The following is a 1153433-nucleotide window of genomic DNA, read 5'->3' as shown; positions in this document are numbered from 1 at the left end:
ATAACTCAACATATAAAGGAAGGCCCATCAGGTTATCATCAGACTTCTCAGCAGAGACTCTACAAGCCAGAAGAGAGTGCACCCAAACATTCAAAGCACTGAAAGAGAGGAATTACCAGCCAAGAATACTATATCCATCAAAGCTATCCTTCAAATATAAAGGAGAAATCAAAACTTTCCCAGAAACTGAAGGAATTTATCACCAGAATACCCCCAACAGCAGGAAATACTCCGGGGTTATTCTACCAGAAACGAAGAGAGGCTGGTTTTCAGCTGAGGGATAAGGCTCTTTGACCCTCCTTTCTCCCACCATTGCCTGCTCTCTTGATTCACCTCTTCTTCTGATGGGCACACTTGCCATTTCTTACACTTTTCAATAATAGGAGCACAATCATATCAGGGCTAAGTACCACCTTTGAGAGATCTGGTCCAACCTCCTTACTCTCCAGACAAGAAAGTAAAGGAAAAACTTGCCCTTTAAGGGACTTGCTCAAGGTCACACACACACACATGCTGGCTTTAGCCCTTATGCTTATAACTAGCGTGTTCTGCAGTGCACAGAACTGGTGAAAAAGCAGTGCTGGGAGTGGAAGACAGACTGTCATAACTATGTTAGGAGATGCACGCAGAGTTCAAGGGCGAGGCTATCCTTATGCTATTTTTGTAATTTTGTTCCTCTGTCAGTTTGTAGGTAGAAAAGAGGCAAAGCCACATGCTGTCTTTACTATTCAAAAGCACTAACTGCATCAGAGAGGGGATTAAGACACAGATTGTTGGAGTATTTGGCTTCTGTCACTTCATTCTTTCCCATAACCCACAAGAGGAGGCAGGCAGCGTGGGCAGGACCAGGAGACCCGGACGGCTTGGGGTTCTACTTCCAAGTCTGCTTCCTCCTAACTGTGTTGGGCATAGAACGGCCCTTCCCTGGGCATCATTTCTTCATCTGTAAATGGGGCAGGGGAGTGTTTAAGGTGACTGATGAGGCTGTTTCCCGTTATAAAGTTGGATGTGTCCCACTAGTGAGCTGACCGAAGGGTGTTTGCAATTCTGTGTTTGGCTGAGGTTGATGGTAAGCTTCTTGGTTCCTTGTATTTCTATTGACTGGTTTTGTATAAAGTCATACCTCCACTTTCATGAATGTAGAAAACTTCACAGCCCTTGTAATTCCCCTCAGTGTCTAGAGCAGTATTTTGCCAATAAAGGGTATTAGTAAATATTGCAGAGTGTCTGTGCACAGGACCTAGAGTCCGCTAGGGACCTGAGTCTTGATAATGCTGCCCATCTGTAGAGCCCCCTCTTACTGTCCTCCTATCCAACAAAGCCACCTGGAGTTTAGGAGGCACAAGGATTCAACAAACTGATCTGAGTGACCCTGTGACCGTGTCATCTCACAGTGACTAGACATAAAGACAGCTTATCTCCCTGACCCTTGTGAGACTGCTCCACCCAGCCTGTTCAGACACCTGGCTGGAGGCAAAGCATCGGTCATTTTACTTCTTGCTTGGGGTGTCTAGGGTGCTTCAGGATTTCTTTGATAAGACAAAAATTGTTCCAATCTCTTAAAAATATCTCCCTATCCTTACACAAAAAAAGTGACTTCATCACCAATAGTTAATCAACTCAAGCTCTTCTCCAATGTCCATATATCCCAACCTTCCGGGGGTCCATCCTGTTTTAAGAAAACTGCCAAATGGTCTCCACAGTGATGTCTGGTGATGACTATGTACCAGGAAATGGACATAAGCTGTCACATAAGAGATATTTCTGGTCACACATTTTGTCTTCCCGAGTAGATAGATGGCTTAACAGTCAGCTTAACAGGGCAGTTCTAAGCCAGTCTCAGAGCTTTGGACCTCTGGTGTATAATTTAGTGATTAAAAACTGGGCTAAATGCTTTGATCCAGGGATGGGCCAGTGAGATTGGCTTAATTCAGAGGTCCAAACCCCAGCACTAACTCTAACTTGAGGAATTTCCTGTAGTCATTTTAAAGAGGCTTTACCTCAACTTCTGTCAGGCTATTGTACTACCCAAAGGCAATTTGAAATGTTGACACTGATTCTATAATGAGATATATAAAGGAGGAATTATGAAGGTCAGTGTCAAAGTCTAAGACTGAATAAACTCAATAAACCATTTGCTCCAAAGGGAAGAAGAGTTACTCCCTCTGTGCTCTCATTAAGATTATGTCCAGGTAAAACTGTGCTTCAACAAATACCATTGTAAATTGCAAGTTTTCTGTTTCATAGTTCGTGTGTAGCAGTTTCGGGTAGACCTGTTGTGACATGCCTTCACAAAGAGCTGTCAGTCTGTTCAGGCTGCTATATTAAAAAAAAAAGTACTTGTAGATTGGGTGGGTGGCTTATATGGACAGAAATATATCTCTTGCAGTACTGGGAAGTCCAAAACCAAGATGCCATCAGCTTTGGTATCTGCTGAGAGCTCACTGTCTGGTTTATAGATGGCTGCTGTTTTTCTGTGTCTTCATTTGGTGTGACAAGCTCTCTCACACCTGTTGTCTCTTAGACAGAGGCACTTATCCAATTCATAAGGGCTCCACTCTCATGACCTAATCACCTCCCAAAGAGCCCATATCCAATGAATACCATCTCATTGAGCAATACGATTTAATTTATGAATTTGTGGAAGGGGGTTGACACAAACATTTAGTATATATAACAAGAGCCATCGATTTCAACAAACTAATTATGTTCTTCCTTTAGGTAGAGTTCTTTCCTTTCTCCCAAAAGTAACCAGTATACATTTATCTTATAAGAAGATAAGTAGATCAGAGTTCAGTTTCTATGTGTCTGACCTCAGGACTCTCTTGGTCTCCAGAAAGCAGCAATTTGTTGTAATTTATCTCTTTCCACACCCCACATCCCACTGACTCACCTAAAACCTCCAACAATTCAACCATACCTTTGTATCTAGGTGTCACCAGACTCTCCTCTACTGAGAGGTTGAGCACAATATCTCTCCAGTTCCTTATTCCCTTCGGACTATGCAATCATGTCTGGTGGTGAATTATTTATACAGTACACACACACACACACACACACACACACACACACACACACAAAGCCACCCAAAAGAAATGAAATAAAGTTGGCTTATATTTTTTGCTGTATTTCACCCCTGGAAGAGGAAGGAATTATGCTTCCAGACTGCCTTTATACTCAAACTACAACACCAGCTCTTGGATAATTTCCAGCCAGCCAGTCTGTCCCACAAATTTTAGACTTACCTGTCCCCACAATCGTGTACGTTCATTCTTTAAGATAAATCTCTCTGTTTCCGTGTCTGTAAGCATATCCCATTGGTTCTGCTTCTCTGGAGAACCCTGACTATTACAGTATATGTTTGTTAAGAGTTTATTGCACCGCAGACTTAAGAACAAGAAACACAATATGGCAAGTGAGGCTAACGGCTGAAAATATGTGGTTGGTAGACAGAGACTGAGTGACTAGGAAAGAAACTACACTCCATTATTCTTAAAATAATGATTTCTATATTTATTATGCACCTGGGTACCACATGTGCACAGAAATATTTTAATATCATTGGATACCCTTAAATTTTAGAGATTCTCATGTAAATATCAAACTTTAAAGTAGAATGGGATTAAGATATCAAAAAAAAAGGATTTAGGCCAACATAAAGCACATCCAATAAAGTGTATTTATATTTTATAGGGGATTTTCTGGAATCTTTAGAATCTTATGGGATTGGATAAAGTCCCTGGGATTTCTAAGCCCTTAGGAGTCCTCAAACTATTTTCAGTATTTTTTAAAGTTGCACTGGCGCTCTACCCTTGCCTGCTAAGCTTGCATAGGCTCATTAAACTGTCAAATTTTGTTTGCTTTGGGCTAGAATTCTATTCACCCAGCGTGATGACATTGGTTATCCTTTGCCGCTCAATGACTCTATTTGGTAATTGCACATATCTTTGATTAAATTTTAAAAAATGGAAACATAGCTCAACTAATGAACAAATATAAGATTTATTAGCCAAATCTTTTGAGACAAAGGGAGCCCAAGAGGTGGAGGAAAAAAAGGAGTTTCTGGTAAAGAAAATGCAGGGATTTTCGTATTGGACGGTTGCTAAGCTTCCCCAAGGCCAAGAGCTTCAAGAAGTCAGCCCAGAAGTAAGCGCATGGCGGCCAGATGATAAGTGCCTTGGGATTGTTTCTTTGCCACAGGTGGCACTAGTGAGATGGCTCGGAGAAGCCACCTGAGCAAGCCAGAGAGTCCAGGTGGGAGGCTATGTGCTGGGACAGCCATGGCAGCCACACTGCTTCTTATGTCTTGAGTGTGGGAGATTGGAAGCGACAACCCTTGGTGCTGACTGCCTAGCTCTGCACCCCCACTGTGTCCCTCACTGGGTCTGAGCTCTTTGTGCCTTGGTTTCCCCATTTGTCAGGTAAGGATGAGGGTGTGTTTTATAGTCGTTACAATTCAACATAGGAAGTATCTAGAACAGTAGCAGGAACAGAGAAGCCACCAAAGAAAGTATTTTCCTGCCATATGTCAGGAATCTTGTCAAATGTGTCATGTGGACTTTCTCCCAGTCCTTAGAACAATCCCTCAAGGTAGGCCCTAGTATTAGCTCTGTTTTACAGTGAGAAAACTGATCCTTAGAGAATGTGAGGAAATTGTTTAAAATCACCCAAAAGCTCATCATTGGCAGAAGCTGGACTCAGACAAAACATCGATATTGTCAACTTCCCATTGCCCACCCCTGTGGGGTAAAGGGTGTGCCCACTGGAGGACACCAAATTACCTCGCTCACTGTGTGCCTTTGAGGAAGTCATTCAGCCTCCCCAAGCTTCCATTCTTTTATCTGTAAGTCTAGAGGTGGTGCTTTGACAACATATTATGGTTGCATATGATATTATCATTGGAAAAGGTAGGGTGAGGGGTACCTAAAAACTCTCTGCACCAATGTTGCAACTTCTTGGAAGCTTCTAAAATGATTTCAAAGCAGACAGTTTAAACATTGTTGCAGAGATATGCTACTTGGCATTTTTCTTGGTGTCATGTGCCATATTTTGCACCTAAGAGGTGCTCAATAAAGGCTTCTTGATGTGATTTCATTAAAATTTAAACCTTCAGCTCTGTGGAAGACAATGGCAAGAAAATTAGAAGACAAACCACAGATTGGGAGAAAATATTTGCCTCTGATAAACATCTGATAGCATCTTTGTTATTCAAAATAGACAAAGAACTCTTAAAAGTCAACAATAAGCCTGGCCTGTGGTGGCACTGTGGATGGGGCAGTGACCTGGAATGCTGAGGTCGCCTGACCTTGGGCTAGTCCAGTCAAGGCACATACAGGAAGCAACTATGAGTTGAGTTGATGCTCCCCCACCCACCTCTCTCTCTCTAAAACAAATAAAATCATTTTTAAAAAAAGTCAACAAGAAAAAAACACCAATCTTATTTTAAAAATGAGCCAAAGACCTTAACAGACACCTCACCAAAAAAGATATATAGATGGCAAGTAGCATAGGAAAATATGCTCCACATCCTATGTCCTCAGGGATATGCAGATTAAAAGAAGACACTACCAATGATATTGGCTGTAATCCAGGGCACTGATAATCCAGGACAAATACTGGTGAGAATGTCACTCAACAGGAACTCTTACACACTGCTAGTGGGGATGCAAAATGGCAGAGCTACTTTGGACTACAATTTGGAGTTTTCTTATAAAACGAAACATACTCTTACCATATGATCTGCCAACTGTGCTCTTTGATATTTACCCAAAAGAGCTGAAGACATATATCCACATAGAAACCTTCACATGGGTGTTTGTAGCAGCTTTCTTTATAATTACCAAAACTTGGGAGCAATCAAGATGTTCCTCAGTAGGTGCAGAGGTAAGTAAGTAAATTATGGTGCATCCAGACAATGGAATATTATTCAAAAGAAATGAGCCATCGAGTCATGAAATGACACGGAGGACACTTCAATGCGTATTACTGAGTGGAAGTGACCAATCTACGAAGGCTGCATACTGTGTGATTCCAACTCTATGACATTCTGTAAAAGGCAAAACTATGAAGACTATAAAAAGATCAGTGGCTGCCAAGGGTGGGGGAGGGGGAGGAAAAACAAAAAGGCAGAGCACAGGGAATTTTTAGGGCAATGAAAACACTCCACATGACATTATACTAATGCATCTATGCCATTCCACATTGGTCCAAATCCACAGAAGGAACCCTAAAGTAAACTATGGACTTCGGGTGATTATGTCAAGTCAATGTAGGTTCATCCTTGGTAACAAACGTATCCTTCTGTTCAGCGATGTTGATGATGGGCGAGGCTATGCATTGTTGGGGTAAGGGCTATAGAGGTTGAAAATCTCTGTACAGTCTTTTCCATTCTGTTGTGAACTTAACACTGCTCTAAAATAATAATAAAAAAATGTTTTAAAGTGAAAACAACCTAGAGGGCTGAAGGCAGGGGTGTCCAATACCACTGTCAGCAATGAAACAACCTCCCCCTTGGGGGTCTTTCCCAGCAAAGGCAGAGATTCTGGGCATGCTCAGTCCAGTGCCTTGGCTGCCAGTCACATCTCTCTGTCTCGTTTCAGTTTAGAAACTGCCTCCTGGTTAGACTGCCACTTTTGACGTGATCCCTGCTGCCTTCAGGAGCAGCTGGGACCCTTTCCGCCAAGTATATTTTGTCTGATCATGCTTGGTCAGCGTGGTGGTGGACTCAGAATGAGAAGCTCTCTGGGTTGTGGAAAGCTGGGAAAATGGGGAGCCAAGCAGGTTGGCTCCAACCAGCACCCTCAGAAATAGCAACAAAGGAATTCTTTGAAAAGCCTATTGTTTTCATTTTGATTTAACACTCCTAGCTACCAGTGCTTTTGCTCTGGACAGAGATCTCTGTATGTTTCTTTCTTTGTCACACAACAATTAAGCAGAACCAGCACACCTCAGTCACCCTCTCTCTCTCTGCCTCAACTTACCGATTTCTTATAAACTCGACTCTGGGGAGGAAAATGGAATACAAATGAAGAGCTTTACTCCCTATTTTAATCGATGACCAGAATGTCAACAGCAGCCCATTTTTAGAACTCAGCTGACAGAGGGAAACCAGTGAGATCATGCTAGTGTGGCCCTGGACCAGGCTGACCAGAGACAAGGGACACGGTTCTAGCTCGGTCCCTTCGCAAAGAGTGCTCACTGGGAGCTGCTCCTCAAGGCCAGGCCTCCGGGCTGTCCTGGGGGTCAGATGGAAATGATTTGGGCACATCCGGTGTACGGCCTGAAATTGATCCTTTGGGTAAGATCTGAAAGAGAAAAGGAGAAGAAAGAAGGCAAACCGATTCCCTTAACAACTATGTGTACTGAAAGCATGATACTCAACGCTCACCCCTTAGCGCTATATTCCTAACTCCGGGTTTGTAAGACACAACATGTTTTTTCCCCTAATGCTTTCCAAAAATGCATTCCATAAATTGTTAGCATCCTTGCCAATGGCCCCAGTAAACTCACATTCCAGCTTTAAAGTCAACCCCTTTTAAACCAATGCATCGGTTCTTTGAGTTAAGGGGCTATTATTTCCAGATTCCCATAGCTGCTGGCTTCTTTTTTAAAGTTGCCCGTGATAGTTTCTATGTTGTTGTTAATTTTTAGAGAGAAACAGATACAGGGGCAGCGATGCACGGACACAGAAGCTGTGACATCGCCAAGGCGTCCGAGCACTGGCGGCAGTACCCTGACACCTCCTCGTGGCGCTGGTTCTCTCCTCCAGGCTCAAGACTCTCCTTGGTCAGAATGGCCGAGAACTTCCCATATATGTTATTGTGTCATTGCTCTTATTACTTGTCTTATAATAAAGGGGTAGTGAAATTTGGTGGTTTAACACATGGGTTCCAGACCACGCCACCTAAGTTTGAAGCCCAGCCTCATCGCTAGCAGCTGCAACTCGCTTAACCACTCTGTACCTTGGTCTCCTTACCTATAAAATGAGAATGGTACGAATGTCTACTTCCTACACTAATAGATATGAAGCAGTTAAGCAGAGCTTGCACAGAACAAGTTCCATATGCAAATGCTAGTTACTATTACACAGTTTTTCCTAAGCAGGGCTTTCAGCCATTGGGGACAACTCTGATGACTTTCAACCATCGATATGGAAAACATCTAGAAGGATCTGAGGACAAGTTAAAGTGCACGCAAAGAATACGGGGAAACATACCTAGTGTCTTGTGGCCCCTCTGGGTCACAAAGGCCGATGAAGGCGAGTAACAAATGACATGGATCGGGGAGGTTTGCCTAGTCTGTCAGGCCCCACCCCTATCTTCGAGCCTCTCCTTGACACATTGCGGGCAGCACGGGGGGCAGCCCCTGGGTCTCCACGTCTTCCATCCCCAGACCAAGTTTTTCCCATTGTCCGGTGCTGACCTGCTAGGGGACAGATGTCATTCCTGGCACAGGTCATCATCACACCTAGGACCTGCATTCCCACACACTCAGACAGTTGATCTGCCTGCTAGTTTGTTTGTTAATTTAATTTTTTTAATTTATTGATTTCAGAAAGAAAGTAAGAGGGGGTAGAGAGAGAAAAACAGGATCATCAGGCTGTTCCTGTATGTGCCCTGACTGAGGATCGAACCAGCCACCTCTGTGCTTCAGGACGATGTTCTAACCAAACAAGATACCAGGCCAGGGCTTCTCCCTGTTTGTTTTGTTTTTTTCCCCTGCTCTGATTCCCTTTACAGTTCTTTGCCAGAATAGTTTTGTTTCAAATACAATTTTCTCTCTTCAAACTTCAATGTGGCCCTGGCCAGTTAGCTCAGTGGTAGAGCATCGGCCTGGCATGCAGGAGTCCCGGGTTCGATTCCCGGCCAGGGCACATAGGAGAAGCGCCCATCTGCTTCTCCCTCCCCCCTCTCCTTCCTCTCTGCCTCTCTCTTCCCCTCCCGCAGCCAAGGCTCCATTGGAGCGGAGATGGCCCGGGCGTTGGGGATGGCTCCTTGGCCTCTGCCCCAGGCGCTGGAGTGGCTCTGGCCGCGGCAGAGTGATGTCCCAGAGGGGCAGAGCATCGCCCCCTGGTGGGCAGAGCCTTGCCCCTGGTGGGCGTGCCGGGTGGATCCCGGTCGGGCACATGCGGGAGTCTGTCTGACTGCCTCCCCGTTTCCAACCTCAGAAAAATACAAAAAGAAAAAACAAAAAAACACTTCAATGTATAAGGATCTGCAGGGCTTCTCTCCTGGATGTGATGTGGAAGAGATATAAAGAACCAGTCTCCTTGCTGCTTTTTATGCTATTTCTTATGCTCTCCAGTACTTAATACTCTGCTTTCCCAAAAGGTGAGCAATACATGCTTATTACCAACAAATGGTACGTTGAGATTCTGAACATATTCCTGGATGTGTATGTGTCTATATCTATCTATGTCTATGTCTATATATCTATATCTGTTTCTATATCTCTCCAAGGACTACATGGTGAATTAATAGCAGGTCAGGACAAGACCACATATCTCCTGTCTGTTTTGTCTATATCTAATGGGAGCAGTATAGATGAATAATACCTCCACTCAGGTGATACAGAGGGTATGCTATTCCAACCACGGAAGTCATCTATGACATGTAGCAGGAATACCAAAGGCAAATTTTATTATTAAGCACCAATAGGATAGCAGAGATGGAAAAGGACAATTAGACTAGCAAGAAGATATTACATTGGGAGTCAGGAGATCATGTGAATGTTCATAAAAGGTATAGAAAAAGAGAAGCTGTTCTTCATAAAATAATTATTAATAAAGGTTCCTAGAATGTCTATATGTTCTGGAAACTTGGGCAGCTATGACATTATCTACCTTCTGAGGGGACCTGCAGGCCCACTAGCAGCTGCCTCCCATGCACAGCCCACGAGCAGAATCAGCCTCATGGACTACACGTGCCTTATTCTACCACAGGATCGCAGGTTCTCAAAGACTGGGCTACCCCTCCAGCAGAAGCTACTGTTTGATGAGCTCAAGGAGACTCGAGCCATCCTCTGAGCCAGCGCAGCTCAAACCATTCCAAGGTTCTGATGAGCACCACACAGGCGGGGGGAGGAAGCAGAGAGCAGAATGGGTGGGGTTCTGGGACCCTTCTCTACTTCCAATGGGGCAACTCTGCTTTCAGAGAAAGTGTCCCTATTTAGAAAGAAGAAAACCATGCTGATTCTAGAGCATCCTCTGAGGTGATGAAGTCTCAGAGATGAAGTGACTGGCCACAGGTCATTCAGCTAGCTGGTGGCAAAGCCCAAGTCTGGGTTCCCTTTTGCATCTCCCCACGCTGTGCTACCCAGATGTCTCTAATAAGGATGCTATAGAATGCTCAAATAGCGCTTGTTTAAAATGCATTAAGAAAGAAAGCAGACATACTGCCATCAAACATAGACAAGTTTATCTATTACCAACAGCCCAATGAAACAAAGATATCTTCGCACCCAGCTTGAAAGTGTCCCGTTTTCTCCCCTCCGTCCCCAGAGGATTATAAACAAGGGCCACCTTTAGTACAACCACCCAGTCAGCACCTTCGTTTCCCAGAAGTCTTTATTCAACAGAAATCGCTCTTCTGTGTTATCAGCCCAGACTTCCCCCGTCAAAACAAAGGGGGAATCTACCCACCAATAATGTTATCTGTGGTTGTTTACTGACTTGTTCCTTGTGAATGAGTGTCTTCAGTATATTCTGTTCCTCAGTGGTATTTGCTTTTAAATGTTTATCTCTAATGATTTCACAAAGAGTCACATCCCTTATTAAAGGAATTCTGGGCATCTGTGAAGGGCGAAGGGGAGAGACACGTCTTCTTAGTGGTTGGGAAGATCTTGCGATCATATTAGGTATTTGTTCAAGGTACCCTTCAGGTGGCCAAAGAGCTTATTGCATTTTGATCTCTCAAGGGCAGAAATCCCCTCCTAATTCTCAGGATCTGTGAGTTGAACTTGAAGCATCCCTGGGTGATTTGAACCAACCACAGGCTACCTCAAAAGCCCTCGCCTGCATTCGCCAGAATTCTGCCTGGTAGGGAGAGACATATAGGTAGCTATGGGGCCCGCTTCCCCACCCCCTCTCCTAGTCCACAGAAAATCCCCACTTTCCCCTCCCCCTGTCAACTCCCCTGTGGTCTCCAGTGTTCCAGGAAACGAGGAGTCATTCTTTATTCTGTGCTTCATCAGGGGAGAACACCATCTGACCATCTGACTCCCTGTGGAAGGAAGTAGTGCGGCAGTGGGGAGGCTGCAGGGGCCCTGGCTCAGGAATTCTAGAGGAGCAGCCAGCTCTTTCCCGTGCCCCTCAGCATGGGCAGCCTGGAGACTTGCTCAGCCTGGCGGAGGCCCACAGCAGAGCGCCCTCTTCCTCTTTGTCTCCCCCACCCGCACCCCCTTCACTAAGCCCTTCCCTCCCTCTGCCCCGGGGGGTTCCAAAGTGCATTCCTTCTACCTTCTGGCATTTTTTCCCTTCATGTTGTTTTACTCTGTATTTAATAAGAGCCCCACATTTCCTCCTTTATCTGAAACCGAGAATCATGCCTGTGTCACGTGTTTGCTTGGGGAATAAAATTTATGGCCAACGCTTGCCATTGGATTAATTGCTTTTCATTAGCTTCAAACCGCTTAATGATTACAAATTGTTTGCCTGCACGAGAAACAGTTCCATCTCGTTCTCCGAATTTACTAGCCTTCAATTGCAACCAGAAACTGGAAGTCTTGGAGTGCTTTGTTGCATCAGAGTCTGGCCACACTGAGGGTGGGTAATTCTAGATCTTTAGACTTCAAAGCCCAGATGACAGTCCACACACCAAATAAAAAGTGAATTTAGCTTTTCTAAGCCATGGACTGCTCTGTACCTCAGTTCTCAAATCTATAAAGTAGAGTGAGAAAGACAAGCCATGTACATTTAATAACAAGTTTACTTTAAAATCAGTTTCAAAAAAATAAAACCCTATACTTCATCTAATGAATAGGGTTTCAAAAGCAAGCGAGAAAGCATAGACCCGTCGAAAGGGAGTGGCAGGATAAATCCCAATGGAAAATTTGTGCCTTTCTGCGGTCAGAGTCATTTGGTCAAGAAATGATGAAATTACAAATTTCTGAAAAGGGTGTGTGTTTTGCAGTTGCTGAGGTCCAGGTCTCAGCATGATACTCAGGCAAAGCCAGCATTTAACTCCGAGGCAGAAGAAAGAGAAGGGAGTGGTCATGACCAGCATTCTTTCCCACCTCGGCAGTGCCTCCCTGGTCTAAGATTGCCCGTCCGAACCTTCAGCTCATGAACTTGGAATCAAGCTCTCTCAGCAAGCCTGTGCACCCATCACTCCCTAAGAGATAATTGTCCTTTTACTCTATAAGGGGATGGTTTGCAAAAAAGGTGAACTACACTTCCCTTGCCCACACCTCAGTTATTGATTTCAGTTTTTGCAGTAACTAGGATCACCCATCCTCCTTAAATGAACACGTAGGAGGAGAAGAGAACAGACCCAGAAGAACCAAGCCGTCCAGACCAAGTTGTACTTTCGGCCCCTGAACACACAATGGTTCACTTATGCATTCATCTAATAAATAGTTATTGAGGACCAACTGAATCAGGATGGGGGCTGAGCTGCTCACAAAGAGGCACAGAACACACTGATGCTGGCTTGAGAAAGTTTATTTCTCTCTTCCCTGTTACGTAAGATCACTTGTGACCCAAATGCCTTCCCTATGGTTAACATGTTTCCCTGTAGGACAGTGATGTTCAGAGTATGGTCCAGGGATGGGCAGCATCAAGGCACCTGGGAGCTTGTTAGAAATTTGAATTATTGGCTCTGGCTGGTTGGCTCAGTGGTAGAGCATTGGCCCGGTGTGTGGATGTCCTGGGTTCGATTGCCAGTCAGGGCACACAGCAGAAGCATTCATCTGCTTTTCCACACCTACCCTTCCTCTCTCTCTCTCTCTCTTTCTCTCTCTCTCTCTCTCACTTCTCCTCCCACAGCCATGGCTCCATTGGCACAAGTTGGCCCCAGGCACTGAGGATGGCTTCATGGCTTGCCTCAGGTACTAAAAATAGCTTGGTTTTCGAGCAACAGAACAGTGGCCTCAGATAGGCAGAGCATCACCCAGTAGGAGGCTTGCTGGGTAGATTCCAGTCAGGGTGTATGTGGGAGTCTGTCTCTCTGCTTTCCCTCTTCTCACTTAAGAGGGAAAAAAAAACAAAACAAACAAACAAACAAAATTGAATTCTTAGGCCCCAACCATCTCTTCAGGTGATTCTTCTTTTTCTTAAAATTTTTTAAAAATTGTGATAAAATACATGTAACATAAATTTACCATTGTAACTATTTTTAAATGTACAGTTGGGTGGTATTAAACAACATTTATAATGTTATGCTACCATCACCACCATCTAGCTGCAGAACTCTTTTCATCTTGCCAAACGGAAACTCTGTGCCCACTAAACATTAACGCCCTATGCCCCTCTTCTCCCCAGCCTCTGGCAACCATCGTTCTACTTGCCGTCTCTACAATTTTGATTACTCTAAATAGTTCATATAAATGGGATCACACAGTATCTGAGTCCTTTTTGAGGCTGAATAATATTGCAATGCATGTACGCACCACATTTTGCTTATCCATGCATCTGTCAATGAACACTTGGAGTGCTCCTATGTTCTAGCTATTTTGAGTAATGCTGTTATGTACATGGCTGTATTAATATCTTTTTAAGACCTTGCTTTCAGTTATTTGGGGTATATAGCCAGAAGTAGAATTGCTGAATCATATTGTAATCCTACCTTTAATTTCTTAAAAACCATCATAATATTTTCCACAGCTGCTGTGTCGTTTTACATTCTCACCGACAGTGCATAAAAGTTTCAATTTCTGCATATCTGCAACAATGCCTGTTATTTTCTGTTTTGAGGTTTTGGGTTTTTTTTTTCTGTAGTTGTTTTTTGATGTTAGCTATCCTAAAAGGCATGAGGTAGTGTATAATTGTAGCTATGATTTGCATTTTCCTAATGCTCAGTGATATTGAACATATTTTTATGTGCTTATTGGCTATTTGTGTATCTTTGGAGAAATATTTATTGAAGTCCTTTGTCCATTTTTAGAGTGTTTTTTATTGTTGAGTTTTAGGAGTTCACTATATATTTAGATATTAATTCCTTATCAGATATATGATTTACAAATATTATTTACCATTCCGTAGGCTGTCTTTTTACTCTGTTGATATTGTCTTTTGATACACGATTTGTATAAAGCCTAATTTGTCGATCTTTTTGTTGTTGTTGCCTGTGCCTTTGGTGTCATATGAAGAAATCATTGCCAAATCCAATGTCATGTAGCTTTCTTCCAAGACTTTTAGGTCTTACATTAGGTCTTTGGTCCATTTTGAGTTAATTTTTACATACAATGGTTAGGTAAGGGTCCAGCTTGATTCTTTTACAGGTGGATACTTAGGCTTGAGAAGCCTTGGTTTCAAGTACTGTCCTCATTTACATGATCAAAGCTAGGTCTCTGGTATATTTTTGGGCCAGTTATAAGGAAGAGAGAAGAGAAAGTAAATCTAGGACAGTAATTCTTTTTAAGAATGTGAGGTGGGAAGTTGAGCTCTTCACTTTTACTCACATTCAATTAGTGAGAACTTACACACATGACCACTCTAGTTTCAAGGGAGGCTGGAAAAAGTAGTTTCTGATTGGAAGGCTATATACCTATTACAATGTTTTATTATGGAAGAAAGAGAGAATGTCTTAGTGAACAACTAGTAGTCTTTGACACTCTTGTCACGTCCTAGTCATGGTGCTCGTGGGAAGAGATAATCCTCTTCAGCAAGGCAGTCCATGTACTCAAAATGCTGGTCTAATAAGGTGCTTCCTCCTGGTGTAATAAATAAATAATAGGGCCTGAGTGTGGGTTAGTTTCCTCAAACTAAGATCTTAGATCTGCAAGTCTCTCATCTTTTAACAATGGTAGTAATGTCTATGGACATTCAGATTCTAATAAAGCCACCAATAACACTGCTCTAGACTGAGGATTGGCAAACTCTTGCCTGTGGACCAAACCAAGCCCATTCCCTATATTTGGAAATAAAGTTTTATTGCAACACAGACACATCCATTTATTTTCATATAATCTATAGCTGTTCTACACTACAGCAGAGTTGAGTAATTTTAACAGTTTGTATGGCCCTCAGGGATGACAATATTTACTAGCTTGCCCTTCATAGGAAAAGTTGGCCAAGCCATTCTCTAGTGTAAGGTTCCCAAACCATTCTTGGTGGTAAGAGTTTGATAAAGGTTTTTCAAGTGGTCCAGGTTGATCCAAGGAAACACCCAGTTAGGTTCCCCCATCGCCAAGGGAGAAGAAAAAAGTGGGGTAAGGAAACTGTTCATTCTAGAAATTAAAGGCAATTAAAAAAATATTTTTTTAGGTGAGCAGAGGGGAGATAGTGAGGCGGACTCCCACATGTGCCCTAGCTGGGAACCACCCAGCAAGCCCACTAGGGCCAATGCTCAAGTGCCGAGCTATTTTTAGCAGCTGAGGCTGACACGCTCATGCCAACCGAGTTATCCCCAGCACCTGGGGCCACACTTGAACTAATTGAGCCACTGGCTGCAGGAAGGGTAGAGGGAAAGAAGAAGAGAGGGAGGGGGGGAGAAGCAAATGGTCACTTCTCCTGTGGCCCTGACCAGAAATCAAACCTGGGACGTCCATATACCAAGCTAATGCTCTATCCACTGAGCCACTGGCAATTTAAATTTTCTTCTGTGGTCAAGCACAATGCTAGATTGTTAATTAGATAGATTATCTTATTTAACTTATCTCTCAAGACTCCACAGGGTAGGAATCATGGCTTACCTTTGCTCTAAACAAAACAATATCATTGGCGTGTACATTTTGCCTGGAGGATCAAGGTTACCTCTATTTTGGACTCAATTTTTTAATTTATTAACAGTTTGATATTTGGCAATTCATTGTGCTTCTGTGGGGCTCAATTTCCTTCCTTTGGGAACATGGGAATAATACACCTGCTGCTCCTGTCTTACAGGGTGGTCGTGAGCAGAGTAAAGTGAGATAAGGTATGTGAAAGAATTCAGTAAACTAATATCAGGTAGCTGTTTCTACTGAGACCCTCAAACATAACGGCTTATACTTACAACCAATTATTCAGCTTCTGACTTTGTGGTTTGGCCAAATTACATGGTCTGCGCTAACTTAGCTGATCATTGCTGGGTTCACTCACGTATCATGGTGAACAAACAAGTCAGCTAGCAGATGGGTGATGGGGATGGTCTCAAACGCAGGTCTGGTGGTGGTCAGGCCTTAGGTCTTGGTAACAGCAGTGACTGGGTCATGTGTACCTCATCATCCAGGAGGCCAGTTTGGGTTTCTTCATGTGGCAGCCTCAGGGCTCCAGGGGAAGACAAGTTCCACTGTACACACTGTGTACCATTTTCAAGTCCCTGCTTGTGCCATAATTCCTGACATCCCATTGGCTGAGCCCGGAACCAGTTGGCAGGGCATTCAAAGTTTCATGGTAAGGAAGCATGGATGGATGTATTCAGGGAAGGTGGAGAATTCATGGCTATTTTTGCAATCTACCAGACCAGTGGTTGGCAAACCGTGGTTCGCGAGCCACACGCGGCTCTTTGGCCAGCTTAGGAGTACCCTAATTAAGTTAATAACAATGTACTTACCTATTAGTTTAAAAAATTTGGCTCTCAAAACAAATTTCAACTGTTGTACTGTTGATATTTGGCTCTGTTGACTAATGTGTTTGCCGACCACTGTACCAGACCATTGCCAGTTGGGGTAGCAGTAGCAGATGTTTTGGCACTCAGTGCCCAACATCACCTGTGGGAGCTGCACTGTCTGTACCCAATGATAGGGCATCAGAGTCCTTGCTGGAGTCCTCCCACACTAGGCTTTGGGTATTAGTCTCAGCTAAGGTCTTCCAAGCTTACTGTCTGGCCTTCCTTTAATAAATTCCTGTTTTGTTAGACAGTGGTTTCTACTGTTTATACCAAAGAATCTTGATGCAGAGATTTTCCTTAGGCCAGAGCTCTGTGGCTTTAAATACCCATGCTGCCTGACCAAGTGGTGGTGCAGTGGATAGAGCGTCGGACTGGGATGCGGAGGACCCAAATTCGAGACCCCGAGATTGCCAGCTTGAGCGCGGACTCATCAAGTTTGAGCAAAAGCTCACTAGTTTGGACCCAAGTTCACTGGCTCGAGCAAGGGGTTACTCGGTCTGCTGTAGCCCCACGGTCAAGGCACATATGAGAAAGCAATCAATGAACAACTAAGGTATCACAATGAAAAACTAATGATAGATGCTTCTCATCTCTCTCTGTTCCTGTCTGTCTATCCCTATCTATCCCTCTCTCTGACTCTCTCTCTGTCTCTGTAAATAAAAAAATAAAAATACCCATGCTGAAGAAGGCACAAATTTTGTTTTGTGGCCCTGGCTGGTTGGTTCAGTGGTAGAGCATTGGCCTGGTGTGTGGATGTACTGGGTTTGATTCCCAGTGAGGACACACAGGAGAAACACTCATTTGCTTCTCCACCACTCCCTGTTTCTCTCTCTTTCTCTCTCTCACAGCCATGGCTCAGTTGGTGCAAGTTGGCCCAGGCACTGAGTATAGCTCCATGGCCTTGCCTCAGTTGCTAAAATAGCTTGGTTTCCAAGCAACAGAGTAACCACCCCAGATGGGCATAGCATCGCCCCCTAGTGGACTTACCGAACGGATCTCATCAGGATGCCTGCGGGGAGTCTCTCTGCCTCCCCACTTCTTGCTTAAGAATAAAAATTTATCTATTTATTTATTTATTTTGCACGTAAATGTTTAAGTCACCTACTCCTAGGTATGTATTCATATAATCCAGATAGATTTTCATGCACAAGCTCTGGATTCCCTAAATATCACAGCAGATGGTTTCAGAAAAGAAGGAAAGCAAACTCCATTTCTTTCCATTGAGACAAAAACAAACTCATCATTTTTTTGGTGTGAAAAATCTAAGCTCTCTAGCTCCACTCAGTGTCTTGTGGAGCTTCTGTGGTACCAGATTAGTGAAAAAGGATAAACACGAGAGTTGCTCACTGTAGCCTCATTGGACAACTGTATTCTTTGGCCAATTATAGATGGACGTCTCAATTCAAAAAAATAGTTTCAAATTAAAAACAGTATAGAATAGTGTTATATGGAACAGAATAGAGAGCCCAGAGATAAACTCTTACATATATGATCATATGATTTTTGACAAGGGAGCCAAGACTACACAGGATCATCTCTTCAACAGATGGCGTTGGGAAAAATGGATATGCACATGCAAAAATGTTGGACCCTTTTCTTACACCGTATATAACAATTTGGACAGTGTGTGTGTGTCTGTTGTGATCTTGTACTGGGTCTCACAAATCTTCGTGATGGGCCTGAAGGGAAGTTATATGAACAGAACTATTTATTATAGCAGGACACTGGAAGCATCTATTCTTTTTTTCCTCTTTGGAACATTTAAGTTCTACTCAAATGATGGAACACTATTTATTCATATAAATATGGAGATTGTTTGAAACCCATGAAACAAATGCTTACAATGAAGAAAAGAATTCAAAAATGGGCTGTAAATTAAGAGTATATCTATGTGAAAAATGCATATAGAAATAAAGTCGTTCACAGGATGGTATAGAATTAAGGAATCTTTACTTATTTTCAGATGTCAAAATACTTGGCACGGCTACATTTAACTCTACGATTTGAATAAAAAGCAAAACTACAACTCATTAGGTCCCCTGTTTCTGCACTATTAGAGTTGCTACTAACAGAGAAAATGCTCTGAGCTGATGCTACCCAGCCTCATTTACCTTCCTGTCCAGCAGCAAGAGGCTGTCCATCTCTGCTTCATAGTCGGAAGATGGCCACAGGGAACAGTGCAGATGAAGATCAAACATCTGCTAGACAAGAAATGTTTTAAAGAGTAAGTCCATAAATATGGAGAGTTTAGCACTGAAAAAAGTCTGGAGAGTAACTTTGCACAACGTTACCAGCTTCATGAAGCAGAGGGATGAGTTCACAGCACTCTCCTGATGTTGAAGAGGAGACAGGGGGGCTAGCGAGGCCCAGCATCTGTAAGTCACAGGGCTCTGCAGGAGCTGAAGAGTCTCAAGGGGTGCGCAGATGTTAGGCAGCCAGTGGAAAGAGGGCAAGTAGGCGGGTGGAGGGGAGAATTAGTGCTAAGGCAGAGCCATGAAAGAGTTGAGTGCTGGTGTGTCGGAAAGTCTGCATGAAGTTCTGTGTGGTCACCCCGACCAATCTTGGAGAGTAAAAGTGGAGGCTGGAAGATCAGCTAGGAGACTGGGGAAATCTTTAAAGAAGGAAAATATCAGGGTGTGAATTAAGGGCTGAGTATTTAGGATATAGAGAAGATAATTTTGAAAGCTAAAAGGAGAGAGAATGAACGTAACTCATCAGGAGAAACAAAGCCAAGGTCGATGGCCAGGAATACAGCTGATGACAGTGAGGTGTCTGACTGTATAAGGAGGACCAGCGTTGCCAGACAAGTGTCCAGAAACCGACGAGGACTTGGAACTAGTTTATATTGTAGATTTAGAACTGCTTGCCTCTTTCCCAGGTTACACTCCCACGGGGATCCATCATCATCTGCAGTTACATTTTCTGTTCACATAAGCGGAGCTCTGAGTTACATAATGAGAGAGAAAAAAGAAAATCCTGCCATCAATTCCAGCTCCTTTAAGGTATGACCTTAAATAGGTAGACCTACGTTTGCAGTCAAATCTAGGGGCATTTATGAATAAATACTGACCCCCAGTGTTTAGGTGCAGAAATAAAGATTATAAAATGCTAAGGTTCCTGGACGTGTACCTGGAATTCCAGCTACAAATAACATTCCCTGCCCTTCAACCAGAACCCTGGGGTGCTTTAGCAATAAAAATACTCACTAGCCAACTTGGCTGCCTGGACAACTCGAACAAATATTCTATAGAGCAAGTGTCAGAATGGAGTAAGCGGCCTCAATCATAGGTGCATAGCTATGTAATATCCTTTACCCTCTCTGCTCCAAGGTCCAGGTTCAACTACTCCAGAGAAATGGAGTAAAGGTTAATTTATTGCAATAAATTTGACTAATATGAACTCCAGCTCTGTGTAATTCCCACCTAAGTCAGCATTACATCAAATAAAGTACCCTCTCCAGGGGATTCAGGGCTGTGCGGTAGACAGTATTTTTTCAATGGCTACATGGCTAGAGCACATTCACAAGAAATTCTTGAGTAAACGCTCTGCTATAGAGTAACTCCTTCAGTCGGAGTTGCTTCACCGCGAGAAAGTAACCATCTCACATCTTGGCCAATAGTTGCTGTAGTTGCTGTCGGGTGGCATCAGTTTTCTGCAGGCTAGAAACATGGCTCTTTGGAGAGGAACGTCTGTCACATTCAGGGCTATGCTAAAGTTAAAAAACAAAAACACCCGTGACAGGACTGCTGTAAGGATGTGAAGCCCAGGCGCAGTGTGGCTGCTGGGGGGCACCGTCCTGCTGGCGGCCTCCGCCTCCTGCAATCACACCATCCAAGCCTCCTCTCTGCGGCTTTGATGGGGATTCCAGCACCCAGAGAGCAACCGAATGGGACCACCAGGAGAGGCTGAAGTCGACGGTGGAGCAGGGAAGGGAACGGAGTACTCAAGTCTAAAGGGTGTCAATAAATCCTCTAAAGCAGTGGTCCCCAACCTTTTTTGGGCCACGGACCGGTTTAATGTCAGAAAATATTTTCACGGACCGGCCTTTAGGGTGGGATGGATAAATGTATCACGTGACCGAGACAAGCGTCAAGAGTGAGTCTTAGACCGATGTAACAGAGGGAATCTGGTCATTTTTAAAAAATAAAACATTGTTCAGATTTAAATATAAATAAACCGGAAATAATGTAAGTTATTTATTCTTTCTCTGCGGACCAGTACCAAATGGCTCACGGACCGGTACTGGTCCATGGGGGGTTGGGGACCACTGCTTTAAAGGAAGAAATCTGATTGGTAAGATTGAGTCATCTCAAATCCCTGAAGGAATTATAGTGGAACCAGGCTTTTCTGTGGATGAGTTTTCTGCCTCCCTCCTCATTGGAAAACTGACTACTGTCTTCTTTCCAATTGTTTACACGATTGTGTTTGTGGTCGGTTTGCCAAGTAATGGCATGGCCCTGTGGGTCTTCCTTTTCTGGACAAAGAAGAAGCACCCCGCTGTGGTTAACATGGCCAATCTGGCCTTGGCAGACCCCCTCTCCATCAGGCGGTTCCCGTTGATGATTGCCTATCTATCATATACATGGCAACAACTGGATTTGCGGGGAATCCCTTTGCAAGGTACTCATTGGTTTTTTCTATGGCAACATATGCTGCTCCATTCTCTTCCTGACCTGCCTCAGCGTGCAGCAGTACTAGGTTATTGTGAACCTTAGGGTGCACACCAGGAAGAACGCGAGCATTGCCATCGGTATCTCCCTGGGAATGTGGCTGCTAATTCTGCTGGTCACCACCCCTTTGTATGTTGTGAGGCAGACCAATCACATTTCAGCCCTTAACATCACCACCTGTCGTGATGTTTTACCTGAGGGGGTGTTGGTGGGGGACATGTCCAATTATTTCCTCTCTCTGGCCATTGGAGTCTTTCTCTTCCCAGCCTTCCTCATGGCTTCTGCCTATGTGCTGGTGATCAGAGCACTTCAGTCCTCTGCCATTGATGAGAACTCAGGAAAGAAGAGGAAGAGAGTGATTAAACTTATCGTCACTGTCCTGGCCATGTACCTGGTCTGCTTCACTCCTAGTAACTTTCTGCTCGTAGTGCATTATTTCATGATTAAACAGTGGGGCCAGAGCCACGTCTACACCCTGTACATTGTAGCCCTCTGCCTCTCCACCCTCAACAGCTGCATTGACCCTTTTGCCTATTACTTTGTTTCAGAAGACTTTAGGAATCATGCAAAAAATGCTCTTCTTTGTCGAAGTGTCCATACAGTAAAGCGGATGCAAGTATCCCTCATATCAAAGAAATCCTCTAGGAAATCCAGTTCTTATTCTTCAAGTTCAACCACAATTAAAACCTCCTATTGAGGATTCCAAGAAATCAAGGACTTCCTGCTTACAGCCAGACGAAAGGATGCCAAATCTGTCAAGATCAAGAAAAATAAGGATAATGTAAAGTTTAAAGTCCGGTGCAGCAGATAGCTTTATACCTTGGTCATCACAGACAAAGAGAAGGCAGAGAAACTGAAGCAGTCCCTGCTCCCAGGTTCGGCAGTGAAGGAGCTGAAATGAACCACACGTGCTGATCCATATTAAAAAGCTAAAAAACAGCCTGACCAGGTGGTGGCGCAGTGGATAGGGCATCAGACTAGGATGCGGAGGACTCAGGTTCAAGACCCCAAGGTTGCCAGCTTGAGCACGGGCTCATCTGGTTTGAGCAAAGCTCACCAGCTTGACCCAAGGTCACTGGCTCAAGCAAAGGGTTACTCTGTCTACTGTAGCCCCACGGTCAAGGCACATATGAGAGAGCAATCAATGAACAACTAAGGTGTCGCAAAGAAAAACTAATGATTGATGCTTCTCATCTCTCTTCGTTCCTGTCTGTCCCTCCCTCTGACTCTCTCTCTCTGTCTCTGTAAAAAAAAAAAAAAAGCTAAAAAACAAAAACAAAAACATGGCTTTGCAGAAAAGTAAATGAACAGGTTGAGCAATGACATTGTCTTGGAAAGGTAGAGTTTCCTTCGTGAAAACAGCACCTTTTTCATGAACCTTATTTTTAAAGTAAGGAGACTTAAGGAGCCAACCACAACACAAGAGGAAAATCTTTAACACCAACTGCAGTCACTGGATTTGTTTGGAGCAATGAGCAGCTTTCACTTCAGGCCATCAACCCTCAGTATTCCCAGCAGAAGGATGATTGGAGGAGCAGTAGAAACCATGGATTCAAACTGGGCTATGACATAAAACATTTATAAGGTACAATAGTTGCTGCAGGGACCTGAAATTCAAGGAAACAGAGGCCCAGAGATCAAGTAGAGTTTAGGAGCCAACTGGGGGCCTTAAGAAGGGTTATCACCCTACAGGACTATTTGTTCAACCACAAGGCAAGGCAATCATAACCATGTTTCTGATTTGTTGTATCAGCAAACAAGCCAGTTGTTGGGCTGATGCATCACTGTAGCCCCAAACACAATAGAAATAAAATTAGTGTACAACTTATCTCTGACAACATAATACAAACGTAAAACTTTTCCCCTCACCTAACAAGGACCGAGACTGCAAAAAGAATAAAAAGTATGGAAACCAATCACCCCAGACACTGGATATAATAACTTTTAGTGACTATACTTATTGCAAGTTTGTTTCAGTCAATTTATTTTTTTGGTCAATTTTTTCTTTCTGTCCTTATTTTCCCTTTTTTATTTGCTTTTATTTTGAAAATTTTCCAACCTACAGAAATGTTGGAAGAATCATACACCACCAAAAGTCTTCCACCAGTTCATATTATAATATTTACTCTATTTGTTGTCTCTAAATTCTGTATATGGGGACGTTGTATTGGCCAAACCAGTTGAATGTGAGTTGCAGACATCATGATACCTCACCCTTAAATTCTCCACTCCCTAAAATACTCTTCATACCTTTTAATTAAAATCTCTAATTAAGATTTCAATGTTGAAGCCCTATCCCCTAATGCAGCAGTTCTCAACCTGTGGGTCGCCTAAAGCCATCGGAAAATACATAATGCATATCAGGTATTTACATTCCGAATCATAACTGTAGCAAAATTACAGTTATGAAGTAGCCACCAAAATTATTTTTTGGTTTGGGGTCACCACAACACGAGGAACTGTATTGCGGGGTCACGGCATTAGAAAGGTTGAGAACCAGTGCCCTAATGTGATGGAATTCAGAGGTGGAACTTTCAGGAGGTAATTAGGTTTAGATGTGCTCGATGGGGTGGGGTTCGATTCCCCTATGATGACACCCCGCTCCTCCTTTCTTCAACCTGTTGGAATACAGCAATAAGGTGTCTGTCTGAAAACCAGGAAGAGGGTCCTCATCAAGCACTAAGTCTGCCAGCACCTTGATCTTGGACATGCCAGTCTCCAGAAGTGTCAGAAGTCAGTTTGTCGTATAAACCACCTGGTCTGTGGTACTTTGTTATCAAAGTCTTAGCAGACTAAGACAAATGTTCTGTAATCTGTAGTGCTCTTTAATCTCAAATCCTTCCAATTTTGGCCCTAGAAGCCAATTTTTGTGCCCCATCACCAGTCTTTGGACATTTTCTTCTTTTCTGACTCCAGATGTTCCAAGCTCACCACATACTTTTTCTGCCCCAAACCTGGAATCAGCACAGAACACCTCTGGTTCTGTGGCATAGTACTTAGAAAGCAAGATGAAGGGAACGAGGTGTGCTCCTTATCACTAGGTTATTGCTTCTAGGTCTTCTAAGAGGACAGAGCCAGATCTGCAGTGGGGAAGGGAAGGGTGATATTGGGAAAAGCAAAATACACACATCTGCACACATGTTCATACAACTATCTTCCATTCTAAACCAACTTCTTCCATTTTCCATCTCCCCTCTTCCATAGTGAGTAACCTGATTGAAAATAACATCAACAAACATGCCCTTTTTTAAACACACAAAAGTGTTTCAGGACTTAATTATTTAAGATAGTCTCAAAAACATTTTCATCTTTATGCTTGAATTTAGTATCAGTCACCACCAAATCATCCCACATTATCCTGCAGAGGTCGCATATAACAGATGAACAGTACCCAGAGATAACCATCTATACACCAGACAAGACTTGAACTGGACAGTTTAGCAAGGGTGGCCATTTGGTTTCCGAAAAGGACAAAGTTAGAACAGGCAACTGATAGCTTCCATTTTAACCTATCAAAAACAATGTAAGCCATTTTCCTTTCCCAAAATATATCCTGTTAGATGTTTGGCATTTGTTTCAAAATAATCCAGTAGGGTCAGGGGAAGTGAGTGAGGCAATAGCTTACCTTCAAAATATTGTCAAAGTAACTTATGAAACATTATTTTGGGCCACTAAAGATCCCAGGGTCTTAAAGACTAAACTAGAATAGCTAGATTACACTCGAATAAATAAAAATTTAGAAATTATGGAGAAAGAGTGACTAATCCTGCCTACCATTCTGCCAAATAAATTTCTCATTAGATGGAGATTGGATAATTAAAATATTCTTACATTTTGGATGTTTGCTATTCCCCTTGGGATCAGCGGTTTAAATTCCGCTCATGGTCCAATGAGAAAACCCCGAGGCTACAGCCTAACCCGAAACTGCCGCTGCCAGGCCTGCTGGGAGGCAAGGTCTGATCCAAGACAGCGAATGATGTTATAAAAGTGAGCCAAAGGCTTGCAATGATGCAAAACAGGAAACACATCAGGATCTGCAACAATTTTTGTGCATTTTTGAGGGAAGAATGTATGAAAGGCTTTCTTTTTACATTTTTTTTTTTTTTTTTTTTTTTTTTTTTTTCATTTTTCTGAAGCTGGAAACGGGGAGAGACAGTCAGACAGACTCCCGCATGCGCCCGACCGGGATCCACCCGGCACGCCCACCAGGGGCTACGCTCTGCCCACCAGGGGGCGATAATCTGCCCATCCTGGGCGTCGCCATGTTGCGACCAGAGCCACTCTAGCGCCTGGGGCAGAGGTCACAGAGCCATCCCCAGCGCCCGGGCCATCTTTGCTCCAATGGAGCCTTGGCTGCGGGAGGGGAAGAGAGAGACAGAGAGGAAAGTGCGGCGGAGGGGTGGAGAAGCAAATGGGCGCTTCTCCTGTGTGCCCTGGCCGGGAATCGAACCCGGGTCCTCCGCACGCTAGGCCGACGCTCTACCGCTGAGCCAACCGGCCAGGGCCAAGGCTTTCTAAGTAAGAGGGAAGTTGAACTTTGAAAAGAGATACCACTTGTGAAAGCTTCAAAACTATGAAAATAGCTCTGTGGATAATGAAACATCTGTATAGCGAAGCTGTTTCCCCTACCCTGTTTTGTTAAAAAAAAAAAAAAAAAAAAAAAAAAAAAAAAAAAAAAAAAAAAAAAAAAAAAGATGCTGAGAAAATAAAGAACTATATACACACAAAAAAGTGGGAGAAGGCGGGGTACTTAATACTTGACCCCTGACTTCTCTCTTGCCTGGAGATGGCAGTATGACCAGGATGATGTCTACTTTGGCCACTAAGTTGGCCAACTGTTGCCCAATGGAGTGCTTTACAGGCTCATGTACTAACCAAAAAGAGCATTTTACCCCCCAAGCTACAGAGCACAGAGAAGCTTCCCAGGCTTGAAGATCACCATTGCACTGACGTACCTATGTTGTCACTGCATTTTGATCAACTGGCCCGTCCAAGATGAGCAAAAGAATTGGGTTGATCTTGGCAAGAGCCAGGTCACTTTAAGAAATCTTCCCTGCACATCTTATCAAGGAAAAATATGTGATATAACGCATTCTAACCCAGGATGCTTTGTAAATTCAGTGCTCAAGGGAAATGATGTAAGAACTTTCATTTTCTGAAGAACTTCTGCCCTTGAAGAAAAATTCTCAGTGCACCATTTATTTAAAATAAAATTTTTAATCTTTTTTTTTTTTTTTTTTTGGCCCAGCTTGATATAGAACAGAAGGATGCCAAATTAGGATGCAGGTCAGGCAAACTTCATGACTCCTACATAAAAAATTATGAATACCCCTAAGCCATGCTAAGAAAACAGGTTTGTTAGATTATATAAGGTCAAAGGGCTGGAGATGTTATGATTTTATGTGTTTTCATGATGCCTCTTTTTTTTTTTTTTTCATTTTTCCGAAGCTGGAAATGGGGAGGCAGTCAGACTCCCGCATGCGCCCGACCGGGATCCACCCGGCATACCCACCAGGGGGCGATGCTCTGACCCTCTGGAGCGTCGCTCTGTTGCATCCAGAGCCATTCTAGCGCCTGAGGCAGAGGCCACAGAGCCATCCCCAGCGCCGGGGCCATTTTTGCTCCAATGGAGCCTCACTGAGGGAGGGGAAGAGAGAGACAGAGAGGAAGGAGAGGGGGAGGGGTGGAGAAGCAAATGGGCGCCTCTCCTGTGTGCCCTGGCCGGGAATTGAACCCGGGACTCCTGCACGCCAGGCTGACGCTCCACCGCTAAGCCAACCGGCCAGGGCCAATGATGCCTCTTCATTGATTTCAGCCAAGATATCAAAAATGGTAAAACCAAACTGTATCAGGAAAGCATTCAAAAATGATCCCTACCTGAGGAAGTCAGCAGGATTCCAAAGTGACTGGGGGGTGAACACAGCTTTGTGTGCAGAAGAATGTCACACTATCAGAGGGGCCCCTGGAAATGGACATCTAGATGCAGGACAAGGGAAGAATCCAACTCTAGTCTCTTAAACTGCATTGAAACAGGGCCACCACCTGGGCTGGGAAATTCAGACACTGACTGCAGAGACGAAGCTGTTCAGAACTGATCGGAGCTGCAGCCTAACCATAGGTTTGGGTATAGGAATATCTGGTCATTGGTAGGTGACTCTGACCTACCAATGAGTGTCGTTTGGTTAAGCGCTTGAGCTAAAAAGGACTATAGTAGAGAAGCCAGCAGTTGGTCAGACATTAAAAGCACCCACAATCCATGTCCTTATACGTCACAGATGTGGCCAGCTGTGAGCACCCCAGGTTCACCTCTCCTTCTCAGCCACCTTCATCCACCAATGCTCTGTGGGTCTTGATTTAAGGATTAAATGGAGACCAGGCAGTGGCAAGGGTTTTAGAATTAGTTTTCTTCTAATAACATTTTAACTATGACATGGATACAAATAAGCTAATCTGCCAATGGAAAGCCATAAAAAAAAAAAATCAATATCTGTAACAGCTATTATAGCTGCAAACTTTCTATATAACGTTATCATCAAAATATGTTATTTGCTTTGAAATAAGGCAATAAAGAAATGACTTACATACCTGCAATATCTAAAAATATACTATGAAAAACTGTATCATTAAGATCAGTAAGCAGGCCCTAGCTGGTTGGCTCAGTGGTAGGCAGAGCATCAGCCTGGCATGTGGATGTCCTAGCTTCCATTTCGGGTCAGGGCACACAGGAGAAACGACCATCTGCTTCTCCACCCCTTCCCCCCGCCCTTCTCTATCTCTCTCTTCCCCTCCTGCAGCCATGGCTCAGTTGAACCAAGTTGGCCCCAGGTGCTGAGAATGGCTCCATGACCTTGCCTCAGGCGCTAAAATAGCTCGGTTGACAAGCCATAGTCCCAGATGGGCAGAGCATGGCTCCATAGGGGGTTTGCCAGGAGGACCCTGGGTGGGGCACATGTGGGAGTCTGTCTCTCTGCCTCCCCCCTTCTCACTTAAGGATAAAAAAAAGAGATCAATAAGCAATCAATTCTCCCCATGGCCTACCCTAGCTACTCTGAGACCTCAGCAGATGAACAATAAATATATGTGACAAGCTCCAAGACATAATTTCCCTGCTCATGTGAATATAGTTACACTCACTACCATCTACGTTCTCCCTGGCACCAACCTTCAATTTAGAGAGAATTAGGAGTGTCTATGTGTTGAAAAAGAGATGTAACTCTTTGAATAGTACAGGAACATATGAGCAGAAGACCCAGTTCAGAGGCCTTTATCGAATATTTAGGAATCACACAGAAATACTTGGGGGATACATCCTTTTCGGTCACAGAACTTTATTTGTAAATCAATTTTAAGTATCCAAGGATTAAGGGTCAAAAAACAATAAACAGAGAACACAAACAGCTACAGTTGTCTATGTGCTGCTAATTCTAGTTGCCAAAGAAGGATGCCACCAGATGCCTAACAAAGGGGTCTCTGGACCAGAGATGAGGCAAAGGGCCTTGTGGCTTGTTGCTGGCTGTCTTGTGGGAACCCATCTGGGTTTTCCTGTTTAATGGGCCACTCATATTACCTATCAAAACATCTCTTTTCCTAGAGGAAAAGATTAGTAATAAATACTTATGTATAGTGTATTATCGAATATCTTTTCCTATCATCCCAGAAAGTCTTAGCTAATATAAACGTGAACTACCTGGTGGAGTACATAATACCTGTACTGATGACTCGGTGATTACTGAATGGTCGATACCTCTCCCATCTCAAGAACTTACGACATGGACTAAGCCCCACTGGTTACTAGTTTAGTGACTAATTTAAACAGGGCTAAGCAAGAGAGCTAACCCATAAGGCTTATGACATAAGCACTCAGGCACCGTCACGCCTTCATCTGGGCCAACCTAAGTTACCTAGTTACCCCATTTTATCCCACAGCTCTGGAAATATCAGGAAGAGAGAGAGGGTGAGGTCAGCACCTAGCAACACACTGCATGCCACTCATTGGGTACCTAATTCCTAGCCAGCGCTTGGGAAAGACTTTATTTGTCGGCTTTCTTCACTTTTCCTTGATCATCTACTTTCTTAATGGCTGCTTGGATAGCCTCTTGGTCACCCAGAAACTGGTGAGGCCCAACAGCACGCAGGTTCTCATCCAGTTCCAGGAGAATGGGGACGCCAGTAGGAAGAGTGATGTTGATAATGTCTTCATCTGAGATACCTGTAGGTCAAGAGAAGAAGGAACAAGGCATTAACAATGACCCCAGGACCAAGTTTTGTCTAGCTTTTTTGTTTGTTTGTTTGTTTTTTGTATTTTTCTGAAGTTAGAAGTGGGTAGGCAGTTAAGACTCCCATGAGTGCCCGACCGGGATCCACCCGGCATGCCCACCAGGGGGCGATGCTCTGCCCATCTGGGGCGTTGCTCTGTTGTAGCCAGAGCCATTCTACCACCTGAGGCAGAGGCCATGTAGCTGTCCTCAGCACCCTGGCCAACTTTGCTCCAATGGAGCCTCAGCTGCAGGAAGGGAAGAGAGAGATAGAGAGGAAGGAGGGGGGAAGGGTGGAGAAGCAGATGGGCACTTCTCCTGTGTGCCCTGGCCAGGAATCGAACCCGGGACTTCCACATGCCAGGCCAATGCTCCACCACTGAGCCAGCCAGCCAGCCAGGGCCTGTCGAGCTGTTTAACTGCCCATCAGCTGAGTCTCAGATGAACTACCTGTCTGGAACCGTCTTGAGAGGAATTCTAACTATAGTTCCTGGAAGCCAAGAACTACCTAGAAGTTTAAAAACAAATTAAATTAAAATTAAACCTGAGAAGGAAAATAACATCACATCAAATCTTTGGACAGTAAAGACCTTTTGGGACAACCTGCTTCTGGCTGGTTCACATCTAAACCTTCAAAGTATAAAAATTAATCTCTCCACGAACACATCTGGATAGCTGATTTTTTTCATATGATATCTGGAAAAATCTGAAAGTGAACAGGAAGGTTTTCTGATTTTTCTCCCCCCTTTTGTAGGTTGTCCTGAGGCTGGCTAAACCTCACCTCTACATCTAGTTCAGTAGATTATTAGAATGTGGTGGGTTTCCAACCCTGGGGGAACCTGGAATGCCCGAGGCCGACTGCAATGGGGGGGGGGACGCTCCCTTAGCTGATCAGGAAGCCCACTGAGAGGGGATCAGGAGAGGACTGTGAGGCGGGCCCTGTAACCCAGCCTCATTCTCCTGCTGTTCCTAACGTACAACTGTGGGCAGAGGAAGGGATAGTAATGGACAAATTAACTTCAATTCTTTTTTAAATAAGCTAAATTACAGGTAGTTCAACTTCGACTGGAAGAGATGGAGTTGGACTAAGATTATTGTAGCAGCAGTGGTAGTGATCATATTTCTTTTCTTTTCTTTCCTTTTTTTTTTTTTGTATTTTTCTGAAGCTGGAAACGGGGAGACAGTCAGACAGACTCCCGCATGCGCCCGACTGGGAGTTACCCAGCACGCCCACCAGGGGCGAAGCTCTGCCCACCAGGGGGCGATGCTCTGCCCCTCCGGGGCATCGCTCTGTTGCAACCAGAGCCACTCTAGCGCCTGGGGCAGAGGCCAAGGAGCCATCCCCAGCGCCCAGGCCATCTCTGCTCCAATGGAGCCTCGGCTGTGGGAGGGGAAGAGAGAGACAGAGAGGAAGGAGGGGGAGGGTGGAGAAGCAGATGGGCGCTTCTCCTGTGTGCCCTGGCCAGGAATCGAACCCGGGACCCCTGCACGCCAGGCCAACGCTCTACCACTGAGCCAACCAGCCAGGGCCAGTAGTGATCATATTTCTGTTATGATGACTACTTGTAACAACAACCAGCTAGCATGTACTGGGTATGTTCAACAAGGCAGGTCCTCTGGCACTTCAGACGACTAACTCATTTAATCATTGCTGTAATCTTCACAGGTTAGAAGCTATTATTTTTCCATGTCACAGTGCCGGCACAGAGAGGTTAAGCAGACAATGGAGGACCACACAGACACTAAGGAGCAGAGCCTGGTTCAAACCCAGATGTCTGTTTCTACTGTACAAAGTAACACCTTCCAGTTCTTCTGAGTTCAAAATGGGCAAAGAGAAGGGAGGAGAAAAGAGACAAGAGTTAAGCAAATTTCAAGGTAACTGAAACTATTCAAATGATCTATTTTAAACACGTACCTTGTTACATAGACTTCTATATTCTAACCAACTGTTTCTGTTCTATTCCTGGAAAGGAACGAGGTGGAGCAAGTTCTGAGGAGGAGTTCTGAGGGTTGGTCTTTACTTTGGAAGTGATGATAGCAGAAAAAATTATTAGCAGTTAGTTCTCAGTGTACTTTATGCTTGTAATTAACCAATGGTCGTAACTATAGCATCAGTCAAAAGTCACAGAATTGTAGCCCTGGACCCCTATCGCTGGGATAGTTCTTTATCAGATTTTCATTTCTAGGTCAAGAAGAGCTACCTGAGAACTCTCATGCACAAACTGTACAAACTCACATAGCTATGATGCAATGGACAATACAGTGACCATCTCCTCTTCTGCCTCTCCCCCTCAATACACTGATTCCGTGACTTTAATTAAGTAACTTCTCTGGGTCTCCATTCCCTCTGTCAAGTTAAAAAAATGAACACACACATACATACACACACACTCTCGACCATTACAAAGGGTATGGGGTAGAAGGAATGGACTTAGAAGAGAATATGAAAGAGTAGAGTACAGAAAGTGTTTCTTCTTTCCCTACTGGGACCTCTCTTCTTGGCAGACTTAAAAGGTAGGCTTTAAAACACCACTTCGATCGCTTCTCGGCCTTTTGGCTAAGATCAAGTGTAAAACACCACTTCGCCCCGTCAAGCCCCTGTCCCCATACCACAAGCCTACAAAAGACTAGCATCCCAGACTAAAGCTGCCAAGAACAGATCGGTGCCGACCAGACGGCCAACTACTCAGCAGGGCGGAATCTAAGAGCCTGCTGGTTCGACCAGGGCAGATCTGCCTGCTGGTGGCCCTACAGTGGCTGCACACAGTCCTTGAAAACAGCAGCAGCAGCATTCACACGTGGCTTAGAGCCAGGTGACCACTGAGGCTTTGGAACCCAGTTGTTCTCAGCCCAAATCCAGGGGAAGCTCTGATGGTCCCTGGGCCTCACGCACTCGGCAGCCAGTAACTGAGGGCCTGTTATATGCACAGTACTCTGGGGAAGGACACTTGTGACCTTGGCCAGGATTTTACTGCCACTGAATTGTTTCTTCATTTATAAGAAGAGGGAGGGATAGTCTCTTCTAGCACCAAAGTTCCTCCATTTTATTCTGAATGGTTTAGCAAAGCAAAGGTACTTTTGAGGCCTGAGATACAGGGGACAGTGACTACTGTTTACACTCATCTGTTACACAAGGATCACGTTTTATCTGTCCCCAGAGTCTCTGCTCATTGAACTAAAGATGGATTTTAAAGATTGCTTCAATTAATATAAATTTTCACTGCCCCCCAAAAAATTTGGTAGGAGAGAACCATTTAGTGAAAAAGACCATGTGTTTGAGTAATGTTTTCCAGAAGAAGCAGAAAATCATTAGTGTATGTGTCCATCAGCATCTCCAACTCAGTGCTTATTGATTGCGGGCCTTTACAACCAACAATTAACCTCTACAAACATTTCTAGACCTAGGACATTACTTTAAAATGATTAAGCTTCTACTTTTATTCAACATTGTACTGGAGGTTCCAGCCAGGACACCTAGTAAAGAAAATGAAATAAAAGCCATACAGATTGAGAAGAAAGAAGTAAACTTTTTAGACATCACTGACAATGCAATATGGAGTTATGGTTAGCCATGACAGTTATGTCAAGTACTATGTCAAGACCAAGGTAATGGAAACACCCAGAACACCCCAACCACAAGTCTGGACACTTGGATAAGGACTCCCTCTGGACACCAATATGAATGGACCACCACCCATTCACAAGGCCCCTACCACCTAACACTCAAGCTTGGCTGTACCACGGGTCATACTCAGAGCCCTGCCAGGCTTCCACTCCATCAGACCAGTGCCTCCACTGTAGCCACCTGGCCTGACACCAACGCCAGCCTTCCCACCCGCAGGCGCCACCAGTGACCCAGGACTTCCTGCTAGACACTCACTAGGCTCACTTCCATTGCTCACGTCCCCCCTTGCTGTGTGGAACGTGCCTGTTACTCTATTGGCTTATTGGGGAGGTCTTTCCTAATAAACCCGGCATCCCGGAGAGACACAAATGTGTGTAAGTGACACCTTTTGGAGATGTCACTGGACATCAGCACCCAGTGTTCTCACGTTCTCAAGGCTAGTAACGGATGTGAATACAAATGTCTGATCCCCTCAGAATAACTAACACCATGCGATCATGATGAGGTTTAGGGGTCGCAGTCTGTGACCTCAGAGAAGAGTTCTCCTTTACCCCGGGGCTTCCGATCTAACCAGATCTAGCAGGTCCTCTCTTTAATGGCTCCCCTCTCAACCTCAGACCTGTGGCTTAGAGGTGTAGGATCAAATCAAAGAACCAACTATACAAAGGCCACAAGAACTGTAAGTTTCCATTTATAAAGAAAGGGAGAATGCAACAAAAACAGGACCATCTCCAAGGAAAAGAAGTTGACATTCTGCTCTAATGACCATTCAAGCCATTCACACGGCAGATTAATTACGTACAAATATTTTCAATACTTAGACTGGTTAATAATCAGCCAATGAGACTTAAATTTTAAATAGCACGTTAGGAAAAACCACAGTGAAGCCATTCCTCATTGCTCAATTTTGGCATAAGGCACATTCTTTGTCCTAAGAAAGTTAAGCAAGCAGAACTCCTCAGGCTAGAATAATGCATCTGCTGGATTAAACCAAACTGAATCAATACTGTATTATGTAATACCATGTTACAAGCTCATTAACTGGAACTGCTTAGGAAAGTTGAAACCAGTGGCCAAGTTCACGTCTTCCGTCTGATAACTGGCACAGATATTTTTTATACAACATCCAAGAATGTTCTGAAGGGAAAGATCACAGAGCTCTTGTCCTGCATCAACCCTCCCATCCCTCTCCATCGGCACCCACCCCCTTATGTACCCACAACTGTTGCCTTTAATTCTTGAATCTTCGTGCAGGAGCTTCTAGGAGTTGATTGCAATCAGTTTAAATGATTGGAAGAGCTCAAGTGGAGAAATAAGAAAAATGTGGTGGTAAGTCCAAGGGGTAACAACGCAAGGCCAAAAGAAGGGTCAGTTCAAACTTCATTTTCTGCACACAAGACTGACTTCACACCCAGCTTAGTGTATCCCAAGGTTCTCTTTACCATGCCACAGTCGCAGAGCTCCAGGGAAAAGCTACCTGGTCTCATCTCTCCAGGCAGAGGAGAACAGAAGCTCCATATCCACGCATGCTGCAAATGGCTTTTCCAGTCTACCTGAATCATTACCAGCTAGAAGCAGTGGTCATTGGGACTTGGACATGAGCTGCAAAGTATAGAATGGTGACAACAATTCCAGTGCCATGCGGACTTTTCCTGGATGTGGACTTTTCCTGGACTCCTGCTCCCTGTGACAGATCCTACAGACTGAACTGTGGTTGGGTTGCATTTTTCAGGGATTTGACATGGTGATGGGGCCAACTTGGACTTGGTGAACATGTTAAGGACACTACTCTTTTATGGATTCTTGCTGTATTGGCCAAGAGTTTGCTTAAAGGCTTTTAATCACTGTAAAAAAAAAAATAGAAGGCTGGATAAAGAAGATGGAGCACATATACACCATGGTATACTAGTCAGCTAGAAGAAATGATGACATCGAATCACTTACAGCAGATTGGTGGAATCTTGATAACATTATGCGGAGTGAAATAAGCGAATCAGGAAAAAACAAGAACTGCAGGATTCCATACATTGGTGGGACATAAAAGTGAGACTAAGAGACATGGACAGGAGTGTGGTGGTTATGGGGGGTGGGGGGAGGGAAGGAGGGAGGGGGAGGGGTACAAAGAAAACTGGATAGAGGGTGACGGAGGACGATCTCTCTTTGGGTGATGGGTATGCAACAGAACTAAATGACAAAATAACCTGGAAATGTTTTCTTTGAATATATGTACCCTGATTTATTGATGTCACCCCATTTAAATAAAAATTTATTTAATTAAAAAATAAAAAAAAGAATTGAGATCAGCACACTCGAATTAGGTAAGAACAAGTGTTTTTGTGGATGCAAGAAAAATTTTGTTCCCCAGTATTATATATCATTAAGTTTTCACAGTTCCCTTATAGTTAATAATGAACTATTACATATAAAATATAAAATGTTTGTGATCTTAGAGGCCTGTATGTCCCCAAACATACATCATAAGCCCTAAAACAACATTATAACTTTAGTTTTCAATAGTTACACAGTCTATAAAGAAATTAAGAGAAAAAGAGGCAAAAAAAGAGAAGTTTTTTATATTTGCCCAGACTACTACTCAGGTATACAGGTACATGGTATAATGATTTAGTATTTGTATATGCTATAAAATTTTTGCCATACTAAGCATAGCCTTCACTCTTGAACAATATTTTTCCTGGGTATAGATTTCTAGGTTGACAGTGTATTTTCTTTCAACATTTTAAAGATGATATTCTAGTCTCTTTTGTTGTCAATAGTTTCTGATGAGAAGTCAACTATTAAATACCATCTAACAATATTTAAAAGATATTTTAATGTATTGATTTTGAAATGAAGCAGAACTTATTCTAAAACAAAGAGACTTTCAGCAGAACTTACTTTTTCTAAAAGATTCCCTACCCCTGGCCTTGACTGGTATAACAGGCTGTGGCCTTAGGCTAGTTCTACAGGGTTGCAGATGTTCCCAGAATGTTTTTCCCTGAATTAATCATTCCCCTGATAAACACTGTAAATGAGCTTGTTTCACTGCTTTGTTTTACTGCTAGGCTTACCCTCCTCCCCATTCCCTAGTAAGAGTGTGATCTTTTTTTCTTTAAAAGCTAACTTCAAACTGTGTTCAGGGCCGCATGATTTAACTGATTTAGGTCTCCATGTGGTCGCAGGCTTTGAATAAAAGACTCCTTTAAATTTGAAGAAAAAAAAAAAGACTGACTTCAGAAAGTCAAGTACCTCTCAGCCACGTCCCCCAAGTCACTGTCACAGAACAGGAACCACTGACTGCTATTAAGATCACTGCATATACACTACCCCACTCTCACTCTGCAGTCTGTGGCTGGTGGCTGTGCAAATGCTCACTTCTCCAACCAGGAGTGTCAGCTCCTTGTTTCATCCATCCCTGGATCACCCATGACCTTGAAATAGTGCCTTACCCATGGCAAGGGTTTAGTAAATGTTTGCTCAACCGTAAGGTCTGCTGTAATGTGTTGGCTGCTAGGATCTAGCTAATGTTTAGCTATATCATCCACTATCACAACTGTATGTATTATATGTCCATTTTTTACACATAAATAAAGACGATAAGGAATAAAACAGGAGCTAAAAACTCTAATGCATAAAGCCTATACATGAAAGCCCTCCGCAGCCTTTTCAAAGGGAGAATATTAGCTGAGTTTTAGAAAGAGATCAAAATGGAGACATAAGCCTCTCAAAAGTAAGGACTCTGTGTGTCCACTTCTAGGGGCTGCACCCTTCAGTAAGAATAGCACCTGATTTGACAGACCCTCCGCACATAGCTGGGCTGAAGGAGTCTGAACTCCTTGGGCTTTCAACTTATAGCTAGTCTTTTACGAGTGAAGCCTTTATTAAAGATTGTGTTCTCTTTGTCACCTTACCAAGAGAAAAAGAGCGAATTGAAAAAGTTGGACAAAAGGCTGTTTTGTATTTAGTGCTAATATAGTGAACAAGTCGCATCAAATTCTCTTCTAACGTATTTTCTTTGGTTTGCTCCAAAGCACTTGCTCAAGATCTTTGAATATCAGGAAATAGGAGAAAAGACGTCCAGGGAGACAGATTTGTTACAGGACGAGAGGAAAGCCGACTTATAAAATGCATATTTCAGGGGGGATTAGAAAAAGAAGAAAACAGTTTTGACCAAATCATTCAAGTAGGAGGTCCCACCCACGCACTTCCCCTTTCCAACCAAGTAAAAGTCACAATTCAAACCCCACAGATGGGCATTTGTGATTAAGAGTTCTGTATTCTTCTACTGTCAAAATAAGAGCTAACAAAAGACACTGTGAATTTTATAGATGACCCAACTATTTTTTCATTACAAGTCTTTAAGATTTGAATGCCGTATATGTACAACTCACAGCATGGCTCAGGAACAACTGATAATGAGTTATTTGAATATGTTAACATGACAGGCTAACAGCCTCTAATTTAGAACAAGGCAGAGAGAAGAACCCATTCTACATTTAATTGTATATACAAATAGTCTACAACTTTTAAAAATAAAGGTTTCTATAAATCAATTATAATAAGAGAAAGCTTAACTATACCACCAGGCTGGTGTTTGTTTTCCAGAAGAGAGGCCTGAATTTGCTGCGTCTGAAAATATCACACTAAAATGCCAGAGGTGACTGCCTCGTCTGTCCCCATCCCCGCAGCGAGGTCCCGCTGACCTTTCCTCCCTAATGCTCTAATTTCATCCAACCGCTTCTTCTGCCTTGTTATGTGCACAGCTGCATGCAATCCTTCAGGGATCAAGTCTGGCTTTCATGAGTCTCTTGCGTGCCACCCTTATTCCAAAACTGGAGACTGCCCGGCCCTGTGCTTGAACCCAGACTAAACAATCCGCTTCCGCTGGCCAGACGCAGACGGCGTCCAACGCGGCAGTTCAGGACCTGGCCTTGCCTTCCATGTGGGCCAGCAGGAAACAAACAGGAAGTGACTATGCCAACCGCAGAGAAAGAAACACACGCCTGTCTGGAACGCTACAGAACAGCATGCTTTCAGATACGAAGCCCAGGGTTGGGGGGCGTTCCCAAGGTGCTGCTTTGTGACAAGGGTGTCTGAACTAGCAAGTGGTGGGCCCTGCTTCAACCTAACCTTCTCAGTACAGCACAGGTGACTGTGCTGCCAAAAAAATCAGGAAAGTAGTTGCTTAAGTAGGAATTTTCTTTTGATATAATGTTTCACATCTGCTTTGAGTGTTCTTTCTTCCAAAAGGATTAAGAACCATTACCAAGTGAAAAGTAAAGCACCCCAAATTTAGACATAATTTAGGAGCAGAGATATGATCTAAATAAGTAATTTCACAGGGTGGAGGCCACGGATCAGGCAGGATGCCTATCTGAGGCACTGACATTTGGTCCTTGTGTTGGTGAGTCTTGTCCAAGAGTATCACCTGGATCTGAATCAGCAACAGAGGACCTCTCGCTGTGTTATCCTGCTCTGACTCCAGAAGGTCCCTGTGACCTCCTCCTAGATTAAGTGTTTGTGAAAAGGCAAACGCACACACACACAAGACCCAATGAAGACTAAAACTTAGAACATGGTGGCAAATGAAAAGAAATAGCTTGAGGGCAGAAAAACTTTCACTAAAGGAGCTCACGACCTCTAAGGATAAAGTCTCCTGGTCTAGCAGCTTGGACATCACTTCTTATGAAGAAGGAAGGGACCATGAAAGGTAATTCCTGATACTGACCATGTAAATTATACCTCAGTTTTAAAAGACTTGTCTTTACATCCAGTAAAGTGACCACTGCTCTAAATTGGTACCTTGCCTTCTGTTTCATAAAATAATCAACTAGATTAGTCTGTCTGAAGGACCGAATGAAAGTTGCTGCGGGCATCCGCCTGCACCTTTGGAAACTCGCCTGGAGGGCAGCCACCATGATGCTTTCTCAAACCTCCAGGGGCCATTGGTGCTGACGATTTAGCATCTAAGCCATGGCCAGTGAGCATGTTATATTTAGATTAGATTTTAAAAGGGCTGAAATCTCACTAAATTAACAGGAACGGCTTGAGGGAAATAACATATACTATTTCTTCTGATCCTGAGAAAGTCACTTATGCTTAATTCTCACAGCTGTGACAGAGAATGGTTGGATCTTCTTCTTCGATATCCAGTATGAGAGAAATTCTATTAGTGGGGAAATGGCATTTAGAGGACTCCCAAAGTAAAAGATAACGAATTTATACAGTGATCCTAAAATGGACTTCGGTCTTTTTCATGCACATGAAACAATTTCTTCCATGTTAGGCGTGGGAGTAAATCACTATATAGGGAACCATAGCAACAGCCAAGAACTCCATGAATCTTAACCATGGCACCACCAGGGGGCACTAGAGGCCAAAAAGGAGCGAAATTGTTCTACCCAGGATGAGTGTGCCAATATTATAAGCCACCCCTCTGTCTGTCTCCCTATGGACAAATCTCAGTCCTCAGTGCATTCGATTTGTTTCCCCAGCTGTGGGCTTGTGCCTAATGGCATATTCTGGCTTTTCTGAGAATTTTCCCCCCTGAATGTCTCCCATTCCCCCTGGTCACCAACCCTACCATTTCCATTCCTTGTCTTCCTCACGTACACCTTCCTTCTTCCCTGCGGACAGCTAGCTGCCTGCCCCACACCTCTTTCTATCAATACTTCCACATACTTCCTACTCAACACTCTACATAAATTTACCTCTGCCAGCACGAACACCTGTATTTTAAATCAATTACTTCAGAAACAAAACATGTTTTATAAAGCCTGTTTATAACAAGAGGGATAAGAATTATAAGTTTGCTTCAAATTAATTCACCTCTGAAATGTAATTTAGTTGCATATCTCCAACTTAAAAAAAAAAAAAGAGAGAGAAAATTCAGAAGAAAGGTTAAATGAAACCTGAGGACTAAAGCCTGCTAATTCCTCAGCGATCCCTGTAAATCCATCTCTGCCCCCATGGTCAAAGCTGTGTCTTAATTTTTTCTTGTTCTATGTGCCCCATGCGTGCATTTCTACTTTTATACATTTGCCCTAAACTACTGTTTTCTATGCCAATGTCAACTCCTTTAATCTTTCAGTCCCATTGATTCAATTATTTTTGCAGCTTTAATGAGATAATTCACATACCATTCAATTCACCCACTTAATGTGCACAATTCATTCGCTTTTTAGTATATTCAGAGTTGGGTAACCATCACCACAATCAATTTCAGAACATTTCTGCTACCCCAACAAGAGGGGCAGTCCCTTCATTCCATGACCTCATTCACCTCCACCCAGACCTCAGAAATAATCTACTTCCTACCTCTGTAGGTTTGCCTCTACCCAACATTTCATATATACAGGATTCTACAATGTAATCCTTTGTGATTTGCTTCTTCCATTGTTACAGTCCCAAGGTTCATCTATGTTGTAGCATATATCAGTACTTCCTTCTTTTTTGTCGCTGAATAATATTCCATTGTATGGATATACTACCTTTAATTCATCCAAGTACCAACTGATGAGCATTTTGGTTGCTTCCACATTTTGACTACTGTGAATAATACTGCTATGGAGGTTTGTGTAAAAGTTCTTGTGTGGCTATATGTTTTCACTACTCTTCAATATCGTTCTGGGTTGCACTGTATCTACTCTACTCCCAAAAAAGATATGCTTGAGTCCTAACCTTCAGTACCTCAGAAAGTGACCTTATTTTAAAATAGGGTCTTTAAAAAGAAGTAACCAAGTTAAAATGAAGTCGTTGGGGTAGGCACCAGTCCAGTATTACTACCGCTCTTATAAGAAGGGGAAGTTTGGACAAGAAACAGAGCTACTCCAGGGAGAATGCCAAATGAAGACAGAGGGTTGCAGTGACGGATCTACAAACCCAGGAACCAAAGATTTCTAGCAAACCACCGGAAGCTACAAGAGGCAAGAAAGGATTCTCTCCTAAAGCCACTAGCAAGAGCATGACCCTGCCAACACCTTTATTTAGGACTTTTAGCCCCCCAAACTGTGGGAAAATATCTGTTATTTTAAGTCACCCAGTTGTTGGTATTCGGTTACAGGAGCTGCAGGAAACCAACAGATATATACCTAGGAGCAGAACTGCTGAATCAGATGGTAACTCGATATTTAACCTATCAAGGAACTGCCAGGTTGTTTTCCAAAGCAGCTCTACCATTTGATTGTTTCTCAGTAAATTAATGGTTTCAAAACCTCTCTCGAATATAGAAAGTAAACTTTTCTATGTGTAACCTGGCCTCCCACAGGTAATTCTCCCTCCATCCCTCCCATGGTGACAGTCTTCTTTACCACCATTTGTTACACCATTCCATTTCCTTCAAAGAAGAACAGTAACAAGTAGTTAATCGATGCACTAACAGGAGGGGGCACTAGAATAAGCTATGGCTGGGGCTACAGAATAACCTTAAAGAAATGTAAACCTGAAGATAGGAGTGTTAATGGTACTAGATGGCAGGAGAGTGCCCTCAGAGCGAGAATTTCCAGCTGAGACAGGGAAGCCAAGAGCGTTCTGTGGGAGATGATAGCATTGTCTTCAGGGACGGGTGTCTGGCCACAAAGGGAGCTAGGTTCCATCTCTGAAAACAAGAAATTGGTGCGTGAGAAAGGCTACATCTTCTGGGAGAAACTTTAAAATTCTGAGTTTCAGTCTGTTGTCCTAAGAGGAGTCTCAGTTCTTCTTCAAACAATAAAGTACTACAGTCCAAAACTGAAGTTATTTGTCACTTAATCAAGTATCTGACTGTTCTGAACAAGGAAGAATAGAATCCTTTATGCAGTTGGGTAAATAAGATATATACACACAAAGACACGAACAGATTGAGCGCCATGTCTAGCCAATAACAGTTTTAATAGGCAATAAAAGTCTGCAGATCTTAGATTTCTGCACAACTAATGGACACAGGTATATGAGTAATGATTTGGTGGTTGGCCACATTATAAAAATTAGGGGTAAAAGAAATACATGCTAAAAAGTTTATAGTAACTCTCATAAAAGTCACTTTATTTTGTTACCAATAACTTACTTTCACTTACTTCAACACAAGGTTAGCCCGTCCATTTTTCACAGCCCCACACAGAACAGTAAAGAGAATGGGAAAGAAATGTTAGAGAAATGTGTTCTAGCATCAGTAAATTATCTGCTGGTGGTGAGGACAGATAGGAGAACACCAGGCAGAACAGATCACTGGGACAAAGGGGGACAAGAAATGCCCTGAAAATGTCACAGTGCAATCAATGATGCCCCAAACTGGTGAGCTCAAGTCCCCAAAAGAGTTCATTCAGTTCATGTTCCTTAAGACACAGGTAACAATACAGTCCACTTGATGATACATTTAAAATATATCAAGTAGCACTGCAGCTCCTGATTATCTCCAACAGGCCATCTTTTCATTTTTCTCCCCAACCTCCAACTTTCTCCCAAAGACAAAGCCTGGTCTGGAAAGAGGTGGAACAGAAGAACTGTTCTAGAAGAAACCTACGACTGAAATCACAGCAGCAATTGTTTCTAGATCATTTCACTTTCCTCCAAAGACTCTAATAGGTAAGTTTACTTTGAGTAACATGGCTGCAGAAATTTCTTCCCTTCCCAGCCTTCATCTTACTACAACAAAGCTACAGAGCCCTTTCGTTCAGGGTTCTCAACAAGGAGAACCCCAATTAGCAGTCTTAACAATCACCCGCAAACTTAGAAATGCAAATCCTTGGGCTGGAACCCCAGGCCCCCGGGTTCAGAAACTCCTAGGGCAAGGCCAGCAACCTGCGGTAGACTGAGCTCCCCATCAGGTGATTCTGACGCTTGCTAAAGTCTGACAACCACTGCTCCAGACAATATAAATGGAAAAGCAGAGAATGTTTTATTTATAAAACAAAATGATTCTTCAAAGATTGGAGTGACAAGAGAACAGAGAAGGGAAGCCGATTACGGAAACTGTCCACCATTAGCTCAGCAACCATGTCCTTTCTACATTATGACCCAACCATAACATGAGCACCCTCTAATAAGTAGCAGCAGAGAGGTGGTACCTTCCAGATGTTTCAGGAGTGCCCTGCTGCTATTCCCATGAGCGGAGATCAGAATGGTTTTGCCGCTTAACACTTCCGGAGCAATCCTTTCATTCCAAAAGGGCAGGAGTCTCTCCAGAACATCCTTCAAACTTTCAGACCGCGGCAGTCGATCCAGAGGTACGTCGCACACTTTATACCTCCGGTCATTGTAGATTTCGTGGTAGTAAGGGTGAGACTCCTCGATGGGTGGGGGGGTCACATTGTAGCTTCTTCTCCAGAGCCTCACCTGCTCCTCACCGTGATTCAAAGCCATTTTCTCCCGATTGAGACCAATCAAGGCCCCGTAGTGACGTTCATTCAGACGCCAGGAGCTTTCCACGGGAACCCACTCCTGCCCCAGCTCCTCCAGGATCAGCCAGGCTGTGTGGATGGACCGATTGAGGACGGACGTGAACACGAGGTCAAACTCAAAGTTGAGCGCTTTGAGTTGCTTCCCACAGTTCCGTGCTTCCTCCAGCCCATCGCTGTTAAGTTTCTGGTCTACCCAGCTACAAAAACGGTTCTCTTTGTTCCAAGCACCCTCTCCGTGTCTTAACATAATCAGTTTGTACTTGGACATACTGATCACTGAGCTTTCCTCGCGCCTTCAGATGGGCCAGTGCTCAGCGACAGAAACACATCTGTAAAGAAAAGAAACAAAATGCGTAAGTTACAGTCTTCATTCAGCTGACTACCTGGCAAAGGAGCACCATGTCACACCTGCCAGCTTCTAAGATAAACTAGGGTGATTCCTTTGAACAGTTTTGATCTCAGACATCCGGCAATTTGTGCACTATGGCTCATGCAGCAGTAGTCTACAAATAATTAATTACAGGGAACCTGGCTGACTTAAGTTTTCTGATGACCAGATAGTATGTTGATTATGTGATGTAGAAGAATCACAACACTTCATTCTAAAAGCATGCCACATTTCCGCCAGATCAAAGGCAGTTCATTTCAGGACGGGAGGACTGAACAGAATGGGCTGTGGATATCTACAAAGACGACTAGCTGATGACTTCAAGAGGCTGACACTACACGGAAGGCATCCTTCTCGCTTTGTTTCTCCTCTGGTGGAAAAAGAGTATTTACTGGTCTCGCTTTATCATAAAAGTTATCAAACACATTAATTCAATGAACCACAGCATTTATCTGGTATGTAAATCACCGACTGGTGGCGACTAGCTCTTCTACACCACACACAAGAAGATCTAAGGCTCAACGTTCAAACACCACTAAGAGTTCACTGCAGCTCACCTAAATCATCGCTCACCTGCCTCAAGACAAGGCTTCTGGCCAGAATAAATCCAGATGCAAAACAAGCTATCAAATGCAAGGAGCTGAAAAGTGCTGTCTGGAGAAACAGATTAACAGGAGCCGGTCTGTAGGAGCAAGAGGAAGCCCGTGATAAGGGGCCTGTCTCCTCCTCCCAACCCTTCAGCGATGCTGCACACACTGGCCACAGCTCAGCGGGAGAGGAATCTAGCAATGTGCAACCAGCCCCCAAAACGTGTTCTGGACTTGCTGAGTTAAGCTGCTGACCTAGAAATCCGCTGAGCCCATGCTGTCCCCGGGGAAATTGGGGGCCTAGCTGCACCGGCCTGCATTCACTCACCTTCACTGACAAACGCTGCTCGGATTACAGGCCCAGGGCTGCCCACCTCCACCCTGGCGTGGGCCACACTGGGGAGCAAAGATTAACAAACTGGGGCCTGGGCTGCTGCTGCCCTTCTTGGCAACTTCTGCTGACGAGATTTTCTGTTCCCCATAATCTGTGATTCAGCCACAGTTATAGAACCATCCGGGACAAAGTTCACTGGACCTAGATCTAGTTGCTTCCTTTCTTTACTGATTCCTAGAGATTCTGAAGGTGGGGAAAAGGCTTTAAAATAAGGCATCGGTGGGAGGCATGGCCTGCGAGCTCACGTGTCCCAGCAGCCAGGCAGTGTGAGAAGAGCAGTCATGCCGGGCTCCTGGGGGGGTGGGAACATGCTGAGCTGCAGGGAACACGTGTGCTTCGCTGACGGACGCCACTCAGGCGTTAACCCAGGAGATGGGACTGCTGACGCCGAAGACTGGCGAGAATGCCGGACCTAGAGTCAGGCCACAGTGACCCTATGGATTCCATTTTGTTTTTAGCATATGTCTTTAAAACATAAAAACAAGCCCTGGCTGGTTAGCTCATTGGCAGAGCATTGGCCAGGCATGTGGAAGTCCTGGGTTCAATTCCCGATCAGGGCACAGAGAAGAAGTGCCCATCTGCTTCTCCATCCTTCCCCCTATCCTTTCTCTCCATCTCTCCCTTCTCCTCCTGCATCAAGGCTCTATTGAAGCAAAGTTGGCCCGAGCGCTGAGGATGGCTCCATGGCCTCTGCCTCAGGCGCTAGACTGGCTCCAGTTGCAACAGAGCAATGCCCCAGAGGGGCCGAGCATCACCCCCTGGTGGGCATGCCAGGTGGATCCCCATCGGGCACATGTGGGAGTCTGTCTCTCTGCCTCCCCGCTTCTCACTTCAGAAAAATAATAAATAAATAAATAAATAAATAAATGTAAAAACAATTGCGTCAGCTCCTAAAAATTTACATACAAAAATAAAAGGAGTAGCTACTACTGAGCTGTAGCCCATTTCCCTGTGAGATTGAAGACCTGGGGGTCCTAGATCTTCCTATTGTTAAAAACATTTGAAATGTGTATTTTTATGTGATATCAGATATAAATGCTGCCGACTCATCTGAATACATCACAAAAGTGTGAACTGAACAAAACCTGTCTGCAGGCTAGACTGGATCTACCAGTGTTCGACCTGTGGCTTCAAGGGAAGTGTCCTACTGGCCACAGATGAATGGAGAGGCCACCACCCCCCAGGAGATGGCCAGACCCCAAGCTCCCAGTCCAAGCTTCCCTGTTACCATCCAACACACTTTTGTGACGGACAGACCCTCTAGTCCCCACACATGCTGGGCTTCCCTGGGCCCGACCCTCCCTCACCAAACCCTTTGCCAGTGCCCTGCATAGTCCCGACTCTGTAATCAACCCCCCACTCAACTTTGGACTCTACTCTTCCTGAAATGCTTCCTCCGGCTCTGAGCTGTAACCAAGCTGAAAATGAACTGAATGCACACTCCCTCCCAGGGGTCTGCCGCTCTCTTTAGTGGGGGTGTTTGTGCCTCACATCCTGGGTAGGAACAGGGCCAGGTGATGGGTAGCCAGGGTCCTGCTCCCTCTCATGGTATTTCCCAACCAATTGTCTCCACCCCAATATCTTCCTTTTCTTTGGGGGACATGGGGGCTTTGATTCTGAAAGTCTTACTATATTCAGCTGTAGCTCTCCTGCCCTCTTTCAATTGACTGAAAACTGAGCACCTCATTTAAAACCCTCAATCACTTCCTGTTGACTTTAGGAGTAAGTTCAAGATCCCCTTTTTTTTTTTTTTTTTTTTTTTTTGCAAGAGACAGAGAGAGGGACAGATAGGGATGAACAGACAGACAGGAAGGGAAAGAATTGAGAAGCACCAATTTTTCGTTGCAGCACCTTAGTTGTTCATTGTTTGCTTTCTCATATGTGCCTTGATGGGGGGGCTGGGGAATACAGCAGAGCGAGTGACCCCTTGCTCAAGCCAGTGACCTTGGGCTCAAGCCAGTGAACTTGGGCTTCAAGCCAGTGACCCTGCCCTCAAGCTGGTGAGCCCACGCTCAAGTTAGTGACCTTGGGGTTTCAAACCTGGGTCCTCTGCATCCCAGGCCGACACTCTATCACTGCACCACGGCCTGGTCAGGCAAGTTCAAAATCCTTAATGTGACCCATATGGCTTTGGTTTTATTTCCTTGAGTGTGCCATGTTCTTTCTTGCCTCAGGATCCTTGCACATACTGTATCATACAGAGACCTGTCACCCAGCCCACCACTGCCTCCCCTCCACGTTCATTTCCGTCCCACACTGCTTTAGGTAACACCTTGTCATCATTTAGATCAGCTGTGTCCAGTCAAAATATAATGCAAGCTACACATGTTCTAAAGCCACAGTGGAAGTTAAACAGAAATCAGTCAAGTTAACTTTAATAATATATTTTATTTAACCCTATCAGTTCAAAATATTACCACTCCAACATAAGAATTTTTCATGAGGCCTTGGCCAGTTGGCTCAGTGATAGAGCATTGGCCCGGCGTGTGGAAGTCCCAGGTTTGATTCCTGGTCAGGGCACAGAGGAGAAGCATCCATCTGCTTCTCCACCTCTTCCCCTTCTGTCTTTCTCGCTCTCTCTTCCCTCGCGTACTCTCTTCCCCTCCCGCATCCATGGCTCAGTTGGAGTAAGATGACCTCAGGCAGAGGCTGGCTTCATGGCCTCACCTCAGGCGCTAAAATAGCTCGGTTGCTGAGCAACAGAACAGCAGCCCCAAATGGGCAGAGCACTGCCTGGTAAGGGGATTGCTGGGTGGATTTCAACTCAAATTCTAATGTGCATCAGAATCACCAGCAGAAGTGGGTAAGACAATTTCTGGGTATCCCACTTTCAGAGCCTTACTGAGTAGGTCTCAGGGGCTGGCCTGAATTCTGCCCCCGCATGATGCTGATACTGCTGGCTGGAGGACCTCTGCTCTAGACAGACTTCTCGCCCTTCCTTCCCACCCACTGGGAAGTGGAAGTGGCTTGCCTGGTATGCCCTTTTACAGCACCCTGCTTTACCACACTGGGTGCAGTTGGGATGGGTCACTTGTGACACATTGCTTGTCCAACGCCTGCATGCCCTATTAGACTACAAGCTGCTTCCCAGCTGGCCTGGCTTACTGCTGTGTCCCCAGAACCTGACATACCACTTGACACATACCCCGGTACTTAGTAGGTGTGCCCACTGAGTCGAAGCTGGTTAGACAAAAATGGCTATATTGTGCCAATGAGGCTGAGGCTTGACAGTTTTAGTGGTAAGTGCCCAAGTAAAAACAGCCAGTTGGCAGGCCCGAGATGTTAGAAAGCTTTAACTCAGGAACCCTAGTGCACTTAATGGTCCAACAGAGCCAAGAATAACCATCCATTATGTTTCTGTGCCCTTTACAGTCTCGTATGTTCATGAATGGCCATGTTCTCCCCAGAGGAAAGAGAGACTCCCATTAACTTGTTCAAAACCAGGCAGCATCTAAGGGGCACATTTAGGTCTAGGTCTCCCCGCCCCCGCCCCCCAATACCTGAGCTCTTCCTGCCTCACGATTCACGACTTTATAGAGTCTTGGTCTGAGGATCTAGGCTCACTTGGCTTCATTTCACAGGATCATCTCCAGTCACGATTCGTCCTTCCCAAGCCAGGTGGCATTTTATAAAATGAACGCAAACTAGGTGACTGCAGAGGAGGATACATACAGCGCATGACTGGTCTGGAGAAAAACCTCAAGGTGCCAAGTCAGGTTGGGCAACAGTCACCCCCACTAATAGATTTCATATTAACAATAGATATTCCTCACCCTCAAGTAAAAAAAAAAACAACTGTCATTTAAAAAAAAAAAAATCAAGTTTTATTTTTGGTAAGGCGTGCCACCCTGGAGTTGGTTCTTTTTTTTTTTTTTTCTGGAGTTGGTTCTTAACGTTCCTTATTTATCCCTCGGCAAGAGTTACCAACACTTGAATTAAGCACTAGTTTTACTTGGTGATTGACTTCATACCAAAAAGGACCACACAGGTCAATGAATCAGTAAATTCATCCACCAGGCTTCCTTCCTCTTTAAAGTATAGTATGGCTATAAAAAAAAAAAGTACTTTTATATGACGGTGTCTCACCTTCCTATCCCGTCTTCTTTGCTGGTTTTCCTTTCTTCTATGCTTTTTGGGTCGCCTGACACCTGACTTGTGCCTTGTCCACACTACTAAAATGCTCTCTCAAAAGACTGCAGTTTAGTTATTTCTTACTAAGTGGAGACTACCTTGTCTCAGGACCCACTGTCGGAAGCAGACTAGTTCCATCAGGAAAAAACCTCTTTAGGGTTCTCCTGCTGTGCTTCCCCCAGCTCTCCTAAGGCTCTGTCCTGGTCTTTGGTCTCTGTATTTTCCCACCCACCAGCAACAGTACTATGACGAAAAGATACCATATGATGTCATAGCAGCTAACCCCACGTGCTTGGGACTGTTTGGATCCCCCACCACCATTCTATGTCAAAGTGATTGTGATTAGTCCCATTTTACAGATGCAGAAGCTTAGGGGGAGAGGTTAGCTCGCCCAGGGTGACAACGGTTGTGACTGGCAGAGCTGGAGTTAGGCTGCAGGCAGGCTGGACACCAAAGAATGGACTTATGCTTCGAAGCACTCTGCTCCCCAAGCCTCTGGGCTCAGTGTTTGGAAACTCAACCTTCCTCATGATTATATCACATGGAAATGGATGATCTACAAATTGACCGCTCCAAATACTGAAACACTCCATTCATTAGGGAGGTGAAAAATAGATTGTTTCTGAGTAAGGCTTCATGGATACGGCACCATTTAAGCAGGATTGGAAAAGATGTGTAAGATTTAGATTTATAGAACAAGGGAAAGGAATTCTAGCCTCAGGGAACAGTGGGTAGAGACAAGGAATAGATGCATATGGGAAATAGTGGCCCATTCAAACTGACCGGAGATCATTAGGGTGACTGTAAGTCCTGGTTTGCCTACAGCAATCTTGCTTTAGGCCCTTTCCCTCCAACATAGTAATTACAGGACCCCTTTCATACGTGAATGTCCCATTTGGAAAATTATAAGATCACCTTAAGTATAGGGTATAACAGGAAGTAGGAGGGCACTAGCCCAGAAAGATAAGACTGACTAGTGACTGAAGACAGGCCTGTGCCAAAGAATATAGGTTCTTCTATAAATCCTGGGACATCATTAAAGGTTTAATAATGTGTATTTTAGGAGAATCAGGCTATAATCTGCCATTATAGCTGAAAGTAGCCATAGACAATACATAGTGAATAAATGAGGCTATGTCCCAATAAAACTTTATGAACACTAAAATTAGAATTTCATATAACATTCATGCACATGACATACTGTTTTTGTTTTTTATTCAGCTAGAGGACAGGAGGCAGAGAGACAGATTCTCACATGTGTCCTGCCCAGGGTCCACCAGACAAGCCCACTAGAAGGTGATGCTCTGCCCATACGGGGTATTGCTCTGTTGCTCAGCTACTAAGCTCTTCTTAGCACCTAAGGCCAAGGCCATGTAACCATCTTAAGTGCCCAGGGCTAACTCATTCCAATGGAGCCATGGCTGTAGGAGCGGAAGAGAAAGTGATAGAAAGCAAGGGTGGGGTGGGGTGGAGAAGTAGATGGGTGCTTCTCCTGTGTGCCCTGACCAGGAATCAAACCCGGGAAATCCACACGCCAGGCCAACGCTCTACCGCTGAGCCAACCGGCCAGCGCATTATTCTTTGATTTATTTCAACTGTTAAAAATGTAAAACCCATTCACTACTTGTGGGCGGTACAAAGGTAGGTAGTGGGCCAGATGGCTTTAATTTGCCAATACCCAGCCTAGCAGGGTACCACACTCTACTGATCATATCACTGCTGTGAAGCTTTAAGCACCGTCCCAGAAAAATCCCAATGTCACTAAATCACCTGATCTTACTCTTGGCCAGAACGGCAATGGAATCCCATTAGTAACTGTTTTTATTCCTCACAGAGTACAATACTGAGAACATTTAAATCAATCTGAGTAGTTTACTTTTGCTTAATTGAATTATTTAATAATAGGTTAAAGAGAAAACTATAAGGAAAAATTATTCATCTTGTTAACCAACTTCAAAAAGTCTGTCATTCTGACATGCTTTACTTCTATTAGACATCTTTACAATTGTCACAGTGCCTCACACTTCAAATGAATGTATATTTGCTCAAGAATATGTGCTATGCAATTGCCTTGGCAATAAAGAAACAAATGGGTGATTCAAGGGAAACACACTTTGCAAGTGAATTATATTTCCAAATACCCTTCACCACATACGTTTGTGTGTGTGTGTGTGTGTGTGTGTGTGTGTGTGTGTGTATTTCATCTAAACTGGCTACAGAGCAAAATATACTGTTCACAAAAACTAGGGGATATCTTATCGCTTCATATTCATTTTGAAATATACTCTAATTTTTGTGAGCAGTGTATATTCTTTCCATAAATGCTACCATAAAATTGAAGTTTTGTTTCAAGATTAGCATCCTTTTGGCAGGGCAGGGATGGAGAGGGTCGGTAGGTAAGGGACTGGTGCACATGCAAAGCATTGCATTTACTGAGGTTACTTCGGCAACATCTCCAGAACCTCTAGGTAGTTTCAACAAATGTAACAACAATCTTGTCACTGCCTTAAACTATACTGTACTCCTGCCCCTTGTTAAACTATATAATTTCACATACCTCCCCTGTCCCCACCATAACTGAGGCTTGTCCTGTCTTCCTAACTAATGCTCCTAGGACACTGACTCCTCCCTTCCTCCTGGGTTTGAAAAGTAATAATGTCTAATATTCTGGCATGACAACTCATGGACAGGTGGGGGAAATGACAGAATAAAGACCATCCCGAAAACTTCGTTTTCCATTTTGTTTCCAATTTTTGGGTAAGAAATGTGATCAATGATATAATGTTGCAGTATTAGAAATATCAGCAATACAGAGCCACAGCTGCTTTGATCCAAAGCTATCCCTGAAATACTAACTATTCAAGGCTACTACAGACCACTCAGTGTTTTCCCTGGTCCATATCATCACTGCATAACTCAAACCCCATTGCATTAGGAACCTGACTCTGCAGAAAGTGGGCTGGCTATACAGGTTTGAGGATATAGGAAAAAACAGAGGTTAACCATGTTTCTAAGAAAGTAAAACGAGGCAGCTCTTAAGGGAAATGAAATCCGGGGCTCAGTTCCTCACAATCTTAACAAATATGCCTTCCCCCAAATCAAGCTCAATATTAAAAGTTCAAACATGACTCTACCTAAAAGTACCTAGTGTTCCACCATCTATGACTTTTCCTAAAGCTTCACGGTAACTTTTCCATTTGTATTTGCATTGTAAGAACACCTCTTTACCAGGAGCAAATGCCATCACTTATAGGAGTTTTCTAAGCACTAGCACCCTGTCATTCTCTTTACATCTACTACTGAGCACTTGTCACAAGGGGAACAGCCCATAGCAGGTAGACCCCTAGTTACAGGAAAGAGATATACACATGTAATGAGATGTGTTTGCCTGGCCACGTGGCTTGTTCCAGCCAGCCTGGCATCCCCCATGCGCACAGCACCCACTCACAACACCTCCTTCCTATCTCTAATTACTTATTTCCCCAGAGTAGTAGCTTTTGTCAACACAAACTGTTTCCACCAAATCCCTAAAGTCTGAAGTCAACACACCTGGATCTCGGTCCCAGCTTTGCTACTTACTGATAGTGTGAGCTTGACCAAGATAATGAAATTCTCTGGACTTCGGGTTCCTGAACCAAAAAGATGAAGGTAATGAAATTACTGTTCTCAAGGGGCTAATAGGAAGGCTCAATGGGATTATGGGGAAGTACTTTACCAAAATGTGAGCAACAACCTGGGTTAGAGGGAGCAGACTTGAGCTAACACGTGGCTAGACCTCAGGCCCCTGAAGGTGATCCTACCTCACTGATGGCATAAGAAAAAGCAAAAGGTGGGAAAATAAAGTAAAATGAGGGTGGGTCAAGAGAAAAAGTTACATCAGTTAGTGGAAGGAAGAATGAAATCAAATGTGTGTGTGTGTGTGTGTGTGTGTGTGTGTGTGTAGGGGTGGGGGATGGGGGTAATGTTGATGGTGAGATACAGTCCTAAGTATACCAAATACTAAGCAATATTCTACAATCTAAATGTTTTAATGAGGTGACAGACACTTAATTTACATTTTATAAAGTATGTTTTTTTCCATATATGCAGCCAAGTTTCAGTGAAAGATTTTTGTGAAATAATTCTTTTAGTTCTATTTCTCCATATAAGCATTCTACCATACCATTCCAAAGCCTTTTAAGAGACCCATCAGTTCAAACATCTGCGTGTCTTCTGTTCTCTGGGCACCAGACACACAAAGATGAAGGCATGGCTCAATTTAGATGTATCAGTCATGACTTAAAATGTAAGGGGCAACTTAATTTCAACAAACAGAAAGAAGGAAGGAAGGAAGCAAAAGAGAAAGAGAGACCAAAAGATCTATCCAAACACTAACAGTGGTTGCTCCTGGATGATGGAATAAAAAATGACATTTTTTACTATAGTATTTTTATATACCCCCCGGTACAATGGCCAGTCTGTAAAATGACCAATTTTTTTTCCCCATGACCCATTTGGTTTAAATACGGACCTAAAAGAACAAGTACTACCCCCGCAGCTGGTAAGTTTTATTTGCTAACAGATTGGTCTGGAATCTACTGCAATGAGATTTTGTTTATGTACTTGTGGTGGAAAATGTCTAATCATCTTCTTTTTTAAAACAGACCTTCAACACAGGCGTGGACCTCAGAAATAATCTAAGCCAACATCCGCTTTTAGAAGATGCAAAAAACGAAGAGGCAGAGAGTTGAAATGATTTGTTTCAAGTTACACAAATAGCAACAGCTTCCAGATGAAAACCGAGGTGTCTTGACTTGCAACTCAGAGTTCCTTCCACTACACCGTTTGTTTGAATTATGCTCTCTAAACCCCACCACGGTTTGAAAAGTATCCAATGGTGTGTAGGATGCTACAAGAAAACAGAGATGGATAAAACCTGATCTCTAGCCTCGGGGGAGTCAGTTTTCAAATAAAGATCCTTTGCCTGACCTGTGGTGGCGCAGTGGATAAAGCGTCGACCTGGAAATGCTGAGGTCGCCGGTTCGAAACCCTGGGCTTGCCTGGTCAAGGCACATATGGGAGTTGATGCTTCCAGCTCCTCCCCCCTGTCTCTCTCTCCTTTCTCTCTCTCTCTCTCTCTCTCTCTCTCTCTCTCTCTCTCCTCTCTAAAATGAATAAATAAAAAATAAAATAAAATAAAGACCCTTTGACATGTGATCTGCTTTCATTATTAAAAGCCTTAGTAGGTCCTGGTGGAAGATAATATTTGATTTTGCTTTCCCCCAAAGTCTGCATTCAGTTCATTTACGTGCTGGTACTACTCACAAACTATAAATCCTCCATCCCTGGGAAGGGAGATGGAACGGGTGTTATAATAGTTAGCTAACAACCAATGAGCCTTCAAAACTGCGCCGTGAACTTTACTTCCTGTGGGCATTTCGACTGTCTTCCTTTGGCAATGCAGCCCCCGTGCCTTTGAAATGGGGAGTACACTTACTTTTTAAAAATTATCAGTGATTCTCAGAACCTGTGATTTGGCTCCCGATTTGAGCGCTCCATGTAACCACTGCAGATATTCACCTCCTTCTCCTTTCAGGGCATTCGGGGCTTTGTTTTGTTTTTTTCTTGTCTACTTAGACTTTGAGGGCCAGGTCTGCCATCGCCCTAAATATAGTGGCACGGCCCAGAAAAGACACCGAGCTCCCTGCCAGGAGCCCTACCACCGGAGGGGCTCCGCCGGACGTCCAGGAAAGCTGGTCATCCCTCCCTTCAGCTCCTATTTATTCCTGCCGCCAAGACGCCACCACCGAGGAAAGTCCTCCCGGCAGCTGGCAGATCCGTGCCTGCCAGACAGGCTCCCTCTGAGACAGGGACAGCAGAGAGGGACCTGGGCATTCGTGAGCGGTGGCGCTGGAGGGGCGGGCGAGAGAGCGCCAGATTCAAAGACTGAATCCGGGGGAGGAAAGGCACGGGCCTCCCTGCACTCCAAAATAAAACACCTCAGCACTTAAAAATGAATAAGATCTCAACAGCAATAGTCTAAAACAAAACCACTCACCTGCAAAGAGGCCACCAGCTGCACCCGCTCCCCTGAACCGCAGAGCAGGCAGCGCCGCCTAGGACTCATTCCGATCGCCGGCATCAACGCTCTTTTCTAGCAACTGGAGCCAGAGGGGCAGGTCCTAGCGCTCGGCCTATTGGAGGGACGAAATGTCACTCCCTTACGGCCCCGCCTTAGTCCCAGGAACTGGCCGAGGTCTTTCCGTTTCCCAAATCTCTGGGGGACGAAAGTGAGGCTTTAATTGGCTCACTGCGGAGACGAGCACACTTCTGCACCAGTCAGAAGCTGGTTTCGACGCCGGCGGGTGGGCCTAGGCCTAGGAAAGTAGAAAAATGAAGCTGGGAAGCGTCGACCACCAGCAATGGGAAAACCTCTGGACGAGGTAACTCCTGATCTGCGCAGGTGCTAGAAAGCGTTTCGCTTCGTAAGGGATGTACTTGCTGATGTTAGAAAAGTGCCGGCGGAATGATGGAAGTGATGCCTTTTTTTTTTCACTCGTGGGAGACTTCAACCCGGGGATGAAGGTGGGCAGTGCTTTCCTCGTGGTTTTAAGTCTTAAATCGTGATGAAAACAAAAGCCTTTAAAGTGCCGGCCGAGTTTATGGGCAGTAGCTCCTCCGTGCTTTCCTTAGAAGTTTTATAGAGATTCCCCCCCAGCCCATTCCCTGGCACTGTTTTGGTCGGGAGAGAAAAGTGATAGAGGGAATGAATTACAGTTTAGAGAACAGATGAAAGGAGGGAGGAAGGAGTGGAAAGAAGACCATTGTAAATTTGGAGGCCACAATTACTGAACAAAAGAAACCGACAAAAATCCCCGAGGTCCTGTAAGCGTCTAAGCAGGCTAGAACTACCTCGCAAGGCTTTGAAGCATGAATGTCAGGACCTTTGAGTAGGTGAGAAAGATAAGGAAGGGTACGTTGGCTGACCACGTGGGAAACTCCCCTTCTTGGTTTATAGAAGCTGTCTAACCTCGTGTATAGTGTCCTCTTTGGAGGAGTTCCTATTTTATCCTCAGAACAAGCCCCAGGAGCTTTGTGACTGCCTAGCGGGTTCTCAGCATAATTAAACAGAAATTCGAAAAGATCGTCTTGCCGCATAACTCCAACAGGCTGAGTGTTAAATTAATGAAGACCTAGGTGTTAGTTCTATATCTCACTTACCCTTCTTTGAGCGGAACAGTTTCCTGCTGGGATCGCAAAGATCAGCCCTTTCCTGATCTGGGAGATCACAAATCAAGGCCTGATGGGTCTCCGGGGTAGATAGGTCTCAGCTTGTCATAATTGGACCTTAACTTGCACCTGCAGGAGGTGCCTTCTCGTCTCACCTTCCAGGAATACAACCTTCCAGATCCTATGCTCTTACCCACTTGCTCTTGTTTTTCTGCATGATGGACCAGGACGAAGTGAGGGGAAAGTTTTTTCACTGCAAGTTCTACAAAGCTCCCTAACTCAGAGTGCCCACCATTCATATTCTTGGAGGATGAAAGCAGCCGTTCACAAGTATTTTAAAGCATTTGACAGATAGGGATACTTACTCTGCACTTAAGGGCACCTGCTCATTGGGTTTAGTTTTACTGTTGTTATGGATAACCATGGAATGCTAGCTTGTCACGTAGAACGTTGACAACGTCAAACATCAGCTGCCTGTTAGAATGTTGTACATAACAGGTAAGGAATCTGGAATTTAAGAGATTTATTCAGAATTATGGAGCTGGTTGGGGGCAGAAGTGGGACAAGGACCCAACCGAGGTGGCTAATTCATAATTCTAGGAAAATGCTTCTGCTGCTGCTGCTTCACTCCCCCACCCACCCACCCCCAAAAAAATCAATAATTTTTTTTAGAATCAGGATGACAAATTTTAATAGTAACTTGCGGCCCTGGCCGGCTGGCTCAGCGGTAGAGCGTTGGCCTGGCGTGCGGGGGACCCGGGTTCGATTCCCGGCCAGGGCACACAGGAGAAGCGCCCATCTGCTTCTCCACCCCCCCCCCCTCCTTCCTCTCTGTCTCTCTCTTCCCCTCCCGCAGCCGAGGCTCCATTGGAGCAAAGATGGCCCGGGCGCTGGGGATGGCTCCTTGGCCTCTGCCCCAGGCGCTAGAGTGGCTCTGGTTGCGGCAGAGCGCCGCCCCGGAGGGGCAGAGCATCGCCCCCTGGTGGGCAGAGCGTCGCCCCTGGTGGGCGTGCCGGGTGGATCCTGGTCGGGCGCATGCTGGAGTCTGTCTGACTGTCTCTCCCCGTTTCCAGCTTCAGAAAAATACAAAAAAAAAAAAAAATAGTAACTTGCATGAAGACCCATTGGGAGGAATTTGATTCTGATAGAGCAAGCGGTACAGATACTATGAAAATAACTCAGTGTCTCAGGTTCCTATTTTACTTCAAGCAGCTCTTGATGTAGTTCTCTTTCATCAAACAGGAAATTAAAGCACAGTCATTTATTATAGCCCTGTCATCTCTTTTTCTTTTTATTATGTACATATATAAAAAAATCAGTATTAACACCTATTATACTTTAAGGATTAGGTAGCAGAGTGTCTTATTCAGGATCTGAATAAAATATTTATACTATTTTATGATAACATACCTACCTGGCCGAAATAAAGAATTTCGCAGCTATTTACCATAGACTCCCTTTGTAGGTAGAGTTGAGCTGGTCCACCAAACATGAAGGCATCATCCACTCACCTAAGTTCTTCTGCCTTCTTCTTCCCTAACAGAGCCATTGGCTCCCTCATTCCTTCTAGCAAGCTCTAGAATTAGTTGGTCCATTATCCCATGAACAGGACTGTCTCCTTGTCTTAACAGTGTGAATACATACCATGACCTGGTTGGTTGCAGGTAGTAGCTAGTCTACCACACACCCTACCTTCTTCAGGGTCAGATTAAATCTGCCACTCATTATTAGGGAAATGCAAATCAAAACTACAATGAGATACCGCCTCACCCCTGTTAGATTAGCTATGATCAACAAGACGGGTAATAGCAAATGTTGGAGAGGCTGTGGAGAAAAAGGAACCCTCATTCACTGTTGGTGGGACTGTAAAGTAGTACAACCATTATGGAGGAAAGTATGGTGGTTCCTCAAAAAACTGAAAATAGAACTACCTTATGACCCAGCAATCCCTCTACTGGGTATATACCCCAAAACCTCAGAAACATTGATACGTGAAGACACATGTAGCCCCATGTTCATTGCAGCACTGTTCACAGTGGCCAAGACATGGAAACAACCAAAAAGCCCTTCAATAGAAGACTGGATAAAGAAGATGTGGCACATATACACTATGGAATACTACTCAGCCATAAGAAACGATGACATCAGATCATTTACAGCAAAATGGTGGGATCTTGATAACATTATAAGGAGTGAAATAAGTAAATCAGAAAAAAACAAGAACTACATGATTCCATACATTGGTGGAACATAAAAATGAGACTAAGAGACATGGACAAGAGTGTGGTGGTTACCAGGGGTGGGGGGAGGGAGGACAGGGGGAGAGTTAGGGGGAGGGGGAGGGGCACAGAGAACTAGATAGAGGGTGGCGAAGGACAATCTGACTTTGGGCGAGGGGTATGCAACATAATTTAATGACAAAATAACCTAGACATGTTTTCTTTGAATATATGTACCCTGATTTATTAATGTCATCCCATTACCATTAATAAAAATTTATTTTAAAAAATAAATAAATAAATAAATAAATTTAAAAAAAAAAAATCTGCCACTCATAATCTAGTGTAATAGGCCCATGTTTGGCTTCCATTGCCCTACTAAGGACAGGACCCCTCTATTGAAACAAAAAACTGGAATTGCTCTAATGCGATTTTCAACCAGTATGCTACAAGAATTTTTAAAACATGCAACACTGGACTATTTAGTCAGGGGCACTGATCTCTTTTCCCTTAGATTGTCAAAAAAAATGACAGCAGCCAGCACAATAGCCATCCTGTGTGAATGCATCAAAATTATACCTATTTTTTTGTCAAATTGGCAAAAAATATATATTTTTGGTGTGCTGCAGAATTTTAGAAATGAGTTTACGTGCGCCGTGAGATGAAAGAGGTTGAAAACCACTGCTTAACAGATCAGCCATGCGGAGCCACAGAAGGGTCTTGAAAGTCACCTGTCTTTTCATTTCACCTGTTGAACTTAATCTTCTCATAGAGTAGTACGAAGAATAAAGAGGTAATCTTGAAATCATTTTGCAGTCTCTGAAGGTACGTTGCTTGATCTCAGCCTGTGTCTTTATCTGTGAAATAGGAACAGTACCTAAGTGGCCAGTGTAAAAATTCCATGAGATAATGCAGTGCACACCTGGCTCTTTTTTACAGAAAGCATTCCGTAAATGGTGTTGATTCTTTATTTTTCTTTTTATTCAGTGAGAGGCAGGGAGGCAGAGAGATACACTCCTCCTGCATGCACACCGACCAGGATCCACCCGGCAAGCCCACTAGAGGCGATGCTCTGCCCATGTGAGACCATTGCTTGGCAACTGAGCTATTTGAGCACAGGAGGCAAGACCATGGAGCCATCCTCATCACCCGGAGCCAGCTTGCTCCAACTGCAGGAGGAGAAGAGAGAGAGCGAGAGAGAAGAGAGAGTGGGAGGGGTGGAGAAGTAGATGGTCACTTTTGTGTGCCCTGACTGGGAATCAAATCTGGGACTTCCACATATCCGGCCCACGCTCTACTGCTGAGCCAACCGGCCAGGGCCTGGTGTTGATTCTGAACAGTTACATTAATGATAAATGCAGACTGTTGTAACTAAAAGTACTCTTATTTTGAGAACTCGAGAAACGCTGGGCCTTGTGCCTTCCTTTCCTTTCCAGGGTCACTGCAGAGGTTGTAGGAGAGGAATAGCCCCCGTTATCTCACTGCTACCTAGAGAGGTGATTGTCAGGAAGTGAATATCCAATAGGGGACAGACCAGTGGCAGGCCTAGGAGCCTCCAGAGTTGGGAAGTCTTAATTATGCAGAAATTCCCTCCTCCAAATTGCAGCATTGAGCATCCTGGGGCAAGTACCAACTTGTTGCTCCACATAGTTAGTTGTTCCATTTAGTCTTGCACTCATTGATTGCTTCTCCTATGTGCCCTGATTGGGGGTGAGGGTGTGGAACCTGCAGCCTCTGGTGTGCCAGGTGGATGCCTTATCCACTGAACCACCGGCCAGGGCCTTTTTTTCCACTCTTAATTCTTGGGGGAGGGGGGAATAACTTTGGCCTGTTGGACAAGGTTGATAAAGGAGGAAACGTGCAGAAAAGGAGGCACTTTCCCCTTTTACAAATTCTGCCTGGAAAAAAAAAAAGCCTTACTGCAAAGGCTCATTTTTCTGGGATGGTAATGAAAGTCGCACAGCTTCTGTTCTGTGTAGTTGTTTTTCAATTGCTATATCATATTTATAACTTCTTATTAACAAATATTATGTTGGTTATATAAGGTTAGAAAAAAATTTAAAACACCCATCATCTTACCACTCAAAATGTATTAACAATTTTTATTTTCTTTTTTATCCCTGTAAATCAATTATTTTAAAAAGACTGGAACCCATGGTATATATACTGTTTTGCAGCAATACTTATTTAATTTATCATGAATATCTCCCCATGTCATTCAATATTCTCCTTCAATATATAGTTCCATCATGGGAATGTGCCTTTGGGTATTATATCTCACAATTCACCTAATGTCCTGCTCTTGGGTGTTGAGTTTGTCTCATAATTCTTGAAAAGAATCAGGTACTTAAATGGGCTGCTTGTTTTCCTGAATGACAGGTTGCTCTGGGAATGTCCACTGAACCAGAGGCAGTGCCTGGGTGGGGTGGGGACCAGCCTTGCTCTGCTGAGGGTGATAAAGTCGCCAAGAATGCTCTCTCTGTGCCTTGGCATTGCAGAGCTAAGAAAGGTAAAGCCAGTTAAGGCCTGAAAACACCTGGAGGGTTGTCCTTTAACCCATTTTTCTCAGGGTTTCTTGTTCCACAATCTGAAGAATAGATGCTTAGGTGAGAGAAAATTAGGGGAGGGGCTAGAAATTAGGGCTCCATTAGGAAAACCTCCCAAAGCTCCCGGCATATGTATCTCCATTTTATAGATGATGAAAGAAAGGCTTAGAGAACTGGTCCAATGCTGCACAGCTCAACTCGTTCAAGGTGGATTCCTAGGCCTGGGTCTGAAACTTGAACTCCCTCCACCATACCATTCTTCTCTCTGCTCCTAAAAACTGATGGACATGCTCCCATTCTTTTATTCTTTTCCTGAGGGATGTTTGTTATCAATCACCTGAAAGATGCTTGTTATTTGCTCCCTAAAAATATCTCCTGAGTATCTAAGAATTTCTTCTACCTTAAATTTCCTGAGTTGGCTCGCTCTTTGCCAAAAGAATATATCCTCATTTTTGTTGTTGTTGAAGAATCAGATGACTTAGCTTTTCTCCCACATAGTATTTGCTTCTTTTCTTACAGAAGTGACCTCACTGTATATGATGGAAGGTCAAAGTCATAAAAGGAAGTGCTTATAAAGCCTGCAGCAATGTAACAACACTACACATAGTCTTCATAAAACCCTTAGCCTTTAGCTATATATATATGGCAAGAAACCTATGTTTCTAGTTAGGCTCATGAACTGGATCTGAAGGAAATTCTAGAAGAGGCTTTCCAGAATTATTTAGAGCCATGAAGCACTGTTGAAATGGGTGTATAACCTCCCAATGTGACACTTTGAAGGCAGTGAACCCTTTATGGAAACGTAATTCCTGGAATGTTTTGTTAAAGTCTTTTTACATAATCTAATCAAAATCAGTTTCAATCAATAGTACATGTTTTAAAATACTTTTTCCATTTCCCCCACCCACTCCACCTCCATATGCGCGCGCGCACACACACACACACACACACACAGGCGCGCACACGCACATACACACACTACCCATCCTCTAGCCCAAGCTACCATCACCTTTGGCCTGTATTTTCTCAGTAGACTCCTAACAAATTTTCCTAAATCCACTTTTGCTCTCTTAGGCAGCCAGAGCGATGCTGGTAGAATGTCCTTGTGATCATGTCACAGCTCACCCCCCTCTACCCTCGCATAAAGCACTGCGAATGCTTCCCATCACTCCTAATACTGGTATTCTTCTTCCCCACTTTGGCCATGAGGCCTTTGGACATGCCTTTCCTCTACCTAGACTGCTGTTCCCACCCCAAGTTAAAACACAGAAAAAGAATCCAAGTGTCCTAACTCTCAGGCTGAATCCCTACTGCAAATGTGCTACTTCTCCAACTAATAACTCTCTAAAGGCAAAAACGTGACACAGGGATCAAAAGAAGTACAATCATGGGCAAGAGCGTGGGTTTCAAGGCCAGTCGGCCTGGGTTCCAACTCTGGGTCACTGCTGAACCAACCATGTGATCTTGGGCAACTTGCTTACATAGTAATGATACCTACCTTACAAAGTTATATTATTTCAATAAGTTGACACATGGAAAGAGCTGAATAAGATTTAACTTGAAAAAGTTTCCACAATTAGGGACCCCATATCACTGTTTAGGGAGAGAACAAAATCAACCTTGTTGATTTTCTCTTGTTTTCTTCTGAAGAAAAAGAGACACAGCAAGTAACTTGGGGAGGCCCTCCTTGGGCAGGGAAAGGCTGGTCCTAGCAGATAAGGTTTCAGAGGCTGTGCTATGTAGGGAAAGACATGTGACTACTTAGTCAAAACAAGTGTTGGCCACAGATACTAATGACGTGAGATATAAGAAGCATAAAGGTTGTAAGAAATACACAGTAGAGGAAAAATTTAAAGAAATCTAAAATAGTATTTAAAAAATCACAACAGCAGACAAAAAAATGTATTTACAAAGGAAATCATCTTAAACTTCTAAATTAAGCCCCATCATGGGAAACATCTCTTCCTTGTGTGATAAGCATTTTCCAGGCAACCAGAGGTCCCAGAATTTGGCTTTGAGAGCTCTTGTCGCTGTGGCCACGTGTGTCCAGAGAGAAGCTACGTTACTTATAGATCTGTGACTCCAATGTGAGCAAGACAAACCTTTTTATGTTTCCCATTTGAATCCTCACAGAATCTTTTATGAAATACATTAAGAAAACAGCTTGACTGGCCTCATTTATTATGTTCTCAAGTGAAGGTTAATCTCAAAAACCATCAACCATTACCAAAAACTGAATGTTGGTCTATTTGTGCTGGTGGAAAATGGAAGGATGGGGAGGGTACTGACAAGCCTCTGACCTCATCTCTCTGGGAGGGGTCAGGTAAGAGAACTAGATAAATCACCTACTGGCAAGGACAAGGTTGTAAAAATTAGCAAGGCAGGTTACTCACACGCACGTTGGTCTGTAGACTACTTATGATTTATAAGGTGAGTAATGGCCCAGGCCCTGATGCTTGGTGGTGCTTGGTGAGGTGGCGTGCTGACGCTCAGGTGGCTGCCACCCCTGATCACCCAGTGACAGCTGAAGTACAAACCTGGAGCACCAAATGACATCTTTCTTCACCTTTGAAACTTAAGCAAGTAGATAAAGGCCAGGTGTCTATGGCTTGCCAAAACTTTCCTTCCATTTAAAATTATTTTTCAGACCAATAGGAAAGAACCTGTGTTCCCAGCTCCAAAACCAACCATACTAGGCAAAATATTAAAACAGACCAACTTTAACAAAGTATTATGGAAAATGGGACATGTTTCTGCTCCCCCAAAAGGGTAAATTTAGCCAATTTATTAAATATGTATTCCCCTTTGCCTAAACTCCTCTATTTCCTTATGCTTTGTTGCAAATATACCTTTTCCTAAAGGCAGAGGGAGGGGGACCAAAAAGGAAAAATGAGAAAACTGGTAAAACCTTGAGAAATGCGCAGGGTCAGGTCTCAACTGGCAAATCAAACCCTAAAGTAGCAGAGTATGTGTTGATTGTATCCCAATGTTTAAGAACTTGTGTTGAGAATTTTGAATGAAGCAAATTCGCAATACTTTTAGTGCATACCGCAAGGTGTGCTGGGAGCAGCAGAGAAAGATAAATGAAACAGTTTCCTTGTCCTCAAGGAGCATGGCTCAGTAGGAGAGAGAGCAATTTGTGAACTGTTAATTACAGTCCAACAAATCTGAGTGCAAGTGCAATTATTGAAGACTCACAGGGTGTTTTGGGAGGAGGGGTTGGAGGTGAGAAGTTGGCAGGGGAGTGAGAGGTTTTAGATACTTAATGGGATAGGGTGAAGTCTGAGCAAAGGTAAAAAATGAGTAGAATTTCAGTCAATTCAAAATTAGATTGTGGTGTTGGTTGCACGGTTATATTCAACTCACTGACACTCATTGTCTGCTAAAGATAGGTAAATTTTATGGTATATAAATTATACTTTTAACAAACCCTGATTTTTTAAAAAGAGAACCCTGGCTTTAGAAACAGATACACATGGACAGATTCTTGGTTTTCAGTTTCAAGATCTTGGTCAAGTTAGTTAACCTCTCTGATCATCAGAATTCTCACATAAAATAGGAATAATGATTTGTAGCTCAGTGTTGGGAAGATTAAATGGGAAGACAGTGTATTTACAGTGTCTGCTACAGTCTTTATTGGGTTACTTAGATGGTTAGAGCATCGTCCCAATATGCCAAGGTTCAAACAAGAATCAGCATTTCACCTGACCAGGCGGTGGCGCAGTGGATAGAGCGTCAGACTGGGATGCGGAAGACCCAGGTTTGAGACCCCGAGGTCGCCAGCTTGAGCGTGGGCTCATCTGGTTTGAGCAAAAATTCACCAGCTTGGACCCAAGGTCACTGGCTCCAGCAAGGGGTTACTCGGCCTGCTGAAGGCCCGCGGTCAAGGCACATATGAGAAAGCAATCAATGAACAACTAAGGTGTCGCAATGCGCAACGAAAAACTGATGATTGATGCTTCTCATCTCTCTCCGTTCCTGTCTGTCTGTCCCTGTCTATCCCTCACTCTGACTCTCTCTCTCTGTCTCTGTAAAAAAAATAAATAAAATAAATAAAAATAATTAATTTTAAAAAAGAATCAGCATTTCTCTCCCAAAATAAAATGCAAAGTGCCCGCTACGTTATCGTGCTCAGCTTGGGATAGTTCCCTTTCTTCGCCCTGGGCTGTTTAATGAGTATTTAATTGTTTTCACTGTCCATCAAACCTCTTCTAAGGGGGAAGAGGTCAGTGCCCCTGACTAAATACAACCATTTCATCTCATGGCATGCATAAATTAGTTACTAGGTGAAGAAGAGTTCAGTGCCCTATTATGAAATTAGTTTATGTGTGCCACAAGGGAAAGAAGGTTGAAAATCGCTGCACCAGACACCTCTGTTTGCTATGTCTTCTGACTTCCTTCCACTAGAACTTGACTGATTAGTGTCTCATTTCTCTTCTGATGTCCTGGCTAAGCACCGTCATTAAGCATCTTACCCATACTTCCAAGAGTGTTTCTCTGTGCCTTTGCTCATGCTATTTCCACCCACATTACGTTTCTTATCCTTGTGCACTGAACTAACCATTAATCATTTTTTCATTTATGTTTTGGAATTTTAAAAGTATATAACACTCCATACATGCTGAGAAGAACAGAGAACGATATATAACATAACACTGGCCCTCACCCCCATCTTCGTCAATCTTAACATTCTGCCATATTTACTTCAGCACTTTTCATGTGGACAGGTCTTTGGGTTAGCGGACTTTTTCTCGTGTTTTGAAATGAGTTGTGATGGGGTAGGGACTAGAATCAAAATATATTTATTTCTGGAGTAGACTCTGTATTGACTTATATAAATCAATTTTTAAGTTCTAGCTTAACATTGTTCAGCAAAACCTTCATTTTTGTTTAGTGTGATCTATGTGTGTTTTTTCAAATCTGTTTCTTTTTTTTAGATTATTATTTATTTATTTTTAGAAAGAGAGGAGAGAGAGCAAGAGAGACAGAGAGAAGGGGGAAGGAGCAGGAAGCATGAACTCCCCATATGTGCCCTGACCAGTCAAGCCCTGGGTTTTGAATTGGTGACTTCAGCATTCCCAGGTTGACACTTTATCCACTGCGCCACCACAGGTCAGGCTCCTACATGTTTTTATCACTTCCATTTGCAATGCATTCAATAAATTCAAGGAGTGATAATTTTCCACAAGTTCATTGCGGGGGGTAGGAATGTGGTGTTTCTTGGGCATAAAGTATCATCCCATGGCTTGAGGTTTAAGTTTCTTATGTTATTGACACTTTCTGTATGTTACCTCCCCTTTCATTAAGGAGTTTTGTTTTGAAACAGAAAGCTCTTCTGGTCCATTCATGTAAAATCACCCAACGAACCTGCTAAAGTTATGTCAGTTAGTAACTTTTTCTGGAGTAACTGACAGAATTAAATAAAAGTCACCAAAGTGCCTGACCAGGCAGTGGCACAGTGGATAGAGCGTTGGACTGGGATGCAGAGGACTCAGGTTTGAGACCCTGAGGTCGCCAGCTTGCAGGCTCATCTGGTTTGAGCAAAAGCTCACCAGCTAGGACCCAAGGTCGCTGGCTCGAGCAAGGGGTTACTTGGTCTGCTGTAGCCCCACGGTCAAGGCACATATGAGAAAGCAATCAATGAATAACTAGGATGTCGCAATGAAAAACTAATGATTGATGCTTCTCATCTCTCTCTGTTCCTGTCCCTATCTATTCCTCTCTCTGACTCTGTCTCTGTAAAAAAAGAAAAAAAAAGTCACCAAAGTATTGTAAGATTATGTGTGTCCTGTTTGTGTGTGTATGTGTTTGTTTGTTTTTGTTAGAGTAAAATATCTACCAGACAGAAAATACTTGTCATTCTTTCCTTTAGGCAGTGTTGGTTTTTTCTCTTTAGTCCATCTTCTTGTTTAAAGGATACAGGGCTCTCTTTGCTTTAGCCCTATGTACATGGCCTCCCTTCAGCCACAGAACCCATTGCATAAGCTGGCAATTTAAATGATGTGTTTTCTTTATTTGTCTTCATGGGACACATCTCCCAGTATTTGCATATTTAGCCACAGCTACAACTTGGCCAGGTAACAGAACACAGCCATGGTTCTAAGGCAGTGGTTCTCAAAGTGTGTGCCAGGGCGCATTGGTGTGCCTTAGAAGATTTCCAGGTGCGCCCTATGGAATTCCAGAGAAATATGTGCCTGTTGGGGACTGAAAAACCAACACGGTTTTTAGAGTTCAGATTTTTGGGAAACAGAGATGTGAGGAATTGACTGTAAGCTGACAGTCTGCTCAACCCCCCACCTCACTTGCCTGATTAGGTTGCAAAAGGCTGTTAAGCTGTGGTGCTGGATTGTTGACACTACCCCCCATGTTCCCCGGAAAGACTGGAGGCAAGTTTCTCCTATCCTTTGTTTGGTGTAAAGTTAAGATGATATGTATGGTGGGGGTTTTCTGCACTCAACACAAGAGTAAAAAGAGAGGAATTCTTCAATGTATTGAAGAGGAAATGAGAGTTTGCCTTTCAAATATATGCCCAAACATTGAAGAAATTGCTAGGACACACCAGGCTCATGTTTCTCATAAACACAAGAATGGAAAAACTTAACACATTCGTGCCAGGACCTGCCAAATTTACTAAATTTTACTAAGAATATATCTATATATAAAAAAAGATAACTTTTTTGTCATTTTTAAATTTTTTTAACCTCTCTTTTTTACAAATTCTAAAAAGCGTAACTCAAAAAATGTAACATAAAAATGTTTTTTAATGTCAGAATAAATTTAATTTTGTTGTATTTATTTTGTTTAATTACCATAAGAGCACACTTGGACTTTATATTTTTTCTTAATATTTGACTTAATTATTATAACATATTTCTCAGAAATTTGTATATAGTACACCTACAATTATTTGTAGGGTTTTTAATGTGCCCCAACTTCAAAAAGTTAGAGAACCACTGTTCTAAGGTAAACCTCCACGCTTCCAGGCTTTGATGGAGCCTTCCAGGAATTCTCCAAAAGCTCTTACTGTGAATCTTTATAGCTTGAGTCCCTGTCCTCTTTCTTACTCTTCTTAGACTTTTTTTCCTTTTATTTCTACAGTCTATGTTTCTTTCCCCCCCCCCCCTTTTTCTTGGCTTTCTCTTTGCTTTCTCCATCAATAGCATTTATTTCAGAATTAAGAGTCATCGTCATTTGTGATTTTGTCCATTTCTTTTTTTACCTGGACCTTTATTTTGAACATTTGGACTGTGGCTGCTGTTGCCTCTCCTCCTTCTTGTTCCTTTTTCTCTTCCTCTTTCCTCATTTGAAGTAGAGGCTGAAATAGTGTTCTTCATTTTCTATCGGTATATGCTCATCAGAATATGGGTTAGGAGTCTTTGAGGAGAGTCCCCAGATGTTGGGAGCTCCCAGTTCTCCAATCCTTTCTCTCACTAGAAGCTTTCTCCTTGTCTGTGAGGGTAAGCCACAGCTTGTCACCCATGTAGGGACTGGAATAGCCAGGGTAAATATGTGGCAAAAAATAGAAGAAGATGCCCCAGGACCCAGAAGGCCACTCTTGCTTCCAGAGAAGGGGCAGGGGAAGTTGTTTTCTATTACAATATATTTGAAAATATTGATGAAAAAAAGAAAGTGAATAAAAATGACATAACTTGCTAAAATTGACTCAAGAAGAAACAGAAGATCTGAATAGTCATATAAGCAATAAACATGTGGAATTCATAGTATAAAATCTTCCTCTACTAAACAAACAAAAAAACACTGGCCCAGAAAGTTTTTTAGGTGAGGAACTTGCAGGAATCACTTATTCCCAGTGCTTGATATTTCCATCCACATGGAAGGAAATGTATGGTGTAGCATAACTGACCTCTTTCTGGCTCTCTCACTTACCTCCAGAGGAATAGAACAGTTTATCCAATCAGTGAGTTTGAGAGAAAGCTTTTAATGTATCAAGCCTAGCCCCTTCTTTGCAATGGCTAAGTTCATGAGTGATCTTAGCAGTAAAGCCCCTACCCTTGCAGATTAGACCTCAGGGTCTAGTACTGCCTTTCTGGGTGGGTAATCTTTCTAGGTCTGAGGACAGTATTAAGAAACTTATTGTTTTCTCATACTTGAGCCCCACCACTATTCAACAACTTTAACAGCAACACAGCGGGTACCCTGCTCTCTACCTTCAATGACACCTGTTTCTTTCCATTCTTAGTTACCCAACTTTACACAGCTTTAGATGGCAAAGAAATTTTCAAAATATGTTACATAGAACTAAATTTAGACTGTTAGGAAACACACCAGAATATATCCTTCACCCAGCTTCCCCTAATGTTAGCGTCTTCTATAACCACAGTCTTCAGAGGCAGGACCTTAACCTTGGTGTAATACTTCTAGCTAAACTGAAGACCTTAGCCAAACATGCCACTAATTTCCCACCAGTGTCCTTTTTCTTTCATAGGATCTTATCCAGGATTTCACGTTACCTTTAGTTCTTAGTTGTCCTCAGTCCCCAGAGGTCTATAATAATTTCTCAGTTTTTCCTTGTCTTTCCCAACCTTAGTTATTTTTTAAAAGTATATTTTGTCAAATGTCTTTCAGTTTGAGTTGGCCTGATGTTTTCTCACAATTGAAACGAGGTTATATATGTTAAGTGAGAATACCATGAAATGTTGTGTTCACAATGCATGAGACTGAGATGTATTATTGGTGATATTAACCTTTACCACTTGGTTCTGCTAAATTTCTCTACTGTAAAATTACTGTCTTTCCCTTTGTAATTAATAAATACCTTGAAGAAGGTGTTTTTTTTTTTATTTTATTGTAAAATGCATGTAACATAAAATTTGTCATCTTAACTACTTTTAAGTGTGCAGCTCAGTGGTATTAAGTACATTTATAATATCGTGCCCCATCACCACCTTCTGCATCTCCGGAAGTCTTTTCATCTTGCAAAACTGAAACTTTATACTCATCAAACAATAATCAACTTCCCCTTCTCCCTCGGAGGAGATATGCAAATTTTATATCTTCTCAAACTTGCACCCACTCATTTTTATCATCTTTTAATGGTGCTTGTGTGCAGCAGTTATTATTGTGGTATTTCATTGTGATTATGTGTGTGTATATATATATATTCCATTTCTTACTTGGAATTCTACCATAAGGAAAACCTGTCCCATCACCCCCATTCATTTATTTCAGTGATTACTCTTATCAGTATGGACTCATGCACATTTATTATATTTATGTATTATAATCTAACACTATATGTTTTTATTTTGCTGCTCCAATCGTTTCGGCTTTGGCACTTAGGAGCTGCTTTGGGTCAGCCCCCATGCTGTGTTTGGTTAGGGAACATGATCTTACCTTCTGGCACCACAAGCTGTTCCAGGCTGATCTTATTTATTACCTGCCCTGGCCCTGGAATCACTCCTTCTCCAAGGAGCTCTAGTTCTTGTTATCAGAGAGTGCTGCTGGGAAACCAAGATCTGAGCACAAGGTGCAAAACTGGCCAAAGTATCTGACAATTTTAAGTTGATGAACACGCAGACTTCCTACGCTCACGGGAATTGGTACAGTCAGTTTGGAAAGCAGTCTGGCGTCTGCTAGTAAAGTCGTGGGTCGTTACATTGCACAAGCCGGTAATATCACTGGAAAAACTCCCGCGCATATGAAACAGGAGTCATATGCAGAATAGCACAAAACTGAAAATAACCAAATTGCCTATCAGGTGCATAAAGTGGGGCGTGTTCATAAAGTGCTGCACTCTAAAGCAATGACAATAAATTACAGCTCTGCACATCATGTCAATGAATGGATCTCAGACACGTAATATTAAGAAAATAAGAATATGTAAGTATTATTCCATTTACATGAAGTCTGTCCACACAAAACACCAGGTATCTGTAGGGATGCATAAGTGACTAGATGATAAAGTTAGAAAGACATGGGGACAATAGCTGCAAAATTCACGATAGTGGTTACAGGTAGCGGGTGGCATGCCATGGGCTTTAGAGGTACTGGTAGTATATTTCTTAAGTCGAATGGTGAGTTAGTGGGCACTCATTTTATTTAAATCATGTGTATGTGAAATAGTGCATAAAGAAGAAGCAGGAGAAGAAAAAGAGGGAGGAACTGGAGGAAGAGAAAGAAGAAGGGAAGAGAAGAAGGGAGGGAAGGAGAAAGGAAGGACTGAGTGAGGGCAGGAGAAAAGCGTGCTGGTACGTGATGTCAAAGATCCGAGTCATTGCTCAGGTTCTGACATCAAATGATCTGTTTGGTTCTGGATGAGTCACTAAACTCTGAACCTCAGTTTTCATACCAATTAAATGGGAATATGCACTCTGCCTTGTGAACAGTGTTATTGTGAGGATAAAATGAAAGACTTATACCTATGGGACAATATCTCAAAAAAGTAATTAAGTGTTTCAAAATATAAAAGAAAAAGAAAGCTATACTTTATAGTGTTATTGTGAAGAGAAAATGAAGTGTGATACCTCTTGGATAGGACTTCAAAAAAAAGAATAAAGTTTCTAAAATATAAAGGAAAAAGAAAGTTAATACTCAAGTTATTTTGCTTCCCGATGCCAGAAACCTAGTGTATCTCAATATTTATGTATAATTTCAGATTCAGTGACTGTTTAATTTGCATCCTGCTCATTCCTTGCTCAACTGATATAAAACGAAAGCAGCTATTGTTTGTATGCCTTTCATAGACTCTGGTCTATGAATCTTGCAGAAGAGAAAACCAAGAGCATTTCTGAGGTCCCAGGCTGCAGGGTGGAGAGCAGTTCTCATTTGGGAAGGGCAATGTTGATGCGCTCTCTGGTGGTCAGAGGAGGAAGCACATGTGAAGGGGCTGGCGGTCCGGCATCAGTTTCCACAACTACAATACTAATATAAGGTAAGGGCTACTGTGCCTTACAATAATGTGCCAGGCTCTGTGCTCACTTTTATTTTCACTATCTCATTTAATTCTCAGAACAACCTGAGAGGTACATCATATATCCTCATTTTACAGATGAGAATATTAGGGCCTGGGAGAGTTGAAGTAAATGCAGGGCAGTAGAAAAAGAAAGTCAGGACCCTGGCTGGCTGGCTCAGTGGATAGAGCATCGGCCCCATGTATGGACGTCCTGGGTTTGATCTCAGTCAGGGTACACAAGAGAACCAACCATCTGTTTTTCTCCCCTCACTCTCCTCCTTCTCTTCCTCTTCCCCTTCTGCAGCCAGCTGCTCAATTGGTTCGAGCATGGCCCTGGGCACTGAGGATTGCTCAGTTGGTCTGAGCATGACAGCTTCAGGTGCTAAAAATAGCTTGGTTGATTCTAGCATCAGCCCCATGTGGGAATCTGCCTCACTCTCTCCCCTCCTCTTACCTAAAAAAAGAAAAGTCATTGTGCATCAAGACTTCACCCCTTTAAAACCTCCCCCAAATCAGCTAAGCATGTCCATCTTTTAAAGTTTCAGATCCCACCCTGACCTACTTCAGACATGGCCAGCTTTTTCTTTCTCTCTTAACGTCATTCATCACATATTTGCTATTTATACCTGTCGAAGACACCTTGATTCTGACGCTCAGATCACCTCTTTCCTGGTCTCGAACCAAAGCATGTGTGTCTTGCTTACTCCTGGGCAGCATACACCCTTAACCACTGAGGTTAGGAGCTCAACTATTATCAAAAATATAAACAAAACAAAGCGATTTTGTCCTTAAAGCACATTTTTAAAAAATACACAGTAAAGGATTTATAGTCTAGAAAATATGTGCTTCTTTCCACATGAAGTCATCAGTTTGGTAAAGGGGAAAGAAGAAACACAATGAGTTCAAAGAGAGAATTCCCCCCCTCCTTTTTGTTATGCAGTGCCGCATACTTGAACCATTCATATCAACTCCATTCAGTGGTGCAGTGTGATTTAAGGCACAAGCATGGCCTGGAGGCAGGAGACGTGGGTCTGCCTCCTGATCTATTACCGACCTGTGCGACCTCGGGACAAATTGCTTCAAACTGTAACCCAAGTTATTTGTCCCTAAGTTTCAAATGTTAAACTAAATAACCTTTAAAGATATATTTAGCTCAGAGTTTTAGACCTCAGGGAATACTTAAGTGCTTATTCCACGTTGGGGCCACAAGCATATGGAAGAAATATAGTCCTGTTCTCAGGGAGCATATCATTTCATGAAAATATACTTAGTTTAAGTAGATAAAGCATTTTTCCTTTTCAGTATTTAAGATGGACTTATTTCAAGATATGATAGCAACATTTATAACTCACTTTTCTCCATCAATTCTAGTATCCCTCTTTCTAACCCTCAGGAAATAAATAAATAAACAAAACAGGGTAAAATCATGGTCTAAGAAACCAAATCCTGGCCCTGGCCAGTTGTCTCAGTGGTAGAGCATCAGCCTGGCATGTGGATGTCCTGAGTTTGATTCCTGGTCAGGACACACAGGAGAAGCACCCATCTGCTTCTCCACCCTCCTCCTCTTGCTTCTCTCTCTCTCTCTCTCCCTCTCCTCCCCTCCGCTCCTGCAGCCATGCCTCAATTGGAGTGAGTTGGTCCTGGGCACTGAGGATGGCTCCATGCCCTTCACCTTGGGGGCTAAGAAGAGCTCAGTTGCTGAGCAACTGAGCAATGCCCCAGATGGGCAGAACATCGCCCCCTAGGGGGCTTGCTGGAGGGATCCTGATACGGGCACATGTGGGAGTCTGTCTCTGCCTCCCCTCCTCTCACTAAAAAATAAAAATAAATAAAATAAAAAATAAACCAAATCCTGTTATTCAACCCATCTACATGGCTTATTATTTACTTCTCACTTCCTCTTTTTACTTCTGAAGTTAGAACCTTCAACTGACACAGACTGAAATATTTCTTATGCTTTTCACTGCTGTGGTCATGAAGGACTGGATAGAATGACTCTCCCACTACAATATGACTAACTGGAGCCTGGATAAATCTCAGATGTAATTCTAATGCATTGCTGACATACAAGACATAATGAGATTTCCATGTGAACAACATGGAAAAATGAAACAGCTAAAACTGGAATGCATAGTTAAAACAAATGTAAAGGCTGGGATTGCCTTCAAGGGGGAAATTTCAATACCAGCTACTGGGATAAGAAGATTAAGTTCTGGGCTTTCTGCTAAGTGAAACTCTTCCATTAAGCCAGGGTCTTTGAAGGGAAATCCAGGGGTTCCCCTGAATCCACTAAAAAATACAATTCCCCAGTTGAGGTCTTCATATCCACAAAGATTAAGTACAACCAAATATAATGAGAAAGTAATAAACAAATAAAAGCCATGAGGAAACAATGATTCAAATCTTGAGAATTTAGATAGTGAAATGATAATAGAGAGAGTATAAAATAATGGTTCCACTGTTTTAAGAAATTAAAGATGGAAGAAGAACTGAAAAAGGATCAACTTATAAATCTAATAAAAATTTTCCAGGTGTGTTTGAAAAAAAAAAGAACCAATGAGAACATTTATAAATAAAATCTAATTCTTGAAATTAACTCAGTGGATAAATTAAACAGCAGAAAATATTCAGGCAAAGCGAGTATTAAATCTGAAGGAAATGCTTATAAGACAAATAAGGTGGTAAATATGACAGAAGTTAAGATACACAGAGGATATAGTAAGTAAGGATAGCACCTCTAATCGGGGCTCAAGAAGGAGAAAAGAGGGAAAAGGCAATACAGGGTGGGGCAAAGAGTATGTTTTCAGTTGTGAGCATGTGAAACCGAGTTTTTTCTTGTATTATTTTCCATACGAACACGGTGAACCTACTTTTGCCCTACTCTGTATTTAAAGACATAAAGGCTGAGAATTTCCCAAAACTGTGAAAGGACATGAACCCACAAAGAGAGCAAATAAGAGTCTAAGGTAGAAAAGATTATATATTTATATATATGTATACATATATATGTATTTATATATATACATATTTATATGTATATGTACAACCAAAGAATATATAAGGAAAGAGAATCTTAAAAGCATGCAGAGAGAAAAAAAGTGTATAATTTACAAAGACAAATATCGAGTTTCTCAATAGCAACAATGGAGGCTAGGACACAGTAGAATGATATCTTCGAAGTTCAGAAGAACTTTGTGGTTAGGATTTGCCATCCTAAGAGTTGGATTTCCATTTGTGCAGCGTTCTGTGCATTGCCAAGGATAAAGCTCTCTCGTGGAAAACATTTCCTCATCATGCCCATTACAGAACAGTCTACCTCAACTTGAAGACATCAGATCTCAGTAGTGGTCTGATCCCTTGTTTCCCTTTGGACAAGTGACTCCATGGCTCCTGGTTTCAGTTACCTCATATGTAAAATTAAAGGGACCTGTACATTTCTCCTAGAAAAGAAGTCTGTCATTCACTCCAACAAGTCTCCGCAGACCCCCAGTTTCCCTCACATCCACATCCACGTGCATTGCATTAAGATGTAGGAAATTCAACGTTGACTCTTATGAAACACCCACAGCGTTCGCATCAATTTTTTTTCAACAGAAAGTGATGAGGTGATGATTTATTGAGCATCTTTCTTAGAGATGAAATGTTCAGACATGTCATTTTTAATTTATAGTTGTTTTTAATTAGCTGTTGACTGAGCCTGGGGTAGTTTGATGACTACAGCCACCTCCGGAGCCTTACCAAGTGGAGAAAGGGGATTATACCAGTCTGAGCCTGCGTCAGTAAACATGTCTATCCTCCATGGCAGCCAGACGGCTCACGTTCGAATTCTTGTTCCAATTGCTGCGAGGTACCTCAAGGAACAATGTTTGGTAAGTTCTGTTTACACATGAGACAGACACATCTGTTTTCCCACCACACTTAGGCATTTCTGTTGGTTAGTCATAGTCACCACCCATGCTCGAGAATGAGCTGTGACTAAGAGATTCAGCATCCTCAAGCCACCAGCATCTGGGAAGATTCCTCCTAGAATAAACTGTGGAAAAGACCTTCTCCACTCCAGACATATCGAACTTTTTTTTGTTTGTTTAGCTCCATGAAACCCTTTTGATGGCCTTTGCTTATTGTCTTTTAAAAAAAAAAAATCGGAGGGTGGAAAATTTCAAAGTTAGATAAACAGAATAGTATGAACGAACCCCACTTTTTAATGCAACTTCAACTATTAAATATTATACCACTCATGTTTCATCTGTACCCCACACCATCTAGCCCCTCCATTTGATTATTGTTATTTTTACAGGTTTTAAGGTAAATTTTCCATACATTGAAATGCATAAGTCTTAGGAGAACAAATTTGACAACTAGACACACCTGTGTACCTACACCTTCATTCAACTTCCTTTGTGTGAGAAGGGGTCCTCTCTTCCCAGGTGGTCCCTTAGCCCCCGCCCCCCGCAAAGGAACCACTGGCTTTTGTGCATCTTAAATTAGCTTAACCTATTCTAGAACTTCATATAAGTGGAACCATATAATTTTTATACACCATTTTGTGCCCACTTCTCAATGTTCTGTTTGTGGGAGCCACGTTGCTTGCATCGGTACACTAATTCATCCATTTTATTGTCAAGTGTTGATATACCACAACTTGTTCACCCATCTTTTTGTTGATGGGTATTCGATTTGTTTTTGATTTTTTGGCTATTGTAAACAAAGCTTCCATGAGCATTCTTGTACAAGATATTTTGTGAACATACATTTTCCCTTCTCCTGGATAGTTACCTAGGACTGAAAATGCTAGATCGCAAGGAAAGCATAAGTTTAACTTTATCAGGAACTACCACACTTTGTCCAAGTGATTATATCATTGAACACTCCCTCCGGCAATATATCTGAGTTCTAATTGTTCCACGGTCTCGTCAATACTTGGTATTGTCAATCTTAAATTTTAGCCATTCTAGTGGGTGCAAAGTAGTATCTCAATTTAGTATATTAATTTGCAATTCCCCAAGGACTAGAAAATGTAAGCATGTTTTCATGAACCTATTACTTTGGCCTAACGTATGTTTCACATGAGGTTCCCTTGTCCAGGATACTTATACCACCCTTATCTAGTTGACTACATAGTCCTTATTTTGTCCTCAGTTTATTGAAAGGAAACCTTTGTCCAGTAAAGTCAAGTGATAAGGATACCAGCCTAAAAGCTACATGAGAAGCAGTTTTCTAGAAACAACATCAATCACTGTCCTTTTGTAGTGCCCTGGAATCTGAGAGGAGGGGAAATCCTCCTCCATTTCCCAAACTGGGAACCCCAAACAGCCCAAACCTCGGTTGCCCATTTAGTTTAATGTTAAAAAATGTAATTGCTACTCAATAAGGACTGAACAGTGTTATACTTTTATGTTTAATTTGAATTAAATACATTCCATGGTCTATCAGGCATCCCCAAACTACGGCCCGCGGGCCACATGTGGCCCCCTGAAACCATTTATACAGCTCCCGCCGCACTCCTGGAAGGGGCACCTCTTTCACTGGTGGTCAGTGAGAGGAGCACTGTATGTGGCAGCCCCCCAACAGTCTGAGGGACAGTAAACTGGCCCCCTGTGTAAAAAGTTTGGGGACCCCTGGATATGAATAAACAAAACTTCTAGTGCCGCAAGTTTCTCTCACGAGGTCAACATTGTGCAACACAAAGGCACCTGCTGGTCCAAGTCACAGAGTCTCTAATTCTCTGTCTGAGAATCAATTCAAAGTGACAGATGTCATCCACTTTCTGTAACCAATATCCCTGTAAACCTAACGCCTCTCTGGTCCTCCCCTGTGCTTTTATTCCTGAAGAAACTGGGGCAAGTGTTAATAAACATTTATTCTGCCTGACCGAGAGGTGGCGCAGTGGATAGAGCATTGGACTGGGATGCGGAGGACCCAGGTTCGAGACCCCGAGGTCACCAGCTTGAGCGTGGGCTTATCTGGTTTGAGCAAAGCTCACCAGCTTGGACCCAAGGTCGCTGGCTCGAGCAAGGGCTTACTTGATCAGCTGAAGGACCACAGTCAAGGCACATATGAGAAAGCAATCAATGAACAACTAAGGTGTCACAATGAAAAACTAATGATTGATGCTTTTCATCTCTCTCCGTTCCTGTCTGTCTGCCCCTATCTATCCCTCTCTCTGACTCTCTCTCTCTGTCATTGTAAAAAACAAACAAACAAAAAAACATTTATTATGTTTATTCCTTGATTCTCCCCAGATCCATTCTCTCTTCTCTACTATTTTCTTTGTCTTGGAAGGCTGATGTGTGTGAATAGTGTCACCCTCTGGCCTGTGGTAGGTACCAGCAGGAGATCAGAATGCAGGAGGGGAGACAGATGGGAGTTAGTGGCAAAACTATCCATCTTTCTCATCCTTTGGATGGAACAACTCTTGGGTATGTTCTGCATCACCTCCCAGAGTTGCACGGTTAGACATGAGCTCCAGTTCCCACAACACTAATGGACTCCATGTATCTTCTCCTGGCTTCCTGACAGCACCTTCCATATAAACTCCTAGCTTCAACTTACCCCCTCCCCATTCTCTGTTCACTGTGGTCCAATCAATGGCCCCATCACCAAAACTGCAGCTACCATTGGCCAATCCCTCTTGACTAGCTCTCAACCAGGCTCTGGTCATGGCGCTGTGACAATGGAACTGCATTTTAAGAATAAATTGGTTAGATTTGATGGTGAAGAGGGAAAACTAACTGGAAGACAGACAAAGAGTGGAAGTTTTGGAATTATGAATGAACTTGAATGTACAGGGTTGGGGGACCAGTAGTGAGAAGACTATCCTGGCCAAAATGGGGAAATGGCCACAAATAAGGCAAGATAGAGATTATTGTACCAGATGGTCTCAATAGGCAGAGGAATTGTGGTGGATGTTAGAAACTGCTGGGCTTCTTGGTGGGAAGATAATACACGGCAAACATCTTCCGTTGCCACGACAGGCCAGCTGTCATTGTGACTCTTGGCCAGCTCTCGACTTGGAGATAGTAATGATTATGATGGTTGAAAGGGATGAGTCATGTGTATTTTGACTATTTACAAATTTGATTTTAGCCTGAATCATAGAAAGAGTCTGTGGCCTTTCCCATGGTTTTGTTGACAGCAGTCCTGTTCCCATGGAAACAGACACGCTTACCTAGCAAACCTCCGTCTCATATACGCCCTCAGCTCTTGTTCACTTGGACATTTTTATATTCTCTGTGGTGCATTCATTGGTTGCTTTCCCTGTGTGCCCTGACCGGGGATCAAACCTACAACCTTATCGTTTCGGGAAGCCATGCTAACCAACTGAGCTAACCAGCCAGGGCCCATAATATATTCTTATCCCCAGACCACCTTCAAAAGCTGTGTCTGCGACACAGCCTGGCCTCTCCAAACCAAGACTTCACTGGGGGGCCCGCTTTTTGGGGGGGCACCTGAGGAGGAAAACAACACATTTTGGAAAGGAGGACAGTCTTGTTACCATCTGAATTAATGCCAACCAACGAATACATAAAAAATTAATGCTTGTTGCTTTCTTTCTCCCATCACAAGAGTGTAGATTCCCATGAGGAAAAAGTCTTGTCTGTCTTACCATCACCCTGCTGCCTGTGAAAACACCCAGCACATAGAGGATGCCTAATCTATATTTCAGGAACGAATGAATTATTGTGGTTGGCTAAAGTCTCAGTCTTCCAAGGGGTAGGCCACAGAACCTGTTCTAATACTTAAAAGTTTGAGTTGGTACAATTTTTTAAAAAATCACCGACAAGTCTGTCTTCTTGCTGCATCCCAGATTGATTATTTTTCATCTGATCCATGAGCGAAGGAAACAATTTACCCCGGGAAGTAGCACTTACATATCTTCCCTGTATTTAATTGCTGCTACTCAGGGTGACTGGCAGTGGAAAGTTCTAGAGGAGCCATTTGGGCTAAAATGTGAAGGGAGGAATATCTAAACAAAAGTCACAACACCTCACTTAACCTTATTGTTTGGCAAACTTTCCATTCAAACAGGACTGGTCAGGCAAACAGCTACACAAACATGCAAATTTCAGTCAAATTTAAAAAACAAAGGCAGGTGGAAACCATCCAAGTGAACTCAATGTATTTTGCTTTTTAAGTAAATATTAATTTAATGAATGGGTTGTAGGACATCCAAACCAATAGAAAGGGAAACTAGAGGATCGAAGGAAACTTTTTCAATCTGGGAACTATGACTAAAAAAGAAAATAAGTTTAGATAACAGAAAACCTATTCTTACAATAGAGATGACTATGTTAACCTACTAAAAGTCAAAGTGAACTGTCATCTTCATATAGGGCAAGGACTGTGCATTTCAGACTATGACCAGCATAGGGCAGTACACACCCACAGCATAGCTTTCCAGACAACTGTACAGCAGAGCTGACCCTGCAGGGAAGTGTTGCCTGGGGAAAGACAGCGTAATTTTGCAAACCCTCTCTGGGCAAATAAAATTAACAGCCACTTAGAACACCATCTAGAACTCAAGCACCGAGTCAGAGCTAGACCGAGGCGATGTTCAGAAGTGGGAGGTTTTGGCCTTTGAATCCTCACTCCTCCCTTCTGTGTCCCACTCTTGCTTCTGAAAGTAAGGTGGGGGGACAGGGAACATCAGCTCAAACTAGAAGTGGGTCAGAAATGCAGAATTTCAGACCCCACCTCAGACATCACCCCCTGCCATAATCTGTCTTTTCCCAAGATTCCCTGGTGATTTATGTTTACATCAAAGTCTGAAAAACACTAAACTCTCTTGTAACTACATATATGTGCCACCCAGAAACCTATACTGTTTCCTGTGCCCAACTTCTCTCCCCACTGACTAAGCTAACTGGCCAGGGTCTTCCTCCTCCTCACCCTTCTTTTTTTTAATAGGTGTAAGGAAACAAGCATACAAGACACTGAGATCCCTAATTCCTTTCCTGAGGGAAGTACATGCAGGAAGCGAAGGGGAGGGGCTGACAATGTTAGATGGGACAAATACTAAATGTTATTCTTGCTACGTGTTAAAATGTAACACTGTGTTTTGCAGACACAGCAGTAAACAGGATGAGCTGACAGCTACCCAACCTGACAACTGTAGCCAACTGCTAAGAGGAAATCAAGACGTAATTGACCAAGTGGTGTATATCAGCAATGGCTAAGCCTCCCTTTGGGGAGGCAGAGTTTTGGATAAGAATTCCCTATCTCTTGTACTTGCTGCAAGTGAATAAGGCTACTTCGTGACAACCACAACTCATTTTTTTAATACAGCACCCCAAGTGGCCTTGATTTCAGCAATAGTAATGGGCCTGCCCCAGATCTAGACTAGAAGGCATCAAAATTAGTGCATTTTCCTTCCTTCCTTCCTTCCTTCCTTCCTTCCTTCCTTCCTTCCTTCCTTCCTTCCTTCCTTCCTTCCTTCCTCTGTGTCCCTTCATGCTCACACTTGACCCTTTCTTATTTCCTCTGTGTTAAGACACAATTGTGGCCCTGGCCAGTTGGCTCAGTGGTAGAGCGTTGGCCTGGTATGCGGAAGTCCTGGGTTGGATTCCCGGCCAGGGCACACAGGAGAGGCGCCCATCTGCTTCTCCACCCCTCCCCCTCTCCTTCCTCTCTGTCTCTCTCTTCCCCTCCCGCAGCCAAGGCTCCATTGGAGCAAAGATGGCCCGGGCACTGGGGATGGCTGCATGGCCTCTGCCTCAGGCGCTAGAGTGGCTCTGGTTGCAACAGAGCGACCCCCCCGGATGGGCAGAGCATTGCCCCCTGGTGGGCATGCCGAGTGGATCCCGGTCGGGCGCATGCGGGAGTCTGTCTGACTGCCTCCCCGTTTCCAGCTTCAGAAAAATACAAAAAAAAAAAAAAAAAGACACAATTGTAATATAAACTCATTATATCAACAGGATTTGCCTTAATCTGTTCTTTCCTCCAATCCCTTCTCTCTCTATGACTCGTCTCAGTGTTTTGGGTCTTCCAAGCCCAGGACTCACTCCCCAAGCATGCCTGGCTCCTTTCTTCATAAGTAAACCCAGTGAAAATGTATTCACATTGAGCTGCAGTGATCCATGGAGCCAGGAACTACCTCTTTCAGACCATTCACATTTAAAAGCCATACGCAGTAGCCCTGACTGGTTAGCTCAGTTGATTAGAGCATCGTCCCAAAACACCACCAACGTTGCAAGTTCAATTCTCAGTCAGGGCACATACAGGAAGCAATCCATAAATGTACAACTAAGTGGAACAACAAAATGAAGACTTCCTCCCCCTCTTCCCTCTGTCTCTCTAAAATCAATCAATTTTTTTTGTATTTTTCTTAAGTGAGAAGTAGGTAGGCAGAGAGACAGACTCCCGCATGTGCTGACCAGGATCCACCTGGCAAGTCCATTAAGGGGCGATGCTCTGCCCATCTGGGGCGTTGCTCCATTGCAACCAGAGCCATTTTAGCACCTGAGGTGAGGCCATGGAGCCATCCTCAGTGCCCCAGCCAACTTGCTCCAATGGAGCCTTGGCTGTGGGAGGAGAAGAGAGAGAGAGAGAAGTGGGGGAAGGATGGAGAAGCAGATGGGCACTTCTCCCGTGTGCCCAGGCTAGGAAATGAGCCCGGGACATCCACACGCTGGGTCAATGCTCTACCCCTGAGCCAACTGGCCAGGGTAAAATCAATCAATTTTTGAAAAGGCATATATATACTGTAATGGAATATTATTTGACCATGAAAAAAATGGAATTTTACCATTTGTGACAACAACAGGAATGGACATAGAGGGTATTGTGCTGAGTGAAATAAGTCAGAGAAAGACAAATACCATATGATTTCACTTACATGTGGAGTCTAAAGAACCAAATAAGCAAACAAACAAAACAAAAGCAGACTCAGCGACACAGAGAACAGACTGATGGTTGCCAGATGCGAGAGAGGTTGGAAGGTTGGATGGAAGAGGTGGAGGAACTAAGAAGTACAAATTAGTAGTTACAAAATAGTCATGAGGGTGTAAACTATAGCATAGGGAATGTAGTGAAAAATACTGTGCCCTGGCCATGTAGCTCAGCTGGTTAGAACGTCATCTGGAAGCATGAAGGTTTCCAGTTTGACCCCAGTCAGGTCACATAAAGGAACAGATCAATGTTCCTGTCTCTCTCTCTCTCTCTCTTCCTCTCTCTCTAAAATTACTGAATAAAAAGTTTAAAAACTATATATCGTAATACCTCTTATGGTGCCAAGCAGGTATTAGACTGATTGGGTGGATCTCTTCGTAAGTCATACAAATGTCTGACTGTAAGGGGACAGACAGTAGACATAATCCCAATACATTAATCTTTTTTTTTAATTCATGTTTTTCTTTTTTTTTTTATTAAAAAAATTTTTTTACAGAGACAGAGAAAGGGATAGATAAGGACAGACAGACAGGAACAGAGAGAGATGAAAAGCATCAATCATTAGTTTTTCATTGTGGCACTTAATTGTTCATTGATTGCTTTCTCATATGTGCCTTGACCAGGGGGCCACAGGAGACCGAGTAACCCCTTGCTCGAGCCAGCGACCTTGGGTCCAAGCTGGTGAGCTTTGCTCAAACCAGATGAGTCCGCGCTCAAGCTGGCGACCTCGGGGTCTCGAACCTGGGTCCTCCGCATCCCAGTCCGACGCTCTATCCACTGCACCACTGCCTGATCAGGCCCAATACATTAATCTTACTCTTGCATTCTATATTGTAGAATTGTCTGAGTGGTTTGTTTATTTGTTTGTTTTCAAGCATAGGGTTGCTAGCTGAACTGCTTTGTTAGGCCAGATATCAGGCCTTGAAAACTAGATCAAACAGAGGAGCCCACAGCCCTGACTGTGGGAGGGCTTGGACCTGATCCATATCCTTGAGAAAAGTCACAAGGCCAGAAACCTTATCTCCAAGGACGGTGAGCATGCAAGGGCTAATGAAGAACAGGCTCCGGACCGGAGAAAGGACATGTAGCCACATTTCTTTCTCCTCCCTAGCTAGCCCTGATCTCCCCGTAAAAGAGGCCTGCACACCGAGCATGTGAAGGCAGGCTCTGGGTCTGAAGCCCTCTGCCTTCTCGGGTTTGCTGGCAATTTGATAAAGACATGTATGTTCACTTTAGTCCTCCTCGTCTCTGTGTATTGGCTTCATAGTGCCGGGCAGTGCAAGCTCCGGCTTGTTCCGGTAACATAAACACTGTGCTGTGCCCCTGAAACTAACGTAGAATAATATTGAGTGTCAGCTGTACCTGAAAAGTAAATAAAAGCCTGGAGTTGAGCTGAAATCTTGAAAATAAACCGGTCTGACAGAAGAGGTAAAGAGGTTTTGTTATTGAGTCCACAGGGAAGATTTGAGTCCAAGGTCGAGTTTAGGGAGAGAGGGGTGCTAAGTATATCATATTGCTTATCTCAAGGGTATTTGCCTCTTCCTATGTCCTCTACTTCTGAATTTTCCCACCTGGAAAAGTGCTGGACTCAGGGTAGGCACTTGACCAATAATTCAAGTGAAAAGTCAGGTGGAGTGCACAAGCCTCTAGTCGTGGTGGGGAGGGTGGGTCCTTGGGAAGATGGACACAGAAAACAGCTGATGCCTTGGACCCTGAATAATTGATGGGACATCAGAGATGGCTTGTCACTTGACACGGTGTGCACTACCGTGCTACCAGCAGAGCCACTCTGGTTGTTGAATTTCTGAATCTAAAACTCGAGTCAGTGTGAGCACATATCTTACAGACAAGATACTCCATCTGACTTTTCACTTGAATCATTGGTCAAGTGCCTACCCTGAGTCCAGCACTTATAGACAAGATAAGCTCAATTCCCTAGAGAAAATGAGGAAAAACAATTTAGAAAATGATCTTCAGTGTTTGTGACATTTAGTATTTTATTCCAGAACGTGTGGAAGGAGCCTCATACTGTAGGAGAACCCATGTCCTTTGTTTCTGTGACTCACACAACTTGGAATAGTTCTTGAATAACCCCTAACAAGACTACAGTTTCTTCTTGTAGAGCCAGAGTTACCATGTTTCCCCCAGGGTGCCTGGGATAGGCAAATAGTAGGGACAGTCCTCTTACCATCTGGGTCTACACTCCATATCCGTCCTCTGTGAAGTCCTTCTCAACCCCTCCAGGCAGAATCCAGTAGGTAATCACTAACGGCTTGTGCTCTCTTAGTGTTTTACTCCCATGACCTGTACTGTCGTCAGTGCTACAAGCTTTTCTCCTCTCCCACTCCTCCAAAGCTTCCTAAGAGCAGGAAGCAAACACAGTCACATTGTCCCCGCACAGTTCTGTCACAATGAAGATAGTTGATATACAGTAATTCGATGAGGGAATGAATGAATGACTACAGTTTCCAAGGCGGGCACTGATGAGCACAGATGGGAATGAGACCACACACACTTTTCCAGATGGTGTTTGGAGGCTGTAGAGAAGGAGACTGGGGAGATTCTGGCAAGACCTGTAACTGATCATTCTTCAACAGCAAAAGCACTTGAGGTAGATACAACCTGTGTTTTTGGATAAGATCTGTGCTTCCTTATGGACATGGGCTGTGTCTAAATCTCAATTCTGCATCTCCATGGCTCTGTCTTAATCACTGTCTTTTTAGAGCATTGATCTTATGGCTCAGACCAAGTACCCGATGTTCAAAGTCATGTTCATGGACAAGCATCGCACATTATATATAAGAACTGCACCCACTGCAGTTATCAGCTCAGGGAAGAGCGTGAAAGTGGTGTGTGTGGCTAGGAACTGACTTACAGCCAGACCTCTCGTGGATGGGCCCACGACTTGCTGAAGCGATACATTGTTGTTGGGGTTGTCGGTGTTGTCACAGTGTTGCTGGGGACCTCAACTCCAGGCCCAGGCTCCGCTGACACACTCCACACTTAGGTAGGTGAGATCTAAGAAAAACTGCAGAGCCTGGCCCTGCAGCCAGAGGTACCCAGCAATATTGTGAGAACCCCAAGAATCCTAGAGATGTTGGGAGACAAGCCAAGTTGCTTGCCAAAGATAGAATCTGAATTTGAGAACATTTTTAATCTTAAAAGACAAGTTGTCCCTGGTGAGCAGGTAGATGAGAGGACATAGAAATATTAGTCAGGATTTTTATTATAGGTTACTGTTACAGCAAGGGCTTCTGGACATAAGATGTATACATTTAGCTGGTTACTCCTACCCAGGCCTCAATTTGATCATCTAGGGATCTATGAGTTTGACTAGATAATAGCTAAGTTTTCTTCCAGCTATAATGGATTATGATGCTTAGAATTTGGAAGGAAAGGAAAAAATTATAGAGGAACCAGAAAGATTGGATGCAGTGCAGGAAGAAAAGGTTACAAAAAGCGGCAAAGGAGAGGTGAGTTTAATATGATAGGGTCACTTGTCAAGAATAACCCTCACAGCCTGACCAGGTGGTGGCACAGGGGATAGAGCGTCAGACTGAGACGTGGAGGACCCGGGTTCGAGACCCCGAGGTCACCAGCTTGAGCGCAGGCTCATTGGGTTTGAGCAAGGCTCACCAGCTTGAGCCCAAGGTCGCTGGCTCGAGCAAAGGGTCACTCGGTCTGCTGTAGCCCCTCGGTCAAGGCACATATGAGAAATCAATCAATGGACAACTAAGGAACTGCAACAAAGAGTTGATGTTTCTCATCTCTCTCCCTTCCTGTCTGTCCCTCTCTCTGACTCTCTCTGTCTCTGCCACAAAAAAAAAAAAAAAAAGATTTAAAGAATAACCCTCACAGGGGTGACCAACCATCCCTGCTTGCCTGGAACTGCAAGATCCCTGTTCCCAGATCACAGGCCATTCCATTTCAAAGTCAAGAAAGTCCTAGGTAACCTGGATGAGTTGATCCCCTTACTCATGCTCTCAAGTCCCCCGACCCCCAAATAATATCACATGGAGCAAACAGAAGAATGAACATTTTTTTCTACATTTTTAGGGTGGAACCGACATTATTAGGTTGAGACCATTATTCTTCTTGCTACAAGTATTAGTGTTTTAAATGTCCCCCTAAGTACGGCTTTAATAGTATCCTACACATTTTAGTACATAGTGTTTGCATTTTCATTCAACACAACTATTAAAGAATGCTTAACGTCTATTCAAATTTACCAGCCTTATTTTTAATTTGTGATTATTCTTCAGAGCAATTTATTCAAAAATTAAGAGTATTACACCCTAACTAGGCTTTTTATTTAAGTTGTATTGCATGTTATTGTGTGTGTATATATATATATATTTTAAATAAATAAATAAATTATTATTTTTAAAAAATAAATATATATCGCTTCTCGGCCTTTTGGCTAAGATCAAGTATAAAAATAAATATATACATATTTATTTTTAAATAAGAGGAGGGGAGATGGTGAGACAGACTCCCACATGTGCCCTGATCAGAGGTGAAGAAGGAAAGAAGGAGAAGAGAAGCAGATAATCACTTCTCTTGTGTGCTCTGACCGGGACTGAACCTAGGATGTCCATATAGCCAAGCTGACGCTCTATCCAGTGAGCCACTGGCCAGGGCCATGTTACTGTATGTTGCTTTGGGGTTTTCAATGTAAAACCTTGAGAATCACCTGAATGAAACAGGCATGACTGTACTCCCCAATCTGCCGCTTGTGAGACCCTCTGAAGAAATTGTACCCTTTGCCTTAGACGGTTGATTGTACCAAATAACATTCATTTGCCCCACAACAAAGCCAGCGAGACCCAAGGGTTAATTTAATAATTTCTGTGCGACAAATCCATCTGGGAGCCAAGATAACTATAAATACACAGTCCATTCAGAGCTTAAAATTAGATCGGGGAAGGAAGGTGGAATAAGACAATTTGTTTAACCTTTTCTTTGGAGATAAAAGCCAGTAAGAGGCTTTTTCCTAGTGCAGTGATCTCAGGCAATTTGTCTAGGAGATAATAAGATTACTTTAAGCGACCCTGAAAAGATATGAGACCGCTTCCCACCCCAGCCTTTACCCCTCCCACCAGCCCTGAGTACGCAGGTCATTGTATCACCATTACTTAACTTTTCTCTCTTTACTAGAACATCACATTCCCCCCCCCCCCCCGGTTTACTTGCTTTAAAATTTCACAGTCCAAGTCTTCATTCAAGAATAGAAGGAGATAATAATGAAATAAAATTTTGCCACTTCCGAGTTGAGGGAAGATCAAGAATGTGATAGACTAAAAATTCAGGACCAAACCCAGCATGCTGAGGTTTGATGGAGGGTTGGGGTTTAAATCTAGGGCAGAATAGGAGAGACCTAATTCTCCAAGCAACTCATAATAAAAAGAAATAAGGGTCTGCTGCCAGCAATTCAGTAAGAAACAGTAGGATGGACCCTGTCGGCTGGCTCAGTGGTAGAGCATCGGCTTGGTGTGTGGATGTCCCAGGTTTGAATTTGATTATGTTAATCAGTGTCATCCTGATAAAATCAGTTCAAAAAGATTTTGAGTATAAAGTTCAAAGATTCTTGGGGTGTAAACTGTCATTTTATGGTTGGTATTGAAGAGTCAGTGGGTCTTTTAGGATGCACCTGAAATAAACAATAAAGTTATCTGCTATTTTTATCTTCCTGGTAGTGTATACTAATGAAGAGAGTGAACTAATATTAATGTAGATAGTAAGATGAGTGGTATATAGAGTTTCAGTTCTCAGTCTGATTCTCATTAAAAAGAAACAGATAACCACACGATTTTTGTGGGAAAAAGAATGCCTAGCATATAAAGATTTTTATAAATGTTGTATTTTGAATATATCATATATAAATAATATAACAAATATAAATATATTTATAGATATTGAAAAGTGAATGAGCCTGAGCAGGCGGTGGTGCAGTGGATAGAGCGTCAGACTGGGATGTGGAGGACTCAAGTTCGAGACCCCGAGGTCGCCAGCTAGAGCGCGGGCTCATCTGGTTTGAGCAAGGCTCACCAGCTTGAGCCCAAGGTCACTGGCTCAAGCAAGAGGTCACTCAGTCTGCTGTAGCCCCCTGGTCAAGGTACATATGAGAAAGCAATCAATGAACAACTAAGGTGCCACAATGAAGAATTGATGTTTTTCATCTCCCTTCCTGTCTGTCTGTCCCTATCTGTCCCTCTCTCTGAAAAAAAATAAAGTGAATGAATGAGTGAATGAAAACTCCATGTAGGGAGGAGAAGCAAGCAGTCTTATCTTTTTTTTTAAAAGATTTTATTTATTCATTTTTTAGAGAGGAGAGAGAGAGAAAGCGAAGTGGGGGAGGAGCAAGAAGTATCAACTCCCATATGTGACCAGGCAAGCCCAGGGTTTTGAACCAGTGACCTCAGCGTTCCAGACTGATGCTTTATCTACTGCGCCACCAAAGGTCAGGCCAAAGCAAACAGCCTTATTCTGTCTCTCAGGCTTCTTCTTTCTCGTTAAGTTCCAATATTTAATCTTTTTACCACCATGCCCAGATTTCCATGAGTTCAGGTTAAAATTCCAGTCCAAGTTGGAACAAAAATATTCTTTCTTTTTAAATTCTGTCAGCATAGTTAAGTTATGCAAGAATTTTAGAAATTATTGCTAGCTACTAAGAAAATGTTGAGAGACATAAACAATGAAATAACCCTAGCATTCAAACAAAGAAGAGCAGCTACAATAACCAATGATACGTCCACTCACACCAATCAACGCTGAGTACACAAAGCCATTGTCTACTTAGGGAAAATTCCATGGTCCTTTCTTCAATCCAGCATTGCTGATACAACGTTAATCACCGCTTAGCAGTGTACACACTCTGATTTTCTGAGATAATTCCCACAAGCGTTTACATTGGTATTAAAGCTCCTTTGCTTGGCTCTCTAGACTCAAGCTTCTTCTTGCCTAAGATAGAAAAGTGAAATAGAAAGAAATAGAAAAAGATATGTCCCAGACCTAGAATGCTTAAGTGACTCACTCATGTCATAAATGGAAATCAAAGCTGACAGAGTGTTGACTTTGGAAACAGGGTGACCTAGTTAGAATCTCAGTTCTGTCACACAATAGCTTTGTGGCCTTGCTCAAACTCCCTGGCCTTTATTTCTTCATTAGTAAAACGTAGGTAATGAGAAACCTATTTCAAGATGGCTTTGTGAGAGCTATATAAGATATCGTGTATCATACATTTACCCTACTGCTATTACATTAAGCCACATGGAATGGACATTTTTGTACTTTAAAAGGCTGAATATTTGTAAATTTCTATGGTTCAAACTTACATTACCTAGTAAAGTGCAAAGCTGGAATCCAGACTCGTCTCTGGGTCCCACCCCCTTGCACTCCCATACTATGCTACCTTTTTTGCAATAAAAGTTATTTTCAGAGCGTCGGCCTAGCGTGCGGAGGACCCGGGTTCGATTCCCGGCCAGGGCACACAGGAGAAGCGCCCATTTGCTTCTCCACCCCTCCGCCGCACTTTCCTCTCTGTCTCTCTCTTCCCCTCCCGCAGCCAAGGCTCCATTGGAGCAAAGATGGCCCGGGCGCTGGGGATGGCTCTGTGGCCTATGCCTCAGGCGCTAGAGTGGCTCTGGTTGCAACATGGCGACGCCCAGGATGGGCAGAGCATCGCCCCCTGGTGGGCAGAGCGTCGCCCCTGGTGGGCGTGCCGGGTGGATCCCGGTCGGGCGCATGCGGGAGTCTGTCTGACTGTCTCTCCCTGTTTCCAAGCTTCAGAAAAATGAAAAAAGAAAAAAAAAATTTAAAAAAAAAAAAAAAAGTTATTTTCAGTTGTGTTGGAGCTGCCAACTGAATTGTGAAGCAGGTTAATATAGGACATGTGTGAAGACAACAAGTAGTGAGAGTTGGAGAGAAAAAGAAGTCACAGAGTTGGTGCAAACATCTAGACTTTACAAATATAATGGTTGTCCAGTTAGTCTGCCTCTCATTAGAACAATGAGGTATACATGTGGGAGATCCCAGTTACCTACTTAATGTTGGTGTCATTGATTACGGAAGACATTGTGATGGTTACGTTTATGTGTTAACTGAGCCATGGGAATGCTCAGACATTTGCTCAAACAGTATTTGGGGTGTGTCTGAGAAGTTGTTTCTGGGTGAGATTACAGTTGAATGGGTAGACTGAGTAAAGCAGATTGCCCTCCCCAATGTGGGTGGGCCTTATCCAATCAGTTGAAGATCTGACTGCAACAAAAAAGCAAAGTAAGAGAAATTTTACCTACTTGTCTTCTGGATCTGAGATATGGACTTTGCAGGAGGGAAAGGAGAGTGGGGGTAGTAGAAAGAGGGTCAAAGGGGGATAGATGGTGATGGAAGGGGACTTGACTTGAGGTGGTGAATGCACAGTTCAGTGTACAGATGATGTGTAATGGAGTTATACACCTGAAATGTGTATGATTTTATTAACCAATGTCACCCCAATAAATTCAATAAAAATTAAAGTGCCTAATGGTTTATTAATTTAATAAAGTTATACTCTTCTAGGAAGAAGAAATCCACTCATTGCCAGGATTTTGATATATTCTGACAACAAATATTTTTTGTTTTTTTTAAGTGAGAGGAGGGGAGACAGAAAGACTCCCGCATGTGCCCCTATCAGGATCCACTGGCAAGCCCCCAAAGATGATGCTGTGCCTATCTTGGACAGTTGCTCAGCAAATGAGCTATTTTTAGCACCCGAGGCAGAGGCTCCACAGCCATCCTCAGTGCCTGGGCCCAACTCACTAGAACCAATTGAGCCATGGTTTCAGAAGGAAAAGGCGGGGGGAGGGAGGAGTGGAGAATCAGATGGTCATTTTTCCTGTGTGTCCTGACTAGGAATCAAACCTGGGATATCACACACTGGGCCGATGCTCTATCTCTGAACCAACCATTCAGGGCCAAGAACTAATATTCTTAAAACACTTGAGTTACAAAGAACAGTTCCCATACATTGTCTCCGTAAATCTTTCCTGGGCCCAAGTTAGTCCTTATCATGCTTACTTTGCAGATGATGTTCACTATTACTTTGACTTTTGGTTACCCAGAGATTTTTTCATGGTAGGAACACACATTATAACATTTTTCTGAACATCAGTTAAATGTTTGTAAGCAAGCTCTGAGAATCTTAAAATAGCTATGCTATTTTAGAAGGGTAACTCTCTTTAATATTTTTTATAATGGACACTAAAAGAATATGCTATAATAATGGCTTTTGTTTCTGCCTCTTTAAAATCAATGTCCAGCCTGACCAGGCGGTGGCACAGTGGATAGAGCGTTGGACTGGGATGTGGAAGAACCCAGGTTCGAGACCCCGAGGTCACCAGCTTGAGCGTGGGCTCATCTGGCTTGAGCAAAAGCTCACCAGCTTGGACCCAGGGTCGCTGGCTCCAGCAAGGGGTTACACAGTCTGCTGAAGGCCCGCAGTCAAGGCACATATGAGAAAGCAATCAATGAACAACTAAGAAGTCTCAACGCGCAATAAAAAACTAATGATCGATGCTTCTCATCTGTCTCCATTCCTGTCTGTCTGTCCCTGTCTATCCCGCTGACTCCCTCTCTGTCTCTGTAAAAAAATAAATAAATAAAAATTTAAAAAAAAAATCAATGTCCATATATAATCTTGGCATTGGCCATGCTACAAGGATGACCTCTTAAATGCCAGAGTTAAATCAGGGCCAAGTTAGCACATGACCCTGAATCAGGTTTACCCAGAAGATTAATATACATTCATTGGGCAAGAGCAGCCCATGAACCTTACCAAATAATGGCCCATAAGGACACAGAGTTTGTCCCTGCCCCTGACAAAGATTGTATCACAGTGTATCTGACAGGGAACACAAGAGTCAGATCCCTGCTGGGGAACCATCTTATTTGCTGTGACCTGTGGTACCTTTTAACCCTTCCATGCCTTGATTTTATTTTTTCCTATAAATTGGAGGAATAACAGTAACCATCTACTAAGTTTTCTGTGGGGTTGATTAAATTTAACACTTGTTAAGTGCTTGGAATAACACCTGATACAGAGGAAGAACACTGGTTCAGAAGCCCAACTGCCTAACTCAACCTGCCACCCACAACCTCTGTAGATCTTGGTTTCCTCACCTATAAAACTGGTATAAGGATAGGTACCTCTTTGGGTCGTTATGACATATAAATGAGATTATCTGTGCAGAGTTTGTGACAAGCAGTGGCATAAATAAGATGAAAAAAAATTTTTTTTTCTTTTCACAAACAAAAAGAAACAAGAGGATTGAAGGAAGGCAGTCCAGGTCTGATATGGCAGCTGCACCATTTAAAGAATCATACTGCCTCATGATTCCAACTGGCTGCTTGAGTTCCAGCCATCATATCCACATTCCAGGTGGCAGAAAAGATGACGGCATGAAGAAGAGATGGAGTAACCCTTTATGGCATGGAATTAGACTTTTCCTCTATAATTTTACTTTCTCTAAAACTTGCTAGAGGTTTTTCTTTATTAATAATCAGAACTAATCAAAGTTTCAGAAAAACACTCTCATTCCCCTCCAGGAATATTGAAGAGTCATGGACAGACAGACCTGTTTACCCAACTTGGAAAGTTACCTAAGCATTTGCATCATACATACACACACACACACATACACATACACACACGTTATGTGTGTGTAGAGGCATCTTGCAATCTATGGGTTTATAGTGTATATTTGTTAACATTTACATTTTATGGAAGCTGCTTTCTGATACTATTAAGATTTTGGGGTGCAGAAACCCAATTAAGGATCTGAAAAAAACCCTTGAATGCCTCCCTGGAAGAATACATGTGAAAACACATACTTCGAATTGTGCACTGAATTTTATTGCCCTGAAAATGTATTTCCTTCACAGAAATAATATTTTCAAAGTGTACAGTACTTTATGGCTTATTCACTCTCATAAATGTTCAAGCTTGGCAAATTGTTTTGACAGTGGGCTTTCCTTTTCTTGTAACAAAAAAGAAAGAAAGAAACTGCCTGAAGTTTCATCATGTGTTTCCAGAAGGTCTCTGCAAAGTCAGTGAGTTTCTCTGGAGTGTGGTCCCATTTCTCAACAAAATCTGGTGATTCAGAGCCCTGATTCTGAAACTGATGACGCCTGCAGCAGCAGACAAGAGAGTCCTTTCAGGATTTTCGCAGAGCTCTTGAAATTTATAGTGAAATGTGGAGCCTCCTTGGAGAATAGGGGAGTCCCTCCCCCACCCCCAGTCACTCTGCACCCTCATATCCTGATCTCTCCCATTTTAGCTGCAACTGCATTTCCTAGTGACCTCCAAGTCACTGCCTCTACTTCAGACATATGGTTTCCTTGCTTCTCTCACCACCCCCTTGTCCACACCCCACACACACTTAAATAAATTCATACCATCCTCAAGGTCCACGCAGGAGTCTTGGCGCAGGCTGGAAGGTATCTCTCTGGGTGTGCACTCGGCCCCCTCTCCCTCTTCACCCTCTCTGTCCATGCAACGACCCTGTCCTCATCTCTTTCCTTATCTCTTTTGTTTTCATCACTCGGCTTATCAATATCTGGCCAGATATTTCATTGGCTTATTTTCAGATATGTCTGCTATCTCTTTCTGCCTCTATAAAGGAAGCTTCCTATGGTCAGAGACTTTGTCCTGTTTGTCTCTGTAATCCCTGGACCTAACACAGTATCTGTTAGTGTTTAGTTGTTGTATCAGAACAGCAAGATAAGACATCTTACCGCACAATCAATCAATTAGCCAAATTAAGAAATTAGGAGTCTTTAATTTGCCGGCTACGCAGACTGCATGGAAACCTAAGTCGTTCAAATCAATGCGGCCTGAACTGCAGTTTGGAGTTAGGTTTTATAGGGAGAATTACATACTGATTGAGGAATGGGGAGGGGAAAAAGTATAATAGTAAAACAAAGCAGTGAAACAAGCTTTCTTACAATGTTTATCTATAGCAGTGGTAGTCAACTCTGATCCCTACCGCCCACTAGTGGGCATTCCAGCTTTCATGGTGGGCGGTAGCAGAGCAACCCAAGTATAAATAAAAAGATAGATTTAACTATAGTAAGTTGTTTTATAAAGATTTATTCTGCCAAACTTAGCGAAAATCCAACATAAAGTACTTGGTAAGTAATTATTATTATATGCTTCAACTTGCTGTAACTCTGCTTTATAAATTTTATAAAGTAAAGTTACTTCCCTACTTTATAAATCACCATTACTGTGGAACTGGTGGGCGGTTAGAAAATTTTCCTACTAACAGAGATACAAAAGTGGGTGGTAGGTATAAAAAAGTTGACCACCCCTGGTCTATAGGATTAATTCAGGGAGAAACATTCTGAGAACACCTGCTACTTCGCAAAGCTAGTCCAAGGCCACTGTCTGGAAACCAGCCTCAAGGCCAATAGGGAGTAACTTACTTTCAGAAAAAGTAAGTTCTGCTAAAAGTCTCTTTGTTTTAGAGAAAGTAAGTTTGCCAAAAATTATTTATCTTACAAGCTTTTCTTTTCTATACTTCACAATATGTGTGCACAAATGAATGAATTTGTTCACTGAACACATTTCTTCCAAAAAGGTGCCAAACTTGCTAATATTATATGCATTTTGCCTGTACACAGAGATCTTTTCTTCTAGAAGATTTTCCCAGCAAAGGCCACTGAGGACAAAACAGGAGCTGGCAGCTAGGAAATTATCGGGCATTTCATCCAAGTTCATGCTGATGGGGAACGACATGCAGCTCTGTGACCTGTTTAAAAATACCAAAACCTGTGTTCCGTTGATGCTGTAGGTTCACTGACCTTCACCTCCTTCTGCTGCCACCAAACCAGGACCCCAGATAAATAAGGTGACGCCTCAGTCTCACCAGTAACCAATTCCTAAATCAGAATGCAAGAGTCAGAATTATTGGCTCTGTGAGGCCCATTCCCCCACACTGATACATACATAAGTGGGTTTCCCTAAGTCCCTTTGCTCAGAAAGGAGAAGCCACAGACAGTGGACGTTCTCAGCCACAGAGCCACCATCGCTCAGTGTGCCCCTGCAGCAGGGAGGGAGGGGCCGCACAAAATTGTTCGGCGGGCTGCGTGCAGCCCGCGGGCCACGAGTTTGAGACCCCTGCTTAAGCTTTCTTGGCTGGAATAAGAAGGTTGGGATGACTGCTGCGGGGCTGGGAAGCGGACAGAAGCATGCAGCTGCTCACATTCACGTGTGCACGCTGTGAGGATCGCAGCAGCCACAAGTGATAGCAGTGTGGATAATGACTGCTCTGTGTGGATAACTTCACCTTATGGTTTGACTCATTTTTATGTTGGCGTTTGCCTCATGCAGAATTTGAGGTGAGGGGCACTAAAAATTGCAGTAATCAAGGTAAATTATACTTTAATGCAACATTTGAAAAATCGAAATCAATGCAAAAAAGGAATCCATGATGAACAAAATATCAAAATTTTATTTTTCTTCTTTTCCAAGTGAGAAGAGGGGAGAGAGACAGACTCCCACATGTGCCCCAACTGGGATCCACCCGACAACTCCAGTCTGGGGCCAGTGCTCTGCCGATCTTTGGCCATGCTTACAGCCGAGCTATTTTTGGCATCTGAGGCGGAGGCTCCATGAAGCCATCCTCAGTGCCCCAGACCAATGTGCTTGAACTAATCGAGCCATGGCTGGGGAAGAGGGAGAGAGAGAGAGAGAGAGAGAGAGAGAGAGAGAGAGAGAAGGGGGAGGGAGAAGGGTGGAGAAGCAGATAGTTTTGCTTCTTCTATGTGCCCTGACCAGAAATCAAACCTGGGACATCCACACACCAGGCTGATGCTCTACCAGTGAGCCAACTTGCCAGGATATGGGTTTAAATCTTGACCATACTGCTTACTTGCTATAAGACCTTAGCAATTCACCTCTCTTTTCAGTGCCTTTGTTTCCTCATCTGTAAAATGAATGAATAATAATACTCATCATGAAGTGGTTATGAAAATGAAATGACTAGATATATATAATGCTTATAGAACAGCAAGCTCAAGACACCTCACTTTTATTATCCCCAGTAGTTCCTTCATATAATATATGCAATGTGCCCAGTACAGCACCTGAATGATAGGAGGGGCTCAACAGTTGTTGTTATTGTGGAAGAAACTTCTAGAGCTTACTATATTCTACTATAGTCCATTGTCCTCTGCTTTCTGGCACACAGGAAGATGGCAGATTCCTATTCCAGTAAAGACAAGCAGAGCAAAGCAGCAAGGTCTGGCCAGTAGATTGTAGATGGACATGACATGTGACACTTCCAGGCCTGAGCAACTGATTTCTCAGTTGAGACTCTCCAGTGTGCTTTTGTTCTCCCGAGACAAACCCTGAAGACTTGCGTTGGGACAGCAGTGAAGCCAAGTGGTGGAGGCTCTAGATTGGGACCCTGAGCGACTATGTGAAGCAGAGCCCACTGTCCCCCGCACCTCCACCAGGTAACATGTAACCTTTGTATGTTTGTTTGTTTCTAACAGCTTTGATTGATTTTAGGGAGACAGAGAGAGAAAGGGAGATAGAGAAAAGAAATCATTTGTTGTTCCACTTAGCTGTGCATTCACTGGTCACTTCCCGTATGTGCCTTGACCAGGGATCGAACCTGCAACCTTGCTGTCTCGGGACAACGTTCTAATGAACTAAGCTAACTGATCAGGGCCGTGTTTCTAACAGCTTTTAATAGTCATATAACATGCCATAATAGTCACCTTCTAGTACACAACTTGGTGGTTTTTTTATGTATTTACAGAGCTATACCAGATTTCACAGGACCATGAATGCCAGGTGAAGGAGTTGAAGTTTCATCCTAAGGGGACTGGAGAATTAATAGTTAATTGCCACCTGACCAGGTGGTGGCGCAGTGGATAGAGCGTCGGACTGAGATGCGAAAGGACCCAGGTTCGAGACCCCGAGGTCGCCAGCTTGAGCGCGGGCTCATCTGGCTTGAGCAAAAAGTTCACCAGCTTGGACCCAAGGTCACTGGCTTGAGCGGGGGGTTACTTGGTCTGCTGAAGGCCCGCGGTCAAGGCACGTATGAGAAAGCAATCAATGAACAACTATGGTGTCACAACGAAAAACTGATGATTGAGGCTTCTCATCTCTCTCTGTTCCTGTCTGTCTGTCCCTATCTATCCCTCTATCTGACTCTCTCTCTGTCCCTGTAAAAAAAAAAAAAAAAAGTAATTGCCAAAAATGTTTATTAAAGACATAATCTGACAAACAGTACCCCCTATTTCCTTGGGCTTCTTTCTAATTTTATGCTTAAAATCATGTCATGTTTATGATTTTGTTTCCTACTTTCACCTCGATATTTTTCCATATATACTTTCGCCTATATCTATAGTCTTCATTTTTTTGGTTTGTTTACATTTTTCTGCAGTGAGAAGCGGGGAGGCAGAGAGACAGACTCCCACAAGCACGGGACCAGGAGGACCAGGATCCACCTGGCAAGCCCACCAGGAGGCAATGCTCTGCCCATGTGGGGCATTGCTCCATTGCAACTGGAGCCATTCTAGCACCTAAGGCGGAGGCCATGGAGCCATCCTCAGTCCCCAGGGCCAACTTTGCTTGAGTGTTGGCTGAGGGAGGGGAAGAGAGAGATAGAAAGGAGAGGGGGAAGGGTGGAGAAGCAGATGGGCGTTTCTCCTGTGTGCCCTGGCCAGGAATCGAACCCGGAACTCCCACACGCCGGCGGATGCTCTACCGCTGAGCCAACTGGCCAGGGCTATAGTCTTAATTTTTAATGGCTACATGTTATCTCTTGCTATTATAGGATATTTACTGTTTTACTTTGTGTATAAAACTTTAAAATAAACAGATGTGTGAAGGGAAAGACCCTGCACAAATATAAATGGTAGTTAACTTCAGAGCAGGGGTTACTTGGAGACAGGAGATCTCAGAGTGTGTTAACCATAACAGGAGACTGGCCTGGGGTTACTTGAATGCAAGTACACAGGATTCTTTTTTTTTTTTTTTTTTTTTTACAGAGGCAGAGATAGGGACAGACAGACAGGAACGGAGAGAGATGAGAAGCATCAATCATCAGTTTCTCGTTGTGCGTTGCGACTTCTTAGTTGTTCATTGATTGCTTTCTCACATGTGCCTTGACCGCGGGCCTTCAGCAGACCGAGTAACCCCCTGCTGGAGCCAGCGACCTTGGGTCTAAGCTGGTGAGCTCTTTGCTCAAGCCAGATGAGCCCGCGCTCAAGCTGGCGACCTCGGGGTCTCGAACCTGGGTCCTTCCGCATCCCAGTCTGACGCTCTATCCACTGCGCCACCACCTGGTCAGGCAGAATTCTTGAAGGAATGCCTTCAAGAACCAGATGTCCTTTATGACTCTTCTTGTGTCCTTGATCATGAAGAAAACAGTAGATGTGCAGAATTGAGCATGGTACGGTTGGGAAAAAAGGCTTTTGTAGCTTTCTAGTTTTATCTGCTGAGCTGTGGCTTTTGGATCTCAATAAATGTGCAGTGGCGCAGTTTCTCGGGGCTAATTCTGCCTTATGAGTTTCAACCCTCTGCTTATACTACTTTCATCTGATTGTCTTATTCCTTCTGAGTCCGAATTGTAAAAGAAATTGTAACTTGTGTGTGTGTGTGTGTGTGTGTGTGTGTGTGTTTCCTTTTAAATTATTCTGTCAGGATGAGATTACTGGTTTCATAATAAGATTATTGGTTCAAATTACATTAAGATTCTTATTGGTCGTGATATTAAGTACTAGAATGTTTCTCAGAAGGATTCCTCTTAAAGTTTTTTAAGCATAATTTTGACCTATGCATGATGCCATTTTACGAAGATTATGGAGGCAATGAGGCAGTTAGGAGACTATCAGAATACTATCTCTCAACTATATTCCTACTGTTACTTTAGAAATTCCACAGGTCTGACTTCTTACATTTGGGTAACCAGGTTGTAATACTCTGTTTTTTGATAGTCACATTTTCACGCAGCCAGCTTTTAATTCAATCATAATACAAACAACAACAGAGTCCTTCATAATGAATCCATGTCCTTAACAGATGACCGCTCTGTGTATACCAACCTGGTTGCTCAAGGTGTCTCATTTTCCAAAAAGACTAGCCCTTTGGACAACAGCCTCTGTGTCACCAGGGATCTTATGAATGAAGAGTGGTGGGCTACTGTTGTTTTATCACAAACCAAGTTCCCGGCTTTAGGGTTAAATTAAAATTATATTATTTGGGGGACAAACAGCATCGGAATTTGCCTGCTAACAAAAGTTTTTATAAAAATCAAATGGAAAAATATCTGAGCTAGTGTGTTGTGCACAAAATTTTCCTAGGGGGCACTTTTTAGCAATCACTAAATGGAAAATCACCAGAATGGAGTGTAGAGAGGTCTGGTTCCTGAGTCATTACCAGGCAGATGTAGTTCTCAATCTTGCATGGTTTGGGGAAGGATTGGAGGGCGGTGGACCATAAAGAGCAGGTTTGGGGTAGGATAGATCATTGTGGATAGAGACTGTTGGAAAGAAACCAAAACTGTCGTCAAAACTCTTGCAGCAACTTTCCTTTGGTTACTTGGAAAATAACGTGTCTCCCTGGGGCAGAATAGAGAGAAATCTTACCTGCCAATTAGGGCTGGTCGATTTCTTATTTAGCACCTCCTAATTTGAAGTACGTGAAGCTACAACATTAAAGCTAACTTTTCCTTTGCGGCTTTCTGCCCATTCACTCTTCTACTAGAGTTTTGCTAAATCACCAGACTGAAACTTGCTGCTTTGATAGACTCCTCACTTTCTAAAGATTGACTCTCTTCTGTGTTTTGTGATTCAAACTCATCAAGGCCTCCTAACCTACAGAAAGGCTGGCTTTTGGAGGGAGGCTTGTCGAACTAAATGCGATGTGGATACGCACTGCTCACGCCTAGGGTGAGGGTGTGAAGCTATCCCTAGGAGCTACATACTGGCTGGACAAACCCAAATCTTGAGGACGTGTTCTGCAATGAGAATGCAAGCCATGTCTCTTATATGCACCTTCCTGAGAGCCAAGTGCGCTAAAAGGTACATGTCAATATGATTCGTACAAATTAGGGACCTGGCATTTGTCAAATTCCCGAAGAGCATGGTACTGGACTTGGACAAACGTCTCACTCTGGGCTCTTAAAAGGAAACCAACAAACAAACACACACTCCTTCCCAGGATGCTTATTTGTAGCATGTCTGTTACTTCTGCTAAAGCATTTGCGTTTCCAAGCGCCACAATGACTAGCGAGGTCTCCTAAAGCCATGCCGGTAGCGGGCCTGCAATGGAAACGTTAAAAATCGGCCCTGCTAGGACCTAGCGGAAGACACGTCTTCCGACGCCTCGGCCCTCTGTTGCACGAGCTAGCCAATCAGAAGCCGCCTTTGCGTCGCCCGCCGCCAATGGTACCAGCCCTTGCTACACGCGGCACGGGGTATTTAAGGGAAGCGCGGCCGCTTCGCATTGTCTCGGTCCTGGGGTCTGGGTGTGTGGCGTGCAGCAGTCATGGCAAGACACGTCGTGCTCTCCAACGGCGCCAAGATGGCCATGGTGGGGCTGGGCACCTGGAAGGTAGGTGCGGAGAGGGGCGCGCCCTGCGGCTGTCTTTGGGCTCGGCACCAGCTGGGGCGGAGAGGAGCCTGGAGTAACCCGCAGCGGACCACACTGCGGCCTGCCCGGCCCTCGAGGGCTCCCGCCGGACCCGCGGGCACCCGAGCGCCGAAGCGGGTCAGGCAGGCGGGCCGGGGGCTGGGTGAGCCGCGGGACACCGCCTCTGTGGACGCTGGGTGGGTTCGGTCCCCAGGCCGCAATGTGAACCCGATTCCGGCTGGAAAAACCACTGAAAGGGATCGAAGGGAAAGGAAGGGGTACTCCCCGAGCCCCCACCGCGCTGGCCGCGGGGATGGAGGTTGGGAGGTGGAGCCGCGAGAGATGGGGCAGCGTTGAGCGCCGGCGTTCCCCTCCTAAGGGCACTTGTTGCGCCTCCCTTTTGTTTGTTTGTCTAAATAGTTTGTCCTTAATCGTTTCCGTTTTCCTTTCTCAAGAGAAGAAGCATCTCTAGGGAAGCGCGGGAGACTGCAGATAATTAAATTAGGGTGGCACGACTTCGCTCAGGACGCATCCATTTCCAGGTCCCCAGACGGGCAGCGCTGCACCCCCTCTGGCCGGGCGTGGCGCTTTGGGGTGTCGTAGGAATCTGGGCGCGCGTCCTGCCGCCCGTGGGAAATTGGTAGCAGGCATCAGGATTAAAACGGGCTCCAGAAATCTCTTTCACTCATGGCGTCCCAAAGAAATGGTTAGGAATAAAAGGTGATTGTTTGATTATCTGAAAATTAGGGGGCACAGAAGATGAGATTTATAGGCACTGGGCAAACCCAATATTTTTAAGCCGCTTATAGGGTAGTTTCAGGTATCAGATTTTGCATTCCGCAGCTGTACCCCCGGTTTTCTCAGGAACTTGGACTCTGGGCCTGGGCTTTGGAATTTAACACAGACAAGGAAGAAAGGAAAGACAGGGTTGATGGAGCTGTACCGGTGCACTGGTTTGAAGTAGAACAGAGGAGGGTGCTTACCTTTACCCTAAACTCGGCATTTAAAAATTAGTAAGCATAAGATGAATAAGAGAAGGGTCTTAGAATTGTTTCCCATAGAAAATGTTTCTTAGCCAAAGTGATCAGAATGGTATTCTGTTTCCCTCCAAAAGTCCAGTGGTGGCTCTAAGAGTGCGACGGAATTATGACCATGACCCTGAGTTCAGTTCCATCTGTTGCAGATTATTCTCTTGGAGAGGGTGTAAAATGATGTTTTGTTGGCCATACCAAATTACAGTTACTGTAATGTAGCCCACAGACATACACAGAGACCTGGAATAAAGTTCCACAGATCAGTCCTTAGTTAGCCTTTCCTGGATGGCATGTGTTATGAAATTTTTATTTTGTTTCATGTTTTCAGAAAATGTGGTCCTGACTTTAGGCCCGTCATTTGAAAATCACTCCTGTAGTCAAAGTAAGGTGTAAAAGTTGATAAAAGAAGGCTTTTAATCACCCGCCTGAGCACTTACCACTCTGAAGAGCTGTATATGTATTTAATTTTTTTTTTTTTTTTTTTTTTTTTTTTTTTTTTTACAGAGACAGAGAGTGAGTCAGAGAGAGGGATAGACAGGGACAGACAGACAGGAATGGAGAGAGATGAGAAGCATCAATCATTAGTTTTTCATTGCGCGTTGCAACACCTTCAGCAGACCACGGGCCTTCAGCAGACCGAGTAACCCCTTGCTGGAGCCAGCGACCTTGGGTTCAAGCTGGTGGGCTTTTTGCTCAAACCAGATGAGCCTGCGCTCAAGCTGGCAACCTTGGGGGTCTCGAACCTGGGTTCTCTGCATCCCAGTCCGACGCTCTATCCACTGCGCCACTGCCTGGTCAGGCTGTATATGTATTTAAAATAGCACAAAATCTGTGTGGTTAGCTAATTCTACAGACTAAGTTCGTTGAAGGCTAAAGTAGTGTCTTCCTGGTTCACAGTGATTTCCAACACATCTCACAGTGCCTAATACACAGCAGGTCCCCAAAAGGTTGGTGTTAAATTGAAAAGAAAAAGTAAGATAACTGTAGATTTTGTGGAGTGAGGGGATGAAATTTGTACTGAATTATGTGGAGTCTTATTTTTTGGGGAGGGGACAATGAAATAAACGGTGTAAGTATAGGCTTGAAATAGGTTCCCTTTTTTTTTTTTTTTTTTTTTTAAGTGAGGGGGTAGAGATAGACTCCTGCATGTGCCCCAACCAGAATCCAACCCGCAACCCCCATCTGGGGCGATGCTCTGCCAATCTGGGCCTGTGATGCCAACCAAGCTATTTTAGTGCCTGTGGCAGAGGCTTTAGGGAGCCATCCTCAGTTCCCAGGGCCGGTACACTAGAACCAATCAAACCATGGCTGCAGGAGGGAAAGAGAGAGAAAGAAGGGGGAGGGGAGGAGAAGCAGATGGTCACTTCTCCTGTGTGCCCTGACCAGGAATTGAACCCAGCACTACTACCGACCGAGTCAATGCTCTACCACTCTACCTGGCTCAACCAGCCAGGGCCATTTCCCTTTTTTTTTTGCAAAAGTTTTATGGATGGTGGCTTAATACCTTTTCCACTTGTGTGTGCATATATACTTATATGCCTCCATGGATGCTGGACCAAAGATGAGGCCACTCAGATACCATTCACTTGTCTTTGCGAGAACTCGGGGGAGACTGCAGGTGGGTGCAGCCCCTTGTTCTCATGGGTCTGTCATGTCACGGGCGCCATGTTGTGCCATTCAGACTGTTCTCTGAGTCTGCACTCTTGTGGTTCCAAGGAAAGCAATAGCCAACATAAACTGAAACAGACAGTTTAAGGTAGGGATTCATTGAATTACAAAATGACCTCAGGTATTCCAGATTCAAAGCTATAAATGTAATCCTCATCTGTCCCTCAATCCCACTTTCCTCTGACAGCTCCTGACTCCTCCCTGCCAGCGTGGTGACCCCAGCAGAATGAAATGTGGTCTTGGTAGTGCCAATTTAAGGCCCAAGATTGAATCTCATGGGCCTGGCGTGGGTTGTCTGCCTTTACACCAGTCACTGGCGGATACAGTGTATGATGACGCCTGAGAAATGTGCCCACCTCTCTGCCCAGGGTCGGGGGCTACAGGGTGTTGGGCTGGCACAGTACAGGGTTCAGCAGAGACAATCAGGGCTCCATTAGGGCTGAAGAAAGTCAAATGCACACTGGGCAGCTTCCCCCACCTGGGTCCCTCACTTGTTCCCTTCCTTGGGAAGGGGTGTGCTCAGCTGTCACTGCTCACATCAGCAGCAGCTGTGCCCGGGATGCCACAGAGAGGCTGTGGTAGCTACTGTCAACCGCTTTGCTCTGTTCCTTGAGCCTTCATGGGTGAGGAAGGCCGCAGGTGCAGCTTCATTGGTCCTCCAGCAAAATGGAAGATTGTCAGATTATTGCAGTTGTTCCTTGATCTAACACCTGAGGTTGGTTAGCATTGCCACTCCAGCGGTGGTGGTAGTGGGCAAGCTCAGGATGCTAGCCAGCTTGGGTCACGCTCTTATTCCCACGGCCTCCCTATTCTGCACCCCCCCATGCCTGTTCACAACAGCTGATGTCAAAACAACAGATGTCTGCAGCTGTGATGGCCCTGGGGAGTTTTCCTTTTTGTTCTTTTCCATCCCAGCTCTCTAGAGGAATGTGCTCCATTCATTCACCAGTCCACTGCACACTTGTTTCTTTTTCACCTCTCTGGCCTGAGCAGGAGATGGAATGTCTATACCAGGGGTCAGGAACATATGGCTCGCAAGCCAGATGTGGCTCTTTTGATGGCTACATCTGGCTCGCAGACAAATCTTTAATAAAAATAATAATGTTAAAAATATAAAACATTTTCATGTATCACAATCCATTCATTTCCTACGGCTCATATTCATGGTTGCAGGTGGCTGGAGCCAATCACAGCTGTCCTCCAGGACAACACCAAATTTTTATTGGATAATGTGTAACATACACGAGTTGTTGTATGGCTCTCATGGAATTACATTTTAAAATATGTGGCGTTCATTGCTCTGTCAGCCAAAAAGGTTCCCGACCCCTGGTCTATACAGTTGATCCAGGTGACGCTTAATGGCTATACAGGCACTTCCGCCTCCTCAGCAGCTGGACTCCCCACGCCTATCTTGGTCACTCAGGTGGTTTGGGTACAGACCATGGTTCACCTTCTTTGTAGCTGTGATCACAGACCACATGGTGATCTTCCCAGATTCTGACAGAGTGAGAACGGACAGCCAGGCCTTTGAGTCGATCAGTAATATCCTTGACTTTATGATAATCTCCCAGAACTGCTTCAAAAATCCCTTGATGGCCAATATCCAAGTCTGTAGGAGTTGACTGAGCTCTGAAACCAAATGGGAACTGGATAAACATCTACAGCGATTTTTTGAAATATTTTGAGCTATTCAGAGGAAATAGTATCCCTATTATTGTCTTGGGAACCTTATGGATTCAGATAGTGGGGGACTTTTTTATACAGTGATTTGTAAATCGACAGAGTGAGAAACCAGGAAGCAAACATCTTTGCCCATCTTTTTAAGGTGATCTGTGCCCGCTGTGAAGTCATCAGATTATCCTAAAATGAAGCAAGGTGGCATTTTGCCTCGTTTTGTCTGAGCGAATAGTTTAGAATCTGCTTCTGAAACTGCCCTGGCCTTCCGTGAATGGGCGCTTCAGTGAGGAACACTGGGCTCACGCTGTGCTCTTTCCTGGGTTGTGTACAAACTGTCTTCTGTTTTGTTCTGGTTTTTAACTCCACGCCTTGTGTTTCCTTTCAGTCCCCTCCGGGCAAAGTGACGGAGGCTGTGAAGGTGGCAATCGACCTTGGGTACCGCCACATTGACTGTGCCCACGTGTACCAGAACGAGAACGAGGTGGGGGTGGCCATCCAAGAGAAGCTCAAGGAGCAGGTGGTGAAGCGTGAGGACCTCTTCATCGTCAGCAAGGTGCCGCTCTCGGGAGCCTGGGGGACTGGGTTCTCATTCACGGTTCGCCATGGGCGGCATCGGCTTGGGAGCCAAGGCCACAGTCTGGGGCCTCCGAATGCAGCTACAATTATCACTCAGTACACGATTCTGCCCAGGGGAAGTGTGTTGATTCGAGGCCATAGAGGGCTCCAGAGCTCACCTGTCCGTGGCTGTCTGTAGGATGGTCATTCTGCCTGGGCCCGCTGGTTTGAGCCCCTTGCTGATGAAGCTGAGGTCATGGGTTGGTGCTTTCTTCCCAGTGACTTGTCTTTGAGGGTGAACTTGGTTCCCATCTGTAGACTGGCTCTGCTCTGCTGACCACCACCTTTTATCTGGAGGCTGTTGGGGCCCAGAGGACACCTCGTGGGGGGTGAAGCTGGCTCTGAGACCAGTCTCGTAGAAAAATAGCCCTGAGAACTCACATGTAGGATCTAGGGCTGGTGCCGACCTGTCCACTCTATTTTATGCCTTTGGTTTGGTCCTTCTGAGAAGTATCCTTGGCCTATGCTTCCTTCCTTTGGGAAGTTAGGACCCACACTGTGAAACAGAATCTCCTGTGCCTCCATTTATAGCATCATGGTGATGTGGGTGGGTGATGGTGAGAGCAGAGTGAATCCTCTGGCTTCAAGCCACTGGGCACCCAGCCGGTAGATGGCTTCCGGCCTGGCAGTGATGACATGTGTTCTCTCGCTGGCTCCAGCTGTGGTCCACGTTCCACGAGAAGAACCTGGTGAAGGGAGCCTGCCAGAAGACGCTCAGCGACCTGAAGCTGGACTACCTGGACCTCTACCTGATTCACTGGCCCGTCAGTTTCAAGGTATGGGGCACAGGGCTCGGACGTAGCCCAGGGCATGTCGCAGCCTCCTTTATGAGCAGGTTTTGAGTGGCTGCACACTCTGTGTGTGTTGTTACTGCTCAAGGTGCAGTGCCTAAGCCAGCAGCAGTGATGTCACCTGGGAGCTTGTTAGAAATCAGGTTCGGGCCCCACTGGGGGCTTCTGGATCCAAACCCCAGTGATTCGGTTGCACATTGCAGTTTGGGGAGTCCCACACCAGGTCAGTTAGTGATTGTATAATTTACAACCTTGTGACAGCAAACGTGGCTCAGGTGACATTACCACAACAGCCATAGATGTCATCAGCTATCCACACCACCCCACGGCACATACACAGGTGCACATCCATACCGTGCACGTGTGTGTGTAAATATGTGTTTCCTACCTTCACAGGCACCACATCCTGTGCAGTTGATGAATATTAGCAGTGTGACTCTACACAGAAGGAATCTAGTGTTACTATGCCTTTTGCCTTTGTTCCAGCTACGAGCTCAGTTTTCTGCTTTGTCAGCCAGATGGGAAGTGTGGGTTTGACCCTGTAGCTCTCTTTTATTGCTCTGTGGGGTATTGGGGCCTGGTGTTCATCTTTAGAGGTTTGCAATAAGCCAGCAAGCTTCAGCAAGGTGATGGTTCTGTAGGCTGGTGATCTGGCCAGTACGAGGTCCCCACAAGTCATGGTCTTGAGTCCTTCCTCCATCCACGCACTCTAGTCCATGGCAGGGTTCCTCTTGCTGACCAAGAACCACCCATGTCCATCTGATGGTCAGCTCCAACCCACGTTGTAGAACAAGTGTCTTATGGCTCTTTTGATGGCTGCATCTGGCTCGCAGACAAATCTTTAATAAAAAAGATAATGTTAAAATCTAAAACATTCTCATGTATTACAATCCATTCATTTCCTACCGCTCATGTTCATGGTTGCGGATGGTTAGAGCCAATCACAGCTGTCCTCCAGGACAACACGAAATTTTTATTGGATAATGCCTAAGGTACACGGGTCATTGTATGGCTCTCACGGAATTACATTTTAAAATATGTGGCGTTTATGACTCAGCCAAAAATGTTCCCGACCCCTGGACTAAACACTTAGCCAGCTCTCATAGTTTAGAATATTTTTAGACTTTGCTTTCAAAGATGAAGCTCCCCTAGCATGTCCATGAAGGGCCGCTTCTGATTGTCTATGTTTGATTGTAACGACAGCCCGGAAACGACTTTTTCCCATTGGATGCGAAAGGCAACGTGATTTCCTCTGACAACAGTTTTGTGGACACGTGGGAGGTAAGGCTGTCCCGGGTTGGGCTCTCCGCTTCAGCATTAGCTTCCTTGGGAGTGGACAGGGTGTGAGTTCTACTTCTTCTACCACATGTCCTCCTGCTGCTGCTGTTATTCCTGTCCCATTATAACCATCCTGCCTCCTGTCCTGGTGTCCCTTGGCTTCTCAAAGGTCTGATGCTGGCACTGAATAGTAAGGGCAAGACTGGTATAAAAGATGCTCCCGGTCTGGTCCTTGGAGGCACATGTCAGGGGTAAGCTGACCCTCTTTTGTCCTTAGGCCATGGAAGAGCTGGTGGATGAAGGGCTGGTGAAATCTATTGGTGTTTCCAACTTCAACCATCTCCAGATCGAGAAGATCTTAAACAAACCTGGCTTAAAACATAAGCCGATGGTTAACCAGGTAAACACTCCGCAGGGCCACTGGTGGCATGGTGGCCTTTCAGTACTCTCTGAGCTTAGCAGTGACTTCTTATTCCTGTCACCAAGGGAGCAGCCAGGGGGCAAGTTCCTGGGCACTGGCAGAGTCCTCGTTCATGATGCAGAACGACAGTGGCACATCTGGGAGGGAAACTTGTAGGAGAGAAGGGGTTTGAGCCTGGCTTATGGTGGCTCGAGGTCTCACAGATCAGTGGACATTGAGATCCTTGGACCTGTCACGGGGACCAAAGCCAGGAAGAAACTGAGGGCTCATGGCCAGTCCATCGGGAACAAGGTTATTATTATTAATGTTAAGGACACTAGCTGGATGACGTAGACATTGTTATGACTTATCTGGGAGATAGGACGTTGGTTACACATACTGTTCGGTCTGATGAGGTAGCAGCTTGGCACGGGACCTTCCTGTGTGTCCTGTCGCCTGTGCCCAGTGTTGCATCAGCCCCCTGTTTGAACTTGTAGATCGAGTGCCACCCGTACCTGACCCAGGAGAAGTTGATTCAGTATTGCCACTCCAAGGGCATTGTGGTGACTGCCTACAGTCCCCTGGGCTCTCCCGACAGGCCCTGGTGAGTTTCTTTGGAACCATGTTTTCTTGGCAGTTGGTGAAGATTAGAAATGGCTAGAGAGAAAACTTCAGCGTTAAAAAAATGGCTCAGAGGCTAATTTGCAGACCTTCCTGGAGCCTCTGGGTTGGATTTCCTGGTTGGAGTTTCTAGCACAGGGGTCCTCAAACTTTTTACACAGGAGGCCAGTTCACTGTCCCTCAGACTGTTGGAGGGCTAGACTATAAAAAAAAATATGAACAAATCCCTGTGCACATTGCACATATCTTATTTTAAAGTAAAAAAACAAAACGGGAACAAATACAATATTTAAAATAAAGAACAAGTAAATTTAAATCAACAAACTGACCAGTATTTCAATGGGAACTATGCTCCTCTCACTGACCACCAATGAAAGAGGTGCCCCTTCTGGAAGTGCGGTGGGGGCCGGATAAATGGCCTCAGGGGGCCGCATGCGGCCCGCGGGCCGTAGTTTGGGGACCCCTGTAATCTAGCAGGAAGAAAAGAGGCCTGCTCTTTTCCCAAAGGGTTGGGAGTTTGTAACCAAGCTTTGGACTGGGGGGAGACTGGCGGGGTGCCCTCTGAGATTGATGGGTGATGGGAGTGGGGTTAGGGGTGGCAGTGCCACACGGGCCATTTTTCTGTCTCCAGGGCCAAGCCCGAGGACCCTTCCCTGCTGGACGATCCCAGGATCAAAGCCATAGCTGACAAGTACAATAAAACCACCGCCCAGGTACACTATTTCTAGATGCTCATCACTGTTCCCAGAACTTGTGCATCCATGGTGGTCCCAGTGAGCCAGGAGTGGGAAGTGACCGAGCTGAGTTGAGCCCTCCTGCAGGCGTGGCTTGCAGTCCAGGGCAGCGACGGGGTAGTTAGAAGTCTGCCGTGGGGCCTGGGAATAGCGGTACCTGCCCCACGGCCGTCCCAGGCTGCCACAGGAGGGAGCACCTGCTGCTGTGGGTGAGAGCATATCTCTGTACTCCTAGACATGCTCTCGTTACCAGCTGCACGGGAAACAGTGTCTCTCCCAAGCGGGAGGCCTTCTGATCCCTGAGCGGTCTCCTTACTGACGGGACACTTGGGTGGCTGAGAGCAGGGCTCTGGGTCAGATCTGAGTGCCTCCCTCCCTGCTGCTTGGTGTGACCCCAACGTCTTTGAGCCTTGATTTTCTCACATGAAGTTCTGGAATTTCCTGCTTCTGGTTACGGATATCTAAGATGAAGTGAGATGGTACCACGGAGTTCTTGGTGTCCATACACACTCAGCACCTCTGTTCACAGGTTCTGATCCGGTTCCCTGTGCAGAGGAATTTGGTCGTGATCCCCAAGTCTGTGACACCTGAACGCATTGCTGAGAACTTTCAGGTAAGGTCCCAGCTGGTTGCCCCGGATTTCCTCAGTGGGCCAGGGGGTGGGAGAAGACTCTTCTTAGGGTCTCATCTTGTCCCTGGAGTGTTGTGTGTGTGGGACCCACATTCCCTGCCCTGTCTCGGTCAGGGAGTCCACCTCAGTAAGCTGCCATGACCACATCCTGCACTCGGGACGGTGGCTACTCCCAGGTGAAGACGTTCTGAGGTGGGCCCTGTGCCTCAGTTTACCCTCTGTGCATGCACACTCCTGTGCTGGGGCTCCTCAGGGACCCAGTGTTTGCCCTGAGAAATGTTTGTGAGTGAGACACAAACATTTGTAAAATAATACCTGCTCCAAGGGTTGTCATGAGATTAAGTAGGGTACATTGAGGGACTGCAGCAGCGCTGGCTCCCTGGTGAGCGTCAGGAAATGCTGCTGCGCTGGTGATGGGTCCACCGTGTGCAAAAACCCAACAGGCCCTTCCTGCCATATTTCCTGCCGAGACCCCGTCCCACACGGACAGAGCAGCAGGGCTGGTGTCAAGGCACCGGGAGCACCCCCACAGCACATCAGCCTGCCTGGCATCCTGCCCCTCCTTGCCTCTCACCCTGGTGGTGGGTGGGTGGTGGGCGGGTGGTGGGCGGCTGGAGGCAAGGAGCTGCTCGGGAGGGGCCTAGTGCCTGGGGGCCTCTGCGCTAGGGGAGGGGCCTAATGCCTGGGGGCCTCTGCGCTAGGGGAGGGGCCTAATGCCTGGGGGCCTCTGCCCTAGGGGAAGGGCCTAGTGCCCGGGGGGCCTCTGCGCTAGGGGAGGGGCCTAATGCCTGGGGGCCTCTGCACTCGCCCAGCCCAGCCGCCGCCTGAGCCAGCGGCCTGGATCGTGCTGCCCTCACCTACGCTTTGGTTTCCAGCAGCTGTTTGCACAGTGAGCAGCTGCTTGTGCCTGTTCACTGGCCACAGGCTGCGGCTATACCATGTGCCCTTGGTCACGTGGGAGACTGGGGCCAGAGGGGGAGGGCGCTTCCTGTGTAGTGGGGGAGAATTGTCTTCTTACTTCAGAGCTTGACTACTCGAGATAAAGGGGTGGAACAGTGGCCACTGTGGGAAACGCTTATTGTGCTAGAGAGAGCCTTCCTTTTGTTTTTTTCCTAGGTGTTGGAAAAGATTTTGAAATGACGAATCTCAGCACTAACATTTGGTTTTCACCTTTTACTGTGTGGTCCTTGCACAGTTTTGCAGAGTCGTAATCACAGTCTGCATCAGGCTTCTTGCATGTTCTGTGACCACCTGACGCTGAGGGGCCCCCCCATCTCACTGGGGGCCACTTACGGCCTGCCCGCTGGCCTCCGTGCTGGCCACAGCCCCCCTGTGGGCTGTGGTCTTCATGCAGATGGTTCTCCTGATGCACCTTCTTGCTCTCTTCTTGGGGCGTCGGAGGCCTGCCTCAGGGCCTTTGACTGCAGCCTCAGTTTCCCCGCTGGGATTCACCCTGATTCCTCTGGACTTGCTGAGTGCTTCGTGTAGTGCCTTCCATACAGTGTGCGGGCAATGACTCCTTGTGTCACAGCTGTTGTTCTCTTGCCTCATTGTAAATTAGGCAAAGGCACTTCTTGCCCATCATTGCGTTCCCTGGTGCTGAGCACAGTCATGAAATGAACTGAATGAAGTACAGAGTATTATTTTGCTCAGAGGTTCTGGAAGGGAAGGACTGTTTCTGATGTTTCGTAGCCTGTCCATCTGAAACCTGTGCCTTCTCTGAATAGTAAGACAGTAAACTTTCCCTGAGTTTAGCCTCGCTTTCTCCCCTCACCACTCAAGGTGACATCTCGTCCACAGTCCTGCACAGAACTGCTGGGATATTCTGCATTGGAGCTTCACGTGCAGAGCTCATTGGATATTCTTTCTTCCTAGGTCTTTGACTTCGAGCTGAGCAGTGAGGATATGGCCACTTTGCTCAGCTACAACAGGAACTGGAGGGTCTGTGCCTTGGTGAGGTGAGTGGGTCCCGGGCGAGCATCAGATGCTACAGAGCGAACATGGAGTTCCCTGAACCTTAGCGTCCAAGTCCTGATGTCGTGGCCATTATTTCTGCGGTGTGTTCCCTTGCGTTCTCACCCATGGGCAGCCAGAAACCATTGATCTAGTGTTGGCTGACCTGTGCCCAGCCACGGGGAAGATGCCAGGACATCCACCCTGGTATCTCCCCGTCCTGGTCCAGGTGTGGTGTTGGCCTGACCTGCAGTCGTACCATATCTTGGTATTTCATTTCCAAATCTTATTGCAGGTGAAAACCACAGGATCCCAGGTGGCTCCTGTCCCACCGTTGTGACAGAATGTGCCTCTGACTCTGTCTGATAATGGCACTAATAAAAGGGGGTCAGAATGACCACAGTGCCTAGGGCCTGGGATCATCCCAGCTCTGGCACCGATAAGCCACTTGACCCTGAGGAAGTCCCTCAGCCTCTCTGACTTGGCGGTCACCTCCGGGCCCTCCTACTGCACATAACGGGTGCCTTGTATTCCCTCTGATTTATAGTGTGGGGTCTGAGGGAGGCGACAAGGAAGGCTGTTAATTTTCTTTCCCTGTCCATATCATAACTAAAATTTAAAACTCATTTTCTGATTTTTTAAAAATTATTTTTATTTAGTTATTCATTTTAGAGAGAGAGGGGGGGGGAGCAGGAAGCATCAACTCCCATATGTGCCTTGACCAGGCAAGCCCAGGGTTTTGAACCGGTGACCTCAGCATTCCAGGTCGACGCTTTATCCACTGCGCCACCACAGGTCAGGCTATTTTCTGATTTCAAGAAGAAATGTCCCATTTTCCAGTGGAGACTGAGAATCTCCTCCCTCGCTGTTGTTTTTGTTTGTTTGTTCTATTTTATTTTGGTCTGACCTCTCTGCTGGTTTCTATTCTGTCTCCTTACTAGTTAGTTACTCTTCTAAGCAAAATTGGGGCATTCCCGGAAGCACAGGAAGGTGCTCGCTGTCTCTCCGGTCTCTGCGCTCGGTCCAGTTCAGAGTGTGCGTCCTTGGTGGCGGTCACCGCCCCAGGCGGACGTCCTCCAGGTGTATGTCCTCCAGGTGTATGTCTTGGATGACAGCTCTCCCGTCCTCTGGTGTGTGCATGCTTGTGAGCCTGTGGCTGTCACGCCATGCCTCAAATTTAAAACGGGCCATAAACTCTTCACCCCCGGCAGCCCGAACCAGGTTCCTTTCTGATGTCCCTGTTTGTGTTCATGATATTTAATCTTTAGACATTGTAACCATTTTTTGGTCTAGTGGGCGGAGGCGAGAAGTGAATCTGTAACCAAATCACATCTGTTCTGCTTTGAGACTCTCCATGCCTTCCATTCAGTTCTCGGTCCACCGCTGACATGAGAACTGAAGCTCTCGGTTTCTAATTGGTTCCTTCCCATTGGGACTTCCTCCACTCTCCAGTGCCCTTCTAGAACGTGGTCAGATTACTCTGCGGGCTACTTAGGTTTAGTTGGGGGTGTTTGGGGTTAGACTGGGGAGGGAGGGGCAGTCTCCACTATTCCCAGGTTACCGGGAAGTTTTTTCTAACTGTACAGGTACATAGCTGCATACACACATTACCAGTGGGCGCTGCCCCCTGGTGTAGACCCACCACCTGCAGGGTCAGAGCTGACTTATTGCCTCTCAGGTCGCCATTTCTCCCTGTAATGTGACACTCGCCATTTCTGTCGTCTTGTAATTTATTAGGGTTGAAATGTCTCCCCTTAAAGCTAATGCGTTCCTCTTTTCCCCGACAGCTGCATCTCCCACAAGGATTATCCCTTCCATGCAGAGTTTTGAAGCTGTGGGTGCCTGTTCTTCCCCACATGACCTGCTGCCTCCCTCCCGGCCTCGTCCTCCGTGTGTGGTGTAGTGTGGCCACCGCCCCTCAGCCGTGGGGCAGCCACCTGCAGACTAACCAGCGAGGGCGGGGCCAGCCTGGCGTTGGGTCCAGAGAGCCGTCTGTGTAGATTAGAGGTCTCTTCCAGTTTTCTTTGTCCTTCTTACCCAGTGGGGAAGTACAACCTCGATACACTTTTCTAACTAAGTTGAATCTACAAAGTGAAAAACTGCTACTAACAGTTGGATTTGTTTGCTGCTTGGAACTGTCATCCTTTCAGCCAGACTTCTCCTTGCCTCAAATAAAAAGTGCTTTTGTGAGCTTCCTGCTGTTCGTCTTGGTTTGGTTTATCAGAATGATCCATCGCCTTCTGTCTCACTCGACCTTCACCCCCTCTATCCCTGCCAAGCGGCCATTCAGCTCGGCTGCACAAATGAGGACTCGGCACCTTCCCTTTGGTGAGGGTCCCCTCGACCCATTTAGCTTTAGTTTGATGGGCCTCATCAGGCGGCACATTGGACTCGGCGGGGGAGCTGTAAATGCTGGTGATGTCGACCCTGACCCAGAGACAGAGACAGAGTAACTGGCCCAGGAAGGCGCTGGGACATCTAGTGTTTGCATGCCCTCCATGGGGTTCTGATGTGCAGCCGAGATGAGGGCCAGAGCCAGGATGTAAACCCATTTGTTAATATCACAAATGACTTTGTTGTCTTGTTAATTGAGGAGCAGTACTTAGAAAGAACTGCTCTCATGAGCCTGTTGTCAGGAACGGAGGGAAGGAAAGCACAAAAATTGGTACATGTTGTAGCTTGGGCTGCCGTACAAAGTACCACAGACGCCTGACCGGTGGCGCAGTGGATAGAGCGTCGGACTGGGATGCAAAGGACCCAGGTTCGAGACCCCGAGATCGCCAGCTTGAGCACGGGCTCATCTGGTTTGAGCAAAAGCTCACCAGCTTGACCCCAAGGTCGCTGGCTCCAGCAAGGGGTCGCTCGGTCTGCTGAAGGTCCGTGGTCAAGGCACATATGAGAAAGCAATCAATGAACAACTAAGGTGTTGCAACGCGCAATGAAAAACTAATGATTGATGCTTCTTATCTCTCTCTGTTCCTGTCTGTCTGTCCCTGTCTATCCCTCTCTCTGACTCACTCTCTGTCTCTGTAAAAAATAAATTAAAATAAAATACCACAGACAAGGCGCCGTTGACAACAGATTTCCCCCGGCTCTGGAGGCTGGAAGTCAGATCAGGGTGCCGCAGGGTCAGGTTCCATCAAGGCCCGCTCCCCGGCTTGTAGACTGCGCGCGACACAAGGATGAATGCTAGTGAAATTGGGTTGCAGATTGCTAGCAGTTAAGCTGCCTCCTCTTTTTTTAAAAACCTGTTTTTACTCTTGCAAATGCTATCACTTGTTTCTGTTAGTGATGTTTCTTTACCCAGAATTCAGTTGACTAAGGCCAGGAAAAAAGGTGAGATAGAGAAGTAATGACCTCATACTTTATAAACAAGTTGCTTCATTGCTCACTTGATTGGATGACCACAGCCCCGGTGACCAGGTTATCCACGTGTACGGAGTAGTTAGGTGAGCGACAGTGACTGCTACACCTCACCTGGGCATGACGGAGCACACCAGGCCTCTGAGCGCCTGGAGTAGAGCCCTTACCCGCTCACTGCTTGGCAGCCCTGGGCCTTGCCCTCCCTCCCTGGCACCTGCTGGTCACAGTGAACCAGTTTCTGCTGCTGGGTAGGCAGGCCCCACCTAATCCCAAGTGAAACTGCCAACTTTCCCCATCACCGTCTAACTCATCAGGAGCAGACTTGTTTTACTAGGCCCTACTGTTACTTATCAGTCAAGAACTAGCTTAAGGCCCTGGCCGGTTGGCTCAGTGGTAGAGCGTCGGCCTGGTGTGCAGAAGTCCCGGGTTCGATTCCCGGCCAGGGCACACAGGAGAAGCGCCCATCTGCTTCTCCACCCCTCCCCCTCTCCTTCCTCTCTGTCTCTCTTCCCCTCCCGCAGCCGAGGCTCCATTGGAGCAAAGATGGCCCGGGCGCTGGGGATGGCTCCTTGGCCTCTGCCCCAGGCGCTAGAGTGGCTCTGGTTGCGACAGAGCGACCCCCCGGAGGGGCAGAGCATCGCCCCCTGGTGGGTGTGCCGGGTGGATCCCTGTCGGGCGCATGTGGGAGTCTGTCTGACTGTCTCTCCCCGTTTTCAGCTTCAGAAAAATACAAAACAAAACAAAACAACAACAAAAAAGAACTAGCTTAAGGCTCTGGCTGGTGGCTCAGTGGATAAAGCATTTACTGAGTACATGGACATCCTGGGCTTGATTCCCAGTGAGGGGGCACAGAAGAAGTGACCTGCTTCTCTGCTCCCTTTTCTCCCTTCTCCCTCTTCCCCACCCACAGCCAGTGGCTGGATCGCTTCAAGCATGGCCCTGGGTGCTGAGGACGACTGGGTTGGTCCCAGTGCATCAGCCTCAGGTGCGAAAAATGGCTCGGTACTCAAGCATTGGCCTGAGATGGGGATTGCCTAGTGAATTCTGGTCCTGCTGTATGTGGGAGTCTGCCTCACTATCTTCCCTCTTTCTCTCTCTCTCTCACACACAGACACACACACAAGAGCTAACAAACACTTGTGGGTAAGACTTTGAGGTAGTCCCATGTAAGAATTTTGGGTTTTTGTTTTTTTTTCCAAAGTGAGAAGCAGGGGGGAGGCAGACAGACTCCCGCATGCGCCCAACCAGGATCCACCCGGCATGCCCACCAGGGGGCGATGCTCAGCCCCTCTGGGGCATTGCTCTGCTGCAATCAGCCATTCTAGCTCCTGAGGCAGAGGCCATGGAACTATCCTCAGTGTCTGGGCCAACTTTGCTCCAGTGGAGCCTTGGCTGCAGGAGGGAAAGAGAGAGAGAGAGAGAGGAAGGAAAGGGGGAAGGGTGGAGTCACAGATGGGCGCTTCTGTGTGCCCTGACTGAGAATCGAACCCAAGACTTCCAAATGCCGGGCCGATGCTCTACTGCTGAGCCAAACAGCCAGGGCCCCATGTAAGAGTTTTTAAATCAGCTGCTGGCCTTCTAGGTCCCTGAGTTGAAAACCTAGCAAAACAAGACTTGAAAAGTCAGCTGGAAGCACCAACAAGATAAAAGACCCTATCCTGGCCCGCCCTTTCTGGCAGATGCTGAGATGATATCTGGCCACAGATCCCTGAGAAGGAGCCTGTGCTGGGGGATGGGGAGAGGTGGAAATCATGGCTTATCACAAAGGACTCCTTCCGCATTGTGAAGATAAAATAGGAGACTATGTGGCATGCTACTGCTGACAGTTGATCTGAGGCTGGAGACAGTAGGCACCAGAGGTCTTCGTAGGCAGAGACCACTTTCCCCTGGACAGCCCATGCGTTCCTCCCTTCCCTCTGTGGAAGTAAAATGTGTGTACCTTCTGGGGCAGGTGCCAACCCAGCCCCAGGGCTCAGGTTGAGGAATGGAGTGAAATACAAACTCCGACTGTGAAACAGTTGGAATCTTACCAAAACAAAGTTCCAGCCAAAGAGAACTGTTTGTAAGATAAGGAGACCCACTGCAAGACGGAACTACATTGTACTGAATCGCTGGGGCAATTAAAACCTGCACTTGGAAGGTCTCTCTCCGAGCAATGCAGGCCACAGACCTGACTTCCTATAGCAGTTTCTCAAGGTCTGATTTCACATTCTTGGCCGCCCTGGCTGCTGTCTCAGTGGATAGAACATTGGCCTGGCACGTGGACATTCTGGGTTCAATTTCAGTCAGGGCACACAGGAGAAGTGACCATCTGCTTCTCCTCCACTCCCTATTCCCCTTTTCTCCCTCTTTCCCCCCTGCAACCAGGAGTGTGGCCCTGGGCACTGAGGATGGCTCAGTTGGTCTGAGTGTAGCAGCCTCAGGCACTAAAAATAGCTCAGTATCTGAGCATCAGTCTTAGATGGCATTGCTGGCCAGTTGGGGCACATATGGGAGTCTGCCTCACTATCTCTCCTCCTCTCACCTGTAAAGAGAAAAAAGAAGAAAAATCATCTTGTTCAGCATGGGGAATCTAGTCAACAATATTGTAACGACTATGCATGGTACCAAATGGATACTGGACTCATCAGGGCATCACTTGGTAAAGTACAATACATGATTGTCTAACCACAATGTTGTTACACCTGAAACTAATACAAAATAATACTGAATGTACACTGTCACTGAAAAGTAAAAATTTTTAAAAAGATTAACGTTCTCTCCTAGTTTCCTTGTTTTTCTATGCTGTGTAGATAAGAGTGGTTAGTCATAAGCAAAGTATGCCGTAATTGTAGTAGTGTAAAGAAATGAGAGAGATGGTCAGACAAGACAGCGCAGATTTTAGGACAGAATCCTCAGTGCCTCTTCTTTGCCTGTCAGATAGCTGGGATCCCGGAAGGGAGGGTGAGCCTAAGGGCCCAGGAGTCAGAAGTCAGGTACATTGTGGTGGAACTGGGGCACGGGGTCCAAAGGGACCAGGACAGGGGCATTTATGACAGGAGACGGCCCCCATGGTTCAGCACAGGGAGGGCACGAGGGCCCTGGCATGAGACAGGGATGGGCAGAGCAGAAGGTGGCTGTGAGCACAGGCCACCGCATAGTTCCACCTGGCCTGCAACAGACTGCTTGGCCTGGACCTGGGCCCTGGGGACAATTGCGTGGCCTTCCCTCCCGGTCACCATGAGTGAGCAGATTTCAATGAGGGTGTTGGCTCGGGCAGGGCTCTCAGAGGTCATGTGTCCCCTGCCTTCACTGTATAAGAGGGCATAAGTGACCCTGATAAGACCAGCCAGTCAATTAGAACAGCCAGGATTAAATTTTATGACTCTTGATGTTTATCTAGCATCCTTTTCCTATAGGTCACTTGCACTGGTGTTGTGCTGGTCTGGGCACATGTAAGGCCAGGAGCCGCCATCATGCCATTCACATGCAGGTTCCCATTGGATTCGGGCAGACGATAAAGAAATGGCGGAGTCAGAGGATGGGGGGCCATCCTATTTATTGGTGTCTCACCAAGACAGGCAAACCACAAAAGAAGACAAGGGAAAAGCAGAAAACCAGCTCTTCCCATGAAGGGCAAGGGATCAGGGAAGCCCCTGCAATTGTGATAGCAGGAACTGTGTGTCCAAGCTCCTGGTCTGTCCCACTTTATAGTGTAGAAAACCAAAATCCCTTAATCCAATATACAAACAAGGAAGTCTCTGATACAAAGTCACTTATCCAAGGCATAATTGGATTCCTCATGAGAGTGCACCACCCAGATCATACAATCAGTCAAGGGTGTGGGGAAAAGCTTAGTCCCAAAACCAAACCTTAGGCTACAACAACCTGGCCTGCTTATAGCCTGTCCCCCACACCCAATATAAGTCACAAGCGAGCAAACATATATATCATATTTACAAACTTATTTGACCAACAGCACATCATCTTGGAAACCTCAAATCATCACGTTGTGGCTTAATCTGAACTAGAGACCAGGCTGGGTTCCCACTCAACGGGAAGCCAGGCAGTTCAAACCATGAATCAGCAGGTTTCTGAGGAAGCCCGGACTTGTATACCAGGGCTGCGGGTCAAGAAGGGCTGGGTAAATCTCCCCTCTCCCTCCCCTGCAGCCTCAACCAGAGAAAATTCCTTTTCATCAGCTTCGTTTGTTGGAATTGTGTGTAAAATTCCACTTGTGGGGGTGGGGGTGGGGAAGGGGGTTCTGATTCTTTAAAAAAAGTTTCAGAAAAATTAAAACCAAACAAAGGGTACCCTGGAGCCCTCTGGGCCCTCTCTGCTGGAGCTCTCGGGGCCCTCTCTGCTCACTTCCCCAAATGTTAGGACCTTTCAACAAGTATTCCTGGTACTCTGGTTACACGTTCAGCTTTGCGGAACGTGCCAGGGGCACAGAAAAGAGGGTCCAGCCTCAGGGTCCAGCTCGGCCACCACCTCCTAGGTCAGTCCCTTGGAAGCATTTTCCCTGAGAAACAGTTTTACAAATGACACACCAACTTGCCCGTTTCAGGCACAATGTTCCTACCATCCTATTCTTCAATCACATCTCATTTAACTACATTGGACGTCCTGGAGAAAGTTCACAAAGAGAGAGAGTGACATGATTTTGGCACCTATCATCTGCTAACTTTCCGCCACTATAATAGGGATGATTCCTTTCTCTGTGCACATGGGCGCCCTATTTCAAAAGCTTTCCAGATTGCTCTGTGCAGGGCACCATAAGGCATTAACATCATCGTGGTGCTGTGTGGGAGGACAGAACAGGACGTCCCAGGTTGGACGCTTCTACGTTTGACACAGCTTAGGATGGGATGTGAACCCCGTGGGCCCCTGAGACTACCTGGAGAGCAGGTTAGATAACAAGAAATGTTTACGGAGAGAAAATTCAGAGACTGCCCCCACTATATGCGGAATTCTTCCCAGGACCCAGTCCTGGCTCCCTCCAGTTATATCATCAAAATCCTGCTTGGATAGGATGCGTTGTCTATAAACAGCTGGTTTCTGGCCCAGGCCCTGGCCTGTCAGCCTCGCCAGAACATTCCTGACAGTGCCTCAGTGTGGTCTAGGTGGCTTGACCCTGGAAGGGGAACTAGATACCATTCTGGGCACAGTGAGCCAAACAAAGCAGGCAGAAAGAACCCACTTCTAGTTCCTTCTGTGTGAGCAGAAAAGTCTTTCCACACCTACCCCCTACTCATTTCCACCTAAGCTTATGGAGAAGTGTTTGTTGCCCCCTGCTGGCCACATCTGAGTCAACCCTAATGCTTTATTCAGTAAAGCTCACCCTTCCTTCTGGGCAGTGAATGTTCCTAGGAATAACAGTAACCACTCTACTATTGCCAGAACTATTCGTGGAAGGCTTATACAAATACACCTGGTACTATATTAAGCATTTTGCATATATGATCTGATTTAATCCTCAAAGCGATTTTGTGAGGTAGGTAGGTATCATTACCCCCACTAACCAGGAGAAACTGAGCCACAGAGCAGTTCTAAGACTTGCGCAAAGCATATGCTGGCAAATGGCAGGGCTGGGTGGGATTCAAACCCAGATGTGTCAGACCACATCCGGAGCCACCGTGCCAATGCATGCTCCTGCCAGGCTATAGCATGGAGGGTACACTCACTCATAGTCTCTCTGTCAACAGAGACAGATTTTTATTCCTTCGGTCCACATCCTGGCAAATCGCCCACACTATCCACCCCGCCCCATGGCTTCTTGTGCCAATTATCAAACATAAGACCATTTCAGTCTTTATCTCCCGCTCCCCCAATCTCTGCAAACATTCATTCTATTCTAGGGCAGGGTTCTTTTTTTTCTTTTTTTTTTTTTTTTTTTTACAGAGACACAGAGAGAGTCAGAGAGAGGGATAGATAGGGACAGACAGACAGGAACGGAGAGAGATGAGAAGCATCAATCATTAGTTTTTTGTTGTGGCACCTTAGTTGTTCATTGATTGTTTTCTCATATGTGCCTTGACCAGCAGACTGAGTAACCCCTTGCTGGAGCCAGCGACCCTGGGTCCAAGCTGGTGAGCTTTTGCTCAAGCCAGATGAGCCCGCGCTCAAGCTGGCAACCTCAGGGTCTCGAACCTGGGTCCTTCCACATCCCAGTCCAATGCTCTATCCACTGCGCCACCGCCTGGTCAAGCTAGGGCAGGATTCTTTTTTTTTTCATTTTTCTGAAGCTGGAAACGGGGAGAAACAGTCAGACAGACTCCCGCATGCGCCCGACCGGGATCCACCCGGCACGCCCACCATGGGGCGACGCTCTGCCCACCAGGGGGCGATGCTCTGCCCATCCTGGGCGTCGCCATGTTGCGATCAGAGCCACTCTAGCGCCTGAGGCAGAGGCCACAGAGCCATCCCCAGCGCCCGGGCCATCTTTGCTCCAATGGAGCCTTGGCTGCGGGAGGGAAAGAGAGAGACAGAGAGGAAAGCGCGGCGGAGGGGTGGAGAAGCAAATGGGCGCTTCTCCTGTGTGCCCTGGCCGGGAATCGAACCCGGGTCCTCCGCACGCTAGGCCGACGCTCTACCGCTGAGCCAACCGGCCAGGGCTAGGGCAGGATTCTTAAGTGGGGTCCACAAGAGACTTGGAGAGTGTAAAGCCAGTAGCCAGGGCCACCATCATAGCCGCCCGGCCCATGCAGGTTCACACTGGATTCGGACAGACGGTAATGAAACAACAGAGCCATGAACTGGTGGGCCATCATCTTTAATCCTAGCTTGCACCTGGTGGGCAAGTAAAAACACACACTGGGCTCCAAAACCCACTCATTCAGCGCTCACAAACCTACTGACTTATCTGAGTTTCCTAGAATCAAAGGTTTTCTAGCTCACTAGCCTCATTCTCCTTTGTTCCTGTAAAGCCAGTAGGCAGGGCCAGGGCTGCCATCACAGCAGCCCGGCCCATGCAGGTTTGCATTGGATTCGGACAGTTGGTAAAGAAACAAGGGAGCCACAAACTGGTGGGCCATAGTCTTTAATTCTAGCTTGCACCCGGCGGGCAAGTAAAAACACACACTGGGCTCTAAAAGCCACTCACATTCAGTGCTCACAAAGCCACTGACTTATCCGAGTTTCCTAGAATCAAAGGTTTCTAGCTCACCAGCCTTATTCTCCTCAGTTCCCCATCTCCTCCCTTATCCCAGATACAAACTCTGTACAAACTGGCATCTCACTCAGCACTCCGCCATCTTGGCTGCTTTTCCTAGCCTCCTCCACGTGGCCTCCTTCCGCTGCTGGCTCTACTCTCTCTGCTCTCTCATGCTAACCTCAGGAACCAAGAGCGCAAGCTCCCACTCCGTCCCCATTTTATATTGTAGCTTCACAACCTCTAATCCAATATACAAAATAGGGAAGTCTCTAATACAAAGTCACTTCTCTGAGGCATGATTGGATTGTACCACCCCACATCAAAAAGGGTGGGAAAGGCTTAATCCCAAAACCAAGCCCTAGGCTACAAGGATTCTACCTGCCTTTAGCCCACCCCCAACACACATTAATATCACCTGGGCAATGGCCTCCTCATGGGCAGTGTCATATTTAACAAAGTGAGCATAATATACTCTATCTGCCCAACAGTTCCCCATCTCTTCCTCTCTACACAAACTCTGCACTAACTGGCTTCTCTCTCAGCACTCCACCATCTTGTCTGCCTCTCCTGGCCTCCTCCAAATGGCCTTTCTCTGCTCTCCTTTCTCTGCTCTCTCCTCTAATTCTAATCTCAGGAACTGAGAGAGAGCAAGCTCCTGCTCTGCCCCACTTTATAGCATAGAAACCAAAACCTTTAATCCAATATACAAACAAGGAAGTCTCTGATACAAAGTCATTATCTGAGGCATAATGGGATTCCTCATGAGAGTGCAGCACCCTACATCAAAAAGGGTGGGAAAGGCTTAGTCCTAAAACCAAGCCTTAGGCTATAAGAATCCTGCCTGCCCACAGCCTGTCCCCCCACACCCAATACAAACTATAAGCGAGCAAACATATATATAATATTTAAAAACTTATTTGACCAACAAAGAGAGTGCAAGAAGTCTGAGAACTGGGGCAGGAAAAAAATTAACATTCTATTTTGAATACAGAAAACAAACAGAAATGGGTGAGACTTTGCCATTGGTAGAAATCAGATATTTCTATAGCACATTACCATTGGTACAGATATCTCAAAATATCACGTACGCTCATCACTGCTTTAAAATTGGGATAGTTATTAAACCTGTCTCTAGACCTGTTGTTTTATTGTTAATAAAAAGCATAGGTCCTGGCCTGTTGGTTAGAGCATCTTCCCGAAACACCAAGGTTATAGGTTTGATCCCCTGTCGGGGGACATACGGGAAGCAACCAAGGAATGAACAGCTAAGTGGAACGCTATTGAATGCTTCTCTCTCTCTCAATCAATCAATAAAAAAGCATGTATATTGCTATATCACATATTTGTTTTCAATATTTTGATAGCATTATTTCAAAATTATGGAATTCCTTTGTAATCCTATACATTTTATTTTATGCATTTAAAAAATTATTCTTAGAAGGAATGCAAAGCTCTCTGCAGCATGAAAATGGTTGGAACTGTTGTTCTGGATTCTCTGCTGGGCTTTGGGCCTCCCGACCCAGGTCATAAACTGTAGCAGTGACAGTTTTCCAAATAGGATGACCATATGTTTATCTTCTGAACCAGGACTTTCGAGCTGAAAGGAAGCATTAGTCATAATTATGCTGGGACAAGTGTAAACAGGGACATATGGTCACCCCACCCGAATAGCATGTATGCTGGAAACTGATCAGTTAGATAAGAAAATGCAGTTAGATAAGAAAATGACCAGGCGGTGGCGCAGTGGATAGAGCGTTGGACTTGGATGCCGAGGACCAGGTTCGAGACCCCGAGGTCGCCAGCTTGAGTGCGGGCTCATCTGGTTTGAGCAAAAGCTCACCAGCTTGGACCCAAGGTTGCTGGTTCGAGCAAGGGGTTACTCGGTCTGCTGAAGTCTCACGGTCAAGGCACATATGAGAAAGCAATCAATGAACAACTAAGGTGTCACAATGCACAACGAAAAACTAATGATTGATGCTTCTTATCTCTCCGTTCCTGTCTGTCTGTCCCTGTCTATCCCTCTCTCTGACTCTGTCTGTCTCTGTAAAAAAAAAAAAATAATAAATTAAAAAAAAAAAAAAGAAAATGCCAGGTGATTAAATGGGACTTACAAACATCAACATAAAAACTCTGTGGCCTAACCAGACGGTGGTGCAGTGGATCGAGCATTGGACTGGGACACAGAGGACCCAGGTTCTAAACCTCAAGGTCACCAGCTTGAGTGCGGGCTCATCTGGTTTGAGCAAGGCTCACCAGCTTGAGCCCAAGGTCACTGGCTTGAGCAAGGGGTCACTCGGTCTGCTGTAGTCCCTCAGTCAAAGCACATATGAGAAAGCAATCAATGAACAACCAAGGAGCCGCAACAAAGAATTGATGCTTCTCATCTCTCTCCCTTCCTGTCTGTCTGTCCCTCTCTCTGTCTTTCTCTGTCTCTGTCACTCACACACACACACACACACACACACACACACACACACACACACAGCCTCTGTGAACACATGGCTAATCAAACTAGATTATCTCCTAAAATTGAACCAGAGAAGCCAAAGTCTAACTAACACAAAGTATACCTGCTTCAAAAGAAATAATGCTAGCATGTAAGAATAATATAGCTAATACTGACATACCACTTACAGTGGACCAGGGGCAGTCAGGAATGACAGGTAGGAACTATAATTATACCTGTCTCACAAATGAGGAAAACTTGCTTGGCATCACACAGCTGAGCCCCAAATCCATGCACACCGGCTACCACATCTGTGCCAGGGTCACCCCTGACTCTTTGAGACCATATCACCTTCCAAATTTCTTCTGCTGAATGGGGCCGCGTGGATGAAGCCCTCTCCCCTTAGCTCAGGTGAGTCCTCCTTTCTGAAGCCACAGAAGGGCCTGGACTGGCCTGGTTTCGAGGTGCCCAATGCAGGGCTGCCAGCTCTGTGGTCACACACAAGCACTTTCCACTCGGACATCCTGGATAACCTCGGGCAAGATACTTCACGAGCCGGAAGGATGAGTTGGATCAGGTGGTCGCTAGGGTTTCCACCAGATCTGTTGCTCTGTAATTCTGAGATTAATTTGAAAAATAGCATCAGAAAGGCCCTGCGTGAGTCCTCAGAGGGACAGCCATTTGGGACACTATCTTCTATACCCTGCCTTGGGCACAGGTTCATGGAAGGTCCTGGGCTATACTCCTTTCCCACCCCAGGCAGAGCAGGCATGGGAGGGACCACAGAAGAGGATGGGAAGGAAAGACTCCAAGGGCCCAATGAGGGGAGGGGGTGGGGGTCTTTGTGAGCAGAGCCTCTGTTAAGATTTGAGACCGGAGCAGGGGTCCCGCCACCTCTTCCCCCAGCTTGGTCTCTGCCAGTGTTGTAAACTCGTGTACTTTAATCTGTGGGTTACATAGAGACACCAAGGCAGGTTACAGAAGAAATTTTTGAGGAGTTTATTAATTAGCCAGCTAGCTACACAAGGCACAATCCCAAATCATGTAGGGCCTCATACAGTTCTGAGCCTGCTTTTATACAAAATCAAGTACTGGTTGGGGTAGGTAAGGAGGAGCTTGTGATCCCTTTGTCCAGAGCAGGGGTCCCCAAACCTTTTACACAGGGGGCCAGTTCACTGTCCCTAAGACTGTTGGAGGGCTGGACTATAAAAAAAAACTCTGAACAGATCCCTATGCACACTGCACATATCTTATTTTTTATAGATATGTGTATTCCAAACTGCCTTCTTGATGTTCTGCTTATCTGTCAGACCTCACTCTTACTGGACTGTTGCCCCTGAGACAGAGGAATTCCAAAAAGCTGACAAGCCGCCCCAAGGAAAGGCTCCAGACATACCAGGACTTTTGCCTCAGTATCCTCTCAGGCTCTCCCAAACACTATATAACTCACCCCTAGTCTGTAACCAGCACTCTTCTCCCCGGGAGAAGTGCCCGGCAGGGTTCCTTTCTTCCTTTCAATAAAGCCTGTTACTCTGGTCTTTCGGACTCCCATAGATTCCAACATTTGGTGCCAAAATCCGGGACAGGGGACTAACTGCCTGGACGATCTCTCTTTGCCGTCCAAACTTACAACCAGGGAAGCAATGGGCAGCGGCAGCTCGTCCCAGGCTTACTCCCTGATTCTGTTTGGACGTGTAATTGTAGGTCGATTGGCTGGCAGTCTAACCCTGTCCTGAACCCCTGCTGGACCAGAGAAAGGTAAGGAGTTTCTCCCTTCTCTTTCCCCGGTTGGCCTCTAAATTTCTCTCTAAAAACACCCCTTTCTGGTCGGACGGTTTTCTCTGACACGCCTCACATTTGAGGGGTTTGACTTTCAGTCTCAGTGGACTGCATGGAAGACTAGGCACCTAGCCAAACCTCTCCACTCTCTCGGACTTCTCATCTTCGGAGCTTCCTGACAGGTGGTGACGACCTCTATCAGGGACGACTCCCCCACATGGAGATTCTCTCCTCTTGGGACAGTGACAAAAGGTAGGGATGCCCCCTCTTGCTCACCTGTCTCCACTATGGGCTCTTCAGGGTCTAAGCCTTCAGACCAGACCCCTCTAGGATGTCTCATAAAAAACCTCACCAAATTTGGTCTCTCAGACCTCAAACTGAAGAAATTAATCTTCTTCTGTAACACGGCATGGCCTCAGTACAGACTAGACAATGACTCCCATTGGCCTGAAAACGGGACATTCGATTATAATATCCTAAGAGATCTTGACAATTTCTGCCACCGGACAGGGAGGGCATCAGAAGTTCCTTACGTGCAGGCTTTCTTCTCCCTTCTCTCCTGTCCTTAATTTCTGTGCCTTCTGTTCTACACGCAGGCCGTTTTTGGCCAAAGAAACCTCACCTAAAACCTCTGCTCCTAATCTTTCCTTCTCTGTGGACTCCCAACTCTCTCCTTCTCCTGCCTGACCCCCGAGGGCACCCCTCTCTCAGGACCCCTCTCTTATTCCTCTACAAATCTCTTTTGTTCAGTCTCTTTCCTCCAAGAGTCCCCTCCCTTCTCCACTGTGTTTTTCATCCCCTCCCCCCTCCTTAGAAGCTGTGGCTCTGGCTGCAGTACCTATCTCTTCTCCGACCCCTCCTCCTTCCTTACAAACTGTGACTATGCCTCTTTCCTTCTCACCCTCTCCCCTCTCCTTAGGAGCTCTAAATCCTTTTGATTCCTCTGACCATATGGCGCCACACCAATACTTTAACCTCCTCCTCCTCCTCCTGCAGATTCTGACCCTCCTTCTTTTTCATCTAGCTATTCACACTGTCCATCCGTCTGCTTTCTCTCTTCCTCCCTCTATGCTGGCAACTCCTTGCCATCTCGAAAAACTTAAAAAGCAGAATTGTAGGCCCTGGCCGATTGGCTCAGTGGTAGAGCGTCGGCCTGATGTGCGGAAGTCCCAGGTTCGATTCCCAGCCAGGGCACACAGGAGAAGCGCCCATCTGCTTCTCCACCCCTCCTCCTCTCCTTCCTCTCTGTCTCTCTCTTCCCCTCCTGCAGCCAAGGTTCCATTGGAGCAAAATTTTCCTGGGCGCTGAGGATGGCTCTGTGACCTCTGCCTCAGGCGCTAGAATGGCTCTGATTGTGGCAGAGCGACGCCCCTGGTGGGCATGCCGGGTGGATGCGGGAGTCTGTCTGACTGCCTCCCCATTTCCAACCTCAGGGGAAAAAAAAAAAAGAAAAAAAAAGCAGAATTGTACATTAAGCTATGTGAGTAAGTAATCCATCTTGTCTCTTTGTCAGAAAATATCTCTAGTATAATTTGAATTGAAACAAGTAAAGCATGCTCATTTAAATTCCTTAATTTGTAACTTTTATGTAAAGTCTTTGTTTAATGTGTAACTGTGTCTGTTTCTAAGGCCTTAAACCAATAATTACCCACCTCTTAAACCAGGTTTACTCATCCCCATGGACTCTCCCTGCAATACCCCTATCCTTCCTGTTCGAAAACCTTCAGGAGCTTATTGCCTCATACAAGCCTTACACCTAATCAATGAGGCAGTAATTCCCCTCCATCCAGTAGTCCCTAATCTCTACAAGTTACTGTCACACATTTTCTCAAACACCACTCACTTCAGGGTTCTAGACCTCAAGAATACCTTCTTTACCATTCCTCTACACCCTGACTCGTTTACTTTCTGTTTGCCTTTACCAGGACACTAATGCAGCCCAGCCATTTATTTATTTATTTATTTATTTAAATTTTTTATTTATTCATTTTAGAGAGGAGAGGGAGAGACAGAGGGAGAGAAGGGGGAGGAGCTGGAAGCATCAACTCCCATATGTGCCTTGACCAGGCAAGCCCAGGGTTTCAAACCGGTGACCTCAGCATTTCCATGTTGATGCTTTATCCACTGTGCCACCATAGGTCAGGCCCAGCCCAGCCATTTATGTGGACTGTCTTACCCCAGGGGTTCAGAAACAGCCCACACGTGTTTGGACAGGCACTAGCTCAGGATTTGGCAGCATGCAATCTCAAAACTAGTACTCTCTTACAATATGTAGATAACCTACTCCTCTGCAGCCCCTCCCTGCCTGCCTGCCTCAAGGAGACACACCGCCACCCTTCTTAACTTCCTGGCTATGAAGTGATATCGTGTCTTCTCTGCTAAGGCTCAACTTTATTCTCAGTCCCTAGTCTATCTAGGCATTGCCTTAACCCCCACCACCTGAGGTCTCACCCTAGATCAAACTCAGACCCTCCACAGTCTCCAACTACCTACCACCACAGATCAAATCTTTTCTTTTCTTACTCTAATAAGCTTCTGTAAACACTGAATTCCCAACTTTGCTCTTAGTCAAGCCCCTCAGTGAGATCTTCTGAGCATGGCTTTTAAGGTCTATAATGACCAAGGAAGTAACAGAAAAGGCAAGTAAGGCCCAAAAGAAGTCAGGAAATACCAGCTTTTAGCTCCAGCACCCTAAACGGCTTCATAGAATTCCATCAGGGCCCTACTTCAAGAGTGGAAAAAAGGTCATTGAACTGAAGCCTGCCAGGCTTCCCAGACCCATCAAGGGATACACCTCTGCTGTGGAAAGAGGGACATGAGAAGGTAAGCTGCCCCCTTGCTCCATGGAGGGAGGGTTCAGTCTCTTTTAGCCCTGCTCCAGCTACCTGTGACCTGACCTTGCCCAGCACGCTGGGAATTGCCACTGAAGGCCCAAGGACATCGTTCACAAGCCTAAGGTATTTCTTCCAAGTAGCAGATAAGCTAATCTAATTTCTTGTAAACACAAGGGCCATCTACTATGCCTCGCTTGAATACTTAAGTTTTGTTTATCCCTCAAAGATCTCTACTGTGGGTATTGACAGTCTGAGTTTGTTACTTTATTTAAGGTATAGTATCTCCTTTGTTCCTCTTATCTCAATGCCCCATGCCTATTATAGGCTGGGACCTGCTGGTAATTCCAGCTAGAAGCAGTGGTCACTAGGACTTAAACTCTAACTGCAAAGTGTAGAAATGTAACCACCCTTTCCCTAAGTACTTACAGGATTTACAGGTTACTCAGCAAACTGTTCAAAGACTGTCCAAGAGGCACTTCCAGCATTACATCACCCAAAGACTAACTTTCACATGGACAGGTCCACACATCGTGATGCTGACAACTTCCACTGCACCTCTCAACCTATCTCACCAAATCAGGAACTTTCTACTCATGTGGGACCAACACCTATCTGCGTCTCCATACTAATTAGACAAAAACCTGTACCCTAATCTATCTCACCCCAAATATCAACCTAATCCCACCCCATGAGCCTCTTTCAATTCCTAGTACACTACCTGTCAATCTAAGGACCAAACGAGCTGTACAGGTAATCCCTCTTCTTGTTGCTTTAGGAATCTCTACAGAAGTAGGTCTAGGGGCAGGGGGACCAGCCACTTCCCTGTCTTTTTTTTTTTTTTTTAATTTTTATTTTTTACAGAGACAGAGAGAGTCAGAGAGAGGGATAGACAGGGACAGAGACAGGAATAGAGAGGGATGAGAAGCATCAATCATTGGTTTTTCGTTGCACATTGCAACACCTTAGTTGTTCATTGACTGCTTTCTCATATGTGCCTTGACCGCGGGCCTTCAGTAGACTGAGTAACCCCTTGCTCGAGCCAGCGACCTTGGGTCCAAGCTGGTGAGCTTTTTCTCAAACCAGATGAACCCGTGCTCAAGCTGGTGACCTCGGGATCTTGAACCTGGGTCCTTGGCATCCCAGTCCGACACTTTATCCACTGCGCCACCGCCTGGTCAGGCCACTTCCCTGTCTTATTCCTACTCTCTCTCTCTCTCTCTCTGAAGCCCAGAGAATTCGTAAACAAGGAATCAGTGGTTTCACACAAACTGGGTGTCTTGACTATTGCCTTTCATTAGTCCACTCACTCTCCTATTTATTTTTCTAACTTTTGGATCCTGCCTCTTATGTTTGTCCACTAGTTTCTTACAGAACCACATACAGACCTTCGCCAATCAGAAAATTGGAAAAATCTACCTAACCCTACACATCAAACCTGAAACCTGCCCTTGTGAAACAGAAAAATCTGAAACTCTATATCAGCAAACCTCCTAAATCCTATTTTTCAACCCCTACCCGTCCCCTAACCCTAAAGCTCTTCCATATCCCTGAAGAACTAGGAGAATAAGTAGCATTCACCTCTTAATGCTCTCAGTCTTTTTACCCTTCACATAGTAAGGGGACAAGATCGCTGGGTCTTCTTGGCTGAAGAAGAGCCTACAAACGGACATGAAATATTTCTTTTAGCTCAAACTAACTGCTCTCTCCAGGGCTGCCAGGAAAGAATATCTCTACCTTTACCTCTTTATGGAAGAACTTTCACCCCCGCTATACAACCCTCCTTATCTCTGCATTCCTGATCTCCAAATACTTGCCTCTTTTTTTTAAATCAAATTCCTACAGGCCTGGATGAGAGAAATCTCTAAGATTACCTACAATTAAAGCTCCTACACTCCTATTCCCCAGTACCCCAAGGAGAACTTCACGAGGGAAATATCAAATAGGTAGGGATGACAGCAGGAAGAAGCCACCCCTCAGCCCGAGAAGTTCCCTCCTGAATGTTCTCCAAACCCCCTTCCTTTTAAACCACACATATTCAGTCCTTCTAAAAACATACATCAACAGGTTCCCTGTCTCTAAAAATCCCCACATGTCCTTTCATTCGAGAGGAACCAGACCAGCACGTCTCATGAGATTCATCCAGGAGACCATGTATCACCATGTCACTCTGTTCACTTGGCACTTACAGCAAGCAGTTAACAACTATTACCTTGCAAAATTTTTTTAGTTCCTCACTCAGGTTTTCAGACATCGCCTCGTTCAGACCTTACAGCATGGATATTGACAACCTCCTTAACTGGATGAGGGAGTTCTCTCCAGAAGAAGCAATAATTTTCCAACTTTTTCTCCTCTTTCTCCTCATCACCCCTCACCATATATTATAAAATTGATAACTGCCTTTTGATAGATACGTGAATTCCAAACTGCCCTCTTGCTGTTCCGCTTATCTGTCAGACCTCACCCTTACTGGACTATTGCCCCTGAGACAAAGGAATTCCAAAAAGTTGACAACCCGCCCCAAGGAGGGGCTCCGGACATACCAGGACTTTTGGTTCAACACCCACATGCTCGAAGCCCCCCAAGGAGGAGCATTCCGGACATACCAGGACTTTTGCCTCAGTATCCCCTCAGGCTCTCCCGAACACTATATAACTCGCCCCTAGTCTGTAACCGGTGCTCTTCTCCCCCAGGAGGAGTGCCCGGCAGGGTTCCTTTCTTCCTTTCAATAAAGCCTGTTACTCTGGTCTTTCGGACACCCATGGATTCCAACATTTGGTGCCGAAACCCGGGACAGGGGACTAACTGCCTGGACACTCTCTCTTTGCCGTCCAAACTTACAACCAGGGAAGCAATGGGCAGCGGCAGCTCGTCCCAGGCTTACTCCCTGATTCTGTTTGGACGTGTAATTGTAGGTCGATTGGCCGGCAGTCTAACCCTGTCCTGAACCCCTGCTGGACCAGAAGGTAAGGAGTTTCTCCCTTCCCCTTCCCCGGTTGGCCTCTAAATTTCTCTCTAAAAACACCCCTTTCTGGTCGGACGGTTTTCTCTGACATGCCTCACGTTTTGAGGGGTTTGACTCAGTCTCAGTGGACTGCACGGAAGACTAGGCACCTAGCCAAACCTCTCCACTCTCTCGGACTTCTCGTCTTCGGAGCTCCCTGACAGGTGGTGACGACCTCTATCAGGGACAACTCCCCCACACGGAGATTCTCTCCTCTTGGGACAGTGACAAAAGGTGGGGACGTCCCCTCTTGCTCACCTGTCTCCACTATGGGCTCTTCAGAGTCTAAGCCTTTCGACCAGACCCCTCTAGGATGTCTCTTAAAAATCCTCGCCAAATTCGGTCTCTCCGACCTCAAACCAAAGAAATTAATCTTCTTCTCTAACACGGCATGGCCTCAGTACAGACTAGACAATGACTCCCATTGGCCTGAAAACAGGACATTCGATTATAATATCCTAAGAGATCTTGACAATTTCTGCCACCGGACGGGGAGGGCATCAGAAATTCCTTATGTGCAGGCTTTCTTCTCCTTTCTCTCCTGTCCTTAATTTCTGTACTTTCTGTTCTACACGCAGGCCGTTTTTGGCCAAAGAAACCTCACCTAAAACCTCTGCTCCTAATCTTTCCTTCTCTGCGGACTCCCAAACTCTCTCCTTCTCCTGCCTGACCCCCGGGGCACCCCCTCTCGGGACCCCTCTCTAGTCTCTCAGCAAATCTTTTTGCTGGAGTCTCTTCCCTCCAGAAAGCCTCTTTCCTTCACTAAATCCTGTTTTCTCATTCATCAGTCTCTCTTTCTCCTCCTCTGCTGGCCAGGGGCCTCTCCCTTCTCCACTGTGTTCTTTGTCCCCTCCCTCCTCCTTAGAAGCTGTGCCTGTCTCATCTCTGACCTCTCTTCCCTCCTTACAAACTGCAGTCCTGTCTCCTCTCCGACACCTCCTCCTTCCTTACAAACTGTGACTGTGCCTCTTTCCTCCTTGCCCTCTCCCCTCTCCTCAGAGCTCTAAATTCTTTTGAATCCTCTGACCATGTGGCGCCACACCAATACTTTAACCTCTTTCTCTCCTCCTGCAGATTCTGACCCTCCTTCTTTTTCATCCAGCTATTCACACTGTCCATCCATCTGCCTTCTCTCTTCCTCCCCTCTATGCTGGCAACTTCCTGCCATCTTGAAAAACTTAAAAAGCAGAATTATATTAAGCTATATGAGTAAGTAATCCGTCTTGTCTCTTTGTTTGTCAGAAAATATCTCTAGTATAATTTGAATTGAAACAAGTAAAGCGTGCTCATTTAAATTCCTTAATTCATAACTTTTATGTAAAGTCTTTGTTTAATGTGTAACTGTGTCTGTTTCTAAGGCCTTAAACTAGTAATTAACCACCTCATAAACCAGGTTTACTCATCCCCACGGACTCTTCCTGCAATACCCTCACCCTTCCTCGTCGAAAATCTTCAGGGGCTTATTGCCTTATACAAGCCTTATACCTAATCAATGAGGCAGTAATTTCTCTCCATCCAGTAGTCCCTAATCTCTACAAGTTACTGTCACACATTTTCTCAAACACCACTCATTCACAATCCTAGCCCTCAAAAATGCCTTCTTTTACCATTCCTCTTCTACACCCTGACTCTTACTTTCTGTTTGCCTTTACCCAGACACTAATGCAGCCCAGCAGTTTACCTGGATTGTCTTACCCCAGGGGATCAGAAACAGCCCACACCTGTTTCGGCAGGCACTAGCTCAGGATTTAGTAGCAGGCAATCTCAAAACTAGTACTCTCTTACAATATGTAGATAACCTACTCCTCTGCAGCCCCTCCCTACCTGCCTGAAGGAGACTCACCACCTCCCTTCTTAACTTCCTCGCTAAGAAGTGTTATCCTGTCTTCTCTGCTAAGGCTCAACTTTATTCTCAATCCCTAGTCTATCTAGGCATTACTTTAACCCCCACCACCTGAAGTCTCACCCTAGATCAAACTCAGACCCTCCACAGTCTCCAACCACCTACCACAACATATCAAATCTTTTTTTTTCCTCAGTCTAATAGGCGTCTTTAAACACTGAATTCCCAATTTTGCTCTTAGTCAAGCCCCTCAGTGAGATCTTCTGAGCATGGCTTTTAAGGTCTATAATGACCAAGGAAGTAACAGAAAAGGCAAATAAGGCCCAAAAGAAGTCAGGAAATACCAACTTTTGGCCCCAGCACCCTAAGGGGTTTCATAGCATTCTATCAAGGCCCTGCTCCAGAGTGGAAAGAAAGGTCATTGAACTGAAGCCTGCCAGGCTTCCCGGCCCCACCGGTGACACACCTGTGCTGTGGAAAGAGGGACAAGAGAAGGTAAGCTGCCCCCTTTCTCCATGGAGGGAGGGTTCAGTCTCTTCTAGCCCTGCTCCAGCTACCTGTGACCTGACCTTGCCCAGCATGCTGGGAATTGCCACTGAAGGCCCAAGGACATCATTCATGAGCCTAAGGTATTTCTTCCAAGTAGCAGATAAACTGATCTCATTTCTTGTAAACACAAGGGCCATCTACTATGCCTTGCCTGAATATTTAAGTTTTATTTATCCCTCAAAGATCTCTACTGTGGGTATTGACAGTCTGATTTTATTGCTTTATTTAATGTTTAGTATCTCCTTTGTTCCTCTTATCTCAATGCCCCATGCCTATTATAGGCTGGGACCTGCTGGTAATTCCAGCTAGAAGCAGTGGTCACTAGGACTTAAACTCTAACTGCAAAGTGTGGAAATGTAACACCCTTTCCCTAAGTACTTGCAGGTTTTATAGGTCACTCAGCAAACTGTTCAAACACTGTCCAAGAGGCACTTCCAGCATTACATCACCCAAGGACTGACTTTCACATGGACAGGTCCACACACCATGATCCTGACAACTCCCACTGCTGCTAAAATAGAAAAACAGAATGCCTTACTCCAATCACAAACCTGAAGCTGGTTGGTCTATGTATGGCAAATATATGAAAAAACTAAGGACTCTTTTAGTCAGGCTTTGGGAAAAGGGAAACTAGGATAAAAAGAAAGTCAACTTGATTGTCACTAGAGGTTAAAATTTTTTAAATCAAGAGTTCTGACTAGAAAGGAATTGTATGGTTTTGATATTAGAAGGTATAAGGTATGGAAATACTTTTGAAAGAAAAAGGAAAAGCAAGTTGTTATGAAGGCCAGTTATTTCTGGATAAGAAAGTGCATGAAAGTTGAAGGTTTACGTAAGTTGTAGAAGGTTTGTGCAGGTTGTAGGAGATTTGTGCCGAGAAAAAAGAATTTGTACAGTCAGAAAACTGGTTTTCAAAGAATGTTTAATCAGTCACCCTAGCTAACAATCCTCTACCCTCCCCACTTATTAGGACGACTTTTTCCTCCACCCTGACCATCTGAAGCTCAGAAACAGAGAAACAAAACCGACCCCTTGTCCTTCTATTCTCTATTCACCTCTCAGCCTGCCTCACCAAATCAGGAACTTTCTACTCGTGTGGGACCAACACCTATCTGCGTCTCCATACTAATTAGACAAAAACCTGTACCCTAATCTATCTCACCCTAAATATCAACCTAATCCCACCCCATGAGCCTCTTCCAGTTCCTAATACACTATCCATCAATGTAAGTACCAAACAAGCTATACAGGTAATTTCTCTTCTTATTGCTTTAGAAATCTCTACAAAAGTAGATCTAGGGGCAGGGGGACTGGCCACTTCCCTTCTTATTCCTACTTTCTCTCTCTCTCTCTCTCTCTCTGAAGCCCAGTGAATTTGTAAACATGGAGTCAGTGGTTTTGCACAACCTGGGTATCTTGACAATTGCCTTTCATTGGTCCACACACTCTCCTATTTACTTTTCTAATTTTTAAACCCTGCCTCTTACATTTGTTTACTAGTTTCTTACAGAACTGCATGCAGACCTTCGCCAATCAGACAACTGGAAAATCTACCTAACCCTACACATCAACCCTGAAACCTGCCCTCGTGAAATAGAAAAATCTGAAACCCTATATCAGCAAACCTCCTAAATTCTATCTTTCAACTTCTACAGGTTCCCTAACCCTAAAGCTCTCCCATATCCCTGAAGAACTAGGAGATTGAATAGCATTCACCTCTTAATGCGTTTCAGTCTTTTTACCCTTCACATAGTAAAAGGACAAGATCACTGGGTCTTCTTGGAGCCTACAAACAGGCATGAAACATTTCTTTTAACTCAAGCTAACTGCTCTCTCCAGGTCTGCCAGGAAAAATATCTCTAACTTTACCATGGAAGAATCTCCAAATACCTGCCTCTTTCTTTATTAAATTCCTACAGGCCGGATGAGAGAAATCTCTAGGATTACCTACAATCAAATGCTCCTACACTCCTATTCCCCAGTACCCCAAGGAGAACTTCATGAGGGAAATATCAAATAGGTAGGGATGACAGCAGGAAGAAGCCGCCCCTCAGCCCGAGAAGTTCCCTCCTGAATGTTCTCCAAACCCTCTTCCTCTTTACCACACATATTCAATCCTTCTAAAAATCTTACACCAACAGGTTTCCTGTATTTTAAAATCTCTACATGTCCTCCCACTTGAAGGGAACCAGTCCAGCACGTCTCATGAGGCTCATCCAGGAGACCATGTATCACCATGTCACTCTGTTCACTTGGCACTAGCAGCAAGCAACTAACAATTATTACCTCGCAAAATTTTTTTTACTTCCTCACTCAGGTTTTCAGAGACATCACCTGGTTCAGACCTTACAGCATGGAAATTGATGACCTCCTTAACTGGATGAGGGACTTGGCTTGGCAAGATTCCCTTCTTGAGTTCTCTCCAGAAGAAGAAATAATTTTCCAATTGTTTCTCCTCTTTCTCCTCATCACCCCTCACCATATATTATAAAATTAATAACTGCCTTTCTTTTATATGTAACCACAGAGTCGAGAAATGATAGATACGTGAATTCCAAACTGCCCTCTTGCTGTTCCGCTTATCTGTCAGACCTCACCCTTACTGGACTATTGCCCCTGAGACAAAGGAATTCCAAAAAGTTGACAACCCGCCCCAAGGAGGGGCTCCGGACATACCAGGACTTTTGGTTCAACACCCACATGCTCGAAGCCCCCCAAGGAGGAGCATTCCGGACATACCAGGACTTTTGCCTCAGTATCCCCTCAGGCTCTCCCGAACACTATATAACTCGCCCCTAGTCTGTAACCGGTGCTCTTCTCCCCCAGGAGGAGTGCCCGGCAGGGTTCCTTTCTTCCTTTCAATAAAGCCTGTTACTCTGGTCTTTCGGACACCCATGGATTCCAACACCTTTCTTTTATATGTAACCACAGAGTTGAGAAATGATAGATATGTGTATTCCAAACTGCCTTCTTGATGTTCCGCTTATCTGTCAGACCTCACCCTTACTGAACTATTGCCCCTGAGACGGGAATTCCAAAAAGCTGACAAGCCGCCCCAAGGAGGGGTGTTGGGCAGATAAAATGTATTATGCTCACTTTGTTAAAGATGGCTCCACTACCCACGTGAGGCCGTCGCCCAGGTGATATTAATGTGTGTTGAGAATCCTTGTAGCCTGGGGCTTGGTTTTGGGATTGGGCCTTTCCCACCCTTTTTGATGTGGGGTGGTACAATCCAATCATGCCTCAGAGAAGTGACTTTGTGTTAGAGACTTCCCTGTTTTGTATATTGGATTAGAGGTTGTGAAGCTACAATATAAAGTGGGGGCAGAACAGGAGTTTGCCCTCTTGGTTCCTGGGATGATTAGCATGAGAGAGCAGAGGGAGCAGAGCAGAGAGCAGAAGAGGCCATGTGGCCAGGGGAAGCAGCCAAGATGGCGGAGTGCTGAATGAGAAGCCAGTTTGTGTAGTGTTTGTATCTGGGATAAGGAAGGAGATGGGGAACTGAGGAGAATAAGGCTAGTGAGGTAGAAACCTTTGATTCTAGGAAACTCGGATAAGTCAGTGGCTTTGTGAGCACTGAATGTGAGTGGGTTTTGGAGCCCAGTGTGTATTTTTACTTGCCTGCCAGGTGCAAGCTAGGATTAAAGAAAATGGCCTATCAGTTTTAGGCTCCGTTGTTTCTTTACCAACTGTCCGAATCCAATGCAAACCTGCAAGGGCTGGGCTGCTCTGATGGTGGCCCTGGCCGTGGCTTCTGGCTTTACAAGGGGCTCCAGACATACCAGGACTTTTGCCTCAGTATCCCCTCAGGCTCTCCCAAACACTATATAACTCACCCCTAGTCTGTAACCGCACTCTTCTCCCCAGGAGAAGTGCCTGCAGGGTTCCTTTCTTCCTTTCAATAAAGCCTGTTACTCTGGTCTTTTGGACTCCCATGGATTCTTACAATTTTAAAGTAAAAAAACAAAACGGGAACAAATACAATATTTAAAATAAAGAACAAGTAAATTTAAATAAATAAACTGACTAGTATTTCAATGGGAACTATGGGCCTGCTTTTGGCTAATGAGATGGTCAATGTGCTCCTCTCACTGACCACCAATGAAAGAGGTGCCCCTTCCAGAAGTGTGGCAGAGGCCACATAAATGGCCTCAGGGGGCCACATACAGCCCATGGGGCCGTAGTTTGGGGACCCCTGGTCGAGAGGTATAAGTCACTCTTATGACTTTAAGATGGGAGGGTGAGTCAGTACAGAAACTTTTTTTTTTAATTTATCCATTTTAGAGAGGAGAGAGAGTGAGAGAGAGAGAGAAAGAGAGAGAGAGAGAGAGAAGAGGGAGGAGCAGGAAGCATCAACTCCCATATGTGCCTTGACCAGACAAGTGCAGGGTTTCGAACCGGCAACCTCAGAGTTCCAGGTCGACACTTTATCCATTGCACCACCACAGGTCAGGCCAGGAACTCTTGATTAAGGTACATAAACATTGTTTTCTAAGGTTTTCAGGTAAGTTTTATGTTCTTTGCTCTGTGTAGCAAGTGGTCCCAGGCACCTTTTCAGAGAATTCTAGGAATTATCTAAACTATGACTCTGTGACCCAGTTGTCCTTGTAAGCCAGGAAGCTCCTGCATTCTTCTCTTTTCATTCTCTACAGAAAGGAGACAAAAGGGAGCCTGACTTTTCCTTTTTAAAATACTAATTTTAACAATTTTTGCAATTCCTTGGCACCTTATCGCACCAGGACAACTGTGGAAATTACACGCTAGTGGAAAGGGTTTGTTTTTTTCTTTCCTTTTCCTTAGAATCTTTGTGCTTTTCTGTTTTCGAAGATCCCAAGGAAAAGCTCCTTTTGGAAAATTCCAGCTCAGTTTCAGCTCACAAAAGAAGGGATTTTTCCGCCTTTTTCTAGAATTTTTCTGGATGAATGGGGAGACTCAAGACCCCCAGCTGACACTGGTCTGAAATCGGTGGTGGTGGTGAGGGCTGGATAGACAGGAAGGGTGTCCTGGGGGGCTGGAGCTGGGTCAGCCTGCGACATCTGGCCCCTCTCTCCCTCCATCACCTCACTGGATGGAGAGGGATTCTTACACTCCCACCTGTTCTTCCAGGACTCAGCACTTGTGGTTCATCCGGACCCTAATTATTCAACATATTAAACCAAGTGACAGGTGTTGGGCAGATAAAATATATTATGCTCACTTTGTAAAAGATAACGCTGCCCACGTGGAGGCCGTTGCCCAGGTGATATTAATGTGTGTTGGGGGCAGGCAGAATCGTTGTAGCCTGGGGCTTGGTTTTGGGATTAAGCCTTTCCCACCCTTTTTGATGTGGGGTGGTACAATCCCATCATGCCTCAGAGAAGTGACTTTGTATTAGAGACTTCCCTATTTTGTATATTGGATTAAGGGTTTGGATTTCTACACTATAAAATGGGGACGGAGCGGGAGCTTGCGCTCTTGGTTCCTGAGATTATCATTAGAGGAGAGAGCAGAGCAGAGAGCAGAAGGAGGCCACGTGGAGTAGGCCAGGAAAAGCAGCCAAGATGGCGGAGTGCTGAGTGAGATGCCAGTTTGTGTAGAGTTTGTATCTGGGATAAGGAAGGAGATGGGGAACAGAGGTGAATAAGTCTGGTGAGCTAGAAACCTTTGATTCTAGGAAACTTGGATAAGTCAGTAGCTTTGTGAGCACTGAATGTGAGTGGGTTTTGGAGCCTAGTCTGTGTTTTTACTTGCCCGCCGGGTGCAAGCTAGAATTAAAGACTATGGCCCACCAGTTTTTGGCTCCGTTGTTTCTTTACCGACTGTCCGAATCCAATGCGAACCTGCATCGGCGGCTGCTTTGATAGTGACAGCCATGGCTCCTGGCCTTACAACAGGTAAATGCACTCAGTGATCCAGGGATCTTGGAAGATTGTAAAGTGTATGGTTCAGTGGCTTTTAGTATATTCACTGCTCCCTGTGACTTCTTACCCCATTAAATAACATCTTCCCTGGGAGAGAGGAAGGGAGCTTGGGGCTGGAAGTTTCCCTGCTGTGTTACCAAGGCAACCTGGGCTGCTGAGATCCTAAAGGCTTCCTCCAGCCAAGGGACACAGCCACACCCTTCTCAGGAATTTCTGGGTAAATCCTGTCTGTGGAGCTGGAATCCAGGCATTAAGGACACATGTGGGTGGGTATTTGGGGAAAAATTTTCCATGTATGGGAATCTCTTCCATCAGGGACACCAGCATCAACACGCGAGGGTTTGGAGACCTCTGACCCCGAGATGAAGTCAAGCCCTGAGAGTGAGCTGACCAGGTCATGGTTCCAGGTTGGAGTGGTAAGGGGTCTGTAGGTACAGCCCCAGAGAATAGAGTCCTGGGATGCTGGGAGAGCCTTCACAGTCATATGGCTCAACTCCTTCCTCCTCCTACACACGAAGAAACTGAGGCCCAGAAACCACAGAGTTGCACACCCTGGCAATGGCAGACCCAAGACTGGAAGCCAACTCTTCTGACCCTGGGCCAGTGTAGTCTCTACCAGGTAACTCACTCCACAGTAAATATTTATTCAACCCACCCCTATGGACCAGGGACTTCACTGGGTGCTAGACAGGGCTCCCCTGGAAATACACAATGTAAAGCCAGTCAGTATCCACGGCCAGGGCTACCAACACAGCAACCTGGCCCATGCAGGTTCGCATTGGATTCGGACAGTCGGTAAAGAAACAACGGAGCCACAAACTGGTGGGCCATAGTCTTTAATCCTAGCTTGCACCCGGCGGGCAAGTAAAAAACATACACTGGGCTCCAAAACCCAGTCACATTCAGTGCTCACAAAGCTACTGACTTATCCGAGTTTCCTAGAATCAAAGGTTTCTAGCTCACCAGCCTTATTCACCTCTGTTCCCCATCTCCTTCCTTCTCCAGCGTCAAACTACACAAACTGGCATCTCACTCAGCACTCCGCCATCTTGGCTGCTTCTCCTGGCCTCATGGCCTCTTTCCGCTGCTCTCTGCTCTGCTCCCTCTGCTCTCTCATGCTAATCATCCCAGGAACCAAGAGCGCAAGCTCCCGTTCTGCCCCTATTTTATACTGTAGCTATCCAAACCCTTAATCCAATATACAAAATAGGGAAGTCTCTAATACAAAGTCACTTCTCTGAGGCATGATTGGATTGTACCACCCCACATCAAAATGGGTGGGAAAGGTTTAATCCCAAAACCAAGCCCCAGGCTACAACGATCCTGCCTGCCCCCAACACACATTAATATCACCTGGGCAACAGCCTCCATGTGGGTAGCGTTATCTTTTACAAAGTGAGCATAGTACATTTTATCTGCTGTAAAGCCAGAAGCCACGGCCAGGGCCACTATTACAGCCGCCCAGCCCATGCAGGTTCGCATTGGATTCGGACAGTCGGTAAAGAAACCATGGAGCCAAAAACTGGTGGGCCATAGCCTTTAATCCTACCTTGCACCCGGCGGGCAAGTAAAAATACACACTGGGCTCCAAAACCCAGTCACACTCAGTGCTCACAAAGCCACTGACTTATCCGAGTTTCCTAGAATCAAAGGTTTCTAGCTCACCAGACTTATTCTCCTCAGTTCCCCATCTCCTTCCTTATCCCAGATACAAACTCTACACAAACTGGCATCTCACTCAGCACTCCGCCATCTTGGCTGCTTCTCCTGGCCTCCTCCACGTGGCCTCCTTTAGCTGCTGGCTCTACTCTCTCCGCTCTCTCATGCTAACCTCAGGAACCAAGAGCCTAAGCTCTCGTTCTACCCTCATTTTATAGTGTAGCTTCACAACCTTCAATCCAATATACAAAATAGAGAAGTCTCTAATACAGAGTCACTTCTCCGAGGCATGATTGGATTGTACCACCCCACATCAAAAAGGGTAGGAAAGGCTTAATCCCAAAACCAAGCCCCAGGCTACAGGATTCTGCCTGCCTTTAGCCCACCCCAACACACATTAATATCACCTGAGTGACGGCCTCCTCGTGTTATCTTTAACAAAGTGAGCATAATATATTTTATCTGCCCAACATCTGCCCAACACACATGCAGACCATGTATTCCTAGTTCTAGGTGCTGGGCCAGGAGGGCTTGGAAGAGCAGCCGCTGCATGCCCAGGGGAGAGCTAACCTCCAGAAGGAAGAGAGATTCAGAGAGGAGACCCCTCAGTAAGGCTTGGCTACCGACCCAGCACCTGGCCCAGAAAGTCCTTCCCTGAGAGTAGCCCTCATGGGTAGCTCCCTACCTAGCCTTGGCCCTGGTCCTCCCTCTCTGTCCTTAAGTTAGTGGCAGAATATTCCTTGGGGCAAAGTGGTGGTTTGCTGGAACTGGCTCAGACCGGCCCAGGAGGGCTGAATGTTACATTTTTGGGAATTTTGTAAAACATGATTTATTTTAAAAATTAAATGAAGGCCCTGGCTGGTTGGCTCAGTGGTAGAGCGTCGGCCTGGCGTGCAGAAGTCCCGGGTTCGATTCCCGGCCAGGGCACACAGGAGAGGCGCCCATCTGCTTCTCCACCCCTCCCCCTCTCCTTCCTCTCTGTCTCTCTCTTCCCCTCCCGCAGCCAGGGTCCCATTGGAGCAGAGATGGCCCGTGCAGGCACTGGGGATGGCTCCTTGGCCTCTGCCTCAGGCGCTAGAGTGGCTCTGGTCGAGGTAGAGCAAAGCCCCGGATGGGTGGAGCATCGCCCCCTGGTGGGCATGCCGGGTGGATCCCGGTCCGGCACATGCGGGAGTCTGACTGCCTCCCCGTTTCCAGCTTCAGAAAAATGTAAAAAAAAAAAAATTAAATGATATAAACTTACCATTAAGTTATATGAAAACCACAGGTAATAAAGACACAAAACTTGTCATTCCTAATTACTTTGTTACTATTATCTGTGTCCTTGAGGCTGTCTATGATTAGATCCATATGGTGTCATGCCATATGGTTGTGCCTCTCTTCCATTGTATGGCCAGGGGCTGTCATCATGGCCATTCACATGCAGATTCTCATTGAATTCAGGCAGATGGTAAAGAAATGGCAAAGTTGGAGGATGCTGGGCCATTGTTTATTGGTGTCTCACTGTGTGACCAGTATCCATGGCCACCATCACAGCCGCCCGGCCCATGCAGGTTCGCATTAGATTCGGACAGTCGGTAATGAAACAATGGAGCCAAGAACTGGTGGGCCATCATCTTTAATCCTAGCTTGCACCTGGCAGGCAAGTAAAAACACAAACTGGGCTCCAAAACCCACTGATTCAGTGCTCACAAAGCTACTGACTTTATCCGAGTTTCCTAGAATCAAAGGTTTCTAGTCACCAGACTTATTCACCTCTGTTCCCCATCTCCTTCCTTCTCCTTGCACAAACTCTGCACAAACTGGTTTCTCACTCAGCACTCCACCATCTTGGCTGCTTTTCCTCTCCTCCACGTGGCCTTCCTCTGCTCTCTTTTATAGTGTAGAAATCAAAACCTTTAATCCAATATACAAACAAGGAAGTCTCTGATACAAAGCCGCTTATCTGAGGCATAATGGGATTCCTCATGAGAGTGCACCACCCCCCACCATGCAACAGTCAAGGGTGTGGGGAAAAGCTTAGTTTTAAAACTAAGCCTTAGGCTACAAGGATCCTGCCTGCTTATAGCCTGTCCCCCACACCCAATGCAAACTATAAACAAGCAAACATATATATCATATTTACAAATTTATTTGACCAACAATGGGGTCAGTCTCCACTATTCACGAAGGTGTCTGCTGGGACTGCAAGCTTCAACCGGCTATGGTGGACCCAGGCGGGCATGCCTTCTACCTTGGCAGCAGTGGGAGTGGTCAGGATCATGGTGTGTGAATCCACCCACATGAGAGTCAGTCCTTGGGTGATGTACTTCTTTACCCAGACTGAGTTCCCAGGCTGAAAAAAATTTCCTGGCAGTGCTAGAAGCACCTCTTGGACAGTCTTTTGAACAGCCTGCTGAGTAATTTGCAGACCCTGCAAGTACTTAAGGAAGGAGTGGTTACTTAATTCAGTTTTTATCTCTTCTCTGAATTTTGGTAGTAAGGGAGGGGGTCTTCCAGACATTATTTCAAAAGGCATAAATCCTTCTCTACAGGGGGTACACCTCACCCCAAGGGGAGCCGGTAGGAGTAAGGTTGGCCAGTTTTCACTGGTTTCAAAAAACAAATATGGTTAAAGTTTCCCTCACAATTTGATTCATGCATTCTACCTGTCCTAAACCTTTTGGGGTCTGTAGGCACAATGTAATTTTTAATTAATTTCCAATTAATATTGAGTGCCTTTCCCATTAGCTTTGAGACCCTAGATACAAATGCAGGCCCACTATTAGACCCAATATAAATGGGCAAGCTAAATCTGGAAAGAATTTCATATAACAATTTTTTAACAACTGTTATTGTAGTCTCATTTTTTTTTATTTATTTATTTATTTATTTATTTATTTATTTATTTACAGGGACAGAGAGAGTCAGATAGAGGGATAGATACGGACAGACAGACAGGAATGGAGAGAGATGAGAAGCATCAATCATCAGTTTTTTGTTGTGACACCTTAGTTGTTCATTGATTGCTTTCTCATATGTGCCTTGACCGCAGGCCTTCAGCAGACTGAGTAACCCCTTGCTTGAGCCAGTGACCTTGGGTCCATGCTAGTGAGCTTTTTGCTCAAGCCAGATGAGCCCGCGCTCAAACTGGCAACCTTGGGGTCTCGAACCTGGGTCCTTCTGCATCCCAGTCCAACGCTCTATTCACTGCGCCACCGCCTGGTCAGGCTGGTCTCATTTTTTTTTTTTTTTTTTTGCATTTTTCTGAAGCTGGAAACAGGGAGAGATAGTCAGACAGACTCCCGCATGTGCCCGACTGGGATCCACCCAGCACGCCCACCATGGGGTGACGCTCTGCCCACCAGGGGGTGATGCTCTGCCCATCCTGGGCGTCGCCATGTTGCGACCAGAGCCACTCTAGCGCCTGGGGCAGAGGCCACAGAGCCATCCCCAGCGCCCGGGCCATCTTTGCTCCAATGGAGCCTTGGCTGCGGGAGGGGAAGAGAGAGACAGAGAGGAAGGCGTGGCGGAGGGGTGGAGAAGCAAATGGGCGCTTCTCCTGTGTGCTCTGGCCGGGAATCGAACCCGGGTCCTCTGCACGCTAGGCCGACGCTCTACCGCTGAGCCAACCGGCCAGGGCATGGTCTCATTTTTAGTAGGAAAAAACTTCTACCTACTTATCAATTACTTTAGTAAAATCTATTTCTGAATGTTTACCTGGGAAAGTTCCTTTTTCCCTGTTTCTTTCTATAATTTCTTTATGCTTAGTATTTATTTGGGCATAATCTAAACACTCATATATTATGTCTTTTATAATAGGTTCCAAGTCTGGCTTTTCTAATTATCCCTTTTCCTGCTAGCAAAATCTTTTTTTTCTAATTGGTTGTGAATAAACCTTTGGCAACAAGGGTTCCAGTAAAAGTTACTAAAATTCTCCCCAAAACCCCACTGATTTTAGGTAACATCTTCAGCTGTTTGGTTTTTCTTAAGTTTTTAGGGAGTCTCCCTTCTTTTGGTGTCCTGGTCAGTGGATGAAAGCCACTATCTCAGGGGAGCAGGCTCCTGCATTGTTGGGGTGAGGGTTTGAGCCTCACCTTTGTTAGTTCTTAAGCCTTCTCTTTATGGCCCCTCTTTGACTGTGCCTGTCTTAGGTCATTCCTTCTTTCAGGAATCTTACCCGTCATTGACTAACCAGCCATCTTGGGAGCCAAGCAGAGTTATGTGATTGAGGGAGAGGCAATGTCCCTTCTGAAATGCTTAGTTTCATTCATTTATTTTTAGCAGTTGATGATGCTACTTTTTTTTTTGTTTTGTTTTGTTCTTTTGTTTTTATCTATATATATATTTTTTTTTTTTTTTTCTGAAGTTGGAAATGGGAAGGCAGTCAGACCAACTCCCGCATGTGCCCGACCAGGATCTACCTGGCATGCCCACCAGGGGTGATGCTCTGCCCATCTGGGGTGTTGCTCTGTCGCCGGCACGCCCACCAGGGGCGACGCTCTGCCCACCAGGGGGCAATGCTCTGCCCATCCGGGGCGTCGCTCTGCCGTGACCAGAGCCACTCTAGAGCCTGGGGCAGAGGCCAAGGAGCCATCCCCAGCGCCCGGGCCATCCCTGCTCCAATGGAGCCCTGGCTGTGGGAGGGGAAGAGAGAGACAGAGAGGAAGGAGGGGGGGGTGGAGAAGCAAATGAGCGCCTCTCCTATGTGCCCCGGCCGGGAATCGAACCCGGGTCCCCCGCACGCCAGGCCGATGCTCTACCCCTGAGCCAACCGGCCAGGGCCAGTTGTTGTATTCTTGAAGAGCCTGAGCCATGAAGAGTTTGCCCAAGTTTTGGGCAGTGAATTCCTTGATGTTCTAGCAATAAGTGTTAATCTGGCCTGGGATGAGCAGGGAGTCCATCTGGGCTGGTGGCTGGGGAGGCTTGAAGAGCTTGGACAGGTCCCCCTCGGGCAGCGGAGGCTCGCCTTGGCTCTGGCGCTGCATGTCCTCCTGCTGGCGGTGCTGCTGGTAGTGGTGTCTCTGCTGCTGCTGCTTGCTCACGTTCCCAATATACATGTTATATTTAACTATGTCTTGGCTCATTTCATCCACTCAGTCCATCAGCAACTGGAGACTCTTTCCCAGGTGACTGCTGCTTTCCAGACTGAGCAGCTCGTGTTTATCTGCCACAGCGGACTTCTCCTCAAGTTCCCACATGAGGACGTTGATTAGATGTGAATTTTTAATTACAACCAGCACTTCTTCAAACATGTGCTCAAAGGTGATATTTCCCTTTTTCAATGCTTCAGGAGAAAAATCCTTCTCTTTACAAACTTCCATCAGTTTAGGAGTCAGTCTGTACGCCTTCAGTGAGAGAAACCCTTAAGCAATTTTTATGGGATTGTAAATGAGAACAACAGACTCCGCAATGGTATGCTGGTAACTGAACTGTGAGTCCAGGAGTGCCCGGGTGATGAAGGAGCCATAGTACGTGGACTGGTACCAGCCCACGTGGAGGTGGTCAATGTTCACATGGCGAAGGCTCCGCATCATCTCCATCTGATACTGAACCTCGTCAAAGTCAGCATCATCTTCTGTGTGCCGGGGGAAAGGAAAGCAGTTGGTGATTTCAAGCCGATCTTCTACAACCAGGCCCAGAGGGACGCCCTGAACCACCTCAGTCCCTTGTCCTTCTTCTTGATAATGCTTGATTATCTTTAATACCACCAAGCCATCTATCTGCACTTGCTTCACGGTCGAATCTCCAGACCCGCCTTTGCCTTTGCCTTTGCCTTTCCCTGCCATACCGGTGGTAGAGGTGGAAGAAGTGGTAGCTGAGTCAGTGCCTTCCTTGTGGGACACCATCTTTCCAGTAGGACAGGAAGAAAAAAAACAATGATGCTACTTTTTTTAAAAAAAAAATTTATAATACATTTCTAATTTCTAGAGCTGATTGCTGTGTAAAGGCTAAGTTGACTGCCTCAGTACCTTTTCTGATCCTGGCTAACAGAAACTGGTGAAATGTGTCTAAACCAGGGGTCCCCAAACTACGGCCTGCGGGCCGCATGCGGCCCCCTGAGGCCATTTATCCGGCCCCCACCGCACTTCCAGAAGAGGCACCTCTTTCATTGGTGGTCAGTGAGAGGAGCATAGTTCCCATTGAAATACTGGTCAGTTTGTTGATTTAAATTTACTTGTTCTTTATTTTAAATATTGTATTTGTTCCCATTTTGTTTTTTTACTTTAAAATAAGATATGTGCAGTGTGCATAGGGATTTGTTCATAGTTTTTTTTATAGTCTGGGACTATAGTCCCTCCAACGGTCTGAGGGACAGTGAACTGGCCCCCTGTGTAAAAAGTTTGGGGACCCCTGGTCTAAACCTTTCTCACTTGCTTGGTTGTTAGAATCCTACTTAAGCTAGGCAACTAGAAACATTTTCTTGAGGTGGTCTCGATTGTTCTAAGTGAGGCAGCATATGTATAGTACAGATTTTAACAGTCCTGTTAGGGCTTGAGGCTTCCCTGATACAGGGAATTTTGAGTTTTCTCATTCTATAGGTCACTTGGGAAAAAGGATTTAAACTATTTCTTATTACATTTATGTCTCAAATTTTAAAGATTTAGTTATAATTACTAACTGAAATGACTAATATTTCATAATCAATAGTAATATTTGTCACTCTGGGTGTGGTGGATTAACATTGAACAATACTGCTTCAAAATTATAATATACTAAACATTACATAAAAAGACATCATTAACAATCATTACATATTCTCTAATACCCAAACCAAGATTTCAACATCACAGGGCTATGAAAGAGCAAATAAAAAGGAGAAATAACAAAAGGCTTTTGAAATAACATATATATTTCTAACATGGAAAATACTTTTTACATATCAAGGGATCCTTGGTACAAAAAGGAAGTCTTTTGGATTTGGCAGGCTATACAATTCTATATGCCTTATTATTAGTACCATTTTAGTACAGTTTACAATAAGAGGATTGTAAACAACTACCCCAATGAACTATTGATTGACTGAGAAAAATAAGGAATGGTCAAAATGCACTCACTACAGTGGTACCTTGAGATACAAATTTAATTAGTTCTGTAACCAAGCTTGTAAGTCAGTCAACTCGTATATCAAACTGCTGATACTGGACCCATGCGCCAATGCGCAAACTAGCTTCCGAATCACGACTCGTATCTCGGAATTTTGCTCAGATCTTGAACAAAAATACAGACTGAGTCTCAGCTCGTATCTTTAAAAATTTGTATGTTGGTCTGTTCATATCTCAAGGTACCACTGTATTTCATAACTACCCAGCTGGCAGAGATGCTAATCCTCTTTTTGACCTACAGTGTTTTATGCCATTAAGTCAATATAAGGGAATCAGTCAGGGTGCCTGGGATTTCAGGTGCCAGAGGGGGAGCAGGCTCTTGGAGCTGTGAGAGGAGCCTGCTGTTTTTCGTGCAGTCATTAGCAAAACAATGGCCCCTCCTAAGCAGGAATGCAATCCAATCTGCTACCTGCAACCAACTGCCAATTCCCTGAGAACCCTCTCTTACAATTTTCCACTATTATGGCTAAAGCAGTGGGTCTCTCCCCATGAACCCTATGCCTCCACGTCAGACAACAATTATGCCACACGAAGGAATTTGGGGAAGGGTAGGGGAAACTTGGAGGGGACCCAACACCCGCCTCACTCTGCACTTATTCTTCTTTTCACAACTTCCTACACACCAGTGGAGGGCAACAAGCCACTAACCCCAACCTATGGAGAGCCCACACCACCCCTATGTCCTAGGGAGGGGCAGGGGAGAGGCAGCTGGAGGGCCTGTCCCTGACAATCCCATCCCCTATAATCCTATTACTCATGATCTCATTACTCATTTTCCTTCCTGGAGCTGCAATTCATTTCAAGAAACTGACAACAAGGTTCACACCCGTGGTTTATTAATTTCTAAACTTTTCTACCTGGCCTTGTTTCCTTTTCTTTTTCTAAGATTTTTCTAAAGTAAAGTTCTAATTTTTAATACTATTCCTACCCTGTATCTTCCAAATGGGTAAAACTTCTTTTGGTCAGTGGGTATATATCTGAATATCTGAAACTAGTTTCTATTCTATACTTCCTTCAGTCACTTCACCTTTAGTTGTCCCTGCCACCTTACTCCAGTGCTCCTCCCCCCACCATTCTGCACACAGCACATCCCAGCCCTGTTTTCTGCTCTTCTCTCACCCACACCACTTACTTGCCAGCCCTTCACCCCCAGAGGCTGAAGAAACACTTCCCGGAGCACATTCCTCAGCCTTCTTCTTCCATATTTAATGTTTGGGGTGCTGATTTACAAAATTGAAACTGTCCGGGAGAATGCAGGAATCTGCACACCAATAAAAGGCAAGAAAGATAAGACAGATAATTAACTAGCACTCAGTATAAAGGATGTTTGACTATAGAGGTGTCAATCATCACACAAGACAAGAGGTAGGAGCCAACAGAAGAGAATACTTTCTTCAGGGGAGAAGACAGGCAGAGTGCCCTGTTGGGCAGATAAAATGTATTATGCTCACTTTGTTAAAGAGGCCGTTGCCCAGGTGATATTAATGTGTGTTGGGGTGGGCTAAAGGCAGGCAGAATCCTTTAGCCTGGGGCTTGGTTTTGGGATTAAGCCTTTCCTACCCTTTTTGATGTAGGGCGGTACAATCCTATCATGCCTCAGAGAAGTGACTTTGTATTAAGAGACTTCCCTATTATGTATATTGGATTAAGGGTTTGGATTTCCACACTATAAAATGGGAACAGAGCGGGAGTTTGGCTCTTGGTTCCTGAGGTTAGCATGAGAGAGCAGAGAAAGTAGAGCCAGCAGCGGAAGGAGGCCACGTGGAGTAGGCCAGGAGAAGCATCCAAGATGGCGGAGTACTGAGTGAGATGCCAGTCTGTGTAGAGTTTGTATCTGGGATAAGGAAGAAAATGGGGAACTGAGGAGAATAAGGTTGGTGAGCTAGAAACCTTTGATTCTAGGAAACTCGGATAAGTCAGTGGCTTTGTGAGCACTGAGTGTGACTGGGTTTTGGAGCCCAGTGTGTATTTTTACTTGCCCGCCAGGTGCAAGGTAGGATTAAAGGTTATGGCCCACCAGTTTTTGGCTCCATGGTTTCTTTACCGACTGTCCGAATCCAATGCGAACCTGCATGGGCCAGAAGGCTGCTGTGATGGTGGCTCCAGCCCTGGCTTCTGGCTTTACATTTGGCGTAGTCGGCAGGATTCGATACAGATCGGCAAGGAGCCTTTGAGCGGTGGAGTAGAGGACTGGCTAGTGTTAGGGTTCCCCATGGCTGCCCTTTTGGGGATCGTAGGCTGGCTGACTTTTACAGCCATGCGTGAGGAAACTGAGAGCTCTGTGGAAGAGGTTGCCCGGGACCTGCAAACCGAGCAGCGGAAGGAGGTGGAGCAAACACAGGAGAAACCGATGCTGACCCTGGAGCTGGAGGAAATGCTGGAGGAGGAGGCCAACCAGGTGTTCGAGATTCGCCTGGAAATGGAGCAAATGCTGGAGGAGGATTCAGAGGTTCGTGAGTTGCAGCTTGCCCTGGATGTTGTGGAGAGCCAGCAGCAGCAGGAGGCCGCGGCTGAGGCTGAGGCTGAGGCCGGGTCCGGAGCTGCAAAGTCTGTGGAGCAGAAGGCGGCGGCAGCCTGGGGCTTGAGCCTGGCAGCAGGAGTTGGTGTTTTCAGTTCCTCTTTGGAGGATGAGAATTGGGCTGGAGTTGCAATTTGCAGTCTCCAGAAGATGGAAGCCCAGCTGGAAGGAGCACCTACTGCAGCCCCGGTAGGTCTGCGATTTTGGGACATAGGGCTGGACATGCTTTCTGGAGCAGAGATGGAAATACTGACTGCCATTGCCACGTGCTCCTCTTTGGGACAGTGTAAGACCTGCGAGGACGGCAGGGATGAGGGGGGTGGCTGATGCCCTATGTGCGTGGACTGATTTCCTGGACTACGACCGGAGTGGGCATTGGCTCCTTTGTTGGATGGATTTACGGATTACGGATTTTGGACAATGTGAAATACCCTGATGGGGGTGGAGGGTGGCTTTGCTGGAAGCACTCCCCTGCCCCGGGAAGCTTTTCCCATAGGCCGAGGACATTTTGCGCTTTGGGCAAAGTGCTCAGAGACTGGTGAAGTGTACCTTTGTAATTGTTGAAACTGTATGATTTTTGCTGTTGTAATTTGTGTAATGTTCTAATTTCCTTGCACAGGGATGCCGGTGGTATAAATTGTGGGTAGTAAAGTGAGCATAGGGGTGGATTGTTGGGCAGATAAAATGTATTATGCTCACTTTGTTAAAGAGGCCGTTGCCCAGGTGATATTAATGTGTGTTGGGGTGGGCTAAAGGCAGGCAGAATCCTTTAGCCTGGGGCTTGGTTTTGGGATTAAGCCTTTCCTACCCTTTTTGATGTAGGGCGGTACAATCCTATCATGCCTCAGAGAAGTGACTTTGTATTAAGAGACTTCCCTATTATGTATATTGGATTAAGGGTTTGGATTTCCACACTATAAAATGGGAACAGAGCGGGAGTTTGGCTCTTGGTTCCTGAGGTTAGCATGAGAGAGCAGAGAAAGTAGAGCCAGCAGCGGAAGGAGGCCACGTGGAGTAGGCCAGGAGAAGCATCCAAGATGGCGGAGTACTGAGTGAGATGCCAGTCTGTGTAGAGTTTGTATCTGGGATAAGGAAGAAAATGGGGAACTGAGGAGAATAAGGTTGGTGAGCTAGAAACCTTTGATTCTAGGAAACTCGGATAAGTCAGTGGCTTTGTGAGCACTGAGTGTGACTGGGTTTTGGAGCCCAGTGTGTATTTTTACTTGCCCGCCGGGTGCAAGGTAGGATTAAAGGTTATGGCCCACCAGTTTTTGGCTCCATGGTTTCTTTACCGACTGTCCGAATCCAATGCGAACCTGCATGGGCCAGAAGGCTGCTGTGATGGTGGCTCCAGCCCTGGCTTCTGGCTTTACATGCCCTCAAGCCAGAGGTCTTGGATCCACGAAAAGAGATTTAGTAAGTCCGGGGAGAGAGGCCCGTACCATGAAATGTCATGAGAGATTTCTCGGATGAACAAAGAGAATCTACAGTACAAACAATTAAACATTTAAGAATTTAATATTTCTATGAACTTTGCTAGTTTATAATTTGCAGGCTCCTGTGGACAGCCGCTATCTCATATGAGGTTTACAAATTTCCCTACACTTTTGCCCTCTGATTTTAAGCCAGAAATTTCCAATTTTTGCATGCAAGAATTTAATTCAGACCTTAAAAACATACACATTTAGACATTAAACAAAGACTTCACATACAATTACACTAATCAAGAAATTTAAATGAGTGTGCTCTAAAAAATGAATAAAAATAAAATAAAATAAAATAAATGAATGTGCTTCATTTTTTCTCATTAAAATTATATCAGAGATTTTCCTAACAAACAAAGAGACAAAATGGCACACAGCTCAACAGACAAAGGAAAGGGAAGGGGTTCTCCCATTAGGGGCCTCTCAGGTGCTCACTCAGCCATGTCCCTGAAAGGGCTTAGGCCAGGCATCAGAGATTCCCACTCACACACCAATCACTCAGGGGTTTTAGATGGAAACATTAATAGCAAAGACTGAGATCTCAATAAACACAAAGGTGTCCCTGGAAGTCTGAGACAGGACTGATTAACTCAGTCCTTACTCAAGTCTCTCCCTAAGAGCACCACCAAATGTCCCCACTAATGTCTTTTTCTGAGAACACAATTAGATGTCCCTGGAAGTTCGAGGCAGGACTAAGTTCCCACTAATTGTTTTCTTAGAGCACAAACAGCCTGACCTGTGGTGGCGCAGTGGATAACGTGTCAACCTGGAAATGCTGAGGTCGCCGGTTCGAAACCCTGGGCTTGTCTGGTCAAGGCACATATGGGAGTTGATGCTTCCAACTCCTCCTCCCTTCTCTCTCTCTGTCTCTCTCTGTCTCCCTCTCTCTCTCCTCTCTAAAAATGAATAAAGAAAAAAAAAAAAAAAGAAAAGAAAAGAGCACAAACAGACATCCCTGGAAGTCTGAGGCAGGACTGATTAACCTGGTCAACTCAGTCCCCACTGATGCCTTCCTAGAGCACAAACAAATGTACAAACACAAAGATGTCCCTGTAAGTCTGAGGCAGGACCCAATCCCTACTAATCATCCTTCCAGAGTACAACCAGATGTCTACCAGAAAAGCCCAAGGCAGGACCCCAAAACTCTCCACTGACATCTCGGTCTTGGAGAGCCTATTACAAGAGTGAGACTGTATCCAGTCCTCTATGCAACAGTCCAAATTGACTAGTCCCAAACAAATTCAGCAAAGGAAAAGATTTGCTTTACTTACCTCTAGAGGTCAGAATCTTACACTCCTCGATTTCTGCCGAATTGTCGAATTTAGGGAGTGGAAGTGTCTGCCAAAGAGTTGTCTGAACCCACAGGAAAACGGGAGCCCTGGAACATCTCAGGTGGCTCCTCTCCTCGAGATCTCAGCGGAGTCAGGCAATCCTCCAAGAGACCAGCCGATCCAGGTGTCTCTACTCAGTGACGCAGAACACCAGATCCTGGATGAGCCCCGAAATGTTGTAAAGTACCGTACCTTACTTCCACAGGTTTACGTAGAGACACCAAGTCCAAGTGAATTTTTAGGAGAAGATTATTAAGCCGGCTGCATATGACTAACACGGGGTATAGCTGACCCAAATCATACAGTGTCAAATATATCTCTGAGGCTGGTTATATAGCCTTGACCACATACAGGTTGGGGGGAGCATGACAGCATGACACAATCATTAACAAGCTTATAATATTTGTCTAGGGCAGGCATGGCCAACATATGGCCCATGGGCTGAATTTGGCCTGCGTAATGACTTTATGCGGCCTGTGATTAAATTTTTAATATTCTCCACTACCTTAAAATCTCAGCTACTCAGAAGCAGAAGTCTCTTTGATTATTGGAAATTGAGATATTTAAGAAGATAGTTATACAGGGAAAAGAATTCCGCGTGTGACTAATCTAGGGTTAACTCTCAATAATTGGTCGAATGGATTCGCAATACTTCTTTATTTTTTAAAAAAATTCCATTATAAAGATTTACAACTTTTGTACTCATCTGTACTTGATATGAACTGTTTGACGTTTAGCGATGATGTGAAACCCACATTCTTTTAGGCGGAGTTTGCCAGTGCGCACCCAAGGTCAAACAATTTGTTATTTTTATTTATTTATTTATTTATTTTTTTTACAGAGACAAAGAGAGAGTCAGAGTGAGGGATAGACAGGGACAAACAGATAGGAACGGAGAGATGAGAGGCATCAATCATTAGTTTTTTCGTTGCGCATTGCGGCACCTTAGTTGTTCATTGATTGCTTTCTCATATGTGCCTTGGCCGCGGGCCTTCAGCAGACCGAGTAACCCCTTGCTGGAGCCAGTGACCTTGGGTCCAAGCTAGTGAATTTTTGCTCAAACCAGATGAGCCCACGCTCAAGCTGGCGACCTCGGGGTCTCGAACCTGGGTCTTCCGCATCCTAGTCTGACGCTCTATCCACTGTGCCACCGCCTGGTCAGGCACAATTCGTTATTTTTGTGGTCAAGTGTGCTGAATCAAGTGGCACTGTAGCATAGACAATAGCTGCAGTTGATAACTGAAAACGTGTCCAGGTTGTTTTTAGAACAAAATAATTGTTTTATTTGTGATATAACCCCTTCAAGCTCATTCTATTAATTAAATATTGTTTCAATTGATTGCGATACAGTTTGGATATTTATATGGTATGTAATTATATATTTATAAAAAAATATATATATATATTTTTGTATTTTTCTGAAGCTGAAAACGGGGAGAGACAGTCAGACAGACTCCTGCATACGCCCGACCGGGATCCACCTGGCACGCCCACCAGGGGCGACGCTCTGCCCATCAGAGGGCGATGCTCTGCCCCTCAGGGGCGTCGCTCTGCGGCGGTGACCAGAGCCACTCTAGCGCCTGGGGCAGAGGCCAAGGAGCCATCCCCAGCGCCCGGGCCATCTTTGCTCCAATGGAGCCTCGGCTGTGGGAGGGGAAGAGAGAGACAGAGAGGAAGGAGGGGGGTGGGGGTGGAGAAGCAAATGGGCGCTTCTCCTATGTGCCCTGGCCGGGAATCGAACCCAGGTCCCCCGCATGCCAGGCCGATGCTCTACCACTGAGCCAACCGGCCAGGGCAAAAAAATATTTTTATTAAAATACTATTGTATATTAAAATTCTTTTTCACTCATTTACATTTATTCATAAAACAAATTACATAATAAAATTTTATTTACTTAAATGAATCATTTTTGTATTTAACATTTTTAAATTTTAATATTTCGTCTGGCCTGTGAAAAAAGTTTTCTTTCTAATCTGGCCCGGGGGCAAAAACTGTTGGCCACACCTGGTCTAGGGGATCTATAAAAAAACGTTAAAACTTTCAGGGTAACACAATGGTGATGTCGTTTTACACATTAAAGACATTTATAAACCTTTTAGTGTCTATGTCCCCTCCTTTGCCAAGAGGTATATGTTAATCTCAGGATTTCAGGAAGGGAGGAAGAGTTAAAATCAGTGTAGGGTGGTATGTAAATTTTGTCTCTTATTGAAAGGGAAAGGAAGTTCTTCAGATAACCTTAATTTTTTCAGAGAGCTAAAACTAAATGACCCAGTGGGTCCTTGCAAGTCAGGAAACTTCCATATCCTTCTCCCTCAATTTTCCAAAGAAAGGATGGGATAGAAACCCTGACTTTCCTGTTTAAAATGGTGTTGCCAATACTAAGTTTTACAGTTCTTTGGCACCTTACATACCACAAGAAAAGCCAAAGGAGAAGCAGAAAACCTACTTTTCCCATAGAGGGCAAAGGATCAGGGAGGCCTCTGCAATGCTGATAGCAGGAACCAAGAGAGAGCGAGAGCCCCTGGTCTGCTTCATTTTATAGAGTAGAATATTAAAGCCTTTAAGCCAGTGGTTCTCAAAGTGTGCATCAGGGCGCACTGGTGCGCCTTAGAAGATTTCCAGGTGTGCCCTATGGTATTCCAGAGAACTATGTGCCTGTTGGGGACCAAAAAACCAACAGGGTTTTTGGAGTTTAGATATTTGGGGGACAGAGGTGTGGGGAATTGGCTGTAAGCTGACAGTCTGCCCAACCCCCCACCTCACTTGCCTGATTAGGTTGCAAAAGGCTATTAAGCTGTGGTGCTGGATTGTTTACACTACCCTCCATGTTCCCCAGAAAGACTGGAGGCAAGTTTTTTCTATCCTTTGTTTGGTGTAAAGTTAAGATGATATGTATGTGGGGGTTTTCTGCACTCAACACAATTAACAGTAAAAAGAGAGGAATTCTTCAATGTATTGATGAGAAAATGAGAGTTTGCTTTTCAAATATATGCCCAAACATTGAAGAAATCGCTAGGCCACATCAGGTTCATGTTTCTCATAAACACAAGAATTAAAAAACTTAACACATTTGTGCTGGGACCTGCTGAATTTACTAAATCTTACTAAGAATGTATCTATATATATAAATAGATAACTTTTTTGTCATTTTTTAATTTTTTAACTCCTCTTTTTTACAAATTCTAAAAAGCATAACTCAAAAAATGTAACATAAAAATGTTTTTTCATGTCAGAATAAATTTAATTTTGTAGTATTTATTTTGTTTAATTACCATAAAGGCACACTTGGACTTTATTTTTTTCTTTAATATTTGACTTAATTATCATAACATATTTCTCAGAAACTTGTATATAGTGCGCCTACAATTATTTGTAGGATTTTAAATGTGTCCCAACTTCAAAAAGTTTGAGAACCACTGCTTTAAGCCAATATACAAATAAGGAAGTCTCTGATACAAAGCCACTTATCTGAGGCAGAATGGGATTCCTCATAAGAGTGCACCACCCCCTATCATGCAACAGTCCAGGATGTGGGGAAGAGCTTAGTTCTGAGAAGACCTTAGTATTAGAAGAGAAGGAAAGCTTAGTCCTAAAATTAAACCTTAGGCTATAATGACTTTGCCAGCTTATAGCCTATCTCCCCACCCAAAGTGAGCAAACATATACATCATATTTACAAACTTATTTGACCAACATCCATGTTCAGGGATGTCACATTGTGGCTTGAAATAGGCCACAGTGGGTGTACTTACGCTGCTATCAATGAAGGTTTGTTGTGGTTTTTAAATTTACCAACCACCAAAAGGTCCACACCATACATGACATCTTCAAATTAGCAGACTATTTGCACATCAATACTGAGCTCCCACCCTGTGGCCCCTGCCCATCAGGGGCCAGAGTGGAAAAGGACTGAGCAGGGCACAAATCAGGGTTGTCACGGGGCATGGTACAGGGAGGGAGAAGAAGGGAGAAGGAAGAAGAGAAGGTTAAAAGAAACTGAAACTAATATATAAGGTGACCAATCGTCCTCCTTTAGGGAGGTCAGTCCTTCTTTTGTAAGTTCCATCCTCCCTTGAAAAGTGTCCTCCTACATGTCCTCCTTTCTGATATTGGAAGACTAATCTGTAAATGTCTGTATTTGATCAATGCAGAGTTGATCCATTGCATGTGATGTGACATATTTGTATCTAAATGAGTACCTTTTTCTTACAATTATTATTAAAAATTAATAGGCATGTAAGCATAATTACAATATAAAATATTACAAATGTTTTTATTATGCATTTATCATATTATAGTGTATTATTGTTGCAATGAATAAAATATTTCTTTTATTTATGATACTGTTTTCTTCAATTTATTTTTGTCCTTTTATTGTAAAAAAGTTGGTCACTTTACTAATATAATATCGAAGTCAACTGTAATTAAGAAATAAGTAATGTAAGACATGTATGAAAGGACATACTCGTCTGCTTAGCGCCTCCCTCCCTTCTTTCTTTCAATCCTTCCTCCCTCCCTCCCTCCCTCTTCCCTCCCTCCTTCCTTTCCCTCCCTTTCTTCCTTCTTTCCTTCCTCCCTCCCTTTCTTCCTTCTGTCCTCTCATCCAATTACTTATTCATTTCATTCATCTAATATTTGAAATATCCACTATCTGTTGGGCACTGTGCTGTTCTAGGCGGGTTGGGTGTGGAATACCAGAAAAGTAAAGACCTTCCATCCAGCACTGTATGTATTCTCTTTCCTTGGAAATCAATAGAGCCCATTTGGGCCCAGGGATCTGTTTATTTTAGAACTTACAAAGGGTAGGGAAACCAGATCTCAATTTCAACCTATGGGCTAAAGTTCTCAGAATGGGGCTGAATTACCCAGTAACAAAACAAAACAAACACGTGTGGGGAGTGCTTAAGGGTAAGCAGCTTAACTGCACTTGAGTTAGCAGAATAAGGAAGGATGTTTAAATTCTGTCTGGCCAACAAAAGTCCCCATCTACATACCTGTCCAGCTGCACATATAGGGGTGTGTTGTGTGCATGTGTGTGTGATTGTGTGATTGTGTATGCATGTGTGTGTGTGTGTACCAATCTACTATTCAGGATCCCTTTTCTTTCATGTTTCTATCTCTTTTACTTGCCAAATTTTATTTTATTTTTTAACTTTATTTATTTTTTTATTTTTTTTTTATTTTTTATTTTTATTGATTGATTTTTAGAGGGGGGAGAGATAGAAAGAGAGAGAGAGAGAGAAAGGGGAGGAGCAGGAAGCATCAACTCCCATATGTGCCTTGACCGGGCAAGCCCAAAGTTTCGAACCGGCAAGCTCAGCGTTCCAGGTCGGTGCTTTATCCCACTGCGCCACCACAGGTCAGGCTATTTTTTATTTATTTATTTATTTTTTAATTAATTAATTTTTTTTCTGTTTTGCAATTTTTTTTTTTATTCATTTTAGAGAGGAGAGAGAGAGGGAGAGAGAGAGAGAGACAGGAGAGAGAGACAGGGAGAGAGAAGGGGGGAGGAGCTGGAAGCATCAACTCCCATATGTGCCTTGACCAGGCAAGCCCAGGGTTTCGAACCGGCGACCTCAGCATTTCCAGGTCGACGCTTTATCCACTGCACCACCACAGGTCAGGCTATTTTTTATTTTTATTTTTGTATTTTTCTGAAGTTGGAAACAGGGAGGCAGTCAGACAGAGTCCCGCATATGCCTGAGAGGGATCCACCTGGCATGCCCACCAGGGGGCAATGCTCTGCCCATCTGGGGCGTTGCTCTGTTGCAACCAGAGCCATTCCAGCACCTGGGGCAGAGGCCATAGAGCCATCCCCAGCGCCCGGGCCAACTTTGCTCCAATGGAGCCTTGGCTGCGGGAGGGGAAGAGAGAGACAGAGAGGAAGGAGGTGGGGAGGTGGAGAAGCAGATGGGCGCTTCTCCTGTGTGCCCTGGCTGGGAATTGAACCCAGGACTCCTGCACGCCAGGCCGACACTCTACCACTGACCCAACCAGCCAGGGCCTCGTTTCTATCTCTTTTAAATGTGATAGTTTCCCCTCTGGTTCATTCATTGTCTTCACTTTCTTTTTTTTTTATAGAATAAGTTCACTGAGACTTCGTGGCTCCTTATTCATTGTCTTCTGGTTGCTTCCTGGTCCCTAATTTTAATATCACCCCAGTCTCACACAGGGAACTTGTTAAAAATGCAAACTCCCAGTTACCATCCCCAGAGGTTTTGACTTGGTAGATCTGGGGTGGGTCCCAAACTCTACACCTTTGCCCAGGCTTTCCAGGTGCTTCTGATGCAGGTGGTGTAAGAACACTGTTTTGCAAAATACTCCCTTGTGTCACGGTATGCTTAAGTAATACAGTTATTTGTGTTTCCCTGTAGAGAGAATTCATTTCTGAGGCTCTGTTTCCACTCCCTTGCTTGCTGCTCTTGCTAGCACAGTTGTTTGAATTTTCCTCTGTGATAGCGTGCCAATCCTGTGAGCTGGCTCCCTCAAATCTATGCTTTAACGAGCCAGGTGTTGGATCAGTTTGGGGCCAGGTAACCCTTTCTGAGGATAAAGAAATTGACGAAAAGCCAGCAGCCAAGGTTGTCATTCTCATTTATACCACTTGGTGGCATCATTGCTCCATTTCTATTTCTGCTCAGTTTTGGAGTCCCTACTTTCCTTGGCTGATAGTGTTAGAGGGATTTTTGTTGCTGTTGTTGTTCTGAACTGTTTTTCATCCACTGTTACAGTCTTCCTTCTGATAGACAGCGACACAATGAGGAGCCTGGAAAGGGGATGGTATTGTCTCTCTCCTTCACCACTGGTTTTGGGACATGTGTTTAGATTATGTTAAAGATGATGTTCCTGAGGCAGCAACGAAGACCAGGATTTCTGACAATCAATTTGGGAGAGGCTGACCCATGCCTCAGGGTCCTGAGAAGCTTTTTGCTGCCTTCCCTCTGATGCAGAGATTACACATCCAGTGTGAGGAAGAGACCTGACGTGTGTTGTTTTACTTTATGTGTCATCTCATCTAATCCTCCTAATAATCCTGTATTATACTTCTCCTGAGGGAAACCGACAAGCCAGAGGGAAACGAGATGCAGAGAGCCCTCCAAATCCCCCATTCTTTCTACACACATATCATCTTTGTTCCATCACTGAGCAAACATGAGTAACAAAAGCAGATGTGCACGTGACTTTATTTTGGACAAACCAGTGGGTATCCCGGCCCCTGCCTACATGCGGCAAGGCATATACTGAGCCCCCAGCTGCCCAGCCAAGGACACCGAGTGATTCATTTCTACCACCAAGGCCAGTACAAGACAACAAATGGGAGGAAAGGAAATACTCTAAATACTTTCTAATGAGTGGGTGCACATGGTCCCATCTGCCACAGAAATCAATGAAGCAGGCCAGAATGAAGGCCGCCTGGGTGTGGCAGTCCTCATCCCTTTCCCAGGACGTCCCCTGTCCCTCTCACAGCTGCAGACTTCTGCTAAGGTTCCGAAAGCCACTGGAGGGCTGTCCAGCTGGAGCCATGTGGGATATACAATATGGATGGTGTCCTCTCAGTCTTTGTCCATCTCTTATGTCTAATGTGGGTACAGGCAGCGTGGGGTTCAAGGTTCGTTAAGGCACACATAGAACTTAAAAGGGCTAAATTTAGGAATTACCTAATGTCATTAGAGGGACAGGTGAAAGCGGGTATGATCTGTCAGGCAGGGGCCAAGTCCAAGCTAAACCACAAGAAGTGAGATGTAGAGACTGTTGAACTCAGGCCAATGCAGGTAGGGGGTGGAGACAGGTAGGGGGTGGAGAAAGCACCCTCGTGGTCCTGTTTGGATGGGCAGCCGCGTTTCTTATTTTAAGTTGGTTTTTTTTTCTTTACGGGGACAGAGAGAGAGAGAGTCAGAGAGAGGGATAGATAGGGACAGATAGACAGGAACGGAGAGAGATGAGCAGCATCAATCATTAGTTTTTTGTTGCGACACCTTAGTTGTTCATTGATTGCTTTCTCATATGTGCCTTGACCGAGTAACCCCTTGCTCGAGCCAGCGACCTTGGGTCTAAGCTGGTGAGCACTTTTTATTTTGCTCAAGCCAGATGAGCTCGCGCTCAAGCTGGCGAACTCGGAGTCTCAAACCTGGGTCCTCGGCATCCCAGTCCAACGCTCTATCCACTGCGCCACCGCCTGGTCAGGCTTGTTTCTTATTTTAAATGCCTGTTGGGCTATCTTGCCTTCGTGGTCTTCCATCAGCCTCCCATATGCCCAGCTGGCCTTGGGAACCCACTCTGGGCAGCGTCTGAGACCACATCGAGCCCCTTCCCGAATCAACCACGTTGTTCAGACCCCTTTCCTCTGCCTAACGGCAGCCCTACCCTCAGGACTCCAAGTCTGCCTGCACAGGGCCAAAAGGGGAAGACCCAGCACACCAACAACCCGTTTGGGTGCCATGCAGCTGAGGGACTATTTGACCTGATTTGCTTGATAGTCAGCTATGTATGCTGAGGGGAAGGAATTGCAACTTGAAAGGGGCTGTGCTCCATGGCCACGCGTGAGCTCGGCACTTGCGCCTACATCTTGGTTGGTGGCCAGATCTAGATGCATTGCTGTCCTGCGGACCCAGCCTGTGTGAGCTGGACATCACTGACACAGTCCCTCACTCATTCGCCCACTCAGCACGTGCCTGGAGAGTGCCTGCTCTGTGCCCAGCAGCAGCCTGGGCACCGGAAGTCACATGGTGGGCATGACGAGGAGACCTGTGCTCTTATGGAGCTCAGGTTCTACGACAGAGTCTAAACAAATAAGCAAACAAACAAAAATCAGGTGGCGATAAGAGCCAGATGGAAACAAAGACATGTCGAGTCACGGAGCGTGAGCAGGGGCTTAGTTTAGAGTGGCTGGATCTGTCTCCAGGGACCATGAAATCTCCTGACCTCTGTCCAGCCCTGCTCTGTGGGACCACTAAAATGCTGCAAAGACAGATTCTCCCCACTAGGAAGTCTAGTTCCAAAGGGTACATTCCATCTTTTTATTATTATTATTATTATTGATTTTGAGAGAGAGAGGAAGGGAGAGAGATAGAGACAGAGAGAGAGAAACATCAATTTGTTGTTCCATTTATTCATGCATCATAGGCTGATTCCTCTATGTGCCCTGCCCGGGGATCGAACTGGCAACCTCAGGATGTGGGGATGATGTTCCAACCAACTTAGCTACCCAGCCAGGGCCCCTTCAGTCTTACAAATAATTCCCCCAAATAGTCAAGCTTGCAAACATGCGCCCATTAGCCTAAATTGTTGCTGAAGGGTCTGCTTCATTTATTCCAAATTATTATTTCTTCCTTTCCCCTTCATTCTCCTCTCTCACTCTTTTCAAATCCCAAACCCTCCAGGCTTTCAAATGACTACTTAAGAGTTTGCGTATAAAGGTCCTCACTTGTACTGATCCAAGATTTGTGCTCAGCTGACACCAGTTTATAGTCGGAGGTCATTTCTGCTCCCAGACTCAGCGCCTCCCCCTACCATCCGGAGTCCACTAGGGTCAGCGACCCCTGAGAACCTCATATAACAAACAAGGCCAGCAACTAAAAGCTCTGGCCCTTACATTTGTGCAAACCTCTCCTCCTGGCAGCGTGTGAAATGGCCTTTGAACAGATGGCATTCTGGACTTAGCCCCCACAAAGCCAGTAATTAATGGCATTCCTGGAAAACCTATATTTCAGTCATCACACTATTTACATTTTTCATTTATTAATACTATTAGGAATATTCCCTCCAGGAGTGAAATAAAGGTGGAACAACAACAACAAAAACAAAAAAAAGCAAGACAAATAGGCAACTCTGAAAAGAACGCCCCATTCAAAGGCTCGCTGTTTCCCTGGGGCCAAGCTTGCATACCACCTGTGTACAAAAACTGATAAATGACTTGGTGCAGATATGAAAACATCTGATGCTCAAAGTGTCCTCTGACTACCTCCCAAGGCTCCACAACATCCCAGCCTAAAGGGGTCTATTTTTCAAGGAAAGCTGTAGCCAAATGTTTCTTTCAAATCCTCGAGGTAGCCCTATCCAGCGCTCACAGAAGTGTTGGAAGGACCACACAGGGTTAGAAAACAGACCAAGGGAAGAGCAAGCTGAATGGGCTGTTTACTGGGCTGAAGGATGGTGATGGCTGTGCAATCGGCAGAGTGTGCACCCGAATGCATCAGCCACACGGTGAACACTATTGCCTTCACTGTAGCCCAGAGCTTGGCACACAGCAAGCTTGGGATGAATGCCACCCTTTGATGTTTCATCACTGCCCAGGATACACTGCCCATCCTTCAGGGACCAGTTCCCACGCTGCCTCTTCACTTAATTCCTGTCAAGTCGGGCTCCACTCCCCACCCCCCAGTGTTGGTTAGTCCTCTACCTATTTTATGCCCTTTATTGGATTGTTAATGCCGCAAAACTATGCTTTTCATTTACCTTTTTTTGCTTGTTGGTTGTTTGATTTCTGTCTCTCAACTCTTGCACTATAGCTACAGAGACAGGAGAGAGATGTTATAAATTGGGTTTGCATAAGAGAAGTGGAATTTTTTTCTCTTACTTGCCTTCATGCTTAAGTCTTGGATTTTGAGAGAATGGAAAGGATCTTGGTCAGTTGTTGGTTTTTTTTTTAAACATCAAGAAATGCAACCCAGTCTTGGAATCTAAGGTGGAGGCATACGCTTTCCAAGTTACGATTTTTCAGCTCTAAAATGAATAATAATTTGTATTCTGACTACCTCGACGGACTAGCGTGAGGCTCAAATGAGATAATGGGTGTGTATGAAAGCTTTGCTGGTAGGAAAGTATGATATGGGTGTAAGGTGTTATTATCCCTTTAATCTTTCTAGTCTCATAATAGAGAAAATGTTTCAAAGATAAATTGGGAGCTCATTTCCGTCTCTCCCTTGCATCCTGCTACATGCCATTCATGACAATTAAATGCTGCAGAGGAGTCAGGCGGAATTCAAACAAACAGCAGTGCGAAACGCATGTGTCAGCCCTCTGGCGCGCTGAAGACTGGCGGGATTCTTCCCCAGGGTGCTGGGGGCTGAGATGCTATTGGCATGAGAACACCAGGGACGCCACTCTGGGGAAGTCCTTATTTCCTGCATCCCACTTTTCTGCTCTCACCATGCCACAGGGGGCCATTCTGCAAGAGAGAGTAGCTGCTCCCTGTGATTGTGGGACACAGAGCCTCTGAAAGTGACCTTGGGAAGCTCTGCCAGACCCACCCACTCATTTGGGGACCGAGGGATCCATTCATCCAACTCTTGAGCGTCATGGCAGCTGATGGCACTGAAGGGAGTCCCAATCTGGGTATTGTACCCAGCCTAAGAGAGTCTCTTTTCCAAAGCCATGCCCCCCCCCCCAGCATCCGGGGCTGGTGGGTTGTGGGGAGGGGTGGGGTTAGGGCCTGGCTCCCTTGTCTCAAAGTGGGACAACTCTGAGGGTCATGGCAGCTCCAGAGCTTCCCGGAGAGTCCGCTGACGTCACTGAGGCCATTTTATTGCCACTCAACTTCTCCCTCTGCCCCGTCCTGTGCCCCTCACCCCTCACAGGTACTCTTCTTGAAAACATTCCCTCACTAAGCTCCTGTGTACGGACCTCCGTGAAATACTCCCTATGATATCTCTCAAACAGCTTCACCGTGAATGGGTTACTGGTCCACAGGACATTGACCCTCAGCCCTTGGAAAAGCTACGTGCATCCCATGTTACTTCATGTCCCCAGCGACTGGCCTTGGCCATAAGCAGCAATCTCCGTTTACCCTAGCTCATCATACAAGTATTATTTTCTCAGTCTCGGGAAGAGAAAGGTTGGGAATCGCGAATGTAGTGTGTGGCACACTCAGAAATAGTCCGTTTTAACAAGGGGTAGTTGCCTTTCCAGTAGCTCTTCATTCCCTTTCTTGCTCATTAACGGGACTCTGATGTCAATGCCAGGCCATGGTTCTCTAGGCTGGAAGAGCAAACCACAGTGTCGCAGCTTCCTCCGCAGTCCAGAGAACCCGGCGCGTGGTTTTTGCTCAGTGTAGAGAAGCAGAATTGGCCACCTTCCCTCGGGGGTATCTTCCCCACTGTGTGTCCATCCCGTCTCTGTCTTCCTGCCCCAAGCAGGGCTGGGAGGCTGGTGACCAAGGGGAGACTCATGTGTTAAGTGTTTGCATTAAAAAAAATCACCCTAAAATTTGGAAGCTTTAAACAAATATTGATTATTTTGCAGTTTCTGTGGGTCAGAAATTAAGGGAAGGGGGTCTCTGATGTATTTTCTTTGGTCTAATGTGGGAGGGACTGTACAAAGATGTCAATAGCAGGAGGCGGGGATCATGAGAGGCTTTCTGGGGGGCTGCCTACCACCACCCACACGCCGGCCCTGGTGATGCACACCCATCCCACATGTGCAATATATCTGCTCTCTCCCCAAACCTCCGAAACTCTCATCTCATTTTAGTATCAACGTGAAAATCAGAATCTTGTCGTCTAATTCAGGTCCAGGTGTGGATGAGGCACTGTAGGTGTAGATCCCAGCAGTGTCTCTGGTCCATCTCCACTCAGCTCACATGTTCACTGTAGCCCAACAGCTGGTTTCATGACTGACGTGTGAATGTGTCGTAGAGAAGGGAAAAGGAGGACCACTTGGCTACCTGCTATTAAATATTTCTCTACTACCCACCCACTGCACGCCAACACCGGAGTTTGCATATATGAACAGGTACGTCCACGGCACATACACAGGCTGTCCCCAAAGCACAATGTGAAGGAGAGCTCTCACCAAGTAAGCAGCCCAGCACATATGACAAAGCAGTCAATGAACAACTAGAGTGAAGCAACTCTCGCTCTCTCTCTCCCCCCCCCTCTAAAATTGATCAATTAAATCTTCAAAAGAAACAAAGAGAATAAGAAGAGGATAACAAAGAGGACAGAAGATAAGAAGAAGGAAACTCCACATAGTTCTGACTGCTACAGCATTAGCCAGCTTGTCCTCTTAGACTGGACATGGGCGCCCTGGCTGCCTCGTAATTCAGTCCCAAGATGAAGTCATCTCTTCAACTGCTGTAGACAAGGCTCTTGATTTAAACAAGGGGACCAATCATATAGGTTTCAGTTTTTCTGTTTGAGGCATGAGTGAGCTAGGAGTCTGTGGATCTGAACTGCCGTGGATGGCCCTTTAAGATAAAGAGCATCCTTATTAGACTCATGGTCAGCTAAGGAACTATGGACAAGACATGGAAGCAAACTCCCATGTCCACTTGAAGATTCAGAAAGCTCCTACTCTCCAAGAGTACTCCTTGTGGGTTCTCCCCTGTCCAGCCATGTAGCTAAACACCAGTCCTTGACCTAGTCCTTGTCCATATTTGTCTGAAATTGCACCCTTACCAGCCAGCTAGTAGTCCGTAGGACACCCTGGCAGGCTGGATGCCCAAACACATGAGGGAAGGCTGAGAGTGTAAGCCTAGAGCCTTATGTAGATGTGGATAAGACCCAATCAACAAAAGCCCATGAAGTATGGCAGATCTGGGACAAAATGGAATCAACAGAGACAAAAATAATTCCAAAGGTGCCCTGCTTGTAACAGAATGCTTCCCCAAGTCAAGGGCACACTAGGAAATGGTGATGGCCATGCAGAGGGAGAAAGGCATGAACCACAAGGACTCAGATGCTTCTAGATTATTTATCAAAGCAAGTGGTTTGGAGGTAGATAATCAAATAGCATTAGATTACTTGGTTGTTCAACTCAATAAATCCTACACTCAAGGGAGTGTAGGAAAGAAGGGGCAAGGCTCACCCAGGACTTTTGGAAGGGTTGTGGGAGGGGTGAGGAAATTGGGCAACGCCCAGCCAATGTGTGAACTGTCACCACGGACAGCTCTATGTCAGAGGGCTTGAAAATGTCAGTGAGACCCCCAAGCTTGGGGAAGGCTCTGCAGGGGCTTCTGGGAACCATGGTGAGCCCACCCCTTCCCGTGCGGCATAGGCAGGCGCATGGAATCGATGGGGTGCGCTCAGATATGTAGATCGTGGTGGAGGAAGGCAATTGCAAGGGAACAGTCCTGATTAATGTACTGCAGCCTTTGCGAAGATTAATGTCTGGACAAGGGGAAACCAATGAATGTAATTTATTTAGACTTTCAAAAAGGCTCCACACTAATGGTTATTTTTAAAAAGTCACCGTGGAGTCTGGGTTTTAAAGGGCTAGTTAGCTTTTTGAGGTTAATGCCGACAAAGACACATTCTCCTGCTGTCACTGCCACAAACTGTGAATGACTGGTGACTGCTACTCTTCACGGCAGTTTCTAAGCAGAGTCCCACTTTCTGTCACCCCTTCAGAAGTGACCTCTCACTCTCTCCCTTTTGAATTCCCATCTGGCTCCCCGTTACTTAGTAATTCCTACCTTATGTGTAATTATATGCGGATATCTCATTCCCTAATAGACTGGAACCCACCTCAGGTTCAGGGGTACTGTCTCCTTCACTTTTGTACTCTGTGGAGTGCTGTGACTAGGATTTCCTTACCCTAACTCAGAGGAGACATGGTGACTTCAGACCCAGTGATTTTAACCACTATAGTTTGTACTTGGGGAGATGGCACACGCAGTCAAGTTCAGCATGGCCAGCTCTACAGCGTCACCCCCCAGCCCGTCACACATAGCTGCTGAGCTTCCCTTTGCATATGCTGTTCCCTTCCCCTGAGACCCTCCCCTTTGTCTAGTATTCTTTTAGATTTAAACTCAGGTCCCCAGGCTAGATCAAATCCCCCTTCTTTATGCTTTTGATCACAGTTTGCATGTCTCTATCAAAGTTTTTTTTTTTTTTCATTTTTCTGAAGCTGGAAACAGGGAGAGACAGTCAGACAGACTCCCGCATGTGCCCGACTGGGATCCACCCGGCACGCCCACCATGGGGCAACACTCTGCCCACCAGGGGGCGATGCTCTGCCCATCCTGGGCGTCGCCATGTTGCGACCAGAGCCACTCTAGCGCCTGAGGCAGAGGCCAAGGAGCCATCCCCAGCGCCCGGGCCATCTTTGCTCCAATGGAGCCTTGGCTGCAGGAGGGGAAGAGAGAGACAGAGAGGAAAGCGTGGCGGAGGGGTGGAGAAGCAAATGGGCGCTTCTCCTGTGTGCCCTGGCCGGGAATCGAACCCGGGTCCTCCGCACGCTAGGCCGACGCTCTACCGCTGAGCCAACCGGCCAGGGCCTCCATCAAAGTATTTAACATAACTATAATTTCATATTTATTTGTATCATTACATGATTGATGACTACTAACTCCTCTAGACTATAAGCTTTATATAAACACAGGGTCATGTTCAATTTGCTCATCTAGATAGCTGTGGCATAATAGAAACTCAACAGGTATATGCCCTGTGAAGAAGTACTAGGAAATGAATAGAAGGGGTGCCCAGCTGGGTGAAGGAGGGCCGGGCAAGGCTGCCCAGAGGAAGTTATAAACCAGAGACCTTCAAGGGAGTGTAGGAATTAGGCCGAGAGCACGTGGGAAACAGACACAGCTTCGGGAGGACTCTGGAAGTAGAAAACATGGTGTTTTTAAGCACACGTTTCCAATGTAGGGTGCTTATTCCCCGAGAGCGCAGAAAGGGAACATTCATCGGCTTCTGCTGAATTTTTAACTTAACTGGATAAGAAAGAAATAAGCTCTAGCCCTGGCCAAGTAGCTCAGTTGGTTGGAATGTCTTTCAAATGTATCACCAAGTTTGCAGGTTTAATCCCTGGTCAGGGTGCATACAGGAATTTATTAATAAAGGCATAAATGGGTAGAACAACAAATCAATATTTTTCTCTCTCTTTTTCTCTAATATCAATCAATAAATTTAAAATATTTTTAAAAAAAGAAATAAGCTCAGCCTGACCAGGCAGTGGCGCAGTGGATAGAATATAGGACTGGAATGCGGAGAACCCAGGTTCAAGACCCCAAGGTCGCCAGCTTGAGTGTGGGCTCATCTGGTTTGAGCAAAGCTCACCAGCTTGGACTCAAGGTCGCTGGCTCGAGCAAGGGGTCACTTGGCCTGCTGTAGCCCCCCGGTCAAGGCACATATGAGAAAGCAATCGATGAACAACTGAGGTGCCACAACAAAAAATTGATGCTTCTCCTCTCTCTCCTTTCCTGTCTGTCTGTCCTTCTCTGTCCCTCTCTGGCTCTGTCACAAAAAGAAAGAAAGAAAGAAAGAAAGAAAGAAAGAAAGAAAGAAAGAAAGAAAGAAAGAAAGAAAGAAAGAAAGAAAGGAAGGAAGGAAGGAAGGAAGGAAGGAAGGAAGGAAGAAAGAAAGAAAGAAAGAAAGAAAGAAAGAAAGAAAGAAAGAAAGAAAGCTCTACTATTCTCTAACTACCAGGCTGAAACCAGCGACTCCCTCATGGCAGAGGGTCACACACCATACAAAGTATGTGACGTGTTCTGAGGGGAAAGCCGTGCCCTCCCGTGCAGCTTATGTGCGTCTATCACACGAACTCCTGGATTACAGTGCTTAGTCTACGCCAACCCTCACATAGTGCTACGTGGCTTCCTGCAAAGAAGTCACAGACTGAAGGTAATGTTGATAATGTAAGTACAAGTGAACAAGAAATTTGCTTCTGAACTGTCACCGCCTCGCTCAAGCTCTTTGTCAGCACATTAGGAGATCAAAGTCAGGATCTAATCAGACCCGACAGGAAGTCTGCCTAAAGAATACAAAATCATCACCACGTCTTTTTGAAATATGGATGTGCTTCCTCTGTGGTTAATGTTGAAACTTTATAGTTCTCTTCGTCTTGATATATTAATGGTAGTAATACATTATACTATTTATAAACAGATATACACACCTTGGAGTGTATATGTAAGTATACATGTTATATTGTATATATATATATACATATTGTATAAAATATATATGTATAACACATATATGTTTAGAAGGTTTGGGCTCATTTATTTGTTATTGTTTTCTAATTAAGGTGTACAACCAAGACTTTGAAAACTGTTTCATTAAAGAATAAAAGAAAGGCCCTGGCCGGTTGGCTCAGTGGTGGAGCGTCGGCCTGGTGTGCAGAAGTCCCGGGTTTGATTCCCGGCCAGGGCACACAGGAGAGGCGCCCATCTGCTTCTCCACCCCTCCCCCTCTCCTTCCTCTCTGTCTCTCTCTTCCCCTCCCGCAGCGAGGCTCCATTGGAGCAAAGATGGCCCGGATGCTGGGGATGGCTCCTTGGCCTCTGCCCCAGGCACTAGAGTGGCTCTGGTCGTGACAGAGCGACGCCCTGGAGGGGCAGAGCATCGCCCCCTGGTGGGCAGAGCGTCGCCCCCTGGTGGGCGTGCCGGGTGGATCCCGGTCGGGCACTTGCGGGAGTCTGTCTGACTGTCTATCCCCATTTCCAGCTTCAGAAAAATACAAAAAAAAAAAAAAGAATAAAAGAAAGTTGCCTGACTAGTCAGTGGCACAGTGGATAGATAGAGCATCAGACTGGGACACAGAGGACCCAGGTTCAAAACCTGAGGTCGCTGGCTTGAGCGTGGGCTCCTCTGGCTTGAATGCAGGTTTACCAGTGATGTAAAACCTTAATGCAATTCTATAAAGGTCTACGCCTTGGTAAATATTAAGAACTATAGGTTTAGTTAATGGTCCACCTCTCCCAACTAAACTGTGTTCCTGCTGTCAATGACTCTCATCTCTATGACCATCATCATAACAGGAATTAACCAGGTTCTTAATAATCGTTGAGTGAATGAATGATTTACCCACTGCTTTCTCAGACAAACACATGCAGCCAGAAGCTGGTTCATGGCAAGAGAGTTTTGTAGATTTTATTCAACATAACTCTTATTGCATGCAGATACTAGGCTAAGCCTTTTAGCAACATTAACTCATTCAGTTCTTGTAATACATCTGGAGAAAGGTACACTTGTTGTCCCTCTTCAGATGGTGAAACTGAGGCACAGAGAGGGTAAGTGGCTTGTCCACGGTATATAGCGAGTAAGTGGCAGAGGGAGGGGTCAAACCCGCAGTGTCTGTGGTCGTGACCATGGCATGACGGCAAGACCTGCATGTCAACTCATATGGTAAAAGGGTTGGTGTCATCAGAAGATACTTGTAATCTTACATCAAAGACACCTGTCATAACTTCCCTCGCTCCTTGGCAAAGATGGACTCAAGACTGGAACATCAGCTCTTACTCAAATTTCCAACCTGTCCTTAATTCACTTGCAGATTTTGGACTTGCCAGCCATACCTACATCATGTCTGATATCAAGTGGGGATTAGCCAATGGGAGTCAGCAGCAGAGGGTTGGAAAATAAAGGGAGAGAGATGTTGAGCTGTTTATTCCCATATCCTCTCCTGGTGGGCTGTTCCATGCTGATGTACTGGTCTGCCAAGGTGGGCCTCCTCTCCAGGTTCAATGCTGCTTTCTCCCTCCCCTCCTTGTGATGGGGTGACAGTGCTCTCCCCACATGGTCCCCAGCCCTGGGCATATCTCTTGTGCTTTCCTCATACTGTGTCCACACTATTGCAAATACTCCCTTTATTAAGCTTTCTTCAATTACCCAGTTGTAGTGCTCCATCTGTTTCCTACAGGACCCCAGTGATGCTAGAGAAAGCAGCTGAACAGAGACTCCATACTAGGTATGTGGATAAAACACAGTCACTAGGAAATCCACTGGGAAACTTTAAGTGCTCATCAGTAACACTTCTGCTGAGTCCCCAGACTGTCATGTTCTAAGCTCTCTAGCTCTCTGAGAAACTCAGATAGTGCCTTCTCCACATCCTCCATCTCCTCCCCTTCCAAAGTTCCCAACCAGGAGCTGCGCTCACTCAGGTCCCTAAGCCTGCCCTTGACCCTCTCCAGCATCTTGGTGGGGGGAGGGGGCACCTGCTCCTCCCCTCCCCCACAGTATCACTTCATTACGTTCCTGCTAAGCTGCTGGCATCTGCTTCCCTGTCCCCTGAGCCTTGCTCCCTCTGGGAACCACTAGCCACCCTCCCCCACCTCTGAAACCAGCTCAATCAAGAGCGGCCCTTCCCCCATCCACACTGACTTCCACCCAGCAACCACCCTCACACCTGCTCAAACGCTTTGCTTATTCAAACTGCTATTGTCCCTTTTCTTTTACAATCGTCACATTGGCCTTTCATGCAGCAACAGAGTTAAATTCCACCCTGAGCAAACTGAATAGTCTTTCATTTCCCCCATTCATCCACTAGCCCCCAGCACGGCTCCCACCCCTCCCCTCCCCCATCCCCATAAACACTTATAACTACCCCCCAAATATTAGCAGTGTGTTTTGAAAAGCACACCCGATTTTACCAGGCATCTGTTATTCTATGCAAACCTAGTCACAGCCTTTTCTTCCTCGGCAGTTTACTTTGGACGCCTAGGAAAACCTTTCTTGCTTGTACGAAAAATAAAATAAAAATGAAAACTTGACCTCTGTTCACCAGCACAGCGGTGTGTGGAAATTTTTTGCTTTAAATAATTAAAAGTACCAATAAACTACAAAGCATTCTTTCTCCCCTGCTCCAGAGAGACGTCCATTTTAATGAGACACTGATACAAGGTAGCCGTCTTGCTGTTTCTCCTGATTTCATTAGCATGGGATTCTGTGTGGGTGGGTGTAGCCATAGGAACAAACTCCAAGACAAAAAAAGTACAAAAGCTGGTGGAAAGCTGATTAAAATGGCCTTCGGGATTCAGGTGGCGCAGATAAAGTAAACAGCATCTCCCTGCCAACCTCTTCTCTGTCACGATCATACGGTTTGGAGTCAGCCAGCATTTCTGCTCTTGGAGTTTATAACTCAGCTGGTTAATGGCCCGTGGACATGAATATGGCCGACCCCAGAGTCATCAGTCAGCTGGGGCCTCGCTGACATTCTTCCCCACCCAAACCTCCACTGCACTGCGGCGTCTTGAAACGGGGGACCTTATTCCAAACAAATTCATTCACCTTATGTGGCCAATGGGGATTTTCTGCTCAGTAATGGCAAGAAGTGGCCTGGGACAAGTTGAGAAGCTCCGGAGCTGGGTCTGCTGAGGATCACAGCAGGGAGCTGAGCATTTAGAACAGAGTGTTCTTCCCTCTCAGGATGACCCCCCCACACACACACCACCTGGCCTGATCCCTAATGCCCCCCAAACCTGGCCTGACCTCTTCTGCTGCCCTAACCCCTCCCCAAGAACCCGACTAAGGATGCACCCCCACCTTGCCTGACCTTCCCATGGCCTGACTCCCACCTCGCCTCACTCCCCCACCTGCCCTGACTCCCCACCTGGTCTGACCTCCACCTGTCCTTACTCCTCACCCAGAACAGGTGGCAGAAAACAGAGTCCCACACGATCCTCATAGTTTTTAAGAAAGCGGCTTCTCTTGGTCTTTATTGGCCATTAGCCTCCATACCTTGGGGAGCATTCAGAAACAGTAGGTGAGAAATAAAGAAATACTGTATGCCCAAATTACTCTCTTCTGGACACAGTTCATCACCCTGTTCTTTAAACCCCTCTTCTAGAAGCCCCCCCAACTCACTCCATCATTTCCCTCAAACCCACTCAGAAAGAGGGTGTCAAACAGCCAAAAGATTGCTAGTACCCTTGAGAATCCAGAAAAGCCCCCCCCCCCAAGAAAACCCCAAAGATTCTCCCCTAGTGCCTCCAGGGGCCACACAGTACTGCTGGCCAGTTGTAGACTTCTGGGACTGTAAGAGGATAAACACGTGTTGTTTTAAGCCACTAAATTAGTGACGTTTTATTCCAGCAGCAATAGGACACATATAGGGAGCAACTGAATATTAGAGAATATGAAAACGCATGAGAAATGCTCAAATCCAAACTAACTTCTCCAAAGGGCTGACCTTGAAGATGGAGAATGAGGGAAACCTCTTTCAAGGAATCAGCTTTGCATCTCAGCAGCGTGCTCAGAAGGCAAGGAGTAAGGGGTCAGTCCCCCGGGAGCCCAGCCCACCGATGGTGCAGAGAAGTAAGCATCCTTCCCCATGGATTGTGTGTGGTTTATCTGTGTGTGCCCATAGCCTGGCAAAGCATTGGGCACAGGGCAGGGGCTCCATGAATGTGTGTGAGCCTGACTAGGTGGTGAAGCAGTGGATAGAGTGTCGACCTGGGACACTGAGGACCCAGGTTCACAACCCCGAGCAAAGGGCTCTAGGTTTTGAAGCTTAAGTGTGGGTTCACCTCCTGACCGGGCAGTGGCGCAGTGGATAGAGCGTCGGACTGGGATGCGGAAGACCCAGGTTCGAGACCCCAAGGTTGCCAGCTTGAGCACAGGCTCATCTGATTTGAGCAAAAGCTCACCAGCTTGGACCCAAGGTCGCTGGCTTGAGTAAGGAGGTTACTAAGTCTGCTGAAGGCCTACAGTCAAGGCACATATGAGAAAGCAATCAATGAACAATTAAGGTGTTGCAATGCACAATGAAAAACTAATGATTGATGCTTCTCATCTCTCTCCGTTCCTGTCTGTTTGTCCCTGTCTATCCCTCTCTCTGACTCTCTCTGTCTCTGTAAAAAAAAAAAAAAAAGTGTGGGTTCACCAGCTTGAGCACGAAGTTGCCAGCTTGAGCATGGGATCATCAACATGACCCCATGGTCGCTGGTTTGAGCCCAAGGTCTTGGCTGGAGCCCCTTGGTCAAGGCACATATGAGAAAGCAATCAATGAACAACTAAGGTGCCTCACTATGAGTTGGAGAGGGGCAGAATAGAAGAGGGACCGAGTCAGAGGTCCTGCAGGAACCTGTTGAGGGTCTCACTGGCCACTGTCCAGGTGCTGAGATCCTCTGACCCTGCAGAGGCCCCTCCTGGAGGAGGGGAGGGAACAGCACCACAAGGAAGGTCAGAGGAGCTGCTTGTGGGACTGCCTTTTGCTGTCCTTTTTAGTAGTTTCTGAGTAACTGGTAGTTTCTAAGCTGCATCTACCCTGGGCAAGGGACCTGTCAAAGCTTATCCCGGGCTCCTGATGAGGCACAGCCCCTTGGGTTCCATTGGCATCATCAAGGACCAGGTAGGCTGCACAGGTTTGATGCAAAAGACAAGGAACCTGGTCTCGCTCTACTGATGCAACTGGGGTCTCTGTCTCCCCTTCCTTTACCTGGATCTGGACCTCTGTTTTTGCCAAGAGCCAGGATGTGCACAAAGCTAGCCTCATTCATTGGTTTCCATAAGAAATCCAATCACTTTGTGGTTTTTGATGATATCAGGGAAGATGAATCCCACTGTGCAACAATGATCTCCCACCATCTTGTTGTTTTGCCATTCTTCCTTTTCACTCTCTTCTTCCTCCTCTTGAAAACCAAATAAAAACCTGAATAAAGCTGGTTTCTTCATGCAGAATGACTGGCTCTTTCTCGGAGACTTCGGCACCAGAGAACAGCTGTGGTTCAAAGGCACTGATTCCGCCAGTGAGCTTATCAAGGCATCGCCTTCCAAAGCAAGTCTCTTCCTAAGATAAATTCTAGTGCCAGCTACTGACGGGATAGCATTTTTCCCCCATCTCATTGTGCCTGGGAACTGCAGCTGAGTCAAGTGGGTCATCTGTCACACAGACCGTCTCCTGACCTAGACCCCAGGTGTGCTAATGGCTGAGGGCTGCAATAAAAGAACAAACCAAAAACAAAACAAAACAAAAAACAGCGAGTCAACTCTCAGAGTGCTTTTCTTTTTTTAAAAAAAATTTCATTTATAATTTATTGTGTTGATATGGTTTCAAGTATCCCACTCAATATAACAGCTTCTACCCACCCCATCATGACCCCATGGCCCATGCAAAGTCTCTTTCTTTTTTTTTTTTTTACAGAGACAGAGAGAGAGAGTCAGAGAGAGGGATAACAGACAGGAACAGACAGAGATGAGAAGCATCAATCATCAGTTCCCCATTGCGCGCTGCAACACCTTAGTTGTTCATTGATTGCTTTCTCATATGTGCCTTGACCGCGGGCCCCCAGCAGACCGAGCAACCCCTTGCTGGAGCCAGTGACCTTGGGCTCAAGCTGGTGGGCTTCTTTTTTGCTCAAACCAGATGAGCCCGCGCTCAAGCCGGCGACCTCGGGGCCTCTAACCTGGGTCCTCTGCATCCCAGTCCGATGCTCTATCCACTGCGCCACCGCCCAGTCAGGGGGCAAAGTCTCTTTCCACGCCCGTTTCACCCCCTTTGGCCGCCCTCCCCCTCCCTCCATCCCCCCCCTTTTCCCTCTGGGAATTGCGACCCTGTTGTCTGTATCTATGTGTTATGTATATATCATTTGGCTAGTCCCTTCACCTTCTTTGATCCCATCCCCTCTTCCCCCTTCCCTCTGACAGCTGTCCATGTGTCACTAATGGACAACTGAGTCACTGCCACACCCCCTGCTTCCAGGCCAAAGCTGCTTGCTTCTCAGCAGGGCCCAGTCTCCATAGGGTGGGGCAAGAGAGGTCCCGAGGGTGGGGCAGTGGCTTTTCCCCAGGCTGATGCCCCACGGAGGGGACGATCCGCCCAAGAAAGATGAAGAAGAACTCTGCACAGGGTTCTGGTGGCCGTCTGCCACAGTGTCCCTCCCTGGGCCACCACCTTCACCCTCTCCTCACGTGACTCCACTCCTCTCAGCCTTCCCCCACCGCAGAGCCCAGGTGGGTGGCTGTGAATGAGAATTTCCGTTCGGGCCCTTTAAGACGATTCCTGCATCTCCGTCTCTTTCTCACAGACAGAAACCAGGGCTCTTTTCACCACCACATGCGGTGTGGGCACCTCTTCTAGGCTCTGGGGCTCAAGGCTGGGGTGTCGTCCAGGACTAAGGACCCTCTCCTCCCCTCCCCTCTCAGGGCAACCCTCCCAGCCGTGAGAGGACCCTCCGCCCTGCTCACTCCTGGGAGCGTCTCCGCCCTTCCTGACATTCTCAGTGTGGCTGCTGTGCCTCTTTCGTTCTGGACTCCTCTTCATTTACTCCGAAGTTGGTTTTTCAAGATGATTATTCTTAAATTTAGTCATAACTCCAGCTTGTTCCTGGGAGTTGGCAGCTGGAACGCCACAGATGCTGTCGCCATCTTGGAGTCCTGTCCAAGCTTTTTCATCATCCTCCCTGCAGGCCCTGAGAACACAAGACACGCCATGTTGGTCCCAGCAGCTCCGCTCTGGGCTGGGGGAGGCTCCATGACAACGCCCTGGCCAGCTTCTCTAAATCAGCCATTAGATCAGACATCAGTTGGTGGCAGCCAAGGTGGTGACCTACATGGAGAATCCATACCCAGATGTTGCTTTTGGAGTTGTCCCAAACTGGCATCATCCAACGAACAAGAGAAGGAAAACAGTAGGTGTCACTGTAGCCAAGATAACGACTGCAGGGACTTCTCAGGAGGCACCCTCCCCTCCAGGGTACCCTGAAAGCTCTGGAAGGAATGGCAGCATTAAAAAGATGAACTGCCCTCGGTTCTCAGCAGTGGATGGCAGGAGTGACCTAGCAGGGGCCATTCTCTGCCTGATTCCTGTAATGAATGGGAAATAATTCATAAAACAAAACACGTGCTTTGTGAATTTGTCTTAATGTGACACAAAGCAGTGTGACTTGTCTGCTCAAGGTTATTTAAGAATAACTTCAAAGTGTGGCCCTCTCTTCCCTTCTCTATGGCTCTCCCATCTCCTTCTTTCCTCCTCTCTGGGGGAAACAGATATGGAGACAAAGGTCCTTGTTGCTGATCGAGGAAAGGGCAGAGACAGTTTCATTTCTGATTTAAATACTCCCCAGTTTCCATGAGGACTTCCTCATCACTCTATCTTCGCCAGATCTCCAGGCAACTCAGTGGATGCACATGAGCTGAGATCTTGGTGTTTATAGGTAAGTGATGCTAGAATCTACTTCTGTAGAGGTTGGAAGTCCTGTTTCTGTAAATCTCAGATCAAGCCAGCGGTTTTATAGCTTGCTGAGTCATGTAATTATTTTTACAAAGTGTGAGCTAGAGCCCTTACCTCCATTTGCTCCACGCTCAGCACGTTGTCATCAACACCCTCCCCATCTGTTTAAGTTGTAAATAGATGAGCCACAATTTGGGAAAGGTAAGTAACATGCTGGAAGAGACTTGAGAGCTCGGTGTTGTTGTAAGCATTATTTGAAGTCAAGACTAATTTGTTTCATCTGAGGATCTTCATGAGAAGCATAAGGAGAATTAGAATGTCTGTGCTCATGGTTATAATTCTTGTCCTTGAGTTTATGGGAACCAACAGCTGCCATGGAGACCCTTTTGACTGTGCCTGACTCTCTCCCAAATACTCAGGGTCCTTTAAGTATTCCCCTATGCAGCATGACTTCAGACAGAGGTCATCACAGGGCAGCAGGACCTTCTGACTAATGCCATCTTCTTCCTTGTCCCCATAACTTCTTGTTCTTCTTAGAACACAGGAATGAGGTTCTAATTTGCTCCCTGAAGGCTGGATGTTTCGGCATCAGCATCCTTTCTTTCTCCCAAAGCTAAATTGACACTACTTCTCTGGACCATTGTTGGTCAAATAAGTTTGTAAATACAATATATACGTTTGCTCGCTTATAGTTTGCATTGGATGTGGGAGACAGGCTGTAAGCTGGCAAAGTCATTATAGCCTAAGGCTTAGTTTTAAGACTAAGCCTTTCCCACCCTTTTAATACTAAGATCTTTTCAAAATTAAGCTTTTCCTCACACCCTTGGCTGTTGTTGCATGATGTGGGGTGGTGCACTCTCATGAGGAATACCATTATGCCTCAGATAAGTGACTTTGTATCAGAGACTTCCTTGTTTGTATATTGGATTAAAGGTTTTGATTTCTACACTAAAAAGGAGAGCAGAGAAAGGCCACATGGAGGAGAGGAGAAGCAGCCAAGATGGCAGAGTGCTGAAGGAGAAGCCAGTTTATGCAGTTTGTGCAGAGAGAAGGAGATGGGGAACAGAGGTGAATAAGGCTGATGAGGTAGAAACCTTTGATTCTAGGAAACTCGGATAAGTCAGTGGCTTTGGGAGCCCTGAATGGAAAGGGAAGTGTTTTCCCACTGTGTGTATTTCTTGCCCACCGGGTGCAAGCTAGGATTAAAGCTAATGGCCCACCAGTTCTTGGCTCCGTTGTTTCATTACCATCTGTCTGAATCAAATGCAAACCTGCATGGGCCAGGCGGCTGTGATGGTGGCCATGGCTACTGGCTTTACAACCATTCATTCTACCTGTCTTCTCTTGTTTACACCACACTTCTGTGGATTTTGTCTTCCACGGGTCATTAGTATTTCTAAACTGCATCAATATCTGTAGTTTTCCCTCTTATTTTACATCACTTAATTTTTGATATTTTATTCTCATATTCTCTCTCTTCCCACCACACGCAAGCATACAGTAAAAATACCTTTACCTGATACTTCACCTGTTAGAGTTCCTAATAACTATACAGTAATGTATTTTCTGCTACCCTGTGATCAGAACTTTAGAATTACAATGACCGCAATCTCTTTTATATTGTAATAATGGCTTCCATTTGTTGAGATTTGTATAAGACTTGATATAGGTGGGAGGAAATTGAGTGTCAGAGTGTTTAAGGAACTTGTCTAACATTAGGCTGCTTGTAAGTGGAAGAGGTGGGACTCATTTCAGGCCCTTTTGACTGGTAATTTTGGGAAGGGTGGGGCAATCCCTGTGCATTCTGCCCCATCTTGACACTGCAATCCCTAGCTGTCCTGGGCCTAATCCATCCCACTCAGCTGTCTCCCCAGGGCACCCTCCCCATCATCAAAACTCCCATCCTTCCTTTAGGATGTCGGATAAAAGCAACTTGCTTTATTTTTAGACCCTAAGTACAAAGCATACCCATATGTAGAATTAATTCTAGAGTCATGTTAGAAAATGTTTATAAATGGTCAGTATTTGCCCTTGACCAACAAAGTTGAAATGTGAACATGACCTTCCCAAACTTCCAAGCCTGAAAATGAGAAAAACCTATGGACTGAAACTGATTAATCAAAATAGTTCACGCCTGCCACACTCCTTTTGGTGATTAAAAAATAGTTATTTTTCACTCAGACCAATGGAACAGAATAGAAAGTCCAGAAATAAAACCACATATATATAGTCAAATAATTTTTGATAAAGGGGCCAACAACACACAATGGAGAAAAGAAAGCCTCTTCAATAAATGGTGCTGGGAAAACTGGAGAGCCACATGCAAAAGAATGAAACTGGACTACAGTCTCTCCCCCTGTACAAAAATTAACTCAAAATGGATCAAAGATCTAAACATAAGACCTGAAACAATTAAGTACATAGAAGAAGACATAGGTACTCAACTCAGGGACCTGGGTTTTAAAGAGCATTTTATGAATTTGACTCCAATGGCAAGAGAAGTGAAGGCAAAAATTAATGAATGGGACTACATCAGACTAAGAAGTTTTTGCTCAGCAAGAGAAACTGATAACAAAATAAACAGAAAGCCAACTAAATGGGAAATGATTTTTTCAAACGACAGCTCAGATAAGGGCCTAATATCCAAAATATACAAAGAACTCATAAAACTCAACAACAAACAAACAAACAATCCAATAAAAAAATGGGAAGAGGATATGAATAGACACTTCTCCCAGGAAGAAATACAAATGGCCAACAGATATATGAAAAGATGCTCATCTTCTTTAGCTATTAGAGAAATGCAAATCAAAACGGCAATGAGATACCACCTCACACCTGTTTGATTAGCTGTTATTAGCAAGTCAGGTAACAGCAAATGTTGGAGAGGCTGTGGAGAAAAAGGAACCCTCATACACTGTTGGTGGGAATGTAAAGTAGTACAACCATTATGGAAGAAAGTATGGTGGTTCCTCAAAAAACTGAAAATAGAACTACCTTATGACCCAGCAATCCCTCTACTGGGTATATATCCCAAAAACTCAGAAACATTGATACGTAAAGACACATGCAGCCCCATGTTTATTGCAGCATTGTTCACAGTGGCCAGGACATGGAAACAACCAAAAAGCCCATCAATAGATGACTGGATAAAGAAGATGTGGCACATATACACTATGGAATACTACTCAGCCATAAGAAATGATGACATCGGAACATTTACAGCCAAATGGTGGGATCTTGATAACATGATACGAAGCGAAATAAGTAAATCAGAAAAAAACAGGAACTGTATTATTCCATACGTAGGTGGGACATAATAGTGAAACTAAGAGACATTTATAAGAGTGTGGTGGTTACGGGGGGGAGAGGGGAATGGGAGAGGGATAGGGGGTGGGGAGGGGCACAAAGAAAACAAGATGGAAGGTGACAGAGGACAATCTGACTTTGGGTGGTGGGTATGCAACATAATTGAACGACAAGATAACCTGGACTTGTTATCTTTGAATATATGTATCCTGATTTATTGATGTCACCCCATTAAAAAAATAAAATTATATAAAAATAAATAAATAAATAAATAAAATTATATGTATTTGGAAATTATTAGATAATAAATGAATAAAATGTGAAAAAATAGTTATTTTTGAAATAAATAACAACATTCAGTAAATACTCATGATCTCCTTTGAATAAGATCCAAAGATATTTTTGTTTTAGGATTTTACTGTTTTTCTAAGCTTATATTGAGGAACACAAGAGCAATGTATCCTCAAACTGCTCCTGTTACTTGACAGAATTCTACGCATCAAAAAGGCAAAAATATCTAGACTTGGGGCTGATTAGGTGTGAATTCCAGGTTGAGAACAATTAGTATTTTAATAAGGTGTCAGGTTGACTAAGGTTTTTTTATATTGATGTCAGTCTGCTCTCAAAATAACTTTTCTGCTGAATCTAGACTGTTCAGATGAATTTAATATTTATTAAAATGTTTTCTAAATGTTTTTAGCTATTCCCACCTGTTCTCCAGATAAACCTTATAATTATATTACCAATTTCTAAGAAATAGCCTCATCAGAATATTGATTGGATTTTAAATAAATGAATAAATTAATTTAGGGATAATTAACATTCTAATAGTAGTCAGTCTTGCTATCTAAGAACATGCATGTGTCTCCATCTTTGCAAAACTTAAATTTGTAGGTGGTGAGTATATTTTCTTGTTTTACCTCCCAATTTATACTAATTTTCTGCTTTCTTTAAAAAAATGTCTGCTTTTATATCTGCCATTTCATTCCTCCTATCTTCCTAAGATGTACTTTGTTCCTCCTTATTCTTGCCCCCAAATTAGAAAATTGTTTGAATCTATGAGTTTACCTATTAATGAAGCTTTGGCTGCCTTCCATTACACTTCATGGCTTAATATCTGACCTGTATTATTTTACCCTTGTTTTGTAATTACAGTTTGCTATTCTGTTTGATTCAATAGTATCTTAAGATTTTTTTCCCATTGGTTGAGAGAGAGAAAGAGAAAGAGATAGTAAGGAAGAGAGAGAGAGAGAGAGAGAAGCATCAACTCATTGTTCCACTTATTTGTGCCATTTGGTTGTGCACTCATTGATGCTTCTTGTATGTGCCCTGACGAGGGATGAAAACTGCGACTTTGGTGTGCTGGGACTACACTTTATCCACTGAGCCACCTGGCCAAGGCCTAACTTAAGATTTTTCATTTCTTCTTAACTGAATGGGAGTTTAGGTTTATTTCTTCAAACTTTTATTATTTAGAGTTATAGAGAATGTGACCAAAGAGTAGTAACAATAGTAATAATACCAATAGCTAGCATGTATTGAGTGTTTATTACGTGCAAACTACTATAATAAATTCTGTAAAAACTCCTTGACTCCTCATATCACCTAGAGAAGATAGCTGTCAATAACATTCATAGTTTACAGATGAAGAAACCAAAGTCAGTAAACCAGAATGTGACCTCAAAGTTTCTGCGCTGTGTTTTGAATTCTCATGATAATTACCAATCATTTGAATTTATTGGGGTTGCTATCAGGGCCTAGTATTTATGATCAGCTTTGGTAATGGGGTCTAGATGCGTGGGAGGAGCTCTGTTTATGGTTACCAACACTGAAGTAGGTCTGTTAATGACCATCGCCTGTGTCCTTACTCAGATTGCAGACCATATCGAAGACTGAGACGTTTGTTAGTCTCCATGACTGTGTCTCCCTCTATGTCTCCCTATTGTGCCTGGAACAACTAAGGCTTTTAGATTTAATAGAGATCTGTTCCATCTTTGAGCCTCTTTGCCATTGTTTCGATTCTGTTCTTGATTGCCTCTTAAAGTGAATTTTAAAGATCCCTTAAAAAATAGTTTTTTGGTTTTTTTTTTTTGTATTTTTTTGAAGTTAGAAACAGGGAGGCAGTCAGACAGACTCCCACATGTGCCCGACCAGGATCCACCTGGCATGCCCACCAGGGGGTGATGCTCTGCCCATCTGGGGCATTGCTCTGTTGCAACCAGAGCCATTCTAGCACCTGAGGCAGAGGCCATGGAGCCATTCTCAGCGCCCGGGCCAACTTTGCTCCAATGGAGCCTTGGCTGCGGGAGGGGAAGAGAGAGACAGAGAGGAAGGAGAGGGGGAGGGGTGGAGAAGCAGATGGGTGCTTCTCCTGTGTGCCCTGGCCGGGAATCGAACCTGGGACTCCTGCACGCCAGGCCGATGCTCTACCACTGAGCCAACCGGCCAGGGCAAAAAATGTTTTTAAATAATATTGTGCCTTTTATTTTCCTGCAAGCCTTTCTTATCTTCACTCTCTCCAGGTTCATCTTACCTTGTTGCCTTTTCGTCTCAGCTGCTTTTCTCTTTACTTTATTATTTTTTTAATGTTTAAATGACTTTAGTGAGGGAGGGAGGGAAGGAGGGAGGGAGGGAGGGAGGGAGGGAGGGAGGAAGAGAAAGAGAGAGAGAGAGAGAGACAGACAGACAGACAGGAACATCGATCTGTTCCTGTATGTGCCCTGGCCGGGGATTGAATCAGCAACCTCTCTGCTTTGGGATAATGTTCTGACCATCGAGGGCTACTTTATTGTTTTTGTAGGGCCCATGCCTTCTCACACACAACTAATAATATCAACTCACCCTCTAACATTCCTTCTGGTTCCAATGATCTGCCCTCCCTACCAGCCATGAAAATTATAGCCCTCTTTCTCCCATGTTTTCTCTTCTTTTTTGCTGTTTATCCCAAACTTGGTGCCTGCTAAAAGACAGGCCAGGCGAGTATCCTTGACCTTCCCTTCTGCCCTTTTCAACTCTGGACTCTGAACCAGTGTGCATAACCTTGACCCTGATTCCTACAACTATCAGGATTGTTAGATTCAGTTTGGCTGAACAGAGCTGGGACCCCTGCTTCCCCCCACTGCTTGACTTTCGGATAGTCCGGTGTAAGCTGTAAAAGACAGTCTACACCCGCATAGCGAAGAGAGTTCTTCTCATCCCCACCTTGGCTTCCAACAGTATTTCTCAACTGTGGATCTAAAAATCTTATGAGCTTTGTTGAAAATTTTAAAATTCTGTACCCCTACTTTTATAAGAATCCAAAACATTTATTATTATTATAAAGATTAATCTCTGTTTCAGTGGTAATTTGCAATTGAAAGATATTTGCATTGAACCAGATTTTGGTTTTTTTTTTTTAAAGTCACAGTTCTTAAAGATGTCATCAGTCATTATTAACATAATTAGCAAGATGGGATTAGGTAATAGTATTGTGTCAGTGTTTTATTTCCTGATTTTGATAAATGTTTATTGTTTTAAAAAGAAAAAAGTTCTTGTTCTTAGGGAATAGACACTAGAGTATTTAATAGCAGCAAACTACTCAAACAATTTAATGAATTTGTGTGTATGTGTGTGTGTGTGTGTGTGTGTGTGTGTGTAGGTAGGTAGGTTAGTAGATAGTGGAGAAAATGGGGCAAAATGTCACCAATTGTTAACAATTGGTGAGTCTGGGTAAAGGTTATATGGGAGGGTTTTTTGTATTTCTTGCAATTTTTGTAACTGTAAAATGATATCAAAATGAAAAGTTATTTTTTTAATGCATGACTTTCATGGGCCTTGTTCATGCAGTGTTCCTGCGTATACAATTTCTTTTTCATTTAAAAGTCATTCATGTTGAGAAACATCAATAAATCCTCCACTGCCCCACTGGGTTGATCATTGGATAGACCAGTTTTAGAAACCACAACTATTTTACTTTACTGCTTGGAATGTTCCGCTGGCTCCGCACACCGTGCTCCAGACGCCTTGTCTGGCCTACAGGACCCTCTGCGATGTCGCCCTTGCCAAGGCCCAGCTGTGGCTACTCCCCAGCTTTTACTTGAAAACACTAGCTACTTGCGGCTTCCTGGGAGCACTCTAGGGTTTCCCTCGTCCCTGACTCTGGCCAGGTCATTCACTTTGTGCCACTCCCAAACGCACCCTTTCTCTAACTGAATAACTGTTCATCATTTGTTAAAACCCAAATCAGATAGTTCCTCTTCCAGGAAGCCTTCCTTGAATCCTTCTAGGCCAAGTGTGTCCACTCTGAGCTCCCATAGCCCTCCATCATAGTCCTCTGTGTCTCCACCAGAGTGTGAGCTCTAAAAAGGCACAGAAGTGTGTCCCTCTCTCTGTGTCCTGCACGCTTAGCATAGCGACCAGGAACAGAGAGGACATTAGGGGACCTGAGGAGTAGAGAAGCTTAGCAGATGGCTCTATAGCTGGGCTCTACAGTGTAGAGGAAGAGACCATGACTGCTTTGTTGATGGTTGAGTTGAAAAGCTTCTAAAGAATTCACCTCATATAAATGTCTTTCATACTCCTTTCCCACAGTGCTTCAAATTTCCACTCTGGTGTTCTTTGTAAGAAGTACTGTTCTAGAAGGATAAAGTTTAACGACTCTTACGTTATGTGGTATGAATAACCTATTAGCATGCCTTGTTATTATAGCACAGATAATTATCATTAATGAGTATGCTATATACTTGTAGAGTGCTTTATGACTTACAAATGATGTAAGTTACTAGAGGGTCACAACCGTCTTTACATATAAATATTTTTTCAGCCCAGCAGAGTTTCTTAACATAGTAAGTGCTCAATAAAAGTATGCTGAATAAATAAATGAAAAAACAAATTTCACACAACGTATCTCTTAAAATGCTCACATAAAAAATTCAAATACCAAAGAGACCCTCACTACAAACCTTCCTGAAGTCATTTACCTGAAAGGACGGGCTGGTTGGAGTTAGACAGGAGACAACCCGAGATGCCACACTTATCTCATGGGTAGGCATGTTCACTCACAAGTGAAGACTGGCAAGAAGAAACCCTTTTTTTTTTTTTTTTTTTTTTAATACAGGGACAGAGATAGAGTCAGAGAGAGGGATAGATAGGGACAGACAGACAGGAATGGAGAGAGATGAGAAGCATCAATCATCAGTTTTTAGTTGTGACACCTTAGTTGTTCATTGATTGCTTTCTCATATATGCCTTGACTGTGGGCCTTCAGCAGACTGAGTAACCTCTTGCTCGAGCCAGCAACCTTGGGTCCAAGCTGGTGAGCTTTTCTCAAGCCAGATGAGCCCGCACTCAAGCTGGCAACTTTGGGGTCTCAAACCTGGGTCCTCCGCATCCCAGTCCGACGCTCTATCCACTGCGCCACTGCCTGGTCAGGCAGAAACCCTTTTTTTTAAACAACAACAACACCTGATTTTAGAGAGACAGAGGGTGGAAGGGAGAGAGAGGGAAACATTCCTTTGTTGTTCCACAGTTAGTCACGCACTCATTGGTTGCTTCCCTATGTGCCCTGACCTAGGATCAAACCTATAACCTGTTGTATCGGGATGACACTCTAACCAACTGAGCTACCCAGCCAGGGCCAAGAATAAACTTTGTGAAGAGGAAGGCCAATGATGGATTTACCTGAGCCCAACATAGGTGCTAAGATAACTTCTGAATCCTGCCGATTCAGCAAGGGGTTAATGGAAGCTTTCAAGCAGGCTAGATAATTAACAGGATTAAATCTCTACCTGTCAATTAAGCCAATATATCTGGGTATAATGCTATTTAATTCTGTACCAGGAACAGCGCAATAAATCAAAGTTTACAGATGTCTTCAGCAAGCCTTTGATGGATGAAACACTGTAACTCCGAGGTGCATAGAAAATCTCAAATAAGATAACCTCCCCTGTGATTAATATAGCTGTCTGCATTGGCATTGGCTCCAGAAGGTTCTAATCCAAACATGTTTAACATCACATACTTTATTGTGACAGATTCAGACACCTGAACTAACTAACCAGGCAAATGGTGCTTAATTATACTGACTCATTATGGACCTCCGCAATAAAGCCAGGACACAGAATTATGTGTTAATTCCCATCCAACAGCGATTTTCAACCTTTTGCATCTTGTGGCACACATAAACTAATTACTAAAATTCTGTGGCACACCAGAAAATATGTTTGTTTGTTTTTTTTGCCAACCTGGCCAAAGAAATAGGTATAATTTTGGTGCAGTTGCACCAAATGGCTATTGTTGTGTTGGAGGTTGACATTTTTTTTTAAATTTGGCAATCTAAGGGAAAAAAGGGCAGCCAAGTATTCAAAGCACAGGGTAGCAGTACAATTTGATTCTTCTAAGGGGAACTTCCCTTCTCTCAAGTGGCCCCTTGTTCAATGGTGCTTGCCCACAGGCCTCGTTCAGACTGACTGGCCAAAAAATGCATATTACTGATCATAAGGGGAAAGAGGCGTGTGAACAGGAATGTCTCTGTGAACATTTCCCCGATTAAAAGACAAAAAGAATTGGAGTTCAAGTATATATGCATGACTGGAACTCTTGTTTAAGAGCCTAAACCAAATGCTCATCAACCTTCCGTATTTATTCCGATAATGTGATTCCAAATGTGTGGCCTTCTGAACAGGTGGACAGATTTGAGTTAGCAGAGGTGGGCTAGAAACTCGCAGGTCCGAAATTCACCTCCCAGTCTTGTTTCTGAGCTGACATTCCTCAGGGATGTCTCTCTGTCTCGCGGGAGTGTCAGAACATGCACCATGAGTGCAGATTTTCCCAGTAAGATCAAGATGTTTGATTCCATCTGTGCTAATGTCGCAGGGTAACTGGAGCGGGCCTCAGTCATTGCTTGCTGATTGACTGAAGGATCGATTAAGTGTGCCAAATGTTGTGTAAAGATGGTGTGGGACAGAAATGAAGCATAACAACAGTCTCCACTCTCAAGGCACACCTCATTTATTTGGGGAGAGCAGTTTACCCCCTACCAAGGATCTCAGTTCCGGTGCTGACTATACATAAATAAGGTTGCAGTGAGGAGAGAGACGTGTGTGGGCTGCAGGTAGTTAAGAAAGCTTTCGTGCAGAAGGTGAGTTTGAGATGAACTTTAAAGAGAGGGAAGGACTGGGAGTAGGACGTTTGAGATGGGAGAAACAACACATAAGTATAGAAGCAGTAATTGATGGATTGCGGGAGGAAGGCGTCTAGAGAGCAGCTTAAAGAGCGTGGGTTGCGTATGGCTGGATGGAATTGGTGGGATAAAACCGTGTCAGGGGAGCCTGACCAGGCGGTGGCGCAGTGGATAGAGCATTGGACTGGGATGCAGAGGACCCAGGTTTGAGACCCCGAGGTCGCCAGATTGAGCGCGGGATCATCTGGTTTGAGCAAAAAGCCCACCAGCTTGAACCCAAGGTTGCTGACTCAAGCAAGGGGTTACTAGGTCTGCCGAAGGCCTGTGGTCAAGGCACATATGAGAAAGCAATCAATGAGCAGCTAAGGTGTTGCAAGGCGCAATGAAAAACTAATGATTGATGCTTCTCATCTCTCTCTGTTCCTGTCTGTCTGTCCCTGTCTATTCCTCCCTCTCTCTGAAAAAAAACAAACAAAAAACAAACAAACAAAAAAACATGTCAGGGGAAACACCCAGAGAATTCTCCATCTAAAGCCAGTGGCTAGAGGGGAAACAGTTAACTTAACTGGATAAAGATGAGACAACATGTGAAGGGGGATTTAAGAACCTTAATCTAGCAGCAATGTGCAGAGTGGATTGGAGAAAGACAAGGTGAGCTAGAGCTTATTGCAAAATCTAGGAACAAAAGCATAAGCATCTTGACTGTGGTTGTGATAGCAGAATTAAGACAAAGGGAATCAATGAGGGAGACTCAAAGGAAATAAATAACCCAGAATGTCTGTATCTATAAGGATAATGTCTGTGATAGATTCCCCAGCATTCCTTCTCCCTAACACTCATCATTTTATGCCTGGATAAATGGTTCTAAACCAATCATGATAATTGTATCCTTCTAACCAGTGATGGCTTTGGGACTGGGCACATGACCACCTCTGGCCAATGAGAACTAACATCTGGGAAATGTATGTATGTATGTATGTATTTATTTATTTATTTATTTATTTAGTGGTAGAGACAGAGAGAGTCAGAGAGAGGGACAGATAGGGACAGACAGACAGGAAGGGAGAGAGATAAGAAACATCAATTCTTTGTTGCAGCTCCTTAGTTGTTCATTGATTGATTTCTCATATGTGCCTTGACCAGGGGGCTAAAGGAGACCGAGTGACTCCTTGCTCGAGCCAGCAACCTTGGGCTCAAGCGGGTGAGCCTTGCTCAAACCAGATGAGCCCGCACTCAAGCTGGCGACCTCAAGGTCTCAAACCTGGGTTCTCCACATCCCAGTCCGACACTCTATCCACTGCACCACCGCCTGGTCAGGCTGTTTCTTCTCTTTAAGTAGCAACCCAGAATGAGACAATGTCTCTTCTTCCTCGGACATGGTCCCATGAGGGTGTGATGTCTGAACTACCGCACTATTTTGCTATCAACTTGGAAAATAATCTAAGTCCTTGGTGGCATAATTGAGTTGCTGAATGAGTGAACCTAAACTCCTCAAAGTCCCTAGACCTCTAATAATGTGAGATAATTCATGGCCTTATTGCTTAAACGAGTTTGGGTTGGGATATTTGCTACTTAGAGCCAAAAGTATTCTAACTGGTGCCTGATCCTATCTTCTTGAGCTGAGGCTAGAAAACCTTGGTAACATACTATGTTAGGAAATGGTAGGAAAAAGGGGGGAATATGATTTAAAAATACAACACAATTGAAAGTAAGCCTTGTCTTATTTCATGAAGGTGACTGAGATCTTAACTTTAATAACTGTGATTCCCACTTATTCTGAGAGCTCACAATAGGTACACCATCTGAAAACACACACTGTACCAATTAGAAGAAACTACATAATGGCACAGTAACAACACGAATATCTCAGAGGCTTAACAATAAGCATTTACTTCTCACTACACAAAGTCCATGTTGGATCTAGAAAACTCTCCAGACTGCTGTCCTCCGTGTGGGGCCTCAGTGGTGCCACATACTTTGCTCTTGTGACTCTATCTCATCACAGGCTTCCATGATTCCCATGGCAGGAGAAGAGAGGACTGGAGGTTTTCACCCAGCAAATAAACATTTAGCCTTGATATAATACCCCTTTTAGCCCATTGGTCAGCTCTGGTCACATGGTCTGTCTAAAGAGAATGAGGACTATAATTCATCCAGGTGCCCCAAAGAAGAAGAGAACTATATATGGATGAGTTCTGGAGTGTCTGTCACATACTGACATGTGATGCATGCACCCAACATGCTCTTTAAACTGTTGAGCTCTGAAGGCCATTACCCAGCCATGCTGGTTAGAGTTGGAAGTAAACTTCAAGACCTTTCATTGGGAATCAGACCACTCCCATAGTGACTCTTGTCAGGATGGACTTTCAAAGAGCTGCTTTCAGTTATTAAGTCTCCTAGCTTGAACAATTGTTCACCTTGACCCCCGTCTTCCCTGTGACTCCTGATTTCCTGCAAGGAAAATAGAATAAGGAGAACAGTCAAGATAAGATGAAATTGGGTCTACCTTGAGTGGGACAGATATTGGGAATAATATATTCCAGGAAATCAGACACCAGGGACACCGCAGGGGAAATGTCCTCCTAGTCTAGAGCAGACACTGCTCCAGGCGGTCCCATCGACAAACTGTGAAGTTTGGTCAGTTGCTTTGCGAACGGACAGAATCCAGTGTAGTAGATTTTCCCCAAATTTCTCAGTACTGGGAGCCAAGGAGCTGTTCAGGAAAAGTCACCCTCCAGTCCGATGGGCTCCCTACCAGCACGAGAGCTTCTCCAAGCATATTCTTGAGGCTTAGCCTGAGGAACAGATCTCAAAACACCATTTCTCCTCGATACTCATTAGCATCCCGTTTCACTGAAATGTTTGCCTTTCCCTGGCAATCTTTCTTTTAGATAGTTAATAAAAATATAAAATAATATCAGTTCTTGCTGGGATTTGGAAGATTTTGCTATACTGCTCACAAAAATTAGGGGCTATTTTATCACTTCATATTCGTTTTGAAATACTCCCTAGTTTTTGTAAGCAGTATACTCACATTTCTAGAGTTCAAGGGGCATACTGGTCAGATGTGTGTGTGAACGAGCAGCACAGGGGAGATAAGAGGGGTTTCTCTGCCCTCCTCCCTACCATCTTTCCACCTCTGACCGCTCTCTGCTCCTCCTTCCCCAGGATTGATTGTTCAGGGTATCGGACCTTCACTGAGCTGCATGTTAGCAGAGGTCGGGATATCTGCATCTAGAGCTGGTAACCTGAGCTCCACTCTCTCTCCTCCTGATTCTTGGGGGCTTCACCAACCATCAATAAAGTGCAAAGATCTAAAGAAAAAGAGGGCGACCTTGACCTCTTCTGCTGCTGCAAGTGGCTAGCCTTGACACAGTCTCTACAGTTCAGGAATTAGAAACTTCCTGAAATGAACTCTAAAAGGCATTTGTCTATTCTTTGTTTAAGGAAAGCTTATCTGCTGGATATGTTGCAAGGATCTAATATAGTACCTGCCACTTAATAGATGCTCACTAAACATTTTTGAAAAAAATATATAGCTGGGTAGATTAATTGGATTTGCATCTGATAATTTTTTTCTCATAATTAAAACAGGCTTTTGAAGCAATGCCAACTGGCTTTGTGGTCTTGGCAAGCCATTGAACCTCTCTGATATCAGTTTTCTCATCTGTAAAATGGAAATTATGATATAAGAATGATTGTACCCCACAGTATTGTTGGGAGGGCCAAATGAGATAAAGTATATTAAATTCCTGATAATTGTCATAATAATTCTATAATAATTGTGATAAACCTTAAGCATTCTCTCTGTACCCACTTTCCATAATTAATGGTTTCAGCTGGAGCACTTTTTCTGGTTACTCATTTCAATGTTCCTAATAATAGCAGAGCACTAGAGCCGTATCAGAAATTGTCATTTGTCCCCATGCTCTTTGTCATTAGAATTTCAGTTCTGTTGTCAGTCATCTGATAAATCAAGTCAGCTATATTTCCCAGTCTTATTATTATTATTATTATTATTATTATTATTATTATTATTAAGTGAGAGGGACGCAGAGAGACAGATTCCCACATGCACCACAACCAGGATCTACCCGGCAAGTTCCCCACTTGTGTTGCTCTGCCCATCTGGGGCCCCTGTTTCGTTGCTCAGCAACCAAGTTATTTCAGCACCTGAGGTGCAGCCATTGAGCCAACCTCAGTGCCCGGGGCCAATGCTCCAACTGAGCCATGGCTGCAGGAGCGGAGGAAAAGAGAGAGAGAGAGAGAGAGAGAGAGAGAAGCGGGGGTGGGGGAGAAGCGATGGGCGTTTCTCCTGTGTGTGCTGACTGGGAATTAAACCTGGAACATCCACACACCATACTGATGCTCTACCACTGAGCCAACTGGCCAGGGCTAAACCTATGTACTTTTATTGATTGATGTCACCCTGTTAACTTTGATTTTCAAATAAATTTCAAAAAAAGGTAGCATACTTTATAAAATGTTCTAATCCTTGTCTTTATCACCTAACAATATATCCTAGGGCTCTTCCATAATAGAATATTCAGGGTTTCTGGATTTATTATTTTTTTTTTGTAACAGCTGCATGGGATTCTGCTGTGTGGATGTACCTTGGTTTATTTAACCAACATGCTATTGTAAAGACTTATGCCATTTCCAATCTTCTGCTATTACAAACAATATTATGATAAATAATTTTGTATTTAAGTAATTTGTGTGTGTACAGATAATCAGGAGAATAAATTCTCAGAAGTGCTTTTGCTGGCCCAAAGGGCAAATGTACTTATCATTTTGATAGATACCGCCAACTTGGTCTTTATATGAATTCCACTATCCATTTCCTGCTCCCAGCAGCGATGTCTCAGAGTGTGAAACAAGCCCGTTTAAAGCAATTTAACAAAGGATAGATGAGGAGGAATAATGGAAGTAAACAGAACCACGGGTGAAGAGCATTGCACATCATAGGCTAAAATTGCATTGTTTATTAGAAATGGAAAAGTTGCATTGTTGGTTGTGCTGAGGATGGGGAGATGAGAATTACAGCCAAAGCAATTCTTAACACCACCTTCTGTAACAACAGCAGCTTGTGTGTGTGTGCCTGTGTGTGCGTGCATGGCACATCACAGCCCGCAAAGCCTCCTGTATATATTAGCTCAACTGATCTTCACAACATCCCCAAGAAGTATGTGAGGCAAATAGAATCACTAATTGTATTCCCAGAAAGGTCAAGCACTAGTCCAAGATGAACCATCTGGGTCCTGGCAGCTCTGGGATATAAGCCTCAATCTTAGGATTCCAGATGCTGGACTCTTTCTTGAAAGAGAACCTGGTTGGGTGCCAAATACCCCTCCCACCAGTAAGCAGTCCACCTCTCACTGCCACCCCCAGGCACCTTCTCATCTCTCTATTCACTCATTGCTTTTCCCACTTTCCATGCTTTAATAAGAAACAGGGCAGAGCGGACTTGAGTTTGAGTTTGATTCTCTGAGTACTAGATCCAGGGTGGGTTGTTCCAGCCGGAGTCACAACTCTGTTCCTTGTACTTTCTTCCTTCTTGTATCTCCCCTATCCCTAAGGCATGAGTCTGGATGGCCAAAACTGGGTTGCAGCCCTGCCCACATTCTGTGCTGCTGAAATCCAGGAAAAGTAATTCTCTTTTAAGAAATGTTACAGCCTGACTAGGCGGTGGTGCAGTGGAGAGAGCCTGGGATGCGGAGGACAAGGTTCGAAACCCCGAGATTGCCATCTTGAGCACGGGTTCATCTGGTTTGAGTAAAGCTCACCAGCTTGGACCCAAGGTCACTGGCTTGAGCAGGGGGTTATTCAGTCTGTTGTAGCCACACGGTCAAGGCTCATATGAGAAAGCAATCAATGAACAACTAAAGTGCCACAACAAAAAATTGATGCTTCTCATCCCTCTCCCTTCCTGTCTGTCTGTCCCTATCTATCCCTCTCACTGACTCTCTCTCTGTCTCCATCAAAATAAATAAATAAATAAATAAATAAATAAATAAATAAATAAATAAATAAAATGGCCTGACCTGTGGTGGCGCAGTGGATAAAGCGTCGACCTGGAATGCTGAGGTCACCTGTTCGAAACCCTGTGCTTGCCTGATCAAGCATATGGGAGTTGATGCTTCCAGCTCCCCCCCCTCTCTGTCTCTCTCTCCTCTCTAAAATGAATAAATAAAATTAAAAAAATATATAAATAAATAAAAGGATGGGCAGAACTCCTCCATCACTATTATGTAACACTGCTATCCTTTTGCAGGGGTCCCCAAACTTTTTACACAGGGGACCAGTTCACTGTCCCTCAGACCATTGGAGGGCCGCCACATACAGTGCTCCTCTCACTGACCACCAATGAAAGAGGTGCCCCTTCTGGAAGTGTGGTGGGGGCCGGATAAATGGCCTCAGGGGGCCCCATGTGGCCCGTGGGCCGTAGTTTGGGGAAGCCTGCTTTAGAGAAAAAAAAGAAACTGTTTCAAATTAGGGTGGGAGATGACAAATTGTAGTCTGCCACACCCACCCCTGCCAATTACTCCTCAATTCCATCGTCTTGGTAATTCTGCAAAGGATATATGCTGTTGGTTCAGGAATAGGGGGAACCCAGAAGTGTTTTTTTGTTTGTTTCTTCTGGGTTTTTTTTTTCCCCCCCGAAGTGAGAAGCATGTAGGAGGCAGACAGACAGACTCCCGCATGTGCCTGACTGGGATCCAGCTGGCATGCCCACCAGGGGGCGATCCTTGGCCCATCTGGGGCATTGCTCCACTGGAACTGGAGCCATTCTAGCACCTGAGGCAGAGGCCATGGAGCCATCCTCAGTGCCCAGGCCAGCTTTGCTCCAATGGAGCCTTGGCTGCAGGAAGGGGAAGAGAGAGACAGAGAGGAAGGAGAGGGGGAGGGGTAGAGAAGCAGATGGGCACTTCTCCAGTGTGCCCTGGCTGGGAATGGAACCTGGGACTTCCACACTCTGGGCCGATGCTCTACTGCTGCAGAGGGGTTTTTCTTTCTTTTTTTAAAAGTAGGGCTAGCCTGACCGGGCGGTGGCACAGTGGATAGAGCGTCGGACTGGGATGTGGAAGGACCCAGGTTCGAGACCCTGAGGTCTCCAGCTTGAGCGTGGGCTCATCTGACTTGAGCAAAAAGCTTACCCGCTTGGACCCAAGGTCGCTGACTTGAGCAAGGGGTTGCTCGGTCTGCTGAAGGCCCACGGTCGGGGCACATGTGAGAAAGCAATCAATGAACAACTAAGGTGTCACAATGCGCAATGAAAAACTGATGATTGATGCTTCTCATCTCTCCATTTCTGTCTATCCCTCTCTGATTGTCTCTCTGTCTCTGAAAAAAAAAAAAAAGTAGGGCTAAATATCCATATTATAAGAAACACAGAATGCAGCACTTACAGCGACCAGTTTTTCTCAATGTAGCTGTGAGGACAGAATATAAAGCATAGACTTAAAATTCAGTACAGAGACACATGATTGATATAAGAAGCGACTGTCATATTGGAAGGGTTAAAACATGAACTGCGATATTGAAGCAGGTTGTAGCATCATCTTTCCTGCAGGCTCTCTTAGAAGGCCATTGTTAGCGATCATTTCCACCTAGAAACCAGAAGCTGAGCGAGGTGACCCCCTCGAACTCGTCCAGATTTATGGTTTTCATTATTCTGGTCCCTAACAGGTTTGTCATCTCCCGATACCAAAAAAAAGAAAAAAAAAATCAACCTAAAAGTAATCTGTGTAAAAAGAAATGCACCTGGGCCGGTGCGGGGACTCAGTTCCTACATAATTCTACTTTCATGGGAAGAGATGTTCTTCCTTTTGTTTTTGTGACTTGGACTGTTTGCACGGAAACCAAATCACAGTTCATTCACTCTCTCTGTGTCTTTGTGTTCGTATTCTTGTCTGCTCTGCAACATGACAATCAGTCCCTGTGGCGGCGACTACATGTGTCAGGAATAGAGAATGTCATCATTTCAGGTGTAGGATGATTTGCTACATTTCAAGCTGATAGTTTTTGGTGCTTTGGATGCTCTTGTAAAAGCAAGAATGATCTCTGTTGAAAATAATTTTTCTGATTAATCTTTTTTTAAAAATGCATTTAATTCCTGCCTTATTTTCAACTCATAGAGATGGTGCCCGTTGAATGTCACTTTACAGTTGTGGCGACTTCAAATGTTGACAGAAGACTGTCCCCTGGTCTTCAGTCTTGTAGAAAATAAGATGATGGTATGTATTCATGAACTAAACATCACAGTTTTCCCAGGTTACCTGACAGCTGGCAGAAGCCTAGAAGGTAGCTTAGTTCAAAGTGCTGGTTGTTTTTTTAAATATTTATTTATTTTTATGTATTAATTTTTTTTTTCATTTTTTCCAAAGCTGGAAACGGGGAGGCAGTCAGACAGACTCCCACATGCGCCCGACCGGGATCCACCCGGCATGCCCACCAGGGGGTGATGTTCTGCCCCTCTGGGGTGTTGCTCTGTTGCATCCAGAGCCATTCTAGCACCTGAGGCAGAGGCCACAGAGCCATCCCCAGCGCCTGGGCCATCTTTGCTCCAGTGGAGCCTCGGCTGCGGGAAGGGAAGAGAGAGACAGAGAGGAAGGAGAGGGGGAGGGGTGGAGAAGCAGATGGGCGCTTCTCCTGTGTGCCCTGGCCGGGAATCGAACCCGGGACTCCTGCACGCCAGGCCAACGCTCTACTGCTGAGCCAACCGGCCAGGGCTATTTATTTTTTATTTAATTAATTGTGTTTACATAGATTCTAGGGCCACCCTGAATGTGTCCCCTCTCCCCCATATTCCCCTCAACATCTCCCTTACCGCCCTCCCCCCTTCCCTCCAGGTTTATCCCATCCTATCATCCCTTTTCCCTCTGTCCTCTTTTCCTCTGGTCCCTTTGATCCCTCCTCTGTCTCAATTCTATTCCTCAGTTCTCACTGTTCCTTGGATTCCTCAAATGAGTGAGGTTATATGATTTTTTTTTTCTCTGCCTGGCTAGACAGACCTCTGTCTCTCGCAAAACATATTTCTCAATCAGCTGAAATTTCATAATTAAATATTCCTTCTGGCCTTGGCTGTTTGGCTCAGTGGTAGAGCGTTGGCCCAGCCTGTAAAAGTCCTGGGTTCAATTCCCGGCCAGGGCACACAGGAGAAGCACCCATCTGCTTCTCTACCCTTCCCCCCCTCTCCTCTCTCTCTATCTCTCTCTTCCCCTCCTGCAGCCAAGGCTCTATTGGAGCAAAGTTGACCCTGGCACTGAGGACGGCTCCATGGCCTCTGCCTCAGGCGCTAGAATGGCTCTGCTTGCAAGGGAGCAACGTCCCAGATGGGCAGATCATCGCCCCCTAGTGGGGTTGCCAGGTGGATCCCAGTCGGGTGCATGCAGAGTCTGTCTGTCTGCCTCCCCACTTCTCACTTCAGAAAAATACACCCCCCAAAAAAAAAAATCAAAAAAATTTCTTCCTTAGCCACCTTCTAAAAGGCAAATGCTACCTTTGAGCATCCCTTCCCCTATCCAATTACCTAGAAAAGTTGCAGGGAGTAGGAACTCTGGGAGGTAGATGGGAAGGGAAATTCACAAAGCACAGGAACAGGGAGAAAAAGAGCCACTGGGATACAGGAACCAACATCCCTTTTGGAGAGATTCCTCTGCACGAGAGACGCTGATGGTGGCCCGCCCATCTCTCCTCTGCTTCCCTGCAGCCTGGAGGACAGTCCCCATACAAGGTGGTGGCTGAGTCTCTCCAGCATCCGCTTCTCTTGAAGGCTTCCTCTGGCCTCCTACAAGGACCACAGTCAGCTTACTCGCAGGGCGGCCAGAAGCGCCAAGGACTTAAAACCCCAGAAGCATCTTCAAACCAATAAGATGGAATTTGATGGATCAACCTCAGCTCCTCATGCGTTCGGTGGCACAATCCTGAAGTCTCACTCAGGATGACACCACTGTCCAGTGTCAAACTGCATTCGAGCACTTTAATCAGGTCTGAGAAATGCAGGTTCAGTCTCGGCCTTACTGTTGGGCAAGGAAGTTTGAACTTGTGGTTGAACTTTCTCATGCTTCACCTCAGGCGAAAGGGAAAGTTTCTTGTAAAGTTTGAATAAAATTCAGCCACCTCATTTTCAGTGAAGTAGGAAAAGAAGAGAGCATATGTTTAAAAATTGAAATTGTTCATTTTGTAATAAGTGATTGATTCCAAGAAAAAAACAAAAACATGCGTGTTCCTCAGGTGTCTTGGAGGACGCCCTCGGAGCGATGAGTCCTGGTCGCCCACGGTGACAGCCTCTCATTAACACTCCCGTTGTCGGCTTGTTCTCCTCCCGTGTCACTTTCCTCCTTGTTCACCATGCTTCCTGGGGGCGCGTCCTGAATACGCCGCTTGCACCCAGTTGCTTTTGGAGGAACTCAAACCAAGACCGCGTCTCTTCTCAAAGCAGCAACCCACCCACGTCCCACCAGGCTGCCTACCAGCTTCCGTCGGCTTCTCACAAGTCCCTCCAGAGAGAAGTCAGCTTCAGGCACACTCTCTCCCTAGTTGTGTCCTGACTTTCCTCTGGTTCCATCTTCACATCTTTCATCATAGTCTTGGACGAGACAGTGTCCCTGCCTAAGTGCTTCAGGACCCCTGGAGCCAGTCCTTTGACATAGCTGATGAACAAAGTGATTTTCCAACCCTGTAAATACCTGGTGCATTTGCGCTGTCTACCTTCCCTCATGACCATCTCTTTCTTTAATTACTTCATTGAATACAAACCTGTGCCAATGATCCTATCAGAAGATACAGAAAAGCAATCCACCCTTGGGTTCACCTGATGACCGATGGCCCCTCTCTAACCTCAAATGGCAAGTGCTGGCCTCAAAGACGCCTACACAGATACAGCATTGTGAACACACACAAGGAGTCGTGAATTGGGTATGCATGACCATGACTTCCTTGGAGGAAGCAGTAATGGACTCTTATTTTTTATACTAATGAAAAAGTATAAATTTCACAGTCTTCCAGAACAAACAGAATTGTGACTTATGCTTCACAATTTAGGTAATTGATTTCCTGGAACTTGGACAGTTCTACCACGCTTTCAACAAATATCTTTTTCTTCCCTCGGAAGTTGGTCATATGGTGATGGGAGTGGGTGGTTCGGGGAGCCCTGATTATTTTTCCTTCTTTGAATTGCAAGGCAATTACTACTGAAATCATTTATTTGGCACTTAGCAGAAGCCACCTTGCATTTAAAAAAATTTTTTTTTCTACCCACAAAAGCCCAGCTTTCCTGGGCAGTCATCGTGCCTAGTATTCCTCCCAGGATCTGATAATTGTCAGTTACCTAAAAATAGAAGATAAGTTTTTCTTGTTATTGATGAGAACGCTGACACTTTTCTGAAATACATTATAGAAGCCCCCCCCCCCCACCTTCTGGGAGAGAGACGTCGGCAGAGCCAGATCTCAGCAAATGCGCCATGCACCATTAAAATTCTACACTGAATTTCAACTTTCTGTCCTCTTCCCAGCCCCTTCCCAGTTCTGAGATTATAATCTGCTGCAGGCTAGGAATCCAATATTTCAGGTGGGATTTGACTTGGAGTGTGGGAGGGACAGGCATCTGCCCTTTGGGCAGTAGCTCCGTGCTGGACGTATTCAGTGCTCAGAGACTGCTTCCACTATTTCCAGGCTGGGACTATCCATTGCAAAAGCCCACATTCTTGTGTACACAAGGCCTTGGTCAGGTCTGGGCTGAGCCTGGTCAATGTTAAATGATGCAGAGAAAGGAATTGATGACATCCTAAAAGTCAGCAGGAAACAGCCCCTACCCCCTCTCCATGCACGGCTAGCTGTGCCTCATGCAATTTCACCCCCAGCTTTGATTTTCCATGATTCTGAAAAATTATAAAGCTACTCATTTCTTCCTCAGAATTCAGAAACACCTATTGATCAATATAAGCTTTGCCTACACAGGATAACCTTCTTCAGCACTTTCTTCTATTAGTTAACTTTGCTTTAACCAATGGCTGGAAAAATCACATATCTTACAGGCAACCTCCAGCAGCCATCTTGGATCTACCACAGAAATTAAGTGCAACACAGATTGCAGTTAATCAGGGTGCATGGTAGTATTAATGTTCACATTCTGATGGAGAGAAAACCAACATAAAATGCATTTTTAACGTGTTTGCTAAAAGGAATTGTATTGGTTGTACAGGCTACCCATTGTTGCACACAAAGAAAGACTATTTCACTGAAAAACCGATCTTGTTTGTAATTCAAGATCTATAGAAATTTGAGCTAGATTATTAATGGTCAATGGGCTTTTCAGTTTTGTTTTATTTTATTTTTATTTTAGAGAGAAAGGAAAGGAGAGAGAGCAAAACATTGATTTGTTGTTTCACTTATTTATATATACATTCATTAGTTGATTCTTTTACGTGCCCTGACCAAGGATCAAATCCACAACCTTAGCATATGGGTACTACGCTTTAACCAGCTGAGAGCTTCTTCTCAGTTTGAATTGAGGGAGTCATCACAACATTTCATATGGACATCCCCTCCTGCAATGACAAAACCCTACCAGAAAAGCTTGCTCGAACAGCAGAGAAGCTAGAAGCAGCTTTGGTTCTACTTTGATGGAAAATCCTGGGAAAGTTCCAACTTCATGGATATTTTAGGCATTGCAGATGCCCAAACAGAAACCACCCGGGAGGTCTGCGCTGCCAGCGTGCTGGTAGTGTTGGTGGAAAGTTTCTGCAACCAAGTGGAGTCAGCCAAAGAATGCTCCGTGTCAACAATGGCCCAACCCGAGAGAACCGTGGAAAACCTCAGTAAAACGGGCAGTTCCTGGAGAAAATTCAGCAGCTTTCTGGTAGCCTAAAATGGTATACATGCATGATCGATACTTTGCAAGTTCCATGTGAGGCCAGGGTCTACTTGGAGATCCGGTGACTACAGTTCAAGCCAACAAGCCATATGGTGCCTCAGTTATACCTTGTGTAAACCAGGATGAGGCCGACTACTCCTTGGGGCCAGAGGCTTTACCTACATTTAGTTATTTGCCTGACCACCCTCCTTAAGTTCTGGGGCAGGTACTGCTTATTCTCATTCTGTAAACAAGTCTCAGAAGATTAAAACATTCTCCCCAAGTAATAAGAATGAACTACGGAGCACTGGAGCAAGCACTAAAAGCTGGAACTATGTACACATTCTGAGGAAGATGCTTATTTAGAAACAAAATCTCTGGTGATACAAATTTCTTTCCAGGAGTGATAATCAAAATATTTAGACACCTGAATGCCAGGACATTGAGCAATCAGAAGGGAGCCAGCAGAAAGCAGTGTGCACAACCATACAGTGTGTAGATCATCATTGTCAAACTATTTCTTTTTAATTCAAGCAATATTTTTTACGATAAAGAAATAAAGCTTGCTTGTATAAAATAGAAAAATATTTAAAAGTATAAAAAAGAAAAAAGTGCATATAACACACACACACACACACACACACACACACACACACACCCATCATAGGTAAACTCTTGCCTTTTCTACTTATAAACATGTTGCCATGTCATTAAAAAAAAAATCTCTGGTTACTTTATGTCAATGGCTGCTCACTATTTCATTTCAGGGATGTAATATAATTGATTCCCTCTCCCTCTTCTTACCCCAAATTTTGAATATTTCCAAGTTGTCATTTATATAAATGATGCTTTGATAAATATCTTTGTACCTGAAGCTCCATTTATGTAGAAGTTTATGTACTTAGGAAAATTCCTAGAACAGTTACTGGCAAAGATGATCACAGAGCCACTTAATATTATAAACCTGGGCTCTAAGTTGGGTATCATCGTCTCAGTTCACCGCTTCAAAGGGGGAAATTCCTTCTACTCAATAAAGTTAACATCAAGTCCGAATCAGCTGCGTATGGGTCTGGTTAGTGGGAAAACACGGAGGGAGGCAGGAGGCGCACGCACCCCTCATCCCACAGTAAGTTTAGATGATGGATGTAAGTGTGGACTTCAAGTCGGAAATTCCCATTCTCACAGATGAGCAGTGCAGGAATGAACACTAATGAGAATTCCCATGCAGTGCAGGAATGAATGACTGAGTCTTACTTTGGAGAGCGCAGCCACCCTATGGAGATCATAATTCCATCAAGGCACAGGGTGGAGGGGGCAACAGGAACCATGTCCGGGGAGGTGGCTTCTCAGACCCATACTTGCTTTCCAGATACAAAAGGGAAATGTCTTCTCATGTTCATCCAACACCTGGGAATCAGCCCCCTAACATGTTCCATCACCTTTCCAGAGGTTGAGCTACCAGATTCCAGCACTTTCTTGAATCTTCAGAGGAGATGGGCTCGTGGTCACTCATCCCCTCATGATCCGCACATGTTCTGACCCTTTGGCTCACGTGTCAGTACAAACACCCCTTGGCTGGCCAGCTTCCAAGCCATCAGAAGGCTTATAGTGCAATGGAAGAATACAAAAATAGACATCAAATGACCCGAATCCTGGTCCATATTTTGTAATTAATTTGATTGTGTCTATTTCTCTATATGCCTGTTTGTTCACCTGGAAATGGGGGTGTTTAGAGATCAGGTCCCTGCGAGATCCCTTCCAACACTCAAATTTTTCTAACTTGACTCCTCTGTAACCCTGGGCTTGACACTGTTGGGAGCTGGTTAAACATAAAGCATGATTTCAGTCCTTAGGCAAACTTATGGGGGCGGAAAGACTACCAGATGTGGTCTGTGCATTCTCCCATTTGTGTAAATGCCAACTAAAGGGTTACTCCCACACTGTTGGAGGTCAAGAAAAGGCTTCAGGGATGGGTGAGACTCGAGCCTGTCCTTGAAGCGAACTATTTAGCAAAGCGCCCTGGCCAGGAAGAACCCCTGCTGTGAGCCACAGACCAACTATCATCTTTGTTATAAAATTTATCCCCATCCACCAGAGTCCTAGAGGATCTTCCATAGGGATGGGATGAAAATGGTGTATTTGTCTCCAATCTGCATTTTCCCACCCTACGTGGCTGTAATTCCTTGTTCAGAGACTAAACCTCTTAGTGATTTTCTGTGTGGAATCACTATTAATAACACTTTTTAAAAATCACATCAGCTCAAAATAGGTATGTCATGTCTATATTCCCCAAAGGTGTTATTCGTCCATGAAAATGGAGTCTTAATCTTTGATCCTTCAACCAGGAGGAAAGAGAGAAAAGGAACGAAAGCAAGTCAGGATTAGATGGCACAGCCCCTCTGTGACTTGTCCCTCCACCTGCCCTGCTCCCCGTCTTGGCCTCCTTTTTATCCAGGTGAGTCATCACTGCTGCCTTGTCTGCCAGGTTAGCTGTCCAATGAACCATGAGGCTTTTATTGACTAAGAAATTTTCCAGTGGTTCACCAGGTCCACCTTTCACTGAAATCATGCCTCCCTCCTATGTCCACCTTTGGATTTCCAAAGGGAAAAAGAAAAAGGAGGGCATAGGAATGGAGGAAAAGCAAAGGGCAGAAAGTGTGTCCCCGAATTGTTTATCTGTGTTGGAAGCAGGGGGCTAAAACCAATGGAAGAAAATCTAGCGAGTGCCCCTCACTCTCTCTGACCCCGTGTTCAATCTCAGGCTTCAAAAGTCGCCACGACGCACATGGTTGCCGGGAGCAGCAGCGAGGCGATCTGTAAATCATGTTGTGTGGATCCACTTTCTTAATTGCATGTTCCAGATGCTATTAAAATGATTTTGGACTTGACCTTATTCAGTAACAGGGTGCTATCACAGGTTCTGAGTCAAGGGGAGGACTTGAGTACAGCAGCTTACATTTTGTATCTGCCAGAATCGTGACAGGAAACAAATGGCATATTCCAAAGGAGAGTTTGAAGAAAGTTAATTAAAAAGACTGTGTAGGATGGTGTGGGTGGGATATAGGGAAGCCGGCAAGGGATAGCTCAGGAGACCCGAAACAGACCGACCTGGACCAAGCTCTAGCCTCAGAAGACAGGTGGCCGCCTGCCACAGTGGTGGCCTTTGGTAGAGGAACACAGTGTGGCTGGAATGGAGGGAGCCGGGAGCTGGGAAATAACCCCGACCTCTTTTTCCTCTCACCCCCCAGTCTCCTGGGAAAGCCTCCCATCAGCTGAACCCAACATGAGACCCAATGAGAGGGCAAAAGAGCCCATGGATGATGTTCATTCAAGTCAGCTTCCCAGGATCAGAACAGGTCGGGGAAGTGATGTGCTGAATCAAAGAGAGAAGATCTTGTCTACATGGTATAGCGTACTCTGCTATCCAGATAAATAGATACCTACCTACATGTAGATCTAGAAACAGATATAGAGAGATCTATTTTTTAAATTTCATTTGAACATCACCACAACCCTGCAGGGTCTGCACGATTTTCAAATGAGATAACTTGGGCTCCCAAAGACCAAATCATTGACCCAACCAGAAGAGGTGGTCTAGGGAGGACATCAATACAGGATAGTGACCTTTAGAGATGCCACTCTCTGTCTCTGTCTCTTTAAACTCTACCCTCACTTTTCCTCACTTACCCAGGGTTAACCTGCTCTTCAAGCCTAGTTCACACCTGTTTGAATGAAGTGACTTCATTGATCCCATCCCTTCTGGCTGCCCAGGGAGCCTGGTGCTCAACAGACAGGACATAGCAACTATTCATTTATTGACTTTATATTGTTCTGGGGTGTTGGTCTTGAGCTCCAGAGTCTGTTTTCTTAAGACAAGATCAATAGAGCATGCCTCTGAATGTCAACATCTGACAGCACTTGGTAAATTTTACCACTCTGCAGATGGTCAATAAGTATGTCCCAAATTTCAATCAGCGATGTGGGAAGGCAGTGAAGAATACGTATGTGTATGTGAGTGAACACTCGTGTCAGGCAGGGTTCGATGCAGGACACAGTGCCAGTCTAGCTGAAAGGGATCAAACCCAGGGAACCAGGCAGTTCCCAAATCCTTGGGCAGGCGGAAGGAAGGGGGCCACCTTTAGACCTTGGGTTCCAAGATCACATTACTATAGCTGTCATTGCTAATGACACCTCACACCTCTCACAGACATGGAGGTGGCATCCAGCCACTACAGTTATTCACTTCTAATGGCCCTTCCAACAGCCACAGTGCAGGCAGATGACTTCTGCCTCTTCTCCACTATGCATGCAAGTTCAGCTCCTTGGCACGAGTGCATTAAATTGCAAATAGCCCCCTAGCTCTAAGAAAGAATGGGAAGACAGTTCTTGGCCTCTCCTTTCTTGCAGTATTGAAGGGAGGGCTGGGAATGAATGCTGAGTGCCAACAGAGCACGTGCTGTGCATGATTATCAGCATGCAGGCATGCAGCGTCTGCGTGCTGCCATCATTCACAAATAAGAGAGTGTGGTCACGGCTGGACATGTAGGAGTGTCAGTAGGCTTGGTGAGATGAGCTGTTTTGAGAAAATGTAGACAGAGTGCCTTTGTTCCAATCGTTGAAATTTGATTGGAGGCGGCGTCTTCAAGATCAGGGGTGGAGAGAAGCAATGTCAAAGAAGGAATCTGTAACATGAAGCCAATCAGCCTTACCTTGGGGCTGGCAGGGGTGCATTGGGTGGGGCTGGCGTACCAGAGGTATGTAGGTTTATGCACTCGTGTCTTGTGAGTTTATGCACCACCTGCTCATTAAAAACACCCCCTCCAGCCCTCTACCCCCACCCCACTAGCCCAGTTCACCCCCACACACCTTGGCTACCTTCTTGAGTCTTTCTTGATCAACAGTGCCTCCTAGTGGTATAGCATAAAAAAACCCACTCATGTTTTCTGTAGCATAGCAACTGATTTGCTCCCTTTTTTTTTTCTTTCATTTTTCTGAAGCTGGAAACAGGGAGAGACAGTCAGACAGACTCCCGCATGCGCCCGACCGGGATCCACCCGGCACGCCCACCAGGGGCGACGCTCTGCCCACCAGGGGGCGATGCTCTGCCCATCCTGGGCGTCGCCATGTTGCGACCAGAGCCACTCTAGCGCCTGAGGCAGAGGCCACAGAGCCATCCCCAGCGCCCGGGCCATCTTTGCTCCAATGGAGCCTTGGCTGCGGGAGGGGAAGAGAGAGACAGAGAGGAAAGCGCGGCAGAGGGGTGGAGAAGCAAATGGGTGCTTCTCCTGTGTGCCCTGGCCGGGAATCGAACCCGGGTCCTCCGCACACTAGGCCGATGATTTGCTCCCTTTTAACTCGAATTTTGCACGTGAGGGAAAAACCTAAATCTGAACTGAGATGAAGAACAAGTCAGAACTGGAATTCCTAACACTTCCCTCTGAGTACCTGGGGAAGCCCCTTCCCTCCTGCCGATGTACCAAGCTGACTTGAGCTGGTCCTGACTTAGACCGCAGTTCCCAGCTGGGGGGCTGTTCTGCCGCCTTGGGCACATTTGGCAATGTCTGGAGACATTTTTTATTGTCACCACTCAGGAGAGGGTGCTGCTGGCGTCTAGTGGGCAGAGGCCAAGAATGTTGCTTAGGCATTCCACAGTGCACAGGCCAAAAAGAAGTACCTGGTTAAAAAAATCGTCCATAGTGAACATTTTGTCTTAGTTGAAAAATTCGGTCTTAAAAGTGGACAACGCCCCCCACCCCCACCTGTGACGCTCCTCAGCATGTCATCAGGCTCACACCTTCTCAATTGCTCACAGTTCTCCTCAAACCCAAGATGCTGACAGATGCACAAAGTAGGATTAAAAAGCCCACGGACCTCACACCCACTGGAATGGCTATTGTTATAAAAGGACAATAACAAGCGCTGGTGAGGAGGTAGAGAAAGGCACGCCCTCGTATCTTGCTGGAAGGATTATAAAGAGGTGTAGACGCTCTGAAAAAACAGCATGGAGGCTCCTCAAAAGTTCAACATAGGCTTCCCACGTGATCCAGAAATCAGTATCTACCCCAAAAGCGGGGTCTCGAATAGATCCCGTACGCCAAGGCTAATAGAAGTGTTACTTACAAAAGTCAAAAGGTGGAGACAACCTAGATGTCCATTGTAAGAGGAATGGATTAACAACATGCGGTCTATACATACAGTGGAATATTATTCAGCCCACAGAAGGGATGAAGTTCTCATATACACTACAACAGGGACGGACCTTGAAAACATGAGGCTAAGTGAAATAAGCCAAAGGAATGGTCTATACACACAGTGGAATATTATTCAGCCCACAGAAGGGATGAAGTTCTCATATACACTACAACAGGGATGAACCTTGAAAACATTAGGCTAAGTGAAATAAGCCAGACACAAGGACAACTATTGTGTGATCCCACTTATGTAGAGTCCCTATAATAAGCAAATTCGTGAGCACAGGTGGTAGAGTGGATGTTGCCAGGGACTGGGTGGTGGAGGGATGGGGAGTTGCTGTTTCATGGGTACTGTTTCAGCTTTTGGGAAGAGGAAATAGTTCTGGAAATGGGTAGGGGTAAGGCTCATCCAACATGGTGAATGCACCTACTGCCACTGAACTGTACACTTGAAAAGGGTTAAAATGGTCAATTTAAAAAAAAAAAAAAAAAAAGGTCAATTTTATGTTCGGTGTATTTTATCATAATTTTAAAAAAACCACCCCACAAACCTGGGGTTCTCAGCTTTTTTAGGCCAACAGCAGCCAAGGTCAGCAGGGTCCCTAGCGTGCCAAGACCCTCTGACAGTGGCCCACAAGGGGCCAAAGCCATGGTGACCAGCTCATGACTTTGATTACCCCGGGCTCAAATTGGATGCCACAGGACCGAGGACAAGAGCAGCAACGTGGCTGCCTCTTCTGCTCACCACCAGGGCATTGCCAGTCTGAAATGTACTGCAAGGGAGCTCGCTGGAAGCCGTCTGGACATCAGTTGCAGAGTCAGCAGGACTGTCTTTCTGTGAGCGAGCAGATAAGAGAAACGGACTGGAATTTGTAGGAGAAATAAGGACATTGCCAAGTCTTTCTGGCTGTCCCTGAGTCTCTGCCATTCCTGGGACGTGCCAGCCTTACAAACGTTGAGACAAAGCTATTTACCTGTCTCAGTCCATTTCTCTGGGCATCTCACTGTCCGTCTGTGTGTGGTTGTACAGGTGCATGCCTGTGTGGGTAGTTTAACATTTTCCTCTAAGCCAGTGATCACAGTCCTTAGAACACAGAGGTGATGAGTCCATGGTTTAATTCCAATTGGCATCACACAGGGGAAACTGATTTAGGGCACAGAGGGCGCCCTCGCTGCAGCTGGCCTGCTGGCACAGGGACATGGGTAGACAAGTAGGGATGATTCTGGGGAGCCATCCCCACCCGGCCATGCCCAGGGCCTCTGGGGGACAGACGGCTTTGTGACACAGAGCGCTGAAGGACATTTGTAACTGGCATATGGCACCTTCTGGCTTTCACCCAGAAGATGCTGCAGACCCTCAAAATACCCGTGAGTAATACTTGTCACTTCCCATTGACTGGATCATCTAGCAGTGTGATTCCACAATCCCCTTCCAAGTTGCAGGTGGCGTCTCCCATTGATCCTTTAGGGTGCTCACTGAGAGGGGTCAGCACCCAGCAAAAGTGGTTCCTTGGTTGTCACACTGGCAATATCTGTGGGGCCCAAAAAGCCGCTGCAGAAGCCACAGGCCATGAAGCCACCCTGCTGGTGGAGGCCTTGACCCCCAGTGCGAGAATGACCTCAGTGTTGTCCTTGGGCAAGCACAGGAAAGCACTTTCACCAAGGAACTGAGTAGAGGGTCAGGAAAACCAGTTTCCTATCACCTGGATGTAGGGGTAAGGTCATCCCAGGACACACCCTGGGGTCCAGCCATGCCCTTGTCCGTCCCCTGCTTATGACACTATGAGAAACACCAACTTGCTTGAGTCTCTTTACCATCCTTCCCCACCTGAAATTCAGTGTAGTGATTCCCATCCCTGTTTCTGTTATTCTCCCCAAGTAGGATGCCTCCCCATCACCACCTCTTTATTCGGTGTCCCCAGTTTCTACCCATCTTTATGCATCCTGTTATTTAAACAAGGTAAAGCAAGCCATCCTAGAAACTTTCCTTCTGGAGCCTTTTATTTGCAACTCCAAAACATGCCACTAGGTGGCGTTAACACACTGTGCTTTGCTGTTCCTGTTCCCACCGGGATCTCAGGGTTGTTGGGGGGGACCTTGTCAGGCACTGCGCTGGGAGGGATCTCCACATGCCTTCACTGAATCCTACAACGATCCTAGGTATCACCATCCCCATTTTGCAGACGAGGAAACTGCAATTCAGAGGGGCCTAAATAACTGGCCCAAGATCACAAGAAGCCGAGCTGGAGTTTTGAACCCACGTCTGGTTGTATTAGAAAGCCCGCATTGTTTGCATAAAGCTTTGCTCTCAGGGCAGACTTTCCCAAAGAGCTTCCTTACCACATGCCGCCTTTTCCTCTCATCTACGTGCTGCAGTTTGGCCCTCCCACCGAGGCCCTGTCTTGTTCCCACCTGGCGGTCTCACCCTGGAGCCTGGACTGCCAGTTTGGGTGTTCTGACCTTCTCGTGCGCCAGGCTAAGTGGGACGCACGGAAGGGGCACAATGCACTTGGAAGCTTCGCTGGCCTGAGCTCACAGCACGTGTCCTTTATGAAGCTCAGGCTGCCCCACAAAAGCCACCGGCCAAGACTGTCCCTCTGTCCCTCTTTCCTGGGCCCACGCTTCATCAGCAAGTTGGCCACCATGACCTCCTGACTTGTCTTCTCCTAAGAATGCAGTTGATTCTAAAGGGTCAGCTTCAGCCCCACTTACTCAGCCTGAAGCTTCCCACAATGGAGGAGAAACACGCCGGCCAAGCCGCTTTAGGGAGAATCAAAAGGCGTGGTCCACCAGAGCATCAGTTTTTGGACACTGCACTGCTTTTGTGGTTTTTTGGCGATAATGTGGCATTGTCATTTTTCCCAAGACCATTAAACCACACTGGGCATGTTAGCAGCAAAAATGCAAGGTTTTTCTTTTCTTTCTTTCTTTCTTTTCTTTTTTTTTAAGTGCCCCTGAACTAATAGCCTTCCATCTAATCACACAAGAGGAAGTTCGAAGGTGACCGGTGCAGATTCGTATTGGTGAAACAAATGCAATTATTTGAATTCCACGTGGCAGTTCCAGAAATGTAAGGTACCCCCAGAGCATGCGCAACCCCGGGAGTTCTAGTTCCAGCACACCCTGGAACAAGCTGCTGGATTCTGGCTTCAGGGTGAACGCAGAGAGGCCAACAGAGCAGCTGTAATGCCAAGCACATAAGTGGTGAGTATTATGAACCTAGAAGGTTCTAGGCAAGCAGCAAAAACCTGTTCCTCTACTATTTTGATTGGCCATTGCTGAAAACTGCTGCTTGTCGGCCAGAAGAGAGATAGTAATACCTTCATGGTTCACAGTTCACAAAACAGTTTCACAATACCTTATCTCATCAAGTCCTCCTAACAACTAGATAACATCGATATTATTTTCAGAAAAAGAAGGCTTAGAAATATTGCAGCTTACCCAAGCTTGATGGAAAAACTGAGTCTCAAAACCAGGATGTCTAAATCCAAAGACAGTTTTCACAACTGTGCCATATGGGGCTTTAGGTCACATGACCCTGAGAAGGTGACTTACACGGATCAGATAGGATGGGAAGCCAATTTGACAAAGTCGTATCTTGCTCATTAGTAATTTTAGGGTGTCGTGGGGTTTTCTTGTAACCTTTATTGCATTTCTGGGTGACCATGGCAAATTTCCATAGTGTCTTAGGAGAGGTTTCAATGCTTCTGTTCTTATCATTTATTCCTGATCAGTGATTCCCGACCTGCCTTATTTGTAGTTGGAATAAAGAAACTATCCAAGCACAGATGATGTGGAAGATCAACCTAAGAGTGTTGGCTTTTCTGCTAGAGTACAGAGAGTTCATTGCACCTCTCTATTCACTCACCTGTGGCATTCTGGGATGTGAGTCCCCAAGCCACGCTGGTCTCAGTCCTCCCCACCTCACTCACCCCAGCTCAGGAAGGAGTTCAGGGTCCAAGGGACCACAGGAGTGACAGACCCTCTGTCCAGAATTATCCCTCCTCACTGATGGATGGAGGATCCGCCCCTGGGCATCATATGTGACTAACTCCAAATGTCAAATGCAGCAGGGGAATGGGCTACTAAAAAATTACATTGTAAAACAAGGAAAGCATCCATCCCCCTTCCTAACTTCAACTGTAGACCGAGGCAATCTTTCTTATCCCAAGCTAGACTTCCACGCTTTTCCTCTTCTCTGCTTTATCCCTATCCGATTGCAAACACAAGCTGATGTCTGAGGTCCAGTCCTCACATGGCAAAATGGATTTGAAATAATAATAAAAAAAGACAGGGGAGGGAGGTAGAGAAAGAGAAACAAGCTAGAGAGATCACCCTGCCTCCAAATCTCAGGGGGACCGGCTAACGTTAGTGCAGCCTGGAGACCGCCTAGCCACTTAATGAAGCACAGAGAAGAGAGAGACACATTTGCTGTTCTAAAAAGCCACAAGTCAGTGAATGCAAATGTGCCCTATTCAAGAAAACCAAATTAAAGGAACTGCTGGGAATTCTCTGCATAGCTAAGCAGAACAATTTTTTCCCCTTTAAGGCCATGTTTACCCTTCAGAAATCACATACCCTTCAGCACAGAAATGTAGAAGTGCATCATTTGCAGGAAGGATGGGATACATTAGCCCAGCCCTGTCCTTCAGAGGAAGAGACGCCAAATCCATCATTGCCCGGACAGCGTCCGCCCGCGCTGCCGCTGCCGAGGAGAGACTGGGCTGCAGGGCTCACATCCGACTTGGCTTCAAGGTGACAGGTATCTGGGGTGGTCAGAGCCTTGGCCTTGCTTGAGCCCACAGCCAAACTCCAGCGTGAAGGTGGTTCAGGACAGTGTAGACAGGGCAGCGCCTTTTACAGCTGGAGATAGGCAGGTAACAGGTGCAAGGAACAGGGGTGTGGGGTGCTCAGTCCCCATTCCTGAAGTCTGTCACCGGGTCAGTTGCAATCATTGACTCAAGGTACATCTTCTTTGTTTGAATGGCTGAGCGAATGTTCTTCCATCTGTTCTGTCTTCACCCACAATGAGCCTGTGTTGGTTTCAGGTTATGGAAGTGCATGTGGCCTCGCCCAAGCTGAACGGGACCAGTGGGAGGATTCTGCGATCTAAGGGAGACAAACCCACAAACCCAGAGCGGGCTGGGGTGTGTCTGTCTCTCTCCGGGTCTCTGTCTCTCCTCCTGTAAGCCAGTTAGGAGCCCATTGGAGGGGTGCAGAGGGGAAGCTATCATGGCTTCTTAGTTTGTCCAAGGTTACAGCAGTGGGGATGAAGAGAGGGAGAGAAGATAAGTTTGAGAGATAGATGTGACTGGTGTTGGGGATGGACTTTATATGTGTGCATGTGTGACGGACTTTATACGTGTGCATGTGTGTGTGGGGGAGGTAAAGGCTGGAAGTAGAAATGCTATATGTACAGATTTCTGGCCTGAGCGACTGGGTGGATGCAGGGACCCTGGAGCAGGGGCAGATGGGGCCGATGGGGAAATGGCTCTGTTCAGACACACGGGGCTTCAGCTGCCTCTGGACATCGAGCAGAGCTGAGGAGTAGGCACCGTATAGGGGGGCCTAGAGCTCAGAAGGGAAGTCTGACCAGGTGATACATTGGAGAGCCATCAGCATAGGAGGGTTTTTAAAATCATGGGAATGGGTGAGGTCACCCAGGGGAAAGTGCAGGGAAGCGAGAACAGGGACGCCTCCCACCTCCGAAGCCCTGGTAGAGGACATCAACGAGGAAGCCCGTGAGGGGTGACTGGGGAGGAATGAGGAAAAGCTGGGCAGGAGGCTGCCACAGAGCTAGGAAGGGCAGGGAGGTGACAGCTGGAAACAGAGCTGCTGAGTCAAATAGTCACCTAAACCAGCACCAAAGGTGTGTTCTAAGCATAGCTAATGAAGGCAGTATCCGCTTCCAGCCCTTTTCCGTTTTACAACTATTCTGGGTACTTTTTACTCTAAGTCATTTACTTTAATTCTAAGTCATCTAGCCATCCATTCACCCACCCACCTACCTACCTACCCATCCGTCCATCCATCTGTCCATCCATCCCCGGTTCCATACAAGTCCCAGATTTCCCACCAAGGTGCAGTGCACACAAATGTCCACAAGGGGAGCCCTCATCCCTCTTTCCTCTCACTTTTCCTTTTCCTTTTCCTTCTCTACTGGTCTTAGTTTTCTGGCTCTGAAGGAACTGTGCAAGGTTGGCTTCTTGTACATATAACAACCTCCATTCTGGTATATGGTCTTGGACAAGAACCTGAAATCCCCGTTTAATAACATGGAGTCCGTATTAGTAATAACAGCAATCATAGTAACTGTGATTGGAACAATCTTCCTGTCAACAAAGGGAATGAATATTTCTAGCTTCAAAAGGCCCCACCATGTAGTTTCACACCATCTAGAACGCCTCTAGCCCTTTAAGCCCACCTCCCCTCAGCTCACTGTCTCTCCCAACATTTGCATTTTCCTTCAGCCTGTCAGTGTGAGAAACTCTTATGTAGCGATGCCTTAAAGGTCAGCGTGGAACCTTCACAAAGACGGATGAAACTATTTTCTCTTGTGTCACACTTGATGGTGAGCCTTATTCTCCCCTTGCAGCAGCAGATGGCCCACTATCCTGGTTCAGCAGACTTCCCTGCCCATGGCTGACGTCCTCCCTAACTTCTGCCCCGTTAGAACCCCAAGTCTCCCCATTCTCAGACGGTCCCTCCTTCCTGCTACCCCCCTGGACTTGTCTTTTTATATATCACTTACCCATGAAGCTTTGAAATGATGGTAGATTTCACTTGGGCCTCCCCACATCTATTCGCTTATCTCTGAATGACCCTCTGTAACACAGATTGCAAACTGGGACACTCCCAGTCCTTCCTCCAATCTCCCGTGTCAGAATTCCCACCCGTTCCTCCTCTCTTTCCCTGGCTTGTTCTGAAACAACTTGGGGTTGTGTCTTTCTCTCTCCACCAGCTGCAGCCCCTCTTCTGTCTGCCCCCAAGCCCACTCCAATGATACTAAATCCAGCCCCGGTCCCCACGTGCTGAGCCCCCCCCCCCCGTCTTTCTTTCGGCCAGCGTCTCACGGGGCATTCAGCCTCCTTACATTCCCTTTGCCCTGAACTAGGAGCCGACTCCATCAGTGGCTTCCTCGCACCCATTTAGGAAGCAGGTGGAGGCGTAAATCTCTAGAAAATAGATAGACTCCATCAAGAGTGTTTGCCTTGGCAGGTGATGCATGAGGGGATTAAACTTCTAGCCGGTGAGAGTCGTTAACCCAGCGGTGGCTCTGCCAAAGAGAGGCTTCCACGTGATTGTCCCTGAGTTTTTATTTTCATTTTATTTTATTTTTTTCAGAAATAAAATGAACCTGCCTCTGATGATTTAGGGGGACAGGTGAGATGACTTTTCGAAATTCCTTCCAGTCCTGACTTTCAGCCGTTCACCCCTCCATGACTCTGCCCTCTGGTTTCAGAGGCGTGAGTCCAGTGACGTCGCGATGGACTGCACCCCTCTCCCCGCTGCCTCCTCTGTTGCCCCGACGTTATTGTTGGGGTGAGCTGTCCCCCATCCCCTCACCTTCCTGTCCATCCATCAATCACAGATCTGAAGCACACTCTGGTGTATGCATTAAATCTAGTAACGTGACGTCCTTCCACTTCCCGTGCCCAAATAATAACTAGGATCCAGTCCCATACTTGACCATGTCTTGGATTTGCTCATTTTCTTTACCCACATCTATCTTTACAAGTTTTGCCTGAATGGGCACATCTCTGAGGCACTGACAGTCTTCAGAGAAATCAGTAAGCCATTGAGCGGTTTGCTGCAGAGGCTATCTATGAACCCAGAAGCGTGTTCCTGTGAATACATCCCTTCCGAATTTAAAAGCCAAAGAGGATTGGCTCTCACCGTGTTGCTCAGCACAGGTGCATTGTGTTTAACTGGGCTTGTGCTACCCCAGGAATTCACTGGCTCTGGTGACATCACTCTGTGCTGGGCTCAGTGCTAGGGAGACTTCCAAAGACGTGGGGCAGTTGGTGGTGTGGTGGCGGGAAGGGGGTGGGACGGGGACAGTGCCAGGAAGAGGGAGAGAGCGTGGACGCACCAACTTCACCGTCCCCTCCGCACAGTCATGCGGCTTCACGGAATCCACCGGTGTCTAGGTCTTGGATTTCCCAGTCTCCAGCACCATAAGAAATGTTTGCTGTTAATTTAAAACTTCTTAATCCCGCTAAGCCTTGGCTTTCCAAACAAAAGTCCAAGAACTTCCTAGCCACCCTCTGCTGGCCCTGGCTAGTTCTTTCTAGGGCTCAAGTGCTGCAGCTGTGTGTGTGTGTGTGTGAGAGAGAGAGAGAGTCCCCGGGGGTCCTCAGGGCCGCACTGGGTGGGGAGGGGTGGGCTGGGGGGGAGGTCCCCCACTCCAGGTCGTCTGGGGGCCTGGCCACTCTTTGGCCCTCTGCCCTGACCCTGGTCCTCAGGCTGCTAACGTACCTGGTGGAGACTGGAGAGCACTTGGCCAAACCTGAGTCCAGACAGACTCTAGTTGTTCTCTACTTGATTTAAGAGACGAATGTGTTTTAAAACCCCAACTGTTGTCTATGTTTTTGGACACAATGCATACATGTGTGGTTTTCATGACATCAAAGTAAAAAACAAACATTTTTTCACAGTAGGCTTTAAAAGGTAATGTATGTCTTTAATAAATGTGTAAAGGAGGCAGAGAGAGCCGAGCTCCCCAAAGGGTTTGCGGCCTCTCTCCCTGGCACCCGGCGCCTCCTCGCTGACCACCCCCTGAACTGGCCGCAGACCCTCCCCACCGCCCCGCGCCTGGGCCCCACGCGCTCCTGCCCACCTGAACCTCTTCCAGCACCGTCTCTCTTTCCCTCAACCCCACGGGAGCGTCCTTGGGTGCTTCCAAGCCACGCCAGGCACTTGTCAGCATTTCTAAGAATTCTGGAGGCCCCACTTGAATTCCTCCAAACTTGATTTACAGGAGAAAAGAGACAATCCTAGAGGAGACTCTGGGAGGGTGCAGGAGAAAGCGGGAGAAAATGGACGACGAGGTTGTCCCTTGCTTTGCAAACGGGCCTTTGTCTTTCCAAAGCAGGGAAGGTGGGAGTCACTGTTCAGGGTCTTCACCCGGGGGTGGGGGGAAGGGAGCCTCACGAATGACCGGGAGAGGTGAGTGGTGAGTGTGTATTCCAGCCCCTGCTGAGCTCTGAGAACGCAGGCCAGCACACAGGGAGGGGAGGCCTCCATTCCTTCCTCCTGTCACCGGTCTTCCGGCTTTGTAATCGGGCCAGGCTGGCTTCCCCGCGGTCACACCGCCTCTCCGAAGATGAACAAAGCATGAACGGGTCTGCCAGGGGCCAGGAACAGCTGCCCAAAGTCCCCCACAGGAGGCCCAGCGCGTCCCCTGGCTCTGGGCTGGACCTAGCCACCGCTAGAGCGGGTGTCTGGAGGCAGCGGCTCTTGCATACATTAACCAAAGCCTTCTCCATTAACCTTGATGGTGCGTTTCATCAGATGCATTTTAACGGGTCAGAGGGTGGAAGGAGACTAAAGTTAATGGAGTGCGTTTTGTATGCCAGGAGCTCACATGTGAACTGTTACTGAATTATCGGGGTATAGCAGGCAGGTGCTTGTATTCCCCTTTATAGATGAAGAAACCGAAGCTTCCTTAAGGAACAACTTCCTTATGCCTAATATAAAGGCGAGTCAGGGTTCAAAGCCCAAACCACCTGATTCCAAAATACCTACTTTTCTGTAACTCAATACTGTTTCCCTTCTTTAAAGTTTTGCATGAACAGTAAAGCCTGTGAACTCATATAGACCAATGTTACACGTTCCTACATGAAGGCTGGAGGGAACCTCAAGAAGATCATTGTCACAGAAAAAAAATAATCTCGCACACTGAGCTCAATTAAAATCATCAACCACCCGTCGCTCAAAACCCTGCCCACAGCCTGCCACTCTCGTCTCTGGGCTCATTTCCTGGATGTGTTCTGAGTGGACAAATGGTCACGACCTCTCATACAGTCGACAGGGTTTCTCTGCAAGTGGAAGAGGAAACTCCCTGTTCTGGGAACATAGGGGTCTGGGCCTCACCCGGGCACAGGCTCAGAGTAGTTTACGACCATTCACGGAAGGAGTCTCCGTGCCCCAATGACACGGCACAATTATGCATGCAATGCGATCATTCACCATTGTGGAGGCTGAAATAAATCGATCGGTGCAATTTTTCCTTTCTTTCACATAGTGTAGACTCAAACCACAAATGAGCCTAATTCCTTCCTTTCCAAAGCACATTGCCCAAATGGGCTCCCTTCGCTCGCTGCGTTAATGAACTCTCCTCACTGCCAGAGGAAGGATTGGAAAAAAATATATCTTTGATTAAAAAGAAAGAAGAAGGGTCACTTACTCATAACCTGCCTCGTCTGAAGAGTCTGCACAGAGTCAGAGGTGGCTGGCCCTATTAGCACTTTCTTTCAAAGCAGGGACTTCTTAACTGGCACCCGGCTTTCATTCTTATCTTTTAATTTGACCTTCCCAAATTGCACTTGGGATGTATAAGGAGATGGGAGGTGGGGTCAACTCTCAAAGAGAAGGAACAATTGCACACTGACCGAAGTCAATGAGCTCCAGAATACTTCGTTCTTTTATCATGTCTCCTGCCCCTCGCAAGTAGGACAGACAGGCCTGACCTTACTTGGTGAGTGTTGGGCAGAGTGAAGCCTTCTGCAGAAATGAAGCAAAGCATCAACTCTCTGAATGTGCGAGGCAGAGTTCAGGAGAGGGGAGAGGAGAAGCCAGACCCGAATGTTTTCTCTGTCACGCGACCTCGCCATGCGTCCCTGGAGGTTTTATGTCTGTGCCGGTCCACCCTGGATCATCCCTGGTCAGGTGATCGCCCCTGATCTCCCTGCTAGTGTAAGAAATTATTTTGGAGGCTCCCAGCAAGGTGAACAGCACACGATGGTCTCGTTCCCCAAGACAATTACAGCTGTCACGTGTGGTTCTGCGTCTCAAATCTGTGAAACTCGGTGAGGACTCCGCCTAGGACTGTCTGCCACCTCCAGGTCCCTATATTGCTATTCAGCATATTAATGACTCAGTATTAGTGACGAAAATAATATAATAATAATAAAAATAATAATGGAACTACAGTGGAGAAAGCTCGAACTCCACTTGGTGCATTAGCAAACCACAAATTAAGAACAATCAGTGTAAACTTAGGTTGGAAAACATGTGACCAGCCATGCATACAGCCATTAGGAATCTGAACCAGACGGAAGACAGAAAAACTCAGCCCCTAAGCCCTTCTCCCAGCTACTTGGAATGGCGAAGCCCCTGACTGGCTCGAGTATTTATATTGTGCAAACAACCTGTGCTGGAGACTTTGGGTCCCTGTGATTTGTGGTAGAGGTGAGTTGGCCCAGATGTATAGATTTCCCTATAATGAGACCATTATTTTATACACGTATCCGATTCTGCACAAAGAGTGTTTTTGAGATTCCTTTATGACTTTCTACAAGTTTATGCAACTTCGGAGGAGAGGAGCTTATAGACATAAACCTAGGACTCTGACAGGAGATGCCCAAGGGCCCCAGGAAAGGTCTGGAAACTCAGGGCATTGGGATTTAAAGCTGTTTCCCACAATGTCAAGTTTTCCAAAGTCATATTTTGTGCCTCCGTTTTCTCACTTGTAAAATGGACAGAAGATCATGAGTCTATCCCACGGGACTATTGAAAAGATAAGTATTTTAAGAGATTAAAAACATGCGATGGATAAGGTTCCTTTTGTTCTGAGACAACCAAGGTACAATCAATAAAGTCACTTTGGTAATGGTTACTGAGTGGGTACTACGAGTGGCAGGAAGTCATCCAGATGTTGCCGATGATGCAGCCATGAACAGACCGGCTAAGGCCCTGTCCTTAGGAGCTTCTATTCTAGTCAGTGGACAGAAAAACAACTAAAATGTCACATCATAATTTCAGGTATTGATAAGTGTGCTTAAAATAGAAAGAAGAGTAAAGGTTGGAGGGTGACAATATGGACAGGCTGCTCCAATTTCAGAGAGGGTGGCCAGGTACAGTCTCTCGAATGACGCTGCATTTACGCAGACACCTGAATGACATGCTGATGTGGAGGTCTGAGGGAGGAGCCTTCCTAGCAGAGGGCATGGGAGTGTGCAAAGGCTCACTCATCACTCAGCTCCACAATCAGAGAGATGAAGATTCATCTCCCTGCATACAGGCCCAGAAAGCTGAGGTCCAGAGAAGGTGGAGACTCCACCAAATCCACAGGGTTTCCCCTGGTCTGGGCAGGAGCAGGAGGGCTGGCTACCGTCCTGCAGACTCCATCTATTAGCTGAGCAGCCTGAGGCAGTGTTGAGATGGAAGCTGGGCCTGACCTGTGGTGATGCAGTGGATAAAGCGTCGACCTGGAACACTGAGGTCACCAGTTCGAAACCCTGGACTTGCCTGGTCAAGGCACAGATGGGAATTAATGCTTCATTTTCTTCACCACCTTCTCTCTCTCCTCTCTCTCTAAAAATGAATAAATAAAATCTAAAAAAAAAACAACAACCAAACAGGTGAAAGTTACCCTCCACGGTTTTCTGAGACCCGCATTTCTCTGATTGTGAAGATCTGACTTTTTTCTATCAAACAGGACTCGAATTGCGGGCACTTCTGAAATTGGCAGTGGCAAGCTTTGTAAGTGGTCTTACTTACACAAAGCAACGCTCTCCTCCACCTACACTGTGCCTGGGAGTGGGCAGTGAGCACAGCCACGCCAGGGCCCTGCCCTTTACACACAAAGTGCCCATTATCCTCTTACTAAATATTATTTTTGCAAAGGTTTGCTGAACTACCTGCCACTTGACTATTTGCATATGCTCCACTGTCGTGTGTATATTATACTGAGCCATACAATGGCTTGAGGTTTCTGAGAATGGGAATAGGTATAAAATTACAGCCCATTATTATTATATATTTCTTTTCATTTCTCTTGGTTATATTTCTCAGGTCTAACCCAAATAATTCTTACTGTGCTGTTTACAACCGTCAGATGTAAGTAGATGGTCCCCGGGTCCCTCGGATCATTTCCCGGGCTCTACTTATTCAGCGCTTTTAATCTTCCTCCATAAATCCAGCCCCTGCTCCATCGCTGTGGTTGCTCTTCCTCCAGCCCTCACCCCTCCGCCCCCGTGTCTGTACCTGGCTGGTAAGGAGATGCTCAGAGCTGAGACCAGCCCTCCAGGTGGGGCCTCGACAAGGGTGTCTGTTCCTGCCAATGCTGCTGAGCTGATCCGTTTCTGTTTCCCCCAGGGCCCCCCATTTCACTCCAGACAGGAAAAGCCAAGGATGGCACCAGTGTTTCCCAGACGTGGGATGCGGGTTCTGGGATAAAGGGGGACGGAGCCTGGAGCAGTCATAGGAAGGGGGTGTAGAGGAGGCAGAGAGTCGTTCTCTTCCTCATCAGTGCCAACAACAGAGTTGGGTTTTGTTGGCACTGCAGCAAAAATGTTTTGTCTTACCTGACTAGGCAGTGGCACAGTGAATAGAGTGTCGGATTGGGATGCGGAGGACCCAGGTTCGAGACCCCGAGGTTGCAGCTTGAGTGCAGGTTCATCTGGCTTGAGTGAGGGGTTGCTGGCTTGAGCATGGGACCACAGACATGACCCCATGGTCACTGGCTTGAGCCCAAATGTCACTGGCTTGAACTCCAAGGTCACTGGCTTGAGCCCAAGGTTGCTGGCTTGAGTCCAAGGTCACTGGCTCTGCTGTAGCCCCCCCCCCCCCATCAAGGCACATATGAGAAAACAATCACTGAATAACTAAGGAGCTGCAATGAAGAATTGATGCTTCTCATCTCTCTCCCCTCCTATCTGACCCTATCTGTCCTCTCTCTGACTCTCTCTCTCTGTCAAAAAATAAATATTTTGTCTTCAGAGGCATGGGAACCTGCCTCGGGCTGAGCCTCTTGCCGGAAGTCACTAGAAGCTCTTCTCTGTACAGTGAGGTATGACGCAAGGCGGGGCATCCCATGAGCGTGTTGAGGGTGCACCCCTGCCGCTGGCTGTTCTTGACGACCTTCCTTCCTCTCCCAGGTCCCAGATAGGGTACTTTCCTAGCAACTCAACCACCAGGATCTGGGATTAACTCGCCTTTTCATCAGGTTTATGGGAGGGGGGACCCCATCACCAGATAGCTCGTATGAGTTCACAGGCATTGGTCAGACCGCTGGGCGTGTTCTATAGCTTCTCCTCATCTTTATGCCCTCCCCAGCCCCACGTGTCACATTCATCAGAAAGTAGGTATCTGACGGACACTTGGGAAATGGCTCAAGACAGTGCATTTGAATGTGTCTTTGAACAGACAACCCTGAGCTTTTTGCCTCATTCTCCCACCAGCCGTGTGGTTTGGGGGTAGGTAGGATTCTTGATCGTCTCAGACCTCAGCTTCCCCACACCCACGACAGAGGCATCTCACTGGGGGTTTATGAAACGTATGTGAGAGGAAATGTAAGTAGAGCCCCCCGATCCACAGCAGGCATCTATAGTATAGAATATGTAGATTAGTATAGAATAGTATGGTATAGAATAGATTCTATACAATGTTAGTGTTTCTCCCCAGGAGAGAAAAACCCTACAAGGGCAGCTGGCTCTGGTAGACCTCGCCATCTCTCATGCTTACAAAACTTTTGTAAATCAACTCTATTTAGGGAAAATTAGTGTTTGGAGGGAGGGGGAGAAATTTCAAAAAGTGAGTCTAATCTATTAGCAAGACAGCATAGACGTTCACAGCCCAGCTTTGATCTGCAATTTGGAGGGAGGCGTTTCCAAATACTTGAGGGATCCTCTCTCCCCTCTCTGCTGTGATGTTGGGACTTAACTCCCATTAACCGTTACAGGCATAATGAGTCTGCGTCTGGGAAAACATACCCTCCAGTGCTTAATGAACACAAAATAAAACATTTCCTTTTATCTTCAAGACATCTCCCAGAGTCATTTGAATAATGATATTCATCTTCACAACTATGAAGACCCTTCCATCAGCTGGGTGTCGTCGCTAAACCTCATACGGAATGCCGATCGGGATGCTGAGATGGTCTGGGTCATGTTACAGTACCGAAATTGCTACTGGGAGTGACTCATGGGGCCGCAGGTCTGTAGAAGGTAAAGAACATTCTATAGTGCAGTGCAACCATCCTTCGACTTGAGCCAATGGAATTTGGAGGCCTTGAAATGATGACATCCCAATAGGACACAAATGGCTATTAATGGAGCAGAGATCCCCTGCCCCCGGAAGGGACGAGGACAGGGCAGCCGGCCATAGTGAAGGTTGTGAGGTTCTGCAGTTGCCAGCTGGGACCAGAAGGGACAGTGTTGGTAGTGTGGGAAGGACAGGGGCTGGGGGGTGGTTCAGGATGTACGGTAGTCCGAAATCGAACACGAGACAATCTCTACAGGGATGCCATCTCTGTCCCTCATTAGATCTGCAAGCTCCTCGATGCCCAAGATTAGGTCTTACACATCTTTGTACCCCCACCTCTAGCACAGGGCTTGGTGCGCAGTGGGCCGCTCAGCCCATCCATAACGTACCAGGCCCTGGATTCTACAGAAGCATTTTACACTGAATCCTCAGATTTGTTTCTCGTGACAAGGCTAGGAGGGCGGGAGATGGTACCTTAGTCCCTCTGGACAGATTAAGAACCTGAGGTTGGTTTCAGAAATTCTAATGACTTGTCCAACATCACCTGGCAGATGTCAGTGCTGAGACTCGAACCCAGGTCTGCCTTGTGCCGGAGCCCATGGCCGGAGATGTGAAATGCTTGCTGACCAGCACCAGCATCGGGGGTGGGGTCAGCATCGGGGAAGGCTGTGTGGCTTTTATATGTGAGTCTGTGGGTACAGCCGGTATTTCCAATGTGGGATAAGCCTAGAGGAGGCACAGGGGTGGGCCAGATAGGTTTATAGTTGTCTGTATGGAAAATAATACAATCATTAATAAATAATGAGACAAGAATGAACTCGGTGCTTTGCGTGCTCACGACTGTAAGCTTACTTTGGCCCTCCCTGTATGTATCATTCTACAGCAGAGGTCAGCCAACTTCTTCTGCAAAGGGCCAGGCAGTTAATATAATTATATTTTAGGCTTTTTTCTCCAGCAGGAGTTTGGAGATGGCTTCAGCACTTTCCAAGGGTGGGAGGAACCTCCAGCAATCAGACATGAAACCTTCTCTGCCTTGGAGCTGCCCCACCCACTCCCTCGTTACTGCTCACGAATATTTGTTCTTTACTAGCCTGAAAACAAACCGAGGGGGATCTGCAGCATCCTGCAGGAAACCCGGCCTGGGACAGGCAGCCGTCCCCCGTTGTGACCCTGGTGAGGCTATGCTGTGGAGAATCTCCGATCTACTCATCTTCTCTGTCCTGTCAGGACCTGTTGAAATACCATCGGTGTGAAATGGAAGGGAAACGACTTGCCACTGAGAGCTTTGACGGTATACACTGTCGTTCTGCAAGAGAAAGACCTAAGCCAGAGTGGGGAAGGGCGGGTGCACATCCCAGCTCAGCCACTAACAGCCCGGGAGCGGGTTATTTCAACCTCCCAGAACTCGGTTTCCTTATCTGTGTCTATAAAATGAAAAGGAAATAAGACGCCTCCCCCATAGGGGTGTGGCAAAGTCATCTAAGAGACACTGTAACGTGAATCATCTGGCCAATGTCCAGCACAGAACAGCCGTTCAAGGCTTGTCAATTATTTTAAAGAACACTGGCGTATAATAAAGTAACTTATTTATTTGACAAGTGCAATTATGTGGCAGGCATAGTTTTAGTTGCTCAATGGATAACCAAAGTCCATAGTGGAGGACATACACAGAAAAAAAAAATTAAAAATCTATAAATTTTTATATCACTTTTTATATCACTGTAGGTATCAGTTAAATAAAAGAAAGCAGGCTAAAGCCCGATTGAATGTTAGGGGATGCTATGTAGATACAGTGGTCAGGAAAGGTCTCTCTGAGTCTCATTTAAATGCAGACCTGGATGAAATGAGAGAGAGATCATGGGTATACATGGGGGGGGGGGATGTTTCAGGTATAGGACAGAAAGTGCAAAGGCCCTGGGACAGGAATGTGCTCAGATATTGCAGAAACAGCAAGTAGTTCCTTATGGCTGGAGAACACTTTGCACAGGGAAGAGGGGTAGACGATTGAAGAAGATGGATCAGAATCCAGATCATGAGCTAAAGTGTTTTGAGAAGTCTTGGTGGTTTCATGCTGTTTATCTTGCTTTTCTGGTGAAGCTGACAATCTCTTGGTTCAATGGAGCAGAGCAGGTGTGACTATAGTCTCTACACTTAGGTATATCTGGATGTTAGACAAGCTCATACTCTTAGGTCACCTTGGAAAGATCTCTTCATCTCTCTAAGCCTCAATTTCCTCCTCTATAAAACAGAGATCATAATAGTACTATCTCATTGAATTGTTATGAAATTAAATGAGAAAATTTGAATACAGTGCCTGGCACTATAATTACTGAGGGCAGCAGGACCATGCTCTACACTTTTCCTTTGTCAATCAACAAATACATCTTAAGCCTTATCGTGTGCAAACCCTGTGATGCATAGCCTCATACTTCCTAGCATTGTGTTGACCACATACCCGTAACTTGATTCTCAATGAATTACTGTAGACTTACAAAATAGCACTAATTTTCTTTTTTTAATGTTTATTTTATTGATTTTAGACAGAGAGGAAAGGAGAGACAGAGACAGAGACAGGAACATCGATCTGTTCCTATATGTGCCCTGACCTGGGATCGAACAAGTAACCTCTGCTCTTTGGAACGATGCTCAAACCAACTGAGTTATCTGGCCAGAGCATAATTTTCTAACCTAGCAATCAGCTGACTGACAACTGTATTCAGAACCCCAGAACCAGAAAGAAAACGAAATGTCTTTGATTTCCCAAAACACCTGTCAGAAAGCTTATGCACAAAAGCTATAAACTTAAACCACGGGGAACTCTCCATTCCTTACTGGTTTTTAAACCCAATCACGTGCTCAGTCACTCGGGTTTCTCAGGTTATAGAGTTGGAAGAAACAGTAGCCAAAGGCCAACGTGCTTAAAGTAAAGAGAGCAAATGAAGGAAAATTAAGCAGAGAATGCCAAAAAAAACCCAAAAAAACCATACTGGAATCTCTTCATTCACTCCTGATTCAGTTCATTTATTCAATAATTCATTCACTCAACAAATACTCGTGGGTGACTATTGTAGGCTAGCACTATTGCTGGGAGCTGGACACACAAAAGTCACAAGAATATTGTCCTTGTCGTCAAAGCTTAAGGTGTGGTGGGGGTAGACAGGCTAGCTAGATCATCTTCATGCAGTGATGTGATAGACCAGGGTGAGCACGGGACACTAGAGGGCGCTGGTGGAGCACTGATCAGTCCGCCACCTGCTCAGACCATTTTCTGGAGGAAACAGGAGCCATTTAACCTCAGAGCTCTCAAACCCTGATTTGTCCAGGGACGCAGTAGGAGTCACCACAGGGCGGTGACGGACGCTCAAAACCATGACGGCGAGCGCACAAGATCAGGACAGTCAATATCCTCCGTGTTAGAGTTGATCAAGCAGGGAATTACATGAAGGTCTTGCATTCAAAATGATTTCAGTGCAATTTTCAGTCCTGCAATTGATGAGTTAACTGGGAATTTTTGCTTAGTTGGAATCATACCCTGGTGGCCCTACCATTCATTTTTCTGGTGACAACAGACCTATGAGGAATGATTGTTAGGCCATAGTTTTCATGCAATGCCTGAGGTATAGTATATAATATTTTGCCTTATACATAAGTATTAAATAAAATATCTACTCTGGTCTTTTTTTTTTTTAACTGTCTGGTTATAGGAAGGTTTAGCTATGTGAATCCTAAAAAATTTTGGTACTATAAATGCTACAGTTCTGAATCTGAAACATGAGTGAGCCCGTTAATTTGACTATGTTGCATAGCTAAGTTATGGCCAATTGTCCATCTGTTGGTTTTACTCCAGAATACATGCTGCTGAGATTCAGTGCCGTGCCGTTCATTAGGGCAAGATATTGGAAACAATCTGGAGCTCCGACACCAGGGACCAATTAAATAAAAGATGCAACATCTATAAATAGAATACTATGCAGTCACTAAAAAGAACAAGGCAGAGCCTTACCCGTGGAGGCTCAGTGGATAAAGCGTTACCTGGAATGCTGAGGTTGCTGGTTCGAAACCCCAGGCTTACCCGGCCAAGGCACATATGAAAAGCAACTATGAGTTGGTGCTTCCTGCTCCTCTCTCTTTCTCCCCTTTCTTAAAATCAATAAATCGCAAAAAGGAAAAGATCAAGGCAGTGCTACTATGAACATTCTCTAAGATTTATTGTTAAGGGGAAAAAATACTGAGTGAAAAAATGCTGCATAGTTTGTAGTAAACAGAAGGATGCAACAAACATTGGTGACAATGGTGGCCTCATGGTAGGGGTGCTGGGTGACTGGGGTTCAGGAGAGAAAAGAAAGTTATTTTACATTGGTATCCCTTGTGTCTTTCTAGTATTTACTATTTTGCATGTATTACAAATGCAAAAAACAAATATACAAAACATTTTGTAAGTGAAGAAAATGTAAAAACTGTCCCCAATCCCAAAGGAAACGTGTTAGGGTAAGCTGGTGGACTGAAATGAGTTAGTGTCAGAGGAGGGCTGTTCTAGGACTGATGTCTCCTTTACCTGGCTCTGTCACTTGGCTACAATTAGGGGTCATAAGCTAGAAGCCTATGGAAAGAATCTGGCTCAAAGATTGGCGTGCTTCATGCTTTACTTTTGCAAATGCAAAGAACTTGAATCTACATTTCTCTAAACACAGTTTACAAATGGCCAATAAGCACATTACAAGATGCTCAACACCACTGGCCATCAGGGAAATGCAAATCAAAATCACAACGAGCTACCACATCATACCCAGTAGGAGGACAACCACACTGTGCACAAAAATTAGGGGATATTTCAAAATGAATCTGAAGTGCTGAAATCTCCCCTAATTTTTGTGAGCAGTATATTAAAAAGAACACAGACAGACACAGAAAATAAAAAGTTTTGGTGAGGACATGGAGAAAGGGGAACGCATGTGCACGGTTGGTGAAAATATAAAATGGTGTGGCCACTGTGGAAAACAGTATGATGACTCCTCAGAGAATTAAACATAGAATCACCATCTGACCCAGCAATCCACTTCTGAGTATATACTGAAAAGGCTTGAAATCAGGGTCTCAGAGATATTTGCGCACCCGTGTTCATAGCAGCATTACTTGCAACAGCCAAAAGGTGGGAGCAACCCAAATGTGCACTGGTGGATGAATAGATACACAAAATGTGGTGGATAGGGAATACTATGCATCCTTAAAAAGGAAGTAGATTCTGAACATGCTACAACATGAATGAACCTTGAGGACATTATGCTAAGTGATATAAGCCAGTCACAAAAAAAAAAAAAAAATACAAATGCTGTATGATTTTACTTTCATGAGGCATCTGGAGAAGTTAAATTCATAGACAGGAAAGTTAGAATGATGGTTGCCAGGGGCTGGGGGTAGGAAAGAAGGGTGAGCAATTACTTAATGGGCACAGAGTTTGTTTTGCAAGAAGAAAGGAGTTCTGGAGATGGATGGTGGTGATGGCTGCAGAATGTAAACGTATCTGATACCACTAAACTGTATCCCTAAAAATGGTTGTGATGGTAAATTTCATGTTATGTGTATATTACCACAATTAAAAATAAAAGTTTAAAAAATTTTTTTCCATTGATTTGAGAGAAAGAGGAAAAAAGAGTAAGAGAGAGGGGAAGAGAGAGAGAGAACAAGAACAGTTGTTTCACTTAGTTGTTTCATATAGTTGTGCACTTGCCGATTGCTTCTCATATGTGTCCTGACCAGGGGTCAAACCCACAACCTCTGGTGTGCCAGGTTGATGGTTTTCTCCACTGAGCCACCCAGCCAGGGCCAAAAATAAAAAATGTTAAAAGTAGCCTGACCAGGCGGTAGCGCAGTGGATAGAACGTCGGACTGGGATGCGGAAGGACCCAGGTTCGAGACCCTGAGGTCACCAACTTGAGCATGGGCTCATCTGGCTTGAGCAAAAAGCTCACCAGCTTGGACAAGGTCGCTGGCTCGAGCAAGGGGTTACTCAGTCTGCTGAAGGCCCACAGACAAGGTACATACGAGAAAGCAATCAATGAACAACTAAGGTGTCGCAACAAAAAACTGATGATTGATGCTTCTCATCTCTCTTCGTTCTGCCTGTCTCCTTATCCATCCCACTCTCTGACTCTCCCTCTGTCCCTGATAAAAAAAAAAAAAGTTAAAAGTGAACTTGAATGTATTCAAATAGAGCTTACACTTACCAATTCCCCAACAAAACTCCCATGTTTTATAATCAGTTTCACACATTGACCTTACCTGCCTGGCTCCATAGGCATTCAAATTTGTGAGCCCTGGGAAATACACTTAACCTTTCTGACCCTCAGATTTCCTCCTGGGAATAATGTCCCCTATCTACATACATCACATAGTTGATGGAGGGGTAGAAGAGCTATGTGTGGAGTCTTTTATAAACTGAAACAGTCACCCTTTGGAACAGATCAAAGCATGTTTCAAATGTGGGTTGGTGACATTTTCACATACACTTAATACCTGAGATGGGGAAAAGATGACAGAACCAGTGTAGAAAAATGAAAATTAACCGATCACATTTGTTTGTTCTTTTCCTTCAAATATTTTCAGTTATGGGGGGGTAGTTCAGTAAATATCTTTGAGACATGTTACACTTTATGTAAAAGACAGTTCTCTGACATTGTTCTTTTTCTAAAGGTGGCATAACAGTGTCTTTTCCTCAATTCAATAATACAGTTTAATAAACATCAATTCAGCAGCAGCGAAGGGGGAACAGTGAGGCGCCTGAATCAAGCAGCGATAGTTCCTGCCATTCACTAGTTCGCCCACAACCTGGGGACTGAAGACTGTTCCTTGAGGTGGTTATTCCACTTAGTAGACTCTCCCATGGCAGGTACCATGCTCAACCCCTCTCCTGTCTTATGTATAAGAGTCCCTATAAAAGGAGCTGGTTTTTCTAAAGGTCCTTCTTCTTCCTCCACCCCCAACCCTATCTGCCTCTGTCCTTCCTTCTTCCAACCATTACCTACTGAATATTTACTAAGAGCCAGATGCCATCTAGATTTGGAGGACACTATGGCTTATAAGATAAAATCCTTGACCTTGTGCCACTAACATTCTGGCCAAGAAGATTTCCTTCGTAGTCAAAACTCTATGTGCCTTAACTATAGTACAGTACTCTGAAAAATAAAATCTGTCTTTTAATAACATCCTTGAAGAAGCTAGATTATATTATTCTATCAAAACACCGGGCAGTGCTTGAATATGATTTATAAAACTAGCAACAAAATATTTGGCTCTATAAATACCTTAAGTGTATTTATAGTGTTCCTTTCTTGTGCACAGCTCCAAGCCCCTCAAGATTTATGTCATAAAGGGAGGAGAAAAACATTCTCATGTAATGGATATGGAAGACAAGTTTTTAAAACAAATGAAAAATTTCTGTAGGATTGTCAACTTGAGGACACTTGTCCAGCAGTGTCCCACAGGAGTCATCCTGATTTTGGGTCAACAACTTGGTTAAGTGGATTCTATAAATGATTCCAAATGTGTCTAAGTAGCTGGAAGTTGAAGCAGAAGTTCTTGACAGATAAAACACAGGGGAAAAATGACCACTCTCAGGGCAGCAGGTCCTTCCTCACAAGGGAAGAGGATTGTACAAAGGTTTAAACAGGGTGAGCCCAGCTGTCGTTTAAGAAGATGTTATTTACTCAAAAATGATAGAAGTTTGAGCTCTGGGAAAGGAAATAGAAGAACAAAGTCTAGGAGATGAAGCCATGTCTATACTTCATGATTTTGGTTTTATGATGAAACAATTAAACTATTGACTGAAGTTGAAGTAACCCCTAAAAAAAACCCCAGGTGTTCCAGTTGTCCATGTACAGACTTCCAAAATCCACCCTTCATGGCCTGGCTGTGATGCTGGAGCGGAGTCCTGCAAGCATTTCTCTCCCACCAGGTGGCGCTATGCCGCGCTTTGTCAGGGAGGGGGCTGCAGGAGCACCATAGGAGGAAAGGGCTTCCTTCATTGTTTCTGGCCTGTTTTCCTCTCTTCCTGTTCCTGCAGCCGGTAGGACATAGTATGGCACTCACCTGAGTGAGTTCAACAGTACTCTTACAGATGCTTACTGCCAGGACCCCAGCCAGCTTCCTAGAAAGTACACTACTCCCACCAACATCTTCCTAGAGAGTACACTACTCCCACCAACATCTTCCTAGAGAGTACACTACTCCCACCAACATCTTCCTAGAGAGTACACTACTCCCACCAACAGCTTCCTAGAGAGTACACTACTCCCACCAACAGCTTCCTAGAGAGTACACTACTCCCACCAACAGCTTCCTAGAGAGTACACTACTCCCACCAACAGCTTCCTAGAGAGTACACTACTCCCACCAACACCTTCCTAGAGAGTACACTACTCCCACCAACAGCTTCCTGACAATGGACTGGCGTCCCAGCTGGACCCCAGAAGGTGCCTCATAGAGTTCATTAGTGCCTCACTGAACTGCATTTTTGATGTTTGAGTTTTTTAAATACGTCAAGCTGAAAAATATTACATATTTGTTGAATTTATGAGTTGTGAATTATTTTACTGAAGTAAGTCAAGCTCATTCGTTTATTCAACAAAAAAATATCTGTACACATTACATACCAGTCACTGTCTATGATGCTAAGGATCTAGAGATGAATTTGTTATTCTTGGTTCCTGTCCACAAAGGAGCACAGTCTAGAGGGGGTGGGGGAGCTGACATAAAAACAGGTAACTATAATGCACCATGACTGCTGGAATGTTTAGGTATGGATGGAGTGCTGAGGAAACAGGAGGGAGCTGGCAATGGTGCATTGAAAAGCTACATGCACAAAGCTTTTGTGAGCAGAAAGGTCCCCTCCTCAGATATCATCACACCGTTGTTGTTGTTGTTTTTTAATTTATTTGAGGCGGGGGAGAGATTTGTTGTACTTATTTATGCATTTACTGGTTGATTCTTGTATATGCCATGACCAGGGATTGAACCCTCAACCTTAGCATATTGGGACAACACACTAACCATCTGAGCTAACCAACCAGTGCAGACATCACATTGTTGAAGATGTCAAATAAGCAGTTGGAAACATTAAGACATGAGGGAAATTGGGGATGTACATATATGTACGTGTAGGATTACAGTGACATATAGTTATGTAGAAGTTATGGAAATGAGATCACCAACAGAATGTGTTCAGGGTAATAAAAGGAGGGGACTAATGATGGAACTTTGGAAGGAGAGTTCAGTGGGCAGAGGAGGAAAGTACACAAAGAAAACTGAAAAAGGTAAGTCACAGAAATAGAGAAGGAGGAGACTCGTGTCATGTAAGTAGAGGGGCAAGAGAATGTCAGAAGGATTGAGCTTTCATAGTCAAAAGCCATTTGCAAGATCAAGTAAGACTTGGGTACAGTACTCACTGTACTCATTGATAGGTTCTTGGAAACTGTGACTTTAAAGTCACAGTTGTATATAATAAAAACAATTTGCCATTGGCTACTTGATAGAAGCAAGAGTTAAGTTCTACGGCATCTCAACATTATAACTAAACGACAATAAACAAGATATGATTATTCAAGTATATGATTTTGACAATTGGTCAGTAGAACTCTAAATGAAACTATTTTCAAAACTCTGGCTTTGATCAGAACAGCAACAACAAAAAGCAGACTATGAATATAGATTACTCCTTGTAGATACTGGGTGGGAAGTGAAGGAGAAAGATAAATTAATTTGAGCATAATTGTAGGCTAAGGGGAAGGAGGAGACTAAGGAGAAGTTAGGTGGGCGGGACGTTCCAGAACCAATAAGGGGGGTCAGGTAGAGAAGTCTCCCGAGTCAAGTGTTTTACAGATGTCTACTCTTCAAAGTGAGGTCCGCAGACCCGTAGCCTCAGCAGCACCTAGAAACTTGTTGGAAATGCAGAATCACAGGGCAAACTGCCCATGTTCTGAATTAAAACCCACATTTTAACAAATTCCCCAGGTGATCATAGCCTGTAATTCTCACAGCAAGCGATAAGATGGGCATTACTGCTCCCAATTTTACCAACGATGAGACGAAGTCTCAAAGAAGTTGCTTGAGGCAGCAGAGCAGATTAGTAGCTGAGCCAAAAGATCTAATCCCAGAATTTCCCGACTCCAGGTTTCCTTTCAAAATATAGAAAAATAAATTCAGAGGCATTTTTTTCACTCAGTTCTGGAGAATTGTTTCAAGCGCTATAACGATCAATCACAAGTCCGCAGCTCTAGTGCCGCGGGCTGTGTTTGTTGAGACCATGATGCACGTGTTCCCGAGACTTTGGAATCCTCCTAAAAAACTATCCACAGGGTTGGAACTCCACTTCCCAGCAAGCCCCGCGGCTTCCTATCGCGCGAGGCATGACGGGCCACGCCGCCCTTCTGTCTGGTGGAGCTGCCCAGCGGAGACAGGCCACGTCCCGCGTGACGTAGGAGGCACGGCATTCTGGTATATGTAGTCTGGCCGGGACCAGAACGCCCCCTTGGATGAATGGGGCCGGGGCTGACAGCGAACTACAGCCGCTTCTCGGCCAGCGGCGTTGGTGGCGGTGGCCGGGGAAGGAGAAACTGCGTCTGCCCCAGCGAAGCGCAGCGCTCGGGGAAGGTGGCGATGTTCTGTGCCGCGGCCGGGGAGGCATCCCGGTTTCCTGGGGTAGCGGTTTAGGCGGCGCTTCTTCTGCGCGCTCGCTCCCCTTCCCTTGCACCGGCCATGCGCCCGCCCTTCGCGGTGGGCCTGGTTTTTGCAGGCTGCTGCAGTAACGTCATCTTCCTGGAGCTCTTAGTCAGGTGAGTGACCCCCGCGGGCCGCTCCCGGGGCCCGGGGCCGCCTTGAGAACGCCGGGGGACGGAGGACGGGCTGGGACGGCCCGCGCCCGTGGGCGCTGCGCTGCCCGGGACCCCGCCGGGCCGGCCACTCCTTCCTCCCGCGCACTGCCCGCTGTCCCGCCCAGTGGTGTCACAGAATCCCTCGGAGGAGGCCCTGGCGGAGGGAGGATGCTGTGGTCATCCCTTTTTTCCAGGGAGTTCTCACGTGATGGCTCCAGGGAGCTGGTGGCGGATCCCATGGTTCCTTCAGCAATTTTCTGCATGCTGATACTAGGGCCACGTTTGGCTCCAGCGAAGCCTTGCGACTTGTAAAGCAGTTTGATTCGGTGCACACTCCAAAGAAAGTGTCGTGTGTGTTCAAGTGGCCCTCAAAGCACCTGTTTTATTACCCTTATGGATAAGATGGTCATGAGAACTTTGCCCAAACATTGCCTCTCAGGGGTGTAGTAGGACCCGTTCTTCTTTGTGTAGAAAGTCCATCTAATTGACCCAGAGAGAGCAGTTTCAGCTTTAAGATGTATTTTGAGATGTAACTTTATAAATTAAGAATGGGGAGGTGGGTGGGCAAAAAAACTGTGGTACATCTACACAGTGGAATACTAGTTGGCTGTATAAAAGAAAATCTTGGCCCTGGCGAGTTGGTTCAGCAGTAGAGCGTCGGCCTAGCGTGCGGAGGACCCGGGTTTGATTCCTGGCCAGGGCACACAGGAGAAGCGCCCATTTGCTTCTCCACCCCTCCGCCGCGCCTTCCTCTCTGTCTCTCTCTTCCCCTCCCGCAGCCAAGGCTCCATTGGAGCAAAGATGGCCCGGGCGCTGGGGATGGCTCTGTGGCCTCTGCCCCAGGCGCTAGAGTGGCTCTGATCGCAACATGGCGACGCCCAGGATGGTCGCAACATGGCGACGCCCAGGATGGGCAGAGCATCGCCCCCTGGTGGGCGTGCCGGGTGGATCCCAGTGGGGCGCATGCGGGAGTCTGACTGTCTCTCCGTTTCCAGCTTCAGAAAAATGCAAAAAAAAAAAAAAGAAAGAAAATCTTACCCTTTGTGACAGCGTGGATGGACCTGGAGATTATTATGCTAAGGGAAGTAAGCCCATCAGAGAAGGACTGATACCATAGTATCTCACTAAGATGCGGACTTTAATCAACAAAATAATTTAAACAAAATAGAAACAGAAGCATAGATACTTAGAACAGATTGACAGCTGTCAGAGAGGAGTGAGTTAGGGGGCAGGGTGATAAAAGGTGAAGAGATTAAGCAGAAAGTATATATACTATATGTATGACACCAGGGACAACAGCGTGGTGATGGCCAGAGGGAAAGGGATGGGGAAGTGCAAGTGGGCAATGAGGAGGTAAATAGGGAAGGAGAGAGCCTTGACCTTGGGTAGTTAAGCACACGACGATGCTGTATGCAGATGTTTTATTGAGTCGTACACTTAAAATGTGTATGATTTTTTTTTAACCATTTAGAAAATGGACAGCTGGAGAGACGGCAAAACGGGTCAGAGGGGTGATGAGTGGAAGCTAGATTTCAGGTGGTGAGCGTGAGGTATTACACACAGATGTCGTATTCTAATGTCACACACCTGAAACATATAATGCTCTAAACCAGTGTTACCTGGGGCCCCGGGGAAGCAGCTAGCTAGGAACTGTACCAAAGTGAAAGAAACTAGGTTAGTTTTATTTAGATGGAATGCAAATAATGTTGAGTAATAATGTGCAAAGCTCAGTGGGTAAGAAACTGTTACAAAAAGGGCAACAGTCCTCTTAGAAGAGTCAGGGGATTAAAAAAAAATCTCAATTATTAATTTCATTCTTGGCTTTATCATACCTGGGTCATGTGACTTTTAAAAATTATTTAGCCTCTCCAGGACTCCTTTTTTTCCTTGCTGTAAAATGCCGTCGGTGTTCTATCTACCACCGTGTTTCTGAATCGACACTTGATCTCCATTGACCATCAGAACAATCAGTGTACGAGATAGGTCAAGAATGATCATTTCTGTTTTGCTGAAAATGAAACAGTTTCCAAGAACTTAGATGGTTTTTCACTCCTTGTAAGTGGCAGGAGCAAAACTGGGATCCAGGATATCTTAACTCCTAGTCCAATATCTTTTTCAACCTGCTGGTTAATTTTGAACTTGAGCAGCCTAGGTTTTGGTCACCCAGTTCCTCACGTGATGCCTACTAGAAATGTATTTTATCTTCATGATACCATGTATTGGGATAGTGTTTGAAGTTACTGAGCTTGAAATTTTGTTAGCAGAAAGTATGGGAAAGAGCTGTCACTTGTCATGCTTAAGAGTAGGTGGTGAGGAATATGGAGGAAAAAATGTATCCTGCTGGGGGCTGATACAGTTCAAAGAAAGGTTGCTTGAGATTGATTAAAAAAAAAAAAAAGATAAAGGCAGACCAGCCAAATAAAGGTCAGAGAATAATTGTGTAATATTTGTGTTGAATATACCATTAATTGAAATCTTGTCAAAGGTTGTGTGATGTCAGTTTTGCTAGCACCTGAAGCTCTTTACTAGTTATGAGCCCTTGGCTAAATTACTTAATCCTCCAAGTGTGTTTTCTCAACAATAAAAGGGTGGTGATGGCTCTACCAGCCTCACGTGGTTTTGAAGGATTAAATGAGATTCATAGGCACACTCATAATTCAGTACAGGTATACCTTGTTTATGAGTTCCGGAAAGTTGTGGATTACTCTAACTTGACAGAATGTTTTCATGCATTAAGGGAGCTTCTATTTAAACCACTTTGAATAATTTGTAAATGAATCATTTATTTTTTTGTTCCTAAATTTGGATTTTTTGCATGCAGCAATGGGCTTTTAGAAGGTGGCTAGAGGTACGTTTGTTAATTAATGAATGGCACACCAGGCTGAATAGCTGCTTTTTCCTGATTTGCTTGGGCAACTCACAACTTCTCGTGTTGCAGATGAATAAACTAAGAGCTGCTTGCACTGGATGGTCTTTCAAGTCCATTCTCGTTTTGGCCTCAGAATTTGTTGACTTTATTTTGGGACTTCACAGCTCATAAATTTTTATAGAGCAGGAACTGTGCTTTCGATATGACTTCCTTGGAAGCCACTGGGCGCCCTGTAAGTGACAAGGAGAGCACTATAAATACACAAGGAGATGCTAAAGCGACTTGCAGGAGAAGTGAACTTTTTAAGTCATTTTCTCCAAATTGGAAAGCAAATTTAGGTTTTTCTTTCTGATGTTCATACCTATAATTGGGATCTCAAATAAAATACAAAGCACAAGGGCAGATGTGAAGTAAGGACTGAGGAGATGTGTATTAGCTAAGTAGGCAAGATATTGTGTGTCTTAGGAAAACAATCTGAAATGTTTTTACCATTTTATTTTAGTCACATGCTTAATGATGAATCAGAAAATCATCAGAAAAGTTTTCTAAATCTAAAATAAGAGATAGCAAAAGACATAAACTATTTGCCCAATTCTTTCTCTTCAAAGTTGCCTTTAAACAAGATAAGAATTTAGATTCTTGCCGAAGAGAATTCAAAGTCGGAGAGACTGTTCGCAGTTAGTGATTATAATTTCCAAGGATTGAAGTTCAATAGGACAAGTGATTTAGGGAAAAGGGGGCCCAAGTTTTACTCTGAAGTTTTAAAACAAATTATTTAAGTTAAAATAAATAATTCTATTGCATCTATATAACAGCATGTTCTGAAAAGTTCTGTAGTTGATTTTTTTTTTGGGTATTTTTCTGAAGTGAGAAGCAGGGAGGCAGACAGACAGACTCCCTCATGTGCCCGACCGGGATCCACCTGGCATGCTCACCAGGGGGCGATGCTCTGCCCATCTGGGGCATTGCTCCACTGCAACTGGAGCCATTCTACTTCCTGAGGCAGAGGCCATGGAGCCATCCTCAGTGCCCAGGCCAACTTTGTTCCCATGATGCCTTGGCTGCGGGAGGGGAAGAGAGAAATAGAAAGAAAGGAGAGGGGGAGGGGTGGAGAAGCATATGGGCACCTCTGCTGTGTGCCCTGACCGGGAATCGAACCTGCGACTTCCACACACGGGGCTGACACTGTACCACTGAGCCAAGCAGCCAAGGATTGTAGTTGATTTTTTATTAAAGAAAGTGAATTATGTGAGCATATTAGGGAAATTTTAAAATCTTACGGAAATGGAGAAAGTAGATAGAGCTGTCAAGGAGCCGATAGGAAATGACTCCTAATGGGTTTGGGATTTCCTTTGGAGGTGTCCTAAAGTTACATTTGGTGATGGCTGCACAACTGCAAATATAGTAAAAACACACACACACACACACACACACACACACACACACACACACACACCTAAGCTTTTGGTAAGGGGACAAAGGAAGGGAAAGCAAGGACGCTTCCGAGTCCCTTCTGGGCCGAGGCTTGGGCTTGGCACCTGCATGTATTTTCTCATTGAATCCTCACTACAACATTAAATACGTCACTTGTTTTATAGGTGAGAAAAACGGTCACTAAAAATATCTGTGGAAAGGTTACTAGGCTTCAATTAAAGACCTGATAATATGCAAGGTCCTACATCTTGGTTGTCCTAGACGTCTAGTCTTTGCCTTTCCTTCCCTGGAAGACTCTCTGAGGGAGAAGTGTCTCAGGGACGGGCTTATTTGCTCTGCAGTTAACACCAGGGAGCTGGGCACTATTACTGTTCCCATTTTAAAGACAAGACAACCAGCTGTAGATAGGGCAGTGAACTTCCATGGTCCCAGGGTAAGGGACAGAGTTGCATCCTGCACGGCACTGCGTACTTTTAGCCACTGTGGGGCATAGTCCTTCTCAACCTGTGTCAGCTCACGAGAATTACCTGCGCATCTTACACACACACACACACACACACACACACACACACACACACACACACACACACACACCACTCCCCACCTTCTGCCTCCTACCTGTGTTCCTGGATCTTTCTCCAGACTTACACTGGTGGTTCTCAGCTCTGGTTGTACATTAGAATCAGTGGGAAACATTCAAAAGTACAGATTCGAGGGCCCTACCGCAGACCAATCCAGTCTGAACTGGGCGGAGAGGCTTTTCAAGTTGCATAGACTGTGCTCGGAACTTTCTAGAACTCAGGTTCCTTCTCCTGTCACTCACTGAGGCTAACGGTTTAATCAGCTCCTTGAATGAGGTCCATGTCTTACATGATTATTTACAGATTCCTGCAACCTTTAGCTCTATCCCTTGAATGTAAATGCTAAAAGAAATCATTGAATTGAATATAAAGCAGTGGTTTTCAGGTAAACTTTCATAGGCATTTGCGCCTAAAGAGTAGCAGCAGCACAGGTGCACTTCACCTAGTAAGCATAGCTCTACGAGAATGGCTTCTGCTTGGTTATGCCGGATGGCTGTATTTAAGAACTTGTATATTTTTGTGCGCCCATGGGGGAACTAAGGTAATGTCCCTGTCAACAACAATGGATACAGATCTTTGATTGACAGCGGTCTGGGAGATTCCCGGTCAGCAGGAAATAGAAACATTTCCAGGAGAGACAAGCACATTTCCATCCTTGGGCTTTGCTGCCTAAGCTGACTAGGGCTGACTCAAGTCCCCTTGGTCAAGTGAAGATCCCACAAAGACTCTCTGACCAACTTCCTGCGGTATACTGGGAAAGTTGTGTCAGTTCTAGGAATGAGTGTAGCAGAGTGACCCTTTCTAATTAATGGCCTGCTATACCTGCAGAAGAGCCGGCTAAGGTTTGACATTCTTCTCTGGGAGGTGCACTGCTCAATGTGTGTGACCATGCGTTATGAGAACTGGGAACTGTTCACATAAGTCATGGCTTTTATCTCAGGATTTTGCTCCTCTTTTTTATCCCTGCACAGGAAGCACCCGGGATGCGGGAACATCGTGACTTTCGCACAGTTTTTATTTATTGCGATGGAAGGCTTCCTCTTTGAAGCTGACCTGGGCAGGAAGCGGCCGGCCATCCCAATACGGTAGGGTCCACTGAAGTCTCTTTTAACTTTTTTTTTTCTTTTTAAAGTTAAGAGCTTTTCTGGTACTTATATAAAAAGAATATGTGACAACCTTTTATGAGATTTGTATCAAAGACATCAGTATAGTTATAACTCATTTTCTGAATTTAGAATGTTGTGAAACTCCAGGAAGCCTATATTTAGACTAAAATTCCTGCCACAACACTTCAAATAACTGTGATGGAGACAACAGTGTGTGTGTGTGTGTGTGTGTGTGTGTGTGTGTGTGTGTCTGGGTAGTCCATGGTCAGTTAAAGGTCTAGTATGATCACTGGTTTTTTAACTAGTTCTGTATGCTATCCTGAGGTTATCACATATGCTAACTAATATCACATATGTCATTGTTCCTTTTAATAAACGAGCGGCTTTTGAAAATAAATAGAAATGGTAGTTATACAGTATTGTGAATGTACTAAATGCTATTGAATTGTTCACTTTAAAAGAGTTGATTGTATGTTACGTGAATTTCACCTCAATTAAAAGAAAATGATTAGCAAGCTAAGGCAGAATTGTTGATTCCAGATCTCTGTCCATGAGTCCAAATTTGCAAAATTGTACTCGTGAAGACAAATAGAAAACAGTTCTTACAATAAGCCATGCATTGAAAACTCAGTATTCTTGCTGTGAGAGGCGTGAAGTAAATATGTAACCCATCCAGTTGTGAGTATGTAATGGGATAGTGTCACTTAATCCCCTGGAGGGGGACATTCTGGTATGAATGTATGCAGGGACTGGTTAAGGCTCATCCTTGTTGGTATATTGTATCTTTAAATATCCCAATGTGATGCTAAATATTCTCAGTCCTTTTTTGTTTGTTTCTGTTGGCTTTAGTGTCTGCATAAAACTTGTTGCTCTGAAGACCTGCTTTTCCATCACAGGGGAGCTCCCACAATTTTGGATTCCTCTGGCCCATTCTCTCTCCCCACTGTGGCTGCCAGTGCAGTTCAGGAACACATTCGCTCTCATAAAAGTGTCCTAACTGGGTGGCCTCCTGCTAGCGCCTCCTTATCCCTCCATTTCAGCTTCTACCTCTGTGTTGTGCATGGTGCCCACTCTCACAAGTGCTCAGGGGTAAGCTGGTGAGCCCGCGCTCCAGCCGGCGACCTCTGGGTTTGGAACCTGTGTCCTCTGCGTCCCAGGCCGACGCTCTATCCACTGCACCACTGCCTGGTCAGGCCCTCTCCATTTACTTTTAAAAACCTATTGATGTCTATTAGGTAACATTTTTGAAGCCTAGTTTTCAGTTGCTTTATGTACTTGAAACATACTAAAACAGTGTTTCTTGAAACATACTCTATAATTTCAACTTCTTCCACATTAGTCTGGCCTTAGCAAAGTCTTTTTATAGGTACTTATTATCTGACTTCAAATTATAATAGTGATACAATCCTTAAGAGGAAAAGAAGCAAAATACTTTTTTTTTTTTTTGCAAAATACTTTAACTAAAAAAATATATACAATAGTCCCTTCTGTGTTTGATTTCCTTGAAAAAGTCGGTTCTGCATGATAAGCTGGTTGTGACGTCTGCACTTATTTCAGGTACTATGCCATCATGGTGACCATGTTCTTCACGGTCAGTGTGGTGAACAACTACGCTCTGAACCTCAACATCGCCATGCCCCTGCACATGATATTCAGATCTGTAAGTACCGCCAGCTCACACGGGCATGTTCCTGTGGAAAGTACTGGGTGGGGAGATTACACACAGCAAAAGGGGAACGGCCTCATAAGCAGTAACGTTCAGGGTGTGAGACCAGGTCCATAGTTGAATGAGCATAGGCCGACTTCCGCCTGACCCGAGAACCAAGGCAATGAGCGGAATACGAAAGTAGAAGGTTTACTTTTATTTATCTGCCATCTTTTTTTTTTTTTTTTTTTTTTTTGTATTTTTCTGAAGCTGGAAATGAGGAGAGACAGTCAGACAGACTCCTGCATGCGCCTGACCGAGATCCACCCGGCACGCCCACCAGGGGGCATCGCTCTGTTGCGACCAGAGCCACTCTAGCGCCTGGGGCAGAGGCCAAGGAGCCATCCCCAGCGCCCGGGCCATCTTTGCTCCAATGGAGCCTCGGCTGCAGGAGGGGAAGAGAGAGACAGAGAGGAAGGAGAGGGGGAGGGGTGGAGAAGCAGATGGGTGCTTCTCCTGTGTGCCCTGGCCGGGAATCGAACCCGGGACCTCTGCACGCTAGGCCGACGCTCTACCACTGAGCCAACCGGCCAGGGCTTTATCTGCCATCTTATGGGCGATTGATAAAAGGAAAGTTAACATTTTTCTGAGAAAACGATTTTTACCCTTCATTTCTTTCATCTGGTTGATTTTTTTTTTTTTTTTTTTTGTACCCCCTCCAAAGCTTGAAATGGGGAGAGACAGCCAGACAGATTCCCACATGCACCCAACTGGGATCCACCCGGCACGCCCACCAGGGGCGATGCTCTGCCTACCAGGGGGCGACGCCCCGCCACGACCAGAGCCACTCCAGCGCCTGGGGCAGAGGCCAAGGAGCCATCCCCAGCGCCCGGGCCACCCTCGCTCCAATGGAGCCCCGGCCGCGGGAGGGGAAGTGAGAGACACAGAGGAAGGAGGGGGGGGGGGGTGAAGCAAATGGGCGCCTCCCCCATGTGCCCTGGCCAGGAATCGAACCCGGGTACCCCGCACGCCAGGCTGACGCTCCACCGCTGAGCCAACCGGCCAGGGCCTCATCTGGTTGATTTTTGTATTCAAACTTGCTACGCGCTCTTTCCTAAGCCCTTTTAAGGCTGCTGCAGTGCCTTAGGAGGCTAACACAAAAGGGTAAAGTAGTCTCCATAAAACCCAGAGAAGAGATGGTAACACTCCCCTTTGGATCCTGTCTGGAGTCACAGCTGAAAAACAAACTTGCTATGAATAGTATTTAACTTTTCGCTTTTTGTTTCTTTCCGCCATAAAATTACATTTACTTCTAGTAGATGAAACAGACCCTCCTCTCTTCTGATTTTTTTTTTAAGCAGAACTTGACATAATTAAATAAAGGGAGGTTTTTGATGAAAGTGTGTTTCCCCCAAAGCAGTGGAGATGTTTTCCTTTTCTCAGGTGTGGTCAGAGGGCTGTATTTCATTTCAGGCGTCCCCAAACTATGGCCTGCGGGCTGCATGCAGCCCCCTGAGGCCGTTTATCCGGCCCCTGCCACACTTCCAGAAGGGGCACCTCTTTCATTGGTGGTCAGTGAGAGGAGCACTGTATGTGGCGGCCCTCCAACGGTTTGAGGGACAGTGAACTGGCCCCCTGTGTAAAAAGTTTGGGGACCCCTGCACATTGGAACAGTTTTCCCTGAAGAGCAGGAAAGCCTCAAGGGAAATTGAAGTTAGCATTGCAGAATGCAAAATAGATGTTTCTTGGAATTACATTTCCATGTGGTCTGAGATTTTTGTGAGGTCTAATGCGCTATTCCTAAAAGGACTTCCCAGAGCTAATTATAGTTGTGACAATGACCATCAGAGCACTGAGCAGATAGACTTTCAGTGAGCACTGGATGATGTATAGACGCCCTTCCAGGGAGGAGACAGATCTCTGTGCAGCTTCCCTTCATGAAAACCAGGGGTGACGAAAAGCTTGTTTAAAGCTCTTTAGAAATAAGATGGATGGAAAATTTGACAAATATAAGTGTGATATAATTTATTCTTACTAGGACTAGTTATTGAGAATGGATCATTCTTATTTTCCTTGTCATCTTTAAAAGCTTTTATTATTTTGCAAGCGAGATTTTCATGGTTTAGACTTGTTGCCATCCTGACAACACCTGGGCCTGACCAGCGATTCATCCTAACCACCTCCTTTCCAGCTGTCTCGCCCTCTTGTCCACATTCACATTTATTATGAATCCTGTTATCTTTCCCCAGTGCACTGAAACGCTTGTCTCCTTTTACAGGGTTCTCTGATTGCCAACATGATTCTAGGAATTATCATTTTGAAGAAAAGGTAAACAATATACTTTGTAATTTATGTAGAGGAGGCACGCGCTGAGCCTGTCTATAAGCTGCTTATGTGAGTTCCTCTTCTGCTAGTGGAGATAGCGTGCCCTTGGCCTTCTTTGTTTCTTCGTTCTGTGACAGTGACGGACATTCCTGAAGCAGTTGAGCAAGTAAGAGATCCCAGCTGTGGCTTTAGAGTAGCATTTTCTGTGTACAATCAGCTCTTGTCATTGACTTGTTAGATTTATGCTAAACTATGAAGCCAGTTGATCTAGAACTTCACTGTCCATATGATCACCACTAGTCACATGCGACTATTTACCTTTAACATTTGAATTACTTAAATATTATATTTAGGTTCTCAGTGTTACTAGTCACATTTTTTATTGTATTTTTCTGAAGTTAGAAGTGGGGAGGTAGTCAGACTCCCACATGCACCTGACCAGGATCCACCCGCATGCCCACCAGGGGGTGTTGCTCCGTTGAGGCCAGAGCCATTCTAGTGCCTGAGGTAGAGACCATGGAGCCATCCTCAGCGCCCGGGCCAACTTTGCTCCAGTGGAGCCTTGGCTGCGGGAGGGGAAGAGAGAGACAGAGAGGAAGGAGAGGGGGAGGGGTGGAGAAGCAGATGGACGCTTTTCTTGTGTGCCCTGATTGGTAATCGAACCCGGGACTCCACACGCTGGGCTGACGCTCTACTGCTGAGCCAACTGGCCAGGGCACTAGTCACATTTTAAGTGCTCAGTAGCCGCATGTAGCTAGTGGTGACTGTCTTAGAGAGCCCAGTGTGGGACATTTTCAATGTCACACTTGTATGAGACAATGCTGTCATAGAAGACATTCATCAGTACAACATAATGACTAAGGAACAGTCATACTTATTAGAAAGAATATTCCTAATAAAGGAATTATCTTGTTTCTGTCTCAACCTTTTGGATGAACCAGAAAGCAAGACTTTCCTCAACTAGCTAATATCACGGATTAGTAAGTTATACTAAAATAAAAGGCCAAAGCAAGAGGCAACAGTCATTTGAGATTAAAAAAAAGAATAGCTATTCGGGAAACACTGATTCAGACTGAAATCCAAATCGTGTTCCAATTAGGAGACACAGGCAAGATGTATTTTTGAGAAGGGGAGTAATTACATCATAAAAGGCAGGTGTTTCTGTTGGTGCAGGTAAGCTACATAGTGACATTAATTCCAATATTTCTAATTTTCAGCCAGGTAATGATCAGGCCTGTCGTCATCATTTCCGCTTTCTTGTTATCTTTCCAAAGGGTTCTTTGGGGCACAGTGTGGCCTTAGGCCCAGCCCACACGTGATTTTTGCCCTGTCTTTACATGGCACAGGTTTGAGGCATGAGATATACAAAGCAGTTTTCTAGGATGGCAGCTCCAACCCCAAAGTGGTTCCCTATATTACCTTTTTACACTTATTTCTTTTTATTTATCTGGTGTAGAAGCCCCTTCCCCAAGCTGGTAGTGTGTTCCTCATTGTAGGATTTGAAGACCAAATCTGTATCTCACCCTTGCTGTTTACTGTTTTTGAGGCCTGAGTTATAAACCTCTCTGTCTTGATCTCTCCAGACTGAAGAGCTCCCTGACTTGAATAGCTGTCTCCCCGCTCTCGTCTGGCACAGTGCTGTTGGCCCCTCGCTCTGCTGCCTTTGCTAGTTCTGTTGGCCTTTTACGAGGTGCCGCAGCCAGCACCGTACAAAGCATTTGAGTAGAAACCTCGGATGGTTTGCCCCATGATTTTTATTTCTTTTCATCCTTGCCCGAAGTCTTTGCTTGATTACCGAGCCTGAGAGGGATGTTAATGATACTACTTTAGTTAATGTGAGCTGCCTCTGTTATTACTGCTAGTCATCTTATTAGCCAATTGTGCCAACATTTCAAAACAACATGTAAGTCATTCAGAGACTTGAGAAAGAAAGAAATCATCCCCTGAAATGAACTCAGGTTAAGTTCCGAGTCCCAAGTCCTGCCGCGTGTCCCTGAGAGTCCTCGCTCTGGCGTGGCGTGTGCCTCCCCACGTGGGGTTGGGCTCCTGCACACAGAATAGCAGCAGAGGCGCAAGGATCTGGGCCAGGCTTTCATTTGGACTCTCAAGAGCAGAATGGAATGTCTTGTCTGGTCTGTGCCCTTTCTTTTTCTGATGAAACGATCGGTCCACAAACTATTAGAAACCATTGTAAGCAACACCAGGACCCAGTTGGCACTGAGTTCCCCCCGCACGCATGGACTTACATGGACTCTCCTAGAAACGACCCCGCCATCACATTGAGGTGACTTGTACACTCGGGCACCATCTGCCTGAGAATGTCCCGTGGAAACAGTGTCTGTGCTTCCCTGAGGGGTCCCTGTCCTTTCTTTTGCAGGTACAGCATATTCAAGTATTCTTCCATCGCCCTGGTGTCAGTGGGGATCTTTATCTGCACGTCCATGTCAGCAAAGCAGGTGGTAAGAATCAGTGGACACATCGTTTAGTCACTGCTTGTCCTGGGACCCAGGTCCTTATTAATGATACGAAGAAGAGGGGAGGGAAGTGGGTGCCAAGTACGTCCCTTGTGTCCAGCCCCACTGCATGTAGCCCTGATCTCGCCACCTTGTCGTTTTTCTTATTCCCTAGACTTCCCAGCCCAGCCTGAGCGAGGATGACGGGTTCCAGGCATTCACGTGGTGGTTACTAGGTAGGTGTGGTAATTATAATCAAGATAATTGCCTTTGCAGTTCTGTTTGCCCAGTTTTCTCCCAGGGGACATGTTTCTTGGCAAGAAACTGCAGTAAAACAAATTATGCCACAGAAGAAAGGCACCCAGGATCATATAGCTCCGGACCACAGTGTGTGAAATAGAACAGGAAATGCCCAGGTTCATGGTTGCGTGTCCGGTGACAGGGAGCTATGTTTCCCTTATTGTCACTGGTACAGGAAGATGAGGATGGGCTCGTTTGCCCTGCACATGCTCTCGTGGTGCCGTCCCCTCCTCGTGCTCTGCCTGCTGGTAGAGCCATCAGAAAGGCATACAACAGCAGCTTACTACATTTCCAGGGGACCCACTTCAAATCTGATTTTCTCCAGCCGTTTGCTGCTCCGCGTGGCAATGTTCCCAAACCTGACTGATTGGCAGACTCTCCTGGGGAATTTTTAAAAGTACAAGCACCTCTTTGTGGACTTAGATAACTTCTGTAGAGCGTGGCCCTCGTGTTGTACGGTGCGGAGGGGACACCCCTTCCATCCAGTGACAGCTGGAACAGGCTGAGACTGCCCGTGGGAAGGAGAAGCAGCAGTGGAAGAACTATATTCTCACTGCTCACTGGCTTTGAAACTTTACCCCCTCTGGATGGCTGTTCTGAACACGGGGGGAATTAATGTCCAGTAATTTATGTTTGGCTTTACTAGTCTAATAATCGAAATGCAACTTGAAACCAGAATGCAGTACTTTTTATTTTTTTGCAGTACCTTTTAATTTTTGATCCATTATACTGGCAAGATAATAAATGATGTTCTTCTTGCTGCTGAGGGTGCAGCAGGACAACCATTTTCATATATAACTGGTTACAGTATAAATTGACATAGTCTTTCTGGAGAATAATTTATCTGTTGAGATTATTAAATGTCTACAACCTTTGAGTAATTCCATTTGTGAGAATTTATCCTAGGGAAATAACATTTTAGAAAAGGATTTATGTAAAAGGATGTATATTGATTTTAAAGATGAAATATTTGGAATTAACCATTGTCATATTGTAAGGCATTAAGTATGGTACATCCACATACTAGAGTAATATGTAGTCATTAAATCATACTTTTGAAAAAATTTTAATGAATGTCCTGAAGGAAAATCCAGGGAAAAGATCATAAAGAAAGCAAGATATAGAGCTGTATACTCATTATGATCCTGGCTTAGCATAAAATACACTCAAATGTATTTAGAGAAGTGTAGAAAATTAAAGGACTGAATGGTAATGTTGTGGTTTTTATTTCTTTTTAAAATTTTGTACACATTCTACATTTAGTTTGTGATATTTGTAGAGCATTTAACCAACCAACACGTGTTCTATAAGAAAATGCCTGGAAACGACCAGCACAGGCAGCTCGTAACCCGCTGTCTGTCTTATAGGCATCGCGGCGCTGACGTTTGCGCTCCTGCTGTCGGCGCGGATGGGCATTTTCCAGGAGACTCTGTACAAACAGTTTGGGAAACACTCCAAGGAGGCTTTGTTTTATAACGTAAGTTCTGGAACCTGTGCGGATGAGAATTCCTGAGCCGTTACCGGGATTGTTAGTGGAACAGCTATGTCAGATGTAACAGGCCGTCCTTCTGAGGTCATTGAAGGGTCCGTTTATTGTCCAGGACAGGGCTCTGGGCCCCCTGGACTGCAGTGCCCTTCATAGGCTGCCGAGGTGCGTCCTGAGCACAGCTGTCACCACGGGGTGGCCACGGTCACTCAGGGTCTGCCGACCGGGCTGCCGCAGAGACAGGACCTTCACCCCCTGCTCCTGCAGGTGACAGCAGGCTCCAACCAATATGGAGACGGAGATGAGTTCCACTCACAACCTGCCAGGGGGAAGATGTGTGAGAGGAGACACCCCCCAGGTGGCCTTGTTCATTTTAGGGAGAGTTTACGTAGAATTATAGGATTATATAGGCTTCAGCTGCTGTGGTTTGAACCACTGACCAGAGCCTCCTCCCTCACTCCTGGCGTGAAGCACAGCCCCTCGGGGTCAGGTGGTGGAATTCCCCAGGGCAGGAGCTCAGGATTTCCTGCTCTGCCACCTTTTTGTACTGAAGTTGTAGACAAGCAATTTGACTGACTTGGCTGGAGCTGGGAGTTGAGAGAGTAAAGATTCTGTCTTACATCTTTCCTTTAGAACGGTAGGTGGCCCGTAGGGATGAGGAAATGAGGGGGATTCCTTACCAATCTTGGGGGGCTGTTGTCAAGAACCTTAATCTTTGCTTCCCTGTTGTTTCCTCTGCCGCCACTTTCTATTCATTTCTTTCTTCCCTGACATCATGCCTTCCAGTCTCTTCCTGCTGCTTTTCTACACTCCCTGAAATCTGAACTCACAGTCTTTATCATTCTTAAATCCATTTTATTTGCTTAACTGTTCTCAACATTAGTAAAATGTAACAAACCCTTTGGATGGAAGACTGGGCCTTTAAGTTGCCTAGACCCTTTTGTTGAGGAAAGGATTTTAGCTCCGTTTTTGTTGGTTTGTGTGATGATGACCATCACACTCTACAAGGGAAAGAACTGTCATTTTTAGTCACTGTGTCTACAGCAGGGGTCCCCAAACTACGGCCTGTGGGCCGCATGCGGCCCCTGAGGCCATTTATCTGGCCCCCGCCGCACTTCCGGAAGGGGCACCTCTTTCATTGGTGGTCAGTGAGAGGAGCATAGTTCCCACTGAAATACTGGTCAGTTTGTTGATTTAAATTTATTCTTTATTTTAAATATTGTATTTGTTCCCATTTTGTTTTTTTACTTTAAAATAAGATATGTGCAATGTGCATAGGGATTTGTTCATAGTTTTTTTTATAGTCCAGCCCTCCAATGGTCTGAGGGACAGTGAACTGGCCCCCTGTGTAAAAAGTTTGGGGAACCCCTGGTCTACAGTGTCAAGTGGTTAGAAGCATTGGGTACATTTCTTTTTTGATATTGCTTGTCAAAGAACTTGTAAAACTTTGGATCACTGTAAGGCTACTCTAATTCTTCTGTAATGTTTTTACATTTCAATTTATGTGAACTATTTCTTCCCATAGCACGCCCTGCCACTGCCTGGGTTCATCTTCCTGGCTTCTGACATCTATGACCATGCACTTCTCTTCAATAAGTCTGGTGAGTGGGGGTCATCCTCAGACAGCGTCTGAGGCAGAGTTCCACTTTTACTCGTGACTCGACCACTGCTTTTGTGTCCAAATCATCCGGCTCCCTTGAAACACCCCCGTTCTACCTCCCAGGAACGTGGTGCATTAATCAGCAGTTGCAGCAGCAAAAGCTTTTACAGGTGCTTCTCAATTACCTGCAAATGAAGTAAGAGCACCCTCAGATGTTCGGTTTTGCTTTGGGATTTGTGTGCACATTTCAATGGGGAAGGTCTGATGCTTTCAGAATGCACACAAATGGTGACAACACACAGCAGAGGGTGGGCACAGAGCAGCTCTGTCTGTCCATCCTTTCCTGCCGGAGAGGCAGGTGCAGTTCTGACTCCCTGGGACCGGGAAGCAGGAACAATGGCGCGGCTTTGTCCCCGAGGACAGTTCAGTTAGGAGGCCGGAACATGCAGCGTCGGTTCAGAAGTCTGCGGTGTAAGCTGGCTATTACTTTTAAAGAGACTCGGCCCTGGCCGGTTGGCTCAGTGGTAGAGTGTCGGCTGGCGTGCAGGAGTCCCGGGTTCGATTCCCGGCCAGGGCACACAGGAGAAGTGCCCATCTGCTTCTCCACCCCTCCCCTTCTCCTTCTTCTCTGTCTCTCTCTTCCCCTCCCGCAGCCGAGGCTCCATTGGAGCAAAGATGGCCCGGGCGCTGGGGATGGCTCCTTGGCCTCTGCCTCAGGTGCTAGAGTGGCTCTGGATGCAGCAGAGCGACGCCCCAGAGGGGCAGAGCATCGCCCCCTGGTGGGCGTGCTGGGTGGATCCCGGTCGGGCGCATGCGGGAGTCTGTCTGACTGCCTCCCCGTTTCCAGCTTCGGAAAAATTAAAAAAATAAAATAAAAATAAAGAGACTCTATAATCAATTAGCCATAAATTGCCAGTTAACTTGAAATTAGCTGACATAATCTGATTAGCTACTAAAAGACAAACACACAAGGAACAAATAAACATTTTTAAAATACCAGGCTTTCTGTTGCTCACATCTAGGAAGTGTGCTTTGTAAAATGACATAGGTGCTCAGTCAGCCTGTTTGCCACCTGCTCACGAGCTGGGACACTGTACTGCTCAGAGTTTGCAGCGTTGCCCCTCCCATCTTGTCACCCCAAAAGGTGTGACGAAGGTAGTAAGAAAGTTTTTACTCCTGATTTTTTTTTAAGATATAATTGACATATGGCTGGTTTTTCTTTTTTTGGTGACAGACAGGAAGGGAGAGAGATGAGAAGCATCTCCTTTGTTGCACTACCTTAGTTGCTCATTGTTTTCTCTTACGTGCCTTCACTGGGGGGAGGGGACTACAGCAGACCGAGTGACCCCTTGCTCAAGCCAGTGACTTTGGGCTCAAGCTGGTGAGCCTTGCTCAAACCAGATGAGCCTGTGCTCAAGCCTTGAACCTGGGTCCTCCGCGTCCCAGTCCAATGCTCTACCCACTGTGCCACTGCCTGGTCAGGCAACATATGGCTAATTTTTGACAGTGATTTTTAAGTTTTCTGACAGTTCCCACATAGCTAAGAGCTAAATAAACCCACTATCAAATTCCTATAGATTGATTTAGATTTAGTTACTAGAATGCTGCTTATAAAAGTTACAGTGCTAGGTGTGTGTGTGTGTGTGTGTGTGTGTGTGTGTGTGTGTGTGTGTGTTTTAGAATCTTCCCTGTGTGTGTGTGTGTTTTAGAATCTTCCCTGAACATTTTTAGAATCATCCCTAAGTTAAATATACATTTTTTTCTTTTCTTGAGTTTTAGCATCTCAAATGTACCTATTATCCTTGATTATCTAAGAGGGCTGCGTGTTCATCTAAATATTTTATGCCATACTGATTGCTCAGCACATGGATACTTTGGATCTCTGAAGTTATTAAACACTAATAGCATTTGTTAACTCTACTTTCATTCCAATACTTGCGGAATGTTTCAAAGATGATAGAATACCAGACTACTGGGATGTCCCACTGGTCCAGATGGACAGTTCTAACAAATTCTGTTTATCAAGATGGACTCCTGTTTTTTGCCAGAGAAAATTAATGTTCTTTTCCAATCCAGATCTCAATATCACCTTGTTGGAATTTCCTGTTGGGCTGTATATTTCAAACTCCAAAAACAGTTTAGCGATATAAAAGGAATGCCTCTTAGAGCAGGTGTTGGAAACCTTTTTGGCTGAGAGAGTCATGAATGCCACATATTTTAAAATGTAATTCCGTGGGAGCCATACAACAACCTGTGTATGTTACACATTATCCGATAAAAATTTGGTGTTGTTCCGGAGACAGCTGTGATGGGCTCCAGCCACCCGCAACCATGAACATGAGCAGTAGGAAATGAATGGATTGTAATACATGAGAATGTTTTATATTTTTAACGTGGTTGTTTTTTTTTTTTTGTATTTTTCTGAAGCTGGAAACGGGGAGAGACAGTCAGACAGACTCCCGCATGCACCCGACCGGGATCCACCCGGCACGCCCACCAGGGGCAACGCTCTGCCCACCAGGGGGCGATGCTCTGCCCCTCTGGGGCGTCACTCTGCCGCGACCAGAGCCACTCTGGCGCCTGGGGCAGAGGCCAAGGAGCCATCCCCAGCGCCCAGGCCCTCTTTGCTCCAGTGGATCCTCGGCTGCGGGAGGGGAAGAGAGACACAGAGAGGAAGGAGGGGGTGGGGGTGGAGAAGCAAATGGGCGCTTCTCCTATGTGTCCTGGCCGGGAATCGAACCTGGGTCCCCCGCACACCAGGCTGACGCTCTACCACTGAGCCAACCGGCCAGGGCCTGTTTTTTTTTTGTTTTTTTTATTAAAGATTTGTCTGCAAGCCAGATGCAGCCATCAAAAGAGCCACATCTGGCTTGCAAACCATAGGTTCCTAACCCGTCTTAGAGGATGACTGTGTCCTTATTCTCTTTAACCATGGGTACTTGGTTTCCTCCCAAATATTCACTGCGCAAACCTCATTATGTAAAACTAACATAAGAGTATATTTAAAAGAAGGAAAGTTAAAATTCCATCACCCTCACATCAGCTAATTTCCTTTTACCAATTTCCTACCAGACACTATTTACGTACATTCTTACATAGTTGTATACTTTATACTTCCCTTTTCTATTTCATTCTGAGTTTTCTGTGCCTACATGTAATCTTTATGATTTTTTAATAGGTGTATATAGAACGCCTCATCTAGTCAAAGCACCTTTGATACATAGCTGTTGTTCTATCATTGGAGATTTAGATTGAGTCACAGTTTTTCCTTAAGTTACACTTAGGAAATGAATGAACTTTTTTTTTTCAATTATCTAAGATTAATTCCTAAGAATGGTATCAATACTTTTATGGCCCCTTAAAAGAATAGCGAAGTTGATTTAAAAAAAAAAAATACCAGTTTATACTACCACCAACTGAACAGCTGTGGCTTCCACTTTTACCTTGCCAAATTAGAATATTGTCTGTAAGTTTTTAATGGCTAACTTAATAGATATAAAATGCTACCACCTAGTTTAATTTAGAATCCTTTGATTACTAGTAGGATTGACAAAATTTCCAAATGTCCTTTAGTTACTGCTCATCTGTCCTCGTGTGTGGTCGGGTAAGACCACGTCATTGGAATGTCTCTGACATAGCCTTTCTCTGTAAAGCAAGCAGTATAATGACTCTTTTTTTTTTTTTTCCGTATTTTTTTTCTGAAGCTGGAAACGGGGAGAGACAGTCAGACAGACTCCTGCATGCGCCCAACCGGGATCCACCTGGCACGCCCACCAGGGGCGACGCTCTGCCCCTCCGGGGCATCGCTCTGCTGCGACCAGAGCCACTCTAGCGCCTGGGGCAGAGGCCAAGGAGCCATCCCCAGTGCCCGGGCCATCTCCGCCCCAATGGAGCCTTGGCTGCGGGAGGGGAAGAGAGAGACAGAGAGGAAGGAGGGGGGGGGTGGAGAAGCAAATGGGCGCTCTCCTATGTGCCCCGGCCAGGAATCGAACCCGGGTCCCCCGCACACCAGGCCGATGCTCCACCGCTGAGCCAACCAGCCAGGGCCTAATGACTCTTGAGGCTGATTTAGCCCAGAATTGAGGAAGATCAAGTGGCTTATGGGCCAGATCTGTCTGCAAGGGAAGTAACTCTGCTGTATCTGTATGTTCAGTCTGTATAACTGTGTTCAAAAAGGTGAAACCTTTAGCAATCAAAAGTGATAACGACTCTCCCACCTCGTGATCTTTGCAGAATCGTATCAAGTTCCGGTGTTTGGCGTGACAGTGCCCATCATGTGGTTCTACCTCTTCATGAACGTCGTCACTCAGTATCCTTTGTGCCCTTGGCCGTGGGGGCTTCTCCGGGTTATTCTGGCATGAGAATGTTTGTTTCTAAGTGCGGTGATGTGAGTGTCCTTTTTGCTTTGCTGTTAGGCAGTGAGCAGGAGAAAGGCCTGTCCGGTGAGCTCCTTGGCGGGAGGCAGAGAGATGACAGTGGTGACGTAGGTCACAGGGCACTGTGAGGAAGTCGGGAATTCATATATGACGTGCATGGTCTGTGATTTCTACCTGGAGTTTTCTAGCACCCTGGGATGTTTCACAAACTGCCGCTAAATTCTGAAAAACATTTCAAATTAATTAAGAAACCAGAATCAGACTAATGGGAGGTTTTAGGCAGTTAGAGTTGGATCCACAAATGGAATGGCAGGATGGGAATTCTGCCGAACGTTCTACCAAGGAGCCTCAGATCAGCCACCACCGGCCCTTAGGTTGTCTGGTTCTGGGAATATGAACATTTAAGCCAAGAGCCCTGTAGAAGGTGCCCCCAGCTGATCTCAGGGTATACAGAAAGTCGCCTTAACCCTGTCTCTCCAGGTACGTGTGCATTCGGGGCGTCTTCATTCTCACCACCGAGTGCACCTCGCTCACCGTCACCCTCGTCGTCACCCTCCGCAAATTCGTGAGCCTCATCTTCTCCATCTTGTACTTCCAGAACCCCTTCACCAGGTGGCACTGGCTGGGCACCCTGTTTGTCTTCATCGGGACCCTGATGTACACAGAGGTCTGGAACAACCTGAGGACCACGAGAAGCCAGCTTCCGAGCGGGGACAAGAAGGACTAACGCTGGTCTGCCTGGGAGACCGGTGTTGTCACGAGCGAGGGTCTGGCTGTCCCTGTTGTTCGTGCTGAATTACCTCCCGGTGCTGTACCGACCACGCGTGGAGAACCCTCAGAGGGAGGGGCTTCTCAGGCTCCACGTGGCCACACAGACTAGTGCTTGTGGACTCTGAATGGAAACTCTCCACCCTGAGTTAGAAAAGAGAACAGTTATCTACTATTGAGCAACCCATTTGTTACATTTTGTTTACCAAAATATTCACTATTGTACTTGTTTATTGAACTGAGTTGCTAGAGCTCCTAGTTTTATACCAATGGCCGTGGACAACATTGTCCCTTTTGTTGTTGTTCTGAGTTTCTGCCACTGTCGCCCTTCCACTTTTCAGTCAGGCAGGAGCTCCCGGCGCCATCGCTGGGTGGAGTGTGGGCTGAGCCCTGGTGACGGTGGAGCAGGACTGGCAGGAACCCTTCCCCACATTCACTTCGTTTTCCACGTTCCCCAGATGCTGCTCTGTGCTCAGAGCAAACCTGCAGCGCGTCTCTGCGGCCCAGGTTAACGAGAAGGCAGGACGTGGACTGGGAGAGACATGCCCCCTCGGTCCTCCCCGTGAAGCCCAGGAGCCTGGAGCCGAGCTGGGGACAGCAGATGGTCCAGAGAGCTGCAGCTTCCAGCCCAGGCTCTCACAGGGCTCCTTCCAAGGGGTAGGTTCAGTCTTTGAAAGGCTTTGAACCAAGGTTTAACCCTGCCTGGCACTGCTGATAGGGCAACAAACGGGCTAATGAGGAGGCTAACGTGGCATTGGTGTGGTAAATAAATCTGATAAATCACAACTAAAAGGCATAGTTTTTCTTAATTTCTATAAGGTACCTTACTGTTCTTGATGAGTGTCTGTGTGGGCGGGCTTGTTTGTTCCATTCCACTGGAAAGGCTCCTTATGCTGCTCTGGGTGGCTCCCGTGGCAGCGCTTTGAGACAGGAGCCCCGTGCACGTGGTGTGTGTAGGTGCGCGCGTGACTGCAGAGGTCTGAGATCATTTTGGAGAGACAAGCATGGGAGTCGGGGTTCTTTGACTTCCTTCCCTCACCTCCCGTGGGCCTCAGCCGCCCTCACAGGGGCGCATGCTGTCCTGTGGATGGGTACACTTACCTGTCACGCTGTCTTTGCAAACAAAGGCCTGCCTTTTTTTGCTGGGTGAAGATTGTGTTCTTAAACTGAAATGTGACTCTGCAGGTCCCCTGGTGACCCCATGGTGGGGTATGTACATCCGCTGCCTGGAGCTGTGCTATGATCGGGTCTGAGGTAAGTGTCCTAGAACAACTGGGCTGCTTTGCAGAAGTTTGGGTGGGTCCGAGATGGCAGCAGAAGAGGACAAGGAGCTAACCGCTCCCGTGAACACACTGAAGGCACAGCTACAGAGAGTAGTTTAGTTGTCCCTGAGCCAGCTGAGTGACAACTGAACAGCTTCTGCACAACAAAGAAAGAGCAAGAGGCCACATCGAGAAGACGGGGACTGCTGGAGCACTCAGGATCTGGGGGACGCCACCAGGATTGGAGGGGCCAGTGAGCGCTTGTTGGCAGTCTCCTTACCCTGCACAGCACCGGGTTGAGCCTGCAGGCTCCAGCAGCACCTCCCCGGCCACCTCCCGAACTCGCTCCAGCAGGAGGACGGCGCCACAGCAAATATGCCCAGCACCTCACTGCCAGTCCGAGGTTAGAGCCCCCGGGCCCAACAGGGTACTGAGGCTCAGCCCCTGCTGTGCACACCCACTGGGCTGTCCCGCCCAGAGCCAGAGCAAAACCAGCAGGGCATCTCTGAGCTCCTGCCTAGGGGGTGGTCTAGCTCAGACCTCCGCAGCAGTCAGTCAAAGTACTAGTAAATGCCTGTGTGCACAGAGAGGGGCCCGCCCACAGTGCTACAGGGTATACTTGTGGTCTTCAGGACAAGCCACATGCAGTCACACACTCGGGCCCTGACCAGAGCGCTGCAGCGCATGCTCAGGGGGCTCCCCACCCAGACTGGCAGCAATCAGTCAACACAATCGGACAAGCCATACAGAGCCAAGTGCTGCTGTGAACATGGTTAGGGAGTCTCAGACCAGCAGCAGCCAATCAGAATAACGGGGTCTGCTTCCTGTGCACATCAGGCAGCCCCACCTGGATCAAGAGTGGGAACAGCAGGAATCTGCAGCACTCACACCCAGGTCTGGCTGTGGACACCAAATCAACAGGGAACCACCACGTACACATCTGCTCCTGGTCAGGCGGCACCCTGGGTACTGCATATGCCCATCTCAACTCCAACCAGTCTGCCAAAACCACCCAGTCCATAGACACCACTTTATACAAGACCAATTTTTCAAGACTGGGAGAGACAGCTATTTCATATAACTCATAGGAGCAAATGCAGAAGGTTAAACAAAATGGCAAGACACACCCTGGTCAGAGTGGAAATAAAATATAGACTGAAACAACTGTAAAAAAGAATGGAATTAAAAACGTGTTCTTTAAATATCAATAATTTAAATGTAAATGGGCTACATTCTCCAATCAAAAGACATGGTGGCAGGACGCATTAAAGAAAAACAAGACCCATCTGTATGCTGCCTGCAAGAGACTGAAAGACAGACTGAAAGTGGAGGGATAGAAAAAGATCCTCCTACAATGTAAAAGAGACAAAGAGGGACATTATGTAATGATAAAGGGGTTAATCCAAGAAAAGGACATAATCAAATATCCACCCACCCAGCATAGGCACACCCAAGTCTATAAAGCAAATATTAATGGACATAAAGACAGAAATAAACAGTAATATGGTAATAATTGAGGACTTTAATATCCTACTTACCTCAATGTATAGATCATCCAGGCAGAAAATAAGTAATAATGGTCTTCAATGCCACATTAGAACATAAGGATTGAATAGACATTTTTAGAACATAGGATTGAATAGACATTTTTAGAACATTTTATCCCCAAACTGCATGCAGATCATACATTTTCCCCAAATTGCACATATAACATTTTCCAGGACAGACCATAGGTTAGGCTACAAAAGAAACCTCAATAAATTCAAGAAGACTGAAATTTTATCAAGCATATTTTTGGACCACAGTGGCATGAAACTAGATACCAACTACAGGAAGAAAGTTTGAAAAAAAACACATGGAGATTAAACAGTGTCCTACTAAACCACGAACTGATGAAAGGAAATCAAAAGCTACTTTAGGACGAATGAAAATGAAAACAACTTTTCAAAACTTGTGGGCTGATGCAAGTTCATCCCTATGCAGGCCTACCTTGAGAAGTAGGAAAACCCCCAAATACAATGCAACTTTACATCTAAAGAAAGTAGAACAACAAAACCCAAGGTATGCAGAGGAGGGAAATAGATCAGAGTGGAAATAAACAAAATACTGACCAACTACAAAAAAGATCAGTGAAATTAAGAACTTGTTCTTTGAAAGGATAAACAAACCTCTAGCAAGACTCCTCAAGAAAGAGAGAGACCAAATAAGTAAATCACAAATGAAAGAGAACAGGATACAACTAACACTGCAGACATAGAAAGGAGCATTAAAGAATAATATGGAGGCAGCCCTTGATGCAGGGCCGGAGGTGATGGCTTGTCCCCGTGGCCATCTGGCCCTTTAAGATCCTAGGAGATCTGGGGAACGTTCTGTGCAATGGAACGTTATTATGGTTGATAAGGGTCTATTGTGGCTGGCCTTGGGCATTTTTTAGAAGAATTAGAGGATTTATCTCTGAGACTTGAGGATGCTGGTTCTAATATAGGTATAATTAATTATGCAAAGCTAGGAATCCAGGAAAGAACTACCAGGGAAAGAATTAAAAAAAAGGATTTTATATGCAAGTACCCACCTTGATCCTGGAAGAAAACAAATGATGGCTCAATGGCGACTGCAGCAATTGCGCAGACTCGAGCATAGAGACCCAAACACAACTCTCGGAGGTCAGTGTCAGCAAAGTTGAGATCAACAATGTCAAACATCATATGCACCAGAAGGCAGCTTTCAATCAAGTAAATAAAGTATGTGTAAGCTATAGTCTTTTTTTGCACTTGTATGAATATTTATGTACGTCTGGTCCTATGTCTACTGCCAGTCTAGCATAGAGTAGACTTGTTGTACTTAAACAATAAACTACTGTGAACAATTATATATCAACAAATCGGACACTCTAGAAGAACTGGATGAATTTCTAGAAACAACCAACCTTATAAGACTAAGCCAGGAAGAAACAAAATCTGAACAGACTTATTATTACCAATGAGAATGAAGCAGTAGTCAAAAACCTCCAAATAAACAAAAGGCAAAAGCCAGACGGATTTACAGGTGAATTCTACCAAACCTTTAAAGGATTAATACGTATCCTTCTCAAAATATTTTCAGAAATTGAAGAGGAAAGAAGACCCCAAATATTCTTTAAGGCTACTGTTACCCTGATACCAAAACCAGACAAAGAAACTAAAGAGTATTACAGGCCAGTATCCCTGATGAACACAGTTCTCAACAAAATACTAGCAAAAACAAAACCAACAATACATTAAAAGGCATAAACATCATAATCAAATGGAATTTATATCAGGGGCGCGAGGATGGTTCAACATTTGCAGAATAATATGACTCATCACATCAACAAAACCAAGGATAAAAATCATGATCATCTCAATATATACAGAAAAAGCATATGACAAAAGTCAACGTCCATTTATGATATTCTCAACAAAATGAGTATAGAAGCAATTTACCTTAATATCGTCGAGCTGGTCTGTGGTAGCGCAGTGGATAGGGCGTAAACCTGGAATGCTGAGATCACTGGTTTGAACCCCTGGGCTTGCCCAGTCAAGGCACACAGGACAAGCAAGCAACAACTAAAGTGAAGCAACTATGAGTGGATACTTCTTGCTCCCCCCACCTCTCCTGTCTCTCTGAAATCAGTAAGTAAAGTTGAAAGTTTTCCTTCTAAGATCAAGAACAAGACAAAGATGCCCATTCCACCAGTATTCTTCCCTGTAATAGTATGGAGGGGGTGCAATGGCGGTGAGGGACGATTTTCATTCTTCATGCAACCATTGCTAGAGTTTGTGTAGAGGCACATTTGATCATACAGAACAGCCTGACAATGAAATATATATTGCACAAATTAGAATAACAATGAGTAAAACAACCCAGACTTAAAAATCGCTCCAAGCCCAGTTGGGAGTCAGCTGAAAATATCACAGAATTTAAATCTTAACCAGCCAGTTGGTGCTTGAGGCAAAACTGGAACACCCCTTAAGAGAGTTGGAAAGTTTGGCTGTTCCCTAATTCTACCTGAGAAGAGTTATCGATCCAGGTACAGCTGGAGGTATTGACTATGTGTGACACAAACTTCTCCCTGGGCAGCAGGCAAATAATTAAGCAATGCTGGTCTTAAGGACTACTTAAGCTAGGGAACCTAGAAATGTCTGTTGAGCTGGAATGGCTCTAGTGACTGGGTGAGCTGTTCTGTTACTGGTTCTGGGCAGATTTCACATGTCTAACTTAGTGGTGCCAAAGCCAGCTAGTGTTGGAATTTAAAAGGTACCATTTACATGCACAGTAGTACCAGGTTCATCAGATTTCCATGCAATTAGCTATTTGTGAAATCTGTAATGGTTAGTAGGACAAAGTCTTAATGAACATTAGCTTTAATGTATAGCAAACTACACCAATTAAGCTCACCTAAACGTTACCCCATTGGGAGATTTTACATTTCCCTCCCCTTCTAATGCATCATACTTCCAGAGATGAAAAGAGACCATTTCAATTTCTTCACCTTTTTTTGCCCAGTCTCATGAATCTGCTATAATATTGTTAGTGCTTAGACTAAGGTAGATGCTCTAAAGGACCCGATGAATTGAATTATTTTTTAGGTTCCAGAATATTGCTGGTATTAAACAATAAACCTGTCTCCCAGAAAGCTATGTCTCTGGTTGAAAGATTTCATGGATCAATGATTGAGTAGTTAAGACCAGCAGCCAATGAAGACTAATCTTTTCAATCAAAGATTCTACCAAAAAACTACTTGAACTAATAAATGAATTCAATAAAGTAACAGGATACCAAAAAAAACCCCAAGAAACTAGATGCACTTATATATACCAGTAATCAACCATCAGAAAAGAAAACTAAGGAAACAAAACAAAAAGTCAAATTAAAAAATGGGTAAAGGACCTGAATAGACATTTCTCCAAAGAGACATACAAATGGCCAACAGACATATGAAAGGATGCTCAATGTCACTAATCATTAGAGAAATGCAAATTAAAACCACAATGAGATATCATCTTACACCTGTCAGAATGGTTAGCATCAATAAACAGCAAGTATTGACTAGAATGTAGAGAAAAGGGAACCCTCATGCACTGTTAGTGGGAATGCAGACTGGTGCAGCCACTGTGGAATGCAGTATGGAGCTGCATTTTGACCCAGCAGTTCCACTTCTGGGAATATATCTGAAGAAACCCTAAACACTGATTGGAAAGTATAGGCACCCCTATGTTCTTTGCAGCATTATTTACAAATAGCCAAGATTTGGAAGCAGCCCAAGTGCCCATCAGTAGAGGAGGGGATAGAAAAGCGGTGGTACATGTACACAATGGAATACCATTCAGCCATAAGAAAGAAAATCTTACCTTTTACGACCACACAGATGGACCTGGAGAATATGCTAAATGAAATAAGCCAGCCAGAGAAAGACAAGTACTGTGTGATTTCACTTATGTGTTGGAATCTAATGAACAAAGTAAACTAAATAAAAACAGACTCACAGATACTGAGAACAGACTGACAGGTATCAGAGGGCAGGGGGTTGGGGGCTGGGTGAAAAAAGTGAAGAGATTAAATGAAGAAAAATAGACTCAGAAACAGCATGGTGAATACCAGAGGGAAGGGGTGGGGGTGGGGAAGAGAATAAAGGGGCGATAAATAAATGATGTTGCAAGGAGATTTGACTTGGGCTGGTGGAGACACAATGCAATATCCAGATGATGTATTATAGAATTGTACACCTGAAATCTCCAGTATCACCTCAATAAATTCAGTAAAAAAAAAAAAGTAAAATTCCTTAGCAAATAGGACCAGGAAATTCCTTTCTTGTGTCCCTTAGATAAGTGTTGTGAGCATGAGTCCCAAATGGTGGATGATATCTGGAAATGTGTTTTTCCTTTTGCCTCACAGAAAACACAGATCCATCACACGACATATTTTAACTCTAATAACACAATTAACAGAATCATTAAGTTTTAAAAATTATGTTAAATGTTATCCATACTAATAGCTATTTAGGCTTATTCTTTCTGATATCACTTAAAATGCTTTTTTTTTTTTAATTTAGTGAGAGGAAGGGAGGCAGAGACAGACTCCTGCATGTGCCCCGACTGACCGGGATACACCCAGTGTGGCCACTAGGGATAAATGCTCTGCTGCAAATGGAGCCTTTTTTTTTTTTTTTTTTTTTTTTTTTTTTTTTTTGTATTTTTCTGCAGCTGGAAACGGGGAGAGACAGTCAGACTCCTGCATGCACCCGACCGGGATCCACCCGGCACGCCCACCAGGGGCGACGCTCTGCCCCTCTGGGGCATCACTCTGCCATGACCAGAGCCACTCTAGCGCCTGGGGAAGAAGCCAAGGAGCCATCCCCAGCGCCCGGGCCATCTTTGCTCCAATGGAGCCTTGGCTGCGGGAGGGGAGGAGAGAGACAGAGAGGAAGGAGGGAGGGTGTGGAGAAGCAAATGGGCACTTCTCCTATGTGCCCTGGCCGGGAATCGAACCTGGGTCCCCCACACGCCAGGCCGACGCTCTACCGCTGAGCCAACCGGCCAGGGCCGGAGCCATTTTTTTAGTGCCTGAGGTGGAGGCCATGAAGCCATCCTCAGTGCTTGGGGCCAACTTGCTGTAATCAATAATGCAGGAGAGAGAGAGAGCACATGCACGCATGAGAGGGAAGTGAGAGAGGGAGGGTGGAGAAGCAAATGGGCGCTTCTGTGTGCCCTGACCAAAAACTGAACCCAGGGCATTCACACACAGGGCCGACGCTCTACCATGGAGCCAACTGGCCAGGGCCTAAAGTGCATTTTCATTTATAAACATCAACATGAGGTGAAGATAAAGAACTCACAAAGGGAGGCAGTCTTGAAAATACTGAACTCTGCTCTAAACATAATCAGTGCCGAGACTGAAATAAGAAAAGTTACAGCCATAAGCTGGCAGACCAACTACTATCAAGATACTAGTCCCACCTAAAAGACAGCTTCTTCTATTTGAAATCACCTCTTCTCAGTTTAAGGTATTGGAAAGAGAACAAGACACATTCTAAGACGATACAACAGGTTTTCTTAGCCATCAATTTTTACCTTAGCATGTTTCTCTAAATCACTTCATTTGAAAAGCAAGTCCTCTTCATTTGAAAAAAAAAAACTGATCAATATCCATATAGGGGTTAAACATTCTTCCTGCGAGATAAAAGGAATGAGTCACATTTAAAATAATGTGTGTTTTCTAAACTAGTAGCCCTTCCGCTGGGACAGACCGATCTGACTTCACTGATCAAAAACAAAGACCGCATTGCCCCCTCAGGGAAATGTACAAGGCTGCAATTTTTCCTTAATGACTAATTTTTTTCCCCATTAGGCGGAAATTACTGGACTGTCAACTTCAATGGTAGAGGCAGAGTGCGCTGAGCAGTGCTGTTTCCCACCCTAGACGCTTTAGAGAAGGGGTTTTATAAAGTCAGCAGGAAAGTAGGGACAGTCAAGGAATCACTAACAGTAATAACTGTGGGGTCATCAGCTTTCCCAAAGGCAGACGCAGACATCAGATGACCATTCCAGCAGGTTCCCTGAGGAGGCTGCGGTCTGAGAGCACTGTACCATAATGTCTATGTGCCAAGGCTTCCCTCTCACAAGAGTAAAAACAGCAAGAATTGAGGAGTACTGTAGGGTCGAGGGTTAATGATACGGAATAATCAGACCATACAATCTAAAACGCGGGTAAGGTGACCTGCTTGTCACAAGAAATTAAGCTTGCTAACACACCCAGGAGTATCATCACTATGAAAATAATGAAGTAAGCATATGGACTTTGTAGAGCAGAATTTGATTTTACTGACCTGGTCCTGGATCTCGGGAAAGGTCGTCTGCTTCAAGGTCACCTGCCCTTCATCTGAGTGGCTGTCTACTCTGGATGACTTGAGTCTGAGGTCTCCCAGAGGCTGGATGGCCAACCGGGTGAATGAGCTGGAAGTGCGGGAGCCTTTTAAAATGAGAAACATGAATTCATGAGTGAACACCTTTTCACTTTGTAGCGCAGGAATCCGTTAGCAATAGCTGGCCTGGTGCCTTCAACGGGATAGAGAGAGTCCTTGTGGAGAGGGCTTCGTCTCCTGGGAACACGCTGTGCAGAAATTCCTCCACGAGCTTTGAGTGAATTTCAAAAGCTTTTATAAATCCTGAAATTATAGTTTGGCAGTACCACTCAGCAGTAGAAATATACAGGATTTACATATACACACACAGACATAAACACAGAGATAAACACAGAGATCTCGTAACTTTCACTTTAAAATGCTAGCTCGTGTTCAGGCACAAAAACACAAAATTCAAGAGAAAAACTGGATCCAAGTTCTGTTTTTATCAGATGGCCCAAGTTCACATGTTGCTCCAATGGTCCCAGTTTCTGCACGCTGTAAGCCTCTCTGCAGAGCTGTTTTTAAAATCAGAATACACTTCCTCGTCTCTGAGAGTTCAAAGGTTATCTTTAAGATGCCCCTGAAGGTGGATCGATCTATATACACGAACAGAAGAAGACGGAGAGCAAGTGGGCACAAGACAGCTGGATGGTCATGACGCCAAGCGGGCGGCCTCAGGAGGCTTGAATTGAAAGGGGGCAGGCTTTCGTAGAGAGGACGAGAAAAGGTGGCAAGTGATCATGGGTGACTGCTGCCTACCTCCCAAAGATAAAGATGGGGAAGGAGAAGAGGCCTAGGAGCCATTTATAGTAGGTATAGTGGTAAGTGTGCTGGTCTCAGGAAAGCATCAGGAGAGGGTCGGGCTGTCAGTTCAGACTCACTACTGCCAACATCTAATCTCACCTGAAGTTGGCTGCCATCAATGAATGAAATTGATGTCAGCCTTTATCAAAAGGGCAAACAAACTGTCCTGTAGAGGGTCAGACTCATACCTAACTGGAGGAGGAATGTCTATGAAATACCTCCTCTTTCTCTGGGTCAAGACGAGGCTGTTTTGTGCCTCTGAGATAGAGGATATAGTTTGTTTGCAAGAGACTGGTGTTTAAGACATCCAAAACTTTACCCTTAGATCAGGGGTCTCAAACTCAACTCAGCATGTGGGCCGCAGAGCAAGATCACAGCTGTTCGGCAAATACAAGTAGGCCCCTAGGCTTACTTAATTTTATCCAAAATATTTTGAACTTCGTGGATTAGTCTGCGGGCCGCACAAAATTGTTCAGCGGGCCGCGAGTTTGAGACCCCTGCCTTAGATCATAGATGACACTAGCCAGAAATACGTGTGTACCTGTGTGCCACTTAACTGCTTGGCCAGGGTAGTAAAGTAATGAAAGAAAAGGGTAGCTATTTGATTTATATTAATGTCTACATATCCTTTACCACAATTCTATTACCACATTATAAGGGCTATATTTTTCATTTTTATTAGTAATTTTGGACCTCTTATTTTCTTTTTCAACCAGCTAAAACAACTTGGTAAGTTGGTATCAAGTTCACAAGGATTGAGACACCATCCAAAGTCATCTCCTTCTTCCTGTCCTGCTAGCCAGGATGAAATGCCACAGCAGTTTACTGTGCCCGGCTGGTGCTGCCAGTGAGGGGACATCACGCAAGCTGAGGTGAATGAGGCCCCACAACAAACCCTTTCTTCTGGGAAGATTACCTGTAGTTTGTTTCAAGGATTCTAAGAAATCTCTTCCCTGAGCAACTTTCCTCCCTTCTTGCCTATTTTTTTTTTTTAACTTTCTCACCCCCACCTCCAGTTTCCTCACCGCAGCCTCCATTCATTGTGTACTGTTCTACGGAGCAATGTCTATGTATAATATAATTCATCACCTGATGTCTCTATTATTTGGGGCTTCTGACTGTTGGCACGAGGGTGTGTGTCTCTGTGGGTGAGAATATTTGGCAGTTTAGGTGAATATATGTGGAGATAGGTAGGAACATGAAGAGTTAATCTGGAAATGTTAATAGGTTCTGTTACAGCTCAAAGTGGGGTTGAGAATTTCACCCACCATTCCTGTCTATACTTGGAAATTCTTATTTCGCTCTTTTTATCCTACCTGTAGCTGATGTCACTCAGCAGCACCAAGTGCCGATGGAGAGGGAGGGGGGATGCATTTGATCAGGGATAACTAAACAGGTGAATTAGCTCCGGGCAGGGGGATGCTCATCAGCGGAACAACGGACACACTAGGGAATGTGACAAAGACCCGAGCAGATACACAAATATTATACACAAATATTATACATACATGACGAGAACCACATCCGAGTCGGAAATCAAGATACTACGTTTGTAGGAGTTGGTTTCTCTTTGGCTTGTAGTAAATGGAATTAGGAGTCATTCTGCCCTAATTACATAAACACAGCATTTTGGTCTCAACAGCTTTATCCTGAAAAATGGGAGTGGGACTTACCTGTGGTGGTTCATTCTCAGGTTGAAAGGAGACTGTCAAGAGATATAAAAGCCGTAATCATCACTGTGTGGGGTGACATTTGAGAATGAGCATGAACAATATTTACCGGTAAAAGAACAAGTCATGAGCATTGTGTACCCGGCTGGGGAGGGAGGCTTTGTAGTGTGTTCTCTTTCCAGAAGCTTCCTTAAGTAGCTATGCAGAGAAGGGACCATGGATCGTGTCTTGCTCGGTTCCGTTCTACCAGTTCCCGCAGTGTCTGACTCACGTTACGCAAATAAATGAATGCTCGCCAAGATCTCTTATTCCCTCAGGCTCCTGAGAATCCATCTGATCGTCCCCGATACCTGGTCCCACTCTTCATCAGCTGCTGGCACGGAGGCAATTAAGAGGAAACAGCCCCCAGTTCCAAGCGAGAGACGGGCTTAAGGACCCGTGGAGGGTATACAGCCAGGGACTGTGTCAGCAGATGGCTCTTTGCTCTGTCTGGTGGGAGGAGGAAGGACATTATATCAATATATTTAGCACCTTGCATCACCAGAGATGCCTGTCAGGATAGCATTAAAGTCTTGAGAGTTTTTGGAGTCAGCTGCCTGGGATGACCTTACATCACCACAGCTGGCTTGAATTGGATGCTGCCCAGAGCTGTCTACCCATCTAGTCTCAGTATCCTACCTAACCATTTCCCCTGCACTGTACCTATTTAAATCACTAACCCTTCTACCAAATTATAATTGTAATCAAGTAGGACAAGCTGCAAGGTACCAGCTGTAGGTGGAGGGGAGAGGGGCTTGGACTACATTTAGAAGAAATAAGACCCTACATTAGAAGAAAAAATACTTTTTAAGAAAAAATAAGGCTGTCATAATTCCTTTGGGATGTTGAATTATCTATATCTTTTTTTTTTTTTTTTTTCATTTTTCCGAAGCTGGAAACAGGGAGGCAGTCAGACAGACTCCCGCATGCACCCGACCGGGATCCACCCGGCATGCCCACCAGGGGGCAATGTTCTGCCCCTCTGGGGCGTTGCTCTGTTGCATCCAGAGCCATTCTAGCGCCTGAGGCAGAGGCCACAGAGCCATCCCCAGCGCCTGGGCCATCTTTGCTCCAATGGAGCCTTGGCTGCGAGAGGGGAAGAGAGAGACAGAGAGGAAGGAGAGGGGGAGGGGTGGAGAAGCAGATGGGCGCTTCTCCTGTGTGCCCTGGCCGGGAATCGAACCCGGGACTCCTGCACGCCAGGCCGACGCTCTACCGCTGAGCCAACCGGCCAGGGCCGAATTATTTATATCTTCTGATATATTAAGAAGACTCCTGTGAACCAACGGGGGAAGCAGTGGTTATTCTCCAACACAGTAAAAATATCCACATATCACTTGCAATCACGAGTCATTTCTGGGTTAGTTGTTTTAATTCCAAAGAGCAGCGTCCAAAAAGAGGATGGTCCTCAAAGTAGGGTCTCCCACTGCATTCCATGGGGGGTGGGGAGGGACAGTGGGGATTTATCCAATTGATCACTATTTCATTTTAGGGCCAGACTTGGGGGAGGAGACGGCTGGCTAGCAGTAGAGTATGTAGAACAGTGAAAAGACATTAGCAAGCTTTCAAATTTTGAGCTTTGTAAACATCAACCATCAGCTTCTAGCCTTAAGCGTTCTTTGAGCAGAGTAAAGGAAAAAAGGGAGATTTTTGTGAATAAAATGTGTTGCCAGACAGACTGAATGAGGCTTTTTTACTGTGAGTTCTTATAAAGAGCAGTTTTCTATCTTCTGAAACAACTCATCAGACATCTGGTTTTGATCCTGAATGGTACAATCACTGTTTCTTAGTAAAAGTGATACATTTCGTGCAGGTGTCTCCAATCACCGCTACCTGTCCGTGTGCAGTTTCCGGAGCTCTCCAGTCTTCGCCTGTGTGCTGGTGGGGGATGCGTCTGGCTGCAGACATGCTAGGCAACCCCCCTGCCCGAGGCGGCGGGTCATCGTAAACCACCTGGCAGGCTACAGACTGTTCCTGCTTCAGGAACTGAAAGAGGCTCGCCCGCCTTTCGGAGGTTTTAGAGGTTTGTGGCAGTAAGTTTCTGTAGTATATCTCTCCAAACCTCTTGGTCTTAATAGAAACAGTTGACTTTTGTGATGCTGCAATGATCAGCTCTCTTTATCTTCAGGCTGTTGCTTTTAAACAAATCTTAATTCAAAAGCAACTTTCTTTTTTTTAATTTTTAAAATATATTTATTGATTTTAGGGAAAGAGGAGGAGGGAAAAGAGAGAGAGAGAAAGGGGAGAGAGAGAGGAAGGGAAGAGAGAGAGAAGGGAAGAGAGAAAAGCATTTATTTGTTCCACTTATTTATGCATTCACTGGCTGCTTCCCATATGTGTCCCGACCAGGTATCAAACCCGCACACAACCTTGGTGTTTCAGGATGACACTCTAACCGACTGAGCTAACTGGCCAGGGCTAAAAGCAACCTTCAAAGCAGTATACCACACCCAGTCTATTTAACCACGTTATTCAGTAGCCATGGTCACAGAACACTAAAAGGAAAAACAAGTGAGAGATTTTATGTGCTGAATACAGCATAATTAAAATGAGTCGCTGGAGAAATCGCAGCACACCTTTGGTCAGAACAAGGCCTGCTGTTCTTCACCAGTCCTGGGCCTGTAACTGCAGGAAGGGTCCTGCTGCTGCTGAGACCCTGGGATCCAAAGTCACACAGGCACAGAGGGCGGCGAACACGAACATGTGATGAGCGCATGCTTGAAAAAAAGTAAAGCGCCCTTTGGGAGGCTAAATCATGGTTTAGTCCAGTTCCTTAGCAAATGCCATGATCTCATCAGTAGAGCAGACTTTTGCCCGCTGCCCTGGGATTGTACAACCACTGCTAGTCGGAGTAGAGTCACAACCTGAGATGTCCCTCATTTATAAGGGCCCAAGCACGTAGGCAGATGTCAGAAAAGACCCGATTTCTTGGTCCCTGTCTCACATTCAGCACTGAAGCACCAATTAGAAATGAGGACCGATCAATGGATTCAGCGTGCGTTCCTGTCAGAAGCCCTCTTTACAAAGAGAAAGGAAGCACATCTGGCCAGGCACGTACTGAATACTCAGTGCTTTTCAGTGATGTTCTTTATCTGCAAATTAACTTAATAGAAACATCCCATCATTAAATTTATGTTTGTGCCTGATTGTTTCTTAATCAGCACTTCATGGATTTAGCAGCTGGCTTCATTACTGTGTGTAACTCCATGGGGCCCAGATGCATTTCTGATGGTAATTACTAGACTTTTGTTATTTCCTGTAACAGCTTCAAGTGAAGTTGACTGCACTCACACACTACCCTCCTGAAGGCCACTCATCTGTATCCACTTCCCAGCACCTTTAACGTTGTTAAAATAATGGCTTTCATTCCAGCAATTAGGCGGGGTGATGTGGTAGCAAGAGTAAACGTGTATACATTTATCACAGGCGAGGCTCTCGGCTGGAGTTACACATGAATTTATTTAGTCCTATGACAAATCACTGAAGGTAGAAAATGATTGTGTCACGGGTAAGAAAACCGAGGAGCTAACTTGCCTCATTACTCATTTTGTGTTGAAACTGGGATTTGAACCCATGGAGACTGATTCCAGAGTTTACACTCTCTTGGTCACTGCACTATGCTACCTCTCAAGTCTCATTAAGAGACTGTGTGATCTTCCTTCCTTTGCCCTGTCTCCCTGTTTGCTGTAGACATGTGCTCAACATCAACAACTGGTCATGAATCTGTTGTGTGTGTGTGTGTGTGTGTGTGTGTGTGTGTGTGTGTGTGTTTATCTTATGTCACATGTGTATTTGAACTCATGTCCTCTACCTTTGCTTTAAGAGCTTATGATCTACTCTGCAGAACACAAGCTAGCATAAAATCCAGGAATTAGCCAATCAGGACTCAGAAAGCATTCCGGGTCTTAACTGTTCATATCAGGATGCACCTATTATTTCTGGAATCTGGAGCACACGACTTTCAGGTTAATGAACGGTATCAAACAGGAGGTACACAAACGTCAGTAATTAAATTGCAAAGCCTGTATCAACGACTTAAGTAGCTGTAATTCACAGAAGGTTTAATGTCCGTATTAACCGTTCTTTTAGTTTCTCCGCATTCTGTCTCTGAAAGCATTTAAATTCTGTTATCTCCTTTACCCGGGAAAATGCCATCCCTGAATTATACTTTGATAAGAACCCTACAACCATTATACTAAGATCATTACAAGAGTTGTCATTTTCAGTGATGCAGTGTCTTCGGCGCAAATGGGGCTTAATGCGTTATCCATTATCCACTGGATTGCCTGACAACCCCCTTCCGAGCAAGATTCAATGGTACAGCATTGCTCAGACTTGAGTTCTAGAAAACATTGGTCTCTGCTGATGTGGCTGCGTGTGTAATTTTGTCAGGAAATGAAAACGTAACTGTCATCCCTTTGATACAAATTTTATCAGGGTTAACTTTAAAACTGCACGTAGTCGAAAGCCAAACTACAGAGACTTAACCTCATGGTTATTTTCCACGGGAGGCAGACATGTTGGGGCTGGCGCCGCCATTCGAGGAGGTCACTAGGGAAAGCTGCTAAAAAGGGGCATGTTTGCAAATGGCCTCATGTCTGCCGTCACCAGAGGATGTGGCTTCTGTCTCCTTTCTGCCTTCCACATCACATGAGTACCTGTCATTAGAGGCATCCATCCCAGAACACTGCTGGCGAAGATTCTAGGCAACATAGATTCCAAGGGACACAGAGTCGTTGGCCCCTGCCTTGTGACCTGCCCTCCTCCGCTGGGTCACCCGTCCTGTTCCAAACACATAGGTATTCTGGGGGAAAGGGTAACAAGGAAGGGAGGGAAGCAGAAAGGAGCAACATTAAGCTACAAACTAGGAGAACATATTTGTAACATATATATAACTATCAAGGATTCAAATTCAGCTTCATAAAGAACTCCAAAAATCAAAAAGGAATGACAAACAACTGACTAGAATGACAGGCAAAAAGAAACAGTATTTCCCAGCATAAAACACCCAATGGCCACTAGACATGAAAGAACGTTCAGTTTCATTAATAATTAGGGAAGTGCATCTAAAAACGAGAGTGACAGATCATGTTGCATTCATCAGAGAGGCCGACATGAAAAGTCAGAAAATAGCCAGTGTGGACAAGGAGTATATTAAAAGGGACTTTTTATTGAATACTTGGGAGTATAAATTGGCCCAGCCAACTTGGAAAATAATTAGACACGACTTTTTAAAGCTTTAGTCATATCTATTCTGCCACCAGAAATTCCACTCCTGGCTATATCCGCAGAGCGATGCTTGCTCACAAGCACCAGCAGACACTCCCAAGTCTGTTCAAAACAATGCTGCTCGCTTTGCAAAAGATAACAAGAGGAAAAGACCAAAATCGCCACTCACAAGAGAGAATGGAAAAGTCAGGAATGAACTATAGCTTCACCAGTGAACAAAGACGAATGTCAAAACCATACTGCCGAATGCAAAAAGTAAAGCTCACAAGACAACAAACAGAATGATAGCATTTTCTGAAAGCTCAGCGCCAAACAGTATGTACTGTTTGAAAAACACAAGGGCTTCCATTTTCATAAGGGGAAAATACACAACAAATATGATGAATAATTAAAATATATTTAGATGCTGAAATGTGCTCTGGAGACAAATAAGGCAGGGAAGGAGTTGGGGTACTGGGTGGAGTGGGAAGGGGGCTCTGTATGGAGAGATTTTAAACGGGATGACCAGGAAGACCTGAGACAGTGATGTGCAGGGCAGGCCTGGAAAGGTGGGGGAGTAAGCCATGTGGTTATCCCAGGGGAGAGCGTCTAGGGCCGAGTTACACAGAGTACACATACTCTCCCCGTAGCTTAATTTCCTATGTGAAGGTCACCTTGTAATGCTGGAACCAACCAATATCCTTTATCATAAAGTTACCTTGCCTACCTTGTTTTTTTTTCTCTTTCCTTCTTTCATCTGGCTTTCGGAAATCACATATTAATCGGGTTTTTAAGAATCTGCACCAAAAACAAACAAGTGGAGTTACTATTTAGGTTAATGTAGCGATCCAAGCAAAATCTTTATTTGTCAGAATTCCTGGTTAGATTAGGAATTTTGCAACAATTTTCAAGTATCGCAATTTCAATGATCCAGTAAATATAAAATTGAAATATCCTACAATGGCAACTGAGACTAGTTTTGACTTTACAAGTGGTAGGAAATGCTATTTCTTACGGGAGTCAGAGAATTAGATGCGTGCATTAGGATAAAAGAATTTTCAAGAGAATCGTATGAACTAGGGTAAAATTTAAGACTTTGGGTTTTAGTGCCTGGGATTCTAAGTTAACATGCTGTGAAATTCTCATCAAATTGTAAACTCAACCCTCATGCCATCAGATGCCTGGGTCATTACAAAACCTGGAGCTTTTCACACGTTAATGAATAAAATATAAAAAACTGCAGACTTACCCCTTGAATGCAAGCAAGTTGGACATGACCTCTATGAGCCGCTTTGATTTGATGGAAGGCATTCTAATGAGTGGATCACATGGCTGTTGTTTTTCATAGTCCTTGTTCAACAAAACTTGTTGCATGTGCTTTTGTACAACAGCGAGGCCAATGATTCTGTCTGGTGTTGGGCTGATTGTTGTACTGGAGAGCAGTTCTTCAGATGTTGATTTCAACCATCTCCGTCAACAGTGCCCTTTGCTATCACAGAGTTTGGGACTGGGGTGTTCTCATTAATCAGGTACTTCTAAAGCAGAGTTTTTTCACATGAGCACTTTTCAAAAAAGTATGAAAACAATAACATACAAGGTTTAGGCATTTGGAGATCTAAGCAGCACATATTCAAATAGGCAGAGCCTCACCAACAGAGTACAAGGGGCGTTTGTTTAAAGCAGTGGTAGTCAACCTGGTCCCTACTGCCCACTAGTGGGCATTCCAGCTTTCATGGTGGGTGGTAGTGGAGCAACCAAAGTATAAATAAAAAATAGATTTAAGTTGTTCTGCCAAACTTAGCAAAAATCCGACAAAAAGTACTTGGTAATTATTATTATATGCTTTAACTTGCTGTAACTCTGCTTTATAAATTTTATAAAGTTACTTCCCTACTTTATAAATCACCATTACTGTGGAACCGGTAGGCAGTTAGAAAATTTTACTACTAACAGAGATACAAAAGTGGGCGGTAGGTATAAAAAGGTTGACTACCCCTGGTTTAAAGGGTTGAGGTGCTTGAGAGAAGAGGATGTCTGTTCTCCCCGCGGGGACTCTGCGTGGGCCCCACGCTGTGAGCATACCATCTGAGCATGCCGTTCACGGGCTACCAGCCACGTTCTGGTTTTTATTTCCCACCCGTTTCTTAGTTCTTGGTTTGTTTTGCTAAGTAGGTAAATATCATGGAGATATATTATATAAACACGTGTGCATTATATACAGACGTGTGTATTGTTTCATGAGTTCTTGCTCCATTCCTACGGTTTGGTTTTCTATTTGTACGCTTATCTTATTAATATTTTACAATTCATTTAACCTTTAGGTTCTGTTTTGTCTTTTAAGATTTATTTACATTTCTTAGGGTAACACTGAAAAATACTTCTTTGAAATTTTAGTTTAAAATAGTTCTTTTAACGACCAATGTTATTCACATAACGAGGTCTATGTGGAAGCTTCTTACACTATGGTGTCTCTTATTTACTTTTTTAATTTGAGATTTTATTTTATTTAGTATCAAGATGGGTTTATTGATTTTGAAAATCTTGTTCTTAAGTTTTTAAGCATATTACTAAATCAGATTTTCTTTCTTTTTTTTTTGTATTTTTCTGAAGTGAGAAGCGGGGAGGCAGAGAGACAGACTCCCACATATGCCTGGCCAGGATCCACCCGGCATGCCCACTAGAGGGCGATGGTCTGCCCATCTGGGGTGTTGCTCCATTGCGGTGGAGCCATTCTAGCAGATGTCTAAGGCGTAGGCCATGGAGCCATCCTCAGCGCCCAGGCCAACTTTGCTCCAATGGAGCCTTGGCTGCGGGAGGGGAAGAGATAGAGAGAAAGGAGAGGGGGAAGAGTGGAGAAGCAGATGGGCGCTTCTCCTGTGTGCCCTGGCCGGGAATCAAACCCAGGACTTCTACATGCTGGACCGATGCTCTACTGCTGAGACAGCCAGCCAAGGCCACTAATTGAGTTTTTTAATCCTTCTATATTTAAATTATTTTCTCAAATTGTATAAATACAAATAAGAAGGTGGACCCCACATGATCCACACAGAGAGTGATCCTATGAAACATTACCGATACTGGAACGCTCTTGAGAGCATTACAAGGGACTTGGAAAAGAAGTCTTGTTTATGAAGTGGGAAAGCCGTATTTCTGCTGAACGCCTTCTGTGACAGCACCCTAACTCGACAGCCACGGCCCTCTCAGGTTGCCGGGACCTTAGAGAGACCCATCCTCCCTCTCCAGACAGACCTCAGCTGTTCCCAGAGGGAAAACTAGCCTCTTAGGATAATTATCACTACCATGTTTTATCGCCTAAGATGTTACAAATTGAAATACACACCATCGTTTTCTACTCCACCAAGAAAGAAAAACAGCGCTGCCTATGCAATCAGGGCACGACATCGATTTTCCAACGTGCCCTGCTTTTAAAGATATTAAAATGTAAAAAAAATGTGACTCTTAGAATTGATAGAATACTTTTTTTTCCTGCCAATTTTCTGCCGCTTGATTATTAATTTTCTTTCAAGACCCATCACAAGGGGTTGGAGATTCGAGGCTGGAGACCTGTCTGCTCTTGTTCAACCTGATTCATTACACAGCCTCCCCCATCACCCCCTCCCCTTGCATCAGTCCCTCCTGGTGAACCTAACAGTAGAAACATCAGAGCGCAGAGTGAATTGCCTGAGGTCAGACTCCTAGCAAATGGCTGAATCAGGATTTGAACTCAGGCATCGTGACAGCTATTGTACACAGTTAATCATTATGTCACAGTTTAGACAGGGCCTCTCAAAAATTTCCTTTTTTAGGAGGTGGTGGGGAGTTGGGCAGGGATTGTGATCTTATACAAGATAATCTACATTGAAGGACATTTCAAAAAATGGCAGTGTCAAACTCGACTGTAATTATTACCTGTAAGAGTGGGAACGTGGTCCAGACATTCACAGAACACCCCCTTTGGGAAAACTGTAAAAAAAAATGTCTCCAAAGTCTCATTAATCAAGAAGAGCTGTGCCGTTCTTGGCCAACTATTTGACTTGATCTTAAGGTCGCCAGGAATCTTGAAACCATGGAACTGATCACGTTTCCTTCTTTGCTGTGACTGCTGGGAAGCTTAATTTTGTGACCCACCTCTAATAATGAGGACTTTCACTTTATATATTAAAAACGGTACTTTTCCCCCTTGTCCCCAACATACTTATTTCTTCATGTTGTATCTGATTGAACTGAATATACCACTATACATGCCCTTGAACCTGTTTGGAATGGAGTGGTATACCATACATATACAATACATACACATATACACGTCTTCATGAACTTTGGAAAATTCACTGCTTTCTAGAAATTGAAACACAAGTGTCCAGGTTAGTAGGGTGGCATATTAGCATCTATCTACCTATCGTAGCTCCACATTCAATGAATTATATAAGGCAAAAAACCCCAAAAAACCAAAGAAATGATAAAATTCAAAGAAAACAACAATAACAAAAATAACTGCACAGGGAATAAAATCTAATGTTTAGCTCCTTTGCCATGTCTTGGTATGGTCACAGAGCATAGCATTCTTGGAGAGCAGAAGGAAAAATATATCCTGGGAAGAGCAGAACATATGTTTTAAACAAATGTTAAAAAATTAAGTCACTTCTCACCTCTTACCTCTCTTACTAGAATAGAGGAACCAAAAAGATTCCTACATCACTGTCCATCCCTTTTCTGAAATGCTTCCCTCCCTTCTCTTTCCGCTGGACTTGCAGGGTAAGAATCTGACAGTGAGGAAGCCATCATATCAAAGGATTGGAGAGGTAAACAGTGAAACTTCTGTAAAGCCCAGAGAGAAACAGAACAGCCTAACTACTAAACATAAAGCCAAAAGAGCAATTTAAGATTTATTTGGTAAAAAAGAGGTGGGAGATTCTATAAACTGGGTCTATAATTTCAAATTAAATTTACAGTTGTGAAAATGGGAAATAAAAACATCTTATATTCCATGATCTACATCAGAGGAGGGAAAAATATATCTTCCAAATCCCCGTAAATGAAAAGAGCAAATATATAGCCAAAGACATAAGCCAGTAAGTGGAAGGGCTGTTTTCTAGTCTTAACACTCACCATAAAATAGAAGAGAAAAATGACAGAAACAGGGCTGACCTTGTCACTATTCATACAGAATAAAGATGGTTTTGTTCCACAACTGAAGTGAATAGTGGAAACTTGGACTGAGTTAAAGAAAAAACCCAACTATGTTTCTTATAATGAGATCAAAATGAAATGACAAAGAATAAGATTAGAAGGATAGAGTATAACATTATCAGGCGAACAAAAGCCAGTGGAGGTAGCATCTGACATTATCAAAGGGAAGCTCAAAGCAAAAAGGCTTCAATGCAACAAGAAGGACCCTTTTGTATTGAGAGAAAGTAAAATCCATGATTATGTTATAATAGTCCAGAGCATTTAGGATTTAGGAGCTGATGATTAACGTAACATCAAAACTTATACTGTATAGCGAAAAGCTATTTGATATGTAAGAAAAAGACACAGAAACATAATCATAGCGAGATACTAAAATACCAATGTCATGTATGCCAACAGAGCAAGTTGAGAAAGATAAGAGGATATATCTGGGTAGTTTAAATAGTGTTATCAATAAAACTGAATTAGGAGATGTACCAAAATTTTATATCCTTGACTTCCAATACCACTGACGTTTTGTTGTGTTGTTTTTTTTTTTAAATTGAGCACAGGCTGAGGCAAAAGGAACATGAATAAAGTTTATAAAATATAGTTATAGAAACCTTATTTTCATTTTCTTCATTATAATTCATTGGAACCAGAATTTATAAGGAAAAAGAACTTTTAAAATAACTGTTGGGTCTAAAACACCCAAACTACGATGATAAACCCTTTAGATTTGCCTTGTTCTGTGTGGGAGCCACTGGCCCATGTGGCTGTTTACATCTAAGTTAATGAAAGTAAAATGAAAAATTCAGTTTCTCAGTCACAATAGCTGCATTTTATTTATTTACATGGTTTTAAATTTTTTCATTGATTTGAGTGAGAGAAAGGAAGAGAGGGAGAGGGAGAGAGGGAGAGGGAGAGAAAAAACCACGGTGGCATCACGGTCCTTGTCTAAAGTCACTGTCTAAAGTTCTGTCATGCTGGGCTGCCCCTCCGCGTCCCTGGGCCTTCGCTGTCCACACTGTTGGTGTTTGGGGTTGGGCTTCTCCGGCATCCAGTTCAGATTGTTCGAAGCAACAAGGGAGACTAGGGAACTCCCCACTACGCCATTCATTCCTCAGGCCCTGAGGTCCCCAGCTGGTCTCGCTCCTCCCTGCCTCCTCTCTGTCTTCTTCTATGTGTTTTACATAGAATTTCCAGGATCCGAGCAGTTCTCAGTCGCAGGGGGAAAAGGGCACCTCCTGCATGCTATCTGAAACTGTAACTGTTATTTTTATATCTTCTAGTACATCTAAAATATTTCACAATAACTTTTTAAGGGGTTAGATGATACTGGTGAAAGTTAAACTCTTCTTTCTTTAAGATTTGGGGGGCACAGTGACCCGCTCTCTGCCCTCCCCCCTTTCCAGAGAGGACTGCCTCCCTAGTCCTGCTCAGCCTCGTCTTCTCCACATTCCCCCTCCCCCCCCTCTCACCCACCCCGGGAAAAGAACCTGAACCAGCTCCGGCTGAGAACAGGGCACGGTGGAAGACAGAAGCCTCTGTAAATCGGTTTACATCCCAATTGGATATTTAAGATATATAACAATTAGTATAATACTATGTGAAGGCTTCTGTCTCCATGAGGAGGATTCAACAGAGAGACCATTTACCAATACAAATGGGTATATTTCACTGTTTTAACAACCAGGAGAATCTTACTGGCACATAGCAGCTGAATACCAGCCTTACCTCTAACTATACAATATATTATTCTGCAAACAGCAAGTAGTGAAACCACTAAGATGGTATGCATAGAAAATATTTCTAATGACAGACAGTACACAGTCAGAGTCAGGCAAGGATGAGATTAAAAAAAAGTACCTGACACTTTTTATTCCTTCATATCGCTAAAGCTAGTCAAAAACTATGAAAAATTACATGAATGAATTCCCTTTGAGAGATGCAGCGGATACCGTGTCGGTCACAGTTAAATGGAACTCTACAATCCTTTCGTAAGCAGAAGGATAAAATACTTCAGTTCCCTAGACTATACATTCATGTTATAAAAGCACATTCTTGAAATTTCAAGAGCACAATCCCAGTTGGATCTATGCAAAAATAACTACGCACACAGCAACACTGAGATCCTGGGAGAGCTTGCTAGCCGATATTTCGAAGCCGGAAACAGCTGGAAAAGTCATTAATAGCTATGGGGAAAACAGAAATTACATTTCTGAAAGCTAAGGCTAACTTACCAAAGAAAAAACAATAAATGCTATTCAGAGAATCACAAAAGAAAAATGATTGAGAGAATGAAGCGGAGAGAACACTCTTTTGTCGGTAGCTGGCTGTGTAAGAAAGAGCCGGGAGTCATGGCCAGGCTTGGCAGTGGCTCAGGACATGACGGAGCAGGCTTGTCTGTGTTACGACCAGCTGTCTAGTGAGGTATACTTGCCGCTCTGAGGGATTGGAGGAATGGTGGGTTTGGTATTGGAACTCGGGCGAACCATGCATGGCAGCGTGTGTCGTTTGTGTTGGACAGCCCTCTTCTCGTGTTGAAGTAGCGATTTCTGCAGCGCTATAAAACATGGAGAGAAAACGGTACAGCACATAGAGTTAACCCCTTGCTACACTGAACAAAGAAAATAAGCAATGCATGATGTAAGCACCGGAATAATATCTAGAACGATTTCTTAACAACCTTTAAGGAATAAGTGACATCCAAACAAGAACAGCAGAGGATGAGGTTCAGAATATAGCACGTGCATGGCTGGACAAGCCTTGAGTCGTGTCGACGTGCATAATGACCAGAAGGTTGCTACAGCAAGCAGTTCCTACGCTGCTCTTCGACCCTGCTCACAGCCACTGTAACACCTGCTACTATATTCTTTCACAATCGTGCATAAGTAGACCTAGCATATGCATGTGTGCGCACACACACACACACACACACACACACACACACCCTGTAGTCCTTCTCAGAGAAACTTCGTCTAACGTCCTCTAAGCTTGGTCTGTTCACCAAGGACGCGCCATGGAGTGAGGGTCCTTGGAGGGCTGTTTTCAGCAAGTCTGGATGACAGAGACTGAAGACAGATGCACAGTGGCCACAGAATAAGCTAAATTCTCACTGGGGAGAAGGCAGCGGAGTAGAGACAGAGAAAGCGAGGCAGAGGATCGTCATGGAAGTGAGAAATGGAGTGACTCTTCATCACCAGCTGAGGAAGGCTCAATCTAGTAGGCAAACCTAAGCAATCCAAAAGGTTAGAGGCAAAAATGGACCTTTTAAAGCTACAGTCAGACAAAATGACACAGTGCTTGAGAGATATCATGTTAATAGAAGAAAAGAGAAAAGAAAAAGCTCATTATTTGCTTAGCTTTTTTTTACCATCAAGATATATTTTTTAAGATTTTATTTATTCATTTTAGAGAGGGGAGAGAAAGACAGAGAGACAGAAAGAGAGAGAATAGGGAGGAGCTGGAAGCATCAACTCCCATATGTGCCTTGACCGGGCAAGCCCAGGGTTTCAAACTGGTGACCTCAGCATTCCAGGTTGATGCTTTATTCACTGCGCCACCACAGGTCAGGCCATCCATCAAGATATTTTTTTTAAATCAGAAAGGGTAATTAAAGTATATTAAGAGAATAAAGCCCCCGAAGAAGAAAGACAAGAGTAGAAACTGGGCTTTCTTTCTCAATCAGCTCAAGTTTCCCAGGATGCTAGCATAACTTCCAGAAGTAATTTTCGAGTGTCTGGTCTTAGAGGATTCATGGCCAGTGAGAACAGTACTGGAGACAAGTAATATTGCCATTCTGAAAATGGAAAAAATATTTACAAACAAGTATACCTGACTTTACACCTTAGCAAATTCGAGTTTATTAAAGAAATACTTTGTGTATTTAGAAAATACTGTAGTGAGTGGTAAGTGTTGAAAAGGATTTGTGAAGAAAGATTATTATTTCAGATTAACTTGATTACCCTTTTACAAAGGCAGGGGTCAAACAAACAATAGCCCATAGGCTAAACATGGTCCGAAGCCTGTTTTAGTAAAGTTTACTGGAACCGAACTCACACCGATTTATTTATGTGTCACCCATGGCTGTTCTCACACTACAACAGTAGGGTTAAGTAGTTGAAAAAAGAGATCATGCGATGCATAAAAGCCAAAAGCATGTACTGTCTGACCCTTTACAGAAAGCTTGCTGACATCTGAGTTAGAAAATGCCAGTGACCTAACGTGTCTTGATTTCTGCAAGGCATGTACCAAAGTTTCTCATGTAAACACACTAGAAAGATGTGCGTGGGAATTGAGACAGTACAGGGACTTGGGCCCAGGGAATGAAAAAATACTGGGTGGGCAGGAAGCCGAATTAAGACCAGGATGGCCGGAAGGATAAGCTGACCACAAGAATGTCACTACCTCTCTACTTCTTGCTCAAAAAAGTGCAGAATTTTCTCTCTCTTCTAACCACTTGTTTTACCTTCCCTGATGTGGAAAATTCTACAAGCCCACCATTTTCAACCTGTCTCTTCCTGCAAGTCTGCTTAGGCCCCAGCTTAAGAGAGAAGCCAAGGAGAGCCCGTCCCCTGAGCCAGTTTAGAAGACCTTCCCTTCCTCTGTGCTGTCTCCCTTGTGCTCAAGCATAAGCTTAATAAAATCTGCCTGGAGATTTCTCGGGGGTTTCCTATTTCTTGTTTGGGAAACCCAAGAATCCCAATGCTGGTAACAGAATCACATACCAGCTAGACTTTCCCTGGAAATGAGTCAGCGGAGACCTGTTATGGGATGCTACTCTTGGCCAAGTCCTGGATCCTACTGTTGGCAGTGACCATGACAGAGGCATAAGTGGCATGCTTGCTGGCTTTACAGAAATCTATACAAGTAGTAACTATGGCAAGTGAATCAAGGCCCAACATGATCTCCCCAAGCCAGAATGTGGGGCTGAAACCAAAATGACAAAAAGATAAAAATAAAAGTTATATTTACATAAGAAGTCCAGTGTGCATATGTTGTATGATAGAAACATGGTTTGGCAGTTCATGTGGAAAAGACATGAGAGTTTAGCTGACCCAGAGCCAGCGGTGTGATGACATTGATCAGAAACCCACCACCAAAATACGTGAGCTGGAAGGAAAGACGTTGGCAAAACAGAAAGCTCCAGGCCCTCAATTCCCTAGGGAAGCATTAAACAACTAGAGACTAGAAAATAACTCTACTGCAGCTCTGAAAATCAGCCAAAGGCCTACAGCAACCAAGTGAACGCCCAATCAAGAAAAAGCCACATTAAAAAAGTAGACAGTATCAAGGTGTTTTTATTCAACTTTTACCTCACCCCTGTTCCTCTGGTGGGTTGAGGAACTGAGGCCAGGTCCCCAGTTCGCTCCTGTGGACTAGAGAGTAGAGCAGGGGTCGGGAACCTTTTTGGCTGAGAGAGCCATGAACGCCACATATTTTAAAATATAATTCCGTGAAAGCCATACAATGACCCATGTACATTATGCATTATCCAATAAAAATTTGGTGTTGTCCCAGAGGACAGCTGTGATGGGCTCCAGCCACCCACAACCATGAACATGAGTGGTAGGAAATGAATGAGTTGTAATACATGAGAATGTTTTATATTTTTAACGTTATTATTTTTTTTTTATTAAAGATTTGTCTGTGAGCCAGATGCAGCCATCAAAAGAGCCACATCTGGCTCGCGAGCCATAGGTTCCTGACCCCTGGACTAGAGGAATGTTCTCACCTCTGTAGGGCTGCCTGAGTGGTATCTTTGTGACTTGCTGGAGTTCATACGGGGTAGAGCTGGGGTCTCTCTCTAGGGAAAGCCACGGGAAGCCATGGACACGGCTCATGAAAAGCATAAGAGGGCGACAGATGTGCAGATGCCTGGGGCCAGAGATTAGTGACTGAAGAACACAAGAAAATAACAGCTGAGGCCCCAAGGAACAGCAGGAAAGGCTGAAGTAGGGGGACTGAGCCAGTCTTCAAACCTAACACCATCAGATTCTGCTGGATTTCCAAAGCAGGAGACCAAGCAGAGCCTGAAGCCCCCATGCTCCCTCACCTTCACTGAAAGGAGCCTAACTTGTCAAAGATGGAGCCCAAGTCGTCTCTCCTCCAGACAGCATGTGCCCCTCGCCCTGGAAGATCCCTGCTGGCAGTGTGGTCAGGTGGGCAGAGCAGCAGCCATCACATTCCTGACCTTTTATTATTTTTTTTTACAGAGACAGAGAGAGAGTCAGAGAGAGGGATAGATAGGCACAGACAGACAGGAATGGAGAAACATCAATCATCAGTTTTTCGTTGCCGACACCTTAGTTGTTCATTGGTTGCTTTCTCATATGTGCCTTGACCATGGGCCTTCAGCAGACCGAGTAACCCCTTGCTCAAGTCAGCGACCTTGGGTCCAAGCTGGTGAGCCTTGCTCAAATCAGATGAGCCCGCACTCAAGCTGGCGACCTCGGGGTCTCAAACCTGGGTCCTCCACATCCCAGTCTGACGCTCTATCCACTGCGCCACCGCCTGGTCAGGCCTGGCCTTTCTCAACTTTGTTTTCATCTATAGCAATGGGAGACAAATAACACCCTACCTGCAAGGAGAGATTCTGACTTAAAACACTCATTTAATTTAAAAAAAATCTGTAACCATCAGAAAAAGAGTAATAAGTACATATAATTATAATATTACTATTTACATGAGAACCAAATGTAGAATGACTCATACCTTTTAGGTCTTGATCTTCCTTATCATCACTTATTTCTGTTCCTGGGTGTAAATAGACACTGTACTTCGGAGGCTTGAAAGGCAAGTCTTTTGACCATGAACTGGCCTGAAACAGTGAAGAATGTTTCATGAAAGCATGGGAAACCTTGTGTCTGAAAATAAAAAAAATGAATAATATCTGTGAGATGGAAAACTACGAATGGCCACTCAACCTATGCCTATGCCTTCCCTGGGCTATGTTCATCAAGTCCTGTCAGTAGTTTCCAAACAAGTCTCTGTCAAGCTCAAGTTTTCAAAGGTATCTGTAGGAAGATCTATGTACCAACCAACATAAAAGTATTGTACATATTAGCATGAACTTCTCATCCATTATACAAAACATAACTTGGCCCAGGACGGTTGGCTTAGCAGGAGAGCTTTGGCCTGGCGTGTGGAAGTCCTGGGTTCAATTCCCAGTCAGGGCACATAGGAGAAGCAACCGTCTACTTCTCCACCCCTCCTCTCTCTCTCTCTCTCTCTCTCTCTCTCTCTTTCCTCCACCTGTAGCCATGGCTCAAATTAGCAAGTTGGCCCCAGGTGCTGAGGATGGCTCCATGGCCTCACCTCAGGTGCTAAAATAGCTTGGTTGCCGAGTAACAGAGCAGCAGCCACAGATAGGCAAACAGCCCCAGACAGAAGTTGCGGTCAGGGCACATGTGGGAGTCTGTCTCTCCATCTCCCTGCCTCTCACTTAATTAAAATAAAATAAAATAAATAACTGAATACCTACTGAGAATAAGGCATTGTGATAGGTGCTGGAGTATAAAACAAGATGAGTAAGGCACAGATCCTAATTTCTAGGACTTTAGAATCAAGTGGAATTATGTACAGCGGCTCCTGATATTTCAAGGAGAGAGAAAATAAAAGTATGACGGGACCTGAATTGGACCACCCATGGGACATTTCTAATGCTAGTTTTGGACGTGTGATCTTATCTGATTTTTAGGATAAGGTTGGGTATGACCTGGGCACCTGAAGTTCCCGTGTCTGGGCAGTGCACTTCCTCCCATCGGGGTGCTCTCCTGAGGTGCCACCTGCCTACTGCCTTCCAGCCAGGGGAGGCAGCCTTGCCTTGGCAGCTCATCCCACACAGGGCACTGCGAACCCTTATATACTGACTGTAAACTCTTTTGTTGTATGTTGAAAAGCTTTCTGTTTTCCTTTTAATTTTATGTTGAATCTAGAGAAACTTAAAAATGTTTCTACCCAAATACAGTCATCGTTTCTTCTGTAATTTTTCTCATTTCTCTGAAAACATTTCATTAACACTTTAATCAGCCTACCACATGCATACAGTTAAAACTAAGGTGTATGATATAGAAGGGCTTATCATAAAAAGCAATAAGCAACCCCCCTTCACTCTCCTGAGAGCCAACCATTTTTAACCATGTCCTGACAACCATCTTCTGATTTACAAACAATGTTACTGGCATCTATTGATTTATCAGCTCTGACACATCTTTGGTAGATACGGATTTCCGTTACAATGGGAGAGGATTTAGCTCACTACATAACACATCCCTGTCTTTTCTTCCCCATGAACAGTTCCGTCACTATTTTCAGTTCCTCCATCTGCCAGACCTACATCTGCATGTATCACATTTAAAACCTCTGCTTCCTCTTCCATCAACAACAGATGATAATATATTGATTTTCCACCTTCACCTCCTAAACTTTGTCATTGGACCTCTGCTTTTCCCCTGTCAGTTAAGTTTTGACCTCATAGTCAGTCCTTCCTTCCTTCCTTCCTTCCTTCCTTCCTTCCTTCCTTCCTTCCTTCCTTCCTTCCTTCCTTCCTTCCTTCCTTCCTTCCTTCCTTCCTTCCTTCCTTCCTTCCTTCCTTCCTTCCTTCCTTCCTTCCTTCCTTCCTTCCTTCCTTCCTTCCTTCCTTCCTTCCTTCCTCCCTCCCTTCCTTCTTTTCCTTTTTTTTGAGAGAGACACAAAGGGAGAGAGAGAGAGGAGAATCAACCTGTGCTGCACACTTAGTTGTGCATTGACTGCTTCTCTATTCTTTCTTTCCTATAGTTCCATGAAATTTTCCTGTCATCACAAAATACATGTTTTAAGGATCAAGTTCAAGTTGACCTCTACTTGTTCACACTCCACATTTAAGTGCATACCTGGCAACAGCAAAGGCTGATGCAAATTGAGTCTGTTCAGGATAAAGCCTATCACTTCAATGAGGGCATCCATCTCAACATGGGTGATGATATGATTGGATCTGAGATGAAAAGGGTGGAAGGAAGTCTTAAGCAGGTACATTAGAGGTTCAGGGCTCTATTCCTGGCAACACAGTCCAATGAGCTATCTGGGCCTGTCCTTGACCCGGGAAGAAATTCAGTGGGTGGCATGGTCAACCTGAGGGTGACACAGCCAGGGTGGGCCCAAGCACCTTGTCTGTGCTGTTTGAATGTCATGCAGAGGTTGCAGCTCTTGGGTGGTAGTTCGTGGCCGGAATCCATCACCAGCTCTCCTGGACAGCTCGCACACAGCTGGGGGAGAACAGCTGCCTCCTGCTGGACCTCAGCCTACTACAGGATGGGCTAGATGGCACAATAGTCCCATCCAGAGACAGTCCAGGATGGCACAACCCCTGCATCTAGGGGTTCTGCTTAGACGTTTGACTACTTGTTATCAAGGGAGAGAGAATTGGAAATGCTTGCTTGTTGGAGGAGATAGATCCCTCTTGGACTGAGTTCTTGGGTCTGTTTTTTGCTAGACAACAACTTCTGGACCCTCCTCACAGAATGCTAGCCCCCTTCAAGCAGAATACCAGTGCTCCTTAAAGACTGTTCTCAACCTCATGCTGCCACAGAGAGGTATTGAGCTTCTCCAGGAAGCACTTCCTGGGGAAGTAGAGGCCAATGCTGCCAACATCTAAATTTTCCAGTGACTGACAACTCTATTCTCTGCCCCCCGCAGTGGAAAAGTACCATTATTAACCCATGCCTGGAATCATCTCTCTAGAAATATCACGAGACCAAGTGTTGCCCCTAAATACATTCTTTCATGCATTTATGTTTTATGGCCTAAATCTATTCCAACCTATAGAAGCAGAAAGATGGTCTTCCTTCTTTAGTAAAAGACAATACTCCATGAATTTTATGGCCAAATCTCTAACAACATAAATATAGTATGTTGAAGGGAACGCAAAGAAAATAGTAAGAAAAATGTCACTGGACTTTTATGAATGGAGACTGTGTTAGTTTTTAGGGTTGCCATAACAAAGCACTGTGAACTGGGTGGTTGGAATTTATTGTCCACAGTTCTGGAGTCTAAAAGTCTGAGATCAGTGTGTCAGCAGGTCTGGTCCCTCCTGAGGGCTGTGAGGGAGAACCCACTCCATGTCCCTCTCTCCCTGAGCTTCTGGGGCTTTGCTGGCCATCTCTGGTGTTCCCTGCATCACCCAAACTCCCTACCTTTGTGTGTCTGTATCCAAATGTCCCCTTTTTATATGGACACCAACCATATTAAATTAGGAGTTCCCTCTACTCCAGTATGGCCTCATCTTAACAAATTAAACCTTCAATGATCCTATTTCCAAATAAGGTCATATTCTTATTCTTAGGTACTGGGTGTTAGAGACCCAACATGAATTTTAGAAGGACACAATTCAACCTGTAACATGTTTTGGTCTCTTATTTTGGGAAAACAACACTTCATTTAAAACACACACCAAAAAAGGATTACAGACTACATTCTGCCTTTCAACAATTACTTTTCCTTTGTATGAAAGAAAGTATTAAATGAAAATGCTTTGAAAGTCAGAAGTCAAAAAGTGGTGGAGTTGAAAGACACGTATTACCACAGATGAACGATAGACTTGATTGACAAGCCTGATGCACCCTTTCACCATGGGAACAGATCATGGATAGTCCACTGCAGTCTATTAGGCATTCTGGTTTTTGTTTTTGTTTTTCCTTATGCTATGGACTGAATCTTGTGTTCCCTCCTTAAAAGTCGTATGTTGAAATCCTAACCCCTGCCTTGACTGGGTAGCTCAGTGGTTGGAAAGTTGTCCTGATACATCAAGGTTGTGGGTTCTTTCCTTGTTAGGGCCCATATAAGAATCAACCAATGAATGCATGAATAAGTGGAACAACAAATCAATGTTTTTTTTCTCTCCCTTCTTCTTTCTCTCTAAAAAAAATTAATATATAAAAAAAATTAAAAATAAAGAAATCCTAACCCCTAACATGATAGTATAAGAAGATGGGGCCTGGCCCTGGCCGGTTGGCTCAGCGGTAGAGTGTCAGCCTGGCATGCAGGAGTCCCAGGTTCGATTCCCGGCCAGGGCACACAGGAGAAGCGCCCATCTGCTTCTCCACCCCTCCCCCTCTCCTTCCTCTCCATCTCTCTCTTCCTCTCCCACAGCCAAGGCTCCATTGGAGCAAAGATGGCCCAGGCACTGAGGATGGCTCTGTGGCCTCTGCCTCAGGCGCTAGAATGGCTCTGGATGCAACAGAGCGACGCCCCAGAGGGGCAGAACATCGCCCCCTGGTGGGCATGCCGGGTGGATCCCGGTCGGGCACATGCGGGAGTCTGTCTGACTGCCTCCCCGTTTCCAGCTTCGGAAAAATACAAAAAAAAAAAAAAAAAAAAAAAAGAAGATGGGTCCTATGGGAGGTAATAATGTTAGGAGGTAAAGCCCTCGTGAATGGAATTAGTGCCCATAAGAGAGGAGGCCCGAGCCAGCTTGCTTCCTCTCTTTGTTTTCCACCGCAGGAGGACGCAGCAAGGACAGCTATCTGCAAACCAGAAGAGCAGGACTCTCATCAGAGCCTGACCCTGCTGGCACCCTAATCTCAGACTTCCTAGCCCCCAGATCCCTGAGAAAGGTTGGACAGCTATGCCACCCCGCCCATAGGGGTGTTAGGCTGTTACGGCAGCCTAAACGAAGCCATTCTCTTCCTCACCTCTTTCCACCAACCTACTGTATCACACTGAAAATCTGAGCTTAAAGAAGCCCTCAGAAACCCAACATTTTGACACTGTCACAGAAAGCTAATGAGCCGACCATGAAGCGAGAGTCTCTGGCATTAGTGACATGTGCAGACCTGGGGACACCACTGAGAAGCACCAGTAACTTCTCATCATCAAATTATTGAAGGAAATCCAAAGTGTGACAACAATATAAATCAGAAATGAAGGGAAGCATTATTCATTTTTTAAAATGCCATTTCCATTATGACACATCACCCTCATAAAATGTTCCTTTGTTGTGGCAGACTTTTAAAATAACTTTTTAAGGTTGTACTGATACTTTGAAATTTGTAAAATGCTCATAGGTAAAAATACGGAGAAGAATAAAGAAAATTAAAATGGGCCATAATCCCATCACTAAAAGACAATAACTGATAAGATCTGGGTGCCTTTCTTGGCAGTGTTATTTTTCTCTATACATAAACATGAATATTCTTAGACCTACATTATGCTGGATAGACACTTGCATCTGACTTTTAACACATCATATTATAGGCACTGATCTGTAGTTAACTCTATAATTTATCTAAACATTTTTTAACATACAGAGTGCTATGAGAAACAATTATATCTAAGGACTGTTTTTTCCCATTTTCATCAAATTCTCACGAATTTTTAATATTTTTTCAGGATATAAAAATAAAATAATATTTTAATATAAATAATATTTTATATTATTTATAATTAAAAATAAATAATATTTTAATATTTTAATATATTTTATTGGGGCAACCAATCTATAAAATGGCCTGTGACCTATGAGGGTCCTGGCTGGAGATTTCTACCCAAGAATGGCACCCCATAGTAGACTTTGACTGACTCAACCAGCTAGGTCAGTCTTTTTTTTTTCTTTTTCTTTTTCTGAAGTGAGAAGCGGGGAGGCAGAGAGACAGACTCCCACACGCGCCCAACCGGAATCCACCTGGCATGCCCACTAGAGGGTGATGCTCTGCTTATCTGGGGCGTTGCTCCGTTGCAACTGGAGCCATTCTAGCGCCTGAGACAGAGGCCATGGAGCCATCCTCAGCACCCGGGCCAACTTTGCTCCAATGGAGCCTTGGCTGTGGGAGGAGAAGAGAGAGATAGAGAGGAAGGAGAGGGGGAGGGGTGGAGAAGCAGATGGGTGCTTCTCCTGTGTGCCCTGACCAGGAATCAAATCTGGGACTTCCACACACCAGGCCGACACTCTACCGCTGAGCCAACTGGCCAGGGCTTAGGTCAGTAATTTTTAATCACCAGTTCATGGACTAGGGCTGGTCCTCCGAACCCACCATGATGTTGTATGAAAATTACAGACACACTCTATGATCTTCACACAACATCAGGGTGGTTAACTCTTTCATGAACTGGCACAAAATTTCTGGCAAACTAGCACCTGTCAGCGGACCAGCAGTAGAAAACCACTGAGCTAGATCTATGCTTGGGAAGTCTGGATTCAAGACCCACATAGAGATGGCTGATTGCGGCAGGCCCAGCTGAAGTGGAAACAGCAGCAGGAGGCCTTTAAAGCCAAGAGCTGCAATTCGTAGTGGAGAGCCTGCTGTGGTCTACGTGGAGCTCTCAGCTTACACAGTCAGGCTTTGAACAACACTTGGATGTACTATGCATTGGAAACCTGAAAAGGCATTTTGCATATATCAGCTAGTAAATATTTTGAAATATAGCATTGTACTAATCAGAGGTGTTGATTGCAAATCATAGACACCCAATCTGGCTAATCTGAATATTAAAAAGAGTTAATGAAGAGCTATTGGGTAGTTATAGACTTAATGGAAAACTAGGGAACTAGGCTTAACAGTGAGGTAGAAACCACGGTAAGGTAGGCACCAAAACACAGTCAGTCAAAATACTGGAGGAGACTGGAGACACCATTCATAGTGGATTCTTTTTTTTTGTTATTTTTTCTGCAGTGAGAAGCGGGGAGGCAGAGTGACAGACTCCCTCATATGCCCGACCGGGATCCACCCAGCATGCCCACCAGGGGGCGATGCTCTGCTCATCTGGGGCATTGCTCCACTGCAACCGGAGCCATTCTAGTGCCTGAGGCAGAGGCCATGGAGCCATCCTCAGTGCCCCGGCCAACTTTGCTCCAATGGAGCCTTGGCTGTGGGAGGGGAAGAGAGAGACAGAGAGAAAGGAGAGGGGGAAGGGTGGAGAAGCAGATGTGTGCTCTGGCTGGGAATCAAACCGAGGACTTCCACACACTTCTTGGCCAACACTCTACCACTGAGCCAATGACCAGAGTCCACAGTAGATTCTTGATTCTTCCACCACTGGTGGCTGTAATGACCTCTAACTGCCCTTGAATCATTCTGTCACTCCCTCAAGTTTCAGAGTCCCAGAGAGAAGCTTCCAGTAGTATGAACCTAGGCTACATGCCCATGCCCTCCCTACAGGGCCAGCATCTCCTCCCTTCCAATTTTACGGTGGGAGGAGGGGTCCTGCTTCCGAGAGTTAGGATTTGTCTGAAGCCCAAGATGAGTGCCGTGATCTCAACTAACTGGCAGAGAATAAACAATGCCATCCAACAAAATTCCACTCACCTCTTCTCAGGATATGTTCCAAAGGGAGTTTTAAAAGAATCTCCAAAAAGCTCCAAACTTTTCTGTGGCTCTAAGCATGTGAAATAATGTGCACTGCTGACAGGTGCTGGTACTGAACCCCTGAAATTAGAAATAACAGAAAAAGCCCAGAGAATTATGTAATGATACCAAGCACACACACGTGTAATACCTAAACACTGACAGTTACATCCCACATAAATGTGACTACTAATAAGATCTATTTGGATTAATGGAACGTGTCCATTCATAAACATGCACCTCAGAGTGGCATTATTACATTCTAATTTGTAGGTTAAGCAAATTTGTATTGTTGTAAACAGCTCTTACCCGTTAAACCATTAATATAGGCAAATTATCTTCCTACTGATCAGCACCTATTTTATTATAAACCCTATTCCATTTGTTATGTGAGGCCCAGCAATATATCAACTACTATAAAAACTGAAAGAAATATTTTCCTTTTTTTTTTTTTTTTTTTGGTAATCTAATGCTTTGAAATAATACCAGAATAAAATACTTCTAAAAATTCCAATATTATACTCTTAATGGAAATTTAGGATAAAATATTCTTTTTTTCATCTACACTAGCCTGTGTCCCCAGAGTGATTTGAAAGAATCATTAACTACTTTTTAGCGAATAAATCTTACTGCTATTCAGCCCAGACTTGCTAAACAGAGTTGCTGTGTGCAAAGTAGCCAACTGCATGTAAATGCATGCAAATTCAAAGCATCTATCTGTCCTCGATGACCCATTTGGAGCTCATATTTAAAACTGCTTAATTTTGATTCCCGGCCAGGGCACACAGGAGAAGCACCCATCTGCTTCTTCACCCCTTGCCCCCTCCTTCCTCTCTGTCTCTCTCTTCCCCTCCTGCAGCCAAGGCTCCATTGGAGCAAAGTTGGCCCGGGCACTGAGGATGGCTCTGTGGCCTCTGCCTCAGGTGCTAGAATGGCTCTGGTTGCAACAGAGCAACGCCCCAGATGGGCCTAGCATTGCCCCCTGGTGGGCATGCCGGGTGGATCCTGGTCGGGCACATGCGGGAGTCTGTCTGACTGCCTCCCCGTTTCTAACTTCAGAAAAATACAACCCCCCCCCAAAAAAAAAAAGCTGCTTAGTTTCTCTGTCCACCATGTGTCAATGGGCATGGTGCCTCTGCTGGTCAGAGGTCACACAGGCCCCAGTTTTTAGCTGCTCTGGGGAACACTGCTTATGACTTGGCTACCACCCTACCGACTCCCTAATAGAACTTGGTATGTAGACCACATAGCTTGTCCTTTGAGTCACCTATCCAAAGAAGGCCTATCCAACCAATATGGAGAAAATGAATCATGCTTTTATCATTTACAGCCGACAAATAGACAAGACTTATTATTTATATTGTTTAAAATTTTTCAGCAGAGAGCTTAAAAATATAGACAATAAAAAGAACAATAATGGAAAGCAAATTTAATTTTTATTCTGAATCACTAGGTTCATTTTCATATGGAAGTCCCCATTTGTTTATTTATTGTATTTTTCCGAAGTGAGAAGCCGGGGGAGGCAGACAGACAGACTCCCACATGCACCCGACAGGGATCCACCCGCCATGCCCACCAGGGGGTGATGCTTGGCCCCTCTGGGGAGTTGCTTCACTGCAATTGGAGCCATTTTAGTGCCTGAGGCAGAGGCCATGGAGCCATCCTCAGTGCCTGGGCCAACTTTGCTCCAATGGAGCCTTGGCTGCGGGAGGGGAAGAGAGAGACAGAGAGGAAGGAGAGTGGGAGGGGTGGAGAAGCAGATGGGCGCTTCTCCTGTATACCTTGGCCGGGAATCGAACCCAAGGAAGTCCTCACTTGTTTTGATGAGTTAGGGTTCATTTGCTATACTTGGGTACTAGAGAAGCAATCTGAAAATGCCCAGGGTAAATCAACGTGATCAGTCACTACCTTTGAAACAGGAGTGTGTGATGGGCCGGAATCTTCCCCAGCAGCGCCTGCCGGGCTGTCTCATGCTGCCTCTCTATAGAATTTCTTTCCTAGGCAAGAAATACAATTGGAAAATTACACCTATGTTTAAAATGACAGATAATTAAAACAGCTGTAATTATTCCCTTCTTACTAGAGATTGCCAAATATGTGAAAAGAAAAAAAAGAAGGAAAAATAGATAGGCCTAAAAAACAATTGCTCTTTGTACAGCAGGGGAGGAGGGGACTTTATAAATAAATTCAAAATACTTTTATGAAGATTGCAATTTAATATATCAATTTTATATGACAGCTTAATAATAATGTGGCAAGTTTTAATGAACATTTCACATTTATATTTATTGTTCTAATGAGATTATCTCTCAAGGATCCAGATTAGTATTGTCTTTTTAGTTGTCCAAGATCTTGACACAGTGAATATAATATCCAGCAATGTTGAGGTATGAACTTGAAGTAGTACAACTGGGCAATCTTTCTCCTATACTTCACCAACATCATGGTCCCTGTCACTAAATTCTTAATACACATTTGACCAGGATACAAAGATATAAAAGGCACAGTCTCAGCAAATCAAAGGTTTATAATCTGGTGGCAAAAGGTGATTTAAAAAGATGGGGAGGGGGCAAAGGAAAGATAGAACATGCTTTTTTTTTTTTTTAAATAGTACAGCATGTGATGACACACAGATTATTTGATGGAGTGAGGACCTGGTTAGCAGTTGTCCATGTTCTCGGTTTCTTCACTCAAGCAAACCTAATATGTAAAATTCTCAATTTACAGAAAATCTAAATCTATAAGTGCTTATCTGTTTTATATAAAAGACTATTATTCATTTATAACAAGATTTATAATAACACTTATTTATACAAGTGCATTTTAAAATACACTCATCTGTGTGCAGTAACTTAATCCAAAATAAACTTATTTTAATGCCATAACCAGGCTCTTCTATAAATTGATGTTCAACTAAAATCTCATATTTGGGAAATAACAGATTTGGGAACTAAGACGCAAGGAGCCACCATCGCTATGGTGGTGAGTCACAACTCCGGGCCCCCCACCACTGGCTTAGCCTTCAGGACCTAGCATAGCTTCAAGAATATGCATGTCTTTTGGGGGAATTTTTTAAAAGAATCATGTATTAATAAGTTGATGTGATTCTCAAAACATTTTTGCATTACAAAAGTTATCTGCAGGAGCGGCTCCGCTCCGCTGGTGATGCTGATACTAACACAATGAGTATCTCTGAGACACAAGTCACACCGGGGAGATCAGAAGTCCCTCCTGCATCCCCTGCACAGGCCCATACACCTTAGCACATGAAAAGGAAAAACTGCCTGGTCAAAACCCACGCAGACTTGTTATAGGAAAAAAGAGGGAAGGAGGAGAATGACACCTCCACATCCAAGGAGAGCTTGCTCGTAAGAGAGATAAAGTCCATCATCCACTATTGCGAAATAAACTAAAAGACATTAAGGAAGTGACATAATGGACTGAGGGCCAAATCAATTACAATTTTACAATCTCAGAAATGAGGTGACAGAACTTAGGCAAGACTTAGAAACATAAGGGGAAAAACTCCCCTTAGAAACAAAAACTAAAGTAGGAAGAATACAAGCATGACTCAAAACAAATAATGCCTAAGAGAAAGAGAAAGTAAATGAAGGAAAGTTTTTAAACTCAAAAAATAAAATAAATAAAAAAGAAAGAGGTAAAAAGGATTTGGCCCTGGCCGGTTGGCTCAGTGGTAGAGCGTCGGCCTGGCGTGCAGGAGTCCTGGGTTCGATTCCCAGCCAAGGCACACAGGAGAAGCGCCCATCTGCTTCTCCACCCCTCCCCCTCTGCTTCCTCTCGGTCTCTCTCTTCCTCTCCCACAGCCAAGGCTCCATTGGAGCAAAGTTGGCCCAGGCGCTGAGGATGGCTCTGTGGCCTCTGCCTCAGGTGCTAGAATGGCTCTGGTCACAACAGAGCGACGCCCCAGATGGGCAGAGCATCGCCCCCTGGTGGGCATGCTGGGTGGATCCTGGTCGGGCACATGCGGGAGTCTGTCTGCCTGCCTTCCCGTTTCCAACTTCAGAAAAACACAAACAAACAAACAAAAAGGATTCAAGAGAAAATGACGAACATTTAAGGTAGACGAAGCCAACCCAGCATACTAACCATAAGAGTCCTTGACAAAGTAAACCAAAACATGAACACAGGATGGATGATAAAAAACATCAATTCTAAAGTATTACAGCTTAACAGACCGTTAACAACAGAACAACTAGAGAGACAGTTACCTGAGTTCTAATGATGAGTATTAAGTATCCACAGATTTGAGAACTAAGACCAAATGAAAGCTAAATGTTAAAAGGGAGAGGGTATATAATGATTACATGCTCTGACAATGTAGCTATAACATAACCAAAAATAATGGGGGGAAGAACATTTGTTCCCAATCTTTTAAAATTGTTTTCAGTTTTTATAATGGGTGCTCATACTATAGTATTGTTATTCTGAGTCTCTTCTGTGTATAATATGGGTAAAACAAAAAAAAATTTCATGAGATATTATAATTTTATCATCTATATAATTATTTCAGAATCAGGAGTCTCAGTGTGGAGGAAATTATATAGAATAGAGAAGATGTTAGGTAAAAGTCCTGAAGTCTTGCATCTGAATTGGAAAGATGAACTTGAACTCATGACATATTTTATCCATCTGCAGATGAGGCCGAGAAACAATGATCACCCCAACAGCAATGCACGTGAGAGTACTACCATCCCCCACTTAAAGAAAGCAAGGCTTCCCGGAGAAAGGACGGATACCAGGTCTGGGACAGGTAATAAACAAAAGAGCGTAGAATGTGTTGTCATGCTAGAGAGCAAGATGGCTATCAAAGACTGCGCAGGCCATGTTAAAAGGACACAGGAGCAACTTAAAGAGGCTCTCAGTGGCCAAAGGTAGAATCAATTTCAATATGCATTAAAAAACACAATGGGTGGTTATCCTTCAGTATGATGTGCATAAATTAAGATTGTAAACACTATTTTAAAATAGGCAATTAGATAATAGGTCACTAGTTCATTATCTTGAAAAGAGCATTTAGAGGGCTGATCTTATATGAACTGTACCACGTGGTAATCAGGTGGCAAGTGAGAGAAGCATCTCCTTATATATTATCCCAGCTAATAAATATGGTGCTGAACATGGTGCACTGAAAACTGCACCTGAGTAGAGGAAAGTATGTTTTTTTTCTTCTTTTCCAAGTGAGAAGAGAAGAGATAGACTCATGCATGTACCCGGACCAGGATCTACCAGGCAACCCTGTCTTGGGCCAATGCTCTGCCCATCTGGGGCCATGCTTGCAACTGAGCTACTTTTAGTGCCTGAGGTGGAGCCATTCCCAGTGCCCAGGGGCAATGCACTCAAAACAATCGAGCCACGGCTGTGGGAGTAGGAGGAGAGAGAGAGAGAGTGGAAGAGAAAGAGAGAAAAAGGGAGGAGAAGGGGCGGAAATGCAGATGGGTGCTTCTCCTGAGTGCCCTGACCGGGAATCAAACTTGGGACATCCACACGCAGGGCCAACATTCTACTGCTGAGCCAACTGGCCAAGGCCTGGAAAGTACCTCCTTTTGGAGTCAACAAAGACACAGTGAGCTGAGTAATCTTGGGCAAGCTCCTTGAGCTGCCTGCCTCAGAGTATTGAAAGGAAAGAGTGCTTAGTAGATGCAGGTGCCTGATATTTTGTCACCACAGATCTACTCCTCACTGGCCTTCACACATTTGGGTCCTTTATAAAACTGTGTGCCTTATCTCTTCACACAAGCATTTGCTAAGTTGCCTCTGAATGAATTGGTCATTCAGCAATTTTTTCTAAAGAATTGGCTTTCGGTCACTTGGCCTGCTTCAGGAGTAAGCGTGTCCCCTAAGGAGGTCAGAGGACCTTGAAGAAACAGATACAGTTGAAATTCAGACAATCAGGCTACTTCCAGAAGGTGAAGACCTAGCCCAATAATTCCAGAGTGAAGTCTTCACTGAGCCATCATAACCTTCGTGCATGCTGCCAGGGAGCCACCCATGCAAAGGGTCAGGTCACATGGCTCTCAGGGAGGAAAAGGGAAGCACTGTGACATCTGACAGGTAAAACGCAAGAACTCAAATTTTTGTAGCCAGGAGTATATGTGAGTGTCATATAAATAAAAACTTCTCACTGGGTAGTGTTTGTTATATACTTTTTGCAGCATTAAAAAAAAATAAACAAGCTGTGTGCATTTTTTTTAACCCAAACCTAAAAGAAAAATTGTGTTTAAGAAGTAAGACTGATAATAATTGTATTTACAGTTCTCCAGGAATCTTTTAGAGACATTCAAATGAATGTGCTTTGGGAGTCATTCAGAAAAGTAAATACCATTTAACCTATGATGAAGAGAGAAATACAGCAACAGAGGATTGTAGAAGCAAGGAAGGAGAAAATTAAATATTTTAATTATTTAAATCCATATTAAATTATGATCCTATTCATAGAAAGCATTGTCTGTTGATAAACTATTGAAGTAACAAGAAAGAAAAGTGATGTTGGCAGATTTTTTTCCAGACTTGAAGAACAAAGGATAATATTGTTAGACATTTCTTCCTAAGAATTAGTTGGATCCTAGGTAAATACTTAGTGACCTTAGATATAAGGAACAAAAAACAGCTGTCAGTATATTAGAAGAGAGAGGAAAGGAATACATATTGCTATTATACAAAAATAAATTAATTTTTGTATATTGACATTGTAGCCAATAACCTTGTCAAATGCGCCGATTTCCTAAATTTATACCAATTATTTCCTTATATAATTGACATGTAACATTGTGTAAGTTGAAGGTGCATAACAGCCAAGGGCCTGAACTCTTTCTGCCCTCCAATCACTATCACTGTAACACCAATTAACATTTGTTTTATAGTCAATAACTTAGAAAGAAGTTTCATAAGCATTTGATTTGATACAATAACATTGCAGGGGAGATAGTATCAGCTCCACTTTACAGAGGACAAAATGATATCTCACAGCAGATGAGTGACTTTTATAAGATCACCCAGTAGGTGGCAAGACTGTCACATGAACTCAGAGTCAGTATATTTCCTCTCAGGTCAAGCAACCAATAGTTAAATGTAGACCGAAGCAAGCTAGACTAAAAATTGACACAGACACAAACATGCTCATAAATGTACACTTACCCATCCAGGGATGACTTGCGCACAAGTGACTCCCAAGGGAACAGAACAGTTTCCATGAGACACAGACAAAACACAGGCTCATTTGTTTTGTAATCACACTTGACATACCTGTAGTTACAAACTATACATCCGGAAAGAGTGGGATGGTTAGAATGAAGGGATTAGACCGCACAACCTCACGTTCCGGGTGAGTTTGGAGGTGTGTTTGAGCAGGGGAAGAACAGTCTTCCACACAAGCAGGCGGGGAGGGTGCCTCAGGGAAACAGACCCCAAAAGGCACTGCTGATGGAAATTTCTACCCTACCCTTCACTGTCCACTGGCTCCCCCGCTAGTGTCCAGAGGTAAATATGGAAAGATTCAGTCTACTGTTAAGATGCTAAATAGCACAAAGAGGTCTACATTTTGGGGGCAGTGTAAGATACAAGTTTATGACAGAGGAAGTTACAATTGCTTTCTGTAGTCCAAAAACACATGGAAAATTATGTTAAAAAAAAAACATCCTCTAAGGGGTGGAGTGAGGCATACCTGAGATAATTTCCATGAAAGCCCTTTCCGAAAACCAAGTGCTGTGTACGGCTACGCAGGCTCCCTAACATAACGCGGTAACACCTTCCTAAAGTGTCTGTTGTAGTATTATAACAGCCATGCCAAAGGTTAATAAACTATGGACTACCCTAAAAATTGATAAATACTTAAAATTTCCAAAGAACATTGAATTCATAGTCTTTAAAAGAAAATGAGGCAATAGAAAATTAAATCTTAGGCAAATCTACCCCATATACGACAGCGGCAACTTAGTGTTACATTTGTACTAATTTTGTAATGAATCTGTGGTTTCTTGGAGGATTTGATTTGCCTTGTAGGACACTGTTCTGTCCCACCATCTCCACCAGCACTGACAGGCAGAGGCACCAGACCTCAAGACTGTGAGCTGCCTCGGTGCACAGGTAACTGCCAATCCCCTGGGCGGGGCACAACAGGTGTGCTAGCCCAGGCTCTGGATGCCCTGGATTATGGGGCTGAGCAGATTCGCAGGGAGGTCATGGAGGAAAAGAGCAACCCTGTTCCTGAGACTCTTTGACAACAGGTGGTCAGGAATACCTGCCCCCCCCCCACCACCCCGGGCCTTTTTTATCTTATTCTTGCCTCTCTGGTTTCTCTATACTGTCCGTTAATTTCATATTGAAATGTTGGAGATGAATTATTGCTAAGAACATGGACTGTGGCTTTAAAAAACAAAACCCTTTCCCTGTTCCCACTCCTGGGTACCCAAGTGTCCTTGACCAGAGAAGAGCTATCTTTAATTAGGCCTGAACATTTTCTGACAGGTAATTTGCAGGGCGGTCATGTTTAAATAGTCATGAATACCCACTAACTGGCAGAGGGTGCCGGTCAGTGGTGTGGGCTTTCATCAGAGTGTCAAAGCACAGCCTATGGGCGTGAGCTGGTACTGGCTGTCAGGACACAGACTTGTCATGAAGGAAGGGAGGTGGCTGACGATGAGTGATCTGGGGTGTACCTCTGCATAGGCCAGGTCTTAGGGAAAGATTAGAGAACAATCTATGCTTGAAAATCTAAGCTCCGGGAAGCATAAAGCTGTATCATGCAAGGACAGGAGGGCAAGTTCAGAGGGAAAGTGGTAGACTGACCTGGAAAGAGCTGGACTTCCCGAGACCGAAAGGACAGAAGCCACTGAAACGGCCAGCTGAGCCAATTAGATTCTCTTGCCTTCTGTGATACGAATTCAAGATGATGTGAATTCAAGAGACAGAGAGAAGGTGCTGGGAATTGTGGGAACAGAACCAAGAGGTCACGGGGAGTTGGGGCTGGCGGGCATGAGAACGAGAGCAGACGATGTGGAAGAGGCCAGCCAGGAGAAGGGACAAAGCCTATGAGAAAGAGACACAGTGAAGGAAGGAGCCTACTGCCTCTGGGAGGCAGAGGGAGCACCCAGCTTTCTGATCCTACTTCGTTTCTGTGGGGTCCGCACTTCATCCTGCTCGTGATGCGCCATGAACCTGCTCCCTGTACATTTTACAACAGAACTACCTCTTATTGAAGCTGAAATGAATGGGTCTCTGTTTCTGACACCTAGAACACACCAGTGTTAGGTCTAAATCAGGGTAGAATGTATTCACCTGCCTATATTGCTGCCTGGGACTTTTTTTTTTTTTTTTTGTATTTTTCTGAAGCTGGAAACGGGGAGAGACAGTCAGACAGACTCCCACATGCGCCCGACCGGGATCCACCCGGCACGCCCACCAGGGGCGAAGCTCTTCCCACCAGGGGGCGATGCTCTGCCCCTCTGGGGCGTCGCTCTGCCATGACCAAAGCCACTCTAGCGCCTGGGGCAGAGGCCAAGGAGCCATCCCCAGCGCCCGGGCCATCTTTGCTCCAATGGAGCCTCAGCTGCGGGAGGGGAAGAGAGAGACAGAGAGGAAGGAGAGGGGGAGGGGTGGAGAAGCAGATGGGCACCTCTCCTGTGTGCCCTGGCCGGGAATCGAACCCAGGACTTCCGCACACCAGGCCGACGCTTTACCACTGAGCCAACCGGCCAGGGCCCTGCCTGGGACTTTTCATTGAAGTATCCAGTCTGGTTTTCTTGACCACTGCCTATGGCTCTGACCTTAGAAGATGATGTAATTATTTGCTAGGACAGGCTAGGCTTGGGGAAACACAGACAAGGCAATGGCAATCAAAGCCGAAGTTCTCTCGCTTCTATAACAAGTGCAATTGCAACAACTGAGCTCTTTCTGTATTCCCAGATCATATGCAAAGCATTGCCAATGGAAGATAAGCTCATCATAACGTGAATGCAGGGCCAGTTCTGCATGCAGCAGTCCTGCACATGCTGATTCCTCTGAGTTCTCAGAGAAGGGATTTGGGACTAAGTTGTACCACTGGTTCAAATACTACTACATTACCAAACATTGACTTTTGAGTGGGCTCACTCTGACATGACGATTCAGCACTAAAAATTACATTCCAACAACAAAGCAAGTTTTCCCTTGAAATACATATTTCACAGCATAAATTTATCCTTGTGCGTTCCTATTCTTGCTAAACTGAAGAGCTGAGTGTTAGGGTTCTGACTAGGAGCCTAGAGAATGGTACTCACAATCTCTAAACAGAATATTCTATTTTTTAAATATGTCTATTCTTTTTTTTTTTTTAAATTCAGTGAGAGGAGGGGAGGCAGAGAACAACTCCCACATGTTCCCCAACCAGGATTCACCCTGCAAGCCCACTAGGGGGTGATGCTTTGACCATCTGGGGCATAGATCTGTTGCTCAGCAACTGAGCTCTTCTTAGCACCTGATGAGAAAGCCCTGGAGCCATCCTCAGTGCAGTGCATAAGGCCAACTCACTCCAATCGAGCCATGGCTGCAGGAGGGATGGGGGTGGTGGTGAGAGAGAGGCAAGTGAGAGGGGGAGGGGTAGAGAAGCAGATGGACACCTCTCCCGTGTGCCCTGACTGGGAATCAAACCCTGGACATCCACATGCCAGACTAACACTCTACCACTAAGCAAACCAGACAGGGCCAGAACATGTCTATTCTCAGAGGTGTAAAAAGGCAAAAAAATACTCAAAAAACAAAACTGTCTTTACATGATATCTGTGAGAGAATAATTTTGGCAAAACTTATTAGTCAGCAAATGTCAAACCCTTTTTTGGCCGACTTTTTGTTGGCCACTAAGTAACATTCAGTTGTGGCTTCACCCCATTTAGCTCTCCTTACCACTTGGGACTTTCTGGCTGAACGTTTGGCCCATAATTGCACCAAGTAGTTTCTGTCTGTAGAATCCAGAAAATCACATGAATTCAAAGAATCCTTCTTAGGGGAGTCTTGATATTTCAGCTGAGATATGTTAAGATCTGCTAGGGAAAATAAAAATCAAAAGTTTAAAATTAAGGGTATATAAACATAAATAAAATAAAATAATATAAAAAGTATAAAATAAGATAAAGGAACTTCCTGAAACAAGGGAAATGTTTTTATGTCTGGATTTGTACAACCACAACCAGCTGCATATTTAAAGTCAGGACATTGTTCTAAGGTCATGAGGAAGAAAGGCATTCATATGCATGGCGTGAAAGATTGTTGGGCAGAGAGAATGCCTTTGTACAAGGACCAAACAGCAAGCTTAACACAACTGAATTAAGGAATGCAGAGTGGCTGAAGCTAAGGAAAAAAATGAGATGGACAGGCTGAAGCCTGTGTTCATTTAAAACTAGCTGTACCCGGCCACGCGTTGCTGTGGCTCAGTCTGGTTAAATGGAAAAGAAAGAAAAGAGAAAGCGCACGTTTCTAATATGTTTAATTTCACAATGCTTGTGGGTATACAATATTTTTTGATGTTCCATTGTCTGTGCAGATATAGAGACTGTCTGGTTTGCCGACTCTAGAACACGCAACTGTTCTCACATGATGTCCATGTGAGAAGCAATCCGTGTCTAGATCTAAACCGCACAATTCTAAAGATTGGCCCTGAGCTTTGTTGATGGTGATTGCAAATGCCAACCGAATTGGGAACTGCAATTTCTTAAATTGAAATGACATATCTGTTGGAATCATAGGAATGCGAGGAATGAGGACATCTTCACCTTTGAAAGGTCCTGTCAAGATTGTTGCTTCTACGACGTTGCTCATTAATTTTTTTTACTGCAAGCTGCGTGCCATTGCAAAGCTTTGGTTGGTTGATATTTGCAACATGATAACTGGCACACTGATTTTTAACTGCAGTACATGTGGTGGCATCCCTGGCAAATTGAGTGAATTCAAAATTTCTGTTGGATAATTAACCGCTTCATCTGCTTCCACAACAGTGTCGACGGACGTGTATGTGACTGCCTCACTTTGAATGTTAGACTGAATAATATTGTTAAGTTCGTAGATGTCTTTGTTCTTGGCCGCAAGAATTGCTCATTCACTCAGCCAATCGTGATTCTTATAATTCGTTTGAATATTGGGAAATACTTTTTCAACCAATTCTTCTTTTGACATCACTAAATTGCAGAAGTTATGAGGCAATGAAATTCGTCCTGAGGTCAGATCAACTGGCACCTTTCCGTTCCCAATTTCCAGCAATTGATGTGATACTATCTCAGCTGAACAAATGTTTTACAGCTAGACATGCATATTTGTACTTAATTTTAACGTCTTTACATGTCGCCACAAAGTAGAGAGTATTTCAGGCAAGCATTTATTTCATCTACTGGTGTCAATCGAGGAATTACAGGTAATGATTGCCTGAAATCTCCTGCAAGCAATATTAATGCGTTCCAAATGGTCTGATGTTTCCATGCAAATCTTGCAATGATCGATCAAGAGCCTCAAGAAATTTTTTGTGCAACATTGTGCATTCATCCCAAACAATAAGTTTGCATTTCTGCAGTACTTTTCCCATGACGGATGCTTTGGAAATGTTGCACATGGGAGTTTCAATGAATTGCATGTTCAATGGCAATTTCAAAGTGGCATGAGCAGTTCTTCCACCTGGTAGCAATGTCACAGCTATTCCAGACAACGCAAGAGCTAAGGCTATGTCATTTTGGGATAAAAACGTGCATATTTGAAGGCAACGTTGTGTCAAAATTTCAAAGCAATCAGTGAAAAACTTTCTGAGATTTAAGATTTTGAACAAACAAACATTTACATTTTTATTTATATAGATGAAAACAAAAACCCTTGTCCTTTTGATGGGACAATAAAAATAGAGCATAGCAAAAAAAGACCAGATCAATTTGAAAATATTTAAGGTAAATGTTAAAGAAATGGAAGCTATAGTCATTGAAATAATTTCTATGGAAAGGACCCTATAAAGATAGAAACTTATTTAAAATATAACATTTGTGTCTAGGTTTCTTGTTCTTGCTTTCTGAGACCTGTGCCATTTGTATGATGGCATAAACAAACCAAGTTCAGTCTAATGATACATCACAGCTGTAATTTCAACAATTTAATGTCTTTTTTATTTTTTTCTTTCTTTGTTTTTCTTTTTTTTTTTTGTATTTTTCTGAAGCTGGAAACGGGGAGAGACAGTCAGACAGACTCCCGCATGCGCCCGACCGGGATCCACCCGGCACGCCCACCAGGGGCGACGCTCTGCCCACCAGGGGGCGATGCCCTGCCCCTCCGGGGCGTCGCTCTGCTGCGACCATAGCCACTCTAGCACCCGGGGCAGAGGCCAAGGAGTCATCCCCAGCGCCCGGCCATCTCTGCTCCAATGGAGCCTCGGCTGCGGGAGGGGAAGAGAGGCAGAGAGGAAGGAGGGGGTGGGGGTGGAGAAGCAAATGGGCCCCTCTCCTATGTGCCCTGGCCGGGAATCGAACCCGGGTCCCCCGCACTCCAGGCCGACACTCTACCGCTGAGCCAACCGGCCAGGGCCAACAATTTAATGTCTTAATGGTTTCTAAGCAACAGAACATTTTAGGTAAAGATTACTATTATACTGCATTGTAATGCCACCACTGTAACGACTTGGACTCCTATAATAAACAGTTTCATACAGTTTCTTTCTTTTTTTTTTTTTTGTTACAGAGAGAGAGAGGGATAGATAGGGACAGGCAGGAACGGAGAGAGACGAGAAGCATCAATCATTAGTTTTTCATTGTGACACCTTAATTGTTCATTGCTTGCTTTCTCATATGTGCCTTGACCATGGGGGCTATAGCAGACCGAGTAACCCCTTGCTCGAGCTAGCAACCTTGGGTTTAAGCTGGTGAGCTTTTGCTCAAACTAGATAAGCACATGCTCAAGCTGGCGACCTCAGGGTTTCGAACCTGGGTCCTCCACATCCCAGTCCAATGCTCTATCCACTGCGCCACCGCCTGGTCAGGCATCATATAGTTTTTAATGTTAGTTTCTAACATCTTAATACATCAATGGACAAGAAATTCTACTTCTCAGGCCCTGGCCGGTTGGCTCAGTGGTAGAGCGTCAGCCTGGCATGCAGGGGTCCCGGGCTCGATTCCCGGCCAGGGCACACAGGAGAAGCGCCCATCTGCTTCTCCACCCCTCCCCCCCCTCCTTCCTCTCTGTCTCTCTCTTCCCCTCCTGCAGCCAAGGCTCCATTGGAGCAAAGATGGCCCCGGGCGCTGGGGATGGCTCCTTGGCCTCTGCCCCAGGCGCTAGAGTGGCTCTGGTCGTGACAGAGCGACGCCCCAGAGGGGCAGAGCATCGCCCCTGGTGGGCAGAGCGTCGCCCCCTGGTGGGCGTGCTGGGTGAATCCTGGTCGGGCGCATGTGGGAGTCTGTCTGACTGTCTCTCCCCGTTTCCAGCTTCAGAAAAATACAAAAAAAAGAAAAAAAAAAAAGATATTCTACTTCTCAATTAAAAAACCAACCAAAACCCCATGATTCCCAATTTTCTACAAGAGTTTCTTAAAGTGATCTTATTTAAAGTACTGAAATTAAAGTCAACCTTGAGGCAACATTAAAAATATATAAAAATTACTTTAAAATAAACAGAAATATGAGGCTCTTCAGTATATAGGTTACTTCAATTCCTTTAAACACTTGCAGTGAAGTATAAATGAACTTAATGATGAATGACAGATTTTAAACTTATTTTATGGGTCGGGATCATTATCATATGCAAGAAAATATAAATGAAGTATCTGGAACAATCCGAACTACATCTCAAATTAATCCTAGATAGTTTAGGGCTTTTAATTAGAATAGAATCCTTTTGCAGCCAAATAAATTCAAATATTTATATAAACCATTTTAAAAGAATAAGCATAGAATTCAACCAAAATAACAAATGCAGTCGAAACCACAGACCTCCAAGTAAAACACTTTTATGTGAATTTAACATCATATCATCACACACACACTAAACAGAGTCTCTAACTGCATAAAAAATAAAAAATAAAATGTTGATGATCTCCTATTACGGGCCCAGAGCCATGTCAATAACTAGTAATAGAATTAGAATCTGGGGGTCAGATTGTAAATACAGTTGACCCTTGAAAAACACAGGTTGGAACTGCATGGGTCCGCTTATATGTGTCTTCCCCCCCCCCCAATAAATACAGTAAACCTATCATCATTACAATTTCTTAATAACATTTTCCTTTCTCTAGCTTACTCTATTGTAAAGATACATTATATAATACATATAACATACAAACTATGTGTTGACTGTTTATGCTGTCAGGAAGGCTTCCCGTTTATAGTAGGCTATTAGTAGCTAAGCTTTTGGGGAGTCGGAAGTTATATGTGGATTTTCAACCACACGGCAACTGGTGCCCCTAACTCATGTGTTGTTCAAGGGTCAACTGTATTTTGAAAATAAAAAAAAAAAATCACTATTTTAATGACCTATTTTCTGTATTAATGAGATTATATACACAGCAAAGTAACTGAATCACTCTCCTGTCCAAAACATGATGCTTAACACTTTGAAACACAAACATTTAAATAAAATGTTGCAAAAGATGATTCAGCACTAGAGTTTGTTTCTCTCTGAAGATACTTGCAAATGTCTGACTTGGAAATAGCTTTTAATCTTCAGATAAAAGTCCTCAGATAGCCAGATGATTTCAATCTTGTTTACATTTCCCCTCACTCAAGTGGAACTTAAAAAAAATTTATTTAGGTAATAGTGAGGTAATAAAAAAAATAGTGAGGTAATACAGTGTGTCCGTAAAGTCATGGTGCACTTTTGACCAGTCACAGGAAAGCAACAAAAGATGATAGAAATGTGAAATCTGCACCAAATAAAAGGAAAACCCTCCCAGTTTCTGTAGGATGATGTGGCAGCATGTGTGCATGTGCAGATGATGACGTAACACGGTGTATACAGTGGAGCAGCCCACGGCCATGCCAGTCGAGATGTGGACGGTACAGAGGAAAGTTCAGTGTGTTCTGTGGCTTGCCAAATTCGAATCCGTGACCAAAGTGCAACGTGTATATTGGCGCGTTTATAACGAAGCGCCACCACATAGGAATAACATTACTCCATGGGATAAGCAGTTGAAGGAAACCAGCAGTTTGGTGGAGAAATCCCATTCTGGTAGGCCATCAGTGTAGAGGCTATACGGGATAGCTACCTAAGGAGCCCTAAAAAATCTGTGCATGAGCCCACATCAAACTGCACTGAATAGGTATGAAACTGGGAGAGTTTTCCTTTTATTTGGTGCAGATTTCACATTTCTATTGTTTTTTTGTTGCTTTCCTGTGACCGGTCAAAAGTGCACCATGAGTGACGTCACGGAAATGGCGCCGTGAGCAGCGCGTCCGACAGATCTCCCCAAAATCACAACAAATTTATCAACTAGAAACAGGAAAATTTATCTTCGGAGCAAACTGAAAGCAAAAGGACTGTTATCACTCGAATCTGAGAGACGAGGGTGTGGAGGAACCTACCGCAGGGACGTTCATTCAAGCCGCGAGAAAGTGCACCGGTGGTAAGTCATCCCGCACTCAGAAACCGCCGCCGCCACCGCCGCCGCCGCGAGCGCTGGGTCGGTTGCAGAGACAGCGGCAAACAGCCGCTGGAGCGCTCCCGGTCTGGTTGCAGACCGAGCATTGCAGACCGAGCACCGCTAACGTTTCCAGCGGCCCGCGCACGGGGAGCGGGAGAGGCCCCAGGGCGGTATTCCCTACTTGGGAGATTCTCTCCGCGGGCGGGGCACCTCACCCAGCCATTCAAGCTAACAATCAAGCGTTGGGGGAGGGGCGCGCGCAGGCAGCCTGAAATACCTTCGGGAGCACAGCTGCGACCCAATTACTAAAATTAACTTAACCCGTGAAATCTGCGCACCCTCGGTTCTAATTGATAAGATCTCTCTCAGTTCACCGACCCAAGACAAGAGGCGTGATATTTTTTGGTGCCTCTCGCTAAAGGGGCGGGGGCAACTTCTGATTGATAGAGCCTCCATATTCAGGGATAATCGCTAACAAGAAGGACTTGGCAGATAATAAGATCTATACCACACTAGTAGCAAGCAGAGACTAGTGCCTCTTTTTACCGGCCAAAACAGGCTACAAAGTGTGGAAAGCCTGGGTTGAGAGGTCCAACGGAATGCTAGGCGCTGAACAATCACCTTGACAACAATTGACTCCCACCCCCGCCTGATTACACTGGAGGCCCTGACTGTCAGAGCCCTTCCCAGAGCCTTGCACTGAGTGGGGATAGAGTGGGGATTTCCCAGCTCTTTGAGCCTCTTACTCCCCAGGCAGAAGCAGTGGCAGCCTTGGGGCTGGATCGCCAGGCTGCTGGTTCGGGAGGGGGGGACTGGGAGAGAGAATCCACGAAGGCGAACTCTCTCGTCGTTAGACCCTGCAGACGCCGGCAGGCCTTGACTACCAACAAGACTAAAGCCAATTGTGTGACATTGCCATAGAACCCCATCAACTGCAAGTCCCTGCCTGGGTGTGGCGCAGGGGCAGGGCCTGGGGTGCAGAGTCGCCGACCGGGAAGAGGGAGAGAGGAGAAGGAGGAAGAGGTTGACATCTCAAAATCAGGAAAAATCCACAGACTTTGCAGCTTGTTCCACTGTTTGTTGGTTTTTTTTTTTGTTTTTTTTTGTAGTTGTTGTTGTTTGTTCCTTCTATCTTATTGCCTTTATTTCCTCCACCTCAGCCCTTCTATTCTCTGCCCATCTTATGCTTCCCTTTTCTTGAACTACACTACCCATAAGTGTTACATTTTATTTCTCTCCTTCATCCTCACCCTCCTTTGGGGTTATACTCCAGGACACTTAATTCTCACTCTCTCCTCTTTTGTTTTTTTTGCCTTATTTTGTTTTTTTCTCTTCCTTTTTTATTTCTTCCTTCGTTTTTCACTTTTTCTTATTTTTTCCTTTCTATTCGTTTTTTTTCTCGTTTTACTTTCCTCCCATTTAATCCTCAATCACGAACAAATTAGTTAATTTGGGACTCAAGGTTTTTTTTGGCTTTGTTTTTCTTTTTCGGTTTTGTTTTTGTTTTTTTCTGGTTGGTTTGTTTTTGTGGCATTTTGGGTCCTCCCAACCCAAGGTCTCCATTGTATTTGGTCTTTGCTCCACTTAATACAACGTATTTTTACTTATTATTTTTATTTTTTCTTCTTGATTATTCCTTTTTTTTGTCCTTTTTTCTGGTTCCCTCTTGTCCCTCTCATTATATCTCTTGGTTGACCGTCACCCGCAGGCAGATCAACTTATGCTTGTCTAAGATTTTCTTCCCTTTTTTTTTTTTTTTTTTTTTTTTTTTTCCCCCCCTTGAACTCTTCACCGCAAACCAGGCCCTCCATTATAGGCACGATATTTCCCTGAGGAGGGGAGAGGAGGGAAGGAGAACAAAGAAAAAAAAAAGGGGGAAATAATAAATTATTACTGCTTTTTTTTTTGTGGGGTGTTTTACCCTTTTTTTTTTTTTTGTGTGTGTGTTTTTGTTTTTGTTTTTGTTTTTGTTTTTTACTTTTTACTCTTTATTAATTCTAATTAGTGCTATCAACAAGACCACCCGCAGATGCCAATAAGAAAGAGGAAATAGAATATTATGGATACAAAAGAAAGAGAGGTAACACAAATAGATGTGGATAAATCTATGGAGAAAAGACTTAACATATTGGAAGCCTTGGAGCTAAATGACAGAGAATTTAAAATAGAAATCTTAAAAATACTCAGAGATATACAAGAAAACACGGAAAGGCAATATAGGGAGATCAGAAAACAACTCAATGAACACAAAGAATATATTACCAAGGAAATTGAAACTATAAAAACAAATCAAACAGAAATGAAAAACTCAATTCACGAGCTGAAAAACGAGGTAACAAGCTTAGCTAGCAGAACAACCCAGATTGAAGATAGGATTAGTGAAATAGAAGACAAACAACTTGAGGCACAACAGAGAGAAGAAGAAAGAGACTCAAAAATAATAAAAAACGAGAAAGCCCTACAGGAATTATCTGACTCCATCAGAAAGAATAACATAAGAATAATAGGTATATCAGAGGGAGAAGAGAAAGAAAATGGAATGGAGAATATACTCAAACAAATAATAGACGAGAACTTCCCAAGCCTGTGGAAAGAACTAAAGCCTCAAGTTCAAGAAGCAAACAGAACACCGAGTTTTCTTAACCCCAACAAACCCACTCCAAGGCACATCATAATAAAGATGACACAAACCAGTGACAAAGAAAAAATTCTCAAGGCAGCCAGGGAAAAGAAGAGTACAACATATAAAGGAAGGCCTATTAGATTATCATCAGATTTCTCAGCAGAAACTCTACAAGCTAGAAGAGAGTGGACCCCAATATTTAAGGCCCTGAAAGAGAGGAACTTTCAGCCAAGAATACTATACCCATCAAAGCTATCCTTCAAGTATGAAGGAGATATAAAAACATTCACAAATACAGAAAAGATGAGAGAATTTATCACGAGAAAGCCCCCACTCCAGGAAATACTAAAGGGGGTTTTCCAACCAGATTCAAAGAACAAAAGAAAACAACACCACAAGTAACAGCTCCACCAAGAACACAATAAAACCAAACTTAAACTGTGACAACAAAGGAAAAAAAAAGGGGGGGAGAGAATGGAGATTAACAGTAGCAAAGGACGATGAAGTGCAGAAATACTTATAAGATAGGGTACTACAATGAATATGGTAGGTACCCTTTTCATTACTTAATGGTAACCACCCTTGAAAAAACCACCACAAAAACACATGACTTAAAAAAGGTAGCAACAGAGGAAAGAAGTATGGAACACAAACAAACAGAAACAAATGATAGAAAAACAAAAGAGAAGAATCAAACTAGATACAAAACTAACAGAAAGCAATTTATAAAATGGTAGTAGGGAACCCACAAGTGTCAATAATTACACTAAATGTAAATGGATTAAACTTACCAATAAAAAGACACAGAGTAGCAGAATGGATTAAAAAAGAAAATCCAACTATATGCTGCCTACAAGAAACACATCTAAGCAACAAGGATAAAAACAAATTCAAAGTGAAAGGCTGGAAAACAATACTCCAAGCAAACAACACCCAAAAAAAAGCAGGTGTAGCAATACTCATATCTGATAATGCTGACTACAAGACAGAAAAAGGACTCAGAGACAAAAATGGTCACTTCATAATGATTAAAGGGACACTGAATCAAGAAGACATAACAATCCTTAATATATATGCACCAAACCAAGGAGCACCAAAATATATAAGACAGCTACTTATTGACCTTAAAACAAAAACTAACAAAAATACAATCATACTTGGAGACCTCAATACTCCGCTGACGGCTCTAGATCGGTCATCCAAACAGAGAATCAATAAAGATATAGTGGCCTTGAACGAAATACTAGAACACCTGGATATGATAGACATCTACAGGACACTTCATCCCAAAGCGACAGAGTATACATTTTTCTCTAGTGTACATGGAACATTCTCAAGAATTGACCATATGTTGGGCCACAAAGACAATATCAGCAAATTTAGAAAAATTGAAATTGTACCAAGCATATTTTCTGATCATAAAGCCTTGAAACTAGAATTCAACTGCAAAAAAGAGGGGGAAAAACCCACAAAAATGTGGAAACTAAACAACATACTTCTAAAAAATGAATGGGTCAAAGAAGAAATAAGCGCAGAGATCAAAAGATACATACAGACAAATGAAAATGAAAATACGGCATATCAGAATCTCTGGGATGCAGCAAAAGCAGTAATAAGAGGAAAGTTCATATCACTTCAGGCCTATATGAACAAACAAGAGAGAGCCGAAGTAAACCACTTAACTTCACACCTTAAGGAACTAGAAAAAGAAGAACAAAGACAACCCAAAACCAGCCGAAGAAAGGAGATAATAAAAATCAGAGCAGAAATAAATGAAATAGAGAACAGAAAAACTATAGAAAAAATCAATAAAACAAGGAGCTGGTTCTTTGAAAAGGTCAACAAAATTGACAAACCCTTGGCAAGACTCACCAAGGAAAAAAGGCACAGGACTCAAATAAATAAAATCCAAAATGAAAGAGGAGAGATCACCACAGACATCATAGATATACAAAGAATTATTGTAGAATACTATGAAAAATTATATGCCACCAAATACAACAATCTAGAAGAAATGGATAAATTCCTAAAACAATACAACCTTCCTAGACTGAGTCATGAAGAAGCAGAAAGCCTAAACAGACCAATCAGCAGGGAGGAAATAGAAAAAACTATTAAAAACCTCCCCAAAAATAAAAGTCCAGGCCCAGACGGTTATACTAGTGAATTCTATCAAACATTCAAAGAAGACTTGGTTCCTATTCTACTCAAAGTCTTCCAAAAAATTGAAGAAGAAGCAATACTTCCGAACACTTTTTATGAGGCCAACATAACCCTCATACCAAAACCTGGCAAGGATGGCACAAAGAAAGAAAACTACAGACCAATATCTCTAATGAATACAGATGCTAAAATTCTAAACAAAATACTGGCAAACCGAATACAACAACATATTAAAAAAATAATACATCATGATCAAGTGGGATTCATCCCAGAATCTCAAGGATGGTTCAACATACGCAAAACGGTTAACGTAATACACCATATCAACAAAACAAAGAACAAAAACCACATGATCTTATCAATAGATGCAGAAAAGGCTTTTGATAAAATACAACACAATTTTATGTTTAAGACTCTCAACAAAATGGGTATAGAAGGAAAATATCTCAACATGATAAAGGCCATATATGATAAACCATCAGCTAACATCATATTAAATGGCACTAAACTGAAGGCTTTCCCCCTTAAATCAGGAACAAGACAGGGTTGTCCACTCTCTCCACTCTTATTTAACGTGGTGCTAGAAGTTCTGGCCAGAGCAATCAGACAAGACAAAGAAATAAAAGGCATCCATATTGGAAAAGAAGAAGTAAAGGTATCACTTTTTGCTGATGATATGATCCTATACATCGAAAACCCGAAGGACTCCACAAAAAGATTATTAGAAACAATAAACCAATACAGTAAGGTCGCAGGATACAAAATTAACATACAGAAGTCCATAGCCTTTCTCTATGCCAACAATGAAATATTAGAAAACGAACTCAAAAAAATAATCCCCTTCACGATTGCAACAAAAAAAATAAAATACCTAGGAATAAACATAACAAAGAATGTAAAGGACCTATATAATGAAAATTACAAAGCATTGTTAAGGGAAATCGAAAAAGATACAATGAGATGGAAAAATATTCCTTGCTCTTGGATAGGAAGAATAAATATAATCAAAATGGCCATATTACCCAAAGCAATATACAAATTTAATGCAATTCCCATCAAAATTCCTATGAGATTTTTTAAAGAAATGGAACAAAAAATCATCAGATTTATATGGAACTATAAAAAACCCCGAATAGCCAAAACAATCCTAAGGAAAAAGAATGAAGCTGGGGGCATTACAATACCTGACTTTAAACTATATTATAGGGCCACAATAATCAAAACAGCATGGTATTGGCAGAAAAATAGACACTCAGACCAATGGAACAGAATAGAAAGCCCAGAAATAAAACCACATATATATGGTCAAATAATCTTTGATAAAGGGGCCAACAACACACAATGGAGAAAAGAAAGCCTCTTCAACAAATGGTGTTGGGAAAACTGGAAAGCCACATGCAAAAGAATGAAACTCGACTACAGCTTGTCCCCGTGTACTAAAATTAATTCAAAATGGATCAAAGACCTAAATATAAGACCTGAAACAATAAAGTACATAGAAGAAGACATAGGTACTAAACTCATGGACCTAGGTTTTAAAGAACATTTTATGAACTTGACTCCAATGGCAAGAGAAGTGAAGGCAAAGATAAATGAATGGGACTACATCAGAATAAAAAGTTTTTGCTCAGCAAGAGAAACTGATATAAAAATAAACAGACAGCCAACTAAATGGGAAATGATATTTTCAAACAACAGCTCAGATAAGGGCCTAATTTCCAAAATTTACAAAGAACTCATAAAACTCAACAACAAACAAACAAACAATCCAATAAAAAAATGGGAAGAAGACATGAATAGACACTTCTCACAGGAAGAGATACAAATGGCCAACAGATATATGAAAAAATGCTCAGCTTCATTAGTTATTAGGGAAATGCAAATCAAAACTACAATGAGATACCACCTCACACCTGTTAGATTAGCTATGATCAACAAGACGGGTAATAGCAAATGTTGGAGAGGCTGTGGAGAAAAAGGAACCCTCATTCACTGTTGGTGGGACTGTAAGGTAGTACAACCATTATGGAGGAAAGTATGGTGGTTCCTCAAAAAACTGCAAATAGAACTACCTTATGACCCAGCAATCCCTCTACTGGGTATATACCCCCAAAACTCAGAAACATTGATATGTGAAGACACATGTAGCCCCATGTTCATTGCAGCACTGTTCACAGTGGCCAAGACATGGAAACAACCAAAAAGCCCTTCAATAGAAGACTGGATAAAGAAGATGTGGCACATATACACTATGGAATACTACTCAGCCATAAGAAACGATGACATCAGATCATTTACAGCAAAATGGTGGGATCTTGATAACATTATAAGGAGTGAAATAAGTAAATCAGAAAAAAACAAGAACTACATGATTCCATACATTGGTGGAACATAAAAATGAGACTAAGAGACATGGACAAGAGTGTGGTGGTTACCAGGGGTGGGGGGAGGGAGGACAGGGGGAGAGTTAGGGGGAGGGGGAGGGGCACAGAGAACTAGATAGAGGGTGGCGAAGGACAATCTGACTTTGGGCGAGGGGTATGCAACATAATTTAATGACAAAATAACCTAGACATGTTTTCTTTGAATATATGTACCCTGATTTATTAATGTCATCCCATTACCATTAATAAAAATTTATTTAAAAAAACAAACAAACAAAAAAAAAACAAAAGTGCACCATGACTTTACAGACACACTATACTAATAATAATATTAGATAATAAAATACTAATACTGTGTGTGATTTTTTTTAACTAAAAAGAGTAATTTAATACTTACCATGATTAGATATATATACATATATGAAATGTAAATACCTATAAAATCCATGCAAGATTTTATAAGAGTGTCTCAATATCGAAATATTCAACCATAAGAAGGGCCAAAAACAAAGCACAAAAATCTGCTATCAGTTAAAAATATGTATTTATTTATTTATTTTTATTTATTTATTTTTTGTATTTTTTTTTTCTGAAGTTGGAAACGGGGAGGCAATCAGACAGACTCCCACATGCGCCTGACCAGGATCCACCTGGCATGCCTGCCAGGGGGCGATGCTCTGCCCATCTGGGGTGTCGCTCTGTTGAGACCAGAGTCATTCTAGCACCTGAGGCAGAGGCCACAGAGCCATCCTCAGCGCCCGGGCCAATTTTGCTCCAATGGAGCCTTGGCTGCGGGAGGGGAAGAGAGAGAGAGAGAGAGGAAGGAGAGGGGGAGGGGTGGAGAAGCAGATGGGCGCTTCTCCTATGTGCCCTGGCCGGGAATCAAACCCAGGACTCCTGCATGCCAGGCCGACACTCTACCACTGAGCCAACCGGCCAGGGCCTGTATTTATTTTTAATAGGATAGTTACATAAGTTGCAGTGCAAAACTAAGGGAAAAGCTCTGTGCATTTGGAAGTGTTACCACAAAACTGAAGGCACCAGGAGAACTTATTTTCTCAGGATAGAATTAAATCTTTAGTCTTGTCTATCTCTGCTTATAAGAAAGGAATGATAGCAATTAGACAAATAGTCATTTTACATAATATCCATAACCATAATAATTTTCCATTGCAAAGTAAGCTTTCACAGTTAGTCCAAGGAAATACAGAAATAATGTTCATGTTACATATGGTAAATAGAACATGCTTCTTAAACTATTCTAACAGTAAAGTACTATATTTTTGAGTGTCAAATCAAAGGACTAATCAGCCACTTAAACAGAGAACAACTGCTACATCAGGACAAAGAAAATCACATGAATGTGCAGTCTCACACAGAGAATGAGTATACAGAATGTTTCTTCCCTTTGAATTTCATACTCCCAATGCAGTTAGAAGCCATCTACCTGGAATGTCTTCAGTAAAAATGAACTAAAGGTTTACCATTTGGACACTGCTTTCAGAATGTCCTAATTAAAACATATAGAAAATATACTCTGAATCTCAGCTCTTTAAAATGGATGAGTTTATCAGGAAGTGGTTAGCTGACACCTTGAAGGATATACCAGAGGACAGGTAAATTTCAAGAGCAGAAACTTGATGAATACGCTCTGGGTGTGTATAGAACAGGGGAAAGAGAAAAGAGAAGAAAAGGGTAGGAATGACTAGCAGGAAATAGGATAGAAACCTTGAGGGAGTTTACATGCATGGTAAAGGTTTCCTCTCCTTTGAGCGACATATTTGAGAACTGGAGTGCTGATGGAACAACCGCACCTCTGGGGTAAGTGTCTTTGCTTGATGAGGTGCTCGTCCTTCAAGAACAATTCTTTCAAAGCTGTTGTTCCAGTGGTCAGTACCTCTAGCAAAGACATTCTTTTTTTTTTTTTTTTTTTTTGTATTTTTTTCTACTTTTGTCTTTGGAAGCTGGAGGTCTTTTGATCTGAAAGCTTGTAGAAGCCAGTCATTGCCTCAACCCACCACAAAAAGAACACAAATGACTCCTGTCTAGTAGTTTATTCCCAAGTCAAGTAACTTGACAGCATTTACCGTTTAACCAGGCTGAAACATAAAATATAAATGCCTTTCCTTTTATCAGTAATAATAATAGTAAAAGTAACAGGTGACATCTATTGAGTACGTCCTATGTGCCAGGTGCTATTGTGCAAGTCTTTTCTGTGTGTGACATAAGTTTCAATGCTGCCTGTGAATGCCCATGAGAAAAATCTCTTTATCTAAATGATACTTATTTTGCTGAACCAAAATTGCTTTCCAATATTATTCTAATTCTGCTTAAGTTCCTTCATTCAATCAAAGTTTCAGTGTTTTTAAAAAGATTTTCAGAGACGAGCATCCCATTGGCTAAAAATTCACACCTAACTTGACCAGTATTATCTTATTCCAATTAAGGATAAAATGCTTACGTTACAAGACTGTTTTTAGATATGGAAGCAACCCAAGTGCCCATCAACAGATGAGTGGATAAAAAAAGTTGTGGTACATATATACAATGGAATATTCCTCAGCCACAAAAAAAAAGAATGAAATCTTACCATTTGCAACAGCATCAATGGACCTAGAGGGTATTATGCCAAGTAAAATAAGTCAGACAGAGAAAGACAAATACCGTATGATTTCACGTATAAGCAGCATCTAAAGAGCAAAATAAATGAACAAACCAAATAGAAACAGACACATTGATACTGAGGCCAGACAGATGGCTGCCAGAAGGGAAGGGGTTGGGGGGGAGGCTGGGTGAAGAGGTGAAGGGGTTAAGAAGTACAAATCCATAGTGAGAGAAGCGTACCGCATGGGGGATACAGTCAGTAATATTGTAATAACTACCTATAGGGCCAGGTGGGTACTGGAAATATTGGCGGGACACTTTGTAAAGTATATGATTGATTACCTAACCTCTATGCTGGACACCTCAAACCAGTACAAAATAATATTGAATGTAAACTGTAACTGAAAAATAAAATTTTAAGTTTTTTAAAAAAATTTGTCTCTGGTGCTTGCATGTTGACTAACACACACTTCTATGAGCACTTACTATGTGTCAGACATTGTTCTGGGAGGTTTCCAATATATTCATTCATTTAACCTTCACCATAATCTTGAGACAGCTAATATCATTCTCTCCATTTTCTACACGAGAACTTTGTAACTCACCCAAGGTCACTTAGCTAGATCGTACTGAAACTGAAATTTCCAATTATTATTTTGACATTTAGTGTTATTTGAAGTCATGGATTTCTAAAGTTACACTCTTCAAAGGAAAGGTCTGAGGCTTCCCTAATCATGACTACGCTCTCGGCATCACCTTTCAGATGAAAGATTTGGTCTTCTAACATTATCTGTCATCAACACAAAGACCGAGTTGTGCTCGTCTCATCCTCTTTGAAGGCCTGGCCAATAAAGAAAAGTGATTTCTAAAATAACGTCCTTCAAATAGAACTGATCAACTAATTACATTCCTTTATGGGCAGGCTGTCCTAGACACTATATAAATAGTGCAGCTCTCTGAAGTGAAGTTTGGAGGACCAAATATTTCCCTCTTCTCCATATTCTCCTACAGCATGACTCCAAAGGCACCATAGCATTCTGGCATATGGCTATACCATAACATTTATCCAAAACTTATTTTTTTTAAATCTCATAAGATAGCTTATTTCCAGATTATAAAGACACTAATATGAATGTCCTTGTGCATAAATTATTTCCTGTGACAATTCTTGAATTAGAATTACTAGGTTAAAGAGATGAACAATTTTAAAGGTTTTTACAGATATTGAAAAACTGTCCCCAGAACAGTTGAGCTAATTTACTTTTCCGTGATGACACAGGAGCATGCTCATCCACAGCCTCACCAAGAACAGGTAGTATTTTGTTTTCTGTCTTTGCTAGTTTGATATCCCAAAACTGTCTTCTTGGTTTTAACTCATAGTGAGGTTAAATACTTTTTGACATATTTATTGATTATTTTTATTTCTTCTTTTTGTGATTTAACCAATTATGCCCTTTGTCCAATTATCTTTTGAAGCTTGAAAATAACTGATTTAACTCTCTAAATATTTGAAGAAGGCTCCAAATAGTTCTAGTGAAGCTATTATCTTTGTTGGTTTGAGTACTATAGGCCAGACTTCCTTTAAAAAGCTGAAGATTATATTAGCTAGTAGAATGACTAATGTCCATAATTTTTTTTCACATAAAGGTAACTTTGCTGAGAAACATAGCAAATGGAAGTGATATGAACTTTGTCAATGTAGATGGAAAATGATAAATTTTAAATATTTATGTTCTACCAGTAAAAAGCAGAAATTTTCCTTAACCAAGAAAATCAGTAACAGCAGGAAAAACATTTTACTAGACAGGAGTTGGTAATCTTGTTGACTCCTTTCCTTGGACCACAAATAAAATGTCCAGTTGCACTGAACTGGAGATACTTATTCCACCAAACACACACACATACACACTTACAGATACCAGCAAAGGAGGCTAGAATATCCTTCAAATCCAATGAAGAGAAATATGGCTTCTCACTCCCCAATAGTACCCTAATGAAAATGCAACCCAAATGCCTTAAGGGGCCTCAGAAACAGCTGCCCAAAGAGGAAACCAAGTAAAAATATAAAGCGCTTCACCTAAGTCAGCTACTGGTGACTCCAAAACACCCCACACACAGCTCATATGAAATAGGTGGTGACCTTTACTTTTTTCCTCTTTCACAATCTGCCGTCCCCCTATATCCAACCAACTCAACTAATTTGTGAATCTCCATTCCTGCCACATTGCCGTAATTCAGGCCCTTCCTGTCTTGTGAGGATTATTACAATCGCTTCTCAGCCTTTTTTCCTGCCTCCCACATCGCCTTCCTCAAATATATCCTCTGTGTACCACCTTTAAACATAAAAATTTAACCTCTCATAGCTCCCCATTGCCAGGAGATCAAGTTTCAGGTTCACTGTTCACTGGCACAGACAGCACAGAAGCCCTTCGAATTTACACACACCTAGAGCTCTTCTGGCATCTGGGTCCTTAGAATATGCTACACTTGTTCCTGCCTCCAGGCTTGTGTGCTGTTTGCTCTCCCGGGAGACCTTCCCTTCTCTCCCATCAGTCTGTAGACTCATTCTGCAACCTTGAAAACTGAAGGATGACCTCCTCTTGAAAGTGCTGCCCAATTTAATTTTTGCATCCCGGGTAGAATTTGGTGTCCTTCCTTAGTACCCTTCGGACATTCTGGAAAAGTGAATACATAATTTTTCTGGCCTGTTTGACACTAGAGATAGCTCAGTATGCTGTAGGGCCTCTGGCTGCCCAAAGCCCATGGTGTTGTAACGAACCCTCTTCATGTCTCCTGTTACAGACAAGCTCCCTGAAGGGTCCTCATTCTCTCTATCCCCATAGCAATTGTCACAGTGTCTGGCACAGAGGAGGCACTCAATCAATGCTTGCTGAATGAACTCACGTAATACAAATAAGCTATATGTTTAAATTCACCTTATGACTTTCATCTTGGACGAACTGGAAAGATCAGAGGGTAACTACTTTAGTTTTACAAGGGGACCACTGCATCATGGATTTAAAAACATCAATGTCCTCTACTGTCCATGAAATAACATTTGACAAATGTTTAATTCTGTGGACACACACCTTTCATGGAAGGTAAGACCTGTGTACGGACATTTAGTCAATTACATTTTGAAAATACAGAACCCAAGGCCAACTTAGCATGCTGCTGGCTACTTAGTATAACAAGCATTCAAAAGACATCTTGTAACTTTTTAAGAGTCAAATCTAGGATCGACTGCTTTGCTCACAATTATTCTCTTTTCAGGAAGTGCAGACCGTAGGCAGGGGCACAGCAGGTATGTGTAAACAGGACCCTGACCCCAGCCAGGATAAGAATGAGCACCTGACCCAAGTGGAACCAGAGAATTTACCTCAACTTTTTAAATCTACAACCAAGGACCATTTGAGTTGAACCATTTCTAGCAGTGGGAACTACCAGTTGTTAAAGGAGATGTAAAATTTGAGATGTCAGTGGTCAAGTTCCCTGCCACGTGCAGAAACTGATATATAGTCGTTGGAATCCAAGGGAACGAAGCTGACATGGAGGGAAGAAAAGCAGAGATAAGAAATGATGCGAGTCCAGGAGACGACAAGAGTCTGGGAGACAAGAATCCAGTAGATGACATAAATACTGGAGATGACAAGAGTGCATGTCATGCTCAATAACTGGTCCTCTGGCCCTGGCCGGTTGGCTCAGTGGTAGAGCGTCGGCCTGGCGTGCGGAAGTCCCGGATTCGATTCCCGGCCAGGGCACATAGGAGAAGCGCCCATCTGCTTCTCCACCCCTCCCCCTCTCCTTCCTCTCTCTCTCTTCCCCTTCCACAGCCGAGGCTCCATTGGAGCAAGGATGGCCCGGGCACTGGGGATGGCTCCTTGGCCTCTGCCCCAGGCGCTAGAGTGGCTCTGGTCGTGACAGAGCGACGCCCCGGAGGGGCAGAGCATTGCCCCCTGGTGGGCAGAGCGTCGCCCCCTGGTGGGCGTGCTGGGTGGATCCCGGTCGGGCGCATGCAGGAGTCTGTCTGACTGTCTCTCCCCGTTTCCAGCTTCAGAGAAATACCAAAAAAAAAAAAAAAAAAAAAGTCAAAAAAAAAAAAAAATAACTGGTCCTCACAGTTTGGCTGTGAGATATTCTACTCCCTTCTAAGGAATTCACATAAGCTGGCTCGGCGGCCTGTCACTGTCCAGCAAAAGTATCCTGATGGTACGAATACAGGACAATGTATCCGCCTGAACTTCTCGACACTAATTCTTTTAACTGACTCAACCAGATGGATCAGCATAATGAAGGCAGGAGCTAATCTACATAAGATTCCTATTCAGAGAGGGAGGAAGGTATTCATTTTGAAATATGTTTCAAAGGAAAGCAGGTTTAAAGCAATATGAGCCAAGCACATCTGAAATGCTAGCTCACAGTGTCAGGCCGACGAGAACTTGTCCTCTACCCCCACAAGGTTCTCACAAATCAACTGTGGGTTGATTTGTGGTTTGGAATCTTTGAGGGAGTCCAAGACCCAGAACCCAGGACGGCTTCCTCTCTCAGAGTTCTTGCTTCTGGATTCCTCAATAGCATAAGAAGAGTAAGAGAATTGTCTGCAAGTATTTTTTTCCAATGAACAGAACAAAATATAATGGCAATACAACACCAAACTCAGCCTGCTGGAACACAGAAGCATCTGGGCATCAAGGCTCCTGGCTGACACTCCTTTATGACTGGTGCTGTCAGCTGGCAGGGGGCGCTACAGGCTGGTGTGTCTCTTTATAAGGGGTGCTCTTCCAGGCTGCAAGGACAAGCCACACAAGAGGCACCCAAGTCCAAAGACTGGCTGCCTTCTCAGAACGCGGTGGCTGGACCGTGGCGGCGGGAGCCCTCCTGCGCTGACTTGGGGCTGCAGAGGGAAGTCTGTGCAGTCACAGCGCCCAGGCCACAGCCTTCCAGCCTGTCACAGCGCTTCAGCAGGGGCACTGAAGTTGTGAAACTCTGGTGCTCTGCCAGCCCCTCTCTCGGAGTCCTCCTTGCCGGCTGCCCGGCTCCTCGGCAGCCCAATTATGGGGTGCGGCGAGGCTTTGGTCCTGTGGGGTCCCCCATGCTTTCGGGTCTGTTTCTCTTTGATTTGCTGCCTGGACATATCGTCTCCTTGGACAGAGCTCTCTCTGGTCCAACTGGTCTCTGTGAAGGAGTGCTGGGTGGGGGCCGGGCCACTGGGAAGACCTTCCCCTTTTATGAACCCCTTCCTTTCTTCTTGGATGCCCCGTGGAGCCAAACTGTCTGGGCAGACTCCGTAGAGGCCTGTGGAGATCGACTCTTCTGAGTTGACCAGTCGCTGCTGAGGGTAGTTTTCTTTTGTTGTGATAATCCTCCAGAATGCTCTCGTGAGCATAGCCACCTCCTGAACTGGGTCATTTCGGGGGGTGGGGGGGTGGCGTGGGCCTTCTTCCTGGAAGGCTGTACTTATCCCCTTTCCTCTTCCTATAATGGGGATCCCCAGGCAATGGTTCGGCAGGGGGCAGCCCAGGATCCCCCGGGGGGTGGACTTTGCTTCTCTGGGAGGACCGGGGCCAGGGTGGGTGGCCACCTGTGGGCGGGTCGGTCTATCTGGGGTTCTGGCCGCTAGGCTGTCTGGTGGCCTCCGGGCGGCACCTTTGCCAGGGGTGCTGGTCCTTCAGTTGTCCCTCTTTGGATAGGAAGTTATTTTCTAGCTCCCATCTGCTGCATGGGCTCTTGGTTTTGGGGTGAGGTCTGCATGTCTGGAAGCTTCTTTTTTTCTTTTTTTTTTTTTTTTCTTTTTTTTTTTTTTTTTTTACAGAAACAGAGTGAGTCAGAGAGAGGGATAGACAGGGACAGACAGACAGGAATGGAGAGAGATGAGAAGCATCAATCATTAGTTTTTCATTGTGCGTTGCAATACCTTAGTTGTTCATTGATTGCTTTCTCATACGTGCCTTGACCACGAGCCTTCAGCAGACCGAGCAACCCCTTGCTGGAGCCAGCAACCTTGGGTTCAAGCTGGTGGGCTTTTGCTCAAATCAGATGAGCCCGCGCTCAAGCTGGCAACCTCGGGGTCTCGAACCTGGGTCCTCTGCATCCCAGTCCAACGCTCTATCCACTGCGCCACCGCCTGGTCAGGCTGGAAGCTTCTTGCTGGAGGGCCGGCCTGCTTTGGCCGCTTGCTTCTCCTTTGTTGGCCTTGACTCATGGCGAGCCCCCATGTCCTGGGGCAGCTGTGGCTCCATGAAGGGCGTGGGAAGGCGAGGCAGCCTGACCCCCTGCACCTCCTCTTCCTGGGGCGGGTCCTGGGCCTGCTGCTGCAGCGCCTGCTCCTGGGTGGGGGGACTGATCTGAGGGAGTTTCAACTCCTGGGAGTGCTGAGCACCATGGCCTGGGTGGGGGCTCAGGTGTGGTAGAGGTTTGGGATGGGGAGGGCTGATGGGAGGAAGTTTCCCAGGGTCTCCTTCTGGAGCTGGTGGGTGCCTCGGGGAGGGAGTCGTGGTTTGGTCGGAGGCTGTCCCCAAAGCCCCCTCCCTGCTGGGTGAGGACAGCAGGGGTGTGGGCCTCCGACTCTGCAGGGGAGCCAGCAGCTGAGGTTGTGGCAGCCTGCTGGGCGCAGGCCGGCTCCGGGAAGGCCACGCAGCTGGGTCCTGCTTGTCCTGGGTCTGTCTGCTCTCTGCTGCGTCCTGGGGATGTGGCAGTCCCGGGGAAGGAGTGCTGACCCGGACAACCTCTGCTTTGGGGGTTCCCTCCTCCAGAGGCTGCTGAGAATCTCCCAGAGATGGTCCCAGCATCTTGGCCCCATCAGGGTCAGAAGGCTCTCTTGGGAGATCATGATGGGAATTGCTGGGCGGTGGACTGGCTGGCTCAGGTTCCTCATCCTGGGTTCTAGGGGGACCCAGGGAGGCTGGGCCAGGCCCTTGCAGAGATTCACATAAGGTTGGGTCAGTGGGGGTTGCCTTGACCTTCACCAATTCTTCCTCTGGGTCTGGCCGAGGTCTGTGGACTAGTGGTGGGTTGGGGTGCCAAGGAGGACCCTTGGCAGGAGTGGTGGGAGCCTGCCTTGCTTCACCCAATACCCTCTCGGAGGTCAGGGCCTCATTTTCAGGGAGATTTGAGCTTGTTTCTTTTGAAGAAAGATCTGATTGTTGAATATCCCCTTCCTTCTGCTTTGGGGATGAGCCTTGGGCCTTCTGGGAAACGCTAAGTGCTGCTGAGCTGGGAGGTGGTGGAGGCTCAGCGCTGATGCGATTATGGGGAGACGGCTCTGTCGCAGGGGCTGCTCCCTCCTGAGTCAGCTCCTGGTCCTGGGAGGGGGCTGGGCTCTGATTCCCGGGGACCTGTGCAGAAACCTGCACTTCAGAGAGGTGCTCTGTTATCTGGCCATCAGCTTGCAGTTTTGCCAGGCGCCTTGGGGAAGGAACCAGGTGTGCTGGTACCCCGGAGGGGGTCTTCTTGTTAGAGGGGTCTCCTGCTTTGACATAAAAAGAAGTTAGCTAAAAATAGCTTAACAAATATGATTATGTAACTTCAGAAATAATAAAAAATAACTTTCCATGTTTTGATGCACCGGCACTTTGAAAAGCACAGAATTATATCTATAGAAGAGTGTAACCATCCCTTCTCCCTAGGGATGCTAAATGCCTGGAATTCTCTTATTTAGTGGAGTTTAGAATAAGCTTAGTCAAATGAAAACATGAACTCTAATGAATAAACATAAAGAGGCTTATTCAAAGAACACAAATTTATATTCAGGTCCAAGAGTGGCAAGAAAATTTTCCAAGTGAATGAGATTGAAATTTTCACCAAGTTAAAGGTTAAGGCTGCTTTCAAAGGCAGATGCTAGAAGATGGACATCTAGCCATATAAAGTCCCATCTGTTTCCCGGTTTAACAGGGGTCCCCCAGAGAAACCGTGAGCTCTGCGAGGGCTCGTGTCAGCTCACCAGCACCCAGCAGGTGCGTGAAACTCAGCAGGCCCTCAGGAAGTAATTACCGGATGGAAGAAGGGAGGAAAGAGCAGATCCGATGGAACTGTAAGGCATCATGGCTCAGAGAGGCTGCTCCCAAGGACCCCCCGTTCAAGCTGCTACCTGACCTCACCCCCAGGGCTGCCCTTCCCTCTGCCCTCCCAGCCTACCCTGCCCTCCAAAATGGCTCTCAGGGGCCACCAGCAATGCTGGCGCTGCGGACAGTGGGTTGCCTCCTTTGTTCACCATGATGGCAAGGTCTCAGAGTGACTCTGGTCTCACAGACAGTCTCATGGACACTATCACCCCAGCAAGCACTTGTTTATGTTAGAAGCACTGGTGGTCCACCTATCACCGTAACCCAGTGGAAGCCCACAGCTCTGAAATGTCAGTGGTCGGAAGCAGCACAGTCCGGACCAGCCTTGGAGAAACTGGTCTCAGGTCACTTTGGGGAAGGCCTGATACTTAGAGATCCAAACAAACCAGGCCTCAGGCTGGTCCGCCCCCAGAAGCGCACCAGACCAGTGGCCACGGCCTCTTTTCCTCACATAGCAGGACACGCTTGGACCACTCCAGGTTCTCGCTGAACCTCCTAGTGCAGGTGTGTGCCCTTGGCGGTCAGTCAAACCAGCTGTCTCTGTGCTGGGAGGAGTGGGGACCAGGAAAAGCCTGCCTCCTGGTGGAGTTTCTGAGGGAATGCCCTGTTCATTATTCTTATCTCTCTAGTTTACATTGTTTATAAAATAAAATACATATTTAGTCAAAAGCAGGTTACAACAAAACACAGTAATAGTGAAAATATCTTCCATGGGCAAATTCATAGAGACAGAAAATAGATTAGAGGTTATCAGGGAAGGAGTTATTACTTAATGGATATAGAGTTTATGTCCGTGGTGATGGGAGATTTTGGAAACAGGTAGTGGTAATGGTCAGGCAACACTGTGAATGTAATTAATGACAGTATATTCTACACTTAAAATGGTTAAAATGGCAGCCCTGGCCATATAGCCCAGTTGGTTAGAGTATCGCAGGGGGTCCCCAAACTATGGCCTGCTGGCAGCATGCGGCCCCCTGAGGCCATTTATCCGGCCCCCACCTCACTTCCAGAAGGGGCACCTCCTTCATTGGTGGTCAGTGAGAGGAGCACAGGAGTACTATATGTGGCCACGCTGCAAAGCGCGGCGTCGCTCACGTACAGCACTACTTCCGGTGACGCGGACACATGCGTCAGGGCTCCGGAAGCGCATCATATGACGCATATCCGGTCTGCGGCTGCAGTGCCCCACATCACCAGAAGCAGTGTGAAATAACAGCAGAAGTAGGAAGAAAGGCAAAGCATTATAACCATTACTACACGGTACAATGGCCCCTGTATTCCCCAAATGTACCACAACATAATGGCCCCTATAACCTCCCTTTGCCCAAAAGTCTCCCCCCCACATTACTACACACCATGTTTCCCCTATTATAAGACCCTGTCTTATATTAATATTACCCCCAAAAGACAGAGGCTGTCTTATTTTTAGGAGGTGTCTTATAATAGGGGAAACATCTGAAATCTCCAACCAGATCTAGACTAACTGATGCACACTTGCATCACTTGTTACGGCTAGCAGTGAACTGGACATTGACCATTTCATTAGCCAAAAGCAGGCCCATAGTTCCCATTGAAATACTGGTCAGTTTGTTTTAAATTTACTTGTTCTTTATGTTAAATATTGTATTTGTTCCTGTTTTGTTTTTTTTACTTTAAAATAAGATATGTGTAGTGTGCATGGGGATTTGTTCATAGTTTTTTTTTATAGTCCGGCCCTCCAATGGTCTGAGGGATAGTGAACTGGCCCCCTGTGTAAAAAGTTTGGGGACCCCTGGAGTATCGTCTGGAAATGCAGAGGTAACCGGTTTGATCCCCAGTCAGGGCACACTCAGGAATAGATCAATGTTCCTGCCTCTCTCTCCACCTTCCCCTTCTCTCTCCCTAAAATCAATAAGTAAAACAAAATTTAAATCTTAAAAAAAAAAATGGTTAAAATGACAAATGTTTTGTTTTTTACCACAATAAAAAAATGCAAAACTATAAGAAGAGTGAAACTTGGCGCTGAAGGCCTTCTGGTTCCCCATCATCAGACATACAAGGATCCCCCACATTCACAACTGAACAGTTCATATAGTTTGGCATGCTACTATGCCCTTCATTGGAGAAAAAGGCACCACTTTGTGGACTGAAAAATTGCTCAATTTCCCATTTGACTCATCACCATCATTATTTTCCTCTATCACTAGTCAGAATTCTGAGTAATTTGAAAATATAATTTCATTTTATGATCTTGATAGCGAGAATTCAGGGTAGAAGTTAGATCAGCTTTTAAAAATCTTTACTGGAAGCATCAACTATTCCAGAAATAGCTTGTATAGAGACACATGGAAGGTAAAGATATCCCTTACACTGAGTTGTGAACATAGTGAGTTTTTCCTAATTTTATAGAAACTATATATTTTTTTAATTTTATGCATTCATTGTTACTCCTTGTATGTGCCCTGACTGGGGATTGAACCCATAACCTTGGCATATCGGGAAGACTCTCCAATCAACTGAGCTACTAGTCAGCTAGGGCTAGAAACTACATTGTTTACTCCAGTTTTTATAGTCTTCATAGTTTAGAAATGAATATTTATCTGCATTGCTATAGTAAAATAAAATAAAACAATTCTGTACCTTAATTGATACATATTTTTAATTAATGGCATATCTAAAGATCTCGAGGGTTTATAATTACTCTGTACCTGAAGTTACTGTTTTATACAGGCATTAAATAAAAATCCAGTTAGTCTCTCCCCTGCGGAGGGTTTACATTTCTGGGGCCGGGCTGGTAAGGCTGCTGTCCTCAGAATTGACAACCTAGGGCCCCCCAACTCTCATCATTAGTGTAGAAATCAAAATTGCATTCCCAGTTACAAATAAGCAACACAGAACTACTAAAGATAAAAGCATCTCTTATCACTTAAAGTATTTGGGAATAATTTCAGGTTTTTTTTGTTTGTACTGAAGCCTAATACATAACATAGATGTTCTAATCCGGTTGGGAATATGTCAGTTTAGGAAGACCATATTCTAACAACGTGCCATAATATTGCTAGTTGACTTTTTTTTTTTTTAAAGAAATGGGAATTTAAGTAATTTCTCTAAATTAATTATCATCGGTGACACAGAATAGAAATTAAGCCTTCCTAGTTCTGGTCTAGTTTTCTAATTGCTCTGACAAAACTGTCTTTCACAGAATTTTTTATTTTTTAATTTCACTTTCTTACCTTTGATAGCTTAATTACGTATATATAAAATATTCCACTATACTGAAATTATTGATTTTGTTTCTAGGGGGTCCAAGTTACATGAGCAATATAAGTATTTATATAAATATACATCAACCAAATCGGAGTGACCCAGCTCAGAGCCAGGCAAAGAGGTGAGAGACAGCAGGGCCTGTGGCGATGAGCCTGCGGGAGCCATGACATTGACCTGGAGGGTGATCATGGAGGGGACCCTTCCCCTGCAATGCATCTGGAAACACCTGGCCCATGCTCCTTGCCCGCCCTGAAACTCACAGAGGCCACTGCTCTACTCTTGGGCCACGAGAGACAGTAGAAGAGTTTAGAATGAGGACTACGTTAATGAGAATCCTCACTGGAATAATGTTTGGCCTCCACAAAGTCAAGCTCATCCTCAAACCCTCAACTGAAAAAAATATAGCTCCCTGCACAGATTAACTATATAAATAAGATAAAGTGTTTGGCTTAAGAAAAACACATTATTTTCTAAAAGACTAAACCTGACAGAAAAACGGGCTGTTTGAGGTTAGTGATTTGATACATTAATCACGAACACTCCCATCTCCTTTTTTAATGAATTCTATTATTTAATAACTGGATGGCCTTGTTTCAGTTATTAAATGAGCTGAGAATTTACAAATTCTGTAATTCATATTTTTCATTAAGTCAGACAGGGCTAACCTCAGTCCAAAAAATGAAGTTTTATTATACCTTTAAAAATGGGAGTCCATTTTCTTATGCACACATTATCTGGTCTATTAATTTCCCAAATGGCAAGTGCATACAATAGTCCGTTTCTGGTGGCTACAGAATAAGAAAAGATGGAGAGATGAGGTCCCTGCAGGCTGTCGAGACAGTCCTGCACGGGCACCACCATCAGAGGTGCCCCCAAAGGTACCAACTCAGAAGCACACTGCTCGCCATTACTCAGAATGGGTCAGGCTCAGGGGGCTGACTCATGTTTATCCAAACCCACAGGGGCTGATTTAAAAGCCAAAACACCAATTTGTTAATTTACAATGGGAGTCACAGGCCTGGCTCAGGGATCAGGGCAGTGTGTTCTAATGTAGGGAACAGGCCCCCACAGGGACAGGTCCACCCGGGGGATCAAATTAAAGATCAGAAGGTTGCTTGGTTGGCAAAGATTTAAAGCAAAGGGAGCCAGATTTCCTTAGGAGAAACTGCCATCTAACTCTGGAAGCCTCATTAGACAGCCTGCGCTACTCGACGGGCGACGGGCACTGGGCGACGGGCACTGGGCACCGCTATCTAAAGAGCCGATGCCCAATGCAACGAGGCAGAGCAGTGTCGGGTTCCTAATTGAACGGCCCCAGGTTGTAGACTGAGCACGGTCCTCTACTCCTCCAGTAAGGCCTATTTCCAGACGGGCACCCTTTCTTCAAGTGCACTACAGGCAGTAGTAGATCGTACTCTCGCCACTCGTCTACCAAGAGACATGTAGAAGGAAGATCTGTCATTCTTTATCTGCTGGGTTGTCAGCACTATCATCACCTGTCCTCATTCCAGAAAACCAGAGCACTGACGCAGGGAAAGTGCGTACACACAGCAGCACAGCAAGTTTAACTCTGAGGCAGTCGTGACCTGGCTTGCTCAGTCTGGCCGGGAGGCAAGCTGGCCAATCCCCCTCGGGCAGGGTCACAAAGGCTACAGACCACGTGTACACACAAAGCGGTGTGTGGAACCTCTACACAGCAGCAAGGGTCTCGAGTTAACATTTCACAATATGTGACATGTGACTGTGGTTCAGCCCACTGGAGAGACCTTCTGTTTTTATTATTATGGTGGTGAAAATATATGTCCCATAAAATTCACCATGTTAACCATTTTTAGGGTGCACAAGTCAGTGGCACTGAGAATATTCACACTGTTGTGCAACCATCACCACTACCCATCTGTAGAACTCTTTTCATCTTGCAAAACTGAAACTGCTCCCATTAAACACTGGCTCCCCATTGTGCTCTCCCCTATTCTCTGGATACCACCCCTCTCGTCTCTGTCTCTATGAGGTTCACTGTTCTAGGTGCCTCATATATGCGGAATCACGTAGTATTTGTGTTTTTGTGACTGGCTTACTGCACCTAGCATATATTCTCAAGATTTATCCATCTTGTAGCACGTGTCAGAATTTCTTTTTTGAGGATGACTAGTGTTCCGTTGTATGTATATATCACATTTGTTTCTCCATTTATCCTTCGATGGACCCTTGGGTTATTTCCACCTTTTAGTGTTGTGAATAGTGCTGCTATGAACAGGGGCCTATAAATATATGTTCAAGTCCCTGCTTTCAACTCTTTCTGGGTCATATGGTAATTCTATTTTTAATTTTTTAAGGAACCGCCATATTGGTTCAGAGCAGCTATATCATCTTCCAGTCCCAATTTCCCCACATTCTTGCTGATATGTGTTTTTTTTTTTTCTTCTCTATGCTAGCCATCCATCCTGGTGGGTGTGAGGTGGATTTGGGGGAAGCTTTTAAGTACATTCCAAATTACTCATACACCAAAATTCTGATTTGGGGCTTTAGGATCCTAGATTCTACAGACATGCACTCATATACTTCCTCATTGCTGTCCATGCACGGTCCGTGAGGCAGATGGGAGCATTTAAATGCAGGGCAATAAACAAGCTCAGAACAGCTAAGCAGCTTGCCCAAAGGAGCAACAGAGCCAGGACCAGGTCGCAAACTCTGACCAGCACTCTTCCACTATATTTTGCAGTACAACCTTTTGAGGACTAGGGCAATGTGAAGAAAATGGGGAAGAAATCTCTTGGGCTAAAACAAAGCCACCAAGCAGAATGCCACCTCAAGGGACCCTAAGGGAGCCAAATTTCTGGACGGCTGAGTTCTGACCCATGAGGCTGACCATGCCTCATCTACTGCCAACTTCCCAGGCACCGTCCAGCACGTCCCTGAAAGGCAGTCCTCTGCGTTCCATTATGGTCACCTAAACAAGCAGAGCCGATTCCATGCACCTTGTCTGCGGGGACAATCACCCCCGGGAAGTGTGGGCAATTAAGGAGTTAGAATCAGCTTGAGCCTTGTTGGTAAGCATTCAAATAACAACTTAAAGATTTCTCTCCTTGCATACACACAAAAAATCTGATACAAAATGGCCCGGATAGTACCTGTGGTGGGAGCCAGACCCTTGGCAGTTTCTTCACACAATCCAAGATACCCTTTAACGAGTTGACTCATCTGTTTGTAGGCATCGTCTAGATCATCTACAGTAAAGGAGAGAGTGTGCTTTAAAGCAACAGAATGCTTTCAAAATACAGTCAATCTGCAACTGTGGACAGTAATGATCTTTAGCTTCATTTAATTCTATGAATATTGTGGTAGGCGGAGTTCTAAGAGGACCCCACCACATCGGCAGGACCGGGGAACAGCCTCTAGAACAGAGGACAACTCCGGGCAGGCAGCCAATAAGAAAACAGGGACCTTAGTCCTATGACCATGAAAAACTGCATTTAGCCAACAAAAACAGTGTTACTTTGAAGCAGATTTTTCTCCAGTGCCCTGACACTTCAAAAATAAAACTTTGTTGAAAGTTACCAACCTGCATTGATTGTTGCATCAAAATATCCTGGATTTTTCTGATTGACTTCAACATAATGGTCCACTCTTGAGACAGCAAATTCAATCTCTACACGATTGAATAATCCTTTTCTCCTCAGGTGTCCCTCATATTGTTTCTTGTTCATGGGTAGCACCAGGATATAGCGAGGCTCAAAATAGGTATGCTTCAAACTTCTCACACCCTGTACATTAAAAAAAAATAATAACTGAGAAACAGACACACGATTTAGAAATCATTTCAGAGATGTCTGACAGCATAAGGTATAAGAAGTAATATTACAATGAAGAATTTATCTGTAAAATTAGCTATTATTTTCCTACAGATATCTCAAGACCAGATTAGTTCTCCCTGTTCATCAAATATTAATTTATCACTGAAAATATAAGAGTTTGTTCTACCTGGTGTCTTCTAACTAATCATTCTAATAAATATGACTGCCGAAAATGAAAACTGCATTCTGGTCGGGTAGCTCAGCTGGTTAGAGCATCGTCTGATACAGCAAGGTTGTGGGTTCGATCCCTAGTCAGGGCATGTATACAAATCAACCAATGAATGCATGAATAAGTGGAACAACACGTCGATGTTTCTCTTTTTTCTCTCTTTCAAATCAATCAGTCAAAGAAAATCACTGTAGAGACAGGTACACTCACAGCAGTACTGCATCTTTATTATTGAAAAGTAGTTTCAATTCTGTATTTTGAAAGGCCTCCTGGAAGCATCAGGAAAGAGAGAGCTTACCAGAGAGAAAAGACTCTGCTGTTACCGCTGTGCCACCTCCTTGGGACACTTCCTGTTTCCCAACCAGCCCCCTGGTTGGCTGGTTCCTGTTACCCAGGGCCTCTGCTCGGAGCACAGGAAGGCCTAGCTCATGCCACCCTGACCACCGGGACTGCGCAGCAAGAACCAATGGCAGGTGGTGGCGCTAGCGGTGCCTTCCCACTCGATCCTGTCATCAGAAGTCTAACTCAGTGTCCAAATCTTTGTTTTAAACATCCAGGGGAAGAAATAATAGCTCTTTCTCAAAACCATTGCTGAAAGAGTCCATGATAACGGCAGTTTGAAAATGTTTTTGTGGAGAGTGTCGGGGGAATAAAGCCTGAGTCATAGACGCAAGCCCTGGGCCATGAGGAAGGGAAAGATCGGGGCGGGGGGACAGTGAAACAGGAGCCAACACTCAGAAAACCGAGCCCTGGAAACAGGAACGCGAGGAACTGGCGGGGTTCTGCGCTTAAAAGACTATCAACTTCTCTTTTTTCCTTGTCCAAGGAGCATATTTTTGAGAAAAGGCCTTTATTTTCATTTTAGCATAAAAATCAATGAAAACCTCCTTAAAGATGCAGAACCAATCACATGCAGAAAGATAAAAAGGGCAGGATTTTGAAGTCAAGAAAAAGAAAGAGCTGAGAGAACTGTGACCAGCTTCACTCAAGCCAGGGAACACTTACACCCACACAAGGAGCCAAAGGGAGTCACAGCCTCCCGCTCCACGATGTAGTTAATAAGGAATATTAGACGTGCTCAGATTTGGTTTCTTGTAATGTTGGTCTAATAAAATCATTTTTTTTTAATTTTTTTTTTATAGGGACAGAGAAAGAGTCAGATAGAGGGATAGACAGGGACAGGCAGGAATGGAGAGAGATGAGAAGCATCAATCATCAGTTTTTTGTTGCAACACCATAGTTGTTCATTGATTGCTTTCTCATATGTGCCATGACCGCGGGCCTTCAGCAGACCGAGTAACCCCACTGCTCGAGCCAGTGACCTTGGGTCCAAGCTGGTGAGCTTTTTGCTCACACCAGATGAGCCCGCGCTCAAGCTGGCAACCTCGGGGTCTCGCATCCCAGTCCGACGCTCTATCCACTGCGCCACCGCGTGGTCAGGCAACTAATAAAATCATTTTTATTGTGATTAAATATTTAAAAAGGCCCTGGCCGGTTGGCTCAGTGGTAGAGCGTCAGCCTGGCGTGCAGGAGTCCCGGGTTCGATTCCCATCTGCTTCTCCAACCCTCCCCCTCTCCTTCCTCTCTGTCTCTCTCTTCCCCTCCCGCAGCCAAAGCTCCATTGGAGCAAGGTTGGCCCGGGCGCTGAGGATGGCTCCGTGGCCTCTGCCTCAGGCACTAGAATGGCTCTGGTTGCAACAGAGCAATGCCCCGGATGGGCAGAGCATCGCCCCCTGGTGGGCATGCTGGGTGGATCCCGGTTGTGCGCATGCGGGAGTCTGACTGCCTCCCTGTTTCCAGCTTCGGAAAAAAAAATAATAATAATACAAAAATAATAATATAAATATTTAAAAAATATTTTTATTTTAGAGGGAGAGAGAAACATTTATTTGTTGTTCCACTTATTGTGCCTTCATTGGTTGATTCCTGCATGTACCCTGACTGGGAATCAAACCTGCAACTTTGGTGTATCAGGAGGATGTTCTAGCCAACTGAGCTACCCAGACAAAGCTGTACTTTTTTTTTTTTCTGACTACAAAAGTCTTAGTCAATGAAAGCAACTTGGAAACAAAAACAATCATCTCTGAAGATTCAAATAGTTTAAAAGCCGTATATTTTTAAAACACAGGAGTGGAATATTCATGCTCTTACTTTGGATCTTCACTTGGGGGAAACTTGTGTATCCTCTAACACAGAAGCTCAGTGGAGGAAGATGGGAGCTTGGGCAGAGAGGAAAATCTGACTTCTGCAAGTCTAACTTGCTAAGGGAACGAAAATATTGCAGCGGGTGAGCAGGAGGAGTGAGTCGCAGCCTGGCCCACACATCTCCCATGGAGAGTGGAGGAACGAGGTCAAGTGCCCCGAGGAGCCGCTGACCTGACCTGAGCGGACAGGGAACCAGTTCCACACCCTGTAGGAATCAGGCTTTACCTTCGATCACTTTATATAAACAGAGACCAGGCTCTCAAAAGAAAAAGGATAATTTAGTGAGAAAACAGCTTAGAAAATAAACCTTGAGTGGAATTTTTACTCATACGTATTCCATTTCTTGTATAATCTGATTCCTGTCATTCAGTGTTTCACGTGTCCTGCCCCCTACAGACTGATGGTAAACTTAACATCTGACACTTTCTTTTCTTTTTTAGTTTTTTTGACAGAGACAGAGAGAGACAAAGAGAGGGACAGACAGGAAGGGAGAGAGATGAGAAGCATCAGTTCTTCGTTGTGGCACTTTAGTTGTTCATTGATTTCTTTCTCATATGTGCCTTGACCCTGGGGTGGGGGAGGCTACAGCAGAGTGAGTAACACCTTGCTCAAGCCAGTGACCTTGGGCTTCAAGCCAGTGACTTTGGGCTCAAGCCAGCGACCATAGGGGTCATGTCTGTGATCCCATGTTCAAGTTGGCAACCCTGCGCTCAAGCTGGTGAGCCTGAGCTCAAGCTGGTGACCTCAGGGTTTTGAACCTGGATCTTCTGCATCCTAGTCCAAAACCCTATCCACTGCACCACCGCCTGTATGCATTCCTCTTGTGCCTACAGTGTGCCACCCACATCGTGGCCCCTCCCCAACACCAAATAGAAATATATAAACACACATATTAAAAATACGCTGACTGAAAGAAAATCACTTACTTCTATTTCCATATGAACACAGCTGGCTAGACCATCTCTCGCGATGCCTTCTATGGTGTCCCTACTTAATCCATAACTGTGATTCCCATAATTGTATGTTAGAATGAATTTCCCCTGAAATTTGAGAAGTACAAAGATTTTCATAGAACAGCTGCCATAATGAAATTTAATATAAAGAAAATTATTTCATGTCTTACTTTTTTATATGATTCCGTAAAACTTACCAATATTACCAATAAGAATGACAACAGTCTATGAATGTTAATATCAATAGAGAAATTGAGATTTCTCTGCTGGCAAAAAAAAAAAAAAAAAATTGGGTTTTTGGAAATAATCTGCTGACGAAACGCTGGAGGAGAGTGAAGGCGCCGAAGTGATGTAGACCGGGTCATTCTGCTCACGGACCCATTTCCTGCCAACCCGGCACCATGACCCTCCCTTGAGAGACAGAGAACTTATCGCCTGCCCTGTGCCCTGGCCATTTCTGCTAAGCCAGCATACAAGGTGGCCCGGAAAAGCTTCCATTCTCAAAAGCTCACGTGCCAGATCAGCCTAAGACCCTGAATTACGAGGACATCCTGAAACCTTTGCATTCTGAGATAAGCCATAAAAAAAATGCACCTAGCTGGCTTTTCCTTATGAAGGTGGCTTTGTATTGAGTGCCCACAGAACTGTGACGTGCACCCTGCAGCCGCGGGAGTGATAATACTGCCTTCTGCCTGTATTCTGAGGGCCCAGCTCTTCCCAAGCGATACACCCTTGCAAAAAAATTTAAAAAAAATTTTTAAATGCAGGTGAAAACACATCTCTTACTCTGACAATATTCTAGTTGTGAAACCTCAAGGTCTAATCTAAGCTGAGAGGCTGGTGACACAGAGGGAATAATGACGTGGACAACTCTGACTTCTCATGTGCGTGACTTTGAAATAAACACCGAAGTGAAACTTCCAAGGCGGACCCCACCAATGGCAGCACCCCCAATGAGAACAGTCTAGTCAGGAGACTTCTGTACTGCCTATAGGACTTGCAGGCCCACGGGGTTAGGGACGACCGTCTGTCGGGGGTGGTGTTAGAAGGCCAGAGACATTGGGTGTCTCTCTGGGTGAGATGGGATTCTGGGGATGTGTCTGCTGAGAGAGATGAGGAAAATCCATGTCCCCCCCCCAATCAGAAGCAGTTTATGTCATCCATTCTTAAAAGTTAAAAACTCAACTGTAAGTATCCTTAATAATTTACTCATACCCACTTTGGTCTGTGGGACAAATACTGTGACTCATTTTCTTTTAATCTATGTATTATACCCAGACAGAAAGACAGATGATGGATATCTGAATTTTCTGTCAGGTATGTACTTTGCCTTGTTTACTATGACTCACCCTGTTTTCAAAATATACACGAGTCAGCTTTAAGACACATAGTGTGAGTTTGTTTACTTGTGGGAACAAGGGCCTCCTTCTGTGGATCTCAAATATATTTTCTAGAAGGATGGAGCATTGGGAGGACACTTGTATTTTACTTATACATATAAAACCGGTCCTGCTAATGCTTATTTTAAAAATTGAGGTAAAGTGATCCTCTAGCTTCTGGCCAGTGATACTTATTTCTCCCTGCCTGTGAATTTCTTAATAAATAGCAATAACCCCGTTTCAGAAGCTTCCAGATCTGTGGTCGTATTTCCACAAGTGAGGAAGGAGGTGACAGCCTGTGTCCTTAAGAAGGGCTTGCGTCTGTGGGCGTGTTGAGGAATGATCTGTGTGTTGGGGAGGGTGTGTATATGGGAGGGTGTGTGAAGATGGGGTACACCAGGGTTGTCTTCTAAGGGGGGGCAGTATATAGGGGGGGAGAACAGGTCGCCTGGGTGGATGTTCTGTAGAGGGCGGTTCTGTGTACAGAAGGCTGAGGGTGTGGACATGACCGGCAAAGTTGGCAATGTGTCGCGAGTTTATAACCTCCAGGTGTCTCTCTTCATAAAAGTCTCAAGCTCACTTTAAAGAAAAGAGAAAGACATCAGAGGCAAAATTCAAGTTGAAACAAATAGCATTATACTGAAGTAATATGTTAGCCAAAGAGGTAAAAATGAGGCATTCTCAAACATATGAGAGTTTCTGCAGAGGGAATAAACTGTAAGACCAAACATAGTGTAGAAGTACAGTGATTTCTTCGACGAAGAACTGAAGCAGACTTGATCACAGAAAGGATGAGGTGCAGACCATCAGGGGAGCCTGGCACTGAGAACAAATGCGATGAACCAGGAAAAAACGCCTCTGACTCTAACAAGAGAAATCAACATTCATTGGGGAACTAGTTGTCTTTCAACCCAAAGAGTCTTAAGAGAATGCTTCTTACTAATAACAAGATAACTCCTCAAATCGCTATTGAAGCTTTTGGAAATACAAAGTCCCAGAGTACTCTTGATATGTTAAACTGAACTGTCAAAAGAGGGTCCTAGGAGAGAAAATTATAAAGAGTTTTCAAGACGCACTTTTGACAAGGTCGGAGGGAAATGGCCTGGGGATTATGAGACTTGCTCACTCGGGCTTCCCTGCAAATGTAAGAGAAAAAGGCACCATGTGTAAAGTTGGCCATTCAAATGAAAACTTTTAGAAATTGCAGAGTTTATGCTTCAGTGTTCCTTGGTTATGTGCACTGAGGTATAAGCCGGGTTCATTGTTTGGGGGTGGGGGCACCGAAAGGAAGGAAGGAGGAGGACAGGGAGGAGGGGAGGCAGATACAGCTATCAAAGCATCACTGGCTGGGAGATGATCTTTCAAAAGCAGAAACAGACTCATCCTAAATCTGGTCCTTCGATAGATTTCGGGGGGGGGGTAAGATTCCTTAGGTGATGGAAAGAATGATAATATAAACAAAATTAAGGCCCTTGGTGAAGAGAAAATAAAAGGCTTACAGGTTCATTGTTAGTGAGGAAGATATAAGATATTGTAGCAGTTTCCCTCAAGTCATGCATGGATATGTAGTGACATTAGCATGTATGATACTTTTGACAGATAACACAAACTAGGGTTATGAGGATTCCCTTGGCAGGTGAAGGTCAAGAAAGAACAAAGGTGAAGGGATTAAGCAATGAATGAATGAATGAATGAATGAATGAATGAATGACACCTAGACACAGACAACAATATGGAGATAGCCAGAGAGTAAAAGGGGATGAGAGGAGGTGGAAATTGGGTAAAGGGGAGATAAGGGGGGATGGAAAGTGACTTCACTTTGGGTGATGAGCACGTGATGCGGTATGCAGATGACGTTTTATTGACTTCGTACACTTGAAACTTGTATGGTTTAACCAACATCACACCAATAAATTCAATTGAAAAAAAGAAATAATAAGTTATCTTCAAGAAAATGAACTCAAGAACAAGGGTATCATGAATTACTGACAATTAGATTAGGGTTTCCAAAAAACCCCAAAAAACATTGAGTCGGATTGCCCAGAACTCCTATGAAACAGACTAATACAGGGTAGTTACCCTCACATTGTAAAAACCCAGACCTCAAAAACAAACAAACAAACAAACAAAAAGAGGTATCTTCTCCAATCTAAGAGCAAGAGCTTCTAGATGCACTAGGGAACCACCTGCCCTCCAAGACTCCGAACTTCTCAAACAAGGATGTTACAGTGGACAGTCAAGGAATTATACAGTGTGGGACAGGACAACTGAATGGAACGCACCATGATGGACTGGTGCTAAGGTCGCAACAATTGGAAAGCACCACTGAGAGCTAACAGAAGGCGAAGTCTCCGGACAGAACACTCCCACCCCTAGAATGCTCAATCCCCAGGCTTCACGCAGCGTGTCAGGGCTGTGAGAACTGTGTGTGCGGAGTACCATCTGACTAATAACAGAGGCCCCTCGTAAACACAGGTCACAAACACTTGTCAGAGTGCTTTGACTTCTAGTTTCTCAAAACGTCTAACATTCGGTCTTACTGAAATTTGACAATATTTTCTCCAAGATCATAAAAAAAAGCAGCATATGAACAATAATGGATCAAGTAGATTAAGGGGGGAAACTTAGAAAGAACACATTTCTCATAACAAAAACAAAATTCAATTTTTTTAAAAAAAATCATAGTTCCTAATATTTCTCCCAGAGAGCATGTATTTCTTGCACAGTAAAATTAAAGGAGAACATTCTTACCATGTTTACCATTTCATTAAAAACATCTTGGGAGACAAAATGGTAATCAACGCGATCCCCTTCTCCAAAGTAAGGCGGTCTTGTGGTGTGGCAGGCCCTGCCAACATAAAACACATCAGCTAGTCTCTATCGAGGGCCTCGGAATTCCAGGTGGAAATGAGTTCAGTATAAAGGGGCAAGGGAGATGTTGAGGGGAATACGGGGGAGGAGGGATGCATTCGGGGCAACACTAGAATCTATGTAGACACAATCAATTAAAATCAATTTTAAAAAAAAGTAAAATTGATCCAAAGATCATAAATGATAAAGTAACATAAGGGTGAAATCCCTGTGGTTTTGAGATGCTAGCCTAGATTCAGCAGCTATCGGCTATTGGGCTGATACAAAGTTTGGATTATTGACACCAATGTTTTTACTCATTGTTATTTACAACCTTCTGCAGGACCTCCTCTGACATCACATGATACTACTCTGAGAAGTATAACAATATTTATTATCTATATATTTTCCATCAGAGTAGGAAATCATGGTTTTTCAGTCAGGTCACTTGAGTGGTCTTAACTGTAGAAGATGCCTGGGCATGCTGGCGTTGTTTTGTGTGCCCTGAATTGTCCAGCACCCCTCCAGGGGCCTCTGATTTGAGTGAGAATAATAAGGTTGGAAACAGAGAGACTCTGCAGGCGGTAGATCCGTATTTCCAGGCCTCTCGGAATAACTGGAAAGACCATCCGACCTACTTCTAAATCCAAGAACAAATAGCAAAATCAAACCTCAGACAACACCGCAATCTCTCGGCCACAGCGATATTTGTTATACCACCCATTACACTTTTAATATTTATATATCTGGATCCGCAACTTGGCACATGAAAATTTCATTGAATGCCTTGGTCTCGGGTCAATGCAATTTACAAAGGAAGACTCAGTACCAGGAGAGAGCAACATAAACAGGAGGGGCAGGAGAGATTTAAGCACATGACAGAGAAAGTGCCTTCGTAAATGCTTCTTCTCCACTATGAGACTGTCTGTATGCCTTTTTCCCTTTCTTTTAATTAAAAATCAATAAAAATTTATGTTGGAAAAAGAATAAAAAAAAATCTAAAGAAGAGCGATGACCTTCCCTCATGTGCTTTGGTTTTATTATTCATTTTAATTAAAAAGTGGTGGCATGGGATAGTAGTAACCACCTTATCTTCTCCATGGATGAAATTACAAACTATCTACCGCCCTTTTTTTATCCAATGAGATGGTCTTTGATTCATTCCATAATGGAATTCTTAGGGTGATCTGCCACTGCACACACCCTGATCGCAGCCTCCTGGCCGGTGCCAGTGACGGCAGGTTGATGGTCTGAAGCGGTGAGGTAGCTTTACTGATCCCAGCCAGCGGAGAAAAACAGCAGTGTCAGCAGAAACAGTACAGAAGCATGAACCTAATTTTAGGATTTTTGTTCTGCCACTGTTTTCTCCCTCACAGATTGCACATGACACTATTTAAGGTTTGAGTTCCCTACTCGATTATAAAAGTCATTAAGACAAGGACTTTACCAATCTTGTTCCCACTGTATCTTCAGGGCATGGCACAGGGGAGAAACTCAGTAAATATTTATCAAAAGAACAGATGAACAAATGAATGAATCCTTCCATCTTTCCATGTATCCATCAGGGAAAGCTGGGGAAAATCGCCTAGGCTTCTTACCTCAGTCATTTCCCACTACACGCTGCAGACAACACTATTAATTCATTCATCCATTCATTCAATTAGTCATTCATTTAACAAATACTTATCATGCATGTCTTAAGTGCCTGGCCATCTGCTGAGCACGGAGAACTCAATGGTGAGCGGCACTGACATCGGTCCCTACTCTCGCTGGGCTTATAGACAAGCAGGGAAAGGGGACATTAAGCCAATCGATCACAAGCATGATAAATAGGCATTCTAATGGGGAAATACTGGATTCAGTGAAAATGAGTGAATGAGGGGCGTATCCAGGTGAGACTGCAGACAGAGGCAGACTGGACTAGAATCTTGGCGATGAGTTAACCACCTCCAAGAACACATCCGACCCAGCGTGCCTCAGCAGCGTGTCACAAACAAATATGAGGCGCAGGGCCACCAACCACTTGCAACATAATTGGTACCCAAGATGTGAAAGGAATTCTAATCAGAGGAGGCCATGGTTCTCCTCCCTTTGGGTTTCTGAATGGTTCCAAATTATGTATTAGCACGGTAGTCAGAATACACCCTTCGCTCTTGTCTGACTTTCCATTCTTTATGTTTGCGTACCTTTACCAACAGGTTTGGTAACCCTATATGAGCATAATGGCATTCTCTATGTTCTTATTCTAATATTAAGTTTTAATTTATTTTTGTTACTTCAGGGTACTTAAAATATATTGAGTAAATTATTCTTTAGAATTTGAGTCCTAAGGTTGTTTAAATGAGAAGTGTAATTTTAGATATCAACGGACCTGTTTAAACTCGTATTTACAGTGTTTGAACAAGTGTAGCTGCAGGGAAGGAACTTTCCTATTACAGCATTAGAAAATAGTTTGCATTTATTTTTTTTCTGTCCTGTATATCTTCATAGTCACAGCCTCAGCTCGTGGACAAGCGCCACGAATCTAAAAGTAATTTCTTTGCTGTACAAAATAGATATAGATAGAGAGATAGATAGAGATATAGATAGAGAGATAGATAAAAAAAGAGGAAACTGGTTTAAAAGACCACGGTGATCATTCTACATCAGAATCTAAACTAGAAACTTTTCAAAAGTTTTTAAACCCAGAGGAAGGTTTCTTTTGGATGGCTCTAGACTTTGGGATACACCCTCCACTTTATCTGGGTCATTAGGGAATCCTGCAGTGAAATATCTGTTCCAGAAAACTTACAGGGTGTTGAGTGCTAACCTGGGGGACAGGAAAGATTTTCATGGTCCCTCCTCTGTCCTTCCACCTGAAATACGCCTCAAAAGAGGAAGCTCAGAGTGGAGACAAAGCAGGTGGAAAATGTCACCATGGTTTCCCACAGAGACGAGAACAGGTTGCACGCCACTGGTGCACAGACCCGCCCATCACACATCACAACATTGTGATCCGAGCTGTCACACCGCACATCAACAGGATGAGCCCGCGTTCTAATGCTACGATGCTTAGTTAAAAACACACGTAATTCCCAACCTTGGAGAGTGATTTTGGCTGTCACTGAATTCACGTTAAATATTTGGAAGATTAAAGTAAAAAAAAAAATACAGCATATATCACAGTGCAATAAATGGCAGAGAAGCAGATAAGCCTTCTATGCAGATGTTTGAACTTGCTTGAAATTAATAACCCTGATCAGCAATAGCCGACCTTTTGCGGTCTTACCAGCCAGATACACAAACTTACCCGTATCTGAAGTAAGCACTCAGCTCTTTGCAGAGGCGGTGGGCGAGTTCTCGTTTACCACAAGCTTCGGGACCAGCTAAGACCAGCATGGGGTAAGGGGTGTCCAGGCTGGGAAGGGTGCTGTAACACAGGGCAGAGTCAGTGACCGGCCTGGGCTGGCCAGGGACACGGCGTGCTCACCGCATGCAGAGGGAGACTGTGTCACAGTCTCCATTACTGCCGCAGTGAGCACCTGCCATATAGAGCCCCAGCTATTATCTGCAGTGTATAGAGGGAAATTGCTGCTCTATGGAGGCCCAGGCTCCTGCTCTATGGAGAGCAGGAGGGCCTTACTTTCCATAAGCAAGCTGATCATCTTACTATGCCAAAAATAATGTTCAAGGCATAACAGCACGTACAATCCAAATCTGTGTAAGTTTAACTTAACAATGCTTTTAAAAGAAAATATAGGATAAAGTACATTAATTCTTGGTTAATACAGTACTCCCCCTAGGATTTCAAAATGAAAGAAGGCAGCCCTCTGAGACTTCAACTTTAATGTCCATACCTACCGAATCAGAGCGCCAATATGCAAAGAAACATAATAACTCAAATTTACCTGAGCAATCACTACGGCCCAGGCACTGTCCTGGGAGTATTGCAGTATGACCTCACTTAGTTATCACAGGAAGCTAATGAGGAGACTTCTACCATTATCCCCGTTTAACACGTGAAGACTAAAATACGGAGAGGCTAATGAACTTGCTCAGAGTAACAGCTCATACGTAAGAGCTGACGTAGAAATCTGGGCACAGCATCGGGCCTGAAAGCCCAGACCAAAGAACGAGCTTATTACTAACATCTCCTGCAACCTGCTAAGCGGGAGCATTGGGATTCCACTTGTGCCACTAATTATAAACATTTTAAGTAAACATATGGCTGAGGTGTGAACTCTGTGAAGAATGGGAGTGGTGTCGGCATTCTTTTTTTCTGTTTCTCTGAGTACCCACATAAAAACAGAAAAAGTCGAGAGCAAAGGATCATGGAAGATGTGTATAACGAGCCAGGTGGCAGGCATCCCCATGACCCACAGATCTGCGCAGGAGGAGGAGGGGAAGCAACGAGGCAGCCTCCGACAGCTCTGAGAATACGGCACCCTGGACAGCCAGGGGGTGTCCCCGGGAAGCTGGCAGGCTGGAACCGCATGTGTGCAAAGGCCCATCCACAAATGTCCACAGCCACTGTGTTTGTAACAGCCAGACACCGGAACCAGTGCAAGTGAATCGCTAGACCAGCTGAGCAGCACCCACAACAGGGACTGCTCCTCAACAGTCACAAAGAATGAACTGCTGACACATCCAACAACGTGGATGCATCCCCAGGGGACGAGCCTGAGGACCAACACCAAAGGTCATATATCGTGTCATTCCATGTCTACAGAATTCTTGAAATGGCAACCTTATACAAATGGGGAACAGATTATTGGTTGCCGGAGGTTAGGGATGACGAGAAAGAGGGAGGTGGCCGTGGCTACGGAAGGGAAGCACAGGGATCCTGTGACAAAACTCTTCTGTAATCTTTTTTTTTTTTTTTTTTTCATTTTTCTGAAGCTGGAAACAGGGAGAGACAGTCAGACAGACTCCCGCATGCGCCCCACTGGGATCCACCCGGCACGCCCACCATGGGGCCACGCTCTGCCCACCAGGGGGCGATGCTCTGCCCATCCTGGGCGATGCCATGTTGCGACCAGAGCCACTCCAGCGCCTGAGGTAGAGGCCACAGAGCCATCCCCAGCGCCCGGGCCATTTTTGCTCCAATGGAGCCTTGGCTGCGGGAGGGGAGAAAGAGACAGAGAGGAAAGCGCGGCGGAGGGGTGGAGAAGCAAATGGGCGCTTCTCCTGTGTGCCCTGGCCGGGAATCAAACCCGGGTCCTCCGCACGCTAGGCCGACGCTCTACCGCTGAGCCAACCAGCCAGGGCTTCTGTAATCTTGACTGCAGTGCTGCTCATACAAGTCTACATGTGTGATAAAATTGCACAGAGTTAAACGCACATGCGAGTGCATGCCAGAGCGGCGAATTTCGGTAAGGTGGGCGGGTTGCGTCAATGTCTGTTTCCAGGTTTTGATATTCTACTATAGCTATGCAAGATCTTACCACTGGGGGAAGCTGGGAAAGAGTCATACAATCTTTCTGTATTACTTCTTATAGTTGCATATGAATCTAAAATTTTCTCCAAATAATTTGTTAGTGATAAAAGGTAAGAAAATTTTGAAAGTAACCAATATTAAAATAGGCAAAGGAAATCTTCTTTCTGAAATAGAAACCAAAGCAAAAGAACAGAATAGCTATGAGAGGCTGTGAGTTAAGAAAATCTTCCTGAAATAACAAAGAAAAAAAACACAAACACTAGACATTGTGAAAGAACACACCGTCCCTGAGAATATTAGCCCAGAATGGTGAATACCAAGACCAGGCTAGCAAAATTGGTAGACTTAAAATGAAAAGAAAAATTGTTCAGCTAGAAAAAGAGAGAGCACACAACTTGTGAGGGAAAGAAAATCAAATGGTCATCAGGTTTCTGACATCAATATTTTGTATTAAAATAAAACGAAGTCATGTCTTTAATATATTCAAGGAAAAAAGGATAAAGTGTGGACTTTTTATACTATAGCAAAAATGATTTTCAATAAGAAGGGCAGAGAATATTATTCACAAGGGATACTGATCCCAGAGACCTTCATAAAGAATCTATTAGACACCAAGCTTCATACAACCAAAATGACTCAAGAGACATCAATGTAAGGTCTGGAAGTGAGCAATAAATATGCAGTTACCTGCAGAACCAAGACTAAATGACAGCAAAGAAGAGTGTGCAGGATGTGATGGATATACGTTCTGACGATATAAATACAGTACACTATTTTTAAATGGGTGATTGACATTTATATAAAATATATACAATAGGCAAATTCATCGAGAAAGAAAGTAGATTAGACATTACCAGGGTCTGGGAGTAGCAGAGAATGGGGTTATTGTTACAGAGTCTGGGGTGATAACTAAGTTTTGGAAATAGATGGTGATGATGGTTGCATAACATTGTGAGAATAGTTAATGTCACCAAACTGTACACTTTAAAATGGTTATAGCAGCAAATTTTGTTACATATAATTTACCATAATGAAAATGGGGGAGGGTATTGGGAAGAGTATAAGCAAAATATATTTTCAATGCTTAAGTAATCATGGTGGCAGTAGTGTTAGCATTGGGATTCTGTTACTGTTGTGGTACAGTGTGGGACTTTATAGAAAGAGTAATTATGGGATATTCTAATTTCATCCTGTGTCCTTGATGTGGGAGAAAAGGAGATGCAGATGTAATAGACAGGTTCAGGAAAAGCTTGGCTGTAGTCTTGAAATTGAATTGCAAGTATCAATATGAATGGAGGAGGTATTTTATCATCTGTCTATAGATTGATACAGATAGAACTATCTAGCTATAGATAGCTATAAACAGATTGGATGTAGACAGGTACAAATAGGATAGACAGAATAGATGAATACAAGAATAGAGGGAAAAGGGGAAAGTATGGAAGAGGGGAAGTAGGGAAGGGGGGAAGGAAGGAAGGGAGGAGGAAAATAAATATATTCCTAGTTCTGTCCACTACAAGGCCTAGAAACAATGACCAACCCAATAGCAAATTATCTCAAACACTCAGACCATGACTGAAAAATACTATTTCTCATTAAAACAAACCAGGGCTTCTTGGAGAAATGGATGATGCCAAAGTTTGGACAGGGCTTGTACAGGACAAGGCTGAAGAACTTTGTCATTCCAGAGAACAAGAAGCTGTTAGTGTCCTCTAGGCCAGAGTCAAGGTTCTGCTGGGTCATTCTAATACTATATCCTCACCCAGATCATGGCGGGAAAGGGGACAGTGATTTCCCCCCAAATGCAGCATAACAGTCTCAAAGTCAAGAGTCAGGGGCTGCCAGAGACCAGAGGGGGCGGGGCAGTGCCAGGCCTGCTCCTGCCTCCACCAGTCTGTCACTCTGAACACTGCTCCGTCCGGGACCATAGGGGCTGCCTGGCCATTGGCTCTAATCTGCTTGACAGCCAGAAATGATCATGAAATATGTGTTCATCGGACACTGGTAAATTTCTTTGATACATAATTTTATATAAACGTGCCCTAAAGCATGAAACCACCAGTGAGCTTCATAATCTAAAAATTCTAGAAATACAATGAGGACATAAACACTCTTTTTAAAAAATCAAATGTGCTTTTCCAGATGTATGCAAATAAATGATAAATTGTTTCACCTAGAGGGTGACTGTAAATATATAAAACTGCCGATGTCTGTATTATTAAATTACACGTAAAAAATCATGTCCTGGATGCAAAATAAAACATTTTGCTCTCTGTGGGAAACCAACCAACCAGGGAGCAAACAGCACACGAGGAAAAGAAGCCATTTATAAGCAAGAGATCTTACAAGTATTTTTAAAACGCCTTTGGGTATCGATAGGATTTCTACATTATACTTAGAGCACAAGTGGCCATCTGCTCTGACAGACTGTTTAAAAAGAAAAGGAGAAACCGTCTTCGAACTTGGAGGTGAGAGACTATTCATGTGTTCAACCAAGCTGGGCGGCTGCTCCGAGTGCAATCATTAGAAAAGACCTTTTCAGGTTCCCAGGGGGCTAGCTGGGTGCTCGTGGAGGGATGCTCTAATAATCTGCATCCATGGGATGCTCTTCGGCAGGGGTATCTAGCATTTACTCACAGCTCAGGAGAAATTTACAACGGACAGAAATGATCACAATCATCTGTGGTTCTATCCTACAGTGAAAAACAAATAACCTGACAAGCTCTTTTCAATCATTATTATTATTGCACCATCCTATGTCACAGGCTGGCCACTATTCAGGGGACAGATGAGAGAGGGGAGATGAACCCACTCACCACCACACTTGGGAAAACACCGAGAGAGCCCCTGTTCAAGCACGTGATGATACGCTATAACTGAGCCAACGCCGCCTATCAAATAAAGACGTGGCCCCTTTGACAAGGTAAGAAAGAAATAGGTGGCAAGATGGAAGGCTGAGAGAAAGAGGAGGTCCTCCTGCATGCATGGCCCTGAGTTTCACCCTGAGAATCCCCAGTGAACACCTACCTGTCAAAGATCCTCTGAGGCTGCATCATGCTGTTGACAACATGGGTCAAGTGATCTTGGACCGCAACCGCTTCCGGGGGAGGGTTGTATTTATTTATTGCCACAACCTTTTCCAGAATTAGACATGCAAAAAGATAATGAGTTTCATTTCTATAAGGCACACAGGCTTCAGTTTTCTTTAATGAAGCAGTACCGATGTGCAACCAGGTAGAGAAAATATTTAGGACGTGCTTGTGAATCTTCATGCTCCATCTTCACGTCTACTCTAACTTCCCTGAGACCTAAATGATTATCATTATTTCAAAATATTGAGCTGGAGTCCCTTGGTCACCTACTTCTTTATACTCCCTGGTTTGGGAGGGAAAAAGCAAAAAAAAAAAAAAAGAAAAGAAAAGAAAGAAAAAGAAAACTAAACAAAAAAACCTCTAAAGTTCAAGATTACCTTTTTTTTTTTTTTTTTTAAATAGAGACAGAGTTGGAGAGAGGAACAGATAGGGACAGACCGGAAGGGAGAGAGATGAGAAGCATCTAGTCTTTGTTGCAGTTCCTTAGTTGTTCAGTGATTGCTTTCTCATATGTGCCTTGATCGGGAGGTTACAGTAGAGCAAGTGACCCCCTTGCTCAAGCCAGCAACCTTGGGCTTCAAGCCAGCAACCTTTAGGCTCAAGCCAGTGACCATGGGGTCACGTTTATGATCCCACACTCAAGCTAGTGACCCCTCACTCAAGCTGGTAAGCCCATGCTCAAGCCAGATGAGCCCACACTCAAGCCGGCACCCTCAGGGTTTCAAACCTGGGTCCTCTGCATCCCAGTCCGACACTCTATCCACTGCGCCACCACCTGGTCAGGCAAGATTACTTTTAACACAGTAAACATCTAACTTTTAGTATAAGAAATAAAATTCATAGTTCTAGATTCCAGGTCGTTGATGCTGCAGGAATATTTACTCATGTCATCTCAGCAGGAAGTATTTCGGTTATCTCAAATTCTACCAAAACCTCCACCTCTTTGAGCATAACTTTCTCTGTTCGAAGATATGGGCCTTTTCCTCATAAGGTACAGCTCTCTCACCCCTTGTTTCTGTCATCCCTCTAACTACATGATGTCTGCCACACTTTTCTTTAATCCATAGTTTTGAATTACATTCCCTGCACAAAACATTAAAGGGAAAGAGAAATCCAATAAGCACCTTTGAGTGTGTGAATAATAACAGATTCCTATCTATAACTATTTTTGACCAAGATGTCAGGAAGGTATTTGTGAAATGGAGTATTAGACGAATGTCGGCCTCTCTCTATATTTACATCCGTTTTCATTCCCATCTCAAATTGACACCCAGGGTAAGAAGTCCCTCATTAGTGGAGATTTCAAGTGTCCCCAGTCATGAAAGCAGACAAAGCAGCTAGCACAGGTATGGAGGTGGGGTGGCAGGTGCCAGCATTTGAGGTCTGGTTACGTGGGAACTGTGTGTACAGATGAATTATTATTATCGTAAAGAATAGAATTAGGGATTTAAAATAGCAGAGCAGTGATTCACTGGAATACCTCTTGAGTATATGGTAGAATGACAGTATAATACATTTCATTATGAAATGAATTTTTAGAGTAACATGTAGGATGACATACCTCCCAAACATGACAGTTATCTAAATTAAGAGTCTGACATAGGCTGCCGGCCTATGTAAATGGAATGAGGCTGCTTCTGAATTTGGGCTGATGTTCAGCTTTGCAGAAGGTTAAACAGACTGACCCCGGGACAAGGGAACACTCCTGAAACAAATACTTAATCTCCACGTTGTAAATTAATTATGTGTATCATTCATTGATTATACTGGGCCTGCAGCAACAGACAGCATAAGTTTTTCAGCTTATTAACACGTAAAAGAAATAATACGATTACATACCTTTTCTTCCACTTTAATTTTCTTCTGATCTAATTCTGTTAATCGGAGCAACATAAAAATGATGAAGAACCAATATTCAGATTTTTCCTATTTAAAATAGCAAAAGGATTGTTCAGTTGCCTTCATTTGCCCTAAATTATTGAGAGCACCAACATTCTACTTTCATGAGCATTGGTCTGTCATCTAGTACCCGTCATTCATTCATACACACACACACACACACACACACACACACACACACACACACACACACACACACCACCATAGGGCTCTACATTTTCACACTTACCAACCCCCTGATATTAACAGCTCAAATGCATACTGTGCTTTGCAACTTATAAAGCTCTTCAAACGTGCGATCCTGCTCATCTCTCTGTGAGATAAGCAGGCCAGCTATGATTGATTCTCTTCATTTCTAAAGAGAAAACCAACCAAGCCTCAGAAAGGTGAAGCCTTTCACCTAAGGTTCCATGGTCAGGGATTCAAACCCTATCTTCTAACTCTGTGATTGTCAACCTTTTTCATCTCACAGCACACATAAACTATTACAAAAATCCTGAGGCATGCCAAAAAATGTATATTTTTTGCCAATTTGACCCCCAAAAAAGAAAAAAAAAAAAAAAGTCTCTTTGATTGAGTTACAAAACAAAATAATAATAGTAATTACCTACTGTTTTTGTTCCAAAGTGAATTTTTTTCTTTAAAAAATCAGGTGCCTATACTTGTACATAAGGATTTCTGGTACCAAGAATTAACCAATCAGATGCAACCTTATTATGCAACGTGACCAACAGCTGCAACTCTGTTATACGACCTATACATTTATGGTTCAAGACAGTGCATTCACACCAGACAGCTACTGTTGTGTTGGCTGTTGTCATGCTTTTATTTGACAATCTAAGGGAAAAGAGGTCAGTATCACTGACTAGTCAGGTATTGCTTGTTTTAAAATTCCTGCAGGACACTGGTTGAAAAACAATGCTGTTCTAACTCCAGAGTTTCATTGTTGCGAATAACGAAACATCATTATTACTTTGTCATTTATTTATGAATGACTTTGTTTTCTTTTGTATTAATTTGTATCATTTATTATGAATCTGTTCCACAATAATAAAATGATATTCATTTATGGAATGAATTTCTTATTCCTCCCTACCATTTGCTGTGTGAGAATCATCTACCTTTTAAAAATATAATGACAGTGTTTTGTATTCTGAAGCTACCTCTCTTTGAAGGGAAAGGTATTAGTGAATGATTCATTTCATAGAGGAGAATGTGCCATAAGTGATTACACAGCCCTTGTGGATCAGAACGGAGTGACGGCCACTTCAAGCCCTGCTGGCTTCTTTCCCAGAGCTGCTTTTAAATTGCCTGCCACTGTTCCCACACCAAGGGTTGCTTTTATTTTTTAATCTTATTTTCACTTTTAATTTAGTTTTAGGGGGCCTGTCCAGACATATTGATGAAGAGACAAAAACAAAGGTACTCAGAGATACATACAAATTCAAGAGTCTATAGAAAGGTAAGTGAAGGGCAGAGATAGAAAAGCAGAAGGAAGGACAAAAGTACAAAGGGGAGGGACAATGGCCAGGAGAAAGGATCTATCAATGGAGAAGAGAGGGCCTGAGTCCCAGATGTGAATCTCAGATGTGAAGAATCCATGCGAAATACTTATTTTTTTCCCATCATCATTTTACAATACCACCTACTTCACCACAATATCCAGACAACGACTTTCGGTATCTAATCTTAGACTTTGCTTCACCTGTCATCAAATAGGAACCATATTCTGTCCACACCCTCAGCATTGTGCAATTTCTACAATAAAAGGACATCATTTCATGGTGTTCATAGCTCTCCCGTCATCATTAGCACCACCTGGGCTGACTCACAAGTAACCACACAGAACAGACAATGGCAGGCGACAGTTCCACTGACCATGGTGCACAGACTGCTTACCTTGCTCAACACTTCTAATTGCTTCCCAAGAGACCAAGAAGGAAGATAAACACACTGTATTCCCGTTCCTGATGTTCTTCGTCAAACGTTCCAAGAAAGCCCTCACCCCCGTCCCAAGAGAATTGATCTCTTACCTGAATTGGATTTCTTAGGAGATTGAGAACTCGGAGGAGAGGCAGATTTTCAATGTATTCTAGTTCCCCCAGCTCCGCAACCTGTCGACCAAAGAAACAGTATCACCCGCTGACTGAATGCCCAAAGATAATATGAAGCATGCAGAAGAGGGGATACTTTGGATCCTTTAAATCTGACTTATTTTAAAAATTGGTTGACCAATGTCACCTTGTTAAATTTAATTGTCTAAATTAAAAAAAAAAATTTCTCTGTTGAATCTTTTTTTTTAACAAGGATCCCACAAAGTTTCACAGAACAAGGGAATTAATGCCCATGAACACACGGCCATATTTTCTCTCTGGCTAGAGAATAGGGAGGCGCTCCTCATCTCGGCCATGTTTATTTAAAGAACAAAATAAAATATTACACGGAATCAGAGAAATAGTGTGAAAAATGCACGCCAAGGTTTCCTGTTCCTCCCCACGGCCCCAGCCTTCCTGGCCCCCGTTCCCAGTCGCCTCCTCAGCACTCTTCGTCTGGGGACGGGCAGAGCCTTCTTACTGCTGTACATGTGTGACTGTCATTTTTATTTTTAGTGAGATAATTATTTTAAGGAAAGATAAAAATGGAAATTGTCTGACATGTCTCAACATGGGTGTTACACAGCTGTTCACCTTAAAATTTTGGATTCAACTGTATAGTTATGTGCTATGCTCTCTTCTGTGTAGGCTAAATTTCACAACCTTTAAAAGTCAGGGAACAAACGGGTCTTTAATTTGACCAGGGACAGAGCTTGGGTTGCAGCACTGCCTGAATTTTCCACTAAAGACAAACACTTTCACTTAAGGTTCTGGTACTTAACCTAATTATAATTTCATTGCAAATATAGACACTGAATTTTTGCTGAGGTTGCCGGTTCGAAGCCCCCAGGCTTGTCCGGTCAAGGCACATACGAGAAGCAACTACTATGAGTTGATGCTTCCCATTCGCCCCCCCCCCACTTCTCTCTCTCTCTCTCTCTCTCTCTCTCTCTCTCTAAAAATCAGTAAGCAAACTTTAAAAAAAATTGCATGAGCTATGAACCAGCTGAAGAAATAATCAGACAGGCAGACATTAGATACAAGAATGCTCTAATGGTTTTAGCAAAAGTTAAAAATGTTCTAAATTCCTAAAAGCTCCATCATTACGTGACAGTCATGGTACAGTCACATAAGAAAAACACCATGCACCCAATTTAGACGGTAAGAGCTACGGTGATTGACATGGAACATCCCCATCAAGTGTTACAAACGGCATGAACAGAATGATTGTGAACCACACACAACTATGTAAGCACTAAGATGTCAGCTGGGATCATTGGTCTTTCCAGAGTCAAATGAGAGGAATCCAGCCACGCCCCCCCTCCATCCTTCCAAAGGCAGGATGAGGCTGGTGGGGCCGAGGGAGACAGTGTGGCGTAGCCTGGCTTCCAGCTCCCTAGGCTGCTGAGTCAGCAGCATGTCCCGCACCCCCAGCAGACCCGCCCTCCTGTATGTCTTCTCTCCTTAAAAGCCAAGTCCCCAGGCTATGTGTATCACAGAAGATCACAGTTGGTGTGCCAACACAGCGCCCCAAGTCACCTATAGTGAAACACTACCAAGAAGGTGACATTCTTAAGGGGAGTTCAGTCATCTCCTGCTAGGAATGCCACACCAGCAGAGCTGATCTCCAGATTCGAGTCTGCCTCTCCTCTCAAACCTCCTCTGCTCCCGTTAGCTGCTCCGCCCTCCAGATGCCTGCAGCTTTGCCTTCTCAGGGAAAGTAGTTGAGATGACTCTTTTTTCTTTTGCCATTTACTTCTAGACCATGCTTACCAAGTCTTATCTTCCAGACTTAATGGGGGCTGTTAAAGTTTTTCTTTATAGACAGACAGAAATTTATGAAATAATGACACTAAGTATCAGAAAAGTCAAACAACACTCTCTAAGTAACTCCCAGACCACTATCTTGCTTCTAGAAGACAAGACTAAGGTTATAATAGAGCTGACATTTGGGGGACTTGGGGGGGGACACACAATATATGGACACCTGAAACCCATATAATTATGTTAACCTGTGTCACTCAGATAAAATCAATTTAAGAAGAGGATGAGGAGAAGACATTTTGGGGATAAGTTTTAAATGTTAGAAATGACATCCAATCGAATGAGGACGATAGAGTTGACAGTGACAAAGACCCTCACATCAGCTGCTGCTGATAAACATTTGCAAAGGAACTTAAAAGAGACGGTTAAATAATCATGTTAAGCACAGCAACGTTTCAACAGCCAAAACCAAGTAAATAATACCGATGAAAGCGCTCCCAATAAAACAACATTCATAACATCAAATCAATCACATGAGAAGCAACAGCTAGGTAATGTTTCTTTTAAACAATACATTTTCCACTCCTGATAGGTAGCAGTCTCAGTAGTGCTGGAGAAGTCTCTGAGGAAATCTTTGGATGGTTCAAAGAATATTTCAAAGTGCTGCTAGTTGCTCCCCAACCTGCCCATGGGGGAACCAGAGAACAGTGTCATTGTTATGAACCTAATTATTGCAAAGGACCCCACCTTTGGGAAATGTGGCCACATTTTTGTTTTTTCTTTTTTTTAATAGAGTCTCATATTTGAAAATTATAAACTCCTTTCTTCACTCACTCTTTCCCTTAAACTTTTTTCAAATGTGATTTAGAAAGTCTCTTGAAACGGAAGAGAGCAATATATTACTGAGGTCTTTCTAGACCAGCGCTATCCGGCATGTTAGTTCCCAGCCACGAGTGGCAACTTGGCACGTGGACTGTGGCTAGGATGGGTCAAAACATACGGCAGTGCCAAATATACACAAGTGCCAAAAGCTCAGTGTGAAGCAACAGAACATAAAAATAACTCATCTATTTTTATGTAGATTACACATTGGAATGATAATATTTTGGCTGTGCTCAGCTGAATAGAACATCTCATTAAAATTAACTTCATCTGTTTCTTTTTAGCTCTTTATTGTGGCTACTAGAAAATTTAAAATTGCATATACATTGTACTTGTATCAGAAAACACTCTTCTAGAGAATTTATACCACCCGTTTTTCTGAAAGGAGGGTCATTAGCATTTCATTTACTCTATTATCCTGCAAGATTAAGAACACTGACTCTAGCCTGACCTGTGGCGGCGCAGTGGATACAGCGTTGACCTGGAATACTGAGGTCACGAGTTCGAAACCCCGGGCTTGCCCGGGCAAGGCACATACAAGAAGCAACTACTAAGAGTTGATGTTTCCCGCTGCTCCCCCACTTTCTTTCTCTCTATCCTCTTTCTAAAGTCAATAAATAAAATCTTAAAAGAAAAAAGAACACTCACTCTAGAAGTAAACCAGTCTATATTTAAATCCTGACTCTGCTCTTTGCTAAATAACTTTGGACAAGTTACTTAACCTCTCTGTGCCCCAGTTTCTTCATCTACAAAACAGCGATAATAGGGTTATATAATAAGGATTAAATGAGCTAAATGTCAGGTGCTTAGAACAGTGCCTTGGACATAAGTATTCAAAGAGTATCACAATTATTTTATGACAATTATTATTAGTATTACCATCACTGCTTTTCCTGAATCCTGAGGTACACTGAATTGGGATTAAATGAGTGCGTGCCACCTTTCCAACATTCCCTATATAGACGTGAGAATCATGTTAATGGCAATTTCATAAAATAGATACTAAAATCATATGATAGCGGCAGTATCCTGACTTCATAAGACACATAGCACAATGAACAAAAGTGCATTAGAATTAGCTTTAGAAGTTGGCATAACAACTTAAGGTACAAATCAAATGAGAGCAAGGAAAAACAGTTCTGTCTGTAATTAAATACCCACTTGTTCCCAAAAAAAAGCCTACCTTTTCTGGATTTTTAAAAACCTAACAGATGATAGAAATTCACTGGAAGAAACAGTCCTAGACAGAACTGATAAGCATCATCACAGTTGAAGAGAGCAACGTCCCCACAATATCACATCTCACCCCAAGTAGGACCAAGGTCTCCTTCAGGGTCAGCCACACTTCTCATCTTCAAGAAGAAATAAACATCCAACTTCCCTATGAAATCTTTTCCAAACATGTGATGAAGTACTCGATATGAATAAAATGGCAATGTAGATCTTACTGCGTAAGAAATCAGCTATAGGTACCAACTTAATGAACCATGATTAGAAGTGCAACTGCTTTATTAAAAGTAAAGCAAAATTAAGAGTGAAAGTCAATTTATATAATCTGTAACCCAATGTGCACACTTAAAGCCAGATATAGAAATGTGATAAGTCCAATTCCTATCTCACACAGATCGGAAATACACACTGTTGTTATCAATGCAATCTAAGAATTCCATTCCAGTGCCTCTGCTTTAAATGGGCAACACCAGCCTGAGGCTCTTCTCATGGCTACAGTTTCCCTGCTTTGAAATTTCCAGCATTCCTAATGCTATCTTTTTAAATGAAATTTCACACAAATATTTACTTTAGAAAGTCATGCCCTGGCCAGTTGGCTCAGTGGGAGAGTGTTGGTCCAGCATGTGGATGTCCTGGGTTCGATTCCCAGACAGAGCACACAGGAGAAAGAACCATCTGCTTCTCCACCTCTCCCCTTTCTGTCTGTCTGTCTGTCTGTCTCTCTCTCTCTTTGTCTTCTCCTCCTACAGCCATAGCTTGATTGGTTCGAGCACATTGGCCCTGGGTGTTGAGGATGGCTCTGTGAAGCCTCTGCCTCAGGTGCTAAAAACAGCTCGGTTTCAAGCATGGACCCAGATGGACACAACATCAGTCCAGACAGCGGGTGCTGGGTGGATCCTGATCAGGGCACATACAGGAGTCTATCTCCCCTCCTCTCACTTGGAAAATAGGGGGGAAAAAAGTCATGTCCATTTTGTTGCAGTTGAAACTTTTAAAACAACATAATTAGGAATCATCAAATTATCAAAAATTAAAAATTATTAAGGATTTATCTTTTTTTAATAGTCTTTCTTTAACTCTTGCTCTAGGAAGTTTTCTAGAATGACATTTCTAAGCTGGCACCGAATGTGACAGTCTGTGAGCAACCAATCAATCATGGGTCCTAACATGTCTTCTTAATGTCACACTAAAACCGGCACACTTGAAAGCAGGCATTACCTTATTTTGCTCTAGGTTGATCACCTCCAGGAAGTTGTGATCCTCCAAGCCCTGAAGACTACTGATCATATTGTGGGACAGGTCCACTATCTGCAGGAATCTCAGGTTATCCAAACCTGTGATCTTCTCAATCTGGTTATGGCTCTGAAATTGATAAAATATACTCAGCATCATAAAGGCCGTAGTAGGAAGAGGTGTGATGACACATTCTCATTCTGAACACTGCCCCTAATCTCTCACAGTCAGTAAGCCATTCTTATCCACCCCACCCTGCCATTTCCATCATCCACCTCCCTAAACACACATACATACATCCCAGAAAAAAAATTACAATTTTTCAGCAGGAAGGCTCAGAATATTTCCACTAAAGTTGAAGCAAGATGAATATTCAAATCAATAGGACAGACAAAAGCTAGGTGATATCAGCTTTGAACATTGCATAACCTAAAGCGTAAAGGCAGCATAATTTCACATTTATCTTTTGAAATAAAACTTAATGCAGTTCTTTCATCAGCATCACAATAAATCACTTGAATACTGTAATTTCATATATACTTTGTTTTCAGCAACATTCTAGGTATAACCATTTCGCATCATGAGGGCAGCAGCGGTCTGATACAAGTCTCAATGATTCGCGCTCTTGTGAAGTTCCCACCTCATGAATCTAGGCTGTACCTATGACTTGTCTTAACCAAAGGAATATGGCAGAAGTGTGCCAGTTCCAAGTCTAAGAATTAAGAAGGTCCAATTTCCCTGTTGTGTCTTGGAGCCCAGAGCTGCAATACACAAATGCCAGCTAAAGTACTGGAGAGAATTTGTAGAGAGGTCACATGGAGAAGGAATGGTCACATGGAGAGGGGTCCTGAGAAGAAACACAGAGTTTGAAAAACCCAGCCATTCCAGTATCTCAGCTGGGTCTAGACCGTAGTCATTCTGCCAGCTGAATGAGGCAAGAAGAACCATCCAGCTGAACTCAGCTCAGATTGCAGAACTGCTAACTAATAAAATGGTTAGCTAATAAAATGTCTCTAATGCCACTACCATTGTTATATGTATAATATTGTTATTATACAACAATAGAAAACCAAACTAAGTTCTTCAATAATTCACACATAAACATTTTCTCAGCAATGAACATAAAGCAAAGACTCATGATTCAAATGTCTTCTTTCCCAACCCTCATGTACCCATAACAACAAATTATGGTGATACCAATAATTTGCATTTTCTTGTACATTTTCCAACATATTCATAATCCTTGGGTTCCTTAACCTTGAGGTATAAGAATATGCCACAGTAGAATTAAACTTGTAGTTTAAGTTGAGAATCATAAGAGAATTTGAGGTTTCAATTAATGCTGCTATGCCCATCTTTAAACTTTTAAAACTTAAAAGTACTTATGAACTAAAAAATTAAATTATAGTAATCTCTTCGTCTATATTTTTCCTGGTACAATTAATAGCAAGAACTCATTTTCAACCTAGTTTTCTTAAGATTTACTTCAAAAATGAACAAGATTTACATTTATTAGTACATTTATGGCTCCTGCCTGACCAGGCAATGGCATAGTGAATAGAGCATCAGCCTGGCATGCTGAGAACCCAGGTTCAAAACCCTGAGGTTCCGGCTTGAGCGTGAGATCACTGACATGACCCCATTGTTGCTGGCTTGAGGCCAAAGGTTGCTGGGAAGCCCAAGGTCACTGGCTTGAGCAAGGGGTCACTGGCTCGGCTGGAGCCCCCAGTCAAGGCACATATGAGAAAGCAATCAGTGAACAACTAAGGTGCTGCAACTATGAGTTGATGCTTCTTATCTCTCTCCCTCCCTCTCCACTTCTCACTTAAAAAAAAAAAAGAAACTGTCAACGTGGGTTACTTAGTTACTGAAGCAAATGCTGATGATAAAAGTGCTACGTGCCGTTACTCTTAATAGTGAGTTTAATTCCCGTTCCCGTAAGCGCACCCCCCTCCCTGATCCCTTTCTGCACCTTAGCTCCACTTAGAGTTGACAGGAATGCCAATGCAGAAAAGATAGGAAAAGAAAGGGACAAGCTACAAATGGAGTAGCACATACTGCCAATAATCCTTCAAGTTATCATAACTTTAAAATGTGACTTTTAAAATAATCCTTAAATTTGCAAACCAACTTATCCAATTCATTTCCCTTTGTGCTTTGCTGACATGCCTTAGTGGGCAGAAAACATGAAACCTCAGGGCAATGATTAAACCGGTCCATGCTTCTGTTCCACTCTGGATACTGGGAACCAGTCCTTAACCCTCACCTAACTCACTGAAACGCACTGGAATCTCCAAACTGGGGGAAAAATCAACACATAGCAATCCATCAGCTATCTGTGGTTAAATAAGACAGAGATAGTATATTGTATGTGTCAAAATTCTGCAGACACCCAAGGTGTCATTTTAAACAACAGTTCAACACTCTCCTGTGGGATAGCTCACATGGAAATTTAATAAGCTACCCACCTCATAGCTTAACATCCCCCCTGCCTACCTTGTGACAGATGAAATGAAGAATAGCAAAGCCATCCAAGGTCAAGAAGTAGGAGGGAGGAAGAAAGGAAGAAGAAAAAAATCCTGGATAATCCAGAAACTATATTATCAACCCCAAACTTAATGAGCTATTACTTATTACTTGGTAACAAAAGTCAATCTTTTGAAAAACTGAATTTGGATATCAAACTAGAAAATCATTTTCCTTTAGTGTGAAATACTGATCACATACACACACACACACACACACACACACACACACACACACTCATACCCCAGACATGGAAAGGAGCAAACACAACTGAAGGCACTAACATACTAGTAAGGAATTCTCTATAAAGCTAAAAATTCCTAAATAATTCTAATTCATACATCTGCTAAAATGTTCGCTAGTACGTCTAATGAATAAACATTTTGTCAGACCCACCAGGCAGAGTACTTTGATGGGTAACACGCCTAAGCCAGCGATGGTGGTGATCTTGTTCTGGGCCAGGCTCAGGTGAGTCAGACTCCTACACAGCTCTATTCCACTGATCTCTTCTATCTTATTGTCTGTGGACCACAACTATGTTTAAGGAAAACATTGTTTAAAACAGTTCAAAGAAAAAGTATCAGTATTAAATTAGGCAAGAGCAAAAACAGAGCAGTATTCTATGCCAGTAAAGAAGAAACAATAAATCTTGCAATGTATTTTTCATAAGAAGTTAATACTAGTGTGACTTAGAATGAACTTTTCACATTTGCATTCATGTGTGACCCATTTAATCAGGGAGGAAAGACATCTCAGAGCAGCTCACGACACCTCCTTGGGTTTTCCGTAGGGTCCACAAAGGTCTCTGTGAGAACCTCATGTGCTCACTCACGGGCAGGACTTCTCAATACAGAGTCACACCACAGTGGCAACGGGCAGTAAGTTTTATTGTCACCCACACCAGGGTGTCACCTGGGAAATGGCAGCTGTAGCAAACGGGTGGTAAAGAATAACACAGACATGAGGATTGCAGGGTGGAGGGGGGGTGGGAAGGGGGAGGAGGAGAGGGGGGTGGTGGAGAGGGGGGTGGAGGAGAGGGGGGTGGAGGAGAGGGGGTGGTGGAGAGGGGGTGGTGGAGAGGGGAGGGGTGGAGAAGGGGGTGGTGGAGAGGGGGGTAGAGGAGAGGGGGGTGGAGGAGAGGGGGGTGGAGGAGAGGGGGGTGGAGGAGAGGGGGTGGTGGAGAGGGGAGGGGTGGAGAAGGGGAGGGGTGGAGAGGGGGGTGGTGGAGAGGGGGGTGGAGAAGAGGGGGGTAGTGGAGAGGGGGGGTGGAGGAGAGGGGGGTGGTGGAGAGGGGAGGGGTGGAGAAGGGGGTGGTGGAGAGGGGGGTAGAGGAGAGGGGGGTGGAGGAGAGGGGGGTGGAGGAGAGGGGGGTGGAGGAGAGGGGGGTGGAGGAGAGGAGGGTGGTGGAGAGGGGGGTGGTGGAGAGGGGGGTAGAGGAGAGGGGGGTGGAAGAGAGGGGGGTGGTGGAGAGGGGAGGGGTGGAGAAGGGGGTGGTGGAGAGGGGGGTGGAGGAGAGGGGGGTGGAGGAGAGGAGGGTGGTGGAGAGGGGGGTGGTGGAGAGGGGGGTGGTGGAGGAGAGGGGGGTGGAGGAGAGGAGGGTGGTGGAGAGGGGGGTGGTGGAGAGGGGGTGGAGGAGAGGGGGGTGGAGGAGAGGGGGGTGGAGGAGAGGGGGGTAGTGGAGAGGGGGGTGGAGGAGAGGGGGGTGGTGGAGAGGGGAGGGGTGGAGAAGGGGGTGGTGGAGAGGGGGGTGGAGGAGAGGGGGGTGGAGGAGAGGGGGGTGGAGGAGAGGGGGGTGGTGGAGAGGGGGGTGGTGGAGAGGGGGGTGGTGGAGAGGGGGGTGGAGGAGAGGGGGGTGGTGGAGAGGGGGGTGGAGGAGAGGGGGGGGGTGGAGAGGGGAGGGGTGGAGAAGGGGGTGGAGGAGAGGGGGGTGGTGGAGAGGGGAGGGGTGGAGAAGGGGGTGGAGGAGAGGGGGGTGGTGGAGAGGGGGGTGGTGGAGAGGGGGGTGGTGGAGAGGGGAGGGGTGGAGAAGGGGGTGGTGGAGAGGGGGGTGGTGGAGAGGGGAGGGGTGGAGAAGGGGGTGGTGGAGAGGGGGGTGGTGGAGAGGAGAGGGGTAGAGGAGAGAGGGGTGGAGGAGAGGGGAGGGGTGGAGAGGGGAGGGGTGGAGAGGGGGGTGGTGGAGAGGGGAGGGGTGGAGAGGGGGGTGGTGGAGAGGGGGGTGGTGGGAAGGGGGTGGAGGAGAGGGGAGTGGTGGAGAGGGGAGGGGTGGAGAGGGGGGTGGTGGAGAGGGGGGTGGTGGGAAGGGGGGTGGAGGAGAGGGGAGTGGTGGAGAGGGGAGTGGTGGAGAGGGGAGTGGTGGAGAAGGGGATGGTAGAGAGGGGGTGGTGGAGAGGGGGGTGGTGGAGAGGGGGTGGAGGAAATAAGGAGGGATAGATGGTGATGGACAGAGACATTATTTGGGGCGGTAAACACACAGTGCAATTTACAAATGATGTATTGTAGAACTGTGCATCTGAAACCTGTATAATTTTATTAACCAGTGTCAATAAATTTAATAAAAAAAATTTTTTTAAAGGAAAACCAATACTCCAACAGAGAGAGGGACAACCCTTTCTGTCTACATTGCTTTCTCTTCTCCCTTTAAAATAAATGAAGCCAAAACTCTGCCTTAATTTCCTCATCGGTTGACTAAGTTTCTATTCATTGCTAAAATTTTAACTTCTGTGTTCTGTCCTTGTAGGCACTTAAAACTGTGATCACAAAGTCACGGATTCTCACCTCTTTCTGTCCTCGCTCTCTTCGGCAAGTTTCCGGGATTTTCTATCATTTCCCCACCAAAGCTCGGATTTCCCTCCCAAGTAGCCTAAGACATCACCATTTTCTCAGCCACTTGTAACCTTCAGGGCCTCCAACCGGTCACCAAAACCTGGCAAACATATATTTCTTTTGCTTTAAAACATCTATGTAATTATTCCCTTCCTTTTTATTCATTCCTTTGCCAACTCAATTAAGCTTTAGCACCACTGGGTACCTCTAACATCCTGTCCCCAAGTCACCTTACACACTGTAGTCAGGTTAATTTTTGTCAAAATATTGATTGGATAGTATGCTTCAATTAAAAAATTCTCATAGGATGAATTTCAAAATCCTCACTCTAATATTTAATAATCTACTTATTCAATTTCATCCCCATGATAATCCAATGAGAATGCTCCAGTTCCGCCAGGTGGATATTCTCAGTAGTTCTGGAATGCACCAGAAACTTTCTAACCCGGCAGTGTAGCCGTTTTCCTACTGCTTTTCTACCCCTTTCTGAACCCTGCCCATTCTTCAGGTTCAACTTCAAATTCCATTTGTTTTTCCTCTTTTTAACCATTCATATTCAACCAACATCATGAGTATGATATTTATTTTTTATAGATAACCTTTCTTATTTTGTATTACTTATTAATTACCTACGTAAGTACAAATTACAGATTGGAAGAATGTATTCACAACATATATAAATAATAAAGAATTGCTACTTAGAATACATCAAGAATTGGCCATCAACTAATGGGGAAAAAAACCCAATAACCCAACTGAAAATGAAGAATGAGTATTTTCAGGATATTCCCAGAAAGTCACCAAAAAGCAAATCTAAGTGGCTAATAAACATGTGAAAAGACACTTCACCTGTAGTCAGAGAACACATATCTAGATGACATTCTTCACCCCTCAGCTTAGCAAACATATTAGAGGTTTAAACATTTTAAAGGTTCTAAAGAACAGACACTTTCATATGACTGGGTGAGCCATTTCATCATGATCTAGCCACTTCAGAAGCGATTAGGCAGTAAATATAAATATGTCACAGCAGTTCCATCCCTTGAAACCAACTCAAGACAAGCCACTTCCTTCCTTTAAACCTTTTCTGTTCAATTTCTAACCCCTCAGCTATCTCCTTCCATGAACCACAGAATAAACACTCATGGAATTAATTTTTAAAAGAGGAAGGAAGGGATTGTAAGCGACACAAAAACATATATTTCGCTTCATAATGATTTGTAGTTATCCTAACTCTACTAGTTACAAGTTATGTGACTTAACTTCTCTCTGCTCAGATGTTTCATTTGTCAAGCGAAGATAACACCAGGTTGCCATGAAGCCCAAAAGTTAGATCATGAGAAAAATTAGAAAATGGATGTGAATGAGTTGTAGAAACCATAAAACACCCACAATTATAAGGCACTGTTACCCTTACTGAACTACAAGTACATGAGGTCAAGGAATCATATCCTCCACCACTTGGCCAACAGCACAAAATGGAAGATTCAAGGCCAGGACTGATTTTGAAAAGAACTAGGCCACAGAAAGAGGTAAATTAGGAAACTGGAAGCAACGATGGGAAAATGTTGCCAAATGACCAGAAGTTTCTAGATGTTCTTCATTGGTTTCATTCCTATTCAATTGTTGGGCGGAAGCATAGTTCTGCTTCTCGTCAGTATGCATGCTCAAATCTACATACTTTAAGAAGTTTCCTGCCAGGAAACCTCTACAAATAGATGTCTGTGCTCACACACACTAGACTCCTTTCTGCTCCCATTTTCTTTAGGCTATTCAAATAATCATTCCGTTACTAAATGAAAGTCCTGATCTTTGCAGATGTGGATTGTAACAAAGCATGTGAAATGTAGAAAATGGGAGATTAAACTCCCACACAGCCATACATGAAATAAAATACCCTCTGAGTAGGCCATCTTTTAAATGAAAGTCCTGATCTTTGCAGATGTGGATTGTAACAAAGCATGTGAAATGTAGAAAATGGGAGATTAAACTCCCACACAGCCATACATGAAATAAAATACCCTCTGAGTAGGCCATCTTTGGCAAGAAAAACAACAAATGGCCATCTGTCTCAGTTTAGCAGAAGGAGCAATAGTCCGAAGCCCTACTGCAGGAGCACTGCTGTCCTGGAAGCTGTGCTCCAACGAAACGAAGATACTCTGAGGTATGACAAAAAGAATACACAACATATGCTTGTGGGTGGCTGAGCCAGGAAGCATTCCCATGGGAAGCAGGTGAGGCTCAGAAAATGGGAAAACAGGAATGCTGAAACAACGATGAGATACTGGGAATTGAAAAGGAAAGCTTGTTTTAATGTGTACACTAATTTTCTAAGACATTAGAGGCTAAACACTTGGTCCATGCAGCTGATTGACCAGCTTTAACTAAAATAGCAAGTCTTGTTTCATAAAATTAGTATTGCCAAGGGCCAAAAGGAGGATAGGTCCCATCAGTCATAAGCACGGCTTCTGTGGCTATCATTGGCGTCACGCACAGCACTGGGGGCAAGGGTGAGGAACTGACTTAACATCTCTACGGAGAAAAACAGTCATTTCAGAAAAACTGTCTATTTCGCAACTCTTTAGCTTCCTATTGTCTATTTCCCTTTAGCTTTCCAGGTATTTTAGGCACTATAAATTCATGAGGCTCTTGAGTAAGGAGTTATTTTTTGAGAGAGCACAACAGCCTTCCCCACTAGTGACTCTCACTGCCACCTCATATGTGACTGCCAGCAACACTGGTCAATGTGCAGATGGTCCAACAGTCAATATGGTCCATCCAGCTCTGAGCTCACAGCTTGCTTTCAGGAATACCTACATCTTGCCAGTCACCCGTTTCCTTACAAGAACCTTTACAAAATACTACTTGCCCTTCCTCCTAACATTATTCTTTTCATGTTCTTTCTTAGCTCTTGGGACTTTTGGATAAGAAGAAATATAATCTGATAACTCACTCAACTATCACAATAAATTTGCTTACTGGGTTAATCCTCTTAGGTATATTTTCATTCTAAAAGGCCACTAGCTGGAGAGAGATTCAAAGAACCTAAAATTATCATATGGCATATTCCAGCCCTAGAGCTTTCTGTTCCGTGAATAAACCTGTTCCAGTGGGATTTCAGATCCTTGAGGAAACCGAGTGAAAGGACCCAGGGGCACACAGGCACAACTTCGCAGCCAGGGAAAGCCCAACAGTATATTCTCACATTTCGGCAAAACTGTCAGCAGTTCATGGCACTTAACATGAATTATTCACTAGTTCAGGCTTCACTCTTATTCATTTGCTATGATCAAAAAATATGGTTTGGTTGTATAGAAAACAGTTACTGAGAAATACTGGAAATCCATCACGATTCTCTTAGTGGGGAGACTCACAATGATGGCTTTAATCAAAACCAGTCCTGAAAGATCTATATCTCCCTGCCAGTGAAAAATGTTCTTCCCTACAGAGTGAAACTCCCTAAGAAACGAAACTTGCATGAGGTGATAAAAGCAGTAATTATTCAATGGATTGCAACATGGGAAAAACAATGGAATTTGGGACACTCGTCTCAATTCAACCATCTTCCAAATAATCCTGGACAGTTCCTGAATCTCTGAGTCTCAGGCTCCTCCCCTATAAAATAACATAGTACTGGATGGTCTATAAAATCCTGTCTGGATTTTAAAATTCTGTGAATCATTTTTAAATTTCACAATTCTACAGTCATGCAGTAAATTTCAATGAACAACCAGTCAGGATTTAGAAGTAAAGAATAAACTCATCCTTTCTCAAGAATTTGTAAACTTACGTACACTTGGCAAAGTTCACCATCTTACCATTTAGGATGCTTATCAACTAATCATCAGTTATTCACATACAAAAGGACAAAGCATCCTAATGAAATAAACTACCAAGTGGATATCTTATAGTTAATTTATTCTAAGGTATTAATATAATCAATGTACTACAATCACATTATCAGTTTTACTAGCTTTATTAACTACTTTGTTTTGAAGTACTTGTTTTGTTTTTTATATCAATAATTACACTTTCACTTAACTTTATTTTAAAGAAAACCACACTTTTTCGCTCAAAAGTCATATATGCCCACTAAGAAAGCTAGAGCAAATATACAAAGTATAGAAAAGATAACAGTCAAATTTCTGAAGCCATCAGATTAGAAAGGCACGCCTTGCAAGGTGTAATAGAGAGGTTTGATCAGTTTCGATCTCAGGGTCGGTCTCAAAGTGTGGTCCTCAGACCAGCAACATCAACATCACCTAGTACCATGATGGCGAACCTTTTTATAAAAACTGCCCACTTTTGCAGTGCTGGTCAACCTGGTCCTTCCTGCCCACTAGTGGGCCGTCCCAGCTTTCATGGTGGTGGGGGGGGTAAAGGAGCAACCAAATCACACTGCGATTGGCCCACCATGAAAGCTGGACCGCCCACCAGTGGGCAGGAAGTACCAGGTTGACCAGCACTGCAAAAGTGGGAGGTTTTTATGAAAAGGTTCGCCATCACGGACCTAGGAACTTGTTAGAAATGCAAAATCTCAGGCATCACCCAAGACCTGCTTGGCCAGAAGCTCTGAGGATGGGGGCCAACAACAGTTACTCTAACGAACCCTCCGGGGATTCTGACCCAGCCAAAGTTTGAAGTTTGATCAATAATTGTGTTCAGGGGCCCTGGCCGGTTGGCTCAGCGGTAGAGCGTCGGCCTAGCGTGCGGAGGACCCGGGTTCGATTCCCGGCCAGGGCACATAGGAGAAGCGCCCATTTGCTTCTCCACCCCTCCGCCGCGCTTTCCTCTCTGTCTCTCTCTTCCCCTCCCGCAGCCAAGGCTCCATTGGAGCAAAAGATGGCCCGGGCGCTGGGCATGGCTCTGTGGCCTCTGCCTCAGGCGCTAGAGTGGCTCTGGTCGCAATATGGCGACGCCCAGGATGGGCAGAGCATCGCCCCCTGGGGGGCAGAGCATCGCCCCTGGTGGGCGTGCCGGGTGGATCCCGGTCGGGCGCATGCGGGAGTCTGTCTGACTGTCTATCCCCGTTTCCAGCTTCAGAAAAATGAAAAAAAAAAAAATAATAATAATAATAATTGTGTTCAAAGAAATTAATTTATAATTTTCAGGCTTTTAAATTTGCTAATTGACATAGGTATATCATTGGCCCATATACAGCCTGCTTTTTGTTTACTTTTAAAAATATAATGAATACTCTTGAAACCACCACCATCACCCCCACCCCAACACGAGAAGCAGAACATCAGCAATAACGCCTCTGTCCCTGCACCCTCTCCTGCCCCACCCTGGCGCCCCCCTCTCGGAGGTCAGCACTATGCTGCATGGTCTATTCCCCCTTCCCTTTCCCATTAACTTTACACTTAAATTACAGTTAGCTTATTACGATTTCTCCTTGTTGCTGCATGGAAATACATTTTATTCATTTTCACTACTGTATAATCTGCTATCGTGGAAATATACCAACATTTATGCTTTCTCTTATCCATGAGCATTTGGCCTTTTTCCATTTTTTTTTTTGCTATGACAAGCAATCCTGTTATGAGCATTCCACGTACACGTCAGCAAAATGGTCCACATGTAGGAATGAAAATACCAGGTCATAGGAAATTTGTATATTCAACTTTATAAGATGGTATAAGATTGTTCTCCAAAGTGCTAAACCAATCCCATACCCATAATGTGCAACATAAAAAGAAATCCCTTCGATCGACAAGTTCCCCAACCCTTGGCATTTTTTATTTCTCATATTTTGTCCACTGATCACTCCTTTTCACACAAGTTGTTTTTTTTTGTTTGTTTTTTTTTTTTTTGCATTTTTCTGAAGCTGGAAACAGGGAGAGACAGTCAGACAGACTCCCGCATGCGCCCGACCGGGATCCACCCGGCACGCCTGGGCGACGCTCTGCCCACCAGGGGGCGATGCTCTGCCCATCCTGGGTGTCGCCATGTTGCGACCAGAGCCACTCTAGCGCCTGGGGCAGAGGCCAAGGAGCCATCCCCAGCGCCCGGGCCATCTTTGCTCCAATGGAGCCCTGGCAGCAGGAGGGGAAGAGAGAGACAGAGAGGAAGGCGCGGCGGAGGGGTGGAGAAGCAAATGGGCGCTTCTCCTATGTGCCCTGGCCGGGAATCGAACCCGGGTCCTCCGCACGCTAGGCCGACGCTCTACCGCTGAGCCAACCAGCCAGGGCTTCACACAAGTTTTAAATGGTGTGGCACTATGTTCTAAGTGTTCCATCAAATGTGAAGGTTTCTCTCTTTTTTTTCCCTACAAAATACACCTCAGTAAAATGTAACTTTTATTCTCCCTGCTTCTCAGCCTTACTACAGGCGTAGTGTGTACTAGCTGCTACCACCACTCGGGAAGGACACAGCCAGGGGCAGTCATTCCTTCTCCACTCTGCCTTGAAGTCCTCCAGTGGGTGGAGAAGGCACTGCTCCCCGCCCACCCAGAGGACTTCAGTCTGTGGTGGAGACTCCAGCTCTTTAAACTCACAGGTCCCCCTTTGGCTCCTGAGGCTGGAGTGTGCCTTTGTTAGTTAGAGCAGGGCCTCTGTTAGCCTGGCAGCCTGAGTCAGGCAATAGATCTGTTCCTGAATCTGGCTGCAATCAAACATTTTTTTAATGAAAGCATATTTTAATTATCAATTAATTAAATACACTAGAGAAGCTTGCATTTTAAAGCGAGCTTCTTTTGTAAAATAAATAATCACTGATTTTTCTTATGACCACATCTGGATTTCCAGATACTGAATTTATACAAAATAGGGCGCCAAGTTTAAGTAAGTTTGGAAGGAGTCAGTTAAAATAGAACTTATCTGGTTCTAAAAATCAGCCTACATTTACCAGAACACTAGTCTAGCTTAGCTTTCCAGGTATAAAATGCTGTTGGTAAGCTCTGATTTACAGTCTTATTCCTTGGTAAATAAAACATCTTTCCTCATTCTCTGATTATTAATTCTTAATTACTTAAATGAGTCACACATCTCTAGTAAATTGCTTATTTCGTATTACTCGATGTCATCCGGTACATTTATTAATGTGTCTATTAACCAAATTTTTCCCTTTCTACATCAAAGGATACTGTCCAAAATTAGTTTAGTGAGAGCCTGGTATGCCGACAGATCGCTCATTTTAGAAATTTGGTTGCAGGAAAAATCCACCTTCTAAGGAGAAAAAGAAACAATGCGTCACACTTTGTTTTTCATCCATCTTAACTACAATAATTAAATGCAAATAAGAACGCATTTCTGGGTGGAGGGCTAGAATTTTTACTGAAAACCCATCCAAGCTAAAATAGTTGCCCCTACTTCATCACTGTCTAACTGGGATCCTGTCTGTCCCCTTTGAGACCCTAGGAAGACATCTTCCTGTGGCCAGAGCCGACATCCTATGACCCAAACGCTAGTTCCTGCAGCTGCTCTCTCCCCATCAGCATTTATTGTAAACTTTTTGCTTTTCATTCGGGATTCACCTCGGTTTCACCCTCATCACCATTTCTTTCAGATTCTCTACTACCCAGAAAACTGGGTTCAGTTAGTGTATACATACACCTTGTTTCTCCTTTCTTGGCCTTTTCTATTTTTATCTCAATATAGTCTCCATGTCACCCCCTTAGTGCCAGAAAATTCTTCCTAATCCATCCTTCAGGTCACATCTCTTCAACCTAACACCCTCTCTCAAAATGGACTATTTTAGGTAAGCATTTTCAACAATATCAGTTGTTCCTACTCAAAAATATGAGATTACAGAAATACAACATTAAATAACTTCCTTTAATCATTCACCTACTGGCAAAGGAGAAACAAAAAGAAAAAAAAATCCTCACTATTTTGAAACACTGCATTGATAATGTGCAGGGCACATTATAAACATTTTCTGGAAAACTATGGAGCAATTATATAATAAACACTTATTCTCATTTTCTTGTACCCTTTAAAACAGTGATTCCACCCCCCAAAATGCACTACGATTATTTTATCAATGCGTTAAATTCTTTTTTTTAAAGGGAAAACTGGCAACTCAAGTGGCAAGAGTTGGAAAGTTGTTACGTCGATTTACACTACAGCACTGGGACTGTACACATGGTCGGTCACGTGCAAGTGTATGAACCATGTGAAGATAGACATTTGTGAACTACACAGTGCTAAGTGAAAAGAACAGGACACAAGACCTCATGCCTACACACACTGCAGCTGTGTAAAATGTACACTAGACTGAAATAAGTCAGTTTGGCATATTGTTAATGGAGTTTCATGCTCATTGTTTTCTTCCATAGAATAATGATAAACTAGAAACAAACTTATAATTATCTGAGCTTACTTAAAATTGGCACTTTTTCATCAACACCTTTCGTTTCTTGTGCCCCGGCACGTGTGTCCTCGTGACAGCTACCCAACCCACCCGTCGGGGCTGAGCGCCAACACCGAGCCCTCCGTGCTGCTCTGGTGCCAGGCTTGCTGAGGCCTTAGAGGGCTGAGGTTGCTCTCACTCCCATCAGGAGTTCCATCGGCTCCCAGAGCTTGTAGGAAGCCCCCATCAAACCAGATGAAACTTCTTCACCTACTAAGAGCAAAACTGTCCTGGGAAACAGTGAGGCACAAGCCCCCGCCCTCTAGGAGAGGTGTGTTCTCTCTGGTTGGTGGCACAGAATCATAGACAACAAATAAAAAGGAAGCGGTTTCCCAGGGGGGTGTGATACGGGCTTGGGGTCTCAGACATCAGGTTCAACCCCAGCCCTACGACCTCCTGGGAAAGATTATTAGTCACTTAACCTTTCCGTCCTTCAGGGTCCTCGTCTGTGAAATAGGGCTGTTCCAGCTGCCTCACAGCTGTGTCGGGCACTAAATAAGAGACCACAGTGCACGCACCAGAATCTCCACCATTTCCTGCCCACGCTTACATGGGGTTCTCGTGGCTCCTCCCTGGGGTCTGGCCCTCCTCTGAAGTTGCCAATATATCAATACTTGTTCTTATTCTCCAGGAACATTAAAGAAGGGGGAGCTGCCATAGTGATGGGTATGTGTCATTATGCATTTGTCCAAATCCATAGTATCTATAACACCAAGAGGGAACCCTAATGTACACTACAGACTTGAGGTGACAATGATGTGTCAATGTGGGTTCATCAACTGTAAAAATTAAGAACAGTGTGTCACTGGTGGGGGGGGGTGTCAGATTTTGGATTTCATGTGTGTGCAAACCCCAGAAGAATCCTTTGGATCTAAATTAATCTGGTTTGTAAATAAAGTAAAGCCAGTCGCTTAAAAAAATGGCAATTGTTGGTGTCCGTGTCTAAATATAACTTTTAAATTAAACATGAGTCCAAAAGAGGAACGCTAATCCCAAACTCTGTGGCATTGGTCCCCAAATTTGTCAGCACAGAGAGCCCAAGTCTCGTCATTACGTTGGGCCACCTGAACTAGAATCTCTGGCAGCAGGGTCCAGGCATTGGTGGCTTTAAAAACTCCCCGGGTGATTGTGGTGTGCAGAAAAGTTTGGGAACCACTGCTCCATGACCTGTCTGCTTCCATGTGGTCTGTGGACTGGCAGCAATCACAGCACCTGTAAAGTTGCTGGAACTCCCACCCCTGGTCAGAATCTCATTTCCACCAGAACCTCAGGTGATCTGTGTGCACGCGCAAGCGCAGGACCCTGTGCCCTGCGGCAGAGCAAGCTGCTCTACTGGCCACGGCTCCCAGAGAGGAGTCAGACTCTGCCCCAGAAATGCAGACGCAACTGCAGAGAGGTAAGGATGAAAGTCTGAAATCCGTGCTTCCTAAGAAAACTAAAGGCTGGAGCCATAAGGACGGTACAATGTGAGCCCCCGGGAAATGTTTACAGAGTTTTCACATGTAAAATAATTCTGCTATAATGAAAACATACACATGATAAGTAGTATTTAAATAAGGGTGATAGAACAGAAGGAAGTTAGTTCTTTAATATGAACACGAGCGTTTAGCACAGCTTCCTAAAATGATTCCCCATTGACAGACCATCTCCCCTTTCCTAAATCAATGATGTATAAATCCTCTTCCCTTTTATTTCATTTTAAACACACGATTTATCCCTACCTCTTACTCTCTGAATTTCCTATTCTAGTGCCACTTTGCGGATTAGTGTACTTTGCAAACCACTTAACAAACATTATGTAATGAGTGCAATGATAAATCTACCTTGAGATTTTTGGGTGGCTTGAAATTGAAGAATGTTGTCAGTTTATTTTGAGAAGCATTAAGTTCTAGAAGATAAGGCATATAACCTACACAGCACAAATCTGGGGAGAAAAAAAGAGATGCACAAGAACATAAGCCAATAAAATAGAAATTAGACAAAACCATTAAAAACAGCCTATGTTACGTGAGAATATTTTTAAATGGTGGCGGATGCAAGCACATCTTACTTATTCCAGATCAGTGAAATGAATAGTGTGTGTGTGTAACGCGCATGCGCATGCATGGATGCAAAGCTCTCTCCGTTAGTCAGTAATTGAACCTTCTTCCCAGGGCCTCCCCCCACTTCCTCCCCACTTTTTCCACAACAATCAAGTAACAAATAACAGGCCTGCTTCATGTCCCACAAGATGTAGATAATCCTCTTGATAATTAGCCCCTAAATAACTGAATTGGGTCTTTTTTTTTTTTTTTTTTTTTTTGTATTTTTCTGAAGTTGGAAACAGGGAGGCAGTCAGACAGACTCCCACATGTGCCTGACCGGGATCCACCCGGCATGCCCACCAGGGGGCGATGCTCTGCCCATCTGGGGCATTGCTCTGTTGCAACCAGAGCTATTCTAGTGCCTGAGGCAGAGGCCACAGAGCCATCCTCAGCACCCGGGCCAACTTTGCTCCAATGGAGCCTCGGCTGTGGGAGGGGAAGAGAGAGACAGAGAGGAAGGAGAGGGGGAGGGGTGGAGAAGCAGATGGGCGCTTCTCCTGTGTGCCCTGGCCGGGAATCGAACCCGGGACTCCTGCACGCCAGGCCGACGCTCTACCACTGAGCCAACCGGCCAGGGCCTGAATTGGGTCTTTTCAGAAAGACTAAAAATGCCACCATTAGAGAACTTTTTTTTTGCTACAAAGGAAATTTTGTTTTTGTTGGACTTACTCCTACATCTCATTAATTTATTATATTTTGACTCTGGGTTGGCTCAAATGCATGTGTGAGGTTTGCGTTTTAGCCCAAGCAAATATTCTGAGCCTCGACTACTAAGTAAAGAACTGATGTGCTAATAGTCACTCCTAATGAAACCACGTGCAAAACATAAAAAAAAAAAATAAGTAAAGGACTGTGTTGCCTTTCTCTGCCTCTTTGCAGCTGATGCACTCCGGGACAGGAGGAGGAGGAGAGAAAATGGCTCAGGAAGAATCACACGAGGAGGCGCGACAGCCCTGTCTCTACTGGTCACTTCTTTCTCCACCTGAAAATGGTAATGATAACGTCTGCCTCTCTCCTCATTCTGGATCACAAACCAGCGGTCACAGTCACTAAAGCCAGATGGTCCCCACCAATTTCTACTTCATTCCTCTGGTCTAAACTATATCCTTCTTTAGCCTGTCTTTTGAAATGAAATTGTACTACGAGGGACCATCCATTGAAACATCAACCTTTCAGTGGGAGTTAATGAGCAAATCAAGGAAGCTGCCTGTACGGGGAAACCAAAGGAGACACTGTCATGCTTTACCAGTTTGGGTTGTTTGTCCGTTTTGAGCTCAGCTCTGTGTCAGTAATGGTCTGGACTGTCAGTTTCCACCAGCCCCTGCAGCCCGTTGGAGCTGATCTTTCTGTGGCAGGGAAGGGCGGTACCAATGGCGCTCTGTCTTGAAGCTGCAGCAGCAGCAGCAGCAGCAGCTACCACTTAGATGGAGGTGAAGAGATGACAAGTACATTTCATACTGTGTGGATGGCAAAAGCTTTCAAATCACTGACAGAAAAAAATCACGGTCTGGGACGCTGGGCTTCTTTTTCAGGCCTATTTATTATAATTCCCTACTTCGTGTGTAGTGACCTCCATGTCCACCAGATGGCAGGAGCACCTCGCGTCTACATCCGTGGTTCTCCCAAGTGCGGTCCTGGACAGCTTCAATTGGAATAAACTAGAAATGCAAATTCTCAATTCCCACCCCAGACCTGCTGACTCTGAAACTCGGAGGGTGGGGCACAATCATCTGTGTTTTAACAGTTCCCCCCACCCCCGTAGTTCTGATACAAATGAAGACGGGTCTACATCCGCCCATCAATAACACTGTCCACACAAAAAGAAACGCATACTGTACTGTACAGACAGCAGGTTCTCAAACACTTGATGAGTTAATAAAACAGGCCACAAAAGATGAAAGAAGACTGATCTGAAGAGGGAAGCTTCATTCGCAACTGTGGGCTCCTTGCTCAAGTGACAATGACGGTGTGAAGCCACATCTCTTTCCTCTTTGCTGAAGCTGCCCGCCTGCCCACCACTCCAGAACTCCTTATCCTGGAACCAAAGCGAACCTTGGAGGTGTGGGGTGTAAGTGAGTTCCTGCCAGTAACACTAAAAAAAGTCCTCCTGATGCTTTGATAGCTGAGATTTGCTTTAAAATAGTCCTGGGGGAGTGGGACAGGTAGGTCTACAGGAAGCAAGACAGGCACGGGCTGCTCATTGTTGAACCTAAGTATTGATGGCAATGGTCTTCTACTTGCTCACATTTGTAATTCTAAGGTGACCAATCGTCCTCCTTTAGGGGGACAGTCCTCTTTTGTAAATTCTGCCCTCCCTCGAAAAGTGACCTCCTACATGTCCTCCTTTTTGATATTGGAAGACTGATCTGTAAATGTCAGTATTTAATCGATGCAGTTGATCCATTGTGTGTGATGTGACATATTTGTATCTAAATGAGTACTTTTTTCTTACAGTTATTATTAAAAAGTAATAGATGTGTAAGCATAATTACAATATAAAATATTATAAATGTTTTTAATATGCATTTATCATATTATAGTATATTAATGTTGCAATGAATAAAATGTTTCTTTTATTTACAATATTGTTTAATTTATTTTTGTCCTCCTTTTCATTGTAAAAATGTTGGTCACCTTAGTAATTCTCCATAATCAAGTTTTATAAAACTGTGGGGGTGGGGGGGAGTCTTTCAAAACAGTAGCATTTTAAGAAAAACTATGCTAGAATACTTCTTAGCCATTGAAATGAACGAGCTGCTAAATTATTACAGTCATATGAAGTTAAAAAACAAAAACACCTTAAAGTGAGCCAGAAAAGACAATATCAGCAAAATTTAATTGTTACAAAAAAGACAAACGAACAAAGAGAGTATAAGGATTATCAGTGAAGAAAGCAGGTCAGGAATAAGGATTTGCTTCCTTTGTAAGAAATCTAAAGAAAACAAATCAACTTCAAATAAGATCAGACAATTAGAAACAAGGATTGAACTTTCAAAAAAATATAATTTCATTCCATGTGAACAAGGTGTCACAACGAATAGATTGTATATACCTCCAAGTGGCAAAGTTAATATTTAAAAAATCAACTGAATATACTGCTTACAAAAAATAGGGGATATTTAAAAATGAATATGAAGCAACAAAAAAAAGCATTTGATTTTTTTTTATTAAACAAGAACATCAGAAAAGCAAACAAGTCAAAGAAAGTTGTTTGATTATGCAAATGAGATGCAGAACCAACTTTTCTGTCATTGGTGAAAATGCCCTATACAAAAGGCTGAAAGTACTGGAGTATCTGCACTTTCCCTGATCCCCTAATTTTTGTGAGCAGTGTATACAGAGACCGCAAAAATAGAGGAAAAAATTGTGAGTCCTTCATGCTCAAATAAGAACAGAAGTAGAAGGTCAGGATTCAAATGCTGCAAATGCAAAAGAAAGGAAAGAATTCATTCAAGGGAAAATAAATGAACTCATCCACACTGAAGAAACTAATAGAGGGAAAGAAAAGGGAACCATCAGATATTCAGGACATACTGAAGAAGTAATAAACCCGGCCATAAAAGGAAGAAGCAAACATTCCATCTGACACTCTCAGCCATAGCATAATATTGCATGTTTGCTGCCCTTGACTTTTTCTTTCGTCATCAGTCATTGGTGCCTTTTTTACATGGAAAGTGTGGGATCAATATGCACATTGATCCACAATAGCATTTCTGTCGAATTTTGTAGTATTAAACTATACTATATACCAGAGAGCTTAAATTTTAAAATGATCTGGCGATTCATCCATTTACTGGAATGACAATTACGTACCTTCAATTCTATTTACTGAAACATCCAACTTCTGGAGGTGAACATATCCACACAGGATGCTAATGTCAATCAAGTCACCGCCCTGAGAAAATAAAAGGTAAGCCTTGAATGTTGCTTTGACAGATTAGTACTCAGTCTTCTTGAAATATCTAGAAACGGTAGTTGACAAAAGAAATCCAGAATTTCTTTTATAAAACAAAGTTGAAGTGAGAGGACAAACTCTGAACTCTAGCACTAATAGGATCTCAAAACAGACTATATGCTCCATTAAAAACCGCCTTCCTCTGAAGAAAATAACAGCTTGGAAAATTAGTGGTGTTAGCAAGAACAAACGCAACATAAAAAGGCAAATTAAAGTTGTGTCAGGAAGATCTTCAGAGCAGAGTTTTATATTTAAAAAAAACAACAACATGTAGTAGTAATAAAGCCAAAGACATTATCTGGTTGAAGAGAAAGCAAATGGCCTAGAATTTAAATGGGATGTTAGAATTCACACCTCACAGGGAGATCATTGATAATAATACTGCCCACAGTTTCACAGGAATCACTGTGTGGACTCTCTCCCACAATAATCTCATCTAATCAAACACCCTTTGAGATCCTCAGGGTGGATTCTTTCCAATTTAGAGAGGAGGATTATGAAGTACAGAGAGGTGCATAAATCGCCTAAAAATCACACAGCAAGTTAGTGACAGAGAAGCAGATCTAAGTCTCCCGAATCCTTTTCTAACATTCCTTCCATGAAATCTTGTTTTTGGTGCACTTCAGCAGCAGTGGAGGGGTGTTTGGTCCCTTGGAACAAAGATCATATTGCTAATTTATGTTGTGATATTCGAATCAGAAAAAGTCTACCACTGAAGTGTCATTATAAGCAAGTTCTCAAATGGGATAATAATAGTGTTTAATACAGGCCACTAGAACAGTAATAAATAAATACTTATTAAAAACCTACTATGTTCTAGGCATTGTACTTGGTGCAATGAGAAATACAACAATGAAACTGAGTTGTATTGTACCCTTAAGAAAACTATGACTCTGGTCATAGGAGAGAAGCGACATCACATGTAATGAGAGAAAGTAAAAAAAAATAATGTGTCACATAACTAAGATATAAGGGGAGGGAGAGATTACTAAACCAGGCATCCCTGTGAAGGTGTATTCAGTAAGACAGGTTATGAAGGCACAGTAATTCACTATGTGATAGCGCCAATGTAAGGAGGTCAGTGGCAAAGCAAGTTAAGCTTCAGTTCATCTGGCTGAAATAAGATTTAAAGAATTGCTTTTTTGGGGGGTGGGGGAGGGTAGATCAATTTAAGGGATAGAGCTACGTACATAAGAAGAATATTGATCGAAAGGGACTCGTGTGGGGATGTGTTAGCCGCTGGAATTACTTACCATTCTAAAGCCCAACAGTGCCAACCACATGGGGTGCTCCCTGCGAGTTATTGCCTCCCTGGCTGAGTCATCCGTCAAGTGTTATAAAGGGAAAATAGTCAAGGGTCGCAGCCCTAAGATGTGGTTCCCAAAGGACATGCCATGGAACCAGCAGGGGTGAAAAGAACATTTCTTGGATAGTTGACAAGAGCAAATCCAAGACAGAACAGCCCTACCATGAATTTCACCCACTTAGGACCAATTATGGCTCGAGAACAAAATCTGCGTGTGCTTATTTCATGAATGTGTCTGCCTTTATTTTGTAAATCTCCAAGAAAATACTTAATGCTTTACCATATAAGGAAGCAAAAAAGAGTTAAATGGTTTTTCTAGGACCCTAGAAAAGCAAAACAGGATTCTGTTCCTATGATAAAATTGGAGCCAGGATTCTGTTACACCGTGACTAGTATTAGAATCTTAAAAATTGATAAATAACGATCCATTTTTTTTCATTGATAATAGTTATCTTTAGGAAAGTGAGAGATAGCTCAGAGCTACTTAGTTCTTGACATACTTTTGGGGTGGGGGAACATCAATACCAAAATCTCTTGTTCTCCTGGATTCAGATAATAAATTTTGGTCCTTGAGCTGATCAGAGAAAAAATTCTTAGAGATTTTGATTAGTTTTACAGAATCAAATTCAACCTTCTGGAAAGAAGGCATTGATTGCTATAAAAGAGACTACTTAAGATGAAAGAAATAGACTATGAAGGGAATGAAAACAAAGGAATTTGAGGAGCTGAATATTAGACTAGAGAGGACTCTTTGATGTCTAACATTTACATAAATAACTCTTATCACCAGTCTCCATCCCATGCGAGACTCTGAGCTTTGGGGCCACCACCAAAGCTATGTGCACCAGAAAAATGAATACGGTCCAGCCCCCGCTGAGGTGTAGCCAGACTACAGCGATCTCGTCCGACTCACCGATAAAGTCAGATTGAGGTAGACGTGCTCAGTCCCAGAGCCCGAGCGTCCCAGCTGGGACAGTGTCTCAGCCACGACCTCCTCTCGCAGGACCCCATCGAATTCCTCCTGCAAAAGAAATTGGGAGAGGTGGCCAGAGAGGGCTGCTTATACAAAAGGCACAAGCCACCTCGTCAGATCCAGCACTGGAATTCTTTTTTTTTTTTTGTATTTTTCTGAAGGTGGAAACGGGGAGAGACAGTCAGACAGACTCCCGCATGCGCCTGACCGGGATCCACCCGGCACGCCCACCAGGGGCGATGCTCTGCCCCTGGGAGGGGGGGGTCGCTCTGCCGCAACCAGAGCCACTCTAGTGCCTGGGGCAGAGGCCAAGGAGCCATCTGCAGCGCCCGGGCCATCTTTGCTCCAATGGAGCCTTGGCTGCGGGAGGGGAAGAGAGAGACAGAGAGGAAGGAGGGGGTGGGGGTGGAGAAGCAAATGGGCGCTTCTCCTATGTGCCCTGGCCGGGAATCGAACCCGGGTCCCCCGCATGCCAGGCCAACGCTCTACCGCTGAGCCAACCGGCCAGGGCCCAGCACTGGAATTCATTTTTTTTTTTTTTTTTTTTTTTTTTTCATTTTTCTGAAGCTGGAAACGGGGAGAGACAGTCAGACAGACTCCCGCATGCGCCCGACCGGGATCCACCCAGCACGCCCACCATGGGGCGACGCTCTGCCCACCAGGGGGCGATGCTCTGCCCATCCTGGGCGTCGCCATATTGCGACCAGAGCCACTCTAGCGCCTGGGGCAGAGGCCACAGAGCCATCCCCAGCGCCCGGGCCATCTTTGCTCCAATGGAGCCTTGCCAGCACTGGAATTCTTGCTGGAGAAAACAGGTCATCAGTTAGCTTCCTATTGGCTAATTTTGCTGGATTCATTCAATTTACAAGTTTTATTAAAAGAGTAATAGTCATTTCTACAGAGAGGCTGTCCCTTAGTTTTCAGACATCCAGGGACCGGGGGTAACCCAACGCGCCCTTTCCCCAGTAATTACAGAAAGGGGAGTTACAGGTGGTCCAGTGCTAGGTTGCACCATCTTCAACTCCCTGACGACCACCAGCACATGAACACTAACATCGGCACAAGGACACAGGATACAGAAATCACACCAGTATGGCTAACCTCGGCGAGCATGGGGACTATGATGGCACAAGGTCTTTTCCAGGTTTCCTATATTGATTCAGGAACCAACGATGCCACTCAAACTGCTAGTACTGAGGGCATAAGTAAGTAGTCACGTGCTACTGTAAAGATTTTCTTTCTCCCCAAATCTACACTAACTCAGGGAAGCAGCCACCGCTCACATGGAGATAGTGCTCCAGCTTCAGGGCTGGGCAATCAAGTTTTCTGTGAATCTCATAGCCTCCATCTATAACTATGGGGAGAATGGGAAAAAAAAGTCTATGAAAAGCTCTTAACACATTGGCTAGAATATAGCAAGTATTCCTAATAAATGACGGTTATTACTACAATTGATGAAGTCAGAGATTCCACATCTTAATGTTTCATTCATCCATACTAGTCCACTTGTTCATGAAATGGGGGAGAGAGATTTATTTTTTAAAATAGAGTTCCAATCTTATCAAGGCCTGGTGAACAGAGGTAAGGGTGTTATATTTCCTCAGAAACTTTCCACCTAAATGTCACAGCTGACCGGACACAGCCCCTCCATTTGCTGGATAAGAGAAGATATGGCACCCCTTACCTAGAGCAGGCGGATGTCCATTTCTCAGCGTAGCTATTGCTATGGAGACTGGCAGACTGGCAGCATTTCCCCAGATCTCCAAGGCCAGATTCCCCACCCTCCCCCTCAAATCTCCTTTGAGGTTCCTGTCACCTGCCAGTATTACACCTATCCCTTCTGGTCTTTGGTCAAATTTCAGTCCTTTTATGCCTTCTATCTTGGGTGCCTTCGGAGTTCCCAAGGATGGCCATTCAACACCTCTACTACTCTGAGCACACACACATACACACATTTCTTGACGTTCATCAACTTCAGACGCCTTAAAATTGATCTCTGTTCAACTTTAGGCACTCTCTCCCCTGGCCTTACTTACCCTGGATCTGGTCACCATGCTGAACTGCTTGCCCTGAGAAACCAGAAAGCCCAGTATTCCATCACTCTCTGATCTCACAAGGGCCTGTTCTTGGCCCTCTCCAATGCCTACAGAACTTGTTCTTGGATGACAACCGATTCTGCAGCCTGTCCATCCTTTTCTTTCTCAGTGTCTACCTGTCCCCTCCTGACTATACTTCTTTCCTTGTTGCTTAGATGTGTTTCTTGTAGGCAGCATATAGTTGGATTTTCTTTTTTAATCCATTCTGCTACTCTGTGTCTTTTTATTGGTAAGTTTAATCCATTTACATTTAGTGTAATTATTGACACTTGTGGGTTCCCTACTACCATTTTATAAATTGCTTTCTGTTAGTTTTGTATCTAGTTTGATTCTTCTCTTTTGTTTTTCTATCATTTGTTTCTGTTTGTTTGTGTTCCATACTTCTTTCCTCTGTTGCTACCTTTTTTAAGTCATGTGTTTTTGTGGTGGTTTTTTCAAGGGTGGTTACCATTAAGTAATGAAAAGGGTACCTACCATATTCATTGTAGTACCCTATTTTATAAGTATTTCTGCACTTCATCGTCCTTTGCTACTGTTAATCTCCATTCTCTCCCCCCCTTTTTTTTTCCTTTGTTGTCACAGTTTAAGTTTGGTTTTATTGTGTTCTTGGTGGAGCTGTTACTTGTGGTGTTGTTTTTTTTTGTTCTTTGAATCTGGTTGGAAAACCCCCTTTAGTATTTCCTGGAGTGGGGGCTTTCTCGTGATAAATTCTCTCATCTTTTCTGTATTTGTGAATGTTTTTATATCTCCTTCATACTTGAAGGATAGCTTTGATGGGTATAGTATTCTTGGCTGAAAGTTCCTCTCTTTCAGGGCCTTAAATATTGGGGTCCACTCTCTTCTAGCTTGTAGAGTTTCTGCTGAGAAATCTGATGATAATCTAATAGGCCTTCCTTTATATGTTGTACTCTTCTTTTCCCTGGCTGCCTTGAGAATTTTTTCTTTGTCATTGGTTTGTGTCATCTTTATTATGATGTGCCTTGGAGTGGGTTTGTTGGGGTTAAGAAAACTCGGTGTTCTGTTTGCTTCTTGAACTTGAGGCTTTAGTTCTTTCCACAGGCTTGGGAAGTTCTCGTCTATTATTTGTTTGAGTATATTCTCCATTCCATTTTCTTTCTCTTCTCCCTCTGATATACCTATTATTCTTATGTTATTCTTTCTGATGGAGTCAGATAATTCCTGTAGGGCTTTCTCGTTTTTTATTATTTTTGAGTCTCTTTCTTCTTCTCTCTGTTGTGCCTCAAGTTGTTTGTCTTCTATTTCACTAATCCTATCTTCAATCTGGGTTGTTCTGCTAGCTAAGCTTGTTACCTCGTTTTTCAGCTCGTGAATTGAGTTTTTCATTTCTGTTTGATTTGTTTTTATAGTTTCAATTTCCTTGGTAATATATTCTTTGTGTTCATTGAGTTGTTTTCTGATCTCCCTATATTGCCTTTCCGTGTTTTCTTGTATATCTCTGAGTATTTTTAAGATTTCTATTTTAAATTCTCTGTCATTTAGCTCCAAGGCTTCCAATATGTTAAGTCTTTTCTCCATAGATTTTTCCACATCTATTTGTGTTACCTCTCTTTCTTTTGTATCCATAATATTCGATTTCCTCTTTCTTATTGGCATCTGCGGGTGGTCTTGTTGATAGCACTAATTAGAATTAATAAAGAGTAAAAAGTAAAAAACAAAAACAAAAACAAAAACAAAAAAAACAAAAAAAAAAAAAAACAAAAACAAAAAAACAAAAAAAAACAAAAAAAAAAAACAAAGGGTAAAACACCCCACAAAAAAAAAAAAAAAAAAGCAGTAATAATTTATTATTTCCCCTTTTTTTTTTTCTTTGTTCTCCTTCCCTCCTCTCCCCTCCTCAGGGAAATATCGTGCCTATAATGGAGGGCCTGGTTTGCGGTGAAGAGTTCAAGGGGGCAAAAAAAAAATAAATAAATAAATAAATAAATAAATAAAAAAAAAAAAAGGGAAGAAAATCTTAGACAAGCATAAGTTGATCTGCCTGCGGGTGACGGTCAACCAAGAGATATAATGAGAGGGACAAGCGGGAACCAGAAAAAAGGACAAAAAAAAGGAATAATCAAGAAGAAAAAATAAAAATAATAAGTAAAAATACGTTGTATTAAGTGGAGCAAAGACCAAATACAATGGAGACCTTGGGTTGGGAGGACCCAAAATGCCACAAAAACAAACCAACCAGAAAAAAACAAAAACAAAACCGAAAAAGAAAGACAAAGCCAAAAAAAAAAACCTTGAGTCCCAAATTAACTAAATTGTTCGTGATTGAGGATTAAATGGGAGGAAAGTAAAACGAGAAAAGAAAAAACGAATAGAAAGGAAAAAATAAGAAAAAGTGAAAAACGAAGGAAGAAATAAAAAAGGAAGAGAAAAAAACAAAATAAGGCAAAAAAAACAAAAGAGGAGAGAGTGAGAATTAAGTGTCCTGGAGTATAACCCCAAAGGAGGGTGAGGATGAAGGAGAGAAATAAAATGTAACACTTATGGGTAGTGTAGTTCAAGAAAAGGGAAGCATAAGATGGGCAGAGAATAGAAGGGCTGAGGTGGAGGAAATAAAGGCAATAAGATAGAAGGAACAAACAACAACAACTACAAAAAAAAAAAAAAAAACCAACAAACAGTGGAACAAGCTGCAAAGTCTGTGGATTTTTCCTGATTTTGAGATGTCAACCTCTTCTTCCTTCTCCTCTCTCCCTCTTCCCGGTCGGCGACTCTGCACCCCAGGCCCTGCCCCTGCGCCACACCCAGGCAGGGACTTGCAGTTGATGGGGTTCTATGGCAATGTCACACAATTGGCTTTAGTCTTGTTGGTAGTCAAGGCCTGCCGGCGTCTGCAGGGTCTAACGACGAGAGAGTTCGCCTTCGTGGATTCTCTCTCCCAGTCCCCCCCTCCCGAACCAGCAGCCTGGCGATCCAGCCCCAAGGCTGCCACTGCTTCTGCCTGGGGAGTAAGAGGCTCAAAGAGCTGGGAAATCCCCCCTCTATCCCCACTCAGTGCAAGGCTCTGGGAAGGGCTCTGACAGTCAGGGCCTCCAGTGTAATCAGGCGGGGGTGGGAGTCAATTGTTGTCAAGGTGATTGTTCTGCGCCTAGCATTCCGTTGGACCTCTCAACCCAGGCTTTCCACACTTTGTAGCCTGTTTTGGCCGGTAAAAAGAGGCACTAGTCTCTGCTTGCGACTAGTGTGGTATAGATCTTATTATCTGCCAAGTCCTTCTTGTTAGCGTTTATCCCTGAATATGGAGGCTCTATCAATCAGAAGTTGCCCCCGCCCCTTTAGCGAGAGGCACCAAAAAATATCACGCCTCTTGTCTTGGGTCGGTGAACTGAGAGAGATCTTATCAATTAGAACCGAGGGTGCGCAGATTTCACGGGTTAAGTTAATTTTAGTAATTGGGTCGCAGCTGTGCTCCCGAAGGTATTTCAGGCTGCCTGCGCGCGCCCCTCCCCCAACGCTTGATTGTTAGCTTGAATGGCTGGGTGAGGTGCCCCGCCCACGGAGAGAATCTCCCAAGGAGGGAATACCGCCCTGGGGCCTCTCCCGCTCCCCGTGCGCGGGCCGCTGGGAACGTTAGCGGTGCTCGGTCTGCAATGCTCGGTCTGCAATCAGACCGGGAGTGCGCCAGCGGCTGTTTGCCGCTGGCTCTGCAACCGACCCACTGCTCGCGGCGGCGGCGGCGGTGGCGGCGGCGGCGGCGGGGGTTTCCGAGTGCGGGATGACTTACCACCGGCGCACTTTCTCGCGGCTTGAATGAACGTCCCTGCGGTAGCTTCCTCCACACCCTCGTCTCTCAGATTCGAGTGATAACAGTCCTTTTGCTTTCAGTTTGCTCCGAAGATAAATTTTCCTGTTTCTAGTTGATAAATTTGTTGTGATTTTGGGGAGATCTGTCGGACGCGCTGCTCACGGCGCCATTTCCGTGACGTCACTCCGACTATACTTCTTTCCCTACTGGTTATCCCTGAGAAATGTCAATGTCTCTACCTTCATGTTTCTGACTCCCTGTCCCTGGTTACAACCACCATATACCCATGCGGACCCGAATCAAGTTCACCATCAACTACTGTGCAGGGATCGGGTCATGTTCGGCACTGGCCAGCCGAGTACACAGGCAATCTCAGGACTTGAATCAATATTACAACAAAGGCCGGCAGGGTGCTCTATCCACAGGGCGCCCTTTTTTGTCGGTTCTAATGGGGAGCAGGAGAATAAAAACGGTTTCCCTGGGGACAGAGCAATTAGGTTGAGACCCAAAGTTGTGGGTTCTTCTGGAAAAGGGGAGGAAAGGACAGAAGAGAGGGTCAAGAATGGTACAGCAGGCAAAAGGGGAAACACGTACAAAATCTCAAAGGCAGAGGCGAGCGTGGCCCATGGGGGGGCACCAAGAGTTCAAACTGGCTGCAGCATGAAGTGAGAAGGGGGAGTTCAGGGCCGGGACAAACACAGGCTGAATGAGTTAAGGAGCCCGCTCTCCCCTCAGCTGCGGAGTGGGCTGGGAAGGCCCCACACCAGGCATCCTGGTACCACTGGAAGTCGACTGGGAGCTGGGCTCGGTGCTGTAGGCATCTCCCACTGCCCATCAGCAGCCTCTCCACCCCACCGTGACTGGTTAAACCTTCAGCACTCTCCTCAACGTGTCCAGCACCCCTACTGCCAGCGGATGCCCTTCTCTGCTCCTTTGGAGGCCAAGAAGGAACAATCAGACATGACCCCCCTCAACGTTCCACACCTGCCTGGCCCAGGGCTTCTCATCCGGGTCTCAGAGAAAGCCTGCTCCTTCTCCATGCTCAGGCTCCCACTTGTTTCCGCAGGGAGCGTGCTCAGGGACCATCAATTTTGCCCTCTTTGCCTGTGATTTCAACTAGTCACTGTCATTGGCCAGCTACGCAAGCTCTGAGCCTCTTCTGTCCTAAAGCCCCCTCCCTCCAGTCCTGCGTGTCCCATTATCTACAGCTGGCGTCTTGCTTCTTAACCAAGCTCCTCCAGGGTGGCCTTTTTTATCTTGTAGTTCCCCTTCTTCACCTCCCATTCACTCTTCGACTCACTAGCGAGGCTTCTGCCTCCGTCACGTCACAAAATCACACGGGCCCAGGTCTCTGAGGACCCGTAGACAGGCAAAGCCAATGGGCACCCTTCTGGCTTCGTCTCACTTCACACGTTGCCAGCAAAACCACCCTCCGTTCCCAACGCTCTCCTTGCCTTGGCTTCCCTACCACACAGCTCTTGCTGCTTCTGCTTCCCTCACTAGTCCTTCCCACTTTCCCTCCTCAAATCCTCCTCCTCCTCCGCTATTTAACCCTTTGAGTAGTGAGTTTTTTCATGCTCGCTGACCCCTAGAAGTGAGTTGTTTTTTTTTTTTTTTCAAAAACGGAAATTAGTTTCAGTTACAGCTTTATTAACTTATAATCATGTTTGTTTGATAACCCGTTTATGGAAACAAGAAGAACATATATTTGCCTTTTTTTAATGTTGCCTTACACATTCTTAAAATAAAATTTTTGTTTTGTTTTTTGTATTTTTCTGAAGTTGGAAACGGGGAAGCAGTCAGACAGACTCCCGCATGAGCCCGACTGGGATCCACCCGGCACGCCCACCAGGGGGCGATGCTCTACCCATCTTGGGGCGTCGCTCTGTTGCAACCAGAGCCATTCTAGTGCCTGAGGCAGAGGCCACAGAGCCATCCTCAGCGCCAATGCAAACTTTGCTCCAATGGAGCTTTGGCTGCGGGAGGGGAAGAGAGAGACAGAGAGGAAGGAGAGGGGGAGGGGTGGAGAAGCAGATGGGCGCCTCTCCTGTGTGCCCTGGCCGGGAATCGAACCCGGAACTCCTGCACGCCAGGCCACGCTCTACTACTGAGCCAACCGGCCAGGCCCTAAAATAAAAATGTTTGTACGGGCCCTGGCCGGTTGGCTCAGCAGTAGAGTGTCGGCCTGGCGTGCGGGGGACCTGGGTTCGATTCCCGGCCAGGGCACACAGGAGAAGCGCCCATTTGCTTCTCCACCCCCCCCCTCCTTCCTCTCTGTCTCTCTCTTCCCCTCCCGCAGCCAAGGCTCCATTGGAGCAAAGATGGCCCGGGCGCTGGGGATGGCTCCTTGGCCTCTGCCCCAGGCACTAGAGTGGCTCTGGTAGAGGCAGAGCGACGCCCCGGAGGGGCAGAGCGTCGCCCCCTGGTGGGCAGAGCGTCGTCCCTGGTGGGCGTGCCGGGTGGATTCCGCTCGGGCGCATGCGGGAGTCTGACTGTCTCGCCCCGTTTCTGGCTTCAGAGAAATACAAAAAATAAAAAAAATAAAAAATAAATGTTTGTACGATCGTACTCAGGATGGTCAAGAGACACGAGGACGTACATGAACGTCTGTACTACTCAAAGGGTTACACATTCACCCCCAGGTTCTCACCTTGGCCCCCCTCGCCTCTCCTCTTCTCTTCCTGGCTGATGACACACACGCTGATGCCGATAATTCTTCCCATGTATACTCGGAGCCTTTTTCCCTGACTTTCAGTCATAGGACTCATATATCCCACTCCTTAATACACAGGTCCATCTATTTCCTGTTTCTTATTGTGGCTAATGGCCTTAATATCCCCCTATGCACCCCCGACCATGTCACAGACCAACAGTCACCCCAGATTGCTAATATTCAATTAGTAACCACCCCATCTCAAATATTTTACATGTTTTCGTCTGTAGCTTCCTTTCTATTTCCACTTCCACTGCCTTAATCCAGACTCCTGTCTCCCCTCCAAAGACATCAATGACCTCCTTGCTTCTAACCTGATCCCACTCAGCTGCCAGAGATCCATGTCAGAACACAAAAGCCCAGAGCCCTCCACAACCTGGCCCCCACCTTGGCTGCTTTTTCTGTTCTTGCCTGTACCTCTCATCGGTGAGAAGAGCTGCTGTCCACCTGCCCGCACACCGCCTCTCCACCCAGACAAGCGCCTACTTTCCTCAGTCTTCTACAATCCCTGCAACCCAGCCGTCACCTGTACACGGCTATACCTCACATAATGAATAGCTCTGACTTACTCACGTTCTTCTCCCACCTGGAGAGGAACCATGCATGTCCTCAGTGACGTTCCCACCATATTCTATTTTTACTGTTGCTATTACTGATAACAGCGATAATTTCTGAAGGGGCCTACTCTATATCAGACACTGCAGTAAGAACATCAACACAGTTTCTCATTAAATTGGATGCTGGTAACTATCCAATGAGTAGCCATTATTACCCACATTAGTTACTGGGAAAGAGCGGTTTTCATGCCCCATATAGTCAAAGAGTGCGTCCTACATAGCAATCATTCAATGAGTGTTCGTTCAATGAAGGCTAAATTAGTTAAATCACTTAATGGGCTGTAGTTAGCAGATAAAAACACGGAAGTTATTATTTGTATTAGTGACAGTATAAACGATGTATTATGCTAAGTATTTTACATATAGAATCTCATTTAATTATCACAACTCTCCTATGAGATAGGTGTTATTATAATTCATATATTACAGATGAGACAGAGAGAGGTAAAGTAGCTTGCTCAAAATCTCACAACTAACAAACGACTGCACAAAACCAAAGACTATTCTCAACAGCTGGTCTGCACTGCGTCCCTTTAATTCATAAGGGCTACGGAGGTTTGAGGCTAATTTGCATTACAGGCACTCAGTAATCACTGTGACCATCGTGGCATTATAAAGCTTAAACAGGCTAAAACATGGAAAGTAAGCATTGAACATAAAAGCTCAAATGTTTCCTTTTAAACTCTACAGTTTATTCAGTACATTAAAACTTATGAGATACTGTAAAAAGCTAAAATAGAACGTAAAAACACAAAATAAATATGAATATTCAGAACGTGTATGAAAGAATTAACAAAGTTTTCTTACATTCATCCTATAAGCCAAAAAGGAATAACTATATGTAGTTCAAGTCACCCTCTCCACGGTTTGTTAATGGCATACTGAAGGCAGGTGAACAGTGGTACTAATGAATCCCACAGCTTCAGAGCACGCGCTCATTAGAATAATAGTGAACTGGTGAATCATTTGTGAATCCCTCTGGGGTGGAAGCTGGTGGAAACCACACAAACATCTCGAAATTGTAAAAACACTGCTACAGTTATTCAATAGTAACTGCTAAGGGTTGCAAAGTAAATCAAAGGGTGAACCAATAGAGAATAATTTCCTATAAAATCCACTTTAAACAAAACTAAGGCATCACCAGCCCATGTAAAAGGGAGGTAGAAGAGAAGGAAAGACAAAACGAAGGTGTGAAAATGGGCCAAATGTTGAAAGTGAACAAAAGGAGGTTACAAAAGAAGGGAATCCACGTGGGGTCGAGTGTAAGTGGTTAATGGTGGAATCAGAATAACAGAAGACAAAGCAAGTTACTGAGGGAGAAGAAGAAGAAATAAGAGTAATAAGGAAGAGGGCTTGGCTTCCAGGAGGACAGGTGACTAGGGCAACGTGCAGAGGTGCAGAAAGGGGAAGCCAGGAGAGTATCACAGAAGCGGGGCACTGGAAACATCCCGTTTCTCTGTGTCATATCCACTTCTGAAAAGAATGTGAGGCAATTTAGACTACAGAGGAAGAGGAAAGGGGAGGGAAAAACCTATCTAAAGAAAAGCTATTGAAATTAAGAAAAAGACTGATTTGAGTTTCCTGGCAGCAACAAAAAGAGGGAAACTTAACAGTTTATTGAAAAGAAGCAAATCAATCTGTTTGCAAAAGAAATGGTTTTGGGTGGTAGTTAGAAGAGGCACTGTATTAATGTGAGTTTGTATGAACATGGAAGGTAAGCCGTTACTCCAGTAAGGTAGATGGAATGCTGGGAGCATTCTCTACATCCTAAAATACCCCCAGCTGGGCTGTGTTGCTTGATATTTATCATAAACACCTGGCAGAAGTAATAGATTAAACTTTTAAGTCACTTAGTGTTTGTGGAGGTACTTCTCAGATTATTTCAAAAAAGTAGAAAATAGTAATAATAAAGTTTTTTCTCTAGTGAAAAGAGGAGAAAGGAACTTCTAAGTAGGCGAGAGCACTGGAGTAACTTCAAATTCATGGGGGGAAAGTGCCGAGGATGTCCGAGACAGAACCCTTTCTATTCACAATTATTGTCCAGGTATTAATTTTGACAAAGTTGAAATCATAAGTTCCATAGAAATAGATAATTTTTCATAACGACGCTGTATAACTTAAGAAAGCAAATGTGCGAACGAAAAATAAAGGAGGTACTTGGGGAATATTTCAACAAGGGGCGAGGAAACGGGGTAACAGGTGGGAAGAAAAGAGGGGGAGCCCAGGGTGGTGACCGCAGGGAAGAGGGGGTGTGTGGGAGGCGGGGAGGGTATGGGGGACTAAGTGGTGAAGGAAGGAGACCTGCCTTGGCGTGAGGAACACACAATACAGTGTACAGAGGATGTGCCGTGGAACTGTGCACTTGAAACTTGTATAATTTTGTTAACCAGTGTCACCCCAATAAAGTAAATAAATAGGAAAAAAAATTAAATATAGTAATAATAAAAAACAGGGGCAACCTCGGAGCTGTAAGAGGCACTCCTGGAGGCAAAAGCCCAAGGAATGGGGCAAACACAGGCTAAAAAGGGTGCGTGGGGAAGCTGCCCCTGAAGGAGCAGGGCCCCAGCGCTGGAGAAAAGAGCGAGGGGGTGAAGAATTGGGGGATGAGGTGAGGGGAGGCACACACCTCCAAATTCAGGGTCTCGGACTCGGAGGACTCCTCGGATCCCATTCCGTCCTCGTCCTCGTCTTCGTCCTCGTCCTCGTCCTGGCCCTCGTAGTCCTCTTGCTCCAAGTCCTGATACGGGTGAATGAGCTGACGGAGCAGGAAGGAGGGTTTGGAAGTACTTCGCCGTCTCTGCCCCATGGGAAACGCAGCCCAGTACTCCTTTTCCGAGCGCAATGAAAGCGACTGGAGCCGGGTTCCCAAACCGCTGGAGCCCCTCGCGAATAAGCTGGGCTTTGGCCTCTGGGAATCTCCCCCGAAGGAAGCCATCCTTTTTACCTGGGTTGCCTAGGAGACTGACTCTTGGGGCAAGGCTCCGCAAGGGATTCTGGGGGTTGTAGTCTTCGCTCCTGCACGAGGCTTCGCTCTCAGCTCCACCTGGTACACGACTTCCCTTTCCTTTTTGTCTGCTTCTTCGGGTTTTGTTTTTTTATTTTAATTTTTCTCTCGCTTTGTTTCTTTTCGTTTGTCTTTCTCGTTTTCATCTCTTTTTTCTGCACCACCTTTTTTTGGTCTGTTTTCTCCGGACCTCGAGGCCCCCTTTAGAGCTTTTTCATCCCACCTGTGAACCCCCATCCTGTTTCATTCACTAAGGCTCCTTTCGCAGAGTCGGATTTGGAAGTGTCAGATGTCTCTCCGTACTCTGTCCGAACGCCAATAACCCTCAAAATTTTCTCCCTGCAGACAGCCCGGCACGGCTCCCGACCTAATGGTCTAAATTGCGTTGCAGATCTTAAAGAGAAACTACCAGGCAACAACCAAACAGCTAATTTACAATAAATTTACATTTTTCCCCTGGATATGAAAAGCCAAGTCCTTGGGGAGAAAAACTGGCAGTGGTCGAATAATCCAATCCAGAAACATAAAAGAAAAAAGACTCAAATTGACACTGTATCTGAAAACTTCTGAAAAGCTATTAGTATCCCATACATAACTGTATTAGTCAAGTGACATGCACTGGTAATTATTTTTGTCTTTTTGCATAGTTCCTCTTTGCAGTTTTGTAGAATACTCTTGCAAGATTACAATGCATGATTTTACGCTAATGTGATTTTATGTGGCCCAAATCCCATAGCTTTAAGCTCCACCAAGTAGACTACAGAAAAGCAGAATGAAAATTATAGTAACTATTATTGTCAGTGACGACAATAGGGGTCCTTGCAGGGAAGTCGTCCTTGTTCTCCTGGCCTCACAGGGCCCTTTCTCCATGCTTCAGTGACAGCAGTTACAAGTACAAAATGACCCTGTCAATGGCTGTCAGAGAAAGAGAAAAAATGCTATGGACACCATCCATTGACTTTCTCAGTCTGGAGGGACCGTTAAAACTGACATAAAGCTTTCAGAATTACCTTCCTTCGTTAGCTTAATAGTCATAAATATAAAGGCCACAGTGGAAGTATCTCTGTTAGGTGCATTTTGTGGCTTGCTTGCTTCATTTCTCCGTGGGCAGAGATTCCTTCAAAGGGTATTTCCCCACTTTCACCTGCCTAGGACCTGGCTCTCGCTAACTGATATAGGAAAGAGGAGGCAGGGTATATAAAAATGGAAATACAGTATGTTTTGTTTTTTTTTAAATAATCAGCATTTCTAGCAAAGCAAGTTTTTCCAATGTCAATCTATTAAGGAATGTCCTTCAGGGACAAAACGCCCCTCCCCCCCAACCACCAGACTTGTTTGCAGCTGAGCAAGAATGAGAATCGACCTATCGTTGCTCCATCTTTGCTCTTGCTAGTTCACCAGAATTCTTTCCGGGCTGAAATTCCATCAACGGAATCCCTACATTGGGATTCTGGTCATGAAAATTTAGGACACTGCTTGTATAAAAGTTATTTTACCAGATAGAGAAGACAGAATTAGGGATAATAGGGTTCTCTACAGAACTAATAGGAGATAAAATACAGGAATTAGCTTACATGATTATGGATGCTAGAAGTCCCATGACCTGGCAAGCTGGAAACCCAGGAGATCCCATGCCATAAATTCTAGTCTGAGAGAGGAAGAAGACAGATGTCCCACCTTCACAGTCTTTTTGTTCTATCCAGGTCTTCAACTGATTGGATGAGGCCCAAACACATTAGGAAGAGTTACTTGCTTTACTCAGTTTACTGATTCATGTTAATCTCACCCGGAACACTCACGAGTGCACCCAGAGTAATGTCGGACCACGTCTGGGCATCCTGTAGTCTACTCGGGTTGGCACATCAAATTAACCATTGCAGAAGGTGACGCTAATGGGTGGTTTCTAAGGTGGGGACAGAAAGTAACTACTGGAATCTGAAAAGCACAGAACAGGCCTCACATCTCTGTCTTTGCACCAGTCACGCTGTCCAGTCACAGGGCCTCGTGGATGTTCTGCTTGAACCTCATCCTCCACTTCATACTCTACTGTCTGGAGAGCACTCTTGCCCTCCTTAAGGTCTATGGATGATACAAACCATTAAGAGTATTAAAAAGTCTAGGATGCACATAGAAATAATATAATATAATATAATATAATATAATATAATATAATATAATATAATATAATATAATATATAATCATGATAATGATAATTGCCACAAGCATGAAAAAGTACAAGTAGACAAGAGCTGGCTTTGGAATCCCCTCCCCTTCAAATGATACATTATTTCTTCAGAAGTGAGAAGAGGATGGCAAAAAGAGAAATCATACATTGACACAAGTCCCAGGGCCTTTCAATGAGCGATAGGACTCTGGCAACACAAACATCTGGAGAACAAAAATCAGTAACCGTCAGAATAGCATCCAATCCTGACCTGTAGCCTGTTACTGCCCAGGTGAGCCAATATCTGTTTGAATTATTCATCTGCTGCATAAACAGTCTTGCAGATATGAACAGCATAGTATGAATATGCATTGTATGTTCATTATAAATAAATAGAGGCTTAGGGCATTTTTCAAAGTTCATTCATTATTGAAATCCCCAGCTCTCGCTCCGTCACGCTTTGCTATTTGTCCCTGACCAAATCAAGTTACTTGCGAGTCCTTCTCGATGGTGAATTCATTCAGCAAGTGATTTATCGCCTTCAGAAAATTATTCTGAAGAAAAATCAAGTGGAGAAAATTAATATTAACTATTTAGGTACTGTCTTCCTACTACAGCTTTTTAAAAAATTGTGGCAAGCCTGATCACAAAGTGGTGCAGTGGACAAAGCATTGGTCTGGGATGCAAAGGACCCAGGTTCCAAACCCATAGGTCACTGACTTGAGTAGAGGCTCATCCGGTTTTGAGTGTGGGCTCACCAGCTTGAGCGCGGGGTCGCTGGCTTGACTGTGGGATAATAGGCATGACCCCATGGTTGCTGGCTTGAGGCCAAAGGTTGCTGGCTTGAAGCCCAAGGGCCTGTCTTGAGCAAGGGGTCACTTGCTCTGCTGGAGCCCCCTGATCAAGGCACATATGTTAAAGCAATCAATGAACAACTAAGGTGCCGCAATGAAGAATCGATGCTTCTCATCTCTCTCCCTTCCTGTCTGTCCCCCCCTCACTAAAAATAAATAATAAAACATTTTAAAATGGTCGCAAAATATACATACCATAACATTTAAAATCATAACCTTTTCTTTTCTTTTTTTCTTTGTATTTTTCTGAAGTTAGAAGCATGGAGGCAGTCAGACAGATTCCTGCACGTGCCCAATTGGGATCCACCTGGCATGCCCACCAGAGGGCGATGCTCTGCCCATCTGGAGCTTTGCTCCTTTGAGGCTGGAGCCATTCTAGCACCTGAAGCTGAGGCCATGGAGCCGTCCTCAGTGCCCGGGCCAACTTTGCTCCAGTGAAGCTTTGGCTATGGGAGGGGAAGAGAGATACAGAGAGGAAAGAGAGGGGGAAGGGTGGAGAAGCAGATGGGCGCTTCTCCTGTGTGCCCTGGTCGGGAATCAAACCCAGGACTTCCACATGCTGGGCTAACGCTGTACTGCTGAGCCAACCATCCAGGGCAAAAATGAAAACCATTTTTAAGTGCATGGTTTAGTGGCACTAAAAATATTCAGTGTTGTACTTCTTTCGTCTCCATCCATCTCCAGAATTCTTTTCATTGCACACAACTGAAACTGTTCCCAGCAAACACTAACTCCCCATTCACCTTTCAGCCCAGTCCCTGGCAACCAGCATTCTCTCTTCTGTCTGCGTGAATTTAAGTAGTAGATACCTCATATAAGTGGAATCATACAGCACGTCCTTTTGTGACTGATTTCACATAGCATGAAGTCCTAGAGGTTTATGTTGTATGTAGCATGTGTCAACATGTTCTTCCTTTTTAAGGCTAATATCTCATTTACCTGTCAGTAAACACTTGGGTAGCTTCCATCTTTTGTCTATTGTTAATAATGCTGCCATGAACATGGGTGCGCAGAGATTTTGCTTTCAATTATTTTGTGTGGGTTGTGGGATCATAGAATTCTTTTTAAGTTTTGAAGGACTTGCCTCGCAGTTTCCCATAGCAGCTGCAACATGCACAAGGGTTCCAATTTCCCGACACTATCCCCAACACTTGTTCTTTTCTGAGATGTTCTTTTAATAGTAGCCATCCTAATGGGTGTGAGGTTAAAGCTCTGTTTTTTTGGGGTTTTCTAATGATTAGTGATGTTGAGCTTTTTTTTTTCATTAGTTTATTGGCCATCTGTATGTCTTCTTTGGAGAAATGTCTATTCAAGTCCTTTGCCTATTTTTAAATCAGGTTGCTTGTTTTTCTATTGTTGTTGAGTTGTAAGAGTTCTTTATATATTCTGGATGTTAAATTATTTTTTATCAGACATATGATTTACAAGTATTTTCTCCCCTCCTATGGGCATCTTTAGCAAATTTCCACCTTTGAGATGCTGGCTGGTATATAGAATTTACTTGGGGAGCAAAACTTGGGTTTGCAGCACGATAATGCCTTGCCACCTTTCCCTTCCCTCCCTCCAAACAAATAATGGTCTACTGATGTCACCAGGACTGATCACCCACCTAATTCCTGATTAGAGAGAATAAATATGGAAACTGAAAACATTTCATTGTTAAGCAGGCCTATTCATTAATGTATTAATTGAGAGCCAAAGAGCATATACATTTTAACAATGTGACAAGGTGCAGAATCTAAGCTATAGGCTATCAAAGCTACAACTCAAGGCTCATTCAAAAATCCGTCTAAAGTGAGGAAACATCACAGAGTGCCTAATGTATGGAAATCCAAAATAGGGACAGGTGACCACTGCTAAGCCTGAAGACTGCTTAGAAAATTGGACATTCTCCTTAAAGTAATTCTGGGAAAGACACAGTTCTTGGAGAAAAGCAGCAAATTGAAGAAAACTGATTCCATAAGTCTTGAAATACTCTACCAAATGGAGGTACAAGACCTCCCTCTCCGGGAACTACAGTTAAAAAGAGAGCTTGTCAGGAGAGGCTGAGATAAGAAATTTATGACTCAGCAAGAACTGACAGCCGCTCAGAAATGAAATGTGGGTCAGAGCCGCAGCCCTCCCTGTCCTTCCTAATGCCTCCTCAGAGAGTAGTTTTGTTAACTTTGCAGCCATCCCTTAAAAAGGAAAATGAATATCTCATGCCCTCATCACAACACTAAAAGGGGTCATGATTTAGTTAGCAAATGGCAATCTCCCTTTGTAATTTACACACTAAACCAGCCCCAGTTCCTGGATTCCCGGAATCTCCCTTAAGGAGATATGATAAATAGGAAAAGGTGCCTATGTTAGCTCATGGTCTAGTAGGAGAAAGTGAACTATGCACAGATGATTCAAAAGGATAGGTGGGTTTTGTGATACAATGTGAGATGCTACTGATGGGGCTTTGGACCAAGAGCTAAGGGAAAGCTGAGGAGGCAGGGTTGGTGACACTGCCACATAGGGCTCTTGGAACTGCGCCAGCTAGTGGGCTGTGGGGTCCCTGAGTGGGAGCCTGGAATTCCAAAAGTGTCTGCCTTCCACCCAGGCCAAGGACCCCCTTGGGTCAGTGGTGTAGCGAACATAACTGATGCCTGGGGCACGACGCTATTCTTGTTTGTCTTGGAGACAAACTACGCTACTACCTTGGGTCTTTATTTTCTTTGATTATGGGCACCCTCTTAGATGGTGTGTGTGTGTGTGTGTGTGTGTGTGTGTGTGTGTGTGTGTGTGTGTGTGTGTGTTGTTTTGAGAGAGAGAGAGAGGGGGGAAGGCAGAGAGATGAGAAGCATCAACTCATAGTTGTGGCACCTTAGTTGTTCATTGATTGCTTCTCATATGTGCCTTGATGGGGGAGAAGGGCTCCAGCTGAGCCAGTGACCCCTTGCTCAAGCCAGTGACTTTGGGCTCAAGACAGCAACCTTGGGCTTCAAGCCAGTGACCTTTGGGCTCAAGCCAGTGACCATGGGGTCATGTCTACGATCCCATGCTCAAGCTGGCAACCCTTTGCTCCAGCTATTGAGCCCGCGCTCAAGCTGGTGACCTTGGGGTCTTGAGTCTGAGTCCTCAGTATCCCAGTTTGATGCTCTATCCACTGCGCCACTGCCTGGTTAGGTTCTCTTGGATGTTTCTAATGGTTAAGCAGCTATTTGAGCTATTTTGCCTTTTATTAATTTATTTAGCCTTTGGAGGAATCTGGAGCAGTTAATCACTTCATAGTCATTTCTCTTTTGTAATTTAGACAACTTTCTCTGTGACCACAGGAGCCATAGGAAACTTCTCCCTCCCACATTCCTTTATATGATCAAACAGGTGTCTATCAGCAAAGAGCAGTCACCCCAGGAGAGGGCTCTTTGATGGGATATCGAGATAATGCCTGCTCTCTAGTTCCCTCCATGGTCCTCAGCTGCCTGCCTCCTGCCTGCACACTTCCGGCGTTGGTCCCCTCTCAGCATCTTCCTTCCGCTTCTCTCTCTCAAATTCAAATGAACTTTGCAATATTCTTGCAAAGCCTGTTTTTGTTTTTATACTCTCAACCCTCTTACTTGACAACTCAAGGCTCACAGACCACCCCAGACTTCTATCCTAAGATTGAACAGATGCTCCCAGAGTGCCCACTCAGCACAAAGCGCTGTGATGTGCACAGTGTGGGATGGAAACCCAAGCAAGGTCCCTGCCCTCTCTGTTGGGTCATACTCTCGTAAGGGAAATAAGTCATGGTAAAGTAAGGGAAGAAGAAAGTACAAAACAAGACCCCATTTTTGAACAGCTATGGCAGGAAGGGCAGATGGGACTGAGCTGGTGGGAAGGGAGGGACTGGGGAGAAGAGGACAATTTACCTCCTTGTGCCCCTCACCCACTTAGCACATCAGCTACGGGGCTGGCTGCAAGTGGAAGATGCTTCCACAGCACCTTGTTCACGGCACCCTTTCCTTGACCTTGACTTTTTAGCCAGCCTGTTGAGCCTTTTTGTGCATTTCTACCTTCTCTCTCAAATGAGGAGCTCCCTTCAATTACCGTTAAAAATATTATTATTGGCCCTGGCCGGTTGGCTCAGTGGTAGAGCGTCGGCCTGGCGTGCAGGAGTCCCGGGTTTGATTCCCAGCCAGGGCACACAAGAGAAGTACCCATCTGCTTCTCCATCCCTCCCCCTCTCCTTCCTTTCTGTTTCTCTCTTCCTCTCCCACAGCCAAGGATCCATTGGAGCAAAGTTGGCCTGGGAGCTGAGAATGGCTCCATGGCCTCTGCCTCAGGCGCTAGAATGGCTCTGGTTGTGACAGAGCAATACCCCAGATGGGCAGAGCATCGCCCCCTGGTGGGCATGCCGGTTGGATCCTGGTCGGGCGCATGCGGGAGTCTGTCTGACTGCCTCCCCGTTTCCAACTTCAGAAAAATACAAAAAAAAAAATTATCATTGACCCTAGCAAGGTATCTCAGTTGGTTAGAGCATTGTCACCATATACCAAGGTTGTGGATTCAATCCCTGGTCAGGGTACATACAAGAATCAACCAATGGATGCATACATCAGTGTGACAACAAACCAATGTTCTCTCTCTCTCCATCTCTTTCTGTCTCACTCAAATAAATAAAAAATTATTTTAATGTTATTATTATCACTGTCATCACCTTCAGTTCCCCCTTCCTCCCATAAGCTGGGTAGTTCCTGGAATCTTCTAAGGCTGGGTGTGAGACAGAACCAAGATGTCAAGTAAAGTCCCATCCCTCAGCCTGTGGGATTTCATAGGAGAAAAGAGTTTAGTAGAAAAGAAGGGGCTGAGGCTTCCCAGGGTGGTGGGCAGCTGCTTAGCCTCCTCCTCCAGATAATGTTCCCTGCATAGCTTTGGTCCTGGGCTGCGTGGACCTGTGTGGGGTGGGGCGGGATGAGGGAGGCAGATGACGACAGGCCTTGATCAGAAGGTAAGACAGGCTGGGGATATCACATGGCCTCATCTATGTGACCCATTCACTGCCAAGGATCAGGACATCCACCAAGTTCCACTGTCTGTAGGGTTGGCCTCTGTACTCATGTTACTCAGAGCTAAAAGGACCATTAGTACTGAAAATTAGTACCTCTTGCTGGCAATACTTAACCAGCTGTTACTGGTAACACATATGTGGGCAAGGTATTTAGCTTCTTTTATCTTCAGTTTTCTCATCTGAAAAAAAACGAGGGTAATAAATGCATTGCCCAGGGTCAATGTGAGAATTCAATGAAATACGATAGATATGGCACACAGAAGCCCTTTCTTTGTTAATGCTAATTCTCATCCACCCCCAGCTCTCTTCCCATAAACATTTCCTTGAACTCCTGTCTGGCCTTGGCTCAGAATGTTAGTAAACTGGGTCCCACAGCCACTCCTTAAACAGGAGGAAAGGTTGTGCAGTTTGGAAGAGATTTCAAGCAAATTAATTAATTGGTCGCCGTTAGTTTATTGGACAATGGAGATAGTGAGTGGTTTCTGTGACAACAGTGGATGTGAGCTCTTACCCACTTTTATTTGGCTTATTTAATAAGTTTTGGTGAGGAGATCATACATACGAGATATTTTTTTTGCTTTTACCTGGCTTAGCACGTAAGCATAGAAGGAGTTAAGTACAGTTGTGTATGAGTTAGGTACAGTCTTCTGCTACCCTTTTCTGCTGAACTTACCCAACTTAACCAAGGCTTTTCTTACTCCACTTTGAAGAAAGTTCTTTCTCTCATTCTGGTGCTAAAAGCATCTAAGGTCTTCTTCCCAGATGAAGCTTTTGTCTCTTTCTCCCGATGTATCAATTAAGAACACTTTGATGACTGGAGCTTTCTCCCTCTGAGAGCTTGGGGGGCTCACCAGCTAATTAACTCTACAAAGCACGCTGCTGTCATCTTCACTTTGCGTTGTGGCCCCCTGGGGGTCTCCACTTCTGTTTCCTGCTGTGGCCAGGAGAACAAAGTGGGGGGTCACCCTGGGGGCTGCAGGGCCTCAGGCTGGAGTTCACACTTTCATTTTGCCCCCCATTGTGAAAGACACCTTGACCAGCAGCACATTCATGACTCCATCTTCCCCAGAGAGGAACGAATTTGCTAAAAGCAACGTTCAAGCAGTTTTGCCACTGACCAACCTTTTCTTTGTTAGTAGTCCTAAAACAACAACAACAAAGTAACAACCCACATTTGAACAGATTAGAACAACCTTTTGGTGGACTAACATAGTGGGTCCTCCCCCCTCCTTTAATTTCATTTCCTATATAGAACTGTTATTCTTCTCCCCATCCCTTTTAATTTCATTTACTATATAATAGAACTGTTATTTTTATCTGGCTTCAAAATTTCAATTTCTTGTCCAGGTGAATGATGTCATGCTTTCTTTCAAGTTCATATTTTCTCCCAAGTTTAACTGCCTGACAGAATCCAGTACTTGGGAACCCCATGGACACCCCAAAGTCAGTGTGAGCAAAAGAACTGTTCAATTCCTCTCACATGGTCCCCTCTTTGTCGCTAAAATCTAATGGCACCACTGTCGTCAAAGTCACAGGCTTAGGATGTCAACAGCATTGTGGTCAATTCCTCTCTCCCTCCCTCTCCATTCAGAAACATTTGCCAGGACAACCTATAACTTCATGTCTTGTCTTGATCTCCTCTTCTCTGTTCTGTTGCTGTTTGTCTATTTCAGTCCTTCGCTTCTCTCAGGGTGACTGCTGCAGCCTCTTCTTGTCCTCCCCCATTTACCTAAGTAGGCGTGTCCAAGTTCATTCTCCCGCGGAGGCTCTGATCATGCCACTTCCTAGCACACAACCTGGTTCCTCACGACCTACAGCCTAAAGTCAAGACACCTCAAGTCACTTCCTGCCAAACTGGATATCAATAAATATAAACGCACACACACAAAAACCAACTGAGAAGCAAACTCCGCCAGGTAACACATTTCCCAGCATGCTAAGCTCTCTATTGCCTCGCTCCAGTCCACATTCCCATGACTCCTCCTTAGACGCTTGGTTCCAATAGAACTGAACTGTTGAATGCTCCTGCTCTACAAGGTCATTCTCAACTCAGTGAGTGGTACTCTTCTCCTTACCTGAGGTTCTCTTAGATGTGTATAAATATAGTCCTACTTATCTGCATGACCGTTTCTGAGTCCAGTCTGAAACCAAGGTATCTGCCAGGCCATCCTCTGAAGACACTGGGAAGAATTTGTTCCAGGCCTCTCTCCTAGCTTCTGGTTCAGTTCCTTGACTTGTAGCAGCATAATTCCAGTCTTTACAAGGCACTTCTGTGTGTGTGTGGTGTGTGTGTGTGTGTGTGCGCGTGTGCATGCGCACGTGTACCCAAATCTCCACTTTGTATAATTACACCACCCATCCTACTCCAGTATGACCTCATCTTAACTATTTGCATCCATAATGACTCTATTTCCAAAGAGAGTAGCATTCTGCCACAATGGGGATTAGGACTTCAACATACAAACTTTGAGAAAGCCATTCAATCCATAACCCCATCCTTAAAGCCAAGCTCAAATGCACCTCCTCTTAGAAACATCCCGGACCCACTCCCCACGTCTCTACCCCAAGCTTCACACAATATTACCCATCTTTGTCTCTGGCCTACGCGACCCCTGGAACTTCTCTGTGCTGTGACGTAAGCACTGATTTTGCACCTGTCCGAGCTCTTTTTGAAGGGAATGTTGACCCTGATTGCAGGATGACTAACTCCCATGCCCATCTTCCATCTGCCTGGGAAGATGAATGAGAAGCACAAATGCTTCAAAGGGGGCTCTCCTTGGCCATAGAAATCTGTGTGTGATGAGGAGGTGTCTCTGTCCAGACCCAGGAGTGGAGTTCCGGACAGTTCTGAGGACTTCTTCACCTCCATCTGCTAGAGGCGGCACTTGCAGTTGCTACCGCTGAAGATCTATCTCAGCGTGCTCTGAGCCAGCCCCACAGGCCAGCAGCTCTCTGATCCAGCGCGGTCCATCTGCTACTTAAATTGCAGATCTTGATGTCTTTCCGCAGCCTGCTCAGCCACGTCTTGCAGTTTTGATTAGGAGATAGCGTCCCGTGCGTGCGTAAGAATTGGGTCGGGTCACAGCATTTAATAAAGCTATCACAATGGATGTGAGCACAGCGTACAAAAGGGAACAGGAGTCACACGGCTGTACTCTTTGTGGCGTGACATCATGCAGCTTCCACTTGGGTAGGGACCTTTATAATGTCATAGGGTGAGGAATTAAGTCATAATTATGTAGATTTAAATTATCTTCCGGTAAACCTGCTGGCGTTCGTGCATTAACATCGCAGCAGGCTGTAATTCCAGCCTAAGACTGATCACCCTTCAGCAGCCCCGCCATCCAGCCTGCAGACTATGTTGGGAATTAGACTTTGGCTGAAAAGTGCGTCAGGTGCCATTCCTCTCCTTTTGTCTCAGGCTTGATTTTGATTAATAAGTGTGCGTCCTCCTTTCGTGACAGTGCTCAGGGTACGTGTGTACCGGGTTCCACGCATTTGGCTTCCCTGCCCAAAGCTCACAGCACTGGGAGGTGAGGACCCTGTAGTGCCAGGCAGCTCATGACCTTAAAATGTGTACTGAAAGAAGAGTAACTTCCTGTAACATTTCCTTTGAGAATTCCAGAGGATTTTCTCTCTCCGCATGCATTAGTTGCCATTGCTGTGTAACAGACTACCCTAAAACTTAGCTACTTCAACACTAGTTTGTGTGAGATGCATGCTTCCTGAGGGTTAGGAATCCCAGAGCAAATTACCTGGATGGTTCTAGCTCGGGGTCTCTCCTGAGGTTATTATTATGACCTCAGTTGGTGTGGCTATCTCCAGTCATTGAAAGGCTTGACTGGAGTTGAAAGATTTACTTCCAAGATGACCCACTCACTTTATTGTTGGCAGGAGGTCTCAGTTCCCTGCCATGGGGCTTGCTTCATAGGGCTGTTTGTGTGTCCTCATGACAGGACAGCTGGTGTCCCTCAGAGCAAGTGATCCGGTAGAGAAAGGTGAAACCTTAATGTATTTAGGACCTAATATGGTCACACACCATCACCTCTGCCGTATTCTACTTGGTAAAATTGAGTTGCTAACTGCAGCCGAACTCAAGGGGAAGAGAATCAAACTCTATCTTTAAAAAATAATTTCTATCTCTTCATTGATATTCTTTCTGTTTGGTATGAGATATTAGTTTTTCCCTTTCTTCTTTTTTCTTTTAAAAAATATTTTTATGGTTTTATTTTAACAATTGAGATAGAGAAAGGGACAGACAGGGACAGATAGACAGGAAGAAAGGTGAGAAGCATCAATTCATAGTTGTGGCACTTTAGTTGTTCATTGATTGCTTTCTTATATGTGCCTTGGCCAGGGGACTCTACTTGAGCCAGTGACCCCTTATTCAAGCCAGTGGTGATCTTGGGCTCAAGCCAGCGACCTTGGGCTTCAATCCAGTGACCCTGTGCTCAAGTTGGATGAGCCCGTGCTCAAGCCACTGACTTCGGGGATTCAAACCTGGGTCCTCAGTGTCCCAGATTGATGCTCTATCCATTGTGCCACCACCTGGTCACACTCCCTTTAATTCTTTAGACATGGCTTTCTTTAGTTCTTTCAATATATTTGGAACAGCTGATTGAAAACCTTCATATAGGAAGTCCAACATCTGGGACAATTCCCAGCAATTGCTCCTTTTCCTGTGTATGGCTATACTTTCCTATTTGAGTGTTTCAATATCTTTGTTGAAAACTTGACATTTCCTTGAAAATACTTTTTCGAGACAGGTCACACACCATAACATTCATACTTTTGGAGTGTACAATCAGGGTTTTAGTATATTCGGCAGGTTGTGCAATTATTACCAGTACTAACTCCAGAACCTTTTCATCACCTGCCCCCAAAAAACTCAGTACCTGTTAGTTGAAGACAGGACGTATAAAATAGCAAATGGGGCCACTCTGAAAATCAGATACCCTCTTCCACCAGGCTCTGTTGTTGTTGCTGTGTTGTTATTGTTTGTTTAGTAACTGTCTCAAATTCTGTAAAATACATATTTCCTGTCATGTGTGGCCCCTGGGAACGTAGACAGGAGGCATGTACATCAGGGAAACTGGCCAGAGGCCCTCCAGCTAAAAGATAACAGAAGGGCTGCCCAGGTGTCAAGGTGATAAGATCTGCCAGCCTCGAGGGACCTCTCTGACCAGCTGTCCCGGGAGGTCACCCAGTGTGCCTTCCAGTAAGTAGCTCCTCTCCTTGCCTGGCTGGTGCCCACCAATGGTTAGCCGGATCTTCACTTTTGGCCAGCCCCTCTGGCACATTCTGCGTAGTTCCTGGGACCCCATAAGAGATTTTATACTGTCTGTGACACTGACAAGACACAGGTCTTTCTCAGAAATACCCGTGGCTTCCACAGGAATATTTGGAATTATAACTCAGGTCTGCACCTTTGACTTAGAAGTAGACGACTTCAGAGTGGCCAGTTGTACTGGGTGTTCGGTGCGATAATTAATCAGCAGAAACGCCACCCCCTTGGCTGAGTCATGATTCCAGAAGTGAATGGCTGAGGTTGGGCTGACGCTATCTCTCTCACAGTACTCGCGGGAGCCAGCAGCATTGGTTCGTGTGACACGCAGGTCTTACAGTGACATTAAGAGGGATCTTTTTTGTTTGCTCTAATAAGCCTGATTATCTATGGAAAAAGAGGCTGAGAGATTTTCACTCTGTAATACACATACAGGGAGAAAAGGCGACCCACACAGCAGTCCTAAGTGCCACTGACTAACTGTCCCTTCTCTCTTCTCTTGGGCCCCCCTCACTTGACCCCCAGCAAAGTGACATGGCTGGGACTAAAACTTTTTAAATTTCTACTAAGCTCTTATGAATCCACAACAGGTGAATTATAGGGAAATTAACCGATGTCGTCTCTGAACCCCAAATGAGAATAGAAGTGGCATCCCTCCCTCTGCCCCCTCGTAGGAAGGCTACTGGTGATTGCTCCTGCAGTCCCGGCTTCCCTTACCCCCAGGGGCCTGCTGAGCACACTCCTGTTTCAGAAAGAAAAAGAAGAGGGAAGAGAGGGGACAGGAGAGTCACTTGGGAAACGCCCTCAAGCAGGCTGTTATTCTGAAAGGTCCAGGGCTTGGAAAGGGACCCTGGATCTACCAGTGGCAGAAAAGAAAAGAGATTTTGGCTCTGGAGAAGAGAGGGGAGAATTGTCTAACCTGGAGTGTTGGGTCCCCCAAAGCTGAGAAGGGACACTGGGCATGACCTTGGGTGGGGGTGACTGAGGGGGTTACCCGTGGAGACCGGACATTGCACCGGAGCCCCCTAGACAAAGCCTGGCGACACTAGCGAGGACCTCTGGGTCCAGGCCTGCAATAGCCGTCCAGAGCAGGGGTGACAAAGTGGTCAGGACACACTGATGATGATAACGTCTTTACCGCCATTTTCCTGACCTGCTTCGGCCATAGAATAGGGGGCCCCAGTCAAGGGAGGGCAAAGACGCCCTCCTTTCCAGGAACCCACAAAAAATTACTGAAGCTGAACTCTGGCAGAGAATGGTTAAGTAGGAGCTTAGAATCGATTTAGGGGAGAGAAAAAAAAAGTGAAATTTTTCTTACCTTAGCTTTGTGGAGCAACTTGTGACCTTATTGGAGTTCTGTGTGACATTCCTCAGCATAGGTGGGAAGTGTACCGGCAAACTCAGACCCAGGCAGAAGCTCATTACACCTGTGAAAGCCTGGTCCCTCCAGGCTACGAAGCCTGCATTTCAGGGTTGAATTAGAGGTGCCAGGCACATTAGCAGGCAGAGACACAAACTCAATAACTGCTAAAAAGGAAGCAGGCTTGTGGAAACAGAATAATATTTATTATGTATGTGTAACATTTAGTATTCAGCCACACTCTTGGATAGGAGCTATTATGACAATTCTATTTCACAGATGCGGAAACTGAGGTACAGGGCACTTAACAACTTGTATAACAGCAAGCCACTTGCAGAGAGCTGAGGTGACATTTTGAGCCACGGTACATCAAACTCTAAAACCAGACAGAGGTGTCATACTACCAGCCAATGTCACTTGAGCTCAAATATAGAATGTAAGGTCCCCTCCTTTTGCCACATGGGATGAGGAGGTTTGGCTCAGAATAGAGAGTTGAAGCGTTCTGAACATGGGGCCAAATCCTTAATTTGAGCCTCAGTTTTCTCAATAAAGTACGGAGGATAAGATCTCATAGGAGCATTATGAAGATTAAATGGAATATGGTAGGCACTGGCTGGTTGGCTTAGTGGTAGAGTGTCGTCCCAGCGTGTGGATGTCCTGGTTTGGTTCCCGGCCAGGGCACACAGGAGAAGCGCCCATCTGCTTCTCCACCCCTTCCCACTTCTCTCTCTCTTCTTGTCCCCTCCTGCAGCCGTGGCTCAATTGGTGCGAGTTGGCCCTGGATGTTGAGGATAGCTTCATGGTCTCTGCCTCAGGTGCTAAAATGGCTCTGGTTGCAACAGAGCAACACCCCAGATGGGCAGAGCATTGTCCCCTAGTGGGTTTGCCAGGTGGATCCTGGTTGGGGCGTATGTGGGAGTCTGTCTCTGTCTCCTCTCCTCTCACTAAAAAAAATAATAATAAAAAAGGAATAATGTGGCAAAGCATTTAGCACCTCATTAAATGCTCGAGAAATGAGATCTAAAATAACACAACGACAATCATAAAATAAAAACAGTAACAAAACCCGGGTACCAATGCTTTAATGCTTTCCTGAGCTCTCACAGTAAATACATTCTGGAGGCAGAAAGCTTGGCCCAGTGGGGGTGGGGGGGACTGAATAAATTGGGGATCAGGAGATTGCTAATTGTTCTCCTGGAGGATCTTTGCAAAGTCAGCAGAAATCAGAGGCTACATTTCTGGATGGGATAAAGTCGAGCGGACACCAAGCTCACCAGACAGCACCAAGACTCTTAATTTTTTTCAGTGGTGCCAACCTACACGCACCGGACATACGATTATAAAATGTACACATTGCTTTCTCGGTTCCCAGGGGCCCCTGCTCCAGGTAAGCGAAGGCCCCGGCAGTATTTCTGGCTGCAGACACCAGTCTTTGGCCCAGCTGTGTTAAAGCACCTTCTCAGGTCATGTGCATCCACTGCACTCGCACCTTGCTCCCTTAGCAGAAACTCCTCTCTGCTGTTGGCATCTTTCTAAAAGACATGTCCAGCTCCACTCCAGTGGCTCCTGCAGCTTACTCCGTCCTGGGTAATTAGCACGATCTCATTACACCCCAGCCGAGCGGGAACAGCATCAGTTGTTGTCGGGTGTTACCTTGTGGCAGGCCTCTGACTACGCATCTGCAAACTTCCAGACGGGCCTTCCGCCTTGGCCAAGCTAGGACAACCACTTCCAGCTGTGTCCACTCCATGCCAACTTCCATTTCAGGGAAAAGCCTCCCCTGCCTTTCACATCTGGCCACACACTTATTACTTACATGCTTCTTACAGCAGCCGTGCCTTATTAGGACAGAGTCAGGACTGTGGCTGAGCCCAGGCCGCCTTTGCTCTCCTGTCCTTGCTACCTCATTACCCTCCCTCCAAATTCTGCCCACTCTCACATCCGCCAACGTTAGGACAGCTGCGCTCAGATGGGTGTGTTTCCGCAAGCACCTTGCTTCTTAAGCAAAATCATGTCGGGCAGGGTGCTCCTCGTTTTCATAGCCCGCTCCCAGGACCGCCCATTTCGTCAGTCTTCTCATATGTGTCCCCAGTGCAGTGAGTCTAGCTTGCCTGAGTCCTGCCACCCTCTCCGTTGTTTACAGTGAAATTCTGCGTCCTGCTCCTGGGGAGCTGGCCACAGCTTTGCCTCAAAGCAAGAATCTTGAAGGCAGTAGCCTGGGTCCATTCAGAGCCTGGGGCAGGAATCCATTTTTTTTCCATCAACAAATGGCTCTGAGCTAGCCAGGGAGGGAACCAGCGAGCACTGAGGTGCACAGTCCCAAGCTTTCAGAATGGCAAAGCTTGGAAGAGAGCGGCCCAGAGAGGGCTGAAGACTTTCGTCCTCAATCCTACAAGATACCTTCTTAAATGAAAGTGTAGTTTTGGCAGATTGAGAAAGAAACGGGGAATCTGGGGAGGTCAACATCAGAGTGGACGTCGTAGGACTCTTCACCAGAGTGCAAATATAATCTCCATGTTACAAGGGACTGTCTCTTTTGCTTGCCACTGCAGGAGTCCCATATCACCTGAGCTGTGACAGGCAATTATATCTTTTCCACTGACTGAATGAATGCATTAGTGCTCAGACATTCATGGAGATGACTTGACACTAAGAATTATCGGGATTAGTTGCCAATTCAATGTGGCTGTATTTGAGGTTTCCTTCCCAGGCTATCTGACACATAAATTAGTGACTGCCAGAATGAGGTCCTGGGGAGGGGCCGGGGCACCTGTGAATGATGTCACCCTGCAGAGGACAGTATCCCAGGTGCCCCCCCCCCCCAATTCTGGATGACTGGCTGTCTCAAGGGCACGGGCTGTGGACGCACAGGCCGGCTCTCATACACTGTCCTATTAAAGATACTAAGAGTGTCCTCACTGCCTAGTTCCAGCCCACGCCTACCAGCATCTGACACACACATGGCCCCATGGAATGTTTGGTGAATAAAGAATATAAAAAAAACAATACACAACATGTAAGCTTCTCAAACATTGTTTAATTTTCTGTGCCCCCCCCCCCCCCCAAGACCGAAGCTGTACAAACAGGTGTAAAATTCTGGACCATTAGGGCATGAGGAATGACAGGTGCTGTCAAAGCCCTCCCTGCTCTGCCTTCCACATGTTTGTAAGGTGTGTCGCAGTCAGCACACTGCTTTCTTCTGCGACATGTCAACTATGGGTGTGCAAGAGCACCCGAGACCCAGGACGGTGGTGAGGCCAGTGAGGCAAGGGGCAGTGCGCGCTCACACCCCCCAAGAGCATTTCAGAAACGGACCCGGCTGGTGGCACATGGAGGAGGAATGTCACAGCTGAGCCTCTTCCTGGCACCGAGCTGAGCAGACCTGGACTGTTTTCTCAGGGGAGACAGACCCAGGGGCTCCAGCGGAGGGGGAATGAGCTCCTAAGCGTCATTCACACCCAGGCCGTGTCTCCAGGGAGATGAGAAGTACTTTAGCCATTATTTTCCCTTGGGACTTACAGGGGGAAAATCAAGATGATGACAGAATCACCTTCCATTCTTCCATTTTGGTCATTAATTTGATGTCTCTTGGTTTTGATACAGCAGAAATAAAATTTCAAAAAGGTAACAAGACCCACTCAAGGGCTGACATAAAGGACTTTGTTCCCTAGCCCCGAGAGGTCCTGTATTGGTTAGGGAAATTTTTCTGAGAACTCCATCTAGCTGAGAAGCCATTCGTTTGACCTTGGCAATAGAGACAGAAAGCAATGTACATACACTTACTTCACTGAATTGTAAACTGACAAGGTCAAGGAAGTAAAAATCCTACTGTTTATGTAAGAGAACCCTACTGAGCAGTTCTAGGAAGAGACTGAAACCTTGGTAGCAGTCTCCCTTCCAAAGATGGCTGGGCAGGAGCCATTCATGCATTCCGTTTTGCAGAGTCCGATTGACACAGCCCTCTTTCCCGCCCCACACTACATACTTTGGAATTGACTGCAACAGAGTAGATGTCAAATCAAGACATTTGGTACTACAAACTCCCTTTAGATTTTTTACAAAGAGCCAAAACTAAAGAGAAAAAAATCCTTACACCTTCTCTTCCACTAAAGCATCAGTATAGAGAAAACTAAGTCAGCTCAGATATACTAAATAACATACCAAAGAAAGAAGTAAGTATGACCGAGTAAACAAGAATGGCCACCCCCCCACCCCGACCGCATGCAGCGCGCCCGCTTAAACTGTGGTTATTTTCTTATCCTTGGTGGCTTGCTTGATGGCAGCCTGCTCACAGATGATCTCCTTGAGCCGCTGCAGCCGCATGTTCTGGGTGGTCTGGTCGCCCACCCCCGTCTGACTGCGGTGCAGCAGGGTCAGGGCGTGGATATACTCCAGCTCCGTGTACTTCACGCCTTGGTCCACCACCAGGTTCAGGAGCTCGTCGGCTGTGTTGTATAACATCTCATAATACTGCCTGGGGGAGGAAGAGAGAAGATTGCTCACCATCCACCGAGTGCTTACATAGTGGAACAACAGATGGATACTTCTCTGTCTCTAAAATCAATCAATAAAAAATATTTTTTAAAAAATCCTGGCCCTGGCTGGTTGGCTCAGTGGCAGAGTGTCAGCTCGGCATGTGGAAGTCCTGGGTTCAATTCCTGGCCAGGGCACACAGGAGAAGCGTCCATCTGCTTCTCCACCCTTTTCCCTCTCCTTTCTCTCTATCTCTGTTACCCTCCCGCAGCCAAGGCTCCATTGGAGCAAAGTTGGCCCGGGCACTGAGGGCGGCTCCCTGGCCTCCGTCAGGTGTCATGCGCTAGAATGAATGGCTCTGGTTACAATGGAGCAACGCCCAGAGGGGCAGAGCATGGCCCCCTGGTGGGCATGCTGGGTAGATCCGGGTTGGACGCATGCGGGAGTCTGTCTGCCTCCCGGCTTCTCACTTCAGGAAAGAAAAATCCTATGGGATAACTAAGCCATCTCTGTGGTAGGAAGGCGTTCTGGGGAGTGCATAATTTCAAGAATATTTCATTAATTGCTGCTACAGTCGGACTATAGTCAGTAAGAGCACTGGGTCTTTCTACTTGGCTATTTCCTTTCCCTGCTCTGCCAAACCTCCTTTCCTAATTCACACACTCTCTCTTTTTGGAAACAGAAATAATTCTCCTTTGTGAATCTATCCTACATAGCGGCAGGAACGGGAAGTGCTTGTTTGAGACTGGCAAGTTGATGGGTGACTCCTTGTAGCCACTCACCAACATCTTTGTGGAGGGTCTTCTTGGGCTTAATTCTCTGTAGTGGCTTCAAATGACTGTTCAGGTTAACCTTGCGGAAGCACGTATTTAGCACCCATTACTCAAGGATAACCTTGAATGAAGACACAGATACTTCTGATAGAAGAGACGTGTGAACTCTAACTTCCAGAAGTCTGGGACCCGATATTGGCTATAATCAGGAACTTTTCTGAAGCTTCATGTTAAGCATAAAAGCCACATGAAGTACTCCTACTCCCTAACAAATGTGGTGTAATTACAAAATACTATTTTTAAAAATAATCTGATGCTGGAGAAAGAGACATCCTAAGTATCTATGGCTTCTGATGTCCCCTGGCAGACCATGGCTTCCTCCCTGTTTTGACAAATGAGGCCCTACCTGATCTAATCCTATTTCCCCTAGGTGCACAGGTGAGCCAGGGACTGTCTATGCACAAAACTAAGCACGCGTTTTAAAAACTGCTCAGGAAGGACACAGGCTCACATCTAGATTTACCGAATGGGAGGAGAGAGAATTCGAGGCTCCTGTTTCAATTCTAGAAGGGACGTGGTAGCTGCGTTCTAGACTGGTCCTCAAACTGGAGAGTGTGTGGGGAGTTTGTGGGAAGTACAGGATCTTGAGGCCCCACCCCAGATGCTGTAATTCCCATCGCTCTGAACCAGCCAGGAATCTGCACTGGCGTCTGCGTGGTGTAGGAAAGAGCCGACTGCCTGCCCAGGTGGTGGCACAGTAGACAGAGTGTTGACCTGGGACACTGAGGTCCCAGGTTCAAAATCCTGAGGTTGCCAGCTTGAATGTGAGCTCATCCAGCTTTAAGCACAGGCTCACCAGCTAGAGCACTGGGTCACTGGCTTGAGCCCAAAGGTCACTGGCTTTAAGCCCAAGGTTGCTGGCTTGGCTGGAGCCCCTGGTTAAGGCACATATGAGAAAGCAATCAATGAACTAAAGTGCCGCAATTATGAGTTGATTCTTTTAATTTCTCTCCCTGTCTGTCTCTCTCAAAAAGAAAGAAAAGAAAAGAAAAGAGAAAGAAAAAGAAAAGAGACAGAATCATTCCCAGCTCCCTGAGCCAAGGAGCTAATAGCATTAGGGAAGGAGACGGAGGCAATAAGTGGGCTGCAATACTTTTCAATGGGATGAGGCCAAAAGAACTGGGTTTCTTTGTATTATGACGCTGATTATCTTCCTTATTTATCTTAGGAAGTAACATTGAACCTGTCAGACCAGATTAAATTGGATTTCTCCTGAAAAAATCTGATGAATTGTTTCCAGAGGTAAATGGCCGGTTTTCATAGAGACTGCTGTTCCACGCTGGGAGCAAACAACAAAAGAAAGATGCCTGGGTTTCTAGTCCTGGATCCTCCAGTGCGATAAGTGATACAGGGCATGCCACTTACGTCCTTAATGTTTCAATATCCTGTGTGCAATGAAGACCTTTATAAATCCCATAATGACGCTCCGAAGGGGACTGAGAGACTGAAAGCATCCCCCAGAGTCTCGGATAAACAGTGCCCCGGAATTGCAGAGTGGAGTTATTAAACAAAATTGACAGGTAACTGATGGTGTATTTTCTATAGTTAGGGGGGAAAAAATCCTCATAACCACGATGATAGATGAGATCATAAAGAAACATAAATATTTAAAGACAGAATGAAATTCATTCGTCTTTCAGAACAGTAGCCAGCACAGAAACAGTGATCCTGGGAGGGGGAGAGAGGGTGCAATGAGGTACCTCATGGAGAAATAGGAAAATGCCCCAAACTATACAACTAGAGCGTCTATGATAAACACTGTCACACTGAAGTGAAACTGTGTAATCCAATTGGGATAAATAATTGATCAGCACTTATTGAGGCTTCAGGAAAATGAGGCGCTTCATCATCAAGTATTACAATAGCAGCCATGGCCCAAGGCACTGCGCTTTGTAGTAGATTGCGCCCCACGTGGCTGCTGGGAGGGGATCGGTGAACACGCATTCGGTTTAGAACCTTTCTGGCTCATTACTTGTGGAGCAAGTTGCTCCACAGCCCATAATATCAAAGGGCCAATTGCTAGACATGGACCACATGTCCTATTCTGGAAACCAGAATTCCATGTCACCCTGATGGGTGAGACATTCTGTGAGGCATGCTTCTCCTCTTGCGGCTTCTCTCATCCTTTGGCCACACGTTAATATTAATAATAATATATGGCTTTTAGCTGCATTATCTTAATCAACCCTTTGATGTAAGCACTGCTGTCGTCCATGATTTACAGATGAGCAGACGGAGCTTAAGAGAGTATGAGTGATTTGTCTTAAAGCCCCCAAATGAAGGACTTTGAACCCTGGACTCACTCCAAAGCCACCAGAATAGAGAAATATGTAAAACTGTACAAAGCAAAAGTACTGCCCTGGCCGGGTAGTCGGCTGGTTCGAGCGTCACCCCGATACACCAATGTTGCGGGTTTGATCCCCGGTCAGGGCACATACAGGAATAAACCAATGAGTGCCTAAATGAGTGCAACAACAAATTGATGTCTCTCTCTCTCTCTCTCTGAAATTAGTAAATAAAAATTTAAAAATAAGAAATAAAAAGCAAAAGTACTAATTACAAAGAATACTTGTGTAGCAAATTCATTTTCAGTCACAATTTAAGAAATATGAATTTAATAAAATTCACATACTCTCTGCCTTCGATTGTAATGAAATAAGCGAGTATTGTGGCAATTCAAAATTCATTTATACACTTTGCAGCTGTATTTGGGTAACAGTGGATTTGATCTGGGAATTCAGTGCTCTGAACCAAATAATGAAGTCACATTGTAAAATCAGCACACAGGAGTTACAGAAAAGCTTCTTGGCTTTTCATTCATTTTGTCACCTCTCTACATTTTCCATTTGCCCTTCGAGCAGCTAGTAATGGACAAGGTGACCTTTCTTTCCAAAAGTTGGTTACCCTTCTGATTCATTACTTCCTCAAGGAAGAGATATAATTAAGTAATTTCATTGTAAGGGCTTTCTCATCTAGCCCTTCCTGAGATAAAGATAGCATTAATATCAACAAGAGAATTAGGCTCTGAAGCTGACTTCTTAAATATAAGTTTCAAAGGAAGAGAAATTTACTTGAATATAGTGTGGTATTAATGGTAGCTCCCTGTACTCCTTTTAGCCGATAGTTGGCAGCATTTTGAGCGGTTAAATAAAAACCCAGTAGGAGATGGGTCACTAAAGTATCAGATAAAACACTCAACTCCTGTTTTCTTGCTCACTCAATGGTACGTATGATAATAAGCAGGGAAATGGAAAGAGAGAAAAGAAAGGAACTGAATAATCTATAAACCAGATAATCATCCCATAAATAATTGAGAGGTAGTTATAGCGAAAAGACTTAGGAGAAATAAATAAATACTCAAGAGAGCCACTAACTCAGATTCTAGTTAACTCTTTCATTCTCCCCACTCCCCACCCAGCTGTGTGAGTGACCTTGTGCAAATGTTACCAGCTCTTTAGACCTCTGCTTCCCATATAAAAAACAAAGAGGTTAGAGCAGACACTGTTTAAGCCCTGGAATGCTTGGTTTTAAAATGTTTGCAGCATCTTCTGTCTGGTCCTTGAAAATCACAGGCTACCAGATTTAGGGATGCTGATTTTCCTCAACTTATTACTGCAAGATGCAACAGTGATTGATTTAAGAACATTCTGAGCAAGAACAAACTTAGCTCACTGTGTTTTCCACACCAATAATAAGCTGGATGGTAATCCTGTGTGTCAGAAGAATAAATTAGTTTATTAAGAAAATATAATATAATCTCTTTCATTTGTCTTCCCCTTCAAAGAGCTTAGAGTTTATGATAGACACGACTGAAAATCCTAATGTGAAACAGTTGAAGTTATTTTCAGTTTAGGAATAAGAAAACTAAGGTAGAGAAAAGCAAAATAATTTTTAGAGAATTAGGGCGGAATTAGACTTATGCTCTACATTTGGAACAGATTTTAACACTCCTGACGAGACTGTGCAGGTTCTCGTTCTGACTGGGGTGCTGTAGAAGAAAAGTAAAGTGTGGGCTTCAGAAGTTCAGTGCAGAAATTCCCTTGGCTGGTGGCAATTGTTCAAGAGGGGCAGTAACAAGCTTGCATGGGCTTCTTTGATGGAATGTTTACCGTATTTTCTTTACATAAAGTGACATGCACACACACCGCGACTCTTCATCAGTGGCCATGCTTAAGTGGCAGTTACCGATCGGCTTAGTTCTGATAATCCCATGCGTCAGCAGTACTGGGGGTGGAGGGGATGTCTCCACTGGGAAGAGCCTCCCAGTGAAAGCTGGCTGTGTTCACTGCTCTCAGGAATGTAACCTGAGTGTAAAGCCAGTAGCCACAGCCACCATCACAGCCGCCTGGCCCGTGCAGATTCTCATTTGATTCGGACAGATGGTAATAAAACAACGGAGCCAAGAACTGGTGGGCCATTACATTTAATCCTAGCTCGCACCTGGTGGGCGAGTAAATACACACAGTGGAAAAACACTTCCCTTTCCATTCAGGGCTCCCGAAGCCACTGTCTCATCTGAGTTTTCCTAGAATCAAAGGTTTCTACCTCACCAGCCTTATTCACCTCTGTTCCCCATCTCTTTCTCTTTGCACAAACTCTGTACAAACTGACTTCTTCAGCACTCCGCCATCTTGGCTGCCTCTCCACTGCAATGCTGATGGTGGGAACTGACTGAGCGAAAGCCCCCCGGTCTGCTTCATTTTATAGTGTAGAAAATTAAAGCCTTTAAGCCAATATACAAATAAGGAAGTTTCTGATACAAAGCCACTTATCTGAGGCATAAGTGGGATTCCTCATAAAAGTGCACTACCCCACATCATGCAAGTCAAGGGTGTGGGGAAAAGCTTAATTTTGAGAAGATCTTAGTATTTAAAGGGTGGGAAAGGCTTAGTCTTAAAACTAAGACTTAGGCTATAAGGACTTTGCCAGCTTATAGCCTGTCTCCTACACCCAATGCAAACTATAAGTGAGCAAACATATATATCATATTTATAAACTTATTTGACTAACACTGAGCCTATTTTTGATAGCAGCTGGCTCTGAGTTTGGGCTCATCAGCATGGGGTCACTGGCTTGAGCAGGGGAATCCAGGGGAATCATCCACATTACCCCAGAGCTCACCAGCTCGAGCCCAAAGATTGCTGGCAAGGTCACTGGCTTGAGCAAGGGGACACTGGCCCAGCCCCGATCAAGGCACGTATGGGAAGCTCAATGTACAACTAAAGTGGAGCTACGTGTTGATGCTTCTCACCCTATCTCCCTTACCGTCTCTCTTTCTCCAAATTAAAAAACAAAAACAAAAAACCAAACCATTCAACACCAAGGAATTCCTGAGACCCTTCCCTTAGGATGATGACCTTTTCCAAGCTCAGTAACAGTTGCTGAAAAGGAGGAAATTTTTTTTTTTTTTTCTTATCTGCAAACTTTGCTTCCCACCTTTGGAACCCATTCTAAATTTATAAAGATCTATGGTGGAAGTTTCCTTCTCAACAATGTAAGGATTCATATGTCACTCTCCACTACATCAGATAATTTTTAAAATTAAGTTTTCTACAACAGGGCTCGAGGAAGCTCTGCATTTTAAATTCAGCGCAATTAAAGCTGTGTCTCTTCGGTGTGGGCACTGCCTTTGGTCAAACCCCCATCATATGAATAATTACTCAGTCCATTAAGAAGTCTGCTCAACTCCGCCTCCCATTTGGAAGGTTTTAATAAATATTGATCGGGCACATTTCTGTTTGCACTGGGCAAAGCAATTCTGATGGATTCATCTTCTGATGTTATCAAATAATGAAATATGAAAGAGTGAATGGAACTGCCCTCTTGTTCTGTGAATTTTTTTTTATTTAGGTCCTTTCCTTTATTTTCACAATCATGTTTGTTCCCATACTTCTGTAAATGTTCTTTTGATTATCAAAAGGGGATTCCAGGTTAAGGAGAGCCATGCTGTGCTGAATATCACTTTAGGTGGTCTTTTCCATTAAAAAAATAAATGATCTAATAGTATAGGCTAATAAAAGGCCCTAGGATTATGCACTTTGGTGGCCTCAAAGCCACATGTTGTTTACCGGTTAGCAGAAGGCCCTTGCTGGGTACTGTCTGGCATACTATAGATTTCTCGGATTAGCAATCTGGGATACAACTGCTGAGCTGTGCTGAGTAAAACTAGTTCAGATGGCCTATGGCTTTTCCGTTTTAAGTAATGAAATGGAATGATCAACTTTTCAATAAATAATGCAAAGGATTTCTTCAAAGGACAAGCTAGTGTTATTATTACTAATGTTTAGAAAGCTCTAATAACATTTTAAATGCTAATATAACATAGAAAGGTATAGTCTTTGTTGCAAGAGCTTCTTTTATGTACACTTAAGAAAATTCAATTTAGGCCCAGATCAGAGGTACCTAAGGCACTAGGCAAAAGCTTTAAGTTATTTTTTAAAATTTTACTTATTGATTTGAGAGAGAGAGAGAGAGAGAGAAAGAGAGAGATTTGTTATTCCATTTTTTTTAATGCATTGATTGGTTGATTCCTACATATGCCCTGACCAGGGATTGAACCTTCAACCTTGGAACGTTGGGATGATTTTCTAACCAACTGAGCTACCCAGCCAGGGTGGCAAATGCTGTAATTTAAAGTGAGATTAATCACAGGCTTGCCAGTCAGCCTGCTTACCCATACTACTATCAAAGAGTTGGAAGGCCCTAGACAAGGAATAGAACCCAAGGTTTCTCTCGAAGTGACCAGCAGAGTTAGTGATGGGATGGAGAAATGAAGGGGTAACAGGTATTGGGTTTCTATATTTACAATTTGGGGATCTTTCTCTAGTGGTAAGTGTTTAGGCAGAAAGGTCAGTGTGGATGGGTAGGAACCACATGGTTTTGATGGGGAAACCTGACCATTGGAGCATTATGCCAAGGAGGCAAAGGTAACAGGTTGATTCTGATAGGTGCCACTTAGTTCTATTTTTTTTAAATTGTATGTGCCCTGTCTGAGGATCAAACCCGCAACCTTGGCGTATTAGGACAATGCTCTAACCAACTGAGCTACCTGGCCAGGGATAATTAGTTCTATTGCTGAGCCACTGACTCTGCCCCTAGCCAGCTAGCTTACAAATGTGTTAAGCCAAGTATTGGATCAGGTTGAGCAGAAAGTTCGCTGCAAGCCATTGTCACTGCTGGGGGTGTGAAGATGCTAAGACTGCTATTCAGCCACCAGTTGGCTATTAGTCAAACCCCGCCTCCTGACCTTTTGGTCCTGGTTAGAAACCCTAATACATTTCTTTATATTTTTATAAGAGATTTCTCTACTTTGCTGAGACAAAAGACTGTATCTTTTAGGACTGAAGGAAGGGCCAGAAAGAAAAATGGTTTTGGCAGAGAAACCAAAACATCAGCAGATTATTTGAAAAGTGTGAGCATATGCAAATCAGTAGGTCCCAACGGCAAACACTCGGTGTATTCACTAAACCCTTAGGGTTATTTATGAAAGAGAGAAAACCTAAATAAAACAAAGCTACAAAATGAGCCACCTGAGATTCAAGGACACGTGACTCAGGATGTCAATTAGAAAAATAACAGACGAAATCAGAAGGAGCTAATGGAAATATGTACAGTATCCAGCAGGGCTTAATTACAGACCCAAGTACTCTGACAAACATGATGGATATCTTTGGGTAGCAATGTGAATTTGGTAGATGAAAAGACCACTGTGGATGATGTATATTTGGATGTCAATGAACCGTTTTACACAGTGCCTCTAAAAAAATATTACTAGCAAAACGAATTTAGTCCGAGTGGCTACCCCTGAGAGGACATAGGCTGAGAACCAAACAAAGCGTAAGGATATAGGCCAACCAACTAATGCAGAAGAGAAAGCAGCTAGTGAATGCTAAGGACACTGGCTTATAACTGATCTCACTTAATACCTTAGTACAGCCGTTATCAACCTGTGGGTTGACCCCGGCGGGGGTTGAACGACCAAAACACAGGGGTCGCCTAAAGCCATTGGAAAATACATGTTTATTATACAATGCATTTTTATTTTCCGACGACTTTAGGCGACCCCTGTGTTTTGGTCGTTCGACCCCCGCCGGGGTCGTGACCCATAGGTTGAGAACCGCTGCCTTAGTAGGTGTGCAAGAGCATTCAGAGTGGTGAGAAGGGCAGATGTTACTAAATGGGGAAGGGCCGTGAACAGCAACAAAGGAGGTAGAAATAATGTACAGCAGTGCTTTCTTTCCAACTGCTGGTCCATGGATGCGTCCATCAGAAATTTCATGCCGGTCCACGAAAGAGTGAACCACCTTGATGTTGTATGAAGGTTACAAACCCAAGGATCTTAGTTAAATTTGCTTATGCTCAGGGTGATTTCTGCCTTAGTGGTTCCCGAAATAATTCTCGTATTTTTTTTTAAACTCTATGTTTTTTGGGTTTTTTAAATTTTTTAAAAATTTTATTTATTCATTTTTAGAGAGGAGAGAGAGACAGAGAGGGAGAGAGAGGAGAGAGAGACAGAGAGAGAGAAGGGAGGAGGAGCTAGAAGCATCAACTCCCATATGTGCCTTGACCAGGCAAGCCCAGGGTTTCGAACCGGCGACCTCAGCATTTCCAGGTCGACGCTTTATCCACTGCGCCACCACAGGTCAGGCCAATTCTCGTATTTTTAATAGTCCGCAAGTGTAAAAAGGTTGCAAACCACTGCTGTAAAGGACTCCAGAAGATTTAGAATTTGAGGCAACAAATAACAAAATGAGATCCATCTTGGGGAAAACCCAAGTGAATTTGTCTGGAAGGAATTTCGACCTCCTGTGCTCCACAGTTGGGAGACAGCTTAGGACGGCACTAGTACGGGCGGTCCATGAGGGTACTGGGGGCTAAGGTATGGAACCAGAGCATGTGCTCACTGCCTGTGAAACAAAGTACCAGTCCTCGGACCAGGAGGTGATGATAATCTGTCTTTGTTGTACATCCTAGTTCTGGGTTGTTTTATACCACAGGCCAATAAAAAGGATATCAGAAAAGAGAGTCAAATGGGATTAAAAGGATGGAAGGTTGGAGGAAAATAGAAGATTAAAAGAGATTCGGTCCAGTTTTTGCTCAAACATCAGCTTGTCCGTAAGTGAGGCTTTGCCCGACCACCTTACCCAGAATGATGCCTGCCCCTTCCTCATCAAGCTCTGCCCTCCCTCTGAGCTGTACTTGTGTTTTTAGCACTCACCTCCATCTAAAAATATTTATTTCCAAAAAAATCTGTTTAATATACCACATATTTTGTAAATATACAAGTTGTGGCAAAAGTAGGTGTATAGTTGTAAGTATACAAAAGTTTATTCTTGTATTTATTAATTATTGTATTATTTTCCATGCAAACAACTGTAAACCTACTTTTGCCCTATCCTGTATGTATAAAGTTAGAGGTACAGCATAATACACCGGTAAGATCATGGAATCAGGAGCCAGGGGCCTGTGTTCAAATCCCAGGTCTGCCTCTGACTATTTGTACGACTGTGGGCTATTTATTAATCTCTCCGTGACTTATTTTCTTCTTCTGAGAAAGGAAGCAGCAATGTCAGGTTGTTACAAGGACTGAATGATGAAAAACAATGGCTGGAACACAGTGTTATATTATGTATCTATTACATAAATACATGTCTGCCCCACCCCTTCCCAGGAAAGAGGCTCCATGAGGGCAGGGTTGGATTCCATGTCATTCCTTGTTACCCTCTGACCTGAGGACAGGGCATCTAGTGGTGTTGAATGAATCAAAAGGAATGAATGAATGAGAGCCAACGGTCAGGAAACCCCATTAAGTGACAGAGCACAAGGTAAAAAGGAGTCTGACACCGGAAGGAGAGGAACCAGGAATCAAACAGCCGCTCTGTGTGAAGGCTCGGGGCACTAGATGCGATTCTGAGCAGGAGATGCGGGCCACTTCTGCACATTGGTTGCAAACGGAAAAGGGGAGGCACGGAGGAGACTCAGTTTTGACTAATGATCTGCAATCCTCCTCAGCTTCCCTTCTCTGGCAGAAATAGACATGAACCCTTGGATATTTCTTGGCCTGCCTGGACTTCAGTTTCTTTATTTACCCAACAAGATAAAATAATATTACATCACAGGTTAAGTCTGAGGATGAAACCAAAAGACAGAGTAGAATGCTTGTTGTGTAGCAATGGTAAAAAATAACAGCTAACTTTTACTGTACTCTTTATCGGCCATGTATACGTTATTTCTCCTATCACCACAACTGTATGAGGTATTGTATTGTCTACACTGAAATAGTTTTGTTTTTATTAATCCTTCCTTCTCCAGTTAACAGAAGGGTTCTTTTTCTCTTCTTTTTTTTTCTAAGATTGATTTTATGCCTTTGATCACAATCCCTCCCAATGCCTGTAGGACCTGCTGGGCTTTAGTTTTGTTTTTAACTCTTGTATCTGGAATCTGTCCCCCCCCCTTTTGCCCCCCCCCCCCCCCGCTGGTTCTTTTAAGTCTGATTCAAACATCCTTACAGCTCTCAAGTTCTGAAAGCAAAGCAAAGCCAAACAACATACCCCAAACCCTCTGCCATCCTGCGTCCACTCCCCTCTCTCATCGTTTCTCCTCCTCTCCTTTCATTGTTCAATTTCTGGGGGAAAAAATCATTGCAGTCACTGTATTTCCTTTGAAAGCCTCCATTTTGTCTGAAACTGTTTAGAAAGGTCACCAGTGGCATCCTAGTGGACAAACACAGCGGCCTTCGCTAGGTGCTTTCCTCCTTAACAATTTTCCATCCTGAGCGGCACCCTCTTTGAGCCCCGTTATTTGGACCCTTCCCCAGCTCCCTTGGGCTCTTTGATTTGTTTTTAAATCGGCTCCTATTCCATCTGCCCACTGCAGGGGTTCCCTCCAGGTGGGCATGGCCCTTTGTCCTTTCTCTACTTCCAAAAGTCTTATCTGTATGTGAGATGTTCTCTCTCTCTCAAGATCTGGTCCCTGAATAGATCAAAGTTTCATTTCCTCTGATTTTCAGACCTTTGCACCCAATGCCCTTACTGGGTTGCCTCTCTGACCTCCAAATTTTGTGGAGTTCCTGCTCTCCTCTCTATTGACGACGATCACCAGATCTATCCTTACAGCATCTTTTATATTCATTTCTTCTTTCTGATCTCATTATCACAGATTCTTAATCGCTTTTCACTGGGCGGTTATAATACTCTCCTCCTGCAGTCTCTCACAATTGTTACCTCCTCCCAGACTAATCTCCAGCTCAACAACAATTTGTGTGTTCATCAGTGCTAACAGGATTAAGTCCACATTCTGATATTCAAGGCCTTTTAAAGATCTGGGTCTCCCACTGTCCCCTGCATCAACCTTGTATTTCAGCCAGACAGAGCTGCCCAGTGTTCCTCGAGCACACCCAGTGCTTCTGGGCTCTGGGTCTGTGTATCCAAAGCCCAACAAGACTGCTGAAGTCCTCTATCCTCCACGAAGTTCCCTGAGCAATTTTTCCTTCTGTTACGTCCAGCAAGGGCCAACCATTTAACATGCATCATTTAGAGTAGTGTCTCTTTCTTTTTAAAAAATTCAATACAATAGATAGAGGTATCAGTTGTTTACTTATTAGCTGTACACACTTGGAAATGTTACTTCAACTTTGTGGGTCTCAGTTTCCTTACCCATAAAGTAAGGATATTGATCATGCCTGCTCACAGGGTCATTAGGCGGATTAAATGTTAATAAGTTAAAACCTGTAAAGCACTTAAAACCGTGCCTGCTGTATAATATACAGGTGTTTGTCAAATGAATAAACAAAACCAGAAAACAGAAACAAAAACAAAGGGTACAGAAAGCAGATGGTGCAAAGTCGCTCCTTCTCCTGCCCCCGTCTCCTAGTCACCCACACTGTGTCCTGTCCTGGAGGTAAACACTGCGGCTAGTGTCCAGGGTACCCTTCCGAATGCACCTCATACTACACAAGCAGTTAGTTGTGTGCGTGCCTGTGTGTACACACACAGTATTTAAAGACAAATGGTGTTTACATGCTCTCCTGCACTTGGTTTTTCCCACTTAACAATATATCTTGGAGATGGTTCCATTTCAGTACATATCGACCGGCCTTATTCTTAATGGCTGCAGAGAATTCAACGGTATGGATGTACCATCATATATATTTATTAACTTCTCCCAGAACGCAGCCTGCTTGATGACAGAGGCAATGTCTTATGACTCTCAGCAAGTATCCTCAGTGCTTAGGTAGTTCCTTTCAAAATTCTTTTTCTATTTGTTTATTTGATCAACAAACGTTTAAGCATCACTTACGCACCAGGTGGTCTATAGTAAGTCCTGCGGATACAGAAGTGAGTGAATCATAGTCCTGGCTCCCTGGAGATACAGAGCCTGGTGTGACGGCAGCCAGGTTAAGTATTGTCATGTGACAGTAGCTTAAGAAAGGTACAAATGAGGCCCTGGCCAGTTGGCTCAGTGGTAGAGCATGGGCCTGGCGTGTAAGAGTCCCGGGTTTGATTCCCGGCCAGGGCACACAGGAGAAGCGCCCATTTGCTTCTCCACCCTTCCCCCTCTCCTTCCTCTCTGTCTCTGTCTTCTCCTCCCGCAGCCAAGGCTCCATTGGAGCAGTGTTTGCCCGGGCGCTGAGGATGGCTCTGTGGCCTCTGCCTCAGGCACTAGAATGGTTCTGATTGCGGCAGAGCGACGCCCCAAGATGGGCAGAGCATCGCCCCCTGGTAGGCGTGCCAGATGGATCCCGGTCGGGCGCATGCGGGAGTCTGTCTGACTGCCTCCCCGTTTCCAACTTCAGAGAAATACAGAAGAAAGAAAGAAAGAAAGAAAGAAAGAAAGAAAGAAAGAAAGAAAGAAAGAAAGAAAGGGAAGGGAAGGGAAGGGAAGGGAAGGGAAGGGAAGGGAAGGGAAGGGAAGGGAAGGGAAGGGAAGGGAAGGGAAGGGAAGGGAAGGGAAGGGAAGGGAAGGGAAGGGAAGGGAAGGGAAGGGAAGGGAAGGGAAGGGAAGGGAAGGGAAGGGAAGGGAAGGGAAGGGAAGGAAGGAAGGAAGGAAGGAAGGAAGGAAGGAAGGAAGAAAGGGAGGGAGGGAGGGAGGGAGGAACAAATGAGCCTCTCTACGACCATCAGGAAGAAGTGTGTACTTCTTAGAGCAGTCGGGGAAGGCTTTGTGGAGAAGACATTAATGATGAGGTCAACACGAGGGAAAGGACTTAGCAAGAAAATGTGTGACCTGTGTGGGGAAAGAGGAAGAATATGGGGGGGGGGCTGTAAATGGTTTATTTCTCACTGGAGTGCAAGGGGTATGTGAAGGGGAAGGAGGGACAGACACTAGTTAGCGAAGTAACTGGGGCTAGGTCACACTGGAGCTTGTCTGTCATGGGTGGAGGGCAAGGCTGACTTAGAGCTTCCAGCCTTGCATTCTGCCTGGATTATAAGATAAAACAATTACCATCTATTCTGACCAGGATTTAATGAAAGAAGATATTTTAATAGTCCTCAAGTAGAAAAGGAATAGTCTCAGAACAAAAGGCACATGCCTTCTCTTACAAGAAACTCACAAACTCACTACCGTGTCATTATTTTTCTAATTTTCCAGTGGATGAGGGCAGTCTAGCTTCAGGTCACACGCTGGCCCTTGGGAACTAATCCCGTAGTCGACGCAGAGGAATCTGAAGACAAGGTTCTGTAAAGAAGTCAGACACGGCAGCAAATGGGATTTAGAAAGACCTCACCCTGAGCAGGGCGGAGGGTGGACAGTGTGCGGAGCAAGGAACGTCAGACTGTTGGACTCGCTGGCTGCTCCTGGGTTCGCCGGGCTTCTCCTCTGACAGACCGTATCAACACTCAGGTTCCCTCACAGGTCCGTGACCCCAAGCTTGGAGCTGGACAGAATCAACCTCAAAGAGAAAGCAGGGTGCCAGCATCTCAGCAGGAAAAAACATCAAGGCTCTCACTTCTAGAACCTCCCATCTGGTCAACATTGCCATGGAACTATTACATCATGCAGACTGAGGTGAAGCAGAGGACAGGGAAGGCGGGCAGTAAGAACAGAAGGAAACAGGAGGGACACCTTATTCCAAAGTTATCTGCCATCCCTGCTCCTCCACTGCTCTGGTTGAAATGGAGGACCTAAGATGGATATAATTGGATATAAAATGATAAATTTGGAGTATGATTCCTGTCTTGTTCAATCTATTGACAATCATACACAGTACACTTGATGACCTTAGTTTGGCAGATAAAGAGAGGGTCTGAGAAGGTCACAGTGTCATGTCACTGACATAGAATAAACCCTGGTTCCCCGGTTTTTCCACCTGTTACGGGAGCTTCTGGAAACTCCATATTACATAGCAAGAACTTATAGCAGATTCTTAGTCTTGTATGGAATTTAAGTACAGGGAGGGTGTCTGGAGGAAAATGAGATGTAACAGGATAAAACTGACCACAGTAAAATACATTCTGAGAGTCAGCAGAGAAAATCAGGCATGGAGAGACAAAATAGCCATTTTTTAAAAAACTGGCCCTTTCCATATTATGAGACCTCAACAGCACTGCTCTCCGAAGTCTACCTATAAAGAAAAGGGCCTTTGATGGTGGGGGGGATATATATATATTGGAGATATACATACACACACACACACACACACATACACACACACACACACACATATATATATTGCAGTTGCATTCTTTTTTTAGAAAGACAAAAGTATTAGATTTGAAAGGGCAACGTTTGAGAGAGCCTTTAATGCCTCTATTTAAATGCTAATGTTAACCTATAGCTCTGGACCACACAAAAATGAAAGTTCTTGAAAGATCAAAAAGCAGATTGAAAAGGAAATCTTAATTTCTTGAAGAAAATATTTTTTGTTTGATTTTGAAGAGAAGCGAGCATAGGAAACTTGATGAGAGGAACGGGCTTCTGATCAAGAGAAACCCGGGGGGCCACACAGCAGGTGAGGGGGAAGGCAGGGACGTGCAGGCACCAAGGCAGCAGATGGGCGGTTCCCTCAAAATCTTGCCTTGGGAGCTCCTCATCCGCCACGAGGGTAACCCAGAGAGGGGAACGCTTTTCTGCTGCCTGAACTGCTTCCCTTAAGGGCGTGTGCTGGGGGAGACCTGCTGTCTGGAAGGAAAGCTGGAGACCAAGTCAGAGAGGAAGCACGTGGTCTGGGGTCGCCTGGCCCAGAACAAGGAGGGCACAGAGGGCGCTGCATTTCCCATGGAACTGACCACAGTGAATGCTGTCACGGGGCAATCAGAACGGAGGCACGAGGCTGGGAGACCACGTGCTGCACGTTTCTCATAAGCCCACAGTATCACACCACACCAGCTCTCCACACTTCTCTGGCCCCCTGGCCTCCTGGGTGCCTCTGTCTTAAACAACAGTGTCTGGTCATAGAGGGTCCACATTTGTTATTTGTCTTTTCACTTCCATTTTTTTTTGGCCGGGCATTGTGTCACTCAATCTGCATCGGGAAAAAAAGAAGTGCATTTGACAAGAGCACCGCGCACCCCGGGAACGTGGTGGCTGCCGCTTTATTTTGGGGCACAGTCAACGGAGAGGAATAGCGGCTTCAATTGTGGTAAAAGCTTTTATTGTGCTTTGTGATGGAGACACAAAGCACTTAGTTGAAATCACAGTCTGTTAAACGAATCTGCTTTATACTCGACAGTGGGGACGCAGATACAAGGGAATTCACAGTGATTTCTGCAAAATGATTTACTCAGAGCAGGCGTGCCTCTGAGTGGGTTTGGCTCAGGGACCGCTTCTCAGGTCAGGGTTCCTCATGTTCCCTCTCTCCCTACTGTGTGTAAGGCAGGCACTCTGATCCTTCTTAGTGTTTATTCTACTTGTGAGGGCTGATGGACTTCCCAGAGACAACCATTCCCTATTATGTGATCTCCGTCAGAAATCCTGCACCACGCACTCCAGGCATGTGCACACACACTCTCACAAGACAGCTAGTTCAGCAGGAGGGGAAGGAAAAGAGGATCGTAAAGCCTTTAATAAAGATTATAACTGTTGTTGGACTGCCCAGAGATACAGAGTAATTAAAAAGCTCTTCAAAGAATGGAATAAGTCCATTAAATCCAGTTAAATAATTTTTCAGAAACACTGCAAGAAACATTACTTGCTGTTTCGTTCTCTCACAATGAGCCCAAGGAAGAATGTCTCATTTGCCAAATGGAACTTTATGGAGTTTTCAATAAGCCCCCTCAACACTTATCTAAATCTTTAATTAGTTCTATAATATACTGATGATATCAAGACTAATTAAATTTATATAGATAAGGAGCAATGAAATTCTAACCAAGTGAGCTGGAAAGCATATATTATATAGTAAATTTAATGGTTCAGGCTGATAACTACAATTTTATATCAAAAAATTAAATTCAATTTACACGTTGTATTCAAATTGATTTTGAGTGTGCAAATTATTAGAAAAAAATCTCTTGACTGTATCAGTAAAATTGCTAATCCAGCCTGTTTAAATATCAGTTATTAACGTCTGCATTTGCAAAGGAGCCACATGTATTTGCATTTTTACTGCAGATAGTAAAAAATTATCTAAGTCTTACGCTGTTTTATTAAGAACACTAAGTGATTTCTCTTTTGGTTTCATGCATAAATTAGGGAGGCAAAGAAATGACTATTGGATCTAAAGAAGAGAGTCAGCAATTCAATATATAGCACGGCAACGATGATATATACATCTACATATTGCTGACTAAAGCAGTTTGTATTACTCTTTGGAAACAGCAATAATTGTAATAAAATCCTCCCTTATTCAGGATCAACTGCAATGGAACCAGACATAAACATCTGATGCCATAACCACAGGGAGAGGTGGACGTACACAAATGTGGTGGATTTACCATCAGTTTCGGGAAGGGAAAGGAAATGCTACATTTATCAGAAGGTATAGGTACACATTAGATGATCATATTTTACAGTTCAGCCAAGAAATACACTTGGGAAACTCTATTAAATAATACAGACATTGTGAGGTGAACCTCAGTGACCTCAGAATTAGCTGCATCTTTACAGTGAGGACGCTGGACCAGCTGTTAATCTGCTTTTACTCAAAACATACCGTTATCACTCTGGGATTCCATTGGTTGGAAATCTATCTTTGAAATAATCAAGTATTTATCAAATATTTATTATATGTCATGTGCTTGCATTATGGGAGATGCAAATAACATGCTGATGACTTCAGAGAACAGAAAAATGAGGGTCAACTGGGGGAGTCGATCATTCCATGAAAGAAGTGGGAGTGAGAGACATTTTGAAGAGTGAGAAGTTTAATAAATAAGAACAGGCAGGACAAAGGCATGGTGGTTAGACCGTAAATCACCCTGAAGGAGGACCGTGAGATCAGGGGGAACAGAAGATTCTGGAATAAATAATGAAAGAAGCTGACTCGTTAAGAAAGGACAGTTACTAGGAGAATTTTTATACAAGCTTGACATATTTGGGCTAGATAGAGTATTTTTAAAAAGCCACTCTGAGAACTGAACAAAAAATTAATTTAAGGAAAGCAGTATTGCAAAGATGGCATGGGAAAGAGAAGGGGAGAAGTCAACATGGGCTGAGGAGTTGGGGCCCTACCCCCCATGTGAGATGGGAGAGTGTGGGGACAGCCACACAATCATTTAGAGGATGAGAGTCAACAAGTCTTTGTGTTTCACAGGGAGGCTGACAAGATAGATGAGCCCCAGAGGGTGGTGGAAACTTTGGCGATGTAAAATCTAAGGGAAAGGGATTACACAGAGAACCCAAACCAAAGTGATTCCTATGTGAAGACTCGGCAGAGGTAGGGAGGGATGAGACATTGGAAAGAAGAAACAGAATAAAAGTGATTTTTTTGCAAGTGATTTCTCAAAAAAGATTAATTACCCACATAATTTAGCTCAGCACTCGAAGGCAATTTAAAAGATGTGTTAAGACAAATTAGAGAGCCCAGCAACTTCTAAAGAGCCGACACCACGCAGGGGTTTGTGAAGATTGTAATTATAAACATAGCTGCCTAGAGTTTCTACCCAGCACGTGGGAAACCGTTTTTATTCTGCGATGTGGAACCTGCCCTGGAACTAATAATAAAGGCTCGACTCTTTCCATGTGTCCACTGGATCTCCATGGGAGAAGTCTCAGGCGGCTACCATCCAGGCTGCTCGTCCAAATCCGAAGTCTGACGTGTCAAAGTTCAGCCACGCCAGTCTGCCTCTTAGTTGGACGGGTTCAGGCTGTCCCCATCTGCCAGATATGCTAATTCTTTTTTTTTTTTGTATTTTTCTAAGTTGGAAACGGGGAGGCAGTCAGACAGACTCCCGCATGCGCCCGACCGGGATCCACCCGGCACACCCACCAGGGGGCGATGCTCTGCCCCTCTGGGGCGTCGCTCTTTTGCAACCAGAGCCATTCCAGTGCCTGAGGCAGAGGCCACAGAGCCATCCTCAGCGCCGGGGCCAACTTTGCTCCAATGGAGCCTTGGCTGCGGGAAGGGAAGAGAGAGACAGAGAGGAAGGAGAGGGGGAGGGGTGGAGAAGCAGATGGGCGCTTCTCCTGTGTGCCCTGGCTGGGAATCGAACCTGAGACTCCTGCACGCCAGGCCGACGCTCTACCACTGAGCCAACCAGCCAGAGCCCAGACATGCTAATTCTTATACGATCAGTACTGCAGCTCCTGAATCTCATGGTTCTCAGAATTGCCTCGGAAAATGGGATGCCTACCCCACTATGTGGGTCCTCAGGGGATGAAGGAGGCCAATGCTGCACCCGAGTTCGCTCCCACCTTGACCTTTTAAAGGTAGAGAGTGGAAAGACCAGTAGTCTATTTCAGGTCCTCGTTACTTGGAGTGCCAGGCATTTCGGAAAGAACCCCGTGGATTCAGAAGCAGGTGATAAGTAGTAAGATGCCAAGGATTACTATTTTACACTTGGAATCCTGGAAACAAAAATATGTGCTCTTTCAAGAACTACGTAGGCTACAGTTGGGGAATAACAACTTGTAAAAGTCACAGGAAGTCTCCGGTTTACTTTGCTGCGGCATTCTGTTCAACAAGCTGTTTGAACCTAGAGCCGCCGCTCTCAGGACATTTAGAGAAGATACAAGAAAGCCACGGAGAAGGGATGGGAATAACCTACTTCTAAATTGTGCCCAAGCGCTCCCGGCAGTGTACAGGGAGCCACGGAGGTGAAAGCTCCAGGACTGTTCTGTCTCCACGCCTTGGCGCTGGGTGTGCAGAGCAGGAAGTCTCACAACGGGCCCTCCTCTCCACCAATGTACATGGTATCTAATTAAGATGATACATTCGAACTTTTCTGAACCTCCCCACCAGGGGAAAATGCTAGAGAAATTCAATTATTATTGAATCATAATCCCCTAACACACTTTGTCCGTCATCTCATGCTTTTTGATGATCTGAGCTTGATTTCTTTTTTATAATTCAAAGTGACTCAGTGAAGAAATACAGTCCCTCTGGTCCCCTTTTGTGAGGAACCATTCCACTGAAAGCCACTTCGATGGGGGCCCCCTGGGATCAGCTCAGGGTAATGTGGGAGCAGCCTGCAGTCTTTGATGGAGAAAACTTGGGCAAAAGCACTGGTCCCTTCTCCCTTTGGTCTGTTCCTTGCTGCTTTCCATCTCCCCCTTGTTATTATATTCATGTTTATTTTATATTATTTATTTTTAGTGAAAGGAGGGGAGGCAGAGATACAGACTCTTGCATGTGCTCTGACTGGGATCCACCCAGCAAGCCTACTAGGGGGAGATGCTCTGCCAATCTGGGGCCATTGCTCTGTTGCTCAGCAACTGAGCTCTTCTTAGTGCCTGAGGTAGAGGCCATGGACCCATCCTCAGCACCCAGGGTCAACTCACTCATATCAATCGAGCCATGGCTGTGGGAGGTAAGAGAGAGAGAGAGAGAGAGAGAGAGAGAGAGAAGTTGAGAAGGGGAGGTGTGGAGAAGTAACCTTTGTGCCCTGAATGGGAATTGAACCTGGGACATCCACACACTGGACCAATGCTCTACCACTGAGTCAACCAGCCAGGGCCATATGTTCATGTTCCAAATGAGAATTAAATTCCTTTCCTTTACCCCCTAATTTGACTCCCTTTAACATTGTCAACCAGTCATCAAACACACAAAACCTGGGAAGCCACACACATGCTACAGTAGGAAAAAAAAAAAAAGAATGAACAATTGCTGACATCTTCCTTATATTTATATTAAAGGCTTCCGTTTGCAGTTTCATTTAGTCTTTAAAACCACCCAAACAGGTATACGCATCAACTCTCTTATTTTAGAGATTAATATAACTACAGTGCCAAAAGGTTAAGAAACTACTGTAGGTTATGCAGCTACTAAACGTTTCTTTCCCCTTCTACTGTCCACACGCCAGCCTCTTTGCTCAGCCCTCTTCTTCAGTTTTCTCAGCTACACCTGTGCAGTCCTGCAAACACAACTGAGTCTTCCATGCTTTGTCTGCATGATGACTCATGAAAAAAAAACCACAGAAAGCATTTACATCATTGTGTGGCCTACTAGGGCTGGGACTGTCTAGGGGTTACACATCTTTCTCAATCAGTCATAACAGGTGGATCTCGCAAACAGGATGTCTCTGGAAGTTTGCTTTGTATTTGGACCACGCAGTTCTTGTATAGTTGTTCCCCCGCCCCTGAAAATTTCTAATTGGCTTTCCTTTTTCTTGCATTACTTGTATTTATCATATCTTAAGCTTTCTTTCTTGTTCTTTTTTTTTTTTGTTTGTTTCTTAATCATATTATCCACTTTCTTGTGGCTTTCCCTTCCCAGTGGCCTTTCCCTAGGATATTGGGGCCTGTCTCTCCATCTTTGACTGGTTCTCTCTAAGCCTGCTTCATGGCTGCCCTGTGACTGGTTTTCTGAGTGGGATCAAGTGGTCTTTAGACACTTTGTTTTCTAATTTTTTGGTTTATTTACTTGTTCTGCTCAAAAACACCCTCAATTAGTTCCCCAGGAAAGAGCATGCGAACTAGACTTCCTGAACCCTATAAATCTGACAAGGTCTTCATCTTGCCTCAAAGTCGGCTGAGACACTCTTTGCATGTCTCATTCTCAGCTGAAATCATTCTCCCTCTGAGCTGGGAAGACATGGCATCATTACTTCCTAGCACTTAGTGCTCCTGGTAACACATCTGCCACCAGCTGCCTCCCCTCATCCCGCCCCAAGCTGTCAGTAACTTCACTTTGGGCATCTGAAAATTAGGGTGAGGCCATTTGTCCATTCACAACAGCGTGCACCCGACAGACTCTTACTATGAAGACATGTACCCTTCCTTGATTTTATAAAAGCATTTCTACTAATTCTTTAGTTCTTTCCCTTCCCCTTCATTGGCTGATCTCTTTTTCTGGGACTCCAGTTGGTTGGATGCTAGACCTCTAAGTATAGAGAGGGCCTTGTTCCTGAGCAGCCTCTTCGCTTGGTGGATGGGACTTCTGCCTGGGCGTGGCATGTGGGTGGTGGAGAGGTGGGAACAGGTAGATTCTCCCTGGGGTGACTAGGCGGGGTACCGACCTTCTGGCTGGAACCTGTTTCTCCAATGCTGCAGTGAGGGGAGCTTTGGCTCTGGGGTTCCAACCTCCACCCCAGGAGCCTAGACAGTCCGAAGTATTTCCAACAATGACTATTTCAGGAAGAAATTCCGGATGCCAACATTTTGTGGGGGTGAATAAAATAGTGCTATATGTTACAGTTTTACAACTATAAATTTTCATTAAGCCCTTTGTTTGCAGATTCTGTGGGAATTCCCACATTTATTTATTTAGTTTTTGAACTGTTGATGAGCCTGGAACTTCTCCAAGACACTTATTACACATTCTACATAGAGACCGAGCCCCCTCACCCAACTGGTTTATTCATTTAATGGTATCCCGTCTTCTTCCCATTTTCTAGAAATGTCGACATCTTCTGTTCATTGGTAAGTCCCTTCCTAGCCTTTCTCATTGTGGATTTAATCCTTTCTTTTTTTAAAAATGAGCTTGAGTGTTTTTTCCTCTTAATTTTTTTAGATCATGTATTTATTTATTTATTATTAATTGATTTTAGAGAGAGAGAGATGGGGGTGTGTGGGAGGGGAAGCATTTGTTGCTCTACTTTATTGTGCATTCACTGACCGGGGATTGAACCTGCAACTTGGTGTTTTGGGATGACACTCTAACCGATTGAGCTAACCAGCCAGGGCTGATTTAATCCTTTCTGTGTCTCTGTGAAAGTACAGTAGTAGGATCTGCCATCTTGAATTCTATATGCTATTAAAGTCTCACTAGCTTTTAAAACAATAATGGAGAGGATGAAGAACATTTTAAAATAACTTTCAGTGTGTGGCATGGAAATTCAGTGCATGGTCAGGGAGAAGTTATTTGCTTGTTTGGTGTCCCTAGTGGACACAGCGTGAGGAGGGAAGACACCAGAACTGTGGTGTTTAGACAAATTAGTTTCTACATGGCTGCTGCCTCCAGAAACAAATACAGCTGAGAGATGCCAGGCACTAATGTGCTGACTTTTAAAAGCGCAGAATTTTGAGCCCCCAGCTCCAGTCTCACTGTGAGGCCCACGCAGCTGCTTCCACAGGACTCAAGGTGACTACCAAGTCCCTTCACCAGCGAAGCCACCCAGCTCAGGGCTGGTCCCAGCTGGCGCTGTTGCTGTGAGGGTGTCAGATGGCTCCGAGGCTGGGGCGGTGAGCAGCTTCTGCACTGTGATGGGGCATGGACGGGTGTCAATCAGTCCCACGAGCGGCAGCGAGGCAGGGGCAGGGCGACAGCTTGTATGTGATGGTGATGACAGGCACAGTGAGAACAGGCTGACAGCTACCACAGACACCAGGGATGCAGCCACTGGCCAGCGACAGCAGCTACCACTGCAGGGGAAAGTGGGGACAGGCTCAGGGTAACACATGCCTGACATGTCCACGCAGTGGTTCTCAACCATTTTCATCTCACGGCACCTGTGAACTAATGACTAAAATCCTGTGGCACACCAAAAAGTATGTGGCTTCAGTCACCACATCACCTTAGCTTGGATATAGATTGTTTCTTTCTTTTTCTTTTTTTAACTTACTGATTTTAGAGAGAGAGGAAGGAAGAGAGAGAGACAGGAACATCAGTCTGTTTCTGTATGTGCCCTGACCAGGGATCTAACCTGTAACCTCTGTGCTTCGGGAAGATGCTCTAACCCAGTGGTCCCCAACTCCCAGGCTGTGGACCGGTACTGGTCCGCAGAGAAAGAATAAATAACTTACATTATTTCCGTTTTCCGTTTTATTTATATTTAAGTCTAAAAAATGACCAGATTCCCTCTGTTACATCTAAGACTCACTCTTGACGCTTGTCTCGGTCATGTGATACATTTATCTGTCCCACCCTAAAGGCCAGTCCGTGAAAATATTTTCTGACATTAAACTGTTCTGTGGCCCAAAAAAGGTTGGGACCACTGCATCCGGCCAGGACAGATATACATTGTCTTTTTTTTAATTATTATTCATTTTTTAGAGAGGAGAGAGAGAAAGGGAGAGAGAGACAGAGAGAGAGAAGGGGGTAGGAGCTGGAAGCATCAACTCCCATATGTGCCTTGACCAGGCAAGCCCAGGGTTTCGAACCGGCGACCTCAGCATTTCCAGGTCGACGCTTTATCCACTGCGCCACCACAGGTCAGGCTATACATTGTCTTTTGAATGAAGTTCCACAACTCTGAAATCCAGGGATGCTGCAGGCCTCTCCTAGATGACCTTCACTGTGGGTCTCCCGAGCCAGAGGAGAAAGTGCTTTCAAAAATACTGCCACTTCCCAGCACAACGACTTTGACAGCATGCACGCACTGAGTAGGCTTCCACAGGGCCCAAGTGCAATGCCAGCATGTGGTCGTCTTCGGGTCCTTCAGTGGGTTCACTGACCACGTTGTTAACGGAGCCCGTGGGTAATTTCTCAGTCAGCTCTTTAGAGCCGATCCATAGATGGTCGGGTCCTAGCTTAAAGATGAGTATCACTTTTCCTCCAGACTACTGTCCATGCTGATCAAGGGGACCATGGGCAGGTGTTCCTGGGCCCCCTTAATAGACAGCATCACGTCTTTAGGTTTTCCTTTAGCCAAATATATTTTTGCTGATCTGACAAAAAAGATAGTTATAATTTTGATTTATTCACATTGGACGGCTATTGTGTTGGTTCTTGTCTTTTTAATTTTTATTTACTTATTTTTATTTGACAATCTAAGGGAAAAGAGGTCAGTGTGTTGACTAAATAGGTACTGCATGTTTTAAAAATTCTTGAAGCACACCAGTTAAAAATCACTACTTGAATGTTATATATTGAAAATCATTTTCAACATATAGAATATTGCTTTCTAGGAAATGTGGTTGTAAGCAAAGACCCGCCTCTACCACCAAGGTCAGAGGACCTTACAAAAAGCCTTTGGCACCATCTCTGTGTCTCTGATTCTGAATTTCAGCTTGCAAGGGGTTACTCTTTCTAAAAAGGCTAGAATTTCTAGAAGGGCTGTACTTTTTATTGTCATGAGGTGGCAATAAAGAGTCATAATTTATAATCCCAGATGGTTTGGGTTACTAGGGAGATCAGACAGTATTTTAAACCATGACGTTTTAACTGAAGTTACTTTCTGCTTATTAAAACAATCTGAACTGAGAAATTCAACAACAAATGCGAACTCGAAACAAAACATCATTGCAAATACAGAACCAAAGAAACCCCTTATGTTTCTTCAGCTGTTTTTAGCTTGACGGGTACACAATGGAGTCTTAGATTCCCTTGCACAGAAGTGTCTCTTCAGTAGATGCAGCAGCTATTACTTTGGAATTGCTATTTCTTCAGTAGTTTACTACTCTATAGCGCCTTTTCTAAAATAAGAAAGTCTTTCCCCAGCTGGGATGGAAGTGTGTGTCAGATTTTGAATTAGTAATACCTGTCTCTGCCCTCCTAAGTGTAATCTAGTCTTTTTTTTTTTTTTTTTTTTTTAAGCTGGAAGTCCTTTAGTTCCAATTAGCTCTATAATCAACCTTTTTTTTTTTTTTAAAAATGTATTGATTTGAGCGATACAGGAGGGGACAGAGAAAGAGACAGGAACATCAATTTGGTCCTGTATGTGCCCTGACCAGGGATCGAACTGGCAACCTCCGCACTTTGGGACAATGCTCCAACCAACTGAGCTATCTGGCCAGGGTACAGCTCTTAATCATTACTTAAAAAATCACCAGGACTAATGAAAGCATTCCCTTCCAGAGGCAGTATTAGAAACTTTGTGTCTGTTCTTCTTCAACTATAGACAGTATTTTCCTTTTGGAGAGGGATAGGGAAAAAGAGAGAGAGAGAATGAGAGAGAGAAAGGGAGGAGAGAGACAGTTTCCTGCCAGTCTCTACCACTACTGTCAATTTCTGCTCTTATTAGTTTTTTTATTATAAAAACCAGTTTATTGAGATATAATTCACATACCATATAATTCACCAATTTCATGGTTTTAGACATCTTTATATCTCTTCAACCATGACTGCCACTGATTTTAGAACATTTCCATCACCCGAGAAAGGAACCATGTTCGCCTGCTCCCCCCTCGCCCAGGCAATCACTAACGTCCATTCTGTTCCTACAGAGCCCGCCATTCTGGACTTTCCCATGAATGGTATCAGATGGTAGATGCTATCCTGTGACTGGCTCTTTTGCACTTAGCATAATGTTTCCAAGGTCCGTTCATATTGTCGCATGAATCGGCAAGTCAATTTTTTATGGCCAAACAATAATCCACTGTATGGATATACTGTATTTGTTTATCCACTCATCCAGTGATGAACATATGGGTTACTTCCACCTTCTGGTTATTAAGATTAATGCTATAATAAACATTTGTGTACAAAGTTTCTGTGGGAACATAAGCTCTAATTTCTCTTGGGTATATATACCTAGGAGTGGATCTTATGAGATTATAACATTTTATCTCAATCCTCTTCCTCTTAATTCTTATTCCACTGTATGGCACACATCACTGAGCCAACCCTGCTACTCTGTGTGAGCAGAAACTGTATCTTCAATTTTGAAGCTCCAGGAATGGTGAGCTCTTATACAGTGATACCTCGGTTTTCATTGATAATAAGTCCGAAAACAATCAGCGAAATCCGAAACCAACAAAAACTGAGGCAATTATTTCCATATGAATCAATGTAAATCTAATTACTGTATGCAGTAATCACTTACATGTAATTGTAGTATTTGCACTCGCAATCAATACAAAAAGCACAAAAACACTGCAAAGCAATGGAATTGTTTGGCTAGACGTGCGGGTTGATGATCACACAATGAGAAACAATGCCACACAAGCAGGAGAACACGTGGGTCGCCCTTTGTTTTTGCAAAATTAGCAGCAAGGTCATGTGGGCATGCCAACAAAATCCGAGACAAATTTTTCACGGGAAAAAGATCCACGAAATCCGAAACCAACAGTAACCGAAGTCAATGAAAACCGAGGCATGACTGTACATGTCCACTAACTATGTGATGTATAAATTACATAAATGAATGACCCCTTGCTAATCTGTCATAACCACCTTGAGCCACTGAGTTCTTTAGGAAATGCTTCAGACACGGAAGCAGTATAAATTATATGCTTTGGGGCTTGTACATGGCTTTATAGTCATTGAGAAACTTAGTGGTAAGAAGCTCCCAATGGTAGATGGTCCCACAGATGTTTAACAACTCAAGAACAGGCTGCTTTAAAAGGACTACCGAGGTGCTGAAGTGATCCATTGGCTTAATGTGCAACAAACAAGGGAGACATCAAGCCACATATTTTGGATGAGAATATGTCCAAGATAACCCATTGGGTGGGCTTGCCTTGGTCTAGGAAAGGTCTGTTTCCTTTGTCCAACCAGGTGAAAACGTGGGTAGGTGTTCCATGCTCAAGGGTTCTGCTTCCCCCTGCTCCCTCCTAACTGCTTGGAAAGACCACATTGGGATCTAAGGGTTCTCTCTATTTGCTAGGGCTATGTATCTGAGAATGTTCTTACTAGGCAGAGAGCAGGTATCTAAATTAGAGTAGATACCTCTCAAAGAAAGTAAGAATTTGAAGGTTTTGTGTATGTGCCCAACACTAACCCTCGGCACTTTTCCAAATGGGTCATAGATATATATTCTCCCTTTCTACCTGGTTCCTCTCTACATTATTCCCATGAACGCTAAGGCTCAGGAAAAGAACCCATGTACCCTGTGGAGAAATCTTCACTGGGGGCAGAAGACTAGGACCAGGGTTAGCATTTAACATGGTAGTGACGATACAACTTCCAAGCCCGGTCAACTGCACTGTACCCACTGGTACAGAGTCTGGTCACTCTCCACACTGGGGCTGACCTGGCAACTCCAGGTCCTTCTGCAAAGGACTCGACTTTCTGCTCTCTTCGTAGCAAGAGAAGTCTCCCCCTCCCATATCTCCCTCTCACATAATCTCAGTTCTTACATTTTGTTTTGACTTAAGAGTTCTGTAGAATGTAGACAGTAATTAACTGTGTTATCATTTCTACTTTAAATTACTTAAGAAGATTCAAATTGACTTGGGCATAGCAGATATTTATAGCGAAGAAAGAACAGGGCAACATCAATATCAAAAGCTAATAGAACTAATAATCTTTCAGGATTTACTGAGTAACAAGGACATGACTCTGTGCAGATAGTGAACAGATGTCATAGTCATTGTCACACAGTGATTTCTGTTGATAAAGTGTCCAACAGCAATATCATTCTAGTTTGAAAGAAGAGAAGCATTGTGGGGGATGGGGTTCACCTGACTCCCTTAAGGTTGTATTAGAAGGAGGGGGAAGGGTCAAACCACACAATATTGTCCCTTTTCTCCAGGCTGCCTGTCACTGCCCAGGGCCTCATTGTTTCTGACCGTGAACCTGTGAGAACTTCTGATAACAGCCTGCAGGAGGGGTGGAGATTTCCAGATGGAGCCCTGAGCCAGGAGTTAGGAAATCTGGGTTCTATCCTATCAGGATCATCCCAGGCCAGTTACTTCATCTCTCTAAGCCAATTTGCTGCCTGTTAATAAAGACTTTAGGTTCTGGAGAAGACAATTTGATCTAAGAACGGTGAGAACTGTTCAGGAATCTTCTTACCAATTTTTAAGCTCATCGCTGCCCCCTACTGATGTCTCCTTTCAGCTGTCTCATGAAAACTACAGTCAGTTCAGTCAGCGCAGCTTCTTGTACTTCTCAAACTCTCAGCCTTTTTCAGTGTGTGCGTGTGTGCATGTGCCAGAGAGGTGGGGAAGGGGAGGAAGAGGGGTTGGGGGTGGAGGTGAGGGGATGGGTTTGCTTTCCTTTCCTCCTTAGCACGGGAGAGAGGAACTAAATTAATTCCCATTCATGGAAACCTTCAGCTTCACAGAAGGACTGTACATACAAAAATGCAGATTACTATTATTTCTGGTAATGTCAGCAAACTACTGTTAAAGTGACAGAGGCCAACAAGGGAATGTACATTTTGAAAGGCTTTTCTTTTCCTTTGATAGAAATCACCTTGGAAATTTTATTTTTGTCTGAGCTCCTTCAACACTTACGACACCCACTTATCACACTCAAGGTTAAAAAAACAAAATTGTCCTTGGAAGCAACTAAATCTAAAACCATATAAGACACATATTATAGTAACAAAACTCTTGATTTTCTTAAGGATGGGTTTGAGGAGAGCAACAATATCCAAAAATTAAACATTCTCCAGGTGACCAGTCCTCTGTCTAGAACATCCTTCCTTCTAAATCTTGTCCTTTCACGTGCAGCTCAGAAACAGTGTCTTCGACACCATATCTCTAATTATTTCCATCTGCTCTGAATAATGTCCCACCAGCATCTCATCTAACTCTTTCCATAAAAATGGCTTCCAACAAAATACTCTTGTAGTGTACCTCGTCTTTGGCACATTAATTCAGGACTTTGTGCACTCACTTACTACTTAAGTTTTACTCATTCAGCAAGGGGCCGCGGGTGGAGCAGCTCTCTCTTGGTTTTGTTTATCTGGCCCTGTGCCACTTCTTTTGGTAACAGGACCTTTCCTTTTCTCGGGGACACATTCTCTGAGGTCCAGCTTGGACTGATCAATCAACCTTTTGCGAATAGTGTGATGGGACTGCCCATTTGGAATGCTCCATTCTTGCTGGTCACTGCAATTGGCCCAGAGATGGACAGGGTCCATCAAAGTCCCCAACCCCCATGAGACTTGCTATACTGATTTTAGAAAAGAAAGGGTCTCTCTTTCCGTTTGGTTTCCAGCGGGGTGTAGGATACAGGTTTGGGGCTACGGACTGTGTAAGGATAAAGCTAAGCATCTGCAGACAGAGGTCAGAGTCTGACTGAAAGAAAAGACTGGGTCCTGATGATATGGTTTAAACCCTAGGGGAAAATCAAGTCTCACAACAATCATCCCTTGAATATCCCGGTTTCATTACTATAAAGTCTCATTTCTTTGGCTTCAGCTGGTTTGGATTTGGTCTCTGCTGCTTGCAATGGGAAGGATCCTGACAAATATGTAAGCTGTCTGCCACACCAGGCACTGAGCATCTAATCTAGGGCCTGAGTCTGGATATAGTACAGCTAAATTCCAGAGATAACCCCTAATGAACTGTGCCTTCCATTAGACATGCCTTTGTATAGTCCCTCCTCCATTAAACCTGAGATAGGCCAGTCTTTCTTTATTTTTATTTTTTGATTGATTTTAGAGAGAAAGAGAGAGAGAGAGAGAGAGAGAGAGAGAAACACTGATTTGTTCCACTTATTTATGCATTCACTGGTTGGTTCTTGTGCGTGCCCTGACCGGGACTGAACCCACAACCTTGGCATGTTGAGACAATGCTCTAATCAACTGAGCAACCTGACCAGCGCCTGAGCTAGCGCAGTCTTGCTTTAATTAACAGAATGTGGCAGAAGTAACACTGTGCCAGTCCTGGGTCTATGCCTAGCAAGGCCTGGTAGCTTCTACTTTCATTCGTTGGGAGCCCTAGGTCATCAGGTAAGAAGAGCAGAGGCCTCCTCTTCCTGTGCTGTCTGGTCCAGCCTTCCTCCCTCGCCTGGTCACCCTCTGACACTGCTGCCATGCCAGGTGTCTCAGAGAGTCCCACCCATGCCTGCCTCTGCTGGGCCCCACAGTGACTGATCACTTCTTGGTCTTCTTCGTTTATCCCTGCATGCCTACAAAACAACATCTCCTTTCAGTTTCTCTCAGGGATGATAAAAAATTATCACCCCCTTTTTAAGCCCTTTCTACTAGAAACACCCCATCATCATCGTTTAATAGAGTCTATAAAATCGCTGGGGCCGTGGTCTATCTTCCTGAAGTACTAATACATTACGTTGTAATGAGCTGTGCAGCACAGGGGCGACATGCAGATAGGGCTGGCTTTGAAGCATGGCTCTGTCATTTACTAGTTGTGCAGACCCTGGGTTACTTAAATCTTTCAGAGACTCAATGTTCCCATTTGTAAAATGAAAATGCTAATATAAGGTAGGTGATTTTACGGATTGAAGAAGATAATGTGTGTACATCACAGAAGTTGAGTGTCTTACACAAAGTAGAGACACAATACATAGTCATTAGTAATAATATATATATATATATATTTTTGTATTTTTCTAAAGCTGGAAACGGGGAGAGACAGTCAGACAGACTCCTGCATGCGCCCGACTGGGATCCACCCGGCACGCCCACCAGGGGCAACGCTCTGCCCACCAGGGGGTGATGCTCTGCCCCTCCGGGGCGTCGCTCTGTTGCAACCAGAGCCACTCTAGCATCTGGGGCAGAGGCCAAGGAGCCATCCCCAGCGCCCGGGCCATCTTTGCTCCAATGGAGCCTCGGCTGTGGGAGGGGAAGAGAGAGACAGAGAGGAAGGAGGGGGAGGGGGTGGAGAAGCAAATGGGCGCTTCTCCTATGTGCCCTGGCCGGGAATCGAACCCAGGTCCCCCGCACGCCAGGCCGACGCTCTACCGCTGAGCCAACCGGCCAGGACCCATTAGTAATAATATTAATAAAATAAAAAATATTTCTTTATAAGCACTGTAACTGCTGAGAGATACAAGAAAATAAGAGTTGCAGTTAAGCAAATATTCTGGTTTATACCGAGATATCATATTGAGACACCAATTGTTAAGACAGAATATAGTAAAATATAGGTAATGCCTAAACTATACTGAGCACCGTAGTATTCTTTGATGATGGACAGGATCAGTGTCAGGGGCAAACAACATGAACCCCAACTATCATTGCAATGAAAGAGCAGAGAAGTCCCAGTTGGTTTGATTTTCCACAGAAGACTCCTCCATAACCAACTCTTAGTGTTCTTCTACTGAGTTCTAAATATAAACAATAGTTCAAAGAAAGAAATGAACATTGGAAAGGAAAATATAAACTTACTGTTCCAAGAGAGGGATAGCTTGATCTAGGAGATTAAGCAAACCTTTGAACTTAGAACTTCACAACAGCTCACTGATCAGAAATGGACAAGACGGATTAGATGGAACAGAAAAACGAAATATCCACACTAATTATTTGAGCTAAAAAGAAATGCAAACATGTAGTTCCTATGTTTAGGGAGGAGGAGCCTGGCTTAGTTCCAACAGCAGATACCTGTGTGTGATCAACTGTTACTCTGGCCAGTACACAGTGCTCGCTATTGAACCTGCCTGGGTGAAGATCTTCTTTAAGACAGTTACCAAAAGGAAATTTCTCTCTCATTCTACAGGGGCACTAACACAGAGTTCGGTGTTATCCAAGCAGATCTGCACAGGCCCCACTGAAAGAAAAAGGCACCAGGAAAGGAGCTGTAGGTTTTGCAGGAAAATTCTGTGTGCGTGGGATGCACATGCATGTTTAATTTAAAAAGGGAAAAGAGCTATTAGAGGCTCTTGGCTTCAGGGCCCATAATTTAAACATATGCCATCGGTGAGAAGAAGCCTCCGAAAGCCCAAGAGCACATTCTTCCCCATGCACAACAAACGGTAAATATTTAAGGCTCATTAGAGGAATTGGCAAATAGCTGATAGCCAATAGCTACACAATCTAACGAAGGCAGTCAGCTCCCTGGCAGACATTAGCGTCCCTTGTTCAAATGTTAGTTACGTGGCTTTATCACCTCAATACTAACATCCCCGGAAAACCAGAAAACCCCAAGAAAGTTTTTTTAAAAAGCAGCAAAATTTCTAAAAACTGAAAATTAAAAAATTCTCCCATGCTATATAATTAAAGTTAACAAAGGAAACCGACCCACTGCCCCCCCCCCACACACACACACAGAGGGAGGAAGCAGAAACTTCAGATGACTGATTTATCACAGCAAGTAATTACTTTGTGTTTTTCGCAAACATTTGAAACCTATTATTACTTTCACAGTGGCACACATTAACAGAAGACTGTCACTTATGGAAGAAAGGGGGAGCCCGGCTGTAATTAATTTCTGGTCCAATATAACACGAACCCTTTAATGTTGCCAATACAATGCTCTAGCAACAAAAAATCCCCAACTCTGTCCCCTGCTCTCCTCTGTCCCCAACTCCCCAAAATGTCTAACCATTGTTTTGGGGACCAGGTCGCCTAAGGGAGAAAGGGTACAATGGAAACAAATGCAGGCTGCAAGGTTGAAGCCATTGATCCAGTTCTTCCCTGCCTGAGGTGGCAGGAGGGTGTCAATCAGGAGCTGCCCTGCCCTCCCCCCACCTGTTTCCTTCCTCATTTGACTCCGTTTCCAACAGAGACAAATAGAAGGCACGCAATCCTTGGGAGGAATTTAAAGATGTAGATGCCAGGCAATGGAAATCATTATAGCGGCAACCAAAGCCTGTATCGTGAAAGGTTAGAACACAGATTCCGAGTGCCTCGAGGAAAACATGAAATGGCTGATCTGAATAAAACCTTCCCGTCCATTGGAAATCCAGGGCGGCGCAACAGAGGAGAGCAGAGCTACAGCACATATGACATTTATATTTTTCAGTCCTTACATGTTTATTTTTTGAATTACTGTTCAGAGCCTTCTAAGACCTGTATAGGCCATGTAAAAGCAGTAGCTGGCTTCTGTCTGTCTTCCTCTCCAGTACCTGTGGTGAGCAAATGCTACAGCCACGATCTGAGCTCTGAAAAGAAATGGGCCTCCATGAATTCCTTCCCAACTCACACACAGCCAGAAAATACTCAAGGGCCTGTGACGTACTGCAGATCGCAGAAATCTTTACAGTATCTTTAATCTTCCTTTGAAAACATGATCATCTCTTTTGAGAGCTAGGGGGCGAGGTGGAACTTTAGACTTCCGGCCCCATATCTGGCTCTACATCGTGGAGCTCCGTGCAAGTCCTGTCTGCATGAGACCCTGCAGTTAACTCTCTAGTCAGCCCCTTTGTTTTGTCCACGTGGAGACTTCCGCCAAGAGATTGGAAATGATTCGCCCAGGTTTATGCCATTATGGGTTGAATTTGTGATCTGGCCAACCACTAGCTATGTGAAATGCTATTTAGTTTGCCCCCAAATTTCCAAGAACACAACTCGACTCAAGGTGCCTGCCTTGAGGGACAGCATTAATGATGATTCAGCTTCAGCCAGAAAAGTCCTTTGAGGTTATAATTACTTTTCCTGTCCGCAGCAGGAGAGAAAGAAAGGAAGGGGGACTAAAGAGGAATCAGAAGCTGAGAGAAAAATAGCCTAGATATTGCAGCAGTCTCAAAGAACATGAGGTTAGGTCAGTATTTCTCTGAGAGTGTCTAAGACAGTGGTAGTCAACCTGGTCCCTATTGCCCACTAGTGGGCATTCCAGCTTTCATGGTGGGCGTAGTGGAGCAACCAAAGTATAAATAAAAAGATAGATTTAACTATAGTAAGTTGTTTTATAAAGATTTATTCTGCCAAACAGCGAAAATCCGACATAAAATACTTGGTAAGTAATTATTATTATATGCTTTAACTTGCTGTAACTCTGCTTTATAGATTTTATAAAGCAAAGTTACTGCCCTACTTTATAAATCACCATTACTGTGGAACCAGTGGGTGGTTAGAAAAGTTTACTACTAATAGAGATACAAAAGTGGGCGGTAGGTATAAAAAGGTTGACTACTGCTGGTCTAAGATCTTCCACACCAGGATCCCCTGGGCACTTGATAAATAAAGAGCAGATGTCTGGCCCCACCCTCAACCTTCTAAACCCCAAATTTAAGAATGGAGTCAAAGAATACTATGTAAAGGAAGTTCCCTAGGAAATCGTATTCCCTCTATCTTTTGAGAGCCACCTGTTTAATCCGTTTGCTGCTTTAAGAGTATAAAGGCTTGCACTTGGGATGAATGATAGAGTTCCCCAGCGATGCAAATGCCGCACCAGTTCTCTTTTGCAGAATGGTTCCCAGACCGTGGTGTTGGGTGTGAAGCACATCTGCTTCTGGACCGTGGCTTGGAAGGCGGGCAGAAAGCCTACAGGCAGCCCCGAGAACCTAGTGGCTGAGCCACACTGTCCCTGACGCTTTCCAGCGTAGGAGGGGTCTGCAGAGCCCTCTGCAGTGAACTGCTCATTAAAGCTAATTAAAACTGCCAGAGACCAGAGCTCCATGGAAATCAAGCAAGAAAGATACACAACCAGAAAAAATACAGGAAAAAAAAATGTTTGAGAGCTAAGAGCCTAATTAAGAAATGAAGTCATATTTTAGTTAAACAAAGCAAAACAGAGACCCAATATTTACAAAACAACAGCCTCGATTTCATATGGTAAAAACATACGGAGATTGGCCCTGGCTGGTTGGCACAGTGGATAGAGCATCGGCCTAGCATGCGGACGTCCCAGGTTTGATTCCCAGTCAGGACACACATGAAAAATGACCATCTGCTTCTCTTCCCCTCCCTTTTCCCTTTCTCTCCCTTTCCCCCTCTCACAGCCACTGGCTTGACTGGTTCAAGGGTCAGCCTCGGGCACTGAAGATGGTTCATTTGGTTCAACTGTCAGCCTCAGGCACTGAGGATAGCTTGGTTGATTCGAGCATTGGCCCCAGATGGGAGTTGCTGGGTGGATCCTGGTCAGGGTGCATGTGGGAGTCTATCTCTCCTCCTCTCACTTAAAAAAATAAACAAACAAACAAACCAAAAACCAAACCAAAACAGAGGCTTTGGGGTTGGAATGAGCTATTTCTGAATCCTGACATTATCATGGAAACTGGGATTTTAGCTTGGGGCTGAGCACTGAGCTCACTGTGGCTGCCTGGTCTCCCTCGACACCTTGGGTTGTTTTCATTAGAATGGCAAAGGGTGAAAAGCAAGACAGGAGGTGGTAATGGAGGGAAGGGCTTTCAGTACAAGATGCAACAAGAAAAGGCTAGAGCCGGGAGCCTGGACCTGACGCGGTACATAGAGGTGGTATGTAAGGGGTGGTAGCTCTGCTTTTACAGCTGTAACAATTGTGCCTAGTGTCTGCTTTTAAGCATCAAAATGAAATATTATGTCCTTATTTAGAAAATAAGAAAGGTCAGCTCCCAGCTTCAGGTTTTGCAGTAAGAATTCTAATAGAGTCAGTAAATGATCATTCTTGGGCTTTCGTCACAGAACAAGGGCAATGTCTTTTCAGGACAATACAATCCTTTCCTGGCAGAAAATGGCCTCACTGGGTGAGTTAATTTAATTTCCTGACTATGATGACTATGCAGGGAGTGCAGGGTATATAAACAGCACAATCTGATGAGAGATGTTGGACAAGTCACTTCTGATTTTCGTTCCCTGGGATCTGTATTGGAAATAATACCATCTGTCATGTGTGCTAATCTCGGACTCATTCCAACTGCAGCACATTGCTACAAAGGGAAGACTGCTACTGTCTGTCAATAATCCCTAAATCATACATTGACATTATGTATGTATAAGATATGATAACATTCATTGAGCATCATCAAATGGACTCTTACTTAATCAAAGCCTCGTACATAAGATATATTTATGAGAAATCAAACAGCAATGGTCACAGGTATCTTTTAAATAGATTTATACAATTTTAACAGGGTGACATTGGTCAACTAGAACACACAAATTTAGAGAAAACATCTCCAGATCATTTTGACATTCAATTATGTTGTATACCCATCACCCAAAGTCAAATCGTCCTCTGTCACCCTTCAGTTGGTTTCTTTATGCCCCTCCCCTCCCCCCACCCATCCCTCTCCTCCCTTCCCCTCCCCCTGGTAACCACTGCACTCTTATCTATGTCTATGAGTCTCAATTTTGTGTCCCACCTATGTACGGAATCATACAGTTCTTAGTTCTTTCTGATTTACTTATTTCACTCAGTATAATGTTATCAAGGTCCATCCACACTGTTGTAAATGATCTGATGTCATCATTTCTTATGGCTGAGTAGTATTCCATAGTATATATGTACCACATTTTCTTTATCCAATCTTCTATTGAAGGACTTTTTGGTTGTTTCCATGTCTTGGCCACTGTGAACAATGTTGCAATGAACATGGGGCTGCATGTGTCTTTTTTTTTTTTAAATTTTATTTATTTATTTATATTTTACAGAGACAGTGAGTCAGAGAGAGGGATAGACAGGGACAGACAGACAGGAACGGAGAGAGATGAGAAGCATGAATCATTTGTTTTTTGTTGCGTGTTGCAACATCTTAGTTGTTCATTGATTGCTTTCTCATATGTGCCTTGACCACGGGCCTTCAGCAGACAGAGTAACCTCTTGCTGGAGCCAGTGACCTTGGGTTCAAGCTGGTGGGCTTTTGCTCAAACCAGATGAGCCCACGCTGAAGCTGGCGACCTCGGGGGTCTCAAACCTAGGTCCTCTGCATCCCAGTCTAATGCTCTATCCACTGCGCCACCGCCTGGTCAGGCTGCATGTCTTTATGTATCAAAAATTTTGAGTTTTGGGGGTATATACCCAGTAGAAGGATTGCTGGGTCATATGGTAGTTCTATTCTTAATTTTTTGAGGAACCACCATGATTTTTTCCATAATGGTTGTAATACTTTACATTCCCACCAACAGTGAATGAGAGGGATTTATTTTTTGGAGAGCATTTTAAGTACTCATTGTTTTGGGTGCTTTAGGGGCGATGCAGACCAGTAGGCATACTCACCTGATGTCAAAGAGCCCTAATTAAACAAAGATCAATTGTTCGCATATATGGAACCTACTCTAAGTGCAATAAATATAAAAAAGGAGATCAGAAAAAAGTGGGGTGGTCAGAAAGGGGTGGGCAAAGTCAAATGAAGGTTTAATTAGGGACATGTAATATTATTTAAATCTATTTATACCAAGATCTTTAATTTTTTCTCACCAATCAAGCTTATTAACTGGCACATTTTCTTCTACCCGACAGTAAAAGCTATTTAACCTACCATACTTCTCAATTGATTCTGGCCCCTAGGAGAGTCAGGACTAAATTTGTATCACCACTAAATTAAAAGAGTATAACAGAATTTTGGGGGGCCACCATCATGAAAAGAATTTGAGTAGCAGACTAATCTCTCTTACAAAATTAATCACAAATCCATATGGTTAACAATCTTGAGTCAGAAATCTTGAGTATTACAGGTAAAGTTTAGAAAAGAAATACGTTACCCAGAATTGAAAAGACAGGTAAGACCAGTGGCAGAATAAAACTAGGGGAAAAACAACAGAGAAACAGATGTTAAAATTATTTTAGATCTTTTTATTTTTTTCCTCAGGAACAAAACTGCTCTTCTAGCAAGGCAGTGAAAGGAAATTTTATTTGCTAGGTAAAGGCATTTTATATTTTCAGCCAAGTCACCTCTGAAGCAGGTTCCGGGGCAGTGCCTGTCCTGCAGGAAGTTCCACCACAGACACTCTTGTCTGGATGGCTGTGGGTGTTTCCAGTAGATGGCAGCATGTCATTGCTAATCCCTGTCGCTCATTACACCCTGGTCCCTCCAAACAGGAAAACTCAACCTTTTCCTGCAGAAAACCAAAGTAATGATCTTTGCGCAATAGGTTTATAGAACAGAATCCTACTAAACAGCTCCCCTGGAAGGAATTCAACATTCTTGGCCATGCCAGAGATCATTCTGGGCCCTCGTGAAAGTACAAGGTCAAGGATAGAGTAGAGGTCCGAACTGATGCATTTCGTTTCTAGGCCGGCTTTGTCACTCACTCTGTCACCTTAATGAAGGCACTCAAACAGTTTCCTCCAAGGAGGAGTTGGAGAAGTTAAACTGAGAAGATGCTCTTATTTACTGGGAAGTTAGATGCCGTATCAATTCATGGGGGAAACCCATTTCCGGGCTGTCAGCACTTTGACGTGCTACTCCAGGGGTAGTCAACCTTTTTATACCTACCGCCCACTTTTGTGTCTCTGTTAGTAGTAAAATTTTCTAACCGCCCACTGGTTCCACAGTAATGGTGATTTATAAAGTAGGGAAGTAACTTTGCTTTATAAAATTTATAAAGCAGTTACAGCAGGTTAAAGCATATAATAATAATTACTTACCAAGTACTTTATGTCAGATTTTCGCTAAATTTGGCAGAATAAAACAACTTGCTATAGTTAAATCTATCTTTTTATTTATACTTTGGTTGCTCCACTACCGCCCACCATGAAAGCTGGAACGCCCACTAGTGGGCGATAGGGACCAGGTTGACTACCACTGTGCTATTCTCTTCTGGTTCTTATACTTGGGAACATTCTTCCCCTTTCCCTTAAGGAGTTCCTCTTCCTTCTCATGCCCTCAACACGCTGGTGTCCCCCAGGGGACTGTTCTCTACCTACAGTGTTTAGTTCTTTGAATGGTTTTATAAAAAGCAACTCTATGCTGATGACTCCCCAAATCTGTTTGTTCAATCCACTTGGAAATCTCACAGGCATCTCAGATTCATCATGTCCATTGATGACCCAGCCTTCATCAAATCTACTCCTCCCTCCTCCCGTGGGGTTATCATATTTGATGGTATGTGTCCCAGCCAGATACCCATGTCCCACGGTGCAGGGTCATCATCCTTGACTCCTTTTTCTTTACCCTCACTACCCAATCACTCTAACTCCTGCCAACTTCATTCAGCTCTGCCATACTTCTCAGATCTGTCTTCTCCATTCTCACCAGCACTGACCCAGTTCAAGCCCTGTACATCTCTCTCTTAACATCACCTTCCAATTCGTCTGTAAGACCTCTGGTTTCATTGACCTAAACTCCATTTCCCATATGGCTGCTGACACTGTTGACTTGGAATACAAATCTGACCATCTCACTTTCCCATTGAAAAGCCTTCAGTCACTGATGGGATGAAGTCTGAACCACTTTATCACCCGTATTTATTGAATGCCCACTTCATGCCAGGTACTGTTCTACGTCGGGGGGCTAGAGATGTGAATAGAGTCTTTACCTTAGGAAGCTCACTTCTATCTCTGGTAGATGGCGAACTGACAAACTGTTTTCAAAAGTTACATTCCTGCCAACAATGTATGAGGGTTCCAGGTTCTCCACAGCCTCTCCAACACTTGTCATTTTGATTACAGAGATCCTAGTGGGTATGATGTGTTGTCTCACTGTGGTTTTGATTTGCATTTCCTTAATAGTGAATGATGTTGAGCATCTTCCCATGTGTATATTGGCCATCCACACTGCCCCTTTGGAGAACAGTCTATTCAAATTCTATGCCTATTTTTTTAATTAGTAGATTTTCCCCCATAGTTTTACATGTGCAGAAAAATTGAGAAGCTGGTAGAGATTTCCCAGACAACTTATACGAAGTTTCCTTATTATTAACATCTTACATTAGTATGACAAATCTATCAAAATGAATGAACCAATATTGATACATTATTACTAACTAAAGTTTATAGTTTAGTCACATTTTCTTAGTGTTTTTTTTTTTTTTTTTAGCCTCCCATCTTTTTTCTGTCCCAGGATCTCATCCAATTACCAGATTACATGAAGTTGTCATGTATTCTTTAGGCCCCTTGCGGCTATTGCAGACTTTCTTTGTTTTTCATGATCTTAACAGTTTTGAGGAGTACGGGTCAGTTACTCCTTTCTATTGATAGATTCCTGATGTTTTTATTTCTCATGATTATAAGGGGGTTATGGGTTTTGGAGAAGAAAAAGTAAAGTGTCATTTTCATTCCCTTATACCAGGGTACATCTGTCAACATAATTTATGCATGTTGACGTTGACCTTGATCCCTGACTCAAGTACTGTTTGTTAGATTCCTCTACTATACAGTTACTTTCCCCCAATCCAGAAGTATCCTTTGGAAGGAAGTCATTATGTGTATGCTATACTTAAGAAGTGGGAAGTTAGAATTCCCCTTCTTTAGGGGAGAGTAGCTACAGAATTTATTTGGAATTATTCTGCAAAGGAGATTTGTCTCTTTTTCCTCACATTCTATTGTAATATATTTAATCACTTATTTATAGCAATATGAACTCATTGATATTTATTTTATGCTTTGGGTTAAATCCAATGCTACTTTATTTTTTTGGCTCAAACTGTCCAACTTTGGCCATTGGAAGCTCTTTCAGTTGTTCCCTGGGCCACTCTGACACGTCCCCATCAATGTGTTGTGTGTGTATGTTTTTAGTACTTCCTCATTTTGTTACTACAAGATGTTCTGGGCTCATCTTGTATATTTCCTGCCCCAGTCCTAGAATTACCCCATTTCTCCAAAGAGCCCTGGGTGCTTTTATTTTAGAATAACACTGAAACTGAGATCTGGGTACAGGTGTACATATTGCTGATGGTGCCTTTACCCATTCTTCCACTGGTCTATTTGTCTTTGTATTATTGAGTTGTGAGAGTTCTTTGTATATTCCAGAAACAAGAGCCTTTATAAAATATATTATATGCAAAAATTTTCTCTCTCAATCTATTCGTTAGCTTTTCACTTTCTGATTCAATCTCTTATTGAGTTAAACAAATGGTTTATTGTACTTCTCCCAATAAACCTGTGTTCAGAGGAGGCGTTTTGGGCAAGATTTTTTCTCCTTTGGTCCCTAGATTTCAAATGGCTCTCTCTCTACCAGTGAGATCTTTCTGTTAGCGTCTGTGGAGCAAATAATCCTATGTCTGGGTTCTATACACAGGAAACAGATTTTCATGGGTTAAGTGAACATACATAGACCAGGTTGTGCTAACCCAGACTTGCTGAAAGGGGGCTGGAAAGGGAGGAGTGGGGCATCTGGGAGCAGAGACTGCCTATCATTAAATATGACCCCCCCCCCCAGTTATTTATCCTTTTGGAGGGATCACAACTCTGCTTCCTGATGGGAAACACACAATGAACACCTTGCCAGGAAGACAGAGCTTTCTTAGTAACCACCCAATGAAAAGAGAGAAGTTGCCCATTTGACTTTTGGCATATCACAACACAAACACTCCCGTGACTGTATTCCCAGTCCCAAATACATACAACACTTTGTTTCAGCACTGGGTATATTGTGCAGATGGAAGCTCCATGCTGATGACTCCCAAGCTCCTCTCTCCAGCCCAGACCTCTTTCTGAAGCTGTAGGTTGGTACATACAGCTCTTTCTTCTTTATCTCTATTCATGTGTATAACAGGCATCTGAAACTTAATATTTCCAAACCCAAACTCTTGGGATCCTCTTCCTATCTAACCCTTTACTCCTTCTCCCAACACCAACTCAACCGTCCTTTCCAATGGTCATTGTCATTTCAGTAAGTAAAAATTCCATCCTGTGAGTTGCTCGGCATAAGAACCTTGGAGTCACTGGTTCGCTTCCAGTCCTTCAGCAAATCCTATTAGTTGTCCTTTTAAAATATATCCTCATCTGACCACCTCTTATCCTCTCTACTGCTACTGTCTTGTGAATCACCGCTATCTTTCACTTAGATTACTGCAATGGTTTTCGAACAGCTCCATCTGCTTTAGCCCTTGCCCGCAACCTCCTCTTCCCAATTGTCTGTTTTCAACATAGCAGCCAGAGTGCTCCTTTTATGGTGCGAGTCAGGTTATGGCATTCTTCTGTTCCAAAGCCTAATGGCTTCCAACCTCACTCAAAGTAAAAGCCAACACAGCATTACAGGTCTTCAAGATCTCAGCCTCTTAGATTATAACTCTGACCCCATCTGTTCCTCTTGCTTTTGCTCATTGAAGAACAGCACACTGGCCTTCCTGCTGTTCTTCAAAGGCCAAGCATGCTTCTCCCTCTGGATTTTTGGTCTTAGCTTCCCTGTCCTGGTAGGCTCTTCCCCTAGATAGCCACATGGCCTGTTCCCATTTCTCCTTTGCCTTTGTCCTCAAATCTTACCATCTTGGTAAGGAAATCCATGGACACTCTAGAATTGCAGATTATATTTATTATACTTTGGTGTACTCAATTCTCTTTCTCTTGCCCTTTTTGACCATAGCCTATACCCTTATCTGACATATGTACATTTTACTTATATCTGTCTTGCGAATTCCATGAGGGGAGGATCTACACAGAATGTGCGTTCAATAAATATTTGTTGAATGAATGATTGAATGAATGAATTAAAGAAGGAATACAAGAGTGAGGAAACATTCTTATGTGTTAGAACTTCTCTCCTTATCACTCCAGAACTTAGCTGTCACTTCCTTACCTTTGTCAGATTTAAGAATAAGAGATGTCATTCTAAAGAAAACCAAGGAGATGAAACCTTGAAGGAGGAAAGCAGAAAACAGAGGTGACAGGAGGAATGAAGGGAAAAGAGAGGCAACTGTAATGGGTGAGGCAGATACAAGGGAGAATGGCGGGAGAGGGAAGAGCTCGGGAGCAAACACTGGGGTAGTCCCTTTGAGTAATGGCTTCACTTAAACTGTAGAGTCTGCCAGGTTCACTCTGGGGACTCCAGTGTCCATTCAGACTTCCGTCACACACCGCCTACACTCTCCTCAGTGACTCAGCTCTGGGGAACTTCATGATAGCTCAGGGTGAGATGATCTCTGATGAAAGGAACTAAAAAGCATACTCATAAAGCCCTTCTACTTTTAATCTGCAGAGATTTTCCAGGACAAAGCATCTTTTTGAGTTTGGAAATCAACAGTGGAGTCCAAAAGGTCAGAACCATCACAGAGATCATTACCATAGGAGACAGTGTCTCTCTGTAATTCTGGTGATCATAGAGGTCATCTGGATCCTTTGCTCACCCAAGATTTATCCTCTTATTAGAGATTAGAAAAGTGGTTTTCAACTATTTTACACTTGGGGACCACTGAAAATAGAATTATTTTGGGGATTGCCAAGGCAGAAATCACCCCAAGCGTAAGCAAATTCAACTAAGGTCACTGGGTCTATCATTTTCACACAACATCAGGATGGTTAATTCTTTCTTGGACTGGCACAAATTTCTGGCAGACTGGTCCATGGACTAGTACAGTGGTAGTCAACCTTATCCCTACCGCCCACTAGTGGGCGTTCCAGCTTTCATGGTGGGCAGTAGCGGAGCAACCAAAGTATATATAAATAAAAAGATAGATTTAACTATAGTAAGTTGTTTTATAAAGATTTATTCTGCCAAACTTAGCGAAAATCCGACATAAAGTACTTGGTAAGTAATTATTATTCTATGCTTTAACTTGCTGTAACTCTGCTTTATACATTTTATAAAGTAAAGTTACTTTTCTACTTTATAAATCACCATTACTGTGGAACCAGTGGGTGGTTAGAAAATTTTACTACTAACAGAGATACAAAAGTGTGCGGTAGGTATAAAAAGGCTGACTATTCCTGGACTAGTGATACGAATGCTGAGTTAGAGCACAGGTGTGTATGAGAAGAGAGAGCAACTTCACAACACCATGAGCAGAAAAATAAACATAAATGGTATCCCTCCAGAGCCCTCATTTCTTTATTACAGAAAGGATGTCATATTTTCCACTGGCCAGGAAGCCTACGGAAGTGAAAAACTACAAGAGCCTTGCAACTTCTTGTTAAGTAAGTTTTCTGACACATGGCAACTAGTGATTAATTACTGTGTTAGAAGATAACATTCCTATAGAGATTTACTGGGAATACAGATGCTGTCCATGCTTGATTAGGCTTTGCTTAAGGAATGCTGAGGCACACAGCTCAAGTCTATTCTTTCCGGCTATTTCGGTATTGCTGTTATATTTATTTTATAGCTTCAAGTTCAGTAGAATTGATGGAGCCCAATTCACAAAGCCCATCCCTACCAAAAACAGCAACAGAAAAAAGATAAGCCTGTAAAGTGTGTATGTGTATAAGAGCAAGAAAACGAGGGACAGAGACTATAAGGGGGAGGGATCTATTACTCCTTTCTGGAATGCTTTCTGCTCTACAAAGAAAGGGCTGCTGGGGAGCTAGTACTTGGTTTCCGATAAGCCTACAAGGAAACCAACCCATGTCAGCTGTTTAACATATTCAGAGCATTACAGATAAAACTAAACTTGGCCCTGGCCAGTTGGCTCAGTGGTGGAGCGTTGGCCGGGGCATGGATGTCTCAGGTTCGATTACTGGTCAAGGCACAGAGGAGAAGCACCCATCTGTTTCTCCATTTTTCCCCCTTTCCCTTCTCTCTCTCTCTCCTCCTCCCCTCCTACAGCCATGGCTCAATTGGAGCAAGTTGGCCCCAGGTGCTGAGGATGGCTCTATGGCCTCTGCCTCACGTGCTTAAAAAAAAAAAAGGCTCAGATTGCTGAGCAATGAAGCAATGGCCCCAGATGGGCAGAGCATTACCCCCTAATAGGCTTGCCAGGTGGATACCAGTTGGACCAGTTGGGACACATGTGGGAGTCTGTCTCTGTTTTCCCTCCTCTCTCTGAATAATAATATTAATAAAAAAGAAAAAGATAAAACTGAACTTTGTCATTCATCCAATACACAGGATGAGAACTGACTGGTCCAGGCACTGAGAAAACAGAAAGGAAAAGTCTTGGTGTTTTGGAGCTTACAGTGAGTGTGGTAAGGAGATGTCCTCTGAACCAGGATCAGAAGGACAGAACCACCCAATGCTACCTGTTTACACTAGCCTACTTCATAATCCATTAAGAGTAAAGAGTCACGTAGCAGTACCTGTCCCAAATGGTCACATTTCAGCTTCCCCCCACTTCCTCAGGCACTGTTCACAAATCCAACCATGAAAAGCATGATGCAGTTGCCATTCAGTTATCTCCTGAAGAAATGCTTCATGGGCACTCAGCCCACTGATGCCAACCTCAATACTACCTGGTCAGCATTTCACTATCCAGAAGCCATTTTTTTTTTTCTAGTATGTGTTTGAGCCCTACACCGTCTGTCAAAAACTGTGTTAATTTACTTATTTCAGCTAAATAAAAAAAATCATTTAAAAATGATGATTGAATTTAGAAAATTATATTCCTCAGAGCATTAGTAATGCTTCTCCGTACCCCTGAGGCCTCCACGTACTTCTGTTCCCCTTGTCAATGTTATTATGAGGCTAAGTCAATAATGAGATCATTCCCCATAGGAACGGCCAAATAAATGCAGCATTCAGTCACACCTGGTTTCCCTAATCTGAGCAAGGAAGGCTTTCCACCAAAATTAGCCTAAAATAGAGAATTTAATGAAAACACACACACACACACACACACACACACACACACACACACACAAGGATAAGACAGGGAAGGACGACAGAGAAGCAGGGGAACAGGGTAGCAATGAAACAAATGGAAGGACAGATTGGAGAAGAAAGGTTAAACATACAAGATCTATCGTTATACGATTCCAAAGCTAAATTCCTAGTATACATCTTAATAATTGTCAAAGTAATATAATACTTCACCATTCTCTTAAATGTCTCAAGAATTGTTTCAAATTTCCCTGAACTTCTTTTTTTTTTTTTTTGCGTTTTTCTTTTTCTGAAGCTGGAAACAGGGAGAGACAGTCAGACAGGCTCCCGCATGCGCCCGACCGGGATCCACCCAGCACGCCCACCATAGGGCGACGCTCTGCCCACCAGGGGGCGATGCTCTGCCCATCCTGGGTGTCGCCATGTTGCGACCAGAGCCACTCTAGCGCCTGGGGCAGAGGCCACAGAGCCATCCCCAGCGCCTGGGCCATCTTTGCTCCAATGGAGCCTTGGCTGCGGGAGGGGAAGAGAGAGACAGAGAGGAAAGCGCGGCGGAGGGGTGGAGAAGCAAATGGGCGCTTCTCCTATGTGCCCTGGCCGGGAATCGAACCCGGGTCCTCCGCACGCTAGGCCGACGCTATACCGCTGAGCCAACCGGCCAGGGCTCCCTGAACTTCTTAAAGAATCAAAATATCAAGCGAAAAGACACACAAGTACTAAATATGAGGCAGGAATATTCTAGATTATTAAAAACAAATGACTTCCTAGCCATGAAGGAATTTGTAGAATAATTCACCTCGATCTTTGACCGAGATACCATACTCACCATCTATCCTTTTCAAAACTGGTTAAGCTTTCATTAAAACACCAAAGATCTGATGATTGAAGAAAGTATAAATGGTGTGGAGACCACATAAAGAGAGAATAAAATTAACTCTCAAATTTGAAAAGGCACATTATAAACAAACACTAAACATCACAGTCAGCAAACTCAGAAAAGAGGAAATGCTGTTTAAAAGCAGCAGCTTTAATTTCACGACAGGAGAGCGTGAACGGTGATTGGTTTCCACTCCCCCAATGAAAACAAGAGGACATGGGTCTCAGTTAGGACAAGAATGAAATAGAGATGAAATAGAGTCCTATAAAAATACATTCAAACCTGTCATTTATAACGTGGGGAAAAGAAATGGAAAAATCCAAATGTTTACAAATTTGCAAATGATTAAAAAAAATTATGGTTCAGTGATACCATGAAATTTAAAGTAATATTTTCAAGGAATTTTAATAGAGATGGGAAAAATTGCATTTTCTTTCTTTTTTCTTTTTTTTTTTTGTGACAGAGACAGAGACAGAGACAGAGTCAGAAAGAGGGACAGATAGGGACAGACAGGCAGGAATGGAGAGAGATGAGAAGCAACATTTTTTTGTTGCAGCACCTTAATTGTTCATTGATTGCTTTCTCATATGTGCCTTGACCGGGGGTCTACAGCAGAGTGAGTGACCCCTTGCTCAAGCCAGCGACCTTGGGCTTCAAGCTAGTGATCATGGGGTTATGTCTATGATCCCATGCTCAAGCCAGAGACCTGCGCTCAAGCTGGTGAGCCCCCGCTCAAGCTGGATGAGCCCGCGCTCAGGCCAAAGACCTTGGGGTTTCGAACCTGGGTCCTCCGCATCCCAGTCTGGTGCTCTTTCCACTGCGCCACCACCCATTCAGGCAAAAACACTGTTTTCAAAGAGTATAATTGACATGAAAAAATGCAATTAAATGAACATAAAACTACACTGACAGTTTTTTAATTTTGTAGAAAGAGAAATCATGCATTCACATGTATGAAAACTTACCTATCCACACAGCAGGTGCATAAAGACCAAGAGAAAGTATACCAAATACCACAGCCTCTAAATTAAAAGTTTATGAGTAAGATTTGTATTCTTCTTTGTATTTTGTATTACATATGTTATGCAATAAGCGTGTATTACTTTTATAGCCGGAAAAAAAAGTGAAGTTCTACAGTCAAAAGAACTGAGGTTAGACAATAAGAAAAATTACCTATCTAATGACCTTAAGTGTTCAACAGGATATAGAATTACTTTTTCTATGACTGAAGAACATCTATTTCATTTTAGTTTTGCTTTTTTAAAGTTGAGCTATAATTGACATATATTAGTTTCAGTTGTATGACATGATTATACAAGATATATATATTACAAAATCTCATCCATCACATCTGTTTTTCTTTTTAAACTAACTTTTTAAGGAACCAATAATCTACTTTTAAAAATAACTTGATAGGCAATGAGGTCTTGGCTTTGGTCCAGGGACCTGAGCCCAACCTTCCCTCTTACCTTGCGAAGTCCAGGTCCGCCTCCCGCGACATGGTGATGTTGGTCAAATTCTGCTGAAGAACAAAGATGTTCCTACACATTTTCTTGATGCCAGACTCACTGATGCGCCTGAAGTACTGGGCCCCGTTAATGAGGATGCAGGAAATCAGGTGTCCTAGGCCTGACAGACCAGCACAGTGCGGTGGGGAGACAAACGAAGGTAGATTAGTACCCTCTTGTGGAAACTGACACCCAGGATCCCTCTGTTTTAATCCTCCACTAATGTAAGTGACCAAAGAATCCATATCTCTGATGACTTCCCCAGCTGGTATCACAATGATTTCACAGTATGTATACACTGCCCTAGTAATTGCAAATGGAGAGATTTGTTTTTTCTAGCCACAAAACCTAGCAACCCACAGCGCCAGCACTGCTGTGTGCACCCAAAGCTTCCATGATGGGGCTTAGAGACTATGCCAGGTTTTATACTATGGAAGTGCACAGGGACTCTTTTCCTGGACAGATACTTGGGAGTGCAGAAGAATGCATGTAAATACAACATAGCATTTGGCCTCCTGTTCCTCACATGGAACAGACAGGAGTATATTTTATCTCAAACGTTGATTGGGAACCTACATAGGCAAAAATAAATCAGTAAGAAATTGGGCTACTGGCATCGATGCTAATACACCTCAACACTGACCCTGGAGAATATTTCTGAAGTTGTGATTGGAGAGAATGTAAGCAGAAACAAAGTGTGAAAGAAAAGCCCATTATGTGTTAACTGTTGAGTTCCTACCAGATACCCATGGACAGTTCTAGACTCCTCTAAGTGGTTTGTTCTCATCTCCAAAGGACTGCCCTGAGGTCCGTGAAACTGACCAAAGGGCAGTCAGTCCATCAACAAACGACGAGGCCCCTTCCTTCCAGGGTGTCCTGTGTGATTAAGTTGAGCGCTGGTTCAGAACCAAGGCACCTGTAGACCTCCACTTTTAAAGAAGCTAGATTTAATTCTAAATACTTGGAATTAAGTAAACTTCCCTTATTCTTGCAAAGTTGAACTCTAGCAGGCCGCTTCCCCCGAACTTGAATGCCTGTCTCACTAGTTGCAAGCAGTCTCCTCTATGTGTTCCTTCCCTCTTTCAAGTCCTAGTCCCTCCATAGCGACTCCTGTGGTTCAGATCAGAGCTCCGGGCGGGTCTTCAAGGTTAATGGCTCCCTCTGTCTTCCAAGTGGGTTGTCCCTTGGTTAGGAGAAGGCAGCCAGGGGAAAGGAGGGGGTGGGCCCGCCTGCCTCCACCCCCTTCACCTACATCACCTCGAGACCACCGGCTCCTGTCTGTGCTACCCCTTGAAAGTGAAGTAAAGAAATGCACGGACTTTCCAGTTAACACCACACAATGTACTCACGTGAAAAAGCTCTCTATGTACCCTATTTCCCCATGTATAAGATGCACCCATTTAAAAAAAACTTGGGGTCCAAAAACTGGGTGCATCTTATACAGTGGTTGTGGCATTTCTCATGCCATAAATGAAACTGAAGACGAGGCAATATATGAAGACAGTGATTCATCATCAGACACAGAAGAGGACAAGCTAATGGATGGGAGTTTTGACAGTGATGAAGAATTATATGAGTTTTATGATGAATAAAATTTGAATTCAATAACTTTATGTAATACATTGTTTTTTTCAAATTTTGGGCACCAAAATTAAGGTGCCTCTTATACAGGGGAGCATCTTATACATGGGGAGATACGGACCATACAAAAAAGAAAAAATCAGGTCTATGTACAGAGGTCAAAGGTCAAGTTTCACCTAATACTCCAGAGCGCATAACTTCAGGTATAATTCTGTCCTGCCATTTGCAGTAGGTCCTAAGTGTAGGCAGTGGAGGTAGTGGTGGACTGTAAAGAATAGTATATACTAATAAATTTATATAAAAATTATAAGAATAATTAACAATAAACCCAATTAGAAGTCAGTCTGCTTTATGGTATCACCATATACCAGTGAGTCTAAACAATACCTGTGCTGAGAACTCCACACCAAGGAAGGCTGAGACCCTGTCCCCTCCACCCTCACCTTGGGAAACTCAGTGTTACACTTTTGGAATTTAGAAAATTGTATCACAGAGAAATAACTGAAGTCTGAAACACTGAATGACTTCCTAGTTAAAATCTATCCCAAGTCAGAGGGTTCTACCTACAGATGTGGTCTCCCAGCAGGACGACATGTGAAGAAAAGTCCGGGACCCGTGCCTGCTGTGCTCAGGAGAGGCGCAGGCAGGAGCACGAAGGACGTGTGGGAGGTGTGTATTCTCACACCGCACGGCAGCTTCAAGCCCCTGAGCACTACCGCTGTCCCCACTCACAGTGCCAGGGGCCCACTAACAGCTAGCCTTTTAAACACTCACGCTTTTGGCTAACGCCCTTTAGGGACATTTCCCTTCACAACATGTCTCCATCTTCATGAAAAGAGAGGATTTTCTGGGTCCGAATTTGCTGGAACATAACTGCATAAAGCAATCCGTGGCCATGCATCAGCACTTCCCTGTCTTCAGGTTGCTGCTGTCCTTTGGACAATGCGCCTTCTTCATTGTTCTAAGAAGCAACACTGGCTTCATTTTGTGAGGTGCCATGGATACTTTTAACACTCAGGTCTACTTACAAAGCGGCCGAAACAAGAAAAGACGGAATCTAATGGAAGTCCTACAAGGAGTCCTAAGACAGGAATTCCGCATGAGAAATTACTTGGCTGGCCTCATGTTTTTCAAATGTTGCAGGTAAATGCCTTAGATGGTACCATGTCCCATACTATTCCCCGCCTGCCCGCCCGGGAGGCATTTCTGGATGCAGCCTTCCCAAAATCCCTTCTAATCAGAGGTTTCTATTGTTTTCCAAAAGTAACACATTGTCTGAGAGAACCTCCCCCTCACTTTGCCAATAATTTTAGCCAACCAGAGATTTTTTTTTTTTGGTTCTCTCCTTATCGTGTGTGTGTTTCTTTTACTTTTATGAGCTCCTCTTGAGTTAATTCATGCCCCTCCACACATTTACCCGTCTCACAAGTGGCATGTCAGGGAGGCAGCCGGGCTGCCATCTGCCTTATCTTGGATTCAATCTCCTTATCAACCAGGAGCAGATGGTAGCCATATTGTTCTCTACCTAGCCATTCACAGATACGAGGTATTGCAGCCTTTAATCAAAAAAGAAATAAAAATCCCAATAACCGTCTTCTACATGTTTTGAACTTCAATGACAGAAAAATAAGGAAACCTTCATCCTTCTTTCCTCCCAAATGCCCAGGGACAGGGACAGGAGCAGGGTCAGACCTTCAAATATATATTGGAACTTGTGCTGCTGAAGGCTGGCACTCATGGCTTCTTCGATGGCACTGATGTCTTTGTTGAGCTTGACTACCAGAGGGTCATAATCCATACTCTCCACATTAGCAACGATGGCATAGTTCCCCTCCTTTGCAAGAGGGATGAGATAGTGGAAACAGTGAACCCTGAAAGAGAGACATGGGCAGAGCAATTAGCAACAAACCTTTCTGATTAAAATAATGATCTTTTTGTGACAGTGAACTCATATATTTGAAGAGGCAGGGCTCCTGTAAAATTTTACACATCCCTCCCCATTTTCACCAAAAAGCCATTGTAGTTATTCTATAGAACAGCTAAGTGATCCTGAGCAAGTCAGCTTCTGTGATTCTTGCTTATTTGATCCATATGTTATGGGTGAGACGTGAGCTCTAAAATTGTTTTCAGTGACAGGACTGTATGTATGCATAGTGTGAAATGCATTGTACCTTTCAACGGATATTGTTGTGAAAGTGAGAGACCCAATTCACAGATCTTACATGTGTAAGCTTTATAACGGCACTACACTGGTTTCAATCCCCAATTCCAACATTTATTAGTGTGTGACTTCAGGCAAGTTATTTCTCTCTGTCTGAGTTTCCTGAACTGTGCAATGGAATAACAACACTACGCAAGGAGCTCTGGCATGAAGGCATGGCACAGTGAGTGTTGCCTATCAGCCCTATTAGCATACTTATTAATGTTAATATATGACTTAAATAAAATATGGAACATCCATAAATTTGTTAACAGTTGTGCTAGGCCCTGACAATGTCAGTCAGTTTGTGTCCTTGCGGACTCCAGAGCCTGACGGGGCCAACCAAGAAAAAATAACCAAAAGAGGGCAGTGTTCCACTAAGAAGCACAGATACTGATATGACAGGAGGTGACACGTGAGTCACAAGGACATATCTGAGTGAGCTGGAGGAAGAACTATATTTCTGTGTTGAGATGGCCTGAGTTGCTTTGATTACACACAATTCTTCATTTTTTAAAATTTATTGGGGTGCCTCGGTTAATAAAATTATATAGGTTTCAGGTGTATAATTATATAACACACCATCTGTATGTTGTATTGTGTGTTCACCACCCCAGGTCACATCTCCTTCCATCACCATTTATCCCCCCTGTATCCTCTTCTACCCCTCCCCCCACACCCTCTCCATTTCCTTTTGGGAGATGTCAGTAACTGCCAAAGACCTCTGAGGTGGGTAAGGATTGGCTACTTTGTAACCTTTGTATTAAGTTGAGATGAAAAGCGAGTTTCAATCCAAATAATTCTACTGCACACATAGGAATTTATTTTAAAAAACAAAACAAAAATACCACCCATAGTTCAAACAGGCCATTCTGTGAGCTCAGTGAAGTCCTAACTCTCCACTGGCTTGTATGCTCTATCTGATGTCACCATGGAAGCTTCCCAGGAGGGAGAGCTGAGAACAATTTGGGTCAGGATTCTCTAATCCTTATAGTCAGCATCAGGTAACCAGGAATATTCCTAAGCCAATGGCTGCAGAAGCCTTGGGTATCATCATCCCCAATCCCCAGTGAGGCAAATACAGGCTTGACTATCCTTTTTAAAGTCAGGTTTATTGAGAAATTACAAACAGAAAAATTCCCTCTATTTAGAGAACTGTTCTATGAGTTCTGACAAATGCAGGCAGTTGCGTAAGCACCAGCATAACCAAGTTAGAGAATAGTCCCATCTCTCCCGGAGTTTCACCGTCCCCTTTGAAGTCAGCCCTGCTCATACCCCAAGCTCTTGACAACTGTTGATCTACTCCCTGTCCCATAGTGTTATCTCTCCCAACGCCATGTGAATGGAATCACACAGAATGTGGCCTTGGGCATCTGGCTTCTTCTCCTCCTCCACCTCCTCCTCCTCTTCCTCTTCCTCCCCCTGGTCTGGACAGTTATTGTGTCGTTTATGATGATGGACGACCTTCAAGCAGCCAGGAAGGAAAAGAGCCACTTTTTCATCTTAACAGTATCTTTCAAAGAATGGTTTTAAATCTTATGAAGTTCAATTTATCACTTACTTCTTTTATGGATAGTGCTCTGGGTGTTACAGTTAAGAATCTTTGCCTACCCAAAGTCACTAAAATTTTTTTTGTATGTTTTCTTCTAGAAGTTTGAAAGCTTCAGGTTTTACATTTAGATCTATAGTCCAGTTTGAGCTCGGTTTTGTAGGATTATGTGCTGCATTCTTATAACCTGTTCCTGTAAGGGAATCCTGATATCTTGACTACCTGTTCATCTTCATGGCTAATCATCTTAACAGCTGGTAATCAACTAATGATTAATTGCACCAAAAAAAAAAAAAAAGCTAATTCTGACATTCATGTGCAACAGGCAAAAATGTATAGTTTTGACAAAGATACCGGTAAATGCACTGTTCACAGATTCCTCTAGAATCTGATCTTTGTGTTAGAATGAAAGTCAACCAACTGTGCAGCAGGATTAATAACTAGGGAAATTGATTGGTTCTGGGGTTGAAATGTAAACTGAGCAGCTCCTAGTTGAAAATAAAATCAAGGCCAATGCCGAAGTATTTTTACAGTAGATTATAAACACCATAACTCAGACAATTGGAAGTCCATGGACAAAGGCATGAGGTGTGGACGGAGGACAGCTTTGGGGATTGATGAGTGATTCATTTTAGTGAACACAGATCACATGACAGAGGCGTGAGGTGAGCTTAGGGGGATGGTTAGGGGCCAGCTCATCTTAGGCTTTGGACACCATCCAAGGACTGTGGACTTTGAGAAGGCTTAGGAGGATTTTAGGAGGTGAAATGACAACATCAGATATGACCTTTGACAAGGTCACTCTGGCACCGTTTAAACGGTGGACAATATGGTGGAGAAAACTGCAAATAGAGAGACTAATTAGAAAGTTATTATGAATTAGAGGTGATAGCTTATGAGATCTTGAAGTCAGTGGCAGAGAGGAGTTACAAACACTGTTCGAAGATTCTATCTTCCTATCCTGAAATGGTCAGAGATGAAGAAGAATTTAAGTAGTCACTGACAAATGCCGAGTTTTAAAAAAGAATAATAGGCTTATTTCTTCTTTTCTTTTTATTTCTGGCATGTCGTTGCTGACCTTAATATGACTTTGGCATTAAGGGTTCCTGCAAATATTGCTGATTACACAGCAGGACGGTTGATTTTCAGAAAGTGCACACTTAGGATCCCAACAGTGAGGGGCAGCTGCTCTTGAACCCACTTGGAGCCCTGCGGATGGGAGAGAATTGGCCAGCCAGGGTGGAATTCTCAGCATCTTGGACTCAAACGGAAACTTAATTTTGTTCTCAAGTTCATATAGGAAAAAAATACGAAACAATTTGTTTTTGTATTTTTCTGAAGCTGGAAACTGGGAGAGACAGTCAGACAGACTCCCGCATGCGCCTGACCGGGATCCACCCGGCACACCCACCAGGGGCGACACTCTGCCCACCAGGGGGCGATGCTCTGCCCCTCTGGGGCGTCGCTCTGCCACGACCCAGAGCCACTCTAGCGCCTGGGGCAGAGGCCAAGGAGCCATCCTCAGCGCCCGGGCCATCTTTGCTCCAATGGAGCCTTGGCAGCGGGAGGGGAAGAGAGAGACAGAGAGGAAGGAGAGGGGGAGGGGTGGAGAAGCAGATGGGCGCTTCTCCTGTGTGCCCTGGCCGGGAATTGAACCTGGGTCCCCCGCACGCCAGGCTGACGCTCTACCGCTGAGCCAACCGGCCAGGGCACGAAACAATTTTTTATGGTCTTACCATGTCTCTCATTTCTTGGGGGTGTCATTTGCCTTATGTTTCAAATTGTGGAAAGGTACTAATTGGGGTTAAATGTGACCCACAGTGACACAATTAAAAAGTCAAATGCTTTTTGGATGGGTCCTTCTACACAGAACCTACTGGCTTTGAGAACACTTAACAATATTAAAGAAAAATAGGGACTACAGATATAAAAATATTTGGAGGAATAGGACAAATTTTTGGCATTTGGAGTTAATCTGTACTTCCTGTTAGCATTTCCCAATAATTTTTAAAAAATAATTCATTTTTTAATTAAAAGTTTATTTTTATTTTTTAAGATTTTATTTATTCACAATAGAGAGAAGAGAGAGAGAGAGAGAGAGAGAGAGAGAGAGACAGTGAAGGTGGGGAGGAGCAGGAAGCATCAACTCCCATATGTGCTTTGACCGGGCAAGCCCAGGGTTTCAAACTGGTGGCCTCAGCGTTCCAGGTCCACGCTTTATCCACTGCGCCACCACAGGTCAGGCCACTTCCCATTAATTTTAAAAAATAATTTAAAAAATTATTGATTTTTAGAAAAGGAGTAAGGGAAAGAAAGAGAGAAAGAGAGGGAAACATCAATCTGTTTCTGTATGTGCCCTGACTGGGGATCGAACTGGCAACCTCTGCACATTGGGATGATGCTCTAACCAACTAAACTATCTGGCTGGGGCTCACATTAATTTTTTTTCTTCTATCAGTGTTCTTATGGCAGTGGCTTCTTGGGTAAAAATGCCAGAGGCAGTGCCTAACCAGCCATTTCTTCATTGTACCAGCCCCTGGACTACATAAGTTCCAATTCTTCCTTACAGCAGGATGGGAATAAGACAAACAAAGCTGATGATAATGACAAGGATGATGCTGGCCACGCAGCATTCTGCATCTCTCAAATACATGTAGTGAACTACCAAGTGAAAACAGAATCTCTAACCCAATTCATTTTCCATCATGAGAAACAGATTTTCTTTGGAGAAACAGCACTTATTTATCTGGGTTTGGTTTCAAACCAGCTACTTCCCAAGGGTCACTGATCTTTATATTGAGCACCTATTCTGCACTGGGACTCTTATGGGTTCCGAGGCCACAAGAGTGGACAAAACACACCTGGTTCCTGCCTTCTGGAGTTAACAGCCTCTTCCACAGTCATGCACTGTGCGAGCCCAGGACACTTAGCAATCTGCTCCATTTTAGCATTATTATACTACAGTATCCTGATTTGTTTGAGATGGGTCTTATTCATTTTGTAAACTTATTCATCATCAACTCTAAAAATAAAAAGCTACGTACTGTGACAAAGAATGACTCAAGTGTGCGAGCATTTGCTATCTGAGCTACACACAGAGTGCTCTGTCTAGTTTTATAATACCATATTTTAAAAGAGAGAAAGACAAAATGGAGCATATTCATAAGAAAGCAACCCTAATGTTGACATCATGTCATACAAGGAGTAGAAGACATTCAATTTAGAAAAAATGAACTTGTTTAGTATTTGCAGTCAAAATCAAGCAAAGATCACCAGCATCCAGGACTCTCAAACTCAGCATTTTTGTTTTTCATTCTTAAAATAATTTTCTTCCCTGTTTTTATATATGTTTTCAACTTGCATTGAAGGATATATAACAGATGCCACAGCACTGAATGGCTTCTTGTAAAGTTAATAAGTAACGACTACAACATGTTCAGTATCATAGACTAGCACTGCCAAGATGTACAAAAACAAAAAGGGCTGGCTAGAGGCTAAGGGTTGAAAAGATTTTTACTCAAATGTGTTGAAAAGATCCCCCTTGGAATCACCTACACCACAAGCAGACAATTCTAAATGGAGAACACATTGCATGCCCACAAATCAACCACCTGGTTCTGGGAGCTGGGAGAGCAGTGAATTTGATGCTCCCTTGTTTTTCTGTGCAACCAGGTAACAAAGGCATCAGAATGGTACTGTGTGGATTCTCTTTTCTTTTATGCCTAGTGCATTGACAATAATCTAAAAACCACGGTAAATCACATCAGACAACTCAGAGGAAAAGCCTTATTTCCGGACAGCTGACTGTAAGAAATAAGTTTCGAAATCATGCTGAGTTAAATAGATTCCTACTATGTGATGCTCCTTCTCTTGCCCCACTCACAAGGTACTCACAAACAGTAACAGAGAAACTCACCAGACAAGACAATGAAGAATAAAAAAAGCAAGTGGCATAGTAAAGAAGTGACAGCAACAATACATTATTAAGTGGGCTTTGCCTGGGCACATCAGAAAGATGTCCAAGTTCTAACTGGACTACAAATGCCGGAACCGAAATTCTGTTTATATTTTAAAAATCTAAATCTAGTAAAAACTCAAAAAATAATATATACTCTCTCAACTTGAATAACATCTCTTGGTCATCCAGGAGAAAATGTATATTACCATACACTTCCTGGTCTTCAGGTTTCTGATCCTGAGGTTTCAGAAGTCTATATTTAACGTCTATTTGACATTGCTATCTAGATGTCTAATAAGCATCTCAAACAGAACATCTCCAAGATGAAATTCGTGATTTTTACCCTTCACCCAACCTTGTCCTCCCTTAGTCTTCCTCACCTCGGTTAATGGCCCTGGAACCTCCAACAGATGCTGTGACCCCAGAGCTGGTGTTTTCCTTGAGTCTTTTATTCTCTCACTGGTTCCAGCCCCTACACCCAATTTGATCTATCAACAGATTTTATCGGCTCTCCCTTCAGAATGGGTCCCAAGTCCAACAATACTTCTCACACTTCCACCTCCGTCACTCTGGGGCTTGTACCCGGTTTCAACTGCTCACTCTGCTTCCATTCATAGCTCTCCCTAAAATTCTTGTGCCATTTACAGCCAAAATGATCTCTTAAAAATGTGAATGAATGTCTGACTTATTTCACTTAGCACGCCACTCTCAAGACACATTGATGTCATTTCAAATGGCAGTATTTCATCTTTCCTATGGCCGAGGAGAATTCCATTGTGTATAGGTACCATGTTTTCTTTATCCAATCATAAACATGCTAAGTGAAACAAGACAGAAAAAGTCAAGAACCGTATGATTTCAGTCTCATGTGGGATATAAAACTAAAAGGAACAAATGAACAAACAAGAAGAACAAACAAAAACTCATAGACACAGACAACAGCATGGTGGTCATCAGGGGGTAATAAAGAGGGTAAAAAATATGGTGACGGAAAAAGATTTGACTTTGGACGGTGGGCACACAATGCAATCAATACACAGATGATGTAGTGTAGAATTGAACACTTGTAACCTACATAATTTTATTAGCCAATGTCACCCCTATAAACTTAATTTTTTAAAAAGATTGAGAAATAATGTGAATGAATGATGAATGGAATAAAAGGCTCTTATGGCTTCTTAATGCACTTGGAATAAAAAGGGAACTACTCACTTGGTCTGAAAGACCCTATAATGTGTCAGGTTCCATGACGCCATGTGATCAGGTGCCGGCTGCTTCCTTACTCAGCCTTCCCTTGTCCCTATTGCTCCGCTCTGCCCTGTGCACCGGGTGACCACCAGCTGGACCCCTCACACTTCCAAGCCTGATCGTTGTCTCACGACCTTGTGAGAGTTTCTCCCTCAGCAGAGTCAGAAACTCTTTCCTCTAGGCCTTTGTATAGACAGCCCCTTCTTATTACCTTGTCATGTTTTCTCTGACCTCTATCTAGAAAACAAACAAACAAAAAAAATACCACTTTCTAGTCAACCGCAGCCACTCTCTGCATTGTCCAGAATGGCGGCACCGGCCACACTCAGGTACTGAAACACGTGAGTTGTGCCCAGTCCAAATTTCAATGTGCGGTGAGTGTAGAATATGCAGATTTCAAAGGCTTGGGACAAAAATTATAAAATGTCTCAAAATTTTTTATGTTGACTATATGCTGAAATAATGTGTTGGTTATACTGAGTTAATAAAATGTTATAATTTATGTTTCCCTCTTTTTTCAAATGTGACTGTTAGAAAATTTAAAGTATCTTTGTCAGTGGTTTCCAACTGCTGGTCTGTAGACCAATGTTGGTCCGCCAGAAATTTCGTGCCGGTCTGTGAAAGAGTTAACCACCCTGATGTATGAAGATTATAGACCCTCTATCTTCATACAACATCTTGGTGGCTGAAGACCATTGGCCTATGTGGTTCATGCGTAGCTCTTTTTCTATTTCTATTGGATAACACTGCTCGGCTCCATTATTGTTTTAGTTGCACTTATCTCAAATTATCTTTTTTGCTTCCTCATTGGCTGTCTCTCCCCATTAAATGTAGTTCCGTGACAGCAGGGACCTTGAGTGTTTTTCAATTGCTACATCCCAATTTTTACAACTCTGTGTGGCACAGAGAAGGCTCTCAATAAATATTCATTGAAAGAATGAATGAATAATTAAAGACTCCCTAGTCCTTTCTTCCTACCACTTCTCTATAACAGAGGTTACCAAAGCTAATCAGAATATTCTACACTGCAGGGGAAGAAACAGGAGGCCAAGAGTTTAGTATCTTTGAAACTCTTTTCTTGAATTATTTTAACTTAATCTCTTCAGTTGGATTTTAAATTCTTGAAGGAAGGGCTCATGGTTCCTCCTGCAAACTACTTTCTTTTTTTCATAATAAATTCTTTGTATTTTAATTTTAAAAAATGTATTGATTTTAGAGAGAGAGAAAGTGAGAGAAACATCGGCTTGCTGTGCTACTTATCTATCCCTACATGATTCTTTTTTTTTTTTTTTTCCCACAGAGACAGAGAGAGAGTCAGAGAGAGGGATAGATAGGGACAGACAGACAGGAACGGAGAAAGATGAGAAGCATCAATTATCAGTTTTCATGGCAACACCTTAGTTGTTCATTGATCGCCCTCTCACATGGGCCCCGACTGCGGGCCTTCAGCAGACCGAAGAACCCCTTGCTAGAGCCAGTGACCTTGGGTCCAAGCTGGTGAGCCCTTGCTCAAACCAGATGAGCCCGCGTTCAAGCTGGCGACCTCGGGGTCTCGAACCTGGGTCCTTCTGCATCCCAGTCCGACGCTCCATCCACTGCGCCATCACGTGGTCAGGCCACTGGTTGATTCTTATAAGTGCCTTGACCAACAGGGATCGAACCTGCAACCCTGGCATATCGAGATGATACTCCAACCAACTCAATTACCTGGCCTTGGCTGTGTAGTACCTTCTTGATTAGCACAGCACCTTAGTCAAAATATCAATAACAATAAAGTCATCATGTCCACAAAGCTACCACATTTTGCATACTTACTATGTGGCAGGCATTGTATTATGTCATTTACAAGATCTATAAGTTAGGACTTAGTGTTTCCATTTTTAAGATGAATAAACTGAGGGCTAGTAAACTTAATTAACTGTCTTAAGATCAAATAGTCAGCTGGTATAAACATTCAAATCCAGGCCATTCTAATGTCACAGGCCTTGAAAACTCTGAATCACTATATTCACAACATGTGCTCAAAGTCTTTAGGGCTAGCTGAATAACACTAGTAATCACTTTCTGTGTAAAAAAAGGACAACCTAATAATAAGAAAAAATTATGGTGATACTCCCCACAAATAAGCAAGTGATGTATGACCCATGGTATATTTCAATGTCGAAGTCTTGTGCGTGGCAGTGTCATACCTGACTTCCAGATGGAGGACCAGCAAGCAGCGGTCAGCCATGTCCTGGAACGACTTGGCAAGCTCGCTCAGAGTCTGTATGATCTGCTCGGACACGGGGGGCAGGTCCATGGTCACATGGCTATCCTGAGCGGGAGACAGCACTGAAAAAAAGGGGGGAAGACAAAACACCAATCATTCCACCAGATGCCTATGACATTTTTGAAAATGACATGTTATTTGTTGCCCATCATGTCATTTTTACCAATTTGGCTAATGTTGGTGTTGGCAGCATTAGACGTCTGGGACAGGATAGGCTATTTCTGTCCTTGATTACACAGAGGAGCCCAGATGATTGTCTTGAATCTAGTCACGGAATGACAAAAACAGTTTCAGAGTTGCACTGGCCCATCCACGTGGTCTATGCTTGTGCCATTTCTCCAGCTCCCAGTGGCTGTGCAGTTTCTGGTCACACACCCACACGGATGTTTGTGAAAGGAAAGTAGAGACTTTTCAGGGCAGCCGATTCCATCTCTGAGGGACGTGCGTCTCCTACATCAGGCCATCGTTGTTTGTCACCATGGACGTCTAATCACTGGCCCTGACTCTGCCAACTCCACAGTCGTTCCCCTACGTGTCAGTACCTCCAGCATTAGAAATATCTCCTTTGGCTTCCTTGCAAGTCTTCCCAAGTTTTTTCAACCAGTCTTCAAATAAATTAATAATTTTACAGTTCTAATACTTCACCAACAAAAAATCATCCTGATTGTTCTGTGTTTCCCTTGAAATGTGGGATGCAGGACCAAACAATAAGTGGGGCAGAGTGGTCTGATCTGTCTAGACAGAGATATCAGCTCCTTCGTTCTAGATGCTGTATCGCTTGCATGGGAGACTGAGTTACCGTATTCCAGGCAGGGGTGGTGGTAGTGTGCTGGATTCTACTTTAATCCATATAGAGCTTATAGTCAACTAAAAGTCCTACAAAGGTCTTTTCAGAAAATTTTATAAAGCTACCTTCTATGTATTTCCCAATTAATTGATAAAAATATTAATAGCACTTTGACTATGTCTTCAGGAAAATACCGAACAGCAAAAATGTGATTGACATTTATGTCTAGCCTTCTATCACATGTCTAGTGCCCCACGATTCTTAAAGGCCATGAATGGTAATCTGGCAATTTCCCCCAAAAGTTATTTGAGTTCTCTAGAGTCTCATAGCCTGGTCGTAAGTCCTGTGTTCACTAATTATGTGACCAAGAGCAATTGCTTAAATTATGCCTGACTCAGTTTCCTTTTCTGTAAAATGGAGATAATAGTACCCAGTGCATGAGGTTGTTGGGAGTATTGAATAGTTTAATGTAGATAAAACACATAGACCCAATAGCACATAAAACTCACTCAATATGAATCTAAATCAACACAAATAATTATTTTTCATTAGTATGTGAGTTGCCCAGATCAACAAGCTTAATTATAGCAACAAATTACTTCAAAGATAATTCCAGCTACTTTGAAGTTTAATTTCCATTTCTCAGTACTTCTTGCTTTCTCATCTGAAGATTCTTCTCTCTCTCAGACACAGCAAGTGCTACTGACTACACGTCGGGGAGTGTTCCCCTTAGAGGTGGGAGCCAACATCTGGCTGCAGCAGCCTCTCCAGCAATGGGCTTCCAGGGCTGCATCCATTCCTAGACTCTTGCCAAGCCCAGAGAAGGAACCAGAGAGACAGGCACGACTTCTTAGGCTAAGCACTCTCCTATGGAACCAAACTTTAAGAAATTACCACAGCAAACATATAGAAAATAATTTTGGTTAAAGGAATGGATGTGTAAGGAGGAAGGGAGTGTAACGATGTAGATTTAAAATTACTACCAGCCTTGGTATCACCTAAGATGCTCACTAACTCCACCTGCAGGAGGCTAGATGTGTGACATTGCATTTGCTCTGTGATGTTAACATTATTTATGGTTGCATCACTAGGTTAGATTGCTGCCTTCATAATGTCTTCATTTGGCTGGGTGAAAGCAACTATAAGGAACACTGATCAAATATCTCAAAGCATTTTAGGGCTTTTGAGTTCCTGGATTCCTCACTAACAGTGGCATAGAGAGCTACTATGTATCAATGAAAACAGGCAGAAAGATCCTGAAGAAACCGGACTGTGTCCAAGGTTCAAAGTTCTACAGTGGCCCCCCTTGTCAGCAGGGGATACATTCCAGCACCCTGTGGAAACTGTGAATGGTACTGAAATCTACATATAATATTTTTTCCTCTACATATAGTTTATACCTTTTCACTTAAAAGAAGCACTTTGCAGTTTCTCTCTGGCATATTTAAATTGCCAGCATTCCACTAGTCCCATGCTTTGGGGCCATTATTAAGTAAAATATGGGTAACCTGTACACAAGCATTGTGATACCATGATAATTGATCTGGTAACAGACAAGGCTGCTTACTAAGTGCCTACTGGGAGGGTACACACAGTGTGGATACGCTGGACAAAGGGGTGAGTCACAGCCCAGCAGGACAGAACAGGACAGTGTGAGACTGCATCATGCTACTCAGAATAGTGCGCATTTGAAAACTCGTGAACGGTTTATTTCTGGAATTTTCCATTTAATAGTTTTGGACTGTAGATGCCTGTGGGTAACTGAAACCGTGAAAAGCAAGACCACAGATAAGAGGGGAGTATTGTACTAATGTCCCAAACTCGATCAAAGGCATTCTGGACAAATTCCAGCAAGAAAGTAAAAAAAAAAAAAAAATTGCCTTCTTATTATAGAAATATATAATTTCATTATGTGTTGCAACTCACCATTGTCAAACTGTGTCATTTAAAAAAATCCAAGTAGAGTAAGTTAATGGTAATATAAGAAGATAAGCAGCCAAGATAAAACTTGCAATGAGTGAGGTAAAAACAGTTTAGAATAGCAGCACACTGTACATTTCGCTTGACTGCATAGTATTGCCAAAACATAACATTCAAGTAAAAAGCAACATGAAAAATTACACCCAGTGTTCCACTGCCAAGCTGGCTTGCGAATTCTTGAGGGCTCACTGAAGTTTAAGGAGTTTTCCTAACAAGAAGGAATACACTGAGCAGAGAAGTGCTGAGCATGGCAAACCCAGACAAAACAAACAATGACCTGGCTCTTAAGTGTCCAATGGAAATCTACAAAAAAGCAGGGAGGACAGAATCTGCTGTTTGAAAGATTGTAGTCAAGACAGAAGGTTATGAGACACACACACACACAGCTGCACATACCCTTTTACAGGCTACATGGTTGTACATTTACCTTGGGGATTGTTCTTCATGTTGTCAGAAAACACATATACTATGAGCTTTAAAAATATTAGTACTTGAGTCTGACCAGGTAGTGGTGTAGTGGAACGAGTGTCAGCCTGGGATGCTGAGGACCCAGGTTCAAAACCCCAGATTTGCTGGCTTGAGCGTGGGCTCACCAGCTTGAGCGTGGGGTTGCCGGCTTGAGCTCAGGATCACAGACATGACACCATGGTCGCTGGCTTGAGCCCAAAAGTCACTGGCTTGAAGCCCAAGGTCACTGGCTTGAGCAACGGGTCACTGGCTGGCTGGAACCCCCCAAGTGAAGGCACACATGAGAAAGCAATCAATGAACAACTAGGGTGCTGCAACCACGAGTTGATGCTTCCCATCTCTCTCCCTTTCATCTGTCTGTCCCCCCCCCCTTCTAAAAATGTATGTGTGTATATATATATATTATATATATATATATTAGTATGGAATCATTTTGTTAAGATATGCACTTGGAGCTGTTTTTTTATCCTGGGGATGAGTCACATGATCCATCTTATTGACAATATCCTTGTTCCTCTTAGAGACATTGCATAAAAGCAGGCATCTTTGAGACTCCCAGCTGACTATCTGTGGCAATGTAACTGGCTTTCTATATGAAATTGGTCTATGAGGCAGCTGCAAAGATGGTCTTGTGGGGCAAACACTGCCTGCGAGGTGAACCAACAGATGTTTCCACTTCTCTCTTGCTCATTCCACCAGAGACTCCAGAAAGCTAAAAGTCTGCATCCCAGCCTTGCTTAGTGGCTAGAAGTGGCCAATGACCCTCTACGTAGATTCTTCTTTGGCAACTTGATCTAACCCTGGGCTAATTCTGCAACTCATTTTTTGACAGGGAACAAAACAAAACAAAAGTGGATTCTTGCCACTAAAGTTTTCTGGATTGCACTTTCAGAAGAATCTGCAGTGCCACTTGCTCATCCTCCACTGGTGCTTGGCCGGCTCCTCTCCCTGTTGCGGCAGCTCCCCCAAGTCCAGGCTGCCCTCCTCAGGCCCTTTGTCCTTCCTGCCCTCTGCCACTCCTCTCTCGAGGACATCAGGTCCATATGGAGGCTTCAAAACAACTGAGAACACTTGCTTTCCCCGCAGTCTGGCCTCCCATTGACTCTCCCATGTGCCATCACCTGACGTCTGCCTTCGCTTCTTTGTCAAGCGATGATTCTGATAGTCATCACCAGTGATGGCCTAACTGCCAAATCCACTGGGCACTTTCCAGTATCAACCTCATTCAACACAACTGGCCATTTCCTTCTTGAAATTCTGTTTTCCTTTGCCTGCTAGGGCACCATATTCCTCTGGGAAGCCGTCCACCTCCCTGACATTGTTTTCATAGTTTCCTTCACTGGGTATTCTTCTATGAGTCCACTCATATATGCTGGTGTTCCCAAAGATCCATTTATTTTTATTGGTCTCCCTTACTCATCATGCTATATGTTCTCTCTGAGTGAGCTCATCCATTTTCATGGTTTTTGCCATTATCTAGGAATGGATGACTCCTGAATTCCCTCTGATCAACTGTTTGCTGGCAATCTTTACCAGCACATCCCATGGGCAAATCGAATGCAATGTGTTCAAAACTAAACTCATTATCTGCCTCTAGCATCTGCTCTTGATCCTGAATTCTCTTTCTGTCAGCAGCACATCAATTTAAGAATCTCAGCTGCAAACATGGGTGACGTTTGAATCGCTTCTCTCCCTTACTCCCCTCAGCGAAGACTAATTTCCGCCAACTCTGTTTCATACGTGTTTTCTTAATATAGTTTGTCTTTTCTATATCTGCAGTGATTTGCTTGGTTGGCCCTCATCTTGCCCAAGGACCCCTGGAATAGTCTCCTGACTGATGCCTTTGCCTCATGCCTTGTCCCTACCTTCATTCAATCCTCCATATTTAGCCAATTAGACATGAGTTAGAGTTACTAACTTAAAACAAAAATTTGGCTATGTTAATATTTTGTAAAAATCAATGTTTTTTTTTAATTGAACAAATAATTTCATTGACCAACATAACATGGCAAATTAATTTACATAATAACAGATGGGTCAAGTCCAGGAAAGGCAAGGAACTTCTTGCCATCGACAACTCTAACTTTCTCCTTAGTTTCTTGAGTATATCCTAGGGACAGAGGGGGGATAGGGAAGTAGTGCATTAGAGCTGGTTTCCCAGGCTATTTGAAATCTTGCAAAAGTATAGTTCAAAGCGACTCTGGTCAACCCCTATAGCCCAAGCACTTTCTCTATAAATTGGGTTACCTTTAGAAGTCACAGTAATTTCATGAGGCCATCTTGCTGCAGCTGAGACTTCAGGGTCTCTATTTTCTATTGATATAAACTCCCTGGGATATCAAACACCCAGCATCTCACAAAAAAACCCAACAGACTAACTGTCATGGAGAAGCAGTCAGCGTAGGCCATTAGGATGTCTCGAGTGGTTCTACATCCTGATATTAACCAGACTGAAATCTGTTTAGGTTTTAAAATTAGTCAAAATTGGACTCATTCAGACCCAGAAGAGCATCTGTTTTCAAGGATGCAGCTGCTACACTTTCAATGGCAACTTGCTGTGACTTCTTTAATTGCCTCGTATGAGGATGTCCTTGTGCATCTGCAATATTATCTAAAATTGCTACAATATTAGCTTAGACTGGTATCAGCTGTCATCAAAGTGATAAATTGAACAGGGAAGGACGGTTATCACAGCAGGAACAGAAAGGTTAACTCTGTGAATTCTAACTTTTGAGAGGATGGAAAAAGACAATGAGAAATGATCCTATGAGATTTTTCTCACTGGGAAATGTTTCCGAAGATCACATTTTGCTGCAATCATTATTTCTGACTCCTCTTCCTATTTGTACAGAGAAATGACAGCCACCGCAAAATGATCTCCGCTTCCACCTGGATGCAATTATTTAATTTCCAATCTTTAGTTTTCTTATTTAGAGAATTAAGGTAGTAGCACCTTCCTAACTCCAAGAACAATGTGTCAGTAGGTTTTGTAAATAATTTTGAGATCTTCTGCTTTTGTCAGCTGGATACTCTTTAAAAAAAAAAATTAAAAATGGGAATGCTGAGTAGGCCTGTGACATTAAGAAATAATGGGACTCACAGAGTCAGTGGGGACAGTGGCAGGAGACCCTCTGTCTCACCTCTTCTGCTTGTTAAATGCCGGTGAGACATGCTATCATCAGGCCTGACATGGGGCAGAATTTAAAAATGTTACACGCTATAAAGCCACAGCTCCCAGTTGGAACTTTCTTGCTGGCTAGCTCTATCCTCAGCCTTCTTAATTCCCCTGCACCATGATCCCTACTTTTTTATTCATTCCCTTGAATTATTTGCAAACCCATAAAAGCTAACTTCCCCCACCCTAGTGTTTTGTACACAGTAGGCACTTTTAAAGTGTTAAGTAAATTATACATCAATAAATTTACTAGTTTCTGGAATGGATATGAGAGCTTCACATGCTGAAGTATCTACTGTCTTATTAGCATCTAATGTGAATTTCCTAAGGACACAGATGTCCTTTCCTCCTCATCGAAGTCAATGGCTCCAAATTAAAATTTCATGGTGACACTTTTTGATCGCTCTTTCTCTTTCCCGAGACACATTTTTAACACCTAACTATTCTCTGCCTACAGTCCTAGCATTAGCCAGTATTACCCAGCCATTTATTTAGATGGTCTTTCCCACTTTCCAAACAACCTACACCTAGTTTTAAGTTCTTTTGCTATATTTCTGCATAAGTACGGGCCTTATCTCAGAAACCTGTTAGGTAGGCTCTCTATAGTTTGCCTCCTATTTCAGAAGCAATAGTTCTTTTGTTCCCAAATAATATTTCTTTTCAGTCCGGATTTCCTCAGAAATGTTGGGTTTGAGCTAGCAAAGCCAACTGATTTTTTTGAAAGCCAAAATGCTGACTCAGGTTGTTTCCTGACCTACAGAATTAGGATTGCAAAGAATGGGGACATAGTGTGCATTGTTCAGATCACATCCCAGACACCCAGCCATGCATCCAGCCAGCTCTGGAAATAGCACCTACTGTCTGAGACATCATATCCAACCAACAAAGCCTTTTATACCTAGTAGCTGTGTGCAAGAATGCTAAGCCTTTCACTGCTGCCTCGGGAAGGGAGCTCTCTTTTGTCCATTCTAACGGGAAAAAGGGCAAAAAGTCAAACAGGAGGAATTTTTTTTTAAACGGGGGGTGGGGTGGTGGTGGAAGAAATTTATTACTAGGAAGGAAAAGAGAAACAAGGATGGGGGCCCTGAAGGGGAAGCTGTCTTATTTATATTTCCTTTTCCAGGGTCTATTCACCTAATTGATAATATATTTATGGCAAAATAATGCTTCCAGTGGGTACAGGGGGAAAAGACCTACTTTCTTTTCTATCATATCATTTGTTAGTGAAATGGTCATTTGTTATACCTTTCACCCCGATAAAGCCCAGGGCAACATGGCTTCTTAGCGTTCTCTGGGACATCTCCCTCTCATTCCTTTCTCTCTCTCTCCTCCAAAATGATTTCTATTACACTAATTGTGGATAGTAACTCTTTGGGAAAGAAAAGATACTCTTGTCTTACTCATTGCCCAGGTAATGACTCAGATTATTATGATGAGGCCAAGAAACCCCAAAGACCAAACTCTGATAAAGAACTTAACTTGACAGTTGCTGCTTAAGAGTCATTTCATCTCTACGAAACCACACTCTCTCCTGCTGCTTCCAGAGAAATAAAGTTTATTCTTTAACTTTTTATTTTCTCTAAAACATATTTCTTAACAACTCTAAGCCTCATTTTACTAATTTATTCAACTTATAGTTGCTGTGAGGACACAATGGGGGACTTGGCCCCTAACAAGGTGTCTGTCACAAGACTCAAGACCCTCCTTTGAACTCTGGCCACACTCTACCTCCCTCTTATGGCCGTGACACACTCCACCTTGCACCGAGTTTGCCTAAGACATCCCTGGGAGTGTGTGAGATGCATGCGGAAAAGCAACACATTATTCTATGAAATATGGCATCTTTCATAGCCTGTAGTTTTTCTTTACACTCAGCAATAATGCTTGTTGAATTTACTCTTTAAGGACAAATCAAAGAATCTTATATCCTTTTTTTTTCTTTTTCATTATATCTGCACAATGCCTTAAACTTAATGTCTTCCAAAGAGTTCACTAGCCTGGAATGTTATTCTACTTCAGGGTAAGAAACGAAGCCTCGGAAAGGCTGAGTGGTTGGAACTGAAGACTGATTCCAAATGTTGACCTATGTATTAGGATGAAAGGAGAGTTGTGTAAGGCACACTATGGACAGCAAAACAAAAATAAAACCACGGTGAAAAGGAGAGATGTTTCCCTAAGCTACGACAGGATAAGAGGCCAACTCTGAGCCAACAGAATGCACTAGACAGGGCGCCGTCCCACAGAGGGGAAACCACAGGCCGCTAATCACCTAGCAGGGCTGATGGCAGGTAATAAGCCTGTGCATGCCCCAGGTGCTCCAAGGCACTTAGCTTTGGGCTCCTACCTCCCTACAGTGCGAAGCAGCACAGATGGTTTTTACACGTTGTGGGTGATAACAGTACAGACCTCAGTGTCTTCTGGACCTGGGGGGAAACAATATTGATCTTTCTTTTATTCCAAATAATCCTCCCCAAGGCTTCATGAAAACCTAATCATTTACTAAAAAGGCGTGTAGTGTGACCAAATGAGCTCCTGTCAGAAATGAAAGTTTCTAGAAATGAGGGAAAAAAGCTAATGAACAGCTTCTGTCCTTCTGTTGGAAGGCACTATTGTGGCGCTCTATTAGATTTCCATAGACTCTGTGAGTCTTCTGTATTTCTGTAAAACCCCACAACAAAGAGCATCCTAAAGTGTTAACCAATACTTAACCAGGTATTTCAGGTGAATAGGAGACACAGATTAACAGAATCTGTTTTAACAGAATTTTAGAGGCAAAAATAGTATATGGCCAAGAGATAACACTTATCTATGTCAAACAGCATCCTTCCAGCTTTGGCATTTGTAAATCTTCCAAAGAGCCTTAGGGGATGGTTTATTCACTGTGTAAATTAGAAACATTAGGCCCATTTACAAATGGTGAAACTGAACCAAACAGAAATAAAGCACGTTTTCCAATATGACATGGCACACAAGTGCCACAAATCAACATAGAACTAAAGGAGTTAAATTGAAAGTCCGATAAGGGGTCCTTCTTCAATTTATCTTTTCCAGCTGCCTTTTGTCCTGAGTCTATTACCTTCTTGACTGACAGCAGGGACAACCTCACTTTCATCCTGTATCCCCAGTGCACAACATGGTCTCTGGACCAGCGCATAACGATCAAGTGCTGGGACAAGAAGGTGCCCTTTGGAGACAGACAGACCTGAGTTCAAACTCAGACTGTCTCACACAGCATCTGAGCGAACTTCTCTGTCACAGTTTCTCCACATGTAAAAGAAAGGTCAGCACACCAAACTCTCAGGATTCCAGTGATTAAATGAGGAAATGTACAAGTGCTTAGAATAGTGCCGAATACGCAGGGGCTTAATATATGGCAATTACTATTACTATGACTTCTATGATTTACTCAATAAATAAGTAAATAACAAAACTGCAGTTTCCTTCTCCTCCAATTACAACCTAAGTAGGCTTTGGTACCACCAGGTTAGCTTTACTCATTTAATGGCAAAACCTGATGAGTTACTGCGACAACGCAGCAAAAGTGGCAGAATCCTAGAAGCTCTGCTCCTTCAGAGCCGACTGCTGTGTGGGCAACACACGGACCAATGGCTGATCTGGAAGACAGAGCTGACCTTGACACCAAGCACACAGTCACCAAGACTAGCTGTGTGGCTGGCACTGGCTTCCTATGAAGCATGTTGGAAGTAAGCAACAGAGGCAGAAGTGAGTTGCTAACACACAGTGTGGGATTTGCAGGTGTAAACCTGGCGAAGGGAATTTCTTGGCAGGGAGAACAAGTGTGGCCACTTCTCCTGTCTGTGGTAAAAGGGAACTGTTAAGCCCCGCCCCTTTACTCTCACTAGTGACAGACATCCGTGCAGGCTACATTGATGAACTGGGCCCATCCACACACACCGACTAATGCCTGTGAAGGTTAATAATAGGCAGCCATATTTCTGTCTTTATACATTAGTAACACATGACTAATGTTTACACATCCATCCCAGTCTTGCTACGTAATCCTTAGAATAATTAACAGTTCCTATAGATGCCTCCAGAATCAAGTTTCCTAAGAACCAAAAGATAAATAATCTATTTTTATGCCGGTGAAGGGTAAGTTACATAGAAAAGCAATCATTTATCTGTCAGGTGATCATATAATTTCAGGTTATAGCCTCAAAACCTAAATAATTTTTCCCCTAAGTAAAAAGTCATGAGTGTTCTCATTAATTATAAAACCAATTTCCCTACGTAAGCCTTTTTGATAGACTGCCTATGTGAAGGCTCAGAAAGTAGTTAAATTCTGACTCAACCACTTACTAATCCTGGGCAAACTTAAAGCTGTGAATCAGCAATAATGATTTCTAAGAGCATCATTGTGAGAATTCACTGGGATGAAACACAGAAAACCTTTAGAACAAGGCTTTGCACATAGTACGTGCTCAGTAAATCCAAGGTACTGTTGTCGGACCTCCTGGTGAGCCTGTAGCTCGGAAACTCCTAGACTCACCAAAATGAGTAATCTCATTACACACCAGAATGGCCCTTGCAAAACACGGCAGCACCGTGGCTGAGTTGCTCACATGGCTAACGAACAGAAAAGAAACAATATGCTGATATATTAAGACATTCACACTGTGTAAACTTTCAATCTATGGACCTTAAAATGAAGAATCAGAACACTAGAGAATCCTGGAAATGTTCCACTCGGTGAAGAAAAACAGGAGAAAAAGGGGATCAAGGATGGCAGGTTTACATTTTACCTTTTTTTTTTTTTTTTTGTATTTTTCTGAAGCTGGAAATGGGGAGAGACAGTCAGACAGACTCCCGCATGTGCCCGACTGGGATCCACCCGGCACGCCCACCAGGGGCGACACTCTGCCCACCAGGGGGCGATGCTCTGCCCCTCCTGGGGGTCGTTCTGCCGAGACCAGAGCCACTCTAGCGCCTGGGGCAGAGGTCAAGGAGCCATCCCCAGCGCCCGGGCCATCTTTGCTCCAATGGAGCCTTGGCTGCGGGAGGGGAAGAGAGAGACAGAGAGGAAGGAGGGGGGCTGGGGGGTGGAGAAGCAAATGGGCGCTTCTCCTATGTGCCCTGGCCGGGAATCGAACCTGGGTCCCCCGCACGCTAGGCCGACGCTCTACCGCTGAGCCAACCGGCCAGGGCTACATTTTACCTTTTTATCTACTAAGGGGGAAGGTTGGCACTGGCTTCCTGTGAAGCATGTTGGAAGTAAGCAACAGAGGCAGAAGTGAGTTGCTAACACATGGTGTGGGATTTGCAGGTGTAAACCTGGCGAAGGGAATTTCTAGGCAGGGAGCACAAGCGTGACCGCTCCTCCTGTCTGTGGTAAAAGGGAACCGTTAACTTCTCTAGGGCTGCCGATTTAATAAAGGAGGCGGCATTTCAGGCAGGCACGAGGAAGTAGCAGTTTGGTGGGAAAACAGGGAACAGTGGTACTCAGAGCTAAAGTAGCGTTTCTCACGTTATTTTGAGGGAGGTAGGAAGGGATCTCTCTTTTCAAAAAAGGCTGTCTGCAGGGCTTGGCTCTTCAGCAAAATGAACTTCAGATTTATTTCAGCAATGCAAAAGGATAGGCAATGAAGCTTTGAAATTGTTTATGTTTTTGAGAGATCAGGTCTGCCTTACTCTAAACAGGGCCTGAAAAGTCCTATTTATATTTATATTTTGAATCAGCGTTTATCTCCTGGTCATGGATTATTTTCCCCCTGCCAAAGGCGCTGCGTGGAGAGCAGAGGAGAAATACACATGGGTATGTGTCCACATGGTGCAGTAAGGAAGTAATGGTTGTGAATCATATATCCATGAGCTTCTGACCTGAAATGATAGAAATTATTTTCACTAGAGGAGACAGAAATGGTGTTATAAATTGTTTCAATATACACATAAAGACACTGACAAGTCAGGGCTTCTATTAAGGCTAAAACAGCTGAATTGAATTTATTTTGGAAAAATTTTTTTTATATTTACTACCATAGGAAATGTGTTCTTTTATTTGCTTTCTTGGGAGTATACTCCCCTGGATAATACCCTGGGTTAAATTTACCACAGAGAGTGAGACAGGAAAATACTTCGTGCCCTTGTCTATTGTCAACCCAGCGTCATTTCCACCCACTTTCCTGGAAGCTGGGGAGTCTAGGAACGTATATAATGTATATGTAAGGTCTGGGAACTATATTTTCCAACTTCTTGCCAGCAGGGTTTTGGGTTTAGATTCTAGCGGTGAGAGGCACTCCCCAAAGCTGTACAAGGCAAAAAGAAAGGGGAGACAGTCCTCTCCTTAGCAGTGGTAGGAATATGCTCGGGCCAGTGGCACATGGGGGACAGCTCCTGCAGTAGCTGGTTCCCCACTGCAGGTGGCGCATTTCCTCGTTTCCTGCAAGCTCTTCTTGCTCTTTGCTTCCATCCGTTTTCTAAGCTCTTTCAACAATTTTTTTTTTTTTTTTTCATTTTTCTGAAGCTGGAAACAGGGAGAGACAGTCAGACAGACTCCCGCATGCGCCCGACCGGGATCCACCCGGCACGCCCACCATGGGGCAACGCTCTGCCCACCAGGGGGCGATGTTCTGCCCATCCTGGGCGTCGCCATATTGCGACCAGAGCCACTCTAGCGCCTGGGGCAGAGGTCAAGGAGCCATCCCCAGCGCCAGGGCCATCTTTGCTCCAATGGAGCCTTGGCTGTGGGAGGGGAAGAGAGAGACAGAGAGGAAAGCGCAGCGGAGGGGTGGAGAAGCAAATGGGCGCTTCTCCTGTGTGCCCTGGTCGGGAATCGAACCCGGGTCCTCCGCACGCTAGGCCGATGCTCTACCGCTGAGCCAACCGGCCAGGGCTCTTTCAACAATTTTTAAAAACATCTCATTCCATGTATTAAATTTCTTCTTGCTTAAAAAACCTACAAATGGCTTCTGTTTTCCTGACTGATGAATAAAAATAACGTTCTACTCATGAGCTATTTCTGAGCTGTGGCAACTCGGGTCTCAGAGAACATTTGGAGCCGGAAGGGGTGGGATGAAGGGTCACTAAGGATATGCCTCCTGGACACTTAACCCACGAGCACACCTTCCGTTTCAGGTGCCTGCCCTCATCTGTGATTATAGGTTGCTCCTTTCATTTTTATATTCTTCTCCGTGATCTCATCAGGGAGCTTTCTGGATGCTGCACAACAGTGGTGGTTAAAAGTACAGACGTGGCCCTGGCCGGTTGGCTCAGTGGTAGAGCGTCGGCCTGGCGTGCAGAAGTCCCAGGTTCGATTCCCAGTCAGGGCACACAGGAGAGGCGCCCATCTGCTTCTCCACCCCTCCCCCTCTCCTTCCTCTCTGTCTCTCTCTTCCCTTCCCACAGCCAAGGCTCCATTGGAGCAAAGATGGCCCGGGCGCTGGGGATGGCTCCTTGGCCTCTGCCCCAGGCGCTAGAGTGGCTCTGGTCGCAGCAGAGCGACGCCCCGGAGAGGCAGAGCATCGCCCCCTGGTGGGCGTGCCCGGTGGATCCAGGTCGGGCGCATGCGGGAGTCTGTCTGACTGTCTCTCCCCGTTTCTAGCTTCAGAAAAATACAAAAAAAAAAAAAAAAAAAGTACAGATGTGCGCAAGTTCAAATCCTGGCTCTGCCCTTAATAGTTAATGTGTCCTTGGGGAAGTTACTTCACCTCTTTGTGCCTCGGTGTCCAGTATGTAAAAATGGAGATAATTTATGGTATCTACTTCAGGGCTACTGTGAGGATTAAATGAGAGAAAAAGAGAAAGAAAGAAAAAGAGAGAGAGAGTTTAAGAATACACCCTGCCATAGAGTGTTTGATATTATTTTTTGTTCAAATTACTTATTATTTCTGGTTCAAATTTTATGTCTCAAGCCTCCCCCAGCCCTCACCATAAAATATGTTCCTTTTGACAGGTTCTAACCATGGGATCACATTCATATTTCCCCCAAATGTCTGAAATTTAACTTTCTGAAAACTAAACACCCAGCTACAGCACTGTGTACTTTCTTTGCATGTAAACTCTAATAGCACATGCTAACATTCTCCAAAGACTATAATAATTCTTATTTTCCCAATGAATTCTTCCTTTTGGTTCTATTAAATACTACAGGATATTTGGTCTCCATGTTTTTCCCTCTTGAGAAGAAACTCATCCAAAAGACAAGCCGAGAACTTAGTTCCTATCTCACCTTAGCGGAATTCTCCCTCACCACTACCATCATGTCCGTGTCATCATTATATCCAGAAAGCACCACCCACAGCCTGTACCTCACTGAGTAGCATGTAGGACATTTCTTTGTGTCAATATCACTCGCCTCTTTCTTTCATATTTGTTTTCATCTCATTTTGAATGTTTTCTTTAACCTCCTCTCAGCAAGGTGAGTTGCCATAGAATATCTTTCACCATTAGCAAGGATGGTTGGTACACAGATGTGCTCTCCTCTGTATGGGGTATACAACTCAAAATAACATACAGAAATTTCTTTGGCTGTTACAAATGGTCCATTTTGTATTTTGCCATCGTTTTAGGCGAAAGCACCACTATACACAGCAAAAGTGTCTGATAAGGAGTGGGCGGGGGAAGAAAAGACAACAGAGCGAAGGAAGATAGGCTTTGAACTTAATAAAGCAATTCTGATATTTCAAGTCTGTTAAAATGTGGCTATAATTGTTTTTGCTGTTATTACATTATTTTAATTTTAATTTAAAAATTTGTTTTCTTTTTTTTTTTGTTTGGTTTTTTACTTATTCACTTTAGTGAGGAGAGAGAGAGAGAGAGAGAGAGAGAGAGAGAGAGAAGGGGGGAGGAGCAGGAAGCATTAACTCCCATATGTGCCCTGACCAGGCAAGCCGGGGTTTCGAATTGGTGACCTCAGTGTTCCAGATCGACACTTTATCCAGTGGACCACCACTGGTCTGGTTAAAAAATTTGTTTTTCAATTACAGTTGACATGCAATATTATATTAGTTTCAAGTGGTGAGACATTCATAAACCTTATGCAGTAATCACCCCGATAGGTCAGTGCCCACCTATCACCATATGTAGTTAATACAATCTTCTTGACTACATTCCCTATGCTATACTGTACTTGTTTTTATCAGGTAAAGAAACAGCTTCATGATAAGAAAGAGAAGTAAGAGATTTTCTGATCCAGAAAGTAAAAAAGCATGTCCAAGTAAGACCAAAACTCTGCTAGACTCTTCTTAAAGAAAAATGCAGTACTTCAGATGAAAGATTGGAAAATATCTGTCACATGAGAAAGCAGAAGTCACAAACAGAGTGGAAACGCCAATTGTCCGCACGGAGGGGGACTGAGGAATGTAAAGCAGAGCCTGTGAGAAGGGCAAAGTCAGAGAAACAGTAAAAAGTCTCATGTTCAATGAGAAGCTGTGTGTCCCCGAGAATAGCATCCCTGCTCTGTCCCTGGCTAAGCATGTCATACCTTTGTGCTTTAGTTTTTCCATCTGCAAAATGGGAATAGAGATGCTAGCTTTCTAATGAGCTCAGGAAGTGGCTGAGCTAATAAGATGAATGACTACAGCATGAATTACAAATATATAGCGGTAGAGAGTTTCTGCTGGGGAAACCAACAGGAAATCAAAGAAAATTGAAAATGGACAAGATAACTCCACAGCTTTCTAGATATCCCCGGGGGCTGCTCGTTTCAATGAGAAGGAGGGATGCCCAGCGGAGCTCAGAAAGTGGTGCGAACTAATCTGAGATGAGCTGTGATGAGCAGGGCCGACTGCGGCCCCCGTCAGGTTAGCAAACAGCAGTGAGGAACAGGGTGCAGACTGCCACTGGTGATAAAGAGCCAGCTAAACGCTCTATTAGCTTTTCATTTTGTGAATTAATGTCCTTTAAGGCGAGTGTACACTAACCAGTAATGAACTGTCTCTTTAGGACTGCCCGTGGTCCTCCTCTCTGCCTCTGCGCGAAGGCATAAATTTCCCATGGAAATTAGCGCTTTTAAAGAGGCAATAACTCTTTTAAAAGACATTTGTTTTCAATTAGTTCCTGCAAACATGCTCCTGATGAAGATTGCCCTCTTTTTTTTCCTCTTTCTTCTTCCCTCTCCTGAATTTATCTTATCAAAATTAAAGGAAAAAGAGGCAAGACAACAATCCTTCATAAAAAGAAATGTTTATAAGCTGAAAGACGTAGGTATAAATCAAGTTTTTATTTTTTTTTTAACTTTTTCCATTGAATTGAGACAGGGTGGGGGAAGGAGAGAGAGAGAGAAGCATCAACTTGTTGCTCTACTTAGGCATTCCATTTAGTTGTGCACTCACTGATTGCTTCTCCCATGTGCCCTGACTGGGGATTGAACCTGCAACCTCAGTGCACCGGAATGATGCTCTATCCACTGACCAACCCAGCCAGGGCTCCTTCATAAAATTTTATTGCTAAATAGATGTGATTTATTTAAGAGTCCAATACAAGCTGAGGGTATTAAAAAAAAAAAAAAAAACAATACCTGAGAGATGCTACTCATCTTCTATAATGATGAAGAGAAATAAATCTCTTACTAGTCAAGTCTTTTTTTTTTTTTTTTTTTTTTTTTTGTATTTTTCTGAAGCTGGAAACAGGGAGGCAGTCAGACAGACTCCCGCATGCACCCGACTGGGATCCACCCGGCACGCCCACCATGGGGCGATGCTCTGCCCCTCCGGGGCGTCGCTCTGTCGCGACCAGAGCCACTCTAGCACCCGGGCCATCTTTGCTCCAATGGAGCCTTGGCTGCGGGAGGGGAAGAGAGAGACAGAGAGGAAGGAGAGGGGGAGGTGTGGAGAAGCACATGGGCGCCTCTCCTGTGTGCCCTGGCCGGGAATTGAACCTGGGACTTCCGAACGCCAGGCCGACGCTCTACCACTGAGCCAACCGGCCAGGGCCTCTTACTAGTCAAGTCTTGAACAGTAAGCCTGATGACTGGGTTCCTCCATTTCCCGAGGTCCTCTAAACCTTACACACCCCGTGGAACTGCTAAGCCAGGCCTGGGCCTCGGAGGCTCATCACGCATCCTTCTGTTTCATTTCTCCGGGGTTTACCACTGCTACAGCTCACAGAGGACCGTACAGCTGGGGCTGAGGTTCTCTCTTCAGCCTTGGACCAGCCTCCCAAGGGGTCTTCATCCAGAAAACATTTCTCAAGAAAGACCGTGGGGAAGGCCAGGCCCGTCTGGCCTGGGGATTTCTGGTGGTGGCTGTTTGCTCTGTGGTTGACAAGCCGGAACCATTGAATGTCTACTGATAAAATCAAACTAGGTTTAAAAGCCTGAGAGAAAAATATTGTTATATATTTTCAACCTTAGCTGCTTTCTTTTTTAATATAAAAAGTTAATATCGAGGAGACTGTGTTGTATTCTGACATAAAGAAGTTGATGAGAAGTCAGGAAGTCTGAGTTCTGTGACTGGGTTTCTTGCTAATTTTTCTAAAAGGGTTTTGGATTTATTTTCTTCCCTAAAGATTTATATACCGCTGACTTGCCTAAGAACTTGGAAGTTCTTTCTCATATATTACCTTATATTAGCCTTGCAGATTTTAATTAAAAAGATTTCACAGGGGCATACATTCATAATAAAAACAATCTCATAAAAGACATGACAAGTCTGTTTCTACACGTAATGTTCTTAACATTCATCCCTGCAAGACGAACTACCCTTTTCTTCTTTTCTCCGTCTTTGATATTTCCTAGGTGACTGTATTAAAAATAACACTAAACCCTCTGCGTTCATTTAACCGCTTCTCTGCATTCATGTCTTATGTAGATAATGGTCCCACTAGGTTGTGTGGCCCCTAATGGCCTGGACCATCACCTCTGTGCCCCAATGACTCCTCATGCCCAACCCAGAGCAGGCTGATGACAGAAGGGACAGAATGAATGAGGGACAATATCCTGTCTTGCTCAGTGCCAATTCCACCTTCCTCTTTCCCTTCATGGGAGTTCTCATATCTTTCTCTTTTTTTTTCACATTTTAATATCGTGGATTCTTCTCTAATAATTTAAGAAAAACATCGGTCCTTCCCCCACACCCTTGACATCGCAGTTACCCCCCAGTCTGGCATCCACACTGCCTATTATTTGTCACTTCCTTGTCATCCCTTGCCTTTCTTGTCAGAAATACCCCTGAGCACTGGCATTTCTTCTGCCCCTGGAATGACTTAGTCTAAAGAGAAGCACATGAGAGGTCAAGTTCCTGGGGTCCTCTGTGGAATGCCCTTTGGAGTTTGTTATATTACAACAGTACTTAAGTGAGACTGATGGTTTTCTTTTCGGTCAATTAGTATTTATTGAACACAGAGTAGACTCAGATGTGCTCTAACATGAAAAGGAATTCACAGAGTTGGTCTTTAAAAAAAAAATTTCTGAGCCTTTCAACATTCTGAGCCCTTTAAATATGGGAGACTGCGCCCACCTTCCCCAAATACAGAAGCCCCATGACAACCTTTGTGGGGTGGCTGATGCAGGGGAGTAAGGTGAGGCACAACTGAGGGAGCGATTAGCTGGGGGCCACCTGGTGACACAGAGGGCCCTGGGGAAGTAGCCACAGGTGCAATGTCCCTTTCCTGGAGTCATCTCTGCATAACGCCTGCCACTCTTATATCTCAGAGCCATCCCTGCATATCCCGCATGTGAAACCATATTGAAATCCTCTTCAGATCATAATACATCTGCTCTAGGAGCCTGAATGAGAGATGCTGGAGGAACATTGACTCAGAATTTCCTAACTGGAGTGCAATTATAATCTTAGCCACAGTGCAGAATTAATGTAGCCCTTTGCATTTTAAATGCATATTTTAATTAAATGACGCCCATCTGTAGAATATGAGACTGCATTTTTATCGAGGATTTCAAATGATATAATCTGTCCCCATAAAGCGTAAATGGCTTGGTTCATGTTTCCAGCAACCTCCAAAGAATTTGACAGCTCTGGCAATGAGCACATGCGGGGACACTCAATTTTGCTTAGATTTAAGTCTGTTTAACTAGCAGGGTGAGCGCTATTTGTGCGATGAGATTTCAGTTGTGTAAGAAAGTGACAGGAAGTAAGAGTGCAGCCCTTAAATGTCTCGGATCGTTTTTCTGTGGCGTGTCTGTGAGAAGGAAAACCACGGGCAAGGGCGGTGCGTGTCTGCCCTGGCTGGAGCTCTATGGTCATGATGGCAATCCTTTAAGTCATTAAACCAAATGAGAAGCTTCACATAAGGTAGAAGGTATGAACCTAACCACTAAAATACAGTCTGACACCTAAGGCCATACAGTATGCCACATTTCCCCCTGCACAACAGGTTTGGTTTTTCAGAAACCGTTCTTTGTTCGCTTAGTATTTTTATTTAATGTAACTTAGGAACCATTCAACCCCAGACACTTCCCTGATTGGATAATTCCCCTCTCAATAAATCCAGACACAGTGGGTATTCTATCAATATCATATATATATTTTTTCCAAGTAAGCTGAATAGCCTTTTAGTGTCCCCAGTATTGGTTCAGAAATTAGCTTTTTCTTTTTTTAAATTTTTTCTCCTGTTTTCTTTGTTCCTGTGAACATACACTGTTAAAAATTCTTTTTGTTTGGTTTCGGTGGGGTTAATGAAGGAAGCTAGGGAAATGTGCACACTCGTGCATCATACTTTTTAAACAATTACTTAAGGTCTACCCTAAGTGAGAAATTGTTATTGACTTTATGCTTATTTGCCACGCAATTGGACCTGTGGTGTACTTTACCCAAAATGCTGCTCTTTTACTTCCTGCAGTCTGTAAGTCCATCAGTTTACTGACTATCTCTCCAAATTCTGGGCAAGTTACAGGCAGCCTTCAGGCATCATAACTGATCAGTGTTATCCCTCCTGCCTCAGTGTAGTGGGAAGAAATATTCCAGGAACAACATGAAAGATGAAGTCGGCAGCTTGCATTGGTTTTTCGCAGCCTCTGACTCTGTGGACGTGAATGATTCCTAGCTAAGTCTACGGCTTGAGGTCAGTGCTAATTTTCGTTACCCAGCGCAGAATTCAGAAGAGGCTCTGGTCCAAGTGAAAGGTGGGAAGCCTACAGCTAGGCCTGCTCAGCATCCCTCTAAACTGTCTGGTACCCACTTCCCTATGGAAAAAAGTTTTGGGGGTCTAAATGAACAATTTGCTAATCTGTTAGATTAGCAATCTAATCTGTTAGACTAAACCTAGGATTGTTTTTTGAGAAGGATTTTGACCCTACTTGGAGCTTCTCCTTTAGCTAAACTCCAGCATTCTTAAGTGGCTCTCAAAGGTGCTCACTGGATCAGTGCTGCCATATTGCCCAAGTAAGAGAGGCTGTTCTTGTTTCTATTATGGTATTGCTGCGGTCCAGGTCACATTATTTCAGGTGTGATCTCATGATAAGTAAGTGCCAGAGATCTAAATGAGGGGAGCTGTTGGGATGTGTAGGGGTGGCATATAGGGAGGAAACTCTTCTCTGGTGCCTGTGTTCTTAGAGTAATTCACATAGAAATATATATTTCCCCACTGAAATAATATTGTTAGTAGAGGTCAAGGTTGATTAGCCTGTCCATTTATTTGTTAATCAATAAAACCACATTTTTGGAGCCCTTTCCACGTACCATATTTGCTGGTGATATAAACAGGTAAGACACAAAGCCATCCTTTTACGGTGCTTATAGTCTAGTTGGAAAGGCAGCATGGAAATAGATGAATGGTATCCTACGGTCATGGGAAATGCTAGAGCTAGCTCTTGGATACTATGAAAGGTCAGCTAAAGGTTTCTCAAGTCAATCTGAGAAGGTCCAGAAAGGTTTCTTGAAGGGCTGATGCTAAAGCCGAATTTTAAAGGAAGAACAGGAATTAGCCAGGTGAACGAGAAAAGGCAGGAGAAAGGGCATCCGACTCAGAGGAGACGCCGGAATAAAGGCAGAGTGGTGAGAAATGGCATGACGTCGCAGGAGAACTGAGGGCAGCTCAATGTCCATACATCCAGAGACCCAGAGTGTGAGGAGCTTCCTCTGTCATGTTAAAGATCTTGGACATTTCCTAGGGATGATGGGAAGAAGCCATTGTGCCAAGTTATCTGGTCATATTTGCATTTCGATAGATCACCCTGGTATAGCTGCTCTATCACAGGAGGAAAAGGAGAATGGGAACAGACCAATCCACAGGAGGCAACTGAGATAATTCAGGTGAGAAACCATAAAGGTATAAATTAGGGCAGTGATGGTAAGAATGAAGAATAAATGACAGATACAGAAATATTTAGCCAGTAAAACGAACAGAGCTTCATAGCAACCATAAGAAATAGGCATTATTATTATACCCAACTTAAAATAAAGATTCATAGACATTAAACATCATGTCTCATATCGCTTAACCAGAAATAACAATGTCCCAATGAAAGAAATACATTCAGAACTTCCAGCAGTCAATATGAAAAACAATTTCTGGAACAAACACATTCACTAGTCAGAAAGTAAATATTTGTTCTAAAATAGGTAAGGAAGGAAAAATGTTTAAAGAAAGGAAAAACAAGTCAAAGTAGAAGGTCAGAAAGAACATTTTCAGTAAATAAAACCCACATTTAGCAAGGGATAGAATAGGCATATAATTAAATATATTGCTTTATAAGGAAGGTAATGGCTAAAATACTATGGAAACCCAAAGGCAATTGTCCTGTAATCCTAGCAGAAGGCCTTAAAGGGGATAATGGAAGACTTAGGAGGAAACGTCCTGTGCTAGATGAGGTCATTGTTACCATCAGGGTTTGAAATGAGAGGGGGAATAGGGACGGTAGCACTGGCAGAAATAGGATAAAGGGCTGGCTCATTGGAGACACAGATTTACCAACCCATTCAGCAAGTAGAAGAAGAGTAGCAGATTCCAGGACCACATTGGAAACACTCTGTTAACTTAATTCAATGGGATGAAGCATTTACTGAGTATCCGCTATGCCTTAAACTGGTTTTATTATTGACACTGATAATTTGACTGGCCTTGTCAACAGCTGCGTCGCCATGAAGTACTCACGGGGACCTGTGCAGAGCCCCAAGTTGGCTGTAATCTCTACCTAGCTCTTTGGCTTACAAGCTGATACAGTGGATGATAAGGAACAGGAGTCTTAGTGCAGGCATCTGGCAGTGGTGGCTGAGTTGTTAAGTCAGTCACACAACTAACTAATGTGGAGAGTACAAAACTGAGTGAACTGCATCATAGGTAATTGGCCCCTAATGAACTCAAGCTAAATAGCTATTTTCACTATTCTTTACACTCCAACCCTTCTGAATTTATTCCTGTGATGCATGTCCCAACGGTTTAGGTTTAGATGTTCCTAATGGTTCTGTTCAAGTTAACATAAAGCTTCATGATAATGAAGCCTTTTGTTGTTTCGTGATGTATGTGAAACCTTAAGATGTGATCCTTTGTGGATTTGGTACTGATGACACTGAAGATCACAGCTTTTGACAGGAGGGCAGGTTGATAAAAATAAAACACCAAGAAGATGATGATGGAGTAGGCAGATGTACCAACTTCCACCTCCCAGAACCAAAGTCAATTACAAATTAATTTTAAGAACCGTCATCTGGAAAAACCAACTTTGGACTAAACTAAGAGGACTCTTGAACCGAGGAACACCGAAGAAGTGACACTGAGACTGGTAGGAAAAGCGGAAACGCGGAGGGCTGCCCAGCTCCCAGGAGTGAGCAGCCGGGAGAGACTCGCGTGGCAGGAAGAGAGTTTAGCGGAGAGGGGAGGGTCCTGGCCCCAGGAACAAAGCCCCAGTCTGCAGCCCCAGAGACTAGGAGAAGCAAATGGACAGTATTTAGCTTTGAAACAAGTCAGGATACTGTTTGTGAGAAAGAGACAGATTTCTTAGTCCCAGGATACTTCTTAAAGGGACCGCGCAGAAAACCTCTTTCACAACCACTCACCCGGGACTTCGGGGGATGGGAGAGATGAGAGGACAAGAGTAGCAGAAAGAAACACTTTGCGGGACAGCCACCCTAACCCCTGGGCTGAGTTACCCCCCCAAATTTAAAGTGAATATTTCCCCTGGAATCAGCAATACCAGCAAAGGGAAGCAGGACACTAGCCAAATAAGCTCTCTCACGGCATTCAGAGCAGAGTCACTTAGAAGGAAGAAGCCTTCAGAAATACAGTATTGAGTGTTAAGGTCTGAGCTGCAGTGCTCCCATCCACACTGCTGAGGGTTCCCCAGAGGGCAGGTGATGGCAGGATGCGGAAGCGCGGTCCCATCAGCAGGGGCGGAATATGGCTGGCCACGACTGAGGCCCGGCGTGAGCTCACTCTTGCCGGGGGGCCGCAGAGGGGATGCACGAAAGCAGTTCAACCTGAGTGCAGGCCAGGCGAGCAAGAGCAAGAGCAAGAGCGATCCACCTGCAATCCTGCCCGCAGGGGAAAGGCAAAAGCCTGGGCACTGCAGAGACCCGCGACTGAGCGCAGATCAGCAGAGCCGGGGCTGGTAGCCTGATGCATGAGCACAGCTCAGCCTGCAGTGGTGGGGCAAAAGCCCGGGAACAGGTGAAGGCCTTCAGCTGAACAAAGATGCTGAGCCCTGCCCACAGTGCAGAGGTTTGTGGCCCCAGCAAGGCACACAACCCCACCCGTGGGGGCAGGGCGAAGGCTGAGGCCAGCCAAGGCTTGTAGACTCAGGCACGTGACACAGCCCCTCCGTGGAGGATTGGAGGAGAGGCAGAAACCACAGTGACAGGCGCAGCCACCGGCACCGGCAACATCTATACCCAAACACCCGAGGCAGTGGCAGAGGAGGTGGCGGGCCTGAGATAGACCACATCAAGGGAACACAGAGGCCACATGCACTGGACTCCAGTGGCCACACCCTTCTTATACACAGACAAAATGGGAAGGCAGAGAAATGAAACCCAAATGAATCAAGAGAAATCCCCAGAAATGGACTTGAACGAGTCAGATATAATCAAATTACCAGATGCAGAGTTTAAAATAATGATTGTTAGGATGCTCAAAGATCTTAGAACAACAATAGATGGTCATAATGAACACCTAAATAAAGAGATAGCAAGTATAAAAAAGGACATTGAAATAATAAAAAGGAATTAGTCAGAAATGACAAATACAATATCAGAAATGAAGACCACAATGGAAGGAATTAAAAGCAGGATGGATGAAGCTGAGGATCAAATCAGCAAGTTAGAGGACAAGATAAATGAACATATGGAAGCAGGCAGCAAAAAGAAAAGAGACTCAAAAGTCTGAGGAAACTCTAAAAGAGCTCTGTGTCAACATGAAGAGAAATAACATCCGCATCATAGGGGTTCTTGAAGAAGAAGAGAAAGAACAAGGGATAGAGACTTTGTTCAATCAAATCATAGCTAAAAACTTTCCTAAATTGATGCAGGAAAAAGTTACACAAGTTCAAGAAGCACAGAGAATTCCATTAAAGAGAAACCCAAAGATATCTACACCAAGACACATCATAATTAAAATACCAATGCTAAGAAATAAAGAGAAAATATTAAAAGCTGCTAGAGAAAAAAAGGCTATCACCTACAAAGACATCCGACTTCTCAACAGAAACACTTTAGGCCAGAAGGAGATGGCAAGAAATATTCAAAGTAATGCAGAACAAGAGTCTACATTCAAGACTACTTTATCCAGCAAGGCTATTGTTTAAAATTGAAGGAGAAATAAAAAGCTTTCCAGACCAAAAAAAAAACAACAAACCCTCAAGGAATTCATTACAACCAAACAATGTTGCAAGAAATCTTAAAGGCACTGTTGTAAACAGATTAAAGGGGGAAAAATATAGCAAAAGAGGAATACAGCTTTAAAGAATAAAATGGCAATAAACAACTAAATATCAATAATAACCTTAAATGTAAATGGACTAAATGATCCAATCAAAAGATATAGGGTAGGTGCGTGGATAAGAAAACAGAACCCATACATATGCTGTCTACAAGAGACACACCTCAAAACAAAAGATACACACAGACTGAATGTAAAAGGATGGAAAAAATATTTCATGCAAATGGAAATGAAAATAAGCTGGGGTAGTAATACTTATACCAGACAAAATGGACTTTAAAACAAAGGCTATAGTAAGAGATAAAGAAGGTCACTACATAATGATAAAGGGAGCAATCCAACAGGAAGATATAACCATTATAAATGTATACGCACCTAATATAGAAGCACCTAAATACATAAAGCCTATTTTCATGGGCATAAAGGCGAGATCAACAGCAATACTATAATAGTAGGGGATTTCAATACCCCATTAACATTACTAGATAGATCCTCAAGAAAGAAAATTAACAAAGAAACAGCAGACTTAAAGGACACACTAGATCAACTGGATTTAATAGGTATCTTCAGAACCGTTTACCCTAAAGCAGCAGAATATACATTCTTTTCAAGTACTCATGGCACATTGTCTAGGATAGACCACATGCTAAGGCACAAAAGCAGTCTCAACAAATTTAAGAAGACTGAAATCATATCAAGCATTTTCTCTGATCACAATGGCATGAAACTAGAAATCAACCACAACTGAAAAATACTCAAACACTTTGAAACTAAATAGCATGTTATTAAATAACTAATGGGTTGACAATGAGATCAAAGAAGAAAAGAATTCCTAGAAACAAATGATAATGAGTATATAACAACTCAAAATTTATGGGACACAGCAAAAGCAGTCCTGAGAGCGAATTTCATAGCATTACAGGCATACCTTAAGAGGCTAGAAAAAGTTCAAATAAGCAACTTAACCCTACATCTAAAAGAACTAGAAAAAGAACAGCAAGTAAAGCCCAGAGCTAGTAGAAGGAAGGAAATAATAAAGATCAGAGTGGAAATAAATGACATAGAGGCTAAAGAAACAATACAGAGGATCAATGAAACCAGGAGCTGGTTCTTTGAAAAGGTAAACAGGATCGATGAACCTTTAGCCAGGATCACCAAGAAAAAAAGAGAGAGGACTCAAATAAATAAAATTAAAAATGAGAGTGGAGAAATAACAACTGACTCAACAGAAATACAAAGGATTGTAAGAAAATACTATGAAGAATTGTATGCCAAAAAATTAGACAACGTAGAAGAAAAGGACAAATTCCTTGAAACATATAATCTTTTAAAAATCAATCTGGAAGAATCAGAAAACCTAAACAGATCGATTACAACCAATGAGATCAAAACAGTTATCAAAAACTACCAACAAACAAAAGCCCTGGGCCAGATGGCTTCACAAGTGAATTCTACCAAATATTCAAAGAAGAACTAACTCCTATCCTCCTCAAGCTATATCAAAAAATTCAAGAGAAAGGAAGACTTTCAAATTCCTTTTATGAGGCGAGCATAATTCTGATTCCAAAACCAGGCAAAGTCAACAAAAAGTAAGAAAATTATAGACCAATATCCCTGATGAATTTAGATACTAAAATCCTGAACAAAATATTAGTAAACCAGATCTAGCAATATATGAAAAAAATCATACACCATGATCAAGTGGGATTTATTCTGGGGAGGCAAGGATGGTACAATATTCGCAAATCAATCAATGTGATTCATCACATAAACAAAAGGAAGAAGAAAAACCACATGATAATTTCAACAGATGCAGAAAAACATTTGATAACCTCCAGCACCTATTCATGATCAAAACTCTCAGCAAAGTGGGAACACAGAGAACATACCTCAACATGATAAATGCCATCTATGACAAATCCACAGCCAACATCATACTCAATGGGCAAAAATGAAAAGCAATCCCCTTAAGATCAGGAACAAGGCAGGGGTGCCCCCTTTCACCACTCATTCAACATAGTTCTGGAAGTCCTAGCCACAGCAAGCAGATAAGAAGAAGAAATAAAAGGCATCCAAATTGGAAAAAAAGAATTAAACTATCACTATTTGCAGATGATATGATATTGTATATAGAAAACCCTAAAGTCTCAGTCAAAAAACTACTGGACCTGATAAATGAATTCAGCAAGGTGGCAGAATATAAAATTAATACTCAGAAATCAGAGGCATTTTTATACACCAACAATGAACTGTTAGAAAGAGAAATTAAGGAAGCAATCTCCGTCACTATTGCAACAAAAAAAAATAAAGTACCTAGGAGTAAATTTAACCAAGGAGATTAAAGACTTGTACTCAGAAAATTATAAAACACTGATAAATCAAGGAAGATACAAACAAGTGGAAGCATATACCGTGCTCATGGTTAGGAAGAATAAACATTATTAAAATGTCTATATTACCCAAAGCAATTTATACATTCAATGCAATATCAATTAAAATAGCAATGACATACTTCAAAGATATAGAACACATATTCCAAAAATTTATATGGAACCAAAAAAGAACACGAATAGCCTCAGCAATCTTGAAAAGGAAGAATAAAGTGGGAGGTATCACATTTCCTGATATCAAGTTATACTACAAGGCCACTGTACTCAAAACAGCTTGGTACTGGCATAAGAACAGGCATATAGATCAATGAAACAGAATAGAGAACCCAGAAATAAACCTACATCTTTACGGACAACTGATATTTGACCAAGGAGGTAAGAGTATACAATGGAGTAAAGACAGCCTCTTTAATAAATGATGTTAGGAAAATTGGACAGCTACCTGAAAATAAAATAAATGAAACTAGACCACCAACTTACACCATTCACAAAAATAAACTCAAAATGGATAAAAGACTAAAATGTAAGCCATGAAACCATAAGCATCTTAGAAGAAAACATGGGCAGTAAGCTCTCCGACATCTCTCGCAGCAATATATTTGCTGATTTGTCTCCATGGGCAAGTGAAATAAAGGACAGGATAAACAAATGGGACTATATCAAACTAAAAAGCTTCGGTCATTGGGACTTGGACATGAGCTGCAAAGTATAGAATGGTGACAACAATTCCAGTGCCATGCGGACTTTTCCTGTGTGGACTTCTCCTGGACTCCTGCTCCCTGTGACAGCTCCTAAAAGACTGAACTGTGGTTGGGTTGCATTTTTTCAGGGAGTTGGCATGGTGATGGGGCCAATTTGGACTTGGTGAACATGTTAAGGACACTACTCTTTTATGGATTCTTGCTGTATTGGCCAAAAGTTTGCTTAAAGGCTTTGAATCACTGTAAAAAAAAATAGGGGACTGGATAAAGAAGATGGGGCACATATACACCATGGTATACTATTCAGCTAGAAGAAATGATGATAACAGATCACTTACAGCAGAATGGTGGAATCTTGATAACATTGTGCGGAGTGAAATGGGCGAATCAGAAAAAGACAAGAACTGCAGGTTCCATACATTGTTGGGACATGGAAGCGAGACTAAGGGACATGGACAGGAGTGTGGTGGTTACGGGGGGTGGGGGGAGGGAAGGAGGGAGAGGAGGAAAGGGAGGGGGAGGGGTACAGAGAAAACTGGATAGAGGGTGACGGAGGGCGATCTCTCTTTGGGGGATGGGTATGCAACAGAACTAAATGACAAGATAACCTGGAGATGTTTTCTTTGAATATGTGTACCCTGATTTGTTGATGTCACCCCATTAAAATAAAAATTTATTTATAAAAAAAAAAAGAAAAAGCTTTTGCACAGCTAAGACAATAAGAACAGAATAAAAAGACAAACTACACAATGGGAGAACATATTTGACAATACGTCTGATAAGGGGTTAATAACCAAAATTTATAAAGAACTTGTAAAACTCAACATCAGGAAGATAAACAATGCAATAAAAAAATGAGCAAAAGAAATGAATAGACACTTCTCCAAAGAGGACATACAGATGGCCAATAGGCACATGAAAAAATGCTCATCACTAATCATTAGAGAAATGCAAATTAAAACCACAATGAGATATCATCTCACACTAGTCAGAATGGCGCTCATCAACAACACAAAATAAGTGCTGGTAAGGATGTGGAGAAAAGGGAACCCTCCTGCACTGCTGGTGGGAATGCAGACTGGTGCAGCCACTGTGGAAAACAGTATGGAGATTCCTCAAAAAATTAAAAATTGAACTGCCTTCTGACCCAGCTATCCCACTTTTAGGAATATACCCCAAGACACCATAGCACTATTTCAAAAAGAGAAATGCACCCCCATGTTTATGGCAGCATTATTCACAATAGTGAAGATCTGGAAACAGCCCAAGTGTCCGTCAGAGGACGAGTGAATTAAAAAGTGGTGGTACATATATACTATGGAATACTATGGGGCCATGAAAAAGAAGGAAATCTTACCTTTTGCGACAACATGGATGGACATGGAAACTATTATGTTAAGTGAAATAAGCCAGGCAGAAAAGAAAAGTATCATATGACCTCACTCATTTGAGGAATCCAGTAAACAGTGTGAACTGAGGAACGGAATTGAGACAGAGGAGAGATCAAAGGGACCAGAGGAAAAGAGTACAGAGGGAAAGGGGATGATAGGATGGGATAAACCTGAAGAAAAGGGGGGAGGGCACTATGGGGAGAGGGGTAAGGGAGATGTTGAGGGGAATACGGGGGAGGGGGATGCATTTTAGGCAACACTAGAATCTATGTAAACACAATAAATTAAAATCAATTTTAAAAAAAAGGCTGAAAGTACTGGAGTATCTGCACATTCCTTGATCCCCTAATTTTGGCGAGTGCTATATATATATATATATATATATATATGTAGAGCAAAGCCTATATGATAGTGATAATGAAGTGAAAAAATGATAAAACCTAACTACTGCTTCAAAGGCCATGCATACTGTTTTAACTAGAAGGAATCATTAACTATACAGTGACACAGCTCTATTCAGGTTTGTTACCTAAAGTAAGCTACTGATTTTATCAAAGGGAATCACAGCTCACATGGGCCACCATGACATTCGAGCCACCTCAGTCTCACAGCCTACTTGTTTGATTAATTTAATAGTAGTAGGCACTTTTAGGCATATTTTAAATGAAGAAACCAAGGAGCAGAGATATTTAATAACTTGCACAAGACTGCACAGAGAATAAGGTAAACAATAATGATCTTTGGCCCTGGCCGGTTGGCTCAGTGGTAGAGCGTCGGCCTAGCGTGCGGAGGACCCGGGTTCGATTCCCGGCCAGGGCACACAGGAGAAGCGCCCATTTGCTTCTCCACCCCTCCGCCGCGCTTTCCTCTCTGTCTCTCTCTTCCCCTCCCGCAGCCAAGGCTCCATTGGAGCAAAGATGGCCCAGGTGCTGGGGATGGCTCCTTGGCCTCTGCCTCAGGCGCTAGAGTGGCTCTGGTCGCAATATGGCGACGCCCAGGATGGGCAGAGCATCGCCCCCTGGTGGGCAGAGCGTCGCCCCTGGTGGGCGTGCCGGGTGGATCCCGGTCGGGCGCATGCGGGAGTCTGTCTGACTGTCTCTCCCTGTTTCCAGCTTCAGAAAAATGAAAAAAAAAATAAAAAATAAAAAAAAATAAAAAAAAATAATGATCTTTATTTCTGCAAAGATTAAACAAAAGGATAATGTAAGATATAAATTCTACATAAATCTGATTTCTGAGAATGATTGAGAGTCTTTAACAAATTTCATTATTTGAAGCTGATCAAGATGGCAAGATAGGTGTAAGCGGCACTCACCTCCTCCCATGACCACATCAAAATTATGACTAAATTATAGAATAATCAACCTGGATCACCATCTGAATACTAGCTGAACAGAAATCCGATAACTAAGGATACACAGAAGAAGCCATGTTGAGATTTGTAGGAGTAGCAAAGACAAAAAAGGACCTGGCCCTGCATCCACAAGCAGTGGCTGAGACTCCGGAGGGACATCTCAGCTGCAGAGGTTTCCACTAAGGAACTAGGGAGGGGTCTCAGCCCTACCGCCAGGCTCCCCAGCCTAGAATACCAATGACAGAAAGAGGAGCCCACATAACATCTGGATGTGAAATCAGAGGAGATTCTATCCACCTGAGCGACACAAAGGGCTGCTGGAAATCCAGGTGTATATTCTTAAAGAGACAATGCACAAAGTCTTGCTCACAGGTACTCACCCTGGGCTCCGGAAGAGGAATGGTAGCTCAGGGAGCACTAGAGACATACAGAGAGAGAATGATTTGTGTGTCTTCAGGAAGAGGGCTGGAGAGACAGCTGCCAATACCCCTGTGTTGTCTATCCCCTACACAGGATTACCAAACTACCACTGTCAGAGCTAACCAGCCTGGGCCACCACTGCAGTTTTTCTTATTATTAAAAAACAAACAAACAAACAAACTAAAAAGAAGTAATCCTTCGTAAAGGACCAGTATACAAAGGAAATCATGGAAAAACCCATCACCTTAACAGTGAACACAGAAAATATCATAATAGAACCTAAGAATCTAAATTTAATCTAAAGACCAGAACTGCTTGAACTCCTTAGACGCTGATAAGGAAAATGTTATGTTAGACTAAGTTATACTTTGCAAACAGGATTTTATTGATGACTAAAGACTATAGTTATTAAAAGTTATGTACTTTAAAGTTATGGTAGATGTTCTGAATTGATGCATTTTTATTTCTTATTTTTAAAATTCACTATATATAGCATTAATGAAGTATCAGTACTCTGTTTACCTTCCTATGTGTATTTATAGGCATGCAGACATTTAACAGTCTAAGGTTATTTTGTTTTTGGGAATAAAAGTCTACAAGAACAACTAACTCAATGAGACATGCTACAAGTTAATCCCTAACAAAGATTAGAAAAACTTTGACTTTAGGGAAATATACTTGCATTGAAAAACTTAATTCAGTGAATTTTAAGTTATGAATAGGAAGACCCTTTGAGTATGTGATTGAGAAATCATTTTAATTGTGCATTTAGTGCTTAAATATAACCCTCATATTGACAAAAAAAAATCAGACATTGGAAATTGGAAAATACAATGTTTTTTATAAGGAAATGTACAGAAAACAAGGTCACTATTCAATCCTGATTATAAATAAGTGATATATCATATCTGGCATTATATCCTCACAATTCAACAAGTGTCTTATTATTAATATGGGCCACAAATCTTTGCAATTTTTTCATCAAAAGGTAAAGTCTTCCCCCAACCCTCTGATTCTGGGCGGTCCTCATGACTTGCACTGACTAACAATATGGCTGACGTTATGCTGGTGTGGGTTCCAGAGTCTGGGCTTTAAGGATTGGGAATTGCCCTGAGACCTCTGAGTACTAAGGCAGCTCAGGATGGAAGACCACGTGGTGAGAGAGGCCCAGCTTTTTCAGATGTTGCAGCCCCTGCTGAACATAGCTGCTTGAGTGAGCTCCGATGAGGCTAGGAAAACTGCTCAGCTAACTCCCTGAATGTGGGAAATACTCGGGGTAGGTTTCACTCAGTAACAGGTAACTGAGCCATGAAGTCTGTATACTCCAGCAGCATCTTCCATGGCCATGACATGCTTCACTTTGCAATGATTAAAATAGACCCAAGAGCTTCCATGGAGGAAGAATAATTTCAAAATGTTTTGATTTGCCAAAGTTAGTAGAACTTAGCTGAGATATGTGTTTTTCTGCTATCTTGTAGAACATGGGAGAGAAAGCCAGATAGTTATGACTATTTACAGATGGACAAGATGAAAGATGGGCCTATTGCTATAGCACACGCTGTTTCTAGAATTACTGGTCATTATGATCACTCAGGCTTAAACGAGTTGTTAGTACATCTCCTGTGTTCCAGGTAGGGGGACATCTTCTACAATAACACACCTATTTCAAGGATGCTTTTTCAAAGCATTTCTGCAATATTTTCCCCCTTAGGCTCAGGGATGGTCCCTTTCCTTTCTCTCTAGCCTTGCTCTGTGAGAATGGCTGTTAGTTTCTGATTTTCTGCCAGTAAATCCTGTCCTATTTGAATCACTTGTTTCCTTTACCACTTAGGTGAAGTTATATAAAGCATCTGGAGGTTGCTAAGGTCCTAATTATTTCATAATTTCAGATAAAATTCACAGTGCTCATCTAATAAAAAATGAAAAACACAAGGACACAGACAGCAATGCCAGTGCTGCCCTGGTCCCTTAAGTGCACTTGGAGACGATCTTGTCTAGAGTGGGGACCTCTAAGCTCCTTTGATTAAATATCCAACAGTAAAAAAACAAAACAAAAAAACAAACAAAAAAAAAAACAAACCTTGGGAGCCCAGACCATCAGTATATATCCATTTAGTTATTTATAATTCTGGTACTAAAAATTAATAAAGAATGATCTGAAGATGGAACAAATAATGTTCTGCCATATCCGCCTAATCACAATGACTTCAAACTGATGTTAGTTGATCTATATACCAAGGCTCATGTACACTTAGGGCAAAGTTCACGTTGATGCCAGTGTATATAAATCCATGTTCCAAATAATATTCTTGACAAATTCAAGTCTTTTTGCCAATTTCCAGCTATATCTGATTAGATTTTATTACTGATTAGATAACATCATACTATGACTGATGAAGAGCTCTACCGGGAACAAGAAAAATGTCAGCTCAGCCATTTTCTCATTGTTTGTTCTTGCTTATATTTCCAATCCAGGGCTCTCATGTCATCTCTTATATTAAATACAGTATTTTAATTTAAAAAGTATAAACATATGGCATCATATTTTCTTCCCATGTCTCAATCTATGGGGTTTTCACTTTTCTTGGGGGCATAGAACCTATATTGAATATAACTGATCTAGAGAACAGAACAGTAATCTTGAATCTTAATTGTAAATTTAAAATTCCCTAGGAATATAAGGAAGATGATATCTAGGGTTTAAAATTTTCTTTTAAGCCCACAGCTAACAACATACTCAAGGATGAAGGGCTGAAAGCTTTTCACTAATATCAGGACCACGGCAAGTATGGCTGCTCTCGCCACTCCTGTTCTACACATAGTACTACTGGAAGTCCTAGTCAGGGAAATCAGGCAAGAAGGGGAAATAAAAAAACCCCTCAAATTGAAAAGAAAGAATTAAAAGCATCTCTGGTTACAGATGACATCATCTAGTAATAGAAAGCCCTAAAGACTCCAGCAAAACACTATTAGAACTAAAAACATCAATTCACTGAAGTTTCTGGATACAAAATCAACATACAATACAGTAATCAATTGCATTTCTATATGCTAACAAAGAATTCTCTGAAAAAGAAATAAGATAATCTCATTTATAATAATGCCAAAGACAATAAAATACTTAGGAATATATTTATTTAAAGAAGTGATAAATATATACACTAAAAACCATAGGATATTGATGAAAGAAACTGAAGAAGACACAAGTAAATAGAAAGATATCCCATTTATGGGTCAGATGCATTAATAAAGGTGGGATGTTTTATCTTCGATTTTATGAGGTGATAAGAAATAATGATTCATTGGAAGGTAACAGAGAGTGATGGTTATAAGCACAAGCCCTGATGTCACTCAGATATGGGTTTGCACATTAACTCCACACTTACAACCTGCAAGTGAACCTCATAGGTCATAAAGATGAGGTGAAATAGTGTAAAGAGCTTGTTATATAGTATTATTACTATTATAATTAGCGTATCTGAGAAGACATGATCTACACAAGCAATTAGGGGCTTGGGAGGTATTAACTAGAACAACGTATGAAGTATATCAGGTCTCAGAATGCTAATTTTTATAATTCCACTTCTGGTGTATATCCAAAAGTACATAAAGCAGGGACTCAAAGACATATTTGGGCACCTGTGTTCATAGCAGCATTATTCACAATGTCCCCAAGGTGGAAGTGTCTACTGATGAATGAATGGAGAAAAAAATCATGGTTCATCCATACAGTTCAGGAAGGGAAGTATGACACTGCTACCACATGGATGAAGACATCACGCTAAATGGAGTCAGCCAGTCACAAAAGGATCGCTACCGTCTGATGCCATTTGTATGAGGTCCCTGGAATAGTGAAATTCACAGAGACAGAAAGGAGAGTGGTGGCTGCTGGGGGCCGGTGGGGAGGGAGAAAGCGAGGTTAGTATGTAATCTGTATGGAGTTTCAGTTTGGGGAGATGATAGAGAGTTCTGCAGATGGATAATGGTGGTAAGTTACACAACAGCGTGAATGTGCTTAATGCCGCTGAACTGTGCACTGAAAAATGGTTAAAAAAGAAAAAGATTGAAATACCAGTTTCCATTCCTAGCTAACACTAAAGTCCTAGCAGAATCGGGACCTCGAGAACCCCCTGAATCTCATCCAAAGAGATGAGTGGTCTGTAACCGCTTAGTGGGCCAGGAGATATTAAGTAGATATTAAGGGTATTTAGTAGTTTTATTACCCCAGAGGCAGTAGAGAAGGGTTGCCGCCATGTACACATCACTTGTTACCCCTGTGGACTAGGCTTAGAAGAAGCTTGTTCAAGTCTTAAGGAGGGACAGTTCCTCAGACAGAATCCCCTGATGTGAAAAGGCCAAGAGCACCAGACCTACCAGAGGCTGGGAGTTGGATGGTCTGACATTTTTGTTATAGTCTTTACTAAGCGGCTTCTTCATTTCCACATCCCCTGATACAAGGCAGTGCAAGTTTATAGAGAAGTCATTTAATGAGAGCTGGAGGTTTAACCCTGAGTTTTACTCCTTGTGGCCCCAAATAAATACAACCTCACCCTGCGCCTGAGTTCAAAGGCCGCATGGATTTTGGAAGGCTGTTAAACATAAGTGCTCAGAGTCTAATTTCAAATGCAATACACTGAAGATCCCATGACAGGGTAATTAAATTATTGAGTGGGATGGCACAGCTATCAACTAGAGGCAGACCCGGGCATTTCACAGTGAGAACCACCGTGGGCAAATATTGGCAGGTAAATAAAGAGAGTGAGGACAGAACTATTCTTAGAATGGCTAAGAATGAGGTAAGCTTTAAAAAGGAGAAGAAACAGAAGGAAAAAAAACTACCATTTATCAAGGGATCACTGTTTGCTCTACGTTGCGTCAGCCGTTGCATATACATTAGTTGACTTGATCCTCAAAGCAAATCCTATGAGGGGTTTATAATCCAAACACCACCATCTGTGGTGGTCAGTGCCCTGTCCAAGGCCAGCCCCTGCCCACCTATTGAGTTGAGTCTGGACACAGTAGAGAAAGAAAGCAGCTGTCCCACTTGCTTGAGAGAACTGGGGGTGGTGGGAGGAGTGTCTGGCTGTTGGTGGTGTTGGTGGCGGCCATCTGTCTACAGTGACCCGGGGTCTGCTTCCAGGAGAGAGGCTGATCCCATAGCATATGCAGAACTCCTGCACGGGGGCGTTTACCCAGCACACTTCCATGATTTCTGTGAAAAGCCCCAAAGCTGCTGGCTTGAGTGGAAGTGTTAATTGGGTTTGCGGTACCTTTAAAGAAATTGTAGGATGGTGGGGACCACATCACATTCCCTCTTCCACAAGCAGACAAGACAGAAGTTGGGATTGTCTCTCTCTGGGGAGACTGTAAACAAATATTTTTCTTCACGAAGCCAGTCCTCCAGGATGGCCCTTATAATTTGTGTGCTGAATAAAGACTCATGGTATTCCTGTTTTGATACTTGGAATAGTAATCCATAAATCTTAACGTTGCTATGTATTTTGGGGAGAATTCCTCTCTTGACAATGTTTCTCAGTATCCTGATGTCACTATTTAAAGGCTGTACCATAAAAGGTCAAAATCTTGGTATCGCAGTGCTTGAGTGAAGTTCTTTATTTCTCTAAAAATTGTGCAAGAGACCGTCTTGGGGAAAATAGGCAGTGTCCTCAGCATGCCCAAGGTGAGTACTTCCGGTTACAGGTGCAGATGTGCAGCCATTTATTCTGTTCCTTTCCCAGCCTGCCGCAGGTGATTCCCACAGGGATTTCTCATATAAAGAGAAGGGTCTTGGTCTTACTTAGAGAACAGCACTATACTAGGAGAGTGCCCAACATAACACCAGGAATAAAAGGTAAACACCTAAAAGTATGTATTAGAGACCAAGTCCAAAGCTTGGTTAAAATATATACATCTTTCAAAAATAATTCCTTTGGAACCACAGGTAGTTGAATTTTTTTTTTTAGACTTACAATACTTAATATTGATCTAAATACAGGAAGAGATACTGTTTTAACTGCCGTTTCTCCCCCAGGTGTTAGACTAATGACTTTATCATTTTCCGTTCAGGAAGTTTTTCATATAAAGACAATCTTTATATACAGAGACCTGGTTACACAGCTTATCATCACCTTTCCTGAGGTTCTATAATACAATAATTCCGATAATACCTGCTCTTGTCTTCTAATCACGTCAGGCTTCATAACATCTCATCTCTGCCATGACTATATGATTTAGAAGAATGAGGTTCCAAAGAGACAGAAAACACGCATATATTGAAAACTAAAAAGAATAAAACAAAGAAGAGAGGAGATCCCCAGTAGCAATTAAAATGCAACAGTCCGACACTGCATGTCCCGAAGCTCGTTAATACAGACATTTCCAATGACTTTAATCTTTAAGTGGTGATTGTTGAAGAAAAGAAATCAAGTTTGCGTTTCTTAAAAGACAAGAGGGAGGAAAATGACTTGTCATATCTGACTGGGTTGGAAATATAAAATCCAATTCTGTAGAAACAGAGATAAGGAAAGCACCGTGGAAGGACCATCAGCTTAGCAAACACTAAATAATGAACAACGCAGAGGATGTCTGGTGTGATAAAATACTCTATTAGGGGGACTGTTTTTAAATGAGTGATAATTGTGGCACATCCACAGTGAAAGGTTATTGAATTTTTATCTGCAGTGGGAAGCTTTAGACAGGCTTGCTGAAAAGTCACCTACAAATAGTACCTTCTTTAGATGAATTTGACCAAAAGGGGTTTTCAGGATGTCACATCTTTCTGACATTTACAGGATTTTTTTTTCTTTTTTTGCTTCCTCGAAGGATTTGATCAGAGACTCTTGGTTTCTAGAAAGACACTTAGGTTTTCACAAGTCTTATAGAAAAATCTTCATTATTCTTTCTTTCATAAAAATTGGATTGAGTTGTTAGTGAAGAACTCCAGTCAAACCTACCCAGGACTCAACAACCGGAGATCAAAGATGTTAGTACACAAAATTAGCTGCTATTATATTATATTAATAAGCAACACTGTACCTAATACATACCTGTACCTCATATGAAGGTCTTTCATATTTTTATTGTATAATTTATAATACTGGATATAATTACAGTATTGAAATTAGGTTAATAAAGTAAAAAAAAAAACTTTTCCCTAAATATATGACTAGAAAGTTTGGTTCCCCAGGAGACCCTTGGGGACAGGAGGGGACACGGCTTTTATACTTCAGTTTCTTTTTTTTTTTTTTTTTTTTAAATTTTTTTTTCTATTTATTCATTTTAGAGAGGAGAGGGAGAGACAGAGAGAGAGAGAGATAGAGAGAGAGAGAGGAGAGACAGAGAGAGAGAAGGGGGGGAGGAGCTGGAAGCATCAACTCCCATATGTGCCTTGACCATGCAAGCCCAGGGTTTCGAACCGGCGACCTCAGCATTTCCAGGTCGACGCTTTATCCACTGCGCCACCACAGGTCAGGCTACACTTCAGTTTCTTAAGTGGATGAAATGTCAAGATCGCTCCCCCTTCCAATCCCCCTAGAAAAGTGCATTCCGTGCCATTCATACTGAGGTCACAGGAGCAAGTTCAAGTTGCGGCTGCAATCTGCAAATCAGCTGAGGGCCAGTGTTATCTCGGTGGGGGAAACAGAGGCATGCTGGCTGGAGTCTGAGGCCCACTAGGAATGGGTAATTACGTTATCTTCCCGGGCACGATGCTCTGCATTCTGAGAATGATCAGCCTAAGTCTCCATGTTGTCACTGACTCATTTTGACCTTGGGCAAACGGCCAGAATTCTGTGTTTCCCGACCCCGCTTTGTAAAACTGAGAGAATAATGGCTGGCCTGTCACACAGCTTGAGGCAGGAATAAGGGGTTAAGAATTAATGATGACAAAGGTCCTTGAAAGTTTGAAACGCAATCTAAGTGTTGAGTGCCATTCCCATTCCCATGGCACCTCTGGGACTGTCACAGGCACGCACACGCATGCACACCACCCCTGTTACACTTTCCCACAGTCTCGGAATGGTCTTTGTGCACTATTGATTAATAACTAAGTGGACTGAAAGAGCATATCCCCTTTACATTGAGAACATTTTTCTAAATTCAATCCCACAAAGTGCTGGAGATTTCTTCCATTAAATTGAGGCCAATGCTCTCGCCTCTTTCTGCTTTCTCTAAGGAATGGCGTCACAGCCAAACTTAAGTCTCAAGGGTGAAGAAATGAAGAGACACACTTGATTTCTAGTAAGGAGTTCATTAAGTCATGGTTCACCCTCAGTAGTGGGCTTATTTGAGGGTTTAAAGCACCAACGAGCTGAGGGCTTGTCCACATAACAGCTTAGATTTAACAGCATGCTCGGTGCCTTCCGTTATGGTCCTCTCACTGCTTCTGTTTAGCAGACACCTCAGTCCCCTCATGTTTCTCATTTGAGTCCCCCCACCTTAGTAGCCACTCATCCTCGCTTGGGTGTGGCCTCGGGTCATTCTGCATTTCCACCATGTCGGTGGGCTGGCCCTGAGACTTCTGCATGACACCGTAGGGGCCTCTCTTGCTTTCCAACTTCTTCTGCCTCTCCCTTTCCCCAGTGATTTTCATTCCCATCTCCTCTTCTTGTTACCATCTTCTGGCTTTGTTTGAAGAGGTAATCATTCAATTGGAAGCTCCCAGCCACCACATTTAAGCATCCATGATATTATCATATTTTAATAAAATATTTCCCTTATGGATACAGATGTCGGCATTTTCAAAGAAAGAGCCACATAACTCTTCCTAGGCAGAGATGCAGAACTCTGTAATTACATTGAAGCGCCCACAGCACTACCTTCTGTGGCTCCATAATTGGGAATCAGCTCCTTGCAGAGGGAGGTGTGGTGCTGCTTTTTGATCAGTGCTCAGCACAGGACAATGAACTCTACGGATGACCAGCTGATTGACTGACAGGAAGGGAATTGTGTTTGGTTCTGGTATGTGTTTGAAGAACAAAAAGGTATTCTTTTGAGACTCAGCTGTGGTTTCTCAGGTGGGCAACTTGTAGACAGAGGTGACACCCAATGCAGACCTCACATACATTTAGAATCTCTGGCAGACTGACAGCCATGATTTACAAGGAATGTTCTGGAGCATCGATATGAACAGAGTTTTAAAAGTAACCATGGAGTTGAGATAAAAGGGAAGCCAAGAGAGGGAGAAGAAAGGTAAAGACCCGATGCCAGGGGAGGTGTGAGCTCCAGAGATAGGATGCAAAATAGTGACCCCAGGAACCCCATACTGAGTACCCACTGTGCATCACATAGAGCTAAGAATTCCAAGTTCCTCATTTCATTCAATGGTTACAGTAACCCAATGTTTCTATTCATAGGTAAAATGCCTGATTAGCTCAGAAAAGTTAAATAAATTAAATAATTGTTCTATGGTAACACAATAACTTGCCTGACTTGCCCCATGTAAGGTCAACTACCACTATATGCCCGCTAGAGTAAGGGATAAGTATGGGAAAGGCTCTATGAATTAAAAGAAGAAAGATGTTGAGAAAGAGGCAAAAATGACCACAGTTTATAAGCCATGTGAGAATATTCAATGAGAGGAAAAGAGAAAAAAAAGAGTAGAATAGAAATGTTTTAAAAGGGGACTAACTCTCGTGTATCAGTATTTACATTGTGCTAAAAGCAAAGGAACATGGGAACCCCATTGGTCAGCCTGCAGCCCGGCTGGTAGTGGTAGCGCACAGCACATCAATGCGGACGTGGAGCTGGGGGTCTTACAAGACGAGAGAATTACCAGCATTTCTGCTGCCAGTAGCAACATGGGTTTCGGGGGATTCCTAAGATCAGGTGAACACCCTGAGCACAGCGCCTTTCCACACAATTCTTCCTCTACTAAGATAAATTTCAATTAGCTTTTAAATAACAACAGAGTATAATGAAGACTGAAAATGAACAAAACTGAATCATCATAAAATTATCATCTGATGTTTTTATTTCTATACAACATGATCAGTTGTGAAAATATATTTGGATATCATTTTTAAAAGTGATAAAGGTTCAACAAAAATAGAAGTAGTGTCAGTTAGATAAGATCAAAACAAATTCAGAGTACGGACAAGATAGGACACCAGCGGTGACTTAATGTTCTTGGTAGACAATGTGGTCATGAAGTTAACCAATGGCAATGAACTTGGAAGGTATTGCCAGTAAAGGAAGAAGATTGACCAGGGTGAGGCCACAGGATGAGAGTCAGCTTTAAAAACATGACAACTAGGTTGACCAGGTGGTGGCGCTGTAGATAGAGTGTCAGACTGGGACGCAGCGGATACAGGTTTGAAACCCTGAGGTCTCCGGCTTGAGTGTGGGGTCACCAGCTTGAGCGTGGGATCATAGACATGACCTCGTGGTCGCTGGCTTGAGCCCAAGGTTGCTGGCTTGAGCAAGGGGTCATTTGGTCTGCTGGAGCCCTCCCCCCAGTGAAGGCACATATGAGAAAGCAATCAATGAACAATTAAGGTGCTGCAATGAAGACTTGATGCTTCTCAGCTCTCTCCCTTCCTGTCTGTCTGTCCCTACCAGTCTCTCTCTGTCTCTGTTTCTGTCACACACACACACACACACACACACACACACACACACACACACACACACAAAACAACAAAAGAAAAAAAACACATGACAACTGTAAAGCCAGTAGGCACGGCTGCCACTATCAAAGCAGCCGCCTGGCCCATGCAGGTTCGCATTGGATTCGGACAGTCGGTAAAGAAACAATGGAGCCAAAAACTGATAGGCCATTTTCTTTAATTCTAGCTTGCACCCGGTGGGCAAGTAAAAACACACACTGGGCTCCAAAACCCACTCACATTCAGTGCTCACAAAGCCACTGACTTATCCGAGTTTCCTAGAATCAAAGGTTTCTAGCTCACCAGCCTTATTCTCCTCAGTTCCCCATCTCCTTCCTTATCCCAGATACAAACTCTGCACAAACTGGCATCTCACTCAGCACTCCGCCATCTTGGCTGCTTCTCCTGGCCTCCTCCATGTGGCCTTTCTCTGCTCTCTCATGCTAATCATCCCAGGAACCAAGAGAGCAAGGCTCCCTTTCTGCCCCTATTTTATAGTGTAGATTCAAAACCTTTAATCCAATATACAAAATAGGGAAGTCTCTAATACAAAGTCACCTCTCTGAGGCATGATTGGATTGTACCACCCCACATCAAAAAGGGTGGGAAAGGCTTAATCCCAAAACCAAGCCCCAGGCTACAAGGATTCTCAACACACATTAATATCACCTGGGCGACGGCCTCACATGGGCAGCGCTATTTTTAACAAAGTGAGCATAATATATTTTATCTGCCCAACAACAACTAATAAGGCCAAAAAATGATGATGGCACGGAAAGCCTAACCACGGAAAGATGATTAGAGACACTAAATATGTAGAGTAAGGCTGGGCAAATGTCCGAGGAGCCGTCCGATAACAGTCTACAAATATTTGAAACTTGTAAATACCAGAGCAGGAGAGGAATTACTATGCATGGAGTTTTAATTAAAAACAATCAGATGAAATTATGACAGGGAAAATTCTAGCTTAATGGGTTGACAGAAGCAAAGCTAAAACAGGACAATGTCTCATGAGATTGTGGCGAGGGACATTTTTAGTCTCATTTGTGTCAAGGCAGAAAAACAAATGGCGGAAGCAGGGGCTCTGCGTGCTAGCTTTCATTTCCCATTAGGGCAAAGCCCACGACAGTGAGCTCTGGTGTGGGAGAATTCATATCCCATCTTCTAGAAAATGTTACCTCATAGCAGTCAACACAGAAAGGTCTCCAAGTAGGGCACACAGCCAGGTACTAGGGGGATGTGCAGACACACCTGGACCTTTCCACCCTTATTTTCAATGATATGATTGATGTGCAAACACTTCCGCATTCATTCAATTGGCTTGGCCGTCAGCCTTCTGTGTTAAAAAGACACACGGGTTCTTTGTGCTCTTCTTACTTACTTGCTTTGGAAAGGGTAAGAGGGATGTTTTTTATTTTTAATCAGATTTGGAAGACAATTGGGCTCTCTGAAGACAGCTAAGCAGAAGGGTGCTGTTGTCTTGATTCTACTGTAGAATCAAAGATAACTCTAGGCCTGGTGTTCTTGTCCATAACAAGAGAAGTCATGTGAAGCCCAAGCGTTTGAGAACAGGAGAGCTGGCAAAATAACTACAAAGGCTTTCCCAAATATAAAGAGCTATCAGCATTAAGAAATTTGGGGTGAAGGGCTTTATATCAACCTTGGCTATTTGTTGAAATCGCCTGAGGAAGTGTTAAAAGCACAGGCGTAGCCCCCTAAGTCTGACCACAAACTCAGTTGCTGAATCTAATATAAGCCAAGACTGAGAACCAATCCTTTAGACAAGTGCTTTTTTAAATCTCTGATTTGATGGTTTGGGATGCCCAGGCCACACCTGGAACAACTAGATGAAAATCTCTGGGAGAGGGGCCCAGTTCAATCTCCCTGCCCCCAGCATTAGTATTTTTACAGCTCAGTTGAACACACTGATGTGTAGCAAAGTTGTGAAATGTTACTCTAAAACCCATTGCTCAGGAAGCAAGTTTCACTTGCAACATTGCACATGGGAACTTAATGACAAGGGATTAAAATAAGACCGTTTTTAGTGAACAAATTCAGGTAAATCTTTTCTTCTCAGCATGGCTTTGTCTGGGATTAATATGGTTGTGTCCATTTATCAAGGGCTGTTCACCACACCCAGCCACTGAGAAATAGCTACAGGCCCCCACCAAGTGGCTCAGGGCAGAAGAAACAGCTTCTCCTGGACAGAGCCTTTCAGACCCACAAGATTATAATCGATATCAACTGCATAATTGTTTTAGGTGGACAACAATTTTTTTAGCAGCTACTCAACTTGTCCAAACATTGTGCTTATAATAGATACATTTGTCATGTTAAAAAAAAATAAGTTACTAGAAAGATAAATAGACAAAAGCAATTTGTGGTGGGAAAGTGGAAAGTCGATCTAGAATTCAGAAGAAACTGTCTGTCTAGAGAAGATTACAAGAATTGGAGGCATAAAAATCAATCCCAGAACATCATCAGTGATAAGTCACAGTGATAGGAGTTATCCTTGATATGATGTGATGAGAATGTCACTTTATTTCTGTGGTTTTTCTTCCCGAAACCCATAAACCCAGTGTTGTCGTGAAAAGAGATCAGACAATCCCATACTAAAGGACATTATCTGAAATATCTGACTACTATGCCCCTAAATCGTCAAGGTCATCAAAGCAAGAAAAGCCTACAAACAGTCAGTCTAGATGAGCCTAAAAAGGCATAATGACTAAAGGAATTATGATGTCCTAGACGTGATCCTGGAACAGACAGAGGACATTAGGTAAGAACTAAGGAAATCTGGCCCTGGCCAGTTGGCTCAGTGGATGGAGTGTTGACCTGTCATATGAGCGTCCCAGGTTTGATTCCTGGTCAGGGCACCCAGGGGAGGTGACCATCTGCTTCTCTCCTCCTCTCTATCCACCTTCACTCCATCTTCCCCTCCCACAGCCAATGGCTCCCTTGGCTTGAGCATTGGACCCAGGTGCTGAGGCTAGCTTGTTGGAGCATTAGCCTCAGGTGCTAAAAATAGCTCAGATGATTCGAGCATTGGCCCCAGACGTGGGTTGCCGGGTGGATCCTGGTTGGGGCACATGTGGGAGTCTGCCTCACTATTTCCCCTTCTTTCATCTAAATAATAATGATGATGATGATGATGATGATAATGTATCAATATTGGTTCATTAGTTGTGATGAATGTAAGATGTTAACAATAGGGGGAAATGGGTATGAAATACACAAAAATTCGGTACTACCTTTGCAACTTTACTCTAAAACTATTCCAAAATAAAAAACTTTATTTTTTTAAAAAAGAAATCAATACTAGGGAGGCAGATAAGCATTCGTCAGTGAATTGAGGTGTGCAATTACATTAGCAGCTGTAATCTTTAAGAATTGTGAGGACAGTGTAATGATCGGCAAAGGGTCATTAATGCAGACTAGTTTGAACAAGCGAAAAGGGAAGCTGGAGTTATTTTATATTGGTTGACTGGATCTTCAGGCCAAAGGTCTTTACTATCCAGAGATGGCCAGGCAGGGGCCAGGGAATTGTTTTCACATACATTAAAGTACTTTATAGAGAAGATATTCAACACTTAATTTCTGAAGAACAGGACAAAGGAAAGAGGTTTAGAATGCAGCCAGGGGACTTTAATAAAAAATAGATAACCTCCTAGATGGTGAGGTTGCTTAAAGAGCAGAATATATAATCAGGGAAGTTTTAGAATCTCTAATCCTGGAGACTTTTGACAGAATCCCAAACAGAGAGGAGGCCCCCTGAGAAGCCAGTGCAGACAAAATGAGCCCAGAGCCCCCTTCCTGCTCTCTGTAGTCTATTTTTAAAAGCAACACATCCTTAAAACAAAAGGATAAAATACAAAAGAAAATCATTAGTGTTCAAATTGAATCCACTCTAACAATTGTTATGTAGGTCACATTTTGCTGAGAATTTTCTTTACTGTAACAGTTCAACTCAAAGTCTTTCTTTAGGATTTTAAAGAAAAGTAGGTGCTACAATGGACAGATGCCATTATGTGCCTTTATTACAAGGTTGAAGTTGTGATCTATGGGGAAAAGAAAATACATACAGTGCCCAAGCCATTCTTTTTCTTTTTAACTAAGTAAGAGCAGGGGAGGTAGAGACAGACTTCTGCATGCGCCCCAACCAGGATCCACCTGGCAAGCCCACTTGGGGGTGATGCTCTGCTGCTCAGCAACCAAGCTATATTTAGTGCCTGAGGCGGAGATCATGGAGCCTTTCTCAGCACTGAGGGCCAACTTTTTCAAGCCAGTCAAGCTATGACTGTGGGAGGCAGGAGGGGGATAGGGACAGGGCAATGGAGAGAGAGAGAGAGAGAGAGATGGGTAGAGAAGCAGATGGTCACTTCTCCTGTGTGCACTGACCGGGAATCAAACCTGGGACATCCACATGCTGGGCTACAAGCTGGGACATCCTCAGCTCTACTGCTGAGCAAACCAGCCAGGGCCATGCCCAAGCGTTAATGTTATCTTGCTTAGCTTTCTTGCACAGAAAGCATGTTTGCTAAAACAGATCCCGAACATAAAGGACTTCTAGAATTGGGAGTGGAGGACAGAGACTGAGGTGTGGGTGGGCAGAATGAGTCAGAAAACAAGGCATATACAAAGAGAACCAGAGGGATCCATGAGAGAGAAGGTCAGACCGGGTCAATTCAAATCCTCTCCAGGACTGTTTCTGGAGCTCTTGCCAAAAATGTCCTTTTTGTTTAGGATCAAATAATCCTGGGGCTGCTGGTGGTCAAGGATGTTGCTCTATGGAAAACCCTCATCTGAGATGGAAATAAAGAGAAAATACCAAGAGATAGAGAAAGAAAGAGAGAGTGAGCAGGTATGTAAACCTGTCTGTGACATGATGCTTTCTTGGCCAGCCTCTGGATCCAGCCACACCTGAAGCTGCCTGATTTACCAATTTTATGAATCAATGCATTCTTGTGTTCTCTTTCCTTCAACTGGTGACTATCATTGGAAAGAATCACAAAGTAGAACTGGTTTAGGGAAGACTCAGAGGGGACTATCGGAAGAAACTGGAGCAGAAACCACTGAAATGCAATTCTCTTCAGTATGACAGATCTTTGAGGTGGATGAGAATCCTATAATATGTGAAGAGATATTCTACTGTGAAAATAAGTTTCTGCCAACTTCCTCCACTCCATTCCATGAACAGCTTCTTAATGATAATATAGCCCATTGTTTGCCATACCAAACAGTTAACAAGATGCATAACAACAAATCAACCTGCCGTTTTTCTCTGAGCTCTTTCCCATCCTGGCTAACCATGAGTGCTGGACAAAAAGCTGGCATCTGCTTCCTGCTACCTAGCCCAGATTTAGAAAAACTTCTGTTCTGGTCATCAGGTTTACTTTTTAAAAGAACCAAAAGGGGCTGTTCATTATTCCCTTTCTAGAGTCACAATGACATGGATCAATCAAAGAAACTCATTATCTGAGAAGTCCCTGCTCTGTTCAAATTGTAAATATCAATGGACACCTCTCCTGGGACTCAAAGGACAGATTCGTGTGGGTGAGCTGGGCTTGTTAGAATAAACCTGGCTTGTGTGATGCTTTATTTACACAAAGACAGCATAAGTGGTGACTGCAGTTCACTTGGGTTTTACATGGATCCTCAGTATGCTGACAGTTATGGAAACCACTCTCTGGGTAGACTAATCACGCTGAGAGGAACTGGGAGGGTACATTTTACAACATGGAACTGAACACGTGAGACAAAGTCTTAGTGGGCATGGAAGAAGAGACTTTGTCAGAATAACACAGGTGATTAAAGACATGAATTAAATGGAAACTGTACTGAGTACCCTCGGTGACATGAACAACAGCTAAACTAACTGCGCAATTGCAAAGTTGAGCATAATTCTCTTTTTCCGGAAGCAGTTGCTGCCAGGTTAGCCTGTCTGGATCACTCAATGATTCGCAACAGAGGTTGTGTATTGTCTTGCCTTATGGAGCCCTTTTAGAACGGACAGGATAGAAATCTGGAATGCTGTGCTCCTGGAAATAGATATGGCATTATTAAATATTAGACAATGAGGGGTCACCAAATGGAAGGACATGGGCTCGCCATAGCTAAGAAACCCGAGCAGCCCCACATTTATAAGAATCAAAGGAAATCTTTAGGACAAGAGGAATTTGGTCCCTTTTCAGAGCTGTTTATTTTGCAATTAGCAAAAGGGAAATTAGCTATTTCTGACCATTTTTTTTAAAGGGTGGCACAAGGCGATAAAATAGATAACTCAGACTTCCGCTTGTGACAGATTTGCCTGATATGATGGGACCAGTTGAAGGTTGTTTCAGGATACCTACTCAGGCTGAGTCTGCTCAGATCCAATACTGTGCCCCAACTATCCCTAATAGGTGGATATATATTCTAGTTTTATAGATCCTGGCAATAAACATTGCTAATTTTACCAGCAGATAAAAAGTAATATTTTAAATACTAAACAGTAAAAAAATAAAATAAAAGTATAAGTGAAAAGTAATATTTTTAAAAACAATTTTATTTAGACAATTGTTTTTAATGGGGTGGTATTAGTCAACTAGAGCATATAGATTTAGAGAAAACATCTCTAGATCATTTTGACATTCAATTATGTTGTATACCCATCACCCAAAGTCAAATTGTCCTCCTTCACCCTTTATTTGGTTTTCTTTATGCCCCTCCCCTCCCATCAGCCCTCCCTCTCCTCCCTTCCCCTCCCCCTGGTGACCACTGCACTCTTGTACATGTCCATGAGTCTCAATTTTGTGTCCCACCTATGTACAGAATCATACAGTTCTTAGTTTTTTCTGATTTACTTATTCCACACAGTATAATGTTATCAAGGTCCATTCACGTTGTCGTAAACGATCCTATGTCATCATTTCTTATGGCTGAGTAATATTCCATAGTATATATGTACCACATTTTCTTTATTCAATCTTCTATTGAAGGGCTTTTTGGGTGTTTCCATGTCTTGGTCACCATGAACAAGCTGTGATGAACATGGGCTGCATGTGTCTTTATATACCAACGATTTTGAGCTTTGGGGGTATATACCCAGTAGAAGTATTGCTGAGTCATATTGTAGTTCTAATCTTAATTTTTTGAGGAACCACCATGTTTTCTTCCATAATGGTTACTACTTTACATTCCCACCAACCGTGAATGAGGGTTCCTTTTTCTTCACAGCCTCTCCAGCACTTGTTATTACCTATCTTGTTGATAATAGCTAATCTAACAGGGGTGAGGTGGTATCTCATTGTAGTTTTGATTTGCATTTCTCTAATAACTAATGAAGATGAGCATCTTTTCATATATCTGTTGGCCATCTGTATTTCTTCCTGGGAGAAGTATCTGTTCATGTTCTCTTCCCATTTTTTTTATTAGATTGTTTGCTTCTTTGTTGTTGAGTTTTGTGAGTTCTTTGGATATTAGCCCCTTATCTGAGCTGTTGTTCAAAAATGTCATCTCCCATTTAGTTGGCTGTCTGTTTGTTTTGTTGTCAGTTTCTTTTGCTGAGCAGAAGCTTCTTAGTCTGATGTAGTCCCATTCATTTATCTTTGCCTTCACTTCCCTTGCCTTTGGAGTCAAATTCATAAAATATTCTCTATGGCCAAGATCCATGAGTTTAGTACATATGTTTTCTTCTATGTATTTTATTATTTCATATTTTAAAGTAATATTTTAAGAAGATTTCTAAAACAGAGTATATGAGCTCACTCCAAAGCCCCTCTCCTGGCCCTGGCCGGTTGGCTCAGTGGTAGCGCATTGGCTTGGCGTGCGGGAGTCCCGGGTTCGATTCTCGGCCAGGGCACACAGGAGAAGCGCCCATCTGCTTCTCCACCCCCCCCCTCTCCTTTCTCTCTGTCTCTCTCTTCCCCTCCCGCAGCCGAGGCTCCATTGGAGCAAAGTTTGCCCGGGCGCTGAGTATGGCTCTGTGGCCTCTGCCTCAGGCGCTAGAATGGCTCTGATTGCGGCAGAGTGACGCCCCAGATGGGCAAAGCATCGCCCCCTGGTGAGCATGCCGGGTGGATCCCGGTCAGGTGCATGCGGGAGTCTGTCTGACTGCCTCCCCATTTCCAACTTAAGCAAAATACAAAAAATTAAAAAAACAAAAAACAAAAACAAAGCCCCCCTCCTTCCGTTGACCTTCAGGATAGATTGACAATCAGCATGACACCCTAAGTAGCATTCAAGGGCTCTTGGCTCTGCCTATGGGGCCTGAGTTCTGGAATAGCTCACCCCTGTGAATTTCAACTACACCTCTTCCACCTGTGTGCTGAAAACCAGTGCTAATCAAGTAATAATTACTTTTCAAAAGACAATCGTAAGCAACTTACTCTGAAGTTCACACTCCAAGTAATGTAAGCACTTTCCTTCGGATATTATTCTAACAGTTAACTGATGTCAAGTTCAGGGCTGATTTTGTTTCTTTCATGTTCTTGTTGGGTATTTTTTTTTTTTTTTTGCCTTTTCTACCCTTTTCCTACCTCTCCATTCATGCATTCCAATCTGCCCTCTCCTTTACTCCTTCCTGTCATTTTGTCTTTGCCTCTATTGTAACTGCCTAACACAAACTCCAGAACTAAGGCCTTTAAAAAGTATTTACTTTGTAGTTACTGAATACAGTTAATGTACCCTAAAGTTTTCAAATTATTTTTCTCTGCATCATTGGTTCTTGACAGAAAAAAAGAGTCTCACGTTTTTATTTCATATCCTATTCCTTAATTTCCTTGAAATCTATAATTATCTCTCAACCATCTCTTTTCCAAAATAATTGTTTTCTCATATTCTCTATTTCCTAGCATCTTAATCACTTCTATTGTTCTCTTTTTTTAGACACTTTTTCATTAACTTCGTATCAGTTAAAATGAAAACATTAGCTGTGCGCTAATCTCTGAGACACAGTGCCTACCCTGGAGAAGTTGTGAGGGGGACAGAAGTATGGCTTTTCCTTCACGAGATACAGTGGTTCAAGCTTTCATGCTTTTATGTTTCTAAAGTTTAATACCGAGCTATGTGAACACGGACCATTTTTGGCCTCCTATGCCCCATGTAGGAAAGCCAACATTACTTCCTGTTGCAGAATCACTAAGTCCCAGAGGCTCGACACGAGCAGAATTCTGGCTCTGTCAACTTGGACGTGCCTCCACGTGATGACACACATTTCAAACGAAAGTGCTCAGGCCAGTTCCTCAGTCATCCCCGCAAGAGCCCCCCACTAGTTACTCACTCTGGGATGTTGAAAGATTGGAGAAAGCTGACTTTGTTCGACCTGCTAACCATTCCAGGCTCTCGTGCATGTTGGCCAAGGCTTTGAGGTCACTGACGTCACGCAGGATGTCTTGCGAAGGGATTAATTTATCGCCCAGGTTCCCAATAAGGACTTCTGACTCCTTGCCGAAGGCTGCCCTGGAAAGCAAACCAGAAACACTTCACACACAGCAAGGAAAGGACGGGGGTGGGCAATACTTTTGAAGACATGCCTAGCACAATGTTTGTTACAGTCACTGTATTGCAGCAAGCTATTTTTCCTAGATTTAGTCTTATGAGAAAACTACCCTATACCTGCTTAAAATTACTCTGGCAGGAGAAAGAGCTCTTGGAAGGAGAAGGGAGTGACCCTGATGCTTGTATCTTCAACAGCAACCAGTACGGGCCTGACCCATTACCTCTTTCTCCTGCGATGGAGACTGGTCAACTTAGGGTGTTAAATATACACACTGTTTGAGAGTTGTTGAAAGAAATAAAACAACCAAGTGAATCTGGCAGCTAGAAAACGTTTTGAAGTGTTCAAAAGCAAAGAGGGTCCGGGCCCTTTAGGAAAGCCGACGATCGCTGAGATGGGTGACGGGTCTCATTCATTCATTCATTCATTCGCTCACTCATTTGCTTACTCTAAAAAGAGTCTGTGGCAAATCAACTAAGAAGCATTAAGGCGTTCCTTATTTGGCAAGAACATCCAGTAAAAATCAACCCTGGGATCCTTTCACTGATTGGAAAAATACAGTCAGGTGGATGTCACACAGAGCCCAGTGTCCTCACGATGTTTGCGGAGGGTTGGAAAGTCATGTTACACGGGGAGTTGGAGGGGACCCCAGAGACCGTGTGGCTCAGCCACTGCACAGGTGGGACAACGAAGGCTCGGAAGGTTACCTGCTTCGCCTCCAGGACACAGGCTGTCCAATTGCCACAGCTCTCTTTCTTTCAAAAGGACAGAGGACTGAAACGATTAGAAATGACTGAGGATGTTAGGGAGGAAAACTCCTGTCTTTTTGGGAAAGCGACGCCCAGGTGGGTAAGCATCGCTGAGGCTGGTGGGAGCCAGAATAAGTGCCTGGAGTTTTCCATAGAAGCCTCTCCCAGGGGTTTGAAACTCAAGACACCTTAAGTGAGCAAAAGCAAGGGCTTTATTTAAGTAGAACAACCAATATTAAGTTTCAAGCAGACAGTGATTAATAACTGCGACACCTATAGTCGGAGTGATGTGTAATTGACACAAGTATTTAGTATCCAGCACCAGGTCGACTCCCAATACTGGAAGAATGAGCTGCTATGAATTAAATGCTTTTAAAAGTGTTCACGCTACCAAATAGTGACTCATGATTAGGTTTGTTTCAACAGGTTACTCGGTTAAGAGAAAGTCATGATTGATGGAGCTGGATAAGTCACTGGCTATGGAGGCAGTACAGAGCAGTGGTCAGGACACAGAGACTTGAGTGCATATATAAACCTGACTTGGGGGTTTAGTAAAAGATCTTGGGGTGGGACCCGAACGTCTGCATTTCAAGCTAGTTTCAGGCTGCTTGTCTGGGAAGCATGCTTCCTTTGAGTAGGAAAGGCTATAGTATAGACCTCAAAGTTACGCCAACCTGGGTCTGAAGCCTGAATCTGCCACCTACTTGCTGTACGATGCAGCTGAGCATGCCTAGCTAGAGGTGATGGCACTGACCTCATATGAAGTATATTGGGGAAGTAGATAAGGTGACTTTTAAAATCTCTACTGGGAAAAAATATCAATAATGACAAGAGCAGAGAGAAGAGTGTAATAAGCCCCCATCCAGCCACTGCTCAGCTTTAAGCAGTGGTCGGATTCAAATAATCTAACAACCGGTTCTCTGCCCTAAAGGCTGTTTTAAGTATAAAATAATGATATACCGTAAGGTCGTTTATTATTTCATGCATTTAATATTTAAATAAGAACAATAAAAGAGGTACACAAAACTAGATTATGTTATAAGAGTTTTAAAACATTAATGAAAAAATATTATGGAATACCTGACAAAAAACAATAAAACTGTTACTTAAGATATTTCCATATTGCTTCTTGATTGGCATCCTCACTTGCAATTATTTTCACCTATGGATGGAATGAACATCACTATAGGTGCTCAGAATATGCTGTTGCATAGATGAATGTTAAAAAGAGTAAGGAATGTAAACTGCGATTTCCACACTGGGTGGCTGCCCAGGCACCCACCTGGGAGAGAACCCTGATGACAAGTGCCATTTTAACAACCGGTTCGCCAAACTCAACAAAAGATTAGGTATCGGTCTGCCAAACCTGTGCGAACCAGCTGATTCCCACCACTGGCTTTATGTATTAAATTTAAGTATTTAAATGAGTCTGTATTCCATCTGTCCTTATCCACAATATTGAGAACAAGCATTCAGATGATGGTCTTCAGTGTAACACGGTGCATGCAACTTGGTTAAAGCTAACGGGTTGTTATAATTCTTAGAATTCTTAGATCTTTTGCGATGGTTGGTTTATTGTCAACCTGAGCTATGCTGTGACGAATGAATGAATGAATGAAAATAGATAAGAGTGATCAGAAGTAAAGAAATTGTATGTCAAGGGCTAGTTCTACAAATGGAACCTGGTGACACCATAGCAAATGTTTCAGAGTCTAGACTTTCCTCAAAATCTTCAAGGGTAAAATAAATTATTGTGGCAGAAACCCCTAGAGGCCTATATATATACTTTCTTAGTAAAAAGACCCTGATATTGTTGGGGTCAGCATGTACCCAACCTCAAAACACAATTAAACAAAACAAAAAACCCACCCTTCTTGCAGATGTGGTGGTCAATGAAATAACAACTACAGTCAGTAGATGGGCTTCCAAGAAAGCTCTTTCCAGCAGTCTTAGCTGGCAAGGACCTCTTTTGCCCCCCCCCCTTAACTGGAAAGCAGCCCAGGCATCAGGTGACCTTGAGCATGAAAATAAGGCTGGGAATAATGGAGCCAAAGGCAGGAGAATGTGCTGGTGACATCGTGAAGCTGCAACGTGGCCCCAGACAATGCATGCACCTCTGGTCCTCATCTTATGAGACAGAAAGTGAAATCTGATTTGTTTAAGCCATTGCTATTCCAAGTTTCTGCTGCTAGCAGCTAAATGTAATTTCTAACTGACACAATTATCCCATTAGCATAAATGATGTCATCCCTGAAAAACTTTCTCTGAATTTGATATCCCTACAATCGAGTTACTGGGAAAGCAAAAACAATGCCTCCTCCAGGATCTGAGCACAGCAGTTATCATATCTTCCCCTCGGCTGCACTCAGTCAAGTCATAAATACTTAGTTTTCTTAATCTGTCCTTATATATCAAGCGCCCCAGCCCCCTTAACCATCTTTAATAGATACAACACAAAAAATGACTCTGAGCTAAATGGTTGAAAAGCAACAGGGGAGGCACAAGGCTTTGAAAAACAGGCTCGCAGCCATTTTTATGCATGTAGGTGCAACCCAGGGGTGGGATGTGACAATCAAGACAAATGTATTTATGTAGCAGTCTAATCTGCTCACGCGGGGGTCTGAGGGCCCTGGGCATGTCTGTGGCTCCCTCGCAGTGCCAGGTACCTATCCCGTTTTCCTCTGTCTCGCTGAGATTGGCTTAACCTCCTCGGAAGGGACAGCAATAGGATGAGAAAAATATAAACTGCCTCGTCTTGAATACATAGCAGACATCTCATTTGACGGGAATCCATAATCACCCCCTAACAACCAGGGAGAGCACAGGAGCTGTGATACTGAGGATGAATGATTGGCAGCTATAACCATTTTGCACATAAAATCATTCTTTCAAGAATTCGCGTGTGTCAGAGAGCTCAGTGGATGGTTTTTATGTGGCACAATGACCTCAAGGGCATGGCTTTAGCTGCTAGACAACAGCTGGTTTTCCTAAACCTTCTAATTTATTAAATAAGTTATGGTACATCCACTCTATGGAAACGTATACAGTCACTGGGAGTTACAGAGTAGAAAATACTCGATACCAGAGCAATATAGTTGGTACTCGATACCAGTGCCATATAGTTTATTTTTAGCCATGAGATGCAGCTGAGTAAAAGAAACAGTTATAAAACTGGATGCGCCATATAATATTTAAAAAGAATAATTATATATTTATATGAACTGAAAGAAAGTTGAAGAGCTCTATGCCAAAATGTTAACTGTGTGACAGGATCACGCTTTATGCTTCTCCATATTTTCTACATTTTTCTCCAAACAACATGTTTACTTTGCAATTAAAAACAAAAACTGGAGACCCTACTGCAAAGGAGAAAACCTTTCAAATGGACGCAGGAAGGATCTTCCCAGGGAAACTGGAGGACGTGGGCATGACAGTCACTTGCACCACGTGGGGAGGCCACGTGAGCCTAGTGCAAAGGCTGGTTTGGGCTGCGGCTCCAGGCTGGCTCAGGTGCGGTCAGCACCCCCTGCACAGGGTCTCACCGCCACGCCGACCGCAGCCAGCTCCTGTGCCAACGCTGTTTCTCCTTCCCAGATCTGAATCTTACTTACTCTTTATCTTCTGCTTATTATGAAAGCACATGACTGAATGAACACATTACATAGTTTGGAGTGAGACGGGCAGCAGAACAATCATTATCTTGAGAAGGGAAGTGACAGGCGCTCAGTAGTGGCCCAAAGATCAGCTGGCACAGCTGAGGACAGACAGCAGAACGGAAACTGCAAGCCCACCCATGCCGCTGCAGAGGTGAGCGTTCCTGGACCTGGAGAGCACTAAGTGAAATCAGCCAGGTGGAGAGAGACAAGGACTCATATGTGGACTATAATGAACGAAATAAACTAACAAACTAGAAACAGACTCACAGAGAACAGATGGACAGCTGTCAGAGGGGAGGGAGGTTGGAAGGCTGGGTAAAAAAAGGTGAAGAAATTAAGTAAAAAACAAAACAAAAAACACCCAGAGACTTGTATGCTTCAGGTGCTGTTGAGTCCCCTGGGAGCAGCCGATGTCACTGTCAGGGGCCAACATGCTCACATAGAAGCCTGTGAAACTGAAGAAGGGTGTTAACACTGGGAAGCCTAATTTTACCACACAATCATAATCTTTAAAGAGCTTGATCCAACAAGACTCCATTTAAGAGAATTTTACAGAGAGCGTAAAACCTGTTTAACTTAATTTTACCACATAGTCATAATCTTTAAAGAGGTCTAGCTGACAAGAATTCATTTAAGAGAATTTTGCCAAAGAAAGCCTAAAATTGTCTTCATTTAGTCTTTAAATAATTCTGTTATCCTCTAAAATCTTAGGCAAAAAAAAATAAATAAATAAAAAAAAGCTGCATTTTCAGCAGGCTAAATGCATTTAGGAGAGAAACATCACGAATAGTTTTCAAGTGACTGATTTGCAGATCTCTGCTATATTTGGTCACATAATATACACACTTAGACTCACTGCTCTCTCTCTCTCTGTCCCATTCCCTAATCACCCATGACTGCTCCCTGCTGCTGACCCCCACCAACAGAGCACTGGCTCGGGACTGCAGATTACATTATCCAAAGGACAGTCCCCCTGTGACCCAGGACAAAGCAGGGAAGGGCAAGGACTGAAATAAGCCATCCTAATGAATGTGAGGTGGCATTTCCCCTGCAATTTTATATGAGGAGCTGGTAGTGATGAACTTTCCCGGTGAGTTCAGGAGTCACCAGGTAGGAGAAGTCCCATCTGACTTGAATTGGAGGACAGCTTTCTGGTCAAGATGGACGCAGTGGTCAACTCAGTGCTCGCTTCCTTCCACAACCACGTCAAACTTACAACTAAACTACGGAACAACCATCATTCAGAACCTCCTAAAATCTGGCTGAATGAAAGTCCTACAACTAGGGAATTACAGAAGCAGCCACATCAAGACTGGTTGGAGGGGTGGAGATGCAGAATGGGCTGGTCCCACACCTACGTGTAGCGATTTGAAATTGGGAGTGATATCTCAGCTGCAGAAGTCCCTCTGAGGAGCGAGGGGTCCCAGCCCCACAACAGGCCCTCCAGCCCAGGGTTCCAGGGCCAGGAAGAGAAGCCCCATATCTTCTGGTTTTTACAGCCAAGGATGGAGGGCTGCTGCAGTCCCTGAAAGGGCCCACGCACAAACTTACTTGGACTCACTCCCTCTGAGCTCTGGTGCTGGGGCAGCAGCTTGAAAGGCACCAGAGACACACAGGGAGGAACTGAACTGTCCACCTCAGGAGGAGAGCTGGAGGGGGGCAGCTTTCTCACAGACAGAAGCGCAGGCTGCCTGCACAGAGCTGGCAGGCAGGTGCCCTTATCTAAGTCTCCATCACTCTGGGAAGAGTTTTAGCCCCGCCCACCCTGGTGATTCCCTGAGACCCTGTCCTACCCAACTTTCAGGCCCACTCAAGCTGTCTCCAGTAGCTTTTCCATACAAATGACCTGTCTTGGTGCATGCTTCACATTTTCCCAGAATCTCTCAAACAAGCAGCACGTGGCCTTTGTGTGACCCTTACCTCTTGTTAAGTAATAGCCCTGGCACTAATAGCATGCAGCCTTGGTTCGCAGGCTGGGCCCACCTGGGCACCTCCAAGTACAGCACAAGCAGCGGCCACCTGCAGATTGCTTTGTAGCTGATGCTGGTGGGTACTGAGCATGGGTGGTCCTGGTGGGACACTGACGGGCAAAGGGACAGGAGAAGCCAGGGAAGTTCCCCTCCCTCTGCCCTGGGTGACGTCTCCAGCAAGGCATGCATCTCCTTGGCTCGACCTGGCTCCTACCATGCCCCAACTCCCTTTGGGTCCCTCTCCAGTGATCTTTCTGGCTGGCATTCCAGCTAAGGGAAGCGAGTGACTTCCTGCTGTTGCTAATCTATGGGTTACCTTCCTGTCCCGACACTCAGATCCCCATTAACTCAGGTGACCAATTCCCATCATTAAGTTCCCTCTGAACTAAATGCTAGAGGCACTCTCTGTTTCTCATCTTAGACCCTGACTTATATACAAGACCTAGTAATAATGTCTGACCATAATCAATGCTCCTGGAAAATGAGTATATTTTTTGGCATGGGGATTAATTAGTTCAGTTGCACAGGTAGCGAAACGGAGATGTGTCAAGGTGACCTGTAAAGATCCACTTAGCCATTGTCTATAAGAGCCTAAACTGATGAAGGTCATAGGAAGTGTCAGGTCACCATACCCAGATTCGTAATAATTCCAACTCATTCTTAGGGGATGCGACAGTGACACTTCCATTTATCACTTCTGCTTTTTATAACTGCTCAATCTTCAACACTTTCAAAACCTGTCTAATTTGTCAGTGTCAAAAATAATGGGGCTGGAACCATTCTGATGGGTTCTTTAACCATGGTTTTCCTCAAATGATCTCAGCTAAACCCTTGTAAACAGGAAGTAGTAAAACAGTGCAGTCACCTTGATTACAATATTAGCTTTGTCCTCTTGGAAACTGCTGAAACTCACCACCACGTCTACCCTTCCCTGGTTTTCGTGCATGTACATTTCACCACACAATCATGTGAGCAGCTATTTTCCATATTTAATAAGTAATTGCTCCTCTTTAGAAGGCTGTCTCCTTCAACAATCACAATCAAGGATTTTCCATTTCCTTTCTTGGCCTACTGTTTTTCGACCATTCAGCAACTTGCCGTGCTCTTGACCGGCGAGATGAGGCTGAGCAGTCTACAATTCTGTGCAAAGGCAGAACTGGGAACGAGTTGCGGGAAAGTTTTCGGGCTGTTCTTTGCAGTCAAGGTGAATATACGAAATATTAGCAACTTCTCTTCTCCCAGGATCTGCTTGGGACTCTAAAAATATTCATTTACCCCCCAGTTGGAAAGCTGGGGTTTCTGGATTCCTCACCACTTAGAGATGACAGCCAGAGAAATTAATCAGAGCCATCATTAAGGTGTGAGTGGTGACCACCAGTTCTTTCCTTTGTCCTTTTAAGTCAGTGTGCTCTCGGGCAGTGGTCCCCAACCTTTTTTGGGCCACGGACCAGTTTAATGTCAGAAAATATTTTCACAGACCGGCCTTTAGGGTGGGACAGATAAATGTATCACATGACTGAGACAAGCATCAAGAGTGAGTCTTAGACAGATATAACAGAGGAAATCTGGTCCTTTTTAAAAAATAAAACATCGTTCAGACTTAAATATAAATAAAACGAAAATAATGTAAGTTATTTATTCTTTCTCTGCAGACCAGTACCAAATGGCCCATGGACCGGTACCGGTCCGCGGCCCGGGGGGTTGGGGACCACTGCTCTCAGGGACTGGCACAAAATCCCAGACGTGTGGATTTATGTATTCTGGTTCAGAGAAGGACCTTAGTAGAAAGTCTAAACCAGTAGTTCTCACCATGGCTATACGTTAAAAGCTTAATTAGGAAAACACATAAAAATTCCTGATGCCAGACCCCACCTGCTAAAATTCCCATTTAATTGGTCATGGGTGGGGCACAGGCACAGGTGTTTTTAAAAATAACTTTATTGCCTGACCTGTGGTGGTGCAGTGGATAAAGCGTCGACCTGGAATGCTGAAGTTGCCGGTTCAAAACCCTGGCCTTGCCTGGTCAAGGCACATATGGGAGTTGAAGCTTCCTGCTCCTTCCCCCCTTCTCTCTCTCTCTCTCTCTCCCTCTCTCTCCCCCCTAAAATAAATAAATAAAAATAATTAAAAAAATAATAATTTTAATTTTAAAAATAACAGATAAAATTCACATGCCATAAAATTCACCCATTCAGTGTGTGCAGTTCAATGGTATTTAGTTATTATCATCACAGAGATGCAACCATACTACAATTAATTCAGAACATTTTCATCTTCTCGAAGGAAATCCTGTACCCATTAGCCTTTACACTTACCCTGGTCCCTGGAAATCACAAGTATACATTTTGTCTCTATAGAGTTCCCTAGTTTAGATATTCCTATTTGATTCCTGTTTATATAAACAAAACTATACAGTATGTTGTCTTTTGTGACTGGCTTCTTTTACTTAACATGGTTTCAAGGTTCATCCATGTTCAAGCATGTAGTGTACTTCATTTCTTTTAATTACCAAATAATATTTCATTGTATGGATATACCACATTTTATTTAACTTTACCAGTTGATGGACATTAGGCTGTATCAAATTTCACCATTATGAATAATGCAGCTGTGGACGGTCACATATGAATTGTTGTGTGGACACACATTTTCATTTCTCTTGGGTATACATACCTAGGAGTGGAATTGCTGGCTCATACAGTAACTCTATTTTTAACCCTTTGAGAAAATGCCGGACTGTTTTCCAAACTGGCTGCACCATTTTACACATCCACCAGTAGCACTGAGGGTCTCAATTTATCCAAACATCCTTGTCAACATTTGTAAAATTATCTGTCTCTCTATTATTATTATTATTATTATTATTATTATTATTATTATTATTGTTATCTTATTGGATGTGAAGGAATATCTCATTGTGATTCTTTATTTTTTATAATTGATTTTAGAGAGAGACAAAGGGAGAAGGAAAAAGATAGGAAGCTAGGGATAGAAGGAGAGAGGGAGACTGGGAGACAACATCACTTTGTTGTTCCACTTATTTATGCATTAACTGATTGACTCTTGCATGTGCCCTGACTGGGGATCAAACCTTGCAACCTTGGCATTATCGGGACATGCCCTAAGCAACTAAGCTACCCCACCAGGGTTGAATCATCTTTCTTTAGCCAAGCCACTCAACCTGGCTACTAAGTTTCTTTGTAGGATGTTGTCAAGCAACACTGGATACAAGGTTTTTTTTTTAATGTAGGTTCTAGTTTACTTCCACAGGTATGCAATTTTTCTGCCAGGAGACACTATAAATTACATATTTATTCAAATTGCAACAGTATCCCTACAGAACATTTCTTAAGCTTCAAAACAGATTAACACTATATAGGCATGAAATAACCAATAATTGTGTATTATAAATTGAACATATACTTTGGTTTTTCAACTACCAAGAATGACTGCAGATTTAAAAATCAAAATGTACATAGCATCGAACTTCCTTGTCTGAGCAGCCCAGTTATTGACCATTCTGGCTATTTCTCAAATTGTCATACAGTTTCCTTTTGAAGCCTCTAAATCTATTCAGAGCACAGACAGGAAACAATTGATCTCAAGCAAAGGATTGCGGGACTGGCTGTGAACACTCACAGGGTTTGAGAATGTGTAGAAAAATTGTTCAAGCAAGTATAAATATAAAACCTCAGTAATAATCACTCATGGTTCAATAACCTGTAATGAGCAGTGACTCCCTGTCCCACCACTTGCCCTTGACCTCTTCTTGTTTCTCCCCAGGCTAGATAACAGGTGCCTCTCCCTCCACCACAATGGCACAGAAATCATCATCAGCTACGCTTTCTGAAGGGCTGAGTGGGACTATATACATCAGAGGGATTAAAATTTCCCCTTTATTAAGAAAGATTCCAAATCAGAGAAGCAAGAACAGTATTAAATGTACACCTAAGTGAAAAAAATTAAATAATTACATTATCTGAAATGAAACAAAAATAAAATGGAGAAAACACTCTGTGGCAACATTTAAATGATACTACCAGATAATTATAATCCTCTAATAACTGTCTAAACAGACGAGCATTTATGCAATGTATAGAAGATTTTGAAGATTTTTTTTTCCATTCACTGCCAATCATGCTAACGAGAGTCATATCATTTTGATATAATAACAAAGTGCCTAATTCAATCTTCTTGAACATTAATTGATATGTTTGTAGCTAAGTCTCCAGTTAATTACCTGTCTTTTCTGTTTAATCTTGAGATTTAAGTCGGCTTCATATCCAGCCTTGCCCGGCTGTGTCCTACATCTATCTATGACCTTCATCTTATTTAATTGAGGGAAAAAGAACATGTTAGCAAAGCATTTTCTACCTTTGTACTTATTTAATACATTCATGTTTTCTGATTTGTCTTTCCTTTTATAATTACATTTTATTTATTTATTTTTTTAGAGGGGAGGAAGGGAGAAAAAGAGAGAGAGAGAGAGAGAGAGACATCAGTGAATTCCACTTATCTATGCATTCATTGGTTGATCCTTGTATGTGTCCTGACTGGGGATTGAACCTGCTACCCAGTGTATCGGGATAATGCTCTGAGCTACCTGGCCAGAGCATTGATATATGATATATGATATAAGCATATATATATGATTATACTTTAACGTGATAGTAAACACGCACAGATAGTGAAATAAATGTCTCCATTCTAGTAACCATTTTGCTCAAGCTAGCTAACATCTTTTTTGCTGCACCAGATCTTTTATTTGGTTCTTCAAATGTATTGAAAAAGTCTTTAATAGTTGTAGTTTTTTGGAAACTTCTTTTTATTTTTCTGAAGTGAGAAGTGGGGAGGCAGAGAGACAGACTCCCACATGCGCCCAACCAGGATCTACTTGGCATGCCCACCAGGGGGCGATACTCTGCCCATCTGGGGCGTTGTTCCACTACAACCGGAGCCATTCTAGCACCTGCGGTGGAGGCCATGGAGCCATCCTCAGCGCCTGGGCCAACTCTGCTCTAATGGAGCCTTGGCTTCAGGAGGGGAAGAGAGAGACAGAGAGAAAGGAGAGGGGGAAAAGTGGAGAAGCAGATGGGTGCTTCTCCTGTGTGTCCTGGCAGGGAATCGAACCTGGGACTTCCACACGCCAGGTTGATGCTCTACCACTGAGCCAACCGGCTAAGGCCTCTCTGGAAACTTTTAACAGCTGCTGCTTAGGTCATTTGTAGAACCTTTTAAGTCTCCAAGTGGAATTGTCCTGAAAATTTCTACTCAACTTTATTCACACCATGTTTAAATCTAAATCCCTTCCTGGGCCACTAGAGCTCTGTTTCCTTTAAGAGCCCAGTGTGAGCTGAATGAAGAATGTAAAGAAGTGGAAAGACTTACTGAAGCAAAAACCAAAACGAAACACTGAGGATGAGAACTCAGGCCTGTGAGCCTCTAGAAGGACCCCACAACAATGTAATACATGCAATATAGGACAATGCGCACCAATGATAACACACTAAATCTAAAGGAAAAGCACCAATAGAAATGTTTGCAACAGTAGTAGGAAATGACTAGAGTATCAGTCAAGATTATAATAATCATTGAAAATGAAGGAATAACTCAAATGTCCTGCATACAAATTCCTGATTTACTTTTAGGCTGGCGATCGCAGTGGGGTAGCTCTGGGAGCCAGACCACGTGGGTTCAACTGGCTACATCATTAGGTGGCTCTGCATGTTTGGTGAAGTTACTAAATTTCCCTACACCACAGTTTCCTCATCTCTTGAATACCAGTAGTAGTACCTGAAAAGTCACAAAATTGCTACACAGTGTCAGGTCTGAGTTGATTCTGATTGTTGTAACTGTTGAAATGGACGACACAGTCTTTCCAAAAGCTTAATTCTTTGTTGTTCTTCTTCCTGCAGGCTAGAGTTCCATTCTAATTTGTAGGTTTTTATATACAGGGGTTGGCAAAAGTAGGTTTACACTTGTCCATATGCAAAATAATGATTAATAAAAAAATAATACAGGAATAAGTTCTATGGTTTACTTACAACTGTTGTTTCTTTTTTAACTTTTTAGCATCTGGATACTCTGGTCCTGCTCCTGTTGGTTACATTCATTCACTTAAGGATTTTCAAACCTGGCTCTAGAGACATGATTTTAATTCTTTGATATTCCAGGGCCCTGAGTGAAATGGGGATAGGAGGTTTTCTAGAACAATCTTTCTAATATGCATGGTCCCCGCAACTCCTAGACAACCCCTCCCCACTCCCTTTCCTTTCCCCAACACCTTACCCCTTCTGCTAATTGCATCTCCAGGAAGTAGGGCTGCTTTTATCAGTGGCTAGTCATTGATCTCAAAAGGATAAATGTATTACATACATGCGACAGGTGCAAGGACAATGGGCTTCAGGGCCTGCTTTCGGCTTCTCAGGAACAAAGAGGATATTGCTATTTCCTTTCTTTCTGTGAAAGCTCTGGCTTCATCTACCCCCCCCCCCTCCCCGCTCTATTCAAAGTTAAGCCAGTAAACAATACATTCTATTTTTTAGTTAAAATATAGCAGGAAAAGGTGTCATTTAGTAATGAAGGGAACATAACCTTTATTCAATGCAAAGGGCACCAGATTGCATATTCATCTGTCTGCTAACCAGCCCTCTTAGTTTTAAAAACTAATTATGGGAGGAGAGTGTGACTTCTCCGTCTCCTGGCTCACACGGTGCTCTATGGTCCTCTAATGTGTGAAATCAGGGCTCGCTGTCAACGCGCCCGCACTGGAGTATCAATGAGGACTGTCCGCTCCCACTTACCTTCGCTTTCAACTTCTAATCAGAATAGAGGATGTAACAGATTAAGAGGAAAGAATCAATGGCATGCAAAACAAAACAGACCTATAACACTGTTTCTCTTCTGTTAAAGCAAATATAATTTGTTTGCAAACGATGTCTGCGGGCAGAAACATAATAACATAATAACATAAAAAATTTAAATATATATAATATAATTAGTTTTTCCTTCCATTTAAGATGGAAAGGTAGCCTGAGTAGACAGTGGTGCAGTGGATAGTGTTGGACTGGGACGTGGAGGATCCAGGTTCAAAACCCTGAGGTCGCTGGCTTAAGTGCAGGCTCATCTGGCTTGAGCTGGGGCTTATCAGCTTGAGCGCAGGGTTGCTGGCTTGTGGTTGGGATCATAGACATGACCCCATGGTTGCTGGCTTTAGCCCAAAGGTCACTGTCTTGAAGCCCAAGGTCTCTGGTTAGAGCCCAAGGTCGTTGGCCTGAGCAAGAGGTTACTCGCTCTGCTGGAGCCCCTTGGTCAAGGCACATATGAGAAAGCAATCAATGAACAAATAAGGAGCCTCAACAAAGAACTGATGCTTCTCATCTCTCTCCCTTCCTGCCTGTCTCTATCTGTCCCTCTCTGTCTTTCTCTCTGTCTCTGTCACACACACACACAAAAAATATGGAAAGGAATACAATTAAGGGGGCAAGACACAATAAAGACAGCTAGGAACTTCACTCTAACTCCTGTAAGTCAGGGGCACAAGGGAGTATGTGAAGGTTCCACTCCTGAGATCAGCATGCCTTTTTCTGGGGTTGGGCCAGAAATGTAGCCCTTCCAGTCTGAGCTGTTGAAGAAAACTAATAAAACTGATGAAAAATCTCTTTGCAAGCATGAAATGCAGTTAAGGCGTGACATCATAATAAGCCAAGGGATGACAGAAAGAAGACTTACGCTGATTTAACACAGCCTAAAAAGTTGAGGGAAGAAAACCAATTTATCCTCCAGAAGCTGCTTCTAACACAACTATGAAGGCTAGAATATGATCAAATAAGATCAATGGTGAGGGACAGAGTTGAAAGACAGACCTTACTTTGTGTGTGTGTGTGTGTGTGTAGGGGAGATAGAGAGACAGACTCCCACATGCGCCCCTACTGGGATCCACCCGGTAACGCCATCAGGGGCTGACACTCGGACCAACTGAGCCACTGGCTGCCGAAGAGGAAGAGGGAGAGAAGGGGGAGAGAAGCAGATGGTTCTCATATGTGCCCTGACTAGGGATCGAACCTGGGCGTCTGCATGCCGGGCCGATGCTCTATCCACTGAACCAACCGGCCAGGGCCAAGAGAGACCTTACTATTGTCAAAATAAGCTGAAATGGTCAGAGATGATACAATGTATATGAAAAGCCTTAGGAATCCCATTTGTATTTCCAGAAAGTTCACCTAACAGTTCTATGAACTGTTGAACACTGTAAGAACAACAGTAACATACTCGGTATAGGCAGACACTTTCCTTATTAACTGTCTGTTGAATTTCCAAGGCATGGGGTACATAATAAGGTCAATACGGCTTTGCTGAATAAGTGAATGAATTCTATTTGTCCCCTAAGAATGAAGGACCTGTAAATTGGAAGATATTTTCACTCAGTTTAACAATGCTCCAAATTTGATTCATAGTAATCAGTTCCTTCTAAAGTTTTGAGCACAAGCCATACTGGCATGGGAAGTGAGGTATATGGGGGTGAGAACAGACTTTACTAAGTGCAGTTAATTGCTACTTGATATTTAGAATTGAACAAAATTTCACATAAGAAGGAATTAGCTAAACAGATGTTTTATCCTCCTCATGTTTCGTACAACTTAGAAAACCGACTTTTACCTTATGAAATCTTCTTCATCTTCCCTCTTCGGCCTCAGCTGTTTGGGTTGAGCCATATTTATCCAGTTTGGTAGAGATTTCAGGAGTCTGCTGATATCATCATCTTTTGCCCATGATGCACTGATGACCAGTTTTTCTTCTGATTGGACAATTCCCCTAAACGCGACCAGCAGAAAAGAGATATGTCAGCACATTGCTTAAAATCTGGTTAGCATTTTTCATCTACCTCTGCTGCATAGAAAAGATACCTTGACCTCATCTCTTATTAACATTACACACTATCTGGGCTGGGGGCAGTGACACCCATTAACAGGTCACATTACTGGGAGCAATTATGTCTAGATTTCCTTCATAGATTCTTCATTGTTGAGTCACCGTGAAAGCTAATACTAATTAGTCCCTCTTTATCCCATAGGATAAATAAAAGTGTATGGTAGGTTTAGGGGAGATCTTTCTTTTTTTTTTTTTTTTAACAGAGACAGAGAGTTAGAGGGATAGACAGGGACAGACAGACAGGAAATGGAGACAGACGAGAAGCATCAATCATTAGTTTTTCGTTTCGCGTTGTGACTTCTTAGTTGTTCACTGATTGCTTTCTCATATGTGCCTTGACCGCGGGCCCTCAGCAGACTGAGTAACCCCTTGCTGGAGCCAGCGACCCTGGGTCCAAGCTGGTGAGCTTTTTGCTCAAGCCAGATGAGCCCGCGCTCAATCTGGCGACCTCGGGGTCTCGAACCTGGGTCCTTCCACATCCCAGTCCAACGCTCTATCCACTGTGCCACCACCTGGTCAGGCAAGGGGAGATCTTTCAAGAAAGATGTTAAACAAAAAATAATGTAGAGTAACCATATAAAAAATGCTATTAAATGATAACATAAACAGGACCTGAAAGGTGACAGGGTGTTACAAAGGGTTGTCCTTTGACTTCTTGGTTTAAACAACCAATTAGTTCTACTTGAAGTAACTTTTTGACTTAGGGGAACCCCCGTATACATAGCAAACCCACCATCATAGAGAAGCTTCTGCCCCTGATGTCAGGAAGAGTCTTTGATAGTTGCTCTCTGCAGTGGGCTTTGACGTGTGACCTAGGGTTGGCAGGCTTCAAGTCCCTTAATAGTGCCCGCGGGTTAGCTATTAACACTGCTCTTTCCAGAAGGTACCTGTAAGTCATCTTACATGTTCAATTTCAACTTAATTAAAAAGCTTCTCTTTCCGTTCAACATTTCTGTCCCTATAGCTAATTTGAATGATCTAAAAATCTTCATCAGCAATTCTAGGTGTCTTGGTGACAGAAGCGACAGTTATTTATGAAAGGTGTGTTAATTAGCTCCCCCCCAAAGTTGACCAAGGCTCCAGAGATCTCCGACACACACACAGGCAGGGGTTTATTTCGGTGTGAGGGTTACACTGGAGGACATTATGCAGTTCTAAATGCAAAGTATGTATGGTCTATCTGCATATTTGTATGATAAAACCTCCTTTGCCCAAGGGACAGTTTCATGTTTGCAGACAAAAGAATTTTAAGCTAACAACCTTGACTCATGACAACCTAACTCAAGGTAACAGTGGTCTCAGACTGTAGGAAGCAATATTGCCCTGGTTCTCTGAAAATAAGCTAGAATAATAAGAGGACCATAGATGGTTTCTCGAATTCTTCAAACAGTAACTATAGTGAGTGATAGAAAAATAGACTCTAAAATTACTTGGTACCTTCAGGATCGTTTTTTCCCCCTTGTTATCTTCTTGCGTCATTTCTGAAATATTATGGATTAATCCCTCAGCCTAACCTATACACGTTTATACTTGGGCTGCTGGGTGCAGTCTTCTCGAATGGTACCCGCCCACGTGTCTCAGTTGCCATGCTGGGCGGGCCCTCCATGCTCCTGGCAGTCTGTTCCCTTCTCTGATTACCTTCCCCTCCCATTTCCCTCAATGACTATTTTTTAAACCTTTGCTTTTCATTTCTCTCCTCTTCGCTCTCCCTCCCTCAGTCTTCCTATGTGACAGAGAGGAGGGGACCTAATTAACTGCTTTCAAACACTCACCTCCGACCCCCTGCAGAGGAATGTTCAAATCTGTTTCATCCTCATTCACCCTCAGGAATCTCTCTACCTAGGCTTTGGGGATCACTTGTCCCCCTAATTACCCCTCCTTTCCCTTTAGATCGAGGACAGAATTCCCCCCTTAACTACAGTTTAGCTTCCCGTGGTTTCCGCTACCTGCGGTCAACAGTGGTCCAAAAATAGTGAATGGAAAATTCCAGAAATAAATATTTTGTCAGTTTAAAATTAAACACTGTTTTGAGTAGTGTGATGAAATCTGGTGCCAGCCCAGCCGGGATGTGACTCATCCCTCTGTCCAGTGTGTCCACACTGTACACCCCCCCGCCCATTAGTTGCTGTCTCAGTTATTACATGGACTGTCAGGGTGTCACAGCACTTGTGTGCCAGGAACTCTTATCTTACTTAAGAAGGACCCTGAAGTACAAGAGAAGTGATGTTGGCATTTAGCTGCGCCAAAGGGGATCTATGAGGCACCTCCTTTAAGTGAAAAAGAAGTTCTGGGCTTAGTAAGGAAAGAAAAAAAATTGTATGCTGAGGTTGCTAAGAAGGAATCTTCTACCCATGAAATTGTGAAGGAAGACATGACAGCCAGTTTCGCTGTCACATCTCAAACTGCGAAAGTTACCACCACATGCATGATTAATGCTTAGTTAAGATGGAAAAGACATCAAGTCTGTGGGCGGAAGACACGAACAGAAAACACATTCTGATTGAGAGCAGCATGTTGCACCTGAAAGCATTGCGTCTGTACAAAGATTGCAGCCCGGGGTCCCCTGAAGGGAGGGTCACCAAGTCCTGTACTGCAAGTTAGGATGATTCCGCAGATCCAGGAATAGGTTTGGACTGAAAGGTACAGAAAGTACTGGTTCGTATTACTATCCTGTCCTGTTATATTACTATTTATTGTTGTTCATCTCTTACCATGCCTAATTTACAAATTCAACTTTATAAATTTTTATAAAATATAAATAAACTTGATCGTAGTATGCATAGGATAAAACAGTACATACTGGGTTCGGCACTATCCATGGTTTCAGACACCTCCTGGGGGGTCTTAAAATGCGTCCCTGCAGATAAGAGGGGACCACAATATCTATATATTCTCCAGTCCCCTATGTTATTTTTTCAATAAATGAATGAATCTCTTCTGTGACCCAGCATTTCTCTCTAGTGAAGCTCCTCTCTGTCCTTCACAGCCCCTGTTGTCAATGAGTGCTGTGTCTTTCTCACCTCTCTTTAATTCAGGAAATCTCTCTGCAGGACGTGCTCTCTGATTTAACCCATTCATTGCTCTTTGAAAAATTTTCAATTCACCTCTTTTTCATTTCCATATTTTCTGTTTAGCTCTTTTACAAATCCACTCCCAAACATCCTGTCCTTGTGTTACAGATTCTGTTCCCTTGTCTCCCATGAATCTTTAAAAGCAGCAATATGAGAGCTCCCTTCACACAGTTATTTTGTGGTCGCTCTTTGGATGTCCAATGTCTGGTTTGCTGTGTTTTCCTTCCCTTCTCCTGATGGTGAGTTTCCTTGCGTGGTCTGTTACTTTGTCCTGTGAGCTCTACTTCGGGAGAGTTCACATTTGCAATAACCTTGGAACTGAGTGTCTTGTCTGGTACTTCAAGACCATCTTACCACACTAGTTGGAAAAGCCATTTTCTAAAACTGCTTAATATGATCACCTTATTCTATTTCTTAGAACTCCTCACAGGCCTCTCATTGTGTCTTCACATGACGGAAGGAGCTGGGAACCCTGGGATCTCTTTCATGAAACCACTAATCCCACTCATGAGGGCCCCACCCTCATGACCTCATGACTTCTAGACTGTCACATTAGTGTTAGGATTCCAATACGCGGTGGAGAGTCAAACTTAGCAGATGTGAACATCTACCTTCTCAGCTTCGCCTCCTGCGATTGCTCTCCTCCCCTGTCTGTTCACTGCCCCAGCCAACGCCCTGCCTGTGTTGGCTGGACACCCCATCCGTGATGAATACTGGAAAGTTTTGTCAAAGGGATATACTGTATCCTGATCTGTGTATCATCTCCACCGTGAGAGCTTTTTTTCACCTTTCTCCTTTGTATCTGATGATCAAGGATCACCTTGGCTCTTCCCTTAGGACAGCTGAGTCCTCTTTTGTATGCCTTATCACTCTTGTACCAGAGGTTTTCTAGCTTTAATTAAAAAGTTTTTTGTCCATTAACTTGAGAGAGAGGGGAAGGGAGAAAGAAAGACAGGGCGAGAAGCATCAACTCGTTGTTCTACTTGCTCCATTTTTCAGTTGTGCTCTCACTGATTGCTTCTCATACGTGCCCTGACCAGGGATCAAACTTACAGCCTCGATGCACTAGGTCAACACTTTATCCCACTGAGCTACTGGCCAGACCGAGCCTTTCTAGCTTGACTGCACATTAGAAATAACTTGAGGAGCTTCTGAGAAAAATTAGATGCTCAGGACACACCCAAGACCAAGTATGTAAGACTCAGAGGGGGGGACCCAAGCATCAGAATTTTTCAAAGTTTCCCTTGTGATTCCAATGAGAGGTCAAGGGTGAGAACCACTTCCTGACACACAGCCTTTACCCTCACTTGTCCTGCTTACACTTCTTTATAATTTGGGATCCCACACCGGATGATGAGTTTTCTGGGGATAAAAAAGATTTCTTATTTGTTTTGGTGCCTGTGTGCAGAGCACAGTACCTGATATTGCAAAAGTATAATAACTGAACTGAAGATAAAAATAATCCCTCTTCAGTTTTAGGAGTCTAGGCAACACATTAAGCTAAAACCAATTTAGTGGCTTTCCCGCACTTCTTCTCTGCACTAAATGACTTGAGTGAGCAATGGAGCCATTTGGCATTTCAACCAAATTACAGATTGCTCTGCCAGGCAGTCTGTATTCAACACAAATCAGAATAATAAATATAGGTGGGCCCCCCTTGAATCCCCCACCAAAAAAACCCATCCAACATAAAAAAAGTCCTGACTCACCAAACAAATGAGCCAAGGAGTGATGATTGACAAGCGACCCTTTGTACCACCTGTTCCTAGGTGACCTATTGGAAAGTCTCCTCAAAGTCTCCCTTTCTCTGTGAAGAATTTGTTGACTATTGTCAGCCTTCAGTCACCCCTCCTTAGGAAAGCAATGGAACAAACCCTCCCCTTATACTTATCACCTCCAACTTCACAGTTAGAACACTGTCCTATGTGATTAGTTGGGCAAATTTTCTTCTACCCATCAAATCTGACCCACTGGCTGAGTTTGTGCATCTTGTAAGCTGTAAACAGTGTCAACATTTTTAACTGGTTTTGTTTTTTTTTTGTATTTTTCTGAAGTTGGAAACAGGGAGGCAGTCAGACAGATTCCCGCATGCGCCCGACCGGGATCCACCTGGCACGTCCACCAGGGGGCGATGCTCTGCCCATCTGAGGTGTCGCTCTGTTGCAACCAGAGCCATTCTAGTGCATGAGTCAGACGCCACAGAGCCATCCTCAGCGCCCAGGCCAACTTTGTTCCAATGGAGCCTTGGCTGCGGGAGGGGAAGAGAGAGACAGAGAGGAAGGAGAGGGGGAGGGGATGGCGAAGCAGATGGGCGTTTCTCCTGTGTGCCCTGGCCGGGAATCGAACCTGGGACTCCTGCACGCCAGGCCGATGCTCTACCACTGAGCCAACCAGCCAGGGCCTGTTGTTTTTTTTAATCAAAAGAAAAAGAATATTTTGTGACATGTAGAAATTATATGACATTTAAATTTTAGTGTCTGTATCGAGAAAGAACTCCCACTGGGGTGGCTCAATTCTTAGACCCACACTGCAGGTCAATGCGTGCTCCTCCAAAGTCAGAAGGCCAAATCTGACTCAGTTTCCCAGTCTCTAAATTCTTTAGCGCATCCATTCTGGCCCACTTCTGCCCTAGGGGTCAGTTATCAGTTTGGGTCTATAGGTGTGAGATGGTATTATATATTTTGGGAACTGAGATTTTTTTCATTTTAGCACTACTGGAATGGAAAAAAAAAATCAGGTGAATGGGGTACTACGTTAAAGGCACTCACGTTACTTATTATGTATTTTTTGAAAGACTGGATTATGGCCCTGGCCAGATGGCTCAGTGGTAGAGTGTCAGCCTGGTGTGTGGAAGTCATGGGTTCGATTCCTGGTCAGAGCACATAGGAGAAGTGACCGTTTGCGTCTCCACCCCTCCCCCTCCTCTCCCTCTCTCTCTTTTTTCCCCCTCCTGCAGCCATGGTTTGATTGGTTCAAACAAGTTGGCTCCTGGTGCCGAGCTCAGCTCTATGGTCTCACCTCAGGTGCTAAAATAGCTTGGTTGCTGAGCAACAGAGCAGTGGCCCCAGATGGGCAGAGCATCACTTGGTAGGAGGTGTGCTGGGCAGATCCCAGTCAGGGCACATGTGGGAGTCTGTCTCTCTACCTCCCTGCCTCTCACTTAATAAAATAAAAAAAAGAAGAAAAACTGGATTAAGTCAATAATTCAAGTGCTATATTACTGACTTTGCTAATAATATTCATCGATCCTGTCTTACTTAAAAAATGTAATCCAAAGTAACTACCATGCTACCTATATAGTGCATTCAACAATAAAGTATCAATTCATATTGGAATGAACATCAATCCCAGATACAATTCCCAGTCTTCTAATTTGAAATATTATCATTGATTAGCAACTTACAAGTACCCTAAAGGAAATTTTTTATTCAAATGGCAAGTTTCCATCCTAACCCACTGCATTTATTGGTTTATAATTTTGCGCTACACTGGACTGTGTAGGCTACAAAATTCCAGGACACATAGAAATGGCCTCAGTAATGGAGACCTACATCTGCAACAATTATTCCACAAGAAGAGTAAGGTTAATCATCACCATCAGAACCATAATCTAATTAATTCACAGCTCAACAGGCCACAGACAGAGCCATCTGTGTGACTATCTGTACCTGTTCCCAGGAGGAAAACGGAAATAGGTACCCCTCTCAGAACAGGTGATAGGCTATATGAGAAGGGCCCACCCTCTGGACACAGCTGAGCGAATTTCATTGGCAGGCATCTGGTGGTGTCCGCTCGCTCTGACGTGCATCGCTACCTCTCTGGAACAGTCGGGAAGTGCAGATGTGCCTGGTCCTTGGACACAGCTGGGGTGCCGAGTCTTTCATTAGCTAAACATCCAGGGGCAGGTGGGGCTAATTGGATTCAACTGTTTGGTGGCAGCCAGGGCGTGATGTTTACTTTCCCAGACTAAATCCTACACTTCAAAAACTAGGAGCCAAGCTGGACAAACGAACCCTAGATGAGGCTGGTCCAAATGCAACTGCGGTAGTGGATTTTCGACTGTGAACGACCGGACCTGTAGCAGGACGAGTGCGGGGCGATGTCCAGCCACACAGAGACAGTGATAAGAAGAGGTGCTAAAATATGAGTACTGTGCTGCTGATGAAAACAAAACAAAATAAACGCAAGTTCAAAACCAAAATATCCCTTAAGGTAAGATGGAGCAGAGTAAATAGGAAAAGAGCCAGGAAACATCCGGTTATCTTTTATATCACTCTCAGTGCTGGTTGGAGAGATGTGTATTTCCACCCACTGATCACAACTTAGGAAACATCTGATGACTCCAGCGATGGGTCATGGGGACAGAGGCAAACTGAGAGAGAGACGGCATGGAAATCGCTGAAGGTTTCCCTGGCATGTGCCCTCGGCTCTTTCGAGGTTCACAGTTAGTTTGCTGGCAAACAGAGCAAGGCAACCCAACTAGGTTCTCATTCCTGCAGGACCCTGGCTGTGGCTACACAGGAGTCCTGAAGGGCTTCCTGGGCCATCACGGCCCCTGGGGTCTAGTCTCTGCTGTTAGCACAATGGGGCCACCATCTTCTTCAAACCCCACTTTGAGCAAGGAGGTCAAACGTCTCATCAGAAACTGTGATAGTACTCCTTTACTTAATAGGGAAGTTTTCAAAACTCCTTTTTCTTCACATTTTTACCCAAACACACCACCCACTCGAGTTCACTTTGATTTCTTGACCATCTCCCCAGTAATCATGATGGACATGCCACTCCACTGCTTGCTCATCCCACTCAGTCTGTCAGGAGTTTCCTCATTCATTCAACAAACACACTGAGGGCCCACACTGTGTCCGGCCCTGTGTAGACCCAGTTCTGCCATCAGCTACTGCAAGCTTATCCCTGTGTCACTCTCTCTTCATGCTCTGGCACGAGTCTTGGCCCTCTGCGGAGAAGGGGGGAAAGGCGGGTCCTGAGGATGAGCCGTTTCCTAGTAAGACCTGCTTGTGTCTCATGTCAACTGAGCCTCTAAGACTAGAAGATGTTTTATTTGTATTCTCTTCCAGGCCCAATGCAGAAAGACCCCCCCCCCCCCCACACACACACACAAAATTGACTAATGAACTGACATTAAGTTGGAACAAATACAGTGTGTCCGTCAAGTCATGGTGCACTTTTGACCGGTCACAAGAAAGCAACAAAAGACAATAGAAATGTGAAATCTGCACCAAATAAAAGGAAAACCCTCCCAGTTTCTGTAGGATGATGTGGCAGCATGTGCACATGCGCAGATGATGATGTAACACCGTGTATATAGCGGAGCAGCCCACAGCCATGCCAGTCGAGATGTGGATGGTACAGAGGAAAATTCAGTGTGTTCTGTGGCTCGCTAAATTTGAATCCGTGACCAAAGTGCAACGTGAATATCGGTGCATTTATAACGAAGCGTCACTACATAGGAATAACATTATTTGGTGGGATAAGCAGTTGAAGGAAACCGGCAGTTTGGTGGAGAAACCCCGTTCTGGTAGGCCATCAGTCAGTGATGAGTCTGTAGAGGCTATATGGGATAGCTACTAAGGAGCCCTAAAAAAATCTGTGCGTGAGCCCACATCGAACTGCACTGAATAGGTATGAAACTGGGAGAGTTTTCCTTTTATTTGGTGCAGATTTCACATTTCTATCGTCTTTTGTTGCTTTCCTGTGACCGGTCAAAAGTGCACCATGACTTTATGGACACACTGTAGAAGCCTCAAAAACTGACTTTAATTTTTTTTTCTTTTTTTTTGAAAGATAAGAGAGAGAAGGTAGAAGGAAGAGAGAAAGAGAAGCATCAGTTCAATTTAGCTGTGCACTCACTGATTGCCTCTTATACGTGTCCCAACCGTGGTATGGGAACTGGTGACCCCAGGATTGAACTGGCAACCTTGGCGCTCCAGGATGACGCCCTATCCACTGCACCACCAGCCAGGGCTCCAATTCTTTTTTGTGTGTGTGTGTGTGTTTTGGTTTTTTTTTTGTATTTTTCTGAAGCTGGAAACAGGGAGAGACAGTCAGACAGACTCCTGCATGCACCCGACCGGGATCCACCCGGGATGCCCACCAGGGGCGATGCTCTGCCCACCAGGGGGCGATGCTCTGCCCCTCCGGGGGGTCGCTCTGCCGCGACCAGAGCCACTCTAGTGCCTGGGGCAGAGGCCAAGGAGCCATCCCCAGTGCCCGGGCCATCTTTGCTCCAATGGAGCAGGGCTCCAATTCTTAAATGACTGTTTTGGGATATTGGCTGCTGGCTGTAGCTGAGGACAAAGAATGCAGCAGAGGGAGAGAAGCACTCATCTTGGGAGTAGCAGAATAATGGACCAACAACCTGCTTGCAATGCAGCTGAATTTTCCTTGAGGCCCCTAGGTGTGTGACTAACTAATGAAGAGTCTTCCGGTCCTCCTTTCCCTTTCAGGACACCTCTCTTTATCCAAAGCATATACTGTGGCATCATTACACAATATGGTCTTTCTCTCCAGAGTGAGGTGCTCATAGAGAGGCCATCTGTTCCTGACCTGCCCTCAGACCTCTAACTCACAGAGAACGCTCAGGTTGTCACGGTCAACGTGGACGACAAGCCAGCTCTCAGCAGAGGGCATTGTGAACCTCCAGATCCGCTCATTTCTATAAGCGCTGTCTGCTGTGAAAGAATCCGACTGCAGTGGTTCCTATGCCCTTCCTCCGTTACATCATCCTGGATCATTTGAATTGTATATGGCTTGCTATTTAAATCAGTCACTTGCTGGCAGCCGAACTAGAACATTTCCTGTTTTTCCTCTCACTGTAATCAGGATCTGGCTGCCCAAATTAGGACTGCCCTAATTACTCCTCAGCAGGTGCCAATGGGGGGGGGGGGGCAGTGAGTGAGGAGAGAGGAAGTAAGGACACTTCGCATCTTCAGACTCATACAGTAGGGAGACATTTTCGCACTAGTGTACAGACCTGAATGAGTAAGAGACAACAGGGATATGCACATGTGTGCATATGTGTGCACACTACTGTACAACAACCACATAAATAATCTTCCGTTTTTTTCCCCATCCCTGAGAATTCACCCTAGGCCTGTAATTCAGCTGCTGTGGCTGATCGCTACCGATATTCCCTGTATGAGGAATGACCTCGGAGTGGGCAGCATTACAGAGAAGCTGGCCAAGAGGGGTACCAAAGTGGAACATACTCTTGATGATCCTCGGATGTCAAGAACCAAAAGCAATGGCTATGATCCCCAAAGAAGTATTATCCCAGAGACATACTGTCTGGATGAAATGGTAGAATATAAAGGACGGAGAAATAACTCAATTCCTATGAGGACGGATGGACCGTGGTGAACACCACTATCCGTGTTTCTGCCTTAAGCCAGTCACTCGACTTACTCGGTACGTCCCTCCCTACGCACCAACCAAAACATCATTTCTACAGTCCAACCTTTCTCTCCTACATCAATAACTTTCTCTTTTTTTAAAACAGTTTTCAAATACAAACACACATTGTTTCTCCATTAAAAACACACACACACACACAAAACAACAACAAAAAACCCTTCATATTCACAGAAGAAGGTAAGTTACAGAAACTGGGTGAGTTTAGAACTATAGGCCAAATTCTAGAACAGACCATTAAAGATGGTTTGTGGACAATTAGGATGTGGTACTCACTAGGAGCCAGGAACATCTCACAATGAATAAGTCACAAGGCTTTGTTTCTTCCCTAACTCTGACCTGAAGGAAGAAATGGTCAGTTTGGATCAGGGTCAAGAGATCTTGTTTCCAGGGGTAATTTGTAAGCTGTCCAAGATGACTGTTATTAACACAGGTTTGGCAGAACAGGGAGCAGGGGTCCTAAAAGTGAAGGGACGAGAGGGCTCCTGAACAAACCCCTAGCCTTGTCCTTTGCTGGCTGGTACCAGCCCGCCTTGGGGAGACAGGAGGGAGAGCTAACTGCAGTAGGAGGATCGGGACTGGGATACCACCAGCAAGAAATCCAACGGGTTCTTACGGGGCAGAGGACAAAATATAGGAAGTACTGTCGTGAACGGTGGTAAAGGTAAACTTTGTCATCATCGTCACTGTCATTATCCAAACAGCAGCTCATCATTTTGGGGGGAGCTTACCATTTTGGTAAAAACGGTTCTAAAAGATTGACATTTTCAAAGTAAGCACATGAAGGAAGAACTATTATCTCTTTTTGTAGATGAGAAAAATGAAGGCACGGAGAGGCTGAGTACTTGTTCAAGGTCATATAACTAAAAAGTGGAAAACCTGGTGTTCCAATTTAGCCTCCAGAGCCTGCTGGTGAGGCACAATCTGGGGTCACGGTTAGAAAAGCACATCAGTTCTGGAGGTACTGTGTAACACATGGGTGTCAGTCTCAAAGAAAGTCTCACGAGATATGCCCCCAAATTCTCAATTTAGCCCTGTCCTGTTGAACATTTTAAAAAATGATACACGGATATGATCACTTCTTATGGCTAAGTAGTATTCCATAGTATATATGTACCACATCTTCTTTATCCAATCATCTATTGAAGGGCTTTTTGGTTGTTTCCATGTCTTGGCCACTGTGAACAATACTGAGATGAACATGGGGCTACATGTGTCTTTACGTACCAATGTTTTTGAGTTTTGGGGGTATATACCCAGTAGAGGGATTGCTGGGTCATATGGTAGTTCTATTTTTAATATTTTGAGGTACCACCATACTTTCTTCCATAATGGTTGTACTACTTTACATTTCCACCAACAGTGGATGAGAGTTCCTTTTTTTCCACAGCCTCTCCAACAACATGGATGGACCTTGATAACATTATATTGAGTGAAATAAGTAAATAAAAAAAAACTAAGAACTATATGATTCCATTCATAGGTGGGATATAAAAATGAGACTCATAGACATGGACAAGAGTATGGTGGTTACCGTGGGGGTGGGGAGGGGCACAAAGAAAACCAGATAGAAGGTGACAGAAGACAATTTGACTTTGAGTGATGGGTATGCAACATAATCAAATGTCAAAATAACCTGGAGAATGTTTTCTCTGAATATATGTACCCTGATTTATCAATGTCACTCCATTAAAATTAATAATAATAAAAAAATGATATATGGAAAGGAACTATAAGATTGTTACAAAATCAAGAATGACATGAAATTTGGAGGAATAGCTAAGATTTTTCTGATGACAAAGTGAGAATTCAAAAATATTTCAATAGACTAAAACAATGAGCTAAAAGTAACAAAATTTAATGGGTAACTGTGAGATCTTGTAATTGAGGTAAAGCAAGAAATCTCTACAAATACAGTAGAAAAACGATAATGCTAATTTCAGTTAGTTTTTCTTACGTCCATACTTTATCCCCTCCAGGAGCCCTGACCTACAGATTCACCTCCTTACTGTTCCCTGATCTGTCCCTATGGGCCATTCCCCCTTCCTCTCCTCTGATTCGGGCACTCTCTGCCTCTCCTACTTCCACACACCTGCCTGTCCAATCCAGCTCACACAAAGCTCAGAAAAATCTCCCTAAAGCACAGGTCTGCACCTGGTATTCCCCATTTACTCTCCTCACCAGCTCCCTACTACCTATTCAGGCCAAGTTCCTGGAGCCTGGCATTCAAGACTCTCTACCACTTTGGCTCAGCCTTCCTTTCCCAAACCCCAAATTCACCTTTTGTTCTTCCTTCTCCTACTCTTCCCCTCCTCCTTGCCATCAGTCTGGTTCCTTTCTTCCTTTAGCTACTTAAGCTTAAACCCTGTCTAAATCCCCCAACCCTTCACAAGGCTCACCATCTTCTCTGTCATAATTAACGCTGTGGACACGTCCTATTTCTTTGACCCCTATTCCTCTTTCTCTCCTCTATCAAGAATGTAGTAAGCTCATTAAAGGTATCACCTGTGACTGATTGGCTTCTTTGTCCCCATACTCTTGGGTCTGGGGACAGGCTCAATCAATATCTGACAAATGCAATGACAGGATGTGATAAGAAGTTCTGTCTTGGCGCTGGGTCCTGCCTCAGGGAGGGAATGGTGTCGCTGAAGTTCAAAGAACACACCTGGGACACTCAGCTCAGTGTGGAGTTCTTTTTAAGTCAGGCCAGCCAGGCTAAGGGGCAGCAGGGAAGGAAGACTGGGAGGGTCTACACACCCAAGGCCTGCCAGACACCGAGAATGTTCAGTCTGGGGTACAGGCGGGGATGGGGGAGAAGACAGAATGGCCCGTATAATTGAAGTATGTATTTAATTAAACTTATTTGGAATCACTGCAGAAAAAAAGTTTATGTACTATAATAGCTAGGGGAATATCATTTCAAAACAAGAAATCACTCAACAACAACCAGTTTGTTTCGTGGATGTAGAGAGCTTCCCATCACTTGACATGTTGAGGAAAAGATCTATAATCAGTAAAATGCTAAGCTATATATAAGTTAAAAAACTTCTTTTGAAATAACAGGAAAAAAAAATAGTGATCAATGGGGCTTAGATTCCAGAACCAACTTTACCTTATCTTGGGCAGGTTATATAACATCTCCATCCTAATTAATATTCATCGGCATTATTATTTGTTAGAATTATTGGTTGGCCGTGAAGAAATATAATCTAAAGAGGATATGACCTACGTTTTAGGAAAAAAAGCCTTAAAATTCAAGGACGGTTAAACATAAACTTAACAGTAAATTTAAAACAATGCTATTAAAATGCAACTAATTTTAATTAATTAATTAATTTATTCATTTTTTTAGAGGAGAGAGAGGGAGAGAGAGGAGAGAGAGACAGAGAGAGAGAAGGGGGAGGAGCTGGAAGCATCAACTCCCATATGTGCCTTGACCAGGCAAGCCCAGGGAAAATGCGACTAATTTTAAACTATTTCAAATTTTTTAATACTTAATTTTAATATTTAAAATATACTATTTGAATCTCATTTGGTTGAGGTGACATTGGTACAGTCGCTGTGGAGTTGGGTTTTGTAAAGCTGAAAACACTCTGTGGCCCAGAAATTCCAGTCTTGGAGAACTGACCATGAGCAGTGGTTTTTACAACTTCTATTTGCGTATCTATTCTTCTTCCCACCTTTAAAAGTCAACATTTAATATTTTTCAGTATGAGCTCAAATGGTGGCAAAGGACATATTTTTGGCATATTATAAATAGTGACACTTCACAATCACTATTTTAAGTATACCCAGTGGCATCGCAACACCATGAAGACTTGATAATCCATCACTATATGTTTAAAATCTATACGAATAAGCTCTTTTTTGACAGTTGGGTATTTTTCATTTTTATCATAAAATTAAAATTTCCATTTCAGTTCCTCATTTAATTTTATCCATTAGAAATATGTATTTATGCTTGAAAGTATTTTATTAACTAATGTAGTGTTTGCAAAAAAATTGTAGAAATTAAATTCTTAAATGTTTAAATTAAAATTTCCTGTTATCAGAAAGGTTCAAGTCTTCTTTTTTAAGACCTTTTGTTATTTGGTTGTACTCTTCCTATTAAACATTATCTCTTACTACCTTCTTCTAGGACATCTGCTCCATTCAAACTTCCTCCTCATCTCCCCCTCCGAATATCAGGTGACTACATTTGTGCCTCCTCTTCAACCCTGCAAAGCTCTTGTTTGTTCTCGGCAATGTCCTAAATCTCATTCATCTTCCTAAGGTCCAGCACATTTCTCATTGTCTGTTGAATCTTTCCAGGCTCCATTCACTCTTTCACTCTGTTTTATTTGTTTTATTCCTTCTGCTCTTTTTTTTTTTTTTGTATTTTTCTGAAGCTGGAAACGGGGAGGCAGCCAGACAGACTCCCGCATGCGCCCAACCGGGATCCACCCGGCATGCCCACCAGGGGGCAATGCTCTGCCCCTCCGGGGCGTCGTTCTGTTGCGACCAGAGCCACTCTAGTGCCTGAGGCAGAGGCCACAGAGCCATCCTCAGCGCCCAGGCCATCTTTGCTCCAATGGAGCCTTGGCTGCGGGAGGGGAAGAGAGAGACAGAGAGGAAGGAGAGGGGGAGGGGTGGAGAAGCAGATGGGCGCTTCTCCTGTGTGCCCTGGCCGGGAATTGAACCCGGGACTTCTGCATGCCAGACCGATGCTCTACCACTGAGCCAACCGGCCAGGGCCTCCTTCTGCTCTTAAGTGCTGTACTGTACAAGTAGCATCCAATTATGTTCTGTACTTTACCTACTTCTGCTTAATTATTATATAGCATATACAATTTAGTATTTTACTATACATTATTTTCTTCCCTAATTATTTTAGGTCTTATCAACCAGACCATAATTTGTTCCCACTATTAGCTTTTTATGAAAAGTGCTATGATCTTTCCTATGAGCTCAAAGAGATTTTTGAACCAAGAGAAAAGAAATTAGAGGGAGAAAATGAAAGGTTTTCAAGTTTTGTAACAATGGTTTTTCATTTCTACTGATGCTAGAAACAGTGCGACTGTCTTTTCATGACAGTAGGAAGGCTACAGATCAAACGTTAAGAGGAATACATTCGTAAGAATTGAAAAGAAATCATATTATAGAGTATTAAGAGTTACTCTGGGTTTGAAATTGCTTTACTTTCAAGATCTTTTAGAATCGCATGACAGACTAATCAAGTTCTGGAATTTCCTCAGAGAAGATGAATCCTATGATTCTAAGCTTTCATGAACATCAAGGCCGCACCTCATCTAAGCCACCCAACGGCCGTCCTACAGGGCTCCGCCCTCTGTCCCTTTCACTCCCTCCGTGGGTGTGACTATCTTAGCATCTAGGAGACTAATTACTGGGGAGCAAGCGCTCATCAGGCTCCTTGACAAACTCAAAGATGGTCCTTTTCTATGATGGCGGGAAGTTAGGCTCTGAAAGGTGATGTCACCAACCAGCACGATGGTCAGGTTCTCACGTGACTTTGCGTAGGTCCCCAACGGCAGCTCTACCTGTAGGCTGCGGTGCAGGTGTCCTTGTACTCCTGGAGTTTCACGCACACCATGTTGAGGAACTGGTCCGAGTACGCACTCAGGTCATGCATCAGGTTCATCAGGTCCTGCACGGTCTTCTCCACGATGATCGTGCTCTGGACAAGGACACAGAGGGCACACAGAGACTGGTGAGCTTTTAAACTCTCTTACTCAAGTAATCTGAAGAACAAGGAGGGACTGCTGAGCTTTCCTGGGGGACACGACATTTCAAACTATTGATTAAAAATGACAACAGTGTAAGTATTTCACACAGAGCTGACCTTCCAAGGACCCGAGAAAGTGTTTTGTTTTGTTTTTTGTTTTTTGTTTTTAATTCATTTTAGAGAGGAGAGAAAGAGAGAGAGAAGGGAGGAGGAGCTGGGAGCATCAACTCCCATATGTGCCTTGACCAGGCAAGCTCAGGGTTTCGAACTGGCGACCTCAGCATTTCCAGGTCGACGCTTTATCCACTGCGCCACCACAGGTCAGGCGAGAGAAAGTGTTTTTTGTAGGACAGAGGACAAGACTTTCAAGCTGATTTCATGGAATTCTGGGCATTCATTCACAAGATGTTGCTGTGGCTTTTCAGAAAGTGAATATACATTCAGTTGGGGCCTAACTTATCACCTCAAGGGCTCTACTTGGAAAGGAGGGACCGATGACAGGCAGCACAAAGAAAACACCTTCCATGATTTGTTTAAAAAGTTTCAAAACCATCAACCTAGTAAGAATAACAACCAACATTTGTATTGTGCCTTACAGCTTCTAGAATGTTTTTACATACACAGCATATGTTATCCCGTCTGAGACTCACGTAATAATCACGACGATCATGAATGTTTCTGGGGTTCTGACAACCTACATCGTACAGTGCAGGGCTTTGCATGCTTTCCCTCATTTAATCCTCTCGGTACCCGACCGGTCAGGTGAATCTTGTAATCACACCCACTTTAGAGATGAAGAAACAGGCGTAGAAAAAGAAAGGAGACAAAGCAAGCACTCCGCCTCCCAGCCAGCCCCGAGTTCCGACGAGAGCCCCACCATTTTCTCGTGAAATCACAGTATTTCCTGCTGTTGTCGTCACTGTAGAAGGAGTGTCCAGATAGACTCAGACATACTTTAGGACTGAACTAGGGACATCTCCATTGGAAAAAATGAGTCCTTCTTACACCTCAAGACAGAGTACGCTACAGCCATCAGCATTACGTCTGAAAAGACAGAAAATCAGTAAATTCTCAATCTTTAAGAAAAGACTGAGTTGTTTAAACTATGAGTTCATGCCTCTTTCAAAGGAGCAGAGTTACAGTGGGGTAAATATTAATCACATGCTTAGCTGCTTCGAATCCTTTGGTCAACAAATGGTTTGTTGAATATGCAGTTATTCAGATAGAACTGCCTAATCTATGGTAGACTTGGCCATAAAGTAAACATTGAAAAAAAAGTTTTTTTCCTGTCTGGCAGGGATCCATGAAAGCATCAAAGGCATTTTATTATGCCTAAATGCAGACTGGGGGTACAGGATTTTGGTTAATTTTTTCCTTCTAAAAAGAAAAAGAATGGATATAAGCATACAGCTTTTCTCTACACAATGGAGGATCAGCTTTAATTACATGCTTACATGTGTCTGTTTATTCAGGATTATTTGTCTGTAGAGGTTTCGTGTCTTCTTCCTCTCTCTTTTCCCAACCCCTCTAACCCAAAGTAAGAGTCAGAAGGTGAAAATGAAAGAATAGTTATAATCTAAGGTGAACCAAATCACCATCTCTATAGACTATCCCCCAAGTTCAACATGCTTTTCTGTATTGATTTTAAGATGAAAATACTGCAGCCTCAACCTGATCCGAAATCCCGTTCCTTTGTGTCTGTGTGTGAGTGACAGGAATGGATTCTGCTTAGCTACCTGTCTGCACGCTGCTAAGAGGAACCTCAAGTCCTCATCCTGATTCAGAACGCAGGGTATGTGGCCACACGTGGGCAGCAATCAATGAAGGAGAGCGGAGTCGGCCCTACTAACGAAGTCCGCTTCAGATCCAAAATGCTGCTGGGGAGACTGCTCAGGTTATTGAGAGGCCGGGCCTGGCTCTCTTTCCAATTGTGTGGTTGATAATCAACTCCGGGGTAGGTTTGGGACCTCTTCCTTCCTTATGACTCAATTTACTCTTCTAATAGCTGAGGGTAATTTGATGGCTCCTCTAATGTGCTGGCCCTCATCGCTCCAGTATTCAGTTAGTACACTGGCACGTTTACACTAGGAAATAAACACTGTGTGATTGTTCCCGGACATCCCCGGTGGTCAGGCTTCCTGATCAGATCATCCACTCCGCAAAAGCAAGACTGGCATTCTTCTTCCTTCTGTCCACCTCCCCATCCTCCCCTCTGCCACTTGTTTGTAATGTCTCAGGATCTCCAGGACAATACTAGTGATCAAGCAAACAGTACTAATAATGTTAATGCACATCAGTAAACCTCTCTGAATGTCATATACAGGAGAGATGCTAGACCCAGACAGCTCCACCTTCTGAAATGTCTTTGGGGGGACTCAGTTTGGTCTGTATTTAATCTTGGTGCTTTCAGGTGACTGGAACTGTGCTGATGACAGTAGGAGGAGAGGGGACACTGCGGGGACTGAGGAATATGCCCTGGACATCAGGGTTTGGGGTACACAGGAAGTACCCGCAGGAGATGATTAGAATGCCATGGACTCCACAAAGGGCCTATGTGATGCTATATGATTATACACAATTTCCCAGCTATTTGATTGGTTTCCCTTGTCATGGAAGCACTCTGGATAATCAATCACTACTTTTTCTTCAAGGAAAATGACACTAGTTTGCCAAATGATGGGTATTTTTCCAAGGGAAAAAATTCTCATTTCTCAAGAATTTCTAACAATTTCCAAATCAGTGGCTCTGACAGATAAACACGGAAGAGATCACATTTCTAACAAGGGCAGCTTCGTGTTCATTTATACGATTCCTTTGGCATCACAACTCATCGATTCGTTATTAACTCAGGATCTGCCAATGTTGAATGACTTCTGATAAATGAAACTCTGATTTTATTCATTATAATTTCTAGTCAACATATCATAAATGATTAAGATTCATTCACAAACAACTCACTTCTCCATTTCTTGCAAGTTATTTTCCAGGTAATAAAGTCTGGGCATAACATGAAAAAAGGAGAGAAAAAAAGATTCCAGACTAGCGAATGCTATAATCATAAAAAACACCTAACATTTCTTACAGGGATTCACCCGCAGCCTAAAATACGAAGACAGGTGTGGCCGGCTCTTCCCACACTGCACTTTAAAAACTGAATGAATGAATGAATGATGACTAGACCTTTGAGAACTTGGTTTTTGTGGGTTTTTTTTTTTTGCCAAAATGGGGCTCTGCAGCATGATACTGGTATCACTATTATTATAGAAAATTGGCTCTAAGTTTAAGTAATTTGACAAATGCTGAGTTAAAGAAAATTGAAGAGCCTTCTTCCCTGGAGGGCTGGAAACTTTTAATATGCTGATGTCACTGTGAATCTTAAAGAGGGGAATGTGCTGTTCAAACTCCCCCTAACAATTTCTCAAAGCTACTGGGACAGTGTTCCCAGAACATGGCTTGGGAATGACTCTCCTCAGTGGTCTGTCATACTGATGAGGACATTAGGCCCAATGACATGCTGGAGGACACACAAGGCAGGGGTCCATGCCCCTTCCTACACACCCAGCTTTTTTTTTTTGAGAGAGAGAGAGAGAGTGGGGGGAGGGGAGAGAAGGAGGGACAGATAGGGACAGACAGACAGGAAGGGAGAGAGATGAGAAGTATCAAATCTTCACTGTGGCACCTTAGTTGTTCATTGATTGCTTTCTCATATGTGCCTTGACTTGGGGTACCAGCCGAGCCAGTGACCCTTTGTTTAAGCCAGGGAACTCAGGGTTTCAAACTGGGTCCTTAGCAGCCCAGGCCAATGCTCTATCCACGGTGCCACTGTCTGGTCAGGTGCTACACATCCAGCTTTCTAAGCTCTGGCCCCTTCCTACCGCTCTAGCCTTCTCTGCAGCTCCCTGTGCATACCCACCCTGTGCCTAACTGTGTGGAACTACGAGTCAGCCCTTGACTGAACCAGGTTACTTCAGCCTCTGTGCCTTTGAGCTTCCCAATTTCTGTGCCTGGCATGCCCTTGGGCTAGCTCATGTCTCTCATCCTGGAAGAGGCAGCTCCAGGATTACCTGCTCTGATTTAAGTGTCTCTCTTCTGTGCTACCAGAGCTCCCTGGGCATAAGTTACACACCAATTTTACCTCAATTAGAAAAATAACAACTAACAATGACGAAGGACAAAAGCCAAAAGGAAACCTTTTGAATCTATATTTTGATTTGTGTGATGTTGAGAAGGTTCTGAATGTGGCTGCTTGTTGAACGAGCCCGCTGGGAAGAGGCCATGCGTCCCAGGATCAGAGCCCGAGCAGGGGGCACTTCTGCTCTCCTCCCAAATGCCCTCCACCTTACAGGCAGAGATCTTTAAAACATTGTATCTCCCACAGAAACAAGTGCCTTTTACGTCCAGTGAAAGGCATGAACACAATGCGCACAGCAGTGTTTTTTACAAGAGCCGAAAATCATTTAAAAAGCGATCCTCGTGTCCGTCAGTAGTTGAATGGGTAAAGAACTGTGGTGCATTTGTGCAACGGAAGGCTGCCCGGAAGTGAGAATGAACTACTGCGACCCGTGATGACATGCTGCATCTCAGAGGCCAGGCGCTGAGCGGAAGGAGTCGGACCGAAAGGAGCCCCGCTGCATGGTGTGCTATTGCTGTGGCGCAAGAAAAAGGTGAAAGTGATCTCTGGTGGTAGAAGTCAGAAGTCAGAATAGCGCTGCCCTCGGAGGGGCTGGTCCTGACTGGGCAGGAGAAACCTTTCAGGTGCTAAAAACATCTTCCTTCCGTAGCTATTGTATTAGTAAAAACGTAATTCTTTGCACTTGAGTTTTGTGTGCTTCACAGTTTGTAAGTTTAACAGAACTAAATAAAATAAATAAATAAATAAGTAGTTCTGATTGTCTCTCTCCCCAACTCACAACTTTTTAATGCACTGGGGCCTGCAGTCTTCAGATTACCCAGAATGCCCTTTGTGACATGGCTTCTGCCTACCCCTCCAGCCTCCTGGTCTACCAGTTGCTCCCTGCTTCTCTAAGACCTGGCTAACAGGGGCTTCCTCAGCCCCATTTTAGGGCCCTGTACTTGCCTGCAAGGTACTATCCCTTGTCTTACTTTTCTAGAGTATTTTTTCTTATTTTTCAGGTCTCAACTGAAAACTCCTTTGTGCAGGAAGACTCTCCCAAACCCCCATTAGGTCCTCCTAGTACAAACACCTAATATGTCTCCCTCCCTTCCCTTCGGCGCTCTTTCTCTGGAGAACCCAGAAGAATACACCTTTGCTACGGGAGGGAGATATATTGACTGGGAGGACAACTGGTTGGCAGTTCACATGTGTGCCTGTTAAATCTCAATTTTGAACAACTGATGTCCAACCATAATACAAATGAACTGGCGCCCCTTCAAAAACATATCTGAGAAAGCCAACTGTAAGTATATAAGTGTTTTATTATAACGGTTTTCACTATGGTATATATTTAAAACGTGAAGCTGTAGCAGTATGGTTGGCAATACTGCTATAGACCACCAGGTAAAAAGTGTTCAGAAGGACCAGAAGTCATCTGGGGAAAGAGCAGGGAACGTGACTACTTGATTAAAACATATTTATTAAATACATACTATTTCTGCCAAATATTAGGCTAACTGTAGGAGATAAAAAGCCAGATGAGACAAGCTTCCTGACCTCCAGTGATCTCAGACATTATAATGTAGGTGGTGACAAACAAGTTCACGGACAATAAAGAGTGATAGGTACTGTCCCGGACATCTGTGAGTTGTACAGTGGAGGCAGAGGGGAGGAAGAAGTTAATTGGGTTGTGGTAGAAGGTGGGGTGTGGTGAGGAAGAAGAAGTTATCATTAAACTGAGCCCTGAAAGATAAATAGCAACTTGTAGATGGAAAAGATGGAAAAAAAAAGCACTTCAGGTAATGAAGCAGCATAAACATAATGCAGCGTGGGATTTAGGGACTCCAGGTGGTTCTTCATGGCTGGGGTGAAGGGATGCGTGTGTGTGTGTGTATCAGGAGGGGACGCTGAGGGACGCAGTCAGGAGCTAGATCCTGGAGGTCCTTTGATTTCATTAATTTTTTATTAAGTGAGTGGCAGGAGGCAGGGAGGCAGAGACAGACTCCTGCATGTGCCCTGACTGGGATCCATCTGGCAAGCTCCCTACCAGGTGATGCTCTGCCCATCTGGAGCTACTGCTCTGTTGCTCAGCAATTAAACTATTTCAGTGCCTAAGGCAAGACCGTGGAGCCATCCTCTGTGCCCATGGCCAAACTGCTTGAACCTTTGGAGCCATGGCTGCAGGAGGGGAGAAGAGAGAGTGAGGGGAGAAGTAGAGAAGCAGATGGGCACTTCTCCTGTGTGTCCTGACTGGGAATCGAACCTGGGACTTCCACATGACTGGCTGACACTCTACCGCTGAGCCAACCAGCCAGGGCCCAAGAGGTCTTTTAATAACACATACATACCCAGTTCCTAAATATTTTGAGTACCCCTCTTTTCCCCTTCTCCAACAAGAAAACACAAAAATTAATCCAATCCAATGTCACTAATCACTAGATATCTGCTCCAAGTGAAGAAGACAATTTCAAAAGGTCCCACTGTTCAGAAAAGACAAATATACTCATACGATCAACAGGGAAGTAGATTCTAAAGCTCTGCTTGGCAGCCTGAGGAGTCGGGAAGAATTTATAAATAGGCTTAAACAAAGAGAATATGAGGTCAAAATGCTGGGCGATCAGAAACACTGTATCCCTTTAGAATTTGCATAAATGATTTTAAGTTATTTGCCAATTAAAAACTTGGAAAATGTATGTGAAGTAAATTATTAATACTGTTTTTCTCTTTTCTAAACATTTTAGGTAGAGAATCATTTATGGTTGAATCAAACCTGTCCCTACCATACCTGTAAGCACAGCTGGTGCTTTGGGAGGTTTCTTTGGGGTTCTGTGATTTCATATTCAAAACAAAATATATAGCAGGAAAGGGAAAGAAATACACAACAGTGTGTTAATTAGGCTGTGAGATCTGCAGGGGGATCTTTGCTTCCCTAACTAATATTAGGCAATAAAAAAAGTATTTGTTGACTTGTATACTTTAAGTCAGTGTAACTCCATATCCAGGTTATCAATTTCCCTTGATGTGTCACGGGACCCAGAGGGTGGAAATGATCAATGAACAGGGGCACAACACTTGTAAGACCATATACCCAACTGCAGGTCCCCAACACAAAAACACACAGGCATTTCCAAAGACCGCAAAGTTGCTATTCAGCAAAATACACAGCACTACTTGGTAAGGGGGACATAAAAGTGTGACAATGACAACTGTTAGCAGTTAGAGCACTTCTTTTGTTTCAAGCAATGTTCTTGGCTTATAGTATGGTCTCTCTTTCCAGGGTGGTCGTGAGGATCTAGTTAGACTATCATTTAGGACAAGAGACAAGTGATATTTAAAGAGAAGTTGTAGGTAGGTGCAGAAGACAATCTAGGAGACTAGGAATAAAAAGGCGTGAGAGCCTGAACCGGGGGCTGGAGGATGCGGGAGGTCTGGATACACACAGAGGAAGAGGCAGTATTTCAGGCAAGAGAGAAGTGTGTGCAGCCAGGACTTGAACTGGGGCTGAAATTCAACCTGACTGAATATTTGTTTCTTCTGGTGAGGACACAGAAACAGGAAGTGATGGGCTAGCCTTTTCCAGGTGCAACATGGTCAAAGTGAATGACGACTGATTATGGAAGAAGGTGTCTGTGACCTTCTGATGACAGTTCTAGTGGTGGGGTTCATGAGACCAGAAGCAGGGTCACAGGAAGCTGTGAAGGGAGTGTGTGTGGAGGGAAGAGAGACACGCATTTGAGACATATGTCAGTGAGAGGAAGGTGTGAAGGAATTCAGCAAGTAGGTAGGAGGGGACAGGAAGGGTGGACTCTCCTGCTGCTCGCCAGGCTGTTCTGTATGATTAGCTTTCTGGAGACACAGGCCACTCCAACGCCAGCAGCCAAGAAATGTTTAAAATAGATTTTTAGAGAGAGAGGATTAAAGTCAGAAAGAAAGAAAATAAAAGAGAGAAAGAAGTGGTAGAGCATCGGCCTGGCGTGCAGAAGTCCCGGGTTCGATTCCCGGCCAGGGCACACAGGAGAAGCGCCCATCTGCTTCTCCACCCCTCCCCCTCTCCTTCCTCTCTGTCTCTCTCTTCCCCTCCCGCAGCGAGGCTCCATTGGAGCAAAGGTGGCCCGGGTGCTGGAGATGGCTCCTTGGCCTCTGCCCCAGGCACTAGAGTGGCTCTGGTCGCAAGAGCGACGCCCTGGAGGGGCAGAGCATCGCCCTCTGGTGGGCAGAGCGTCGCCCCCTGGTGGGCGTGCCGGGTGGATCCCGGTCGGGCACATGCGGGAGTCTGTCTGGCTGTTTCTCCCCGTTTCCAGCTTCAGAAAAATACAAAAAAAAAAAAAAAAAGAGAGAGAGAGACACACACACACACACACACACACACACACACACACACACACACATCAATTTGCTGTTCCATTTACTTACATATTCACTGGTTGATTCTTTTATGTGCCCTGACTGGGGATCAAATCTGAAACCTCAGCAATTTGGGATGACACTCTAAGCAAGTGAGCTACCTGGTCAGGGACAAGAGTCTCTTCAGTGACAGTTTTACACCAGCAAGGGCTCTTCTCTCTTCATAATTTCTTGACACCTTGGTCTCTTAATTTACTCAGAACTGATACCTAAGACAAAAGCCACTGGACATAAGGTTTCCATCTTGGCTCAGGCTAATAATTCCAACTTTCTCAAACTAATCTTTTTGAAAGTATGTATTTGCATAATTTTCCATGCCCTCTTAACAATATCACAAAGCATTTTCTAACACTCTTTCTCCCAAGGACACAGAGCACTTTGCAACTATCTCGATCAATATCCTAACAGATTGTAGAAAGTAGAGCAGAGCAGTCATTATCGTTCCTGTATTTTAGCAAGTCTGACACTTAAAGCAGTTTCAAAGAGTAAGTACAGCATTCAGAAAGTTTTTTTTTTTTTAATTAGGTGAGAGGCGAGGAGGCAGAGATAGATTCCTGCATGACCCCTGACTGCGCCCCTACCAGGTGATGCTCTGCTTATCTGTGCTGCTGCTTCGTTGCTCAGCAACCAAGCTATTTTAGCACCTTAGGCAAGGCCATGGAGCCATCCTCAGCACCTGGGGCCAACTTTTCTTGAACCATTTGACCCATGGCTGTAGGAGAGGAAAAGAGAGAGAGAGAGAAAGAGAGGGGAGAGCTGGAAAAGCAGATAATCTATAATCCTGTGTGTCCTGACCGGAATCAAACCTGGGACTTCCACATGCTAGGCCAACGCTCTACTGCTAAGCCAACTGGCCAAGGTGAAAGACGTTTTTAAACAACTCTGGAACATGAACGTGAGGTTGCCACTGTAGGTGGTCTTAGATGCTTGAATTTCTTCATATTTCTCAAATTCTCATTCCATTCCGACTGGGTTCTGCCATGTCACAAAGCATTTGTATTCGAAGACTCCCCTCCCTTGATGCAAAAGGCATTTTATGTGATTATTTTGTCCTTTTAAAGATCACATGTCCTCAGCCACTTCATTTAGCGGCCACAAACAAACAACTCTGGAAATTCACGAAGCAGAACCTTCACCCTTCTCCTTGTTGCTAGCAGAAGCAAGGTCTCTTCTGCGGGAGGCCCCAGCGACCCGCGTTGGGGCACGATTCATTAGGGGAGAGCCACGGCTATATAAATCAACATGTCAGGGGGGGAGTCCAGCCGGACCCCGTGGGAGGTGCGGGCTACGCACACATTTGTTCCACTCTGTGCAGGCTCGCCTGCCTTTGGAGGCTCACACCATATACTAATCAATTATGCTGACAAGTTTCCCCATGAGTTCTTTCAGCCTCAGTTAGTCATGCACCGCAGAGGTGAGATCGGGAGCCCTCAAAGGAGGAGAATGAGCACGGAGCCCGGCTGCCAGGAAAACAACATATGGAACTGCTTGGTGGACAGAGAGCGTGTGAGCAGGCACGTGCATGCAGGGGAAATGCATTCAAGGGTAGAGATACAACTCACATATGCCTCAGGCTGGGAGAGACAACAACATTTATGAAGAACCAATGAATTTTAACAGTAGATCTTGCACCTGACAAAATGGGTTGTTGTGAGCCTGGCCTATTCCAGCTCACTCTAGGAATGGAGTTGAGGGCTCCACGTGGCCTTTGCACGCTGAGAAAAACAGAATGCCTGCTTGGCAGAAATCAAATGACTGAAAAACAGAAGGTCTGACTCCAAATGTGATTTCAACGCTGCCTGCCTTTGAGATATTGACCAAATTGCTCTCCCTTTCTTCATTCCCGAAGGATGGGGACACACTTCATGAACCATGGTGGCATCTCCAGCCTGCCCACCATAACGTCAATGAGGCTTTGACTTATCTGTCCACATTTAGCTGATGAGTCCTTCACAATTACCTTTCCTAGAGTGTAGGTATAAAAGCACATTGTTTGTGAAGAGAGAGGCTTCGATGAAATTAGCAAATACCCATAATGCAATCTGAGAACTAAACTCGGTGGCGACCTGGCAAAGTCTGAGTGATGGGGACAGAACCGCCCACATCTGCCTGGGGAAGCAGCTTCTCCCCTGAGTCCAGGGAGAGTTACCGGTGCAAAAGCAGAGTCCTGAGGCTTTGATGCACTCTTTCTAAGACAATCTCCTCACACAGGAAATGCCCACGCTGCCAGGAAGGATACAGCCGACAGGTTACAGTAATTTCCACACTTTGAAATGTCGCCAATCAGGAAAAGAAACGGACCGATGTACATCTTTTTATTTTGCAAATTAAGATGCTTAAAATAAAGCAAAATAAAAGCATCACCTATAATACCATTGTTTTTATCAATGTATGATAAAAGTATGAATATTTTCATACCCCAAATAGAAGGAAAATTAGAAAAAAGGACAATCTTTCCCAAGAAAGTTAACTAGAAAATGTGCGTGCGTGTGTGCTGGCTTGCGTGTGCACACACACACACACACACACTACACTGACCTTGTATGCATTTCCTGTGGAGCCCAGGTTGGTAGACTGACCTTTTTGGACACCACTCTAGGAAGCAGTATAAGGTATCATTAACAGAGCACATTTTTTTTTGCTTTTTTTTTTGTATTTTTCTGAAGTTGGAAACGGGGAGGCAGTCAGACAGACTCCCGCATGCACCAGACTGGGATCCATCCGGCACACCCACCAGGGGGCGATGCTCTGCCCATCTGGGGTGTCGCTCTGTCGCAGCCAGAGCCATTCTAGCGCCTGAGGCAGAGGCCACAGAGCCATCCTCAGTGCCCGGGCCAACTTTGCTCCAATGGAGCCTTGGCTGCGGGAGGGGAAGAGAGAGACAGAGAGGAAGGAGAGGGGGAGGTGTGGAAAAGCAGATGGGCGCCTCTCCTGTGTGCCCTGGCTGGGATCGAACCCGGGACTCCTGCACGTCAGGCCGACGCTCTACCACTGAGCCAACCGGCCAGGGCCACAGAGCACATTTTTTGTATTTCTTAATGTTCGATACAACATACAAGCTGAAGAACCATGTTCAGCTGTTGTGATTGCTCTCAATTTTGGGGTGCGGTGGGGTGGGGAGGTTTTGGCTTTTATATGGAACACTGTCATTCTACCAAATCATGGCTTCACATTTATTCTAGAGTCCCTTATTAGACTAAGGATGAGGACAAGGAGAGGCTTCTATGTTTGAAAAAGTAGGAGATATTAAGTACACAAAGATTCAGCTGTCACGATTTTATCTTTTGGTTGGAAGTATTAAAAACATCAAATGAAAAATTAATATAGAATTCAAAAGTACTAAATGGAATAATAAAATTGTTCAACGGCCTCTTACTGTGGGTAACTTAGGAGGCACTTTAAGAGCATGCAGGTATAATTTGGAAAGAAAACTCTAATGATTCATAAAATTACCCCAGTTCCCATGTAACTGGAAACAATGGAGCCTACCGCACAACACAGAGCATTCAAATCATTTTAATGGCTTCTCATTTCTTTTCCTTTAAACTCTCTGCTCCTTTTATCACTAAGATATTTTGAAAATGAAAAGTAGAATGTCTCTGCTGTCCATTTTCTTTTTGTATTGTTTCCCTTTTGTTCTAGAAATGAGGGTAAAACTAAGTGCTCAGATCACTAGAGATTTCCAGATGGTCAGACAAATGACTGGTGTGGCTCCTGGGTGGGACTTTTAGAGACATGGACATACATCTCTCACTCAGTCTCCTTGGCTCTCGTTCAATACAAATTTGATGTTGCCTAAGTACCTTCAGTATGTGACAATCAAATTTCTGTCTAGAATGAGGCTCAAAATTGGTTTAATTGCTTAGGTCAAAATGGAAAATTTCTACGCATTTATAAAGTATCCCTTTACTTTTATGGTGTATATACTTGAAATAAAGTATAAAAATTTGTATTTTAATCTTTGCAGGTTGTTCTGAAATAGAACTGCCTGACTTACTCATCACCTGCCTTAGCTCCGCCCCTCCCCTGGTTCATTCACGAACCCCTCTCCTAGTTCCATTCCCGTGTTACCATGTTTCCTACTCCTTTCTGTCTTTAACTCTCTCCTTCTTAATAAGCCTGGCAGTAAGGGCTGGATAACAACCAGAAGAGTTAATTTTATTAAATAAATATGTTATTTGCTTACTCTATGCTGGACATTATTCTAGATGCTTTAAAAACTGTTAACACATTTAATCCCCATAACAACCCTGTGAGGTAGATACTGTTATTATCTGCACTTGACAGATGGGAAAGCTGAGACAGAAAAGGCTCAGTAACAAGCCAAGATGACACAGCCAGTGATTGGTGGCACCAGGTACAACGCTAGTCTCTGGCAACAGAGCCCCTGTTCTTAAAAAGAATACAAATAAGGAGGGGGAGGAAGGAGAAGGGGCCGGGGACTGGAGGCTGAGGGTAAAAGACAGGAATCAATGGCTGACTCATTTTGGAAGAGAAGGACAAGGGACAGGCAGTGTAGGAGCAGCCAGGCGTCCACTGCAGTCATGGGCTTGGGGTTCACCGGGACTGTGGCGCAAAGATGTCTGGCAGCTGTGACTGTGTTAGAGGGAGAGTTTGCAGTCTAGAAGATGAATGGTAACTGATGTGGTTCAAGAGCATTCAGGACTGGAATGTCGGCAGAGGCAGGAAAGGACAGCGTGCTGGCAAATGTCTGACAACTGGCTCTCCAGAGAGATGAGGAAGTCCCAATTCCTAATGTCTGCTGGTCTCCATTTGTAAACACTCCACCAGTGGCCAACTTCAAGCTACCAATGTGATGTCACTGAGCTCAGAGTTGGGAAGAGATGCGCAGTGACCCACATGGTGATATATAATAGCATTTCTGTTATCATCTACAATGCCACAAATAACCAGGAGCAAAAATAATAGAGATATTTAGTAAAATCATCGGAAATGATGAGTTTATCACGGGTTCCCAAACTTTTTACACTGACCACCAATGAAAGAGGTGCCCCTTCCAGAAGTGTGGCGAGGGCTGGATAAATGGCCTCAGGGGGCCACATGCGGCCTGCAGGCAGTAGTTTGGGGACGCCTGGTATTTATTACCTTTGTTTTTGATATTATAGAATTTACTTTTTAATCATGGCTGTGTTTAATTACCAGCTCACAAAATTTCTGAAAATTGAGCAATCAGCTGTCGGGAGCCTGTAGGAGCCGGCTCCAATGCATGATGGAGTGGGTTACCCAAATGCATCTATTCTCAAATGACTTGGTTCTTACAACGTCCCCAAACTGACAGAACTTAGCTTAGGAGAAACAAAATATCCACTCTAATCTGATGAATGGAGAAGGAGGGCAAGTGTGAAAAAGAGAGAGTTGGAGAAGTTCAGTTCAGAGGTACGTCGAGTGTGTGTTCTCCAGGATGTTATCAGCCACAAGTGACAACAGAACACCATGGAATCTTGTCACCCATCCTCATGCTCCCTAAGCCACTGTTGTCTTCATTCTCTGTTCTGTGCAGACTCCTTACTCATGGAAAACAGAGGTCAAGAAGGAGTGGAAGTTATTTCATGGAATGACCAGCTTTAGGTGAGCAAGAATGATAAACTGTGTAAAAAGGAAAAAAAAAGTTGGATCCTTGCTGGGTAACTCAGTGGATAGAGTGTTGCCCTGACATGCCAAGGTTGTGAGTTTGATTCCTGATCAGGGCACATATGAGAAGCAACCAATGAGGGAGGGCACAGCTAAATGGAACAACTAAGTGGAACAATGAGTTGATGCCTCTTTCTCTCTCTCCTCTCTCTCTCAAATGGGAAAAAAAAATTTTTAATTAAAAAAATTCTGGAATTTAATGAATACTCTCTCTCTCTCTCTCTCTCTCTCTATATATATATATATATATATATATATATATATTTTTTTTTTTTTTTTTTTTTTTTTGTATTTTTCTGAATTGAGAAGCGGGGAGGCAGTCAGACAGACTTCCGCATGCGCCCGACTGGGATCCACCCGGCATGCCCACCAGGGGGCTCTGCCCATCTGGGGCGTTGCTCTGCCGCAACCAGAGCCATTCTAGCGCCTGAGGCAGAGGCCATGAAGCCATCCTCAGCGCCCGGGCCAACTTTGCTCCAATGGAGCCTTGGCTGCAGGAGGGGAAGAGAGAGACAGAGAGGAAGGAGAGGGGGACAGGGGGAGAAGCAGATGGGTGCTTCTCCTGTGTGTCCTGACCAGGAATCGAACCCAGGACTTCCACATGCTGGGCCGATGCTCTACTGCTGAGAGCCAACCGGCCAGGGCCTAATGAATATTATTTATATGTAAATTCAGATGTGGTTCTGAGAAACATCTGTATGAAAAGCTTTGATACAGAGGGAAGAATATGTCAAATAGCAAAGGAAACCAGGGATCTTTAGAGAAAGGTAGTCTTACTACTTGGCAAGTTTTCACTAGGGCCAAGCACACCCACATTTAGATTGTACAGTCTACATAGAGTCTAATATAATCATATTTAGTCAGTTTTTTATTTTTCAGTAAATGAATTCCCATTGTATCTGTTCCATGAAGTAACTGTCTTTGAAATTCTTGTCACTTGAATACAAAGGGACGCTTGTGTATGAGAGTGAGACCTGTTGTAATGGAAAATTTGCTGCCTTTTTCTTTGTTGTTCAAGATTCTAGTAATATTTGAAAATGCATGAACTCACAAAAGAAGCTGCATTTCAAATGTTCGACCTGCAGCTCTTTGTATAACCCTACTAGGCACTGTACGATATAGAGTTTTATGTAGAAAGCATACATCAAACACTTGTTGAATTGAAAGATTAGTGCAAGCTCCATCTCATTCCCCTAAACTGCCAACTAATGGCCTGTTTGTCAATTGACACTTGAACATATAATTATAACCGGCAACCCTACATGATAGAGTACCTGAGGTAAAAAAACTCAGCTAGCTTCCGGAACCCAAGTGGCCAACTGTAAACTGAACTGGACGTCAGCGAGCACTGCTCTCACTTTCATAACTGCAGAGAGGAAGCGCAGCTGTGAGCTCCAGGCTGGCTTTGGGGAAGCCGACCCTGAGACGGAGGTCCCTTCAGTGTTACTGACTCCTGACTTCTGCCTTCCCAGCGCCCGCCACCCCTGACTCAAGCAATATGGATTTCTGGCCATATAATTCTGGTTCAGAGCCAGGATTCTGCCTTCCTGCTAAAGGGGATGTCTGCACCTTGGGTACAGAAAAACAGGGTAACTATGTCTAATGAAGAACCTTTATCAATTCTTTTTTCCAAAACATCTAGTAAATATTCTGGAGCATCCACTATGAGGAAATGCTGTGCTAAGGAGACGTGAACATAGAAGGGTATGAACCCCCTTCCCACCTGGCCGGCTGGAGCCAGCAGTGAGGGCTTCACTCTGCGGACAGCAGAGAACCTTCCTTCCTCTGTGGGGTCTGGTCTGAGAAGAACGACCTCCAGACACTAACACTGGGGGTGTCCCAAACACATGGCCTGTCAGATCTTCATGATTCTATGACCCCCAGCCCAAGCCAGGCAGTAGAATCACAAGAATAAATAGTCCTGGCAGGGTAGCTCAGTTGGTTAGAGCATCATCTCAATATGTCAAGGTTGTAGGTTCAATCCCCGGTCAGGGCACACACAAGAATCAACCAGTGAATGCATAAATAAGTGGAATAACAAATTGATGTTTCTCTCATTTCCTCTCTCTCTAAAGTCAATCAATAAATAAAAATTTTAAAAAGAATAAATAAAAGCTGAAGAGCTCTTGTCCTTAATATTTAAAAAACAAAAAGATCTCTTTGAACACTCCATCGAGCATGATTAATGACAGTAAAAGTATTTTCATTTACTTATAAAAGAAAATTCTTGTTTCTTATCTTCTGTGTTCTTGGCAATGATTTGATTACCAAACTGATGAAATAACCTCAAGTGCATGCCGGCTTCAATGAGAGGGCCATTAGCACACATGCTTGAGAGATCTCTGGGAACCACACGACCATCTTCCTTTAATCAAGTCAATCAATACACATTTACTTGGGGTTCTACGGAAAGGGCCTGCTTGGTCTCTTTTAATATGCACACCCATCTCTGAGGCTTCTAAAAATTAGTCTGTGGCAGGTTTAAGTAAGTGATTAGAGGTTTCCACTGTTATCCTACTGGCCACACTACGTATCACCTTTAAGTGAACGCAGCAGGATAATCTTCTGAGAGTCTAATTTCTGTTCTAACTGCCACAGGAAACTTGGGTGGGGGGAGCTCAAAGAGATTTTTCTCCTTCTCTGATCCCACTTATAAAAGAATTACCAGGTCTTGATCCCCCAAGAAAGAAATCACAGAACTCCCCAGATGACATGTCCAGCCCAGGTTTCTGGGAAAGGAGGCCGGACGGCCTCAGAGGAAACGGGCAGGAGGCATCCAGCTTGGCAGGGGCTGGTGACAGTTCCGGGAGTGACCACACTGAGCTCTCCCCAGTGCTGACTGCTGTGCTAGAAGGTGTTCACATTAATGGGAGTGACCACACTGAACTCTCCCCAGTGCTGACTGCTGTGCTAGAAGGTGTTCACATTAATGGGAGTGACCACACTGAGCTCTCCCCAGTGCTGACTGCTGTGCTAGAAGGTGTTCACATTAATGGGAACGACCACACTGAACTCTCCCCAGTGCTGACTGCTGTGCTAGAAGGTGTTCACATTAATGGGAGTGACCACACTGAGCTCTCCCCAGTGCTGACTGCTGTGCTAGAAGGTGTTCACATTAATGGGAACGACCACACTGAGCTCTCCCCAGTGCTGACTGCTGTGCTAGCATTAATATATATTCACATTAATATATGTTACAAACTCACATATTAATTTGCTTACTCCTTTCAACAACCCTGTGAAGAAGGCACAATTAATGCCATTTTACAAAGGAGAAAACTGAGGCAGACAGAGAATAGGAAATGTGCCCACGGCTGCACAGCTAGTAAGTGGCAGAACTGAGATCTGAACCCAAGAAGTCTGACTCAGAGCCCACTGGCTCCACCACTTACAGAGGGGTCCTGGAGTCCGAATGCCTGGATGAGAGGCTGTAGCTTCCACAAGTGTTGGAACCGACCCCATACTGTGCCCCAGCAGGAAGCAGATAATCGGTGGTGGTGTGTAGGCATCGGGGAACCTGACATGCTGCTATACAGCCTCGAGGGCGCAGGACCAAGTCCAGTGGTTGAGTCTGGATGGCATGGGTGGAAAAATTGAAGGGCACAGCAAAGCCGAATACTTTCAAATCAGCTAAAGGGCCCTGCACATGAGCTGCTCAGCAAAGACTACTGTGAACAGCATCCATTTCAGTGAACACAGCATGCACACTTCTCTCTTCACTTGGGAAAGTCACCTAATTCTTGCGAAGCTCTAAAACTCGAAGCTTCAGAGCACCGGCTCTTAACTCCAGCGATGAATCAGAGTGGGGTCTACTTGGGACAAGAGAGAGAAGATGAATCCATTGGAAAGTACTTAGCAGAGCTGAGATTCAGTGGAAGAAGAAAGCAGCAATGCTCTGTATTAACCAATCCCGTTGCCGGGCCCGCGTGACTGTGCACCTCCTCGCTGGTAAGAGTACAGCTGCCCGCCTGCAAGGCCTGTAGACAGCATCAATTCTTGTCAACTTCCCGTATCCCACATAGGTGCCTAGGAGTCTCTTCCTCCCCCTCCCTGAAATGCCCACCTCTCCTTTCTCAGCTTGGTACACTCCTGCTCAACCTGCAAGATCAAATGTCAGCCATTCTGAAGGCTTTCTCAAGTCATTCACTCCTTTGTGCTCCCACAGTGCTTGGAACAAACCGTTACTGCATGGCCCTGGCCGGTTGGCTCAGTGGTAGAGCGTCGGCCTGGCGTGCATAAGTCCCGGGTTCGATTCCCGGCCAGGGCACACAGGAGAGGCGCCCATCTGCTTCTCCACCCCTCCCCCTCTCCTTCTTCTCTGTTTCTCTCTTCCCCTCCCACAGCTAAGGTTCCATTGGAGCAAGGATGGCCCGGGCGCTGGGGATGGCTCTGTGGCCTCTGCCTCAGGCGCTAGAGTGGCTCTGGTCGCAACATAGCGACGCCCAGGATGGGCAGAGCATCGCCCCCTGGTGAGCAGAGTGTTGCCCCTGGTGGGCGTGCCGGGTGGATCCCGGTCGGGCGCATGCGGTAGTCTGTCTGACTGTCTCTCCCCATTTCCAGCTTCAGAAAAAAAAAAAATAATAATAATAATACAAAAAATAAATAAATAAAACTGTTACTGCAGAATTCCTTGTCTGCTTATCTCTGTTCTTGGCCACAATCATTTTATGGAAACTGACTTGCAGACACATGAGGCCCCTGCGTCCAGGCTAGTCAGCGGGTAGCAGTAGAGGCAAGAGTTGGAAAGGCTGAGACTCACCCCCGGCTCTGCCAGTGACTTGATCTGTGATGTTAAGAAGTCACTTAATTTCTCTCCACTCCATTATTGGTGTAAAGATTACAGGCGATCACATCTGTGAGAAGCAGGTTGCTCGACAGGCCCCTCTTTATAAACATTAGTTGAATGAATATAATTTTCCTGAGATCATTTTTGAGAAATGGATCTAATCTTTATTAAGAAAACACACACAGCAAAATAGATGTCTCCAAGTTCACAGTGACTGGCCATTAATAGAGCATAATAGTGCAACTAAGATGCAAGTATTTCTATAGAGATATAAATAAAAATGCTAGCGATGGGAAGATAATGTAGCCCAATTACATGTTCAGAATATTAGCATAATTAAAACATAATTTAAAAGAACTTTTGGCACTCAGTTTAGGTATCAATTCTCAATAAATTACATAAAGGTTTTCACCATAAACAGACTACACTCATGTTTGTATCTGTTTGTTTTGATGCCCCCATCAATAAATTTCCACCTTTATTTCTCCTGCTATAAGGTTTCCATTGTTTTTCAAAGGGAGTGAAAACAAGAAACAGAGAAAATAAACATCTGATCAATCATCATATCTGTTGGGGCAAATGAAGTTAGCCAAGGTAATGATTTTGTCCCATAAAATGTATCTAGGAGACATTTTAAAGTGTTACATAATGATAAGCATCTTACAAATTACATGCACGATAATCCTTTACTGTTCATTTTCATTTTTTCAGACAAAAATTCCTCAAATAAAATCTAATAGGTGGCTTATTTATTTATTTATTTATTTATTTTTCCAAAGTTAGAAGCAGGGAGGCAGTCAGACAGACTCCAGCATGCACCCACCCAACCGGGATCCACCCGGCATGCCCACCAGGGAGCAATGCTCTGCCCATCTGGGGCATTGCTCTGTTGCAGCTGGAGCCATTTTAGCACCTGAGGTGGTGGCCATGGAGCCGTCTTCAGCAGCCGGGCCAACTTTGCTCCAACAGAGCCTTGGCTGCCAGAAGGGAAGAGAGAGACAGAGAGGAAGGAGAAGAGGGAGGGTGGAGAAGCAGATGGGTGCTTCTCCTGTGTGCCCTGGCCGGGAATCGAACCTGAGACTTCCACATGCTGGGTGATGCTCTACTTCTGAGCCAACTGACCAGGGCTATTTTAAAAAAAATTAATAAAAAATTCCAGAACATCCTTACATTCCCATATCTGATGATTTTTCTAAAATATTATATATTCATACTTTCTTGCTTTTCAGAGTAGAATCCATAGAACTTAATGGAACCCCATAATGATTCCTTACAAGTTGATAATTCACCATCATTAATATCAATTTTCCTGTTTAGCCATAAAACCATGTCCTTGAAGGTGATCATGGCAGGTGCAATTGTCTGCATTCCACTTACATGGCTCCAAACCAGCATGTCATTTTGCAATTTACATGGTGTTTGCTACAGACATCAGCATTATTAAATGCTTTGAAGAAGAGTAACAGTAGATTCTGGTTGCCAGTTTCTGATTGCTAATTTGCTGCTGCTTACAATAATGTGAACCAGGAAATCAGACAGATAAACTTTTCTAGAACAAACAGGCTATGACTCAGGGCCTTCGGGTTTACAATGATCACGTTTATGTAACTCAGAAGCTTTCAATGTTGCTCATACTAATCAACTTTGGTGCTTATTTTCCACATCAATCAGGTGCTGAGATGAAATAAAATGCAAGAGCATCACTATCCCCTCCAACAACAAGTCAGGTGTGCAGAAAGTAATATGCATACTTTGATGAACAAGACAGGATTCATCATACAGGTGGTTTTCTTTCTTCACATCCTTGTGTTTAAAATGTAAGTTTCTTGAAAGCAAAGCCTGATCCTACTCATTTTAGATATCTGAGAGCACCTAGCGTTGTGCCTTGTACATAATTATCAATCTATTATATTTATTTATTGATTGATATAACTATAGGAGGAGCAGGAAAAGAGCCTTTGGAATTTTATTCAATGCATCAACTGCCTCCAGCGAGGATGAGAACAATGCATTGAGAACTCAGGGAGGACCTCTCCCTACACTGTTCCCAGGCCATTATTTATGGGGACTAGCTGCCCATTCCTTCTCTCTATGGCTTAACTTTTTACTCCTTTAAAGAATGAATAGGGCCCTAGCTGGTTTGCTCAGTGGTAGGCTCAGTGTATGATGTCTCAGGTTCAATTCCTGATCAGGGTACACAGGAGAAGTACCCATCTGCTCCACCCTTCCCCCTCTCACTTCTCTCTCTCTCTCTTTCTGTCTCTCTCTCTTTTTCTCTCTCCCTCTTGTGCAGCCATGGCTTATTTGGAGCAAGCTGGCCCCAGGCGCTGAGGATGGCTCCATGGCCTCTGCCTCAGACACTAAAATAGCTCAGTTGCTGCATGATGGAGCATCGCCCCCTAGTGAGCTTGCTGGGTGGATCCTGGTTGGGGTGTATGCAGGAGTCTGTCTTTATGCCTTCCCTCCTCTCACTGAATAAAAAAAAAAGAATGAGTAGACAATCTCAGTGAAGCTCAAGTTACCTATGTTTTATCACTAGTGATTTTTCTGTTTCTTTAAAGAAATCTTTGCCTAAGTCTTATCTTTTGACAGCCTTAATTTTTCCTTCCAGTTGGATATCCAGTTAAGCCGGAACCAATGGGAAAGCTCACCCTTCCACTGCAGCCCTACAACGGCTCTTTGGTCATAACTCAGGTGTTGGTCTGCATTTGACTCTCTGTTCTGCCCCATGACTTGTCCTGTCTGTATTGACCAACAGTGCTTGTGTGCATGAGCCTTACTGATGCAGATTCATGATCCTTGCACTGGAAACTTTACTATTTGATCTTCCGTTCACCAACGTGTCTCTGAAATATTATTTTCCTTAGTATGAAATCCAAACTGGTAGACATTAAGATATATTCCGAAAGTCACATAGCAGCTGTATAAGGAGAAGTAATAGCTTTTAGCTTGTTTGGCACGGTTCTTTCTTCCTTCTCACAAATTGCCAAACACATCCCTGGAGTCACCCACACTTTGTAAAAATGAGGTATTGCTGGCTTTTTTACTTTCTTCCTCAGAACTCTGACTTTGATGGTCCATCATGCTCTGTTACGTTGGCATAGAATAACACGTAGAAATGCCATGGAAATGAGGCTTAGGAAGGGAGAGCGAACTGCCCAACGTCAGCCCCGCGGGGCGACCAGATGTTCCCCAGCACTCCATTTTCAGGCATATTTCTGACTTGTTCTGCTAACAGCGTGGCACCGGGCTTCTCTCAAGGATATATGGGCACTGGCCTATGGGCTTCGGGCTTTTTCAAAGGGGAAAACAGATCTATGTGGCTTTCAGATTTCTATCTAAAAAGCCAGAATTGTATAGGTTGAACCACATGAGATTGCCAATGTCTGGTTGACCTATAAGACGTGATTTTATAACCTAGTAGAAGCACTGCATACGAGCTCTAGGGAATTCTCTAGTCGGTTTCTGGCTCTGCTTTCTAGATGTTAATACAGCATTTTGCTATAAAATTTCCTGCATCTTAAAAAGCTTCCGCATACAAAACAATGGCAACACGGAGTACTACACTTAAAAGTGCTCAGAGCAATTTTCATCCAGTTTCATTTTATCTTCATGACCCTGTACCCCAAAGACACACAGGAAAATTCTATTCTTTTTCAACCCTTGAAACTCAAGAGATGAACCTTTTATGTTAGGCCATTTGATTTATCTCTAGAGGCTTCTGACCTCTCTCTCTAAAGAAAAGAAAACAAAACACCCCAAACAACCAAACTGTCCTGACTGATCAAAGATGGCAAGAGAGTAGCTCTCTGGTCCTTCCTTGTCTGCAGTCTCATTTCCTGTCGGGGCTAATGACTGTAAGCCACTGCCCTGTGAACAAACCCAGGCAGGTCTCCTCACACCAGCTGCAAGTAGGAAATTAAAGTAAATGGAAAGTCGGGAGCTGCAACAGTTCCAATGTGGCTACCAGGATCCAAGAGACAGCCATCCATTAACCAAACAGCAGCACTTTCAAACCCAGCAGGAACCAGAGGCGCCCTGCTGAGAAACAGAAATTAACTTTGCAAGAAGATAATTTGTCTTTAGATGGTTGTCATATTCTGGGTGAGGCGATCGGAAGAGGGAGGGAAGGGCCTGACAGCACAGCCACGTATAAAACAAAAGCTGGTCAGGGAGGCAGGTGGCACTGAAGATGGATGTTCTGCCTAGCCACCTCTGTCTGGGACACGTGCTTGAACGGCAGTGGGAGCTGCAGTGCTGCTTCTGTCTAACGGCGCCTTGGAAAAACGGAGACTGTGTGAACAATATCTGTAGTTTGAACTCCACCGAACAGGACCAATGAGACAAGTGGAATCAGGTCTTTGAAAAGCTAGCTGGTGCCAGGGGGTGGGTAAGGTTTTGGGGGAGATGAGGCAAGTACTCTGAGAGTGTCAATGTTGACAACAGAGGGACCCGCTGGAGTGGACAGTTGCCACAAAATAAGCAATTGGAATTTGAAGTGCACCAGATGCGGCAAAGGATGGACAGATGCGGCAAAGGATGCCACTTACTGTTCAGAACGGATGAGGCAATAAGAGCTATGCAAGATTGTGACACTCTTTTGACTAATTTGAAAATAACAGTACAGGATTTGAAAACTGCCATGGGGCACAAGTATAGGAAAACTCTCTGATGTTTGGGAACCGAACAGAACACCGTTCCATCTCGGAACCAACATTTCTTAGGCACCCGCACAAGGTCAAGTCTCTACCCTCAAGGAGGTTCTAAGATATGTGATTCAAGACTTAAATGTTAGACTCAAAACCATAAGAATCCTAGAAGAAAACACAGGCAGTAAAATCTTGGACATTTCTTGTAGCAATGCTTTTTTCTGATATATCTCCTCAGGCAAAAGAAACAAAAGAAAACAAACAAACAAATGGGACTACATTAAACTACAAAGTTTTTGTACATCAAAGGAATCCAACAAAATAAAAGGACATGTCATGGAATGGCAGAACATAGTCACCAATGATACATTTGCTAAGAGGTTAATATCTAAATTTTATAAAGAAGTTATAGACCTCAACACCAAAAAACAAACAAACAAAATAAAAACAACCACCCAAACTAATTAAAATATGGACAAAGGACCTGAATAGACACTTTTCTAAAGAGGACATATAGATGGCCAATAGACAAATGAAAAAATGCCCAGTGTCACTAATCATTAGACAAATGCAAATGAAAACCATATTGCTAATGAGTGACAGGCCTGGGATCTAATTCCAAAGACCATGCTTTTTCAACTCTCTGGGCCAGTTTCTTAAAATTAATATTCACATAAAGTTTTACTTTATAAAATGCTTATACATGTTCCAGATCATTTACTTTCCCATACAATGCTGTAAGGTAAATATTTCAGCTTACAGATGAGGAAACAGGTTCAGAGATGTTAAGGGTAAGACCCATTTTCATAACCAATAAGTGGCAAATCTAAAGGCTGACAACCAGGTGCCAGTCTCTCAGCTGATGCTTTTCCCACTACAGTCGACACATATAATAACTGTTGAGCATCATCCTTGGGGGCGAAGGGCAGCGCGGGGTCTGGAATAGATCATAAGGCGTCTCCCTTCTTTGATTGGCAGATGAAACACCAGCAGCTAATGTAATGCCTACTTTTTAATCACTAATTGCTTCTACCCTCTCCCCAAAGAAATAGGTACACGTTATGCATTCCAGAATCGTTCATCAGTCTGCATTACGTTCAGAGTACTATGACATCACCACACAGGCAATTAACACAGAGAAAATGAATTTGAAGATTTGAAGGTTATCAGCCAAAATATGGGTCCCAGGGCCCTACACTCAAAGTGACACATCTCCAAAGGCAGTTGTGCTGGTATCTTGAGACTTGAGATAAAGAATCAATTCTGCCTTCCTGGTAGGTGGAAGACATATAGACCTGGGTATTCTAATCTCTTATTTTAATATCTCACTAGTATAGCAGAGCCATTGTAAATCCACAGGTGAAACCAAGTTGGTTACTAGATTATTCCAGGAAGGCTGGTGGTTTGGGAGAGGCTGAGAGAAGATATAAAGTAGCTGAAGCTCTGTCTACTAAATGCCTGGGTAGGTCGTGCTTGAGAAACAACTGTCCGCTTCTCTTTGCTGGTGAAAGAGTGGGCAGCACCTTAGGAATAGCAGGAGAAGCCACTGACAATGCCATGACCCACTAGAGGGCAGCACTGTGTTTCCTACTTCCTGCAAGTGAGAAAGACTTGGAGCCTGGGAAAAGACTAAGAAGGGGAGATAATAATACACAGCCCACGTCTCTGGCTGATGGTCTAGAATAGATCATAAGGCGTCTCTCTTCTTTATTAATGCCAACAATACTGTTCTTTTTTTCCAAATTGGTTTCTTAGGAGTAAAAAAAAAATAGGAGGATGCACCCCAAAAGAAGAAATGGCTAAGAGGGGCAACTCGAAGGTGGGGATGTGGTAGAAGGTTAACTGGGCTCAAAAGTTTAAAGCGCTTCAGGGTCCCATGCCGTCTCTCAATTCTGCTGATGGCTGCACTTATATTTTAGAAATAAAATATCTGCTGAGTGGGTTGGAGAGTGAGCTATACTCCCGAGGCGCCTGTTACTTTCCCTTCAGCAGGTTTTTTATCAGCAACGATCAGTAAGACCAAATCTATGTCAACTTCCCTCCTGCACATTTCAGCTTCAGAGCCCTAGGAAGCACAGGAGTAATTTTTTTCTGTTGACCAACTGAGCCCAGGGGGAGAATGCGCAAGAAAAATATCCAGTTACAGGAAGACCAAGGCGAGAGGGCACGCATGCGTGGGGGACGCTCTCTGCGGGGCCCCTCAGGCACCTCCCTCCCTCAGTCCCCAGGATCCCAAGGTGCCATGCCTCGATCACTTAGCTGTACCCCAACTTCCTGAGAAACAGGAAGCTGGAGGGACAGTGACTAGAGGGACGAGTATGAAGTGACACGGCTGACCTGTCACTGTGAGGCTCTCCCTGCAGTCGGGTGGGAGGGACCCTTTTATACACTTACTGTCCGAGGAGCGGTGACTGATGGGGTAGCGGTTTCCCCCATGGACCTCCTCTTCTGGAGGGTCAGACCCTCCACCTCCCTCCACAAGGCAGTGCCAGTGTGTCCGCAGGGGACTGTGCAGTGCTAGGCCCAGGTCATGGGCACCTCTGTGTCACAGACAAGTCCGGGAAAGAATGCAGTGGGGGCTGGGCCCGCTCCCAGGTGGCGGAGCAGACCCTGGGGCTGCAGAGAGGGTGTAACCCATATGTGCTGCTTGGCTGACCTCAACCAAGAGGTTCTGAGATATAACCTGGCCAGAAGTGGAAATGCCTCTAGAACATTCTCTCTGGGCCCCAGAGATGAATACAAGTATGAGCATGTGGTCAGGGCTCAGTACCCACTGCCCGACTGGACGAAATAAACGAGGAGCCTGGGGGAGCTGCAGCATTGCGGAGTGGTTTGCTGGCGCGCAGGCGCGCCTCAGCCTGATGCCAAACCATTCTGAGGTTCGGGAGAAGGACGATTCTCTTCCCCACAAAATAGACGTGATGGTTATCAAACCACTAGATGAGATCCCGACAGTAACAATAAGAAGAGAGAACCCAGGTAGCTCTATGAAGAGGTGTCCTAGCTGGTGACTAAGCATATGGCTGTCTTTGTGTCACACTCAAGAATGACATTGTTCCCCAGAGGTCTGTGTCTACCTGGATGGCCTAACACACAGCCAAACTGGCCTTTACACAGGTACCTTAGGCTAGAATTTTTACTCCCAACAATAGGAACAAAGCGTCAGGTAACTGACTATCTACAGCTTCCAGGACCCTGACCTGCTAAGATTGGTATTTAACAGAAGCTTGACGGCTATCAGGCAGGGTTGATGTAAAATGAATTTTGACACAGGGATGGGGGTGGGGGAAGGTAGCCTAGATAACCTTTAAGGCCTCTCGTTCTATACATTCTATGATTCTGTAAGTCTGTGTGCATATGAGAGATATTTCCCAAAGAGTATTCCTTGGAACATAATGTCCTTGTGATACTCTAGTAAGAAAAAAAATTCACTGGTTAAAGAACACACTGTATTCCCTCAGTAATGTGCGACTGTAAAAATACCTGTTTAATGCTAAACTGATTTCTCCCCTAAACCCACGATTATCTCGGAACCAGTTCTCACACAGTACCCATTACCAGCCCGCAGAACTGCATCCCATGGAACACATTGCAGGGCAGGAGTAGCCTACACTCTGGGAAGAGCATTCTTTTCTTCTTAGGACACCCTACAGTATACAGAGATGCTAGAATTTCTAACACTGCTCAGTACCAGAGATTTAGGCTGGAAACATAAAAGTTATACAGCGCCCAGAGAAAATTTAAAAATTTTCCTGCAATTTTATAAACACAATTACTCTACATATCACAGGAACCAAGTGTTTTTGTTGGTTTAGAAGAACACAAACAGATCAAAGCAATTGACAGTCTATTGAAAAATAGTTCCCAAACACGTTTATATTATGAGTTGTTTCTTTGAACATTATGCTCATGAATAACTCACATACCCTTAGTTACAAGGTATTGAAAACATTAATATTTCATATGCTGAAGTGCTTAGAGATAAACATAAGTGAAAAGGATATAGTAAAAGCTGACCCAAACCTAGAAAATAAAGTGTGGGTTTTTAGGAAAATAAATCCTTACCAGTGTATTCACTTGGTAAGAATGCAAGAGATTAAAGTGATTCATTCAGTAAACAAAAACTTGAGTACCTACTATGTGCTGGCATTAGAGACGCTCTGCACATGCTTTCAGGAAGCTCCTTATTCAGGGAAGGAGGCAGACAAGCCATCATAAAACACTGTGAGAACAGTGATGCGCTCGAGCCATCTCCTGTTGGCTCATAAGAGTGCATTGTTAAATTTTTAGGACTTGGGCGAAGCAGTTATTAAACACAGGCATGATTAAACACACAATTATTACTGTTATCACTGCACTTGAGGTTATGTATAACTATTGCATGTATGGTGAAAATTCTATGCAGTAGTGTGCTACTGTGAGCTCTTCTCATTTCTGCGTTTTGCTTTGTGTTGGAAAATTACGTTGGCGATGGTAGGAATAGTTACACCACAGTAATTGGCAAATACTACAAATCAGGGCTTGATTTATTGATCTCCCCCTCCACTTCACCCCCCCCCCCCCCCAGAATTCTGGCTGTTAAACATTCACCAGAAAACCATTGGATAAAAACTTGTTTTAAGTCTGTAAGCTACCAATTAAAACACAAGAGAGCTCTATTAAAAGGCAAAAGCTACCAAACAAGGTTTGCGTATTCTGGTATTCTTGGCTTCTGAAAGGTCCTCCTATGCCAACAAACCCGTATTTACTTTTGCCTAAACATTTTCACTCAATGAACATGCATTAAACATCTATCATATGAAAGACATCAAGGGGTCAAGAATATGCCATGTATGCTTTGACAACAGTGACCCCACCAATTAGAAAGTTGGTGTTATAGAAAATACAACATTCCATAGTAAGATACAATTATTTCCTCTGCTGTTCTTTATGAGACCTGTTTACAAGTTAGTTTTGTTAATATTAGAAATACGGAAACTGGAAAAGTTTCAGATATCCCAGACCATGCGGACATCGTCTCCCTTCTCCTACAGGATCTCCCTGAAGCTATGTACTCAGGCAAAAGGGCCATTTCCAACTTTTGCAGGTGTTGCTAGGGTTTCAGATTAGAATCATATGAACATTTCCAGGTGCAGTCTCCAAGTATGGGGCTCTCTGAGGACTTATAGGGGCTCTCCCCCCAGACCCGTAAGGTCCCAGATACTCTGATACAGTTGTGGGATATTAGGGATGAATCCTAAGCCTCTCCTCCTCCAAAATCACTGCCCTGCTGCTGCTGCTAATAATAGATACTTACCAGGAAGAAAGGCTATGTTCATTCACATGGTACTTAATTCTGAGTTGGTCTTATTGATACTGTCACATTTAACTTTCTAAGGGAGGCATGACAAGTGCTATTACTACGGATTAGATTTTTAAAATAAATATACAAGTGATGAGACCTGCTGTAGACCACATTGTGATGATACAGGTTATAAACCTCATGTGAAAACCTAGCTTTAAACCCAGTGACCTTGCCACACTGGCAGGGGCCAGCGGTCTCAGCAGTGATCCATGGGCCAAATCTGGCCTGCTGCCTATTATTGTAAATAAAGCTTTTTTTCTTTATTTTTTTATTATTAAGTGAGAGGCAGGGAGGCAGAGACAGACTCCCACATGCGTCCTGATTAGGATCAAGCCCACTAGGGAACAATGTTCTGCCCATCTGGAGACACTGCTCTGTTGCTTGGCAATTGAGCCATTTTAGTGCCTGAGGCAAGGCCATGGAGCCATCCTCATGCCTGGGGCCAACTTTTTGCTCAAACTATTGATATTACAGCCATGGCTGTGAGGGCAGGTAAGACAGAGAGAGAGAGAGAGAGGAGGGGGAAGGGTAGAGAAGCAGATGGTCGCTTCTCCTGTGAGCCCTGACCAGGAATCGAACCCGGGACTTCCAAATGCCTAAAGGTTTATTGGAACACAGCCACATGTGCTCATCAATGCACAGTCTGTGGCTACTTTCCTTTCCCACTCCAGGGGCAGAGCTGAATAGCTGTAGAAGAGACAACCTAGCCCTATACAGAACAAGTTTGCTGATTGGTTGCTCTAAAACTTCCAGCAGGTAATGGGTTAATGCACGGGTACCGGATCCTTGAAGGGGGTCTAGGCCCAGAGTACCACTGTGGGATGCACGTCACCTGCATGTCAACCGCAACGCAGCTAATGGTGGTTAAAACCTCTGCTTATAAGGGTCTCGGCTAACATCGGGTTGGCCTGTGATTTATATTACCATCATTTTGAGGTTTATGAGAAACTGAAAAAAATAAACTGAATAGAAAGAACCTAAGACTTAAAAGATGAAATGTAAGCTGGAGGCAATGAATGCTTGAGCTGAGAGGGCTAAGAAGGGATTTTCTGGAATTCCCATCTCGGCTGGCTTCTTGCTGCCTCGTCTCAAGTTTCCTCTCACTTGATTCCCATGTCTTTGCTTGATTGAAGACCAACTACACAGATACAAAATGAGTGTGATGCTTTGCTGCTCTTTTGCTATAAAGTTCCCTGTGTGTATACGTATATATGGGGGGAGTGAGGAGCGGTGGGCAGTTATAGAATTCACTGCAAAGTCTGTTGGTTTATTATGGTAAACAAATACCTGTCTTTTATGTTCTTGTAAATCTGTTAAGATGAATGAGTTTAGCCAGTCAACCAGAAACACTTCATTTCCTTCAAAAGAAAAGGAGTGCAATCGGCACCCCGACGTGGCTACCGCAAAGACCAGATTACTGTAACCTGTGCTCACGACATGATTAGAAAACGAACCTTTAGTCTGTCAGATTGAGCAGAGCTTCCAACAACTCACTGCACGGCAGCACGTGCTGTGGAGTTTTGTTTCAACCAAACTGCAACCTGGTATCGAGAAAGATGGGATTTGCTGGGCGAGAGGGTGAGGACGTGGTTGGGACAGTTGACAGGAGCCACACGTCACAGAGTGGCTGAAACGATGTGCTTCCACTTGGAGAAAGCCCACCAAGCCCCATGAAGGGGTGTCTGACTTTCTGGGAAAAGCAGAGACCAGATAGTGCGGGATGAGGCTGAGCCACAGGCGGCTTCCAGTCAGCACAATGGACAGAGGCTGTGTCGGAGCTCAGCTGTGCTCCGTCTCTGAAGTTGGCCGGCATGGGCCCTTGCTCCATTTCAGCGAATGGCATGTCCCCTGTGGCCACCTGCCCTAAGAGTATTTGGAAGAGCCTGACTAGGCGGTGGCGCAGTGGATAGAACGTCGGACTAGGATGCAGAAGGACCCAGGTTCGAGACCCCGAGGTCGGCAGCTTGAGCGCGGGCTCATCTGGTTTGAGCAAAAAGCTCACCAGCTTGAACCCAAGGTCAGTGGCTCGAGCAAGGGGTTACCTGGTCTGCTGAAGGCCCACGGTCAAGGCACATATGAGAAAGCAATCAATGAACAACTAAGGTGTCGCAATGAAAAACTGATGATTGATGCTTCTCATCTCTCTCTCTGTTCCTGTCTGTCTGTCCCTATCTATCCCTCACTCTGACTTTCTCTTTGTCTCTGTAAAAAAAAAAAAGTAGTTGGAAAAGTCTCCGTGTCTCCTTTCTAAATAAACAGTTTATTCACTGTTTTGTATACAGAGCAAACGCACAAGCAATAAAATCCAAAGTTCCCGTGTATAAGTAGAGGCTACTTGTACAGACAAATGTCAATGTCCAGATATAAGTTTGAATTTTTAGGCTTGAGTTAATAAAAGATCCTTTAAAAAATTTAAAAACTCTGTATGAGGCAGAACAATATCTATGACGATCAAAGTAGGAAATCCAGTGTAGTTTCAGTGTAACCAGATCATTTTCAGGGCTAGTTTGAAGAGGGCGGACAGTGCTCCTTTCTAGTCAGGGAGGGGCTTCCAGAGGGGACTGTATGTCTGGCCATGAAAACCGAGTGGAACCAAGGAAGAGGATGAAGTGGCGCTGCGATACCACAGAAGCACGGCAGAGGACGGCCACGAACACGCGGGAGAAAAGCGAGCAGGAAGGACAGTGTGCAGGGACGGGCAAAAGGAGGTTTTCAGTTGTCTGCAGGGAAAATAATACAACCATAAATGATGACACAAGAATAAACTCTTTCGTTGCACTCATCACCATATACCTCCTTCTTCCCACCCTGTACGGCAAAGGTAGGAAGGGAAAGGTGTGGAGGAGCGAAGACTTGGTGAAATTAAACGGGTTGGGGCAAAAGGGTAAAAGAGAGGCCATAGAGTTGGACGTGAGGGCTGGAATTAATGAGGATGTGAGGATGGGCAACTGAGCGGTTTCCTTGGAAGGACTGTGGTGGAGGCGGTGGGTCTGTAATCACCTCTGTGAGAATAAGAGTGGGCCGTACGAAGAGAGAAAGCTGCAGGGGAAAGGCCTTGCCCATTGTGGAGACCATATTCCCCTCTCAGCACGCGCCATCTCTCTAGCGGACAAGTTAAAGAGCCCGGACTCGGGGTGGACCCTGCCTTTCCCACCCCAACTGAATCAGTGGCACATGCTTCTACCGCCTAATCCCCTTCATTCTCATTCGTCCGTTTCCTACTGCTTTACTTAAGGTGTTTATCTTCTTTGTAAGGTCTCCTGTACTGTGAAATATGTGTTACATTTCACAACTATATATATATTTCAAATATATATATTTGAAAAAGTTTGTAACATGGATATGTATCTTACTAAATAATCACATAGCAAATACTTACTGAAACCTCAACCCTGGTAAAGAAACAAAACTCCCCAGGATCCCAAGTGGTCCACATCCATTAAAAACTTTGTACTTCCCAACAGTGGTAAGCTTTATAATGACCGCCCCCCCTCCCAGTATTCTTTATGATTTTGCCACTTAGATATGGATCCCTAAACTGTATAGTTTAAATTTGCCTGTTCCTATTGGGATCCTATTTTGCAGACTCTTGTGTCTTGTTCCTTTCTTTCAACGTTATGACCCATCTAGGCTGTAACATGCAGTCCATTCATTTTCATCACCGCATAGAATTCCATGTGGTACACATGACAACTATCTGTTTCTCTAAACGTGCTTGCTATTACATGCCTCCATATGTTTGTTAGTGTTTTTTCTTCTACCATTAGCATTCGCCCACATGCCTGGATTCAGCTAACGCCTCATCTCCTTATGAAATATTTCTTGAATGACCACGCCCTCTCCCAAGCCCCCAATGCGCCATGTACAAATGTAAATCATGGCAGACAGGACACGGATTCATTAGCCAGTCTACCACTCTCTACCCAGCAGTAAACTTGAAAGCAGGCCTCAGGACTTCTTCGTCTCCATAACTCCTGCCTCATACGGTGCTGCATACTAAGTAAACACATGAAGCGTGCTGGCTAAATATGTGCAGGATGGTTAGATAACATTCGGGTATAATATGTAAAACCTCAAAGAACTAAAGTCATCTCCATTGACAGAGAGATTAAAAAGGTGAGCCCAGAACGTTGGTCTGAAGCTCATAAGTCTGGATTGTAATCTCCCCATAAAGCCCTTGTCATTATAGGATCTGGGTGTTGGCACAGGTCCTTCATGGCTGATGTTCTAGAACTCAGTGGTGCTCTTAAACCATTACCGGCTTCAGTCTTCATTCTTTGTTGACTACCAACTCCTACGCCCACGTCTCTGCTACCAGAAGACAAATAGGCAAAGGCTAAACAAGCTCCTGAGGAAAACACAGTGAGAATGAATTGATTAAGGGTGAACATCCTTCACCAGAGCACAATCTTCAGAGCAATATGCTGCACTGTCATTATCTCATTACAGTAATTTCAACACTCGCTCCTGTTAACTTATTAAAAAACATTTTAAATCATTTTCTTCATTGCAGGCACAACAAACTATCTCATTACCCAAATATGGATCAGGGCCAAATGATATGGCAAGAGATGTGATAAAAGAATTGCACATACACAGGAAAGAGTCAGAGTTCGGAGAGAGGCAAGCATATAACAATACATAACGGCAAACCACTGCTTGCCAAACAGAAGGTGGTTTTTCAAAATGTCACCATTATGCCACAAGGACGCTAAAATGTTATGCCTCTCCTCTTATTCCAAGTCCTCCAGAAGGACAAGATACCTTGTTATCTGGCTGACACTTTTTTCTTGGATAATACCTTGGTAGAGCAATAAATGAACCCCTCCCCATTTTATATATGCGCCTACATTGTAAGACAATCCCATGCAAACATTTGAATGAAAACCATCAAGTGTAAAAAAACGCAGCATTTCAAAGACATTGCTAAACAGGATGGTGACTGCTTGGGGTGGGGGTAGGTGGGGGAGGGCCTGGGGGATAAAGAGCGATGGACGGAGACTTGAGTTGGGGGTTGAACGTACAATACAGTGTTCAGAAATGTGCTGTAGAGTTGTGCACCTGAAACCTGTATAATTTTGTTACCAGCATCACCCCAATGAATTCAATTTTAAAAGAGACATTGTCTAAACTAGGGGCTAGTAAATTATGGCTCCCCAGCCAAATCCAGCTGCTGCACATTTGGGTTAGTAAAGTTTTATTAACACAGCCATGCTCATTCATTTATAGACCGTCTATAGTTGCTTATATATCACGAGGGCACAATTAATCAAACAGCGACCATTTGGCTCGCGTAGCCACATGCCTATGTCTCTTTGCAAAAGAGCTTGCCGACCCCTGGTCTACCGCCTTTCTACTCAGAGTACGGCTCCAGGAATACTACCTGAGCGCTCGTTCAAAACACAGAGTAGCGGCACCCACCCAGACGGACCAGGTCAGAGTGTGCCTTTAAAAAAGACGTCCCTGGTGATGAACACAAATATTAACATTTTAGAAGCCTGAAGATAAATAAAATTATCAAAGAAGAGGTGGGCTTCTTATTAGACTCACGGTATTTTATTACTAGACAATAGAGGAGAGGGCTAATTGCAAAGATTTTTATAAGGATGAAAAAGAGGAAGAAGGAGGAAATAGATTGCAAATTGGAAAGCATTAATATTGTATACAAGGAGGGAAGTTTTCTAGCATCATTTATACCCCTAGAGAGAATGAGGCATGTGCAACCTACTCTACCCCGGATGGTTAGTTGTTTTTTTCCATAAAGGACTATTACTGCTGAAAGCAGATCTAGCCCCATATCATTCTCCCCAGTGCAAAAATAGCAAGTAAATAAGAAACAAATTTGCCAATTTCAACCAAGTTCATTTGGTTGCTATATTCATTTCCTTTTTAAATATTCCATTTTCCCTGTGTAACAGGAAAATTGTTTTTCCAATAAGGCAAATGGGTTATGATTTGCTCCCTGAAAATAAACATATTATAAAATCCACTCTAAATCCCTATTTTATCATGTGTGATTTGTGTTCCAGTAGTAACAGGGCACACGCTGTCATGTTGGGTTTAGTTTATCCCACACTATGAGGATCTGCTAGAAATGAGTACCGTTTCCTCCTGAAGTTAGAAACCCAGATCTACGATGTGTTCATATTTAGTATCTTTACGTTTTCTCAGTTGTAGAGTTGGTAAGTTTCACCACATCCAAACCACACACTTCTAAAGAGAAAGGAATAAAAACATAAAGAAGCAGAAAAAACATACTGTGATCTTCCCTTCTGGCCAATGGACAGTGAAATTCAAACTCGTGAACACGTTCAAATCAGAATCCCCAGTGGGGGAAAAAGAAAACAGCTTCGTGAGCTAGCAAAAAGATGTCAGGCAGTTATTTGAAGGAAGTTATTGCTTCTTTGATAACAACTTTCAGTTGCTCCCCAAAACACCCTACTTTGGGCATGCTGGACTTAAGGTAGAAAAGATATTGAAGAAAAAGAAATCCTTTGTGTAAAAGCTTTCAGACTGGACCACCTTTGATGTTAGAGGTGACAAACTGACGTCTGTCACAGGAAATTCATAACTTATCCCATCCTTACTCTTCTAATAAAATCTGAAAAAGAAAAAGTGTGGTTGCTACTTTATGGTCTTTTTTTCAAAGTGCCATTGAATGTAAATAGATGGAAGAACATTTGAAGAGGCCCAATATCCTCTGCCTAGAGATGAGAAATTGAGACCCGGAGAGGTGAAATACACTGCCCACCATCACGTCATGAGTTGTAGCAAATCAGCAAGATGTACATCCTGATGGCACAGTTTCATTTCATTTTATTTCATTCATTCATTCATTCATTTAAAGTGAGAGGAGGGGAGATAGAGAGACAGGCTCCTGCATGTGCCCCAACCGGGATCCACCTGGCAACCCTTGTCTGGAGCTGATGCTCGAATTAACTGAGCTATTTTTAGTGCCTGAGGCTGACACTTGAACCAACCCAGCTATTCTCAGTGCCCAGGGCCAATGCTCAAATGACTGGAGCCATTGGCTGTGAGGGAAAGAGGAAGAGAAAGAGAAGAGGGAGAGGGAGAGAGAGAGAAGCAGAAAGTTGCTTCTTATGTGTGTGCTCTGACCAGGGATTGAATCCAGGACATCCACATGCTGGCTGATTCTCTATCCACTGAGCCAACTAGCCAGGGCCTCATTTCCCTTAAATCTCTGCCCTTTTTAACGCTCAGTCCTGTGCCTGGTCCCTAGCAGACATTCTGAAATATTCAGCTGAACACCCATCTCTGAATTCCAGCTCAAAGTTTTTCCCACTGTACCATGCTTATTTGTGTTTAACAATGGAGTTATCTCTCTTTTATCTTCCAAAAGAATCAGAAGTCACACTGCAAATTACGTTTTTCCACAGGTATAATTAAATCTTTAAAAGGTGGGACGGCAAAGAAATTAGAGGCTAGCGCATCGCAGACATTTTGCCACCCACAGACAGCAACAGCAGGCAGCCCACCCCGCTCTGCCAGCCTTCCCCCACAGTGTAACGGCAATTATATTCCAGGGCGAATAATATAATTATCTAAATGAATCCAGGAAGGTGGGGGAAGAAAGCATCCAACATAAAAGGATTAGCCGCTCAAGGACTTGGTTGAGGGAGGCGGGAGGTTGGATCCTGCCTGACAATTTCATATACATAGTAGCCTTCAATAATTTAACTCATCACTTTTCAGACAGTGTGCTGGACAGCAGGGAAAAAACACTGCAAAATTCTGAAAACCATAAATTAGGAGAGAGATGTCTGTTATTTGGACTGAAACCCTCTCTGCCTTTAGAGAAAGGAGGGGAAGGACCAGCAAAGTCACCCTAAATGCAAGGTGGTTCAAAATGTTACTTCCTGCCTGACCTGCGTTGGCTCAGCAGATAAAGCATTTACCTGGAATGCTGAGGTCGCCAGTTTGAAACCCTGGGCTTTCCTGATCAAGGCACTTATGGGAGTTGATGCTTCCTGCTCCTCCCCCTTTTCTCTCTCTCTCTCTCTCTCTCTCTCTCTCTCTCTCTCTCTCTCTCTCTTCTCTCCTCTTTGCTTCTCTAAAAAAATGAAAAGAAAAAAAACCAAGGTACTTCCTGCAAGGTCAGAAGAACAAGATACTTTCCTTATAAAAGTAATGGTAACAGCAAGCATCCTTTCCTTATTACAGATATGCAGATGCAAGTGTATTTGTTTTCTGTTAGGCAGGATATGGTTCTTGTCTTCAGAAGGATACGCTTTGTTCTGGCTTTCTAATTTATATAAAAATGTAGAATGGGTGTTAAAAACATATTTTTCTCATAGTACAGGTATTGTTGTTGTAAAAATCCAGCGTAAATAAATTACTCAGTACCTGAAAAGGCAGATTTTTTTTCTTCTTTTTCCAAATGAGAGGAGGGGGGATAGAGAGACAGTCTCCAGCATGCATCTAACCAGGATCCACTCGGCACGCCCCACCACCATCTGTGGCTGATGCTCATAACCGAACTATTTTTAATGCCTGAGGTGGAGGCTTTATGAAGCCATCCTCAGCACTGGAGGGCAGATGCGCTCAAACCAATTGCGCCATGGCTGAGGGAGGAGAAGAAAGAGAGAAGAGAGAGAGAGAGAAGCGAGAGCGGGAGGGGTGGAGAAGCTGATGGTTGCCTCTCCTGTGTGTCCTGATAGGGGATCGAACCTGGGACATCCACACGCTGGGCTGACACTCTGCCACTGAGCAAACTGGACACGGCCTGCAGATTTTAAATAGAAGTGCCAGGAGACTAGAAAGGGAAGCAGGTCAGCAGAGAAGCCTACATTCGCTCCTGGCGCTGCCGTTCACCAGCTATGTCACTTAAGTTGAGTGTGACTTCAGTGATAAAGTCGAGGAAAACTCTAGCTCTAAAATTCCATTGCAGTCTAGCCTCCGTATGATAGAGAATGCCAACACTAGTCTGGGAAAATTCATCCTGCAGGTTTAACTATACATAATCAGTCTTTCAGTAAACAGAGTTACCACTTACAAAGAGTGTTCGTCCCAAGTATATTCGTTTGATTACATTACTTGTCTGCTATGTTACATTTCCATCATTTAAGTAAACCAGCCTGTTCCTATATGCCAAGGACTTGAAAGAAGGAAGGAAGTAGGATTTTAAAAAGCCTAAACTTTATGCCATTTCTTGAAGTATTTGCATTCGCTAAGCTAGCTGTGAAGTCATTGATTATTTTACCCAAGAACAAGGTCTACAAGGGAGTTAGTAGTCCCGAGGTGACTCTGTCAGCCGTTTCGTGAGCCTATTAGCATGGTGTTCCCTAGACACAGCAGATATATCTAGCTGGGAAAGGGTAAAATTAGCTTTTAATCCAGTCACTTAGCGATTATTACTATAAAACTACTCCATAAAAATGCAGACATTATAAATATATAACTAATCATATAAATATTTAACCAAGGCATTTTAGACAAATATATGAACTATACAGCAAGATTTTTAAAAAATACAGCTACGCAGGGATTAATTAGAAACATTCACCAACTAAATTATAATATTATAATTAGAGATGATCTCTGATTTTTTTTTCACCTAAAGAGAAATCTTTAATTTGCTTTCATTTATGTTGTATACATTAAAAAGTTTCTGCCAAGAACTGGCAGCTCCCAAGTTCTTGTCATGCAGGGTGCTGGAGAGCGTCCTCCTGCACTTACAGTTAGGCCCCTCTGCCTGCACTTCCTCTACTACTAACTCCTCTACGAACGAACGACGGGGACCTGCTAATTCATTCAAGCCTCTGAGCTTGTGTTATGTTTTCCTGACACGCAGGTCACTGTACAGTCAAGCGGGATGCATGAGCCATTCTTGCGCATGCCACCTCCCAGGCAACAGACATAACTCCTTGTCCCTCTAGGCCACCTTCCTTACCCTCACCAGGTGTATAAGTCAGGCTCCACTTGGCCCCGTGGACCTGCCATTCAACATTTAGAGGTGAGCATGCAGCCTCTTCCAGAAGCTCAACACGAAAACTCTTCTTGAAAGACGTAAGCTTAGCCCTCGACAAAGCAGGATTTTATTTCCCATGTGGCTTGGTCCTTCAGGACCCTGTAAGAGGTCCTGGGGGGGGGGACTCCCCAAATCCCAGAATAAATGTACTGGCTAGCTTGGAAATACTTTGTAGAAGAATTCTATTTGCTCTTTTGTCCCCTGAATTCCAGGTTTCTAGGCAGCTAAACGTCCCTATGCTTTTGTCTTTCTTTGTCATGGGCAAGAGCACTGATTACCCCTTACCCAGGTTCCCCTCCCCCCGTTCTGTTTGAGCAGGAGGAAGAACATCACTAAGTTCTAAAGGCTTCGTCTACTGCCAGTGAGTTCCTGTGACCCCCTTTTCTCAGCTAGAAGGTTTGGGGCCACCAGATACATGGCCTTGACTGCAGCAGCAGCAGCGTGTCCTCAGCAGGTCAGTTTTACTTTTTTGGTGGGGGAGGGCTGGTGATGGGTGGAGGGTAGAGTTGGAAGCACACTGTGTTTTCCCTGAAAAAGAATTCTAAGTATTTAAAAAAAAAATAGAATCTAACACTAAGTTTTAAAATAGGACCTAAGAGTAGAGCAAACTATTTTTTACTTTTGCCTTTCTTGTTGATTCAACAGTTCACTCATCATGCTCATACTTTTATTAACACACCACTGTAGTGTACTTGGGTACTGATGTCTGTCCGCACCACCACCACAACCCCATTCATCCCCACAACTCCCATACACAGCTGAAATCACATCCAATAGATTTGAAAACTTTGACCACAAAGAAAAATACACACGGGCATTTACATCCTAAATGGAAGCAACCAAGATGTCCGTCAATATGTCAATGGGCAAAGTGATATATCTGTACCACGTGGCACATCCATAATCCACAACATGGGGCATTATTCAGTGATGAGAAGAAAAGGGTGTCAAGCCATGAAAAGCCACGGATAAATCTTAGCACACTGCTAACTGAAGGAAGCTGGTCTGAAAAAGCTAAACACCATATCATGCCTACCATATGAATTCTGGAAAAGACAGCGTTAGAGACATGGGGAAAAGATTAGCAACTGCTAGAGGCCTGTGGAGAGAGGAGAAAGGCTGAACAGAAAAACTATAGGGCATTGGGGGGGGCAGTAAAAACCATTTTGTATGGTATTGTAATATACTGCTCACAAAAATTAAGGGATCAGGGAATGTGCAGATACTCAAGTACTTTCAGCCTTTTGTATAGTGCATTTTCACCAGTGAAATAAAAGTTGGTTTTGTATCTCATTTGCATAATCAAACAACTTTCTTTGACTTGTCGTTTGCTTTTCTGATGTTCTTGTTTAATAAAAAAAAAATTAAATGCTTTTTTTATTGCTTCATATTCATTTTGAAATATCCCCTCATTTTTGTGAGCAGTAGTAAATACCTGACCTGTATTTGTTGAAATTCACAGGACTTTAAAGGACAAAGAATGAACCTCAATGTATGCAAATTTTTAAAAAGTCATTCAGGAGGTTTAGGGATCCCAGGATGGAGTACAGAATGTGACAAAGCATCGAACTGTATTACAGATGTATAAAACAGCCTTTTGGACAGGAGTGGGAGGAAAAGGTGCTGACCCAGGTAATTCTGTAAATTAGTCAACTCTGTAAAACTAACAGCAAAGGAAACTGAACACAAGGACTTTGCACTAGTTGATAAAGTCCTTCTTACAAGCCTATGGACTAACAATTCTGACATTGAACCATCAGGTAAAGGATGAGCAATGGTGGAAGCCAGGTTTCTCATTGTCAGGGACGGAGGTTACCGATAAGCAAGAGGAGGCAGCAAGAATGAACTACACAGTAAGTAACGCATTAGAGTCGGAGACATCAGTATGAACTCATTTTTAGTTTAAGAAATAGATACTGGCTACATTTAGAAATGTGTACAGATGTGATACACACAAGGGTGAGTATATACCACATGTATTTCCTTTCTGTATCAGCCCAGGGACCTAGAAGTAATGATGCCCAAGCAGCCACAAGCACTACAAGTCCCCAGATCCTGGTGTCAGCACTCTTCTCCAATAACAGGCTGTTTCTAGGACTGGGGTAGAAAACATGCAGATGTATTCGGGAGCATCTGGTAGTGGCAGAAAATTAGTGCTAAAAATCACCAAGATTGGGCCACAGGAGGTCTAAGGAAGTGCCAAGTGAAATACCTGCCAATGGCCAAAGATGGAACAATTTGAGCAACAAAATAAAGAAATATCTGATTGTCACCCAATGAGTACAATAAAAATCCATAAGTCCACCCTGACATTTATAAATGAGTAAATATAAAAATATGGGAGAAGAGACATCTCTCATGCAGAAGCATTTCAAATAATTTATGCACACGCTCTATTCACGAGGAAGCAGAGCGTAACAGGCCGTCCTTGAGTATGTGTGCCGTACACGGTGACTTCCTTCCAGAGAGCAAACCATGGAGAGGGGATAAAAGGAGACTAGTAGGCCCTGGCTGGTTGGCTCAGTGGTAGAGCGTCGGCCTGGCGTGCAGAAGTCCTGGGTTCGATTCCTGGCCAGGGCACACAGGAGAGGCGTCCATCTGCTTCTCCACTTCTCCCCCTCTCCTTCCTCTCTGTCTCTCTCTTCCCCTCCCGCAGCCGAGGCTCCATTGGAGCAAAAGATGGCCCGGGCGCTGGGGATGGCTCCTTGGCCTCTGCCTCAGGCGCTAGAGTGGCTCTGGTCGCGACAGAGCGACACCCCGGAGGGGCAGAGCATCGCCCCCTGGTGGGCGTGCCGGGTGGATCCCGGACGGGCGCATGCGGGAGTCTGACTGCCTCCCCGTTTCCAACTTCAGAAAAATACAAAAAAAAAAAAAAAAAAAAAAGGAGACTAGCACAGACTCCAGCCCGGTGATCGAGGTTAACAGACAGTGGTGAGTCCTACTGACGGCATGCACACTTGATATGATATGTGATGAGAACTGCACTTTGCTCCTGTGGTCTTCCTCCCCAAAACACACACCCCCGGGCAGATCACGAGCACAACATCAGACAAACCCACATTGCAGGACATCCTATAGCACACCTAACACACTCTCAAGGGTTGTCAAAAAAATGGGAAAGTCTGAGAACTGTTACATCCACAAGGAATCAAGCAGACAGGATGACTACATGGAATGAGGTATTGAGGGTGGGATCCTGGAGCAGAATAGAGACATAGGTAAACAAATAAACAAGGCAATCTGAATCACGTGTGGAATTTAATAAGTAAGAATGTTCACGAATTGTAATAAATGAACCATACTAATACAAGATACGAACAGTAGGGGAATCCGGCTGTGGGATGTTTGGGGGACTCTCTGTATTATCTTTGCAACTTTTTTTGTAAATCTACATCTTTTTCAAAATAAAAAGTTTACTTAGGCCCTGGCCAGGGAGCTCAGTTGGTCAGAGCTCAGTTGGTCCCGACATGCCAAGGTTGCAGGTTCAATCCTTGGTCAGGGCACATATAGGAATCGACCAATGAATGCATAAATAAATAAGTGAAACAACAAGTCACTGTTTTTCCCCCCACCCTCACCAAATCAATAAATAAAAAAAGAATTTAAGTTTATTTAAAAAGAAAGTCGAATATTTAATGCTATGTTCCTTGGCAAACAATACAGTGTACACTTTTACACACTCTATCCCAAGCTGTGTAAGCCAGAGGCCACCCTTAACATACTGTTGGCAATTTCCTGTTTTAGTCTTTCAACTACGAGCGCCTACTATGTGTCAGAGATTTCTTTTGGCTCTCATGCAAAACTCTGAAAGGATGAAAGAATAGGGGATACTTCTTGTTGAAGAAGTAAGAAATTACCTGCCAGTCCAGCCTCTCTCTGCTCGGGCAGGCGGCTCATTCTGGCAGAGCTTTGGAAAGCCACGGGCAAACGCAGCAAGCAAGGGCACCAGGGCACTTCTGCAAGCACCTGATAGGCAGCCTTGACCTTGAAATGACCAAGGGGAGAGAATAAATTAAAAAACGCTTGGTGGAATAGAAAGGAAGAAGCAATTAAGCTCCCGTGGTTGAAACGGGGCAGAGAGAAGTAGTGTGTGAGCAGAGGTCCTGAATGGCTCTAATTTAAGTGCGGTTTCTGAATATGACTTTGTAGCTATTTGCAAGTGAATACTCAGGGTATTCTGGACTCTGAAGATATGCCCATCCATCATGGGAATAACTGCAACTATGGAGGGGAAAAAGCAGATAAAAATGAGGAAGAAAAAGAAAGGGAAACCAGAAGCCTAGGTGGGGTTTTTTCTCCTCCTTGAAAGACTCTATTTCCAATACGCACAATCCACAAAGGACATAATGACATAGATAACCTGTTAATGAGTTAGCTGTGTGTCCTGTTTCCCCCAAAGCGGGGCTTGAATTGACAGAGCTCCGGTGTATCTTTAGACAAATACGACCCCGCTGCAGGCAGTTGTTGTTCGTGTGGACAGAGGTGATGAAGAGCCCCATCCTGCCCGGCCGCAAAGGCTCCAAGGAAACACCTGATGAAGATTTATGAGCACGATACTTACTCCAGAGAGTCAGCCTGTCTGGTTTGTTTGGCCAATTATGACAATCGATCAGAAGACTGACTTGCAACACTGAGCTGAGCAAGTCTCCGGCCGCCCATCCCTGGAGAGTCACTGCCGTAGGAAGCTTTGGTCTGGAGAGAAACATTCATGGGAAACTGTCTTCTCTGCAGACCTGGGTTACTGGGTCCCTGCCTTGGCTGACCCTTGTTGGGGTCCCTTTCTCCTCTGCTTTCCTCATTTTGACACATCCTGCAATGCCCAGTTTGGGCCCTGCCTCTGGTCTACAGTTTTTCTCTCCTCAACTCTTAAACTGCAAATCTTCCAGTTTCCCAATTACCGTATTTTTTGCTCCATAACATGCACTTTCCCCCCCAAAAAAGTGGAGGGAAAAATGCCTGTGCATCTTATGGAGCGAAAAATACTGTATTTTATTAAATATTAACACACCATTTGGTTCAGAATATTTTTTTTCTTATTTTCATCCTTAAAACCCTAGTTGTGTCTTATGGTCAGGTGTATCTTATGGAACGAAAAATACGGTAAATTGGAAGCTCCTGAGAAAGACGAATTATACATTACAAATTTCTTATCTCCAGATGTCCTTGTCTAGTGGTAGCACAAAGTTGGTGTTTAATGGTAAAAATCATTTCATCTTATTAGAATTTCAACTGTGGAAATTACTCATCTGTGTCATGTCACTCTTGCTGTAGTAGATGTATCAGATTTTTACCGGCCCATCCTAGAGTGGAGGTGCCAAGGTGAGCAGGACAGGATCCTTAAATAGCACGGAGGGAAACAGCTGCTTTAATGGAACAGTTAAAGGGCCATTTAACTTTCAAACAGAGATAGTCTTGTTTCTATCTCTTTGTTTTCTCACTAGAACATCTCTAAGTCAGAGCTGCAACCCCCAGACAGGACAAAAATTACTTAAGATAAGAACCTCAAAAATCCCCCAAGAACAGCAGTTCTCTGTCTACACTCGGCAGCTCCTGCCAGCCGTCCTGCCCGATCAGCACTTCCGCTGCTCCCAAGAATGATAACCATCATTTGCTCGGGCTGTCGAGCCAGCCTTTTCTCTCTCCTCAGTATCTTTTGATGGGATGTTCTTCTTCTCTAGCATTTAAGGAAAAGAAATAAATCTGAAGATGCCTTTGTTAGCAAGTAAAGTCAAATGTATTTCAGGCAAAGGCAATGCTCTGAAGATCTGAGTGACAGCATTCGTGTAGTTTGGCCCCTGTCAGCCGACCAATCATCATAAGTCATTACCTCCTTCCTTGCTTGTCCACCGAGTGGGTCCAGGCAAGGTCAAACAGACGGCAGCCAATCAACATCTCAAAATTCTTACCCCAAATGAGCCCTGTGTCACAGAACAGTCTAGATCAGTGTTTTTCAACTGCCAGTCCACCAGAAATTTTGTGTGGGTCCATGAAAGTTAACCACTCTGATGTTGTATGAAGACTATAATACCAATGATCTTAATTAAATTTGCTTATGCTCAGGGTGATTTCTGTCTTAACGGTCCCCGAAAAAATTCTCTTATTTTCACCGATTCCCAAGTGTAAAAAGGTTGAAAACTACTTGTCTAGGTGACAACTAAGATGGTCATCATTCTGCCTACCTTGCCCAAGAGTGAAAGGAAATTCAGAATCCTAGGTGAACCCAGGGCCTATTCCTACTTGGACGTCATTCTAAACTAGCCCGCTGCTCAGACAGGTGTCCTGGTGCCGAGCGAAGCTGGAACACGAGTGTCCCTGACTGCAACTACTTCCTCATTCAGTGGTCCCTCGTGACTCCCCCATCCACGTGGATCAATCCTTCCTTTCCAGCTCATTCTTTCTAAAACTGACCTCATAACCCAGATGCAATCAATGAATTCTTGAAAAGCTGCATCTAAATTACATTCTGTTCCAAACGCATCCTGAGAGATGGCTGACTGTGAAAGAAGACATTTAGAATTAAAACTGACTTCCAAAACCACAGGCTCGGAGGTCATAAATGGTTCTTAGACAATGTATTGGCTGGTGGCAGATGACTTTCTGTAGACAAAAGAGAAACATTTCTTTATTTCCAGCCCCTTTGGACCTTCTCCAAAAGCCTACCTGACTATACTGTATAGAAGTTTATACACACAAATGTGTATATACACATATACATAAAATGTATCAAAAGTAGGTATATAGTTGTAAACCTACTTTTACTCCACCCTGTATATATACATATATGTGTATGTATAATTTCTCCCCTCTCCTTTCTTTGTAGAAAGCTACTTACAGAAATCTAGTTAACCAGGAACTTCTCTAAGAAATGGAGCCAACTAGACAGGATCCTGTTTCTTCTTCGTCCAGAAAGAAGACTACAAGGAAAGGTATTTTTCACGATTCAAGCCAACCCGTCGCCGGCTCACTTCCCAGCCTCGTCCATCAGCAGGCACGGAGACAGGCTCCGCTGCTGAACCGCACCAATACAGGCCCTGCTTCCAGATTAATCACAGCAGGGCTGGTCGATTTCCTGTTCCACGACACGAGGACACGTTGCAATGGGCACTTTTAGAAATTGAACACTTAACAAAGGCACTACTTGCCCATTTATTTCTCATTTCTCTTTCTGTTCAGAGTTTCTAAGAAAGATATTAAAAGCCCATGAACAGCACCAGGGTAGAGAGCTCAGGGAATAATTCGCAATTCCTATCTGTGGTGGCTGAAGGACGAGCAGTGACCATGTTTACTTTTACGCTGCCGCACGGGTGCAGCGAAGCATTACTGTCGACTCTAGATGGCGAGTGGGTGTTCCCTGAACAGCAGTCTTCAGTTTCCTCAGGTATTCAAAGTATTTTCATCATAACCCAGGGAAGAAAATATTGCCGGGTTCTTACGCTGGCCATCGAACCATGGTTGCCTGAACACACTGTGGTACAAACTAGTGTAGCTCCCCATCTAACAGGAACATGGTCGTGTCTGTAGGTGGGTTCTTAGCACTGGTTCCATTAATGCCAGTGGACTGACTGAGTGGCGTGTGGATTAACAACTCAATATGCAGAGCAGTGCTTTTGCCTGAGTGTAGGGGTGGTTGAGCAGCATCACTTCATTTCCTCGATCCAGGACACGAAGCTCAGGAAGGAGTTGTGGTTGGGTTTGTTTAGGACACAGAGCTGACCAGGAGACCAGCTCCCCATTTGGTATGCTTTTCCTACCACGCCGTGATGAAATTTACATTCGTTGTTTTCCTGAATGGCTATGGAGAATCACAACAGAAATTCTATAAACATTCAAATGTGCTGGGCCAGTAACAGAATTAATAATACAAAAATAACAATTTGACAGGACAACTTGAAGACAGAGATGAATGTTGTAAAATCCCCCAAATCCTCATCAGTTGTGAGGTTTTTAATGTGCTCAGGTGTCTCAGAAGTGAACAGGTGAGTGTTGAAAGCTATGGGGACAATGCAATCAAAGACAAGGAGAGAGGCATCTTCTACTCCACCTTCCTGGAGTGGCCACTAGTGGTTAGTTATTTGAGGCCCCTATTGGTCAGGAAGAGACCAAACAACAGCAGTGTGTGTGGGGGGGAGGGGAATAAAATAATAAGAGTAAACTTCAAAGAAAATCAAAAGTGCACACTATGATTAGTATTTCTTTAGGACTAAATAGACACTGAAGAATCAAATTGGATCCCTAAGCATCTTGATTCTAAGACTTATTTTAGCACAGCAAAGCCATTAGCACCTCCTTTTAGAGCTTATGGGGAAAAATCAATTGATCAGCTCTGTTTTCAACTCAATGATTTCCATGGTGACTTCCAGCAGACCCTTAGATGGGGACTGATCTGGTAACACTAATAAAAACGAAATCTATTCTGTATGGCACAGTGGAATGGCAACAACTGGCCGTGATGCAAATATCACCCAAATGCAACATTCTTCATATTAACCTAATTCGATGTGTAAAAACCTGCTATAGCTACTGGCCACCCTTCCCTGGGAAACCAGCAAGCGGTTAGTGGTGGTGTCCTAGCTTAGCTGGAGAGAGAACAGATTGGGCATCAGTGTAATAATGATAACCAGAAAATCATTACACTGTGAGCGCTGTGTCTACCAACCTTTAATCAGGTTTAACTACAGCTCCAGCGATCACTCAACCTAACAAACGTTCATCTGGAACCTTCTTGACACCCAGAATTTAGACCATCCTGACCCTATTGCTTTCACACTGCTTCCTGCCAGAGAGTCTTTTGGGAAAATACAGCATATTGACTATACTGCATTCTATATTACTGTCTTCCAATTACAAGTGGTAGTAGGTTAAACGGTGCCCGCCCCCCAAATAAATTTCCACACCAAATGTGACCTTCCTAGGAAATAGGGTCTTTGCAGATGTAATCAGGACTGAGATGAGAAAAAGCTGGCTTAGACTGGGCCCTAAATCCAATGACAGTATCTTTAAAGAGCAAGAAAGGACAAATGGGGACAAGGATGAAATGGCCATGCTAAGGGGGAGGCAGAGATCAGTTATGCAGTCAGACGCCAAGAAAGGCCAGGACCACCAGAAGGTGCGAGAGGCAACAGGGTCCTCCCTTAGAGCCTTTGGGAGAATACAGCCCCTGGGCTCCAGAAAGGTGAGAGAATACATCTCCATTGTGTTAAGCCACCAAATGTGCAGTAATTCACTGTGGTTGCCCCAGGAAACGAACATGCTGGCTTTGTTGGTCATAAACACTGCATGCTGCTTCTGTTGCTGATAAACAATGAGAGGATCAATTCCAGAAAAAGAGAAAGGAGGTGAAACGATGTCATCTCTTGCTGTCACATAAGGGTGGTGGGAGGCAGGAAACAGAAGTTACGAGGTGGGTGCTAGAGCACAAAGAACTGGAGGGGGGTATAAATAGCACGTTAGTGTGAGAAAGATGCACACAGTACGTGGACAGAGATGGCGGGGGGAGAGGTGTCTCAGCAGAAGTCAGGAGCCCGTAGAGGTGAGCGTTTTGCAGGCAGGTAACATGTATCACCAGGGCAGTCAATACTGACAGCGACACGTGTGACCTGGGGAGGGAAGCATGTGTGTTCCACTATCATCACTCCATCTAACCCCTAGGAATGACTCCTGTGTTCCCATGACACATATTTCATTCTTCTCGTTTTACAGAAGACGGAGCAGGTGCAGAGAGCTTAGCAATTTGGTCCTGGCCACCAGGTTTTCAACTGAAATATTGGGATTTAAATCCATTGACATCTGCTTCTCAGGCTTAGTTACCCACATAGTTCAAGGGTCAAAGAGAGCCCACTCTTATAAACCTGACAGTAGCCTGACCAGGCGGTGGCACAGTGGATAGAGCATCAGACTGGGATGCAGAGGACCCAGGTTTGAGACCCCCGAGGTCGCCAGCTTGAGCGTGAGCTCATCTGGTTTGAGCAAAAAAAAAAAAAAAAAAAAAAAAAAAAAGCCAACCAGCTTGAACCCAAGGTCCCTGGCTCCAGCAAGGGGTTACTCGGTCTGCTGAAGGCCCACGGTCAAGGCACATATGAGAAAGCAATCAATGAACAACTAAGGTGCCGCAATGCGCAACAACGATTGATGCTTCTCATCTCTCCGTTCCTGTCTGTCTGTCCCTGTCTATCCCTATCTGACTCACTCTCTGCCTCTGTAAAAAATAAATAAATAAATAAATAAAATTTAAACCTGACAGTATTAGAGAATGCCTCAGCTATAATGTTTCTATGCTTCTGCTCAGGGCAGTAACTGGTTCTGTGGCGTACAAAGATCCAGGCTGGCGGCACTAATTCTGGCTGCACATTGGAATCAGCTGACATCTTACAAAACGCTGGTGTCCAGGCCCCGCTCCAGATCAACTGAGCCAATCTCTGGGATGAGATCTGTGCAGTGGTGTTTGCACGAAGGTCCCAGGGCCCTCCGGTGGGCACTGCTGTTGAGAGCCCTGCTCTGTGCCCACAGGGAAAGGGCAGCTGGTAAGGAAGAGAAGAGAGCGTGCTGGTGTCGGGCTGACTCCAGAGCCCCCTCACTCCCGGGAGGTCACCTGGCCAACCAGGGGCAGTGAAAACAAGGAAAATATGTTCTAAATGTTTTGGGAGATGGTCTATGGTTTTTACTTGCATGGTTTACATTCTTTCCCCCAGAGATGAGGGAATTTGAGCCTCAGCATCAGGAAAGCTGTCTCAGCAGGAGCCAGAACATGCAGGCTCATCCTGTGTTTGGAAAGAACTTGGCAAAATTCAGCACCCTGCCAGACTAGGAAGCAGCTTCTTCTGCCACTGTAAATATTGTTTTTACAATTTCTGGGCCTGCAGAAAACAAAGCTGAATCTTCTTTCTTTTCTTTTCCCTTTTTTTAAAATTAAAGTGACTACTGTTATTCTCCACAACACTAAGAACCCACAGCGTGAGCTCCCACTCCCTAACCACCAGCTGGGCGAGGTGCTATTACATGAGGCAATGCTCCAGAACCTTAGTCTCTATCAGAATTACCTGGAGGGATGGTGGAGCGGGTGCCTGGGCACAAGCCTAGAGTGGAACCAGGTTCAGGAACCTGCATCTCTCATGAGCTCTGGAGATGCTGGTGCTGATGGTCCGTGGACCACACTGTGCTGCACGGGTACCAGGCTATGCTTCTCAAACTCTAATGTGCACACACATCACTGGGCAGTGCTGTGCATAGATAGGCAGGTTTTACTCAGAGTTCTCAGGTTCTTGTCCACAGACCACTCTGTAAGTAGCAAGGGTGATGCATAGCCCAGCATGGGGTAGGGAAAGACTTTACTTGTGCCTTTGTTCAAGCATTTAGATGCCCACACAGCAGTTTGACAGGTAAAAGATAAAAACTGTAAGCATTAGTCCTGTCTTTTTTTTTTTTTGGATGAAGACATGAAAGAAGAAAAAAATTAACCGACAGGCCCCGAAATCAATGATGAATATGGAACTGAGTGGATGCTTCCTGCAACTAAGGAGAGAGCAACCTGCAGACTCCTGAAGACGAATAAGGCAGGAGAGGGTGCCGCTTCATTTGCTGCTGCTTCAGCTCCACGTCCCAATGCCAGAGATCCGACTCGGGAGACCCAAGGAACCTCTCTTAAGAGATGTCCTTACTTTGAATCAGTAAGCTTTGTCTTGCAACATATGGAAGCCATTAAACAAATAAAAAGTAGACTCTCAGACAGTGAGAGCATGAGGTATATTCAATCCTGCCTTCATGCTGATAGCATTAGAGGTATAAGAACTATGACATTTTAATTTAAATACTGTTGAGAATCTTAAACCCAAGACCATGAATCTTAGGCCATGAGGAGAAAACACACACACGTCCTTGTCCTAAGGAAGCCACTGTTCATTCATTCCTGTTCATTCACTTGTCCACGTATTCAGTAGTGTTTCCCTCTACAGGTACCCTGTTCCAGGGGCTGGGGAGGAGGGGAGAACCCCTGCAGTGAATATTCATACTCTCTGTCCACTGGAAAGGGCTCTGGGCACTGAGGCCGGAGATGGTGGGTTCTCCGCTTTCACTGCTCGGTGAGACCATGCAGGAAATAAGATTTACAGTGCTGTGTCCCTAACCGTGGTGACAGCACAGGTCCCTTTGACCTCCGATCTGCCCTAGATTGATACTTTTAAAAAATAGAAATGACTTATAAGAAAGAAAGATATTTTAAAACCCTCGAAGAGACACAAAACACAAATCCCAATTTGTTATTATTAGATTCAACAGATAAGGTCAAATTGCTTTGGTTAGGGGCTTACTTTCAAATCTGTCCACCTCCTGGCAGACTGGTGACAAATGGCTCGCAGACGAGCTTACCCTTTAGGCTATGCTATGGGTAGAACTCATTGGACTCCAGGGTTGGGTGCCTGGGTTTGATTACAGTTCTGGTACTTGGGAGTTAGGTGATCAAAGGCAAGTTATTTAATGTCATTGTTCCTCAGTTTCCACCCTCAAAAAGCTGTCGCCAATCCATGTAAAACACTTACAAGCCCAAATGTACAGTATGTCTATAAAGTCATGGTGCACTTTTGACCAATCACAGGAAAGCAACAAAAGACGATAGAAATGTGAAATCTGCACCAAATGAAAGGAAAACCCTCCCAGTTTCTGTAGGATGATGTGGCAGCATGTGCGCATGCGCAGATGATGATGTAACACCATGTATACAGCGGAGCAGCCCACGGCCATGCCAGTCAAGATGTGGATGGTACAGAGGAAAGTTCAATGTGTTCTGTGGCTCGCTAAATTCGAATCCGTGACCAAAGTGCAACGTGAATATCGGTGCGTTTATAATGAAGCATCACCACATAGGAATAACATTACTTGGTGGGATAAGCAGTTGAAGGAAACCGACAGTTTGGTGGAGAAATCCCGTTCTGGTAGGCCATCAGTCAGTTATGAGTCTATGGAGACTATACGGGATAGCTACCTAAGGAGCCCTAAAAAATCTGTGCATGAGCCCACATCGAACTGCACTGAATAGATATGAAACTGGGAAGAGTTTTCCTTTTATTTGGTGCAGATTTCACATTTCTATCGTCTTTTGTTGCTTTCCTGTGACCGGTCAAAAGTGCACCATGACTTTACGGACACACTGTATAAAGCACTCAGAATAGCGTCTGGCTCATAGTAACTGCTATTAAAGTGTTAGCAGTGATCATTACTACCATCTATTACCATGAACGCAATCACTCCTACGATTACCAGCCTGTTACTACTCCTCCTATATTGCAGTATCATTTGGGGCCAGCCCTTGAATAGCTGTTTCACCTATAAATTGGTGCTTGTAATGTCTTCTATTCATTTCCTTCCCTCCTATGAACTCTGTGCAGAGAAAGTGAAATGAACAGATGTGCACATATTATCGCCCATGGAGACTGTCCCCTATAACAGACTCTTGGTCCTGCCCAGATGCCAGGTCAGGGCAGGCGGGACAAAGTGTTCTTGGGTCTTCTGCAGCTGCACATCAGCAGAGGAATGACAGTGGCCCTGGCCCCGAGGTAGCTGCCCATCCCTCTCCACAGAGAACCAAGCTGGGCCGATGCTACGTGAGGTGACACTGGTGCTGCCGGGGGTGGGGGGAGGCGCCACCCTCCTCTGCTCGGTCACCAGGCAGCAGTCCAGCAGAGGGAGTGGCTTTAAAGGGCATTTTTATACCTCATGTAACTGAACACTTAACCCACCGGCATCTTTCACGCTCACCTCTATTTCTCCAGACTCCCTTCCTAACGGGTGTTTTGGCAACTCAGCTTGCATTTTTCATAATTATTTCTTACTTTTTCTTCAAGTTAGTCCCCTACTGTTAGCTGAAGTAGCAGTATCAAGGTGACATAGACACATTTAAGAAACACTAAAACTGGCCCTGGCCGGTTGGCTCAGCGGTAGAGCGTCAGCCTGGCGTGCGTGCGGGGGACCCGGGTTCGATTCCCGGCCAGGGCACACAGGAGAAGCGCCCATTTGCTTCTCCACCCCCACCCCCTCCTTCCTCTCTGTCTCTCTCTTCCCCTCCTGCAGCCAAGGCTCCATTGGAGCAAAGATGGCCCGGGCGCTGGGGATGGCTCCTTGGCCTCTGCCCCAGGCGCTCGAGTGGCTCTGGTCGCGGCAGAGCGACCCCCCGAGGGGCAGAGCATCGCCCCTTGGTGGGCAGAGCATCGCCCCTGGTGGGCGTGCCGGGCGGATCCCGGTTGGGCGCATGCGGGAGTCTGTCTGACTGTCTCTCCCCGTTTCCAGCTTCAGAAAAATACAAAAAAAAAAAAAAAAAAAAAAAGAAACACTAAAACTTGAGCCTGGGAAATTATGTTACAAACAATTGATAGTCATCATAAAGCAAGAGAAAAGCTCAAGATTGGAAAGGAAAATACGCATCTCTTCATTTGCTTTTTAAATCTCCTAAGTCTGAGGGTATTAAAACAAATTTATTGATATAGTCTAACTCTTTCACATTCTCATAAAATTTTTATAAAGAAAGAGAGGCAAACAAAATAGCCAAATAAGACAGCAGGTGTTTTGGCTCTGAAAACAAATTTGGAGATTAATAACTTGATAGTTAATAGTTTCAAGATTCACTCACTTACATAGAATTGAATTGTCTTTTTTTTTTTTTTTTTTTTTTTTAGAGAGAGAGAGAGAAGAAGGGAGAGGGAGAGGGTGGGTTTGAGAAGGATGGAGGGGAGGAGGGAAAGAGAGAAAGAGAGAGGGAGAAAGAAAGAGAAAAGCATCAACTTGTTGGTCTACTTAGTTGTGCCACTGATTGCTTCTCATATGTGCCCTGACCAGGGCTGGAATTGGCAACCTTGGGTTCAAGCTGGTGCCCCTGGGCTCAAACTGGCTACCCCTGAATCAGAATAGTGACCTGGGAGCTCCAGGGCAATGCTCTATCCAGTGTGCCACTGGGCAGGGGTTGAATTATCATATTTTACTAGGTCAAGGGAGAAGAGTTCATGTTGGAGTTCTTAGCTAACCTCAGAATGGAGTAACTGACGTACAGAACAAGAGAAAGCCCTGGCCGGATAGCTCAGTTAATTAGAACATTGTCCCCAAACACAAAGGTTGCTGGTTCGATCCCCGGTCAGAGCACATATAGGAACAGATGGCTGTTTCTGTCTCTCTTCCTTATTCTCTTTCAATAAATAAATTAAAAAAAAAAAAAGAGAACAAGAGAAGAAAAACCCATCAGACCAGAGGCATAATGACATGTACAAATGGGTAGTGATGAGGTTGGGAGGGATTTGACTGGCATGTTGGTAGACTATGGAGAGATGTAATTTAGTTTAAGGCCCTGACATGGTACAGATTGCAATCAACTAGCTGAGTTTCAATGTGTCTTTGCTACTCAAGATGAAAATTATCATGTTTAATTAGCCAGAATCCTAAGTTTTCAAATTCACTTTGTAGCCATTATTATCTTTTAAATTCACTACACTAAGCATATTTAAGTGGCTCTGGACAACATATAGCAAAGCACTTCAGGGACATAAATGCTGAAAGGTTTTCTGAGAGAGAAGATGTTAATGACATGGTCAGACAAAAGAAAAATATAAACAAGTCTATGTCATTCTCTACTTCTCATCTGTTCCCCAAACCCTGACTCTGAAGTTATTTATGACTCTCGAAACTTATTCACTTTGTCTATGCCCCCCCCCCCCCCATCAACCTATGCTTGTATGCATTCACGCAATGAGTTATTTACTGAGTACCTTCCTGCTGCCTGGGGCTGTACTATGCTTTCGGAAGTTACACTGTACAATAGTAGGAAAGGACAAAAGATAAACAAGTTAGAAAATGAATAAACTAACAATTACAGTTGTTGTGTTAAGAAGAAGAAAAAAACCAAAGTGTTTAACTAGCGACTAATGGGGGAGATCTATTTGGGATCCCGACAAAGAAGAGAGTTCCATTCGGATGACTCAAGTGAAGAACTACTAAAGCGGAGATACGTACAGGTGCACGGCGGCACTGAAAGCAGCAGCAGATGTCAAGGCACCAGAAACCAGTAATAGCAGCAGCTGTGATCAAGGGGGAAGGGGAGGAAATGGTGTTGCCAGAATCCAGAGAGAGCTGGAGCTACGGAGGAAGTGCCACCAAGCAGGACCCTTATGGGAAGAGGGTGGGCATGTACCCATAGCGGGAAGTGGAGAGGAAGGAGATGAGAAACAACCCAACCCCATTCTCCTCTCACCCTCCTTCCTGCTGGTAGTGCTTCCTGCTGGAAGAACCGGATCACGAGTCACCTGGCAAGGGAGCTTTCATTGCCCGTAGAGTTTGACTTCGGGGTTGAGACTGGATTGGGGAGATGAGTGGGGGAGGGGAGGATGGAGAATAACCAGGGTGGGGGCCCTTCTTAGGGAGGAGAGTCAGGAACAGCTTCTCTATGCAGCTGACATTTGAACTGCAAACCAGAGAGAAGGGCCCAGCGTGCCAGGAGCCAGTGGAAGAGGAATCCAGCAGCAAGGCCAGTGAGCACATGCCTTTGCCATTCTCCCTTCTCTGCAGCCCATGCTCAGTACGGACCCTCACCAGGGACATCTCCAACACAGACCTGGACAATCCAATGAACCTGCTATTAATTCGAATGTACACAGAAGGACAAATCAAGGAAGACACATATAAAAGCAGGTAAGGCCAGGCAACTGAAGCAACTATAACTCCCTTCCAGTTATACATCTTTGAAGAGTTCAAGCCTTCCACATTCTAAAATAATCTCATATCATGCAACTTGCGTACAAAATAAACATTTTTTTTCTCTTAAATGAAGAAATGCCATAAAGATTCAATTACAGTGTAATAGCAGCTAATGTATGCCCATAATTTAAACTCTTTTAGTGTTATATTTGCCTTCAAGTCACTGGATAAAATAGATATAAAAGAAATACTTCAAGCTTATTAATCCACATAGCTACTGAGAAATTATTTTATTTCTGTTGCCCAGAAACCATTTCTTTATATAGTTAAAGTAAAAATTTCAATATTAACATGATCACACTTAAATTAAATGACCTGACTTTTAAAAGCCAGTGTGCTGGTGCATTCAAGTTTGCTGGTAGGTTCAAGTTCACTGTGAGCCAGCCAAGTTCCTAACTGTCAGTATGCACTTGAATGGACACAGAGGGTTTTCTGTTGACTACTGAGGTTAGGCAGAATGACTTCCTTCCTGTAAGTCCTTCCTTCTTTTCGTATTCATCAATGGGAAAAAAATACCTCTCAAGGGCAAATCCCATGCAAATAATGAGGAGTCACCTGCATGTTAATGAGACTCACTATCATCTTCAAATCTAGCCACTTTTTTCTTAAAGGCCCTAAAGAAGTTCCACGATCTTGACAACAGTCCTAAATTTCTCTAGTGCCTATTCAATTTATTTCCTTGTTCTGTCCCAGATGAATATAAAAAAACAGATGGCAATAGGCCTTTTCTTTTCCATTTGTGACTCTTGCCAAGGCCATGAAAATTGTTGCTAATCATGGAGTTCAAAGCATATTATTACCTGTAGAAGAGGCCGCTGCACGCCCAGCACCTTCATGGTGTCTGCATTAGCGAGGATCTTCAGGGGGTCAGAGGTTTTCGTGACTCCTTCAATCTCCTTGTTGATCTCGGCCAAGACTTGATTGAGAAAGATGTTCTTGATGTACACAGTGAGAAACTCTCGGAGAGGACACTGTTTGGCTGGGCCCAGTCCCAAGGCATGCTCGATTTCCTGAATAAATCTGAAAGGCAAACAGGAAACTGGTCCTTAAATGTATCAGAAAAATAGTTATAGAAATACAGTAAAACCCATAAGGGTATCTCTAGACTTCGGCTATTTGTATGGAGAGAGGCAGAAATTCCCAGAATTTTTAGCAAGAGCAGGTCATCACTCTATAATCTTCATCTATCTATCTATCTATCTATCTATCTATCTATCTATCTATCATCTACCTATCTATCATCTACCTATCTATAATGGTCCTCTCTCTATATATAAATATCTACCATTTAAAAATACAAGTTATTTCACTAATTCAATAGAATTGGGATGAAATAGAAAACAACTTCTAAACTAGGGTAAAAAAAGGAGACATAAAATGTTTTTATTAATTCAAGAAGTAAATGACAATGTAAGCAGCAAAGGAAAGCATAATAAAAACAATTAGGGTGCAAATTTAAAAGCACACCCCCAAACATTACATACTTCTCACTGAGATCTTTATATGCATAGATAGAAATGTTGAGAGAGAGAGAGAGAGAGAGAGAGAGAGAGAAGTATATACTTGTAAGCCGTGATGATACATAAGTTGGGAAGTTACAAAAGGAAAGAACAAGATAGGAGGTGGAGACAAAGAAGGACTTCAACCTCATTTGTGATGACTTATTTCCTTTATTAAAAACACTTACAGCCTGACCAGGCAGTGGCGCAGTGGATAGAATGTCGAACTGGGACACAGAGGACCCAGGTTCGAAACTGCAAGGTTGCTAGCTTGAGTGTGGGCTCATCTGATTTAAGCATAGCTCACCAGCTTGAGCCCAAGGTCGCTGGCTTGAGCAAGGGGTCACTCGCTCTGCTGGAGCCCCCCAGTCAAGGCACATAGGAGAAAGCAATAAAAGAACAACTAAGGTACTGCAACGAAGAATTGATGCTTCCCATCTCTCTCCCTTCCTGTCCCTCTCTGTCTCTCTCTCTCTGTCACCAAAAATAAAAAATACGTAAATAAATTTAAAAACACTTATAGCATGTACAGAGGAGTGTTAGTAACTGTCAAAGCTCAGAGATGAGTGGGCAGGTGTTCGTACTTTTCTATACAGGCAGATCCTGCTTTGCATGCTTCTGATTATATACAAATCTAAGTTACTGCAGTTTAGTTTATAACACCTGTCCTCAAAAACCAAGTTGTAAATTCCAGTTACCACAGTGTATTAACTGTGAGTAGTGACATCAAGTATAAACTTTGAGGCTAGCTCTTCAGTTCAGTAAACGCTACATGGATAACTGAGGTTCATCATGATGAATGATCATGTCACTGCTTTTACCGTGTATCAGTGACCGATCACTGCACATCAGTTATTCAGTTCATGTACAGACAGCAAAGCAGGTAGTGAGTTCTTCGTGGCCCAGTGATAAACCCATGTGATATTTTACAGAGGATAATTAAAAGAGGGAATTGGCCAAAAAAGATAAAAGTATGGAAAAGAGCTAAAAGTGGTACCATTGGAAGTGAAATGTGAATTCAATGTAAATGGATTTATAGAAGCAATAGCTGACCATGGGGCTGTTGACACTACTCCCATTTGAGAGGCAAATGTAGGTGGAGTGAAGGTGAACCTGACCTAAATAACTGAGGAAAGTGGTTAAGACAAAAGGGATGAAGATGGGCCAGGGGAGCTATGTCAGAGAAAAGTTTCACATTATAAGAACTCTTTGAGATGTTTAATAACATTAAAAATCAAAGAATAAAATACTGACAGCCAATCCACACTTCGAAGGAGGTACGTCATTACTACATAGACAAGATGCTTGCTGTGGATCGTAAGCTATACAATATAAAGAAGGAGCTAGCCTGCCTGACCAAGTCGTGGTGCAGTAGACAGAGCGTCGGCTTGTGATGTAGAAGACCCAGGTTCAAAACCTCAAGGTTGCTGGTTTGAGCATGGGCTCATCAGCTTGAGCGTGGAGCCATTGGCTTGAAGCCCAAGGTCGCTGGCTTGAGCAAGGGGTCAGTCGCTTAGCTGGAGACCCCGGTCAAGGCACATATAAGAAAGCAATCCATGAACAACCAAGATGCCGCAATGAAGAATTGATGCTTCTCATGTCTCTTTCTACTTGTCTGTTTGTCTTTATCTCATAAAATAAAATAAAATAAAATAAAATAAAATAAGTAAATAAAAATGAGGAAGCATTGTTCAAGCTACTCTTGGTAAGATTTTAACAAAGAAATAAGGCTCTTAATAATGTTTCCAATGCCAGAGTGCACTAAATACATGATTGGTTTTCTTATTTTTTCATATCTGTATACACTTAAAACAAATAAGAGAGTTTTTAACATATTGACAACATTTTTAAAGTCATGAAAAAACTGTGATTTTCCCCACTAAGATGGCTTTGCCTGGTGATTTTTCAGTCCCCCAATGCCGTGCAAAGCAAGGGCTACCTTGTGCTTTCATTTTTTTTCTCCCAAAAAGTAGAAGGAAAATGAAACGAAATGAAATAAAGACAATAAAATGAATGACTAACTTGGAAGATATATTTGGAACTTATATCACAGAGGACAGTTGAGAAGAAAACAAATTTTGTAGAAAAATGACCAAAGGCCATGAGAAAACAGTTTACAGTAAAAAAAAGTACCATGGCCAAACATATGAAAATATTCTTAACTTCATTCATAATGAGAAAAATGAAAAGTAAACTATACTGAGATGTCATTTTTTACATCCAGGCATTGGCCAAATTCCAGAAGTCTGAAAACACACACAGTGAGCCTAAGCGTGGGGACAGAGGCGCTCTTATTGTTGATGGGAGTGGAAAAGAAGTACAATTCTTATGAAAGGCAAGTTGGTGTTACCATTCAAAATTACAAATGCATTTCTCTTTGACTCAGAAATCCTACTTCTGGGAAATTCTTCTGGCAGTCATAGCTGAACATGATTACATAGGTCAGTGTAGCATTGTTTTATGGCAAAAGACTAGAACCGACTCAAAAAATCCATCCGTTAGGGATTCCTTAAATAAAGTGGGTGTGCTACACACCGTGCGGCAACTTGAACACCCCAAGCACGCAAGCCTTGAGAAATTAACCTGAAAAGACCTCCAGGATATACTGTTAAGTAAGAAAAAAAACACAAAATGCCAATCAACTTGTATTTAGGAGTATTTACTACATTGACATTTGTGTCAGAACTATATTCCCTCATTTGTTTATTTTATTATAAAGGCACCCTGGGAAGACCCCTAAAAAACTAAAACCTACTGTATTAGTTACTTAAAAATAAATTAGAGGCCCTGGCCGGTTGGCTCAGCGGTAGAGCGTCGGCCTGGCGTGCGGGGGACCCGGGTTCGATTCCCAGCCAGGGCACATAGGAGAAGCGCCCATTTTCTTCTCCACCCCCCCTCCTTCCTCTCTGTCTCTCTCTTCCCCTCCCGCAGCCGAGGCTCCATTGGAGCAAAGATGGCCCGGGTGCTGGGGATGGCTCCTTGGCCTCTGCCCCAGGCGCTAGAGTGGCTCTGGTCGCGGCAGAGTGACGCCCCAGAGGGGCAGAGCATCGCCCCCTGGTGGGCAGAGCATCGCCCCTGGTGGGCGTGCCGGGTGGATCCCGGTCGGGCGCATGCGAGAGTCTGTCTGACTGTCTCTCCCCGTTTCCAGCTTCAGAATAAAAAATAAATAAATAAATAAATAAATAAATTAGAAAATATAAAAATCATCTGCAAACATCAGAGACTATATTCATAAATTGCTAATTAGACCGCCTTTAATTTTTGGTGTGTAAATGTTCCTTAAGTTTAGCTGTTTAGCCTCGTGAAGTTTCCTTCACTTAATAAATAAATCACGGTTAATCTTGCGTATCCCAGGTTAAAGAGTCCATTAACCTCTAGGATGTGTATGCGCGGTGGGGGGTGGGGAGGGGAGTGAGTACATACATGATTTCCATAATGAAAAAGTCCCCCAGAGCCTGACCAGGCAGTGGCCAGTGGATAGAGCATCGGACTGGGATATGGAAGACACAGGTTTGAAACCTCGAGGTCACCAGCTTGAGCCCAAGGTTGCTGGCTTGAGCAAAGGGTCACTCGGTCTGCTGTAGCCCCACCGTCAAGACACATATGAGAAAGCAATCAATGAACAACTAAGGTGTCGCAACGAAGAACTGATGCTTCTCATCTCTCTCCCTTCCTGTCTGTCTGTCCCTATCTGTCCCTCTCTCTGTCTCTGTCACACACACACACACAAACACACACACACACACACACACACACACACACAAATAAATAAAGAAAAAGTCCCCCAGAGAATGCAGGAGAAAAAGCAAACATGGAAAAGTGGTAAGAAACAGCAATGAGGCTTCTTAATTGATGTTATCAACATTTTGTTTTGCATGACCAAAAACAAGGTACAATGAATCCTTAAGAAGAGTAAAAGGAGGATAGGGAAAAATAAAGAAATAAAAGTAGACAGTTATCCCTGGCCATAATTTAAGATCTTCAAATTCCACACCTGCTACTCTGGCCCTTTCTGATCTCACACAACACACAGAGAAATCACTGCCCACCCAGGGCCATCTTGGGATCCTTGGTTGGCCTTTGGAAGAAAGCCAGTTATTAATTTGCTGATGAGTATACACAGCAAAGGCCTTTTTATTATTCTTTAATATTATAGGAATCAATCATTAGAATGCCAATTTATTCTTTTCAATAGGACTTAGAGAGTTTTCTGAGAAGTACTTCTTACATTTTCAAAGTCTTTAATATCACAACAGCATTTTTAGTGGTTAACCTGCTGCTAAAAAGTGACAGCTGGCTCTAAACGATCCCTGTTTCTGTTTTTTCTAGTTCCTTACTTGCCATCAGTGTCCCTGAAAGATAAAATTGCTCCGAACAGCACTGACGGGGGCGCTCCCAGCATTGCAGCTGAATGACTTCGTTCAAAGACAAATCATCGATTCCCTAAAGCACACACATCAATCTAAAATGGCACATCCAGGGTGATGCTGGCATCTGTAACTTGAGAGGACCCACTCAACATGTTTCCAAACCTGCTCGCAGAGCTGCAAGGGTGCTCATTGTGCAGAAAGCATGCCACACTTGAGAGAGGACAGAAGAGAAAAATTAGAGCTGTCTTGTCAGCATCGCTTTTTTACTCTAGTCAAAAATGCGGGGTAAATACATTAAACAGGCAGACTGCCCTTTCTTGGGCAGGAAGGACACAGAATAAGTTTTCTAGTCACTTGGAAGTAAACCAGAATCCTGGTCACTGCGAGGGGGGATAATCCAGGGAAGCCGAGTGGCCAACAGCAGAACTGAGAGTAGATATTCTGCGGCTGAATGTAGTCAGTCTCTCTTAAAAGAGGATATTCAGCCTCCCTTAATCTTAGTTTTGGATTCTGTAAAATGAATATGATAACACACAGGACTGTTTTCTTGATTAAATGCAGAAAGTTAAGCCCTCCGCACAGTAACTAAGGAAACGGTAGCTAATACAACTTGTATACTTGACCAAAGCCCCACATGGCTGGCCAGGGGCCATGTGTAAATTGCTTGAGCTGTGTCTTCAATGTGTGGTACTGGCCAGCACATAGTAGGCTTTCAGGAAGCACTTGGTGATGAAAGTGTTGGATAAAATAAGTAAACTTGGTCCTCTCACTTCGACCCATATTTTCTGAAACTATGTCATTGCTGACAAATAATACCCTTTTCACAAGAATTTGAACTAGAGGTCCAAATTTTTAAAAATTAAAGAAAAATATATAGAAAGAGAAATTGGCCCTGGCCGGTTGGCTCAGCGGTAGAGCGTCGGCCTGGTGTGAGGGGGACCTGGGTTCGATTCCCGGCCAGGGCACATAGGAGAGGCGCCCATTTGCTTCTCCATCCCCCCCTTCCTCTCTGTCTCTCTCTTCCCCTCCCGCAGCCAAGGCTCCATTGGAGCAAGGATGGCCCGGGCGCTGGGGATGGCTCCTTGGCCTCTGCCCCAGGTGCTGGAGTGGCTCTGGTCACGGCGGAGCGACGCCCCAGAGGGGCAGAGCATCGCCCCCTGGTGGGCGTGCCGGGTGGATCCCGGTCAGGCGCATGCGGGAGTCTATCTGACTGTCTCTCCCCATTTCTAGCTTCAGAAAAATACAAAAAAAAAAAAAAAGAGAAATTATCCCACACCTCTGCCACCCCAACAAGAACTCTCTCACCGAGAAAGTGCTCTCTAGTCCCTGCCGACATCCCGTGTTATTTTTTACCTTGTACAACTCACTTGATATTCTGCTCTTTCGCAGAGTATTACAGACTCATCTATTCCCTCAGGTTAACGAAAACCATGTTATTAAACCAAACATTCATCAGGGAGCATTAATGCTGCCTGCTGGTTTTATTATAGATAATCCTACAGTGAACATCTTCATTTTGCTTCTGGTGAATCACTTCCACAAGTGACAGGGAATGGCTCCTCATCGTTTTTTGTGGGTGGGTCTGTATTTTATTCCCCCACCTCCAAGTTCCCACAGAATACTGCCAGTCTCCTTTCACCTATTAAGTACTTTAAAAATGATCTGTTGAATGGGAGGCAGGAGAGAGGAAGGGTGTAGAGGAGACGCATCAAAAAAGCCCAGTTTCTCTAACAGTGTGCCCCATCCTCTCTCTCTACAGAAGAAAGAAAGAATTGAATTTGGAACAGTTGAAAGAATCTCATTAGGAAAGAAAACACTTCAAAGTGGAGGTGAACTCAGATGGAGCCTGTCAGAAGGGTATTATCTCATCTCGAGAAGTGCTCTCACATTAAGGATTGCCTAGCCTTGTCGATGATGAGAAGGCAGTCACAAAGCCCAGGTACATCTGCGTATTCGGGAAGAGAGAGAGCGAGGCTCTAAGGCAGGGGTAGTCAACCTATTTAAACCTACTGCCCACTTTTGTATCTCTGTTAGTAGTAAAATTTTCTAACTGCCCACCAGTTCCACAGTAATGGTGATTTATAAAGTAGGGAAGTAACTTTACTTTATAAAATTTATAAAGCAGAGTTACAAGTTAAAGCATATAATAATAATTACTTACCAAGTACTTTATGTCAGATTTTCGCTAAGTTTGGCAGAATAAATCTTTATAAAACAACTTACTATAGTTAAATCTATCTTTTTATTTATACTTTGGTTGCTCCACTACCACCCACCAGTAACGCTGGAACGCCCCCTAGTGGGTGGTCGGGACCAGGTTGACTACCACTGCAGAGGAAGGGTCTACACAATGCTGTACGCAGAGCATCTAATTACAGCACTTTGAGGAATCTTACTCAGATCAGCCTCCTAAACCGAAGGTTGTAAAAGTAGGAGAAACCAGAAAAACAAATGAGAGTAGGCAACCAATTCTCACTGCACTGGAATGTCTAAAGCATGGATGTTGTTTCTGACATCCTAATATTGCTGCCTGTAAATAGTTAACCAAGGGTTTTCTTTTCAGAATATCATCAACTAGGGGGCCTCCTGAAATATGTACCTATGTAGCACCAATGTTTTAAACGTCCTCTTTCTTATACAAGCAGGTGTCCTTTGGAATGCATGCACGAGCACCCACTGCCTACACTTACCCAGGGTTGTCAAAATTTTTATCTTGATTTGATTTCTATCCAGAGATATTATAAACAAATTAAAACTGCACACAGGCTCCTCAAGCCCTTGCTTAAACCAAGCCTCCTCATCGCAAATTCTACTCCATTGTAAAGCTCCAGTTCCTGCATGTCATCTCAGCCTAGAATTATAGCTGCTACCAGCTGGAAATAACCGTAAACAACAAGGGCCTTACTGTATTTTAGAAGTTGCAATGATATTTATTCATTGGAATAAAATATAGTTGCTCATAGCAAACATATCTTCCTTACACTCACACTCTAATGAATTCTTTTTGGTTCGATGGCCAACATGATCAGTAATGGGACAAGGCAATACCACATGCTTCCTAATGCTGCAGAGAAGAACACAGCATCACTCCTCTGGCACTCTTGCCCCAAATGGGTAACTGGATACAATCATCTTTCTGTAAAGTCAAAATACAAAATTAGATGTACAAACTCCAGGAAAATCAAATTCAGAATGCTGGCTTTTGGAGCACGAAAAATTCATCCATGTCTCTCTCGTGAACAGTGTGTGTTTACTGCTGATTAGGTTTTCAATGTGCACATTTGGATATAATCTGTATCATATAACATAACAATATTTTCATTCCTTTCACTTTGATATTTCCTAGCTTTATTGTATATTTACACACACGTGTTTTGATAGTTGAGGCTGAATAGTGTACACAAAATATTTACCCGGATGGCTTGGGGATTTCTCTCCTGATCCCATGTATTAGAACCAGCAGAAACATGTGACTCACCCCTCTTACTGTCTACCTTCTGTGGGACCCCTCAGCATATCATGTCCACTGATCGCTAATCTAGCCATGAATCTGCGACCATGCTAAGCCCTGCCGAGAAGCTCCAAATCTCTTCTACTGCACAACAGCTTTAAAGACATTTTCAGAAATCCGAACCACCTCCTTCCCTTCATTCAAGCTCAAGGTTTCTATGTGAAAAGTTGCATGTTTATAGGCCTACACAGGTTCTGCCTTGATCAAGCACCTTCCAAGGTAAGTTCCATGACCCCGTCCTCACTGTGCAGTCCTCTACCGTCACATTTAATGTCAGACCCATCTAATAATGTCATATGACACAGATATTGATACATGAATACACTAAAAACTCAATGAGCAATAAACAGTGAGGCCCTGTTCACGAGAGAGACCTAAATGAATTCTTTGTGTTTCAAAGGCCAGAATTCCGGCCCTGGCCGGTTGGCTCAGTGGTGGAGCGTCGGCCTGGCGTGGAGTCCCGGGTTCGATTCCCAGCCAGGGCACACAGGAGAAGCACCCATCTGCTTCTCCACCCCCCTCCCCCTCCTTCCTCTCTGTCTCTCTCTTCCCCTCCCGCAGCCAAGGCTCCATTGGAGCAAAGATGGCCCGGGCGCTGGGGATGGCTCCTTGGCCTCTGCCTCAGGCACTAGAGTGGCTCTGGTCGCAGAGAAGTGACACCCCGGAGGGGCAGAGCGTCGCCCCCTGGTGGGCGTGCCGGGTGGATCCCAGTCGGGCGCATGCGGGAGTCTGTCTGGCTGTCTCTCCCCGTTTCCAGCTTCAGAAAAAAAAAACCAAAAAAAAAAAAATACCCCAAAAAACAAAGGCCAGAATTCCAAAGTAGAATTTTCTGAAATTTACACCTTTGATATCATGCTTTTGGCTTTGTTTTATTTTATTTTTTTAGCAACAATGCAAACGAGAGCAGTAACCACAACCCTATATGGCATGAATGACACGTGAATTATGGAGAGGAAATAAAATTACATTTCCCCTCATATCTGGTAAACAGAAATAGTCTTTGGGCACAGGAAGAGAATGGAAGACTGAGTGCCAAACGGAGAACTGCCCCGACTGTCTGGCTCACGTACAAAGACGCCGAGTGGCGCTGATACGGAAGCCTGTGATGCCACTTTCTGAGCATCGCTCTCAGGGGAACAGTACACTTGTGTGAGTATTACTCCAAATCCCTGCCATGCTTGACTTCTATGAAAAAAGAAAAAAATCAATCTATAATCCGTAATAAAAGCCATTCCCACATGAACCCCTCCTTGCACAACAAATTATCAGCTGTACTCAGGGAAATGGGCCGTTGGAGTCAAACCCAAGTGACATCACAACAAAGGCTGGAAAGAACTCAGGTGCAGGAAGACGCCATCCCGCAGGCCTGGCTCTGTTAAGACACACTCCTCGCTGCTGTCAGAGGAAGCCCAGGGGAAAGCCAGGGCTTTTCTCATCCCCCAGCAGGAACGGGGCCATCTCGTTGCTCTGTTGGTGGAGACCAGATAGGGAACTGGAAATCCCAACTCTGCCCTTTAGAATCCTGACTTTGGGTGGCAACACTGGCCAAGCAAACATCTACCCCCAGCTGGCAGAACCCTAGCAGAACACCCCAGTTTCCCTGCAGCAGTGGTGCCTAAGAAAGCCAGTTAAGACAAAAGGTGTAAGACCCAAATCTTAGGGAAATGCCCAGGTTTCAAATGAAAATCATTCAAAATACCGAGAACCAGGAAGATATCAAACAGAATAATAATAATAAAAAAAGACAATCAATAGGCACTAACACTAAGATAACAAAGATTTTAAATTATCTGGCAATGTTTTTAAAAATACCACAATAAAAATCTTTCAAAGAACAATTATGAACCTGCTAGAAACAAACAAACAACAACAAAACAGAACAAAAAAGACACACTCCTTAGTCACTCACAGATATGACATTCAAAGCACAGAGCAAACTTATAGCAGATTGGGTGAAGAAAAAAGGAAGCCCATGAATTGATTGGATTATTGGACTTAGAAAAAGATTCTTTAGAAATGATTTACAAGGGACTCACTCAACAACAGCTGCAACCGGCATATTTAAGGTCATAAATCAGAGCAACATGAACACCGAAGAAAAATCCATAAAGGTTAATACACATTTGAAGCGCATTTGCCTCTTAATGCCTGGGAGGAAGTCATCGGCACATCAGGAAGAGGCTCCCCAACTGCCTGTAATTGTTCAGGCGGAGGGTAACTGCTCTCTGCGACGTCTGTAGAGAAAGATTTTCTGGAGAAAAGTGTAAAATAAGCTCATCGCGGCAGAGCCCAATCATGTCCTCGGCCCACATCCCTAAGAGACAATTTGCTGAACTAATGAAATAAAAACGTATTTTGGGTGCTCTTCTTTGTGATGAATAAAACGTATGCCCAGGACCAGATGAGAAAAGAGGCGAAACTCATTAAGGAAAGGGAGAAAAGAATATTACCTACCGAATTTGAACTCTGCAGGCTGTAAACAAATCTAACTTGAAAAAAAAATTTCAACGCGAGTATATTGCAAGTGATTTTTGACTGCGTTTTAAGTGCTCCCTCTAGACTGAAAAGCACTTTCGGTAAAATAAAGTATGCCTCTTTAAAATGACACCTGTTTAAAAAATTTTTTTTACCGTATAATTTGGAAACTGACATGATTCAAGCTCTAGTCCTTAACGTCAAGCCATCTTTTTGAAGGAAAAAAGAAAAAAAAAAAGCATATAAATAAATTAATAAATAAGAATCATGGATAGAAAATTCAAAGACAAAACGCTTCTCTTGCCTTTCCGACAGGCCTGGGATTCTGTTTTTATGCTTTCCATTTATCTTAGAGTGAAATAACCTCTCCTTTCATATCTCTTATAAAAGATAAGGTTGCCAGAAAAATTGTCAAGAAAACAATGCAAGGTATGAAAAAATGCCTCTCCTATTACCTGAAACTTATATGTAATATATATATATTAAGTATAGCCTGACCAGGCGGTGGCACAGTGAATAGAGCGTTGGACTGGGATGCTGAAGACCCAGGTTCGAGACCCCAAGGTCACCAGCTTGAGCGCAGGCTCATCTGGTTTGAGCAAAAAGCTCACCAGCTTGGACCCAAGGCTCAAGCAAGGGGTCACTCGGTCTGCTGAAGGCCCACGGTCAAGGCGCATATGAGAAAGCAATCAATGAACAACTAAGGTGTTGCAACGCGCAATGAAAAACTAATGATTGATGCTTCTCATCTCTTCGTTCCTGTCTGTCTGTCCCTGTCTATCCCTCTCTCTGACTCTGTCTCTGTAAAAAGAAAAGAAAAAAAAAAAAAAGATAAGGTTGCCAGAAAAATTGTCAAGAAAACAATGCAAGGTATGAAAAAATGCCTCTCGTATTACCTGAAACTTATATGTAATATATATATATATATATTAAGTATACTTTATGTTAGGTGTTCCACATCCCTTTGGCCTTTAGGTATCTTGATGGCAGACTCAGGGCAATGTGGCCAATCTACCTGTTATCTGAATAGAATCTGTACTAATAATTGCTTACCTCTACTGAGCTCTCACCGTGTCCTGATTGAAGAGCTTTATACGGAGTATTTTATGCAATTCTCACAATAACTCTATGAGTTCTGTGCTATGAATATCTGCATTTTATATATTCCGAAACTGAGCAAGTGAAAAACAACAACAACAACCCAGTAACATTAATAGCTGACAGTTACCTGTAGTTACAATATGCCAGCACTATTCTAAGGAACCACCATGCTTTGTATCACTTATCCGTCACAACACTATGAAGTAAAGGACTTTGATAATTGTCACTTAGAAGAAGAGATGGAGGCACACAAAGGTTAAGTTTGTCCCCAAGGTCATACCGCTACTAAGTGATGGGGCTACGATTTGAACCTGAGTGGTTTAGCTCCTAAGGCCATGCTACAACATATTCTTCTAACATGGCTGCCTCCCAAATGTTCACTCTTTGGGTTAGGACCCTCGAAGGGGGCTGGAACGGGGAGGACAATCAACAGAAGTCCACATGGAAAGCCCTAGAGTGAGGTCTGATGGAGTAGAACCTTGGGCAGATTCAGGGGGCCATAATATTGATAAATACAAAAACACTTGAATATACGAAAGACTGAATTATTTCTCTTGAAATGTAATAAATCTTATCCCATCCCCTGACTTTTTTCTGCAAGCTGCTGACCTGCATTTTTAATTGCCTGTTAAATACTTTCAACTGGATGTCCTCTTGATAATTCAAACTATGCCCAGAATAGAATTCTTCATAGTTGCTGTCCCATTATTAGTTCAATCCTCTATGTTCTCTACTTTTGTTACCATCTTCAATTCACTTCTCCTGGCCTAAATTTAATCATCTTCCATTTATTAATTTTAAGCTCGCTCCTCATATAAGAAGCTAGAGACATTCTCATTATATTGTCTTTTATGTACATGCGTTTATTCACTGTTCATGCCCTCATCTATGTAAAGAGATTTAGAGAGTGTCTACCTTACACCATGCACTGTTTTGGTGCTAATGCACTCACAAGGAAAGACTTATGGCCCAGGGACTGTCACACCACACATGACACAATGTGCCATCTCAATTTGTTCCATGCTGAAGCCTGGGCAGACACTCCTGTGGCTCCATTTGTGACATCCAGTAGGATAATTCAGGATTTTTTCCAATAAGATGATGTAAATGAATGGGCAGAACTTAATTTAAAGTAATTTCCTTCCCAGGCCTCCCTGAAATAATCACCTAACTAGTTTTTCCATCTTTAGTCCCTTCTTCCGTCAATTTGTATTAAATATATACAGCTATTACATTAACCCCACTGAGGCAGAGAATATATAACCACATGCAGTTTCCTGAATGAGCTCTATTCTTGTCCCCAGGTCTTTGCACATGCTGGTTTATTTGCCTAGAACATTCTCCTGTACATTGTTCCCCAACAGTCACCTATGACAGTAGCTTAAATACTACTGTCTCCAGGAAGCCTTCTCCCTTGAGTCGAGGCTGAATGTCCTTCTGTTTTCCCCCCAAAGCACTCTAGGTCCACAGAAAATCCCTGATGGGCTAGACTTCCTGCTAGTTTGTAAACATTCTGAGGAGAAGAAATGTGTCCTGCTCATTGTGGACAGTGTTTGGCACCTAGCGGGTATCAAGAAATAAGCCTAACATATTTTCATTTCTACTCATCAGCAAGCTTTGCTGTCTGTGCACATCCTACGTGTGCATGCACACACACACACACACACACACACATGTGCATGTGCACGTGCACACACAAATCCCATGCCTTTTCTCATGATGCCTCTGTGGTCTGCATCCTGGCATTATCTGAATCATGGGATAGAAACTAAAGTGAAGACTTGAAAACTGTCGATTTCTCTATAAACTTTCTTCAAGGACCCATTCAAAACAAAGCTCACTCACTCGGAAAGTTTTCCCTGATCTCTTTCAATGACTTTATTAATTCGAATGACCTGATGCGTGGCACAGCCTTAGTCATGTCCCTGTGTGCTTTCTTTCTCCTGTTAGAATTAAGCTCCTCTGGAGCAGCCACTGCACTTTGTACACACCTGGAGCCCTTAACGCAAGGTCAAGGGCAGTGGACATGGCTCACACATGCTTTAATCAATGAGAAGATATGGCTCGATCCCACATTACTTAGGCTTGCCTTGAAAGGGTTACATTACACAGGTTATTATTTAAGGCTCTGTTTTAGAGAATAAACATGGCTGGCTAAACAAAGTGTGGAAAATAAAAAAGAGAGAGTAAAAGAACAAAGACAAAGCTGTAAGTGAAACGATGCAAGTTCTGTGTTAAATGCATCAATGAGGTATTGTTGGGCCAACCACGAGCAAATCAAAGTCCGCTCACATCCCTGGGAACACAAAATTCGTGCATGTGGCCTGGGCTGAATATGTCTTGAGTATCAATGACAGAAGTCAGAGACTGGAGGTATTTCATGAGTCAGAACATGAGTCATAAGCCTGCTGGGATCGAATTCCAGTATTTTTGCTGGAGGGGACAGGCTGGCCAGTTGGTTCTCCCCTTAACTGTTCCTCAACAGTATAGACTTTTTTATACTTAATAAATGAACGCTTTGGGAAGCAGTTTGAATGATCTCTAATGAGCCTATTTGGCAGCTAATCTTGTTTCTGAACTCAGTTTACGATTGTTTCTTATCCTACATGTATGTTTATTGTCATGCAGCTGCCAGCCAGCCTGCATGCACAATGCTCTAACAAAGAATACCTGAAGAACAGCGAGAGATCCCCTTGCCAACAATGATGACAGGTGAGTCTCAGACATTTCTTGGCCCCTACACTTTTCTGCTTTTATCTCCTTTATTCACATACTTGATTATTTCAATTAAGCCATGATAATCTCCTTGTATCACTGCCAGATCCTTTCTCTGTACTCCCATCCACAATTTCCCAGACCAATATCTATAATTATCTTGCAAGAATATTCACAAAGTTATTTTCCATAATGGCTAAAACAAGTTCTCCCAAAATTTACCCCCTGCAGAGCTCTTTCCTATTTGAAAGAGATTATTGGCTTTCTAGAGTTCCGTGTTCGGCTGTCTATTGTCATATTGCACGCTCAGGGTTTCCATGTGACATAGCAAAGTTGCAACAACCTTGGCTTCGTATTGAAAGTGAACGAAGCTAAAGAGTCTCCAGCCATTTCAGCTGGAGTCTACTATTGTCCTCCTTTCCTCCCAAAGGACTCTGAGGCGTTTCCTCTCTCTTACTTTCATAAAACGTCCACTTATTATGTAGAAATTAAAGACTTTATAATTCCTACCATTCCATTTTATTCAAGTTTTCACATCCTCTGTAAAGCTAAATAAATGCTAAATATTTTGCTAACAGACTCACAGACCAGGCGAATAAAGCGATGGTTGTCAGAGGAGAAGTGGGCAGGAAGGACAAGAGATGGAGGGGAATAACAGGTACAAATTTCCAGGTATAAAATATATGGTGACCGGCCCTTGCCGGTTGGCTCAGTGGTAGAGCATCAGCCCAGCATGTGGGTGTCTGGGGTTCAATTCCCGGTCAGGGCACACAGGAGAAGAACCCATCTGCTTCTTCACCCCTTCCTCTCTCTCTCTCTTCTCCTCCTGCAGCCATGGCTTGATTGAAGTGAGTTGGCCCCAACACTGAAGATGGTTCTGTGGCCTCCAAATTAGGTGCTAAGAAGACCTCGGTTGCTGAGCAACAGAGCAACGCCCCAGATGGGCAAAGCTTCACCCCCTAGTGGGCTTACTGGATGGAGCCCAGTCAAGGCACATGTGGAAGTTTGTCTCTGCCTCACCTCCTCTCACTAAATAAAAAAAATATATATATATGTATGGTGACCGAAGAGGATTTCACTGTGTGTGGTGGACACACAATACAATAGACAGATCATGTATCATAGAATTGTGCACTTGAAACCAAATATAATTGTATTAACCAATGTCATCCCAATAAATTCAATTAAAATATAATAAATAAATCACAGGGATGTAACATACAGCATAGGGTATATAGTTGACAATAATATTGTGTATGGTGAAAAAATCCTGTCAAAGAGTCTGAGCGGCAGAAAAGTGTAGATAATTACATATGTATATGGAAAACACGGAAAGAAATGCCTCCTGTCTAGCTGATTGCTTGCAGGTGAATATCTAGCAATCATACAGGCGCTGTTGGTGGAATATGCAACATCTTCGGTCAAAATCTAGACTCTACAAAAGAATTGCAATGACAATATTATTAGTTTCTACAGAAGTAGTATTTCTTGGAATTAACTAATGTGGATGACTAATGTCTAAAACACATAGAAAACAGCTGCCCATCGGACAGGGTCTAATTTCATTTACTCTGCTCAGTGAGTTACACCCTTGGGCTGATTGTAGTTACTACCACATTCCCCCATGTATAAGATGCACACTTTTCTGAAAAATTTGGGGTCCAAAAACTAAGTGCATCTTATACAGTGGTTATAATTTTTTTTTACTTCCATTTCCTGCTTTTTTTGCTCTTGTTGAGGAGTTGTATGAATTTTATAATGAATAAACCTTGAGTTCAATAACTTTATATAATACATTCTTTTTCAAATTTCGGGCCCCAAAAATAAGGTGCATCTTATACATGGGAGCGTCTTATACATGAGGAAATACATTAATTGCAGCTGATATGAGAGGGACAGAAAAAGCCCATAGAAGTAGTTCAAATATTTTTTAAAAAAACCCAAGATAAGACCTGGTGTAATCTGAGAAATGTCTCCTGTTTTCAAAACAATGGAAAAAAATATAAGAAATATGTGTTTTGTCATAGCACAAATATGAAGTACCTCTTAATGCAAAAATTATTTCAGCAAACTCTGTCTCATATGAAACTTGTGAAAACACTTTTAGCCCATCAGACCGGCAGCAAGTTCCCTCTGCTAGTTTATTTTCCACAGGATAGCAGACATAAAAGTGTCCATTTTTATGAGGTTGACAATGAAAAATTATGGCCCCAGGCAGGGTAGCCGCAGGCACAAGAGTTAGTTTTGCATTCAGCATTTATGTATTCAGATGGTTACTATGTACACTCATATGACATGTTTTTGTATCATTTCCCACATGCATATTTTGTTTTGGCAGCTATATAACAAGCTCCTTTTGGACAGGACGTATTCATTACATTTCCTCTTCTCTTTTTAAAATAATCATCTATACAAGATCCCAGAAATAATCCAAAATATGATTGCTGAACCTCCCAAACATCTAGCTAATTAATTAATCCAACTAGGGACGCCCAGTCCAATAAGTCAAGTGGATAAGTGCTAATTTCTCCTAACGACAGTGCATGTTAGCCCTCACAAAGGACTTCTGTATTCTTGAACCTCACTCTGCTCTGGGGGCTCTTTTGACAGGGATAGTTATTTGCATTTTACAAATGAAGAAATTGGACTTCAGACAAGACAAGTAATTTGCTGAAGGTCACACTGCTGTCAAGTTAAAGACTGTATCTTGAACCTAGACCTGGCTCTTAATTAGTTTGCCATTGTTCTATACCAAATTCTAAAAATGGTGAAGCCCACGTGCATTGGGATTCAGAATAAGGTAAAATAAATGATCACAGATTCAAAAATTCTAGAATTTTTTCAATGCGCTCATTTCCAAAGGTGGAAAGGCATGTTTTTTCATGACTAAGTTTTAGATATTCTGGTAATTTTAAAAAACAGTGGCAAACTAAAATACATACAGTTTTGTTGGAAAAATGAGTGGGCAAAATGCACGTGTCAGGAGGAGTGGTGTGACAGGAGCCTCTATCCCTGGTGTGTTTACTTCTATCACAAAGTACTCTGGCACGATGCCAATGCCACACACGCCCAAGGATCTGCGAGAGACCTGGAAATTTGTAAGACTTGATCACAACATTGGGCCAAGCACAAAATCTCTACCTTCTGCCCCTTGGTTCAATGTCCTATTTTTTTAATGACAAAAGTAGGAGAGGAATTAGAATTAGACTTTGTGGGCTTCTCTTGAAACCAGTTGGCCATTTCTCTCAATAGCACAACTGCCTTGCTAATGATATTAAACTTGTTTTAACTAGAGGATGATTTCATAGCACAACCCCTCACGACTTCCGTTCCCCCTAGCTCCATCCTTCTGTAGACGCAAACCAACACTCATTTCCTTCATGAAAGCCAGATATAAAATTAGGGCTGCACAGTAGGGAAAAGCACAAGGGCTTTTGTTTATATTGAAAAAAAGAGCCCCTTTTTGACAATCTGAATCTTCCTAATACCTAGTGAAATATTTATTAGAGTATCAGCACAGCAAGCCAGGAAATCTTATTTGCATTCATTTGAACCATAAATAATTGAAGGTAGATTTCATTCCTTAAGTCATGGTTCCAGAAAAAAGAAACCCTCAATAGCATAATGAAAAGAAAAAGAAAAGAGGGAGGGAGGGAGGGAGGGAGGGAGGGAGGGAGAGAGAGAGAGAGAGAGAGAGAGAGAGAGAGAGAGAGAGAGAGACCATTAGTGAAGTAAAATGTATTAAATGTTGAGGGCGGTAGATATTTTGCATACCTGTGAACTGCATGGATTATTTCTCAAAAATAAATAATTCATTATCCTGTTATATTCACCTCACAGTAAAGATGACAGGACGTGACACTGATAATTTTTCTTATTTCTGTTGGTCAGGATTATAGGGACTATATCTGTGCTATTCATCAGGTTGAACCAGAAATTAATTCTCAGCAGACCTGGGTATCCATTTATTTACTCAGTGACCAAGCATTTAGTGTGCTGACTATATGCTATGAGCCATCAGATCATAAGCATGAAAAATGCACAAAGAATAGAACTTGCTTTTAAGAGAGCTCAGGCTAAAGCAATGCTGAATCCAAACATATTTCACACCCAAAGCCACTGAGCCAAGGGAAAGAACTTAAGAATTATACTCTGGGCAGGCTATCAGGTTAAAGATACAGACCTTTTTGTAATCTGCTTGCACACCGATCCCTCTACAGGACTGCAGGTTCTGGGAGGGTAGGACGCTGGTCCGCTTTGTCACTGCCTTCTCCTCAGTGCCTTGTGCAGGGTGTTAGCAGAGGGCCAGGGCAAACTTCCTGAACGACATAGTAACGAAGTCGGTTCTGAAAATGGTCCTGATGTAAACCAGGCAGCCAGGGCTGAGTTTAGCTGAGCGTATGTAGAGAGAATACACATTCATCTGCTGTTGGCCAGTGATAACGATCATTTGATGCTGTCTCTTCTCTACCCCTGACAATTAGAGCTAACCTCACGTGGGCAAGCTCTAATGAATTCATAGTTCCGAGTCTCTACCTTTAGAAAGTCTTCAGAAATTACAAACAATATTGCTTCTAAGACAAATTATGTCTCTTATTAGCTGGGTACGTAATAGTGTCGGGGAAGGGAAATAGGACTATTGATTATTCATAAAGAACAAATACAAGAAACCAACAAGAGAACATAAGCATAAGTGGATGCTACTAAATAACGTCCAGCTCACAGCCAATAAGAAAATAATTTCCAAATCCGGTCCATGCCTCTCACTCATTGCTCCCCTTGGAAATCAGCACAGGAATAAATAGCATTGATAAGAAACAATGAGCATTGTCAAAGAAAGAGAGCCGCTATCATGCTCTCTAATCATCCTGACCCCACACGCCATGCCTGAATCACTGCCCCATCCCCACGCCCAAGTATCTGGTAGGTGTCTGCCATGCATATTGTGGCTCTTGGACAGTTGTCGACATAACAGTTCTTTTTTATCTGAAAAATGATGGGCTCAATCAACTTGAGCTGCAAGTTGAGCCATTCTATGCCCCGAGGTAATATACATAAATTATAACAATGGAAAGGACCAAAATATGAGACGATCTTAACAATTTTCTGTCTTGCTCTCCGACTTGAGAAGTTATACATGCTGGACTCTTTGTAGTATAGTTACTGAAAACAGAAAATGCTTGTCTGTTAGGTCTCCTCACTGAGGGAAAAAAGGTTAATTAGAAGTCAACACTGTTAGTTACTTGGGTCACTGCTTGAAAGCAATGACCAGGGGATGTCCATGATATGTTTCTATAAGTGAACTTTCTTTTCACTATTGTTCCTAAGATTGTTTGAACTTTTGCAACAAAAGAAAGAAAGCCGTATTATCAGAGGACTGAAAATATAATGCAGGGGTATTACGTAATGATATGACTATCACTTAACAGTGTGTTATGAGGAAAATAAGAGAGAAGTTATTAAAACAGTACAGCAAAACTTTTATTCTTGTAGCTGTGAATCTTTCAGATAGAGGATCACAGGAGAACCAAAGTGATTATTTTACATCTTCATAGGGAGAAAGAAGACTCCCTATTTGGTCAATTAATTTGGTAGGAGAAGGTGTTGTCATAAAAATGCAGGAGGAATCTGACTACTTAAAACTGAATCATTGTAGGATATAGTTATTTCCAAATGTATAAGCAATACACTCATCTACCTATCTAATCTAAATAGGATTTCAGAGTACCAAAAGAAATAAAAACTAAATAATAATAACCATAATGTTTTAAATTTGGCTTCAGAATTTTGAAGGCATGTTCACGTTCATTACCCAATTTAACGTCACCACCATCTTCTAGCACCATGTTGGCAGGCTATCTGCGGAGATAAGGTGTTTGATTGCAAGTATAATTTTAGAAATACAGGAGGAATGAATGGATGGATAAATGGATCTAAAAACCTACAGCTAGCTGATTTACTAATTTCTTGGTATTAAACTGCTTCTTTGAATGTGCATTATTCCCTTGAAAGGGGAATTGCTTTAAAATTGCTTCAATGAGATCAAGTAAGGTGAAAAGGCAACAAAATGATCTCCACTCAAGTCCCAGCTTTATGACTGGTCTATAGTTCTGGGCTACCCCCCTTTCTCTGAGGTCTCTACAACTGTGTCTGCACTGGTCCTTCCCATTCTCACTTCACCACCCACCCAACGTCTCACCGCCGGATTAATCGGCATTCCATTAAAGATGGCTTCCACGGTGATATTCCATTTTTCGAGAACCTCCGATGGTTTCTACTTCCATCCCGTGAATCTAAAATCCTCTCTCTGGTTCTCATGGCCCTCCGATGGTCTGGCCTCATTCCTAACATCTCCACAGGATGCTTGTTTGCTTACTCTTTCACAAAAATCCAAAATTACTGTATTTCCCCATGTATAAGATGCACCTTAAATCTGGGGCCTGAAATTTGAAAAAAAAAAAATGTATTACATAAAGTTACTGAAGTTCTATTCATCATAAAATTCCTATAACTCCTCAACAAGCACGAAAAAGCGGGAAATGAAAGTAAAAGAATCTACAACCATTGTGTAAGACACACTCAGTTTTTAGACCCCAAATTTTCAAAAAAGGGTGCATCTTAAACATGGGGAAATATTCCTGCCCTGAACCTTTCACTTAAGCTTTTGCACTCACTCAGAATATACCTCATTTCAGAATATCCACATTTAATATGGATGATGCATGGGCTGAGAGAGAGGGATCAGCTTGCTGTTCTACTGGATGGGAATGTGTCCCAGGACAGGGAGAACAAATCCAGGTCCCTCAGTCAGACTCAGCTCCTGGCTACCTGTCACGGTGGCAGCACCTAGCTCTTCTGAGGGCGACTGTGTAATGTTGTATTTTAAAATATGTACTTTTAATGCGATATAATGCCTATTATTCACAAGGTGAATACTTCTTTTGGAGCTTAACTAAAGTGGGGTTGGGGACTGTAGGGAAATCTAGCACCATTGTATTCACTGTATTGAGAGATGATTGTTCATATCTAAGTTGGTAAATGACTTTCATAGGCAACCATGATGCTATTCGATTTCACCTTCGGTACAGGAGTAGAATCTAAGAGCCACATGGGACTGGAACTTTCTGATGGAGTCTATCTATACTCACCTGTCTTTTGGAAGCTCAGCTTCAGGCCTGTTATCTGCCCCTGTCCTCCCAGCGTCCGTAGTCCAAGGGATGCAATTATGTGTTTATACCTCACCTTCCACTGTCCTCTGTTATGTTTCATGGGACCATCTCTTGCCAACTGTATTTTCATTTCCCTGAGTACAGAGAGTCTGCTTTTATATATTTTTTTTATCGTTCCCAGGTTCCTAGCACAATGGGTCACCATATTAAGAATGTGGTACGTTCTGCTGGAAAACACAGTACGCAGAAGAGAACACTGGCCTGGGGGCAGAGAGGCCTGGCTCCCCTTACTCTCAGGCCCCAAATCTACTAAGTGGGTGAATGCCACTTCCCTTGGAGGGTTACTATAAGGTTGGCAGTGGTGTACACAGTGCACTAATGCCTTGTAGTCACCCAAGTTAGTAACTCTCATTATATGCTGGGTACTACTCCTAACAATTCATTTATCTGTAAATGTGCCAACCAAATAAGTGATAGAGTATTTGTATCATAAAAGTTCTGTCCTCGCCCTGGCCGGTCGGCCTGGTGTGCGGGTGACCCAGGTTCGATTCCCGGCCAGGGCACATAGAAGAAGCGCCCATTTGCTTCTCCACCCCCCCCCCTTCCTCTCTGTCTCTCTCTTCCCCTCCTGCAGCCAAGGCTCCATTGGAGCAAAGATGGCCCGGGCACTGGGGATGGCTCCTTGGCCTCTGCCCCAGGCGCTAGAGTGGCTCTGGTTGCGGTAGAGCGAGGCCCCAGAGGGGCAGAGCATCGTCCCCTGGTGGGCAGAGCGTCGCCCCTGGTGGGCGTGCCGGGTGGATCCCGGTTGGGCACAAGCGGGAGTCTGTCTGACTGTCTCTCCCCATTTCCAGCTTCATAAAAATACAAAAAATACAAAAAAAAAAAAAGTTCTGTCCCCCCTGAGTCTCTTTAGGAATTCCTTTGAAACTTTTAATAACTCAGTTTACAATAATGGAGATCTCTAGAGCCTACTTGGAACTTTCTAACAGTATGCCATGTCTATTTATTATAGAGTTTACAACTCCCTTTTATGCATATTTCCGTCTTCCCTAAGAAGCAAACAGACTGCTGGGGACTTTTGTCCACATCGTTCCTGGCAGCTGCAAGTGTCTTGACGACAACACTGATAAACACTTAAAATGTACTCTGGGCCTCTGAAAGTGCTGGTTCCTCTGTCCGGGCTGCTCATCCTCCAGACTGTCACAAAACCCGCACTATCACCTCAGCCAGGTCTCTGCACCTGTGACAGGTGACGATGTGCAAGGAGGGCGTGGCATCTAAGACTCTCCACCTACACTGTCTCCTTTAAGTGCCTCTTTTTCTTTGTAGATTCATTATCATCTGATACCATCTATATTTACTTCTCATTGGCTTATCTCCCTTTGTCCCACAAGGGCAGGGACCTATGTTGGATCATAGCTGTCTACCTACAACACAGCAGGTACTTTAGAGGTCCTTGCTTAACAAATGCTAACTGCTGGATTCCTGCCCAGTGCTGTACACAAACAGCAAGAACTAGGAACTCCAGGAGGCCGTGATTCCGGATGAACCAATGAGTGAGGAGCGGAAGCCACGCCTTGCCCAGGTCTCCCCATCAGACTCATCCCAGCCAGCTGGTCCGGGACCAGTAAAGCTAAGGGCCCCGTGTTGCTTCCAAACTCTCATGTTTAGCCCATCCCATGTGTCCCTTGACCTCCAGAGGCGCCAGGAAGTAAAACTAAAGTCTATGAAAGGAAAAAGGTGCTTAGGTGACATGGCGAGACCTTGTTACTTTTCTTGATGCCTCATTAAGACCGGTGTTTGACAATTACATCGAAAAAGTAAGAAAAGAGTACTAGAGTCTAATGACATTACTTGGGCAGAATAGCTTAATTAAAAAAAAAAATTATCACAAATAGCACATTTTCGCATGTTCCAATCCTGCAGCTCTCAATCTGGCCCCCTGTAAAAAGTAACATATGCTCACAATAAATCTTTAGAATGGCTCTATTAATAGAGTGGCAGTGGTGACAGTTTTATAGATGGGCCCCATCTTTATGCAAACTGTGTTTTATTAGATTGCATTATAATGATTTGTAATAGGAACACAGAGATGAATTCGGAGAGAAGGAACACCAAACGTTGCTAAGCCAGTCAGGGGTTTCAGAGCCCACGAACGCCGTGTGGCAGACTGCGCATTCAGGGAACAGACATCCTCCATTTAGTTAGGCTACAGTTGTGTGTTCCTCTGCCCGCTTTTCCCGATCAGATAGTAACGGCCTAATAACTGGCTTTGTGTCTGTCAATCCAATTACTGTCTATTTGGGATGTGCTGACACTCCATTAGATCGACAGACAGATGGCCAGGCTTTCATTACCCTCCACTGGAATAATTAGCTTGCTGGGCACACGACTAGGGAAGGAGCCCATCTACAAAGTGTGGTGTCTTCCACATAAAACCAAAGGTACAGATCACTAAATAATCATGTTAGTTTGATGTCAGGTCGATGCCATGCCTGTAACAGGCACAGTCATGCAGTGAACCCTTCTGTCGACACAGGAGCCTTTCTGGGCAGCCCTGCCCAGGAGAGGGGGCCTGTCAGCTGTATTTCCACTAGTGCCCCTTCCCTTCCTGGTGTCCACTCAGGATAAACACCTCAGTCTGAGATCCGAATAATAACACCGTGGGAAAGCTATTCTTTCTGGCCTAATCTCTTCTGATTAAGAAATGTAAGGAGGACAATACTCACTAAAAGAAGCTGTCTACGGAGAAAACAAAGTAGAATTTAACTTTCCGTTTTCAGGCTAGAGGACTGGGTGCCTATATAAATTAACATATAATCATAAGAATTTTAATGAAGTTATCTAATAAATCTTCATTAGAAGCTTCTAAACAACTTAGAAAAAAGAATTTAAGGGGAAGCAGCATCATATGTCTTCCATATTCCCCACTCTATTTACCATAATGATCAGCTTTTAACAGGTGTTCCATAAATTCTCCGTAAACCAACCTACAGATGTTTTTAAAAATCATAATCATAATTAGAAAAAAAAACTGATATAGTTGGTGAAATTAATGCACCAAAATACAATGAGAGTTTACTTCTAAGAACTTACGTGGCTGACAGAGGCCCTTTCTTATGCCTCTGCCCTTCCTGAATAGCTTTGCGACAAATGTCTCAAAATCATGGTCAAATTCTAGTTAGATAGTGGGAATTTCATGCTTTCAGCGGTTAGAACCTGAGCACAGAAAAAAGGCAAATGAATAAATACAGAGACAACATGATAGAGAAAAAATATGGCCCAGGAATTGAAACACCTGGGTCCTGCCCTGGCGGCTCCATTTCCAACTGCGCAGGCCGGGGCCTCAGTTACTCCCTAGGTGAACCTGCGAGCAGCCCTCACAGTCTGTGACTCAACATGGGGTGCGGCCATGATATAGCCATTCCTCTGCTCTCCTCGTTGCTAAGGGTCATCCTCCCAGGGCTCTAAAAGAAAGTGAATATTCATTTCCAAAGGCCACAAAGACTAATAAACTCCCAGATGCAGGGACCAGGGGGTCAACAGACTAAAACGGCACTAAAAGCGAGGACACATTAGTGTATTGAACCGCCACCGCAGACAACTTTATGGCTCCTTAATGAGGATTATATTTTTCATGGCTGTGGTTAAAGGGAAAGGCAGGCCCATTAAACCACTGTTTGCCCTTTCCTACCTGTCTTCCTTCCTTTTTTATGGCAGATAATAGTTACATTCGACAACAGTTACAAATGAACTTGCTCGTGTAATACCTGACTCCTTTTTTAAAGTTCTTTGAAGACACAGGCTCTTGGACTGAATGTTTCGGAAGGAAAGCACTCACAGTGAGTGGTGGCCATGAAGACCAGTGGTCGGGCTGGGAGAGGCTTTGTCAACGGAGTTAGAGGGCTGCCACTGGGGGAGGGATGGGGACCAGCGGCAGTGACTGCGACACGTTCGGGCCATTAGCAACAGCTGGGACAGCTCCCGAGGAAACTAATAAAACGATGAATGGAACACTTGGGCTGAAAGAATTGCAACCTCAGTGAGCTGAGTGGAAGGTAGAGGCTCTCAGATGCTAAGAGATGGAATAGCCTAGGAACTCAAGTTCAAAACAAGGAAGAGGTGATTTAAGTTTGAGACTTTACAAGCCCTGGAAATTAAGTAAGGATTCTAAAGCAGAAGAGGCAGGCTGTACTTCCAGGATGACTAAGGGGCCAGGGAGTACCAATGTCATTAGTACAGTTGACAAGGGTTAGGCTGCCTACGGCTCTTAGAAGTAATGCACCATTTAAAATGGGGAAGAGTAGGAGCGGGTTAAGGGGGGAATAAATCGTGATGGACAGGGGGGACTTGACTTGGGGTGGAGAACACACAATATAATATACAGATGACTTTTATAAAATTGTAACCCTGAGATCTATATAATTTTATTAACCAATGCCACTCCAATAAACGCAATAAAAAAGTAAATAAAATGGGAAAAAGACACTTAGTCTATGACTCCTCTGGATTGTGAAGATGAAAATACCACCCTAAATACTAAAGTCACCTGAATGTGCATGATATGGTATCTCTAAAGAGTTATTTTTCCAACCAGGAGTCAAGAACACTAGAAGCCTTGGGAAGGATTCAAAGTTGATTACAGAGAGTAGAAAGTAGGAGAAAAACACACTCAGCAGCAACATGATGGGCAAGATATATGGAGAGCCTTCCCATGGTCAAGGTTCCTCAAATCTAAATCTTCATTCAGTCTCCCCTATTTCAGGAGAGTCTACAAAAGAAAATACTTAGAATATCCAAAGGGGCAATTTTCATTGTCATTAAAAGGTAATGTAAAACCTAAAGTGCTTTTAAAGATGTATATTTGAGACTCACTGTTCAAAAGTTCTGTGAGGTACCTGATACATACAGTCACCATCATCTGAATTCTACTGCCTCTAGTATAGTCTCCTCCAATCACTAGAAATAAAACCATCAATGAAGATGACAAAGTGAGGTGAAAAGGCTCCCTGTTCAAGTCCTTCTGAGGATGTAAGGCCCCCATTTAATTAAACATCTTTATTTGTTGATGAAACACACTGTGCTTGCTTTCCTAGCCATCGACCCATGTTCACGGGTGAAGAAGGAAAGAGGTGGGGGCTGGGGTGGGAAAGACGACCTCAGAAAAGCCACGTGAATGTCCGCCTTACCCCTCCCTTCCTGCACCAGCCCTGCTGATGTTCCAAAGGCAGGAGGACACCAGGGAAGACAGCTCCCGGTTGAACTCTCTCTATACCCGTGAGCCTCCAAGATCACTCAGACAACCTAAGTGGACCAAGCCTTTGGAAACTTTCTCTCAAAGAGCTAGAAATGAATATTATATTTATATACTTTTTTTTCCAGAGTATCAAAATTGTCTCAGTTCTTACAGTCCCATTTTGGGATAAAAATGCACGCTCTACAAAAGCTTCATTTATGGCACCATCCTAGCATAGGAATTCAGATTTTTGTTCCTTTGAACAATTTTCTTCTACGGCGGTCTTTTTTTTTTCATTTTTCATATTCTTAAGAAATGAAGTTGCCTCGTTGTAAATAAAATACTTTCTGTAGACAATGGGAATAGTACTTTGTGGGGCGTTTTAAACGGTCAAACATTACATGGGCAGTTTGATTGTGATTTGAGGGGAGGCCAATGGGAAAGCCATAGAGAGACCGTCCAAGACCAGGGGCCAGACAAAAGCAATGGCGGCAGATTTCCTAAACCAGGGTCCTTAACAGGGGTCTGCAAATCGCCTGATGCCGTGTTGGAAATTGCATACATCTGGGCGGACAAGTATTTCTCCAGGGTCTACAGCTGTCATCTCGGATTCTCAAAGGTAGCTGTAACCTCCCTCACCCCAAATTCCTTGAACCACAAAACTCCCCTAAATAGAATCTCATCTGCATGTGAAAAAATAAATTCAATTCAGTTTCCACATGTCATAGAATAAAAGTAAGGAAGCAACCATAGAAATAAGTTTTATTTAGGGCCATAGATGTCTGATTTCTAAATCTTAGATAACATTTTAATTTCATAAAAATTAAACATATAAAGAAACCTGATATGTGTTTTATGAGATAGTTTGTGGTGGGAAGACTGAATTCTAATTCTGAGTCTGCCGCCAATCTGCTACTCAGCAGGGAGTGAGCTAATTGAGTTCTCTGGTCCCTAGTTCAGAACTGTAGACTGAAGTTTGCATCTCAAGAACGTCTTTTATTAATTCACTCTCACTGAGATGTTTTGAAAGAGTTTTATTAACCAAATTGCATTTGTTAATAAATGATTTCTCCTTTTAAAAATTAATCCAAATTTATTTAACTGCCAAAACGACTTCTGATCAGTTCTTCTACCCCTTGTCCAACCATCCAATTGACAAATCTTTATTATGTTCCTAGCATGTATGAGGCCCTATTCAGGAGCTCAGGACACATAAATGAGCCAGGGTGACCCAGCCTCCACCCCTTTGGAGCCTATGGTAGGCGCCACACTTTGAGCTGATATAACTCCAACGAGAATATAAATAGACCTATAATTTTGCAGCCATGCCATGAGTGTAGCCAGAATACTGAAAATAACTTGAGAAGCTTATCATCAACTTGCCAGACTTCTAGGATCTGGGACTCCTGCACTGAATGAGATCAACTTCTAGTTCTAAAACAGGAAGATCTCACCATTCTAAGTAAAAACAGAAGGCTCTATATAGTTCAATACCAGTCTCGGATATCCGGCTTTAATCAAAATAATATTTCAATGATTAAAACATTCCCACATCTCCCCAATTTACATAAATGTCGCCTTTCATTCAAACCTAATTATGTCTACAACAAAAGGAGATATTTATATTGATAATTCAATCGAGGTAATGCACTTCTTCCTCCATGCTTCAGAGAGTTGAGTTTAAATGCCTTTTTTTGATGACTAATTATTTTCTAAGTGAGTTTAATGCTGGGGAAAGCTACTGGGACCACGTGCCTGAGAATGAATGTTGCTTGTTTGACAGGCAGGTTCCACAGAGCCTGCCCCCTGACAGCACACAGCGTGAACCTCTATCTGCAAATCTCAACCTGGAAAGGCTCGTTTTGTGAAGCCAAGGAAGATTTCGGTCATATCTTCCCATCAGTTACTGGCTACTTATAAATCTCAAACAGAAGGATAACCCAGCTCTTGTAATAGGAGACAGATTATATAAAGAATTGCCTAATTATTTATCTCAAACAGGATGCATGTGATCACTTGCAAACTAAAAATTGGAGGAATAGGGCTTACACGTCAACTTGGAATAAAGGCAAATCACTTCCTCGTCTCTTTTATCAACTGTGTAAATTCTCCCATTCCGGTGCAATTTGAGGTGTTACTGTAATCACTCCCATGGTTCCAAGAAATCAAATCATGTTTTGGCATCATTTGTTTCTGCCTACTCACTGCTTAGCAACATGTAAGTGCCCCCAATGAAATGGGCAGAGGTTCATTAGTAGCTTAAAGCTACAGGACCGCTCAGCAATCTCAGGTAAAGACATCGCTCAGACTTTTGCAATGAAAGTCAATTCATCAGCTCCCTGTCCTGTCTACAAAATACTGCACGCTCTACTGCTTCTAGAAAAACTTGTCTGTCCTCCAGCTGGGGTAACTGCAGCTCACTCAGCGACCACTGATTCACTGGCCATATTACGGGCAGTGAGGTAGGCTGATTCTTATTTCTGCTGGGAAGATCGGGTTGTGTTAGTTACAGGCTCATATTTACCAGGCTGGAGGTGGCTTCTGACTCCCTTAGGAGGCACCAAACACTAATGGTTTCAGGTTCACTACATGAGAATATGTATTGAATATTTCTTCTAACTATGCAATCAGAGGGCTTAGGATCTCACTACCCAAAAAAAGTGGCAGGTCCTTGGACACTTTTAACTACATGATCAATATGTTGACTATATCTAAGACGGAGAAGCAGCAGCTAAATCAGTATAATATGATTGTGATGCTTAAAATGTACAACCTACACAGAAAGTCTCTTACTACTTCCAACGACAATGTAGACTTAGAAATCGAAATGGAAAAGAGAAAGTTTTTTTCCCATATGCCCCTAAAATCGACATCCAGATGATATTTTCCCTTTGAAATGGGTAGGCTCAGACAGATCAGAAAGCCAGCAATTATTAGAATAGAAATGCAATCTTATAACCAAATGAAGTAACTGGGGTACGACCAAGGATAGCCCCAGGTCAACACTCGGTCCAGAACTCAGGACTGCAGACCCTCCTCCGGCATCTTTCCCGTACATTGCGCATCGCATTGTTCTGTTCTATCATCAAACGGTCATCCTTTCTGGTTGGTGTGGCAGATGAGCTTCTACCAGGAAGCTTGCTGGAAATGAACAACTGAACAAATGAAGAGAGGCGAGAGGAAAATGTGCCATTTCATGCTGGGGGATGGGGAGGGCAGAAGTGACACAGTCTTGAAAAAAGTCAGAAAACACAAAGTGACACGAAATGCATATGTCGGCCCAGTGTCAGGCCTGAGAAAAATGACTTTCTCAAGCCAGTGTGCCAGAACTTTTCAGATAAAGAATTTCTTTCTTTTTCCTTTGCCCTTCCTTATCTTTCTTCCCCCCTTGTTTCTTCCTACAATCTTTATTAACATATAATTCACTCATTTAAGGTTTATAATTCAATAATTGTGCAGCCATCACCATAATGAAGCTTAGAACATCTGCATCACCCCCAGAAAGAAATCCCTATGCAAGCACACTGACCCCTCTGGCCATCACTGGCCCACCTCCTGTGCCTCTGCACTGGTCAGTGCTGGACTTTTCATAGAGATGGAATCACACATAGTCGTCTTTGTGCCTGGCTTCTTTCACTTAGCGTTGATATTTTCAGGGTTCATCCGTGTTCTAACATGTACACAGGGTGAGGTCAAGACGGGTCTGAAGCACAGGACCTTTTGTCCCAGTGGAGCTGGGGCGTGCCCCCCTCCTGCCATGCGGTTGCTCGGACCAACCTGGAGGCTCTCTGAATCCTGCTGTTCGGCGGTTTTTATGTCGGCTTCTATGTAAGCAGGTTCATTAAATCACTGGCTGTGGTGACTGACTCAATCCCCCGCCTCTCACCCCTCCCAGGTGACTGGGGAAGGGGTGGGGGTGGGGTGGAGACCTCCACCTATCTATTCACACCCTGGTCGTCGGGCAACAGCCCCCACCCTGAAGCTTTCCACAGGTACCAGTCACATCAGTGGCTTCCAGAAGACACGGTATCACTCCAGAGATTCCAAGGGTCATAGGAACTGTGTGCCAGGAACAAAGACCAAATAAAGATTTCTTATCACACAAGTAATAATACTTTAAACCTAAAAATTATGTACTTAGCCAAACAGGTAGAGGAGACAGTTTTAAAGTGTCATTACAATGCTGGTGTGACTTTGGGACTGATCAACAGAGGTCTTTCCTCCAGAGCCCCTTTTGCTCTAAGGCAGTAAGATGGGCGATGACTGACCAGGGTTGGAGATACAGAGGTTGGTGAACTGTTTTAGTGAAGGACCCATGGGAACTGAACTTGTGGCATTGGTCTCGCTCACACTGTGCTCCTGAATACACTCTCGTGGCTCGAGCAGCTGCAGCTGTCTGCCTGGAGGGGCACAGCTGCTCAGGGTAGAAACCAGCAGGCGAGCAGTTAACTGCATGTAGCAAAGAAAAGAACATTTTTTTTTGAAATGCCTTCATTTTTTAAAAGTTCGCCTGAGTGCAGCTGTGATTCTTGAACAGCTTGTCCTGGACCACGTGGCCGTCTGGCCTCCCAACACCCACGATGCTCCGGGCTCAAGGGGCTCTCAGCTGCCTTCCCGCAGTAATTCCTCAGCATAGTAAACCTGGGGCTCTTTAACACCAACGAACACTTCTCTCTCTTTGATGGGACGAGTTAGCCTCCTGACTTTCACCGACGATGCATTAAAGACTTAGTGATGTCATTTAATTACAGTCTGAGGAATTCTGACAGTGTCATTATAACCAGGCTGTGATGTCAGCTCCCTGATGGAGTCCAGCAGCAGCGCCATGGACAAGGACTGACTTCCGGGAGAAGAACAGAGAGAAAAAGGCACAAGTCATGCCCGTGCCCCATCAACTGAATACTAATGTCCAAGAATCTCCATATAGCCTCTATTTAAATGGGGATGAAACTCAGAGAGGCAAAGACAGAGTGTTCAAATGAGAAGGCAAACGGTCAGGTCAATATACCCACTAAATAGTTAGTAAAGGTGTATTTTCTGGATTGGAGTGATCAAATTAAGATATCAAAGGTAGTTTTCTGGCCTCTTAATGGTCTCAAAATCTTAGCCATTAGAGTTCAATAACTACTATGTACCATTATAAGCACTTGCACTTGACCTTTTTGACTAGTAAGGGAGAGATGATGAAGTTTATGGGATAAGATTATAAGCTTTCTTTACTTATTGTTAATCAAACGAGAAAGTGTTTTAAGAAAAACATTAAATGGCATAATTAAAAATGTTATTGACTTAAACTAATAATTATTAATATTATCATTAAAAATGAAAGGATAGTTCAAATGGATGTTTTAAACTAATGATTACTATTCTTTAAGAACAAAAGTGACAAGAAGAAATATCCTGAGATATCCTAAGTTAAATCACAGCAGGCCAGAGCGTGAGGGGAAGAGACAAGGAAAGTTAACCCACAAAAAACTGCCCATATTCCTCAACGCGTATTGCAACTTTGAGTGAACATTCGGGCAGCTATTTCAACAACTACCCAGAAGCCAGGGCAGCCTGCTCATGCATGAACTTTCTGAACTGTTGCCACAACTAATCTAGAAGCAACAGGACTTCTTCCTCCTGGGTTGTTTATCTATCCCAGAACTTCCCTGCTACCAACCCCCCACCCCGCCACCTACCCCCCTACCCACCTACCCCCCACCCCGCCACCTACCCCCCTACCCCCCCTACCCCCCACCCCGCCACCTACCCCCCACCCCGCCACCTACCCCCCTACCCCCCTACCCCCCACCCCGCCACCTACCCCCCTACCCCCCACCCCGCCCCTGCCTATCTACAGTCAATGTAGATTCTTTTAAAGAAACTTACATCTTCCCTCCCCAAATTCATTGTACACAAGAGTCCATCACCCCAGGGATAGCACACATGCTGTCTTCTTCATCAAGCCCTGTTGCTAGTGGTGGTTTGGCCAGTGGTTTTCAACCTTTTTACACTTGGAAACCAGTGAGAATAGCAGAATTATTTTGGGGACTGCGAAGGCAGAAATCACCTTGAGCATAAGTGAATCGGGGAGTGGGGGAGTCTAGAACCTTCAAACATCAGGGTGCTTAATTTTTTGTGGACCAGCACAAAATTTCTAGTGGACCAGTCCACAGACCAGTGGTTGTGATTTAGGTTACAAGTCTCAGGAACTGACTCTTTCTCTAGTTAGAGAGAAACTTTCAGAAAAAGTTTCCACCTCAAAGGTCTTTTTCTGTGGTTGTTCGTTTGTTCATCCTAAGGATGGAGGTGTGAAGATTGTATCACATTCATAAATTATCCAAAGAAAGCAAATCAAAACAAGTCACAAGAAAATATACATTCCAACTACTGTGTAAAACTTTCCCTTGTACTCATTACCATGTGTCAGCCAGGAGAGTGAACAATTAAACTGCACAGAAGAATTTAGCAAGATATGAAAGTATCCAACTCCAAACCTGTATTACCTGTCATTCAGAACATGCATCACCGGTATACCAGAGCAAAGGAAGAAAGAACTAAGCTATCCTTGTTAGTTTGTCAAAGTCTGAACCTTCCTCCCTTCTAAATAATTTAGAATTTTTAAAACGGCCTACAAGCTGTTGTAAATGATCTGATGTCATCATTTCTTATGGCTGAGTAGTATTCCATAGTATATATGTACCAAAGCTTTTTAATCCACTTGTCCACTGACGGACACTTGGGCTGTTTCCAGATCTTCGCTATTGTAAACAATGCTGCCATAAACATGGGGGTGCATTTCTCCTTTTGAAACAGTACTATGGTGTTCTTGGGGTATATTCCTAAAAGTGGGATGGCTGGGTCAAAAGGCAGTTCGATTTTTAATTTTTTGAGGAATCTCCATACTGTTTTCCACAGTGGCTGCACCAGTCAGATCATTTACAACAACATGGATGGACCTTGATAACATTATACTGAGCGAAATAAGTAAATCAGAAAAAACTAAGAACTATATGATTCCATACATAAGTGGGACATAAAAATGAGACTCAGAGACATGGACAAGAGTGTGGTGGTTATGGGGAGAGGGGGGGAGAAGAGAGAGGGGTTGGGGGAGGGGAGGGGCACGAAGAAAACCAGTTAGAAGGTGACCGAAGACAACTGGACTTTGGGCGATGGGAATGCAGCATAATCAAATGTCAAAATAACCTGGAGATGTTTTCTCTGAACATATGTACCCTGATTTATCAAAGTCATCCCATTACAATTAATTGAAAAAAAAGGAGATAATGAGATATTTTCTCTGGTCAGATGATAGCTTCTCCATCAGTCTAAATCCCAGAGTGAAGAAAAGGTAGACTATAGTTACCAGATGGCCCACTGTAGGTGTATAAGGTGAATAAGAAATAAAACAATCTGCTATCATGAAAAAAAAACCATACACAATGGGAGAACATATTTGACAATATGTCTGATAAGGGGTTAATAACCACAATTTTTAAAGAACTTGTAAAACTCAACACCAGGAAGATAAACAATCCAATCAAAAAATGGGCAAAAGAAATGAATAGATGCTTCTCCAAAGAGGATATACAGATGGCCAATAGGCAGATAAAAAAAATTCAACATCACTAATCATTAGAGAAATGCCAATTAAAATCACATGAGATATCACCACACACCAGTCTGAATGGCACTCATTAACAAAACAACACATAATAAGTGCTGGTGAGGATGTGGAGAAAAGGGAACCCTCTTGCACTGCTGGTGGGAATGCAGACTGGTGCAGCCACTGTGGAAAACAGTATGGAGATTCCTCAAAAAATGAAAACTGGAACTGCCTTTTGACCCAGCCATTCCACTTTTAGGAATATAACCCAAGAACACCACATCAATGATTCAAAAGAAGAAATGCACCCCCATGTTTATGGCAGCATTGTTTATAATAGCGAAGATCTGGAAACAGCCCAAGTGTCCGTCAGTGGACAAGTGGATTAAAAAGCAGTGGTACGCCTGACCTGTGGTGGCGCAGTGGGTAAAGCGTCAATCTGGAAACGCTGAGGTTGCCGGTTCAAAGCCCTGGGCTTGCCTGGTCAAGGCACATATGGGAGTTGATGCTTCCAGCTCCTCCCCCCTTATCTCTCTCTGTCTCTCTCTCCTCTCTAAAAATGAATAAATAAATTAAAAAAAAAATTAAAAAGCAGTGGTACATATACACAATGGAGTACTACACAGCCATGAAAAAGAAGGAAATTTTACCTTTTGCGACAACATGGATGGACCTGGAAACTATTATGTTAAGTGAAATAAGCCAGGCAGAGAAAGAAAAATATCATATGACCTCACTCATTTGAGGAATCCAATTAACAATGTGAACTGAGGAACAGAATAGAGGCATAGGTGGGATCAAAGGGACCAGAGGGAAGGGGATGAGAGGATGGGACCAGAGAAGGGAAAGAGATTGGTGAAATTATATACACATAACACAGCGTTATAGAGTGCAGGAAAGAAAACCCTGGAGGGAGGGGGAGGGTATTGTGGGGAGGGGTCAAAGGGGATGTTGAGGGAAATATGGGGGAGGCGGGATGCATTCGGGGGAACACTAGAATCTATGTAAACACAATAAATTAAAATAAAAAATAAAAAAATTAAAAAAAGGAAAAAGGCAGCAAAAAAAAAAAAAGATTGTAAATGGTAATACATCCTAGAGTAAGTTTTTATATATTTCTTTTCAATATTGTACATGCTCATTTCAGGTGATTAAAAACTGCTTACAGCATAAAAAAAACCAAAACGGCCTATAAGCAATAATCCCATACACCACTCTCCACACAGTTCAGCAAATGCACACTTAATTACAGTAGTTAAATGCAAAAGTTCAAGAGCATAGACGGATGGGTTTGGCACGGTGAATGAGACGCACGGGTCTGGCCTTCTGCCACAAGGAATCATAAAAAATGCACTGCTCATAAAAGCAGTTATGTCCTAGGGGGAACTGCAAGTAGGATGACGCCAAGGCCAGGGTTTGATGTCATGATGTCATACATAGCAGTGCTTCTTTTGTGAGCATCAAAGTGCACACGGGTATGTGACCACGTCTCACTCTTTCAACAACAAACTTCAGACCACCCTGGTCTCTGGATCTCTCTGCCCAGAGCTGTCTTGGCAAAGGGCTTGGCAGCCTCTGCAGCAACGAGGCTTAAGGCTGCTATGAGGATGTGGATGCTTGATGTTCTCTACTACTGGGCAGGGGCTAAAAGGTGAAGTTTTCCAGGGATCCAATCCTCATATCCACAGTAGAGGATGTGAATTACAGAGGTTCTAAAAAATCATTTATTGAATATTATATATAAATTACTATATGCATTCTATCACTAATCTTCATAAAGCTCCATGAGATAAACATTCCCATTGACACCTGGGTCCTTCCACTTTGTCACCCTACTTTTCAATGGCTGAGCAAGTGACCCGAGCAGAATCCACCACCAGTGGATGGCCTGTAGCCAAGGGCAGGCCTATGGAGACATCCCTTGTCTATCTGTATATTCATTAAATACCCTCAACCTTTGATTACACACCCCTCTGCCCACAGGGACAGTACACTTGTGTTACGTACCGGGTCCTGGGAACATTTCATCTAAGGACAATAACTCCTGGCATTCACGTAACCAGATTGTATCTACAAAAGAATGTGTTTCAAGGGACCATTAAAGTGTGATCTGCCCCAGGCTCCATGTCTACTGTGGATGACGCTGTAAAGGAGGCTCCCATGTTCAGATGATTTTTCTGCCCTGATTTGAAACTTATCCTTTGACAGCTTTCAGCTTGCCTACTCTGAGACTCATCTGTTCAAGTAGATTACTGCAAAAGAAATTCCTTGCCTGGTGAGATCCACAAGCAGGGAGCATCAGATAATTTCTAATTGAATTTTGTATCATTTTGATTAATGTCAATGCCCCAAGGCCCCGAGAATGGGTGCACATTTGTGTAATTTGAAATAATTCAACAATCTTATAAAGCCAAGGAGCACATTTGCTTATTCATAAGCCTAGAGGCTCAGGTATCTAACTAGTTTGGGTCCCAGAATGATTGCATGCCCTCAGGACTTACATTTATTTTAGTAAACCAAGATATGTATAAATATAACAAGCAGTTCCTAATGTAGCATTTTGACAAATCACCAGCAATGTCTGGATTGATGACTTCCTCTGAGCAAAGGCAGCTCACACGTTCTCAAGCAAAAGCTTAAAAGATACTCTGAACATAGCTAACACTGCAACCCGTGGCAGCCTTTAGATATTAGCCCGTCTTGGCTGTATTCAGTCCAAAGATAAATGAGGTAGAAAGACTCACACTGGCTAGGAGTACAAAGAATCTCTCTCTCTCTCTCTGTGTATAATATACACATACATTAGAAGCCACAATAAAATGATTAAAATTAGGGGAGGTTGATTCTGACACAACAAAAGCTTCCGTGTATTGCACTCATTAAGTGGCATGTCAGGAAGGAGGTATGGTTTGTTTTGTCGCTATGGAAACTAAGGTAAGTTAGACACTTGCCCAAAGGCAGAAGAGCTGAGAGTAAGCCACGAAAGCGGCTGGGAGTTGAGGTCCTGAGTCCTAACCTCTCACTGACTACAATGATTCAGTGCTGAGTCCCATGTGGCAGCTCCCTCAGGTAAGGAAGTTCCTACACAGGACATACTCCCTGAGACACAATAAGCTCTCCCATAAGCTTCAGGTATGGGGATGGCTGGGCTTCAGATGTCTGGAAAAACCCTAGACACTGACAGAATCAACAGATGTAAGAAGTGAAAAGGGGCTCTCTGCATTCATTGATACTCTAGTTCCTGCATTTTTCAGGAAAAGAAAGAAACCCAGAAAGCCTAAGTGATGTGATGAAGGAAACACAGCCAGTTAAGCGGGAGAACCAGGTCCCAAACTCGGGCCTACTGACACCTATGCCAGTGGACACAGTACAAATAAACCATCTTTAGAGTTCAGAACCTGCAAAAAGCCAGTTTATTTCTTTAAAATATTTTTTAAAATTTTATTTATTGCTTTTAGAGAGGGGGGAGGGGGAGGGAGGGGGAGGAAGGGGGGGAGAGAGAGAGAGAGAGAGAGAGAGAGAGAGAGAGAAACATCGATTTGTTGTTCTGCTTATTTATGTATCCATTGGTTGATTCTCATATGTGCCCTGACCAGGAATTGAACCCGCAACCTCGGCATATCAGATGATGCCCTAACCAACTGAGGTACCTGGCCAGTGCACCAGTTATTTTTAGAGTGAATCCAGGAACCCCATTGGATCTAATCTACAGTGTGTTCGTAAAGTCATGGTGCACTTTTGACCTGTCACAGGAAAACAACGAAAGACAATAGAAATGTGAAATCTGCACCAAGTAAATGGAAAACTCTCCCAGTTTCATACCTATTCAGTGCAGTTCGATGTGGGCTCATGCACAGATTTTTTAGGGCTCCTTAGGTAGCTATCCCGTATAGCCTTTACAGACTCGTCACTGACTGATGGCCTACCAGAACGGGGTTTCTCCACCAAACTGCCGGTTTCTTTCAACTGCTTATCCCACCGAGTAATGTTATTCCTATGTGGTGGTGCTTCGTTATAAACGCACCGACATTCACATTGCACTTTGGTCATGGATTCTAATTTAGCGAGCCACAGAACACACTGAACTTTCCTCTGTACTGTCCACATCTCGACTGGCATGGCCGTGGGCTGTTTCCGCTGTATACACGGTGTTATGTCATCATCTGCACATGTGCACATGCTGCCACATCATCCTACAGAAACTAGGAGGGTTTTCCTTTTATTTGGTGCAGATTTCACATTTCTATAGTCTTCTGTTGCTTTCCTGTGACCGGTTAAAAATGCACCATGACTTTACAGACACACTGTAGAATGTAATGACACTCCCCCCCCATCCCCCCCCCCCCCACACACACACACAGGGCTACCGACAACTGAACCAGATAACCTAAAACACCCTTAAAATTGTGTGGCTTCCAACAGCCTTTTTCACAGACTATTTTGAATTCTGCATTTAGAGGTTTGTTTTTTGCTTCTTGATACTTTATAGTTCTCGAATACAGAAGGTCATGTGTAATGAGAGTTGCCATTTTCCCTTAGAACCAGGGATAGAGGAAACACAGGCAGCACGCTCGACTGTGCGCAGTGTTGCTGACCCACTGGCCAGCGTCTCATGCTTCCAAAGAGGAATAAAAGGTCATATGCCCAGTTTTGTGAAGTCACACGTGGAGTCACCAGGAAGCAAAGCATATAAAATCAGAACAACCTTTAGATGGTCAACAAATCACTCAGCATTCAGGAGGCAGACCTGGACAACCGTAATTTTAAAGATACCAATAAGCTGACAGGGTTGTGGCGGCTAGGGAGGAGCTCCCCTTGGATCTCCCTTTAAGAGAATGTGCTGGGGGAGTAGAGCTGACATCAGCCTGCAGGTGGCGCCCTCAGAGCTATCGGCGCTCATGTGGCTGGGTTGCTCCCAGCCAATGCCTAAGCATGGCAGGCGTTTCTGAACTGTGCCATTGCAGACTAATGTGGGAGTCCATATGACACTATTTTTAACCAAACAACAAAAACGACATTGCTCTTGGGAATTATTAACAAAAATTCAGGTAGCCTCCTGGTAAATCTGGGAGAACTGCTAAGTACAAGCAAGAGGGCTCTCTCTATTGAGATAAAGGGACAGTTTAAAAAATGTAAGTATACAAAGAAACTTGTTTAATACAAGCTCTTAAAAGCAGTTTTTGAGCTCCCAAATCCCAAACATCACTGAGGCTAGTATCATTAGAACAACTAAACTTACTGACTTGCTAGCATTGCTAAATAAATTGCTAAAAGTGTGGCCTTTTTAGATTCCTAAAAAGCAATTTTGGGAAGAAGAAATTATTTCAAACATGAAGAAAACGAAGAATATATTTTGGAAAACGTGTTTGCCATGAAGGTTAAGGTATATAGGGTACTGGCTGATGCGTAAAAATAAAAACATGACTGCTTGTAAAAATGACGAGTACCAGCACTTGGGAAACCAAAATGATCTTCCAATAACCAGCTTCTGCTCTTGTCACCTGCCGGAACACTCTGCCCTGCTCCACGGTAAATCGTCAGGGTGAGTTCTTTACCTGAATATCACTAACTGAAATGTCCCAAGTGATGCAAAGGTCTAGTGAGTTCTGAAAAGTACCAAGGAACAGAGCTTCTAAGATATTTGTTCCTTCTTTTTTTTTGCTTTCTATAATATCATAAACTCACATTTCTTCCCTAACACTATCGCAAAAAATAACAGTTAGTAGTATGGAGAAAGCCGTTAAAAAAGCACCTCATTTTTCTAGACAGGGATATGGAATACATAGTATTTAGCGCTTTCACCTATACAATGAGGATGATAAGGAGATAATGATTTTCCAGTATCTAAAAGCAAAACCCTGTGCCAACCAAAACAAGACTGCCTTTCTATTGCAGGTTTGCAATGTAAATTTAAATTCTAAAGGTAACTTTACATCCAAGGTACTCACTGGTATATGAATTAGACTCACAGAGATGAATTGATAGAATTTGTCTGATTGGCACCTCAGTCCTCTATTGTATCACATCTAAGGCGGCAGGAAAGATCATAAGGATGTTTGAGGGTTGCTTATTTGAAGGTACAGAGGAGGCCAACTCCCAGCATACCTATTATAGATGGAACCTGACCATAAAATCTGAATTAGCACTGTAACAATTCATTTCAAAGTCTCTGATGCAGCCCACGTGAGGCTCAGTCAGAAGCAAACAGTTATAGCATTTTAGAAGAATTAAAAGAAAAATACCCAACATGGCAGAGGGTGCGTAACAGACTTATAAGAGATTAGATAAAGCAATTACAGCTGGGGAATTGTTTCTTCTGGGTGATAAAATGGAGGGGGAAACCGCTCTAAAACTTTGGTTAGACTACGATGACTTTCTAAATGAGTAATGGTAGAAAGACAGTGTGGGCAAGTGGCCCACAACCAACCTCTGACTCTATCCACGCTCTCAAAATAGTGAAGAAATTGTCAATGAAATAAAGTTCCAGATCAAGTCCCTTTTAAAGTTAATAAGGAAATTATGAGGAAATTTGTACATATATTTTTCTCATTAATTACTCAGTAAGATCAGATTCAAGAGACAGAGTAGGATAAATGGTAACCTGGGTTAAATGCCTTATTCTACATACTTTGGACCTTTCCTTTGTCTTAATCACAGCACAGTTGTTCTTTGGCTGTCCCTCTTCACATATAAAGGAAGTGGGCTTAGAGCAACACGTGCTGAAATGTCTGGAACATGAGAGAAGATGTTCAATTAACTCCTGAAAGATGACTGAATGTGTGAAAGTAGAACTGAAACTCATGTACACATCATGTCAGCGCAGTTAGTATCAGAAGGGGAGTGGGGCCCTGGCCGGTTCGCTCAGTGGTAGAGCGTCAGCCTGGCGTGCAGAAGTCCCGGTTCAATTCCTGGCCAAGGCACACAGGAGAAGCGCCCATCTGCTTCTCCACCCCTCCCCCTCTCCTTCCTCTCTGTCTCTCTCTTCCCCTCCCGCAGCCGAGGCTCCATTGGAGCAAAGATGGCCCGGGCGCTGGGGATGGCTCCTTGGCCTCTGCCCCAGGCGCTAGAGTGGCTCTGGTTGCAACAGAGCGACGCCCCGGAGGGGCAGAGCATCGCCCCCTGGTGGGCAGAGCGTCGCCCCCTGGTGGGCATGCCAGCTGGATCCCGGTAGGGCGCATGCGGGAGTCTGTCTGACTGTCTCTCCCCGTTTCTAGCTTCAGAAAAATACAGAAAAAAAAAAAGAAGGGGAGTGGGAGAAGAGAAGCCAATAAGGAGAACGTGTACTGCTGCTTAATTAAGCAACAACATCAAGATGCCACCATTTGTATTCCTAGCCTCAATGGGTGGAATCAGAAAATGGACTGTGACATTCATTGCAGGGACAGCAGAAAAAAAATCAGAACTCAATTTCCTCAAGTGGTTCAACTAGTCCTTAAAAATCTTGCTTGGAACTTGAAGTTCCCACTTCCTTTAGCTTTATAGCCCAGCCAGACTTAGATCTCTACCTTATTTTGCCTTATTTCTTTGATCTAATAATGCTTTTAATTCATACGTTAACCATAAATGTCCAACTTTAAGTGCACTAAGATTATACACACAAAAAAAATAGATGTATTTCCTTTAGGAGAACTAATTCTATACTTCTTAGGAATTCTACACTTAAGTTTTAAGAATGCAAATTTCAATTCATTTGTAGACGCTAAAATATTCCAAATGGTCAACAGCCATGACCTACCTGCACTGAGGGCCCCTAACCAGCCCATCTCCTATGTATATATTTATGGACCCAGGACACTCAACAGAAGAGTGAATGAACAAGCTTGTGGAACAATGGATGCCTCGCAGGGTACACAGACACAGAAAAGATCTCATAATTTTTTTGGATGTCTTGATGCTTTAACTGTTTCATGGTCCTCTCACTTGGAATAAATCCACAGAAAAACTATGGGGAGAATATATTCCAGATAACATTAGTGTAGCTACACATATATTCTGCCCGGTGTTATCTGCTACACGTTTGGCAGATAAAATTAATTTGTCTTCTTGTCTAACTTTATTAAGGATGATCGACTAAAAGGACAGTGGCACAAGGACAGCGCTCCACTGTGGACTCAGATTAAGGAAGCCATGTATTTGCAGATCACCCTGTGGGACTGTTAAATTGGCTACTGTATTAAGAGGTCTAATGAGTGGCTCGAAGTCACTTCTCAGTGAACGGGTTTTCTGCTACTGGTAGTAGACAGCAGACCTGTCTTCATAGACATGGACTATATAGCCCGTTTAGGTCAGAAGGGCTGTGGATGAACTGGTGGAGGAGTTGGCGGTGGGGTGGGGGACAGTGGGGACAGCAGCTACGGGTACGTATGACTACAGAAGGGCAGGCTAAGAATGACCAATGTATACTCTTCTAGTTTATATAAAAACCTAATGCATGGAGGCCACACATTTCATCCATGTCAACTTCTATTTCTTTTCCGCAGAGGATAGGGTTGCTGCAGATTAAAGAGATACTGCTGGAGGGAACAGACTTAGCTCAAACCTTCAGGGAAAAATAATCATAGTCTTTGAATTGACACTGTGAGTTATCCATAAGCCTCAGGGATTCCTGCGATCGGTCCAGGGAAGAGTTTTATACAGCCCGTTTAATTCACCTAAAAACTTCTAATTCACTAACTCCAAAGGAAATATGAACTCAAAACTAATGTCCATAAGTTCAGGACCATATACCATAATACACAGAAAGAGAGGAAGGAGCTAGGCTTGAACTAAGTGGATTTTTTAAACTGCTTTTTTTTTTCCTTCTAAAAAATCAAGTTAAATGCCTTCAAATCTCTATGCTTAATATCTATGGGCAATATGTCACTCATTATTGGCAATAACTTGACTTAAACAGCAATGACATAAAAATAATAGCAATAACCTCAACTGGAACTAACACTTATTAAATGCTTCCTATGTCCTCGGCTCTAAGTTAACTCTGTGTGTGTGCGCACGCGCGCGCGCGCATACAAAACCTCATTATCTTTGATTGCCTCCTTTTTTCAACATCTTTATTCAACGTCATTCTACTTCCTACTGGAACATCTTTAAACCTTTACAAACATTAAGAGTCCACAGCTGGGAAAGAGGCTGCATTCATTTAGAAAGCAAGTGAGCTGGTAACACATATGGAACTGGCCAATCACACGTTTCCTGCTCATGCCTGAGGATAATTCAAGACATCAGCCTGTTTCTTCAGGGACGTGGATGGTCTGTCCTCCTGCAGACTTCCCATTCCTGCCCTGATTGGTTAGCTCACTGGACAGAGACTCAAACAACAAGGTCAAGACTGTGACTTCAGCCTGACCAGGTGGTGGCACAGTGGATAGAGCACTGGACTGGGATATAGAGGACCCAGGTTCAAAACTCTGAGGTCACTGGCCTGACTGCGAGATCATCTGGCTTAAGCATGGTCTCACCACCTTGAGTGCAGGCTCACTGGCTTGAGCAAGGGGTCATAGACATGACCCCGTGGTTGCTAGCCAGTGCCCAAAGGTCACTGGCTTGAAGCCCAGGGACCCTGGCTTTAGCCCAAGATTGCAGGCTTGAGCAAGGGGTCACTTGCTCTGCTGTAGCCCCCCCCCCCCCATCAAGGCACGGATGAGAAAGCAATCAATGAACTAAGGTGCTGCAACAAAGAATTGATGCTTCTCATCTCTCTCCCTTCTTGTCTGTCTGTCCCCTATCTGTTTCTCTCTCTTTGTCAAAAACAAACAAACAAAAAACAAACTGACTTCATCTGCTTTCTGGTATCAGTTTATTTCACAGAGAATAATCACTCAGTTCCATACACCATACTCTTAATCACAGCTATGTGTTTTGAAATGTCTTTGATCATGAGGAGACCAGATGTAAGAAAGAGGTGCTTAATATAAACACAACCCTCTTATTATGGGTGGTGTGAGGTGATTTAAAACCATCATCACCACAAAATAAAACAAATCTCAAACGGGTTTTCTGCTACTGGTAGTAGACAGTAGACCTGTCTTCATAGACATGGACTATATAGCCCGTTCAGGTCAGAAGGGCTGTGGATGAACTGGTGGAGGAGTTGGCGGTGGGGTGGGGGACAGTGGGGACAGCAGCTACGGGTACGTATGACTACAGAAGGGCAAGGAAAAAAATGCAGCACCTCCAATAATTTATAGTACCAGCTCACAGATGGTATCTCAACTTCCAAAATGTACAAATTAATTAGAAGCCATAAGAAAGTATGCGGAGTTTACGGCATCCGCAGAAGGCAGCACCTTTTATAGCAAGGGTCCCCAAACTATTTACATAGGGGGCCAGTTCACTGTCCCTCAGACCGTTGGAGGGCCGGGCTATAAAAAAAAAACACTATGAACAAATCCCTATGCACACTGCACATATCTTATTTTAAAGTAAAAAAACAAAACAGGAACAAATACAATATTTAAAATAAAGAACAAATAAATTTAAATCAACAAACTGACCAGTATTTCAATAGGAACTATGGGCCTGCTTTTGGCTAATGAGATGGTCAATGTCCGGGTTCCATATTTGTCACTGCTATAGCCGTAACAAGTGATATGACGCGCTTCCGGAGCCGTGACGTGTGCGTCCTGCGTCACCGGAAGTAGTACTGTATGTGAGTGACGTTGTGCTTTGCGGCGCCGCCACAACAGTGCTGCTCTCACTGACCACCAATGAAAGAGGTGCCCCTTCTGGAAGTGTGGCGGGGGACCAGAAAAATGGCCTCAGGGGGCCGCATATGGCCCGCGGGCCGTAGTTTGGGGACCCCTATTTTATAGGCTCTGATCTGCCCTAGTAAGCTGATTCTCCCAGACTGCCATCCGGGGAGCGCAAAAAACAAAACCTAATGAAACAAAACCCAGCAAATACACAGATTCTCGGACTCTGCTCCAAATCGACACCATCAGGTTTTTCCTCAAGGTGGCTATTAACTGGAGGGTAGAAGGTAGGCAGGGAGTGGGAATCTGTACCTTTAAGAAATGCTTAGGGAATTCTTACTAGTTCATGCTGGGAAACCACCGCCCTGGAGACAGTAGTGACGATCAGTTGGGTTGAAAAAGACTGAATTTCTGCACATGACTCCAGTGGCCATGTCTCCAAAGTGGAAAACAGAAACTTAGTGGGTAACCTGTAAATCAGTGGTCCCCGAACCCCGGGCCACGGACCAGTACTGGTCCATGGGCCATTTGGTACTGGTCCGCAGAGAAAGAATAAATAACTTACATTATTTCCATTTTATTTATATTTAAGTCTGAACGATGTTTTATTTTTTTTAAATGACCAGATTCCCTCTGTTACATCTGTCTAAGACTTACTCTTGACGCTTGTCTCGGTCACATGATACATTTATCCATCCCACCCTAAAGGCCGGTCTGTGAAAATATTTTCTGACATTAAACCGGCCCGTGGCCCAAAAAAAGGTTGGGGACCACTGCTGTAAATGACTGTGGGTTTCAACCTGAAAGGTGCTGAGAGCCCATGCTGTGTAGCAGGTGTTTGTAAGGCCTAGTCGTACACTGGGGAAGGACGGCGTAGCCACGGCAACCCAATAGCAGCAGCTGATTGCTTGCAGTTCTGCAGACGACAGGTGGAGCAGCTTCCCCACTTTTTGCTCACTGCCCCCCTGTGGGGTCGGTATTATCCCTATGCCCATTTTACAGATGGGGAAACTCAAGGGCGGAAAAGTCTCATGCTTTTCACAGTCTCCCAGGTAATAAAGCAGGAGGCAGTGGGAAAGGAACAACAGCCCAGAAGTCAGGAGGATGTAGTTTCTGCTCAGGCTTGCCATGAAATCATTTTAGTACTCTGGGCCTCACGTGTCCTTGTTTGTCACCAAAGAGGTTGAATTAGGTCATTTCTATGGTCCCTTAAAATTTGAACAATCTCTAATTTTAAGCTGTCACAAGCAGGATTTCTACCTCGTGTTTACATTACACTTTACTGCCATGTTAGAATAATGTTAGCAAAGGGGGCATTAAAAATCAAGGTTAAAGCCCTGGCCAGGTAGCGCAGCTGGTTACAGTATTGTTCTGACATGCTAAGGTGGGGGTTTGATACCTGGTCAGGGAATATACAAGGAGCAACCAATGAATGCATGAGTGGGTGGAACAATAAATCAATGCTGTCTCTCTTGCCCCCCTTCTCCTCTCTCTAAAATCAATAAATAAAAATTTTAAAAATTAAAAAAATATCAAGGTTAGGTAATTCTGCAGGGGTCATCCAAAATGAGGTTTATAGATATGAGAGTTAATATTTTAATCAACGCACTGTGAGTTCAGATTTAGTGAAGCTGGAAGCGGTGAGGTGCCCAGTGGTTTGAATTCAACAGCGTGAAAGATTCTTTGCGTTCTAACACAAGTGGCATCTTCTACGAGGCCAGGTGTCAGAGGCTGCTGTGTGAGATGTTTCTAAATATTCCCAGGGCCGCAGTAGCAACCCCAACTGCAAAATGCACACCCGACACAGCCTGGGATGCGGAGTCCATACTAAGCAGGGAACATAAATGTGAGAACGGCTGTATAATTGTTGAACTTGTGCCTCATATATTCATAGTTAATTTTGGCAACCGATTTCAGTTACGGGAAGGGGGAAGATGGGGGGGTGACTTCTCCTGTCCTTCAACTTCCCAGAAATGTATTAGAAATGACAGCCTATGATTGCTGCAGACAGTATCTAATTAACTGTCATTATAAAACACATGTCAGAGCCTGGGGCCTATGAGGGATCTGATGCCTAATTTCTCTCCAGAATAATAACAGTCTCCTTTGAAACAAGCTGGTGAATGAATTTTGTTGTCTTATTAATCAACTGATTTCAATCTGACCCCTTATTTCCCTCCCCCACCTTATTCTCTCCTGTCGCCTCCCCCCCCCCACCCCCAACGACTTTGGAGCGCACATTTTAGACAAGTGATGGATTTAAAACAACTTGTCATCTTCTGCCGGAGCAATCTCAATGAAGAGCTACTGCAGAAATACGATATGAAAATGGAAGCTGTTTGTAAAAACTATTAACTCAATAATGAAACGATTATTCTTGAACAACCATGAAAATTACTTACAAGCCTTATTTTCTCTCATTCCACCACACCCCAGACTGCCATTCTATTCTCATTCCTATTAATTAGAACAAAGACTTTAATCCTGCTCCCCTTCTATTATGCAAAAACAAGCATGGTTATTAGGGAGCTGTCTAGTTTCTGATTAATTATTTTTTCTTTTTTAGGAATGAGTTGCCGAGATAGAATCATCACTGACGTCCTCAAACAAGGGGGTTAGGGCCACAAGGGCCTGAATCAACACAGAAAGTAAGTAATTTCCCTCAGTTCATCTTTCCATTCACAAGATTCCTCATCAGCTTCGCCATGACAATCTGCAACTAAGGAAGGAGGTCACCAAATGAGGCTAAGTGACACAAGAAAAGAGACCGTCAGTGGGCAGAAGTTGTATAAGAGTTCCTTAGTCACCCCTCCAGGATCATGACAATGCAAATCCAGAACAATGGAGGAATTTCTGGGAGTGGAGTTCAAATTCTATACTTGCATTCATCGGTGCTACCGAGAATGATCCAAGTGTTGTTTTTCACACTGTGCATCATACCAGCATGAAATGAATTGATATAGACTATGACAAAATAGAATAGAAGATATCACAGTGCACTGTATGTAGTAATACATGGTGATATATATGTACATAAGTATGTATACACATATTTATGCCTGTACACTCTTGGTTATGGTCAAATATCTTGAAAATCCTTGGACTAAGGCAAATAAATTAGTCATCAAATATTCATGTAATACTTAGATGACCCCAAAGTGAATGAGTTGACATAATGCTTGTCATCTACTGAATTTAACTTCTGACTCTACTCATTGGCCATATCTGCTCCCATCTCTCATCCACACGGAGTCACTGGGCAGTGTGGGAATGGTCCTGGTCCCACAGCTAAAGATGGGCCTTTGACTTCTGATAAAGTCAGTTCCAACTTCTCTTGAAGAATTAGCTGAGATCTAGGACATTAGTAAATGTTGAAAATGCCCCAATATGTGGCGTACTCAAATGTAAAACAATCCATAATATTTTACCATGGTGATCGTAGCAGATCATTATGTTCTATTTTTAAAACACTATGATCTTGACTATGTACTAAGAAGTAGTCACTTAACCATGACATGTACAAGAGCAAATAAAATCTAGTAATCTACTTATACTTCAGATATTTACTTATATCTGCGCATGAGAGTACTGGGAAGTAATCACTGTGTAGAAAAATAAAAATGTGAGTTTCCTACATTAGCTCTGTTAAACCCCTTTGTCTAGAGTCTTACGTGGCTCAGGCCTTCCAGGGGATAAAACCAGCCCAGAGGTTTAACAAGCCTAGTGCACTTGTCAACTGGGTTGCTATGTACAGGGGTCAGCTCAGGACAAAATTGTTCATTTGTCCACACATCTATCCATGTATCCAACTGTATCTACCGAGTGATAACTATGTACCAGGCCTAATGCTATGTGCTGGGGATATGAAGATAAAGATATGTTTTTGTTTTTGTTGTTCTCAAAAGATTACTACCAGGGACAAATATATGGTGACCTGAAATGACCTGACTTTCGGTGATGGGCATACAATGTAATCAACAGCTCAAATGCTATAGACATTTCACCTGAAACCTAAGTACTCTTACTAATCAGTGTCACCCTATTCAATTTACTTTCTAAATTTTTTTTAAAAGATCACTATCTGGTAAGAGGATACCAACCACTAAACAAATGAGTGCATTAACTATGAGAGAGTCCGTTACACAAATGCATGCAATGCACAGTGGACAGGAAAGGAAGGAGGACACATTCTCAGGCAAGGCCAATCAGAGGGAGCTGATGGTACTCAAGCCAAATGAAGACTGGAGGAAGAGAGGACCAAACATGAGCTCTCCGAGTGAGTGACAGAGGCCAAGCAGAGCAAGGCAAAAGAAGACCTTGCAGATGCAGGGCCAGATCCGCATGCTTCACTGAAGAGTCAAACTATCCCCAGAGAGTGGGGAAGGGTCGGAGGCAAGGTGACAAAGTAATTGATAGGTGTCGCAGAAAGAGTGCTCTGGGGGGAAAGATTACAGCCAAGCATTCCTTGAAAAGTTTGAGTATAAACCTCTCAACTCAGGGTTTCTCCTCAACATTATATATGACATGGGGTGTAGATGGTGCTATATTGAGTTGTACCCTTGAAAAATATATAGTTTGGTGTACTACATCAACCAAATAAATTTAAAAAAGTTTTTAACTGTATGCCTCAAGATGTCTCCTGACTTTTATGCTGGGATAAATTTGACCAAAGAACATTCATACAAACATTCACTATACTTCTATGTAACCAAGATCTTATTTACAAGATCTCTGTAAATAAGACACTACTTTCTAGATGAAAGAAAATTTAAATTTGGTGCACAAGTGGTATTTCTTATTCTCAATGCCCTACTTGACTGTCATCTCCTGCCCTCTCTGAATGGCTAGAGCACTGGACTTGCACTTCTAAACGCACATGGCACATGCCATCTTTCACTCTGTACCTCTCCTGGGGGGTTATTAGCTTCTTAATGAAGCATTAACAGCACAGAATTTAAAGGAAGACAAGCCTGAGTAGGACCTCAGTTCTGCCCTTGCTAGCGATGTGAGCTTGAGTAAGTAACTTCTCTGAGCCTCAAGTTCCTTGTCTGTAGGATAGACATAGTTACCAACCGCCTTTCAGAGCTGTTTGGAAGGTTAATTCAAGTGTCTAGAACAGTGGTTGGTATAAAGTTTAGGTTAGGAAACTGCTGCTTCCTTCTCTTACTCCCTCGACAACAGGCTGGGGTCACATTTGTATCTTGTACAGTGCCCAGGCAAAAGCAATACATGTTAAAGATATGCAATGAATACTTGATGGCTGAGTGGATAAATAAATGAATGATAAACAAATAGAACAATATATAAATTCAATAGATGTCCAGCAGCAGAGTTCAATCACAGTAATAAACTCATGGGAGAAAGGTGTATGGACACAGAAGTGTCCCAGGAATCCTCATATCAAAACATGAAGACAATGAAGACAACAGTCTCGTGACCCATGGAAGGACAGCCCTATTAGGGCTATGCAGTGTGAAGAATTAACCATCTGCTGTAAGTTTGTGGATTTCTTGGGAGTGGATTGCAGGTTAGATGGAGAGTCACTGGGAAATATCCCAGTTAAACTGCCTGCTAGAGGTGGTTTATGGATTCCAGTCACTACACCCCCATATGGTGGTCCTGGAGGCTGCAAACCACACCTTCTAGACCAGGGGTCTCAAACTCAACTCAGCATGTGGGCCGCAGAGCAAGATCACAGCTGTTCGGTGGGCCGCACTAGGTCTACAAAAGGCAACTGTTACGCAACACTTTTCTCACTGCAGTTGAAAACAAAATAAAAATCAGTACAACAAGCACAATCGTACATGCAGTTTACTCAGTGTCACAAAACGACTAGAAACTGTAGTTCGCATCACAACTGCTGTTAACTAAGCTAATATCTAGCTAGGATGCTAGAGAAATGAAAAATACAAGTAGGCCCCTAGGCTTACTTAATTTTATCCAAAATATTTTGAACTTTGTGGATTAGTCTGCGGGCCGCACAAAATTGTTCGGCGGGCCGCATGCAGCCCGCGGGCCGTGAGTTTGAGACCCCTGTTCTAGACCCTTGGCTGAGACTCACTTGGTTCCTTAGAATCAGTCAGTTTCCCACAGGGGCCAGGCATGATCATTTCATATGTAATAGCTGCTAATCTTTCAGGATTTTTATGAGTAATTAATCAAATGTGAGACATCTTGTTTACCAGTAGCAGGAGAAGACGCATTTGGGCTATCTCTTTTAGCAACACAGATAGGCTGCAAGACAGAATTTTCTACTAGGATAAAGCAAAGACATTTTTTAAAGAAACTACTTTCCCATAATACCTTCCATATATAATGACAACGGCTCCATAAAAGGCAAAGTAAAAGCTCCCAATGGAAAGAAGACAAGTAATGTTATTTTTGAGATAGGAAGCTACTGGGACCCTTTGTTCTTTTTCAGCTTCGAAATTTATTCTAGATCCTCCCCCCACCATCAAACTTCCCCGCCTCTCCTGCAAGCACAAAGGATGCAATTGATATATTTTATCACCAAGTTGCTTGGATCATGGTTAAATATAATCCTTAAACACATACAATTCTATAAAGTAAAATTCTAAAAATAAACCAAAAGTTCTCATCAGGACTTCACTTACAGATTATTCTTGGCTGGAACCCTAATCCTACATTAGAACCCCACTCCCACCCCGGCAACTCATTTTGAATTTATTTCTTCAAATCAAATCCATGTGAAGACTTGCCAGGGGCACCAAAACTTATTTTGTGGCAGCTTAAAATCAAAACCTACTCAATTATTCTCAAATTGCAATGAAAAAACATCCCATGGCTATTCTTGAATTTACGCTGTTGGAGACAATGGCCAAGAGGTTTTAGCCGGTGGGATTCTCTCCTTTGTTGACAAAGAGGAAAACAGGAAGCTAGCTACAGCCTATAGCTCTGCTAAGAATAGTTTAAATTGCCTCTGACTTGTACCCCAACCAGGCGTTGCCTTTCCAAATTACTGTGGAAGAGGAGAGAGCTCTCTCTCTTCTCTACTCAGGGTTTTTGGAGCAGTCTACACTAGTAGACTCAGTGACTGTCACAGAACCTGACTGCCTGCAAGTGACAAGTAAGTAGCCTCCTGACAGTATGCATGCTCTCTGATGTCTCCACTGGCGCCTGAAACCCGCCTCGTGCAGGAAGGGGACACACGGATGCTATTTTTCCAGTCCTTGCTACACCTTCTTTTTCCTTCTCCGCTCACTGCTCCTCTTTAATCTCTTTCACTGCACTTCTTCCAGCTGACCTTAAATATTGTCACCTACATTTTTTTACTTTGTATGCCTCGCCCTCAATAACATTTACTGTAGTAGCTTCAAATGACCATGTGTACCAAAGACTAAATATAAAATTTGTAACTTGTGATTCAAACCTCAAATTTCAACTGCCTGCCTGCTGTATATCTCCACAAGCTGACACAGAGGAAACTCAAAGTCAAAATGCACAGTGTGATAACTGGTTGCCTACCCAGTGCTGTCTCCCAGGCGCCCTAGACAGACTGTGTAATTATTCTATGCCTTTGCCCTTGACTTGAGCTCTGCCTGGATTGCTGTCCACCTTTTGGTGAATTTGATATTCAGTGCCTGAAGCCTGTCTTTGTGAACCTCTAACTCAATCAGGTCAAGTGATCATTCCTTTCTCTGGGGTTCCACACCTCCAGTCTCCGTATGGGGCTACGATTCCTCTGCCAAAGCCTTAGGACCAGCTGTGCTCCATAGTGAGAGAGTTTAGAACTTAGATGATGTATGCGGGGTATTTACAACATGTTATAGAAAGACTAGTAAAACTTGGAGTAGTACCCAATCAAACACATATATAAAAAATGATACTAAGAAGTAAAATCAAGGCCATAGATTGCCTCCTCTCAGTTCAGGTCATAGATCAGTGCTAAATGAGCCTCACAGGAAAGACAAATGAACAAACAAACAAACCTGTCACTTCTCAGAGCTTTTTAAAATTGGGAATTCTTGTACACGTTGCCATCTAGATGTGGCCTCCTCAGGGTCAAGAGGTATTCTTTTTTATTTTTTTATTTCCAATGCCTAGTATGAGGTTTGGCTTCTTATTAGCAAAAACATCCTTGCTGAATAAATATCTTATTAAGTCAGAATTAGGACCAGCTTGCTTTTAGTGTTTACAAACAAAGTTATTAATAAGCTAACAAGCACTATTATAAAAGATCAAACAAATCATGGTTTACATTATGGACAGTCATGTGGAAAGTCTACTTTAGAATACCAAAGATGAGTTAAAAAGACGCAGTATGGCTGGCCTCCTTTTTAAGAGCCAGACTGGACTGAGACAGGCCTGGGCCTGGGGGTGTGTCCCAGTGCTGTTAGCTGCAGGATGATGGGCGAACTGCTTGACTTCCTGAAGCCTTAGTTTCTTATAGACAAACTGGGTATCATGTCAGCATTTACTTACTTGATAGCTCTGCTGTACAGATAAACAGGATAGCACATAGTCTTAGTATGAATGACATGACTAAAAGTGAACTAACCAATATTATAATGATAAAATGATTTTAAGAATATTTAATGACATTTCTACTGACACTGCTACATGAGGGATCAGGGTGCCATTCCATATGTAAGGAAGGCTATACATGTTGATTTCACCAAGGTCATTTAAAGCATCGATCTCTACTTCTTCCCATTATAAAATCTGACACTTCCTGGATGTCTCATTTGGCATAGGGGGACACATTTCAAATACAGCAGATGAGGGCAGTGAGACAAAGGCACCTGTTATAACTACATGGAAAAAGGTTCTGCCCGGGAAAAGAAGGGAAGCAGATATAATCGAAGTGTGAGGCTCCCCGTGGTGATTGCTAATAGTCCTTCAAACCTGGGAGCTAATTCTGCACTGACACCAGCTCCTTTGGATATTAAACATTCATGATAAAGGGAATAAGGGAAAAGTTCAAAACTGTCTCGGATTTGCTTTGTTATCTAGGAAATGGGATTGATGTATTGCATTTAGAGTTTTTTTTCCTCATTAGCAAATAACTAAAAGTCTCTCTTAATCACGTCCTTTCCCCCACCCCTTAAATAAATGTTACCTATTTCCCTCAGTTGTTAATAAAAAGAACAATAAAAAGCGATGGCTTGTCCTTCTATGAGACACATGGCTTAGGGCACAATGTGTGCAGACAGATTTTAAAATTGGAATGAAAACCAGACACAGCCCCAGGACAGAAAGATTTGATGGATCAAAACTGTGTCTGGGCTCTAAGAAAAACTGTGCGGTAATCAGAATTGAAACTTTCCATTTCAGTCGCCCGACCACTGTATAGGTGGTTGGCTATCATATACAAAATGCGGCTTTCTTGGCAACCAAAGTCAAAACATCAATATTTAAAACCAAATTAACTTATTTTAAAGCAAAGCACCAGGCCTCACACTGTATGCATTTCACATTTCATTCTCGCGATATTTTATGAACACTAAGTGGAGATGTGGGAAGTGACATTCAGAGGTTATATAACTGGCCGATTTATGATTTCAGCTTGCATGTGGCCGGCCAGGCCTCTGGTGTATCAGATGTCAAAGGCCACATGCTTTCCATGCTAACAGAAAGCACACAGGATGTATCCCCCCCAACCACTAACACCCCTCCTCCAGCCCCAAGCCTTCATCTTATTCTTTTTTTTAAATTTTTATTTATTTACTTATTTAGATTTTATTTATTCATTTTTATTAGAGAGAGAGGGGGGAGAGAGAGAGAGAGAGAGAACAGGGGGAGGAGCTGGAAGCATCAACACCCATATGTGCCTTGACCAGGCAAGCCCAGGGTTTTGAACCGGCGACCTCAGCATTCCAGGTCGATGCTTTATCCACTGCGCCACCACAGGTCAGGCCTCATCTTATTCTTAAGGACTCAGTTTAAATATCATGGCCTCTGATAGAACACCCTTCTCCTTTCTGGGTTCACATAACCTACTCTTTCTGTTCTGTCATAGCCCTTATTATGACATTTTGACACTATCCATTTACTGCTCTGACTTCTTCATGAGACCCAGCTTTTTGAGAAGGGGGGCCTCGCCTTTGACCTCTTGTACACAGTTCGGTGCCTGGTACACGGTAGTATTGAACTGAGTATCTGTCTCAAATATGACACTAAATTTTAGGGAGCTCATTAGCTAACAGCTATTACCTTCCTGTGAACCAAATACAAATTTCAAATGATAAGTAAGAATCCCTCTCACAAAACACTGCACTATTTCCATGTGCTAATTAAGGTTTGTTACCTCACCTTGGTGATGGTTTAGACTAGATGTTTTCCATACGTTCTGCCATCTGACTCTCTCTCTAGAGCTCTAAGGCAGACCCTATGGACAGCCCCGTCATATAAGACCCCAAGGCTCAGGTAATTCGTAGTTTACCTAAAGAGGTATGTTTTAAACCCAGTTCTGTCTGCAGCCAAAGCCAAAGCTCTTGAGTTAGAAAATAACGTTTTTATATATGCATTAGGAAGAGTAAACAGAAAAACTAACTTGCAAACATTTTTTTAAATTTTATAATTTTATTTAGACAATTAATTTTAACGGGGTGACACTGATAGAGTACATAGATTCAGAGAAAACATCTCCAGATCATTTTGACATTCGATTATGTTGTATACCCATCACCCAAAGTCAAACTGTCCTCCGTCACCTTTCATTTGGTTTTCTTTATGCCCCTCCCCTCCCCCATCTGCTCCTCCCTCTCCTCCCTTACCCTCCCCCTGGTAACCACTGCACTCTTGTTCATGTCCATGAGTCTCAATTTTGTGTCTCACCTATGTAGAGAATCATACAGTTCTTAGTTTTTTCTGATTTACTTATTTCACTCAGTATAATGTCATCAAGGTCCATCCAAGTGAACATTTTAGAGAAAGAATTTAGTTTTAAAATAAATAAAGGAAAGAACAGAATAGAGCCCTCTAAATAGAGACAAGAGTGCAAGCAAATGAAAAGGAACAGTTACACAGAAGAGGCATTAAAACAGTTCTTTCTATTGATTTGAAGGGAAAGAGGAAGAGGGGGAAAGAGGAGAGAGAGAAGCATTAATTCCTTGCTCCACTTAGCTGTCCCATTGAGTTGTGGACTTATTTGTTGCTTCTCATATGTGCCCTGACCAGGGATCAACCCTGCAACCTTAACATGCCCAGACAATGCTCTATGTGCTGAGACACATGGCCAGGGCAGAAGAAGCACTTTTTTTTTTTTTTTTTTGGATTTTTCTGAAGCTGGAAACGGGGAGAGACAGTCAGATAGACTCCCGCATGCGCCCGACTGGGATCCACCCGGCACGCCCACCAGGGGGCAACGCTCTGCCCACCAGCGGGCGATGCTCTGCCCCTCCGGGGCATCGCTCTGTTGCGACCAGAGCCACTCTAGCACCTGGGGCAGAGGCCAAGGAGCCATCCCCAGCGCCCGGGCCATCTTTGCTCCAATGGAGCCTCGCTGCGGGAGGGGAAGAGAGAAACAGAGAGGAAGGAGAGGGGGAGGGGTGGAGAAGCAGATGGGCGCTTCTTCTGTGTGCCCTGGCCGGGAATCGAACCCGGGACTTCCGCACACCAGGCCGACACTCTACCACTGAGTCAACCGGCCAGGGCCGAGGCATGTTTTTTAATACTGAGTATCTGACAAAGAGATTGGGATGAAGGGGAAATTTATAGAAGTAGGAGACTTTTGCAACTGAGAGAGGACGAGAAAAAAAACGAGATGGAAAAGGCCCAACTCCATTGGGAATCTTATTAATGACAGATTTGCAAGCCTGGGAAAGCCTATGAATATACTAAGTATCGTGAGTGATCATAACCAAGTGAACTGGGCCATCTGACGTTAAGTAAATGCTGTAGAGAATATATTAGAAGGTGAACTGAACTTGTTAGATCTTTGACAATCATTGCCAAATACTAATTCTCTCCCTTTCTCTTCTAGAGTTGCTGATAGGGAGGTTCGGAGGGGCAGGATGGTTTTTCTGAAAGGATTTGGCAATGCTGACCATTATATTCTAAAACTATGGTTCCTAATTACGATTTGATATTGAAACAACTCTGTTAAATTTTAGCCAGTCCCAATCCCATTGAGGAAGATAAATATTTTTCAACTACCATTCTAATGAACTGTCACTTCTATTATTTTAGGAAGCATATTAAATTGGAACTTAATTTAAATAGGAAGCAAGTTGCTTCCCTTTAAAGAATTACTCTGTTTCCTGTGTTAAGCAAATAATAATTAACACAAGTACATACAGTTATAATCAGTGTGGAATTTAATTAAACAAATATGCCAACATAACCAGATGCATGACAAAGTAATTGTAATATGCCGTGCCAACATATTCTTTCCCACTTCATAGTTCTTACATAGTAATTATAAAGCTCGCTCTCCCTTTTCTTAAAAAATAAGTACAGAAGTTGTAAAGATGAGCCTCCTAAAATTTTAACTCAAGCAAAAATTTTAAAAAACAAGTTAAGGAAAGCTTATCGGAGGGGGAAACACTGGCGAATGCAATAGTTTATTTTGCTCAGCACTCCTGGTACAAGTTTAATTGATTTTGATTCTTTGGCTCCATCTGAACCTCACCAGATTACCACCTCACAGGACAAAAGTGATTCTCCTTCAGAAAGAAAGCAAGTCGCCCAGAAATCCTATGCCACTTTGAGTCCCAGAAGAGTTCTGAAATAGGGAAATATATCACAAAAGGGAGAGGAACTACGATTCGCAGGAAAGTTTAAAGTCTGCACGCTTATTAAACACTGAGGAGGGGAAAATGATAGGCTAATCTGACAGCTTCCTTACAGAAGAGATTATAATACAGAGGAAGGTAATTAATGCAGAAAAGAGAAAAATTTAATTAGTTTAGTTCCAGAGTAACTCCAAGTATACACTTTAACATCACAATGCTGCACTTAAAAAATTCCTTTTTATCTTTATCCTATATGTAAAAAAATATGATGGCTTTGAGTGATTAGGAAACAAATGATTAGTCTGTGGTAAAGAGTACACACAACTTCAATTCCCAAGCCGACCACAGTTAGTATTCCATTAACCTTGGGTTTTCAAAATGAGAACAAGCTATTTCAAAATCCTATCTAGTCTGCATACAAAAAGATCCAGCTATTCAGCTTTTAAATATTACCTAGCACAGGTCACATTGAAACCAGTGGTAAATTCAATCGAAGGGCAGGGGGGTTATAACTGTATCTGTTAGCGATCACTGCCATTTATATATTAAGTCCTGAAGTCGAGGAGGAAAAATAGTGATCCTGATTAGATACAACACCCAGATAAATGAAAGTGTAAACTCACCCTAAGCAATAGGATTTGCTCATTTTACAGGAAAACAAACCTATGTTCACAAACACTGTGATAGTAAAGATAGCACCCAACAGCCTAATGAGCCCCAACTACCTCCATGCGGCCCTTCCCGGGTCACAAAACCTTTTCACACATTGCGCCTTTCCTGAAGGCCACAGCAACTCCAGTAATTGCAGTCTATATTTAATAATGCAGAAATGGAGACCTGGAGGGTTAAACACCCTGCCTACTAAATGACATAACTGGGATCGGAAACAAGTCTTTGGACTGTGACTTTGCTGTCCTTCCCACCGCCTTGTGGATGTCACACAATGAAGAAAGGTCTGCACATGTGTATAATAGATCTCAACACACTCCTGATTAGCAAGAGCTTGATCAATAGTAAGCAACTCCCAGCTGGGTTATATCATGGCAAAACAACTTATCCAGGTACTCAATACACTTGAAACTACTGACTTTGTCATTATTTCAAATACAGTATTACTCAAAACTAAATTAATGGCATTTCTGAGACATAAACGTTTCTTTCTTGTCTTGCAGGAAATCCATCTTCGGAGACTAGGAAGTTTTTGAATTGTAAGCCTCAAACCAAATTCCCGTGGCGCGTCTGCCTCAGTAACATGCCATGTTCCTGGGCTGAATACGCTCAGCCATAACATGCTGGAGTCATTGGATTCGTCCCCAACTTAGAGACACCATAACAAAACAGCCATAAAGGGCTTCATATGTTAACTTCCTAGAGCACATCATCTCCTTTTCAATGACAGGAGTGGCAGCAAAATTATCATTTTAGATTTGTGACCTTTTAGAGAAGTTTTCGAAAAAGAATGCAACGCCCGTAAACACTCCACCCTGACTTCCATTCCACATTTGAAGCCTGCATTGAAACTGTAGGATGCAGAGAGACGAGAGGTGGAAGTCTGGTTCTTAATCACTAACAATAAAATGAATTAATCCTTATTTAGTACAATCAGCTGGGTGCTTGTCACCTTGTCAATTCACTTACCTATAATTCCTAACTTAATCTTTACCTGCAACTGACAAGGGAATCAGTCTTGTCATCCTTGCCATTGGAGACATGGGTAAAAGACATAAGGTTAAGAAATCCTCCTGATCAAAAGACATAAGGTCAAGAAATTCCACTGATTTGCAGAGTTATGATTCTCTGTGATTTATTTCTATTTTTTATGGCTACAAAAATCAAAAGCAGACTAAGGAGCTTTCGTGTGCTTTTGAGAGGTCGCAGCTGGTAAACCTGGGACTGCACGGGCCCCTCCAAGCAGAAATGTTCAAGAGAACTCTGTCCAACTGCCTGAGGGAACTCGATTTTCTCCCCAGTCCCTTTCCCAAGTTCCCGCGCTTCATAAAAGGACGATCATTTTCCTCTCTTAAAAGTGTTTGGTGCTTTAAGTGAAGGCAGTTCTGTGGGAAAGTAGCAATAGCTGATAACACTGATTAAGCACTACTCCGGAAGTTGTGTATTAATCCATCTGATCCTCTCAGAAACCCCATGGAGTCATTTCACAGACTGGCAAACTGGGGCACCCAGAGCTAGGTTAGAAGAGTTCTAACTTCTCTTCCAGTTCTGATTTCCATTAAAACGTGGACAACTGGCTATGGTTCTAGTCAGCCCTTCTACACTTCATCAAGGGAGATGCTGAAAATCTCCCCCAGTAGGCTCTTAAGCACCTTTAAACTCTCACATATGCTAGAAAATACAAGGCTTTTTATGAGCTGCGTGACTATTTCAGATGCTTTTGAAGAAATAGTGTTATCCCAGCTAATTAAATTATTTCATCTGCGTGGCTCGATGCAATTGTTGGGATTTTTCCAAAAATGCTCCTTGGGGCATCTTCTGCTTACATTGTTTTGTTCAAAATTACAGAAAATGCTAATCTTCCTTTAAGACTTCTTAATTAGGGAAGGTGGAAGCCCCAGTAGATCGACTGGTATTACTAAATTCTCCGCTTATCGGCTTGTTTGCCTGCGCACTGACTGCTGAGGGGACGCCCCACGCTCACGCCGGTGCAGGGCTGTGAACGGGCAGCCTTGTTTCTGAAATCAAGTCATGATCTGGCTATTAGAGGCCAAACAACGACAACAGGCAGTCTAAGAGATGGCGAGCATTTGTTTATTCTGTTATAATTCTGTTGTACCAAATTATTGTTAGCTAGAAGACCAATTCCTGAGCTTTGGAAATATTTTTTGTTGCACAGAACTCACTGTTATTTAGAAAATAAAATCTTTAGACACTGGATTCTGAGATTCAGAGAGGACCGGTTTCGCCCTGGCCGGTTGGCTCAGCGGTAGAGCGTCGGCCTAGCGTGCGGAGGACCCGGGTTCGATTCCCGGCCAGGGCACACAGGAGAAGCGCTCATTTGCTTCTCCACCCCTCCGCCGCGCTTTCCTCTCTGTCTCTCTCGTCCCCTCCCGCAGCTAAGGCTCCATTGGAGCAAAGATGGCCCGGGCGCTGGGGATGGCTCTGTGGCCTCTGCCCCAGGCGCTAGAGTGGCTCTGGTCGCAACATGGCGATGCCCAGGATGGGCAGAGCATCGCCCCCTGGTGGGCAGAGCGTCGCCCCATGGTGGGCGTGCCGGATGGATCCCGGTCGGGCGCATGCGGGAGTCTGTCTGACTGTCTCTCCCTGTTTCCAGCTTCAGAAAAATGAAAAAAAAAAAACAAAAAACAAAACAGAGAGGACCGGTTTCCAATGATTTTAAAGCCTTCTCTCCCCTTCCCACTCCTTACTCTAAGAACTGACATTCTATTAAGGGAGAATAATAATTTTGTACACACTTCCATATTCCTCCCATCACTAAAACAATAGATTGAAAAAGTTTCTGTGTTAATTGAGAGCTTTATACACATTCAAATGCAGTTACTGTACAAAAATACTACACCAAAATGTGACTCGTCGTTTAAAAAGACAAAACAGCAAAGAACATGGCCTTCTGAAGGCCTCTGCTGCACAAACCGGCTTTGGTTCAAAGTCAAGTTTGCTGCATCTATGTGCTCTCTAAGCCTCACTGCACAGGCCCGAGCATCGCAGTAGGACATGGGAGGACAGGGATCACCTCTCCGTGATTTTCCCGGAGAGGGATTTGGCCTGTCCTTTCCTTTCTGCCTGTGGTCAGACAGGCGCTGCCCCGAGAGGCAGCGATGAGTTCTAACCTGCACACGGCTCCTCTGGCTCCCTCTTCTTCTCTGTCTCTTCTTGTCTTCTTTTCTCACGCAGGCGGCTCTTTTCAGACCGAATTGGAAAGTAGGCAAAGTCTACCACCACCTTCCCAAGTTCCTTTTCTTTTACTTTACACCTGAACCCTAACCACACACCCCTTTTAACATCCAAGGACTGATGCCCTGTCCTAGCGCTTGAGTTGCCTCCTTCTCCATCAGAACTCCAACTGGGCAAGGCCCTTTCCTCTGCTTGCTATTGTGGGAAAATGGGTCACTAACGAAGTGATCCTAGGCTGTAAGTACCTGATGACAATATTATGGGTAGCCTCACACGGTGGCGGTAAAGACAGAGGTGAGTGGCCCTGGAGTCATGCTACCAGGGTCTGCCGCTTACTAGTGTGTAACCATGGGAAAGTATGTAACCCTATGAAGCCTCTATTTCTTTTTTTTTCTTCTTTTCCGAGTGAGAAGAGGGAGATAGAGACAGACTCGCGCATGCGCCCCAACCGGGATCCACCTGACAAACCTTGTCAGGGGCTAATGCTCTGTCCATCTGGGGCAATGCTCGCAAACGAGCTATTTTTAGCACCTGAGGTGGAGGCTCCACAGAGCCATCCTCAGTTCCCAGGGCCAATGTGCTTGAACCAATTGAGCCATGGCTGTGGGAGAGGAAGAGAGAAAGAGAGAGAGAGAGAGAGAAATAGAGAGAAGGGGGAGGCAGGGTGAAGCAGATGGTCACTTCTCCTGTGTGCCCTGACTGGGAATCAAACCTGGGACTTCTGATGCTCTAACACTGAGCCAAACAGCCAGGACTGAAGCCAGTACTTCTTCATCTGTAAAATGAGAATATCCACAGGACTGCTGTCTTAAGTGGGCAGATACATGTCAAACCACTTTAGATCTGTACCTGGGACACAGTGAAAACCAGGGAAACTTAGGTGTGAATTTATTACATCACTAATGTTATCATCATATTATCACCATGTATTAGCCTCTCCCAGATCTATTAGGCTATTAAGACTACTGCTCAGAAAAATATCTCAATCCAATAGTCAATGAAAAAATAAATTCTGTGGTCATATGAATATGGGAAGTACTATTATAAATAAAACTAAATGGATTTTTTTTTCTTATTATGGGACCTCTAAGAATTTTTATTATCCTCGGGAGTAATGTAATGCCAAGAATGAGATTAGTTATAGCATTTTTCTGATTTTATTCATATTTGCTATGGAACTCTCTGCCCGCCTAAAACATCTTTAATAAAACAACAGGATTCTGGAGGACACAATTTAAGGGAAAGTGCCTTAACCTAGAAGATTTTAATGGCATAATTCTAGGCACTGTTATATGAGCTGGAGGTAGGGGGTTTGGAGCACAGGGGACAATCCCTGAATCCCACAAAATTTCATCACATCCAAAACTACCGAGCCTGTCAATATGCGACTGGCCCTTTCCCTATTCTCCCCCACCCTCAATAAACACCTCAGTCCTTCACCGCTTCTTCCTCAAGCACTTGAAATTGCCAGAGAACTTAAACTCGTCCTTTTCCCTTACGAAGGCCGTGATCTTTGTACATGATCATCTAAAACTGAAAAGGCACAATATCCCAGAAAAAGATACTATATATATATATATATATATATCCTAGATTATTAAACTTCAAAGATTAATAAAGGATTCATGTGGTATCTGGGCAAGAAAGTTAATGCTATTTTATACACACCTCTCAGCCTGTAGCTCCGTAACACTGTACAGCATTAGATTCCTGTACCATGTTTCTGTTTTGATTATTAAAAATGCATCTACATACCTGGCCTAGAGGTGACTGAGAAAGAGCATGCGTTGGTCCCCAGTGCCCTCCCTGCCTTTGTAATCTATTTCACTGCAGAAACTTTCACCCTAAGCGTGCCAGTTGGTTAGCAGATCTGCCTCTCATAGACAGTGGGACGTGTCCCTCTGAGACAGAATCCTGGCCTTATCATCTTAGTGCCTGGGAAACCACAGGCATTCAATAAATATCCAGTCCCTTCAGCTAATGAATTATGCATTGATTTCATTATTTTATACCAGCTTCATGACTTTTTGCCTGGGTCACGGTCACAAGTGGTACCATGGAGGATGGGACCGAAGTAGTCCGGTAACTCAGAATTTCCCTGATCGCAGGGACGAAAGGAGCAACCGTGAACACGATGCTTCCTTAACCTCCCCGGGTTTGAAAGCAGGTTCAGGAGCCAGACGGCCTGCTTCCCCACTGACTCGCTGTGTCAGGCAAGCTATTTAAATTTTTAAAGACTCAGCCTCCTCCTCCGCTTCAAAATGGAAAGAATAATGGGACGGTAGAGTTCAAGGTTCTCCAGAGAAACAGAGCTGATGGGAGACTAGGACGTCATGGTTCACATCTGAAGGCTGTCAGCTGCAGAATTCATTCTTATTTGGGAGAAGCCAGTCTTTTTGTTCTTTTTGGGTTTGCAACTGGTTGGATGAGGTTCATCCACCTTTATGGAAGGCAATTCACTTTACTCAAAGCCCACCTGTTTAAACATTAATCTCGTCCCCAAACACTCCCGGATCTGGGCACCATGGCCCAGCCATGTTGACACATAAAATTAACCATCACAAGTCCCAACCTCCTAGGATTACTGGGAGGATTTAATGAGTTAAGAAATATAAGTCCACGTACAACAGTGTCATGGTGATAGTACTGTCACACAGATAGTGCAGTTGGGTTTTGAGAAAACGTGTAAAAACCAGTAGGGCACAAGGAACTCTATACAAACTGTGGTTGTGCTGGAAATGATGACCCACAGAGAAGTAACGTTCAGACCAGGACACTGAAACATGGAGAGATCTGCTCTCTGCCGTTACCCACCCAGCTTTTCCTTTCCTGTTTTAGATCAGTCTATGCAAACCCATTCCACTTGAATGAAATGGAAGCCAAGCAGTTTCCTAGAAGATGCCACGCCCTCTTCCCTGCTGAAGGCTCCGGTTTGGATGGAGGCAAAGCAGGAAGACAATTTCAGACTATTTTAGGCTGTGCGTTTCTCTCAGGCCTTTCTCTCGCGACCCCTTCCTACCCCGGATATTTGACTAATTGGAACTCTAGGTTTCAAGTACAAGTCTTGAGCTGTAATTTGGTACATCTGCTTAGAAATGTGACCAGAATCTCAAACGATGTCACTGTAACTTTCAGGGATGGTGAACACAGGGCTATTACAAATAACTACTGGAAAAATGCTAATAAATGTCACTTTGCTGGGGAAGGAGAAAGAGAGACCAAATCCAACTTCATGCAAGCAATTAAAGATGCCATTGTGACCATGAAATACACCAGCCTTCCAAATATTCTGATGGTTTTCAACGCACCAAGAAACTTGAAGGATTCAGCAAATCAGTCCAGGAGCAGAGTACTTTCTGTGTGATGGTCCTCCTCCATGCTAACACACGTTTGGGTGTGAATACACATGACCTCTCCAGGTGGCCCGCCTCATGCATTTCAGGACCATGTGCATTCTCCAAAGCTGGTCTTCTGACGCTCTCCCTCTGGAAAAGTGCCAAGCTAGTCTATACTCCCCTCATACGTCAGCTGCTCAACTCTCGTGTCCCATGTGATCTCATTTTAAAGCTGGATTCCTCACCGAATAAGGTGCCATAGACATTTCTGCTTTACCTATCTAGTCATTCCAGGGAAACTAGTGACCTACCAATGGTGTTCGGAGTCTCCGTCCAGAGAAGAGCCTATAAAGCTTGAGTAGCCTGAGAGTCCTAAGAAACTGGAAGTTCAGTGGACGCACTGGAAAAACTGTCAACAATTATAAACACATTTGGGTCTAATGATACCGGCAATCTAAAACACATTTCTGTTGAGCACTGACAATGGCTCTCTATGGAGGGCGGACAGAATCCAGAATCTTGGGGGAGAGGCGAGAACGGGAGGTAGATGTACTAGGGGGACAGAAGCCCCTATTATCTGACCTCCAGACAATTCTAACATACAACCCTCTTCTTTACCGGAGACCAGAAAAGAACATTTTCTTCATTCAGATCAATTTCCAGCAATGTCATTTTGGTCTCAGAGTTTATCTGTTTAGTATGCATGGCACCCAATCCACAGGCAAAGAAAAAGCCAACCAACCTTCAGGAAGGCCAGTGAGGAAGGGCAAATCTGTTACACTAGGGGCTAGGATCGTCTTTTACTGAATCGTAAGGTACTGTGAAAGCAGAAGCAATTCAGTTTAAAAAGAGACTTGACCATTGATTTGATGTTAAAATACTAGTTCCCCCTGGATCCTCCTCAGTGTGTGAACTAGAGAATTATAGACATAATATTCTATCCCTAAAGTTTGACCAGATCAGAATTACTCATGACACAAACTAAATGAAACTCAAACTAATTAAGACACATGTTTAGAGTTCTTTTTTTTTTTTAAGTGAGAAGTGGGGAGGCAGAGAGACAGACTTCCACATGCGCCCAACTGGGATCCACCCAGCATGCCCACCAGGGGGCGATGCTCAGCTCCTTTGGGGCACTGCTCCATTGAAACCGGAGCCATTCTAGCCCTGAGGCGGAGCCATGGAGCCATCCTCAGCACCTGGGCCAACTTTGCTCCAATGGAGCTTTGGCTGTGGAAAGGGAAGACAGAGATAGAGAGGAAGGAGAGAGAGAAGGGGGAAGAAGCAGATGGATGCTTCTCCTGTGTACCTGGCCAGGAATTGAACCTAAGACTTCCACACCCAGGCTGATGCTCTACTGCTGAACCAACCAGTTAGGGCCATGTTTAGAGTTCTTTAGTCTGATTATACATAAAGCTTTTTAATATTGGTCACCATCTATCAGAACACAGAAACATGGAAAAAAACTATAAAGCTGGCCACCTGAGGGGGACCTCTCTCCTTTCTATCACCCATTTGCACTCCATTGAAAAGTCCACCAGCCTGGGCAGGAAGTGCTAAAAATGAGACAAATAATGGAGTTCCTCCAAATTACCACCACAATGAGTCATTTTTACTGATGTGAGGATGGAGTGCGTCCCGTGTATGTACAAGAATAGGTATCTGAATTAAAGCCACCTGTCCTGGCCCCTGATCAGAAGCTGTCACTGTCCCCCTTAAACCTCTAGGAAAATCACTGGAACTAAGTGTCCTTGCACTAAAAGGTCTGACACAGTGAGCTGGAGGTAGCTGTCTTAAGAAAGTTCTGCTTGTAAAGTGAGCCCTTGACTAATATTTGGGAATTTGGATTCTGGAAGTGTTTTCAGCTTTTCCTAAGTGTTAAGGGTACTAATGTGTGCCTAGACTGCTTGTGCTATGTGTGGTTTATGCTGAATACCCACTTTCCTTCTAGAAGTCAGGAAATTTGGCATATGCTAGGCAGAGTGCCTGCATGATCAAACGACCAGTCTCTGACCTTGGGCACGGAGTTGTTCATACATGTTGCTGCATTTTTGTCACTGGGAGAAGAGTATGCTCAGTGTGACCTCCTCATGGCAGAAGGAGAATATAACGAAGCCAGAATGTGAGTTCCTCCAGACTTCCTTTCTGCCTTCTCCTTATCGGCCAGTATGTGTCCTTACTATATCACTGTAACCAACCTTAACCATGGGTACAACTATATACCAACTTCCAGGAGTCCTTTAATAACTCCCCAAAGGTATGAGTGGCCTTATAGACCTGCAATGAAACTATGAAAAGGCTTCCCAAGCTAGGGCTTCCTGTAGTTCCTCTCATCACAGGGCTCATTCATTCATGGGCTGGTCAACCATGCAGTGCCAGGTTGACCAGCACTGCAAAAGTAGGCGGTTTTTATAAAAAGGTTCGCCATCACGGATCTAGGGCAAGCTTCAAGAGAGTGGATGTGGTAGCAGAGCAACCAAACAGCGCTGACACTGGCCCACCATGAAAGCTGGAACGCCCACTAGTGGGCGGGAGGGACCAGGTTGACCAGCACTGCAAAAGTGGGCAGTTTTTATAAAAAGGTTTGCCATCACGGCCCTAGATTATACATAATCTGTCTTAATGGAGAAGAGCCATTGTAGATTTCCAGGATCTGAGTTCTTCCTTCAGAACTATATTGTTTCTTACAAGGAGCCTTCTTGGAGACCCATTAAATAATTGTATTCACGATCTAATCCAAAGTATTAATTCTGGCAGTGGATATCTAAGGGCAGATAGAAAGATGGCAGTTTAGTAACTGAGCAGGGTAGGAAGTATTATGGAGCAACACAGGTTTCGCAGCGCCTCAGTTCCTCCTACACCATCAGTTCCTAGACCTACAAATATGGTTGGCCTACCCAAGGAAAGGCTGAGGAATGTACCCACAGGAAGGAAACAACCTCCTGGTCTCCTAGCCTCCTTGACTATACAGACACTTCTTTCTCAGGGTGGGAACCAGCAGCAAAAAGTCAACAAGCCATTCTAAATCTGAAAGACTACATTTTCAATCAGGATTAGAAGATATAATTATACGGTGATGGCTGATAGGCAAGAGAATAATTAATATTCTCCTTGGATTTTCTTAATGAATCATGTGGATTTTAGATACTGCTTCAGAATAGAAACAGTTGAGTGAGGGGAAGGTGGGGATAATGGAGAGACTAAATTAGGTTGTATGCTCAGGCTGATCCTACGAGGGGCAAAAGAGCTCAAATCACCTTTATTTTTGAGCAGGGTAATTCAATACATAAGGGTCCAGAGAGATACCTCATCGACATTTACCATACATTGAAATGTATGATAATTTCAAAACCAATTCATAGATTATTTTATTTGACCCTCACAGCATACTAATGTCTCTGAATATTTCTGGTGTGATTTTAAGTAAATGATGTTATTACTGATGCTCTTGGAGTTCTTGTTACAAGTTAAACATGCCAAATTTCTTCCATGTAAGAAAAATAAAATAACAGCAATATTAACCACCACTACCATTGCCAATAATAGCAACATGGCTCTGACCACTTATCTTTGTACACTGCTTTTGTTATTCTGGACTATGTTACTTTCAGTAGTGTGTTTACTGCAATACACTCCAATATTATATAAAATTAAAAACAACAGGTGTTACTATACAGCAATAATAGTATTTCAGAAAACCGAATCATTAATGATTTGGAGTTAATCTAACTTACGAGCTCAGAGAAAGGACGTTTAAGATCTTCACAACAACAAAATGTTACTGGGAGATTCACTACAACCATCTAATTTATGTCAGTTCTAGTCTAAACCTAGAGATGTAAATGCTTTTCTCAGAGCTGCTGGAAACAACCCATCCGTTGCCTTGACATATCTGAGTCCTAACATCCCCGATAGAGCTGTACTTCTGAACCTCTGACTCTCCTTACTTTCTTCTCTCCTTCTCTTACTCTCCATAGCTTTGGTTTTCTCCTGAGAGTTTCAGTGAGATCTTCATTAGAAAAGAGAAATTCTTCTCTGACTTATAAGAACCACGGCAGAACTTATTGCTGTCAGTATGGCTGCTGAAGGAGGAATCATGGGAAAGATGGGAGGCGTCTCGGTGACTTTGACATTGGCAACAGATGAAAAGTTTTTTGTATTCTGTTTGAATTCTCTCTGTACAAACCTGTGTGTATCATTACAATCCAATTTCGCTGTTTTCTCTCCAAAAATGAACACCAAATTCTAGAGCTATCAGAGGATCTTATGAACCCTCAACACTGAAAGCCAAGGTCAAATGTCACAGGACAGCACAGAAGTAACTGTCTCCCCTCTCTGGCACAACTGTGTGTGACTCAGGACGGGCAGAGATGTACCATGGCTCAATAGATTAGAGAGACATAAGACAGAGCAAAAGTAGGTTTATAGCAAGGAAATACTGCAATAGTTAATAAATAATAAATAACAACAATAGTTAATAAATAATAATAGTTACTAATTAATAAATGTTTTATGTACTCATGAATATAAACCTACTTTTGCCCCACTCTGAGTTAGGCAGAGGCTCTGGCATTGGGAAAATGAACACCGGGTAAACAATTGAAGGATTCTGTGACTTAGATTACAATTTTTTTACTTAAAAACTGTAATATTTCTTCTATAATAAGGCTCTAAGGTAATGCTAAACCAGCAAAGTGACTGAAGCTCTCTACCTAACTTGGAACTGGCAATTATCCTAACTAGAAAAGGAGAGCTTTTAGTCTAATTAAAATGAGTGGAAAATTAATTTACCTAGGATTTTCCTAGACTGATTAAAAGTTAAAAAAAAAATTTTTAAATAAATAAAGGCTGTTAGTTGAAAAGGCCACTTTAAAACACACACACACACATAAACACACACACAAAGTAAACGTGACATGAGAAACATTTTCTTATTATTTGCTGTCTTACCATGAACTTACTTGCAGAGCAATAAAAGACCTAATGAAGGAAGACATGATGTTTTAAAAATAGCTTTTCCCCCATTATGTCAGCTAGAGTTTTTCTATTAACATAACTGTAAAACACAGGAAAGAAGCAAACATAGTCACCCAGCAAATACTTTCTGAAGGGATGCCCTCCACCAGGACTCGTCACTAGACACGTGATCTATCCACAATGGTGGCAAAGACCAGCATGAGTCCTTCCTCAGAACTCTTCCATTCCAGAGGGTGAGACAATAAAAAACCAAATGAACAGATCAATCAAATAATTGCGTATGGTAATAAGTACCTCAAGTTTACAGAAAAAAAAGATGAAGATTAACAGAAGGCAATGGTTTTGAGACAAACTACAATTAATATTTTTGTCTATTTCATTCCAGTTCTTTTAAAAATGTTTAAATCTGGTTTTTATAGTTTTAATCCTGTCAGTTTATATCCTGTTTCTTTCATTTAAAGTTTTCTCCTGAACATTGTCTATATCATGATACATGCTTTATGAACATACATTTAATAGCTTTTATTATTAAGTGTGCTAATGGTTATATAGCACTGGGTATAAAGCACTCTTTATATGTTAGCACATTGTTCTTCATAAAAGCCTATAAGATAAGACCTTCTATTATCTTCATTTTATAGATTAAAAAAACTAAGGACTTTAGGTAATTTACTGAAAATTATGTAGTTACATTTAAGCTTAGCTAAGATTCAAACCAGGCAGGTAGACTTGGGCCTTCGATCTTATCACCTAACTAATGGTTGTATAATACTTCATTTTTATTTGGTAACTGATATACAAATTTTTTTATAAGGTTGAAATGAAAGCAACAAAGACAAAACATATGAAGTGACAACAGAAGCAATAACTACGGGGCGGGGGCGGGGGGAGAACAGGGAAGCAGAAAAAGGCTTTCCTTAAAATGTCTAAATAAAATGGGTCAAGACGAAGATGAAAACTGAGCTTTCAGAAACAATCCACTTTGCAAATTTCTAAATATATTGAATAAAGATGTATTTAGAGTAACTTTTTTTTTAAAAGCAAGGGAACAAATGCTTATTTTGTACTATTTTTACCATAAGAGCATGAGCTAGAATCCTCCAAACATTTGGGCTCATGGACAATAAACAGCCAAGGATTCAGCCATCAGGTATGTTCAGATTTAGATGCATTTGCACGTCCTTGGCCTCAGCAAGTCCAGAGGGTGTGCAGACTCTTCCGAGGGCCTGGCTGTAGTCTCATAAAAGTGACAGACCCAAATCACCAATCAGGACAGGTTTTACTTGCTGGAAGGTCTACTGTGTAGTGGGGATTCACCTACACAAGCCCAACCAGTGATGGAATAATAGAAAACCATTTGTAACATTAAGAACAATGAACAATTCTCATGAAAACTAATGCTATCTGTGCCTCCTCACCTTACTTTTCGATGCCTTTGGGTGTATGTTTCCTTCATGACTCTCCCATCCCCCATCCTAGCATCACTGTCTTCCATTAGGCTTCCGTTCACTCAGTCAGGACCACGCTTCATGCATTTCATCTTCCCCTAGAGAGTCTTTTAAAATTAAGCCTCAGGTAAAAATGATAATGTAATAAAAGAGTTAAGAGCCTGTGCTTTGAAACCAGACTGTTGTGGATTCAAGTCCTGGCTCCACCACTCACTTCTGACTCACAGACTTAGGTAGGGGTTGGGGCTGGGGGCTGGGGAGACAGAGTTTACCATATTATTTCCTCTACTTAGGGAATCTTCTATAATGCCTTGTTCATAGCAGGTGCTCAATACGGTTCTTCATATTATATTCCCTCATATCTACATTTCCTCTGTATATTTAACAAGAACTAATTCTCTTCTACATTTTTCTTGCCTCTAGGAAATAGGTACCTGCCAGATGTTTCACATCGGTAGCGAGTGAGATGATGTTGGTACATAATTTGGTTGTAAAGTTTACAAAGTGCCTTGAGCTGACAGAAATAGTGTAATGAAGACTGTAAATGAATATAAAACATGAAATATCTTTCTCATTAACCTATCTTTTCTCTTTAGATTTTTCTCTCCCAAACTAGGGATTTCCTGGGTTTTCCCCTCCATTCCTCTAAGAGGCAGACACGCCAACCTAACATGCAACAAGAAAGAACGGCGGCCAAAGTATGGTCCACACTGGCATATTCATAGTTTTCTAAAGGATGGCATCAAATTTCCAAAAAAAAATCTTGTTTCTGGGAGAAGTGCATCCACTGTTCCCCTCTGGGCTTTGCTGCATGACATGTCACAGTGCTTTGGGGTGGGCTTCCGCCAGGGGTGCAGACTGTTGATGTAAAACAGGTACCTGCCACAAAGGCACAGCTGCTAACGGGTACAATTAAATCAACGTCTATTCTTCCCACGCCATCACCCAAAGCCCCTTCTGGGGCTCTAAAACAAACACAGCTTAATTTCATTTCCTGCCCGGCTTTGTGTGTTTTGACATGTCCTCAGTCAAACGCGGTCCGGTCCTTCAATCAGGCCCTATTTTTCTGGAGATGGGAAAAATCAGAGGAAGCTGAGGCAATTATTGAAAACTCATGAGGAGCAGCAGCTTTAGCCTAATTACCTTGACTTTCCTTTTTAATTTTTCTATCGATTGTCGCTTGTTAATAGACAAGTATTGACTGAGCTGGTAGAGCCTGGTGCTGCTATGATAAGAACAGATGCTGGTGGGAAGCAAAATGCAATTAGGAGACCCGATAGTGTGCTCTTCCTCTTCGGAAGCAACACAGGAACCGCGCAGACTTGGTTTGAGGCCCTGGAAAGAATCACCCAGCGGCACTTCCGCAGCCAGAATCTCCATTAAGTGTCTTTCCTGTCGGTTGTGCCTTTGCCACCAGGGGGCAGCCGGGAAGAAGAAAACCCACCCCTTTTTCTTTGTTCCTCTTTGGATGTTAAGATAATGTTTCCCCTATTTTCAACACATCATCTATTAAAACTCTCAGGTTAACAACTCCAGAGAGAGGAGCGACCCAGGAATGAAGGTGACATCCTCCTGAGCTGCGCGTGTTGCCTTTCAAATGCCGCTGTGTGCAAAGTTTCAACCTGAAATCGACCGAGCAATACTGGGTGAGCTGCCCGGAATCTTAATGTATCACTGACAAATGCTTTTAAGAGTCCCCGATTCCTCTGTCAGTGAGAAATCTGATGTTTCCTTGCTGCAGAATATAAAACATTTAAAACATAATTATTTCTAAGGTGCTTTAAACTTTTCAATGTCTCATATTACTCGTATGTTGTAGGTTGAGAGTCATAAACTGCTACCAAGGTGTACCTCATTATGGACACACAGTGTTTAGCAACACTGCGAAGAGCCATTTCACTAAAAGCCAGGAAAACCCTGGTAAACTGGAGTGTCATGTTGCAGCCTATTTTATTTTTGTTTTTAAAGCAACTGGAAGAGAAAATAAATGAATAAAGCAGGAGCAATTAGCAATGCTAAAAGTAATGAGATATATCAAAGAGTAAACCCTGGTCCCAAATTCCATTAGAATTTTCAGAAGGAAAGAGGTATTCTTAAAGACCGGCAATAGCCACTATAACCGGGTTAGTGGTGTAAAATCCAGACACCGGAAGAACTGACAGGAGAAGGAAGCCAATGGAGACAAAGGGAAAAGTGAATGAAAGAATCACTGGACGAAGGAGGAGGGTGAAAGACCAGTACACAGTGGGAACGAAGCCCGGAGCAGAAACAGAGCTCAGCAGCAGAAAGAGTTTAGTCCCTGTAAGTGTATCAGAATAGAGCAATGGTTCATTAGCTATGAAGGGACAGATCTACTTTCTTTGGGGGGCAGCCAGTGAAAGGGCAAATAGATTTCTATTAAAGTAACTTCATCTGTCCCTGAGGGTAAGTCACAGGCATAAATGCATCCTCCATCCAGATCAGCAAATGGCAAACAATTCTTTGGCAGGCACCGAGAAACAAAGGCATGCTACAACCTGTACACGAGTACACAACAACATCAGATATCATCACAGATGCTCATCCGCAACACACCGTAGGTTTCAAAACGGCTTCAGTGAAACATCGGCTCAGGTACTTTATATAATATTTAAAATTCAGAAATAAAAGCTCAAAAACCATTTTTAGGATTTTGAATGAATGAATTCCAAAGAGTGGTGCTGTGATTTGCATATAGCTGAACTGCAATGCTTGGATAGTATCAGCAGTTCAGGAAATACGATCTGTGTGCCGACTACGTCCCGGAAGGTGGTCTCTCTCTATGCAAAGGTCATTGTCTAGGGAAGAGAAACACTCAAATAATTATGACATAATGTGACAGGAACAATGATTATAACAGGAACAAGATGTTAAAGCAGCCAAGGAAAGAACGTGGGAGGCATCATTAGAAAAAAAAGTTATATTTAAAGTGAATTTTAAAGACATATGTGAATAGACAGACCATCAGGGGAGCAGCAGACCTGGAGACGTGGGCAAATGGAGGCCCTGGGATTTCAGGTCAGCCCAGGCCTCAAGTGGGGAGAGACAGACCGCTCGCTGTTGATAAGGGAAGACCTCTGTTTAGAGAGACAAGGCTGGGAAGAGAGCTAGAGATGCATGCTGGGAGGCTACTATGGGAGACAAAGGGAAGATAGAAAAAATGGAAGGAAAAAGTAGAGTCACCATCCAGAAACTGAAGTGTAGCTCTTATATCCTAGGCATGCTACCATGGAGGGAGCTATGGATTTGCTGCTATGTGACGAGGGCTGAATCCTTGTTCTACTATGTAGTATGCATGTAACCAGGGCTATTTCAGCTACAAGTAATAAAAAACTGACTAAAAGTGGTAAACAGGGTTTCAACGTTAGAAACAAGAACAGTCCTTTATATACAGCGGATATTCAATGAAGCCCCATAAATTTTAACAGTTAACTGGCTTTTCATCTGGCAACACAAAGCCAAAAACATCCAAAAACAGATCTTTTTCCCTGAACAAAACAAATCTATAAAAATAATATGCAGACCCGTTCACCAAACTGCTTAACTCTACAGCAAAGGGGACCTATCTCAAAGCTTAAAGGTCATTTCAGAACAAATCCAAGGAATTGCAAGCAATGGTGGAAGATGTGCAGGACTTGTTATTATTATTCAAAGAAGCAACACAGATCCAAAACAATCAAAACTGCAAAAGGGTTTTTGATGAATTAAAAGACAAGGTAGGTTGATGTCTTGAAGTTCAGTGTTGTCCTTTCACAAAAGGTTGTTGCCCTGTTGAGAAAGCATGGGCCTATCTTACGGTGGGCATTCTTAGAAAGCAGTCGAGGTTAGCAGCATCGGTCTCAGACTACCACACATAATTTGCATTTATATTACACTTTAGAGTTCAGATAGCACTTGGGGACCTCAAGTTTTGTTTCAGTCCCCATTCTGGCGAGTGAGTTTCACTCTCTTCCACTGCTGAAAACTGTCAAAACAAGCATCTGTTTTATAAATGTGGTCTATAGATAAAAAGAAAAACCAGGCTAGAGCATATTTATCTCAGCTACTGGACAAGAATTCAAATGGAATGGACGTAACAACACAGCTTGGAGTTGGAAGGGAACTTCTGGGCGTGCTGGGTCACGTGTCACCTAAGCTCCCACCGCAGTGTCCCTGGAGACATCAATAACGTTATTTTCTAATCAGAAGATGCTAAGAGTTTAGACAATTTCTAATAATCACTTCTTTTAAAAAAATGATCTGAAGTCATATTCTATTAAAGTGATGTTCTCAGAACACCAAAAATACATATCCAAAATGATCTATGCAAAATAGGTCACGGTGGCTGGGACAGCGCGGCTTCTGCGGACATGCAGTGTCTGCACATGGATCTCCAGAGGACGCCTGGGGCAGGAGGCGCATACAGCAAGACGCCCCGCGTGTCACTCCATTATCCACACCCGCAAGCAGAAGTTTCACTCTGCTGGAAGAATTCTAGTCTTGTAAAATGTTGCACTAAGCATTTTACCATTTCCCCAAAATGCTAACCACAAAGGTAATGATGCTGTACATTTAATTTTTCCAGCCTTTGTGCATCTGCCAGCGTTATAAATGGGTCTCAAATAGATGGACGCTGTTGTTTGCTTCCACTGAGAAATCGCGTTTCTTCCAAGACAGCAGGAGAACGATTTGGGTTTAATAACTGAGGGGCACGGACAGCATACAAAGTTAAAAAGAATATGAGAGTATAATGGTCCATCTTTCTGGGAGATTTATTTTGTCAAAGGCTGAATGGCATATATCTTCAGAAGGTCCAGAGAGGGAGGACCAATGTTAGTCTGCAGAAACCTGAAAGTCATCTCTAATAAAAGTGAAGCACCTCACCTTCACCACGGATGGCTGGAAGGGAAGAGCAATCTGCTAGACAAAGTCCCAGCATGCCCCATGCATCACAATCAGTTATAAGCCATCATCTCATGTACAAATGCATGCTGGTTGGATGCTATCCAAGCCACCAGGAACCCAGAGCTACCATATTTTCCCATGTATAACATGCTCCCGTATATAAGACGCACCTTAATTTTGGGGTCTGAAATTTGAAAAAATAAATGTATTATATAAAGTTATTGAACTCAAGCCTGCCCAGGCAGTGGCGCAGTGGATAGAGTGTCAGACTGGGATGCGGAGGACCCAGGTTCGAAATCCCTAGGTCACCGGCTTGAGCGCGGGCTCATCTGGGTTGAGCATGGGCTCACCAGCTTGAGCCCAAGGTCGCTGGCTTGAGCAAGGAGTCACTTGGTCTGCTGTAGCCCCCTAGTCAAGGCATATATGGGAAAGCAATCAATGAACTAAGTTGCCACAATGAAGAGTTGATGCCTCTCATCTCTCTCCCTTTCTGTCTGTCTGTCCCTATCTGTCCCTCTCTCTGTCTCTGTCACACACACAAAAAAAGTTATTGAACTTGTTTTATTAATCATAAAATTCATACAACTCCTCATCACTGTCTTTAATAACGAACAGAAAAGTGCAAAAAAAGCGGGAAATGCTAGTAAAAAAACTACAATCACTTTATAAGATGCATCAATTTTTAGATCCCAAATTTTTTGAAACAGGGTGCATCATATACATGGGGAAATACGGTACTCAGTTCCAGGCTGACTTTGGAAGTCAAATCATATGAGAAGAGTTCACACAGATTAGAACTTTCATGGTGAAAATCTTTCTTCCTCGGGGATTCAGAAAAACAGTAATAAATCAGCTTCATAAGGGGACAGAATTTATAAAAGAAGAATAAAATCAGAAAAAAAAGTTCAGAGGCGAGAAAATAGCAAACAGCTTAGTGTGACTGAGGCGCAGAGTCCTGGGGGGTTGGAGGACAGACAGAAGATGCTGGCGGCGACCTATCATCAAGTGTCTACAATTTCATAATAATTGTATTTAATTATAGTTAATAAAGAGCCACAGAAGGTTTTAAAAGATAGTGAATGGATTGGAACTGTGCCTGAAAATTAGTATGACAGCACTGTGCAAGTCACGGTAAAGACCAGACGGTGGGCTACTGTAATTGTCCACATGCAGCCGGAACAAGATTAACGACCGGAAATACTGGAAGAACCACAAACTAAGGCGCAACTCCTAGCACCGAATTGCTAGGATTTAGATCATAACTGCTAGTAGCAAAAAGGAAGATAAAATTGAAGAGAGATACAATACTTATAGCACACGTGGCTAAAAAAACAAAACAAAACAAGACAGAAGCTAAAAACACACAAACAAGAAAACCCCAACAGTTCCAGCAAGATGATTGGCCCATCTTTGGACGTGACTGCCGATGGAGCATGCAGATAAAGACAGCTAGAAGGCTGTGTGTAATGAGGACGGCAGGTTTGGGGGGAGAGAGGAGGGTGATAGTACATAAATATTATGGTAACGCAAGAAAGTAAGATGGCTGATCTGGATTATAGAGACCAGAAGACCAACCTGGGTTAATGATTCGGGCAGAAGCAATTTTGTAGGGATAGGACAGAGAAAGGGAAAGAAGTAAGAACAGAGAAAATGAGAACTCAGACAAACACTGCACTGTTCCAACTGTGAATATTTGGGAGCGTACTGAGGAGGCAACCACCTATCTTGAAGAAACTGATAACACGAGGAGGATAAATGTTGGAGAGAAGCCCTGTTGAACTTAACAATTAGGGGGTTATTACAGTGGTCATTAGAACCAGTGGTTCTCAACCCTGGAAGCACATCAGAATCTTCTGGGAAGATTTTAAAATTTATCAATAAAGGGGCTTATCACTCAGCAATTAAATCAGAATTGAGGAGCTGCCTAGGCATATGCAGTTTTTAGAAGCCTACAGAGATGATTCAAATGCAGCCAGAGTTGAACACCACTGTTCTAAACAGAATGATGAAGAATATTAAAAAAAAAATAGAGTCAGGGATGATAGAGAAAAGAAACACAGTCTGCTCTTTGGATAAACTTTGTGTAGAACAGAGGTAGTAGATCTCACATCGGGAGAAGGTTTCTCTGGGGTAAGGAGACAATGAGCGTATTTGCAGGTAAAAGAAGAGACCAATGGACACAGAGAAAGTAAATATCTCATGGGAATGGAGAGAGGGTTGAATTGGGGTGGGCAGTGGGCAATGGAGCAAGATTTCGGAAATTTTGGGAGCCGATACAATTAAAAGCATACATGACAAGCTTAGCTTGTTATGGTAGAACAGCATTAGAGGAGAACGGGGGCATAATAAGAGAATGCTCTTTGACAGGGGAGGATTTGGAGTTTCAAAAAGTGGAGAAGGACGTCAACATCTCAGAAGGTAAAGAGCCTAAGATCCTTTATAACTGAGGCAGGTCAACAATCTTCCAATGTCACTTAGCAGAGTTCTAGTGGGAAAAGACTAGGAGGATGCCTGGAGAACGTGGAGAGGAAGCACACAGGCTTGTGGGTCAGCCGGTAGAGGTGAATGAACAACACAGCTCAACGCTAGAACCAGACACCAACTGCTTCATAAAAAGGGAACCAGACTGCGGGAACCAAGGTTTCAACTCACGTTTACATTAAGCCCTAAGAAAGCTAAAGAGCTCATTGACGTTTTAAATGAGACCTGGCTTTCAAACAGTTGACTAACACTAAACTATACTTTAAAATTTTTTTTTACTGAATTTTTTTTGGGTGACATTGGTTAATAAAATTATATAGGTCTCAGGCCCTGGCTGGTTGGCTCAGTGGTAGAGCGTCGGCCTGGTGTGCAGGAGTCCTGGGTTTGATTCCCGGCCAGGGCACACAGGAGAGGCACCCATCTGCTTCTCCACCCCTCCCCCTCTCCTTCCTCCCTGTCTCTCTCTTCCCCTCCCACAGCCAAGGCTCCACTGGAGCAAAGATGGCCCAGGCGCTGAGAATGGCTCCATGGCCTCCACCTCAGGCGCTAGAATGGCTCTGGTTGCGGTGGAGTGACACCCCGGGATGGGCAGAGCGTCGCCCCCTGCTGGGCGTGCTGGGTGGATCCCGGTCGGGCGCATGCGGGAGTCTGTCTGACTGCCTCCCTGTTTCCAGCTTCGGAAAAATACAAAAAAAAAATTATATAGGTTTCAGGTGTACATTTCGATAATAAATCATCTGTATACTGTATTGTGTGTTCACTACCAAAAAATCAAGTCTCCCTCCATCACCATTTATCCCTCTCTTTACGCTCTTCTACCTCCCCCACCCCCTCTCTCTCTGGTAATCACCACACTGTTGTCTGTGTCTATGAGCTTTTTTTTCTTTCTGAATCCCTCAAGATACACTAACAATGAGGTGAGAGTTACAGTTCATTAAATCCCTAAAATTTCAAGAAGTTGCATGAAATCAACAGAGGAAAATTACAATGTCAAGGAATCCCTGGATTTCCGAAAGGCCTATAGAAACTAAAAGAAACAAGAAAAAAAAAAACCCTAAATGTATTTTTTCCAATAGATGAGGTTTAATAGAAACAATCAGAGATCACCTGAAGTTTCAAACTCATACCCATGTTGAAAGAAAAGTAAAGAATGATCATAAGATAAAGTGAATTTCAAAGATTCCATTTATATTCTGCTGGGTCCTGTTGAAATAAAATGGAAAACCAATTTATGACCCATCACTACCATCTCCCTGCTTAATGTGATCATGAGTGCACAGGCTTAAAAGGTTTACTTTTACATTCTTTCTAGTACTTGGGATGTTCCCATTTGAGCATTTAAGTGTCACTAACGCTAGTCCTGGGCTGTTAAGAGAAGCCGCCCCGTGACACAAGAAAGATTCCCCGGGGAAAACAAACAAGCCACCTGTACAGGTTTCAGCTGCCTAAGGCTCTACTGTCCAGTGGTTGGTAAATGGTTTGTATAAAAATCTATGTATTGAGTTGAGCAGAAATGAAATAAAGTCAGAGCGGTGACAGAATGTCAATTACGGAGTGAGTAAAATAGCCTTTTCCAAAAGTTGTTAACTTCAGCACTTTTTTTGGATTCTAAGAATTTTATTTAAATATCATATTCCTCTGTCATCAGCCACATTTTGAAGAAAAAAAAATGTAAAAACTACGTACTGACGAGGAGAAAAATTATTTTGTTAGGCAATTCTTTTCTTGGGGGCCTCACTAAAAGTTAAAGTTTGCATTTTAAATGACATCAATATGACATGCTTGGAAGAGAGGGCAAATAACCAGCAAAAACCCCTGCTTATCTCAGTAAGTACAGGTTATGCCTCTGTCACCTGCACAGGTATGTGAGGAATTATAAGGATAGAGTCTCAATAGTTTACCACAAGATAGCTACAGAGATGTGGTGGGTTCCAGACACTGGAAACAAAGTCATTTTAGACTTACAAAATTAAAGTTGAGGGACTAATATAGTATAGTCAGATTTGTCAAACATAATGACAACAATCCTCAGTTTAGGAGATGAGACTTGGCAAGGAAAGACAGTACGAGGAAAAGACACACGTATATGATGTAGTAACATTTACATTTATCTGATTCTTGTGGTACTTTGACATAATTAACTCCTTGGTTCCTTGTAACATACTTGTGAAGTAGGTTAAGCAAGCTTTTATTATACCCATTCTAGAGCTGAGGCAACTGAGGTCAGAGAGGTTAATAACTGGCTCAGAAGCTACTATGTAGAGTCAATGTTGGAGCCAGGATTCAAACTGAGTCCTGGCCATGCCAAATTCCATGCTGGTCCACTGTACCAATTAGTGTTTTCTTTGACTGAACAAATTACTATTTTATTTATCTCTTTATCTATTTTTCTGTGCTGTTCTGCAAATTAAATAGTGATTTCTTTTTTCATTGTATATCAGTAATAAACAGAGAGAGTCTATTTTACAAAGAATACAAAGATAAAAAAACATTATTTTATTCACATCCCACATAAAAGAAATAAAAAGCAAGAAACATGGGAATGAGGAGTTATTAGTAGTGGGCAGAATTTTAGTTTGGGAAGAAGATAAAGTTCTGGTGATGGATGGTGGTGATCCTTGCACAACAAAGTGGATGTACTTAATATCACTGAACCTAAAATGGCTACAAAATGAAAAATTTGACATTAGGCATATTTTATCACAATAATAAAATAACAAAACATACTTTATTTATATATTTTGTATTTTTCTTAAGTGAGAAGTGAGGAGGCAGACTCCTGCATGTGCCCAACCAGGATCCACCCAGCACGCCCACCAGGAGGCCGTGCTCTGCTCATCTGGGCCGCTGCTCCGCAACCGGAGCCATTCTAGCACCTGAGGCAGAGGCCATGAAGCCATCCTCAGCGCCTGGGCCAACTTTGCTCCCATAGAGCCTTGGCTGTGGGAGAGGAAGAGAGATACAGAGAGAAAGGAGAGGGGGAAGGGTGGAGAAGCAGATGGATGCTTCTCTTGTGTGCCCTGGCCGGGAATCAAACCAAGAACTTCCACACACCACGCCAACATTCTACCACTGAGCCAACTGGCCAGGGCCAATAAAACATACTTTAAATCACACTTGAACTTTGACTAAATTATTGTTGTAGAAACGCTAAATTACTACAGGGTGAAATCTACAAATGCCATTGATTATCTATGTTCTTTGATTTAAACATGACTCATATTTTAAGTAAAATTTGAAGCGAAAAGGAAAAGTTAAATTTCAGTTTCCATTTGTACAATTAGATTCATTTTGTAGTTATCAAGCGAGTATTGTAAAGTCAAATGAAATCTAAGAGAGAAAAGTAGAACATTTAATCTTACTTTACAGCTTATTATGTCTTCCATTGCATCCACCATGAAATGATTGAAGCTCACCATACTAGTGGATATCTGTTCATGTAAGTTAATTCATACAAAAAAAAACACACCTGAAAAGCAAAAGTGTATAACTGTAAATTATTCAATACTCAATACTGGTAATTTTGGAAGACCAAAACGCTATGTATTGGAAATGCTGAGCAATTGCCTTATTCTTTGCTATATGTTCAGAATTCAACAACTAACAGAGGGAAGGAACTAAGGAAAGAGGGGAGGGAAGAAAAGACTAATGGCTTAATGAACATATCCAAAAGGCATCCTGGGAACTTGGAATCTGCCAAATCTGAAATAGTAAGTAGTTTATCAAGCAGATTTGATATCAAAGCCATTTTCCCCCATGAGCCATGCTCAGCAGACATGGTAGCAGCATTAATAACATTTTCCCATCCTATCATCTGAAAGTATTTGATAGGACCTTAGAACATTTCAGTAAAGGGTCATCCTAGGCCAGTGGTTCTCAAAGTGTGTGGCCAGGGTGTACTGGTGCACCCTAGACGATTTCTAGGTGTGCCCTATGGTATTCAAGAGTAATATGTGCCTGTTGGGGACCAAAAAACTAACTGTGTTTGGAGTTTAGATTTGGGGGGGACAGAGGTGTGGGGAATTGGCTGTAAGCTGACAGTCTGCCCCACCCCCCACCTCACTTGCCTGATTAGGTTGCAAAAGGCTGTTAAGCTGTGGTGCTGGATTATTTACACTACCCTCCATGTTCCCCGGAAAGACTGGAGGCAAGTTTCTTCTATCCTTTGTTTGGTGTAAAGTTAAGATGATATGTATGGTGGGGGTTTTCTGCACTCAACACAATTAAGAGTAAAAAGAGAGTAATTCCTCATTGTATTGACAAGGAAATGAGAGATTGCCTTTCAAATATATGCCCAAACATTGAAGAAATTGCTAGGACACATCAGGCTCATGTTTCTCATAAACACAAGAATGAAAAAACATATTCTCATAGGGACCTGCTGAATTTACTAAATCTTACTAAGACTGTATCTATATATATAAAAAGATAACTTTTTTGTCATTTGAAATTTTTTAAACCCTCTTTTTTACAAATCTAAAAAGCATTACTCAAAAAATGTAACATAAAAATGTTTTTAATGTCAGAATAAATTTAATTTTGTCATATTTATTTTGTTTAATTACCATAAAAGCATTCCTGCACTTTATATTTTTTCTTTAATATTTGAGTTAATTATTATAACATATTTCTCAGAAATATGTATATAGTGCGCCTACAATTATTTGTATGATTTTAAATGCGCCCTGACTTCAGAAAGTTTGAGAACCACTGTCCTAGGCAATTAATCCTAAGACTCTGTACTTGGGAATCCTGTTTACTAACCTTTGGGTTTCCCCAGTAAGATCTCCGTTAAGGAAAAGAATATCATTTCAAACTCATTTAACAAGGCTCCGTTACTATCACCAGTAATTATCACCCTGTTTCCAATCATCCCATTTGTACTATGTAGGTCAGAAAGAAGGTCACTAAAATAACTGTTTCATCTGCCTTTGGGATGTACAGAATGTTTTGCTTTTTCAATTATTTTTAACTCTTCATTGCTCTGTGATTGTTAGAAATACATAGTAGCAATATTAGAATCTCAATCAAAGTCCCACGATTATTTGGTCAAAAACCTACACCATTTATTCCCCTCACCTAAATCTAAGAAAAGCTACCACAGTAGTTAATTATTATTCATCTGGACACTATAACATTACATTTCTAGAGGTCAATTACTTTATATCTTGCTCCAGGTTAAGATTTAATTAACTTTATTCGTCCGACCAAGAGACTAAGTAATTTTAGACTCAGAATAAGAAATCTTCTTAGTCATTTTGTCATAAAGGGAGAATCTATCCACTGAGTTAGTGGGAAGATTTTGGAGAATCATTAAAATTGATTTTGACTCCTTTCATTCTTTTCAAAAAATAACATAAAAAATATGAATATGAAGCTTAGAAAAAAAAGACATTAAATTAAATATTAAACAAAAAGTCTATAGCTAACTAAAAATAAAATAAAATAACATCAGGAAAGCTTGAGAAACTCTTCCAATATCCTAAGGACCCAAGGACGCACTCCCTTCTATTATAGTTAAACCCTCAAATATCACTGCATAGGAAGCACAATGAATCCTTTCCACTATTCCCTAATTGGCAGTGATTTGACAACACTGCTCTTTCTAGCTAAGTAAATATTTATCTGGTGATATCTTTTATTAAGATCTTTTTTCCTTGAGGTCCCAGATTTGAAACCCAAGGTCGCCGGCTTGAGCACGGGCTCACCAGATTGAGTGCAGGGTTGCCAGCTTGAGCGTGGGATCATCAACACGATCACATGATCGTTGACACGAGCCCAAAGGTTGCAGACTTGAAGCCCAAGGTTGCTGGCTTGAGCAAGGGGTCACTGGTTAGGCTGAAGCCCCACAGTCAAGGAACATATGAGAAAGCAACTAATGAACAACAAAAGTAACACAACGGTGAGCTGATGCTTCCTGTCTCTCTCCCTTCTGTCCCCACCCCCCCCCCTTGAAAAAAAGCCCACAGGAGTTTATAAATAGAAAATTTTTACATCATGGTATAGAGGCACATAGTGTAGGTTGCAAAAGCTAAAAAGCAATGAAGGAAGGTTTAATACTGAACATCAAGACGTATTTCCAGCAAATACAACTATTCTCTAAAGGAGGACAGAAAATCCAGCTTCAATCTGACAAGGGAAAGCACTCTTTGGTTGATTCAATGTAGCCAAAGGGTCACAGACATTCTATAACTCTCAATGTTGTCTACAGTTCTGAAATAAAAAGCTGTCTTCAGTAAACACTACATGGCATCAATGAAAAGACTCAATAAAATGTTCCCCAGTACATCCCATCACAGAACCAATCCTTTCAAGACAACTCCCTAGCAAATAGTTATTTTGGGAAAAAGCAACTATACTTCTTGTTGCTGAAGGTTCACAAAGCCGCTAAGCTGAGGCTTAGCTCCCCACATTAACTCTCTCCTTCCCCGCCTGATGCACTAGCATCAATTTTTAACATCATGTTTTAAGGTCAAATGAAAAAGTCATTAAGCACCGACTCTCGATGCAGCACCTTTCACTCAGAGATACTGTGTCGATTAACAAGAAAAGTAGCATTTTGGGGCAAAGGAAGAATCAGAGATTTGTGCGCTGTTATCAAGTTCATAAACTGTCCAGTGGCAATGATTCCAAAGAACTTCAACACAGATTGTACAATGAAAAAAGAAAAATTCACTTGTAATTAACTTAAGGTGTAGAAGTTGACACTAATCCTTTCTGCATAAATAATTTAAGAGGAAGTGTGTGCAAGAGGAAAGAAAACACCGGAAGTGATTAAACACAGCATCTCTTTATGACAGACTCGTTTGTTAAATGTCAACACTTAAAAATGCACTAAATGCATACATTTCATATAAATATCTCATTTAAATCTCAAGAAACTTTATTTGTGTTAACTAATAGGTGACAAATGGAGTCTCCAAGAGTTTAAATGGCTTAGCTAAATCACAAACCAGTTAATGACAGAGCTGGTATTTAAAAATAGGCCTGTTTTACACCATTCTCTGTGCTCATAATTACTCCACTCCTGCTTCTGGGCAGTACTCCTGCTTCTAGGCAGTCTAAAGTATCATGTGGGAATTACAACAAACAACTGGAATCAAATGTAGAGTGGGAGGATTGTGAATAGAGCCAGAACAAGTCCTCAGACCTTTGCTCTTCTTTATCAAACTCACTCTTATCCATCTCCATGGTTAATACCATTATTTCTGATGAGTATCAGATACACCTCTGCGGTCCAGATCTCTGTCCCAACTCTAGACGCCCCCTCCCTGGATGTCTATCAGCTATCTCAAACTTAACAAGGTTAAATTCAACTGGATCTCTCCTCCCAAATGTGCTCCTATCCAAGTCTTCTCCATCTTAGTCAATGGCAACTCCATCTTACTAAATTCAGCAAACAAAAACCTTCAAGTTATTAGTGTGAGTCTTCCCAATCACTCTGCATGCAGCGAATGAATAAACCTGAGTCCCTACCACCTGTCCACTCACATTAGGGGCTGGCATACTACAGCCCGGGGGCCAGATCTGACGCAGCAATGACGTTTCATCAGAACACAACCATTCCAGTTCATTTACATGAACTACTTGCTTTCATGCTATGATGGAGACAGACTTCAGTAGTTGTAATGAAGACCATCTGACCCATGAAGCCTATAATATTTACTACCTAGGACTTTACTTTAAAAAATAAGTAAATAAAAATAAGTTTGCTAACCCTTGGTCTGGATTATTATAATAATCCTGGTCTGGATTATTACAATAGTTTCTGAAGTCTCCTCCCTGCTTCTGTCTCTCTGCCTCCCTACACACCATTCTCCACAAAGCACCCAGGGGAAATTTCAACTGTGCTATTCGATATGCTAGCCACTAGTCAACATGTTGCTATTCCAGTTACAATTCTATTCAGTGAAAAAATCACTTTATGAGGTGCACTAGCCCTAGTTCAATTGCTCGGCAGCCACAAGTGGTCACTGACTACCTTACTGGACATGGTGGACTTCAGAACATTGGCATCATTAATAAGGTCTGGTTGTCATCACTGATTTAGAATCTAAGACCACTTCCCTCCACATCTCTAAATCCTTCAGAAACTCCCTTCTTAATTCCATGTCCAATCTTTGCTAAGAGGTACTCTGAGATCACCCCCATCCCAAGTCCCCCAATACTTCTCTGCCCTCATCTCACTCCCTCCTCACTCACTGTGTCGCACTTTATTTGTCTTCACGGCACTTGTTACCAGTGGACCTGTTAAGTCTACATCTTACCATTCATTAATAAAATAATAGATACAACATTATTAACATCTGCAATTTTGGCTGTTTTGTTCTCTGATACATCTGTAGGGCCCAGAACAATGTCAGAAACACAGTAGGTGCCCAATAAATATGTGCTGAATGAATGAGTGCGTAGGTGAGGGAATGAAAGAATGGAACGCCCCACAGAGGAGCCTGGGAAGAATGAAGACGTAAGAGGTTCTGCTCTGAAACCCACCCAATGACCTCTCTTCCACACGTGGGTTTACAATTTTGTCTTTTATTTCTGCCAAACCTTAGTTGTTTTCTCCCTTTGGTGGGCTTTGGAGAAACTGATAAAGTAAAAGCTTCTCAACAGCTCCACTTGAGTCCTCCTGGCCAAGCCTCGTCAACAAGAATGGCTGTGAGAATTCAGAAAAACCAGCTTGGAACAATCAGATCTGACTCAGTAGCCGGAGGCCTCAGACTAAATTTACGTGCCCAGCAGCAACTCTCTCCTGCGCCACATCTGCCGGCCTGGGACTGATTATTAATCTTTTTATTCTTCTTCTTTTTTCTAAGTGAGAGGAGGGGAGATAGAAAGATAGACTCCCACATGTGCCCAGATTGGGATCCTCCCAGCAACCCCCATCTGGGGCCAATGCTCTGCCCATCTGGGGCCAGGCTCGCAATTGAGCTATTTTTAGCACCTGAGGTGGAGGCTCTACAGAGCCATCCTCAGCGCCTGGGACTGATGTGCTCAAACCAACCGTGCCATGGCTGTGGGAGGGGACAGAGAGAGAGGAGGGAAGGGAAGGGCTGGAGAAGCAGATGGCCACTTCTGCTGTGTGCCCTGACTAGGAATTGAACCCGGGACATCCACATAATGGGCCAACGCTCTACCACTGAGCCAACCAGCCAGGGACTGATTATTAATCTTGATATAGGATTTTTTACTTTTCCAGAATTTAAACTGGCCTGACTAGCAATTACATGTAAGAATTTATTTTTATTTATACATATAACTCAGGGCTCCATTTTTTTTAAATAAGTCATGATGTAAAGAAATGAAACTTCATTAGTAGCTCAAGATATTATTCCTCATCGAGTCAAGAGGTCTTGTCATATCTCTGCCCAGGGAGAGAGACTATTCCTCTTATTTTAGAAAGAGTTCTTTTTTCCCACCCTAACCAACTTGATCTCAGCTTTAATGAAGTGAGCACACAGGAGGTGGAGAGGGGAGGCTAAGGGTTAGTGGAAACTGCCAAAGGCCAGCTGGAGCCAGATGCAGCCCAGCCGACTTCCATATGGACCGCCTTCTACCTTCTCCCCCTTTCCTGCCCTTTAAGACACTTTATTTTGCCAAGAACCCCAAAGCAGCTCTTTTAATGAGCAATAGTCAAGAAGCTTGAATATATTCACTCATCTGACACACAGCTTTTTTTTTTTTTTTTTGTATTTTTCTGAAGCTGGAAACAGGGATAGACAGTCAGACAGACTCCCGCATGCGCCCGACCGGGATCCACCTGGCACGCCCACCAGGGGGTGATGTTCTGCCCCTCCCAGGCGTCGCTCTGTCGCGACCAGAGCCACTCTAGTGCCTGGGGCAGAGGCCACAGAGCCATCCCCAGCACCTGGGCCACCTTTGCTCCAATGGAGCCTCGCTGCGGGAGGGGAAGAGAAAGACAGAGAGGAAGGAGAGGGGGAGGGGTGGAGAAGCCAATGGGCGCTTCTCCTGTGTGCCCTGGCCGGGAATCGAACCCGGGACTTCTGCACGCCAGGCCGATGCTCTACCACTGAGCCAACCAGCCAGGGCTGACACACAGCTTTTATCTGGCAAATTTTTAACGTATGACTTCCAAAGCAGGTAAATAATTTAAGAAGACTAATGTCGACGGAGAAGTAACATGTCACTTATACATAACACTCATAGAGAAAGGAAATTCCATCCTCTGAGGCCTGTGAATAAAAACACATCTATGAGATGCTCCACAACCTAGGAAAAGGTTAAGAGCAGCTTAAATTATACACACAGAAGTGGACTTCAGGTTGACATACATTTGTTTTTCCTGCTACTGCGTCCATATGGAAATAATCCAATCTGAGAAGCTGGTTTATATGGTAAGGGCACAACTCAAAGCCTGCTTGCTTAAAAATGCACCACTCTGGGGCAGCTTGGAGTAGTGATTTGACCAACCACTTTGCATTTTGAACGGCAGGGAAATTTTACATTGATTTTCACACAAGCTACTTAAATGAAGCATCTAGTAAAAATCAATGGATTATTTTCCCTTTCCCAATGACATTTAAAAATGACTAGAATTCAAGCTGCTGTACTTATCACTTCTGCTTAAAGCACCAAAAACCAAAGACCTGAAGTTTCAGTAATGTTTCCAAAATGGCTACTCATGGTCACATACAATTGCCCACAGCAGAGTGTAACATTAGCCCGTTTTCCTTTCCTTGTGAAAAGGATATATCTCTTTCTCAAACATTCCTGGCTGCAGGGCCTTGATTTTTTTCTAAAAGAGAAAGAGAACTATTTTCTTCCATTTAAGGAACAAAATATATATCCCATATAGGTGGGCTATAAAACCGAGACTCATGAACATGGGTGGGGGGTGGGGTAAAGAGGGATAAATATATGGTGACAGAAAATGATTTGGTGGGCACACAATGCAATCAACAGTTAAAAATGCTATAGAGCCTGACCTGTGGTGGTGCAGTGGATAAAGCATCGACCTGGAAATGCTGAGGTTGCTGGTTCGAAACCCTGGGCTTGCCTGGTCAAGGCACATATGGGAGTTGATGCTTCCAGCTCCTCCCCCACTTCTCTCTCTCTGTCTCTCCTCTCTCTCTCTCTCTCTCTCTGTCTCTCCCTCTCCTCTCTAAAAAAAAAATGAAAAAAAAATGCTATAGAGAGGCTCACTTGAAACCTATGTACTCCAATTGAACAATGTTATCCCATTAAATTTAATTTCACAATAAAAAATGTAAATTAAAAAGAAGAGCCTCTGATTCTGCCCTGAACCCTAAATTAATGCAAAAGGGACAGGAATTTAATGACCTTGATAAAGGAGCCGATTATGTGTAGCAGGAGAAACTGTTTCCTCTGCTTTTATATCTTAAACTCTCACCATCAAAGAGCATTATCAAGAATTTCCAACATTTCACTGCAATGAAAGAATGGTTTTAAGGCGTCCATGTCCCCAGTAGAATCAGGGGTAATCTTAAAGTTATGTTTTCTATCTTAAATTCCATTTTCAATCATGTTCTCTCCTTGTGCCCCAGAAGCTCTAGGCCGTGGCCAACTGCAGCAAATGTGTAACTGCATCTACGCACCTTCCTTCAAAGTCGCACTGCGCAAATTCAACTTTGGAACCGTGAAGCGTGTGAGTTTTTATCGTTTGCTAGCTCACAAGTCAGCCGACCACAGGTTCACAGTCAACAACAGAAAAACACACCTTGGGTCAGAGACAAAGGATATTTATATAATTATATTCAGCAGTGACATTAGCCAGAGTATCATGATTTCCCTGCTCTGGTTCCTTGAGGTCCCTGTCCCACAGAGCCACGTGATGAGGGTCAGGGGACACAGACACACAGCACAGGAGGAGGACCCGGAGGACAGGACACTGCAATCCTTCACAGTGGGCTGCAGCAAGCCTGCCCACTCTTAGTGCCAGGGAGGGAGACGTGCTTTTTATGATACTGGACATCAAATAAACCCACCCTTCACTCCAGAGGGGAGACACTCTCTCTTCTTTTGAGGCTGTTCACTACACAACCATCCATGAGAAGAAGGTCCACAAGGACAGGGTGTTGTGCTTCTGTTCACACGCTGTGAAAAAACGCGAGACCCAGGGAAAATGGTCTGCCAGTAGAACTGTCTTACATTGCATACCTGCCCAGTGGTTACACATGAAAGAGACACCTGACTCGTGAGACGGTCACAAAAAAGACAAAAACTTAAGAGTGTTGAGCTGACTATAAAAGTTCAGAAGCTTCCTCCATCTTATAACAAGTATCATAGTCTACCTGCAGCTCATCTCTAAATCTTGCAATGACCTATGTCTAATGTGATGAAATCTTACCTCTGGCTTAATAACATTAGAAATAGGAACGAGACCTCTTTGATTGCCAAACATGCTATTTTTCTGCCACATCACATTGTCTCCATATTAAAAGAGATTCTCTATCTTATTAATGGCTCCAATGATCAGTTTTGATTCCTGGTTCTTTCCCTAAAGATACTATATGAACCCCAAATAAGTAACATTCAGAAAGTATGCCTGATAATATCTCAAAGTATTTTTCTTCATAATAAGCTCCTAAGAGTATAGAAAACAGTAAACTGCAAAGTGATACCATTGCTGATAAATGTGCACCAGATGGATATTTTTCTCATTCTTAATGAAAAAAATGGAAATGAAGCTCTACAGTTTCCCTTCTCTACCCCAAACCCAGCCCAGCCCGTTCAGTTACTGACAAGAAGAATGAGTTATCCGATGTTCAACTTCTCCGTTTCCCCTTCATTGGATATAGACAGTAAATGCAGAGCAAGTTCACTGGAAGCTAAAGGAACAGAGCCAAATGCCAATCTTAACATTAAACATCACTTACTTTTACTTTAGGAAAACTGAAGGGTCCTATTTCATGCTAAGAAGTTCTAGCCCAGAATAACGTCTTCTTAGAATTATCTGATAAATGTAGGCTCTGCCCACTCTCCATCGTGTTTGTGGTGCCATGGTTAGAATGGCAGTCAAGTCGGTTTCAAGTTCTCTATCTCCTTGCTGGAATGTCTACATGTCCAAGTAGTCTAGGTTCTGTTTGGGGAGGCAGGTGTGACAACCCTACACAGCCAACCATAATCCAGTGGGGTGAGGGCCAGTAATTCTTAACTCTTCTGTCATCCATCCATCCATCCACCCATATACCTACCTACCCATCCATCCATCCATCCATCCATCCATCCATCCATCCATCCATCCTTTCATGATTAGTTTCTATCAAGCACTATGCAAGGCAGGGTTAACAAACAGAATGCTAAACAAGGCAATGCAAACTTTATTAAAATCTGGCCTTCCTATAGTAAAAATAATAATTTCTTGATAAGGGAAAGCATTATTTCTAAGTTTCTGTCCATTCAATTTAATAAGAAACCACCAAAATCCACTTCAGAGAAATGCCTTTTTTATATATTGTTTCATAGTGTTTTTCTTTGTTACTGCGCTGTAGTAAAATAAATTTTATTACCTTTTTAGCTGTTCCCACAATGCTAAGCCTCAAACTGTGCTCACAATGAACAGTGGCGGATGACACAGGTCTGGGGGAAACTGCAGCTAAGACTGTAACTGGCGGGGCGAAGGCTAATGGCAGACTGAACAGGAGTCAAAGTTCAAGCAACTCAAATCTGCCGCTTCCTGGAAAATAAATTACTTCTAACCTAAAGGTCTTCCTGCTTTCAGTTTCTTTACCTTTTTATATACCTGGAATGCCTACCACCACATTATTTTTCCGGAAAATTCTTCTATGTGTCATGGTTTGACAAGAAAATCTTCGATGGCTCCAAACAGACTGCGGGATGAACGCTGGTCCAGCCCTAAGAGCCCAGCACAAAGCCCCTCCTATCCCCTCCAAACGAGCCCTTTCCCTAGCAACATGGTCCGCCCACTACCCCCAGAACACGCCTGCTCCCCCACAAATGTTCTCACTATTCCAACTTATTTCATCTTGACACATTAATGGTATTTTTGAAAATTTATTGCAGCTTTCTTTTTTAATACACACAAAATCGAGTGTGACCATAATATACCGTTCTTATGAGTCAAATCTTGTTCTACTTTGTACAATGATAAATGTGAAACCTTTCTAAAGAGAAGTGCTTATCAAACTGTGCTATATGAAATATTATTTTGGGAGGAGTTGTTAATTATTTTTCCACCACAGAAATAGAAGGGGAGGTTCCCAGGTCAAATAATTTGGGAAAATACTGCAAATTCGCCACCTTTTTTTGAAGTTTCATAGTTTATACTAGCATAGAGAGTCTCTGGAATTCCTTACTGGAGACAAATTCAATATTGTTAATCCACTTATTTCCTAACCTATATTTTATTTACTGGGGCAAGACTGGTTTATAACATTATATATGTTTCAGATGTGCAACACTGTAATCCAACATCTGTAGGCACCATATCATGCTCAGGACTAAAAGTCTAGTTTCCACCCCTCACCGTGCAATTGACTCCTTACCCTCCCTCCACTGCCCCGCCCCTCTGTGATGGCCAGGCTGTTGTCTGCCTCTAGGTTTATTTTCTGTTGTTTATTTTGTTTTTATTTTTTAGCATTCCACATGTGAGTGAACAGTATTTGTCTTTTTCCATCTGACCTATTTCACTTAGCATAATACATTAGCTCAAGGTCCATCCATGTAGTCAAAAATTGCAAGATTTCACCACTTTTTATCGATGAGTAGCATGCCACTTTATGATATCTTCTTGATCCATTCATCTGCCAATGGGCACTTAATTGTCTCCATATCTTGGCTGTTGTGACAAAGGCTGCACTGAACACAGGGTGCATGTGTTTTCCCAAATGTCACTGTCCCCTTTCTTTCTTTTCTTTTCTTTTTTTTTTTTTTTTTTGTATTTTTCCGAAGCTGGAAATGGGGAGGCAGTCAGACAGACTCCCGCATGCGCCCGACCGGGATCCACCCAGCATGCCCACCAGGGGGCGATGCTCTGCCCATCTGGGGCATCACTCTGTTGTGACCAGAGCCGCTCTAGTGCCTGAGGCAGAGGCCATGGAGCCATCCCCAGCACCCGGGCCATCTTTTGCTCCAATGGAGCCTCGGCAGCGGGAGGGGAAGAGAGAGACAGAGAGGAAAGAGAAGGGGAGGGGTGGAGAAGCAGATGGGCACCTCTCCTGTGTGTCATGGCCGGGAATTGAACCCGGGTCTTCGCACGCCAGGCCGATGCTCTACCACTGAGCCAACTGGCCAGGGCCACTGTACCCTTTCTTGGAGGATGATTCTCCTTCCTTCACAAGTAATGCTCACTGAACACTTACAGTGTACTGTCTACTTTACTTAAACCTCACTATATTCCTATGAAGAATAAATTATTATGAACCTAATTTCACATTTCAGAATTTTGAGGCTTAGAGAGGGTACATACCTATGGTCACATAGCCAGGAAGCGGGCAAGCTGCGATTTGAACTGAGGTCTCTCTTTCTGGGGCCCAAACTCTTACCCACTGTACTACAATAAGCAGCATTATCTGATGGTGACCCCACCCCCAGAGCTCTCTCAATGTTGCCTGGAAATTAAACTATCTGGGGCTGGTGAATACCTTTCTCGTAGCTGAAGGGACTGTGCCCCAGATTAGCTATCCACAACCCTCCTCCCTCAGAAGAGGAAATGAAACTTCCCAAGGGTCTGAAATTGTCAAGATACTGGACAGCTGACGTCCTCAGATAACTTCAGTAGGCAATCGGGACACTGAGCTGCACTGCTTGGTCTAAGCCAGGGGTAGTCAACCTTTTTATACCTACCGCCCACTTTTGTATCTCTGATAGTAGTAAAATCTAACTACCCACCAGTTCCACAGTAATGGTGATTTATAAAGTAGGGAGGTAACTTTACTTTATAAAATGTATAAAGCAGAGTTACAGCAAGTTAAAGCATAGAATAATAATTACTTACCAAGTACTTTATGTCGGATTTTCGCTAAGTTTGGCAGAATAAATCTTTAAAAAACAACTTACTATAGCCAAATCTATCTTTTTATTTATACTTTGGTTGCTCCGCTACCGCCCACCATGAAAGCTGGAACGCCCACTAGTGGGCTGTAGGGACCAGGATGACTACCACTGTTCTAAGCAGCCTAAGTCTCCCCACGACAAGGATGCTTTCTCAGTTTTGCCCCTGATAAGGCAGGGTAACAGGGGAACTCAAAACACACAACTGCAGGCTCAGCAGAGCCCAAGCCCCAGGGGACCTCTCCACGGGGGGAGGGGGGGGGGACTGCCTGCTTTCCTCTTGCTGTTCTAGCCTTGGAAGGTCTCCTTTCTCCTAGTAAAACCCATTCATTAGCCTGTGCTGAGGGGAGCTGTGCAACTGGTCTTGTACATGATGAATGGAAACCTCTATGGAATTTACTGAGCAGAACCACAACCACATCTGGGCATAAATCTAACCCATTGCTTTAAGGCTGAGCTGAAGTTCCCTTTCTTCTGTGAAAAAGTCCCTGACTGTCCTTAGTGCAGGGGGATCCTTGGGCCTTTGATCTATAGCAGAGGTTATCCTTTTGGCCTTTGAACAAAGCCTGTCTTTCCTATAAACCAGAGGTCCCCTAACTATAGCCTGCGGGCCACATGCGGCCCCCTGAGGCCATTTACCTGACCCTCCGCACTTCCGGAAGGGGCACCTCTTTCATTGGTGGTCGGTGAGAGGAGCATAGTTCCCATTGAAATATTGGTCAGTTTGTTGATTTAAATTTACTTGTTCTTTATTTTAAATATTGTATTTGTTCCTGTTTTGTTTTTTTACTTTAAAATAAGATATTGCAGTGTGCATAGGGATTTGTTCATAGTTTTTTTTATAGTCCGGCCCTCCAACGGTCTGAGGGACAGTGAACTGCCCCCTGTGTAAAATGTTTGGGGACCCCTGCTATACACCATCACTAGCTAAGACATCTTTTTCACAAATACTCATTTGGACCGTAATGATACCGCAGCCTTCTCAGAGGTAGGGGAGAGGCCCTGTGTATAAGTACCCTCAACAGGCCCCGAGGCAACCCTGTGTACAACAGGTATGTAATGCATATTTTCTGGTCGTATGTGTATGTGTATGTGCAAATAGAATGTGTTCTTAGGAGGGCACACCTCATCCACGCACCTGCTATATGCCAAGCACTGTGCTGGGTGGGTGCTGGGTTTGCAGAGATGCCGTCCTGGGACAGCAGCCCCTACACAGGCAGTGTGACAAACACCCGGATGATGGGTTCTGGCAAAGTTATACCATCACAGAGCAGCATGGGTAGCAGATCGCTGAGAGGTGGAGGTGGGGAGGAGGTGTCCGCGGGCAGGGTGGCCATCCCAGCTGGGCCTGGATGCACAAACCAGCGGAGAAAGGAGCCAAGTTCTACAGCTGAGTGTGCAAAATACACCAACTCTGCAGTGGTTCAGTGAATGCTAATTTAAAAGGGGATGATTCCTATTTTTTTTTAAGATGATAAAGCTCACTTAATGACCAAAAGTTCTTTGACTGGTTATTAACCTTGCATTATGCACAAAAGGGCAATTTTACTGATTTCATTCTTTGTAGGAGCCACTTGAAAGGACAGGAAGAGCGGTGAACCTTCCAAAAGGCCTGACAGTTCCTCTCTGCCCATTCTGCCTCCCCCCACTCACACACACTTTTTTTCTTTAAGAGATAAATCTGAATATTTGGGAAATATCAGACAAGTTTACTAGCTAACAAGATGTTTTAAACTTAACAATAAATGGGGGGAAAAATTCTTGTTTAGGGGTTTTTTTTCATATGTTACTCTAAGGACCACTGAGCTGGTGTGAGCTATCACCAATTATAGAACTATGCTTTTAAAGAAGATTTTCTAAAACTGATGTGAAACAAATAAGCTCTTTAATGACAGAAATACTCTAGAAGAAAGCTCCAATTTTGAGGAGGTTTTCATTCCCATAGTCCACGACAGGAGACCAGATCTATATTAAAAGTAGTTTTTTGTTTTGTTTTGTTTGTATTTTTCTGAAGTTGGAAATGGGGAGGTAGTCAGACTCCTGCATGCGCCTGATCGGGGTCCACCCGGCATGCCCACCAGGGGGCGATGCTCCGCCCATCTGGTCCATTACTCTGTTGCAACCAGAGCCATTCTAGCGCCTGAGGCAGAGGCCATAGAGCCATCCTCAGTGCCGGGGCCAACTTTGCTCCAATAGAGCCTTGGCTGTGGGAGGGGAAGAGAGAGACAGAGAGGAAGGAGAAGGGGAGGGGTGGAGAAGCAGATGGGCGCCTCTCCTGTGTGCCCTGGCCGGGAATCGAACCTGGGACTCCTGCACGCCAGGCTGATGCTCTACCACTGAGCCAACCGGCCAGGGCCTAAAAGTAGATTTAAGCCTTCACGCCTAGTGGACAAAGCCCGATGTGAAGAGTGCAGGCTCAGACTTTGTCTGAAGGAGACTTTGTCTTGGAGACCCTTCTCCATCGTGTCACCTCTCCCGAAATTTTCTACATCCATGTTTCTAAGTAGGCTGTGCTCACACAAGTGTCTCTCCCACAGAGAGGCATTTCAGCTCTGTAACAAGCCCTTACAATTATTTGTTCAATCCTTTACTGCCATGTTGAAGTCCCATGTCAACAACTGCAAGGTTGCATGTCCCCAGTCCTTTGCAATGCTCTGCATAGAGTACGTGTTCAATAAACATTTGCTGAGTGACTTATTAAATGAATGGAATGCCCCCAGAAAAAGAATATTTAACAGTGATTATGCTAGAACAAACGTATCTAGAGGCAAAAGTGTAAAATACGGTCTTTGAGAATTTGCCTATAATATTTTTAAGAAGTGAGGAAAAATCCTTTTTTGGGATATGGTATGCTTTCTGCATAACTCGAGGCAAAGGTAACTGCTGCAATAATTCTGTATCACCTAGAAATGGTTTCTGCCATGTGAATAGGAATAATATGGCTGTTTGATGGCACCTTTCCCAAGAAGAAATGTGTTTTCTAGAGGAAGAAAAAGAGTTACCATAAAAAATAAATTGTCTAGTGTCATATGTCTATACTAAAAATACCTCTTTGGATAAACCAAAGGAAAAAAAAACCCTTATATACACAGACAGCAGTGTGTGGACTGCAGGAGGGAAAAGGTGGGAGGAGGTGAAGGAGGGGAGAGTGGAGTAGGAGGTGATGGAGGGAGACCTGACCCAGCATGGTGAACACACAGTGCAAATACAGATGCTGTGTTGTAGGGCTGTACATCTGAACCCTGTACAATTTTATTAGCCAATGTCACCCCCATAAATTCGATACAAATTTTTTTAAAATAGAAAAAAATGATAATGCCCTTTGTCCCCTAATCAAATAATAAAGGCACTGGCCCCTAGCACTGTCCCTTTCTCCAATGCCCCATGGTAAAGAGAAAACAAACAATGTCCAGTGACATAACACACAATATGCAGATGAGGTAGGATGGATCATTTCTGAATTCACCACAGTTAATTAAGACAAAAAGTTCCTGAGATGCAGCTTAGGAATTAAGAGAAAAATACAAAAGAAGAGTTGGGATAAGACCAAACATTTTTAAAGCCCTATAGTCACTCAAAATGTAGGAACCTTTATGTTTCAAACTCTCAGTTACTCTAACTTTTAACTTATAATTTTTAAACTGAGACCTCTCTCTGTTTCTTGAATTCCCAAAATTACTCTCATTCTCCCCCCATCCCAATCATTAGAAAACACTAAAGCAGGGGTTGGGAACCTTTTTGGCTGACAGAGCCATGAACACCACATATTTTAAAATGTAATTCCGTGAGAGCCATACAACAACCTGTGTACGTTATGCATTATCCAATAAAAATTTGGTGTTGTCCTGGAGGACAGCTATGATTGGCCCTAGCCACCCGCAAACAGGAACATGAGCAGTAGGAAATAAATAGATTGTAATACATGAGAATGTTTTATATTTTTAACGTTATTATTTTTTTATTAAAGATCTGTCTGCGAGCCAGATGCAGCCATCAAAAGAGCCACATCTGGCTCGCGAGCCATAGGTTTCCGACCCCTGCACTAAAGATTCGAATGGCTACTTCAGGGTCAGCAGGGAAAAGGGTTAGCGAGAGGCTCCACGTATTGTGTCTGCATTTCCAACTGGGAGTGTCCAGTGGTGGCCACAAGAAACAAGAGGCCAGTGAGAATCCTGAGGTCCCAAACACCTGCTTGGGCGTTTCAAAGCCCAGAATACTCGGTGCAAAGTTACCCACAGTGCTATTCTCTCTGCCTTTCTGTTTTCCTCTGTTTATACAGCCAGCAAGACACTGCTGCTCTTTTGTGAGGATCTTTTTGTGAAGTGCAAAAAGAAGATAAGGAAGACAAAAATGGAGAAGGGGAAATCAGTTTTATTGGAAATCAACACGTACAACCTCCGCTATTATATATATATAAAATGAGGCCCAGAGATGGGATGTCTTTTTCGGGTGCCTAGTGACAGCCAGAGGCTAAAGCCCAGTGATGCTGACTCCTCTGCAGCCCAGCATTATCTCCATTGTACTGGGACAGTGATTATGGTATGAATGGGATAATGAAGTCAGAAGAGTTAAATTCCAGAGACCAGTATTTTCATCCTGGCTGAGCCTTAGGCCAGTTACTTCATCACGAGGACCCCTTGCCTCCACTCTCACAAGAGTGGGGCTGATGCTTGCTAACTTACAGAATGATTTTCTAATACCATGCATGTGAACATATAGTACAAACTATTGAATACTAACATCCACGGTGATCTATCCATCAGCATGCTCTCAGAAGCAAGGGAGCACAATAGTTTGATCTCCTGTCTCATATAACAAGGAGTCCCAGGGTAGGGAAGGTTCTTGCGGCAGCTGTCTGCGACTTTCCTAGTGCCTCCCTCCGCCAGTGATCCTGTCTGCAAGTTACCTTCCTTTATAACTACAGAGAGAGAAAATCTAACTGTGGAATAAAAACCTTTCCTTTCAGTCTGATTTGTCCAGAAAATAATTTGGACTTAACTCTTCACTAGCTGCGCTTCCTTGAGAGCAGCTAACAAGCACAGTGTTAAAAGAATTCAAAGGCTAGTAATAGTGGCGCTCACTATAGACAAGTACACCCCCGGCTGCAAGTGTCTGAGCTCCCCTCCATGTGAGCGGGCTCAGCACACTCCAGCTGAGTCTGTTTTCCCTATAAAACACCCATGAATTGCTTAATACCATGTACTTTTATGAGACACTCAGGAGGGACCATGTGTATCTTATCAGCGGGTTTCAGTTTGTGCATCCTTCTACAAAAATCCACGGAGCTCTCTCGCTACTTGCTGTTGTGCTCAATCCATTTCTCTCTAATTTCAGTCCGAGCCTTGCAATCTGGCCCTACAGGTAGCAAACTGAAATGCCTGGTGGCCCACTGCAGACAGACTGAGAAGGATATGGCAATATGAAAGAAGCGAGGCATCAGTATCACACAGCAAAGCTCTCACCGACAGCTGTGATGATGTCGGTGAGTGACTGAGCATTTGTTCAACTTCTACCATTGTGAACGGAACCTGTTATTTTCCTGGTTGTGCACTGAAATGCCTCCATCACCGACAGAACAGGTCAGGACAAATGATACAGTTTATTTTATACTGCTGTCCTATGGGGGCAGTATGGGCATATCATAGCCCACACCCCTTAACCTCCACTTTACAAATACTATCTTTAATTTCTCTCTCTCTCCTTTGATCATTTTGTAAAATGTTTGATATGCTGGTGGTGATGACACTCTCTTTTCTTTCTTATTTGGATGTTAAGATTAAGTCCAAAATTGTTTGATTTTAAGTTTTACGTGACATGGTTATCTGATTTAGGATTATTTATAATACAGAAGAATAAAGATAAAAATCAAAACAAGTAAAAAAATTAGTTGTGGGCCCTGGCAGGTTGGCTCAGTGGTAGAGCGTCAGCCTGGTGTGCAGAAGTCCCAGGTTCGATTCCCGGCCAGGGCACACAGGAGAAGCGCCCATCTGCTTCTCCACCCCTCCGCCACGCCTTCCTCTCTGTCTCTCTCTTCCCCTCCCGCAGCCAAGGCTCCATTGGAGCAAAGATGGCCTGGGCGCTGGGGATGGCTCTGTGGCCTCTGCCTCAGGCGCTAGAGTGGCTCTGGTCGCAACATGGCAACGCCCAGGAGGGGCAGAGCATCGCTCCCTGGTGGACAGAGCGTCGCCCCATGGTGGGCGTGCCGGGTGGATCCTGGTCGGGCGCATGCGGGAGTCTGTCTGACTGTCTCTCCCTGTTTCCAGCTTCAGAAAAATGCAAAAAAATAAAAAAAATAAAAAAAGAAAAAGAAAAAAAGAAAAATCTCTCAGCTACTAGTCTGATGTCTGGACAAACACACACTAAATAGGATTATGCCCTCTTCTGTTGGGGCCAGAAGTAATCAGACCTTAATCTGATAAGAAACACGGAGTCTGTACAACTTGGCAGGTGACAACTCTAACCTGCTAGGGTAGAGAAGAGTCCAGCGGCAGGCGACTGCTAATCAGTTTGCGAACGTTTCACTGTAGCTGATCAGTAACATGTGCGACTGACTTGCCTCCTTTCCTATCGTTTTTATATCCCTTAATGTCATCTCCTGAATTCTATTCCTTCACAAAATCTATATCCATAGCACACCTGCCAATGTCACCCCTGGCAGACACTGTTGGCTGTAACTGGCTGTCCTGTGCTATTACACAGACAACACTTTTAAAGGGGCAATTGCTGATCAGAATCTACATTCTGAAGGTGGTGACCATTAAGAATCCTCCTGTTGTTACCAAGGGGTCATTTGTGCTATCAGACCAGACTAAACGTATCAGATGTCAATTCCTTTTGAAGGCATAACCAAGCCCAATACTACAAAATAACTGCTTGTAAAAAGGCAACTGAGTGATGAGCAGAGATATCAAACACAGACCTCCAGTAAGGTTTTCTTATAAAGAGTGTGGCCATGGGCAACAGGATGGAAGTGAGCTACAGAACGAAGAGGTCAATACAACGAGGCTCAATGACCTTTCCCATTGCTCACTGGCTGTATAATCCTCTGTATCTTACTGAGACTCAGTTTCTTCATCTTTAAATGGGAAAAATGATAATGTCAAGGGCTGCGGGACTTCAGAGAGGCTATGTATAAAGTGCCCAGTACAGTGCCTACTATGAAATAGAGACTTCTCCGCCACCAAAATTTAACCTCCATGATGGCAGAGATTCCTGTCCGTTTTGTTCTTCAGAACTCAATAAATGCTCAACAAATATTTAATAACAAGTGAATAAACATACTGATTGACGTTTTCCTTTTAGCAATGTCAATTAAAATCAATTCCTCTGTTTGGATAATGAGAAAATAAATGCTTTTATTAGGACTAGAAAAGTTACTGTAGTCTTTCTCCTTTTTATTGATTGATTTTAGAGAAAGAGAGAGATGCATTCATTTGTTGTTCCACTTAGTTGTGCATTCATTGGTCACTTCCCGCATGTGCCCTAAGGATTGAACTCGTAACCTTGGTGTTTCAGATGACTGAGCTACCTGGCCTTTGCCTTAAAATCTTTCAATCTCTATGGCCACACCCAGCCAAGCAGAATGTTTGTTCTTTCCCAAACTCTGTATGGAAAATTCAAGAGCTTGAGATGATAAATGGTTCAAACCCTTCATTTTTGTTTACTAAATCACTTACAAAAATTTTATTTTTTCTGTATTGACCACACATTCTACTTTTCTGTCTTCTGCTCCTAATAATTCTTGTAAGTCAGCAGAGTCCACTGTGTTCCGATAAGACTAACAGATCTCAGTCAGAAGCAGGATTAGTCTTGGAGGAGAGCTGTGTGGTCCGGCCCCCAAACCACTCTGAGCCTGAGAGTTTCCATTAGGTTCTGTCCAGAGCAGTGTTTTTCGACTTCCATCCATTGACCAGTCCGCCAGAAATTTCATGTTGGTCCATGAAAAGAGATAAATACCCTGATGTCATATGAAGATCACTGACCCAATGATTGTAGTCAAATTCGCTTATGCTCAGGGTGATTTCTGCCTTAGCAGTCCCTGAAATAATTTTTCTATTTTCACTGGTTCCCAAGTGTAAAAAAGGTTGAAAACCACTGCTCTAGAGAATTTTTCTTTAAAAATTTTGAAAAAGTACTTTATGGCCCTGGCTTGTTGGCTCAGTGGTAGAGCGTCGGCCTGGCGTGCAGAAGTCCCGGGTTTGATTCCCGGCCAGGGCACACAGGAGAAGCGCCCATCTGCTTCTCCACCCCTCCCCCTCTCCTTCCTCTCTGTCTCTCTCTTCCCCTCCCGCAGCCAAGGCTCCACTGGAGCAAAGATGGCCCGGGCGCTGGGGATGTCTCCTCGGCCTCTGCCCCAGGCGCTAGAGTGGCTCTGGTTACAACAGAGCGACGCCCTGGAGGGGCAGAGTATCGCCCCCTGGTGGGCAGGGTCACCCCCTGGTGGGCGTGCCGGGTGGATCCCGGTTGGGCGCATGCGGGAGTCTGTCTGACTGTCTCTCCCCGTTTCCAGCTCCAGAAAAAAAAAAAAAAAAAAGAAAGAAAAAGCACTTTATAAATAACATGAACTATAAAGAATCATATAAATTTCATGGGTTATTTTTACTATTCCATTATCTAAGCAATTTCTCACTGTCACTTAAGACAACCACAATTACAAAATATCAGATCCTCACATCTGTTAGAAACAAAAATGAGAGCAACTCTTTTTTTCAGAAATAAGCATTGGAGAGTTTAGAAAAAAATAGTCACATTTCTATTAACTTACTTTACAAAAGGAAATTGTTAATCTAATTAATTGGTATTTCATTGTCAACTTTATTTTTTTTTGTTTCCAGTTAACAATGGCTTTTCTTGTCATTGGTATAAGTTGAATTCTAAAATATTACCAGTAAAAGCTTCAGTGCAAATCCTTAAAAGCACCTGGCGATTACTCTTGTGATAAATAAGTATCTTGGCTTTGTTTTTTTGTAGTTTTCTGAAGTGAGGAATGGGGAGGCAGAGACAGACTCCTGCATGCACTCAACCGGGATCCATCTGGCAAGCCCGCTAGGGGGCGATGCTTTGCCCATCTGGGGTGTTGCACCATTGCAACTGAAACCATTCTATCGCCTGAGGTGGAGGCCATGGAGCTGTCCACAGTGCCTGGGCCAACTTTGCTCTAGTGGAGCTTCGGCTGCGGGAGAGGAAGAGAGAGATAGAGAGAATGGAGAGGGGAAGGGTAGAGAAGCAGATGGGCACTTCTCCTGTGTTCCCTGGCCGGGAATTGAACCTGGGACTTCCACACGCCGGGCCAATGCTCTACCACTGAGTCAGCTGGCCAGGGCCTTGGCTTTGTTTTTATTTTGGTTTAAAAACACAAGAATAAGCAGGAAAAGGCCACTGAATGTATATACAGAAAATATTTTAAAGACTGTGGTTTACAGGAAGAGCTAGTTAAATCTCAAGATATGAAAGCAGTCCCATCACGGACTGAATGTGTGCGTGCGTGCGTGCCTGCCTGTGTGTGTGTGTCCCGCTCCCCAACTCCCCACTCCCACCCCTGCTAAATAAAATTCATAGTTGAAGCCCTAACTCTCAATGCCATCGAATTTGGAGGTGGGGCCTTTCCTAGGTAATTGGGTTTAGATGAGGTCATGAAGTGGGGCCCCCACGATAGTATTAGTGCCCTTATAAGAAGAGAAAGAGGCATTCAAGTTTCCTCTCTTCAGCATATGAGGACAGGAGGGTGGCTATCTGTAAGCCAGGTAGAGCAAACTAAACCATGCAGACACCCTAATCCTGGGCTTCTAGTCTCCAGAACTGTGAGAAATCAATTTCTGTTGAAGTCACCCAGTCTACAGTATTTTGTTATGAAGGCCAGACCTGACTACACACCCCCTTATTCATATTCACTTTAACTGTGCTAAGAGTATGCATTTGAAGAAACTCCCCTTTTGGAATCTCTTTTGAGAAGCAAATTACTCCAACAACTCTGCACCTCCCTGGGAGTGGCTTTGGTCCCCGCCCTCCACACCAGGCCTGTTAATGAGAGCTTGCCGGGGAAGGCAGGCTTCCCAGAGGTGGAGGTCTCCTGCAACTGGGACATAGACGGGCTTTCCTTCCCGACCTGAGAAGGAATTCGCAAGGACGGGGAGTTTCTGGGATCTTTATCTCAATTCTGAATTTGAAAAACGTTGCTTCTCAGCAAATAGAGAAAAATAACTTAGGCAGCTTTTAGGCAGGGATATCCTTTGTGTCCTCATAGATTTAGGAAGCTGTCCTTTTTTTCTACCTCTTTCTTTTTTCCTTTCTTTAGTGAAGAAAAGCAGAATACTTTACTTTCTTTAGTAAAGAAGTGGTGATTACTGAAGAGGCTGTAAGTGATCTATGATTTCGTCCTTACTTCTTATTCTCACAATCTCCATCCTTCTGGAAGCTCACATTGGGTAGCACACTGACAAACATCTTGCCCTGCACTGTCCAATAGTTTTGCTTTTAATTCGGGGGAAGCAGTAAAATTATGCTCTAGAAACTGAGCGTGTCTTTGCCAGCAATTTATTTAGCACAGGGTTGCTGTGGAAGTTTTTAACAATTTCACAAGCCAATAGCATCAGGATACTGTCTTTTAATAAGCCAAACAAAGAAATAACATATGCCAAACAAATGACAGATTGATTATACAATTTTCCTAGGTAAGGGGAGATGAAGAAACAAAGTCCAAATTTAATATGAAGTGTATTTTTTTTAAAAGATTTTATTTATTCATTATAGAGAGGGGAGAGAGAGAGAGAGAGATAAGGGGGGAGGAGCAGGAAGCATCAACTCCCATATGTGCCTTGACCAGGCAAGCCCAGGGTTTTGAACCGGCAACCTCAGTGTTTCCAGGCTGATGCTTTATCCACTGCGCCACCACAGGTGAGGCTGAAGTGTATTTTTTTATATGAGGCGGCACTCCAAAGAGAGAGACACCAACTGAGAGCCCGTTTCCAGCTGCCAGGGCAAGAATCAAAGTCCCCTGTTGCTAAGAGCATGTTGCTAGGGAGTGAAGACACAGGTGTAGGCAGCAGGCTGACTTTCTTCCTGGGGCCACTATGCTTCCCTTCATACTGGTAAGAGAGCAGTCCCTACCAGGGCAGGACCTAATGCCCCAAGGGTTTTCAGAGAGTTTCCAGGTTAATCAAGAGTCTCCTCACAAGCTGAAACTCTCATAGCCCTCAGGAACTCTCAGTATGTATTTATAGTCTAAATGCCTTTGTGCACAGTTGCTTCCCCACCTGCTCTCATCCAGAAGCCCCTAGAGCAGCACTCACTGCTCATCAAGAACAACAGATGTGAATGGTGACACCCTGACACAACTTCCTTCACACTTACATCAAAGCAGCATTCTGTCTTTGCGGCCAGTCCAAACTGCGGCACGCTCTGTCAATCACACACTCGGTGCATAGGGTTTTGTATGGAAAGAAGAATGTAAACTATCTCATTCATAATTTTTATATGACAGACCGAAATGATATTTTGAACATATTGAGTGAAATAAAACATTATTAAAATTTATTTCATTAATGTGGCACATATATGTCCGTTGGAAATAAACTGCATTGTGGCTAGATTCCTTTTGGAAAGTGCTAGTCTGTACATTTATCAGTCAACCCAAAGGTGTATCTATGTAAATGTGAATAAGCCCTGGCCATTTGGCTCAGTGGTAGAGCGTCGGCCTGGCGTGCAGGAGTCCCGGGTTCAATTCCCGGCCAGGGCACACAGGAGAGTCGCCCATCTGCTTCTCTACCCCTTCCCCTCTCCTTCCTCTCTGTCTCTCTCCTCCCCTCCCACAGCCAGGGCTCCATTGAAGCAAAGTTGGCCTGGGCGCTGAGCATGGCTCTGTGGCCTCTGCCTCAGGCACTAGAATGGCTCTGGTTGCAGCAGAGCAATGCCCCGGATGGGCAGAGCATCCCCTCCTGGTGGGCGTGCCGGGTGGATCCCAGTCGGGCGCATGCGGGAGTCTGTCTGACTGCCTCCCCGTTTCCAGCTTTGGAAAATACAAAAAAAAAAAAAAAAGTAAATACAAATGCAAATATATGTGTGTGTCCATCACCTTTGTAGAATGTATTTGTAATTGATAAGCCAAGTTTGTGAATTTCTATAAAGTAGAAGAAAGGGCCCATGGTGGAAACCGGTTAGGTGTTTACATAATAATTATATTGAGGCTAACAGAACTAATAAAATAAAAGTGTGCACACATGTACACTTTTTCACACCCAGAGACCTGCATACATGCATAACACATTGTGGCCTTTATCACACACAATAAAAGAGACATTAATTCAAATTAGTTGGAAGGAAAACTCACACACTAGGAGAAAGGCCAGGTGAATATTACACTTTTATTTAAAATTAAGTTTGATCATTTCTAAAGTTATAAATGCCCTGGCACTTCTAACTAAATGCTGTCTAGTAGAAAGTATGATTTAATACACAAATAAGAATCACGCACAATCAGCATAGTGAAGCCTCAGGGACGCAAGCTCTTTACCAGTGCCTGGAAACGATTTATTAGCTTTTGATCTTGTTGATCTTGTTTAATCACGTTAATATTCTCCTTCATTAAAATCTTCAAGGTACTATCACGATTAACTCAGTTCCGATCGGATTATCGTATTACAGATTGTGAATTACGCAACTCTCCACACAGCTCTTTCTGAGGATGTGTAAAGCCTATTGTGATCATGGAAGACCTCGAGAGTCTAGGACAACAGTTTAATTTTGATGACTCAGGGAGAAATTCAGCTTGGAGAATTAAGATTCTCTAGGTGTTTTTAACCCATTAGTGGGATATCACTCACAAATTCAATATACTATCTATTTTCCTTGACATATATCTTTGCATTTTGATTCTCAACCCTACTGCTTACCAGGTCTTGTTTATTTCACTAGATAAGACTATGCTATGATATAATTGCTACTTTGAATAAACATATGAGAATTTAAACATCCAAGTGAGAGCTGATCTTTTAAAATACTTGCCTATGGGTGTTACCTCAGAGCTGCTACCACTGTAAAAATATTCTAGAATTCTACTTTAGGAACTACGTTAAAAAAAGTAAATGGTGGCCCTGGCCGGTTGGCTCAGCGGTAGAGTCTTGGCCCGGCGTGTGGAAGTCCTGGGTTCAATTCCTGGCCAGGGCCTTATCCCTCTCTTTTCTTTCTATTTCTCTCTTCCCTTCCTGCAGCCAAGGCTCCATTGGAGCAAAGTTGGCCTGGGCACTGAGGATGGCTTCATGGCCTCTGCCTCAGGTGCTAGAATGGCTCCAGATGCAACAGAGCAATGCCCTAGATGGGCAGAGCATCACCCCCTAGTGGGCGTGCCGGGTGGATCCTGGTTGGGCACATGTGGGAGTCTGTTTCTCTGTTTTCCCACTTCTCACTTCAGAAAAGTACAAACAGACAAACAAAAGTAAATGGTGACATATCTATGTCTGCCAATGATCACTTTGACTATTTAAAACCCATTTAAACCTCAGTGTAAAAAATTAAGAAGTAACCAAATTATGTATTGTCCCTTAATGTTTAAATATACATATACACATATAAATGTATATAAGTATATGTAACATATTAAAATACATAAAGCAATTGTACTTAGTTTTTGGGTCCTTGAATTTGCTCTAAAGTAATTTCAAAGAAAGATTTTTTTAAATGTTTGAAGCAATGGCATTTTAGTATCTTAAAAAGGTACTCTTAAAATAAGTATTTTATGTATAAAATTCTATTAGATGATCAAATATGGAATATTTACTAAATAAAAAAATCAAAAGCCAACTTTAAAGACATGTCCACTCTATTTCCTTTACCTCCCTGGCTCAGAATCACTGGATTAGAGGCATATTAGGTGTGCCCTCCCATTGCCTCTTAAATAAGTAGAGAAAGAAAATCGTCCAAGGTCACAAAGCTATAAAATGGAGGAGTCTTGTGTCCTGAGTCACACTCCTTCCACACTAATTCACATCTAGAGCTCTCCCATCCCTTTTCAAAGTCAGACAGGCCAATGTCCTCATCCAAGGGTCCCTTCTACCATTACCAGTTCCACATGTGACAGTACTAATACCCCCTGCACCGATCACCAGGACACTGATGGGTTCTTCCTCCTACCACCAGTGCCATGGCACCTCTCCCCACACCCACACTCTCTATCAGCGTCCTGAGGTTTCCTCCTCACACTACACTACAGCTCCCACTAACTGCCCTCTTGTAACTAAACGGTAATTCACAGTAAGCTTTGGATTTGAATTTGAGCAACCTAAATTCTCTTAGGACGGGCACTGTTAATATTTAATATCCGAGAAGGCTTTTCTCCTCCCCTTTATTAACTAATGAATGAACTGCACAAAGAGCAGTCCTTGCCATTGTTCCCTGGACCACACTGGATACCTAAGCCTCCATATAAATAACAATTACCAAGGCAACCGACTGCAGGCAATAAAACATAATTCAGTAAACTAAGTGAATGCAGACTGTCTGTTGTTATTTGTTATAATATGAACTGACATATACATCTTGACCGGGGCCTACTAGCAAAACAACGACTATAGGAGCAAAATCATGAATTCAAAGGTTGAGGATGTGACCGTATGTCTCCCCAGATGTTCCTTTTACTTAATGAATGGAAAAGATTTCCTACAACTTTGGAGTCTGTCAAATTCAGAGACAAACTCAGAATAAATGACAGGCAAATCCGGGAGAAGGGCCCACAACTAGTATCTTTCCATTTCTTTTGTTTACATACAAAGTCAAGATGATTCTGATGTAAAGAAACTGAGTTGATATCATACAGAATTCATTTAGTACAGTTTTTCCAAATTGTATCTTTTGAAAAAACAAAAGATCAAGAGAAGATGAGTAATTTTAGAGAGGGGGTTCCGTTAAGAGGTAACTTTGGAAAATACCACATGATGTATCAATCACTTTAGCACAATACAGTTCAGAAAAGTCCTGGAGTCAAAAAACACCTCCTGCATCTTATTTAACCAAGTCGTCCCCCCACCACCAAGTCCATCTTCTCTCTTACTGGCCATGAGCTCAGTTACATTTCTGGGGGCACTAGTGTCTAGCTTGGCAAATGCTGGTTTATTGAAGAGTATACAAGATAGAAAGACAAATACAATGTCAGACAAAACTTAAGAAACATCATTCTGGATGACTTTAGCAAGCAATTTAGCTACCATGCACCTCAGTTTTCCTAAAAATATGTCCCACAACTATATCATGGAAAATTAATCGCTCTATTACATTTCCATCGATATGTAAATAATAAACTTTATTCATTAAACCAAGTCCAGCATTTAGTGAATGTGCAATGGCTCCAGACCCTGCTAGAGCTCCTAGAGATGGTTCTTCCATGGAGACGCTCACCTCTGGTTGAGAAGACACACACTTAAATAAGTCATGACAGGGAGCAATAGGAGGCATACATACCGATCCAACCTTTTGAGGGGTCGGGCAGGGAAAGTTCTACTGAGCAGTGAACTTGAGGGGTGAACATCAATTTGCTTGCAGACTAAGGGTGAAGGGTATCCCAACAGAGGGCAGTTTCAGAATCTAAATCTGTAAACAGTCCAGACGTAAATACACTGCTCACAAATATTAGGGGCTATTTCAAAAGAAATATGAAGCAATAAAATATCCCCTAACTTTTGTGAGTAGTATATTTATTTCCGTCTGTAAATACGTTTTGTACTAGCCTCTTTAAGGCGTGTTCTAATTTCACCTTTGCAAACCTATATATCACATCCATCTGTGTGGTTCTAAAAAAGACAAATGCTGACACTAAACATTAACAGTGCCTTTTAAAAGTAACCTCAAGTTAGTGCATAGTTTTATAAGAAATAATATATGCACGGCATAGAACTGGTATGGTACATGTCTACTTTTATGGACTAATTTATTATCATGACCAGATTTTTAATTTCCATATTATAGACACACAACGGATACAAAGACATCTACCACCAACCTCTTAACTTTCGCATTTATTTCAAACTCTCAATGCATGGCCTCCAAAACCATTCTCACGAGAGAACAGCAATGACCAACATACTTGATGTAAGGAAAAACAAGACATTATTACGTCCTGGCATAAGCAGAATTTGGATACCTCTAAAGATTGCATCTCAAACTTTAAAAATGTAGAGACAACATAATAGACATCAATGATAACGATGACTAGAAAAGGTGCTGTCACTATCATTGTAACAATTATCAACACAGTCTTATTAAGCTGTTAACGGCCCTGATACACAGAGCAGGAGAAAAAAAATAATGGCTCAGCCATTAAATAATGATAATAATCAAGTCTCCCAAGACTGGTAAGTTATCTGAGAAGAGGTTCAGCTCTTCAGTAAGGAGCTGGAGACTGGGTAAAAGTTGACTCTTGCATCCACCTGCTGTTTCTGGCATACAGCAGATACTACACAAATATTTATTATTAGTATTCACTGTATTCCATTGCAGAACATTTACTTGATTGTTGAAGATACTACTAATTGCATTACAAATTATTATTTCCAAAAGAATCTCATTTGAGCAAATGGTAAAACCTTTATATTATGGATAGTAAGGAAGCACAGGAGTGATATACAGTGAGTCCTTACTTCAATAGGTTCTGTGACTTAAGTGAAACAATGTATAACAAAACCAACTTTATTAAAGGTGAATTGATAGAAACAAGGGTGAAATTCCTAGGGCATTTCAAGGATGTTACAATGTTGGACAAAACCACATTACTTGAGGACCTGCTCTATAGGTGGTTCTCTGTACTGACCCTGGCAAGCTCAGAGACCCATTCATGGCCATGTACTAACCACTGTACTAACCCATTCATGGTCATGCTCTAACCACTGTACTAACACCACAACTTGTTCTTTCTAACTGTCTGAACTACAGTTTCCTTTAGTTTCCCTTGTCTCAAATATCATTATGTTTAGCTTACTTAGTTTTCTCTCACAAGCCATCTTAAATCGCATACGGAAGAAACTAAATAAACAGTAATATAACAAAATATATGTTAGAAAAAAAGCGCATTTGAACAATTTCAGTGTGTACGCAGAATACTGCGAATGCTTGATGCACAGAGGAGATACCATCACTTAATTCCAAAGAACTGGCCTCCTTTAGTTTCTCAAGTATTCAGGGTGTGATATAAATGTCACGTTCCCGCAGGAGCCGATGGAGCATCTCCTGACAAAGAAAAATGGGTCTGGACCATGGGCTGTGCTTTCTGAGATGGTTAAAATGACAGACAAGCTAAATTACGTTTGAAGCTTTTATTTTTCTAAGGCAGACAAACTACATTTTTATTAATACTGAAAGATAATTTACTTGTTTAAAAAATATACTCGAGACATGATCTTCCAGTTCCAGAGCTTCCCACACCATCTATAGCAGAGAAAACTAATGACTAATCAAATCCGGCACCATTTCTTCCCCTATCGGTCCCCAAGGAGCAATCATCACCACCATACTGTCACTTCTAATGCAAAGTCACCGATCCACTGGGACTCCAAGGAAAAAGCTATAAGGTACTATTTTATTGCTGCCACTTTTTCCAGTACATATTTTCCATTTGTGGAAGACTTAGCTCTATTTAATTAAACATATACATCTATCAAAGGGAAGGTGCAGGTAGATAGGTCCATAATATAGTGCGTGTTCTATACATGGTGTGCTACACCCAGAATTCCATTTTCAGCTGGCTTCATAAAAGGCTAGGCCTTTCAGAGTTAATTGTGCTAGAAAATTTACAACCTCTTCCAGGCTTTGGCGATGATTCTGATAAAATTACAAAATGACGTCAGGACATTTCTGTTTGTGTTACAGTATGTCTAAATCTCAACTTTTAACTTGGTGTTCGATGGCATGAAAATGATGCTAACCAGTTCTACTCTAAACCAACTTTTTCAAGAATTTTTCTCAAGGCAAATAAAGATATCCTCTAAGCCTACTTTTTATAATGAAATTTACATACTCTATAAAAACACAGTATGTTAGATTTATATACTACTAGTTTAAGATTTAAAGTAAATATTTATATTACACAATACTCTTATCCAACAGGTTTTAATTCTTTAACTCACCTTTCACAGCAAGTGTTCCCTAGCTAATTAAGCTAAAAGAATGGACAATTCAAGGCCAGGATGAATAATTTAACAAGTTTGGAGAAAGGTTAGTACTTGTGTTAATAGTCAGGTCCTGAGGTGTGGGGAAGAAAGGCAATAAGAGGCAAAGAGACAACAGCAAATGCCAATATAGGAATTTAGAACTCAAAATCTATGTAATAAGGATACTGGGAAAAGCCAATTGTTAAACTTAGTATTATCCAAAGGATAACTATTCTCTGCCTATCGATTTATCGAGGCTGTACGAGCTCAGTCAGCTCCTAGTGTGTGCTTGCTGATGAGATAGAAGTCATGCTCGGCTGACTGTACACAGCTGGGTGCACTGAGAAGACCCAGCACCGCCACCACACCTGAGGACATCCCCTCTACACACAGTGTCTTGTTGATGGGGTCAGCCAGACCCCTGTCTACAGCGTGACTCCATCCGGCCAAGCTGCAGGTAACTGGACCAAGGGCAGACATCTGATCCAATGGCAGCAACTCCAAAGGCTGACTAGAAGCCAAGCTCACATTCTCACTCTCAGAAGGCTGAAACTGAAATACAGTAGTTAGTGAAAAGAAGCAATGGAAGGATCATGATGTAGAGAAAGAGTGGAAATGACATGATGTAAGTTAAACGTTTAAAAGAACCCAAACTGTGCGAAAATAAAACCACAAGGAGGGAAAAGCAAGTATAAAAGTCAGCTGAATCCTTTACTGGAAGATGAGTATTTATGGCCAGCTATCATCTAGACTCTGTTGTCTCCTTCTGTTCGGCTTCACACTGTTTATTACAATCCCTGTGTTTCTCTGCATTTTTCTTAAGTGAGAGGAGGGGAGAAGGGAGGCATGTGCCCCAACAGGGATCTACCTGGCAAACCCCCATCTGGAGCCGATGCTCAAATCAACCTAGTTATTTTTAGTGCCTGAGGCTGATGCACTTGGACCATCTGAGCTATCCTTGCCCAGGGCCAATATTCGAACCAATCAAGCTACTGGCTGCAGGAGGAAAAAGAGAGAGAAAAGGGAGAGAGGGAAGGGGGAGATAGAGGTGGAGAAGGAGATGGTCCCTTCTCCAGGTCCCTGCCCTGACCTGGAATCAAACCCAGGATGTCCATACACTAGGCTGACACTCTTATCCACTGAGCCATGGGCCGGGGCCTCTCCTGCATTTTCAATATCTCCCAAATGCATCACACCATGCCATAACACTTATAATTATCAGAATGAGTCTCTATTCTTTGCAAAAAAGATACCCAACTAATAAAATAACTCAGCAAGTTTTACCAATAGATTATTTTAAAAATGAGTTAAATGTCCAAGTAAGTTGTGATCTTCTAAACTTACTGGAAACTAATTCACCTATTCATTGTTTTTGCTTGACTCCAGCTCATGGTTATATATGATTTGAGGTTGTGAACTCATGGTTTAGACATTTTATCCATGTGAAGAACCAACGCTTACATTAAGAACATATTCCTCTAAAAGTATTGTCGGTTTGGGGCTCTGGCCAGTTAGCTCAGAAGGTTAGTGCATCATCCTGAAATGACAAGGTTGTGGGTTTGATCCCTGGTGATGGTCAGGGCACACATGGGAAGCAACTAATGAATGCATAAATAAGTAGAACAACAAAGGAATACTTCCCTCTCTCCTCCCCTTTTTCTTTCTCTCTCTAACATCAATCAATTAAAAAAAAGAAAGAAAGAAAAAGAATGGTTTGTTTTGCCAGGACAAATTTTCTTGTCATCTCCTTTTGTTGATGAGTGAAGTTTTTCTATTCTACCCTTTTACTGAAGGTATAACACACACGTCAAAAATTCTGTGCTCATAGTGGTTTTAATTCTAAACGCCCTCCGGTCCAGGCCCAGGGTTCCGTCTCCAGGAGGGAAGCAGCTGTGAAAACTCAAACCTCTGGGTCACCGAGACTGACAAATGCCCGGAAGGCAGCGCCAGGATCAGTCTGAGCGTACTGCTCCAGTTCTCAGTTTGCTCTTTGTTTTCTTCCCCAGGAGACCCCTTACTTTCTAACAAGGTCAGCAATACATTTAAAGGAAGTTTATAACATTAGATCTAGCATTTCTAACTGCTTTGCCCTGGGCGATTTTCCAGACTGTTTAGCTCTCAACCTTGCCAGAAATCAAAGTTCCTTCTCTTTATTTTGATGTGGTCATTTCTAATATTCTTCCTTCCCTCTTTCATTTGACCTAGAACCCATAAATTCATCATAGGTTATGCAAAATCTTTTCACTTTGTCAAACTTAATTATTAAAAAATTGAGGTAATTTGGTATTTCTTAAATTACCTATCCTTAAAATTGAACATCAAATAAGCATATGGTAATTATAGATTAAAATTCTTTGTCTTTGTAAGCCTATGAAGTTTATATATATATAGTAGAGTTCAACTTTACAACATTAAAAAAGTTACAAAAGAGCATTAGAAGTCAAAGAATAAAGTTTTCAGGCATTTAAAATAAACTTCACATTAATTTTAACTGAACAAATTAGCATAAAGGATAAATACTTTGTTTCATTTGTAGAACACTATTTCATAGTTTGCACATGTCAAAGGGCAGAGGAATGATGGGACTTCCAGAGATAGCTTTCCTGAGTTATGACCAGTCCTCATGAAAGTTTCTCATGCACGTGCTAAGTAGCATCCCCTAGTTCAAGACTGTGAAAGCAGAGGTGTCTCAACTAATTACATTAAAAATATGTTCCAATAAAAATAATAATAATAGTAAAAATATGTTCCATTTGTCAAACAACAGAACGTCTTCAAATAGCAAATGTACTTTGTAACTTTCTAAATGATATAAGACGAACTGCTAAACATATATAAACAAACTGGGTAGATCATTTGCTCAATGAGCTATGTTTTTATTTAAAAAAGGGAAAATTTCAGTCTACGGACATACCACCCTGAACGTGCACAATCTCGTCTAAAAAAGGGAAAATTTCTATTTTCTAGGTGTCTTATTTTATATCCTTCCTTATTTTTTGGATATTTAGATATATATATTCATCAGCCTTTCCTATTTTGATGCTAATGTATATTACCTGATTATTTTTCCCACATAAGGGTGCCAAACAGTAAAAGGTATTTTAATAAAGCTAGCAAAAATGCTTGTCTTGGTTCAAGAATACCTAAAATCGCCCTGGCCGGTTGGCTCAGCGGTAGAGCGTCGGCCTAGCGTGCGGAGGACCCGGGTTCGATTCCTGGCCAGGGCACATAGGAGAAGCGCCCATTTGCTTCTCCACCCCTCCGCCGCGCCTTCCTCTCTGTCTCTCTCTTCCCCTCCCGCAGCCAAGGCTCCATTGGAGCAAAGATGGCCCGGGCGCTGGGGATGGCTCCTTGGCCTCTGCCCCAGGCGCTAGAGTGGCTCTGGTCGCAACATGGCGACGCCCAGGATGGGCAGAGCATCCCCCCTGGTGGGCAGAACGTGCCCCATGGTGGGCGTGCCGGGTGGATCCCGGTCGGGCGCATGCGGGAGTCTGTCTGACTGTCTCTCCCTGTTTCCAGCTTCAGAAAAATGAAAAAAAAAAAAAAAAAAAAAAGAATACCTAAAATCTCACGAGTGTCCCAAATTGGGGAAAAGAGGCAGTGCGCTGTGCAGCACTATAAAATTATACACTAAAGGAAGAGTTTATAAATGAGGATTTTACTAGAAATTATTTTCACAAATTCTAATCTTAAATAATACTAAGTGATTGATCAGCAAAAGAATAATAACCACAATTTGTATTTGATTCAAAAGCTTCAGATATTAGTTACAATGGCTCAGATGAGCAAATTGCAACCCACTCATTCTTCTATTGCCAGCCTCTTGACAGTTTACTAATATATACGATAGATACTGAGCTCTAAGATATGAACCAGCACCGCATATGAAATTAGCACGCTGTGAGTTAAATGAACACGTCAGATGGAGAATAGGCTGCAAACCTGATGCTGATCAATTATGCCCCAAGCAGAGCAATCAGGGAGTGCTATCTTTGAAAGCAAACCCGTTGACCTGAAAGAATGAGAAACAACACTCAGAGTGATTTTACTCCTTCTAATCTGTCTGATAACACTAACAAAATGTGTCAGCTGGAATGAGCCATGTAATATAAACAAGATGGGAGAAACAGAGGCCCCGCAAAAAAAAAAAAAAGAAAGAGCCAGGAGGAAAAAGAGAGATGACATTTCAAAGAGTCACAGCCATCAGAAAAATCAAGGTGGGAAGAGTGTTCTTTCAAATGGGCCCTCCTACTTTCTCCCCTTTCACAGAATGACTTCTACATAATATATCCAACTGGTGAATTTTTATATTTTTTAGGAGTGTCCATGCCAACCATTTTGGCAAACCATTCCTCTCCCGTCATAAATAGAAAAGTATGTGTTAGGTATGTATTTTAAAATGAACATTGGAATAAAAGGCAAGTATAAGCAGATCTGCCAGAAGAAAAATATCTAGTGACAATATCTTTATAGAACAACTTTTCTAATAAAGGTAACAAAAGGAGTTAAGCTAAAATTTCATCTGGTAGCAAAATTTGATCCTATTAGTCAAAATTTTAATTATATAGATTTCCTCTATTATACACAAGTGATACAGCATGTCACTTCTTTTGAATAAAGTTGTTATACACCTGTAGTATACTTCCCATGTCTTATATGTTTTATAATATTTTATGTGGAAACAACTGCACACTCACAGAAGACCTTCAGACAGTTCAGAGTTCCTGTCTGTACTCCATCCACTTCCCCTTATTTAACCAGGACATGATAACCAAAACTAACAAGTTCACACTGGTGCAATTCCATCAATTTAAGTGCAGACTTTAGTCTGAGTTCCCCCATTTCTCCACGAAAGTCCTGCTTCTATTCCAGGGTCTAATGCTCCACATTCTATTAAATTTAGTAGTGATGTCTTAGTCTCTTTCGATCTATGACAGTTTCTCAGTCTTTGTCTTTCATAATTTCAAACTTTTGAAGAGCACTTGCCAATTACTATGTTTCTTTTATCTTTCTGAGAATGAAACAGCAGTTAAGAATTTGGGGGGAAGAACATCACAGAGGGGAGGTGCCTGTCTCACGTAATCACGTCATGGGATTCATATTGTCTTGTTACTGTGATGTAAACTTTGATCCACGCAAGGTTGTGTCTCTCAGTTTTCTCCATCACCGAAAAGTTATTTTCCCTTTCTAGATACTGCAGTTGTTAAGGTGAGTCACTGTGTCCAGCCTACGTACTAGCGCAGGGAAATTAGGCTTTATTTCTTAGAGGGAGGGTATCAAAGAATTTGTGGACTTGGGTTAAAACCATCATGATGATTAATAAATATTTTGGGAGAGATACTTTGAGGTTATACATATATCCCATTTCTGTAATTTAGATATTTTCAAAAGCTATTTTTTACATACATCATTTCCTTTGACCTTCACAAGAATCCTTTACTTTATAATAAATAAGCCTGATAAAGATGAACATAACTCACTGTAAGTAAAGGGCAGAGTCCCCAGTTCAGGTTCCAATTATAAACCCACACGGCAATGCTGATTCTGTTGCTCAACACCAGCACTGGCAGATCTCACTGTCCAGACAGCAAATGAACACAGACACTGGCTTTTCCATTCGTTCAGATTAACTTGCTCTGCTGCAGAATATACTTGCATAATAAAAAAATATGGGAAGAGGGCTGGGCTAGTGTTTGATACTTGAGCTGGGTATGCACAAAATTGCCATTCCCCTTCTAAATCAGGACTTGTTTATTGACTTGAGAATGTTTATTTGTCTCTCTTCCTATAAAATAAAATAGACTCTGCGGTACCTAATTAATTCTTCATAGGGGTCTGAAGTACAAAGATAACAGGTAATAAACAAGGCTGCCTTGATGTTTTCAAATACCTTGGACAGCATATAGAGCACTGACTATAAATCTCAGGGCCAGGAACCCACTAAGTCACGTTGCCTAAAAAACAGTCATTATAGATGACGTCAGTCTCCCTCCATATCATACCATTTGGAGGGATGGCTTAGGTAAATGAAACTGGGACTCAGAAAAACAAAATGACTTGCGTGTGGTCAGTCAACAATCAGCTGGCTCGGCAGAATCACCTACGTTAACTATTCTGGTCCAGCAGACCAAGGTGCCTTTCAATATTAAAATTAAATAAAATGTTCTAACTTCAGAATGTCCCTTAAAACTATTATACAATGGGAAGACTTATGTCCATATAACTGACAATACTGAATGAAGGCCCAGTGGATGGGGAAGCTTGCTTAGCTCTTGCCAATTTGGACTTGTGTATAGGAATAAGTAGGTGTCCTATTTTGTCATTAATGTAGACTTTTTTTCTGCCACACATACAGAGAACATTTCATTTTAAATTTAAAACAAAGTTCCCCTTCAAAGCAAGTCTCCATCACTCAGAAAGGTACCGGTGCTGCCGTGCCTTTACCTGCGTTATTTATATGGGAAACACGGGCGAAAGGGACTTGAGCTCTCTGCCGTCTAATTTCTCTGAGCCACCGACATCGATTCTTCCTAAGTTTATTTATTCAAAACAACTGCACGACCCATTCTTTTTTCCTGGGTCAGCAGCTTACTGAATTAACATCAATCATCAAAGGAGACGAGGCTGAAAGGAAGATGGAAGCCCATTTTCTCAAAGATTGATTTTTTTTTTAAATCCAAAACACGCGGACATAGACAGGAAGCTGTTTACCATTGAAAAGGTTCAACTTGAAAGTCACAGCCAAACAATGGGCACTCACGGGACTGACCGGGATCATTGAAATTTTACAAAAATTTTTTTAATCACTTAAATTTCTTTTCTTTTTTCTTTTTCTTTTTTTATTTATTTTTTGATGACCTGTGAGAGTTTGATTACTTTACTCTATAAAGCCCACCTCAATAGCTAAAAACAAGGAGAGGGGAAGTTCCAAAGGAGAGGGAAGTAAATCAATGTTGTTTATTATAATGATTTTCTAATAGCTTTCTGTACTCTCTGTACTTACTTTGATGTATTTCAAGTGGGGAAAGTTCATCAAAGACCACTGTGATCAGAGGCTTAAATGCATTTAAATACTGTAACTACTTTTGGCATGTTTGAAAGGTGATTTGCTCCACAGGTCCTAGCAAAATGATTCTTTGGAAACCTGGATTTGCTTCTTGCTAGGAATTCTGCTTCATTATTTTTCCTTGCAAGGTGAGGGTAGGGAACTCTTGCTGAAAATGAAGTCAGAAGGGTGCGTATTCCTAAAACTGCTCTAAGAACAGCAAAAAGGTAATTGGTTTATATCTATTTTATATCCTGTCCTGACAAGGAATGTGTTTCCTTCCTATAGCTTTTCCTGAGATTTCTGTAAGGTGAGAAGTGCACTGGACCCAGCAAGCATGTACCAACTACTGGCCTCCTATCTCAGTAGAACGTGCTATCTTCTTTATGTGAGATATTTTGATTATTATTATTATTATTATTTGTATTTTTCTAAAGTTGGAAACGGGGAGGCAGTTAGACAGACTCCCGCATGCGCCCGACCGGGATCCACCCGGCACGCCCACCAGAGGGCGATGCTCTGCCCATCTTGGGCATCACTCTGTCGCAACCAGAGCCATTCTAGCACCTAAGGCAGAGGTCACAGAGCCATCCTCAGTGCCCGGGCCAACTTTTCTCCAAAGGAGCCTTGGCTGCAGGAGGGGAAGAGAGAGAGAGGAAGAAGAGGGGGAGAGGTGGAAAAGCAGATGGGTGCTTCTCCTGTGTGCCCTGGCCGGGAATAGAACCCGAGACTCCTGCACGCCAGGCCGACGTTCTACCACTGAGCCAACCGGCCAGGGCCTGTGTGAGATCTTTTTAAACATTTGCCATATTATTAAATCCATTTTAGGAAAAAGGTGGGATTTGCAATCTAGGATACAAGTAAATGAAGAAAAACGTAAAGAAGTCCCAGATGCCTGGAGCTGGTTGACAGAGACAACCCTGTGTTATCGTTGTTTTCTCTCAAATTGAGACAAAATAATTTCAGTTTAGAATTTGATATCACAGTTATTAAGCACCCTGTGGACTGAGAATGAAGCAGGACCACCCATTTGTTCACCAGTTGGGAATCAAAGATTTTCAGCCTCTCATTCACAAGGGTTACACTGGTAATAAAGGTAGTTTTAAAAATTCATTAAATAAAACCAATAAAAAGTATAAAGAACTATTATCTATTAAAAAAAACACAGACACTTAACAATGTGATGTTATAATTGGTTAACCATTCTGAAGTTTCATTTCTCCTTCCATACTTAGATCACAGACATATCAGCAAACTCCCGTTGTGCAGTGTGTATTATCATGTATGGAGATTTTAGCTTCAACATTCTGCAGAACATTGCAGAGTGAGACAATGCAAAGTCTAGGAAGAAAAGTCCTGCCTCCAGTAACGATGAGCAATGTCGACGGATTATAAAGCAGTGCAGTTAATACAGTGTCTGTACCGTCTTGAGGGGGTGGGATTTAAGTGAAGCTAACAGTTCTCCTGGGGTCCAGTCTGAGCGTGATCCCAATTCTGCTCTGAGTGGTTCCGTGGTCAACAACCACGATGGGAAGACATGTCAGAGGTCCTCAGAGCAGTAACAGCCCAAGGGAAGAATAATTGATCACAATTATATCTAAGAGGGAGAGAACTTCAATACAGCATTATTGGAAAGTAAGTTAAAAAGCGTGATTTGGAATGAAAGCTACAAAAGAAATCAAAAAGCAAAATTCTAAAAAAACAATTTTCTAAAACTTTCAAAATGGCGCATTTGCTTCCAGCAGAATGGCCCCCCTCCAAAAGGACAATTTGTGGGAAAGAAGCCTCAGCCTTCTAGGGACAGTAGGGAAAACATATCCTGCTCTTCCAAGGTTTTGAGTGGAGTTATTAATAAATGACAGGCCTGAAGTATTTCAAACTTAACAGCAGTCCTGAGATTGGTTTGAACATAGAGTATAACCAGAATATAAAAATAAAGCATCTATATGAAAGAAGTAACTAAGATCAACCAAGCAGGAAAAGAGAGGGTAGGAGCCATCAAGAGCTGTTTTAGTGACACACATGGAAATTTATTTAAAAGGCAGGAAAAAAACCCAAAAGAGAATGAGAGCAAGTGTGTGACTAAATTTATGATCTCCAAAAAATTAAAATAATTTCACAATAAACACAACCTTGAGAAACTGGTTGCTTTAATCAAAGGGTCAGCATGAGGGAAACAGTTGGGAATAAACTGCATTAAATTATGTCCCAATGTTTACACTGTGAACAAACACAGTGTAACAAGCTGTGGAGAGTATAATTCTGGACTTCCATTGTAGTTTTCAAGCAAAGTGGGAAATTGAGAATTACTGAACCTTGCTTAAGTTCTTATCCATATGAGTGTTTTAATTAGTTAACTAAGGTTGCCCCATGTTTTAGAACTGGAGCTAGCATGTGGAATAAAGCAGTCTAGCAACAAATTTGTTATACATGGGATTAAATCTAACCAAAGAAGACTGATTGAGTTCATAATACACAGGCGTATTTTTTAGGTGAGATGTTTTAGGTTGATTTGGGTATGTTCCATACCCTTGAGCTGACTTTTGACTCCTGGCGACTCTATGAATAAGTGACATCAACAATGTCCCATCCTCAACAGCCCTGATCAGCTCCTGTAGACTCATGCCTAGGGTTCAATTTTTTTTTTTATGATTTTATTTATTGATTTTAGAGAGAGGACAGGGTGGGGAGCAAGAAATTGCTTTACTTTAGTTGTTTATTGCTCTCCTGTTGCTTGTCATATGTACCTTGACCGGGCAAGCCCAGGGTTTTGAACCGGTGATCTCAGCATTCCAGGTCAATGCTCTGCCCACTGCGCCACCACAGGCCAGGCATGCCTAGGACTTTGATGGAGTCAGACCATGTCTTCTTTGGTCTTCCTCTTTCCTGCTGCCTTTTATGTTCCCCAGCATTAACATCTTTCCAGAGAACCCTGCCTTTTCATGTGCCCAAAATACAACAGCTTCAGTTTTGTTATTTTTGCATGCCTATCTATCTATAAGTAAAATAGCTTCACTGAGATATAATTTCCATACTGTAAAGTTCAACCTATTTTAGACACTTTTTTTGTTGATTGATTTTTGGAGAGAGGAAGGGGGAGGGTTAAGAAAGAGAGAGAGAGAGGGAAGCTCTCACTTGTCCTACTTAGTTGTGCATTCATTGTCGCTTTCCATATGTGCCCTGACTGGGATCAAACCCACAAACTTGGTGTTTCAGGAAGGCACACCAACTGACTGAGCTAACCAGACAGGGCCTATGTTATTCTTAACTTGAACAAATACAGAAGAAAATCGAGTCTTATTCAAAATAGTCAACAAAAGTTTAAGAGGAATTAAAGGAATGCACTTTAAGCCCAGTATATTCCTGAATGCATTATAAAACATTAAATAAATATTCTAATTTAATAAATAATGTAGGTTCTCTAAAGAACCTTAAAATATATAAAATATTTTAGTTAAAATTAATAAGAAAGAATACAAATTCTATTCTGACACTATTTAGCAGAAAGAGAAGGATTTAAAAGCAACTGCTCTCTTGAATGGCGTTGGTGTGGGGGAAAGGAACTCTTACTTTGGCCCTTCAGGGTGCTGAGCATAGTTCTTTGCACATGGTGAGCATTTAATAAATATCTGCCATATTACACTAAAGAAGGAAGGCAGCTGCAATAGAGGAGAAAAACAAACCTAAAAGTTAAAACAAAACAAAACAAAAACAGAGAAAAGCAAATTTAGAACTCAAGCCTATAATTCCAAACTGAGGCTCTGGAATCTTGTAGTGATGGTCGATCACTTGGATAAGAGTCATTGCTTTTTCATAATGCATGCAATACACTTGACATATGAGAAATTCTGCTATTTATCCCTTGTGGGGAGATCAGCACAGCCCTGACAAATAAGAAAGTGTCTAAAGATGAAATCAGGGAACGAACCAAGTGCAGTAAATCACCCGGAAAGGGCACGTTGACTACAGGTCATTAGGGTTTGGTAGAAAGCTTGTGGAATGACAAAGACATGGGTATCTGTCATTTGTCCCAGAAATAGCAACACATCTTAACCACAACAGAGATGTCAACAAGAATCTTTTCTTTTTTTCTAGAACTTAAAAATAAGAGACAAGGGAAACAATAAGAATAACTAAACCAGAGAGTTTTATTTCACGTGTATGTACTAGAGTTCAAATAAAACAGAATAGTACTCTAAAAAAAGGATTGATATTAGCCGTATAAACAAAAATGAGTGTCTGAATAAAAAAGGCAAGAAGCCCAAGCATTGGACATTCATTACCTCATTCTTACTCATTCATATGCTCTTCTTCTCCTTCACGTTCACTATATTTCTGTATTCCAAAATAATAATTATATATGACTTTTGGAAAAAAAAATTTTTCTTTTCTTTTCTTTTCTGAAGCTGGAAACGGGAAGAGACAGACAGACTCCCGCATGCGCCCGACCGGGATCCACCCGGCACGCCCACCAGGGGGCGATGCTCTGCCCACCAGGGGGCGATGCTCTGCCCCTCCAGGGCGTCGCTCTCTTGTGACCAGAGCCACTCTAGCGCCTGGGGCAGAGGCCAAGGAGCCATCCCCAGTGCCCGGGCCATCTTCGCTCCAATGGAGCCTCGGCTGCGGGAGGGGAAGCGAGAGACAGAGAGGAAGGAGAGGGGGAGGGGTGGAGAAGCAGATGGGCGCTTCTCCTGTGTGCCCTGGCCGGGAATCGAACCCGGGACTTCTGCACGCCAGGCCGACGCTCTACCACTGAGCCAACCGGCCAGGGCTGAAAATTTTTTATAATATATGTAAGAATCTCCTATTGCAAATAAAACATCTTAATTACAATCTTTACTAATAAAAATAATCAGGAAAGCAAATAGTTCAAGGGTACACATATTTAAATATCACATAGGTATACAATAGTCTGATAATTGATATATTTACTAAATAAAAGATATAAAAGAAGAGTACAACTGTTTTGGGAAAGAGGAGAAGGTGGTAGTTAATAAATGCCTAAGGGGACATTAACGAATCACAGAAAGTATGGTGCCCTCCCTTCCACTTCGTACAGATCAGACTGCATTACACATACTGTGTTCAGTCCTGGTTCCTACACTTAAAAAAAGGCAGTGCTCTATTATAGAAGAACCAAAGATGGATAACCCAACTATTAAAAAGAAAGATCTGTTGAAAAATGAGGGCTAGTTAGCCTGGGACATGAGGCTAATGTGACCAATCTACTTAATGGCTATCCTAAAGGGATTAGATCTACTCTATGGTACTCTCCAAAGCAGGTATGCTTAATCTTGTATTCACTTAAAAAACATATTTTGATCCTATTCTATATGTCAGGTGGAAGATACAAAGGTAATCAGACAAAAATCCTTTATGATAGAGTATACATTCTAGAAAAGAAATTAAGACAAAGTTAAAGAGTTTGACGGCCATCTAGTATCTGGGACAGTGCTTGGCAAGTAATGAGCGTCACTAAATACTGTTTGGAATGACTGACTTGAGAACACCGCTTCCCCCAACGATGTGGTGCCGCTCTGCTCCACTGAGCTGCCCCGTGGTCTGGCTGGTTCACGTCCCTCCTCTGAGCTGCAGGCTCATGGCGGGCGCGGCCACCCCGAACAGCGACAAGCCAGTCTTCATTCATAAGACAAGCGCAGATCATTCAGAAGGCAGAAACAACACAGTGCCAGGGGAGAGAACCAAAGAGTGCTACGTGACCTCAGAAATTGAAGAAATTAGAAGTAAAAACCACAAGAAGGTAGATTACATCTTCATCACATAACTGAAGCTGTCCAGCACAGGACCAAGTATCGAACTCCCAGGTACATGTAACAAAATTGTGCTTTCTGAAGCCTCTGATAGCAGGTTACTTTCTGTGTTCCCCCTCCTGCTGGGGAACAGTCTGCATCTGGAGATACAGTCTGCAGCGATTCATCTCGGCAGGACCACGAGGAATACAGTCTGCTCTAAATCGAACAGTCTACAAATCTGTCCACAATAGAAGCGGACAACTAGTAAATCAGCTCTCAGAATCCTTCAGAATAAAGTAAGCTCTTCCCTTCCCTCCAGCCTACCGTGGATTTCCATCACATATCACCTGGGTTACACGAATAACCCGGGGTTTGCTAAGTGATGTAACACATCCTTTGCTACAACTACGAAGACAAAAAGTCTTTGCAGACTGATGTACTACTATATACACACACTGTCCTAGCTGAAACTAAATATACTGCTTACAAAAATTAGGGGATACTTCCAAATGAATATGAAGCAATATAATATCCCTCTAATGTTTGTGAACAGTGTAAATTTTATCTAGAGAAACAACACTGGGTTGTAGGGGTATTAATATGCATTCTTCTGAACATCCCATGATAGCAATAAAATCATGACTTTAGTAGAAACCTTGAATGAAATGAGAAAATCCTTTTATACTTATTTTTTAGAAAGATAAGCGTGCTGCTGATGCCTCCATTTGGTGAAGACTGCTGGTGACTTGCTAGTACAAAACACCATTACCACAGCTCTTACCTGTGATCCAATAACCAGAAAGGGAAAGCTCAGCATGTCCCTGTGCCATCCATATATTTCCATATAAATACATAATAAAATTAAATTTAATATACTTATTTTTAAAGACTAAAAAATAAAAATGCAATATAAAAGAAACACCACGTATTTTTGTGTTTACTGAGGTGTAGAAACCTCTGTTTTGCAATACTTAACTTTATTCGGCACTTTATTTTCGAAGACGGTAAAAGTTTGGTGTGATTTGATTTTAAGGAAAAGCCCCTTCAACGTCTCTGAGGCCACTACGCCTGGAAGAAGTGTAGTGGGAGGAGTTAACCTGCTAGGAGACGCCTCAAGCTAACAGTTAAACGAGGGCTCTGATTGCATAAACACTGCTATGAATTTAAAATTTAAAACAGAATTATAACCACGGCAACCTCTGAACCAAGTGTTGACATATGTGATATGAGACTACAGCATTTCATTTAAAAAAATAGATAATTGAATATTGGAGGATTTCACATGAAAATCAAAATAGCTGACATTTTGTTTGTTTGTTTTTCAAATGCAGACAGCCTGGAACCACCGGGATTATATTCTCAATGACAACAATTAGCTAGAACAGAGTACAGCAACCCTCCCTCATCCACGGGCCATACGTTCCCAGAGGCCTCAGGGATTTTGGAAACCATGGACACTACCAAACCCTATACTATGCTTGTTCCCATACAAACACACCTGTGAGCAAGTTTACTTTATAAATTAGGCACAGTAAGAAACTGACAATAACTAACAATAAAATAAAACAATTATAACACCATATTGTAGTAAAAGTTATTATTGAGTAATACTTAGTAATATGGATGAACGGATACTGTTATATCCATCTGATGACAGAGACGGCTACTAAGTGACTAATGGATGGGGAGTATCTACAGCACACACACTGAACAGGACTGAGTCATGTCCTAGGTGCGGCAGCACGAGATTTCATCATGCCATTGAGAACAGCATGCAACTTAAGATTTGTTTATTGTTTATTTCTGGAGTTGACCACAATATTTTCAGAGTGGGGCTGACCACGGGTAACAGAAACTATAGATACTGGAGGACTGCTATATTGCCTGGCTGTTCAGTATGGACCAAGAGTATAGCAATTGCCTAAATCTCCATTTATGCCCAAGTCACTCATTGAGGATATCAATCAAGCTCCTATAGGCATGTATATTTTTTGTGACTCTTTACTTCAAGGAAGAACTAACAAATGAAGGGAAAGAAAAGCAAAGATAATACAAAAATAACCTGAATTACCTCAGAATATAATCAGACATACATGTATATACACGAAGTTGTGAATATTCACAAAGTAACTCTTCCATGAAATACAATGGCCCTGTTGGCCAAAGATCACATTAGGACTCTGGCTTGCAGATATTTCATTGGTGGATAACTGATAGGGTCATATTGAAAAGTTCCGAACTGACAATGAATTGATAACCAAATTATGAAACAATGTCCTTCTACTTCCCCCTCAACAAAAGAAGTCCAAGAGTTCTTCCTGGAATGAAGATGGTGGATGACACTAACCTAACACAGGAAGCTATCACTTAGAATTGAAGGACAAAGAGCTTCCCAGACAAAAAAGCTAAAGGAGTTCATCACCACCAAACCAGTATTACATAAAAGGTTAAAGAGTCTTCTAGAAGAAGACTAAGAAGAGAAGAAGAAAATTACAAAGAAGAAGGAGGAGGAGGAGGAGAAGAAAAATGACAATAAAATGGCAATAAATACTTGTCTATTAAAAAATGAATCTAAAAAGAAATAACCAAACAAGCAGAACAGAAAAAGATTCATAGATACAGAGAACATTTTGACAGCTGCCAGATGGGAGGGGGCTGGGAGACTGGGTGGAAAGGAGTACAAATTGGTGGTTACAGAACAGTCATGGGGATATAAAATACAGCACCGGGAATATAGTCAATAATATTCTAATGACTGTGTATGATGTCAGATGGGTACAAGATTTACCGGGATGATCACTTAGTAAGTTACATAATGTCTAATCACTGGGTTGTACACCTGAAACTAATATGGTTCATCAACTGTAACTGAAAGATTAAAAATGATTTAAATGTAAAAATTTGAAAGAAATTAGGTGTTATTGACTTTTCAGAACACTTCCATACTTGAATCGCTAATTTGGGATTGACATAATCCTCTAAAATGTTGCTAATAACACAGCCTTCTCTGACTCCCAGCTTCATGAGATTCAGATGCCAGTCCAATGTTAAGCATTCTAATTCGGCCCTTATTAGATTCAGGTATACAAATGGCATCCCAGGGAGCGTGGTAAATTTTGATCATTATTTCTCTACTCGAGCTGTGTTCATCTTCCTGCTGAGAGGATGATCACTGAGCTTTGCCGCAAGCCCAAGGGACCCATTATTTATTACATTACATTTTATGGTGTGGAGTAAATAAATAGCATTAAAGTGCTAAATTCATTCACAAAGATGAACCGTAGTTATAAACGGAAGAAATTCTCTAAATCAAGCCAATGCTGCTAATAGGCTCTTCATAAAAATGCAAAAATCATTCGTTGTAATATGGCAGCAATAAAGGGTGGCAACTGTGTTAACACACAGAAATATTAGAAGGCAAACGTTCGAGGCAAGGCACGTAAATGGAATATCACCGGATCAGGAGGTTAAACACACAGACCTCACTTAACTAATCTGTCATTTTCATGTAACTGGGTTGTAAAAATTCACACCTTAACATAAGATAATTCTTATAATAGGAAAATTCGAAATAAACTAAGTATATGAATGGGTGAAGAAGTTGGCAACCCCGACCCCTTCTAAGATGTACTTTAATGGTGTGCATTTGGTCTTAACCGGCTTGTCTTATATGAAAAGCTCAATTGGCGGGGAGTGTGCGAGCATTAGTCCTCTATATCAGTGGTCCACAAACTTTTTTGGGCCACGGACCGGTTTAATGTCAGAAAATATTTTCATGGACCAGCCCTTAGGGTGGGACGGATAAATGTATCACGTGACCAAGACAAGCGTCAAGACTGAGTCTTAGACGGATGTAACAGAGGGAATCTGGTCATTTTTAAAAAATAAAACATCGTTCAGACTTAAATATAAATAAAATGGAAATAATGTAAGTTATTTATTCTTTCTCTGCGGACCGGTACCAAATGGCCCACGGACTAGTACTGGTCCGCGGCCCAGGGGTTGGGGACCACTGCTCTATATTACCCACAATGCACTCTCCTTTCCAGCTCTGCTTTCCAGGATTTCCTGCAGCTGCTTATGCTATAGCTTTTGACTATAAAAGACACTGTAGCCACCAATCCTTTGGGATTTTCTTTCCCTATCCTTCAGGTGACTTTAAATCATTTAAGACAAACCATGACTGCATTTCTTTTCTGGCAGATTTAAACTCGGTAGAGTTTGAGAGTGACAATTCCTTGCTTCTCCTGGACTTCACTATGGAAAGTCACTGTGGGTCTCAAGGGTTCTGCCCCACACTATCCTAGCACCTGTTTCTCCTTATATATTACAGCACCAACACCAGCCACGCGACTATATTTCAACAATAGGAATAATGAATTCTGTGTGTCAATCTCAACATTCACTTAGTATTATATATAAGATGGTATAATACACATATCAAGAACAAGAAAAATGAGTATTAACAACAATGTATCATAGTAATTATTTAAAATCATACTTAAGAGGATTATCATAGAAGCTATAATCAACGTATTAAAAGTGGCAAGGAGAAAGGCCTGCCTGTTGTCTCTTTGTTTTCAAAATTTCTCTCCCAGCTACTGAGGGATCAGCAGGAAGCAAGATATCAAAGACAGAACAGAAGCCGAGGTGCCCAGAACGAAGTCAGAGGTCTGAAGGCAGGGGAGAAATTCCAAATAAAGGCACATTAGGGTTCAGCAAGACAAAGCAAAGATGTATATGGTCAGGCCAAGTAAGACTGAGTCAGGGCAGTCAAAAAAATGAACAAAATTTTCCCAGGTAGAGGAGTAAATGGAAAATGAACAAAGAAGTAACATACACAAGGCAGGGGGACAAAGAGGGCTGTTAACACTTCTGTTGTTACCCGATTGCATTTTTATTTCAAACTTCTTTAAAGTCCTTTAAAATGTAGATATTTATAAGATCAAGGATAAAACAAACCTGCGTGTTCAACACAGGCCATTTAAAGAACACGACTCTTCATTCATTGCAGCGTTGGAATGTTGTGTATTTGGTTCCTAAAATCCAACTGTCCACACAAATTTTCCAGAATTAGTCACTAAGCCAAAAATTCTGACTCACCAGAAAGGCACTGGGAATGTCCCTTCAACCCTCGTCCACATATGCACATAGGTGCCCCAGCTTAGCCACGAAGCCGGCATGGTTTTCTCTCCACACCTTGTGTTGAGCTCTCCACCGACCTCATCAATGGTGTCCACTGGGATGTGGATACCTGGCCCTCCATGCAGATAGCCCCATCACCTCCACACTGCAGGGGGGATGGCACAGAAGCTCCTCCCCGCCCCATGCCCAGACACACCCGTTCCTCCCCTCTCACTACTGTAGGCTCCCTAACCACTGGAGACAACTAAGTTTTGCATCTCACTGCTGCCCCCAGTCAGGGCCTCCTGGGGAAAGGAAGGTCTGTTTTGGTGCACTGGTAGTGACAAATGAATGCCCTCTTGCTAAAAGGAAGGGGGTTCACTCATCATTCCAGTAGAGAGTAGGGAATGAAGAGACAAAAAATGGAGATCTCAATCCCTACCTCACCCCAGAACTGCCATCTGACCCAGGCCACGTGCTACCCTGAATATGAGTGACCCCTGGAGACCCTGCCCCTCACTACCCAGCTCTCTCAAGAAAGAACCTCTGCCCCAGGCCTTGGTAAGCACAGGGAGGGCATGACAGGGGTGGCATCTTTGTCTAAATCAGAAGGCTGGACTAGCTGATCTCACAAGTCCCTCCACTTAGCATATCCCAACACTGCATATGAGCGTATCACCTTACTCCCAGGTTTCTGTAGAAAGAGACGTGCTCCTAGAACCTCAAGTCAAACTATACATCCATTCCCAGGGTGCATGCTCATATTTTAGTTATGTCTGAGAAAGCTACATCAAGACACTAGAGATATATTATGGGTCTCACTGCTTTTGCAGAGGTTTGCACCAAGTGAGATTATAAAATTAATTCTATGAGAAAATTCATTCTGAGTGCCAACTAACAAGTGAACAGATAAATGTACTATAATCTATCCATAAGTATAAAACTATGTTGTTACGATGTTACCAGGTACGCTGTTAGAGAAAAGCATCAGAAAACAGACAATTTGGCAAGTGACCATGAACAGGACCTAAAGACGTCCTCAGACTATTATGCAAAATATGTATACATCTTTGTTTGACTTACGGGCATTCTGGAACATATCTATGGGAAAAGCAAGACCTTCTTATAGCTCATTTTCTATTCACACATTTAATGGTTGTTACTCCCTTGCCTATATTTATTGTACTTCCTTTGACATAAAACACACACACACACACACACACACAACTAGTCAGAATATAAACTACACAGGGCTTCTGCAATGTATCCAATTTGAACAGTGACTCACTATACTCATTTGAGGAGCAAGGGAGAGAAGGCTCACCCGGCTCTCAGATGCAATATGGCTATTTAGGTACAAATGCCCTAAATATTATGGGATAGGTAGCGCATGAGAAAACTACAAAGTAAAAAAAGAACAGTTGGCTGACTGACAGAGTTTGTGGGAAAACAGCAAAAAGCATTTGTTTGCAAAGGCTATTTTTAGGCTATCTGATGTAAAGCCTACTTATGTAGGAGTTTGTTCCCAATACATTGGCTGTTGGAGTTCAAGTGTCTGAAGTAGAAACCTTTCCTGATCAGGTACCATCTGAGACCTAGTGAGGGATAATGGAAGAGTCTGGAGACTTGGGTTTATTTCAGGCTTTACTTGTAACTATATAGTTCTATTATCTGAAGAGTTCAATATAGGGACTAGACTAGGTGATGGCTAATCTTTTAAGAGTTGGTCTCACACATAAAAATACCTTATACAGAATGAGTGTGTGAGCTGTAGGAGGCAGCTGTTTCTTCTTCATGGGTTGCCACTCAATTTGGGGGTAAACAGCTTTAAAGAGTGATCAGATCAGGCCCTGTCTTGGTTGGCTCAGTGGTAGACTGTCAGCCTGGCATGGAGATGTCCTGGGTTTGATTCCCAGTCAGGATACACAGGAGAAGCAATCATCTGCTTCTCTACTCCTCCCCATCTCTCTCTGTCTCTCTCTCCCTCTCTCCCACAGCTATGGCTAAATCGATTCAAGTGAGTTGGCCCTGGGCACTGAAGATGGCTTTGTGGCCTCCACCTCAGGCACTAAAAATAACTTCGTTGCTAAGCAATGGAGCAATGCCCCAGATGAGCAGAGCATTGTCCAGTAGAGGGCGTTCTGGGTGAATCCCAGTTGGGGCACACGTGGGAGTCTGTCTCTTTGACTCCCCTGCTCTCACAAAAAGAAAAAGAAAGGTGACTAGATCAAATCCCTAAAAGCTGTCCTGGTAGGCTGGCTCATCTGCCTGTGATCACTCCTGTGCTGTCTGACAGGTAGATGGGGAAAAATGGCCACATCATCGGTTCTTTAAAGAATAAAGAATACTAACTCCAAAATATATCCCTTGCGTAATGTGTTTAGTGTTCACACAAGCTTAGACAATGTTTCCTAGGCTACGTGTGTCTGGACATTCACAATGAGATGTGAATGTTGGAGGCTCTGAAAAGTTCCACACTAAGGAAAGCTGTCTGCTTTACACTGGAGCAAATAAAAGGTGTTATTACACTTTTACAGTTCTCAAAAGGACCTACTAGAAGGCCATTTCTTGGGAATAAGAATTGTTTCTTAATTCACCTTTCGGGCACGGCCCCTAGGACAGTAGCTGATTATGACAGTGCTCACATTTCTTTCTTTCTTTCTTTCTTTTTGAGAAACTGAATGGCTGAACCTGGAAAAGGCCGGCACCTAGAAATTCGGCTCTGATCAGGTCTTACATAGTGCGAGTTAAGTGCATTGAGAACATGCCAATGTACAAGTAAACCTGTACCACCAAAACAACAGCTTCCCATGAGGGTCAAAACAATGCAAGCCAGTAAGTTCCATGAAATACCTTTCCTCAGTCAGTAAGGGGAAGCTAGAAACAAAACACATGGCACAGGGCTCATGGAAGTATTATTTTCCACACGGGCTCCATAAACATTAGCTGATGTTTCCCAGTAGCATTGGTAACTGATTTATCTATCCACTTACATTCTCAATGCCTCAATTTCCCTGTCTATAAAATAAACAAATATTTGCTGTAAAATAAAACAGCAATCCATACCCGCTGAGGAGTTAGGAGGCTTAATTTACGTTTCAGAAGCATTTGGAAAAAGGCAGATGATGGATGGGAGCGTCGATCAGCATCACAATCACCATCATGAGGGCTGTTGCGGGGAAACAGGTTAGAAAGGCAGCCTGCTAACTTCCTGGCTCCAGAGCTTCCTGCGGTGGGAGAGGCGTCCTTTCTATAAAAACCACACACGAGCCACTGTCTCAGGGTGGAGAGCTACAGATGAGAACTGCTAAGGCAATAACACTCGACACAGCCAAGTTCTAACGAGTTGCATTGCTCAAGATTTCTTTATTAATCCATGACAAATATTTTTGACAAGAAGGAATATACAAATTAAATATTTCCTGAGAAGAGCTGTGATATAATAGAATAATTTTTTTTATGGGTTCAGGTTGGGGCTTTGAACACAGAGTTGAGGGAAGGAAAAAAAAATCTTTGATTAGCATCTTGACTGTATAGCACAGTCCTAATCCATCACTTTGTAAGTTCCCTGAGAGCAGGAATGGTGGCCATCACTCTCACATCCCGCGTGACTGTTGTGTCCGGAATATATTAAGCACCAAGGAAAGGTTGAATGAATGAATGGATGAATACCCATGCCTCAATGTTTTATCAAGCAATAATCAAAACCTAACTGGCTATTTAAAGGCTGACAGTGATGAGTCAGTTGTTTATAAACTGTTTTAAAGAAAAAGTGAAAATGTTTCCATCTCCACTAGCATAAGCCTTAAGATCGGAGGAGGGGGTGAGTGGAGACAGCATCTGTGTACTCTACAAAATGTCCACCAGCTTAATATACGACAGGCTATCAATCTGGGCACCTGTCACCCCCATCCATTCTGGAGAAAAAATCATTGTTTCCAACATAATACACTAAAACAAATGTATAAATGTTAATAAAATTTTTAAAAGGTCAGGTCACTACTTCCTGGAACGTATAGCAGGGGGACCTAATACATCTCAGTATCAAGTCACTGGCAGGACAGTTATGACATTAAAGAATGGAGAAAATGGGATTTCTTTTCCCTGTTAAAATTAGTCAACCCGCACATCTGTCCGCTTCCCTCCTGGCCGCTTGGTATGGAGCAAGCCCTGGAACAGGCGAAATGTATTAAAACATACCATTAAATCAATATGGCAGAGGGCTCTACTTTACACGGGGCTACAAAAGTCATGCATGTGGGACAGCTGAGACAAATTGGCACTCAAAATGAGAACAAAATGTTTTTTTAAAAGTAAATGGATTCCTAGAATGTACAAATTTAGTGGCTCGGGAAGCACAACCAGGGTCTTGAAATCTGCCTTGTAATCCTCTCAAGTTAAAATGAGAGAGAGAGCCCTCATCCTGCACGATCTAGCTGGGAAATGGCAAACAGAGGTGAGGGTTCTGGCTGGATTATCAGAAATTACTTTAGAAGGCGGTCATAAAACAGGCTTTATAGAAAAGAGCCATACCAAGGTTTTCTTTAGTAACAAACGAAGAGGCTATTTTTTTTGCAGATCGTCCATGGAGATGCAGAAAGCAGGGAAAAAATGTGTTGTCAAATAATTCCACTGTGGAGTAGAATGTGTTCTGAATATCTGAGGAGCAGCCACTGAAAGCACGGCATGCGTAGGTCATAGTGACATTCATTTTGCATAGATTTAAAAGCCACCTACGTCAGTTTATTCATATATATATATATATATATATATATATATATATATATAGCCTGTGGTTTCTAAGACTTGAACAGGAAATATTTATATTTATGTATCCTAGCTATATTTATAAAATAGACTAGACAGATTGCTTTTGGAAGTCTTAGAATAATTTAGTGCTACCATTGAAAGGACTCGTAAAGATCAACTGGTCTGATATCCACACTGGCACCAACGTAAATGCTCACAGTAGTTTATAAAGTGCATTTATACGTATCTATTTGATCCTCATAAGAATCATGGGCAACAGAAAAAGTTCATTGATTTACTCTAGACCATTCAAGTGTGAAAATCAACAAGTTCCTCACTTAAATTAAGAATGGGAAGGAAATGAACAGAATATGATATCAATCAGTACAGGGTCACTGGAATGAAGGTGTGTCTATAAGTAAAAGTAACAAGGAACTAAAAACTGCAACAATTTGCATGACAATGCATATGCCACAGGAAAAGAAACACAAATTGTACTGGGTTGCTGGTGGGACTCAAGGGCACAGGTTCCATTTAATATAGCAGAGTCCCTCATCCCTGGACAATGAATGGCACATGGACCTTTTATATTCAAGATGCACATGCTTCCAAAAAAGAAAGTAAACAAAGAGATACCACGAGACTCACCTTGAACTGGGATGGTGAGTTGTTCCCTTGCATCTTTAGATGTGGTTTTGTGTTGCTGGGGTTTTTCATTTGTTTTTTTTTTCATTACCATTATCAAAAAGAAGGGAAAAGTCCCACCCTGCATGGCAGCTGAGCCCTCCAGAGACACACTTTGTCACTGGCCATTAGTGTTCATCATTACCCAGCTTAATGCAGTTGTCTGTTCCCTTTAGTGAACTCTGCATGGATTTATCTCCAGCTAATGCTGCAGAGGCTATGGGCCACTCCAGACGTCTCTGATTCATTGGCCTTAATGGGACAGCGCTGGGAAATTATTCCAGGCCAAAAAGACTGGACGGTAACATGTGCTTCCCTGTCGCTAATAGGTAATAGTTGCTCAAAGGAATGAAGACCTAGGGTTTCAGAGGCACCTTTGTTCCGAAGTAGAATACTGTGGTCTTGGGACTAACTCAGAAGTCAGGAGGAAAGTTTTTATTAACAGACCCAAAGAACTGTATACCCTGACTCCACAACTCTGTTTTTAGGCTTGAAACTTCATTTATTCTTGGCCTTATGCAACTTATATTCTTAGCAGGAGGAGATAGGCAAATGAGCCAGATTAAAGATGATGCAGCTGGTGATAAGGGCAATGGAGGGAACAGCAGGATATAACCCAGTTTTACCTAGGAGAGCACTACTGTGCAAAGATTCAAGGAGACCAGAGGGCTGGAGGGGAGTGATCCACAGAGCAGCCTGTAGACAAAGCACTCTGAGTCCACTGGTAGGCGCAGGTTATGTAGGGCCTTCTAAACAATTATTAAGAATTCTAGTGTTTACTCTGCAGGAGTTTCTATTGGAAAACAAATAGGATTGCTCTGGCTAAAAGAGAGGAGAGTGAGAGATCAAGCATGAGACCACTCAGGAGACTGATTGAATTTCTGGGAAGAAAATGAAGGTAGCTTGGCCAGGATAGTAATTATGAAGGCGGTGAGCAGTGGTTAGACTCTGCTATTGCTGTCTTTTTGGAAAAACCAATAGGGTATGCTAATACAAATCAACTGCTTCCGGGACGGAGGGCAAGGGATGCCTCTCGGATTTCTGGTCCGAGCAACTGGAAGAATGGCATTGCCATTCACTGAAAGGGTAAAGACCAGGGGCCAGCATTTGGTGAACAGATGGTGCAGGATATTGGGAGCTCCTTTTTGGACATTTCAAATGTGAGATTCCATATGACAAGGAAGCAGAAATGTCAAGTGGGCTGAAAGACACAGAAGGTTGGAGCTCACTGGGGCAGTCCAGGCTGGAGATGTGAACTTGAGAGTCATCAGGCTGAGGTGGTTATTTAAAGACCGATGACTGCATCAGATCACCAGAGAAGTGAATCTAGATGTAGAGAGAAGGTGGCCAAGAACTAAACCATGGGGATGAGAGGCTAAGAGGTCTGGTAGGTGAGAGAGGAACCCACGAGAGGACAACGAGGTGGCCGAAAATAGCAGAGTGTGCTATCCCGGGGCCCAGTAAAGAAAGTCTGAGGAGGCGGAGGCAGAGATAAATTGGAACAAACACCACAGACAGATTAGTAACATGGCAAAGTAGTTGGTCACAATAGTGGTGACATTGCCCTGACCAGCAGGAAAGTGTAGATCAGGAGAAAATGTAGCAAGAAAAGGAGAACTTGTGGTTAGATTAGTTCCATGCTGTCCATTTCTCTTTCAATTTCATCGCTGAGAAAGAGATTAATAGCTTAATCCCAAATGTACATTTTATCTTAAAAACTGAGAAAGATGGTTACATGTTTTGAGGTCTTAGGAAAAAGTATAGAAAAATCTGACTCTCAAAAGAGTTCATGTTAGTATATCACATGTCACCATCCTGTATCTAATCCTTTGTAAATCTTCTCCTAGTCAAGACAAAGGAGAGATCCTGGTATTACTCTGCTGTTCCCAGGAAGGCAGACAGGTTACTTTTCCTTTCTTAGTTTTATACGGGTGCTTATTTATTTATATTGGATGAGAGAAGGAACCAGACAATGAAGGTAGGTCACATAGGCTCTCGTTAGCTACAGAAAAGTTCGGGACTATCATCCTAGAACAAATAATGGTCTTGGTATTACTGTAAGTGATATCAGAGGATAATCACTCAGTAATCTAATCCAAAACTTCCAAAATGAATGGCATTTTGAGATCTGATTAAATGCCCTACTTAATCCTGCTCTACTCAAAATTCCCATAGACACATAATCTCTATAGCTAAGGATTTATTTCTCGATGTCTCTGCAGCTTTTGAAAGTAACTCTCTCCAACCATAACACTGTTGCATGTTGTCCCTAACAGTCTGTCTTTATGGCCTTAGTGATCTCATCTTTTCTCTCACACTCATAATTATGGCATGCTCTAAGATCAAATTGAATCCAGTTCTCAACTATGTACAAGGCTTAAAAATAACCCCTGTGCAGGGTAACACAGAAATTAAGAGTTTGGATTTTAAATTAAAAAAAAAAAAATCTTTTCTATGCCAGTTTCCTTGTCTACAATGTGGACACTGTGAATTTCTGTGAAAGTTAAATAAGCTGACCCACGTAAGTCTTAACATCAAGAGTGGCACATATTAAACATGCAAAAAAAAATGTTGGCTGCTATTGTGACTCCCAAACATAAAGTCGTACCTCCAGCCTCTTTATTTCAAATTTAATATCTATTGTCTCTTGGAATCAATCATTGGATTCCCTCAAACTCTTTGTGAACCAAAAACAAAATATTTAGGGATATCATAAATTAAAAGAGTTAGTGTTGCATTATGAGTAAGTCGGTTATAGGGAATGATTCGATAGTCAGCCTAGGAGAGTGATGAATAAAGTGGCATTTCAGAGATGGAAACTTTACTTGAAATGGCGAAAGTGCGGGGGTGGGGGGGTTCCCACTCTCCTTACTCTATCCCTCCTGCAGTGCTATCTGACTCCGCCCTCTTGGCCTCATCAGCCTATTGCTGGTCAAGTTGAATTCCTACATTTTTAATTAATAAGATAATATATTTATTTACTCAATCATCCCCTCCTTAGACAAGAATCACTAAAGAAGTCTAAAATAAGTCATACAGAACCTCCGAACCCTATGTTCCTAAGGCATTTTCCTTTTTAAAAACTTTTATTACTAATACCTTTTAAGTAACAAATCATGCCTGTTCTGAAAATTTTATCCTATTCTAAGACTTGTTTTGGAGATAATCTTAACAAAGAACACTTAGCACCCATATCTCTCCCATCCTCATCTATGAGAGCACTAGAGAGTATGCTGTCACACCAAACTAAACTCATCTTTAATTGGATATCCTCTTTGTTGTCAACACCTGAAGTGACCAATGATCTGAGATAACAGATCCTTACTGCCATCAAAATTCTTTTATTTCATCAATGTATAGCCTCAAACCACAAGCAGTTAATAAAACATATCCATAAAGCAGTACAGTGTGCATTCTAGTATTTCTTTGTGAGCTTTCCATGTTCTTTGTCACTAAAAAGTTTTTACTTCTGCCCAGAAGAAGGGGGCAGAACACCAGGGTAGTGCAGATTTGGAGGTAGTTACTGAAATGCATAGAATTCCTCCCACGTTGCTCGATGACTGAACATGAAGATGTGTACACAGTTCGTGGTGACTGGTGTTCCTGCCCCCTGACCGCAGCTCTGACGGCGGCTGTTCCCAGGGCCCCACTCCACACCTGTGGCTGCTCTGCGGCAGCATGGGGCAGTGGACACTCACAAGAATACACAGGGCAAGTGGGCTGAGCTCCGCTGCACCTCTCTGGGGCCATGCTGAACCACTCTGTTCTGTCAGCGATCTCAAGAACCCCTCTTAACCCTGAGCATGCCCTGGTGGGCTTCAGTGGTATGCAGGCAAGCCAACAGAAATCCAAGTCCGCCCACTGTGAGTTCAAATCTCAACTTCCCTGACTGGTTCCGCATTCTAGAACCTTTTATTTAAAATGCCTTTCTCAGACTCTGGATGTTTAAAATCAAATGGTTGTTGTGAGAAGATAAGACATGGAAAATAGCTGATGAACAGCAGGGGCTAATAAAATAATAAAATGCAGAGATGGCAGTCCCGTTCTCCATGCTGCGGGTGGACCCTTCTGAGGGGGCGGCAGACCCCCGCTCGGCTACACAGCTCATCTAATTCTGCCCTCAGCCTCAATGAGGTATTGACCATAGGTCCCCCAGAATAAAAGTGGCATTAAGTTACCCCATAAGTAATCAGAGGAAAAAAAGTTGAGAGAAATGGGGGAAAAAAAACACTAAACTAAAAAACACAGAATGCTCTAAATTGCACTCAAACATTTAACATTCTTCTGAGTGGGTGCTTTTAAAATTTGCAGGGTTCTACCAGGCCTATTTAGTGGGGAATGTCTTTTCCCCAGCTTATAAAGATCAACACAAAACAAAAACAACAGGATGAAAGTGTTCGATGCCTGTTACCAAGAGGTCATTCACATATGGGGCAGGAACAGCTCCTTAGAAGGACAAGCATCTCACACCATTCTTTCTCCCCTTCTGTGTGTCCTTTAGAAAAATGGCTGGCGCAAGCACAGACTGACAGCTGTCTGTCTACGCCTCGACGGGTCCCTCCACCCTTGCTCTCAGACAATGGTCTTCTCATGCTCTCCTTCGCTTGGAAAAAACTGGAAACAAATTAGTTATTCTGCAGTCTATTGATTAAGCCACACAGGGTCACACGGGGTGTGTTTTAGGGGAAGGAAGCAATCAATTCAAGGCTGCAAAAAGAAAAAAAATTAATGAAAACATGCTGAAGTTTCAGCCCTTTTTTATCCTGTTATTAACATTCAGGCTGTGAGTCTCAAACATACTGCCCAAGGGCAGTAACAAACCCTAGACCGGGAAGGGAAAGCTCATTATTAACTACATTACATGGAAGGCTGTTGGCAGACAGGCATTCGCCTCTGCCTCTTGAGTTTTAGAGAAATGGTGGCAAAGAAGACTCATCTGAGGAGGAGGACAGTTCTGGCATATCTTACTTATCTCTGGCAAAATCCATGTAAATGGAGCCTGTTAAATAAGTGCTACTTCTCCATCCCAATAAAGCAAAGAGGGCTATATCATAATAGTCAGGCCTGACTCAGTCCCAAAAACTGTCACTCTCATTATTTTTGGAAATGTATTCTGGGAAAGATGGAAACATCTTTAAACAGGTATCCTATCTTTTTATTCTGCGAGGGTTCAAAATAGTTCAAATCACTCCTGAGTAATTAGAACTAACTAACTCCTGGGTCTCAGGGCGTTTTTTTACTTTAGGAGGACTTCCTGGCCCTCAAAGGTGGTGTTGGATTACTCTCCTGGATTCTGCCATTCTTTGTAGCTCCTCCCCACTGGCTGTGAGCACCATGAAGTGTAATTCACTTCTGTCTTAATTCCTATTGGCTTGTATAAGGCCTAGAACATGCACAGGTCTCCCCACAGCAATAAAAGGTGCCAAACAGCAAACACCATGAAGTGATTTCTTCTGGAAGCCCAAACAATGCAGCCCAATAAAAGATGCATGAAAAACCCCCACATCTCTGGGTTCCATTTTTTCTAGTAGCCTCAGTAACCAATTGTCCATCTCCCAACACTGACTCTACCCCTCAACTCAAGGCAGAATCCACACCAATTTTTAAAATAATAGCACTGTTCTCCTTAGATGAGAAGAAACTGAACACACACACACACACACAAAACAACAACAAAAACACATGCACGCTCCCCAAATCATATGCTCAGGAAATTGAAGATAATTTCTGCTTATAACTATAATTTATACTAAAGTATAATGATCCTCTTTAGGGAAAATATGTTTTCAAACTGGGAACATCATTGATATGCTGTTGTACCTGTCAAGGGAGTTGGGACAGATGAACTAACATAGCACTTCCAGTGACGTTTAAGATCTGTGTTGAAAAGAGGTCTGCAAGTACAATTTTGCTACTCAAAATTTTCTTTTCTATTCTCCATAACTAAACTCTAAGAACTCTTTGATAGGATGAATGGCAGTCTCCTTGGAGGGGGGGGGGGGGTGAATGTTAACTATGAGCACAAAGAAATCGCTGTCAGTGACTCTCTCCTGAAGTACTAACCAGACCGACCCTGCTTAGCTCAGCGACTCTTTTGCTGGACATCACTCCTTATCCGTAAGTTCACTGAAAGCCAGAAGTGATCAGCTACTATCACTATTCATTTGGCATGAGTTTTTTTTTTTTTAATCATGCCTCAGTTCGAGAAGAAATGCCATTTTATCTTACTAGACTAAGAACACAAAAAGAAACAATATCTGCCACTTCCGATGACATCCTTGGCTGTCGTCCTACCTTCAGCACATGTTAAATCCAATGACTGAAGCTTTCTTTCCTGTTGTTTGTTATTGGAAATGAGCTTCTGAATTCTCATTTCCAGTCCCTAAATCAGGCATTCCTCCCCGCCTCCATGACTTAATACCTAAGCCTGGACATTGAAAGTAAAAAATAGGCAAACACTATACATAAACCTTCACAGGAAATCACTATAAAACTGAACTATGTCATTTCACAATATTCGACTTGGTGTTAACCAGACACATCACTGAGAGAGAGTCAGGCCTGGGTTAATTAGTTCCAGTAACTGTAACTCTGATTCTTTTTGGAAAAATTTTCTGCTAAAGATGGAAACATTTTAAAACAGGTAGCCACCTACTTCTTTATTCTGTAAGTTGCCACCAATAGCTTAATTGTAGTTGCCACCAACAACTTAATACAAATGTAATAAAAAATGATATTTTCATCCGCTGCCCTTTCCTGTACGTCATTATTCCCATTAGCGGATCAGTCATCTCTGTAGTGGAGCTTTCTCCCGTAGTTGAGGGGCCACTGTTATCTTCTTAGTGTTTTCAGAATTTAAAAAGAATTATCAGTGTTCCAGTTAGAAACTTTAAATACTTTACAAGAGGAAATGCATTTTCTATTTCTTCCAATTGGCAATTACGCTAATGTCTTTGCAAAGGCGGGAACGAAAGTCTATCACCAGGCGAGAATGGAGACAGATAGCAGGGGAGCACACAGCACTCTCCCTGCTTCTATGCAGTTCACTTCATACTCCGCTGTGCAGTTCCAAAACGGAGGCTGTCTGCAGAGTGACGACAGAAAAAGATTCCTAACATCGGGCTTCCTCTCTCTCTCTGTCCAAGGGAAGACAATTCAGCTCCAAAGGAAAACGTTATTTGCTGAGCTTTGGAATTTATAAGGAATGGCGGTTTAGAGAACTGAAGGTGCAGGAAAAATAAATAAAAAGATTAGAGGAATATTTACCCGCTTAATCTGCCAGAGGGAAGCAAGTTCTAAAAGGTGACTGTGTTAGTGTACAAATGCAAAACAGCGCATAAATACTGGAGCAATCTTGTATACCCTATTAAAAAATTTACCTTGGGGACACAATTTCACAAATAAAATCTGCACTGTCACCGTACAGCGACATTTTCACCTGCGATGGGAGAATAAAAAGAAGACTATTTCAACATGGTAAAGCACAGAGACCAGCGTTGACCTTCAGGGGAAAAATAGTTTTTGAAAGCCGAGTCCTTATTGGTAATATTGATGTGTCCTTCCTCTCCGAAGGTTCATTAGAAGACACCCTTCTGCCCATCACAATCGGCAGGAAATACTCTAGACTAGGGCTCTACCGTGGATGCTGACACATACTGTAACTTCAGGGTTCGAGACCAGTCAGAACACAATTGCACTCACTCACTAATGCTGCTCCTTCCTAACTTTCACGCTAATTAGAAAATAGGAAGCGCTGCCACTATTATAGCTTTAAATTCCTAAATTTTTTTTTTTTTATCCTGGAGATTTGTACTCTTTTTCTTCTTTTCAACCAGGAAAAAGCAGGGTTAATATTTAAGACCCAAACGGGTCTACTTTGATACAGTGCTTGGACTGTGAGCTTTTAGATATTGCCACAAAACCATTAAAGCTATTTTATACCTATAAGGACAAGCATTATGAATGAGAGTTGGAGAACAAAGAAATTGTCAGAATTGCATAAAACAGTAAAAACTGCCTATTGCTCTGGGCTCTTCCACGGCTCCCTTCCCCCCACTGCCCTCCCTTCTCTCAGGATGTTTGGCACCCCCTGTTTCTTTCTTTTTTGGGGGGTTCCCTTTGTACCCCCCATTCCTTCCCTTTGCTCCATTCTTTCCCTCTGCTAAGTGGCTTAAATGACAGAGTTGTTTTTTTAGTAATTGTTGTTTGTAGTAAATAAAAGCACTTCATCTTTATATTACGTTAAAGACAAATTAAATAGCTTATATTTCTCTAAGTACAAAAGCAAGAAAACAGCATTGTGCCAGTATGTAGCCTTCAAGTTAATTTGGGGTTAAAATAAAAAAAACTCTGCCATCTCCCACTTACCTTCGTTAAAAATATACTATACTTCTAGACTTTTGTGAAAGGAATCACAAGTCATCGTTTGTCGCATATAAATTTCAAAAATATCCATCTTTGTATTGTAAGTGCTTATACTACTGGCTTTTCACCTACAAGGTGAACACTAACTGTGGGTGTCTCAGGAGGATTGGCAGTCATATGCCGTCGACAGCACAGCCAAATTACCTGGAATAGAAAACCAACCAGCTGCCCTGGCCGGTTGGCTCAGTGGTAGAGCATCGGCCTAGCGTGCGGAGGACCCGGGTTCGATTCCCAGCCAGGGCACACAGGAGAAGCGCCCATTTGCTTCTCCACCCCTCCGCCACGCTTTCCTCTCTGTCTCTCTCTTCCCCTCCTGCAGCCAAGGCTCCATTGGAGCAAAGATGGCCCGGGCGCTGGGGATGGCTCTGTGGCCTCTGCCTCAGGCGCTAGAGTGGCTCTGGTCGCAACATGGCGACGCCCAGGATGGGCAGAGCATCGCCCCCTGGTGGGCAGAGCATCGCCCCTGGTGGGCGTGCCGGGTGGATCCCGGTTGGTCGCATGCGGGAGTCTGTCAGACTGTCTCTCCCTGTTTCCAGCTTCAGAAAAAAAAAAAAAAAAAGAAGAAAACCAACCAGCTGACCTGCTTATCTCTAAGTTGATAACGAGAATCAATCTACCAAACAGGACCTGCTGACTAGAGTTTTGAAGTTACAAAGCGGGGTCCTTGTTGGCAACTCTGATATCAGATAGGAGCCATAAGAGAAATATTTTAAATTATCTTATTCAATGAACAACTAATCTGTATCTTCATATTATGGTTTCATGCTACTGGCTAATTCATACTATAAGTGACCCAAAACCTATTTCTATTACAACCCTCTTCTTATGATAATGCAATAATTTTTCAGACTAACGAATCAGGATGGTTTTCCAAAAATATTCAAGTCAAATCAAAACCAGAATCCGCAGTGCTAAGAAAACGATAGCTGTTGAGGTTTCTTTTTTTTTTTTTAATTAATATTTGGAAGAGATAGCATCCTTTCCCTCTATATTTATTTAAGTTTGAATGAAAGTACCTGCTTCAGTTCAGAGTTTGATCTTCTTGGCTATGATGTCTTCCTTGGCTTTGACCCAAATGAGAGGAAGTCTCTACACACCTGTCAGTCACCTACATCAAATGCTTGAGGGAGGAAAAAATTACTTTTTATTCCAGAACTCTAAGGCCTTCATTGAGGAGAAAAATGGAAAAATGTGGTGTATGATTTCTTTCAATTCTTCTTTCTCACATAAGAGAGAGAACTTAGGATGTATTTAAAGATTCTTTCATGGTCATTATAATTAAATCAATAAAGAAATTCCCTCCTGCACCTTTTTTCTTTTTCCCTCTCCCTCCCTCCCTCCCTCCCTCCCTCCCTCCCTCCCTCCCTCCCTCCCTCCCTCCCTCCCTCCCTCCCTTCCTTATTTCCTCCCTCCCTCCTTCCCTCCCTCCCTTCCTTCTTTCCTCCCTCCCTCTCTCCTTCCTTCCTTTTTTTCTTTCCTTTTTCTTTTCCTTCCATCCTTCCCTCCTTCCTTCCTTTTTACCTTCCTCCCTCCCTCTCCCTCCCTCTCTCTCTCCCTTTCTCTCCCCCTCCTCCCTCCCTCCCTTTTCTTCCTTCCTTCCTTTCTTTTTTTCTTTGGGGATACATAAGAAATGTCCACTCCAGAAGTAAAACTAACCAATCTCGATCCTGGGAAAGCTCTGTGAACAACTTCTTTCTATTGTAGGATGAAATAACCTCGAAAATAAGACTATGCCCTCAGCTTTTCCCCTCTTTGAATTTCTCCCACTACATTTATCTTATAGATTAGTTACTCTCTCTAAACAGTGACTACCCTGCAGGGTCGGTTATTGATTATATCTTCTGATAAGAGTACTCTGGGCCCTGGCCGGTTGGCTCAGTGGTAGAGCATCAGTCTGGCGTGCTGGATCCCCAACAAGGGCACACAGGAGAAGCGCCCATCTGCTTCTCCACCCCTCCCCCCTTTCCTTCCTCTCTGTCTCTCTCTTCCCCTCCCACAGCCAAGGCTCCATTGGAGCAGGGTTGGCCCGGGTGCTGAGGATGGCTCTGTGGCCTCTGCCTCAGGCGCTAGAATGGCTCTGGTTGCAACAGAGCAACGCCCCAGATGGGCAGAGCATCGCCCCCTGGTGGGCATGCTGGGTGGATCCCGGTCGGTCAGGCACATGCGGGAGTCTGTCTGACTGCCTCCCCATTTCCAACTTCAGAAAAATACAAAAAAAAAAAAAAAAAAAAAGAGTACTCTGCCTGATTTGAGCTTCAACACTGTGTGAAAAGTCACCCAGAATTATTACCGTAAAATTTTAATATAAGAGTCACTTCCCTGTTCCAAGGCTTAATTACTGTAGTCAGGGACCTTGAAATGGCCACTTCATTAGTTTTAAGTGGTACTAATGAGGATTTATTACTTAGATCCTATGTCATACACAGGCACAAACACGGGCCTTTGTGTAAAGTTTGGGCTATTTCTACAACAAAACACCAATCTGAAGATTAAAAATAAGACGAACTTGTCTTAAAGGGCAGAATTTTCATTCAAGAAAGAAAATAAGCAACCTCTCGCTGCTGCAGGGGCGGGGGGGAGGAACAATTGAGTTTAAAGCACCATTTCCCAGATTGAATTCTGGCTGCATTTTAATATCAAGATTTTTTCCCCCTGCACAGTGCCAGAAATAACATTCGCAAGCCAAGGTTCTCAAGTGAAAACACACAGTATTTAGACAAGTAGTAATTCGCTAGTAATGTTGCCACATAATCATTTCACACACGACTGCTGATCATGCCATGTGAGGGAAGTCTCTAAACGGCAGAATATCGATGGCCCTAAAATTAAATTACCAAACTGATAAACACAGACAAAAATGGTTCAACAAAAGCTGGTTCAGAGTAATAATAGAGTCTGTTTTGGCTACATAACCAAATCTTGAGAATGGAAACACTCTCTTATTCCTGAAGTGCTTGGTAAAATTATTTCTCCCCAAAGTGGTAATATAATATTGAATAGTTTCCCATTCAGCCACTTATCATCATAACACCTAAGGACTAAGCTCTTAAAAAATTATTCATTGGGGTCTATTTGAATAGATTTCCAGCCAATCCATACCACCCCTCCTCTCCCTCTTAATACCCTCTATAGCCACTAATGGGGAGCAACAAAGGCGGGTTGGAACAACAGCAGAGCCTCCTAGTAAAGTCTCTTGCTGAGAAGAAAGGCATGGCATTCAAATTCACTCCATTTTCCTCCTTTGGCTCCCAAGGAAAGATCCAGAAGGCGGTGACTGAAAGCATTAGAGATTTTTAAGGGGAGGAAAACCAAGAGAAATACTCCAAACAGGAGCCCTGCCCCCTCAACTTCAGAAACACAAGCAAGCGTGGAAGAAGTCACAGTTACAAATAATCATCAGCGGTGGAAAGCAGGAGTGGCTCGCACATGGCAGGAGCCAGGAGCGGGCAGAGTCTGTCACGGGGCCAGCGCATGAAATGCTCAGCTACCGAATTCATTCCAGCTGGCTGGGCTCTGGACCTGCCACGTGTGTTGGGAACTGATGAAACATAACCAACTGTAATGTACGGAGCAAAGGGAGCGTTGCTGCCACCGAGGTGATCCCGACGCTCCGGGCTGGTTTAATGATCTTGTCAATATCAGGAGACACAGAACCAGGAGGCACCTTAGGGGCATTCTGCAAATATTAGGAAGAAATTACACAAAGAGTCTGTAATACCAGTACTTTAAAAAAGGGGGAGTGGGCATTATATTAAAATCATGAGCTCAAGAAAATGTTAAACATTACATTTTAAAGCTTAATATGATTTTTCTTCTATCAGTGCCATACTGAGGATTAGCACATTAAAGAAAAATAAAAAGCTTACTCTAAATTCATAGCACACCACCACAGAGAAAAAAATTATACCTTTCATTTCTCTCTCTCCCAGACACCAAAGGCACGGGGTGGAAAAGCACAGGTATATTAAGAAGAATGAATAAGGAAAATTAAATACGTCCCTGGCTTTCCTTTCATAAATTGTTTCCCCACGACCTCAGTTTTGAACCACTTCTCAAACAAAAGATTCAATCAGCTATCTCATACCCTTTTCGAAAAGCGTAAACACGAAATGAACAAGGGGAATTAAAAAATTAATAGAATTTCTGAATTAAACTGCTAAGCATTTACTCAAACTGTCCTAAGTAAACAGATAGATGTGCTCATTCTTCCTCACAGGAGAGTAGGGCTTAGCAGGACGGAACTGACGAAGGACCTGGGAAGTCAGAATTGTTGTTCTCCCATTATGGCCCCTACTGTGTTTCCCATTTTAAATTAAGGAACAAGAATGATAGCATACAAGGGAGATATATGTGTTTAATGTCAATTTGTAATAGTGTCTGAAGACTAAGATATTTGAGAACAATATTATGCCTGCCATATCTCACTGAAAGGAAAGAGAGCCCTCGATGGCAGAAGTCATTCAAGAAATTATGCAATGCCACAAAATGCAGGGAAACGAATGCATGTGTTCCGGAAGATAACGCCCAGAGAGAAAGTTTATCAAGAACACATTCCAGCTGGTAGCTCAGGGGGTCTCGAAAGTTTTCATTTCACTTCGTATCAAGACCCAAAGCTGAAGGAAAAACCGCAATGTTCTATTTCAAAAATATTCAAGTGCTACTCTTTCTTGCAATAGGGAAACTTTATTTTTTAATAAATTATATTTTAAATGGCTTGAAAATTTACCTTGGGTAAATACATACAAAAGTCCTTAAGTTATGGAAATAATTATACCTAAGTTAACTATATAAATTCATCAACTTCTCTTCTAAATCAGCTCAGCTATTTTTAGATGTTTATCTTTCAGCGGCAAAAGGACGAGATTGGCATCATGATTAGAGTAGACCAGCATGAGCCGTACTCTCAGGTTTTGATCTTGACCTGGCCTACGATGTCCCTGGGGCCCAGAGCTATTAATGTCGTGTCTTTTCATCTCAATGGTTTCAACAGAAGAATCATTTCTTCTAACCCATCAGGAGAATTATTTTTCTGAACTGCTTCCTAGAGCTTAAGAACCTCCTGTTCTAAGGGTTTTGAATGAAGAACATCTTTGAAATACAGAGGCGGAGGTAAGAGTTCTGGGGTACTTCTGCCTAGGCTTGAATCCCGGCCCCTCCATTTTCAATAGTGTGATCTAGGTCAAGATATGTCAATTCTCTACATCTCACGTTCCCCAGCTATAAAACAGGAATAATAATAGTACCTACCACATAAGAGTTGCAGTGAAGACTGAATTAGAGGATACATGTTAAGCATTTAAAACACAGCTGAGTGTATCACAAGGGTTCCATAATTTTAGTTACTTTTGTTATTATTCCCTGAGTTGATTGGCGCCTTTACAATATATAAGCAGATTGCAAAAGTAGGACCTAGAATGTACATTTAAACGACGCGTTCCAGCTACATTACCCTAAGATTCCTAGAATTCAGGCAGTTTCAAAATTAGTATTTACTCTCTTGTATATAATCCAAGACACAAGGATTCAAGACGTATGCTCGTTACTATTTCCAGACACAAGTGGGAAAAAAATATTAATGTTCCAGAAATTCAATGTTTGCGTGGCATCAAACTTTTGGTGGCAAATTGGATGTGAGCAGCACAAGCAAAATCACTCTGACGGCATCAATAATCCGACTCCTTAGAGCATCAGTGATGGTTTTCCTGGAGTTTGCTGGCATAATGAACACAGACAGCTCTGTTTCATTAAAGGGCCAGGCCTGCTGCTTTAATGCCTTCCATCAAGTAACTCAATCACGTTTGTTCGGGGAGAGACCTGGAGTTATCTTAGGGACATTCAAATACTACCAGGTTTCTCAGGATATGCTAATACATTTAAATGATAGCGGGGCCTCCTGATTGCATTAAAAATGTATTCATCTTCCCTTCTTGTCTTTGCAAGAGAGCATGCCACTGGCTTTGGCGGCTTTGTTGTAACCAAATGCAAACTTCTCCTAGGCTGAGATTGCTAATTGTATTTTGAAGAGCAACTGGTTTCTTTCTCAGTTGTTATTCATCACCCACCAAATAAAATCATATCTGAAATACGTGTAGCACACACCAATATGGTTCATCCAACTCCCAGGTAAATACACACATGGATGAAGCCAAGAGCAGGTTTGGAAGAGCATCTCAAAGCCTGGAAAGAAACTAAAAGCAAAGCTAGACTTTTCAGAAATATCAAGGTCATTAGGAAAATCTCACTCTTTCCTTGTCAGAGGAAGTAGAGAAGAGAGCATGAAGTGTAACCAGTATTTGGAAGAAAAAGTATCTTCTCCCTTAGCAGTGCTGAGTTGCTGAAAAGAATCCACTCAAAATGTCAGTGGGAGCTTCCTTCCTCTCCCCAATCCAAACTACAAATATCACTTCCTGCAGAAGCCCTGAAGCCTATCACCAAAATTCCTGGAGCATCCCCCTCTGCAATGGCTTCTCTTCTAGATAGAAGAGAAAATACGAGGAAATGAAACTTGTGACAGTATGTGTGATGTTCTGTATGTTTGCAAACTTCAAACCTGAATGACTTGTCATGGCACCTTGTCTGACAGGCAATTTTAAGCAGATGTCTCACAAAGTTGGTTCCTTTGGTGAGTGGACCTACACGGGGGCGGGAGGGGGCAGGGGGGAGGAGTATCACATACTGTCAGGGGAAATTAACGGTCTACCTTACGGAGTTGTACAGACCACTGTTTTTAACAGACACAGCAACCTGCCAGCTAAGCCCGAAAGAGAGCAAAACAAGCGGCATGTTCGGCTTCTCCCTCATCTCTACGACGACCCACGTAAGAATTGGTGCTCCTTAAACTGCAAAACACATTCAGAAATGGATCTTTGTCACTAATCTCTTCGGATGTCAAAATTAACCCCAAAGAAGGAGAACCAGATGAAAATCCATTTTAGGGGGTGATGACCTTAAGACATACGGGAGCACAGTCCCTGAACCGTGCACTGGGCATAGTCACCTAACTACCAGCCGTCTGTCCTTGTCACCATTCTGACACTGGGGCTGTAAGACATGACTCCCCATGAAAAGTTTACATTATTAATTCACTCATCAAACATTTATTGGGAACCTAGCATGTGCTGGACATCATCAAAGTTCCAGGTATGCAAAACTGATTAAAAAGATGGTCACTAGCACCTTCTTTATGGTGGAGAAACTGATGAGAACAAATCTTTAGAGAATAATCCTAGACCAGGCTGACAAGGGCATAGAGAGTAGGGGAGGAGCAAGACAGGAGCCAGGTGTCTCAGCAAAGACGTTGCTGAGCAGTGGGCAGAAACTGGCCAGGTAGAGAAGGAGAGAGGAAACACGTGCGAAGGACAGGAGGCATGACAGAGCATGGACGTTTATGGTCTTCAAGGAGTTTAGAATGACTGTAGACTACGGGAAGTAGACAAACAGACAAAGAGATTATTAGTTCTGTTTTAGAACTGAACCTGGTTCCTGGACCTCAGGAGAGAGGTCCAGTTTGGTAGTAACATTTTTAAAGTGAGAGCCAAAACCACTGAATGAGTGAGACAAGGGTAGAAGGAGCAGAAAGGAGTCAGGAGTCTGGAGAACCTGCTGTGAGTGAGAAGGCAGAGAGAATGGAATCCTAACAAGCCCGAGAATGAATGGGCTGACAGGGACCTAGAGGCCAGAGATGGCGGAGACAGAAGCAAAGAAGGAAAAGGTTGAGACACGGAAGCATAAGCAGCCGTGTAAAAGGCTGACAGAATCAGATGAGATAAAACAGAAAAAAACCCTTGAGATTTGCCAGTTAGGTACTGTAGTGACTAGTCAGTAGAGTTCAAAATGAATGGGGAGGAGTAGGAGGGAAATGAAGAACACAGAGTAATATACTGGACCAGCTTAGTAGGAAGAAGAGGAATTTAAGTGACAGGTGAAGGAGCTGCTATTCAGAAAAGAAATTTTATAAAATGGGAGAGGTTGAGTGGAGCATATATATTCACAGGTCCCAGGGAAGGACCCACTACATAAAGGCTGAAGATGCAGGACAGATTAAATCTAAAAAAACAACAACAAATAAATCCCCAAGATCCCAAAGAGGGAGAGAAATGGACTAAAACGAGGGGAGGAACAGCCTCTCAAAGGAAAGGGCACATAAAGAAACGTGCCTCTAGGACAATCCATTTTTAGAGGTAAAGAAGGAAAATTGAGGGAATTCAGCACTAGAGAAGTAATGGACTTCTCTGTCATGGGTTGTCTTTAATTCTCAAATTACCAGAATAATCTAATTAGGAGCAAAATCTCCAAAAAGCAAGCACAACCTTTGGCACACAAAAAGCACTCGATAAATATTTGTTGAAAAAATTAATAAAAAATTATTAACACAAAAATATTACTAAATTGAAGACATCGCCCCTCCCAATTCAGTTTACTTTAAATATAGTCAACTCCTATTAGATGTAAGTTGCATCTTGAAAAATCAGTATGTCAAGCAAAACAATGTAAAAAGATGGAATGAATCAAAAGCTGGAATAAAGCAGGGACTTCCATCTTTCAGATGGTTCCTTTTTATTCTTCAGTGTGATCCTCATTTCAATTTTCTTCAAAACTTCCAGATAAGAAAGGACTACAGAGTCAATCAGATGCATTTCTGAGCATAGATAGCCCTCTACCAAACCTGCTCAGAATTCCTGATTTCGTTTTAAAGAAGAAATTTAGTGGCTTCTTTTCATACAATTTTCTTTTCTATTCTTATTTCCAACTTACTTTAAAAAGAATAATATATGCAAATGAGATATGGATGGCTTTCCTGATGCTAGCGCCCTGAGCACACTGCGCAGAGGGACAGAACCCTGTACCTGGCACAGCACTGCTGCTGACAGGGTCCCAGGAGCCACCAGGAGAGGCTGCCCAGAGAATAAAGTGGCTATGACAAATGTGACTTCACAGAATATATCATGTTCTAATAACTGATAACTAAAGTGAAGACAATGAATAAATATAATTAACAGTAGGCTCAAGATAGTATAACAAGGTTAAGAACACATAGCTTTTAATATGTAAGAATTTAAAAAGCAAGATTCCAAAGACCTATTTAAAAAATATTGAATAGCTGCAAAGTTTATTTTGTGCTTTTATGACCAGCCCACCACTTACCCATGATTCCTTTGTTCCTCGACTCCAAACACTTTTCCTGACTGCCTGCTATCACTATAGACAGCCGCATGACTCACAGTCAATGCCGACCCTCTACAGCTATGTGACAGCCTCCCATTGGGAGCAGGCCTGCTCATTGCTAACTGTGGTATTCTCATATCCGGTAGGCTCTTGATTAACCCCTCATGGCACACTTCTCCCCTCTATGACTCAATTTTGTTGTTTCCAAACACAAGCTTACATATGAAAGTTTGCCTAAGAACGTTGATTTAAAGCTGCCAACAATCTTTCTTTGAAAAGGATGGTTCTTAACATTGAGATAATATGTTCCCTTTTCCTGGTGGTCAAATTCCTTCCCTTTCATAAAACTGGCAGCCTGTTTTAGTTGCTGATTATTTTTTCACTGATTCACAAATCTCCAAGTCTTGATGATACAGAGTTGGCTAACTTTAGCCTCCCTGGCTGTTACTTCCAAAGCTGCAGAACAGTCTGTATTTATCATGCAGACAATGTATCTGCTGGGCACCCTGGCTTAGCACCCGGCTGGAACAAGCTCCAGCCCACCAAGAGCCCTTATTTGCCTGAGAGCTTCCTTAGCACTATAGAAAGGGAAAGCAAAAAATTTCTTGAAAAGTTGTTTTGAACATATTTAACTTATAAACAGTTTTACGACCATAAGATCTTTAAAAAAAAATCTCATTTATTCCATAATAGTGATTGAATATGTTTTTATAACTAAATTTCAGGGATATTTGATACAATGACTAACAGGAGAGAACCAACGACTGCTGCTACTCCCATTGATGTAGAAGACTAACACAGATGTAATGGTACACAAAAGAAGCCAGCCACCCCACCGGTAACCACCACACTCTTGTCCATGTCTGTTAGTCTCGTTTTTATGTCCCACCTATGTATGGAATCGTGTAGTTCTTAGTTTTTCCTGGGGGGGGGGGGGGAGAGGGAGGGAGAAGGGGGAGGGGAGGGGCACAAAGAAAACTAGATAGAAGGTGACAGAAGACAATCTGACTTTGGGTGATGGGTATGCAACATAATTAAATGTCAAAATAACCTGGAGATGTTTTCTCTGAATATATGTACCCTGATTTATTAATGTCACCCCATTAAAATTAATAAACAAACAAACAACAAAAAAAAGAAGCCAACCACCAAAGAGGACATATTATGACTCCATTTACAGGAAGTTCAAGCACAGGCAAAACCAAGATTTCTATAATAATGGAAATCAGAATAATGGTTACCTTCTAGAAAAGATTATCAATACGAAGAAGTCTTCTGGGGCACTGAATATGATCTATATTAGTGTTCCTTATCTTTACCTGGGTAATGGTTACACTTGTGTATACATATGTAACAATTCATACAAATATATTAATATGTACATAAGGATTTGCACATGTGTATGTTCTAGCTCAATAAAAATGAAAAGAAACAGATTAGTTTTTAAAATGTTTACAGATTCCAAACACACAGAATTTAATTAAGGAAGATATTTCTGTATTCTTTCACTAAAAAGTGATACCCTAGAAACTTACTGGCATTCTACTTTTTTCTTCTTCCTATGTATCAGTTATTTTCTCGTCTACTTACAATGTGGTGGTTTACAGTAACAGGCTATAAAGAATGCTGAGTTTAAGAAAAGTAATCAGCAAATAATTCCTATTCTTCCATAAGTACTACAAATTACTTGAGGACATCAAAATCTGCAACAGTGATTTCATTTGCAAAAGGACAGACCCAGCATTTCCAAGTTCAAAACCACTATTCTAACCGCCCCCCCAAAGAAATTAAGAGAATTAAAAACTAAATCTTCTTCGATACTTCCACCTCTGTTTACATCTGTCTATTCTTGCATATTTTGCCTGAATCAAAGAACTTATTTTTCTCTTATTAAATACCAGTTTCAAGAAAATATTATTGCTGAGTTTGAAGTTTCTTTTTCATTTAAGTACAAAAAGAAAATAAAAAGGGTATTTTAACTATGAAATGGAAAATTTTCACTTGCAGTATGCCACATAAAAAAACACAGTCAGCAATACTAATGATTAAATGTTCAAATGACAGTTACTGGTAGTAAAAAACTTTAAAATGACCAAGGAAGAGCACTTGGTATTGTACAGAAGCCGCTGTAATGTCTTTATTTATAACAACATATTTTGCAAAGCATAAATAAGAGATCAAAATTAACAGGAGTGATGGTGTGTTTTCTGAGGGGCAAGGGAAAAGGAAAAATAATTTTCCAAATTATACGACGAAACAATGTATAGTCAATACCCGGAGGAATATGTTATTAAAGGTAAAGACCACGTTTTTCCTCCAGATATTCCTATGATATTTTTGATACCAAATTACATTATCAATTCAGGTTTCACAATCATATGTAAATGGGCCTGTGGCTGAATGTAAACACATTCTGCAGAATGCTGAATAAGCATGTTTGGTAGTGCAGTCCAAGGCTGATACGTGGACAGAATGCGTGAAAAGCAGCACACAAATGATGCAAACATTTTGCACCAAAAAGAATCATCTCTTTTATATGTAAGCTTCTAATAACATTAATTGACAATCATAAATTTTAACTGATATTAAGAAAACCTGCATCTAAAATGTCTACTTAAATCAAGGTCAAAATCACATGACCTTGAGTCATGGTAATTTCAGGTTTATTTGGAGATGCAGTTTTCATTCCCTATTAGCTTTTTTTTTCAGTTTAGAAAATTAAACTTAATGGGCTGACAGCGATCAATAAGAGTACGTAGGTTTCAGATAAATATCTCTATGGCATTTGAACTGTTGATTATGTTAGGTGCCCATCACCAAAGTCAGATCACTTTCTGTCACCGTATATTTGCCCCTCTTCCCTCCCCTCCCTATTAGGTGTTATAGAAGATGAAAGCCAGTTTTCATGTAGCCTTGTGAGTCACTGAGTTAACTTATACTCATCATGTGCCAGTTACTGGCACAGGAAAAAACAAACAAAAATACAAAACCAGGAGCAGAGAAGGAAGAAGAGAACAGAAGAAACTCCTCCAGCAACTGCTCTAGCCACAGCTGTGACAAAGTGTGCCTCTCACCTTTGTGTTGGGAAAAAGAAGGTCAAAGTTGAAATAATGCAGAAGTTGACTGTTAACTCCTTGATTCTGCCAATGAGCAGCAGCATCAAAATGAAGTGTGAAAAAGTAACCCAAATGAGCAAGCAATGGGAGAAAGATAGCTATCTGGAGCTCTGAATGTTCACTGTATTAGAAAGACTTACAAGCATAGATTTCAAGAATGCAGACCTGACAATTCAGCACCTAGTTAACTGCATCTTGACTTCAGCTTCTGATTAAGCACCTCGAAAAGGATGCTGTCTTCCAAAGAAAGCATTCCTATTTGGGGCTGCCTCGACCATTAGAAAATTCTCATTATGTACAGTTGAATTTCCTTAACATCCAACCAACATTGCTGTTGTAATGCAGATTTATGAAATACTAAACTGCTTTATCTCTTGTCACTGACAGACATTTAAATATTTGAAAGCAGATATTAAACTTTCTGTTTTCTGTTAACATTCAGTTCTTCCTACTGGTTCTCATAAGAAATGGCCTGTGCTCTCCTTATAACTGACTGACATGCTGTAGCTCCGTGACATATGCATCGATAGTGTATTGGAGGCTTGACTAGCTCTCCATTTCTCTCAGTAATAAAATAAAATTGCCAGTTAGTTGCAATCAGTGTCTAGCCATATATCACGCATCATAGTTTGAAAACACAAAAGTAAAATAAAAGCTTAAGAAAAAAAATAGAACCTCCAAAAGTGTGTTGGAAGATGAAAAGCATTTAACATCTGTAATATACATTCAAAAACCACTTATTCAAATGTGGGGTTTGAAATCTAAATATACTACAGCACAAGTGCTTCGTGGGACTTCAAAGGGTCAGACAGTTTGAAAACAGCAATATATTTTATAATTCTGAGGACAGAAAAAAAAATGTTGTGTTTCATAAAAATGCAACAGGGGAGCCACATTTCCTCTCATGCATGAATAATGTATGATCTCCAATGTTATTTGCTAGACTATCTAATCACCGGCATCTTTCAAAATGTCCATACAGGCTTGAGCTCATTAAGGACAAACATAGATCTGTACAAAAATATAATATACCTGTAAGCACTCGGAATAATCTTCCTCCAAATACCACTGCACACATCCGGCCGACATGGCAGGCCACATTGTGTGCCTTTCTCGAAGATAAAAATATTGGGAAAAGAAATACTGAATAATTATTTCTGCTTGTGACATTCACACTTACTCTAAATCAGGGGTCCCCAAGCTTTTTACACAGGGGGGCCAGTTCACTGTCCCTCAGACCATTGGAGGGCTGCCATATATAGTGCTCCTCTCACCACCAATGAAAGAGGTGCCCCTTCCAGAAGTACAGCAGGGCTGGATAAATAGCCTCAGGGGGCCGCATGCGGCCCACGGGCAGTAGTTTGGGGATGCCTGCTCTAAATAATCAAACATAAATCCCTCTTTCAAAACAAACCACATACATACCCCACAGACAAATGCACAAATGCATACATTCAAAAAATGACCCAGGGGCTACCATATACTTTTTAAATAAAAGTGAAAATCCAACAGAAACAGAACAAGAGGCTAAATAAGAAAGCTCTTAAAGAAGGTTTCTTCTATGAGAAAAGATTTTATCATCTTAGAAGGTTATTGCACTATTCATGAAAGAATAAGGCAAAAGTTATTTTATGCATCCACAAGCTTTTAATGTAGCAATAAGAGAAAAGGTGAAAAGTATCTAGAGCAGTAATTTTCAACCGCTGGTCTGTGGACCAGCAGTTAAGCGCACTGATCTAAAGTTCTAATAAATAACCTCATATTTTATTTAACTAGTCAAGTTACAAAAGCCACGGTTTAGAATTAGTAGTGTAAAGAAAGTACATTTCTAAATTCACCTTTATATTTCTGTATTTTATCCTATAACAACTTTCTAGTTACAACAGAGACATAAAGATGTAAAAAAAAAAAAATCTAATCTAATTTCTCATTTTAGGTATAAAAGAAAGACTGATTCATTTCAATATCATTACTAAAGAAAAAATAATTTTCTATCATATTTTTATTTGTATCTGATGAAAAATTCACTGCAAATCAACAAATATTTGCTAAGTGCTCTGATAAATTGCTTATTAATTATTTACACAAAAATTAACTAGGAACTCCGTTTGTATGGAAGATACATCTGAACCATTCTCCTCTCGCACTGTGGAGGTAATGTTAGAAAACAATTTGAGAAAGGAAAGATAGCGAAGAGTAGAAATCCAAGATGTTTTGGGAATGCAAATTTGGAGTTTTGAAGACTTAAAATGGTGTTTCCAAATTTATTCTTTTATTAGCATGAGTTAGGGCCAAAAAAAGTTGAAAAGAACTCTTGTGCTAGACCTAGTTTAAACCAATATATACTTCCTATGTTGTTAAGTGATTATCCCAGAATGGTCTATTAAAAACTGTTAGATTTGTTGGATAAGCTTATTACAAAACAAACAAACATACAAAAACCAGGCCTTCTGCAAAGTAGCCCATCAAACCATACTATTTGTTTAGGAGAAAACAATAATCTATAGTTCAGCCACAAGTATTCTTTGAAAAATCTCATCTATCTGGAATGTCACACAGGTAACTCCTTAATAACATCTTGATAGGCTAACAGCATAATAACCTCTTCTCAGTAGTTATGGATAATACTTCAAAGTGGGCTATATTCAAGGTTTATTCTTCATTTCAGGACACATAATTGTTGAGCAAGACAGAGGATTTTCATTGTATTAATTAGAGATGCTGTTGGTCAAATAAGTTTGTAAATATGATATATAAGTTTGCTCGCTTGTGACTTATATTGGGTGTGGGGGACAGGCTATAAGCAGGCCAGGTCATTGTAGCCTAAGGTTTGGTTTTAGGACTAAGCTTTTCCCCACACCCTTGACTGATTGTATGATCTGGGTGGTGCACTCTCATGAGGAATCCAATTATGCCTTGGATAAGTGACTTTGTATCAGAGACTTCCTTGTTTGTATATTGGATTAAGGGATTTTGGTTTTCTATACTATAAAGTGGGACAGACCAGGAGCTTGGACACACAGTTCCTGCTATCACAATTGCAGGGGCTTCCTTGATCCCTTGCCCTTCATGGGAAAAGCTGGTTTTCTGCTTTTCCCTTGTCTTCTTTTGTGGTTTGCCTGTCTTGGTGAGACACCAATAAATAGGATGGCCCACCATCCTCCGACTCTGCCATTTCTTTATCGTCTGCCCGAATCCAATGGGAACCTGCATGTGAATGGCCACGATGGCAGTTCCTGGCCTTACAGATGCGCTAATAACTTCACCATAAAAACAGGGCTTCCTGAACGCCCCAAACCAGGTAGATAAAGTCTCACAAGCAGCTTTGCCTGGCAGTCACTGTGCCAGGCTCTTTCTAAGCCTTCAAGCCGTTGGAAGTTTCAGATCTAATCCAAAAGTTTCTGATAAAAATTTAATGCCTTCCTTGTTGTTTAAGCAAAAAGTAGAAATCTTTGCCTTGACAACCTGTATACAAGCTCCCTATTCATAGGCCCCAGTCTGCACCTCAGCACCCTATAACCCTATTCATGTTATTCCATTCACTGTTCCCTGAAAGTATTCACCTTCTTCCAATCAAAGGTCATGTTCTCAGAAAGGCCTTCCCAGTTCACCCTGCATAGAACAGGGACTCCTACCACAACCACCGCCAATCATTACTGAATGCCTCACTCTTCTCTTTTGTTCTTAGTACTTTATAAACCTGATACTGTTTTCACTTATATTCATTTACTTTTTATTGTCTGACCTTTCCATTAGACTGAATTCTGTGTGGTCAGAGACTTGTTAGTCACGAGATGGAAATACTTGGCACAAATGAAGTGCTCAATAAATTTTGTTAAACACATGAGTCAATGGATTTTTACTATGCTTAATTATTTTAATGTGCCCTGCCCAGTTGGCTCAGTGGTAATGTGTCGGCCTGGTGTGTGAACATCCAGAGTTCAATTCCCAGTCAGGGCACACTGGAGAAGCACCCATCTGCTTCTCCACTCCTCTCCCTCTCACTTCTTTCCCCTTTTCTCCCTCTCTCTCTCTCTTCCCCTCCTGCAACCATGGCTGGATTGGAGCAAGTTGGCCCCAGGCACTGAGGATGGCTCCATGGCCTCTCCCTCAGGCCATAAGAAGAGCTTGGTTCTTGAGCAACGGAGCAATGCAGCAACACAGCAGATGGGCAGAGCATCGCCCCTAGTGGGCTTGCCGGGTGGATCCCAGTCGGTGTGCATGTGGGAGTCTGTCTCTCTGCCTCCCCTCCTCTAACTGAATTAAAAAAAAATTATTACAAAGAATTTCATAAGCTTTAGCTCTGCCAATATTGTCAATACGTATAATTATAAAGATAATAATAAAACAAAAATATACAATAAAATAATGATCACAGTGGCCATGGAGTCTGGAATATCAGTTTTGGAAATGTGATTTCCAATGTTAATGGCACAATCAATGTTAGAGCCTTTCATTCTTCCAGGTCTGATTTCAGCTACTCCTTGACCCCCTAACTTCAGGCACATCCTAGCAATCACACGCCTTTCACAGCTACTTCACAACCAGGCTATAAGAAACTCTGAAACAGCAACCCATACTGCGGCTCACTGGCAGTTTCTATATCTGACAAGATTAACTTTTAGAAGTTGTTCTTTGTAATTAGAGACGAATGTGATTAGATTACATGGTTACAATTGCTTGTTCTTACAGCTGTTGATTGCCCGGGGTGAGTGGGGTCAGGAAGAGATGGAGGAAAGGGTATAAGGGGGACACATGGTGATGGATGAAGACTTGACTTGGGGTGGGCGGTGAACACACAATATGGTGTAGAGATGCAATGTAGAAATGGTCACCTGAAACCTGTATAATTATGTTAACCAGTGTCACCCCAATTAAATTCAATTAAAGAAAGAAAGAAAGGGAGGGAGGGAGGGGAAGGGGAGAAGGGGAAGGGGAAGGGGAAGGGGAAGGGGAAGGGGAAGGGGAAGGGGAAGGGGAAGGGGAAGGGGAAGGGGAAGGGGAAGGGGAAGGGGAAGGGGAAGGGGAAGAGAAGGAAGGGAGAAAGGTACGCAGCCAGAGAGTTACTGTCCATCATCAAATCCCCAGTTGCCAAAAAAATTTCAGCTCAATAACTGACCTAAATGCCAGCCTTCTTCTTAATGACCAATAAATATTTTATTTTTTGTTCTACTCAGGAAGCCTTAATTGCTGTCTGATTTTAATGAAGTGTGGCTGATGGTAAAGAGTGAAAAAAGTTCGCAGCCTGGATATTTAGTATTCAAGTTGTGTTCAACACCGGCGACATTTTTGCTACTTTAAATGGCACCATCATCTGCTATGTCTTCAGCCTCTTACCTCTGCCAAGTCATCACCAGACTGCAAACATCTGTCCTTCAACCGTCTCCTAAGAAACACACTTCATATATGCAAAGCGCTCATTACCCTACAGAGCCAAATGCCTTTTAAAAGTTACTTGAAGCAAATAAACAAAAGAAAAAGAATACGTTGTCAGTTGGTCTTTTAAATTTTTAAAATGTCAAGCCTTTAGAGTTCCTAAATATTATGAAAGCATTTCCCAGTCACAGATCACAATACCTGAATGGTAAAAAGTCAACCAACCCCTTAACTTTATAGATATATAAAAAAATTTAAGACTCACGGTGATTTGAAAAACACCCAAAATTGAAAAATGGTCATTCCCCACCTTCAGCAGCTTAGCCTCCAACCATGTAATATACAAACTGCCTTTCCATAGAAACAATGGCCCCTGCACTAAGAGAATGATTACATAAATCATGTGCTAACTGAACTTCCAGAGCGTGCTCTAAATGCAAAATTCAATGCGCATTCTCCACAGCAGATCCTTAAGGTTAAAAGCGATCATGAGGGCGGGATGCTAATCCAGTCGGGCACTTAGAAGAGGCCCTGTGAGGACTCAGAGAGAAACGTTCTTTGAATTCATGTGTCCTCAGTCCTGACCTGTCCATAGCTGTGAAGGTCAGGAAGTTTTGTCTCTCGAGCAATGATGGGCTGCCCCAAATCCCAGCATCTGTCTTGGGCGATTCAACCTTTGAAACCAGAAGCCTATGCTTGTGAGATGGTGACAGCAACACAGACCAATACAAGCACGGCTGTGTTTTCACTGGTCACTCTCCTCACCAACTGCCTCACTGGCCCAGATTTCATGCAGAGAGTGGCTCCTGAAACTTTAGTTAGATGCTGCAATAATTTAGATTTGTAAAAAAATATTATTTGTTGTCAACCATTTTCCTTCATATGAAGGAACTATACTAACAAATCTAAGACATCATATATTCTCTATTCTTAAGCTTTTAGGGAATAAGTAATAATAATAAATTTTAAAAATGAACAAAAATAGAAATTCTCACTCCCTCCCCCCAAAATGCCACATAAAGCAATCACAAAGTCATTTCCAATTTCCTGAAATGTTAACATTATGTATTAATTTTAATTAAGAAGGGTCAATTAATTGTAAATAAGAAAGGTTACGGAGGTTGGTACCTCAATAACATGTATTTCATTGGTGAAGTTTCACTTATATTTAAATCATGATTAATAATTACCATGATTAATTATTCAAAAAGAATAATTTTTGTTAAAAAAAATCTTAAATTCATGTCAGACCTAGACAAAAAGAAAATATGCCATTCACATTTCAACATTAACATTTTTTTCCCTTTTGGTCTCCAAATTCAAGTCTTATAAAAAACATTCCATTTATCAGAGCAAATCCATCCATTCCTCTCGAATGTTTCCAGAGAAAGCTACAAAGGCAGCAAACATGTTGATGTGGGAAAGCATCATCAATCCTGTCATTTTCAGGGTCTGTATTTTGATGAAATTATTTCAGAATCTACCCAGGCATGGCTGGAAGCGTATTTATTTCAATATGTTATTTTTTCCCCATTGAAACCCACAAGGAGAAAAATGGATTAGATGGTCTCTTATCATCCAAATTTTCCACTAAGGGTTTAATTGCACACAATGCTATTTTAGGCTAAGAGTGAAGCACTGATAATATTATACCTCACCTTTCTAAAACTTCACACTCCAAGAGACAATCATCTGGTTTCTTAACCAAAAAGAGAAAATAGCATGGGAAGCCATTCAGAAAACAAACCAAGGGGTCAGCAGAGTTACTGGGTGGTGAGCAAATGGGAAGTCAGTATATCCGCTTCAACAGCCTGTGCGACTCCTAGTGATGAGACAGCAGCAGTCATGGGAAGAGCACAGGCATCAGTTTGAAGGTTACCAGATCTGAGAAGCGAGTACAATCATTCTATGTCAGGACACTATAAACGACTGTTGGCGATACATAAAACAGCATAATGGGAATCTGCTGTGTGGTGCTCTTAGCAGGTGGTTCAGTTTTCAATAGGGAAAACCTCCAGCCTGCCAAGAATGCACTTCCAGCTGAGTAAAAATTATGAAAAGAACATTCTTAATAAACAAAGTGTAGAAAAGCGATAGCTGAAGTTCTGGAAGACAAAATACACTGTCTGTTGTTAGACATAGGAAAAAAGAAGCAAAAAAAAAAAAAAAAAAAAAAATGAAGCCCTACTACAGACTTGAAAGGGCTTCTTTTGTCCAATGAAAAATATTTGAGAGTTCACTAAAAGAACTTAAGGACAAAATAACAATGTTCAAATCGTGCCTTGTGATAAAAGTCAATTTGTGCTAAGTTCCTCCTGAACTTATTTTTAATATGATAGTAGCTATAAATAAAGAACAATTATAACCGGCTGACCAGGTGGTGGTGCAGTGGATGGAACATTGGACTGGGATGCTGAGGACCCAGGTTCGAGACCCCGAGGTCAACAGCTTGAGCATGGGCTCATCTGGTTCAAGCAAGACTCACCAGCTTGAGCCCAAGGTTGCTGGCTTAAGCAAGGGGTTACTCAGTCTGCTGTAGCCCCCCGCCCCCATCAAAGCACATGTGAGAAAGCAATCAATGAACAACTAAGGTGCCGCAACAAAGAACTAATGCTTCTCATTTCTCTCCCTTCCTGTCTGTCTGTCCTTATTTGTCCCTCTCTCTGTCTGTCTCTCTCTCTCTGTTTTGTCTCTCACAAAACAAAACAAAACTAAACAAAAACCAATTGTAACCAATTAGAAAAAGTTTGGAGAATTGGGGTGGAAATAAAGTGTGAGTCACTCCATACAAGTAGAAACACATCTGGAGTGGAACTACTTTGTCACAGAATATGTGATCACATAATAATGTCAAACTGGGTTTCCACAGAGGCCACCCTGATTTGCGTACAAGGCATAAGAGGTCCCGTTGATAAACTGACTCTCCGATAAAATCTTTTTGCCACCTATGCAGACACCAAGTGAGTGGGCAAGGATGTCATCTCATTTTTCTGTTTGCTCAGGACCGGGCAATGAATCAGAGTACAATAAACAATCCGTGAGCAAAACCAAGGTGACGAAACCTCTTACTGAAACTAGATAACTTGTTTTGGTTTCATTTCAAATCTCAAATCTCATGCTTCTTCCAACCTTTCCATTCTTCTACACTGCCTCTCCTGCTATGTTACATTTTTTTTTAAGAATAAAATGCTAGGTCACATTCACTTTGAACTAGCATTAAAAAAAAAGCAAGGAGCAAAAGGATAAAATATATTTCTATACATAGTTAAATAAGCCCATAAAAATTAGAGTGACTGGCCCTGGCCGGTTGGCTCAGTGGTAGAGCGTCGGCCTGGCGTGTGGGAGTCCCAGGTTCGATTCCCGGCAAGGGCACACAGGCGAAGCGCCCGTTTGCTTTTCCACCCCTCCCCCTCTCCATCTTCTCTGTCTCTCTCTTCCCCTCCCGCAGCCAAGCTCCATTGGAGTAAAGTTGGCCCGGGTGCTGAGAATGGCTCTGTGGCCTCTGCCTCAGGAGCTAGAATGGCTCTGATTGCAGCACAGCGACGCCCCAGATGGGCAGAGCATCGCCCCCTGGTGGGCATGCCGAGTGGATCCCGGTCGGGCGCATGCCGGAGTCTGTCTGACTGCCTCCCCGTTTCCAACCTCAGAAAAATACAAAAAAAAAAAAAAAAAATAAGAGTGACGATTGCTAAACAAGAGTACACATCTGACGTAGGGAAGGAAAAACACCACGCTGCAAAGTCTTTAATAACCATTTCACTTACTCAGCATACATAAATGAATGACTACAGGATAAATGAGAAAAATTTAAATGATAATAGTAAAAATGAAATATACTAGTATGCATCTATCATATATATACTGATTCTCCTCATTACAAAAGTAAGAAAAAAATAACAAGTCCAATAACTAGAAAGTGCTGAAGTGTGAAAACTAAAATTAAAAAGAAATACTAAAAGATCTTAGTCATCTGAGGTTCCATAAGCCCACTATGAGTTATCAGCTGAAACTCTACAATGGTTTGGAAATCTAGGCTGCAGTGTGAGTCAAAGGCTCAGTTAAAACCTGTGATGACCACCTGTATGGGGAGGAGTTCACTTACCTTGCCGACGCAATATTCTTGTGACTTCTATTAAGAGTTCCATGGAGAATGAATGAAAACCTCTTTTAAATCATGCAACAAAACTTTCCCATCTAATCAATAATAAATTAAGATTCTGAATGAAAGTAGAGACTAAACAGATGAGTGAAACCAGCAAGAGTATTCTCAAGCATTAGAACACCTCTGTTAAAGCAGCATACATATAATACTAAACAATAATTGTTGAGAATTGTAACACATGAAGTTCTACCAGTACCTTACCAGTATTGTACTTTATTATGTAGGAAATAGTATATTTTTTCCATTCAACTACCACATTAAAAAATAAAAGTTTATGGGAAAAAACATCTCTTGTAAAGTAGTTATTAACAACACTGTCAAAAACTTCCAAAGGGTTTGTTTCTTCTATACTTAGGAACGATAATAATGCATAAGGACTCCATTTATGCAAGCCACGACTAACTGCAATAAATGATGGTGTTAATCTAGGTTAGAAGAAGCCTATAATGATTAAAGTATTTTCCCACTTTCCTAACAATTAGCAACACTCCCTAAGTAGAAATCAATTGTAATTGGAGAAGAGAGTGAGTACCTAAATTAATTACCAACGTTAGTTGATATATGTGAGAATTGTTACTTAATCCAGAAATTCTATATGCTGTAATTTAGCTATTATATAATCAAATAAATTTAGACAAATAGTCTTATGTGTCTTAATTCAATGATTCTTAAGTACATGAATTTACTTAATGCAAAATTTGTCAAACAATATTTTAAAGGTTACTGGCATTTCTTCTAAATTTTCTTGTTTTTTTATTGTGTGAAAGTGAGGATTTTTGTTGATGGTTTTCAATTTATACATTTGTGCTTTTGCATTTAAACCTAATTGGGTAAAGTTTTCCAGTACAATTTTTAAAAACTGGTTAAGAGATTAGAATCGAATTAATTTTAATGACATCACTTTAGTAAGTTTGGCTAATGAGAAGGTAGAGTAATTCCAGTAATTACCTGCTTAAGCTTTGGGAAAATACATACAGTATTATCCCTGGCCAAGCTCGTAGCATCTGTTTAACTGTTAACCCAAATGCCTCAAATATCATAAAAGTTATCTGAGAAAGTGAGCCTGATATGTGGTATCTAACTGTTAATGAACCTAAGGGTTCCTCATTCATTATATGAAAATACAACAAAAATATATACTGGTTCATTACCGAGGAAAACATACACTTACTATTACACTGGATATCTGTGTCCACAAAGTACTCTTTTTATTGTAGTCATAAACACATACTTTAGGATCTTGACCCCTTTCATGGATGCAGAATAGCGGTGTTAACTATGTGCACCTGTTACACCATACCTCAAGGACTTCTCCATTTTGCAAAACAGAAATTTTAAATCCCCCCCAAAAAAGTGCCTTTTTAATGGTATTTAGAGCTTAAAGGATTTTTTAAATTGAAGTATCTTGGATTCTTATTTTCCTCCAATCATAGAATCACACTAAACTGAGCTGTGTAACAGATTTCACTCTAGTCACCATCAAGTTATGCTGCAATATATAAAAATGACATATTTGACTGATACAATGTCTTTTAGTTTGGTAAATTACATTTGCTCAGAGACCTGCCAATTCTCAAAGGACATCTGAGTCATTAGTGTGAATTAGTGAGACAGATTACGGGTCTGCAATGTTTTTCTGTCAAGGACCAGAGAGTAAGTATTTTAGGCTTTGTGAACCATATGGGTTCTGTAGCAAATATTCACTTCTGCAATCACAACACAAACACAGCTATGGGCACCCCGTAAATGGATGACCATGACTGTGTGTCAATAAAAATTGATTTATAAAAACATGTCACAGGTTCGACCTCTCCTTGTGGGTCATAGTTTGCCAACTCCTGAAATACATAAGGAGGGAAAGGACAAGATGGGGGAAGGGAGAGGAGTCGGGCAGGGACAGAAATAGGAAAGAAAAAATGAAGTATTTATGGAGTATCATTACTAAGAAGATGTAGCCACTTAGTCGGGTAGATGTTATTTGTCCTACTGACTAACTTTGACAATGAACTAGAAAATAGAATAAGTTTTTTGTTTTTTTATGACTTGTTTCAATGCTAACTGCCCTATTAGTATTCGTCTAATATATCAGTATAAAGAATGAAAATATTGATCTTCAGTGAGGACTCATTATGGAACCTACCTTAGTAATGGATGGAATATGACCGTAATATTTCTGGCTCCGGGCTTGCAGACAAATTTTGTCCCTCCACCTTCAATTAAATTGTCATCAGGACCTCCTTTCAGGAAAAAGAAAAAAATAAATAGGTTTAGTTAATTAGAAATATTACAAAGAAATAAACTGAGCCTATCTAGATAAATGCTATGGGCTGGCTATAAGAAGGACCATCTTTGAAAATAATCGTTTTCAATAGCTACAAAATTGTTTTCAATGACTTGACCTTGTCTTCCTCATTAAATAAACTATGAGTGAGCATTTTCACGCTGGAGCGAGATCATAGAAGCACAGTAAGAATAAATACTATATTTAAAGAAATAGTGCAAGGGTATAATAGTGCAAGGTATAGTTAAGTTTTTGATCTCCGAGCAGCAGTATCTATCTGGGACAGTACGGGACATGAAACCGTCAAGGGAAGAAGACTGACACCCAATGCAGTCAGGGCTGGAAAGGCTGGAGCAGAGACCCCTATAAATTTAACTGACTGTATTCCACCAAATCTAAGATCCCACTGATTGTGATATGCTTAGAATCTCTACTTACAATCTTTATTTGGTATTATTGAAAAGCTCCTTTAACATTAGTGGCTGTTTACCATAAGTTCCACATACACATGTAATAAGGAGATATCAGAAAAATAAATTGGTTAAGATAGTCTTAAAACTACGTAGTATTCAGAGTCCAGCTCTTCAGTATGATTCAGAGTTGTCAATTCCCTTGTGTTCTAAAAACTGTCAGCGGGTGAGTTTCTTCTTTTTTTTTCTTTTTCTTTTTTTTTTTAGAGAGAGAGGTGGGGGGAAGGGGGATAGATGAGAAGCATCAACTTATAGTTGTGGCTCTTTAGTTGTTCATTAATTGCTTCTCATACATGCCTTGACTGGGGGGCTCCAGCCAAGTTTAGAATGTAAAAAAAATAAATGTCTATCTTAGGATGCTGGGAGAAATGCTTTTCCTTCACTCCTAATCCTTGTGTGTTTGTTTATTTGTTTGTTTGTTTTTTTCATTAAAATGAAGCTTAATTAATCTAATCCATGACCTCTCTCCACCTTGTACTCACTCCAGGGAAAGTGCAGCACCTCCTTTGGAAAACTGACAAGGGCAGTCTGGGCATGCGTGCTTCAGCAACCCCTACTGCACTGTAGAGACCGGAATGCATGCAGACAGTATGTGTTGTCTGGCTGAATTTAGCAAGAAAGGTCCTGTCTTGTCAGAGAAGGACTTGCCTGGCCTGTGGTGGCGCAGTGGATAAAGCGTTGACCTGGAAATGCTGAGGTCGCCAGTTCAAAACCCTGGGCTTGCCTGGTCAGGGCACATATGGGAGTTGATGCTTCCAGCTCCTCCCCCCTGTCTCTCTCTCCTCTCTCTCCTCTCCTCTCTCTCTCTCTCTCTCTCTCTCTCTGTCTCTCTCTCTCCTCTCTAAAATGAATAAATAAAATAAAAATTAAAAAAAAAAAGAGAGAGAAGGATCACATGGTCCAGCACCTTTGTAAGTGGGCAACTAGATCTGTTTAGTTTAGATGTTCATTTAGAAAACTCATTTGACTCTCACACTAGACTACATCATTCAACTGAGCTTATATCAATATAAAAGTAATATTCCACCTTTCATCTACCTTACGTTATTTCTTCCTAGTTTCAGAACTCTGAGAGGACAGGTACGTGACATATAGCTTAACAGGCTTCCTCAAAGCCTTAACAATCTACACTTACAATGTTTCATTTCTTTTTTGTAAATTAAACATTATCTTTCTAATTATAGTTCTTTGTGTGATACCAAACACAACTTAATCTCGCCTGATTTATTATCTATCTTAATGGTCTCTGAGGCACCTTGGAAATTGACTGATAAAAATATGCGAAGCATCAGAAATCCATAGGCCCGATCGTCAAGGCTTCCCAGAGGCATCGGAGTCTAGACAAATCCCACCTGGATTAGCTCTTTCCAACAACTAATCAGCGCATGGTTCATCTTAAGAAAAACAGAAAATATAATGGCATGTACAGCTTTTAATTGAAAATCATGAGCAAGTTTTTTTCTCATTTGAGAAAGAAAACCCACTATTTTATAGTGCTGTTTGCACCAGCGATATTCTTGTTCTGCAAAGTCAGTGGTTTGGCTGAGTTACAAGGAGAGCAGGACACCAAGTCCGCCCCAAATATTGCTCCTTTAGTAAAGATCCTCCTCAAAGCTCACATGGTATGATCACGAACAGGACAAAAAAAAAGTAGAATATGTCTCCTTTATCAACACATCTCTTTCTAAGATCATAAAATCAAGGCGCAACTGAATCAGCAAGGAAACAGGTGTATATGTAGAGACCAGGTGATATTCTGCACTCCAGGAACAACATAAGTTACTATGAAATAAATACACAAAAAAATAATGCCTAAATCTACTCAATGTCAGCTTACCTTTTTAAGAACTATATGACCTCCAATGGTTCCTAAAAATTCTGATGTTCTGTGGCTTTAGGTACTCAATAATTAAATATGCCCCTGATTAATCTAACTCCAGTCATTTGTTATAAATCCCTGTTAGGTATAGACAGATGATTACTGATTTTCACAGTGGGGTTAAACTAAATAAAAAATACATCTTGGGCAGAAATATAAGAAAAAAAATGAGGCCAACTCCAACCAAAATTCCAGGTACACGGTCCTAATTTAGCTTACTAAATTATCAATAAACAGCAGCAACCTCGTGAAACTATTCTTGAAAACAGAGCTGTCACAACACAAAGGGAAGGTCCAAAGACCATACAGTCTGTCAGTCTCTAGCCTCTGAGATTTATTTTCGAGCATTTCAGCCTTCTGGGTGAGAAGCCAGCCTCGCCGGTCCTTACTTGCCTTCCCATCATCACGTAACCTGGGAGCTGCTGTCAGGAACATTCCTGAGGAACATGCTGTTCAATCCTGAGAAGAGCACAGACAGGACCAGAGCATCTCCCTGCCTGTCATTCATCTTACCACAGCCTCCTGTCGGCCGGCAAAGGCCAGGTGATAGGCACCGGAGAGAATGCTGAATGATGGATGGATGAAAAGAAGGGGAAACTGACAATGACGTTACAAGTAGAATTTATATTCTGCAGACAGGGGTGGCAGAAATGCCCGGTCACAGTTCCTAGTTTTAACAGTGAGGACACTGGTTTGACAGGCTCCCCCAGACGGCTGGCAAGAGGTGCCAGGGCCACCCAGGGACCGTGGAGATGACAGCATCTTAGTGCGTGCAGGTCAGTCCCTTCTTGGATTCGTTTACTTATAAATAATCAACTCCCAAACTTGTGTATTTCTTCATTCTTCCCCACCAGAATTTGATGTAGTTTATAACAAACAGTGTCATTTTGATAGAACAGAAATTTATAAAACCAAAACCTCAGAAATAAATGGAAACAAATGTCCTCAGCGAGAGGACTATGGTGCTGAGGGAAGAATCGAGAGACGGGTGCTAGACCCTAGATCTGCTATGTGCATTATAAGGGTGATAAAATTGTTTAAACTCCCTGAGCCTCAGCTTTCTCATTTATAAAATCCAGATAGCAAGAAACTCATTCAAAGACTTGTAGTGATGTGTAAGTAAGATAACGTACTCAAGGGCATTTAGGACAGTGTCTGACCTCTAGTAGCTCTCAAATAAATGGTTATCTAAATTTCCCTTGAGAATTACCAAGCAGTTAAGGATCTGCTCATCACACACACACACTCTCTCTCTCTCTCTCTCTCTCTCTCTCTCTAACCCTGGAACATAAACTAAAACACAAAAACTCCAAATTCAAAAAACGTCATTCTTGCTATGTTAGGCAACATTATAAAGTTTATATCATTAATGGGTCGGACTAAAATACGTCTGCCTTATTTGGGGAGCAGTACTATGGCAGTGGGAAGTTTAGAAGACTGCTGAGAATACAACGTGATGGAATAAAATTAATCTTTTTTCCACTCCTAAATTTCCAATTAAAAAGAATCATTATTGAACGTGTAAATGTTAGAATTATGAATGTTCTGGACAAAGTTTAACGGTCCCTTTAGTTGAGCCACAGAAAGCAACATGCCTCATCTGATGGTTTTAATGAGTTCTAAATTTAATGCTGGCCTTCCCATACAGAAAAGAAGCACAGTGAAGGTGAAGTTTTTTGCTCTGCAGCAAATACTTTGCTTCATAAATACTTTCTAAGGACTATGGAAATACATTCGGTACAATAAACATCTAATTTCTGACTGCATCAATAAATAGGGTCTGTAATTGGCTCTAAGAGGCAGCCACATGTCTAAGAGTCCCCTGACTTTGCAGCTGTCACCTTGCCAGAGGGGTTCGTTTAGATTAAGTTCTTTGGCAAGTGCCTATTCTTAAAGCGCAAATTATCATTCTGATTGAATGCAGCAGCTGCTGCTAACCCCGCTCCCCACCAACACACGTGTAACATGGGACTGACTGTATGTCAGCTTGGGGTTTGGTACCAAACGAAGAAGGAAGCAAAGGTAAGATACTTTTTATTTCACTCAAATGACTTACAATTATAGTCAAGTCAAGCATATCAGGCTCGGTGATGATTTTCTAATGCTCATGAGTAAGTTGCTGTTGGATTTGAGAAGAAAAATCCAAGCTACAGCCTGTATAAGAAAGGGTCTTTTGGACTGAACTCTCACTGAGTGTATAATTATTAACAACAATCCTGTTTTGTTCATGGATGTATCCCTTGTGCTTCAAATAGCTTCTGGCATGTAATGAACACTCAGTAAATATTTGTTCAATGACTATACAAATAAACAAATGAACAAACAGAGAAGGATAATGTCTCCTTTAAACCAAGTGAATTCTAAATAGAAAGCACTTAGGAACAAATAGGAGTTGTGTTTTGCATAAACTATGTTCAGTAAGGAATCCAACTTTCAATAAAATCCCTAGAAAGTACATTGATTAAGACATTGTTTGTAGAAAACAACCCCCCAAATAGAGGCAAATGAGTTATCTCCAACATTACAGAGGTAAATGTCTGGTCTATATTTCACTGCTCAATTACATTTTATTCCTGGGTAGCTGGATGTTAAGCTAATTAAGACAGATGTCAAGTAGTATACAGAATATGTAGCAAGAACAGAGGGGGAACGGGGACTCATACTTATTACACATTTACGAGGAAACTGTACTGTGCAAACCCTTTACCCTAATGATATCCCTGTAATATCATTACTTAACATAGAAATGAAAAAAATGGAGGCTCCTTAGAGGTGAGGAGAGCAAAGCATCTTGCTCAAGGTCATACACGTGGTAGGTTAAAATTTCAACAACTTTTTCTTTTCCCAACTATACATACTACAAAGCACTTAATATCATTTTATGTTCCCAAGAAACTCACAGGTTGAAAAAAATGACATAGATGATGGGTAATACAGGAAAATTCTAAAATAGGGAGCAGTAAACCCTGATTTTATGGTGGTTTTGACATATAAAATGCAACACTAACTATACCAGTTGGTCGTCTGAGTCAATGTACAAAAAGCGTCTCTGATCAAAAATGTTTAAGTGAAGCTTGAGAAAAATAATACTCTCTCTATAAAACTCTCCTGTAGACGATAATTCTGGAAGAAACACATTTAATGGTCCAACTGAGGACAAAAATAACACTTTCCTCTCTAATACAGTCCCATCAGTAAGAACTAGACTTAGTCTACTTTCCTTCACCTCTCCCAACGAGTAGGGGGGATGATGACCCCTCTGAGCTCAACTACTGAGGAGGGCTCCATGAGGTCTGGGGACATGAAGGCAGGAAGACAAGTAAAGGTATGAGACCCTCAGGGAAGGCACTCTGGAGAGTTTAACTGTATTAAGACCCAAAGCACTGATGGAAACACCTTTTTTTTGTTTCTTCTTTTAAGTAAAAAAAAAAGTTCAATAGACCTCCCTTGCTTCTCCTCTTATTGTTACCACAGGTCATTTCCCCATGTCTAATCATCTGAGGTTATTACAACGTCTTAGTTTCCTTACGACACAGAAAATGCCTGGGTCCCCCAGGGGTCACCTCATCATTTTTAATTTTAGCAACAAAAAGAAATAGGAAGATGGGGGAAAATATCAAGTTTTGTAAAGTCTCAAAGTGAAACAAACAGTCCTAGAATGTAAATGAAGTTTATTTTTTAAAAACTTAAAATTTTGCCTCTATTCTATTCCCTTTTTCTTTTTTTTAGTTTGATTGAGGTACAACTGGCAAAACTACAAGCAAGTTAAAGTGTACATCATGATGATCTGATATATGGACACATTGTGAAAGGATTCCTCCCACCTAGCGCATTAACACATCCATTGTCTTTTTTGGGGGGTGAGGACATTTAAAATCTGCTCTCTTACTTAGCAAATTCCAATTATACAATACCCCGTCTCTATTTCTGTTGTTCTCTGTGGCCATCTAAAACCCTGAGCATGAATTTTTGGCTAGTACTCATGAACTACATACACCCTCCCTCTCCTGACCTTCAAAGACTTATGACTTTCTATGATCATGGCAAGCTTTGTGAGAAGAGCAAGTGATATTGGTGGATTCTTTTAGTGCTAAAAAATGATAATTCAGTAGAATGACAAACATCTCTCAGGATGCCTTTCTCCCTCTCAGAAGCGTTGGCAGCCACTGCTCACTGAATTAGAATCCTTTGTGTTCTAAAAGCAGCCAGAACAGTTGCTAGGAGATGAATCCTCTCATCTCTGTGGTGGAGAAAAACTACATCTCTGGCTCAACACTCTTCTTCATCGGGACTCAAAACCAAACCCAAACAATCAAATACAAACCAAGAAAACTCTCCTGGGCATTTTGTCGGGGTACTTGCCATCCCACAAAATGGTCTGTTGGGGCATGAAGATGCAAAGAATTAGGAGTCCCTGAATCCTGAATAGATCCATTCATTACTTCAGTGGGGTGGGGGCTTAAGGTAATGGTGATGAACTGACCTAATCTTTGAAAGAAAGGGGAGAAAAAATATTAAGGATCCCTCAAAAATCCTTTTATATTGCTGAGGGATCCAGTGAGAGAAAATAACTGACATTTACAGCCATGCCATATAATTGTGGAATATTCTAGAACAGAAATAAGAGTGAAGAAGTGTGACCTTGAGAACCAGGGTTCTGGCTTTACCACCTAGAAGCAATGATAATCAAGGAATAAAAAGAGTTGAAGGTTCTGGCAAGAAAAAAATTCAAGTGGTTAAGCACAGACAGGTCAAGGCTTGGTAAGAAAATGAGGTTTGAAAAGGGTTTGACTGAAGAAAACGATGAAGCGACACTTGACGGGGGCTGTCATAAGATCTAAGAGTATTTATGGCTGGAGTCAGAGAGAAGATCTGGAAAAAAAAGGGGAGGTTGCAGTTAGAGAGAAACTTATTAGAATTACATCTTTGCATGCTGCCCCTGGGGTCACAACCACAGGAAGCCCTCCCCTAAATGAGAGAGGGTGTGGTGGGAGGAGCAGAAGGTTGATGGGTGCTCTGTGAAGAATTGCGCAGCAGCACAGTTTGGGAATAGGAAAAGACTAAGAAAAGAAAGAAAGAAAGTTCCAAGGACCTCAGCCCAGAAGAAGAAGGGGACATTCCTTTGGGTCCTCACGAAAGTCACTCACAGGTATAAGTCATAATGCAGAGAAAGACAGTCCAAACTGGGGCCTGCCTAATGATAAGTTATTGTGAGAAGGACAAACAGCATGTGTTTTGAAGTATAAAGGACAATATAGTATGAGTATGTGTAGTATCCTTTATCTGTTGGAATTCCAATTTGAGCAGGCTGCTAGGGAGGACATACCTCACCTAAGTCTGGCTTTAAGTAAGACCATCTCTCCTGGATTTGTGGTCAAAGATCATGAAATAGTTTTTATAAAGAAGTAAACATCATATTCTTTTGTAGGTCAAGAATTGAACATATTCTAGCTCCTAAATGGCAAATGAATTTTATAATCATCTGTTATTTTGCAGTGATCTGTTGGTTTAAAAAAAAACAAAACCAAAAAGTAAATCAGTTTCTTAATTATCTTCCTAACAATTACCAGTAAGAGGTTTTGGAGTACAGGATGACAAGGACAAAAAAAAAAAAAAAAGAAGCACGTTTAGTTTATCTATCTACTGATGAACATTAGGGTATTTCCACCTTCTGGCTATTATAAACAACGCTATTATAAACATCCACGTACTAGTCTTGTGTGGACATGTTTCTGGCTCTCTTCAATACAGACCTAGAATTCCAATCATTGTACCATCTGATAACTTGATGTTTAACATTTGAAGAACTGCCAGATTGTTTTCCAAAGAGGCTGCACCCTAATGCTCACTGTTGTTGTTTGAAATAACTAATTATTTTAAACAGAAATCTGTGTGTGAGGTTGTTCATATGGATAATAATATAATAATTAATAAATGATACTACAAGAATGAACTGCTGCACATACTCATGACTGTAACTCTACTTTTGCCTGCCCGTTATGAACACTCTGTTCTTCCGAAGAAGCCTTCCTGTCCAGCCCCAGTTCTCCATATGCCCCCTTAGGGGTGGCCCTGTCTGTTTCCAGGCATCACTGAGCAAGCACGACCAGGTCTAACAGGTGAGAGCAGGAGCATCTGGGACCCGGCACAGCTGGAGAGCTACCTGCACTGTTCCAACTAAGTGCCTGCTGGTTCATCACCTGTGATTAAAACAGACAATGAGGTTCCTATCCTCACTCCAGTCTGAGATGGCAGGAGGTTTTACTGTCTGCTCCATGGTTCTTGTTAAAATAAAGCGAGAGTGATAGGAAGGATGACAGAATGCAGTGACGTTCTGTGATCAGATAAGCCCTTCCCGTGCTGACCTAACACGTAGGTTTCGCTGATCAGGAGTCGTAACAACGACGTGCCAGCTGAGCGGTAGATTTACGAGGTGGATAAGCACCAGCCAGAAAACAGACTGAGATTATCAATCTTATTTTGCCTGTGAAATGGTCTATAATGGAGCCCAGGCCACTGGAAGTGATCAGGGCATAAATATACCAGGTTGGCATAGACGACATAACATTGTTAAATGTGTCGCTGTCTTCACACTTGGACATGTGTTTAAATCTCAGTACTCTCAAAGTTGGAGAGATGTTATTTTGAAGGGGTGGATATGACAAGTACAAAATATAATAGCCCAAAACGACTGTGAGGTAGGAGGGACAAAGGGCCCCTTCGGCACTAATGGAGTGTACGGATACAAATGGCAGAACATGGTAGCGGTCAGTTCAGTGACAAGGATAATCAGCGCTGGCATCCAGAGACAGCATCACATCAGGGCTCAGCAGAGCATTGGGATCACAGAGGCTCAGGTGCCTTTAAATAACACGACTGGAAAACCCACAGTCACTGTTTAGCTTTAATCAGCAACGGTAGACTTTCCGGGCTCTTCAGGCAAAAACTCTTGTGACAGTCCCACGGAATTAAAATGGGTCTTGCAAGCCAGCTAAACGTGAGCCATGATATATGTGATCAACACTCAAAATGACAGCTGGCGGAAGCCAAACTTTTTTGTATTTCTATCTAAAGAGAGCACAGTATAGGATTATGCATACCAAGTGTTCAGCAAGTAATTGATAAAACTAATCAGTATTTTACAATCTATCCAGCCTGTCCATCATCTCCAAAGTCCAGTACTTTTTCCCCCAGTGGTGTACTATATTGATAAAAAAAAGGAAATAAAATGCCCTCACTCATCTACAACTGAGATAATGACAGCAACCATAAAAAAAGATGAGTCTTGGCCTGACCTGTGGTGGCGCAGTGGATTAAGCACCGACCTGGAACACTGAGGTCGGCGGTTCAAAACCTTGGGCTTGCCCGGTCAAGGCACATATGGGAGTTGATGCTTCCTGCTCCTCCTCCCCTTCTCTCTCTCTCTCTCTCTCTCTCTCTCTCTCTCTCTCTCCTCTCTCTCCTCTAAAATGAATAAATAAATAAAAATAACTTAAAAAAAAAGAGTCTTCTATTTCTCTTGACCTCTGTCCTTCATTAAATGCAGTAAGTTCAGGGTCAGCCATGCACCAAAGCACAAACTAGTAAATTTTTCCAATCATATTTGCTACACATTTTGCTGGTACACTTTTATCTTGTACTCACTATCAGAATTTTTACTTTCCATTTTATTAATCATAATTGATTTTAAAAAAAAGCACACACCATAAAGTTAACATTTATATACTACTGGGGCCTAAAATTCCAGTTGTAGGAATTCCTCCCATCTTCAATAAAAAATAATATCATGGGTAAATTTAAGATTTGGCAACAAAGATGTTCATCATAGAACAGTATATTAAATTTTAAAAATCATTTAACTTGTAAAATAATAGGGAATTGATGTATACACACATTTATAATTGATACAAACAACACACATACAAACATATATAACTACAATACCATGTGGCCATTAAATGTGTATTCACACAGTAAAACAGCAAGAAAAAGATATAGAAGGCAGAGCCAGTATGGCAAAAGTTTATTAATTAAAATAGTATTGTAAGATAAGCCTGTATTATAGGTTTCATGATTGCAATACTGGAAGTCTTTAATGATCAGATTTTATTGTCTCTCACCTCTGCTGAATCTTGTTCCTGGAAACATTTTTCCTGTATGTATTGTGTATCATGTGTGCGTGTGTGCGCATGCACGTATGTATTCTATAAGCTCACATTTCTTAGAAATTTATCTGTAGTAATTCTTTGAAGCCTGTTTTGAAGGTAGATTCCACCAGAAAACATTAGTACAGGAATCATTTCTGCTTGTCTGTGTAAAGGAACTACCAACCTAGAACCCATTTTAATCTAAATTCTTACTTGAGAATTTTCTCAAACCAACTGGAGAATATATATTTTGGCAACAATTCTGGTAATGAAATTTCTACAGTTTCCCTTCCTTTAGCCAGTGCCAAGGTGACCAATATTTTTAGTATGTTACAGAAGGAGAGGAGATTATGGGAAAGGGCTGATATTTCTATATGACCCATACCCTCTATGCAGAGTTTGGGGGTACTCTGTACGAGACTCCTCAGACTGGACAGCTTCTGGGCTTTGGTACTGTTCTCCTGTGCCTTGCAAGTCCCCTTGGGTTTGACAAATACCCTCCAAGGGAAACTGACCGCAGTAGTACTTTCTCCAATATCTCTCCACATTTTTCTTTTTTGCTTCCTGGTAATCCTAACTCTCTAGAAACCTCATCAAAGCAATTGTTAAAGTGTTTTATCCAACATTTAAATTTATTTTTCATGGGACGACCTACAAGGGTCTCAATCATTCTCCTGAAAAGAGAAGTCTCCACACAATCTACTCCTTACAGAATAGTCTACAAATAACTTCTCTGCAGAATCCAGTCACTCCAGTGAAGTGTCTTTGGATGCTACTCAAATTTCCTGTTATTGTCTGTTTTTAATCAATTCTCATAGCAAACCAAAGATAATCATTACAAATAATACAGGAACAATAAAAGAGTAGAATATAGTTCTTGCCTTAACTATCATTAGTTAACTTGAGATAGTGAACTAAAACAATACATATTAAAACACAATTTGGTATAGTAGATTACAGAATCAGACATTAGGAGAATGAACTTCTCTTTGTAACTTTGATATCAAGTACGTATAAGGTAGTAAGTTTCTCAAATATTTCTTACCAGGCCCTGGCCGGTTGGCTCAGCGGTAGAGCGTCGGCCTGGCGTGCGGGGGACCCGGGTTCGATTCCCGGCCAGGGCACATAGGAGAAGCGCCCATTTGCTTCTCCACCCCCCCCCTTCCTCTCTGTCTCTCTCTTCCCCTCCCGCAGCCAAGGCTCCATTGGAGCAAAGATGGCCCGGGTGCTGGGGATGGCTCCTTGGCCTCTGCCCCAGGCGCTAGAATGGCTCTGGTCGCGGCAGAGCGATGCCCCGGAGGGGCAGAGCATCGTCCCCTGGTGGGCAGAGCGTAGCCCCTAGTGGGCGTGCCGGGTGGATCCCGGTCGGGCGTATGCGGGAGTCTGTCTGACTGTCTCTCCCCGTTTCCAGCTTCAGAAAAATACAATATATATATATTTCTTACCAATAAAAGAAGAAGAACGAAGCAGAGAGTATATTTTTGAGAAACCCTTGCATCTAGAAAATTTTTATTTCCCAGATAATACATCTTTATAATCTGTTCTACCCATTGGTTTTATTTACATGTTCTGATACTGCATAATATGATATAATACAGTAAGTACCCTTATCAAGTAGAAATTTATTCCAATTATTATAATCATTGAGATTTCATATGCAATAATTCTAATGGGATTTTAAATGAGAATGAACTGTGTTTTTACTTTGGGATATTAGTTATGCTTCAGGAAAAAATAATTGGCATCATTTCAGGCTGACATTTTTACACCATCTAATTAGGGTTATCTTAGGCTCTCTTTCCTTTATAGGAAGCATCTTAGATTCTGTCTTGATTATAACAAAATGGGAAAAATTTTTGGCATGTCTCTGCAATTTAAATCTGCAATTAAAATGTTTCTCAATTATTGACCTGAAAACAGGTATCAGAACTTTAAACAAGCCAATTTCACCAATGGTTTCCAAAGAAGCAATTCTGGGGGAAAAAAATTCAATAAAAAAAATTAATTTCATTGAATTCAATCTATAATCAGAAACTCAGCATCTCTGTGCCTTGGACTGGGCTAGTGATGATATAACTAATAAACATAGTGCATGATCTGAAGAAGTTGATGTTATAATTAAGATATAAGGAAAATAAACCAAAGAGGAACAAAGCTATTTTAAAATATAGCAAAAGAATTTTTAAAATAGCATTTCAACAAGACAAACCTATTACTCTTGAATTTGGAAACCAATTTACAGAACATAAGAAAATCCAGGGAAGACATGTGCAGTTACAGCTTTTTGGCAGAGAAAATATGACATTGTGCCTCTACAAAGTAGCCTGATATTAATAATGCAATAAAGCAGACTGGTAAAGACTGCACAGAATAGAGAATCCCTGATATTGGTATTCAATAAATACTCCATTTGCTGTTCAAAAATAGTGACTTGATTACATAACAAAGGAGTTGTATATCAACATTTTCTAAATACATCATATAAAATTATTGCTAAAACCACTTCCTGGAAAAGTAGATTTCTTTTGTATTTCTTTAAAGATCACTGCATCTGTTTTTTAAAATGTGGTTTTCAAAAATCTAAAATACAGACAAGGCTTTCTATTAAAATAAAATGTACAAAAGAATGACTTGTTAATTTAGCTCAGAATGGAGCAGAGATGGGCAGAGGTTACTAAAAAAAGGCTCTGAAAATACTAGACAAAGCAACGTAAGCCTGAAAGTTGATGGTCTGTGAACATAGCCTCAGTGTACTGTACACATTCTATTTTATTTTATTTAGTTTTTCCATTTATTTGAGGGGGGGAGGGAGAAAGAGAGAGAGAGGGAGAGGGAAAGAGAAGGACGGAGAGGGAAGAAGAGGGAAGGAAAAGGAGAGAGAGGGAGAGATAGGGAGGGAGAGGGAGGGAGAGAGAAGCATCAACTCATTGTTTCACTTAGTTGTTCCATAGATGTACACTCATTGACTGCTTCTTGTATGTGACCAGACCGGGGACTAAACCCACGACCTTGGCACACCAGGATGATGCTCAGCCTTCTGGCCAGGGCCATCAACATTTTTAATCCCAACAGCCCAGTACCACTCCAGTCACAGAGAACTAAGTCGAGACTAGAACAAAAAGACAAAGGGAAATGAAATTCAAACACATTCAACAAGCGTTCATTATATGCCAACTACATACAGGTATTGCACAGGGTCCTGATGCAGTCACGTCTCCTTTGAGACTCTCTGCCAAGACAGCCACACATGGAGTCCCAGCTTTGAGACAGCTATCAACCAAATTAAAGGCATCAAAGTCTCTGGCCACTCTGCCCAGAGCCCACCGCACCTCTCATTCCTATTTCATTGCTCCATCTCCTTAAATAGAAACTAACCATTACTATCCATCCTCCTCCTCCTGACATCTCCTTGCTCCTGATTCAGATCCGACATTTCTCCAGTCTACGAAGCCCACGCTATTACCCATGGTGTCTCCTGTGAGCACCACTTCTTCACACGCCTCTTATGGGTGGGGGTATCCACGCTCACAGGCAGTAGAATCAGTCATTTAGCTGGGGCGGTATCGCAAAAAAGCCTCCAGACTGCACTATCTTCAGTGCTTGAATACTACTACCACTATATATATTTTAAATTCTGACACAGTGATGATCATCAGCTACACAGGGCTCAAATGACATGATGTCTAGGAATTGCTTTAAAATACTTCAGCAAAAAAGAAAAAGAAAATCTGAGATGAATAGAATAAGAGAAAACCATGTAACTATTAAATGTAGATGGTGAGAATATATATAGAATACCTGTGTGTATATTTTGTGCATGTATGTGTGTGTGTGTATATGTAATATGGACACATAGATAGTCTATTTCTCCAACTTTTGTGTTCGTTGGAAATTCTTCCAAAAAATAAAGCTGCCAGGAACATACCAGTTATATTTAACATAGAAAACAATCATATATTAATTTTCCTGAATCCACGTAAGTCTTCAGTAAAAACCTTCCTAAACCCTGTTTCAGCATATCCGAATACTACATACAAATTTATCATGATTAACCACTGAAGGATAATAACAGAATTTAACTACCTGGGCCAAAACTGTAGCTATTCCTCTCTACCTCAAAAGTACTCAGGTAAAGCCATAAGCCCTCCCTAGGATACTTTTGACCTGGCACAGATACCTAGCAATATATTTATAACATTAATTTTTATCCTATTAAAGGAAGTCCCTCAAGGTAAACACCTGTCTTTAGTAATTTTAAATATGTTTTGCTGAGTACAGGCCTGGCAAAAACAGTGCACACACAGAACGCTATGACACAGGACAAAGGAGTAGGTTTGTTGGAGTGACACTCAATTACATTGTCAGAAGCGTTTGATTTAGTAAGAGTTGCTTAGGGGTGGCATTCAGAAGCTCCCAGCTGCAGGAATGACCCGACCTAACACAGGCTCGCAGTAACTCTCCAAACAATAAGGCAGGCGAAAAGTGAGACACAATTGGGTACAAGTTGATATCAGGTTTATTAAAACTGGAGAAAGTGCTTGTTTTGCCGCACTCATCTCTTGTATCTCGTACTGTAACATTTCATCTTTATTTTTAACCCTTTTAGTGAGTTTTTTTCCAAAAGTGAAATTAGTTCCAGTCAGTTTTAACTTAAAATCATGTTTGCTTGATAACCAATTTATGGAAACAAGAAGAACATACATTTGCCTTTTTTTAATGTTGCCTTACACATTTTTAAAATAAAATTTTTCGTACTCTGGATGGTCAGGAGGCATGAGGACGTACATGAACGTTCATACTACTAAAAGGGTTAATGCATTTCAAAGTAGTTACATATAGGGTGCCCTATCTCTCTCCAGGAACTGTAACCATCTTAAAGGCACACATGATGAAGGTAGGGTTTTTTTTTATCTACTTCAGTAAAATGCCTAAAGCTTTCATATAGGGTTCCACAGTTGATGAACACAACAAATACAAAACCATTCTGAGAAGGTAGACTAATTATCACAAACTCAAATGACATAATCAAACAAATTGTCAACCTAGATCTCCTTGAAGGACAGAAGAGAAGATATTCATAAGACTCATCCTCCTCTGTTTTGGCCAATAAAAAATGAATTGCCATTCCTGCTCTCCATTTCCCCAACCAAAACATCATCCCTAACTCAGATTAAATTGTTCTGCATTAAACTAAAGATTAAACAAACTCCCAGGGAAATCCCGTTAAACAACTTTAAACAACTTAAAGTTGAAGCACATTTGATTAAAAACACCTTATATTAAAAAATGAAATTTTTCTTACTTCACTTATTATTAAAAAACGTTAATAAATAAATGACATGTTAAAATTACTTAATCATATCAAATTTTTCTTGCTATTTTCCCTCATGTTTTCATGTATTGGCAAATATTAAATTTTAACTTTAGAGTCATCCTTGTTTGCTTTTCTAAAATCTATTTTTATTCTTAAATTGCATGTAGCTTTATGCAATGGTCCAGTTTATATCACTCTGTGAATGAGCGGTGACCACACACAGATGTTCCAAGCATAAAACAGATTCATCAGCCGTGATGCAAATGTGTCCATTAGAACAATTTGCATTTCTCCTGTTAATGCTGCTTATGAGAAGTCTATAAAGCAATTACAGTCTTCTGATCTGCTTAAAAGCACAATAGAGAAGAAAATATTAGGATGATCACAGAAGGTTTGAGGTAATACAATTTCAATCTGATGCCTTTCACATACAACTCTATGGAGATCTTGGAAGCTCCGCTGGGCACCCTTATTTATTTACTGAATTTTTCTGAGCCGGGTGCCATAAAATGGATTTCAACAGTGTTACATAGATGACACTTAGGTACATTGTCCCTCTGATGCTGCATAACCTAATTTTACTCCCAGTAATATCTGGTCTAAGATCCAGCACCATCTGCATTGAAATCAGTAGTTTTTCAATGTCTCAAAAGTGATTTATTAGTTGTTCACGTCCCATCTGCCCCAGAAAACTGCAAAGTGCCTTCACTGTCACTGGCTGTACAAAGATGAGGCTCAATTTTCCTCCCTTGTCATTTGATCAGCATATCTGACACAGGTGGTGATCTCTCCTTTCAACTATGTAAACCACTTAAAATGCGTGCATATTTTTTTTTAATTTAGAAATTAAATTTAATGAGGTGACACTGGTCAATAAGAATACATAGGTTTCAGGTAGACATTTCTATAGCATTTGAATTGTTGACTATATTGTGTGCCCATCACCCAAAGTCAAATCATTTTCTGTCACCGTTTGCCCCCTTTATTCTCTTCTCCAACCCCTTCCACCTTTTATCTAAGTCCACGAGTCTCATTTTTATATCTCACCCATATAAGAAATCATATAGTTCTTAGCTTTTTCTGATTTACTTATTTTACTTGTAATGGTCTCAAGGTTAAAACCATGGTCTTAGTCAATGAACAATTCTCAATCTTCATTTTTCTTCTTGGATCTAGAAACATCAATTGATACAATTAACCATTCCTATTTTGAATAATTTCTTCACCCTATAATCTCTTGATTCCCTTCTTACCCACTAACTAGTTTTCCTCCATTTTCTTGCTGATTCCTTCTCATCTTCCTGATCTTTTATTTTTCAAGAGCTCCAGGGGTCAACCCTTGAACCCTATCTGTGCTCTAGATACAAGCCATAGAGAATAGCATTTAACCCGCTGGCTTCACATATCATCTATATGCTAGTGACACCTCAACTGACATCCTTAGTCCAGACGTCTGCAGAACTCTTGAATTATATGTCCAAGTGACTACTCAAGATCTCCACTGGGATTATAATAGGCATAACTCTAATTGAATATGTCCAAAAACAAATTGACCCACATCCCATCCTCTGCTTGCTCTTTTAATAGTCTTCCTGACATGGATGATCCCTAAAAACATTATACTAAGTGACAGAAACCAGACACAAAAGACCATATCTTGTATGGCTTCATTTATACTAAAGATCTAGAATAGGCAAGACCACAGAGAGAGAAAATACATTAGTGGTTACAAATGGCTGGGAGAAGGAGAAGAGGAAAGTGACTGCTAACAGAGAGGGTGTGCTTTGGGGGATGATGAAAAGGTCTGGAGCAGTGGTGATGCCTGTACAACTCTGTGAACACACTAAAAATCATGAATTGTGCACTGTAAAATAGTAAATATTATGGTGTGTGAATTTTATCTAAAAAATTAATAGTAAAAATAATGAAACAGAAACTTTGTTTCATTTGCTGTTACATAACAACACCTGAGAACAGTGTGTGTCTGTGTGTGTGTATGTGTGTATAACATCTACTATTTTGCTATTCTCTTTTCTCCATCCATCAACACCCAATGATGTGTGAAAGAGAAGCAGAAGGAAGATCCAATGTGCACTATCCTGTCTTGAAATCAGTACTAAATCTTAGTTTAAATATGAAAAAAGGGCTCAATAAAGAGTACCAAGTGAGCCAAAGCTTGACATTCAGAACTCTCTCAGGTGAAGTTAATGCTATCTGTGTAACATTGCACCTGAGTTTAAATGTTCTTTTTGGTAGAGTACAAATGGTTAATTGTAAATCAGGGGTAGTCAACCTTTTTAAACCTACTGCCTACTTTTGTATCTCTGTTAGTAGTAAAATTTTCTAACCGCCCACCCATTCCACAGTAATGGTGATTTATAAAGTAGGGAAGTAACTTTACTTTATAAAATTTATAAAGCAGAGTTACAGCAAGTTAAAGCATATAATAATAATTACTTACCAAGTATTTTATGTCAGATTTTCACTAAGTTTGGCAGAATAAATCTTTATAAAACAACTTACTATAGTTAAATCTATCTTTTTATTTATACTTTGGTTGCTCCGCTACCACCCACCACGAAAGCTGGAACATCTACTAGTGGGCGGCAGGGACCAGGATGACTACCACTGTTGTAAATCAACCTACAGGAGCATTTCAAAGCTCCTTTGTGTACGGCACAGTGAGAGAACACAGAAAGTCAAAGATATGATGCCACACCCTCATGAAATTTACAACCTACATGGGTAGAAAATAAATATCCAAGTCCTAAAGTTTCCAAAGATAAAAGACCAGTCAGTAAAAGAATTCAATTATGTAGAATTTTAATTTGGTAGCAAGTGAAGAAAAAAAAAATCTCATATCCAAAAATCTTAATTTTTAAAATCTGGCATTTTTTTCAATGTGGAAGAAAACATATTGCTAACCAGGGTAGGGTATTCCAGAATTGTATTTATCAGATGACCATAACTCCAGATAATATCTTAAAACCTAAGAATTTTCCCCCTCAACATGTACACACATTTAATTATTTTTATACACAAAGCATGAGATCACTGCCCACACCCGGCCAGCAAGCAGAGGTCACTGTTAACAGCACAGGGTTCCCAAGTGTGCTGCTGTCCATGGTGCTCACGCCAAGGCACAAACACACCTGTCAAGAAAAAAGACCCTGCCAAAGCCCAAATACCCGCTCGTCTAGACTTCCCCCTGCCATATCGTATTCCTCAACCTGCTCGTCCATAATCTCCTTTAGATGGGTTTCTGTCCCTTCTCATCATGGCCACGTTGTTTGGTCTGAAATTCAATCACAGATGAATTAGTCTTTGGGAAACATTCCCAGTCTCACTCTGTAGTCACATCAGAAACCTTAGACCCTGTGTTAATTTTGTTACAGCTTTTAGCTCTCACATTTCAGTGCAAAAATCATTTCCCCAAGAGAATGCCACTGATATTGGCAAGAACACGCCAGGGGCCGCCACACAGCTCAATCGCCAGTAACAACTGGGGACACGCAACCCTCGGCAGACATTAGCAATCACGGGAAAACAGCCAGAACTTTAATCACGAGTCTTTCAGAAACAGCCAGGAATTTTGAAATGCTGTTATTCCAGGACGTGACCCTAATACAGTGCTTAATCAAAGCCACAGCCAGTACAAGAATAACCTGCAGACTTTAATGAAAACCAATTTCATAGAAGTCAGTGTGTCGGCACCATGCTGGACCCAATTTAGCAAAACTAAAAGGTTTACATATATACACATTCTATCGATAAAATCTGTTTATGACACCTGATAGCAGCTGTATACTCGGGACCATGTATTTACACAAATAGACACACGCACACACATGCGTATGCACTGGCATTTAGGCACACGCTGTCACGCAATTAAGGTTCTATAATCAACAAAAGCACAGGGAAGTGAACCTGTGTGATGGGTGGCCAGCTGGGTGGGCAGGTGCAGGATCTGGGCTGGATTGCCCATTTCCCAGAGACAGTCTAGAGACTTTCTTCAAAACAGGAATTGGGGAGAGAGTGTTTCTCTGTGCCAAGACTCTGCTGGCAGATGAGTCAGGTCCCAGGTGTTCAAGAAGCCAGGAAGCTTGACTTAACTCTGCCACCAGCTCTCCATAAAGACTGTGTCCTGGCTAAGTGGCAAAGCCATGATCACACCTTAAGACACAGCAGCTGCCACGGTGGAGAGAGTACAGCAGAGCTGTTCCCTGTTACCAAAAGGAGAGAAGGAGAGCAGTGGAAAACTGATAGTCCACCTTATTGGCCATCCACCCTTTCCAGAGCTTTCCTCTCCTCCCCAGCTCGGAGAGAACTGGAGGATGTGGCAGGGCATGGAGGGTCCCGGGAGGAAGACAGAGGCTGCACTGAGATGTTCTGCATATTGATAAAGATGACCGCCACCAGGAAATGTGACTATAATGGTGGATATGCAACAATTCAGAGAGCCTACTAGAATTGGAGGGAATGAGTTAACTCTTAATTTCATATATATATATATATATATATATATATATATATATATATATATATATATATATGCGCCCACATGTGCACACATACACATACAAATCTCTAACCATTTCAAGAAATTGCTTTTATCACCAGATAATGTCCACCGGATCTTTCTGCAAATAAGTGGAGATAAATTTCTCTGAATAGAAATAATGTGACTGTTCTTCAGTACTCCAGACCAAAAACAAAATTCAAATCTCTACTAAATAAAAAAAAAAAGTCTGGGATTTTTTACCCCTGAAAACCCACCCCAATCACAAAGAGGTCTATGGGATAAACAATTCCACATAAGCTACTTCTTAATTTTAGAATGTGTGGCATGTGAACATGGGAGAGGATGGGCAAAGGCATCTACATGTGTCCCATTTCCACGCACTGTTACCAGGACGATCTTTAGGGAGCTGTTCCCAGGACAGGTGGCTCACAGCAAACCTGCTTTCCAATGTATATTGACAATATATAATTACGTACCCTCTTGGCATTCTTTCTATGCAGTTGATGCTTCTACAGAAGCTAAAAAAAAAAAAGAGCATTTCACAAACATCTGTTGCAATCAAAGTAGAGGTTGAAATGTTACAAAACTAGGCTAACAACGCTGGAGATTTGATGCCCACCTGCCCCACACAGGGCAGTGCAGGGACTTGGGTCAGAGGCCGAGCTGGAAAGCTTCTCATTTTCTTCAGAATCAGACCGAACCTCTTTTGGCTTTTGTTTCCTAAATTATGATTTTTTGGAACATCGGTGAGACCCATATGTAAATGTAAACACCAAAATATTTTCTAATAATTTTCTAAATAGCTGCCGTTTTGGAAAACATTACACCATGGCTCTCTCCAAGGGTTCCAATAAGAGGGTAATGGGCACCTGGATGACTGGAGAAGCGGGAAATGATCGCACCCTCGTCTCACTAAAGGGAGGTCGAGCCTGACCAGGCGGTGGTGCAGTGGATAGAGCGTCAGACTGGGATGCGGAGGACCCAGGTTCGAGACCCTAAGGTCACCAGCTTGAGTGCGAGCTCATCTGGTTTGAGCAAAGCTCACCAGCTTGGACCCAAGGTCGCTGGCTCGAACAAAGGGTTACTAGGTCTGCTGTAGCCCCACGGTCAAGGCACATATGAGAAAGCAATCAATGAACAACTAAGGTGTCGCAATGAAAAGCTGATGACTGATGCTTCTCATCTCTCTCCGTTCCTGTCTGTCTGACCCTATCTATCCCTCTCTCTGACTCTCTCTCTGTCCCGGTAAAAAAAAAAAAAAAAAAAAAAAAAAAAAAAAGAAGGGAGGCCGACGTAAATAATGCTGTCCTATAGTAACATGGCTACTAAACGTCCAAGTCCCTTCTGCAGTCAGATTGTCATCTGAGCCTCACAGTACTGTCACTGATACAACTGACAAGAAAAGTCAAGATACCCAAGGTGACACACATTGCCTAAGGTCTCTGCAGATGGCTAGTGTTTTTTTGTTTGTTTTTGTTTTGGGTTTTTTTTTTGTTTAAGTAAGAGAGGGGGAGATAGTGAGGCAGACCCCCGTATGCACCCTGACCAGGATCCATCCAGCAACACCGTCTGGGGCCAATGCTCAAGTACTGAGCTATCTTTAGTACCTGAGACTAATGCTCAGACCAATTGAGCTATCCTCAGAGCCCAGGGCCATGCTTGAACCAATTGAGCCACTGGCTGCAGGAGGGGAAGAGGGAGAGAAGGTAGAAGGAAGAAGCAGATGGTTGCTTTTCCTGTGTGCCCTGACTGGGAATAGCACATCTATATGCCAGGCTGACACTCTATCCACTGAGCCACCAGCCAGGGCCTGGATTAGTGTTTCAGAAAAACAATAATGGTAGGCCATGCAGGAACAGTCAAACAACTGAAAAGTCAAGGACTATCTGTCCAGTTCCCAGTCCCTGCTCTATAATTAACGTGCAGTGTGGTATTCAGATAAATAAGTCAAGTTGGGACATGAATTTGCACTTGGTAGAATTGGGAATTATACCACTCTCTCCCCAACCACCTCAATCATGGATACCAAGATAAATGAAATAAATAAAAGATAAGCTTTTGGGTACAAAACATTTTACACAATTTCAACATTTAACCTGCATCAAAATGGTTTCCTTTAAAGGTTCTGACAACTTGAGATTCTAAAATTCCTCTCTCAGTACAGCCTGTGATAATTTCTCTTCAATGTTACTCAGAATGGTCAACATGACTACCTTTGGTTTGAGGATAATCTCAATCACTAGGCTCTAATTCTGCTAGTTGGAAGAATATCATTTATTTTTAAGTAATGGACATTCTATGCCTCACAATTCTTTTTTGATAAATGCATTTTTTAAAAGTGATTGAATTCTACATCGTTATGTACCCACATTCAATGTGGATTCTAATAGAAAATTAAAATGCACTTATTCCTGTTTTAGTATTTAATCAGAAAACACACACACACAAAATCACAAAACAGGTTTATTTCTGTTTGCTTAATAAATGATTTTGCATATTGTTTTTAAGATGTATATTTTACTCCGTTTGCTCAATACGTTTGCTCATCTATTACAGAAACACAGTTGCGAAAATTTTAAAAAACTGAGGTGCAGGTGTTGTGACAACTGGGTGCAGTGAGGAAGGGACTGTCTTTTAAAGTCAATCCTTCGATGTGTGACAAACAGAACTGAAGAGTTTGAAATCAGGAGGGATTTCTATAATTTAAGAGCTTCCATCAATAAAGATCTGCCATGATTATTCACTATACAGGTCTGACAACTGGATTTCATCAGCTATTTATTCCTCTCAATCCAGACTCCAAAAGACAACTGATTCCCATTTAATAATTATCATATGTACTTTAGTAATTCAGGGGGCTAGCCGGCCTGTGGCTTAGAGATTTCTGGTTGGATTATCTCACACTCTGAAGGTTATGGCTGCTGGGTAAGGATTAGCAGAGTTCACTTCAGAGAGTGAACCGGAGATACCAAGACTAATGAAGGAATGTCGAGAGCCCACCACCAGACAAGAAAGCAGTGTCTCAGATCTTGCCTTGATGTGTCTCTCCTGGCCTGGATGCTGTGTGTTCTCCTGTTTCACTTGTGAAAACAAAACCTCCCCACTATATTTGACAGAAGTGCAGACTATTCACAGTCCTTTTTCCTCCAACGATTGGACACTGAGAGGAATTACCGAGACTAAAATGAAAAACTTTCCTAACTTTTGGAAGATTGAAACCTTTTACTGGTACCTACTTAGTGGTTAGACTGATCTTCCAAAGCCTATCCAATAATCCCAGGGGCAAATACTCCTGCATACAATACAATGGCCAAAAGGGAATGTTTTCCAAAGGCTCCGTAGGCTGCAAAAAACCCAAGTCCAGATCTTGCAGGACATTTGTTAGACCAAAAAACAATCCCAGCAGGTGAGTTTCATAGTTCTGAATGGAAAAAACACAAAAAAGCAGACTCACATTACGCTGTCAGGATATAACACACATCTCAGCCACAAGTCCCCTCTCTGAACCCACTTTGTGGCTACAGCACAAGGCAAACAAAAGTCAACAAGCCAACGCTCAAACCACATTCATTCAATCCCCAAACCAAGGGTCTGTTACCTTTTATAATACAATCCAGTGAGTTGCCCATTCTGTCTAGCGCTATGCAGACCTAACAGAATTCACTTCTGCAAACAGACTGGAAAATAAGCCCCTTAACCAATTCACATGAGCAACTTAGTTCTAGAAGGTATATTTTTTAAATGAATACATAAAGTGTTAAATAATAAAGGAAAATAGGCAATATTTCTAGGAAATACAAAGACTATATATATTTTCAAGTGATCGATTAAAATGGAATTACATCAAAATAAGCAAAAAGAAAGCAAATATGTGCTAGCCTTCATTTCCTTTATAATTGGCTATCTCATTTTACATAAAGCAAGTAGAAGATAATGGTAAAAAGGCAATCTTTGCCATTAGTTTATTTAATGGCTAATATATTATAATAATATATTATTATTATTAATTATTCTCCCAACCACAAATAAGCCATAAATAAGCAAACCATAAATGCTGAAACAAATGGCATTTTGTTCATTAGGATGCTATTAAATATTTTTAAAGGGTGGTGCATAGAAGGCAAGGTGAGGAAGGAGAGATAAAAGGGAATCACTCATTCCATGTACGTGGTATTTAATTTCTTTTTTGGACTGAACTGAGGATCTGGGTCTCCTGAAGCTAAATGCTACCTCATGGCCCAGTTCCTAATGGTGGGTCTATTACACTGTAGTTAGATTTATTTAAACAATTAAATGGCTTGTCCAAAACAGAAGGCACTGCTGCTTTCCAATAGATAAAACACACCAATTTCCTCAGGGAATGAATATATGGTAGGAATACAAAAACTTATGTCGAACAACGGTAAAAATGTCAGGAAACAGGAAACAGAAAATGTCAAATCCCCAAGGGGAAAACAAACTCAAACTTTGGTTAGGGCTCGGCCACCACAGTTTTATGTGCAGAAATTATAGTCTACAGTCTCCCCTAAGGAAAAACAACTGCTCCAACTAATCAAAGTGTAGTGTTGGGTGGATTTTCTTTTTTCAGAGTGGAAAACAAAAGCAATAGCAACAGCATCGCTCTTGGGTTATTGCTGGCAGGAAATTCAACTCTTCCCGGGATAACTTTTATTTGGAAAAAAACCGAGCCACAAATGAGAGTTGCACATTCTGAGTTCCTCTTTTTGATTCCAATTTCCTGCCTGGTCAGCTGGAAGCTCAAGGAATCTGGAGGATAAATTTAACTGTTAATTACATATTCAAGCCGTCATCTGATTTTGCTGAGGGGTCCAAACAATGATGCTAAAACTTGGGCATTTTACTGGAAGATTTCTGTTCAGTCTGACAGGCAAACACTTGGTAAAAGACAAATGATGTGAACAGCATTAGCTGTGCACCGCCACCCACCCTATCCCAGGCCCGTCTAGTTCAGGTTCAGTCTGAGCACCGGAGGTTCGCTTAGTTCTCTGAGTTCAGGCAATGTCTGCTTGGAGGTCCAGTTTTCATGACAAAAGTCAAAGGCATGGCCATTCTCATTCAAAGTCTCCAAAGAGCAGTTAACACTTGATGGACGCAACTAGTCCTTATTCTTCTTGTTTTGATGTTGCAATCTTAAGTGTCTGTCCTTATAAAAATGAGATGAAACAATAATTACCCTATTTTTTGCTCCTCACCATAAGGCACACCTAGGGTTTTAAGGAGGAAAATAAGAAAAAAAATATTCTGAACCAAATGGTGTGTTAAAATATTTAATAAAATACCGTATTTTTCGCTCCATAAGGTGCACAGGCATTTTCCCCTCCACTTTTGGGGGAAAAAAATGTGTCTTACGGAGTGAAAAATATGGTAAGCACTCAACTTCCATGGCAGTAGACCGACCTCCTCTTAGGTGTGAAGGGAGACCTTGCTTTTCCATGATTTCCAGTTACATTGCAGTATCGCATCAATTTCTCATCAGGGTGAGATTTCCTCTGCAGTATAAGGGGAGTGAAGGACACAAGGAGCTAATACAAACTGTCCTTCAGCTCAGGAAGCCCTGATGAAGCTGAGGACAAAGCTACCAACTGTGCTCATTTAGACAAACAAGAGTGTGTCACAGCCTACGTATTAAAAGTGAGTTCCCGGAATTCTGAAAACTCAGAGAGGCCGTCCCCATCACCCTACCTAAAATTCAACCTTCCCTCTTGAGACTTCCTGTTTCCCTTCCCTGCTTTAATATTTCTCCTTAGCACTATCATTATTAAAGCATGATCTATTTCTTCCCTTATCTATCACCCACCTCCCCCTCTTGAACACAGGTGCACGGGGGCAGGGATTCTGTCCATCTCATTCCCGGCTGCTTCCCCACTGCCCTCAGTAATGCTGAAGCAACTAACTTGGTGAATGAATGAATGAACAGGAGGATCCAGAGGGCCAAAGATCAGAAACACTAACTGTTGGGCATCATGTTCACTTTTTTGTTAACACACACCAACGTCCTATTTTACAAACGAGGAATCTGAAATTCAGAGTTGTTCAAAGTTACACAGACACTAGGTAGCTGTGTTAAGGATTTGCACAAAGCTCAGCTCTTATGCATCACTACACTGCCTCCTTATCAGAGAAATGTGGGACCTGACGTGCTGAGTGGAGCCTCTGCATGAGTGTGGAGAGGAGGAGGTAGGGCAACAGCTTAAGAAAGGGCAGACATGAAAATTCAGGAGGACCCAGTATTACAGAGTGGCGCAAACCTGAACACATGCTGAGCTTTCTGTTCAGAAAGATAAATCAGAGGTCGACTCTGCATGGCCTTGAATGCCAGGACCTATACTTTTACAAATGAACACTTTCAAACTGCATTTTTCTTAAATAGAAAAGCTAATATAAAATTTTGGTACACATTAAATAGATAAAAGTTGGAGGGAAAATTCTGGAGACAAGATGATAGGTTAAGAGAAAACTTCAACAGGTTAATGACAAAATCAAAAACAATGATGCAAGTGGGGAAAAATAAGAAATTTAAGATTCGAAACATATCATAGGGGAAAAAGCAGAACTTGGTGACAGAGTGGACAAGACAATTGTCAGAGGAAGACTCACAAGTTTGAACTCTAACACAATGAGGATGCCGCTATCATGAGAGAACCAAGACATTTAGGAAGAAAAGGCTGGAGCGATGACGGCTCCGACCTCAGGTGAGCACGGTTGGTTTCGCTGCCCCCACACAGCCCTCACATGCTGACCGCACCCCAGGTTCTGTTCTCCAATTCTTGGCTCTTCTTACTGTCTCCCTGAATGACCAGGTACACAGTCAACCACCTACATACTAATGAAACCCAAACACGTGTGGCCCTGAACTCTCTCCCAAACTCCAGATTTCAAATTCAATAATTCAGATTCATACATTTCAAATTCAACAATTGAACTTCTCTTTACAGTTGACCCTTTCTCCCAAAGCTGGCCCCTCTGCCACCCAAATTCCCACATTTTCTCATTTTGAAAAATCCTTCACCCCTTCTCATTTTGAAAAATACAAAAAAACTAAATAAAAAAGGAGAGAAAAAGAACTGATGCATTGCAGGGATAAACACATTATTTACTCATGTCAGGTACTACCTTTTCATTTCAGACACAAAAGCCAGTATATTCTCCTTTATGCTAAAGTATCCTTTCTGTTAATCAAATTTAGATGAAACTCTTTAGGGACCTAAAACTGAAATGTCAGTAGACCATTTATATTTTCACTGAATCCACAAACATTCATAGCCATTTCCTTCTTTACAGAATAAGAAAACTAAATTATCCTGATATGCAAATTTCAACCTGACAAGACATCTTACCTTTATTGGTTTTTACAAAAACCAATGCATTTTGGGTCCATTCACTAGTTATGTAATCCTAGAGTTTTTTAGAGTTAACAGGAACTGTTGAACAGATGCAGCCTTTTCTCAGATGGGGCAGACTAAATGTGGTGCTCACTTGCCCTAGCCATCTGAAAGAGTTGTATTTTATTTTTTCATGATTTCAAACAAACTTCAACACCGCCCCCCAACACCCGTTTTTCACTACAAGCCCAAGAGGACTAGGAGAGTGCAATGTTATTAAAGATGTGTTTCTCTGCTTTCTCTTTTAACACCCTGGAGGCTCTGCTCTAATGCTGCAGAGGATGTTAAGAACTCTGACAGCTATACCACCAACCGTCTTATAAAACTAATAGTGCATTCCTTCAATTTTCAATTATAAAGAAATTTATGCAAATTGACTGATAGTCCCATAAAGTGAAACAACTCATTTTGATGCAACAGTATAAATAACCTATTAATTCAAGGAGCTATCCAGAATAAATCCCCATGTCAGGGTTAGTTATATTTTAAATCATGTTATTGTTCCAAGTTAGCCATGATGATAAGAAGTATAATGGCTAAAAATTCCATGAGAAATTCTCCTTCTTACTGACTTCTGAGATATAAAAGTATATCCTAAATTCAAACACCATGGGGTTGAAGAACAAGAGGCTGGGTTTTTAGTGGCTCAGTATAAAATCAGCAACATGGGGACTCCATTCGAGGTTCTGCTGTGTCAAGTAAAGTACGATGATTCCTCCCTATGAACTAAGGAAAGCCGGGTAAGTCATAAAAACCCCACTTACACTTAATAAGAAGTGAAACTGATTTCAGAGGGAGAAATATGGCCAGAAGGGGGGTACAGACCCATGGCCTTCCTTTTCTTTGAATCCCATGTGGCAATCCCATTACCAAAGATAAGTACTATAATTTCAACAAATTTAGACAATAATTAAATAGTAACAATTTTCAGTGTACACTGAGTTGGAAAAAATTTGCATCTACCTATTGAGGGGATATGGAAGGAACACCTATACTATTCTGGAAGTGTAATCTCTACCACGCATCTGTGTCTCCGACTATGAACACACCCTTGGATAATGTGATCATGCGGTGTTTTATCATTCAGTAATACTCTTCCACATAAGCCAGATGGATCCATCTCGGTTTCTTTTTTTATATACCATTTCAAGGGGGAAGTCAGACAAATTGCATATGCACAACCAAACTACCACCTTCAGTCAGTCAACAAATAAATATGAATTGAGCATTTTTACACATAAAGCCTGTGGAAAATAAATTTGAACTCTGTAATTCTATTATTAAAACACTGATGACAATGTTGATTATAATTGCTAGACTGAACACCGTGTCTTCTTGACTTTTACAAGCAACTCATCCAGCTGAGAGCGTGAGAGCAGGCGGCAGGAGTGGGACAAGGCTCCCGAGCAGGAAGGAGGGGATGCAGGAGCTTCTCTGGGCTCTGACTTCATTTGTTGTGGAACCTTCAACAAGTCACTTAAGTTTTGGGGGCCTCAGTTATCCCTCCTGTAAAACACTCTAGACATTATCCAAGAGTTCTTCAAACTTTATAATCATTGGGATAAATGTAGGAACAGTTTCCATAGGAAGAGTCATTACAAAGAAGAGAATGCTTATGATCGTGACCCAAGAACTTACAGGCTGGAATTTTGTAGTTCAAAAAATGTTCATAAAGAAAAATATTATTAAAAGGGGGAAAAGACATACAAGTTTCCTACTTCATCATGTATTTGCAAGCTTCCTCAGGCTGATGAATGCATTACATAACTATTTCAAGACAATGGAGGAAACATTTTACTTTTCTCCTCTAAAATCTTATGCAAACTTTAACAAAGGTGTGCCCCAGCTCTCACATTTGTATGACTCATGCTTTCTCGTCGTGTCTATCTTTACATTACATTGTGAAAGAGACTGTTACTCTCCTGCACCTACAAGTACTCGAGCACCTTCCATTTATTAAGACATAAAAATATATATCCAACCATGAGCATATTCCTTTTCTCGCTCGCTCGCTCTCTTTCATGCACGCACGAGCACATATCCAACAGTGAATAATAAAACTAGAAAGCAAAAAACAGACTAGACCCTGGCCGGTTGGCTCAGTGGTAGAGCGTCGGCCTGGCGTGCAGAAGTCCCGGGTTCGATTCCCGGCCAGGGCACACAGGAGAAGTGCCCATCTGCTTCTCCACCCCTCCCCCTCTCCTTCCTCTCTGTCTCTCTCTTCCCCTCCCGCAGCCGAGGCTCCATTGGAGCAAAGATGGCCCGGGCGCTGCGGATGGCTCCTTGGCCTCTGCCCCAGGCACTAGAGTGGCTCTGGTTGTGGCAGAGCGACCCCCCGGAGGGGTAGAGCATCGTCGCCCCCTGGTGGGCGTGCCGGGTGGATCCTGGTCGGGCGCATGCGGGAGTCTGTCTGACTGTCTCTCCCCATTTCTAGCTTCGGAAAAATAAAAAACAAAAAACAAAAAAACAGACTAACATTTTTTCTGAGCTGAAATAAATGTCCATTATCATCATCACAAGAATTAGGTGTTCCAACAAGATGTTGTACAATGCCGATACTTATGCAAATGCTGAATTCATAATTATCACCACTGGGGGTATTTTACAGATCCAACCCTCATCTGTCATCACCGATGTTAGCTGGATGAACCGTTTTGACCTACATCTCAAGGACTTCAATAAAGACTACCGTGTTGGCCTAACCTGTGGTGGCGCAGTGGATCAAGCGTTGACCTGGAACACTGAGGTCACCGGTTTGAAACCCTGGGCTTGCCTGGTCAAGGCACATATGGGACTTGATGATTCCTGCTGCTCCCCCCCTTCTCTCTCTCTCTCTCTCTCTCTCCCTCTTCTCTAAAATGAATAAATATATAAAAATAATTTCAAAAAAGATTACCGTGTTACGGGATGGCCGTTTGGGTGGGTGCCAAGGCCTCCCAGTGAGCTACCTTACTACACGGGACTCCAGAGCTCTGTCTTCCTGTGGGTCACCAGTCTTCACTGAGGTGGATCACCAGTCCCATTTCTCACTTCTGATTGTTTATTTTTCTACCAAGACAGTCTGAGATCACTTCTAGCTTTATCTGGGCTATGACTGCCCCCCTTCGTGGATCTGAAATTATTGGGATCCCCCTGTTTGCTCATTTTGGTTTTGCTGGCTGTTACTAAATTGCCAATGTACAAAAACATTTTAACTAATCCAAGCTCAGCTAACAGATGCCTTACAAACAGGTTAGCCAGCTCTTTTAAAAAGGCACAGTCATATACTACATAAGGGTAACCTGACTGTGATGGAGACCATGAATTAAAGGTAAGAGACAAAACCACTAGTCACTTTCTTTAAGGCGGGATCTGCCAATTATCTCAAGCAACACAGATCCTAATATTATCATTGCAGGCCATATGTGTAATTCTCAGGCAAAAAATAAATCTTTTAACAAGTCTGCAAGAACTGTTGGCACCCCTTCCTGCCAGCCTGCACTGACATCTTGAGAATTTTCTTTATTCCAAAAAAAATATTTAATGAGGGGGGAGGAGAGGGTGTGGGAAAGAACCTCGCCATAAACGTGATCTAGTTGTCGGTTCAAAAAGGATGGAAAGAGCCAGGCAAGTCTTGTCAGATCTGCTAATAGATAGTAAGATACTGGCATTTCTCGCCACTCACAATGCGAAGGAGTGCGTGCGGGTCCAGAACACTCTCTATATGCACAGTGCCCATCTGCCAGCCACACAGCCGCCGAACAGAACAGGCAATTACCAAAGCCCCTTCAGAGAGAATCTGTCAACCACGTCAATCCCTCCTGCCAAAAGAAATCAGAACCGAGGAATGCAAAAGCAGACTGGCCATATGGCACCAGGGACAGGTTCGCATCGGATGAACCCAAAAGGGAAGGAAAGAAAGGGAAACTGGAGGACAGTTAAAGCCACTCGGCACAATGTGTTTGAATTGAACACCACTGGGCACGGAGCAAGCCTGGAAGGGCAGAGGCACCCCTGGGATATAAAGCCACTTTGCTCGGCTGTGCTCACAACAACTTTAAAATTCAAGACGTTGTCTGTTCAGTTCCTAAGACTGTGCCTCAGGACAATGAACGTACTGATCTCTCTCTACAGCAGGCCCATTCCCATACTCTACCACCAAAGCAGGATTTTTAAATCAAGAAAACTATTTCAATTCATCAAATATTTATTACACGTTTTCAACATCTAAAGCAGTATTGTATGGGTTGTGAGTCCAGGACCCTTTTTAAGGTGGCAGGGAGCACTTTGAAACTTAGGCTTTACCACAACCAACACCCCTCCCGTCCAGTCTGGGATCATGCATTATAGTGTGGGCACTACTGATGTGCACTGCAATGCAGTATATAGAAATTACCGATGAAAATAAATACTCTGAGAACACAAAGTGGTTTATATACACTCAATAATAACTGACATAATTGGAACATGTAACAAAAGGTATTTTTAAGTTTTACAAGGCTGAAGAATATCTCCTCACAGCAGAGATAAAGTCCCTGACATCTTTACTTCATACTCAATACAGGAACATACCAGCCTGACAGCCACAAATCAAAACCCCAGATGGTCAGATAAAGGTGTGGCTCTGAGTCCGTGAAGTTCTGCAGGACTGTACACCACAAGCTTCCTGGGTCCCAACTCTGCTGTTATTAGAATGGTCTCTGGCGAGTCCTCAGATGGATGGGCCCACGGGGAGGGCCAGAGGCGAGGCTTGCCAGGGAATGATGAAAAGACCAAAGCATACCCTACCTGTACTGTCTATCACTGCAACTGTCTATCACTGCAACCAGGTAGGTATGGCTCACCTGGACAGGTGTCCAAAACCTGGGTTCCTGCTTCTGTCAATAACCAAATTCCCCTTTCCATGTCTCAGTTTTGTCATACTATAAAATGGGGCTCCTTCCAAATATAACATTCTCTGTAAAGTTATGGACTAGTATTGACTTTTTTGAATACTAATCAGAAACTCCAAAATCAATATATTAACTACATTCAAGACTTAACTGTTTGTGTGTTGTACATAATACAACTATGCTCTTTGTTTCAGGATTGGTCTAGATTCAAATTACCTCTACATAAGAAGCATTTTATCATATGATCATATTATTAAATATCTTAGAACCTGGCTAGGGCTTCCTGGTAAGTGGGAGATATCGAATTGTAAAATTCAAAAATAACAGATTGTTTCCCCCAAACATTCCCCATTTGTATAGTGGAGAACGAAATTATTAAATTGAAAATTTTCTTATAATTATGAGCAGGAGGCTGAGTCATACACTTTTTAAAGTCACTACAGATCATATTCAGGTAATACTACTCTTAGATTATTAATCAGCAATCAAAATCAGGCCATTTCAGTGGGTGCCACTCATAGATGTCTCCAAAACTTCTCAAACATCCCAACAGATATTCCATTGGTAGAATATCTTCCCCAAAGTTGATTTTATTTTACTAAAGTGATTTTTTTTTATAGGGACAGAGAGAGTCAGAGAGAGGGATAGATAAGGACAGGCAGATAGGAATAGAGAGAGATGAGAAGCATCAATTATCAGTTTTTTGTTGCGACACCTTAGTTGTTCATTGATTGCTTTCTCATATGTGCCTTGACTGTGGGCCTTCAGCAGAGTAACCCCTTGCTCAAGCCAGCGACCTTGGGTCCACACGGGTGAGCTTTTTTTTTTTTTTTTTTTTTTTTTGCTCAAGCCAGATGAGCCCATGCTCAAGCTGGCGACCTGGGGATCTCAAACCTGGGTCCTTCCACATCCCAGTCTGACACTCTATCCACTGCACCAACGCCTGGTCAGGCCTAAAGTGATTTTTGTTACACCAGAAGGAATTCCTTTTATATATTTTTTGTTTGTATTTTTTTTTATTCTGCCATAACCTTTAAAGTGCTAGATCTTTCATATACACACAGAGAAACTATCAATTCTTCTTGTTTATATTGTTACAAGTAAAACAGTGATCTGAGCAGCCTGGTTTATTAGGCTTGAGTTACGGCTATTTTTATATTGAGTAAGCTTTTACAAGATTTTCGCTAAGCTTATGGATTTTTCAGTTCTAGTTGTCTTGTCCAGGCAGGTTCATGTTTAAGCCCATTCAATAATTGACTGCTATGATGCATACTGCCTGGTTGCACAGCTGAATTTGGAGAAGAAATTCAGATAGCATTAGAGACGAGAAGTTAGGCCATAACTTTATAAAAACAAAAGAAACTAGATGGGAATGTTGCATGAAAGTACCTCTAAGCACAAACAAGTGTGGCCATTCAGGTAATTGTCTAGTTCTCTAATACCTACTGACATTTAAAGTTTTCATTCATAAACACTACTACCTTTCCCATTAGCTCCTCTCCATTATCTTCTAGTTTATTTTCACCCAATGACTCATTAACAAGGAAAATCTCTGTATCTACTTTCTCAGTGAACCCTAATTTTTCATTAACCTTCCTTCTATATATACTCATTTCTACTTGTATTTCCACATGCATGCACTGACCCCTTCTGTCTGTGTGGACCATCAAAGGGGCTTAGCTGGTCACTACTCCCAGACTTGTCCCTACTCTTGTGAACCAATATATGACCTAGAGCTACAAAAATAATCAACTAGCGATCACTTTTTAAATATTATTCCTTAATTGTTTAGGTATTTTTAAGTTGGATTTTCTACAAGACTCTAAGTTACTTAAAGGCAGAGTTCAGGAACAATTCTAAGTTCCACTGTCTAGGAGAAAAAGGATACTTGAGATGCTCAATTAGGGTAATGATTGAAAAGCATGGTGATACCAATATTTACCTCTAAATCAGTTTCATATTAAATCATTTTTAAAACAGTTATCATAGTTTTACTTCTTTGAAAGGTCTATTTAAAGGTGGCTCATGCTGGCAGGTTTTACTTTGGTTATTAACAAGACTACATCACCCTAAGCACTTCAGCAGCTTCCTAAATCTTGTTCCAAAGCTCTAGGTAGAACCAGCTGACATCCACAGTGTGAAAACCATACATCAAAAAGGTGTTGAGGAGTGGTCAGCACCTGGTTTCACCACTTCCTAGACGGGTGACCTTGGATATACAGGTCTATGAACTTTGGCTTCATACATGACATTGACCACCTTTCTCAAAGCATGGCACAGTACCCTCTGCACCTCAGTGGGTCCTTAAACACGTAGATTCATGGGCCCAGAAACCAGACCTATAGACTAAGAATCTCTGAGGAAGGAGATCCAAGAGTCTGTATTTTTACCAAGAACCACTTGGGGTACACAGGAAATTGAGTCACTATGGCAAAGGAGCAACATGTGTCAAAAAAAAAGCAGCAGAGTCTGACCTGTGGTGGTGCAGTGGATAAAGCGTCGACCTGGAAATGCTGAGGTCGCCGGTTCGAAACCCTGGGCTTGCCTGGTCAAGGCACATATGGGAGTTGATGCTTCCAGCTCCTCCCCCTTCTCTCTCTCTCTCTCTCTCTCTCTTTCTCTCTCTCCCTCTCTGTCTCTCTCTCTTCCTCTCTAAAAATGAATAAATAAAATTTAAAAATTAAAATAAAAAAAAAGCAGCAGAGCAAGTCAGAAAACCTAATTGTTAGTGGTATCTCTGTCACCAACTCTGCCATGTACAATTGGAAAAAAGAACTATAGGTTTCGCTCTCTGAAACTATAAAATAATGGGAGCAAACGAGGTGACCACATGAACTGATAGGTTGTAAAATCTCCAATTCCTAAACGCAGTCTAAGGAAAGCTGGAGATCCTGACTCCCCACACACAGCATTAAGTCTGCAGAGATTCTAAATACGTGAGGTCGTCAACATTCACGGGCCGCCATCCATGATGTTGTATGCTGACGCTACTAACTAGACCTTCCTGTGCCACATTAGGCTGTCAGATATTCCGCGGGAATCCACAGCCGCCTTTCCTGACTGTTCACACTCAATTTCAGCAACACTGCCACCCATCCTGGACGGTTGGGCGACTATTTCATATTTTATTGCATTTTGTTATTACCTTATAAAAATTAGTGGAGAACAGAAAAACAAAAGTATGTGTGCTGATAATAAGTATAGGTTCCCACATCTTCCAGGTGAGACACCTATGTAAAAAGATCAGGTGTACAGATGTACAGTCTCTAGCAGCTGACAACCCCTCACTGGGAGAAGCCTGGAAACATGTGGATTTCATTATGAAGAAGGACAGTGTTGATCTCCAGGCATGACATGCAGAAGCTCCATTAAAGACACTGAAGAATTATTAGATATTTTACACCGCTTTCGGTTTTCTGGGAATAAAATTTAACACTTTACCATAGTATCTGCGTGTATGTGTGTGTGTGTGTGTGTGTTTGCACACATATACATACATAAACATTTGGAATATATATTATCCACCCTGCCCCGATAGCTTGGTTGGTTAGAGCATTGTCCCAAAGTGCAGAGGTTGCTGGTTCGATCCCTGGTCTGGGCACATACAGGAACAGCGTGATGTTCTTGTCTATCTCCCTTCCTCCTCCTCTCTCTTCCACCCTCTCTCACTAAAATAAATTAATTTAAAAAATTAAAAAGTATATATTTAATCCAAATATTTTTTTCTCAATATTGGGCCTTCCTTATTCTTTATTCTTTAAATAACAGTGAATGTGTGCTTCATTATATAGTTATATATCTCTATTCCACTATGAAAACAACTTGATATCTTTTCCAGTGGAAAGTAACCACATGCTGTTACCTGACATCAAATTTCATTCGCTTCTCTGAAGGTTATGTCAACTTACACATTTCATCGTACTTTCAAAACTTAAACTGTTTTCTTTTCACTTATGTCCTTTGGACATAAGTCACATCTTTGCTGGCTCCTTCATTCAAATCCTAAAGAGTGACTGCAAACTCTCTGCTTAGTTTCACCCATTGTACCAAGTATTAAATAGTATCCCACGGCCCTGGCCAATTGGCTCAGCAGTAGAGAGTCGGCCCAGTGTGTGGAAGTCCCGGGTTCAATTCCCAGTCAGGGCACAGAGGAGAAGTACCCATCAGCTTCTCCGCCCTTCCCCCTCTCCTTCCTTTCTATCTCTCTCTTCCCCTCCCGCAGCCAAGGCTCCATTGGAGCAGTGTTGTCCCGGGCGCTGAGGACAACTTCATGGCCTCTGCCTCAGGCACTAGAATGGCTCCGGCCGCTACACACCAACCCCCTGGTGGGCATGCCGGGTGGACCCCAGTCAGGCTCATGCCAGAGTCTGTCTGACTGCCTCCCTGTTTCTCACTTTGGAAAAATACAAAAATAAAATTTAAAAAAATTCTCCCATTCTTTTTCTTTATCATCTTACAGTATATTCTGCTATCTTGCTAGTTATCTGAGGTTCCTCTTAGTTATTACTTTGACCTTTAAAAATAGTTATTAATTACTCTTGGTCCTTTCTCAAAGGGAGTTCCAAAATCACAAACTTTGTATATTATTGTTCTTATACCACTATTCCCTCTCCCTCTGGAAAACTGGCTCTCTCAAATTAGTTTTCCTGGTTCTATTATTTTCTATTCCTACCTAAAAAATTATTCCTGAGTATGCCAGGGTCATAAATGTGAATCATATTATCAGTTAATCTATTCACACCATACAGGCAATATTCTTCTAACTCAGCCCATACCTATTCTAAATCTTTCATTAGCATCGTATAAAACTATATTATTTAAAGATACTAATCACTTCAAAAATTAGTATGATCTGCATATTTCCTTATTGTGAGTCCTGTTATTTTCAAACACAAAGAATCAATCACTCTTTTCTTTCCTTTCCATTCCCAGACATCTCTACCATTGTGCTTGTTGTGCTTTTTCCTGTGTAATTTGCTGTGGAAATCTAGCCCATCCTACTAAGCTATGAAATGCCTTTCAACCCTTTGAGTAGTACGAACATTCATGTACGTCCTCATGCCCCTGACCATCCAGAGTACAATTGATTTATTTTAAAAATGTGTAAGGCAGCATTAAAAAAAGGCAAATATATGTTCTTCTTGTTTCCATAAATTGGTTATCAAGCAAACATGATTTTAAGTTAATAAAACTGTAACTGGAACTAATTTCATTAAAAAAAAACAACAACTCATTCCTGGGGGTCAGTGAGCATGAAATGATTTCACTACTCAAAGGGTTAAGAGGGCATCCGGGAGAGGTCCTTACACATAAACGATATTCAGAAAAATTAGTTAAATTTTAATGGCATCACAAATAATGCAAAGTCAAAGCCAAAGTCAAATGATTTCCTCCTGCTTTATACTTCGATAATTTTCAAATTGATTAAAATTTCTCATGTAAAAAAAGAAATGGAAACTGGAAAATTAGTGGAAGAAATCATAGGAAAATTCCTTAAATTATGACCTTAGCCATCATGTAAAGTAAAAAAATATTGCAAACTCATATCTCAAAGGACTAAATTACTTGATAAAGAATTCTTACAAATCAATAAAATGAGGGAAAAATGAGGCAATTAAAAATTACAATAATATGAACAAGAAGGTCATAAAAAGAGAGAATATAAAATGTTCTTAAATATAGGCATTTAGGCATGACTGTTTCACCGAGCTGCCCGGCCAGAGCTTTAATATGTATTTTAAATACAGTATATTGAAAGTATTTACCAAAGGCAGTTATCCTTCATTCTACCCATAAATTTTATTGAGCACCTATTTTGTGAAAGACATTGTTCTAGACACTAGGGTAAAACACAGAGAAGCAGCATGTCCTTCTGGAGCTAATATTCTGTGGGTAGGAGACCAAGTAACTGAGTTTAAATATGTATCTTTAATCAATGCATACTGATTCTGCATAATGAGTCAAGGATGTTTCTTGGCAAAATAACTTAATTCAGAAGACTTATTAACAATGGTTTAAGAATTTCTCCACTAAATTGAAAAATTTGAGTTCTGTCCATTCTAATCTTATTTTAGCCAATATTTAAGTGCTTTCTACATGCCAAAGCCTGTTGTATTTGTGCTGTTGTGTATCATGCTCACAATAACCCTGTGAGATAGGTACTGTTATTATTTCCACTGCACAGAAGAGAAACCTGAGACTTGGGTAGGTTAAATAACTAACTCTAAAGCTCACGAAATAATCGCTCTCTCTTACATTGCTTTTGCGTGACTCTAATTTCTGGTTTCTGACTCAAAGAGAGATCATAGATAGAGTACAGGTTGAGTTTCAAGTTTGGCCCTTGGTCCTTTCCCTCCAAACCCAAAATACAATTCCTGGTATTAAAAGGCTATAAATCTGAAATTCATGAAGATGTGGCTAAATTAAAATCATGCTAAGAAATGGAAACTATTATTTCCACTTCATTTCAGCTGATGCATTTACACACTGTCATAAATGATACTGAACTCACATTCCTTACTTTTTTTAAAAAAATTATAGCACATATCCCTGACCCCCATTAAACTGTCACTATTTAGACACAGACATTGTTGCACTGTATCTCGGACGACATCCAAAGGTGCAGGGATCTTTACACCTTCTGCTAGAAGTTACTTGGAAACACTTGTTACCAGAGTCCCCAGTTCTATCAGACACTGAGCGTCCTGCAGGTGGTCCTGAACCAGCAGCAGCATGGCCCAGAATGAATTCATGTGACATGCAAATCCCTGGGGCCCAACCACACTAGTGTTGCCAGAATTAGCAAAAACAAAACAACAACAACAACAAAAACTGGATGCCTAGTTAAGTTCAAATTTCAGATAGACAGTAAGTTTCTTTTTTAGCTTAAATATGTGCCGAACATTGCATGGGCCCTGTTTTAAAAATTAGTTGCTATTTCCTGTCTTATCTGAGATCTCTACACCAGAATGAAAACCCAGTCAAAACTGCCAAAAGTGGATCCCAGAAACTAGCTTTAACATGTCCTCGGCTACCCTGAGGCATGCTTCAAGCCTGAGAACCACTGGCCAGACTCAGCTCCCCGCTGAGACATTTCTAACCAAGCATCGATAACAGTCAACATATTTACTGAACGTGTAACCCATGTCCTAGACACTCTCCCTGAATTTTTTCTTTTAACCGAAAAACAACCCCATGAGGTAACTATTATGAACTATTATCATTTCACAGATGAGACAACTGAAGATGACTAAAGAAGGTTAAGCCCAGGATCCAGATGCATGGGAGAGCTCACCCAGTTTATGACGTTCCCTGGCGACTCTGCTCATTCATTCACTGGGCTCAGCTTCCCCTGGGCTCATCAGCTCTGGCTTCCCTCCGATTATACTGTGGTTCTGAATGCAGAAAGTCTTTCCCAGGGCCACTCACTGGGATTCAATTCAAACTACAAGGGGCACCCTCATACTACTACTGCTCAGCAAATCAGAGCTTTATATTGTGATGCCCCACTCAGCAGATTAGAACCCTGGCTTCTGTATAGTTGGCCAGGCGAAGCTTGAGTTCAGGGAACTCCCGGAACTACACAATTCAGACTGCTGGGACTGGACTTGGCAATCTGAGCTCAGAGGCCTCAAACTGCAGTCCCTAACAACTTGCAGCTAAGCCATCCCACTGAGAATAGAATTAATACGTTTCCTCCTTGTCCTCAAATTACATGTCAAAAGCCTTACACGCTACCAATCTTGAAAAATTATTAAAAGAAGACTGAAAATATTAGTCTGTCTCCTACTGGCCAGTCATCATAATGGAGCGTTTTAATTGGTCCTAACCTTTAAAATTAATAACTAGGCGTTGGTTTAGTAAGGTACAGTTAAAAGTATGACATAAAATGACTAAAACATCTTTATTATAGCTAATTTATTTTTTTAAGTTATAATAGTAGAGAAAGAGGGCGAAAAGGTGGGAACTTGTTCTTGATCTGCAACTGATTAGGCAGCACGAAAGAACTATAAGGCAAATGCCCTTTCCATAACGCTCAATTTGAGGCGGAACTAAACCAAGAAAAATAAATTCTTAGCACTTTCATTTTTTTTCTCTAGACTAACTCTATTCTACAGAATCAGACTCAGCAGAATGATTAAGATGGGTGAAGTGCCTAACATCAGAAGACAGTGGTCTCAACATGTAATTCAGTTCCTGGCAATTTGGCAGAAACACATTTCCGTCATCACCCAATTTCACATTCATGTGGGAAGTGTGAGCAAGTATAACTGAACCACTGTGTTCAGACCTGATTCTGCAAGGTCTCCGTGTAGTCCAGGATTCATGCAGTATTTTTCCCAACTAATTTATGCAACCTTGTTTTACCAAATCCATTTCTATGAAAACAGACAGAAAAACAGGACCATGTATAACACACCTCCTACTCTAACCACATATAACGAGGCAAGCTGGTGCACATTCAACTCTACTGTTAAGGTGCTTGGAGGAAAAGGCTTTTTAACACAGTGGTTCTCAACCTTTCTAATGCCATGACCCCACAATACAGTTCCTCATGTCGCGGTGACCCCAAACCAAAAAATAATTTTGGTGGCTACTTCATAACTGTAATTTTGCTACAGTTATGATTTGGAATGTAAACACCTGATATACATTACGTATTCTCATTGCTACAAATCAAACATAATTTAAACATAGTGATTAATCACAAAAACAATATTTAATTATATATTGAGAAATATTTATTACTAATGGACCTCCTTACCTTGTGTATTGGGGCTACCATTCTGTAAATAGCTGCTTAACTAATGGATCTGTTTTTTCCAGATGAGTGGCAAGTTTTCTATATAGAACAGTGTGAACTACGTCATAGGATACACTGCAGTTTCTGCACAGCATGGTATCTTTCAGGGCTCTTTTACACTATAAAGCAGCGGTTTCTGCAGTGGAATCCACATCTCATTTACTTCAATGGGAGACTCGTGGATTCTGCAGAAGAGAGATCCCCTGTATGACAGAAATGCAGTTCTGACACATTTCTTCCTCTCCTATTCAAGTCAATGGGAGGCCGCAGCAGATTCCACTCATAGAGCATGTTGCTTAATTTTTTCCATGTTAGAACTTTTCCTAGAGAAGAAAAATTCCAAAGGTGGAATCTGCCACCCCCAATAGACTTCTATAGGAGGCAGATCTTTTACACTGCAGAATCCGCACAGCAGATTCCTCAGTGTGAGGCCTCTTTCAGTCTATTGGGGGTGGCGGATTCCACCTTTGGAATTTTTCTGCTCTAGGAAAAGTTCTAGTGTGAAAAAAATTAAGCAACATGCTCTATATTTGAGTGGAATCTGCTGCGGCCTCCCATCGACTTGAATAGGAGAGGAAGAAATGTGTCAGAAACTGTCATTTCTCTGCCTCTTATTGAAATCAAAAGGAGGCTGCGGTGGATTGTGTGGTAACCCGAGATTCTTGGGAGCTCTCTTCCACAAAATCCACAGCACTCCCAATGAAATCAATAGGAGGCAGATTCAATGCCGGAAACCGCTGATTTCAGCAGTTTCTCATTCAGAATATGGGAAAATAGTGGGAGATATGGGAGATAATTATACATTGGGGAACAGTGTGAACTACATCTTATAGTGGTCTCATAGTATAAGACCGATGTAGTTCACACTGTGTAAATGTATGGTGCTTTGTGTGAGTGTAAGCTGCTTTGTGTACTATGTAATGATTACACACAAAGCACCTTACACTTACACAGTATTGTGTGTATGGTGTGTGTACTGTTTTTACATTATTAACCTTTTTTACACCAGCAGGCTGTCTCGCAGGCTCTCTTGGCTCTCCCGCCTCTTGCCTCTCTGCCTCCTAGGCTTCTGTCCTCCAGCGCTTGCTGCACCCGCCCACTGATGACGTCAGCAAGCGCCGGACACACGTAATGCGCTGCTATGGACGAGCAGCCGCGCTGCTATGGAGCATTCCCCCCCCCCTTCCCCCACCTCTTAGGCCCCAGACGGATGATGCAATCACGTCTACACGTGACTGCAGGCATTCAGTTTGGAACGCACGCCCATGTGCGTTCCAAACTGAATAGCGCTGCTGCAGATGGTAGCGCAGCTTCTCAGCAGCTAAAGCCATCGGAAATATGTATTTTCCGATGGCTTTAGGCAACCCCTGTGTTTTGGTCATTCGACCCCCGCCGGGGTTGCGACCCACAGGTTGAGAATCACTGCTTTAACAGATAAGCACACTTGGTAGGGTCTTAAAAACAACCAGGGCAACTTGGTCTTTCTACACAAGCAATCCCATTGGACCCAAGCACAGGTAGGAAAGAAGAAAAAAGTGACAATGAAGAATTGCCCTGGCCAGATAGCTCGGTTGGTTACAGCATTCTCCTGAAGCTCAGAGGTTGCCGGCTCAATCCTTGATCAGGGCACATACAGGAGCAGATTGATATTCCTGTTTCTCTCATTCTCTTTCTCTCTTCCTTTCTCGCTCACTAAAATCAATATAAAATCAATCGATTTTTTTTAAATGGAAAATCGATGGAGAAATAAAACCAGAAACGTCAAGGCCAAGAGCAGCCACAGGACAATTAAACTCCATACTTAAAGAAGTCATGAGAGCCAGCTAATTTGCTCAATTTTGATTCCCTCTAAAAACACACTGCTTAAGACTCATTTTTAAAAAGCTCATTTTATTCTGGATGTTTTAATAATTAAAAAACATAGTTTACCTTCATGCAAACACTTCAGTCTCTTGCAATCTCATACACACTTGTAAATAGCCATTAAAAATGACCAGTAATGCCAGACTGTGACAACCCACCACTTATCAAACAAATGAAACGTAATATTCAACCTCCTGAATACTGACCACAAAAAGTCCTTCCTTGACCTGAAATAACCATATGAAATTGTTTTAAAAATTGGCACTGACATGACAAAGAATTTCACCCTATTTTCATGACTTCATGAGTCACTGTTGTCTGTCCCAGCAGACCACAGCCTTCCTAATGAGTCTCTATTATTAAAATTAATTAGGGGAGAATTCGGTGTGGTCACAAAGAGGCTACCAGTTCAAAAATGTGATGACTCAGGAACTAAAAATTAAAAGCTCTTATTAAGAGACAAGAGGATTACTAAGGACACATTAAGATCCTTTTATTTTAGATTTCCTAAGCAACAGAATCCCAGTATGATACACGGACCCCAGACTGCATTCTCTGTGTCACTGGACATTGCATACGACTCCATGGCCCCAACCTGTCTTTCAATTTGTTGCCACAGAAGAAAATAAGATTATTTCAGGCCCTGGCTGGTTGGCTCAGTGCTAGAGCATTGGCCTGACATGTGGAAGTCCCAGGTTCAATTCCTGGCCAGAGCACACAGGAGAAGCGTCCATCTGCTTCTCCACTTTTCCTCCTCTCCTTTCTCTCTATCTCTCTCTTCCCCTCCTGCAACCAAGGCTCCACTGGAGCAAAGTTGCCATGACTCCATGGCCTCTGCCTCAGGAGCTAGAATGGCTCTGGTTGCAACAGAGCAGTGCCCCAGATGGGCAGAGCATAGCCCCCTGGTAAGCTTGCCAGGTGGATCCCGGTCGGGCACATGCGGGAGTCTGTCTCTCTGCCTCCCACTTCTCACTTCAGAAAAATACAAAAGAAAAAGAATATTTCAGCTGCGCTTATCTGAAACTAATGGCGATTTCCCAGCTCTTCACACACTTGTGAAAACAGCTGTGGTTAAAATAAAGCTAATATTTTTCCTAGGTAAGAAAGAGCTCTATTTGTCAGGAGTATGCCGTAACTGCTGAAGCAATGAGACCTAATAACAATGACAAGTCAGGAAGTGCCTGGTGAAAGGACTTAGAGAACCCCTTGCCCAGGGGCACAAGGCTGCAATGTTGAAAGCAGAGGAAGCCAGTATGGCATAACCCAGTAATCGAAATGGCACCGTGAGACTCTGACCCAGATGTCGCAGTTGACCAGTGAAATTTCTCCTATGCTGTCTTAACCATCAGCATAGAATCCACCCCCTGGTGCATGGGCAGCCTGGGGTAGACCCCTGGGGCAGGGCTGACTGTGAGAGCAAAAGCATCCTTCACAGAAGTTCAACTTCTTCTTCACAATCAAAACAAATGGACACATACAAATCGAGTCCACTCCAACTAATGAGGACTGGCAAGCCAGTCTCTAAGAGTCCAGGAGGAATGGCATTTAAAACTGATGGAAACAGCATAAGCAAGCTCTAGGGCTCCCGGGACTCAGTCCTACACTGCCCAGGCGGGAGGCAAGCACGGTAATGTTTCCTGGGAATCACTGAGGGGAAACAAAGGAAGAACGAAAGAGTACAGGCAAGCACTGGAACTTCATTATCTGTGGAACAAAACTGGGTTTGCACAACTTAAAATATTTTTGAGGGTGATTTTCATCTTATTTGTAAAGACAGATGGTGTTGACTGGCCAAACCAGCCCACTTCCCACGATGGATCAGGATGAAAATGCTAAATGCTTGCTTCTGCCAATCTCATCTGCATGGAGGAGTGGGTCATGTGACCAGGCATAAGGTAACTGAAAATACCTTCATTTTTCCTGACAAGGCTGACACATCCTGCTCATTACCCTCTTACCCCAAACGTGAATATAATGACCATCACTGTGGGAGCCACCTTGTGACCACCAGAGAAGGGCCAAAGGGATTGTACAGAATCAGCTGATTTTATTGAGTCATTAAACCCACTGCCTATCTGCAGACTTGTTTCCATGTAAATAGTAACAATAGACTCCTGTTGTGACCAGGTTTCCTGTTAGTTATAGGTGATTGCATTAGGAACTGATATAAGTACCACTTTGTGGTAGTCCCCAAATCTAACCACTTGTCTAAGGTGCAGCTCCTTCATGTGCCTCAATGCAAAGTCATCAGAAAAACATAAAATATGTGTTAATTACTTTAAAATTGTGGGGGGAAAAGGAACAGGAACGAGATATATGTGACATTTGTTTTTAATTTCCAAAATACTGTTCTAACTTAAAAGGGGGCAAGGGCTAGCTTAAACACATTTTCCCCTTAAATAAATCAATGTTTACTCACCCCCAAAAAAGCCTCAGGGATTTAATGCACTTAAAAGAAAATATGATTCCTACATTTAATTGAAAAAATTGATTATTATGAAGTTATACCTAGAAAATGAATATAAAATAAAATATACAGTAACTCGCTTAATATCAAATTATATCTGAACTCTAAGAAGCCACAATTCTAATGCTGTTATTAGATTTCCCTTTAACATGTATCCTGGGATTTACATTCATAACAGATTCCAGGGCAAAAATGTTTTTACTAAAAAAAGAATTGAACCAAAATGTCACATAACATTTCCTTTCAGGAAGCATTTCACCGTGGGTGTTCTAACAGGCATATATCTGCTTTGATCAAAGAATAAAAAGCAGATGAATTAACAAACATAGGACATGGGTCAGAAACAATGCGTGAGGGGAAAGCAATTATCATACTAATTCCCCACGCTGGTGCTCTTTTAAGTACTGGGGACTGTTGGATTTTGACAGTTAATATCAGGAGAAATTTTTTTAATATTCAGACATCTGCAAAAATCATGCATGTGTCATGCACTACATCACGACAATTTCTAAGAGTCTGAATCCAATAACTCTATTTATTCAAAAATAAAATCCTAATTATTTTAAGGTTCAGGCAAAATGGAAAGCTTTGATTTCACAATTAAACCACTAACACTGGGCTCATGGAGTCCCCAGGCTGTTTACAGAATGCAGACAGCACATATCAGTCAGCTGCCGGGAGTATCAACCTGCAACCAAGGTTTCTGTGTTTGCTTTACTCGGGAAGGAGAAGAGGGGGCCGAGGGTATTTGAAAGAGCGTGATGACTAGAAGTCAAGTTGAATAAAAGCTGTATTATTTATGTCGAAGGGATGGGTATCTATCTGCAGCCATGCAGAGATGTCACTTCTTTATTATGACCTTTCCTTTTGATTCAAACTGGCCCCATCTAGCACCCTGACTCAAGTGCCTCCTTCTCCCCTGCACGTCCACACCCTTCAGCATTAAGCCCTCAGGGCAATGAAATTCTGGTCTGCATCAAATAATCTTAGAAGCCTTGGGTCTGTTTACCACAAAGACAGTTTTAGACTAGACATTTCAGCTCCTGAACACCCCACTGACCACATCCTTGCAAAACCACACGAAGTAACGCCATGGTTGACATCAAGACCAGATGCCATGACCAACAGCCCCTACCCTAGTGCCAAACAATCAACAGAGACCATGACCCTGACTCACCTAGTTCCCTACACAATCCATCCCTTAGAAACCATTGGAGAGCCAGGTCTTTGAGCATCAGCTCACCTGTGACCATTTCCACAACTAATAAACCCTCACTTTCTTGGCAGCAAACTACTGTTTGCAGCTGATTCGGCTTTGATGGGCGCAGACAAATGAACTCATTTAGTCTGGTAACATGTCTCCTTGATCAAACACCCAAGTTAGCTGAACAGGTTGGCTGCTTTACTCTAAAGAGCTCAGTGACCAACACTGAGGTGAGAGGGACTTAGAGACCCCAAAGGAGGCCAACCTTCTATCTACCTAGCAATGCACTTCCTTTCTCTAAGTTGACTCACACTTCACCCACTGTGGGGACAGAAAACAGCAGAAAGGGTTGAGGAAAGCCCTGGGCAGGGCGCTCGACCCACTCCTTGGGTATCAAGGGTTTCTTGCTGACTCTGCTCTTTCTCTCTTTCCTCCGATATACGTGTGGATTTCCCCAATACCAAATACTTATTCCTCTGCTCTTGAACCCACCTACTCTTTTGTCATTTCATTCATCATTCCCACCAAATCCCACAAAAAGTACTCCAGTAATGCCTTATCTCCCCTGTGTCTAGCCCCTCCACTCTTCCCACAGTGGTTGAGTCCTATCATAACACTCCCTTTTCAGGTCTCCAGCATCACACCCCGAAACTTGTCCTTATTGGGGTACTTATTTTGTTTATTTAAAAATCTGACGTAGTATATTTCGTCCAGTGTAAAGCTGGAACTTGACTTTTTCTTTCTGGACAGCGTGGTTGTCATGACTTTGGCAGCGACGCGGGGATCTGGAGACGGAGGTGAACCATGAGGACCTGGAAGCCAAAAGAAGGCTCATCTTCACAAAAAGGGAGGAGAAAGTAGGGCAAGAAAAAATCTGCTTTCAAAATAAAAAGTACTAACCCTACGTATGTATGGAAATTCCATTTAGGATAAGAATCAGCGACAGGAAACAGCCAGAAGGGACTATTTGTACTGAAATACAAGCCATTAACTGGAGCGAAGCTAACAGAAAATGACTACAGTGGAAACTGCTGGCTGCAGATAATTAGTTTAGAACCTATTTTAACATGAATATTTTATCATGCAGCACAAAACTCGTTATGGAGAAGAATTAGAGGGCCAGGACGTCTGAGGGCTCGGGGGAGGCGATCTGTCAGGTCCCAATAAAGAAGAGCCTTCTAGGAGAAAGCAGGTTCAGTGATTCAGCAACACTGGATTTCATTAAAGTTACAACCATCCATTAAGCACATATCTGGTAGGAGTCACAGAGTACAGGGACCAAGCTGTGTGGCAACAAGTTAACTTTCAGTAACAATTGACAGGAAAAGTGAAGTTAATAAAAAAATCACCTGAAGTGATTATGATTTTCTCAGTGATGCACACATTCCATTTCTGGCAGTGACAACCTAATATATCTGGCCAGTTCTGTCGTAAAAGCATCATAGCCTTACGTGCACACGTATAAAAGGTGAAAGATACAAAAATCTGAAAATGAAAAACCGCATTCTGCGTGTTACCGAGGAATTCATGTTGTATGACGACAGCTGTCTGTTGGGTGTATGTCATTACTATCACAGGTAAGAAGAGTCGTAGGTGCCTTATCTCATTTAATCCCAGAAGCAGGTACCAATGCTGTCCTTATTTGGGGAATAGAAAATAACAGAGAGGTGCTAAAAAAAACAAGCGTAAAGTAACGCAGCTGAAGTAGCCAAGTAATGTTTAACTTGGGTGGTCTGATTTTAAAGTCTGCTCTTTCTCTCTATGTATGTTCCAAGAGACTCTAGGGCTTCTGATCTAAACCTAGAATAAAGTTAGTGTCTTTGAATTTTATTAAAAAAATAAAATAAAAAATAAAAACTGGGGCACACAGGTATTACTCAAAAAATTACTATGCTAAAGAAAAAAAATGTAGCCATAAAAGAGTAGCGCTATAGGTTATCATTGAGGACGAGACATGGAATGTCCTACCTGAGAAAATGGTTAACACATCCTCTTAACTACTACACACTTGGTGGCCAGCCAAGAAAAAAAAGGCACTCTAATCATCGCTAGTTTTACAATCTGTTTAAATACCAGACTATACAAACATGATCGCCATGTCTAGCACAGTCCCGTAGGCTGATGGGCACTCAGTAGAGAAGTAACTTGCTGAGGCTGTTCTGTGTTTAAGAATTAACCAGTCCCCAGGGCACTACAGACCAGACTTAATTTTTTCCAATAACTTCTAATCCACTGCTTTCCAAACATTTTCCATCCCTAACAGTCTTGGAGGTTTCTATATGTTTCACGGTGCCAACCTAGAAGTGAGCGAGATGAAGAATCTTATATTGTTAATCCATCTTTTGAGTCTGCAAACATTTACTGCATGTTAGTTTGCAAGAATCGGGACTATAAAAAATTAGTAAGACATGACTGCTGCCCATAGGGACATCAGAGTCATGTTGGGAGAATATATATATAAGTATGAAATTATAATACGATGTGATGATTGTAAATGTATAAAGGAGCTAATAGAAGGAGAAAGAGAAGACATTAAATCCTGTCTCAGACGTCAGGTGGGGTTCTGTTGAGGAAAAGGAACATGCAGGAGGCGAGCCTGCTGCCCGTGATGGGTGTAGGAAAAGAGCAGGTTCAAGTACAGTCACAAAGAGAAAAGGACACAAAACCTAAAACCTAAAATAAGCCCTGCGATTGGAATTCTGACTCATGGTAATTTTGTTGGAGGATAAAAGACAATTTTGTTATGTTCTGAATCACAGAAAAGGCAATTCGCAGAGGCGCTAGCTGCCACTGCACTGGATGGGGGCTGAACGGCAGAAGCAATGAATTCCTCTGCTAGGAATCGATTCACTCGGAAACTGACAAAAATTACAACAATTCTATTTCTTGGTGTAGAGGACATAGGAACTTAGAATTTAAATGTATTTTTTAAATTCTTGTTATTCTGCTCTTATTAAAAATAAAGAATTCTAAATTATTGAAAGCTAAAGCTTAAAATTTGATCAACTTCTGGAAGGACAGCCTATGAGGGTTTTACAACTTTCAGAAATAGGCCTGGGCTGCATTTCTACAGATATTATAACCTAAAATGGTATAAAATATGACATAAGAAAAGCTGATAACCACCCTGGCTGGGTAGTTCAGCTGGTTAGAGCATTGTCTGTATGCGCCAAGGTTGCAAGTTCGATCCCCGGTCAGGGCACAGACAAGACTCAACCAAGGACTGTATAAATGAGTGGAACAACAAATCTATATTTCTCTCTCTCTCTCTCAAATTAATAAAAAATTCAAATTTTTTTTTTAATTTTTAAAAAAGAAAAACTGATGGCCAGAAATCTAAGTTTAGGATCAACTATAAAGTTTTTCAATATACAAACTGAATTTTCACTTTCAAGATCACTAACTCACCTCTAATGGCACATTTCCTGAGAAATTTACATTAGAAGTCATATTCAAGATTTTCATTATGAATATTTATGAAATAGGAATAGTTATAGATCTGCATACAAACCTACATATTACACTACAGAATGAACACGGGTTGGGGCAGGAGGTTGCACTTGTGACAGATGATACATGACAGATAAAAACCTACCACGACTTCTAATTTTCCAACAACAAAATCAAATCTGGATCACCTTTCACCGTGTTGAGAACAACAGAAAATCAAGAGGGGTCACACTGCCTCCCCCGGCTACCATCCTATATTCCTGGCCCCCTGTATCTGCTCCATTTCTATAAAAGAAAATCTGAGTCTAATAAAGTAGGGCCGCTGGCCTGAGCCTGGGGTCGCCAGCCCAATCCCGAGGTTGCCGTTTGAGCCCTGGTCACGGCAGTCAATGGCTCAGCTAAGTGGAACCACGAGTTGATGTTCTCTCTCTCTCTCTCTCTCTCTCTCTCTCTCTCTGTCCCCCCCATTCTCCTCCACCCTGTTCCCTTCCTCTCTCTCAAAATATTCTAGGTAGAGGTAAAAGCACGTGCAAATACATGTAGGTGGCAGGAATAAGGAGCTTCAGGAACAGCAAGTAGCTCAGGGAACGAAATGGGAGGACGCACAATAAGCAGCAATAACAGCTGGAGAAGTGGACAGGTGGCACAGTAAAGATGTCTTGAGACAGAAACTAACATATTCCAAATATTATTTCAGGACTACCTTACACATTCTATAAAAGCCAGTGATAGGGAATTTATTTAGTAGAAGACAGACATAATCCAAAACAATTGCTTGAATTAACTGAGGCAATGAGAACAACAACAACAAAAATATATATATATAAATGACAGGCACATTGTGATGTAATATTTTCTACATCTTTATCACACTTTATACAGCGCTTTATACCCATTATCTTATCTGCTTCTCATAACAATCCTGTTAGGTAAGTAGGATATACAAATGCTGTCCCCATGTTATCAGTAAAGAATCAGTGCCAGGGATACTTGAACCTACCCAGGAACAACTGCCCACTAGCAAATGAAGCAGTATTAGTGCTCAAGTATTTAACCCAACAATCCTTCGACTAGACAGAAGGCAAGTAGGTCAGACGTGAGGAAGGGTCAGTTCTGCTACCTCATTTGTTATCTTATTAAACACATTTTGTTCAAAGATTTAATAAAAATTTTTGAAAAGGAGGGTAAACATAACACGTTAATGGTAAAATGTTCCGTGATTGCAGAAACATTTAAAAGTGAAATAATATGGTTTATTTCTTTTATTATTATGAAAAGAGGCCCTGGCCGGTTGGCTCAGTGGTAGAGTGTCGGCTGGCATGTGGAAGTACTGGGTTCAATCCCTGGTCAGGGCACACAGGAGAAACAACCATCTGCTTCTCCACCCCTCCCCTTCCCTTTTCTCTCTCTCTCTCTCTCTCTCCTCCCCCCCTCTCTTTCTGCCTCCCCCTCTCTCCCTCTCTCTCTCCCTCTCTACAGCCATGGCTCAAATGGTTTGAGCAGGTTAGCCCCGGTACTGAGGACAACTCCATGGCCTCATCTCAGGCGCTAAAATAGCTTGGTTGCCAAGAAACAGAGTAACACCCCAGGTGGGCAAAGCATCACCCCATAAAGGGCTTGCCGAATAGATCCTGGTCAGGGCACATAGGAGAGTCTGTCTCTCTGCCTCCCCACCTCCCACTTAGAAAAGAAAAGAAAAGAAAAAAAAGAAAAGAAAAGAAAAGAAAAGAAAAGGAAAAGAAAGGAAAAAAAGAAAAGAAAAAGAAAATAGGACTTTGCAGCAGACACTGTGCCAGGTACTATGAAGGTGGTGGTGGACACATCCATGTCCTGGCTGGCCGGGCTGACTGTGTTGATGACACATGTATAATCAGTTCTCTGACCAGTTGGAGGAACAACTCCTTTTCCCCACCCTCATTCCCAGTCGGCTTTGAGTCTCAGCAGAAGGGGCCTGTAGTGATTGTCCAATCTACCATCAATCCCTAGGGTGGCTATGGTCAAAAGGAGGTAATGCCCAATGTATCTGGTTCACAAAATGACTTCAAAAGTTAATAATGAAGCCTCATTTTCCCTAACACGTGGACGTCAATAAAAGATCTCCATTTAAAGTCTCAAATGTTTGCTAGACTCTGCCAGAAGTACCTTTTTGTCTTTACGTGACAACAGTATCACAAAGACAAGTTTCAGTGATTTCTGCGCTATTAAGACAACTGCTTTGAAGAGATGCTACAGCATTTAAGAGGCAACGTAAAACAATGCTAACTGACACATAAACCAGTAACTCCGTCATAGCTTACAGAAGCATTTTTAGGAGGTCTGAAAACCACGGTTCAACAGAGCCATGTTTTGTTTTGTGGGGTTTTTTTTCCATTTCCAAAATCAAATGTTCCTAATTATATAAAACAACTATAATACAATACCATGCAGTCAGGCTGCAACCAGTTTTATTACTTTTTATATTCAATCAAAATGCCAAATGCCATTCACAACACCATTATTCCTGAACCATGAAAACAAATTTAAATTCATTAATATCATTACTCTTAAAGATGTCCAAAATGATCTAACGCTGTTTTCTCGTGAAGACTCAATAAAATAAAATTAATATCCCTCTCCACTCCAGAAGTCAGAAATGGATTGACTGTTCCCTGCTGTTAATGAGGTGATAGAGAAACCGTACTGCTTGTTGTACTAATGCACTCACTTAATGAATTATTTTCCTCTTGGTAATGACTATCATAACAGCAACTCATCCCCAGCTCCAGCATGTTATTTCCATTTCCATACTTAGCTTGCTTACCTCTTGGATAAATTGAAATGAATGAAAATCAGCTAGGTTGCAGGTGGGAGAGACCCCAAAAGGAACAACATATGGAAACCCATACGGTTGGCACTCTCTCAGCACGTGACAGAATCCTGGAATAGAACTTGGAGCAACTGACAGCCCTCTGTGTTCTAGAACAGTCCCGCTGCAAACCGGCACTTACGTATTCTGTGCCTAAGCCCGGGGGACAGTGAGTCAGGGTGCACAGCAGCTTCTTCCCTCCTTTTAAAAAAGAGTAAACAGAGCAATTTCAAAACAACTAAAATTACAGAAACATTACCTCCCTAAACCTAGACCAGAAAAGTCACAAGATGAAACGTTTCCTTCTAAAGAAAAACCTAGGAGAAAAAGGAAAATCAAAGGGCAGAGCAGTGAGGAGCAACCGCAGGGAAGTTTATGGCAGCTGCGCAACTGGAAGGAGGCAGGTACAGTGAACCTCACACCGCAATGGTCTTTGTAACACGTAATATAGGAGCAGACTCGTGAATCAGGATACAGGCTCTGCATCACACTGTTCATCACGAAATTATCAAGAGCCACCATTCTGACAGGGTGATGTGCAAGTTCTGGTTCAATGGGAGAACCAAAAGAAAGGGGATACAGGAGGGCTAAATTGTGAAGGACGAAGACTTCACTTGGGGTGATGAACACAAAATACAGTATAAAAATGATATGTTGTAGAATTGCGCACCTGTAACCTATATAATTTTGTTAACCAGTGTCACCCCAATAAATTCTATTATTAAAAATTAACAAAAAATAATCAACAGGAGAGATATCTTCAGATTTTATAAGAAATTGGGGGCTGGCTAGGCAAGTCCAAAATACTTAGAGTGGGCTCCACCTCTCGGGCATGGACCGACGCTGCTGTCAGACAGAATTTCTTCTTTAGGGAAGCCCTGCGCAGCTCTGCTGGGAAGGCCTTCGCTGAATGCAGCGGGCCCTCCCAGACTGTCCAGGATAATCTCCTATACATAAAGTCAGTAGATTACGGATGTTAACCATAACAACAAAGTATCTTCCTAGAGACTCCTAGATAGTGTTTTACTGAATAACTAGGGACTGTAGCCTTGCCAAGCTGGTAAGGTGATAATCTGGACACTGGCATGATACCCTGGTTTGTCAGGTTAGGGAACATCAGACAGCACTCATACAACTTTAGCACAGAGAATTTTGATTCTTTTTTTATTCATAAAAACGGGTGACAAAGCTGAAGAAGCCTTCCACTAATGATAAAATTGGTGGTAATAAATACCCGTAAGGCCATTCCTCTCGAAGAAAAGCTAGATGTCATTAAATGCTAGCTTTGCTCAGAAACATAAGCTTTACAGACTCAAACTTGGAGCTATATTTAAAAACAAAAACAAAAAGTTTATTTATTTAAATCCATGCCAGAAAAATAACATATAAACGATGACCATAAATACATAATAAAACAAGACTAAACAGGGCCTGGTATCTAGTTTAACTGAACACAGCACATTCTATTCTGAAAGGGTTTGCAGCTAGAGTCCAAGATTCTTACTTAGGGAGTACGTACTGTGTGGCTGGCATTCTACCTGATGCTGGACTCATGGTGGTCCACAAGGGAGATATGGTACCTGTCCTCAGAAAGCTTATTTTGCATATATAAATGATTTACTATATAACATCTTCCCTAACAGTATAGGATTGTTTCATAATAAAAAACATGGCTTTACGTCAAGTATAAATAGTCTTACAACATCATAAAAGTTTTGATTCATGAGAAGTCAGTTGAAAAACAAAATTCATTAGTTTCTTACCACTTATGGCTAATGTAAAGTAAAATGCATATAAATTTCAAAATGAAAACCATCAAGAAACAGAAATGATAAAAAGAAATGTAAATTTTAATAAACAGTGCTCCCTATGGTGGTTTTGAAGTCATGGTAGGAGGCAGAAAAGGTTACTAGACTATTATCATATATAATGAAAATTCAGGATGAAAACTTGTTCCAGACTTCAACACAGTATCTGCCAAGATTTCTTATGCTGTCCTTGGTTAAAATATATATATAAAAATATAAGCAGAACAATAATATATGATACTTAGGTAGATTAAAGTATGCCACCAAAAGAAAGTGATAAATGAAGATATGTCAAACATCGTGAATGTTCTCTAGTTTCAAACAAGGTTCTGCCCCCTTTGCTCTTGTTTTTGGCCAAAAAACTTTTTACCTAATAATATAGAATAAAAATACAACCACAACGTGTAGCACATTCATGCATGTCATGAGACTGGGAAGACAATAAAAACAACTAGGGTCCGAAAAGTCTATGCCAGTCTAGAGCTACGCACCCAATCCAATCTAAAATGAACAAAATTTAAAAGACTAAAGACCAAGTTCTATGACAGAGCAGAAAAATCAGCCATGCAGGAAAAGAATGGCATCTAGAAAAGGCAAACTTACAGGGAGAGAAAGGTTGCCAGTAGCTGAGGGCTGGGAAGAGCCCAGCTATAAAGCGGCCCCAGGGAGCTTTTGGGAAATGAAGGCAATATTCTGTGTCTGAAATGTGTTTCTATAACTAGATACATTGGTCAAAAAACTCATCAACTTGTCCACTTAAAAAGAGTAAATTTTACTGTATGCAAATTACATCTCAATAAACTTGACCTTTAGACAAATAGACTTGACTACAATAGACAAACGTAGTCTTAAAACAGCACCAATGAAGAGCCCTCATCAGTCAGTATGAATTAACGAAGTAACTGGCTATAAAATGTACATAGAGTAATATTACATAACATTGATAGATGTACAGTATCTAGAACGAGAGAAATCAATCATCCAATTCTTCTACGGACAGGCCAAATCATAGCTGGAAAAGGGTATCCATTTTTAAGGGCAATTTGAACCAACTTGAAACAGTCAAGAATATCAATCAGAATGTCAAGGGCATGGGAAACCCTGAAATACACACTGGGAACTGAGAGTTTTCATCTGGAGAAGAGGCTCGGTGGACACAGGCTGGCCACTCCTGTGCATCACAAGGATCACCACACAAGACAAAAAACAGACATTCTCTGAGATGAGACAAAGTCCAACCAGGACCAGTGTGATTAAATTATATACTGGACAACTTCTTGAAGAGGTAATGCAGAAAGAATTCACGGATTGGAGAGCAGCCAAACCAGATGACTTTTAAGAGCCTTTCATATTTAAAATAGTTCAAGTGAGCGGTGAAAAAAAATTTGAACTGGTGGAAATACGGAAAGGAAGATTCAAAAACTATTTGATGTAAAATCTAAATGATTCTGTGACTATGAAAATGTGGAGAAATAAGAGAAAGTCAAATCATGTTATGATATTTAATGGGAAAGAACCTAATATGTATGAAATGGTTATTTTATTTTGGCTAGGTATTTTATACTCATTTAACCCACAAAATAAAGCATTCAAGTAAGTAAGACAAGTCCATTTTTAGAAAAGAGAAAATTGAGGCTCAGAAATTTAACAACTTGTTCAACATCTAAAAACTGGCGGAGGATTCTTACTTGGATTTGACTCAGAAGTCCACACATGTGCACTGAACCCAAATGGGATTCCCAGAGGGAGGATTTAAGTACCTGGAAAATTAACTTTTGAGAGACACTTCATAACTTAATGATACTAACAAAGAGGTATTACTTTATTATTTTTTCTCTATAAAGCAAGAGTATTAAACCTTAAGTGTAGTAAGAGGGGGAGATGTGTAATTTATGAGTATTTGGCAGAGAAATAACTACCAGACAGGCAAAAAAAAAAAATGTTTAAGTCAACTTTTTAATCCCTTAGAAATTTTCAAACACCTAATATAGACAGATTCCTGGACTTTCAAATTCCAATATGAAATAGAATTACAAAACAAAATAATCAGAGCAAAAAGTGAAGGGTTAGCCTCCGATTCATTCATTCTTTCTTACTTGTGAGAAACAGAGCTCAGATGCTGACCAGGAAAAAGCAGGAAATCTACAAATGGAAGACAACAGGGTCTTTTCGGCAGCCCATCAGCCCAGCACATCAATGGCCTGTTACTTGACACACAACAGAAAAGGTTACTACTGCTTTAATTCCCTTGATTTGGGTAAAACTCACATTTGACAAAATATCATCTAACACACTGATTAGCATGGTCCTGGGGTGGGGGTGGGGGATGGCCATGTTGAGGTTCTGAAATTTCAATTAAAATGCAGAAGAAAAAGGCACTGGACACTGTGAGGCGACCTAATTTAATTTGTAGGAGTTGATAAAAAGGGGTTCTAATGTCCTTGATCCTGACTGATAAAGAGAAGACAATTTCAAACCAAAGATATCAGAATCACATGGAGAATAAGGTAAACCAGTATCCTACTGGGAAAACAAAGGAATGGTAGAAGTTACCATAAAAGCCACTTTCCAGCAGGAATTGTACTAAATTTCAATTTAACTTGATCTTTAAGTGATTATAGGACATGAAGGAAGGCAGCTAAAACAATGAGGACATTAGTCCTAGACATGCTGTGATCGTCGAGATTTAAAATTTTATTTTAGATCTGACAAAAATACATCAAAGCATAGATACGTGGCACAATTTATCTTAAACATGTATTTTTTCAGTCTACCCGGGTATAATTTTTAAGTTAGGTTGTGTTAATGATGAAGAAATTCCTATACTCTTCATGAAAAAGACATTCTGAGTTCTTAACACTTTCATTTTCTGAAAGCACCATTATTTGGTGCCAAAAGCCAGGAAAAAAAAAATATATATATGTCTAATATAATAATCAAAACTTAACCCCTAGCCTTTACTACTTAACTATGCTTGGAAAGGTATAATTCAAAATTTTCCAAGTAATGATATTTCTTGGAGAAATAAGATAAACCTAACTTAATTTACAGGCTAACTAAAGACCGAGGGTCCATTTATCATTTTTAAAATGCTAGCCCAAAGATAAGATCAGTTTCCGTCACTCACAGCACGGTAAAGATGACTCAATATGATGGCAAAGTCGATTTTTATGGCCATATCTGAAGGCATAATAAATGTTTCCAGGGAGGTCTCAGTTTGAAGCTCTCAAAGAATGCAACTGACGCAGAGCAAAAGCAACAAGCACACTTCTAGCAGGAGGCTCACTTCATACTCTCATTCGACTCCTTCTTAAAGCAGATCTAGAAGAAGCCATTGAAATTATTAAAGCCTGGGTAAGAGCAGTATAGAAAGATGAAAGGAAATGGGAATATTGTGCCTGCAGAAAAGACAGCATAAGGCTAACCTAATAATCGTTATTAAATACAGGGAAGCTTATTGTATGATGGATAGGCGGAGCCGTCCGAATGAGCAACTCAGGCAGAACTGGGAATTAAGGAATTGGGTAAAATGAAGAAAAGAACCTGCCATGGACTAACCAGTAGATATTGAAAGTGTAAAATCACCTCATCTGAAACCAACACTAGGGAATTCTCAACCAAAGAGCAGCTTGGATGGAGTCAATAGAATTAATTAAATTATATCTGCATATTCAAGGTAATCTACTGAGATTCAAAAATAAAAAAAAAAGTTTTTGGCCTGACCAGGTGGTGGCGCAGTGGATAGAGCGTCGGACTGGGATGCGGAAGACCCAGGTTCGAGACCCCGAGGTCCCCAGCTTGAGCGCGGGCTCATCTGGTTTGAGCAAAAAGCCCACCAGCTTGGACCCAAGGTCACTGGCCCCAGCAAGGGGTTACTTGGTCTGCTGAATGCCCGCGGTCAAGGCACATATGAGAAAGCAATCAATGAACAACTAAGGTGTTGCAACACACAACGAAAAACTAATAATTGATGCTTCTCATCTCTCTCCGTTCCTGTCTGTCTGTCCCTGTCTATCCCTCTCTCTGACTCACTGTCTCTGTAAAATAAATAAATAAATAAATAAATAAATAAAAAATAATAAAAAAAAAAAAAAAAAAAAAAAAGTTTTTGAATTAAATAGAAATAATAAATTAAATAGAAACATAAAATTCTGCCTTAGGGGGAAATCTCAGCCTATAGAGATTATATCAGGGTACTCAATTTACATACAAACTGAATTTTATAAATTGTAAAAAAAAAAAATCTCACTGATTGTCTTCTTAAATCATTACCAAAAGGAATGAAATATCAAAAACATAAATTGCAAAGCCAACCAAGAGGTCAAGAACAAATCCAAAAAGCTCAAGTTGCTTAAAGCACTCAAGCTGTTAAATTTGTGGTCTAACTAAAAATAAGCAAAAAATTATTTTGATAACTGTGGCCATCTTATGGCTCTCCATTGGCATATTTCTAATTTAAACAATATTATTCATATTTTCAATCTCTAAGTTTTATTTCTGAATCTATCCACAAATTTTAAAAGAACAATTCAAATTTTTCTGTATACTTAGAGAAATAAAATTGATACTGATAATCAAATATAAAATTTGATGCCATTTGTTAAATCATTTTGAAACCATTTGGAATCATTAGGTGGATACCTTCAGAGGGGCATTCTCTGGTTATCCTCAAGAAGATGAGATAAGTCAATGTTGAGAAAAGAGAACCTTTGCTCATTGTTGGTAGAAATGTAAATAAACAGTCCTAAAAAAATTTAAAAGAGAACTACCATCTGATCCAGCAATTTCTCCTCTGGGTATTTATTGAAAAGAAATAAAAATAGGATATTGAAGAGATCTCTGTGTTCCATGCTTATTACATTGTAATTCACAATAGCTGAGATATGGAAGCAACCTAGGTGTCCATCAACAGATGACCAGATAAAGAAGTTGTGACACACACACACACACACACACACACACACACACACACACACACACACACACGGTCATGAAAAAGAAGGAGATCCTACCATTTGCAACAATGTGAATGGACTTTGAGGACACCATGCTGAGTGAGATGTTACACAGAGAAAGACAAATACTGTATATCACTTACATGTGGAATCTAAAAAGCTGAACTTATAAAAGCAGAGAGTAGAATAGTTGTTACAATGGCATGGGGGATAGGTAAGTTAGGGAGATGTTATTTAAGAGCACAAACTGGGAGCCAGTAGATGAATAAATCCTGGGAATTTAATGCACAGTGATTGCAGTCAACAATACTATATCAACCTCAAAGCTGTTAAGAGACTAGATCTTTTATTTTAGTGAGAGGAGGGGAGGCAGAGAGACAGACTCCTGCATGTGCCCCAACCGGAAATACACCCGGCAAGCCACTAGGGGGTGATGAAGAGATTCAATCTTTTTTTTTTTTTTTTTTTTACAGAGATAGAGAGAGAGTCAGAGAGAGGAATAGATAAGGACAGATAGACAGGAACATAGAGAAATGAGAAGCATCAATCATTAGTTTTTCGTTGCGACACCTTAGTTGTTCATTAATTGCTTTCTCATATGTGCCGTGACTGTGGGCCTTCAGCAGACCGAGTAACCCCTTGCTTGAGCCAGAGACCTCGGGTCCAAGCTGGTGAGCTTTGCTCAAACCAGATGAGCCTGCGCTCAAGCTGGCGACCTCGGGGTCTCGAACCTGGGTCCTCGGTATCCCAGTCCGACGCTCTATCCACTGCGCCACCGCCTGGTCAGGCGAAGAGATTCAATCTTAATTGTCACTATACACAAAAAAATGACAACTGTGTGACATCAATATTAATATTTATTGAAGTAAGTATACAACTGCTAGTCATGTCAGAAAAAGTTATCAAGAACACCCTACAGATTTTAAAACAAAATATTTCTTAAAGTGTTTTCATTAAAAGAAAAAAAGGTTTTGATGAGAAGTAAATACAGAATAAGTAAATTGATCTTGGCAACAAAGTCTTTGTCTACTTTATAATGGAAAATCATTATTAGCTTTGCAAGTGATATTGGCAGCCTATAGGTTCAACACTTCGTTCTATAATATGCGCATTGGTAACTGCTAGCAGAAATTTCCCCCAAAAATAGACCCAAAGCTTTAGAATAAGGAAGAAATGGCAATTTACCAGCAAAACACACTCATGCACATATATAATATAATGAGGTATGCAGTAGTGAATTAAAGTACAGATTCGAAAATTGTTTGTAAATTTGAAAGTAAATAAAAAGGCAACTTAGCAATTTAGCAATTGGTTATAAAAATGAAGCCATGCATAAAAAACTTATTAATGTTCTCTTAATAGTTTCCTAAGGTAATAGGGACTATGATTGGGGTAATTAGATGGAGTTACACTGATTTTTTTACTGTTTTCTTTTCCTGGGCACCCAATACCATATGTTCCTAAGAAATTTCCATTAGTGGCTCAGTGACAAATGGGACAGAAACAGTATTCTAGGGCTGGAATTTGAAGAAAAAAATGGCAACATTTAGGTGTTATGTGGTTTAGCACAGATTACATAATGACAGAAAGTGGCCATAAGGAATAAGTCTGCAGCCCCTGTAAGCAACTGCATTAGTGAGGCAGGTGCTCTATAAACGTAGCAGGTAATGGCAACAGTAATAACAAAAATGCCTCTGTTTATCTAATGCAGCCCTTCTGAAGTGCTTAAAACCACCAATGGGAAATAGCCTACTGCTCCTCCCAGGTTTTAGAGGTTGCTGGTGGGTTTCTCTTAACATATCTGAATTACAGAATGGCTTATTGGAGAATTATAAAGCAAGGAGGAACCCTGAGAGATTATCTGCAGCAACCCCATTATCTCAGAAGTAGACACACCCTTTTGGGAGACAGTCTACACTTCTCAGGTCCAGGATGCATAAACAACATAAAACAATGAACTTTTTTCTGGAAGAACAACAAAATCAACTTATATCCATGATGGGATCTGGATAAAGTTTTTATGCTTAAAAGCCATATTATCATTTCCTTTCCTATACGTCAAAACTGCTATGTCACACAAAAAAGGAAGAATTCCACATTACTGAATCATCACAACCTGCATGAATATTATGGTTAGCTTTCAGAGAGAACCTGTCTAAGACAAATGGTTTTCCTGTTCTTAATTAACAGGTAAGACAGCCCCACTTAAATGAGCAAGGACTAGAAAGCAGATCCAACCGCTATTACGCCGGTCTGCCAAAGGAAGCTGGTTCTTGAGTCCAAAATTTCAGTTTGCTTTTAAGGTTTACACATTGGCAATTATGCGGAATGAAAAAATAGGGCCTCAAAGGGAAAGTTAGAGAGAAACTGCAATACAGGAGAGATGGCTGTTTGCACAGGATGTCAGCTGATGACAATAGAAGAAAAAATATCTCTCACCTATTCAGAGTATAACTGTGCTTGACGGAGGACAGAATGAAGAATAACATTGTCTCCACTTTTGTGCAGTTGGGAAGGAAGTCTGTTAACATGATAAGGACAGTCTGCAAATGGATTGGTGGGAGGGAGGGAAGGAGGGAGGAGGGAGGGAGGGAGGGAGGGAGGGAGGGAGGGAGGGAGGGAGGGAGGGAGGGAAGGGGAAAAGGAAAAGGAAAAGAAAGAAAGAAAAAAGAGGAAGGAAGGAAGGAAGGAAGGAAGGAAGGAAGGAAGGAAGGAAGGGAGGGAGGGAGGGAGGGAGGGAGGGAGGGAGGGGGGAGGGAGGGAGGGAGGGAGGAGGGAGGGAAGGAAGGAAGGAAGGAAGGAAGGAAGGAAGGAAGGAAGGAAGGAAGGAAGGAAGGAAGGAAGGAAGGAGAAAAGGAAAAGGAAAAGAAAGAAAGAAAAAAGAGAGAGAAAGGAAGGAAGGAAGGAAGGAAGGAAGGAAGGAAGGAAGGAAGGAAGGAAGGAAGGAAGGAAGGAAGGAAGGAAGGAAGGAAGAAAGAAAAAGCAAGCAAGCTAGCTCTGATAAAATAGGGAACACAGGAGACTACAGGTTTGACTAGGAAGAACAGTATCATACGGACTGTATACAGTAATATTCTGCTGAAATAAGGAGACTGGGCAGAAACAATACTGATGACCCTGTATAACATTAGTGTTAGACAACACTAATGACCAGAGTGAGGTCAAAGTAATCTTCAAAATGAATTAAGTGTGAAATCATAAGAATCACTAAGACTTTGGGATTATCAAGAAAGAGAGACAAAGAGATCAGAAAGGAGGGAAGGAAGGGAAGAAGGAGGAAAATGTAAACGGTGTGGGAAACAATACTGCATATAAAGGAAAGTTCATTATTGAACACTTACTCTTGAGAAATGTGGCAGCTGCTCTATTTAATCCTAAAAATAATGTGGCTAACCCCTATTATTACAGATCAGGATAATGTGGCTGGAAAAAGTTCAGTAACTCTAAAGCAATTAAGTGGAGAAACAAGAATCCTCATTCAAGTCTTTGTCTCAAAAGCCAACACTCTTTTCTATTTCTGGGCAAGACTTACTAGACTCAGAATAGAAGCAAAGTGAAATATCCAGTCTGGCATAAAGGACAAGAGAAATAAGTGTGACACCACTGTATTAATCTGAGCCATCAGAAGAGAGAAGGAGAATGTGATAGTAACAGAAATGTTGGAAGAAAATGAACTTGTTCATTCAGTTTATAACAGCAGCAAAATGTACACTGGAAACACTTGGACCTGCACCCAGGAGTCTCAGATAAATGGGCACGTGTGGAAGGTAGATACATAAGATTCCAGACTAGAGTCTATAAAAGAAAATCAAAATCTATAAGGTAAAAATAATTTTTAATCAAAGAATTTATATTAGTTTAAAACATGCATTATATTGGTTTCCATAAAGTAGCACTCGAGTCCTGGCCCCATCCAGCCCTCAGTCTGAATGTGAACGCTGCCGCCCTCTCTGAGAATGTTGGCTGGTGTCCACTTGGATGGCATGCTTGCTTTCTACAATGTTTCCAATGTGAGTGCTTATCCTAAGTGAAGTTGGGGTTCACAGTGGCTGTGGCCATTCAGATAGGATTACAAGCATCAACGTATGAGAAATATTTCTAAAAAAATGGAATCCTGATCATAATTATGTAGCATCATGTTATGCCACAGAGAAGACAGCTGCTACGTTGTTAGAAGACAAAATAACCCAACTGGAGTCAGAAAGACTTTTACTGTAAGTCATGTGCATTTACTGTACATGTCAAAAGCATTTACTACAGGTTATGGGACTCTGGACAAGTTGTTTATTGGCTCTGGACTTCATCAGTAAAGTAAAGATGACACTTCCTTGACCTCTCCCCCCAAAAAACGCCACACCAAAAGTCAAGTGTACAGCGACATCAGGTTTTCACTGGATACTCAATATAAATATTTCAGTTTAACTGATGCACAAAAAGGCTGTTTTTAAAAAATAAAACATAGTTGTTTCATATGCTCCATCAGAGATATTATCATGTGTGACCCCACCCCACCTTTGCATAATGACTCCTGTGCCCTTTGGTCCCCTACCTCATCGCACAATGACCTTGTGTGTTAACACATCCGTACAAATGCCACTGAGAAGGCGGCCACTATCACACTTGGGATGTCAGCTCTGCACATAAAATTTATCCCATTCGCCCCAGAGTTATTCAGTTTGTGTCCCCAAAGACAGCATATTTCCAATCAAGGTTCTCTTCAATTGAATATGAGTGACTCAATGAGACCACAGGTAAATACACTGTTATGTTTGCTGACTTGAAATCAGCAGAGAAGGCAGCCTCCAAGTCACTTTATTTCCGTCCTTTGTTTGATTTGGCCTGATTGACTTTGAACAGCGATGTCACACTACCTCTGCATGTGTGGACACGCGCAAGTGTATATACATGTTAATGTAATTCAATGCACCCAGGTTAACTGCAGGGAAAACACTGCTCAGCCCTTGATTAAGGTCTGCGTTAAGCCATCAGACCCCATCACAAACCCTGCTGATGAGTAGCTATTTGGACACACACAGAGCTGTGATTTCCATCCACTTTCCCAATCAGCAAGCTCGGATCTGCTGCTAATGTGACAGTGATGAACAGGAATGACGTTAATGTGACAGTGATGAACAGAAATGACAGCTCAGGGCTGATTAAAATTAGCTGAGGTTCTCCAGCCCCGGACAAAATGGAGGGGCTCCGAAAACAACCGCCGCAAACACACATCTCTGAAACAGACAGGAAACAGCAAAAAACACATGCCGGCTGATTGTACATCATTTGAGCAAATACACACTGCAACGTGACATCGTTTAGAATGTAGGCAATCATTATTAAAATCCTACGCTAAATCAAAAATGGCAATAAAAACACGAATACATAGAACCAGACAACTGAGTGAGACGACATGTCAAAGGTAGAGGGTACGGCTTCATTATGAAAACACAGGGCATCCCAGAAACACGAGCCAAATGCTCATTAGAGCTGAAATAAAATTCTCTGATCACGCTGATTTCGGGAAAGTGCTCTATGAGCCACTCAGACTTCTCACATTTCTGCTCACGTAGACTCAGAGTTAGGTATCTGACCTGCAGCCCCTGGGACGATTCCCCGCCTTCCTGACCTTCCCTTTTTTCACCATCTACTCCCACACCATCAAGGCCAAATTGGTATATCAACGCTGAACTGGGTTTATGAGTCAAAATGTCCTCCTGGCAAAATGCAAGAAAGTTGGTTATAGATGTCATTTTGCCAACACGGTCACCTTAATCCATTCACGCATGTTCCTTGCAGCACAGGAGAGTTTCAAAAACAAAACAACAAAAAAACACCCACAAAAACAGAAAACCAACATAGAGATGTCATGGTCAGCAGTGGCACTGACAGTGTCTAGGACAAGAAGCTGACTGTAAATAATCCGTACTTACAGGCTACCCTCAGCGCCAGAGCAGAACAGGATAAAGATGGCTTTTTTTTTTAAGTAGAAGACCATTAATACATTCTGCCACTGTTATATTCTAAATGAAGTACCAGATTCTTGGGTTAACAGTATTAAATTTAATTTTTATAGACAGATTTACTCAAAACATAACCTGCAGCGATGAGTCATTCTAAAAGGGTTGGCATCTGCAGGCTCCGGGGTCATGGCCTTGGCCCTCATCCCAGCTCAAGAACCATTTCAACACAAACACTCATATATATGAGGCTGTACAGAAAATAAGAAAAATATACTATATACCAAAAATACTAACCTCCAAATTCTGGCCAATTTTAATTCAGGTTTTATATATGTTAATATTCTTATCAATGGAAATATTAGGAAATACTAAACAGAAATACTAAACAGAAATGGTGATGTGGCCTCCTAAGAATCCAAAAATCTATAGATAAACCAGACATAGTTTACAAGCATTTCTGAAAAGAGGTAACAAAAGAGATCAAAGAACGAGATACACTGCTTGGAGCTTCTGTCCTCAGACACTGACAGTCAAACAACAGGGGCGAATCCTCAATGACTGCACTCCCAGTAGCAGTTATTGACGAGGCTGTTTCTGGGTCACACTCCATCTCAGCCCTGAAATTTTCTCCCTGAAATCTCAGAGAATGGACTATATTCAGAGAGCAGCTTCCATTTTAAACTCTAACCATCTATAGGAACATTACTCCCTTTTTAGTAAGTAGTTGTTTCTGATGCTTAATATAATTGTCTAAATTATCCTTTATTAGAATTTTCTGAAATTATCTGAATTACTTTATTGCATCTAAATAAGTCAATTACAAATGCCCCAACAAAAATTTATATCGAAGTAAATAATTCTTTTTTTTTTCTTCTGCTAAGGTTCAAAATCTAACATGGCTTCCAAATTTAAGAACAGATGTGGCCAATTTTTGGCTTATCCACACCGAGGTCCCATTTGCTTCTAGAAGGGGGAATCAAAAGCAGGGTTTCCCTCAAGTCAGTGTTTTCCTGAAGCACTGCATTTTGATTTCTGGCTTTAGCAGACTACCACAGCGCCATGTAGGGTCACACACTCCGGAAAATAAATCACCTGCCACACTAGGCACCCTCTCCTCTCACAATGGTTCCTCTGCTTGTCCCTAAAGTGGCAGAAGAGACGCCACTGGTATTCATTTCCTAAGAGGGTTTCCATAAGTGCTCACCCTGAATGTGGTGTTCTGAGCCCATTCCTCCTTCTATTGTTCTAAAACACTGAATTACGACGGGGGTACATGCTAAGGAATCAAGTCAGTTTATGCTAATGGAGAAGAAAAAGTTCACAGGATTTTCGGGAGGAACTGGGTTCCTCCAAATTAGAAATAATAAGTCCTTGGTAGTTTTAAGTCTGCCGGGCCTCTATTTCCCAAAACTAATTTCTAAAAACTATTCCATAATAAGATTTTTAAATAAAAAACTATCACAGCATTAAAAGCCAGGTTCACTAAGAAGAAGTACAATTGAATTCTGAGTGGCAACCCCAAAAGGATTTACGTCCTGAAGGACTCTTAAATTTTTTTATCTGAAAAGTAATTATTTCATGTCTTTTTTCTTACTGAGGTTGACAGACCTGCTCCCCAGCCTTCCTGGGTCCCCAAGTTGTGCCTGGTTTTATTACAATGTTCCATGGTCTTCACTCCAGCTCTCATTGTCGAAATTTAACAACAGAATATAAATCCAGTTAGTGAACCAGCAGCTGGAAGCCAAGTAGACTGTACTATAAACCTAAATTGCTAAGCATGGAATGGTTTATCATATTAAGACTAACTAAAGTAGCGTGAATACTGTCCAGCGTGGTCAGAGCACACACAACGCGGATGGCAGGACCTGTGGTTCCAGACCTCACCTAGGAAAGACATACAAGCACAAGGACAGTGAACAGATAACGTGAAGCTGCCTTTGGAGGTAAAGGTAGTATCAGCTATGTTTTAAAGGCTAGCATTAATCATGGAACCAGACTAATTTTAATGAAAATCTTTTCCTCACTAGAAATTGTATCCTTTTTAGTTTGCTTTGCTACAGAAACTATGCATAGTAAGAAGTATCTGTCTATACACATGTATAGTAATAGTGTCTATTACTGCCTGCAAATGTTTAATGATGACAGTCTCAACCAGGTTCTGTCTCCTTGAATCTTGCCAGGCTGTCAGAAATGCATCACATCTTACAGAGTTTTAACTAGATCAGGGTAAGACCCTCCACTATGATCAGGATTATGCAGTGAATGCGCCAAGATAGCTGACACCACTCGTTCCTTCCTCACAGATGCCTTGGTATCAAAAAGGAGGCAGATCCACACCCTTCATCTCCTTCCTCTGACAAAGCTGTGCGTGTGCCAAACCGCTAGCCTTTCCCTCTCTCTGTTTTAAACTGTTCTTATTCTCAACGCCCCCAGCTTCATCCATTTGTACCCAACTAGGGTGACTCAGAAATCATATAAGCAGCTTCCTTGGATATTAAATGTATATACCCTGGCTGGATAGTTCTCTTGGTAAGAGTATAGTCCCAATGAGCAGAGGTTGGCAGGTTCAACTGCTGATCAAGGCACATACAGGAACAGACTGATGTGTCTATCTTCCTCTCCCTTCCCCTCTCTCTAAAAACAAAATATCAATCGATAATTGTTTTCAAAGTACATAAAATATATTTACAGGCAGTTTAATTTCTCTTTAGGAGATTAGTATTTGAGGAAGGATAAATAAGTATAGTCCCCATTTTCTTAAAATTTCTATTTGGCTGATGGAAAAAGAAAATGAGAGGTGGTTCAAATATATACTTTCTCTCTTTTCTAGGCTACAGTACCGCCCACCCCCATGTTTTAAACTGCCAGAGATCTGGGGTCAGGTGCAGCTCTCCCTGGGCTGTACCCTGCAGGCTATGTGGCCTTAGGCATACTATTCAACTGCTCTAGACCTCGGTTTCTTCTTTTTATTTTTATTAAATTTATTGGAGTGACATTAGTTAATAAAATCACATAGGTTCCAAGTGTACAAGTCAATAATACATCATCTCTTACTGTACTGTGTGTTCCCCACCCCAAGTCAAGTCTCCTCTGTCACCATTCACCCCACCTTCCCCCTCTTCTACCCCACCCCCCAGTCCCTTTCCCCTCTGATAATCACTATACTGTTGTCTGGATCTGTGAGGTCTTTTTTCTTTTTTTTTGCTTAATCCCTTCACTTATTTCACCCAGACCCCCAACTCCTCCCCTCTGACAGCTGTCAGTCTGTTCTCTGTCTCTATGAGTCTGTTTCTACTTTGTTTATTTTGTTCACTAGATTCCACATATAAGTGAGATCATACAGTACTTGTCTTTCTCTGACTGGCTTATCTCCCTTAGCATAATGTTCTCCAGGTCCATCCATGCTGTCACAAAGGGAAAGATTTTCTTCTTTTCTATGGCCGAGTAGTATTCTAGATCTCAGTTCCCACACCTGTTCCCACAGTTCCTACAAGATCAAGAGAAATAATGCGTGGACGTGACTGGCATGTTGTAAACTCCCACTATATGGTAGAAAGGTTGAAGTGTTTCTCCAATCACAGAGGAAGCTCCAGGTCGCTATTGCTGCTCATCTCTGCCCATTTCATTTGAAAGACTGAATAATTCTCCAAATAGAAAAATGATGATCTCGATATGCATCTGAAGCTCCAGATAAAAATGGCATTTTTATCATGATTTCTCTATTTTTCTTTCTTTTTGTTCAGAGACATGCCTCCTAAACAGACAATGATGCCGCATAAAAAATGAATGTGAACATTTGAATTTACACAAGGTTCACCAAAAGGCAGCATAAGTGGTAGAGATTACAGAATCAGAAAGGCACAGGTTTGAATCCCTGCTCCACAATTCACTGAGTCATTGGATCTTTCTGTTACTCATGACTCCATGTACAAAATGGCATGATAATACTTACACCTCCTAGATTTTATTACCACGATCAAATGAAGTAACATTAACATGAGCGAAGCACCTGGCACAGAATAAGGACTCAGATGTTAGCTCCTTCCCCGATAAGCAGAATGAATTTAAACTGCAACCCCCACTCCCCGCCCAGCAAAGTTGCTTTTTATTGCCAAGTGAGCGGAGATGTCTGAACGGTAGGGATTCATTTGTGGAAATCTGTTCTTATTATTCTTCTAGTTACATAAACAAGTGCTATGTACTAATTACACTGGGGTTTTATTTTTTGAAATAAAGGGCATGCCACAAGCCATACACCTAAAAAAAAAGCCAAAGAAGACAGAGACGAGAATGACAAGGGAACAGCTGGTGGAAACAGCGCACATCATTCAAAGAGGCAATGGGGCCAGTGGAGGTTTTCCATACAAGCAAAAAGAACACTAGGTGGTAACAAAATGGATACTTTAGATCTGGGGAAGCAAAACATATTCACTACTCTTCCGGATGCCAGGGGAGGCTTGGATAGCATCTCCTGTCTTAATGAGCTATCCTCCACTCCCAGCTGTTCAGAACCATGACAGTTCAGGGCGGCAGGGACTCCACATCCAAACACTCCACAGTACTGGAGCTGGAGGCCCAGGGCAAATGCTACATCACACATCTGTTGGTGTTTGGATGGATAAATGAACAGCGATTATAACAACAACAACAAAACACCTTGCACATAAGGCATCCTTCTTCTCCAATAACTGTCAAATGTATATATATTTTCTAATTCTTTCCTTCGTTCAGACAAATGTGTTGACTCTGAGCACTTCTTAAAACAATTAACCAGCTTTATTTTTTAGAATAGTTTCAGGTTTATAGAAAATTAACTATTTGAGAGAGCATCCATATGTATATCGTCTCAATCTAAGCACTTTTAAGGGTCCTTGCTGATTTAAAATATTAAATTACCACCTAGAATCTGAATAAAACAATAAGCAAAACGACCAAACAGGAGGCTCTGAGACTCTATTGCCTATTTATAGTAGATTTGCATAAGCCACAGTAACTGAGGAACCCCTAAGTGTGCAGTAGTGCCCCCTTACCCATGGGGAATACGTTCCAAGATCCTGAGTAGATGCCTGAAACTGCGAGTAGTACTGAACCCTGTACATACTATGTGTTTTCCTATACATAGGAAACTATGATAAAGTTCAAACCACTCTTGCGCTTTGCAGCACCAATTAGGTAAAATAGGGTTACGAGGATATAGCACCAGGACACGAGCTCAGTCAATCTGACAATGAAGACTGTGTCCAGAAGGCGGACAGTGTGTACAGTGTGAAATGCAGGACAAAGAGATGGCTCACACCCCTGATGTCCCAGGCAGGACAGAACATGGGACAGCGGAAGGTTTCATCGTGTTACTCAAACGGCTTGCAATTTAAAAGTTATGAATTGTTTACTGCTGAAATTTTCTGTTCAATATTTTCAGATCTCGGTTGACCTTGGGTACCTGAAACCAAGGAGAGCAGAACCCCAGAGGGCCAGGGTGGGAGTCAGGGGACAACCATATTTGTAAGAATCAGAATCTTCGCAGCCAATGAACAACAATAACATCTCCTTAACTGGCATATTTGCTAAGACTAAGCAGAAGCATTTCAAAATACTAGGCCAATCTCCAATCTGATGGCTTTGACTGCTCCTGGTATCAAGGCTCAGAGCTTCCATTATGTTTATTAGACTGCTGCTTCCAGCTATCAACAGCCCCCTTCTGTTTTTAGTAGGATTGGGTCATTCAGACAGGTCTCCCGGTAAACCATCACTGCGGCCAGGGAACAATTCCGTGGATGGTACAGCACAGAGGTTCTCAAAGTGTGGTCCCTGACATCAGAAATGCAAGCTCTGGAGTCCCAGGGCTGACCTAACAGTGAATCAGGCGTCTAGGGGTCACACAGCAGTCTGTGGTTCAATAAGCCCTCTGGGTGGTTCTGATGCATATAAAGCTTGAGGATAACTAGTATATTCAAGGACATCTGCACGTGAAAATGAACAGGAAATATGCCTCCTACCCCTCTCCTTTTTTGCTAGAAACAGGAAAGAATCTTGATTATTTTTAGAACAACAATGCATTTCATTTAAGAACTTTGATGACTGCTTTGTAAGGCTTCCTAGACCGGTCTACTAAATAGAACACCAAGTACAAATAATTTTCATTAACTGGGTGCAATTCACATTTTTCATGTATTACAAAATGAACTGAAACCTTCTGTTTTACCTAGATAGAATTTTTCCTTTCTAGACAACTTAAATTTTATTTTAACTAAGATTTTTAACTATTTTTTTTCTTTAGTTTTACAGTGGTTCTCCAAACTACATCCTACCATACTGCCTAAATCTTATCTTTCTGTGCAGCTCAAGATGTGTGTAACACAACAGACATATCATAGTAAGATCCTAGGTTCACGTAAATCAGGTAAAAGTCTTTATTTGTCTGCTCAAGTCCTTAGTTAAGCAACCTAAAAGGCCCAACTATTGCATAACTTAAATGTTTTATTTATTTCAAATCAACTATAGCTTGATGCAAGAGAAATCCAATTAATGGGAGTGATATTACTGTCCCCATGACTTCGCTTCCTTTTCTATTGTCATCTAAATCTATTTCCCATTAAGTCTCCACAGTAAAATTAGTTATATTCTTACTGCTGATTCCCTCTAATGTGCCTAGGGACATGAAATGCCTCTGTGAATCGATTTGCTAAACTAGAGAGTCACGATACATTTGTTTGCTGCAGGAAGTTATATCCTGGTAAACTTCTCTCTCGAGATATAAAATGAGAATCAATGAGAAAAGTTTTACAGAATCTTAGATCACATTTTTGTTTTTGTTTTTTTTTTTAATTCTCTGTAAATCAATTTGGTCTTTCTACTTACTCCAGTGACTAACTGGTTTATTTCAAATTACTGATCCTGTATCACAGACAAATCCCTAATGCTGACATCCACTTGGATAAAGGAGGAGTGGTCAACATTTATAAATGGGATTAACTTATTTGAGCAAATTGGAATGGAAAAGATTGGGTATTTCTGTCAAACTGATTTATGCATTGGTCTACCCTGTCCCAAAGAAATAAGAATTTCTCAACAGCTTGCGTAACAATATTATATTGGGCCTCTCAACTAAAGAAAGAGCCAATTACTGGGGAAAAGAAAATGATACACCAAACATATGTCTCTCCTGGCACAAGGAGCTGAAGACGCCGAGTTTTCAGCAGATTACAGGGCTTATCTGCTGATGGGTAAGGAAGTCAGCCCTTCAGGAACAAAATGTAAGGCAGAGTCTTTCTCCATGTGGAATACCAGCCCAGGAAAGAAATTGATCAGATAAGCAGGAATCTCTTTAGAAAGGGCTTCTCACTCTGGGATCCACGAATAAAATTCAAGGAGTACATGACCTTGGAGGTGGGGAGGCGACACTATTTTTATTGTACTAACTGCTAACTGAAATGTAGCACTTCCTTCCATTATCATTACAGGCAACAACTGCAAAATTACACTCTGCTCATAACTGCTTTGAAAACATAGTATTATAAGACTTGCCACCAGCTCTTGTAATTTATTATAAATGTACTTCAACACTTGGTTCCTTTTATATTTATTTGCATAAAACCTTTAAATTTTTAATTGATTTTTTAAAAGCAAGGGGGAGGGACACAGAAAGACAAAGATCAATTTGTGTCTCCACGTATTTATAGAATCATTGGTTGATTCTTGTATACTGTATGCCCTCACAAGGGATCGAACCTGCAACCTTGGCATGTTGGTACAATGCTCTAACCAACTGGACTATCTGACCAGGGCCCTATGTACTTTTTAATGTAGTTAACAACATTAGTCTGAGAATCTGAAAAAGTTCATGAGTCAAAAAATGTTAGGGAGCCTACACTTCTGCAAGAAAGAAGTAGCATGGAAAAGAGGAAATACTCCCAAGTAGTGCCGGAAACTCCAAATAAATCCTACCTACTGTTGGTCAAATAAGTTTGTAAATATGATATACAGTGTGTCCGTAAAGTCAGAGTGCACTTTTGACCAGTCACAGGAAAGCAACAAAAGACGATAGAAATGTGAAATCTGCACCAAATAAAAGGAAAACTCTCCCAGTTTCTGTAGGATGATGTGGCAGCATGTGTGCATGCGCAGATGATGACGTAACACTGTGTATACAGCAGAGCAGCCCACGGTCATGCCAGTAGAGATGTGGATGGTACAGAGGAAAGTTCAGTGTGTTCTGTGGCTCACTAAATTCGAATCTGTGACCAAAGTGCAACATGAATATTGGTGCATTTATAATGAAGCGCCACCACATACGAATAACATTACTTGGTGGGATAAGCAGTTTAAGGAAACCAGCAGTTTGGTGGAGAAACCCCGTTCTGGTAGGCCATCAGTCAGTGACGAGTCTGTAGAGGCTATATGGGATAGCTACCTAAGGAGCCCTAAAAAATCTGTGCATGAGCCCACATCGAACTGCACTGAATAGGTATGAAACTGGGAGAGTTTTCCTTTTATTTGGTGCAGATTTCACATTTCTATCGTCTTTTGTTGCTTTCCCGTGACCAGTCAAAAGTGCACCTGACTTTACGGACACACTGTATATGTTTGCTTGCTTACAGTTTGCATTGGGTGTGGGGGACAGACTATAAGCAGGCAGGATGGTTATAGCCTAAGGCTTAGTTTTAAGACTAAGCTTCTCCCCACACCCTTGACTGATTGCATGATGTGGGGGGGTGCACTCTCATGAGGAATCCCCACTATGCCTCAGATAAGTGACTTTGTATCACAGACTTTGTATCAGAGACTTTCTTGTTTGTATATTGGATTAAAGGTTTTAATTTCTACACTATAAAATGGGGCAGAGGAGCCCATACTGGAAGAGAGCAGAGAAAGGCCACGTGGAGGAGAGGAGAAGCAGCCAAGATGGCAGAGTGCTGAAGGAGAAGCCAGTTAGTGCAGAGTTTGTGAAGAGAGAAGGAGATGGGGAACAGAGGTGAATAAGGCTGGTAAGGTAGACACCTTTGATTCTAGGAAACTCGGATAAGTCAGTAGCTTTGTGAGCGCTGAATGAGAGGGTTTTGGAGCCCAGTGTGTGTTTTTACTTGCTCACCATGTGCAAGCTAGGATTAAAGGTAATGGCCCACCAGTTCTTGGCTCTGTTGTTTCATTACTGTCTATCCGAATCAAATGCAAACCTGCACGGGCCAGGCAGCTGTGATGGTGGCCATGGCTACTGGCCATACACCTACCATAAGGAAGAATTTTATTATGCATATTGTTAGTGAAATAAGTTTGTAAATATGATATATATGTTTGCTTGCTAATAGTTTGCATTGGGTGTGGGAGACAGGCTGTAAGCTCAGCAAGGTCCTTATAGCCTAAGGTTTAGGTTTAATACTAAGCCTTTCCCACCCTTTTAATACTAAGATCATTTCAACATCCTTCTAATACTAAGATCTTCTCAAAACTAAGCTTTCCCCCCCACCCTTGACTGTTGCATGATGTGGGGTGGTACGCTATTATAAGGAATCTCGTTTATGCCACAGATAAGTGGCTTTGTATCAGATACTTTCTTATTTGTATATTGGCTTAAAGGCTTTAATTTCTACACTATAAGATAAGGCAGACCAGGGACTCTCTCACTCAGTTCCTGCCAACAGCATTGCAGAGGAGAGGCAGACAAGATGGCAGAGTGCTGAAGGAGAAGACAGTTTGTGCAGAGTTTGTGCAGAGATAAGGAGATGGGGAACAGAGGTGAATAAGGCTGGTGAGGTAGAAACTTTTGATTCTAGGACTACTTGGATGAGTCAATGGCTTTGGGAGCCCTGAATGGAAAGGAAACTGTCTTCCCACTGTGTGTATTTCTCGCCCACCGGGTACGAGCTAGGATTAAAGCTAATGGCCCACCAAGTCTTGGCTCCGTTGTTTCATTACCATCTATCTGAATCAAATGTGATCCTGCACGGGCCAGGCGGCTCTGATGCTGGCCATGGCTACTGGCTTTACACATATTATCCTCTCCTGAAATTCAAACAGGTTGGGAAGCAACACCAGCTTATTATTTTTACTTGTAAACTACAAAAACACTTTAAAAGGCTGAGATGGCTTATGTGGTCTCAATAGGAATAATTTCAAGCAATCAGTTTGACCTCGGCAGTATTAACCTAACAGTAGGAGCTGTTCTGAGAAAGGAAGAGGCAGCCCAGGTATAACACAGGGAACACCCATCAGGAGCCATGTTTTCGTCTGTCGAAAGTCCTTCCTAAGGTACCACGGAAGGGGCGCCACAAGGCACTTCAAGAACCACTCCCTCACAGTATCAAAACAGCCACTAGCAAACAATCTGTGGTGAACAATTCAAATGGCCAATGTCAGTCACACTTACAAGACAGAATAGATCAAAAGCTCTGCTGTGTACAAAAAGGATTTCAAATGCCCAGACAGCAGAATAACTTGGTGAAGTTCCAGACAGGAGATTAAAACAATCACAAACCAATATCTTCACAATTATCAGCTATGTTTTGATAGTTTAATCTCTGCACACAAGGGACAGTCTTGAAATAGTGGCTTATAAATAAGTCAGATAATTCTAATGTGCTAAGAAAGAGCTCATTATTAAGAGGAATCTAACAGGAAGATTTGAGTTCTTTGAGACCATGTTTTGGAAAAAAAAAAAAGGCAGTAAACTCTAATCACATTACACAGATCCACCCAAACTAATTTACAAGGAGCTATTAACCATTAATATATTTAAATCCTTACTGAATTTAAGAGGTGGCGTGTGCCTTACCAGAGTTATGCACCAGCAAACTAATCATCGGCCATTTCTGCCATGAGATTCTAACTTCAAACTTTTTCTTTTCCTGGAATGATCTTTTCTTCTCAACCATCCCAGAAGAGGCTAGTCTCAAGCAATCAGTACAAAAGAAGCCGTGGTACATTGTAGCTATTAACTAGAATTTTAACTGAGGGTAAATAACAGTTATGGCTACAACGTAGCTTTAGATATGTTCCTTTATGGCATCTGGCAAAAGCAAACACGGAGTGGGGAGTGAAACCCTAGTTGGCATCTGCAGACGCTCTTCAAACGGTATACTATAGTTTCTGCAGAGTTCAAAACGATCCCGCTGGCCATGGTTTTCATATGGCCACATCATACGTCCTTGGGAAGGGTTAGGCTATTTCATTCCCGTCACCCATAAAATGAAACTGCTTAAAATCATGTGGAAGCAAGGAGATGACAAAAGGATATTTCTGAGACAGATTCTGCGCATTCAAAATGCTCTGAGCTGAGAAGAAACACCTCCTCTCTCTTTGCACAAAGAATTTGTTGTTTGTTTCCTATGCTACTCTGTTATATGCCCTCCTGATTTTTTTATAAACTCAATGCAGATAATTATGATTCAGTGAAAACAAAGGCAGTGCCACTTTGAGCCCAAAATATTCAACTTATTTTCAAGTATGGCTTTCATCACTCTCTCCTCCAGTGCAGTAATTTGTTACTCAGAAGAGCAAAAGGTCCACACAAAATGAATGACTTCAATCACCTTATAAATAAAACACAGATAAAGATCTTGACAAAATAAATGAAAGGAGCAGTTGCATTTGATCACTCTATCATATTACTGTCTTTATCTACAGGCAGAAGAAGATGCTTCCTGAAGTTCATTTCTGTGAGGTCCATAATGGGGAAAAATATCTCTACTAAGTTAGAGCTGAAACGCAAATGAATCACAGATATTATGCACATCAGAGACTCAAAACACATCAAAGGAACAAAACTCAGAAAAGATAATGGTGGTCCACACCTGTAGTCTGGGGGTTTGTCTGTATGTTTGTTTTGGGAGAATTTTTGCTAGCTTGTCTGTTTTAAAAATTAAGCTGTAACACACTATGGCAGGTTGGTATTAAACCCCACTTTCACTTCTTAAAAGGTATTAAAACATTAGTCCTGATGAAATACCTTTGCTGATTTTGGTTTAATGAATAGGAGTCATGAGATAAACTCATTAACTCCATCTTTAAGGAAAGCTAAATCCAACCCCTATTATCTTACAGTTCAAATTACAAATGCATATGAAATAGAATTGGAATATTCACAAATAATAAACATGATATATTTTGCTCAAGGGTATAATTCTAGGTTATCTTTCATTTGTCCCATTGCTGTTGAAATGTACTGTGGGCAACACAAACTTCAAAAACTCTAGAAAGAAATACAGAACACTTACTGTTTAAGAGAAAACATTTTCAAATATGTAGAAATGACAAAACTCTTTTCAGTAAGAAAATCCTAAAAGAAAAGCTTTTTTCTCACATGCTATGGCAGAGTGATTTACAAACATAAAATCTTAATTATAACCATCATTTAAGATTAGGTAAAATAAAAATCAGCCAATTTCTAAGAATTTCAAAATTTCCAACTAACGTCTCTCATGGCATAAACAGCTCTACAAGAATCATATTAAAATAACGATGGTAAGTGTATTTGATGCAATGAAAGTTAAGCCTGATCCATCCAAATGCCACTCTGAAAATTTATAAACACTGTCATTTCCAACTAGTCAATATTAAGTTGGCTCAGTTTACTGCTCAGATCATGTAATGTGCACATAGCAGCCCTGAATGGTCAGCATTCCACACACCATCCTTGTGTTGACTTTATACACCATCTTCAGCAGTGATCGCTTGCATCTGAAGCTTATTTCCCATCAAACTGGGGCTCTCTGAAACACATCCTTGCTTGATTTTTATGACTTTGTGGGGAAAGGCGTACATGAAACTCAAAACCCTTACTCTCTTATGGAGCTTACTTTGGGGAGGGAAAGGGAGTGAGAGATAGGAAAAGATAGTAAGGGGGGACAGAGAGAAAAAGAAGTAAATAAAGAAGAGAGATGAAATAAGACAGAAACAGTGAAGGAGAGACTTCAGGAACTGAAAGGCAGAAGAATCAACAGGACAGCAGAAAGATCATCAATAACTAATTCATATACACTAACAATTTTTGTTACTTGCTTTTATAATGTGACTCCAATAGCAATTCGGGTCTTTATTGTGATATATATCTCATCTTTTAAACAGTTTGCACCAGAAATTGTGACTGATGCTACTACATTTGTACAGTGACTTCCCTGAACACTATTCTCCCCTTTAGGCAAATCGGTTTCATGAACTGACAGGTGTTTGTCAACATTCCATACCTCGGTCAAACAAGGGACCCAAATTCAATTCTTTCACAATCAGACATTACTCAGTTCCATAGATGGGCTAGATTTTGTGCGTGTCCCTGAAAATACCAAACTGAATAAAGGATCCCACTGAATGAGTTATTAATTAAAAAAACAATGTGGAAAAAACATTAAGAGACAAGCACAGGTCTCACGACACATCCAAAAGAGGCCTGCATTTGATAAGAACCTTAGTGTTTCTCTCATATTTGTTGCAATAGTATTCAAAATTTTTTGGCTTTTTGCCTGACCAGTTGGTAGTGCAGTGGATAGAGCATCAACCTGGGACTCTGAGGACCCAGGTTCGAAATCCCAAGATCACCGGGTTGAGCGTGGGCTCACTGGCTTCAGCGCAGGGTTGCTAACTTGAGCTTGAGATCGTGGACATGATCCCATGGTCGTTGGCATGAGCCCAAAGGTCACTGGCTTGAGTCCAAGGTTGCTGGCTCAGCTGGAACCCCCAGGTCAAGGCACATATGAGAAAGCAATGAATGAACAACTAAGGTGCCACAAATACGAGTTGATCTTCCTCATCTCTCTCCCTCCCCTTTCCTGTTTGTCTGTCCCTCTCTCTCTTTCAAAAAAAAAAAAAAAGTAAAATAAAAGGCTTCTCAGGGGACAAGATAGATGCTACAAATCTCATAAGCCTTACTACTTATCTCAGGTCTATTACTTTAAAACACTGAAAAAATAAATAAAAATTAAAGAGCAGACTTGAGAACACAAAGAGCCAGGGAAGTTGGGTGGTCTGAATCCAGGACCAAAAGACGTGCAGCTTAGTATAGTACAGTGTCTGAAGTTCGTAAGGACAGGTCGGTTATCAATGAAAAGTTACATTATGTTTAAAATATTCTGTTCAAGAAAATGATAAACACATGAAAATGTCCTCCACAAAATGGATAAAACTTTTCATGATAAAAATAACAAATGTTTCATATACTTTATCTTCAGTCCTAACTGCCTTCGTAATTAAAATATGTAATTACACACTGCAATTCAGAACCATGAGATGGTTCTTACCTGCCAAACTATGAACAACCTAAACATCACAACCTGTGCATTTCCAAGACCTCGTAGAGTCACAATGTCCTCTGCAGTGAACTGTACCACTCTGTCCACAGTGAACCGAACAAATATTATGACAATACTAATTAGTCATGTGCAGTCCCATGGGTCCCATTATCATCCAAGGACATTACTGAAAATCACTGTAATGATGTCATTTTTTATGTATGCTTTTAAAATAATTCTATTGCTTATATGCTTCTAGTGTTTAGATTTCTTAATAAAGTATTTTTTACAGGATTTAATTTAATCCACATAGCAACTCTGAGGAAGACTATACCAAAATCTTAGAGACAAGAAGTCACATCTTTTAGAGATGAGCGATTAGGCAATTTACCTGAGGTCACCAGACTATTAAGTGGACAAGCTCAAGTTCAAAGGCTTACGTGTCAGAGTAGGGAAAGTATAACATATTTATATCTAGAACATATATGAGTATCAAAAAATCATTAAAGAGAAGAAAAAACAACCCAATTTTAAAAAGTAGAAAAAGGGTTTTAGATTAGTAATAGTTCAGTGTAAAAGACTGCAAATGTCAAATAAATGTAGAAAATGATGCAAAACCTGGCTAGTAATCAGATATACATTAGGTCAAGTTTTAAAAAAAATTGGTAGTATCAAATGATGTCACAAATGTAAAGAAATGAACGCTGTCACAGACTTTTGGAGGATGTATCAACTGGTAACATTTTTTGGAACGTAACTTGGTAGTCTAGTCAAACAAATTTTGAATAGGTTTATTCTTTTACCCAAGAATTCCTCTTGTAGACATCTATTTTAAAGAAGGATTCACTAGCCCTGGCCGGTTGGCTCAGCGGTAGAGCGTCGGCCTAGCGTGCGGAGGACCCGGGTTCGATTCCCGGCCAGGGCACATAGGAGAAGCGCCCATTTGCTTCTCCACCCCTCCGCCGCACTTTCCTCTCTGTCTCTCTCTTCCCCTCCCGCAGCCAAGGCTCCACTGGAGCAAAGATGGCCCGGGCGCTGGGCATGGCTCTGTGGCCTCTGCCTCAGGCGCTAGAGTGGCTCTGGTCGCAATATGGCGACGCCCAGGATGGGCAGAGCATCGCCCCCTGGGGGGCAGAGCGCCGCCCCTGGTGGGCGTGCCGGGTGGATCCCGGTCGGGCGCATGCGGGAGTCTGTCTGACTGTCTCTCCCTGTTTCCAGCTTCAGAAAAATGAAAAAAAAAAAAAAAAAAAAAAAGAAGGATTCACAAATGTTCACAAAAGTGTTTACTGCAATATTTCTGAAATAGCAAAATCTGGAAATGTGTACATGTGTAGCCATGTAATACATATGCATTTATGAACAATTGTACCTGTTAGTAAAAATGTTACACACTGTTTAAAAGCAAACAGGTATCTTGTGATATAAAATATAAATTTTGTTCAATTTTAGGATAAAGATCAGACAGAGAAAATACTCAGCCTTGTGTTACCTGAGGCCATGACCTCAGACTCTGGAAGGCAGGGCAGTTCTGACAGTTCTCCTGCATGGATGGGGGTACTTCAGTGGAAAATATTGAGAGGTCTTGCTCTAAAACTAAAAAGAGAACTTGAGAGGAGCCCCTAATGGTAGCCCTGCAACAGGGCAGTGGGACTGGAGAGATGTCAACGTGCAACATCACCAATCAGACAATGCGGACACCCTCAAGAGCTACCAAAATGGGGACAAGACCATTCCACACACTCGCTCACTTGCCTGTTGATCCAGCCAACCATCCATTTTATAAGCCTTTTTTATTTATTTTTATTTTTTATGTGACAGAGTCAGAGAGAGGGACAGATGGGGACAGACAGACAGGAAGGGAGATGAGAAGCATCAGTTCTTCCTTGCGGCATCTTAGTTGTTCATTGATTGCTTTCTCTTATATGCCTTGACCGGGGGACTACAGCAAACTGAGTGACCCCTTGCTCGAGCCAGCGACCTTGGGCTCAACCTGGTGAACCTTGCTCAAACCAGATGAGCCTGTGCTCTAGCTGGTGATCTCGGGGTCTCAAACCTGGGTCCTCCACGTCCCAATCTGACGCTCTATCCACTGTGCCACCACTTGGTCAGGCTATAAGCCCTTTTTAAATGCTTCCTATGTACCTAAGATAATAATAGGTGATGATGACAAAAATGTTTAAATAATAGACTCTGACCTTAAGGAATTTAATGTCATGTACAAAAGTTCTCAAAAGTTCTTCCTGCCCAACCATACAGGGGTGGGCAAAAGTGAATGATAATACTAATAAATACAATAATTAAAAAACAAAGAATGCAAGAATAAACTCTGTTTTGTGCCCTCACAGCTGTAAGCCTACTTTTCCCACCCTTGTATAGAAATGCCTACAACTGGAACTAGAGGTATGCCCACTAAATGCCCTACAATGATTAGTCTGGCCAGAGCAACAGGAGTGAGAGGTTTAAAGATTTTACTTAACTTGAAAAATAAAAAATCATACCTGTCAAATATTAACAACAATTTGATGCACAAAATTCATGAAAAGACAGAGGAACACTTGAAAAAAACAAAATCTTACACACTGGATCCCAACACATAAGACAAAGAAACAAAAGCCTTCAGCCTCTCTGGTTGAAGCTTTCAAGGCAGGAAGGACTGGGAATCTCACGTGGTGCATTTTTTTACCCCTGTGCAAGCTTCTAAGTGTTCTAAGAAACAAACACAGTTATAAAACCAATGCACTATATGAACTCAGAAGAGGCTTCCTGGTCCCACAGGACAATACACTATTGTTGAAGGGTTTCATACCACCCAAACCTCAGTCACACATGAATACATTGAGATTACTAGACCACTACTGTGGAGTTTTACCTTCAACTTAAATCAATTGTACATCAATGCCAAAAAATGTGTCATCCTGATCCATTTAGATATCCTAAGACATATTCCATCATCTAACTGAAAATGAAATGAAAACTACCAAATAAGCCAACTGCTATGGGGGGAAAAAAGAGTATTTTTTTTTTTTTTTTAAATTTAATGCAGTGACATTGATAAATCAGGGTACATATGTTGAGAGAAAATATCTCTAGATTATTTTGACATTTGATTGTGCTGTATACCCCTCCCGCAAAGTTAAATTGTCTTCTGTCACCTTCTATCTGGTTTTCTTTGTGCCCCTCCCCTCCCCTAACCCCTCTCTCCTTCTTCACCCAATCCCCCCTCCCCCAACCCCCCACCCCTGTTGCCATCACATTCTTGTTCATGTCTCTGAGTCTCATTTTTATGTCCCTTCTATGTATGGATTCATCTCAGTTTTTTTTCTGATTTACTTATTTCACTCCGTATAATGTTATCAAGGTCCATCCATGTTATTGTAAATGATCCGATGTCATCATTTCTTATGGCTGAGTAGTATTCCATAGTATATATGTACCAAAGTTTTTTAATCCACTCGTCCTCTGACGGACACTTGGGCTGTTTCCAGATCTTCGCTATTGTGAACAATGCTGCCACAAACATACGGGTGCATTTCTCCTTTTCGAGCCGTTCTATGGTGTCCTTGGGGTATATTCCTAAAAGTGGGATAGCTGGGTCAAAAGGCAGTTCGATTTTCAGTTTTTTGAGGAATCTCCATACTGTTTTCCACAGTGGCTGCACCAGTCTGCATTCCCACCAGCAGTGCAGGAGGGTTCCCTTTTCTCCACATCCTCGCCAGCACTTATTCTGTGTTGTTTTGTTGATAAGCGCCATTCTGACTGGTGTAAGGTGATATCTCATTGTGGTTTTAATTTGCATTTCTCTAATGATTAGTGATGTTGAGCATTTTTTCATATGCCTATTGGCCATCTGTATGTCCTCTCTGGAGAAGTGTCTATTCATCTCTTTTGCCCATTTTTGGATTGGGTTGTTTGTCTTCCTGGTGTTGAGTTTTACAAGTTCTTTATAAATTTTGGTTATTAACCCCTTATCAGACGTATTGTCAAGTATGTTCTCCCATTGTGTAGTTTGTCTTTTTATTCTGTTCTTGTTGTCTTTAGCTGTGCAAAAGCTTTTTAGTTTGATATAGTCCCATTTGTTTATCCTGTCTTTTATTTCACTTCCCCGTGGAGATAAATCAGCAAATATATTGCTCCAAGAGATGTCGGAGAGCTTACTGCCTATGTTTTCTTCTAAGATGCTTATGGTTTCACGGCCTACATTCAAGTCTTTTATCCATTTTGAGTTTATTTTTGTGAGTGGTGTAAGCTGGTGATCTAGTTTCATTTTTTTGCAGGTAGCTGTCCAATTTTCCCAACACCATTTGTTAAAGAGGCTGTCTTTACTCCATTGTATTTCCTTACCTCCTTTGTCAAATATCAGTTGTCCATAGAACTGTGGGTTTATTTCTGGGTTCTCTGTTCTGTTCCATTGATCTATGTGCCTGTTCTTATGCCAGTACCAGGCTGTTTTGAGTACAATGGCCTTGTAGTATAACTTGATATCAGGAAGTGTGATACCTCCCACTTTATTCTTCTTTTTTAAGATTGCTGAGGCTATTCGTGTCCTTTTTTGGTTCCATATAAATTTTTGGAATATGTGTTCTATATCTTTGAAGTATGTCATTGGTATTTTAATTGGTATTGCATTGAATTTATAAATTGCTTTGGGTAATATAGACATTTTAATGATGTTTATTCTTCCTAACCATGAGCACGGTATATGCTTCCACTTGTTTGTATCTTCCTTGATTTCTTTTATCAATGTTTTGTAATTTTCCGAGTACAAGTCTTTAGTCTCCTTGGTTAAGTTTACTCCTAGGTACTTTATTTTTTTGGTTGTAATTGTGAAGGGGATTGTTTCCTTAATTTCTCTTTCTGACTGTTCATTGTTGGTGTATAAAAATGCTTCTGATTTCTGAGTATTGATTTTATATCCTGCCACTTTGCTGAATTTATTTATCAGGTCCAGTAGTTTTTAGACTGAGACTTTAGGGTTTTCTATATACAATATCATATCATCTGCAAATAATGATAGTTTTACTTCTTCTTTTCCAACTTGAATGCCTTTTATTTCTTCTTCTTGTCTGATTGCTGTGGCTAGGACTTCCAGGACTATGTTAAATAAGAGTGGTGAAAGGGGGCACCCCTGCCTTGTTCCTGATCTTAAGGGTACTGCTTTTAATTTTTTCCCATTGAGTATGATGTTGGCTGTGGGTTTCTCATAGATGGCTTTTATCATGTTGAGGTATGTTCCCTGTATTCCCACTTTGCTGAGAGTTTTGATCATGAATGGGTGCTGGATTTTATCAAATGCTTTTTCTGCATCTATTGAAATTATCATATGATTTTTCTCCTTCTTTTTGTTTATGTGATGAATCACATTGATTGATTTACGAATATTGTACCAGCCTTGCCTCCCCAGAATAAATCCCACTTGATCATGGTGTATGATTTTTTCCATATATTGTTGGATCCGGTTTGCTAATATTTTGTTGAGGATTTTAGCATCTATATTCATCAGAGATATTGGCCTATAATTTTCTTTCTTTGTGTTGTCTTTGCCTGGTTTTGGAATCAGAATTATGCTCGCCTCATAAAAGGAGTTTGGAAGTCTTCCTTCCTCTTGAATTTTTTGAAATAGTTTGAGAAGGATAGGAGTTAGTTCTTCTTTGAATATTTGGTAGAATTCCGTTGTGAAGCCATCGGGCCCCGGACTTTTCTTTGTTGGGAGTTTTTTGATAACTGTTTCGATCTCCTTTGGTGTAATCGGTCTGTTTAAGTTTTCTGATTCTTCCAGATTGATTTTTGGAAGATTGTATGTTTCAAGGAATTTGTCCATTTCATCTAGGTTGTCTAGTTTTTTGGCATACAGTTCTTCATAGTATTTTCTTACAATATTTTCTATTTCTGTTGTGTCAGTTGTTATTTCTCCTCTCTCATTTCTAATTTTATTTATTTGAGTCCTCTCTCTCTTTTTCTTGGTGAGTCTACTTAAAGGTTCATCAATCTTGTTTACCTTTTCAAAGAACCAGCTCCTAGTTTCATTGATCCTCTGTATTGTTTCTTTAGCCTCTATGTCATTTATTTCTGCTCTGATCTTTATTATTTCCTTCCTTCTACTAGCTCTGGGCTTTACTTGCTGTTCTTTTTCTAATTCTTTTAGATGCAGGGTTAAGTTGTTTATTTGAGCTTTTTCTAGCTTCTGAAAGTGTGCCTGTAGTGCTATGAACTTCCCTCTCAGCACTGCTTTCGCTGTGTCCCATAAATTTTGAGTTGTTGTATGCTCATTGTCATTCGTTTCTAGGAATTTCTTTATTTCTTCTTTGATCTCATTCTTAATCCATTCATTATTTAACACCCTGCTATAGTTTCCATGTGTTTGAGAATTTTTGAGCTTTTCTGTTGTGATTCATTTCTAGTTTTATGCCGTTGTGATCGGAGAAAGTGCTTGATATGATTTCAGTCTTCTTAAATTTGTTGAGAGCCCTTTTGTGCCCTAACATGTGGTCTATCCTAGAGAATGTACCATGAGCACTTGAAAAGAATGTATATTCTGCTGCTTTAGGGTGAAAGGTTCTGAAGATATCTATTAAATCGAGTTGATCTAGTGTTTCCAATAAGTCTGCTGTTTCTTTGTTAATTTTCTTTCTTGAAGATCTAAAAAAAGAGTATTTTTAAAAATATTTCCTCAGCATGTCTCCCTTTTTAAATAAACTCTAGTTCAGGAAGGCCATTTTGAAGTATTTAGAGCCATTCACCGACGAACATACAAAGAAGGGACTGTTCATGCATCCTCTACTGAATGCTGCGTAAGGGTGATGACGCACAGTAGGGAGCAGGAGACAGCAGCAGTGCTTAAGGGCAGTCATAACAATTAGGACTCCCAGGGAGGAATGTGGGGAGTCATCCAAACTATCAATCATTGACAACATTTTTTACATTATTTAAGGGAACCTACATATAGAACATCAAGCTTTTGTTATTACACTACAAGCAATTAGGCAGAAAGCTGAAAACTCTAGAGGGATTTACAATAATACTAAATTCTTACAAGAATCAAGAGAGAGCTTAGGGTCCTTCAGGAACTGGGGGAGATCTTGCAATGGCCGGGGCCCCAAAGAAGGTTCATGTAAGAGATGGAGAGAAATTCTTGGTGTCATGCTAGAAAAATTTGCATGGTTCCAGATCATTTCATGGTTTCAGAACAAGATGTTTCCATCAAAGACAAGGTGCCCTTATTCAGCTGAAGATTGTTTGACCACTATCACAGTAGCTGCAAAAGATACAGAATTCTATATCAGGAACTTGTAGTTGAGAGTTAGAGACTATAAAACCATCGATATAAACCCATAATTTTTAATATATTGGGCACAAAACTGACACAAGGGCACTAGAAGCAAAAACAAACATTTGAGTAGTTACCGGGAATCGTTAAGACCGCATCTAGGTGAGCTGTTTAATGGCTGATGGTGGAAGACCTTCATACCCATAAACCTTAGTTGTCCACTTGTCTGCTCTCTCCCTAACTTACTCAAGACACTCATGTCTCATGACAAGTGACATCTTCTCCAACCATGCCTCAGTCCGGAGCTTCCCTTTCCATCTGTCCTATTGTGAAGGCTCAGCAGCCCCAGGGGTTCCATCAGCCACAATGATGATTCCAGTATTTCAGTCTCTGACCTGAATCTCTCCCAGTCCGTTGTTCTGAATCCCAACGTTTCAACCTTCCATTTCACTGACCTACCTTGACCATCATGCACATAAAAATCCCATGTCATAAAACTGACAAGACAAGTATCATACAAAAATGGGCTTCTTTGTTTCCACTCTTTCTGCTAGAATAGGATATCCTTATCAAATCAGATATTTCAAAGGAAATCTCAATAATAATTAAATATCTCTATATATACTTAATAGTTAAATATCTCTATCTATACAGATATACATGTAATTGTGCACATAAACAACCTTGAGTCAAACACTATTAAAGAGTGATCATATTATATTAAAAGTAAAAACTACCTTTTCCAATCATTGCCAGCAAAGATTTTTAGACATCCTTCTTCCGAGTCCATCATCCACCGCTACATACACTGAGCACCCAGCCTACCAAACAAAGCAGAAACCTCACCAGTAGAACCCCTGACGCCCTTACCACATCACTAGGAATTCCCGGATGTAAGAAACTTATCACCAATTGTGAGCTTCTCAAAGCAAATCAAGTTATAATTAATTAATTGATTGACTGAGCTACATCGAACTATAATATTTTAAAACCTAACCTCAAATACCCTTGATTTTTCCACTTCACTAAACAATACTTGCTCTCTTTAAAATGCTTTATATTTAATTACTACTGATTAGTGTCCCCAATTTTTATAAATTCAATTATTTCTGCCTACCTTTGATATTAAATAAACGTTTGACTACAGGTACGTATGTCTTATTTCACACTTATTATAAATGGATATCATTTCATGTGCTTTTATTAAGTAACTTCACTGTATTCTTCCATAGATAATGAGGCTTGGACCCTATGCACCTTCTTCTGCCTTCCCCAGCAAACCTGCATTCAATGCCAGGGGCATACATAGACCCCCTGAAGTCTATGCAGCCCTCTCCCCAACGCATAAACACATAGGTTCTGAAATTTTCCAACAAAGAAAACATCTATAAGCATAACACTATAAATTCTTTCAGCAAATACTTAATAAGCACCAAAAAAGCATATAATCATCATTTAAAAACAGAAAGATCAGCACTGAGGCTGACAGCTACAAATCTGACAAGATCAACTCTCCAGCCTCTGTCAGTTTTTCCTTCTTCTTTCTCCCAGATTAAACTGCAGACAATTTCGTCCAGCCAGTGATAGATACTCTTTACCAACAAAGGGAGGAGGATTAAGCAAGACTGACAAATAAAGCTGGGAAGCCATAGTGGGACTGGAATAATGATAGACTAGATCGATGAATCACGTTCCTAAATCAAAGATGCTCTGGGACAAAAAAATGCAATGACAAAAATCACTGATTATGCAGAGACCATAGGGCCTCTTCCACTTATGATTAGTCTAGTCCAGAAACTGCTTATGAGGCTGTTTTTAAGAACAAGCCCCAAGATTCTAACAAATACTCCTACCCTTTATGTTAATAGAACAAATCAAGGCTGGGAGAACAAGAAAAGCCTAACTCACACAGGCCTATTAACCAGTCTTCAATCCCATCCCCAAGCCACCCTAGGAAGGATTCCTCACCTGTGCACCGTCTTCGTGCTGGGTGCCAACAATTTCCCCAATGTCATTAGGCAGCCGGTCCATCACTAGTACACAGTGACAGCTACAGATAGACTAAGCTCCATCATAAGTGCAAAGAACAGGGCGGCGAAGAGAAGGTTGGGTGGTTCAAATATATTGGCAAGGTCCCTTTATCAAGGAATCTTAACAACTGAATGAATAAGTGAAGAAGGATGTCAGCTACCCTGGCTGAGTGAGCTACACAAAAGATACACTGTTCCTCTGTTTCTCCATGAAATTAGAGGTCCAAATTAAGAGAAAGTAAAGAATACTTCCTAGAAGAAATGAATTTCCATTCTGTTGCGTCTCTTTGTGGAGCACCAACTATACTGATGATGGAAGAGATTTTGTTTTGCAGCAGGTCTGGGTGACCTGCCTCCCTACTGCAGGCCCCCGAGCCGGACAAAGATCACATCACTAAGTGGTCATCTATGTCCTGAGATAACTCACTATCTAAACCATGGATGCCTCAACTGGTTTAAAAGCATTAAAAACATCAACAACACTAGACTGCAAAGACAGTAAACCACCATTTAGAAAAGAAGATTTCTAATTAAAGAAATTTTGGATTCTCTCTACACCATATACACACTTCAAATATTTGTTCAGCCACTGAATGTCTAAAAGAAAATTTTTGGAGATGCAGGAACAAAAACTATTGCTGTGCTTCTAAAACATATTCTGAGCAAACATGGACAACAGAATCTTTGCATAGCAAATAGGCCACTGAAGAGTGAAGCATTGCAGGGTCTTGAAATTTTAGATTTTTGCTCTTCTCCTTCTCTGAATTTTCCATTGCTTTAACAGCAAGTGGAGAATTAAAACCAAAAGACAACTTTTTTTTTTAACATATGATTTCACACTTCCCACCCCCGCTTTGCTGTCAAGTATCTGACCCTGGTTTGATAATCTCATTTCCTGAGAATCAAAAAGCTGGAAATTTAAGCTTCCTAGAGTGTTAATTGCAGCCCTGCTCCATTGCTAATCAAAAAATTGGATGTTTTGCATGAAAATGCTTCTCTAATTAATTCTCAGTCATAAATCGCCCTGGTTTTAATAACCCCTCCTTGATTGGATAGCCTTTGAAGAGACAGTGCAGCTAATCCGCCAGACTTGAAGAAACACACGCAGAGGAAATAATAAGTGAGCCCACAGGTATGAGCGAGATGAATGCAGTAAGACAGTCAGACCAAAAGAGTGAGTCTCCTTGCCAGTCTGTCCCTGCCTTGCCCTGCACCCCAGTAAAATAAACCATGAAACTAGGCATCATGAACAAAGGCAACTGTCAAAGAGGTCATGCATCGGAAGTCAAGTCTTTTCACCCTCCTTCCAAAAAACAGCTAGTCCTCTCATTTTTCAAAAGAAGGTTTCCCTTGACATTTTTCCCCTAGAAACTGGAAATCCAGCAATGTCCACTTGTCACAGTGTCTATTTTAATAAGACAGGGTTTTGCTTTCCCCCTTCCCTCCTCGTCTGACTGACAACGCATTATCATACAGATCTCTAAGAGGCGCTGAACTGAATTTTCATTACCCAAAATGTCAAGATTCGTTTTTGTCATCAGAGAACACAGCTGGTCTACACCAGCAGCCCTTTGATTAATTCAAATGGAACAAGTCACCTATACATAACTTCATCTTCCCAAGACGAGGTCTTGCATTCTGCAGGTTTTAATTCACAGCTTGTCAGCTTAAGATACCATTTGCTGCCACGGTGGCACTCACAGAAAAACAGACAGGCTTAATTAGCAGTACTCTGCATTACCCCGTGATTACTAATAAGGCAACAATTGGTAATCCTTAGCTTCAGAGCAGGGCTTGTGTAGAATTCATACTCTGCTGTTTGATAACATTATACAAACTATCAAAAGATGCTAGAACTCTATAGGTGCACAATGAGTATTTTCAGGAAGCGCTATTTTAGCATATAGTATATAAGCAAATACATCGTGGCTTTCCAGTTGACCTGTAAAACAGTTGCATCAATGTTCTCTATACTAAAAAACTTCATGGAGGTAGACAGAAAAAGAAAGTTATTCTAAAGAAATGACACAGAATAACAGGTTGTAATTATTATAAGAGAAAAAGGATTTGAGGTTAAGTCTAACTTGAAAATAGAATGCTCAACCAGTTATAGCCTTCTACATAGATATGACATGAAAATGCACAAGCCACCACCATAAGATCCCATTGTACACCCATTAGAACGTCTGAAATTAGACAGACAATACCAAGTGTTGGCATAGACTGCTAGTGAGAATATAAAATCATACTCTCCCTTTAGAAAATGGGCAGTTTCTTAAAAAGTTAAATATATACCGACCACCAACAGAATTGAAAATATATGTTCCATACAAAACTTAGACACAAATATTTAGCGCAGAATTATTCACAATAATTCGCAAACACCAGTAGCAATTCAAATATGCACCAACAGCTGGAAGAATAAACAGTGAGCTATCCCCCTACTTATTGTGGTACATCCGTATAACAGCGTACCATTCAGCAATAAAAAGACACAAACTACTGATAGACATAATACGTTGGATGAGTGTCAAAATCATTAGGTTGAATAAAAGAAGCCAGTCACAAAATTGTACACTGTATGATTCCATTTATACAAAATTTAGAAATTGCAAGTGAATCTATAGTGACAAATAATTTCAGTAGTTACGGAGGGCTGGGAATGGAGAGAGAAACAGGGCACTACAAAGAACACAGGGGAACTCTTGAGTGATGAACACGTTCTGGGTCTTGACAGGTGTACACATCTCCCAAAATGCATCAAAATTGTTCATTTTCATAAGTATGGCTTACTGTATGTAAATTACACAACCCATTTCATATGCAAGTTATTTTGCAAACCTTATAGAATAAAACTCCATTATATTAATTAGCCAACTTTATCATTTATCAGTCTAGCTCACCATGTGGTTACTGTATGTAATGCTGAAGTTCTTTTCATTTGTAAAAAGCATGACTATTATTGGGTGCTTGCTACACACCTGACACTGTACAAGGAGCTTACTACGTAGGGTAAACTCAACTGGTGTGGTTCCTGAGTGCATGGAACATAAAGTAAATAATAAATACACATTTAAAATGAACAACAACAAATAATTAATTGAATAAGGTTAAGTATAACCTGTGCTACAAACAAGAAAGCTAACCTAGACTGGGGGACGGGGCAGGGAATTTAAACAAACAAAACCATAAAGCTTCCCTAAGGAAGTAAGAGTAAAGAGGATAAAAGAAGGTACTGGATGTAAAAGTTTTTGGAATACTGACTGACACTGGTAAGCACTTAATAAGCATTATGCAAAATCTTCTTATAAAGCAGGGAAGAAGGCAGAGGCACGCAATTCCGTGCACAGAGAACAGCGTGCCAGGGGCCCATGGCTTGAATGAGCACGGCATGTTCTGAGGTCAATATGGTGAGAAAGGGGCCAAGAAGGACTTGTGTGTAAGCAGTGGCCAATTCATGCAGAATCTTATTAAGCCATGTTAAGGACATGGGCTTTAGTACTAGGGACTTAGGGAAACACTAAACTCTTTTACATCTCTCTGGTTGCAGGAAAATGAATGGTTTGGAAAGATTCAGGACCAAGCAGGAGCAGACAAGAGGGGAGGGAAGTAAGAACCCTACTAAGTAGTGTTGCTAACTTCATTATACAAATGAGTAATTTAGGGCTCAGAAAGGTAACCTGATGTGCCCAGTAAAAGCAAGATTCCCACTAACCCACGGTGCTCCCCAAGCTACTCAAAGCACAAACAGGCGTACCAATGCTCCACATATGACCATCACCTACCAACTGAACAGGGATATGTAAACTATTTAACTGGGGCTGAAATCAGACATTAATGTGCAAACAGGGACTTATTTGAGCTAAGTGGCCATGAATATGCAAATGAACTGACTGCAATTCAGTAGATGTCCTCACAATTCTAGGAACTAACATCCTGTATAATGACTACTACAATACAGGGTGGGGCAAAATCAGTTTCAAGTTGTGAGTGCACAAGACACAGAATTTATTTTTGAATTATTTTTTATTTATTGTATTATGTTCCATACAAACAACTATAAACCTCCTTTTGCCCCATGCTGTATTCATGTAGTAGTCATACATATGTATAATCATATGTTACTGTTATATGGGCTTTTCAAGTTTAAAATTGTGATGGAGCCAAAAGTAACTTGCTGGATGTCTTCACCCGCAGCAGAACAAGCTGGACATCAGATGTGAGTGCTGGCACTGTCTCCTCACAGAACCACACCCAAGTCCAAGCAGAACAAGCTACTCTGGAATCAGAGGCTGGTCCTTCACTACCCTGCCCGTCAGTATCTCTGCCCAGCCCGTCATGCGCAGTCCGATACAGCACACTACAGTAACGGCATTTGAAACAAAGTTATTTTTTCTATGGGGTTTTTAATATCAAAGTGGCATTAAAAAAATAAGATTATCTGTCATCAACTAGTGCTGCTGGCTGTCCAAGGATTATTTCTCCAAAGTGAGGTTCTTATTAGGCTCTCCCCAGGCTCTGGGAGGTCTGCCCTGCTCTCTCAAGGTCCATTCTCTCATGACCTTCGGGTTCTTCCTCGTGTTTCAGCTACTATGGGGTAGGGAGGATGTTGTATGAACTAGATTCTTCAGAAAAATAAATCCATCTTATGTAAATTAAATCCACCAAGACCATTTTTAAATAAAATCAATATCTGCATTGCACAAAGTAAGGCTAAGAGGTGGTATACTCAATAATAGTCTTGGAAGAAGAATACATTCTTTTCCTAAAAGATTTGAAATAAGCATTGGTCTGTTCATGACCTGAGAAAAGGATATTTAATACTTACTACTTCTTAGGGACAGATAAAGAAATTGGCTTTTATAAAAACTGTATTATAATTTCATTATAGGACAAGTCATACATAGAAGTAAATTAAGATCAGTCTTTTAAAAAGCAAGATTATAAATATCCAACAGAAAGGAGAATCAATTTTATATACTATAATAGTACCTAAAACGGAAGAGACAACAATGAAAAATGGTTATTCTGAAATATTTATATGCAACTTTAAGAAAAAAAATTTTTTTCATGTCCCTTGCATAGTGTTATTAACAAAGTCATTGAGCAAAATTGAAAAGACTATGAAGAATTTTCTAATCAAATTTTAAGAGAGCAAACTTGATGAGTGCTTCTTATATTGAAGGCTGGGGAACCAATGCACGGTATGAGCATATAACCACTGTGCCTCGCTTCAGTCAAAATGACCCTGAAAATGTGTGCATAATTGAAAGTCTGCTTTAAACGCTTCATTACAGAACAGCTTGCTATTTAAGAGACTCCTATTAAATGTCCTTCTGTAAAAAGAATAATCAACTCATGGTTAACCTATTCTGGGTATCGCCTTATCTTAAAGCAAGGCACCTCCAAACAGGTTAATTACGTACGCTACCATTAAGTATTCACAGCCCCAGTCACCAACAACCCATTGGAGAACAAAACTCAAAAAATTCAGGTCAGGTCAGTGTGAGAGCCCCGTTTTCCCTGATTTCAGTATATCCATATTTACTGCACAAAGCAAATCCTCTTAGAGAAGTCAATTCTCAAGTGGCTGGAGCTTTACAGGATATTTTAATGTCAGGGCTATAGAAATGCCACTCATTAAACTAATGGGAATAAAAGTGGCACTCTAAAGGTAACATTATTGAGTACAAACATAAGTACTAAGTAGCCCCAAGGCAGAAAAGAAACTATAATCAAAATGGGGTATACATTTCTACTTGAATCAATGACAAATAATGTGAGTTACTTTCTCATTCGTGAGTTTTATTATCTTTAAAAGTCAGTGAGGACAAATCACAGGACTTCTACTCTATTTATCAAAGCTCCCGCTAGGGTTCCTCAAATAAGTAGGCTTCTACCTACAAATAACAAATAAGGAGATATTGAGGATAGAGACCTCCTTCGTCATATATTTTTAAGTGCCTCATTCAAGTCAAGCATTGTCCTAGGCACTGGAATGCAGTATAATGAATAAAGTTTGCATTCTAGGTATTCTGAGGAAAGTGTCAAAATGCAATAATTTAACAAGACATGTGCGTGTTAAGAAAAGCATTATAGCCTGACCAACCAGTGGTACAGTGGGTAGAGCATCAGACTGGGATGCAGAGGACCCAGGTTCAAAACCCCAAGCTTGTTGGCTTGAGCACGAGCTAATCCGCCTTGAGCCCAAAGGTCACAGACTTGAAGCCCAAGGTCTCTGGCTTGAGCAAGGGGTCACTTGCTCTGCTGTAGCCCCCGGTCAAGGCACATTTGAGAAAGTAATCAATGAACAACTAAGGTGCTGCAACAAAGAATTGATGCTTCTTATCTCTCTCCCTTCTGTCTGTCCCTATCTGTCCCTCTCTCTGTCTCTGTCACAAAAAAAAAAAAAAAAAAAAAAAAAAAATATATATATATATATATGGAAGATAAAAATCATGTCGTGATAAAGAATGACAGGACTAGGTGGGGAACAGGACACTGGAAGGTATCAGGAAACAAGAATGAAATCTGGGGAGAGTCTTCAGAGGGAGCACAGAAAAGATTTCAGGAGCAAACCTTGAACCACTTCAAAGAGCACTTGAGAAGATTTAGAAGGAAGATGAGAGCGGAGAAAAAACCATGGCTGCTGACAGATCGAGTGAGATGAACACAGAAAAACAAACACTGAAGCGGCCAAGGTAGAGGTCACTGGTGACCTCGGGTAGAGCCAGCTCCGTGCCACAGCAAGACTGGAGGGAAGGTGATAATGAGACCCCAAGAAGCGAACAGTTCTCCTAATTCCACAATGATAGCATTGTAAAAGCACCATTTTCATTTAAATCAATTTCACTCTAATTTTTCCAGGGTTTGAATATCTATCATACTTTCACAATCACAACATCCCCTTAAAATGGTCAGAACTAATAACAGCTCTATTTTTCAAATGTGATAACTGAGGCACAGTGGGCTGAATAACCTACGACATTATTTTGGTCGTGAGTGGCAGTATTTTGATTTTTTTTTTTTACCCTTGTGAGACAATGTGTTCATCGGTCATTTTTATTCTCCTGGAAATCACACATGAAACCTGAGAGGCTATACTCAGCTAAATGTTCATTAAAACTAATATCTTTCTAGCCACCAGCACAGCATGAAGCAGTGGAGAGGTTCAAAGCAATAGGACGTCTGTGATTAACGTAGACACACACGCAAGTTAGATTTCCACCTGTTATCTTGCTCACTTTGAAATAGCATCCCCACCTCCACAGCCCAATTGTCAACAGCAGACTATATAATGAACCATCTGCGCCATCCCAGTTAGAGCCAACTGAGATGGGTAGATGATACCAAAGAAGTCTAATTTCTTTCTATTCTTTTTTCCCCCTTGTGTGCTGTTAGGTTGAGCAGCATTTTTTAATTGCATGATAAATTGAAAACGTTGGCAGGAACTTAACTTTTGTATAATTGGAGCTTTATTTTAATGTGACTTTGATGGTCTCTTCTGGTGGATTTCTTTACCGCTTTGCCCGCCCCAGAAGGCAAAGCTGACCCTATGCACCGAACCTCTAGGAGGCAAAGCCTGCGGCCACGTGGCACTCAGAGAAGACAGAAAGATTGTCTGCCTCTTATGATTTGACGGAACTATTCAGTTAGGCCTATTCAAGGACAAGCTGCAATGCAGATCTCACTGTGGTCCTTGGGCCAGTCGGGATAATAGAATGAATGAAAAGGATGTCTGTTTTCAATGGAAAATAGGTGCGATTTTCCCTCTCTTTTCCTGCTGTAATGTTAAAAGCATTCATCAGAGAAACTGCTCTTCCTAAACACCATCAAACTTTTACAAAATCTGGTCAGTTGATCTCTTCTCTCACCCACCGTGAGCTGTGTCAGCTCAGCTGAATTATTTTTTATTGATTATTCTGAGCATGATATGTTTGCTAACATGTTTGCTAACTACTATACTTTCTCCCCTTGTAACCACAGGTAAATATTCCTATTTTGCTGAACACTGGTAAGTATAATAGACTATTGCTTGAAACTTCTATACTTCAATTACATTTTGAAGGAAGGGAAAGGTCCTAGTTAGGATTTAGTGATTCTTCAATTAATCATCCTGGCAGAATGGAATTCCTCTGTAACTTAGTTGGATTTTACAATGTTTTCCCATTATAAACAGCAGTGTTGTCCTAGGCCGGGCTCAAGGGCGACGTTTCTATTTACTAAAGCTGTGTATAACGGCAGAGAACTAATTCTCCAGAGCAGTTCGACCACCCACCTTGGAGTTCTCCACTGCGGCTGTACAGCTCCCGTCTCTGCTCCCGCAAGTAGGCGCTCATGCTGATGGCATGGGAAGACGACTCGAACCTGCAATGAAGGGCAGGGTAGACAAGTGGGCGGGTGGGCACCAAACAGGCAGTGTCAGCGAGTATTCCAACAGTACTCGAGTCTGTGTGCAGCTCCCTGACGATCCACAGCAGGAACACTGGCTGCTCCCCGGCGGGGCAGGGTGAGGCGGGCCGGGGCAGGCTGCCGCACGCTGTGGTTTATGAAGGAGACTCCGGGTAACGCTCCCCCACAGCCGGATCTGGAACTTCGGCTCATTTTCCATCTCAGTGGGTACAGCTCTGATCTGTGGCAACTTTCTTTTGCCTCCAGATCCTCTGCCAGGATCACTACAAACACAGCGAGAGAGTAATTTATGAAGTCATTCTGACTTTGCCTGTCCCACCACCAGTGACTGCCAGCAGTCACCACCAAGATCCTGGTTCCTCAGATCGGACATCCTGCCTTTCTAACCCCTCTGCGAGAGGACGCATATGACAGGCATGGTAGAAATGCTGCTGCTGAACCTCACTCACCAAGGAAGCAAGGCGCCTACAGCTCTCCTAGGTCTCAGAGACAATACAGTTTCTAAAGGGCTGCGCAGTTGTGACCTGCCACCTACCGCATAAAACGCTCTCGAATATACCAGCCCACAGAATGCTGTGCACACCTACCAGGGAACTGTCTCAGCAGTCAAAACATGGCGGGAGGCTCATGATACAGGTCTCTAACATAACAAATACAGCAAAGGAAAAGATGAATCACCACCTTAAGATAAACTTGTAGCTAAGGGGGAAAAAAGACCAGTTAAAATCATGACTCTTGCAAACTGTAAATTCTCTGATGTGCTAAGAAGTTCCATTTCAAACCTGCTGCCTTCAAAGTCAGAATAAGAGGCTGCCAGGAGAAACCCTTGCAAGAATTACTGCCACTCAGGGGTAAACAGCAACATAATGGAGCAACAGTGACAATGGAAGCGGTTTCTGGCACTGAGGAAGGGGCACCATTATTTTCTCATCACGCCTTCCTTCTCCATTCTTCCACAAGGAGGAGGAGCACTAAGAAGAATGGCGGTCTGAGGGGGACACTGGGGTTGCTTGCTCCTCTCTCTGCACCCTGCCAAGAACTAAGAGGACACTAATAGCCAGGAGGAGGCCACGTGTGCAGTACTTGATGTGCCACCTGCCAGTCAAGTACAAAAATGAAGCCACTGACCTCCAAAAGCATGCTGACAGCTATTGATCAGAAATGACAAAGGGGAAAAAAAATAAACTCTTGAGCAAAGAATGGAGAGGCACACATTATACAGTAAGAGGGAACTTAAACACACTTAATTAACCTTGGCTAGGAGCAATTAAAGAGAGCAAGAAAGTCCTTCAGGGATGTGATAAAAACAGATTACAGCTCACCAAAACCTTATTCCTCTATGACCTGATGTATTTTTGCTACTTGGAAATCCTTTTTATGTTTGGAACAAGCCATGAGTTGATACAATTTTATAGAGAATGAGGCACTAGACATGACTCTGTGTCACCTCCTTATTTTATAGACAAGAGACCCGGCTCTGGGGCACAGGGCTCATTAGGGTGCAACCAGGGCTCAAAATAGGCAGATTTGTAATAATGCCCTCATTCTAGGTGGGTGATGAGTTTTTACTTCTGTGCAATAATAATAAATGTGTAACAACTACTGAAGGTCATGTATTCATTTCCAACAATCTAGATGTTTTCCAATATCACAATTTCAGGAAAGTCTAGATGTCTGATAATGGATGTGTGGTCTCAGGTTGAAAGTCAGGGGCAATGGTTAAGAGCATGAAATCTAAAATCCTTGAAACCTCAATTTGGCAATACACATACATCTACAGTTAGGTGGCAGCTGAGTGGGGGAGGGGAGGGGAGGGGAGGGGAGAGGAGGGGAGCCTATGGGCCAGCATTGGTGGCCGTCTCCATGTCTCTATCAACTCCCCTCCATGCTCCTTCTTGCAGGCTGGCACAGCTCTGACCTAGCTGGATGTTCTGCTACCGTGTGCCCTCTTCACTTGGAAGTATCTTTCTTTTTTTATATTTTCCTGTGCTCAGGAAAAGTGGCTCTGTCTCCAGCTCAAGACCAATCCCCAGAGATGAACCCTAAGTGATGTAAGATAGTTACCAGGGTCTGCTTGCCTTGCCAGTAGTTGGTTTAGGACCAGACACGAGACCAGTCCTAGCCTTCTGGAGTGGACTGTGCAAAGGGGCTTTGTTGCTGGCAGGAAAATGAAGAAATGTATCAGTAATAAATTAAAATAATTTTAAAAGGGTTTAAAATGGCAAGGCTACTTTGGGAGACAGTTTGGCATTGTCTTATACAAAGTTAAAACCGAGTCTCACCATATGACCCAGCAGCCGTGCTCCTAAGGATTTATCCAAATGATTTGAAAATTTGTGTTTATACAAAAACCTGCACGTGAATGTTTATAGTAGCTTTACAGACTCAACCAAGGTGCCTTTCAATACTTGAATGGAAAACTGTGGTACATCCCACACAATGAACTATTATAGAGCGATACATGGAGATAATCAAGCCACACACACACACACACACCACACACACACACACACACACACACACACACACACACACATGAAACAACCTTATATTGCTAAGTGGAAAAAAGTCTGTTTGTAACTATGAAAGACATTCTGGAAAAGGCAAACGAAAGAGACAGTAAAAAAGCCAGTCATTGTCAGGGTCAGGGAGCAGGAAAAAGAGGAATAAACCAGTGGAAAACGGGGTGGTGTGTTTAGGGCAGTAAAACCATTCTGTGTGAGACTCTAATGGTGGATATATGATATTACATAGTTCTCAAAACCCATAACACTGTAGAAAACAAAGTGTGAACGCTAGTGTAAACCACAGACTTTAGCTGATAATGATGTATAAATATTGGTTCATCAATTGTAACACATGTAACCACATTCATGCAAGACGTTGATAGAGAACGTGTAGGAGAGGGAATATAAGAGAACTGTGTATTGTCTGTTTGATTTTTCTAAAAAAACTAAAACTGGTATAAAAAATAAAGACTACTCATTTAAAAAAAATATCAGTAGGGAGAATCACACCCTAGTTCCTGACATCACCAATTTTACTGGAGTGGAAGCGAAGGCAGGGGCATGGGAAGGCTGGCCTCCACGGCACTGTGCTGGGGAGCTGAGCAATGCTCCCACTGCTCCTGGCTGTGTGAGAGGCACCTCCCTGTGCTTTCACCTACGGTGGCCTGCTTGGGTCTCTGCATTACCTGCAGACAAAAGCACTTTCACTGCATTTCCATTCCTTTAGCCTCTGAATAAAACTACACAAAGAAGAAAAGGAAAGAAAGGAACCCATTAAATAAACAACGGATTTTATTCCACCGTCAGCACAGCAAATCTCTTCTCCTCTGGACCACGAGATAAAAGAGCGGCTGAGGCATCCCTTCATGAGTAAAAACTCAATAAACTCACGATTTATAGAATAAACAACCTCAAAAGTGAGTCAGTAGAAGATACTGGAGCCTCAACTGTTCACGACACTGTGATGACACTGCTGACGTCCCTTCCCATGCTCAGATTGACACACACAACTTCTTGGACACCCATTAACTCTTCAAAAAAACACATAGGTCTGCCAAGGATTAAACCCTGCTTCTAACACTTGCTAGCTGCGTGAACTTACATAGGTTACCTAACTTCTCTTGTGCCTCAATTTTTTTTTCACATGTGTAAAAGAGGGTTAAAAATAGAAAACACTTAGAAGGTCATAATGAGTAAACAAGATAATCCATGAAAATGACTTAACTCCTTGGCCAGCACTTAGTTAGAACTCAGTAAGTGATAGCCTATCTCTGGCTGCTGAAATGTAACCTGAATTATGCATAATTAAGGTTATTTTGAGAAACTGACCTACCACAATGCCCGGTAAGAGTAAATCATCAATGGAAGTTATTATTGTTGTTGTTATTATTGTTAATAATAATATAACTGTTAGCTGATATTAAGTGACATACACTTAGGATATATGACCAGGTAGGGTTAGCTAAGACAAGAATTAAAAAAAAAAAAATTTCCAGAATATTCCTTTACTAAACAAAACCCAATTATTACTTAGCTAGAGGGATTTACATAACTTTATTAACAAAGGTTGTTTCTTGGCACTTGGGGTTTTCCAAAGGCTGAAATATTACATTTCTTTTCATTTCATATAAATTCCCCAGAAACAACTAGAGAGTTGAATTTCCCTACATTATTGTATAAAGCTCCCTAGAAATAAATTCCTGCAATTTTTTAAAAAGTCTAGACAGTCCAGTAACTATATTCCAATATGACCATTTCCCCTTACAGAAAATAAAAGTTTACAAAATAGTCACTTCCTTTAAATTATTTCAGATCAACTTTAACCGGGGGGAAGTGATGGCCGTCAATTAAGTAGAAAGTCCTACCTGGATCCAATGCTTCTTGACACCTGTTCTATTACCAACAGGGAGATACTTACTTGAAAAGAGAATTTTTTGGCCTTTGAGGTTTCTTCTTGGCAAAAAAGGCTGCAAACTCGCGTCCGGTGCTAGCGTAGCTGAGTTGGGCTGATGGTTCCGAGGCTGTACGTGTATTTTTCATGTCCAAGTATTCAGTCAACAGCATCTGTGCAATCAGAGAAGCAATTTAATACACATATTTATGACGTGCTATTAGAAAAAGCAATGTTACACCATAAAAACCTAATGCTAAAACCTCATCCTTGACATCTGGAAGTATGTGAACCTAGCTATGCTATTTCTATTGGAAGATCTGAGGAAGCAATCATTCTATCCAGAAAGCCAAGTGTGTTCTCTGTATTCCTAAAACCCGGGAAAGAGAGCAGTGGGCATTTGAATATGGGAGTAAAGGGAAGATTTTCTTTTTTATTTTCCCCCCATTTTTCCGAGGCTGGAAACGGGGAGGCAGTCAGACAGACTCCCGCATGCGCCCGACTGGGATCCACCCGGCATGCCCACCAGGGGGCGATGCTCTGCCCCTCTGGGGCGTCGCTCTGTTGCATCCAGAGCCATTCTAGCGCCTGAGGCAGAGGCCACAGAGCCATCCCCAGCGCCTGGAGCCTTGGCTGTGGGAGGGGAAGAGAGAGACAGAGAGGAAGGAGAGGGGGAGGGGCGGAGAAGCAGATGGGCGCTTCTCCTGTGTGCCCTGGCCAGGAATCAAACCCAGGACTCCTGCACGCCAGGCCGATGCTGGGAACATTTTCTAATAAGTTTATTTGAGCTGAGCTGACACTTATGCTGGGAGTAAGCTCTCTAATGCTATAAGGGGGACACTTTATTAAGGGGCTACACATGTAAGGTACCGTATTGAGTGAATCAATATTTCCCTGTAGTCACAACCTAACATCAATTATTCCATATTATAATAGCATCATCAACAATGTCATAATATTTACTGAGGGCTTCTTATGTTGCAGGCCAGGAGCTAGTTGCCTTAGAAGTATTACCACATTTAAAAAAGCACAAAAGTTTATCACCTACATTCCCAGATTGGAGATTTAAAAAACGAGGCTCTGCAGAGGTCCAGACATGCCAAGTAAGGCCTGGTGACCTCACTCCAGAGGCCACGCAGTCGCATCACGTGAATAAGCTAACTAACCTGCGCAGAGGTAGCACAGGCCACAGCGGGTGATGAGGAATGCCTAACCTACATTAGCCTCTCTCCTAAATAAATCCTAACGAACCCTTGCAAAAATCAATTCCGCTGTTTTCTCTTCCATGACTCCTTCCCAGGCTACTCTAGGTCAGCTGTCCCCTTTTCTGAACTCCTAAAACTGCCCGTTTTACACATCATTCAGTAGTTTTACCAAAAACTGCTGAATACAGCCCTGGCCGGTTGGCTCAGTGGTAGAGCGTTGGCCTGGCATGCAGAAGTCCCGGGTTTGATTCTCGGCCAGGGCACACAGGAGAAGCGCCCATCTGCTTCTCCACCCCTCCCCCTCTCCTTCCTCTCTGTCTCTCTCTTCCCCTCCCGCAGCTGGGGCTCCATTATAGCCCCGGGCACTGGGGATGGCTCCTTGGCCTCTGCCTCAGGCGCTAGAGTGGCTCTGGTCACAACAGAGCGACGCCCTGGAGGGGCAGAGCATCGCCCCCTGATGGGCAGAGCGTCGCCCCCTGGTGGGCGTGCCCGGTGGATCCTGGTCGGGCGCATGCGGGAGTCTGTCCGACTGTCTCTCCCCGTTTCCAGCTTCAGAAAAATACAAAAACATAAAAAACTGCTGAATACTATTAACTATTAACTGAAAAAAAAAAAAAAGCCAAACCACCCAACTTAAATGCTATATCCTTATAGCAATATTTTTCTTTACTCCTCTATAGAGCCATGCAAGTTACCAGGGAATAAAAAAAAAGTGACTCACAGATTTTTAAACAGTACGTGATAAGAAGTCTTGATGTATGTTATTATATGAAAATTGCAGATAGTCTCCAAAGTAGAATGAACCCTAAATGAGTCCTCAGCACAAAATTCTACAATAGCGGTAAGAACAGAGACAGGTGTAATTTCAATCATCAGCTCTGCAGTGTTTGTTTCCTTGGTGTTTTGCTTCTTTTTCCTACCACCATTTGCCGCTAGCCAGAAAAGTACTGCTTGAAAACCGGTAAAGTTTTACTTTGACACCCAAAGGGGTAAAAGTGCATTGTTAAATATCTCAAAGAACAAATAAACTCCTATATCTAAGATGCTTTAAATTTGATTGAATTGGGCTAAATCTTCTTCTACAAAGTCTTTCCACAAATATCAGCTATCTAATGTTAAAATATAACCACATAATTTCTTGGTGATTCTATAACATTGTGGATAAGGTACTACATCTTCTAAATTGGACATGAATATCCTAAGCACGTACCTGTGAGTTCCTGGGGGGAAATCATTTAAGATTGAAATTGGGGGAAAATCATTCGAGATTGGAATTCTGGGGCACAGGGCATTTCACATTACATCAACATATCCCGCCCACAGAAAGTCCGCAGAAGATAATCCTATGTTCTTGCTGGATCTCATGTCCTTCATTTCTCAGACACTCATTTTTTTTTCTCTTTAAGTACCAGAAATTGCTATTTCTTACTGATCAAGAGTTCAAAAACTAAGTCAAAGTTGATGGGTGCTTTTAAGTTTAACTTGAGAGGCATTAATTTGTAAAACCAAAGACAAAAATATGAAAACACAGTCGGAAAGGACCTGAAATTCCCTATATCCTAATGAGATCATGATTCACTATATATATTTTTTTGAGTATCTGGTATGTTGGAAGGTTCTGTGCTTGAGGCAAAGAAACAGAATGCTTAAGAAACCATACAAATCAGGGTGGTCAGGCATCTCCTCTGCTATAATTAGTCGTTGCTGATTATTTAACTAGTAGTTGTAAAGATGGTAGTCCAAAATCTTATTATGTATAAAGCAGGGCCAGGATTTTGAGATTTACAACATGCTATAAGATTGGCAACATCACTGAATAAATCTGTTACCATTTAATCCTTTCTAACACACTGCCTATATCTGCTTGTTGTTATATACACCAAGTTTTCTAAAAATAAATAAGGGAATTGTGGGCTTCAAATGAACACATCTTCTGTCTTCAGCTTATCTGTTTATCCAGGTAACTACTCAATGAAACACGCAGGTCCTTCTAGGTATTTAATGTGGTTGATCCCTTACAGTAACTTCCCAGCTTACAAAACCTTCTCCTTGTCTAAGAACTGGCCCCTAACCACACAGTGGACTCTGGCTGCCACACTCTACCCTGGGATCCCACCCTCTTGACCAGACCCCTGTTCCACCAAGGGGTCAGTCAACCCTCACCTAGCCAATCAGATTTACTTTCCCAGCTATGTGTTAGTGGAATACAGTCTCTGCTGGTCAGTTGAGGTGAGGGGATGTCAATTCTTTGAGGCAACTAGCTTTTACCACGTAGAAAGAATGTCAAAGAAAGCCAATCTGCACAGAGAGAATAAAGAATGAACTAGATGACCAGAGAGAGAGAAGTAGGAGACCCACAGGAGACAGACTGAAAGGCTGCAACCTGTCTTCCATAGCCTTCCACATCTAAAATCCACTAGCAGATAAGATCTGAGTTTTCTAGCCTTTGGTTCCACAATAGTAAAGGCACAGCCTTTACTGCCTTTTCCTTATGCTAGCATAAACAGGTATTTGTTTCTTCATTAAGATAACTATGGATAAATGAATATATACTAACATGCATCTAGGGATGTGTGTATCACATACTCTGTGTTTGCAGAACACAGAGATCTCATGACAACAGCAGTGGAAACCAATTCTCTTGACTATGAACTTCAAATGTGCAACAATTTACAGCAAAGCTATACTGTAATTACCCCCTGTGGTGAATCTGAAAATCAGACTGCTTTTCATGTTAGGGGCATTAGATGACAGAAACCATGTTGAGCTCTCAATACGAACTAACACTGGATGTCTCCTGGGGAAAATATCTTAAATGTGCTTTCATTAAAAACTGTAATTCTTTAATAATTTGCTTTTTAACATAGAGATGCCCAGGAGTTGTGTCAAAGGCATAGCAAAGTAGCTTCCATTGAACCAACCCTCATACTGATAGTAATTTAAAAAATTGAAGAAACGGGTAAAAAATAAAAATCTGAAGGTCCTAGAGAGGAACCAAATCAAAGAGGAACTGATGGCAGTGATTCAAAAAGGAGACAGTCCTGGCTGGGCGACTCAGTGGATAAAGCATCAACCCGGCACACCAAAGGTCGCGGGGTTTGACCCCCATCAGGGCACATATGAGAAGCAACCAATCAGTACACAACTAAATGGAACAACTAAGTGAAACAGTGAGTTGATGCTTCTCCCTTCCCCTACCCCCTCTCAAATTGATGAAAAAATTGAATGAATGAATGAATGAATGAATAAGTGAATAAGAAGAAGCCCACAGGTAAGTTCCTCTGGCTTTTTCCCAGAGAGCATTTTCCCATTTCCATGGGAAAGAGTAGGACCTATGCAGAAGCTACCGTCCTACCGAGACTGGCGAAGGTAAGGACTAGGCACAGGGATGACGGGATGGCCAGAGTCTGAGAAGAGAAATCCAGAGCAGAGTGAAGAGCAGAACCACCAAAATATAGCCCTCACACTACCACCTTGATCCCAGAAATATTACAGCAGAGAGACTGAAACAATGAAACAATATTATTAAATTTCTAGAAACTCAGATTTCCCCCACAGACTTGCTAGTGAATGAAATATTAATGACAAAGAAAAAAACAGAAAAAGCTTTTTTTTTCTAATATAGCAGTCTCATTTCCCCATTGTATAAGAACTAAAATATTCCACAGTAAGGAAACCAAAAGAAAAATAAACTATCATTCTGAACATACAATGGCTGACTGTTCAATTATACTCATTATCAATGGCAATTGTGTAATTAAAACCGCTATTAGTGTGGTCTTGTGAATAGTCCACACTTTAGTGTTCAAAGTAAAACAAACCTCCAAATTCCAAGAGTACACATGTACTTTCTAGTCCTGTATCCAATACCTTACCAACCAGGCCTAGATCAAAGAGCTCGTGTTTAGCTTGTCCCCTATACCAGACATTAATAATCCATATCTCATATAACATAAGCAGAGGAAGAAAAGGGCATATATGCAAAAATTGTAAAAAATTTTACTTCTAATTAACCTAGCTGCTATTTCACCATGACATTATATCAATATGTGTACATACAGATGCATATTTGTTCGTATAATTGTGAGTGTATGTATATGTATGTGTGGCAAGATTAAACATGGACGAGCACACTGCCTGGTATAGTCACAGCCCCTACCGTGAGCTCTAGCCCCCTCTCTAAAACCACATAGCCGTCTGTACAGTTTGTATCACTCAAGGACTTTACCTTGTAGTGACTTGCTTCTGTCCTGCCTCTCAGTTCAGGCCATGCTTTTTCTTGTACCTCTCAACATCTAGCACAGTGTCTTGAACCAAGTAGGTGCTCCCCAGCAGGTAACCTAAATGGAAAGTCAGGTGCTCTACAGACGGCTGCGTACTGGTGTTTGACATCCGCACACGAGCTCCTCAGAGTATAACTACAACACCCATGATGAAACGTGCAGCCTTCTGAGGCACATTCATTGACTGACAATGCAGGAATTCCATTTATTAAACTTCTGCTCTGATGAGGTAAGTGCCTAATGGCCTGAAAGAGTTCATGCATCTTGGGAAAGACTCAAATTGCTCTCTAAAGACAGTGTATACAATTAAGTGGCTACAACCCAGAATTTTCAATGAGCAGATAAGTTACTAAAGGCTTCTTCATATTGGTTATCTGCAATCTTTGGACATGGGCATCCCTATAAGAAATGGAAATGCTTATAATTCAATTCAAAATGGAACCTGGAACAACAGGTGCAGAGTCAGATCCAATGAATGTTTATTTTGTACCTACTGAGTGCCAGGGTCTGCGTCCATTAGGATTGAAGGGCAGCATCATAAAGACTGGGAGCTAACAGGGTGTGGAGGTGCTGAAGACACAAGTACAAGGATACAGAAACAAGGTCTTAGCTGAATTCATCTAAGGCTCTTCAGAATACGCTTTCAGTCTCTCTGCCCACATCTTTTTTATTTTCTTTTTTTTTTTTTTTTGTATTTTTTTCAAAGTGAGTAGTGGGGGTGGGAGGGGAGCAGACAGACTCCCGCATGCACCCAACCGGGTCCACCCAGCATGCCCACCAGGGGGTGATGCTCTGCCCATCTGGGGCATTGCTCCGTTGCAATTGGAGTCATTCTAGTGCCTGAGGCAGAGGCCATGGAGCTGTCCTCAGTGCCTGGGCCAACTTTGCTCCAGTGGAGCCTTGGCTGCAGGAGGAGAAGAGAGAGATAGAGAGAAAGGAGAGGAAGAAGGGTGGAGAAGCAGATGGGTGCTTCTCCTATGTGCCCTTGCCAGGAATCAAACCCAGGACTTCTACACACCAGGCTGATGCTCAACCACTCAGCCAACTGGCCAGGGCCTCTCTGCCTACATCTTACATTCTTCTGTATGGATCGTGTATATTGTAAATTCAGTAAGGTGCTCACAGTTATGAATACACACATATTATGCCTCTCTAGAATGAGCTTCCCACATACTTAAATCCCAGCCTTCCTTAAAGAACCAGTTCTGCTCCAACCACATGCACAAAACCTTCTCTGACCTATCTATCTAGAGTTGCCCTTTAAATTCCACCAGGATCCATGGATGATTAGCTGGATTTGGCAATGAATTAGATACTGCTGTGTATTTAAGTTTTCCTATGTGTATCCCTTGAACTCCCAACATGACTTGGTAAGAAGTCACTTTGTCTGACACTTCCCTGTATTACCAAAATTCCCCTCGCCCTTAAATACCTTAACTGAAATCCTTTGTAACTTAAGTAGTAACTTAATATCACTCATTTCTAGACTTTGTCAATTTTTACATCTATAAGATTCTGTCTATAACATAAGCAAAATTATTCTATCCCAAAGTGATTATAAATATACATATGAGATATATGTCTCCGTTGAGTAAGATATGAAACTAATGAAAAATACCCTTTGATAACTTGGCTAAACAAAAAGTAATCCTATTTTATCCATTTAATTAGCAAAAATAAAAAATCCAAATCTATAATAGGTCTATGATTATATACACTATTGATTATAACACACTCTTTCTACTAAAATGGTATATGTTCATTCAAAACATAAGTTTAAACTATCTCATTTATCTACTACACTTGACGTTAGCCTACAATTTAAAAGGTTAACAAAATTAACTGCACTGCTGGTTTAAGTATTTATAGTAAATGCAGAAATTCCACGGTCCAAAACTGGAGCATTACTTCGGTGATATTTCTGGCATCAAATTTAATTCTTTTGAATCGGTGTTCCTGTTTAACTTGACTTTCCCCCAAATACTTCTTTGTTCTATTTTGATCTTTTATTTTTTTAAATTTTATTTAGAAAATTAAATTTAATAGGGTGATATTGATCAATAAGAGTAGTAGGTTTCGGTCCTGGCCGGTTGGCTCAGTGGTAGAGCATCGGCCTGGCATGCAAGGGGTCCCGGGTTCGATTCCCAGCCAGGGTACACAGGAGAGGTGCCCATCTGCTTCTCCACCCCTCCCCCTCTCCTTCCTCTCTGTCTCTCTCTTCCCCTCCCTCAATGAGGCTCCATTGGAGCAAAGATGGCCCGGGCGCTGGGGATGGCTCCTTGGCCTCTGCCCCAGGCCCTAGAGTGGCTCTGGTCGTAACAGAGCGATGCCCTGGAGGGGCAGAGCGTCGCCCCCTGGTGGGCGTGCCAGGTGGATCCCAGAGAGGCGCCCATCTGCTTCTCCACCCCTTCCCCTCTCCTTCCTCTCTGTCTCTCTCTTCCTCTCCCGCAGCCAGGGCTCCATTGGAGCGGAGATGGCCCAGGCGCTGAGGACGGCTCTGTGGCCTCTGCCTCAGGCGCTAGAGTGGCTCTGGTAGCAACAGAGCGACGCCCCGGATGGGCAGAGCATCGCCCCCTGGTGGGCGTGCCGGGTGGATCCCGGTCAGGCGCATGCGGGAGTCTGTCTGACTGCCTCCCCATTTCAAGCTTCAGAAAAAAAAAAAAGAAATACATTACATGCATCTATCAGAGCCCGATTCTACCAGCAAGTGGGAAAACAACCCTGCTGCACTGGCAGCATGTGGCCCAATGGGATTCTTTAGGCTTTCAACTATTTACCCCACATTTTCCAATCATCACATCACAACTTGTTAATTACTGACAACCTACACCGACCTGTTCAAACACATTTAACTCTTCCCTTCTGCCCCCACGACCCAAAGACAATGTCTAAACAGCTAAAATGCCTTTTGAGTTTAGAAAAAAGTTGTGTGCCTGAAATCGTTTCTCTCTCCAAAATCTACATCTTGTGATTTTCACTCTCAAAGAGAGGACCACATCCTGTAGAGAGACGCAACACTGCAATGTGGCGGGATGATTAACCTGACTCCTTACTGAAATGAGAGTGAACGTTTGTAAACATGACTTCAGAACATGGGAGGGACGGTGACACGGAGCCAAAGTCCTCGTTATGAAAACGGCCACAGCTCCACCCTGTCGTCCTTGGTCCTTTCCTACCCCTTGGTGACAAGCTCATTCTGTAAAGTCGGGCACAGATGAAAAAAAGCCAGTATGCTATTTAAATACCAACCATGTTAACTCAGAAGCAATGCCGTACTATTCATGTACCACTTGTTCCCTGCTAATTGCTTTAAGGCATCCTGCTATGGAGAAGGTAGCAGCAGCGGCCAGGCCCTGGGCTTCTTCAAATGCCAGCTATTAGTAACAAAACCCCAAAAAGGTCTTAACTGAATTTACCAGGAGCTCATGAACTTTAAAAATTGTTAATCAGATTCCCATGTAAATGGAATGACGATTAAAGGTTAAGTACAGGTTTCTAAAATTTCAGAAGTTGAGAATATATTGCCCTTCACAGGGGGAGGAATAAAAAAACAACAACCCTATCAGCCTCGACAGGAACTAAATATCTTAATTAAAAATGCAGAAGTACCACGCTTATTTTTACATGAAGTTCTATTTTCAAATGTCAAAGTTAATCATGCACTTGACTAAAAGTGTGCAACATTCACTCTCTCGGAAAAGAAACGCCTTAGTATTCTTCTCTGAGACAACATCTGCAGGTCTCCAAAACTTTCTGGTGTTCCTCAGATCTGCTCCTTGCCTATGCTGCACAGAAGGCTCAGGATCCCAGGGGAATGCCTTCTCCAGACAGATCTTAATTGCCCTCCATCTGAGGAGTAATCTAACACCACGTCTTCAATCAAATCTGCTTCATATTTATGTGGTTTGGGAGCAACACGAGGTGCTTCCTCCATAAATCTGCTGCACCTGTGTCCCTGGAGTGACATGTTAACAAATGAACATGACATCTCCTCACACTTCAATGAGAATTTGTAATTCTTCGAAAGAATGTATTTGATCAATTATGGCGTCATTACAGTGGAAAAGCAAAGCCATGTCTTTGGAGTGCATTTCACCAAATCTGCAAGCGCTTGTGTTCCTGCAGCAGAATAAATGACAGATCCCAAATCCCAGAGTTGGGTCCTCATTCGGCTTTAATACTCAATCTCAGGTTCTCAAGCTTACGAGGATCTAGGTACAACAATCACTGAGTGCAATAATGACTAAGATGAATTGCTCTGAATTGCTCTATACAAAATACTTGTAGAACTCCAAATCAAGAAATACTGGGAGTGTAATATCTAGCCAGTAAAAGAAACAATTATTCTTTAGGCTAAAAACACACATTCATGGAAGAAAAATTCTTTTGCAATCCTACTGTTTTTCTGCTCTCTGTCTCTGATTATACTTCCGATCTTTTGTCCTTTATTCTTCATAAAAGCCTGAGAAAAGTTCAGTGTTTGCTCAATGCAAAGTATCTGGCTCACACGTGAAAAGAAAAGTGGTGCCTTCTCGAGCTACCGCGAGAGCCACAGCTCCTGCTGCTGTTCGATCACTTCCAATCACTAATGGCGAGATTCAAGAGCAAACCACAGCTCGTGGGTTTTAAAGAAATCTGTAAGTGGAAAACTAGTGAAATATATGGTTAGCCAAGCTAAAGTGGAAAGAAAAAGAAAAAATGAGGAAACAGGGAAGGGAAATTTTTTAAAATGCTTCTTTTTGGAAAATATGTCTACTAAATGTATGCGGTCCTTTTAGTAGCATCTGTGGTTGCCCCTCGGGCTGGCACGGCAATGGGATATCCCAACTGGAAACGAGAAGGGGCTTCCTCTTCCTGAGGATACAGTTCCAGAGTCTTTCATGTGGTTCAATCCACCTAGTGTCCATAGTCCCATACAGCAGTGGTCTCTGACCCTCGGGCCGCAGACCAGTACCAGTCCGTGGGCCATTCAGTACCGGTCCACAGAGAAAGCATAAATAACTTACATTATTTCCATTTTATTTATATTTAAGTCTGAACGATGTTTTATTTTTTAAAAATGACCAGATTCCCTCTGTTACATCCATCTAAGACTCACTCTTGACACTTGTTTCGGTCACGTGATACATTTATCCATCCCATCCTAAAGGCCGGTCCATAAAAGTATTTTCACAGGGCTTGGCCCTTACCTCTGTTCTCTGTACAGTCTCTGCCCCATTTTATTCCTTCATTACTTTCAACAGTATTTATAAGTGCCTTCTATATGGTAGGTCCTTCCTAAGTGCCTTACTTTGTCACCCTGCCACTAAGTGGAGTGACCCAGTTCTCCAAATCACGGACATTAAACTGATCCATGGCCCAAAAAAGGTTGGGGACCACTGCCCTACAGGACAGGACAGGGAGATCTAAACTGCAGGAGATGGGTGTGCTGGGCTGTCACACGGAGTTCTGATGATGACTCCGCAGTGACCACTAGTGTGCAGGATGGCAATTGATCAGGTGTTAGGAGATGAGCCTGTGAAACTGAACTTATCAGTAGAAAAGTATGTTTTCCTTTGTATTTCCCCAAAGAAGCTTACACTGAGTCTGTGTGCATGCCATAGTTTTAACACTAACAGAATCCGTAAGGCTGGTTTTGTTAGTAGCCTGTTTTCCCAAAGTAGGTTTACCCAACAAGATAATCAGGATAGGACCTCAGGAAGGACAGAAGACAAAATCCTCAGGGGTTGGTCTTTAAAAACAACCTCTTTAGCAACACAGTATCCACCACAGGCCACTAACCAGACTGACCTCCTTGGTGCATTCCCAAATCAAAAACATGTCTCTCGAAACCTTCAGTGTATCTCCAAACCACCCCAACATCTGTGCCCTTATTCAGAATCCTACTAGTTTGAAACACCCATCTCATTTCCCTCTAGTACAACAACAAATCCAACCACCTTTCAAGGCTCAGCACCATACCAACTTTTCACTGATGCTTCTGTTCATTCGACAAGCATTTGCAGGGAAGACACTATGCTGGGCCCTGCGCGTGCACCTGGGCCCTTGCGCGTACACAGGCGTGAAGACAGGCATGTAAGAGCCCTTAACATTGCTCAGCGGTCGGCCATCCCTTTGAATCCAGAGCACTTACTTTGTTGCCTTATACAAATACCGTTGCAAATAAAATTAAATATTACACCATGCCAAACGTATTCAATCACATGGAGCACTAGAGCAGAGACCCCAGCTGCTGGCTTGGCCCTTACCTCTGTTCTCTGTACAGTCTCTGTCCCATTTTATTCCTTCATTACTTTCAACAGTATTTATAAGTGCCTTCTATATGGTAGGTCCTTCCTAAGTGCCTTACTTTGTCGCCCTGCCACTAAGTGGAGTGACCCAGTACTCCAAATCACCACCATGTCCTTTATCTATGGTACCTGACTGCATATTGGTGACAACTGCCCCCAGCAGTAAGGTCTGAGGACCTGGGAGGGCACATCTATCTTCAAATACAAGATGGTTATCTGCACTGTTCAGACAGGCTCGTTGAACTCAACCCATGATGTCTCCTCAGTTCTCTCATACATGAGACATTGATTAGACAGCAGACAATCTAGTTTTCTGTTACTACCCAGTCTTCCAGAGTGGTTCCACCAGAAATTTCCCCACCTCTTGAGGGTGTTCAATTATATGATCACATGAATGTAAATTAAGATGCTGAGCTTCAGGGAGACCACAGAGCTCATTGTTCCTGGTAGTGACGTACTTTCACGCAGTGAAGATACATAATTAGTGCCTATTTTGTTGGCCTTGGTACAGCTATTCTTTCTTCTGGACCTATTTAGCCATTATCTAAACATTTTCTAGCCACAGGCTGACCCTTCTAGAATCTAGTTACCCATAATAATATAGTGATTCCAGGATTCAGCTACAGTATCTTGCAAACAAATGTCAGAATCGCTAATGACAACATATATGCTGGGACACAGTTGCTTTCATTTCCTTTGCATGCATTTTCAACTGCAAAGCATGATTCTACCTGTAAGTAACAGCTTCCACAGATAAAAGCAGACCACATCTAGACTGAATGCAGAATGTAGCATAGCAACCAAAGATAGTCTGGTTTAGCCTGATGTGAAAGGAAACGGACTGCTCACATAATTTCTTATAGTTTCTATTCTCAGAGAGTGAAGCTACTATAGTCATTAGTACTCAAATTGATAAAGAACATAGGTAAACAGTATTAGTTTATGACTTGGGACATCGTGCCAAGGCAAAAAGCTGCACGCTCATGTGTCATGGAATTCTGTTCTTTTCGCTGCTTGAAACAGCGCTAGAACCATAAACAGATCATAATTTTTTAATCAAAATAGCAGTAAAGTGAAACCCATAAATGTACAGAATGCTAATTACATATATTATACATGTGGTTTTAAAGTTGCAACGAGCCCTTTTCTGTCTGGACAATCACTAACTCACCCTTGTCCATTATATGTCACATTACTTGAAATTTCAGATTCATCAACTCAAAACAGTTTTCAAAAAAACCTTCAACTCTCCCAAATAAAAGGTTCTACAGGTAACATTAAAAAATAACATTTTTTCCCTCATATATCAGCCATGACACTTTAAAAAAAGCAAGAACTCCTAAGCTTTGTCACAGATGAGTTGAAAGGTGGCAAGATAATAATTCTATTAGATTATAACCACATATTGTCACCTTAGAAAATGTTCTTCTCTTAACAGGGAAGGAGTTTTATGTTTTGTAACCTTAAGACTAATAACAAACCAAAGCAAACCCTCTGAAGGAATCAAGGTTGTGTTGGAGAAATAATGAAAAATATAATAGAAAACATAAAAACAAAGAGTTGTTTCAGTATAGAAGAAATTCCCTTTTAGAAATGAATTAAAGAAAACATCTCCTAATCTATTTGGAAGGTGAATATTTCAGTCCAGTTACATGTGAATAAGGGTAAAAAGGTAATAGTAGCCTGTCTCTAGTTTTCTTTGGATTGACATTTAAAAGCACACTGAACCACACAATTTAGAATTTAATCATATATTGTCTTGAAATGTCAGTGCTGTTAAAAATATTAGTTTGATCTCAACTAGAAAGCACGAAGAACAAGCATTGTTTCTACCTTTTCTTTATTTCCTGCATTAACCATAGAGGTTGCTCAATTCCAATGACAGGCATTTGGAAAGAAAATCATCCTGCTTCCAAAATACAGGTGTGCATTTCACACTTAAAATTATTACTTCTAACTGTGTAAGGGTTACATATAGGAAAATTTCTAAAGCAAAGAATACCTTGTTTGCTAAAACAGCTAATTGACCAAGAAATGACCCCTCTAGTATAGAAAATATATTTTTTTAAATACATGTTTAAAAGATTACTAACTAATATATTTATGATCAATTGTCCTTAGGAAATCTTGTTAACACAATGAAATATTACTTGGCCACAAAAAAGAAGGAAATCTTATCCTTTGGAACAGCATGGATGGACCTGGAGAGTATTATGCGAAGTACAATAAGTCAGAGAGAGACAAGTATCATATGATTTCACTCATATGTGGAATCTAATGAGCAAAGTTAACAAACAAAATAGAAACAGATTCATATAAATATATAGAGAGTAGACTGACAGTTGTCAGAGGGGTAAGGGTTGTGGAGCTGGGTGGAAAAGGTGAAGAAGTTAAGGAAAAACAAAACAAACCTCATGCACATACAACAGTACGGAGATTACCAGAGGCAAAGGGGGGACAGGAAAGGGGGGATAAATGGTGACAGAGGGAGACTGACTTGGGGTGCCGAACACACAGTACAATATACAGATGATGTATCACACAAGTGTACCCTTGAAACACACACAACTTTATTAACTAATGTACACCTCAATATATTCCATTTAAAAATTAAAAGAATATCTTATTAGAGTAGACACAATAGAAAAAAATTATGGAGACTCTGGAAAAATCTCCACAAGAATTAAACACTAATTTCAGAAAAAAAAATTTTAATTAAGTAAAAATATGTTTGAATATTTTAATATCTATTTTTAATTTATAAAGAATTAAAAACCTTGTATACCATCATCTAAGAGCAAGTGCAAGAGAAAAGGTAAATATTTCTTTTGACAATACCGTGACTGCAGCAATATAAAGCCAACACAATCTCCCATAATGAGTAAGTGTCACTGTTCTGCGTTACCAATTACCAAGAATTTTTACTATGGAACATTCCACTATATTCAATGTAGAATCTGGTCCACCAATGTTATTAAAATCACTGAGCCTTACTGCAGGAAGAAGAAACATACCTCTGCTTTCACAGAAAATGATTTCTATAACCCTGCTGTATTATTTATAATTCACAGTGGTTTTTATATTTTCACAGTCTACCACAGATTTTCTTAGTGATTTATGTTAGGCTCTTTTAAAGCCTTGTTCATATTTATGGTTTGTTCTCCTCCCAGAAAAGGTAACAATCCATCCCATGTATACGTGTCATGATAAACTTAGACTGACGGAGGGTAGATACACGCAGACTTTACATAATGGAAAGGAGATTGATGGACACCTGGTGATTCCACTCCTGGGTACTTTTCATGTGGCACACACACAAAATGCACTATGGAGTTGAACACCTAACTTCCCATGACAGAATTTTAAAGAGGCATGTATTTCAAATGTCTACGTACTGCTCATTTGCTCAGAGGAAACACAAAGGTTAGCAGTTCACATATGAAACATCCTGCTGGCTATTTTGTTGTTATTAGGAGAATGTGTTTCAACCGGGGCACATTTGTTAGACTGTCAGTTACTGTAACAATCCACAGTGGTGGAGAATCAAAACAGCCTAGTTAAAATTTTCATAAGGAAACAAAAAGAAAACACCTTATAATCCAGAATCAAGGAGCATTAGCCATTCTGGACATGTGAGACGGGGAGAGAGCTAAAGGCTGGGTGGGCTGCGGAGACGGCAGTAGTTGTTGAGGGTGTCAAGTTGACTCCTGACCCTTCTCCACGCCTGTGCATGACACCGTTCTGCCCCTCTGGTCACCAGTTTTCTCCCCAGACACTTTCACTGTTTTTCATTACTACACATAACACTTCCCTAGATTTTTCAGATTCTAAAGTACATATTTTCTCACATTTTACATATCTAAAATAATTATAACACCTCTTGAAAAATAGGTATCAACAGTAGTTTCATAATGGATGTAAAAATTCAGGAATCTTTTTCTTTCCCCCCCCTTAATTTTATACTACTCAGTTATCTTAAATCAAGGAAATGAGATATTTACTAATACTGCTACTGTACAGGCAATTATTCTAATAAGTTTTATAGTTTTACTCCTCTTCCCTCCTCTCTGCTTTTTTTTCCTTCTGTTTCTCTACACTTCATGGGGAAAACGGGGTTGTTCAACAAATCACAGAACCTTGGACTAATTATCAGACCCTCAATCCTTCTCAGTAGGAGGGTTTCAAAGGAACACTACTAAATTGTACACTTAAAATGGTTAAGATGGTATATTTTGTGTTTTTACCATAATTTTAAAGAAAAATTTAAATAAAATCCAGGCACCAGGTCTCTCTGGAATCACCCTGGTCTACAGCCAGGTCTTCTCAACTCAAACCCTTGACCTCCTTCCATCACGTCTATCAGCTATGGGTTGAGCAGGCCTTCAACACACTACACTAACACCATGCTGAAGGCCTCACTGAAAATCATCAGAACTGGGGGTCCCATCCATTCTGTCCCTAGCATGGCAGTTCACTGATGGGTGATCCCATCTCAAATCCCTAAATAAATCCCTGTAACTCTTTCACTGGGTCAAGGTTTTAAAATAAAATATATCTGTGGACAAGGGAGAAAAAAAATACACAAATAGGGAAAAGGTGATAAATTTTTCAGTACTAGGAATCTATCAAATAAATAAAAGAAAAATAAATTTGGTCAACAATGCAAGAAAGAAGATGTTATCTTACACTAATACTATAAATAAAATATTAGTAATTACCTGAATTAATATTTACAGTAATTTGTGTCAAACATATATATTTAAAATCCCATTTAAAGCTAAAGAAAATAAGATTAGGCCCTGGCCAGTTGGCTCAGCAGTAGAGTGTCGGCCTGGCGTGTGGGGGACCCCAGTTCGATTCCCGGCCAGGGCACATAGGAGAAGTGCCCATTTGCTTCTCCACCCTCCCCCTCCTTCCTCTCTGTCTCTCTCTTCCCCTCCCGCAGCCAAGGCTCCATTGGAGCAAAGATGGCCCAGGCGCTGGGGATGGCTCCTTGGCCTCTGCCCCAGGCGCTAGAGTGGCTCTGGTCGCGGCAGAGCGACGCCCCGGAGGGGCAGAGCATCGCCCCCTGGTGGGCAGAGCATCGCCCGTGGTGGGCGTGCCGGGTGGATCCCGGTCGGGCGCATGCGGGAGTCTGTCTGACTGTCTCTCCCCGTTTCCAGCTTCAGAAAAATAAAAAATAAATAAATAAATAAATAAATAAAAAAGAAAATAAGATTAAAAGAGAATGTTGCCTGAGTTATAAGTTAATAGGAAATCTAAAGGAGTAATGAAAAAAAAACACAAAGTTTCAAGTCAGATGAACAGACACTTCTCCCAGGAAGAAATACAAATGGCCAACAGATATATGAAAAGATGCTCAGCTTCATTAGTTATTAGAGAAATGCAAATCAAAACTACAATGAGATACCACCTCACCCCTGTTAGATTAGCTATTATCAACAAGACGGGTAATAACAAATGTTGGAGAGGCTGTGGAGAAAAAGGAACCCTCATACACTGTTGGTGGGAATGTAAAGTAGTACAACCACTATGGAGGAAAGTATGGTGGTTCCTCAAAAAACTGCAAATAGAACTACCTTATGACCCAGCAATCCTTCTACTGGGTATATACCCCCAAAACTCAGAAACATTGATACGTAAAGACACATGTAGCCCCATGTTCATAGCAGCACTGTTCACAGTGGCCAAGACATGGAAACAACCAAAAAGCCCTTCAATAGAAGATTGGATAAAGAAGATGTGGCACATATACACTATGGAATACTACTCAGCCATAAGAAATGATGACATTAGATCATTTACAGCAAAATGGTGGGATCTTGATAACATTATACGGAGTGAAATAAGTAAATCAGAAAAAAACAAGAACTACATGATTCCATACATTGGTGGAACATAAAAACGAGACTAAGAGACATGGACAAGAGTGTGGTGGTTACCAGGGATGGGGGGAGGGAGGATGCAGGAGGGAGGGAGGGAGAGAGTTAGGGGGAGGGGGAGGGGCACAGAGAAAACTAGATAGAGGGTGACGGAGGACAATCTGACTCTGGACGAGGGGTATGCAACATAATTTAATGACAAGATAACCTAGACATGTTTTCTTTGAATATATGTACCCTGAATTATTAATGTCATCCCAATAACATTAATAAAAATTTATAAAAAATAAAATAAAAAATAAAAAAATAAAAATAAATTCTTTTTTAGTCTTAAACTATAAAAAAAAAAAAGTTTCAAGTCAGAACATTAAGATGGTATTTGGCTAGTAATACTCCACACTAAAATTCCTATGAGTGAAAAAAGGACCAAAAAAACCACTCACCATGCTAAAACTCTGCCCACACGCAACCATTGCCAGAATCTTTCAAGAATTTCCATGAAATACAAGGTTGCTGCAACAGGGTAAAACCTAAACCTTTTTGGTTTAAACGCAGCAATAGTTTAACTATTGCACCAATGGAAGGAACGTTAGTTTGTTCCCTTGGAAGTAGATACAAAAGCCTTTCCAATTCTCCCACCGTCTGCAACCTCCAAACCAATGTGTGAAACCACCCGCGGTTGCACAGAGGCCGAGGAGCAGCTGGCCCTCTGCTTCCCGCCCCACACAAGCACTTTTCCTGCCTCTATTAGACACAGCATCTCAAATGGAACAATTTACTAGCAAGTCAGAGAGGACTGGCAACAGAGCTCTGACAAATGGAATCCTCTTCTGTACAAAACGAGAGACAAGGGCAAAAATAATCATGGAAGATACATTTATGTTTATTCTAATATGTCATCTATTCTGTATTACCAGGGAGTCGGGTAGAAATGGAGGTTGAAAATTCCATCTCAAGGAAATAGATTTGCATTAAATGAAAACTCGGAACTGAGCAGTCAGAGGTCCACGTGAAATTGATTTCTAGCAGTAAAACTCAGAAAATTATTTCATTAGCACCCAAATGTTTAAATAATAGACTAAGAGGCAGTCTTCAGATTCTAATAGTCAGCAAACATTAGGTCAAGGTGAACTTCCTCTCATTTGAGAATGAGTAAATAGGCTAAAGAAAAAGTGAGGAAGAGATAAATTTTAAAAAACTAGAAAGAAGAAAATTTCAATAAATTCTGGCAACTTCAGGAGCATACAACACATGGCCTCCTGCAATAGCAAAAAAAAAAAAAAAAAAAAAACTTTAAAGAGAAAATGGGCTGAAAGGATAAGATAAGAGAAGATTAAAAATGAACAAAGGAAAGATAAAATTTTCAATAAAAATAAAAATTCTACAACAGAAGAGAAAGCTGCAATAAAGCAATAGATTAATAACTTATATTCCATCAAGTCAAATCAAAGGCGCCAAAAACAAATTTAAGAAGTACTTCCAAACGTAGGTTGAAAAGGTTGAGAACAGATGACAGATATAAAAATTTGAGAACAGGGATTCAATCCAAGATTTATAGAAACAACTTAAAAAAAAAAAAAAAAAGATGTGTGTGTATATATACATGTACCCTGAAGTATATTTTCTTTCTTTTGGCGGGGAGGGGGAATATCACAAGTAAAATAAAATGTGGTCACCATGTTAGGGGTAGAGGTGACCATGAAATGACCCCTGCCTAGATTCAATTTGTGATGCAAATGAAATAGGCAGAATAAAGAACTTTTATAAAGAACAAAAATGAGGCTAGCTTTATACTTTCTACAACAGTGAATGACAGAAGACTCTGGACATTGTACACAGATTTATTTTAAGGAAAAAGTGTGTCCAAACAAAACAAAACAACAAAAAAACAACTATCCTCACATTTTAGAAAGCTCAGAAAACATAACTTGAGGGAGTTTAGAAAATAAGTTACCGGTGCTCTTGAGGAGTGTGTCGGTTTCTTAGGGCAGCGGTAACAAATTACCACAAACAAAGTGGCTTAAACCCACAGAGATTCCTCTCTGGAGGTTCTAGAGGCCGGATCTGAAACGAAGGTGCTGGCCGTTCTCCGGGGAGGCTCAGGGAGAGGGCGCTTCCTTGCCTCTTCCTGGTTTCTGGTGGTCACTTGTAGGTAGAGGCATCCCTTCCGTCTCTGCCTCCACTGTCACATGGCATCCTCACTGTGTCTTTTCTCTCTGCATCCACATTTCCTTCTTATAATGACATTAATTACTGATTAGGGCCCACCCTAATACAGGAGGACTTCAGCTTAACCTGACTGTATCTGCCAAGATTCCATTTCTAAATAAGGTCACATTCACAGGTACCAGGTGTCAGGACTAGAGCATCTCTTTTGGAGGTACACGATCCTACCCACAATGTGGGGCAGAGGGAGTTCTCAGACATACTCTGGTTTGCCAGGGATGGACAGAAATTAGATTGAAAGCATAGGAAGTCCTGAGAGAAAAGGACTGATGGACTTTCTTGGCCTGGATGTTAATAACCCAACAGGACTGAGCGTAGTGGGCACACCATGCAGCTCAAGGGCAAAGCATGGCCACAGAGCACTTCCTGACTGTGCCGTTCCTCTTCCGCCCTTTGCCTGCAATCACTTATTTTGAGCCACAGTCTAAATATTTTCATTAGACATATAAGAAAATAGCAGTGTTATCCTTTCTACCACTTACCAATACCAGCTTAACTACTTCAAACACATTTTAGATAATGGTCCAGGAGAACTGCTAAAAAATATTATATTTTTCCCTCTAAAAGGGAGCAGCTATATAGACAACATAATAGCCTTTTTTCATGAGGGTTGGGTGGTTGATCTTGGAAACTTAAGAAATAATCCTTTTAGATCTTTTACAGTCATTCTAAATCATCAGCTTTTTAATATTTAAAAAAAATTTATTTTTAAGTTACATTTCACAAACAGTATTACCATTAGCTTGTTAAATAAGCTCTTATCTAGGTCGTATGACTACAATTGTATTAAGTATGCTTAAAAATACTTAGGATATGAACTCAACTATGCTTTTTAAAAAAAAAAAGTAAATACATATAAGTAAAAGTCAAAATTTATCCCTAAGATGTAGGATTTGGGATAATTTTTAAATGTTATACTTTGTAAGGTTTCTCTATTCTCTAAACATGTCTACAATAAACATGTAACTGCATTTCTGAATAACTATAGAAAAAATTAATAGAACAAGGAGCTGGTTCTTTGAAAAGATCAACAAAATTGACAAACCCTTGGCAAGACTTACCAAGGAAAAAAGAGAAAGAACTCATATAAACAAAATCCAAAATGAAAGAGGAGAAATCACAACGAACAACAAAGATATACAAAGAATTATTGTAGAATACTATGAAAAACTTTATGCCACTAAATTCAACAATCTAGAAGAAATGGATAAATTCCTAGAACAATACAACCTTCCTAGACTGAGTCAAGAAGAAGCAGAAAGCCTAAACAGACCAATTAGTAGAGAATAGAAAAAACTATTAAAAACCTCCCCCAAAATAAAAGTCCAGGTCCAGACAGTTATCCTAGCGAATTCTATCAAACATTCAAAGAAGACTTGGTTCCTATTCTACTCAAAGTCTTCCAAAAAATTGAAGAAGAAGCAATACTTCCAAACACATTTTATGAGGCCAACATAACCGTCATACCGAAACCGGGTAAGGACAGCACAAAAAAAGAAAACTACAGACCAATATCTCTAATGAATACAGATGCTAAAATACTAAACAAAATACTAACAAATCAAATACAACAACATATTAAAAAAATAATACATCATGATCAAGTGGGATTCATCCCAGAATCTCAAGGATGGTTCAACATACGTAAAACGATTAACGTAATACACCATATCAACAAAACAAAGAACAAAACCCACATAATCTTATCAATAGACGCAGAAAAGGCTTTCAATAAAATACAACACAATTTGCCCTGGCCGGGTGGCTCAGCGGTAGAGCGTCAGCCTGGCGTGCGGGGGACCAGGGTTCGATTCCTGGCCAGGGCACATAGGAGAAGCGCCCATTTGCTTCTCCACCCCCCCTCCTTCTTCTCTGTCTCTCTCTTCCCCTCCCGCAGCCAAGGCTCCACTGGAGCAAAGATGGCCCGGGCGCTGGGGATGGCTCCTTGGACTCTGCTCCAGGCGCTGGAGTGGCTCTGGTCGCGGCAGAGCGACGCCCCGGAGGGGCAGGGCATCACCCCCTGGTGGGCAGAGCGTCGCCCGTGTTTAAGACTCTCAACAAAATGGATATAGAAGGAAAATATCTCAACATGATAAAGGCCATATATGATAAACCATCAGCTAACATCATATTAAATGGCACAAAACTGAAGGCTTTCCCCCTTAAAACAGGAACAAAACAGGGTTGTCCACTCTCTCCACTCTTATTTAATGTGGTGCTAGAGGTTCTAGCCAGAGCAATCAGACAAGACAAAGAAATAAAAGGCATCCATATCGGAAAAGAAGAAGTAAAAGTATCACTTTTTGCAGATGATATGATCCTATATATTGAAAACCCCAAAGAATCTATAAAAAGACTACTAGAAACAATAAGCCAATACAGTAAGGTCGCAGGATACAAAATTAACATATAAAAGTCCATAGCGGCCCTGGCCGGTTGGCTCAGCGGTAGAGCGTCAGCCTAGCGTGCAGAGGACCCGGGTTCGATTCCCGGCCAGGGCACACAGGAGAAGCGCTCATTTGCTTCTCCACCCCTTCGCCGCGCTTTCCTCTCTGTCTCTCTCTTCCCCTCCCGCAGCCAAGGCTCCATTGGAGCAAAGATGGCCGGGCGCTGGGGATGGCTCTGTGGCCTCTGCCTCAGGCGCTAGAGTGGCTCTGGTCGCAACATGGCGACGCCAGGATGGGCAGAGCATCGCCCCCTGGTGGGCAGAGCGTCGCCCCTGGTGGGCGTGCCGGGTGGATCCAGGTAGGGCGCATGCGGGAGTCTGTCTGTCTCTCCCTGTTTCCAGCTTCAGAAAAGTGAAAGAAAAAAAAAAAAATGTCCATAGCCTTTCTATATGCCAACAATGAAACATTTGAGAACAAACTCAAAAAAATAATACCCTTCACGATTGAAACAAAAAAATAAATAAAATACTAGGAATAAACATAACAAAGAATGTAAAGGACTTACATAATGAAAACTACAAACCATTGTTAAGGAAAATCGAAAAAGATACAATGAGATGGAAGAATATTCCTTGCTCTTGGATAGAAAGAATAAATATAATCAAGATGGCCATATTACCCAAAGCAATATACAAATTTAATGCAATTCCCATCAAAATTCCAATGACATTTTTTAAAGAAATGGAACAAAAAATCATCAGATTTATATGGAACTATAAAAAACCCCGAATAGCCAAAGCAATCCTAAAAAAAAAGAACGAAGCTGGGGGCATTACAATACCTGACTTCAAACTATATTATGGAGCCACGACAATCAAAACAGTATGGTATTGGCAGAAAAATAGACACTCAGACCAATGGAACAGAATAGGAAGTCCAGAAATAAAACCACATATATATGGTCAAATAATTTTTTTTTTTTTGTATTTTTCTGAAGCTGGAAATGGGGAGAGACAGTCAGACAGACTCCCCCGCATGCGCCCTACCGGGATCCACCCGGCACGCCCACCAGGGTCGATGCTCTGCCCACCAGGGGGCGAAGCTCTGCCCCTCCGGGATGTCGCTCTGCCGCGACTAGAGCCACTCTAGCGCCTGGGGCAGAGGCTAAGGAGCCATCCCCAGAGCCCGGGCCATCTTTGCTCCAATAGAGCCTTGGCTGCGGGAGGGGAAGAGAGAGACAGAGAGGAAGGAGGGGGCGGGGGTGGAGAAGCAAATGGGCGCTTCTCCTATGTGCCCTGGCCGGGAATCGAACCGGGGTCCCCCACATGCCAGGCTGACGCTCTACCGCTGAGCCAACCAGCCAGGGCCTGGTCAAATAATTTTTGATAAAGGGGCCAACAACACACAATGGAGAAAAGAAAGCCTCTTTAACAAATGGTGCTGGGAAAACTGGAAAGCCACATGCAAAAGAATGAAACTCAACTACAGTTTGTTCCCTTGTACTAAAATTAATTCAAAATGGATCAAAGACCTAAATATAAGACCTGAAACAATAAAGTACATAGAAGAAGACATAGATTCTAAACTCATGGACCTTGGTTTTAAAGAGCATTTTATGAATTTGACTCCAAAGGCAAGAGAAGTGAAGGCAAAAATAAATGAATGGGACTACATCAGACTAAGAAGTTTTTGCTCAGCAAGAGAAACTGACAACAAAATAAACAGACAGCCAACTAAATGGGAAATGATATTTTCAAACAACAGCTCAGATAAGGGCCTAATATCCAAAATATACAAAGAACTCATAAAACTCAACAACAAACAAACAAACAAACAATCCAATAAAAAAATGGGAAGAGGACATGAACAGACACTTCTCTCAGGAAGAAATACAAATGGCCAACAGATATATGAAAAGATGCTCAGCTTCATTAGTTATTAGAGAAATGCAAATCAAAACTGCAATGAGATACCACCTCACACCTGTTAGATTAGCTATTATTAACAAGACAGGTAATAGCAAATGTTGGAGAGGCTGTGGAGAAAAAGGAACCCTCATTCACTGTTGGTGGGAATGTAAAGTAGTACAACCATTATGGAAGAAAGTATGGTGGTTCCTCAAAAAACTGAAAGTAGAACTACCTTATGACCCAGCAATCCCTCTACTGGGTATATACCCCCAAAACTCACAAACATTGATAAAGACACATGCAGCCCCATGTTCATTGCAGCATTGTTTACAGTGGCCAAGAAATGTAAACAACCAAAAAGCCCTTCAATAGAAGACTGGATAAAGAAGATGTGGCTCATATACACTATGGGATACTACTCAGCCATAAGAAATGATGACATCGGATCATTTACAACACAGTGGTGGAATCTTGATAACATTATACGAAGTGAAATAAGTAAATCAGAAAAAACCAAGAACTGCATTATTCCATACGTAGGTGGGACATAAAAACGAGACTAAAAGACATTGATAAGAGGGTGGTGGTTGGGGGGGGGGGGGGGGGGAGGAAAAAGGGGAGGGGGAGGGGCACAAAGAAAACTAGATAGAAGGTGACGGAGGTCAATCTGAATTTGGGTGATGGGTATGCAACATAATTGATTGACAAGACAACCTGGACATGTTTTCTTTGAACATATGTACCCTGATTTAATGATGTCACCCTAGTAAAATTAATAAAAAAATAAAAATTTAAAAAAAGAACATGTAACTGCATTTATAAGCAGAATAAAATGGTTTACTTAAATAAGGGCCTAGAATTGTCTGTTTTCAGTATGAAGATAAGTTTATGATTTTTTTTTATTTTTTATTTTTTATATTTTTCTGTAGCTGGAAACGGGGAGAGACAGTCAGACAGACTCCTGCATGCGCCTGACCGGGATCTACCCGGCATGCCCACCAGGGGCAATGCTCTGCCCACCAGGGGGCGATGCTCTGCCCCTCTGGGGCGTTGCTCTGTCCTGACCAGAGCCACTCTAGTGCCTGGGGCAGAGGCCAAGGAGCCATCCCCAGCGCCCGGGCCATCTTTGCTCCAATGGAGCCTCGGCTGCAGGAGGGGAAGAGAGAGACTGAGAGGAAGGAGAGGGGGAGGGGTGGAGAAGCAAATGGACGCTTCTCCTATGTGCCCTGGCCGGGAATCGAACCCAGGACTTCTGCACGCCAGGCCGATGCTCTACCACTGAGCCAACCGGCCAGGGCCAAGTTTATGATTTTTAATGAAGCAAAAATTTGTAGAAGGAAATTCACTACAATGTGAATAACAGTTATTTCCAGGTGCTGGGAACATGGAAAAGTTAATTTTCCTTCTTTTATTTTTCTTTATCTCCCAAATGTTCTGTAATTAGCATGCCTTACTTTACAGTAAGAAATAAAAACAGAAAAGGGAGAAGGGGAATTTCACAGTGGACTTCGGAGGAAGAACAGAAGTGAACCAATCTTTCTTTCTTGTCTGTAAGACTTTTTTATTCTAGTTGGGAAGACAGCAAGCAGGAGTCTCTGGTTGCCTAAAACAATGTATAATAGAAAAGGATCAATATGGATGTTCTCAGGCCTCCATATGCTTTAGAAAATGATACATCTCCTAGAACATAACAGTGCAGGGCTGAAACACGTCTGAAGATAAAGAATGACGAAATGCTCAGCTGGCTTGGCCAGATTAACTTAAAAATGGAAATGTAAGCTGCCAAAGCAAACAGGAAAAAAACAAAACACATTTTTCCACTTTAGTTCTTGACTCATAGTTAAAAACCCAACATTAAACTTGCTAAAATGTCTTTGTGTCCTCAAAGGACTAAATAAACATAGGGAAACAGAACTGCAGCCTGAGGAGGACAGGTGGCAGAGTGTCAGAAACACATTGAGAAAGTTGTATGGTAAACTGAGGCTGAGTCCCACGGCCAGAAAGCCAAGCTTACCACTTAATAGTCTTGTTACTCTACATCCTCAAAATTGTCCCAAATCAAGAATACAGAGGTGGACAAAAGCAGCTTTACAATTGTTTGTGTGGAAATAATACAAATTAATAATACAATAATTAATGAATAAGTAGTAATACAACAACAAACTCTGTTCTGTGTATTCTCCACTGCGAACCTACTTTTGCCCACCCCTGTATCATTGCGACTCCCCTGAATGAAGCAGGGGCGGTCCTTAGTCCTCTCAGTTCCTGCTGGGCTCAAAGATCTGGTCCACGGCTCTAGATGACCCGTAAGAATGCATCAATTTCACTACTTTTGTAGAGCACAAAAAAGAATAAAAATTTTAAAAGAAAAATAATCTAAGGTCCGGTTTTATTATTCAATTCATCAGGCACTATGTGTTCCTCAATGGTCATGCTCAGTTTCTCTACTATTTGGTGAGGACAGGTAACAGCAAGCACACAGTTGCTGGTCGGGAGGAGCCGGCATGCATCTCCAGGTGACAGTGAGCAGGCTGCAGAGAGGCCACCTTCATGTTCCAGACTCACCTGCAGGGGGAGCTGGGAGGGGCCACTGAAAACACCAGCAAGTCACTAGAGACAATTTTACAGCACAAAGAGTGTATCTCCCCATCCTAAACTGAACAGTCCCCTTTTAAATGAGAAAGGAGTTGAATCGACAGTATGGGGTTATAACTATACTGGGCTGAGGGTAGAGAAGGGTCAATCCCACCTCACTGGTCTCCTGTGTGGGCAGAGAGATGCTGACGCAGGGAAGGGATGTGTGATGCCTTCTCACTCAACCAGCCAGGACAAGAGTTGCAGTTAAGAGTAAGGGCTCTGAGCCTGACCAGGCAGTGGCGCAGTGGATAGCGCGTGGGACTGGGATGCGGACGACCCAAGCTCGAGACCCCAAGGTTGCCAACTTGAGCGCGGGCTCATCTGGTTTGAACAAGGCTCACCAGCTTGAGCCCAAGGTCAGTGGCTTGAGCAAGGGGTCACTCAGTCTGCTGTAGCCCCCCTGTTCAAGGCACATATGAGAAAGCAATCAATGAACAACTAAAGTGCCACAACGAAGAACTGATGCTTATCTCTCTCCCTTCCTATCTGTCTGTCCCTATCTGTCCCTCTCTCTGACTCTCTCTGTCCTTGTCACAGGAAAAAAAAAAAAAAAAGAGTAAGGGCTCCAAGACTTTACTGGAAAGAAAAGAGGCCTTCCTTACCAACATGTTTACAGAGTGTCCCACTCAGCTCGGAAATCTCTCAGAGTTAAGCAGACAATACATCTGACATCAATGTGACTCCTGATAAACTAGTTTGGTATGGAGCCTTGGCTCACCACCTCCACCATGACACATTAGAATCAGATGGGGAGTGGGGAAAATGCCCATGCCCAGGCCTTGGGAGTAGATTTTTTGGGTGAGAACCTCTGAAGTAGAGAAAAGAGCCTGGCACCAAAATTGCACCCTCGGGGTTCCAAGACTGACCCTAACACGTGTTAGTTTTGTTGCCCTGTATGGGATAACTCGATTCGAAAACCTTGGTCTACACCTTGTAAGGGAATGAGCACCCCACCCGCCTAGCTCACAGGGCTCTGGGCACCTCAGCTGTGTTAACTGTACCCGTGTTCCAATGATCCTTTTCAAATACAATGTTTACTGAGAAAGAGAGATTTCAGGGACTCTTAACAAATGTGAAGATCAGAAACCAATGACTGCATTCGCACACTTCAGTACATTCTATAACGAGTTAAGAAAAATTTCAATTTTTCAAGATATAAGTTGAAAACTGTGAGACAGGTTGTCTTTTAGAACCAAGTACATCGTAGGAGGAACTACGCAATCAGTAGGCACACCTTCCAGAAACAGGAAAAATACACACACACATACAAAATCATACGCATGTCCATAAAGTTCTGCCGACTTCAAAAGAAATCCGTTCTATTTAAAATAAGAACTTTACATGCAGTTTCTCTCTAGACAAATAGACATGATTAAAAAGAACACCTCCCACCCACCCACCAGAAGTGTGAATTTCAGATATCATCCAGCCCCGTGACTTTAAATACAACCTATCTGGTAGACTTTTCCATCTATCAGCCTGGGCTCTCTCTTGAGCATCCCAAAACCTGGGCCCACCTGCTTGTCAACATCCATCTCACAGAAAGCATGCACCTACCTACCCATCAACATCCATCTCACAGGAAGCATGCGCCCACCTACCCATAAACATCCATCTCACAGGAAGCATGCGCCTACCTACCCATCAACATCCGTCTCACAGGAAGCATGCGTCCACCTACCCATCAACATCTGTCTTACAGGAAGCATGCGTCCACCTACCCATCAACATCTGTCTCACAGGAAGCATGCGCCCACCTACCCATCAACATCTGTCTCACAGGAAGCATGCGCCCACCTACCCATCAACATCCGTCTCACAGGAAGCATGCGCCCACCTACCCATCAACATCCGTCTCACAGGAAGCATGCGCCCACCTACCCATCAACATCCGTCTCACAGGAAGCATGCGCCCACCTACCCATCAACATCCGTCTCACAGGAAGCATGCGCCCACCTACCCATCAACATCCGTCTCACAGGAAGCATGCGCCCACCTACCCATCAACATCCATCTCACAGGAAGCATGCGTCCACCTACCCATAAACATCCGTCTCACAGGAAGCATGCGCCCACCTACCCATCAACATCTGTCTCACAGGAAGCATGTGCCCACCTGCCCATCAACATCTGTCTCACAGGCACCAAAAACTTAATGTGGCCAAATGCAAGCCCCAATCCTTCTCTCCTTTGTCCAAACCTTAATGTGGCTCTCTCTTCCTTACCAACCAGGACTCAACAGCACCTTTTTCTGGTATTGCTTCTCCCATCTTCCTGGCTTACTGGTCTGTAATCCCACTCCCCCCCGCCCCCCCCCCCCGAAGCATTTTCTAGAAACTCAATGATCTCGCCTTTCCTTTAATGCCCCTGGTACTTAGAGTCTGGACCATTTATTTGGCATTTACCACTAGCTGTTAAAGTTACAACTTTTGAAATGGGAGATTTCAATAAAAACCTCCCAGTAGTACTAAATTCCTCCAGTTAAATCATGAACATTGATGACCAAGCGTAGCAGGATAAGGTAATTCTGAGGCTCAAGTGCTTGAAAGGAAGAGGGAACTGAATGAGCATCTGGGGGTAGAGATGAAAGTATGAAGAATAACAGAGTGAGAGCCTTCAGAAAAGGAGAGTTGATTCCAGTACTTACCTCTGTATCCCTTCATATATCACCCTGGAGCAGGAAGACTCGGTAAAAACATGAAGAGAAATAAGACATCCCTTGTAGTTTCCAGGAACTAGGATAACTCTTTGAAAACCTTCAGAGGTTGTAGATGTTCCCCACGTAAGGGACTGACGTGGGAGTAAGTGCGGTCTGTGCGGGGCGGGCTGGGCTGGGTGAGAGTGGGCAGTAAGGTATTATTCAGTTGAATCACTGAACGTGTTTTTAAAAAAACTTTTCAGTGAACACATTTAATTAAAGGGAAAAAATAAATAAAGAGGGTGTACCTCACAAGAAGCACTGTGCTCACGTGCCCTGGGTTTCTGTGAGCTGTCTGAGCTGAGGGCGAGCTGAAGAGGCACGCACCGAGCTCCAGTCTCCCTGGTCACTTCGCTGTTGGGACCCTGACACGCGACACCATTCACCAGTGGAAGGGACTCAGGGAAGCACAGGGACAGCCACCTGGGCTGAGAGACAGAAGACCGTCTCCCACGTCATCCTGGCTTCTTCTGTGCTGCAGCCTATGTATCTTAATAAATCCCGACTCTTTCCTTAGTGCCAGACCATGCTACGTCTTTTTCAGTCCGGGGGTAATTATGTGTCCATAGTTAGAAGACAGCTTTGTGTAGTACCATCATCCTCATAAATACAAACACATACAAGGTGGCATTTTATTGATTATGCAATGCACATTATTCCGCATTTCCACATCTCTGAAATTGGGAGGGGTCTTCTAAGTGATGACATATCACGATGACGTATTTGTTTCCTCTGCCCCCAAGTACAAGAGCATAAAGGCAGAGAGCATGGCAGAGGATCAAACTCTGGCCAAAAAGAACATGAGAGATGTAATCCAATCCCCCACCTTTCATAAGGGACACACATACAGAATGAAAACAAATCTGAAATCCAAATCTGATTGCCCCTATGTTCTCTAAGCCCATCAGCAAAAATACTGTGATCAGGTAAACAACAGGAAATCAGAGGCGTCTCTGAGTTGAGGAAGTCATGGGGGAAAAATTCCATCTTCTATAAGTGTGGCAAGATCAGTGACAGCAAAGCGTTCATGACGACATTCTGAGTGACAGCGCCCTGCGGACAGCAGGCGTTTCATATATTAACGCACACATGAACGCTCTGAGATGAAACACCTGGTGGCTGTCTTTCAGGTAAAGGCTGGCAGCCAAGAGCCCACTAGCAGGGGGAGCAGTACTCCACATACAGTGTGGCCAGCAGACCCATCATGCCCGTTAGAGATGAAGATATATATCTAGGCTCTTCCCAAGCCAAAGGAATTAGAATCTCTGGGCTTCGGACCCAGCCATTTGGACCTTGAACAAGAATTTCATGGTGGTGCTCATGCCATGAGACAGTCTGAAAACAGTGCATGAGAAAATGACAACTTGTACTAGAGACAACTGAGAGAGAGAAGCAGTCACAGAAAAATAATTTTAAAAATCCAAGGACACAGGGCATCAGAGAGAGAAAAGACAGAACTAGGGTGATCGTGGAAAAACACAAGCGGAAGTTAGTTATGAACTAATACAAGAACCACTTCCGTATAGATGAATAAACATTAAAGAACCAGCAACTCAGAGAAGGCCTGGTGTGAAGGACTAACTCCATCAGTGTGCAAGAGGCCAGGCGTGCCATCTGGGACATCATTAGGATAATTAAAAAATTAACACACATAGGATTCAAGTTTCACTCGGGAAAAATGATAATGAACAAGAAACACCTAATGTAAGTTTCACAAATGACTCTTCAAATATCTACAAAGGCCGATCTGCGCTAACTGGAAAGAGTGGAGAGGGTTGTTACAGTCAGCTACAACTCAGAGAAGAGAGTCAGAGGGAGCACAGTAATTCAAGGTACTCAAATAAGCCAGACGTGAGGAAATGAGCTTTTAAAATTATCAAGGGGGGAAAGAGTAGGGAAAGAAAACGGCTGCTAAAAATGGAGTGGGGTGTGGAATTAATGAAGACGAAACTAGCGCAGAAACTGAACTAATCCTTGTTCATTTGTCTTTGACAAGAAAAATGAAGAAGACATATTTGTATAATTAGAGAGGATGAAGACTCTGCAAAAAGAGTGACTGACAAAAAGCAGATGGAGAAGTCTGACAACTGAACTGGTACCAGTCAGCAGCCCGGGGGGGAGGGAGGCTGCGCCCCTGCAGGAAATTCAGGCAAGCACTTCGGGAGTCATTTACAACCATTATGGAAATATCACAGGAAAATGGGGAAACAGAAGATAGAAACTAGATAATAAAATATCCTATCAATCTGAAAATAATAACGAAAGGAAACTATGGGAAATGTTTCGGGTAAAAGCAGTGACATTTTCTCCCGTCCAGACTGCAAGTCCCCTGAGCCCAGGGACAGTCTTCGCTATGCAATGCTTGCACCAAGCCTAGAACGATCAGCAGGTGACCACCGGCCAGGAGAACACATATAAAAACAATGAACTGGAAACTGAAAGCTACCAAACTTCGCCATTTCTTTCTGAGCTGAAAATTGTATCACAAAGGAACGTGATGGCCCATTTTTTCCCCTCTACATAATAACAAAAGGTAAAATACTTGAACATCTGGTGGATAATTAAATCATAAACCATAATCAGAATAAAAACCTAAACACTCTAGTAATAAATATAGAAGTTGTGAGAAGCTAAAATAAGAGAAAGATAAAGTGCAATGGGTACTACAAATTTGAGTGAATATTCTCAGTACTGTCTCTAAAAAGAAATACTTTAACGTATGGTTTTGGAGAGCATGCTATGTTTAGAGAAACCAAAAATAAAGAGAAATCCTAAAAACTACCTTTACTATGAACATAATATAATATAATGATCATGGATGTTGCTAACATATACACACACACACACACACACACACCAACACAACCACCATGCTCAGTCACACTCTCAAAATATATTTTTATTAATTTATCCTCATTTATAACAGGGCAGGCAGGTAAATTTACCTAAAGGCAAATGCTTTTCAGGAGGTTGTCACTAAGCTAATGGGAAACAATCTCAAATATTTCATTTCCTTCAAGGTAAATTAAAGAGGGGGGCTTCATTTTGGGATATCTTCCTGTAAGAGCGTAGTGCATTCCATTAATAACAACACTGATTAAACCAAATTGAAAACCACTCAACCCACATACAGGAAAGGTGCATGAGACTTACAAAAGCTGTTTATTTCACAGGTTAGTCCTAGTCCTCTGATCAGATCCCTAAAACTGACCTCAAAGAATTTAGTAAAGAAGGTTTATGCTAGAAGCCCAGTTTACACTAGAAGCCCATCCTGTCAAATAGGGATGTTAGAATTTAGAATTTTTTTTGGAGGGGAGGTGAAGAGGATGTTGACGTTTCTCAGGAAAAAGGAGATGAAGAAAAGAGAAAAGAGCAAACAGTATTGGCCCTGACTAGGGAAAGGGTGACTCATCATTTATGAGTCTGGACGCCACACGAAGACCAAAGGAGAAAGAAGATGCAAAGGCAGTAATGCCATTTATATGAGTAATGACAGCTCTGGTCTGCAGAGGACAGTCAGAGTCAGATTCAAGATCTGCTCACTCAGGGCAAAGCTCATGGGGGACAGATGGGCAAGCCCCGGCTCTCAGCCGAGGAAGCGAGAGGGAGTGAAAGGAAGGCCCAGGCCCTCCTAGACCTGGCCCGGCTGACATACACTCAGTTTATCGTGGTGCCAAGGAAAAAAGCTTCCCAAACTGTTAAGGGCATCAACCACTTACAACAACTAGCAAGAGTAAATTCCATCTTCTTAAGATGAAAAAATTATACACATAGAAAAGCTGTTTAAGGTCATTCAAACACTCTGATATGACCCTTAGGAATCAAGCACAAGAACAAATTAATAGACTGTTTCCAGATCTTGTCTATGGCGAATAATGCTGCAACGTAAGTGTCCATCAACAAATAAATAGATTAAAAAGATGTGGTACACACACACACACACACACACAAACACAGGAATATTATTCAGTTGTACGAAAGGATGACATCCTGCTATTTGTGACAACACAGATGGAACCTGAGGACATTATGCTATGTGAATGAGGAATTAAAAAGTCAAACTTACAGGAACAGAGAGTAGAAAGGTGGTTGGCCAGGGCCAAGGGTGGGGGAAACAGGGAGAGGTGAGTAAAAGGAACAGACTTCCAGTGGTAAGACGAATAAGGTCTGAAGATCTAAGAAAACATGATGACTACAGTTGATATTACGCAAACCAAATTTTTAAAGAATCAAAGAAGAGAAAAAAGTCTAACCTCCTACCCCCAAAAAACCACTTGCTTCAGTGTCAAAAGAAGCAAGTTCATTCATTCACTAATCCATTCAACAAAATCCAGGTAGCAAGTAAGGACAGACACTTGACACCTAATCTAGATGCTTCTGAAAATTAACAAATACTAGATCATGGAGCACTGCCCCCAGAAATGGATGCCCACGGAACACCTGAAATTCAAGTGCCAGAAATACAGATGGATGAAACCAGGAGAGAGAGTTCTCCGGAAAACATGTCTCAGGTATGATTTGATTATCATTTTTAGTCAAATTATGTCTAATTTCTCTGGCAACCTGGACCACCGAGAACTTGAATGAACAGGCAAGGAAGAGCAAAGGGGTTATCTCCACAACCCTATGTTACAAAATCCACAGTGAAGAACTCAAGAGCTGATGTCAGAGAGTATGTCTCTGTTCACATATCTGAAACACCTTGGTCCGGCCGTCATGGCTTATCCCGGAGCAGCTGGGGAACTCCGAGGCAAGAGGGGCTTATCTGAGACAGACCCAGTGAAAAACTGTTATGTGATAACCTAGAGCCACACGCCAGGGAGAAAGACAGATGGCATGAAAAGCAGACAAGTGAGATAGAAAGAAATAGGAATCCTGGCTGCTTCAAACTGGGGGCAACCTGTACGCGCCTCGCAGGTGATAAGGTGACCCTGTGACACAGCAGCACACTGACAAAGGACAGCACCACAGAGCTGCAAGGAAGCATCAGTTAACCTGGTTCAAAACCATGCCCCTTCAATCACCAAAAAAAGTCTAAATATGCTCAGTATTTGGGGGCAAAAAAGACATGGAGTTCAGAGTGTGTCACCCCAATATACGTCGTATAGACATACTGATTATTTTGAGTTAAAGGCACTTGAAAAACAGCAAATACAAGAAAAACACTCTGACCTGTCTTTTTCTTAAGAGCAGATGAAACTCCTTTATGAATGAAGTCCTCCCTCTCTATACCAGAAGGAAAGTAATAATCTTATCATCAACGGCAAGAAGTAGAGACCAAGAGAATTCTATACAAATAGACCAGGTTAAAATAATTATCTTCTCTTAGCTCCTCACTTAGTTTAGCCACTTTTCCACAATGGCCTCTGTTTGTCAACCTGATATTCAAAAAGCAAGTACACTTCACCACGCCTTTCCGTCTCCGTCTCCTTTGGAGGGTTCACCTGTCATGTAAAACTTTAATTTAAAATACTGTATGCTTTTCTCCTGTTAACCTGTCTTTGTTGGATTAATTTTCAGACCAAGCTAAGTACCCTAAGAGGGTGAAGCAAAACAGATCCCACTTTGATAAACATAGTGTACAGACTTTTCCGTTAAAGAAAAAAAAAAAAACCACATTAAAGTACACCTTTTGGTGCTCTGAGAATGGTAAATTTTTGTTTTCTGGAAAATTAAGCTCCAATGAAAATCAGAATCCAAGACAGTGCTAAATAAACTGGGCATCGCCAATTACTTTTTAAAGAAAACGTGATAGAATAGTTAGAAGTTTACTTAAAATAAAAGCAATCAGTCACCATTAGCTCAAGGATAACCTTTAATAAAAAACAGCAAGGATGAAGCTTTAATTATGCAAACAAAGAGCCGTATGGATCTCTGTTATGACAGCAGCCCTAACGTCCCTGAAAAGGCACTTCGTTTCAGTCCTGACACACGTGCCTTAAAAAGTGGTGAAACAAGCCCGAAGTATCTTTAAAGTAGCTGTCAATGGTGCGCTGGGTGTCTGATTTTTGCTGCACAGAATTAAGTTAATAAATGTTACCAAGCAGCTGCTCTACATTCCTTAATCCACAACCCCCACACTCTAGGAAACCAAAGCAGCCCCTACCATCAGGAGGGTTTGCAAACTAAGACAGTGGGGGAGCTCGGAAGTCTGTAGTAACAGAAAGAGAAATATACCGCGAATGCCAGAGGGGGGAGCTCAGAGCAAAGAGAAGGATCATGTTATGATGGGCAAGAAAGGGAAATTCTGAAAATCTTCTGAGCTTTTTACACAACGTTATTTTTTCTCTCTTTTGCAGTGTTCTCTTTTGAAGGATGGGTTCCAATGCCTTTTGAAATAAACAATCTTGTGTTCCCCCCCCCCCCCATTTTTTCCAAGGAAGAGGGAAAAGAAAAGTACCACTGAGATTAGCCGGATGAAACAATGGGCAGGTGTCTGAGAGCAGCTTCAGGGAGGTCTCCAGAACACAGCCTCCCCTCGCCAATCAGTTTTGTTTGCAAATGAACCTACACAGTAGGATTGGCACCTAATGATCTGGAGGCAGAGTGAAATTAGCCTAAGACAATCATTATTTTAAAGAGGTGTTTGGCCTCCTCCAGATTCCTTTATGTTTACTTGAAAGACAAAATGGAATTTTAATAGGCTCTTTCCATAATTAAAGAGATATCTCTGTGTATTCACTGCCCCTTCCAGCACTGAGGAAATGCAAGGACTTTACCCAATAAGAGAGGGTACATTGGACTATCTTTTCCTAGAAACCACTTCCAAGTCCAGAGGTCTGCAGATATAGCCAAGGTCAACCAGCACCTTCTTCTTCCAGACCTGAATTCTTAGCCCTTCTTTAAACAAAGTTTTCAATTCCAAACAGTTCTGTTGGTGACCAGAGACACAAAATCGGCATTAAAACAGGTGCAATCAAACAATTAAGCTTTTGATACTACAGGAAAAGTTAAGGCTCCCACGTCAGGGCCCAAAGAAAATCTTTAAATCACCTCGTATCTGTTAGCTCTCGTCACAACATGCATATAACAAACCACCTCAAAACTCAGGAGCGCACAACACTAAGCATTTATTTCCTGCTCACATATAACATGGTTATCCAGGATTCAGCAAAACACCAAGTCCTAATGCACCAGCGCACTTCAAGCTTTTGCTGCTGGCACACCTGCTGACATTCCATTGGTCATGGGAAGTCATGTGCCCAAGCCCAGTATCAATAGGTGGAGGAAGCACATTGCTCTTAAGGAGGCAAGGGTGGGTGGGGAGGAGAGGGTTAGGGAATGAATTTTTGCTAAACTGTAATTCAATTCGCTAACATCCTCAGATGCAGGCTAGTGGAGGTCTTTGTGTTTACCCACAATCAGCATCCTACTGATAATGGAATACCAAGGTCTCTTCACCACATCATTTGGTGAAAGAGTTGTATGAGCTGGCCATTTAGAGGACCATCAGAAAATAAGAATTAAATTTAAAAAACACTTTATAACTGAGATTATATTTCTGTGCCTAAGTGGACACGATTAGGACCTTCAGTAGCACCTCAGTAATCAATTGACTAATAAATTTTCTCCCTTACATCAGCAGCAACAATCTTTTACACAGTATCATGCAGTATTTATGCAGTTTTTATGCAATGTTAGTGCTGCACAGTAACAGCCTGCTAGGCAGAAAAATTACAAAGAAAAGAAGGTAAAAAAGATCATGCCAGGGTTCCCGACTCGGAGGATGGTGACATTGGCAGAGACCAGAAGAGTGGAAAGCAATTGACAAGTTTATAGTAGCTACTAACAAGTCTTTTCAGTAAATGACATTATATGATAATTTTAAAAGGCTCCCATTATCCAAATACATTTAAGAGTTAACAGTCAAGCACAGAACCAGATAAATCCTATTGAAAACAAGATGTGAGCTGGAGACAAGGGGCAGGGGCTGTGTGAGAGTGAGTGTGTGCGTGTGTGTACACAAATACACACACAAATCAGAAAACCTTATTAAGGTGGTCTACCATACCCGAGGTTCAGGTTTCACTAATTCCTGAATGCCTACAGCACCTCACCAAATACAAAGTTATGTGGTGAGAAGTTGTTATTGCCCACATTTTACGAATGAGTCAAGTGAACCTTGGTGAAGTTCTGTGATTTAAACAAGCTTACACGACCAGTTAGTCATAGAGCCAGAACATGAACACAAATGTTCTAAACAAAAGCCTGTATTTCCCCCCTACTATCCCATGCTAATCCCTAAAAGTGCCTTCATTTCTTATTTTAACAAAAAGGTGAATTCTCTAATATTTTCGCTCTCTCAACCCCCAATGCTATGTGGATGGAGTAGGCTGGAAACCCAATTATTATCTTAACAGACTTATGATCTCCCCTAGAAAATGTCCCATGGATTTGAACAAATGTTACCAAAATTCAGGAATCTGTTAAACTTGTTACTTTAATGCCAAGTATCAATCAGCTGGTGACAAGTTAACAAAAAGCAGAAAAATCTCAATACCTTCAAGTAATATCTTAATATCCTGCTTCCTAGAATATGTTCTAAGGTGACTGAACCGACTGTTTCCATAAAGCCAGATAAATAAAGGCTTTGTCAAAAGAAAGTGAAACATGTACCCTTCGCATTCAAAGGCTCTATTGAGGTTTCCACCTATAGACTGTTGCGTTTGCACAGCAACTCTAAACTTCATTATGTTTATACACCTCTCCCCTCCATGGTTCACAACTCCCTTAGCATGCAAACACGGCTCTGAGAACACTGCCTCGGATACAGGGTAATCTAATGCTTACTTACTATGCTACATTTAATTTATATATACATTACTCTGAAGAGCAGAGCAGGGAGGAAAGACTGATAAAATGGATTTCTCCATCCACAAGGGTGATTAGGAAAGAAAAGAATACTAGTAAATAGCAAACTTGCGTTAACTTGCCTCACTGTCAGATAATTAGTTGTGAATGTTTTAAGGCAAGTGACTCACAAGGGAGGGCTACAGAGTTATTGTCTTTCACAATTTAATAATCTTGGTAGCAATGCAAGTTATCTATTTATTGATGGGCAACTGTAATTTATCTTCCCTAGGTAAAATGCAGTTATTTAAATGTTTTTTCCTCCTTTTATGAGTGCTGGCCTCAGCAGTAAACATGCAAATGATTTCACAAGAACAAAAACACTCATTAAATGTCAATAAATCCCCAAAGCAAAGCTATAAAACTGTCAGAAAATGCTGTACCAGGTCAGCAATGGACCACCAAGCTCAGGAGGAAGAGTGAATTCAAGATGGTTGGGGGGTGAGAGGTTGGCACGGATGGATCCATTAGCACAGACCCCCTCCAGCTCTCAAATTCTGTAACCTTTCAAAACTTCAGGTAATAAGTCATTCTGGTACACATGATACCCAAAAGTGCAGGAAGGAAGGGGACAATGTACTGTTAACAGTATGTCAGTTACATTTCAAAACTATACCCAATATGGCAAGAATATAAAATGGTGTGGCTAATTTGGAAAACGGTTTGGCAGTTTCTCAGAAAGTTTGAGTTACCCATATGACCCCCAAATTCCATTCCTAGCTATATTGAAATTATAAATATATATCTGCATGCAAAAACTTGCACATGAATGTTCATATTAACATGATGCATAGTAGTGAAAACTGGAAACAGCCTAGACGTCCATCAACTAATGAATGGACAAAGTAAGGGTGGGTATTCAAGTGATCATCCAATGGATATCATTAGGCTATAAAAAGGAATTAGGTATTGATACATGCTATATCATGGATGAACCCTGAAAACATCATGCTAAGAGGAAGAATTTAGTCACAAAATATCACGTATTGCACTATTATATGAAATGTCCAAAGTAGAGAAATCCACCGAGACAGAAAGCAGACTGGTGGCTGCTGAGGGCAGGGAAAGGGAATGGGAGTGACTGTTAATGGTGGCTTCACTGCCAATGAATGGCCAGGTTTCTTTCTGGGGTGATGAACACGTTCCGGAGTTAGACAGTAGTGATGGACACATGACCTTATGAATATACTGACCACCACTGAGGTGTTTGCTTCATTATGGTAGACTTTAGGCTATGTAACATATATATCTGTATTATTTTAATCTTTAAAAAATTATCAAAAATTGGTACAAATATGCTATTAAATCACCCAACTGAGAAAAATTTAAATGGCATATTGAAATATCAGATTATTCACTAATGAAATGTTTAAAGTGTTCAGATTATGATTTCAAAGTGAATGTTATACTTTGCTCATTATTTTAGGTCCACAGCAAATAATTCAAGTTGAATAAAACAGAGTACAAAATGGTATGTTTCTACCAAGTCTTTCTCTAATATTCAGAGACTTCATTGTTCCAGGACTCTTGTACTTAATCAATATACGCCCTACTTCCTCATCACTCCTTTTCTGACCCACATTATTAACTACATCAGTCCCTATTCCAAAGTCGTATCTCTCTTGGTTAATATGTACTTTTCCTGCTGACTCAGCCTTTCCCAGGCACCAATATTTCTACCGTCACCCTTTAATCAGCTTTTCACTCATATCAAATTAGAATTTTAAGATATAAACATCTTCCTAATATTCATAAAGTGACTTTTAATTAGTGAGAAAAGGAAGAAATAAAATACAAAAATATAAGTGGTGATATTCACTGTAAGCAATTTTGCCAAAATCAACTTGATGTCCTGGCATAACCCAGTTCAGAACTATACACAATAAGTACCAACAAATGCCTGTAGAATAAAAACCAAGTAGAATAAAGAAAGCACACTGACATGGAAGGTTGCTGAAGGAACCCAGAAATTATGTTAAGCAAGTCTTCAAGCTCTAACTACAGAATCGGTTTCCTGATTTATGAATTCTACAAAAGCAAATTTCCAAACAGTGTCTATACACACCTAGCCAAACCAGTAGGAAGCTCTGGGGATTTTTGGAAGAACCATATGAGGACCTGCATAACAAATGTAATAAAACATGAGCACAGAGCGATTATTTGTTCTGAGGTTGCTTCTTGCTGACCACGCTAAGGCGTGTTTATGGTACTGGAATAACAAATCACATGTAAATTTCAGTGAAGAAGACACTTAGGGATGGAGGAAATGTTAGTAATTCTCTGACTGGGCAGTCCAGGAGCGAAAGAACTCCTTAGGGCTTAGTTTGGTTGGCCCTGACCAGAAACTTACCTGTGGTTGAGAAATTTATACTTGACAGCACAACACTACAGAAAGGATAGCCGCTCCTCACATCGGACCAAGAGCATAAATTGGAAATTTTTAAATCAGGATGTTCTCTGTGCTGAGATTTAATAATCCGTGGACACACAGATCACTGTCAAGCGCAATGCAGCAACTCTGAGAGCTGCATTTCAAGCTTCCATTAGGTCCAAGCGCTTTCACTGTGATCCCATCAGTCATAAGCTGAGGAGTTAAATACCCTACTTCTCAGACTCTTGAAAGCATCTCTGACTGAAAGCAAATATTTTGCAAACACAAAGTAGCTCTGTCTCTCCTCCTTTTCTGTAATTAGTAAACTGATTCTCTTCTCAAATTCTACCTATTGATTTTTCTCCTTTTAATCAGGATTATTAAAAGGTAGCATAATTTCTCTACCTGAGACCCTCAGTCTGAAAGAAGGAAGAGCAGAACTGTGGGCGTGTGTGTATGCTGTCCTCACCCACCCATCCCGACCCTCCTGAAACGCAGTAAGGAAATACTCAGTTAGCCTCCCAAACTCTAATCACCAGCATGGCAGTCAACGCAGAGGACTGGCAAACAGTGTCCCCAAAGGCAAGATGTTAATTCACAGAACCTTCCCCTGCCACTCCCGTGTTCTCCTGCTCCCCAATGCACAGGTAACCACAGAATGGCAAAATCAAGTAGACAGCAACTGATACAAACTAATCCCAGGTACAAAATGCTCTGTCTTCCTTTTTGACTAAAAGGGCGAAGTCCTGCTCTACCAAAAATCAAAGCAAAAGTCCACTTCCACTCTACTTCCTGTTTTGTGAACAACAGATAATTCATCACAATGTTTTGCACACCGTGAGATAAGTTTTAAAATTATGCCAAATTGCAGGGTTGTTGATAAAAATGCACAGAAGTGAGCAAAATGCCAAGACTTAGCATATCGAAAGCAGACAGACAAAACGGAAACCTGCGGAGGTGCGTATCACCCGATCAAAGGAAGCATGCAGTGGATAAGCCAGCCTGGAAAGTTGGATAGGGAAACAATTACTTCTTATCCCAAACAACATGTTCCCTAGCCAATGAGGCATCAGATATACAACCCAAAATAATGACCCACGAGAACTGATTACCCTGAAAGAATAAAAGAACTCATCTATTCACCTCTGAGGTACCTCCAGGAACGCGCACAGACAGAATTGTGGAGAGTCATAGCAGATGCAGAGGTTTCTAGAGTGTGTGGAGCAACGGGCAGAGGTGAGAGCCATCTTTTCAAAATGAGCCCAATCACTCATTAGTGGAAAAGGCAGAGATCCACACCATCGGTCACACTGTCAATATCAACTGCTCAATTCGCTGTGTTGCCTTAAGAGAGGAAATGTCTGAGGTTCACCAGAAAGCTGACGTCTAAAGATGTTCACAAAAAAGATCCACAGAAAGTCCCTCTGGACTGAACACATGAGTGCTGATAATTGCTAGTGATGCTCATGATGGCGGCCATTTTTTAAGTCAGAGAAAACCCACATGAAATTAGCAGTTCTTTCTCCATCGCATACACACTAACAGTCTTTAGAATTACCCATAGCAAAGCAGTGAGAGCAAAACACAGTACCAGTTTTTACAATTTCAGTAAAGTATTTCTGAAAGGCAAAAAAAAAAATGAAGTATTTATCATTTTCCACAAGAAAATTAGCAGAAAATTGAGCCATGTAAATAAATTTACCATAAACATCCAAACAGATACTATTATTATCCCACACTTCATGAACAACAGTTATTTGCATGTAATTAATTTGCTTATTTCCGGTGCCTCAGACAATGTAATATGCTTATCAGCTTGGTTTCTAAACAATAATTAACTCTTCCTTTTATATTTATAAGAAAATATTTATCTTGCTCTTTCCTTGACAGATTCAGAGCCATCTGCAGGCATATCACACAGAGCTGCTTGTGTGGGAATCACACACAAACCCCGACTGGGGCACGACGGCATTCTCTCCAACGTGAACGTGGAATGAGGCGAGGCTGACTTCTGTACACCTCCACTGTCCACACAGGCAGACGTGTTGACCAGTGACACACTTTGTGCCAAAAGCGTCATAGCAGGGACAGAGAAAACATCGAAGAAAGGGGGTCCCAGGGGACAATCACCACCCAACTTCCACATCCTGTCTTCCCTGGACAGGGCAACTGCCCACTCACGTCCCCACATCTTCTGCAGCTTCCCTCCCTGCTAAGCTGTCTTCACGGTCCCTCTCCCTGCCGACCCGTAACTGTGACCCACAGAGCGCATCCCCTCTGCCAAAGGGCACCCTGACGTGTCCCAGTGCTCTCTGAGCTCTGGCCCTGCGACAACAGCGCTACTTCCTCCACTGACGTAGTCTGCGGCTGTGAGAGCTGCTCTAGCCCTGTATGTACACTGGCCAACTAGTTACTGGAAGCTTTGTCCCCAGGGAATTTTGTTAGTCATTGCCAAGTCTTGGTTTAAAGATTATAAATGGCCCGCCTATTGATTTCTCTCTTTTGGTCTTTCTTTCTGGTTTTAAGGTTAGCTTCTCTCTGACATAAAATATGAGTCAAAGTGATCATATTTTTTAAATGAATTATTTATTGACCATATTCATAATGCCAAACTTTACATCAAATATACAATAATCTAAAAGCCTAAAACTGATAGCACTTATAAATATTTCTAGCATATCTTTGTATGAGGGAATCTGTAGAGAACACCTTTGCAGGGTTACAGGAATAAACAATAAATATCCATTCGTCCATTCAATAATTACTGAGTGCTGACTATGTCCAAGGACACTGCTAAGTACTGGATACCTCATGACAGCAGGTTATCACAGGATTCACATTTCCTTCCTTCCTTCCTTCCTTCCTTCCTTCCTTCCTTCCTTCCTTCCTTCCTTCCTTCCTTCCTCCCTCCCTCCCTCCCTCCCTCCCTCCCTCCCTCCCTCCTTCCTTCCTTCTTCCTTTCTTTCTTTCTCTCTCTCTCTCTCTCTTTCTTTCTCTCTCTTTCTTTCTTTCTTTCTTTTTTTGTTTCTTTCTTTCTTTCTTTCTTTCTTTCTTTCTTTCTTTCTTTCTTTTTACAGGGACAGAGAGAGGGATAGACAGGGACAGATAGACAGGAACTAAGAGAGATGAGAAGCATCAATCATCAGTTTTTCGTTGCAACACCTTAGTTGTTCACTGATTGCTTTCTCATATGTGCCTTGACCGTGGGCCTTCAGCAGACCGAGTAACCCCTTGCTTGAGCCAGCGACCTTGGGTCCAAGCTAGTGAGCTTTTGCTCAAACCAGATGAGCCCGTGCTCAAGCTGGCGACCTCGGGATCTCGAACCTAGGTCCTCGGCATCTCAGTCCGACGCTCTATCTACTGCGCCACCGCCTGGTCAGGCAGGGTTCTCATTTTCAATGAGCTTGAAATACACCAGGGAAGAAACTGACAAATGTTTACAACATGCCCACACATGTGTAGGAGGGCACATGAACACACACACATATACACACAATTACCACACAAATGAGCAAAGTGATCTAAAGGTAAGATAAGGAGTGCCGGTAGGAAACTACCATGGCTAATCTAAGGTAAAAAGATGAAATAAGTGGGATAGAATATCTAAGGCAGTATTTGTTTTGCCTGTGGTTTCATATGTCTGCATTCAGAAGTATCTAAAACAATTCTAGAATTAGTCTCTGGAAGAATTTTCACGTCAAAAAAAATTATTGAGCTCCTGGGTTACTCCATTACTTCTATTACTTTCCCTAATGATATTTTCAAAAGAAGACTAATAAGACTAATTAGTTCCTTTCTCTCATTTGAAAATATAAGTATTTTGCATGATTTCTTTAGCAAGATAAAGCTTCACATACTTCTCTAAGAGCCTAGAGATTTTTTTTTATTGCTAAGAATCTGATTCCTTAGTTTCTTTAATTGCTCCATAAATCCCCAAGGGATTTCCCCCAATGCCCATTTCAATCAGCTCTCTCTATGTTGCATGTCATTCTGAACTGGGTCATTTTGAAGAGCTGCAGGAGCCACTAAAACATTCAACCTATAAAACTTCCCTGTTAAGAAAACATGGTTCTAAAATCAGCCCTATGCAGTTTGACGGTGATTTCACTGGCTTCCATCTCATTTAAGCACCCATTTTATTAAGCATTGCAATGCTATAGGGAACACAGAAATCTTATAGTAAGTACCCTTTTAAGAATAGAATGCCCAGTAGAGGTATATATCCCAAAAACTCAGAAACATTGATACGTAAAGACACATGCAGCCCCATGTTTATTGCAGCATTGTTCACAGTGGCCAGGACATGGAAACAACCAAAAAGCCCATCAATAGATGACTGGATAAAGAAGATGTGGCACATATACACTATGGAATACTACTCAGCCATAAGAAATGATGACATCGGTACATTTACAGCAAAATGGTGGGATCTTGATAACATGATACGAAGCGAAATAAGTAAATCCGAAAAAACCAGGAACTGTATTATTCCATACGTAGGTGGGACATAATAGTGAAACTAAGAGACATTGATAAGAGTGTGGTGGTTACGGGGGGGAGGGGGGAATGGGAGAGGGATAGGGGGTGGGGAGGGGCACAGAGAAAACAAGATAGAAGGTGACAGAGGACAATCTGACTTTGGGTGGTGAGTATGCAACATAATTGAACGACAAGATAACCTGGACTTGTTATCTTTGAATATATGTATCCTGATTTACTGATGTCACCCCATTATAAAAATAAAATTATTTAATAAAAAAAAAAAAAAGAATAGAATGCAAGCTATATAAACACTATTTTTACATGCAATGTAAAATACAGGAAGCAAAAGGCCTCTAAGAATAACCTTAAACATGTAAATATTTCAGTCACACACAGGTAAGGGTGACTCAGTCATCTCAGGAGAGCAAATAACTGTAATGAACAAGTTAAAAGCAGAGATTTGAGCCCTAGCCGGGTAGCTCAGATGGTTCGAGCGTCATCCCGATATACCAAGGTATGGGTTCTATCCCTGGTCAGGGCATATACAGAAATCAACCAATGAACACATAAATAAGTGGAACAACAAATCCATGTTTCCCTCTCTGTCAAAAATAATCAATTTATAAATAAAAAGTTTAATAAATAAAAGTATTGATCTGAGCTTCTGATTTGTCTTGTTGGCTCTGCCTACATCACTGTAGTTCTCGCCACCTGCACAGGTGATCAGATGGCTGGCCTGCTTGCGGTGCTCAGGGGCACGGGCAAAAGGTAGGTCCAGAAGCACCAGTCAGGACCTGAGCATCAGTCACAGAGAAGGGCTGGTTCTTTGCAAAAAACCAAAAAATTTAAATGGCCTCAAGTAAGGCTACAGAGCGAAAAATAAAAACCACCTCCTACAAGCTGCATGTAGTACTTATCTCTTCCTTCTGCCTAACAGTATGTGGTCATTTGCATGCCCGTCACCACCATCAGCCAATTAAAAGCTGCTTAAGGGCAAAGGTCACACTTCTTCATCTCACCTGAAGAAAATACTGAATAGCTGTTCGATAAAGGAATGGAACTGGCCTTAAAAACAAATTATATAGACATCAGGGAAGAAAAGGGAATGAGTAGTTAGGGGATTAAAAACAATTAAGTGCCATACTTACTGGCCATCACTTCTGCTATTTTCAACTAGAGAGCTGAATTTAAAATAGCTTAAGCTAAAAAGAGAGGAATCTATTAAACAAACTTAAAGGTGTACTCTACAACTCAAAGGCAAAAAATGCAGCCAGAACCAGGAAAAGAGGGCGAGATCCCAGGAATGAGTCTCCCTCTAGGATTCAGATTCTCCTGAGGGTCTAATTTCCCTCTGCAACAAGTTTCCTCTGCCACTCACTGCAAATAGTAGAAGACAGATGCACTAAACTAAAGCTTCTTGGTTTCTATTCTCCTTACATTCGATCAGCAAAGTCAAAACAGTTTATCTTTGGTCCCAAATTCAAATTCCAAAATGGAGAACCTGTGTGGCCCTGTTGGGGTCAGGGGTCTGTCCCTGCTCTGATAAGACTGTAGTTGGATAAGCACAATGAAGGGACTACCATGACTGTAGGGTACCCTCCTTCTAAGAAAAGAGGGCAGCATTGTGAATTAGGCGCGAACAACAAAAGGAATACACGACCACGTTCTACAGTGCTTTACTTTTACTGCTAAGAACATTCACATTCTTTAATGCGTTCAATTTATACAATACCCTCTAAGAGGGAAATGCTGGAACTGACGTGCAAGAGAACTGTGACTTTCCTAAGGCTACTCTGAGACTTGGCCAGGGATACAAACTCCAGTCCAGCATTCCCCACCAACTCCCATGACCATAATAGAACAGTGAAAGGGAAAAGAACAACTTTTTGCAAAAAGTCAAAGTTAGGAAGAACTTACAGACTCTTATAATCTTCTAATGATAAATCCTTTTAACACCTTACATGCGGTCAGACCTTCCAACCTTCACATCCCAGCCTTTATTTGATTCCTTCCCCTGATAGGAAACTCCCTATTTATCAAAACAAAGTATTCCAATATTAGGCAGCTCTCATTATTTCCTGAGCTGGAATCTGTCTTACTTTGATTCTTCAGCCTGAGTTCTGTTCTCTAGTAAAATAGAATAAGAATTATCCATATGAAAAATGTCCAAACACTTAAAAGCAATCACCATGTCTCCACCAACTTTTCATCTGCAGCCCTATGAATCCCTCCCCATATATTATACATTCTGTACACTTTTCCTCAATCCCAGCTTCCAAAGCAAAGAAAAAAAAATCACATATTCATATATCATTCATACACCTGAATTCAAGTGAATTCTCGATGTTGCTAGACATGGCATTTAGTCATCTGCCTGTTACTTCGTTGCTCATACAAAGACGGTCCAACTGTTCTTTACTGTCTTCAATACCCCACTTGCTACCTCCATTCCCTAGGGCCTCATGTCACCACATGGAGGGCAGGGACCATGCACTCCATCATCGGTCCTCCTCTACTCCAACACAGCGGTGGCCTTCCATCCTTCCATCCTTCCATCCTTCCGTCCTTCCATCCTTCGTTAAGAATACAGCCCTGGCCGGTTGGCTCAGCGGTAGAGCGTCGGCCTAGCGTGCGGAGGACCCGGGTTCGATTCCCGGCCAGGGCACACAGGAGAAGCGCCCATTTGCTTCTCCACCCCTCCGCTGCACTTTCCTCTCTGTCTCTCTCTTCCCCTCCCGCAGCCAAGGCTCCATTGGAGCAAAGATGGCCCGGGCGCTGGGGATGGCTCTGTGGCCTCTGCCCCAGGCGCTAGAGTGGCTCTGGTCGCAATATGGCGACGCCCAGGATGGGCAGAGCATCGCCCCCTGGTGGGCAGAGCGTCGCCCCGTGGTGGGCGTGCCGGGTGGATCCCGGTCGGGCGCATGCGGGAGTCTGTCTGACTGTCTCTCCCCATTTCCAGCTTCAGAAAAATGAAAAAAAAAAAAAAAAAAAAAAAAAAAAGAATACAACCCTGTCAACCTTTCTGCATCTTCGGGAATCGTTTCCTCAAGTATCTCCTCTCAAATCTCTGCTAGAGGAAGAGGGATGAGGGAATACTCACATGCGCTGAGCGGGAGCTAGGTATGTGCACACACTTTATACACACAGTTTCATTACATTGTTCCATCTTTTGACAGCTTTCCCATAAGGTCTCTCCATGTGAATAAAGGTGTATTTTTATTCAAATGGAAATATATTATTTATGCTCTCACTATATGCAAAGTACTGTGGCTGGCTGTGGTACAAAAATAAACAAATAACCCATTATTCCTTCACTCAAAGGATAAGAGTGAAAAACTCAAGCAGCCATATATGCAAATAATTCAATGTTTTTAACAAGGGAGGAAAGAGAAAAGATATAAATAAAGTAAGTAGTCATACTCAAGTGTCTAAATCAGACTAGCATTGCTGTGGAGCCGATAATCCAACCTGCTCACACGGATGATGGTCAAATACTTTACCAAGTCTAAGGCTTAAGGCTACAGAGGTTCTCTGCTCCATCTTTCACTCTAAGCTACTGCCCTATTTCTCTCCTTCAATCCACTACCAATCTTTCTAGTGTGTTTTACTGTTTTTCTCACACACCATATACTGCTTACTCCCTACATTTAAATTTGACTCTTACTTCTAAAATCAAACCCCTTTAAATGTATTAATGAGTTTTGCTTTTTATTTAACAAGAACACATTCTCGGCCTCTCTGCAACATTTGACACTGTTGATAACCCTTACTTAGTGTCTACTAATAACTGATTCTTCAACTTATGCCTTTTTTGAGCAAACTTTATTTCCTATTTCTCATGTGTCACCAAAGTGGAAGCACATGCCAAAGCAATTCTAGGGTTTCTATTCTTTTTTAATTCTTCCTTAGAAATATTTCCTACTCTGGCCACATCAAGTAACATTTTTGGGTAGGTGCTTCTGTAGACAGAGATATAAAATATTGATATATAGTTTCTTTAAACACATGTACCACACATAAATGGAAAATAATGTAACAAGACAACTATGTATCTACCACCATTATATAGCAAATGTTAACATTTTGCCTTATTTGTGTCATGCTTTCTTCTCTATGTTTTTAAATAATGATTTCCTCTCCTCTTTTTCCCATATCTTATACTTTGATTATACATACAGCGTATGGCAAAAGTAGGCTTACTCTTATGAATATACAAAGGAAAGTATACTCTTGTATTATTATTTATTAATTATTATATTATTTTTCCATGCAAACAACTGTAAACCTACACATGCCCCACCCTGTATATGTATTGAAAAACAATACATACAAATGTTCTGTTCATTTTTAAAATGTGGGGTCAATAACACATGAATAAAATGATCAACATCATTAGCCACCAGCAAAATGCAAATCAAACCACAATGCGCTGCTACCTCACCCCCACTGGAATGTTTATAATGAAAAAGCTGGATAGTAGCTAGAGTCACCAGACGACAGGGAAAGCGAACCATCATTCATTCACTGCTGCTGCAGATGTAAAAGGATGCAGCACATTAAAAAAGCTCTGCATTTCCAACACAGAGTTCAGTTACCATCTCATCCAGCAATTCCACTCCTAGGTTTGTACCCAAGAAATGAAGATGTGTGTCCATACAAAACTTGTACATAAATGTTCATGGCAGCAGTGTTCATAATTGCCAGCAAGTGGAAACAACCTAAGTGCCTGTAAATGGATGAATGGATAAATAAAATGAGCTATGTCCATACAATGGCAAGAAAAAGAAAGAAAAGATTGATATATAATCTACTGTGGACGAACCTTATGCACATGAGCCATCTGAAAGAGGCCAGACACAAAGGATCACATATTTTATGACTTCATTTAGGAACTGTCCAGAATATGCAAATCTACAGAGAAAGTATATTAGTAGTTGTACTGGAGAGAATGGGAGATTTGAGGGGTGGTGGCTAAAGGTTTCTTATAGGGATAATGAAAATGTTCTAATATTGATTGTGGTGACATATATAAAACACTGTAAATACACTGAAAGCCATTGGATTATATGCTTTGAATAGGTGAATTGTATCTCAATAGGCTAGGTTTTATATATGATTTTATATATGCATATACATATACAGTAAGCACATAGGCCAATTATATATTATACATTCCTATAACTGTTACATATCATATACTACTCCTTTACAGCTTTATTAATTTAGTACTATGTTTTTAAAATTTATTAATGTTCATACATATATAATTAATTTATGTATCTTATCTGCTCTAGTGTATGGAGAGAAAATTACACTATATCCATTTCTCAACCTTTTTTTCTATTAGAAGTAGTGCTACAATGAGCATCCTTGTACATGCCTCCTCGTTTCATATGAGTGACAATATTCTAGCTGACAACTAAAAGTAGAATGGCTGAGTTGCAGAATATGCACATTTTCCACCCTACCAGCTATTTCCAGATTGCTCACTAAAAACACTGCTGCAACTTATTCCAATCAGTCATGTACGAGAGTTCCTGTTTCTTGCCAACACTTGGTGTTATCAAGCTTATTAGGCTTTGCCAATCAATAGGTGTAAAATGAATTCTCCCCGGGGTTCTACTTTTCATTTCCCAGATTATTAGCAAGGTTGACCATCTTTCATAATGGGACATTCAATCTTCTGCCTCTGTTATTTGCCCAGTCTTATCCTTTGACTGTTTTATATTCAGTACTTTCTTTTTCTTATTGATGTATATCAATTTTTCCAAACTCTGTACACTTGTCTCTGATCACTTAGAAGGACTGCAAATATATATTCCCAGTCTATGGTGTCCTTTTCATTTGTTTTTAATGCTTTCTGTTAGAGTGAAGATTTTATGTGAATGTGCTCCAAAATGTCAGTCTTTTCTTTAAGGGCTTGCGATTTTTATGTCTTAACAATTTATTCTTTAGCATAATGTTATAAAAATATGTATTGCGTATTATACTGTGAAAGTTTCAGAGTTCTGCTTTTCACACTTAGAACTGTAACTCATCTGGAATTTACTTTCCTGTACAGTGTGAGGTAGGTTTTTTTCCATATAAATAGCCAACAACTCTAGGTCCATTATTTATCAAATCCATCCTTATTCCCACTAATCAGTAATGGATATATTACTTTCAAATATATATATGTTACCTATTGTATAATCACAAATGTAATAACTTGATTCTGACAAAAGTCAAAACTATATGCTAGGACTCTGGTGAAATGTTGAAAAAGGAGGATACACAAGTGGTCTCTACATACTGCTCTATTGCTAGCTTAATAATCACAAAGGAGATCTGTCTCTTTAAAATGGAGAGTTAGAAAAAATACTTTAATCAAGTGATCAAACTCAGCATCACCAGCAATAGACCGGAGTCACATGAACCTCCTGTAGTGAACTAACGAGAAGCACACACCATTTTGGTACTATTCATGCCAAAACTGGCCAAACTGAATCTAATTCGGAGAGATGAATTAGACAAATCAAGATGTGGAACATTCTTATAAGGCAACTGGCCTGGACCCTTCAAAATTATCAATAAAAAACAAAAAAGGTGAAAGGGCTATCCTAGATGAAAGGAAATCAAACAAGCAGGACAAACAAAATGCTATTTATGATCCCTGCATAGATCCTAGCTTATCCTTAAAATCCCAGCTGTAAAAGATTTTTAATAATTAGACAAATTTGAATATGGACTGCATATTAAATAATATTACTGTATCAATACTAAATTGTGTGATAATGGTGCTAAAGCTACATAAAAGAGGAGATATAGGCTAACATATTTAGGAATGGTGTCTTGATGTGTGCAACATCACATGTGTTATAAGTACACACATATACACACACATAATATTTCTATACACATACATATTTCCATAGTTATGTATATGAGAGAGATTTTTAAAATGTAGCAAAATGTTAAGAATGGGCAAACCTAAGTGAAGGCTATATTAGTGTTTATGGTGCTACTCTTCAAATATTTTTCAAAATTTGAAATCCCCCCTCCCCACAAATCAAGCTGGGGGGAAAGTTCTATTGCCATTCCTGATCTCTGTTTTGAAATACTACTGCCTTTTGAGATTGCATCTTAATGCCCATTGTCATTTTAGTATCAACCTATCTAAAATAAATATATTTCCCCAATATAACCTCCCTTTCTGACTTCCCTTTTTTTTTTTTTTTTGGTGACAAGAGACAGAGAGAGGGACAGACAGATGGGAAGGGAGAGAGATGAGAAGTATCAATTCTTCGTTGTAGCACCTTAGTTGTTCATTGATTGCTTTCTCATATGTGCCTTGACCGTGGGCCTTCAGCAGACCAAGTGACCCCTTGCTCAAGTCAGTGACCTTGGGGTTTCGAACCTGGGTCCTCTGTGTCCCAGTCCAACACTCTATCCACTGCGCCACCGCCTGGTTAGGTCTGACTTCCCTATTTCTAACAAGTTGTTTTAGCATCACTTTCCTTGGTACTTAGTATTCAAAATCCTATACAAATATTGATCGACTTATGACCTATGCAACTTACGACCATTTGACTTTAAGATCACAATCGCTAGCCACGACTGCTCTGCATCTAGCAGCACAAGCGTTGCCCAGCTGGGTGTATGACAGTGTGGACCAGCTTCCAGCAGCACTACCATCTCCGCATGCACCATTTCAACTGTTATCCCAGACTGGGTACAGCAATTTGTGTTTTATGTCTTGGATATTTTTCATCAAATCCCTCACAAGATGTCTACCAAGAGGAAATTGTCTTTGTCTATGCCTCAGCCTGCCAAGAAGGAAAGAAAGGCCATCGATCTCGACACAAAAATGAGTGTGGGCTCATCCGACTTGAGCATGAGTTCACCAGCTTGAGTGCAGGGGCACTGGCTTGAGCATGGGATCATAGACATGACCCTATGGTCACTGGTTTGAGCCCAAGGTCACTGACTTGAGCAAGGGGCCACTTGCTCTGCTATAACCCCCTGGCCAAGGCACATATGAGAAAGCAATCAATGAACAAGTACGAAGGAGGAAAGAAAGTGAATGTGATTGCACATGTTTATGAAAAAACCAACTCCGGTAACCCCAACTGCTGCCTCAGATGACAACATCAACGATTCGCAGCCAAGCACCAGCGGCCAATAAAATGTTTCGTACATGTTTATATATTTTGATATGTTTTACAATTGGGAAAATGTTTCCTATGGTATTTTTTACACCTGTACTTTGTATTTTTGTATGCACCTGTATTTTGTAATTTTGTATGTTTTGCAAATATTAAACCAGTTGTACTGGTAATGCAGTGTTTTACTTAAACCTGATGAATATAAAAATAAGAAACAAAATGGTGTAGAGATGATACAAATGGCATAAAATAAACAAAGAAAATTATAATATATAACAATAATGAAAGAAAATTATGATAAAATATGACTTAAAGATTTTTATAACATCATTTCACAGTACTGTACATATAGCGTACTCAACTTACAACCAAATCGTGTTACAACCAGTTTGTCGGAACCAACCGTGGTCGTAAGTCGAGCACTAGCTGTAGTCAATTTGTAGGATACAATGAGATTAATAATTAATAAAAACTATAATAATGTATTAAGATAGTTTTGTTGATTTTTGCCTAAACAGATCAGTGAATGGAGAAAGAATGTGTGCGGCTGCGAGGGACAAGGTAAGTCAAGGGGCACTGTTAAAAAAGACTGATCCAAAGACATTTCTCATCAGAGAGTGAATATAGACTTGTTTCTATATTATCTTGCCAATATAAGTAGTAAAGTAGTGATGAGACTGTAATTAATAAATCTATTTGAAGGAAGTAGCATTTAGTAAGTAACTAGTATGTGCCTGACATTATCTCATTTAATCCTCTAAACAACCTTATATCTCTATTAATTCCCTCCCTTTGCACGCCAGAAATCTAAGGCTTACAGAAGCTAAGTAATTTCCCAATGCCACCCAGCTGACAGGTTGGGAAGCTCTATCTCTCTCCCATTCTATTAGTACCTACTGCCCCTTTACTATGCTCTCGTGATAATTCAGGCTTTCATAATAATTACTACAGACTATCCAGACTAAACACCTAATACACTGCTTCCGACATATTACTTCTGTGCTCAAATCATATCAGTATCCTATGTACAGCTTATTACCTAAAAGTAAACATCCAAATTCTATTATTTACTCTCTATCCTCCAAACTCCAAAACTAGAGTCACCAGAGAACAGCATGCAGCGGATTTATTAAGGAGTACTTTTGGGATCAACGCGCATAGCTTCCTTGCAGAGAAGTATGCAAGCAGGGTGGAGCAGAGGGAGGTGTACAGCCACAGTAATGGTCCCAACAACAGCATCAACTGAAACAAGGGTGCACTATGGAGCTGGAATGGCCCTTCAGAACAGTTCAGAATTTGGCTAAGATGGCCTGGCCTCCGTGTTCCCTCAGCAATCAGTCAAAGTGAGCCAACCCAAAAAGAGGAAGCTTGGGTGATGCTGCTCTTTACAGCTTTGGCATTCTCTCAAGGGGCTGACAGCTAGAGTCCTGGGCACCACCATCTCTAGTCTGACCTACAATGCAAATATGAACGGTCCCCCATTCAAAACTCTTCAAAAATGATACTGCCCTTTCCCAACAAAGTCCATAGTTATTAAGCATGACCCACAAGTCCTATGGGGAAACAGTTTTATAAGAATTTAGTCACTTGCATAATAACACAGAGCCAGCCAAAGGGGCAGAACTGAAAGTCAAGCCTCAATCTGACGTCAAAGTCACTAATTTCTGTGACATTGCCAATACAATGCCAGTATGAGGAGATGGAAGGGGACGCCAGCTAGGGATAGCTAAAGAAAGACCTCCCACAGCAACATTTTCTTAAGGACAGTTTTACCCTCTATCTAGGTCCCAATAAAACATAACTATTAAATAAAGTGAATTAAGAGTGATTCCCGATGACTCTGGAATTAAGCACTAAGCAGAATGACAAGAAATTTGGTTTTGAAATGAACAAATTACCACTTTCAGCACAACCTCCATAGGAGCCTATAAATCAGAAGAAAACAACAAGTTGTGCAAAAGGAAAATTACTGAATTCAACGGAAGGAATCGTTCTGAACCAGGCCTTCAGTAGATGGAGCTGTCCCCTCTGACTTGGTGCTGAGCAGGGGAATCTGAAGAGCTAAAAATACAGTCATTCAGACAAAGGTTCTGAACATCTGACTGATTAAAATGCCAATCACTCTCCTCCTAAGAGCACTGGCACTGACCCTGGTATACCAGCCACATTTCAGCCCTGAATAATGTTATTATTATACATGAACTGAGCACCAACAATGCCTTCAGCATCTCTAAGCAACAGACTGAGTCCTTGCCTGTTATTCTGCCATCAAACAAGCATTTTAAGAAAGACAGCAGGAGCCCTGGCTGGTTGGCTCAGTGGTAGAGCATCAGCCCAGCGTATGGAAGTCCTGGGTTTGGTTCCCGGCCAGGGCACACAGGAGAAGCACCCATCTGCTTCTCCACCCTTCCCCTTTCTCTCTATCTCTATCTTCCCCTCCTGCACCCAAGGCTCCATGGGAGCAAAGTTGGCCCAGGTGCTGAGGATGTCTCCATGACCTCTGCCTCAGGCACTAGAATGGCTCTGATAGCAGAGGAGCAATGCCCCAGAGGGGCCAAGCATCGCCCCCTGGTGGGCACGCCGGGTGGATCCCGGTCAGGTACATATGGGAGTCTGTCTGTCTGCCTCCCCCCACTTCTCACTTTGGAAAAAAATAATGGAAGGAAGGAAGGAAGGAAGGAAGGAAGGAAGGAAGGAAGGAAGGAAGGAAGGAAGGAAGGAAGGAAGGAAGGAAGGAAGGAAGAAAGGAGTGTTTACCACTTTGTATTTCATTTTCATGGAAAAAATGAAATATTAAGTTTATTTCTCCTCTTACATCTTAATGATTCAGGACTTCATTCATGAAAAAAATATCCTTTATAATCACTATTTTTTATTTTTCCTCATGTTTGCTGCTGTCACATGACTTAGGCTTATGACCAGGCTCTGTTTTAATTAACCCAAAGGATATTTGATTCTACATGTTGGCTTAGTATTAACATACAATTATAAGGTTGTAGAATTGGGCTACCCTTGTAGACAGATGCTAGCAAACTTTACAGCTGACTAAAAATATACAGTATCCAAATACAGATAAAAATATTACAGTATCCAAATACACTCAAACAGAAGTTCAAATGCCCCACCACAGCATTCCCCTTTCTTTCCCCAGCTAACTAATGCCAGCCCACCAAATACTGGCCAACGAAAGCTGAATGTGAAGGTCTCAGCAGGTGCCAATCAGAAACTGCACACAGTCTAAGAGCTTAAATTAAGGTCAGATTGTCCACCGCAGAGCAGGACTAACTTTGGTGCAGCGGTCACGGAATATCCCCCAAAAAGCAAAACACTACAGGCAAGCTCATGGAAAGGTGATTATTATTTAATGATTCACCACAGGGTCCTACGTCTTCATTTCAAAGGCGACACATCTAAATAAGCTGCATTATCAGAGAGGAACAAAAAGCTTGCACCTCCCAATCGAGGAAAAAACAGCTTCTTGGTTATGATGATTTATTTACTCCATGACTTTTAAAAGGCAGAAGGCAGACAACAGGTAAGAACATGCATTCAAGTCGTTCAGTATAAACAACACTGCAAGAGTTCCTGAGAAACTGCCATCTTTTCAGTTGTCATTGGAAACAGCTTTCCCTAACCCAGCATACTTTTGTGACCTTGAAGGGTAAGTCTCTTATAATCTGATCATAATTTGTACCCAGAGATACTTTCACTGGGGTACTTGATGGCGGGAATTCTGCTCAAACAACTTTCTTGAGAATGTCAATATGTGTTTAGCGGGAATGTAAAGACCAAGAAATTGTTCTCCTGCTGCTGAGGCTGAGTACTGAGAATATTAAATCTACAGATGCACCTCTGTGATCAGATCAGATGGACTTCTGGGAGGGTGGGAATATGCAAACGTGCTGGCAGAGGTCAGCAGAAGAGGAAATGGGACATATTTTTATAACGCATAAATGACTAAGACTACTTGTATTTAATGATAAGAATTCTTGAGTTTATTTCTAGTGACATTACAAACTAGTAAAGCCAATACTATTATAGGTAAAGTGATTAAAGGAGGATCTGTGACCTACAGAGGGTAAAAATGCCTCAACCCCCTAATGTCTGGCCAACACTTTTAATCAATTTTTAAGGTCCTTTCCTTTGTATCCAAAAATGACTCCAGTTCAGCATGATTCTTAGAGAAACCAGATTAAAAGCATATAACCAGGGTTTTACTAGTCACCAAATGCCCTCAATTACTTACTCCTTTAAAAAAAAAAAGAATATATATATATATATTCCAAATCCTATGTAAAGTTTATAATCTGTAGCCAAAAACAGAAAAATAGTTAACTAGCTAGCATCTAAACTTCAGCCTCTTAAGATCAACTTCCTATCCAATGTTATGCTAGTCCTAAACTTCACAGTAAAATGAGGTGTTGAGCTAGAACAATTTACATAGTCTAGATCTACTGATGCAAATATAGGTTTCAAACAATAAATCTGACTACCTCAGATGCACTTATCCAAACAGAATACAAAATAAGATGGTAGGCAGATGTCTGTGTACACACAATATGAATGAATACGTAGCCTCACGCAAAGAAAGTCAGACCCATACAGATACACACTCCTCAATCTTAAGGCTCTTTCCATAGCCCTATGCAAACTCTAATTTCCCTAACACAATGCTTTTCAACTCTAATATAATGCTTTCTTCTCCTTCTCTGATAGCCTAGAAGCCCCGATAAGGAGGCTGAACTACACTGCAACTCATTCCCGACACATGATTATGATTCCTGCAGGCTAACCGCGTGGTGCTCATGAACACAAAACCATTTCAAAACTCACAGCGTATTGCCTCAGCAGGACAGACTGCATGAGGGTAGGCAAAAAATGAAAAGGTGATAAGCAGGCAAACTAGGGTAAATATAATTTCATTTCTAAGCCGGGAAAAGAGACTTCCTGCCAATCTACCTGCTCAGTCTCCATGTCTTTACTTGTAAAACAAGGCTAATAATTCTGAATACTCTCTTAAGAATATCATACAGGTAGGCTCATTAATAACAGTAAAGAACCAGGATAATTCAAAATTCTTTTAAAATGCTAACTGACAATGGGTTCCTCTGCAGCTAAGGTCCAGTAATTTCCAGTTCCTTCACTTAGCACTCCTCCATCGGCCCCGGAAGGCTAACTAACCCAGAGCTGTAAAGAGCCAAACATTTCCAATACCTATCAAGCTGGCCAAAAATAACATTCTTCAGAATATCAGATCCCTGGGGTAATTAAAATATATAGAAAAGAAGGAAGGAATTAATTGATGGACCACAGGCTGCCAAATGTCTAAATAAGACTAGTTGTTAATACGTTCAGTGGTAAGAAAAGTTGAGCCGGGGTCAGGGCAAGGATGAGGGAGAGTCACAGCCACTGCTCCGAGTTCGTGAACTCTAAAGGAAATCATGGACATGCTCAGAGAAACAAAAGCCATTTCTGGAAACATTCTGAACATAAAGACATTGAGGCTGCAGCACACTGGGCCTCTCATAGCTGGTGACAGTCCGTGACTGCTTTGAGAAGATGGGGGGAAGGCCCGTGCTTAGCGGCGGAGAGGGGCACAGACCCTACCCGCATCTCTTCCCTCCTCGTGTGGTAGGCAGGTTCCGAAAGGGGAACGCATGAAGTGAGACAGTGAACCTAATGCTACTAAAGTTCTAGTAATTGCAGACCATCAAAATGGTAACTTTGTAGCATGAAAACAAAACCTCGGTAAAGTGGCAATGAAACTTGATCATTCTGTTTAGCTAAACATTTATACATTTTATGCTAGTTTACTGTACCATCCCAGATGAGCAACGCCAAGGCACAGCATATGAGTAAACAACGATGATTTATCTATGTATTGACTTACCAGGAGGTTTATCTGATTTTGATTATACTTCTCTTGAATACAGTCACTCCAGATAGCTCCAGCCAGAGAAAATAGTTTATATACGATGGTCCTAAGACAGGCTACCTATGTGCTTCAGAAAGGCCATTGGGTCTAATAAAGTGCTGCATATTAAAATATGTAAAGGTGAACTAAAAGAATCATGGGTACCTGTCCTTCTAGCCTGACAGTCCCAGAATCCATGGCTAGTATTTCCATTCTATGAAAATATAGAGAACTCACATATGGTGGACTGAAGAAAATTGTGAGAAGAAATCCAACATCCCTGTGGAATAAGTAGGTTGATTTAGGTTCAACCCCAAGCTTTGACACTTGGCTACCATGTTGTAAAATGTGGGCAGAGCCTTGAAGGGAACGTGAAATGAGATCACGACGGAGACTAGAACAAAACGGCATCCGGAACAGTAGTTCTGAAAAGGCTGACTTACCATGACTCTTGCAAAACTGGACTTAGCAAGGACAGATGCGTAAGCCCAAAGTCAGGGGCTCGTTGGGAAAAAGGCTCAGAGGAACCTAAAGTTAGGTCAAGGAGAGTTTTTGTCAGATCAAGAATAAGCAAGCCCTTGAATGAGGACAAGAGCAGCTGTCCTTATAAACAGCATGGGACTCAGCGCACCGCTCTGGGACATGCAAAGTGACAGGGATGACTTGCTCCCTCACATGCTGTCCTGACTCAAGATGATATTAATGCCCCTTTACATTCATGCAGCATATTACATTTCATAAACCACGGGTACGTTCATTTGTAGCAATTGATGTTGTAAATAGGAATTACTGTTGCCTAAATGAAGACTTTCTGTACAAGCAGATATAAAAATAATTGAATGTGAAGTATAAGAACTGAATTTTATTTATATGCTAGAATTCCAATATATTTCTTCCTCTAAGTCCCTCCCTTAGCTATAAGAACTTCACCCTTAATAATTTATCAATATAGAAAAAAAACTATAAGAGGCAAAGAGAAAGAATCAAAAAAAATTTCAAAAACTGCATACCCTCCTTGTAAAGCTAAATAAAAATACAATCTCAGAAAATATTAAAGGTAAAACCATATTTTTCATGTTTTAAAGAGACACAATAGGTAATATAATAGGTTGCATTAGTCCATAATGCTCAAATATTACTAAGCATTAGAACACATGCCATAATTATTTTTAATTTTTATTTATTGATTCTATTGAGAGAGGAAGGGGAGAGAGAGATAGAGACAGACAGACATCAAACTGCTCCTGTATGTGCCCAAACCAGGGATCGAACCGGCAACTTCTGCACTCGGGATGACATTCTAACCAACCAAGCAATCCAACCAGGACACCATAATATTTTTTAAGTATTTTAAAACCATGATCCTGAGAACTTGCTAGCATTCTGGAAAGTATTCCACAGTAGCCCATGGAGGCGGTACAAGATGGTACAAAAAATTTGCATGGGATTTAGAATCCAAGTTTATCCCAGGTTCAAGTTTACTTTCTCTACTGGGTGGCCATGTGACTTGGTATGGTACAAATTGCTCTCAATTTCTCCATCTGTGACATAGGTATAAAAAGAGGTAAGGCACATGAAAGATACGCAAGCAGCAAATCACTATGCAAATATTAACTATATCAATTACACCAAAGCAGACTCATAATTGAGATTTTAAAGAAATTATGGACATATTTTATCTCTAAAATGGCATATCCCTTGCTTCCAATCCCAGCATCTTACACAGTGTCTTGTCCACATTAGGTACTCAAATATTTGCCATGTGGTAGACTGATGAGTGGATAGGACAGATGAACAAATGAACAATAGATGTAATTTCTTTCTCTTTAGTTAGCTCTCACTTACAATCCCATTACCATCTTAGGGAAGTGCATTAGCCCCGAAAGCCAAAAAAAAGTCATATTCAGAAAAGAGAAAATTATAGTATCGATATTTACTGGTAATATTCACATTATTTTACCATGATCTGAATAGAGAACCACAAAAAAGTGAAAACATTATTTTTTTTTACAATCTGTACAACCTCTCTATAGCTACTCAAATATTTATTATTGGCCGCATTATTATTCCTGAGCCTTCCCCTCCTCCTTCATGTTAAATATGGGTCACCGCCTACAAACTAACACAAAATTACAAATTTTGTCTTACTGACATTTTGCTCTACATGTACCATTAAAACTTTACTACAAAATCAATGTTGTATGTTTTTATTTATTTATAAAATTAAATGTAACAGATTTTAATGTAAGGTTTCCATAGTCTCAAGAACATTGTAAAATTTCTGTTGTAGTCTCAAGAACATTGTAAAATTTCTGTTGTAGACAAAACAGAGATATAATACCTAACTTTTGATTTTCCTTTTCATTCAGTCTCTTACTCAATTAACATTTCTATGTGTCAGGCAGTAATAGGGCTGTGAGCCTTTTCAGCAAACGGTGCAGGGAAAACTGGGTATCTCCGTGCAAAAGAATAAAGCTGGACCCTTACCTAGCACCATATGCAAAAAAAAACCCCAAAAAACTAAAGATAGATTAAAAACCTAAATATGTGACCTAAAACTACAAAATTCTTGTAAGAATTCACAGGGCAAAAGTTTCACAACTTTGGATTTAGCAGTAATTTCTCGGATGGGATACAAAAGGTATAGGGCCTCAAAAGAATAAATAAATAAACAAACAAACAAACAGAATCTCATTAAAATTAAAAAATTATATGCAGCAAAACAGCAACCCACAGAATGGAAGACAATATTTCCAAATCATATATCTAATAAGGAGTTAATATTCAGAATATATAGAGAATGCCTAAAACTCATTAACAATAAAAAATAAAAGACAAAACTTTAGAAGAGTCCACAACAGTGGTTCCTAAGCCTCCCTGGGAGTTTCACAAACTGCCTCCTAGAAAGCCTGACATCAAAATCAAGGTGTTAGGAGATAAATGAGTGTTACTGAGATAAGGAGGGGTGAGAGAAGGCATCTACACAGGGGGCACACCACATGAGAAGCTTCGAGCAAGAAAGAATAGCACTCCATCACGGAACTAAAGTAACCCTGCCAAAGCTACACTCAGGGAAGACTCGTACGCATGTCAAGGAGTTTAGACTTACCTTCAGAGTTTGGATGTTAAGTAGGAATTCATCACTTAGAAAGGATGGTCCCAGCTTCAATGTGGAGAGTAAATCAGAAGACAGTTAGAAGGTCAGTTAATTGGCTGGTACAGTGACCTTGAACTAAAGCTGAAGCCTTGCAGAGAGAAACTAGAGGAATCTAGAGATGTTAGGTGATGAAATTGCTAGACATTATTGATTGACACGGGATGTTTTGGGCATGCTGCACCTGGAATAGTAATGTTCAGTAGTCAGTAAGGTGGAGAACACGCCTGGCTTAACACCCTGAAATGAGTTAGACAAAGATGCAGGACTCAAATAATGTTGGCATCACCCTAATGGCCAATCACAATAATAGGAAAAAGTCATTTCTACTAACATTGACAACCCACAGACAGGTTCAGAGCTTGAGTTCTAGATCGAATGCAGTGGCGTCACAGTAATTAGGAGAAAAGAATACTGAAGAAGCCACAGTAGAGGCCACAACCCTTTGAAGACCCCAAACACTCCCCAATCTCTCAAGATGAGAAATGCTGAAGGATGGCATGTACGTGTGTGTGTGCGTGTGCGTGTGCTTCCTATGAGTAAAAAGATTTATCCCCATGTTCTAGAAGTATTAGTGTCTTGCTACTCAAATTGTGGTCCAGGCCCTGGCCGGTTGGCTCAGTGGTAGAGCATCGGCCTGGCGTGCAGAAGTCCCGGGTTCGATTCCCAGCCAGGACACAGGAGAAGCGCCCATCTGCTTCTCCACCCCTCCACCCCACCCCCTCTCCTTCCTCTCTGTCTCTCTCTTCCCCTCCAGCAGCCGAGGCTCATTGGAGCAAAGATGGCCCGGGCGCTGGGGATGGCTCCTTGGCCTCTGCCTCAGGCGCTAGAGTGGCTCTGGTCGCAACAGAGCGATGCCCCGGAGGGGCAGAGCATCGCCCCCTGGTGAGCAGAGCATTGGTCGCCCCCTGGTGGGCGTGCTGGGTAGGATCCCGGTCAGGCGCATGCGGGAGTCTGTCTGACTGTCTCTCCCTGTTTCCAGCTTCAGAAAAATACATAAAAAAAAAAAATTTTTTTTAAAAATTTGTGGTCCAAACAACACTAGAATTGCGTGACAGCTTGTAAGAAATGCAAATTTTCTATCCCTACCCCAGAACTACATAGGAAAAGAGCATTCTAAGATAAACAGGTAATCCATACACACATTAAAACCTGAGAAGCGCTGAATGAGGGGCTTGTCCATCACTCACCTCTTTAAAGCTAAAGTGAAAACGCCAGCATTTCTGCCCCCTGACCAGTTTGAAGGAATAACAAAACAGCCTTCAAATTATGCAGCTTACAAAGCAGCACATGCTGATACTTAATGGCAATTATCAAAACTCAAAAGTAACTTCAGGATTTCCTGGATTCAGCAAGCCAGATCCTTAAGCAAAACTAACATAATTATGATTTGTTCTTGTTATAAATACTTTCCGGAGGAAAAAATTCATTTCCACTACACGTTTATTTAGCAGAGCCACAGATAACTTACATACTTAGAACACATCCCTGGTTTTCTAGTTTCCCAAAAGGATTTGAAAAGCCCTTAATTATATACGAGTGTGGAACAGTGGTTTTGTTAGCTAATTTTCTGCCCACTTCCTTTTGTTGAGTGAAAATGTGTTACCACGGTTCTTAGTGGAGGCACAGTTAATGTGTTTTGGATAGTGATTTGCCTTAAAAGGAGTTAATTAATATTCTAGTTCGTAAATCAACAACCATCTATTAAAAATAACGCAGTCAGGAACAGATTAAGAGGCTGAATAAGCTAAACTCGTGTCAAAATTTAGACAAAAAAAAGTCATGGAAAAAAATCAGTGTACATACTACTTAATATCTTTAGAAACCTTCAATAAAAATGATTCAGACTGATGATTTATCTTCTAATTATTAAGAAACATAAAATACTGTCTGTGTTAAGACAGACCAAACATTAGGACAACTAAAATCACTGAGAAGTTAAACCACTGATTTATAGAATAGAGAAGAAACCAGACACTCCCTTGAATTTGGCTCAGTATTAGCACAGAAGTCACTACAATGTGGTTCCCTGTCTCCACACGACCCAGCAAAAACCATGTGCACTCTGACACCAAAGAACAACACTGTGTACAGATCAGGGTGGTAACTGGGATTCTCGGGCAAACCCCAGAGGTGCATGAAAAACCATGCCAACTTCTCTGTTGGTTAGAAGACCTTGAAAGACATTTTTTATAACTTTTACTGCTTCCAGCACAACTTGGGTAAGTTTCCAAACCTGACTTGGACCGTGAACCTATGGCTATGAACAGCTCCTCAGACGAGCGCTCAGAGGACTTGCACCTCCTCGCCTGCGCTGGCCTGTTTCATTCTCTGTATAACAGACCCCAGGCATCCACTCCTCCTCTTTGCCTTCTAGTTGTCTGTCACACAAGCCCACTGATCTACCACTCCACAGATCCCACCTATTTCTGTATTCACCCTCTCAGTATTTAGCTGATCAGCAGGTAGCCAGCCATGGTGGAAGGCAGGGAGGGCCGAGACAAACCCGAGACAGCGGTCATGACCAACAAGCACTGAAACTGAGATAAGGGGGCAAAAGGAGATCCACAAGGAGACCTGGCTTTTATTTCTAAAATGATGACACAGGAAAGGAAAACAATGAGAAACCATCAACTAGATTCTGACATTAGCATGCTCCATCAAATAGAAGAAAAGCAAAATTTCCTAAGGAAAACCTAGAGGGAGCATCATAGAGCCACAGTCTTCAGTTAGTAGGGTGACTCCCAAACTGGTTATACACAGATACTGGGAAATACTCATTAGATAGTTGCACCCTGGCCTGTGGTGGTGCAGTGGATAGAGCGTTGACCTGGAATGCTGAGGTTGCTGGTTTGAAACCCTGCACCTTCCCAGTCAAGGGACATTAGAAAAGCACCAATCAATGAACAACTAAAGTGAAACAACTATAAGTTGATATTTCTCATTCCTTGTCCCTTTCTCTCCTCTCTCTGTAAAATCAAGAATTAAAATCTTTCCCAAAAAAAATCACATTGGCCGATAGTTGCACCCAAATTAACCAATTCCAAGTGAGAAGAGGGGCAGAGTATAGACATATATCTATAGTAGGGGACTGATAAGTATCTACCAACTAAATACTCATTATATTATTACAAACTCTTACCTTAGATTGTATGTAGAATAATCAAGAAAATCTTAAGTCTTTATTCTCTAGATCCCGGGTCTTCGAGTAGCTGGATTTACAAATTTTAGTACCAAGACTAATGCAAGGTCTCATCTGTGTATGTAATCAACATAATAGTCTTCTACCTGCTTCTCCTGCCTCAGTCTCTCCATCTTTCTTCAGGTTACTCATACATCTTCAGTGCCACTAACCTCTGCACCCACCGCCCCAACTGTCTTGATTGTCAAGTCCTCCATACAAAAGCACTGAGGGTTACATCTAACACACAATGGTGTTCAGGATGGATCAGTTTACTATGAATGGCTAGCTGTCATCCAAGATCCTCAGATATCCAGCCTACCTCCCTCTCAAATGTGGATGGTGACTACGCCCTCAGAGAAGTCATTTACACCAGGCACAGTGGGATTCGCCCTGTCACCGGAACATGTACGACATCTCCTTTTCCCTTGCTTGGAATATATGCCTCCCCTACTTGCCTTTTGTGTTTGTCTTAACTCAACCCCACTCTTCTGTCCAACCTCTATACCCCAAGGGGCAGCCAGCACTAATCCCACCTCCAAGTGAAGCTTTTCTAGAGGGGCCCAACTGCACTCCTATGATGTCAGGTTTCGTCTACACCACTCAGGAGCTGTGCATCGCTCCCTGTGAACAGCAGGTGCTACTTAAAACTGACGGGATAAAATTTCTGAGATGTATACAAATGGCTTTCATAACCAAAGCAACATCGCAAGCATAAAAACTCATTATGCCCCTAATAAGAACCGTTACCAATCTTTACATCCCTAGTCTGTAAGACAGAATGTTGCACATAAATGAACTTAACCATAAGTGAACAGGGAGCTTCAGAGACCCTGGTAGTGTGCTATTTCTTGATCTGTGGGTTGATTAGGTGGGTATGTTCAGTTTTTTTAAATGTTAGGAAAATATACACTTATGTATACACATTTTCATAGATATAAAAATACAAAATAAATGGGGAAGAGTGGAAGTGGAACAGCGAAGAAGGAGGGGAAGAGAAAGCCTAAGATACAAAATTAGTACAAAGAAAATAAATTAATTCTCAAATGTTAGCCAGGGAGCCACATCAGCTGTTCTGACCACTTAGCTACCTTCAAGAGTATTTAAGAATGTTTCCCTTTAGTGGTTTAAAAGCTATTAATCACTTTCACCCTTGGAACAAGGTGCAGTTTGGCTGAAACAGATAGTTAACTATAAACTGAGAAACATCAACATTTCAGAGGATAATACCGACAATGTCTAGAAATGCCAGGAGGACCAGCTAATTTACATGAATAAAGCACTTTGGAAATGTAAATGGGGTGCACATTCTAAATGAAGATAATGATAGCTGAGTTATCAATATTTTAACCTTTATAAATATAATTTTAAAATAATAAGCACTTAAATACTGCTTTACATCCTCTCATCAGTTCAGAGATACTAATTAAGCCACAGGTCATCTTCTGAAATACATGTAAATAATTCCATTTAGAGAAAATAAAAGTCACTAAGGCCCCCCACTGACAGGAACCAAAGGTAACCCAGTTCTCTCCACGTTGAGAATGCGGGACACACTGAAATAGACAAAAGAGGCGATGAACACTCAACACCCTTATTCCACTCTCAGCTCCCTCTGCAAACCTTGCTTACAGAAAAGGTTACTAGCGAATGTCTGGAAAGGGACTGTTATTAAGATGAAGATCTGGCCCCACTAAGCTCTAGTCCAGTGGTTTTCAACCTTTTCACACTTGGGGACCAGTGAAAATAGGAGAATTATTTCAGGGACCGCTAAGGAGAAATCAGCGGTCCTGAGCATAAGTGACCGCTAAGATCACTGGGTCTGTAATCTTCATACAATGTCAGGGTGTTTAACTCTTTTACGGACCAGCATGAAATTTCTGGTGGACTGGCACCATAGACTGGTGATTGAAAAACGCTGTTCTAGCCTACACCAAAAGTTCAACACATTGAAAAGGCAAATGCAGAGAAGGGTTGCCGTGCAAGTGTATGAAGTCACTAAGACTCTGTCTATAATACCAAAGAACATAACTGGACAAGGAAAATGCTGATACAACCATGTTTTCTAAGAGGACCATGTACACATTCTTATTCTACCCTCAGAAGTTACTGAAAATGGCACCTAAGCACCAATCATGAACTACAGTGTGGAGATCGCTTGAGCCATGTGAAATATATCTCTACACGGGAGATTGTAGCTCATTATTTTATTCAGGTCCCTCTAGTGGAAGATTCCCTTTGCCCTGGCTGGATAGCTGGTTGGTTAGAGCATTGTCCCAAAAAACAGAGGCTGCTGGCTCGATCCTTGGTCAGGACACATACAGGACATACAGGAGAAGCTCAATATTCCTTTCTCTCTCTCTCTGTCTCTCTTTCTCTCTCTCTCACTTTCTTTCTTTCTCTCTCTCTCTCTCTCTCTCTCTCTCTTTCTCTCTCTCTTCCTCTATCAATACAAAAAAAGAATAAGATTCCCAGGATTTTATGTGAAGGAGTTCTGGCCAGGAGGGGCTGCCTACCAGACTCTACACGTGGTTTTTCTTTAGCTGAATTTTTTTCTAGATTATAACATTAAGCCTAATACAGAGTAAGATACCATCATAATAAAGGAAAGCAGACAAAGCCATAATGGTTTACATAAATTCTGAAAACAATAGATACATTATATCACAGGGGTTAAGTGTCTAAGTGCAATTAGACACAGCTGAGTTTGAACGTTGGCCTCACCACTTAGTAGCCAGGGCAAGGCACTTAACCTTGTTAAACCTCATTGTTATCACCTGTAAAGAAGAAGAATGGCATTATCAATACAGGCATTAAATGGAATGATGAGTAAAGTACTGAGGACAGTGGTATGTGATAAATGCTGAGTAAATGTTAGCTATAATTTCCTAATTACTAATGGTGAGAGTTAAGTTTAGAGGAGAATGGTGTGTGAGCAGTAGAGGAAGAACAAGCACGGCTGCTTAGAGGTAACAGGATGGATTATGAACACTAGAGAATAAAAGATAGAGGACAGGCTTAAAAATAATAGAAAAAGATAAAGCATCAAAATGTTATTTATGAAATTATTGAGTACCTGCTGTGAGCAACATAGCATTAACTGACAGAAAACAAAGAAGTCATCCTAGTAGCCCTCATTGCTGCAGAGCTATCAAGTCAGCTGAAGAGACTGCAACTTTAGGTGACAGGAATAAAACCAAACCAAACCAGAGGCTATGTACAGGCCTCAGTAAGATGCCGAGATCAGCTCTGTTTGTAGTGGATCCAAGCTGGTTCAAAGGCTTATGAATCACAGCTCAGATGGATAAAACCAGGATTGTTGTGACAAAAAGAAGAGATACAAGTCAAAGACAGACTTGAGGTTTGTGAATGAAACTCCTGAATAAAATTAAGGTAAAAGTGAACTTGTGTGTTTTGGTTAGTTTGAATTTCTTGGCTCCTTGATACAGGGTGGTGGCAAACACTCAGTCTTCCAACACAACGTGAAGAGAGCCAACGACAGCTCTTCCCATGGAAAGGAGATGGTGGCTTTGAAAAAGTCACTGCACTATGCTGATATTTCCAGTTCCAAGTGTAAGCCTCACTTTAGAAGAGGCGGCACACTGCACAGGGAACGGACAGTCACCTAAAGAATCAGGGCTCCCAGAAGGAAGCGTGCTCAGTAAGATATTAAATTGAATAAATGGCAAGAGGCAGAGCAGGGCTAGAACTGAGTGCCAGGCTTATACTCTATTTTTTTTTTTTTTTCATTTTTCCGAAGCTGGAAATGGGGAGGCAGTCAGACAGACTCCCGCATGCACCCGACTGGGATCCACTCGGCATGCCCACCAGGGGGCGATGCTCTGCCCCTCTGGGGCGTCGCACTGTTGCATCCAGAGCCATTCTAGTCCCTGAGGCAGAGGCCACAGAGCCATCCTCAGGGCCCAGGCCATCTTTTGCTCCAATGGACCCTCGGCTGCGGGAGGGGAAGAGAGAGACAGAGAGGAAGGAGAGGAGGAGGGGTGGAGAAGTAGATGGGCGCTTCTCCTGTGTCCCCTGGCCGGGACTCGAACCTGGGACTCCTGCACGCCAGGCCGATGCTCTACCACTGAGCCAACAGGCCAGGGCCCAGGCTTATACTCTTGTTTGCTCCTGGACCCGACTTGCCATGTAACATACCTCTGGGGTACAAACCTTCCTAATAATGACATAGTCAGTTGTAAAAAGTCATAAAAGTAGTCAATTGAAATCATTCTTTTAAAACATATTTCTCTTCACTAGGAAAGACAATCAACGTTGAAATCAGACCAGTATTCAAAGCCTGGCTCCACCACTCACCAATCAGGAGGTTGGACAGTGTCATCATGGGAGCACGGGAAAACCAAGTATGTAATACCACAGGCCTTGAAGTGTTGTGCGGATTGGAGGAAACGATGTATTTAAGGCAAGGCCCTAGTCAGGGTCATTAGCATAAGTGAGGACGAGTGCTCACATTTCTTGAAGTAAGAGCAGTATTTCCTGGTGTTTAAGCCCATGGCTCTCCTAAATGTCAGACCAACCAGGAGAGCTTGTCCCACCCAGAGTGTAGACCCATTCTCCCAGAATCCCTCACTCTGTGAGTCTGGGCAGAGCCTCAGGATATGTACTTCTAACTGGTTGCCAAGTGCTGCTGCTGCTGCTGCTCTGGGGACCACACTCAAGCCACCAACCTGTCTGAAGTCACTCCAGATACTGCTGTCTACTCTGCAAAATTTTTATGATGAGACAAAGGAATGGAACTCCTCTGGAAAGAGTCAGAAAAGACTAACAACAACAAAAAAAATCATCTGCCATGTACATATGCAATAAAGAAGAAAAGCCACTGTTGAGTTGGGAGCTAAGCAATCCCTAAAGAGAAAGTTTTGGTTGCACACACACACACACACACACACACCTGCTGGCACCCTTTTCATAAAATGTTAGCATAGGTTTATTCTTCACAAGGCTGAAGTGATTCCTGTCAGATTAAATCCCCCCAGAAATTTGGCAAAATGAACATGGTGTTTTCCTTTCTAAATACTGTGTGTGTGTGTGTGTGTGTGTGTGTGTGTGTGTGTGTAACATATATATTGTTTTCTACTTGATGAGCACAACACCCAGCTTCCAGAATCACACGGATTCTAAATACAAATAACCTCAGTGCATTCATAACCACAATTCTGGGGTCCCATTCACTCGCTCCTTAAAACTGTGAACTGCTCATACCCTACCTGATCTCAGCTGGCCATGGATGAAGAAAGATACAGTAGATGTAAAACCAAGACCATACAGACATAAAAGATGAGGGTTTGTAAAGCTGTCCTGTGGTTTCCAGGTTTTCATTTTAAAGAAAAGGGCATGTCCTCTCCTGCATATACTTTCCCATCTCTCTGGTCCTCTGATTAATGATCCCAGAATAAGAACAGCTTTTCATACATATTGAAATGGTGTCTGTATGAACGTAGAGGAAAATTATAAGTATTTTATATTAAAAATGCAAACTTCCTTTAAAGTGAGCATTGTAAATGTCTCTGTTTCACTTTAGGTATTTCATATTTACCTCTCCATAAGTAATTGGATTTTTCATCCTTTCCAATGGCTACTAGGTAAGAAAAAAAGCAAAAGTATTGCTGTTTGACCAGCAATAATAATACAAAGACTAGGTGATCGAGGTAAATTATACTTATTACCACAGACTAGCTGGGTACCCTCAGACTCTCAGGCTCTCAGAAGTAATTTACTGCTACAAACTGACTCAGTTGCAGCAATTTTAACTTCATGTTTTTGTAGTTCTTTTTCCCCTTGTAACTCTGCTGGTCTTTAGAAAGGATACTGTCAGGTATTTTTGGTAGGCTTTTATGCTACATTTGTAACATTCTCTTGAAGCTTGAAGTTAAAACTTTCTTTCCCCTACCAATTTAGTCCCTTCCCATTTGGCAAACATCCTTTTTTTTTATTATTCTTGCATTTCTAATGGAGCTGAAAATTAATATTATTTTTTTGTTTAATTCTTTGATTATACAAAGAAATCATCAATGATGTTAGCATAGCTCTTTCCGTCTAGTAGACTGGGAGTTGTAATAAAAGCCTACATTTCTATAGCGCCTCATCCCCCAGAGGGCCACAGAACACTTGACACACTGTACTCACAGGAAACACGTCCACACCACTCTCTTGCACCTGCCCCTCAGGTAGAATGCATGCTCCGATTAAATAGCATTTACTCAAAAGAATGACATAAAAGAAGCTCTGATGATTCTGAAGAAAAACTTAACCCTCAAAGGTGATTACACACAAAAGATGTCTCCCAAAGAAGTGGCTTTAATTTATAGCAAGTGCAGTTCACCTATAGAAAGATGTGAAGAAAAACTCTTCTAACGAGAAGAAAATAAAAATGAAAAATCAAAATGTAAAACATCTCTTTTTTTCCCAAAGAACTAAGGACAATTTGGGATACCTTTATGTTAACCTAACCTACTTTCACATTTTTCTCCATTCTCCCAGATCTATTGTCACGCCGACAATAAAAATGATGGCAATGAGTGAGCATAGGTTATCTTGTAACAATGCTGCGATGGTCTCAATTATTAGCAGCTTCTCTTGCCAACACTATTTCACACCCCTTATCTGGAACCCTGAGCTAATCTGCCTGCCCAACGGAAAGCTGGGATGATTGAACTGCCGTCCAGTGTAAGAGAAAGCAGGATGAACTGGTCTCCCGGGAGCCAGCAAACCTTCACCGTTATGATTCCTCGGCCACATGCCTTTTAAATCTACAAAGTTCACCACGTTTACAAGACATTTAAAATTCTATCTTAAATCAACCAATCAATAGCTTCGTTTTGGGTATTTACCACTCATTCATTCAGGAAATGTTTATTAGGTGCATACTGCACATGAGAAGCTATGCGAATTCTGGGGTAGGGGAGCCACAATTTATAAATAATAGTCCCTGCTCTCAAAGGGCTTAAAGACAAATTCACAAATGAATTAAAAACTCGAAGTGCGAGAGCCGTGTGAGAAATTTAAAGACAAGTAAGAAATGGTCCTCTGGGGGATTTTCATCCAATTGAAAAGGGGAGATGTATGTTCTGCAGAGGAAGAAAAATGTAACTAAAATATAATAGTAATAGTAATAATAAAGTAACTATGAGAGATGTCAAATGAGAGACAAAAAGTGCAATGTGTTCTCGAAAGGAAATGATCAATGAACCCTCCATAGATGTGCTAGGACAGAGCCAATGGAGCACTGAAGGTATTCAGGGACAGGGCAGCGACAGGGGAAAGACAGGCAGTATAAACAGGAGCACTGGTGTGAGACAGGACAGAGTCCTATTTAAGGGCAGAGAGAGACTAATTTAATTGAAACACACCATTTCTATAGGAAAAAGGAGTAAGAAGAAGTGTGCAGGTATTTGATTGCCAAGCTAAGAAAACAATCTTGTCCCACAAACTAATGTATTACAGGGAAACACAGACCATTTGTAAAGAACCTAAAATTTAGTTTGCGTTTTCAGCTTACTTATTTGCTTACACAATGATGCTACCCCAAAGGCTGGCCCACACATCATCACAGTACCATTAGGAGTCAAATTTCTCTTCAGTAGCCCCATCAGGGACCCTGAAGTGCTCCCATTTCTACTGGCTAGAGAAGGGTCTCTGGTCACCTAGCCTGCTGAGAATCCTTTTGTCTTAGAGTAAATTCGGAGGAGGGGAGACAGGGTTGGCATTATTCCCCACAGCCCTCCCATTCCCAAAGCAACCAGGGGGCCAGTTTACACCCCTGTTGGGTTATGATGTGCCTTTGAAGAAAACCCGGACCCGATACCCGCCAGCCCACTCTATCAAATCCACCTGCCTTCAGTAAGGGACCCTACTGACCCTCCTAGTGCTGCATTCCAAACAGAGGGGGTGATTCTGTCAAATCAGGGGAGGCGGTGCCAGGTCAACCTCAGGGCAATGAAACTCCTCTGTAGCCCACATCAACCAGCAGAGCATCTGAAATGCACCTTAGGTGTAAAAACAATAGATGCCTTTTCTTTCTGATCACAGCAGGTGAACGGATCATCTACAACAGTCCTGAATCAGAGAGGAAAGAAATGAAAACGTCTACAGGGATATTCAGGCTATTTCCCTCCTGATACACATTCAATTCTGTGAGGATCAAATGTCCAATGAAATCCAACTCCATCTTCCTAGGGGACTATCCGATGATCCAATAGTTCTCACTGTAGAAATAGTCCCTGACATTTGATTTACTTTCTGCATTTACTTTCTTCCTGCTATGCTCACCTATATGACTATAGAAAGTATATAATTCCTTAACTTCATATTTGCATTTTTAAAAATTACTGTGAGACCTTGACCCATTGTTTCCAAATTTAAAATTTGCTTTGAATTTCCATTCAAAAGCCCCTGATCTACATTGGAGATTATCATTTTGTATTCATTTTCCCAGGCTAGCAGGTGCTGCCATATATTGTTGATCCCTTGATAAAAAACATAGTTGACCAATAATATTTTTTTTAATTCGCTTTAGAGAAGAGAGAGAGTGAGAGAGAGAAGGAGGAGGAGCAGGAAGCATCAACTCCCCTATGTGCTTTGACCGGGCAAGTGCAGGGTTTCGAACCAGTGACCTCAGCGTTCCAGGTTGATGCTTTATCCCACTGCGCCACCACAGGTCAGGCCAATGATATTTTTTTAAAGAAACAGAACAAAAAAAATCATCAGATGTGTATGGAACCACAAAAAAACCCAAGTAGCCAAAACAATCCTGAGAAAAAAAGAACAAAGCCAGAGGTATCATACTACCTAATTTCAAATTCTACTACAAAGCAATGATAATCAAACCAGTTTGGTATTGGTAGAAAAACAGACACACAGACTAATGGAACAGAACTGAGAGCCAGAAATAAAACCACATGCACATAGACAAATAATTTTTGACAAAGGATCCCATAACATACAATGAAGAAAAAGTCTGTTCAATAAATGGTGCTGGAAAATTGGAAAGCCACATGCAAAAGAATGAAAGTAGACTATAGTGTGTCCACGTGTATAAATATTCAAAATGGATCAAAAACCCAAATATAAGATCTGAAACAGTAGGTTATACAGAAGAAAACATACTAAACTTATGGATCTTGGTCTTACAGAATATTTTATGAATTTGACCCCAAAGGCAACGAAAATAAAAGCAAAAATAAATAAATGGGACTATAACAAACTAAAAAGCTTCTACACAACAAAAGAAATTAACACTAAAACAAAAAGGCAACCAACCAAATGGGAGAAGATATTTGCAAGTTAACCTCTAACAAAAGGTTAACAGCCAGAATATATAAAGAACTCACACAACTCAACACCAAACAAACAATCCAATTTAAAAATGTGCAGAGAATAGAGCAGAGAAAGAACAACAACAACAAAACTCATGGACACAGACGACACTGTGATGATTGCCAGGAAGGGGGTGGGGGCGGAGGAGGGTATGGGGGCATAAATGGTGATAGACAAAGAGTTGACTTGGGGGTGGTGAACACATAATACAATGTATAGAGATGTTTTGTAGAATTGGGCACCTCAAACCTGTGTAATTATGTCAACTAGTGTCACCCTAGTAAATTCAATAATGAAAAAAAGGGCAGAGGACCTGAACAGACACATCTCCCAAGAAGAAATCCAAACAGCTAACATCTATATGAAAAGATGCTCAATGTTACTAGCTAAAAGGGAAATGCAAATCATAACTACGATGAGATACCACCTCACGCCTGTTAGAATGGCTGTTATCAACAAGACAGGTAATAAGATCGGAGAGGCTATGAAGAAAAAGGAAACCTCATTCACTGCTGGTGGGAATGTAGACTGGTATAGCCACCATGGAAAATAGTATAGAGGTCCCACTATGGAAAACAGTATGGAGGTCCCTCAAAAAATTAAGAATAAAGTTACCATATGACCCAGCAATCCCTCTTCTGGGTATCAACCCCAAAAATGTGAAAACATTTATTCACAGACATATGCATCCCTAGGGGTTCACTGAAGCATTATTCACAGCAGCCAAGACATGGAAACAACCAAAGTGCCCTTTAATAGAGATTTGGATAATGAAGATGTGTATATATTATATTATGGAATACTACTCAACTATAAGATAAAATCCCAGCATTTGCAACAACATGGACATTGAGAATATCATGCTAAGTGATATCAGTCAGAAAAGCTAAGACCATGTGCTTTCACTCATCTGTGGAATTTAAAACTGAACCTCATAACACAGGCGACAGTAAGGTGGTGCCAGAGGGAAGGGGGGGTATGTGACAGTAAGGGTAAAGGCGGCCAAATACTGTATTTGGTGACAGAAGATGATTTGACTTTGGGTGGCGGGCACACAATGCAATATACAGACCATGTATCATAGAAATCTACACATGAAACCTATGTGAACTTATCAGCCAATAATAATAAAGACAGTAATAAATAATAAAGACAGTAAATAATAATAAAGACAGACAAAAAATCATAGTTGACAATAAGCAAGTCCTGCTTAATGTTGCTTTGAGTCCCTTTTTAAATATCCACAATCTGTGAAAATGCTTAGTAACCCCTCAAAAGTGCTCCTTCTTAAACCAGTGATAACTATCATGGAGTCAGAACTTGGCTGAGTGCCTAACTTCACAGTGATGGTATTTCCTCAATAGCATCCTCTCTTTGAAAAGGCTAACATCTCTTTGCTCCCCATGCTTACTCCTAAACATGCCAGCTTTTCCAAAAAGCACCTTAATCACGACAGATGCTCTGCATGGGCCATCCACCTGTGCGTCTATCATTCCTGTGCAGAGCATCCGACCCCTGGGCAGCATCCAAGGGGGTACCCCCGGAACTGGGTGGATGGGGATGCTGAGCCCCGGCTCCGTGACGAGATGCTGCTTTGTGCAGCACAGCCAAAAACAGCGCTGGCCTTTCTCACTGCCATATCACGTTGCTCACACATCTCTAATGTGCTGTCATTCGTCAGCCCGGTGAGACTCGCTGTGTCGTGCTGAGTTTTTGTCATCTGTTGTGTGTTCACTTGGCAGCCGCACTTATTTCCTTGGGTGGAATCATAGCTAAAACGGTGAATTTCATTGTTGTTGCTCACTTTAGACTTTCAAAATCCTTCAAAACTTTTAGGAAACTCATCAACAAGGTTCAAGCCACTCAGTAGTGTGACATAACTTTTTGGCAACACTAACAAATACTTCTGGAAAGCCCACAACTGGTAAAATATATATACATATATCTGTACCTCTGATTGCTATAAAACATGCTATGTAATCTTGTTAAGGATAAATTCTTCCTTCTGGGTCCTCTCCAGCACTTGTGCTCATAATGACCATTTTTCCAGAGGACCCAAAAGTGCCCTATATTGTTCTTGGTCTCTGTTTTTGTCTTAACAACCTCAAGGTTAAAATAATTTCTTAAAATCATTTTATATGAGCACACTTTACAAAATGTGTTTTCTCATCAGTTAAAAATATATACATTAATTTAGAACACTCAACAGGCAATAAATAGGGCTGCAGGAAGAAGCAACATAAGAAAGCCCCCTTTCTTAATAACAAAAAAAAATCATAAATGGTCTCATATAATTATTGCCAGTGCAAAAATATCTTGGATAAAATAATGTATTTGTTAATGTTCTCAGTTGCTAAAGTAAAAAAATAAATAAATAATAGAAATTACCTGTGTTCTCTGTCTCCGGGCTATTACTCTAAATAAAGTTGACTAAAATCTGTAAAAAAAGACCAGTTATAAAACAGTCATTTAGTTTTTCTTTTCCTTCTAAAGAGTGTGTTTATTAAAGTATTTTGCCATCTTCATAGAGTTTCCACTTGCTAAATTATTTGCTATATATAACAGAGGCAGAAAGTCTTCTAAACATGCTATAGTGATCTATTTTCAAAATTAAACTAAATTCACTTTTTGTTAATGTCTCACCTTCCTTAAGAATGCCTTTAATACTCGTGGTTTGAATATGATCTAACCTATAACACTTGCTCATTCTGGCTCTTAATCGATTGTGCATTAGAATCGGATGGAATCCTACTGAAGGAGGAGCTCCAGCTATGGGGTCCGCAGGTAATTCTATTGTACTAAAACTCCTATTTTAAGATAATAGAGATGATGAAACTAAGAATAACTATGACGTGTAATAGAATCCAGAAGACTTCATTGACCAGATTACACATTTACTGAAAACAGCACAAATCACGGGGTTCCTTAGGTCACAGAGCACTGTCTCGGACTCCTGCATCAGTGCTTCCTGCCACTCCTTAACCATGGCAACTAGGTCCTGTACAACATGGCAGAGCGTCCCAGAAATTTCTTTCAGCGTCTCTTTCATTAACAGAACTCATTCGAATAATGGAGTTCTTGTAGGCTAAGATAAAAAAAAAATACTAAACAGCAGGTTCTACATCACCTTGCACCTCAGAAGGTTTAAGGTCATGGGCATATATTATTAATATTCTGCTATTTAACTTCCACTCCATTTTGACATTAAGCTTTGCAGACTCATATTATGAAACACATATTCGACCTTCACTGTATGCCAGAGCAAGCACATAAGCAATGCAAACTAGCAGTCACTAGAATGCAGTCCTTGCCACAGTGACAAAGAGGGACAGGTGCACACCCTCAAACAAGCAATGACCAAACCTTCTTTGTGCTCCCTGCTGACAAATGCAATACATACAAGGGGACATCAAACTACCTCCTCTGAAAATAGGAAGGAGGGGAGGCAAGAGAGAAGGAAGGAAGAAAGGATGGAGGGCAAAGGGGAAGGAAGGCAAAATGACCACTAGCTAGCACCACTGTGACTACCAAAACATTCACAATATGCAAATGATCTACTCCGAACCACTGTGGTAACGTGTATGAAATAACCTTAAGTTCCCTCTAACCTACAGGCTTAAACATATAGGTCATAGCACTTGACACCAATTTTAATTGCAAAGGCTTACATATTTTAGTGCATTTATCAAAATCTATAGAATTATAGAACTGAAAAGGCCAAATCTCTATTCAGTGACTTCTATTCTTTTCAACTTGAAACCCTCAGTCTTCATAATTTGAAAATACATACACATGTATAAGTTTAAATTAATTGCTATACATACAAACAATAAAATGCCTAGTAAGGTATATTTCTCAACACAAAGCTCTCATTTAAAAAATATGTGAACTAAAATCTTTTCAACTAAATGGGTTAACTAAAAGAATATCACAGGCTTTCTTACATTATATGTCAAGATGCCCAAATATAACCCAAAGTGAGCTTGTAAACCAAGACTTAAATTTTTAGAAAGAAAGCTAGGGCAAGCTGAGTTCTACATTTGACTCTTTGGTGATAAAAATATGCTTTAATACTCTTCTCTGAGGTGACAAAATGGTGAAGGAGTAGGAGGACATACCAACTTCCACTTTCCAAAACCAAAGTGGATTACAACTTAATTTTAAGAACAATGATCTCGAAAAACCAACTTTGGACTAAACTAAGAGGACTCTTTAACCAAGGAACACTGAAGAAGCCACACCGAGACTGGTAGGAAAAGCGGAAATGCGGAGCAGGCTGCCCAGCTCCCCGGAGTGATGGCAGCCCGGAGGGACTCACGAGGTGGGAAGTGAGTTTAGCAGAGAGAGGAGGGTCCTGGGCCCCAGGAACAAAGCCCCAGCCTGCAGTCCCAGAGCCTACAAGAGGCGTACAGACAGTATTTAGCTGTGAAACAAGCCAGGATACTGTTTGCGAGAAAGAGACAGATTTCTCAGACCCAGGATTCATCTTAAAGGGTCCACAGAGAAAACCTCTCTTACAACCACTCACCCGGGACTCTGGGAGATGGGGAGAGATGAGAGGACCGAAGTAGCAGGAAGAGAGTGTAATCTAGAAGGCACAGGGAGAAACACTTTGAGGGACAGCCACCCTAACCCCTGAGCTGAGTCACTCCCCAAATCTAAAGTGAATATTTTTCCTGGAACTAGTAATACCAGCAAGAGAAGCAGGTTACCAGCCAAACAGAAGTTCTCCTGCTGAAGTCAGAGCAAAGAATCACTTAGAAACAGGGAGCCATCAGGGATACAGTATTGAGTAGTAAGGTCTGAGCTGCATTGCCCACCCCCCACACTGCTGAGTGCTCGCCAGAGGGTGGATGGCAGTGGGATGCTGGAGTGCAGTCTCATCGGCGGGGGCCAAAGCTGGGGCTGGCGGCTGCTGCAGCCTGGGCAAAAGCACAGTCCTGCCTGCGGGGGCAGAAGCCAGATCAGCCACGACTGAGGCCCAGCACAAGAGCAACTCCACCCAGTGGGGGCAGAGGCCCATGGGTGGCCACAGTGGTGGAAGGGGTGCACAAAAAGGTCCGATCTGTGACTCTGGGCTGGGCATGTGAGATCGGTCCCGCCTGCAGTCCCGACCTCAGGGGCAAGGCGAAAAGGCCAGGGAACAGGCTCAGACTTGCAGCTGGGTGCAGGAATGCAGCCCTGCCCTCAGGACCGAGGTTTGTGGCCCAGGTGCAGGAGAGAAGTCCCGCCCATGGGGGCAGGGCAAAGGCCAGGACCTGCCAAGGCTTGCAGTGCTGAAGCAGGAGTGCAGTCCAGCTTGAAGGGCGGAGAGGAGGCAGAAAGCCGACCAAGCCTTGCAGCCCAAATGCATGAACGCAGTCTCACCCATGGGGATGAGGCAAAGGCCAGGGGCCAGCCAGGGCTTGCAACCCAGGCGTATGAGCACAGTCCCGCTCTTGGGGGCATTGCAGAGGCCGGGCCAGCCAAGGCTTGTAGCCCAGACACATGAACACAGTCCCGCCTGCAGAGGCGAGGCAAAAATCAAAGTGACCACTGCAGCAGGCCAGCGCTAGCAATGCCCATGCCCGAACATCTAAGGAGGCAGCAGAAGGGGTGGAGGGCCTGCAGACAGACCACACCTAGGGAACACAGAGGCCACACCCATCAGACTCCTGTGGCCACATCCATCTTATATACAGGCAAAATGGGAAGGTAGAGAAATGCAACCCAAATGAATCAACAAGAGAAATCCCCAGTAAAAGATTTGAATGGGACAGAAATAACCAAATTACCGGATGCAGAATTTAAAAAATAATGATTGTTAGGATGCTCAAAGATATTAGAGCAACAATGTATGGACATAATAAGCACCTAAATAAAGAGATAGCAAGTACAAAAAAGGACACTGAAATAATGAAAAAGAATCAGTCAGAAATGACATATACAATATCAGAAATAAAGACCACACTGGAAGGAATTAAAAGCAGGATGGATGAAGCTGAGGATCGAATCAGTGATTCACAGGACAAGATAAACTAAAGCACAAAAGCAGAGCAGCAAAAAGAAAAGAGGCTCAAAAAGTCTGAGGAAACTCTAAGAGAGCTCTGTGACAACATGAAGAGAAATAACATCCTCATCATAGGGGTTCCTGAAGAAGAAGAGACAGAAGAAGGGAAAGAGACTCTGACTGAAGAAACCATAGCTGAAAACTTCCCTGAATTGATGGAGGAAAAAGTCACACAAGTTCAATAAGCATAGAGAGTTCCATTAAGGATGAACTCAAAAAGGCCAACACCAAGACATATCGTAATTAAAACATAAAAATTAAGAGATAAAGAAAGAATACTAAAAGCTGTAAGAGAAAAGCACTCTATTACTTACAGAGGAGCCTCCATAAGGATGACATCTGACTACGCAACAGAAACACTAGAGGCCAGAAGGGAATGGCAAGAAATATTCAAAGTAATGCAAAACAAAGAGCCTACAACTAAGACTTCTCTCTCCAGTAAGGTGATCATTTAAAATTGAAGGAGAAATAAAAGGCTTCACAGACAAAAAAAACACACAAAACTCAAGGAATTCATAACAAACAAACCAATGCTACAAGAAATGTTAAGGGGCCAGCTATAAACAGAACAAAGGGGGAAAAATCTACTAAAAGAGAAATGTAGTAGATATAAAGAATAAAATAGCAATAAACAGCTACATATCAATAATAACCTTGAATGTAAATGAATTAAATGCTCTAATCAAAAGACACAGAGTAGCTGTGTGGATAAGAAAACAGGACCTGTACACATATGCTGTCTACAAGAGACACACCTCAAATCTAAAGATTCACATAGACTAAAAGTAAAGGGATGGAATAAAATATTTCATGGAAATGGAAATGAAAAAAAAAAGCTGGGGTAGCAATACTTCTATCAGACAAAATAGACTTTAAAACAAAGGCTATAGTAAGGGATAAAAAAGGTCACTACATAATGATAAAAGGAGTAATCCAACAGGAAGATATAACCATTATAAATATCTATGCACCTAATATAGGAGCACATAAATACATAAGGCAGATTTTGATGGGCATAAAGGGTGAGACCAATAGCAATACTATAATAGTAGGGGATTTTAAAACCCCACTAACATCACTGGATAGATCCTCAAGAAGGAAAATTAACAAAGAAACAGCAGCCTTAAAGGACACACTAGATTTAAGAGATATCTTCAGAACCTTTAACCCTAAAGCAGCAGAATATACATTCCTTTCAAGTGCTCATGGTACATTCTCTAGGATAGACCACATGTTAGGACACAAAACGAGTCTTAACAATTTTTAAAAGAATGAAATCATATCAAGCATCTTCTTGGATCACAACGGCATGAAACTAGAAATCACCCTCAATAGAAAAACTGAAAAACACTCAAACACTTGGAAACTAAATAGCATGTTATTAAATAACAAATGGGTTAACAATTTGTTAAGATAAAGGAAGAAATAAAAAATTTTCTTGAAACAAATGAAAATGAAGAAGCAACAACTCAAAATTTATGGGACACAGCAAAAGCAGTCCTGAGAGGGAAGTTCATAGCATTACAGGCATACCTCAAGAAGCTAGAAAAAGCTCAAATAAACTATTTGACCCCAAGTCTAAAAGAACTAGAAAAAGAACAGCAAGTAAAGCCCAGAGCTAGTAAAAGGAAGGAAATAATAAAGATCAGAGCAGAAATAAATGACATAGAGGCTAAAGAAACATACAGAGGATCAATGAAACCAGAAGCTGGTTCTTTGTAAAGGTAAACAAGATCTCACCAAGAAAAAGAGGACTCAAATAAATAAAATTAGAAATGAGAGAGGAGAAGTAACAACTGACACAGCAGAAATACAAAGGATTGTAAGAAAATACTATGAAAAACAGCATGCCATTAAATTAAGACAACCTAGGTGAAATAGACAAATTCCTAGAAACATATAATCTTTCAAAAATCAATATAGAAGAATCAGAAAACCTAAATAGACTGATTTCATCGAATGAGATTTAAACACTTATCAAAAAACTCCCCTCAAACAAAAGTCTTGGGCCAGATAGCTTCACAGGCAAATTTTACCAAATATTCAAAGAAGAACTAACTCCTATTCTTCTCAAGCTATTTCAAAAAATTCAAAAGGAAGGAAGACTTCCAAACTCCTTTTATGAGGCAAGCATAATACTGATTGCAAACCCAGGCAAAGACACTACAAAGAAAGAAAACTATAGACCAATATCCCAGATGAACTTAGATGCTAAAATCCTCAACAAAATGTTAGCAAACCGGATCCAGCAATACATGAAAAATATCATACATCATGATCAGGTGGGATTTATTCTAGGGAGACAAAGCTGGCACAATATCTGCAAATCAATCAACAATCAATAAGATTCAACACATAAACAAAAGAAAGGATAAAAATCACATGATAGTATCAACAGATGCAGAAAAAGCATTTGATAAAATCCAGCACCCATTTATGATAAAAATTCTCAGCAAAGTAGGGATACAGGGATCATATCTCAACATGATAAATGCCATCTATGACAAACCCAAAGCCAACATCATACTCAATGGGCAAAAATTAAAAGAAATTCCCTTAAGATCAGGAACAAGACAAGGGTGCCCCCTTCACCACTCTTATTCAACATAGTTCTGGAAGTCCTAGCCACAAGCAATCTGACAAGAAGAAAAGATAAAAGGCATCCAAATTGGAAAAGAAGACGTAAAACTATCATTATTTGCTGATGATGTGATACTGTACATAGAAAACCCTCAAGTTTCAGTCAAAAAACTAATGGACCTGATAAATGAATTCAGCAAGGTGGCAGGATATAAAATCAATATTCAGAAAGCAGTGGCATTTTATACACCAACAATAAACTGTCTGAAAGAGAAATTAAGAAAACAATCCCCTTCACTATTGCAACAACAACAAAAAAATGAAGTACCTAGGAGTAAATTTAACCAAAGAGGTTAAAGACTTGTACTCGAAAAATTATAAAACATTGATAAAGGAAATCAAGGAAGATACAAAAAAGTAGGAGCATATACCGTGATAATGGATAGGAAGAACAAACATCATTAAAATGTCTACATTACCCAAAGCAATCTATAAATTCAATGCAATTCCTATTAAAATACCAATGACATACTTCAAAGATATAGAACAAATATTCCAAAAATTTATATGGAACCAAAAAAGAACACGAATAGACTCAGCAATCCTGAAAAGGAAGAATAAATGGAGGGTATCACACTACCTGATGTCAAGTTATACTACAAGGCCATTGTACTCAAAACAGCTTGGGACTAGTTTAAGAACAGGCATACAGATCAATGGAACGGAACAGAGAACCCCAAAATAAACCCACACCTATATGGTCAACTGATATTTGACAAAGGAGGTAAGAGCATACAATGCAGTCAAGACAGTCTCTTTAACAAATGGTATTAGGAAAATTGGACAGGTACTTGCAAAAAAATGAAACTGGATCACCAACTTACACTATTCACAAAAATAAACTCAAAATGGATAAAAGACTTAAATGTAAGTCGTAAAACCATAAACGTCTTGGAAGAAAACATAGGCAGTAAACTCTCCGATATCTCTCATAGCAATATTTTTGCTGATTTATCTCCACAGGCATTTGAAATAAAGGACAGGATAAACAAATGGGACTATATGAAACTAAAAGGCTTTGCACAGCAAAAGACACCATTAACAAAATAAAAAGACAACCCACACAATGGGAGAATATATTCGCCAATACGTCTGATAAGGGGTCAATAACCAAAATTTATAAAAAACTTGTAAAACTCAACACCAGGAAGATAAACAATCCAATCAAAAAATGGGCAAAAAAAAATGAATAGACACTTCTCCAGAGAGGACATACAGGTGGCCAATAGGCATATGAAAAAATGTTCAACATCACTAATCATTAGAGAAATGCAAATTAAAACCACAGTGAGATACCACCTCACACCTGTCAGAATAGTGTTTATTAACAAAACAACACACAATAAGTACTAAAGAGGGTCCGGAGAAAAGGGAACCCTCCTGCACTGCTGGTGGGAATGCAGACTGGTGCAGCCACTGTGGAAAACAGTATGGAGATTCCTCAAAAAATTAAAAATGAAACTGCCTTTTGACCCAGCTATCCCACTTTTAGGAATACATCTTAAGAACACCAAATCACTGATTCAAAAGAAGAAATGCACCCCCATGTTTATGGCAGCATTGTTTACAATAGCCAAGATCTGGAAACAGCCCAAGTGTCCATCAGTGGACAAGTGGATTAAAAAGCAGTGGTATATATACAATGGAATACAACACGGCCGTGAGAAAGAAGACAATCTTACCTTTTGTGACAACATGGATGGACCTGGAAACTATCGTGCTAAGTGAAATAAGCCAGGCAGAGAAAGAAAAATATCATATGACCTCACTCATTTGAGGAATCCAGTGAACAATGTGAAGTGAGGTTCGGAATAGAGGCAGAGACGGGATCAAAGGGACCAGAGGGAAAGTAGAAGAGAAGATGGGATCAGAGAAGGGAAAGAGATTAATGAAATTATATATACAGAACACAACATTATAGAGAACAGGACAGCAAATCCTGGAGGGAAAGGGAGAAGGCACTGGGGGAAGAGGGCATGGGGGGGCCGAGGGGTATAAGGGGGTGGGGGAGATATATTCAGTGGGACACTTGAATCTATGTAAACACAAATTAAAAAATAAATTAAAAAATACTCTTATCTTAGTTTCCCCATCTCTAAAACAGGGACAATATGATAAAAACAAATGGTCAGAGGGATTAATAAGATATAGAAAGCATTTTAGTGCTTGAGCATAAAGTGAAAGATAAAAAAGTATAATTACTGTAAGAATTTTAACCAAGTCATTTAAACAAAGCAATTCCATGAAAGACCTTTATTTTCCTAAAAGCATCTTGAATGGCCTTTATTTAATATAATCAAACTGGTAAGATTTGCTGAGCCTGGTAATTATTTAAATATTCTCTAGCCAATTAAAAGTAAGCAGGCAATAATAAAATGTTAACCTTTACCCTATGACAAAGACCCGGCAAAAATAATCTCATGCCAGCAACAGACAATCAAACCAAAAAAACTATCACTATATTCAAGAATTTAGGCCAGGTCACACATTATTTCCACCATCAGAATAGGTTTAAGAATTCTTTTTTAAGTATTAGCAATCCAGAAAATATAGTTATTGTCACTCTAAAATCTTCTCAGGTAGGCAAGGGCAATGTCAGTAAAGTAATGCCCATTGCTTTTTAATATCACTCAAATCACATGTAACCACACTCTCTACCTCACATGCTGTCACCTGTTATTACATTTATTATAGCCTCTTGGTTCCTAGCAACCCCCTTGCTTTGGTCAGGTGCACCAAACCTCAGTGAGCACCCAGCCTTCAGAAGGACACTTACACCATCAACAGCAGGGCCCTTGGCTATTAATGGTCTGTCCTCTCTAGAATCAAAGAAATAAGCCCTGGAGGTGTTAGGGTGAAAGCATGACCTGTCAAACTTCTACCCTTCAGTCTTAGATCAAGATCACGCAGACCTTTCCTGGGTATCTAGGAACTCAAGGAAAGAAGACCTTCCACCAAACCTACCTATTCTAGGGTATCAGCCACCAAGCTACTATTTTCTAATTTTGACCTAACATATTTAGATGTCCATGACATTCACCTCAGGTTTCAGTGAGACGCTCGGGCACTCTGATTTGTGTATCTGCTACAGCTGCACTGGGAGCCAGGGCTGCCCATCAGTCCTGATTTAAGCATTAGTAGTGAACACAGAACCACACCAGGAGAGCCCTGATGCTACAGAAGCTGAGTCCAATTTAGAGGAAGAATTCTACTTTAACATTTCCATTGATTTGAGAGAGAGCGAGCACAGAAGGGAGAAGGGGGGGAGCACTACCGTATTTTTTGCTCCATAAGATGCATTTTTTCCCCAAAAAAGTGGAGGGGGAAATGCCCGTGCATCTTATGGAGCAAAATATATGGTATTTTATTAAATATTTTAACACACTATTTGGTTCAGAATTTTTTTTTCTTATTTTCCTCTTTAAAATCTTAGGTTTGTCTCATGGTCAGGTGCATCTTATAGAGCAAAAAATACGGTAACTTGTTGTTTCATTTAGTTCTTCCATTTAGTTGTGTACTCATTGATTGCTTCTCAAACGTCCCCTGACTGATGTCAAACCCACAATCCCTGGTGCACCAGGTCGATACTTTGTCCACTGAGTCACCAAGCCAAGGTCTCTACTTTAAATGTTAACTGCTCATCCAGCAGCATACTACCCATTGACTAAGCAAAACAAAAATTCTAGGAGCAGGCACCTTTCTGGAAACTTCATGGCTGGGCTGACGACATGACTAATATGCTACTCAAAAAAGAGACTATCAAAAAGTTGTAGGCCCTGGCCGGTTGGCTCAGCGGTAGAGCGTCGGCCTGGCGTGCGGGGGACCCAGGTTCGATTCCCGGCCAGGGCACATAGGAGAAGAGCCCATTTGCTTCTCCACCCCCTCCCCTCCTTCCTCTCTGTCTCTCTCTTCCCCTCCCACAGCCAAGGCTCCATTGGAGCAAAGATGGCCCGGGCGCTGGGGATGGCTCCTTGGCCTCTGCCCCAGGTACTAGAGTGGCTCTGGTCGCGGCAGAGCGACGCCCCAGAGGGGCAGAGCATCGCCCCCTGGTGGGCAGAGCTTCGCCCCTGGTGGGCGTGCCGGGTGGATCCCGGTCGGGCGCATGCGGGAGTCTGTCTGACTGTCTCTCCCCATTTCCAGCTTCAGAAAAATACAAAAAAAAAAAAAAAAAAAAGTTGTAAAGGCTAAGAAATGAAGAAAACTATTCCTGCAACAACAAACTCACAAGTTATCTAGCCTGAACACAGGGGGAAAACTAATTTTACTTAAAGGTATGGAATCCCAGCTAGCCAAATATCAAAAGAAAGAAATCCTAAGAATTACCCAGTTTCAGAGCTGAATTCAAAATACTGTAGAAATCGTGTCCATCTCCTTGACAAATGCCCTCTGGGTCATGGATCAATACCAATAAGATTGTGTATTTTCTTACCTGACAGCATACATCAATTAACCTCTGCATGAGGTTAATTTTATCACTATTTAAACATTTATGTGGCAGTTAACAAAAGCAAAATGATTTCACATTCTGTCTTTGTTAATCTGCAGAAAAGGAGATCACGGCACTAAACAATAAAGTGACTTGTGAACATCTCTGTCAGCATAAACAGTGCGATTGGAACCTGCCTCAAACTTCAGAACACCACTCAGCACATCAAGGGTTACACATATAAGCCAACAATGCCTGAAGGGGCGGTTCTGTTGGCCAAGAGAGATGAAAAAAATGAGATTTTTTTTTCAGAATCATAAAACCTGAAAGATGAGTTTGTTCAAAGTGACCCTCTTATTTCCTGTCTTGCAGAATCCTACAATAAATGGAATATTGTGTGTTTCTAGTGTACCTCAGTCTTATGTACTTGAAAATGTGCAGCCAAGAGTATGACAGGCATGTCACCAAGTAGGTGACATTTTGGAAGGTGCTGCTGCTGCTCAGAGGGGCAGAAACATGTATTTCTATTATCACAGTCTCAAAAAGAGCGAGAAACTGAAAAGGGAGTACAACGGTGTGTGGTCACAGGGCTGACACCAGGAGAGAACCCTGACACCCTGTTACTAGGACACCACAGCCTTGTCTCCTCACTAAGCTGTCTCCAGACACGAATGTGCCCAGACAAATGAGCCCTCCAAATACAGAATGGATTCTGCCTGCCCCAGTTCCAGTGCAGAAAAACTGCTGTGGGCTTCACAGGAGCAAAAATTATTGTCTTTTTCGAGATTCAATAAACAAAAGAACATTTCAATTTTTCAGCAAGAAATATTTCCCACTCAAAGAAACACTGGAATTCACACTCTCAATACTTGTAAACCATTCATCATATGGTCTGACACCTTCATTCAGGCTGGTGTGTGCTTAAACTCTGTTCTCCAGGAATATTTTCACCTAATGAGGATTCCACCCACAAGTGTAAGAAAACGAAATTGGCCTTCAGCATAGAACTCTACATGGAAACAGAAACCAAAAATATTCTTTTCTGAACCTGGACAATATTCTCCTGTCTTACTACTCATGCCAGAATACCAACGCTGAATTTCATGGGAAAACATGTGCTATTGCAGGCTCCCTCTCACTTGCCCAGTGAGCTTTCTCATTATCTTTTGTTCATCTTTATTCCCTAATATCTAGCACATAGTTGGCCCCAATAATTTAACACTAAACCATCATTAAAATATCTACTGTACTAGAAATGAGCTTCATAGGTTAACAACGTGGATGTACAGATTTTTCTAAAAGACTCCCGGAGAAGTTTACAAGTCACTTCCTCTCTTTTTGGTATTCCTGTACCATGCCCCGTGGAAGCCTGTCTTGTTTATTTCACTAACAGACAAGACCGCAAGTACTATAATCTGCAGGCCATATCAGCCTACAAAATAGTTCCCCTGCCCAAGTGTCCGGCCTCTCCACTCGGTCCTTTGCACTACTACACATTAACCCTCCTCTGTTTCATCATACCCAACAAAATCTTGAAAGGTCCAGAATACCTAAACCAAAGGTCCCCAAACTTCAGCATGTGCACAAGTTGCATAAAAGGCTTGCTAAAATATAGATGGTATGATCAGTCCACCCCTCACCTTGAGTTTCTGATTCGCTAAATCTGAGGTAGGGATTAAAACTTGCATGTTTTGCAAAAGAATGAAACTGGACTACAGTCTCTCCCCCTGTACAAAAATTAACTCAAAATGGATCAAAGATCTAAACATAAGACCTGAAACAATTAAGTACATAGAAGAAGACATAGGTACTCAACTCATGGACCCGGGTTTTAAAGAGCATTTTATGAATTTGACTCCACAGGCAAGAGAAGTGAAGGCAAAAATTAATGAATGGGACTACATCAGACTAAGAAGTTTTTGCTCAGCAAGAGAAACTGATAACAAAATAAACAGACAGCCAACTAAATGGGAAATGATATTTTCAAACAACAGCTCAGATAAGGGCCTAATATCCAAAATATACAAAGAACTCATAAAACTCAACAACAAACAAACAAACAATCCAATAAAAAAATGGGAAGAGGATATAAATAGACACTTCTCCCAGGAAGAAATACAAATGGCCAACAGATATATGAAAAGATGCTCATCTTCTTTAGCTATTAGAGAAATGCAAATCAAAACGGCAATGAGATACCACCTCACACCTGTTCGATTAGCTGTTATTAGCAAGACAGGTAATAGCAAATGTTGGAGAGGCTGTGGAGAAAAAGGAACCCTCATACACTGTTGGTGGGAATGTAAAGTAGTACAACCATTATGGAAGAAAGTATGGTGGTTCCTCAAAAAACTGAAAATAGAACTACCTTATGACCCAGCAATCCCTCTACTGGGTATATATCCCAAAAACTCAGAAACATTGATACGTAAAGACACATGCAGCCCCATGTTTATTGCAGCATTGTTCACAGTGGCCAGGACATGGAAACAACCAAAAAGCCCGTCAATAGATGACTGGATAAAGAAGATGTGGCACTTATACACTATGGAATACTACTCAGCCATAAGAAATGATGACATCAGAACATTTACAGGAAAATGGTGGGATCTTGATAACATGATACGAAGCGAAATAAGTAAATCAGAAAAAACCAGGAACTGTATTATTCCATACGTAGGTGGGACATAATAGTGAAACTAAGAGACATTGATAAGAGTGTGGTGGTTATGGGGGGAGGGGGGAATGGGAGAGGGAAAGGGGGTGGGGAGGGGCACAAAGAAAACAAGATAGAAGGTGACAGAGGACAATCTGACTTTGGGTGGTGGGTATGCAACATAATTGAACGACAAGATAACCTGGACTTGTTATCTTTGAATATATGTATCCTGATTTATTGATGTCACCCCATTAAAAAAATAAAATTTAAAAAAAAAACAAAAACAAAACAAAAAAAAACAAAAACAAACAACAACAAAAAAAAAACTTGCATGTTTAATATGTTCCCAGGTAACACTGATTCTGCTGTGTAGGAAAGATACTTTGAGAACTATTTACTTGAAACCATGGTTCCCAATTACAGGACATTAAACAAATATATTAGAATCACCCTAGTGGCTAAAATAACCACCACCAAAAACAAACAAATACACAAACACAGAATCCAACCTCTAGCAAATCTAATATGTACTCAGCTTCAGAAACCATTAAAGAAACCTCACAGACAAAGCTCTCAGGTGACACCAGGCTTTCCACAACCTACACCCAGATCCACCCATCCGAACTTATCTTCTAGTCCACAAAACAAATTCTTGGTAACCAATAAACCAGTCTCCTTCCTAATTACCCCCGAATAACCTTGAATATTTTGTGCCCCTTACCAATACCATCTTATTTGTTGTTCTCCCTGTCCGGAATGCCATTCCCATCTTTTCACCCTCTGTGAACGCTCCAAAGATCAGCTCACCATAGACCTCAACAACCTTCCGTAGTCCATTCGGTGTCTCAGATACAGAGCACATGCTGCCAACTGCTGGTTTTACATCCATCCATGTTAGTTCATTGACGTGTCCATGTCACTGCCTATCTGCGTTATTGACAGGTGTACAGCCTAGTATTACTCAATAATCTGTAACTCAAAATAATTCAGGAGAACATGAAATACAAAAACTAAAGACAACTTAAAAGTTGTAATACACAGTTTTTGTTGCATAATAAGATATTTAGATGAATCTCTTATTCACAAAGACTTTATTCTCAAATACGTGCATTTTCTGACGTCACGGAAATGGCGCCGTGAGCAGCGCGACCGACAGATCTCCCCAAAATCACAACAAATTTATCAACTAGAAACAGGAAAATTTATCCTCGGAGCATTCCGGAGTTACACACAAACTGAAAGCGAAAGGACTGTTATCATTTGAATCTGAGAGACGAGGGTGTGGAGGAAGCTACCCCAGGGACGTTCATTCAAGCCGCGAGGAAGTGCGCCTGTGGTGAGTCAGCCCACACTCGGGAGCCGCGAGCAGCAGCCGCGAGCAGCCGCCGCGAGCAGCCAAGAAGCTGCCGCGAGCAGCCGCAAGCAGCCGCGAGCAGCCGCAGGCGCGCGCCCGGTTCGATTGCTGGCGCGCCCGGTCCGGTTGCAGAGCGAGCACCGCTAACGTTCCCAGCGGCCCGTGCACTGCGAGTGAGAGTCGCCAGCCACCGGTGCCCGGAGCACCCCATTCGCGCGTGTACCCTGGGCATTCCACGCGCCCAGAGCGCCCTGCTGGCCCGCACACCCAGGGTGCCCCATTATCCTGCGCCCGGTGCGCCCGAGCCGCCAGCAGCGGGGGGAGCGGGAGAGGCCCCAGGGCGGTATTCCCTACTTGGGAGATCCTCTCCGTGGGCGGGGCACCTCACCCAGTCATTCAAGCTAACAATCAAGCGTTGGGGGAGGGGTGCGCGCAGGCAGCCTGAAATACCTTCGGGAGCACAGCTGTGACCCAATCACTGAAATTAGCTTAACCCGTGAAATCTGCGCACCCTCGGTTCTAATTGATAAGATCTCTCTCAGTTGAGCGACCCAAGACAAGAGGCGTGATATTTTTTAGTGCCCTCGCTAAAGGGGCGGGGGCAACTTCTGATTGATAGAGCCTCCATAATCAGGGATAAACGCTAACAAGAAGGACTTGGCAGATAATAAGATCTATACTACACTAGTCGCAAGCAGAGACTAGTGCCTCTTCTTCCCAGCCGAAACAGGCTACAAAGTGTGGAAAGCCTGGGTTGAGAGGTCCAACGGAATGCTAGGCGCTGAACAGTCACCTTGACAACAATTGACTCCCACCCCCGCCTGATTACACTGGAGGCCCTGACTGCCAGAGCCTTTCCCAAAGCCTTGCACTGAGTGGGGATAGAGTGGGGATTGCCCAGCTCTTTGAGCCTCTTACTCCCCAGGCAGAAGCAGTTGCAGCCTTATAGCTGGATCACCAGGCTGCTAATTCAGGAAGGGGGGACTAGGAGAGAGAATCCAGGAAAGCAAACTCTCTAATCGTTGGACCCTGCAAACGCCAACAAGCCTTGACTACCAGCAAGACTAAAGCCAATTCTATGACATTGCCATAGAATCCCATCAACTGCAAATCCCTACCTAAGTGTGACACAGGGGCAGAGCCTGGGGTAGAGTCACCGACCAGGAAGAGGGAGAGAAAAGAAAAAGGAAGAAGTTAACATCTCAAAATCAAGAAAAATCCACAGACTTTACAACTTGTTCCACTAATTTTTTTTGTTGTTGTTGTTTGTTTCTTCTATCTTATTACCTTTATTTCCTCCACCTCAGTCCTTCTATTCTCTGCCCATCTTATGCTTCCCTTTTCTTGAACTACACTACCCATAAGTGTTACATTTTATTTCTCTTCTTCATCCTCACCCTCCTTTAAGGTTATACTCCAAAACACTTAACTCTCACTCTCTCCTCTTTTGTTGTTTTTTTGTTTTGCTTTATCTTGTTTTTTTCTCTTCCTTTTTTATTTCTTCCTTCGTTTTTCTCTTTTTCTTATTTTTTCCTTTCTATTCGTTTTTTCTTTTCTCGTTTCACTTTCATCCCATTTAATCCTCAATCACGAACAAATTAGTTAATTTGGGACTCAAGGCTTTTTTTGGCTTTATTTTTCTTTTTCGCTTTTGTTTTTGTTTTTTTTCTTGTTTGTTTATTTTTGTGGCATTTTGGGTCCTCCCAACCCAAGGTCTCCATTGTATTTAGTCTTCGCTCCACTTAATACAACAGATTTTTACTTATCATTTTTATTTTTTTCTTCTTTATTATTCTTTTTTTTGTCCTTTTTTCTGGTTCCCTCTTATCCCTCTCATTATATCTCTTAGTTGACCATCACTCACAAGCAAATCATCTTATGCTTGTCTAAGATTTTCTTCTTTTTTTTTTTTTTTTTTTGCATTTAGTAGGTCCCTACTCCCCTTTTTTTGCCCCTTGAACTCTTCACCCCAAATCAGGCCCTCCATTATAGGCACGATATTTCCCTGAGGAGGGGAGAGGAGGGAAAGAGAAGAAAGAAAAAAAGGGGGAAATAATAAATTATTACTGCTTTTTTTTTGTGGGGTGTTTTACCTTTTTTTTTTTTTTTTTTTTTTTTACTTTTTACTCTTTATTAATTCTAATTAGTGCTATCAACAAGACCACCCTCAGATGCCAATAATAAAGAGGAAATCGAATATTATGGATACAAAAGAAAGAGAGGTAACACAAATAGATGTGGAAAAATCTATGGAGAAAAGACTTAACATATTAGAAGCCTTGGAGCTAAATGACAGAGAATTTAAAATAGAAATCTTAAAAATACTCAGAGATATACAAGAAAACACAGAAAGGCAATATAGGGAGATCAGAAAACAACTCAATGAACACAAAGAATATATTACCAAGGAAATTGAAACTATAAAAACAAATCAAACAGAAATGAAAAACTCAATTCACGAGCTGAAAAACGAGGTAACAAGCTTAGCTAGCAGAACAGCCCAGATTGAAGATAGGATTAGTGAAATAGAAGACAAACAACTTGAGGCACAACAGAGAGAAGAAGAAAGAGACTCAAAAATAATAAAAAACGAGAAAGCCCTACAGGAATTGTCTGACTCCATCAGAAAGAATAACATAAGAATAATAGGTATATCAGAGGGAGAAGAGAAAGAAAATGGAATGGAGAATATACTCAAACAAATAATAGACGAGAACTTCCCAAGCCTGTGGAAAGAACTAAAGCCTCAAATTCAAGAAGCAAACAGAACACCAAGTTTTCTTAACCCCAACAAACCCACTCCAAGGCACATCATAATAAAGATGACACAAACCAATGACAAAGAAAAAATTCTCAAGGCAGCCAGGGAAAAGAGTACAACATATAAAGGAAGGCCTATTAGATTATCATCAGATTTCTCAGCAGAAACTCTACAAGCTAGAAGAGAGTGGACCCCAATATTTAAAGCCCTGAAAGAGAGGAACTTTCAGCCATGAATACTATACCCATCAAAGCTATCCTTCAAGTATGAAGGAGATATAAAAACATTCACAAATTCAAAAAAGATGAGAGAATTTATCAACAGAAAGCCCCCACTCCAGGAAATACTAAAGGGGGTTTTCCAACCAGATTCAAAGAACAAAAGAAAACAACACCACAAGTAACAGCTCCACCAAGAACACAATAAAACCAAACTTAAACTGTGACAACAAAGGAAAAAAAGGGGGGGAGAGGATGGAGATTAACAGTAGCAAAAGACGATGAAGTGCAGAAATACTTATAAGATAGGGTACTACAATGAATATGGTAGGTACCCTTTTCATTACTTAATGGTAACCACCCTAGAAAAAACCACCACAAAAACACTTGACTTAAAAAAGGTAGCAACAGAGGAAAGAAGTATGGAACAAAAACAAACAAAAACAAATGATAGAAAAACAAAAGAGAAGAATCAAACTAGATACAAAACTAACAGAAAGCAATCTATAAAATCGCAGTAGGGAACCCACAAGTGTCAATAATTACACTAAATGTAAATGGATTAAACTTACCAATAAAAAGACACAGAGTAGCAGAATGGATTAATAAAGAAAATCCAACTATATGCTGCCTACAAGAAACACATCTAAGCAACAAGGATAAAAACAAATTCAAAGTGAAAGGCTGGAAAACAATACTCCAAGCAAACAACACCCAAAAAAAAGCAGGTGTAGCAATACTCATATCTGATAATGCTGACTACAAGACAGAAAAAGTACTCAGAGACAAAAATGGTCATTTCATAATGATTAAGGGGACACTGAATCAAGAAGACATAACAATCCTTAATATATATGCACCAAACCAAGGAGCACCAAAATATATAAGACAGCTACTTATTGACCTTAAAACAAAAACTAACAAAAATACAATCATACTTGGAGACCTCAATACTCCGCTGACGGCTCTAGATCGGTCATCCAAACAGAGAATCAATAAAGAGATAGTGGCCTTAAACGAAATACTAGAACACCTGGATATGATAGACATCTACAGGACACTTCATCCCAAAGCGACAGAGTATACATTTTTCTCTAGTGTACATGGAACATTCTCAAGAATTGACCATATGTTGGGCCACAAAGACAATAGCAGCAAATTTAGAAAAATTGAAATTGTACCAAGCATATTTTCTGATCATAAAGCCTTGAAACTAGAATTCAACTGCAAAAAAGAGGGGGAAAAACCCACAAAAATGTGGAAACTAAACAACATACTTCTAAAAAATGAATGGGTCAAAGAAGAAATAAGCGCAGAGATCAAAAGATATATAGAGACAAATGAAAATGAAAATACGACATATCAGAATCTCTGGGATGCAGCAAAAGCAGTAATAAGAGGAAAGTTCAAATCACTTCAGGCCTATATGAACAAACAAGAGAGAGCCAAAGTAAACCACTTAACTTCACACCTTAAGGAACTAGAAAAAGAAGAACAAAGACAACCCAAAACCAGCCGAAGAAAGGAGATAATAAAAATCAGAGCAGAAATAAATGAAATAGAGAACAGAAAAACTATAGAAAAAATCAATAAAACAAGGAGCTGGTTCTTTGAAAAGATCAACAAAATTGACAAACCCTTGGCAAGACTCACCAAGGAAAAAAGGCACAGGACTCAAATAAATAAAATCCAAAATGAAAGAGGAGAGATCACCACAGATATCATAGATATACAAAGAATTATTGTAGAATACTATGAAAAATTATATGCCACCAAATACAACAATCTAGAAGAAATGGATAAATTCCTAGAACAATACAACCTTCCTAGACTGAGTCATGAAGAAGCAGAAAGCCTAAACAGACCAATCAGCAGGGAGGAAATAGAAAAAACTATTAAAAACCTCCCCAAAAATAAAAGTCCAGGCCCAGACGGTTATACTAGTGGTTATACTATCAAACATTCAAAGAAGACTTGGTTCCTATTCTACTCAAAGTCTTCAAAAAAATTGAAGAAGAAGCAATACTTCCAAACACATTTTATGAGGCCAACATAACCCTCATACCAAAACCTGGCAAGGATGGCACAAAGAAAGAAAACTACAGACCAATATCTCTAATGAATACAGATGCTAAAATACTAAACAAAATACTGGCAAACCGAATACAACAACATATTAAAAAAATAATACATCATGATCAAGTGGGATTCATCCCAGAATCTCAAGGATGGTTCAACATACGCAAAACGGTTACCGTAATACACCATATCAACAAAACAAAGAACAAAAACCACACGATCTTATCAATAGATGCAGAAAAGGCTTTTGATAAAATACAACACAATTTTATGTTTAAGACTCTCAACAAAATGGGTATAGAAGGAAAATATCTCAACATGATAAAGGCCATATATGATAAACCATCAGCCAACATCATTTTAAACGGCATAAAACTGAGGACTTTCTACCTTAAATCAGGAACAAGACAGGGTTGTCCACTCTCTCCACTCTTATTTAACATGGTGCTAGAAGTTCTGGCCAGAGCAATCAGACAAGACAAAGAAATAAAAGGCATCCATATCGGAAAAGAAGAAGTAAAGGTATCACTTTTTGCTGATGATATGATCCTATACATCGAAAACCTGAAGGACTCCACAAGAAGATTATTAGAAACAATAAACCAATACAGTAAGGTCGCAGGATACAAAATTAACATACAGAAGTCCATAGCCTTTCTCTATGCCAACAATGAAATATTAGAAAACGAACTCAAAAAAATAATCCCCTTCACGATTGCAACAAAAAAAATAAAATACCTAGGAATAAACATAACAAAGAATGTAAAGGACCTATATAATGAAAATTACAAAGCATTGTTAAGGGAAATCGAAAAAGATACAATGAGATGGAAAAATATTCCTTGTTCTTGGATAGGAAGAATAAATATAATCAAAATGGCCATATTACCCAAAGCAATATACAAATTTAATGCAATTCCCATCAAAATCCCTATGAGATTTTTTAAAGAAATGGAACAAAAAATCATCAGATTTATATGGAACTATAAAAAACCCCGAATAGCCAAAACAATCCTAAGGAAAAAGAATGAAGGTGGGGGCATTACAATACCTGACTTTAAACTATATTATAGGGCCACGATAATCAAAACAGTATGGTATTGGCAGAAAAATAGACACTCAGACCAATGGAACAGAATAGAAAGCCCAGAAATAAAACCACATATATATGGTCAAATAATCTTTGATAAAGGGGCCAACAACACACAATGGAGAAAAGAAAGCCTCTTCAACAAATGGTGTTGGGAAAACTGGAAAGCCACATGCAAAAGAATGAAACTCGACTACAGCCTGTCCCCGTGTACTAAAATTAATTCAAAATGGATCAAAGACCTAAATATAAGACCTGAAACAATAAAGTACATAGAAGAACACATAGGTACTAAACTCATGGACCTGGGTTTTAAAGAACATTTTATGAACTTGACTCCAATGGCAAGAGAAGTGAAGGCAAAGATAAATGAATGGGACTACATCAGAATAAAAAGTTTTTGCTCAGCAAGAGAAACTGATATCAAAATAAACAGACAGCCAACTAAATGGGAAATGATATTTTCAAACAACAGCTCAGATAAGGGCCTAATATCCAAAATTTACAAAGAACTCATAAAACTCAACAACAAACAAACAAACAATCCAATAAAAAAATGGGAAGAGGACATGAATAGACACTTCTCCCAGGAAGAGATACAAATGGCCAACAGATATATGAAAAGATGCTCAGCTTCATTAGTTATTAGGGAAATGCAAATCAAAACTACAATGAGATACCACCTCACCCCTGTTAGATTAGCCATTATCAACAAGACGGGTAATAGCAAATGTTGGAGGGGCTGTGGAGAAAAAGGAACTCTCATTCACTGTTGGTGGGACTGTAAAGTAGTACAACCATTATGGAAGAAAGTATGGTGGTTCCTCAAAAAACTGAAAATAGAACTACCTTATGACCCAGCAATCCCTCTACTGGGTATATACCCCAAAACCTCAGAAACATTGATACGTGAAGACACATGTAGCCCCATGTTCATTGCAGCACTGTTCACAGTGGCCAAGACATGGAAACAACCAAAAAGCCCTTCAATAGAAGACTGGATAAAGAAGATGTGGCACATATACACTATGGAATACTACTCAGCCATAAGAAATGATGACATCAGATCATTTACAGCAAAATGGTGGGATCTTGATAACATTATAAGGAGTGAAATAAGTAAATCAGAAAAAAACAAGAACGACATGATTCCATACATTGGTGGAACATAAAAATGAGACTAAGAGACATGGACAAGAGTGTGGTGGTTACCAGGGGTGGGGGGAGGGGGGACAGGGGGAGAGTTAGGGGGAGGCGGAGGGGCACAGAGAACTAGATGGAGGATGGCGAAGGACAATCTGACTTTGGGCGAGGGGTATGCAACATAATCTAATGACAAAATAACCTAGACATGTTTTCTTTGAATATATGTACCCTGATTTATTAATGTCATCCCATTACCATTAATAAAAATTCATTTAAAAAAAAATACGTGCATTTATAATAAAGATGAGTAGAAAAAAATAGTTAAGAGCCACTCAACCATAGATTAACTCAAGTCATGACTAACATCATTCTTCTAAAACATGCATAGAAAAAAAATGGGTGCAGAAAAGTAGACTGGAAAGGGGGAGAAACATGGAAGGAGAGAAAGAACATTACCATACCTTGACCTCTAACCAATTAAACACAATCTATGAAATGAAATGTTATTTCTGTTAGATCTCTCACCTTGTATTACTAGCTAAGTTTTAGTTTTATGTTCCTTATTTGTCAAATAGCTTATGCCAATAGAATATGTATGCATTAACATGAAATAGCAAGAGTATTATCAAGTGTGTGTTTGGGGCACTACAAGTTACCGAGAAATATAACTCACAATTGATACCTCTTAGTGCCTTAAATGTATCTTGGGGGTGAAAGGAGTGGGGAATAGAAAAATGACTGCTAATAAATACAAGACTTCTTTTTAGGGTAATGAATGTTTTAAAATCCTATCATGGTAATGATAACACAATTTCATAAATATACTAAAAATTACTGACATTTATCAATAGGTCAATCTTACAGCATATAAATTATATCTCTATAAAGCTGTTTAAATAAACAAACAAATGAATAACTCATTCCATAATACGAAGATAGGCTCTCCAAATGACTCTTGAAAACCACATGTATGAAAAGTATAACTCATTTAATAAGCCAGAAACATATTTTTAATCATTTTTACATTTCAAGTTAATGTCTTCTGAAACTTCAATTTCCTCAGTTTATTATAAATATTGTTAATGAGATCATGGGTTTTGTTTTCCAAAACGTAGGAATTATATACATTGGACAAATCCAAAATAAAGAAAATAAAGCTAAGTAAGGCATAATACCTTACTTTGTTCACAACCATAATTAATTCTTTGTGGTAGTATTATAAATAGGATTCTACAAGATTAAACACTGTTCTGAATTTAGAACATTAGTCTTGGTCAAATATCAGATCACAAAAACTTAGAAAGTATTGTGTAACCTTGTGAGAGTAGAATTACATAGTCAATAATACATTATGTATTCGGCTTTCAAATGCCATAAGTACTATACTACAAATAATTCCATTTAATATCCCATAGAACATTATGCCTTTGTTCATTTTTCTTTCCAGTCCATTTTCCCATGTGCCCCAGTATAAGTGATTTCAATTAGTTTATCTTCCATTTCTCTGATCATTTTTTCTACTGCTGCTAAATCTATCTAGTAAACTTTTCATTTCAGATTGTAATTATCAACTTTTTAAAACCCCAATCATCAGTCATATTTTTCACAAGTGAAACCACTGCATGCTGGACATTCTGATGCTTCGATACCAGGAGCCTGGATTACACTGTCTTTAGAGTGAGTTCTGCTCTGGTGGGCAGGTAACATACAAGTGCATGGGCTGATACTGCAGAGTAGTTGATTGTGCGAGCTCTAGAGTAACCCTTACTCTGTGGCTAAAACAGCCTTATTCCTCAGCTGTAACCTTTCCGAGGTCACATCAAAAATAAGGATGTTAAATAAGTTTTGTCCCCGCTGAGGGGCCCGAACGTCAACATTTCCTGCCATCTGGCAACTTCTCAGAATCCTTCCTGCTTGCATTCCCACAGTTGCTGTTTCCTGTGCACACAAACCCTTGTGTGTGCACAGCTTCGTACTTGTACGAAAGTTCGATGGCACTCTTTTTGGATTTCTGGGACTCCTTCTCTGTGCCAGTCCCTCTTGTCCAGTGTCCTAATCCACAAAATCCAGCTGCCTCCACATCCCTGAACTCAGACCTCTGCTTTTTCTGATTAGAGAGAGGTTACAGTTGTCTGTTAGCCTTCACTATGCCACAGACTGGAGAGGACCCCAGAGGAGAGGCTGGGTGACCATGTTCCCCACCTCATGTGTTCTCCTCTTTCAACAGGCTGTGCTGACGGCCTGAGTCCACCCGGTCTCAGAGCTGCTTACAGCAGGAGGGAAGTGCATCATGGTCTGAAAGGGAAGTCCTTCATTCTAACTATTTTTGAAATAGCTTTAAAATCTATTACCTTATTTCATCCTTAACATGACTATGTCACATGAAAGCACATATTTTTTCCATATGACAGATTAGCAAACCAAGACATAAAATGATAAATAACTAGCTTCTAAACAGTAAAGATATTCTATTCAATACACAATTATTCATCAAGTATCTACAATGGGCATATAATAACCGACAGAGTGACAAAAAGAACGCAGGAAATATGGTTGCAACCCATATTCTTTCCACTGAGTCATCAATAAAGCGCACAGTCTTAACCCAAGAAAATGTCTAATGAATGAATAACCAAGAATTAATCAGTTCACCAGGATTGACTAACTATAATTTCCATCATGATGTATTTACTTCTGCAAGACTCCTATTTGCCATGCAAAGTAATTTCATTTCTACACAGTTATATTTTTCAATTCCCTACATATACTTAATTTTTTTCCTATTAGTAGGTACTTTTTAACCAAGACATTTGTATTTAGCTATGTCAAATTTGTTGCAGCTGATTTAACTGTATTTCTAATTTTCATCCAGCCAAATCAAATATGTTTTCCTGGCACATGGAGAGAAAATATAATAAAGTTTCTAAATACCATGTCTGCAGCACCACATCAAACAGTAAGATCATTTCTCTGATCTTAGCCAAATTGCTCAAAATCATACATTTATACTTACAAATTTATTCTCATCTCAAAACAAGTCCTTGACCTGTCACACTTACCCCAATATATGCAAGAACTAACTGAAGGAAAATGATCGTAAAATTAAGCTACACACGTGTTTACAAAATAGTGTCTAAGAACATTTTAATACTGATTACCCTTGATATATGACTAATTACAGTGAAGTGAATTCCTTACTGCAGAAAACCAAATACTGTCCCTCCCTGATAGCTAGGTATTAAGCATCTCCTGCTAATTATAAAGTCTGGTAAAAGAAGTTTGTGAAGAGGTCTTTTCAAGATGACAGACATTCATGGGGCCAGCAGATTCACCTTTAGATAGAAACAGTACTTTTTCATTCTGTTTATGGTTACGGGGCTAGTTTAGATTGCTGTGGTTTGCGCTGCTGTTCTAACCTGTCACTCTGGATCAAGGTGGTGTCCTTTGTGCAAGCCCTTACCTGAAGAACGTCTTGGATCTTCACCCACACGTCGGCCATGTCGTACAATTTGATATCTTCTTGCTGCGTCACTGGGGTCACGACAGTGTCCTGAAGGTACCCCAGGACCACGGAGTGTGCAGTGGCCACTGCATTGAACTTGTCAAATAGCAACTCCAGGAGTTCCAGAAGTAACCTAGCCAAGAAGACAATTGTGTAAATAACAAACACATATACCCAAAGATGATGTACCCAGGCCTGCAAGGAAACCCCCAAGGTAGAAGTGACAATATGAACAGTACATTACATTGCAACAGGCTTTATTTCAAACATTTGTATAACCTAAGAAAGTTCTGAAAACTGATCTGAGACTCAGTTACCTCTACTATAAAACAGAAATGATATAAGAATTCGAAAACCAACTGTAAAGTCCCTAAGCCAACAGTAGCAGCCCAATAGACATTTGTTTCCTGTTTAACTTATTTTAGTGATAACAATACTACTGCTCTGTATTCCTGTAAGTAGTTTCTCCAAGGAATTCAGGCAATTTTTCAAACAGTTCCGATGCTACACAGAATTAGCTCTTCCCTAGCAAGACACTGGACACTCTGGTAAAGCTACTAATCCTTCTAGTCACGGACAGGAATGCCTATACCATTCAAATACACGGGGTAAGTTGCCTGAAAAATATATACCCCCGCCAAGCAATCTGACGTTCACCATAGGGAGCAGCTTAGCCCTCCGCATTATCTCATTTCTCATGGTGAGAAACGCTGGACACATGTTATTACATCAATTTTAAATACTCGAGGACACAAAATGAGGTGGCGAGGCAGCTGGGCCCAGAACAAAAGTTGGTTTCCATGTCAGCGCCTTTAGCCACCTGCTTACACTCTAGCTTCGGAATGCAGGTGTCTGTTCGGAAGTGGGCGGAGCTCTGCTGCACTCGGGCCAAGGCACGCCTCTAACCTCTGAGACTGACAGCTCCCCCGCTCGCCCAGGCTTTGACTCCTCTTCCCTCCTCAGAACATGTATGGTATTTTATCCCACTGTTAAGGAACTTATCCACATGGGGCTCCCATAGGTGACTCAATAAAGGTGGGTCACACTTATTGATATGTAGACATTTTACCTCCTTCTCCATTTATTAGTCTTTCAGTGTATGCACTTAGCAGCACTTGGAACAGTGATCAGCAACTTTTGCTGAATGACTTTAATGTGTATACCATGAAAAAGTAGAGAAAAATTTGGGAAGTGACTTTTATTGTATACTGCATGGCTCTCATTCATAGTTCCAAAACAGATTTATAAGCAAGCCGGACAGGAGAAAGGGTACGCAAGAGCTTGTCAGCAGCATCAACAAGATCTTATTCTCGTAAATAAAAGCTTATGACAACGATCTCATAAACACAGCTAGCCTGTTATCTCTTCCTCTGGCTTCTTTACTGCCCAATTATTATAATTAATGTGCCAATGTGACAGCCAGTAACTGTCTTATGATAAAACCTTAATATCTATTTGACATTTTAATTTAGATGAGACAGAATCAATAAAAATGTATGTAGCATTCCCAGTCTAGAATATACTTAATTTGGAATTTACACATTGTATTTGTAAATAAGCGCCATCCCGTCTTTGGAGTGGTTATGGTTAAAAAAATCTTTAAAAGTTCAATTCATATTTATACACACATATACCTAAAATAATTCTTCTTTCTCATCTGTGTTAGTGGAGAGGCACTTAGAAATCAGCAGAGAAAGTGACAAAGTACAGGAAGATGCATCCAATAACGGCCAAAATAATTTAGTGAAAGGAAGTCCTCTGTATAAAACTGGTCTCTGGCACCACACAGAGTGAACAATTAATTAATAGTCCCACTTTCCCAATAAAGATTTATGCTGAGGATGTAAGCCTGTGGTTCCCAAATACCAATCCACAGACCTGAATGTATTTTCCAGTGACACATAACTAAATAAGAAAATAGGACCATATATTATTGACTTTTCACAAAGATAAATATATTTGATTTTTTTAATACTTTTTTGACAGGAAAATCTGTTATTTTTTTTTCTCATGATGGCAGTTAAATTGCCAAATGTCCTTATGTGACAAAATTAAAACTCCAAGTTTTTTGAAATCCTATTGATAGCGACATTGGGAAGCCCAGGGCAGAGTGGCACCCAACTTCCCAGAGGCATGACATTCTAGGTATAAGCCTGTAACCAGCAAGGACACAAAGAACACGGGAAGGGAAGTGGTGCTGTTGCCTGGTTACCTCCAGGGCCACCATGCTCATGACTGCACACTGGCTGCCACTGAAGGACAACTTAGCGACCAGGGTGGTGCTCTATTTAGAAGAGGCCTAGCAGGGAACTGCGGTGAAAGACGAGAGAGTGTTATCTATAACATCACAGAAACAGCAATCCCTTGATAAAATGCTGACAGCCAACCAGCTTCTGTCACTCCCGGAGGATCAAGACCCAGACAGACCTACTGTAGTGTGACCGTCATAGCATGGGAAAGACTACACGGGGGAGGAAGGGAGACAGGTCAGAAGCGGTGAAAGTCTACCCACATGTCAGCCTACTCTGGAACATCCAACCACTTAAAAGACAGGGAAGCTCTCTCCTGCTTCATCATCAATCATTATGGCAATGTTAATCAAACCCACAACTCAGACATCAAAATTAAAAAGTTCTGTGCTACAGCCCTGGCCAGATAGCTCTGTTAGTTAGAGCGCCATCCTGAAGCTCAGAGGTTGCCAGTTCGATCCCCGGTCAGGGCACAAACAGAAACAGATTGATGTTCCTGTTTCTCCCTCCGTCTCCTTTCTTCTATCTAAAATCAATCAAATAAGCACATATAGATATATAAAAAACTTGCGTGCTACAAATGATACCATCAGGGCAGTAAATGGACAACCCACAATGTGGGAGAAAATATTTGCAAATCACATATCTGACAAAGGATTTGTTTTTAGATTATCTAAAGAATTCTTACAACTTGTAATAAAAAGACAAGCAAATTTAAAAATGGACAAAGCATTTGTATGTTCCTTCTCCAAAAAAAATATATGAATGACCAATAAGCAAACAAAATGATGTTCAACATCATTAGCCATCAGAAATATGCAAATCAAAACCACCAGATACCACTCCAATCCCCCAGGATGACCATAATAAAAGAGATAGACAATAGAATGTGTTGGTGAGGACTTAGAGAAACTAGAACTCTCAGACAGTGCTGGCGGGATGTTAAATGGCTTTGGAAAACAGTTTGGCAGTTCCTCAAACCATTAAACACAGAATTACTATATAGGCCCAGTGATTTCATTCCTAGGTATGTACCCAAGAGAACTGAAACCATACATGTGCACAAGAGCTTATACACAAATGCTCACTGTTCATAATAGTAAAATGTTAAAATAACAGCAAAACCATAAATGTGGAAACAATCCAAATTTCCACCAACGTAATAATGGGCAAACAAAATGTGCTACATTCATACAGTGCAGTATTATTTGCTATAAAAGGGGATGATGTGTGATACATGCTTCAGCATGGATGACCCTTGAAAATATGCTATGGAAGAACTCACAGAAAACTACATATTGCATAGTTATTGTTATATAAACTATCCAGAATGTGCAAATTTACTGAGGCAGAACATGTATTAGTGGTCACGTGGGGGGGGGGGGACTGACTGCTAAACCATATGGAATTTGTTTTGGGGGGGAGATGAAAATGTTGTGGGACTAGACAGAGGTGATCTTTGTATAATCCTGTGAATAAACTAAAAACCACTGAATTGCACACTTTCTCAGGTGCAGTGTGCAGCAGGTGAACTATATCTCAATATAGCTTTTAAAAAAAATCAGTGTGACTCTGAGTGAGGACAGTGAGGGCCCAACACCTCCACCTCAGGGAAAAGAAATCACATGGACCAGTGAGAAAGAGCTCGATTGGATCCTCAAAGGCAAAGCATAGGAGAGCTGATTCCTCCAGACCTACTGCCCAGAGGACATTAGTGTTCCTCTTAAGGCTCACTTGTTCTCTGACTGTGCTCCCTCCTCATAAAAGTAATCTGCAAGAAACAAAAGATTCACAACCTTTCCCGGCATTGATCATTCCTAACCCTCTCGTTATGGGGAAAAAATCTCTCAACTTCTCCCAGGATTCCATACGTCAAATCAAAGTATTAATTAATACCTGTTCTAGGAGCTTCACAGAACTGTGAGAAGGATCCAATGAGAAAGTAAATAGAGCTAGTCAAGGTAATGGTGCAATATGAAAGAGAGGGGAGCCAGGACCACTTCGTCTGGGTTTCTGGCTTGAGCAACTCTGAGGAAGACAGTTACCTGTCCAGCAACAGAGAAAACGAAAGACAGAAATTTGGAAGGAGGGCTGTTAGGTTTAGATCTGGATATGCTATACTGAAGGTGCCATGGATTTAGGTATTGGGCAAGCAGCCTGGAGCTCAGGGCAGAGGCTGATCTTGGAAATTTACAGAGTGAGAAGTATCTGGGAGAATGTGATGACAAAGAGACTAAGACCCAGTCAGCAGAAAGAGCAGTAAGGCGCAGAGCCAGCACTCCCTGGGGCAGCAACACTGGAAGGTGGGAAGGAAGCAGCGAGAGAAGAGGAAGCCGGTAGAGAGAATTTTAGAAGACAAAAAAAGGGAGTATTATCAGACTCAAAGGCTACGCTGAGGTCAAGTAAGGCAAGGAGAGGTATTTCCAACGTGCAGTGTACCAGTGACCTTGGCAAGAAGGGTTTCAGAGCAGCACTGGAGTGGGACTCAGCAGCAGGGTCAGTGAATGGCTGCTAATATAAAGAAACCAAACTCAACATACTTTGCAACCAGCAAACACACTCCTTCAGAAAGAAAAAGAGGGCCCTGGCCGGTTGGCTCAGCGGCAGAGAGCCAGCCCGGCGTATATAAAAGTCCCAGGTTCGATTCCTGGCAGGGCACACAGGAGAAGCACCTATCTGCTTCTCCACCCTTTCCCCTCTCCTTTCTTTCTCTCACTCTCTCTCTTCCTCTCCCGCAGCCAAGGTTCCACTGGAGCAAAGTTGGCCCAGGCGCTGAAGATGGCTCCATGGCCTCCACCTCAGGTGCTAGAAGGCTCTGGTTGCAATGGAGCAACACCCCAGAAGGGTAGAGCATCACCCCCTAGTGGGCTTGCTGGGTGAATTCTGGTCGGGCGCATGCGGGAGTCTGTCTCTCTGCCTCCCTGCTTCTCACTTCAGGAAAAAAAAGAAAGAAAGGAAGAAAGAGAGGGAGGGAGGGAGGGAGGGAGGGAGGGAGGGAGGGAGGGAGGGAGGGAAGGAAGGAAGGAAGGAAGGAAGGAAGGAAGGAAGGAAGGAAGGAAGGAAGGAAGGAAGGAAGGAAGGGGAAGTAGGAAAACTCTGCCCAATGCCTCTAAGAACAGAGAGACTGGGAATCACTTCCATAAACCAAACAGAAATTTGCACTGGTCTGGCTCAAGTGAAAGCTACCAGAAATACTGTACACTGAAATAGGTTGTTAATATTCATCCATTCTCCGACAGCCCACACATCACCCTCTGAGAAAACTAGGGTTTACTTTCAACTGCAGACATACTCAGGAGGAACCGCACAAAGCCCCACAAAAACTGTTCCCCACACCACACTCACCGCAAAATAGTACATAAACAAAAGAAGAACTAAAACACAACAGTGCATTCAGCTCAGCTGCTTAAATCCTGATAGGCTCAAGGTTCTCACCACTGATCTCAAAGACAACAGAGCAGGCAGTCATTAAATTACTAGATGATTCCTTAAACTGAACTGAAAAGAGAAAACCTCAGATAGGAATAAGCCTAAGAACCTTAGAGATCAGAATTTCAATTAATTGCAATTTCTACCTTTTAGATGGAAATAACACACACACACACACACACCCAACATGTGTTATTTTGAGAGTCAGAAAATAGTATGCTATAATATGCAATACAACATCACAGGTGGCGAAAGAAATGTTAATCTCAGATGGAAAAGTGGTATAAATGCCTGTGTAAGGACAGTCAGAACCCAGACTTGACCCCAGGTCTCTGATGAATAGTCATAGGACCTTCAATATGCCATGTGACCCTTACAGCTCTCAGCTTCCTCAAACACAGATACCCTAATCACAATTTCATTGTGAGTGTAAATGCAAAGTGATATATGAAAGTGTAATTAAAAAGCAAACTTAAAATAATAGTAAATTGTTATGTATGTATGTACCAGTTATCATCCACAGAAAATTGTGAAGGGAGGACACAAGAGCCACTCCAGATGTTTCCACATCCGGCCACATCTCTGTCCCTCCCTCAGCTTGGTTAGTTGAGTCCTGCTTATGTTCTGTAAGATACCCCAGGATCATCCCAATAAAACTCCCTCGTTAATTTAATTAGTTGGGAGTTAGGTTTCTGTCACTTATAACTTTTAAAAAGGCCTAATTCACAAAAAAAAGAGCAAGGTCTTTATTCCTATGATTGCTCAACCCCTTAAAACACAACCAGAAGATCACAACGACTGTAAAAAGTGACACAATAGTGTCTCCATCACCTCCTGGGCCAGACAGTGTGGGAAGGGTCCCTGTTTCATGCCTCCTAGTAAGCACGCCTTTACCCTTATACATGGGGCCAGGAGCTGGAGCTGTCCTAATGGGAGAGACCCATGAAAGAGGCCAAAGTGGAAGGATGACAATGAAGATAATGACAATGATGATGGTGATGATAATGACAAAGACAACAGCAGCATAGACCACCAGTCCTTCCCTTGGGTTAGCTCATGTCACAGGAAAACCCCATGAGGAAGGCACAGGAAGCCCTTCCTTAATATCACTGATGGTTTCTGAAATTTTACACAAAACGACATGTAAGGAAACCAATCTTACCATAGGTTGATGGATATAATCAAGAATTAAGTTCCCATAGCATCTTATTAACACTACAACAAAAGCACTTTAAACAAAACCACGTTATTCCAGGACCTGCTGTACCATTTTGGTCTCCTTTTATAGACAAGAAAACCAACGCTCAGAGATAACAAGAGAACAAAGGACTCCATTTTGGAGAATGTTCCTTTCAAGGAGTGTTAGGGAAAAAAAGGAAGCAATTTACAAAAAGAGGCCAAAGAGATCTCAGTACTGGAGGAGGCTAGGAAACCAAGCGTAGGAGAGTCACGAGAACTGCCTACATTACCTTTACTTTCTCCCTGCAAACTGGTTTTTAACCCTGTTAGTACTCTACTTAAAAACTCTTGCTAAAGTCTCATAATCCTTTTGCCCAATCTAAGAGCCACTTCTCGGTCCCTATTCAAATAAGCTCTTGTTTCTATTGACCACTCACTCCTAGAAGCACTGCCCCCACCAGCTCTGCAATACTCTCCTCTTATGCTGTCCTTCACCCCCTGGTTGCTCCATCTCAGAAACCTCTTTCTTAAGTGCTGTGACCTGTTCTCAGTCCTCATGCTCTCTCTGGGTGAGCTCGGTGACCACTGCATCCTCAGTTACCCACCTGCTGATGACTCCTAAACATCTCTTGGCCAGATCACTGCCTGAGCTGTATAGACTTTAAACTTAGCATATCTTCAGCAGAACTCATCACATTCCTCCCCGAAACTACTTCCCCACGTTCCCTGAGTCAGTGAATTGCACCACCTGCCCCAGAAAATCACCCCAACTACCTCCTCCCTCCAACCCAATCAGTCGCTGCCACCTTCTACTTCTGCGCCTTTGTTCCCGCTCAGCTGGGCCTACTTCTCTCCACCACCATTGTTCCTTTGCTAATTCAGATTGTGTCATCTCTCCTCTGGACCACTACAATAGCCACAGTGAGAACTGTGTCTGACTTATTGCTGTATTCTAGTATTTGCCATAATATCAGAACCTGGAAGGCAATAAATGACTATTTATTGAATGAAAGAGTAAAAAAAATGAGATCCAGTAAAGATGGGAGAGGTAGAGACTTGATTACAGTTAATAAATGATGAGGAAATGAGTTTATAAATGTGAATATCCTGGTTCTAGAAAACCACAAAAAATATTTCACACAAAACTATCCCTCAAAAAGATAACCCTATCAACCTAAACATGAGAACTAAAAGAAGTAGTTACAAGCTGAAAGATACACACATTCCGAGGGAACTTTAATAATACTGTAATAAAATCTATTTTATGTAAAAGAGATAGAAAGTGTCAAGGTGAAGAAAGTATTTGTTCTCTAAATCTATCCTAAAGATATCCTTATATCTTATCCTAAAGATATAAGTAAAATGGTTGGTATTATGCTCCCAGACCTTCTACTAACTTCCTGCCTGCAGCTGACTCTGTGGGTCTTCTCTTCAAGGGCCCCATGGGGACAGGCAAAGGAGGAGAAGAAAATGTTAAGGAATCACCACAATTGCACAAGAAAAGAAATGTCTACGGTCTAAAGCTCTAATCATCAAGTTATGAAAAGTGCTTAATTTTTAAGGTGAGCTACAACTATATAGATCTAAATTTAACAGCCAGGAAACCTTGAGTTATGTCACTTGGCTGGAAAACCCAGTTTTGCAGCCAAGAAGCTGCCTTACTTGGTCACGAGGCAAAGAAACACACAGGGAGGGAATGAGTTCTGTTCTGCTGCTTACCTGCTGAGGCCTTGGTATCAGGGGTCTGCATTCCCCACTGACAAAGGCAGCAGCCACAGCACACGTATCCCCTGCTACTTCTACACTCTAACAATAGGAAAACACTGAACTCGGAGCTTATAGTCTTTCTGAAAGATTAAGAGAATGGATCATCAATCATTTTAAATCAAAATGGTCTCAGTTTACATGCCTGTATCTCACACACAGTTTCCTAATAAGCCTGGCTGAGCGAGTATTTTTCATTACAAACAGGATATAGATCCCATTTAATCTTCAAGGTTATCTAATACCTACTTTTAAGGGGTAGAAATCAGTTTCACCACTTAATTAATAATCTTCATGTAAAAAGAAGTTACTATTTGAGGAGTGCTGACTCAGTCTCCATCTGCACCATGAAAAGAACAGGAAAAAATGATGAGCAACACAGAACATCACACAATAAACACAGAAGAGCATCAGATTGGTCCCGGCTCAAGTCACTTCCTTGCTGTGTCACTTCCCTCCTTGCCACGTCAGTTTCTGAATTCATGGGAGATGACTCCGAATGAATTTCTCATTTTAATGTGTAACAAATTAATAACCACAATGGCAAAATAAGCTCAGGCCCCCCCTTTTCTGGTGACAGAGAGACAGAGAGGGGGATAGATAGGGACAGACAGACAGGAAGGGACAGAGATGAGAAACATCAATTCTTCATTCAGACTCCTTAGTTGTTCACTGAGTGCTTTCTCATATGTGCCTTGACCGGGGGCTACAGCAGGCGAGTGACCCCTTGCTCAAGCCAGCAACCTTGGGCTCAAGCCAGTGACCTTGGGCTTCAAGCCAGTGACCTTTCAGCTCAAGCCATGACCATGGGATCCATGGGATCATGTTTATGATCCCACGCTCAAGCCAGTGACCCCACTTCAAACTGGTGTGCCTGCACTCAAGCCAGTGACCTTGGGGTTTCAAATCTGGGTCCTCTGAGTCCTAGTCCGATGCTCAATCTAGCCACTGTGCCACCACCTGCTCAGGCAGGCCTCTTTCTTTTAATGGAAATTTTACTATCATTCTTCCGTAACCTTTCCTAGGAAAACCTCAATAAAAGGTGTTAGGAGAACTGGACAGCCACATGCAGAAGATTGAAACTGGACAATCATTTTGACACCATACACAAAGAGCAACTCAAAATGAGTCAGAGATGAATATAAGACATGAAACTGTACAGCTCGCAGATGAAAACGTAAGGATAAGCTCCTTCTTATCAATTTAGGAAAAAATTATTTTTTTTATTTGACGGCAAAGGCAACAAAAGAAAAAATAAATAAGTGGGACTACATCAAATTAAAAGCTTTTGCACAGCAAAAGAAATCACCAAGAAAATGAAAAAAAAACAAGAGAATGCAAGAGGTACATCCAAAAAGAGGTTAATAATCCAATACATAAGAACTAACACAACTCAAAAACTAACAAAAACCCTCACAATCCAATTTTTAAATGAACAGAGAGATTGAATAGACATTTTGCCAAAGAAGACATACAAATGGCCAAAAGGTACATGAAATGGTGCTCAACAGCACTGATTATCAGAAAAATGCAAATCAAAACCACAATGAGATATTACCTCACACATGTTAGAATGGCTAGCAGCCGAGAGACCAGCATTAGCAAGGCTACCTTGTGTTGGGTAGGAATGTAAACTGGTACAACAACTTGAAAAATGGTACGGAGGCTCCTCAGAAAGTAAAAACAGAACCATTAACTGATCCCACAAGCCCATTTCTGGGTGTATGTTCAAAGACAATGAAAACAGAATCTCGACCTTTGATGGCTCAGACCTCGGGCGGCCACCACCAGCCCACCTCACACGCTCGCACTGCCGCCGCCCGCGGGTATTAATAGCTGAGTGCCCCTGCTGCAGGCACAACCCGAAGCTGCCACGCCCTCTGCAGCTGGAGGCCCGGAGCTGCTGAGCCCAGAGGCCGGGAGTAGGAGCCGGAGCCGCTGGCGCCGTGGAGTTTCAGTGTTTTCGGCATGTATCTCAGTGGATGGATCCTTTTTAAATTATGCTGGGCGGAGGATGATGTCAGAGTAATGGCACGGTAGGAAGCGATACTGATAAATCTCCCCCAAAACTAAACAAGGTCTTCAACCAGAAACAGAAAAACCTACCCTTGGAGCCTCCAGATGTTTCGCAATACACCCGAAGGTATGGTGGAGCGAAAAACTGGCTAAATATATAATCAACCCCCGAAGGAAATAGGGAGTAAGAAATGCTCCGCCTTCCTCACTAACCTGAATAGGGCTGCTTTCACTGGGAACTGAGAATATAAAAACTAAGGCGGGCAAAGGAGGTGAATAGATCCAGGCCGCGGCACAAACGGCCGAAACAGGCTGTGGCACAGAGATCCAAGCTGAGGAAAAACTGTGACTGTGGCAACCCAGACAATACAAGCTAGCACTCGCGCCAAACCCAGACAAAGAAAGACAAGCGGGGCAGCCATTTTCCCCGAATTCCTGGTTGGCACGTGCAGATAGTGGGCGAGAGATTCCTTCGAAAGCCCTGGGAGTGGGCACCCGTGTTACCCCACAGAGAGGCAGAGTCAGAGGTCTTTATGTGCGGAATCTCCGGGCCGCCCCAGCGCCCTGAAAAAGCCGTGCATGGGGAGGGAGCGAAAGCCAATTCCAACGCTGGAACTTTTCCGGGGGGCGGGGGTTTCACTCAGAGTGTGAGACTGCCGGCCTGATATCCTGGTCTGCGTGCGCACATAGTGAGCGTGAGTTTCCTCCAAGTGCCCCAGGAGTGGGCGACCGCCCGTGTTACCGGACAGAGTGGCAGAGCCAGAAGTCTTTGAGTGGGCGGAAGCCCCGCCTGATTATGCTAGCAGCTCTGACTGACTGAGCCTTACCCAGAGCCCTGTGCTGAGTGGGAATAGAGTGGGGAGTTGCCAGCTCTTTGAGCCTCTTAACTATCCAGGCAGAGGCAGCAGCAACCCCATAGCTGGATTATCAGGCTACTAATTGAGGAAGGAAAGACTAGGAGAGAGGCTCCAGGAACACGGAATCTCTCACTGTCGGAACCTATAAATACTAATGAGCCTCGTCTGCCAACGAGACTAAAGTACAATACATGACATGGCCATAGAGACTTATCAACTGCAAACCTCTACCTGAGCGTGTCAAAGGGGCAGAACCCGGGGTACAGAGTCACCGACCAGGGAGAGGGAGAGAAAAGAAAAAGCAAGATAACCTCTCAAAATCAAGAATAATCCGCAGACTTTATAACCTGTCACATTTTATTATATTTGTTCGTTTGTTTCTCTTATCTTCATTCTTGATTTTTTTTTTTCCTCCTCCAATTTGGTCATTTAACTCTCTGCCGGTATTACTCTCTCCTCTCCTTGAACTATACTACCCTTAAGTGTTACATCTCCCATTATCTTTTCTTTCCACTTCCTTCCTCTCTATGAGGGTTGCACTCCAAAACCCTTAACTCTCTCTCTCTCTCCTCTTTTTTCTTCTTTTAGTGGTACCCTCTTTTTTCCACTCTCTTTCTTTTATCCCTCTATATAAGTTTCTTCCTTTCTCCTTTACGTCTCCTCTCATTCAAACCTCAATAAGGAACAAATTATCTTATCTGGGACTCAAACTTATGTTTGTGGCATTTTGGGGGGGTTTTACTTCACCTTTTTAACTCACTAGCAGTGCTGCCATCCCTGGCTCTCCATTTTATCTAGTTCTTGTTCCACTAAATACAATAGTAATTTTTTAATTTGTCCCCCCATTTTCCTGTTACCCTCTTATTCCTCTCATCATAACTCTTAGTCAACCAACACCTAAAAGAAAATCTTTTTATTCTTGACCCAAATTTTTTCCTTATTTGCTTTTTGTGGGTCCATACCCCCTTTTTTTTTTTTTCTTTTTTTCTTTTTCTTTTTTTTTTTTGCCCCTTTATTACTTCTCCCCAATTCAGGCCCTCCATTACAGGCATTGTTTGTTCTATTTAGTACAATATAATTCACAGTTCACCAGAGATTTTCTCAAGAAAGAGGGGAGAGGAGAGGAGAGAAAAAAAGGAGGGGGGGAATAATTTCCTTTTTTTTTAATTTTTATTTTATTTTTCTTTATTTAATTATCAATTTAAAAAAACAACTCTTTGATTTTTTATTTTTTTAACTTTTTATTCTTTATTAAATCTCATTAATACTATCAACAAAACCACCCTCAGATGCCATTAAGGAAGAAAAAATCAAATATCATGGATACAAAAGAAAGAGAGGTAACACAGATAGATGAGGAAAAATCTATGGAGAAAAAATTAAATATATTGGAAACCTTGGAGTTAAACAACAGAGAATTTAAAATAGAAATCCTAAAAATACTCAGAGATATACAAGAAAACACAGAAAGGCAATTTAGGGAGCTCAGAAAACAACTCAATGAACACAAAGAATATATTTCCAAGGAAATTGAAACTATAAAAACAAATAAAACAGAGATGAAAAACTCAATTCACGAGCTGAAAAACGAGGTAACAAGCTTAGCTAATAGAACAGGTCAGATAGAAGGTAGGATTAGTGAAATAGAAGGCAAGCAACTTGAGGCACAACAGAGAGAAGAAGAAAGTGACTCAAAAATTTTTAAAAAAATGGAATAGCCCTACAGGAATTATCTGACTCCATCAAAAAGAATAACATAAGAATAATAGGTATATCAGAGGAAGAAGAGAGAGAAAATGGAATGGAGAACATAAACAAATAATAGATGAGAACTTCCCAAGCCTGTGGAAAGAACTAAAGCCTCAAGTTCAAGAAGCAAACAGAATTCCGAGTATTTTTAACCCAAACAAACCTACTCCAAGGCACATCATAATGAAATTGGCACAAACCAATGACAAAGAAAAAATTCTCAAGGCAGCCAGGGAAAAGAAGAATACAACATATAAAGGAAGGCCCATTAGATTATCATCCGATTTCTCAACAGAAACTCTACAAGCTAGGAGAGAGTGGACCCCAATATTTAAAGTCCTGAAAGAGAGGAACATTCAGCCACAAATACTATACCCATCAAAGCTATCCTTCAACTATGAAGGAGAAATAAAAACATTCACAGATACAGAAAAGATGAGGGAATTTATAATCAGAAAACCCCCACTCCAGGAATTACTAAAGGGGGTTCTCCAATCAAATACAAAGAATAAAAAAAAACAACGCCACAAGTAAAAGCTCCAAGAAGAACACAATAAAATCAAATTTAAACTGTGACAACAACAAAAAGAAAGGGGAGGAGAGGATGGAGATTAACAGTAGCAAAGGACGATGGAGTGCAAAAGTACTCACAAAATAGTGCACTACAATGAACAGGGTAGGAACCCTTTTCATTACTTAAAGGTAACCACCATTGAAAAAACCACCACAGAAGCACATGATTTAAAAAAGATAGCAGCAGAGGAAAGATGTATGGAATACAACCAAATAAAAACAAAAGATAGAAAAAGGGAAGAGAAGGATCAAACAAGACACAAAACTAACAGAAAGCAATCTATAAAATGGCAATAGGGAACTCACAAGTGTCAATAATTACACTAAATGTAAACGAATTAAACTCACCAATAAAAAGGCACAGAGTAGCAGAATGGATTAAAAAAGAAAATCCAACTGTATGCTGCCTACAAGAAACTCATCTAAGCAACAAGAATAAAAACAAATTCAAAGTGAAAGGCTAGAAAACAATACTCCAAGCAAATAACATCCAAAAAAAAGCAGGCGTAGCAATATTCATATCTGATAATGCTGACTACAAGACAGCAAAAGTACTCAGACACAAAAATGGCCATTTCATAATGGCTAAGGGGACACTGAATCAAGAAGACATAACAATTCTTAATATATATGCACCAAACCAAGGAGCACCAAAATATGTAAGACAGCTACTTATTGACCTTTAAAAAAAAAACTGAAAAAGAAGAACAAAATACAATCATACTTGGAGACCTCAATACACCGCTGACGGCTCTAGATCAGTCATCCAAACAGAGAATCAACAAAGATATAGTGGCCTTAAACAAAACACTAGAGCACCTGGATATGATAGACATCTACAGGACATTTCATCCCAAAGTGACTGAGTATACATTTTTCTTCAGTGTACATGGATCATTCTCAAGAACTGACCATATGTTGGGCCACAAAAACAACATCAGCAAACTCAGAAAAATCAAAGTTGTACCAAGCATATTTTCTGATCATAAAGCCTTGAAACTAGAATTCAACTGCAAAAAAGAGGGAAAAAATCCCACAAAAATGTGGAAACTAAACAACATACTTTTAAAAAATGAATGGGTCAAAGAAGAAATAAGTGTAGAGATCAAAAGATATATACAGACAAATGAAAATGACAATACGACATATCAGAATCTATGGGATGCAGCAAAAGGAGTGATAAGAGGGAAGTTCATATCACTTCAGGCATATATGAACAAACAAGAGAGAGCCCAAGTGAACCACTTAACTTCACACCTTAAGGAACTAGAAAAAGAAGAACAAAGGCAACCCAAAACCAGCCAAAGAAAGGAGATAATAAAAATCAGAGCAGAAATAAATGAAATAGAGAACAGAAAAACTATAGAAAAAATTAATAGAACAAGGAGCTGGTTCTTTGAAAAGATCAACAAAATTGACAAACCCTTGGCAAGACTTACCAAGGAAAAAAGAGAAAGAACACATAAACAAAATCCAAAATGAAAGAGGAGAAATCACCACGGACACCGTAGATATATAAAGAATTATTGTAGAATACTATGAAAAACTTTATGCCACTAAATTAAACAACCTAGAAGAAATGGATAAATTCCTAGAACAATACAACCTTCCTAGACTGAGTCAAGAAGAAGCAGAAAGCCTAAACAGACCTATTACTAGAGAAGAAATAGAAAAAACCATTCAAAACCTCCCCAAAAATAAAAGTCCAGGCCAAGACGGCTATACCAGCGAATTTTATCAAACATTCAAAGAAGACTTGGTTCCTATTCTACTGAAAGTCTTCAAAAAAATTGAAGAAAAAGCAATACTTCCAAAAACATTTTATGAGGTCAACATAACCCTCATACCAAAACCAGTCAAGGATGGCACAAAAAAAGAAAACTACAGACCAATATCGCTAATGAATACAGATGCTAAAATACTAAACAAAATACTGGCAAATTGAATACAACAACATATTAAAAAAATAATACATCATGATCAAGTGGGATTCATCCCAGAATCTCAAGGATGGTTCAGCATACGTAAAACGGTTAACGTAATACACCGTATCAACAAAACAAAGAACAAAAACCACATGATCTTATCAATAGACACAGAAAAGACTTTCGATAAAATACAACACAATTTTATGTTTAAGACTCTCAACAAAATGGGTATAGAAGGAAAATATCTCAACATGATAAAGGCCATATATGATAAACCATCAGCTAACATCATATTAAATGGCACTAAACTGAAGGCTTCCCCCCTTAAATCAGGAACAAGACAGGGTTGTCCACTCTCTCCACTCTTATTTAATGTGGTACTAGAGGTTCTAGCCAGAGCAATCAGACAAGACAAAGAAATAAAAGGCATCCATATCGGAAAAGAAGAAGTAAAGGTATCACTTTTTGCAGATGATATGATCCTATACATCGAAAACCCCAAAGAATCCACAAAAAGACTACTAGAAACAATAAGCCAATACAGTAAGGTCGCAGGATACAAAATTAACATACAGAAGTCAATAGCCTTTCTATATGCCAACAATGAAACACTTGAGAACGAACTCAAAAGAATAATCCCCTTCATGATTGCAACCAAAAAAATAAAATACTTAGGAATAAACATAACAAAGAATGTAAAGGACTTATATAATGAAAACTATAAACCATTGTTAAGGGAAATCGAAAAAGATATAATGAGATGGAAGAATATTCCTTGCTCTTGGATAGGAAGAATAAATATAATCAAGATGGCCATATTACCCAAAGCAATATACAAATTTAATGCAATTCCCATCAAAATTCCAATGACATTTTTTAAAGAAATGGAGCAAAAAATCATCAGATTTATATGGAACTATAAAAAACCCCAAATAGCCAAAGCAATCCTAAAGAAAAAGAATGAAGCTGGGGGCATTACAATACCTGACTTCAAACTATATTATAGGGCCACGACAATCAAAACAGCATGGTATTGGCAGAAAAATAGACACTCAGACCAATGGAACAGAATAGAAAACCCAGAAATAAAACCACATATATATAGTCAAATAATTTTTGATAAAGGGGCCAACAACACACAATGGAGAAAAGAAAGCCTCTTCAATAAATGGTGCTGGGAAAACTGGAAAGCCACATGCAAAAGAATGAAACTGGACTACAGTTTGTCCCCTTGTACTAAAATTAACTCAAAATGGATCAAAGATCTAAACATAAGACCTGAAACAATAAAGTACATAGAAGAAGACATAGGTACTAAACTCATGGACCTGGGTTTTAAAGAGCATTTTATGAATTTGACTCCAAAGGCAAGAGAAGTGAAGGCAAAAATTAATGAATGGGACTACATCAGACTAAGAAGTTTTTGCTCAGCAAGAGAAACTGATAACAAAATAAACAGACAGCCAACTAAATGGGAAATGATATTTTCAAACAACAGCTCAGATAAGGGCCTAATATCCAAAATATACAAAGAACTCATAAAACTCAACAACAAACAAACAATCCAATAAAAAAAATGGGAAGAGGACATGAACAGACACTTCTCCCAGGAAGAAATACAAATGGCCAACAGATATATGAAAAGATGCTCATCTTCTTTAGTTATTAGAGAAATGCAAATCAAAACTGCAATGAGATACCACCTCACACCTGTTAGATTAGCTATTATTAATAAAAAAGGTAATAGCAAATGTTGGAAAGGCTGTGGAGAAAAAGGAACCCTCATACACTGTTGGTGGGAATGTAAAGTAGTACAACCATTATGGAAGAAAGTATGGTGGTTCCTCAAAAAACTGAAAATAGAACTACCTTATGACTCAGCAATCCCTCTACTGGGTATATACCCCAAAAACTCAGAAACATTGATGTGTAAAGACACATGCAGCCCCATGTTTATTGCAGCATTGTTCACAGTGGCCAGGACATGGGAACAACCAAAAAGCCCGTCAATAGATAACTGGATAAAGAAGATGTGGCACATATACACTATGGAATACTACTCAGCCATAAGAAATGATGACATTGGATCATTTACAGCAAAATGGTGGGATCTTGATAACATTATACGAAGTGAAATAAGTAAATCAGAAAAAAACAGGAACTGCATTATTCCATACGTAGGTGGGACATAAAAGTGAGACTAAGAGACATTGATAAGAGTGTGGTGGTTATAGGGGGAGGGGGGAGAGGGAGAGGAAAAGGGGGAGGGGGAGGGACACAAAGAAAACTAGATAGAAGGTGACAGAGGACAATCTGAATTTGGGTGATGGGTATACAACATAATTGAATGACAAGATAACCTGGACATGTTATCTTTGAATATATGTATCCTGATTTATTGATGTCGCCCCATTAAAAAAATAAAATTATTAAAAAAAAAAAAAAGAAAACAGGATCTCAAAGAGGTATCTGCATTCCTACATTCATTGCAGCATTACTTACAATAGCCAAGATAAGAAAACAACTGAAGTGTTCACCAACAGCGGGACTGAGTGAAGAGCATGTGGCATGTGGCATATACAATGTAATAGTATTCAGCCATGAGAAAGAAGTACTGCTGTTCACCGCATGAATGGACCATGAGGGCATTATGCTAAGTGATAAGCCAGAGAAAGACAGACACTATATGATACCACTTACATGTGAAGCCTAAAAATAATAAAAATAAAATAATAATGATAATAATAATAATAATAGAGATGAGACTAGAATGGCAGTTGCCAGGAGCTGTAGAGAAAATGGAAGAATAGTGGTCAAAGAATACAAACGCCAACTCTATGACAAGTAGGTCTGGGGACCTAGTGTATAGCATGGTGATTATAGTTAATAATACTGTATTATATACTTGAAAGTTGCTAACAGAGTAGATCTTAAATATTCTCACCACAAAAAAGAAATGGTAATTATGTGATGTGATGCAGGTGTTAGCTACTCCTATGGTACTACTCATTTTGCAATATGAAGTGTATCAAATAAACACATTGTACACATTAAACTGACACAATGTTTTATGTCAACTGTATCTCAATAAAGCTGGGGAGGGGAGCTTCCTCCCACTGCAAAAATAATACTTTCTCGTAATGGAACAGTAGAAAAATTATCCCTAACTGCCCTTCCTTGAGATAACAAAAGTTAAGATTTTAGGGGATCTATTCTTATTACTTAGTTGTATATTAGTTTTAGTACCAGAATGCGCAAGGTCTCTGGGGGAATTGTTTAGGAATCTAAATCATTGGTTTGATTCTCAGGTGAGCTAATTAAGATTCATTTACACTGTAGCTGCTGATCCAACTTCTTAACATGCCCAGCTCTCTCTGAGAGGTCACCATTGATCGCCATGGGGGGTGTGGGTGGATTAATGAATATATCAGTGCAAATAATGCCTTTCTCCAGAGGAAAAACAAAACCCAGCCCAGGAAATGAGTCAGGAATGTCGTCTTTCAATAAGCCCGAAAGCAAATTTACACGGTGGAAAAAGACAAGTTCGACTTTTAATTCCACTGCCACCAAGCTTTGTGAACTGTCAAATTATTTCGGCTTTCACATTTCCCTGGGTAAATCTGGGATTAATAATAATGCCCCTACCTGTGATGGGGCCAGTAGTGAGGCTCATTCAGGTGAGACACCAGATGGCAGACTGCTTTGCAAAGCATAAATACTACAAAACTGCAAGCTCCGTGAGGTCTGGGATTGAATAAGGAGTGTTGGCAAACCTTGGCATGTGTATGAATCTTCTCAGGCATATACTCCTGGGGGCCCTGCACCCCGAGATTCCACCCCTCCGCCACAGGGCTCATTTGCATTTCTAACTCTGAAGAGACATTGGTGCTGCTGCTGATCCTTAGACCCCACTGTGAGTAGTGCTGAGATGTAAAATAATTCAACAAAAATCCTCTTATTAAAAATTATCTATTTTGCATCTTTTAGTTATTTGTTCAAGTTCTTGGGCATTGAATGTATGCCTGTTGCTAAATCAGGCTGCAAACACAACGTTATCTCCCCTCATGGTCCCACCTGGTCAGAGACCCTGGTAACAGGATGGGCCAGGAACCAGAGGAGCCCAGAAGGTATGAAATGCATCCTGACATGCACGCAGAGGCCCTTTAATCCCATCTGACACTGCTTTTCAACATCGCTCAGGGGAAGGTTTCATGTGACACAAATGTGTGTTTGTGTGTTTCTGCAGTAAAAAAGACTCAGTGTCAGTCTGGGCACGGACTATCTTCTGTATTATTACACCGACAGTGCACAGAACGACAAGACCTAAGGCAGCTCCCACTATCTGCCGAGTAGGGAAGAGGGCTTTGATGCCTAAATAATGTCATCAGTAACAACCCACAGACTAGATGTCATCTGTTACTGCCTTAACTGCTGTCAGATGCAAAATGAGAGAAATCAAAAGCAGACTTTTTTTTTTACTTGGACAAATATAAACCAAAGATTTAAGAAATGTAAGCTTCAGGAAGAGCCCTGCTCTGGCCCATTCAGCCAAGCTCCCTTTCTCTAGAAACTATAACCAAAGGACAATCTACAGTCAGAAAGACAGCTGTCCAGCTTCATGTTTACAAAACAAAGCTATAAACATGACTACTTTACTTATTCATCTGATATATGATGAGGCTGTCATCAATTAATTTCTGTGAGTCTTACTAAAAAATACATAGTTTTTAAATCAGCACTACATTGCATGATAATTAATTGTGTACAGGGTGGGGCGAAAGGAGGTTTACAGTTGTATGAGCAACAGAATTTATTCTTTTATTATTGTTTATTAATTGTTGTGTTATTTTCCATATGAATAATTGTAAACCTATTTTGCCCCAGCCTGTATTTTAGTTAATAATTGGTCTAATAAGTTGTACATGTAACGAGTTAATTCCTACCATTTGTTCTAAACATATGTCAGTAAAGCTGCAAGGGCTATATCCTAGTAGAGGAACAGTGAGATTTCTGCTATATGTCCCTGGTTCATCCCATCCATACGCTTCAGTGTTTAACAGCTGGGTGTATTTAAAGCGTGTTCTCACTGATACATGTAATTAAAACCAAAGATTTAACCAAATGGAATCATCATCACTGAAGTCAAATTTACTTACTTCCCGCTTGTCTGATTCGACTTAACTAGCCTCTGAATCACAGGGTGGCCCTTCCCGATTCCAGGCAGGTCCAGGGGCTACGTGCAGAGCCTGCGGATGGCGACCAGAAGCCACAACGACACATGCCTGACCCTGCGTCAGAGCTGCTCTTCTATGACTCTTTGTAAAATATAACGACCGATTCCACAGATTCCTACATTTCAGATACCTAACAGAAGAGTAACTAAGAGAGAAAAAAAAAGATGAAAGGAAAGGCTACAGATATGATAAACACATGCCTGACTCTAGCCACACATCTAAAGGAATCATGAGAAATATTTATTTCTCTTTTCATAAACACTCTACTGTGCTACAAAATTAATGTTGGCACCTGTGTCTGTAGACTTTCTCATAGATAAGACCACTGTGTAAGACTCCCCTATCACAACAGTATGCTCTCATTCTTAGTGTTGGATTCTGGCTTTAGGCGACCCCTGTGTTTTGGTCGTTCGACCCCCGCCGGGGTCGCGACCCACAGGTTGAGAACCTCTGTACTAGAAGAAAGTTTGGGAAATTTTTATCATTAATCTAAGAGTCAGAAAGTCCTAAACTGGACACAAAACCCAGAAGCTATAAAAGAAAACACTTATAAATATAGCTTCATAAAAATTACTACAAATGTCTAATGATCAGACTTCATAAAGTCAAAAAGATAGTGGGGGAAACTGCAATATAAATACCTAAGAACTAATTGTCTTACTATATAAAGAGAGCCTGAAAATCAATAAAAAGACAGACAGGCCCTGGCTGGTTGGCTCAGCAGTAGAGCGTTGGCCTGGTATGTGGAAGTCCTGAGTTTGATTCCCGGTCAGGGCACACAGGAGAAATGCCCATCTGCTTCTCCACCCTTCCCCCTCTCCTTCCTCTCTGACTCTCTCTTCCCCTCTGGCAACCAAGGTTCCATTGGAGTAAAGTTGGCCCGGGCACTGAGGACGGCTCCATGGCCTCCACCTCAGGCACCAGAATGGCTCCGGTCGCAGCAGAGCAAAGCCCCAGATGGGCAGAGCATCACCCCCTGGTGCACATGCCGGGTGAATCCTGTTGGGCGCATGTGGGAGTCTGTGTGACTGCCTCTCGCTTCTAACTTCGGAAAAATACAAAAAAAAAAAAAAAAAAAAAAAGGACAGACATACTAGAAAGCTGGCTAGTTCATTGGTAAGTACTATCAAATAAATGGAGCTCAATAATGACAGCTAGTATAAAACAACTATAAAAGCTATCTTAGTATATTATTTAAAAACCCAAAAACCAAAACACCACCTACCCAGAGTAGCTCAGGTCCCCATGCCTATATGCTCTCACAACATGCTTTGTTTTTAGCACGTAACAAAATTTGTAATAATATACTTATCTCAGGGTTCTCTGATTAATGCCTTTCTTCCCCTCCAGACTTTAAACTCAATAAGGACAGAGACATGATGTTTGATCCAATTTTAGGTCCATGACAGGCAGATATTTAATATATGGGAAATTCATTCTTTCATTTAATAGATGTTTATTATGGGTCAGGTGGGCACTGGGCCAGATTCTGGAGGTACGGTGCTGAACAAAGCAAACTAGCTCTCTCTCCTCTAGGGGCTTCCATTCTGGGAGCCGTCAGAATAGAATCACACACATGCAGGCACACACATATGTGAAAAAAAGTAATCTAATGGACATGATCCAGTTGGTCTGCAAACAGGTATTACATTTTTCCATACTGACACCCCATTTTCATTTTTAATGATTTCTTCTGATTAAAATAACCTGAGTAATACTTTGAATTCTTAATTAATATAGTTCTTTCCCACTATAATTTAACAGCTGCAAAATACAACAGAAAATAAAACATACAACCTTACTCTCCAAACACAACAACTTTTGGCTTCAAGTATATTTCCTTCCTGTGCTTTCCACAAGCCTTTCTTCAATATGACAGTAAGTGCAGAACACGCGATGTTCTCTGCTTTTTTTTTTTTTTATCAGACACTTAATCTTCTTCCATTCATAAGAGAGATAAGGGACATTGCAAAATGGTTTCCTCCTGAACAGGAAAATGATCTCTCTAGCAGTCATGGCTCCAACTCATTCAATCCACTCTGCTCTCTTTAAGACTGACAGTTTTACCAAAGTAGAACAGCCCTGCAGAACCTCGCCCTGCAATGAATTTTGTTTCTTAATGTTTAAACAAATTCATTTTCTTTCTTTTTTTTAATTAATTTTTTTTCTTTAGAGAGAGAGAGAGAGAGAGCAAAAGAGAGAGGGAGGGGGAGAAAGAGAGAGAGAGAGAAAAAAAACACTGATTTGCTATTCCAATTATTTATGTACTCATTGGTGGATTCTTGTATGTGCCCTGAACAGGGATCGAACCCTCAACCTCGTCTTATCAGGACGACACTCTAACCAACTAAGCTATGCAGCCAGGGCCAAACAGGACCATTTTCAAAGAAATAGTATAGTTGCCTCATTCATGCCAATCATTCTTTTCTCAGATTCTTTTCTCTTTCAAATACTTGAAAAGATATCGCACCTTGGGGGAGATTTTATTTCTTCTATCTTTTCTTCATGCTTTTCTTATTTGTTAGATATTGGAGAATTTCTCCCAACTTCTTTAAAATCAAAATATGAAAATGTTCCTGAGCTGGATTTTGGGGAGGAATCTATGATTAGGCAGCCAAAGTTGAAGATCTGAAATTGAAGACAGGGTCTGCCTTTCTGAGGACATGATGGGTGGCAGTTGGTTCTGGAAAATTGACAAAGCACACGTCCCCCTAATATTTATAAAGTTGGCAATAACAGTAGTTGACTATTTTTCCTTAAAAACGCCAGGCAACAGAGCGTCGGCCTGGCATGCAGGAGACGCAGGTTCGATTCCCGGCCAGGGCACACAGGAGAAGCGCCCATCTGCTTCTCCACCCCTCCCCCTCTCCTTCCTCTCTGTCTATCTCTTCCCCTCCCGCAGCCAAGGCTCCATTGGAGCAAAGATGGCCCGGGCGCTGAGGATGGCTCTGTGGCCTCTGCCTCAGGCGCTAGAATGGCTCTGGATGCAACAGAGCGACGCCCCAGAGGGGCAGAGCATCGCCCCCTGGTGGGCATGCCAGGTGGATCCTGGTCGGGCGCATGCAGGAGTCTGTTTGACTGCCTCCTCGTTTCCAGCTTTGGAAAAATGAAAAAAAAAAAATCAGCAGCGGTTTATAAACACTAGATCTGTTGTGAGTGACAAATACTTCTCCTGTAAATAGACAACAGATAGTTTGGGACATTTTAGTTTAGATAGCTTGGGGGTCAAAAGTAAAATAAGAAGTAGGGGTGGGGGGACACCAAAGTGATTACTTAGAATAGGCTGTAAAAATATCCTGACTCTGTAGGAAGTGAAAATGAGACAGAAGTCTAGCTTGGTTCCTGCAACTTTCCAAGCAAAAGAGCATGCAACATTAATTCTCTTTACACATAAAGACAAACGAAAACAAGCCTGCAATGCATCAAAATGAGGATATATTTAATAAGATGAGGCTGAACAATGAAATTTTAGAAAAAGTTACAGAAATGGTATCTTGCCTCCGAGTAGCATTTATATGCTAATGATCTGGAATAGGTTTTTTCATTAGAGGAGGGGTGAGTGAGAGAAGATGCATGTTGGGAAAGGAAGAATCATGGTTCTCACTGGCTATGCTCCAACTTTCTACAAGAAAGACAGATTCTTACAGCTTTAGCATAAGAATTGTGAAGTGTTGTGACTTGACTTCTCTCTAAAATAAATGCCACTTATAGCTCCCAGTAAAGTTTGATGAACACAAAGTACCACGCAAGCTTCAAGGGATAAGCTGACAATATCCCTTCCTTCTCAAATTCTAACCCTCTAGAAGCAACAATGCAAATCGTCACTTTTCAATGGTTTCCAAGGTAATTAATTCTTGAGACGTCATGAAGCATTCGATAGCACACAGTCGCCACAGACAAGTTCGACATTATCAGTCATTTAGAATCCCTAAGAATTTAATCTTTGATCTTCAAAAAGTGGTTCACTACCAGAAGGAAAGGAGATAGGGGTTGGAGGGGGGTGTTGTTAAGGATAAACAGGGTCAAACGTATGGCGAAGGAAGGAGATTTGACTTTGGATGATAAACACACATTGAAAAATACAGAGGACTTATTATAAAATTGTATACATGAAATCTACATAATTTTATTAACCAATGTCACCTTAATTAAAAAAAAAACTTTTAACAGGTTCACCCTGAGTATCTGCTTTCTCTGTACTATTTTATCTCAAAGAATTTGAGCACAAAATATCAGATTTGTACCTTAGATCATGTCCCAGATAGATTGTTTGTTCCCTTGCTCGGTTCCCTTGCTTGTGTCCAATATATCCTGCCCACAAAAGCCTTTAAAATGTTGACAAAAACCAAAGCTTAGAGAATAAAGAAGCCCTCTTGCTGACTCATTCCTCATAGAGAAACCTTTATTATCTCCGAGGGCAGTATGCTGAATTTCCGTTTCTAATGCTGCAATCACCACTAGTGAATTCTGGAAGGGGCTTAGTGAACAGAAGAGGAAAGGGTCAAAATCCTTTGAAAGACACATCGCTTTTAAGGGTACTGTAATGAGATCTGCAGAAAAGTTATTGATCCGTGCCCTTTCGTTTGCTTTCCAATATATACTATAGTCATGTTATTTCCCTAGGAAAGTTCAGTGTGTTCATCCAGGGACTTGCGGCAACAGGGCAAACAGCAAACCAGAATCCTGGAGAGTTCATTAGTAAGGAGGCAAAAGGTCTTCAAGGAAATCCAAGCACCAGACAAAGAAGAAAAGTTCAATTTAGAGCCATTCCCTGGCTTGTCTGGATCACACTGTGAGTGGTCAAAGAATAAGGAAGTGGAGGAAAGGAACAGGAATAAATAAACGTGTGTAGTCACACACACACAGGCATGTAATAGTACCTACTGGCGCTACCCTACTAAGCTCTAACCATATAGCCTCATCTAACACCAGAAACCTGGTAAAACAGCTAACACTGTCCTCAGACGAAGGAGCCAGTATTCAGAGTCAAGTATGCTGGACTCCAAACCCCGGGCTCACACAAAATATGCTTTCAAATATTCTGTGGCAGAAGAGGGGTCAAAGATGGTTTCTTCAACAACTGCACTTTCAAATGAAGTTTACGAGGGAATTAATTTTTGAAGCTTTACAGTATAATTAAAATTAATGTTTATTTGGATACACAAAACAATATGAACATGAAAATAAGATACACTATTTTTCCAAAAACTTTAAAGTCAGTCTGGGGAATCTTATACTAAGTAAGCTATTATTATTTCTCCTTAAATTGATCTTCCTTAAAACATTTTTTTAAAGCCCTAACGAACAGAATTTCTTTATCAACATATCAACAAGATTATGATGCCTTCTGCACACTGTCTAGCCCCTCCCAGGAAGTCATATTATCTGCACTGAGAAGACACGCTCTACTGTGCCCACTGTTCACAGATGAAATTCTAGTTTCCAATGGCCTTTCCTCTCCCTGGCCCCCATGCCAAATTCCTGCCGTGTGAGTGTGTTGGTATATGGGGAGAGCCGGGGACAGAAGCAGAGAGAACAGAGAACTGTGCAGAATGATTCTGGACTTTCTACGAAAGCCCCCCCCCCCCCAATATCTTGTCCCACTGCCAGATGACATTAGTCCATGATACCCTAAACTCGGTCTCGCAGACATAACCCCCAGTCAGTGTAAGACAGAGTTTGGGTCAGAGTACAATTTCAGTTTTGCCCTTATAAAACAAGAATGATAAAGGTGTTTTAAAGAGATACAGTAATACCTGAGGCTGATTTGCCTAATGACAAATATCACCACATATTAAAGGAGAAAACGGGAAACAAAAGACCATGGACTTGATTTCAACTCCCAAGATCAGCCACTTGTTCTGTGACCTCGACTTACTCACTTAATCTCTCAGCCCCAGTTTTGCTAAATGGAAGACCAGGGACAAGTAAGTAGCTCATAAAATTATAATGAAACTGAAGTGAGACAATGCACACAAAATGCCTTGAATTCTGCTCAATACTAAGTAAACAGTCCATCATTGCTTCATCTTCGAGTACGGGGAAAACACTTTGAAACTCCACAACTATGTCAAGTCACCACAATAAATTTAATTTAAAAAAATAATAAATTAAAAATAAATAAGTAATATTGCCTACACATAGTGATAAAAAAAAAAGCTGAATTATACCTACTCAAGCTGTTTTCACCAATCTGAGTTTGTATGAACTATAATAACCCAGGTTCAAAATATAACATCAAAAGAAGTTAATTGCTTACTTTGCACCCTAAAAGGGTATAACAGTGATTAAAAACACAAAATATGCCCCCATCTACCTTGGTTGGTTCTCCGCAGTGAGGTTTTCCCCCCTCTGGTAGCTGCTGTCTGCCACCTGGGTTGTAGACCGCTTCACAATCTGTTTGAGCTCCTGCTCCAAGCGCTCTTTGATTGCCTTCACTGTCTCTGGGATCTTCTTCAGCTTGGCCAGCCCCTTGATGAGGATGCCCATGAAGAGGGTGCTGTTCTCCTCTGGGTCCAACTCCAGATCTTCCTTGATGTCCTGCAGGCTGATCTCCCTCACTGTGAAAGAGAGACACCAATTCCATTACAAATTTCAAACAACAGAAAGCCAAATAAATGACACATTGCTTTGATCACGCCCTTAAAGAGAATATTTTTTGATTATATTCATAATTATATTTTCAGAGTAACTATCTAAGAAACATAAAATAACAGTACAGTCTTCAAACCATACCCATTCGTGAGTTTTAAGAAATAGAAACAATTAAAAACATGCAAGCAAATCTCTATGAGAAGTTTCCATAAACTACCACGTCCAGAATGAGGCAGTGACTTCATGACACTAAGCATCCACTGTATACAAAATGCTATACTTGGCATGAGTTTTTTTTTTTAATCAAGTGAGAGCAGGAGAGATAAAGAGACAGACACTTGCATGCACCCCTACTGGGATCCACCCAGCAAGCCCTTTATGGAGTGATGCTCTGCCAAATTGGGGTGTTGCTCCATTGCTCGGCAACCAAGCTATTTTTAGTGCCTGAGGCCAAGGCCCCAGAGCCATCCTCAGTGCCCAGGGCCAACTCACTAGAGCCAATCAAGCCATGGTTGCAGGAGGGGAGGAGAGAGAGAGAAAGAAGGGGAGAAGGAAGGTTAGAGAAGCAGATGGTTGCTTCTCTTATGTGCCCTGAATCAAACCTGGGACATCCATACACTGGGCTGATGCTCTACCACTGAGCCAACTGGCCAGGGCCTGACATGAGAATTCTAGAGAGACAGAATGTAGTCTCAAACTCCTATTTATTAGAAGAAATAAATAGTTTAATACAGACATTTACAAATACATGCAGAAGAGATATATAAGACAAAATTTACAGGGCACACAGGAGAAGCGCCCATTTGCTTCTCCACCCCTCCGCCGCACTTTCCTCTCTGTCTCTCTCTTCCCCTCCCGCAGCCAAGGCTCCACTGGAGCAAAGATGGCCCGGGCGCTGGGGATGGCTCTGTGGCCTCTGCCTCAGGCGCTAGAGTGGCTCTGGTCGCAACATGGCGACGCCCAGGATGGGCAGAGCATCGCCCCCTGGTGGGCAGAGCATCGCCCCTGGTGGGCGTGCCAGGTGGATCCCGGTCGGGCGCATGCGGGAGTCTGTCTGACTGTCTCTCCCTGTTTCCAGCTTCAGAAAAATGGAAGAAAAAAAAAAAAAAAAGAAAAGAAAAAAAAAAGACAAAATTTAACAGATGATAAAAGATATGAAGAAAAATAAAGGAAAAACCATACATAGTACAATGAGACAGAACTTTGAGAAAAAGAGTAATGAAGAGTATTTCCTAGATATAAAAATTCCATATTTTTCTTTACACAAAGCAAAGGTGAGTACAAGCTTAAATATGGACCCTAAGTAGTTCAAGTTTTCCCCAACCGCCCCTCTCTTCACCTCCTTAAAACTGCAACATTCCAAAAATGTGTGATATTGTGGAAGAATGTATACATTCTTCTTTAATAGATTCAAGCTCAGCTATACCACAAGTCCACTCCAGGTTGTTTAGCGCCTCTGCAATGCACTGAAATCTATTTATTTAGGGAAGGCTGAAAACGCCCCGTACATGGAGTAAGTCCTTATAACCACTGCACAAGTCTTCTAAAACCTCCACTTCAGACGACATGTAGGCTATTCTCCTCCATCCCGTTTCTGCCCCCAACTCAGAAAGTGCACTTAAATAGGAACCAAAGGTATTTTTTCTGCATATTTTTTTTAATTTTTTTTATTCATTTTAGAGAGGAGAGAGAGAGACAGAGAGAGAGAGAAGGTGGGGAGGAGCTGGAAGCATCAACTCCTATATGTGCCTTGACCAGGCAAGCCCAGGGTTTCGAACCGGTGACCTCAGCATTTCCAGGTCGACGCTTTATCCACTGCGCCACCACAGGTCAGCCTTTTCTGCATATTTATCCACAATAGTGTTGTTTACTTAGAGTCACCAGACTCTGAACCCCATGAGGACAAAAAAGCACATAGAGAATTAGCAAATTCACATGGCTTTCTTCACAGTGCAGAGGGCATTTGATGATATGGTATTTAAATTAAAATTCTTTAATACTTGACAAACTGGAAATAGAACCAAGAAGCCTTAAGCCTCTAAAAAAAAATCACATGACAGTTCTAATGGCAGATCAAAACTGTCATTGCTATGTCCAAAAGTGACATTTCAAGAATACACATTGTAGTTGCTGGCTTTTGTTTTGTTTTATCCATAAAGAATTAGACACCACAGGTCAAAAAATTCCTCCATCCCTAAGACCAACCCCAACAGCAAGAGAAGAACTTAGCAGCCAAGAGGCTGTGTAAATTCAACTTGCTAGTGGGGGAAAATAAAAGGACAAGAACAGCAGACAGGCAGGAGGAAAAGAACAGGAATTCCAGCTGGGGCAGAATGATCTTCACAAAAGAGGACCATGCAAAGGGCCACCTGAGAAATGACAGACACCTGCCACAGGAGTGACGAGTGATGAGATAAACGTAGCTTAAATCAATAAATCCCTAGATTATGCTGCATATGGCTATTTATATGCACACTATTATGATAGATAGCCTATTTAAAAAAAAAATAACAAATAAGCAAGGTGTGCATAATAAAATGCCACAGCCCGAAACAGCACATTTGTTTAGATCCTTATCTATCTGTTTGTCTTCTGACATCTCCTAGAGGATAAACACTGCACAGATCCAATATTAATTAATTTACATTATCTATTTCACTTACATCAGCTGAAAATTAAAAGGTAATTTAAAAGAGTAATACAATCAACTGCGAAGACTAGTCTAATAGTCACAAAAATTCTATCTGTGAGGTCAGACAGAATTACTGGTGTTTTATGGAAAAGAAGCCTTGTGCAAAAATAATTGAGTAGGGATTTAGTAAGGCCTCACACCACAATTAGAAGAAAGTATGTACATAGTTCCAAATTACTAAACTCCAACTCACCCCCTTGTTTCTGTATTGCTATAATAGGTACTCAATATGTGGGTTTTAGAACACTTTAACAAACAGAAATACTTTACTCCCTTTCCCAATTTCTTATCTTTGATATGTTTGCTTTGAGTATCTTCAGTGAGGATTCTTGAACCTGGTTTTGAAGACTTTCACAGATAGAACTGTGCTAAATATTAAAAGAAGTTCATGCTCTTTAACCAAGTATTTCTACTAAAATCCTCCTGGCCCCAATTGTCTCTTATTAGACAGACAGACAAACCTGCATATATACCTACACATCTACATTTAAGTGGGTGTAAAATTATGTCAGTGGTTGAGGTTAGTCATGGGAGCCTAAAGGAGGTTTAACACTTTGGGATTTATGAAATGATTAACTAGATGATATCCAAGGTTCTTTTGAGGTCTACAATTTCATGACTCTAATAACTACAGTTTAAATCTACACATCTCTGATTACTAGGCACATAGCTGATTATGTATACCTATATTATGGATAGCTCACATAAAAATGGATAAACAAAGTGAATAATCCAATTTATGCAGTGGATTTTTTTTAAGTGAGAGGAGGGGAGATAGTGAGGCAGACTCTCACATGTGCCTGGACTGGGATCCACCCAGCAACCTCCGTCTGGGACTGATGCTTGAATCAGTCAAGCTATTTTTAGTACCTGATGCTGACGGACTGGGACCAACCAAGCAATCCTCAGTGCCCAGAACCAATGCTTAAATCAACTGAGCCACTGGCTCTGGAAGGGGAAGAGGAAGAGAGATGGAAGAGAGGGAGGGGTGGAAAGTAGATGGTCACTTCTCTTGTGTGCCCTGACAGTGTACTGAACTTGGGATGTCCATACAATGGGTTGACGCTCTATCCACTGAGCCACCAGCCAGGGCTACGGCTAAATATTTTATAAAAGAAAACAACGTGTTTCCTAGTGAGTACAGAAAGCAATCTAAACCAGTCCAGGGCTGCTTCCTTTTCATAGTATATTTGGGGAAAAAAGATTGGTAACATATGCCATAACTATACACATACGCCATCAAATTGCAGAAGATTGAGGGGCCTGGTAAAGCACTAATTTTTTTATTGGATATGCTATATTCATTTGTCATTTATATTTACACATACTAATTAAGGTTTAAGAGATTGTGGTAATGTTGATTATAGAAATTCCCAGAAATGTCATTCCTTACGTTATGCACAATACCTAAATTATATAACATGTGTTTTTGACCTACATAATTTATGTGTATTCAAAAATATTATCCCAATATAAGAGAACTGTCTGCCACAACTGAATAGAATTCAATATAAAAAGAAACCTCAGGTTACACAGAAGCATCTATCTGCTTCTCCACCCTTTCCTCTCTCCTTCCTCTCTATTTCTCTCTTCCCCTCCTGTAGCCAAGGATCCATTGGAGCAAAGTTGGCCTGGGTGCTGAGGACAGCTCCATGGCCTCCACCTCAGGTGCTAGAACGGCTCTGGTTGCAGCAGAGCAATGCTCCAGGTGGGCAGAGCATGGCCCCTTGGTGGACATGCTGGGTGGATCTGGGTCGGGTGCATGAGGGAGTCTAACTGCCTCCTCACTTCTTAAAAAAAAATTACCAAGCCTAATTTGACCACTGCACCATGCTGCCCTGCAGAAGGGAGCCTGGCCTCAGACACCTGACCATATTCTCAAGCAGAAAACAATAAGAAAGTTACACCACTTAAAAATAATTCTTGTGCTTCTGATCAAACTGTCACTGCAAATTCATCCTTCAGATAACCAATCTACTAAAAATAACACTATTATACATAAAATATAAGTTAAATTAAAAACGATAGTCTGGCTCAAAAGTGAGAGTAAGTAATCTCTCCAGAGACAAGAACAGCCAACATGGGGTGTGGAGAGTCAGAGTGTGTGTCCAGTGAGCTCTGGGTGGAGAAGCAGGCAGAGCAGATGGAATTTGGCCCATGCAAGGTTATAGAGATATGTGCTCCAGCTCCATGCTCCAGGTGAGTGCACAGAATTCTCCAAGGACTGTACGCACAGGACCCAAGCAAGCTCTAGCCCTAGACTGGTATGCCGCTGGCCTCGCCAAGCCCTGATCCTCCATTTTCATCCCAGTGGAGTCACTTGGTCAACTCTTATCTTAAATACCATTCATTTCACCATGAAAAATTACTTCTAACATCTTTTATTCTAATTAATGCGCCCACTGGTACAGACTTAGAGAGCAGTATCTGATATACTGGTTGCCTCTGGAGTATATAGAATCTTGATTAGGGTCTTTCAAATGTTAACTAACTACCCTGGAGTGTGGATTCCTGATTAAGGTACTTCAGAAATGTTAACTAAGCACCCCTAGGGTGCAGATTAAATTACTTTAAAGAAAACTACAGAAAATATAACATCCCACACTCCTGAAAGGAGAGGGCCTAAAGCTATTGCTAAGAGCCACCTGGGGCTACCATTTGCATGAGCAGAGAGTTGTAGAGCCTGGGCCAAGGAATGGTTTCAATTCGGAGGTGGAGCTGAAGCCCATGAGGCAATGAGTTTTGGAAGGACAGTGAATGTGCCCTGCTCCTCCCATAAGTAAAAGTCCACTAAGGGGAAATGACATTTTGTTTGCCTTGGGGAGGTGGTGTGGAAGGTTCTGTAAGGATAAAAAGAAAAACAACTATCAGTTGAATTCATTTCCCTTGGGACAAAGCTTAATGTGCATTATCCCATTCAGAACAAGGAGGATGTACCCCTGAAGGTCAAAGAGCAACTAATGGAGAAAGGTACTAAAAATGTAAGAGGGATATAGGATAAAAGAACAGACAAGGAAAAGATGAATAAATTGATAGTTCATATTAATATTCATAAAATGGATTAGACTGCAGTCATTTTTTGTAAGTTCAATTGCCCAGGAAGATGGTATGATGTAGGAGAAAGAACAAAAGCCTAGCATCATACATTTTAGATTTAGTTGTCATCTCTACCCCTTTCTAGTTTTCTGATCTCTCAAGTCATTAAAATCTTGCTGGACCCCCATTTCTTCATCAGTAAAGTAGGGATAATATTACCTGCAGAAACATGTACATGAAATGCAATGAGACATCAAAGCACAAAAATACCCCCCCCCCCAAATAAAAAAGAAGTTATTTAAAATCTTCTAGCTTTAGGAACTCTCAGGGTGCTGAAGACAACTGTGGCTGCATAGGTTCCCATCTCTCAATATTTCTTCCCAAACAACATAGCGCAACAAAAAGAACGAAAGTCATAAAAATCATGCCCTCAGGATCACGTGAAGACAGAAATTGTCCCCAACTCAAAACAACTGTAAATAAAAAGAAAAGAACCACCTGACCAAACAGTGCTGTCTCAAACCCCTTCCTCACCATCCTTCCTCACCTCACAGGCTTCGTCGCAAGCAAAGTTAGACTGAAAACTGTGAGGAAGAGACAAGAAGAGTTAGTGATGAACCAAAAATTGATCGAAAGCCATCAGTAGACAGACGAAGCCCAACCTAAGTGTCAGAATACTAAAAGGTATCCATGCAGATCAGAGCATGAAAAATTCAGGGCCCTACAGGACAAGAGAATCAAAATACTGTGAACAAACAGCTTTCTCCCATCTTCAGAAACAACAAAAAAATTCCACTTAAGTATCTGATTTTGCTATACTGACAGAAGAGGGAGCCAATGAGCTAGGATTTCTATAAAACACCCCAATACCACAAAAAATGAACAGAAAAAAAAGATTCATGTAGAGGTATATCAAAAAATAGTAGGAAATCCAACACACATCAAGAGAGGAAAAGTCCCTATAATAAAACAACTACGAAGTATAAGAAAACCAGATGGCAACACTCCAGATGAAATTAAGGTGATCAACCTAGAATTAGAGGATAGGCAAAGCCACCCTGAGTCAAAAAAAAAACCCCAAAACTAAGGACAAACATGGACAAATAAAGATATGAAGAGAAAACTAAACTCAGAAAAGATCGAAAAGAAAAAGACAAAATTATACGTGCAGGATAAATTATAAAATACTCACAGGAGAATAATTTCAAATGAATATTTTATAAAGGGTATTAAGGAAATGTACATAACCAAAATAAGAGAATAAAAGGAGATATGAAGAAAGAAAGAAAAAAGGAAATCAAAGAGAAAGTAGTAGAAATGGAAGATAGGCAAAGGGGGAAAAATAACAAATTTGATGCAAAACAAACACTAGAACAGAACTAATACTTCAAATTATAAACCAAGAAAAGTTACCAAAAACATCTTAATCTACAAAATTTAAGAAACCACTTGGTATCAGGGAAAACTAACCCCAAAATATCAACGCCAAGACTACAACTATTCAATTTCTAAGTTTAAAAGTCCTCAAGACCTACATACAAGATCAAACAATTTATAAGGGAAAAAAATTAGATTTGCATCAGAATTTTCACCAAACACATGAAGGAAGACAATAATATAGCAATTCGCAAAAAAAATTCAAGAAGTAAAAGTAAAAACCAAGCAATTCATATTCAATCAAGCCTCCCTTTAAGCACTAACGCTGTAGGGGGGGATTTTTTAAAGTATTTTTCAATGGAAGGAATTCTGCAGGCACGAATCCTTCATGAAGAATCTTTTAAATGATGGACTTCCTCCAACCAAGAGACAACTGAGAAAATTTCAGCAAAAATGACAAATGAGCATTTAAAATATCTAAAGGGAGATTTAAGACAAAAATAAAAATGGGAGTGTGGATGAAAGACAACTATAAAAAAAGTAGTACATTGTGAAAAGGTAAAAATAACGCAATTAAAAATTGGCAGAAGAAAAAAATTGGCAGAAGAGAGAAGAGGAGGAAAATACAGTAAGTGTATTTTTGTTATCAAAACAACAGATAGGAATTAAAGAATACCAATAAAAGGAGAGAAATCTGAGAATAAAAGCTTAAAGAAAAAACGGGGGCTAAATGCATTTTCAAAGGTGGAAATAGAACGGAAAAATGATCTGCATCTACTTAACTTTCTTACATATTACAAGGAAATAAGTGGTCTAATAAAATAATAAATACTGGGCAAACAATAAACAATTCACAAAACAGACCCAAATGTTCAATAGAGAAGAAAAGATTCTCAACACCATTAGACCAGAGAAATACAAACTAACATAACTTAAGCTAAATAAAATCAAACAAAATAAAAACACAAAACCTATCAGACTTGTAAAAGTCAATTTGCAAAACTTAAAGTCTAATAAAGCCAACTTTAAGGGCAAGGAGTACAGAAACAAAGCCCATGCACAGCCCAACGGAAGCAACATTGGTCCAGTGACTTTTAAAAGCCATTTGACAAGAGACTGACCCGGTCATGGCACATATGAGAAATCAATCAATGGACAACTAAGGAACCGCAATGAAGAATTGATGTTTCTCACCTCTCTCCCTTCCTGTCTGTCTGTCCCTATCTGTCCCTCTCTCTGACTCTCTCTGTCTCTGTCACACACACAAAAAAAGCCATTTGACAAAAAAGTTTAAAATGCCAAACATTGTGCTCACTCTTTCTCTCTCTCCATATATTCATATGGTCACCGTGGTACATATGGAAAATAATAGTACTTATACAGCACAACTAGGATAAATGGAGGTGGCTTCATGTGGCTAAAGAGGACTTCTCTAGGAATTCTGACTGCCCCAAGACCCAACCGCCCCCACAGAGCTTAATGAGGGGGCAGTACCTCAGATCTACCTATAACCTATTCCCAAGAAATCACTGGTTGGACAACTCTGTCCCACAGAAACGTATACAAGAAGACCCATTGCTATAGGTTCCTAACAAATGAAAGACTAGAAACAACTTATACCTTATCTGCAGGGAAATGAATATGATATATTTTATAATAAAATACTATAACAGTAGTTAAACATTTAAAAACTAATCTACATTGTCACATGAGAAAATTCAAAATATATGGTTGAATGAGAAATTCAGGTAGTAGAATGATACAGGTTATATTATATAATTATAAGAAAATTACACAATTTTAAACAAAAAAGCAAATTTAGCTATAAAATTTACTTAAGCCTTAAATATTCAAAAGTGATACTCTGTATATAAATATATATCCACAAACATATAACATATATTGTTCATCTATCAATACACACATATATAAGTACATAAACTATACTGTTGCTATACTTACAAATGCATGACATAGTACACATACACATTTATGCTCATAGTAAAAGTATGAAGGCACACAGGAAAAAGATAAAAGAATAATTTCCAAATAGCAGTTGCATCTGGGTTAAAAGAGAGAGGAAAGGAACTGAGAAAGAGTTCATGAAATCATGGGCACTTTGCTTGCACCTATAATATTTTCTTTTAAAAAAAAAGAGAATCTGCAGTAAAGATGAAAAAGTATTAAGATTTATTAATCCAGTGGGAAGTACATGCTATGGTGGTTATACTGATCTCTGATAAATGAATAACATTTTATTTTATCATCCATATTTATAATAAATATGCTTCAAATAATTAAAAATAATCCCTAGCCTTGCATTTTTATACTTAGAAATATTTGAACTATTAATTCTCTTCTGCCTGCCTTGTATTTATTCCTCAATTGTTTTTATAATCAATCACAGAAATCAACAAAGATATTTTGTAAGAGCAAGTGAAAGATACTTTAGGAACAGCTGATTTAAAATGCCTGGGGAGGCCCTGACCTGAGGGCAGAAGTGACTCAGAAGAGTCCTAATATTTTGGAAAATCAGCACTTGATTATTCTAGACATGTGAGTTCCAAGAGCAGAAACTTCATCAATTATTGACCCTCCCTAAGCCTCAGCATTCTCATCTGTAAAATGAGACTAATTGTATAGTACGACCTCACACTTAACGTTTTTGGTAGGTGCCTGGACTTCAAGTGAAACAACGTATAATCTTACTGTAGGTTAACTGATATAAACAAGAGTCAAGTTCTTACAAGTCTTCTTTAATGTTGAAATTTGTAGCTTCAAACTCAAATGGAGAGAACATTTTAGACATCAGACCCAAAATTCTTAAAATAAATAGTAAGTCTCAGAACAAGAATTTATGAAATAAAATGCATACAGAGAAAACAGCAGCCAAAGAAAAAAATCGTTTAATTTGTGCTTTTTGTAGTTTTTACTGCTTAACCTCTGCTGGTACCAAAACGGAAAGAAGTGGTAAGTCCAGCTTCATTATAGTTGCAATCACAGCCATCCCAGCAGGAGCATGAATAAAATGAACAGAGAAGCCACAATGAAATGCCTACGCACTCGGGGAGTAATTGCCCAAAGTGTTCCAAAGGCGGTGGGCCAAAGGAAAGGACACACTGAGAACCCAAAAGCTTAAAACAGCATTTTCCTTCAATTATTGGCTTTTCTCCATGCTTCTCTTATCCTTCTACCCAAGTTACAGTTGAATTATTACATCTAAGTCATTAGTTACCCTGTACATTACAAAATACTGTGTGACTGATGAAAATAATAGAAAAAAGACTTGCAAAATGCATCCCAACACCTTTCAAGTGGGAACAGCATGAGGCCATTCCCCAACAACTACCATCTTGATTGAACCTGGACCAATCACTCAATCCCTCTGGATTTAGTTTCCATATTTATAAAATGAGTATTTTAAATACCTGATTAACTAGAGCATATAAACAGTTTTTCATTCAGTTTACTAGCATAAGTGTCCTCTTATGTGAACTACCTGTTCATATTTTTGCCTATTTTTCTATTAGCTTGTTTCATTCATTTACAGGGGTTCTTTATGTATTGTGGATACTTTGTCAGATAGATGCCAATCTTTCCATGTCAATGGACTTTTCTGAGAATTGTCCATCATTTGCCCAGTTATTTATTATGCCATTTCTGCCAATCTGTACCTTGATTTTACATTTTGCAATTTAATTTTATAATTAAATTCTTTATCTTTTAATTAGATGATGAGTACACATATATAATCCTATATAACTTTTATGATAACCCAACTATTTGATAAATAACTTAAATATGATAGATATAAATAATCATAATAATATGACAATAGTACCTACCCTAACTACCTCATAGGATTGTCACATCAGTTGAATGATGTAACATATCTTGCAAATTATAACATGTAAACCACAACAGAAAATCGTTCACAGAAAAGTTACACACAGCTCTGCCTCTAAATAAGACATTGGAAAAATGACTCATTCACAAGTAATCAAAATTCTCATTTAATTAATAATGATCTGAAAGTTCTCAGGAATCACCTCCAACCTTAATTTATGGCACCCCAATGGAAGACCTGTTCTACCCAGGGATTCCCTATTGGTACTCTGTCCATAAAAATGTCAGTTCTAATGGATTACACCCTCAATTCTACTGTCTCACAATATGAGAGGGAAGCTTGAAGAGCCTATGTTAAATTCCCAGCTGAAAATGACATTACTTTCTAGGTTGACCCACAGAGCACTTCACAAATAGACTCTTAGGGCTTACTGTTCATTATTGGAAATAAGAAAACTGCCCTTTCTTATATTTCATAAGCCTCACACTTTTATGTGTACTTAGAAACATTTTATGCAGTTCTCTACATAATTTACATCTCTCTTATTTATACAATTGCCTTTAATAATGTGACCCAGATTAAAATAGTCCTAAAGACCAGAACTGCAATGACTTAAAAAGTCTTCACACATAGCTTCAAAAAAGTCAAAACTTTTACACATTGGCTCCTAAACATAACTGAAGTCAGAAAATAGGCAGCACAGAGTGAGACAAGCAGAATAATGGTCCCACAAAGATATCCATGGTCCTAATCCCCAGAATCTGGGAATGTTACCTTACATGGCAAAAGAAACTGCAGATAATATTAAGGTTAAGGACCTGGAGACTGGGGGAGTATCTTGAAATATCCGGGTGGGAATCAATCAAAGCACATGAGTCCTTAAAAAATGGGAAGATAGAGACAGAAGAGTGGGTCAGAGAAATATAACAGGAAAAGGGTGTGACCCAACATCTGGTTTTGAATACAGAGAAGGTGATCACAAGGGAAAGGAAAGCAAGAGAAGGCAAGGAAGTTAATTCTCCCATAGAATCTCCAGGAGGAAGACAGCCCTGCCCACGCCTTCATTTCAGCCCAATGATACCCATATCGAACGTCTAACCTACAAAACTACATAGTGGTAAATATATGTCGTGGTAAGTTGTGGCAGCAATAGAAAAGTAATACATGGAGCATGATCAGCTTATCTGTAGGAAAAAAACCTGAGCGCTGGAACCCAGCTCCTAATCTGAAACCCCAGCTCAACCTTTTGTTGGCTGAATCAGCGTCAACCAATTATTGACCCTCCCTAAGCCTCAGTGTTCTCATCTGTAAAATGAGACTAATTGTATAGTAAGACCTCACACTTAACATTTTTGGTAGGTGCCTAGACTTCAAGTGAAACAACGTATAATTTTACTGTAGGTTAACTGATATAAACAAGAGTCAAGTTCTTACAAGTCTCATCAATGTTATAAAACAAAGCAACATTCTTTGAAGACCTGCTACAATAACTATCTTGAAAGACTGTTGATGAACTAAATGAGGTCATTCATGAAAGCACTTAATACATTGTTTCACAGACAGAAGGCACTAACCACATCTTAACTACTGCTATTATGGATTTTAATCAATAATAATTTAACTACCTTCTTTTCCAGTCACCCACAGAAAAATCGTGAGATCAAGTCTTCAAAAAAGTCAAGAAAATGAGACCTTCTAGAAATTAAGGTTTGTACATGTTCCTACAAGCAGTCTGCACAATGGTCCAGGCTCTGCTGAACTAGGATGGGCGGTTCCTGGACAGTCATTCCTGATAATTAAAGGAGAGATTGCCAAAGTCAGCATCAACATGATCTCCACCAAGTGATAAATGCCAACAGGGCTTGACAGAAAAAGTGCCCATCAAAGAGTAAGAACTGTCTTATTAAAAATAAAAAATGTTGAAAAAATTAGTTTCTACTGAAATTTTCCATAATTGGCATTTTTCAGCTTATCTGGTATTTATACAGCACTTTTCATTTGCAAAACAGCTGCCCTATCATTTCTTCATAAACAATTAAATTGTTATTTCACTTGGCTATTGAGTCAGTGGCATTTACATACATTGACATAACCTAGTTAAGTAAGCAATGCCAATTTACGCTATAAAACATAAAGACATAACAACTAGTAATTTCTACAAAAATTAGAGGCAAATACAAATCTAATGTATAAATATAATTTGTTTCAGTAATTCCACACCCTGCAGCAGTCCTAAGCACTGTCAAAACTCAAAAACTAGCAACACTATATCAGAAAGAGGGAGAAAACAAAACCCTTGAACACCAGGAAGAGACTTCAATAAAACCTTTGTCAAGTATCGTAATAAAAACCAGTGTTTGGCGTCCTATCAGCAACTAAGCAGACAAACAGAAAAATCTATTATAAAATAATTCCTAGAGTAAAAGCAATAAACTTTGAGATTCCAAGCCTAAATAACCCTAAATTTAATTAAATGATGGTTTAAAAGGTAATTCAATATGGCCTAGCAAAAGCAATATATTGTTAAGCTCTCCATTAAAAAAAAAGCACTTTCAATTAATTACACAGAATGTATTGATTGAATCCAAATAATTTTTTGCTACCTTTTCATTATTTCAAGCTCTATAGGACTACAGAACTATAACAGTTAGAATTATAAGAACTAATTTGGATCTGGAAAGACAATGATCATTGACATTACTACTTCTTTAAAAGGTGCAGAAGGCGGCTGTCAAAGAAAGGTACTGCAGGGCTGCCCAAAGAAGATACTGAGGCCCCCTGTCCCCAGCCTGAAGTGACTGTAGCAGGGTAGCTGTTCCCAGAGGCCAGAAGCTCGGGGCCCAGCCAAGCTGACTTCTCAGGTGGTGAGGTCTGAGCCATACCACAATCCCCCTAAATCTTTTTTTTTTTTTTTTGTATTTTTCTGAAGCTGGAAACGGGAGAGACAGTCAGACAGACTCCTGCATGCGCCTGACCGGGGTCCACCCGGCACGCCCACCAGGGGGCAACGCTCTGCCCACCAGGGGGCGATGCTCTGCCCCTCTGGGGCATGGCTCTGTCGCAACCAGAGCCACTCTAGCGCCTGGGGCAGAGGCCAAGGAGCCATCCCCAGCACCCGGGCCATCTTTGCTCCAATGGAGCCTCGCTGCGGGAGGGGAAGAGAGAGACAGAGAGGAAGGAGAGGGGGAGGGGTGGAGAAGCAGATGGGCGCTTCTCCTGTGTGCCCTGGCCGGGAATCAAACCCAGGACTTCTGCACGCCAGGCCAACGCTCTACCACTGAGCCAACCAGCCAGGGCCTAAATCTTTGCTTCCAGATGCAAAGTACACCCTCCGTCCACCAACTATAACCGTGGTGCAAGATGGCTCTTATTTCACCCAAGTAGAAATGTGATTAGTTTCAGGATATGTCCTCATCAAAGGACACTGTGCAGTGTTTGTATGAATGTGAGAGTGCACATGCATGCAGGCACACATATGAAGTGAAGAGGCCTGTGGAAGATACAGGAGTCATGATACAGAACAGAGGTCACATTCAAAAGCCCTCCAGGACCCCACAGGGAATTTAACCCATGAAGCAGCTGGGTCAAAGCTAACAGGAGTATTGGAGATCACAGCAAAAAGGATAACACTCTCCATCAAAAACATTCAAATTCAACTACAGAAAAACCAACAGTGCCGGTCAAATAAAATACATTCACAGCTGGGCTCAGCAGGGAGGCCAGCTTCAGCACCAGTTTTCAACAGTGGTAAGTGCAATAGGCGCAATCCATCGTCTTACATCTGTTCCCTTCGAGGAAGGCAAAGGGCTAGTCACGGGCCCCAAGGCAGTAACCTCGGGACTGCCTGACCCCACAGACCTCAGGGTCTTTGCTGAGAAGCTGCAATATACCGAGAAGTTTAGTGGCTGTAGGACGAAATACTTACCACTTGAGCTCCCAGAAGTTGAATACTGAGAGGTATCAAGGAATTTTCGAGGTGTGGGAAGGTTTGTAACATCGATCAGAGGACCGGGAGAAGCGTCTTTCACCAGGGAGCTGCAGGGAAAAGGAGCAGTCATTACCACTTTCTCCAGAACAAGCTGAGTCCCATGACACACCTGATCCTAACCACTTTCTTTCTGTCCTGAGTCCTCTTGACACTGTGGCTTCAAATATCTCCCAAATACATTTCCAGTGAAGTAAATAATTGTCACAGTCAGGAGTGTAATAATGTATTCTAAGGGCTCCAAGTATTTAAATGTTTATTGTCATTTCATTCAATGAAAAGTTTAAAAAAACTGATGTAAGTATGTTCTGGGTCACCTGCATGGCAACTTAGAACCAAATTACGCCACACAATGTCATCACTCACATTTGTTTTGTTATTAAATTAATTGATCAGCAAAGAATGAGTAAATGACACCATACCATGATAACTGAATGAAGGTTTAACTAGTTAAACCTGGTTTAATTTGTATTTTTCAAGCTAAAGTTCTTTGACATATTCTCAGAGTTCACTACATTTAGTTTTCTTTAAAAGAGGTTTGTAAATTTCATCAAGTTGAGAATCACTACAATAAAAGATGACTTATGGAATTCAAACAGTTTAATTCAGTATTTGATTATATTTCCAAAAAGGCCTAGCCCCTCATCTTAATGATTAACTTTAGAGTCTCCAAAATAGACGGATTAAATTTAAATGACACAAAGACTATTAAAAAAAATTAAATTTTCAAGTTAATTCCCTTTTAGAGGCATCCGCTAAGTGCAAGAATCTCATCAATGCCAAGACAAATAACACGTGTCCTACCTTTCAGAAACATAACCATCTAATCACACTGCAACTATAACAGAAAAGCTTCTCTATGTCGAGTCTCAAGGGTATAGAGGTCAGAGCCACAGACAGTTCTCAGCATCCCTTTCAGTCCCAATATATTGATATATCACCTAGAACAGTTGCTACCTATGGGAACGATTCTCACTGTCAGTCATAAAGGGAGGGCAGGCAGAGGGGAGCAGGGGTGTGACCACATCTGCAGGAAGACTTTCTCCAAATGGCACATTTCCAATTGTTGGAATCACTTGCAGACTAAATATGAAACCTCAAAGGGAAATAGAAGATATAAAAGTAACAGAAACAGCATTCATTTACCAAGAACTGAACTGATATCGTTCCAATAACTCGTTTCCTCCAACATAAAGCCATAACTTCCCATTTGCCTAAACTGCCTTAAACTCCAACAGAGCTCTCAAATCCACAAGTTTATTGCAACAGTTTGTCTAATCAGATTGATAGCAGACAAGTTCATTGGATCATACATTCACCCCATTTATCTTACATATTGACTACTATTGTCTTCTCATTTCTCTTCTGCACTACCTCATCCTCTTTCTCTTACAACTGGGAAACCAGGTCTCTAGACCTCCCCACAAATATATAATACATTTTATAAATATTTCCATAACAAAAGTAGGGGAGTTATTTTTGGAGCACTTATAAATGAGAGTATGCATTAGCAGAGAAGTTCAGGTATACAGCTGAAATACAGTCTGCCAAACCTACAAAGGAAGCAGTAAGTTAGTACATACCTGTGTGCAGTGATATGCATATATATGTGAGTACAACACACACTTCTATAAACACAGATGTGCATGATTCACGTTAGATCAAAACCTATCATTATTTTCTCAGTTTTAAGCTAAAATTATTTTTAAGCTAAATATAGGGGGATAAATAGCTTGCCATTTTCACTGTGAAATAAAAATAACCTGCTGACTATTATCAGAGCCAGAAGGGCCCTCAAACTCCATCAATAAACTTTTAGAATGTCAATTTACAGCAAAATATTTTCATAGACTCATCTCTCCGTCTAAAATTTTTCCCTTCGATTTCAATTTTCTCCTTTGTGAATACTAACCCAAAGGCCAGTCATTCTACAAATGACTTTTAGTTTTTCTCTTGTTCTTTTATGAAAGAACTTAATCTCAAGAGTTCAAGTGAGAGGGGACATGCCCACTCCTACAGTTACTACAAACAAGCTCAGTAGAAAGGTGGTGCCTTACAGAACACCACACTTAAATAGCATGTACCTCAGTTTCCACTTTGGACAATGGAAAAAGCCTGTTCTCACCATACACCAGAGATAATGTTCAGAAAGTATTAGTCAATCAGTACCTTAAAGGCTTTTCCATCTCTCAGAGGAGTTACTTTTGAAAATAACAAAAAAAAAATAAATCAAAATGGGATTGTTCAAGTTTCTAATCAATAACAATGATCTAAACTGCCTATTTTGAAAAAAGAAAAAAAAACCAATGTCCTGGCCAATTGGCTCAGTAGTAGAGTGTCGGCTCAGTGTGTGGAAGTCCTGGGTTCAATTCCTGGTCAGGGCACACAGGAGAAGCACCCATCTGCTTCTCCATCCCTTCCCCTTCTCTTTTTCTCTCCCCTTCCCTCCTGCAGCCATGGCTCAAATGGTTTGAGCAATTTGGCCCTAGGCACTGAGGATGCTTCCATGGCCTCACCTCAGGTACTGAAATATAGTAGCTCAGTTGCTGAGCAACAGAGCAGCAGCCTCAGATGGGCAGAACATCACCCCCTAGTGGACATGCTGGGTGGATCCCAGCCGGGGCGCATGTGGGAGTCTCTCTGTCTGCCTCCCTGTCTCCCTCATAATAAAAATAAAAATTTAAAAATATATATATATTGATAGGAGTTATTTTTATTTTTAAATACATATGATTACAATTTTTTATTTTAAATCCATTCTGAATCATTCATAGCTGAGAGTTGAAAAAGACAGCGATGGACATAAGATCATCCCCCCAAATTACTAATTGTACACTGTGATTGACTGTGACTTGCTATAAAAAAACATGTGGTGATGGACAGGAAAACTATAAAGCAAATTAAACTATTCCAAGAAAATAACTCCTACTACCACCACCCCAAAAACTTTCTGGCTGTTCACCGTCCATCCAATTAAGTAAGGAGTTACTTCTAAACATGTGTGATTTCAATATTTCAAGCCATGAAAAGTAAGGCTTTTTCTTTTAAAGAAGGATTAGAAGTGCTAACTGCTTATTAAACATTTGCTTTTTAAATGGAACGGATTTCTGCTCCTTCACTTAGTAATAAATATGTCCAACTATGTTTACAATTTATTCCCACAGCTCATATGGTTGATTTTATTGTCAAACTAAAACTTGACAGAGGTGAGTGGAACTTTAAGTTGTAAATCCAGTAACTAATATATTCACCTCTGCAACCTCAACAGCTGGCACAGAGCCTGTCAAAGAGCAAGTGCTCGTAAAACTTCGTTAAATCAAACTGAGCCGAAACATATCTGTCACAGATAATATGCACTTGGTAAGAAAATTTCATGAAGAATGAAACAAGAACGGCCAGCACAATAATTTTCTATAGTTCTAAGACCTGCCGGAACACACAAGAAGAATAATGAATGATTCAGAGGGTATAAAAGTCAAAAACAATCATGGTCTCAAATGACAGACCAAGAGTTGAGAATATGTCATACCAAATAAAGTGAAGCTAAAATCTGAGCAAAGAGGGAAAAGGCAGAGAAAATACTGAAAGGTAACAGATAAAAAACAGACATATGAAAAAAAAAATTCAAAAACAAAATATTTTTTTTATTTTTTTTTTATTTTCTCCAAAAACAAAATATTTAGGCAGCAAATAATACAATGGGGTCAAGGTCACTCCTTTCACACCCAGAGACAAATATGAACACCAAAATCCATGAGTCTGAAATGTTCTCCTCCATGAACTAGAATGTGTCCAAGAAAGCAAGGGTAGTCAAGTCTTAGCCCAGGATGCATACAATAAATAAAAGGATGAACTATTTTTACAAACCTTTACTGATTTTATCTGATTAAGGTATTAAGAGTTCTTTTCTACCACATCCAAAACACACAAATCCACTAATATAATTTTGGCATCAGGCCCTTCCAAAACATTTAACAGAAAGAAGCCTCTGACTATTCATTCAGCCCTGTCCCCCTACACACACACATATACACAAATTGTACACTCTCTTTTTTCAACATCCTTTGGCTAGTCCTATATAGAATTTTAAATCTTAGTTTTTCCCTTCAATAGTAAACATTTTGCCATTTATTTCATTTTCTTTCTTTTTTTTATTTTAGGTGTGAGGAGGGGAGATAGTGAGGTCAATTCCTGCAGGCGCCCCAACCAGAATCCACTTGGCAACGCAATCTGGGGCCAATGCTGAGTACCAAGCTATTTTTAGCAAGTACATGAAGCTGATACGCTCCAACAGAGGTACCTCAGTGCCTGGGGCCATGTTTGAACCAACTGAACCACTGGTTGCGGGAGAGGAAGAAGAGGAGGAGGAGGAGAGAAAGGTGGGGAGAAACCGATGGCCCCTTCCACTGTGTGCCCTGACACTCTGTTCACTGAGTGTCAAATCTAGGACATCCATATGCCAGGCCAACACTCTATTCACTGAGCCACCGGCCAGGGCCTCATTTTCACTTAAAATAATCTTCAAAAAAAAAAAATCTTCAAAAGCATCACCAATGATTGCACTGCTATTAAAGTAATAATACATGCTCATGATGAGTATATTTATAAAGCACACCTCTTGGAATAAGTCCTTCTTTCCTATTCCCCATTCTTCGTTTCCATTTCCCACAGATAATTCATTTTATCAGTGTTCAGCACTATCCTCTCGGGAATTTCCTATACACATACAATAATATCCATATATAAAGGATACAGAGTTAAATAGACATCATTTCAATTCTTTTCAACTTCTACTTCAAAAATATCTGTTCCTTATATGCAACTGCTTCCATGTGATTTCTTTTCTCCGGCAGCAGAAACCTTTTCAGGGTCTGTGTGTTTTTGGATACCAATAATTGGAACAGTCTTTGTATCTGGAGAGACTTCTCCAATGTCCTGGTCACAGCAAAAAAGACAGAGGACACTACTTCCTATTATACAAATTGAAGGAGGCCAGACATGTCCCAGGCTCAACAAACTGAATGCTTCTCCCTAGGACTCTGAATCTTGAGGAGATAAAGAAAAGATTCAGGGACATTTAGAGGTCATTTACTCAGAGTCAAAACTCCAATGACTATAGGCATGGTGGCAGAAGGGCAGCAACCCACCAGATAGACCCTTCCCATGACTTTTCCACGACATGTGTTCAGCTGCCCCAACTCCCTTGGTCCCACATGAGAATTAGAGCCTGATCACAGGCTCTTAGATTCTGTAACCTACCTGCTAACTTTCCACTAAATTCCCTTCCTTGTCTCAGTTACCAGGACTGATTTCTGCTATTGGCAGTCAGAACACTGGCTGACACATCATCCTTTGCAATAGACAATATGTTTTATTTGCTCTGCCATCTCTAGTGATGTTTCAATATAGAAATCTTTAAATACACATATCTAAGTTAACATACATAAATTTAAATAAATTAAACATATTTTCTCTAATTATAAAAATCCAAAATAAAACTTAAGACTCAGAATTCACCATTCCCTTCTATCTGCTGCCTATCCAAATTTCCCAGTCTCTACTCACAATGTTGAGATATAAATCTTTATTACTACATCGTACTCTTTGACCACATGCACTTTCTTCTTCTTTATCATGTATTTATTTTTATTAAAATAAATTTCACATATAGTATTGTGTAAATTTCAAGTGCACATGTTAATTTGAAATGTTAATATATTGTGGATGGTTGTCATTGCCATGATTATTAGCACACCATTTTTAAAAGAAAGAGAACAAAAAAAAGCATCAGATTTGTATGGAACCACAAAGGACCCTGAACAGCCAAAGCAATCCTGAGAACAAAGAGTGAGGCCGGAGGTATCATACTACCTGACTCGCAGTCATACTACAGAGCAACAATAAACCCCAAGCAGCCTCACAAAATGACCAACATGTCCCCAAGGAGGAAAAACAACAAATTCATTTACACTGACAACTTCAGTTCATACATCTATATTTCTTATTTAGGTTGAGGAGTTCTCTATCCAATCTAACGGTGTTTTTCTCTTCCTTTTGAGATCAACCAGAGCATCCCTGATTCAACACATTCAAGTGTTTCTAATGTAGCTTTACATAAGAGGACCATAACAAATGGGCAAGGAAGGAAGGAACAAATTCTGAATGCCAGTCTTTCAGAATATGGAGTAGTTTCAAAGACAGTATGTCAAAAAGAGAAGTAATTTAAACTACAACCATACCCTGGAAAACAAGGATTATTCCTTAAAATTCTCCCCTGCCACATACCCCGTAGGAAAGACCCCTTCACCGACCTCATCCTCCCCTTCTTGTTACGCTGCACGACTCGGCTGGTGGACTTGATGTACAGGTGCCGGTGCAGCTCATCTATGAGGACCAGGTGAAGGTTCATCTTCTTGCTGTGAAGCTCCAGTCTGAGGTCGCTCAGTCCTTCCACCTGGAGCAGGGGGCCCTCCAAAGACTCGACAGCGGACACCTGAAAGGGGGAAGTACAATAACTAAGTCATCTAGCAATATTATAAACATGAAAGACTATTTGTTAAAAGATACTGTCAAAAGAGAGTTTATGAAAACCTTATCAGCATACATCAGACTTTGGAGAGTACAGTACTCCCCCTTATCCACGGTTTCAAATTCAGTGGTTTCAGTTCCCCATGGTCAGTTACTCTGCCCAGGACATGAATCCTTCTTTGTCCAGCATATCCACACTATATACACTGCCTGCCTGTTCATCGCTTAGTAGCCGTCTCAGTTATCAGATCGACTGTCATGGTATCCAATGCCTGTGTTCAACTAATCCTCATTTTATTTAATAATGGCCCCAAAGTACAAAAGTAGTGATGCTGGCAATTCAGATGTGCCAGAGAGAAGCTGTAAAGTGCTTCCTTTAAGTGAAAAGGTAAATGTTATCAACGTAGTAACAAAAAAATATAGCATGCTGAGATTGCTAAAATCTATGGTAAGAACAGATCTTCTTTCTGTGAAATTGCCTTACTTATAAATTAAACTTCATAACAGGTACGTATCTGGAGGCAGAAACACAGTATACAGAGCATTCAGTTCTATCCATGGTCTCAGGAATCCCCTAGGGGTTCTGAAGCACATGCCCTCAAGTAAGGGGTTACACTGTGTAATGTGGGTGGGCCTCTTCTGCCTCTGAAGGACTTGGCATCTGAGACACAGAATGCTGATGAACACAATCTTGATAAACATAAACATGAAGGCATCTAAAGGACCATGACAAGACAGTTCACACTATTTATTCCCACACATACTGCCTATCAATGGACACAAGTAAAAGGATCTCCCCAATTAAATGATTATATGATCCATATTCTCACAAAAATTCCATGTGCTAATGGTTTAAGTCAACTTCCAAAGCTAGCCTTGGAAGACTAGATAAAAGCACACTATAAGATTTTAAGTGATTCTCATGATGATCACAACTGAGAGCTTGGTCACTCCAAGCCCACATGTGTGTCTACATAAAGTCAGTCTCTCTCCTCTTTCTCAGACACACATACTCCCAGAGGTAAACGCCATCTTTACACGAATTCTATAGTGGACAAAAGCGGTCATCATGCCTTGACCTAACCCAGTCTGATGGAAGAAACGGGATTACAACAATGAACAGAAAATGAACTCTGTAGAGGAAGACACTCCTGGTGTAATATGTAATTTGGGAGATTTTCAGACAAAACATTTTGGATGAATAAAAATGGTGTAGGAATGCCTACAACAAATGGAGAAGATAGGAACTCAGGGAACCTGGAGCAATTAATTTTGAAACCAAAATACATATGTTTCAAAGGAAGAAAATAACCTGTATAATATGATCCCATCGGCCCATGTCTATAAAATTATATGTATGTCTTTATGTATAAAGATCTTATATATTTTTAATGAAAAAGGTTTAAAGTAAAGAGAATATTCTAGGTACTATTCTTTGGGAGAAAAAAAAGGGGGGAAGTAGAGAAACACAAAGGACATCAATGTTAATGCACTAAGGGAGCCCAAGCTCGCAGAAGGGATTAATGTGCTGTGACTATGACCTGCTTAGTTATACTTCTACATATCCTTCGATGTCCCAATAAAGGAAATAACTAATAACACTTACTTCAGGGCATAAGCATGAAATGTACTTATGCATATAAAATGTCCTTTAAAAATAAAGCATTTATACAGAAGCAAAAGACAGTGAGAGCCAAGAACACAGTGGTAACAATGTTGATCAGAGATCTAGACCCACAGACACAATCCTGGAGGAGCTGTGGGATGTGAATGCAGAAGGCTTGGGAGTTGCCAAATGCAAACTGGCCTGAGCTGGGGTGGAAAATGCAATGGCTTGCCCACAAGCATGTCACTTGCTTTGCGAGATGCTATAATCAAATGTCAGCAGCAAATAAGTTTCCTTAAGTTAACCAAGAGCGAATCAGGGAATGAAAGAGTGCCGAGCCCTGGGCCAGCTCTGCCCTCTGAAGCCTGCCTGTTCATTTCCACGCAGACTTGTTTGTGCCCCCGCTGAGCCCCTGGGCCTGTGCAAGTGCCAGCAGTTCCAAATGGAAAAGCAGCCTCACAAAATGACCAAAGTGTCCCTAAGGAAGAAAAACAACAACAAATTCATTCACACTTAGGCTCTAAAATGGATTTTAACTTGAGTCTCTAGCAGAGAGAAGAGGATGCATTAACCTTTAGCAACATCGAGACCCAGAAAGTGAAAAATAATTTGGTAAACCACTGGTCCATCATGTAGCCTTATCCCTTAAGGTAATTAAATCCAACTGAGATATTTAAGCTTAAAAACCATCCACTGCATATCCACACTTGATTTGTTTGTAGGAATTTGCATAAAGATTTTTAACCCGAATAGCTCAAGTTCCAAATACAAAATTCTATGACAATGTCAACTTTCAAACCCACTTATATATCTTTTAAATATAGGTACACTATTTTAGCACAGTGCCTGGCACACGCTGGGTGTTCACTGAAATTATTTCTAACAGAACCTATTTATTCTGTGGATAAAGAAATCTCAGAGGGTGTTTCCAACATGCCTTAATGTAGCATTTGCAGTAAAGTGCTTTTTCCTTCATTGAACATTATAACCATTTAGATGACAAATTTCCTGAAAATGTTCCATTGACCCAATATACAAGTACATCACACACACACACACATACACACACACCCCAAAGTGCTGTCTTAAAATTTCAAAGATTGGAAAACCCTACCACAAGGAGAATATAGTCTCTTCTTTCTATATGAAAGTATAGAGCTTTCTTTTCTGCCCTTCAACTATTAAAAATCTATTTACAAAGCTGTAATTATGGGAGCTTAGGCAAGGTCATTGTCTTTCCCTACTCTAACCTTACTAAGTGGTACTCAAACCAATTTGAAGAAAATAGTTGTCAATGCAACATTTGATCTCTAGTACATCAGCTTAGAAACCTGACATTTATCTTACCTTGCTTTAAGTAGCCTGTACCATAAAGTTTAGGCATAAAGAGAAACTTGGTGAGGCAATAGTCAACCCAACAACCATCACTGATGGTCAGTCAATTCTGTTGTACTGGGGTGGGGCGGGGGAGGGTCTGGCTCCCAGGCACTTAATAACAGTAAGGCTTCAGAAGAAGAGAAATGCATCTACATTTAGAAATGAGCATAACTACTAATAAAAAATACAACTAAAGGCCCTGGCCGGTTGGCTCAGTAGTAGAGCGTCGGCCTGGTGTGCGGAAGTCCCGGGTTCGATTCCCGGCCAGGGCACACAGGAGAAGCGCCCATTTGCTTCTCCACTCCTCCCCCTCTCCTTCCTCTCTGTCTCTCTCTTCCCCTCCCGCAGCCGAGGCTCCATTGGAGCAAAGATGGCCCGGGCGCTGGGGATGGCTCCTTGGCCTCTGCCCCAGGCGCTAGAGTGGCTCTGGTCGCGACAGAGCGACGCCCCCGGAAGGGGCAGAGCATCGCCCCCTGGTGGGCAGAGCGTGGCCCCCTGGTGGGCGTGCCGGGTGGATCCCGGTCGGGCGCATGCGGGAGTCTGTCTGACTGTCTCTCCCTGCTTCCAGCTTCAGAAAAATACAAAAAAAAAAAAAAAAAATACAACTAAAGAGACCTTTTATGTATGTGACACAGCTATTTCCTAAATTATGTCACTGTTTTCCAAATTTAATGACTACAGAGCAATTTAAAAATAACACTTTGATGAAACATCAACAGGAATTCAAGAGATGCAGTTGGATCAAAGTAGATGGCAGAACAGTCTCACAGGTTAGTGGCTATGAGAAATGATCAAAGTTGGGTCCATAAATGTGATTATTTCTGACACTAAATAATGTCACAAATATATATATTGCAGGACAAGACAGCAGCTGAAAGGTCAAGTAGGCAGCAGCACACAGTGGGACAGTTCCTTGGTAAATGGTGCCCATACATCTATTCACAAATGACTTATCATTAATTCATTCCCCAAATGACCTCCACTATGATCTCCTAGAATTCTTACAGAAGCCACACCATTTCTTAATGTACATCACTACAGGTAGATAATGAGTCAACTAAACGTATCTGTGATTGTTCTTACATATCCATTTTCACAAATTGTTTTTCATGGAAAAAAGATACAACTAGTAGAGCATTTTTTTCACAGACTAATAATTATTATCTAACAGAACATTGGTATTCTACTCAACACAACTGGAAACTGCTCGGATAAATAACTAAAACCTGTTTGGAGGTTGAAAACAAGTATTTTCTTCAGAATTATGAAGACAAGCAAACATTTACAAAATGTTTTAATATAAATATATGATATTGAACAGGACAGCATGTTTTGCTATTACAAACCTGCTCACTAAGAAAACAGAAATTCTGAAAAATGTTTCCCTAACTCACAAAAATAGGTTAAAGTACTGTTAAAAAGTACATAATATAGATAGAACTGTCTGGTATTTCAAAAAATTTTACGTTGAGATGAGAGGTAAGTCTACAATAAAAGACATCTTGGAAATCAGGAACTACTGTACTTTTTTCTTTCCCAGGTGCCTATTTTTCAACTTCATTTTAGTTAAAATTAGGAAATTAGTATTTCCTAGTTCAGTGTTTGTCTTTGGCCAGTCTTACTCAAACTGGTAGGTGAAAAGGTCTAGTTCAGTCTTGAACACAAACCAACGGAAATGCTTTGGAGACGCACCAAAGGTTCCCGTTGCCAACTGCTGCTTCATTGAAGAAGATGTGAGAAAGGAAACTGCTTGTCTTTTTTATTTTTTTTAGTTGAGGGAGGTGAGCTACACGAAAGTAACTGACATTACTAACCAAAAACAAACGTAAGGATGGAAAACTTCTAAGTATAAACAACAACCAAAAAATCCCCTGAAAACGAACCCATCTGCTAGCTAATGAAAATACCTGTTTTGACAACAATGGTCCCCCAGAAAGCAAATGTTTGCCACTGTTGAGTCCAAACCAAGCATTTCCCTCAGGACTCTGGTCATTACATGGTCCCAACAGGTTCTATCACTTTCCAATAGGTCCCTTTATCTCCCTTTAAAAAATATCCTTCTTCCTTCCTTTTTTTTTTTTTTTTTTTTAGTAAGGCAAGACTACTCCAGACAATTGATACATTTCCATACATTTCCTATATGTATACTACAGAAAGACACAAGTTAAAATTTTTACAAGAGTCTCAACTAAATAAGAACACCAAAAATCTTTGGCTGCAAACAACAAAGGAACACCCCGCCGGCCCAGAAGAGGAAGACATCTGGGGCTCCAGTGGGCTCAGCGCTGCCAGGGACTTAAGGCTGTGGGGCTCTTAAAAGCAGTGTGGTGCTTCGGACAGACTTCCCAAGAAAGCCGGCACAGGGCAAGGGCCTGGAGCAAGAACCTTCCCCTGGCCCCCAACTCCTCAGGTAGGTAATCAGTGATCAAATCAGGCAATGAAACACGCTCACACTTAAAATCAGTTTGCTAACTTCCTATCGATCTGACCCACTCAGGTGCCCCTTCTCCCTTCGGAAGCCGAATACCTATAATGCAGACTCAGCATGCTCTCGCCATAAAGCAGGATGCTGTCTACCTCCATTCTCCCTTCATTACTTTGCTGCCCGGGCCTTTGCATGTTTTTATTTAATAAACCTTCATCAGCTCAAATGAAGGGTTGTTATTAGTTGAGCTAACAGCCAAATGATAATGCTCCAGAGAGAGATCACTGCTTGTTGGTGCATTAACAGAGAGAGCAGCAGGGCTGAGGTCAAGCACGTGTCAATGTAAATGAGGCAATATTAGGTACTAACGGGCTTAATGCAATAGACTGCCTGGAAGATAATGGAATTTCCAGGATGAAGCAAATGAGATGAAACTATTGATAAGTGAATGAAGGGGGGGGGGGGGGGCTATGAGATAAAGTGTGCTCAAAGAAAAGGCCGTCTACTTGTGAATTCCTTTCTTTAAAGTATTTTCAAATCTATCCTAGAAAACAAAACTCAAAAGAGATCAAATGAGACTTCAAGCTTCATGAAAAATCTATCGTATTACTGCTGTGAAGCGCAGGCTTGTTCTAAAAGCACAGTGTTTTTTTTATTAAGGTATTCTTAAGCTTTCTCTGGAGTTCCCCCTTTTTGTTTTTGTCTTGTTTTGTTCTGTTTTTCTTAAACATCAGGACATTCTACCACAAATAATTCCAATATTTTATTAACACAAATGTCTAGGGAGTGGAAGCCAAGTCTTCTAAGATATTCCATCAGCCCAAGCCTCACAGAGTGACAGTATCTGAGAAATAAAATATAAGAATTTTTAAAGTTGTCAGCACTTTTACTGATTAAAAAAAGAAAATGGTGAGGCTCAGAAATGTACATTTTTTTCTTAATCTTTATTTTTCTTCCCAATTATAGAAGTAATACATGCTCAATCAAGAAAACTTGAGCCTGACCAGGTGGTGGCACAGTGGACAGAGCATTGGCCTGGGATGCTGAAGACCCAGGTTCAAAACCTCAAGGTCACCAGCTTGAGCACAAGCTCATCTGGCTTGAGCACAGGCTCACCAGCTTGAGCATGGAGTCACCAGCTTCAATGCAGGGTCACTGGTTTGAGCGCGGGGTCACCAGCTTGAGCGTGGGATCATAGACATGAAGCCATGGTTGCTGGCTTGAGCCCAAAGGTCACTGGCTTGAAGCCCAAGGTCGCTAGCTTGAGTCCAAGGTCACTGGCTTGAACAAGGGGTCATTGGTTTGGCTGGAGCCCCCTGGTCAAGACACATATGAGAAGCAATCAATGAACAACTAAGAAGCCACAACGAAGAATTGATGCTTCTCATCTCTCTCCATTCCTGTATATCTGTCCCTGTCTGTGCCTCTCTCTCTTGCTAAAAAAAAAAAAAAAAAGAAAGAAAAGAAAATTTGAGCCCTGGCTGGTGGCACAGTGGACAGAACATTGTGTTGGAGCACCACAGTCACCGGGTTGGAGCCCAGGGTCACTGGCTCAAGCCCTGGTCAGGACACTTATGAGAAGGAATTAATGGCACAACTAAGTGGAACATCAAGTTGATGTCTCTCTCTCCCTCCTTCTCCCTCCTTCCCCCACCAAAAAAAGCAAACTTGACAAACACAAAATCACAAAGGAAAATGATGGTCCATATTCTCAATAATTAGATTAAATAATATATTTTTAACTGACCCTTCCAATCACCTTCCACACAAAGTTTTTACAAAAACACTGTTATTTTTAAATATGCTTTTTTCATTTGGCAATACACTAGGAATATCTGCCCATCACCAAATATATAATTTTTACTGTTTCCTACTAACCCACTAGATCAGTGGTTTCCAACCAGTGCTTAAAAACACTGCATTACATGACGACTCCACAAATAGCTTAAACCAACTCCCTAGACTTAAGTCACTGCTTTTTTTTTACTTTCATAAACCCTACTGTGATAATTATCCTTATATACGTATTTTTGAACACATAATTAAAATTCTTAATTCTTTCCTTAACACGATAATCTAGAAGCAGAAATCCAAGTTTAAAATTATGTACATATTTAGGGCTTCTGATGCTCAACACCAAATTAAGAGCCTTTTTTGTTCAAAATGAGCTTAAATTTGTTCACAATTACTTTTCTGCTGAAATGAAACTATACTTAACATCACATCAGAAAGATAAAATTGTAATTGCTTATGGAAAAGCTCATGAAAAAAAATCCTTCTTTGTTCCCAATCTTATGGTTCTTCCAATTCCCAGTTCCCATCAAGGTCCCCTGGAATCCAGGTTTCTACTCCAAAATACAAGAGACGAGACCACTAGGAATACTACCCTCATTTAACAAGTGTCTCAAAGTCACTTATATTTGTCACCTTGTTATTCTGGAACAAGAGAAAGTTCCAGAACAACCATCCTCTTAAGAGTCAGCAAAAGAGGTCTCTGAGAATCACTTTGGGCTCACACTTAGATCAAGACAAGTCACCCACACTCTGCCGAAACCCCAAGTCCATCAGCACTGCTCTGTACTTATTATTCCTCTTTACTGACATGAACTATTTAAACTCCACAAAAGAATGCAAGAGGAATATGGCTTTTCTTCATTTTAAGAGCTAGACAACCACAAGTAATTAGTACTGGATGGATCTCAGATAATAGACTTCTTGAACAAGCTCCTTCTAGCTTATCAAGCCAAGCAAAAGCTCCAGCTCAGCATTCCCTGACCATCCTTAAGTTGAGATAGAGGGCTCCCATCAACAACATGCACTGTTACCTGCTACAGTTTATACATATCGAGGGTCACCATCTGGCCAGACTGACCAATCAGAAACCTGTTCAAGCAACTCCATATGCAAAGCTGAAACTGAAGATGACAGACATGTCAGCAAAGGGTGTGTGTGTTATTCTTGACTTCGATTCTTCCTCCTACAGACAGATGTAAGTGTGTGAACACGCAGGCACACTCACACACAGTCAAGCTGATTAAAACATTCACAGTAGTGATGGTGTGCATTGGGCCAGAAATGGCACCCAATATAAACAAGCCCCAGACTACTGCTTTCTCTTTCTACTTGTCACTGTGTGACAGTGACAACAACAATGCTACTGACCCATTTGTAATTTCATACTGTCTTGTATTTTTACAGAGTACTTTACCTGTCCAAAATCTCATTTTTGTTCTCACAACCATTCTATAACACAGACAGAGTATCTGTATAACTATTCTGCAGAGAGGATGCTAAAAACCAGGGAGAGAAAGTGATTTCTTTGTCTAAGCTCACAGAGCTGGTGAATTGTTGGGTCAGGACTGGAATTAGGAAGGCCTGGCTTTTAAATCCATTTTGTTTGCACTATACCATACTGTACCTAGCCACCACCTGTCAATAAATAAATGTGTGCCCCATTTCAACCCATCACATCCCGGCAATAAGTCAGGTAAGAATCCCACAGCAAAATGCAGGAATCACAGCACCAAGATGTCAGCTTTGAAGACTTCCAAGTCAGCCCAAACCTGGACAGCATCCCAATCACCAAAAGATCACACTATAAAATCAGAATGAGAGTCCACTACTCATCAATCCTATCCAAAAACTGCAACAGAGGACAGCAACAAAGCAACAGCAGTCAAACTGCTGACACACATCTGTATATAAATGTGTCTCAGGGCGGTGTCTGTCAATAGGCAAATATTTGGTTTCTACCTACACAGAGCTCGTATCAAATAAAGCTAAGGGCAATTAGTTTGCTTTAATGCATAGCATAGGCTGTACCTTACAGCCATGCTTCCAAATTTGCTATAAACTGGAATCGCCTGGACAATGTCAAAACTAACTGAAGCTAGTGTCCCACCCACAGATCTAGGCTGTGGCCTGGACTTTAAAATTCTCTTTTTTTAATTTATTAAAATTGTTTTTTATTTTTCAATTACAGTTGACGTACAATATTATATTAGTTTCAGGTGTACAACATAGTGATTAGGCACTTACATAATTTACGAAGTATTTGCCCCAATAAGTCTAGCAACCCATCTGACAGGACACACAGTTGTTATAATGTATATTGACTATATTCCCTAGGCTGCACTTTATATCCCTGTGTCCTGAAGGATTCCCTAATGTGCAGTTTTGGGGGACACACTCCCCTACAGCCAACTAAGTATTAAAACTCATGTGGTCTATCAAAAAATCTGTACCTGATTCTTTTTGGTAAGTTATTAGTATAGAATACTGGCATCGGTCTCTCAAGTCAATACACTAGGAACAGAGGGGCTTTAATGGTGGCTATTTCATTATTGATCACTGATATATTTTGTATCATGTTGTAGAGAAATCTATATTGAATATTACTACATTTGCGGAGGCACTTAACCATTTTCGGAACAAGTTCAGTAAGTGCACTAGAGTGTTCCAGCTCCTGATATTTATGGAGCATTCATCTCAATACCATTTCTAAAGTCATGATGAGAAAAAAAAGTCTTATGAGATCTCAGAAACTTTCAAGTCAGATGAAAGGGGTGGGCCCCTTTTTTCTTACCTGTACATTAACCATTTGATAATGGACACATGATCACCCCTTCCCTGACCTTAGTATGAGAAAAGTATTTGCTAATGATGAAGTTTTACTGGCACCAACAGAAGAACCTCATTGGTCCACTGTTCCTGCTGTTGGAGCACTAACAGAAAGAGCAGTTTAACATCAACTACCCTAGTACTGAAATCAATATATATTTTTTTTTTACAGGGACAGAGAGAGTCAGAGAGAGGGATAGAAAGGGACAGACAGACAGGAACGGAGAGAGATGAGAAACATCAATCATCAGTTTTTCATTGCGAGACCTTAATTGTTCATCGATTGCTTTCTCATATGTGCCTTGACCGCGGGCCTTCAGCAACCCCTTACTTGAGCCAGCAACCTTGGGTCCAAGCTGGTGAGCTTTTGCTCAAACCAGATGAGCTCACGCTCAAGCTGGTGACCTCGGGGTCTCGAACCTGGGTCCTCTGAATCCCAGTCCAATGCTCTATCCACTGCACCACCACCTGGTCAGACTGAAATCAACATTTTTGATGAGCAGCCTTCAACAGGCTTATATCTGATTATAATACTCAACAGAATAACACATTTAATACTTAGAAATTTTGCAAGAAACTGATCTTGGATAGTTTACCAATAAGTTACATTGCTTATTATTAGACAGTCAATGGGTGCTCCATGAACACATACTTGATTTAGGTTGAGCAGGTAACTGATGACACAGAATCTGAAATCTGTCCATGTCAAATCCCAATAAGAAGGCACAGTACCTTGGGGTCTTGATCATCCATTAGTGCATGTGTTAGAGCAGATTAGACTTGTTTTCTGAGAAAAATCCTATCTATCTGCCTGCAGTAATTCCTTTGATTATATAAAATGTGGAACAGTCTTTCATTCAGACAGATGTCCATGCTAGGCAAAAAGAAAAGAAATAAAAATGCTTAACTTGCCAGCCCTGCTTCAACTCCTTTTTCAGCTCCAGACAAGTCTGCCTCAGAACCATTTTTGAGATTGTAACATGGTAGCCATCACCACGTCCTTTCTTACAGTATCAATAAAAATAAGCAAGTAATTATAAATACCATTTTTAAGCACTCACTATGGATACTGTTTACATGTGTAACTTAATATCTCATAATCCCTTCAACCACCCTTGGGAGATACATATTTTTCTCAACTCCAACTTTCGGCAAAGTCGAATTAAATAACTAGCCCTAAGTCATCAAGCCAGTGCAAGTCAAAGCTGGATTCCAGCACAGGTCCATCTGACCCACACTAAGGCCCGTGCAACACTCACAATCTTGAATATTGTTCAAAAATTGTAAAGAATCTTATATATTACAAATAGACTTATTTTCATTGTAGAGACTTAAAAAACTATGCAGTCAAATAACTGCCTTACTCTCTTTATCCCCCAGATGTGGCCACACTTCCACAGTGTAAGTGAAATACTTCCACCATATCGTTCTCTCTGCAAAGCGCTCTGGGACCCTCTGGGAAGAAGGCAGCTACATAAATATGTTATTATTATAATCATCATCATAATTCTTATCTGTTATACAGCTATGGATTCTTTTTAAGGAGGCACATAAATAATAAAAAGACAAAATGATTAAGAGACATTCAAAATCTCTCTAGTCCCTGCAAGACTTAGAAAAGAAAAAATTTATTTTGGTCTCAAGCCTTGTCACTGTCAGCTAACGTGCCTCAAAGCTACTAGAGCTGGCTTGGCTCCCACTGATTGAATGCAATTAGGAACTGGCTTCTATGGGTTGATAAATCAGAACTTTAGTGAGTGATTTTCGAAGCTTGTGTGTGCAATTTCAGTGTAATGCAGAATTCTACACAAATTTTCCTTTAAAAAAAGTTCATAAAAATATTAACTATCGCGAAATGACTTCCTGGTTAGCTCATGCAACTGGGAAGACACTGCTATTCTTCTATTACTAATTCTTCCCAGAATTAATCAGTCATTGTACATTAGAACCAGCAGCTGGAGTGTTTTGAGTGATAATGAAACCTGTAACAAGGCATCTTCAGCCGTCTCTTCGAGACAATAAGGGAATTAAAATTTCAATTTAAATGCAGAGGTTTGAAACACGCTTCACTGGCAAAATTACTTCAATTAATGTGAGTGGAATATAAAGGACGGACTGCAGAAATGTGAGGCAGCAACCAGAAATTATGTCATTAATGTGCTTGCATCAACGCAGCACAATGGCTGCAGAGGTCTCATTTAAAGCGCACATATCACAAAGCTACAGGCTCCAGTATAAATCAAGTCTCTGATTTCAACATGACGGATACAGGCTTCTTGTCGGATCACGTCTAGCTTTTTGTAAGCTAACAGCAGCTGTTTACCTTGAAAAGGGAAACAAAAGGCCATGCGTATTTGCAGACAGTGCCAGTCATGACAATTTAATTATTTTTTATGCAATACTCGGGTTATCATATAAAAGGAGAAATGAATATTCCATCCACAAGCCAGCTATGGCCGTGAGACCAGTCCGATGCTGAAGGATGAACTGCGGGAGCTGACAAGAGCCAGGGTCACCCTGATTTATTTACTTAGGATTTATTAACCTGAGTAAAGATTCAATTACTGGGCATCTGCACCTGCCTTAAAATAAAAATGCAAAATCTTTTGTTAAAAGAATCCAAGGGAACTCAGAGGGTTTCAAAAGATTAGCTTATTGTGTCTTCACTTTCCTCCGATGTCTTTAGCAAAGATTTCCATTTGGACCCTCAGATGCCTTAGTAGAGTTTACTTCTAATATCACACAACCAAGGAAGAAGGAAATATGATTCTTTCTTCATATGAAGCCTACTGAAAGAGCAATTATAGGCCTACTATTTACTCATAAACAAAAGGCCAAATATAGGACTATTTTTTACCTTTAAGCACACTTTACACCCTACCTCCATGAAACCTTTATCGTATAGGAGGACATGCCAATGCCCTAGGTCATGCAGAGCGCTCACCTTGTCTAGGAAATGAGGATGTATCAGAAACCTCTCCCTCATAGGGTTGTTGAGAGAAGTAAATGCGTTAACAAATGTAACATACTTAAAAGGGTACCAGCAAATAGTAACTATTCAATACATACTAGCTATTATATGATTATCTTTGTTGTAAAAATATTAGAAACTACAGAACCATAAAAAGGAAAAAACAAAAAACAAAAAATAGAGGAGAAAAAGCAGCCTAGAGCCCCCAGAGAGAGACTAAAATGCCTTTTTCTGTTTAGTGATACAAACTCCTTCGCACAGTTACCCATCTGACTAATGATCTGTGAACTCTGACTATGACTATGCTAAGTACAGACAAAAATAGATAAGATATAGCCCCTGCCCTCCATGACCTACCACACAAACAAAAGCAATTATGTTACATAGGAATACATACAGCTTTTGAAACAAAGAAAAGCATCTACTTACGTTAAGTATTTTTACCACAATAAAAATACATAATATTTCAAAAGAAAAGTATCAAATTACCTGAAACATTATAAGATCATAAAATTTGAGCCAACTCTTAAAGAATAAATCATCATTTTCCAGGCAGACAGGATTGGGATTAGTTTCAGGAAAATATACGGTCAATTAAAAAAAATTCTATAGCATCCCTGTATCAGCAACAAATAACTAGACATTGCAATTAATAACCATTGTTATAACAAACAAAAATGATACTCCGAAATAAAACAAAATAATATATGTAATACATTATCTCTAAGGAATGCATTACTAAGCATTATTAAAAGGAGCATAAACAACCCTGACCTATGGTGGATAAAGTGTCAACTGGAATGCTCAAGTTGCTGGTTCACAACCCTGGGCTTGCCCAGTCAAGGCTCATATGACAAGCAATCAATGAACAACTAAAGTGAAGCAACTATGAGTTAATACTTCTCTCCCCCCAGACCTTATTCTCTGTAAAATCAATAAATAAAATCTTTAAAAGAAAATGAAAAAGAACATAAATGAAGACTTCAATAAAAGAGAGACATGTTCCTCTTCATTGAAAGACTTAAACTGCACAGCCATTCGGGGGGCCGCAATAGGTCTACAAAAGGCAACTGTTACGCAACCCTTTTCTCACTGCAGTTGAAAACAAAAAAAAATCAGTACAACAAGCACAATCGTACATGCAGTTTACTCAGTGTCACAAAACGACCAGAAACTGTAGTTTGCATCACAACTGCTGTTAACTAAGCTAATATCTAGCTAGGATGCTAGAGAAATGAAAAATACAAGTAGGCCCCTAAGCTTACTTAATTTTATCCAAAATATTTTGAACTTCGTGGATTAGTCTGCGGGCTGCACAAAATTGTTCAGCGGGCCGCATGCGGCCCGCGGGACACGAGTTTGAGACTCCTGGCATAGATAGACAATTCTGAATAGCAAGCGGAGGGAATGTCTTCGCCTGCTATCATGATATATTTAAAAAGTACAGTAATTAAAACAGCATGGTTTTGGTGCAGATACAGATGAGACCATGGGAATAAAATAAAAAGCCCAGAAAAACCCATGCATGTGTGAAAACTACCAAGTTTTCACAAGACCAAGACGGCATTAAGTCCATAGGAAATGGACTCAATAAATGGTCTGAGTCAAGTGGGGAAAATAGATTCTACATGGATTAAAGCAGCGGTTCTCAACCTGTGGGTCCCAACCCCGGCGGGGGTCGAACGACCAAAACACAGGGGTCGCCTAAAGCCATCGGAAATACATATAAAAATGTATTGTATAATAAATATGTATTTTCCGATGCCTTTAGGCGACCCGTGTTTTGGTCGTTCGACCCCCGCTGGGGTCGCGACCACAGGTTGAGAACTGCTGGATTAAAGGAAGACATAGGAGATTCTCTTTATTGCAGTGGGACAAAAAGAACATTCTTAAAATAAAAAATCACATTATATAATGGAAAATGAGTGAGAAGTTTTATTGCATTAAATTTTAAAACTAGCCTGACCAGGCGGTGGCGCAGTGGATAGAGCATTGGACTGGGATGCGGACGACCCAGGTTCAGGACCACGAGGTCGCCAGCTTGAGCGAGGGCTCATCTGGTTTGAGCAAAAAGCCCACCAGCTTGAACCCAAGGTCGCTGGCTCCAGCAGGGGGTTACTCGGTCTGCTGAAGGCCTGCGGTCAAGGCACATATGGGAGGGCAATCAATGAACAACTGAGGTGTTGCAACACGCAATGAAGAACTAATGATTGATGCTTCTCGTCACTCTCCGTTCCTGTCTGTCTGTACCTGTCTATCCCTCTCTCTGACTCACTCTCTGTCTCTGTAAAAATAAATAAATAAAATTTTAAAAAAATTTTTTAAACTTCTTTATAACAAAAGACACCATAAACAAAGTAAAAAGATATACCACCAACTGAGAAGACATTTACAATCCACCCAACAGACAAAAGATCAGTATCCAGAACATAGAAAGAACCACAAATAGCAAAGAGGAACTTCTGAGACATGCATCTCATACACTAACCCTTTTCTGAAAGTGACTGTTTTTCCCTCCCAATCCCCAACCACAGTTTTCATTGGAGCTGACAATTATATACCCAAGCGGGCCCAATATAGATCTTACCCATGTATTTTTGAATTAGATTACTTTCTTCTGCAAAACTGAAGAGGTGTACACTATAGTCTATACTTCTTCTCCCCAAACATCGAGCCCCACCCACAGTGGAAGAAACATCTACAGTAGAACAATGAAGATGACAAGTAAAAGAACATACAAGTGGCATTCCACACGTATGCCTGTCCTTTTGGCAGACTGGTTGCATGAGCAAAGCAATTCTTGTACCTAAGCTAGCTAGAGTTGGATTTCTATAGCATGCAACCAAGAATTTAAAGACATATTTAATGACATTCTTAAGAAAATAAATCAGAAAAAAATGACTATTCATTATTGATTAACTCTTAAGAATATAAATTAGCCCTTAAGTACTAAAAGTCTAAAACAAAAATATGAAATCCTAAAAGAACATGATTAACATGGAAATGCATTTTAACAACCTATTTTTAATATATGGCACTTATTTAAAAAGAGGCCAGTACAAAAAAAAATGTTATTCAAATAGATGTGTATATGCTGAATTTATTATATAAGCTTATCTATTCTGATTGCTGAATCTTGATAATTTAGCACCTATATGCATCCTAATGCATAAACCAAGAATAGAGCTGAAAGGTGACTTAGCTTTTTTTTTGGTCGGACACCCTAAAGTTATTATTAAGGAAGATGTATGTCAGTATGAACAAGATACTGAAAATAGCCAATTTTATCGCCACTCCCAAGAACAGATCATTATTAACCTCCTTCGACTGTGGAAATTGACTATTCATAACCATCACGGATTTTAAAATAGGATATCATGGCACATCTCACCTTTGGGTGACCAAATTTCCTTAAAAGCTTCTTATGAAGGACTTATAGCAAAATTCTTCTTGCAAGTCTGAATGAATTAGAATCACTTAGAGGATTTAACCTGTTTCTCCCACCAAATACTCTCAGTGATTTTTCCAATGTTACTGCCGATCCAATTTGCTGACAACAAAGGTAAGAGACTTTCACCTGCTGTGGAAAAGAAAAGCCAAATACAGTCTATCAACTGCTGAGAGCGTCTTTCCGAGGCAGCTCTGAATGAGGCAGAAGTGGGGTGTTTCTGTGGATGGGAAGGCAGAGACAGCAGCTCTAAGAGGCACTCAGGCCCTGGGAAAGGTAGGGTTATTAGAGAGCAAGATGTGTATTTTCATTTTATAGTCATCTCTTTTTCATTATTATTTATTGATTTGAGAAAGACAGAGAAATTTGTTGTTTGTTCTATTTCTTTATGCATTCATTGGTTATTCCTTTTATGTGCCCTGACCGGGAATTAAACCCACAACCTTGGCATAACTGGACAACGCTCTAATTAGCTAAGCTACCCAGCCAGGGCTATTCTTCTTCTTCTTGATGCTCAGTCAAATGCACCACCACTTGCCACCTGCTCTGGATTTTCTTGTCTAATTCAAAAAGTAGCAAAGTGGGTTAATACATAAGTTAAAGGCTAGGCTGTGGCATACTCTCAATTGACAAAGTAACTTTTAAAATGATTTTCTTTCTTATCAATTTAAAGGAAAGAACAAAGCCCTAATGTAAAAATTCCTTCAAAGAATGTGTGGAACATGAAGGTTATAAACTGGCACAAGTTCTCTTTCATGCAGATTTCAGTTTTTAAAACAGGATTCAGTGGAGAGGGAAAATGACGATGGAATAGGCGGATGTTACAACTCCCATGTCCCAGAACCAAAGTGGATTACAACTTAACGTAGAAACAATCATCTTGAAAAACCAACTTTGGACTAAACTAAGAGGAATCTATAACCAAGCATCAGAGAAGAAGTCACACTGAGACAGTAGGAAGGGCGGAGATGCGGAAAGAGCTGCCCCGCTCCCAGGAATGAGAGGCGGCTCAGAGGGTTTCTCACGGCGGGGAGGGTTGCCCAGAAATTTGTTGGTCCTTAGCCCCATGACCGGAACTCCAGCCTAGAACCCTGCAGTGATTTTCAACTTTTTTTCATGGCACAAACACACACTAATTACTAAGGTCAGTGCCCCTGACTAAATACAGTGATACCTCGGTTCTCGAACATAATTCGTTCCGGGAGAACGGTCGAGAACCAAATTGTTCGAGAACCGAAACAATGAAACCCATAGGAAATAATGGAAACTGGATTAATTTGTTCCAAGCCCCAAAAATATGCCTATTTGCTGGTGCTTTCTCACAAATAACGACTTCATTGATGCTGTCACCTGCTAACTCTTTTTCTTTAATGAAAATAAGAAGCAGCTTCTCCATTTCCTCCATTATCTGAGGCCTTTGCTTTGTTAACAATGTAACACCTTTGGCAACATTGGCAGCCTTTATAACAGCTTTATTCTTAAGGAAAGTTGAGATAGTAGATCTTGGCATGCCATACTCAGCAGACAGATCTGAAACACGTGTGCCCTGTTCATATTTGGCAATGATTTCTTTTTTCAGCTCAATCGTTGTTCTCACAGCTTTCCGCTTACCTTTGTCTGCATTACCACTTCTGGCTTTCTTTGGACCCATGTCTAAGGGTTAAATTCAGTGTACAAAGCGTGCACAAAGCGTGAGTCTCTCCACAAAGCGTGAGTCTCACCACAAAGCGTGACTCTCACCACAAAGCGTGACTCTCTCCACAAAAACGTGATTCTCTCTCTCCACAAAGCGTGACAAAGCGTGACTCACACTGATGACGCAGGCAAGGCGCGCTCGGCCGAATGAACGCCATTCGGCTCAACTCGGCTAATCTCGGACGTTCGAGTTCCAAATATTTGTTCGGATTCCAAGACAAAATTTTCTCGAATTTCCTGGTCGAATACCGATTTGGTCGAAAGTCAAGGCGTTCGAGAACCGAGGTATCACTGTACAACCATTTTCATCTCATGGCACAAATAAATTAGTTACCAAGGGAGAAGAGGTCAGGGCCCCTTTTTCTTTAGTAATTAGTTTATGAGTGCGTGAGAAACAAAGGTTGAAAATCACTGGACTAGAGGACGCATACGGACAGTATTTAGCTTAAAGAAGAGCCGGGTTACTGTTTGCAAGAGGGAGACAGAACTCTCAGACTCAGGCTCTGTCTTAAAGGGACTGTGCAGAAAACGTCATTCACAGCCACTTACCCGGGGCTCCAGGAGCAGGGAGCACTGAGAGGACTGGAGTTGCAAGAGGAGAGTGTAGTCTCGGGGGCACAGGGAAAGACTGTGGGGGGACAGCCACCCTGAACCCTGTACTGGGTCACTGCCCAAACCTAAAGTGGCCATTTCTCCTGGGAGAACCAAGCCAGCAAAGGGAAGCAAATACCCCACCCACCAGAGGCTCTCCTGCTCCAGTCAGTGCAGAGATTCACGTAGAAGCAGGGGCACATCAGGGAAACAGGTGAGTGCTGAGATCTGGGCTACACCACCCCCCAAACTGCTGAGTACCCTCAGAAAGGGTCCGGCAGCAGCCCAAGCACTTGGCCCACGCAGCAGGGAGGGGCAGAACCCAGTGAGGCAGCCCACACAAGGCAGCAGGGGGCGGAGCCTGGAGAGGCAGCCTGCGGGCCTGTGGGGGGCAGAGCCCAGTGAGGAGAGGACACCCCCGCACCTGTGGGGAAGCCCAAGATGTGGCCGGAAAGCCCACGAACCCAGCAGTGTCGGTGCCCACGTGCCCGAGGAGGCGGCAGCAGTGGGGGGCCGGTAAAAGATCACATCTCGGGAATAGAGGCCACACACCCAGGCCAAGTGTAGATAAAAGCCAGCCTAAGAGTGCAGCTGATATTTACAAGGGCATCAGGGCCCAGCAGAGGTAGCCACAAATTCTGGATCACCTGCAGCTCCAAGAAGGTTGCTAAGGGCCAGTCATTAGTAGTGACCCCTACTGGTCTGCACCAGATTCTGGCCAGGGCGGTCGACGTGTGGTACATCCAGTGGCTAGATACAGAGAGCATCAGCTCAGGACATAACAACCCTAGTTAGAGTGGTATCTTAAGGAAAGGCCCCTTACATCTGACCCAGCTAAGGCATAGAAAACACTGATACAAATAGCAAAAATAGCAGTAGTAGCAGACAAGTAGTCAACAGCAGATTACAAACAACAGCTGAGGCCAACCCAAGAAGATCTAGAAATAACACACACACAAAAAAAAGCTGGAGGCAGTCTACACCAACCCTATACTCAGCTAGCTACACAAACAACACATCCAAAGGAGCAATCTATACAGAGACAAAATAGGAAGACAGAAAAATGCAATTCAAATGAATCAACAAGAGAAATCCCCAGATAAAGAACAGAATGAGATGGAAATAATGAAGATACCAGATGAAGAGTTTAGAATAATGATTGTTAAGATGCTCAAGGATATTAGAGCAACAATAGATGGACATAATGAGCACCTAAACAGAGATAACAAGCATCAAAAAGGACAATGAAATCATAAGAAAGAATCAGACAGAAATGACAAACACAATATCAGAAATGAAGACTAAACCAGAAGGAACTAAAAGCAGACTGGATGAAACAGAGCATCAAATCAGCAATTTAGAGGACAAGATAAGGAAAAGCACAGAAGCAGAACAGCAAAATGAAAAGAGGATCAAAAAGTCTGAGGAAACTCTAAGAGAGCTCTGTGACAACATGAAGAGAAACAAGATCTGCATAATAAGGGTTCCTGAAGAAGAGAAAGAAGAAGGGATAGAGAACCTGATTGAAAAAAATCATAGCTGAGCACTTCCCTAAATTGATGCAGAAAAAAGTCACACAAGTTCAAGAAGCACAGAGAATCCCATTAAAAAGGAACCCAAAGAGACCTACACCAAGACACATCAAAATTAAAATACCAAAGCTAAGAGATAAAGAAAGAATACTAAAAGTTGCAAGAGAAAAGCAGTCAATCACCTACAAAGGAACCCCCATAAGGATGACATCTGATTTTTCAACAGAAACACTTGAGTCCAGAAAGGAATAGCAAGAAATATTCAAAGTAATGCAGAACAAGAGCCTACAACCAAGACTTTTTTATCTAGCAAGGCTATCGTTTAATATTGATGGAGAAATAAAAAGCTTCCCAGACAAAAAAAATAACTCAAAAGGAATTCATTACAACCAAACCAATGCTACAAAAAATGTTAAGGGGCCTGTTGTAAACAGAACTAAGGGGTTAAAAAATCTAGTAAAAGAGGAATGTAGATTTAAAGAATAAAATGGCAATAAACAACTACATATCAATAATAACCTTAAATGTAAATGGATTAAATGCTCCAAACAAAAGACACAGGGTAGCTGCATGGATAAAAAAACAAGACCCATACATATGTTGTCTACAAGAGATCTACCTCAAAAAAAAAGTTATGCATACAGAGTGATGTCACGGAAATGGCGCCGTGAGCAGCGCATCCAAACAGATCTCCCCAAAGTCACAACAAATTTATCAACTAGAAACAGAAAAATTAATCCTCGGAGCATTCCGGAGTTCCACACAAACTGAAAGCGAAAGGACTGTTATCACTTGAATGTGAGAGACGAGGGTGTGGAGGAAGCTAACTACCACAGGGACGTTCATTCAAGCCGCGGAGGGAGTGCGCCTGTGGTGAGTCGGCCCACACTCGGGAGCGGCAAGCAGCCGCCGGTGCACGCCCGGTCCGGTTGCAGAGCGAGCACCGCTAACGTTCCCAGCGGCCCGCGCACTGCGAGTGAGAGTCCCCAGCCACCGGTGCCTGGAGCACCCCATTCGCGCCCGTGCCCTACTGGCCCACACACCCAGGGTGCCCCATTATCCTGCGCCCGGTGCGCCGTACTGGCCCGCACACCCAGGGTGCCCCATTATCCTGCGCACGGTGCGCCCCAGCCGCCAGCGGCGGGGCGAGTGGGAGAGGCACCAGGGCAGTCTTCCCTACTTGGGAGATTCTCTCTGCGGGCGGGGCACCTCACCCAGCCATTCAAGCTAACAATCAAGCGTTGGGGGAGGGGCGTGCAGGCAGCCTGAAATACCTTCGGGAGCACAGCTGAGGACCCAATCACTGAAATTAGCTTAACCCATGAAATCTGCGCACCCACGGGCTCTAATTGATAAGATCTCTCTCAGTTCAGTGGTCCAAGACAAGAGGCGTGATATTTCTTAGTACCTCTCGCTAAAGGGGCGGGGGCAACTTCTGATTGATAGAGCCTCCATATTCAGGGATAAACGCTAACAAGAAGGACTTGGCAGATAATAAGATCTATACTACACTAGTCGCAAGCAGAGACTAGTGCCTCTTCTTCCCAGCCAAAACAGGCTACAAAGTGTGGAAAGCCTGGGTTGAATGGTCCAACTGAATGCTAGGCGCTGAACAGTCACCTTGACAACAATTGACTCCCACCCCCGCCTGATTACACTGGAGGCTCTGAATGCCAGAGCCTTTCCCAAAGCCTTGCGCTGAGTGGGGATAGAGTGGGGATTTCCTAACTCTTTGAGCCTCTTACTCCCCAGGCAGAAGCAGTAGCAGCCTTATAGCTGGATCGCCAGGCTGCTAATTCAGGAAGGGGGGACTAGGAGAGAGACTCCAGGAAAGCAAACTCTCTCATCGTTGGACCCTGCAAACGCCAACAAGCCTTGACTACTAGCAAGACTAAAGCCAATTATATGACATTGCCATAGAATCCCATTAACTGCAAATCCCTACCTAAGTGTGACACAGGGGCAGAGCCTGGGGTACAGAGTCACCGACCAGGAAGAGGGAGAGAAAAGAAAAAGGAAGAAGTTAACCTCTCAAAATCAAGAAAAATCCACAGACTTTACAACTTGTTCCACTAATTTTTTTTTTTGCTGTTGTTTGTTTCTTCTATCTTATTGCCTTTATTATTATTATTTCTATTTCCTTCACCTCGGTCCTTCTATTCTCTGCCCATCTTATGCTTGCCTTTTCTTGAACTACACTACCCATGAGTGTTACATTTTATTTCTTATCTTCATCCTCACCCTCCTTTAAGGTTATACTCCAAAACACTTAACTCTCACTCTCTCCTCTTTTGTTGTTTTTTTGTTTTGCTTTATTTTGTTTTTTTCTCTTCCTTTTTTTTTTCTTCCTTCGTTTTTCTCTTTTTCTTATTTTTTCCTTTCTATTCGTTTTTTCTTTTCTCGTTTTACTTTTCCTCCCATTTAATCCTCAATCACGAACAAATTAGTTAATTTGGGACTCAAGGGTTTTTTTTGGTTTTATTTTTCCTTTTCGCTTTTGTTTTTGTTTTTTTTTGTTTGTTTGTTTGTTTATTTTTGTGGCATTTTGGGTACTTTTTACATTGCTTTTTAACTCACTAGCATTCCTCCCAACCCAAGGTCTCCATTGTATATGGTCTTCGCTCCATTTAATACAACAGATTTTTACTTAATATTTTTATTTTTTTCTTTATTATTCTTTTTTTTTTCTCCTTTTTTCTGGTTCCCTCTTATCCCTCTCATTATATCTCTTAGTCGACCATCACTTACAAGCAAATCATCTTATGCTTGTCTAAGATTTTCTTCCTTTTTTTTTTTTTTGCATTTAGTAGGTCCCTACTCCCTTTTTTTTGCCCCTTGAACTCTTCACCCCAAATCAGGCCCTCCATTATAGGCAGTTTTTGTTCCATTTAGCATAATATAATTCACAGGTCATCACGTTATTTCCCTGAGGAGGGGAGAGGAGGGAAAGAAAAGAAAGAAAAAAGGGGGAAATAATAAATTATTACTGTTTTTTTTTTTGTGGGGTGTTTTACCTTTTTTTTTTTTTTTTTTCTTTTTACTCTTTATTAATTCTAATTAGTGCTATCAACAAGACCACACTCAGATGCCAATAAGAAAGGAAATCGAATATTATGGATACAAAAGAAAGAGAGGTAACACAAATAGATGTGGAAAAATCTATGGAGAAAAGACTTAACATATTGGAAGCCTTGGAGCTAAATGACAGAGAATTTAAAATAGAAATCTTAAAAATATTCAGAGATATACAAGAAAACACAGAAAGGCAATTTAGGGAGATCAGAAAACAACTCAATGAACACAAAGAATATATTACCAAGGAAATTGAAACTATAAAAACAAATCAAACAGAAATGAAAAACTCAATTCACGAGCTGAAGAACGAAGTAACAAGCTTAGCTAACAGAACAGCCCAGATAGAAGATAGGATTAGTGAAATAGAAGACAAACAACTTGAGGCACAACAGAGAGAAGAAGAAAGAGACTCAAAAATAATAAAAAACGAGAAAGCCCTACAGGAATTGTCTGACTCCATCAGAAATAATAACATAAGAATAATAGGTATATCAGAGGGAGAAGAGAAAGAAAATGGAATGGAGAATATACTCAAACAAATAATAGACGAGAACTTCCCAAGCCTGTGGAAAGAACTAAAGCCTCAAATTCAAGAAGCAAACAGAACACCAAGTTTTCTTAACCCCAACAAACCCACTCCAAGGCACATCATAATAAAGATGACACAAACCAATGACAAAGAAAAAATTCTCAAGGCAGCCAGGGAAAAGAAGAGTACAACATATAAAGGAAGGCCTATTAGATTATCATCAGATTTCTCAGCAGAAACTCTACAAGCTAGAAGAGAGTGGACCCCAATATTTAAAGCCCTGAAAGAGAGGAACTTTCAGCCAAGAAAACTATACCCATCAAAGCTATCCTGTGACGTCACGGAAATGGCGCCGTGAGCAGCGCGTCCGACAGATCTCCCCAAAATCACAACAAATTTATCAACTAGAAACAGGAAAATTTATCTTCGGAGCAAACTGAAAGCAAAAGGACTGTTATCACTCGAATCTGAGAGACGAGGGTGTGGAGGAAGCTACCGCAGGGACGTTCATTCAAGCCGCGAGAAAGTGCGCCGGTGGTAAGTCATCCCGCACTCGGAAACCGCCGCCGCCGCCACCGCCGCAAGCAGTGGGTCGGTTGCAGAGCCAGCGGCAAACAGCCGCTGGCGCGCTCCCGGTCTGATTGCAGACCGAGCATTGCAGACCGAGCACCGCTAACGTTCCCAGCGGCCCGCGCACGGGGAGCGGGAGAGGCCCCAGGGCGGTATTCCCTACTTGGGAGATTCTCTCCGCGGGCGGGGCACCTCACCCAGCCATTCAAGCTAACAATCAAGCGCTGGGGGAGGGGCGCGTGCAGGCAGCCTGAAATACCTTCGGGAGCACAGCTGCGACCCAATTACTAAAATTAACTTAACCCGTGAAATCTGCGCACCCTCGGTTCTAATTGATAAGATCTCTCTCAGTTCACCGACCCAAGACAAGAGGAGTGATATTTTTTGGTGCCTCTCGCTAAAGGGGCGGGGGCAACTTCTGATTGATAGAGCCTCCATATTCAGGGATAAACGCTAACAAGAAGGACTTGGCAGATAATAAGATCTATACCACACTAGTCGCAAGCAGAGACTAGTGCCTCTTCTTACCGGCCAAAACAGGCTACAAAGTGTGGAAAGCCTGGGTTGAGAGGTCCAACGGAATGCTAGGCGCTGAACAATCACCTTGACAACAATTGACTCCCACCCCCGCCTGATTACACTGGAGGCCCTGACTGTCAGAGCCCTTCCCAGAGCCTTGCACTGAGTGGGGATAGAGTGGGGATTTCCCAGCTCTTTGAGCCTCTTACTCCCCAGGCAGAAGCAGTGGCAGCCTTGGGGCTGGATCGCCAGGCTGCTGGTTCGGGAGGGGGGGACTGGGAGAGAGAATCCACGAAGGCGAACTCTCTCGTCGTTAGACCCTGCAGACGCCGGCAGGCCTTGACTACCAACAAGACTAAAGCCAATTGTGTGACATTGCCATAGAACCCCATCAACTGCAAGTCCCTGCCTGGGTGTGGCGCAGGGGCAGGGCCTGGGGTGCAGAGTCGCCGACCGGGAAGAGGGAGAGAGGAGAAGGAGGAAGAGGTTGACATCTCAAAATCAGGAAAAATCCACAGACTTTGCAGCTTGTTCCACTGTTTGTTGGTTTTTTGTTGTTTTTTTTTGTAGTTGTTGTTGTTTGTTCCTTCTATCTTATTGCCTTTATTTCCTCCACCTCAGCCCTTCTATTCTCTGCCCATCTTATGCTTCCCTTTTCTTGAACTACACTACCCATAAGTGTTACATTTTATTTCTCTCCTTCATCCTCACCCTCCTTTGGGGTTATACTCCAGGACACTTAATTCTCACTCTCTCCTCTTTTGTTTTTTTTGCCTTATTTTGTTTTTTTTCTCTTCCTTTTTTATTTCTTCCTTCGTTTTTCACTCTTTCTTATTTTTTCCTTTCTATTCGTTTTTTCTTTTCTCGTTTTACTTTCCTCCCATTTAATCCTCAATCACGAACAAATTAGTTAATTTGGGACTCAAGGTTTTTTTTGGCTTTGTTTTTCTTTTTCGGTTTTGTTTTTGTTTTTTTCTGGTTGGTTTGTTTTTGTGGCATTTTGGGTCCTCCCAACCCAAGGTCTCCATTGTATTTGGTCTTTGCTCCACTTAATACAACGTATTTTTACTTATTATTTTTATTTTTTCTTCTTGATTATTCCTTTTTTTTGTCCTTTTTTCTGGTTCCCTCTTGTCCCTCTCATTATATCTCTTGGTTGACCGTCACCCACAGGCAGATCAACTTATGCTTGTCTAAGATTTTCTTCCCTTTTTTTTTCTTTTTTTTTTAATTTATTTATTTATTTATTTTTGCCCCCTTGAACTCTTCACCGCAAACCAGGCCCTCCATTATAGGCACGATATTTCCCTGAAGAGGGGAGAGGAGGGAAGGAGAACAAAGAAAAAAAAAAAGGGGGAAATAATAAATTATTACTGCTTTTTTTTGTGGGGTGTTTTACCCTTTGTTTTTTTGTTTTTCTTTTTTTTTTTTTGTTTTTGTTTTGTTTTGTTTTTGTTTTTGTTTTTTACTTTTTACTCTTTATTAATTCTAATTAGTGCTATCAACAAGACCACCTGCAGATGCCAATAAGAAAGAGGAAATCGAATATTATGGATACAAAAGAAAGAGAGGTAACACAAATAGATGTGGAAAAATCTATGGAGAAAAGACTTAACATATTGGAAGCCTTGGAGCTAAATGACAGAGAATTTAAAATAGAAATCTTAAAAATACTCAGAGATATACAAGAAAACACGGAAAGGCAATATAGGGAGATCAGAAAACAACTCAATGAACACAAAGAATATATTACCAAGGAAATTGAAACTATAAAAACAAATCAAACAGAAATGAAAAACTCAATTCACGAGCTGAAAAACGAGGTAACAAGCTTAGCTAGCAGAACAACCCAGATTGAAGATAGGATTAGTGAAATAGAAGACAAACAACTTGAGGCACAACATAGAGAAGAAGAAAGAGACTCAAAAATAATAAAAAACGAGAAAGCCCTACAGGAATTATCTGACTCCATCAGAGAGAATAACATAAGAATAATAGGTATATCAGAGGGAGAAGAGAAAGAAAATGGAATGGAGAATATACTCAAACAAATAATAGACGAGAACTTCCCAAGCCTGTGGAAAGAACTAAAGCCTCAAATTCAAGAAGCAAACAGAACACCGAGTTTTCTTAACCCCAACAAACCCACTCCAAGGCACATCATAATAAAGATGACACAAACCAATGACAAAGAAAAAATTCTCAAGGCAGCCAGGGAAAAGAAGAGTACAACATATAAAGGAAGGCCTATTAGATTATCATCAGATTTCTCAGCAGAAACTCTACAAGCTAGAAGAGAGTGGACCCCAATATTTAAGGCCCTGAAAGAGAGGAACTTTCAGCCAAGAATACTATACCCATCAAAGCTATCCTTCAAGTATGAAGGAGATATAAAAACATTCACAAATACAGAAAAGATGAGAGAATTTATCACGAGAAAGCCCCCACTCCAGGAAATACTAAAGGGGGTTTTCCAACCAGATTCAAAGAACAAAAGAAAACAACACCACAAGTAACAGCTCCACCAAGAACACAATAAAACCAAACTTAAACTGTGACAACAAAGGAAAAAAAAAGGGGGGGAGAGAATGGAGATTAACAGTAGCAAAGGACGATGAAGTGCAGAAATACTTATAAGATAGGGTACTACAATGAATATGGTAGGTACCCTTTTCATTACTTAATGGTAACCACCCTTGAAAAAACCACCACAAAAACACATGACTTAAAAAAGGTAGCAACAGAGGAAAGAAGTATGGAACACAAACAAACAGAAACAAATGATAGAAAAACAAAAGAGAAGAATCAAACTAGATACAAAACTAACAGAAAGCAATTTATAAAATGGTAGTAGGGAACCCACAAGTGTCAATAATTACACTAAATGTAAATGGATTAAACTTACCAATAAAAAGACACAGAGTAGCAGAATGGATTAAAAAAGAAAATCCAACTATATGCTGCCTACAAGAAACACATCTAAGCAACAAGGATAAAAACAAATTCAAAGTGAAAGGCTGGAAAACAATACTCCAAGCAAACAACACCCAAAAAAAAAGCAGGTGTAGCAATACTCATATCTGATAATGCTGACTACAAGACAGAAAAAGTATTCAGAGACAAAAATGGTCATTTCATAATGATTAAGGACACACTGAATCAAGAAGACATAACAATCCTTAATATATATGCACCAAACCAAGGAGCACCAAAATATATAAGACAGCTACTTATTGACCTTAAAACAAAAACTAACAAAAATACAATCATACTTGGAGACCTCAATACTCCGCTGACGGCTCTAGATCGGTCATCCAAACAGAGAATCAATAAAGATATAGTGGCCTTGAACGAAATACTAGAACACCTGGATATGATAGACATCTACAGGACACTTCATCCCAAAGCGACAGAGTATACATTTTTCTCTAGTGTACATGGAACATTCTCAAGAATTGACCATATGTTGGGCCACAAAGACAATATCAGCAAATTTAGAAAAATTGAAATTGTACCAAGCATATTTTCTGATCATAAAGCCTTGAAACTAGAATTCAACTGCAAAAAAAAGGGGGAAAAACCCACAAAAATGTGGAAACTAAACAACATACTTCTAAAAAATGAATGGGTCAAAGAAGAAATAAGCGCAGAGATCAAAAGATACATACAGACAAATGAAAATGAAAATACGACATATCAGAATCTCTGGGATGCAGCAAAAGCAGTAATAAGAGGAAAGTTCATATCACTTCAGGCCTATATGAACAAACAAGAGAGAGCCGAAGTAAACCATTTAACTTCACACCTTAAGGAACTAGAAAAAGAAGAACAAAGACAACCCAAAACCAGCCGAAGAAAGGAGATAATAAAAATCAGAGCAGAAATAAATGAAATAGAGAACAGAAAAACTATAGAAAAAATCAATAAAACAAGGAGCTGGTTCTTTGAAAAGGTCAACAAAATTGACAAACCCTTGGCAAGACTCACCAAGGAAAAAAGGCACAGGACTCAAATAAATAAAATCCAAAATGAAAGAGGAGAGATCACCACAGACATCATAGATATACAAAGAATTATTGTAGAATACTATGAAAAATTATATGCCACCAAATACAACAATCTAGAAGAAATGGATAAATTCCTAGAACAATACAACCTTCCTAGACTGAGTCATGAAGAAGCAGAAAGCCTAAACAGACCAATCAGCAGGGAGGAAATAGAAAAAACTATTAAAAACCTCCCCAAAAATAAAAGTCCAGGCCCAGACGGTTATACTAGTGAATTCTATCAAACATTCAAAGAAGACTTGGTTCCTATTCTACTCAAAGTCTTCCAAAAAATTGAAGAAGAAGCAATACTTCCGAACACATTTTATGAGGCCAACATAACCCTCATACCAAAACCTGGCAAGGATGGCACAAAGAAAGAAAACTACAGACCAATATCTCTAATGAATACAGATGCTAAAATTCTAAACAAAATACTGGCAAACCGAATACAACAACATATTAAAAAAATAATACATCATGATCAAGTGGGATTCATCCCAGAATCTCAAGGATGGTTCAACATACGCAAAACGGTTAACGTAATACACCATATCAACAAAACAAAGAACAAAAACCACATGATCTTATCAATAGATGCAGAAAAGGCTTTTGATAAAATACAACACAATTTTATGTTTAAGACTCTCAACAAAATGGGTATAGAAGGAAAATATCTCAACATGATAAAGGCCATATATGATAAACCATCAGCTAACATCATATTAAATGGCACTAAACTGAAGGCTTTCCCCCTTAAATCAGGAACAAGACAGGGTTGTCCACTCTCTCCACTCTTATTTAACGTGGTGCTAGAAGTTCTGGCCAGAGCAATCAGACAAGACAAAGAAATAAAAGGCATCCATATTGGAAAAGAAGAAGTAAAGGTATCACTTTTTGCTGATGATATGATCCTATACATCGAAATCCCGAAGGACTCCACAAAAAGATTATTAGAAACAATAAACCAATACAGTAAGGTCGCAGGATACAAAATTAACATACAGAAGTCCATAGCCTTTCTCTATGCCAACAATGAAATATTAGAAAACGAACTCAAAAAAATAATCCCCTTCATGATTGCAACAAAAAAAATAAAATACCTAGGAATAAACATAACAAAGAATGTAAAGGACCTATATAATGAAAATTACAAAGCATTGTTAAGGGAAATCGAAAAAGATACAATGAGATGGAAAAATATTCCTTGCTCTTGGATAGGAAGAATAAATATAATCAAAATGGCCATATTACCCAAAGCAATATACAAATTTAATGCAATTCCCATCAAAATTCCTATGAGATTTTTTAAAGAAATGGAACAAAAAATCATCAGATTTATATGGAACTATAAAAAACCCCGAATAGCCAAAACAATCCTAAGGAAAAAGAATGAAGCTGGGGGCATTACAATACCTGACTTTAAACTATATTATAGGGCCACAATAATCAAAACAGCATGGTATTGGCAGAAAAATAGACACTCAGACCAATGGAACAGAATAGAAAGCCCAGAAATAAAACCACATATATATGGTCAAATAATCTTTGATAAAGGGGCCAACAACACACAATGGAGAAAAGAAAGCCTCTTCAACAAATGGTGTTGGGAAAACTGGAAAGCCACATGCAAAAGAATGAAACTCGACTACAGCCTGTCCCCGTGTACTAAAATTAATTCAAAATGGATCAAAGACCTAAATATAAGACCTGAAACAATAAAGTACATAGAAGAAGACATAGGTACTAAACTCATGGACCTAGGTTTTAAAGAACATTTTATGAACTTGACTCCAATGGCAAGAGAAGTGAAGGCAAAGATAAATGAATGGGACTACATCAGAATAAAAAGTTTTCACTCAGCAAGAGAAACTGATATAAAAATAAACAGACAGCCAACTAAATGGGAAATGATATTTTCAAACAACAGCTCAGATAAGGGCCTAATTTCCAAAATTTACAAAGAACTCATAAAACTCAACAACAAACAAACAAACAATCCAATAAAAAAATGGGAAGAAGACATGAATAGACACTTCTCCCAGGAAGAGATACAAATGGCCAACAGATATATGAAAAAATGCTCAGCTTCATTAGTTATTAGGGAAATGCAAATCAAAACTACAATGAGATACCACCTCACACCTGTTAGATTAGCTATGATCAACAAGACGGGTAATAGCAAATGTTGGAGAGGCTGTGGAGAAAAAGGAACCCTCATTCACTGTTGGTGGGACTGTAAGGTAGTACAACCATTATGGAGGAAAGTATGGTGGTTCCTCAAAAAACTGCAAATAGAACTACCTTATGACCCAGCAATCCCTCTACTGGGTATATACCCCCAAAACTCAGAAACATTGATACGTGAAGACACATGTAGCCCCATGTTCATTGCAGCACTGTTCACAGTGGCCAAGACATGGAAACAACCAAAAAGCCCTTCAATAGAAGACTGGATAAAGAAGATGTGGCACATATACACTATGGAATACTACTCAGCCATAAGAAACGATGACATCAGATCATTTACAGCAAAATGGTGGGATCTTGATAACATTATAAGGAGTGAAATAAGTAAATCAGAAAAAAACAAGAACTACATGATTCCATACATTGGTGGAACATAAAAATGAGACTAAGAGACATGGACAAGAGTGTGGTGGTTACCAGGGGTGGGGGGAGGGAGGACAGGGGGAGACTTAGGGGGAGGGGGAGGGGCACAGAGAACTAGATAGAGGGTGGCGAAGGACAATCTGACTTTGGGCGAGGGGTATGCAACATAATTTAATGACAAAATAACCTAGACATGTTTTCTTTGAATATATGTACCCTGATTTATTAATGTCATCCCATTACCATTAATAAAAATTTATTTAAAAAAAAAAAAAAAAAAAAAGAAGAAAAATAAAATAATTAAACAAAAAAAAAAAAAAAAAAAAAGCTATCCTTCAAGTACAAAGGAGATATAAAAACATTCACAAATACAGAAAAGATGAGAGAATTTATCAGCAGAAAGCCCCCACTCCAGGAAATACTAAAGGGGATTTTCCAACCAGATTCAAAGAACAAAAGAAAACAACACCACAAGTAACAGCTCCACCAAGAACACAATAAAACCAAACTTAAACTGTGACAACAAAGGAAAAAAAGGGGGGAGAGGATGGAGATTAACAGTAGCAAAGGACGATGAAGTGCAGAAACACTCATAAGATAGGGTACTACAATGAATATGGTAGGTACCCTTTTCATTACTTAATGGTAACCACCCTTGAAAAAACCACCACAAAAACACTTGACTTAAAAAAGGTAGCAACTGAGGAAAGAAGTATGGAACACAAACAAACAAAAACAAATGATAGAAAAACAAAAGAGAAGAATCAAACAAGATACAAAACTAACAGAAAGCAATTTATAAAATGGCAGTAGGGAACCCACAAGTGTCAATAATTACACTAAATGTAAATGGATTAAACTTACCAATAAAAAGACACAGAGTAACAGAATGGATTAAAAAAGAAAATCCAACTATATGCTGCCTACAAGAAACACATCTAAGCAACAAGGATAAAAACAAATTCAAAGTGAAAGGCTGGAAAACAATACTCCAAGCAAACAACACCCAAAAAAAAGCAGGTGTAGCAATACTCATATCTGATAATGCTGACTACAAGACAGAAAAAGTACTCAGAGACAAAAATGGTCATTTCATAATGATTAAGGGGAAGTTGAATCAAGAAGACATAACAATCCTTAATATATATGCACCAAACCAAGGAGCACCAAAATATATAAGACAGCTACTTATTGACCTTAAAACAGAAACTAACAAAAATACAATCATACCTGGAGACCTCAATACACCGCTGACGGCTCTAGATCGGTCATCCAAACAGAGAATCAATAAAGATATAGTGGCCTTAAACAAAATACTAGAACACCTGGATATGATAGACATCTACAGGACACTTCATCCCAAAGTGACAGAGTATACATTTTTCTCTAGTGTACATGGAACATTCTCAAGAATTGACCATATGTTGGGCCACAAAGACAATATCAGCAAATTTAGAAAAATTGAAATTGTACCAAGCATATTTCTGATCATAAAGCCTTGAAACTAGAATTCAACTGCAAAAAAGAGGGGGAAAAACCCACAAAAATGTGGAAACTAAACAACATACTTCTAAAAAATGAATGGGTCAAAGAAGAAATAAGCGCAGAGATCAAAAGATATATACAGACAAATGAAAATTAAAATACGACATATCAGAATCTCTGGGATGCAGCAAAAGCAGTAATAAAAGGAAAGTTCATATCACTTCAGGCCTATATGAACAAACAAGAGAGAGCCGAAGTAAACCACTTAACTTCACACCTTAAGGAACTACAAAAAGAAGAACAAAGACAACCCAAAACCAGCCGAAGAAAGGAGATAATAAAAATCAGAGCAGACATAAATGAAATAGAGAACAGAAAAACTATAGAAAAAATCAATAAAACAAGGAGCTGGTTCTTTGAAAAGATCAACAAAATTGACAAACCCTTGGCAAGACTCACCAAGGAAAAAAGGCACAGGACTCAAATAAATAAAATCCAAAATGAAAGAGGAGAGATCACCACAGATATCATAGATATACAAAGGATTATTGTAGAATACTATGAAAAATTATATGCCACCAAATACAACAATCTAGAAGAAATGGATAAATTCCTAGAACAATACAACCTTCCTAGACTGAGTCATGAAGAAGCGGAAAGCCTAAACAGACCAATCAGCAGGGAGGAAATAGAAAAAACTATTAAAAACCTCCCCAAAAATAAAAGTCCAGGCCAAGACGGTTATACTAGTGAATTCTATCAAACATTCAAAGAAGACTTGGTTCCTATTCTACTCAAAGTCTTCCAAAAAATTGAAGAAGAAGCAATACTTCCAAACACATTTTATGAGGCCAACATAACCCTCATACCAAAACCTGGCAAGGATGGCACAAAGAAAGAAAACTACAGACCAATATCTCTAATGAATACAGATGCTAAAATACTAAACAAAATACTGGCAAACCGAATACAACAACATATTAAAAAAATAATACATCATGATCAAGTGGGATTCATCCCAGAATCTCAAGGATGGTTCAACATACGCAAAACGGTTAACGTAATACACCATATCAACAAAACAAAGAACAAAAACCACATGATCTTATCAATAGATGCAGAAAAGGCTTTTGATAAAATACAACACAATTTTATGTTTAAGACTCTCAACAAAATGGGTATAGAAGGAAAATATCTCAACATGATAAAGGCCATATATGATAAACCATCAGCCAACATCATATTAAACGGCATAAAACTGAGGACTTTCTACCTTAAATCAGGAACAAGACAGGGTTGTCCACTCTCTCCACTCTTATTTAATGTGGTGCTAGAAGTTCTGGCCAGAGCAATCAGACAAGACAAAGAAATAAAAGGCATCCATATCGGAAAAGAAGAAGTAAAAGTATCACTTTTTGCTGATGATATGATCCTATACATCGAAAACCCGAAGGACTCCACAAAAAGATTATTAGAAACAATAAACCAATACAGTAAGGTCTCAGGATACAAAATTAACATACAAAAGTCCATAGCCTTTCTCTATGCCAACAATGAAATATTAGAAAACGAACTCAAAAAAATAATCCCCTTCACGATTGCAACAAAAAAAATAAAATACCTAGGAATAAACATAACAAAGAATGTAAAGGACCTATATAAGGAAAACTACAAGGCATTATTAAGAGAAATAGAAAAAGACACAATGAGATGGAAAAATATTCCTTGTTCTTGGATAGGAAGAATAAATATAATTAAAATGGCCATATTACCCAAAGCAATATATAAATTTAATGCAATTCCCATCAAAATTCCTATGAGATTTTTTAAAGAAATGGAACAAAAAATCATCAGATTTATATGGAACTCTAAAAAACCCCGAGTAGCCAAAACAATCCTAAGGAAAAAGAATGAAGCTGGGGGCATTACAATACCTGACTTTAAACTATATTATAGGGCCACGATAATCAAAACAACATGGTATTGGCAGAAAAATAGACACTCAGACCAATGGAACAGAATAGAAAGCCCAGAAATAAAACTACATATATATGGTCAAATTATCTTTGATAAAGGGGCCAACAACACACAATGGAGAAAAGAAAGCCTCTTCAACAAATGGTGTTGGGAAAACTGGAAAGCCACATGCAAAAGAATGAAACTCGACTACAGCCTGTCCCCGTGTACTAAAATTAATTCAAAATGGATCAAAGACCTAAATATAAGACCTGAAACAATAAAGTACATAGAAGAACACATAGGTACTAAAATCATGGACCTGGGTTTTAAAGAACATTTTATGAACTTGACTCCAATGGCAAGAGAAGTGAAGGCAAAGATAAATGAATGGGACTACATCAGAATAAAAAGTTTTTGCTCAGCAAGAGAAACTGATATCAAAATAAACAGACAGCCAACTAAATGGGAAATGATATTTTCAAACAACAGCTCAGATAAGGGCCTAATATCCAAAATTTACAAAGAACTCATAAAACTCAACAACAAACAAACAAACAAGCCAATAAAAAAATGGGAAGAGGACATGAACAGACACTTCTCCCAGGAAGAAATACAAATGGCCAACAGATATATGAAAAGATGCTCAGCTTCATTAGTTATTAGAGAAATGCAAATCAAAACTACAATGATATACCACCTCACCCCTATTAGATTAGCTATTATCAAAAAGACGGGTAATAGCAAATGTTGGAGAGGCTGCGGAGAAAAGGGAACTCTCATCCACTGTTGGTGGGACTGTAAAGTAGTACAACCATTATGGAGGAAAGTATGGTGGTTCCTCAAAAAACTGCAAATAGAACTACCTTATGACCCAGCAATCCCTCTACTGGGTATATACCCCAAAACCTCAGAAACATTGATACGTAAAGACACATGTAGCCCCATGTTCATTGCAGCACTGTTCACAGTGGCCAAGACATGGAAACAACCAAAAAGCCCTTCAATAGAAGACTGGATAAAGAAGATGTGGCACATATACACTATGGAATACTACTCAGCCATAAGAAATGATGACATCAGATCATTTACAGCAAAATGGTGGGATCTTGATAACATTATACGGAGTGAAATAAGTAAATCAGAAAAAAACAAGAACTACATGATTCCATACATTGGTGGAACATAAAAATGAGACTAAGAGACATGGACAAGAGTGTGGTGGTTACCAGGGGTGGGGGGAGGGAGGACATGGGAGGGAGGGAGGGAGAGAGTTAGGGGGAGGGGGAGGGGCACAGAGAACTAGATAGAGGGAGGCGGAGGACAATCTGACTTTGGGCGAGGGGTATACAACATAATTTAATGACAAAATAACCTAGACATGTTTTCTTTGAATATATGTACCCTGATTTATTGTCATCCCATTATCATTAATAAAAATTTATTAAAAAAAAAAAAAAAGTTATGCATAGACTGAAAGTAAAGGGATGGAAAAATATTTCATGCAAATGGAAATGAAAAACAAGCTGAGGTAGCAATACTTTTATCTGACAAAACAGACTTTAAAACAAAGGCTATAAGGCAGTGGTAGTCAACCTGGTCCCTAATGCCCATTAGTGGGCATTCCAGCTTTCATGGTGGGTGGTAGCGGAGCAACCAAAGTATAAATTAAAAGATAAATTTAACTATAGTAAGTTGTTTTATAAAGATTTATTCTGCCAAACTTAGCGAAAATCTGACATAAAGTATCTGGTAAGTAATTATTATATGCTTCAACTTGCTGTAACTCTGCTTTATAAATTTTATAAAAATAAAGTTACTTCCCTACTTTATAAATCAGCATTACTGTGGAACCAGTGGGCAGTTAGAAAATTTTACTACAAACAGAGATACAAAAGTGGGCGGTAGGTAAAAAAGGTTGACTACCTCTGCTATAAGGGATAAAGAAGGTCACTACATAATGATAAAGGGAGCAATTGAACAGGAAGATATAACCATTATAAATATCTATGCGCCTAATATAGGAGCACCTAAATATATAAAGCAGATTTTGATGGGACATAAAGGGTGGGATAAATAGCAATATTATAAAGGTAGAGGATTTCAATACCCCACTAACATCACTGGATAGATCCTCAAGAAAGAAAATTAACAAAGAAACAGCAGCCTTAAAGGAAACACTAGATCTACTGTATTTAACAGGTATCTTCAGAACCTTTCACAATAAAGCAGCAGAATCTACATTCTTTTCAAGTGTTCATGATACATTCTCTAGGATAGACCACATGTTAGGACACAAAACAAGTCTCAATAAATTTAAGAACATTGAAATCATATCAAGCATCTTCTCTGATCAAAATAGCATGAAACTAGAAATCAACTACAATAGAAAAACTGAAAAACATTCAAACACTTGGAAACTAAATAGCATGTTATTAAATGACAAATGGATTAACAATGAGATCAAGGAAGAAATAAAAAATTTCCGTATAACAAATGAAAATGAACATACAAGAAGTCAAAATTTATGGGATACAGCAAAAGCAGTCCTGAGAGGGAAGTTCATAACATTATAGGCATACCTTAGAAGCAAGACAAAGCTCAAATATACAGTTTAACCCTGCATCTAAAAGAACTAGAAAAAGAACAGCAAGTAAAGCCCAGAGCTAGTAGAAGGAAGGAAATAGTAAGATCACAGAGGAAATAAATGACATAGAGGCTAAAAAAAACAATACAGAGGATCAATGAAACCAAGAGCTGGTTCTTCGAAAAGGTAAACAAGATTGATGAACCTTTAACCAGACTCACCAAGAAAAAGAGAGAGGACTCAAATAAAATTAGAAATGTGAGTGGAGAAGTAACAACTGACACAGCAGAAATACAAAGGACTGTAAGAAAATACTATGAAGAACTGTATGCCTAAAAATTAGACAACCTAGGTGAAATGAACAAATTCCTTGAAACATACAAACTTTCAAAAATCAATCTGGAAGAATCAGAATATCTAAACAGACTGATTACAACAAATGAGATCGAAACAGGTATCAAAAACTCCCAACAAACAAAAGCCCTGGGCCAGATGATTTCACAGAGAATTCTACCAAATATCCAAAGAGGAACTAACTCCTATCCTTTTCAAGCTATTTCAAAAAATTCAAGAGGAGGGAAAACTTCCAAAGCTCCTTTTATGAGGCAGGCATAATTCTCATTCCAAAACCAGGTAAAGACAATACAAACAAAGAAAATTATGGGCCAATATCCCTGATGAATTTAGACACTAAAATTCTCAACAAAATATTAGCAAACCAGATCCAGCAATACATGAAAAAAATCATACATCATGATCAAGTGGGATTTATTCTGGGGAGACAAGGGTGGTACAGTATTTGCAAATCAATCAATGCGATTCATCACATAAACAAAAGGAAGGAGAAAAATCATGATGATATCAATCGATGCAGAAAAAGCATCTGATAAAATCCAGCACCCATTTATGATAAAAAAAAAATCTCAGCAAAGTGGGAATAACGGGACCAAAACTCAACATAATAAAGGCCATCTATGACAAACACACAGCCAACATCATAATCAATGGGCAGAAATTAAAAGCAATCCCCTTAAGATCAGGAACAAGGCAGAGATGCCCCCTTTTGTCACTCTTATTCAACATAGTTCTGGAAGTCCTAGCCACAGCAATCAGACAAGAAGAAGAAATAAAAGGCATCCAAATTGGAAAAGAAGTAAAACTATCATTATTTGCTGATGATATGATACTGTACATAGAAAACTCTAAAGTCTCAGTCAATATACTGGACCTCATAAATGAAATCAGCAAGGTGGTAAGATATAAAATTAATATTCAGAAATCAGAGGCATTTTTATACACCAACAATGAACTCTCTGAAAGAGAAATTAAGAAAACAATCCCCTTCACTATTGCAACAACAAAAAATAAAGCACCTAGGAGTAAATTTAACCAAGGAGGTTAAAGACTTGTACTTGGAAAATTATAAAACATTGATAAAAGAAATCCAGAAAGATGCAAACAAGTAGAAGTATATACCGTGCTCATGGATAAGAAGAATAAACATCATTAAAATGTCTGTATTACCCAAAGCAATTTATAAATTCAATGCAATTCCTATTAAAATACCAATGACATACTTCAAAGATATAGAACAAATATTCCAAAAATTTATTATGGAACCAAAAAAGAACACGAATAGCCTCAGCAATCTTAAAAAGGAAGAAGAAAGTGGGTGGTATCACACTTCCTGATATCAAGTTATACTACAAGGTCACTATACTCAAAACAGCTTGGTACTGGCATAAGAATAGGCATATATATCACTGGAACAGAACAGAGAACCCAGAAATAAACCCAGACCTTTATGGACAATTGATATTTGACAAAGGAGGTAAGAGCATACAATGGAGTAAGACAGTCTCTTTAACAAATGGTATTGGGAAAACTGGCCAGTTACCTGCAAAAAAATGAAACTAGACCACCAACTTACACCATTCACAAAAATAAACTCAAAATGATTAAAAGACTTAAATGTAAGTCGTGAAACCATAATCATCTTAGAAGAAAACACAGGCAGTAAGCTCTCCAACATCTCTCGCAGCAATATATTTGCTGATTTATCTCCACGGGCAAGTGAAATAAAGGACAGGATGAACAAATGGGACTACATCAAACTAAAAAGCTTTTGCACAGCTAAGACAATATGAACAAAATAAAAGGACAGACCACACAATGGGAGAACATATTCAACAATACGTCTGATAAGGGGTTAAAAATCAAAATTTATAAAGAACTTGTAAAACTCAACACCAGGAAGATAAACAATCCAATCAAAAAATGGGCAAAAGAGATGAATAGACACTTCTCCAAAAAGGACATACAGATGGCCATTAGGCAGATGAAAAAATGTTCAACATCACTAATCATTAGAGAAATGCAAATTAAAACCACAATGAGATACCACCTCACACCAGTCAGAATGGATCTCATTAACAAAACAACACAATAGGTGCTGGCGAGGATGTAGAGAAAAGAGAACCCTCCTGTGCTGCTGGTGGGAATGCAGACTGGTGCAGCCGCTGTGGAAAACAGTACGGAGATTCCTCAAAAAATTAAAAATGGAACTGCCTTTTGACCCAGCCATCCCACTTTTAGGAATATATCCTAAGAACACCAAATCACTGATTCAAAAGAAGAAATGCACCCCCACGTTTATTGTAGCATTGTTTACAATAGCCAAGATCTGGAAACAGCCCAAGTGTCCGTCAGTAGACGAGTGGGTTAAAAAGCAATGGTATATATACAGAATGGAATACTATGTGGCTGTGAAAAAGAAGGAAATCTTATCTTTTGTGACAACATGGATGGACCTGGAAACTATTATGCTAAGTGAAACAAGCCAGGCAGAGAAAGAAAAATACCATATGACTCACTCATTTGAGGAAACCAATGAACAATGTGAACTGAGGAACAGAATACCAGCAGAGGTGGGATCAAAGGGACCAGAGGGAAAGCAGACAGAGGGAAAAGGGATGAGAGGATGGGATCAGAGAAAGGAAAGAGATTGGTGAAATTATATATACATAACACAGCGTTATAGAGAGCAGGAAAGCAAATCCTGGAGGGAAGGGGGAAAGGAGTTGAGGGAAGGAAAGCAAGGGGGATGTTGAGGGGAACAAGGGGGTGGGGGGATATATTCGGTGGGATAGTTGAATCTATGTAAACACAATAAATTAAAAAAAAAACAAAACGGGATTCAGTAACCAGCTTCCTCTGAAGCTAAAACATCTCTCATCACTAACCCAACATGATTAAAGTACTGATTTCTTAGCATTATATTTCTTCCCATTATTGCAAAGGTAGACAATACATAAATAATAACTGCTTATCGTTTCAAATAGTGGAATTAGGCAGAGAAGCAGCCAAGCTTCACCTGGAAATACTCATGAATCCCAAGAGTTCAGTGCGTAATGCGCTACATGAATTACAGGACTCTGAAGAGACAAACGGGAGTGCTTTGACACCGCAGCAGAAATGGCCATTAGCTCCAGATGCTCTCTTACCAACATGTCGGTGGCACTGAGATAGTGCTTGCTGGCCATGCACTGTTCTAGCTTTTGAGGCACTTGCTTGATATTCTCAATCTCATCCAGCAGGTTCAGGACATGCTTGTGCTCAATTCCTTCAATCCACAGTTTTCGAAGCTCGTCCCGTTTGCAGTGCAACAACATCTTGCATGAAAGCAGGTTTTCTTTGACCTACAATTAAACAGATTCACTCTTAAGTCAGTCCAAAGTGTTGCCAGTGTAAACCTGTACCTGGTTAGTGCTTTCTAATGGTGCTAGTGTAACAATTCCTCATTCACACACCTGCCCAGTCTCCATGGTCGGTTCACTCGCAAAATTCTAGTAATTCTGATTCTGACACTGACTTGCCTGGGTACATCTTCACCTCCCTGTGTCTGTATTTGCTCTCCTATAAAATGAAAAAACTATCTTTGAGTGAAACTAGATAAAATTACTTACAATATAAAGCACTCAGAAAATATGAAGTACCACGCTGATGTAAATATATCCAAAAGGGAATAACTGATATGAGAGTCTACAGTGTAGACTCTACACTATTAATTCTTCCTCATTCTTTCTTGCATAGTTCCTATTCAGCTGATAGGTCAGCTGGTCCATCCCTCAAGATCAAGAACTTTAGCTAAAGTTTACAACCAGGGAACTGACTAAACTGAAGATAGACCAGTCTCCCAAAAAAAGAGTAGACACATCCAGAGATAATCTCAAAGTAAAAGGAATTGGGACATACCAAGGACGTTTTACCATAAATTTTGCTTTAGATATTAAATATCACAAACAGCAAGCATTCTTCAAAGATCTGCACAGTTTAGTGATCAGCACAGGCGAAGCCCAACTAAACAGGAAGGGGGGTAACAGGAACAGGGAATGTAGTCACAATGCACATGGTGAGCGCATTTTCACTTTCTTCCCTAATGAAAAATGACCATTCACAATTCACAGAACCACTTCCAAATACTTTTGACAGTCCTTACATGTTTCTCTCTCTCTCTCTCTCCCTTCCTCTCTCATTAAAATCAGTAAATAAAAATTAAAATTAAAAAAAGGAAGAAGACCCATACAAAAGATTGTGAATCAGAATGCAGATCAGACATGCAAGTTCTTAAACAAACCTTATACACACTACATCTTACTGAGCTACTGAAGCTTGTGCTCCATCACTATAAGAGAAAAACAGAAGAAACCCAGCATCTAGGGAAGGGGGTTGGGGGGTGAACCAATGTAGATGAAAGGCAAAAGGATTATTCAACCACTGACTCCAAGAAAAATAACCAAAAACTTACATAGGCAAAAACATAATGCTGGATGGCCTAGATAAAAATACTTATGTAGATATAACAGAGTAGGCACTATTTGACCAAAAACTAGGATACAACCATATAGCGAGGATGAGGAAAGAAGATGTGGTAGGATGGGAAAGAGTGGGAGGGGACCACATGCTCATCTTCCATGTTGGAAGGTCCCATGCAAAGGCTAAACAGAAAAATCAAGAAAAACAGCAGAGTCACATTACTTAGAAATATAGAAATAGACATATCTGAAGAAAACTAAAAGTCAGTGTCCCTGAAGTGCTAGAATTGGGACCAGGGTAAAGTGAGGTGAGGGAGTGCTGATTTTATACCAGCATTTGTGATTTTCTTTGATTTTTAAGGCCATTCCCAGATCCTCTTGGAGTTCTTAGGTCTCTGGGTTGAGAACTCAGTTTATTAAATCCATTGTATTTTAAGTCAGTTAAAATCTGGAAAAATCTGATTTCTGATATGCTACTCTTATCACCTTTGTTCTATAAATCTCAGTTTTTTCCTGTGTATAATTGTTACTATGGAAACACTTAAGAGTAAATTTTATGTCATACAACACCCAACTAGGCTTGTGATCAAGAAAAACTCACAGAGTGTCAATAAATCTTGGCAAACTCCTTTCTGATTGGAAAAAGACCATCATCGCATTTCACACTAGGATATGCACAATGTAATCCGCTCGCTCCTTACTCTTCTTACCACAGGAAGGAAAAATGAAAAGGATGACAGCGCCGGGGGAGGGGACAGATGGCGTCAGGCTGTGTGGCAAATGAACATCACCAAGATTATTCCCTAAACTGAGTTAGTTAACCAAAGCTGCAGACATGAGAAGCTATAAGAACTTTTAATACTAAACTGCTCAGATGCTTGGTTTTTTTTTTATTACAAAGTCACAGTTAGGAAGAAATGTTATTTTAAAAGCTAGAGAATGGGGAAATACCCCTCAACAATAAAAAGGAAGTAGTATGAAGAATCTCAAAAACATTAAGCTGAACAAAAGAAGCCAAGGCAAGAGGGTACATGCTGCACGGACTTCTAGAAAAGGAAAGAATCATTTATAGTGACCATTTTTTAAGTTCTTTAAATTTTTATTTATTGATTTTTAGAGAGAGGGAGGGAGAGAGACAAGAGACAGACAGGAAGAGAGAAACATTGATCTGTTGTTCCACCTATTTATGCACTCATTGGTTGACTTTTGTATGCGCCCTGACTGGGGACTGAACCCACAACCTCAGCATGTCGGGACGATGCTCTAACTGCCTGAGCAACCTGGCCAGGGCCTATAGTGATCATTTTAAATCTGTAGTTGCTTGGAACAGAGTGGGAAGGATTGACAGCAAGGAGGTAGGAGGGAACCTGGGTGATGGTAACACGTTCAAGGGTTTGCCAAAACTCATTGAACTGTACTCTGAAAATATTGCATTTTATTGTATGTAAATCATAGCTCAATAAATATGACTTTTGCAACAGAAAAGGAAGAAACAGGGCTATGCCCATTAATAAATAATAGCATCTCAATGTGAGAACGGTAACAAATTATACATTTATTATTTCAAATGCCTGTTTTATGAATGCCATGTCAGCATTTTAATTTCAATCTACTTATCAGGACAATCAAAATTTTAAAACTATGTTCCTTTGCTTCTTAAATAAATCCATGAAGAGCCAAGCCATTCAAATCATGACATCAAAACCCAAGTACAGAAGTCCTTCCTCACACACAAGATTTCTTCGCTTCCTCTCACCATTGCTGGGGGTCACCTGTTCCGCAATAGCAAGAATTTCCGTTTTAATATACAAGAACTGCAAGTTTCCATAATGAGAGACGATTAGAGAAACAGAAAACACGACCCAGGAGGTTGCTGTGAACAGACCAGTGAGATGATGCAGACAGCAGAGCACTGAGATTTCTGCGAGCGTGCCCTGGGAAAGATAGAGGAGGGAAACGAGCTGGGCCTCCAGCGAACACTGTGGCGGTGCCTGTTAGAGAAGCCACAGTCCTGTAAGACAGGCTGATGGATACAAGCGTGGGCGGTGGCGGGAAGCCAGAACTTCAAGTGCAAAACTCAGAAAAGCACTGAACTTGGATTAAATATAAAGGCGGAAAGGCCTCTGAGCGTGCAGATTATCCATAACAAGTGCAACACACATGCAAGTGCCTCACTGAAACCGTAAACCAGATAACTCCTAAAAGCTCCCTGTGTAGCAGGGATGGTAAGTGAAAATGAATGTAACAAATGATTCTTAACTCTAACAGCGCAAATTATTGTGATATTTTTTATTGTAATAGTAAAAGTAAATCTTCATATTGGCATTTTTCATGGGTATTTTCCTGATGTAAGTGTCCAGCCCATTTTTCTACAGAATCTTTTAGAAAGTAGGTAGAAAGAATGAACTTCAGAAACACTACTCACTCTTCTCCTTAAAAGCCCTTTATAACTATAGATCTTTTTCTTTTAATTTTTATTTATTGATTTGAGAAAGAAAGGGAGAGAGAGAAACAGGAACACAGATCTGTTCCTGTATGTGACCTAACCAGGAATCAAACCGGCAACCTCTGTGCTTTAGGATGAATCTCTAATGAACCAAGCTATCAGGCCAGGGCAACTATAGATAATCTTAAATGACCCTCAAACTTATTCCCATGCTTTTGTTCTTTTAGTTTTTTAGCTACTTCTAGGGTCTTAAATTCTCTGAGATGCTCCACTGAACCCTTTCCAAGGGCAATACTTAGCTTTCAAGTTGCAAATTCTGGATATGATACAGAAAAACAGATACCGTTAAACTTAATGGAAATACTATGTCATAGTCCTGCGACTGCATTAGTGCACTGCCGACTATTGCCTACATCTTATTTGCAACACCTCACTACTGCCCTCTGTTAAGCATGTCCATTTCTAGCGTTTTTCCTTTCTCATACAAGCAGCTAGGATTTTCCATCTTATATCGGTTGTAAATTACTTCCTGCCAAAACCATGTTGTTCTACTGTGACTTTTTAAATATTAATTAAGGTTATACCTCAGTCTAATTCTATCTTTCAAGGCATACTTTCTTAGAAAAGGCATATAATTATTTTAGTTAAATATCAATGAATGAATGCTGCATTAGCCAATGATTAAGTCCTAACAACTTCACTTGACTAACCATGTATAATTATTTCCAATTACAGGCAAGAAAAAATGAGTTAAGAGCTTGATCTAGCACTATCAAGGCAGCCAAAACTGGGGTGAAATATAAGGTACTGTGCACAGGTCACAACAGAGACAAGTATCTGTGTTTTCCCTTCAGCCTACCTGTTCTCATGATGAGCACTAGATGAACCACTTACATCTTTAAGGAAATCTAGTACCATGGAGGAAACATTCAAATACCAACACGCATCACCTATGGTCCAAATCCTCAACTTGTATCTAGCCCATTCAACCATTTTGATGCTGCTGCTATAACTGCCATTATATGAGAAACTGACAGGACGGATGGACCTTCACATTTCCTAATGTAAAAACATCTCATGTTGACCAATTTTACAATATATTCAACAGCAATAGGATTGCCCAAGTCTTTTGCTTATTATCCACATTACCAGACCTGGTCATTCATACATGGCATTTTATTTGCACTATTTTTTAAACCTAGAAAAAAAAAATAATTCCAAAAGGATCTGACCAATGTAAAAAAAATTATCTAGACCATCTGGGAAGAGCATCAAATTTGTCAGCTCCAGGACATGGATTCTACCAACACAACATAAATCCATACACGAAACTAATATCAGAGTGGGAAAGGTAGACTGTTCTGTGTTCTCAAGCTTCTAAAGGCAGTGAAGCAGGAATATAAACATTTGTATCTGCCTATGGTTCTGAAATAATGGTAGTCCAGTGATTAGTAAATCATTCCCATTTCCACTGTATATTTAAAAATACACATACCTGTATTTTGTATGTAACACTAAGTGCAATTAAAAACCAAAAATGACAGGGAAAGATTGGTGAGGCAACCTCAGTGTTTCCGTGGTGATAAGAAATGGGACTTTCACAGCACAAAATTGTCAAATTATACAATGAAAGAAAATTCATTCATTTTCATTCTTCCCCAACATTTTTCTTCTCCCACTTATCAATTATTAAAGGCATTTTTGAAAAGAGCTTTAGCCTTTTCTTTCTCTTCCCAGTATTGAGATTATTTCAAAACACAGAATTAAGTGACTTTTTTTCCCTTGACAACTGATATAATAAACATAAAGTTTTCTTTTTCAGTTTCCTTTTGCTCAGAACGCCACCATACTTAGAAATGAGGATGGTGAAAAGACTGTGGTTACTACAACGAATGAGACACCATCAGGAGGGGACGCTCGTTTTCAATCCCAGCAAACAGTCTTTGGGCAAAGGTGCTAGCGACTCGGAGTGCCAGGGAGCCGGGGCAGAAGCTACACCAGTGCTTTCCTTGAGACTAGGACAGAGTCCCTCAGTCAAGCGAACTAATCAGAACACACAAATACCAAAGATCCTTCGCTCCTCCTGTGATTACCCAAGGCAAAGCCAGAAGGTCAGTGGCTCTATACATTCCTTTTCTGACCCTTCTTGGGCTTAGTCTATTGGGTCAAAATGGACTACAGCTAACTTTAAATCTAGAGCAAGTGATCTATACCTTTACCTAGTTTCACAGCTAAATCCATTGAATGAACTCACCACAGGCAAAGGCCAAGAATTATAGAATTTTTTTCGAAAATGCCCATTAATTTTAAAATATTAAGAGGTCAGCACATTGCTTTAAAAAAGGTTAAGAGCTTATTGATTCAGAAACTGTACTCTTAGAGGTTGAAACATCCCAACAGCAGTCTTAGAAGAATAATTCATGTATCTTTATAAAAGCATAATAGAAGGTCTTGAAGACAGGGAAGAAACCATAGGCAAAAGCCACAGAGTCGAGGGAATCCCCACACCAATCAAACAGCACAGGACTGTGCATTCCAAACCATCTACACAACCCTCAGCCCACAGAGGCGCATGAGAGGCAGCCGCCAGCTACCGAACAGGGGACCAAGTATGAGCCCCAGACCTCTCAGCCCCCACACCCAGCAAAAAGGTAGGCTGGGGTTCTGCAAAATATCTAATTTTTAAAAGGGGGGTTATGTAAAGTGACTGCTTTAAAAAAATGTCTGGAAACCAGCAGCAAAGACTTTAGAATCAGGGAGACCAGAATTAAAACTCTAGGCTTGTTGAATTAGGAATAGACACAACCATGGCTGGCAAGGAATCAGTGACCTATAAGTGGTAGAAGGAACCAGTGATCAATAAGTGGTAGAAATCAGCCTGACCAAGTGGTGGTATAGTACATAGAGCGTCTACCTGGGATGCTGAGGACCCAGGTTTGAAACCCCAAAGTCACCACAGCTTGAGCACAGGCTCATCCTGCTTGAGCCTGGGGTCACTGGCTTGACTGTAAGACAACAGACATGACCCCATGGTCACTGGCTTGAGCAAGGGGTCAAAGGCTTTGCTGGAACACCCCACCCAGGTCAAGGCACATATGAGAAAGCAATCAATGAACAACAAAAGTGCCACAACTACAACTTGATGCTTCCCATCTCTCTCTCTTCTTGTCTTTCTCTCTCTCTCTCAAAAAAAAAAAAATAAGTGGTAGAAATTATTTATCAATGAGTAGTACTAGAGATGTCAAAAAGAGTGACCCTCGCCTGATCAGGTGGTGGTGCAGTGGATAGAGCATCGAACTAGGCTGCAGAGGACCCAGGTTCGAGACCCGGAGGTTGCCAGCTTGACCGTGGGTTCATCTGGTTTGAGCAAAGCTCACCAGCTTGGACCCAGCATGGGGTTACTGGCTCGAGCAAGGGGTTACTCGGTCTGCTGTAGCCCCACGGTCAAGGCACATATGAGAAAGCAATCAATGAACAACTAAGGTGTCGCAACAAAAAACTGATGATTGATGCTTCTCATCTCTCTCCATTCCTGTCTGTCTATCCCTCTCTCGAACTCTCTCTGTCTCTGTAAAAAATAAAAAAAAAATAAAAAAAGAGTGACCCTCAAAATACATAGCCAAGAACCACATAATTACAATGCGACAGTACACAACGTTTATTAATCAGTTTATCCCTTGGCCAAATATAAAAATACCCTTCTCCCTGAGGTACTAAAGACATGGTACCCAGGAACTCCCAAGAGCTTGTCACGTACCAGCACAGAAGGAAGGAGATAGGGATGGTGAAGGGGAGGGAGGGAGAAAGGGCGCAGAAAGAGGGAAGATTGAAGAAGGGAAGGAAACAGAAGGGAGAAAAAGAGTGAAAGAAAAAGAAACAGCTCCCAAACAAAACATGAAAACTACAAAATAAAAATTCCTACATGCTTGTCACTACTAGGAATCACATTCGAGAATTTTGGTATTCATAAACATTTCACTATATGTTTAAATAATTTGTAAGTTAGATTTTTTTCACAAAAAATACAAAGAATGTACAATGACTGCAGAGAAATCACAACTTCAAATTAGGTGACATGCTCAAAAGCAAGATTTCAAAAGAACAAAAACCATTTTCAACTGCTACAGCAACAGAGACACACATGCATGCACACACACACAAAATGCGTGATATAAGCACACTGTATTCCATTTGACACTCTGTGCTGGGACCTCAAACAGTAAGAGGCCCCTACTCTTAAAACAGCTCTCGTCTTTGGTGTGGATTCCTTTCCGTCTTCCTCTCAAGTTGTGGCCACCACTGGTGTCACTTCACAGTGAGAGGCGACGACAGGAGCCAAGGATCAGACACAGGGGAAGGAAGAGGCAAACCCAAGAGGCCCTCTGACCTTCGGGCTTCCCGGCACAAGCACTCCACAGCTGCTGAAGTCACCCTCAGGAGTCAGCCGTGAGGGCCACAGGCCATGCACGACCTCTCTCCTGCTGAAACACGTGGACGAACGGGAAGGCATGGCCATGACGGGATGGGACAGCAGGGAAGGGGGCATACCTGCTTTATCTTATTGCGGGAGCTGGTGATGCGCTCTGTGATGCTCTGGTATGTGCGGATGGCTGTCGTCAGCTCTGTATAGTGCTGCACAATCAGCTCATCCAGGTCACGGTCACACTTCTCATAGGCTTCCTCAAGGCGACCCTTCTCGTTTTCTCTGTCTTCGACATCGTCACTGGTAGACAGGGTCCTGATAAAGACAGAGAATATATCAAGCTGAGCTGAACTTAAAGCAAAAAGGAAAAGAGGACAGCACAGGAAATACAGTTAGAAATACTGTAATAATTATTTATGGTGCCAGCTGGGTTCTGGAAATATCGAAGGGGAACACTTTGTAAAGTATATGGTTGTCTAACCACTATGTTGTACACCTGAAACTGATATAAAATAATATTAAATGTGAAGTTAATTGGAAAAAAGAATAAAGGCAAAAAAAGATCAGTTAGTCAATATGCTAGCCCATTCATCCCACTAATGATGAAATGAAACCATTTACTAAGAGAAAATATGAAACCATCTTCATAGTAAATTCCAATACCCCATCTAAATGGGTGGGTCGGTTGCCTATCCAAGGAGCCTTCCCTTCCCTTTCTTCTTGGCATGCCAGTTTTAATCAGATAACAGGCAGCATGAACTCTGCAGGAGTCTAGGCAGGTCTTGATTTGTTTGAATGAATCCTGGTAATTCCATTACCCTTACCAGTGAGATCTGGCCAATGAAACTGAGAACTTCTAGGCATGGTTTACTTGGGAGTGAGATTAACATGAGCAGGCCCCTTTTCCCAATACTGAACATTGTTCTACAAAGCCGAGATACTCAAATAACTCAGCCGTCTTACAACCATGGAAGGGAAAGCTAAGAGAAATGCCACGCTACTGCTAATGATGCCATTTGGCCACCTAAGCAGCCAACCAGCAGCTGCCTAACCTCAGGACAGGGGAGATCATAAATATCCATTGTTTAAGTCCCTTTCAGTGGGTTGTCTTTTACACATAGCTTAATGTGTACTAACTGATAAAATTACTCATACACTGAGGAATCTCCTTCCAAATAGCTTATTTAAATGACTTCAATTTGGTACAGAGCCCCTAGTGGCCTAGAAATAAGATCATATTAATTCTAAAATCTGTTACAACAGCAATAAGATGAGCTATACTAAAGGCAGTCCTTGCATTTACTATTCTTCCAACAGCACTAACAAGATTGATACGAATCAACAATAACCAGGGAATGAGAAAGACACACTTATTAAAACTCTTTCAATAACTTAGTTTGATACATGGGCCACAGATCTTTGTTTCCTCTTATTATTTTTCTTAGATAATTTTTTTTTAATTTAGTGTTATAATCAGCAACAAAGAAACCTTTTCCTCTTATCTGTTGACTGCGGTAATTTAGAGTTTCATTAAATTCCCTCAGATTTGTCAGCTTATATATTCAGCATAATTTATTTCATTTATCTTTTTTAATTTAGGGAGGGGGTATTTTAGGCTCTCAATGATGGATGCAATCAATTATAAGTCCATCATTAGAACTGCTTTCAGAGATGGTCTGTCAGCAAATCAATCACATATCCACTCCTCAATATTTGCAAGCAGAATACTGTACAACCGAATTCTCCAAGCTGTCATTTAGACTGCGAGATCTTAATTCATGAGCCATAGAATATATAAAACTTCTGCTTCAATTTAGAGGCCGATTCAGCAGGCCAGTCTCTGACTTCAATCTAACCTCCTAAGAGAATGTTGGAAATGTGTTACGGATGCCAAGAGATCTGAGCTGGCATGAAACTGGGAGTGGGGGAGGGGCACTGTAATAAAAGGAAAAGGTGATGTCTCTAAGGTGGGGGGGGGGGGTACACTCAGGAAATCAACACACTGGGAACTCCAAGACTTGAAAGAAGGCCTTTCCCATGCCAGACCCTGTGTCCTCCTCTGTCAACTGGTGACCGACAGCAGACTACCTCCACGGGTACTTTCAGATAGAGAATAGCATGCCAGTGTTTGGCTAACAAAGTAATTCAGGGTGGAGAATAGAGGGAGCATTGGGGTATGTCTTCCTGTTGTTTCTATGATCTACAACTTTGCTCTTTAAATCTGAAACGTCCCAGGCTGTTAATCGAAATAAAGTACAACCAGAAAATGCCTTCAATTTATCAATGGTCCCAAAGGGAAGAGTTTCTGGATACATACTTAACTCTAGTACTTCCCCTTGGAAGAGCAAACAGACGCAGAGCTTTCCAAGCGACTCTGGGTCAGCCTGCCATCTCTACAATGCTTTGACGATTCCCTCCCCACCGCCTGTGTGCGAGGAAACGCACCAAACACTGCACACTGTTTACACACAATAGCGCATCACCGTTAAGGAAAATGTCAGGCCCAGAGAGCACATCTCCTTGGGCATCGGTTGTCACTGTAACACATTACCGGAGCATCAGGAGTTATTCAGGATATAGAAGGGGTTCCCGAAATGAAGATTGAAGAGGAAATTGGGCCTCTAGGGGTTTCAGCTCTTTTCATTTTGAGAGAAAATATTTATATAAGGAAAGCAGCCTGTAACAGGGTTGCCCTGTGTTTAAAATTCGTCCTCTTGGTATAAAACGGGCTCATTGACATTTTTCCTTTAGTAAAAAATACATTAGAGAACTCTGAGAGTACAAACCATTAACTTTTCTTTTTAATTAAAGGAAAGAAAGGCAGCAAGGATAAAAAGTAATAATAACAGTCGCTAATATTTAGAGAGGCTTACCAGCTGCCGGAAGCCAGCTGTGCAGCATACTTGATCGAATGTAGGTGTAATCCTCACAACAGCCCAATGGCGCGGGGCCTGTTACCGCCCGCCCTCTCCTCTGCAAAGATGTAGCAACTGAGATCTGAGAGGCTCAGCTGCCCCACCCCACACAACTGGGGAAGGAACAGTTCAGGGAGTCCGTCTCTTCCAGTGACACAAAATAAGTCTATTCCCTCTCCCCTACGATTGCTCTTTAAATGGTAAAGGATTCTCAACACTTCTTTCTTCCTCAGGTTAAACAACTCCAGTTTCCTCAACGATTTCTTCCACAACATGGAACAGTGACCCGATTTAGTTCATGCATTTATTCAACAAACAGTTATTAAGCACTTACTACTTAGCAGGCACAGTTCAAAGTGGTTAGAGACACAGCCTCCTGAAGCTTACATTCTTGTGGGGAAGCAATAAAGCAAAAAGAGAAACACACACACATGGTGGCTGGGAGGTGGTAGCTATGGATAAGGGAAGGCAGGGTAGAAAAGGATGGTGACAAGTTCACATGTGGAGCCCAGGACAAGCCTCTCAGATCAAGACAGCATTTGAATGGAGCTTTCTGGGTAGGGAGGAGGAGGGGGTGGCACTATGCAGTCCCAAAAGGCTGATTCCCGAGAAAGGGAAGATGGACAGGCTCTGAAGCAGGACATGTTTGGCCTGTTCTAACAAGAAAGAATGGCAAGGTGATCAATGTGGCTCTAGAGAAGCGAGGAAGGGTGACAGGGGCGAGACGAGGTCAGGGAGGAAGCGGGGAGCAGTTCAGTTACAGTTTTGTGAGCTTTTACTCTGAAGTGTTCTTAGAAGCCACTTGGGGGTTGGCACCCATGCAAAGAATGATAGCCTTCAACCAGGATTTAATAACAAATCTACTACCTTCAAGTGTCATTTTAATCCTATCCTACCTCTTTCCAAAAAAGATTTGAGCTGGTCTGTACAAGCATGTAGATAATACAATTGAGAAAGCAGAACTCGTTATAGAGATACAGGACAAAACAATGCTGTAGAAATGTAAAACACAAGAATGCTGGCCATTTGGGCAAACAGAGTTTATATGAAATAAACACCCAATCCTACTCTGAGGTCCCAATGCAAAAAGGGAAACATAGCCAGTTAAATGTAAGGGAAACACAGCTATATATACATAGTTGTCAAAAGATAGATCCCAATTCCCCTGAGGAAGCAAACTTTAAACAAGTCTTAAAATTCTAAAAGAAATCTTTTACTTAATAAGAAAAACATTATACAATATAGTGAACAATGTCCTCAACAACCTTCTGGGGGGGGAAAGTAATAAATTTTATATAGCCATTCCTTATGAGTCATTCAGAAATATAACATGAAAATGCAACTCAGACCTACAGATTTTGAAAGACTCTAAATATAGTTCAAGTGAGAACTTTTCCAATGATCCATTTTAATCTGTGGATAAAAATTAGGGAATTTATAAGACTAAATGGATCAAATCATGTTTTATGAATTTCCTCCTCTCAGCAAAACTTTTAATAGTTCAAGCTGACCAGACAGTAGTTGTTTTTAAAAAGAGTCTACAGTGCAAATATTTGATATTAGACGGTTAGTTGAACATCATAAGCCAGAAAAGCATGCAATAAGGTTGACAACCAATTATGAAAAATTAAGGTCCTGGCTCGTGCCTGAGCCTCAGGGTTCCCTACAGGTAACGACAGGCTACCACTCTGGAAGCAGTTTAGGGTACTTTAACACAGTATGATGAATCCCCTGGGTACCATCTGTTAAGACTGAATTTTGATACCCCCACCCCATTCCTGTGTTGAAGCCTGAATTCCCAATGTGCCTATACTTGCAGATACAGCCTATAAAGGAGATAGTAAAGATTAAGTAATGATCTTAAGGAACTGGGTGTCCTTCTGAAGGTAGAAACACAAGAGAGCCCTCCACATCCTCAGAGAGGAAAGTCCATGTGAGGACAGTGTGAGAAGCTGCCCATTCACCAGCCAAGAAAAGAGCCCTCAAGAAACCAACCTTGAGGCCTGACCTGTGGTGGTGCAGTGGATAAAGCGTCGACCTGGAAATGCTGAGGTCACCGGTTCGAAACCCTGGGCTTGCCTGGTCAAGGCACATATGGGAGTTGATGCTTCCAGCTCCTCCCCCCTTCTCTCTCTCTGTCTCTCTCTCTCTCCCTCTCTCTCTCCTCTCTAAAAATGAATAAATTAAAAAATAAATAAATAAGAATCCAACCTTGAAAGTACCTGGATCTTGGACTTCCAGCCCCCAGAACTGCGAGAGAAGGCATTTCTCTTATTTAAGCCCCTCCCCCTCCCACCACATGTAGTATGTTGTTATGGCAACCCTGGAAAGCCAATACACCACCATGTAAAACCCAGGCAGTATTACTTTGGTTGAGTAAATTCTCTAACAGATGTAATCAGTTACCCTCCCATATCAACACAGATTCTTAGCAAAGATGAGCTACCTAATCCAGCCTCAGATAACGAAACTAATAAATACATCTGAATTTTGGAGACACCTACAGAACAAGTAGCATTAATTCATGCTTTCTGAAAACAATTAAAAGACTTAATTGGGGCCCTGGCCGGTTGGCTCAGTGGTGGAGTGTTGGCCTGGCGTGCGGAAGTCCCGGGTTCGATTCCTGGCCAGGGCACACAGGAGAAGCGCCCATTTGCTTCTCCACCCCTCCCTCTCTGCTCCTTCTCTGTCTCTTCCCCTCCTGCAGCCGAGGCTCCATTGGAGCAAAGATGGCCCGGGCACTAGGGATGGCTCCATGGCCTCTGCCTCAGGTGCTAGACTGGCTCTGGTTGCAACAGAGCGATGCCCCAGATGGGCAGAGCATCGCCCCCTGGTGGGCGTGCCGGGTGGATCCCGGTCGGGCGCATGCAGGAGTCTGTCTGCCTCCCCGTTTCCAGCTTCAGAATACAAAAATAAATAAATAAATAAAAAAGACTTAACTGGCTACTAAGGGCTGTTCTGGTTGGCATCCAGTGATTTCACCTCTGGGACTAATAAAGATGAACAAAACAGTTAATGGATATCCCCTCAAGCAACTCAGAAAAACTAATTACAAGTAAGGCTCCACATATATCCCGAAAATGACTTAGCGGGAAGTTACAGCTCTACAGAGCACAGTCTACAGTAACAATCAAATCCCTCGGCGAGCCCCAGTCTGGAAAGTGAGAAAAATGGGGCTCTGAGCAGACAAACAGATGCCACTGAGTGCCTGCACGCTCTACTCATCAAAACACCTGAGCCCCTCGATACGCGCTGCTTTCTCTCTCATTACGGACATTCTAATATTTTAACTGCATAATGCAAAGAGCAGTAGTAGACAAGGAGTCATCTTTATTTCCAAAATAGTCTAACATCATCATAAAAGCAAAAGAGAGTATTTTAAAACTCTCAACCAAGACTCAAAAGTTAACTATCAATAGTTTCAGAATCTCACTCCAAGTAGGACAAGAATTAACTATTACCATATTGATCTTTCTAGAAAAGAATATTACTTGTTATTGAAGCCAAGACAAGAAAAAAAAAGTCTAGAGCTGACACATGCTTCCAAACGTTCTTTTTTCTATCCCAAACTGCTTTTAACCTGAAAATATTAGGTTACACCAGTGGTTCTCAAAGTGTGCGCCCTAGATTTCCAGGTGTGCCCTGTGGTATTCCAGAGTAATATGTGCCTGTTGGGGACTGTTGGGCAGATAAAATGTATTATGCTCACTTTGTTAAAGATAACACGAGGAGGCAGTCGCCCAGGTGATATTAATGTGTGTTGGAGATCGTTGTAACCTGGGGCTTGGTTTTGGGATTAAGCCTTTCCCACCCTTTTTGCTGTAGGGCGGTACAATCCTATCATGCCTCAGAGAAGTGACTTTGTATTAGAGACTACCCTGTTTTGTATATTGGATTAAAGGTTGTGAAGCTACACTATAAAATGGGGACGGAACGAGAGTTTGGGCTCTTGGTTCCTGAGGTTAGCATGAGAGAGCGGAGAGAGTAGAGCCAGCAGCTAAAGGAGGCCACGTGGAGGAGGCCAGGAGAAGCAGCCAAGATGGCGGAGTGCTGAGTGAGATGCCAGTTTGTGCAGAGTTTGTATCTGGGATAGGGAAGGAGATGGGGAACTGAGGAGAAGAAGGCTGGTGAGCTAGAAACCTTTGATTCTAGGAAACTCGGATAAGTCAGTGGCTTTGTGAGCACTGAGTGTGGCTGGGTTTTGGAGCCCAGTGTGTATTTTTACTTGCCCGCCGGGTGCAAGGTAGGATTAAAGGCTATGGCCCATCAGTTTTTGGCTCCGCTGTTTCTTTACCGACTGTCCGAATCCAATGCGAACCTGCATGGGCCGGGCTGCTGTGATAGTGGCCCTGACCCTGCCTGCTGGCTTTACAGGGACCAAAAAACCAACAGGGTTTTTGGAATTTAGATTTTTGGAGGACAGAGGTGTGGGGAATTGGCTGTAAGCTGACAGTCTGCCCAACCCCCCACCTCACTTGCCTGATTAGATTGCAAAAGGCTGTTAAGCTGTGGTGCTGGATTGTTTATACCACCCCCCATGTTCCCCTGAAAGACTGGAGGCATTTCTTCTATCCTTTGTTTGGTGTACAGTTTAGATGATATGTATGAATGAAAAAACTTAACATATTCGCGCAGGGCCCTGCTGAATTTACTAAATCTTACTAAGAATGTGTGTGTGTATATATAAAGATAACTTTTTTGTTTTGTTTTTTTTATTTTTTAACCCCTCTTTTTTACAAATTCTAAAAAGCATAGCTGAAAAAATGTAACATAAAAATGTTTTTTAATGTCAGAATAAATTTAATTTTGTCATATTTCATTTAATTACGATAAAAGCACGCTTGGACTTTATATTTATTTTCTGTAACATTTGACTTAATTATTATAACATATTTCTCAGAAATTTTTATATAGTGCACCTACAATTGTTTGCAGGGTTTTAAATGCGCCCCAACTTCAAAAGGTTTGAGAACCACTGGGTTACACTATTAGATCTGTTTAGCCCTTACTTCAAAATGTGAGTGTCCGATTTTCTTCTCCTTTAAAATGCAAAACAGCCAACCTAAGAAATGCCTGCGGGCAACATACACCTTCTTTGTCAGCAGGGGAACTAAAGGCATTCTAAATTGAGTGAAAGTAGAAACTGACAAGGAGGAAATCAGTTGCCAAGGACATAAACAAGTTGAAGCAGAAGTCTTCAAAGACCTTTTAATACTAGGCAAAGCTCTCTGTGTGTGATGAGTAGTCTATTAATGCTTTCAATGAATTATAAAAATAAACTCTCATCATCATTCTGAGTCTGCGTTGAAAAAAATCGCTCATTCAAAAATGTTTGAGATGTGAATAACTATATGATCATGTGGCTTCACTCAAAACATAACCTAATCTACATTTACACTTTTAAATTGATTTTATTATAGTCAATTATACACTGCAATTGCTTGTTTCTTAATTACGCCTTATTAGAACCCACAACATACAAGATAATCCCATCCCGGTTGATAGCGATTCGCAGTGACAAACAAGTCCCTCTGAAAAAGTTTTCTGATGCGTAAGAACAACATCCCTTAATTCAGTACAGAGATTCACTTAATACCGAGTGACAGTAAGCAATTTCTGCTTGAAAGCCAATTGAAAATTCACTGGTTTCTTGCTTCAGACAGCACTTAGGGCCAATTACTAGCCCAAATACATGCAGTTTTTCAATATTTCAATTATCTTGGTTATACAAAGCACTTCTGGGGACCAAAAGCTGTAAATCTTGTAGCCACCAGAGCAGGCCATTATCTAAAATTAAGTAAACTCACCCCCACTAACGCACACAACGCAGTCCAGGGTTGACAAAATCAGGTTAAAATCTACTCCAACCCTTACTGAACCAAACTAGCCCTCTTCTCTCTTCCTTCTTCCTTCTTCCATTTTAAGTCCCACAGCCTCCTTAAGCTTTGTCCACAGTGATATTTTTCACCTCTGGCGGAATGTTTTGTTATAGCATCCGGTCATGCTAAGGGTGGACACTGTTTCCGAAAGTGGAGTTCCTGGTGGGTTCCTACAAAATGATGTTTTGACAGATATCAGCAGGTGCTATGTGCTAACAGGTGTCCTTGGAAGTTCTGGGTTACAGACATTGAAGGTTTCTGAGCCACAGACTTCCAGGAGTCTTTAATATGGTCGTGTGCAAGGTGCTAGTCATCACCACCTCCTTCCTTCTCCCCAGCATATACCCAGAGATAAGTACACACACACAACACAGGAGAATTTTTCACACATACAAAAATTAAGGCACTTGTGGCATAAACCCAGTTTCAACACCTAAACACATTCCAATCTTGTTTCATCTTTCACTGACCCTAACCTTCTTCCTCAATTATTTTGAAGCAAATCCTAGACATATCATTTGTATTGGTATATATTTCAGTATGTATTGCTTAATGTGTTTTTTTTTTAAGGCATGATGCTAGCTAGTATCTCAGCTTTTTAAAAAGAAGTTAAAATGCTAATGTTTCTTTGAAGTGCATTTGAATCACCTGGTAATCAATGCAGACTCCACCAGGTGGGTCAGGTGGCCACAAAGGGCCTGTATTTCCAACAAGCTCTCAAATTATATTTTGAGTATAAAACAATGCCTTCCGTAACACAGTGATAGGCACAAAGTTTTAAATAGAAAATCACCTTTTGAATTATGTGCCCCTTTATTTTTTTACAACAGTTTTTAAAAAAAAAAGCTTAAAAGAATAAATAAAAGTCAGAAAAGTTTCTCGTAAGTGTAAGGTCGATGGATAATGGGGGATGGTCACATGGGGAACTCAGACCCGCGAACTTTGGCTAGGACCGCCCACAACCAAGCGCGCCAAAAGAGGCGTCACAGGAACCCTTTGGAAAAAAGCAACCATCTGCCAGCCAGTGAGATTTCACCATGTCATATTAGCTCGACTTCCCTAGAGGGACCCCTTTAAATATCTCCCATGCAGTTTAATCCTTGTGACTTCCCTGGCCTGCATCTTTCCTCGGGGCCAGGAAACCTCGCCAGGTGGGATGCACGCTCTGTACTCAATAAAGCCTTTTGTTATTTCACACTTGGTGGCTCCGAGCCCCGTTCCTTCCTTCTCGGCGGGAAAAAATACCTTACATTTTGGTGCCGAAACCCGGGAGGAGTAGAAGTCCGCAAGGACCGCTCCTCTTCCTCATCCCCTCCGAGAAAGAACCAGGAGAAAGAACGAGGATCTCCGACCTTCCACCCACTTTGGTGCACGGTGCGGTAAGTCCCATGCCTCCGCCTTCCTCTCAGTTCTTTCCTCCGAGACTCCCTGTCCGAAACCATAGCTACGTCAGGGAAGTCTTTTCCGTCCGTCCGAGTGCGTGTGTGCCCGCAGAGACGTCTGGAGCATATACACTTTACCTTTTACGTCCGTGGCCAGACCTTGAGATTTAGGATGCTAATACTCAAATCTGACCACTCCGAGGACTGAGGGCGGCTGTGGGGGCACAGGAATCATCCCTCCTTAAAGAAGAAGAAACTGTTCTTCTTCTCTGCTGTGGCCAGGCCACAGAACCCACTGAATTAGCCTCTTGAAGGGACTTTCGGTGTTAACACCCTCACCAATTTAACTATCGCCAAAAAAGCTGGGAACTGATTGGAGATCTCTTACATTCACGGCTTCTAAATATTCGCGCACCTGTCCTTAATCTCTGTGCCGCCTGTTCCACCGCGCAGGCCTTTTTCTGGCCAGAGAAACCTCACCTAAAACCTCCACTCCTGATCCTTCCTTCTCTGCAGACTCCCAACTCTCTCTCCCTCCTGTCTGAGCTCCAGGGACGCCCCTCTCTCAGGACTTTTCTCTGGTCCCTCTGTGGACCTCTTTTGTGCTTGGGTATCTTCCCTCTGAGAGCCCCCTCCCCTCCCTTCACAAAAACCTGTTTCTTATTCACCACTACCATCTCTTTTTCCTCCCCTGCTGGCCAGGGGCCCTCCCTTCTCCACTGTGTTCTTAAACCCCTCTTCTGTCAGGCCATTCTCAGCCTGGCACTGGCTCTTACACCAGTTTCAGGACGTCCAACCTCAATTTTCTTGCAGGAAGTTCTGGCCCTGTCCTGCCTTTGGCTCCAGCGTTTCCTGTAGGATCTGGGTGCCGGGCTCCCCACGAGCCCTCCTCCTCTTATTCCTAATCCCCCAAACCCCTATCCAGAACCTGTGAACATGGCATTTAAAGTTTTTAATGGTCCCAATTAGTAGAAACAGGCCAAGGCTGTTTGCCAGGCCCGCACACAGCAGAAAGTAACGCTTCAAACCCCAGCTCTTGTGGCAACCCTGAGACCAGCAGAGCCACCGGCAGCTTGCTTTAAGTGCCGGCGGCTGCCCACTGAACCCTGACCTGATTGCAAGCAGCCCAGTCACTGGCAGAGCAATTGCCCCTTTGGGCAACAGGCTTTTCCTCGGCACCTCTACGTGGAGGACAAGCCACCCGAATGGGAGGCCAATCCAGCCAGGTGGGCGCATCGCTCGAATTCCTAGGACACAGCCTGGACTCGGATAACCCAGGGTATGCTGCAACAAGTGGGACCACTGGCAGTCGGAACCACTGGACTCCATCCATCTCCAGCTCATCAAAAGGCTGGACCCTACAAATCCCCCTATTACTCCTCTTTTTTTTAAAATCCTTACAGGACCGCATCCGTGAAGTTTCTCCAATCACAGCCACACAGATGTTCCCCCTGACGCCCCTCAAAGCCACCACCTTCCAATCTCCCCCTCCCCACGATGCCCCTATTCAGCAGGAAGTAGCCAGACGAATAAATAGCACCCCTTTTTCTATTTAACACAAAAGGTCAGAATGTAAGGTCGGTGGATAATGGGGGATGGTCACGTGGGGAACTCAGACCCGCGAACTTTGGCTAGGACCGCCCACAACCAAGCGCGCCAAAAGAGGCTTCACAGGAACCCTTTGGAAAAAAGCGACCGTCTGCCAGCCTGTGAGATTTCACCACGTCATATTAGCTTGACTTCCCTAGAGGGACCCCTTTAAATATCTCCCACGCAGTTTAATCCTTGCAACTTCCCTGGCCTGCATCTTTCCTCGGGGCCGGGGAACCTCGCCGGGTGGGATGCACGCTCTGTACTCAATAAAGCCTTTTGTTATTTCACACTTGGTGGCTCCGAGCCCCGTTCCTTCCTTCTCGGCGGGGAAAAATACCTTACACTAAGCATTTTAAAAATTTCTTACCGGAGTGACGTCACAGAAAAGGCGCCGTGAGCAGCGCGTCCGACAGATCTCCCCAAAATCACAACAAATTTATCAACTAGAAACAGGAAAATCTATCTTCGGAGCATTACGGAGTTCCACACAAACTGAAAGCAAAAGGACTGTTATCACTCGAATCGGAGAGACGAGGGTGTGGAGGAAGCTACCGCAGGGACGTTCATTCAAGCCGCGAGGAAGTGCGCCTGTGGTAAGTCATCCCGCACTCGGGAGCCGCGAGCAGCAGCCGCCGCCAGCCGCCGCCGCCAGCCGCCGCAGCGAGCAGCGCCCGGGTCGGTTGCAGAGCGAGCACCGCCCACATTCCGGAGCGGCGAGCAGCCGCTGGCGCGCGCCCGGTCTGGTTGCAGACCGAGCATTGCAGACCGAGCACCGCTAACGTTCCCAGCGGCCCGCGCACGGGGAGCGGGAGAGGCCCCAGAGCAGTATTCCCTACTTGGGAGAGTCTCTCCGCGGGTGGGGCACCTCACCCAGCCACTCAAGCTAACAATCAAGCGTTGGGGGAGGGGCGCGCGCAGGCAGCCTGAAATACCTTCGGGAGCACAGCTGCGACCCAATTATTAAAATTAACTTAACCCGTGAAATCTGCGCACCCTCGGTTCTAATTGATAAGATCTCTCTCAGTTCACCGACCCAAGACAAGAGGCGTGATATTTTTTAGTGCCTCTCGCTAAAGGGGCGGGGGCAACTTCTGATTGATAGAGCCTCCATATTCAGGGATAAACGCTAACAAGAAGGACTTGGCAGATAATAAGATCTATACCACACTAGTCGCAAGCAGAGACTAGTGCCTCTTCTTACCAGCCAAAACAGGCTACAAAGTGTGGAAAGCCTGGGTTGAGAGGTCCAACGGAATGCTAGGCGCTGAACAATCACCTTGACAACAATTGACTCCCACCCCCGCCTGATTACACTGAAGGCCCTGACTGTCAGAGCCCTTCCCAAAGCCTTGCACTGAGTGGGGATAGAGTGGGGATTTCCCAGCTCTTTGAGCCTCTTACTCCCCAGGCAGAAGCAGTGGCAGCCTTATAGCTGGATCACCAGGCTGCTAATTCAGGAAGGGGGGACTAGGAGAGAGAATCCACTAAAGCAAACTCTCTCATTGTTGGACCCTGCAAACGCCAACAAGCCTTGACTACCAGCAAGACTAAAGCCAATTATATGACATTGCCATAGAATCCCATCAACTGCAAATCCCTACCTAAATGTGACACAGGGGCAGTGCCTGGGGTACAGAGTCACCGACCAGGAAGAGGGAGAGAAAAGAAAAAGGAAGAAGTTAACATCTCAAAATCAAGAAAAATCCACAGACTTTACAACTTGTTCCACTAATTTTTTGTTGTTGTTGTTGTTGTTTGTTTCTTCTATCTTATTGCCTTTATTTCCTCCACCTCGGTCCTTCTATTCTCTGCCCATCTTATGCTTCCCTTTTCTTGAACTACACTACCCATAAGTGTTACATTTTATTTCTCTTCTTCATCCTCACCCTCCTTTGGGGTTATACTCCAGGACACTTAACTCTCACTCTCTCCTCTTTTTTTTTTTTTTTTTTTTTTTTTTTTTGCTTTATTTTGTTTTTTTCTCTTCCTTTTTATTTCTTCCTTCGTTTTTCTCTTTTTCTTATTTTTTCCTTTCCATTCGTTTTTTCTTTTCTCGTTTTACTTTCCTCCCATTTAATCCTCAATCACGAACAAATTAGTTAATTTGGGACTCAAGGTTTTTTTTGGCTTTATTTTTCTTTTTCGCTTTTGTTTTTGTTTTTTTCTTGTTAGTTTATTTTTGTGGCATTTTGGGTCCTCCCAACCCAAGGTCTCCATTGTATTTGGTCATTGCTCCACTTAATACAACATATTTTTACTTATTATTTTTATTTTTTTCTTCTTTATTATTCCTTTTTTTGTCCTTTTTTCTGGTTCCCTCGTATCCCTCTAATTATATCTCTTAGTTGACCATCACCCGCAGGCAGATCAACTTATGCTTGTCTAAGATTTTCTTCCTTTTTTTTTTTTTTTTTTTTTTTTTTGCATTTAGTAGGTCCCTACTCCCCTTTTTTTTTTTTTTTGCCCCCTTGAACTCTTCACCGCAAACCAGGCCCTCCATTATAGGCACGATATTTCCCTGAGGAGGGGAGAGGAGGGAAGGAGAAGAAAGAAAAAAAAAGGGGGAAATAATAAATTATTACTGCTTTTTTTTGTGGGGTGTTTTACCCTTTGTTTTTTTTTTTGTTTTTTTTTTTTTTTTACTTTTTACTCTTTATTAATTCTAATTAGTGCTATCAACAAGACCACCCTCAGATGCCAATAAGAAAGAGGAAATCGAATATTATGGATACAAAAGAAAGAGAGGTAACACAAATAGATGTGGAAAAATCTATGGAGAAAAGACTTAACATATTGGAAGCCTTGGAGCTAAATGACAGAGAATTTAAAATAGAAATCTTAAAAATACTCAGAGATATACAAGAAAACACAGAAAGGCAATATAGGGAGATCAGAAAACAACTCAATGAACACAAAGAATATATTACCAAGGAAATTGAAACTATAAAAACAAATCAAACAGAAATGAAAAACTCAATTCACGAGCTGAAAAACGAGGTAACAAGCTTAGCTAGCAGAACAACCCAGATTGAAGATAGGATTAGTGAAATAGAAGACAAACAACTTGAGGCACAACAGAGAGATGAAGAAAGAGACTCAAAAATAATAAAAAACGAGAAAGCCCTACAGGAATTATCTGACTCCATCAGAAAGAATAACATAAGAATAATAGGTGTATCAGAGGGAGAAGAGAAAGAAAATGGAATGGAGAATATACTCAAACAAATAATAGACGAGAACTTCCCAAGCCTGTGGAAAGAACTAAAGCCTCAAATTCAAGAAGCAAACAGAACACCGAGTTTTCTTAACCCCAACAAACCCACTCCAAGGCACATCATAATAAAGATGACACAAACCAATGACAAAGAAAAAATTCTCAAGGCAGCCAGGGAAAAGAAGAGTACAACATATAAAGGAAGGCCTATTAGATTATCATCAGATTTCTCAGCAGAAACTCTACAAGCTAGAAGAGAGTGGACCCCAATATTTAAAGCCCTGAAAGAGAGGAACTTTCAGCCAAGAATACTATACCCATCAAAGCTATCCTTCAAGTATGAAGGAGATATAAAAACATTCACAAATACAGAAAAGATGAGAGAATTTATCACGAGAAAGCCCCCACTCCAGGAAATACTAAAGGGGGTTTTCCAACCAGATTCAAAGAACAAAAGAAAACAACACCACAAGTAACAGCTCCACCAAGAACACAATAAAACCAAACTTAAACTGTGACAACAAAGGAAAAAAAAAGGGGGGAGAGAATGGAGATTAACAGTAGCAAAGGACGATGAAGTGCAGAAATACTTATAAGATAGGGTACTACAATGAATATGGTAGGTACCCTTTTCATTACTTAATGGTAACCACCCTAGAAAAAACCACCACAAAAACACATGACTTAAAAAAGGTAGCAACAGAGGAAAGAAGTATGGAACACAAACAAACAGAAACAAATGATAGAAAAACAAAAGAGAAGAATCAAACTAGATACAAAACTAACAGAAAGCAATTTATAAAATGGCAGTAGGGAACCCACAAGTGTCAATAATTACACTAAATGTAAATGGATTAAACTTACCAATAAAAAGACACAGAGTAGCAGAATGGATTAAAAAAGAAACTCCAACTATATGCTGCCTACAAGAAACACATCTAAGCAACAAGGATAAAAACAAATTCAAAGTGAAAGGCTGGAAAACAATACTCCAAGCAAACAACACCCAAAAAAAAGCAGGTGTAGCAATACTCATATCTGATAATGCTGACTACAAGACAGAAAAAGGACTCAGAGACAAAAATGGTCACTTCATAATGATTAAGGGGACACTGAATCAAGAAGACATAACAATCCTTAATATATATGCACCAAACCAAGGAGCACCAAAATATATAAGACAGCTACTTATTGACCTTAAAACAAAAACTAACAAAAATACAATCATACTTGGAGACCTCAATACTCCGCTGACGGCTCTAGATCGGTCATCCAAACAGAGAATCAATAAAGATATAGTGGCCTTAAACGAAATACTAGAACACCTGGATATGATAGACATCTACAGGACACTTCATCCCAAAGCGACAGAGTATACATTTTTCTCTAGTGTACATGGAACATTCTCAAGAATTGACCATATGTTGGGCCACAAAGACAATATCAGCAAATTTAGAAAAATTGAAATTGTACCAAGCATATTTTCTGATCATAAAGCCTTGAAACTAGAATTCAACTGCAAAAAAGAGGGGGAAAAACCCACAAAAATGTGGAAACTAAACAACATACTTCTAAAAAATGAATGGGTCAAAGAAGAAATAAGCGCAGAGATCAAAAGATACATACAGACAAATGAAAATGAAAATACGACATATCAGAATCTCTGGGATGCAGCAAAAGCAGTAATAAGAGGAAAGTTCATATCACTTCAGGCCTATATGAACAAACAAGAGAGAGCCGAAGTAAACCACTTAACTTCACACCTTAAGGAACTAGAAAAAGAAGAACAAAGACAACCCAAAACCAGCCGAAGAAAGGAGATAATAAAAATCAGAGCAGAAATAAATGAAATAGAGAACAGAAAAACTATAGAAAAAATCAATAAAACAAGGAGCTGGTTCTTTGAAAAGATCAACAAAATTGACAAACCCTTGGCAAGACTCACCAAGGAAAAAAAGCACAGGACTCAAATAAATAAAATCCAAAATGAAAGAGGAGAGATCACCACAGACATCATAGATATACAAAGAATTATTGTAGAATACTATGAAAAATTATATGCCACCAAATACAACAATCTAGAAGAAATGGATAAATTCCTAGAACAATACAACCTTCCTAGACTGAGTCATGAAGAAGCAGAAAGCCTAAACAGACCAATCAGCAGGGAGGAAATAGAAAAAACTATTAAAAACCTCCCCAAAAATAAAAGTCCAGGCCCAGACGGTTATACTAGTGAATTCTATCAAACATTCAAAGAAGACTTGGTTCCTATTCTACTCAAAGTCTTCCAAAAAATTGAAGAAGAAGCAATACTTCCAAACACATTTTATGAGGCAAACATAACCCTCATACCAAAACCTGGCAAGGATGGCACAAAGAAAGAAAACTATAGACCAATATCTCTAATGAATACAGATGCTAAAATTCTAAACAAAATACTGGCAAACCGAATACAACAACATATTAAAAAAATAATACATCATGATCAAGTGGGATTCATCCCAGAATCTCAAGGATGGTTCAACATACACAAAACGGTTAACGTAATACACCATATCAACAAAACAAAGAACAAAAACCACACGATCTTATCAATAGATGCAGAAAAGGCTTTTGATAAAATACAACACAATTTTATGTTTAAGACTCTCAACAAAATGGGTATAGAAGGAAAATATCTCAACATGATAAAGGCCATATATGATAAACCATCAGCCAACATCATTTTAAACGGCATAAAACTGAGGACTTTCTACCTTAAATCAGGAACAAGACAGGGTTGTCCACTCTCTCCACTCTTATTTAACGTGGTGCTAGAAGTTCTGGCCAGAGCAATCAGACAAGACAAAGAAATAAAAGACATCCATATCGGAAAAGAAGAAGTAAAGGTATCACTTTTTGCTGATGATATGATCCTATACATTGAAAACCCGAAGGACTCCACAAAAAGATTATTAGAAACAATAAACCAATACAGTAAGGTCGCAGGATACAAAATTAACATACAGAAGTCCATAGCCTTTCTCTATGCCAACAATGAAATATTAGAAAACGAACTCAAAAAAATAATCCCCTTCACGATTGCAACAAAAAAAATAAAATACCTAGGAATAAACATAACAAAGAACATAAAGGACCTATACAATGAAAATTACAAAGCATTGTTAAGGGAAATCGAAAAAGATACAATGAGATGGAAAAATATTCCTTGTTCTTGGATAGGAAGAATAAATATAATCAAAATGGCCATATTACCCAAAGCAATATACAAATTTAATGCAATTCCTATCAAAATCCCTATGAGATTTTTTTAAAAAAGGAACAAAAAATCATCAGATTTATATGGAACTATAAAAACCCCGAATAGCCAAAACAATCCTAAGGAAAAAGAATGAAGCTGGGGGCATTACAATACCTGACTTTAAACTATACTATAGGGCCACGATAATCAAAACAGCATGGTATTGGCAGAAAAATAGACACTCAGACCAATGGAACAGAATAGAAAGCCCAGAAATAAAACCACATATATATGGTCAAATAATCTTTGATAAAGGGGCCAACAACACACAATGGAGAAAAGAAAGCCTCTTCAACAAATGGTGTTGGGAAAACTGGAAAGCCACATGCAAAAGAATGAAACTCGACTACAGCCTGTCCCCGTGTACTAAAATTAATTCAAAATGGATCAAAGACCTAAATATAAGACCTGAAACAATAAAGTACATAGAAGAACATTTTATGAACTTGACTCCAATGGCAAGAGAAGTGAAGGCAAAGATAAATGAATGGGACTACATCAGAATAAAAAGTTTTTGCTCAGCAAGAGAAACTGATATCAAAATAAACAGACAGCCAACTAAATGGGAAATGATATTTTCAAACAACAGCTCAGATAAGGGCCTAATTTCCAAAATTTACAAAGAACTCATAAAACTCAACAACAAACAAACAAACAATCCAATAAAAAAATGGGAAGAAGACATGAATAGACACTTCTCCCAGGAAGAGATACAAATGGCCAACAGATATATGAAAAGATGCTCAGTTTCATTAGTTATTAGGGAAATGCAAATCAAAACTACAATGAGATACCACCTCACCCCTGTTAGATTAGCTATTATCAACAAGACGGGTAATAGCAAATGTTGGAGAGGCTGTGGAGAAAAAGGAACCCTCATTCACTGTTGGTGGGACTGTAAAGTAGTACAACCATTATGGAGGAAAGTATGGTGGTTCCTCAAAAAAATGCAAATAGAACTACCTTATGACCCAGCAATCCCTCTACTGGGTATATACCCCAAAACCTCAGAAACATTGATACGTGAAGACACATGTAGCCCCATGTTCATTGCAGCACTGTTCACAGTGGCCAAGACATGGAAACAACCAAAAAGCCCTTCAATAGAAGACTGGATAAAGAAGATGTGGCACATATACACTATGGAATACTACTCAGCCATAAGAAATGATGACATCAGATCATTTACAGCAAAATGGTGGGATCTTGATAACATTATAAGGAGTGAAATAAGTAAATCAGAAAAAAACAAGAACTACATGATTCCATACATTGGTGGAACATAAAAATGAGACTAAGAGACATGGACAAGTGTGTGGTGGTTACCAGGGGTGGGGGGAGGGAGGACAGGGGGAGAGTTAGGGGGAGGGGGAGGGGCACAGAGAACTAGATAGAGGGTGGCGAAGGACAATCTGACTTTGGGCGAGGGGTATGCAACATAATTTAATGACAAGGTAACCTAGACATGTTTACTTTGAATATATGTACCCTGATTTATTAATGTCATCCCATTACCATTAATAAAAATTTATTTAAAAAAAAAAAAAAAATTTCTTACCAAGTCAAAATTTTCCCTTACAACCTGGTAAATGGCGAGTTTCCATGTTTGTCAAGGTGAAATTCCCTACAAATAAAGGAGTGGCTACTAAAATAACCAAGGTCGTAACCCATTTCATGGCTTGAAAGCAGTTAAAAATGTAAAAGGCAACAGAGCGGACCACTGGGAACGGAGCTCATCCCTGTGAACTGGAAAATGCAAGTACGGACAGCATCCAAATGCAAGCAAAACAAAACAACCACCGACAAAGAGTCAGATTATTACCCACCCAAAGAAAACCCACTTACCAACTCGATGAGACCTCGGGCTAACAATGAACAATACTCTATCACAGTCCTTAAATCGGCAAAACAGAAAAGAACTACACTTACAAAAATAAAGAAATACCTAATAGATACAAAGGTGCACAAGTTGGAATCCTAACATAGAACTGGAAAAACCTGGCAGGGATGCCAGAAGTGATCTCTATTTTGATGTGGGTGGTTGGTTATACAGGTAAAAATTCATCAAGCCATATATTTAATATGTGTACATTTTACCATATATATGTACAACTGAAAAGGGGAGACAAAGTTGGTATTATAGAGTAAGATCTGTGTTTATTAAAAAATTATTTCTATCCAACATTTCATACACACTCATAAAGAGAGAGGGCACACACACACGAGAGAGATAGGTCTGGAACTAGGTTCACCTAATTCCAACAAAGGAAACTTATGGAAGATAAAGTTTGAAATTTTTTTTTATTTCTATCTTCACATATTTCTGCATTTCCACTGTTTGAATTCCTTTAATGAGTGCACCTGATTTTTGTAACAATACAGTAATTGTCTTAAAAGATTGGAAGCAAAGTCATTAACAGTTCTTAATTCTGGGTGAAAAAGAGAATGTAATTTATATTTTCTTCTCTGTAATTTTCTATACTTTTCATTCTCCCACTTAAAATGTATTTATATAACAACAAAGACTACATAGTAACATGAAAAGTTTTGTTAGGCTAAAAATGTTAACTTTGTTATAACTGCAATCAAACACTGCAGCCAACCAGGCAAGGACAGTTCTGGAGAGAAATTCACACAACCTGATTGCTCTCTGGCAAACATTAAAATCAAGTTTCTAACCAGAGAAGCGGCAGGTCCTAAAAACGAGAACATTCGTGTGCCTCTCCTAGGCCAAACTGTGCTGGGTACTTCTATGTACTTTATTTAACTTTCCCCAAAACCACAGCTGATTGTGTCATTACCCTATTTTACAAATAAGAAGCTAAGACATGGTGGTTTTGAGTAACTGGTCCAGGGCTACTTTACATGGATAATACAGCAAGTTACTACTAACTATATTACACAATCCCGTAAGTTTCTCCTAACTATACCGCACCTCCCACCAAAGATTGTGACCACACCTACCTACAAGTAATGGCTTGCAAAAACCTAACCGATCTCCTAACATTAAAACCATATGCCTCGCCCTGGCCGGTTGGCTCAGCGGTAGAGCGTCGGCCTAGCGTGCGGAGGACCCGGGTTCGATTCCCGGCCAGGGCACACAGGAGAAGCGCCCATTTGCTTCTCCACCCCTCCGCCGCACTTTCCTCTCTGTCTCTCTCTTCCCCTCCCGCAGCCAAGGCTCCATTGGAGCAAAGATGGCCCGGGCGCTGGGGATGGCTCTGTGGCCTCTGCCCCAGGCGCTAGAGTGGCTCTGGTCGCAATATGGCGACGCCCAGGATGGGCAGAGCACCGCCCCCTGGTGGGCAGAGCGTCGCCCCATGGTGGGCGTGCCGGGTGGATCCCGGTCGGGCGCATGCGGGAGTCTGTCTGACTGTCTCTCCCCGTTTCCAGCTTCAGAAAAATGAAAAAAAAAAAAACAAAAAAAAACATATGCCTCAAAGCCTTTGAGAAATTCCAATGTTACACATGAGGTTAGAAACTATGACATGGGTTCCCAAGATGTTATTCTGCTATATAGCCAGAAAAAAAAAATTATTTTTCTCCCTGGCATCCACATATGCTGTCAGATGTCCCAGGACTTCCAGAGAGTTAAAATGTGTTTAAGTCTCCAGGTAGTCCAGTAGTAATTCTCAAATTGCATCACTAGTGACAAGACCCCGCCAAGGCACAAAGCCGTTATGACAGGCTCAGATACTGAGAGAAGGGGACACCGGAGACACTAACTAGCTGTCACAACTTCCAGGACTGCTCTGGACAGTGCCCACGGCCCTTTCCTGCCACAAACGCTGTCCTGGATATCAGAGCTGTTTGTTCAAAGCTCTCATCAAAGCCTGGACCCCTTCAACAAAGCTTTCTTTGAATTAAATATGGGGCTGACCAAAATACTCTCTGAGGAATGGAACAGGTGTTCACAACAAAGGATTTTCAAAATTTTCCAAATCCCATTTTTGGTGGAGACCTGACGTGAGCCTTCAACTGCCTTCAACCCCCCCTCCCCCCGACATTTGTAACCAGTTTGTCTACAAAGCTCTGCTCCATGGTTTCAGTGAGGGCCTCCTCAAGTCTGTCTTCCCAATTAAACCAGCTATTAAAGACCAATTTATAAAGAAAAGGGAGTCAACGTTTAATTGGAAACCAAATCACCTAAACAGTAAGCGGTAGACACATTTCCCAATTAAAGAATCTGACAAGAACTCACAAAAAGAAAACAGCATCTCCCAAATGTCATCTTGCTTTATTTCCTGTTTAGAAAGGCAGACCTGCTCCAACTTCACACCAAACACAAAGCTGGGAGGGCAGGAGGCGGGGAGCAATAGCAAAGTAGGAAAATGCTGTGTGTGTGCACAGGCATAAAACTGTCCAAACTGTATATCAGCAAGTTATCAAGACCCTGTCCACCCAATTTGCTCCACTTTAAGGGGCCAGTGGCAAGACTGAAAACCGGAAACCACAAAAAATGCAGTTAGCAGAGGGCCCCAACAGACTCAAGCCCAAATACTGTCTCATCAAATTCCCACCTCACACCCTGAGGACCTCTTCTACAATACACCCTTTGAAACATCTGACTGTCCAGAAATATTTTTTTAGTACTTTTTAAATGGCTAAGAATTTCTTTTATGAGCCTCAAGGTACTTCCAAAAATACTCATCTGCCAAATGTAATACTTTCATACCAATTACACTATGCTTCATCTTTAAATTACTTTAATGGACTACCACACTAGCCAAGTAGAGTCATTACTTAACTATTTGGTGCCATGGTTAGAAGTAATGATGAGATTTGGATACTTCATGTCTACACTTACACCCTTGTAACGCCGGTGGCCAAGGCCAGGCAGGTTCACATTGGATTTGGGAAGATGGTAGAGAAACTGCTGAGCCAGAAAGCATTGGGCTGTCCCTGTTTAATAGTCTCGTGATGGTGGCTGAGCTAACAGGCAGAGGAAAATCACTTCTCGTGACAGCAAGTGAATGAACAGCAACATGGCCCTTCACAGTGGGGGGCAGCCAATCCACAATCAGAGATCCACCATCTGCCCTGAGGGCAAGAACCTGTAGCCTTAGTAGACATCCACACGTGTTGCTGCCACGTGCTCACACACTAATCAAGCAAAGTGCAAGCGAGCGAACCTAACATAGCTGTCTTCCCAACACTCCTATTCTGTCCCTAGGTCAAACCCTATTCACCTGTACTCTATCCAGTGTGAAAAGACGCCCGCAACAATAAATGCTCTTCTAACTAACAGGAACAGCATTAAAAAAATACATAAAAAGTTACATTAAGACACAATGTAGTGTAGAAATGACATTTTTTGCATATCTGAACAGCAGAAGTGTGGGAGAATTTTTAACATTCACTATTCAAAAAAGAAAAACAGTGACATAAAAAGATAAAGCCTAACTAAGCAAACTTTTCAAAAGACAGTGGACTCTTTCACTAACTAGTAATTTACTGGGACAAAATGGTAGGTCCAAGGAAACACGAGAGAACTGTTTCCACAGATCCCGAAGATGTGGCTCAGATTGTATAAACATGAGTCTAAAATGGGTTTTCCCTTTTGAGGCTTGTTGCCAAAGCAACCAGAAAAGCTCCTGTCTTTGAGAATTTGAAAGGAGGTTAAGGATAAGAGGAAGTAATCAAAGTTTTATACCAGGAATTGAGAATCATGAGTACAATGTTGCAAGGCTAACACAGAGAATACAAATTGAACAGAGAGACAAAGCAGCAACTACAGGGGACAGAAGGATTTAGTAACAAGAAATAAACATAACTATTCTTCTTTTTCCCCAGTTTTACTGAGATATAAATGATATGTAACATTATATTCATTTAAGGTAAACAACGTGACAATGTATGTTGCAAAATGATTACCACAGTAAGTTTACTTAGCATTATTTCTTATTACAAATTATTTCTTGTGATGAGAAATTTTAAGATCGACTGTTTTAGCAACTAGATTCCCCATTCTGTTCCCTACTCTCTCTACCGGAATTGTCCCCCAAGCCAAACACCAAAGCAATACTACCATCCTCCTCTGGTTCACTGCTACCGTTTTTGAAATTAAAACCACCAGGTATGTTCAAAAGCACACGAGGGAGGAATGAATAAGAAGAGAGAGAGTTAGCAACACCCTCACTCCAACCCTCAAATTGCCTTGTGACTCAAAGAAACGCTGATAGCTAACCATCAACATTCCAAAACCAACAATATCAGTCTTAAAAAGGTCAGGTGTAAACATGAACCCCAAGCCTTATTGAATTTGCCCAGAATGCTAGGTGTGGACACTCCATTTATACCATGCTGGTAACAGATAGAACAAAAGTGTCATTCAGATGGTCTAAGGTGGTCAAAGATATGGAAGAAAACTGAAAACAATGATACATAACAGAAGTCAGAGTAAAAAATGTTAAGTTATAAGTTAAATCATGGCGACAATGTATAGAGACGGATGGATAACCGCAAAACCACGCTCCACACCACCCAGCACTGGGAAACTTCCCCTGGAGAACACAAAGGCAACCAAAAGCAATGTGTGTTTGAGTCAGTATCAGTAAAAAAGCTTTAGTTTGTTAGTTTGTGTTTTACGTTTTTAATTATAGGACGTTTAGGGTAAATTTAACTGCATTTAGGAAAACTGACAAATAGCATAAAAGAAATGGGGCAAGCCTACAGAATCATAAGAATGCCAGTGAGAGGGTACATTTGTATATAGCTGCTCATGTCCCTTATTCCCCACTCCACTCCCACTGGAAGTAATAACTCCTCCTGGATTCCCATCCTATGCCATCTGTCTCTTCTAGTCTTATGTCAGGTTTTACTTACCTATCGTATCCCTCAAACACAGTATACTATAACATGTTATAAGTATTGTCTACTATAGCATCATATCACAAGCATTTTCTACTGGAACATTATGTCAGATTACTCTTCCCAAAACTTGTGGCATTCGCTTATTCATTCAATAAATATTTCCAAAGCACATATAAGTGTCAGGCACCATACTACAAACAGGCAATAAATATGTACTGTTTTAAATGAATGTTCATTGCCAGGCAGGAAAAAACAAACGAGTTCAAAAAGAAATCCAAATAAATCGTGTATTAATGGGGATTAGGACGGGAAGCTACAGATATTCTAATATCGTGAAACAGCTATCCTACCAGTGTGCTGTCACAGCAAGAAACAGGTGTTCACAATAGAAGAGCATTTCTTCTGCATGGCCTACCAAGTGTATTAAATATTCCCATACAGAGAAATATCATCCTAATCCTTTTAAAATTTCTGTACTATTGGTTTAATATCATCTTAAACTTGAGGCCCCTAAATAACCCATGAGATGGGTCTTTATCAGCCGGGAATAACAGACAGGATGTTTTGTAAGTTGGATCTGTTCATTCATTAGAGAGCTTATTAACTACCAGCTACTGTTGGGCCTAGGTTTTTAAAAGACCAGGACACGCCAAGAGCCCTCCGTGAACTCAACCAAAAGTTTGGTGTAAGTCTGGGGGTCGGGGGAGGAGGGAAGGGGGCATTCACGTTTTATTTTATGGAAAATACCCGAGTTGAAATTCAACTGCCAACAACGTAAAAACGTGTCGTATTTTTTATTCAGGTTGCTTTCAGTCACTGCCTCTATCCTCCATAATGGTGTATGAAAGGGTCCTCCATCCACAATTTATTTCACTTAAGAAAAAAAGCTCATAATAGACCCGCCACGCCCACCATACATTAGGGGAAAGAATATGTATGGAGGGTAGCTTGATTTTTCTTTTTTTTTTTTTTTTTAAGGAATAGACAATAAAAATCTAAAAACATGTGCCTTCAAACGCACTGCCCCTTCGCCAGATCGATCACTACAGGCTCTTGCACGTGGGGCGTGGCCATTCACAGGTGGTCGGAGGTCTCCAAAGTGTGACAGCACAATTGCCACACGTGACAAGCGTCTCGGACTGCAGGGCCCGGCGCCCCGAGTCCCGGAAATAGCGCTTGCCTCGGGGAGCGCTGCAGAGGGCCAGCAGCACGCCGGCCTTTCCCTGCCAAGCCCCCAACAGCGTGCGATTAGGGCCGAGCCCCCGAATAGGAAGCGCTGGCCCTACGGCAGAGGCCGAGGCGAGGCTCCTCCCCCTAGCCCAGCCCCATAGAAAAGGGGAGTCTGTGGGAGCCCTGGGCTGGGCTGGGCTGGGGGGAGGAACGGAGGGACGGGAAGGGTGGGCGGGGTGGGACCCAGCTAACACTTCTCCTTGCCAAAGCGGAGGTCGAGCCATTGCCCGCTGCCCCCTGTGCCCTGACCCTGCCTCCTGCCTCCCTCACCTGATCACAGAGATGAGCAGCCCCGAGGGGTCTTTGCTTTTGCTGACTGTGCTTCTGTACTTCCCACCAGCTGCCTCAGCCGCCATCTTGGTAACGGGCGGGGAACCCGTGCGCTAGACTGGATTGAAGGTAGCGTGAACTCCGTGATTGACCTCTCAGAGTCCACCAATGGGAGAAGAGAAATGTGCAGAACTGGATACTCCAATCGCCGGAGTGAGGGGGCGGGACACAGGCAGCACGTTGTGAAGCCCGACGCGGACCCTAAGAATTCTGGGAATTGTAGTTTTCCTTCCGCGGCGCCTGGGCGCAAAGGTAACCAAACTAGCTGCTGTTTGGTGACGTCTCCTAATCAGTGTCTTATATTTTTTTATGATCTTGGGCTTTTTTGTTTCCTTCTTTTTAGAATTATATCAGTTTCTAAGTTAAATTTATCTGATGATGCCACGTGTGTGTGTGTGGGGGGAGTATTTAAATGGGGCGAGGTCTATGCTTGATGCCTATGTGCAAAATGTTACTTAAAACAGTGGTTTTTTAAAAATCCAGTAAAATGCGAAAAGGAATAGAGACAGAAATTCTTTTCTTTAATATCTTCTAAAACGAAATGTTTTACTTTCGTTTTATTTGAATTCAATAATTTTTCAATGCCCCCATATTCCCAAATAATCCTAAAACAAAATACACGCAGGAACATGGGAATGAATGTTGATAAAGAAGAGACTAAAAAAAAAAAAAAAAGGAAAACCCAAACTCACCGGGTTGCAAATTCCTTTTCTTCCCAAGCTTAATCAAATATGGATAGTAATAATGTACATGTGTGCTTTATTAATATTTTTACTGGTATGTTTTCATACTTCCTGCATTTCATTCAATGACTTATTCATTCAGAAGATGAAATGAACAAAAAAAACAAAAATTAGGGTATGTATGGAAAGTGAACACATTGAGAAACAGAAGAAAAAATAAATATTGAGAAGGAGCCTGACCTTTGGTGGCGCAGTGGATAAAGCATCGACCTGGAAATGCTGAGGTCGCCGGTTCAAAACCCTGGGCTTGCCTGGTCAAGGCACATATGGGAGTTGATGTTTCCAGCTCCTCCCCCTTCTCTCTCACTGTCTCTCTCTCTCCTCTCTCTCTCTCTTTCTCCTCTCTAAAAATGAATAAATAAATAATTTAAAAAAATATATTGAGAAGGAGGGAAAGAGGTGATCTGCTTAGTAGCAGTATAGATCAAGAATTTAAGAAATGACTAGAGGTCCTGGCCGGTTGGCTCAGCGGTAGAGCGTCGGCCTGGTGTGCAGGGGACCCTGGTTCGATTCCCGGCCAGGGCACACAGGAGAAGTGCCCATTTGCTTCTCCACCCGCCCCCCCTCTTCTCTGTCTCTCTCTTCCCCTCCGGCAGCCAAGGCTCCATTGGAGCAAAGATGGCCCGGGCGCTGGGGATGGCTTCTTGGCCTCTGCCCCAGGCGCTAGAGTGGCTCTGGTCGCGGCAGAGCGACGCCCCGGAGGGGCAGAGGATCGCCCCCGTTTCCTACAGTACTTGCAAGAAACAGAAAGGTGGATGATCACACTGATTTTTTAAAATCTGTTGGAAGTTCTTATTTATTTATTTTTATTTCAAAATGTTCATAGCTTTTGGCCCAATAACTCCGGTTCTAGGGACTTTGTTCCTAAAGAAATAGAGAAAAAGAAAAATAGGGAAAATTTGAAACAACATAGAGATATTAAATTATAGAACATTTATATAAGGATATAACAAATAGCCCCTGGAAATCATAATTTTAATGACCTTTAATGAAAAAAAGATTTTCAAATGCAAAAAGCAGGCTATAATATTAAATAAGTCATTTATAAAGATAGATAATTGGGCCTAGTAGCTAAGAATACCAGCAGTAAGGAAAACAAACAAAAAACCAGAATCATCTCAGTTGATGCAAAAAAAAAAAAAGGCTTTTGACAAAATCCAACACACTTTTCATGATGAAACACTCGGAAAACCAGGAATAGTAGGAACTTCTTCAACATATTAAAGAATATTTATTCAAAAACGAACAATATCATCCTCTGGTGAAAAACTGAAAATTTAACCAAGAGGGAAAGACTTACACATTGAAAACTATAAAACATGCTGTAATATATCAAAGAAGACCTATATAAATGGAAAAACATTCTGTGTTCATGTATTTAGAAGACTTAATATCATCAAGATGTCAATACTCCCTAAAGCAATCTACAACTTCAGTGCAATCCTATGAAAATTCCAATGGCCTTTTTTGCAGCATTGGATCAACTGATTCTAAAACTCCGTAAGAAATGATGATATGACATCGGATCCTTTACAGCAACATGGATGGACCTTGATAGCATTATACTGAGCGAAATAAGTAAATCAGAAAAAACTAAGAACTATATGATTCCATACATAGGTGGGACATAAAAATGAGACTCAGAGACATGGAAAAGAGTGTAGGGGTTGGGGGGGGGAGGAGAGGGAGAGGGTTGGGGGAGGGGAGGGGCACAAAGAAAACCAGGTGACAGAAGAGAATTGGTCTTTGGGTGATGGAGTGCAGCATAAGCAAATGTCAAAATAACTTGGAGATGTTTTCTCTGAACGTGTGTAACCTGATTTATCAATGTCACCCATTAAAATTAATTTTTTAAAAAAAAATTCTCTTAAACCTTATTAAAAAATAAATAAATAAAACACATGGAATTGTAAGGAGCCTTAAATAGCCAAACAATCTTGAAAAACAGCAGATTTAGTAAATTTCATGTGATGTGTATTTTACCACCATAAAACTAAATAAACAATGCAGATTGTATAGAGGGATTGCCTAGATTCAACCTCAGCTCTCTACTACTGGCTAGGTTACCTTAGGCAAGTTTCTCAAGCTTTGCTTCAGTTTCCTTATCTGTAAAGCACGTGACAATAGTACTTCCCTTAAAGGGTTATTGTGAGACTGTGAGACATGCATGGTCAGTTGTTATCACTCAAATATGGTACCAATCTTGTTTAAAATACACCTGTTGGATATTATGAATTTCTTTTCAGGAGCAAGAATGCAGAGAATTTTTCATTTTTCCTTTACACTTTTCCGGGTTTTTCCCCCCAGTTTTTTTATGCATAGGTATTGCTTTTATAAACAAGAATAGACAAAACATTTTTTTTGGAAGCAAGAATTGGATAAGTATCAAAAATGATGGGCTGCTTTTATCACAAACTGGAAATGCAATTACATGGTAATTAAATCAACACACCCCAATTAAACCTTAATTCAATAAACTGTGTTCGCTCCTCTGTTCCATCTCAAGAAACATTACCCAGTGAACCTCTCATCTTCAGGGGACAGACATACCCTGCCACATCGCTTCTATTCTAGGTGACCTTCTACACTGACTCCAAACCTTCACTGAACTGTGAACAATGAAAAAATTAAATAAAATAGGGCAAGGCTGTTTGTGACCTGTGACTTTCAACCTCAGACTCCCAAACTCCCCAGGCTACTTGGAACCAGCTAAAGTCCTGAAGATGTAAGAGACTGATTCTAGACTTCTCTGTGTGGAGGGGCTGACATGCTGCACGGGGGAATAAAAGGAAATGAGCATAAACCACAGCATCTACTCAGTGCCCATCAAATAAGAACGTAAATACTGCAGATGTTTCTATGGGAAATGAACAAGAAAGGCAAGGATAAGTATAGCAGCTCTCATTGAATAAGTTTGTTATATTTGAGCTGGACAAAAAAAGAGAGAGAGACAGAGAGAGTGAGAGTAGAGACTTAAACACCTGAAGAGGAAGAGAAAGGCTGTATAGACAGATTATTAAGGTGTAAAGTGAAATATGCATTCTGTGTTAGGAGAATGATTGGACTAGAATAAAGGATTCATGGAGAAGTGGTGTTATAGGTAAAGAGATACATAGAGCCCTGGCCGGTTGGCTCAGCTGTAGAGCGTCGGCCTAGCGTGCAGAGGACCCGGGTTCGATACCCGGCCAGGGCACACAGGAGAAGCGCCCATTTGCTTCTCCACCCCTCCGCCGCGCCTTCCTCTCTGTCTCTCTCTTCCCCTCCCGCAGCCGAGGCTCCACTGGAGCAAAAATGGCCCGGGCGCTGGGGATGGCTCTGTGGCCTCTGCCCCAGGCGCTAGAGTGGCTCTGGTCGCAACATGGCGGCACCCAGGATGGGCAGAGCATCACCCCCTGGTAGGCAGAGCATCGCCCCATGGTGGGCGTGCCGGGTGGATCCCGGTCGGGCGCATGTGGGAGTCTGTCTGACTGTCTCTCCCTGTTTCCAGCTTCAGAAAAATGCAAAAAAAAAAAAAAAAAAGAGATACATAGAGATCTATTCAGAAAGGACCTTGAACCCCATGGCCAGGCACTGGATATGTTTGTACAGTGAGGGTGAGAAGCAGTGTGTGTTCAGGTCTTGTTTTCTATTGTCTATTATATTGTAAACCAGGGCAGACTATTTCTTATTATTACATTTATAAGTATACCCAGAGGCCCTTAAAGCCATAGGAACATCCAATTAAATTAAAGTGCTTTGATCTCTTTGGATGAGAAGCTCTATATAAACCCAAGGTATTGATATTCTTATTATTATGTATATATGAAATGTGAGTCAGGCTAGCTCAGCAGCAGAATTGCTTCTCTGAGATTCATAAAAACATGCCAGGCCTGGTGTCCACAGGACCCAGTGGATTTTTAAAAAGAGTGTCCCATAATATCAACAAGGTGGGCAGAACTCCAGAAAAGGGGGTATTTCTAGCCTTCAGTAACATTTCCTGGTTACAAGAGTCAGCTCACCTAAGATACAAAAACCATACTTTGGGCATGGCTGAGTTAGATCAAAGCACAACATATAAGTTATAAACTAAAGCAAAAACTTAGTAATGCTTTAAAAGCAACTGTTTTATTTATTCGGGATAATAAATTATGTATCAACTATTTTAATCACTACAGTTTAAATAAATACTGCACAAATATAAGCTGAGTGTAAGATATGCACACATTGTATTCTATTTAGAGGGAAATTTACAAGTAATTCACAACAGGCTGTACCTCTAACTGGTTGATTTTGTTTTTCATATTTTTGATACCTGGTTCAGCCTGTGTTATCTGACTGAGAAATTGTGGTTTAACCTTCATGTTGCATTTGCGTTCCTGAGTGTTTTAAGAGGTTATCCAAAAATAGTATTTAATAGTATTATTCAATAATAAAAGATAACTTTGTTGAAAGGGGAGTGTCTTTTGTTTCTGTCAGACACATGCCTCTGACTGCTGATAGCTAAGACAGCAACTGTCTCCCAGATTCTCTTCCAGATTCCATCATGCAATAAACACCAAATGGGTACAATGTTCCAAGTATCACATTATAGTCTAATACCTTCTGAGTATCCCCAACCAGACTTCCAACCAATGCCTCCAACTGTGCTCACTTTTCCTACCCCCCTCTATCCCCATTGGCTTTTCCCCTGCATTTCCTGTTTGAATAAGTAGCTCAAAAATCTATTGAGTGAAAAGATAGAGAATGGGAGGAAATATTTATTAAGGTCTGATAAAAGTCCAGTATCCATAAAATATACTTCTACAACTCAGCAACAAAAAAGACAACCCAATTTTTTAAATGAGCAAAGGATCTGAATAGACATTTCTCCAAAGGACATATACAAATGGCCAACTAGCACACAAAAAGATCCTCAGTAATAGTCATTAAGAAAATGCAAATCAAAACCACAATACAATATCAATTTATGCCCACTAAGATGGCTATAAATTAAAGAAAAGAAAAGAACAAGTGTAGACAAATATGTGGAGAAATGAAACCCTAGACTATTACTTGTGATAAGGCAGCTGCTGTGAAAAACAGTTTGGTGGTTTCTCAAAAAGTGAAACAGAATTATCATATGACCTAGCAATTATACTCGTAAATATATATGCAAAAGAATTGAAATCAGGTGTTCAAATAAAGCTTGTACACAAATGTTCATAGCAGTGCTATTTACAACATCCAAAAGGCAAATATAACACAAATGTCCAACAAAGGATAGATGAATAAATATAATATGTGGTATATTCTATAATATTCAGATATTAGAAAGAAGGAAGTAGATTCTGCAACATAGATGAATCTCAAGACCATCACGTTAAGTGAAAGAAGTCAGACTCAAAAGGTTACATATTGAATGATTCCTTTCATATGAACTATTCAGGGGAGGTAGATCCAAAAGGAGAGAAAGCAGTGGTTGTCAGGGGCCAGGGGAGGCAGTGTGAAGGATGACTGCTTTGTGGATACAAGGTTCCTTTAGAGGTGATGATAATGTTCTGGACCTAGAGAGTGTTGCATAGCATGGTGAACGTATTAAATGTCACTGAACTGTACACTTTAAAATGATTAAGTTCATGCTATAAATTTTACCTTAAAAAGCATATATATGCATATATGTATATATGTATATATCTATGGAAATACATAACATATATGGAAATATATATAAAAAGGGAAATATAAGAATACCTTTCATATTTGGAACATGATATATGTGTATGTCTGTCTATCTATTATATATATATATATATATATAGAGAGAGAGAGAGAGAGAGAGAGAGAGAAAGAATGAGAGAGCAACCAAGCTAGATCCTTTAACTCATCATTCAGTTGTATACCAACTTCTAAAACATTGATCAGCACAATGTTTCCTAAATCCGTCCTCTCCTTGGCATTCTCACTAGCATAACCTGATCATCGTCTCTCTCTCTCAATTCTTTCCATAGTTTCCCACTTGTTACCCTTCTTTCTGACACCGCCCTCATTCCACTCTGCCCAGCACAATTGTCAAAATCCGTCAATTCACCTGTGTTATGCAGGGTCCGTGACCTTTGCTGACATGAAGCTGTTCTGTAAAGTTTGCTTACCGCTGATGACTTAGTGACCAAACTGCGCTACTAGCACTTTGTGCATTCTGGGTTTCAAATGTGGTTTTTTTTAACTATATACGTTATACCAAAGCTACCACTGCATAAGTGGAAATGAAAACTTCATGTGGGTTTTGTATGTTGTAATATTTCTTCAAATAAATCTCATCTATCTATCTATCTATCTATCTATCTATCTATCATCTATCTATCTATCTATCTAAAGCAGGAATTTGATACTTTCATTTTTGCTTTAAAAACCTCCAAGGATTTGCATTGCCTACACATTGCTTTTCAACTGCTTACTTTAGAGCCACCTCTAAACTATCTTTCTAACTTTTTTTTGCTGATCTGACAAAAAAAATACTGATTTTGTATGTACTCTCCAGCCATGTCCTACATATGCCAGGTATTCTTATATGTCCCTTTTTCTACACACTTTTGTTCACATAAATGTCTCTGAACCTTAGATTCCATATAGTATGTTGAAATGTGGCTACCCATCTTCAGGTTTATTGAGCTCTATGTTAGTACAGGTGCACCAAGAGACATGTAAAAAATACTCATAGCAGCATTATTCATAATATCTAAAAATTGACTGTAACAAGAAAACACTCAGTAGCAGCAGAATACATAAACAAGACACACTCATACAATCAAATACTCTATAGCAGCGATTTTCAACCCATATGTCACAAGAATTTTAAAATATGCAATATCTGATTATTTAGTTAGGGATACTGAGCTCTTTTCTCCTAGATTGTCAAATAAAAACGTGACAACAGCCAACATAACGATAGTCGTCCACTGTGAAGGAATCAAAATTAAACCTATTTTTTTTGTCAGATCAGCAAAAAAAACCAAGAACAAAAAAAATGTTTGTTGATGTGCCGCAGAATTTTAGTCATTAGTTTATGTGTGCCGTGAAATGAAAAGGGTTGGAAATTGCTGCCCTGCAGCAGTGAAAAGGGCCAACTTCAGCTGCACACAAAATGAATGAATCTCAAATATATATATAATGTGGAATGAGCAAAGCCAGACACGAAAGAATGCATACTGTATAATTTCATCTGTATAAAGCTTAAAAGCAGACAAAATAATCTATAAGTCGGTCTGTAATATAAGTCTATACTATAGACTTATATAATCTATACTATAAGTCTGTCTATAGTATAGACTTATGTAATCTATACTGTAAGTCAAGATCGTGGTTACCTTGCCAGTAAAAAATATCAGGTAGCAGTTGATGGGGAGGTGTGCTGAGAATGTTCTTTTTCTTGATTAGATGGTGGTTACATAGAAATTAGTTTTGTTTCTATCTTATATATATATATTTTTCTATTCTATTTTACTAACTTTTTTTTTTTTTTTTTTTTTTTTACAGAGACAGAGAGTGAGTCAGAGAGAGGGATAGACAGGGACAGACAGACAGGAACAGAGAGAGATGAGAAGCATCAATCATTAGTTTTTCATTGCACGTTGCAACACCTTAGTTGTTCACTGATTGCTTTCTCATATGTGCCTTGACCGCAGGCCTTCAGCAGACCGAGTAGCCCCTTGTTGGAGCCAGCGACCTTGAGTCCAAGCTGGTGGGCTTTTGCTCAAACCAGATGAGCCAGTGCTCAAGCTGGCGACCTCGGGGTCTCGAACCTGGGTCCTCTGCATCCCAGTTCAACACTCTTTCCACTGCGCCACCACCTGGTCAGGCTCTATTTTACTAACTTTTTTGAGAGTGACAACAATGTATTGAGAATATATTGTTCACTTTTCTAAATGTGAATATATATACTGGATTTATATATATTCTGAATATATTATGCTCACATATGGATGCTATATCTTCAATACAAAAAGCTGGTACTGTGATCATCTTGGTTGCCTTTGAGAGGGAAATGGTGGTTGAAGGGTAGGATTGTATTTTTATTATTTTTTTATTTTTTAGTGAGAGGAGGGGAGGCAGAGACAGACTCCTGCATGCACTCCAACCAGGATCCACCCAGCAAGCCCACTAGAGGGCGATGCTCTGCCTATCTGGGGCCATTGCTCTGTTGCAATCAGAGCCATTCTAGCGCCTGAGGCAGAGGCCATGGAGCCATCCTCAGCACCCGAAGACAGCTCGCTTGAGCCAATCGAGCCATGGCTATTGGAGAGGAAATGAGAGGGGGGGGGAGAGAAAGAGAAAGAGAGAAGGGGGAAGGGTTCAATTCAATCCTGCCCTGACCAGGAATTGAACTCAGGACATCCACACACTGGTTTGACACCCTACCACTGAGCCAACCAGCCAGGGCCAGTTTGTATTTTTAAAATTTTGAATCTTATTATGCATTCAAAAATTAATTTAAATAAATTATTATAATGGGCTTTATCCAGCATAATCCCATATTATTCTGGCAGACTTTAATAGTTTCAATATTCTGACTTTTACTTATGGTGTTTTACTCTAGCAGCCAAGCCAGTGACCGCTTGCTCAAGCCAGTGACCTTGGGTTTCAAGACAGAGACTTTTGGGCTCAAGCCAGAAACCATGGGGTCATGTCCATGATCCCACACTCAAGCCAGTGACCCCACGCTCAAGCTGGTGAGCCTGCACTCAAGCCAGTGACCTCAGGGTTTCAAACCTCAGCGTCCCAGGTTGATGCTCTATCCACTGCACCACTGCCTGGTCAGGCTTTTCCAATCATTCTTTCTTCAGCATTCTCTCTCCATGTCCCATTTCAGACTCCAAAAAAATCTTTTTTAATACTTAGTTGGCAATTCTGATACAGTTTTTTAGAGTTACTACACACAGTTCATTTACCTTTATATATTCTAAAGCTTACAAGTAATTTAATTAAATGATTGCTCAAAATCTCATCGAATTCCTTAATTATGTAAATAATTGCTTAGAAGCACCACTTCGATAAACCCTTGTAGGCATTAAGTAAATGCAAAACAGATGACATTTACTTAACTTTATAGGTTTGTGAAAATTCCACGCTTAAAGTAAACAAACGCTCAGATGTGCACACAATTCTTAAGGCACAGTCACTACCACCTGCTACCTGTTCAATGCCAACATCTGTAAATTAATAAATATGGTTTTCACCCAAGCACTGTATACTGGGTTCTTAGGCTGGAATGATCATGTAGAAAATGTGCTCTTCTTTGGGGAAACATAAGCAAGATTTTTTTATATGATAGATTAGTGTGAGTGTAATAAAAAGCAGAAAATTACTAGAATGAGTAATGGGGCAACTTAATACTTTAAACAGTAGAAATCTGTTTAATCTTAAACCTACTGAATGACTTGACAATGTATCAGAAGTTCTAAATATATATATTTTTTTAAGTGAGAGAAGGGAAGATAGAGAAGGGTCCTGTATGTGCCCTGACCAGGATTCACCCTGCAACTCCTGTCTGGGGCCAATGCTCAAATTAACCAAGCTATTTTTAGCACCTGAGACTGATGCTATCAAACCAACTGAACTTGCACCTGCACTGACCCTTGAACCAACCAAGCCCTAACTGGCTGTGGGAGGAGAAAGAGGAGGAGAGGAGGGTAAGAGGGAGGTGGAAAGAACCAAATGGTCATTTCTCATGTGTGCCCTGATCAGGGATTGAACTCAGGACATCCTCACATCTAGGATGCTTTATTCACTGAGCAAACCAGCTAGGACCCTAAATATTTTTAAAATAATAATCTCAGTAAAAAGATGGGAAAAATAAAATAGAGGCAGAGTAATCTGGAATTTGTCTTTTGGTGAGATTTTCATTATTTTAGTCCAGGAGTGATATTTAAAAAGTTAAGAAAAGTATAACACGGGTATAACCAATTGGAATCGCCGACTCAGCCTTGGTCCTGGAGGTCATCTGCAGTGCCAGGAGTTAAGCTTTTAGGTGCTGCCGTGTGGTGGTGAGAAGTATGGAGAAAGGAGCACATTGCAGAGGGCTTCGGGCATAATCTGTTTTCCAAAAGTACAATAGTGGCTCCTCTATTCTCGATTTCACTTGCCACAATTGAAAATATGAAATGGAAAATTCTAGAAATAAACAATTCATGATTTTTATTCTTATTGATTTTAGAGGGTGGGGAGAGAGAGAAAAACATCGATTTATTGTTTCACTTATTTATGTATTCATTACTGGATTCTTGTATGTGCCCTGACTGGGGATGGAACCTGCAAACTTCATGTATCAGAACAATGCTCTAACCAACTGAGCGAGCGAATGGCCCAGGGCTGCAATTCATACGTTTGAAATTGCACACCACTCTGAGAAGCACAAAGAAATCTCTCGGCATTTCCCTCAGGTCATGACTCACCCCTTTGTCGGGGACCTCCACCCATCCATAAGTTGACTTGTAGCCATCGTGGTGATCATATTGACTCAGGATGGCAGTGCTGGTTGTCAAGTCGCCCCTATTTTACTTCAGAACAGCCCCAAAGTCCAAGAGTGGTGGTGCTGGCCATTCAGATATGCCGAAGAAAAGCTGTAAAGTGCTTCCTTTAAATGACAAGGTGAAAGTTCTTGACTTAACAAGGAAAGAAAACAAAGAGGTTTTCACTGAGGTCATTGGGATCTATGGTAAGAACGCAACTTCTATCTATGAATTTGTGAGAAAGGAAAAAAGAAATACATAGTACTAATTCTGCTGTTGTGCCTTAAACTGCAAAAGTCATAGCCACATGTGTGATTAGTGCTCAGTGAAGATGGAAAAGGCATTCAATCTGTGGGTGGAAGACATGACCGGAAAGTGTTCCGATTGCTGGCGATCTGTTGTTCCAGAAAGCACTGAGCCTGTACAAAGACTTCAACAAGGGGTCTGCTGAAATGAATGACACCAAGTCATCTTCTGCAAGGAAAGATGACATCACAGATGTAGCAATAGGTTTGGCATTTTGTCAACTCATGTCCCCACAAGGAGAAGAAGGGTGAGTACACTGACAATAAGATGTTTTGAGAAAGAGAGAGTGACCACATTCACATAACTTTTATTACAGTGTATTCTTATAATTGTTCTGTTTTATTAGTAGTTATTGTTCATCTCTTAACTGTGCCTAATCTGTAAGTTAAACTTTATTATATGTACATATGTATGTGAAAAAACAGTAATATATAGAGTTCAGTACTATCCAAGGCTTCAGGCATTCACTGGGGGTTTGGGATTATATCCTCCGTGGATAAAGTGGGATTACTTTATAAACAGCATTTCGATGAACGTGATACCGGTGCATATCAGAATATTGGCTCTGGTCTAATCCGAATAACAATTCTGATCTTCCCAATAACAAGTGCCTGATATATATACCAGATCATGTTCTGAGTATTCTGATCATATAGTCTCTAGTCCTTCTGTAATCTTTCTAGATCCCACCAAGAACACTGGTGGCACAGAAACTACAGGAATGACTTCAGATCTGCCGCATTCATTCAGCATTGCTTTTTGGATGCAAAACCGAAATGCAATCTATGAACCTTAATGGGATCCTAGATTTTCAAAAAGCAATAATAATAACAGCTCTAAAAGACATTTTAAGGAAATTCTGGAATTTTAAATATGAACTGTCTATTATACTTTTCCCTCAGTCATGAGAATACTGTCGTTATATAAGAAAATGTCCTTAATTTTAAGAAAGTGTTGAAATATTTATGGGTAAAAAAAATATCATGGTCTCTGCAGGATATTTTCAAATGGTTTAGACAAAAATAAGATATGTTTAAATAGATAAAGCATATGTGGCCAGATATTAGTAATCGGTAAGTCTAGGTATATAGGTTTTTGTTGTTTTAGTCTTTCAACTTCTCTGTGCATTTGAACATTTTAAAAATAGTATGTTGAGGAGGAAACAGAAAAGAAGATATATGTGAACAAGGCTTATTTATTGAGTATTTAATACATAGATAGCAATGAGCCAGACATAAAGAAAAAAAGGCAGATGTGACAGCAGTTCCCGCCTTGTGGAAACATGCCAGCAGGCCAGGAAATAACGTGAGCGTGGTGCATGATCACACTCTGATGGTACGACGTGATTTTAGAAGTAACAAGTTTAAATAGGCCCTGGCCAGTTGGCTAAGCGGTAGAGCGTCGGCCTGGCGTGCAGGAGTCCTGGGTTCGATTCCCAGCCAGGGCACACAGGAGAGGCACCCATCTGCTTCTCCACCCCCCCCCCTCCTTCCTCTCTGTCTCTCTCTTCCCCTCCTGCAGCCAAGGCTCCATTGGAGCAAAAATGGCCCGGGCGCTGGGGATGGCTCTGTGGCCTCTGCCTCAGGTGCTAGAGTGGCTCTGGATGCAACAGAGCGACGCCCCAGAGGGGCAGAGCATCGCCCCCTGGTGGGCATGCCGGGTTGATCCCGGTGGGGCGCATGCAGGAGTCTGTCTGACTGCCTCCCCGTTTCCAGCTTTGGAAAAATGAAAAAAACAAAAAAGTTTAAACAATAACTCTGTCAGTCAACAGCACAGGGAGGAAAGGGATGTTTAATGGTGTTACCCAGAATGTACTTGAAACAGGACCTTTTATCCCAACTGCCAAGCAGGAAGTCATACTCTCCACCAAATGGGGTTGAAATAGCTCTCTGATCACCACTATACAGGGAACACGGATCGCACCAAAGCCGAAAGGGAGACCAAAGAGGATGAGGATGCAGCACACTCAAGCAGAATGAGATGCTGCAGCACCACATACACATTTTTGTTAACAAGTTGAGCAGGCGATGAGCAAGCGATTTGCAGAATTAATGACAGATGGGCAAATCTTCCGTAGAAAATACGTAATAAAGATTCAGTGCTTAGAGGTGGGGCTTTGACACGCAAATGCATCTACATTTGCAGCCAGAACAACATGGAATACATAAAAGAGGGCACAAACTAGACCGGAGTCATTCTCCTCCACCTGCTGGTTAAGGCTGTTTACCAGGGCGCTGGGAGAGATGAGTTTAGAGTATGTTAAATACAGGTGCCTAGAGAAAAATAAGCTATTTTCCGTACAGAGAGAGAATTCGGTCTTTCCAACAAATCTTTGCTGTCTTTTCCATACAATTCAGAGATAAGGAATGTTTCTAAGTATGGTTATATTTAGACACCTGCACCCAGTGAACCCCATATCATTAAGCCCACACTCCCCTATTCTGAGCAGGTAAACAAAAGCTAAGCAACCCCCTTTGCAGAACCTGATTTCTTTTTCTTTTCTTTTTTTTTTGTATTTTTCTGAAGTTGGAAACGGGGAGGCAGCCAGACAGACTCCCACATGCGCCCAACGGGGATCCACCCGGCATGCGCACCAGGGGGTGACGCTCTGCTCATCTGGGGTGTTGCTCTGTTGCAACCAGAGCCATTCTAGCACCTGAGGCAGAGGCCATAGAGCCATCCTCAGCGCCCAGGCCAACTTTGCTCCAGTGGAGCCTTGGCTGCGGGAGAGGAAGAGAGAGACAGAGGAAGGAGAGGGAGAGGGGTGGAGAAGCAGATGGGCGCCTCTCCTGTGTGCCCTGGCCGGGAATCGAACCCGGGAGTCCTGCACACCAGGCCGATGCTCTACCACTGAGCCAACCGGCCAGGGCTGCAGAATCTGATTTCAACAGCCTTATTTCTGTTCTGGTATGCAAGGTCACAGTAACATGAGGGATACCAAGCATAGAGATTTTAAAAGATTGGAAGCTGGGCCCTGGCTGGTGATGCAGTGGGGCCTCCCAGAGCACCAATGTCTCAGGTTGCTGACTCCACCCCAAGGTCATCAGTTCAAGCCCCAACCAGGGCATGTATGAGAAGCATTGAATGGCTGCACAATTAAGTGGAATAACAAGTTGATGCTTCTCTCTCTCTCTCTCTCTCTCTCTCTCTCTCTCTCTCTCAAAAACAAACAAAAACAATTGGGCTTGAAGAATTGAGAGCAAGGGAGAAGAAAGCCTTAGGAAGCCCAGAAAGATCACATGGAAGGAAGAATTTGCTGACTACAGATTACGAGCCACACAAGAATAAGTGACTGTGGGAAGTAAACACATACACACACAGTTTTCAGGGAAATCTGTAGGGCATGAAAATTTTGTGCTCCTTACAAAATCAGAATTGTTCCTCCCACGGTAGGACGTGCTCCCTGGCTGACCCCACCTTCACGGCTGTCAGCCCCTCCGTCTCTATCCCTCTGTGTCACTAAAACGAGAAAACATAAGCCTCAGCCTGCAGCAGACTCTAAAAGGCCTTTGACATATTGCATTGGTTTTGCATCAAATTTATTGCTGAATTTCACTGGCTTCTCCTGATCTGCTTTATTGCTGATTTTAATCTTGTTTGTTTTAGGCTTCTGAGTCCCACTGCAAAATACCTAATCTACTCTTTGTAGCCAGACATGGTGTATAAATAAAATGTATCATCTTCCCATTATAATCACACTATGTCACCCACATTATGTAGCACCCATAGGTGGCCTATATTTTTAATTATTCCCCCTCAAACCTCTAAATTAATACAATGAATTTAGAAACTCCTCCACCTCTCATCAGAGCAAGTAATTGAATCCTCCATTATGATAATAAACCTTTCCTCGTTGCAAGTGCTCATTCCCAGAGGGCTTTGCACCATGCAGGAAGTCTACACACAATAGTTCTGGAAGGGCAATGTGTACTGTGCATTCAGGTAATGGCTCTTTGTTATTTTTGGCTTTAGATCGTAAACCACTTTTGCTCCAATGAACCCTCCCAGTATTCTGTGGCAAAATGTGATGAGGGAGCTCTATTTGCTGGGTGGAAAAGCAATTCCCAGTCTCGCATGATGAGGATGCTCTTCTCTCTCTGGTCGCAAGAAGGTACCTTTCCCACGGGAAATGGTATAGCCTCTCATAAGGTAAAAGGGGAAGTCAGAGAACTCTTCCTGCATCTGCAGTTTCGCAAATGTCTCAGCTCAAAGTAATCAATGTGCCAAAGTGATATGTGTTGAGGTGGCATGTCCTGAACTCTTTCAGCTGGCTGGGTAGGCAGCCAACTCAATGATGAGGTTTGGGGGCTGCTCAAGGACCGTTCTGGACAGATTTATAACCCCCAACAGTCCTCTCATCACCTCAGAAATGACCTATTAAAATAAAAATAATAACAAAGCAGGCCCTGGCCAGTGTGCTCAGTGGTAAAGCATCGGCCTGGTGTGGGGAAGTCCCAGGTTTGATTCCTAGTCAGGGCACACAGGAGAAGCACCCATCTGCTTCTCTACTCCTACCCCTCCCTCTTCTCTCATATCTCCTCCCCCACTCACCCATAGCCATGGCTCAAATGGTTTGAGCAAGTTAACCCTGGGCACTGAGGATGGCTCCATGGCCTCACCTCAGGTGCTGGAATAGCTTGGTTGCTCAGCAACCAGAGAAGTGGCCCCAGATGGCAAGTCATCTCTGGGTAGGGGGCTTGCCAGGTAGATCCTGGTCGGGACACATGTGGGAGTCTGTCTCTCTGCCTCCCTGCCTTTTACTTAATAATAAAAATAAAAATAAAAATAAAAAATAATGACAAAGCAGAGAGGGATGATTAGCATCTGATCCCCTCTCCTTTCAAAACCCTCCAAGGATTCCCGATGACTTAACAACAAACTCCTCCCCTAGCCTTTCAAGCCCTCACCTGTGTGGCCCTGGACTTTCTCCACTTGAACTCTTAACTACTTTTTCCACATGGATCTTATCTGTGGTCCTGTGTTCATCTAGCTGCTGTGACTGAAGTCTGTCTGTTCTAGCTGGAAATAATTCTTCTCAAGGAGAAAAGATTTCTTTTTTTTTTTTTTTTTTTTTCATTTTTCTGAAGCTGGAAACAGGGAGAGACAGTCTGACAGACTCCCGCATGCGCCCGACCGGGATCCACCCGGCACGCCCACCAGGGGCGACGCTCTGCCCACCAGGGGGCGATGCTCTGCCCATCCTGGGCATCGCCATGTTGCGACCAGAGCCACTCTAGCGCCTGAGGCAAAGGCCACAGAGCCATCCCCAGCGCCCGGGCCATTTTTGCTCCAAATGGAGCCTTGGCTGCGGGAGGGGAAGAGAGAGACAGAGAGGAAAGCGCGGCGGAGGGGTGGAGAAGCAAATGGGCACTTCTCCTGTGTGCCCTGGCCGGAATCGAACCCGGGTCCTCTGCACGCTAGGCTGACGCTCTACCGCTGAGCCAACCGGCCAGGGCAAGGAGAAAAGATTTCTAAGCTGTCTCTTTAGCCCATGTGGGTATGGGAACCCCGGACAGCAAATGCCACTGAAGCCCATTGATTGAGTTCCTCCATCCATCCATGGAAATACCTAAAGGATTTTCATAACAAAAAGATGAATTGCCCACACAACAGGGGAAATTTATGTACAGTAACTAGCAGTTGATCATCAGCGTGAACCCAGCATAAAATTGATATACAGTGTCATTCTCTTGCACTTCAAATCCCTTTGCACTAAAGGGTGACCTGTAGTTAGCACAAAAGGGAGGATCTGTTTCAAGGGGAGGAGGGCCACTGAGGGGGTTCCAGGGACACCGAAAGCTAAAGGACAAGCATGGAGCATCTTTCTGAAGCTTATCCTTTGCATCATGCAGCCATTGTGTGAAAGTCACAAGTGACTAGCAAATAATTAGTAGAACAATTGGCAGATACGCTTTATCTTCTACAGAAAATCCTGCAGATTCCAGACTTGAAGACAGCACTTGCACAGGAAGAAGCAAAGGGGCCGGGAGGCCCTCCGCAGTGCGATTCATGTTTTGTTTGTTGGTCTGATAGCCACCTCGGGGTGTTCACTTTGTGAAAAATTCATGCTCAGCACACTGATCAGTTGTGTGTTTCTTTATGTGCGAGTTATGTTTCAACTTAAAAGCTTGTTACAGTCTACGGCCATACCACCCTGAACGCGCCCGATCTCGTCTGATCTCGGAAGCTAAGCAGGGTCGGGCCTGGTTAGTACTTGGATGGGAAAAGCTTGTTACAGTAGTGGAGAAAGCTGAATGTGTAAAGTATGTTCTATTCAAAATTTTCAAGAGATTTTTGTTGACTATGTAAGTAGACTACTGTATTTGTCCGTTGAAAAGTTATTGTTCCAAATGTGCCAATTCTCTGAAGTAGAATAATAAGAGTTACAAGTCAAATCTTAAAACATACAGAAAACATTATCCAGCTATAAAAGGGAACAGAGTACAATGTGGATGAACTTCCAAAACATCGTGCCGAGTAAAAGCAGCCAGACACGAAAGGTCACGGGTTCTGTGACTCCATTTATGTGAAATGTCCAGAATAGATAAATCCAGAGAAACAAAATGCAGACTGCTGGTTGTGGGACTCAGGGAGAGGAGGAAGGAGGCAGGAACTTGATTCATGGGTAAGAGGTTTTACGCTGAAGGGATGGAAATGTCTTAGAATTAGATAGAGGTAGTGGTTGCCCAGTGTTGTGAATGTACTAAATGGCACTAAATTATTCACTTTAAAATGACTAATTTTACATGAATTTCATTTCAGTAAAAAGCTTAAGAAACATTAGATTTAGATTTTAATACATTAAAATTTAATGCATTTAATAGCAATTTAAAAACCTCTAAATGGTCTTTTCTGAGCACCCAAACAGCCCTCTAGGGCACACAAAGCTATCATCTGTTCTTCTGGCTTTAAGCATGGGAGCTATGGATGGGATCAGGCTCATGGCTGGCTGCAGGAGCAGAGACTCCCTCCACATGCTTTGTATGCAATGGTTTGCTGTTTCTGCAAGTCCAGTTTCATAGGTTCTCCCAGCAAAATGGAGACCTGGATACAGAAGAAAAAAGAAAGGAAAAAGAAAGAAAGAAAATAAATAAATGTAACCTAAAGAATTGTTCCATCTTTGCCCTATTTCGTAAATCTGAATTCAGTTCATTTGAGACATCCTGTCTCAAATTAACTAATTCCTGGGAAGGAGAGTCTACACATTTTTGTGATAAATCTTACCCAAAGAATGGGATTGGCAGGGAAAATCCTGACCTCGATGACTAAGCCTCCGTACACCTATGCTGTGGAGTCCACAGGAGGTGGACATTAAATTCACTTTGTGATTGACTGCTGCTTCCGGCAGTGCAATTTGTGGAGAAACAAAACCAATTCCAAGGTATATCTATGTGAAATCTTTCTGTAGCATCAGCAGAATGGGAGCTGCACTTACAGTGTGAATTTTGAGTAACTACAGACAGAAGCTAAGACTTATTTGCAACTAATATTCACGGCCTAATACAAGAAAATGGCTGTTCCAACATAGGCCAGCAGGTGACAGTGGCAATGTCCTCAGCATCAGTCAGACGACATTCAATAGTAGAGAGTGGATCTGAAGTTTAATGAGATTAGAATTGCCAGACTTAACAAATAAAGATACAGGGCATTCAATTAAATTTGAATTACAGACAAAAGATACTTCTAAAGCATAAATACAGTCCATATATTGTTTGGAATATATTGAGCTTCCAAAAATTATGTTTTTTCACGGCTGTCCAAATGTAATTGGGTAGTGTGTGTTTTCTCTGGCAGTGAGGGGGGCAGTGTGTGTGTGTTTAGGAGAGAAAGAAGCTGACGTGCAGCTTCTCGTCCAGTTTACACCATCTTACAAGGTGAAACAGGGTCTCTGTTCACTTTACAACAAGGGTCCCCAAACTTTTTACACAGGGGGCCAGTTCACTGACCCTCAGACCATTGGAGGGCCAGACTATAAAAAAAACTATGAACAAATCCCTATGCACACTGCACATATCTTATTTTAAAGTAAAAAAACAAAACAGGAACAAATACAATATTTAAAGTAAAGAACAAGTAAATTTAAATCAATAAACTGACCAGTATTTCAATGGGAACTACGGGCCTGCTTTTGGCTAATGAAATGGTCAATGTCCGGTTCCATATTTGTCACTGCTAGATGTAACAAGTGATGTGACGTGCTTCCGGAGCCGTGAGGCGTGCATCCCACGTCACTGGAAGTAGTACTGTATGTGAGCGATGCCATGCTTTGCGTCTCTCACTGACCACCAAAGAAAGAGGTACCCCTTCCGGAAGTGCGGCGGGGGGCCGGATAAATGGCCTCAGGGGGCTGCATGTGGCCCGCGGGCCGTAGTTTGGGGACCCCTGCTTTACAAGATGCTATGAAAAGTCTTGTGAAAAATTGGGAGTGTTTTGAATCCCGTCTCCTTCCAGATCTTTCTATACTGCCTGTCTTTTCTGCTTTATAGTCATACCGGTGGCTGATTAACCTCTCTTGTCCCTCTGTTGGCAATCATCCTTGTGGTTTCTGTCCCCAAGGAACCTGTCTCCTCCCTGTTTTCTTAGCCTGACCCTGAGGTTTGATTTTGTTGAGGAGTCTTCTTAAAACAAGTAGAAAGTGAATGAGGCCTTTTGACTTACTTCAACCTATACCCGGTGGGGGTAGGGAGGCAGCCAAACCATGATGCCTAAGAGAAGAAAAAAAGAATCTTTTACTTTCCCCTTTTGTATATGTGCCGGCATCCAGGACCTGCTGTGCCTGTGTGTAGTTACCTTAGAAACGGGCTTTGTGTAAACTGGCTGAACCACTTGACCCCAGGTTGGTCAACTATAAAGGATAATAACCTCTACCTGGGACGGCCTGCCAAGTAGGCTCCAATGAGACAAGGGTGTGAAGGTATTTTAGAAAATGTTAAGGGCAATTGTTATGGAGTTCTTTTTATTGTGTTTCTCCCCCCCCCCCACCTTGGAATATCACATTTAGTACATGCTTCGATCTGGATAAAAAAATATAATCAATATATTCTATTCGCTTTCACCTTAATCCCAGCAACTAGTCAAAGGCCTTTTAAACAGTTGATAAAGGGCTGAAGGAAGGTGAGCCAAGTGTGACCTTCACCAGCACCTCCCAATTTCCCTGGGTCCGGCCTCTCCGTTAGAGAGCAGGCAATGGTTGGGGAGAGAGTCTTTTAAAAGCCACACTGGCTATTGTAGCTAAAGCTGCAATGGACACAGGAGTGCACATATTCTTTCAAATGGGAGTTTTGGGTTTCTTAGGATATATTCCCAGAAGTGGGATGGCTGGGTTAAAAGGCAGTTTGAGTTTTAATTTTTTGAGGAATCTCCATACTGTTTTTCACAGTGGCTGCACCAGTCTGCATTCCCACCAGCAGTGCAGGAGGGTTCCCTTTTTTCCACATCCTCCCCAGCACTTGTTGTTTGTTGATTTATTGATGATAGCCATTCTGACAGGTGTGAGGTGATAGCTCATTGTGGTTTTAATTTGCATCTCTCTGATGATGAGTGATGTTGAGCATTTTTTTTTCCTTTGTCTATTGGCCGTCTGTACGTCCCCTCTGGAATGTCCCCTCTGGAATGGTGGAGTCTAGGTGGGTGTGGGCAAAGTGAGGCGGAATGGGGACGGAGGGAGACTTGGCTTGGTGGATGGATGCACGGTGCAATGTGCAGATGATGTTTTAGTGAGTTGTACACTGGAAAGCTGTACGGTTTTGCGAACCCCAGAACATTCAATAAAAAATAAATATTAAGTAAGTAAAATAAAAGGCACATTGGAGTCTCTAGGATACGACAATGCTTCAGCTTCATGAAAGGAAATGTTCTGGAGCTAAACACCAGGAAACATCTATCAAAACACAAAGCAAGTGACAAATTACTTTATAATGTGCAGAAAAATATGCATTTGAATGATCATCTTTAAAGACTTTTTTAAAAAATAACATATTTATAGATGTTCTGCAAGAAGATGGGTGACTGCTTTATTCTCCTATTAAATCTTCCTGGAAAAGGAAACTTTAGGGTCTCAAAACGTGTTTACAAATCACACTTATAGCTTCTCACTTTCTCTTCCTGGGTTGTTGTTTTTTTTTAACTTTTGCTCTTTCTTTCTTCCTTCCTTTTTTTATTATTTTTTTAAATTTTGTTATTTTTTTGTGAGAGAGACAGGCAGGAAAGGAGAGAGAAATGAGAAGCATCAACTCATAGTTGCAGCATGTTAGTTGTTCACTGTTTGCTTCTCATATGTGCCTTGACTGAGGAACTCCAGCCAAGCCAGTGACCCCTTGCTCAAGCCAGTGATCTTAGGCTCAAGCCAACTATCATGGGATTATGTTATGATCCCACACTCAAGCCGGCAACCCCATGCTCAAGCCCACAACCTCAGGGTTTCAAACCTCGGTCCTCAGTGTCCCAGGTTGACACTCTATCCACTGCGCCATCACCGGTCAGGCTGACCTTTGCTCTTAAAAAAACACCACAACCCTGGTGGTTACACACACCCATCACTTGTGTTGAGTCTCTCCTGTGCTTTTTGTTTTGTTTTGTTGTTTTTAAAACATCCTTTTGTTGATCTCTTCAGCTCCGCAGAGGTGGCTAGGTTTTCTCAGTGTTTGCGGTTTTATATCCCTTACATTCAAATAGTTTTGTCAATCCAAGTTACAGTAATTCCCTACCACTTACAAAAGAGATGTGCCTCTCAGGAACCCTTGTCCAAGGCCCTGCGTGGCCATTTACCACCATTTGTCAGCATTACTTGCCAGCAAAGGATTAGACAATTGGTCTAATTAGACAAGGTTCTAAATCAGGAATCTGAGAGCAGCTTAGCTGACTAGTTCTAGCTTGGGGTTTCTCATAAGGCTGCTGTCAAGATGTCAGTTGGGACTATAGTCATCTCAAGGCTTAGCTGGGACTAAAGGATTCTCTTTCAATATGGTAACTACATAGCTGTTGAATGGAAGCCTCAGTTCCTCACTATGTGAGCTTCTCCATCATAGCATGGCAGCTAACCCCAAAGAGAGTGATGAGAGAGAGAGAGAGAGAGAGAGAGAGAGAGAGAGAGAGAGAGGCCACAGTATCTTATATAGCCTAACCGTGGGAGTAACATAGCATCACTTCTGCCATATTTTATTGGTTACCCAAACCAATGTGGGAGAGGAATAAACATTACCTGTGAATTCTGGAGGGATGTGACTATCTTGCAGGCTGGCTGGCACAAGTGGAAACATGATCAAATAGTGTGCTACTGTGTATCTCTTTCCAACTCCATATTTAGGGACATCACATTGATTGCTTGAAATTGGCCATGGTCGAAGTACTTCTACCACAGAAATCAGCATATGCAACCAAATCAGGTGGTGTTTGTTGTTGTTGTTCCTTTATATGTTACTTTGTTGGTTTCTGCGGGTGAGCCAGTTGTTAAACATTTACCAACACATCCCAGATTAGAGTAGACCACCACAATGTACTGTGCATGCTGAGTATGGCAAGTTCATGGTGATGGGGTGGGTACCCAAAGGTAGGAATGTGTGTAGAGAGAATTAGCTGGAATTTAGTTGGGATCAGATAGGAGTTAAAGAGCCAAGGCAGAAGCAGCCAACTGAGATTGAGGTGATAGGAGTTGAGATTAAGTGACGGGCTGGTCCTCATTGATTCTGAAGGAGGGCGTGGCAGCCTGCAGATCGCTCTCATGATAAGTGTCTAAGATAAGGAGAGACTGGACAGACACCTACCAAGGGTGACATGGTGTGGAGCCCAGGCACCCACTCCATAGAGGGCTGACAGGCTGCATCTGAATTTCGACCCTGAGCATCAATGCCCTAATCTGAGACTGAAAACAGGAGTGATTTGAGATTTGGAAAGCAGGAATGTGAGCAATTGTTAAAGAAACAAGGAACAAAGCAGGGTAGAGGAATTAGGAACAGCAGGAATGGTCTTCCAGAGAGTAAAAGGCTCTTGCACAGAAGAGTGAGCAAGATAATGACAATGATGACCAGAATTGAGTCTGTCCTATGAGATAACATCTGTTTCAATTTCTACTCACTACTAGATAATGAATGTAGGCTTGTTTCATTGTCAGGATAACTGTTCAAAATTCAATTTAATAAGTGCTCCTTAAGGTCTGCTATATACCACAGACTGGGCTGAGCTCCTGGGAATGACGTTTGGGGTGGGACCTAAGAGAACTATGTTAAACAATCTCTACTCTAGGCAACATGACAGATTTTTTTGGTCTAGTTTGAAATATTTTAAGAAACATCTCCAATTTTTTTGTGACAAATAAGTATATTGGAACATAAAATTGTATGTGTGTGTGTGTGTGTGTGTGTGTGTGTACATGTGTGTTTACTGTGGTAAAATAGACATCACATAAAATTTACCACTGCAACCAATTTAAAGTGTACAGTGAAGTGGCATTAAATACATTCACAATGTTGTATCACCACTATTCACTTTCAGAACTCCTCATCATCCCAAACAGTAGCTTGTACCCATTAGACAATAATGCCCCAATGTGTCAACTTCTTGTCTTTTGGATTAATTTTCTTAATACTGTCAAAGGCTAAACATTAGCCCTTAAATTTGGAAGCATCATCTCATTAGCCAGTGCTAGTAACCCCAACATGGATTGAAATGTTTTAAACTTAAACAAACCAAGGCTTTAACCTATGTCATGTAACTGCCAATAAATTAAAACTCAGAGTTTAAAGATCAATGGAAGAATGGGTTAATCAATTTAATTATAGAATTGGGAAATGATGTAACCAGCCCATCAACAAAGGCTGTTTATTTCAAATGAACACTGAACAGAGGCACTTGCACGGAATATACCACTAGGCAGGCTGCAAGAAGAATCATACCTGTATCTTTTAGAACTTGGCCTTCAAATTGTGTATGGACCCCAGTGCTTGCTCTACTCTGACTTACATATCTGTCACCAGGTAAATAGAAGTCTATTACCATGTGACCTCATACACACATAAGAGATACTCAGGGGAAAATGAGTAACTCTCAGAGATGGCCTAGAATTTGGGCTTAAATAGCATCTTAATAGGGTAAGCAGGGAGTCAATGATTTTGGAGAGAAATGAATGGGCCCTTAGAGAAATATATGGGAGCCCTGATAGTTTGTGACAGTATGTCTGGGTGTGGTGTTGACTTCTAGCCTCCTCTCTTGTGAGAAGCGTCAATCTTTTGTCATTGATGATGAATCTTCCAGGAGGGGATGTAGGACATTTTATCTTTAGGCAAGTGAGGGGAGTTCAGAGAAAGCCTTTCCCTGTATTTGCTCCCTGCATACCTTCAGTTCAAAATAACCACAGACCAAAGTGTAATATTCTGGGGTGGCACATGCTGCTATTCTTCAGTATTTATGTACCAATGCCCAACAATCATTGTTTGAGGGCTATTCCAGGGGTTGATCAAAAGTAATAGAATACCATGTAAGACTGCACTTTAATCCATATAAGAAGTTGGAGAGTCATACCAGAAGACTACAGGGACTTGAAAACATGGTGAGAAGTTAGAGTTTTATATAACTCTATACAAGAATTGACTTTTGAATCACTGGAGAGCATTTTCAGCCTGAAAGTATGTTCTGCATGGGAACGTTATCTGGCGTATGTTTTTAGCTAAGATGACTCTGGCTGTGGTGTGAAGACTAAATTGTAGGAAAGCAATGAATGGACCAGAGAAACCAATGAGAAGCTATTTTATATTATTAACTGGAGCAAGAAATGAGGGGGACTCAGGACAAGGGCATGACAGCAGAGATGGAGAGAAGTGGTGAAATTCAAGATCAATGACAGTATATAATTGCAGAGTGAGAGAAAGAAAAGTCAATGCTGACTTTTGGGTTTTCTACTTGAACAACCAGGCTCCCAGCATTGCTATTGCTAATTCTGGAAAGGCTAGAGAGACACACGTTTGGGGGTAGAAATTAGGAATTCTGTTTTGAGTGTTTTGAGCATGTATTGCTTGGGATGTTGGTTAGTTAGTTGAGCTGCTAAGTAGACAACTGGAGCTACAAGTCTAAATTTTAAGTCTGGCCTGAGATAAAAATTTAGGCTTTAATGGCATCCATTTTGGTGTTCAATATAGAAATAACATTTGAAGCTAGGAGGAGATCAAACGTCCAGGTTACACTATTTTCAGAAGATATTTCTACCCCTGTTCCAGGTACCTTCTGCTGGCCCCTGCAGACCCACTTTCCTCCTCTTTCTACCCCTCAAGGGGATTGATATGTATGTATGACTCCATCAGTGGACTCTCTTGTCCCAGGGCTCCTGACTGAGTCCCACCCATGAGGGACCCTCCTTCCACCCCCAGGAGTTGAGAGAGAAGGAAGATAATGAGGTCCTTTGATTACTGTTATGGGGTCATGTCAACCAAAGATCACTGCTACTCTTTTAAGATGGTTTCTTCTACTTAATTCTCTCCTCTGGATCCCAGTTACCTCCTCTTCACTACCCCACCCAGGCAGGGGACCAGGCTGAGTGACAGTTCTGCTACAGCCTCTGGCACTGCAGTGTCCCCTGCGGTGCTCTACATCTAGCTCAGACCTTTGTAAATAGGCCATTTACTGAATATTCTCAAGTTATGCTAAATTTAGTAAAACACGGGTTTCCTCTTGGAACACTGAATAATAATACTTCTTCCATCTCTTTTTAAGTTTTTTTAAATTTAATTTTATTTTTTACAGAGACAGAGAGTGAGTCAGAGAGAGGGATAGACAGGGACAGACAGACAGGAACGGAGAGAGATGAGAAGCATCAATTATTAGTTTTTCATTGCGTGTTGCAACACCTTAGTTATTCATTGATTGCTTTCTCATATGTGCCTTGACCGTGGGCCTTCAGCAGACTGAGTAACCCCTTGCTGGAGCCAGCGACCTTGGGTTCATGCTGGTGGGCTTTTTGCTCAAACCAGATGAGCCCGCGCTCAAGCTGGTGACCTCGGGGTCTCGAACCTGGGTCTTCCACATCCCAGTCTGATGCTCTATCCACTGCGCCACTGCCTGGTCAGGCTCTTCCATCTCTTTTTAAATGTGTCCCCTCCAAAACAATAATGAGAACAATGAACTCCATATTGTCACATACAACCCTAAGCCGTACTATATGAAGATGGAAAAATGTGCAAGGAATAATCAAAGATTTGGCAAAACTGAAATAGGTAAAAAACCTGAAGCGCTAAGTTCTTTGGAAAGTGGGGATAAGGCAGAGGGACGAAAACAGGAAGACTGGTTCAAAGGCTGTCTAGCAACATACATGTCCCCACCTCTACTTCAAATCCAGAACAGTTACTCTCACATGATCCTGCGGTAAATAAGAGATCTATTTTCTGGCCCTGGCCGGTTGGCTCTGTGGTAGAGCATCAGCCTAGGTGTGGATGTCCCGGGTTTGATTCCTGGCCAGGGCACACAGGAGAAGTGACCATCTGCTTCTCCACCCCTCCCCCTCTCCCTTCTCACTATCTCTCTTTTCCTCTCCCACAGCCATGGCTCAGTTGGAGCAAGTTGGCCCCAGATTCTGAGGATGGCTCCATGGCCTTGCATCAGGTACTAAAATAGCTTACTTGCTGGGCAATGGAACAATGGCCTCAGACGGGCAGAACATTGCCCAGTAGGGAGCTTGCGAGGTGGATCCTGGTCTGGGTGCATACAGGTGTCCATCTGCCTCCCCACTTCTCCTTTAAGAAAAATTTTTTAAAAAGAGAGAGATTTATTTTCTGGAGAAATTAAACCAAATTAGGTTTCAATTGGAGCAGGAAGGTGGAGGTTCCAAGAGGAATATCTCCAGGAAATAAAAAGTAGAAAAGATCAATTTCCTGACAAAGTTGACTGTGGAAAAAGTTATTTCAGGTGACATTACATTTTTCTGTGATTGTATCAAAAATCTTAACTACACTTTCAAAGAATATTAAGCAAATGAAAAAAAAGTGAATATTTTTAAACTCCAGGTAAAAACAAAAATTTGCACAGGAAAATAAATGTAATTAAGGCACATCAGTTGGTTTAGCAATGAACAATATTTATACATTCCTTATACTAAAAACAGATTTAACATGTTTACAACGTTGGAAAGAAGGGAAGTATCTATTAACTTAAAATGCACATGCCTTAAAAAAATGCACATACCTTATGGCTCAGAAATTCCACTTAAAATAATTTGTTCTGTATATTTGTAAATATTCAAGGATAATTATGATAATTTTGTTTGAAACAGCAAAAGGTTGGAAATAACCTAAAGTTTAAGAATAGAGTTAAACCAATAGTATTCCAGACAATGGATTACTAGTCAACCATCTAAAAGAATGAAGCAACATAAATGTACTGACACTGAAAAAAATCTCCGAGACATATTATTATATGAAAAAAGCAAGACTCCGAGTATTATGCAAAGTTTATGTAAAAGTGTGCTTGTGTTTTTACTTGTCTGGAGTATCTTTAGAAGAAAATACAAGACACTAGGAACATTAGTCGCCCTAAGGAAGGGAACCAGGTGGCCAGAGATGGTACGGGAGGGAGATGGATTAGGATGGGGTAAGAAAGTGGTGTGTGCCTGACCTACGGTGGCGCAGTGGATAAAGCATTCAGCCTGGAGTGCTGAGGTTGCTGGTTTGAAACCCTAGGCCTGCCTGGTAAAGACACATACCAGAGGCGACTACTATGAGATGGTGCTTCCTGCTTCTCCTCACCCCCCTTTCTCACTCTCCCTCCTCTCTCTGAAAATCAATAAATTTAGAAAGTGGTGTGTTTTTGTTGAAAAAGCTTCTGGTACTCTTTGACATTTTGAAAAAGTATGTGTACCTGCAGTACCCACCCCAGACCAATACTCAAGACTCTGTCACAGTCATGCACAAAGATGCACAGAGCAGCAAAATATTCGAGTCACCTCATGCACAGGTTCCCTGGTGACCTCCAACAGGGTTGCGCTGTGCCTTCAGTTCTCGCATTGGAACGGAGCTTCCTTTTCGTAGCCCATTTAGTGCCATGTGTTTCCCATTTCTGTACTTTGTGGTTGGTGATTTCACTGCATAAAATGGCCCTCAAGCATAGTGCATGTGTGTAACTATTTCTACAGGGCGAGTTTACACAGAAGAGGAATCTTTGCTTCAAAAAAAAAAATGAATGCTAAAATTGTAAAAACAAGATACTGTCTAATTTTGTTTCTGACATTAATCTTTCTAAGCCTCCGTGGATGGAGACATTGATGACCCTTATCAACATTGGGGGTTATCACTCTTTTAAATTTTTACTAGTTTGATGCAAAAATCATGCTCTCATCTTTTTTTTTTTTTTCTTTTAGGAGGTTATTAAGCTTAAATGAAGTCATAAGGGTGGGGTTTTAATCTGATAGAATTGTTGGCCTTTTAGGAAGAAGAAGAGGGAAAGAGGAGGAATAGTGTCTCTCCCCACACAGGCACCAAGGCCATGTGAGCACACAGGGAGATGTGGGAGGGGGTCACTGGGCATTCACAAGCCAGGAAAACAGCTCTCACGAGATCCTGACCAGCTGGCACTTTGATCTTGGACTTCAGCCTTCAGAACAACAAAAAAACACATTTCTGTCGTTTGAGCGGTCCAACCTCTGGTGTTTTGCTGTGGCCGCCTGAGCCGACTGAGACACGGCCTCAATATCTTAGTCCATGTTTACCAAAGGAGGAGTGTTCACAAGCTGGGAAAAGACACACATGCAATAAACGCCCAGAACACCACTTCTGTTCACTACAGAATGTCAGCAGGCCTTGCTGCAATTGTGACTGTCAAAAAGAAATACCAATAAGGGGAGTGGTGGTCTGGCTGCTGCAATGGTACAGTGCTAATGCCACTGCCACACGCGAGGATGGGTTCCTCTAATGCTTGTGTCCGGATGGGGGCAAATGTACATCCCGTGGCCATGTGGTAGCTCCCACTTCTGATGAGTGGCAGCATAGAAATGTCCAAACCTCCACAGAATTTTTACAAAAAAAAATGTTTTTTTGTAAAAGGCAAAAACAGTGTACACCTGGAAGCCAGATCTCAGCAGTCTGAGTTAAGTGCGTTGGAGAAGAGCAGTCCTGCATCTTCTGTTCATGTGTTTGAAACAAAGACAGGCAGGTGAGGGAGTTGTATGAAGGCAGGAGGGAACAATGTGGGGAGTGGATTATAGGAGAATTAACAAGAATATGCCCTCTCTTGAGGGTGGTTTCAGCCTGTTTCAATGGTGGGTTACTCTGGATGCACAGAAACAAGGGACAGTGCTTGCTTACGACAAAGATAATTCTTTTTTTATTATTATTAATTTTAATGGGGTGACATTGATACATCAGGGTACATATGTTCAGAGAAAACATCTCTAGGTTATTTTGACATTTGATTATGCTGCATTTCCATCACCCAAAGTCCAATGGTCTTCCGTCACCTTCTAATTGGTTTTCTTTGTGCCCCTCTCCTCGCCCCCACCCTGTAACCCCCACACTCTTGTCCATGTCTCTGAGTCTCATTTTTATGTCCCACCTATGTATGGAATCATATAGTTCCTAGTTTTTTCTGATTTACTTATTTCGCTCAGTATAATGTTATCAAGGTCCATCCATGTTATTGTAAAGGATCCGATGTCATCGTTTCTTATGGCTGAGTAGTATTCCATAGTATATATGTACCAAAGCTTTTTAATCCACTCGTCCTCTGACGGACACTTGGGCTGTTTCCAGATCTTCGCTATTGTGAACAGTGTTGCCATAAACATGGGGGTGCATTTCTTCTTTACAAACAGTGCTATGGTGTTATTGAGGTATATTCCTAACAGTGGGATAGCTGGGTCAAAAGGCAGTTCGATTTTTAATTTTTTGAGGAATCTTCACACTGTTTTCCACAGTGGCTCACCAGTCTGCATTCCCACCAGCAGTGCAGGAGGGTTCCCTTTTCTCCACATCCTCGCCAGCACTTATTCTGTGTTGTTTTGTTGATGAGCGACATTCTGACTGGTGTGAGGTGATATCTTATTGTGGTTTTAATTTGCATTTCTCAATGATTAGTGATGTTGAGCATTTTTTCATATGCCTATTGGCAATCTGTTGGTCCTCTTTGGAGAAGTGTCTATTCATTTCTTTTTCCCATTTTTAGATTGGATTGTTTGTCTTCCTGGTGTTGAGATTTATAAGTTCTTTATAAATTTTGGTTATTAACCCCTTATCAGATGCATTGTCAAATATATTCTACCATTGTGTAGTTTTATTCTGTTCTTATTGTCTGTAACTGTGCAGAAGCTATTTAGTTTGATAAAGTCCCATTTGTTTATTCTGTCTTTTATTTCACTTGCCTGTGGAGACAAATCAGCAAATATATTGCTGTGAGAGATGTCCGAGAGCTTACTGCCTATGTTTTCTTCTAAGATGCTTATGGTTTCATGGCCTACATTTAAGTCTTTTATCCATTTTGAGTTTATTTTTGTGAGTGGTGTAAGCTGGTGATCTAGTTTCATTTTTTTGCAGGTAGCTGTCCAATTTTCCCAACACCATTTGTTGAAGAGGCTGTCTTTACTTCAATGTATGCTCTTACCTCCTTTGTCAAATATCAATTGTCCATAAAAGTGTGGGTTTATTTCTGGGTTCTCAGTTCTGTTCCATTGATCTGTATGCCTGTTCTTATGCCAGTACCAGGCTGTTTTGAGTACAATGGCCTTATAATATAACTTGATATCCGGAAGTGTGATACCTCCCACTTTATTCTTCCTTTTCAAGATTACTGAGGCTATTCGTGTTCTCTTTAGGTTCCATATAAATTTTTGGAATATGTGTTCTATAATATATCTTTGAAGTAAGTCATTGGTATTTTAATCGGTATTGCATTGAATTTATAAATTGCTTTGTGTAATATAGACATTTTAATGATGTTTATTCTTCCTAACCATGAGCATGATATATGCTTCCACTTGTTTGTATCTTCCCTGATTTCTTTTATCAATGTTTTATACTTTTCTGAGTAAAAGTCTTTAATCTCCCTGGTTAAATTTATTCCTAGGTACTTTATTTTTTTGGTTGCAATGGTAAAGGGGATTGATTCCTTAATTTCTCTTTCTGACAGTTCATTCTTAGTATATAAAATGCCTCTGATTTCTGAGTATTAATTTTATATCCTGTCACCTTGCTGAATTCATTTATCAGTTCTAGTAGTTTTTTTACTGCAACTTTAGGGTTTTCTATATACAATATCATATTATCTGCAAATAATGATAGTTTTAGTTCTTCTTTTCCAATTTGGATGCCTTTTATTTCTTCTTCTTGTCTGATAGCTGTGGCTAAGACTTCCAGAACTATGTTGAATAAGAGTGGTGAAAGGGGGCACCCCTGCCTTGTTCCTGATCTTAAGGGGATTGCTTTTAATTTTTGCCCATTGAGTATGATGTTGGCTGTGGGTTTGTCATAGATGGCCTTTATCATGTTGAGGTATGTTCTCTGTATTCCCACTTTGCTGAGAGTTTTGATCATGAATGGGTGCTGGATTTTATCAAATGCTTTTTCTGCATCTATTGAAATTATCATGTGGTTTTTCTCCTTCCTTTTGTTTATGTGATGAATCACATTGATTGATTTGCAAATATTGTACCAGCCTTGCCTCCCAAGAATAAATCCCACTTGATCATGGTGTATGATTTTTTTCATATATTGCTGGATCCAGTTTGCTAATATTTTGTTGAGGATTTTAGCATCTACATTCATCAGGGATCCTGGCCTATAATTTTCTTTCTTTGTGTTGCCTTTGCATGGTTTTGGAATCAGAATTTTGCTTGCCTCATAAAAGAAGCTTGGAAGTCTTCCTTTCTCTTGAATTTTTCGAAATAGCTTGAGAAGGATAGGAGTTAGTTCTTCTTTGAATATTTGGTAGAATTCACTGGTGAAGCCATCAAGCCCAGGACTTTTTCTTTTTTGGGAGTTTTTTGGTAACTGTTTCAATCTCATTTGTTGTAATTGATCTGTTTAGGTTTTTTTGATTCTTCCAGATTAATTTTTGGAAGATTATATGTTTCAAGAAATTTGTCCATTTCATCTAGGTTGTCTAGTTTTTTGGCATACAGATCTTCATAGTATTTTCTTACAATATTTTGTATTTCTGTTGTGTCAGTTGTTATTTCTCCACTCTCATTTCTAATTTTATTTATTTGAGTCTTCTCTCTTTTTTTCTTGGTGAGTCTGGTTAAAGGTTCATTGATTTTGTTTACCTTTTCAAAGAACCAGCTCCTGGTTTCATTGATCCTCTGTATTGTTTCTTTAGCCTCCATGTCATTTATTTCTGCTCTGATCTTTATTATTTCCTTCCTTCTACTACCTCTGGGCTTTACTTGCTGTTCTTTTTCTAGTTCTTTTAGATGTAGGGTCAAATAGTTTATTTGAGCTTTTTCTAGCTTCTTGAGGTATGCCTGTAATGCTATGAACTTCCCTCTCAGGACTTCTTTTGCTGTGTCCCATAAATTTTGAGTTGATATGCTCATTATCGTTCATTTCTAGGGATTTTTAAATTTCTTCTTTGATCTCATTGTTTACCCATTCGTTATTTAATAACATGCTATTTAGTTTCCAAGTGTTTGAGTATTTTTTATTTTTTCTGTTGTGGTTGATTTCTAGTTTCATGCCATTGTGATCAGAGAAAGTGCTCGATATAATTTCAATCTTCTTAAATTTGTTGAGACCTCTTTTGTGCCCTAACATGTGGTCTATTCTAGAGAATGTACCATGAGCACTTGAAAAGAATGTATATTCTGCTGCTTTAGGGTGAAAGGTTCTGAAGATATCTATTAAATCGAGTTGATCTAGTGTGTCCTTTAAGTCTGCTGTTTCTTTGTTAATTTTCTTTCTTGAGGATCTATCTAGTGATGTTAGTGGGGTTGAAATCCCCTACTGTTATAGTATTGCTGTTGATCTCACCCTTTAAATCTATCAAAGTCTGCTTTATATATTTAGGTGCTCCTATATTAGGTGCATAGATATTTATAATGGTTATATATTCCTGTTGAATTGCTCCCTTTATCATTATGTAATGACTTTCTTTATCTCTTACTATAGCCTTTGTTTTAAAGTCTATTTTGTCTGATAGAAGTATTGCTACCCCAGCTTTTTTTTTCATTTCCATTTGTGTGAAATATTTTTTTCCATCCTTTTATCTTCAGTCTATGTGCATCTTTTGTTTTAAGGTGTGTCTCTTGTAGACAGCATATGTATGGGTCCTGTTTTCTTATCCACACAGCTACCCTATGTCTTTTGATCGGATCATCTAATCCATTTACATTTAAGGTTATTATTGATATGTAATTGTTTATTGCCATTTTATTCTTTAAAACTGTATTCCTCTTTTGCTATATATTTTTTTCTCCTTTGATCTGTTTACAACAGGCCCCTTAGCATTTCTTGCAGCATTGGTTTGGTTGTAGTGAATTCCTTGAGTTTTTTTGGTCTGGAAAGCTTTTTATTTCTCCTTCAATTTTAAATGATAGCCTTGCTGGATAAAGTAGTCTTTGTTGTAGGCTCTTGTTCTGCATTACTTTGAATATTTCTTGCCATTCCCTTCTGTCCTCAAGTGTTTCTGTTGAGAAGTCAGAAGTCATCCTTATGAGGGCTCCTTTGTAGGTGATAGTCTTTTTTTCTCTAGTGGCTTTTAATATTTTCTCTTTATCACTTAGCTTTGGTATTTTAATTATGATGTGTCTTGGTGTTGATTTCTTTGGGTTTCTCTTTAATGGAGTTCTCTGTGCTTCTTGAACATGTGAGATGTTTTCCTTCCTTAATTGAGGGAAGTTTTCAGCTATGATATGCTTGAACAAAGTCTCTATCCCTTGTTCTTTTTCTTCGTCTTCAGGAACCCCTATGATGTGGATGTTATTTCTCTTTATCTTGTCACAGAGCTCTCTAAGAGTTTCCTCAGACTTTTTGAGTCTCTTCTTTTTTCTGCTCTGCTTCCATGCCTTTATTTATCTTGTCCTCTAACTCGCTGATTCGATTCTCAGCTTCATCCATCCTGCTTTTAATTCCTTCCATTGTGTTCTTCAGTCTGATATTGTATTTGTCATTTCTGACTGATTCTTTTTTATTATTTCAATATCCTTTTTTATATTTGCTATCTCTTTATTTAGGTGTTCATAATGACCATCTATTGTTCTAATATCTTTGAGCATCCTAACAATCATTATTTTAAACTCTGCAGCTGGTAATTTGGTTATATCTGATTCATTCAGGTTCTTTTCTGGGGATTTCTCTTGATTCATTTGTGTTGCATTTCTCTGCCTTCTCATTTTCTCTGTGTAAAGGTAGGTTTTGGCCACTAGAGTTTACTGGGTGTGGCCTCTGTTCCCTAGGTATGGTCTGTCTACCGGCCCTCCACCCCCTCTGCTGTTGCTGCCTAGGGCGTTTGAGTATAGGCGTTGCCAGTGCCTGCCCACTGGGGCTGTTGCTGTAGTTTCTACCTCTCCTTCACAAGAGTGGCTGTGATCACGTGCTCAGGTGTACAACCCTTGGTGGGCTTGGCCTTTGCCCCGCCCCCGTGGGTGGCATTATGCTCGGCCCTGAGGGCAGAGGTGAGCACCTTTGCTCAGCTGCAGGTCTCCGCCTGTTTCCGGGCTTTCACTCCACCCTTGCAGGAGAAGCCCGCTCATGGGACAGCTGTAAGCCATGGCTCCACAGGCCAGGTGGGACTGCGTGCCTGTTCTGTAGCGGGACTCTGCCTGTTCTGGGTTTTTGGCTCCACCCCCGCGGGAGGAGCTGGCTCCCAAGTCAGGCCACAAGCCTCGGTTCCACGGGCAGGGCAAGGCTGTGCTCCTTCGCCCTAGCTCAAGGGCTGGTCTCCACCCCTTCTGGGGTTCCCGCCCTTCTCCCGCAGGCTGGATTACAGGCTGCTGGCAGCTGGGCTTGACCACTTTTATATGCCCCCTCCTCCCCAACCGGGCAAGACTGAGCTCACACCTGGGCCCAGTGATGGCCAGCTGGCTTCCGCCCTTATCAACTGAACTGCGCTTCCGCGTCCTGCTGCTGCCCGCCCTCCGGCGAGCCCTCAGCCGTGTGGGTGGGGGCACTGCAGCTCAGATCCTAACACTCACTACTGTAATCCCGAAAACTCCCTCCTTCTAAGCAACTCTGATCTGAGCACCGTGGGAGAGCTTGTTTGGCTGGTGTCCTGCTTCCCTTTGCTGGTATTGCTGTTTCCAGGGGAAATATTCACTTCAGATTTGGGGAGTGACTTGTCCCAGGGGTTAGGGTGGCTGTCTCTCTAAATGTTTCTCCCTGTGCCTCCTAGATTACACTCTCTTCCTGCTACTCAGGTCCTCTCCTCTCTCCCCATCCCCTGGAGCCCTGGGTGACTAGTTGTGATAGAGGTGTTCTGCACAGTCCCTTTAAGAAGAATCCTGGGTCTGAGAAATCAGTCTCTTTCTCACAAACAGTATCCTGTCTTGTTCCCAGCTAACTACCATCCATACGCCTCTTCTAGGCTCTGGGGCTGCAGGCTGGGGCTTTGTTTCTGGGACTCAGGACCCTCCCCTCTCTGCTAAACTCACTTCCTGCCACACGAGTCTCTCCCGGCTGCCATTTGCTCCAGGGAGCTGGGCAGCCCTCTCCACATTTCCGCTTTTCCTACCAGTCTCGGTGTGGCTTCTTCAGTGTTCCTTGGTTGAAGAGTCCTCTTAGTTTGGTCCAAAGTTGGTTTTTCCAGATGATGGTTCTTTTTTTTTTTAATTTTTATTTATTTTATTCTTTACAGAGACAGAGAGTGAGTCAGAAAGAGGGATAGACAGGGACAGACAGACAGGAATGGAGAGAGATGAGAAGCATCAATCATTAGTCTTTCATTGCGCGTTGCAACACCTTAGTTGTTTATTGACTGCTCTCCCATATGTCCCTTGACCATGGGCCCTCAGCAGACTGAGTAACCCCTAGCTTGAGCCAGCGACCTTGGGTCCAAGCTGGTGAGCTTTTGCTCAAACCAGATGAGTCTGCACTCAAGCTGGTGACCTCAGGGTCTCGAACTTGGATACTTCCGCATCCCAGTCCGATGCTCTATCCACTGCGCCACCTCCTGGTTCTTAAAATTAGTTTGTAATCCACTTTGGTTCTGGGAGGTGGCTGTTGGTACATCTGCCTACTCCAGCGCCATCTTGTCTTGACTTCTATCTCATCTTTTAAAAGCTTTTAAGATTGAGGATATTATTCATATGGAAAACTACAGTAGGTGTACCATTCAAGGAATTTTAGAAAACAATGCAAATATGTGACTCAGAACCCTGATTCTCTTTTCTCCTCATGCCCTGTTAGAGTCACTAACCCCCTACAGTGCTTCACTTTTAAGAGCAGAGATTCATTTAGCTTTATATAAATGAAATCATATACACTATTTTGTGTTTGGCTTTTTTGACTTGACATATGTGTGTGAGAATCCTTGAAATCATTACAGGGAGTTGTGGAAAACTCAGTCTAATTGGGCTCTCTCTCTCTCATATTGTTATGTAAATTTATATATTGTTACTCTTAGGTAGGATAGTATTTAGTTTATAAACAGATAATAGGTATCTTTATTATATTAAATGTCCCCATATAGAATCATAGCAAGTCTCTTAAAATATTATTTCTTCTTACAGATGCTGCACATTTTTTATTACATTGCCTATTTTAAAAAAATTTTTCTGAAGTGAGAAGCAAGAAGGCAGAGAGACAGACTCCCGCATGCACCCAACGGGATCCACCCAGCATGCCCACCAGGGGGCGATGCTCTGCCTATCTGGGCTATTGCTCCATTGCAACTGGGGCCATTCTAGTGCCTAAGGTGGAGGTCATGAAGCCATCCTCAACATCCCAGCCAACTATGCTCCAATGGAGCCTTGGCTGCAGGAGGGGAAGAGAGAGACAGAGAGAAAGTAGAGGGGGAAGGGTGGAGAAGCAAATGGGTGCTTTTCCTGTGTGCCCTGGCCGGGATTCGAACCCAGGACTTCCACACGCCAGGCCGACTTTCTACTGCTGAGCCAACCGGCCAGGGAAGTAGGTATTCCTATTATACAGTGTGTCTATAAAGTCATGGTGCACTTTTGACCAGTCACAGGAAAGCAACAAAAGACGATAGAAATGTGAAATCTCCACCAAATAAAAGGAAAACTCTCCCAGTTTTATACCTATTCAGTGCAGTTTGATGTGGGCTCACACACAGATTTTTTAGGGCTCCTTAGGTAGCTATCCCTTATAGCCTCTACAGACTCGTCACTGACTGATGGCCTACCAGAACAGGGTTTCTCCACCAAACTGCCGCTCTCCTTCAACTGCTGATCCCACCGAGTAATGTTATTCCTATGTGGTGGCGCTTCGTTATAAACACGCCGATATTCATGTTGCACTTTGGTCACAGATTCGAATTTAGCGAGCCACAGAACACACTGAACTTTCCTCTGTATCGTCCACATCTCGACTGGCATGGCCGTGGGCTGCTCCACTGTATACACGGTGTTACATCATCATCTGCGCATGCGCACATGCTGCCACATCATCCTACAGAAACTGGGAGGGTTTTCCTTTTATTTGGTGCAGATTTTACATTTCTCTCGACTTTTTTTTAAATCTTATTTATTCATTTTAGAGAGGAGAGAGAAAGGGAGAGAGAGAGAGACAGAGAGGGAGAGAGAAAGAGAGAAGGTGAGGAGGAGCTGGAAGCATCAACTCCCATATGTGCCTTGGTCAGGCAAGCCCAGGGTTTCGAACCAGCGACCTCAGCATTTCCAGGTCAACGCTTTATCCACTGTGCCACCACAGGTCAGGCACATTTCTCTCAACTTTTGTTGCTTTCCTGTGACTGGTCAAAAGTGCACCATGACTTTATGACACACTGTATATTATTATTATTATTATTATTATTATTATTGAATTTTGAAAGCAAATAGGAAATCTGATTCTTATATGCCAATCTTAAATCTGTTTAAATTTCTCAATTTTCTTTATCACCCCTAAGTAATTATTTTGAACTTTCTAGTTAAATAGTAATTTGTAAATGAACATATGAGGACGTTTTTGTTACCTTCCCCACATATTTGTGACTTTTTCTTCATCTTCTGGCTCGAAGCTACAGCACAATGCTGAATCCACTCAGAGTTCCCCTGCTTGCTTGGAATTTATGGCTGGCTGGGTTTATGGCAGATATTGCTTATCAAGTCAAGGGTGTTTCCTTTTTTCCTATTTTAGCATAAAATTTTAAATGTTAATCAAAAGTAGAAATTAGATTTCAGCCAATTTTTAAAGCATTTATTAATGTTAATTTCTCTATTTGTTAATGTTGAAAATTACATGGAAAGATTTTCTAACATTGAAATATCCTGGCCCTGGCCGGTTGGCTCAGCGGTAAAGCGTCGGCCTGGCGTGCAGGGGACCCGGGTTCGATTCCCGGCCAGGGCACATAGGAGAAGTGCCCATTTGCTTCTCCACCCCCCCCTTCCTCTCTGTCTCTCTCTTCCCCTCCCGCAGCCAAGGCTCCATTGGAGCAAAGATGGCCCGGGCGCTGGGGATGGCTCCTTGGCCTCTGCCCCAGGCGCTAGAGTGGCTCTGGTCGTGGCAGAGCGACGCCCCGGAGGGGCAGAGCATCGCCCCCTGGTGGGCAGAGCGTCGCCCCTGGTGGGCGTGCCGGGTGGATCCCGGTTGGGCGCATGCGGGAGTCTGTCTGACTGTCTCTCCCC

At 42.5% G+C, this 1153433-nt stretch overlaps 6 protein-coding genes, 2 non-coding genes and 3 pseudogenes across 10 annotated transcripts; 6 read left to right on the top strand and 5 right to left on the bottom strand.

Moving 5' to 3' along the window:
- Positions 1-20499: 20499 nt before the first annotated feature.
- Positions 20500-22112, top strand: LOC136393538 (proteinase-activated receptor 2-like; annotated as a pseudogene).
- Positions 22113-22118: 6 nt separating this feature from the next.
- On the top strand, positions 22119-22318 carry LOC136392195 (large ribosomal subunit protein eL38 pseudogene; annotated as a pseudogene).
- Positions 22319-28711: 6393 nt separating this feature from the next.
- On the bottom strand, positions 28712-55325 carry BPGM (bisphosphoglycerate mutase). Of its 2 annotated transcripts, none has more exons than XM_066362743.1 (3): positions 55206-55325; positions 43336-43997; positions 28712-29624 (listed from the first exon to the last, which is right to left on the bottom strand). In XM_066362743.1, exons 2-3 carry the CDS (start codon positions 43934-43936, stop codon positions 29446-29448), a joined length of 780 nt encoding a protein of 259 aa, XP_066218840.1. In that variant the 5' UTR covers positions 43937-43997; positions 55206-55325; the 3' UTR covers positions 28712-29445. The 2 variants fall into 2 exon arrangements, with proteins under 2 accessions (XP_066218840.1, XP_066218841.1); XM_066362744.1 differs by lacking the exon at positions 55206-55325 and adding an exon at positions 44972-44996.
- A 46061-nt stretch (positions 55326-101386) lies between these two features.
- On the top strand, positions 101387-115161 carry AKR1B1 (aldo-keto reductase family 1 member B). The gene is made up of 10 exons (XM_066362742.1): positions 101387-101545; positions 106328-106495; positions 107217-107333; positions 108552-108629; positions 108904-109026; positions 109524-109630; positions 110279-110360; positions 110911-110994; positions 112888-112970; positions 114753-115161. The coding sequence occupies exons 1-10, from the start codon at positions 101480-101482 to the stop codon at positions 114793-114795; spliced, it is 951 nt and encodes a 316-aa protein (XP_066218839.1). The 5' UTR covers positions 101387-101479; the 3' UTR covers positions 114796-115161.
- Positions 115162-128803: 13642 nt separating this feature from the next.
- TRNAI-GAU (transfer RNA isoleucine (anticodon GAU)) lies at positions 128804-128879 on the top strand. Its single transcript has one exon. It is a non-coding gene; the product is annotated as a tRNA-Ile (tRNA).
- A 16741-nt stretch (positions 128880-145620) lies between these two features.
- Positions 145621-149299, bottom strand: LOC136392194 (eukaryotic translation initiation factor 3 subunit H pseudogene; annotated as a pseudogene).
- Positions 149300-235878: 86579 nt separating this feature from the next.
- Positions 235879-258059, top strand: SLC35B4 (solute carrier family 35 member B4). The gene is made up of 10 exons (XM_066362741.1): positions 235879-236268; positions 242163-242276; positions 243855-243957; positions 246221-246270; positions 248645-248726; positions 248896-248956; positions 250388-250497; positions 252032-252107; positions 256340-256415; positions 256963-258059. The coding sequence occupies exons 1-10, from the start codon at positions 236192-236194 to the stop codon at positions 257207-257209; spliced, it is 996 nt and encodes a 331-aa protein (XP_066218838.1). The 5' UTR covers positions 235879-236191; the 3' UTR covers positions 257210-258059.
- LOC136396165 (small nucleolar RNA SNORA26) lies at positions 245059-245179 on the top strand. The gene has a single exon (XR_010749570.1). It is a non-coding gene; the product is annotated as a small nucleolar RNA SNORA26 (small nucleolar RNA).
- Positions 258060-280885: 22826 nt separating the features above from the next.
- Positions 280886-394404, bottom strand: LOC136393537 (leucine-rich repeat and guanylate kinase domain-containing protein-like). The gene is made up of 20 exons (XM_066366171.1): positions 394163-394404; positions 382291-382398; positions 379930-380011; positions 375856-375956; positions 372765-372846; positions 363254-363378; positions 360317-360460; positions 355163-355243; positions 353070-353156; positions 351166-351272; positions 346012-346131; positions 342624-342720; positions 338467-338580; positions 334875-335076; positions 334444-334539; positions 304541-304680; positions 295553-295641; positions 293606-293725; positions 286041-286192; positions 280886-281889 (listed from the first exon to the last, which is right to left on the bottom strand). The coding sequence occupies exons 1-20, from the start codon at positions 394340-394342 to the stop codon at positions 281735-281737; spliced, it is 2382 nt and encodes a 793-aa protein (XP_066222268.1). The 5' UTR covers positions 394343-394404; the 3' UTR covers positions 280886-281734.
- Positions 326049-329228, bottom strand: LOC136394013 (caskin-2-like). Its single transcript, XM_066366542.1, has 2 exons — positions 329162-329228; positions 326049-327471 (listed from the first exon to the last, which is right to left on the bottom strand). The coding sequence occupies exons 1-2, from the start codon at positions 329226-329228 to the stop codon at positions 326135-326137; spliced, it is 1404 nt and encodes a 467-aa protein (XP_066222639.1). The 3' UTR covers positions 326049-326134.
- An 18422-nt stretch (positions 394405-412826) lies between the features above and the next one.
- EXOC4 (exocyst complex component 4) lies at positions 412827-1114295 on the bottom strand. Of its 2 annotated transcripts, XM_066362739.1 has the most exons (18): positions 1114162-1114295; positions 1087687-1087876; positions 1079382-1079576; positions 1038017-1038198; positions 1031646-1031755; positions 1016491-1016734; positions 989155-989329; positions 886349-886494; positions 881790-881878; positions 783900-783996; positions 614775-614994; positions 558128-558264; positions 541819-541974; positions 526570-526748; positions 475178-475319; positions 465726-465904; positions 462414-462573; positions 412827-413694 (listed from the first exon to the last, which is right to left on the bottom strand). In XM_066362739.1, exons 1-18 carry the CDS (start codon positions 1114245-1114247, stop codon positions 413457-413459), a joined length of 2925 nt encoding a protein of 974 aa, XP_066218836.1. In that variant the 5' UTR covers positions 1114248-1114295; the 3' UTR covers positions 412827-413456. The 2 variants fall into 2 exon arrangements, with proteins under 2 accessions (XP_066218836.1, XP_066218837.1); XM_066362740.1 differs by lacking the exons at positions 412827-413694; positions 462414-462573; positions 465726-465904; ... (4 more) ...; positions 614775-614994; positions 783900-783996 and adding an exon at positions 877755-877871.
- Between the last annotated feature and the right edge of the window lie 39138 nt (positions 1114296-1153433).

This window comes from Saccopteryx leptura, chromosome 2, assembly GCF_036850995.1.
Source record: "Saccopteryx leptura isolate mSacLep1 chromosome 2, mSacLep1_pri_phased_curated, whole genome shotgun sequence".
Lineage (NCBI taxonomy): Eukaryota > Metazoa > Chordata > Mammalia > Chiroptera > Emballonuridae > Saccopteryx > Saccopteryx leptura.
This window is presented reverse-complemented; position numbering and strand designations above follow the sequence as displayed.

What these genes read in the sequence shown, in the direction of transcription:
- BPGM (XM_066362743.1), bottom strand. Translation starts at nt 43,936, where the DNA reads ATGTCCAAGTACAAACTGATTATGTTAAGACACGGAGAGGGTGCTTGG. An exon ending in ACTCCTGAAACATCTGGAAG is followed by an intron (nt 29,625 to 43,335) that starts GTACCACCTCTC and finishes CTTGACCTACAG; the next exon opens with GTATCTCAGATGAAGACATT.
- AKR1B1 (XM_066362742.1), top strand. Translation starts at nt 101,480, where the DNA reads ATGGCAAGACACGTCGTGCTCTCCAACGGCGCCAAGATGGCCATGGTG. An exon ending in TGGGGCTGGGCACCTGGAAG is followed by an intron (nt 101,546 to 106,327) that starts GTAGGTGCGGAG and finishes GTTTCCTTTCAG; the next exon opens with TCCCCTCCGGGCAAAGTGAC. An exon ending in GTTTTGTGGACACGTGGGAG is followed by an intron (nt 108,630 to 108,903) that starts GTAAGGCTGTCC and finishes TTTTGTCCTTAG; the next exon opens with GCCATGGAAGAGCTGGTGGA.
- SLC35B4 (XM_066362741.1), top strand. Translation starts at nt 236,192, where the DNA reads ATGCGCCCGCCCTTCGCGGTGGGCCTGGTTTTTGCAGGCTGCTGCAGT. An exon ending in ATTCACGTGGTGGTTACTAG is followed by an intron (nt 248,957 to 250,387) that starts GTAGGTGTGGTA and finishes TCTGTCTTATAG; the next exon opens with GCATCGCGGCGCTGACGTTT. An exon ending in AGGAGGCTTTGTTTTATAAC is followed by an intron (nt 250,498 to 252,031) that starts GTAAGTTCTGGA and finishes TTCTTCCCATAG; the next exon opens with CACGCCCTGCCACTGCCTGG.
- LOC136394013 (XM_066366542.1), bottom strand. Translation starts at nt 329,228, where the DNA reads ATGCGTCATATGATGCGCTTCCGGAGCCCTGACGCATGTGTCCGCGTC. An exon ending in CACCGGAAGTAGTGCTGTAC is followed by an intron (nt 327,472 to 329,161) that starts GTGAGCGACGCC and finishes ATGTCAAAGCAG; the next exon opens with GAGACCCCTCTAACAAGAAG.
- LOC136393537 (XM_066366171.1), bottom strand. Translation starts at nt 394,342, where the DNA reads ATGGGGCAGAGACGGCGAAGTACTTCCAAACCCTCCTTCCTGCTCCGT. An exon ending in CCATCAAAGTACTCTGCCTG is followed by an intron (nt 360,461 to 363,253) that starts GTGGGTCTGACA and finishes TATCAATTTCAG; the next exon opens with AGCCATAACCAGATTGAGAA. An exon ending in AGTGCTTACTTCAGATACGG is followed by an intron (nt 342,721 to 346,011) that starts GTAAGTTTGTGT and finishes TTATGTTGGCAG; the next exon opens with GGCCTGCCACACCACAAGAC.
- EXOC4 (XM_066362739.1), bottom strand. Translation starts at nt 1,114,247, where the DNA reads ATGGCGGCTGAGGCAGCTGGTGGGAAGTACAGAAGCACAGTCAGCAAA. An exon ending in CCCGCAATAAGATAAAGCAG is followed by an intron (nt 1,079,577 to 1,087,686) that starts GTATGCCCCCTT and finishes GTTTAATTGTAG; the next exon opens with GTCAAAGAAAACCTGCTTTC. An exon ending in GCGGACCTGGACTTCGCAAG is followed by an intron (nt 413,695 to 462,413) that starts GTAAGAGGGAAG and finishes TTCCTCCCCCAG; the next exon opens with GCAGTATTATGAGATGTTAT.